Source organism: Cyanistes caeruleus, chromosome 21 (assembly GCF_971803275.1).
Source record: "Cyanistes caeruleus chromosome 21, bCyaCae1.hap1.1, whole genome shotgun sequence".
Taxonomy (NCBI): Eukaryota; Metazoa; Chordata; class Aves; order Passeriformes; family Paridae; genus Cyanistes; species Cyanistes caeruleus.
In genome coordinates, this window is record NC_141721.1 from 8,462,150 (window position 1) to 9,538,723 (window position 1,076,574).

Here is a 1,076,574-nt window from a genome sequence, read left to right on the forward strand (position 1 = left end):
GCACAGGGCTGTGGGCACAGGGACACCGCCCACTGCACCTGCACATGTCCTGCAAAGGGACTCTGGTGACACCATGGGGGAGCCCTGGGGGCAGGGGGGGAGCCCACAGGTCCCGGTCCTGCCTGGCTGACACATTCTCTGTCTGTGTGTCCTGCTGCAGCCCACCCTGGCGTAAGCAAAAGCATCTTTGGGGCTTGTTCAGGGGGCTCTAGTGGGAAAAAAAAATATCTTCAATCAAATTAGGGTTCTTAACTAGTAAGAAAAAGCAAGTCCTGCAGGTGGCCGAGCTCTGCTGGCCACGGGCAGGGGGGCAGCGACCCCGGGCTGGCACCTCCAGTCACTGGCACCACAGGCAGAAGGGCTGCATTGCACTTCGGGAGGAAACAAGGAGAGGTGAGAGGCACTGGCAGCATCATTGATTCATTCTCTGATAAAAACAGCCCTTCGGATGTACCACACTTCTGACATCCAGCCCTTCCTGCTGTACCAAAGGAGGGGCTGTAAAATCTGAAATTCTTCCAGGACCATCATTGGTGAGCCCGGGACTGGCCAGACCCAGCTCCGTAGCAGGAGCTGTGTGTGAGGGGTGGGGCTGTGCTTCCCTCCAGCACTGCAGCTTCTCTGAGCTTTTGTTACATAAAAAACCTGTACAAAGAAGTTGTGGATCTGGGCAGCTGTCAACCCTTCCTGCACTTGCCTGACACCCAATTAATCCTGACCATTGGAATGAGATACCAAACCCAACATTTTTTCCCATTCCCAGGTAAGAGTGGCCCCTCCCCAGCCAAGCACAGGCAGCTCTGGGGCAGGGCAGGATGCTGGAGAAAAGCTCTCCTCAGGTCCTCAGAGATTTCCTTCTGCAGTTCCAAGCCCACTGGGGGATTTGGCTCTGTCCTTTCTCCCCCCTCACCTCAGCTGCCAGGATCTGGCTCCTGCTGCCTGCAGGAAGGGGATGAGCACTTAGAGCAGGGATACACAGCGGGGCTGCCCCATCCGCTCTCCCTGAAAACATCGGGAAGGGAGAGCAGAAACACTGAGCAGCTGCACTTTGGTCTCTTGTACCTCCTCCCAGAAGGGCCTTTCACACAATTCACAGCCTGTTCTAAAGGAATTGGGCACAAAGGCAAGGCCAGGGGGGTTCAGCCCCCAAAATCCTGCCCCCCAAAAGCCTTCACAGCCTGGGGGAGCCTGGGAGCCTCCTGGGGGCACGGGGCCAGCCCTGGCCACAGCAGCCAAAGGCTGGTTTTACTCCACCTACGAGACAAGACAGACGTGGGACACACAAATCAAATCACCACTGACAGAGGGTGACACACAAATCACCACTGACAGAGCCAGGGGCTGTGGGGGTCCCCGGAGGGGGGACAGGGAGACATTGGCACTTGTCAGCACAGAGCTGCTGCTGCTGCCGGGCACGGGGAGGAGAGGAGGGCAGGGTGTCCCTGCAGGGCCAGGGGTGTCCCTGGAAGGTCAGGGATGTCCCTGCAGGGCCCTGCCACGCCAAGGCCTCGCGGTACCGGAGCACCCAGCCCCGCTCTGGTCAATAAATAAGGTACAGGAGGACAGCGGGGATTCAGTTCCGCAGGCGCTTGTGTTTATACATTTGCCTCGTGTCCCTGGCCAAAGGACACGCTTCCTCTGGTCAGCCTGATCTGAAAAAATAAAACTGTCACTGCAGCAGCGTTCCCTGAGGCTCCCCGTGGCGCCGAGCAGACAAAGGGCAGTTCCCAGCTCCGGGTCCCTCCTGGCGGCGCCGGGCAGGGGCAGCCTGGGCTGGAGGCTCTTACGTGGAGGAAGGCGAGTCCATTGTGGAGAGGATCCGCACCACCTCGGCTCGCTGGGTGGGGGAGATGTGCTGGGTCATGTGCACGATGGAATCCATGGCAACCTCGGGATTGGCCTGGACCAGGCTGCAAAGAGGACACAGCGGAGTGAGGCAGCTCCAGAGCTGCCAGCAGGAATTCCAGGGGGCTGGAATGTGGGGCTGGGAGGGGACACGGCCCCGGGTGGCCAGCAAGGGGCAGGAGCCCTGGAGCCGTCCCTGCTCCCACCCACGGCCCCTCCCTGCACCCACCTCCGGATCTGCTTGAGCACGTAATCCCTGGAGATGTATTTGATGTTCTCCTCCACCACCGAGCGAACGCCCTCCTCCTCCGTCAGCTGCTTCTCCAGCCACTCCACCAGGTCCTTGTTGCTGTCCCACAGGTAGGCCTGCCAAAAATTCCCACACTCACCCCACAGCTCCTGGACTGGCAGCTGGGGTGACACATCTGGGGATCCCCACAAACACACCTAACAGGCAGCACAAGTTCAAAGATTATTTCTTTCTTTTGCATCCTGCCATAAATGCCATGGAAGGGGACCAAGGAGGTGCTTGGTCAGCGTAGCAGAGAACAAGCTGCAGCAATCCCAGGAGCTGTCCCAGATAAATCCCAGTTTCCCTGGTTATCAGCTCCCCAAATTCTGGTGGAACACGGCTGACCTGAACCGTGCTGCTCCAGGGATTCTCCCAGGGCTACATCACCCATGCGTGCCCATCTCCTGCAGCCTGTCCCTGTGCTGGTGTCCCCAGCAACCCTGGGACCCCTGACCCAAGCAGCTCCTCAGGCAGCTCCTGGAACCCTGAGCCACAACCCCCTTTTTGCCTTTCACAAGATCATTTCACCTGATATTTGCTAGATAGTTGGCTGTGTAATAACTCAGGAGTGGGTGAGCCCCTAACAGCCTTCTCTCCTCTCCTCTCATTTTCTTTACAAATCATTTAAGAATCGTTTTGTTAATGGTTTCCGGAAAAGCAAGTACTGCCATTAGCACTCATTCATATTTATGTCATTTTATTTGGGTAATTAAACACAAAGCTCCTCATTTAAAGGTGCACTATCCTTCTCTGTTATCACTAACCAAGTCAAAGGCAGAATGACAATGAGCTGGGGGCGGTGACTCTGCGGTGGCACCTCCCTGGCACCCCCTGCTGCAGCCAGCCCCTGCCCCAGCCCCGGGACACAGAGCCAGGGAGCCGCTGGAAAAACCTCTGGGATCAGCGAGTCCAAACGTTCCCCCAGCACTGCCAGGGCCAGCACTGACCATGTCCCCAAGTGCCACATCCACACAGCTTTTAAATCCTGCCAGGGATGGGGACACAGCACTGCCCTGGGCAGCTGTGCCAGGGCTGGGCAGCCCTTTCTTTCCATGGAGAAATTTCCTTTCCATGGAGGAGTTTCCATGGGGGAATTTTCCCAATATCCAGCCTGAGCCTTGCCTGGCTCTGAGGCCGCTCCCTCTCCTGCTGTCCCTGGGAGCAGAGCCCCACACCCCTGGCTGTCCCCTGCTCTCCCCTGGCTCTCCCCTGCTCTCCCCTGGCTGTCCCCTGGCTGTCCCCTGGCTCTCCCCTGGCTGTCCCCTGCTCTCCCCTAGCTGTCCCCTGCTGTCCCCTGGCTCTCCCCTGCTGTCAGGGAGTGCAGAGGGGACACCTTCCCCTATCCCAGGCTGCCCCAAGTCCATTCCAGCCTGGCCTTGGAGCCTCCCAGGATCTGGGGCAGCTACAGCTCCTCTGGGAGCCTCTGCCAGGGCCTCCCCACCCTCCCAGGGAGGAATTTTTGTTTCAGAGCCCATCCCAGCCCCTGACACGTTTCAGAAAGCCCAGGATTATTTTATTTCCTTCCACACGACGTCTCTGATTGTCTCAGCCCGGTGATGTCACTTCAAGATTTTGCTTATTTCATTGTTTTTCTCCTTTTTCTGATTTGAAACTCTCCGGGTTCCGCTCCCTGCCCGTGCCCCAACGCTCCCTGCATACAAAGGAAGGTTCCAGGGAAGGGGGGAAAAGCCAGCCCAGGAAGCTGCGATGCAGCCCCAGACCTGTGTAAAGCTCCATTTACCCAAGAATCCCAAAGCTTTTAGTTTAGGAGAATATTTAATACTCTTATTAATCATTTTTAATCCGTTTGCTTTTAATTAAGAAACAGCATGATGCTTCCCTATCAACATATGCCAGGGAGCAGATTAATTGTGGCTTAAGATAACTCTCCTTGATTGGTGTAATGTATTAGCTAACGAGCTGCCTGCTTTTGGAGAGCTCAGGCTCTACCTTGGAAAGGCTGCTGCCCTCCAGAGAACATCCCCCCCTTCCCTGGAACCCCTGGGTGTTGGGGACTTTAAAAACAGAATGAAAAAAAAATAGAAATAAAAAATAAAACAATGAAATAAAATAGAATTTTTTAAAAAAGAAAGTAAAATAAATAAAATAAAGTTAAGTAAAATAAAATAAATTAAAATAAAGTAGCATAAAGTAAAATAAAATCAATAAAATAAAATTAAATAAAGTAGCACAGTGACAAAGTACAATGAAATAAATAAGGTAAAGTAAATAAAATTAGATGCAATAAAAATAGAATAAAATAGAATAGAATAAAATAGAATAAAATTAAAATAGAATAGAATAAAATTAAAACAGAATAAAATAAAATAATAAAACAAAAAATTAAATTGAAAAATGAAAAAAATAAAAAATAGAATAAAAAAATTTTTAAAATAAATTTTAAAATATAAAATTTAAAAAATTTAAAAAATAAAATAAAATTAAAATAAAATTAAAATTAAAAATAAAATAAATATAAAATAAATATAAAATAAATATAAAATAAATATAAAATAAATATAAAATAAATATAAAATAAATATAAAATAAATATAAAATAAATATAAAATAAAATGCTGAGATTGGAGGCTTGTGACAAAACCAACCCAAGAGCAGCTCCAGAGCTTGCCCTTCCTTCAGAGCCTGCAGGCTGAGCACAGCTGTAGCAGGAACGCCCAGGGTCTGTGCTGTCCATCCCCATGTCCCCGTTCCCGAGGGAAGGAAGGGCTGGCAGCCCTGGGAGGGGCTCAGGGTGGCCCTGGTGGCTCCGGGGACAGCAGGACAGGGCTGCCCCAGGGCCTGGGGGGACAAAGCCGGGCTGGGGGCTCTGCACTCACCTTCACCGTGCCCTCCACCTCCACGAACCAGCGGCGCAGCATGGCCTGGATCTGCCCGTCCGTCAGCTCGGGGTTGGCCTCGTGGATCTTCCTCTTCACCACCTCCTCCAGCAGCAGCCGCCGCAGCCGCCAGTAGAAGAAGGTCCGGGAGGTTTTCCAGTCCAGGACGTCCTGCCCGAGCCGAGAGGGGGAAAGGAGTGAGGGAAACCCGGAGAAACAGACGCCTCCTTCCCAAAGGGAAACCCAACCCTTCTGTCCCCTGGCAAAGGAAAGACCCCACGAGGGATTCCCACCCTGGCACAGCACCGGCTCTCCAGGAGCTCTGCAGGACTGGGAAGGGTCTGGCCCCGAGGCCACCCCGGGACACTCACGGTTATGGCCCCCTTCTCCTGCATCCTGCCGGGGGTGTCGTGCAGGTCAGCGAACTGCATGGCCACCTGCTGGTACATGGGGGCCAGGAACTCCTCCCGCTCCTTCAGCTTCGTCTCCAGCTCCTTCCTGTCTGCTGGGCTCAGCTCAGGGGTGCCTGAAACCACAAACAGCTCACAGTGCCTGAAACCACACACAGCTCAGAGCTGGGGATCCTCACAGTGCCTGAAACCACACACAGCTCAGGGGTACCTGAAACCACACACAGCTCAGAGCTGGGGAACCTCAGAGTGCCTGAAACCACAAACAGCTCACAGTGCCTGAAACCACACACAGCTCAGAGCTGGGGATCCTCACAGTGCCTGAAACCACACACAGCTCAGAGCTGGGGATCCTCACAGTGCCTGAAACCACACACAGCTCAGAGCTGGGGATCCTCACAGTGCCTGAAACCACAAACAGCTCAGAGCCAGGCTCAGCTCTGGCTGCAGCTCCAGGCCTTGGAAAAGCCAAAGGACAAACCCCAGAGCATCAGATCCCAGCAGTGCCCAGCGAATCTCCGTGTTCCAGCCTGGATTTTGTGCCACAGAGACTCAGGCAGGAGCTCTGAGGGTGTTTTCACCATGGAAACTCTGTTCCATTTAAATGCCAACGATCTAAGCCATCAATTAAGTGACATTTACGGGACTCACTCCTAAAAGAGAATAATGTCCCAGCACGCTGAAACACAGAGCAGGGCACAGCACCTTCACCACTGCAGGTTCTCCTCTGGGCTGCTGCCTGCTCAGGGGCTCTGCAATCACAGCAGGAACCCCAAGCCACAACAGGAACCCCAGCTTAAACCACTGGGCAGAAACTTCACAGAAACCCCAAGAGGGAGCAATTCCACCCCGTGCAGAATCCAAGTATATCCAAATTCTCTGTCACTGGGCCCAAACGGGCTCACAGAGGGTGGTCAGACAAATTCATGTAAGGAAATTCCACCACAGGCTCCTGAGCATGAAGATCAGACCTTAATCTGTTCTTGGGAAGCCTGGAAACCAGAGCTGGAAGCTGAGACAGCATCCTGGGGGCAGTATCTGCTGCACCTGCAGCTCTTTCCATGGCTCATTCCCACAGACACGATAATCCAAGGCTGCTGCTCCAAAGGGAAGAGCTCCCCGGTGGCCTGAGCACTCCAGTGCCTGCTCACACACCCCATTTTTGTATTTTTCCAAGGCACAGGCTCTCCACACAAAGATCCTTCCCAGGGAAGGAATATTTTTTTCTGTGCCTACCAATATAAATGTTACCTAACCCTTCAGATGCGAGTAAGAAGGTTTTAATTAAGAGAAGCTCCCCTTATAACCTTCAGAATAAAAAATTATCTATATTTATCCATGTTGAACTCCCAGGCTCCCTGGTTTTAATGGCAACACAAGCACTTAAGGCAGCCCCGCTGGTGAATTCCGGCCCCTGCCACCGAGTCCACCCAGCCAGGCCCAGTAATGATTTAGGTGAGATTAACAAATATGTCAATGTCTATTTTCTGCTTAATTTAAAAGCAGCGTCTATAAAGATTTTTGACTTCTGAACCCTGTTCTCCTGGAAGAAAGAAGGTAACAATGAGGAGGGGGGATAAAGAGTGATTATCCCATCATCGATCGTTTGTCAGGAGCATTTCTTATTCACTGGACTATTGTAAAAAGCTAAGCTCTCGATCAATCCCGTAAGCCCCCTGTACAATTAAATATCTTGGAATGGTTTTCTTTCTTTCCTAGTCAGATCTTGAGGCCTCAGGGTTTTTCAGAAAGCCTGGGCTTTATTTATTTATTTATTATGGAAAAAAATAAAAAATAAAAAATAAAAAAAAACCCACAGAAGAAAAGAAGTCTCCTTCCACAAATCTTATCCTGGCAAGGAGAAGGGAGTTAAAATATGGGATTCCTTTGCTCTAGAGGTACTTGACAGTTAATGAAACTGTTAAAGTTTAAATCATAGGAACATTATAGACCTCTAGGTATGGATTGGCTGCTAATCAATAGGGAAACAAAAGGAGCAGCGCTCCGAGACAGCCCCAGTGCATGAGGAGAGCGCCTGGCACGCAGGTGGGGCAGCACCAGGAGCGTGTGAGACCTTCCCACCCCGGCAGGGAGCATGGGACAGGCTCCTGAAGTGCCATAAAATGTCCCCTCTCTCTTGGATGGCAGCTTCCTCCACAGCCTCCACGTCTCTGTGGCTCCAGAGAGATCCTGCCAGGGTGGGAAGGGGCTGGGAAACATCTCAGTTCTGTTCCCAACACCTCCAGAGCCACCCTTGGCAGGGAACACCCCAACACCTCCTGGTTCTACATCCTTTTCTCTTGTTTTAGAGAGCAAAACTGCCCTAGCCAAGTGGAAATGATGCTCTGGGAATCAGCAGCTTTGGGGTCCCACCTCATTTCCACACCTGCAACAACAGCTCCCACCTGAATCTCAACTCCTCCTCTTCTGCCTTGAGCAAGACACTTGCCAGACATATTTTATTCTCTCCTGTGAGGGTGGGCAGGCCCTGGCACAGGGTACCCAGAGCAGCTGTGGCTGCCCCTGGATCCCTGGAAGTGCCCAAGGCCAGGCTGGATGGGGCTTGGAGCAGCCTGGAACCCTGGTGGAGTTTTAATCCCAACCATCCTGGCATTCCATGAAATCCAGCAAAGGCAGCAAAAATGCCAAAGGTGTCCAGGCTGCCCAGGCCTCCCCCAGGGAGGGAGCTGCTCCAGAGGGGAGAGGGAAGGTCACAGGGAGCCACTCACGTCCCTGGAGAGCCAGGCATTTTTGGATTGTCTCTTGTTTCTTTAAATGAGATGGGCTGTAATTGCTTCACTAAATATTCAGCAGGATTTATGTCAGAAAGGTGCAGCATGAACAGCCAGTGAAGGTCACACATGCTCGTGGCACAGGCTGCAAATATCCTTGTACAGAATCCCTGTGATTCCCACCCTGGCCCTTCCCACTCTTTGCCCCTGAGGTCTCATTTCCAAATAGGTGAAGTGTGGCAGGGACATAATTCCAAAAAATTCCTGCTCCCAGTCCTCCTGGGAGGATTTCCCAGGTGCCAAGTGCATGGAGGAGCAGAGGGAACGCAGGACTTGCTCCTGAAGCCTTGTGATTGTGAATTAACACCAATTTAAATGCAGCAGCACCTGGAAGCAGCTGCTGAAACCAGCATCACTCACAAAACAAAGTTACAGCCTGTGTTTATCCAACACCCCATGAGGGATGGAATCAAAAAAGCAGTGTTTCTCCCATATTTTCCTGAAAAACTGGAGTGGGGGTCAGTTTTAGTCCTGCACCCCAGAGAGTTTATTTTCAGAAGGAACTGCTGTGCTGAGGTGGAGCTGAGCAATGAATACTTGAGCGTTCACTTGTTATCTGGAATTTAAAGACAATTTTGGATGCTCTTTAGCCAAGTAAGGGGTGAACCAAGCCCCAGCAGCACAGACTGACTGCTCCAGGAAATTAAATAAATGAAATAAATAAAATTAGAAGCAATTCCAGCACACAGGATCAGCAAGGAGGACATTCCCACTATCACAACACGCATCAGGTGATGACTGGATGCTGCCTTTTTCCTACAAGAAACATGGAAATGCAATAGCCAGTCTTGCTGTACCTGGAGCCATTCTGCCATTCCTTTCACTCATTCCACCTCATTTTTGCACCCATTTCCCTGCACCTCTGACACAGAATCTGTATGATGAGGCTTATTTTCACTCCACTCCAACATGTTTTAATCTAATTGTAATAAATAAATAAAAGTCAATCTCTGTATTTTAAACAAGGCTTGCAGGCTGCACCGTTCCTACATTTCTGGGTGCTCCCTGTTGTCCCTGCACACCTTTTCCATGTGGGAATGTGGGAATCCTGCTCTGGGGCAGGATAAGGGCCACCCTCTCTCCCCCTGCCCTTTGCTGGAACAGCCCAACTCTGAGTGACACTTTAATAAACCACAGGGCTAATCAACATTTCAGCAATCGTGCTGGAGAATTGATAATGAACAGATTTATGTCAAATGATTCAATATCTGCCAGCCTCCCCTGCTCTCCCACTCCCCAACTGCCAAGTCCCAGCCCGGCGTGGGCTGGTGGGAGAGCATCTCCCTCGCGCCGCTCTCGGAGCTCCGGGGAGGGATGACAGCCACTCAGGGGTTAAAGAGAGGCAGTGAACCCCCAGCTAATGAGTAAGAATTCAGCAGGCAGTGTAAGATAAATGGAGCTTTCTCTGCTTCTGCTGGAGTCAGCATGAACTGCGGCCCTGCGGCTTGTTTGTGGCAAATGGAGTGCGCGAAATATCAAAGGGCAGTGATCCAGAAGAAGACCGACTTTGACAAATTTTAAATTGGCCAGAAAGAAAACCAGCAAAAAAAAAAAAAAAAAAAAAAAAAAAGAGAAAAAAAATAAAAATAAAAAAAATTATGCAATTCAGTGTGTCCTGCAATTGTGGCTTTCCTGCTCTGCTATGGAATTAGTGGCACAACAACAGCAGTGATCAGCTGATGCTGGGAGCAATTACGATCCATCTCAGGGAGATGCTTATCAGTGACTGAAGCTTTTAGAGCTCTCCCTATGTACAGTTGGAAGTGACTTGCTCTTGTGTTGCAGTCATTTTAATTAAAGTGTATGGAGTTTGCTGGGAGTAATTACCTTGTAGAGGAAGAGGGGGGAAAAAGCCCCAGCCAGGCTCCTGCCTGCTCACACGGCGCTGGGTTTTTGAGGATGTGGCCAGGAAACTCCATCCCATCTTTCCCCTTGTGGTTTTTTTTCCAGTGTCCCACAGGATTCAAGGGTGGCCTGCAGGTGTGCTGCCCCCACAGAGGTGAGTGAAGGTGATGCTCTGCTCGCCCTCCCGCCAGGATTTCCCCACTCCAGCCTTTGTCCGCAGCACTGGCGGTGGCTCTGCTCCTGGGGATGGATCCATCCCCCTGCCTGGAGCAGGGCTTGGTTTGCTGCTGGCACAGCCAGGGGTGGGAGGGGGTGAAGGTGAACCCTGCAGGGCCATCCATCTGCAGGGCCCAGCTGAGTGCTCAGCACATTCCCTGCCCTGAGCACACATCTGATTTCTCCTTCCCTGGAGACTCCTGCTCTCCCTGTCCCACAGACACCCCTGGGAGGGGGAGCTGGGGGTCCTGCCTGCCTGGGCAACTCCACTGAACACCTCTAGAGAGCTTTTTTACCCCATGACTTGGGGTAGTCACTGTCCCCTTGCTCCTAAAGGAACACTGTCAAGTCTGACAGAGGCCAAAAGTGAGGTTTTCTGAAAATAAGACTTTAAAACTGGGATTTAAGTCATAGAATAATAGAATGGTTTGAGTTGAAAAGGACTTTAAAGATCATTTCATTCCACTCCCTGCCATGGGCAGAGACACCTTCCACTATCCCAGAGCACCCCCTCACCCTTCACCCCACAATATTCTCTTCCCAAGGCCTATCAGGAGGGTTGTTTTGTATATAAATTGTTGCCCTGCCATAAATTAAAAAAAAAAAAAAAACCAAATACTAAAATGTAACTGCAGCAATAGCCAGGATTTATCAGTCATTTGCAGAACATTTTTCCTCCTGAAGGATCCCAAAAGGCTTTATAAATTCAAGCCATACCCACATGGCACGCTTCTCCCTCCACTGAAATGTAGTCAATTTTGGAGGTAAAAGGAGGCTCTGTGAGATTATACTCTTATAGTAAGAGCCAGTAAAGAACTATTTAAAGAGCCTATTCCCCTGAGAAAGAACATATCTGATATTAAGTGCATTTTGCTGAACACTCTGTATTTTGGGATGTTGAGTGTACAGCAGGCACTGGGATCACTCGGAGTGGAAATAACACCAGCCTGGCACAGCCCCCCTGTTTACAGAGACATGGACAACATTCCTTATTCACTTGAAACTGAAGAGCACACGGATATCATTACTGCAAACTACCTCAGACACTCAGTGACAGTCCAGCAGCCCAAAATGTCTTTGATCAAACCCTTTGTTACGTGAAATGATGCCCATTAAAGGTTTGGCCCACAAACCTTTAGTGAGCTGAGCAATTGCTGAGCTGGAAATTAGAGCCAGGCATCTGCAATGAGGGTCTGTTGTGAGATCCAGTCAATAAAATATAATAAAAAAGAGAAATCAGCTCAGAAAACACCATATTGCACACCCTGGGTGTGCTGAGCACGCACGAGTATCATCTCACACGTACACACGTGCAGTGGTCTCATCTGGTTTTCCTGCCAAGTCAGACAACAGTAAATATAAAACAGTAAATAAAAATGACAGTGACTCTGGGCAAACACCTCAGTGCCCCTCGGAGGGGAGGCCCAGGCCCCACGTACCGAGGCGCTCGGCCAGGCTGATGTACACCGGGTCCACCCTGCGCATCGTCTTCACCAGGTCCTTCCTGCGGAACCGGATCTCCACCGTCCCCTCCGGCTCCAGGATGCCTCCTCTGGAAAAGGAAACAGAGAGGCACCTCTTGCACCTGACTTTCAGGGCATCAGACACAAAGTTGAATGGTTCAGGGTTAGCTGGAGAGCGTGAGAACAGAGAATGGGGAGGGCAACACAACAAAGGAGAACTTTTAGCTCCGGTTTGTCCAGGCTGGAAACGCAGACGAGATTCCACCTGGGAGCAACCAGCCCCAGGGACACAAAGTGTCCCAGGCCACAGGGAGCACCCCAGGCAGTCCCAGCTGGTGGCTCCTGGCACAGGGCTCCGTACCTGCTCTCTCTGTCCGCGTACATCTCCATGTGCCGGGGGTTGATGGTGGGGTCGATGACCACCCAGGAGCCGCCGCGCAGCTCGCCCTGCGGCGGGATGTAGATCAGCACGGGCTGCCGGTACTCCCGCAGACCATCCACGATGTAGGCCCCAAACTTCAGCACCTGGTCATACATGTCTGGGCAAGGACACAGAGATGGTCAGAGTGGCTGGAGAAGGACACAGAGATGGGCAGGGTGGCTGGAGAAGGACACAGAGATGATCAGGGTGGCTGGGCAAGGACACAGAGATGGGCAGGGTGGCTGGGGAAGGACAGTCACATGCCACATGGATGGACAAGGACACACAGCTGGTCAGATGTGGCAGGGACAAGGACACACAGCCTGGAGTCACAGCTCATCAGTGCCCCAACTTCACACACTTCCAAAGGTGGGGCAACCACAGCTTCTCTGGGAACCTGTGCCAGGGCCTCAGCACCCTCACAGGGAGGGATTTCTACCTGATGTCCTGTCTAAATCTACCCTCCTGCAGGTTAATTTCATTCCCCCTATCCTGTCACTCCAGGCCCTTGGGAAAAGTCCCTCTCCAGCCTGCAGGATGCTCCCACATCAGTCCAGATGTGGGACCTCCTCTCTGGAAATCCACTCTGGAGACTTTCCACGAAAGCACATCCATGCCAAAGCTGCAGGCCCTCAGTTCACACCAGGTGCCCTGGGGATGGTCCATCCCTGACTTCCCAGCCCACAGGCATTCCCACAGCTTGGGAAATCAGGCTGGGTACATCTGTACTGCCCAATCTCAGACTTAGTGCGCTGGACCTGTCCCACAACTCATGTAATGTGAATAAAATGCACCTAAGGGCAGCAGAGCTTTTCCAGATCTTCATAAAAATGTGTGTGAGGAGGGATGGGGAAGAGCACTCCGCTTTTCCTCCATTAAAATTTGTTTAAGGCACTTTGCTCAAAATTAATAAGAACAACTCCACTGTGTAAAGACAGTACATTGAAAATATCAGCCCCAAAGGTGATTTAAATAAAAGAGGAAAAGGGAAGGCAGAAGAATTTCTATGAGATGATATAGTTTCTAATGGATACAGTTTGTAATGGAAACGGGCACTCTTGAATATATATATTTTGTTACATATAATTATATCTAGAAGTATTAAATCAAAATACAAGAAATGAAAAATAGTTATTAGGCTCATCTAGCCCACCTCTTTGTTCACACAGGACCGTTTCTTCCACAGTGCTTTTGAAGGCTCCCATTTAGAAACCCCAAACAATCAATCTACTGCTTCTTTAGGGGCATTTCCACAGCCAAATAGATGAGATTTCCCTCAGAACTCAGCCAAACTTCCCCTCCCTCCACATTAATTTCATGTCACTACCCCCTGTACCACCCTACACCATGCCTGCACTCCTTCAGGCTCCCTACAAACAGCAGCAGGATTCTCAGTGGGGTTTATCCTCAGAGAGGAGGCATCCATCCATGCCTCACCTCTCTTCCAGCCCCCTCCATCATTCGAGTTTTTAGCTTGGACCCTCCCAGTTTGCCTCATTTTTTCTGGCCATTAAAATACCAGTGCAGAGAAAATTAAGGAGCTGCATTTATGTACCTCACACCTGCTGCAACAGGAACAGTCTGAAAACACTGAGACACTTTTATTCATCTAAAATCCTTCTACCCCTGGAGAAAAGCCTCAATTCTGGGGAAGAGAGAGACTCCAGCCAAGGTCTCTTTGTCATTTAACACTCATTTTAGTGGTAAGCAACATGAACATAATTAAGCAATTGACTCTTGGGGAAACACACTCTTTTATATTTTAAATATAAAATATACAAACATACATAAATATATATTAGTACCACTAATAGGTACCACTGATAGGATCTCTCCATTTCATTTCCAAGGTCATTGCCCAAACACCCAAGAAAAGGAATTTCATGTTATTTAAAAGGTATCAAATGCTGACAAAAGGAAGAACAATTTATTCCCTCTAATTGGGAATAAACATAAATCCTAGCAGAGACAGTGAGGACTGAGAACCAAACAAAACTCCAACCTTCCCCTTTGTCCTGAGCAAAGAAAAAGACTCAAAAGGGGTGACAAATTTATTACTAATTATACAATTATTTTATTATGTAGTCCTAGTAATAAACCACTTGAAGTACTTTCAGCTAATTCTAGTGTTAAGAAAATAATTGCTTGATTCAAATTATTTTAACTGAATTAATTCTTTACTAGACATTTTTTACTAGTGCTACATAATAAAATAATTGTGTAATTAGCAATACATTTTTCACTCCTGCCACGGGTATATATTTTACTCAGGTGAAGTGCAGAGAAGAGCAGCACTAATTGTTTGAGCAGGGCAGAGGGAGGAGGAGCAGAGAAATTGGGGGAACTTGATGCTTTCTCACAGCTCCAAAGCTCCCTCAGGTTCCTCAGGTGTCACCAGGAAAGGATTTTATTCCCAGGTGGTCAGGGAAGCATTTCTGTGCCTATGGGATCTTTTGGGATCAGTCTTCCAGGAGGATGAACCTCACCCCTCCATGGTCCCTCTGGGGACTTCAGTGTCCTGGGATGTCCCAGCAGCCTTGGGATCCTGATTAAATAGCTGATTAAACCTTAATATTTGTTATTAAATAAAACCAAGTGCTTTGCACTCTCAACACTTCAGCAGGGCTGGTGGAGCTGCTGCTGTTCCTGGGGCTGGAGTCACCCCTGGTGCTCCCAGAGCTGTCAAATCTCCAGAGGAGCATTCTCCTCTCTGAATGCCACTACCAAAGGGTCCTCATGGTGCTCCAGGCCAAATTTCGTGGGTTAAGTTAAACCTCAGCCTAACCTGAGCAACCTGGCCTGGTGAGAGGTGCTGCTGTCCATGGCAGTGAGGAGATCTGGGGCTCCCAGCAGCAGCCACTCTCGAGGAGGAGAGGCTGCAGGATGTCCCCAGGAGAGCTGGGGCTGCAGGAGGGTGGGCAGTGCCCACCGAGCTCTGGCCCCTTCCCTGCTGCTGCCCCCAGCCCAGAGCCACCCCCAGGGACACACAGCCCCCTCCAGGTGTCCCCATCCCCTGTGTGCATCAATCCTGGCAGCCAGAGCCCTCCCAGAGCCAGAGATCTGCTGGAGCTGGAGCAGAGCCTGGCTGCGACATCACCTGGGACCTGGACAGTTCTGGCCAAGACACACAAGCCAGCACCCAGCTCCAAACCAGCCTCTCCACACCACTCAATTCTTATCATTATTATTCTTTTTTTATTGTTATTTATCACCTGTCCTGGGCAAAAAGGAGAAGTGAAAGAGGAGCCCCCTTTGGCGAGCGGGGGTTTCACGTCGGGGGGATTTGCATGTGATCAAACCCTCCCTGCCGAGCCCAGGACCCTGCTGCTAATTTCCAGGGAATTTCACGCTTGATGTCTCCCCGTCGTGGGTCACCGCCGGTTCGCCCAAATAAACCCCTGCCAAATGGCTCCTCCATCGGAATATTCCAGCCAGTTTTTCATAATTTAATTTTGCATTATGCTCAGGAGCCTTCTGGCCACGGAGAGAGCTCGTTGGGGAAGCCACCACCACCACGAGCTGCCTTTATTTAGGGTGTTATTTATTTATTTTACAGCAGAAATCAGACCTCCCAGGCTGACTAGGAAAGAGGGGGTTTAATTTTTTCCCTTTTTTTTTTTTTCCCCCTCCCCCTTCACTAATGTCAATTTTCAGCATAGCAAGAGCTGTCTCTAATCTTTTCCTACTCATTACACACAATTTTGGAGTCATTTTACCCACAGTGCAGTCGGCTCCTGGCAGTGTGTTTGTGTGCACTGAGGGGTGGCATAATTGTTTATTTTCCCTCCCTGCATAATCCCCAGCCAGCACTGAAACCAAAACTGCAAACAACTCCCCAAGGGACACCGAGAGTGTCAGGAGACACCAGCAGCAAGCAGGAGGCTGGAAAATGCAAGGAGCAAGGTGCAAAAATGGCTCTGTCCTTCCCTCCTCCTCCTCCTGCCAGCTGGCTGGAATAACCTGCGATATGCAGTATAAATATTAACATCCTCGTGCTGCCTGTTCCACCCAACTCCAAAGCTAAAACTCCTCAGCTTCTGAGGAACCCAGCAAGGCCAGATCCAGCATTTTAAAGTAAAATGATATTTAAGGACTAAATGAGGTAAATAAATACAAATGAGGTAAATAAATACCTCAACAACTTCCCAGTGAGTTGTGTGGCTGGGGAAACAACTCTTGTAGGGAGTGCAGTAGCAGCACAGGGAGCAGAACCCACCCTCAAAGGCCATGGGTATTTTCCAGAGGGGAAAAAATTTGCCCTTTCCATCTGCAAACTCAAAGGCTTTTCCTTGTGCCCAGCTGAGGAGCCAGCAGAGCCCAGCAGCCTCTGCCACCCTGAGAATTTCCACCAGCTCAGAGCTCCTGCAACTTCTCTCACCCAGGTAAGAGGCCCTGATCTCATCTTTTACTTCAAATTTGATAGTATCAATCTCATGTCCTTGGCACTTCACAACATTTCAAGCAGCACTCTGTGGTGCTCTGAGCAGCCAAGACAGAGCCAAAACCACCCCCAGGACAGTTCCAAAGTGATGCTTTACCTTTCATTCCCCCAGAGAAGCCTCTCCAGTTTGCAAAGACCATCAGGGGCAGCCCTTCCCTGTTGAAGTCCTTGATTGCCTCGGCTGTTTTGAAGGCAGAGTCAGGGAACCACACCTGCCCAGCCTGCTGGATTATCTGGTGGGAAGAAAAATCCACTGTCAGGCCTTGAAGCACATTAATGTAAAACACAGGAGGATCATCAGGAGCTGAGATGTGGGATAAACAGTGAGGAACATGGCACATGAAATGGGTGGGACTTGCTTGGCCACGGCAAAATTGGGACAATCCTTTTGTCACCAGCTTCAACAGCAGCACTGCCTTTAATTCAGCCAAGAAAATATGTAATAAGTATGGACACAGCCTGACTGTGATGCTGTAAGGAGGGGAAGGAGAGGAGAAAGAAAAGGACATGGAGAAAAGAAAACCCTGAAGAGATGAAGCAGGGCCAGGGCTGTGAAATCAGGCAGAGGAACAGCAAAATGTCAGAGCGGGGTGACCCTGGAACACTCCAGTCACAGCAAGAGAGCAGGGAAGTGATTTTTGCTTGTCACATCCCCTGGGCCCTAATCCCTGCCCCTCCCCTGAGCCCTGAGGGAAGCAGAGCTGCTGGGGATGTGTCTCCTGCAGGAAGGGTCACACAACAGCCCAGGCACTGCTCCCAGCACTGCTCCCAGCACTGCCAGGCACTCCCGGCTCTCAGCATGGGCTGCACATCCAGGGAAAGGAAGGAAGGAATCCCACCTGGACAGGGGCTCCCTCCACAGGGACATCTGCAGAGGACAAACGGACAGGAGCACATGGCCCACCCACCTTGGCCTCTGAGTCCAGGTTTGCAGGATCAGCAGGAATGCTGAGCTCCACCGTCCTCGTTTCTACAGCAACCACTCCTACAGGTATTCCTCCCAGCCTGCAAACAGGTGAGACACATCAAATTCCCATCCTGCTCCTACACATCCCAACACAGACACATCAAATTCCCATCCTGCTCCTACAGGTCCCAACACCCAGGACAGACAAACAGGAGCAGCGTTGTGGACTTTTGCAGAGTCAAGGCACGAGGCTGGAGAGCTCCAGAGAAGTCACAGTTCTCAAAGCAAAATCTATTCCAAAAATGAGCACATTCCCCTCTAAAAATTAAACAGAATAAATCAAACCCAGATTTTGAGCAGTAAATCCATGTGTCCATCACCCAGATTTTGGTACTGATGGTCTTGAGAAATTGGAGAGTCCCAGAATGGGTTGGGAGGGACTTTAAACACTCCCTGTGTTTTGTCCAGATCTGCTGCAGGGTGACTGCCAGGTGGGTGCAGGGACACAGGGATGGGCAGGGACACCAGGGACACAGGGATGGGCAGGGACACAGGGAGGGTGCCCAGCTCTGCCTGCCAGGGCAGCCAGGCGCTCCTGCACACAAAAGCCACCGACACCACACTGCCAGGACAGTCCCAGCAGAGCCCCTGTTCCCTCCCCAGCCACCCCGAGCTGATGAGACACAAACAGGCAGGGAAGAGGCAGGGCCCATGTGCACTGAGGGGCTGGAAATATTCCCATTCCCTATGATTAAGGGTCTGCTGGAACCCCGTAATTGCAGAAGCCGTCTTAAATCGGTAACTTATAACTTCTATATTAGGGCCCATGTGACCTAATAAAGAACATCTTTATCCAAGTATTACAGTTATTTATTGAACTTGAAAACAGCTCAAAACAACTTCTGTTTTCCATAATACTTCATATAAATTTTATCAGGCTAGCACATGAAGATGCTACATCTTGTTTTATAGTGTGTCCCTGGACAAGTTGCCATAGAATAATAAAAGACAATTTACAGCCAACAGCACACATATTCCAAACATACATACAAGAGATGAGTTTTGGCAGCACTTACAGTAACAATCCCAGAAGAATACATTCATATTTGTTTTTTTCAAAGTGCCACTGCTTTTGAAAGGAGTCTGTTTCATTTGTGTTATATATCCCTGCTATGTGAGAGTCCAAAGCCACTTGGAATTTGCCAGAAGAAAGGAACTGCAAGTGAAGTGAGCATGGACAGAGAGCTTCTGCCTTTGCCAAATCATTGATTTCCATCCTTGGCACGCTGCTTAGCCTGGAAGCCTTTAAATTATAGAATTATAGAGCCAAGGAGTGGGTTGGAAGGGACCTTAAAGGTCATCTCATCCCTTTCTTTCCAACTCTTTCTATTAAATAGATATACGTACACATAGACAGAGAAAGAAATAATCACAGGAATGTTGTGTTCTAGAGACATGCAAAGCATAGCCCAAACTCAATTTCTACAATTGTCCAGAACATCTCAGAACTTACCTTGCTCTCCCCACCACGACTGTCTGTGCCCAGGGCTGCATGATCTCCATGAACGAGCCATGGTCGAAGAACCCGCTCAGCCACTGCCCTTTCTGATCTAAAGGGAAGGGAAAAAAGGGAAATATCAAAGGAGGAAGGAGAGAGGGCAAAAAGAAAACAGAATATCAAAGCAGCAACTCAAACTTGCTTAAAAATGCCAACTGGAGAACATGGCACTGTCTTTTTATTTATTTAATTTTAAATAGATGACAATACAAGGGAGCATTAGACAGTTGAGCATTTGTCTGCCTTCAGCCATCATGTCTTATTTCATTTCCTAGTCTGCATAAAGACAGCAATTTATCAGCAAAAGCATCATTTATTGTTAAACGATGGGGTTCAGACAGCAGAGGGACTTCCCATGCTTTTAAATAAATAACTCTGCTTTTTTCAAGACTACAAACATTTGTCAAAAGGCAGTAAAGTCATTAAAGATGGTTTTTAACACATCTATTTCTATTTTAAAACTTATCTCATATTCTTCTCTTGATCCTGCCTAATCTTTCCTTGAAAGAAGGAATGTTGAAGAAACCCAGGAACTAAACACGAAAATTTCAATGATATTTTAGAGCCAGTAACAGAAATCACAACTCTCTGGGGACACCTGCTTTGCACTGCGGTTTTGGGAAGTTCTGCATAAAAATAACCCACAAAAAAATCCCTCCAAACCCCCAAATCCCTCCCAGCTTCCCCCCTTGGCACAGAGCTCCTGGGGAACTCTTTCCTCTGAACAAGCACCTCTGCTTCTACAAACCCAAGTCCAAAACCAATTAAAAAGTGGAGATCCAAGCACGCTAACCTCTGCTGACTTAAACAGGATGGAGAGTGTTTTATCAAGCCCAAACTTGTAATTACTGTGTTCTACATTCCTTGCCTCTGTGGCCCCACTGTAAAATGTGACCATCCATTTCAAAATTATCTCTTTATCGCGAGCCCGAAGCTGATCGTTTAGATTCTGGCCTCGTGTCGGGCGTCAGTTTGAAGAATATCACGGCAATATCTCCTCTAATAAATGGCTTTAACTTTTCACCTAGGAGATATCTGCTTTAACTTATCACAGGGAATCATCTGCTTTCCTTAACGCTTCCACTAAATTAAAATCTGAAGTCACTCGATTTGGAAGCCGGCGTTTGCGGCGCCCAGACAGCTGGATGAATTGCTTGAGAGATGATGAAAAAATATTATCCAAAACCAGAAAACTTAGTTTATCACAAATCTCATTTTAGCCCCCCAAACTCATTAATAACAGCAGGAGTAATGGTCACCCAGTTTGCAGCTTGTACAAGGCTGCACAACCACAGTGGTGCCAACACAGCTCCCCAAGATCTGCAGGAATGTTGTGATTCCTTTAACTTACAGACCCTCTGTGGAAGAACTTTCCCTTAAATCATAAAAAAAAAATCCATAAAAGTAACTATTCTAAGTAAATATTTCATCTATTAAAGAATGGTGTCCTTGAGCACTCGGGATTTATAGGCTACTTTTAGATAGTATTTATAAATAATATTCCAGATGAACATTACTATAAATTATATATATAATATATTAAGTAGAATGTATATATAATATAAAATAAATATATCACATATCATAGATAATAGATATATTTATTAATATTTTTATTATTTTATATTATATATAATTATATATTATATATTTATATTTTATTATTTTATATTATATATGTTATATGTATTCTAAATTGTAAATTCTATTATAAACTAAATATTTGTATATTATATCTGTATTGCTTAGAACTAATTATTTTGCAGACTCTGAAATATATTTGGGTTGTAAAGCTGGCAAAGAGCCTTGAAACAAGAGCAGCTGCTACATCTCCTGGCCATACTTGGGTTGGGGCGTCCAGCCAGCATCCAGCGAGGGTCGTAGGGGGTCTTGGTGGGAACAAAGTCGATGGTTCTGTCTATGGGATCCTTGGCTTTCAGGATGGGCACAGGGCTGTGTATGTTCTAAGGGAAAAAGGAAAATATTGAAGGAAGTGAAGTGAGAGCCCCCTTTCCCAAAACCCTGCAAACAAAGCCAGCAGTGGCACCTCTGCAGGCCCAGGAATTACCTTTGGCATGTAGGAAAGCCACTGCAGGATGGTGTAGACTCCTTCAAAGTCGTCACAGACAGTGTCATGTGTCACCCCGTTGTTGTGCATGATCTGGATCCCTCCCAGCTGGTTGTTGGAGGTGTAAACTTCCCGTCCAAGCACCTGGGGAAAGAAAAATGGGAAAGCCATCAGCACTGGGATGTGACCAGGAGGTGCTGGCTGAGGAGGCGCTCACAAACCCATCCCTGCAGCACCTCAGGATCACGTGGGAATGAGAAGGATGGAGCCAACCTCTCACAGCACAGCCTCCCGAGCCCTGTGTGCAGGTAAGAGCTGCTGAACAGCGATCCCTAGAGAACAGAGGGCAGGGAGAGCTGGGATACTGGGAAGGAATTGCTCCCTGGGAGGGTGGGGTGCCCAGAGAAGCTGTGGGTACCCCTGGAAGTGTCCAAGGCAAGGCTGGATGGGGCTTGGAGCTGCCTGGGACAGTGGAAGGTGTCCCTGCCCATGGCACTGGATCTTTAAGGCTCTCCCAGCCTGAACCATTCTGTATTCTACAATCCCCAAGGGAAATGATATCAGTGGACAAACTGAGGCAGTTTTCCCACTTGCCTTCCCCAGGCAGCAGAGTGACCAAAGCGCACTAGTGAGCTGAGCCCAGCTCAGCTCACTAATCCCAAATTTCTCCAAGGAAACTGTAGGGTGGACATATTTAAATGTATAACTGAGGGGTAAAAAAAAAAAACAGACAAAGGCTCAGCAGCTCATTGGAGAGGCTGGACAGCAGCAGGCTAGGGCTCCTCATTCTCCTGCACAGCTCCATCTCTAATCTGAGCCTGGGCAGCGCAGCTCTTTTCTCATTCTCCTGCTGTCTCTTCCCATTTGCCCTCTCCCTGACTGATACACTGATCTCTCGGTCACTTGGCTTTCTGCTCCACTGACTCCATATTACTAATAACACCTCTGCCACGGCCAGTTTACCTCATGAAGGCAGGAGCACATCATTACAAAATAAACTCATAACTTTGACATTCCAGCAAATACACGCCGTTTGTTATTTTTATGGGTTGAGTCTTTCTAACAGACAGAGGACATTACACACCTGCTTCATTTGGATCTTAAAAACCCCCTCAAACGTACACAACCAGCCTGGCCTCCCCCAGACACCCAGCACAGCTCATTCTGGGGACAGAGGAGCTGGCAGATGCCAGTCAAGGTTTATGTACAGAAGAAAACCATGCACAGATGTCACAAAACTCATCCCCAAATATAGAATTCAGCGTGTGTTTTAGCACAGGGGTGTTCCTGAGTCTCCCTTCTGAGCTCAAACACCTTCCTCCTCCTCCTCTAACAAAATCAGTGCCAAGCAAAGCCACGGCAGAGAAGACAGCAGCACAGATTTAGGTTCAAGGATAAGAAAAACCCAGATGCCAGGCACAAGCCTAGCTAAACGCTTCCCACAGAGGAAAATAAAAATAAAGAGGATTTAAACTCCCCCTCTCTGAACTAATGCAAACGCATGTACATGCAAAATGGGCCTGTGCTCCTGCTTATCTGAAGACTCTGCAGACAGCTCAGGTCTAGCAGCGCTGACAGGCAATGAAACAGCCTAATATACCACTGCTCTCACCCTTAAATCCCTTTTTGGAGATCAAGATAAACACACAGCTCCTTCTCCCGAGTGCTCCAGCCCTTCCAGCAGAGCCTGGAGCGGGTGGGAGATCCCAGAGCAGGATGGAGCCAGGGGCAGAGGGTGCCCAGCTGCAGGGAAAAGCTGCTCTGAGGAGAGTTTGAGCTGGGATTTGGATGAGCTGGATGTGCAGGTGAGAGGGGACAGGTGAGCTCTGAACAGCCTGAGCTGCTCCATCCCCAGATTGGCACTGGGCACTCAGGGGGTTGGGAGATCAGGGAATCTTGGAATGGTCTGGGTGGGAAGGGACCTCAAACTCTTTCCATGAGGGAATTCTTCCTCACATTCAAACCAGAACCTCCCCTGGCAGAGCTTGAAGCCATTTCCTCCTGTCCTGTCATTTGTTACCTTGGAGAAGACTTCCAAAACATCCCAAAACACTTGGGCAGTGCTGCCAACACCGAGTTCATCTCATCTTCAAAAAACCCATTAGGAAACCATATTTCTTGTTATTTCAGAGCATCTTCTGGCAAACACAAGCAGAGCCAGGATTCTAACAGCCTCTACAGGATGGTCCTCAACAGGTTCATGTGCATATTAATAATTTTCTAGCACTCCAGCCCATGCTGAGCAGCTGCTTTCTCCTCACAGAACCTGAGCTGCTGGAGAGATGGGACTTTCCCTGCAAAGCTGGGCTGGCTGAGGGCTGGGTTGGCTCATCTGTTTCACCCAGGATGAAAGATCTGAAAACATGACAGCTTGGAGGGCCTGAATGGGAATCATTATGTAACATAAGTGCTGTTATTATTCCAAGCATATCATGTGTTTATATCAAATATAACTGCCAGATTTTTATCCAAATAATTTCAATAATTGCAATTCCCATCCCACAATTTATATTGTCTGCCAGAAACACGAAGCAGAAGAGGCATATGCACGTCCTATAAATAGCCTATTTTTCATAAACAGGCAGAAATGATGGGAATGAATGTCTCATCAGAAAAAATGTAGGAACACAATGCAGGAACTTCCAACCTGCCTGCTATTATGTGCAGTCAAGCCTCGACAGAGCTCAGTGCTCATTTCCAGCTCTTCCCCCACACGGATCATGTATTAGAGAGGAAAAGCAGCGAGAGGGAAGAGAGCCCAGCTGAGCACAGAGCCCTTCCTGAATGCACAGCCCCTGTGCCTGGCAGTGGGAGCACAGACAGCTCCTCTCTGCCCTTCCTGCATTCCTAATCCCTGAATCCGTGCAGTTCCTGCACTTCTAATTTACGAGCGTTCGGTGGGGGACCCTTCTGACTTGGGAACAGATTGGCTCGGTCTAATGCTTGGAGATTATTAAAGGCAGAGCTATACTCCACTATCAAGTCTACAGATCTTTTATTTAGAAGATATGGTGCTCTAAATGCACAAAGAGCTCCCTGTCACCTTCACATTAAAGCCCCTAGTGCCTGGTAAATGGAATTATATAGCTGTCATCTCCTTTCCCCAAAGTTTTAAGAGTACAATGGGCTCATTTTTTCCCACTCCATCCCAGCTTCAGAACTAAGAGACCTACTTTGTATTGATTTAGAGTCTCGGAAATAAATAAACCTGCTTCTCCAATGTGATTCACAAGAAATTCATGATACACTATTGCATGATATATTTCAAGCTGCAGCTCCGGCTCTTTTTTCCCTTTGGTGAGTGATGGGGGAGGTGGGAGCTGGGGGGAGGTGGGGAGCTGACAGCCTGATGGTTATTGGGGATGGCTCCTGACTGCAAATCCACAGGCAGGTCCTGCTGGTGGAGTCTTTCCCTGCTTGCATTTGGCGAGATCAGAGGGGGAAGGGGCAGAAGAGCGATTGCACTTCACCTGGCAGGGAGCAGGGCAAGTGCAGCCAGGTGCACACAGGGAATTGCAGCTCCTGCCTGGGGATCCCACCACTCCTCACAGAGACACAGGGAGCAGGGCTCCACAGCTGGGCACACACACAAGAGATTCTGTCTCTTTGCAGCATCTCACGTTTTTGGTGGGAACATTTTTCCACCTTGTGGTTATCGAGGAGGATTTAGGAAAATTTCTAGGTTGCAGCAAACAAAAAAAACAAGTTTTGCAATCTTGAGAGCTGAAGTACAAACTTGAGATCAGACAGGCTCCAAATGACCTCTAAAATATTTGCTGTGCATATTAAAAATAAAAATTAATTTGGGAAGAAAAGTCAGCTGGGAAATAAAATCCAAACAACTTTTCATTCAACCCAAAAAATTCCAAAGAAGCTCATCCAAGCTGATACTTTTTTCTGAAGAGCTTCAGTTTCGGTGAAGTGGCATTTCCAAATGAAAAATGTCTTGTCAAAACCCTCGTGCCCCTCTCTCCTCTCCCTGCGTGTGTTTTGCTCAAGGTCACTCCCTCAGTCAGTGGTAAATCAAAAGGACTCAATACACTTCGTAAACTAAAATTACAGCCCCTATTCTACATGGTGCCAACACCCATAAATCCCACCTGTCTCAGCCAGGGGTTCCCTAATCTAGATATGAACCCTATAAACAATGTTAAGGGTTGTCTCCAACTTGAAGATCTTGGCCATTTCTTTGTCACCTGCTGGACCCCAGAGAACCCCATTACTCAGAGACCCCGGGGGCACAGGCTGCAGTGCAGGGACCTCTTCACCAGGACAGTGAAACTCTGTTCACCTTCCAGCGTGAGTTTAGGCTTAGCCATAAGAAATGTTGCAGTTCTCCAGTGCTGCTCCTACAGTTCCCATCACGTCTCCAGAATCACAAGGAAATTTCTACAGGAAAGGCCCCAGGCTGCTCACCCTGGTGTCCTCCTGGGGACATCCCAAGAGGGATGGTCAGGACCAATAATTCTGGGATGGGTTGGAAAGTTCAGCTCCTGTGGGACATTAGGGAGCACAGTTAATGCTCCAGTGAGAACCCACCCTGCAGGATCCCCAGGAGCTGGGACACAATCCTGGGGAAGAGGTTTGGACTGGCAGAATAAGGGCCACGATGGCAAACTCATGTTTAGCAGAATTAAACATACACAGAGCCCCCAACTGCACAGATAAACTGAGCAAGATCTGTATTAAAAATGATAAAAGGAGGGAGAATAAAAAAAGTCAACAGAAATCTATTAGACTTTCTTCCCTAAGCAAACATCAAGGGACTGATAATGGCATGCCTGGAACGTAAATTGTCTCTAATGGGAACAATACACAAATATCACCACTTAAAGAAAGGCAATTAAAAGGAAAATGCAGCAGTGGAGGGTGGTGGTTGTTTATCTGCACCAAGGCCAGGCATCCATCCTGCAGGTATCCACAGAGCAGGGACCCCTGTGTCACCTGCAGTGCCACCATCCACACCCCCTGCAGCACCTACAGCCCCTGACTGGCAGGGGAGGAAGGGAATGAGCCTGGCTTAGCTGGGCCTGAGCATGGCCAGGGACACCTCCACAGCACCACGGTCCTGGGCAGCTCTGGGAGAGCCCAAGCTGCACCCTGAGACCTGTTCTCACCTCCTTCACTGCCACAACCACCCAGGGCAGAGCAGAGGGGCCTGTGCTGCCTCCCAGGACTGGGATAACCTTGGGCAGCTCCAGCCTCCACACAAGGAGCCAACACTTGATGCTGGTGAGTGCTGATTTCTGGTTGACACTTCCCACCCCTCCTTGCTTAGCACTCTCCAACACCCTGCACCCATACAGATCTTCCCAGCAGTCCTGCTGTGCCACTACAGAGAGATTCATATCATGCATTAATAATTATAATGCTTCTCTGAATGACAGGGCTGGCACTTGCTGTTCTAACTCACATGATTGCTCTCACATGATTGCTTTGATCTAATCCCAAGACTGGAGTCATCTTGAGCAGATACTGAGCTCTCCCTGCCTTGAATCTCAAAAAAAAACCAATAAAAAAAGAAGAGCTTTCCACAGTACAAACCCCAAACAGCATCAGGCTAACAGGGCTTTTATTTATTTTTGCAGATTGTGAAATTGAAGGGTAAATATTACTGTTGGCAATCACTCCCCAGCCTGTGTGAGCCTCCTGTTCCTCCCTGAGCTCCTCCAGGGAGCCTCTGAGCTGTCCAGACCTCTCTCACATGGGCACAGCCCCCTGAGCAGCCCTGACCTATTGTCTCATCCTGTTATATGAATCCCAGAGCATCCAAGAAGTTCTGCAGCACAATTCAGGACTGAATCAAAAAATACAAAGATATTCTCTTCTGACCTCATGCAACCAACAACACCAAACACCACTTTTTTTTGACCCATTCTTGTCAAAAATGAAGCTCAAAGTTCTGAACTATGCCTTGAATGTTTCATGTTTTAGTTTCTGACCCCTCATCTTCCCTGCAGCTGAGATTGGTCCAGCTCATCCTTGGCACTCTTGGATGCTCTGAGCAAACCATGGGGAGCACGGGGCCTGATGATTCAGGCAAGTCAAGACCAGAGAGTTTGAGGGAAAATAAAGCTAAAACAGGAGGGAAACAAACCAGTGCTGCTCAGAATTCTGTCACCTCCAGAAGGGATGGCAGCTTTGGGGCAGCCCTTCCTCACCAGCAGAAAATAAACTGTTTGAGAGCCTGGTTGAACACCTACATAACAAACGGCTGGGAATGCTGCTTGCAGCAGTTCCTGGAAGTCTCAACTGAACCTGGCTTCCCTTAGGAAAAGCCTAGAACACATATCTGCAGGGAAAATGTGACTGAAAGCCTCTATTTGTTTCCATTAACACAACAGTCTCCAGGACGGGATTTCTTTTAAACACAAAAGACAAGGAGGAGCAAACTGATTAAAAATAGGTCAGCAGCAGGCTGTGGAACATCCCTGGGAGGAGTGCAGTGGAACAGAGCCCTGGAAGCTTGAAGCACATTAGCACTGCAGGAATGGGGAATGCCAGGCTCTTTGGTCTCACTTCCATTCAAAAGAGAACCCATGGAAATGAAGGTGTCGGTGCAGGGCACGGCACATCTGAAATCACCCCGTGCTCAGGTTATGACGAGGGAAGGGAGTGAGGGAGGAGGAGGAAGGTTTGGGGGTAGAAAAAGGGGGAGGCAGGGGAAGTTAAAAAAAAAAAAATTTAAAAAAAATCTCTGCCTCAGCAAAAGTTTTCATTAAAATTTTAGACAAATGATCTCTGTGTCCTTCTCCCATGCTGCCTGGGGCTCCATGCTATTTCTATGCAAATAACAACCTCGTGGTTTATATCTTATTATTTCCACCGGAGCTGCGGCGACATGACCCGAGACGTGTGTGAGGTAGAGACAGCGACAGAGAGAGAGGGAGAGAAAGAGAGGGAAGGGAGGGAGGGAGATGGAGTGGCTGCTCGCTGAAGTGTGAAAAAATATTGTCAGGAGTGAGCAGCAAGAACAAAAAAAAAAAAAAAAAAAAAGAAAAAAAATTGCAGGGATAACGTGTTTATTTCAGCCCCTCTCCCCATGTGAACCAGCATCTTTTAAAATTCATTGGGCATCAGGCGATCATGCACAATCCATCTGCTTTCACTTTATCATTTGCATTTCATGCCTCCTGGCTTTTGATGTGCTGATACTTTGATGCAGTCAGGAGACGCGCATTATCATTATTTCAATTTGCAGGGGGGTCAGCGGGCTCGGCACATGCTCACCGAGAGCAAGGAAATGGCATTTCCACCTCTCCACCCCCTGCTGAAACGCACTGGGGAGACAAAAGGGGGCCAGCTGAAGCACGGCCCCGTGCCCCCCATGCCCCCCACACCGGCACTGCCCCAGCCAGGGCATCGCAGCTCCTGCCCAGGACAAACAAAGGCAGCTCCAGCAGAGCACGGGGAAAGCCTGCCCAGCCTCAGCATTCCCTGCCAGGGAACGGGGCTGCAGAACGCTCTGACCCAGCTGTCTCCCCAGGACGTGCCTCACCGTCAGGAGCACAGAACCCACCAGGAGCTGCAGCTCCAAACCACGCCGACCTTGAGCTCATCATCCGAGGCAGAGGTCACCCTCTGGCTCTGGCAGCTGGACCTTTCCCTCCACACCTAAACCCTCAGGCTGCTCTGACATAATGATAATGAACAAGACCAGCGACGCCTCTGGATGCACGGAATGTTTGCCACCATTCCCCTCCACTCACTTTATAATTAGAAAGAATCCAGCATTTCACAGGGAGAAAAATAAAATTAAACAACTTCCCAGAGAACCCTGCCTGCTCTCTGAAAGCCCAACTGTCTCCATCACTGCAGAAACAGTTTTGTGCTGCACATTCTGCTGGCGGAGAGGAGACATTTTGAAGATGTGTTTGCAGACACAAGAATTGCCAGCTTTGTCCTGCATCCTCTGGGAACACACATATGTAAAAGTCAGCAATGGAAAAATTGTCCCAAATCTCTGGCACATAGCTGGGAAAAGCCAAAGGTGGTGGTTTCCATGTATTTATCTTTGCTCCAGCCATCATCTCTCCTGAAGCCCCTGCCAGCCCTGACTCCCCACCTGCTCCAAGCAGCACCAGGCCTGACTCACCCCACGCAGAACAGCTACAACAGTTTCCCTTTCTGCAGTCCCATTCCTGGGAACCAGCAGGAACACATCGTATCCCACACCCACACAGCCTCTGCACTCCTGCAAGGGGACACTTGGCATAAATGGCCCCAAAAAATTCAAACTGGCTATCTGAATCCCAGGGACAAGCATTTAACAGGTTTCAAGGAGCACAGGGTGAGTCTGAAGTCACTCCAGATTCCATGGCAGGAGGATGCCAATGGATCAGCATTCACTGCTTCTTTCAGATCCTCCAGAGCCAGACTGAGCTTGGACATTCCAGGCTAGCTCTGGACACCAGTTCCCTACGTCAAACACACTTCTTGGACACAATTGCAGCTGGATCCCTTCAAGAAGGTCTGAGCAGAACTGCAGGGACTGGAAGCTGAGGAGGATATGGAGCAGCAGGCACATCTCACACACCCAGGAGTGAGTGGGGACTCCCGCTGCTCAAGGGCAGGTAAACACTGCTGGGAAAGCTGGATAGGATGCAACAGGTTCCTTCTCACCTTTAGGCAGGTGGAGGTTCAGAGCTGACACAAACATCCCAACAGAGCAGGGAAGAGGGAAAAGGACACATGGGACCATTCAGCCCACTGAAATTCCCAGGATGGGAGCTCCTTCTGCCTCTGCCTGCTGACAGATGTCAGGTGCTTAATTCAGTCTGTATCCTTAATTTTTAAGTGCCGAAAATTCAGTGAGATTAATCCAGTCCTGTGAAAACAACCATTGACTCCATGGGCAGGGAGTGGATTGAACCTGGGAAGAGGGGGAGAGCTGAACAGCCTGGCCCTGCCATCTGGGAAACTCTGCAGGGCCCCGATCCCCAGCAAGTGACAGCTGGAGCCACGCAACTCACTGCACTCCAGCAAGCACTAAACTGACTCAATTTCTTTTTAAAGGCTGGATCTTCAAATGCCTCTTTTCCTCCCATTGATGCAGGTGTGTGCGATGTGTGTAAGAGATCTAACTGAGGGTGCTGCAGCCTAGAGTTGATAGGATCAATGCTTCATTTTCTGCAGAGCCCCCTTTATTCAGGGGAATAATTCAACAAGAGCCTGTTTTCCTTTATCTCCCATTGTCAGGCAGGCACTCCTGGAAACACAGCTTGCCATGGAGCACAGGCACCCCAGGTGCTGAGAGTGCCTGAGAACAAAGCTGCTCGATGGGGAAGGGCACTCACAGCACACAGCCCCAACTCCAGGGAAACAAAGCCCTCAGGGACAGGGATGGGAGCAGAGTGGGCTGGGAGCCGTGTCTGCACCAGGCGAGGAGCTGGAGGCTGTGGGATTAATGGGTTTGGGGCTGCACAGCAGAAAATCTGCCTCTGGAGTAGGACAAAAAAAAGAGCCACTTTAGCAGTGAAGCTGTAAGTTTTCTTTGTAACAGCCCCAGTTATTCCTCCTGACCCCACGGCCGAGATTTCCAGCAGGAAATCTTATTTCCAGCCTGGAAAATCAGTATCCAAGCTCCTCAGGTGCAGTGCTCCCCAGAACTAATACAATTCTGGGGGTGACTGGAAGTTCAGGCGATTCTGGGCCGTGTATTTTGGAACAGGAACTTCCAGACACTGGGAACAGCCCTGTTTCCCCTCACAGCACCCAGTGGGTGGGAGCAGACACTGCCTGGCCTTCTCTACTCCTGGTATTTAATCCGTGCCCACAACCTCTGGTAAAAGCTGCTTCTCCTCCTTCAAGGTCCTTCCAACCCAAACCATTCCAGGACCCCATGAGAAACCCCAGCTCCACTCTGAGAGCTCTGAGGACTGAAATGCAAGGGCTGACCTTGTTGAGGGCCCCACAGCCGGTGAGGATGATGTGGGAGTTCTCCACCTGGATGGTTCTCTGGCCCAGCCGCACGATGTAGGCCCCAATCCCAATTGCCCGGCACGTGACCTGGAAAAAAAGGAAAAAGGGGAAAAAAAACCAAACCAAAGGCATTGATTTCTGTCTCTCCACACAGCCCCAACCTATTGATTCAAACATTGAGATAAAACTAGGTGGGTTTTGTAGTACAAGGCCATAAAATCTACTCTCGCTGGAAAATTCCAGAATCCATTACTTTGTAAAACACAGGATCTGAGCATAAGTGTATTTTATGTTCTTTAAAAAAATAAAAACAACAAAAGAGAAGCGGCAACTTTCAGGCTGAGCAAGTACAAGGCCAGGAGCTGGTGCCAGGAGCATTGCTCAAAGCCTACAGGAGCCCATTTCCATCAGCCAGAAGGCTGATCCCAGATGGATGTTTGGGATATCATCACAGGATTTTCAGCTGAAACAGACAATACATTTGAAGAATAGAAAGCAGTGGGGGATTACCAAGCTGATGGTGATAACACTCTCATAGGCTAAGGATGATTCTCCAGCAATCATGCCAGATCCTCTGAGGTTCTCTACTCCAAGCCCCTCCTCCTTCCCGATGATATCCGTTATCTTGTACCTGAGGGAGATACAGACAGCCTTTGAGTCACAAGGTCCAGTGATTTGCTGAATCAGTTTGCTACAAAGAAAATGAAAAGTGACTAAATATCATTAAGGTTCCAAGGAGAAATGTGCATAAAGGCCGGGCAGGAGCTGTGCAGGGCTCATCCTGCAGCACCACAGAACCTTCCCACAGGAGCAGCACTGCGAGGGGAAATGCCAAGGGGGAGGAAGGCCTGGGAAAAGTGTCCTGTCATTCCCACAGGACGTGAGGAGCAGGCTGATTATAAGAAAAAGGGCAAGAAAGGAAGGGAATGCAGACAACGGGGAAAAGGAGAAGAACAAGGATTACAAAGAGGCTCTCACATTTTCTTCACTTCCTTCTTCCATACCTCCACCCCCAACCCTAAGGAATGCCCCAGCTGAGGACAAGGACACACCAGGCAGCACCCAAGGATGAACAGGAAGCTTTTAATTCCTACCTGGACTCTCCATTTTCCTCCACGTGTTCACAGTGAACAGAGTTCAGGGCGCTGACTTTCTTATAGTCTTGAGGAGTCAGGTACAAGTATTTGTACCCCTGTGGGGAAAGACATTTCATTCACCCCAATCCCACCTGTAGTCCCTTCCTGATCCCCTGCAACCCCTTCTGAAAAGAAACTTTAATGGGACAGAATTTATCCCACGGAGTGATAAAACCATTCTCTCAACGCTGCAGCTGGGGCCAGTGAAAGCTGGGAATGGTGCAGTATTTAGCACTGACTCCATCTGGATGCCAGTCTGCTGCCTGGGAAGTGGTAAAATCCTAACATGGAATGGTTTGGGTTAGAAAGGACCAGATTGCACCCAGCCCCATCCAGTTTAGCCTCAGACATTTCCAGTGCTCCAGATCCAATACCAAGGAGAACTTTGGAGGTGACACTCTGAGAAATGTTTACCCTCATCTCTATTAGAAGAGGTGGTATCAAAATAAGACTCCTGTGGGCTGCTGCAGAGTTTCCCTCCAGTTCCTCACCTTGTAGGGGTTGTCTGGGTCCTCCCAAGCCACGTGGAACATGTGTCGGATCTCCTCTGCCAGGCCGATCCTGGCCCCGCTGTTGGCAGCCACGTAGATCCGGGGAATGCCCTGAGCCCGCGCCAGCTCAGACGCCCTGAGGAACAGCACGTCCTCCTGGGGCCCAAAGGAGCCGATTTTGTAGGTGATGTCATTGCCAATGACAATGATATCCCGGCCCTCCGGATACTCCGGCGTCTTCAGGGTCATCTTCCAGGCCACCATGCCAATCTGCAGTCCAAGAGCAGAGAACAGCACAAAATAAATGTTGTGTCTTCAAGGTGTGAAAGGAGGGAGGCACACAGGGATCATTTCTCTTATTTGAAGAAATGGGTCTCTTGGATTCTCTTGGGCTTGGTCTATTTTCCCTGGGAACTTGGATAACAGCAGCTCTGATGGGCTCTGCCAGTGCACAGCACAGCTGGAAGCACTTGATCCTTCCCACACTACTTGGAGCTCATTCTCCACTGCTCTCATCCCACCAGGACACCGATTTCCCTCTCCCTGCTCAGGGGTTTATCACAGGTCCAACACGTCCTGCCCACGTCCCTCTCGCAGGGAGCTGTGTATCCCTGTGCTCCCAGGGTGAGGTGGGATGTGCTGCTGCACACGACTCCTGACCACCTGCTCAGCCTTCCCTGCACACCCCACACCCTCATTTGAACCACCTTTTTATTCCATTGCTATCTCAAATTTTCCCCCCATCCTTCCTTTCGTTTCTTCCTCTCTTCCCCTTTTTCCTTCTCCAGTTTTACAGCAGCTCCATCCCAAACCTGCCCGGGTAAGCAACACTTCTTTAACTGCATATTTTTCTTTTCCAAAAATCACGGGATGATCTCTCCTGGAGGATCAGCAGCATCCCTCCCCTGCCTGCCCCATCCCTCAGGGAGCCGGGGCCAGCTCGGAATGCCATTAACAGATGGGAACAGCAGCGTCCCTTGAAAGCCACATGCATCACCCAGTCCCCGCTTGCCCAAGGATCATAAGCTCTGAGTACACATTCCTCAAGCCGATTGCACATCCTCTGCAATCAGCAGGGCTGAGACTCTCATTGTGGAGCCTCGGAATTCTGAGCATGATGAACTAAAGCGGGAGGGGGAGAGGCAGCAGATAGATCTGTGCCATTTAATCCACATCCAAATGGCACAATACACAGCCCAGATCCAATCAGCATCTGCAATAAGATATGCCATAATAGGCTCATTAAAAAAAATAAAGAGGCAGAGGAATTAATCAAAGGGTCATTGGAAGTAAAGCAGGCAGCAATCCAAAAATATTACAGCCAGCTACTGGCAGATCCTTCCTTACACCTCTCCTTCCAAGAGCTGAGATTGCAAGTTAACAGAGTGTTTCAGTTCACCTTCTCCTTGGATTCCTCCACTCCTACTCTGACAAGTCGAAAGGGAATAATCTGTTTGCCTCTGAATATTTGCAGACTTACAGTTCCACCTCAGCATCCATCTGCAGCGTTTGGAACAGAGACATGCTGCAGCAGATTCAAAGAAGGGAGAAAAAAATCCCTGAAAGTTGTTTCCTTACAACAACACTGATCCCATCAGCCAGGGCTGAGGGACCAGTGATGGATCAGGGCTGGTCCCACAGTCCATCCCACCCACCAGGATGTAAGAGATTTTCCTCACTTTCAGCAGCTTGATGATTTTTGACAGCACAGGAAACAGGCCGATTTAAGGCACTTCTTATTTAGAAAATTCAGATTGTAAAAGAAGTGTTGGAATAGTTTCCTAGCCCAAGATAGCGTGTCCTCTACACCAGTAAAGTCCCTTTTGCCAGTGCTCATCAGTAGAACAGAAAACAAGCTAGCCCGGGCACAAGCTCCAGAGAACAGTTTACAGTTGAGAAATATGGAACAATCCTCTACAGTTAAGGAAAAGAAGAATTAAAAGTGCACCACTATTAACTCGGGTGTCTTTTACCTCCCCAATTCTTCACATGTTTTGTGCCATTTATCCAGTAATAAAAGCCATGGGGATCTGCACAAGTAAGGAATTTTTTTTGCTATGAATTTGCTAGATTCAGTTGAGATTTATGGGCAGTGGAGAATGGCTTTCTATTCCAGAAAAAAAAAAAAAAAAGGAATAATGAGATTTTTAAGTTAACGGCAGCACTCCAAAAACTGGAGAGTTCCCAGGTTAATTAGCCAGGCTGAGCTAATCACCTAAGAGCACTGGCAGGCAATAGCAGGTGATGGTGAGCAGCCCTGGATTTGGAACAGGCTCTTTTGAAGAGGCAGCACAGTTTGGAAGTGCTGCTCCTGCCACAGCTCCATTCCCAGCACACCCAGGAGTGAAGAAGAGGTGGAGGAAAAAATAAAAGCAGGAACCTTCTTATTTAACTGTTTTTATGTTGGCAAAATGATTTGTGCCCCGGTATTTCCATAAGAAGTGGGACCATTATTCTCCTGTAGGAACACATTTGGTTTGAAAAGTATCAGTGGGCAGCACGTGAAAATCAAAGGGGATGAATTATTCACAAGGCCCGATCAGAAGTGATCATTATTTCTGATGCTCCAAACTGTGATTAGGATTCAGTGCTCAGCTGTCATTTGCTCTCTGAACGGCCCCAGCCCCGCAGAATTGCACGACACACACGGAGATGACACCCAAGTTTCAGATGTATAATTTTACACACACCTTCTCCCACTCCATCTTGGCCTTAATGGAAGCATTAAGAGCCAGTAAAACGGGCGCGCTAACGAACGGCGCTTCCCCGGCGCTCGTAAACGCCGCTCGTTTGACACCCAGTGTCAACACTAATCATGGCCTAAAATTAACACCAAAATTGACTTCAACATTAATTGCACTATCGATGGGAACAGTAATACACACACTGATGCAGTTCCAAATTGACTGCTGGTGGCAGCCCGAGCTGTTGACAACAGGCACCGAGGGGAACGGGGAAGGAGCCGATCCCAGGCTCCCTCCCTGCAGGCTCCGAGCAGAGGGGAGCCAGTGCCAGTGCCAGCTGGTGCCAGGGACAGGGAGCTTTTCAAGCTCTTTCTGGCAGGTCTGTAACTCCTGGAGAAGCGCAGCCAACAGAACCACAGAATATCCTGAGCTGGATGGGATCATCCAGTCCAACTCACGACACCCCCACAATCCCACCTTGTGCATCCCTGAGAGCGCTGTCCAAACGCTCCCAGAGCTCTGGCAGCCTTGACCATTCCCTGAGGAGCTTGTTCAGTGCTCCACGACCCCCTAGGGGAAGAACCTTTCCTGATACCCAACCTAAACCTTCCCTGGCACAGCTCCAGCTGTTCCCTCAGGTCCTGTCACTGGGCACCAGAGGGAAGAGATCGGTGCTGGTTTATTCTACTTCCCTCACTACAGGGCAGTGCTGAGCTGGGGACTGAAGGCCAGGCTTCATTTTATCCATTTACATCCAAATTTGGAATGCTGAACGTGGGTATTCACCTGATACAGATGCAGCAATTTTGGCATTTCATCAATTGAAAGTGTTGCCTGGAACTTCGGATCTAAAAGAGCGACTCCCTGCACTTAAACTGTGCAGAGCTTTCCAATTTTTATCTGGAGCATGAACCAGCTCCCAGGAAAAGGGCAGAGTGCACACAGGTTGCCAGAGGCATTCCAGCTCCATGCCTCCACAAGGCTGGAGTGCCAAAACTCAGGATTCCTTCTTGGCTCTGGAAAAGGTGTCCCTCAGCAATCCAAGCGTGGTGGTGGCAGCCCAGCCAAGCACGCTGGCACGATCTGAGTGATGGCAGGAACAGCTCCAGGATGAGATGTGACTCAGGGAAAGGTGTCACAGAATCCCAGAACCATCCAGGCTGGAAAAGACCTCCAAGATCATCGAGTCCAACCTGTCACCCATCCCCACCCTGTCACCCAGACCAGAGTGCCACATCCAGTCATTCCTTGGACTCCTCCAGGGATGGAGGCTCCAGCACCTCCCTGGGCAGCCCCTTCCAGTGCCTGACCACCCTTTCCATGGAGAAATTCCTCCTGAAGTTACAGATGGATAAAGATACATTACAGAGGGCAAGAGACTACCCTCATCAGGAGCTTTCCTGTGGGCAAAAACATTCCTGTCCACGGTATCTGTGTGATTCACACACACCTGTTCAAACATCTCTGTAACAACAGAGAATAAAACTGTGCCACCACTTCCATCTCTGTTCCTGGAAGGCTTGGATTTAGGGATTTTAAAACCCTCCAAGAAATCTGCAGCTCTCGCTGCTGTTTTAATTCCCCGTGCCTGCCATAAAATGCAGGAACAGGGGGTGACAAAGCAGAACATGCAGCTCAACGATTAAGCTGTGCTTGTATAAAATGCATTAGCTACACCTTTCCGCCTCTGGCAATCCGGAAAGCCACCAGAGCAGCATTCCAGGAGCCCTCTGCCATCCTGAATTTCCCCTGGCCAAACCTTCCCAGCTACCCAGGAAAGGTGCTGCAGCCAAAGCTCCAGCTAACAGCGGTGATTGTGGATTATCTCTGATCCTCGTGCTGCTGAGGAGGAAAAACTGTGACATCTAGTGCCAGTGGGGAAAATGACACATTTTCCATGGGCAGAGAGGGATGAAGGGGGATGTGGGGTGTTGCTGCAGGCCCTTCTTACATCACTTTCTCCTTGTCCTTGAAGATTAGTTGGGTCTTATCAGCAGCTGGTGCTTTCCTGGTGCCAGAGGATCAGGGGAAATTGTAGTCAAAATACATAAAGTGCTATAGAAAAGCATCCGAATGCCTGGCTCAGGACTGACAAGGAATATTGAGTTCTGCCAGGGGCTGAGGGAATTACCTTTTCACACTGAGATTTCTGCTAATATGCTAATCTTGGGAACAAAGCCCTGGGCTTTGAAGGGGGTGTCACTGTGCTCCAGGTCTTGTCTCCAGCATGGTGATTTAAACAGTGGAGGATACACTCCTGAACTGCTCTGTGCCCACCCAATTTCTCACTCTTTCAGAGATTTCCCCAGCAGGGGTGGAACAGGATGAGGTTTAAGGTCCTTCCAACCCAAACCAGTCTGGGATTCTGTGACAAAGTGGAAAAAGAGGTGTCCTCTGGATGGTCAGAGGCTGGGAGAAGGCCCCATTTGTGGTGGTGCTGTGCCCCAAGGGCAGGGCACAGCCAGCAGCAGAAGGACTGGGACCCTCTGCTCTGGAGCAGCCAGAGCAGTCCAGGAATAAGGAGCAACTTGTATTTTCACAGTCCATTAATTCCTTGGCTTCTTTGTTGAGACCACAGCAAAGAGCTAATTACTGCAGTGGCGTGGTGGGCATGGGGAGTGGTCGTGAGCTTCTGAGAAAAACTGCTTGGGCTGGGAAAAAGTCTTGAGACATCAAGATTTTCCTCAAAGCACAGACAGATTTTTGCCCAAAATGCTGCTTGCAAACTCTGTGAGGACAGGGAGAACCCCAGCCTGGAGGTCCTGGCCTGCCCCATGCCAGAGCAGGGATTGCAGCTCTGGCTGAACACGCTGCCCACATATCCCCTGGATTTTATGCTGGTTTCTCAATTCCTCCCATCGCTCAGGACACTCAGCTCAGCTGAGTGTCCTGACCCCTTCTCACAGAGGAAATGTCACTGTCAGAAAGGCCAAGCTCTGGCTCTGAGCAGCTGATCCCCAGTGTGGGGCTCCCACTGGAAGTGCGGGAATGGCTCTGAGCCTCTGATCCAAAACACGGAGAACAGAAACCTAAATGTACCCAACAACAACAGCAACATTTAACACAGACAGCAATTCCCAACAGGTATCTCCTCTTCACTAAAAACACAATGGACAATCTCTACTTTGAATTCAGAGAACCAGCACTTTTTGCTGGCCAGAAATAAAAATAATAATAAAAATCTCACATTTACCTGTGAAGTTCCTATTTCACCTGTCAGTCAGCTCACTGGAACCAGCTCTGGATCTCTGGGGCACAGACTCCACTGTGGAGTTGGAGGGAGCTCAGAGCCCATCCAGTGCCACCCCTGCCATGGCAGGGACACCTTCCACTATCCCAGGCTGCTCCAAGCCCATCCAGCCTGGCCTGGGACACTTCCAGGGATGGGGAGCCCACAACCTCCCCAACCCCTTTGGGCAAAAGGCATTTGATAGATCACATCAGATCAGATTAATTTAAATACCAACACTCCACACACCACAACAGCCATGTAATTTCTTTACAGACTGAGCACAACAAAGTCTACCAAGGGTTAAAAAAAAATCTCCTAATTTTTTTTTTGGTGGTCTTTGGGTACAGAATCTCTTATAATAAGACTATTTGTATTCATACTGGCAGAGTAAACACTACATGTTCATGCCCAGGCAGCTCTGTGCTTGTAATTTCAGCAAGAACAGAGCGACGTCCCTGAGGGACTTTGCTATTTCCCCAGCCACCATCCACTCAAACGCTGAATGAGAGCAGGGAAAGAGAGAAAGATGATGGCACAAGGCTCCCCAGCAGCCTCAGCATGCACTGGGAGTGCAGGGAATAGCTCATTCCGCCTTTAATTAGACCAGTTCAAACATTTCTCCTCAAGTCCAGCAGAAGACAAGGCCGCAGCGACCCCACAGCCGCCATCAGGGGCCATTTGCAAAAATCCTACTCCAAAGCTTCCCCCTGACGAGATCCATGCAGGAAATGGTGAGGAAAACTGCTTCCTTGCATCGCTACCCTGATGGCTTTGAACACAGCCTTTGTAAACCTGAAGCTGTGTATTTAGGAAAATATGGCTCAATTACACCAAGACAAAAAATAAACGATACCATCACTTAGAACTGTTCAAATTCCAAATTACTTTAGAACATTCACTTACTAATTCCCACAAAAATAACCACCACATCTTCTAGTGGCTCTCTTTACTCTGCAGCCATTCCAAAGGTGCAATTTTTGCCTTCCTAATGGGAAGACCCCCTCACCTAAACCCACCACAACAGCAAAGCCTCATCCTGCTCGAGCTCCAGGAGTGACTCTGCCATGCCCAACATCAGCTCGTTGCAACTCTTGAGTAAATCCTGCTCTAGAGTGGGAGGTTCCACACACCTTGATACAAACTGTGTAGGGAGGATGGAATGGAAGCATAAAATACATTTTTCTGCAGTTGTTTTTTGGGGTTTTTTTTAGCAAATGAAAATATTTCTATTTAGTCTTGTAAAACACATTTTGCTCAAACACAAACCCCAGTTACCTGGAACAGCTGAATGAGCATTTTTTAATTATAAAGGAAGCCCAGCATAGGCACAGGTTTGAAATGGAATCATCATTTACTATGGAAGTTAAAATACCCATTGTAGGGAATGCATTAATTTTTAATGAAACAAAAATCTCATTTTCAAGAGTGAGATTTCATCTGTGAAAGGCTGAATGAATAGATTTTGTGCCTGGCTGGTAAATTTTCATTACAATTGTCAAACCCAGCCCAAAGCACAAGGCCTTTTGGGGCACAGAGGTAGAAGCAGCACGAAAGGAAGTGGCACTTGCCTCATTTCCTCCTGGCAGCCTGTTCATTTGCACCAGCTGGCCCTGGTCATCCAGCACCAGCTCCGTGTAGGTCAGGATGTCCGAGGGCAGCGGCGCCGGCGGCAGGAACGCGTGGTCGTTCATGGAATTCCACAGCTTGATCAAAGACTGGGGATGGCAAGAGAAACCCTCCTTAAGAATGTCACTCTCAAATATTTATGTTCAATCCCCTCCAGCGTGGTACTGCCAACAGAATTTGGGATTATTCCCAGCTTGGTGTTCCCAGCAGGACACCCTGAAATGTCCCTCTGGGGGTATCACCTGCTTTGGGATTTGAATCATGGAACAGGTTCCCCCAAAGTGAAATTTGAATGAGGTGGTTCAGGATAGAAGCAGCAGACCAGAAACACCATCTAGGAAGGGCAGATGGCAAGGTGGGAAAACAAAGAAATGGCAGCAAGAAAGAGGAGATGGTTCATCCTTCAGCTTCTACTGTTTGACTCATTAATGGAACTCCAGCAGCAGTTTATCCTAATTTCATTCCAAGTAGATTCAATCCATAGCTGAAGGTCCCTGGGGACCCCTGGCAGCCACTCCACGCCCCTGGTTCCCCTGACAATCAGGATGGCAAAGGGAAGAGCAACAAGAAGAGCCTAAAGAATACTCACCTGCCTGAACATCTCAGGAATGTCATAGACATATGATGTCCCCAAAGTCTGTGCCTGGAACCTCTTGGACTGCAGCAGGTCTTTGGTCACGTAGGGAGTGTTGATCAGCATCCCGTGGAGTGGTCCCTGCTTATCTCCATATGCCTGGAACATGATCTGCAGGACAAACCACAGCCAAACCCTGCTTAATCCACAGGTTCTGTACACCAGCTGAGCCAGCTCTTAGCAAAAATCTCCAGGCTACTCCAGGCTGCTTGTCCCTGTCCTCTGCAAGGCTGCTCGTGCTGGCACAGCCTGGCACCCCCTGCTCCACCGCGCATCGCTGCCCTTTGGAGACACCTCAGGAGCGCCACTGCCCCACCCCGTTCGGAGCACAGAGCACATCCCCAGCACAAAGCCAGGCCTGAGAGGAGCTCCTGCTCCCCAGCAGCTGCCCTGACACCGTGTCTGTGCCGACGGATGGCGAGAGCTGGGAGCAGCCGGGAGAACTCTGTTATTTATGGAGCGGGATCCGCGGCTGCGCCCGCCAGCCGGGTCAAGACTTGCATATGTCATTGGGCTTGAAGTTTTGATATTGTAAGTTTAAAAGATTTTCCCAGAGTAGCAACATGAATTATCAACTGCTGTGCTTCACGGCACTATATATTCCAGGCAGGCAGGATTTGGAAGGGAAGCTTTTCAATGGAGAAATGGGAGGAGATAAAAAAAGGGATAAAAACACCTTAAACAGCCCCAACACTGCTTCACAGGGACACACCTGGCAGGAGGGACATGATTAGGATGTATTTAACACAATTTATCTAATTGCAGAGAAATTAATTGAAGAATTACAAAAAAATCAGTAAAGCTGATTTTTACTTTTAGATCAAATCAGCAGTTTATGCTCTCTTCAGTCTGCAGAAACATTAATTGGGGAGGCAGTTTCTTTAATGGGAGAAGCATTTGTTCAGGGTAATGAGCGTTTGTGACAATGCCTGTCTTGGGATCTGTCAGGATCTACATTTGGAAATTCTCCTTAAATCTCTGGAGAGCTCCACAACAGCTCTGTAAGGAACTGGAGAAGTCTGTGCTGAGCATCACCACTCATCACTACTGAGAAACAAGAAATAAGGGTCTTTCTCTCACCATGAAGCCACCTTCCCACTCTTCAGAAGTCATGAAAGTACCCAGCACATCAGTAATATTTGAATTTTTAAAAAAGACTTCTCTAAGTTTAAAAGAGCCCTCTGAAAACACAAGGAAAAACATCCACATATCTGAACTCACCCTATAAACCTCCATCATGAGGGGAAAGGTTCCTAAAAATATCAGGTTTTGGTTTTTTTTACTAGAACCTGCTTTAATATTCTGGAAAACAAATCAAATTTAATACTGGAAAAGTTGCTAAAGCCACACACTCCCACATGAGCCCATTCCCCAAGCTTTAAATAACGAAGCTCATCAGTTGAGAGTTCACTTGTGACCTTCACAAGTGACTGACCCAACTCAAGGGTTAAGCTGAGCTGCTAGAGATTATTAAAATGTTCTTTTCTTCTCTCATCTCCCCTCAAAGGCAGGAGTGAGGTAAAGCACACTGACACTATCTGTGCTGGGATCTCAGAGCTGGATGGACTCCACGGCCAGCAGCTCGCTGGAAAAATTAAATGGAAAAAGGGGGAGAAAGGTGACTCAGCACTTTGTGCTCTACATTCACAGTGCCCAAGTGATTTATTCTGCTGCTTCTCTTGCCTGGCAGAGAGATGATTACAGAGGGAGATGTAAACATTCCTCTATTTAAATATTTCCCATGCATCCCATGCTCCATGGATTTTAGCATATGTAGGTATTTCAGTTAACCACGCTGTTCCTGCACCATGGGAAAGAGAAATACCACAACAGCCACAACCATTACAAAAGAGTCCATTACACTTCATAAAAGTGATATAAAAGTGATTCCATAATTTTACATCATCCTACCCAGGTCATTCCTTATATCTTTAGAATTTAAAGGACACGTTCACAGATTTTCTTCTATCTACTCAGGAAGATGTATAATTAATAATATTTTTTATTACAACCTAGAGGATGAGCATCAGCAGTGATTCCTCTTCTAGTACTTTTCTGAGCACTCTGAGGGAAACTCTTTGGAAAACCAGCTGCCCAAACAATTGAGGGCGTGTACAAAACAACCAGAAAACTCGACTGACTTAACTGATCACATTTGCTGCTGCAAATTTATTTTCCCCCTGTCCTTCCTTTGGCTAAGTCGAATGGCAATTCTGTGTTACATTTTAAAGCAGATTTCAGGGCTCATAGCTACCTGGTCTAGTGGAAGGTGTCCATGCCCATGGCAGGGGGTTGGAATGGGATGAGCTTTAAGGTGCCTTCCAACCCAAAGCAGTCTGTGGTTACCTGCAAGCACCACATCCCACACGAGAGCTCCCCAGGGGTCACGCGTCCCCTTCCCAACGCTCCCGCCCAGCTGCGGCCCCGCGGGGACGTACCTGTCCCGTTCTGGAGTCCGTCACCTCCTTGTACAGGCTGATGTCCAGGTAGTATCCCGACTCGTTGGTGAGGAAGAGGCGGATGGGAATTGCCTTCCCCGTGGGCGTCAGGCGGATGTTGATCTTCAGCTCGGCCTGGAGGACGCGCAGCTTCCAGAGGCGGCTCCCGTAGCGCATCACCATGGAGCGCACCGACTCCTCGATCTGGAGCAGGGAAAAGCCTTCCTCAGCACTCCTGGGCCATGGGAGGTGGCCCTGCCCGTGCCAGGGTTGCAGTGAGATGGGCTTTAAGGGCCCTTCCAACCCAAACCATTCCGGGATTCCTTCTGGATCCATCACCGCTCCGTGTGCCTCCCACCCCACTGCTCCCAGGGGATGAAGGATCACCACACATCAGCACGTGCCAATGCTGCTACAGGACCTTGGTGACCTTCCCCTCCTCATCCTAAGCCTTGAGACAGGCAGGAACTCCACCTGGGGACCACTGATGTAGCAGGACAGCGCTGGATTCACATCCCTGTTTCCTCACGGCACACAGAACCACAGAATTGGGAAGTTGGAAAAGACCTTGAAGATCATCCAGCCCAAGCACCACAGCCCAGCCCAGGGAGCTCTGCCTCCCCTGCACAGGCATCACACCTGGGAACTACAGAGTCCAGACAAGCCAAACCCTTGGCAAGCAGCTCTGCGGGCCTTGTATGCACAATAATCACATTTCACTGCCTGCACGGAGCTTTAAATCAACAAAGCAATTACCACTTGGAGCTGGGCCTTCTGCTCTTCTATTAAACTTTATAAAATACCACCCTGGGCAAAGTGCATATTAAAAGAAGGCAATTTATAGGCTGGGTTAAACATTTTTCCCCAAAAAGAGTCTCTTTTGCACAGCAGCTCAAGGAAAAGTCATGGTTTGCATCTGAGGGCAGCCCAACTTCCAGGGTTGAATATTCCAGCTTCTTCTGAACTTCCTGGGAACCAACGGCTCTGGACACGCCGGGAAAGGTTCGTTCAAAAGGGATTTAAGCCACCAATTTTTAATCATGATTTAAAAGTCAGCCAGCAAGAGAGAGTTATTTTGATACCCAATTCATCTTTTTAAACTTTCAGCTGTTCTCTTCAGGAAAGGTCAGCTCTCATCTTTGGGTACCCATGAACTGAATGCTGATTTCCAGCTAAATTCAGCCTGGACTTGGGACTTGCTTTGTGGTGATTCTGCTAACCACAAACATCCTTTATGCCTGAACACTTTCATTTGTCCATCTACCAAGTTTAACATTCATTTATTTAGAACGTTCATCTCTGTGGTTTTGTATCAGAGACTGAAAATGAGGCACTTTTGTAACTCAATTTACAAATTCTTTTTAAGCTCCTAATTTATCTCATGTTTTATTTGGATGGAATCTGAACTTTTGTAAAAAACAGAAGAGCATTTACATCTGCTTCCTTATTAAAACTATTTACCTCAAACACACAATGAAAAAACAGGTTTAGTTTCAAACACAAAACATATTTCTAATAATTGCCCCTCAGTTCACACAGAGGAGCTGAGCTGCACAACCAAACAGCTTTAGACTGCCAGAGGCAGGGTTGGATGGGATACTGCAAAGAAATTCCTGACTGTGAGGGTGGGGAGGCCCTGGAAAAGGCTGCTCCTTCCCTGGAAGTGTTAAAGGCCAGGCTGGATGGGGCTTGGAGCAACCTGGGACAGTGGAAGGTGTCGGGGTTGGAATAGGATGAGTTTTAGGGGTCCTTCCACCCCAAACCATTCCACGATTGTGTGATCCTATGAACAAAAGGCCATTCAGTTCTGACAAGCAAAGCCCTGGAAAGACAACCAGCCCCGAGCTGGGCAGGAGCTCCCACCTTGGAGGGGTCCATGATGACGGTGGGCACGAAGTTGAGGAAGATGTGGTTGCAGTCCGTGCGCACGTTGGTGTTGTTGAAGGCCACCTCCAGCTCATCCATGGCCTCCAGCAGCAAACGCTCTCCCTCGTTCTGCAGGTACTCAAAGGAGGCTTCCTGCCAGAGATTGCCAACAAATCACTGACTTTGTACTCACAAACCACCGCCCGAGAACGCGAGGTTTGGAAAACTGCACGAGGATCTGATGGAGAGAACAGAACCCTTGGGTGCCGCTGGATGCACGGCCCTGGAGCAGATCCATCCCCAGCACAGTGCTCCCAGTGCCTGGATCCCAACCTGGCTGCCTCCAGCTCAGAGTAAATCTGAAACCAAACAGGGCAAGCCACTGCTGCCTCAAAATCTAAGGATTTATGACTCTCCTCTCGGGCCCCTGAAAAATCTCCCTGGAGCACAGGAATACCAGGACTTCCAAGGAATGGCTCTGCAGAGCAGCACCAGCAAGGAGAGGGCACAACCCCCAGCCCTCCACATGGGGAATGCTCAGTTTTGGACCCTGCAGATCCCTAGGATGACGCTGGGTTTCACTCACTGCCTTGGAAAGGGACAAACTCACCTTGGTCACCAGGTCCGAGTGCCTTATGATGGCCCTGACGAAGAACCTGTAGTCTGTCACCTCTGTGCCCACCTCCACCTTGGCTGCCCCCAGGTAGAGGTGCATTTTGTGGTTGGCACAGGGGATGGCCGTGAGGTCGAAGTTCCTCATGCGGTTCAGCTCCAGCTGGAAGGCCAGGGCCGGCTCCAGGTGCCGGTAAATCCGGTCCTCCTCGAACTGCAGGGCCACGGACACAGGGGAGGGTGGGGAAGAGAGCATTGGAAAGGTGAAGCACTCGGGGCAAGAACTCAACAGCCCCCCTTATGAAACTGCATATTTAATTCAAACTCTAAAAATTCAAACAGATCCAACCCAGACTTTTCTACCACATGCAGACACTGGGAGCTGTGAAATTGCTGAAGCGCTGAGAGCATAATACAAATTACAGGACAGCAAATTCTCAAGCTCACTCCCCTCAAAAAGCCCCTTTTTTCCACAGAAACCAGAAGGTTTTGTCCTGATTCTCAGTAGTAATCACTGAATGAAAGAAGGATAAAGCCAACACTTGGAGAACAGTATTATAAATATCCAACTCACCTTATCCCGGGCACGGAACGTGAAGAACTTTGGGAATTCCCTCTGTTTGAAAATAAAAAGAGCAGTGTTAGTCCTCCCCAAGCAAGCATCAATGTCACCAGAGTGCTCTCAGGCCACTCCTGAGGCAGCACCACAGCACAGGAGGTGACACAAGCTGTTCCCAGCCACTTTTTCAATATCACAAAGGTGGTGGAAAATCAAGTCACCTTTGAGACAGCAGAGGCAGCTCAAACCTGCCCTCATTAATGCAAAAGAGGCTACTTGATTGGCTTTAGATCATTATCGTCAGTTATTAACAACACAGAAGTGTCCATACAGTTTTGGGAAACTTTTTCTAGTTCTCTTATGATTAGCATTCCTGTGGAAATGTCTGGAGTGATATGAACACTCTGTTATAGATGCAGATGTACACAGAACAATGATCTCATTCTACAGCTCTCTTCATACCATTACTGCCAGAAATACTCTCTTCCCAAGGAAAACTGGGAGTTGTAATCAAACAACTTTATTCTCCTGTATGGAACAGCAAAAACATGACAAAAAACCCCATATGCCACTCAGTTTTCTCTGGTTTTCTGTTGCATAGATAAAACCCTGGCAGAGCCCTGAGAGTTTTTTGAAATATTGTACAAATCTTAGATGAAGAGGGAAAGCCTAGACAGCATCCTGTCCCTCCACTTCCATGCAGGCAAATCCATGCCCTGCTCTGGAATTCCACTTTTACTGGGCAGAGCTTTGGGCAGTGATTTGCACCACATGAGAACACTGCTGCCTGTGCTGAAGGTGACCTGAAGGGACACACACAACTTGCCAGAACTGTCTTACTAAGCAAAAAAAACAGGGAATCTGACCTGGAGTCACTGAATTTCTGGCTCACATTCCATTATCCATGAAAGATGAACAACCCCAGCTGGAGGGAGTGCGACAGCCAGTGACACTGTGCAAGCCACCACTGAGCAACACAGATTTTAAGGCTGAAAATGCTATTCTAGTCAGTCATCTTCCTTCCCTCCTAGGTAAAACAGCCCCCAAACATCACCTGACGACTCTCAGTTGAGCAAAACAACTTGGGTTTGCCTGGAAACTCTTCCAAAATAAGCAGTGGTGCAAAAAATGCTGCCTAAAAATTCAGGCTTACCCAATATATCCACTGTCTGCGAGCCTCATCTAAGAAACAACCTCTTCCATGTTTCCTCACTTTTCCCAATCCCTCCTACCTGTCCTCCTCTGCATGCTGCCAGCTTCTCCCACCATCTCCATGCTCATTCCACCACTAATGGAATTGCTTCCAAGGCACCTCACTGGTGTGGTGGACAAATATCATAATTAGATGTGCACACACACAAAAATCCTCAGTGCTCTGGTACCAAAATCCAAAAGAGTGCTCCATTTCCTAGGCAGAAGAATTATACCCCTGCTGTGTTCTAATCAACCAACCATCATCAAGACAATCAAAATAATTTGCCTAAATTAGCCAATCAAGACACCCTGCAAACTGCAGAATGCGAAAAGCTACACCAGAAATCATCAGAGTTGATTATTATACTAATAATCATGTTAAAAACCTAATGAGATGAGGAAATTGGAAGCTTGCTGGAGCAACTCTCTATTACCTCAACATGCTGGGAACTAATTATATAGACTGTAATTAAAACAAAAACAAACCCAAGCCCAGGCCCTGGCTAAGTTAATAGTTGGTCCAGTAATGAAGGGGCTGGGATAGCAGACAGTAATAAAGAGTGACAGAGCAGCTCCCAGAGGTGCTCCACAAACTTTGTAGCCAGATGACACCACACTGAGGATCCAGGGAGAGCTGGGGATGGTTCCTTCTGTTCTGTGCCTCCTTCCTGACCTCTGACACCTCCCACAGCACTCACTCAGTAACTCTGATTTTTCATTCCCCCAGTACCCATTCTGGTCTCTAAAACTTCCTTTCTCAAACCTAAAGTCTAGAATTTCTTGATCACTGTCCCAAAAAAACTCTCCACAAAATCCAGTTTCCTAAGCCATTGACTGACACCTCTGTACCTGTACTGTGAGCAACAATTCCCACGTGGTGACTCCCACGTTGGTTCAAACACTATTTTTTGCTGATTTACAAACAAGTCTTCCTTCAAAAACATTCCTAGACCAGCTGTGTTGAGCACAGGGTGAATTTCTTGCACTTCAAAGGCTCCTGATAACTTCCAGAGTGGAAAAGTAGATACCCAAGAGATAAAAATCTGGTTTATGCCTTACATGGCCACCTAAACCAAGCCTCACCGATGCCCAGGCCCTGGGGAAAGAAGTAATTCTCAGCAGTAAGAGCATCAAACATTCCCCACATCACAAAACCACTCTGCAAAATCTAACAAGTCCCTTCAGTGATTGCTCCAAGGTATTTTAAAATCAGCAAGAAGCCGAAAGAAATCACCACATTCCATAAGAAACACAAAGGTTTCACTGACAGTTGCACTTTAGAACAGAAGACAACACCGAGACACAAGGAAATCTTTATCAGTGTGGCTTCCTGAGCTCAGCCAGGTGACGAGGGACACTCAGAGCCTCAGCAGCCCCTCTGAATGCCACGGGCCCAGGCTGGGTTTGTGGTCAGATGTTCAAATAAATACTTCAACACTTCACTTTGACACCAGTGTGGGCATTAAATGCCTGCCTGAGATCCAAATGAGAAGCCCAGAGCCCCCTGGGTGTCTCCTGGCCTCACAGCAGGAATGCCACCGTGCTCCAGGCCCTTTTTACTTACATGGAATCTCTGATCCACCTCATAGTTGACCTGTTTCCTGAAGTCCTTACAAACGAAACATACACACATAGGAAGAAAAAAAAAAAGCAGAAGACAGCTAGCAATTAGGATTAAAATCAAAAATTAATTAATTAATTCAAGAATACAAGAGGCATCAAGATTGTTTACAATTGTAAATTAATTTTCTTAAGCGAATTCATGAAAACCATCTCGAGTTTGAGAGGACAAAAACAGTGAAGAGAGAAGTAAATACAGTAAATACAGCATTCAATTTGGGGAACAAACATGTCAGATGCCAATGGTATAATGAGCTAGAAACCAAAGAGCATCAGGAGAGATATGGAAATACCTTTTGTGCTACAAGGAAAGTCAGCCTCCGAATGCCATGTTCGATCAGGACTGATTTCTGCAAAAAACAAGGGTGGAAACTGGTGACTGGATTGAAAAAGAACAGACTAAAAGCATGCTGAAATCTTCTACAGAGTGAAAAAGCCCTGCAGATCCTCCTACCTCTGAGTTCCTGCTCCCCTTCAGCCTCCTTGGAGCGAGGATTTCCCACCTGAAGCTCCTTTAGCAGCATAAATACCCAAATCCCTTCCACCTGAGCAGGTAAATAACCAAATCCCAGAGCAGTGAATTCCAGCTGAGCCTGGCTAAGCAGGAATGCACAAGAGTCACACCCAAATCTTGCAGGAAATATCCTCCTTCATTTGCCAAGATTGCTTTTTGAGGAGAGCACGGTGTCCATGTGGCAAGGTCGTGGAAAATGAGTTTTAAAGGAGCTAAACCACAGAAGCATGAAGCTCATCCTTGCCTTTGGCACAGTGAGCTCATGGATAACCCAGCCCAAAGCACACATCCAGGCTCTCAGCCTGGAGAAGGCTTTGGGGGCCCTCACTGTGACCTCCTAGGGCGTTAAAATAGAAGGGAGAGGAGTTTTTGTATGGGCAGAAAGGAACACGACAATTAGATGGACAAAGGTTAGATGGGATGTCAGGTAGGGCCTTAAGGTCCCTTCCATCCTGAGATTCCAAGATTCCACATTGCAAAGGTGATACAAGTCAGATGTCAATTATTTTTTTCCAACACATCACAGAATATCCATTCTGGTTGCTTCTTCCTCACATTCCCCTAAGCCCCCTCTCAGGGGAGTGCTGCCAGCAGCATTTGCCACACCACTGATCCTTCAAAGTGTTAAGGTCTCATCATTCTCCCCTTTCTCAAACTTTCCTCCTTCCTCCTCCCTCTTCAAAAGCAAAGAACACAAAAAGGAGCAACAACTCAGCTCAAGCAGGAAAAAGCCAGCCCCTCTCGGCACAGACTGTGATGTTTCACTAAGGTTAAGCCCTTTGAAAATGAGCAGCAGTGACTATATTCATGGCAAGAGGAAGAAAATAACTTTAATAATGCCATGATTTAAAAAGCAAAAATTGTTATTGCTTTTAAAATTCCACAAGTGGCAGACAATAACAGCAGAGCAACAGGATTCTGATTACATGGTAATAATGTGGGTCTCCCAGCAAGGCCACAGCTATTACAGAGCGATTAGCCATCAGCACCTGGAGAAACTCCATTTCCACTGACTGCCTCAATCTCCTCCACAAGTCATTTACAAGTATATGATCCTAATTTCTATTAAAAAAACCACACACAACATGCTGGGACTAGAAGATTATTTGGACAATTTGGATCAACCTATTTGATAGTTTAATGTGGTTTTGGATTTTTTTTAATTTTTTTTTTTTTAATATATTTTATTTCTTTCCTTTTATCCCCTCCCATAAAACGCCTGGAGCATGATCAAGCAGATGAAAAGCAGAACTAGTTTTAATTCTTAGATTTGATTGTTTTCCTTGTTTAAAGAGACAGGAAGCTGCTGAAGCCACGTAGATGCCAGTCCCATTTTGGATCCCCTGATTTCTGCAGGGTATGTTCCCACTTCCCAGGCTGAGAAATTGGAGGTGCTCTTTCAGTGCTCCCAAAACCAGCAATCCCAGTTCCTGTGGGTATACTCAGCTCCCCAAACTGCTGGAGTTCTCCACACCACCAGAAAAGCAGGTGCAGGCAGAGCACAGAGTGGACACAAGGAGGCTGCTCCCAACCCAGGCTGTCTCACAACTGACCCAGCACTCACATCTGGGACTCTAAAGTGTATCCCACACTTAGGAAGGAGCCACTGAACATGACAAATAATTCCTCCTCAGGCCAGGAATGTCGTATTAAGGTGGATGCTCCAGCATGCTAACAAGGGCAATAAATTTTAATTGCATTCAGACTATGGTGATACACAAATACAGGACATTTTAATGTCATTTCACAAGGTTCTGCTGCTCATACAACAACTTTATCACCAGGAAAGGGACAGAACACATTTTTCAGAGCATGTGGAGACAGTTACTGAAGATTGACCTGATGTGCTTAAAACCTTCCAAGTATTTCATCCCATCAAAAATTAAAGGGAAGAAGCCCTGAGCTGACAGATCAGAAGGAGGAACAATGACCTGGTGGTCTCAGGAAGGTGCAGCTACACCCAGTCAAAGAAACAGAATGGGATAAATTAAGGATGTAACTGCAGCACGTTTGTTCTGAAATCAAACAAAAACCTCCCCAACCTTGGGAACATCCAGACTTTTCCCAGTCCTGCACAAGACCAGAGAGGCAGAGGGGGATGCAGGGGCCTTACCTTGCTCTGGGTGAACTCCCTGAACATGGCAGCCAGGCCGTCGTCGTCGACGTCGCTGTCGGTTTTGATGGCCACGTTGAGGATGTGGATGGGCTCCTCCCGGGCACTCTGCAAGGACAAGGGAATATTGCCCATGGATAAATAACTGACAACTCAGCACCTGCCAGTCCTCACAACAGGCTCCCTAAATGCAGCTTTAAAGCAGAGATGCTCTGGGGGAAATGACCTCAGTGGAGCACTGGGAAAACTCTGAGGGAAATCGAAACAGCCTCATAAATCTGCAATTTCACAGAAGTCAATGTCCACAAACATCAAACAGGAGCCTCCTTTGGAAAATCCGAGTCTGAGGACGAGACAGGGCACAGGGTCCGGGCTTCCCTTTACCAGATGCAGCACAAGGACAGTAGAGAATTTCGGCATCAAGGAGAGCAATTAAATTAATCAAAGTGTAGGGGCAAAACAATGTGAGTTTTCATACCTACAACAGCATGAAATAATGTGGAAACATCAATTCCATTAGAGCTCCAAGCAATTACAAATTCAGCCTTCAGGAGCCTGTGATTAACTGGGAAAAACTGAATCTGGACAGGAAATCACCTTGGTGAGGTGTGGGGGATGTAAAAAGAGGGATCTGAGGGCATTAAGGTTGACAGTAATATTCTGGAAAAGGCTACAGTGCTTACACCCATCAGGATCAGTGGAAAACAAAGCCCTGTTCTGGACACAGGCTACATTCCAGCAGAGCTTCCCACTCTTGTGGAGCAGCTACCTGTGTCTCCAAGGGAAACTGGACTTGCATCCCTACGGATTAGGGACCACCTGCTTCCTCTGCACCTGCTCTCCACATCACTGCAAAAACTGAGCAGCTCCACTCAGCTTTTCCTCCCCAAAACAGTTCCAAGAGGTAGAGCAGAAGGAAGAATCAGGATTTAAGGAGGCTGGGAAGGGTGTAAGACAGAAAACATGGCAAGTCAGACATAGGACAAAGACAGCTGAAGATGCAGTTCAACATCCTGGTGCAGAGAGAGGGTCTGCAGACTTAATGGTGGGTTTAAACTCTGTTATGCTGCTGTGGATCCAGTAATTCTGCTGATGCTAAAAGCCATAAACTAAATTTACATGGGGAGCAAGAGGCTGAGCCGTAGTTTTAGAACAGAGCTGGAAAGCGGCCGCCTACGCCGAGTCACCTGCTGTGGAACAAGCGAGCAAATCACTGCCATAAATACACAAAGCTCCTAACTCCAGATAGGGAGGAACATCCAGCCTCAGCCCTGCTGCCAGCCTGAGAGCACCTTCCAGAAAAAACCCCACCCTACCTTGTCTTCATCATACAGGGAAGCGTGGCCAGCCTCGGGGAACGTCGGGCTCTGCGGGGGAGAGTCGCAAAAGCATCCCATGACTTCATCAAAGATCCTGGAATACAGCAGGGAGGGACAGTCACCAGCACACCACTGCCAGCACACACAGCACCCAGCACTGAACACACCAGTGCCGGTAGGAAAGGGCTCCTTCCCCTGCTGGGCTCAAAGATGAGGAGGCAAATCCTCAAACCAAGTCTGGATTGTCCAACATTTGGCAGAGCCCTCCTGGGTGCAGGCTGAGGGCTCTGCTGGGGGGCTGCCTATCCCAAAAGGATGGAAACACAAAGAACTCCCCCCAACACACACCCACAGAGCATTGGGAGGTGTCAGCACATTCCCAAATGGTCTCCATCCAGCAGGAACCCGGGATGCTGATCCCTCTGTCTGCAAACTGCTCCTCCAGCAGCCTGAGGGACACGCACGGGGACCCAAACAGGGAAGCACGCTCAGGACCAGTCTAAACCTCACTCTAGACCTAGCAAAGCCTTCCCCCAGCTCTGCCAGGGCCCAGGTGGGGAGGTGGCCCCAGAAGCAAGCCCACACACCTGACAAAGTCCTCGAAGGTGCGGAAGGAGACCATGCCGCCCATGCGCTGGCACGGCGGCGTGAAGGAGTTGTCCAGCAGCACGTCGCTCACGCTGGCCACGTGCACCATGCCATAGTGATTGAGGTTGGAAGAGAAGGACATTCTAAACAGCAAGGCAGCAAGAGCACAGTCAGTAGGGACTGGGGAGGAGGGGACAGCACCAGGACAGGGTTTGGGCACGTGCTCTGGCCACCCGGAGCGTGGCTGTGCAATCCATGTTGGATTTCTCAGCCTGCTCCAGAGCCCCTGCCATGCCTCTGGTCATCCCTCACTTGGGGGCTGTCTCAATGACAGGAACACTCAGAGTTAGCAAATAATGCCATAACCCCTTAAAACAGGTATTTTTTGAGATGACAGGAGAATTCTGACTATGCAAAGCTGAACTTATTTTTCCTCCTGTCTTTATGATTTGCTTTCCATGATTCAAACAGCAGCAATTGTAAGATTTGACACTTGAAGGATTCAGCACATTTTTACAAATTAGGTTGAAGCACACCATGCTGTATTCTCTTATTGATTCCATGATTTTTCTGATCATACTATAATTTGCACTCCTCAAATGCAGTAGGATACAGTGACTTCTCCAAAATTCTTTACTGATACACTCAAATCCCTACCCTTTCTGTTCAAGAAACAACTGGACATGGCACTTGGTGCTCTGGGCTGGTTGACAAGGTGGGGATCAGTCACAGGCTGGGCTCCATGGTCTTGAAGGTCTTTTGCAACCTCACTGATTCTGTGATTTTTATGTTTTTTTAAAGACTCCCAATGTCACAGTCAAGACTAGCAGAGGAAGCCTCTCACACAGTGAGGAAAAACCACACAATTAGATTGGACCTTTCTCTGGTGACCACAGCTGGGGGTTTGCCTTCTCTGCAATAATTATCACCAATTTCTGAGCTGTACTAGAGACTCATCTGAATTCAGACTTCCTTCACGAGCTGCCTGACACGTGGTGACTCCTCTGAAGAGGAGGTGCTGGCCCAGGGCCCACGTGCTCCTCACTTGGGGACACGCTCATTTTGCTCCTCCCAGCTGGGGCCACAACAGGAGGGGAGATGGGGAAAGAGGTCAGGGAGCTGATTTCCCACCACACCTCAGAGCTGTGAAGTCCCAGGGGTGCTCAGCTGGGTGGGAAAAGCAGGGCCAGATCCAGGACCTGGCTGAGCATTCCTGCCACAGCCACCTCCCAGCTTTGCTGAGATTTCCTCCTTTCCTCACACCAAAACCACTGTGAGACAGCCCTAAGTACAGTGTTAACAAGTCTAAAGTATCATCAGTGTGATTAATAGCTCTCCATGCTTAAAGTCACTCTCTGTTTCCACAATTTATCTCTGATTAAGAGCCGTGAGACTTCCAAGCCCATTTTTACTATTTTTCCCTAAATAGGCTTGTAAGCAGTAATAAATAATAGGTATTCACATTCTGAAAGAGAGGGATTTTTCAGGACATGCCTTGGTGTACATTTCTTACAACTAATACAAAAACTATCACAGAACAGGAACTGAACAAAAAGACAGCAGACATTTTTCATGTATTATTTAAAACAAGAAATACTTTTCAACTGAGACACAGGAGGAAAAATTAGCGTCCAAAACACAACAAAACATGCTGTCAGCTGTTTGAGATGTAGATTCATCTATGGTGTGAGGGAGGTGAAACAGCCTGGACAAATTCTAAGCTATGGACAAGAAAAAAGGCTGGGAAGAACTGCCTGGGGTCACTGTGACTCCCTGCCAGAGGGTCAACACCTCAGAATCCAGTGCCAAAAAAGACCCTAGGACAGCCCTTTGCTGTGTAACATACTGCAGATGAGCTGAGTCACCCAGCTAATTCGATTTCAAAGATTGCTGCATGCAAAGATTATTTATTTTTTTAAAGAAAAGCTGAAAACATGTTTTAGACAAAGGGAGAGGAAAAGGGAAGGTAAAAGAAGAGTTATGGTTGAGAGTTTCCCGAGTAAAGAGAAGGGAGCTACAACAAAACATGTTAAAACATTCAGGATTAGGCTACTTCTTTCTAGAGGGGCTTTTGAAATTTGAAAAGATGATGAGTACCATACCTGTTTAGCGTGGGGATGTTCCCTCTGTAATCAAACAACCACAGTTAGTCACAGACTGGTTAGTGAGAGCATCATAAAGAACCATCATCAAGCTGATGCACACACCAGCAACATCTTCACAACTGATCCCAAATTTGTCAGCTGCCAGGGACAGCTCCCTGCCAGGGTCCCTGGGGCAGAGCCAGGCCATGCAGAGAGCATGCAAATAATGAAATATCCTGGGAAAACACTTGGCACTTGCAAGGGACCCCACGTTCCTGTTCACTTTTCACCGTCCCCCCTTCAAGCCCTTTGCACACACCAAGTCCCTGACACACTAGCAAACAGCAGAGGGGGGGAAAAAAAAAAAAAGGGAAAAAAATTACCATCTCACACAGGAAAATTGCAACAGGTTCAGGAAAACAAGCCAAATCCTCAGTGCCAAGCCTCCAGGCCAAGCAGCCCACGCACAGGCTCCCACAACGCAGGAACAAAGCAAACACACACAGCACCGTGGAATACATTGCATTTTCAGCATTCAGTACTAAAAAGAACTAGCTTAAGGCTAAAAAGAACAAACTTAAGGCTAATTTGAGGAAAACTTTACCAATTCTTTTCTAACATCAGCCCAACTCTCCCCATATCTGCATGCAGCCCAGGGCTTAGCGATGCACAAAGGGCAGAGGGGAGTGAGGGGCACATTTTCACACCACCAGCACAGCCCAGCCCACACCAGAAACAGCCAGGAGAGTGCTCCCTGCAAGATGGAAAAATTGCTGGGATCTGACAGGCAAAGTAGCATAGATCAAATTTTTTAAAAAGCCCTTGCACACAGAAGGCTTGTGCAAAGGATTAGCGAGAATTAAGAGATGGAAAGGAGAGCTTTGAGGAACATGTGAGTGGACATTCACCCCCCTCCCTTCAGGAGATCAATCCACAAGCTTTTTTGGACATCCTAGTCCATAGGCAGGACCCCAAGTGACTGAGCACAAAGTGCCAGTGCTTAATGACCAGTGTATTCCATGGTCACACTGCTCAGCCTGCCCTGCTCCTGCCCCAGACTGCTTTGGTCACAGCAGAGTCACCTTCACCACAAGGTGATGTGTTGGATGCGTTACTGGTAGAGGCACAAAAAAATTCCCATAATCTCCTTAAACCATATGTGGAAAACAAATCCCTAAAACTGTATCTGCTATGGTAGGAGTACCACAAGTATTTAATTTCTGGGGGGATGGTGGGGACAGCCCCTGTGCTGCAGAGCCTGTGGGCAGGACAGAACCGGCCTCGAGCCCTCAGGGGGTTGGGACTATTTTTTGAGCTTGGCAAAGACTGGGAAAGCTGCATGTGATCTACTTCAGTTGGAAAAAATAGTCTGGAGAGGACTGGCAGTTCCTACCCCCAGCAGGAACCCTCCTGTAGCCGTCCCTGGAAGGCTTTCAGAAAAGAGAGGGATAAAAAACCAGAGAAACAAATGTTCAGTTCAGCCTCAAGAAGGGCACCCTGGTGCTGTGCTCTGGGAGCTTCTCCTGCCACTCCACACGGAGCTGAAGAGGCTCAGGCAGGAGCAGCACGAGGGAAACAAGACAAGGAGGAGCAGAGAGAAAGTGGAAGAGAGCAGTTCAAACGGGGTATCAGGGAAGGAGGGAGGTGAGGCCCTGGCACAGGGTGCCCACAGAAGCTGTGGCTGCCCCTGGATCCCTGGATTTACTCCAGGTGGGACCTGGAGCAGCCTGGGACAGTGGGAGGTGTTCCTGCCCATGGCAGGGGTAGAATAAAAGATCTTTAAGGTCCTTTCCAGCCCAACCCATTCCCTGGTTCCGTGCCAGGCCCCCAGAAGCACCAGAGTGACACTGGCACAGCCATGGGGGCAGTGCTGGCACCCCCTGCCCTCCACACCAGCCCTTCTTTGATCCCTGGAATGATCTGATCCCGTCTATGATCCCTCCTCAGCTCCCAGAACGGCCCTTCCTGACCAGGAGCTGATCCCAGCAGGGATCTGCTCCAGCCCCATTGCTGCTGCACCTCCTGGGGACTCTGAGCTGGGTTCCCCTTGCCCCCTGTGAGGAGCAGGAGCTCTCCCCCACACCATGGCCGTGCAGAGCTCCAGCTGGGGGCGAGTGCCAGCGCAGGGCACAGCTCTGGAAATGAGGCAGCAAAGCAGAATCAGCAGAGGTTGGCTCAGTAACCCACTTGTAGTTATTAACAGCAGTACCACAGGAGAAAGAGCAATTCCACTGGCTCTGGCCAGTGCCATTCCTCTTATGTTTCTTCATTTCTGTAGAAGAATCTAAGCAGAAGGCTGTGAAACATGCCTCAAACCATACATTTTGATTGGGTTTTTCCTCTCCCTCTTTCTTCCCTCATTCTTCTGCTCCCTCTGTGATTCAGCCAAGCTGAATCTGCTACAGAAGTCCAATTTGCATAAAATTATCGTCGTTCCATTCAGTTTGCTGCCCCTTCCACAGCCCCTTCTTTGCTCTGCTGGAAGATTTTGCCCTTTCCGAGGCAGGCAAGCCAAGGGAACGGCAGCACATTACTGCTGCCTGCTGCCTAATTAACATCAAACCTCAGCACGGAGCTGCAGGGATTTACAGGTGTCCTGGAATCATTTTCCCCTCCTCCCTCCCCGTACAAACCACTCTCACAACAAGAAGGGGACCCCAGGCTACCTGGCACCCCATGAGTTATCCCTTTGGGGCTCTGGGTAGGGTCAGAGCCCACAGCAGCATGGCTGGGTCACTCCTGGCATCCAGAGACTGATGCCAGAGGCTGTTCCAGCAGCTAGTCCACAGAAAATGCTTTCACTTTGTCAGAAATTCACATCTTATGAGTAGATCTTGTAAGATGGTAGCAGGAAAAAAAACCTCTGCACAGTGCTCTCAATGTGAGTGAGTGTGGGGTTGTTAAAAAAGCCCTGTTTGGGACCAGGGATATTTAACCTGGCTTTCAGCCTTCCAAAGGGTTTCTACCTGTGAGCTAAGAGGCTGGCAAAAAGGAACAACCAAAATACCCCATAGATGATAAAACATCAGGAGACAGCAAAGGAGAGATCATGCACCACTCTCAAGCCCTGAAATCAGCAACATCCAAGTCCAAGGTGGGGCATGAACAAACATCCACAAGCACAGAGGGAAGAGATTCCAGGCAAAACCAAGCACAAGATAACTGAGATATTTATACTGATGGAAATGCCCCTGGATGGGGCTCTGAGCAACATGGTCTAGTGAGAAGTTCCCTATCCATTACAGGGGCTGGAATGAGATGATCTTTAAGGTCCTTCCACCCCAGGCCGTTCTGTGGTTTGATGATGCTGATGAAATGCACAGCAACTCATGCCTAGGCTTGGATTCCACCCTTGGAAGCACCATGGATGCAGCCCCAGGAAGGAATTCAGCCCAATTTGCCTCTGCATCCCTGTTTGTAGGGTGTGTGCATTCCCAGCTCCAGAGGCACCCAGGGTGTGCTGCTGTCAGACATCTCCTCTGTGGAGCCCCCAGACTCGCACCTGCCATAAGCTAAGCAGGGCCATTATCAAAACTTCATCTGCAGTGCTAAAGCCTTCCTCATTCTCCTTCCAGTGCTACATCCTGATCCAGGATCCCCAGGACGTCCCCAGGCCAATGTGGCAGCTGGGGGTGTCCCATGGCACAGAGGGAAGGGGTGGGCTCAGTGCCCAGAGGGGTTGGGAAGGCACGGCTGAGGCAGCAGGGACCAGAAACAGGCTGGGCTGTATTTCAGTTTTCTCTGGGGCTCAACAAAGCAGAAAGCAGAGCCCTGGGCTATCCCTGCCACACCCCAAAACCAGGATGTATCCAGCACCTCTAAGTCTCCTTGTCAGCACCTGCCTCAGCATCTGACACAGGGGACACATCCGGCTCTGAGAAAAAAAGGGATCTGTTTTGTGGGAGCACATTTATCTCCCAGTTCCTCCCTCCTGATCCTGCAGCACATCTGTTCTGGGGAAGGGGGTTCAGGGAAGCAGCTGAGCAGCCTGGCTGGGGGAGCTGGAGAGAAGGGGATGCTCTGGGAGGAGCAGGGCAGCAGCAGGCTCCAAGAGCTGGCTACAGCAGACAATGTCCCAGTTTAATTTAAACCTTACAGCTTCAGACATAAGAAAGACTGCTGGAGAGCAGGAGAGGAGAGGGGATTAGAAAGAAACACTTTTGTTGAAAAAGCACTATAATTCCCTCTCCTCAACACACAATGTTTCTTTGAACAGAAGATTTTGAGCTAAGATTAGGCAAGGCCTGCTTCATGAACACCTCAGAAAGGCCTTTCAGTGTCTGTCACCTGGGCTGCCACGCTCACAAAGGCACAACCTTTGTCACCAGTCGATATTCCAGCCGCTCCCCGTCGCAGCAGGGCCGGCGGAACAAGCGGGAAGCGAAGCACAGCTCCGAGCAGGGTTCATTTCTTCCTCCATCTCCTCTCCCCAGGACCCTGGCTGGCTGCACGAGGCAGGTTATCCCCAGGCAAGGGCTCTGCACTTGTCTGCAGTCCCCTCTGCGGCGTGTGGCCATTGGCATCCCAGAGATCCCCCCAGATCCACGCCTCCAGATTGGATTTCTGCTCGGAGAGGCCTCACAATCTCCATTTGCTGCCAGATGGTGACACTGCACTCCTCATCTGCCCTGCACCGGGCACAGGGAATGCTGATGGATCCATAAAGCCCTCTGTGATTCCCATTAGAAGCTATTTTTCTCCCTGTGACTTTCCCTTGCCATTCAGTGGGGATTCTTACATTAGGATGTTTTCTGTTAATTTGAACAAATAATTCCCCAAACAGCCTCTGCCCACAAAACCCACCAGGAGCAGGTTGCACTTCTGTGACTTTGTCAGCAGATTTAACAGCTCTTCTGTCCTCTCTGCTCCCCTGTGGGCAGCTGATGGCAATCCTTCCATGGCCAAAAACACAAAGTCTGAGCCCGAGCTGTGATCAGGCAGCTCAGAAGGAGTGAGTGGGATTGTTTCTGCCACAATTAAGTAAAGGCATAGCAGGGTTAAATGCAAATAATGAAGAATTTAAATATAAATTTTAAAACCTACTTAGAATTTAAACCATTATCATTTTGCTGTTTTCTCTACATGAATATTTGCTTCAGATATTTAAAAATATCTGAGGCAGTGGAGAAAAATATGTGGCATCATGTAACAGCAGCTCCCAAAGGGAATGCTCTCCTAAGGGCTTCTGCTCCTGGGTCACCAACCCTGCAGAGCCTTGAGGGACATTTTGAGATATTTTGGCTTTGGGATTTGCCCTTGGAATGCATTTTTAGCTTTTCAGCCTAAGAATTTGTGCTACAAAAGATACAGAAAAGCACATGATGAACACAGACCATGGTCAAGAACAACGAAGAAGACTTAAGCAGGACAATGACAAAGTTTTGAGATTTCCACATCCTGGGTTTAACACCAGGTGTGGCTTCAGAGCTCCTTAAACCCTGTGCCACTATCAGCCCCTGGGCACCCTGCAGCCACCCCAGAGGGAGAGCAAGGAGCTGCCCCAAGCACCAGGAGCCAAATTCATCACTGGATCAGCTGGAGGCACCTCCAAGGAGCTGAACCTGCCCCCGAGCCCGCTTCCCTCTGCGTGAGGAACACAGCAGAGCTGAGCTCACAACACTGTCCCAGCCAATTCAGTGTAAGGAGAGAGGAGATTTCAGGCCAAGGAGCTGTTCCTGCAGCAGGGAACATCTTCTCTTCCAACTGACCTTGTCTGATTAAGCCTGTGCTCCACAGAGCAGAGCAGTGGACAGCTCTGGAAGGCTGAAAATCCCCAAGCAACAAAGGCAACTGAGGCCAGCAGAGAAGAAATGGAGGAAGAATGAAGGGGAGAAAAGAGCACTGTAAAGGGGTACTAAAAATAGTATGCAATTATTTACAAATACTCTAGAAATGCAGGGAACAGATGAGCCCATACACATGTCCCATTTGTAGCAGGAGTGGGTTGGGGGCTGGCTGGGGACAGCCATTCATTTCCAGCAAAGCAGACCCTGAAAACCATTTCATAAAAGGTACTGATGGATTCTCAATGAAGCGAGACCGGACCCCACCAAAAATGGAATCAGGGGAAAGATGTTTGGAAACAAAGGAGGGAGAAAAGGCGGCGGTGCCCGGCACGGACCAACAGTGGCACCCGGTGGCTGCGGGGTCTCACTGCGACCTCAGAGCCAGCAGGGATAAAAACCTCAGCTCAAATCCCCTCCTGGGGAAAACACGGGGCAGACTGACCCCACAGACACCCAGAAACAACCTGCTCCAGGGCAAGGTTCTTGCCATGGCAGGGGGCTGGAAGGAGATGAGCTTTAAGGTTCTTCCAACCGAAACCTGATTCAGTCTTCTTCCAACCCAAAACAATGTGATTCGATGTTCCTCTAAGTTCTGATAATGAGGTTTTATCTCCTTAAATGAGCTAGACATGCCACCCTTCTCTCCAGGAACAGGCAGCAAGAGTTGATGCTTTTGGTTCACAGTCACAAGAAATGCAAAACTGAAAACCAAACTGTGTCAACCCCAGCACTTTGTGTAAAATTCTCATCTCGGTCTGCTCCATCAAAAAATCGTGTTCTACAGAAGTCACCTTATCCAGCAAAGCCAGGAAGGAGCAAAGCCACACAAGCACTCAGAAAGGGCTGGCAGGAAGGGGACAGGGAGTGTTTGACTGTTCTGTGTTAAAATTCCGATTAATTGATTATCCTGCCAGGAATTGTATCTTTTGGAAGGCTGAGGATTCAGCTAGAACTGACATCCCAGAGATAATTTACTGCCCAAGCTAAAGTTCAAAAACCAGAAAATACACGAAAGCTGTACCACACCTAAACTAACCCCCTTTCCCACCAGTGCTACTGCAAGTTTCCTTTGCCAGGGCAGGAGAAGCCCCTCCCAAATCTCCAATTGCAGAGGATCTGACCTGTTGGGATGGGAGGTGGGCAGCATGAACTGGAACTCCACCACACAGGTGTTGTCCTTCAGCTGGCGGTGCTGGACGCTGTTTAACTCGTAGGCAATGTAGGCTCTGCGAACGTACACCTGGGGACAGAGAAACTGCATCAGCTGCACTGGGCTGAGGGCAAGAAATACCCCAGAAACCTCAAAAGTATTAAAAACCAAACAGATGCCTCCCAATGAGCAGCTAGATAAACTCTTAATTCAACCAGGACTTGAAGTTATTCTTTGAGGAAGGTCAGAACCATCAGGATTATCATCCTGCCCTCTGACAGCAGCTTCGCTTTCTGCCTTCAACCACTCCAAGTCTTCACATAAATATAACCTGAATTTGAAATTTCATTCCATTATCAATGTTAATGCTGTTAAATACCAGATTCTAAGCATGCCAAATCCCACACAACCTACAGCTCTCTTGGATCTTGCTCAAAACAAACCAAATCCACAGGAAAATTAAAAATACTGGGTTTTTTTCAATGGGAATAAACTCACCTCCAAAGCTGCCATTCTTACCACCTGGTTACTGTGGTAGAAAAAGTTGGGAAGCACATCAAAGATGGATGTCTCAGACAAAATGAGTTTCTAGGAGAGATCACATAAAGCAGAGGTTTAGAAGAGAACTCTGTCTTGCAACCAGGCTCAGGCAAAAAAGGAAAATCCCCAAATCAAGCCTGGCTAGTTCTAATTTCTAAGCTTTTCCTGTTGTTCATCAAGGATTATGACTTTTTTCTATTAAACCACATGAAACCTGAAATTGGAAGGGATCTGAGTCCAACTCCCTGATCCTCACAGGACTAAAACTAAAACCATACCAGAGGAGCTCCTGGAGCTCTGGCAGCCTTGGGGCTGTGCCCATTCCCTGGGGAGCCTGCTCAGCACTCCACCACCCTCTGGGGGAAGAACCTTTTCCTAATATCCAATTTGAACTTCCCCTGGCACAGCTGCACTCCATTTCCTTGTGTCTGGTGCCCAGAGGGAGGAACCAGCACTGCTCTCCCCTACGAGGAAGGTGCAGAACGGGCATGAGGTGATTCCCACACTGGCACAGGGACAAGAACAAAAAACAGGGCAGAGCTGGACACCAGACCCATACAACCCAAAGCCACAGGGAGCTCAGGACGTGAAGGGGAGTGAGAAGGGAGCCAAGGCTGGTGGCTACCTGCAGGTTCTCAATGCAGAACTGGTGCCCGTACATGTCGATGGCCGACAGGAAGATGGACTCCACCTGGTTGTGACGCAGCTCGTAGGAGGGCAGGTGGGAAGCAATGAGAACCTGGGGAAACACAGGGAATGTCAGAGAAAGGAGCCATGCTGGGCCATCAGCAGGAGGCTGTCCCCTCCAGGCAGAAGCAGGCTGCTCCATCCCTGCCGAGGCAGCCAGCTCCTCCCGCGTTCCGCGGCACCCGGGTGATGCCGCAAACCCTCTCCCCTCCCCGGCCTCATTTGTGTGTCTGCTCCGTTTGTATTATTGGCAATTCCCCACGGAGAAGGGGAACAGCTTCAATCAAGTTCCATCAGTGCATGTGATTTAGCAGTGCAGAGCTGCTGGTCCTGGGGATTGCCTGCCCAGCTGTTAATTGGGAAGCAGAGCTGGCGGGGAGCAGCTGTGGGGAGGCCCACGCTGGAGCCACGCTCTGCTCCTGGGCAGGGGGGGAACAGACACCAGTGCCAGGTACTGAATGCCCAACGTGAGGGATGCAGAGGTAGGAAATGGAAGCAGCTTGCAGGGAAAATGAAGTGGAAGAGCAGCACAAGGACTGCGGCACCATCCCCAGTTGCTGCGGGGAGGTTCAGCAGCGGAACGGTTCAAGGACACAAACACAATCCTGAAGGAAACAGAAGGTCACTGAGCAGCTTCAAACACCGTGTTCATTTTCAATAGTCAAGCTTTGAAATAAAAGGAGAGACCCCCGAAGTGTGAGCTTTCCTGCTTTAGGCTGGAGATCAGGACTGTGGGAGGAGAGGAGCGATCAGACTCTGGGGTCAGCACATCAGGAAACCACTGTGCCCTCTCACCCCTTCCTGGCAACAGAGGGAGGGTTCAGCTGAGCTGCTGATCAGGAAGCTCACAGCAGTGTCTGGGTGCCTATGTGACATTCAAATCAGTTCTGCAGCAGACTCTTGGAATTCACAGCATCAAGAATTTTTCCAATTATTTCCAGGTTCAAACAAAATTGACAAAGCACAACTCAAAGATGGAAGAAACCCTGCAAAAGGCCAGCATAATTCTTTGTGGAAATTCCTTTACAGCTGCAAAGAACATCTGCTTCTTGTGCAAATGGCTCTCCCTGTTCTCTGCATGCATGGATCCACAACTGGAAGGCAGCTGAGGAACCTGGAGAGCCTGTCCTTGTTGTTCCTGCACAATCCAGGCAGCCTGTGCTGGTCAGGTTTGCAGATAGACAAAACCACCAAAAATCACAGTGACCACGCATTTCCACTTCCTCCATCACACAAACCATTGGCTACCTCCAGTTAACTCCTGTGTGAGCCAGACAAAACTTTTTGGAGGAGCAGGGACAAAGGAATGCATGTTAATGTAAATATTACAGCAATTGGGAATGCACCGCAGTCTTCGCCTGTCACCACGGTTAATCACTGTTAATTAGCCTCACTATCAAAGTGCTGCTCACAGGAACCTACTCTCTCCATTTGCACAGTGATGAAAATAAACATCAGGAGCTATGGATTTCCCAAAGGGGTGAGCTGCAGGCAGGAGCAGCCCGTGCAGGGATCCCTCACCTGCCGCGCTCGCAGGGCCACCTTGGCATTGGTGGTCTTGCTGAGCTGGGTCAGCTCGGTCAGGATATTGATCAGCTCGTCTGTCAAGGTGGGGTCACGGCCACAGAGCTGGTCCTAGGAATAGAGAGAACAGGAAATGCTTAGAACAGAGGGAAAATGTCAGCTGTGCTCCCCCAAAAGGAGTTTGAACCCGGCATACAAACACACACTCAGGGCTGGACCATCCCCAGGAGTCCAGACCTGAATTATCCTGGAATTCTGTGCTGACAAGGACACAAATATTCAGCACCCAACAATTTTACACACATAAATAAAAGATGAAAGAAGGGACATGCTCCATCTCTCATTCTCCTGTTTGTGCCATGTGTTCTGCCACCCAAACACACGAGAAATGCTGACCTGTCAGAGAGACTCAGAAAACCCTTTCCCATCACCCAGTTTCAGGTTTGTACCAGAAATTTCTCCTAGCACCAATGCAAAATTCAAAGAGCTTAAATTGTATCCAGACACCTTGTGGAACACGTAAAGTTAGCAAACCCTCCCCATGAAGGGTGACCAGAGTTACACTGCCAGAGAACCTCCTGACATCCACTTAAATAAACACTCAAACCTCACAAGTCCCCACAACTGCACAGCCACAAACCACCCACGCTTTGTGCAGCTTCAGCCAACACCAGAAAAAGGACCTGTCATTCCTCTGACAAGGCTAAGCAAAGCTAACTAAACCCATGAATAAGGTACTGTACTTCCTGCCATGGTACAGGACTGAGTCCATAATATTTCCTCTAACCAGAGAATCCTGGATCTGAGGAGATCCACAAGCTTACCTTACTGTCTGAATTGGCTGGATAAGACAAAAGTGAAGAGCATTAACTTCCAGTGTCAATGTTGTCCCAAAATTCTTCTGAAGTCATCCATTCAAAAAAATGCCAGCAGTAAAGACTTTCTTCCAAAAATAGCTTCAATTCCCATGAATAATCCCACAGTCTGCAACATTTCTTATGAGCCTCTTCCCTCCCACCCCAAAGCTGGAAACCCTCTAGGAGCCTCTAACGTGATTCTTCCACACAGCACTTAACAGCTTGTCTTGATAAATTAATCATAGGAGGGAAATGTGAGATGAAACAGCGATTTGCCATGAGGAAGAGCTAGTGCCTAAAAGTTTAAAGAGCTCTTAAACACCTACAGACCAGAATAGGCCATTTGAAGATCCAAGAAATAGAAAAGGATAAGGGGAAACCTCTGTGCAGCAAGTGGGATTGACAAACCTGCCAGGGAAAATAAAGTAAAACCCAAAGCCAAATAATACAAAAGTCCCAGAGAGTGAATAACTACACAACAGCTCATACTCCATGAGATTCCAAGGCTCAACAGCTTTTACCTCACACTGCTCCTGATCCCTTTCTCTCCAGGCCCACACAGGAATGATGACACAGATCTCCCAGGGAGACAGACCATACCCAAACCACTGAGAAAACCTCTGAGCTCCTAACTCTGATCAGACTGCTGTCCTCTCCTGACCAGCCCTGGGCCACCAAACACGAGTGTGATTGTTCCCAAAGAAAGTTCTGTGCATTTATCCACTCCAGGACACTGTGGGGATTGACATTCACTGCTGGATCTGAAACACAAACTCCAGGCTGCTGTTGTGTTCCTGCTGCAGGGAACAGAAATCTGACAGGACACAGGGCCCTGCCATGCCACCAGCCACTCCATCCCATTCAGGCCAGGACATGCTTAAGTTAAGCACAGAAAATGAACATACAACAACAAATCTCACCGTATTTCAACAGATGTATGAGGGATGAAGCAGTTCCCAGCCTGCCTTCAGTGCCTGCTGGCTAAAAAAGGCGAGTGATGGCAGCATAACACCATTACTAAAGCCATCCTCAGAGCCCCTGGTTAATAATGGATGCCCGGGATCCATCAGTAACAGCCCTTACCCCACCCCACACTTACAGCTTGGCTCCAGAAAACACCACAGCTGTCACCGTGGTGACACCAAACGTGCCACGGGGCCCTGAGAAGCCATGAGCTGCAAGGGAGAGGAGTGATGGCTTTCTGGTTCATGTGGAAGCTCAGGGACAGCCAGCTGTGCCAAGGGTGACCACAGGCACGTTGTCCCTCCTGAGCTCACCGTTCCCACTCCAGAGGAGAAACCCCTGTGTCCCCATGAGGTGGCACCACGGCCTCACCGATGGCGCTCGGACAGCCAGGAGTGACCCTTCCACCGTGGTCTCCTTGGTGTTCCAAGGTCTGCCAACCTGGGATGTTGGCCTTCACTTGAACAGAACCAAGTGGCAGAGATGAAGAATGACCCAACAGGAGGGACAAGAGAGGCTCTCTGAGGTCTCCCCAGCAGCAGGAGCCAGCGAGGCACGGCCCGCACGAGGTGACAAACCACACAGAAAGTTCCAGCCCCATTTTAGCGAGGAATAATCAGGATGACAACAACAACCCAAAGCCAGGCACTGGCTCTGCCTGCACTGATTGGCAAAGGCAGCAGCCAAGCCTCAGCCCAGCTCTCTGACAAGGGCTAACGCCTCGCCGGCACCCCCGTGTAATTACACACTTGAGTGACTGGACTCTGAAGAAAATTGAAGGCCTGAGCTGTGAACAGCTGCCATTTTCTCTCTCCATCACGCCAGCGTGATTACTTGAGAAATGAACAGCCCCGGCTCAAAGCTACTCCAGAATTCTCAGAGGAAATATGGCTCCGTGTTCAAATAATGAGATTCTTAAGGCAAGCGTTACTTACAATCACACCACACACCAAAAAGGGAAAGGGGGAAAAAAGGGGAAAAAGGAGAGCCAGGAAGAAAGAACACCAGGATCCTTACACCTTACAAATGAGAATTTAAGAAACCCAGCCTCGGTTTAGGAAAATTATGACACTTTTTTTGCTTTGGAGAGTTATTTTGTGGATGGCTACTTTGGATGTGTTTTTGGCAGTAACAGATGACATTATGCTTGTAAAATAAAAGACAAAAGGGAGGGAGGGAGGGAGAAGGAGGGAGAAGGAGGGAGAAGGAGGGAGAAGGAGGGAGAAGGAGGGAGAAGGAGGGAGAAGGAGGGAGAAGGAGGGAGAAGGAGGGAGAAGGAGGGAGAAGGAGGGAGAAGGAGGGAGAAGGAGGGAGAAGGAGGGAGAAGGAGGGAGAAGGAGGGAGAAGGAGGGAGAAGGAGGGAGAAGGAGGGAGAAGGAGGGAGAAGGAGGGAGAAGGAGGGAGAAGGAGGGAGAAGGAGGGAGAAGGAGGGAGAAGGAGGGAGAAGGAGGGAGAAGGAGGGAGAAGGAGGGAGAAGGAGGGAGAAGGAGGGAGAAGGAGGGAGAAGGAGGGAGAAGGAGGGAGAAGGAGGGAGAAGGAGGGAGAAGGAGGGAGAAGGAGGGAGAAGGAGGGAGAAGGAGGGAGAAGGAGGGAGAAGGAGGGAGAAGGAGGGAGAAGGAGGGAGAAGGAGGGAGAAGGAGGGAGAAGGAGGGAGAAGGAGGGAGAAGGAGGGAGAAGGAGGGAGAAGGAGGGAGAAGGAGGGAGAAGGAGAGCAGCAGGCACTTACAATGAGCATTGTAACCAGCAGGTTCTTCTTGGTGACCTGGGCATGGGAGAAGATGTAGTTCAGCACTGCGTTCATGTCACTCTTGTTCTCCTCACGAAGGGTGAAGACACACTTGTCATAGTGACCTGCAGGCAGAAATGCACATTTCTTTCCCAGTCTTCACACCTCTGTAGCAAGGACTGCAAGTTACTAGATGTCTCTTTGTTTTTTATGTGGATTTTTTGAGAATCTCCTTGGCTTGAAGGGAGCAGACAAGGAAGATGGAGAGAGACTGTTCACAAGGGATGGAGTGACAGGACAAGGGAGAATGGCTTCACACTCACAGGAAGCAAGGATAGGTTGGGTATTAGAAAAAAATTCCTCCCTGTGAGGAATCTGGCACAGGGTGCCCAGAGCAGCTGTGGCTGCCCCTGGATCCCTGGAAGTGTCCAAGGCCAGGCTGGACAGGGCTTGGAGCAACCTGGGACAGTGGAAGGTGTCCCTGCCATGGCTGGGGTGGAATGAGATGTGCTTTAAAGTCCCTTCCAACCCAGACCATTCTGTGTTTCTCTATGGTCCACACAATCAATTTGGGAAGGAATCATTCCCACCATCACCTACTGCAAACTTTAATTCTAACACCACACTCTTAATAAACAGCTCTAAGACCAAATGCCTCCTCTGTGAGCAATACTGAGATTGGAATAGGGAGCTCAGACTTTCATTCAAATGACAACCAAAATGAAATAACAGCAAAAAGCCTTGCACCATCCTCTGCTGCCAGCAAATTGAAGTGGAAATGAATCTGCAGTACCATTAGGCCGGGGCAGGTAATGGAGCAGCACAAAAGAAGAGTGGAATCTGAACTACCTGTAAGAGCCAGAGCCTTGGAATTAGCCAGGACTTCATTGCCATCTTGTGCCTGGATACAGCAGTGCAAGGCACTGATTTCACCTCTCAGCTTCAGCTGAGCTGTGGGGACAGAACCTCCTCTACAAAACGCAGGATCTGACTGTAGACCCTTAAAAACAAGCCTGTGCACCTCACCCTCAGCACAAAGTGAGAGCAAACCTTCTCCAAAGGGCCCACATGGACTTTTCCAGGACCAAACACGACTCTTCAAGGAATCAAATCCCTGAAGTGCCCAGGAACTCACCGTGCTGGAACTGAGTCTCCACCTTCAGGTACTGCCGGAGCAGATCCATCACCACGGCTTTCATGTGGCCCCGAATGCCGCTGCGGTACCTGCAGAGACACCAAACACAGCACTGAGCGAGGCTGGCTGCACACACAGCCCCTGCCAGGCCTGCTGGGGGCAGCTCCTGCTCTGCAGGACACCCCTGGGAAAGAATCACCTCTGCACGAGCTGCACAATGCTCTGAGTGTTCATGAAGAAAACCTCGCGCTCCGACTTGCGGTTCAGCGTGGCCGCGTGGCTGTCCAGGATGTTGGCAATCTGAAAGGGAAAAGCACCTGGTAAAAAAAGGCTCAGGGAAAGCCCTCGATGGGCTGGACAACCAGCAGAGACACACCAGAGTCCCACCAGAGTCCCAGCAGACTCTAGCAAAGGAAGTTCAAGAGCTGCCAGTGATACAAAAATCAAAGCACAGTATTAGACAGTGGAGAAATCGGCTTCCAGCATCTCCGTACCCTCCCAGGCCTCCCTCGGCTGCAATCATTCTTTTTTGAGGTTACAGTGGCACTACAAACTGCACTGCAGCACATGCACCATGCAAAAAAGCAAATGAATGCCCCCAGGGCCACTGATAACATTAAAGTGTTTCCCAAGTGCCTGGTTAAAGCTATACTGAGCAGGGAACACCTTCAGCACAGAGGCAAGCCTTGAAGTGACACAGGCAAGTATTTTTCATCAGGAGGACCCCATGTTCAAACACACCTTTCAGGTTCAATTAACCTCCACATCACTTAAAGGAACTTTTTCTCTCTCTCTCTCTGCCCCAACACAACCCAATTTTTATCCCTCCACCAAGTGTGGTTGGTCACCTGTTGGCTGGGAAACTGGCAGAGGACCGAGGTGATGTTGCTGGCATACTGGGCCATCTCCTTCTTGATGGACTTCTCCACATTGGGTGGTATCCGTCCAGAAACACTGGTCATGATGTCCTGAAGCTCCAGCAGGGGCAAAGATGGATCTCTCAAGGTCTTCATTAAACGCTCAACCCAGCCCTTCACCTAGAGAGAGATACGGCAGGGTGAAGGCAAGAATGAAGAACAAACAACAAAAAGGGGGAAAAAGGAGGGGGTTGGTGTCCAACATCCCATCTCATGGGTGGCAGAAAAATGCCCAGCCCTTCCTTGAGCTGCAAGAACGCTGTGTTTTGGTTGTGGGAGAAGAGGTCCCTGGTACCTTGCTGCTGAAGAAGGGCTCTGGCAGACAGTACCCATTCATCACATTGACCAGGTTGTCCAGGACGTAGTGGAAGATGCGATGGAGTTTCTCACCCCGCAGCGCTGTGCTCTGGATCTGGGGCAGGGTACCCGTGTGCAGCTCAGCCTGCAACAAGGAACAGCCTCACTGAGCCTCCTGTGGGGCACCAGCCATGGGGAACAGCCAGTCACCCCCAGCTGCAGCCAAGGTTTAACCCACGAGGATTCCCAGAGTGGGAAATGCAGTGGGAAATCTCTTGGTTGAGAGACACATCCCCACAATAGTACTGAGGAAAGCAGAGAGCAGGAATGGTAGATAAGTTCAGCCTGAATCAGAGAGAGAGAAGAATCTCAGTCCCAGTCCTCATCTGAGACAAATAAATGGTGAAGTGACAATTCCAGTACAATGCACAAATGGGAAACTGCTTCACTGGACCATCTTGTACCACTCTTGACACCACTCCCACATTAAAACCCCACAAAATCTGTGCCTTCTGCAACTCCTCACCTGCTGAACCCTGCTGGGATCATCCAGCTGGAGTTTGGCAATCACACAGCCTGGATCCAGGACTGCCCCTGGGCGTTTGACATAGTGGATGCAGCCTGATTCTCCTGCTGTTATTGTCATCACCATTTTCATCACCTGTAGCAAAGAAAACAGGTTACACACTCAGCTCCCTGTGCCCCAAAAATGCTCTAGTTTTGGGAGCCAGCAGGAGCCACAGACAGACCTGCATGAGCACCTCTGGCATCCAGGTGTTCCCAAAACTTACAAGCAGAGATTCCCAGAACAAAACCCAGACACTGAAGTGAAAGGGAGAACAAAATAATTGGCCACAAAATAGTGCAACAGGAACTTGAGAAATGTCACTGCCCACACTGCCTGAAGCAGCAGGGGATTCAGGAAGGTCCCACACTCAGCACAATGAACAAAGCAGACAATTTTCTGCTGCATTCCAAAGGCTCCTCTCAAAGGCTCCAGCCACACCTTCACTTCAAGCAGACGGAACCAGGATCACTTTCTAGAGCTCTCAGACAGCTCTTCCCAGACAGAAATGCTTCCTTAGATCAAGAGCTGTTGCCTTTGGAGTAGAAGGGTTTGGTATGGAGGAGCCAGTTTGGTTTTACCCTTGCTCTGCTCTGCACCACTGGGAGCCACAGGGATTGTGTGGGTGGTGCCTTCTCAGCCATGACCTGTTGCAGTGCAAAAGCACTTACATAAAATAGCTGGATCTCTGTCTTGATATTTTTCTCCTACACATTGTCCCCAACTGGTTTAATTGCCCCTCTGTCATCACACACCCTCCCCTCCCTCAAATCTGTTTTGAGCCACACACTCCTACACAACCCCTTGTGCTTTCCTCACCGTGATGCAGAAATTGCTCATCCTCCTCCTTGGGAAGAGTTAAGTAACTTCCCAGGGAGAAGGGAGGAGTGACACTTATTAACTTGCGGGATCAACCTGATAAATGATCAGCTAACCAGGATGAAGTTTGTTACTTCACCCTGGCATATAACTCTGTGTCAGTGCTACAAGAAGGCCTTCTTCACCACAGCTGGGTAGCACATGGATCCCACCTTCCCTTGGAATCTCAGGAAGGTGACAGCCATGGTCCCACTGAGAAATTTTGCTCATCACTTGGTGTAGAGTCATTAACACTCAAATTTCAGCTGTCAAGTAATTTCTTCCCCACCCCATCACTCTCACTGATGGTTCCCACTGGAGTTCAGGTTCAAATTTGTAAATGAAATACTGTGAATTATCCCTCAACTCCCAGACCCAAAGCATCCAACATCCCTCCCCCTGAGCTTTTTTGGGCAGCCAAACCAGTCCTCTGAGACTTTTACCTCAATTTCTGCAAAGCACTGGCCTGCAAACACGTGTCCCCCATCCTCCACCACATACTGGATCAGCTTCCCAGCAGAAGGTGAGCGCAGGATGGAGGGATCATTCTCCTTCTCAAACACACAGGTCTTGTTCCCAATGGTGATGCGATACCTAGGGAAGAACAGGACAGATCAGGGCAACAGAATTCCCTGGGGAAGACATGGAAAAGGGGAATTCCCTACTTTACTTTGAAACAAAACTATGGGAAAACACCTCAACCAACAGAGGTGGAGATTCCGACCCAGAAAGTTACCCAAATTCTTTGTCCTCCTGAGCAGATCCATTACTTTTCCACAGCAGAGGGGGCAGAGTTCACATTCCAGACCTGGGCATGCCCTTTGCTGCCCTTACTGCTATGACCCTTGCAGGGAATTTTGAGGGGACGCACTGAAACAGTACAATTTGTCTTTACTTCTGAAGCAGCCATGGCGCTTCAAGAATTTTAAAGATTTTCAGGTTTTGGTTTTTATAATCCCAAATTTCACTTTAAGGACCAAGCAGAGGACTCCATGTGGTACACAGTCAGATCATTCTTCTAAAAGTAGCCAAGATCTGTTCTGTCTTAAAACTCACCATGGTCCACCCTGAAAAATGTTTCTAGGGGAGAATTCCATTCCCAGCTGATCTCTTGGGAAGCACAAAGTTACAAATACATCTCATTTTGGCTGTGTAAACGCTAAACGTGAAGCTGTACAGGTTGCTACCTGTCCACTTCTTCTTTCATGTAGGTGGTGTAGCTGCTGCCATCGTAGGAGAGGAGCAGCCCCCCATCACTCAGGCGATGCACATCCACTTCCACACAGGAGCTGTTCATGATGACCACGTAGGAATTGGGAGACTGCCTGGTCACCTGCAAATCCACAAGAATGGGAATTACCCAGTGAACTGAACACAGCATTGAGTGGCTTGGCTGCCACAATACAGAGTTTTCCAAGTGCTGCAATAGTGGGAATTAATGAAGAGGAACAGAGATGTTTGATGTCACGTAAAAAAACTGGGGTCACAAAGGCAAGCAACCAAGCTGATCAGAGGGATGGAGCACCTCTCCTGTGAGGAAAGGCAGAGAGAATTTGGATTGTTCAGCCTGCAGAAGAGATTCTGGGGTGATTTAATTGTGGCCTTCCAGTGCCTGAAGGGAGCCCACAGGCAGAGAGATACTTTTCACAAGGGCCAACCCAAACCAGTCTGGGATTCTGTGACACAGCAGTCAAGAGATAGCAGAACTACTGCTGTCCATGAATGTTGATTTAATCCTCTCACACTTTTGCACTGATGGTTGAGGTTTGATTGTGCAATTACAGATCATTTTCTCAGCCTCATCTGCTTACAAGTCACAATCCTGTACTAAAACTGCAGAATGGAGAACATAATTTGGGGGGGAAAAAAGAGAGCTTGTCTCACAGGGAAAGCAACAAGTTCTCTCCCTGGAGAAAGGGATGCTATCCCAGTCTCTGCCCCAGAGCTCCTATTTGATGCTGGGTAAATTCTTAAAAGAACACTTCAGCTGCTGCTCAATGCCTCTATTCCTCATCAAAGCTAAACCCAGGGAGGTGCAGAATTCATACCACTGCAAAAACCAGCCTATGGTCTTGTCACTAAAAACTTCACCACCACAAATCTGCCCAAGGAAGCTAATGAAGATTGCACAGGCAACCTTAAGTCTGATATTTCCTAACTTTCCTATGTTTGGTTTTGCAACACGGGGTTTTGCATGCAGCAAAAAAAGCAACACCACAGGGAAAAAATTACTGCAAATTGGTGGTCAAAACCCCAGCAGAGCAGACCTACATGTTCAGAAAAATCAACTGGAAGTTTTGATCAAGCTGTAGTAGTCTTTGCCTGTAACAAAATAATTTTCACCCTACTCAGAGCAAGAGGCTGAAATGTTTACAGAGACACTGCAATGGAGCAATGTGAGGGGTGTTATCGTAAAGGAGGCCGTGCTGATTTCTCCACCCACTAAAGCAGAGAAAATAAACCCTGCTCAGACAGAATTCCCTGTACAGATCTGTGCAAAGATGAGGCCAGAGCAGCACAGGTGGCCATGTCCAGCTCAGAGGCAGGAGCAGGGGTCCCACACCGTACCTTCAGCACGTACTTCCGTCCCTCGTAGATGAGCTCCACATCCACCGTGTTGAGCAGAGTGTGAGCAGGGAGGACTTGGCCCCTGCAAAGGGAAGTACAAAACAAAACTGATCCTCCACAAGCCACCAAATGACTACCAGGGGTCCAAAGAGCTTCAGAGATGCATGCAAGGCTTTAGGAAAGACTAGCAGAGAGATGGAAGAAGGCTTTTATAGAGTCTCTTCCCAAGAGAGACACAAATCGGTTTGACCAAGTCAAATAAAGCCCCTCCAGCCACACAGGCCAGCTTTGCTCTCCTTTCCATTCACTCCTGGGTGACTCAAGACTCCCTAATGCTGTCCTGGCAGCACACAGAGAAAGAACTCCATGTTTCTGAGCCATTTCCTGGAGCTCCTGCTAGAAACCAAAGCAATCCGTACTGACAGCAGGGGATATTTTGAGGAGATGCAGATACCTGCAGGGGATATTTTGAGGAGATGCAGATAGCTGCCAGTTTTCTCAGTAGATAAAGAGCTCCCTGGGGCCAGGGAACAGTCAGCAGATAACAAGCCCTGAGCACTCCTGGACTGGACTTGAACAGGACCTGTACACCAGGAGTCATCAGTAGAGAGCAGCTTGCACTTTTACCTTTCCAGGGAGTGCAGGAAGTTGGAGACGCTGTTTCGGAAGCTCACATCAGCCACGTGCAGAGCCCCACACACCACCCCCAGCATGGTGTCAGGCCTCTCAGCCTAAAAAAGGGGACAGACACAGTCACACCTCCTCCAGCTGCAGCCCAATCTGAACACCTAGCTAGAAGAACCTCAGCTCTATTTTTGGTTCATGGCCAACTCTCTTTAAAATCAAGTCAGTGTAGCAGCCATGTGAACTCTGCATAAAGCCATTATTTCTGTAACTCCTTAAAACTACGTTTTCTTCTGCCTGGATTAAATCTTGAGGTTCCAACAACATTTCCACTGTCATCTGTCCCAGATTCCAAACAACACTGGTCTCAATTCTTTTCTGAACAACTTTAAGACCAACTTTCCCCAACAGGGACAACCAAGGATTTTGATATATATAAGAAGTAGTGCCGCTGAAAATGTTAATTCATGAAATGGGCATTCACCACTCTAGAGCCTTTTGCACCAGCAGGCACCCACCCCCTCCCCTGCTCACTGCCAAGAGTGTTCCTGCAAGGGGAAGCAGCTGCACCTGCACTTTCTCGGCGATGAGCCGGTCCAGCCAGCCCGTGTCGATGCGGTTCTGCTGGAAGCTCTCTGTCTCCAGCAGCTTGATCAAGTATTCCACAGTGGTCCTGAAGTCCCCTCGGATGGACAGCTCCTTCAGAGCCACCACCATGTTTCTGAAAGGGGAAAGAAGCCCTGTTATCTACCCCATCCTAATGGCAGCACACAAGCTGGCAGCTCCAGACAGAAAAGCGCCTGAAGGTCAGAGCAGAAGAGCACAGGCATGGGGCAGGATCCTGCAGGAATGCTTGGGAATGGGAGAATATTGATTTCCCTGCTGCTGGTGTGAAGAGCAGCTCAGTGGGATCAGGAATTCTCCCTGTTAACATCACCCAGGGCCCTACCATGTGTCAGGGGTGTACAACAGACAGACAGACAGACAGACATGGTGTGCACCCCACCGAGAGCAGAGATGGGGAAAGGATGGATGAAAAAACGTGGTCAGACAGGTCTGCCTTAGGACAAGGTGCTTTAAAATCCCACACCACAGAGGACACTCCATGGTGCACAGACCATCCTGAAGCATTGGTAAGCCAGGTTAGCAACGTTTTTCCTGTTAGAAGCTTTCACCTGGATGCTTTAAAGAGGGACTTTCCCACTGTGGTAACTGTGTCATAGCCCAGCAGCAGGTATACAAGGCAGGGATGAGACCAGAAAGGAAGAAAAAGAAAGAAAATTGAGCAAAAAAAGTGTAAAAATGTAGGTGGAACATAGCAGAATTGCAAAGCAAGACAGAATGAAAAGCCTGACCACAAAATGGAAAACAAGATAAAGACAGGGAAATTTCTCTTGAAACTCCTAGAAGGAAGGAGCCCTGTGGCACTTGGGATCAAAGAGGACAAACCCAAGCAATTCCCAAGGCTCTCCCACATTTCTGACTTACGAGATGGCTTCTTCACGGTTCTCTCCCCAAGAGAAGCAGTGACCAAACTGGGAATCTGCAAATTCATGGAGCCCTCCTGCAGCAGCCACGCTGAAATAGCCCCAGACGTTCTTATTGCTGCGGAAATTCAGCTCCTGAACTGTGCCAGAACTGGGCTTAAATCCCTGCAAAGACAGACAGACATTGCTCTATGCCCTCAAGAAAGGTGAATAATCCAGAATTAGGGTTCTGAAGGCTCTGAGAACACCTCTTTGTGCTACAACACAGTATAACAAGTTCAGGATTTGTCTAACCGGAGTCTAAGTGAGGAAAGGAAAGAATCTTTTAAATTTGCTGCCAAAATTTTCAGCAGCAGCAGGGACTGGCCCTGTAAAGGCCACAGTGAGCATGGAGCACAGAAGCTGAAGCCTCACCTCGTCAGGATTCTCACTGGTGATCCGGGCAGCGATGACGTGCCCACGGGGGCTGGGGACGTGGGCTGAGTTCTCAAAATCGATGGTTGTGTCTCCCCAGGGAGAAACTCCATACATCACTCTGATGTCCTTGATCCTGTGGAGAGGGATCCCCATGGCAATCTAAGGAGGACAAAAAAAATAAAAAAAATAAAATAAAAAACCCCAGTGAGTTTCTCTCCTCGCAGAGTGAAACATTCACACTTCCCAGGACTACTCAGCTCAGTGTAATATCCACCCTAAGCCCTTCAGCCAGTATTTTCCATTGACTGATTAAAAGGCTCCAGGGAAAGCTGACAGTGCCAGGTCAGCTGAGGATGGGCACGCATTAGGCCTGTTAAAAATATACTGAGGTCCCAGTGAGACAGAAGGGCCCTAACTGGTTATAGGAAACTGTGGAATTTTGCAATTATAAACTGTGGGGAGAGTAACCTCCAGAGCCAGCTGGTGGCTGCATCCTTGTGGAGCAAAATCCCACTTGCCCTGTTCATTAGTTTGGTCTTTTTTTTATAGATACAGTTCAAAAAAGGAGTAGAAAATCATACAGAGCCTTAGTGAGGTGTGAGGGGACTGTGGCATCCACCCACTGCTGGAAAATTTGGGGCCAGAAGTTTGGGGGGACACAAGGGACTAACAAGCCACAGCATATCAACAACTGCTGCTCTCTACAGGATTTCTCAGGGATCCCCTGGAGGCTTTGGGGAACTTCAAATAACTGCTGAACTTGCTGAAGGATGAGAAATTCAATTTTCTGTGCTCACCTGGAGCTGTGCTGCTGGCAGGTTGACATCTGCCACCATCTCCGTGCAGGGATGCTCCACCTGCAGGCGTGGGTTCAGCTCCAGGAAGTAGAAGCTGCCATCCTGGCTGTACAGGTATTCCACAGTGCCTGCACTCACATATCCCACCATCTTGGCAAGCTTCACTGCACACTGGGACACGGAGAAAAAGAATGTCACACTGCCACTTACCCGTGCTCTCTCTGTTCATCCACCACACCCACTTCAGATTTCTGCTGGCATTCTGCTGAAACACCCCAAAACTTGTAATAGGCCCAAGAATTGCTCAGAGAAAAAAAGCCTTTGACACAGGAGTTTTGATTTCCAACTTATTTCATTTACAATTCTGCTTTTAACATGGTAACACACATTTAAAACACACTTCCCTCCCCTTTTTGGGGGGCATATATCTCTGAAAGGAGCTGTTGGTGAGATTTAGTGTGGCAATGTGAGTGGCTGCCCACACTAAGCAGTTTGAGACACACAGCCCTGTATCGCTCCTTTAAAACATTCAACAACTCTGGGTGATGTAAAACAAAAATGCAAAGTCCTGCCTGTTTCTGGAGCCTGGCCAGGGCAGGGGAAGCTGCAGAGCCACTCTCACCTGTTCCATGTGCTCAAACACTGTTGAGGTTGCAATAGAGGCTGGAGCTTCCTCGATGATCTTCTGGTGCCGGCGCTGCACGGAGCAGTCCCGGCCGAAGAGGGAGATGGCATTGCCATACTGGTCTGCCAGGATCTGCACCTCCAGGTGCCTGGACTGCTTGGCCAGCCTCATCACAAAGATGGGAGAGCCTGGGACTTCAGTTTGAACCTACAGCAGGAACAGAATGAACAGGCAGAGCTTCTTGTGTGCTGAGGTCTCACAGACACCCAGCCTGAGCATCCAGAACAAGGCAGAACCAGTGGGAAAAGTCACCTGTCTGAACAGACTGGGGAAGTCATCTGCATTGTTCACTTTCCTGATTCCTTTTCCTCCCTCCTCCTTCAGAAGCCTTGATCATGACAGGGTAGCCAACCTCCTCAGCAGCCTGGCAAGATGGACAGAATAGGGTAAGCACAAAAAGGCAGCAGAATCCAGTGAAAAGATCATTATTTCCCTCTTGATTCACACCCAGGCTTCCATATCTGACTATTTAGCAACCAATGGGATAGAAACCAAATGTACCATTGGAGAGAGTGCCTGTAGCTGGAAAAATCAGCAGGGACTTTGTGATTAGAGAACTCTGACCTCTCCAAGTGACCACAAAATCTTTTGTCAGTGCTCCAATGCCATTAAATCTACGAATTCACAGAAAAGCTTTTGTATAATACAGAAAATCACTAAGCTGGGTAACATGGAAAAATGATATCCCTACCCCTGCTCTTCACAAAGGAAAATTCAAAATCCTGTATTGTACCAGGAATATTTCTTATTCTAAAAATCTTCCTCAAGGAGAAACTCAAAAGATGAAGTCAAGTGTGTGGTTGTGGATTTTTAGTGAAAATACCTTCTTCCTGCACTAAACAAAAATCAGATGACAGCTTTTAATGCAGCACAACCTTGGTCCCATATTTTGCCTCTCCCTGCTAATCCTCACCTAATTCTGCAGGCCAGGGCCAAAGATTTGTGAATGATCACTTCCCATTTTCCAAGAGCCAGCTCTGGGGCTGCAGAATGGTTCCAGATTGTGCTCCCATGAGGAGAAAGCTCAGCCCCAGCTCCCTGAGCCCTCAGAGACCTCCCCAGACCCACCCGCAGTCCATCGTCCGCGTCCTTCACGTATCCCTTCTCGTAGAGCTCCTGAGGAACGCTCAGGATGCGCTTCTGGAGATCGTTTTCCTGCCAGTCCACTCGAAGACCTGAAACACAAACATCACCCTCTGAGCTCCTGCCAGGCTGTGGGGAGCCTGTAGGATGTGGGTGACACCAGCCACAGTCACAGCTGCCTGAGGAACCAGGCTGGGAGCCCTTAGAAAAGGGAGTGTGCTCAGTGTAAACAACACTCCTGATTTCTGGGGAGAAAGTGTTTTTACCCAATCCATTACAGCCTCCTCCATTTATCTGTGAGAAGCAGGCTGTTATTTACAGTGTTTTGAAACTGCAGAGGAACTGCCATGGAAGCAGAGTACCGGTTCCAGAACTACACAGAATCATGGGATGGTTTGGGTTGGAAGGGACTTCAAAAACCATCTTGTCCCAAGCCCCTGCCATGTGCAGGGGCACCTTCCACTAGAGCAGGTGTCTCCAAGCCCTGGGTGTACCAGGTGAGCCTGGGAGCACCAGCTGCACTCCAGGAAACTCTTCCATGTTTCCTCACTTCTCCTCCCAGTCCCTCCTCCCATCCTCCTCTGCACGCTGCCAGCTTCTCCCACCACCTCCAGGCTTATTCCATCCCTAATGCCATTGCTTCCAAGGCACCTCGCTGGTGTGGTGGGCAAACAGCACAAATGGGGAACCCTGAACAGCTGCAACACCTCCTGGAACACACTTCTGAGCACAGAGCTTCTTCAAAATTAGATACGTTCAAGGAAAAAAAAGATAAGGATGATCTTGATAAACACAGGACAATTCCCCCTTACCACTGCCACTCCAAGGAAGAGTTGGAATGCCAGCAGTCTGAGCCACGATGGAAGAAGCAATTTTATCTCCTAAGGCCCACATGGCTTGGCTGGGAGGACCTGCAAAGAGCAAAGACAATGCATGAGAGAGACACAAGGGGTATCAGACATTAGGGAAATGTCCAGAAGTCTGATTGAGGAAAAACTCCACTCTTCCCATAAAACTGAACCCTCTTTAAAATGAGAACAGGGACAACCTGGTTTAACAGGAATCTTTTCTGGTCTTTTATCTCAACATTAAAGGCTATTTTGGAAAACTTTCCCTTTCTTCATTACAAGAACTACTGTAAAGAACAGATCATCCATCTTGAACTGCAGAGCATTCCTCATGGCTCTGTCTTGGACTCAGGATTTTCTATCTCCCCAAACCTCCCCACCTTCAAACAAGGACTAGACATCATATGAGCAGTCCATCTCCTCACCCATGAAAGCAATCCCGTTCTTGTGGAGAAGTTCTGGCAGTTTGGGGTTCTCTGACGCATGGCCCCAGCCAGCCCACACAGCCTGCAGGAGAAAAGAAACAATTTGCTCTTTGTTTGAATGAAACAAGTGAGCAGAAACTGACACATGCAAACACTCCAAGGTTTTATTTTCCTAGTGGAAAACAGCCTGAGAACAGGCAGCAGCCACAGCAGGCTCTGAGCTATAGGGCGTGCTGAATTGAAAGGATGACCTGCACCTTGCAGACAAGTGCAAGCAGGCTGCTGCAGCAACCTGCTGAGGAGGAGCTGGGTGTAGGGAAGTACAAGGCTGCAGGGAACCTCCCTCTCCTGCAGATATTCAGACTGGGACAGCCACTGCACTGTCACATGTGTTGCCTCTGGCTGCTAATTTGGTTTGGAAATCCGTTTTTTGTGTCCTGCCTTGCTCCCCAGGCACAAGTCCTTATTGAAGGAGAGAAGACTGCTCGGTGTCTGGGACTCCTCACCTGCACTGGAATCCTCTTGGCGATATCGAGGATGAGCTCCACGTTTGCATAGTTGTTGTTGTTGGGTCCTCCTGGCACGGGCACGTAGTGATCTGCCATCTTAATGTACTCTGCAAACACAGAGGAGTTCCCATGGAGGCTACAAATCTAACAACAGGACTTGCTCTAAAATCCCCCTTCTCCCCAGGGCGGGCCCTCCCAGCTCCCTCAGCTGCTCCTCACAGGGCTGACTCTCTAGGAAACACTGAGCTGTTCCAGAACATCCCATCACTGCCACCCCACTCCTTCCCCAGCTCCCCAGCTCACCTGCATTGGCTTTCAGGTCCTCAGGAGTGACCATGACCACGAACCTGATGGCCCTCTCGTTCCTGAACATCTCGTAGGACCAGCGCCGGATGGACCTCATGCACTTCACTGCTGCAATGCCATTATTTGCTATCAGGACCTGGGTGCATTAGAAGCTGGGATGAAATAGAGTCTAAATAGCACAAAACAATTAACTACCACCAAGTAAATGTTTTTTCCCTGCAGACTCTTTGCCCAGCTTTGGGCTGTGCAGTTTCCTTAGCCAGCATCCAGCTCATGGCCCATCTGTCAATTCAGAGAGCAGCTCTTGTCTCACCAGAAAATTTTAATGTGGTATGTATGCCTTGGTTGGATTAAAGAGCAGAAGAACTCAAATCAAATTATTATGCATAGTAAAATAAATTTCTTAGTGTTTTTCCAGTCTACTTTTGTTTTATTTCTCTATAAATCCTTTTGTATCAGCAGAGGTGCTCTGGCTCACTCACTTTTTTTTTTATTATTACATTAAGCTAAAATAATGTTTGTTTATCACATAGAAAAAGGAAACACAATGATTCCAGGCAGAAGCACAACTTCCAAGCTCAGAAATATTAATAATTTGATACCTGCAGACAAGTCAGAGCTCCAGAGAGGAGCTGTAATATGCTATAAAAGGTCAGGGAGTCACCTTTTCAATAACTTTATTCCCTCCAAAACGAGTAACAAACTCTGCTGGAGAAGCCACAGTGAAATCTCGCTGCACATCCACCTTCTTCCTGTCCCGGCCTTGCTTGACAAGGTGCAAACCAGACATGCTGGGCCTGAGGAAATGGGGGAGACAGAAACAACCTGTCAGTGCAGCTGGACACCATAAAAGAAAGTATGTGAATAATGTGAAAGTTCTCTTTGACCACATTCCCCAGTCAGACAAGCAGAATCTCTCCTTGCCTCCAGACCCTAATGGCCTGGTCCTCAGTTTTACAGGGATGACTCCTTTTAAACTACTTTTCAGTTATTTCCACACAAAAGTTTCAGGTTGGAAAAATTCCAGCCATGCGAAAATATAAATAGGTAAAATTACATTTGCTGTGTGTTGCTGCCCAACACAGAACAACAAAGCTCCACCAGATTGCTTTCAATCCATCTAGAGAAGCTGGAAACAACAGTGATTTCTGGCTTTGGCAAAACAAGCTACAAAGATCAGATTCTGTAAGGAAATCCTCTTGGGAAGCACAGCAAATTTATCTCCACAGGAGAGACTCAGACTGCCTACAGAAATCATTTTCCAAGCGTTTTCCACTACCCAGTCTTTAGTATCTTCCTCAAAAGCTCTGAGAGCCAGAGGACAAATTAATCACGTTACTCCTACTACAAACACAGAAAGCCAATTTTGTGCCTGCCAAGACCAACCCCGTGCCCTGCCACAGCCCTTCTGTGTGGGAATGGCACAGCCACTTCCCCTCCTTCTGCTCCAGCTTCCACAGCAACAACACGGTGATAGATCACCCTTTGGCTTTGATTTGCTGAAGTTGACAAAGCTGAGTCTGTGAGAGGAAATTCCAGGGAAAAGCACAGAGCTGCTCCTCACACCGAGGGTCTGCCATGGCACAGCACGACTGGGAATTAATGACACTTTTATTTCACAGGCACTGAAGCTTCACCTCTCTGCTCACCCCACAGTTTACTTGTTTTCACTGTCCTTACTGTGCTTTCCCTGACAGTTTCCCTTCCCTGGAACACAGGGAAGCCCTCACCCCGCCACTGGCAGCATCACAGAGCCCTCCTGTAGGAATGAGGGCTGGGAGCTCAGCTCTGAGCTTTGGAAAGCCCCAAGAGCACCAAGGGGTCGGTGCTGGTCACTGGCAGAGCCCTCTGGATGGAACCTCCAGCCTAAACAGCTGCTGAAGGGCTGCTCCATTGAGCAATTCCACTGGGAATGGGATGGGATGCAGCAGAGAGCAACTGGAACAGCTGGGGGAGGGCACAAAGGAAAAACCAACACCAGGAGAAGCCAAGGCACGTCTACGGATCTCCTTTCACCATCACAGCCACCAAAGAGAGCCGGGCCTGGAGGTGCATTCCTGGAGCACCCCTGCTGAAGGAGCTGCTGTCCCAGGGGCCTGGCCAAGGAACCCAGGGATTCCCCCTCACATTCCCTCAGGAACACCTCATGGCCCATGAAGATTTACCCACGTGGAGCCCTCTTTAACACCTCCCCAGGAGCACAGTGGCAGCACAGAGCAATCCTGTCACTCCCAGTGACACTCTGGGACACAGAACAGGCTCTGCTAGGTCAGACCAACTCCATCCAGTCGAGTATCTTATCTCAGAGAAGAGCAGGGAGCTGACAGCCAGAGAAAGGCAAAGAACAAGTTCTGTGTGCACAGCTTCATTCCCTCATACTTTCCCTTTTTCCAGTCAGCTGCACTTCCAGACATCTGTCACCAAACTTAGGACGTGTTCCTGCGAGCAAAAGTTGTCACACTCACGTGAACTCAGCCTGGGAATACAAGGACAGGAGCCAGCAGGCAAGAAAGAGAGCAAATGTGTAGTTAAGGTTGAATTTCTACTAAATTTGCGCATTTAGGGGGTCACAGTCTTCCTGGCAAGGAAGGAGCACAGTCCAAGGAGCAAGAGAGGTTCATGCATTACAGGCTTATTGAGAGCAGTCTCAACAAAAATAAGAAGAGATAAAAGTCCCAAGGTGAGAATTTGTGAAATATGTTTAAATATGAACTGTCCCACCAAGAAATTACTACACACAAAGATACTGCTACAGGCAAAATGTCAACAGAGCCTGAGGTTCATCATCCAGGATGCAACAAACACTTGGACATAAACAACTACAGTTTGACTTGTGAACATGCCAAGAACATTAAGTTTATTTATCAATAATCAGAGACTCCACATTGTAATCAAAACAGAAGTGTTGGGTTGTTTGGGGTTTCTTTTGCAGGATAAGATGAGGAAGGAGCTGGACAGGAAGGAAGAAAGCACAGAGCTCTAAATGAAACAGAATAACTGCTGAGTTAGTGACTGTCATCCCTATTAATCACCCGCTCAAAACTGCCATGTTTTGTGATGGAGGAATTTTCAAAATGCTTTTCTACCCCTCATTGCTCACGGGGGGTAGAAGTCGTGCAGAACCTCCAACTTGCACAACCCTGATCCCCCAGCTGAGCTGCACCCTGGCATCTCTGTCACAGGCTGCATGCACGGAGAGCCCACGGGCTCTGCGAGGTTCCAGAGGATAAAATGAACACCAAAACACAGAGAGCATCTCCAGCACAGAGCCCAGGCAGGGGGACACAGGCAGATCTGTGATCCTTACCTCTGCAGCATGTGGTACCTCATCTCCTGACTCTGCTCTGCAGAATCCTCCATGCTGTCTGAGGGCAGGAATTAATGGATTTCGGGCTTGCTCACAGCTCCTCTCTGCTGCTGCAGCTCTTCAATTTTGCCAAGTCTGCAGCTCAAGGAGAAGCTGCAAAGAGCCTGACGCGGTTTCTCCTCCAAGCAGCGGCACTTCCCCGGCTGCTCCAAATCTCCTGACCTTTGTCCCTGGCCCCCCCCCACGAGTGTCACCCTCGTGGTGACGCAGCAGAGGGGACCAGCCTCCCCTCGTCACCAGGAGCAGCCGATCAGCAAAGGCAGAGCAGCAGCCACAGCTTACGTAATGGAGCAGCTCCAGCGCGCCTGCACGGCCGCTCCGAGGCTCCAGAGCCCCAGGAGCAGCTCCCAAACTGGGGACACGCTGGGAACGGCAGCACAGCTCCCTCCAGCAGCAGCCACAGGGATGCAGCAGCCACAGGATTCTGCTCCGGGAGAGGGTGAGAGCATCCCCAGCTCTGCGAGCACAGGAATTCAGCCTGTAGGATTTAACTGGCGTGGGGAGGTGACAGGGACGGCGTTTCCAGGGCTGCAGAGAGGAATGTCACAGGCAGCTTGTGCAGGCACACACAGCGTGACAGAGCTGGCAGATCAACCTGGACACCAGCCTGGGAGCTGGGAGACCCTGGACACGTCACTTCACTTTTCTGTGCCTGTTTCCCACCTATAAAATGGAGATGAGGTCACTCCACGTGCTGGAAGAATAAATATCCTCACAAGCAAAGTGTTACAGCACAGCAGGGTCCAGTAACATCACTGGAAGATGGGAAAACGTTTACTCGGAACCAGAATAATGGAACATCCCGAGATGGAAGGGACCCACAAGGATCATCAAAGTCCAGGTCCTGGCCCTGCACACACAAAGACATAAATTGCAAATCTGGGGGTAGAGGCAGGGTAAGGAAGGCCAGTGTCTGTAGCAGTGCCCTGATGGTAAAACCTGGACTGGAACTAGGCACAGCAGCTGGAATTTTTTTAATCTGGGGATATCTGGGTCTGTGCTGGTGGAGGGCTGTAGCCAGGCAGCACAGCTTTGACTTGGGGCACAGAATCCCAAAATGCAGCCAGCCAGGAGGGGATCATTCAAAAAAGGAGCAAGTATCCGGGGAGAAGTGCCACATTAACCTGGTGACAGGAGGTGACCTCCCTGCAGGGCCAGGGGCTGAGGCCAGGACAGGTGACATGGTGACAGGGTGAGGGGCAGCAGCAGTGCCATGGGCTGCCAGCTCCAGACACATCCAGGGACCAGCAGGGACAGTGACACACTGCAGGGTGAGGGCAGCCTCACTCTGCACACAAACCTCACCAGAACCCAGGGACCTCACAGAGAACAGAGTTTAACTAACAGGACACCCTAACACCACATATCTATCCCAGAACTTTCATTTGGCAGACTTTATCCCCTTGGAAAAGCATCTCAAACCGCCCAGCCATCAGGTACCCCACCAATTCCCCATTTAATTCCCCACCCACAGCCCCCAATCCAAACAGGTTGTGCCTATTGTGGCTGCAAGGAAACAAATCTACCCACAGCTTAATGTGGCACTGTCAGAAACATTCCCTGTGCCTTCCACCAGCCGAATGCACTGCTGGGAGAGAAATGGCCACGATTTGCTGCTGGAGCAGCACACCCAGAGGAGCGGCTTCAGCATTGGTTAAAAACATTCTGCCAGCTGCTGAGAAATCAATGGCCACAGTTTGCTGCAGCATCCCTACAAAAACAAGCTCCACAAGGACGTGTCACGATCCAGGGCTGCCCATCCAACACGCTCAGGCTCCACAGAGCTCATTTCCAGCACACAGCGCTCCCCAAAGCCGGAATCCCACAGAATCCCACAGAATCCCACAGAATCCCACAGAATCCCACAGAATCCCACAGAATCCACCCCCTCCTCAGCGCGGTCACACAAAGGGAAAAGCTGCGCCTGCTCCTCTCCTGCAGCCTCCAAGGAAAAATCATTCCTTAGGGACACGTACCTGAGGCACATCCCAGCCAGGAGCCGGCACTGATCCCAGCACTGCCACATGCCAGGGCAGTGGGTGACGTTCCCGTGTGTTCCAGAGGCAGGGATGCATGAGCTGCCTCGTGTGGAAGGCAGCCTGGAGCACACTGCAGCACACACACACACACACACAGAGTCCCCAGAGAAAGGGCTGGGGATTGTCTCCCTCGGGATGTGGCCTGGGCAGGGTGTGCAAAGGTGCAAAGGGCAGCTCTCCCCATCCATTTGGGCTCTGTGTTTTGTAAATCTGATGAGAACGCGTATTCCATCCGGGTGATACGACTCGGGCAGCTGAAGCCTCCCTGAGATCTGCTCCAGTTTTAGCTCTGCCCTTGCATCTGATTTCACAGGAAGGCAGAGGGAAGGAACAAGCAGAAATGCTGTCCAGCAAGGGATGCAGAATTCCACCGCTGGAATAAATGGTTCCCCGTGCCTCAGGCAACAGGCACTGGAGGCAGCAATCTGCACTCTGTCAAAGACAGTTTTGCCCACATTTTAAAGAGCCAGAACTGGCTTGAACACAGATCCTGTCAAAACCAGGGCTTCACCCAGAGGTCGAAACAAACAAACCTTGACTCAGCTCTGACAATGAATTGAGCCTCAGGATTTCAAGAAATTAAATAAAGGATGCAGCACAGAACAAAACCAGCCCTCTCTGCACTGCCTGGTAAATAACCTCCCTTCCATGCTAACACAGAATTCCAGCATCAATCCAGGCAGGTCTTTAGCCCAAAGCAGGAATTTTTACAGAGCTCAAATGGGTACAAGCTGCCAGGATTCCTCCCAAATAACCCAGTGCCAATAGTTTTCCAGAAGTTCCTTTCCCTAAGCACACACCTGGCTGTGTATCTGCCATGCCAGCTGCACTTGGAACAGGACCATTCCCAGGACACACAGCCCAAATCACTGAGGTTCCTTGCAAGTCCAAAAGCAACACCCTGACACTCAAAATACCCACTGAATCCAAACATCAATCCAAATAAACAACCAAGTTTAAATCCAATTAATATCCACACTCCAGTTCCTAAACCTACGAAGTACCAAAAGAGCTTCACTTTTACATCCTCATAAAGTATAAAATTCCACATGTTCCCAGAGCAGAAAACAGCCCAACACTCTCCAGGTCAAGCCCTGGCACCAAGATAAAAGTGAACAGCAGCAACAACAGCACAAGGCAGGTGTGCACAGAGAGTGGAGCGGAATTGGAGTCCCTGGCAGGGAGCCCTCCACGTGCTTTTTGGCAAAGTTCAAGTGTTGAACAGATCTGATCTGCAGGAACACGAGAATGGACCTTTTTAAACCAAAGATAGGGGATAGGTGGGGGAGTCTCACATTAAATTCACCCAAAGTAAGAGATTTGTTATCTCTCAGATAAGTGAGCACATGGTATCTCAGCCAGGGAATCTCACAAAATCTCCCAGCAAATGACTGGATTTAGAGAGGACATTTAACTTTTAACTGAGGTTAAAGGGAGTAAAATAACACCAAAATAAGAACACAACTTCTGAGAGGCATGCAGAAGTATACAGTGTGCTTATTCATGAAGCAGAGTAGCTGTCACGGAAGGAAAGCTGTAATTCCCACATTATCAGTGGGAATTACAACCAGGCACAGCAATGAGTCCAAACTCATTTCACACCCCTTTTTCTTTCAACAGAGAGAGGAGGAAATCAACTTTTCACTCCAGGTGGATGAAGTTCGTGGCCTTAAGCTGAAGGAGGGCAGGTTTAGATTAGAAATTAGGCAGAAATTCTTCCCTTTGAGGGTGGTGAGGGCTTGGCACAGGTTGCTCAGAGAATCTGTGGCCGCCACATCCCTGGAAGTGTCCAAGGCCAGGCTGGGATAGAGGAAGGTGCTCCCTGCACACAAATCACCCTACACAAAACCTCCAGCACTCCTGACAGCACAGGCAGAGCCAGAGGAGGATCAGGCCCCACAGCAGGACTGGGACAGCAAGGACTCCATGCAGCAGAGGAGAAATCCTTTGTGGAGCAGCCTCACAGACCCCACAGCACATTTATCCCTCCCTGCCCAGAGCTGGGCTAAAACCACAGCAACACCAACAACTTCACAGCATCAATGCTCCATACTGCAACCTCACATCACAAACTGCTGGGCTGGAAAGGAATTTTGTAGATTCAGAAGAGGCTCAAAAGGATCTTTCATTACACTCAGGACTCTGCAGTCACTCTAGGGCTGGTTTCTAAGCAGGCACCTTGTCCCAGTGCCAGGCTGGGCACACTCAACCACGACTGTCCAGGCTAAAATTGAGGCATTTGTCCAAATTTCCTTTAGCAGATGATTAGTTCTGCTTAAGCATCTCCATAATTTATTGAGACAATTCACTGAGAAGTCCAGCCAGGGTTAGGAGCAACTCTGTGGGCTTCATATGAGGTAACAGCTGAACCCCATCCAAAAATTTGGCTATCAGCTGATACAAGTTTGTCAGGTGATTGTGTGCACCCATGTCACTGCTTATGAAACCAGAGCCCCAATGTACAAATACCAGAGGACATCCAGGTTTTGTTCTATTTAAAACAAGAATTTGATACAAGATACCGTCTCAGAAGATAGAAATTAAATTTAGCAATAATCAACAAGAATTTATTAAACAAAACAGATGGGCCCACAGTATTTTCCAAGTAGCATTTATGGAGGAGTTACTTAATCTGCCACTAAAACTTCAGAAAGGAGCATAGCAACTCTATAACAGCTCACTACAAGGAAAACTGTATCCCAGCAGGACTGGTTGGAAGTGCAGACGGAAAATTTTGAACTCAGAGACAACAGGCAGAAAAAAGGAAAAAAATGGCAGGCTTGGTTTCATTACTTAAAGGTGCAAAGTGCAACCAAGACCCTCTGAACACTCAGTCTGAGTGGTTACTGTCCCTACACACCAATTTTTAGGTGCTGATGATCCACACAGCAACTTAAAGTTCATTCTCAGAGCGTGGCTTTCCGGACCCTGCAGAGCAGCAGCCAGCTGGCACAGCTGAAGGTCTCCATGGGTCTCCAGTGGCAGGAGGGCACCACCTGTGCCACCAAGAGTGCCTTTAGCAACAGCATAATCACTTCACAAGATCAGTAAGGTCACACAGACCTGTCCTCACAAACCCTTTGGCAGCTGAGTAAATCCTGCCTTTTAATCATAAAACTGTTCCCTGAGAACTGCTCTGCAGCAAAGCCCCTCACCTCAGACACAATCTCTATTTTAATTCTGTAGGAAGAACACCAGCAAATGGAAAGATTCTTGGCAACTTCTTCCAAAAGACATGCTCCCTTGGACCTGCACCTTTGGACCTGCACCTTGTATCAAAGTGTACAGAACTGCCAGTCAATTTACTTTTACCACTTTGCAAAGTGATCACCAAAAGGAAGCTGGAAGCAAGAGCACCTCTGTCCCATTAACTGACTGTCACAGAGTGACTCCAGGCAAGTTGCTGAACTTGTCTTTGCTGTTGTCTTTGTCTCAGTTTCTCCATCTGTAAACATGATTTAGAAATCTCCTGATGAAAAGGACAACCATTCTGAAAAGTATTTCAACTCATCCGAGCTTATCTTAGAAAAACAGCCTGTAACGCTGTAACTTTTTTTATTTGAATTGGCCTTTCTCTCCAATTTAACTCAGAAGTGCTCCCCAAAGGGACTGCCAAAATAAGCAGGTTACAACAGAGGTGCCCAAGGTTGCACTCCTATTGCACTGAGGCTCTCTGGTGCCAGGCACTGTCCTAGAAGTTTCTTGCTCTGATATTGTCCATTTTACATACTTGTGGCTAGGTGCTCATCCAATTTCTTCTGTTCCTAAGATATATATAGTTACAGTTTCCTGCTTCAAAATTACCTTTTGTGCTGCCAAATCATTGCAACTGGCAGCTTCTGGAAAGGTAACCCTCTGTAAATTTGCTTTAAGGTTTTGCATCAGCTGTGCAAGTGCCAGCTGGCTGAACATGCCCAGCTGACCATGATAGCTCTGTCAAGCACACACCAACCCCTATGATCCAACCTGTGTCTTTGGACTGTGTGTTTCCAGAGGCTTCTCCCCTCAAGTGGGAAGGGAACCACCAAAAAAAAGGAGAGATTACAATTCCTTAACCTGCACAAGCCAAGAAACCAGGAAAACACAAGAACAAGGATTAGCTGGTTGTGTAAGTATCCCCCACTGGTCAGTAAACCCTTCTGGAATCAAGCATTCCTCACAAAGCAATAGAACAAAGGCAGTGAGGGACTGCCCAGCAAAAACTGGAGTGGGATTCACACTGTCCTGGGTGTTCCTGGAATGGGATGGCACAGGCAGAAAGATTCCAGTGCCTCCTGGAATGTGGCAAACAAATGAAGGATACACAGGAGAGTGAAGCAAGACTGAGCAGCAGAGAAACTGTGATCTGTACATGAAAAGTGCAAGAGGGAAAATCCAACAGGCACATCCCACTACTGGAATGCAAATCAGCAACAGCTAAAATAAAGGAGCCTTTGGACAAGAAAACACCATCACCACATCCTCAAAAGCCCAGCTCATGGCTCATTCACAAAGAATCAGGAGTGAGGCAGCCCTGAGACCAACCCTGAGCTCAGGCAGCAGTGACCACATTAAATCTTGGTTTATCACCACATTGCAGGACTCCAATCTTTACTACAACCATCACAATTTTCCCTATCCAAATAAAAAAAATTCCAGTATGGAGCCACTGATCCTACCCACTGCCAATTCTTTGGTTACATTTAAAGCAGCAAATCCCATGCAAAGACAAAATAAGCAAATATTGTTCTTGCTCTCAACAAACAAGGTCCAGAAAAACAACACACAAGCGAAAACTCTAAATATCTCAGTGAAGACATTTAAATTTTCTGAAAGCCAGGACAAGACAGGCAAGGTGCTTAAGGAATTTAGCCACAAACATTTCACTAAAACCAAAGGAAAACTGAAGGGTTTGATACAGATAAACATACAAGAGGTCGTTTAGAAACAATTCTGGAGCATGTCTTGGCACAACAAAACCCATTTGAAGCCAAACACGGGTCTAAAGCTGAACCTTTGGATTACCTTTGGAATTGACAGGGTAAAAAGACTGGAGAGCTACTTATCCATACCTCATATGGCTGGCCAGGCCATCCTGAGCAGCTGGAAGCCCCAGGTCCGAGAGGGAATCAGAGCAGACGGACACAGGTGACAAAGACCTCTCCTTCTCCTCCAGCAGATCAAGTTTCACCAAGGAGCTGGTCTCATCTTCTGAGTTATCCTCTGACACGGAGCCGATGATGAAGCGGGAGTGAGCGTTCGCGTCCAGGGCTTTATTGGCTTCGGAAGATTCCTCCATGGCTCCCCCAAACTGGGCTCTCAACACTGCAGGGGGCAAAAGGAAGGAAAAAACCAAGCCAGAGGTGAATACCTGCCCTTGGAGGATAAAGAGGAGGACAAAGCAAGGCTCACTGATGGGAAATGCAACATTAAAAGGTCAGAGCTGATCGCTGAGTGGAGGATCAAAACCAGCTCTGCTCTAAGCACTGATTTCCCTGCTTGCACAAGGACTCTGAGACTCACAAGCTGCAGAACGTCCCACCTCAGACAAAGCTGCAGGAGTCACTTAAAGAAAAAAAAAAAAGAACCACCAAAATAACACCACACACCAGACCCAAAACCTACAGACAAAGGCAGGGAACTCTGAGTATCAAAAATCACAGGACCAGAGAATCCCTGACTGGTTTGGGTTGGAACGGTCATTAAATCTCATCCCACCCCTGCTATGGGCAGGGACACCTTCCACCAGTCCAGGCTGCTCCCATCCTTGGACTCTTCCAGGGATGGGTCTGTTCCAGTATTCCAGCAGGGAATTAAAGAATTTTCTTAAAAATCAAAAAAATAATTTCAACTGAGAGAGAGCCATGAGAGATGTGGAAAACAAAGGAACACCCCACAACACAAAGGTGAGGTAAATAAACATTTGAAACCCCCTGCTCTGCCTGACTTTGCTGCACTTATATGACAACTACACTCAGCTGGAAACACATCATTAGGAAAGAGGAATGCACTAACCTCTTGATATCCGTGCAATCTGAGCAGTGAGCCACTTCCAAAACGAACTGGAAGAGAAAAGAATTGCCAAGTAAGCACTAGGGTTATAATGAAGCATATTCCATGTGTGTTTTCCTGTTTGTACCATCTAAACCATCCCCAAAAACCACAGACTGGCTCGCTAGCTCCAGGTACAGATTAACCCAGGAGCTAAACCCACAGTGGCACCTCCTGCTGGTCCATCCTTCTGGAATCTTCCCAGAGACCTGACCGTCTCACCTGCCAGTTTTGTCTGTGAAAGGAACAATGGGTTGTGCCAGCACTATCTACTCGTATCAAACCTTTTCTGTCACCTTCTGCACCTGCTGGCTGATTCCAGCTGAATCCCAAGGAATAAATCCCAGTGAGGACCTCGTCAGCCCTGCTAATTACAGCCACGTTATGTCGAGCACAATCAGCTTGGGAGCACGACAGCTCTCAAGTGGCACAAAAACCTGGCCCATGGTGTCACACAAATGGGACATGATGGGGCCTTTAATGAGGGCCCAGACAAGCATTTACAGCCAGAGCAATCCCTAAACACCACACTCCTGCTTCCCATCAGTAACTCAGAGCTAAAAACTCATCCAACTGGCTCATGCACTTATGCCATGAGTGTACTTGACTGAATTATTTAGATCAAGTCCTGTGTTGACATCACTCCTCCCACAAACTCCAGTTGCCCTGGGGCCACGGGCACTTCATTTGACAGAGGCATCATTTACCATTTTATAACTGAAAAGCTACAAATATCTGTCTGACATGGACATTAAAAGCATTAAAAAAAACCTTTTTTGAGGGCAGAGATGAGAAGAAGGGGAAGCATGACCAGAAAGTTTCCCTGTTCACCTGTGATGTGCAAGCTAAACCATGCAGGGAGCTTTCTTTACCTGAGGTGCTCAGACAGCACAAATCCAATTTTGTTTGTGCATACAAAGATGCAGACAGTATTTATGTGGATATTTATCCTGGCATCAGATCACTCCTAAAGATTTTCATCCAGACAGATTTACTGCTGGCACAATCACCAGTGCCAAAGAGGTTGGGATGCAGCCAAACTAACTTCAACCCCCACTTCATTGAAGAAAAACCTTTCCCAATTTCAATAACTAATACATTAATAAGAAAATGTCATGGATTTTCTTTTCTTTTTTTTTTTTTTTTTGAAGCAGAGGAACAGGAAGTGAAGTTTTTCACCCAAATACTCCAAGAGAAACCATCCACCCAAGGCCAGGCACTGCCACGCTTAACCAGCTTCACTCCAACACCTTGTTTGTCCAATTCAGCTCCAAAAAAAACATTTTTTATCCATGAAACCTCACTCAGGTCCATTTCCCAAGGCACTTCCAAGCCCTGGGAGCACAGTGCCACAGCCAGGAGTTCCGCTGGGGTTGTGCAATCAGCGTTGTACCAGAGCGATAAGCTCGGCTTGTTCTCAGCACACCTGAGAGTCCTCGTTCATATTTAAATTAATTTCAGCATTGTCTGGGGCTAAATTACACAGGGGCTTTCTCAGAGATCTCCTCACTGAAGAACCTGGATTTCAGTGCTGTGAATGGAATGCACAAGGTTGTGCACTGTACACTGGTATATTGCAAATATAGAAATATAAAGGTAAATTTTATATATATATATATATATATAACCACAGATATGAATTAGGTATAAATATAGAGGTGTATTACGTACACAAAAATACACTTATATTATCTATACACATATAGAGATGTATTTTATAAATATACATACCTATACACATATAGATGTATATTTTATAAATATACTTGCACTGTCTATTACATATAGAGGTATATTTTATATATATACACTTCTATTATTTATGTCTATAGGTGTATATTTTATAAATAGACATATTAGCTATACAAATATAGAGGTATATTTTATAAATATATTTGTATTATCTACACACATATAGAGGTGTATTTTATATATACAAATAAAGAGCAATGTTATATATATACAAATAAAGGAGTGTGTGATACATATACAAATAAAGGGTATATTTATGCATTTCTGCATATTGTATTGGCTCTCTGAAATGCAACTGCCACAGTTCCATTTTTACACGAGCACCCTGAGTTCAGGTGAGCACCAAAATAAATTTGTGTGCCACGAACCACTGCACATGCAGTTTGTCTCAATAATGCTGAACTAGACCCTACAACCCAAAATGATGGGGATCCTGAGCTGTGCAGAGCCCTGCTCCCTTCTGCAGGTGCCAACAGCCTGTCCAACAGGAAACTTCTGCAGAGACTGGGAAAAACCTGCAGTTTTTGGAAGGATGAAGATTGAGAGCTCCATCCTGTGATGGTGTAAGAACAGGTTACAGCACTGAGCCTGCTCAGATGCAGAAATCAGCTGGATCTTCACAGACTGAGCCTTGCTGTGCTCCCTTCTCCCAGGGAAATCAGCTCCAGCTCCCAGCTCCGCAGGTATCCAGGCACTGAACACCCAAATCGTGTCTGTGCTACCAGCATGAAAACTCTGCAACCCAAACCCAGAAAGAGCCGTGTTGGGTTTTGCCTGAGGTGAAACAAACCCCACTTCACTCCTCCACAGCTCTGCTGCTACCATTACTCACATCTTGGGCTTGACAGTGAAATGCACTCATAAGAATACCAGACTTCAGAAGTTTTATAACAGCTTCACTTTAAAATCACTTTCAATATTGTAAAATACGCCCAGGCATGAAACTTGGGCAATGACAGGTGGAAATTAAAGTTTCCTATTTTTCTCTAAACCGTCCCATTCCGAAGACAAATCCACAACTGAAGAGAACATCAGTAGTGGGCTCTTTCAAAGAATCAGAGTAACACTCCTACCATATCGATATGGCATATTAAAAGGAAATTAATAAAACTAGTTGTATTCAAATGTCTCTTGATTAAAGCCCAGGGAGCTGCAGCATTGCTGATCAACGTGAATCACTTAAAAGTGACGAAATGGATTTGTGCTCTCACAGCCCTACCTGGAGAAACACAGAAAACAACAGAGCAAAAAAGGCAACACGGAATTAAAACAGAGTCAATTCTCCTGAACACAGAAGAACCAGCAGCGTGCTCACCTATACCAGGGCGGGGGGGGCAGTTCCAGGTTGGGAGAGAAGGGATGGCTCCAGCAGCAGAGGGTTCCCAGCTCTGAACACCCTCGGTGGCTCCCTGGCCGCGATGTTTTAACGCCCCCACACGAGCAGCAGCCCCACCTGAGCCTGCCTCCTGGTTAATCATTGGGCATTGCTTCATCCCCAAAAAACGGCCTCCAACACACCACAGAGGTTCTGGAGGAAAGGCTCCTCATAAACTCCACATCCACTGCTGGGGGTGGCTCAGGCTCCACAGCACAAGATCCAAAGCTGACAGAGAGTGTCCAAAGGAAGGGCACGAGGATGGGGAAGGGTCTGGAGGGGCCTCACGAGGAGCAGCTGAGGGCACTGGGTTTGGTCAGCTGGAGGAGGCTGAGGGGACACTCACCAGGGGATGCAGCTCCAATTTCTGCTCCCTGTGGCAGGGACAGAACCCAAAGGAACGGCTGGAGCTGTGCCAGGGCAGGGATAGGCTGGATATGAGGAGAAAAACAACTGCCTAGAACTTTCCACCTGTGGATGCAGAATCACAGAATCCCTGAGATGGAAGGGATCCACGAGGATTATCCAGTCCAACTCCCAGCCCTGCACAGACACCCCAACAATCCCAGCCTGGGCATCCCTGGCACAGTCCTGGAGCTCTGGCAGCCTCGGGGCTGTGCCCATTCCCATTCCCTGGGGAGCCTGGGCAGTGCCCAGCACCCTCCGGGGGAAAAGCTGTTTCCTATTATGCAGCCTAAACCTCTACAGAGACCAAAATAAGAGCCTGTATTTACAGCCATCCCAGTTTGCTAAAACACTCGAGACTGTCTAAATCCCACTGTCTTTGAGAGATTTTGGCATCACTTAAACAGTTTGCTGAATATTTCCTGCCTGCTAAACTGGAACAGACTCCACTCACGCTTCGGATACTTTCTAACACAACACTTCTCGTTTAAAACTTTTTCAAGAGTATTTAGGAGAAGGGAGGAGCAGGAACAATCTGCTTTGCTCTGCCAATCTGCTTTTAAAACTTCACTAGTTTTGAGCATCTCTGCGCCGCTCTCAGCCGCTCGCCAGAACCAGAGCCGAACTGTTCCCCGGGACCCCGAAATCCCCGCGGGGACGGCGGAAGGATGAGATGGAGGAGGGATCCCCGGGGTGCTCGGTGCCGGACTCGCCGCCGCCCACGTGCTGTTGCTTCCAGGGTACGGGAGGACCGGCGAGGCCACGCGAGCGACGGCAGCGGCGGCACCGGGGGCGGCGCCGCCCGCGCCGGCCCGGACGGAGCGCGAGGTGCCGGCAGGGAACCGGGCGGAGCGCGCGGGACCGGGAGGTACCGGGAGGGAACCGGGCGGCGGCTCCTCCGGCGGGCAGGGGCGGCTCCGGCCCGGGAGACCCCCGCCCGTCCCCGGCTCAGCTCGGCCCAGCGCTGCTCCGCTCAGCCCGACCTGGCTCGGCTCGGCACGCCGCCATCTCCCGCCGGCACGGCTCGGCTCGGCTCGGCACGGCCCGGCCACCTCCCGCCGGCGCGGCGCCCGGCCAGGTCCCGCCCGCCCGGCACGGCATGGCCCGGCCATCTCTCGCGGCACGGCCGGCCCCGCCCGGCCCCGCGCACCGCCGCCCGCCGGTGCCCCGAGCCCCCCGCGCTCCCCCGCGCGCTCCCGGCGCGGCCCCCGGCGCGGCCCCGCCCTCACCTCACGGTGCCGGTGTAGCGGAGGCGCCGCGGGCCCCCGGCCTGGCGCTCCCCGCGCGGCCCCGCCCCGGCCCCGCCCCCGGCGCGGCCCCGCCCCCGCACCGCCCCCCGGTGGTGTGATCGGGGTTACCTCGGGTCAGGCCCGCGCGCCCCGCCCCGCGCGCGCCCCGCCCCGCCCCGCTCCCATTGGCTGCCGCCCGGGCCGCGGCGGGGGGCGTGACCAATGGGGCGGCGCGGCGGGGGCGGGGCCCGTGGGGCGATGCCCGTGGCCTGAGCGGCGGGCGGGGCTCGAAGCCGGGACCCCCGGGACCCCCGGCCCACCCCGGACCGGAGCAGCGCTCCTGGGAGGGAAGGCCGAGACGGCTGGGCCTGCTCAGCCTCGGCAAGAGGTGACCGAAGGGATGCCCATCGGGATCGATGGTGGGGGTGCCAAGCTGCACCGGGCTCTTCTCGGTGGTGCCCAGCAGCGGCATAAGAGAAAACAGGCAGGAAGCGACGCGCACAAAGTTCCACCTGAACATGAGGAAGAGCTTTCCCGTGCAGGTGACGGCGCGCGGGAACAGAGACCAGGCAGGGCGTGGGGTGTGCTCCCTGGAGATGTTCCAGAATGGTCTGGACGCAGCCCTGTACCGCGTGCTCTGCCATGACCCCCCTTCAGCAGGGAGGCGGGACCAGGTGAGCCCCTGTGTTCCCCCCGGCCCATGCTGTGAGTGTGGGAGCAGGAGGTCCCCGCCGGGCTCGGGGACACTGCCCTGTCCCTGCCTTGGCACAGGCGGGGGGCACAGAGCTGGTAACAGCTGGTGAGGACGTGGCGAAGCAGGGCCAGGCACTGCCAGTGCCTCTCCTGCTTGTCTTTGACCTTCAGCCGCTCGTTCTGCCAATGGACAATGGTTTAAAGAACTACCCCTCTTCTTTTTTTTTTTTCACATTTTGTGTTTTATTGAAACTCTGCGGCATTACAGGGTTGCTGAAATTCAAACGGAATGAGTAACACGAGTTTAAATCCTGATGCTACTGGACCTGGTGACCTGTGCAGGCTGATCCTGCTGGAGGTGCCAGAGACCCCAAGGATCTGCACAGAAGTGGGGACAGTACAGTGAGCTGCCAGTGTTCCAAACTACCAAGGCAGTGGTTAGAAGGTGTGAGGTTCTGCAGGAAACTACAATGACCTGGGAACATGTGGTGGGATGCAGGCAAGAATTACCCAGCCACAAAATCCAATCTGGGGCTTTGTAGTTAATAAAATTATTGGGGGAACAATAAAATATTGGATATTCTCACATCCACTTGGACTAAATCTGGAAAGTCTGGGCATGAACACTTTTGTTTATACTTTTATAGACATAAACACATAGATATAGATGTGTCTTTTGCATAAAGAATATTCCTCTGAGTAAGTATTTCATGAAGGAGCTAAAGAGAAGGTTTTTGGTGTTAATCATCTTCAGTGCTAAATCCCAACTCCTGAAGTGAGGGGGCGTGCTTGGCTTGCTGAGGGGTTGGTCCCAAATCACTGATAATAACTATATACAGAACTTACCAAACCAGGAGATTACGACAGGTGCTGAGTTCATCCTGGCTGCTGTTCCCAGAGCTCCAGGCTTGCTAAAACCTGCACCTGCACTCTGCCTGTCTGCCCAGCCCAGCACATCCATCCAGGTACAAACACTGTCCAAACACTGCTGGGGGAGGGATTGCTTCATACAGTGAAATCCTGCAGCAGCTCTTCCATTCAAGGCCAAAGAGAGGCATGAACACGTGGAAAAGACCAATTCAAACACATTAACCTTAAAAATCCAGCATGGATTTGCAAGGAGCATTTTTGGGCTATGAAGATGTTGAAGGGTCTGGAGCAGAAGGCATGTGAGGAGAGGCTGAGGGAACTTGGAATGATCAGCTGGTGGAAAGTGAGGATTGATCCTTGTGGGTCCCCTCCAACTCCAGAGATTTCCATGATTCCATGAAATTAAATTGCTAATTAGTGGTGGAATCCCCATCCCTGGAGCTGTCCAAGGAATGCCTGAACGTGGCACTCAGTGCTCTGGGCTGGGTGGACTCAATGATCTGGGAAGTCTTTTCCAACCCAAATAATTCTGGCATTCAAGTCTGGGGAAGTTTTTCAATCATAACCACGTTCTGCTTTGGAGGAGGACTTGTAAATGCACATCCTTTTCCTGTCCTGCTCCAAAACTGGACACAGTTATTTACTCTCATTCCATAACTCCCAAGCACATGCACTGTGAACTCATGCCACTCCGTTTTCTCAAAAAAAGGAAGTTTACCTTTAGCTAATAAACTCCAAAAAATACAGGGGGAGTGTTTTCACCTTTCGTGACACCAAGTGCTGGTTCCACCCCTCCTGACCAGGCTCTGATGACACCCCCAGTGCAAACACAGGACAGATCATCCCGGGTGAGGGGGTCGGTGACACTGCCAGCCTGGCACCACTCATGCCCTGAGGAACAGAAAGGTCAGATTACTTTTTAAAGCAGAATACTGACATGCCAGCCCTGAAGGCTCCATTTGTTCTTGTTTTAAACATAAACATCTTCATTTAAATAATATAAACGCTTGTGAGAAGGTTTTCTGGACTCTCTGGAGCCTCAGCCACTTGAAATGTCAGCGGTTATTGGAACTGAACAGAAATATTTCGTCCTTCCATGCTCGGGAACACACACGTGTTACTGAGCACTCCAAAGCCCGAAGCTCTGGAGGAAAGGGTGATTTCCATCGCCACCGTGTGTCCGAGGCAGAAAACGCCGATGCCACAAAAAACTCCACCCAACAGCGCCGAGAAATCCCACCAGGAGTTCGTGATTCACCTGCAGGGAGAGCTCATAGTGCTCGCACTGATTTCTCTGTGTGTGGCCTCTGGGTTTGCTGGGCACAGCTGCCCCTGAGCTGTTGTGTTTCACCTGGGGCTCAGCCTGCACTCCTGCACTGGGCTGCAGGCGAGCACAGGGAAGCAGAAATTATCAGCAAATAATTTCAAATAGCAAACAAAAATTACCTCATTCGCTAAAACCTGCAAGTAGCAGCGTGTGAGCACTTAATTAATTCCAAAGTATCCACTTGGATCTTCTTGGAATGCAACTGGAGTGACAAACGTGCTTGGAGAAAGGTTGGGAATTGAGCTGAGACCCTTTGGAGCCATTTCACACGTGCCATCAAGCACCTTCAGGCCCCTGCTAAGTTGGAAACCATTGGAGCAGACTTCAGAAAAAAGACTTTTTCTGTCACTGCTCTCTCCAGGAGCCATCAGGGGTCTGTGGCTTCAGCTCAGCCAGGAGATGTCATGTCACTAAAATACTGTCTGAAAAACCTGTAAGACTCCATGGATTTTTAATGTTCCTCATCCACATTTTTTCATTCCCATCCTAGAGACATAACAGGAAGACACTGAAATATCTGAAGTCCATGGACAGTTGCAGGCTTCAGGACAGCATTTTTACCTTGCAGATGCATTACCTTTCCTGGGAACAGCAGGAACCAGCTGCTGAGAAGATTCCCATATGCTGATTCCTTCCATTAACCACCCAGAGTCCTAATTCCTAGATGCAGGAAAAACCTGTTAGTAGAAGCAATAAATATTTCATTGACATTCCAGACTTTGCCTCTCCCAAATTCTTAATTTTTTCCCATAGTTTTTCACATGCACTTGCAGCCTGGGCAAAAGAAAAAGGAAATAATTGCCAGTATTTTTAATCTTTCTGGTAAATAGTTCCAACAGGGAGCAGAGATGGGCAAGGAGGAAGGGTTGAGACTGCCAGAGGTCAGGGTTAGATGGAGTATTGGGAAGGAATTCTGCTCTGTGAGGGTGGGGAGACCCTGGCACAGGTTCCACATCCCTGGAAGAGTTCAAGGCCAGCCGGGATGGGGTTTGGAGCAGCCTAGGACAGTGGAAGGTGTCCCTGCCCATGGCAGGCCGTGGCACTGGATCATCCTTAAGGTTCCCACCCAAACGACTCTGGGATGCTCTCTCGTTATATCCTGTTCTAATCCCCCACAAAACCAGCTCCTCCCGTACCTGCTTCACAAGGCCATGCACAGTGCCCTGGGAGGCCGCTGGAGAGCCCTTTCCCCATGAAAATCATGCCTCTGCCGCCTCAGGAGCTGGCAGGATGCCCCCGAAGGCCGAGCACTGGCAGGAGCCGGCGGAAAGCTGCTCCGGTGACTGTGGGAAAGAGCTCGGGGCTTTCTCGGGCGGTCAGAGGCACTCTGGGGCCGTCGAGGGCTCCCTTCCCCGCAGGACCACCCCGGTCCCACCCCGGGACCCCGGCCGGGCCCGGCGCCCTCAGGCCCCGCGAGGGGCGGGGCGGTCCCTGCGGCGCGCACCGGGCCCGCCAGGGGGCGCGCGCCCCTTCCCGGCGCGTGCGCACGGCGGGGCGCGCGCGGGCCCGACCCGCCGCCCCGAGCGAGGTGAGAGGCGGCCCCGGCGGCCCCGGCTCCCCTGGCTCCCCTCGCCGCCTCCTGCGGGCCGAACCGGGGCCGGGCCGAGCCGGGGACAGCGCGGAGAGAGGGGCGCGGGGAGCGCGGGGAGCGGGGCGCCGGCTGCGCGCGCGCTGCTCCCGGAGCCTCGGGGCCGCGGCGGGGCCCTGAGGGGGCGGGGCCGGGCGGGGGCGCCGCCTGGCGGTGATGGGGAGAGGGGGCAGCCGGGGCTGGAGACGGGAATGGGAATGGGAATGGGAATGGAATGGGAATGGGAATGGGAATGGGAATGGGAATGGGAATGGGGGAGCGGGAATTGGGATGTAGGGGAATGGGGATTGGGATGTGGGGAGTAGGAATTGGGGGATTAGGATATGGGATATGAGGAGCGGTGACTGGAATATGGGGATGTGGGGAGCGGGGATTGGGATGTGAGGGATTTAAGGGTTGGGATGTGGGGGATTGGGGAGTAGGATATGGGGGAGTGGAATATGGGGAGTGCTTTTGGGAGGTGGAGAGCACTTCCTTGCACAGCAGCTGCTCATAACTCTCCACTCACACATCCATTCCCACTGAAACCCTCACTGTGGGGTTGCATCCCCATCACTCCACATCTCCGTGTTTGATTTCTCCCCTTACCCAGAGAACAGACTTTGATCTGTGTGGAATGGGGTCTGGGGGCTGCTGACAGCCCTTCTGCTTCCTGCTCAGGACATCCTGGGAGGATCACACCTGTGAGAGCTGTGGAAGAGGTGGCTGCAGGGAGAGAATTCCCTTTGGGATACAAGTTTGGGACAAGGGTCACACTCCGGGTGCTTAGGCCAGCCGAGTTTTACTCCAGGAAGCACAACCAGCACCAGGAGGGAGGGATGGAGCGCCTGGCTTCCTTCAGCAGTAAGTGCTATCAGATAATTCAGCTCCCACTTCTGGTCATGAAAACGCTGCATGGTACAAGGATTTCTTGGAGCAGTGGGATTTTGGAGTCACCATCCCTGAAAGTGTTCAAAAAATGTGTGAATGTGGCACTTTAGGGACATGGTTTAGTGGTCATACCAGTGATTCAGTGTGAGTTTTGTCTTATTTCTGTCTACTTCTAATTGAGCTGCTTCAAATCTATTTTCTTGGAAAAAATCAGAATCAAGGGATCTCAGACTGGTTTGGGTTGGAAGAAACCTTAAAGCCCATCCAATTCCACCCCCTGCCAGGGCCAGGGACACCTTCCACTATCCCAGGTTGCTCCATGCCCCATCCAGCCTGGCCTTGGACACTTCCAGGGATCCAGGGGCAGCCACAGCTTCTCTGATAATCCTGTTCCAGGGCCTCCCCGCCCTCACAGGGAAGGATTTCTTCCAAATACTCCAATCTTACCCTGCTCTCTTTGAGTTTGAAACCATTATAACCTGACAATCTTATTTATTTTGTTGCACAATTGAGTTCATTTAAAATCCATAAAATCACAGAACATCCTGTGCTGGACCCACAAGAGCCATCAACTGCTGGGGCTGGGCACAGGTGAATTTAGGGGCTGTCAAAGCAGTGCTGTGCTCGTGTCACAGGAGATTTCCTCTTGTTTTCCCAGGTGACCCTTTTGATAAGCCCCCGTGCCGAGGCTGCTCCTCGTACCTGACGGAGCCCTACGTGAAGTGTGCTGAGTGTGGGCCCCCTCCCTTCCTGCTGTGCCTGCAGGTGAGTGCCAGCAGCAGGGCAGAGCCTCTCGTTGCTCTGGGAGAGCCATCAAAAGCCTGCCTGGTGCCAGGCTGTCCAGGGACACATTATAACTGCTCTCTCCAAACATGGATCAGCACACTTGTTTGCTCAGGGACAGGGAAAGGACAAAGAGGGTTTGGAGGCTGAAGGATTGTGCCATGGGCAGGTGGTCAGAGAATGAAAGTGAAAAAGGGACTGGTGAAAACCTCTTCAGGGCAGAAATAACACAGTTCTGATCTTTTGTTCTGCAGTGTTTCACCCGAGGGTTTGAATACAAGAAGCATCAAAGTGATCACACTTATGAGATAATGGTAAATATTCCTTTTGGACAACACCTACTCAATTCTGGGCTCTCACAACTTCCCCAGAGCTAGGAACCCTTGCTTACTCATATTACACTGAAAGGTTAAGTGATGCAATCCTTTGATTCAGAGGTTTAAAACTATTAAAAAAAGAAAAATATCCACCTGAAACAGAATGGAGTAGTGAGGTCATTTACAGCTGCATCTTTTTGTTGTGTCTGGATAGCACAATGCACCTCACTAGAATTACAGTCCTTTAACCAGGGACATTGATTTCTGTTTCTCTAGGCTTGTTTCTCCTGCCTCAAAATTAATAATTCTTCAAGTCTCCAGTAATTTTACTGTGTCATAGTATAACATTGTGGAATTACAGCTGGGAGACACAACATGTACCAGTATTTGCTGTGGTTGATGACCCAGTGCTCTAAGTAATCCAGTAATTATTCAATCAGGTTTTGTGAAAGCTTAAAACTACCAGAATTATCTCTTGTGTCACTCCATGAACTTTGCCCTTTCTGAGGTGGGGTGGAACAGAGGATCACAATTTGTTCTGCTTTTTTCTTCTCCAGACATCCGACTTCCCTGTCCTGGATCCCAACTGGACAGCTCAGGAGGAAATGTCTCTCCTGGAAGCTGTGATGGACTGTGGATTTGGGAACTGGTGAGAATTCAGTGGGTCAGCCAATTTCAGTCATTGCTGGGAAGTTTTTCCTTTCTTTTCCCTGGATCTCTGTTGAATTCATCAGTGCACATTGATTGTTCAATGACTCCTTGTGGGTGAGACACTGATTCAGCAGCTAAAGTGGAAGGATGGAGTATCAAATCCTGTTTTCATGAGTTATCTGTCTTTTCCTTTATTAAAAATAGTTGTGTTAAAAGTACAGAATCCCAGAAATCACAGAAGCAGAAGTGAGAGTTCTTGAGCACACATTGCTGTCAGAAGTAAGACTGATAACTGGTTACAGAGTTTACCATTACCTGGAATCAGTAAAATATGTAAAAAGCTCTCAAATCACATCAATAAATTTCAAGCCTGTTAAAGATGTGCTACATTCTGTCAGCCAGAGGGTTTCCCATAGGAAAACAGTGAATTGCATTATTCATGGGCACCCAAAAATGTCCCCTGGCACAAACATGTGAGTGTTGGTGCTGAGAATGTGAGTTCAGACACCATCACAGGCCAGTTCTCTGCACACAACCAACCTCTTGTCCAAAGTTATTGTTTCCCACTGGAGAAATTTGAAAAACCCCAACATTTCTGTGTTGTTCACATGAAGCCTCCCCCTCTCCCCACTCCAGGCAGGACGTGGCTAACCAGATGTGCACCAAATCCAAGGAGGAGTGTGAGAAGCACTACATGAAACACTTCATCAACAACCCCCTGTTTGCATCCACCCTGCTGAACCTGAAGCAGGCAGAGGAGGCTCAGCAGCACGAGACAGCCATTCCCTTCCACTGTGAGTATCCCTGCTCTGCCAAGGCTGGAATCAGCAGCCCTGGGAAGGACAGGCACCACAGATCCTGTTTGCTTTCATTCCCAAAGGGATAACCTGTTCTGATAACTGGCTTGCAGAATGTCAGGAGTAGGGTTCTCCTCACACTGGATTAATTCCTGGCTGTATCAGATAGACAAGGCTGCCAGTTCCATGGGAAAAGACAGGAAACAACATGGTCTGACACAAACATCAGGGTCTCAAAAGCAGAAGCTCCTCCACAGCCAGAGCACACAGAAATCACTCCAGCAGAAACCTGAATGTTTTACCCATTGGATTGGAAGTTCCTTCACATGTGTCCCTCAGGATAGTGTGTGAATGTGGTTCTCACCTGTCCAGCCCTGCACTGCTAAGGGAACTGAGAAGGGATTTCTGCCTTCAAACATTTCCTCTGATCATGTGCACATTACTGTGTACACGCTGTGTCCCAGGCCTAACTGCTGATTTAATTTGTCATAAAATCACTCCTTGCAACTATGCTGATTTCACACCTCTCTCTTGAAAACTGCCTGTTAAAACAGTCTGCAGCAAGTTAACAAATTCTCAGTTTTCCTTGCATTTCACATCTTTAGCATTCCCCCAGTCTGGCAGCTGTTCATTCCAGAGCTCCCCAGCCTCTCTGGGTGAGGCAGTTGCTGGCTGTCTGGAGGTTTACATTTCCCAGTAAAGTGGTTAGAGCTGAACGGTAGGAACTGGGCAATTTTGGTTCTGTCCCTGGCTGTTATTGATATTTTTATGTGCCCTGGGCCAAGACAAACTCTCTGTGCTTCAGCCTGCTTTATCTGTGCCTTGGGACACACAATGCTCAGCTCCTGCACAAGTGCATTGTGAGCCTCAGACTATTATTGTCTGTAAAACACCAAGCTCCTCAGCTGGGAAGTGCTGTAAAAACTGGGAGTTCTCTGGCTTTAATTGCAGCTCTGTCAATGGTCCCCAGAAGAAGGCAGATTTAACATTCCTGTTGCTATTAACTAAAAGAACCTGCACGCTGAGCCCCAGGGATCTGCAGAGGTTTAAAGGGGGATGCTGAGCTCCAAAATGTGAAGTTTACATTCCATTACCTGTTTATTACCTTGAATTTGTGCTTGGCTCTTGAGAATACTACGAAGATCTCAGATTGCTGCATTTTTCTCTGCATTTTTCTGACTATAATACTGAATAAAAGCCCAATCAGGGTATTTTTCTTCAACTAATTATTCCCACTTTTCCTGCAAAATAAACACTTACTTACAGATCCTTAAAAAAAAAAAGATCTCAAGTCCTATTCAACAACTGAAAACCTTTGGTTTTTTTTCAGCTGCTGATGATCCCCCTCGGCCTGCCTTTGATTCCTTGCTCTCCAGGGACATGGCTGGGTACATGCCAGCCAGAGCTGACTTTGTTGAGGTAAGACTGACTCTCCTCCCGTTGTTTTAAATTTGCTGCTGGGTGCAAGCTCAGCACACACACCCCTGTTTGCCCCTGCCTGTCTTTGCTCTTCATTGAAAAACCTCACAGGAGGGCACAGGACTGAGGGGTGCTGGGAGTCCTGTGGTTTAATTTCAGGTTATCCCGCGAGGAGCAGGGAGTTGGACTCTGATCTTTACGGGTCCCTTCCAGGCTGAGATACTCCGTGATTAAAGCTCTGGATTAATTAAGGGTTTGATGCCAGAGGTGGCGCTGGTGGCCTGCAGAGCTGGGGCAGGCAGCAGAGGCTGCAGGACGTGCTGCTGCCACCAGATGTCCAGCTGTCCAGCCAGGGTGGCCCTGCTGAGTGGGCTGGGCGCTGGAAATTGGCTGCTCAGCCAAAGGATCAGCTGCAGCACTGCCACCTGCCCGAGGGGAGCACACACAGCCCTGCTCCAGACATCACCTGGGAGATCTGCATTGCTTTCCATGCTTTTGGCCGGGGGCCCAAGGCCCCAGTTCCTGCTCATGTCCATGGAGGAATGAGTTCAGCCATACAGGGGCTTGGTTTTGTACCTCTGAGCAGAATGAGCACCCAAAAATCACACCCAAGGCTCTCAGGCACATGGTAGGGACTCTTGGGGGTGTCCTGAGCCAGGCCAGGAGTTGGTGATCTCTGTGAGTTCCTTCCAGCTTGGGGCATTCAGTGACTCTGATTTCCATCACAGTCAGGAAGTCGTGCCCTGATTAATTCCCACTGTCCTGTCACAGCACCCTGCTCCAGCTGCAGCCGTGGGCATGCATTTACACACATTTTCCCCAGGTGAAGCTCCCCTGTGCTGTTTGTTGCTCAAGGATGGGACCTTGTGCCCTGTGTCTCAGTAAATATCTCTGTTCCCAGTCCTTCTGCATGTTCTGAAACCTGAGGCCAATATTTTAGTGCTTGTTAGTGACAATGTATTAATCACCTCTGAACAGGAGTTTGACAACTATGCTGAGTGGGATTTGAGAGATATTGATTTTGTAGAAGATGATTCAGACATTTTGCATGGTAAGTGCCATATTTTTGTACCCAGTCTGAAAACTGTTTCAGATGCCTGTGCAGCTCTTCATTGGGTTTGGTTGGGTTCATTTCTCTTTCTGCACACACTTTAAAAGGGAACATACACTTCTCATGCATGGGGTTTAATGTTTGGGCTTTTAGTGCATTAAATCTATCAGGGTAGGTATTAATGGAGGCAGCAAGGAGGTGTGTAGTTTAAGACTATGTGAAACACATTAAAAGTGTTGGACTCAAAGCTGTGTGATTTTTCATACATTTAACACGTCCTGAGTTAGAGTAGCATCAGCTGTGTGTGACAACTTCCTTTTTATTGTGAAGATGATTGTGTGAGCCCAGTTCCTGCTCTGAGTTTCTGTGAACATGGCTGCCTTAATAACATGAAATAACAGGAATTACTAAAGTGACATTTTAATCCACAGAGAGGAGAAGATCCTGCTTTTCCCCACATTTGTAAGTACACGCAGGGTTTATGTTTATGCCTCAGAATTCTGCCATCTGTGTCAGGCAGTTCTAAGCTAAAGCCTTTGCATCCCTTGGAGACAGACAAATCCTGTTACGTACAGACAGTCTTGGCAAAGTTAAAAACACCAGTTTGAAGTTGAGCAGTGTAGCAGGAGCTTTAGGAATGCAAACTCCCCTGGCTCAGGGAAGGCCATGAGAGTCGTATGTCAGCCTCTCCCCTTTCAGCATTTATTGAGAGGGGGACTGGCTTGAGGCCATGGCAGGGATTCCTCATGCCAGCTCTCTGCTGTTTCATCCTCTTCTGGGTCCTGGTGAACTGAAAAAGAGAAATAATCTCCTATTTCTGCACATTAATTGATAGATTTATGTTCAGTCAAGCGGGTTTTGCAGCACTCCCCTTAACACCTGCCTTCCCCCCAGGCACAGTTCAGCCATTTGAGGTCTCTCCTGCCAGGTCCTGTCCTCCAGGAGCTCTGCTAACTCCTGCTGGAGCTGGATCTGCTTGTGCTCCTGCACATCCTGCAACAGGGACTTCACAATCGAATTAGGAGCTCGCAATTTAATTATGTGTTGTGTGAAAAAATACTTCCCCCTGTCTGCCCAATATTTTTGCCTGATAATTTCATTGGATGTTCTCTACTCCATCCTTCAGTTGTCTTCAGTGTTTGGGAAGAGATGTCAGGCATTTGCTCTGTGCAGACTGCTTGGCAGAGGTTGTGGAGCGTGAGCAGCTGCACTTTGGATCTCTTAGCCCAGGAACTCTGGCATCTGCCTTCCCACAGCTGTCCCAGATCTGCCCACGTGAGAGAGAAAGCCTGGCAAAAATGAAGTCCCAGGGTCCAGCCAGCTTTTTCCCTTTCACATGAGGCGTCTTGGGGAGAGAAGGAATTCTTTTCTAAAGAATTTGGAATGAGATCTTTCACTTCTGCGATTTAATACAAAAAAAGGAAGGAGCCACATCCTCCCTGTCCTGCAGTTTTAAAGGGCTCAGCTGCCCACTTTGCTGGAGAGAATTTTGCAACCCAATTGTAGGAGCCCACGGGGCAGGAAATGGCTCAACATGTGGCTCTTGAGAACAGGGCTGGTTCAAGGAGCCTTTGTGCTTTGTAGCTGATGGGCAGAGGGGGCTGGGAGGTAACCTGGCTGTAAAGGTGAAAATGTGACACATTTTATAGCCCAGAGAAACCCAAACAGGGCCTGGCAGCCAAGATTAAGGCTCAGGTTGGGAAGAAAATCTTCCATTTGTTTTCTTGCCACACGTTAAACCTCACTGGGTTCAAGATTAATTGTTGAAAACTATTTTCATACTGAATTTTCTGCAAGTCACTCAGGCTAGGCCCTGGGAACACCCCAGCCAGTACAACTTCTGTGGTCTCTTTCCTTCTCTTGGTGCATCAGTCACTGCTCAGTGCTGCACATCCCACAGGAATATTTGTGCTTCCATTGGAGTGGAATTCCTCCTTGTTCCCTTTCTCACACATTGCTTTTTGTAATGTTTTATAAAAAATATTTTTTAAGAAGTTCTAGATCTAAGCTGCTTGACCTCTGTTTTCTGATGTATTCTATCGTTTATATGACTTCTGTTTGTAGCTTTATCTCATGAGTTACCTGTTAGATTTCCCTGTGTCACTCTAAACAAGTTCTTGGTATTCCCACAAGAAAATGCTATTTAATACAAGGTGGGAAGGCTCCCAGGCAGCTTTTATGAGCAATGCAGAACCTGTACCTGCTGCCTCCTGAGCTCTCCCCACCTCACAGGAGGTCACAGACATCACTCAGTCACTTCTTGGTATTAGTGAGATGGCAAAAAAATTCATATTTCAATTAAATTCTGGAATTGTTCTCTTTTATTCAGTGCTGGCAGTACAGTAAGGGCATGCAAATATATATTGCAGTTACACAAAAACATAATGGACAGATCAAAAGCACCAACCAGTTACAACCCTAATTCAGCCCACAGTGCTTGAATATTTCATGAACTACAAGTTTTCATCAGGCTGAATTAGAACGTTGGTAATTTATCTTTTTCCCAGCTTTTTTTCCCCCCTTCTCATGTAAATGATTTTTCACTTCTAACACTGTAAAGTAATTGCTGAAACCACAGATTTAGAAGTGAGTGGAAATAGGCTGCAACTGGCAGGGAAATTTGATTTCAAGCTGCAAGGCAGTCAGTGTCCTTCCTGACAGAACAGGGTGTTTATTCTGCTGTGGAAGTTGCTGCCTTGCTCCAAAGGCAGATAACTGTTTGCCATGGGTCCTGCTTTCCCTCCAGGGTGGGTGAATTTGGACTGCAGCCCTTCAGTCTGTCCCCAGCCCAGCACACACTGGTCCCACAGGCTGTTTACTGGGATTAGTTTGCATTCTTCCCATTATCGCTGCCAAGGCAGGTTGGCTTCCGTGGAACAAAGCTCTCACTCATCAGGGCTCAACAAAATTTCCTGCAGACCAAGTGAGGCTGAAGAGGAATGAATAGCAAAAGCTGTTTCGGACACACTCTGGAGAAACCAAAATATTTGTTGGTTTGTTTGGTTGGTTTTTTTTTTTTTTTTTGGAATGGAGGAAGGAGCCTTGAATTGCTGCCTATCAGTGGGGCCTTCAGAGCTGCAGCGAGCATAGCAAAGAGCCTTATCAGGGCCCAGAGTGGACACTCTGAGCACGGTGTCAGCTTGGATTATCTCACATTACCAGCACAAACAACTGCTTCCCCGGCAGCATCCATGGGGAAAAGCACAGGCAGATCATTCTCATTCCCCCAGCATCTCCTCTCTCATTTCCATGCAGCGTGGAGCAGCGTAGTAGTCGGAGTTATTCATGCATTCCAGATTTGGTAATCGCCTGGTCCTGTGTGAATATGGCTATTAAAAACAAAAGCCCCTCCAAAAGGCCATGTGGCAGAAAATACTAATTTCACTGGAAGCAGAAGCTCCATTTTTTGCCTTCATTTGTTCCTTCCTCTCCCCAGCTGATCATCATTTCTTTAGAATATCGTGCACTCAGGTGAAAGCATCAAAACTCCATGGTTAGAGGTGCATAATTACTTGTGATATTTATAGAGGTTCTCCAGTACAGTTTCTGCATGTACTTATTAAGTTCTGCCCACACAAACCCCAGAAAATAACAAGTTGGCTGAGCTTGCAGAGGGTTTCAAAACTACAAAAATATTTTCCGTAAATTGGCACCAACTCCAACCCTTCCTAATGGATTTCATTCATGTTTAACTTGCTGCATTCCCAATTTCTCGTCCCCACATTTTAGCACAAAGGAGAATTTGCTATCTCTACTTGTTCTTAAATTAGGAAACTTAGATCCCTCACTATGAAAATGCACGATGATGCTGAAAAATGCAAGAAATTTGGACAAATAGGTAGGAATATTACAGGACAGCACCCCCCCCATCTCATATAGAATCCTTTACTCTTAGATTAATGTCAGATCAATTTGGGACAAACTGGAGGGTTTTTTCCTTGGGATCAAGCTCCTGAGCAAATCCCCACAGCCTGTGAGCTTCAGCTGTCCCTGTTTGTATGAAATTTGATTACCCAGAGGGATGCAGGGATGAATTTCCCAGAGGCTGGGGGCTTCCTGGTGTTTACACCTACATACATATTTAAAATAGACATATAACCACACTTCTTAATTGCATTATTAATTATTAATCTGAGAGTACAATCAATAAACTACCACTATCAGTTTTGCTCTTTTTGTGTAACTACAGAGAGAAACTGATCCTGGGTTCTGTCTCCCTTGGGCCAACCCAGTTTCCCTTTTTCCAAAAACTGGTTGTTGTGTCACAGCCTCTAAGCCACTGCCAAGCCTTGAGCCTTTTCCTTCTGAGAGCACATGGAAATTATTAACATAAATCTAAAAAAAAAAAAAAAACAAAAAAACCCACTAAAAATCATCCACCTCTACACTCATTTAATGACCTAGAATTTGTGTGTTATCTAACAGAGCTAGGGAAGGGAAGGTGATAGGTGTCTCTTTATCTTGTATTTCAAGAATTTACCCAAAAAAAAAAAGTTTATTAAGCTAATGGCTGCAGGAAAAAGGAGCTGCAGGCTCTGTGAGTGGCTCAGCCAGGCTGCAGACAGGTTTGATTTTGGGAAGGATGTGATTTCTAATGAGTATGGCTTTTTCCTGGGCTTCTTCACATTGTCCTGAACTATTCTTTGTTCTCTGGCAGACAGATAAGTTTGGAAGTTAACAAGCTGGAATCTTCCAGATGCTTTTAAGAACTGTAGCAAAGGCTGAGTCCTCTCAGTTCAGAACTGTGTCTGCTTTTTGGAGTTCCTTGTTCTGGGCTAAGGAACAGAGATGACACCTCAGATCCTTACATTTTTTTTTCAGGAGAAGGAATATGTATGAAGGAACAAATTTTAAGTGCTGATAGCAAAACAGTCCAAGAAGGGAGAGGAGAGTTCTCAGGACCTGCCCAGGCTCATGTTTACATGAGTGTATTTACAGTGATGAATTTGTCAGGAGTAAGCAAAAAGAAACCTTCCCCAGGTACCAAGGACTGCAGGTTTGTCTCTAATGAGTTGATGCCCTGTAAAATTGCCTCAGGATTTTTAAACCAGCAAAGCAATGACCATTTCAGCCTAATGTGAACATAAAAGCTTTGAAATTCAGCCTCCTGCAGTGATTGCTTATGAATTCTTTAATCTTTGTGTTTTTCAGCTCTGAAAATTGCAGTGGTAGATATCTATCATTCCAGGCTAAAGGAAAGACAGAGACGGAAAAAGTGAGTTTTAAAGCAGTAACTGTGTTTTTTCCTTCCCTGTGCAATGCTGATGGATTACACATCATTAATTTCCTACTTCAGGGAAAAAAAAATCCTGCCAGACTGTGACTGATTGCTGGACCCCCACTTTTTCCCCAGAAATATTTGGATCATTATTTTCAATCCTTAAGTTAGTTTTCCACACTGAAGATAACTCTATTGCTGATGTGGGCTTGAATAATTTATTCAGCTCATTTGAAAGCATTCTAGAATGACTCAATCTATTAATTAAATTAAGTTTTATTATAACTTTGAAATACTTTGTTCAATATTTAAAATTACATCTTGCTGGATTACTCCCTGCTGGAAGAATTAGTGATTTGAAGTGAGGCTCCTCCAGTCCTTCTCATAAAACTACACAGTTCTGCTGAGTGACAGGAAGGATTGACCTGGTTATTCATAATTCATAAATAAAAAGTATTTATGTGATGTAATTTCCATGATCATCAATCTTGTCACACTAAAGGAAAGTGCTACAGGGCTCTTCATAACTCTTGGGGTTACATCAGTGTCAGGTTTTGTAAAGTTTCAACAGCAGAATGGGACAAAAGTCTGGAAAATGACACAAAAGTGCTGATGTCACTCTCAGAAAGGTGACTCTGCACGGGACAGGAAGGTTTTGTGCAAGGCAGAGGAAATGTAATGGATTTTATAGAGCAAGTTCTGATCTGACCTTGACAGCCCAACTCTGTGGTATCTTATTTGCCAAAGTGGAGTCACCACAGAGCAATGAGCACGTGGCACTGCTCACTCTGGTGACAAAGGGATTTATCAGGCACCTGCTTCTCCCTCTGCTCCTTTCCCTGATCCCATCAGGAGCGGTTCAAACCCAGAGTTACCTCCATCACGTCTTTAAAACCCAAGCTGCCACAGAAAAATGCCTTTCTCTTGTTTCCAGTGGTGGCATTTACAGTCCAGATCTCCCCTGTGCTTTAGCAGAGGGATGTTTGTCTCTCTCTGACGCTGGAAATCATGTTCATGACACATTCATTACCTCTGATTTTGGAAGGACAAGTTATAAGATGCTGTAGATGTGAAATCTGTGCCTAAAGAAGCAATTTCCAACCTTTCAAGTGATTGCAGCTCCCTTTGTGCTCAAGGCTGATGCACACCACTGTCCAAAATTTACCCTGATTAAAGACACACTGCATCATGTTTCCATTCCAGCCAGCCCAGGGTTTATGGAGATTTCATTTGTGTTTAGTTTTAGATTCCTCTGATAGTCTAAATCAAAGTTTCTTCTGAAGCCTTTGTGTTTGTGAGGCAGTGCAGGAGTAATGGCCTTTATTAATATAATTTTCTTTCATTTCCAGAATTATAAGAGATCATGGCCTGATAAACCTCAGAAAATTTCAGAGTGAGTATCAGGTGTAACTGCTTCACTTCAAAGTGGCAAACTTCACACATTCACCATTTCCAGGTCACCAGTGTGGTTTGTTCATACTGGAACATTCAGACATTCTAAATTGCAGCAGATTTCCTGCCCCAGCTGTTCCCAGCTGTCTGGTTCTAACTACTCCCAGCTCAGTGTTTTAGTTATTGCCTCAAAATTGCTCTCCAGAAGCATTTTGGCCTCTACTGCAAAGAGGGCAAAGGGGGAAGGTGAAACCTTCCAAACTGCCTTTGGACTGCACCTCACTCTTGTGAGAAATAACTGAGCAACATTTAAATATCACCCTTTATGCCTTAAGGATTTTAAGGGCTGTAACTTTCGTTGTTTTTTATTCAGCAATTTGTAGTTGTGACATCTAAACAGCCAAACTGTGGATTTTTAGGCAGTCCCGAGGCTGGAGCTCACATCAGCCCCCACAGATATTTTCTCCTGGCTCAGGAGTGGTAATGTGTGGCACTTTTCCCTGCTGTAGTTCTGGAAAGGCGCTACCCCAAGGAGGTGCAGGACCTGTACGAGACCATGAGGAGGTTTGCCCGGATCCTGGGGCCCGTGGAGCACGACAAGTTCATCGAGAGCCACGCGTGTGAGTGAGGGCTCTGCACACACAGGGACAGGTTGCATCATCTGTTTCCTAAATAGATCCCTCTCCTGGAGGGCAGGAGGTGGTTTTTCTCCTCCTCCCCCATCTAACTACCTCAGGAAAACAAATACATTTGTGGTTTGATACGTTGAATGAGCAGCGAGTGGGGTTTTTCCACTAAACTGTATCCGAGCTCTTTGAGTTCGCAGCTGACTGAACATTCTGGTCACGTGTTAGAGGTAATATTTTTTTATCTAAAGACCATTGTTTATTTACTGGGACTCTGTACCAGGGGAAGAATAAAATCCCTATGTTATGTCTGTATGGAGAGATTGGGAGCTGGCAGCAAACTGAATTCTTTGAAAGACACATGTTAAACTATGATATGTCACATAATTATATAGTGCAGTGGTCATTATGTCCTTACCTTAGGAGAGAGGCATTGTTCCATCCCTGAATCATCCCATAGCCTACATTTAGGCAGATTCCAGCCCGAGTCACCACATCCTGCTTCATTCTGTGACTTAAACTGGGAGAGTTGTTGCTCATTAGAAAGAACAAAGCATTTACGCAGTTGTGCCCATGTTTTCAGGACACCCTGTGTGAAATACCAAAAGCATGATCCTGCAAAATCATGAGTCCCACATGGGAGTGCTGCTCCTGGAACTTGGTTTTGTTGCAGTTTCTGCAGATCCTCAGGTGAACCTGACAGTCACAGGTCTCCTGAGCAGCAGCAGGAAACAAATTCACAAGGAAACTTGTTCCCTATATAACTGAGCAGTGCTGGAAGGCAGCTGATGAAAGCAACAGACAGGAAATATCTCTGAGCAAAAGAAACATTTCATCTTACTGACTGCAGGAAAAAAAATTGTCTGCAAGGAAAAATTTGGGGAGGTCCAGCTAGGAAAATCATAGTTCCAAGAGAATATTTGATGTATAAGGAGCCTGGCTGGAGTAGTTCCTCAAACCTATTGAAATGCCTTCCAGAAATCCCACATTATTGTTATTTGCCTTGTCTAGGGAATGGCAAAGGGACTATCAAAGCATGAAGAGAAAATGCCTTTTCTGAGCACACAAATGCTAGAAACCAGCTGAAATCTGTGACCGAGGAGCATGGGGACACAGAGAGATTGAGATCTTGTGGAGGGAGGTTCACTCTGGCTGTGGTTTGTGTGTTCAGAGCTGACCTGTGCAGGCAGATAATAATGAGCCATGTTCCCAGTCCACCCCACTGATCCACTTTTGCTTTTCTGGATTTCCCTCCTGCCACCTCGTGGGGTCCAACAGTGGAATTTGAGCTGCGCAGGGAAATAAAGAGACTCCAGGAATACAGAGCAGCAGGAATCACCAATTTCTGCAGTAAGTACCTGATGTATTATTCAGCCCATTCCCATCCATCAAGGAAGGAAAGGATGATTTTACAACATTCAGGATGTGTTGAATAAAAAGACACTTAGTTCAGAGAGGCTCTGGAACTGAGCAAGGCTTCAGCAATGATGCACAGTCCAGCTGGGCTGGTTTAGAGCTGATTTGAGCCATCAACTTGGAGATCACAGCGTCTAACACAGCTCTGCTCTGGGCACCACTTTGCAAAAGCTTCATTAAAAAATATTTATGTCATGGCACAGTGGTCTCAGGGGCTTACCTTGGGACACTTTTGTTGCCTGGGAACGCATGTGATATCTGGAGAGAGGCCTGAGACCTCCACATCAATGAAATGCCCTGTTTTATCCTGGAATTAGATCATGGAAGCCTTTTTTGTTTGTTTTTGAATTTAACAGGGGGAAGGGTGCAGGGTGGAGTCTAATCCCTTCTGGTGCCAAGTAGTCATCACAAGGGAGAACAGCAGAGGTTGGGCCCGAGGTAGAGAACTTCCCAGTATTTCCTGAAGCAGGGAAAAGCCAGTGTGGAGTTTCTGGCTGAGGCAGGTGGTGAGAGCAGGGTGTGTGTGTGCCACAGGTGCCCGGACCTACGACCACCTGAAGAAGAGCCGGGACGAGGAGCGGCTGAAGCGCACGATGCTCTCGGAGGTGCTGCAGTATATCCAGGACAGCAGCGCCTGCCAGCAGTGGCTCAGCCGCCAGGCAGACATGTAAGCACTGCCACTGGGCGTCCAGGGAACCTGCCCCATCCTGGGAATGCCCACAGCCAGCTTGGATGGGGTTTGGGGCAGCCTGCTCCAGTGGAAGGTGTCCCTGCCCGTGGGATGCGATGAGCTTCAAGGTCCCTTCCAAACCAAATCTCCCTGGGATTCTGTGGTTTAGTTTGCATCAGGCACATTTTCCTGCCTGATAGTAACAAATCCATTCCTAATTTGTCAAAGTAGGAACAGCCTGCAAAATTCAGCAGGGCAGGAAAGTGGGTGACAGCAATAGTGCTTGTTGAGAGCAGGCAAAGGAGGGGCTCAAACCCCTCAGTTTTATATTTCAGGAACTGAACTGTTCATAAAGTCACAGAGGGAAGTGAGCTCTTTATGGATATTAATGAGGGCACAGCTGATGCCTGAAATATTTCAATGATTTTAGAAGCAGCAGCATTATTAATGTGTCATCACCCTGCACTTGGATTTAAGGAGCAAGCTGCAACATAAAGGAAGTGCATCCTGTGTGCAGGAGATTGTTTGGCATTTCCCCACTCAGTCTCCACTGGATTTTTAATTGTGCCCCCCTCCACAATTCTTCGTTGGGTTTTTTAACAGGTTTCAGACATATTTTTCAATGTGGGAACACTAAATATTTATAAATCCTGTTGACTTCTAGTCAGGGCTTGGGTTATGCAAGTTGAATTGTATAATTATTACAAGTTGTGGAAGAAGCACTTTCAGGGCCAACACATGCAGTTATTCTTAAAAACATGAAGGCAATTTGAAAATTTCCTTTCTTTTCAGTGATTCTGGCCTGACTCCCACGGTACCAGTTCCTTCAACTACAGGTAAGTGTTAGATGATGTCTGCTAAAAACCCAGTAATATCTCTCTGACAGCCTTTTTCTGACTCCTTTTCCTGAGTGTCAAAGTGTCAGTCCTCAAGCCTCACGGTTAAGGACTGCTTAAGTCAACATGACATCAATCTGCAAGTCATTCCACTCACATATCCTGCAGGATTTTCTGCTGAATTTCTAGATTTTTCTGACTAGAGGTCAAAACCCATCCTAAAGCTACATTAGCAAGGCAGGAAACAAAGGAATTTTCACAGCCTGTAAGCACAAATTAGGGTTTTTTCCACCATGAGGACCCCATCTTCTTTCAGTGCCCAGTAAGGACAGATTCAGGGGTCAGTCAAGGTCCCCATGAACAAGACTTAAATAAATTCCCATCCCATTTGTTGAGGTCACGGGGTGACTGAGGCTGGGATAAAGTTTTACTGCAAGGTTGTTAAATGTTTCCAGGGAAAACGGCTTTGGCTCTGTCCCCACACCCAGTGTTTATGTGGATGCTGTAAAACCACTTGAATCAAACCTCTCACAGGTGGACACTGGGTCTATATGTTCTTCCTCATTTCTTCCAGGAGCCTCGGAAATTTGGGTCAGGATCCCAAGCAGTGAGTCAGGGCACTGTTCTAAACCTATTTGGTGATTGCTAAGATCTGGTATTTTGGAGAAAAAACAGCTTTGTGTATCTCAGGGTGTCAGAGTCCGTGAAGGGAGGACATTGTCTTCCAGCTGAAGGTCTGGAATGAGGGATGAACTTCCTTTTCTGTCAAGGATGCAGTGTCCCATGAAGGGGATTGTGTTGCCTGTGGAGCTGTGATAGCTCACAGTGTTTACAAGCAGCATCACATGTGGAACAAAACCCAAACAAAATACCATAGAGTTGCTAATTAAGCAAACATCCTGCCTGGGGATGCTGGGGAAGAGCTGCCACGTGGCTCTAATTAAAGGCTGCATCACTCTGAATATACAAGAGGGCAAATTAATGCTTCACTTCTAGATTCTAAGCTCTTGACTTTGCAGCCTTGATATGTTTCCTTGAATGTAGTTTGTGTGTGTGTGTGGTATTTTCTAGGTTTATAAAGGAGTAAAACTGGATTCTGTCGTGTCTCCTCCTAGCACAGTCACCCCATGCCATGGGAAGAGGGAGCAGTGCTGAGAAATAACTTCCTTTACACCTCCCACAGACTCACACTCCAGCTTCTCCCAGTCCCTCAGCTCTCTGCTCAGGCTCCTCACACCCAGCCAGATCCCGTCTGTTCCTGCAGCTGCCCAGGAGACTGAGAGACTTCCCAGTGCCAGGGGCAGGACCTGGGCAGGGCAGGGGCCTTGGGAAAGACAATGGCACATTTCCCAAGGTCTCATCACTTTGCCAAATTTGGGAAGTTGTCCTGGGATAGAGATCTATCTCTAACTGCTGAATATGCAGCCCACAGCACAGGGGTGAGAGACTTTTTTCCAATGTGAATAAATAACCCAAACTTTATCCTGAGCTCTGCAAGTTACAAAAAAAAAAAAAAAAAAAAAAATCCTATCAGAAAAAAAAAGCCAAACCTGCAAGCAGACAGCCCTTAGGAAAGTTTAGTCTGTGCCAGGTAATGTCCAGCGAAGTTAAAAACAATAGTGAAAGTGAGAAATACCAGATGACCTTGTGATAAATATTCCTTCAGAACTGTTTATTGTAACAGACAAAAAATAAATGCCCAAACTGCATTTGCCTTGCAATACCTGCAACATATTTAAAGGCATTTGAAGAAAACTCTGCCTCATGAAGTTGTCAGTAATGCCAGAGAGAAATTGGCTGCTTAATCACACCAATAAATAGTCTCAGCATCCTTACAAGGTGCTGGTTTCAGCACACCTGGCACACCCTGCCTGGAGCTGGGATAGTCAAGAGGCTCAGCCCAGCTGAGCCATGCCCGATGCCAGTCTGACACAAAGCTTTTGTCTTGCAGTTCCTCCCAAAAATCAACAGCTCACGAGTCTCATGCAACATTCACAGAGCTTAAAATTGCAAAACCAAACCTTTTGTCGCATCAGCAGAGCTTTATGCTAAGCCCTAAATAACCCTGTCTGTAAACACTTGGCTCAAGCTGGGTTGAACTGCCTCCCTAACACACCCCAGCCACTTCCAAACTGCTCCAATTCTCCAGCATTTCCTTTCTCATTCCACAGGCAGACGGAGCGCCCCACCACTGAACCTCACAGGCCTGCCAGGCACAGAGAAACTCAACGAGAAGGAGAAGGAGGTGAGGAAAGCATGGAAGGATCATCTCTATAAACTGTGTCTCCACAGCACAGGGCTGCCCACACCACGTATGGGGAGCTGTGAATATCACCTCAGTTACACAGAAATCATTCAGGTTTTCCAGTTGGCTTCTTAATTTCCTGTGCTACACATACAGCACAGACTGGCTTATTTAGCAAAGAAAGGAGCAGAGCACCAGGGTGTTATTTGGTGCTGTTACAACATCCATCTCCCTGCCTGCACTGTGAGGCTGGGCTGAGCAGAGGGGTTAATTTTCCTAATGAGCACTGGTTGTTTTTCAGCCCAGTGCAGGCCTGGCCTCCAACTCAGTGAAAAACTATTGAAATAAGAGATTATTATTTCTTAATAGAACTCCTAAGGTGTCCTTAGGCTGCCCCAGGCAGGTTGCAGTGCCCACGAAGCACAGCTGTATCTCAGCCTGCCCTCTGTGTGTGTTTCCCTTGGCTGGAGCTGGCAGCATTGGGAATCAGCTCACGGCTCCATGTGGAGCTGGCATTTCTGGCTCCATTCAGCACGGGAATAATGGTGGCAGGGCATCAGTGTGTGTGTGTGTGTGTGTGTGTGTGTGTGTGTAATCTGATTTCCTGGTCAGCTGAGACAGAAAGTCTGAGGTCTGAGGAATTCTGCAATTTCCTATCCGTGAGGAATGAGCATGAAGCATTTCCTTATTAAAGGGAGGAGACAGACAGTTTCTGCAGCAGGAGCAACGCTGTGCTCTTGGAAGACAGCTGGAATTTGGGAGCTGAGCAGGAGCTGTGCAGCCAAACAGCTCAGGGGCTGTGCAAAGCCATTCCTTACCAAACTTCCAACCACGGAATGCCTTCCCTGCACAGCTTCCATGCCAGACTTCTGGAGGGGGCCGGCAGAGCTGCTTTTGTAGAAGGTATTAGAGCCTGAGCCTGCAGGGGATTAGCAGCCAGATGCCCTCCCTGGCTCCCGGCCAGCAAGCCCAGTTGCTGCTTCCAAGTCTGGCATGTGTGCTTCCCGGGCTTTGGAAGGAGCAACGCCCACACAGGACACACTCAGAGCTGTGCTCCTGCGAGCCCAGGGCTCGCTTTCATCCTCCTCCTTTATTTTTCCACCAGGAATGTTTGTGAATGCAGCATCCAGCAGGCTCCTCCCCTCCCTACCTGTGGATCCAAACAGCTCATCATGGCATTCCCATGTGCCTCCCCCGTGCAAAGAGACACTGAAAGTGTTCTCAAGAAAATATTCCCTGTGTTCCTCCCCCAGCAGGGCTCTGGGAATGGAAGAACATGACAAGTGTTGGTGTTTATTAACTTCACCTTTTGTCTTGCAGCTCTGTCAGATGGTGAGGCTGGTCCCTGGAGCCTATTTGGAATATAAAGCTGCTTTAGTGAACGAGTGCAACAAACAGGGAGGCCTGAGACTGGCGCAGGCTCGAGCCCTCATCAAGATTGATGTGAACAAAACCAGGAAAATCTATGACTTCCTGATCAGAGAAGGGTACATCACAAAGGCCTGAGGACAGGCAGCAGTGCTTGGCTGGAGCATGCAGATGTGGAGAAGCTTTGAAGTCGCTTTGACAGCTCTGAAAGATATTACCAGTGTTGAATGAAGGACATTTCCTTTTGTTTAAAACCTTTCGGGGCTTTTTTTTTTTTTTTTTGTAAAAACAAGTAGGGAGCTTTGTTAAATTGTATGAATGCTGACATTTGTCTGGGTTCCTTTTGACTCTGCTGTTGTCAGGATTCCGCTGCCTCGCAGTGCTGGGAAGGATCACACGCCATATAAGCTGATCTTAAACGTGAATGGGCATTCATTCCTCACACCTCCTGTGACTGCAGAGAGGATCACGGTACTTTTGTGCTGATGGTGACAAAGAATAAGGACAGAGTCACACTTTGTGCAGTACAGGGTATAGAAATGCAGTTCCTCCCTCTTTGTGTTCCTTCCTAAATCAGCAGCAGCTTTCAGAGGCGACAGCACGTGCTCAAGGGTGTAAAAATAGAGCTTGCAGTGGTCCAGTCTTTTTAACTTACTTGTGATAAAGAATTGGAAGGGACATGGCAGGGAAGCTCCTCAACAGTTGTTACTTTTATGTGGTATTAGCACATATCCCAGCAGGAGGGCTTTGCACAAACCAAGGAGTTTCAGCTGCTCCCACCGTGATTTGGGGGTGTCAGGTTATATATAATCCCTCGGTTTCTGCTCGTGGGGAAGGCTGGAAGCTACAGCCACTGCAGCTTTTGGGAACAAGAATAAAATGGTTCTCGGGACCCTGATGTTCTCCCACAAAAAAGGAGAACAAAGCATGAAGCTCCTGTTTAAGGGTTTTTTTCCCTCAGCATTACCAGCGACGTGCCTGAGGAGGTGCCACAAGTAACTGCTCAAACACAGCCCCCATCACATCAGCTGATCCCTGAGCTTCGGTACCAAATGTTTGGACTTGGCAATCAGCTGGATGGTGAAGATGGTTCTCTGCAGATGCAGCTTGTGTGTTTATTGAACAGTAAATTGTTTGTCAGGCAGCTTCCTGCTAAGGTGTAATGCTGGAACCATGTCCCACAGGAAACCCGGGAGCCAAAGCAGCTGGGGTGTTGGATGCTCCCAAGTTTGGGATCTCATGGAAGAGCCTAACTGAGCTGCAGCTGCACCAGTACCTAGACAAGGTGTTTAGGTTCGGGTTGTTGTTTTTAATTAGAGTGATTATCCTGTGGACCTGAGGTGCCATTGAATGTGAAGTATTTTGGTTTGTAATAAAATCAAAATGACTTGAAACAATCTTACATCCACATCCCTGAACTCAGAGTGAGACTGTAAAGGTCACACAGCTGCCTGGATCTATATCCATCAGCTTCTCACAGAGAGAGGAGATACACGCCCAGCAGCGGCTGTAGGGATGCAGCCACTGCATTTCCTAGCAAATATTACTATTTAAAGAAAAGCAGCAGTAATAAACTATGTGTTGAAGATTAAAGTCTAGAAATTGAGACTGGGAATGCCAAGTGAAAGGGCACAGTAAGCTGTAAAACCTTGGGAATGTTTTTCCCACTTGTCTTTTAACATTAAACAGCCAAACTGCTTTTCTTTTGTGGGGACTTGCACCCAAAGGCAGTAAAGGAGCTGAGTGCATGGAACCATCCTGGGATGAGCTGGGGTTGGTTTTGGGGGGCTGCAGACCCTTTAATTACAGACTCAGGTGGACGTGAAACATTAAATATGGAACAGGGCTGGTGGCAGGAGGGAGATGGGTGCTCTGGGGTCGTGGGGCCTGTAGAATTGGTGACACCAGGGCCGGGGTGAGGCGGGGAGGCTGCGGCTTAGTCACAGCACTGAGGTATGCACGGAATGAGTCTTCCCGGGGCTGTGTTATCCGCCTGTCATTAAAGCATCAGTGCTGGGGGTTTTTTTTGGGACTCACAGCTGCCGTCACCCCAGCAGCAAACGTACTGGGCCCGCTGGTGACTCAGCCCGGGAGGTGGGGGCTGCCTGGAGCAGATCCTGGGGGCTCCTGCCGCCCCAGCAGCGGCTCCTGCTCCCCACCGAGCAGATAGCACCGATAACGACGGCACACAAGGAGCCCTAGTTTTAGTGCCTGCTCAAATTCCCATCAGGAGGGGCCTGTGAAACTTAAACCATCTCCTTGGGAGAAAACACCATGCTGGAGCAGCTGCTTTTGGGCTGTGGTTAAAGAAACCTCAGGCTGCCATCCTGGTGAGAAGGGAAAGGGGAAAAATCCAGAGCACGTGGTGATAATGCCCCACAGTGATCTCTGGCCTTCCAGGAAAAGCCAGCACGGATTTATTAGTGGCTGTGGAGAAAGCACACACAGTGACACAGGCAAAGCAGACACATCCCCACAGCCCTCCCTGTGACTGGAGCCGATGGACGGGGCTGGGAGTGAGCCCATCAGCAGCACCAGGCACACAAATTCCTGCAGCCCTCAGCCCACTGGGCCTCTTCCCACCCGGCTGTTGCCCAGGGAGGTGAACACACTTCCACAGGGGAACCACGGCCAGGCCACTCATCCCACATTCCGTGTGTTGTCACACCTGGCAGCACCGGGTCAGGACCATGTGGGAACCCAACAAGGAGTAGAAAAGCATGGGGAACACAGAGATGGGGTCAAGCAGCACTCAGAGCACACTGGTGTCCAGCATTTGGGGTCTCACAGAGTGGGAGCTGTTGGGCAATGCCTGCCCCACCGCAGGCTCTCCATGGCCACAAGCAAGGATCACCCTTTGCTCCAGGGAATGCACCCTGGCATCTCCTGAGCTCTCTGTACAATCACCAACATCTCATTTCTTTTGCAAAGCCTGTCTGGAAAGTCAGTGCTTTACGAACCAGGCGCCAGCACTCCCCAATGGGAATGAAATGGGAATGGATGGGAGCTCAGAGCACCTCATGCAGTGCTGGAGGGGCAGGCACTGCAGAGCACCCTCCAGGCCGAGCTCCCAGGGGATGTCTGGGGTCCCTGGGAGGGGCCAGCCCCCAGGAGGCAGGCGGGGATGTGCAGGCTGGGATGGGGAGGGAGCAGCGAGCGTCCTGGGGAGGCTGAGCTGAGGGATGTCAGTGCCAGCCCTCGCTCCCAGGCCGGCCACAGAGCCCCAGGCTGCCAGAGAGGGGTCGGGGCAGGACGCCGAGCGTCCCCGGCCACGCAGGGCACGGCTCACGAGGCTGCTCAGCCCCTGACTCAGCGGGTGAGCACAGGGTGAAACTCACCCCACCCTCCTGAGACAAACCAGCACCCCGGCACCCCTCTGTGCCCGGCCTCTCGCTGAGGGAATGCCAAAACACAGCCCACGCCATGGGGTCCCTGCACCACACAGCATCCCTGCATCCCTCTGCCTAACCAGGGGCCAGTCAATGCAATACAGGGACCCCAAATGCAGCAAACACAAACAGCAGAGCTGCTCCTCCTGAGCCTGTAGAGCCCACGGTCACCCACAGTCCATCAGAGGGAAAACTGGCCTTGGGGGACAGCGCTTTCCTGCGTGAGGCACCTGGGTGGCCAGGAGCAGGCAGCGATCCTGGCACGCAGGGCAGGGCACAGGGATTGCCCCGGTGGTGACTCAGCTTGGAGCTCCCCACAGCCCAACACACCCAGGCTGTGGAAACACTTCCCATTGCACCCACTGGCCCCATGGAGCAGAGCACCCCGTGGATTTGGAAAGGGACACACACCTTCATGGCCACACCCTGGGAGCCCCTCAGCCAAAATCCTCCTGCCCATGGAGCTTGGCTTGGAATAAGCTGCCCTTCTGCTCCTTGTGCTGCTGGAAAGCGAACAAACCCCTGCCGTGCTTGCCATCCCTGTGGAGCTGTGACATTCCTGCCTCCTCAGCGAGGCCTCCACTGACCCACATTCTGCCACTGAAGCCCCACGTGGTGCCCCAAGCTCGGGTTTTGTTCTGGCCCATTAAGGAGCCGCAGCCTGAGCGCCTGCTCGGGCATCTCTGCTCGGGCATCTCTGCTCGGCGCTGTCACCTCGCATCGAGCGCCAGGCTGCCGACGGCCCCGCGCTGGGATTTATCCCCAGAAGATCATTCTCGGCCTCCCCTGGGTCCCTGCTGCCGTCAGGAGCAGGAGGGGAAGGCAGCAGCCCAAACCAGCCCCTCCAAGGCTCCCTCTGGCTGGGCTGCGGGTGATGCCGGGACGCTCTGCAGCTCCCGCCCTCTGCAGCACCCTGGATGCAGCTGTCGCTCCCAAAAGTGGGAGGTCCAGGACCTGGGCTTTTTGCCTCACACTGGGACCTTTTCTTTTTATGGTGCAGGCAGTCGAAGGCAAGGAAGAGTAAACTCTGGCATAGCCATGGAAACTGGAGGGGATGGGTGGATGGATGGATGATGGATGGATGGATGGATGGATGGATGGATGGATGGATGGATGGATGGATGGAGGCTGTGGAAGGCAACGACCTGCTCCCCTCTCAGCAGGCCTGCGTGACCCTGAGCACACCCCGAGCCAGAGCAGGGGAACACCCTTCATTAAGATAACAACCCTAATGAGCAGCTAATGGCCCTTGGTCAGGCACACCCTTCGGGAATGTGCCCGGGACCCACCGCGCCGTGCTCAGCCCAGCACAGCCAGCAGGCATCGGCCAGCCTGGGCTGGGGAAGGGGGGTTCACACAATCGCGGAATATCCCGATCCACAAGGATCACAGTCCAAGTCCTGACCCTTCCAAAGCCACCGCCCCCAAAGGCACCGCGGGGTGTCATCGGTCACCACTCCAAGTGTCTTGTCCCTGTACAGTCTTCAGAACTTTCCCAAGAGATGCACGGTTCCTGTGGGAAGAGGGAAAACCTGTCCACAACACGATGTGTGCCTTAGAGGAGATCTGCTGCTGCCCCACAGCCCTGGGCTGTCCGGGTGGGAGCTCAGGCTGCCTTCCCAGGGCTGGGGGTCCCACAGGGGCCCTGCTGCCCCCCATGCCAGGGCAGAGAGTGAGCAGCTGTCCCAGAAAGCACCCAGTGCCTGACACCTCCCCGTGCTCAGGAGCAAACCCTCACAGTCCCACCTGCCCCTCAAACAGCCGTCCCGGGCAAAACAGCTCTTGGCAGGAGGGAGCTTGGCAGGACATCACCCCCAGCGTCCCCAGCCACCCACCGAGCTCCCCCAGCTCCCCTGAGTGAACCCCTGGCCAGAGCTGAGCATGGGAAGGAGCTGACATTCCCTTTTAGCTTTGTTCCCTGCTGTGTCCCTGGGTCAAAGGCCTCCCAGGTTTCCCTCTTTGCATCGTCTGTCCCACACACATAAAGCTCCCGGCAGGGTGAAGGTTAAAAGCACAAGTTTTACCAGCATTAAAAACACCTTTGCAGTTGGAGTAGTTAAAAACTGCCCAGGATGAGCAACTGGAGCTGTGCAAGAGCCTTTTTCTCATTCAGTGGTGGTGAGGGGGAATGAGGGGTTTAGATGCTTACGGAGGGAATCCCACAGGCTGCCACTCAAAACCCATCCTCGTTTCTCCCTACGCTGTCCGTGGCCAATAAACACCAGCCCAGGCTTGCCCTGGCAGGGCTTGGAGCCCCCAGCCCAGCGAGCCCAGCTCCAGGGGACACCCCAGGGCTCAGCTGTCTCCCAGCTCCTCACAGACTTGTGATCACCCGGGGTTCGTCTCTGCCCCTGAGATGGTGCAGCTCCAAGGAAGGCAGCAGAACCGATGCAACGCGGAGGCAAAGCAAACCTTGAGCTTGGAGAGCCAAAACCCTCACATTTTCATTTTTTGGCCTTTTGAGGTTTTCTTAATTTGTCTATTTTTGTTCCTTGCCCACCTCCGCGCTGAGTGTGACGCGAGCCCTCGCTGGAGAGGCAGGGTTTTAAGGCAGAGCTCTGGCTGTTATAAAGCAGCGAGGTTCTTGGAAAAACAGCCTCTGGAGCAATAAACAGATTTGGAGCTGAGGGCTGTGAGGGACGGCTCCATCTGGGCTGCTGAGTCATGAAACCTGCCCGAGTGAGATACCAGCCGAGGGCTTGGGCTGGGGGAAGCTTCCTATGAGGGATTTGGGCTATTTCAGTCGGAGCGTGCGACAACAAAACCAGAAAGCGAACAAAAGCGGGCTGGGGCGGCCACGCTTCGCTCCAGCAGCCGTGGGGTTAAGGCAGAGGCTGCCCTCCTCCTCCTCCTCCTCCTCCTCCTCCTCCCACCTCCTCCTCCTCTGCCAGTGCCAGCCTTGTCCCGTCCCTGCCATGCTGGTGAGGTGCTGGGAGCAGAGCTTTCACCTTAACCCCGCAGTTTGCAGCCAAAGACAAACTCTCTCCCCTTTGCTGTGTGCATTCCCTAACCCATGGCATTCCTCCTTGGGCATCCCAGCCCACGCCAGCTCTCCACAGGGACCTGAGCCCACCCTGCCCTGGGCAAGGGTCCAGCCTGGTCCCCAGCGTGGTGCCACAAGAAGCCCTGGGAGCCTGGGGACCAGCCAGACATTCCTTCTCTGTGCTCCCAGTGTGGGGAGGAGCTGTGGCTTGGGATGTCCGGAGTCACAAAAACCACGTTTGTCTCTCTCGGGCTGGCCCCTTCTCCAGTGAGCACACACCGAGCCGAGGGACACCCCCAAGGGACCCCATCGTGTCCCCACACACGCCAGCAGGGTCCCCACGGGGACAGGGCATGCCCCAAACAAGGGATGTCCTGGGCCCTGCCACATCCCCACACGCTGTCCTGTCCTCACTGGGGCCCTGCCACACCCCTGTGCCCACGGAACCACCTGTCCCAGCCATGTCCCTTCACTCACGTCGACACATCCCATCCCCACAGGACAACTGCCATGTCTCCACAGGGATCCCATTGTCTCCATCCCCACAGGGACCCCATCATGTCCCCACTGAAATCCTCCCTTATTTCCATCCCCACAGGGGCCCCCACACAGAATCCCATCCCTCCCGGGACCCTGGTGTGCCCCACAGAATGCCCCACTTTTCCCCTTCCCCGTGTTTTCTCCACAGGGACGCTCAGTTGTCCCCATCCCCACGGCGACTCCCGCATGTCCCCACACACGGTGCTATCCCCACAGCGAGCCCGCCATGTGCCCACTGGGAGCCCCCTTGTTCCCATCCCCACAGGGCTGACCCCACAGGGCCTGGGCTGTCCCCACAGGGCCCGGGCTGTCCCCACAGGGCCCGGGCTGTCCCCACAGCGGCTCCCGCTCCCACAGGCAGCGCGGGCCTGGCGGCGGCGGCGCCTTTAAGCGGGGCCGGTCTCCCGGAGCCCCCGCCCGGGGGCCGGGCCGGGCCGCCCCCCGTAGCCTGGTAACGGCGGCTCTGCGGGCGGGGGTGGCCCCGGCAGCCGCGGTCAGGTGGCACCGCCGAGACGGAGCCGACCGAGCACGATAAAAGTCCCGGGCCGCCGCCGCCACGGCCGCGAGGGAGCGCGGAGCCGCCGCCCGGGAGCCATGGTAGGGACGGGCAGGGCCGGGCGGGGGGAACCGGGGCGCTCGGGCTGGGGGGGCCCCGCCGATCCCCGCTGTGCTCGCCGCTCCCAGCCCGCCTCGTTCGCGTACGGTGCCCTCCGGAGGGACCCCCGGCGGACGGGACGGGCCGCGGGGAGGCTGCGATCCCCGGCGGGCTCAGGGTGCCGGGGCTGTGCCGTGGGACAGCGGCTCCGTGCCCGGCGGGTGCGGCCCCGCTGCGGGACGGGGCAGCGGCGGCGCTGCCGGGGGTGCCCGGGGGAGCGCGCAAAGAACGCGGTGGCCGCTGCTCAAAGCCCGGCTGAGCCCGGCGGGAGAGCGGGGGGCTCCTCCGAGCTGCACCGGAGCAGCCACGGGCACAGCTCAGGGGGTTCCTCGACGTGGAGCCAGCCCCACCACGGGCTGTGCTGTAACAGGGTTCCATCTCTGAATCCTGCCGTCAGCACCCATTCCTGGCTCAGCACCCATCTCTGGCTCCTGCCCTCGACACCTCCAGGTCAGCGCCCTTCCCTGGATCCTGCCCTTGCGCCCCTGCTGTGGACACCCATCCTTGGGTCCTGCCCTTGCAGCCCTCCCTGGCTCCTGCCATCAGCCTGCTGGAGTGGAGCACCCATCTCTGGCTCCTGCCCTCCACACCCCAGCTCAGCACCCATCTCTGGCTCCTGCCCTCCACACCCCAGCTCAGCACCCATCTCTGGCTCCTGCCCTCCACACCCCAGCTCAGCACCCATCTCCGGCTCCTGTCCTCCACACCCCCTCTCCCAGGGCACCCCGGTGCCCCAAACCCCGGCGGGTCCTGCAGCTGCCCGGCCTCCCAGCCAGCCCGGTGGCGTGCACGGCCCTTGACTCAGCTCCGGAGCAGCTGCTTTGAGCAACACCAGTAATCAATGAGTGGCATTTGGCTGTAGGGAGATGGGGCAGGATTATAACCTGTTCAACTGGGCAGCAAATGAGCCTTTTATTCAGGAGGTTTGAGTGCTGGCAGATGCCCTAATATCATGTTGCAAGTTCAGTTTATCCCTGGTGCCCCTGCCTCAGGAATGGTGGAGGATTAGCACTGACAAAACACTGTTTTCCCTTATGATACACCGGATCAGCTGCCCCTGCTCTGGCAGGGAGTGGATTCCTCCCCCAGGCCTCGCTGTAAACCTTGGTGTTTGCTGTGTTCCCGGTGGCTGGGACGGGCTCTGTGGCGCTCTGGTTCCCAAGGAATGAGAAGGAAGGATCCCTAATTTGGGGGAACACGTGCTGTTCCCCGCTGGCAGAGAGATCTGATGCCACGACTTGGCTGACGTGACCCTGGTGAACGTCAGGGGAGCAGTAATGCAGCAGGTTTTCATCGATTTATGCCTGGAAGGTGTGAACGTGCAGCTCTGCCTGTCCTTCCTGCCCCCGAGGGCTCGCCTGGGTCCTGGACAGGCACACAGACATCCCGGTTTCCTCCAGGAACAAAGGTGAAATCCCAGGGATTTCATCCGAGCCCTTGCTGCGCTGTGGGGTCTGCTCTAGGCTGTGGCACTGCTTCGTCGTTGGTCAGGGCAAGATGGAAATTTGCACAGCTTAATTCAATACCTGATCCCAGCTGGAATCTCGGAGCTGGAAAGCCGGAGAGCTCATGCTGCTCTAGTGCTAGAAACGTGCAGGGTGTGGGGGGAAATCTGCTGCCTGAGCCAGGCTCCATGGGAGAGAGGGAGGAAAGGGATGCAGAGCCAGCACTAAAAAGTCTCAGGTCTCAGCTCTGGGAGCCAGAACCAGCTTTGTCCCAGGGAACCAGCCACCTGCACGCCTGGACATGCAGGAAGAGCCTGAGAATGAGGAGTGGGGAAAAGGCACCTGGGCAGGGCAGTGGGGCCTGGGGGCACCACACGCTGACCCCACTAGAGCCAGCTTCTAGAGGCTGTTCACCTGAGAAGCCTTCCAAGCTTCCTGCCACCACTGCAGGACTTTCATTCCAGGGTGGTTTTCCCTGGAAGGGAGGGTAACACCTCAAACCAGGCATGGAAGCTTCTCCCAACCCCTCCTCTCCAGGTGCACAACCCTCGGCACACACACCCCCCGTTTATCGCTTGGAAAAGAATGCTCTGAGCAGCCATAACGTGAGGGGAACATCTAGCAGAGAGGGCTCTGGCATTTGGAAATAGCTGAGGAATCTCTGAACAGGAGCCCCAGCTCCCTGGATGCTTGGGAATAAAGCCAGGAACTGGGAGGCAAAGGCACTGCCCACCCTTCCCGGGGTGCCTGTAGAGCAGGCAGCGCGTGGGCTCTGCTCACACAGCTACTCCCCTGCTTTAAAAATAGTATAAAACCATAATAATTGGGCAGGTTTGGGGTTCCCAGCAGGAAGGATCAACAGGTGCTGCCACAATCACCCCAAGGCCAGGTGGGTCACGGTTCCCAGGCTAATGAGAATTAATTCTCATTTATTTTCACCATCCCACCCTGCAGTGTGTGTGTGTGTGTGTGGGGAGGTGCAGCTCCCTCCCTTCGGGGGCAGGAGTCCTTCATGGAGGAAGTGTGAATTTGCACAGCATCCCTGAAAAAGGGAATTCCCCCAGCCTGGAGCAGCCAGAGCAACCTCCTGGGAGCTGAGGGGTGCTGGCCCAGCGCTGCTCACTGGGGAAGCTTCACGTGTAAACTTCATTTCCCCCTAACTGATTAAAATTGGTCTCTCCTCCTGTTACCCTGCACAACCCCATGGATGTGCTCAGAGGTGACCTCATTCCTCACAGCTGCTGCAGGCACGTCCTGCTGCTCCCACCCTTGTCCAGCCAGCCCCTGCCCGGCCTTGGGAAGCGTGGGGAAAGCGTGGGCAGCCCCTGCCCGCTGGGAATTCCTCCAGAGGGGAATGTGTCACCATCGGGTTCTTCAGGGTGCCAGCTTTGAGACCCCCTGAGAAGCCAGGCAGCTGAGAGCATGCAGCAGTTGGCACTGCCCCTGGAAAAGGCCCGGCTGAGGCCAGCATGGAGGCACCAGACCATTTCCAGGACACGTTGCAGTGAATTTGCAGCTGCCTTCAATTTTATGGGCTCTGGGGTGGGCTGGGGCAGAGCCCCACAGGCAGCAGGCACAGCCCTGGGCCCGGAGGGGTCACACACCAGCAAACACACCAGGTCCCTGTGTTTTGTTCTGCTAACAGGGAAGAGATTGTGTCCCTCCTGTCAGCTGTGACTGCGCAGGGCACAGCTCTGGAAAAAACAAGGCTCCATCTTGCAGCACCCTGGCAGCCGGAGCCAGCCGTGGGTCTGCTCCCTGAATGTGCCCCTCTGCTCTCCATCCACATCCCCCAGGGTCACACTTGGACACAGGGAGCAGGGGATGGAGCTTTCCTAAACTCCACCTGCAATCCAGATGCCATCAGCTGGCGCTGGAATAATCTGTGGTGCTCCAGAAGAGGCGGTATCTCCACTCGGGGCTGGAAGACAGCCCTCAGTGCTCAGCCGAGTGGGGAACCGATGCTGCACACAACTGTTGGATCCCGTCTGTGCCTCCTCAGAGCTCGATTCTGGCTTTTAAAGCATTTCATGCACCTACCAGGAGTTTTTAAGCAGGATGCAGGTGGCTCCGTGCTGGGGGAGCCCCGTGCCCCTGCTGCGCTCTCCCAGTGAGCAGCACACAGAGCGTGGCGTGCAGAGCCTGTGGCTCTGGAAGCACAGACGTGGCGTTTAAAAGAAAGATGGTTTGTTTTTCTTGCATCAAATCCTCTCACTGCTTGCCGAGGGAGGCTTGTCCTCAGAGCAGAGCAAGGATTTATAAATACCAGCGCGCTCCAGGTTGCGCCCGCTGCCCGTCTCGCTCCATGCCAGTGGCCGGGAGCTCTCCCTGTGGCCAGAGGTTTGGCTGGCAGGATCCAGCTGGAGAGGGAGCAGTGCCTGCTCCTACTGTGGAGGGGGTGGCTGCATGGCAGGATCACAGTGGGGCAGGGATCACAGGGTGACAGGGGGCAGAGCGTGGCCATGGGCAGCGCTGCTGTCACAGGAGTTGGTGCCAGTGGGAATCAAGAGGCAGCCGAGCCTGGCAGCCTGGGACCCTGCCCATGGGGCCATCCTCAGATGGATCCTTGCAAAATCCTCACCTCCCCTTTTTGCTGCTGGGAGAATGGCCATCAGGGCCTTTGGCTGGCAGAGCACTCAGACACTGCTCAGTTGGGCACCCCAGGCTGGGTCAGGGTCACCACCCCTCAGCCTGGTGCCAGCCTGAGGCTCAGTGCTGCCATGTGGGATCAGAGCCTGGCTGTGGGGCAAGGGCAGCTCATCCTCACCACAGGCAGGAGACAGCAGGTGAGCCTTGCCCAGCCCTGGCCTCCTGCAGGGCACCGGGCACCGCAGTGGTGCCAGTGGGAGGGACACGGGCAGTGACACAGGAGGGCCAGCTGTCACCCCTCTGAAGGCAGCAGCTGGGACAGGCTCCTGAGGAATCGCCTGCAGCCCGGGGAGCTGCCTCAGCTCTGGGAGCAGCCTGGATTCCAGGCACAGGGAGAGGCAGGAACTAAACTGCTTGATCTGGGGTCGTTGAGCTTCCCAGGAGAGCCCCGGACTGTTTGCAGGGTGTCTCGTTGTGCGTTTTGGGCACGATTCCCCTTTTTGTGGATCCTCTGGGAAGTTCCTGGTGTGTTCTGGCAAGCGTGGGGACCCGGCTGTGCTGGGAGCTGCACAAGCAGCCAGGCCTGCTCAGAGCTCCGGGCAGACAGATTATTATCTTGATTTAACATCTGACAGCTCCCATCCTGCTTGGAGAGGCCAGCACAGGCTGCCAGCAGAATCATTCTGGGGTTGGTTGTAGCATCCTCTGCCCAGATCACCCCCACTGCTCCCCTTCCTTCCTTCCCATTCCAAACCAGAACCACTCGACCTTTCCATCGTGAGGACCCACGCGAGAGGAGCCTGTAATGGCTCTGGGAGCACAACCAAAGGCAGGAGAGCCCCAGCAGAGCAAAGGGCTGCAGGAGAGCTGGCAAGAGGAGCCGGCGGCTCCCACACATCCTCTCCCCTCCCAGCTCTGCTTTGGACTCCCTTGGACTCAGCACAAGCAAGCCCTGACCCAAGAATGGCTGCAGTTTGTGCTCTCTGCTGAAATTTATTTGAAATGCCACTCTCCAGGACCATTTCTGAAGCAATTTGCTGTTCAGCCTGGCTGGGAAGAGCCCTGAGCAGGCTCGTTCATTCAGCGCCTGTGATATTGACTCTTCTCTTTACTGCAGGATTAGAGAGCATTTGTCATCTCCAAAATGAATAACTTTTCCTCTCCTGGGAGGGGGGAGAAGCCTTGCCTCAGTACTGACATTTTGCACACCCAGCCCACAAACCTGCTTCGAATCCCAGATGATGATCTGAGAATTAAACCTGGGGCTTTGGTGTCTCTGCTCCATGAGCAGAGCAGGGCCCACTGTGCACTAAACCCACGGTCCAGAGGGAGAGAGGCCTGGGGCAGCTCTCACCTGGCCAGGTACCAGCCCCATGCTTGTGTTACTGCCACACAACCCGACAGAAACTCAGGTCCCTCAGGGACAAGCCACAGCCTCTGCTCTCAAGACAGAGGAGCTGTGTTAAAAAACAAACAAACAAAAAACCCCTTAAAAATCAGAGCAAACCACCCAGCAGCAGCAGAATAAGAAGGCAGAAGCTCAGACTTGCCAACTCATTGTCTAGAGCCCAACCAGTTCTCCCTCCTGTCCTGGAGATCACAGTATTTAACTCACAAACTCACCCTGTTTGTCATTTGAGCTTCCAGAGGTGTTTTCAGGTCTTTCTCAGGAGGTCCAGGAACCAGCAGTGCGTTCCCATGGGAATTGCAGCCTTTGTTAACAGGACTGCGTTCCCAGGAATGAAAGCAAGAGAAACAAACTCCAGCTGTTGCAAGATTTGGAAAAGCAGAGCCATGAGCGTTGCCGGCAGCAACCTTTCCAAGGGGCTGCACCACCAAAACACCAACCACGGCATCGGGATTGCTGCATTGCTTTGGAAATCCTCTTACCTAGAAAGGAGCTGCTCAGGGCCAGGAGATGCAGCCCATGTGGGTTACAGCCAGCCTTCCATGGGAGCAGCTATCCTGGAGGCACCTGCTCCTCCTCCTGAGACAGGGGAAGCACGAAGCTCAGCCTGGAGGTACAGCAGGACCCACCTGAGAGCTGCGGGGAGCCAGTGGGTGCAGGATGAGATCCAGGCTGGATGGGTGCTGGAGAAGTGTCCCCTTGCCATAAACCTGAGGATGGTGCTGGCCAGGAGTGCTGGGAAAGGACCTGGAGGCTTTGAAGAGCAGAGTGTTCTCCAGGCTGTAATTAGCCACTGGCTTCCCCCACCCCTGATTATGCAGAGGAGGGAAATGGTAGAACCCACCAGTCTGCCGGGGAGGGAGGAGGCTGCTCCAGTCCTGCCCCCCCTGGCACCCCAAGGACCCCCTGGCACCCCAGGGTCCCACTGCCACCCTGGTGTCCCAGCCCTCCCCATGGGAGTCTGGGCTCTGTGCATGGGCAAGACCAAGGCACAGTCTGGAAAGGGATTTACTGTGGGTCAGGGCTGCTACAGGATTAATTACTTCATTAACTGGAGTTAGCTCAAAAAAAGGAGGATGTGATGGCAGGGACACCTGGTTGCTACCAGCCCACTGCCAGCCAGTCTTCTCCCGAAGGACCATCTGCACCGTGGTGGAATGTCAGCCCTTTGCAGGAAGCCCCAGTGACATCCCAGCTCCTTTGGAAGGCATGAAGGCACTTCCAGGGCTCTTTAGGGACCGTTCTGGATCCACCCTAGGACAGGCTCCAGCACCCCAGCTTTGGGCTGGTGTGACTCCCCAGCCCACACCAGCACTCAGAAACCCCAGCCAAGGAGCAGTGGGAGAAGAGGTGAGGTTTTTATTTCACATGGGGCGGTGTGCCCTGGCTGTACCTGGCGGTGCAGAGGCTGAAGGCGCAGCCGGTGCCCCTCCCTGTGCCCTGCCAGGAGCCTCTTGTGCCATCGGCCTTCCCAGGCACAGCCACGCCATGCTCTGTGCGTGCTTTGTTCCATCTTCAGCGATTTTCTTTTTTTTTTTCTGCCCTCAGCAAGGGCTGGGAAGAGGCTTTTCATTGCCGTTCCCTTTCTCTGGCCCAGCACAATGACGGGAATGGCTGCGTGAAGAGCAGCAGTGTTGGATTACAGCGGGGAGCGGTGGGGTAACGCGGCTGTGCCGGGAGAGGCAAAGGGACTTGCACGGGAGCCAAACGGGACTTTGGGCCGGGCAGGGGGGATGCAGGGATGCAGCCCTGGGCACAGATGAAGCCTCACACCCGCGAGCCTGGGGGAGCTCCCGATCTCAGCCGAAAGCAGACGGGGCCCGTGCCTTCCCAGGCAGCTCCCGCTGCGAGCGCTGCACGCCAGGGACGGCATCCAGCCATGGCCATCGCAGCAGCCTTAGCTCGCACTTCGCTAATGAGCTTCTCTCCAAAATACTCCGTGCTTCTGGCTGACAGCTGCTCTGGATCGAGCTGCGGGAGCTGTGTCGGCCACTCCGAGCCCCGGGGATGTCGGTGGTACTGGGTTGGACGGAGCAGCTGCGGCTGCCCCTGGATCCCTGGAGGTGTCCAAGGCCAGGCTGGACAGGGCTTGGAGCAGCCTGGGACAGGGGAAGGTGTCCCTGCCCTGGGATGAGATGGGATGGGATGGGATGGGATGAGCAGGTGTTTACCGCTGGCGTGGCAGCCCCAGTGTTTGCAGAGCGAGCCCAGCCTGTCACATGCAAATCCCTGGATAAGTTCCTGCCTGCAAACAGGAACCACTTTATGGAAAGCAGCAGAGCCCTTCCCAAACTGCCTCAGGAGTGCTCTGGGGAGGCTCTGCCTTGCTCAGAGCTGGTTTGGGGTGGGTGCTGCTCTCGCTCTGCCAGGGTCCAGCAGCGTTTCCCAGGTGATTCACTTGCACTCTGGGGGCTTGTGGGAAAAGAAGGGCACCTTAGCCCCATCCTCAGCTTTTTGGGAGTGGGGTGCTGTGGCTCTGGCATCAGCTCTGCAGCTTCCCACTCACAGGGACAGGGAACAGGGGGTCCTCAGAGGGTGGCTTTGGGCACTATCAGAAGAACACAGACTTGCCCCAGCTGTCTGGGCCTAGGTGGATGCTAAAGGAGACATCAAAGCAAATTAATTACTTAAATGACTTACTTTTTTTTGAGCCATGACTTCTGTGCCAGCCTGAGATTCCTCTGGGCTCACCGTGACTTTGAGTGCTGTGTTGGCAGGAATTGGTGACATTACGGTGTTGGCAGCAAGTGCCACCCCAAGTCCTCAGTCTCTCTGTGGGGAAGCCGTGGTCTTCCCTCCCAGTTCTTGGACACCCACCTAATTAGAGTCCAGCCAGATCCCAGTAAAATCCATGCTCTTTTCTTTCCCCAGCTCATCGTTGGACACACTCTATGAGCCATCCCAGCCCCAGCAGCCCAGAGCACCCGGGTGCCACTCCGTGATTTACAGCAGGACTTTGTTACCAAGCGTAAGTGCCCAAATCCTTTGCATTGTCAGCAAGAGCTGTTTGAGAGTAGGGATTTCCCCTGCTCAAAGAATTTTATTCCTTTGAAAAATACACACCTTTCCTTGCTCCAGCTGGATGACTGCAGTGGGGGGAAGCTGAGCACTCATAGCTGCAGCAAAGACTTTGTTGGGGCAGGAACTTTTGCAGCTTTGGGTCCACAGCTTCAGGAGTTGCCAGCAGGGAAGAGCCACGGAAGAGGCCACGTTATGCTCATTAAGTTTCTGTACCACAGAGCCAAAAATCCACTGGCAGCACCACCAGCCACTGCTGGGACCTGCCGGTGCTTCCCAGAGCGTGACATGAGGGCAGACAGCTGAGGGCTGGGGGAGCCACAGCCCTTTAAAGGACTCTCTTAACATAATTAAGAATTGCTGGAGGGACAGATCCCTCTCCCCAAGGCCCTGAGCATCCCCCAAGTCCCCTCAGCTCTGCCAGTGCCACCAGGGTGGGCTCAGAGGTGCCTGGGCAGGGACTGGAGCCTTTCCCATGGCCCTTCTCCAAAGGGAGAATGCACAGACTGGAAATTACTGATATTCCAGGGCTCATCCCCTTGCCTGCAGCTTCTCCCCTGGCTTTGGAGGTGCCCCAAAGGAGCAGGGGGAGTCAGAGCAGGGACCCTTGCAGGCCTCTGCAGCACATGTCTCTGCCAAGCATTAGTCAGGCATTAAAGCAGGACAAGAGCCTCCCCTGTCCCAGCCTCTGCTCTGGGTTTTACTCTCAGCTTCTGACATAACCAGGTCACTCTTTCCACACTTCCCCTGCCTCCATGAGAGCCGATGACTGATGGGGATGGATGTGACTCACTGCCTTTCCTAATGAGCGACTTTCCTCTGTTTATGTGCTTTGGCGGGGCCTTTCCTACACCTAAAAAAGGAGAAGGGTGGCACTGGGGAGAGGGCAGCGTGCTGGAAATTGCTGGCATCTGCTGTTGCTCACCGTCCCTTTGAACTGTGGCCAGCTGTGAAGCTGCCGTGTTTAAGCATGGAAAAGGTGTAGCTCTTCCACATGTTGGTCTGGGTGAGATGCTGTCAGGGCCCACAGGTAAACCCTTGGCGAGTAATTGGAGCTAATTAGGCTGAAAGAATTTTTTTGTTGCTATCTGTCCAGGCAGTGCCTGGGGGACAGTGGTAATGAGCAGTGTGAAACCAGCCCCACATTCCTCACAGAGCTTTGCCAGGCCACAGCAGGGCGAGCTGGGCTTTCCTGCTCCCTCGCACAGACACAGCTCAGGGACAGCTCCCTGCTCACGTGGCCTTGCTTGTGTTTTGCAGTGACTTAGCAGTGGCAGCTCTCGCTGTCCTGCCACCACCAGGCCAGACAATCCCTGCTTGGCTGAAGGTCCCGTTGGCTCTCTTCCCATAATGGAAGCCTGAGTGCCAAGATCCTCCATGACCTCCAGAAGCCACAACTCCCTGCCGAGAACTCTGATGGCTCCGCGAATGCTCTCCGAAGGCGCCCTGGGGGGCATCGCCCAGATCACCCCCTCGCTGTACCTGAGCCGGGGCAGCGTCGCCTCCAACCGCCACCTGCTGCTGTCCCGGGGCATCACCTGCATCATCAACGCCACCATCGAGATCCCCAACTTCAACTGGCCCCAGTTTGAGTACGTGAAAGTGCCTTTGGCTGACATGCCCAACGCCCCCATCTCCCTCTACTTCGACAGCGTGGCCGACAAGATCCACAGCGTGGCGCGGAAGCACGGGGCCACGCTGGTGCACTGCGCTGCCGGCGTCAGCAGGTCGGCCACGCTCTGCATCGCCTTCCTCATGAAGTACCACAAGGTCTCCCTCTTCGAGGCCTACAACTGGGTCAAGTCGCGGCGCCCCGTGATCCGGCCCAACGTGGGCTTCTGGAGGCAGCTGATAGACTACGAGAGGAAGCTCTTTGGGAAGACCACGGTTAAAATGGTACAGACACCCTATGGCATCATCCCAGACGTTTACGAGAGAGAGAGGAGACCCCTGATGCCTTACTGGGGAATTTAAAGGGACTGCAGACGGGAAGCACAACAGAAGGGACACGCTGTTCCGTGTCGACCAGACCGGAGACGTTCCCTTCTCCTTCTACAGCCAACATTGGTTCTTTAGCATACAGCAGAACCTCAATTCTCACCTCACTAACCTGCAAGGCCAACGATTCCCTTCGAAGCATTTTTCTCTATGGGGATTTCCCATCTGCATCTCTGATTTAGCAAGACCAGGTCTCATTATAAGTTTATTCCTTCCATAAAGCCTCCGTCTTTTTTTTCTTTTTTTAGTCAGTTTATTAGGATCCTCCAAGGAAGGGCCCAAGAGGCATTGGGCAGAGTTGATGACCCAAGTGCGCTTTGTGCCGCGGTAGTAGCCTGGATATTTTGTCATAGCTTGTTTGCTTCCTTGCAAAACCCTGTAGTGGCTCAGGAGCAGCACTAGCCAGGCCCTGCTCCACAGCAGCAGGTTTTCCAAGCACCAGGGAGGCAGGAATACAGGGGCTGTGGTGCTAGTGCTGATGTTTTCTTTAACATCCGTAGTGACTCTCAGTATATAGTGTTTGAGATCTTTAGTCAGCTCTTAATCATATTCAAAGTTAGGAAAAAAAAGGGAAAAAATAACCGGAAAAAAAAGTGAATCAGTCCGTGTCGGCCACGAGTAAAATAAAAATCAAGCAATTCAAATCAAATAAATACGAGATCCTTTTTCACTCATTCCATGCCAGGGCAATAGTCCTGGAACACACTTCAACTACTGGAACATGCCGGTGTGTTTTGTGGGTGGAAAGCCGACAGATCTTGTCCAGACGTGGCTCAAGCCAGAAGCGAGAGGGCTGAAGCTCTGGGCAGCCCCAGAGATGCTCAGGATGTGTGGTGGCCCCTGCTGGGGCTGGGCTGTGAGTGCCACGTTCCAGCAGCCGGCCCAGCCCCTGGGGAGAGGCTGAATCTGCTGTTCCTCAGCTCTGGCTCTGCTCGGGCCCTGCCTTAGCCCATTCCTGCCTCTCTCCATCCCGTCCTCAAGGTTATGCTGCATTCCAGGGCTGCTCCTCTCTGTCCCCAGTGAGGGTGACAGAGGCCTGGCCTCGCTCAGAGCGTGCCAGGAGCGACTCCAGCCTCAGCCCTTCCCTGGGAGAAGCCTTCCCGTGGCTCCAGGGGCAGGGACTGGTTCCTTGGAGTGTGAGCCCTGGAGAGCCCCGCTCCTGAGAAGGCAGCAGAGTTTCTGTTGCCTCTGGAGGAGGAGCAGGCAGATTGCTGCGATCACTGTCTGATTTAAATGAGATTCTATACTTGTAAAAAAAAAAGAAAAAATCAATAAAGATTAAACCAGAACATGTGTTGGTTTCCTGTTCCAAACGGTGCTAATGGAGCTCCAGCAGCAGCCTAAGGCCCAGCACTGCCTTTAAACAATTCTGGCTGAAGGATCTTCTCTCCTGCTTTTCCAGATGAGTTTGGCCCCACTGAAATAAAGGTGAGGTTTGCCATCAGCTGCTCCCAGCTCGGGTTCCATGGCTGGATCCCAGTTCCAGTGGCAGGCAGACACAGGAGATTCATGTCCCTGATTTATCAGGAGTTAAACTTCAGCCAGGGAAATGGTGAGGAAGTAGAGAGTGAAAATCAAAATTAATCATTGGCCTGGAGACATTCCAACACATGACATTTTAAAGAGAAAAAAATGCTAAAAAAACTGAAATCTGCTTACAAAATTAAACTGTACCTAAAAATGGGCAAAGTAAGATTTAACAGCGTTTTTGGCATAAAAAATGGAAGGCAAAAAATTCTCCACTTTGAATTATTCTACAGACTATACACACACTGCCCAAGGACTGAGGGGAGAGGGAGATGCTGATGTTCAGCCAAGAAGGCACCAAAGTCTGACTTTAAACACAAGGTAAAATTAGACCTATAAACAATTAAATTGCCTAATAAAGCACCTGAGGAAACAAAGAATTCACCTGAAATCTCCATTCAAGGTTATATTACAGTGTTAGTGCTTGTGGAGATTTGACTGCAACAACTCCTCTTGTATTCACTACAGCAAAAGATTGTATTCAAGTGTTTTCCCCCTCAAAACCCAGTTTTTTCTCCATTCTCAAATCCACAGAAACCAAAGAGAGAGCCCTGGTTTAGCTTGGGTTGCTCTGAGCACCCACTGGCTTTGAGGGGAACACCCCTTCTGCTCCCCACAGGCTTTTCCAAATGGTGTCTTGTCTGAAAAATGTTTTATATCTTCCAATATTTGGTGAGACATCTTTCCCATCCCAGCCACAGAGCAGGTTTCACTTACATGATGATATAAATATTTCAGTTTCCCAGGCTGGTCAGATATGAAACAAGCTTTTTATTGAACACCAGGTTTGAATCTCAACACAGGATTTATAAATCATCGCAGGAATTAAGGGAGTAAACAAGGTACTAAAGTCAATTAATAACACTTATTCTCACTGGATTTGAAATATCAGCAGAAACTCCAGCACAAACCCAAACAGCTCCAACTAATAATCACAAAACCACTTCTGGAAGAAAAACAACATTTGCCCAGAGGGCAGGAGAAGAATCACAATAGAAAGAGAAGTTTTCTGATCACTCTTCTTCATAAAATTATGACATTCCTATTTTAACACCGAGAGCTGGAATTAAATACAGGTGCAGAATTAAAAAGTAAATCCAAAGCAGCAGTTTGTACAATAGCAGCTTTTATTGGAAAGGCAGGTTTTGTTTCAAGTTTATGATTCCCAATGCAGCTGACAGGACTGGGAGCATTCCATGGGTTTTCCACGAGCTCCTGCTCAGCCTGGGGCTGAACTTCACCCTCACTCCCACACCCTGCAGGGATTTTAGGCAAGGAGCTGTTCCCACCAAACCCAGCGAGGAGAAGCTGCTGCCAGGGAGGAAAAGTCCTTGGGATGGATGGTGAGTGCAGGGGGTGACAATCCCCAGGGCACAGGTGACCTCAGGAGGGCTGCAGGGACTCAGCCCAGCATGAGGAGGGAGGGGCAGGCAGGAGGCTGGAGCAGCCCCCAGCACCAGGGGAAGCTGCCACGGCACTGAAGCACCAGGAACACAACAGGGTTAAGCCATAAATACATTAAATAACCGAGCAAATAATTCCTCAGAACTCCAAATATACACAGAGACAGAAACCCCACTTTGCACAGGTCACTGCCAAGGCAGCCCCTTTTAGCTATCTACACATAAATTAAAAAAACCAAGAAAAATCTCGTTTCTCGTCTCCAGTGAGAGAACCCATGCAGGAAAAGGAGTTACAGGCCTGCATTTGGACACAAGCAAGGGGAAGGCAGCGTGTCCAGGGGCCTGCAGTGGGGGAAGGTGGGCTGTGACAATCCTGTCACCTTGGATACAGCTTGGAAGGACACTGGGCTTTGGCTGGCAACAACATCCGAGAGGATGCTGAATGCTCCAGTGAGTCATTGGAATGACTGGGAGCTGCAGCTGATCCTCCTTGTGCAATGCCTTTATCGAGGGGATCTCCGTGCAAACGCTCCCTGTGCTCCCACGGCTGATGGAGCAGAGCCCTTCCTGCTCCCCACAAAGACAGGGATGGTGCCTGCTGCTCTCCCTGCTGTGGGAACAGGAGAGCAGCAGTGTCACCCTCCAGTGAGCTCTGCTGCAGTTGGAATTGTAAATGTCCATCCCATTTTTTATGGGCCAAAACACACGCTGGCTGCAGCTCAGAGAGGGGCTGAGCCGCTAACAGGTACAGAAAAACCAGCACTGGAAGGTGCTCCTGTGACAGCACAGCTGGTGCTTTAAATCTCACACCACGACCTCTTATTTGTGGCATTTTCTTTTAATTAGGAGAAAAAATTCCTCTCTAGCAAAGTGTTGGGGAGCTGTGGTGCAAAACCAGGCTGACAGTAAATTCCCTTTTCCCAAGACAGCGTTCCCTCAGCACCAGCCTCTCCCAGCCACTGGAGAATCCCTGCCAGTGGCTCCCTGTCCCCAAACTCCTGTGGGAACACTGGTGAGGGGCACAGCAGCCCCAGCAAGGAGTTGCTTCCCTGTTTTTTTGGTAATCCCTGGGCAGGATGTGGGAAGCACAGCACAGGAAATCTGCCTCTGGATCAGCTGGAGCTGGAGGCACACGGTGCTTTATTTCATGAATGAGCTAATTTGAGGCAGCAAGGAGATTTATTGTAATTGGTGTAAGGAAGGAGCCAGACACCTCTGAGCCAAGATTCTTTCATTTGGGCTAATTAATAGTTTTGTATAACTAATCCTGTTTGTTTTTTAAATACAAAGCATCGTTTTCCTCATTGTAATTTCTGTCTCAGCAAATAACCACAGGTCAGTGTCAGGTACTTGTAATGGTGCAGGATTAACTTGGAGAAGCTGTTGAGAACTCTGGAGGAAAGGGGCAGATCTGAGAGACTAAGCCAAAGAATTAAGGAGAAAGTTGCACCCTATGGATTCACACCCCACTTCATTCCTTGCAGACCTAGACAGGGTTGTGGGATGACTCTTGTAACACAGGTTTAAAATCCTGTAACCAGCACTCCATGGACTGCACTCTCCTCTGGATACTGGATCTGAAGGAGGAGCCAGGTACTTTAGATGTACAGGTAACATTCAGTGAGAGTCTGTGACACAAGCCTGTCCAGAGAGGCACCTACAAAAGCCACAAACCAGCAGGGACACAATACCTGCTTCAAACACAGCTTGCTGAGACCACCAACCCCAGGGTTAAATCCCTTTGGGTGTTAAATCCCACTTCCTGCTGCAGGAGCCACGAGCCACCTTGTGCTGCCAGCTCTGAGTCACAGGAACATGTTGCTACAGGTAGCAGCAGACTGCAGGAGCCACACACAGTCATACCATCCCATCAGGAACAGCATCTCCACAGCCAAAAAAGGGAAAGAATCTACACAGCAGCAGATGTGCTGCATCAGCAGAGTCCAGCTTTCAGCAGTGCTGCAGCCACACAGCTCCCAAAAGGTCAGGAGAGACAAAATCCTACCTGGAGCTCAGGACTAATCCAGGGAAATTTATCTGTATTTACAACAAAGATCATGAGTTTTAAACTCCAGCTGCCTGCACTATAGAACATAGCACAGGGAAAATTACAGCAGTTTTCCAGTCCTCACCTTCCAGCACTAACCAGTTCTGCATCCAGCACAACTTCCAACACAGAGCAGTGGAAGCACAAACAAGCTTCTCCTTGAGTCAATAATTCATTCTGCCTCGGATGCTGCTGTGACTCATGTGCTGTGATATCACAGCAGCAAATACTTAAAGAACATCAAGGTCCATGTCCTAAAAACATTAAGGAAAAGATTTGCTTGCAAATACAGACTTCAAGTATTTAAGTGGTTGTTTCAATGCAAATCAGCCCAGCATTCCAGATTCTCTGGGAAGCTCCATGCCAGCCTCTCCCAGGTTTATGCACATGGTTACCAGGCTGCTTTTACACAGGATAACGTTTTCATCTTCAGAAAAACTGAAATGCTATTTTTTTTCCCATACTACATATTTTCCAGTTATTTCTGAAACCTTGGCCATTAGAAGTGAGTTCTTCACCATCTGTAACAGAGGCTTTAATCCGTTGATTTTTGGACCAAAAACCAACCCCAAACGTTTCAAACCCGGCTCCAGCCTCTCCACCACAGCAGTTACCCCAAGCCCTGCATGATTAGACCCAAAGCTCCACCTGCAGAGCAGCTGCTTTCAGAGCAGGTCTGGCAGGATGAGCCCTGGAGGTTTGGGCTCCACGCAGTTGATCCAGAAGTTGGCACAGCTGGCGTGGTACTGGTGCCCTCCGTACGCCAGCTTGAAGTTATCTGTCTCGGAATTAAAGGCCTGCAGGAAGAATTGAAACAAGTGTGACAGTCTGATCCCCTCCAGGGTCTAAACCTAGAGTGGAAAACAGCACAGGACTCTCCCCTGAGCCCTCCACCTCATCTATTTGATTTCAGTCGCAGGTGGACAAAACCTTCAGCCATCACCCCTGAGCCAACCCACACCTGCAGGAAGGGAGCCCTGGCCTGACCCCTGGCAGCTAACTCACCTTGTTTCCTGCATCTTCTGGTTCTGTTCCACCTCCCTACCGAAGGAAAAGCTTGTCCTGCTTGCCAGCAGACAGCTCCTGCATTTATTTCCCTGACTCCAGCCTGGCTGTGGGTTAGGCAGGTGCAATTCTTGCTATTAGTGTTATTTCAGCTTGAATTTGATCTACTTCCTCCTGTTAATTGAAGCTGCTTTACAATAGAAGCCTCTGAGCGTGTGAAGCCATGAACAGGCTGAAACCACCTCGCTGTTTGTTGCTAGGAGATACTTTCCAATGCCTCACAGCTCTCCACTTAAAAAAATATCCCAGCCCTGCTCTCCACACCCTGGATTTCCTGCAGAGATTTCTAAAAATGCCACTGCCTGCTACACAAAGCCAAAAGTCAATATTTCTAGCACAAAGCCCCTGAAATCCCCCTCTCTTGCTACAGACACACAGGCAGCACAAAATTTGGGAACTGAGGGATTTTCTACCACACAACAGAAGGAGCACAAAACCAGAGAGCTGGGCACAAGGCACAGGCATGCAGACATGGAGCATGTTAGTTGATCAGATCAAGAGTTAACAGCCACAAAACATGACTGGAGAAGAGGATTAATGATTGATACAATTGAGAATGACAGCTGAGAGCCCATCAGCAGCTCAGCCTTCCACACTCAAGAAGAATGAGTCTAGAAAGAATGTTTTTTACAGGTTCATACTTTTTTGGGAAGTTCTTCCACAGGTTTCTCTTCTTTCTGAAATAACGTTGAAACCAAAAAGTCAGGAAAAGTGCCTGTATTTTTAATTGGTTGGCACAACTCTGCACATGTCCTGGGAGTCCCTCCCAGCTCTGCTAGTGGCAGCAGTCCCCTCTGGCGAGCCATTTCATGAAGAAAAGTCATTAAAATACTTTTATTTATTAAAAAAATATGTATGCTTTTTAAAATCTTAATATCCCAGTTTCTTGCCTATTACAAACAATTAAACTCAACCCTTTCTCCACAGCTGTGTCACACCAAAGCCCAAGGAACACTGGACATTCAATTGTAAGATTTTATCGAGACCCCTCTAGAGGAAAGAGTTTACAAATTACGAGCATGAGCATTTTTCAATGTGCCCATCCCTGGAAGTGTCCAAGGCCAGGCTGGACAACCTGGGCTAGTGGAAGGTGGACCTGGATGAGCCTGAAGGTCCTTTCCAACCCAAACCAGTCTGGGATTTATAAATGGAAGCCCAAACTGTAGGTTCCAAAGGAGTTTAAGCAGCACGCTTACTTTGCTTCTGGAATCCACGTTTAGGAGACACACTCCACAGGCAAGGTCCTGGGCATTCTTAATCCCTGGGCGCAGCATACAAGAAGAGAAATCCAGGGAGTTTTCATCTGGCTAAAGAAAGGAGACATGAACATTTAGGCATTTTCAGTGCCTGAGAAAGTTTCAGACATGATGAAAATTACTGAGCACCAAGAGCCAGCTGTCACGTGGCACGGCAGGGGTGACAGACACCAAAGCTGTCAGGGTGCATTTGCCATCTCCATCAGCACAAACTCAGAACACTCACAGCCTTTAAAAAGGCCTCAACTACAAAGGAAGGAATTCTTGAGTTGCACATTCTCACATCCAAAGGGATGCACTGGGAACTGGGGGAAGGCAAACAGAGCACCTGCAGGTGTTTGTGCAGCTGTGGGGAGGGAGCTCTCCCAGCCAGCCCTGGGGAGGTGGCTGCAGCAGGGCTCAGTCCTGGACTCCCTGGTATTGCCTCAGCAAAAAAGGGCAGCTGGTTTTCCCTTTTAGGGGTTTTTTTGAACCTACAGTATGGCAGAGCAGTACAAAATGGGATAGTAAGGTTAACCAAACCATGGAATTCAGGCCACCAGCCACAACATGCTCAGGTTAGAGAGAGGCAAAGGGTGGGAGAACAAGCCCCTAAATAATAAATTAAAGTGGTCATTTTTCCAGTACTTAACCTCACATTTCAGCCACAGGATAAATGATTAATTAAAATACTGCATCAGGATGATATAAAACTGTTCAAATTTTGCATGAAAATAGTAACACAAATAAAAGCAATGACTAGAAACGAGCTTAAAAAATGCTGTGATCCCAGGCCATGTGTCTTAATCCACACTCTGGGTATGCTGCTCACGCTGCCCTGCTGAATGGCTGGAGAATAATTGGAATCCTGAAAAAAAAACCACCACCCTTTAATCTCTAAGTAGATCAATCAAATTAATAAAGGCACTCTAATATTTGTTTACCAAATGCATGAGTGCAACAAATGAGAAGGTCATCCTGCAATTTGCTGTGAAAAACCACAAGACTGTGCATAAAATTACCTTGTTACAAAATCCTTTAAAAGATAAAATTAACCTTTCCAAGCACATGTCTGGGATCTGGAATCCTTCTCTGCAGTTAATTGGCACTTCTGCATCATTTAGGATCCGTGACTGTAACACCAGAAGTGTGGGTTCCACCCCTTCCAGTGAACCCCGTGGGGAAGAGAAGCAAGAAAAAGGGTGATCTGGAGAATTACAGGAGCCATGAGTCCCTGGTTTTTGGTAAATTCAGCTCTGGACTGTGTGTGCATGTGAGAAGTCACTGCTTGCAGCTCCTGATGTGCTTAAACTTTAGCTGGATCTACGAGCCAGGAGCTGCTGTGGCTTGGGGAACACAGGGCCAAGCTTTGGACTTTCAGGTAATCCCTGTAATCTTCCAAGGAAAAGCACTTTAGCAACTGTGTTTTAATCCACCTGTTTAAATTAGGAAAAGATCCTGATAGTTTTGTGGATTGTTCCTATCAACAATGCCAGAGTTCAAACAGGTGAATCCAGGTCTACCAACATCTTCTGCCAGGCAGTAAAATGCTGAGGATATAAATTTCCTAAGATGGCAGGCTCTGTGCATCACAGGACATCACCAAAATACCTGGGGAGGTTTAAAATGTGCAAAAGGTATGTAAAAAGGAACTGATCATTTATAATACCTGCCTTGAAGGGAATGAAAGTGAGCTGGAGATGGATATTTCAAGCAGAAACCAAGAATTCCAAGCCTTACTTATAAATGAGTGTTTATTGGGAAGGAAAAACCTTCTGTGGGCACAGCTGCAGTGCAAGGAGGAAGCCACAAATTAAAATGCTCAGTGGAAACCTCCCCATGGTAATGATCTGCTCAGTGATGCTTGGTGGGATGTGCTGATCCCAAAGGCTCCTTGGATATGCACTGACTCAAAGGGATCCACTGTGTCAGTCCATGTAAAGCACACACAGATGGCTGATTCCCTAAAATTAGGAGGTTTTCCATGGTTAAAAGAAGTAATTTTGCACATTGTATCTCTCCTGCAACACAAACCCCACAAGGTGTTTAATGGCAGGGTGATTTTCCTGCCTTCTGTTTGTGTCTGTTCTGCACCTCTGTGTGCCCCTCTCCATCCCAGCTCCTCTGCACGGATTCATCCCCATTCCCATGGGATGCTCCTGCTCTAAAGGGCCACCCCTCAGACCATCCCTCACCCAGCTGTGTCCAAAGCTCTCCAGCTCCTACCAGGCTGTCTGGGAGCTTTTCCAGGCAGTGCAGAGCAGGAAAAGCTGTTTAGTCTATGGCAGGAACCAAAACAAACTCGGGCATTTCTAAATGCAGAGAGAAGGGAGAACAGTTTAGTTGTTCCTGTGTTGCTTCACTGTGGGTTATGGAATTGTGAGCATTAAAGCCAATTGCAGGGATATTAAAAAACAAGACATGTCCATGTCATTCTGGCTTTGCAAAATGGCTTATTTGGATTTTATTAAATTTGCCTCATTGGAGTTGTCCAGAGACACCCAGGAATTCACCTAAACCATTAAGGTACTAAGTAAGACAACATCATGTTTCTGCATAAATAGCAGTTTTCTTAGAGGATTTTAAACTGGCTTTCACAAATAAATTAATTTCCATTTTGCAAGAGAAGAAACACAAACTGTCAAGTCAGCAGACCCTGCAAAGCTTCTTTAAATAAAATTATGACATTTGTTTTAGCAACCAGGCAGCTTATTTGGGTCTTACCGTTAGAGCAGCCAGGGACATGAAGCTGATCAGGTTGTTCCACACTTTGTCAATATCCTTCAGCAGCTGCTGCAGCTTCTCACTGCAAACAGCAGTTGCTTTGATGCCCAGCTCCACCCTCTTTGTTACTCTGTAGACTTCAACAACCCCTGTGGATGTAAAACAGGTGAGGATTGCAGAGAATGAACTGGATCTCCAGCCCTGAGCTCACAAATGGCAAAACCAGAGTGGCACAGGAGGGGTGGCCATGGAGGGTTGGTTAGTTCAAAGCTGGAGTTACATTCATCTGGCAGAAGAGTTCTTCATTATTCAGATGCAGGCAAAGATGAAGATAAAAAATAATGCCATTTGGGGAAGAGTGATTCTATATTCCTGTTTTTTAGGGAAGAACTTTCAGTGTAAAACACATGGAAAATTAAAACATACCCTGTAAATATTCCATGCCTTGAGCAGACTGGATAACTTCAGTGCAAACAGATGAACTGCTGATTCCATTTAAGGTGTCGTTTGCTTTCTTTATGACCTGGTGGAAATGAATTTCATAAAATGATGGGGTTTCTATCTTTAAATAATCATTACAAACAAGATTGCCCCCAGCAGAAACTGTTATTCAGAAAAGGAGACAAATTAAACAAGGAATGATTGCCACACTCCATCAAATGTTCTTATACACTCCTGCTCAAGTGGTCAGGGGAAAGTATGAACATTTAAAACCTTAATGTATTCCCCCCAATATTTTCATTACCAAAATAGAGAGTTTTAAGAGCATGCATGCCTTTCTGTCTAATTTAATAAAAGCATCCACAGTTTGGGGTCTCTAATACTCAAATGCAAAGAAGAAATGTTAAGGAGCCCTGATCTGGCTGTGAAATGTCTGACAGCAGCACATGAATGGTACCTGGGCACATCAACAAATTCTGTCCCTCAGGAAGCCCTGAGGAGCCAGGCACTGGTACCAGAGCCCTGAACACAAAACACTGGACACCCAAACACATCACCACCCCACTAACCAGAAAGCTGGAATATTCAGGGAAAAGCCAAACTAATCCCCAGTGACAGAGAGATCAGTGTTGGGTGTTCAGCTGAGGAGGTGGCAGCTTTTGGTTTAAAAACTGCAATTCCCAGGGCTGATTCCCACACTTTGTCTGCCTGTTGGTCTCAAACACTGAGTGAGGCAGGTCCTGCAGGGAGAAGGGAAGGATCTGGAGGAGGAGGAGGAAGTGCCACACTCACCTGCAGGGCACTCTCCAGGCACCTCTGCCACTCGTAGGCGTACCTCTCGCTCTCCTAGAGCAAAGAGAAGGACAGGCTCAGTCTTGTTTCTACACACATTTCCCTCCCTCTCTCCTACACAACAGACACACAGCAGACAGGTATTTTAAGAGATTATTTGCAGATCAGAAGTGTGAACTTCTAACTGATCTGTTCCTAATTTCTCCCCGTTTTTTCAAGATTCTCTATGCACCTGAACTCTAAAATTTGATTTCTGGGAGTGAGAATGAGTTTCAAAAGGAGAACATATAGGAGTGGGTAAAAGGTTTCATTGCACACATCTCCTCCTGACACATTTGTTACAGTCTGCTGTTCTAGCAATGGGGATTAGCAGAATTTAATCTGAGTCCTTTTCCCATCTCTTCTCAGGATAAGCAAGAGAAATAACTACCACACAGCCAAAAAGCGATGCCATTTCCCAAAGCAAAAGGTCTCTGCCAAAGCTGGGATTAGATTTAAACTGTAACTAATTTCCAGTCATAAGCTTAGGCTGCAAGGTCAAGTGATTCTGTGTTTCAGACAACATTCTGTGTTTCCCACTTCCCTTTAAAGATGTGAGAGAAGAAACCTCCAGGTTCCACTCACAACATCCACCTGCACCTGGGCACCATCTCACAGTCACACCCATATCCAAACAGGTAAAGCCCCAAAAAGTTGGATACAGAAGCCCCTTGATGCCAGTGCCAGCTCAGGTGTGTTCCAGACAGCTCCTTACCTCCACCTCCCCAGTCAGGTCCTTGTACTTGTCCCTGATCACGGGCAGGGCTGGCTTCTCGCTCAGGGTGTTCGACCGGTCCCTGAAGGGCTGCTCCAGAGCTGGCAGAGGTGAGGAGCGAGTGATTTCTCTGTCCCCCAAGCTCAGGCTCCTCTTGTGAGACCCTAAAAGGTCAGGTTGTAAAAAGTTATTCCTTCACTCTGAAGACCCAGGCTATTTAAAATGAATGAAGTGGCAGCAAGGGTTGTCCCGTTCCTCCAGAAGAACAAATATTTCTCTTTACTCAGTGACTGCTGCAGATTTCCCCAGTCCCCCAATTCCTACAGGTTTTTGGCACAACAAATATTTTCCTTGTAGAAAAAGACCTGCTCCAAATGCCACAGAAATCAATGGGAAGATTCAGGTTGTTTCCAGCAGGCTCCGGAACATACCCCATTAGCTAATTTATAATTCAATTAACAAAATCAGCCTTTGATAAGCACATGCATCATGAGGTTCCTCCACTGTGGGCAGGCTTACCTTGCACAGATAGGTCAAAGGTGGCCAGCTCGCTCTTGATCATCTCCTCACTGGATTTCACCTTGCCTTGGGAAGTTGCCACCAAGAAGTCGAACTTGCTGATTTTTGGTTTTTCGCTTTGGAACTCTCCGAAGTCATCTGCGGCCTCCCTCCGCAGCTCAGAGGAGCCTCCAGCGAGGAAATCGGCGCCCAGGGCCGTGTCAGCTGCTGCAGCTTCCTGAGCTTCCGAGGGAAGTCTGGCAAAATCCCCAAAGTCCCCGACATCGTCGTCGCTCGGAGCGCTCGAGACCGGCCCGGAGTCCTTAAAGTTTGCGAAGGCTGCGAAGGAAACATCCTGCAAAGCATCCTCGCTGGAGAAGGTTGTCACTTTGGAAACCGTTGTCATGGTGATGTTTTCTGAGCTGCCAAACAAGGTCTCCTTCTTCTGGAGGACAGAGGTGGCCGCGGAGGAGCCGCTCCCCGCGGGCTGGGCGAAGCACGAGAGCTTCTTGCCCTGCTGGACGTCGTCCCTGTCGGAGCCGGACCAGTCGTAGCTCGCCAGGCTGCTGACTGCAGAGCCACTGTGACAGCTTCCAAACGGGCCACCCTTTAAGTCATCCACATCTGAAACAAACCCCCACAATTAGGAGCTGAAGTTCAAACCTCAAACTCTCTACGCCACCTAAGAACAACTTGCTGAGAGCGTGGAGGAACTGCAAGAACAAACACAATGAATTGTTGTCTCACTGAGGCTTAAACTGGAGTTTGCACAAAAATAAATCTGGAAAATACCTGAGCATTTCGTACAAATATTTTTCTGTTCAATGAATGTAAGCCTTGACCTTTAAATGCCGTCTTACATTTTAAGCTGAAAGTCACCATGCCACTATGGGAGTGAAGAAACACTAAAAAAAAATGAGTTTCTGGCCAGTCCAGGGTGCACAGATCACCAGTTGAGTTTTCTGGCTGCAGAATCTACAATCAAAATATAAATGTTACAACTCAAACACCTTTAATGCGTTATTTCATCTTATCAAATCCAACCACACAGAAGACTGGGCTGACTTTTCCATTCCTCTGATAAAGTATTAATACACTTTAATTTTATATTCGTGCTTTGATACAAATAACATATAAGAATGTGCTGCAAGGATCTAAAAAAGCCTAGAAATCCTGTTGGAGCTTATCAGGGCTCCTGCAGCGCCGCACGGCCGACTCGTCAAACTTCCAGGTGCCAGCACTGACAGGGATATTGCAGAGATCATGTTTTAACTGAATAAATAGTTTGTAAAAGCTAAGTCTAGAGAAAATCCAATTATTTTGCAGAAAGCTCCAAACATTTATACTCACCTGGTGATTACATGGCCCAATAGGTTCTTCTCCCTGCCAGGGGCAGGTGTGAGATCAGAGCCTGCAGTGCCCGGGGGCTCTGGCTGCTCCCACCCCACTGATCTTTCCACACTGAGACTGATCCCCAGCGAAGGCACACGGAGCCAGGGGCTGGGCAGTTTCATTAGAGCATGAACCCCCTCCCCAGCAGAGCCCTCCTGTCCTACATTTGGCATTTGTTTTCCAGCAGGAACAATTGTCAGTTTGGATTAGAGCCGCAGCCGCTGCACGGCGCCCGGGGTCCGGCTGCAGGGACAGCAAACCCAGACCACAAAATGTTCTCCCTGAGCCTCAGTGGGGCTGAGATCCTGGTGCTGAACACCATGGGCTGGCACACTGGGCTTTAACAGAACCACCGTGGGAACAAGCTGCCTTCCCAGCTGTCCTCTCTATTCGCTCCAGCCCCAGCAGCCCGAGGATGAAACCATTCTAACAAAACATCTCTGCCTCGGTTTACGCGTCTCACTGGAAGGGGAGGGCAGGCTCTGGGCTGCTTCCCAGGCATCACCCACATCCATGGCTAATGAAAAACCTAAGAAACACACAGCACAGTGCTGGGGCTCAATGGCCACTGCCACGGGTCAGCGAGGGACAGCGTGTCATCCTCCCCAGGGCCCTCCTGCAGCTGCCACTTTGGACACGCCAGCATCCCAAATCCAGAGCTGAGCCCCTGCACACAGCCAAGATGTCGAGCTCTGAAGGTGCAGAGCAGCTTGCAGAGGGGAAACAGAGATGAGATCACCTGCTCCCAGCACTGGAAGAAGGCTCTGAGGTGAAAAGAGCTGCCTGCAGAGGGGTCGGTGATTTATCACCACAGCCCACACCCTGAGCTCTCAAGTTTTTGTTTAAAGAAGAGAAATGAAAGCTTTGCATGAAAGAGAGAGCCAGAACCACCTCCAACACGTGAGCCAGCTGTAATTAATCCTGGAATCCTGCAAATACCACCAGCTACCAGGCAACCTCTGCTTTCCCTTCACTTTGTGTTGACTCCAAAAACCAGCAAAGATTTGAGCCTCGCATTGTTCCGGCACTCCCTGGGAGAGAAAGGGAGGAGAGATGGTCCCACCCTGAGGATCTGCACACTCACGTCCTGTTGGGAATTATTCCTGTGATAACTGCTAAGATTTTGAGCTGCAAACATATCCTAAAGGCTCAGGTCAGGGCACTGCTGATCCAGTCCTGGCTCAGGCACAGGCAGGATCAGCAGCAGGCTCCAGGGGGAATCCTGAACTGATCTGCAATCAATAGGTCAGGACAGGGGAGGCAGAACAATAATTTAATTATTCACAAACTAGGAGTCAAGATTCTCTGTGTGTGAATTCTCAGGCAGACACGAAACATCTGAAGAGGTGAAATGTAATGGTTCAATTCTGTACATTTGATTTTTTTTTTTTTGATAATTCCAGAAGGATCACTCCAGTGAATAAACCTTTTCCTAGGAATATTATATTACAGGAAATACACCGTGTTCAGTCAGTGTTAACAGCTCCAGCAGTCCTAAAACAATTTAGTGAGAAGCATGAAAAGTAAGAATGTGGAACCCAAAGTCCAAGCTGCCTGATCATCACCTGGGAGCAGGGCAGGAGCCAGCCAAGGCAAAGCACTGGCTGCAAGGAACGTACAGCAGGATGAAATACAGATAAAATACTGCTTCCCAGTCTTATCTCATCTACACAAAAACTTGCCACCCCTGATTTGAGCCAACTATAATAATTTATTTCATCTACCAAGGATTAAGTTATGGCTGGAGGCTAATTACAAGCTGGAGCCTTCAATGTCAACAGTTTAATCATTTAAGGAAAACCCTTGACAGCATTAGTGACTGTCTGAAGAAAACTGAGAAAGACAATTCAGGGACACTGGAATAAATTCAGGGATTTCAGCCAGCATAGGAGACTTTCAGATTTCTGTAATTCAGTGGATATTAAAGTCTGATGAATAAATCTGATTCTGGTGTCACGTTCTGGTTGTTAGGGTGACACAGGTGGTGGAGCTCTGTTCCCAGACCAGTGCTGTTCCCCTGGGAACATCCCCTGCAGCCTGAGCAGTCACCCAGAGCCTGCAGGGGACAGGCACCACCTGCTCTCTGCTTCCAGAGGGGCTCCACCTGCTCAAAGGAGATGAGACTGCAGGAACACACAGTTGTGCTATCAGTGTCCTGCCTGTCAGCAACCAGAAAAATCCAAAGCCCATTTCTCACCTGGGGAAGCCTGGAAAAGCTAACAATGGGGAATTATTCCCATTTGAGAATGGCTGCAGACAAGGTGGAAACCGTCAAGAATGCTGACTGTAAGATAAATTAAAATGAAGGAAATAGGAGAAAAAATGCTCCAAACCTTGTGGAATTACAGGATTTGCTAGTTATTTTGAAAATATCATGGTAAACAACATTTCACAGCAAAACAAAACCCCTGAGCTGACACTGGGAGTCAGTCACAGAGAGGCCCCTGGGAAGGCCATGGCAAACACATCCACACCCTCCCTTGTCAGAGCCTTCCCGGGATAAACCAGGGTGGATAAGCTCTTCTGTGTGCAGAATTAACCCAAATGAGGGCAAGGGAGTCAATCTGACTGTCAAGTCTGGACAAAAACATAATAAATACAGTTCTGAACGTTCCTCTCCCTCCTCCAGGGATGATTTGGCTGAACAAACACAAACTGCACAAGCCCTGCAGAATCAGATCTCAGCTTTATGTTCAAAGCTTTGGTTTAAAAATCTTTAGGGCTAGGCATGACTTACTAATCTCCAGAATCAAGGAGGGGTGTTGTGGTTTGCTTCCTTTTTCTTTTTTTCCCTTTTAAAGTCTCTCCAGCTTGGTGTAAAGAGGAAAAGCCACATTCTGCTTCCTGGGCTGGTTTCTGCTCTTGTGGCAACTCCAAAACCTCACAACATTTTAACTATTCCACATCTCAGTTATTTTTAGCTTTTTACCTCATCTGCTAATTTGATGCTAATCCCAAGCTGTCAGTGGCTCAGGAGCTGGAGGAATTTGGAGTGACATAATTGCATGCCACAAATTTGCAGCTGTCATTCATGTTTGAAAGTTTCAATATTTAGAAGGCAGAACTTCCCAAATGGAAAAAATTACTTTGGGGTTCTGGTTAACTCACACTGGATTAGCTAAATAAATATCAAAATATTATTGAGTGGGCCTCTACTCATAAAAGTCTAGACAGCAACAGAGTTTTTCAGTGCCAACTCACAGAAACAGCCCTGCCAGCACACATTTCCTCCACTCCATCCCTCTCAAACACAGACCTTTGGAAAAATATTATTTAGGCTGATATGTAAAGATTCAGAAAGTCACAGGGAGCGAGGTCAAAGCGTTGGAAGAGGAGAAAGAAGCTCACCCAAATCCTGCTCTGCAAGAGAGAGGCACCCACCAGCTTAAGGGGATACTAGAGCCTTAAACTCTGTATTTTTGAGGAAAAAGAGATACATTGCTGGTTTGCAACAAATCACACACATCCCCACGTTTTCAAAATATGCCAAGATAATATTTATTAACACAGCAGGACTTACAGATCACAAAAGATAGTGATACAGAGGAGCTCGGAAGGGCGGTATCAGAGTAAAGCATGCAGGTCAATACTTGCAGAAGAGAGATATCAAAGCAGATCTGAAAAGGCACATTCACACAGGAAATGTTTAGTTGAAATCAGACATTAGAAAAAGCAGCAAAAAAAACTGAAGTTGATTAAAATATACAGAGAATCTCCAGTAATGCCAAAGAAAAAGGTACTTTACAGGTGTGTCAGTGCAGCAGATAACCCTTTGAGGGTGCCCGGGGCAGGGCTCCTCTCGCTGCAACCTTTGGCAGGAAGAACAGATCACCCAACAGGAGCAGGTGCTCACACAAATGCTCTCAACTCAGAGTGAAACTCGGTGAAATTTGGTGTAAAAGAAGCAGCCTGGTTCAAACTAACAGCATGCAGCCAGTGCTCAAAGGGTTATATGGAATAAATGCAAGAGAAATCAGGCAACATTAGTATCATCTACCTTCCACACAGGTTAAGAGCCGAGTTTAAAGAGACTGTATCCCCTTCAGAGAGAGAAAAACTGGAAACCTTTCATCCCTCAAGACACCACAGGGCCCTGGCATGGGAAGCAAGCCAAGGATTTCTCCCTAATTCCCAGCGTAAGCACCTACCTGCCCATACCTGGAAGCTACAAATGTCAAACCTCACAGCCAAGGGACAAACACCTCTGTGTGGGCACGTCACAAAGTCAAATCATCTCTCAGCACCTCTGGCCTGCTGCTGTTCCCCTGGAGATGTGGCACAGGGCTTGCACACATGCAGCTCCCCAGGACAATCTCCCGGTTCCCAGCAGTCAGGTGACAAAGGGATACTGTCCCTTTTTGACATTAGATTTACAAATTGAAGGAAACGATGAGAAAAAAAGAAAAAAAATCTGCTTTTTAACTTGATGCAAACTGAAAAAAAAAAAAGAAAAAAGAAAAAAAAAGGACTTGACCATCAGCAGTTCACAGCTTGAAATGCATCAAACACACAGAAAGGAACACATGGGCACAGGAGTGTTTGTAGCAGAGTGTCCAGATCACGTCCTGCTACCAAATCCAAACAGTTAAATGGAGCAAAACTCTCCCTTTTGGAATAACATCTAACTTGGCACCATAGGAGAATACAGACTTGTTTAAGTTTAATAAAAATAGCTTCTAATCAATACTTCAGAGTTCAAAAGTTTAGCAACAAGCACATGAAGGGCTAACCCCTTTAAACAAACCAAAGAAAAGAGGCTTTCCTGCCACACACAGCAATTACTCATCACAGATTGCTGTGGCAAAAGCACATGTCCCGTAAAGAGCTACAGAAGTCAAACTACCACCCAAAGAGGCTAGAAAAATATTAGGAAAAAATGCTTTCAAACCCAAAGTAAACATTCAAGAATACACTGTTGGTGCTACGTTTTGACAGCTCACTTAACTTGGAGTTTTCCCAAGCAGTAATATGAAAATTAAATGTCTTTGCTAATAAATTATTCCTGATAATTTGTACCCTGTTATAGAGTATCTTCCACATCAAAGTTGTCGACTTAATTCTCTCCCCTACTTAAAAATATCATATAATGCAAAATTACAGTACTGTATATTTTTTCTCTATCTGTATCTGCAAAAAATGGAAGAAATATTTCATGTGGAAATAACCAATTCTTGCAGTAAGAGCTTTTACATTTACAGGTTGTATGTTCCCCCTGTTCAGAAAAGCCTTTGACTGCATAAAACTTGTCCTAGAACACAGTAATGGTTCCCATGTTGTTGAAGGCCACAGAACATTTAACTACAGCTTATCTCCTATGTATATATGAAAAGAAAAAGCAGGACACTTGGGAAATTTGTTTTATGATATGTGATCAGGTCAGAGATGATCAGTTCACTCCCTCAGGAATGTTGTCATAAAGGGAAATTAAAGAAGGTGGAAACCTGATAAGGATAAAGTGAAAGTCCCATGGTTTAAATTTAGGTCCAAGAGCTCCCAGTCATGAGACCAGCACTTGCAGCCCCTTGGCACGATGGCTCCCACGAGGGATTTAACACTGGAAGGTGTGTGAAATACTCTACAACTGCAGTCCTGCAAAATCCTGGCTACCCAGACTGAGCCCCACTGTAAGGGGAATACACTGGTGTTAGTGATTAGTCAGCCTCTCATTAACAGCCCCAATTAGTGACCCTGGGGAAGCACCGGGTAGGGGAAGTCCCCAAGCCAAATGCTTTGTGGAAAACAAGAGATTAAAGTGAGACTCTGCCATCATCTTGCTGATATAAATGGAATGACATTGTTTACACGGGAATATTTTCCACTCGAGTCCCTTAAGTGCCAATAGCGAACAGGTACCAGTAGGATGATGTTAAATCTCAAAAATAAACTGGCCTGGAGTTCAAACTGTTCCAGCTATTTATATTTATAGTCTTCTAAGACAAAAACTAAAGAGTGCCCTGCTGAGGGGCCGTGGCTGGCGGGGACACACACTGAGGAGTCTTCCACTACTGAAAGACGAGTGCATAATACTGTAATTGAGCACAGAGAACACACAATCTGCACCACCTACGTTACCAGAGCAATCTAACCAGTTCCTCACCTGCTGCTGGTGGATGCTGGCCACTAACTGTTGGCAAATCCAAAGAGCTATCAGACATGACATGCTTAAGATCTCCTCCCACATCAGCCAGTTTCATGTCAAACTGAACAGACAGCGCGTCTTCGGAGTCCTCCTTGCCCACGCTGCTGCCGCCGATGGAAGGCAGATCCAGGGACTTCACCGAAGCAGAGTCTTCTTTGGCCTGCTTGAAAGCTGCCACTTTGTCCACCAGCGACTTCTCAGCGCCGCTGGAAGAAAACTTGTTGGAGTGGAAGTCAGCAAAGTCATCATCGCTCTTTGCCGAGGAGAGCGCGCTGTCCTTGGCCTCCTCGAAGCCCGCTCCAGATCCTTCCAGGGACAGCTGCTTGAAGATGTCGTATTTGGTGGGGGTAGCAGTGGTGGCAGAGCTCTGCCCACCCTTCACTGTGCTGGCTGAGGAGGCAGCCTGAGCACCAGGGCTGGCCTCCAGCTTGAGTGCATTGTATTTGTCGTCAGGCTTTTGTTCGGAAAACCCCCCGCCGTTGTTGAAAGCCATAAAATCTGCAAAGTCATCTTGTCCACTGGCTGATGCACCGTTAGAAAATTCCCCAAAAAGGTTGAACTCTCCAAAGTCATCAGCTAAGCTTGAAGTTTTGCCGGGTGCTGGCTGGGCAGAGGCGGGTGGAAGGGGTGGGGGGGGAAAGGAGCCCGGTTTTGAGGCGTTAAACGCAGCTGGGAAGGATGGCTGCTTGTTTTCTCCAGGAGAGGAAAAGAGCTCCAAGTCTGCCAGATTCAAAGGGGTCTTGGCTTGTGCTGGCTGTTTTGGCTGAGCAGGCAGAGGAGGGAAGGGCGCAGGGAAGGTTTTGTCTTTTGAGGGCGGCTCTAATGGGGAGATGCTGTCAGCGGTTTTGAAATCTGTGAAACCATCATCAGCTCCTGTGGGCTTGAACTCTGCAAGGTTCTCTCCTGGGAATGAAAGCAGGGAGAAAACTACACTTAAACCCTGCACAACAAACACAGCACATTCACACCATGCAAGCAAGCAAATTATTTCATGCAGCGTCAGAAGGTTTTACACAAACTGTTTAAATGAAAGGCCTCAGGATGCACACGGAACTGCAAACTCAACTTCCATGAGCCACACAAGTGCCAAGGTCAGTGGTTCTACATTTCACTCCAGCAAACACTTCATTCTCTCAAATAGCCTCCAAGTTGTATTAAACTCCCTTTACACTGAGTTAATAACAAAACACACCATGACAAATAGATTCAAAAGGAGATCAATACTGCCTTATTTGGCCTCCATGCAAGTTCTTCTCCCCACCTCATCCTCTTCGTGTTTGCCAAACAATGAATGTAATTTTGAATTTCACTTATACCCCTACAGCATTTGCTTTTTATGGAAGCAATTCCTCCCTTCCTCCCTCTGAAATATTGCAGCTTTTTCAGGGGGATCACCAGATGGCTGAGACAAAACCAACACGAGGTAACGATGTTTTCATTGAATTTACATTAAATATTTTGGTGTGCCAATTTTATTACTTTCTTCTTTTGAACATGAAAACATTATTTAACCCATTCACCAGCATGTGCATACTTGAACTACTTGTAATTTTAAAGTATTGATGCTTACTTATAGATGAGTGTCCAATAAATAGATTTTTTTCTGTTTTAGAAACACACCACTACCATTTAATTCTTAAGCTACCACAGTGTCACACTTTAAATTAGTTTAACCAAGATTTAAAAGATAATAATGGCTGTAAAGGACCACAACTGCCTGACCTTTTATTCCATTCTCCCTCCCCTCCAAACCAATTCATTTGGCTCAGCAACAACATAAATATTCCTGAAACTGCTACTCATTGATCAAAACTGCAACAGCACAGCAAACTAAACTTACTGAAGAATTGCAAACTTTTCCATTAGAAATGTAAGCTGGTGAAAGGGTTAAGAGTGGTCAGACCATGATAGCAGGCAAATACTGAAACCTTCTATATTTTAGAACATGTAAAGAAAGAGATCAAATGTTATTTCATTTTACTGCAAGTATTTAATCCTGAAGAGGTTCCAAACATGAGAAGCTCACAAAACACCACAGGGGTTTCATAAATGAATGACTCCTTACTTAAAACAAATTCCAACCACATCATTACTTTCAAGTAAAACTCAGGAGCACCCAGAAGAGATGCCAACCTTCCAGGAATACCATCAGCACATTGTTCCAATAGGATATTGCCCTGTTTTTTCAAGATACTTCCTACCAAGATTTTTTGAGAAGCAGCACCACCATGATTTTAGATGTGCAGAGATGGAAATTCTGCTGCTCAAAGAGAAATGCTAAAAATGATAATGAAAATACAATAAAGCCCCAGTGCTTACCCAAGTATTTGCTTTCTGCTGGTTGCTCTAATTCCCGGAAAGCGCTGTACTTGTCCCCTCCATCTAGAGAAGAGGAGAAAAGAAATACATTTACACAGAGAAAGTATGAATTCATACAGCAAAATTACGAATTCATACAGCAAACATTATATTCATTGCTCTGATTTTAAAATATTAATATCTTATCAATGCCAAAAAGAAGAGATATTAAACTGTACAGTAAATTGCTCATAGTTGTTGTGTATTTGTCCTTTTACCTCCAAAAGCAGCTGCACTCTCAGAAGGCTTCTCAGCTGCCATTCCTTTAAACACAGCATATTTATCAGCTGGTGAGAGCGGCTTAGTACCTGGGACTGGCATTAGTAAAGAAGGAACACTAAAAACAAAAGAGATAAAAGCAAAGCTTCTTAATTTATCCAGAAGAAATCTGTATTTTCAGGTTTTATTTAAAGGAGTCTCTTATAATGTCTGAACAATTTGGTTCCTAAACCTAAGCTTATGCCTTAATGAGTGTTTAATCCAGCCCCTGATATAAGTGACCTCAGCTGGGTAAATTCCCACTTTATCTCACCTAATCATATTTCTTTAGTTCAAAGTCAATTTGCAGCATTCTTGATTTTAATTTCTATCAAAACCATGAACAAAAAACTCCAGAGTTTTATACCAAGTAATTTGTAGCCCAGGAGAGAACAAGCACACAGACACACCCCAGGAATCACTCCTGCATAATTTATATCTTTGAAAATTCCCCCTGATAGAACTAGATACAGTAAAGAGTTAAAACTGCAGGAGATTTTGACAGCTCCATACTTTCAGCTTATCTAATTCTGATTATATCTCATTACATATTGTAAAATTAAGATAATAAAGTGGGGTCACTGTTCAAAGGAAGGAAAATAATAACTTTGAATTTCTGTCAGTGCCAATCAGTTTAGGCAGATATCTAGTCAGCAAAATAAGGATTAGTGCACAGTTACACAAGCAAGTCTTTTTGCATAAACACACTCTATTTTATCCAGTAAAACTGCCACAACAACCTAACACCTTGTTAGCAAATGCTGGAAGATTTAGGAGAGAGCTTTGCTTGCCCTCCACACAAGCCCCGTTATCAGACCTTGGCAGCTCCACACAACAACATCCTTTACATATGAATGATGCATTCTACCTCCAGTTTGTGTCATTCACATTGAAAACCTGAATGAATTTCTATTGCATTCTTCAGCCTGGAGCAAGAATCTTTCCAGAGCCATTTAAATCTCCTTATCAGCAGCCTACAAGCAACACACAAACGAAGCACTTGCACACATGTGCTGATGCTGGTCTGTGATGCTTACAGACAGACAGTGCAAAGGCAAAAAAAAAACCAAAAAATAGAGCTTATGGTAATATAATTAAATTTCCCATCCCTGCAAAGCAGGCTATTAGATATGCAATCTTGGCAAATGGAATGGTTAATCAGCTGTACTCCACAGATGGCTTTTTTTTAAATAAAGCTCCATAAGCAATTAGATTATAGCTCATTGTAACATTTTGTTCAAATCTGAACGCTTTCACAACTGAATAAAGAGAACTGCTGCAGTGAAAAAGAAACACCATTTTTTGAAATATTTTTTTATGATCCTCTACTTCCCATTGTGCAATTTACAGTTTTCTGTCAAAACTTTCAGTAACAGATCAGCTTCAGCTGCAAAATGACATCTAAGACAAGATATACTTAAATCAGCATCTCCAGATCCATGCGGCATTGACTGACATCCCTGGGAGTGTCCAAGGCCAGCCTGGATAGAGCTTGGAGCAATTTGGTCTAATGGAAGGTATCTTTGCCCATAGTAGGGGGTGAAACTGATGATCTTTAATGTCCCTTCCAAACCAAAACATTCTGGACTTCTATGCCATCAGCAAAACTGTATTTCTGACACAGAAGCCATTTGCTGTAGTGTAAGAGAACAATTGGGATGAGCATCCCCTTTTGATGTCACTGCTGAGGAAGCACCTGGTAATCAGGGCTCACATTTGCCACTAAGAACAGCCAGCTCCTACCCAGAAAATGTGTCTGACTACAATTAGACACCTGGGAGGTGCATAAAGAGGAAAGAAGGCTGAAATTTTGTAGTCTTTGTAGACCTTGAAAGGTTGACTGTAAACCATCAAAGAGAAGGAACATGTTTATTTATTTTGTTATATAAAACCTGCCTGAGCAAGAATTACATCTTGTCTCCCAAAGGAAAAGCCAGGATTGCTGGAGTCTGAATGATGTTTCAATTGAGATTCATAGTCAGGTATCAAAAGTTTAGGCCCTGGCCAGGGAAATGACAGAAACACCAAGGACCTGGTACCTGCTCCGGTGCTGTGAACTGGCAGCTTTGGCTGCATCCCCCTGGAAATCAGTGAAGGAGTCATCCAGGGAGCCAGACTTTGAGGCATCCTGAAATTCCTGGAAGTCATCATCTTCTGGTTTTACTACCTGAGTTACAAACAACACATGAATTGCTATGCTGTTGGCTCTTCAAACTGTGATACAGCATGAAAGCAGCTGGGAGCAGTGTGATTAAGAGGGGAAAAAAGAAGGAAAAGAACCTTTCAACAACAGCAGCATTATCAACATTTCCATTTTGTCTGCACCTCACCCTACTCAAACACACACAGGTTTTCAGGGAGCAAGAATGAACAAGAGGAACTCTACTCCTTTCACAATAAATGTATTATTGATCATAGCCACATCATTTTGTAATACAGGACAAATATTAATAATTTAAATCAATCAATTATTTAAAATTAATAGCACAGTAAAAAATATTTTCTGAAGGATGAACCAAGTCTGCAAACAGCAAAATTTATCTCCCACTTGATTTACCTTTGTGAATTGACGGTTTGCAGTGTTCTCAGCTGCTCCTGAAACTCCTATTTTACCAGCTATTGGAGTCCACGGTGCAGTTTAACCTAACACTCCATTTTATGTGCATTACAAAATCCTAACTACAACTAAAATCCTCTTTGTTTACAATACAGAACACTTGTACCTCTTCTAATGCCACCAGAAAGAACTGCAAAAATTAAAGCAAGCCCTTAGTGGCACTTCACATTTTCAGACATCACATGCTGGATTTCAGCTCTGGTTTTCTGCCAGTTACTCAAAACCTGTTCTCACCGTGTCAGTTTGGAAGTGGCAGGCTAATCTCCCTCCCAGGGCAGGGGGTTTTCCAGGCAGGGAGGAGCTCACCTGGCCGGGCGGGTAGGAGGGCAGGAAGGCTCCGGATGGCTGTGCTGCAGCTCCTCCCGCTGGAGCCGCTGCTGGAGCCGCGGCCGGGGCTGCGGCAGGGCCGGGGATGCTCATGCCCATCACGGAGGGCCCCATGCCCAGCCCCACGGGGGCCGGGGGAGCCGCGGGCAGCAGCGGGGGCTGGCTCACCCCGCCGGGCAGCGGCACCGGGAACCCGGACAGGGTGGGGACGGGCGCGGCTGGAAACTGGTTCAGCACGTCCGGGCTCACGGCAGGGATCCCTCTCTGCAGAGGCAACAAACAAACAAACAAACAGTTCCACGTGCACAGATGATAAAAGGGTGTAGAGCGCTCTCAGCTCCAGTTTCAGCTTGTGGTACCGATGCCAACAACGAGCAGGGTACTGGTCAAGCTCCCAGAAATCCCCCCACATCCCACCATGCCATCAAGGTCCTTGTAAGTGAATTATATTCAACACAGAGTTACTGAGGTAGGAAAAGCTCTCCAGGCCACTGAGTCCAACCTTTGACGCACCCAGTCACCCAGCCCAGAGCACTGAGTGCCACGTCCAGTCATTCCTTGGACAGCTCCAGGGATGGGGACTCCAAACCTCCCTGGGCAGCCCCTTCCAGTGCTTAATAACCCCTTCCATGGAGAAATTCTTCCTCAGGTCCCAGCTGAAACTCCCCTGGCACAGCTTGAGGCCTTGTATTCTTGTTGTGTCACTTGTTACATTTGATATTAAAAATACATACATGTATACATATATGTAATACATACATATATATATATGTTTTTGTAACTGTATCTAAGAACTAAGAACTGACACTAAAGAAAAGAGTAATTGAAATGTAACTGATGAAACTGATAAAATTATAATCCCACTGAAACCACAAGGGCGGTTTCTCCTCTGCACTTCAACAGAAGCAGTATTTTACTGGAGGAGTGCACTCCCAGGCACCGGTGCTGACACAGCCCAGGGCAGGCTGCTCAGGGGCTGCCAGGTGAGAGCCATACCTGAGCCACTGCTATCATGGCCAGCACGCAGTAGAGCTCCTCCTTGGTGAGCTTCCCGGGCGTGGTGCGGTTGGCCAGAGCCCAGATCTGCCCCAGGGTCTCCCTGGGCAGTCCCGACGACATCAGGATGGGGTAGAGCTTGGCTGTGTCAATGCCAGCAGGAGTCAAAGTGGTTTCTAAGATTTTCTTATACAGCTCTGTTGTGAGGGAGGCAGTGTTAGACAGTGACAACTGCTCTTTTCAAATATTATTGCTTTTTTATGCTGTCTCAAACTCAACATGATATCAAATCAGAAGCACTCAATGTAAGGTAAGACAAGAGCATTCTGGCACTGTATTGTATCATCATATTTCATCTAAATGTGTTATTGGATAGTCTTTACAGACAAGTTTAACTCAAGCAGAGAAATATTTTATATAAAATACACTTGGTGCTGCATTTCAAACCACATTTCTTTAATGAAATTGCAGAATAACCCATATAAAAAGATAGTTCTAAGAGCCTTATGTATTTAAACCTCAGTGTAATCAATATTTACTACAGCAATTCATTTTCTATTCACTGTGTTATTTACACATAGAAGACAAATAGCCTTCAGAAATGAGCCTGCCTAATTACAAGACATGCCAAAAAACAGAATGCCCATGAAAGCAGCATTATCAGCAATGCATCCTCTGCTGGGATAAGCTGCTGCCATAAATGTTTAATCTGGAATTTGTTAACATGCTGAAATAAAACCCCAATTTCTTCAAATGCAGATAAGACACCATAAACATGTAATGTGTCAAAGATTCAGGATTCCTTTGATAAGAGAACAGGGCTTTGATCAGTAAGTGGCCACACCAGCACAGGTATGTTCACACCTTGCACTGCCCACCTGGACAAATGCCCACTGGTTGGTTTACCTGGGACCAAGCTGTCGTTGTAAATCCAGGGAGGCATAATTTGCTGGATGGGGTCCTGGGGAGGGAACACTCCGACTCCTAAAGGTATTCCATTCAGTAAGAAAAACAGCTGTATTAGGATACAATCATCTTAAGAGACTACACCACTGCTGGTCAGCATCATTCAGCATTTCAGGCAAAGATTTCAGATAGGAATCACTGTGCCCAGAGGAAAAACAGATACTGCAGGGATATGAAATAATAACTAGAATGGTTTGACAGTAACAGATTATAGTTATATATGTAATGAAATAAGGAGCTCCTCACGTGCCTCCCTCTTAATGTTCAGATGTACAGAACCTAAAGTCTCACTGTCTTCAAGGCTCGCAGCAGTTCTGTGTATTAACAAATTCAGCTTCACATCAGCTCCCTGCTGTTAGGGCTATTTGTGGAATAAATAAATCCACACCTACCACAAACCCCACAATGTTCCCCCAGAACATCCTCCCCTGGGAAATCCACAAACAGCCCAGTGACTGAACCTCAGCAAGATCATATCCCACATCCACAAACCTGTTTCCACTGCTCCCAGTCTTCAGCTCCAGGGGACACCACAGCCACCTTCATTACTACAGGCTTTTGTAACATCATCTGCCACACTTCACTCCCTGAAAATCGGTTATTTCCTTCTCCACTATGTGGACTCTTCCCCTCAGTCTCCCTCAGCAGGTGTTATGCTCATCCTGGATGGAGCTCTGACCAAAATCAGCATCATTTCAGATTTCATTGTCTTTCCCAGTACCCTTGCATCTCCTCATCTTTCACATGGATTCCTGACTGCAGTCTAATTTCTAACCACCCCACAGCTCCAAGCACATTCTAATATAAGCAATTTCTTCCATTTCACCAACCAACTAAAATAAATTTGCCACTTCCTCAGATCTCATTATTCTTCAGTTTTAAACCCCCTTCCGCACTCTGTCAACAGTTTTAACAAAACCCAAACTGGAACAAAACCTTGTTTTAAATTTTTCTCTAGAACACGTTTTGAATATTCATCCCTAAAGCACAGGTAGTTTTACACATAATGTGTATGAGCAGCAAATACTTGAGAAACAAGTATTAACTAGCTAAGAGTTTTAACCTGGCAAGATTTTGTCCCCTCAAGGTTAAAAGATTAAAACCCATCATGACACTGACCATCCTTAGTGGTAAGTTTCCCTAAACAGTTTTTTAAAAATACCTTTAGACAACACTACTTTTTCCCCAAGCCAGGACAGAACATTTTAAAACAGCAAACCTGATTAAACAAACATGTTAAAGGGGATTACAACAATAAACTCACATGGAGAAAGTTCAGAGCAAAATCATGGCAGTTACACTTTGAGCAAGGAGCAGGAGGCACTGACAAATTATTCAAGCAGGCGTTCAGAGCAAAATTATGCAGGGCTGGCCTTGGAATTAGTGAACAGAGTGTTAGCACCAAGCAGCATCTCATTAGATTGAAATTCTGTCAAATGTTTCATTGCTCACCACACTCTTCAACTGCTCTGTTTTGTTCTGAAGCCTTGTGCACCTCTGCAGCAGCAGTGGGACCACTTTCATGTCCACCTACAACATCCCAGTCACTGCTGGTGAGACTGGGATGGGCTTGGCTTGCAGCCGAGGCTTTGTGCCCAACTTCGGATGTTTTAAGTTTGGTTTGCTCTTGTTCAGATTCATCTGGGCCATTAGCTAAGGCTTTCTCCTCCAAGGAATAGCCTGAATAAACAGCAGGAGGAATTATTTATACTTTGTTATGAACTGCCCAGACTGCACTTCCATACTGTTGAAAGGAAAAGTACTTTTGGTACCACTGGTAAGTTAAGAGACGATCAGCCCCAGCTCAGACCAACAGCACCACCCTCTCTGGACACTTTCAGAGCCTGGTTCTGCCCTTAACTTACCACAAACACAACAAATTCAACAAAGCAAAAAACAAGTAAGAGGAGGAAGACAAAAAACTATTTCCTGTATTAAGATTATTGTTGCATAATCATCTAGGCATCAGGAGCAGAAGTGCCCAGTACCTACTTACTTCTCCAAAATTCTTCACGTTCATCTCATCAACATCCCTTCAGCCTCCAAGGGAGGAAGCACACAAGTGCTCCACATAAATAATCATTATTTCATACATCACCATCTCAACTGTGTCCTTTTTTACATCACAGACTTAGGATAATGCTAAAACACATAATTTAATTCACCTAAGATCAGGCATGTGTATATTTAGCAGTATTTGGATCCACACAGGACTTGCTTTTACAGGCAGTTCTAAGGGAAGGGAGGACTTAAATCATCTTTTCCCATGGATCAGCAGATTTCTGCTTAATTGCCTAAATTATTTTTTCCAGCCAGACTGAAAAAAAACCCCAACAAATTAAGGAAAGACTCGTGTAGCTCAGAGGGTGACATGTAAAAGAAGATACTTTAGAGTTACCTGTTTTATGGGTACTGGATGGAGATGCAGAGGTAGGAAAATAAGGAACCTGCCCAGTTGTACCATGCAGGGTGGATAACACTGGAGCCTGGGCTGGAGGGACAGGTTGGAGCACAGCCCTCTCTGAAAGCAGCTGCCCAGCCTCAGTGGCAGGATGGAAAGGCTGAGAGGTGGACTGAGGCACCAGTTTGGGGGTTTCAACAGGCCCTTGCATAAAGTCACTAAATTCTTCATCATCGAGAAAAGCAGAATGGGAAACAGATACAGCACAATGGGATGGTGTGGGATGATCTGCAAATGGAATGAACACACAAGGCAAAGTGATGAGGAATAAGGGTCACGGGTGGGAATGTGGGAAAAGTGGCAAACACTGGGAACACACAGCAAATGGGCGAGGAGGAGCAGCGTGGAGTGTGTATGGTGACAGATGTGAAGGGTATTGTTGTCAGCATAGCAAACACAAGGTCAAACTGAGCAGCCACTTCCAACCACACATCCTCTCTCCCAGTTTTTAGGATGTAAACAGTGAAACTTGGTTCTTACACTGCCTGTGAAATTATTCTGTCTGTTTTAAGCAGACAGGGTCAAAACAAATCCAGAGGTAGTATTTCAAACTGGACAGAATGGGGTCTGTCAGGGCAACATTCTCCCTCAATGGAATGTTTTATCCACAGAAACTCAGCAATATATCATAAGATACAAAAGAAATGTCTGTTCATGTAGACAATTTTCTGCTTGATCCCTTCCAGTATTACCCATTTTAACAGAACTGGTGAAGGACAGGTAAATCTACAAAGGGAATTTGTCAGAGACCACCTGTAACTGCAAACTTACCAATCCACAGCAGAGACACAGATTTTATATAGGAAAAATCTCACCTAGATAAGCTTTGCTTCAGGCTAGACACTAAAAAAACTACACTACAGAACATAAGAAATCTTAAGTGGCAATTGTTGCCAGTGTAATTACTGAGAATCCAGAGGCTTGGTTTGACCATGCCCAACGACACACCAGCCAGCTGTGACACTCCACTCAAGTCTTTATACATGGTTTTGATCATTCTTAGCACTTAAATAGCACTTCTCATCTTCAAAAGCACTCTGCAAAACATTAATTAATGCTTTGACTAGAAAAGAACAAACGCTTTATCAATTTCCTTCATGTTTCACATTTAGCACAGCACATGAGGCTTTCTGTTAAAGATTTCAAGTCATTTAATAAAGGCTGTTATCTAATATTTCACCCTCATACCCTGACCAAGCAAACAATTGCCAGAATGACATTTGATTTCACAAAACTGTTAATCCACTCATTTTGTACCACCAAATAAAAATGCTTGTTGGAATTAGTTCCTCCTGCTGAGGATTTCAAATGTTGGAGTTTTATTTTCAGTTGGGAAATGAGGAAAATTACAAACCTGGCTTTTTTGGATGTGTTGCTGGTGTTGGGTGCATTTTAGCATCTCTAGAAAAGCCATCTAAGTTCCCTTTAATGGCTTCCAAAGCATCATCTCTGCTTTTTTCACCTGTCTGAAACAGCACAGAAAACGTTTTGAAAAATTCACAGAACAGCTCAGTTTTCTTTCAATACTCACACTTCTTCAGTACCAGAATTAGCAACGCCTGCTGCTGGCAGAGTGCGTAAAGAACTGGCTCTTCCAGAGGTTTTTCAAGCCATAATCTGGCATCTCATGCAATTCCCCAGTGATTTGCTTGTTGAAAGAGACCCTCCCATCAAAAGTTATTAAAAAAAAAAATGAAGAAATAAAGTCCCCCCTTGTTATCAGGCCATACCTTGGGTTTCACACTGCTCAGGAGTCTCAGCTTTTGTTTCTGCTCTTCAAACTGCCGCCGTTTTCTTTCTTCCTCTAAGAACTTCTGCTGGTGCTCAAACCTCTTCCTGCAGGAAAATTGTTTAAAAAAATAATATATATCTATAAGAAATTTTTATGTGACTTTTCACAGCAGATTTGTGCTTGATTTCTCCATTTCCACTGTCTCAAATTCAGATGGTCTCGTGCACACACTCCTGCTTTTTCTTGGACCTGGGCAAGCGCTACAAACTTCACAGGCAGTGGAATATCCAGCAATATCCCACAGCCCTAAGCACTGCTGCTCCAGAGAAACCCCATGTCCCCCTTACAGAAGGATTCCCCAAGAGTCAGAGAAGGGTCACTTACTGCTGCTCCTCTGCGAACTGCTTCTGCATGTCGGGGCTGTACTGCGGGGCGGCCGGGCGCATTCCCAGGAAAGAGGCCTGGCCCATGTAGGGCATTCCAGCTGCTGGCATGGGCCCTAGGGCCATGCCACCCTACAACCAAACACAGCACACAGCTCCAGGGGATTTGTTTTCAACTCCAGTGTATGAGTTTTCTTCCACACCAAAAGCCAAAGAGCTGGCGGTGCCGATAAGGCGAGCCCATAGAAGCCGGTGTTGAGGAGTGCTGGAGGAGCAGGGCCCTCAGCAGATGGCACTCTTCCTCTCCACAAGGACTCACAGTCCTCACAGCACTTGGGGAAAACTGCCAAAAATCAGGCCTTCAAACCCAACCTGCCCCAGAGCAGGAAGGCTACAGCCATCCTACACAGGTTTTCTTGGGATTTCATAGTACTTTTATATTCCCTCCTACCAACCAGGGATGCTGGAAAACATGGTCCAGGCGTTTCCCAGACATATCAAGGGAACCAACAATATATGACAAAAGCCAAGAAGAACCTTGTCTGAATAAACTGCATCAGAAGCATTTGCTGAGGAATATATTCTGGGACATTTAGAGCAGCAAAGCTGCCTAATATAGAAGGACCCAGAAAATAATTTACTCTTTTTACCATTTATTTTGCATTTGGTCTCAGAACACGTAGGAAGAGAACAAAAGTTGTTTATTATTTTTAGACCAGCTCTCATAAAAACATCTTCCTACTATAAATTTTGCCAAAATAACATAATAAATTCCAGGTGGGGGAGGGAAGGGAGTGTAAGGAGATGGCAAAACAATAAATTCTATTTGTGACACAGCAATTTGGTTAGGAAGTCAAGTAAAAACATTACATTTCAGCAAAGTGCAAATTTGTACATAAACAGATACAGTGCTCAATAGAAAACAACAGATTAAGAGAAAACTTCATATTAGCTGCTCATTTTTCATTCTTATTCCTCAATTAGCAACAGCAGCACTAAAGACAAAGTTACTTTAAGGAAAAATTAAAATTATAGTGATAGGACAGAGGGAATGGCCTTAACCTGAAGGAGGGATGGCTTAGATTGGATATTCCATGTGAGGGTGGGGAGGCCCTGGCACAGGGTGCCCAGAGAGGTTGTGTACTCCCCATCCCTGGAAGTGTCCAAAGCCAGGTTGGAATGAGCTTGGAGCAACTTGGGACGGTGAAAGGTGTCCCTGCCCATGGCAGGGGGTGGAACGGGGTGAGCTTTAATGTCCCTTTCAACCCAAACCAGTCTGGGGTTCTGCAGTTTCAATCCACATTTCATTGCCACACACCTGCATGGTCATGGGTCCAGGAGGCATCTGAGAGCCATAATTCATTCCCATCATCCCTGGCATGTTGGTCTGCATGACAGGAACCATTGGAAATCCTTGCTGTTGCATAGGAATCATCCCTGCAATGAAACATTAAGCTAGCTAAGTGCCCAGTTAATGTTAGAAGCCTTTTTTGCCCCCCTTCCCTCACCCTGCCTCCCCCATTTAATTGTTCTTTTTTTGTTTACTAAACCAGCGAAGGAAAGCAAAAAACTCTGAGTTGTGCTGGACTGTTTAAAAATAAAAATAAAAATATTTGCTACACTGCAGGCAGCCACACAATTTCCTTAGTTTAGACACTGGTCAGTCTACAGGGAAAAATGTTACAGGGCTTTTCAGTAACTAAGCTGATGAATTCTCCCACCACCCTAAAGATTCTCTGTGGATTTCTTCCCATATGATTTTTGGAAGGGTCATGTCCAATTAAAAAGATTTAATTAACCAGGGTGACTGGTCCTGGTAATTCCCATTTCTCTTGAAACCAGCAGCTTCTGAAAATAAATCTTAGGAAATAAAAGTTAACCCTTCACAAAGCAACTTCACACTCTGACCTGGCTGGATAACTTGTCTGTAGGTTAATTAGCACGCTTTAGGTTAATTAGCCCACTACATGTGTTAGAATGGTAACAATATTTGTCAGTAAAAGCTAAACTTGCAAAAAATTGGACAAATCAAGCTGGAATTTATGAATTCACTGAATAAAGCAAGTGTGTTATGTTCCAGTATCTTCCTGTCTCACATTTTGTTGTCTTGGGAGACAAACACTAACACGCACTTGTTACCAGCACACCATGAGATAATTATGCAAAAACACTCCAGGAGGGCATGACACAGGCAGGAATAATCCATGAATCAGTCCCTGAGATTCTAATTAAAAACTCTCCATTTTCTCCATAAGTTCTCTGCATATTTTCCCCTAATTAAACAAACAGCACTGCATCAGGAATGAGAACAAAGGCAATTTAAGGCTGAGGCTCTCCTATTGTATTAATGCCTTCCACACAGGTTGTGACTCTTGTCCCAGGGTCCTGATGTGCTTTGTAAATATTTACCAGGTCTTGCAACACAGTATGGGTATACACAGCTGGGAGATGAAGCAGAGAGAGGTGAAATACCACACTCAAAATAATACCAGAATCTAAAAGGCAAATTCAGGTTAAAAAGGGAGATGTAGTTTTCCTGGACCTTTAATCCAGATTCTGGTGATGCTGCTTCAACAGCACACAGGAGGTTTTCCTAACAGGGGTGAGGGTCATTTGAGCAGAGCTGCATTCGAGGGCAAAAACCAGCTATGGAGTTCAATTAATAATCACACCTCTGAACATCACTGCAGACCTGGTTTAGGTCTAATTTATCTAAACAAAGAAAAGAACTTTGTGCTCTAAATGTGAAGTTGATACATACCTTGAGGGGGGCCTAAACCACCTGCGACGGGAAACATGAAGCTGCAGGAGGAAAACAAGAATATGTGAAATTCTGTCACTTCAGTGCAAATATCCACCATTGAAAATCCACCTCGACTTCCATGTCAGCACCATCAGCAGGAGCCTCCCACCCTCTGGTCAGCACTTGCACCTGATCCTGCACAACCCACAGAACCCAACTCTATCACAGGGGAAAACATTATCCCTCAGCGGGATCCCCCAAAGCACCAGAGAGCCCCCAAAGCACAGGAAAAGCAGATCTGATCCTCCCAGCAGCCCTGACACGGCTTTGAGTCATCCACATCACCCACAAGAGACTTTCAGCACCCACACAGCTTGGGAACAGGTCAGTTTGTTGTGTAGGCTAAGCACAGAATGAATAAACATCTCCTCTTAGAAGTATCTGACTCAGCGGGACCATTAACTGCACCAGAGAACGCTTCTCAGCTGCTTAGGAACAGCTTTTCTGAAGAAAAATGAACTATCCACAAAACCCCATCACTTTTTTCCCCCTTTAGAAACATTAAGTATCACAAAATAATCTATTTTCTCAGTTCCCTAATTACAACAAAATAGCACCTTGGAGAAAACATTTCATTCACGTATCGAGGGTCAAGTGCACTTGGAGGAAGGACCATTAAAACTTCAACTAAAATCCTAATGGAAATTGCTAGCCCTCACTCTCCAACAGCTGCCAAACAGCAAAAAAGGACCCAGTTTAAAATTCTCATTTGCAAGCAACTTGCAGAAACCCACGTCAGCAGCAATTTCCCAAACAAGAACCTCACTCAGTGTCCCAGGCAGTTATTACATCAAAGTGCTGTGGAAGAGAAACACACTTATAGATATTCAATGTTCAATTCCAAGGGTGGATGTAAAAGAAACTGCCTAAGAGTACGAGAGAAAATGCCATCAGAAATGGCTGCAGGAAGTCCTGAAAGCCGACCTGGTTTATAAATATAAAAGAGCTGTGTAATATGAGCACCAAGATAAAATAAGGAATTTAAATTATGCATCTATCCAGAAGCAAATTGAACCTCCCCACTGTACAGGCAGCAGGTCACACGGTCACCAAGACAACCCATTTGCTCTTCACTTCATCCTCTAATCAGGATCTTCATCATCCTGAAGCTTCTTCTTCAGCCCCAACCACTGTGTGCTGATTTCTCCTCCCAAAACTACTAGACACCTGCACTTTCCATCCTCCAGTCTTGCCATCCTCCATGCCCACCATCCTCTGAAGAACTCTGCAGACTCACACACCTCAGTCCCAAACATGTGCAGGGCTTGGTTCTCACCACAGCCAAGGTCTGTTTAACTCATGTCAGTCATTTTAATCCACTCCAACATCAACATGAAATCAAACAGACTTGCTTTAGTCAGAATGATGAACTATTAAATGTAATTTCTGAAGATCTCATAAGCATGTAGAAGTGTTCTAAGCTTCATGCTTCCCTTCTTGTTGGGGAAACCGGTCAACAAGAATTCTCCAAAGCAGCAAATGCAATGTAAACTGAACAAGCGTCAGGAGGTGCCACTGCTTGTTGGAAGCAAGTAAAGGTCAAACTATTAAATATTTATCCCTTTCTACAGAGCTCCTGGTTTATTTATAAGCCTCTGCTGAAAAAAATAAAAAGAAACAATCAACTAAAAAACCCTCAGCTAATTAGAGGGCACTGGAAGAGGAGCTAGTCCAAAGCAGCAAAGCAAGCTCTGGCAGCACAGCCCCGTACGCGCCGCTCACATTCAGCACGGATCCACTCCAGGATTCAGTGTGCAACTGCCAGCACCAGCCACACTGGCACAGCCACAAACCATCCCACCAATGGGAATTTATTCCTGAACTGCTTTTTTGGAGATGCAAAAATGCCCAGAGCAATCAGTGGAAGCAGCTGGCTCTCCTGGCTGAGGGAGCCAGCGAAGGGACGGTCCTGTGTGAGACTGCCTTGGGGTACGCTGCACAAATACAGCAAAGAGAAGGGAACAAAGCAATCACCCTACAACAGACCCCTTAAAGAAGTAGTATAAATCTGCAAATTCCTACTAAATGAGTATTTTAAATATGGAGCTTAAAAAAAAAAACCACCAAGAAGCCCCAAACCAACCAACAGCTTCAGACAAAACGCAGGAGCGTGGGGAGAAGCAACTCCTTTTCTAAATTGAAACTTCACTGTAACAGCTTCAAGCCACACAGAACATTTTTCCCTCTACATGTGGATTTTTAAACCCCTTAACTCCCAAGCAGTAGAACTCTACCAATGCAACAGACTGTCAGAGTATTTTTTGAATGGCAGAAATGCACAAAAAATTGAAATCAGGCAAAGAACCCACACAGATACAGAACTTTTCCTCTACCTCCAGACTTTGTCCTCAAAGAAACCAAAATACTATCAATCAGAAATGGGGATTTGTAAATCAGTTTATTTTTCAGAACCTTTATTTCACTGATAACATTCCAGATAATAGTGACAAAATCGTGGGCTTCGGATATCCAAGACAACTCAATGAGCTTAACTGTCAAATGCAAAATTTCCTCAGCCTCCCTAGAAGTAGGACAAGAGATAAATAGCAGACAAGAGCCTACATTGAAAAGAACATTACTAGAGTCTTCAAAGGTGGTGAAATCCAGTTTTCCAAGCTTTCCAGAAACAGAACAACATGTCTTTTAACACTGGCTCTTTCTCCTGACAGGATTCCTCAGTCATCCCTCTGGCCAAGGTGCCCTTTGTGAGAAGGAGGGGAAAAGGGAAGTCCCCAGGGAGGCTCTGTCCCAGGAGGCCACAGACAGATCTGCCCGGCAGTGCCAGGAACATTTACTGCTGCCGACACCGGCGGCACCCGAGCGGGGATGGCAGAACCCCCAAATCCTTCCCCAGCCCACCTGAGATTGCAGCTGCAGAGCCTGATGGCAAGTGGGACAACTGTCCAAGCCTGGACACTCCGGGGGAGATCAGCCCAAAATGTGAATGAATCTCAGCAAAACGCAGAGCTACCGTGGCCGCATTCCCACCAACACACCTGGGACCTCCCCGCCACACCCAGGACCCCACCACATCCTGCCTGGGACCTTGATGTTCCAGGATCACAGGTGATCCTACACCCGAGACCCACACACCCTACCCAAGACCCCCCAAAGCTCACCTGGCAACCCATGAGCCCCACCTGGCACCCACAGCCAAGACCCCACGTACCTCACCTGAGACCCCACGTACCTCACCTGAGACCCCCACATCCCACCCAGGACCCCACGTACCATACCCGAGACCCTACACACCCAAGCTGGGACCCCACACCCCAATCCCAAACCCGGCGCACCCCAGCTGGGCCCTGACCCCTCTGCCCTCACGTCCCACCTGCACCCCGAGCCCCCACCCCAGCCCTCCCATCTCCCGCCAGCTCTGCCCCTCCCCGCGTCCCCTTAATTCCCCCCCATCACCCCCCCATGTGTCCCCTCCCTCTCCACAGCCCCTCGCCCGCTGCCCCCCGTCACCACCGACCTGGCGGCCCCGGCCGCTCCGCCGCCCGCCCCTCCGGCGCCCCCCGCGCCGGGCCCGGGCCGCAGCGCCATCTTCGCGCTCGGCCCCGCCGTCTGTCAGCGGAGCGGCGGCTTCCGGGGCCGGCCCGGCCAGGCACCGCCCAGGGCCCCGCCGCTCCCCCGCTCCACAGCCTGGCTTCCTGCGTTCCACAGCCGCGCACAGCCGCGGCCCCTCGGCTACTAACCCTAACCCTTCCACAGCCCCACAGAGCACAGTTCCTAACCCTAACCCTTCCACAGCCCCACAGAGCACAGTTCCTAACCCTAACCCTAACCCTTCCACAGCCCCACAGAGCACAGTTCCTAACCCTAACCCTAACCCTTCCACAGCCCCACAGAGCACAGTTCCTAACCCTAACCCTAACCCTTCCACAGCCCCACAGAGCACAGTTCCTAACCCTACCCCTTCCACAGCCCCACAGAGCACAGTTCCTAACCCTACCCCTTCCACAGCCCCACAGAGCACAGTTCCTAACCCTAACTCTTCCACAACCCCTCGGTTTCTGTGTCACAGCCCCACAGAGCCACAGCCCCACAATTCCTCAGCTCCACCGACCTAAAGCCCCGCGGGCTCTCGGTTTCACAGCCCCACAATCCCTCGGTATTTTTGGTTGCACTCCCCCTCAGCCCCGCGGTTACCCAGGATCGGCCCGGATGGGGATGAGTGGCCCTGGCTTCCCCTCGGGAACGCCGGTTTCCAGCACCCAAAGCACGGCTTTTCTGTGAAAAGTGCTGCTTTTCCAGCAGACCTCCCGCAGGGGTCACCTGGGGACGTGTGACAAGAGCCTGAAGTGACAGGACAAGGGGCGATGGATTCACACCGACAGAGCGAGGTTAGATGCGATATTGGGAAGAAATTCCTCCCTGTGAGAGTGTTGAGGCCCTGGCACAGATTGCTGTGGCTACCCCATCCAAACTGGATTAAACCAAGACAATCCTGCCCAGGAATTCTTCCCTAAAGGATTGTAGCTGCAAAGAAGCCATTCCTGCCTGACTGGAATTCTGATGACAAAACCAGGGTGGGCTGAGAACACACTGGGCAGATGAAGACAGGAAAGACACACAGAGCTGGGCCTTTTTTTGCCTGCAGACTTGTTCCACCGAGGCTGCAAAGACACACAGATCTCTGAATTAGCATCTTATGACCTTGTTTATTCTGGTTTCCGGCTCAATTATAAAACAGTACAAAATTACTGGACATGTAAAATACTAGTTATTTCAAAATAATTTTATAGAAGAAAAACAGTATTAAGAACAAGGCTTTACTTTCACATACAAGTGGGTTTGTTTTGGCTTTTTTTGAAATGTCCAAGGATTGACAGCTGCATTTATCAAACCTGACGGTAAACATTGTGTGGTTTTTGTCTCTGAATCTCCTGAAAGTGTCTAAAAAAGTGTCAGGGGTGATCTGAACAGACAGTATTTTCAAGGATCAATACAAAACTGTGTGAAAGTAACACAAACTGATGCTGATTTTAACTATTTTCAGAAATACACAGCATTCACTGCACGAGCACATGCTCCAGCTTCTATAAGAAGCATCCAGGAATTCTCTCCTGGCATTGCAGTAGACTTTCTAGCATGTAAACCTCCACCCTCACCCCAAAGGAAACATGAGAAATGTTCTCCTCCCTTCACCATCATTGCCATCTTCACTCTTCTGTTCCAGCACAGACAGAGGTGTCAGCCCCAGCTCACCAGTCTGAATTCAGCTTTCTGAAACAGTCTGTAATTTACCCTTTTTGTCTTCTTTACCCTTCTTCTTTCCCTTAGCATTTTCATTCGTAGTCTCCCTACAAGAAAAACATTGGAGATCAAGACACCTGAACATAACCAGTGGATTAAACTCAGGCTGCTGTCCCCTGACACATGGCACCACAAGAGGCAAAATGTCATTAATCCAAGCTCCAGTAGACAGATATTGACACTAAAACTTCATCACTAAAATCATTATGACTGGGTAGTTCATCCAAACAAGTTATCTGTTACCTTACTTAAATTTTCTGGGCTGTTTCTGGATAAACAGCATCTCTTACCTCCTTCTCAGCAGAACCTACTTACATTTTTCTTTTTCCTTTTTTCAAGAAGCACTTTGGGGTGGTACAAATGGATTCTCTTGTCAAAGGTTTCTTAATGAATTTCTTCTTTTGTTTGCTGAGAAATTTAATGAAGAAAGATGAAATTACTAGGGCTTCTCGTTCTAGAAACTACCATAAGTTATTAAAAAGCACTGATTAAAAGATGGGTTAGCTTCTCAAATGAACATACCTCTGCAGTTTGGGCAAATGTTTTATGTACTCTGGCACAGGACAGCCAGCTCGCTGGATAACGTTGGCAATACTGGAAAGGAGAGGAGGGAAGAGATCAACTCCAGTGCTTGAAGAAGTGATAAATATTTTTTTGTGGAAAACAGCAAACCAAATAAACTGGCTGGATTGTTCTTGGTCTTTTGTTTTGTGATGATTTTTTTTTTTTAAGCAATAAAGACGTTATTAATAAAGACATATTACCTCCGTAATAAAGGTTTATCATCTTCTGTAAAGAAAGTGACTGCCTTTCCTCTGTGTCCTGCTCTTCCAGTACGACCTGCCAAGCACACATTTTGCAGAGTAGAGATTTTACTTTAGGCATCTCCATTTATGCCTCCTCACAGCCCCAGCCTCCTGCTGCATGTTCACAGACTAAGGATATACCAAGCAGCCAATCCACAAACATTGTTCCCAGTGAATGAAAGCACAGCTATGTCTGAAACATCTAAATAAGGTTCACAGAGCACTGACAAAAACGAGAGCTTTAATCTACATTAAAGAAATGGGAAATGGAAGAAAGGAGGTGATTTGTGAGCCATGCCTCACCTATCCTGTGGATGTATTCCACTGCACTCGTTGGCAAATCATAATTGATGACCATGTTCACACCTTTGAAGTCAATCCCTCGAGCCAGTAGTGCTGAGCAGATGAGCACCCAGATCTTCCCAGCTCTGAAACTCTGCACTACTTTGTCTCTCTAGGAAAAGAGCAGAAAAATTATTTGGAAATAGTCCAAATAGCAATTTGAGAAAGGAGGTGAACTTGTTTCCTTAAAGTTGTCATGATGTTAAGGAATAAAACTAAACCTCTGAATAAAAATCTGCAGGAATTTGCTGCCACAGTTACCTGCAGTTACATTCCAAGACTCTTGCTTTTACCTGTCTTTCTAAAGCATTTCTTGAAAAGAAATAAAATCCTCCTACCTGTTGCTGTGTCTTGTCTGCATGGATGACATCCACATTGATGCCTTCATAAATAAGCTCATGGAAAAGCTCTTTAGCCCTCTCAATAGACTGTACAAAAACAAGGACTGGAGGAGAAAAACCCTGCAAAAGAGTAAGTTTATCTCAGGTTCCAAAGTCCTTTTCCTTGCAGAAACTGAGACACAGCAGATTTGGGCAATGATTTAACATGTGTCACAGAGAAGTGTTTGACCTGGGAAATTGGGGGTCTCTGACAGAACATAGCTCAGGAACAGGAAGAAGACCATGCTCAGTCTCTCCAAAATACCTTTTTAACAAGGTCTCTCACTGCTGTTAGTTTTCCTGTCTCAGATCCAACAAACAGCAGCTCTTGCTCTACTGTCTCTGCTGCAGAGTTTCTGAAACCAGAAATCCAACAAAAACAGTTCAGTGTTTTTATATACATTAACAAAAACTTATGTATTTCAATATATGTAATATATAAAACCCTCATAAAAGTATTACCTGGTGGATGAGAAATACTGCACAACAATATCTATTTCACCAGTGCACGCTCCTAAGTTTGATTTTTATTTGATGATAAAGTAATTGGCAAAGGAAAAGAACACTTTATCCAATACAAGAGAAAGATCCACGTGCCTAGACAATCTTCTCTGGAAGCAAACAACCTGCAGGGCTGACTAACAACACAAACAAAACCAAGCAGGCTGATGATGCAAAGAAAACAATTTCCCAGGAAATAAAAAATCCAGAAAACACCTACCTTGCTCCAACAGACACCAGCACAATGTTGTCCAGGTTGAGTTTACACCATTCCTCCACATCATGGGCAAAGGTAGCGCTGAACAGGGCCCTCCTGACCAGGTGGGAGGTGCATGCCAGGAAGATGGAAGCCAGCTGGTCCCTGAATCCTGACTTCCCATCCTCAAACAGTTTGTCTGACTCATCCACCACCAGCCACTCCACGCTAGGAACAGGGAGGTTTGATTTTTAGAAGTGCCACTTGTGAGTGGCAAAGCACATTTCAAACAGACTCTCATACCTGCTCAAGTCTATTGCTGGAGGATCTTCTTTCAGCAAATAAATGAGTCTGTTTGGAGTAGTAACCAGAATATCTATTACAAGAAAAGAAGAAAAATGTCAAAAAAAAAGACACAAAATAAACCAAACAAACAGAGCCCTGAGAAACACCAGTTCCAACCCAACCTGCCAGAGGTACAATTTAGTAGAGTCCATGTCAGGCTCACTTCCCATTTCTTCCCTTCCACTTTTTAACCATCTCTTTAAAACCACACAGCCCAAAGAGACAGGTCAGAGACACTTTTAATTCTTTAGGAGCACTTCAGTCTTTAGAACAGTTACCAAATTTCTTGGAAGACTTGGGCCCAAACTTCTTGGCTGCCTCAGCTGCCTTGTGGATCATGTGGATTCTGAAGCCTGTGCCCTCTGCCAGCTTCACCAGCTCCCGGTGGGTCTGGAAAGGCAGCAGAGATTGGATTTTCAAACTGAGCTGATGAACTTTTCTAACCAGAAAACTGCTGGCAATCATGGAGTCATGGAATGGTTTGGGTTGGAAGGGACATTAAAGCTCATCCAGTCCCCCCTGCCATGGGCAGTGACACCTTCCCACTATCCCAGGGTGCTCCAAGCCATGCCCAGCCTGGCCTTGGTTTCTTCCAAGGATCCAGGGGCAGCCACAGCTTCTCTGAGCAACCTAATCCTGAAGTTAGAGCTTCAAACATCACCTGATTTCAGTGTTAAGAGAAGCTCTCTGAATAAAATGCAGCTCTCCAACAGGCATTAATCACATCACTAACATATGTGGCTCCCTCTGTCACATGAATAAAAACTGCCCAAAGATGTAATTTTTATTTTATTTTAATAGCACAGCTTTGTTACAGTTATTCCTTGAAACTCTAAGTTTGGGACAAACAGATAAACCTCTCATAGCAATCTCAAGTAGGAAAGGAAGTTTTAAGAGCACCTGAGCATTGGGCAGTTTAGAATATGATCAAAGAATCTTGAGCCTCTAATCTAATCATTTAGATTACACTCAGATAATAGATATGTACCTACTTCACAGAAGTCAAAAGACTTGAAAGAAACATTTAAATCAGCTTTCTCTGATATGTGAGGGCAGTAAAGGAAAAAAATATTTACTAAGCTGCAATTTTGTTGATGCAGAGTGAAAACACTGAAGTCCATCAATGTGAGATTCCCTCAACACACACCTGGCTGGCAAGTTCTCGGGTAGGTGATATGATCAGAGCCCTGAATCCTTTGTTCCTGGGTTGTTTCAGATGTGTTAAGAGAGGGATACAAAACGCCAGTGTTTTTCCAGACCCAGTAGGAGCTGAAGCCAGAAGCTCCCGACCCTGCAAGAAAAAACAAGGGCTTAGAGATCAGTAGGAAAAAAAAAAAAAAAAGAAAGATTCCATTCCCACAAATATCAACAATGCAAACTGACCCAAAATACCTTAGGAAAAGTATAGATGAAGAAAACTGTGAAAGCCAAGCTTTCAATTCTGATGCAGTCCAGCTTTAAAACAGCCACAAACACAGCCAAGGCCCCAAATATTGCCAGAATCCCTGAAATCCCAGAGAACTCACATGCAGCATGACAGGAATTGCCTGCATCTGGATCGGTGTTGGGACTTGGAAGCCTGCAGCCTGAATATTCTCTATGATTTTAGGGTGGACTTTGTACTCCTCCTGAAGCTGATCAAAGGTAGCAATGGGGTCAGGGAGATCTGTTCCCTGAACATTGATCCTGTGCTGGTTCCTGAAGCGATTTATCTGCAAGGCAAAAGACAAACTCCTTTTCAATTTTACACCATAAAACTCACCACATATGAATTCATCTGGATCTTCCTGCCACACTCAGTCACCCTCCTCCAATGAGGAATCACCACAAATAAACCTCAATTTTAGATCAAACACCCACAGACCACCAGGAACCTGTTGTTGCTTCAGAATTCCCTGGCCCCACCTTTTCTCTCCTCAAGCGCTCAAGCTTCTCTGCAGTAGGCTTTTTGTCTTTTGCATCTTCAGATTTTGCTTCCAGAGAGGACATCCACTTTATTCCATTGTTTTCTGACAGCTCTGGCATTGAAACTGCTCCTGGAAGTTGCAAACAAGTTGGAATTTCCTTCAGTAAAATACAGACAGGCATTATCTGGAGACAAAAAAAATCTCAGAACCTTTTTTCTCTCATTCTCAATAAAACTAATGAAGACTCCAGAAGGATAGCAGCCACATCCCCAGCTCTCAGCACTGAATCTTGGCCCAGCTACGAGATCAGCTCTGATCTAGGCCAACCAAGAACTCAGAACTGGATGGGTTTAAGGTCCCTTCCAAACCAAACCATTCTGGAATTCTTTCATGATTCTGCAGGGATACACGCATGTGTGTAACAAATACCTCGTGTCTTTTTCTTTTTTCTTTTCCTTTCACTGCTTTCTGCCGTTCTTTTCCTCTTTCCATCGTTCTCCCCTGCTTTTCCGTCTTTCTGCTGCTTCACCTCCTCTCCAGCCCCCGCGAGCCCCCAGCCCTTCTCGGCAGATCCCTGAGGGGCTCCCTCCTTGTTCCCGAAGAAGTCGAGGCTCTCCAGGGAGACGCTGGCGCGGTTCCCTTTAACCACCTGCGGGAGAACAGGGAACAGCGTGTCACGCCATGGCCAGGCCCCGCTCCTCAGCGCCGCGGCCGGGGGGGGACGGGGCTCCGGAGGCTGAACCGCGCAGGGGCCGCTCCCCGAGCGCTCCCCGAGCCCTCCCCTCGGTGTCCCCGCACCCCGAAGCGCCGCGCGTCCAGCCCGAAGCGCCGCACGTCAAAGCGAGCCCCGGCACCCAAGCGCCGGAACAGCTCGTGGGTCTCCATGCTGCTCCCAGCAGCCCCCGCGCCGCCGGCGGAAGCTCCCGGGATCACTTCCGGCGCCGGGCACCATGGCAACGCCCGCGGGGCGTCATGGCCGCCCGTTGCCGTGGCAACGGCGTGGGCAGGCTGCCCCAGGCCGCAGCGAGATGGGAGCGGCTGTCGCGGCACCGCCAGGGTGGCGAGGGAGGATTCCTTCCCCCTGCGGGGTGCGGATGCCTCCAGCAGCCCCTGCCAGCCCTGCTGCCGTCCCGCAGCCTGGGAGGGAGCAGACAGGAGCATGATGTTGCCTCCCTGCCCACAACCACTTTACTTAATTCTTGATTTATACTGATACAATCCAGCCTCACAAGTGTGCCTGAAGAAAGAAATGCTTGAGGCCATGGCAGGAGCAACCTGGCAACTGGCTGAGCTCCTCAGGGCATTCAAGAAAGTTTACCCAGATTAAGATCAGAATTTATTTAATTAATGTATTTATTCATTATGATAAAATGTGAGATCCTATAGTGCAGGTAAATCTAGTACTCTCTATCAGATCAAACAATACAGATTTTTCCTTGTTGTTCATGGAGGAAAACAATACAGAAGTTTAATTAGCAGCGACAAAAATTATTTAATGTAATAAAAGCCTCAAGGGCTAAAGGTTTATGTTGCTGAAATCCAAGAGCTCATATAGGCCATGGCTGTTCCTCCTGTAACATTCACTACTTTAATAACAAACTTTGAGATGAAAAATTGGGTAAACCTGATCCTCCCTCCATCCTCCTCTGCCTGGTTTATAGCACTTTTTCTTTGCCAGACTTTCAACTTCCCGGCAAATGGGTGGAAGCAGAGCCAGGAACCTGGGTGTAGAGCACCACAGCAGTGACAATTCCCTTTCTTGTGTCCCCAGTGGTGTATTTACAGTGAATAAAGGCTCAGCTCTGCATCCTTAGTGCAGTTCCCAGGCTGAGGCTCCTGCTTTCTGCTAGGAGCAGTCACTAGTGGTTGCTGTGAGAGGGTGGGGAAGAATGTGGAGGCATTTGTGTAACAAAGAACTATAAATCATCTCCAATATCCATCACTCACCAAGGGATGCTGTTGGCAGATTCAAGAGTGAGGAAACAGGGAATATTCTCTCCATCGGTCAGCTGGGAAATCCCTTTGTGTCAGGGGTGAGGAGCTCTGCTTCTGAGGGCAGAAAGCCCTGTGCCAGGAGCAAGGCACCGTGGAATATCCTGAGCTGGGATCCACAGGGATCATCCAGGCCTGGCACAGACACCCCAACCATCCCACCCTGTGCCTGAGAGCATTGTCAGAACGCTTCTGGCAGCCTTGGGGCCGTGCCCATTCCCTGGGGAGCCTGTTCCAGCCCTGACCACCCTCTGGAGCTGCTGGGACTCTCATCACTGCTGCTCCTGCTCCGAGCAAGGACCTAAAGCCTTGCAGAGAACCTAAAGCCTTGCAGAGAAGGGCATCCCTCAGGTGCCAGCAGCAGAAACCCCACCAGGCACAGGATGCCTCGCTTTGTTCCCTGTCACTGACCCAAGGACAAGCACAGAGCCTCCTCACAGCTGGAGTTCCCACTCCAGCTGAACCATGAGGAAACATCCTCCTATGCCATGCTAAGGGGGCATCAACCCCCCAGCCACAGCCACCTTGAGGGGGCAACAGCCTTTATGGCAGTGGCTGATGTCTTCTCTTGACACTGCTGCCCTGGCCGCACGTTCTGAGAAGCACAGCACTTCCAGGGCTGGGTGCAGCTGTAGCAGGGCAGGAAAGCGCTGCCTGTTGTGCCTGGTGTCACTGGCAGGATGCCCACGGGCTGGCCAGGGATGTGGGGGAGAGCCCAGGCTCCTGGTTTCACTGGTTATCCTTGCAGGGAGTCCCTGGGACAGCAGCAGGTACGGTGGGTGGGGAACAGCCAGGTGCTCTCCTGACCCTGCTGCAGCCCCATTCCTCCAGGGCTCAGGGTGGTGCAGAGCAGCTCAGGTGAGATGTGCCACTGGGCAGGTCATTGGGCTGTGCCCCGGGCACAGAGCTGAAATAAAATCCCGTAAGATGGCACAGAAAATCAGGTGAGCACATTTATTCCATCACATGCACAGCCAGGCCCGAGTTCCCGTAGCCACGGGCTCCTGAAGAAATCCAGCCAAGCCAAAATCTGTGTGTGTGTGTCCATCTGTTCCACAGGTGTAACTCCAGGACAGGGGGACTCCTGCACGTGTGCCCCCACGTCCTGCCCTCCTGCTACATCATCATCACTAATATGCACATAACAGTCAATTAGCCCGGCAGAGCACACTGGTGACCTCTGACCCCTGCTGTGTCCCCCGATCCATTAACAGGCCCTCAGCCCTCAGCTCTCAGTATGAATTGATGTAGCATCCATTCTCTTGCAGCACAGAAACATGCGTCCTCATTCAGCTGTCCATTTCCACTTTCTGTTCCTTTGTGCTCCCCTTCTGTTCCCTGTGTTGCTAACCTGGTCACCACTTCTTGACCCCACGTCCTCGTCCCTCCCAAGGGTGTTGTAATCCCAACCACCACCAAAAAACTTTTACTTTTTTCCCCTTTACTCACATCTTATTTAGCGAAAAATGGTTTCCAGCAGTGTGGGAGCTTTGATCCCCTATTCAAGAAATCCCTGCGATGTTTTTTTAAAGACTTTCTTTCTAAGGCAAATGAATTCTTCATAAAGGGGGAAATAGTGTGCTGGTTGGGCTCTGTTCATCTGAGGAAGACAAATGTTCTGTTTTATTACTTGAAAAGCATAACAGTTGAGTGTGTAGATTTGTGATTTATCTGTAATTAAGAATCCATTTGAGCAGCATATTAATTACAGGGAGAAGGATTAGTTTTGCTGAGTAGAAAAGTAAAATCAAAGTTCCTTGAATTAGAAGACGGCGTAAAATGCCTGAGGCTTTGGTTTTCCATGGCTCTGCATTGCACCTGCACTGGGATGGGACAACTCCAGGGCACATTTGGGGTTTTTTGACTTTTAAGTTTTCTCTCTGGGTCAGAGAAAAAAGTCCAGGGGCTCGGAGACCTCTCCCTGCCGGTGCTGCTGGCTCCCCCAGCACTCCCCTTCTGCCTGGGCTGCTCGCATTGCGCCCACATGCAGCTCCTTGGCCTCGGGGCTGAGGCTGGGGAAAAGGATTCTCCAGGATCCAGCGGTGCCTTGGCTGCTGCGGGGAGCCCAGGGCACGGCAGGGCAGCACCCGGGGCTGCAGCAACAACCGGAGACGCGCTGGAGCAGATGGAGAGGTTTTTCTGTGGATGCTGAGCGCGTTTTGAAGTGGCTTTTGTGCAGAGCATTGGTTCGGGACAGCAAAACCGCTCCGGAGCTGCTCTGCTGCTTTTCCCGGCTCGCACCCCCGCTCACGGAACAGCGAGGAGCTGCTGCGGGCACATCACAGACACCGCCCGGCAGCGGGCGATGGGAGCGGGGCACACAGCTGGCACACAGCTGGCACAGCAACTGGCACAGGGAGATGGCACACAGCTGGCACACAGCTGGCACAGCAGCTGGCACAGGGAGATGGCACACAGCTGGCACAGGGAGATGGCACACAGCTGGCACACAGCTGGCACACAGCTGGCACAGGGAGATGGCACACAGCTGGCACACAGCTGGCACACGGCTGGCACACAGCTGGCACAGGGAGATGGCACACAGCTGGCACAGGGAGATGGCACACAGCTGGCACACAGCTGGCACACGGCTGGCACACAGCTGGCACAGGGAGATGGCACACAGCTGGCACAGGGAGATGGCACACATGGCACACAGCTGGCACACAGCTGGCACACAGCTGGCACAGGGAGATGGCACACAGCTGGCACATAGCTGGCACAGCAGCTGGCACACAGCTGGCACAGGGAGATGGCACACATGGCACACAGCTGGCACAGCAGCTGACACACAGCTGGCACACAGCTGGCACACAGCTGGCACAGGGAGATGGCACACATGGCACACAGCTCGCACACAGCTGGCACACAGCTGGCACAGGGAGCGCAGCAGGGAGCTCGGCCTCACAGAGCACACTGCATTCCTCTAACTCCGCCAGCAGCTCAGCCGAGCCCGCTCAAAGGCTTCCAAGGGTGTTTGCAGCCCGAGGGGAGTGCCAGCGCTGCGCCCTGTGAGCCAGCAGCGCTCCCAGCCCGTGTGCCAGCCCAGCCTCGGCACAGCCCTGCTGCTGTGCCCGCTGCCCTGGGACATTCCCGGCACATCCGGCCGGCTGGCCGGACTGGCAGAACGGGTCTGGAAATCCCGCCCGTGTGAGCTGTGCTGTTGTGCAACCGCGCCTTCCTTACGTGTGTGCGCTCCGGGAGACGATTTGGAGTCACTGGAATCGCTCGGCTGCGGTCTGGTGCCCCTGGAGAGGCCGATCCGATGCCCTCGTGGCCTGCAGAACATCACAGGGATGTCCTGGGGCTTCCTTAGAGGTCCAGCTGTTTGCAGCTGGCCCGTGTGAGCCCGACTGGCTGCAGCCCAGCCAGCAGCAGAGGCCAGGATGGCAGCTGAGCCCCAGAGCTGCCCTGGCAGCAGCACCAGGCTGCTGTCACACACCTGGGGTCAGGCACCAGGCCCCCAGACCTCAGCCCTGGACAGGGCTGTCCTGGTTCCGTTCCTCCTGCCGTGATGGAGGTGACAAGCCCCAGGAGCCCTGCTCCAAGGGACAGCCAGAGCCTCGTGCCCAGGGCTCCTGCTCAGGGTTTGATAAGCCCTGTTGTGCCTCTGGGGAGGGCAGCAAGGGTGGCTCACCTGCTTTTGACCCAGTGACTTTGCTGGCAGCACAAGCAGGAGGCTCAGGGCACGGACTTACCCGTCAGGGCAGCTGTCACAGCTGTGCTCTCCTTCGGGGGTGAAGGGGAGGTCACGCTCCTGCCCAGCCCTCCACATCCCACATCTGCACATCTCAGGCTTCCCCAGGCTCTTCCCCTGACCCTCAACCCACAGACTGGGGAAGGAGCATGAAAACACAGAGAGTTTTGGGGGGTATCTCCACGGACAGAGCAGGTCCTTGTGTCACACAGACCCACGGCAGCCCTGACCTGTTACCTTGGCAGTGCTGGGATGTGGGAAATTTTTCATTTGTACCCACACCTGCACTTTAAATGAAATGCAGCTTTGTCCCTGTGTCCAAGAGGGAGGCTGCAGCTCACATGAAGAGACACTGCTGAAGCCTCGTGGCAGCCTGTGGATCCTCACGTGCAAGGAATTCCCTTATAAGCAGCTTTGAACAGTAAAATAATCACTCGGCCCTGTAAAATTCTATTGGCCATAAATGAACTTTGTCATGGTTCCGCTGGTTTCTTTACTCTGTAACATCTGCATCTCACACAAACACCACGTGCCTGACAGCAAGAGGAGGAAAAAAGTATCTTCCAGGAGCTTCATTTGACATGACATCGCATTTTCCAGCAATTTAATGAGGCAGCCAGGGCACCTGTGGGAGCAAACACCCCACCCAGGGCTTCTCTGAGCAAGGTGAGGTCTGGCCAGGGACAGTCCCAGCTGCTGCAGAGGCTCCTCTGAAGAGTTTTGTGTGGTATTTGCCATCCAGAAAGGTTTCCTCAACCAGAGATTAACTCAAAATCAGAGGAAGCTTTCTCCCCACACAGGTATGTGTAGCACCCACAGCACCCCTAGCAACCTGTCCTGCTTCCTCCCTTCCCAGATCCTGCTGCCCAGGGATGGGAAGTGACAGCACACAACACTGTTCAGCAGCTTCCTAAATCCACACCTCTGGGGAAAATACCTGTTATTAATCATTTGTTCTACTCGCATTATTGACTTTATCCTGTCTGCTTCATCACACCCTGCTCCGTGGCAGTCACCTGCTCCATCTGTGTCTTCATTTGAATGTATCCTCTGCCCTTTCCCCACCTTGTTTTTTTGGCTCTGTCCCCTCTTCCTTCCCCACATCCCTTTCTGCTGGGGTCAATTCTCAAAGTCTCCTCTTCCTAAGGTTCTCACTTACCTTCCCTGCAGGGCTGACTGGAGAGCAGCACTGACCCTGGGCCATTGACCAAACAATTCTTCACACCCCAAGCTCCATCCTTGCAGTCCGTGACTCTTACAGCTGGTGCAGAAATCAAGCCCCAGTAGGTACTGCAGCAGGTCTAGTGCCTCTTTCTCCCACCTGCTTCCCACTGGATTGTCCATTCCTCCCTCTGCAGGGCAAATTCAACCTGGATTTGCATCAGCCAGGTAAAGTTTCACATTACTTCACATTACAATTAACTTCACAAAGGTTTCACCCTCTCCCACTGCTGTGCTCAGAATCACTCAGCTCTGTTAGCTCTTCACAGTCAAGGATCTTCAAAAGCTTTCCAGCCCCTAGAGCACACCCTGCCACCTCCCCCTGGGGCTGCACTGACCCACGGGCTCAGCATCCCAAGCGGATGGGCTTGGCTTTGGCACTCCTCTCCTAATTGGTTTGCTTAGCACTCGGCTGCTAAAGTTAGCAGGAATGAGGGAGAAACCGTGCTGGGCTGAGGGCAGCATCATTAGGGCATCATTAGGAGCGTGAGGACATGGGTCTCCCCACCTCCAAAAGCCTCCTGGCTGGTACCTGGGGATTCAGGGAACACTGGACTCCCCACAGCAGGCAGGTGTCAGTGGAGATGATCATTGCAAGGGACAGCAGGAGGGACAGGCCACCATGTGTCCCTGTCAGCCTGGCCTCTGCCAAACCACCACAGACAATCACTGTGGAATCCACAGACCACGCAGCAGCAAGGACTCAGAAGAAAAGATGTTTAATTATGGTATACATTAAATTAAATGTAATTCTGAATATTGGTCTCCAAATTCCTGATGACTTATTCACCGTAGGGCAGCTCCTGTCAGTCCCAATGAGGGTGAGGGTCCCACTGTGCCAGACAACTGAGTCAAAGAGCCTTTCTCAGCCCAAAGAGAGCATCCAGTGCTCTCCTTAGCATGGTTATCTGTCCATGGGCACCTCTGCTGCTGTCCACCTCTCTAAATCCCTCTCAACAGTTGGCACATGGCACAAAGTTAATGAAAACTCAGCACAACTGGGAGTATTAGATCCATTTACAGAGAAGCAGGTACAGAGGAGCTCGTGTCTCACAGAGGGCAGACAATGCCTTTAACAGCTTCCATGGCTTTGGGAGGTTGGACTTGGGCACTCAAACTCCTCCAGGGCTGCGGTGTGTGTCCTGTGTTGGGCTGGACCTGCCCTCACCACGGCACTGGGATCATTCCCAAGCTGCAGATCTTTCTGTGGAGCTTTCCATGCAGGAGCTGCTGCCAGGTGGGACAGGGCAGCAGCTGGAGTGTTCACACCATGGCCCATATTCCATCCATCCATCCATCCATCCATCCATCCATCCATCCATCCATCGCACCATGAGGACGAGAGCACCCTGTGCACTACCAAGGGTGGAGCCAGAAAGGTCCATCACCAACTGCTGAAGGTGGAAAGAAGCCACCTGTACTGCCCATTTACTGGGCAGGAGATGAGGCAGTAACTGAGCACGCAGCCCCTTCTGTGCTCTGAGGGAGGGGAAAAGGGAGACAGTCTCTGAGCCCAGCTGGGGAAGATGTGCTCAGAGTTCCGTGTGGCCTCATTCACTCTGTAGCAGCAAGTGCTCCAGGCTCACCTGGAAGCTGCTGACACTTCCCAGCAGCTGGATGTGTTCACCAGGAGTCCTTCCCCACCGCCCCAGAGCCCATCTCAGAGTCCCCAAAAGCAGGGAAGTCCATTGAGATTAATTCGTAGTTGCAGCTGTCCCCACATGGATCATCCAGGTCCTGCAGGGCCCCGCTCAGCTCACCCTGTGCTCCCCTTCACGTGGGATGTCACCGTGCAGGGGACACGTGTCTGCCTGTCCTCCTGCACAGCAGAGCCCAGTGCTGCCTGACCACGGTCCTTGCCAGCCCCAGGATTGGAATTAACTCATTTAAAGGAAAAAGAGAAATACAAAACCAAAACCAGCCTCAGCTCTGACCTTTACCATAAAAAAAAAACAAACAAAAAAATGGAGAAAGAGAAGATATTCAGGACCAATATATACAGATGGGGGAATTGCACTTAATTACAATAGTTTACATCAATTGGACAAAATTTACTTATTTTTTATATAAATCTCTATGTATAGGAGTGGGGAGGGGGGAGGATGGAGCAGACTGTACCTATATTTACAGTTTAATTGGCTCAGTTCAACAACACATGCAATTCCTCCCCTCCAAACGCCAAGTAACAGACCCCGGTCCCTCTCAGTCCGCCGAGTGGAGGAGTATAACTTAAACATGATCCATCTTCCCCTTCCGCCAGTTCCCAGCACAGCTCGTGCCTTGTTCCTCGGGAGAGCCTCTTGGAAGGCAAATACTTCAGGAAAATAATCCCCAAGACACATCTTGGAAACGCTGCGTGGAGGGAAGGAGAGGCAGGTCCCGGCTGGGCACCGCGGCTCCGGGCTGGTCCCCGGCGGGCTCGGCAGCCCCGGCCCCGTGTCGGGCTCCTCGCTGCTGGGCTGTGCTCTGGCAGGCGACCCCCGGGCTGGGAGCGCAGCTCGCCCTCGGGATGTTGTGGAAAATAAGATCCCGTTGCTATGTGCGAAAGCAGCGAGGTGTGGAGCATCACCAGGCTTGCAGGGGACACTGGGGAGGGAGGGAGAGCAGCACGGTGAGCGGCGGGGAACGAGGCAGGAGGAGGAGGCAGCACCACAAAGCATTTGGAGGCATCACCTCCTGCACTGCTCCGTGACCTTGGTGCTGCCCTGCTCAGCCCCGAGCCCTCCCTGGCACCCCTGTGGGGGAGGCAGTGGGAAAATACTTTCTTAGGCAGCTATCGTCACCCCCTCCCAAACACGGTAATACTAAAGAAGGTCCTGTTTGTGCCCAGGCTGTGCCAGGCAGCCCGGGAGCAGCCAGGCGTGAGGCTGAGAGCTGGGAGCGGTGCCGGGGGCTCAGCGCTGTCCCCCAGCACCGCTCTCCTCTCCAGGGACAGAGCCAAGCATCTTCCACAAGATGTGGCCCCTGCCACATCCATCCCACTGCAGAGGCCCCTTCTCCATCCCTCTCCATCCCTGGGGTCCCCGCAGGGCCCGGTGGGCGGGGGCCAGGGGTGGGGTGACCTTGCGGGCTGGAGCGCACAGCAAACATCGTCAGGCGGAGATAAGGAGACGCCAGGAGCCTCCCGTGACATGTCATTAGGGACTGGCCGTGGCTATCAGGTGTTTGCCAACGTAATAAACATGGTGGCTCGGCCTCAAGCGTTGTCAAAGGAACCGGGAGGTATTTGCCCCTTCCAGGTCTAATAACAACATCTGATAAGAGACCCACAGCAAGCGAGGGCAGAGCTGGGGGGGACCAGGGACCTCCCTCCAGCTCCGTCCCCCCGGCAGGACCCGCAGCAGCCACCTCCACCACGGAACAGTTTTGGGGTCTGGTGGGGGCTGCCTGCTTTATGCCAAGGCAATGTGTGCAGGAGCCAGGGCACAGCCCCTGGTAGCCCCAGTCAATGACAGAAACCCAAATCACCAAAAATATTCAGGTATTTGAGCAATTTGGGTGGTGAGCAACATTTATGGGGCCCCCATGCTGCGTCTGTCACACTTCATTCACCTCTGGCTAATGAAACTGCTGACCAGCAAGAAAGAAAACCATGTCCAAAGATAAATTTTTCCAGCTGTAGCTTGGGCATCGAATGGTTGGCAGGAAAAGAGACCCTGGGGGCTGGGAGGGTTTGCTGTTGGAGACTGGTCAGATCCTGCCCCGGTGCTTGCAGGATGTTTATCATGTATTGGGGGTAATGGGGGGGTGGGCGTCCCTTCAGCACAGCAGGAGGGTCCTGGCCCCATATCCCCCCCTCCTGAGCCAGGACACCTCCTCCTGCTTTAATTAAAGTGCAAAAACGTGGTGGAGGCAGAAAGCCCCGGGAGCCCCAGCCCCGTGGGCAGCGCTGGTCAGGGTAGGGTGATCGCAGGGCCCGGAGGCAGCGGGGATGGCCGGGCTCTATCTCCCTGCCAGGGACATTTCCTGTGTCCCGGGGCTGCCCGGCCAGCCCGGCATCAAAGGCAGGAGAGCTCGATTAATCAGGGGCAGTTCGGGCTGAGCGCGCAGCAGATGGGCCGATAAAGCTGCACGGAGGAAATGGAGCTCGGAGGGGCGGCCGTGCCTGAATGGTCACCCTGAGTGGGACCCCGGGGAGGTGGCGTTCGTGACCCCTTCCCAAGCACCCCAAACCCCCCCACGTCTCCCCTTTGCAGCCCAGCCCCTTCCTTCAGCCTCGCCAAGGATCCCACAGCGATGCCGGGGGGGGTCTCAGGGCAATCCCACACTGTATTTACTCTGTGGTCATTGCAGACATTTTTTTCCTGTCCCCTGTCAAACCTCGGGAAGAAAGTTTATCTGAATGCAAGTTCAAGGCTCTCTCTTATTTATCTAGCGATCAATAAGGGCCACATATTTCCCACAGTCCCCAGAACTGGCTCTCAGAAAGGGACTATTGTCTAAGGAAAACCTCACACACCTGATTTGAACCAGGATAAGTCCGGCCCTACACCTGCAGTGGGCAGATGATAAAGGTTTATGGGCTGGGGGAAGTTGGGGAGCCTTGGACTCCACTTGACTCCAACCAGATCCCCCTGGGCACAGGCAACAGAGCCTGCTTGGTTCTACCTCCTCAGCCCCAGCAGGATGCTCCCACTCTCATGGAGTTGCCCCAGGGATGAGCAGGTACCACCAAGTGTCAGACAAAATCTCCCAAATCCCCAGCAGGCCACCTGCAAGCAGATGTTTCAGAAGGGGCTGGGATGTGGTTCTCATCCTCAGGGATGTGGTTCTCATCCTCAAGAGATGTGGTTCTCATCCTCAGGGATGTGGTTCTCATCCTCAGCTTCCCACGAGTGGAGCACAGGCAGCACGATGGGGTCTCTGCTCTCCCACCTCCAGCCCATATCCAGAGGGGGAAAAGCTCCAGCCCACCTTCCCCCGCACCCCGTGCCCCCTCACAGCCCCGTGGGTCGTTACCTGCTTGCTGGAGGACATGTTGGTGAGCGTGCTGATGCTGCTGGTGTCCGTCACCACCATGGCCGAGGGGAAGCGGGAGGTGTGGGAATACTGGGGAGGCTCCTGTTTGTGCGCGTACACTGCGGACAGCGGGGGACAGGTCAGGGAAAAGCCACCCCAGCCCTCGCTACGGCAGCTCCAGGGGTGGGAGCGGGCAGCAGGGACACAGGGACGAGGTTAAACAAGCCAAGGGAGGAACCCACCGCTTCCCTCCATTCCCAGGCGGCAGCTCGCCCCCAGAAACCCGCAGGGACCGAGGGGCTGTGGCTGCACCAGAGGGATGGAGCGGGGGAAGGAGGGGATGAGGCAGGATGTGACCACCCTGCCCTGCTGAGCATCCCATGGGCTGGAGCCACGAGAGAGGGGCAGCAGCCAAGGCTGCCAGCTTGGGCAGGGGAGAGCACGAGGAGAGCACAAGCCGATTTCCCATCTGAATTCATTTCCAGGGCCCTCTGCAGCTTCCCCAGCCCTTACTGTGAGAGTTCTGCAGCTGGGTGACGGTGGCCATGAAGGGCTGCTGCGGCATGTGGCCGGGGGACTGCTGCATCAGCGGCTGCTGGTGCGGGCTGTGCAGCTGCTGCGAGAACTGCACCGGCTGCAGGGCTGCCAGGCTGCCAGCCACGCTGTTGATGACGGGGACACTCTGAGCCTGAGAGGTGTTCAGACCTGGGAGCAGGGAGAGAGCAGAGGGGGCTGTCAGGAGCGGGCAGTGTCACCTCCCCGTCACAGGGCAGGGGACAGGGGAGAACTGGGGCTGCGCTTACTCTGGGCGATGGCCATGACTCCCGAGAGCGGCGTCATGATGAGGTTCTGGGATTGCTGCGGGTTGTGGTGGGACAGGCTGTGGATGTTGGTCAGGGTGCTCACCGGGGGCAGCCCGCCCCCCGACACGGAGATCTGCAGGGCAGGACAGGCAGCGTCAGAGCTCATGGGGACATGGGGGGCATCAGCAGAGCCCCCTCCTCAGAGTCCCGCTGGGGCTTCACCCCACACACCCCCACAGCCCCAGGGTGCAGCCCCTGACTGCAGCACCTCCCCTTGTGTTAATATACAGCAAACCAGCTTTGGGAAACACTTTGCTGGCACTGGCTTCCAGCTCCACTGGAGCATGGCACCAGAACACGGCACATCCCAAGCCCTTGCTGTTTTGTACCCCAAGTCCAAGCTCCAGCCCACAGGGACAGCTGAGGGCTCTTGACACTCATTAACTTTTAACCAGTGTGCTTGTAGGGGAAATGGGACCTATAAACTCAGGAAAGTGAAGAAAAATGACAGAAAGCAGATGAAAAGGGCCCCGTGGTGATGATATTAGTCACCAATGTGGCAGGATACCGGTGAGACGGGAGTGGGTGAGCGCAGACAGAGCCAGTGCCCAGGCTTTTGGGCCAAAGTTTAGGGATCAGACAAAGGCACTTGCAGCGTGCTGTGAGACTGGAGCTGGTCCCCAGGACATGTAAGTGCCTTGTTTCTTTAATTGCTGCACCTTCCCCTAATCCCTGTCGTTAGCCCTCTTGCACTGAGTGACCTCAATCCCAACCCAGGGCCATCCCCGCAGCCCTTCAGGTGACATTTCTGGACACCCGTTCCGAGCACCTTGTTTATTTTGCACATGTGAGCTGGAGATAGCAATTGAAACAAATCCATCAATAAATTCCAAAGCCCGGGAGTGACTCACATTTCCTGATCCGGTATTTTCCACTTTCAAAGTCCCTTCAAGGCCGCATTACACCACACTCGGCTGCACAAGTCAAACAGCTCCCGGCAAGCACACGCTGCTCGCCTGCAGCCCCAGCTCCTCTCACAGACTGTTTAGCCCCAGAGCACTGCACCTGGCTTGTGCATGACTGGAAAAGACCCTCCAGGCACTGGACCCTCAGGGTAGACCCTCTGGCACTAACACAGCCGAGGCAAACACTGGAGCATGAAAGAGTGAGCCACAAGAGATTTCTGGAGCCTCAGTAACGCTCCTTCCTGAAAGATGCCGCAACTTCCTTGGCAGCTCCTTGTTTCATGTGGGGCATTAAAGGCACATGTTTACTCACTAGAAACCACAGCCTACAGCATATTTCTATTAAATCACTTGCAAGCACCAGCTAGCCCTGCCTGGAGATCAGAGATAAGCTGGCAGAGCCGCGGTCCCGCGCGGTCCCCACGGCGCTGGGCAGCGTCTGTGCCTTGGGCACAACGCAGCAGGGCCCTTCTGCTGCACTTTTCCAAGTGGCTTTTCCCAGTTTCATCTGCTCCCTTCCCTTCTCCCGTGCTGCCCAGCCCCTTCTGGGGGTCTCTGCCCTGGTGCCAGGAGCTGGCAGAGGGTGCTGGCATCGCCTGGTCCTTGGGGATCCCCGCCCTGGCACTGCGGTGCCGCTGCTGCCTTTATCCCTGACTCATTTTATGGCTTCCAGGCTGAGGGTTATGAGCCTCAACACACCCCGGAGGTGATCTGGGCGTGCTGGGCCAGAGGGAGTGGGCTGGGGGGGATGGGCTGTTGCTCTGCAATGTCCCCCCAGCTTGGCAGGGGACACTTGGCTTTGCAGGGTGAGTGCCAGAGCCAGAGGGGCTGCACAGAGACCCTCTCCAGCCAGGAGAAAGGCACAATGAAATGGGGCCATAGCTGAGGGACAGCAAGCCCCTCCATGGCCACCCAGCTTTGCCAGCAGACCGGCGGGATGGCCGGGAGGGACAGCCCTCTGAAAATGGAAGTGAAAACCGGGGAAGAACCGGCTTGGCCCCGTCACCCAGTGCCATGTTTGACTTTCGATTTCAGCAGGAAAAAACTCCCGGAAAAGCAGCAGCTGCAGGCAAACCTCTGCCAGCCTGCTCCAGGGACGGGCTGTGCTCTGCTATCCCATCCTGCCCCTGAACCTCCTCCTTGCCCTGCTCCTTCACCCACTCCTCCAGGGGCTTTGTGTCATGAAGGGGCACCCTGAGCGCTCAGGTCCTGCAGCAGCAGTGTGGGGACATGTCCAGCACCACAGGGATGCTGATGTCCCATCTCCACTCGTGCCATGCTGAGGATGACAGCTCTGCCCCGCAAAGCCCCCACAGCAGAGCCCCAAGGACGTGGCACAGGAGAGGGGGAGAGGCAGGAGCTGTGAGGCCAGAGCCAGCATGAGCAGCCTCAATCCCCTGGGTGATGCCTGGGACAAGAAGGTCCCTGCTCACAAGGAGAGCTCTTCCCAAACTTGGGAGGGCTTATGGAAAAAGTAATGAATGGGTATTTTATCGATACCGTGTCATGGGCAGGGGAAAGCAAACAGTGATCCACCCAGCGCCTTCATCCTGCGATCAATGAAGCCAGATCCATCTCGGAAAACACTCCGTGTCCCAGCGGGAGCGGGACAGCGGCACCCTCGTCCCCCACAATGCGCCATTGTTCAGCCCGGGCCGCGTGTGAAACCCGGGGAAAGCGTGTTTGCTCTGCCCGCTGGGCCCTCTTATCTTATCAGCGCCGCCGCCACAATGGGCCAGGTGTACTCACCATTTTACCTTCGGGAGACAGCAAACCGTGGCCCGGGTCCAGGCTGGCCGGGGAGACCTGCTGCAGGACAGCCTGGCTGGTGGTGACCATGGCACCGCTGCCGTGGTGGCCGATGGCCCCCGAGGACGCCGCCTCGCCACTCGCCGCCTGGCTGTAGCGGACCCCTGCAAAACACAGCCCGCATCGGCATCACCCAGAGAGCCAGGGGGGTGTCCTGGGTCCTGCCGACCCCCTCAGCCCTCCCACAGCCCCCTGGCACAAGCACACAGATGTGGACACGCTCCCGACGAGTCCCTTCCTCCAGCAGCGCTTCCCAGCCTGTCCCTGGCCTGGATTCTCCTGCAATTCCCGTGAGGATGGCTGGAGCTGCAACCCCCAGTGCCACGAGGGGGGAAATGAGCCCCACACCTGCACCCCTCGTGTTCCATCTGCACAGTTCACACCTCTCCTGCAAAGTCCTGCCGTGGCTCTTGGCCGCTGGCCCGGGGACCCTGCACCACGAGGAGCGACCCTGCAGCCTCCATCTCATCCCTCTGAGGCTCTCCCTGCAGCCCCCAGCCATCCCCAGCTGCCCAGCTCCCAGATCCACAGCTCCCACTGTCTTCTCAGGCCCTTCTGCATCCGATTCCCTCTCACCACCCTCTCCAAAAGTGTATGATTAACAGAGGGACCAGACACACACCAACCCCCAGAGCAGACCCCAGCCCTCCACTGCCCTGGAGGGAAATCTGGCCCCAGCACAGGTCTTCTATATAAATATATTTAATTTGGCAAAAGCACCCCACGCTGATAACCATATGATCAGCCATGTGTCATGGAAAGGCATCTACAGATCACAAATAATTAACTGAGGAAAACCCATGGGAAACAAAAGTGTCTTTTACAGGGCTGCCTTGACAACTACAGCAAAAAGCCATTTATTAGGAGGAGCCCAGCCCTGTGCTCCCAGCCAGATTTACTGAACTGCTCTGGGATCGAAGCGGTGCATGATGGACAGACAAACCACGGCTCTGCTGGGGAAAAAACCCGTGGTGGCAAAGCCCACCTTGCCAGCCACCATGAGCATCACCCACCCGTGACCCCGGCCACTGCACAGGGACACTGGGGACAGCCCCTCAGAACCACAGGGGAGGTGCAAGTGGAGGATGCTCTACTCCAGAATCAATCTTTGAACCAAGGCAAAACAAAGAAATAATAACTGGAGTGCAGGAGCTTTCCACCAGCTCCAAAATCATCTGCCCAAGCACAGACCCACGCACACCCTCCACCAAAACCACAACACAGCCACTCCGCAATCGCCTCCGAGTCTTCCCCATCAGCTGGTTAAACACGACCTGCAGATAGGAATCTCCTCACCATGTCTGGTTCCTGATGATTTCCCAGCAAACCCCTTTATCCCTGATAATAAAAGAATGTCCTCTGGCAGGTGGATATTTGCCGGCCCGAGTGGACGTCCCTGCCATGAACAGGGTAAACATTACTCAACCCGGGCACTGTCACACACATTCCTCCCGCGGCCCCGGCCCTGCACAGGGTGCTTCACTCTGGGCCGGGATCCCGGCGCTGCTGAAACAATGGGAGGGGAGATAAAATAAAGCCCTTTCTTCTGGGTGCGATCTGAGAGATAGACGAGAGCGCAGACGGCTCCTCTCGCAAAGGAAATCTGAGTTTCTGCTGAATTCGAGCTCTTCTGGGCTCAGTAAGAACAACAAAAAAAGTTCATTCTAAATGCAAAATCATGCCCTATCCAGCTGAGGGGGTGATAACTCATGAGCGAAGCCACCCAAGGCTCTGAAGTTGACTTCAAAACACACAAGAGGCGAAATGCTGATTTCCAAGCTCTTCCTCACAACCCCAAGGACAAGACTTTGATTGTCTGAGGAACAATAACCAGCGCCAAGATTCCCAGATAGGCTGGGGACTGAGATTTTGGGTCTCTAGATAAAGCCACTGATGACTCTGTGTCTTGATGAAGAGTCTTGATGAAGATTAACTCTCCCCAGGAGAGCCAGGCTGGGCTCTGGGCCTGTGACAGCAGTGCCACTCTCCAGCCCCACCAAGGCCCCTGCTCAGAAGCTGCTTGCTGGGCTGGGAGAAGCCTCCTGCCAGGGCTTCCTTTAGGAAACATCAATCCTCACTGGGTTTTCCCCATTCCCACAATGGGAGGGGTGTTATTACTGATGTGTCCCCAGGGTGGGCTGGATTTGGGCAGATCAGATCATTAATATTGGGAAACCACTACAAGGCACTGCTGCTGTTGTCAGTGCTGTAACACATGGAGCTCCCTGGTGATGGGGGTGTCTTTCTCCTGAGCTCCCCAGGCTTCCCTCAATCCCTGAGCCCTGGGATCCTGGCAGCACAACCTCTGGGAGCTCCCCACAGAGCCCCCACAGCCGGGTGAACGCACGGGCACAGCTCCAGCTGCTTGCACCAGGGCTGAGGATTCCTCCTGGAGCGAGCTTTGGCAGCCACGGTTTACAAGCTGGGCTCAGACAGCCATCAGAACCCAACACAACAGTTCTCCTGCTGCTCTCCTGTGCCTCCACAGCTGGAAGCAGCCCTTGTGCAAAGGGATTTATTCCCCCTCAGTCTCTTCCCGTGGCTGCTCAAGAGAGGAGCCTGGATGGGGATCACCAGGAATGGCCATGGAGCCTTCCCTCCTCAAGGCTTTTTTTTAACTGGAGCTACAGCCATAATATAAAATCTGTTTATGGGATGGGTCATTGTGTGGCCCCTGAGCTGCACAGCCTGTGAAATGTTTTACTGCTTTCCCCTGCCCCAGAGAGCCGCAGGGTCCGGCTCCCGTAGCCTTAACCCTGTTCCAGCCGATGGATGGGGAACGGGGAACGCAGCGTGACAGCCCCAGGGCAAGGGGGTCCTGGGCACCCAGAGACAGCCCCAGCACCTCCCAACTTCTCTGGGGCACCACACTCATCCTCCTGACTCAGCTTTTGGGGTAGGGGGATAGTAGAGGGAGTTCAAGGCAAGGATTGGTCTCTTTATCACTTTCATTGCAGCCTTGTGCCATTTTCTCAGCACACACCAGTCCTGTCCCTTTGGCAGGCACCAGCAGCGAAGCAGTTTAGCTCCGCTTTGCTTTAAGTTATGTTTGATATTAATAAATTGTATTTTAAAAAGCCCCCCATTGTTCTTTTAACTGTGTTTCCCACACGGTGGGAGCCCTGCTGCCACCGTGCTACAGCACATCCCAGTCTCAGCATCTGCCTCTTCCCCCAGCTCTAGGCTGCACTTCTGCCCAGAGCTTCACCAATGTCCTGCACATCACCAGCAACGCCAAACCCCAAAAGAGACCCCAAAAATTCACCAGCAATCTGGTGGAGGCGGGGATCCAGCTCAGGTTCTCCCTGACCCCCAGGATGCAGCCACTGGCATGGACCAGGGTGTGGGAGTGGGCTGAGAAAAGGAAAGTGTCATTTTTGGGGTTCTGCTGGACTCAGTGATGCTTCACCCACTGACACTGTGGGCAGCCAGGTCGCTGATGGGACAGTTTCACCCTCCCAAAATTCACGTCCAGGCAGCCCTGAGGGCAGCTCTGATTTTTGGGCTGCCACTCAAATTGTCCCTAAAGTGTTAATCTTGCTCAGTTACGGCGGTGCATAGTTTATATCCATTATAAACCCGTTTATGGGGACTAGACCCTCCCATTTCGCTGCTGTCATAAAGTTCTAATTACCCCCATAAAACAGGGAAAAGCTCCAAACAGCACACTGTACCCACCGAGCCCCACAATGTGCCCGACAGTAAAATATTACAGCTGCTGGCACTGGGTCCCAGGGAGAACCAGCACCCCAAGGAAGCATCCAGGTACAAACCAGGGTACCCAGAGCCAGGGTTCGCTCATGGGCTCTTCTTTTAAAGGAAAATGAAAGCATTTCACTTGCCCTTTGGGTTTTAGGAAGAATCCCAGGGGTGGCACTGGGTTATTTTTATGTTTATCTCCATCCATATAGATACCTAAATGTGTATGGATATATAGGTAAGTAATGTATTTTAATATATATGTATGTACACATATATATCTATAGAAATATGATTGTTCTGATATTGTTCTGCTACTCTGATGTTTGCAGAGGAGAGAGGAAGGGGAAGAAGGAAGGAAGGAAGGAAGGAAGGAAGGAAGGAAGGAAGGAAGGAAGGAAGGAAGGAAGGAAGGAAGGAAGGAAGGAAGGAAGGAAGGAAGGAAGGAAGGAAGGAAGGAAGGAAGGAAGGAAGGAAGGAAGGAAGGAAGGAAGGAAGGAAGGAAGGAAGGAAGGAAGGAAGGAAGGAAGGAAGGAAGGAAGGAAGGAAGGAAGGAAGGAAGGAAGGAAGGAAGGAAGGAAGGAAGGAAGGAAGGAAGGAAGGAAGGAAGGAAGGAAGGAAGGAAGGAAGGAAGGAAGGAAGGAAGGAAGGAAGGAAGGAAGGAAGGAAGGAAGGAAGGAAGGAAGGAAGGAAGGAAGGAAGGAAGGAAGGAAGGAAGGAAGGAAGGAAGGAAGGAAGGAAGGAAGGAAGGAAGGAAGGAAGGAAGGAAGGAAGGAAGGAAGGAAGGAAGGAAGGAAGGAAGGAAGGAAGGAAGGAAGGAAGCCAGGAAGGAAGGAAGGAAGGAAGCCAGGAAGGAAGGAAGGAAGCCAGGAAGGAAGGAAGGAAGCCAGGAAGGAAGCCAGGAAGCCAGGAAGCCAGGAAGCCAGGAAGCCAGGAAGCCAGGAAGCCAGGAAGGATGGATGGATCCCCCATGGGTGTGGAGCCCCCAGGACAGGCTGCAGGGGTGCTGAGCCCCTCGGCCGTGGGGCTGGGGCTTGCAGGGCCGGCAGCCCTTTGTATGCAGGGCGGGCGGTGCTTCCCCTAATCTCATCAATGCCCCGATTGTCTTCGGGGCTCTTGAAGATAAAAATGGCATAAGCCAGAGTCTACAGCATGGCACCGAGATAAAGCCCCGAGTAACCTTCAAATCAAACAGGGAACCAAGATCGCTGATAAAACCCAGAGTCAGGGAAAAGTCCAGCCTCGGAGAGGAGCCTCCAAGATAGAAAGGCTTTAAGTATTTACCTCCAAATAGTTAAAAACTTCAGCTCCAGGCTTGACAGATGGGTCCCCAAGCAGAGGCCAGAGGATGTTTGACTTTTACAGCTCTCATCCCTGCCCCGCTGTCATCCCGCCCTTTTGCAAGACCCCATTGATGTCCCGAGGAGAGGCGATCCCTCTTTGTCCACAGGCACGGGAGAGGTTTGCAGCTGCCCCACAGCTCCAGCCCCATCGTTTCCTGCCGGGGATGTCACGGGGGCCGGGGAGGGCAGGGACAGTGTCCCCGTGCTGTCATTAAGCTGTTAAGGCATTGAGCGGCCCAGACGCCGCCGCATCGGGGCAAGGACAGTTCAAATCCCAGCATGGACAGCCAGGACGGGGTCAGCCAGGCAGCGGGGCCAGCACCGAATGTGCCCCACCAGCAGTGGATCCCCAGGAATCTCCTGGAGGAGGTTCCAGCAGCGATGGACCCGGCGCTGTTTCGGGAGCTGGAAGCCTCTCGGACCCAGCTTGGTCCAAGCACCCTGGAGCAATCATGGCTCAGCTCCATCCCTGCCTGCTGCCCCCAAAGCAACCCTAAAACCCCACAGCGTCCCTTGCCGCTTCCATCTCCTCCTCCTCGGGATGGATGCAAGCACCGACCGCCAAGAAACTCCCGCAGCCGAGCCCTCCTGACCCCTCCGGAGGGGCTCTTCTCGCAGCCATCACTCCTGCCCTGCTCCAAAGCCCCTCGGGAGGGGCTGTCACCGGCCCTATAGCCACGGCCGGCCCCTGCTGGCACCGCTCCGACGGGAGAATAAAGGTTGGGGCTTAACGGCCCTCCAGCCCCAAGATAAATGCCCGCGGTTACAGTAATTGCTGTCCCCTAATAGAAGAAAACAAAGGCTCTCGGGGGGTGCCCCATGTGCGCTGCCAGGCCGGGGGCACATCAAAGGCAGCGGGCTTCGTTCAAAGCCCCGGCTTAATTGTCAATTAAGCATGCACGGGGGACAACGCCGTGACAATGCGGGGCTGCATGCTGGTGGGGCATTGTGAAGCCCGCCGCGACACCGAAAACAGCTGATTCTGCTGACAATGTGCTTGTAGGGCACCTTGTAAGCAATCAGCCGCTGACAGGAGGGCAAACGTCCTCCCTGTCCCCGCATTGTGCGGGGCATTCCTGGGGCAGGGTCACATTTTGGTCACCGCTGGCTGTCCCCGGGACCTGCCGGCTCCTGCCAGGGACCCCTCGGGGGGCTGCCAACAGCCGTGCTGCTGTCCGCAGGCACCCCGCCCTTCCCGGGGACTCTCCGCCACTCGGTTCCTTTGGTTTGCCTTTGGAACGAGCTGGGTGTGTGTTCGGGGCCGGGCAGGGTCATTTCCAGCCGGTGCCTGGTTCCAGCCTCCCCGGCCGGGCTGTGCCGGGGCTGTGTCCGAGGGGCCGTGGGGCTGACCCCCATCACCCTGTCCCGCCGGGGCAGGTAAGGGATGGAGATCGTTCTCCCAACAAGGCCTCTGGCCCCTGAGCCCCCCGCAGTGTGCAGCCCCCTCCCCACGGCCTCATCCCCCGCTTCAGTCCCCAGGAGCTTTCGGCGGCTCTGCTCTGCTCCGCCCGCTCCTCGCTGGGGCACGGGGATGCTGCAGAGTCGCGCACCCAGCCCGGGGTGTCTCCAGCCCTGCAGCGAGGCCAGGACACGCTGCCACACTCCCCTCGGCCACCCGGGACCGCGCTCGCCACTGGGCTCCATCCCATGGGCCGGCTCCGGCACGGGCAGCTCCTCCCGCCCTGCCCAGCCGAGCCCACACGGAACTGCCGTGAGTCAAAGCCATCAAACAAACACTGATTTATCCTCGGCATGACGGAAATCCAGCCCTCACCACGCGGCTGGCCCGGCCATAACACTGCCGTGACAGGACGCGCTCCTCTCCATCACCGTCCATCACCGTCCCTCCCTGAGGCTGGAAGCAGGGTGAGCATCCTCACGCACCCAGCCCCGCGGGCTCAGCACCCCCAAGCTCTGCCATCCCCCCCCGAGCACCCCGGGCGAGCCTTACCTGGCATTTTGCTGGGCGGGGAGGCGCTGGGCTGGTTGTGGTGTGGGGAGCCGTGGGACAGCAGCAGGTTCATGCTGTGCGGGGGCTGGCCCGAGCTGTAGGCGTCCATGGCCAGTTTCTGGCGGAAAGCCTCCTCCTTGCGCCGGTTGGCAAACCAGTTGTACACACGGACCTCGGTGACCAGGTTGGAGCCCAGCCCGTGTGCCTTGGAGGGGGACACTCCTCGCTGCAGACACTCGGCCCTGCCAGCACAAGGGAACACGTTGGAGCGAGGCTGCTGCTGCTGGGGGCAGGCAGGGGCCCCAGCACACAACAAATCTGAGGGAGTTCCAGCCCCTCCTGCAAGCCCACCTGCTCTCTTCAACTACAGCCATACTGTAAAGGCCATCCCTGCTCCCTCTGATATTGCTGGAATGCCACAGCATCCCTGTGCTATCCCTACAGCATCCCTGTGCTATCCCTGTGCTATCCCTGTGCTATCCCCACTGCATCCCTGTGCTATCCCCACTGCATCCCTGTGCTATCCCCACTGCATCCCTGTGCTATCCCTACAGCATCCCTGTGCTATCCCTGTGCTACCCCTACAGCATCCCTGTGCTATCCCTGTGCTATCCCTACAGCATCCCTGTGCTATCCCTGTGCTATCCCTACAGCATCCCCGTGCTATCCCTGTGCTATCCCTACAGCATCCCTGTGCTATCCCCACAGCATCCCTGTGCTATCCCTACAGCATCCCTGTGCTATCCCTACAGCATCCCTGTGCTATCCCTGTGCTATCCCTATTGCATCCCTGTGCTATCCCTGTGCTATCCCTACAGCATCCCTGTGCTATCCCCACTGCATCCCTGTGCTATCCCCAGAGCATCCCTGTGCTATCCCCACAGCATCCCTGTGCTATCCCTGTGCTACCCCTACAGCATCCCTGTGCTATCCCCACTGCATCCCTGTGCTATCCCCACAGCATCCCTGTGCTATCCCTGTGCTATCCCCACAGCATCCCTGTGCTATCCCTGTGCTATCCCTACAGCATCCCTGTGCTATCCCCACTGCATCCCTGTGCTATCCCCAGAGCATCCCTGTGCTATCCCCACAGCATCCCTGTGCTATCCCTGTGCTATCCCCACAGCATCCCTGTGCTATCCCTGTGCTATCCCTATTGCATCCCTGTGCTATCCCTGTGCTATCCCTATTGCATCCCTGTGCTATCCCTGTGCTATCCCTATTGCATCCCTGTGCTATCCCTGTGCTATCCCCACAGCATCCCTGTGCTATCCCCACAGCATCCCTGTGCTATCCCTGTGCTATCCCCACAGCATCCCTGTGCTATCCTCACTGCAGCCCTGCATCATCCCTGCAGCATCCCCATCACATTCCTGCCCAAGCATGGAGCTCACTCTGCCCCAGACATCACCCAGAGGGGCAAAGCATGGCAAGGAGAGGCCGGGCAGCTCGGCAGAGCTGTGCCACGAGCCAGGAACCGAGCTGGTGAGCAGGGAGCCCAGCACCTGCCACGGCTGAGGCTGTGGGGCAGGGCAGGCAGCGCAGGCTGTGTGGGGCAGCCTGAGTTACCTGTTGCACTCCTCCACCAGGGTCTCTCGCTCCTCCTTGCTGGGGTTCTTCTGGCGCTCGTAGGCTTGGTACAAGATTTGCTGGGAGGCCGGCCCCCACTTGAACCGATTGCGCCGCATCTTCTTGCTGGGGGTTTCAGAGCAGGCGTCGTCGAGCTGGGCAGCCCCCTGGTTCTGCTGATTGAACTCTGGAAAGAGAAACAGCAGCTGATCCTGACTGCCTTTGTCTGTCATATTTCCACAACCCTGGACTGTCTGGTTGAACTCTGAAAGAGAAAGGAGCAGACGTGAGCTGGCCTGTAGCCGCCGCTCGGAGTCACGGTCCCGCCGAGGCGACCCCCCCGTGTCCCCTCCCGCGGCACCCCGAGCCCACGGCGGGCTTTGGAGCAAGCCAGGTGCTCCCTGCCACCCACCCCAGCCCGCTGCCACCCCTGTTTAATGGGGAGGCATGTGCAGGGCATGCCTATGGCCATGCATATTCATGGGCAGGGCCCCTGCCAGCCTGCACTTGTTTTGGGAGGATTTTTCCAAGCAAGGAGCCGGGCAGGATGGCTGTGAAGCCCCCCGAGAGGGTGCCCCTCTCTGCTCACCCACAGCTCCCCTCCCGCTCCCCTCCCAGCCTGGTGGGACACGGCCCCGTGCCCGGGGCGGGCAGCACCAGAGGTGACCTTCGGCGGCCGCCTCAGCCCCGGCGCTTGTCACCAGGGCAGTAAAGGGAGATTAATGGGAGGGTTTTATTATTCCCAGTTTTGCAGGGGAATTCTCCCTCTTTTTATAATGGCTTTTCCCCCCGTGACGGGGGGGGAAGCCCAGGGCAAGGCTGGAGCAGGCTCTGTTTGCTCTAACGTCTCAAGGTGTGTTTTCAGAGCGATGGTATTTGGTGCTAAACTCTTCTCTGCACTTCCCGGCTGCTGGATATTGCATCCCTTTGGAGGAGCGAGGCAGAGCCCTTTCCTGGGGGCTGCCAGTGCCACTCGGGGCTGCTCTGAGAGCTACGGGACAGATCCCAGGGCAGGCAACAACGGGAGAGGGGCTCACAGGAATAGTCCATGTGCTTGGTCAAAATAATCTGCATTTTAAACAGCACGGACTGCCCCAAACCCTGCTACAGACAGCAGCAATTCAGGGGGTTTTCATTTTCTCTCCCTACATTTTTTGCACTTATGAGCAGCCTGGAAAATAACAAGGAGAAGGGGCAAAGGTGTGAAAGGCACCTAATTGCGAGCCATCATTAATTGCTTTCCCAGCTCTAACAAATACAAATACCCAGGAATCCAGCTGAGCAGGGGGAACCCTGCCACCAAGAGGGGCTCTCACCCACTCTTCCTGCACCTTAAATTAATTTTACTTGGAAAAGGGTTTTGGGGAGATGCTGCACAGCTGGAGTCTGGGGGCTGTGCTGGTACCCAGGGGCAGGACAGGGACACAGGGACCCCCTCTCCCCCCACCATTCCCACAGGTACTTACGCCGGAGGATCTCCCGCTGCTTGCGGACGTACCACGTGTACAGGGCAGCTCTCTTCTGGGTCTTCATGGGGGTGCCCTTGTTGAGGTGCTGGGAGAGGTGGGACTGGTTGAGGCCGGTGACATCCACCACCTCTCGCTGCGGGATGTTGTGCTGCTGCATGTACCCCTTGATCATCTTCGCTGCCCGCCACGGGTCCTCACTGTGGGCAGGGAAACCAAGGGTTAATATCTGCTGCCAGGGAAAAGCCCCCAGTATTTGCTTCTTCCCATAATGGAAACTTTTCATTACTACTGTTATTATTGCTATTATTGCTATTATTTCTATTATTGCTATTATTTCTATTATTGCTATTATTTCTATTATTGCTATTATTGCTGCTGCTATTGTTATTGTTATTGTTATTGTTATTGTTATTGTTATTGTTATTGTTATTGTTATTATTATTATTATTATTATTATTATTATTATTGTTTCAGAAGAACAAAAGATCCTCAGAGGGTTCCCAAAGGCCCCCACAACAGCCCTGTCCCACCCCAGGGCTGGCGGGATGGGCGCTCAGATCCACGCCAGGGGTTGCCAGCCAGACTGTTCCCCCAGGGAGGGAGAAGCAGAGAGGATGCAGTGTCCTGCTGGGACACACCAAGGTCTCACTGCTGCCAGCAAAGCTCCTCCAGATCCTCCAGGGAGAAGCACAGCCCACCCACGGGCTGCTGCCGTTACGTGCAGCACGATTTCTCCCGTGGGACGTACGCACGTGGATGGGCATGGGAAGCCCATCCTGGTCTCTTAATGAAGAAAGAGAAGTGCTGGGGATGCTTTTCCTGCCCCTGCTCATGGGTGCAGCACCTGCACTGTGCCCTGTGTCCCCGGGATCGCCACGGGCTGGCAGGGACCCCTGCACAGCCACCCAAGCCCACCCGCCACGCTTGCTGTGTAGCTTCTTCCTTCCATTCCCAACGATCTAAAAATCTCGGTATCCCCTCAAAAGGGACCCTGTTCCCTCTCTCCCACAGCTGTGCACGTACCAACCACATACAAAAGGCTGAGAAACCAAGGTCAAACCAGGCACACAAACCCCGACGAGTCCCTGAAGGCAAAACCGAAACCAAACCCCCCAAAAATTTTGAGTCATTCCTGATTATTATTAAACACTTGAATTTGGCTCCTGTAGGATCCAGGTGTAAATGACTTCTCTAAATCACACTGCTTTACTGTCCTTGGGATAACTGATGCTGATTTAGGGTCTGCTTTGTTATTTTAGAACACATAAAATTACAGCTGAAAATCCAAATGCTGTCCGTGGTCTTTAGCTCCATCGAATGCCCAGTGTGACAGCAGAGGAACAGGCCAAAACACCTGTGCTGTATCCAAGACCCCAGGGTTTATTCTGGGCTAAAAGGGAGCACTTTCAGCACTGAAAAATCGGTGTGACCAGACCTGGTCACAGTCCTGCACTCAAATAATGCGATACCCCAACACCGCGCTTGCAACAACCGTCCGGCTGCTTTCCCAATCCATTACTTAGTTTGGATCCTTCAACTTGTCAAGTGGAGGAAAAAAAGAAAAAAAAAAAGCCCAACAAGTAGATTTCTTACTTGTTTTCCTGAATGCAGCTTGAAAACAAAGCTGGTTGGATCCACGGCAGAAGTACCGGAGCAGAGCCAAGCAGGGCTTTGTCACACCCCGGGCAGGAGCCACGGAGCTTTCCTGGAGTGGCTGAGCTTGTGCCCAGCCCTGCATCCTCCAGGCAGGGGAACCCCGCTGAGTATGGGGGTCCTTCCCGCGGGAGGGCTCCCAGGAGAAGGTGGGAAGAGAGGAGAAGGATGAGGAGGAAAACGTACTTCCAGCGGCGCCGGGCAAAGCCGCGCGCCCGAGCTGAGGGGCTCGGGCAGAACTTTGTCACAAGCGCTTCGTGTCACCCAACTGATCCCACTAATTACTGATTAATACCAGGTTAATGAAACAGAGCTCATTATCATTTCTAAGAGCGGTTTGGTTCACAAGCGAGCCCAGGGCAGCGCTTTCTCCGAGTGAAACCGTGAGCCAGTCAATCACAGCACGCTTGGGAAGTGTCAGATGAGTGACTCGGGGGCTACAGATGAGATTTGGGAATTCAAATAAAATTTGGCAATGTTTCGGCTGGAAGAATATCTGAGAATCAGCAAAAAAAAAAAAAAAGTCCCAGAATTTCCCTCCATTTAATTGTCTTTAAAAAGGCTTCACCTTGACATTTCCATCGTGTTTCACACTTACACTTTCAAAACAATTATTCAGCTTTTAATTTCTGAGCCGTGATTTTTCCTTTACAAATCAACTTGACCGTATTCAAAAGGGTTAAACAACCTGAAACCAAACCCAAACATTTTGTTTCATGTTAAACAAAATGTTTGGACTTGACCCAAAATGAAACGTTTGAGTGTTTGTTTGGCCTCTATTTTTTTTTTCCCCTTTCTTTTTTGGTAACCTAAAAAGCCAGAGAGGAAAACCTTTTGAGTCAACACCAGCCCTTTTTCTTTGATTCTGTCACCAAAATGAAATAAAACAAACATTAATTGTCCAGTCTTCAACAGGACTTTACTTACAAACAAAACCAAATCACCGACCCAGCACAGGAGTGCTTTCTAATATTGGAAAACCAGTTTATAGCCCTGGCTCCAGGATCCTTCTCCACCAAAGTAATGGAAAGGTGTTTTTCTTGCACAAAATTAGCCCCACAAAGCCTGGCTGCCAGTGCTGCCCAAGAAAGAGCCATTTCCCCATTCAGCCTCACACACAGAGCAGGGGCAAAGCCTGTTCCTCTTCCCAGGGATTCCCAGACCAGCTCGCCCATTTTGTCAGCCTCCAAACCAGGTAAATACACTCCACATCCTCAGAGAAATATGCCAAGAATTTATACAGAAGGATTATAAACCTGGCTCCCTGCAGAAATCACGTCCTGGTCAGCATCTCCCTGCACACCAGGCTCTGCACTCCCCACACCTTTTGGGGTGCCTTTGCCGGGTCCCCAGGGCTGGTGGCTTTCCCCAGGTCCCCAGCCCATGGGTGGGACCGGCTGTTCCCTGGTGAGGACCGGGTGAGCCCCGGCAGGTGGGATGGGCAGGGAGGGAGCCCTGGGGTGTTTCTCCCACAGCTGGGAGCTGAGTGGGAAGCAAAGCCCAGCCCAGGGCCCCGGCGAGCTGCAGGGCTGAGCGGCCCCAGGGATGCGGGAACAGCCCGAGAGGGAGCCTGTCCCTCTGGGACACCACAACTGGGGGTTCAGCCCCCCAGCACGGCTGCAGTCGCTGGCTCCTGGCTCCCCTACCCGCTCCCTCTCCAAGTACAAAGGCCTCTCTCAGAGCAAACACGAGCTCTTTGCAAAGGCTCCTCAGGGACATGTGCCCGCTCTTGTTTGCACCCAAGGCAAACTTTGCACAGAAACACCTGCGGGAGCACAGTGATCCCGGGGCCCGGCCCGCTCAGCGCCCCCGGCCACCGCGGCCACCCCGGGCATGGATGTGGCCACCAAGGAGGGCACCGGGGCCAGGTGGGAGCAGCCAGGGCTGAGGGGCTCCGTGCCAAGCAGGACGGGTGGGAACCCATCGGGGGAGGCCTGCGACGGATCCTCCCTCGCACGGAGCCCCTTTGGCAGCCGGAGGGTCCCAGCCTGGGCTGGCACGGGTGACACTGCCCTGTCCCCAGAGAGCACCGGCTGGTGCCGGGACAGGACCGGAGCGCGCCGGGATCCCGGGGTGTCGGGGGTGAGAGTCGGGGCTGTCCCCGGGCTCTGCAGGCTGCCAGAGGGCACGGACACACGGACGGAGCCCGAGGCGTCCCCGCCGCACTCGGGGACTCCCACCGGCTCCCACCGGCGCCGCTTCCCCGGGGCTCCGCAGCGGGGCCGGGCAGCGCTGCCCGCCGAGCCCGGGGCTGCCCCGTTCGGCCCGGCCCGGCCCGGCCCGGCTCGGTTCGGAGCGGGGCCGCATCTCGGGATGGGCCGGAGCGGAGCCGCCGCCGTCGGGGGTTCCCTCTTCCTTCCCCGCTCCCGTCCGCTTTACAACCCCGGCAATGAATAACCCTCCGGCCCGATCGCCCTGATCGCGGCCCTTTGTGTATCTTTCTGTTGATGATTTATAGAAATAAATTAATAACGCCCCGGGCTCCACGTGGTGCGGTTTATGTTTGGAGCCGCCGGCGCGGAGGGACGGAGCCGGCGGCCGCTCCGAGTCCCCACGGCCCCGGCAGCCCCGGCCCCGCCGCGACCGGAGCCGGGCAGCCCCGACGGGGCGGGGGGGGAGAGGCGGCCGAGGGCTCCGGCTTCCCCCTGCCCGCTGCCCCCCGCCGCGGGGTCCCCGGCAGCGCCGGGCAAGGGAGCGCCGGGAACCGGGAGCGCCGGGAGCGCCCGCGGGGCGGGCAGGGAGCGCCGGGACCCCTCACCGGCTTCGACACACCGGGAACGACCCCGGGCGGGGCGCTCGGGGCCGGGCCCGTCGGTCCGAGCGCTGCGGGCGGCTCCCGGCGCGGCGCGGGGTGCGCCCGGTGCCGGTACCTGATCATCCTCTCCACCTCTGCCCGCTGCTCCACGGCCTCCTCCGTGTTGAGCGACTGCAGCTCGCGGAGGATCTGCGGCGTGTCAAAGTCGTCGCCGTCCTCGGAGCCCTCGTCGCCCGAGAGCTTGCCCTTGCCGTGCCCGTTGGCCAGCGGCGGGAGGGCGGCCCTGCCGTCGGGGGGCCCGCCGGGAGACAGCGGGAGGCTCTCCAGCTTGACGCCGAAGCCGGCGGCGGGCACCATGTCCTCCAGGGCGCGGATCAGCCCCTCCTTGGTGGCCCCGGAGCTGAGCAGGGCGCCCAGCAGCTCCCGTTGCAGGGCGCTCAGCTGGGACACCATCCTCCCGGGGCCGCGGCTCGCCCGCCGCTCGCCTCCCTCCTCCCCGCTCCGCCCCGGCCGCGGCTGCTGCGGGCCGCGGGCCGCGCTCTACCGAGCCATGACCGCCACCATAAGGCATTATACCTTATGCAAATCAGCGCCAAGGCCTCTCCTCCGGCCCCCGCCCCGGCCCGGCACGGCTCGGCCCGGCCCTTAGCGCCCGCCGGGGCGGACTTTGCCTCGCGGCCGGCGGGAGGCCCCGGGGGAGCGGCGGGGGCAGCGCCGGGCGGGACGCGCACGGGACGGCGGCTCCGAGCGCCTCGGACCCGGCTGCCGTCGGGGGTCGCGGTGCCGGTCGCACCCCGGGAAGGGAACGCCTTTCCCCGCCCGCGCCCCCCGGGGCCAAGCGAAGACCCCCGGTGGGTTCGGCTGCCCCGGGCGCCGTGCCCGCGCTGGAAGGGGGCCAAGCCGAGAGCCCCTTCACGTCTCGCAAGGGAGGTTTTTCCCCCCGCGTCCTCCAGTGTGTGGGGTCCTGCTGCCCCAGCCCCGGCACAGAGCGGGACCAGGCTGTGAGGGCCCGGGGGAGCGCCCCAAGTCGGGGGTTAGCGGTGGGGGTCGTGGGGCAGCTCTGGGGACAGGCTCGCTGCCATTGAGCTGTGCAGGACACGGAAGGACGCCCAGATGGCAAAAGGGAGGCTGTGGGGACAGGGGTCACAGGGGACACGAAGCCCCCATTGACCCTTGGCAGCAGTCAGGGCTGGGAGCAGGGAACAGGCTTGGGAATGGGCAGAGGAACAGATCCAAGCTGAGCTCTGGGATCTGAACAAAACCTGCTGTGCCTATCACTGTGAATGCACCAAGTCCCAAAGATCAACAAACGCACTTGAATCAAAGCAGGCACAAGACAAGAGGCGGCACCACACCCAGAGCAAGGCACAGACGAGCCCGGGACCCTTCAGGGGAAGGCAGGCCTGGAATCTCCACTCATGACTGCCCAGTTGCCCAAAGCACTTCCAGCTGCTGCTGCTGTTGGCTGGCACCTGAATGGCAGCCCTGGCAAAGGCCAACAGCTTTAAACCCAGTGCTCCCAGCCCAGATTCAGACTTTTCCAGGGCACCCAGAGTTACCTGCCCATCTCAAAACACACAGAAAATCCTGCCAGCCACCAGCACCCATGGCAGACCCCAAATGCAGCCCCAGAGCCTCTCAGGAGCGCAGCTGCTGGTCCCTAAGACCACTGACCATGGATCCCCTCTCAGTTAAACACCCTGGGGAGCTGTGGCAGTTTGGGTTCCTGCAGAGCCAGGCAGAGAGAAGGGAAGGGAAAAGCCCCAGGGTGCAGCAGGGAACGGTCTGTGCCCGCCAGCAGGAGCGGCTGCTGGGAGCTGCAGGGGCTGAACAGGCTGAACTGTCGATAAAAACCATTCCTGCTGGTGGAACAGAAGCAGCTCGGGGCCAGGATGGCAGCACAGCCCCCTCAGAGCCCCTCTGCCCTTTGGGGGACAGGGCAGAGCCACAGGCAGGAGTGGGATGCTGGGGATCAGCCGCCTAAGGGGAGCAGGAAAGCTCTCCCTGTGTCGGGAGGGAGGCTGAGGATCAGCACACGATGGCCACACAGGGTTTGTCATGGGCACACGGCAGCCTGAGCACCACCCAGAGAGAAGAATCCCAAAAAGCTCCTTCCTGGCTCCCAGCTTGGAGCCCTGGGCCCAGCCGAGCAAATTCCCAGCCTGGTCCCAGGTGCTGAGGCTGCACAGGGAGCTGACAGCAGCTCCCTCACACCCGTCTGGCACCGTGTGAATGCCCTGGGTGAGGGTGAGGGGTCCCCAGCTGTGCTGTGCCCTGCACCCCAAGGTCTGTGGGGTTACTGGTGAGTGTTCCCCCTGTGCCCTGCTTTCCCACCTCGGAGGGTGAGTGGCACATTCCCCCCCAGGTCCCTGCAGCCACAGGTGCCCTCATCCTTCACACCACAGCAGGTCCCTGATCACCCCAAAATTCTGCAGCTCCCAGGTGACAGAAGAGACACCAGACCACGGAGCCATGGGGCTGAGGGGGCGTGCAGAGCCTCTGCCACCCCCGGCTCGGTGCCACACTGTGCTCCCAGCGCTGCCCCGGCACAGGGCACAGCCCAGGGCAGGCTGTGGGAGGCTCTGCAGGTGCCAGGGCAGAGCAGGAGCCGGGCTGAGAGCCCAGACCCCCCGGCACGGGCCGTGACACCCCCACCCTGCAGCAGCCTGGGAACAGCCTGGCTCCTGTTCCGAGCGGGTCCCTCTTCCCTTTCAAGTGGGCTGGTGAGCTTTGACTTGGTCTTTGCACAGGCTTCATGGCATCGCATGATAATAATGTTCTGTCACAGTGGGTGACCTGGACCTTGTCCTGTTTCCACACATTTGGAACCACCTGGCTAATGAAGTGGATATCGTTTTCTGGTCCATCTCTCTCACCCCACTGCTCTTCCCCCTTCTTCCACGCCCCGCTCCTCCGAGCGATGTCAGGAGCCTCACTGCAAGCGGCCTTTTCCCATCGCTGTCCGGCACAGCTCATTAACTCCTCTCAGCAGAAGAGCGTGGTCATTACGGCTCGGGGGGCCGGTGGGTGCCCCTCGGGGCTGGGAGCACATAGTTTCCCAGCCCCAGCCCGGCGGGAGCATCAGCCCGAGCTTCCAGCGGGCGGTGACTGCGGCTGGGAACGCAGGGCGGCTGCACCGGGAGGGTTTTTTCAGTCTGAGCATGCTCTGCTCTGCCCCGGAGCCCTCCGAAACCACCTGGTTCGCATTGGCCGGCAGCTCCCAGGGCTGGAGCGGCCTCACCTCCCGCTCCCCATCACCTCAGAGCCCCCAGGGACCAGACCAGCAGCCCATCCCTTCCCACTGTCCACAAGGAGGGAATAACCATCCCTCCGCGAGGGCCTGCTCCAGGCAATCCCTTACCCGTGGCCACATCCTCCTGCACCGGCAGAGAGGGGCCGGCAGCGTTTGCCCTGAGCCGGGCTGCGGCTCCCGGCTGGCGGCAGAGCCATCGGTGCCAGCCTGAGCGCCGGGCCAGGCGGGGTCAGCCCCGGGCACGGCTCCCGGCACCGGGAACTTTGCTCCTGGCGCTGCAGAGCCGGGCAGAGGAGCCAGGGCAGGCCTGTCCTGCCCCGTGCCCACCCTGGCACCGGGCAGAGCGGGGACACGGGAGCCACAGGGCACCGCTGGCACTTTCCCTGCGCCGGGGGATTTCTGCCACGGGCGCGCTTACGCATTTCGTATCTGCCTCTCATTTTTTCCTTACGGTTTCATTTAACGCCTGAACGCGTGCAGACACCGCCTCTGACCTCGCGGGCAGTGGGCAAGAGAGTTCCCACCAAAACAGGCCCATTAAACCCCCTCACGGAGATTTTTTTTCTCCTCTGCCCCCACTTGCGCTGAGATTTTCGCATTCCCTGCCTGCCTCCGCCTCCCCCACACCGAGGTGATGTAATGTTTTGAAGGCTTCTCCCATCCCCACCTTTATTAAATATGACCCGCGGTTGATCCCCGCGCGGGGCGAAGGGAAGCTGTGGTTTCGGGAGGGATCAGACATGAAAGGAAGAGCTGCCCGGCCCGCTCGGGGTTCGCTCAGCGGGGCCCTCACACCCCTCAGCACCCCGACATCCACAGCCTCCAGCACCGCACAGGTGCCGCTTCCACCTTCCAGGGAACTCAGGTCTGTTGGCACTTTTGTTTAGGATGCAAATTACCTTTTTGCCTCTCTTCTCCCTCCCAGATCATGGATGGAGCCTTGGCTCTCCCTCTGCAGAGCTTCTGGGAGAGAGGCTCAGCCGCAGGGTGCCCCATCTGTGGGCTGAGCCCTGCTGTCCCTGTCACCTGCAGTCCCCAGCACAGAGACCCTGCTGACACCCTACAGACACCACGGGCTGTGCTGCACAGCCCTCTCAGCCCCCAGGGAAGGGACGTGCCCGAGCTGTCACCGAGCCCCAGAGCAAGGCCCGGTGTGGAAATGACTCCTCTTCCACCTGTGTGGAGCCCCCTGCTCCAAGCACGGCAAACCCGGCACCGCCCAGGGAGAGATGTTCTGGGGCTCAGGAACAGACTGAAGGGATGGATTGAAGGGAATGGATTTATCCCCATGAGGATCTGGTCTCACCCCACGGGAGCACTCGGGCAGGGCCGGCACCAGGTGGGCTGAGCTGGCAGCAGTGTCAGCACCGGGGACACCGTGGGGAACCCCCATTTGGCCATGTGGGTGCACCCATGCTGGGACATCCATCACCCTGGGGACACCCATCACCCCAGTGCCCTCACCCAGAGTTCTGCAGGTCCACCTGGCACAGGTGCAGGAGACGAGAGAGGAGCTGGGACTGGCACAGGGGGGACAGGAGCCACCAGGACCTGCTGGGACAGGGCGCAGGGTGGGCAGGAGGACACCGGCAGCAGCGTTTGTCTGTCACATCGATAATTAATGTTTCTCCCCTACACTTTGCAAATAACTCGCGACTCTCTTTGTCTGGTGATAAATGGCCCCTTTGAAGTTCTCCTTTCTCAAAAGCAAAGCAAAGAAACACTTTCATAATCCGTCTTCACCTCCCATCCTGTGCCGAGGCTCTGCTGCTCTGGGGGGGCACAGGGGGGCCTGCTGGCCCCTCACCTGCTGCTGGGACCCCTGTGGGGCTGCTTGGTGTCCCTTTACTCTGCCAGGGGGACAGGCAGTGGGGTCAGGACCACCTCAGCCTGTCCCCTGCCCATGGCAATGACAATGTGTCTGGCGCTGGTGGCCTTCCCACCACACTCTCTCCCCAGCAGTATGTCCCCATTCTGGGACCCCCCCAAAACCCCAGAACCCCTCATTTTCAGATCCTGGGGGTTTCCCTCGACCTCCCCAGGTCTTGAGCTGGAGGGGAGGGCTGGAGCTGGGCAGCCGAGGGCAGCAGGGACCCGCTGCAGGGGTGTTTGGGGCCGCAGGGGTGCGGACGTGACCCAGCACCCACCGTGAGCCACACACACGTCCCCCCACAGCTCCAGCTCGCACTCAGGTTCTGCTTGGCTGCCACAGCAAAACAAGTTCTGCTGGGCTATAAAAAGGCGCTGGAAGCAGGGCAGGCCGGGAGAGCGGTCGAATCCATGCCAGAGCTCTTGCAGGTTGTCACTGGCTTACGTGTCAGGGCAAACAATGCTATCTGCCCATGGGATCGCGGCACAAGGAACACCACAACAGCGGCCCAAACCCCAAACACGGGGTCACGGGGCAGAGCCGGGCAGGCAGCGGGTCCCCGAGCAGAGCCGGGCTGTCCCGTGCCCGCGGGGACCGTCCCAGGGCCGGCTGTGCCCGATGGCCAGCGTGGCACTGGCCCCAGGCTCCTCTCGTCGCAGCCCGATGCCGGTGGCGGGCAGGGTGGCCCTGCTGGCCGCCGTGTCCCCACAGGGACAGGCATTGCACGGATGCCATTCTGCTTTGCCGCGCGTCCTCTGACTCTTTATGAATTTTAAGACAAAGAGGAGGGAAGCGAGCTGGAACCGGCGCGGAGGTGGGGTTGTTTTCTGGGAAAACAAAAGCAGCGTGGCCAGTGCCAAGGCCCAGGGGATGCTCAGGGCTGGAGGAGCTCCCTGAGGACAGGGATCCCAAATTTGGGGCAGCTTCAGTGCACTACAGGGAGGCGCCAACCCAAAACCTGGCCAGCCCCACCATGCCATGTGTCACCCCATGGCCACGGGTGTCTGTGTCCCTTGCCCCTTCGTGTGACAATGGTGGCACCAGACGTGCTCTGTGCCGGGGGTCCCTGCTGGTGGCTCCCCAGACTGAGGGCAAGAGCTGCCACAATGGAACCAGAGGAATTCAAAAGGTTCAAAAGAAAAGTAAAATCCAACTGTCCATGAGGAAATGCTGTAACTTCCCACCTGTGGAAAGAGCCCCCCACGGGCACGGCCCGGCTCACCCCAGCCCCTGCTGCAGGTGAGACCCCCCACTCCAAGCACATTTCTCTGCTCCCTGGGAGGGTCCAGCCCCAGCCCCCAGCGGGGTCCCCACCGGGCCATGGGGGGAGCCAGGAGGGCAAAAATCAAAAGCAAATTGCGGGAGTCAATGGTGCGGAGCCGCGGGCGGCCTCAGCGGCTGCCGTGTGACTTTGATTCCCCTATCATAACCCCGAATTAAAAATTCAAGCAATTACTTGCATGGCTTCCCCCCGATTAGGCTGGGCCTCGCGTTCATTAATGCGGGCGCACAGAGAAAAGCCATTAGGGCGGGTGGTGGGGACGGTTTCGCTGAGAACAGTTCCGCTCCAGGAAGGAGCTGGGCCAAAGCCGAATTTCACACATCTCCGAGGCCGCCCAAGCACGGCCGGGGCCCTGAAAGCCGCCTTTGTCCCCCCGGCGGTGGCTGGGGTGGGTCCCCATGGGATGGGTGTCACAGAGAGGGGCATTGCCCGGGCAGGCAGCTGCTAAGAGCAGCAGTCGAGGGGACGGGCCCGAGTCATGGGGACTCGGCAGAGTTGAGCCGGTCACCCCCAAAACTATTTCCCCAGGCCAAGCCTGGCAGTGCAGCAGCACACAGGGGCAGCAGGAACGGGGGCGGCTGCTGAATCACCCAGCCCATCTCAGCCCTCTGCACGTGGGCCAGCGCCCGAGCAAGATGTGGCAAGCCTCCCACCCGGCAAGGCCGGCTTTACGAGCGGATTTCAAGTTCCACATAGTTTTCCCTCCCACTCCAGCGCTAACGTTTTTCCTGCCGCTCCAGGAGCGGGGATTGGCGAGGTCTCCTGCCCAGGCTGTGCCCCCTGTGTCCCTGCGGGCACCCCCCACCCTGCAGCTGCCACCGTGCCAGCGTGCCGAGCGTGCCCCTGCTCCAGCGCTGGGCCATCAAGGAAATCTGCTGGACTGAAAAAATACCAGCACGTCTAGACTGAAATACCAGTCTGGGCTCCCGGGGAGCTAGAGGACCCCCCCGGAGCAGCGTGGGCTCCCTTTTCCCGGGGGTGGCACAGGAAGGAATGACCCCAGGGACAATCCTGCTCCCCGGGGCTTTCCAAGCCTCTTCAGAATCTCCGTCCCCATCCCCACTTGGCGCTGCAGTGCCCAGAGCCCTGGGGTTCCCAGGCTTTTCTTCCACACTCCTTCCCTCCTTGCCCACACCCTTCCTGCTGGGATCCCTCCTGCCACAGGCTTTAGTCCCCGGCGAGAGCTGTGACAGCCAGGTCAGGCCAGCCAGGGTCGGGCTGTGCCCGGATCCCCTCGCTGCCGGCTCCATCCATCAGCGGCGACCCCGGAGCCGCCCGAGGGGGAGCGCCGGGAGGTTACAGAGGGGAGAAAAGGAAAACAGACAGGATAAAAATCACCGAATTAGCGGGTCCCGGGGAGGGACGGCCTGCGAGATAGCGCGGGGCCATTTTTTACGGTGGAGACAGCAGACATGAACTGCGGATCAGCCTCTTCCCTTTGACCCCGCCACTGGAAGTCACCCCTGCCTTCGCCACCCCATTGCTCACGGGCCGATGTCGCTGAGAGCGGAGTCACAGCCCCGGGGCTGCGCGGAGGGAGCACCGGCATCCCGGGGCCAAAGGCCGGGAGGGAAAATTCCCAAATCCCGTTCATCACACGGGAACGGGCAGAGCTGGCCCCGCTCCGATCCCGGCCCCGCTCGGATCCCGGTCCCGCTCGGATCCCGGCCCCGCTCGGATCCCGGCCCCGCTCCGATCCCGGCCCCGCTCGGATCCCGGCCCCGCTCCGATCCCGGTCCCGCTCCGATCCCGGTCCCGCTCCGATCCCGGCCCCGCTCGGATCCCGGCCCCGCTCGGATCCCGGCCCCGCTCCGATCCCGGTCCCGCTCGGATCCCGGTCCCGTTCTGATCCCAGTCCCGCTCGGATCCCGGCCCCGCTCGGATCCCGGTCCCGCTCGGATCCCGGCCCCGCTCCGATCCCGGTCCCGTTCGGATCCCGGCCCCGCTCGGATCCCGGTCCCGTTCGGATCCCGGTCCCGCTCGGATCCCGGTCCCGCTGGGATCCCGGTTCCGCTCCGATCCCGGCCCCGCTCGGATCCCGGCCCCGCTCCGATCCCGGTCCCGTTCGGATCCCGGTCCCGCTCGGATCCCGGTCCCGCTGGGATCCCGGCGCTGCGGGCGGACACTGCGGTGGGGACAGGGGCTGGGGGCACCCCGCGACGGCACCGAGGGGACAACCAGGACCCCACCGAGGGGACAGAAGCAAGCGGCACCGCCGCTGTCGCCGTGCCCGGGGACGTGGTGCCACCTCGTGGCCCGGGGACCGGGGCCGCATCCCCGCTGCCTTGGGATGCTCAGGGCACAACAGCCGCAGGGTGGCCGGAAAATCACTGCCTTTGCCCCCCGGTCACGGAGACGGTTATTGGAGGGAAGGTGAGAAATCAATTAAAAATTGATTAATTTAAAACAATCAAAGCAGGTGGGTGGAAGAGAGAGGGGGTGTTCAGCAGCCCCAGGGCCGCTGGAAGGGACCCGCTGGGGTTGCTCCTTGCGGCAGAGCCCATCACCGCAGGTGTCCCCACGGGGCTGCCACGGGCCTGGGAAACGCTCCCTGGGGCTGCTCGGCCGCAGGAGACATCCCCGGGCCGGGACAGGGCCGGGCACTAAAGCCCTTTTGTTTTCCCCACCCAGTGACCCCGCGGAGGAACAGGAGGATTGTCTTTCAAACGGAGCCGATGTGGAGCTTGAATGTCCCTTGCCACCTTGGCTATAAATCATCCTGCATGTGATAAGGTAATTACCTTCTCCTTGGAACTATTCATAGGAAAACCTATAAAGGGCCTGGCTTGTAAACACAACAATAAAGAGGCAGTACAATAAAACCTTGGCCGGGGTGGGGAAGGTGCTGCCTTTCCCGGCCTCGAGCACCTCGTGCCCCAGCCAGCCCTGTGGCTCTCATGGGCAGCGAGGGCTGCTACAGGGCACACACAGGGGCCCTTCGTCCCCAGAGAGTCAGCAAAGCCCTGTTTGGGAATAACAGCAGCTCCTACCTGCTTATGGGGTGCATAAAAAGAGATTTCTCCATCCAGAGAACAGCCTGACACTGGATGGGGCTGCTGGAGCACACCCAGCTCAGGTACACCCTGCTCCCAAGTCCCACAGCTGCCTCAGCACCAGCACTCCAGCTGCTACAGGATGGAGGAAGCTCTAGAGATGTCAGCAACTTTGGGAAAGAAATCCAGGCAAAGTTTTGCTTTCAGTGGCTCTGGGACAGATTTCTCCCAAAGGCAGTGGAGAAACACAGGCTTGGTTCAGGTGTGGGAGCTCAAAGATGGGATCAGCTACAGCAGCAGCAGCCAGAGAGGAAAGGAGCAAGTGAAGCTGAAGTGCTAATGTGTCACCTGAAGCAGAGCCAGGACAGGGCCCAGCAGGGATGCTCAGCTCTTCCTCCATGCCAGGGTTTCCCAGCCTGACCACACACATGGGGCTGGTACAGCAGGAGAACTGGCCCCATCCATCCCCTGAAAAAGGCTCCATGACTCCAGGAAGTTTTGGATACTCTCAGCACTTGAGGCCCGCTGAAGCGGCAAGGGTGAAAGAACAAAGCAGATGAATTTTGTATCCCCCAGAGGTTTTACAACAGGCAGGGCTTGCCCTGAGCTCTGTTCAAACATCCAGCCCGGGGTTAGGACAGAAGGCACTTAACTCTGAGAGCCCCAGAGCCCGGCTCATTCCTGGACGTGCTGATTTACCCCCAGCAACATCAGAGAGCTCAGTGCTCCCCTGGCTATCAGCAGAGTAAGCACTGAGCAAACACAGAGTAAGTAACACCAGAGGGGAGGAATGGAAGGGGACAGAACTCCAGAACCAGAAACAAATCCATGTGCTGTTAGAACATCCCTGCACCTCCCACAGATGTGCTTGGAGAGCCAAAATTCCAGCCTTGGAGAAGCTACTTTGAACTTTCTGGCTTATGCAGCACAGTACCATCCATCTGGAAATGAGGAATTTTGGATTTTTGGAAGACAGGATGAGTGGAGGCAGCAGGGAGGCACAGACCAGGTGTACAACACCGGGAACACACACAGGTAAAGGCAAAGGGTGTTTGCTCTAAGCTATTCTTCAAATATTGGCGTATTTGGGTTTATTGCAGGAACACAAGAGTGACAACATTTGCAGTGCTCTGAAAAACAAAATTCTTCCAACCCCCTGCTTTACAAACACGATTCTGGATCCTGCAGCAATAGGAACAAAATGCTTTGAGATAAGCTGAGGGAACAGGCAGCTTTATAAAACACACAGAGGAGGAAAAGGCGTTTGTTTTCCAAGTGGCGACGCTGTGACAGCAAAGTGCACAAACCAGCCCCAGGGAGGGCAACAGCAGAGTTCACCAAACACAACCTCAAAAAATAATAATATAAAAATTAAGTCCTAGAGGCATTATTAATTAAGTCTGAAATAAAGTATTTAGTATCAGCAGCAGGAAACTTTTCTTCCAGATGTCCTGTGCAAGGGAACACAGTCTGGTGCTCCCTGTGGAAGTTTTGGTCACTGAAATGGGCGTTTCCTTCAAGCTTCTGTCAGCTCCGTGGCATTGGTGTGGTTTGTCAGGACATCCTCCAGGTACAGGGACACTCTCACCCTCGCCTTGCCCTGCAGCTCCCTCTCTATCCCACTGAGATGGTCGATGGCTCCCTGCAATCCTCTCTCCCTCTCCCGCAGGTCCGTGTGCACTCCTGCCTCGTTCTCCTCCCCCGAGGACCTCAGGTACTGCAGGACATAGGGTTTGATGGCGTCCCCGTGGTCCCTGAGGCTGCCCCCGATGAGGGGCAGGTCTGTGCTCCTTGCCAGCTGCAGCAGGTGCAGCAGAGCCCGGCAGATCTGGGTCCTGAGGCTGGAGCTGTACTTGAACTCCAGGAAGTCCTCGGTGTCCTCACTCCTCTGCAGGGCCACCACCAAGGCACTCCAGATTTGGCAGAACTGCTCCGTGGAGCCGTAGCATTCCCTCCTGCTGGGGATGGACAGGGCCATGGCTGACTTGATTCGCACTTTGAAGTTCTTGCAGGACTTGACTACAGAGGAAAGGGCACTGAAAGCTTGTGTGGCCCAAGGAGCCTCTCCTGAAAGGAAAAAAAAACAACAAAAAAAACCAAAACTTTTTTGATCAGCTAAAATATGCAAAACTAAAAATGTTTCCTGAATATTTCATGGGCTGACATTGATTGAATTTATTGTGGTTTAAGTGAGAGAATCAGGGGTTATGAACTCAAATAGTAGTTAAAACAGTTAATCTCCTGAAGTTTTACAAGAGGACACTTGGCACTTATTCACACCTATAATCCCACCCTCACACTCTTTCCTTGCATCCAGCTGCACTGGCACTGGAAGGAGTCTGTTCCACTGGGAAGAGCCCTGGGACAGCAAGACTCAGCTTCATTGGCTTCCCCCCATCTTCTCCCCACTGGCACCAGAGGTGATCTGATGAGCCCCACAAGTGCCGAGGCAGCCCCGAGGCAGGGGAGCAGGCTCTCACCGAGAGGCAGGGCAGGGTTCTTGAACACGTTCCCCAGCGCGTAGCACGCGTTCCAGCGCACCTTCATGGTGGCCTCGCTGCCCACTGTGGCAATCAGGGCCTGCAGGGACTCCTTGATGGCCTCCCTGAACCTGGGGTTGGCCACGTGGCAGGGCTGCAGGAAATGGAGCACATTCCCAAGGGCACGGACAGCGTTGCTCTTCACCTGGAACACACAGAAACCTCTCAAGTTTTCGGGCTGTTGGCAGGTTTGATTTCAAGCCTGCTGAGAAATCATCTCAGAGCCAGCAAGGAGCACAGCTGGGATCACACTGTGTCTTCCTGAATGCCACCAGAAAGATCATTCTCTGCAAGTGACCACAAACCAAACCAAAACCCCTGCACTGTGGAAAAGCCCAAATTCCCTGCAACTCAAACACCATAGGAAACCTCTGAGCACCAGCCCTCAGGGAAGGATATGAGCTGCAGCTCCCCTCAAACACTGGGGCAAAGAGACCTAAAGTAACTGGTGCCCTTTTCTTTTTTTAATGCAGGAGTTAACTGCACCAACTCCACCCTCCTTCCCCTCAGCCTTACCTTGTCTCTGTCCTTGGATGCTTCCGTTGCAGACCGTAGCAATTTCAGCAGCAGGAGATCAGAAAGTTCCTCCTGGAAGCTTTGTCCCAGGGTTTCCCTGGCAGGAGAATCATCCTGTGAACACCCAGCTCGTCTGCTCCATCCCCAAAGATGTGATACCACCCCTTATAAAGGCCCATGAACAAACAACCTTCACTCTTTAGAAGGCTAATATGTAAGGCAGACCTTTCTGCATGTGACCACTATGTTTATTAATTTAAAACCAAACTATCAATGCAAGAAAGCTGGTTAGCAATGGTTAAGTCTGTAATAAAAAACAGAGGGCAAGGAATTGTCCAGTGGTAATTCTGTGGCAGGAATATATGATAACTATTTTCCTGTTAAAAATGTAACAGTAGGTTGGGCTTCCCTCAGTCTCTGGCTTGAGGAAGGGTTAAATATTTATTAATTTTACTTCTGTGTTATGTTGAAAGTAAAGGAACCATGTCATTACACCAAGCAACACACAAGAAATGGAAAAGTGAAAAGTTTTAAAGAGTCTCTCCTTAGAGTGACAGGACAAGAGGGAATAGCTTCAAACTGAGTGGGCTTAGATGAGGTATTAGAAAAAGCCCTGTGAGGGTGCCCAGAGCAGCTGTGGCTGCCCCATCCCTGGAAGTGTCCAGGGCCAGGGTGGACAGGGCTTGGAGCACCCTGGGACAGTGGAAGGTGTTCCCAGATGGATACAGGATGCTTAAACAGTGTCACACACTGGCAGAAACACAGGCAGAGGGTGGTTAAAAAGAAGGATCCAAGCCAAATTTCAGCTTTTTTTGATGTTAAGTATCACAGAATCATTTTGGTTGAAAAAACCCTTCCAGAGCATCAAGTCCCAGCTGTGCCTGATCCCCATCTTGTCCCCAGCCCAGAGCTCTGAGTGCCACACCCAGGCCTTCCTTGGACACCTGCAGGGATGGGCACTCCCAACCTCCCTGGGCAGGCCCTGCCAATGCCTGACCGCCCTTTCCATGGAGAAATTCCTCCTCATGTCCAACCTGGAGCTCTCCTGGCACAGCCTGAGGCCATGTCCTCTGGTCTGTGTCACACTTGGGGACAGGGGCAGGGTGTGCCACGTACATGTTGATGATCAGGGTGTCTGTGAGGTTGCCCAGGGACCAGGCTGCCTTGGCACGGACGTTGGGAGACTTGTCATGGAGGGAGTTCAGAATGGCATTTGCTGTGTCTGCCACAAACATCACATCCTGTCAAAGCAAAAACTGCTGCAAAGTTACAAAGTTCTCAAAACACAGGTGATTTCCTGAGTAACACAGTCTGTTTGTTCCAGGAAGAATGAGGCACCAGCTCTGATCATTTACTTTTCTAGGTGACACCTTTTAATGAGCTCATGGCGCTCTCTGCAGCTTTGCCTGACCTTTAATTAACAGTCCAAGCCTGAATGCTGACCAAGCCCACCACCCTTGGGTAGCTGTTACTGAAAAGCTTCAACAGATGATTTAATTCTATCAGTGATTTAGTTACTTTGGATTTTAACATAATTACATGGACTGCCAACCTTATACTCATCAAATCCCACTCTTAAAGTAATTGCTTTTCCAAACTCCCTGTTGAGCTGCCTGTCTAATCTTCTCTTCTATGGCACATTACATGTGTCTATGGTAAAGGATTTTCTTTCAAAGTATTTTGGAATTAAACTCCAAAGTCAGCTACTGCATTTTTTTTTTTTTTTTATTTTATTAAAATCATTCACTTAAAGGTTACATTGTAAAAACTAATCTTCCAGCTCAGCCAAGCTAAGATGATATTTGTAGAAAAAAACAGGTTTTTTTTTTCTCCAAATAAGCTTTATTTCTTAGTTTCAAGAAAAACTGAAGGCTTCACATTAAAAGCCTGTTACAATCATAGAATCCTGAAGGTTGGAAAAGACCTCAAAGATCAAGTCCAACATTAAACTCCCCAGAGCACAGTACAGCTGTTCCCTTCATCCCAGCTCCCCTTAACCTCTTGCAGCTCCTCTGTGCCAACCTAACCACTCCAGATTCCGTCCCTGAGAGCCTGGGAAGATCCTGACCTCTCTCCTTTTCCTCTCACTTCTGCTTCACCTTCCTTAAAGCTGCACTGATTCTGCTCTCACACAAAAGGCAAGAGCGGGTCTGGAGCCAGTGAGGAAAACTATAAATACACTACCGGCCAAAAGTCAAGTGAATTAATTTCAAACAAATCTATGTTCCACATTCTTATGGTTCATTACCAAATGGCTCAGAAAAAGGGACTGGGCTGGTTCTGACCTGCCTGAGGCATGGGAAGAGGATGTAGACTCCCAGGGCACGAGCAGCAGCAGCTTTCACCAGGGGGTTCTCGCTGTGGTTCAGGCCAAGCAGCAACGTGACACACAGGATCTGCTGGTCAGCCTGCAATGAGGAGCAGCAGTGGCAACAGGGGGCTGAGGAGAGCTCTGTCCCACAGGGACACACAAATTCCCTAAAAGAGCCTCTATCTGAAGGAGCTTCCACTCAAAGCATGCTCTAGATAAAATGAATTGAGCCCACCCAGGGAACAGGAATGCTTCCAGCACACAGGATCTCACTGCTGTTGGGTTAAGACCACAAAGAAAATCAAAGTATTAACTCTCACCCAAAGCAGAAGGAATGGCCCATCAGAGCTAACAGAGGATGGGTTGCTCTTGCCCTCCTTCCCTCTCTGCCCCTCATTAAGCAGGATGGGCAGGCGGGGTGAGCTCAGCCTGGGCAGGTTGTCAGTTCACCAGCCCATGACAAAAAGGTCAGAGTGGGCACTGACTTGACCCCACTTGGCCACAGGGACAGGAGAGGGGATGGGATCAAAGTACAGGGGGATGAAGTACACGCTGTACTTGGAGAATTCCAGAGATACTGCTGGACCAGCAATTCCTGGGCAAATGAGATCTGGCAGAGCACTCCCAGCAAGGGCACAGTGACACAGAAGGAGCTGCACAATGCAGGGGGGATCCACTGCCAAGGCTTTCATGTTTAAAAGCATATTTCATGTTGCAAAGGGAAAAAAACCCACATGCAAATGGGTGCAAAACATCATGCCCTGGATGTTGGCTCAGCTGGCTCTTCAAAGAATTAACCAGCAGAATAACAATCCCTCAGCCCTCCCTCATGCCATGAAATTCTTGTCCTCCATCTCCTGTGCAACACTGCCAAGGCTGGGTATTCATGGCAGGGCCAAACAGCTGCTGTGACCCACAGTTTAATTGTTCTGACAGGCTAATTACTCCCAACATTGCCCTTTCCAGCCTTCAACAGTTACAGTGTTCAGGAAGAGAAAAATACAATTTGAGAAGGTTTCTTTACTTTTGCCTGATAAGTTTTACAAGGCTTTACACTACTGTAATCTGGTGGACAAGGAGAAAGCCTCAAAAGTAAAACCACCACGTTTAAAGGTGTGTTCTCATACCTGCAGGAGGCTGAAAGCCTCTGGTAAGATAGAGGACAGGGCATCACAGGCACTTGTCTGGAGAGTGGCATGGGGGGAGTTCTGCAGAGTGCCAGGTAAAGGGCCATTTAACATCATTGTCCAGAAGGTCACAACCTGCAGGAGAAGCAGCCAGGTTCATCTTTTAAACTCAGAAATTAAGCCTAAGTTCTTGTCTTAAAGATGATCGTCATACCCTGAAATTTGAACTGCATAAAATAGCTGCAATCCCACTCCTGAATCCACACAGCTGAGTGTTTTCATTTGCCTGACAATTTACATTCACAGCAAATAACAGGAGCCTGATGCTACTGAACACATTTCCTGTCTTGTAGGCTCAAAACAGAATGCGCCAAATTTTTAAGCTTATCTTCTGTTCACAGAAGGAAGACTTAAACTCAGCTTCTGCAAACTTAGCCAACAAACAGAGAATACATTTTTCTAAATTCACACATATTGTGGTTCTGGCCACTCTCTCTGAACTTGTGACCAGCCAGAAAATGTGGCTTGGCTCTTTAACAATGCAAATTCACCAAAATTCTGAAAGTTTTATGCAGCAGTAATGACACACAAAATCAGTACTGTTCTTCCAGCTCTCTGAGCTACAGCAGACTGCAAGAGTTGGGAAGAGGAGAGGCAAAGACACAGGGTTAACATCATGTAAAAAGAAATAAAACCCAACACATCTGTCTGCAGACAAGAACAACTGCCAAATTACTGCAGGAAGTCTCCAGAAATTGTCCATACAGGTATCCATAAAGCTGCAGTCCGAGTCCCTTCCTGCTTCCCTGCAATTATTTATCTCATTATTATTTAATTATTATTTATCTTGCTGTGCCAGTGACTTTGCAGAGTCCAGGGAAGGAGCCCAGTGAGGTGGAATCTCACACTTACCACGCTGACAGGCACCCTCTGCTCGGGGGCAGTGGGGGAGTCAGGTTTGTGCTGCTGCAGGACACCCGTGCCCAGCTCCTCCAGAAGCTACAAAGAACAAAACACAAGGAGGAGGTTTTCATCAGGGATGACTCAAGGACCAGGGAACTATAGAGCCTTAACCTAGGACTCCATCTACTCACTCAGGGAACAAAAATACAGTCCAAAAAACAAAAACCAGTCCAAAACTGGTTTGGACTGTTCTGTTCCTGCTAGTACTGAAATTATGAGGAAATTACTTTCCTACATAAGGTCTCCAGCAAGCACAGCATAACAGACTACTGCACAAAGAGGTCACAGAGTCCAGTCCCTGCAGCTGATGCTCAGTCAGGGAAGGACCAGTGTTGTAGTCCTTGCATTTCCCAGGCTTCCTGGTGACTCAGCAGAGCAACAAAATTCTGCTGAGACTTCAAGAGTGGAAGCAGAAGGTGCACTCTCAAAGTGTCAGGGTACTGCATTTCTACATCACACACACAGATGCTCTGAATATTCATCCCCACTCATCTGCATTTGCAAAGCATACAGACAAAACTGACTTGGTAAAACAACGTTGAGGTGTCCTCCTGCTCTTACTTTGGCTCCATGAAGCTGGATGGATGGATCCATTTCTTCCATGCATCTGCAAGCCACTTCTCCAAGTTCTAGGAAATAGCTCTGAGCCATAGGGAAATAACCTTTCACAAGAAGAGCCAACACCTGAACAAAGACAAAAGAAATTCCATTCAGCACTTCTTCCTTCTGTCTACCCAAAATACCCCAACTACACACTGAAATGATGTTAATGGGCTAATCAACCCTGGCACCATATACTGAACTCTGATGTAACAGATACACCTTGCAGCACAACTTCTGGAATACTAGAGATGATTAAAAGCCTCTCTGTTCCATTATCTTGTTCAAAGAAGAGCCACAGAAGCACTATCAGGTAGCAAGACCATGAATTATTTACTGCAAGTCAGGGCTCCTGTAGCCAAAAAAACTAAGAGCAAGACATTCTGTACCTCCTGTAACACTGCTGCTGCCTCTTCTGAAGCTGGATTTAACAAATATTTAACAAATATTTCCAGAAAGAGTGAAACTTCTTGGGATGCATGTTACAAAATCTTACCCTTTGCTGTGGCTACATGAATTAAGACAGAGCTAAGCCTCAGCATCCACAGGTACTCCTTGAGTCACTCCACTGCTCCTTGCAGACTGTTCTCTGACTGCAGGGCTCTTTCCCACTGTTTTCCATCAAAACTTTAATTTAGATTCTGTATGGAGGAGTTTGCATGAGGAAGACTCACAGTCTGCCAGCACACACCCCCAAAAGATATTGAAAAAATACTGAAGATAAATTATCACAGGCAGATGAACTTGCTGCAGCAGGTTTGCAGTGGGACAGCCATGCTGTGGCCATGGAATCAAAACGTTTGAGTCACAGCAGCTCAGTCCCACTGCACCAGCAAAGGCCTCAGCCTGAATCTCCCTGAGAAAGATGGGAGCAGAGGGAATCCACAAGTGAGGGAGGCAGCTGGATGTGAGCCAAGCTCCCTGTGAGTGTCTCCCACCTGCAGGGCCTCCAGCCGCAGGGGACATGGCTCGTAGACACTGGCCAGGGACGGGAAGTTGGCGTCGCTGTCGGAGCAGGAATCCTCCCTGGGCAGGGCGATGATGGAGACACACAGGCAGAGCAGCCAGCAGGGCTCTGGAGGGGCACACCCTGCTGGATTGTCCAGAGGGCTTTCCCCTGCCCAGGGCAGTGCTTTCCTCCACTGCTCACAGGAGCTGAAGCGCCGAGGGGTTGCGCTGCCGCTGCTGTTCAGCCCTGAGGAGCTGGGCTGCTGCAGAAGCAGCTGCACCTCTGGCAAAGGGGCCTGGACAGAAACTATTGCCCCCAACAATGTGAGGCTGGAAACTCGAACATTAACATCTGCAAGAGACAAAGCAGGGAGAAGAAAAAGCAAATAAAACTCCATCAGAACCTCACTGATGGCCCAGCATCCTCCCTCAGCAGTTTTCAGACAAGATAGATTGTTATTTATAAACATCCACTGCTACTGAATTATGAATTTATGGAGCACAGAGGAGGGGAGGAATACTACAGAGAGAGAATGCAAACCTTTGTGAGAGATGTAGGGCTTGATCTGGTTCCACACCCTGGTTAGCAGCCCAGGTTTCAATCGGCTGTAGGGTGCATTGGAAACCAAGTTTGCAAGGCACTGAAACACAGAGAAAGGTGCTGGTTACAATGTCAGCCTGCCTCCAACAAGTTTGTTTTTACATTTGGAATTTAGGTCACTCAGCTCATTATCTGAGGGCACCTGAAAAAAACCACCTCAATTATCTGCTGTGTGAACACTGGATACAAACTTGGCTCCTAAGAACAAGGATTTAACTACTGTGATGTGGCACAAAGACCAAGGAATTTTAATAGCCCATGGAAGGATTTGTCAATTTGGATTCCAGTTTTAAAGTCAATGTGAGTCTTCAGAATAATTTTATAGGTTCACTCAGCTCCAAAAACTAAAAAAATGCAGAAAAAAGAGAATTGTGCTGAAAAGAAACCCCAAGACTCTGGATGGAACTCTGAGGAACCTGGTCAAAGGTTCGTGGCCCTATTAAAGTAATCTTTAAGGTCCCTTCCAACCCAACCCAAACCATCCTGTGATTCCATGATTCTGCAGGATGTCAATGAAATCCTGGGAGATGACAAAGGTCTGTTTCTCACCACCACCAACTCACTCCTCAACAGCAATTCTGTGCAATCTTTCTTCAGGACTCAATCTAGAGAGCAGTGCCAGCCCTTGGGAGCACATTGCAGGTACCTTGACTATCTGTGTCAGTGTCTGAGAGGAGGACTCTGCCACCAGGGCCAGCAGCAGGCAGCGGTGCAGCTCCCGGATACTGGAAGCAATGGTGACAGAGAAGGGAGTAAAAGCTCTCTTGTGGTCACTGGCATCTTCAGCCACAGAGAGGAACTGCTTGGAACCTTCCAGGAAGGCTGAGAGGACTTGAAGAGCACAGGCACGTGTCTGAAATGATAAAACATTTGTGGTACCTTTTAACGCCTCCTTTGAGCAGGTGGAGAATTTTAAAATGCATTAAATCCTCTCCAGAAAGAGAAAATTCATCTCCAACTATCTTTTTTTCATAGCTTTAAGCAACACATGAACCAATCTTTTGTTTCCTTAGCCAATACTTCCTATTTATTTCTTGGGCAGTAGCCAAACACTTACTGAAGCCCAGAGAAGACAACTCCTAAGATTAATAGGGGAAACCAGAACAATTTTTGTTCTCAGAAGTGCCTCACCTTTGGAGAAGGGTCCTTTAGAGCAATAGTCATCAGGGACACAGACTGGGGGCTGCCAATACCAGGGGCATCAGGAACAAATGCTGACCAGTAGCCATAAAGAACTCTCTTTTCTATTGACTTTATAGTGGAGAGGAAACAGGCCAGAGCCCCTTGGCGAACATTGGCTTGGTAAGACCTTAAACACAAATGAAAAGATTAATGAAAACAGCAGGAACAAGGGATGGACTCCACCTCTTTCATGTGTATTAATCACTGGCTGTGAGAGGAAATCTTTTAGACCAAGAACAGGAAGAGGAAGAACAAATTTACTTCCAAACCAACATGAATTACTGCCTTCCAATTTTCTTGTATCATCTCATAAATCAAAATGGAAAGTGATTTCCTCAGCGGTTTTGATTAAGAACAAAGGATCACGTGGAAGTGTTGTATGGCCCCATGTTTTTATGTTTATGTGCACAACAATCACCTCACTTTGCTCTGTATTCCACCTTCGGTGTCGGAATACTCGGACTCACTGCTGCTGATGAGTTTCCAGCCCGTGGGATGTGAAGACAGGGGATCCTTCCCAGCACACACATCCGATGCACGAGGCCGAGGATCTGCACCAGGGCTGTTCTGCACATCCCCCAAGTGCAATTTCAGCATGTCAGCTCCCAGCACTGACTCATTTCCTGCATCCCCTGAATCTTCTCTTCCTTCTTCCCCAAACTCTCCCTTCTTTTGTTTCCCTTTGCACTTTTTTCTTCGGCTCTAAGACAAAAAATTGATTTTTCTTAGTCAATACTTAACAAATACGTAAATGCAGCTACATGTCTCTGCAATACTCTACACACAGAAACAGTCACTCTTTAGCATCTGAGTTTTTAAGTTCTGCTAATTAGTAGCAACAGTCACAAAATTTCAGTAATACCTTGGTATAGCCTCAAAAACTAAGCTTTGGCTTCTTCATCAGTAAAACAAAATACATCCAAGAAAACTTTTAGCTAAAAATCGTATTTCACACAAAAGTGATTAAAGAACAACGCTAAATACTTCTGCAGTCCTTTTAGATTTACAGGAGGTAACACTAACTAACCTTTCTTTTCACCATCTAAAGAGAAACAAGTCAACATGACTAGATAACTATTTTCTCTAATGTCTTTCATATAATCAGTAATCCAAAGTATTTACAGAGTTAAAAAATAACCTGTAGAAGGATTAAGTAGAACAGATGAGGCAAGAAATCAGTCTTAAATGAACTTGACTTCCCTAAGAAAGAGTCAAACAATTGTGCAAGTGTTAGGAGAGAAAACGTGACTTATAAAATCAAAAGCTTTGGTGAGTTTGCACACATCAAACCGGTGCTTGCAGGCCAGGAATTCTTGGCTATGGATGAATAATTGTTGCACAAAGCTTAACTGAGGAAAGCCAAACCCTGCAGAGCCATTTGTTCGTGCCACCTGAGTTCCCAAAGCAATTTTACTCAGTGCAGAATTTATAACCAACACCTTTGAAGCAAAGAATTAAATGTACATGCTCAGGTCATGAAGAGTCACCAATATCACGACAGGTAAGACACAATCACAACAAACAGGCTGGAGAATCAGGAGCAGCCCAGCTTACCCCTGTCTGCTTAGAGGTGGCTGGTTCTGACTGCTCCTGCTTGACAGGTGACCTTTTATCATACTGGGGTAAGGGAGCAGGGTACAGGGCTGTGGGCACCTCTATGCTCAGTCCTGGTAGCCCATGGAACATGCATTTCTGCAACAGGAACACAAATGTTAGCATTCTGTCCCTTTCTCATGCACAGATTTACTGTTATTCACTCGGGTGAATTCATGAAAGTTCAGTTGTGCTCCTTCCCCCAGGTCCTGCCTCTCCCATGTAGAAGGCTATGCAACTAAAATCCATCTTTGTCTAGAAGGATTTCAAGTAGGTCCAAAAATCCCCAAGCCTCCCATCTTCCTCTCACATTCTGCTGTGGGAAGTGCAGTGAAGATGCTGTGAGAGAAGCTCAGTATTTTGTATCTCACACTCCATTTCCCCCCACACTCAGGCTTCTCTGCTCCCTCTTGCTCATCTTCCACTGTTTCCCTGGAACCTCACAGTTTCTGCCTCTTTCTCCAGGGAGATTTAAGGATTTACCTTTAACACTGCCAGAAGAGCTCCAATTTGGTCAGTTTGCATCAGTTTCATCTTCCCACCATTGAGAAGCGACTGAACACCTTTCAGTGCACTTTGCAGTAACTGAAAACAAAAGAATTACTTACTTTTCCTTCCCAAAATGCTGAAGGTTTGCAGCTTTCAAGCAGCTTTCTAGGCAATTACAGTTTTGCTCAACTGAGACAGTAATTTGATAAATTATAGACTATTAAAGCAAAACCTTAATTGACAACATTCCAAATTCCATATATTCCAGCAGCACAATCTCCTAATTAGAGTATTTTAGACAATTAGACCCACACTTACCATGCAAAAAGTGATGTCATCCACATCAGCAGTTTTTGAAGACTGCAGAACACTTAGGAAAGTTTGAAAACAGACACTTCTATAGGACTCATCCAGGTATGGCTGTCCAGGGACACTAAAATTAGAGCAGGAGACACGAGGTTGGTTTGCAGTCTGTCCACAGGTTCATAAAGTTACACAAAGTCCCACTCAAGCCCTCTGCTGGCCTGCAGAGCCCCAGATGATGGATGGATGGATGGCTGACTGAAAGGGGCCAGCTCTACCATACAGAGGACAAAAGGAAACTTTCTGCATGAAAAACAAGACAGCACAACAGCTTTTCTTCCCTAAACTTATCCCTGCAACATTATTTGCTGGAATAATGATGTTGGATAATGATGCTGGAACGAGAGTTTATGGTTTTATGCACAAGTATCTTGGAACACTAAAGCTCTGAATTTCAAATTCATGCACCTACACCTTGCTGGCCCTGTGCTGGCAGAGGTACACATTCTAACCCACCTGACAAGGCTTGTACACACCTGAGACACAGGTTTGCCATGCTGCGCACAGCCGCTCTCCTGAGCTCCACGTCTGGCTGGGCAGGGTCACTGAACTGCAGCAGGAGCCCAGCCTTACCCAGAAGATCTGGGAGATACTGAAAACAAACCACCAAAAGTCATTAGGGCTCAGTGCTCCTCCCTCAGCCTCCTGGGTCCTGTGTTTGGGGGCTAAACACCGTGGGAGGTGGCTGGACACCAGGTGACCACCAAAACTGCTCCTCAGATGGGCAGGGAGAGAAAATAGAAGGAAGGGCTCATGAGTTGAGACAAGGACAAGGAGAGGTCATTCACTAATAAGCATCATGGGCAGAGAAGGCCTGACTAAGTGAAATTAGTTGAATTTATTACCAATCAAAAACCAAAGCACAATAATGACAAGTAAAACAAACCCTAAAAATTCTCAGCTGCAATTTCAGATTCCAGAGACAGATTTAGGTTTATGAAAAACAGCATGAAAACCTTAATTCCATAAGTCCTCTTATTTTGTATTAAGAAAGGACAAGAGTTGAGCACAGTTGAGCTGAGTCCCAGTTTATGCTCTCCTCCCAGACATGAAGCTAAGCTAGGCACAACTGCTGCACCAAACTGCTACCACTACACAGCCTACAAGCCCACACAAGCTGGCAGCTCCCAAACTGTGAGCATCACCACCCCATGCTCAGCCCAACAGCAGAGACTGCTTTGCAAGCTGCCACGAGCTGGTGACAGCAGGAGGATTCAGCATTTCAAACACTGTCAGCTGCAGCAACAAGGAGCTTCACACAGGATTGATACCCGAGAGCCTCTGCTTTGAAACAGCGCCGAGCTAAAGCCCTGGTCTGGTTACAGGATGGATTTCAGCATTCTCAGTGGAGCCTGTGGAGTTATGTGCAAGCTGAAGCTCCCCGTGGTCCTCCTGCTGGTCTGCAAGCTATGCCTGTGCCCTTAGTTAATGGTGATCCCTACAGCTGCAGCCTGCAGGTACAGAGTATTCCACATGGGAGTAATAATTATTTATAAATACAACTGAAATTCAATTTTCCTATAAATATCAGCCACTATTTAAATGGGATCTAATCTTAGCATGAAAGGTAACACAATTTGAGAACTTTTTTATTTTTTCTGCCAGGAGAAAAAAATAAAGTAGAAACAGCAGTGGTGCAAATATTTTTGTTGTTTCTCTCTGTTTGTAAACTCACCTTCTGACACTTGGGTCCATTATTGTAAACAAGAGCTGCTAAGGCTTGAAGAATTTCAACATGTGTCCAGGAGCTGCACTGCCTCAGAGCAGAGATGCAGTAGGAGAGAAGGAAATTCAAGTTCTGCTCATCAACCATCACCTGTCATAACAGAAAAGGTCAACATAAACATCATTTTGTACTGCTGCAGTCAGTAAACCCAGATAAACTGGTCACAGATTCAGGTGATCTGGCTGTTAAAATCACATACCATCAGAGAGCACACCTGACAAGAAATGGATAAATGTACAAGTGTCCTAAAACCAAGACTATTTCCCATGGTGAATCACTTCTGACTGAGAGGTGGTTTTATGAGGAACCATGCTAAAACCAGAGCAGAGCCTCAGCTACCCAAAAACAAGTAATACAATGAAAATCCAAGAAACTCTGCCTGAAAGTTGGCTCCACAGCCCTGGTAAAAGATAGAGTTCCTCTGGCTTATTGAGGGACAGGAGAGACATGGCCAAACTCTTCCTACCTGATACCTGTTGAGTAAGTGATGGATAAGCTGACAGACTTTGCTGACAAGATGTTCTTGATCAAGGGAAACCAACTGACAGGCTTGGACAAGCACAGCACAAACATCCTGGAAGGCAAAGCCTGAGTTTATTATTTAGGAACTACAAAGACAATAATAATGGCTCAAGAAAAATACCAAGATAGATCAAAGAACAGAAGAGCACTGTTCAAAAACCAATTCACTCCAAAGTGCAAAGTAAGCCTGCTTTGGAAATAAAATGAAGACAAAGCTGTGTAATAATGAAGTACTGTGTGTTGCCAATTAAGCAGCGTCCCTACTGATCACCTAGCGTGCTCAGCTTTGAAGGGCTTACTTTAAGGCTTAAAAAATTACTATTTTTCCAATATCAGACTATGAAAATTGCCTGGGGACACAGTCCCACCTATTGCTGTCAGCCACCGTATCTCCACGGGCAGCTCTTGTGCACGGGGCAGGAGAGCTCAGAGTCACCCAGGGGCCGGAAAAGGGCCCGGGGGTGGGCAGAGGAGCGCGGGAGGTGTGCGGGACCATCCCGTCCGCAGCGGGGAACGCGCGGTGGAACCTGGGGCTCCTGCCTGGGGACACGGGGGTGGCACAGCGGGGAAACCCCCCTCGATGGCCCCACACGTGCGCTGCGAGACGGGCCCACCCGCGGCCGAGGCCGCCTCGTCCTCCTCCCCACGCGGACACATCCCCGGACTCCCCTCGGTGCCGGTGCCCCACCCCGCGGTACCTGCGGGCCGGGCGCGGCCGCGGGCTCGGGCCCGCAGCTCTCCGAGATGAGCTGGTCGAAGAGCAGGTGCAGCTCCGTGCGGCGGCTGCCGTCGGGCCGGGCCCGCAGCGCGCCGAGCCGCGCCAGGCAGCGCCGCAGCGACCCGGCCGGGCCCGGCTCCGCCGCCGCCATGGCCGCGCCCCGCCCCGCCCCGCCGGCAGCCACAGCCCTTCCGGGGCGGCCGCGGCTACGGCGGCCCGGCGGGGCCAGCGCCGCTGAGGGCCGGGCAGAGCCCGCGGCAGGGGGCGGTGCCCGCCCGCCTGTGGCATTGCCCGGACAGGGAACAACAGCGGGTGTTCAACCGCGGAGTCACCGGACTGGGAAAGCCCCTCGAGACCGAGCCGTGCCACCAGGTGCCACGTCCGCCCGGCATTTAAATCCCCTCAGGGACGGGGACCGCGCCTGTTCCATGAAGATATTTTCCCGGTGTCCGATCTGAACCTGTGGTGGCGCGGAGGATGCGATGGCTGTAACCCAAAAGCAGGGCTGCTGCTGTCCCACGGCCCTGTCCCAGCTCTGCCCGTAGCCCGTTCAGGCCAAACACAGGACGCTCTGCCATCGTACAGCTCTGGGGACACCGGGACCAGCGGCTGTGGACAGGAACCCGCTCCCCTTAAGGGATCCCGCTGGGATCTGCACCTCACCAGCATTAACATCTCGCTGAGGGGTAACATCAGATTAACAGCTGGGCTCCCACCGTTCCCTGTGGACGGGATCCGGGGAGAGCAGCCAGGGACTGGAAAGCCCTGTGTGATGGGGACACTCACTCCAATGGGGCTCGGCCAAGTGTTCCTGCCTCGCCGCACACGGACTGCTGCCAACAGCGGATCCACATCACCTGGGAGGGAACAGGGGGCTCCAGGGCCAGGACACTGCCTTTTCCTTTCATGTCACATCAAGGCAAAGCCTTACCTCTGGTTTACCCTCCTTTCATTTCCTTATCACACTTACCGTCCCAAGAAAAGTACGTTCTGTGCCACCAGTGCTGTGGCCTTACTGTCCTTCTGTGCCCTGGGCTGGTTCTGGGAATTGCTTTGCTCCTTCCCTTTATCGTGCCATTTATCCTCTGCTGTTTGTTCCCTCAAAGTCCCTAAAGGCATCTGAGGCAGTGTCCTAGGGTGACAGAGAAACACAGTGCAGAGACAGCCCCAGGCATGTTATTATTGTGCAGGGATGATATTCATAGAATGACAGAATATCCTGAGTTGGAAGGGACCCACAAGGATCATCAGAGTCCTGAGAGATTTTATTGAGCTCTGTGCCAGCCCAGCCCGGACATTGCTCCAGGGGGAGCAGCTGCTGAGAGCCTGTGAGTGCTGTGGGAGGCAGTGTGGAAAAGTGATGTGGCCACCTTCACTACCGAGTTGAGATTTCAAACCCAGGAATGTCTGCGTTGCCTTCCCAACTTCTCTACTATGCATAAATTCTTACCAAACTCACACTCGAGGACCTTTTTCAGTTTTGTTTCTTTTGTCACCATTTTATTTTGTGGTTTATTATTTTAAAAACTTCTTAATACATATTTAAAGCTCTTTCTTCTTTTCCTCCTTTGTTGTTTTTTTTTTTTAATGGTGCTGAAATGAGCATTCTGACAGTAGCCCCTGCTTTGTTAGGCCCAAATAAATCCATGACTGACAGTGTCCTGTGAGTTGTAAAGTGACAACACCAGCTGAGAGCTGGGTAAGGACACTGTGGGTTTGGGGAATAACTCCACTGAAGCCAGTGATGTTACACCAAAACACATTTTGCCAGTGCTTGGCAATATTCCGGGTTTACTCACCCCTCCAGATCCCCCAACTGCAGCATTCAGCAGTGGCCAGCAGGGAAAACAGCACAAGTCCTCCACTGTTAAACGTGTGCTGCTACTATCATGCAAATCCATCTGGTTCAGCAGCTCTAAGCAGACTTCAAAGGACAGAGAAGTCATTAGAATCACAGTTCAAAGAAAAAAGTGAGCAGCTGGTCTAGGCCATCTGGTAGGGGACATAAAATGGTCTCTTTCTTCTCCAGTCAGTCTATGAAATTTTCATTACTTGTAGGAACATCTTCCAACATTAACCAACATCATATTGTTAAAAACATAAGTCTTAATAAATCATCAGAACTGATGTCTTAGGGAAGCAAGGAAGCTGCAGTCTGCTGGGGTCTTCCCTCTGCAGTAAGACACCAGGCTGCAATTACAATTTTAAGTGGATATTTTCAAAGCAAATTAGTGGGAATTAGATTCCTCAGCTCCTTCGAAGGCCTCAGGGAAGAATGTGGACAAGGTGGTTTCCCTAGGCTGCAGAGGAATCTCCTTTTCTATTGATTTCAGGAGCCACTTCTGGCTTAAAATGTGGCGAAAGTGTCTTCCCTGTGCTGCATGCTTGGGCTACATCCGTAGCTGGGATGGGAGTCCACCCCAGGACACCTGAGCCCCAGAAAGAACAGGGGATATTTAAACAACACCCCAAATCCCTGTACCCCCAGCAGACACCCCATCCAAGAGGAATTTCAGCTCTGGTGAGGTGAGCAGAGCTCAGCAGAATCCCTGCATTAGCTGCTGTAATCTCAGGGTCCCCTGGAGCTCCTGGAAATTGATATTCCTGTTGAATATATGGATGACTTCCTTGAAATTCAGGCAAGTGGTTTGAAAATGCAGGAATAGTGACATCTGCCACGGGGAAGCCAAACTGAACAGGAGCCACAGGAGAGCTCCAGGATGTGGCAGGGACCTGCTGAGCCTGAAAACAGTGACCTGGGGCTGCTGCAGCTCTCCTGGCCTCCTCCTTGCCTCTCCCTCACCAGCTGTGTCCTTTCTCCAAAAGGACAAACTGGAGAGTTCATTTCAATCTGATCCCTCTGGGAGCACAACTGGCCCAAAACTCAGCAGGCAATTTCAAGGGTTTCAAGCCCAGACTTTCCAAGATGCCTGTTTTCATTAATTCTGCCTTTACTCCTCTTTTCTGTGACGGTCCAAATTAGTACTGACTTTTCACTTCCTACCAGCAGGATTTCAAAGCACATGGGAAACACCTGAATGTAGAAAAATCCCAATCTGAGGTATCCCAGGGAGCTCCAGGGGTACCCACAAAGGTGCATACACCTGGCATCCCGTCTCTGGCAAGGGGATTCAGCCGGTGCCTCTGCCCACACCAGCTCCACATTTCCCTCTCCAAAGGTATGCACAAATTCAGGCCTGGTGCTTGGCTGGGTGTCTCCCACTGCCTTCCTGGCTGTTTTCCCAAGCTTTGGGCCAGCTGACAGGACAAACAGCACTGGCTCCAGCCTTGTTTGCCACTGAACAACAGACACAAATGCTTGAAATACTTTCCTAATCTCATTTTCTCATGCAAACAACTTCTGGGATATCAGGGATGTTAATCCAAGACAGCAGCAGAGATGGGACATGCAATGTGGTGAGCAAAGAACCCAGCCAGGAAGCATTCACAGCCCCTGAAGCCTCCCCACATTGCTCCATCAGAGGAAGGTGCTCTGTGCTCACACCCACCCCAGCCTGGCCCCCACACCTGGGTGCAGGTGCCCTGCTGACTTGGGCAGTGAGGGCAATTCCCTCCTGCAATGAGGGCCATGGAAATTCCTTACACATGGAAACATCCATGGCCTGGGGTCACCAACCCTCCTGGGAAGGGGGCTGAGGATTGTAAAGCAGCTCCTCCTGGAAGGATTGCTGGCTTTACTCAACTGTGTGCTGGGACTGCAGTTGAATCTGGTGAGATCTTGGAAGCCCTGCTACTGCCTTCCCCTTGCACTTCTCTCCTGGGCTTATCTCCCCAGAGCTGGCAGAGGCCAAGATGTTTCCATGTCTGCCTTCCCCAGGAGATGCTGGGGACCTGGGGGACACCACTGAAGCCTGGCTGGTGGCAGCACAACCTCCAAACACCTCCCCGTCTGTACAAAATAGTGCAGACCTGCTTTTTTAGTTTACACCCAGATCTGTTTTCATCGGTTGTGTGTTTACAGAAGAGAGGCATTCAATTAAAACAGAAAAACGACTTGCCCAACCTGTGAGGGGTGCAGAAGCAGGGGCTGCCATCATTACTGGGGGGCTGGATCCCCAGGAAGCTCCAGGAGCCCTTGGGAAGCAGCTGCCAGTGGAGCAGGGACCACGGGACCCAGAGCCGCAGTGACCTGCTGGGAGCTGGAGCACACTCTGCTAGCACCCTGCCAGGGATGCACACCAAACATGAGCTAATCCGGACAAAAATAGGAGTGAAATCATAATTCAGATGCATAATTCATGTGCATAATTTTTCTTGCTGTATATTCTCCCGGGATGTATTCTAGAAACTGCTTTCTTTCCCCTCCCTTCCCTGCTCCCGTCCTTCCAAAAAGTGCCGTAGATGCAAATCATTGAAGGCAGCAAGAGGTAGTAGCTTTGCTGGGTTACTAAATAAATGCTAAATTTGTCTGAATTTCTAGCCTACATCTTGGCAAGTGATGCAGATTGAAGCTGGTGTAGAGACATGCAGCCTTGTGATAATCACAGGATTTTAATTACTTTCATTGTGAGCCCTGGCTACTGATTGTATCTACACAGAAAACTGTAACAGTTTGCACTTGCAAATGCTAAAAATGTTAAACAATAATGGCAATTAAGCGATAATTATAGTTATTTTGAAGCAAGGATTGTAGTTAAGACTCCAAGAAGACATCCCAAACGAGCAGGAAGCATTGCCCTGTTTACTGCACAGGCTTCAAGCTGCTTTTTCTACTATGTGAGACCCACCAGATTTAATTGCTTAATGATTTTCTATAAAATATTTAAGCACCACAGTATCTTTAGCCAGCCCAAGCTCTGCCTGAACTGCATGTCAGTCTTACTGAGAACAAGAGACAGTGTCCAAGCCCTGGTCTGGCACCCGCTTGCTGAGTCACCCAAAGCTTTTCTTCTGCTGATGACAGCACAGGAAAGCTCCAGGGGCTCCCCACCAGCACCCCGGGGTGGGCAGGGTGGGCACCCTTCTGGAAAAGGTCGTATGGGTGCCATCCCTCAGTCTCCCTGCAAGCTGCTGAGAGGGAGCCCATGCAACGCGGGTCAGCATTTCTTCCACCTGGGCTGAGCCACAGAAGAGCAGATGCTTTTGGCCAGGTCACTTTGAACCCTCTGAAAAAGCAAGACTTTGAAACCGAGCTTTAGGAAGAGGTTGTGTCCTTGTCGGAGCATTCTGGGCTTTCCTCAACAACAACAAAGGCATTTATTTTTTTCCAGAGCCATGTTCTGGGCCGGGTGCCAGCCGGCTGTGTGCAGGCTGCGGCGAGGCCCAGCCTGGCTCCGTGTCAGCCCCCGGCCTTCCCCGCCGGAGCGGCCCCAGCAGCCGGGCAGGCAGCAGGCGAGCAGCGGGAATCTGCACAAGATCACACCCCAAACCTGTAATCAAACCCCGCAGGGAGAGGGAGCTCTGGAAGAAGGGATTTCCATCCCTCTGACTCAGCTTAGGCAGCACGGGGCTATAGCTGGGGTCACACACGCCTGGCTCCACCTGCCAGTAAACCCCGGGGAAGCCTTTCTGCAGTGCCCTGCTCACCCCGGCCAGGGTAAGACGTGGGAAAACCTCTTCCCGAGGGCCTGAGTGCAGCGTGGCAGGCAGTGGGAGCACACGTCCAGCTCTGCAGATTCCAGCCCCGACGAGGTTGTGTGGGACTGGGCTGCAGGAACAAAGGGCGTCTTTCACTGGCTCATCCCTCACAGGGCCGCCGAGGCAAATTCCTGGGATGCTTTTATGGGCTGCTACCAATGCACAGGCAGAGCTGGGTTCCCAACAACCTCCTCCCCCTGAAAGCGCTTCATTCACACCCTGGCTGGAAGGACGTGAAAGAAAGGCCAAGCACATGGTTAAATGCAAGGGGGCCCGAATGCAGGGGGGTCAGAGCACTCCCCAGGAGCCCCCTGCCCCGGGCTGGGAGCGAGGGCACAGAGTCCAGGGGTCTGGACAAGCAGCCGAGCTGCAGCCAGGCTGCTCCGCAACAGCCATAAATCATGGGAGAGGCGTGAGCAAGGGAGGGAACAAAGGACATGGAGAGATGCCATGGCATCTGGCAGGGAAGGACCGCGGCAGCTGCACCAGAGGATGGCGTCTGAGGAAAGCCTCTGAGTCAGCCCAAGAGGGTCCCGGCCCCAGGGACAAGAGCTGGCCATGCTCTGCCTCTCCCCAGCCCACCCCTGTCAGCATGGGGCATGTGGGGAGAGGGGACACAGGGATGACCCTCCCTCACCCATGGCCCCACAGCATTCCCGGGATGCCTCTCCAGTACTGCCCGGGCCCAGTGCTGATTTTTCCATCAGGCTACAAGGAGCTCTTGGTTTTGAGTCCCCAGCACTAGGATGGAATGACGTGGCCTGCAAAGGCCACTACAGCAGCCTGATTCCACAGCAGGGAACATGCTGCACCAAGACTCAATAAAGCTGGTCCTCAAGCTTAACCCAGGGCCAAATCCTGCTGAGCAGCAGAGCAGAGCCTGGGGCTGCCCCAGGGGAAGGGACAGGGACTGGAGTGGGGTCTTCTTACCCCCTGTTCTGGGTACTGAGCCCAGCGGTGCTCAGAGCACCTGCCACAGCTACCAGAAGGGCTGGCCTGATGATAAGCAGTTATTTGTCTCGTTGGTAATGAGTTATTACTCAGCCTCAGCTAGATACTGCCTTAAGCAAGGTAACATCTGATCGTCTTTTAATAAACACAGTTGGCTCCTGCAAGGCTCCGGCAGCTCCTGTATCTAGAAAGTGCTCCAAGACACATGGCTTCTGCACAGACGGAGCTGCTGTGAGTCACTGTCTGGGAAAGGGTGTCAGGATCCTTGCTCAATAAAATAGAACAAAGGAGGGAAACTTTGGGTGGGCAGGGATGGCACAGCCCTGCTTCCTTCCCTGTGTGCCACTGTCCTCAGGATTTACCCGGCAGAGGCTGCAAGTGAGATAAAAATGATTTCCATGTTCTCTCCCAGCACCACCACCACCTGCAAAAGTACTGGGAGAAGGAACAGGTCCGTTGGGTACTGGGTTTTCCAGCCACATGCTCTGCTTCCACGTGCCTGGAGCACAACACTGCAATGGCAATACTGCAGGCTGCTTGGGAGAGGACAGCCCTGACCTGCAGCCTGGGTGTTCCCACAGGAGCAACTTGCAACTCCCAGGCCTGCGCTGCCACTTGTCCCTTTCTAGAGTCCCAGGTGGTAACAGAGAAAGGGAAGAACATTGCGCCAGGCAGGGAGCAAGGCTGCCTGCTGCTGGACTGACACCTTCTCCCATGGCTTTACACAATGCTCACTGCAAAGAGTGAATCCCAGGCAGTGTTTAGTAGTGATACTCACGGAGCACAGCTGCCCAAGCCCAGCCCCTCTGCTCTCCAGTGCCACACAGCCCTGCTTTTGTAAGGCACTTCCACATCTGGAAGAAATACTCACCCTGAGGAATTGAATGACTTGGCTGGTAAGAGAGAAAACAATGTGACACTCGCCAGCCACCAACTGCACCGTTGCCTGCAGCAAATGCACATCTGCAAGCACATCTGCAGCCAGAGCCCACAGCAGCAGCCTCGGACTCCCCTGCACCCAGGCACTTTCTGAGAACTTGTGAGGCAGGACAACATAAACTGAGTTTACATTTCAATGGCAATTTTTCCCAAACACATCTGGAAGCAGTTTCTTTCTCCAGATAATCTCCTTGCAGATACATACCTTCCACTCCGTGTCCCAGATCCAGATGTTTCCAAACAGCTTGAAACTGAGCAGCCATCCTGAGAATGCCATTGGTTCCTCCAGCATGGAAACAGTTAATGCCCTGAGGCATCATCCAGGACACCTGTGCCTGGTGGAAACCGGAGACAAAGTGGAGCCAGCAATGGAAAAAGTCTAAGCCAAGGGCCTTGTCAGCTGCTGGGGAGCAGGAGGGGAGGGAAGTGGGACACAGTTCCATGTTCAAACCACCCTCTGCTCTCAGATGTGTAGAGGGAAGCACTGTTCAAATTTAGGCAGTTTGTGTTTTCCAGGGGCTCAGGGCTACAAGGAAAATGGTTTAGGGGAAAGACTGCTCTGTTTCACTGCCCAGTTCCAGAAGATGTGAGCAACAGCTCCTCTTCCTCAGCCTGAAGCAGGTCTCCTGCTGCCAGTGACATATCCAAAGAAGCACCAAGGCCACTTTGTACTTGTGTAAGTTCCAGGGCACACCATCCCCCCAGCCCTGGCAGGGCCTCCCCATCTCACCAGAGACTGATTTCCAGCAGTATCCAGCCCCTGGACACCTGGATGGAATGAGGGCTTTCCAGATGAAAGTCAGGCTGGAGAAGTGTTTCACCTGAAGTTTGGATCAGGAGCCTCCTGTACTGCAGCTGGGGTTCAGGATCCAGATTCCCTGCCTTTTGCTTTGTTTGAAGGCCCTGTGCACATTTCCTTGGAGCCACAGTATTAACCCAGCCCAAGCCAGGCCTGGAACGCAGAGCCCCAGCACAGCTCAGCTAGAGCTCAAGCCCAGCAATTCCACTTCCAGCTAAAAGGCTGGGACTACCAAGAAAAGAGCATTACTGCCAGTTCCCCTAAAGTAGAAACCACCCCTGCTCCGGGGCACTGGCAGGTGCGGGTTGGAGCAGATGGCCTGTGTGTAACAGCCGTGCTGCTGCCTGGAGCGGCTCGGCTGAGTCACGCTGCTCACGCTGGTGTTACTGTGCCACAGCAGAGCTGTTACACTGCTGCACTTGGGAAGAGCCCACAGCTTTTCCAAAATATCACCGAGGCCGCAACCCCAAATTTAGGTTGCATCGGGAGCAAGATAACAAGCTGAGGGGGTTGTTTAAGGGTAAGCCCACAGCCCCCGCACTGCGAGAGGCACTAAACACATCAGATTCAGCTCTCAGCTTTCTCTAGCACAGGCAAGAGGCCTGAAGGGAAAACCTGCATTCCTGGGAAGCAGGAAGACACCTTCCTGTGCAGGCAGCTGCTGTATCACCCCGTGGCTGCCTCAAGCCATTAAGGTCAGCTCCAAGCTATTCAGATCCAGGTTATTTGACACAGAGCATCCCTCAGGGTGCAGCAGGACACAATTCCCTCAATCCCTCCTCCCTGGCTCAGCCTTTCAGCTGAGCTGGAGGTCAGCACCAGCACAGAGGGACCACCTAAGCTCCTCCAGTCGTCTCCCTGACCTGCCTTCTTTGGGTCATCAGCATCTTCCAGGGCAGAGAAATCACTGCTCACCCTCTCTGGACAAGGACAGGCTTTGCTCAGGAAAGCTGGTAAGGAAGAAGAAACCACAGGCTGTTTAAATGTGTCAATTCACCTTTAATGTTTGAAAAAAAAATAAATGGTATTTGAGCAATTGCAGTTATGGAGGGAACAGACCTTGCTCCACAAGAGACCGTGAACAGATTCACATTAGACTCATGCTTGGAAAAAATCAAACCCAAGACATTCTCCTTTCAGACCCAGAGTGGAGTTCTGAAGAGACAAGACCACACGAGTGCCCCAGACAGTCCAAGGCACAATATCCCAGTGCAGACATTTCCATCGACATGAACTTATGACAGCTACATTCTTTCTAGTTACAACATTGTTCTATCCATAATACAAAATTAGGCATACTTTGGATTTTGCACAGAGACAAGAAGGACTTTTACTTCAGGAAGTCATCAACCTGGGTCACAAAATCATTTCATAAAGAGCTCCCTTCACTCTGCCCTTTGCCCCCAGCAAGGATTTATTCCCAACACCAAATTCATCTCAGACACAAGCTGGGCTTACCAGCCCAATGGTATTGCCAATGTATTAGTCAGCAAACCAATAATTAGAGCTTATAACAAGCACCAGGGATTTACTTGGCATCACACAGCATTTCTGCACACCCAGATCAGAACTTCCTGCAGTGTAATCCCGAGTCAGTACGTACTAAGACAACATCACTGCTGAACCTATTGGAGACCAAGACATTTGTCTGCCTTTAAAGCAGATGTCACATGAGTTTCCTTCACACAAACATCACATGTAAATTAAACTTCTTGGTACTGTGCTTTAAGAACAAAAGCAGATATCAGAACATGGAGGACAATCCTCCAGAAATAGCTTATTAGCTACAGAAAATAAAAGAAAAGAAAAAAAGAAAAAAGAGACAGTGGCCACTTACAAGTCTTCCACACGACTAGCTTGCTTTAAGGAGAGCATCAAGTTAAGGCAGTGTTGAGACAACTGGCTACAAACATGCCGAATAGAGCTGTTGTCAGTAGTCACCAATTTGATATCCTACTCCATTGCGGGGCCGGGCCACGTGGCTTTAGACTCAGCATCGAGGTCTAAAGACTTCAGCCACAGGATTGCTGCTTTCTGCAACAAGCAGGAACTCAGGGGCTGTTTTTGAAGCCTTCTAGACCGCGCTGAGTTGCTTACTCAAGTCTAGGTCAATGTTTCAGCAGAGCCAAAAGTACAGCGAAGGGCATTGAGCAAGAACACCGAGGGGTGCCAGCTGCAAGCCTGTATCACAGTCAAAGGTGGAGATCACCTCGGGGGTGGAAGCCACGTCACCCAGAGCCACCACGCCAGCTTAAGGGTAGGTCTAAGACCTGCCCCGAGGGTACTGGGAGAGCCAGCTCTCTACAGTCTGCAGGGTGGGACAGAGGCTCACACTGGCTTTGCTCCTCTTTGCAAGAATAACAGTCTAACACGACTCAGTAAGGAAGTCTGGGGCTTTTGGCCTGCCCAAAAAAGTTTTCCCAGCCTCAAAGAAGGAGTTACCAGTGAGGGAGCTGCTGTGGAATAGTTTTATTTCTTCCCACGTAAAGGCCATTGTTTAAGCATTTACAGGTTTCCTAGTGCAATACAACCAAAAAAAGCAGTAACAAAAAAATGCCGCCTTCTTCCCAGGCAACTAAACAGAAGTAGATTTTTACTGCAACATATACACATTAAATATAGTATACAGTCCATGCAGCGGCATAGCCATGTTAGAGGGAGTCGTGGCTTCAGCCATCAGTGCATTACAGTCCAAATTTCAATCGCTCCTACTTCCTATCCAGACTTGAAGAGAAGAATTGCAACCTGACCCAAGTAAAAATAGATGAAGTGCTTTGTCTCGTGTGTTACATAGCTGCCAAAGTTTCTGCCAACAATGCAGTGCCAAGTTGGGTTGTATTTCTTGTCAAATTCCTGAAGAAAGAGAAGAGAGGCATTAAGGCCAAGAAAGCCCACATGAAAATAGTTCTAAGCACAAATTCTGAGCTGGTTCTGTTCACACGCTATCGCCTCTCCTCCCACCTGCAGCATCTTGAGATACCCCACTGCAAGACACTATTAAATTAAGCAACCAAACCTCTGCACTGGATTGTTTGAAGGATTCAACACAAGCAAAACATCTTCTGAGCCTTGGAGCACCATCAGCCCTGGGCAGGAAGAGCAGACTCAAGAGCTCTCCTTGGTACAGCCCTGTGTGTAGGCTAATCAGGAGAATAATTCTCCTCTCCCATTCCAAACCCACTCACAAAAAATAAAAAAAGGTTTTGGCATGTCTGCTCCAGCAAGGCATCTGAGCTTAAAGGTCACCTAAAAAAAGGAAGCAGGAAAAGCCTAGCTTCTGCTGTTTGGGACTCTTGTACACAAAGGGAAGAAAATCCACACTGAAAATGAGCAGGCAGATTCACAGGCCAGAGGGCAGAGACCCAAGAGGTCAGAGGTGAGCAAGCTGAATGCTGGTTCAATAGTCTTCTCCTGCTCAGCAGGCACGATAGGGTTAAAGACCAGTTTCCTCCCTCTAATTAATGCACCAAGAACACCCTTCCCTCCCCTGAGACAGAGCCAGAAGAACAGACTCAACATCCAAGATTAAAGCCAGTTCTAGTTCTCAGACAGCAGAAGAGTTTGAGCTCTTTGCAGGTAACCTTTGAAGTAAGGAAAAGCCTTTCTTGCCAGGGCACGAAGGTGCATCAAATTGCTTCCCTCCTCCCAACACACTCTCATGAAATAAAGGCCAAGTTCTTTTTGGATGCCTTCTGTTGCACTCCCTCACTTTACAGGCTGCATTGCCCCGAGCACTTAGAGCTAAGTCATGCCTCAAAGTGATCTGAGAAGTCAGGAGACACCTTTGAATCCTTTGCCTTCAAGCTTAGATTACAAGCAAGGCCCAAACACCAGCCCAGGTGCCAGGACTTCACTGCCTCTGAAGTAAAATTTCCCCCCTCCAAGAGCACTTTGCCTGACCATTCTGAGAAGCTGCTACAGGGGGAACCAACAGCTCCCTAGATGCCATCAAGCATGAGACTCAATTAACAGGCTCCTGCAAATGGGGAGAGACCCTCTTCACCAGCCAGGACAGCTGCTAGCACAGTTTCTAGCACAGCAGCTTCCACAGCCCCAGCAGCCTGCACAAGGCCCATCCCAGAACCACACATGCACTGCTGCCTACCAGGTGAAACATCGGGGTGATCCCACCTGCACTGGTGCTGCAGGTCTGTGGAACAAGTCCTAAGCAGAGGCAGCCGCCAGTCCTTTCCAGGCTGGCAAATCCTGAGGGACAGCACTTGCAGTTTGCTCAGAGCTTGCCAGAGCTCTGCCATAGCCCTCCCCTGACCTTGGAGAAGTCACTCCATCCTCTTGAAAACAGCAGTAAAGCAGCCAAGAAGCCAAGTATCTTCTCCCTCCCAGCACGTAAGCATGAAGCCTCAGCCACTCAGCCCCTGACAGGCTCAGGAGCTTTGGGAAGTTGCAGCCAGCACAGCACCCTCATCCCGGAGTTACCTTCTTGATATATGCTGCAATGTCCTTTTCTATGTTGTACTTCTCCATGGCCTGTGTAGCACAGTCTACGGCATCCTGCTGCATGTCCTCGGACATGTCCGCATTCTTGATCACAGCCTTCCTGTCAGACATCGTGAACCTAAGGCAGAACATAGATTCCTTTAATCCCTTCCCAAACAGGAGACGCTTCCTGTGCATCAGAGGTTGTCCTTTCCGTGCAGGCTGCGTCACAAGGCGATACCACAAACCCCTGTTATGGCCAGAGTGAGTTTATTGGAGGTGCCTACAGCAGCCCCAGGCCAAGGTGCCCCTTACAGCTGGAGCACCAGCACTGGCTGGAGGTTAGATCAGAGGTATTCCAACATCACCGCCTGCATTAACCACACACAGGAAAAGCTTATGTGTGGGAGGAGACGGAATCTGCAGAGAGCCACAGCCCTCCTGTACATCAATAGGCTACAGCCAAGTTTGCCTTCCAGGTGTGCCAGTGTTTTGGAACATCCTCTGCTCAGAGCCTTGCAAGCAACAGATCCGACTGCCTGTCAGGGACACAGAGGCTCAGGAAGCACATTCGGAGCAGCTTTTGTTCTACCTCATCCCAGGTGTCACAGTTTCTGCTACTAGTTTAGCCTGGAGGAGCACTGTTCCACATTCAGCCATCATCACACCCTCACTTCCCTGCTTCTCTGCCATGAAAACCCAGCCTTCAGCTGTGCCCACGGGACAGAGAGTCTGATGAGCCAGAAGCAGGTTAACACCACACTGCAGCCTGGAAACAGGACAGGGGAACCAGGTCCCACCAGAGAAACAGAGCTTGCCAAAGCTCTCCTTTTCCTGCCCCCTCTTCACCCAGGAACCACAACACAGACTACTGCAGTCCAGGACTTGTTCTGGCGTGAGGTGTGCAGCCCCCTCTGCTCTCAAAATTGAACCAGCCACTGCAGCCATTAGATCTGACATGGCCTTTCCAGGAAGGTGTTCAGCACCGGGAACTTCCCAGCACAGTTCATATCCTAGAAAACTGGGATTTCATGATTCCAACACTGCAGTCTTTCTTCAAGCCCTGGAGAAGGACCACCATGAAGGCCTGCTCTGGGTACCACAGCCCTCACTCATTCCCCTTCCCCACTCAAGGCCTGGGGAGGTACATGTTACCTGGGGATCCAGGTGACTGCACCAAGAAGCACCACAGCTGCTCACCTTGCAGCAGCTCTTACCCCAGCACATTAAAACTTTGTGGGAATAAGCTTCTTAATGGCAGGGGGTGCCTCAAATTAAGCCTGCAGAGCACCACTAAGTTTCCTAAATCCTTTTACAGCACTGTAAGTCTTGAGTGATACTACCAAGTATGTTTTGAAACAGTGAAACTACACATTTTTAGCTCTGCTGTGGAGTGAAAAAAATATGCTGCAATGATCACTTCCTGGAAGAGCCCCAGAAAACTGAAGGAGTAGCTTTGTTACAGCAATTAAAGGAGCTTGCTACCCAGAGAGAAAGAGAATCCGGTTACATAATTGCAGCCCTCTGATTACAATACTTCAATTCTTCCCTCTGCTTGCACTTGAAGACTTCTATTGCCACCTTAATTTATACAGTTTAGATATAGTGCCTAATAGAAAACTGCTATTAACACACACTAACAGCATCAGGAGGAATGACAGGAACTGAGCTCCACTGCCAACAGAGAGCACATGCCCCTATCACAGCCACTTCCCAGCAGTTTGTTCCTTTCCACACCGTGGTTTCAGCCACTGGAGGTTTGCCTCCAGCCCAGGCTGCAAGGGAAGAGAAGACTCGGCTCAGAACAGCCCAAACTGCCTGCAGATTTGGATTCACCACCCAGGAATCTGACAATCCCTTGGAAAAGTCTTCTGGGTATCCAGTCCACAGGAAGAAGGAAGCAGCAGAAATCCACTCGTAGGTCGTTCTTCCAGAAAAGCTTCTTTAAGGAAAGAGAAAAAGCAAGCCCTCACATACAGAAGGCCTTCACACACCTGCACTGCTCACACAGTTCAGAGGGCACCTGCCATTGCATAACCAGCCACAGAGTGACCTGCAAAAGGCACCTTCCCTCCTCATTGTTTAGGCAAGGAGCATCCCAGTGCAGGCCTGTGCCGCCACGGGTGACAGCGCCAAAGGAAAAAAATTATTATCCTTCAGAAGGGCTGCACGAGCTGGCCAGGAGGCCTTCCCTAGCACAGCACCCTCCCCTGCACTGCTCCAGGGCACGACATCCCCCATGGCCATGGCAGGGGCCGGCTGTGGCTGTGTTACTGCACCTACCACAGGACTGTCACACCCTGCACCCACCTGAACGCCACAGAGCAGGGCCCCAGCCTCTGCTCATTCCCTGCTCGGTTACAGGGCCACCCTCCCCACGAGGCAGCCCAGCAGCACCACAGTCACACTATAACCCTAAACCACGAGATCACAGGTGGCTCTTGGGGTCTTGCCACCCGATCTGACCCTCTCTGAGGAAAACCACAAAGCCGCAGCACGCATCTCAAGGAAAGATGGGCCTAGGAAGGGGTAACAGTACAGCTCCAGCAGCCACCCCTTCCCCCCAAAGGCAGGATGTGGGCTGTGAGAAGGAAGACCACAGACCCAGCTACCACTCCAGGGCAGTATGAGGCCTTGGGAGGGAAATTAGGCCCACGACAGCACCCAACCCTTCTCTTAGCAGGGCAGAATAAGGTCCTAAAACGGGCATGAGTCCCAAGCCCAGTACTCCAGCAGGAAAAGCTGTGGCTTTGGGAAGAACATGAAACACAAGCCCCCTGGTAACCACTCCTTCCCCCTCTACGCAGGGGAGAACCCTAGAAATGAGATGGGGCTGAAACCCAGCATCCACCACCTCCCCCATGAGGACAGCATGGATCGTGAGGATGGGAGCACCCATCACTTCCCCACCAGGGCAACACAGATCCACGGCTCGAAACGGGGCCCAAGCCCAGCACCTACCGCTCCACCACCAGGACAGCATGGATTTCGCGACTGGGGACGGGCCCCAAGCCCTGCCCAAACCGCATCCACCACCTTGGCGAAAAAGGGCCCTGCGAAGGGGTGCGGCACAGCCCCTTTCCCCGCAGGGCTCCCGGGAACCGGAGCCCTGCGTGACCTTCACGGGGGGAGCTCCGGGGGCGCCCGAGGCCGCGGTGACCTTGCCTGGAGCGGGACCGGCTCCGCAGCGACGCAGACCCCTAGGGAGGGGCGGGCTCCGATCAGTCCCCAAGCGCCGGTCGCGCCCGGCCACGGCAACGACCTCCGCCCTCGGGGCGGCCCCGCCGCCACCCCGCACACGGAGCGACCGGTGCCGGGCGAGACTTAAGAGACCCCCGGCCTAGCGGAGACATCGCTCACCTTCACAGTGACAGGGCCACCCCGGGAGGGCGAGGCACGGCACCGAGGAGGAGAAGGAGGTGTGAGGAGGCCCGGCCGCGCTGCCTCAGCCCGCTCCGCTCGGCTCGGCGCCCCGCGCGCTCTGCGCCCCGGCGCCGCGCCGCGCTCAAATACCGCCCCGCCCGCTGCGGCGCGCGGGCCGCCGCCACCCCATTGGCCGCGCCGCCCCGCGCGCCGCGCACCCATTGGCTGCGGCGCAGCGCGGCCCGCCGCGCCCGGCCCGTCCGCCCGCGCTGTTCTGCCTACATCCTGTTTCATCCCACAATGCCGCGGGGCGGCGCGCGGCGGGGAGGGGCGGGGCCGAGGGGGCGGGGGCGCCGTGAGGGGCCGTGAGGGGCCCGGGCGGTGTGAGGGGCCCGTGGTACCTCGGGGCCTCCGCGCCTTCGGCCCCCATTCCCGGGGGAACAGCCTGCTCTCCGGGAGGGGCTGAGCCCTAGAGGGACCTTTGTTGCCCTAGGGGATCAAGATATCTCTGCAGGGGTCCACTTTGCTTTGGGGACCCCGATCCCCGGCGGGAGCCTGAACCTTTCTAAAAAGAACTCACTGGGTTGGGTAACACACCAGAGTGCTCTCCGTCAGAGGGTTCAACCTGAGTCAAATTCAGTCCTGTCTTGGTGATGAGTTGCAGCTTTGCACCTCAGTGGCGCCTTTCACCTGAGATCTCTGAGCTGTGATGGTCATGGATCTCCTGAGCCTTGAGATGCCCTCCCACAGTGGCACATATTTACAGGTCAAAGGCACTAACAGGAGAGAGAGGCTTGAGAGAGGTCCATTTGGGAAATGGTACCCCATTTGGGACAGATCCATGTTCCCTGGAGCTAGATGACATACCCCCAATGTCCAGGTTTTCAGGTCACAGCAGGCAGGTGCTCCGTGTCCCCTGCAGGACTCAGCAGCTCCCCAGACACGTTTTCCCCTCCTGAACACATCAGAAGTGTTCAGTGTATCTTGAGGTTTTCTTACAGGGAGGAAAGTGTGAGGAATGCCCAGCAAAGTCTGGGGAATGACCAACTTCCACCAAACTGCCAGCCCCACATCCTGTGAGAGTCACTGCTTTTCCCCGGGGATGTCTCAGGGCATCCTGCCAGGACCTTTTCCTGCCAACCTTGTTTTGTGCAGGAAAGCTGATAAAATCCCTGGGTTTTTAAACCAGGGATTTCTAAAATTCCAGACCTGGGTATTGCACTGCTGAGAATTGTCCCTGCATGCCCAGAGGCTGGGGGTGACATGTGGCTGTTGGAGCTGTTCATCGGACGTTCACCCCGAGAACATGCAATGTTCCACAGACACATGAAAGCCAAGAGCAGAGAATAAAACCTCTCTGTTCACACACTTGCTCGTGAGCTCTCAGGATCCTGTGCCGGGGCCGGCAGTGAGGGATCACCAGGCCAGCAGGATGCTGGCACACAGGTGTAACCCCAGTGCTTCACACACCTGGCTTCCCTGCAGAGGGGTCCTCAACCTCAGCCAGTGACCCTGGCACTTCAGACTCCTGGCTGTCCCACACGGGGCTCCTGCCCTCGATACCCGTGCTCCAGGCACACACCTGCCCCCCCTGACTGCCCTTGTGCGCCCGTCTGCCGGGCTGGCCGCCAGCCAGCTCCCGTTTTGGTTGCTCCATTTAACTCGAGCAGCAGTGCCAAGAAGCCCGTTGCAGAAGCTACCTGAAGAAAAGCCCAGCAAAACAAAAAATCCTGATTCCTGTGCTGTCCCCATTCCCACGCTGCAGTGCCCCAACAGTAGTAAGAGGGAGACGGTGCTACCCAGACTCAGCTGCCTCTTAACAAGACCAGTTTTAATTGCCTGCATAGCCTTGAGAACCAAGAAAACCACTCCAGGTCCTGAAACCTCCTTGATTTGATTGCTGAATGAAGACAAGCTTACACTGGTAACAACACCCAGGGGACAGGCTGGGTTCACTCCACAAGCCAGCAGCCCCGGAATGGGCCGATCCCGTTGCTAATGAAATGGATATTTCCTAGTGTGACCCTTGTAGCCTCTGAGATATTAGTCAAAACTCCAAAAGCAAATAAAATATTTACTGTTCCTTAATGGGTCCAGACCTGAGCTCCTGCTTTAGGAGAGAAGTCAGCAGCAGAAAAGCAAGCAAGGATGAATGAACACTGCAGTGCCTGGCACTGAGGTTGTAGGAGCACGGGGTGGGGACAAGGCCATGCCCGGGCAGGTGACACAGTCTTGACCTGCCTGGTCAGGGTGGGCCAGCTGCTCAGGCCATGCTGCAGAGCGGCCAAGCCAGCCGTCCCCACACGGCTCCCGGAGCGCCTGCCCACGAGGGCAGCCAGCTCCGCTCAGGTTCGCTGCACCACGCTTGGCTGGGCTATTTATAGCTCTGCCGAGTCTCTGTTGAGGCAGCAGATCTGAGCCGTGTGGATCTGTTTTATGAGCTTTCCAGACCGGGCGGCGCAGAGCCTTGGAACGGAGCCGCCACTCGCATCGGGGCGGTTTGTGCTCTGCTCTCAGTGCTGAGCTGAGGCAGGGCAGCTGATGGGGCTCGGCAGGTTTTAAGGCCAGAGGCAGCTGCTGGGCCATGCTTATCCTGTCTGTCCCACCCAGTGGGAACCCCCAGCTTTCCCACGAGGGCTCCCATCACAGAACACTCTGAGTTGGGAGAGAGCCACGAGGATCGTTGAGTCCAACTTTTAACCCTGCGCAGGACATCCCCAAGAGTCACACCATGTGGACCTGCTGGTATTTTCCCAGTGCAGAACCAGCATTTATCTCCCTCCTGTCCCGTGGGCATCTTCAACCCACAGCAGAAGGCAGTTGCCCAGAGGAGCAAAGGGGCAACATATCAAAGAGTGGCCCTGAACCCAAATGGTGACAGTCTACAGTCCCCAGAGCCGGCTCCAGAGCTGGTGGCTGCTTCTATAATCCCAGTGTAACCCTACCCCAGTTACATCCTGCCTCCTCCCAAAGCATTTGCAGCAAGAGGAAGCAGAGGAGCCCTGCTCCTGCCTGGCTTAGTCCTGCTCCTTGCACTGGACGGAGTGTGGCCTTGACAAAGAAAGTGTTTGGAGGATTGATGGAGGGAGATGCATTCCTGAAGAGTGACAAAGGGCATTTGTTTATAAATTTCTCTGAGTGGACTACGTAAAGCACTTCACAGAGATTCACAGGAAAAGGGCCTGGTGTGAGAAGCAGTTTGCCATCTAAGCTGTGCTCCTCCTGCCCCATGGCCACATGCTTCCCCTGGGATGTGATTCCAATCCCAGGTGATTACAAGTGCAAAAGCACAGACTTTGTGCCCATCTGCCACAAGAAATGCAGAGGTCTGAGATCCAAATGCAGGGCTGACAGTGTGAGTTCCTTCCACCAGCTCTCCTTCCATGCTGTACCTCTGCAGAAACATCCCCCCCAGGAAATTTTTCTTATTTAACCTAAACTCACTTTGATATGACTCAGCCCATTATTTCTGCTCTGCCCTGCCATGGATGTGGCACACTGACTTATTTTATAGCACAGATTCACAGCTGAAATGTCACCTTCATCTCCTGCAGGAATTCCTTCCCTCTCTCCTCCTCCCCCCACGTGTCCCCTGCACCTCGGCTCCCTTCCTTTCTCTAGACTCCACCATCAGTCACTCTCTTTGCCAGTAATCGATAAAAACAACAGCAGCAGTAAAGCACCTTCTATTAATTCCCCTCTGGAGTGGAATGGAGAGTGTGGGCACCCTGGAGCTGGACTGCTGCTCCATCTCAAGGGGGCTTTGGCCACTTTATCATATCCACAAATGCTCATGGCTGCAGCCCCCCACCAGCATTCTGGCTGCTGGAGCTGTGTCCCTCCCTGGCACAGCCCCCCAGGGCTGCCCAATGTGTTATTTTTTACCAGGAGTCAATTGTTCTGGCAAGTGTTTTGCAAAGCACATTCCGGAGGGTTTGCTCTCCATCCTGGGCTGCTTTGATCAATCTTGTTTGCGAAGCAGTTTCCAGCGCCCTGGTTAATGTACGTTATTATCTCCCTGAATCCCTGCTATTGAACCTGGATAAATCCTGTGGAAAAAGAAAAAGCCCTATAAAAGGAAAGGCTCTAAAACCTCCAGCGAGAGCTGCCACAGCTGACATGGAGGGTTTGGACACCATGAGTGGTCCTTTAACAGCAAGAGAAGCCCCAAGTCCCCTGGTTTATTGCCTGATCCGCAAAGGTTTTCATCCCAACGTGAGACCGGAGTGCAGGAATACCAGACCTGGGACTGTCCCCCAGGTTTCCCAGCTGGGAAGAGTGTACTGCCCTGTAACTGCTGTGGAAGCAGCCGGGCAGTGCAGAGGCTGAGGTGTCCCTGCCCAAGGAGAAATGCTCCTCTGTAGGACTAGATCCCCCACTTCCCAGCAGCATCACACACCAGGGCTCTGAAACCCCAACACTGTCCCCACAGCCAGCATGGCCTTTCCCTGGCTCCAGCCTGCCCGGAGCCATCGCTCCTCATCTCCCCAAGCCTGTCCTGGAGCAGAGGCAGCTGCAGTGTGGCACCACGGCACGGCAGCCTGGGCTTATCTCCAAGGCTAACGGGCTTAAAAATGTGACAGGCTATAGACAGCTTTTTGTCTAAATCCTGCGTGCCACAAGGCAGCGCGTTCCTGCCATCCCACAGGCATGAGAGAAAACACTCCACGACTTGTGAGCCTTATTAATATGGATTCAGGTCAGCTGCTCCCTGCAAGTTTTTGTGAGTGACTCGCGGTGTGCAGTTCATGCAGGATCCATAAATAAGGACGTCTCTCTGGAATCTCGGCAGGGTTGTAGGAGCACAGGGTTGTAAGAACTGCCTCAGTGCCTGCAGGGGGATGAGGGGCGAGAAGCCAGCCCTCTGCTCCCAGCTCCCAACACCCCAGGCCAGGCTCCCTGACTGGCTGGATGCACTGAGGGCTCGCAACTCCCTTTAATCTGATCTCTCCTGAACAAAAAAATGGGTTTGGAGACAACATAAACACTGAAGGAAAGGTCACATAAAAGCCACATGCTCTGTGACTGTGTCTTGTGGCTTCACTCCCACAGTGAGCTGTGCAGGGCTCCGAGTCGACCGTGGGGCAGGGTTAGGGGACACAGTGCCTGCAGGGCCTGCAGGGCGAGGGCCAGGATGACGGGTAATTTTATTTTGAGTTTCTTCATTTTTATTTTTCTGTGCTCCCTCTTGTTGGGCTGGTGCTCCAGCACAAACCCTACACCACACATGGTTTATCTTCAAGGCGTCCTGCCTGCACATCAAAGGCTTCCTACATTTTTAAGGCTGGAAGGGCCGTTGTGATCATTTACTCCACCCTTCTGTGAACCAGAGCACTTGCCAAAGCTGGGTTCCTGTGGTCATGCAGAGCATGGTGCTGCTGTCAGAGGAGCTGGGAGGTGCCAAGACAAGCCAGTGGCTTTGGGCTGGCTGCAAGGTGGGGGTTCCTCCTGCTCCACCTCAGCACATCCATGTCAGCCACATCTCCATGCTGCACTCCCTCCACACTCCTTGCTCCTTGTCCAGCCACAGGCTGCAGTCCCCAGGGGAGACCCTGCTCTGGGAACACACTGGGTGCTCACCAGTGAACCTACAGGCAAACCATATGAAAACCACTTAGTGGTTTTGCGTGGTCATGCATGAAATGATTGAGCAGTCATGCACAGGCTAATTGGGCATTTGTGTGCCAAATAACGGGAGCCCATGCGTGAACTGCCCGGGTGCTCATGCATGCCCTGATCAGGGCTCATGGGCACGGGAATGAGCCATCCACGGATGCACTGACACAGCTCCCCTGCAGGACTAACCCTGCTCTTGTGTAAGCTCTGAGTGTGAACCTGTGCGTGCTCATGCAGGGTCAGTTTGGATGCTGAAGCATGACATCCATGGGTGCTCAAATGCCAATTATCTGGGCACTTGTGCATTCCCTGACACACATGCGTGACTTAATTAGGCACTGGACTGCGTGTTCACTGGGAACAAGTGGAGCCCGGCACCACGACAGCCCCACCCAGGGCAGGGAAACCTGCCAGCACTGAGCGCAGGATGGTGTGGCACCAAAAATCCCTGCTGGCTCCCCCAGCGTGTGTGAGCTGGTGGCTTTGCCTCCCCAGCATCCTTGCTGGCACACGCCAGCCGATCTCACACCTTCCCCCGAGCTCCCCAGGGCGTAGGAAGGAGCTACTGCTGTACAGACAACTTAAACCCTGTTCTGGCACAGCTTAAATAAAAGAATCTCCAAAAGCAGGAGACAAGGTCTGCACTGTGTAGAATAATTTAGGTCAGTCTCACTTCTGCAATGATTTATTTAAGCTTTAGCAGTTCCTGGCCCAAGTGAGGGAAAAAATGAGGGAAAAAAAAATAGAATCCCCCGTATTTACACTATTTTTCTGTAATGTTTATCTTGTGGAAGCTACAGCCTCATCTGCCAGCACTGCTTTAATCCAGGCCTGCAGACATTTCCACCACACACTCACATTTCTTAGGATTGTGCCTCAAATTGGAGCAACTTGCTGAGCACAAAATCTCAGCCTGCGAAAGCTTTTGAGTGGTTGCTTCTCCCTGGAAAGTATGTCCTGTCCTTCAAGCACTCTGTGGCTTTACCAGAAATACTTTTGCCTTCCTGCAATTGAAAAAAACAGCCATTTGAGTGGGCTCAGAAGTAAAGCAGCCAGAAACAACCCCCTGTAGTACAACTCCACAAACCATATCCAGGGAACAGCCTGGGAAAGCAGGACCCCCATGGGTGTTGGAGGTGATGCCTGGCTGGGCAGCTGTGCATTTCAATGCATATAAATGCATACAAATGTATAAATGTATAAATGTAATGTATAGCAGGCCCTGGGCTGGCATCACTGAAAGCTCAGGCCAAACGCCCTCCTGCCCTCCTCACCACCCTGGTCATGTTGATGCTCTCACTGAACTCTACAGAAGGAACTGCAACAGTTGATCTGATCAATAAATACACATTTTATACAACCCTGAAGTCTCTAATATCTCTCTGTATATAAGAGGCCATGAGGGATTTTGTTTTAATTAGAAGAATGCTTAAGGCTACTCTGCCTCCCGCTTAATTGGCCTTGGAAATGAAGAGGGAAGGGTTGTCTTTCTGCAGGGCACTGCTCCGAGCCAGCACAACCCAAAGGCTCAGTGAGGGCACGAGGGCAGGAGCAGGGAGAGAGGAGAGCACAGCCCAAATCCATCTCCATCTGGCATCCCCAGAAGGAGCCAGGAAAACTCCTGTCTGGAGCTGCAAGTGCACCCTATCCCCTGTTTGATAATTCCCAGGGTGGGGGTTACTGGGCAGGGTCCAGCCCCATCTCTGGTCTGAGGAGATGGTTATCATGGATACACAGGGAGAGGTGTCAGGAATGCACTTCATGGCCAAAAGCAAAGAGCAGAGGCTCCCAGCCAAACATTGCCGAAGTTTGCAAAGGTGGTGCTTTTCTTACGGGAATGTTACAACTGCTTAGGTCCCACGGCCCGGAAATATCCGTGGGAGGAGAGCACCACTCTGCATGGGCACGTGGCCTTGGGAACAGCCCTCAGTGCCCTGGGACAACTCTGCCTCCCTGCTGGGATCCAGGTGAGCCTCAGTGCTGGGATCCAGGTGAGCCTCCATGCTGGGATCTGGGTGAAACTCTGTGCTGGGATCCAGGTGAGCCTCTGTGCTGGGATCCAGGTGAGCCTCTGTGCTGGGATCCAGGTGAGCCTCTGTGCTGGGATCCAGGTGAGCCTCTGTGCTGGGATCCAGGTGAGCCTCTGTGCTGGGATCCAGGTGAGCCTCTGTGCTGGGATCCAGGCCAGCCTGTGCTCAGCCACCAGCACACACACCTGGCTTTGCTGAGGAGCACCCAGAAGCCAGCGGACGGCAGTGACACCCAAAGCTGTGCCCTCAGTGTAAACCACCAATGTAGGGGTCTGGAAGATGTATTTCCAGCTCATTCCAATCCCACCAGTGCCCAGGGGCTCTTCAGCCCCAGTCCATCACAGTGCTCAGCTCGTGTTTAATGCCAAGCAGGCATCAGTTTGGGAGGATAAGGAAGAATAAAAAGGGGAATAATAAACAAAAATGAGCCCTAGAGGAGAAAAACTGCCCAGTGCCAGCATTGATGCTCTCAGAGCAAACAGAAGGGGAGGCACTGCTTTGTGCTCACCCTCGGCCTGGCAGCACAGGTATTGTCTGCTGCTAACAGCAAAAAAGCCTCACAGGGATGCCACACGTGCATGTGCGTGGTGAAACCCTCTGGAACAGGAAGACAAATGAAGAAGTCAAGTTCTTGGTGTGCCAGGACATTATCCAAAGCCTTGGATTTATGGTTAACTGGTTCCCATGGAGCAGCTACAGCTTTGACTGGTGCTGCAGCTCCCTGCCCTTGCCAGCCCAGCTGTCCCAGGCTCCTCATCCCAGGTAGCTTCTGCTCCTTGGATCCTTTCTTTCTCATGTGGATTTCAGAGGATAAAAATATTAATATGCTTCTTGGGAAATGATTAAATTAGTATCCATTGTTCATGCTCTAAATGACACAGCTGACAAAGACCTGATATTCTTATTTACTGTCCTCAAGAAAGGGGGCACCTAAAAGGCCTATTAGAAAAAAGAAAAAAATAGGTTATATTTTATATTTTAGTTGGGCTGCTGTGGTACATCAAGTCTAATATTATACATAAATGAAATTGTTTTGTTTTTCCTTTGCTCTGCAAAGCAGAGCATGGAACAGCAACTGCTGGGGCTCTGCTCCGAATTTCTGACACATCTTTTAACCTGCTCGTTTAGAAGCACTTACTTTGCATCCTTCTCCTTAAGAATTAGTGCGATATGAACCATGAGGTTTCCTAGATTAGGAATGTCTGGATAATAAAATGCTGTGGAACAGGATTGAACAGGATTTCCAGTGCGAGAAGAATCTTTTCAGCAGTACCTGGGCACTGGGATCAGCAAACTGCTCTGGACCTTGGCAGCTGCTCCCACGCTGGGTCTTTTGTAAACGTTGAGTTTATTTTTCCTCATTTATTTGCCTTTCATTGAGCTCTGACAGGAAAAATATATGGCTCAGTGTCCCTCCCACCCTGGTCTCCGTGAGTTTTTGTTTCACATGGTTATCGCAGCCTCTTCCAGTGTTTACATAAAGTTACAGTGCCCACAAAACAGTTCCAAAAACTTTATTTGTATTTAAAAATATTCTGCTTGAAACCAACCTTAATGCATTTCTCTTTCATTGTAGTTCCTCGTGTTAAATAAAATCAGCAAACCCTCACTGATGCCACAGGGGCCGCACGGTGCTGAAAGCCCCGAGTTGGGGAGGGAGCAGAGACGTCGCCAGCGCTGCCAGCGGCTCTCCACGGAAAGCTAATGGAAAACCTCCTTTTAAAAACCACTCAGGCCTGGCAAATTTGGGTTATTTTTGGAGAACAAAGAGATCCAGCTCTATCCACGCTCCCAAGGCTTGCCTTGATGGCATGGCCCCACAGAGACATCCCCGGGATGTGTAAGTGCAGAGCTGCCGCTGCCCTGTGTGCCACGGCCCTGCGGTGTCCTGGTGGGGACAGTGACAGACACCACACACCAGATAAGAAACTATCAACACACCCCTAATGCAAACACCATTTCAGTTCCCTGTATCAGGATGGCATTGCTCACTCTGAGTTGGAACACAAGGGGTGGGAAGGGAAGTGCCAGGAGGGGCCGGTGGGCTGCTGTTGCCGGAGCCGTGCCACCGGTGCGCTATGGCAGCAGCTCCTCACTGGATCCCAGTGTGGACAGCTCAGACAGCTGTGTGCCACACGCCTGGAGTGTGGGAATGCACAGAGGGGAAAGGAGGCAACTCCAGGAAAATGCACAGGGAAAAACAGCAAAAGGAAAACCCTCGCTGCTCAGTCCCCGCCAAACCACAAGGTTCCCTCTGGAATGAGCGACCCAAATGGATTCACTCCTTTCCACTTATTTATTCCTCAGCAGGAATAAATGTTAGCAGGTTTATTTACATTGACAGTTTGCATTCATTTTCCTCCCTCTCCACGTCAGGCCTTGGAGCATCCCACCAGGCAGGGAGAGGGAAGAGCAACGCAAGCAGCTGCCACGATATTCGGTGACAGCGGGAGGCAGGGAGCAATGGCAGAGCTCTGGAGGAACAGAAATCCCTTCCCAAGGAAATAAATCCAAAAAAATGAGTTTGGGGGGCTCATTGAAACTTTCTGGTCCACGCTAACTGCTGCCCCTTTCCCTCCCAGCCCCAGCCGTGGTGTACTGGCATGTGGGAATCGCTACAAATCCAAGTAACATGAAAACAAGACAGCAGAAGTCACAGCAAAGCCATGATTTTTGTTATTTTTAATTTTTTTAATTAACCTTTTATTCCTACCAGCCTGGCAAATAATCACACAAAATTTAAGTGATTCTGCTTCCCTGTGCCCCATTGCTCTGCTGCAGGGATCTTGGATCTGAGCACATGATGGAGCCAGCTGTATGGTGTAGCTGTTCTCACACAGGAAAAACAGCAGACTTTTGGAAATTCTGAAAATGAGCATTCCCAATCCACCTGGGACAATCTGAATTCTGGTGGTGTTACCTCTGCTCGTCTGGCTTTTCTCCTTTAAGCCTCCACCCATGTGTGTCCTTTTGGGCTGGCTTCCAGGAAAAATTCCCACTGGCAGTGTGCTGTGTTTTCCGTTTGCATCCAGACATGCCCCAGCATGTGCAGAGGAAATCTCTTTGCTTACAGATAAATCTGCATAAACAAAACGAGCTCTGTCATCATCCACTGCTATGGGAATTCGTTTTGAGCTTACACATACTTTCCTTGTCTTATCTTAAGCTCAGAGTTTCTCTGAAAAAGTCAGACTGGTATTTTTGCATCTTTTTCCTACATGCAAAACAATAAGTTTGATAACTTTGAAGCATTATTTAAAATGGACACACACACACATAAAATATCAGCTTTGTGTTTCATCTCCAGAGACTCAACCCGTGTGGTTTCAAGTTACTGGTGAAATGCCAAGGAAACCCCTCCAGCAGCAGATTTCAAAGGACTGTTACAGGAGGGAAATGGCAAGCTTGGACAATTCATTGCTCAGTTCTCAAACAAAAAAACACGTTATAACTTCAGATGCCTCTCAAAAAACCGACCCTTTTCTCCCAAACAATCTGAGCTTTGATGAACTGTTATTTTGCAACACAGTAAGATTAGTCAGGACTAATCCCAGCTGGATTGCCCTGTAGCAAGGATGAGGACAAACAGGTTCTCTGTGACAGAGCTGGGCGATGACAGGCCATGGGCCACAGCCCCAGCCCTGCAGCTCTGCTTGGGAAACCTCCTGCTTCCCAAGCTTCATCAGGAACAACAATAAGCAATGATGTTATATGGGTAATATTTGCATTATTCTCCCTTGGAAAACCCTAGTTTCCATTGCTCCCATTTTGAGAACAAAAACTTGTCATTCTACAGTAGTTGGCACCTTTTTTTTTTTAACACGGTTATTTGCCTTTTCCTTCCCAGTAATTTATTTTCTATATAACTTATTAATTCCCCACATATGTGTTTTGATAGGAAGCCAAAAATTACTCTGAGAAATAAGTATTGTGCAGCATATCCAACTAAACACTCCACTGATAACACAGACCTAAGGAAGGTAATGAGGAAGAAAACATCTAATACTTCTATAAAGAGACACTTCATTAAGGTAATTAAGAGAATCATTTAAAGCAGTTATGAGGATTATTCAGACACAAAAGAAATTATGCAACGGGGTTTTCACCAAGCAGGCAGACTTACTATTGGTTTATGATGCCTTTAAGAATAACTTTCCGTGGTTTTAATAAGTTTTTGAAAATAGAGACTCATTTCTTGGCAAAGGATAGAGATTCCCTACACCTGGGAAAAGCATAATCAGGATCTTTGTGGGGTTTGTTTTGTTGTTTTTGGGTTTTTTTTTTGTGGGAAGGGGACTTGTTGGGGTTTTTTAATATCACAGAAAGGTTTGGGTTGGGAGGGGCCTTAAAGCTCACCCAGTTCCACCCCTGCCATGGGCAGGGACACTTTCCACTGTCCCAGGCTGCTCCCAATCTTGTCCAGCCTGGCCTTGGACACTTCCAGGGACCACAGAATTCCTGAATCATAGGCTGGAAAAGACCTCCAAGACCACTGAGTCCAATCCTTGACCCATCACCACCCTGTTCACCCAGAGCACCCCACTGAGTGCCACGTCCTGACATTCCCTGGACACTCCCAGGGATGGGAACTCCAAAAGGGGTTTGTGCTGAGCTGGCAAGCAACTGAACAGTTTGTTAAATTGTGAGTAGCTTGCTAAATAATCTTAAAACCCCATTATTTCCCCCAAATCAGCCACTGATGCTACATAGATCCTCACAGGCACTGCGCTCGCTGCTCACCACGTTGTGTTCCACTACAAAGGGAATTGCAAAACCCTAAAACTCTGTCACACATGCAGAACATCCCAGGCAGCTGGGAATTTACCCTTTGCCTCTTGTGAAGATGGGCTCCCACCCCACCTCTCTGCTGTCATTTAATCCCTTGGTGACCCAACAGGGACATTCCTCGTTCAAAACCCTGGGGCAGAGGCATCGCTGCCTCTCGGGGATCTCTCATCCTCCTCCTCAGGGAGAGAAAAAGCAGCATTTGTAACAGCCACACAGGTTGTGATGTTATCCTGAAAATACTTCCCTGTCAGCCCCGGATTGCTGTTTTTCCAAAGGAATATGCATTTTTCATTAACATGTGAAAAATGAGGGCAGCATGATGGGCTCCAAGAGAGAGCCAGGAGGCATTTTTCACAATCCCTTAATTAACTCATGAGCCTAAAAGGGTTTTCTCCACTCCCCAACACTGTTTTAACCCCTCATGGTGGTTTCAGTAACCAAACCTCTCCAGCACCACATTTGTGATACAAACGCCCAGGGATCAATCAATGAGACACCTAGATTACACAAGATCATTTATTTCAATATTTTTTTGCACAACCTCACATTTTTGTATCATCTCATGGCCAGGGCACACTGAAATGTTTTCTCCCTTAAAAGCTGCTTTAACACATCTCTGAGGGCTTTGTGACAATGCAGAGTACTCCGCTGCAAATATAAAGTGTCTTTACCCAAATTACAATATTATAAACATATTTGGATATTATTGTACTGGTTCTTCCCCAGGATATCCTTTTTTGCCTTCTTTTGAGTCTGTTTTTCACATGACCCTACATTAAACCTTCATAAATGCACAGTACAGAATGTTCTTCTGCAGCAGCACGCAGCCCTCAGCAGCGTTCCCAAATGTATCCACTTGGGATGCGACTTTGCATCAATTATTTTTGTTCCTCCACTTTTATTAACTTAGGCGCCGACTCAAGTTCATTCTTAAAGTTTGTTTTGCCCAAGCTCGTCACGCTCAGCTGCAAATGCTGGATGCAAGAGCCCCCAGGAACCATCCTAGGGGTTCAGGACTGCAAAAACACACCACGAGCGGTGGGAAAACCCCAAACCCGAGATTTAAAGCCGGAGCTGAGCTGCTGAAGGCGAAGTGTGAACTCGGGACCCGTCTCGCTTCCCGTGGCCCCGGGGCGGCCATTTTGAGTCCTGCCCCCCGGGCAGCGGGCAGAGCTTTTCTCCGTTCCCCGAGGCACGGCACACCGGGACAGAGCACTGAGCGCGGTGCTGCGGCCCTTCGGCCACGGCGGGGACACCCGGGGGACACAGCAGGGACACCCGGGGGACACAGCGAGGACACGGCGGGGACACAGCGGGCACCGTCCGCGCCATCACCGCGGTGCATTGTGGGAGGCGCCCCGCGCTTGGCGCCAAGAGCGCCCGCCGTCCCGCGCAGTGCATTGTGGGGCGCGCCCTCCCCGGCCGGGCCTAAAGGCGCGGGGCTCCGCACCGGATGTGACGTCACGCAGCCTCCGCTGTTTAAGCCGCTGCCGGGAGGCGCGTGTTTCTGCTGCCGCCTGGAACGGCGGCTCCCCACAGTGTAACTGAGCTCCCGCAGCCTCGCGCCCCACGGCTGCGCCACCCGCACGGACTCGGCTTCTCCGGAGCGGCGAGAACAGAGGGACTACTTTGCGGTGGAACCGCGCCTGCGCGGGGCGGAAGAGCGAGGGCGCGGCGGCAGACGCGTGCGCTGCAGGCCCGCCGTGAGCGCGGGCGGTGCTGCGGCCGGTGCTGCGTCCCGGGGTGAGATCGGTGCGCGCAGAGGCAGCGCGAGCGGAGCCGCGGGCGCCATTTTGAAGCGGCGGTCGGGGGAGGTGACGAGCGCTCCGAGAGCCCGGCCCGGCCCCGCCACCGCCGCCCCGCGCCGCCCGCACCGCCCCGCGCCGCCGCAAACATTGCCGACCTCGCCATGTCCGGCGGCGGCGTCATCCGCGGCCCGGCCGGCAACAACGACTGCCGCATCTATGTGGGGAACCTGCCCCCCGACATCCGCACCAAGGACATCGAGGACGTGTTCTACAAGTACGGCGCTATCCGCGACATCGACTTGAAGAACCGCCGCGGAGGCCCGCCCTTCGCCTTCGTCGAGTTTGAGGACCCCAGGTGAGACCCCTCTGGCGCTGCCCTGGGCCCCAGAGCCCCGGCGGAGCCGCCGCCGCCCGCCCGGGAGCATCGCCGCGCGCCTGGGCCGCGCTAACGGGGCCTGGAGAGGCGGCGGCCGGGGAGAGGCGGGCGGGAAGCGGGAACAAAGGCGGGCGGTGCGGCGGCCGCGCTCACCGCCCGCCCCGTGCCGCCCGCAGGGACGCGGAGGACGCCGTCTACGGGCGGGACGGCTACGACTACGATGGGTATCGCCTCCGCGTGGAGTTCCCTCGGAGCGGCCGCGGCACCGGCAGAGGCGGCGGCGGCGGCGGAGGGGGAGGAGCCCCCCGGGGCAGGTACGGCCCCCCGTCCCGGCGCTCGGAGTACAGAGTGATCGTCTCGGGTGAGTCATTGCTCATTCTCAGCCTAAGTGCTCCCCCGGGGTCCTGCGGGCGCGGTGCTGCTGCGAGCTTCTTAAAAAGCATCGCCCCGTGTGCTTCGGGAGGGGAGGAGTGGTGTTCCCCCGATGCCGAGGGCTCCTCTCCTTCGCTGCGCCTGCTGCAGATGCTGTAAGGAGGAGGTGAGCCTCTAATCCGGTTTTAAAGTCACGTCTTGGTTTTTCTGTAGGGCTGCCTCCAAGTGGAAGTTGGCAGGATTTAAAGGATCACATGCGTGAAGCAGGTGATGTATGTTATGCTGATGTTTTCCGAGATGGCACTGGTGTCGTGGAGTTTGTGCGGAAGGAAGACATGACCTACGCTGTGCGAAAGCTGGATAACACTAAATTTAGATCTCACGAGGTAGGTATCACACTTACTTTCTTTGGCCAGAATTGGATACAAGGGGCTTAACAGTAGGATTTGAAGGTAAGGAACGTGTGGTGTTCATTGTTTGGTTATAAAGCAGCTAAATAAGTGTGTGGTCAGGCTGGACATAGACGTGTAAGCTCTGCTGTCTGTCCCGGCCGTAGTAACGCTGTCTGCAGTCTGTCAGCATGCCTGAAACATGGCCCTGAAGCCTCGACGTTTCAATCGAAAGTTCTGTCTATTCAATAGGGAGAAACTGCCTACATCCGTGTTAAAGTTGATGGCCCAAGAAGCCCAAGCTATGGAAGATCTCGGTCCCGCAGCCGTAGTCGTAGCAGGAGCCGTAGTCGAAGCAACAGCAGAAGCCGCAGTTATTCCCCAAGAAGAAGCAGAGGATCTCCACGCTACTCTCCCCGCCACAGCAGATCCCGATCTCGTACATAAACATCACTCTAGCTCTGATCTTTTTGTAGAACCCCATGTTGTACACAGTTTTCCTTTACTTAGTACAGTCTTTCATTTTTTTTTTAAATTCCAACTGTTTTACTCGAATTGGCTGAAGTGTTGAATTGCATTCTTGTGTAAAATCCCTAGTGAGTATTTGCTCCTCCACACCGACATTCCCCTCCTGTCTTTGGTAAATTGTATTTTAATTGCTGTCAGTCAGGATTGTTCCGGTTTAGTTCTAGTTCAATACCAACATTCTTGGAGCCGTGGTATTGCTGTGTAAATGTCTCAGTGTTGCGCTGTGGTCGAGACGAGCTGGGGATGTTGGGATGTTTGTGGCTAACTTGTCTCTTCTGGGGGATCTTACATTTTATCTTGCCTTTTCGTGTGTCTTTCTGTAGACATATCTGAAGAGATGGATTAAGAATGCTTTGGATTAAAGGATTGTGGAGCACATGTCAATCATTTTAGGATTGTCAAAAGGAGGATTGAGGAGGATCAGATCAATAATGGAGGCAATGGTATGACTCCAAGTGCTATTGTCACAGATGAACTTGGCAGTATTGACCTTATACTGAGAGACAGGGGAATTGAGGCCGAGCACCTACGTGTCCCCACGTGTCGCTTCAGGCATGTTCTCGTGACCGCAGGCTGCGATTGCTCTTCTCTTTTAAAACTTCCTTTTCTGGGGGGGCAATTGTGGCCAAATCCCTGCTTTTGTAATTCTCTATTCCATTCTAGTTTTTTAAAGGAATAACCGGGGCCGGGGGGGGAGTATTGGTTTATTTGTCCCGCAGCGTTTGGTTACAAGTGTCCATGTCCGTAGTATCCGTACACTTGTAGTAGAACTTGCAATCAGAGTATAATATCAATACTGCTAAAATCTGCATGTCCTCTGTGTGACTGATACAGCGTGGCTGTTGCATTTTTATAAGTACCAGAATGAAAGCAAAATAAAAATAGCAAACCTAGTGGGGAATAGTTTAAGTCTCAGCCCTTCCCCCTCAGACTAATTCACGATTGACTCACAATCCGTGTGAAAACACTGATTGTTAACGTTCCCTCCAGCTGGGAGTGCAGCTGTAGTCCAGCCATTCCATAGTAGGTGGATAGACCGAGCAGTTAAAGCTTTTCCAGTTTAGTAAAACCATTTTTTACAACCACAAAACCTCGTACCCACCAATGCGCTGAGTATGTTGGCATTTCCAGTTGACATATTGTAAATATTTACAATGTTTCCTCCAAATAGTAATTAACATTTCTAAAGAAATTATCTGAGCATCACCATTGGAAAGTTTGTTTTGGGGAATTGATAGTTATTACTGTACATCTGAATTAATTGATGGCAAACATAACTGATCATTCCCCAGAATCCTATTTTTTCATTACAGTATCTAACTTTTTGCCTCCTCTTTTTTGGTTTTGCTGGTTATAAAGGTTTGGATTGGAGAGGGCTCACTGGATCCCAATCCTTGGAGCTGGATCATTGGATTCAAATCATAATGTGGATAGGATAGGGAGGCTGAATTACAAGGATTCATGGAGCGGGATCAAATTACCAGGAACATAGGAGTGGATTCCTGCCCCAACCAAACCGCATTCGTGTGGATTTTTTTATTCAACTCAATTGGCTATTCCAAAGATATTTTTTTTCCTATTTTTGACGATTGGAGCCCTTAAGATGCACGATGGAGTTTTGCATTTTTTTGGTAAAAGGAGCAAAGCGAGGACCTGGAGAGGTACGCTGGAGCAATCTCCTTGGAAGGATTCAGCACGAGTAGATGGTAAACCTTAAAGGGGAAAAAGGGGGGTTTGTTTAAAAAAAATAAAAGTAAATAAGTCATTTCTCTAAATTTAAAGACCAAAATTGGAGTTAAAGATGACGTAGGTTTCAATTGGCCGTTGCTTTTTTTTCTTTGACAAATAAAATTTTTACAAAAACACGCCCCGTGTCATCGTTGGTCACAGAGTCTCGTCCTCGCCTGCCGCCCTCGCGTTGGGGATCCGGACAAAAGCCTTTTGTGTGGAACAGAGCCGGAGTGTTCCGCAGGAAACGTCCATGTTTGAGCTTCTCCTCAATAAAGGATCAGTTCCCTGGGAAATGGGTGGAATTTAGTAGTTGGGGAGGGGAAAAGAATGAATTCTCTCTCCTTTTAAAGGCAGGAGCGCTGGGTGTTGGTAGGAGATCACATGGGGGAAATGGGGGATTTATGGGTTCGTCCTGGGGCTCAATGGGGCAGGACTGGTCTGTGTGACCATTTCTGGTGTGGGAGGATGGAGCAGGAGCTGGGCTCCTGTGAGTGTCCTTGAGCTGTGGGCATGGGATTGCAGCCCTGTGGCACCCATGGCCAGGCTGGCCCAGGGCACCTGCCCCCGTGGGCTGCATCTCCAAAGGAGGCCGTGGCACTGGGGAAGGTGCGTGGCTGTCGCTGGAGAAGTTGGTGAGGATTTGGGAAATGGGGGCAGTGAGGGCTCTGTGGCAACAAAGGTGAAGTTTGGCCCAAAAACCCCAAAGTGCTGGGAATTGCCCTGGTCCATCACGGGCAGTGAAGGAAGCTGAAAGTGATTTCAAAGGGTACAGGTGTGCTCAGGGTGTTTCATACCTGAAGAGATTGGTGTGCCAGGACTGGAGTGTGGAGAGGATCCCTCTGCAAAGCACCCACGGGGAGGAGGGGTGAAGGACCCTGGCACACCCAGGGGGTCACTGTCCCCCCTTACAGGTTTTAGTTCTGAGCCAGGGAGTCCAGGAAGAGCTGGTGCCTCTAAGGTTCACCAGGAGCTCATGGGTGTCTGGAACACCGATTTCGGGGGCAGTTCAGCTGAGTAGGATGTGGAATTCTCTGTATGAGGTGTGTGCTGGAGGCTCAGGAAGGCTGTAACTCAGAATTCCTTGTACAAGGTGTGTGCTGGAGGCTCAGGAAGGCTGTAACTCGGAATTCCTTGTACAAGGTGTGTGCTGGAGGCTCAGGAAGGCTGTAATTTGTCAAGGCTGTTTCTGGCACCAGGGAGCCAGTGGGTGCAGGATGTGCTCCAAGTCTCATCTGTGTGTGGAGTGGGAACTACCTGAGGATTGTTTGCTCCTGAGATTATCTCAGTGGTTTGGATCACCCTGTGGATGCTCCGGGAGGGCACTGCCAGGAGGAGGAGGTGGGAACGCAGTGTTCTCTACTTGGGGCTTTGTGGAGTGTTCCTGGAGTCCACCTTCCTGGAGAGCTTCTGACACAGAGTCTGTGGTGGGGACCGCACCTCTGGCAGAAGGCTGTGATCCTCCCCGTGGTGTGGAGAGGCTGCCTTTCCATTTCACCTGGAGAATGGGCAGGAACAGAGCACTCCTGGATTCTCCTCCTGGCTTTCCCCCTCCAAGGGGAGAGCTCGGGTCACCCCAGGAGGAGCTGCTGGTCTCTTCCAGCCCCAGCATCACCCACTCATTTTGTTCTCTGTGTCCCAGCTGTGGTGTTTGTGAAACGCTTTGAGATCCTGTAATAAACCAGTTCCCAGTGTGGAGCTCTCCCACATTCCCTTTTTCCTGTAAAATTGTTTCTGTCGCCGTGATGCGAGCAGCCAGCCAGGCAGTGCTGGAGCAGGGAAACCACAGGGTGAAGCAAGGCTTTCCCCAAGTGCCCTGTGTTTTAATTTCAGATTCTGATCCAGAGTGTTCTACCGTCCTCGGGGGGAACATCATGTTCTCTGATTGACATAAAATAGAGGAATTAAATTAATATCTCAGAAATGTGCTATGAACCAGGTTTGACAGCATTAGGAGAAGTTAACTGGAGGAGGCTGTGCCTCCTGACACACTCTCAGTTTTTAATTATACCACGTTATGAGTTCATTAACATTGTGACAGAGGTGCTGAGGAGTCAGTGAGTTTTGGGAGCAACACTCGTGCCTGGCACAACCCGCGGAGCCTGGTGCCGTCTCTTTTGCCCTTCAGCTTCCCCAAGGGTGAAAGTGAATCTGAGTAAGTGCCTGTTTGACTTCCCCCGTGGGAAATCTGCTTCCTGGGAGCCATCCACTCACCCAGCTGGGGCTGGTGGGTGAAGCTGGCACTGATTTTAATATCCTATAATCACGTTTTAGGATTTTAATATCCCATAATAACGATGCATTAGTGGGAATGGGCTGGCTGCAGGCAGGTAGCCCATGGTGGCTGTTCCACCAGCACCTTTTCCGGGCAGGTATTTGCTAGGATTTCAACAGATGCCAGCCAAGGCACCAGGTGTCTTCTTTCATGAACATGTTCTTCCTGAAATGAAGATTGAGATTCCATTCTTCCTGAAGAAGGTGGGAAGGGGTAGGGAAATGGAATCGCCTTTGTTAAAGCAGAGAGGACATCCGAGCGTAACCCCCTCTCCTAAATCCTTTCTCCATCCCGCAGCAGGTGGGTTTGTGCTGCTCTGCGAGCAGGCAGCGCTGGCTGAGCCGCGCCGCTCCTGCAGGGATCTGCCTGTTGCGATGCTCCTGCGCTGCCATAGTGCCGCTTTGTTGGTACAACTGAGGCCGATTGTGCGCCCCGGGGCTGCGTGGCCCCTCTGGGCCGCCCTGGGCCGTGCAGCTGCCCGGCAGCCCGGCCGATACTGCCTTCATTGTGCCAGCACTTCGGGAAAGCGCCCTGGAGAGGGAGGGAATCTCTCCTTAATTGCACATCGTCCTGATAGCCCCGGACTTAATAAACCCAACACTAGCTCTGAAATAGAAACGGTTAGAAAAGCTGTGGTTTCTCCTAGAAACCACAGTTTGAGGTTTTGGGTTCTTTTTTCTTTTCTTGTTGTTTGTTTGGGGTGTTTTTTCCTAACAGAAACTTCTGCTTTGGTACAGGGGATTCTTTTGTTGATCTGTGCGAGATGGTTGTGCCCTGAGGTTTCTTGCTCTTGATAACAGCAGAGTTTTTAGCTGTGCAGCAAAATTAGAGTCATTTCTAGATTGGCTTAAAAGAGCCCCAGCTTTGGTGAGAGTCCCCCACGTCGAGTGCAGAATGATCCTCGCTGCACCTGCACGGGAAGAGCAGTTTACCTGGAATTGCAGTTGGAGCGGTTTCAAATACAAAACTGAATTATTAGGAAAAATGAAGATTCCAGGCAGGTCCCTGTGTAATAAACGTTCCTTAAAACCCCTCTCCCACACGCCTGAAGGTGAGTTAGTGACGTGCCACTTGCATGGTCCCTGCAGTGTTTTGTCCTAACCCAGTGGAGCTGCGGGATGGGATGGGCACAGAGCCTGGCAGAGCTGCAGGATGGGCACAGAGCCTGGCAGAGCTGTGGGATGGGATGGGCACAGAGCCTGGCAGAGCTGCGGGATGGGATGGGCACAGAGCCTGGCAGAGCTGCAGGATGGGATGGGCACAGAGCCTGGCAGAGCTGCAGGATGGGCATGGAGCAGGACAGAGCTGCAGGATGGACATGGAGCAGGACAGAGCTGCAGGATGGTCCTGGAGCCCAGCAGAGCTGCAGGATACACACAGAGCCTGGCAGTGCCGTGGGGTGGTCACAGCAGCTGGCAGAGCTGCGGGATGGGCACAGAGCAGGGCAGAGTCACAGGACAGAACGGGCACGGAGCCTGGCAGAGCTGTGGGACAGGATGGGCATGGAGCAGGGCAGAGCTGAAGGATGGGATAGGCACAGAGCCTGGCAGAACTGCAGGATGGTCCTGGAGTGCAGCAGAGCCGCAGGATAGGCACAGAGCCTGCGGGATGGGATGGGCACAGAGCCTGGCAGAGCTGCGGGATGGGCACAGAGCCTGGCAGAGCCGCAGGACAGGCACGGAGCCTGGCAGAGCTGCGGGACAGGGCAGGCACAGAGCCTGGCAGAGCCGCAGGACGGGCTGCAGCCTCTCCTGGCGCTCTCTTTGCTCCTGGGTGCCGAGGGGGACCTGGCTCAGCTCTGCGTCCCCTCCCGCCCGGCGGGCTGGGTGGATGTGCCTCTTGCAGAGCCATTAACATAATTTTATGCACTAATTTGTGTAATCATTAAAGAGTCGAGCAGGGCATTGTTCACATGAGTAATTACCTCTATATTCTAATAGCTCTAATTCATCCTTTTAGTGAGTTTCGTGTTTCAGTGACTCAGCCACGATTCACGCTTCGGGTCCTGTATTTTTTTAAGAAATGCCCGTTTCTCGCATGACTTGGTTGCCCTCTGCGCAGCTGATGACGTGACAGATCCTGACGAGCTCAAAGCACGCGGATGCCGACCTGGGAAGATTTGCCAGCGTGGATCCGGAGCTCTGGGGCTGCCTGCATCCCACGGGGTGCTTGACTGGCTGGGATGCTGCGGAGAGCAGCAGCCAGTGGAAATTTAAACATGAAAAACTTGGCAGTTTGCTGAACTCTGGGTGTTTTCCTTCTGACAAAAGGGCAGGGCTGTATTTTTGTAGTGATTTTTGATACAAGATGAAACACTGGGGAAATATTCCGATGTGCAGATTCTGGATCCATTGATTCTCCATCCTCACACGTGCGTGCCTCTACAAAGGGCACGGGCAGGAGGGAGGGCATGGGGAGCATCATTTTCTGCCTGATTTGCAGGATGACAGAGGGTATTTTCCCGACGGCACCGAAATGCATTTGAGGCAGAGCTGCCTGCTACCACCAAAGGTTTTGTTTCCTCCTTGGAAACATGGAGCAAAGTTGGTTCCTTGGCCAGTGAGAGCAGGGATGCTCTGCCCGAGGCTCCCGCCAGCAATGCATGCTCATCCCTGTGGGATCAGCTGAGCGATGCAGATGAATGCACAAACATTGATTATTTTGGAGACAATCCATAACTGCCAAATGAGATTAAACACCACCCAGGTCCCAGAAAAAAATAAAAGTAAATAGCAAAGAATAAAGAAAATGGGGCACAGCATTGGCAAATGGTCCTGAGGGACCATCTAGCCGAGTATTAATCCCTGCCATCCCCATCCCTGAAGGATTTCAGAGCTCTCTGCTGCTATTAATCGCAGCAGCCCTGCAGGGAAGGTAATGCAGCATTATCCGTGTTTTCCAGCTGTGGCTGGGGAGGAGGGAAGCAGCCGGCTCGGCCGAGCTTTGCCGTGTGTCAGTGAAAGATCAGGGATTAGCGTTAGGATTTCCTCGCTGGCTCGGCTGCTCTAATTCAGCGGTGATGTTTTTCCCTAAATGCGCTGACCTTATGTGCCTGCCGCTGCACATGCCGTGCCCGGGAGGAGCCGGGGCAGATGGTGGGAAGGGGAGCAAGGCAGGAGCGGATGTTTCCCTGCAGTCCTTGGCCCCGCAGGAATTATTACTAAAAATGGTCACTGGTGATTAACCGGAGCAATGCGCTGCTAAGTAATTGGTACGAGCTCTGGCTCGGGAAGTTTTTAAATCAAACTGGGAAACAGTTTTCCTGGAGAGCAGCAGAGTTCAGCAGGTTCAAAGGCAGAGTGCTGAGGGCAGCAGGGGCTGAGCAGGGGTCGGGGAGCACTTGCCAGGAGGGCTCTGAAATGTCCCGTGCGAGACAGAAAGAGTGTCTGTGCACACCCTGTAAATCGGAAGGACACACAGGAGCTGTGGCTGCCCCATCCATCCCTGGAAGTGTACAGGGACGGGGCTTGGAGCAACCTGGTCGAGTGGGAGGTGTCCCTGCCCTCGGCAGGGTGGTGGAACTGATCTTCAGTATCCCCTCCAGCCCAAACCATTCCACGGTTCTAGGGTTTGGTGTGAATCGGGGGCAATCCCCAGCATGAGACAGCAGTGCCCGGCTCTGCTGCCCCGTGTGCGGCTGTCCCGGGGTGTCCCCCGGGTGTCCCCGCAGCGCCAGAGATGAGCAGGGACACGGACCCTGCCGCAGCATCCCCGGGGCCGCCTGGCGCGGCTCTTTCCCTCCGTGGGGCAGAGATGACAGCGGCCGTTCTATGGGGGGGGAAAATAAAAAAAAGTTGTGACGGAGATTACTAAAATAGCAAGAAAAAGGCGCTGGGCGCTGGCGGCGTGGGGCAGCGCGGCGCTCAAGGTGCCAAGCAGAGATTAGCCCAGGCACGGCTGAGGACAAGGAGGTGGGAAGAGATAAGGGCACTTCCCGGCGTGCGGCCGCAGGGCTAAACATAGCCCAGGGCTCGCTGTCCCTCGGCCGGAGGAAGCTCCGAGCGCTTCCCGGCGTGTGCTGGGCCCCAGCGAGCGCCGGGGGAAGGCGGCCAGCCCCTGCCCCGCCGGGCTAAGCCGAGCTCGGGCCGTAGGACAGCGGGAATCAGCCGTGTCCCAGGGACAGGAGACAGTGAGGGACGGGGAGGCAAAGGTTAGGGAGGATGAGGAAACCCCAGGAAGGCAGGAAGGGTTTCCCCCCTGGGTTTGCCATGGCAGGTGAGGCAGAGTGGGGGTCAGGGGGCGTGGGAGGTGCAGCAGGGAGGAAAGAGTTCGGGAGCGCTGCAGGGAAGGGAGTGACCATTGCAGGGCGGTTTGCCATGGGAATGCTTTCACCAGGGAATGCCTAAAGCATGGAGTAACCGTGAGGCTTTTCCTGCCTGGCGGGAGCGCGGCCCTCGGGGAGCCCTGAAATGCTGAGCGTGGTGGGGGCTGGCAGCCAGCTCCGTGCGGAGCCCACTGTCACAGCCCTGGCACCACATCCTCCCTGCCCTGGCCATCCCCCTGGCTTCTCCAGCTTCCCTCCCTCCTCCTTACACATCACCGCAGAGTTTGGGGCTAAACGCAGGAAAGCAGAGCAGGGAGCAGCGCTCGGCCATCCCTGCGAGTCCCAGTGACAGCGCTCCTTCCCCTGGGGCTGCTTCCCCACCGATCGCCGTCCTGCCTCCCAGTGCTCCAGCCGGGCTGGCTGGTAATTTCCTGCATCCTATTTCCCTCTTTTGAAAAGTGAAGCGATGCTTTAATTACGAGAAGGCTCCAGGGCTCTCGGCAGTGGCAGCGCTCCCACCGAGCCCGGGGCCGGCTGGGGGTGGCCCTGGCCCGGCACGGGCAGGACAGGACATCTCTGCCACCCTCGAGAGCAGGATGGAGACTGGGACTGTGGGCAGCCATCTGGCAAGAGCTTTCCTTTCCCTTTCCCTTTCCCTTTCCCTTTCCCTTTCCCTTTCCCTTTCCCTTTCCCTTTCCCTTTCCCTTTCCCTTTCCCTTTCCCTTTCCCTTTCCCTTTCCCTTTCCCTTTCCCTTTCCCTTTCCCTTTCCCTTTCCCTTTCCCTTTCCCTTTCCCTTTCCCTTTCCCTTTCCCCATCCATTTTCCTGTCCCTTTCTGTTCCCATTTCCCTCTGCCCAGTAAATGGGTTGTCTGTCCCTGCAGCACCGTCCACCCTCCTTTTGCTGTGGGTCAGGGATGCTCATCCAGCAGGTGCTGGGCAGTGGGAGACCGTGGGATGCTCTCCTGAGGATGCTGGATCATCCCGCGGCTCCTCCCAGCAGGCACACTCTGCTTCCACACCTGCTTCCCACAGATGTAATTCACTGTCTCTGTTTAGTGTCCCTGATCTCTCCGAGAGAGAAACGAGGCTGCGAAGAGAGAAACCAGAGAAGACAGAACTTGGGAAGCAGCTGAAGGAAATTGCCTGCGGGGAGCACATTCTCAGCACCATCAGCGCAGCTTATTTACACACTCGAGGGCTCTCAGCCCCACAGAGCTGCGAAATTCAAAGCCTGCTGTGGCACTCGGAGCATGAACAGAAAGGAGTTCCTCTAAAGCTGAAATATTTGACCGCAGTTTCTATTGCAGGTGGTGCAAGCACACGCTGGCCCAGGGGATGGGAGCAGGGACTGTCAGCAGGAGCTGGCACCGGGCAGAGCAGGGCTGGGGCAGCGGGGGCAGCTCGGCTGCTGGCAGGTCCCTGGGCAGCCTCCCACCACCAGCCTCGGCACTGGCACTGCAGGCAGGAGACACCCAGCAGCATTCCCTTCCTTCCTAACAACGTGGGAAGCGCCAAGGGAGAAGGAGGGAAGATTTGAGTTTGAAAAGGCAGAAAAGCACAGCCTCGGGACGGTGGTAAATGGGCCACACGGCTCCCAGTGCCCTAGAAATTCCCTGTGCGCCGCACAGCGGGGTGGCTGCTGATGCTATCGCTGTCCCAGCTCCATGACTAAGGGAGCTGGAAGGTATAAATTAAATAACACAACACTTCAAGCCGCCTGTTATGTGGGTTTGTCCTAAGCAGCGCTGCTTTAATTAAGATGGAGAGTTTACAAATCTAACCTTTGTTTATTCTGCTTTGGGGCATATATAATGTAAATATGTGTTTTCAAACACTGTGGCTTTTTAGACTTCCAGTTATAATTCTGGGTAAAGGAAAGTTCGTCAGGTTTGGCACAGACTTGCCCTTTCTAAATAGAGCTCCTGCGAGTCCTTCCCCCCGGGGGCTCTCAGCGCCTCGGCTCGCTCTGCTCCCAGCCCGGCTCTGGGCTGGGATGTGTAAGAGAGGGGCTGGGAGAGCCCAGCCCGGCACTGCCGAGAGGAAAGTGGGTCCCAACTCCTTTTCCCTCTCATCTGAGTGAGCTGTGAGTCTCACAGGTTTTGTTCCTGTGTCCCCTCTCGGTCCTTTAGCTGTGAAAACAAGAACAGAGTTTAGGCGGCTACGTGCTCGTCGGGATTTCTCCGATGAGTCAGTGATACGCTTGGGTAGTTTTCTTAGCCTTTAATTGAAGTGAGTGTGAGCCCTTAACAAAGAGCTCTCCCAAGTCTTCCTTAATAAGCGTTAACAAAAATAACTGAGCGACCGGGAGGGAAATAACCAGGGGCGGCAGTGGTGTCCCCTCTCCTGGAACGTGGGGCTCCTGCGGGCTCTCCTGAGGGCAGGAGCACAGGGCAGGACAGGGACACGGGCTGCACTCAGGGTGATCCATCCAGCTGATCCCGCGCCACGGCTGGGAAAAACATCTGCGATGAGCACAGACCATCTCCAGGCGAGCCGGGCTGGTGGAGTGCTGCACTGGCAAACCCCTTTGGATATTTTTTTTTGGTCTGTTTTTCTCAGTTTCTGCTTCTGCAGAGCAAGGGCACTATCTTGCACAGAGCTCTGCTGTGGTGCAGACGGTGGGGTCAAAACCAAGCAGACTCCAAACTCCCTGAGGCAGATGGACCCTTGGAGCCACAGGTGCTCCCAAGCAGGCTGGGCCACTCCAGGCAGCCAAGCCCCTGGGCACGTAGTCACAAACTTCCCTCTGGGGTCACAAGGCTGAGAAACTCTTTTTTGTTTCAAATGCAAACACATTTTGACATAACCACTTGACTCTGGCACTGGAGTTTCAAGGAAAAAAGCCTGAGAGGCGTGAAAGAACCGCAGGCATCTCTCGGAACAGAACGACGACTGTTTTGCAATGCACTTGAAAGGTGAAGAAATGCCTGGGGAGGGCTGAGGAGCAGCGCTGCAGGAGCCAGGTGACCTGTCCGACGCTGCACAAAGCCACAGCTGAGCCGGCGGGCCGAGTGTCCCCTGGTCTCTGCTCTGTCCCCACTGTCCCTCCTTCCTGCTGGGCCGGGGTTTCGCTGAGCTGCGGCTTCAGGACCGGCCTTTGCATTATCTGTAACAGGAGACAAGAAAAACCACCCGGGTGTCCCATAGGGGAGGAAGTCACAGGGGCCAAATTTAGCCCTGCACGCTGCAGCCAGGGCGCCTCGGCCGCTTCTTCCCGCGCCTGGTGCTGCCGAGGCCTCAGATGCTCAGCGGGGATCCAGGCCTGAGCAAAGAGGATTGACCAGAGCTGGGGGAAAATAAATAATCAAGTGCTGTAAGCCTGTTTTCATCTCCCCAGTGCTGGGGAAGGCGAGGGGAAGTCAGGATTAAAACCCCCTTCTGTGACAGTGTTAAACCTGCCACACTCAGGTGTCGAAGAAAATGCTGGTGTCCCTCAGATGCCACCTGAGGCAGGGCACAGATGTCCCCCTCACCCTTCCCTGTCCTGGGAGCACCAGGGAGGTGCAAGGAGCAGTCCCTGGGCCCCGTCCTGCTGCCTGTCAGGGACGTGCTTGATGTATGTAAACACGTAATTAACGGTACATATGTATTTAATTGCTCGTGGCTACGATTTGCATGCATGTGCTGCGCCGAAGATGCCTCAGGTACGGGCGAATCCACTCAGCTGGCCCCGTGGAGGCGTGTGGGGCTGCGCAGGGTCACCGCACCGCGCGGGGGACACGGCTGCGGGACGGCGACGGGCCCGGCCCCCCTGGAGCCCGGCCAGGCGGGGTGCGAGGCAGGGCCGGCCCGGCGAGGCGGCAGCAGCCCCGCAGGGCTGAGGGAGAGCCCGGGTGGGCTGAGGAGGAGCCCGACCGTGCTAGGGCGGTGGCGGCGCGGGGCGACCCCCGGGGCGGCCCCGAGTTCACACCCCCCCCTCCGCCCCCGGCGCTGCCGCCCGCCCGCACCCGCGGGCGAAGCCGCCCCCCGCCGCCCCCGCGGCTCCCTCCCTCCCTCCCGGCGCGGCGGGCGGGGGCGGCGGGCGGGCGGGGAGGGGAGAAGGGGCGGGCGGGCGGCTCAGCGGCCCCGGGGCCGAGCCGGGGCGGGCGGCGGCGGCGGCCCCGGACACCTCGGCCGCTCCTCCATCTTCTCTCGCCACAGCTCGGCTTCCCCAGCCCGGGACCGGCCCATTGCCAGCCCCGCGGGGGGGGCGGCCGGCCCGCCGCGCCGCCCCGGCCCCGCCGCCCGCGCCGTCGCCCCGCCGCGCCGCCCCGGGCCCGCCGCCCGCCCCGCGGCGAGGGGAGCGGCGGGGGCGGCGCCGCGGCCGCCCGGGCCATCGACGCCCCGCCGGGGCGCCGCGCCGCCGCCTCCCCCCTCTGGGCCGCAGTGGTGCAGCCCGAGGTTAGCGGAAGCGGCCGCTCGGCGCTGCCATGTTGAGCCGCCGCCGCCGCCGCCGCTTTGTTGTCGGCTCCATGTAGCTGCGGCCCGGGGGAGGGAGCGACGGGGGGACCGCCCGCCGCAGCCGCCGCCGCCGCCGCCCGGGGCCGCGCCGCCCCCGCCATGGAGGCCAACTGGACCGCGTTCCTCTTTCAGGTGAGGCCCCGCGGCGGCGGCGCTACCCGCGCCCCCCCTCTCTCCCTCCCTCCCTCACGGCCGCGGCCCCGCCGGTCCCCGCCGGGCCGGGCTGTCACTCAGCGCGGCCGCCCGGCCCCCGCCCGCCCCCGGCCCGGCCCGGCCCGGCCCGACCCGGCCCGCAGGGCAGCGCCTCAGCGGCCCCGCGGCTCCGCTTCTCCCTCCTTCCCTCCTGCACTTTCTCCCTCCGCCGCCGCCCCGCAGCGCGCTCCCTTCCCGCTTTCATTACAAACCACCGATATTCATATTTGTATTTTATTTTTATATTTTCCCCCGCAAAACATGAGATCGCGCTTTATTTATTTTTTTTTTTTTTTGGTGTTTGCTTGTTTTTCTCTCCCCCCCCCCCCCCCGCTCAAAAAGAAAAACAACAACAGAAAAAAAAAAAAACACGAACAAAAAAAAAACAACCCCAAGCTTCCACCGGGCTCCAACAAAACCCCGATGGAACAAACGCCGTGTCTGGGAGAATAAATTAATCCCTCTTTAAACAGCCTGACTCAGGGCCGGCTGACGATGGAGCTTGTTTTCTTTTAAAATAGGACGCGAGCGGGCCGGATTTCTGTAAAAACTGGCGAAATCCTAACGGGAATGGGGAGGAATAGGGACGGTGGAGCGTGCAACCCCTCCCTTTGCCAACTGAGTCACAATTTTCCCCCTTTCTGTCGGTGAAAGACTGTCTTAAAAACACCGCTGTTTATGTAATTCCGAAGAAAATCCAGTGTATCAGGAAAAAAAACTAAAAGAAAAAAAAAATCCTCGCCTGGCTTTTGTGAGCCTCGCGAGCCCTTTCGCACCAGATTGTTTTCTCCTGTTTTGTTTTTTTTGAGCTGGAAAACATAAAATGTGTGATTGCAGCAGCAGCAGCGGGGAAAAAAATAAAAAAATCGCCTAGCACATCACCTTTCTCAAGGTAAAATAATCCTCTTTGCACGTTCCCGGTGGCGGCCGCCCGCTTCCTCACTGTCCTCCTCGGAATTAAACCCAAACCCAACCCGTGACACGAGTTTGAAAACCTGAGTTGAATGAATAAATCCGGCAAGAGCGAGCACCATTCCTTTAGGGAGGAAAAATTCGTCCCTTGCAAGTACCAAGGGATGAGTCACTCGCTCGGGTTCTCTGCCTCCGAAAACACGCCGGGAATGTTCCGGGGAGCCGGGACCCGGAGCTGGGCGCTGGGTTTTCCCCCTTTTCCCGATGGATGCGGGTGATGCCATCGAGTTTGGCTGAGGTCTGGTGAATTATTTCTCACTCTAGTGGGCAGTTGTGATTCGCACGTAGGAAACTTCACGCTAAGAAGTTAATCTCCTTAGTTTAGGGCCATCTCTCTCCGAGCCGGGGCTGCTTTAGTGCCTTGCTGCCTCCCAGCTGAGCGTTTTCCAGGGGAAATTTTTCCTAGGCTGGCAGGACTGTATTGCAGCAGGCTGAGAAATGCCAAGTAATGCTTTCAAGTACGTGTCCAGCTCCTCGCTGCTTGTCCGTGGTTTTTTTTGAAGGTGCTGAGTTTTGAAGTAGTGATGTCACACGCTGATTTAGGAGTCAGCTTTGCTGCTTTTAATTAAGGAGTCAGCAGTTCACTTTCCGAATGTGCGACTCGGAAGCATCTTCATAAAACTGTGACGTGGAAATTTTCCTCTGACTTTTTTTTTTTCCCCTCTCTAAATAATAAAGCTTTCAGAGCTCATAATAAATGCTGGATATTGTTTCTTGAGTGGTTTTGTTAAAATCAATGATTTGGGGTGCGAGCATGCCAATGCACCCAGCAGAAAGCAGCACTGAGGTAGTCCTGATGTGACTTTCATTTTTCTTCTTCCCATTCTCACAGCAGCACAGCAGCCCTCATCCAGCTGATTAGTTAAAACTAGTTAAAAAGCGTGGATTTAAAAGCCTTTTCCCTGTGTCAGTTAAATTACAAATGGAAGTGACTGAATATTCCCACTCGTTCTTCCTGGCGGGAGTGTTAAACCAAGTGTGTGTTCCAGCTGGGACAGGATTCCTAAGGGACAGGCTTAATACGTGGAATATAAAGTTGTAATTTTTAGCCAAATGTTTTTAGAAGTCTTAGTCCTGTAGCAGTGGGCTGTGCGACTGTAAATCGCTCCTTCCAAATAAAGTTGTTTGATTGTTTTTAGGTGGCATTTTGATGAATTGTATCCCTTTCTAAAGAAACAATCGTGCTACTGAATAAGCAGTTCTTGTTTGGATCTTCTTAGTCCCCAAAATGCATAGTTTGAAAACCACTTTTAGGATGTGCTTGGGAAGCGAAAGTTGTATCTGTTAATGTGAGGAGGACTCATCCATCAGATGGAGTGTTCAAGATATGACTCATGCTAATTTGTTGCTCTCACATTAAGGCTGGAGCACAAAAATATTTTAGCCTCTGGCATTGGAAGTTCACAGTGCCACATCCTACACTCTGGGTCACGAATTGCAGGGTTTTTTTGTTTACTGCCCCCCCAGGAGAGAAGGAATTAGTGACAGAACAAGGGGATTTTGCACAAGAGCCTGTCCCAGGCCATCCAAATATCTCCAAAATGTTGACTTGATGTTAGTCCTGGGTCAAGTAAAACCATGGTGGGAGCCCGCATAACTGTGCCTGCCAGAGGCGTGCAGCAGGTGCTGGCTTCCCTTCTCCAACAGGGAGTTAAAAAAAAAATGCTGCCTGATCCTTTTTTAAAAGGCTTTAACGGCCCTTGGAAACCGAGGAACACGGCTTGTGGCAGAAGGGCTGCGAGGAGCACGGTGCTGCGAATAACGCTGCCTCCCCGGGAACCAAGACTTATATAAGCAGCAGCTCCATAGCCTGTAGCCTGATGAATATACTTTGTTTTATGTCCACTGTCTCCATCGGATCTGTAGGAATAAGTGCATCATTACCTTGAAGTGCTGAGGCTTAAAAATATCCATAAACTGCCTAAGTTTGAACCTTGTCCAAAGGATTTGGGCTCTCCATTATCCGATCTGCTAGCTCTGCCTTTGAAATTGTATCTCTGGAGCTATCATTAGGTGCTCTGCAGTGTCTTCTGGTGCAGTTTAACAACATTGTTTAATGCTGATTTGAAGTTGTAAAACATTTCAGATTTTTTTTAAGTTAAAATTGTGTTGAAGTGCACAACTTGCTCAGTATTGTGCTGTCGGTGTGTATCACGCAAACTTATTTTCCTGCAATGTAGAAGTGTCAAAACCTTTTTAAAAATGTGGAAAATAAATGGCTGAAAATCCACAATTGTCACTGAAGTCAGGGAAGAGTTTAATGGAGCTGCTGGAGCTTGTGCCGTGCCCTGATTTAGCAGCGTCGCCTCCAGGAGAGTTCTGGATCCAGCTCTTCAGCACTCACTCCCTGAAATAAGCCAGCCCCTTGGGCTGTTGTTTGAGGTGGCTGCTGTGGCCAGGCAGGTGTGGTAATATCCAGCCTACCTGTTGCATCCCCAGCTTTGGCACAGACGGATCTAAAAAGCAGATACAGATGGACAGCCTAACCTGGGTCCTAATGATTCCCACAAGTTTTGTCTCCTGTAAACGTCCGGAGGAGTCCAGGCTTTCTGCTGTGAACTGTTTTCCTGTCAGATAGGCTTGAAGTGTTTGGGAGCTTGTATTCCTTCCCATGTGGGTTAGTGTTGGTATCCACCCATGGCTTTTATCCAGAGATCACCAGCATCATGCTCCCAAAAAGTGAGATTGGAGCAATGCAGGAGCTGCCCCACAGCAAGGGAGAGATGCTCTGGGAGGGCTGTAGTCCCTTGCTGCGATCCAGAAAGGCAAAGCACCCAGGATACAACTAGGAAAAAGGCCCAAAGTGAGCTTCTAGAAATACTGGCTTGTCCAAAGGCCGTGTTGAAATGGATTCCCATGGGAAGAGCATTAGCCTGAGTGCGCTTCCTAGTACTGTCCACCCCAACAGATGTAAAAGTAGACAGGTCAGGGTCGTGCACTGGCGCAGTGTTTTATTCAGCTCTCACAGCTTTGAATCATGCTTTTTGTGAGGAAAACCATAGGAAAGGAGTCCTGGAAGGCTGCACTACTGATCTAATGGGAATGCAAGTTTCCCCAAACTCAGCTTCAGGCCTGGCACGCTGTGTTAATAACGAACCTGATTTAAAACTGGTCTGATGAGACCGAGGCACATCTTGAATACAGATGCACTTAAACTGGCTTAAGGTGCTGGAGTGATTTATTTTAATGCTCCATTAGGCTGAATTGGTCTGTGTGGTTTCTAAACCACATTAAAATTGTATCTGCCAGGGTTTTGTCCCAGTCTGACTGGATGAGTTTTAATAACAGTGTTTCTGCCTTAGAATAACCTCGCGTGGTGCAGCAGAGCCCGTGGCAGGCAGGCTGCAGCTCAGCTGAGCGGTGCTGGCTGCGGGCCCCCCCTTCCCTTCCCTGTAGCTTCTGCCACAGATTCTGTAGTTCAAAGTTAGTTGGTATTGGCTGCTTTCAACCAGCTTTCAGGGTTTATTCCCAGTACCCCTGAACTGTGTTCTCCAGCATCTCTAGAAGTCTCCCAGTGTGTATCGATCAGCTTCTCTTCCCCGCACAAAGTAGCTGCTGACGAAGAGAAAAAGGCCGTGCCACTATTCTTGTTAGTTCCAGACGCAGAGAGTACAGTGGTCAGTGGATAAATGCATCAGGAACCTGCTAAATATAGAGATGTGTCTTTAGACAGCTCCTGATTGCAGTTGCTTTGGTTTCAGTGCTGGCACAGGAGTATGAACACACTGTTTAAATAAGACGCCTTATCGCATCCTGGCTCTCTGTGGCTGCAGTTCAATTCTCAGTGTGCACTAAGCTCGGCTTAAAGGTGGGGCCTTATTTTGCAACTTCTGTCAGTACCTTCATCCTCTCCAGAGATAGTCCTGAGGTGCCATCTGATACAATCATTAGCAAATGAGTTATCTGTTATGTAAAGAGGAAATGCTGTTACTAAAAGATCTGACAAGCACCTGGTTGTCTTCTGTAAAAAGTTGCCCTCCAGAAACTTAATAATTCCTTGATTGTTTGCTGTGTCCTACACTTACCACAGGATCTGCGCAGCTAGGGCATTTACAGCACGAGCGGTTTATCTTGTCCAAAACCAGCATTATGTAACCTTCCCCTGTTGTTCCTTCCATGGCTTTTGGTCTAGAATGTGCTTCCCTGTCGTTTGTAAATGTTCTTACCGTGCCAGAGCGAGCAGCCATCCAGAGAATTTAAGTGTGAATGTTTGGTTTTAGGCACACGAAGCCTCCCATCACCAACAGCAGGCAGCACAGAACAGTTTGTTGCCTCTCCTGAGCTCTGCTGTTGAGCCGCCCGATCAGAAGCCGATTCTGCCCTTACCAATAACGCAGAAACCTCAGCCTGCACCAGAAACATTAAAGGATGCTATTGTTGGGATTAAAAAGGAAAAACCTAAAACCTCCTTTGTGTGCACTTACTGCAGCAAAGCTTTCAGGGACAGCTACCATTTGAGACGTCACGAGTCCTGCCACACAGGGATAAAGTTAGTGTCACGGCCAAAGAAAACTCCCACCACAATGGTGCCCCTTATCTCGACCATCGCTGGTGACAACAGCCGGAGTTCACTGGTTTCGACTATCGCAGGCATCCTGTCCACAGTCACTACGTCTTCCTCTGCCACCAACCCCAGCAGCAGCGCCGGCGCCACGGCCATGGCGGTGACGCAGACGGTGAAGAAGCCCAGCAAGCCCGTGAAGAAGAACCACGCTTGTGAGATGTGTGGAAAGGCCTTCAGGGACGTCTACCACCTCAACCGGCACAAGCTGTCCCACTCCGACGAGAAACCCTTCGAATGTCCCATTTGCAATCAGCGCTTCAAGAGAAAGGATCGCATGACCTACCACGTGAGGTCTCACGAAGGTGGCATCACGAAACCCTACACCTGTGGTGTTTGTGGAAAAGGCTTCTCAAGGTACCACGTAGCAAATCCCAGGCATGCTCCGCTGTTGGCTTTTCATGAGCAAGAAGGGTTATGCTATGGTAGTGAGGAGCTGGGAGAACCAAACTTCTCAGGAGATTGGTGAGGGGATAAAGAGCCTTGTCTGCCTTTAGGGTGGGGGAGTCTCCATCTGAGCAAGGTTAGCAATGGCCAGAAGTGGTCACTTTTTTAGGACAGTGGTTTGAAATGGTTTCTCAACCTCATCCAGGGCCCATAAGATGTGTGTCTGTGTCGCTGGGGGTGGGCACAGAGCTCCCTTACCAGCCTTTGCCATGGTCTGTGACCAAATGGGACAGGGCAGGGTCTCCACCTGGTCTTACAGCAGGGTGGAGGGCACTGACAGAGCACAGGGGCAGCTTGCACTGCTGCTGGCTCTGTTTGTACCTGTACTTGCAACAGAGAAAACTTCAACCTTTAGAACTGTTGTGCTCTCACCTTTACACAAGGTGTGACCAAATGTGCCATTTTCAGGTGTGTGAGGAGAGCAGAGTTAAGTTTGAAACCACAGGTTGGTTTTAAGCTGTGAGGTGCTGCAGGTGAAGACCCTGGTAGGTGAGAAGAAGGGATTTATCCTGGCTGTCAGAGGGATGGGGGCTGCAGGGAGTGACCAGCGCGGTGTCAGCACTGGCACTACCCATGGTGTCCCAACTCGGTGTTTGTAACACTTTGTGCACTTTTCTCCTGTTCTCTCTTTCTTGCAGGCCTGATCATTTAAGCTGTCACGTTAAACATGTTCACTCAACAGAGAGACCCTTCAAATGCCAAGTAAGGGCTAAAATGGTTTATAAAGAACAATACCTTATTGTGCCAGTAGTACTCAGGTGAATCTTTCCAGAACAGTATTTACTCCTAGAATTTTGAAAAGCAAGTTTAGGAGTAAAGCCACATCCGCCACCACACCATGATGCTGGAGTTCTAGTGGAACTTTAAAAAGATGCTATGTCTGCTTTTTTAGGAAGATTAGAGGCTTTTTGCTTTCTTGGAGAACAGCGTAGTTGCTCTGTTTTACCATATGCTTAACTTAGTAGTAGGATTGTAGCAGCATCCTCAGCTCAGTGCTCATTTCTGGGGTAATGTGTGCAGTGTGTTTCTCAGCATGTTCAAATCGAATGTCTTTCTCAGCACATCTATTTAAAATGGGTGGGAATGGTTGATTCTGGATCTGTTATTTTGCTGGAAGGGGAAAGCAAGTTGTCATAAGTTGATGTCTGAGTCTAGGAGAAATAATTTGGTTACCCTTGAACAATTAACTGTTTTGCTTGGAATACCCATGCTTATTCCAAACTGTGTTTTAGTGACTTATTAAATAAAAACCTTGAATAAAAAGAATAGTGTTAGAAAAAGTTGTTTTGGATGGGAACAGAAGTAATTGAGCAGTATAGGGTACCAAGTTCATATTTGTTCGGTAAAATTACATTAGAAACCAACTTTGCATATTGTAGGTGCTTTTTATAAGCTCCCTCTTGGATTGGTGGGTAAGACAACCCACTGCTTTAAGTTCAAGCAGTATAGAGTATGATTTTTGTCTTGATTGTCTCAGAAGCAAATTCCATTCTCAGTCTCTGCTGAGTAGCTTGATTTTTGTTTCTCTATAAATATGGGTAAAACTTAAAAGTTGCCAGTACACTTAGGATCCTGTTGTGACCTGCATGGTAACATGGGCTCCCAGTGGGCCTGTAGCTGAGGCTGTACTGCTCTGTCTGCACCTCAAGTGTAACTTTGTCCTCCATCTAGACGTGCACTGCTGCCTTTGCCACCAAAGACAGACTGCGGACACACATGGTGCGCCATGAAGGAAAGGTATCGTGTAATATCTGTGGTAAACTTCTGAGTGCAGCATATATCACCAGCCACTTAAAGACACACGGGCAGAGCCAAAGTATCAACTGTAATACCTGTAAACAAGGCATCAATAAAAGTAGGTGAACGTTTTACAAACATTTCTAATAACTATGTGTTTGCGAAGAGAATTGCCTTTGATGATGTTAAAATTCAGCTAGGTGTCTGTCCCTCTGGGTGGTCACACCTTTTAACAGTAGATATTTAGTAACAGAATCTGCTTCAACTCAAGGATTGGCATGTGTGGAGTTGGTTTGCTGCAGACTGTGCCCTTATTCCTTGGGAGTGCCCTGCAGTTCATGATGAGACCCATCTCTTGAAGAAGAGAGTTCCCAAGTTTTCTCACCTTTTAAGTTCAGTGCTGCTTCCTGAACTGTGCAGGCCTAAAAGTCCAACAGATAGTTTGGAGGTTTTAGACTAGTTAAGAACTGCTAAGATCTGCCAGGTTTCAGGTCTGAAGCCTCATCTAAAGCTCATCAAAATCAGGAGAAAGTTTTCTCTGCTTTCTCTGAGCGTTGACCCTGGGGCTCAGTGTTTCCTCTCTCAGGCAGTAGCTGACAAGAAAAGGATTTAAACCCAGCCCTGCTATGTTTTGGGCATTAATGGCATCTGACTGGTGTTGTGCAGGAGGTCAGATGAGATGTTTGTAATAGCTCCTTCGAGACTTAAACTCTGTGGAAATGCTGCAGTCTGGACCTGGGGGTGCCTAGCAAGCAAATGAAGACTTGACTTTCAAATTTTCCCTATTAAAATATCTGTAACTTAAGTTAACCCACATGGTTAGTAATGTAAAACGGGTTTTCGGAGGAATAAAGAGGCAGAAATACAGAATGTCTTTGGAAACTTTGTCCTTAAAGCCTTCTAAACTGTATTAATTTACAACATCTTTGCAGTTCCTGTTACTCCTGGATAATTTGAAGGTACTGGGAATGTCTGAAATGCCTGATTGTTGAGCTTAGTAGGAAATTTGGATGTGAAGTATTTTTCAAGGTATAGGGTTACAACTCTGGCTTCCCAAGCCAGTTTGGTGGTGCTAAGCCAGTTCACATGAGGCATTTAGAGCAGTTGTTAGAGGTGGAAATGATGAGCTGTACTGTGGCCAGAGAGTAGCCACAGACTGTTCTCTGATGTAAAGGTAAACTGAGTCATACTTCTGATAAAAAGTAAAAAGGCTTTTCTATTTTTCATTTTTAAGCTGGAGCTAAAGTTTAGAAAAAGTAGAATCAGTTTGAGTTCTGGAAACTCATTTGAGTCTTTAATTTCATTCTTCCTAAATACAAACTAAATAATGACAAAAGAAGTCCATTTTTGGCAGTTAAAGTAGATGTTCTTGACTTATATTTTGGTTTTTAGCTCTTGGAAAAGTAGTTTTATGAAGCACAGAATTAATGATATTGTTTTAAAAACTGTGATTTTGTTCTTGGAATCCTGTGAGATTCCACATGCTTTTTGTGTAGAAGTTGCCTTTATGATCTCAGCAGAAAACAGTAACTTTTCAAGGTGAATTTGTGTTCTTACTTGATTGGCATAGCATGCATGAGTGAAGAGACCAGCAACCAGAAACAGCAACAGCAGCAGCAACAACAGCAACAACAACAACAACAACAGCAGCAGCAGCAGCAGCAACAGCAACAGCAACAACAGCAGCAGCAGCAGCAACAGCAGCAGCAGCAGCAACACGTAACAAGTTGGCCTGGAAAGCAGGTAGAGACCCTGAGATTGTGGGAAGAGGCCGTCAAAGCGAGGAAGAAAGGTAAAACAAACCAATATTGACACATTTGGGTTTGTGAGATAGGGGAGGTTACAGTCAGACAGGGAATTGAAGGTGTCAGGAAGGATGTCTTACATGACAGTTTCATTCTTAGAAGTCATAGCTAAGAGAGAGCAGGAGGAAACAGCCCCCAGATTAATTAGGCTGTGTTAAATGACCTGCTCATAACTTGCTCCCTTGCTCTCTGTGCTTTCCCATGTCCTTAGAGTCATCAATTACAGAGGGGAGCTTGTGTCTGCTCCAGGGCAGGAGTGTGGGCTTTGACTTGCATGTGGCTTCTAGCTGTGTTTGTGCTTATTTACCCTGTTCACTTGTGCACACACACACACACACACACCCCCTCTGTTCTTGCACCTTGTATGCTTTCTGTGTCCCCCAGTTTATTCCATCTGCTCTATCATCATGTAACTGTCTTTGCATGAAGTTTTCTAGACCTCAGAGAACTTTTTTTCTCTTTCTCTGTTGCTTTTTTTCATTACAAAATGAGGTAATCAGTGATCCTGTTCCTCCATCAGTGCTGGCTCACAGCTTACCTCACCTGTGCTGCTGTAATTGAAGTGGAATTGCTGTTGTTGGTCACTGTGTCAGCTGGTAGAGAACAGATTGCTTCCATTTAGTGTTTTAGGATACAGTAGTCAAAATTCTCCCATTACTGCTGTTTACTTGATTCACAGTAGTTAGATTATTAATGCCCATCATGTGACTTCATGGATTACATGTTTTAGAAGTTCTTAATGACCACTGCTTATTGTTTTTCAATGGTTGTTTTTAGGAATGTTTTTGACTCACCTTATTTTTTTCTTTTCTCTCAACCTTCCTTTCAGTTTCTTCAATCTGTTTTTGTTTTCTAGGTTCTTGTTTGTGTTTTAGGCTGCTTGCTTCCTTTCCAATTGTTATGCCAGTAATTGAATTCTGTCATCAGACAGTACAGAAATAGCTTATTCACATCTAAATGTAGTGATAACAGAAACATTACATATCATCAGGCCACTAAATAGATAAAGCAAATTATGATGGATTTAGAAAATCACTGAGAATTATTTTCTGCTTGTTCTTTCGTATGTCTTGTTTCCTTTTCCTTTCTTATTGAGAATTTTGAATATACTTTTACAGAACAGTGGTTTGGGGCAGGATGGGGGGTGAGGGGGGTGGGTGGGTAGCAGTGGTGTCACACTGGTGCTTTTAGCTTAACTGAATTGGGGAAGGGGCCTGGGTGGGATGTGTCTTTGGGTGTGACTGTGCTTGAAGGTGAAGTTAGACCAGTCAGTGCCTTGCCCAAGCTGCTCTTTCCATGCTGGTTCTCCTGTGCTAAGTCCACTTGTGGTGGCTTTACAACACTAAATGGGATTTTTTTTTTTTTGGTCTAGTACAATTTATTTTCACAATTTTTTTTTTTTTTTTTTTTTTTTTTTACTCTTTCCCTTCCTCTCCACCCCTCCTAGCTATGGACTTTGAAGAACCAACAGTAACCCTTGAATGGGGCTAATGTTGCTTTCAAAGTTACATTTGTGTTGCCCCAGAGGCAAAGTGGACTCTTTGCTCCTGGTTTACCTCTGGCACGTGGGTGTAACTGAGCTTGGGGTCCCGCCCTACAAATGTGGAAGCAGACACGGCTTAGTAACGTTGCTGCAGAGTGTGTTTTCCCTGGTTTCTTTAGCAGCCAGCCCTTCCCTGCTCTGGAGCCTCCCGGTGTGGGTAGCCGGCAGGTGGTGCTGATGGATGTGCAGTGATCCCGTCCCCCCCGCGCCCCCCCGGCCAGCCCTGCTCCCCAGCCCCGGCCTCCTGGCTCTCCCTTGCTCTGCACTTCAGTCCTGCTTGCTGCAAACCCCCAAAACCCCCCAGACCAACATGGTGTGCAGCTGCAGCCTGTGGGAAAGCTGAGGAGCTGATGGGGGTTGAGGGATGTGCTGCTGGGGTAGCCTTGAAGTAGAGGTACTGTGAGCAGTGGAGCAGTTCAGTAGCAATAATTAAGACTGAAATAAGCAGGTGAATATTGAAATGAGCTTTGCTTATCAGTCCCTAATAATGACTTTTTAAAACCTTCACAGAATGTCAGTTCACCTTTGAGAAGGCTATAGAGTACGTACCATTCGGTATGTACACTCTCTCCTCTATTTCTACTGTTCCTCTTGGGAGGATTTTTTTGATTGTACCATACTGTTTTTATGAACATGGAAACCCTCTTGCTAAGAAAACCTCACTTGACTTCTCAGGGAAAAAAAAAAAAAATACTCAGTTGAAATGACCTGCATGAGAGTTTGTATTTCCTGTAGGCTATAGAATATTAACAGTTTTAACTTACTAATAATACCTAAAGAAAATTATTCCAGAATTTGTACCTGTTCTTGTTTGGTTTTTGGGTTTTTTGTTTTGTTTTGTTTTGTTTAAATCTTGTCCATGGTTTTTTTATGTGTTAAAAACTTTTTGTCTTTTTTATGTCTCATTTTTAGAAGCTGCTAACTTGTGCCAAACCTCCACTGCTGCTACTACGCCTGTGACTCTTACTACTCCATTCAATATAACGTCCTCTGTGGCTTCTGGGACTATCACAAACCCAGTCACAGTGGCAGCTGCAATGAGCATGAGAAGTCCAGTAAATGTATCAAGTGCAGTTAATATATCCAGTCCGATGAACTTAGGGCATCCTGTAACTATAACCAGTCCTCTGTCCATGACCTCTCCATTAACGCTCACCACCCCGGTGAACCTGCCCACCCCGGTCACCGCTCCAGTGAACATAGCACACCCCGTCACCATCACATCCCCCATGAACCTGCCCACCCCCATGACGCTGGCTGGTCCCCTCAACATAGCCATGAGACCAGTGGAGAGCATGCCTTTCCTGCCCCAGGCCTTGCCCACCTCTCCTCCTTGGTAAACAAGTTCTAAACAGTATTAAAAAAGGATTAAAATGGAATCCTTACCAGCAGTTCTTTTTTGGGTTTTGTTTGGTTGGGTTTTTTTTTGTTTTGGTTTTTTTTGTTTTGTTTTGTTCTGTTGGGTTTTTTGTTTTGTTTTAGTTAATAAATTCAGACTAAGACACTGGGGCAACACCACCAGAGACCATAGTAGCATCTTCCCCTTGATTTGGCTCACATGGTTCAGGCTTGAGTTTCACTGGAGCACTTCATTTAAAGTAAGTTTTACCTTGTAGCTGACTGATGCTGAATTAGAGCAGATACTTATTTGCCAGAGTTTAAAAAAAAAAAGGAAAAAAACAACAAAAAAAGGTAATTAAAAAACCCAGTTTTATGTTTTATCCCCTCAAATTATAACTTAGAAAATTATTTTAATCTAAACACTAGCAAAGACCCCTCTGTATCTGTAACAGGGTGGATGGCTCATTTTAACCTGCCAGGCAAGTCCACTGTTTCTGAGCTAGTGTAGAACCTTTGTCTGTGTTGATGTTTTTGGTTTTTTTTTTTTAATGAGTAAATGCATTACAATGTTGTCATTAAAAAAAAAAAAATGCATTTTTGGAGAAAATATGCATTTTACCTTTGGGAATATGGTAATTTCAGGCAGCATTCCCTATGGGAAAGGTGATACCAGCTCTGATATGCAAAGCATATGATAACTTATCATTCTAACTTCAACATATAATAGGGATTGTGACCTGATATTTGGAGATGTAAATATTACCCAACATATTACCCTAAGGGAATAGAGCATTGTAGTCAACATTTTTTTAAAAAAAACTGTTATTGTTTGGTGAGAAACAGCCATGGCTGACAGAAGAGGAGTCGAAATGTGTGTAAACATGGTCTCTGAACAGTCAGACCCCCATGGGACTCTTATCTAGGAGCAAAAGGAGTGCTTGGAAACTTAAGGAAAATTGCTTTAAGCTGGAAGATTCTGGAGGCCCTGGGTGTGATTTTTATGCCCTCTGCCTCCCAATCAGAGCCTGCTGGTATTTCAGCAGGGGACAGACGTGTTAGTTGTTCACTAGAAGTTTTGTCTTATATTAAATTGTATACAGTTTTTATTCTAACCACTAACTAGGTAGGATGCCCCTCCAGGACAAGCAGAGAGCGTCTTTTAATTTCTCCCCTATTTCTTAATCAAGTGTTGTGCAAATCTGTTCAACTTTGTAAATATTTGCAAACATCATCATTTTTACGTTATTCTTCTATTGTGTTAACACATTTCTATCAATTTGTGGGAGTTCTGGGGTGCTGAGCTGTCCAGCCCAGAACTGCTCATAAATGGTCACACATGTTTAAGCTACATGTGCTTTTTTTTTCTTAACCTGTTTATCTGTACATAAGTAGAAAGCAAAGTCTAGGGAAACAGATATACTTTTTAGACTATCATGTCACATATTCACATTTTTAAAACTTTGTTTAAAAAAAAAAACAAACCACCCTAAACCCAACCTCTACATTAAATAAAAAAAAAAAAGAGGAAAAAAAAAAAAAAGAAATTACAGTTGAGATGTTTTTATCTTAATGAAGTTGAGAGCTCTGGAGATTAGCGTGTGCATTTTCACAGAGTGCTAGCAGGACTGACCAGTCACACTGGACTGCTTCCGTTCCTCCCCGGCCGTGTCCGTGCGAGCAGTGATTGCCAGGCTGCTGGCTCAGGTGACAGGTATCTGTATCCTTACGTGAAACTGTTCTAGGGGCTTGGACTACATAGTAAAACAAAAACAAACAAAAAAAAAAAATAATAGAGCTTAGTGTAAAATAATTTTATAAATGATCTTTTGTACTTTAGGACATCAAATTGTACAACTTTTGTATATATAAAAGCTTAGGAACTTTCTGTTTAGCAGAAAGGAAACACATTCCTACACTTTTAATGTATATGTTTGTTATAATGTCCATGTAAACATATGCCCTATGTTTGTGCCTTTTAATTAGTTTGTCTCAATAAACAAAAATGTAGAGAAGAATATGTAGCTATGACTTTGTTACCACTGTTCTTACTCCAGGTGTGTAGAGGTCTTTGTTTTGGCCCTGTGTAGAGCCCGGCGAGCACAGCCAGCCCGCCAGCGCATGTCCCCAACCCCGCTGCCCCGGCCCCGCTGCCACCTCCACACCGTCCTGCATGTTGGGACCTGTAGCTCCCCAGCCATCTCTGTCATCCCTGGCCACGACACCACCTTGCACCAGTTTCCCCAAGTAGGTACAGCCTTCTGGGTCTGGGTAACCACAGTGATGACCCTTAGATGAAATTTGGATATCCCTGAGCTTAAGGAAAAAAAAAAAGAGAACAAAAGCATTAAAAGCCAATATGAAAATGTGTACTAGAAGTGGTTATCTATGAATTACTTACAATAAACAGGTGTGAGACTTAATTGTATGTTGTCAATTACTGCAGTATTGACAGTGGGTCCCTTGTACAGCCAGCTGTTATTTTTATCCCAGCAGTGTAGCAGTAGAATAAACACATTAAACACCGGCAAGGAAATTTTTCACCGTGACAGAGGCTTCCCAAACCACTAACCACGGTGCTCTTAGCGTGGTGTAGGAAAAGGGCTGTTTCCTTTTTATTTTATGTTGGTTCTGCTCGACTGTACCTGGTTTATGTCCACAAAGCTGCATTAGCTAATTGTCGACCTGTTTCATTTGTACTTGGGTAAACATTTGCTTTGTACCGTGTATTAATGGGTCCGAGGTGTGCTCCTCCGCTGTCTCAGTGCGGACATTGACTTCGCTCTGTAATGCCATCCTTGCAAATACATTAAGCTGTTTTTCTGACAAACAAAAGCTACCTGGTCCAGTAGTTTATATGATGTGCATGCTCCCTGCTGATCCGTGTCCGTGCCCGTGGCGGTGCGGCCGGGGATCCGCTGGCACCTCGCGCCGCCACAGCGCCGCCGAGTTAAGGCTCTAAGAAAATGGTGGATGCGAAGAACAGATGCTCCTGTTACACCGAGTTAGTTTCTATGCAGCTGATGCGCTTAGCCTAGTTTATTTCATGGAAACTTTTAAGCTGGATGGAATCCAACATCCAGGGAAGCCTATTGCTGCCGCTGGTTCGAGTGGGGTTTATATCGAGCCCATTCAGGTCTCCGATTGCAAGGAGTTCAATAGGGGGTTTATTTTTTTCCTTCTGAAGTTTCCGTAAGCATTCAGCGTGAGGTGAATGGCTTAGTGCCGGCCGGGAGTCTGAGAGTTGCGTTTTGCCTTGGAAGGATGTGTGCCGTGGAAAGTCAGAGCAGTCAGATGGAGGGCACGGAAAGGCGTCCTCCGGGCAAGGAGAGCCGCGGGGCAGCGGCCACAGGGACGTAAGTATTGCAGCACAGCCAGCCACGCTGCCAGAAATGCATATAAATGCTATAAAAGGGCTGCTTTTCTCTTTCTTTGGAACACCCCAACACTTCCAGAGAGTGTTTGGGGTCAAGAGAAATTTGGGATTCAACCCTTTTTTTTGAAGAGTTACACCTGAGTTGTAAATTGGGAAGGTTCGGTTCAGTCACGATGGATCAGAGAGAAACACATTTTAGTCTCAGCGTATGAGTTTAATTCTATTAGCCCTTGATACAAATAAAACTTTTTTTTCTCTCTTAAAACAATTTTTTCCTTAGAGAGGCAGAAGAAAGAAGTATTTTATGTGTTTGCATTTGTCCACAAGAGGTTTAAAGAAAACCACCCAGACCCCAGTAAACTGTTGAGCTGCAGCAATCCCAGGTTACATAAAGGGGCCGGGGCTGCTGAGGATTAGCCAGGGCATTCCGGGTGCTGATAAGCCTCCAAGTTCTGCTCACTCTTCCCTCACTTTTATTTTAGAAACAGCCACTCTGAGCTGCATCCCGAAAACTGCCTGGGGTTCACTTTCAAGGCTGTCAGGGTCAGATTCCCACCAAAGAGAGAAAATTGGAGTTTAAAGGACACTCAAGTTTTTAAAGCATCGAGCGCTGTGGTAGTTTTTATCTCAGGGTCCCTGCACAGGAGCCGAGTTGTTGAGAAATGAACGACAGTTTCTCACTGCTGGGCCCTTCCAGAAACTCCTGCCCTGCTTCATTGGTAGCTTAGTTTATCCATCTCAAAAATAGATTAAACAGTATTTTCAAAAGGCAGCTATTAAAAGCACTTCAAGTTTTTAAATGCCATTGGGGTTTCAGTGCATAAATGAACCTTTTAACCAGTGCTTTCTAGGAGAAAAAGTGTAAAAATAAATCTCTTTGTCTCCTAACTGTCAGAGAATAAATCAAATTAAACCTGATCCCCTTCTACCTATTTGTATAATTCAGCATGTTTATACTTCTTGCTTATCTTTGGATTGTTCGCTCCCAGCTCCCAGAGCAGCAGCTGAGGGATGACAGAGGAACTACGTGCTAATTTTTATGTCAAAAATAGCTTTCACCTTTAAAGGCACACAGCTCAGTGGCTGTTTTCTAATTACAAAAGGAATGCCAAAGCTTTTCCCTCGAATCCATTTTACAGCTGTGTTCAGACTGGACTGTCAGCCCCTGGTTAAAATTGAGTGCTGAGGTCCTGACCTAGAAACAAACCTTTTTTGGTATTGCTTTGGAAAGAGTATTTCAGTGCTGGAGGAGCTGAGCCAGGCTGTCCAGCCAGCTCCCTCCACACGCCTGGCGACAGCGGCAGCCTCGCGTCCTTTCATCACACTCTGCATCGCCCCAAAACCCAAATCAGGACCACTGGACAAGCCAGGCTTATGATTCTTAAAAATAATAACTTTTTTTGGTTTTGTTCTTCAGGTTTCTGGGCTAATCTGGTGGAATGTGTCCTGCTCTTGGTGGGGGATTAGAATGAGATGAGCTTTGAGTTTCCCTTCCAGCCCAAACTGTTCCATGTTTCTGTGATTTTTAGAAGTCCCAGCTTTTCCTTTAGGGAAGCATCAGTGCTTTCTGAAAACCAGACATTTGGCATCTGCAGTCACAGGTTGTGTCAGAGCACAGACCTGTGCTTTCCTTGCAGAGCATTTACAATCACTCCCTCCCAAGCCGACCCATTTAGTCAAAAATAGGGCATTTTCAGGATGTGTGAAACCTTTTGTTTTCCAGAGAAGTCAGAAATATTCCATTCACCTTTTCACCCAGTTGTTCTCACCAGCTGTCAAGATGAAACCATTTCTGTTCTGTGTTTTCTGTGCAAGGTTTGTTTCTCAGGGAATTACCAATTTTGTTGGAATTGGCTGAATTAAATTCATTATTTTAACTCTTCATAGTTGTGTATTTCTATGCCCATTTCTTTTTACTTCCTAGCATCATTAGCAGCTAAGACCCATATCAAAGGGATATAAAATTGCCTGTTTTTCCCGAAACAAGCCTGGATTAGGAGGAGATTGCAGCCACCAAAGCTCACTGCAAGGCGCTGTGCCTCCAAAGAGTCTGATCTGCGCTAACTTGGGGAAGAGAATGATGAGGCACATGTTCAGTACACGCTGAAAGCCGAAGGTTTGCCTCCAGTATTTCCACTCTTGCTCTGTGTTCCCTGTCAGAGCCTTCCACGTCCTTACCCAGGACTGCTCAGCTCCCAGACACAGATGACATGATGGAGTGGGACAAATCTCAGCACGAAGAGCTGTCCTGTGAGAGCTCTGGACCATCCCACAGCTGTGCTTGGGCTCCAGCACCCACAGCTGTGCACCCGAGCAGTCTCTGGCTGTGGCAGGGTGCTGTGGGAGGCCGTGGTGCCAGAGGTGTGGAGTTCTTCCTGCAGCATGTCTGGAAGGTTTGGAGAACCACGAGGGAAGTGGAGGCTCTGAGCTGCTGCTGTTTGTGGTCTCGCTCTGGTCTCTGTGGAATGGGAAGTGTTTGCCCTGTGTAAACGGGCTCCTGTAATTCGTAAGAGGAGATCGCTTCCCATCCTGAGCTGTCAGCCAGAGCACGCGATATGGGGACGGCTGTTTTCTGTCTGCTCCAACTGATACTTGGTTGTAACCTCTCTGGGATGCTCAGCTGTGGGGCAGCAGTGCTCTCTCCCCTACCTTACCACGAGACTGGAGGTCCAGGCTCCAGGAGCCTGGGACATTCCAAAGGTGTGGAAGAGGCTGAGAGCCAGCCTGGAGAGCTGGGATCCATCCATCCATCCATGGGATCCATCCGTCCATGGGATCCATCCATGGGATGCTGCTCCCCCCACACACTGGCCCCCAGGCCACTCAGGGCCAGAGGTGCCGACCTCATGGCTGGAGGCGCAGGGGATGCCTGGGGACAGCGAGGGAACCCCGAGATCCTCAGGACCCGGCCAGGGCTGTCTGACCTCGGGGAGCGGCGGGGCCGGGCGGTGCCGCCCCGCGGTGCCCCCGGCCGGGCCGAATCGAGCTCCGCTCTGCCCCCGGGGGGACTCCGGCCCGGGGAGACGCCGCAGTCCCGAGGGCCCCGCACGCCCCCCGCCCCCGCAGCCTCTCGGCGCGGCCCCGCTCCCCCCGGCCCGGCCCGGCCCGGCCCCGGCCCCGGCCCCGGCCCCGGCCCCGCCGCGCCGCCCCCCGCTGCCGGGCACGGCCGCCCCCGCCCGCCCGCCACGTACGTCTCCCGTCCCGGCTCCTTTCCATGGTTCCCGGCGTGACTGGAGCCGCCCGCCGCCGCCCCCGCAGCGCGGCGCCGACCGCCGGTAAGGGGGGGCGGGCCGGGGCTCTTTGTGCGCCGGGCCGGGCCGGGCCGGGCCGGGCCGGGCTGAACCGGGCAGGGCTGGGGCCGGGGCCGGGCCGGGCCGGGGCGGGCGGTGCAGCTCGGCCTGCGCGGGTCGGGCCCGGAGCCGCGCGGGCCCCGCCGGGGCTGGGGGAGCGGGGGCGCCGCCGCCTCGGCCTCTACCGGGGCCCGGGCGGAGCGCCGGGGTCGGAGCGGGGGCCGCGCCTGTTGCAGCCGCCCGGCCGCCGCTCCGGAGCCGAGCAGCGGGGCCCGCAGCCCCGGCACGGCCCCGCCGCTGCTCCGGCTGCTCGGCTCCGCCGCGGAGGCCGTGGGGCCCCGCGGCCGCCGGGCTCGGGAGGGTCCCGCGTGCGGAGCCCGCGGGGCGGCGGGGGCGGCCGAGCCCAGCGGCCCGACCCGGGGCCGAGGCTGCCATCCCCGGCCGGAGCCGGGCGCGGCCGGCGGGCTCGGCCGTGGGGCTGGACCCGCGTCCCGCTCAGCCCCGCAGCATCGCCGGTCCCCGAGCGTGACCCCTCCCTGCGCTGGAGCTTTGGATTTGCTGGCTTCCTGCTGCTGGACATCGTCCCTGTCCCCTGCGCCGCGTTCATGGAGCAGCACACCTCACACTCTGCCATCCCCGCCGGGTGGGTCATGGCTTGGTGCAGGAATTGGCGGGGCCCTGGTGTGCCACAGCAGTGGTGGTCACCTCCTGGGTGACCAGGGTCATTTGTGAGCCCCCGACCCGGTGCCCAGCTCAGCCACATCTGTCATCCTCCATCAGGATGGAGGGCACCGTCCTGCCAGGCTGATCCTCACCTGGGGTTCCTGTCCAGCGCTGAAATTGCTGCCAGTGGGTTGTGGGCAGACAGCGATGGAGAAGGAGTAAAGTGCAAGTCAGCGCTCAAAGCAGTGCTCTCCTGCCGTCTGTCTCTCAGGCGGGTTGGAAAGGCTCTTTTTTATTATTTTCTTAAAAAGCAGTGGAGTCGCACCTCCTCCTCCTCACACCTCCTCCTGCTGCTGCCACTGACAACAAACATGGGGGCTGGAGCCGTCAGGATTTCCACGGGAGAACCACCATCCTGGGCTGACCCCCGAGGCTGCCGCTGGGGCTTTGCTGGCGGGGCTGCCCCGCGGCTGGGGAAGCTGTGGCTTTCCTCACATCCTCCTCCTCCATCTCCAAGAACGCAGGCTGAAGCGGCGTCTGCTCCGCTGAGAAGCTTTTTGTGGTTTTCACTGAGGTTTTCCTGTGGAAGCGCTCGGCGGGAGTGCGGCACTGGGGCAATGAGACCCCAGGGGAGCCCTCTGGGAGTGGAGATTGCCTGGTGCTGCTGCTGGGGGGAGTGGGAAGCTTCTGGTGGTCGTTATGGCAGAGGAGACCCTGCCATCACCTCCTGGTAGCTGTGCACCTGATGAGGATGTGCCTGATGCTGGCAGAGCCTTGTGCACCAATTCATGGCCACAGCCCATTCCTGGTGTCAGAGCAGCCAAAATTATTTCTGTCAAAGGTGCCCATCCTCTTCCCAGCTACAGAGTTCCTGGGAAAGTTTGGACTTTTCCAGCATTTTATTACAAAAGAGTTTTCAAATGCCAAAAGTAAGAGAACAAAACGCGCCGACACCTGACCGCGTCGGTGGCGCGGCCGAGCGGCTTTGCCGTGGTGCCGGTGCTGTGGTTCCCCGAGCCCCGGGGAGCAGCAGCAGCATGACGGTGGGTGCTGGTGCTTGTCTGCCTGCAGCAGCAGCCTCTGCGGGGCACAGGTAACGGGGCATGCTGGCATTCCGAGTGGGATGGCCAGGAGGGCATCCGAAGGGTGATTCATGGTCAGGGTTTGTGCCGTGAGGGTAAAATCTCGGGGTGGGACATGCGGGAAGGGGGCTCTGCCCTAACCCTGTGGGTGGACTCGCTTGCGGGGTGCTCGTGGTCAGAGCTGAGAGGCTTTGGGGCAGCACAAGGTGATGGTGATTATAACTGGTAGCTATAAAATAAGAAAAAAAACTAAAAACCTTGAAATAATAGCACAGAGCCCTTCACAGGTGTGCGAGGCAGAGATGGGTCCCTCTCTGGTTGTGGTAGCAATATCTCTGTCACCGTGGCCAGGCTGGCAGATGGACACTGGCTGGAGCCTCACCTCTGCTCAGTGCCACGGGGCTTGTGGCAGCGGTGTGGGGACCAGGTGTGCCCAGGTCCCTGTTTTGTTCTGCCCGTTCCCCGGGGCCAGCACGGGAGCTGGATGGGCACAGCCAGCCGGTCCCTGCATGGAGAGGGAAGGAGAAAGCAACCCACCCAGCTGGGTGGAAAGCTGGCTGAAAATAACAGGAAATGAGAACAGGGGGAACATCTGGGTCCAGCTCTTGCACCACTTCCGACGGGCGCGGAGCAGCTGCTGCCTCTGCGCTCCTCCGTCAAGCATCCTCACCGCTGGAAGCGCGGCTGTCCCGGAGCATGGGCCACCAGCCACCCTGTCCCCTGTCCCGGGGGTCCCCCGGAGCTGGGGGAGCCGGGGGGACAGGCTGCGGTGCCCCCGGCCCGCCCCGCCGGCCGCCTTTGATGCGGGTGAGTGGCAGGTCCATTGTGGCCTCTTTGTGCCTCCCTCGCTTCTCCAGGTCCGCACAAAACCTGCCATGGAAACCAGAGCCAGCCGCTGCCCCAGGAAACCCGCAGGCGCAATTAGGAAATGCAAATAGGAATGCAAATCCCTTCCTCGCCTTCCTGAGGCTCGGAAAGTTGTCCCTGGGCCACCGATGTCCGCAGGCCACTGATGTGGCCAGGCTGCTCAAGTGCCCATCTGTGGGGATGGGGAAGGTGTCAGAGCAGGGCCAGACAGGCAGAGAGAGCTGGAGTGAGCTGCTTTTGGGGAGCCTCAGGCCCTTTTTCCGGGCTCCCCACTCTCGGTGGCAGCAGGACCGGGGCATCTCGACCCGTGCTGAGCGGTGACTCATAGGTGACAATATGACATTGACATTTTTTCCATCCTCTCAGTTGCCCAGCAACAAACAAACAAATAAGTGTGTTCTTAAAACCCAGAGTAACTGCCTTGCAGGAACTGGCCCCTGGCTGGGCCTGAGCATGTCCCAGCCCCTGGGGTCTGCCTGGATCTCCAGGGTTGTTTTGGGGAGGTAGAACTGTCTCACACCCCTGCTTGGGGGGTGTGAGCCTGGCAGAGGGAAGGCAGGCTGCCCGCTCAGCAGTGAGGACCCTCCTCACCAAAACACACTGAGAATAGATGGGAAAGGAGGTACAATCCACCCACAAGTAACTCCAGGAAGCACAAACTCGTCAAGTCTTCCTTTCTAGGTGGCATTAGGAGCACTGGAGATGCTGGCTCTGCCTTGGCGTCCCCAGAGCAGTGTGTGGGTGGAGTGGGGATAATGGGGCCGAGGAGGATGGAGAGTGGAGCAGTTAAGGGCAGATGCTGATCTGAGCCGTTGCCCTCCCTGGAAGGAAACAGTAAGGTTTTCTTCTCCATCTGCTGGAGGAGCCATAACTTGGAGCCAGGAGCCAAGGTTGGCACATGGAGGGCATCATCCACAGCAATAATCCATGTAGGGAATGGCAGATCCTTTATGCCCTGATCTGGGCCTAATCTACAGCTGTGCTACTTAAAACCAAGCCTTGTAATGGCTTTTATTTTTCCAAGCTACAGCCCCTGGGTACTTTCCTATCGGCAGCTGGAGTGGTGTGGGATGTGCATCCCCATTAGTGGTACTTTTTTCCAGCCCTAGCCTGCTTTTATTGCTGGGAAATGAGCTCTGACTCCTGGAAGTGGTATTTCTTCCTTCTGCCTGACAGCTGGTCGATCCCTGCCCTCGCTCTCACTTCCCCAGGGAAGGCACACACTGATGGGCACACAAACACTCCGGGATGGAGCCTGTCCTTGGCTCAGGGAGAGCAGGGCTCAGCAGGGGGAAAATAGGGAGATCATCTCCAGAAAACGGAGAGAAGCGTGGCTGAAGCTCTGGTGATGGAGATGGGTCACGGGGAGCACGTGCTGGTGCCGTAAGGCAGAGGTGGGGATGGGGGACAATCTTTGGGGAGGATTCCCTGCTCCTGGAGCCTAAACTGTTCCTTCTAAAGTCCTTGTGGCTTTTAACCTCCCTGGCTGGTGATTGCCACGATCAGTGCAAATCAGTTGGGATGGATGTACCTGAATTAGTTATGCAAACTTAAAACTAATGAAAGAGAAGCAAGATGGGATATTGGGGAAGAGTGTGACCTGTTGTGGCTGGGCAAAGGGGAATCAAGCAGAGCCACTGCTGAGGGTCTGGGTCCCTTTGCCACCCAGACCTGGGCTGTGCTGGCACAGGAGTGACTCTGCTGCTGAGGAGACTGAGAGTTTCTCTGAGCCTTGGCCTGGCTTCAAATCCAGGTTAGCGTCCTGTGTAATTTCTGTGATGTGCTGTGATGGAGCAAACTCAACCTTCCTCCTTTCAGGGCTTTTCTCCGCCCCACAGTCTGGGCTGTGCCGGGATGGAGCAGCCTGTGCTGGTTGGCAGCAGGGGCCTGACGTAGGGCCTTAATTAAATACCTGTCCCTGGTGAGGTGTAGCCTTTCAGGCAGGTTCTCCTCTGCTGAGCAATGTCACCCGGCACGAGGGGGGACAAAGGCCCGGTGCAATTACAGCGTGACACCGTGTCCCAGGACAACGAGGGTACGGCAGCGCTGGATTGTTGGCTCGGCGCTTTCCCGGGATAGTTTGCATCTGCCATATGGCTTAGTGACTCATAAAAAAACCCTCCTCTCTTTGTGACTTAATTAGTCCCTTTCTTCCCTGGCTCTTGGCTCGCCGTGCTGGGAGGCTCTGTGGGATGAGCCAGGCTGCGGCCGGTCCTGCCCTCACGGGCTCATCCTGGGTGCCAGGGATGGGTGACCACAGGGTGGCTGGTGCAAGGCAGGTGACATCACTCAGTGACACTTTTTGTGCCATGTGTTACTGCAGTGCCGTGGTGCAGGGGGCTGGCACTGGGGGATGTGAGGGAGAAGCCCTCATCCTCTCCCTGGGGACCCTGGGGGCTGTGGATGTGGTGAGGGAGGTGCAGGACCTTCCCACCACACACATGGCGTGGAAACCCAGGGCCTTTCATCCTCCCTGGCTGTGGTTTGGTCCCCGAGGGAAGGGGATCGCAGCAGCCGCTCTGTGATCACCTTTAAATCTTCTCAGCAGCCCCTCTGGCCAGGGGCCTGTCCTGGTGAATAATTCACCGTGTGCTGGCAGGGAGAGTTTTACTCCACTAATTTTGTTTCCATAGAAACTGGTGCGGTCTGTGCTCCAGAGCTCTGGGTGAATCAATACAGGATTTTTCCTTTGCACAGTGAGCGACGGCCCTTAAACCCCGATGGCAGGAGAGCAGCCACCGGAGATGCTGGAGGCTGGGCCTGCCGTGCACAGCCTGTCCCTGCTTGTCCCAGCCTGTCCCTGCCTGTCCCAGCCTGTCCCTGCCTTTGTGGGATGCCCAGGGCCAAATCCTGCAGAGATGCTCTGGGGCAGGGCCAGCCCAGTCTGATCCCAGTCCATTCCAGTATGTTCCTGCTATGCAGAGAGATGGAGGGGAAGGGACTGCCTCTACTCAGGTTCTTTCTCCCTTTTTCCCTCCCATCCTTTAATTTCTGTGACCCTTGACCTATAATGGCAAATTAGCAATTGGAATCAGCCACGCTAATTATCCAGGGAGCGGGGCTGACCCTGCCCCCAGCCAGGTCCATGTTCCCCAGCTCCCCAAACCTAACCCAAAAATTGCCTGGCAGCGAGTCCTCCACACACCCTGCCCTGAGCCCGGTCCCCAGGGAATGCCACACACCTTTGTGCCCACAGTAATTTTTATTTTCTTTCACTCCCAGCTGCTTCCCAGCGCCTTTCTGCCGAGCTGGGAGCACAGAGGGAGAAGAGGAATAAGCAGTTAAAGACGGGTTTGTGCGATGAAGGGCGCCAGGGGGACAACAGCGGGCACAGAGCTTCCCTCCTGCCAGCCTTGGGGATGGGTAAAGTGAGGCAGGGAGTCGGGGATGGGTAAAGTGAGGCAGGGAGTTTGGGGTGGGTAAAGTGAGACAGGGAGTCAAGGATGGGTAAGGTGAGGCAGGGAGTTGGGGATGGGTAAAGTGAGGCAGGGAGTTGGGGATGGGTAAAGTGAGGCAGAGTTGGGGATGGGTAAAGTGAGGCAGGGAGTTGGGATGGGTAAAGTGAGGCAGGGAGTTGGGATGGGTAAAGTGAGGCAGGGAGTTGGGATGGGTAAAGTGAGGCAGGGAGTTGGGGCTGGGTAAAGTGAGGCAGGGAGTTGGGATGGGTAAAGTGAGGCAGAGTTGGGGATGGGTAAAGTGAGGCAGGGAGTTGGGATGGGTAAAGTGAGGCAGGGAGTTGGGATGGGTAAAGTGAGGCAGGGAGTTGGGATGGGTAAAGTGAGGCAGGGAGTTGGGATGGGTAAAGTGAGGCAGGGAGTTGGGATGGGCAGTGAGGCAGGGAGTTGGGGCTGGGTAAAGTGAGGCAGGGAGTTGGGATGGGTAAAGTGAGGCAGGGAGTTGGGATGGGTAAAGTGAGGCAGGGAGTTGGGATGGGCAGTGAGGCAGGGAGTTGGGGCTGGGTAAAGTGAGGCAGGGAGTTGGGATGGGTAAAGTGAGGCAGGGAGTTGGGATGGGCAGTGAGGCAGGGAGTTGGGGATGGGTAAAGTGAGGCAGGGAGTTGGGATGGGCAGTGAGGCAGAGTTGGGGATGGGTAAAGTGAGGCAGAGTTGGGGATGGGTAAAGTGAGGCAGGGAGTTGGGATGGGCAGTGAGGCAGGGAGTTGGGGATGGGTAAAGTGAGGCAGAGTTGGGATGGGTAAAGTGAGGCAGGGAGTTGGGATGGGCAGTGAGGCAGAGTTGGGGATGGGTAAAGTGAGGCAGAGTTGGGGATGGGTAAAGTGAGGCAGAGTTGGGGATGGGTAAAGTGAGGCAGAGTTGGGATGGGCAGTGAGGCAGGGAGTTGGGGCTGGGTAAAGTGAGGCAGGGAGTTGGGGATGGGTAAAGTGAGGCAGGGAGTTGGGATGGGCAGTGAGGCAGGGAGTTGGGATGGGTAAAGTGAGGCAGGGAGTTGGGATGGGTAAAGTGAGGCAGGGAGTTGGGATGGGCAGTGAGGCAGGGAGTTGGGATGGGTAAAGTGAGGCAGGGAGTTGGGGATGGGTAAAGTGAGGCAGAGTTGGGATGGGTAAAGTGAGGCAGAGTTGGGATGGGTAAAGTGAGGCAGGGAGTTGGGATGGGTAAAGTGAGGCAGGGAGTTGGGATGGGTAAAGTGAGGCAGGGAGTTGGGATGGGTAAAGTGAGGCAGGGAGTTGGGATGGGCAGTGGGCCATGGGCAGCGCTGGCCGTGCCGCAGTCGCGTGCGCCCTTGCCGAGCTCTGAGCTGAGCTCAGCTGGGCCCTGTTTGATGTCGGCACTGAAAGGCAGGGGAGGAAAGGTCACCGACAGCAGCCACCTCCCGCAATCATCTTATATCGGCCTCTGCTTTGGGCCACCTCTTGGATCTAATTTATTACACCTTGATGCAAGATAGAGTTGAACAGAGTCGCAGTAAAACCGTACAAAGGGATGCCGGGTCACTTTAATCGCTCACACTTGCTTGACCTATTTTTTTTTTTTAATCCCTTCCTGGAAACCTTATTTCATGTTTGAATTCCCTCAACTATTTTAGGAATGTCGTCCTACCAAGATCAAATTACCTTCAATGAAACCAGCGCAAGGCGGCCTCGCAAGGCAGGCGACTCCTGGAAGAGGATCTAGTGCTGCCTCATTAATGTGGGCTTAGTTTGGGGCGGGGGCTGTGCTCCTGCCGTGGAAAACGTGTGAAAGCCGGGGATTAGCGCTGCACAATGCCGAGGGCAGGGGGCTGGCACAGAGGGCTGGGGGCACCGGGAGCCCCCGGCAGCCCTGAGGATCCCGCACTGCCAGGGCAAGGTGGGTGCTCCGAGGGGTCCCCGGCGCTGCCCCGCCTGGCTCTGCAGTCCCAGCTGAGTTTAAAACCCCCCGGGTTTTTTATCGGGGTTTTGTTGGTTTAGGAGCCAGCTGGGTGCTTTGGAGAGCTGACATCTGGTCGGCTCACAAAGGGCTGCCATAAATCTGTCCGGGAGGAGGGCATGGCCAGCCCTGGTGGGAGAGCAGCCGCTGCATCTCTGCACTGTGGATATTGAGTGTTCAGAGCTCCACGGGCTCCCCAGGAACGCAGAGACCACCTGGGCAGGAATGCTGACCGTGCTGTGCTGGCATTGGGATCTCTCCATGGCTCTCCTGGTTCCTCTGCACTTTTCCATAGAGCCCAGAGGGGAATTCCCTGTTGCAGAGAGTTACGTGCTGCACAGGTTCCCAAGCAGGGCTTACTTGTGCTCGCCTTCCCTGATTGCTGTTGCTTTTGAAAAGGGCTTAAACCCAGCCATTTTAATACGCAGTAGAACAAGTACTAAAGGAGATCCTCAGGTGCTTATTTGTTTCCATGAGAAAGGATTTGCTCGGAGCAATTTTCCCAGGCTGTGGGCCCAGGAGGGGTGCACAGCATCCCCTGAGGCAGAGAGGAAGGTGACAAGGGGATTTAGGAGAGACTGGTAGGGGCCCGTCCTGCACATCCTTGGTGTGTTTGGTGGTAAAGAATAGCATAATTTCTGTTCCTGATCATTTACTTTTCATCCCAATTTCAGTCCTATTATAGTGACACCTGCAGCTGCTGGGCAGTCACATTCCCACACTCCTCGTTCCCACATTGAGCAATCCCTGTGCAGGGGCCTGGCTGCAGCAGAACTCAGCACATCTGCTCTGGACAGAGCCATTATTTCTAGTTTAACATCCTTGAGTTTTGAGACTTCTTCCAAGAGTCTTCCCTCCAGGAACTGGGGGAGCTGTCAGCCCTTTTCTCCAAATAATCCTGTGCATGGAAATGCTTTTGCACGTCTGTTCTGCATCCCCAGCTGAGGCACCACAGGCCTGGGCTTGCAGGCACCCCGGGATGGCCCTGGGGGCTGGGGAGTGCAGGGCTGGGGGGACCCAGCACTCGGAGCTGTCACCCCCATCCCGGCTCGGGTGTGTTTGCTGGGCTGATCCATGAACACAGCGTGGCAATAGCAGGGGACAAGGGGCTGGGCAGTGTTTGAGCAATCCCATCTGCTGGCTGAGCCGCAGCAGACTCTGGGGAAGGGAACATTCTCGTTTGCACTTGGTGCCAAGGCTCTTCCCTGAGCAGAGAGGGCTGTGAGTGATCAGTCCTGATGCTTTTCCAGCTGCTGGCTCCTCGGGTCAGGCTGTTCCTCACGGAGCTGAGCAACTGCTGCTTCCAGCACGACATTCCCGGTCTGACCGACCCCTGGGATTATCCAGCTGCTCTTCCCGGGCAGCTGAGGGCTGGCAGCCTCCACTTCACACCGTGCCTGCTCCAGAGCTTCTTCCCTCCATGGGAAGAGCCCGTTTTTGGGAGGCACTGAGTGCCTGCTGCTGGGGCTGGGTGAGAGCAGCCGTCCCCAGGCAGGATGCCAGGGGCACAGGAGGATGCTCCTCCCGGGCTGTGAGCATTATCCCTCCCCAGGAGCCCAACTGGGGCATTCTCCTGGCTCTGGTCTCCTCCTCAGCTCTGGCAAGGGCGGCTCTCAGTTGTGCAAGTGACTGGAAGTTTGGGTGGGAGGAGAGCAGAGTGAACCCCTGGGCTGGCAGGGGGGAGCTGCCACGGCCAGCTTGTGTTTGGTGTATTTTGTGCTTTTGAGTGGTGAGTTAAGGGCAGGGGCTGCAGCCAAAGATGTGCCGGTGCCTGAGCACAGTGTGCAGTGAGACAGCAGCTGTGGAGCTGTGTAGGAAAGTGTCCTGTGCTGTCCTGGCTATGCAGTGACACCAAAACACAGCGTTTTCAGCGCCAGCCCTGTCCCAGCGTGTGGAGGCACTTGGATAAAAGCTGGTGTGGATGTGGCATCGTGGCAGCCCCTCCTTGCCCAGCGCTGGGCCTGGCCCAGCCATGTCACTGGCACTTTCTCCATGGCACAGGGCGCTGCCAGGACAGCCAGCAGTGCTGGATGCTGAGGTGCCTCAGCTGGGGTGAGCCAGGACCGGACACTGCCAGGACAGGAGGGTTTATCCTGTGCTGCCAGGGCTGGTGGAGGCACAGGGGCAGTGCCAGCCACACCAGTGTCCCTGCTCTCTGTGACCTGTGGCACGGGGACACGCGGACCAGGAGCTCACAAAGCCTTTAAGCTCCTCCTGTGATGGGTGCAGCAGAAGGACGAAGGATTATGCCTGTGCCTGGGTTTGGTGGATGAATAACAGCATTCAGGGTCCTTTTGTGGGAGCTGTTGTCAGGCAGGGAGAAAACTGAACAGGCAGCAGCCGAAGGAGTCATCACAGCCTGGTTCTGCACAGGAAGGGAAGAGGAGCCCAGCCCGTGCCCCCAGTGGGCTGCAGTCACACGCCAGCTTCTTCTTTCCTTTTTGGGAAATCCAAAGGATTTTGCTTTCCCTGGCATCCTCCCAGCCCCTCACTGACATCACCGAAATAAGGGCCAGGAAAATGTTGAGCCCCTTCCCCAGCTGCCGCCGGGGTCCCGCTGCCCTCTCCACTGCTCATCTGAACGCTGCTGCAGACACGCAGGAATTGGGGAGGATCCTCGGAACACCTGTTGATCTTTTAAATCAACTCCTGCCAACGGGGCCACTTGCTTTTCCCCGGGTTTTAACTCATGCTGGTGTAGTGATTTGCATTTCTTTGGATTTGCAGCTAGACTTTGAAAAATAGGTTTAAAAGCCTTTAGGGCATGTGAACTGCCCTGGTCTGTGCCTTCAGTAGTCCCTGCCAGACTCGAATTCCTGGGGTGTATCTCAGGGCAGGGAAGGTCCCAACACATTCCCTTGGGACTGTTAGAAGCCAGATGTGCAGCGGAGCCTTTCTGGTGTAAAATATCTTGTCCGCATCCCTAATTTTGTTCATCTTCTGACCTGGAGATTTCCATGGCTCAGCAGGTTGCTGTGCTCAGAGCTGGTGCTGGCAACAGGAGCCCAGAGGGCTGGCAGGGGGATTGCCAGTGCCTGGCACAGCATGGCCCTCATGCTTACAGGGAAGCTTTTAAATGCACACTCAAGGTCAAATGCTGGGAGACAAAGCTTCCCCAGCCACAGGTACTTTGGTTACTTCATGGAGATCTGGGGATTTGCAGCCTGATTTTGGGGGGTTATTTTGTTATTTGAGGTTAGTGGGCTGGCACAGCATTGCTGAGCCTATGGTTCTCCACAGGAACTCTCATCTCCATCTGTGGATCTTGTGTGTGTATCCAGTATAAACCGTGTTCCCGTGGCTGTCCAGGCTCGTTCCCCATCTCTTGGAGTAGCCAAATCTTGTAAGGAGGTGTGTACCCTGTGAATGTGTTACAACTCAATTTAATACGTGACTAAACCAGCCATGCAATATTGCAATTAAAGTATAATTCCAGAGGTGTGAACAATGCCGGCTCTTTGCTGGGAATGAGTCAGGGGAGCGGAGGAGGAACGGAGCAGCAGTGTTTTATTAATTGACTCCAGTGGATTTATTTGTCCTCAGTGAATAGAGCCGGGCAGAGCTGTCGGAATTGTTCCTGCTCTGCTCGCACAGCGCTGCTCCATGCCTGGCTCCTGGCAAGCTGATCCTGAGAATTACTGGGATGGGGACAGTTCCTGGCTGAGTGACCAGTTAAATGGATATAATTAGTGAGCAGGAGCGAGCCAGGGGCTCCTGGTGCTGTTTGGAAATGGCCCCTTGTGCCTGACAGTAATTCTGCTGCTGCTTTTCCCTGGGTGCTGTCCTGCCTGGGAGCATGTGCCAGGGAAGGTGGCACTGGATGGCCCCTGGCACCGTGCCCAGCCCAGGGACTGAGGTGCAGCGACTGGTTGGGTTCTGGTGTTAGCACAGGGCTGCTGCTGTGGTGCCTCCAAATGCAAATGCTTCCAGGATTACAAAAAGCCAAGGAAGGAGAGCAGAGCGTGCCTGGAGCAGGAATCATCCCCATGATTCCTCTGGTACTGAGCCAGAGCAGCGCTGTCCCTGGGGATGGGGGTTAAGCAGTGTGGCAAAAAGTGAACTTTTTCTCCCCGAGTTCCCGCTGAGTTCCCCGTGTATTGCAAGTGTGTTTCATTCTCAGCAGCCCCTGGAAGCCTCTGGAAACCCTTGGAGAAGCTCAGGGCTGTGGGCTGGCACAGGGGCCGAGCGCTGGGGACACGGCTGTCACACACGGTCTTGCTGGGCAGGGGAGAGCCCAGGTGACCTTCAGAGGTGACCGCTCCTCTTAATGGCTTGGAATCTGATTATACCATTTTGCTAAGAAATGTGCTTGGCACGTTCTTCTGCATTAAATACCATTTAGGGACAGTTATCCTGAACTCTCTGCCTGCCGCTTAGGAAAAGGCCTTTGAAAATGATATTATGGATCAAAAGTGTTCCTGGGGTAATTCTGTTTCAAACAGTGGAGTTAATCCAGAACTGAATTTGGCCCTGCATTTTCAAACGAGAAGCAGTAGCTGTATAATCTGTTTATGGTTTTAAAGTGAATGTTAATCTTGGATTTGGTGGCTTTTCCAAAGGGTCGATTTGCCGTGCTGCAGAGCATTTTAGCCCCCCGCTCTGACACTCTCTGAGCTGACTCCATGTTTTATTTTAGAGAGTGATTGTACTGTGTTTATAAATACATGTCAGACCTGGAAACGTTAAATGTGGGTAGCCCTGGACAGTGGAAGTAATGCCATTTTTCTTGCCTTGCATTTTGTTGGTACAGCTCCTGGCGAGGCACATCCACGCTCCGGCGTGCCGGGCCCGCCGCAGGGATGGCTCATTCCCACGAGGATGCGGTGGGATGGGTGGAACAGCAGGGGAACCTCTGGGTGCTGTCCCCTGGGTGACTCTGTGCCCTGGGTGACTCTGTGCCCTGGGTGACTCTGTGCCGTGTCCCCTCCGCAGGTGGGAGGATGCAGCCGTGTGCCGGGGGCTGACGTGCGGAGCCGCCGGCCGCGGGGAGCGGGACCCCCGCTGCCCACCCATGGTCCCGGCTGGCAGCCGGGGCAGCCCCCCGTGAGGAGGGCCACGGGCACAGCCGGGAGCAGAGCACGCTGAGCCCCCACAGCCGCCCCGCCATGACGAGCCTGTTCCGCCGGAGCAGCAGCGGCGGCGGCTCCTCCGCCCAGGAGCTCAACAACAGCCGCCCTGCCAGGCAGGTGCGGCGCCTGGAGTTCAACCAGGCCATGGAGGACTTCAAGACCATGTTCCCCAACATGGACTACGACATCATCGAGTGCGTCTTGAGAGCCAACAACGGCGCCGTGGACGCCACCATCGACCAGCTTCTGCAGATGAACCTGGACGGCAGCGGCTGTGACGACAGCTCGGACTCGGAGGACAGCATCCCCCCCGAGGTAACCCGCGAGGGGTCCCCTGTTTGGTCTCTGGCTGCCACAGCTGGCTTGCCGTGAGTGGGCACCTCAGTCTCATCCTGCCTCCTCCTGCCTGCCCATGGTGCTACTCAACTGCTGCAGGCAGGCAGAGCTTTGAGTGCCCGGATGAGCCGGGCCAAAAGTTGTCTTGGGCAGTGCTTCAGGCTCAAGCCAAGTGTCCTCCCCGCTCTCCCTTGCCCCAAAACCCAGCAGAGACCCTTCTGCTGCTGTCAGAGAGACTCCCCGGGGCTGTGTGCACCAAAGGATAGGCTCACCTACCCTCTTCCCCTGGAACTCCTGCAGACTCCACCAGAACCCCGCTGGATGCAGGAGGTCCAGTGCCAGGAGGCTGCAGCAGCATTCAGCCTGTGCCATCCCTGTTTTGCTGCTGCACGTGGGGCCCTGGCGTGCTGGGGAGCATTTCCCTGTCCTGCCCTCACCCCATCCTCTCACCCTGCAGATCTTGGAGCGGACCCTGGAGCCGGACAGCTCGGACGAGGAGCCCCCTCCTGTGTATTCCCCTCCCGCCTACGAGAGCCAGGCCTTGGGCAGCCGCTACCCCGGTGCCCCACCCACGCCCCCGCCCAGGTGAGCCCCAGCCCCGCACAGCTCCCGCTCCTGGGGCACCCTGTGCCAGCACACGGGGGTCAGCTGGCCCTGGCACGGCCCTCTGGCCCTGCTGCTTATAGAGCCGAGCGAGACAAAGCCAAGGGAGTTGAATGAAGCTCACAGCTGGCTCAAAAATGCCACGGACAGCTGAAGGGCCGGAAAGCTGCTCCGGCAGCGTGTGGAATGGCAAAAATCAGCTCCTGGGGGCGGAGAGCGCTCGCCTCTGCTGGAAAACACCAGGTGCTGGGCAGCCGGCCCCGCTCCGGCTCCTCGGCACACACCTGTCCTGTGGGACAGCAAATGTGAGCCCGGGGCACCTCTGTGCCAGCCCCTGCCCTCTGCAGGCTGGGTGTGACCTCTGGTGAGAGACGTTTGTCAGCTTCGTGGGCAAATCCCTGCAGGGCTGGGGCTCTGCCAGGCTGGTTTTTGGGAGTCTGTGAAACAGGGAGAAGGAAAACCCAGCAAGGCTTGAAATGCAGCTCCCAAAGATTCCAAACGCTCTAGGAAAGCCTTTCACTCTCCAGAGCTGACACTAACGCTGCAGGTTTGGGGTTTTGTGCTGGGGTTTTGTGGTTTCCAGGACTGCTTGTGGAGCTGGGCAGGCCCTGCTGTGCCAGGCCCTGCTGTGCCAGGCCCTGCTGTGCCAGGCCCTGCTGTGCCAGGCCCTGCTGTGCCAGGCCCTGCTGTGCCAGGCCCTGCTGTGCCACACTGCCACAGCAGGTGTTGCTGGGTTTCTCCTCACCAGAGGTGCTGCCTGTGCTTGCCCCGCAGGACGGACGCGCCCGGCCCCGGCAGCACCGCGCACTACAGGAACTGGAACCCGCCGCTCCTGGGCAACCTCCCCGAGGACTTCCTGCGCATCCTGCCCCAGCAGACGGCCGGCGCACAGGTGAGGCTCAGCCACCCCTTCCAGCCCTGCTCAGTGGGCTGGCATGGAGCGCCATCCCCCTCCTCAGCCACCCCGAGCTTGCAGCACCAGCACGCTGGAAGCAGCTGGGTACCAGGTGTGGACTAAACCAACAGTTTTCAGAGTGTGTCCTGTTCAAGAGACTGAAGTGGGCAAGGTGTGAAAGAGCTCTCAGCAAAGCTTTGGTATTTTTCCTGCTGTTATCCCAGTGATTAGTGCCAGAAATGCCACCGTGCCATTGGCACCTAATATTTTCAATTATTTGAAAATTTTGCCTGCTGCTCTGGGGAGGATCAGCAGGACCAGGAATGTTCCTAAGGAGAGCAGCACTGCCAGGGCACTTGAGGGCTGCTACAGTGGAATTTGGGTGGGAAACCTAGTACAAGCCAGAGGATTTGCCCCTGGGAAATCAGAGTCCTCATGTGCTCCATGGTTGTTTTAAGCCACAAGGTTTGGGTGCCTGCAGCAGAGCAGGCAACAGGCAGCATCCCATGGGGAACAAGGGGCATCCAGATCAGCTCCAGCCACAATCCAAGGCATCCCTCGGCTCTTTGCTAACACAGGAACCCCTAAATGGATCCAGCACCCTTCTGGTGTGGTGAGGGACTGAGGGGGCTGCAGGTACCCTGCTCCCCCCTCCCGTTTCATCTCCAAAGGCAGCCTGCCACGTTTTCATGAATGATTGCTCTGCAAGTTGAGCTCCACAGGCTCTATTACCTTTCTGGGAATAGGAGCGTGCCAATTCATTTGGGCTCAGGGGGAGGAGAGGAGCAGCTGCCCTTTTCTTTCCCCAGTAATTGTGTGCTTTTGCTTTTTATGGCTCTCTGGGAGCAGCTACAAATCAGATAAATATTGTAGGCAGGGATGAGGCCGTGCCGCAGCGCGCGGCTGTGCTGCTCCCCAGGTGCGAGGCGTGACGTGCCTCGTGCAGGGACGTTTGTCAGCAGGACATTGCAGACTCTGCTCTTTAGAGATGGGAAATAAAGCAGCCATGCTGCTGAGACCCTTCTCCTTCCTCCACACCAGGTGCTGTTATGGCACAACCCCATGTTTTAAAGTTAAAACTCCGTGCTGGCCTGCGCTCTGCAAAAGGAGCTCCAAAAGGTTCCCAGTGGGATGTCTGTCCCCTCTGCCCTGTCCTCCTTCCCAAGGGGCAGAGGCAGTGATGGCCTGTCCCCCTTTGTCCCTTTTGCCCTGGGCTGTTGGGTAGGGGAGGGAGGGTCCCCTCGGCGAGCAGCAGCTCGTGGCCACCGGGGCTGGGGGAGCTGCGGTATAACGGAGGGACAGAAGGCCGAGCTCAGCCCGGGGTGCTGCTGCAGGGACCCCCTGAGCCTGGCACCACCCCAGCTGTGCCACGTTTGCCTCCCCAGGGCTCCCACAGCTGCCGGCAGCCTGTGCCACGGGGGCTGGGCTCACGGGGCCAGGGCTCCCTGGAGCAGGAGCGGCGATGGAAGCAGTACTTGGAGGACGAGCGGATCGCGCTCTTCCTGCAGAATGAAGAGTTCATGAAGGAGCTCCAGAGGAACCGGGATTTCCTTCTCGCCCTGGAGAGAGGTGAAAAAGGCCTTCAGAAACTTCTGCTTTTTGGGCATGTGCCCTGCTGTGACACTGGCTGCTGGCAGCATTGCCCTGTCCGTGGGATCAGGGCTTGTGCCAAAGCAGAGCCGGTACAGGATGAGGCCGGGCTGGGGGCTGGCGGTCTGAGCTGCCCGCACTGGTGGGCTGCTCCCTGGACTCCTGCTCTCCTGCCCCTGCCCACCCCTCTGCAGCATCTCTGGCAGAGCCCAGCAGAATCCATAACAAGGAGCTTTGGAAATGTGCTCTGAGCCCTCCCCAGTCACCTCAGTGGTGCTTTGCAGGGTCCTGGCAGCACTGTCACCGCGGGTGGCAGGAAAACCACGGGTGTGCTCATCGTGTGCTTGTGGTGGGTGGGCAGTTCCTCTGCTGCTGCGGGCTCCCATCAAAGTGCTTGTGGGCCGAAACAAAGCCCCAGCTCCCTGCCTTGCCACCAGCCTGTCCCTCGGCAGCCACGGGGCTCAGAGGGGAGCAGAGCCATGTGCTCTGCCTCGAGGGTCTGATCGAGCGGGTGCTGCGCTTTTTGCTTTTCAGATCGATTGAAATATGAGTCAAAAAAATCCAAGTCGACCAGTGTTGCTGTCAGCAACGACTTTGGTTTCTCCTCTGTATTATCAGGTAACTTCCAAGACAGATGTGAGCATTGTCTCTCCACAGCAGGTTCCCCCACAGCCCCTGCATTCCCATCCCTCTGCCCAGCTACCTCCAGAGTGTCTGTGGGGGGAGGAAACTGGCTGATCCCTCCCTGCTGCCCTCCCAGCATGGGAGAAGAGCTGGTGGGTCAGGGTGGATGCTCCTGCCCTCCCCACATAGAGGTGCTCCTGCATCCTGCCTCCATCCATCCCTGCCCTCCGTGCCTGGGCTGCAGCAGAGGATTGTGCCTGGAGGCATAATGACTGTTCCCGGGTAATCCTGATTAACCTCGGAGCAGAGCAGCTGCCCAGATCAGAATTAGAGCTGCTGTCTGTCGATGGCCCCGCACAGGGTTGGGCCAGCCTGGGCAGCCTGGCAGGGCTCCAGCTGGGCTCACCAACCTGGCAACAGGGACATGGGTCTCTGCTCCCCCAGCCAAGCTGGGCTTGCTCCTGACCCACAGTGCAGTACCCAGAGCGCTCTGGGGGGAATTTGGGGCTGCTGACCCTGGAGGGAGGTATTGGTGCTGGGACTGATCACCCCTGAGGATGTGCTGCCAGCCCATGGCTCTGCACCCCTGGGCCCAGAGGGTCCCCATCCAGAGCCAGCCCCACATGCCAGCACCTTCATCCCAACTGCTCTTGCCCAGCTCTGCCCTTTGCTGGTGCTGGAATTGGGTCATGGAAGTGATTTGTCCGAGCCCCCCTCACCAGTGACCAGATGTTTGCCTCACAGGTGACGTAGCTCCCTCTGCAACCAGCGAGGCCGGCGGTGCCGTGTCCGACGATGCCTTATTCCGAGACAAACTCAAACACATGGGAAAATGTGAGTGGGTGTGCAGGGCCCGAGCTGGCAGGGCTGGAGGGGAGCTGGGAGTGGGGTGGGCAAGGGGAGATGGCTGCGGTACCTGGCACTCTCCCAAACCTTTCTCTGAGAAGTCACAGCCTGCTTTTCCACCACAAACTAGACCAAGGTCCTTGGGCGGCCTCAGCTGGGCTGCAGCACTGGGAATGCTGGGAGGGGTGGGTAAGGAAGGTGGTGAAAATCCCAGCAAAAGGGTAAAACATCAGCAGCTCTTAGCAGGGACCAAGGTGTCCCTGTCTCTCTCTCCAAGTCTGGCAAACCCAGGGCATCGCCACACGCTCTTGGGGAGCGGGTGGCTCTCACACCCTGGCCCTGCCTCTCTCCTCCCCACTGCCCCTGGCACCTTTGGGAAGGGTCTTTGGGCAAGACTCTCACCCTGCTGCTTCCCTCCAGCCACGCGCAAGAAGCTGTTTGAACTCGCCAGAGCCTTCTCCGAGAAGACGAAGATGAGGAAATCAAAAAGAAAACACTTGTTGAAGCACCAGGTGTATCCTGAAAGGGGCTGCAGAGCTGTGGGGCAGGGGGGGGTCCTCACTCAGGTGCTCCTGGGGGCTCCCCAAGGGCACCTCTGTAGCTGGAGCATGGGCTGGGAAGGGTGACCATGGTGCCATGGCCACGTCCTGGCCCCACAACTGGTTTTCCTTAGCGGAGGGCGCAGGATGGGGACAGCAGCTTCCACAGCAAATCTTCTGGATGACGTGGAGGGACATGCATATGGTAAGGAATGCTGTGCCAGGCCGTGCCTGTTCTGGGCATGCTGTGCTTGGCACGGCTGGGTCCCGTGGTGCCTGGCCCCGCATCACCCCAGGGCTGGCGCAGGTGTGAATGCCTGGCAGAAATACCCCTGTGGGCCAGAGCCTCCATCCAGTGTTCTCAGGCTTGTTCTGGTAGAAACTTCCTAAGTCCCACTGGGAATTCTCACTCTGAGCAAGGAAACCCTGCCCTGGGGAAAGCTCGGCTGCCTCCCCCGGGGGCTCCTCCCCAGAGCTGGGACCGGGGTGCAGTGGTGCCCTGGTGTGGAGCTGGCTATAGCCCCCTCCTGCCTCTGCCTTTCAGATGAAGATTTCCAAGCACGGCGGCAGCAGCAGCTCCGGGAGGAGGAGGAGACGCCGAAGGCAGGGCAGTAAACGGTGAGAGGCACTTGGGGATGGATGATCACTGCGGTGTGAACGGCCTGGCCTGGCTGGAGGAGCAGCCATGAGCTTTGGGCTGGATCCAGAGCGTGTCTGGGTGGGGACGAGCCCCATCAGTGGCCGAGGGTGCCGTGGCTGGGACAGCCCCAGGTGCTGTCACTGTGTGGCTGAGGCTGAGCATGTGCTGTTCTCTTCCCCTCCCTGCAGGTCCCAGCACTGGGGGTTTTTGCTGGCACAGGACGTGCACGAGGCTTCAGCAGGAGATGGCTGAAAAAGGAAAATCTCACCCAACAAATCACCCAGATTTTGGCTGTTCCCCCTCTGCTGCTGTACTCCTCTGAAGTACAAGTATCGAAGTGAGGCACAAAGTTTTCTTACCAGTGGTTTGAAAACAACTTTTCCTATCGAGGAAATCAGCCAAAAAGGAAAAAAAAAAAAAAGGAAAAAAAAAAAAAGGCGGGCAGCTGCTGCGAGCGGCTGTGGAGGAGCCAGGGGAGCTCAGGCTGGGGAGGAGCAGCCCCACCTGCTCTCTCGGTGCAGGAGGAATGAAATCAGTCTGAAATCAGTTGTACTAACGAGGATGCACTCACACGTGGGGTCTGCTTGGCCGGAGCACTCCTGAACATATCTGTAGTGGTCTGATGTAACTTCACTCTGCGCACACCGGAACAAAAACCACGTGAGAAAGGGAAGCTAACAGCTGTTGTCTATTATTGCTAGGAGTAATGAGCAGAGATTCAGATCAGGTAATAGTCAAATAATATAAATTGTTTATAAAGGAAAGGCCTTCTTTTCCTAGGCATTTCACTTTGAATTAAACCTTTGCCTTCGGCATTGCTACAACTGCCTTGAAGTTGGGAAGATTTGTGCCACCGTGGGGCAGCACCAAAGGCTGGATTTCACACCAGTTTAACCCTCACTGATGGAGCAGGACACATCCAGCCACGTCTGGGGTGCTAGGGGTGGTCCTGGAGTCTGGAAGCTCCAGGGATGCCCCCAGGGATGCTGTAGGTAAGAGGCAAAGCCTGAGCCAGGGGTTGGCAGGGCTGCTGGAGGTGTTTCCAGCACAGAGACTTTGTACCAGGGCTTGGGGGCACCGCTGCGTTTGGTGTGGGGCAGGAGCAGAGCCCCTGCCTCGTGCCCACAGCGCCAGAATCCTGCAGCTCTCGGAGATGCTGTCAGGCTAAAAATAATTACATAAACAAATTCCTTTGCTGTGTAAGTAATGAGTGACGAGCGTAAAGTCAGAATTCGCTCCCGCCAGCACATTTTCTTCTCCTTTATCGGCACAGCATTCCCTGCCAAATGCAGGAGGTGGCTCTAGACGTGCCTGTTTCACTCTCTGGCTCCCGCCAACCAGCACAAATGTTGCAGGATTGGAGCTGTGAAGGCGGCAGACGAAGAAGCCCCAGCCATCAGACACTCACGCAAGTGTTTTCCCTGCCTCTCCGCAGGGTTTGGTAACAAAGTCCCCCTTGCAGGCGCTGGCTCCCGGCGGGCTCCTCTTCAATCCCAGCAGAGCCCATGTGCCTTTGAAGTGGACGCCAAGAGTTCCTCCCCCGCCAGCGCTGCAGCTGCTGCACCTGTTGAGCGCTGCTGTCCCCGCCAGCCGTGGGGATCGGGGCATCACTTCACGTTCTCCTGGTTCCTGGCCAGGGGCAGGGCTGCTTCCAGGTGTCTGGGGTGCTTCCAGGTGTCTGCAGGGTCTGGGTGATGTCTCCATAGCACAAAACTCTGCTGCAGCACCAGTGCTCAGATGAGTTCTGGGGTGCTTAGGGCCAGGGCAGGATGCAGTGGGCTGGGAGCACCCTGGGATGCCAGCAAGCTTTGGGTTCCTAAAATCAGAGCAGCAGAATTGCCATCCCGGCCAGCCCACACCAGTTTTGGTGTCCTCTCCTTTGCTTTTGAAGGACTGAAGAGCACATCCTGAGTCGTGACAGCAGTGACAGGTTTGGGCCAGCCCAAGCCACACTGGCTGTCCCACAGCGTGCCCAGGCTGCTCTGCCCTGCCCAGGGAAGGATGTGGGTCTGGAGGAACACCTGGCTCGGGGTGCAAGGGGCTGTGGGTGAATCAGGGAATGGAAGAACCTCTAATCCCTGTGTGGGACTTCCATTCTGAGAGTGCTGAAGAGGAGGGGCTCCTTCCCTACCCTCTGATGGCGCTGGGGGCCGGAGGAGGCTGCTGTTACTCCTTCCCAGTCCAAAGCAGCTCTGCATATTTGGAAGAAAATCAAACTTGGAAGCAGATCAGCTTGTCACCATTCCAGCGCCTCTTAGCTACCGAGGGATTCAGTCCCAGCAAAATTTCCATGAGCGCAGGAAGCACCAAGGGGCGGGAAGGGAATTCTTTCCCAGAGCAGGAGGTGCTGGCAGGAGGGCTGGGCTGGCCCGTGCAGGGTTCAGGGATGGGCTGAGCTTTCCTGAGGCTGGCACAGGGCCACAGGTGAGTCCTGCTGCACCACTGGCTTCAGGGCAAAGAGGGGGACCCTGCCCCTCCCCAGGCTGCTCCTTAGGGGACACGTCCTGAGTCACCTCTGTAAGCCAGCCGAGGCTTGTGGTGGAGCAGTCCCGGGCCAGCAGCTGCCTCTGCTTTCTGAACACATCCCCGAGGTGTCTGGCACCCTCTGCTCCCGCTGAGAAAGGGACAGCAAGGAAAGGTGGCCGGGGGCCATGAGCTGGGGAGGGGGCAGGTGGGTGCCAGTGCCCAGCCCCACTGGCTCTGACCCTGCACCAAAAACACCGTGGCCACCACAGGGCCCTGGGCACGGCTTGGCCACCACCCCCACCCAACAAGTTGCCCTGGAACATCCCAGGCCCGGCACAGCCTCTGGATGATGTCACTCTGTAGCCGTGGCAAAATATCTTGGAGGCACAAAACATCATTTTAATGGAGCGGGGTTGTTTTTGTGTCCTGTAAAACACAAAAAGTCAGGTCTTAGGAGTGGAACGGCCACAAACCTGGCTGGGAGCCAAATGCATTTCTTACATAATAATGTACAATTCTCAGTGATGTTTGTATCATTTCTCTACAAAAACGTTTCAAAAGAACAAAACAAAACAATCTGTGATGTCTGTGAGTGTGGTTATTTGAGAATTTATTTCCATAAGTGATTTTTTTTCTTAAAGATGTTTAATAGTAATTCCTATAATAAAGTCCTGTTGTACTATTAACACATATACACGTATATTTTTTAACAGTGTATTTTTCTGCTCTTTACAGGGGGAAGAAGAAAGAAAGGGGGCTGGGGAGGGAAGGGGCAGCTCTAGCCCAGCTCCAGCTGTGCCCCTCAGATGCAAACACCCCAAATCTGCCCTGGTTTGCTGCCTCCCTGCTCCTGATGGGGCTGAAGTTGTGCCCAGTGATTTCCTCAAGAATCCAACGAGCCATCCCTGGGGAAGCAGCGGCAGGGCTGGGGGGCACACGCAGCATCCCCCTCCCTTGCAGGGATAGCACAGCATCCTCCTGTCCTGCGCCAGATTTCGTTTCCTGGCAGGATTGGAGCTTTCCGGCCTCATGCGTGGCTCGGAAACCTTCCCTGTGAAAGAAAAGCCTGGAAAAAGTCAAGGTATTCTTGCCTTAAATGTCAAAAGCATCAAACGCTGGAGAAAGCCTCGGTGCCGTGGGGAGTGCAGAGCCCAGGGCCTGCCCAGGCCTTGGAGCAGCTCCAGCAGCTCCGTTTGGAATTCCTCTCCTCCACAGGGACTGCAGTTTTGCTTTCCCAGCGTTTTAAGGAAAGCAGCAGCTGAGAACAGCCCGGGGCGGGCTGGGGATGGGGCTGGAGATGTCCGAACCCGGGGATACCTGCTGGCTGCCAGTCTGCCGTGGAAATTTACTGCCCCCTTCCTTCGCCAGGCTGCGAGATGGAAGCAGGGATGCGTTTTCCTTCCCCTCAGCTCATTCCCAAGCTGAGGGCTGCACCTAGTGACCAGGAAAGGCTGGCTGCAGGAAGGCTGTGTGCACCGGGCCTGGCCGCAGTGCATAAACCGAGCTTCAAAACACACACCGGGATCGTGTGGGGCTGCTGGGGCTGCCCAGCGCTGGGTCCGGCCATGGACAGGGCTGGTGCTGATCCACCGGGGCTGATCCCATTGGTACTGATCCCATTGGTGCTGATCCCATTGGTGCTGATCCCACCGGGGCTGATCCCACCGGGGCTGATCCCATTGGTGCTGATCCCATTGGTGCTGATCCCACCGGGGCTGATCCCACCGGGGCTGATCCCATTGGTGCTGATCCCACCGGGGCTGATCCCACCGGGGCTGATCCCATTGGTGCTGATCCCACCGGGGCTGATCCCACCGGGGCTGATCCCACCGGGCTGATCCCACCGGGGCTGATCCCACCGGTGCCGGTCCCACCGGGGCTGATCCCATTGGTGCTGATCCCACCGGGGCTGATCCCACCGGGCTGATCCCACCGGGGCTGATCCCATTGGTGCCGGTCCCACCGGGCTGATCCCACCGGGGCTGATCCCATTGGTGCTGATCCCACCGGGCTGATCCCACCGGTGCCGGTCCCACCGGGGCTGATCCCATTGGTGCTGATCCCATTGGTGCTGATCCCACCGGGGCTGATCCCACCGGGCTGATCCCACCGGGGCTGATCCCACCGGGGCTGATCCCACCGGGGCTGATCCCACCGGGCTGATCCCACCGGTGCCGGTCCCACCGGGGCTGATCCCACCGGGGCTGATCCCACCGGGCTGATCCCACCGGTGCCGGTCCCACCGGGCTGATCCCACCGGTGCCGGTCCCACCGGGGCTGATCCCATTGGTACTGATCCCACCGGGGCCGATCCCACCGGTGCCAGTCCCTCTCCCCCCTCTCCGGTGGCCGAGGCCCAAGGACAGCAGGTGCCGCACTTGATGAACCCGCAGGACTTTCCCAGCCTTAAAGGTTCTACGAGAAGCAGCCCCGAGGCTGCCGGGGCTGCGGGAGCGCTCGGGCAGAGCTCGCAGGGGGCACGGCGGGACTGTGGGGGGCTCTACGGGGACACGGGGCTGTGGGGGGCTCTACGGGGACACGGGGCTGTGGGGGGCTCTGCAGGGACACGGGGCTGTGGGGGACTCTGCAGGGACACGGGACTGTGGGGGGCTCTACGGGGACACGGGGCTGTGGGGGGCTCTGCAGGGACACGGCTGGGACTCGGTCACGGCTGCGGGTCCCGCTCGGGATATTCCGCGATTCTGTGACACGGCACCAGCAGCGGACAGGAGACGAGGCTCCCACGAGCCCCGGCAGTGCTGGTCGTGCCCGGGGCGGGGCAGAGGGTGGCGGGGCAGAGGGTGGCGGGGCAGCCCCGGGCCGGTCCCGTCTGTCGCGACAGCGCCGGGGGCGGCCGCCAAACCGATGGGGGCGATCGGGCTGCGCCGCCGCTCGGCCATCGGCTGGCGCTGCCTAGGCACCTTCTCCCGCCGCCGCTCGGCACTCGGCTACGTGCCCTGGCGGCCGCTCCGGTTCCGGTTCCGTTCGGTTCCATTTCCGGTTCCGGCTGTGGGGAAGCACCGGGCCGGGCTCCGGCGGGGCCGCTATGGCCGCCATGGCCGGGAGCCGCACGCACAAGATCGGGAGCGTGTTCAGCCGGTGCGGGGGGGGAAGGTTCAGTGGGGGCGGGGGTCCCGGTTCTCCCGTGAGCGCGGCCCCCTGAGCCCCTCCCGCCGCCGCTTGTCCCCCGCAGGACGCGGAACCTGGTGCGCCTCGGGCTGCTGGAGAAGCCGCTGTGGCTGGACGTGTACGCCGCGCTGCCGCCGCTGCGGGAGCCCGTGTACCGAGTGCCGCGGCCGCGCCACGGCGGCGCCCGGGACCCCATCGCGCCCATCTTCTACCGGGAGGATTCCGTGCGAGCGTGAGTGCCCCGGCCCACCGCCTTCCCTCGGCCCTCAGCCCTCCCGGGGCCGCCGCCAGCCTTCGCTCCTCTGCTGGGCTCGGTGCCGCTCCCCGGGCTCGGAACGGCGGATCCCTGCCCAGCACGGAGCTCCGGACCCGCTCTGACCCGCGGCTCGTGGTGATTAACTTGAATTTATTAACGCAAAGGAAACAGCTGGGACGGAGCTCTGTAGAATCCCAAACTGGTTTGGGCTGGAGGGACCCGAGAACTCCTCCAGGGCCGCCTCTGGCAGGACAGGGACCCCTCCCGCTGCCCCGGGCTGCTCCCGGCCCTGACCGGGACACTGCCACCTGTGCACAAAGGCTCCCGTGAAAAGGAGAAATAGTAATAGGAATGGTCTTACTGCACCCTAAGTTAACTGACTGTTGTCTCTTTCCTCTGCGTTGAGCTGCAAAATCTAAACTTTCCTTTCTTGAGCAGGAGGTTTTACAAAGTTTATGGCAATGGCCCCAGACCTTTCGACCTGACACAGTTAAACTTCAAGTCTACTTGCCAGAGGTAAGATGATAATTAAACCTGAAATGTCTCTGAGACTGCCCCTTTCCCCCTTCAGGCAGTGAACCAGAATGTTACTTGTGAGTGTAAAAAAGCAACTTTACAATCCAGGTTTGTTGAGAAATACAATGAGCTGAAGGAAGAAGGGAAGATTGAAGAGGAGAAGTTGTTTGAAGAAACAGGAAAAGCCCTTTTAGCCAGTGGGATCCTTTTACAGAGAAGAGGAGTAGATAAAGTGAGTACTGAATATTCACAGACTTACTTGGCTGGTGGGTAGAGAAAACTCTGCTCCCAGGCCCTTAATGCTTTGTTGGCCTGAGGAAAATCCTCAGCAGAGCAGTCACACACTTGGTGGCCTTAAAATGTCTTTGCTGTGCAGAGAAAACTTTCCTCTTGGCCATGAACATGTCTGGCCAAGGTTAAGGGACTTGTGGGTCAGAAAATATGTTTTTCTGGTGAAATTGAGTAATCATTCAAACAATTCATGGTGTGTTTGTATAAAGCATTTAGAACTTTGTATATTTGTTGTTGTATCTTGAATTATTCCATTTTTTAGCCGGAGGTCAGCAGCCTCTCTGGGGATGTCCTGTTGTGCCTCCATAATAACCTCAGCAAGAATTAAACGTTTTTTGGATGCACAGAGAGCTCTTGCTCTCCTCAGTCACCCTTCAGAAGCTTTTCCCACCTGTTTCATGGAATTTTTTTCTGTCCTTCCCTGCAGGTGGCCCAGCAGGAGCAGCAGGGTGCTGGATCCAGGGATCCTGCCTTGCAGCTGCAGCTCCAAATGGTGCTGGAGGAGCTGCAGGAGAAGAGGAAGGACGGGAAGGAGCAGCCACCAGAGCTGGCAGGGGCACAGAAGGAGAATCCCTGTCCCTCCTGACAGCCCTGCTGAGCTGCCAGGAGCCACCCTCCAGCCCTCTTTTGGGACATTTCCCCGAGGGAACAGGATCCATGTGACACGTTCCCCTCTGCCCAGCTCCACACTGCTAAAGTCACAGATGATCTTTGTTTTTCAGGGTTCACAACTGTTTTCTGAAATCGAGTTGCAAAATACCAAGTCTAAAAGCGGAAATTTAAAAACATTTTCTTTAAAATCTGGAAGTTCTGCCTGTTCAGGTGTCTGGTTTGCAGTAGTGAAGATGTTTCCTGCTGGGGGAATGGCAGATCCTGTTTGATGTATTCCAGCAGCTGTCTGAAGTGTCATCTTTTTATAGCTGATTGAGGAAAGGTGCTGTTTATAGAAGTGGTGTAATGTGCTCTTCCCATTCCATCTTTGCTTAAATTCAGAGTGGGATGAGGTGTGGCAGTACCAGATAAGTGGGAGCTTTGCAGGTTTTCAGTGACTCCTGATGAAACTGGTCACCTTTGAAGTGTGAAAAGGGAACATTCCAGCTGTTTGCTGAGAGAAGGGTGATGCTGCTTAGGAAACAGTCACTGGCAAGCTGGCTTGGAAAAAAATAACAACCAATCTTCCTGGGATTAGGAGGGAGCTCTTCCTGTGTCTGCAGCTGCAGTGGCTGGCTGATCTTTCATTAAACATTTTGGCTTGGGCTGTATGAAGAACAAACAGTCTGTTTTGTCTCTTTTCTTTTTCTTGGTGATTTTTTTTTTGGTGTGTTTTTCCTTTCATTTGCTATTCCTTAAAATCCCAGACTGCCACCACCCCCCACTAACAGGTGTAAGTGATGTCTGACCTCTCCCTCCCTGCTCAGTTTAGTGCTGCTGCTGCTGTGTGTGATGCAGGAAAGCTCCGTGGCAGTGAACAGCAGGCTGTAGAAATGCCCATGCCTTGGTTTCTGTGCCTTGGTTCACTCCTGGTACTGATGTGATCACAGCAGAATCACTCAGTTATCCTTGGAAAGTCAAACTTTATTCCCAGTTCTGTTCTTGTAGCTCGAGAGGGGCACAGGGTTTTGTTACAGAGAGCAAAAATCCCTCTGTTTTAGCTCTGATCCATTCCAGATCAGCAAAAACATTGAATTTAGAGCCCTGACAGAGCCTTGGGGTGTGCCCTGAACGAGTTGCTGTGCAGAGCAGGTGAGAAAGTTGGAACTGGTTTTATTTTGTGTTGAAAAAAGTCACGGAGAGCAGCTCTGGAGGCAGATCCCTCCCAGCTGGACCAACCTTCCCGAGTGGGGAGCCCTTGGATTTTCCCTCAGGCACAGCTGTGTCCTGGGGAGTTGGACTGAGAGACCCCTGAGGGGTTTTTCCTCCTCTGGAGCGGCTGGGAAGGTGGTGGTGACCAGCTGCAGGGTGTTAATTCCCATGGCCACAGGTGAGGGCGTTATGGGGTGATTGCCTCGTGCCAGGGAGCCAAACCCCGGCTCGGGAAGTGCAGAGGCCTCGGGTTAGAGGAGCAGCACACAGTGTCTGTGTGTGCTCCACACCCTGCCCCTGCAGGAGCACTCTGCACTGTGCTGATCGTGGGCCTGAGGCAGGTATGTGGCCAAATGTGCGGGCGAACCTGGAAATCTGTCTGGGCCCCTGTGTTTCAGTGGAGAGGGGAGAGACGGGGAGAACAGGAGCCTTGCCACGGTGTGAGTGTGGCAGTTCCCTGCTGGAAGCTGCCAGGACCCAGCCAGCCCTGGGCTGAGGCAGGGGCAGGTCTGGTTGATGGAGCAGTGGTTGGAACGTCCTGTGCCGTGGGTTTGATGTGTCTGTGGGTGTCGGGGGACACACGGGGTGAGGGCTGCGAGCCGCAGGATTTGTGCAATTAAGATAAAACCAGTTAAAGCAGTGAGTTTGAGCAGCGTTTGATGGGCGCGCTGGAACTGCGGGAATGCAGTGCAGAGGCTCTGGGCACAGCCGGGCAGGGTGTGTGTGTGTATCTGTGTGTCTGTCTGTCTGTGTCTGTCGGGATGTGTGTGTCTATCTGTCTGTGTGTGTGTCTGTCTGTCTGTCGGGGGGTATGTGTCTGTCTGTCTGTGTCTGTCGGGGGGCGTGTGTGTGTGTCTGTGTGTGTGTCTGTCTGTCGGGGTGTGGGTGTGTCTGTCTGTCGGGGGGTGTGTGTGTGTCTGTCTGTCGGGATGTGTGTGTCTGTCTGTCTGTCGGGGTGCGTGTGTGTGTCTGTCTGTCGGTGTGTGTCTGTCTGTCTGTCGGGGGGTGTGTGTGTCTGTCTGTCGGGGGGTGTGTGTCGGGGTCTGTCTGTCTGTCGGGTGGTGTGTGTGTGTGTCTGTCTGTCTGTCGGGGTCTGTCTGTTTGTCGGGGGGTGTGTCTGTCTGTCGGGGTCTGTCTGTCGGGGTCTGTCTGTCTGTCGGGTGGTGTGTGTGTGTGTCTGTCTGTCGGGGTGTGTCTGTCTGTCTGTCGGGTGGTGTGTGTGTGTGTGTCTGTCTGTGTGTCGGGGTCTGTCTGTCTGTCTGTCGGGGTGTGTGTGTTTCCCCGGCAGCAGGAGCAGGGCTGATGCTCTCGCTCCCCGTTGGGGTCCCCCGGCGCTCCCCGCTAGGTGGGAGCCGCGCTCCGCTCCCGGCGGCTCCTCCCGAGCCCTCCCGGGCGCTGCGGGCACGGCAGCCCGGCTGCGGCTCCGAGCTTTCACCACAAAGGGATCTGAGAGGCACCGCGCCTTCCCCGGCAGCGGGGGATGGAGAGCCCCGGTGCGGGATTCCTGCCGTGGGGAGGCCGAGAGATGCTCCCGGGACTGCCCGGCCCGGGGACAGCTCCTGCGGTCCGCTCATGTCCCCGCAGCCTCGGCTGCCATCGAAAGGCTCGTTCGCAGTCCCACAGCCCGGCCCGGAGCGGCCGTGTGACCTTTCCTGGGCCGGATTCCTGACCTTCCTCCCGCGGGCCGGGCGCTGCGTGCGGCTGCTCCCGATTTAAGGCTATTTTAAGTGACGGTAAATGCCGAAGTACCGGTTACACGGAGCCTTAATTCCTGAGGCTCCGGAGCCGAGACAAGCACGGGCACTGACACCTTCCACAGCTCTGACAGCCAGGCTGAAGGTTTTCCAAGGCCAGCTCCTAAAAATGGGGGCTTCAGCCGGAGGTTTCGGGGTGCAGAGCTGCCTGTCCTCTAGCAGGGCACAGCTACACTGGTGCTGTGGGTGCCTGGAGGAGTCTCCTGGGGATGATGCAGTGTCCTCAGAGTGATGTTTTCCCAAGCAGTGCCAGTGCAGGAGGTGTCCTGCTGGAACAAACACCTCCAGTCCCACAGATCAGGACTGCAGAGCCGGGCTCTGAGCTTGGGCACTGTTTTAACCCACAGGCAGCTGCTCCCAGAGCCCTGCTCAGCCCCTTCACGTGTTCCTGGGCCATGGATTATCTGCTGGTATGTGTTGAGGGCAAAGGAACTAAGGATTTAATAGGATCAGGTCTAATGTCTGGAGCAGCCAAAATAATTCATCAGCTTTGCTGGAAAAACAGGTGATCTGACCTTGCCAATGCCAAGCTTCAGCGAGGCAGATAATGAAGGGTTTAAAGAACATAGCTCCAAATAAGATATAAAATTGTTGGCATTGCCACGGTGGAATCACCTGGGATTTGCCTCTGTCCAACCCTGCCTGCACACACACATTTGGTCTTCAAACCTGCCCCATTTTGAGCTTTGGAATATTCCAGAAATCCATATCTGTTAGGAAAATGGATGTGGAATTGGAGCAGGTGCTGCCCTGACGTGCTGTGTTTCCACACTGGAGAGGGGGTGGCACAGAAGTGGCTCCTGCTTTGCAAGACCCGGGCACTGTCAGCTCTGCCACCTGCCTGGTTCTGGTTCTAAATTAGGGCTTTTAACAAATTTGGATTGGTGCTCCTTGCGGTGTTTTGCTTCTGCAGCACCAGCGATGTCCACGGCACGGTAATTCCTGGCCCGAGAGTCCTGGGATGTGTAAGGTGCAGGACAAAATCCCTGGGCAGGAGCAGCAGGAGGGTCAGAGCAAACCAGTGAGAACAGCATCAGCAGTGGCTGAAGAAGCTGCTGCTGTTTCATCTGTAAATGTTAAATACTGGCAGGACCTGAGCCCCTCGTTGGTCACTTCTGACCCAGGGATGGCAGCCAGGGCCAGTTTGGCCGGGTCAGCCGGTGGGGCTGAGGCCCCCAGGGATCCCAGCTGTGGGCTGAGTTCACTCTTGGGCACAGCAGTGCATTTAATGAATATTTGACGATGTAATGAATATTTGTGCCGTGTCCCGCAGCTCAGTCTGGCTGCGAGGGCTTTGCTGGCAGAGAGGGATGTGCAGCCCCCTGTGCCCCCATCCCCATGAGCTCTGCCTCAGTTCCCCTGGGCCGGTGTCACTCGCTCGGAGCCGGTCCCTCCCCGAGGCAGGGATTTGAATCCTTTCCCCGGACTCAGCCGTGCTTTGGGACATCCCCCGCTGCTCCCAGGCCCGAGCAGCAGAGCTGGGGGGTCCCCGCAGGAGCCCGGTGCCTCAGCTGCCCTTGGCTCTGTCTGTCCCTGTGCTGCTGCTGCCTCTCTGCATATTGCAAGCTCATTCTGATGTGCGCTAATGCTATTATCCTCCAGAAATTGAAATCAAGTCTGAACCTATAATGTTTCACTGGGAGGGAATTGGGGTTATATATTCCTGTGTACAGCAGCATTCTATTTCAGTCATAGCATTTAATTATGATTGGTGTGTTAGTGCCCACCAGAGCATAACAAATTGTCATTATGTTATTCTGCTGAGTCTAATTTAATTGGCAAGTTGTCACAAAAGCAATTATCCATCATTTATTTTGTTGCCATAACCACATCTTGGAGAGCACCTGCTGTCTGAAGTGGAAAGGCTCTGCAGTCTCTTGGTCCTGGATTTCTTCCACTTGCCTGACACAAAGACACCATTTCCTCCTCTTATTTAAAAAGATGTTCCTGGTTTCCCAGCGTGGGCTGCTGTGCCCGGCTGGGAATGCTGCAGGAAATGCTCTGTGCGGGCAGAGCCCAGTTGGGACATCCAGGTTCCCTCTGGAGACCTTGGGGCCAGCCCAGGGCAGTGTCTGGGGAAGGTGGTCAGCTCTGAGAGTCTCTCCTCACTTCTGGAGAGCTGGGATGAACCTGGGAGAAAAAGGAAAGCTTGAAATGAGACATTCCCTGCCTGGAGTAAATAAAGCTCTTGGCTTCTTGCCCATAATTTCGGGGGAAAATAGGGAGGGGGAAAAAAGCTTCTGAACTGCTGGTGGTTTATTTTGGTGTCTAAACACACAGAGGCGGGTTGAGTGTGCCCAGAGGTGTTTGGAGGAGCAGAAGGGCTGCAGGGGCTCGGCGCTGGCTCTCAGAGCTCGTTCTGGAGCTGCTCACATAAGGAGCAAGCAGCCCGAGTTTGACATCGGTGCCGTCCATCCCCACCCTGCTCCCACCCTGGGACATCATGGGGTGCCCTGGGCACCTCAGCTCCCCTGGCTGCCGTTCCCTGGCTCCCAGAGCCGCTGGAATCCATCCCAGTGCCAGGCAGCCTGGGCTGCTCTCCGCTGAGCAAGTTTCAGATAAGTCATCTGGGCTCCCGGAGAGATTAGGAGGCTGGCGAGGGAAGATTAGTGGTTCCTCTAATCCAACAGCCAAAGCAATATCAGACTTCCCGAGACCAGCCCCAAACTGCTGATTTTCTCCTTCCTGAGATGGCATGTGGCTGTGACCTGTTCACTTTTGAGATTTTGGAGACTGCATCCCAAAATCCTGCAAGGCTAATGCAGACTCATGAACCCAAAGCCTGTGACTCACTGTGATAAATGAGTAAATAAATGAAAATCTGTTCTGATGTCTGTATTTCTGTGAGTTACTCCCCTCTCCGCCCTGTCTGTAATCTCTTCCCCTCTGGTAGTTCTGATTAGCTGCTAATGAGGAAAGATGATTTTGTAGTTAAAGCACAGAGAGGGGGTTTTGTTCCTAGTTCTGCTTTTTAAATTTTCCCTTCCATGCCTTGATTTCCCAATCTGTGGGCCCCGATACCGTTGATTTAAGATGGATGGTGTAAAGTTAAATTAATCCATATTTGCAAAGCAATTTGTTTCAAAGGGAGGAGTACAGTGACTTGGAAAGGAGGAATCATAAATTTTCCCTCTCGGGACTGAAGGTGAGCGCTGTCCTTGTCTCATTTCCCCGCAGTGACAAGCTGGTGTTGGCCGAGCTCCTTTCTCTGCCACCAGGAGCGGCTCTGGGGCTCTGCTGTGTCCCTGCTGTGCCTCCCTGCTCACTCCGGGGCTGGAGCTTGTCCTTTCCCCGGCAGAGCCTGGGAGCTGCTGGGGCAGCTGAAGGGTGCAGGGTTAAACCTCCAGCCATTCCGGCAGATATTTGTGTGTCTGATTTATGGGTGAAATTCCCCGGGATGGAGGAGGCATCGTGAAACGGCTGAGTGTGATAAATAACTCACTGTAATGTATTATTTAGCAAATTATAATGAAAAGCAGAAAATACACAGAGGGGAGCAGACAAATGCATTCCCCAGCTGGCAACTTCCCAATGCTTTAGAGCCAGGAAACGGATATTTAAGAGGGTTTGGGAATTTCCATGGCTTCCCCTACAGATAAATCACCTTTCTGCGGGTGTATTTATTGGGTGCCCTGCTGCTGGCTGTGATCCTGGGGCAGGAAATCACCCCAAGAGCCCCAAGAGAGGAGTGGACCCGAGCTCCATGAGCAGGGCACCACCAGAGCTGTTCCCCAGGAGGGAAATCCCCAAGATTCCCTTGGTCCTGGAGCTCCGGGATGCTGCGGGAGGCACGGGGACGGTCCCAAAGCAGTGCTTGTGTTCGGGGCGAGGCGGGCGAGCTGCGCTGCCTCCCGCAGCCCCTTTCAGCCTCTCCGGGGCATCCACCGGGCGTGGGGCCGAATCCCAGCTTTCCTGGGCAGAGCTTTCCTGGGCAGAGCTTTCCTGGGCAGAGCTCTCCCGGGCAGGGCTCTCCCGGCTCTCCCGGCTCTCCCGGCTCTCCCGGGCAGGGCTCTCCCGGCTCTCCCGGGCAGGGCTCTCCCGGCTCTCCCGGCTCTCCCGGCTCTCCCGGCTCTCCCGGCTCTCCATCGCCGCCGCTCCCGGTGCCCGCGGTGGCACCAGGGGGTGCTGCCTGATCGCGCTCGGCGCTGCCACCGGCGGAGCAGCGAGAAGGTGACTCGGCTTTACCTGTTTGCTGGGTTTTTTACCTGTTTGCTGGGGTTTTTACCTGTTTGCTGGGGTTTTTTCATTATTATTTCAGTTTGATTGCTGCCATCTCTTCCCCCGGCGGGACAGCGCTGCTGGGGTGGGTTTCCCGTGGCAGCGTGTGATGCTCTCTCTGCTCCTTGCTGTTGAGATATTTCAAAATCTGTGTTTTAGTGGGGGCGAAAGGCATCCCTGCCTGGTGGATAACCAGCGCTTCTGGCCGGCACAGACCCCTCCGCTGGGGACATCCCGGCTGCTCCCCGCAGGGCTCTTCCTTGCGGGGAGCGGCTCCCGCGGCCCCTCCGGCCTTTGGGTCTCCGGGAAGCCCCAGGCGCTTTTCCAGCCGGCCTGGAGATGCCTTGGCAGGAGGCAGCGCGGGGTTTGAACGCTGAACTTCCAGCTGGTGGCCGGCGTGAGGCTTCCAAGGTGTCCTTGGGGCCGCGGGATCAGCATTGCCGGGGCTTCATCGGCAGCGCTGATGGTGTAGGGGCCTTCAGCTGAGCAGAGAGGAGATAAGAGACTTGGAGAGAACTTGACTGGGTGACTAAGATAAATTTACTGTACTACAGGAAATCGAAATGTGAAATAAAGATCTCAAACAGCTGAAATATTTAAAAAGATACAGAAGTTGGGCGCGCGTGAGAGCCATTCCGGCTCCCGCCGGGACCGGCCCTTATCAATCCATCACCGGCCTGGCTGAATTTTATAAAAGATAATAGGGTGGAGGGAGAATTGAAATAGAATCTATCCATTACCAGCGCCTGAATGACAGGTTCTCTGTGCAAAGTAAGATCATAATTAACAGCAGAGAGACTGAAAGTTTTCTGCTTTCTGCTGCTGTTTGTTTTCATTCCTGGCACTGTGGGGCAGGGTGGGCACACAGGGGGACCCGGGGGGAATTTCTGTAGTGCCACAGCCTCTTCTCCAGGTGCTTTCCTTGTGCCTTTATCAAGGAGCTCTCCAAAAAAGCAGCTTTTAAAAAATGTGCTTGATTTTGCAATTCCTTGGGTTAGAAAGGTTACTTGAGCTCCACCTTTTGCTGCTGCTGGCTCTTTATTTTCTCCAGACCCCAAAAACACAGCCAAGATGACCAGCCCTGCTCTGTGGGACACTGGGAGGGTTGGGAAAGTAAATCACATCTTCTTAACCCCTTTCTTTGCTCTGCTCCACCCTGTTTGCAATTTCTCGTGATGAAATCCTCATGAACATCCACAGGCACCAGGTTATGCTCCCTGTCTTTAAAATGTCCTTCAAACCATAAACGCTCGGTTGCAAACGGTTCCGAATGTTTTTCCTCCTGGCTCATTTAATTTGGAAGCAGCGGCAGGAGCGCTGCTGCCATTACACCCAATATTTGGGAATGTGAAATTGCAACATGAGAAGAGGAATTAGTGGAGCACTCGGAGTTGCAATGAGCACAGATTGGGTGGATGGGAATGCTGGGGAGCTGTGAGCAGGCGTGGGAAGCCTGACAGGGAAATCATCTATAAGGGCAAATGGAAGACCTGAGAGAAAGGGAATAGCAAACCTCAGGCTCGTGATGCTGGGAAGGAAATCATCCTAATTTGCTTGTGTTTAGTAACCCGAGACATAATTAATGACATGAGCAGGGACATTTGAAGAAATGTGTCTCCTGCCTGTTTTGCAGGGGTCCATCTCTGCCTGTGCTGCACGCAGCCTGATCCTGCAGCTGGAGCCTGGCTCCAGGGCTGCTGCAGGTTTGGTCAGCACCCAGGGCAAACTAAATCTCCATCTTCCCGGGGCTCTGCCTCCCCTCTGGTGTCACAGGAGTTCAGAGGGTGTTGGGCAGATCAGCGAGAGAAAGCTGGGTCAGTGTCTGACCTTCGTTCCTCCCTTCCAGGGAAGAATCCAGGTAGTTCCAGAGGGTTGGAACCAGGTGATCTTTAATGTCCCTTTCAACCCAAAGCGTTCTGTGATTCTGTGACCTTGGAGCAGAGCAGTGATGGGGTCCCAACCTTTCAGGTGCTCCATGAGGTGATGTGTGAATACAACCCCACCATCTGCCTGTGGCTGAGAGGGCCCAACAGGTTGTCATGTAAAACTGGAATTGGCTCATTTCTGAGATGAGATGACTTAAAAACGCCCGAGGTAGAGGAAATGGATACATCATTATTGTTATCTTCATCTCTGCCATCAGCCCTGCGCTGGAATGTGCTCCAGCACTGAGGGATCAGCACAGATGTGCGGGGGGAGCTGCCGAGCTGCCCTGTGACCTACAGGTTTGGAAATGAGGCAAACAGAGCTGGTGCTGCTCGGGCACGTTAATTGGGTGGGAACCTTTGCATAACCTTTAGAAAATCTTGGTCTGTGTGTGAATCCACAGCCCAGAGCACGCACAGAGTGTCACTCGGGGTCAAGGTCCTCGGGCTGGGGGAGATGTGGGGACCTGTCCCACCCAAAAATTTGTGTGACCCCTCAACTGCTCCCCAAACTTGTCTGGTTCACTCCTGCTCTGCCAGGAGCTGCAGGGGAGGCAGGAGCCCTGTGCCCCCAGCCCATCCCAGGCTGCAGCCCCCTCCCCTCCTCGCCCTGGAATCCATCCCAGCGCCCGCCAGATTGCCTTGTCCGTTCCAATGATCTTTAACTCCATTTTCCCCGAGCAATCAGCAGCATTTTCTCTTCATCCAGGTGGTCTTTTCCCATTTTGCTCTCTCCAGTCCCCGCACCCAGGGCAGTCACATCTCATCACGCTTTCTCTCAGGCCATTTGTACCTCCAGCTTTTTCTGTTGCCATCAATTTGGCGGCGGCCGCTCCCCCTGCACCCACCGCAGCTTCTGTGGGGATGGGACTCAACCTGCAGAGCCTCAGCAGAAGCAAATGCAAACTCCCTGCAGCCCCTGCCCGCCTGCTTTTCATGCAGGGTGGCTCCCCAGTTTATTTTGTGAGAGAGTCATCCCTTAAAAACCTTCTTCCTAGAGAGACTGTAAGGAAGCAGAGGCAAATGTGGATTTTTAGGAGAGACTTAGCGGCTGCTGAGAAAGTAAAGACTGAAAACATGCAGTAATAAATACTGCTTTCCCAAAGGCTGAATAATAATAGTAAAAAATGGATATTAGGAAGGGACCCTCCTTGTGAGGGTGGGCAGGCCCTGGCACAGGGTGCCCTGAGAGGCTGGGGCTGCCCCTGGATCCCTGGAAGTGTCCAAGACCAGGCTGGATGGGGCTTGGAACAGCCTGGGACAGTGGAAGGTGTCCCTGCCCATGGCAGGGGGGACTGGACAGGCTTTAAGGACCCTTTCAAACCATTCCATGATTCAATGATAACAATAATGATAATATATCAGATATCAGACAGCATCCTTTGGCCACCTTTCCAGCTCCATGTTCTGCCCTGCAACCTCCCTCCTGCTCACCTCTAAGCAAGGTGTCCCTGCTCATCCCTGTGTGCTGAAGGTGATTTCTGCCCCCTCCCCATCCCAGGGAAAGAAATCCCAGAGCCCCTTCTGCTCCCAGCCCATTCTGACGTTCATTGAAACAAGAGCCTTTTTTTTTTTTGGTCCTCAGCTTGCCCAGGCTTCACCCTGGACTTGAAATCATTCAGCAGCAGACTGCAAAACCCAGGATTGTCTGTTCTGTGTATCAATAAAAAAGAAAAATACAAGGTTATGGGAATAAAAGATCACTTAATTGGAAGTGCATCCTGTCTCTCCTGCACCGAGCATCAGCTCAGCAAAACACTTTAAGTGTGTGATTAAATATAAGCTCTCTCCTCAGCCCCTTGCTGTTCAGTGGAGCAGTTTGGTGAGTGCTGAGGTATTTGCTGAGCAGGGCTTTGCTGTCTCCCTGTTCTTCCTTGGGCAGAAGAATTAAGCACACGTCGCTATCACCTATTAATAAGGCAGCAAGTAGCCACAGCAGCCCTTGTGCAGCGCAATGGAGCTCATCATTTTTCTATATAGGAGCAATTAAGCTGCACCAGGAGGCCTGTGTCTTTATATCATCACCTAATGGCAGTGCAAAAGTATTCCAGGGTGGGAGAGGGGGGAAAAATCACATCCATATTTAATTGGTAAAGTTATCACCTTCGCTTCAGAGCCCCAACTTGCAGCCCTTCTGGCCAAGTTCCAAGTCAGATCTATTTCCCCCCGGCTGGGAAGTGAGGGAAGTGTCCTTATATTGTGCTTCTGCAACAAAATACCTTTTGAGAGCTCATGAGCGTGCTCCCAGCCGCAGTAAATAACTGATGGTCCCTGTTCTTTGCGGCAAATGAAGATGTCTTTGAGCTGTTAGATTCCTTTCGGGTTTTTTTAAGGAAATTATTTGTCTTATTATTATTCTCCAGCCCCACACTTGCCTGTCAGATTAAATTTTTTATTGCACTAAACCGCAGAGCCATCTGGAGCCCCTCACATCCCAGAGCACGGCAGCGTGGCCCTTCCCTCTTCAGCGTTCAGATTGCTCCTAAGCCCTTTATTTTTACGGTAAATTGTCCATCCATTGTTTCCATCCAGGCATCCCCTGGGGTCCATCCCTGGGGCTCTGTTTTGTTTTCTGCTCTCACACCCCTGCTGAGGTTGGTGGCTCCAGGGGCTGCCTCTCCTCGGCCAAATCTCTCATTTTCCAGCTTCTCCCGGTGGCTCTGTGAGCCCCAAGGTCTCCCGTGGGTTGGCAACGCTTTGCTCCCAAACCTCTTCTCTCTTTGTGCCCCGCTCTCCTCCCTCCCCACTGGAGCTGCTGATGGAGCTGGGGATCCTCAGGTGCCACCTGCAAGTGCCAGCAGTGTGCGATGGCTCCTGCCAGGGCTGGGGATGAGCTCGGTGACGGTGACAGGCTCAGAGCCACGGTGGCACTGCAGCTCTGGCCTTTGCTGGCCAGCACTGGGAAAATACCAGCAGGAAAGAGTGGCCCTGACCACCCAGCCCTCCTCAGCTCTGCAGTGCCCCGTGGCAGGGGGATGTTGCCTCACTGTGTTCTGAAGAGAAAAAGGAGAGGAGAAATATCGATAACTTCCATCTCCTCAAGCCCAGTAACTAGTTTTTGACACTTCTCTGCCACTCCAGCTTCACAAAGCCCAAGCTCTCTGAAGATTAATTGATGTAGGCCACTCAACCTATTTTCAAATCCCTTTCAGTTACCATTTAAAACCTTCTGATTTATTTTTTTTGATAAAGTCACTGAGGCTTTTTATGGATTCTCAAATGATTGTCCAGCTTGACAAATTGGATTCTTAAAGCTGGTTCTTTCAAGAAAAGGATGTGGTTTGACAAGACAAGAAACAGCTCATCTTTGAGACAGGGGGATAAATAAAAAAATAAAATAAAATCCCATTCTTCGAGTCAGGTGCTGCTCAATGGGTGTCGTGCTCGTCACTGATAATCTTATCTGGCTGTGATGGGAAGGGACCCACACAAAGGGGCCTGGCCAGGCTGGAGGGCTGATATGGCACTGATTAATAGTTCTGTCCAGGCATGCAGAGCCTCAGCAAAGGTGATTAATGCCCTGGGAGACGAACTGTGACCCCTCCCCTCGCTGGCACCGCTGCAGGGGCACCCCCTGATGCTGTGGTGGGTCAGGGGCACCCCTGATACTGTGGTGGGTCAGGGGCACCCCCTGATGCTGTGGTGGGTCAGGGGCACCCCCTGATGCTGTGGTGGGTCAGGGGCACCCCTGATGCTGTGGTGGGTCAGGGGCACCCCTGATGCTGTGGTGGGTTGGCTCCTGCTCCCGCTCCCCGCAGGGCAGGGCGCAGCTGTGTTCCCACCCCAGCCTGTGCTGGGTTTGTGAGGTGGTGCCAGTCCCCGTGCTGGTGTTTCTGGTGGAGGTTTGGCCCTCCTGGGTGTGCAGGGACTCTGGTGTCAGGCTCTGTGCAGAGCAGAGCGCGTTGGTGTCCCATGGGGATGGGGCAGAGCAGCTGTGGAGGTGAGTGGGGCGTTCCTGGGTTTTGGGAGCCCAAACAAGGATGGGGCTTGACCCCGTGAGAGGTGTCCCTGTCCCTGGCAGGGCAGGGGGAGCGAGATGAGCTTTACTGTCCCTCCCAGCCCAGCCCGTTCTCTGGTTCTGTCTGGCACTCTCTGAGTCCCTCAGAGCTCAGGGCCACCGAGGGCTGTGCTGGCACCAGGCTCGGTGTCACCTGCTGGCCTGGGCTGTGGGACCTCCCCAGGGCTGCACCGGGAGCCAGAGCACACGGACGTGGCAGGCAGGATAAGACACGGTCCCTCTCTGTTCAAGTCATGATTCTCATTTTTTAAATGACTGCCTTCACTTTGAACGTTTCCCACCTGGCAGTTACTCTGAATAATGGAAATGCATCTCAACTCCTACCTGCTCTCTGCACTGAGCGACTCTGGGTGATTCTTTATATCTTATTATGGTTATTTATTATGATGTCCAGTTCGGTTCTGTAGCAGAGGGAGATCATTAACCTCTCCTGCAGTAAAGAGAACTCTCCATGTTGTTTTCAAAGCCATTAAAGCTTTGAAAACGCCTCTTTTTATTTTTTCTTTTTATTTTTTTTTTAAAGTAAAGAACCTACAGGGCTGCATAACAAACTGCTGACACAGGTTGGTGAATGCAGAGGGAGCACAGACCCTCCTGCTGGGTCCCATGGAATTGCAGAGCTGGGAGCCAGGAAGGAGTTATTGGCTTGTTAGGGAGCACAGGAGAGGCCTTGGGAACGTGGAGCAGGTTCTGGTGCTGCTGAGAGAGGAGGAGGAGGAGGAGGTCACAGGAGGGGCAGGAGATGCCACCTGGGGTCTCCAAGGACACATCTCCCTGGGCCAGCAGCTCTTTGGGCTGGTCCAAATGCACCACAGCAAATTTCCTGCTCCTTCACCAAGGCCCATGGAATCCCCCATGGCTGCTGGCACCTCCTGGGTGCTGCTGTTCCCCTCCCTCCTTTTTTGGGGGCTCCTTCCCCCCGGTGCCTTGGCGAGAGCCAGGAGCCTCCTGCACAGATTGCTGCTCTCAGAGGCTGCATATGGTCTCTTAATATCTATTTTTGGTTGCTTAATATCAATTTATGGCCACCTAATGCCATGCCCAGATGTTGCTGCTGGTGGGGCTGGGGAGAGCGCGCTGTTTTCCGTGGCTGGCTGAGGTCTCAGTGCTGGACACAGCTCAGCTCACTGGGAGCTCCAGTCAGTCACGTGGGGAATTCATCTGGAGAGAGAGAAAAGCAGATGCTGTGTCTCCCACCTGGGTGGGCAGCACGTCCCTGCTGGGGATGTGTGTCCATCCTGGAGCTGTGCTTTGCTCAGGACCCGGGCTGATCCTGATTTAGATCCTGTCTGCAGCAGGAGGGATGCTCATGTCCCACAAAGGCACCTTGGCTCCCATCCACACTGTGTTCCTTCATGCCCAGAAGAACCTGAAATAAGATGTTCCCCATCTCCAGGCAGCCACAGGCTACTCCAGCGTGATGGCTGCTGGTGATAAAGCCTCTCTAGATGTCCCAGTTTTTGGAAGCACATGGTGCTGGCCATATGGCTGGGGAATACAGGGGCTGCAGACATGATGGGATGCTAATGAATCAGAGCTGTTCTCTGGCCTGTCTGTGCCTCTCAGAACCAAGGAAATGCTGTTCATTAAACTCTTCTTGAAGGACCATCATAGAGAGAAAAGCATCTCTGGATTAAAAAAAAGGTGCAGCAGTTCTTTGTTTTTTGCTTCCTGGGTCTTCCAGGTGGAATTTGCTCCATTGGAAAGCCAGGAGATGGTTTTCCCAATGGCTCCAAGGACATTGCTCATGCTCTGGCTGCACAAAGTTGCTCCTGTAGCTGTGATGCACCTCGGGGGAGGTGAGTGTTTGCTTCTCCACTCCTCACGCTGTGACCTGAGGCGATATTGAGAATTAGGCGCTGTTTTCACCTCCCCCAGGCAGCTGTAGCTCCACCACGGGCTTGTAGCACCTCCATCCCCACATGCCAGGAGTTCTCTCCCATGTCAAATGCTGCCTGAGAACGTTTCCATCCCACCATCCTTGGCTGCAGAAGTGGTTTTGGCTGATGCACCAAGGCAGTCTGGCTTTGCAGAGGTCCCTGAAGGATGTGGAAGCAGAGTGACTCCTTTTCTCCCCAAGAGCCTTCAGCCTCGGCTGCTGCAGGGGCTCGCGGAGGGGAAGGAACAGGAGCTGGGGATCACAAAGGAAACTAGGCCAGAAAATGCAGCAGATAGTTTGCAAAAGGATGATCCAAGCAGCTTTGATATGGATATGTTCCCTCGCAAAGACACAGCGCTGGAGAAGCTCTTTATCAGTGTCAGGAGATGACAAACGACGGTGGGGGAAAGTCACGGGGCTGCTGCAGCTGCAGCACCTTGGAAATGCTGCAGGTACCGGCGCTGCTCGCGCCTCGGGCCCGCTCCAGCCCCAATTCATCACAGAGAAAAAGGATTGTCTTCTCCTCTGCTCTTTTTATAGCACCAGGAGGGAGCCAGGAGAGAGGAGGAAGAGGAGAACTGCAGGTGGGCACATTTGGGGAAGATGATCCCCCATCCCTGGCAGCAGAATTGGCTGGCAGGTTTGTTGGGAAGAGCAGAACCTGCCCTTCTGCCAGGTGGGCAGAGGGGTGAGGAAGAGCAGCAGTCAAACAGGCACTGGGAGCTGGAATTGTCCCTGCAGGTGCTGCTGGAGCCAAGCGTGGCACAAACCAACAGGGCAGGTTAAAAAAGAAATTTAGAAAAGAGGAAAAATCAAACCAGAGTTCTTTACTGTTACCTTGTCCTCTTTTTTTTTTTTTTTTGAAGAGCTCCCTTGAAGCCTTGTCTATATAAATGTTGAATTATATGGTTCTTTGACTCTTTACTAGAAATTGCTCTGAATTACTTTTTTTTATATAATCTGTTCCATTTCCAGCACTCTGCCATATCTCGCAGAGGAATGTCTGGAGCTGTTGACTGGCTCATTCTCCTGCTGCCAGGCGGCCTCTAATAAAGTTGCCCTCTGCTTCCACGGCAGGGCAGCAATCTGTAATGAACATTTTATACGAGTGCTTGGGAAATGGAGTTGGAATCTGGGTTTCAAGTATGATTTCATAATACTCCAGGCATATAAATATATATATACACACACGCATGATGTTTGGGGATTTGGAAATAGAAGGGATCATTTCCCAACAATGATGTTTTCCTTAAACCCCTTCCCGATGGGATCAGTGGGAATGTTGGTAGGTCAGAGCTCCCCCTTGGAGCCCTCCAGTAATGGTGTGAATTTGGGAACCAGACCAGCCCTGATGCCGTAACTTGAATTTCTTGGGCATGCTCTCTTTGCTCCCATGGAATGGGGCTGGCGCCGGTGCCTTTGGAAGGGAAGCACCAGCGCTTGTCTCCTTCCTTCCTTCCTGTGTCCATGTTGAAATATTCCTTATGGTCCCACCACTGGCCATCAGGGAGGATGCTGCCTTGTCCTTCTCTGTGTTTCCACGTGCTGCTGTCCAGGCAGGGTCTGCAGGAATCCCGGTGGGAGATGTGCCGTGGTGGTGATCCCTCCCCCGGAGATGTCACAGCTGCAGAGCCACGCCGTGACCCGGGCTGGGATCTGGGCAAACCCTCCTTCCGCTGCCTGGATTTGGCACATCTATGCTAAACACGCAGCATCAGCCCTCTCTGGGGCTGATCAATATTTAATGTGGAATTTACAAAGATTGACTTGAGGATGCGTTTAAAATTGGAGCTTTAGCCGTGGGTGGCAATTTCCGAGTCGCAGCAGTGGAGTTTGATTATTTAGAGAGATGGCATTTTGCACATTTGAAATAATCCTCGGGACCGCGGGGCTGTCGCAGCCCCCTCTTCCCCTAAACTGTTGACTTTTCAATTGTTTTGTTTGTTGATGTTCAATATTAATCACCCGGCTGCTGGCTCGGTGCCGGGCTGGGCCGATGGGCTCGGGCAGCTGCTGGTGCTGGGGTGCAGCTCTTTGGGGTTTGGGGCCTTGCTGTGGTCCAGGAGCTGGAGTGTTTTGGGAAGAGGGACTTGTGGTGTGTCCAGTGCATGGTGGCTGTCCCTGCTCCGTGCTGGCCCTGCCTGGGGACCAGCACCCTGCAGGTGATTCAGACCTATTTAGGGACATTGGTATTGGAGCTGGAAGTGTTCAGGATGAGGCTGGGTGGAGCTCTGAGCACCCTGGTCTAGTGGGAAGTATCCCTGCCCGTGGCAGGGAATGAGATGACCTTTAAGGTCCCTCCCAACCCAAACCATTCTGTGAGTCTTTGATATTCCTACTGGAATTTCCACAGAAGCTCTGCAGAGCCCCTGACATGGCCATCCCTGCCCTCGGGAGCCGGGCTGGGGTCTCTCCTCCCTCCCCAAATTCTGGCTGTCATCGCTCAGCTCCCGGCCAGGCTGGGATGTTCACACACACAGCAGGGATGGATGAAATCGCTGGTTTGTCTTGGTTTGCTGGTGGCTCTGGCTGTGCTAATGGGAGCTGACAGGCCTGGAGCAGCTGATCTGGCTTGGCTCAGGTGCTGAAGGCAGCAGGGATGGGGTTGGGGCTGTGGGGTGCAGTGTGGGGCTGTGTCAGTCCATGGGCTGGAGCTGTAAATGGTGGATCCATGGAAACTGCGTGTCCAGGGATGCGGGTGCAGCCAGAGCTCCCCTGCACTTGGCTGGGTAAAAAAACAATTGAGGCTTTCTCTTGAGGCAGCCACAGAATTGACCCCCAGATCAGCCAATCTCTGCAGTCCTTGTCATTGGGTCATTGTTCATAGGGAGGATAGAAAATATTTCCTTTCCTCCCCGTTATCTAATTGTTCTGCTAAGACTTTGCTCAGTTCTAATTAAAAAGCCTGAAAGCAGCTTGTTTCATGTGTGGAAAAGGAGCACAGCATATGGTAGTGACAGACTCCTTTGTAAATATGAATGTTTTTACATTAAAGGAAAAAAAAAAGTAGAAATACTTTGCTAAATCCATGGGTGAGGTGTGGGTGGGGAGTTGGGGCACCCACAGGTGAGACCTGAGCCTCCAGCCCTGCAGCCATGCAACAGCAGCTGATGTTTTACTGGAACCTTTGGTGCTGGTGCTGCTGCAGAGCCCGGTGGCACTGCTGGGGTGCAGCCAGGGCTGGGTCCTGCCTGTCCCTGCTTCCACCAAAACAAACACGTGCCAAAGCCCCAAGGACTCATTTCCCTCCTCCCTCCACTTCAAATCGAAGCAGAAACATGACAAATGTTCTGATGAAGGCTGAGCACCCCGAACATCTCTCCCCGTGCAGGTTCCTGTGTAAATCAGCCACTTGATATCACCTCTGCTTCCCTCTGCCGTGCTCTGGGCTGGGGCTGGGGCTGTGCTGGGGGTCACACCCTGCCACAGAGCCGTCCCCATGGCACGGCTGAGGCTGGCTGACACGGAGCTGGACAAACAAGGCACTTACTGGCCTTTCTAATAGTGATTTCTGTTTTTTTCCCAGAGCTTCTTGCCTGAAAAGCCAAGCTGGCAGAGCTGGGTGATGGAGGCAGCATCCATGGGGACGATGGGGACAGGAGCTGTGGCATCTCCATGGGCTCACAGCACCCCAAAGTGCTGCAGAGTTTGTGACCAGCACTCACAGCACGTCTCTGCTGCCCTGCAAGAGGAGGTGTTTCCCTGCCCTCGCTGCCAAGCTCGTGTTTCCCAGGTAGGAGGGGGCAGGCTGGGTTTGTCCCTGCCCTGTCCCTGTCCCCCGGAGCTCTCCCTGCACACTTCCCATCCCTGGGGCCGCAGGGGAAGGTAGGGTCTGACGGATGAGCAGAGTGAAATGCAGATTTATTACGTGTGGGATCTTGTCTCCTCTGGAGCTGGGGCTGGAGCAGGAGCTCCTGGGGCTGGGGCTGCAGCTTTGGGATGCTCCCACCAGAGCGAAGCCCCTCCAGCAGGAACCCACCTCGGGTTATAGAGTGTCACACCTGTAGTGAGAGGAATGTCACACCTGTAATGAGCCCTCCATGAGGCCACCAGAGCCAGCTGGGCTGGGGGGGCCCGGGGGGGCCTCTGGTGCCATCCTGGCACGGCCAGCTGGGATCCAGCCTGGCCCCTGCCCGGGATCCTGGCATTAACCCCCCCCACCACTCTGCCCAGCACAGGCCGTTTGTTTCTGCTGGGTTTTAATCTCCCTGAGATTGCTGCTTGTTCTGGGGGAGGGTTGGGGCTGCGCCGGGGCCGTCACTGCAGAGCCTCAGTGATGGAAATGCTTTTGGAGTAAAGACATTATTAATGCAGATGCTGAGCAGGGAAGGTACACCACGCTCGTGTACCTGAGCTCGCCTGGGCTGTGCTCGGCCAGCACATCCATCTCCTGCTTGTATCCATCCATTTCTTTAAATGCCAGGGTGATGTCAGCCTGCCTGGCACTCCTGTGCCGTTTAAAAGGACCAAAACAAATCAGAAAGTTCACACCTGAAATGGTGCTGCTTCCCAACTCCCGGCTCTGGGGAAGCGCTCCCGGGTGACCACGGAGCCCAGGGATGCTGAGAGCTGTTCCTGCTGGTCTAACCCTGCTGGGATGGAGCTGAGCCCCCGCTGCCATCCCTGGGCACATGGCACGGCCTTGTGCCCACCGTGGGGGCCAGGATTGCTGCTTGTCCAAGAGAAATGCAAATATGGGACAATCAGCCTCTGCAGCAGCCAAGTGGCATGTGATGAAATCCAATCAGTTAATAACCCTTCACAGCACTGGGAGAATTGCAGATGAACGTGCTTTTAAATAACTTTTTTGGTTTTTTTCCCCTCACCAGAATTATTCCCCTGTGGATTTTTTTTCTGAAAATATCCCTCATTTTGGTTTGTGCCTGGCAGAAAGGGCCACAAGGTTCAGAGCCCAGAGGCAAGGAATCTCGGCAGAGCTCTGCCATTGCATCCTCCCGCACGGTTTTTGCTCCTTGAAAGGCACCTCGCTGCTTCTGGAGCTCCGGGAGGGGTCCCTGGAGGGTCCCAGCCCCGGCTGCTGCCCCACGGATGCTGCCGGGAGCCGGGGAAGGAGCGCGGCAGGAGCAGCGCGGCTCAGGCACGGCTGATGAGCACGAGGAAGAGGAGGCTGTGAGACCCGGATAGTAATCAAGGCTAATTTGTTGATTTGCCATCCGGAGTAATTTCTTGCATTATTTTTTTCCCCCTGCACGATTTGCTCGGGGAGGGGGAGCAGGAGCCTGATGAGCGGCTGGGATGGTGGATGTGCTGGGAAGGAGAGTCCCTGCCCCGAGCTGGGCTGGCACAGACGGGTCCCCAGCACAGCTCCTCCTCCGAGAGCTGCCTGGACAGTGCCGGGCTCTGCCCCAGTGGCCCCTGCCAAGGTGAAACGCCTCCACTTCAATCCCCTGGATGAGGATGGAGAAGGAGGAAGGGGAATCTCCTGGGCAGGTGTAGGTTTGTGTGGCGGTGCTGGATGCTCCCCTGCCCTGCAAGGGCCGTGGAGCTGCGGTGCTGTCTGGAGAAAATACCATAGACTGGGAAAAAAATCTCACTTAAGTCTTTGCAAAGCCATAGATAATGCACTGTGAGAGTGAACAAGCAGGATGAAAAATAATTGCACTCCTATTTTTCTCCGGCTTTTCTTATCAACGACTTTATCACCTTTGGTTTTATTTTACACCTTATTTAGACTTTACTGTAATCCCAGCTATTTCACCATTGACACCTCCTTAATACCTTGTCTAACACCTCTGACACCTCTGGCTAATGCCCGGGCCCTGCTCCAGCGCAGAGCAGGAACAGAAAAGAGCTGAAATGGAGAGAGGGAAAAATTATTTACTACCCAGGCTCTGTGAATAATAACCTCTGAGGAGGAGGTGGGGGCCAGTCCTCCCTGTGCAGCTGAACTTTGCTCTCTGCCACATCCGTCTCCATCTGCCCATTCCCAGCCGCGGGACGGTGCTGCCCTGAGCGCTCCGCAGGAGGGAAGGGAGAGGATTTATTGTTCCTGGGAAGCTGCAGCCTGGAAAGGCTCAGCTTTGTCAATTGAAGCGAATTAGTTCCTCTCGCTTGGGCGCCCTGTGCCGGGCTCAGCCCTGTTTGAAATGTTCCCGATCCTGTGGGTGCTGCTGGCAGCTCCGGTGCCAACCTGGGCATCCACTGCTGCTCCACTGGCTCTTGTGCAGGGTGGGCTGGGGCCTCACCCCTCCTGGGCAGCCCCGAGGGTGCTTTTTGGGGCCAGTTCTCCTTTGGTGGCCGGGGAAGGCACCCACTGCTTTGCCTCCTTTGCTGTGTTGTGAGATTGGGTTAAAAGGTCTCAGCTGTTCCTGGCTGGGGCTGCTGCTGGGGCTGGCAGAGTCACAGAATCCTGGAATGCTTTGGGTTGGATGGGACTTTAAAGATCATCCTTAAAGATCATCCATTTCTACCCCTCTGCTATGGCAGGGACACCTCCCACTGTCCCAGGTGCTCCAAGCCCTGTCCAGCCTGACCTTGGGCACTGCCAGGGATGCAGGGATCAGCTGCTCTGGGCACCTGTGCCAGGGCCTCCCTCCTCACAGGGAACAATTCCTGCTTAATATCTGACCCACCGGTCTCCAAAAAGTTTCACTTTTCCTGACCTGGAAGAAATCCCACTGAACCCCAGTGCTGGGGATAACAGAGCAAAACTCTGCTGAGTTTTCCCTTTCCCCTTCTCTCCGAGCCCAAAGACCATGGCTACATTACCTAGATTTAACTACCCATTACACAAACTATATCTCTAAAGTGAGGGATATGGCAGCTTTATTATAAGTTTATTACATGCTAATTCAAGCAAATAAATTTGCTCCAGCTGTGGAGCAAAGGAGATTAATAACCTCGAAGATCACTTTGCTGCTTTGATGAGTTTCTTGAACAGAGTGGAGTATATTTGGGAAGAGCAACTAGATTAGTCAAAAAACCCCTTTAATTATTAGTGACACTGTGCAAACTGCTTCCTACGAGTGGAATACCAACTACTTAACTCCCTGACCTTATTATTCAAATAAACACTCCTTATTATAGCGACATGACTCGCTCATCAACACATCAGATCAGCTGCCTGGGTGGGGGTCTGGGGGTCCCCGCTGTGTCAGCAGCGCCAGCTGGGCTCTGTGAGGGGTAAAACGACCCAAGAGGGTTTAGAAGAGCTTCATGTGCCACACAACGAGCTGAGAAATGCCTTTGCTGGAATGTTTGTGGCACTTGCTCCTTCCCCTGCTCAGGATGCTGGCTTTTATTCTGCAGTTAATTCAGAGGTTTCTGGAAGTGTTTAAGTCTGGATGTTGTGAGGTGGCTCCGTGTTGCTGATGTTTCAATGTGTGGTTTGTAGGACAGCCTTGGAGGGGACTGTGGGGCTGTTCTTGTTGCTCATCCTCTCCCAGTGGTTGCTGCCCTCATGTTTAACAGAATCTGGGGAAATTCTGCATTTTCTAGTTTGTCTTCATTGGCGGGATGCTGGAGCTGGATGGAAGATTATTCTGCCCCTTTCATAGATAAAAAACAGACCAAGAAGGACTCCCAGAAATTATTACAGATCCCATGAAAATGTGTATGGGAGTTTGCCAGAAATTGTCAGAGAGACCTCCCGGTGCAAGGGGTTTTACCCTGGAAGTTTTTCTGTGAGCAAGGAGCTCCCCGGGATGCTGCAGGATGCTGGAAATGTGGTTTGGAGGGGAGCAGAAAGCGAGGGCTGGTCCAGCCTGCGGCCCCCAGGGAGTCGGGGGGTTTGTGCTCCCAGCCTTGTGAGAAGCTGGCGATCGTGCGCCACTCGGGAGCGGGCCGGGAGCATTTGTGAGCCTGTGCCGAGGCCGGGAGGGATCAGAAGGCGCCTTCTGCCTTCTCCCAAGGGGCTGCATCCCCCCGCGCCCCTCCTCTCACCGCAGCCGGAGCCGCTTCCCTCCCTTCACCCGTCCCAACCCGGCCGGATCCGGGGATGCTCTGGGAGCCCAGGGGTGTCTCTTTGTGCTCTGTTTGGGGGGGACACTGTGGGTCCAACTGCTCTTGGAAAAGCAGCAAATCCAGAATATTCTGCTGCTCCCGTGCTCCCCGCTCCCTTGTCTCTCTCCCCCAGCCCCGCTGCCTTCAAACAGTTTCTATTCTATGTAGAGCAAGCAAAAATGATGTGTTAAATACAACCCGGGCTGAAGCTCTGAATCAAATCAATTCCTTTTTGATTCTCCGAGCTTTTGAATCCTCAGCCCTGCTGGAGGATTGTTAGCACAAGAATGGGGCTGAAGGAGCAATCCTTTCGCAGCGCTATTGACTCAATTATTTTGCCTCTTGATTTTGTATGAGCGGCCGGGCGGATATTCTGATTGCTAATGGCAGAGCATTGTTCAGCGGCTCGGGGCTCGGGCCGGGCCCCTCCGGCTCCCCTCGCCCCGCTCCCCGCTCGGGCTGCGGCCCCTGACCTGCCCGTGTCCGCTCCCAGATCCATGGGGAGGCTGCACTGAGCCAGGGCACGACTGCCAATATTGACAGCCCCAGTGCGGGGCAGCGATGGCCCCGCGGCGCCCGGCTGGGGCTGCTGGGGGGCTGCAGGAGATGCTGGGGGGCTGAAGGAGATGCTGAGGGGCTGCAGGAGATGCTGGGGGGCTGAAGGAGATGCTGAGGGGCTGCAGGAGATGCTGGGGGGCTGCAGGAGGTGCTGGGGGGCTGCAGGAGATGCTGGGGGGCTGCAGGAGATGCCGAGAGGATGCAGGAGGTGCTGGGGGGCTGCAGGAGGTGCTGAGGGGCTGCAGGAGATGCTGGGGGGCTGCAGGAGATGCTGAGCCCGGCCCTGGGTGCTGCGCCCCTCCAGCTGTTCATCCCCTGCGGCATCTCAGCTCAGCCTGCTCCGCTCGGTGACAGCTGCTGGGGCAAAGCGGGACAGGGACAGGGAGGGGACCTGGCCTCGGCCCCACCTCCGGTCACGGTTTGGAGCCCACAGCCCAGCCAGACTCGCTTTTTCAAGATTAAAAAAGAGGAATTCCCCACCCATCAAAAGGTTGTGAAAGGAGCGAGGGGAAGCACTTTGGATGTCTGGATGAAAGGGGCTGGGAGGAACAAACTGCTGCTTTGAAGAGGTAAAGCCCTGTATAAATCCTGAGCGGTTCTAGTGGTGGCCGAAATGCTTTGTGGGCTGAGAAAAGGCAAAGGCAGGAACTTTCTCCTGCTTTTTATTCTTGCTGATGTTTATGTCAGATCCCTGCTGGGTGTCACCAAGCGATGGAGACACTGATTCCGTACCCGCTCCCATCTCCCCGTGGCTGGTGCCAGGCGGGGTCGCCCGGTTAATGCACATTTCAGTCTTCATTGGCTTTTTAACCAGTTTTTAATCAGTAATTATTAGCGAGTGGGAGCCAGTCGGGAGCCACAGCCATCAGAGCCGGTGGCAGCAGCAGGCTTTGGGCTGCACATGTCACCTGGGCTGGTCCCCAGGCTGCCAGAAATTCAGCAGTGGGTGGAATGTGCCCGAGGTTCAGCAGGGATGAGTTGTTGATGCCGGGAAGGTCAGGCAGGGGCCTGGGCTTGCTGCCACCGTGGAATGTGGTGGCTTTGAGGACCAGGGTCTTCCACTCATATTGGAAAGAGACTTCGGTCTCCCAAGGGCGTGCACTGATAGGACAAGGGGAATGTCTTCAAGCAGAAGGAAGGCAGATTAGTTCAGATATGGGGAAGAAATTCTTCCCTGTGAGGGTGAGGAGGCCCTGGCACAGGCTCCCCAGAGAAGCTGGAAGTGTCCAAGGCCAGGTTGGATGCGGTTTGGAGCAAACCAAGGACAGTGGAAGGTGTCCCTGCCTATGGCAGGGGGTGGAACTGGATTTTGAAGTAATTTCCAAGCCAAACCCCTCCATGACTCTCTGGTAAGCTGTGTTTGCCTGCAGAGCGGCGGATGCAGGCAGCCCGGCCCGCGGGAGCTGCTCCGTGCCAATTCCAGCCGCTGCCGTGGAGGTAAATAGCGGGAATCAGCCTTCGCCTGATGCACAAACGGAGTCAAGCAGCGGTGCCCTTTGCAAAGCGCTAATGAATTACGAGTGGCTCTCCTTACCCAGGCGCTGCCACCACTCGTGACCGGCTGAAATCTGCAGTCCTCGACATGTGGAGCTGCTGGAATTGCTCATTTCTTAGGGCACCGGCTGTAACTGGATGCAGAATGGTAAAGAGGGGTTTTGGGGTGGGTTTTGTCACCATCAGGGTTTCAGCGCTCTCAGGCTGGGTGGCATCTGGGCTCCTGCCACCACAGGGGCTGGGACCCAGTGGAACAAATGAGCTTTAAACCCCTCTGCTTTATTATTTTCTATTAACAACGAGGCGGCCCCGGTAAATAGCCGTGAAAGGGAGAGCTTAAGCTCATAATTAATAAATGCTGGCTTGGTTTCTGCTGCTGAGCTGTGGCCTTGAGAGGCGCGATGGGGGTCAAGAGCAGAGAGTGCTCAAGTCCTCCAAGCCCGCTAATGAACCTGGGATTTACCCCGAGATTTTGGGACAGCCAGGACAGCCACCTGTGGCTTGGGGTAGGGCAGAGCCTGTGGGGTTTTGGGGCAGGGCTGCAGGACTGGGGGCACAGGATGTGGCACAGGGGGTGCAGGAGCTCACCTGCCCCGTGGGTGCCACAAAGACCCCACATGGGTGACACTGCACAACCCCAATGGCCTCAGCTGCCTCCTGCAGCTCATCGTTACAGCTCGGCCATAAATGTTTATGACAGGAGGGAGAAGAAGTAAATCACATTTATCTTCCTTGTTTTCGTTGTCGGGGCACTAATTTGACAGGGAAGGGAAATTTTTGCTTATTTTACAACTCTGATTTCGGCTGCAATTTGATTTCAGTAGCTGGGAGGCGAACACAAAATCTTATTTTTATTCCAGAGCTGGTATAAAAATTTACATTTTGACACCGACCCCCCACTCCCTTTTCAGTGCTGCTACAGCGGGCCCGCGGGCTTTGCACAAAACACATCACCCACATATAATACACTCATAATTCACTAATGTTTGCTGAATGACAGGGTTAAGTGGCTGCTATTCCCGGCCTCCCACCACACTAATGTACTCCAGACCCGTGCTCCTTTTCTTCTGGATTGCAGTCAAATCGTTTCCTGCAGCCCTCGCAGTGGAAGCTCCTTCCACCCCGAACAAACATGACTTCGGAAATTATTTTCATTTGTTTTTCTAATCTAATTTTCCCCTCGGTGCTCCACTAATCATCAATCCCATTAAGGGCTTGATGTGTTGACTGCTTTCCAGAGAGCCCGTCCTGCATCCTGCCGTGCGCTGACCTCCGGCGGGCCGAGCCCCCGGGACCGCCGAGCCAGAGGATGCCCTGGAGAGGCTCCTGGAGCATCCCCTCCATCCCTGCCCAACCCCGCAGCCTGGGCTCTCCAGGAAAGGGACCTGTGCCATCCTGGAATAATGACTGATGAATAATGAGTGTTTACAACCTAAAGGAGGGGTGGGGGGAAGTTGGCTCCGCTCCAGGCCAAGTGCCAAAGGGAAAAACAGCCTCTGGTGGAGTATCTGAGCTGGGGAGGCTGTGAAGGCAGAGGGAGCGCGTCACTCCAGCGAGGAAAACGCACAGCAACCGTGTGGGGAACTGGGAATTTATCCAGCAGGATTGGGAGCCCACGGCCACCCACTGCTCCTCCTGGAAATAGGATCAGTGATGCGAGATGTGCCTGGCAGAGCACAGGATCAGGGAGCAGCCTTGGGACACTGGGCATGGGACAGGGACGGGGCAGGGATGTGCTGCCCACCCCGTGGGAGCAGGAGGGGCAACGAGGTGATGAATTTTGGGGTAATGGGGGTGATATCATCCCACAGGAGCAAATATTTCCTTCCCCCCCCACCCAAATGAAATGGACTCCATGGATCTGTTCAAAACAGTTTATTGTATTTTTTTGTCAGACAAACACATTGATTTCTGGACCACAGTAGAGGATGGAAACCTTTCACAAACTTATTTATTTGAAAATACAAATATAAAATTATACTTTCCACATCTGTGATGTGAGAGACCCCCATCCACATAGTATTTTACAACAGGGCTTCAGAAAGCCATACACAGAGACCTGAAAGATGCTTGATATATATAGATACATATATATATGTATATATATAAAAAAAAAGTCACTACCAAAGTTCTCATCAGTTCATACTAAAGTATAAAAGGAAGGGCTAGGCCTGCCACTGTGCCATAGTTTATTTAGGTACATTTATGACCACCTGAAATGCTCACTTGCATCCTAGTACTGATGGGAGTTCAGACCTCGTACGACAGAGAATGAAGGGGGTGCTACCTACGACGGTCACGCGACAGACGAGCCCGAGGGGCTCTGGGGCCGGGGCTGACCCCGCTGACCACCGGGCCCTGCTCGGACACCGAGCTCTCCACACAACACAGTCAGACTGCTGGGGGGGGCCCACAACCGACCACGAGGATTTGCTTTCTCAAACTACATTTTTTTTTCTCTTTTTAAAAATTATTATTATTATTATTATTTATTATTATTATTGTGGTTTTTTTTGGTAATTTTATTACAGTATTAAAGTATTGCTTAGCTTACAGAATCTCCTCACGTAGTGTTCGCACGGGGTCGATGGATTCTGTACGTAGGAAACTCTACAGTGTCTGTGCGCAGACCGGGATCTGCCGGTGTGTCTTCGATGCATCCTGTCTCTTTGCCCTAACACTAACCTCAGCTCTCCCTCTCTCAACTGTGTCGCTTTTAAAAAAACAAACCAAACCATTAAAAAAAAGAATTCAGAAGATTCCACCCAAGAGACATTGCCATAGCATAAAAGACAGCTATGAGTTAGTGTTGGGTTTTTTTTGTTTTCTTTTTTTTTTTTTTATTTTTATTTTTTTGTTGTTTTTTTTTTTTGTTTTTGTAAACAGTTTCATATGCAATATCATACAGAACCATGGCTGGCCTTGAGTAAAAATGTAGTAAACTATATTGCTTTATTATTGATTATGTTGCATTGAGTGAATGGCAGAAACGAAACAAGAAGGGAAGTGTGGCTGGAGTCGCTAGCCCTCATTCACACTACAGATGAAAGCAGGGAAGAAAAGAAATCCCAACACCTTTCAGGTCGTTATCACCCACAATTACCCAATGGTTTAACTAAGCCTAGCAAGATGTGTGACATTCACCAGCAGACGCTGCTGTACAATGGAAAAAAAAACAACTTACAGCAAAGAGAGCCATGCTACCTTAAAGTCCAAGCTACAAATTCAACTCAAAATGAACATTTATGAAGTGTAAGAAAAAATAAAAACTCCAAAGGACAGATCAGGCTTTGCTTTAATCAAGCCGATCACAAAGGACTCGGGTTCTTTGAAGGGGGAGGGTCCCAAGCACCTGTGGCTCCTCGGAAATGTCCCTGGCCCAGGTCACCCAGAGCCTGGAGCCCCTCGTGTTGGCCAGGCTGGGGCCGAGAGCTTTTCCCTGGCTCTGAGGGCTGCAGAGGCTGTGAGTGTCCCTGGGGTGTCCCAGGCCAGGCTGGGCAGGCTTGGAGCCCCTGGGACAGAGTGAGGTGTCCCTGCCATGGAGGGTGGCACTGTAGGGTCCCTCCAACCCAACCAGTCCATGGCTCCACCGGCCTTCGCTCCCTGGGCTTGAGTAAAACAAAGGTGGAGCTGAACCTCTGTGCTGAAAAATTTACAAAAAACCCCCAAACAAACGAAGAAAAAGAAAAAAAAAATCCTTTAAAATTGATTTCTAGATGAGTGGGGGACTAACGTGAACCTTAGTCTAGGTAGCCACATCAAAACATCTTGGATTCCACGACATTTGTGCTATGGGCCACTGGGACTTCTCAAAAGGTATATAAACATCTAAAACATATTCACACAGATTAGCAATTTCTTCTGAGCATTCTTAAAAAAATATGTTTTTTTTTTTTCTCTTAGTAAAATCGTTTTAATATACCGTGCCTCCCTCTTTTAAAAAATAAATTAAAAAAATCCAGTTTTGCATATCTAGCATTAGCATTTAAGGTAGTATGGCACATCCCCTTTCCAAAGTCAAGGGTGGGGATCTACAAATGCCTTAAGAGTTTGCCAGCATTTTTAACATTGTGAGACCTTTGGTTAGTTGAAACCGCATCAGATCAACAAAAGAAAAATAATAAACAAGGAAAAAAAAGCACAGAAAGAAAAAAGAGAAGAAAAAACCAAAAAAAGGAAAACCTTCCCAAAATTATTAGCATTTTTTTTTTTCTTAAATAAGAGAAAGTTCTATCCTTACTGGTCCTAAATCTGATTAACTACATCTAAATTTTTAACCTTAATTACGATACACCTACCAATATGTACTAGAAGAGGAAGAGAGAAAGAGGGGGGAAAAATTCACTACACTACCATCAGGACAGCACTCTTACAAGATAAGCCATTTTATACACTATTAACATACAACAATGATCAACAAAGAATATTCTATGAGGTGACAGGGAATGGAGAGGAAAACCAACTGGTAGTACAGTACATCATCAACATTGACAAAATAGCAATAAAAAATTCCCTGACGGCACACACTGAATCGCAGGGAATTTGGTTCGTAGTATTTTTTTTTTTTACCTTTTTATTTTTTAAAGAATTCGGTTTTATTTCTTTTATTACTTGATCAAGTCTCAATATTTAAAAAGCGTCCAGCATTTTGCTTAAACCTGGTTGTTCTGAAATAAGAAAAAAACCTAAAATATTACATAAAAAGCATGATTTTTTTTTTTTAAAAACAAGAAAAACAAGGTTTCTCCTTTCGGTTAGCAGTATGGTGCCTTGATTTGTTAAAGATGCCTTGCTCTACCTTGTCTATTGAATGTCTACATTAGTCTACTTGTTAGTAAAATTTACAAAAATAGGAGTGCAGCAGCTCTTTTTAACAAATGTCGCATTCAGTGTCTTATACTGGCTGTACCTAAAGTACCAAATTTATAAACGTAACAATTTAAAAAAATATTAATAAAACTTGTCAATATTACGTTAAAAAAAGAAGAAATATATCCACACTACAGTATGTTCTTAATGCCACCTACCATGTTGTACTTCTAGTTTGCTGTTGCAGGCCTATTTACCAATATTAAAAAAATTAAATTAAAAAATATCCTTCATAAGTTTCCTCCCCCAACAGAGGACCATATATATAACAGCCAAATATTAAACATGTGCAAATAGGAAACTGTCAGTTTTTCCCCTACCAGTCACAGTGCAATGATGTTTTATACTTTATTTCTTTTAAATTCTGTTTACAACTACAATAAATTAAAATCTTCCGTTGCTTCTAGGGTGAAACTTGTAGCACTGAGGTATTCCCAAAAAAAAAAAAACCAAAAATAAAATAAAATAAAAAAAGAAAATAAAAAAACCAAAACCAACCAAAGTTGTTTTCTAATTTGATAATACAGAAAGTGATGGATAATAAAGGAAATCATGCAAGCTGGACGCTGCTCTGCCTGCACAGGGTGCCCAGAGCAGCTGAAATGACTGGACAGCAAGTTGATCTAGTTTAAAACAATGTCTAAAAAAAGAAAAAACAACAATCAACCAAAAAAAACCAAAACAAAACCAAAATAAAGGTGTGCTTTGAACCGTAAATGCGCTAAGTAGGAAAAATTGTAGCTTCTTGATCAGTTTTGGGAAAAGCAGGTTTTAAATTAAAATAAAAATCCCACTAGACTGTTCCTTTGTAAGCTGTGCACGTCTGAGAGCGGAGCTGCTGGTATGAACTGGGCGAGCTGGGAGGGTCCCACAGCATCACAGCCCCCCGGGCCAGCTCCGGCAGTCGCTCCGAAAGGCTACAACTTCCTTGTCTTCTTTCATCCATTTTCATAGAGAAACTGCCTTAGGCTGACTCCATCACAAAAATAGGTTTGTATTTCTCTTTCTTAATAGTTTCTATGTAGTTAATGGAATTGTATTTACAGCATTTTATTATTTTTTTCTTTTTTTTTTTTTCAGAATTCACAATTTCAAAAAACCTTATATCACCTCTTTCAACAAAAAAAAGCACTTATATAGAAAAAGGACGCACAAAAAGTTTGTCGCCCTCGCCTTATTGCCGAAAATAGAGAGAATTAGAGTAACCAAGATGCCACAAAGGAAAAGAAGGGCCAGAGAACCTGTTGCTCCCCCCTCCCCGTGCCCTGCCAGCCCCCCGTGCCGCACCCGCCGCTGGCTCCGCTCCCCCCGTGGCCCAGGCTCCTGTCACCATCTCAGCATCCTTTAAGCAACAACAACTACGTAAAACAGAAGGGAGGAGGAGAAGGAGGAGGAGGGGAGGTGGGAAAGAAAAGCAAAAGAAACCCCTTAATATAACAGTTACACTATGGTTAGGCTCTCGCTACATACACAAAGAATTCTGACTACGTGGCTACGAGACTATGTCAAAAAGGCTACGAAAAGATGTGGGTTTGGAGAGGCTTAAAAAGAGGGGAGGAGGGACCCATCGAGAAAATAAAACGAACAAGAAATGGGTTTTATATACATACTTTAAAAGCTGTTGTTTTTATAGTACAGCAGATTCATGAGATGATGAGAGAGATTTTAAACAACCCAAGTCCTTCGAGTGCCACCTCCAGTTTGCGTTGGCGGTGATGATGATGATGATGATGATGATGATGTAGTGCTCAAAGTCTGATGAGATCACCCAACCGTGGGGCCCTTCAGAAACTTCGCCCTGTCTTGCCCGGACATCCAGAGAGACTCTGCGTGGGGAGAAGGGGGACATGGACATGGGAGAGGGACAGTTAATTGAGGTCCATTAGGATTTTTAATAAAAAAACCCAAAGTGTTTGCAAACACTTTGCGGCCACGGCGTCCCCGATCCACCCCGAGGGAGGATGCAGAGGGAACGGCTGGGATACTGAGGTGTTCCCAGGACAGCCCCCAGGGGACAGGGGGCCTCATGTACTCCCTGCTCTTATTTCCAGCTCCATCCCAGCTAAGCCTGGACTGGGGGCCTGGCTGGGCTGGTTTAGGAACAGTAAAATGGGAGCTGATGTACGGCCAGGACAAAAACGGCTCCTCAGGCATCTGTTATGCTATGAATTCACACGGCTTTGGCTAAAATGAGTTTTACCTGAAGAACCTGGAAGGTGACAAGTTTTATCTGGGCACACTGAGGTGGCCAGGATTTGTTTGATACCAGAGCTTCAGCCCCCAACGCTCCGTCCCTGCCAGCGCTTAGAGCAGAGATGTATAATATAGAAAAGAGATATAAATATTTCGGGCACTGGCTCTGCAGGTAGCTGCTCATGGGGCTGGCCAGGAGAGGATGCTCCCTGGTCGTTTTGGGATGACCTCCAAAAGCCATTCCCAAATAGCTGTGCTCGGGGTGAGGTCCCAGCAGCATCCTGCAGGGATGTGGGAACGGATCCCTGCCCTGGGAACCTGCAGCTCAGCCAAGTCCTGCCTCGGGGATGCCAGGACCAGCCGCTGCCGCAAGCGTTTCAAACTCAGCGTTCCTTGAGGAATTAATAATAAGGCTCATTTCCTCCTCTCAAAATCTATTTTAATTAGTAATGAGCAACATTAAAAGCACTTTGTTTTTAAGTCGTTAATGGTTTGAGTCTCAACGCTGGCCAGTAACTGATGGCTGCGGCGATGGGCTGTGCTAAGTGAGGAGTGATTACAGCCCATCAATCTGGCGGAGCTGCCGTCACCGCGCGTTATTAGCCTGAGTTATGATGTTCTGCTCGGGCTCCAGCTGGCCTCGGGTACCACCTCACTATTCCAGAGGCTGACGGCCCAGGAAACGTGAAGGATTCTGACAAATTGATCGGCGAGCAGACACCGCTACGTGCAAGTCATAGCTGGGATTAAGCAACAGTGCTTATGGCACTTTTTCCTTTCCCATAAAAAACGCTCCTTGGTGGAGCAAATCAATTGACAGAACAATTTCAGGTGATCTTGGGGGTGTGTGTGGAGATGGAGAGTAAATAGAAACCCCCTTTATCCACTAGTGTTTATGTATAAATCTATTTTTATGTAGTTTAAAGTCTCCAAATGTTTTCCACAGTTCCCAGCCCCCTGACTAACTTTGATTCTAATTTTGTAGACTGATTTTTGAACGTAAGTGATGTGACATTGATCATGTAGTGCTGGGTAAGAAGCAGGGAAATAAAATCTGTCACATCTATTCCCTTTGCCTGTCCGGGCTCGGAGCTCTGGAGGCAAACCCGTGCCATTTAATTGGGATAACTTCTGTTTTTCATTGCATTTTCTAATCTACTCCATTCCGAGTGCTAAGAATATTTGTTTGCAAAGATGAATATGCCAAAGGCCAAATAATAATAAAAAATAAAAATTAAACATTTAATTAACTCAAGCTTAGTTCAAAGGGTAGGAAACTGGCAGTGATCCAGGGCTGCGGTGCTCAGGTAATGCCTTTAATTTAATTTGCTCAGGTTTAATTTTTTTTTAATCTTGATAATTGCTTTATGGTTACAAGTTACAATGTTATCTTTTAGCTGTAATATTTGGTACAGCACTTAATTAAGAATGATGGTTTCTCAGTAATAAAGCAGTGGGGCTCAGCTACTTTTAGAGCAGAGCACTGGGAGCAGATCCCTGATCCCACTGGGATTCTGGCTGCTGGCACTGGGGGTGATTCCCCACAGCTTTCTGGGTTTTCTCCCTCTTCAAATTATTGCATGAAGCATCATGAAGATGAAAAAGTGACTTTTGGAGGGTTTAGCTTTGGATCTGTCGTCCAGTTTCCAGCCTGTGAGGTTGATTTGAGTAACACAAATCACAGAAAGGAATGATTAAAGGCCAAGGAAAGACAAAATGAAGATAAAAAATTGTTCACTTAAAGTAAATATAGGGGAGATGGTAGTTCAGCACAAAGTACAAATGGGATATACTGTAATACCTCCAAGTGAGATGGCAACCAACCATGTGTAACGTTTCAATGGTATCCATTTGTAAAAGCCGTTGCAATCAAAGGTCCCTAAAATTGTACAATTGTTAAGTTCATCAGTGCTCTATACATGGGAACAGCTGATTATTAATTTTGCCAAGAAATTATCAAAGGATTTGAAAGACTGTGTTGCCAGCATGAATAGGGATTTCCAAGAGCTGTTCTGGTCACCAGGTGTGCTCCACCCTATGGTCACCTTTCCAAGACCATCATCTTCTCATTCCCCCAGGTGCAAAAATAAGCTTTGGGGTTTTCCCTTCTTTATTTTTAAACCAGGGTTAGTAAATGGAGAGTGTTAAGTAAATATATATGTAATAAAAGCTATGGGATTCTTTGCAGTTATTGGGGGAATTAAGAGGCTGCCAATCTGCAAGTCAATTATAAAATGGTTCTTTGGGAAGTGTTAGTGCAGACAAATCTGGATACCCAGGCTTGCACCTGGTGTCCAATCACTTGAAAAATCGGGATGTTGCTGAGACCAAAGTACTCAAGTTTTCAAGCACAAACAGGTTTTTAGGTGAAAAACGGAAATAAGAGGTGTTGTAAGTGGTGAGAGGTGGCAGTCTGAACTGATATAGCTCCTTGCAGAGCAGTAATATTCCATGTTTGTGCTAGAATTGATCCACAGGGATTGTCAAGTCCACGGTCTGACCACGGGAGGGGCAGGCCCAGGATGGGAACTGGGCACAAAGTGAGGCAGAGGGTTTGTTTGTCTTTTTTAAAATAAAAATAAGTTTCAGGAACTTTGTCTGCACTACACTCCTGCTCCCCCCATCCAATTCCATCAGGGAGTGAAGCTCTCCTCTTGGTTTGAGGGACTTTTGGGGGAGCCTCTGCACTTCCTCAGTGTCCAGGAGATAAAAACCAACTCCTGACTGTGCTCCAAAAAGGGCAGGAGCCTCCGTTGTTCTGTGCTGGGGGTGCCAGCGGGGCGGAGGCAGCCCCATTCATGCTCACACACAGGTGACACAGCCACGTGCAGCCTTGTTAAGCCAATCTCTGCCCCTCATTAGTGCGATCGCAGACCCAACGCGGCGTTAGGAGGCACCTCCCGGTGACCCCGCAGACCAGCGGGGCCCTGGCTCGGAACCTGCGGCTTTCAGGGTCTGCCAGGGATGCCAGGACTGGCTGGAAGTGACCCCAAAGGACAGCAAACAGGTGAAGAGGGTCCCACCAGCCAAATTAAAGAGCTAATTTTGCTCGTTTAGTGGGAGCAGGGACTGTTGCTCTACCCGCCAAAGGGTGCATCAGCCAGGAGGGGTAGTTGGGTCCATATGGACAAGCAGGGATTTAAATCCCATATTTATTAAATATGGCCCTTTGAGACATGTCGTGTCTGGCTGCAGATAGTTCCAAAGGAGTGTCTGCACCAAGAGATGTTCAGGTTGGACATTCAGAAAAAAATTTCTTCAGTGTAAGAGAGACTTATCACTGGAATGGGCTGCCCAGCGTGGTGGAGTCACCATCCCTGGAAACGTGGCCATTTGTGATTGGTCTGGTTCACAAGCTGGGGATCGGTCAAAGGCTGGACTCGATGATTTTAGAGGTTTTTTCCAACCTTACCGATTCCAGCTGGAAGGCCCTGGTAACTAATGATTGCTCCACAACTCCAGCCAGGAGCGCAGCGCTGGCTCGGGCATCGCTCGCAGGTTCCGGCAGCGAGAGGCCACGCTCGCCGTGGGGCCACCACCACCCCAGCCCGGCCCGAGCCCCTCCCGCAGCCCCAGACACGAGCCCCGCCCTGGCACGGGTACTTACGGCGATGCCGTGTCCGAAGCCGGAGCCCGGCTGCGGGCTGGCGGCGCTTATGTAGTTACCCACGCCGGAGTCCTGGCTGGCCGTGCCGTAGAGATCCGCGACGGGCCCGGGGCTGTTGGCCCCGGGGAAGCCTCCGGGCCGCGCTGGGTTGGAGCCTGCCGGGGAAGCGGGTGCGCCAAAATTCGGTTGAGCACTGTAGCTATTCAAGACTGGTGTGCAGAGAATAAAGCTGGGTATGAGGCCAGACGCCGGGCATGCACCGGTATTACAAAGCCAAACACCAGAATAAACAGCCTAGGCCCAATTCTAACACTTAACCAAGGCCATGCGAGAGGAGAGCAAGTACTGGAGAAGAGTCAGCCCGGACTACTACGAAGCTTAGAGCTCCAAAAATATATATATGGATATATATAAAAAAAATAAAAAATAAAAAATAAAAAAGAACAATCATTCAACACACTACTGCAACCAGAGACTGGAGGTGCTCATTTTCACCAAATTATCACAAAATGTAATAGGTATTTTTCAACATCTGACTTGATGCTCATGCAGTAGTAACAAGTTCTCTAGGTCTGGGCACGCCGAGACAGCATTCACATCCCATGCAAACTACAAAGGAACTAGTTTGAGACTACACATTGTGGTAATATTGATATTAAAATGTTGACAGCAAATAACTTGAATCACGTCTAGGAATATCGTTTTTTGGATCCATTCGATACTTTTGGAAAAAACCCGCCCTTTTAGATCAGTAAGCTGTAGAAATAGTTCAATAGTTGATTTTTTTTTTTTCTTTAAATGATATGGAATTGAACAGTTTGGATTTTTCTCTTTTAAATATGACCAAGGAGTGTGTTGCTTTATTTATTTTTTTTCCTTTTGATTTGGAGAGCGAAGACCTACCTTCGTCTCCAAAACCATGCTTGGGACATCAACCAAAATTAAACAAATAAATAAAGATCAAAAGCAAAAAAGAATTCCAGAGGGTGGATGACAACTCACCTCCTAATGTGGAAGTAAAAGAAAATTTAATTTTTTCCTCCCTTAATTTTTGAGGTTTTTTTGAGAAAGAAAAACAATGTAAACAAGAATGATACTGAAGAAGAAATTTAGATATTAAAGCATGTTAGATGATCAGGCTTCAGGCATTTCTCACAGCTGCTCTTGGATGTAGAATTTATGAGGAAGAAGTTTCAATGTGAAAGAAAAGTCAGTGGACTGGGAGGAGCTGGATGGAGATGGCTGCGGGAAGCTGGAGCTACACCTGGGTGGTACCTGCAAGGTCCCTGGGGAGCACAGGGAGCCTGGTCTGCCCAAACCCACCGTGTCCCCCCCGTGTCCCCGCCGTGTCCCCACCGTGTCCCCACCACGGGCAGCGCCAGGACACGATGGCCAATGGGGCTGGACGTGGGCCCAACACCACAGCCTGCCCCAGACCCTGCCCGGGCACCCGACCCCGCCACCGCCATCTCCACCCTTCCAGGCTGCCCCAAGGCTACTCCAGCCTTTTCCTCTGGCTGCAACTCCCTGTGATCTTCATTAAACACCTGAGTGGGTTACGAAGTCTGGTGGCCTGGAGTGCCCTTTGTCCGTGGGTCAGAGCTGCACGGACTGACCACAGGGCTCTCCTGGGCCTGGAGAGCACCTGAGAGCCACCAGGCTCTCACCAAAGTGCTGTGGTGGGCACAGGCTGCACCTCTGCTGCCCTGGCCCTTCCCTGCATCGCCCAAGGGGTCCCCAGCTCTGGTCAAGGAAAGTGCCCCTGGCAGCTGGTGGCTCTGTGGTGACAAGGAAGTCAGTTCTGGACAATAAATGATTCACCTCAGCTGTGAACTGGAAGCAGGGGAGGGTAAGTAGGACATCTAAGCTAGCAAGTTAAAAGAAATAAGGCATGAGAGAGTAAACAGATTTTGGACTTCGCTGGCAAACAAAGAGCCTTTTTTTATTATTAAAGATTAAATGTCAAGATAACATTTGGCCTTCTCACTCGTGAAGAAAAATATCCAGCTGAGATGTTCCAAAGCCCTTTATTACTAGAAGCCAGCACTTTTCCCCCCTTTTCTTCCCTTTGGTTCAATAAAATGGATGTGAATTTTCCTGCCAAGTCACACAGAAAACCCAGTTGGCTGCTCTGAGCAACAGCGGGACCCGGCACGGCCAGAAGCATCCTGTTAGTAAAATACTCCTGCAAACCCCACAGCAGCACCAGAAACCTCCAGAACAACCAACTGAGGAACCAGAGAGAATCTCTGTGCCCCCACACCCCACATCCCACTCTCATTTAAGACTGGAAGTAAGGCTTTCACACCTGCAGGCAGAGCTGGCAATGGGTTATTTGGGTAGTAATGAAAAGGTGATTTTACATCTATGGACCAGGGGTTCAACACTCCACACTGCTCACGGGAGGGAAAACGGGCATGCCAAAGGCTGCTCCACAGCCTGGAAAGTGCTGTATGGAAGCTGGGATGCCCTGGCACCTCTCCATGTGGTGCCTGAAAAACTCCACAGAAAAAGCTGGAAGCTTTTCCAGAGCCGACACTTTTCTCCAGACCCTATAAATGAAACAGAAAGCTCCCATAATTAGCAGGAGGCTCAGCAGCCCCAGAAAGCTGTATTTGAATGATTTGCTCAGCCATGGTTGGCTGTCACACATTTGTCTTCTTCCAGGAGCTCAGGTGAGCTCACCTGGAGCCAGAGACACCTTTACCACAGCAAAGGGACCCTGAACAACTTCCCCAACATGCAAATCCTGATGTGCTCTGGCAAGAACTACCTGGAAAGGAGCTGGTTTTACACAAACCTGGAGCACCCTGAGGCTAGAAGGAAGAAGGGAAAATGCGTGCAATCCTCTAGACTTCAGATACAGCATCACTAAGAAAAGTTAATACTTTTTGGAAACCTGTGTCCTTAGGACAAAATTCTTGATGTTGGAGGTTGTCAGAAGTTGTCCAAAGCTGCTGTGGACTGTGGGAATTGCTGAGTACTGACGTTAATTCCTTGCAGGCTGGAAGGAATTGGAGACCTTCCCCTGGCCACCAACATCCCGTGGCAAGAACAGAAATTGGGGCAGATGTTTGGAAGCTTGTTGCTGAGAAACTGTCAGGGGATTGTGCTGTCCATGGAGGGGAGGGAACCCCCGACTGATGCCAGGACCAGGAGCAAAGCCTGACCCACTGCTGGGTCCCAGCAGAGCCATGGGCTGAGCTGACTGGATCCATCAGACTGATTCAGCATTGACTGAGGGCTGGCAGGGCTATCTTCTCCCCTTCCAAGAACTGCCAGCACTCAGGAAGTCCTGGCAGCAAAGGACCCATTTCAGGTCCCATTTCCCAACCAATTGTACAGGAAACCATCCTGCAGCAGGCAACTTCACAGCTCTGACACTGTGCCTGAGCACCTTCAGCTTGAAGGCTTCCTCTATGCAAAATTCACAATCCCAAGTGTCCCCAGGAAGCCCTGTGATAGATCAAGGTCAGGAGAGTCACAGCCAACCACCTTTTATCTTCAGCCCCAGCGATCCTCCATCCTCTGGGCTACAGAAGCTCCTTCCTGTGCTGATGGAGATCAAGGGCCAGCAGTCAGGAGTTCTGGCAGTGATGGAACAGGGCAGGTTAATGTCTTGCTTGCCTCACTTTGAATTTGCTGTGTTTTTTCTTACAGAAAAGACTCTGAGCCTGTGAATTTTGATCAGCAGGTGAATGTTTGCCTGCAGGCCAGAGGGACAGGCTTTGGGGAGCCTCAGGCTTACTATGCCCAGTGTCACAGTGGCTTGGGGAGCACTGAAAAGCAGTGAGGGAAAGTGAGACGGGACACAGAGTGATATAAAATAAAGTGGGTTCATAAAGCAGCCCCAGCAGCTTTTAATGCCAATATTGGTGCTGGTGGAATTGGGAGTTGTGCAGGGCTGGCACAGCAAGAGCTGGACCTCTTCAGGCAGTGAGGCTTTATTAGCAACCCATTGTTCAGGAGAGCGCCTTTATCCCCATTTAACACATGTGTGAGATGCTTCTCCATGTTCAGCCAAGTGTTTTATGTCAAGGAGCCAAGAGCTGGAACCCAAAGCCAAGGTAGGGGCAGGAGGCTCCAGGCAGAGCACAGGGATGCGCATCCAGAGCCTTCTCTGGCAAACTGCCGCGCTCACACAGACCCTGCTTGCACGTTAATCCGTGTTCAACAGGAAAGGTCATTGCTGAAAGATAAACTCTCCCTCGATGAACTCTTGAGAAATTTCTAAGTCAGGATTCCTGCTGACATTTGCCTTACGAGCAGCGTTACGCTAACGAGGGCCCGAACGCGCTGGGCCTGGGCAAAGCACGACAAGCTGGATGCTGGAATCCCACCCAAATAAACTCAATTCAGCCACAAATGATGAGGGAAAAGAGGAAGGGAAAAGGAGAAGAAACATGAGGATTTTGACATTACTGTCCTATGAGGGGAAGTCACACAGTACTGGGATGACAGTCAGGCCTTTAGGGACTGGTAAATGAGACCTGATGACAAAAAACCCACTTAGGCACCACTAAAATGTACTGTATTTCAAAGGAAACAAACCAAGGACAATCTGGACAGAGGAGTAAGACAGACACTGCACGGGGATCATTGTCCCCTGCACACAGCCCACATGGAGCCTTGGTGACACCCTTCCCTCTCCTACAGCACCAAAACCCAAAGACTTAAACACCTCTGCAGGGGACTCCAGGAACAGTGGAACAGTGCAGAATGTGTGTCTGTCTTCCCTGCCACAGTGCACAGGTGAGGAAATCCTCATGGGGGAAAGAAACCACCACAATTCACTGGATTTCCTCTTTGAGCAGAGGCAGGATATTTCCTGTCCCTGGGCAGCCATGCATGGGGTGAGCAGCTCTGCAGGGATGGGGGAGCTTGGCAGTGTGGGGTTAAAATAAGATTCACTGATTTTATAAGTCTTTTCCAACATAAATGATCCTATGGTTCTCATCAGAAATTAATTTTTCATCTCCTGTCAAGCATGTCCTACAACCAGAGCTGGCCATCTCCAGCCCTTTTCTCCTTCAAGACTCCCCTCGTTCCTGCCTTGTCCCACTGCCCTCAGGGTGGATTCCTGTATAAACAGGTTTCTTCACAACTTGTTGATCCAGCACTCTAATTTCTGGATGACTCTCTCATCTGCCATAAACAGCCACGCACAATTTGGCAGGCATTTCTACCATCAATGTTTATGATAATAACTAAACGTGCTTGAAAGCAGCAGGAAATTTTCAATATAACTATCATTAAGACAAAATGCTTTAAATCAAAGCCATTACCCACCACCAAGACTCAAAGCTCACAAGATTAGTCTGTTTTTCTCTCTTTATGAAAAATTCATAGAACATGCTGCAAACATCATCTTCCAGCTTGAAGAAGTAAATGATAACATTGAATGCTGCTGACAGAGATGGGAGCAGGCAGGGCACGGGGGCACTGGGCAGGGCACTGAGCAGCCCAGCTGGGACCGGGCACTGCCCCACAGCCTGGTGGCATTTAATTTCAAAACCAGACTGGAGCACCTGGTGCAGTGGAAGGTGTCCCTGCCCATGACATGGGGTTGGACTAGATGGTCTTTAAGGTTCGTTCCAACCCAACCTGCTCTAGGATTCTATGAATTTATGAATTTGAGTCACTTGAGTCCATTTTGCTGGCCTTTAAGAGAAGACCGTCACAGAAGGAGTATCACCTGTTCCCAAGCCTGCTGTGCTGCCTCTGCAGCCACCCAAGCACAACTGCCGCACAGCAAAGCCACATGAGTGGCGTGGGGACAATCCCACCTTCCCTGGGGACCCTGAGGGTCCCAGAGTGTAGCACTAATGGCCACGCTGTTGCATGCATGACTAACAGAGCAGCACTCACAGCGTGACACCCACACTTTAAATAACCAGCACAACTTCAGCACCGCATGCAAATCTTACATCATTAGTGCTCAGAGCCTGATAAATATAATTAGCAGCATTGCACCCATGTTACAGATTGCTTGGCCAAAGCTAATTCTTTGTGCAGCCAGGGCTGAAGTTAATGGGAGTTTGTACCTTGCTTTTCAGAGCTGCTAACAACCAGAATGTCATTTACCTGGGACTGGATGTACAAATTAATGCCAGTCTGAAATAAGACATCGGTGCTCCTGGTTCTCAGTGGCCTATTCAGGCTGCAGGAGTGCACTGCCACAGCACTGAGAAATAAAAGCTCATATTCAGGCTCTTTTTCTTCTATACCAATCACCTTGCAGAGCTCCAAACCCCTTCATTTGTGGTCAGGTTGAGCCACTGGAAGCATCGCTTCCTTGCGTCTGAGCTTTTACAGAGCGTGGTTTCTGTCGGAGGCAGCGTGTGGCACACCTCGAACTCGGATCAATGCTCCAGCTCACAAACGTCTCAGAAATAATGAGCTGGAAACACACCAGATATTCTGGAGAATAACAAGGTACAAACAGCTCCCAACTCGCTGGAAGAGAAAGTGGGAGACAAACCAGAAAAACAAGTAACGCTGGCGTCACGACGAGAGCTGCCATGTTGTACATCTCTCATGGGGACCTGCATCCCTCTGCTCTCACTCTTCCCAAGCAGACTTGAAAAGCAAACTCTCTCTCTAAGAACCCTGTGGCAGACACGGCTCCTCTGCAAGTGTGAAGAGCTACAGATGACAGCTGGCTCAGTCCTGACTGGAAAATCAAACACGAGCACTGTGCCTTCCCTGCCACCCCGACACGCTCCGTAATGGGGAGCAGCCAGGCTGCCCCAGGTTATCCCTCCCCTGCAGCTACACTGGCCCTGCAGGGATAAAGGAAAATACAACAACTGTCGGGCTCATCAGCAAAATAAGTGGTGATGAGGCTGAGACACACCAAGATCTGCCCTAACAAGGTACTGTTTGTACGTTATTTTCTAGCTGCAGTCACACTTTCAAAGGTTGTTCTGCCTCTGCAGCCCCTTCGGAAACGGCTTCACACATCAAAATATCGCAGGGTAATGACAGCAAGCAGTGGGTGGCGAGCTGGCTCTGCTCGGCAATTACCGCTGGAAGTGAGTGGGAACCAGAAGGGAGGGCTGAGTGCTGCCCACCTGCCTGGAGCTGGGCACAATGGGGTGATAATGGCACCTGGGATCCTGTGGCCACTGCTCCTGCTGCAGCCTCAGTGTCCTCCCACCGCGCTGCTCCTGCAGCCGCAGCACGACACAAACCAACTGCTGAACTACCTGAGATGAGCCAGGAGCAGGAGCTGGGCAGCTTCCACAAGCTTAGGCAAGATAAAAATTCACCTGGTGCAGGTGTTTTACAAACTCACTGCTGCATGTGAACGCCCTGCTTCTGCTAAGTACTGCACTGAATCCAAGGCACCCACCACATCTGGAAGCTGCCCATGTGCACCAATTTGCAGAAGAAAAGGCACAAAATTCAGCGCATTCAAGCCCAGCTGTTCTAGTTCCTGCAGTTATGCAGCAGGACAAATCACTGCACTTTGCAGCTCAGCTGTAATTTTTTGCCAACGATCAATATTTATTGCCTAATCCCATTTTCCATAGCGTGTGTTAGTGGTGTCACTCGCGCAGGGCCGAGCGCGACACGGAGGCCACACAAAGCTTCGCTTGTAGGAGCTGCAGTCAGGGAGCCAGCTCTTGTCACAGCCTTACAAAAGGATTTCCTCTCCAGCGGCTCATCTTTAATCATTATAAAAGCACAGAAGTTTAATCCATTTTTGATGTAAGCGCTAATAGCTTTGTGTCCTTGAAGTTCAAAGTGGTCTTCGTGCATGTCGCTAATTAGCCGAGCAAGCAGCCATTCAGCTTCCTCTCATGTTTCTAATTAGATCCTTAACAACAAACAAATGTCGACCTTACAAAGGCTCTGCTACGATTCCCTCCATTAGTTAAACAGTTCGGGAGGGATGTGGTTCTGTTCATCCACAGCCCCCCAGCAGAGGATTCAGGGTTCTGGGCTGGGTTATTTACCCTTTGGAGAGGTTCTGCCTTCCTGACGGTGTTTTCGAAGGGTGCTGAGCACCCCAGGGATGATGCAGGGAGCTGGTGACCACTCATCAGCCTCCGCCCCTGTCCCAGCTCTGTGCTGCTCCCTCTCTCCCTCTCTGCAGGCACGGGATGTTCACCAGCTCTGTTGGAACTCACAAATAAACCAAAGGGGCAGATAAATGCTGTCCTGTTAAGTCATTTTCGTAACTGGTTCCTGCCAATTTGACTGGTTTTACAGTTAATTTAAAATATGATGTGATTGATGTTTACATACTAGACAGAATCACAGAATCACAGAATGGTTTGGATGGGACCTTAAAGCCTGTCCAGTGCCACCCCTGCTATGGCAGGGACACCTTCCCCTGTCCAGCCTGGCCTTGGATGCTTCCAGGGGCAGTCACAGCTGCTCTGGGCACCCTGTGCCAGGGCTTCCCCATCCTCACAGGGAACAATTTCATCCTAATACCCAAGCTAAGTGTACTGTCATCTTTTTACTTCACATCAAATGCTTGGGTTCCTTACACTCTTTTTTGTCAATCCATGTTTGTATCACGCCGTGCTGGAGTCCTTTAGCAGCACCACACTTGTCCTTGCCAGTGCTCAGGTTTTTTGGGCAAGTTTCTTGCTCCAGCCGTGGCATTTATCCAAGGGGGATGAATGAGGAGCTGTCTGCAAGAGGAGCTGCTGTGGCCGGGTTCCTGTCAGAGCCCTCGGTGGGCTGCAGGCGCTCGCTGTGTCGTAGGCGCCGACCCCAGCGCTGCTCCTTCTGTCTGTGCCTGCACACGAAGCTTTAACACTTATTACCACCCATCCAACTGGCAAATAAGAGCTAAAGCTCAGATTCTGGGGTATCACAGACCCCTCTGTAACCATTTTTCCATTTAAAATGAAGGAAGAGCTGGGCTAGGTGATGCCGGCGCCTTCACCTCACGCCGAGGAGCACGAAAGCTGCTGTTAATTTTACCATGGGCAACCACATCTGCATTAATTGTTTACCACAGCCCGGACAGGTCTTTTATTAATATTAATGAGTAAGAGGGAACAAAAGGCCCCTTTATTTTTAGCCTACTCTAATTGCGTAGTAATTACTCATCTACAAAACAAATGAGCCGAACTCCATTGCCATAGCAACAGCAACTCCGGCCTCCCACTGTACCACATTAACTGGCTATCACTCCTGTAATTTGAAATTGAAGCCTTTTGTACAATAACAGACAATACAGGAGGAAAATTAAACCAAAAACTGGTCTTTGTTTTGCTGCATAATTCAAGTCACAGCAGTAGGAGGGCCTTGCCTGGGGGGCACCTTCCGGCTGCTGCTGGACCCCACGGGCTGGGGGGATGCTCAGGAGCACAGGGGGATTATCCAGGTAACAGAGGAGGCATCCAGCCTGCAAGTCCCCATCCCCTGTACAGCCATCCCCTCTTGCAGGAGGGTCTCCACCAGGCAAGCTGCTGCCCAGCACTCAGTGCCTGGGAGAGAGCTGGTGGCACCAACCATACTGTCAGCACCTGACACCCCAAACCCTCACCAGGGCACAGAGTTCTGGGCTCTTTTAACCATCAGGAAATGCTCACAAAGGCCCCAGCTGTGTGAGTCTATTATTTTTGAACAGCTCAGGTTTCTATACCTGCAGATCCATTTTGCATTCTCTGGCAGCTCCTAACCCACCGTGCTTCTCGAGCTCACACGGAGCCAGATGCACACCAACATCTGCTGCAAGGAAAAACTACTCTGCTCCTCCGGCAGCTTTCTGTTTCAGAAAGAAGAGAGTGAGAAAAAACATCACTGTAATTATGTATTTACTTTTAAAGCATTTGGGGGGAGAATCAGCATGAAGATACTGACAGTAGTGTATCAGTCCAATGCGCTCTGCCTCACAGTTTGCAGTTGTTCCACTAATGGCTAACAGCCTGCAACTGCTGCTGCAGAGGCAAAGTACCCTCAGCTCTGACAGCATTTTGCCTGTTTAGGGATTAAAATGCACGAGGCACCATCCTGTGCTCAAAGATCTCATGCACTGGAGAGCACGTGCTAAAACACAACTTCAAACTCTGCAACAACTTGCCTGCATCTTGAGGGGAGCAAAGTCTAATTACAAGTGCCAATAGCTCTGTTCCCCAGCTTCTGCTGGGAGAAAGGGAATAGAACACGGATAATTGGCTGTGGCAGGGCTTTGGAGGGTACCAAAGTTGTTCTGATCCCCTGCCATATGCAGAGACACCTTCCACTGCCCAACTGACACTTTGAGGGATGGGGCAGCCACAGCTTCTCTGGGCAACCTGTGCCTCACCACCCTCACAAAGAAGAATTTCATCCTAAATAAAAAACAGCTCTGGATGAGCATTCTGAGGAACATTTTCCCATGGAAAATAATTCTCCCGATGGAAAAGACTATTAAAAGTTACCTGCTAAATTCGCTACGGATTAACTTCAACTGCACTTCAGAGGTGGTCACTAATTGCACTGGAGATGATTTATCAAGCGCACAAGATTTTCTATTACAAAATTATTGATTAAAGCTGATGTATTTTAACCTCAATAGACTTCAGCCCAGCGCTGTGTCAAACACCGGCTGCTATGGCCAAGGTCGAGCAGCAGCAGCACCAAATTGTTTCATATCTGCTGAATTTTCTCCCTGGCACTGCAGGAAGAAGCTCAGTCCCTCAAGGATTGAAAAAGATCCAAAAGTGGCATCCTACAGTAAAACAAGACAGGGTTTCTTCTGCCTGGAGCCTGCTCTGAAAAGGACCTATGGGACTCCCATCCTGGAGCAGCCCAGCACTTCTGAGTCAAACAGAAAAGATATCCCTTTCATTATTATTATTATTTTATAAATTTGGGGTAGCAGCAAAACAAGTAACTGCAGGGTTCCTGGTATTGTCAGTGACAAGGCCAAAACCACCCATGGGGATGAGGAGTGGCTCCTCCAGAGCGCGTTCACCACCCAGGGCTGCTCCATGCTGGGTCTGGCTGATGGAATTCCTGTTTAAACCAGGATGATTTTCCTTGCTCCCACCCCTCCCCAAAGCCCCCGCAGTGTGGGGTCCCTGCCTGGCCACCCGCCGTGCTCCCCAGCACACGCTGCCTCTGCCAGGGAGATAAGCAAAGGATAAAATCTGATGCAGCCATTAATTTCCCAATGCATCACCCGCCAGGCTCTGTCACATAATTACTGGCGGTTCCAGTGGAGTGAGAAATTCCAGCCCTTGCTGCTCCCAAGTGGTCCACTTGTTAGGTTCTGGCTTTTGAGATTACATAGCCTGGATTAAACTTTATGTACTTTTATAGAAGAGAATAAAAAAGGGAGAGCAATTCCACCAGAGCCACCGTGCCACAAGGGAGTCCTCCCAGCGGGCCGCAGAAGTCCCAGATTGGTTCGTGGCTGGATCTTTGAAATGCTCCTCCTGACACCTCCATGAGCCTGTGGCAGCTCCTCTCCCCCTGCACACACAACCACTGTCCCCCTTTTCATGGCCACTGCTAAACTATGAGCAGATCAGATTTTGGAGCACCCTCCTCAAGTGTCAGACAAGGCTTCCCTGAGCCCATGCCATTCATCGCTCTGCTGACTTTCTGGCACACCCCTCACTTCATCCTGTGCCGGGGGCACTGAACAGCGGGTTCCCCGTTTCCCTGGAAGATTGAGATCCAAAGGGAACCTTATCCCTGCCTTGGCACACGAATGCTCAGCTCCCTGGCAGCACCAGGGGCAGCTCAGCTCACTATGCACTGTGTCAGCCCCAGTGCTTGTTTGCTTGATTTACTCCATGTTCTATGAGACGTAAGGAGCAGACACAAATCCTTAATTACTCTGGAAAACCCATTCTGGATGTTTGATTTCCTTTGAAAGCCCTTGCTGCCTTAAGTGCATTAATGAGTGTGTGGCTCTGCCCAGCAGAGCAGGGAGATGCTCCCACCCAGCACAGCTGGTTTTTAGGATGGCCAGGGCGTGGGGAGGAGGGGAGGGGTGACCACACCATAGAGGAGCTCTTCTGCTCCCATCAGGATGTTTTCTGATAAAGCAAACTAAACAAATAAACCAAAGCCTAATTCGGGATCTCAATTACCATCTGTTGGATTTACTGACTGCAGTGCTGTCTCTGCATTTTCCAAGTTTAGCACAGAAACCCAGGCAGGAGAAGCAAAGCCACTGCTGGCTCGTGGCAGAGAGGATGAACTCGCCTCGAACTCCTCATGCTGATATTTATGAAATGTTAAATCTTCATTTAAAAATGTTCCCTTAAGCTGGGTGACATGGCAATGAGTACGACCCATCACTAGCTCGGAGTCTCAGTTGCATAATAAGATTTAAGGTTTATGACCTACAAACAATTGCTTGGTGGCTCAAGACAGGCTGCGGGGAGCCGCCTCACACACGGAATTATTTGGATTCCCAAATGGAGTGATTTGCGTGTGGCACATCTGGTCTACGACCGCCAAGGAATGAGTCTATGGGCTAATATGGACAAGTAACAGGCTGATGGAGAAACCATGATTGTAAAATGATTTGAAAAATATCTTAAGTTCTTTTGGATACAAAACAAAAAGAAGAGAATACAGTTACAGTCAGTGTTTTAATTCCTAGGGGGGTTAATTTGAAAAAAAAAAAAGTTTTACTATCAGCATAACAGCGTGTGCGGGTTCTTGTACAGAGGGTGTAGGTTGCCTACAGCCGGCTTCAATTTAAACTTCCAGATAATGGGATTTAACGAATAGGGCTCTATGGATCCAAGCCGTCAGCAGCTCTCTGCTGTGTTATCCCTACGCTTTCAATCAGACCAAGGCTCTGCTTTTATCTGCCACGCTCATTTGTGTTGATGGTGCCTGTAATATCAACTTGACAATGCATGTTCTACAACTACGTCTACTGCTACCAGTACGACTACTACAGTGCATGCATTTAGTTCAGTCCCACAGATACATACACTCTAAGAACAGGCAAGGGGAGATGTGAAATGTTTTACGGGACGACAGGTGTTTTGTTTTTTAAGTAAGGGAAATTAATAAAAAACATCAAAAGAAAGAAAGTGTACAAAAAAATAGAGACATTTCTCAAGAGTTGATATGAGTCGTTTCTTGAACCGTTTCGTCCGAACAAGCAAAAAACATGCAACCAGCTGCTACTAACAAGAAGCTGGACACTGAGAGAGGATTAATAGGTGTGGACAAACCTTCCCGCTGAGAGCGCTCAGAAGAGTGTTTGAGAGGAGGTGTGCACGTCCGAGTGTAAGAGAGGCCGGAAAGTTTGCCTCAGAGACACCCTCTCTCACAGCAGCCCCAACCAAGCAAGAGAGAAAACAACAAAACATAACTGCTCACACTCACCATCAAGGTCAGTAGCTCACGTTACGAGATTTGTTATAGCTGGCAAGTATAAAGTCCAGTAAGGGGTTGTTGGGGTGCAGGGCTCAAAGGCAGCACTGGCAAGCCGGGACTGCGGCCCAAAATCCAGATGTGCCAGGGGTTGGGGTGGGGAGCAGACCCTGGCGCCGCGGCACTGCGCTGTCCCACTGCGCTGAGCGCCGCCGGCCGGCTCGGCGGGCAAAGCCTGCCCGAGGGAGCTGGGACAGGGCTGGATTGGTGTGGCCTTAGGGGTTTTGTCTCCAGTCCTCAGGGAGGAATAGCTGGTAGCAACAGGTTGGGAACTGGAAAAATCTCAGGCTTGTCAATGAAGCAAAGAGGAAGGAACGAAAACCCTCTCCTGCCAAATTTTCCTCGCCTCGCTCTCCTGCCAGATGAACCCCTCCCATGTCAAATGTAAGAGGAAAAATGTGCCCCCCCCATGACTGTATTTTAAAAAAATCATTTACACGACAAAAATGTTTTACACGTAAAATATGTCAGGTGGATTCAAAAGAAACATGACATTGATAGTGAAGTTGTCTAGGAGGAGTTTGCAGCATTCAGACTTTTAACTTTGCTCATTTTCCGTGGCTCAGGTCCCAATTCATTAAAAAAATACAGGAATGGGTGAGGTTGTCAAAACCAGTGGAGGGATTTGGCAGCACAGCCCCACCCAGAGCGAATGGATGTGGCCAGACCTCTGTCTGCTGGAAGGACCTCAGCTATCACCTCATCACTGGGATGTCGACTGGGGACGTGATTTATGATGAGCAGCACTGCCGCGCTCACCCGGCCGGCACGCGAGCAGCGACGCGGGACATGAATTTATGGTGGCACTGAGCACGGGGACAGGGACGTGTCCCTTTCTGCTGGTTGTAGGACAGACCTGCTGTGACACAGAAGAACCTGTTTATCTAGCAAGGTCAGTTGGTGACACACTGCCGTCGAAAAAGAAGGGGTGAGGGCAGGGAGGAGGCCCTGAGCAGGCACTCGCCCCCAGCAGGCTCCCTGCTGACTCAGCAAACATGCAGGTGTCCCAAGAGGAGGAATGTCACCCCAGGGACAAACCAAGGTGGTCAGTGCCCAGGGGCTTGGAGTGAGAGGGCTGCAGCTTCCTGGGGAGACCAAGACACGCAGCTGAAGGTGGATGCTCCCTGCAGGTGCTCAGTCTCTGTGCCGGCACCGATGCCAGGAAGGTGGGGAAGAGCCGGCAGGACGGGGCCGGAGAGCTGCTGAAGAGGTAGCAGTGATGGGGACATTGATGACATGGATAGTCATCAATGCTTTCCAGGAACCTCCTGGACAATGCTCTGTGCTGGGGCCGCTCCAGCAGCCCTGGGCAGAGCTCTCCCAGTGAGCTGGGGGTGGTGGGATGTGCCTGCCCGGGTGTGTCCCAGCTCTTTCCCATTTCCTGGCAGAAAGGGGCTGTGCTCTGTGCTTTGGAGCAGGCACACGTGAAGGAGGGCTGTGCGAATTTGTGAAGGGAAAACAAAAACCCAGCTGAAAAGAAGGAAAAAACCCCAGCCATTTTTCTTGTAATGAATCGGGCCCGTACACAGCAGCGCAAGATCGATCCGACTCCACTGCTCCTGGATACAATTCACTACCATTGCTGATGGAGTGGCAAACCCAAGATGTCCCTTCCAAAACCAGCTTTGGATGGAGATGGCTCTACGGAAATCCCCCCGTTCCCAGACCACGGCTTGGTGCGGATGTGAGCGGGGCCGGTGACAAACCCACCTTCCTCCTTGAGACCTCAGGGCTGGGGATGGGACGGGGGTTCTTTGAATTCAGTTTTGGGGTTTTTGCCAGTTTTGTGCACGCAGGCAATTTTGAGGCTTGAAAAGACATTTCCAAACACCATACTGCTCTTTAAACTTGCCAGAAAGGGTGTTGTTAATTTAGGGTTAGATTTAGTTTTGTATTGCAAGTTCAAATCAAAAAACAAAAAAACCGAAAAAACAAATCAGAAAACCCAACAAAAGAGAAACCAAAAAACACTCAAATTAAAGACAAATGATTTTCAGGCACAGAATTGATCAATGCTCAGTTCAGTTGTAATGGGCACCAAAAGCACTCCGATTAAAAAAAATAATAATAATAATCAGGGAAGCAACGTTAATCCAGCCAAACCCTCTGTGCCTTGCTAAGGGGCAACTCACCAGGTCTGTTTGCACGTAAAACAAAACCTGAAGGGCAAAACATGAGGAAGAGGCAGAAACAATGAGGTCTGTTTTCCTGGAAGCATATGCAAAAGCAATCTTGGGTTTTGTTTGGGTTTGGGGTTTTTTTTCCCCTCTTTGGGTTTGTTTTTCCCCCTCTGTGCCGGGGCAGTAGGAGAAGCTGGGAGTTGGGGGATCCCCACAACCAGGCTGGCAAGTCACCCCTTAGGCGCTCTCTACATGCCACAGGATGGAACTGGTACAGAGAGTCCTTTGTAGCCTGCAAGCAGTGCCAGTTTGCATGGAACGGAGTTCTCCTGGTGTCTTTCTCTGGCCTCCACGGCACCAGGCTCTCGCTCGAGACACGCCCGGGCCTGCGCCCACCTCCTGCTCCCTCACGCCGTCGGGGCTTTGCGGGAAGAGCCTCGATAAGCCGGTGGCACTGCCCGAAAAGCCGCCGAGAGCCCCCAGCTCAGCCAGGAGTGAGCTGGGAGGTGCTGCCAGCCCCGTGTCCTCTGAGGAGACGCCAGGACAGGGGACACGGGACTGGCGGCGGCTCCATCCCGGCAGCGGCTCCATCCTGGCCTGCTTTGGGAGCCCACAGCGCACCGAGGGCTGCTCTGAACTCTGTCACCTGAGCAAAGCGCTGATTCACGTGTTCAGAAAATTTAAACCTAAGGCAGTAATGGCAATTGGCAACAATTTCTTTATTTCCCTTAAGGGGAAAAAAAAAAAAAAAAGTAGAAAGTTTTCAGAAGGACAGAAGAAAAGCTTTGTCGTTCCTCATGGAAGCAGTGGGGTTGGAGCAGGCAGGGATGGTGAACTGTCAGCCGTGTGCTGGGGCCGATGGCACGAGCGGTGCCATCCCAAGGGACGTGGCCCCTCGCCAGGGGGATGCCCCATGCTGGCCATGGTGGAGGAGGTGACGGTGGCTCTGGGCATGGCGGGAGCACCCAGAGCTGCTGCCACCGCCTCTACCCAACCCCAGCTTCCTGTGAGAAAACAAACCTTTTTTTCTGAAAACACAAATTAATCTTTTTTGGGGTGTCTTTTAGGGCCTTGAATTTAAACCAAACAAAGAAACCAACGCAATAAAGGAATAAAGAAAGAAACAAATTGGAATATCTACCCTGGTTTTGGCAGTTCTCACGCCAATCTCCTGCAGGTGCTCCAGCCCCCGTGGCCTCTGCTTGTAGTTTGGGTTTGGGTTGGGATTGAGTACTTATTTTTTCTCTATATTTTTTTAAATTTTTTTTTATTTTTTTTGATTGCTTGTTTTCAGGTCCCCAGGATAAGTGTGAGGAAAATCAGAGAAATGATGGAGAGCTGCAGCCACACAGAATACCGACAGAGCTTTTACCTGACCCTGCACTCTGAGGGTTTGCTCTTCCACGGGCCCCCCTACCTGATCCTCTTGCTGCCGCCACGGCTGCCGCTGCTACTGGTCCATAAGCCGCTGCTGGGAAACCTGGCCATGGAGAAAAGGAGAAGGGTAAAGACAGAAGCCAGCGAGTACTGCGAGTCTCTGCAGGGCACAGGGATCTGGAGCTCGCCATCCTGGCTCTCTGTGCTTGGGAACAGCCGAGCCCTGGCCGGGTGCCCGCTGCCAGCGGTCCCTGCCGGCACAAATCCCCTTGGCACGGGAGGAACGGGGCTGCTGGCCATGGCACGCCGTGGAGCCAAGGAGAACAGGCTGGAGGCAGAGCCCACAGCACTCGGCTCGTGTCTCCCAGGAATGGGGTCAGCCCGCTCCGCAACCAACCAGGGAATTCTCTTCTGGGCTTATTTGCAAGTGATAATAATGTGCCGGTCTGTAGACAAAGCAGTAATGGAAAATATGAGGAGGTCCTCATGTCAAGATCACAAATTTGCTGGGATCAAGCAGAAAAAATTCAATGGAATGTGGTTTAAAAAAGAAAGAAAGAAAGGAAAAAGCTCTTGAAAGCAAACCAGCCGCAGATCAAGGAGCTCTATGACATCCCCACTGCTCCAGGGAACCGAGCCCTTGCAGAGGAATGGAATGCTGCCAGCAAGATTGCAGATTTAATGTCTTTACTTAATTAATATTCAAAAGATCTGCCAGCGACTCTGACTTTCAATATATGTATTTTAAGAGGGCAATGGCAAAGTCCAAGCAATCACCAAGAACCCCAAAACCCAAAGTCAATGACTCCAGGGAGGTTTCTTGTCTCTGGGAGCTCCAACTGCTCCTGGCACTCAACAGGACAATAATCACAGCTGCTTTGCAAGGATGAAGAACCACAGGGAGCAATTGAGGCACTGAGAAAGAGAAGAGTGAGCCTGAGAGCGAGAGAGCGAGCCCAGCACACTACAGCCCACTACCTTCAGCACTATGGCTCAGCTACAGCTCAGCTACCAGGGCAAGGAGCAGAGAACTAGGCTAGAATAACTTGAAGCTACTTAAAACATCAATCAAAAAGAGACATACTTGCATTTAAATATGGCAATAGGGCTGTTGAGGGGGAAAAAAGTAGCACAGGTAAATGTATGCAGAGGATCCCCAGGCTGGTGCTCCCCCTGAGCACTGCAAAGCCAACCCAGGTCCTCCGGGGGAACCTGCTGGTAACTGCTACAGCCTCTGTGGAGTGGGATGTGGAGGGAAGCACACCCAGACTGAGGGATGCTATAACCAGTGTTGAACCTGAGTTCCATTCCCTCTCGTTGGTGATGGAGCCATCAACCCTGAGTGGCTCCCCCAACACATGATTAGGGCTGGAATGAGAAGACTTTGGTGTTAAGAGTAAAATCAACCTCCAAAGAGCAAGGAAAGCATCTGCAGGACAAGGCCTGAGGCTCTGGGGCTTCATTTTCATGCAGAGCCAGGGCTGGGCCAAGCTCCGGGCCCTCCCACTGTGGCTCAGGCGGGAGCAGAGCTGGCACTGTCCCCTGTCCCTCCCTGCCCACCATGGTGCATGGTCCAAGAGCAGTGTCCTCAGCGTTCCCATGGCACCTCCACAACCAGCTGGCCACCCACAGATCTCTCATTTGGAGGCTCCAGGGGCTCCCTAAACCATCCGTACGGGATCGGAGGAGCTGTGGATTTTCCATGGAATCAAACGCCTCTGCCAAAACCAATCAAATACCCTTCAAATCACCAAGCATCCCCTGAGAACAGCACAAAAAAACAGGGCTGCAAAGTTTGTTTCTCTTGTTCAGCTGCCAGGGACACTCAGGATCTGTTTGAAATGCAGGACAAAAAGTTTTGCCATGCAAAAGAAGAGAGAAATAACAAGGGTGGAGAAGGCGCTCCACGGAAAGAGCCCAAACAAAGGCTCCGCTATTGCATTCCAGTGGACAGATGTGTGAAAAATTAATCCCTCGGCCCCTGAAGAAAGCTTTTATCCCAATTCTGAGATAAAAGCATCCCTGCGACATGGCACTCCAAACAGCTCAAGTGTGATCGCTGCTCGCGCTCCGTGCGGGAACGCTGCAGGCGGAGCGGCCGCAGCACTGGGAGCAGGAAATGGAAACAGGCATTGATTATTGAGATTGGCAAAACCCTCCTCACTGATACACTCACAGGATGGCTCCAGCACTGGAGGATCCCTGAATCAATCCAACCTACTGAAAGCAATCAATGCCCTGCTAAAATGCCCTCTGCCAGGCAGCGTGTCCACGGGCTGGCTCAGCTGGGAACAGCTTCCCTGTCACCGCTGTGTGACACCAGTGCTCTGTGACCCCTCACCACTGGGCCAGCTCACTGTGGTGCCTCTGGGGCTCTTCGCTGCTGACCCCCTCAGCAGAGATGGGCAGCTGACACCATCCTGCACTGCCTGATGAGGATCCCAGCATGGAGCACTGGGAACGCCTCCCAGAGCTGAAACAAGGGACAAAGAGAGCTTGTAGCCAGCAGAGTGACAGCAGTGGCCCAGTGCCACTGTGCTCCCCCAGCAATGCCTGGGAAGTGCAGGCATCTCCAGGGGACAGCAATGGCACTGGGGACTGCTGCTGAGGGGGGACCCCAGGACCACAGAAGGCTGTGGGGTGTCAGCAGGTCCTTTGCTCCCTGTGCCAGCTGCCAAGGGGCTACCAGGCTCCCAGTTCATTTTAACAAGCAGCCTGGAGGTAACTGAGTGCCAGGAATGGGTGTCTGAATGAGAGCGTCCTGAAGCCACGGGGAGCACTGGTGGCAGCATCTCTGGTTCCCACCCTGGACAACCAGGAGCATGGCTAGCACCAGCCCCAGTCCCCCTGAGCCTTCTGAAGTCACCTGGAAAATGAAAAGGGTGGAGGGAGAGATCAATTCACTCCTGGTGTTTGTTTAAGGCACTGATTCCCCTGTGCTTTGTGTGCCCACTGCTTCCAGCTGCCCAGAGGAAACAAAGCCCAGAGCCGCTGCCGAGGCCAGCAGTGCCCACTTTAGGCACTGCAATTAGAAGGTGTTTTACAAAAAACGTTTTGCACTGGGCTCACACACTGTCCAGGAAAGCCCTGAGGATTCACAGCAATTTCATGCTCTCTCATTGCTCAGAACGAGCCAAAACCAGCGTTCCAAGTGCAATTCTTCACAGATAAATTTTCCTGCTTCCTGCATCAGTAGTTTCACTTTAAACAGTGAAGCAGTAAGGGAAGATGGACAGATCTGGGTTAAACTCTTTGCCCTGAGGTCCCAGATTCAGCCCATGGCTGCTGTCTCCCCAAGGCACAGGTGAGTTTGGGAGAAGGGAGATCACAGGATGGCCCTGGAGCAGCAGGTTTGGGCTGGAGCACACAGCCCCACTGTCCTGCTCTGGGCATGGCAGTGGGGGCTCAGGATTGAGCAGATTTTCCAGGGGCTTTGTGAACAAATCTGGCGAGCACGATGCTGCCTGAGCAGGGCCAGCCTTCACATGGGCTTTAGGGGCTCACCAGACCTCTGCCCTGCTCCATCTCCTGCTCCAGTGGGACCAATCCTTCTCAAAGTTCTCCTGCCCTCCAGCCTGGGCTTGGCTGTAAGTCAACCACAAGGGAATACTCCAAGAAGCATTTGCATCCCTTCCTGCTGTCAGGACCCTCTTCCTGCAGCTCTGGCTCTAGGAGAAATTACCAACTCCTTCAGCCCTGCTCTGATCAGCCTTTAAAGACCCCAAATGTCTTGCATCCTCAAAGCACACACAACCCTATCCTCTACAACCAGCCAGACAACAGGAATCAACACAAAAAAAAAGGGCACAAAGATCACAAATTTAGCTCTTACATCGAAAAATATCATGCAAAGAATCTCCTCTGCTTTAATGGCCAAAGCACTTGGGCACCTGAGGTTGCATGCTCTGACTTCAGCAATGAGCACAGGGATTTAAAACAAGAAAATAGAAGCTGAGATGCTCAAATCGCTACTTAACTTCAGAAAAGAGCCAAAATCATGGAAGAGGCACAGAGAATTAAATAAAAGCCATCATGAAACTGCACCTAAGAAGCGACCCCCTGCTCTGTGTTCATGGAGTGTTCACACACAAGCAGCAGACCTCTCTGTGCAGAGGTTTGGGGGTCCCTGTGCTGAGGGCATCGAGCTCAGAGGCTCCTTCACCCCCCAACACCTCACTTCTGACAGCCCTGGTGCTCCCCAGAGCACTGACCTGAACCCCAGCCCCTCAGAAGGGTCACTTGATCTCCCAGGAAAAAAGCGCAAAGGCTGGAATAGGAATTCACGTCCAGGCTGAGCGGGGAGAGGAGCTGGGGGGCTGATCCCCCTTTTTCAAACGGTGTTCCCAGGGGCTGATCCCCCTTTTTCAAATGGTGTTCCCCAGAGCTGACCCCCCCTTTTCAAGCAGCGTTCCCAGGAGCTTTGATCAGCCCGAAAAACTGCACCAGGCTCACAGCTGTCATTTCAGATGGGTTCTCGCTTGCATTATTCTTTCCATTAGGCTGTGTTATCCTCTTTGGAGGATCTTTAGGCTTCATTTCAAAAGTATCAGAGACTCAAAACCATGAAGCAGAAGAGCCTGGTAGTTTTTTTTTGAAGGCAGGCAGGCGTGGGTCCAATTTACCGGGCAAAAATGTCGTCTTTAATGGTGAACACACACAAGGGAAAGCTCCATCCCAAAACAATCCCTTTATGTTTAAAACCTTCATCTTCCAGGCTCTCTGTCTCACACTCCCCCTCCCTTTCTATAAGGAAACACGAATGAGAAAGAAAGAAAAAAACCTGATACTACTCCAAGCTTTAGATGAACAACCCAGTGCTGAATATTTAGAGAAGAACATACACAGAGAAATGAAATGTTCCCTACAACTGATCAAAGATTGGGGTTCTACCACATCATTCACAACTCATTACCACAGTTTAGTGGCAATTAAGTCCTTGGGATATGACTGTAGACTCGATGAAGCTTTCTCAAAGTCCAGAAGGAATTGTGGGGCAGCAATAAGCCCTGCTTGGAATGTCCTGTGCTTCCCAGCAGTGCCCCTGGTTTGTCTGTGAAGAGGTGGGACAGTGCCATCCACACCACAGCACTGCAGGGCAGAGCTCCAGGGAAATGGGACAGCACTTCCCTAAGGTTTTGATCAATTCTATTAACACATTTAGCATCTCCAAGCCTGCTCTGAGTCCTGTATTGCAACAGCCCCTGAAGTTCTTCCCTTTGTCTTTTTCTACTGCTTTGATTTGTTAAAATCTCTTTCAGGAAATAAGAGAATTTCAGCCAGAACACACCGTGCATGGTGGACTGTGCATCGTCCAGGGCACAGCCTGTCCAAGGTCTGTCCTGTGTCTGGTACCCACCAATGTCTGTTAGCAGATGGATGTTATGATGAGCAAATATTCCCATTCTGGAATTCCAACAAAACAATAAAGCCCAAATATAGTTCATTTAAAATTTGTCAGTTCCACTTTATGTACACTAAATGACCCATTTTTCAGCTGTTGGGACTCTCAGGCCATGGCTTTTAGGATGAGAATGGTGCATTTCTGCCCAGTTATTACTTTATGCATCAGTGAGACAAAGCCTTGTTTGTCTCCAAATTATCATTCTGTGGCATTTCAAGTGCAATAACCCTTCTGCAGTTATTTCACTATACTGAAAACTGGGAAACTTCTCAAAGGCAAACAGTTTGTTCTAAATAAACCTATTTATTCAAAAAAACATAAACCAAGAAGTAAAAGCTGGCAGCTGATTTAGGTTATCAATATCCAGTATCCAAACTAACCCTGCCCTCTGGCAGTTTGAAGCCATTTCTCCTCGTCCTGTCCCTCCAGGCCCTTGCTAATAGTCTCTTCTCCATCTTTCCTGGAGGCTCCCCTGAAGCTTTCTCTTCTCCAGGATGAGTAATTTCAATCCTCTCAGCCTCTCCTTGTAGGGGAGGTTCACCATCCCCTTCATGTCTTGGTGGCCTCCTTTGGACTCACTACAACTGATTTTAAAGGCCAAAGCCAAACATTTACCACAGATTTTTTAATCAACAAGTTAAGTACAAAGGGAACGATGGCTGCAGGGCAGGAGCACCCAGGAGCTCACTGGGCCCACGCTGCCTCAGAGCACAGCAGCTCTGAATTTCTGCATTTCAGTCACCTGCTGCTGGATGAACAAGGGCAGGTTAGATGGAACCACATTAAGGCACCTATTTGGAGTTCAGCAACGTGGCACTGATTTGCTTCAAGCCTCATTTCTGCTGCTCCGACGGTAAAGAAAATGAGCTATTTGGTTAAGCTTCTTGTCTCCGTTTTTATGAATGATCTAAACTATCTGGGTAAGTATTATTTAAAGACAGGTCCTTGATGATGAACAAAGGCATAAAAAGAACTCGTGTCTGGAGGCTGAAAACTCCAGACAGTGAAACTTCAACCGGAAAAAAATTCAACACAAAGAGGCAGCTTCATAAAAGAGAAGGCAGTAAATCACAGGGCAAGGTTCTCAGAGGGTAGGGAACTCTTCAGCACTCATGTGCAGCTCACCCAGCACAGCCATCATCACTGGCACACCTTCCCAGTGCCTCACTGGAGGAAGTGACACTGGGAATTCCATAATCCATATTAGGGAAGAGGTCACAGGAGAGGATTGGGATGCTGAGCCCAGAAATCTTAAAGGCACTGCTGCAGCAACTCCCATCACTGCTCCTGGGCAAGGCAGGATGTGGAAACTCCTCAATGGCCAGCTGGAAACCCCACTAGTAAAACACTCACATTTGAATGTTTCTGTGCTCTAAGGAGACCGATCTTCTTCAGTTCTTTGCAACCCCAGCCCCAATTTTAAGAGCTTTAGTTAAAAATTGTCTCTACTGAGGCACAAGGCAGGAACGCAGGGGAGCCATCGTGCTCAGGCAGGCTCGGACATGGAGAATCCCTTAGAGCAGGATGGGCATTACCAGACCACGTTCCTCCTTCTGCAGGGTTATCCATGTCTTCCTCCACACACGAGTGTTTGTGTTACGCCTCTTTACTCTTGTGAATAATTGCTCTCATTAACCCTCCCGGTCACTGCAGCTGTGGCCTGTTCACAGCTGAAACCATCGCTCTGGAGCTGCAGCACCACCCCAAAACACAAAGACCTCGACAGATACCAGCAGGTTTGGACTCTTCTTCCTTTTCTCTCCTCTCTGCCCCTCTAGGATCACTCATTTTAAGGGCAATGAACCTCAAGTTTTAAAGCGTCTAACACCAGGCACAGATCAGTGAGCAGCTGAGAACAGGACAATCTGCATTCAAGTTCAACGTTCAAGATGTTCTTATTTCTCAGTTATTCAAGTTGTAAGTGGAGAAGAATCTAATGAAGGACCTGGCAGTTTTGGGCCTCAGCCAGACATGATATTTAGGGAAACCTGCAGAGCAGCCTCACTCACATTGAGAGGATGGGGCAGGAAAAACGGGACATGCTCCATTTTCACTGGCCACACTCTGCTGCCATTCACAGTGCTGGGTGCTGGACCATCAACACAGACCAACAGCTTCTCTCTGGAAAACCTCACCTTTAATCTAACAATAGGGTTACTTTAGGGGGTAGGGGGAAATACAAGATGAAAATGGCCTTTTACACAATTCTCTGCAACATAAAAAAACCACAGCTTTTCTCAGAAAAACAGTGCCTAAAAGGCAAAGGTGCTTCAGCTCTGCTTGGACTCAGAGAACAGCCCTAGAGACCATTTTTTCCTGCAACAAAACACAATCATCTAAGCAGAACATGAAGGAGAACCTTCTGGCTGGAGATTTATGGGCTCTGCTATATTAATTTCTCAGTTTGCTGTCTGCAGTTCCAGCTGCTCCTCCCTCCAGGGATGCGCCTGCAATGGGAATGGCCCCTCCTCAGCAAAAGAACACCCAAAATATTAATTCTAAACCAGGTCCAGTCTAAAGTCTTTGTTTTCAGGTTCAGAGGCTGAAACGGAGTTGGGAAGAGATAACTCAGGTGGTTCCAACAGATTCCAAATGCCCTCTGTAAACCAGTGATGCCATGCAGATGCAGCGGTGTGTTTAGGTGGAAACAAGGCATGCAGTGCAGGGGAGAGCCGAGCAGATTTAAGCAGTTAAGAAAGGGTTAGACAAAGGAGTGAGAAAAATCTCCAGCTTTGTTCCATGTCTCTTGCTGTTACAAGGCTTAACTAACTGAACAATGTCAAACAGGTTTTCCATTTCCTCCTCCTATTTTGCAGCTGCCACCAGGTCCTTCTTTTCCGAGCGTTAGTTACGTTTGATCATTCCAGTATCACGACCAGACAAACTCTGCTCCCATTAGTGAATGTTCTACAAGCCTTACACTTGTGTAACAGTGCTTGAAGAGTGCTTTACAGAGCTGACCCCTATTAATACAGACTTCATCACTCCCTGTGGGTACAGAAGCCATGTGCAGGCAGCACTTTACAATCACTTTACCTCTCCAGAGTAGGAAGTTGGGTGCTCAGTACAGGGGAATGTGTCCTGGGGTCAGTGAAGTACCACACACCCCAGGCTGGGTGTTCTACACCACTGCACATGGGACAGAGGGAATGGCTGGCTTTTTTGGGATGCTGCAACCACACCCTTTTCCATGCCCACTGCACTCCCCTTCGAGGTTATTAACCAAGGGGCAACTTGTGCAACAGAACTTGCACTGGGGTGTCCTAAACCCCAGACACTCCTGCCCTCTCCTCCTCCTCCTCCTCTCAAAACACTACAACAAAGAAGCCTTAAGCATAACATAATAATAATTCCTTTTATTTTTGGCACCAGTTCCTTCTCCTCACCTGGAAGATTCCTATTTCCTAGTTCTTACCTCCTAGGCCAGCACCACACATAACTCTACACAGGATACCTGCCTGCCCAGCACTGATGGGTCAACACTGTGGGACTGGCATCAGGAAAGAAACTGAATCAAGCTCAAGAGAAAGTTGGTGTAAATGCTCTCATAGTAACAAACCCCATCAGTTTGAGACTTTGAACCACCTTGTGCTGCATTTCCACTGCCCTGGGCACTGCAGGAGTGTGACTCAAGGCTGAGCTCGTGCAGCACTAGCATTAACAAGCAAATATATTTCCCTGAGCTTTGCAAAGTTTGTGAGAGTATTTGTTTTCCTCACCTCTCACAATATACAAAGGTTTTAATAAGCTTTAACAAACATACAAGCAAACAAACCCTTAATTAAAATAAATAATTGAAGTTTCTAACCTGAAGGTGTCTATCAAACTAAGACAATCCCCAAACACTCAGATGATGACGGGAGAAAACATAACTGGGATAAAGGCAGTGCAGGAACATCCCACCACAGTGGTGGAGGACCAGTGGGGATGCTGCAATTCCCTCTCCCCCCAGTTACGAGAGCATTTTGTCTTTTTTTTGGGTGTAATTTCTGCTGTAAACACACCTCTCATGTAACTTTTCCTCTGCAGTTTCTTCAAACAGCGGGTCACACGCTCTGAGTGATGGTGGTTTTATTCTTTTATTCAACTGTCATTGGTACTGGTTATTTGGGGCATCCAAACCAAAATATTAAAATTGCAAGCTAAGAGAGCAGCAACACAGCAGATCCGTTGTAAACAATTTATTATTATTTTCTACCTCAGTTACTTACAGGAAAAAAGTCATAAAAAAGAAAAAAAAAGAAAAAAAACAAAAAAAAACAAAAAAAAACAAAACAAAAAAAAGAAAAGCACAGATGGACTATTTACAAAAAATGAGAAAATTCACAATAGCTGAAATGTTTGCAAATCATGCACACTAAGACAAGTTCACAAAAGCAAAGCAATTCATAGCAAAAAAACCCAAACAAAATAATAAGAAGCCATACAGATTAAAAAAAGCTATTGCCTGCAGAAAAGTCAAAAGAAAACTACCCAAGTATTACATCAAGCATCTTTAATGAAATGAACAGCACAGCCATGGATTGTAGAGCCTTTGACACCAACATTTTAAACAAGTGGATTAACAAACATTAAAATGCATTACAGTTCTACTGTAAGCATGCAACGTACTTCTCACAAACTTATCAAATGGGTAGCAACACTTCAGGAACAGCAGAATTTAAACAGAATGTGTGTTTTCTACCCAGAAGTCCAGAATCTGGTATGGTTAAAGCCAACAGCTGGAGGTTTGCAGCTCTCCTGCGATTTGGGTGGAAATGAAGAGGCGCAATGTGATGCAGATTAAGCAGGGAAAGCTTGGCCAGAATTTAGGAAATTTGCCCATGATTTGCAAGCAAAGTTTGGAAGGAGAAGCAGCTGCAGGGAGAATGCAGGACCATTGCTGGTCAGAGCTGGGATCAAAGAATCAGAGAAACCCAGACTGGTTTGGGTTGGAAGGGACCTTAAAGCCCATCCAGTGCCACCCCTGCTGTGGGCAGGGCCACCTCCCACTGTCCCAGGCTGCTCCCAGCCCCTCTGGCCCTGGGAGCGGGGCAGGAGTTGCTGTGGGGGACAGCAGCTGCCCGAGCCCCTCTCTGGTGGCTTCACGGTGGCAGTGGCAGCTCCCTGAGAGCCCCAGGCCAGAGGGAAGAGGATGGGATGCGCGTGGGGCTGCGGCACCACGGGATCACCCCGCTGGGGCGATGCAGCCCCGCGCTGCCAAGGGTCCCAGGGACGGGAGACACCCGCCTCGCTCCACCCTGGATGGGATTTGTGCTACTGCTGGACGTCACCGCCTTAAAACGTGCCAGTCGCTCTCTTGGGGCTGTTTGTGAGACCAAATCAACCCAATCATCCTTCTTGCTTCGTTGATAAAATGATTTCTAAAAAAGTTTGTGAGAAGTCATGCCTTCGGAACGCCCCTGACCCCGTCCTTGTGAGTTACATTCCAAGTGGGCATTAAAAACTCATAACAAAGCAGAGGGGGGGGGGGAAAAAAAAGCAAACTCAAAGCAGTGAGGATATGGAGCCTTTAAAAAAATAAAAATAAAATAAAAAGTCCAGTCAATCAAACCAGCCAGTAAGAGCAGCATTTTTTCAGTGGACATTGATATTAAACATGGACCACCCAGGCTTTCTCTGTCTCTCTCTCATTAGCACTGTAGTAAACCCCGATTAATTTGTTATGCATCTTTAAGAACTAGTTGATAAAAATTATGTCTTGTGAAATCGGCAAATAGTCTGCAAAGTGAAATAAGAACAGAAATTAATAGATTAAACTGAAAAGATAAGTCCCAGAAATAAAAAAAAAAGAAAAAGAAAAAAAAAAGAGATACAGAAAGGGAGTGATTGCAATTAAAATAAAATTAAAAAAAGAGGCAATGTACTGCATGAGGAAGGGCTGGGAGGAATAATGGGATGGGAGGAGATAGAGCAGTCACCAAAGGGTTGTGTGTCTTGCCCCTGGAGCCAGGGGCTGTCCCAGGCTGCAGGAAACAGCAGAGATGTGGGAGAGGATGTGGGAGAGGATTTGGGAGAGCACATGGGACAGCCCCTGAGGAGACACGGACAAGGGAAGGGGATGCAAATAGGTGGAACCTGGCATTTGTACCTCATTCAGTTGGACAACATGAAAAACCATCAGGGCAGTTCAGTGAGAAGGGAACTCCTTTTTCCGGCTTTCACTGGCTGAAAAAGTGCCTGGGCAGCACAGCCTGGGCAGGGACAGTGCCGGTGCCAGCCCTGTGGGGTGACCCAGCCAGCGGATGGAGCACAGCATGTGCAGGACAGCACCGTGCTGTGTCAAACCCTGCAGAACTGCTGGGAGCAGCCCAGGCTGTGACTGAACATTTTGTTCTGGATTTGCACTGTGGCTGCACTGCCAGCACGTCCAGAGGCAGAGGAAGCTCTCGGACCTGGGACGCTCCTGCAGAAACAGCCAAGTACTTCTCCCTCCAAACCACACCACTGAGATTGTGAACCTGACAGCTTACTCCTGCTCCACTCCTGAAAGGCTCCCTGGTACCAAGCTGTGCTCTGTGGCATGGGGCTCTGTGACCCAAACTCCTGCTCCATCCTGCTGCTGGACCACTCCTCACACCACGCCTCCGGCCAGGATGCTCCTGTGCCCTGCACACTCCAACGGGTTGTGGTTCTGGAGACCAGAGCCCCAAATCACCTGAGAAACTCCCAATGACTCTGGAAAGCTTCTGGTTGCTGCTAAGGAGAAACTGATCTGAGCAGGAGGGGAGCAGGGCAGAGCTTTGGGGCAGGGGAACTCAGCAAGGTGAGACAGGACCTTGAGCATCTCCTGGTGCTGCCTGGCTCCCCTAGACCCCAGAGCTTTCTGTGGAAACCTACCTGGAGGTTTTTTTCCATATTCAATCTCTGCAGGAGACTGAAAACAACCAGGCAGTAACTGGAAGTCCTGCTTTGATAAAAACGGGCCCTTAATAAAAACACATCTAAAGAGGGGTCGTCAAGCCAAAGGGTGCCTTTGCTGTCAGCGAGCAAACACGTTCGCTTTAGACATGTTTATAATTAAACTCATCTAAGCTCTGCCGATTTCCATCATTAAACCTATCAAAAGTGTCTCTCCTTCAATGCCTCTGCATGAATCAGCTGGTACATGAAATTGTGAGGAGTCAGTGTGAGACAACACACAAACACCTGCTGAAGCCTCCTCCTCACCTGCAACTCCTGGCTACAATCCTGCCAGACCGGACTGTCCCGCTGGTTCCAGCAGAACCAGAGGTGGTGTCACCTGGATCTGGGGACAGGTGCCTTGCCCCCAGCAGCACCGTGTCACCCCAGCAGCTCTGCTGTCTGCCTGATACCCCAGTTGTTTCAGACCTGGCCTGGTCCAGGTGAGAAAATGTACCACAGGTACAGGGAAGCGGCTCAGCTTTCAGAAGAGCCCTGGCATTTGTGAATTCAAACAAACAAACTGTTCTCCTTGGTGTTATCAGCCCTGCAGAAAACAGCTGCACAATAACCCCAGCACAAGGACACTGCTCACCCTACAGATGACAACAATCTGTATTTTTCCAAAGCAGAGTCTCATCCTAATGACCTAGGGCTGGACACAAGGCTCCACGTTTGCCCCAGTGTGCTGCAGGTGTAGCCAAGCACTGTCCACATCCTCACCCATCCTAGAGAACTCTCCTGTCAGGTGCTGGCTTTCCTCCTGCCCCTCCCTGCTCGTTGCAGGGTTTCACTGGATGTCCCTGTTACCCCGAGCTCCCACCCCTGCGCTGTGAGCCCTGAGGAGCACATGACACTTGTGACCAGGCTGCTCAGGAATTCAGGGATCTCTTCACCATGGTGGCCAGTGGGGCTTCAGCCACAAACAGAGCAAAGCCACTGCTTCACTTGTTCCAGCTGCCTGGGGAAACCCTGGGGTGAAAGGGAACTCCGTGTGCTGTGTGGTGCCAGTCCCACTGTGGGATGTGCTGGAGAGGGCAAAGGCTTTGGATGGGCTTTGTCGGGTGCTCCATCCCTGGGAGTGCTCAAGGCCAGGTTGGATGGGGCTCTCAGCAACCTGACTTAGAGGAAGGGGGTCCTTTGAAGGTGGGGGGATTGGACCTTTGAAGGTCCCTTCCAGCCCAAACCATTCCATCCTGTGGTTCCATTTTCCCTGAGCCCGCTGAGCCCCCCGATCCCGTCGCAGCGCCGAGGGCAGGGGGAACCGAAGCGACGCCGAAGCCCAGCACCCACGCACGGCTGGACGCTGCTCCAGGCAGGGGAGCCCCAGAGCCCGGCACAGAACACGGCAAGGTGGGATTTGCACTCACAAGTGAACGATCACTTACCACAGGCCAGCACGGGAAGGGGTGTGCGGGTCCCTGTGTGCGTGTGCGTGTCTGTGTGTAGCTCTAGAGTATCTACGGAAGGAAAAACCCATCAAAGGGAGGGTAGCAGCTCGCCAGTGATCTCTCTTGCTTTTATGTTTTTAATTTATGAAGTTTTGTTTTCAAATAACCAGTACCAATTTATACATTAGGAAAAAATGTGTTGAAAATATGTCACTATAAAGGTCTATTTTAAAATAGTAAAAAAATAAAAGAATAAAAAAAAAAATTGCTGTTGTGTGAGATGCTCCCTGCAGACTTGCCTGTCTCAGCTTGCAGCTATGGACTTACAAAAAAGGAAAAAAAACAACCCCAAAAAACTAAAATAACAAAAAAAACAAAGAAGGAAAGAGGGGAAATAAGGCAAATCTGCAAATGAAATGTACGTACCTGGGAACTGGTAACTGTAACTTGGGGCAAATCCAGGATATCCTCGGCCATATGTTGCAACAAAATTCGGGTAACCTTGATCACAGAAATGTAAAAAAAAAAAAAAGAAAAAAAAGAGAGAAAGAAGTTTGAAGATTAATGAAGGGTTTTTTTGAAGGTTTTTGTTTGTTTGTTTTTTAACACAATGCACAATGACAGGGATGATGGGTGAGACCTAATTTTACGGAAGGTATTAAAAAATCAGATTTATTCTGCTCATGCCAAACTGCAGAGAGGTTTCATCATTATCCTGAACAGAAACATCTCGAGCTGCCGGCGCTGGCCCAGCTCCGAGCAGGAGCCCTGTCACTCTGGTAATTAACATGCACTTTGGTGTCTGGAGCCCAAGGACTGTGCATACTTGTTAGCTGGAAGAGTAAATGCCAAATGCTAAGGCTAAACACATAACACGGGTTTGCTCTGACATTTGGAGAGCTTACAATGAATGTACTTTGCTTCACAGCTATTGACAGTTGGAGATTAAGGTAGTAGTAATTCTTTATCCCGGGAGTGTGAAGGACAACAGTTAACACATCAAAGAGTTGGAGGCAGCAGCAGCAACCAGCCAGGGAGTCAAAGAGCTTTTAATTTTTCAGGAAAGTAAAAGGAAGCTGTGCGAGGCGCTTCCGAAAGCCCCTTCTGAGGCTGAGCAGCCAACCTCGGGCAGCTTTGGGAGCTTTATTAGGAGAAAAACTCACTCGAGGGCATTTTGTGAACAAAAGCACCTCAGTGATGGCACAAAATGGCAACTCTGCTGGCTTCACTCTCCCAGCTGTGAATGTGCTGGATGTCCCACTGACCCCTGGCCGTGTGTGGGCTGGCAGCAGCCATGGGTCACACAGGGACAGCCCCTGTTTTAACTTCCCCACAGCCATTCTCTCTGGTCCCACAGTGGCTATTTGCTCTGACCGGGATGGCCAATGTCCCAGGGTGTCCTGTACACTCACGGGGTTCAATAAAATTCTAACCTCACACTGATCCTCAACACTTCCTTGCTCAGTTTTCTTAAAAACAGGCACCACCCCGTGCAATTCCAGTGCACTAAATGCTACAGAATGTCCCCACTGAGCCTCAGTGTCAGCCCAGGCCTCTCCAAACCAAGAAACCATCAGGAAAAGTTTTCCCCTGCTGTCTGGAGTCAGTGGGAATCTTGGCAGCAGCTGGGCTGGAGCTCAAGAACGCTCAGCAGCCGAATGGCTCTTCTGGGGGGCTCCTATCTCTGCTTTTATTTATCCTTTAATACACTCATCCATCACTCGGCTATTTTCCTGCTGCAGCAAGTCCCTCCATTTCCGATCAGATTTATATATACATGCAGTGTACTATTAATCATAATCTAAAACTGGGAGATAAAAATGCTTGGATGAATTCTGATGATGGGATTAAGCAGTGCCAGGCGAAGGCAGCCCCGCGACGCCTGGACAGCACGCGGCGCTCAGCGATATGTACACACTGCTTAGGCCTCCCTTCACAGCCCAACAGCTGGATTCCCTTAGAAATTAATCACCTCTGTCATTAAATCAGATGTCTCAGAGTTAAGCTTTACAAACCTTTTTTCCTTTCTTTTTTTTTTTTTAACAACACTATTGATAAATGGATTGTTTGCTAAGTAAGTAGCGCCATTAACACCACTGAAAAATCACTCTGTGGTGCCCTCTCTCCTTGCCAAGAGGAAGAACTCAGTTTACCCAATTCACACAATTCTGAAGCAGGTCTGTTGGCTCACAACTGTCAGGGACTGACGTACTGGGCAGCACCTGAGCTCTGCAGGTGTGGTACCTGTGGCCCCAGCCAGATCAGCAGGGTAGGGGATGGCAGCTGCCCACAGTGGTTTGGATTCCACCTCTTCTGCTGCCCGCCCTGGGATGGTCCTGGCCCTGACCCCAGGGCAGCCCTGCTGTCCCTGGCCAAACCTGGCTGTGCCTGACACAGGTACAATGTCCCAAGGTGCCCGGGGGCTCTGCTGGCACTGCCAGCACTCAGCGCTCTCAAAGTCAGGCAGATGAAATCATAAATTTATAATACAACATTACTTCAATTTTCCTCTTCATTTACTGCTGCAGTGCCCAGCTCTGCTCTAACGAGTCGAAGCCTGATCCTCGTGGGGACATTGCCTGGCTGAATATCAATGGTGTTTAACACCAGGCCCACGTGGATGCTTCATCAGGCCAAATGATGGCCATGCTGACCTACCCAACATTCCCATTAGGGGCCATCCTCATCCTGCACTGAGAAGCTGATTTGCCTTGGTAGTCCTGAGGAGTGACCAATCCCTTGTAAATAAACCAAAAATTCAAGTTTTGACTGGATTTCAGTCTTGCCTCCTTCAAAGCAAGACTTTCCTGTCCATGGAAGCAGAACTCAAACCTTCACACCACTGCTTCCACCCAGCTCCTGTCCAGGCTGTGGAAATGTCTCCTCATTTTAAATTTGCTAATGGGGTGGACAAAAGCTCATGGTGAATATGTGGGAACGCTGAGCACATAGGAGCCAGGGGACCTGTGCAAAATTAGTTCAAATGCTCCAGAAAATGCAAGGAAGCATTCGAACTAATCTCCAAATGTTGCTCTGAGTTTCAGTTGCTACTCCACTGAACAGTGTCTGGTGGAAAAAGGAATGACTTTCTTTGAAGGGCACAAGCTTCTTTTATGCATGAGCTCAGCCTACCTAGACTGAGCGTGTGCAGGAACACAGAGCCCTGCCAGACACCTTCCCAAATCCCTGCTCCCACCACACATCGCTCCAGCACTGTGGGGTGTGAGTGCTTCCATCTCTGGAGGGGTTTGCATGCTAAAAGGAGCCCAGCTTTAACACTGAACACCAGGATGATGCCCATCAGCAGGAGAAATCAGTGCTGACAGCCCCAGCTGAAGGCAGGCAGTGCAGGGTCACCTCCAGAGCTGTGTGTCACCACTGTGGTAACTGCAGCATCTCAGACACAGAGAGCAGCTCCAGAAGAGACAAAACCATCTCCTCGTAATGTTGCTCCTCTGTCACTCTCTTCTTTACAAGTTTTCAGGCACAGACTCGAACAGAGTGTAAAAAGCTTTGGGGCAGTGCTTTGGGACAGCCAGAGGCCCCTGGCTGACAGGCTCCTGCTCTGCACACCAGGACCGGGTGCCAGTGCGAGCCTCCAGGCACAGGGAGAGTTTCCTGGTCACCAAACTGCTCACGCTCAGCCACAGAGGGGGACACACAGGGCCTGTTCTTGAGCATCCAAGGGGCTGGGATCTGCTCTTCCTGCTGCCTGGGCTGAGAGGGACATCAGTGGAACAGAATCTGCTCCACTCTTTATGCAGAGAGGCTCATTAAAGCTCCTGCTCTCCCTGAGACCAGCGTGTCTCACCAGCAGCCCGAGCCCCAGACAGCCCAGCAGCCGTCCTGGCAGAAGGCTCAGCCTGTGCTCTCCGAGTCAAAAAATCCTTTCAGAACACTTTAATTTTGCTCCAATCAACCAAATCATCACAGAAGCGGCTGCCTGTGCACCTTTAGACCCCGGCTGCTGCAGGCTCCTTGGGGAGGCTGTGATTAATGAAAAAGACCAACTTCCTTAATAGCTTTGGAGGGAGTCGCTCCCCGCTCCTTCCTTGGGGTTGTCTCGTGCATTCGTTCCTCTGATTCCCTCCTCTGCCCATGAACAGCAGCTGGAGAAGGTGACCTTGAGCAAGGGCTTCTGGAAACGGGTAAAAATCCTCCCAGAGCAGCCCCAGTTGCTCTGGCTCAGTCCAGTTGGGCACAGAACAGAAGACACAGGGCAGATCTGACCTGGCCTTGTGAGACCCCACAGAGCGCTCAGCAGCGGCGGTGATGGAACTCTGTGTCTGATCATTTGATGGGTTAATTATGCCCCTCTTCCTGCAGGGATGGGCCCTGCAGCCTTTGAACCCGGGGGTTCCTGACAGCCGTCCAGCAGCTCTGCTCTCCTGTGCTGCAATTTCCTTGTTTAGCACTTAATTATTTAACACGGTGCCACGGTAGCAAGCAGGAACTTGGAAGATGAAAAGCCAGCTTGAGTGGATAATGAAGCATCTGGCCTTCACCATGGATCAATCACTAATGCTCAGCCAGTCCCCCTGATCTGAAATGCAGGGAGAGCAGGGTGGGACCGGCTGGAGCTGCAGGGTCAGGGTGACCCAGGCCCCCCACTGCAGCAGGACCAACATGTCCAACAGGTGCCCCAGCTCTTCCTCTGTGCTGTTCCACTCACTGAGGGCTGCTTTCCTTAATTCTCACAGCTTGAGATGATCCTTTTCCATAGAGGCAGCCCTAGTGGGAACAGACTGATGCTGCACCCGGGGGCTGAATTTTCCCTTCAGGACACTGGGGTGGATCCAGCTGCATTCACTCTGTGCCCAGCTGCAAGGAAAAGGGCTGAGGCCATAGGGTGGAGGATGATGCCACGGATCTTTCTGGCTTCCCAGGATGACCTGGACTCTGCTCCTGCAGCCAGCAGGACAGGCCAGCACAGTGGCACACAGACCCCCAGACTCCACCACCCCGACCTTGGGCAGCACAGGTGGAAAAGGAAGAGAAACAGCAGAAATCAAGTACATTGGCTCAGGCATGCTGGGAACACACAGGTAACGAAATCACAGACTGACTAGAGCAAGATAAATATTTTAAGCATAAAATGTGATTTCCAAACACTATGGGGCAGGGTGGCAGCAGAGCGTGGGGACAGCAAAACAGATGATCAGCTGAAATAACCCGATTACACATCCCAGAAATGGATCGCTCCAGCCACACAAACAGAAGTACTATTAATTCAGAGATAAAGCAAACATGGCAGCAAGTTTTTCCTATCAAATCAAGCAGTGCCTGGTGTCAGACACATCAGTGTAACAGCCTGATCCTTGCAGGAACTGAGTCCTCTGACCTGACACCCACCCCAGGTGCTCTGGGGTCCTGAGCATCTCAGCCAGCCCCTGAATCTGCTCAGCAGAGCTTGGGGCAACCCAGATTCCAAGGCTGGGCTTTGTGCTCAGTTCCTGGGATGATCTAAACACAGGACAGGAAAGTCAAAGCATCCTGAAGGGGACATTGCTGACTGGGGACACCTCCAGATTGCCCTTCATTCCCACAGGCTTCATGGACACAGGAGGTGACAACTGAGGGGAAACAAAGGGATACAAAGGGAGCAGAAAATTTAAAATATACGGTGTTTTACAAAAAAATATTGGCAATGGATTAGCAGCATTTGGCCGAGGACAGAGTATCTGGGGTTGTCACATTATTTAGAAAGAATTATCTAGGCAGAAACAAATGAGAACCAATTATAACTAAATAGACCTCGTGCACAAATAGGAATTTGCCATTAAATATCATTTATCCCATTTAATTAGTATTTTCTGGACACAATACTCAGGACTGGAATACCATTCCATCTCCTTGAAACTTGTAATTATTGTTGCGACCTGTCCTGTTACGCATCCCCCACTTCCTCCATCCATGCCATTTAAGAACCAGCAAGATTTTCAATTATCTGTGCTGAACTGTCAAAGCTACCTTTAAAAGAAGGGGAATAATGTGTGACTCAATTCCTCTAAAAAAGGGGAGAGATCATTTTTAGTCAGAATGAACACACTGCATCTTTCATCATTCTATTTTTGCGAGTAAGAGTAAAACAGGCTATTTAAAACATCCATTTAAATGCAAATTTTTTATATTCCAGGCTGGGTGGGGGGGGGAGTTAATCATTTACCACAGACAGGATTATTTTGTACTCCACCCCTGCTAAAGTTTCAGCCTGGCACCCACACAGGTGCAGGGATTTGCTCACCCCTGTGGCTTAAGGGTTTGGGAATCAGGGAGACAACGCAGGCTGTGGAGCGGTGGCTGTGGCACTTACCCAACATTCCCATCCCTAGCATAAAAGCGTCCATGGTGTACGGCAATCCACGTGCCCTTCCTCTCGTCCCTGGTGGAAACATCACTTCTTTAGGTTGTGCTTTCTTACATTCTACCTATTGAGCAGAAACATGTACAAATGAGATGCAAATGAATTCCATGTAAATGTCAAATGCAGAACTGATCTACTTAAGGGGGGGAGGTTTATTTTTAGCGTCTGCCTCCCCACACCTCCTCCCGCTCAAAGGTGATCTTCCAGAATAGCGTAACCAGATTTGAAAGAGCAAACGTGTGTGTCTCTTTAACCACCCACTGCAGCCCCCCAAAGATGACAGAAGTGCTGATTTAAGAAGTTCCGTGTTCCTGAAAGGGAACCTGGCGCTTGTGGGAGCGGGATGAATGGAGGGAGGGCTCCAGCATGGCTCCACTGCAATCGATAACAGAGAACAACTCCCAGTGATCATTACAAAAAGCTCCTTTTAAAATAGGAATAAAGAATCAATATTTCTACCCAGCAGAAAATTTCTGTAAACCCTATTAATAAAGGATCTGCATTCTTTCACTTTCAGTTACTCCTGCTGCCATTGGAAGTTGCTCACTGGCGATTCTACCACTGCCCTGTGAGACAGCAGCCCAGCCCTGCTGCCAGTGGGACATCCAGGACCCCCAGCCAGCCTCTTCCAGGAAAAAGGAGAAATACAGCACTTCTCCATGGTCTCTCTCTCAGGCACTGTCATCTCACCCGCCAGCAGACAGCTCCTGTGCTCCCCTTGGCACTGGTGCTACAGCTGCCCCAGTCAGCTGGTTTGGAGCTAAGTGGAGTCATACCAGCCCATTCCCACGCTCTGAGCAGGGGGTGATGTGCAGGGGTGCAGCCCAGCACTGCAGGGGCCGAGGGCTGAATCCACAGGTTACAGATTTGTGCCTCTAACTCTGCTCTTCTGATTTTTAAGCAGTGTCATTTATCAGGAGTTTGCCCAGCTGATTCCTCCAGTCAAATGACGGGGGGAGCGCAGAAAGTGTATCATGTCACTTCATTCCACAAGCACATCTTGTGGGAGGGCACTGCTCCCAGGGTCATGGCAGCATTGCTTACACCTCACGGCCACCGGCAGTGCACAGCCAGGATGATAAAACCCCTCCAGCCTGGATGGACGGACAATTAACAGGGAAATGAAGTTTGGATTAGCACTGTTAGAAACAATAACCTGGTAATGAGCTGCTGCAACCATACCCCAGCCCACCGCTGCTCTCTGCAAGCCTGGCACCGCTTCTGACTTCCACAGCTCACGGGGATACAAAGGGAATGGCAGCGAGTGCAGAGAGGTTTTAACCAGGATTAAAGGGGAAGCAAAAGTCACCAGTAGGAAAGAGAAATAATTCCTAAGCCTCTGTAAACAAATATACCCCATATGGAGGGCAAGGAAATTCCCTGTTATCCAGACAGACTCTCTCCATGGGAGGGATGACACGTGGGATACAGGACTGGGAGCGTGGTCCTGCTCTGCTGGCCTGGGAGATACTGACTGACCCCAGCCCTGTCAGCTCATCCCTGGGGGACTGCCACACTGCCCAGGCAGCAGTGTCAGACCATGAGGAGCTCTGGGAAGCTGCTCATGCACCATCCCATCAGCAAACTGGGACAGTGTTGGAACAGGAGTGAAGCGCCACAACCAGTGGATACACCGGGGCTTGGATGGTGCCTCTTCACCAACAGCAAAAGCAGAAAGAAAAGGGGCCTTGCTGCTCTTCTGCCAGAATCCAGCCCTGTCCTTATGGGGAAAGGGATGGAGATGGCCAGAACCATTCCAAGGCACAGTTACCTCAAGGGGAAAACCCTGGAGGCAGCAGGGATGTCACACATGTGACAGGACATGCAACGGGGGCTTCTCCAAGAGGAAATGTATATGGATTTATGAGTCAGAGCTAAGCTCCACACTGAGCTGTCCCCAAAGAGCTGCCTGATAAAGGTCTTTGTACACACATCTGGACCTCACTCAAACTTTCAATTCAGCATTTCTGGGCACCTTAATAATTTCCAGATTTTTTCCACCTCCTCATACGAGGATGTGCTACACTTCCAGCAGCCCAACAAAAAAAGGTTAAACTTTAAGGCTGAGAAAAAAAAAAAAAAAAAAAAAAGAAAGAAAGAAAGAAAAGAAAAAAAAGGCAGGGAAACTAAAATTCACTATTTTTGTTTAGTCTAGTTTGGAGAATTAACCTTACAGTGGGGTACTCCTGGGTCAAGCGGAGCAGTCTCAGCCACGGGAACCCAGGAGGGCTGAGCTGGGGAGTGAAAAGCCTCTTATACCCAGCACAACAAAACAGGCTGTCAGCTCTCAGCCCAGGATGTCTCACAAACCCTGGTTAACAGCTTTCCAGGGAAACCAGGGCTATTTTGAGGAAAGCAGAATGCGCAATATCCACAATGCACAAACCCCCATTGAGCCACCCAAAGACAAGGAGACTTTGTTGTGCCAGCAACGTGTGATTCGCAGCCTGGTGGGCTCCAATCACCTTGGGGACAACGTGTCACTCACACCATGGTGAGCCACACCAGGCAGCAGCAGAGAGGTTTTAAGTTTATTTTAAAAAATGCACTGAGTTGTGGGTCTGTTGATCTACCATGTAAATGGCTGGGGCTTGGAATGAAAGAGTCTGGAACAGGCCCTGGCACAGATTGATCAGAGAAGCTGTGGCTGCCCCATCCCTGGAAGTCCCCAAGGCCCACAAAACCTGCAAAATGCCACCCTGAGAGGGAGGAAGAGCCACAGGTCCTGGGTAGTGTTCACAACCTGTTCTAGAACAGCCCAACATTTCTGTCAGCTGCTCCAGAGCCTGACATGAGACCTTGACATGGCTCAGCTCATCACCCCCCCCAACCGGCACTGCACCCAGGATGTGACTCTACCACATCTTAGTCACATCTAAGAGAAAATCTCCATCAAGTTTCTTTCCCAGCTACTTTCACTTTTTCCTTAGAAAAACAGGTGTCTCTTTGCAAAGCAGCCTGCTCCTGTCAAAGGAACAATAATCTGAGGACAGCTTGTTTGGGTTTATTGTCCCCCTGCAATGTTTAGAGCATCTTTGGCCTCCCACGTAAATTCCAACTTCCATTTATTAAATACCTCACTGGCATTTTCTTTTCACTGTCCTGCTGCTCGTTTAATATTACATTTGACATTCTAAGCTTTACGGATGGCAACAGAAGCAGAATGGATGAGCTAAAAATAGCCTGCCAGGGAGGATGGAGCTGGAAATAGGCTGGGGAGCAGCCACCCCACTGCCCTCTGCTTGCCCCTGCCTTTGGGGAAACAGTGTTCAGGAGAGGAGGAGCGAGCTCAGGGCCAGCCAGAGCCCACAGAGCTGTGGGTGTCCCAGCTGGGCAAGCTGGGCACGGGGACAGGGAGGGGGACAGGGAAATGGCAGGGATGGGGATGGGGACAGGGATGGGATGAGGACAGCGTGTCCCAGTCCCAGCTCACCGAGCTGCTGCAAACCCCACAGCCTTGGGCTGGAGCTGCGAGAGCCGGTCCCCTCCACAGCTCAGGGACAGAGGGGGACATGACCCCACCAGTGCCCCCAGCCAGCTGTGTGTCACCCCAGGCCAGCTGTGTCACTCCCAGCTCCCAGCCACACGCACACGCAGCTCCGTGGCCCCGCAGGGGCTGGGATTCAGCTGCAGACACATCAGCAGGCAATGACTCAGTCCCAAGACAGGATCATGTCTCATCCCCTTGCTCGTGGGCTGCTTTCAAAATCCGTGCTGAGGGAGTGACAAGAAGAGAACGCTCTGGTACCTGGAGGGGGCACTGAGTGGGCACAGGAGTGGGAAGGGGATATTTTAATTACCCAACAACAAACACCAACACCCAAAACGGTTTCTCTTGCTCTTTGTGATGTTCCTCGAGTGTTTTCACCCTGTCCCATCCTCCTTGCTCCCTGCTACCTTCCTGTGCAGCCTTCCACCTGGGAAGGAATTTTCCCAAGAGCTCTACACTATTCCTCCCCTCCCAGGAGATGCCAAGAGCCAGGTGAGGCTTTTCCAGCTCACGGGTGCAGATCCAGGGATGAAGCATCAAACACTGTCCCTGCCTGGGGCACACCAGCACCTGCTGCTTCCTCCAGCTCCCCCCAGCACCTCCTGAGCCCTGCTCCAGAGAAAAGCCCGTTGTGAGGAGTGACTAAACCTATGGAGTGTGCCCTGCTGCTGTGCACAGGAAAATCCTGGAGGGGAGCTCTTCCCTCCCACCTGCCAATCCCCACATTTGCATCCCGAGCCTTTCTAATTTGTCCTTGGGTCTGTTGCTGGTGCTGGCTGGGTTTCTCTGTTCTTTTGTTTTAAGGCAGATTAAGAGCATTTAGAAACTGTCTAAAGGGAAAGAGCCTCCCCCCAGCCCACAGGCACTCAGGTGAGGCTCCGTGGGGACAGGCAGGAGCCCCAGTGCAGGAGGGGCTGGGGGGCAACAGCACAGGCAAAGTTCACTGCAACCCTCGGAAGTGCAGCAAGAGACTTCCCACAGGACCAGGAGCACTGCCCCAGCCCTGCCCCACCATCCCACCCCACATTTGGCCAAAGGGACCCTCACTTTTATTTCAGATGCATATTGCAGGGAGGAACAATATGAGGAATATTATTTCAGTGCCCTGGGAAAAATTAGCAAGTCAAATATTGAAGCAGGCCTCCAGCATATGCCAAGGAGATTGCTTTGATCTTATCCACACTAAAAGCTCTATTATTAAATTTAAAGTCTGTGAACACATATCAGACCAATATACAATGCATATCTGAATACACATTTGAGAAGCAAAGGATGTTTTGACAAAGGGAAAAAGAATATTTTAGCCGAAAATATCAAAGTTACTGCAGCAATTGAAATACAAATGCCCCTTTTCATCTGGCTCAGGGCAGCCCACAAGCTGGGACCTGCCTGTCATTGAGGAGGAACTTCACCTGGTTCTCTGCTCAAGAAGCTGAGCTCACACCCTCCTCAAGCCCTTTGGCTTCACACACCAAGAGCTGCTCGGAGCCTGTGGGGGACAGAGCAGGGGCTGTGCCAGCCGTGGTGCAGGCTCAGCAGCCACTCCTGGGCACAGCACACCCTGGCACGAGGGCTCAGAGCTCCCTGGCACCGACACCGCGTGGAGCACCAACACTCACCATTTTATTATTGATTTCGTGGAAATGAATTTCACAGACTTTTTCCACCACGTCTTCATTTTCAAAAGTTACGAAGCCAAATCCTATTTAATAAAGATACAAAAAGGGGAGGGGTGAGGAAAATGTTAGTTAAGCATAGCAATTTCATTTTAATAAAGCATTATTTAGCCAGTGGGACTTTGGAAAACTTCCATAACAACACGCACGTGTGACTACACCTGCTGCCTATGGAGCTGCTCCTGAGCTTATTGCAGCCTAATGGAGGGAAGAAGCATTGTCTCAGGGAAAATTAATACGGTTCTGTTCCAGCTCTTCCATAGGATTTAATGGAGAATTAAAACCTCCTTATGGATTTTTTGATCCATCCTGCAGAATTTAATGGATAGTTACACCCCAGTTACATGATGGCTAGGAAACTACAATAAGGCCGTATTTTCTTTTACACCTTATAGGTTTTTAAGAGCAAACTCTACAAAACCCAATTATATTTCTATGGAACCATATTGATTTCATCTCTTGTTTAATTCCACGGGACTTCTCCATTAGAGCTGACTCATTACACGACCCAAAAACCATAAAAATCCGGGAAGACAGAAGATGATTCCTCATTTACCCCTGACAAGGAGAAAAACCCCAAAGCTTCCCAAACACAGAGCAGCACGTTGTGTTTCTGTGTGCTCTGCAGCGTGCCGGGTCAGCCCTGCTCCGGAGGTGGTTATTTGTCCCTTTCTTCCTGAATTACTTCCTCTAATACCTCATCAGGACATCCTGAGGCCTCCAGGAACCCATTACATTTAAGGCCTCTGATCTAATCGTTGCTCTCTTCTCCACTGCTGTTTCAAAGAGCGAGGATTCGGGCTGCTTGGGGCTGTTTGCTGCCTGCCCATGGCTGTGAGCGAGCCTGCTCTGCTGGGGCTGTGCTAAAGGCGCCCAGCACAGCCACACACCGCGTTCCCTGCTCCTGCCTTCACAAAAACACCTCAGGCTAATGAAAAAACCCCACTCTCGTGTGCTGGAGAAGGCTCCATGAGTCAACATCGACACCAACTATGCTGATGAAACCTTAAGGATCTGTCAAGAGGATGGAGTCCCTCCCCCAGGCTGGAAAAGGCCGGGCTGTGCACTGATGAGAGGCACAAGAGCCTCTCGCACCCAGAGCGGCCTCGGCTCAAGAGGAAGGTGAATCTCCAGGTGAGGTGGGAGCAGCTTTTTGGCAGTGCACAGTGCCTGTAGCCATGGGGAATGCTCCCATTCCACTTCACACCCTCTCACTGGGGGAAGGATCAGCAGGAATGGTTCCTAGCCTTCCTCCAAGGTGTAACACAGCAGACCAAGCTCACAACACTGCTCTGCTTTAGAGCAGGCAGCAGCTTGAATTTTTTTACATAACTCACGTCTTTCATTTGCCTTCTAAATTACTCCACTTAAATCTACCTTAAACAGACCTGCATTAAACCTAAAATTTTTGTGGTTAGCTGCCCGAATCTGGCATCCCAGGAATCCCAGAGCTGGGAGCCCGACCAGTGCGATGAGATGGCCAGGCTGGGGCTACAAGTCATTAATTGTTTGAGCACCAGCAACATCTTCATCATTAGCAGCTCATTAGCGAGTGCTGCAGTTGAGGATTTCTCTTTCAACTTGTGTCAGGTCTTGGTGCCAGGATGGAGGGGAGAGGGAATTTAGGAGATTAGCCCTAATACGCGAACACCACAAGGAAGCCGCTGCAGTCATTACGTGTCTGGACTCGGAAACAAATTTCCCGCTCTCATCCCACTCCATATGGCTTAAGCACAGGTTTATCAAGGAATTATTTATCTGATTAAATCAGATGGCCACCCAGCTTTCTGCATTTCCAGATTTTCTAACAATAAAATAACAATCTGTAGGTGGTAGCAGCCATTTGCAGGTTTCTGAAGGCTTGTGGCACTTGGTCAGACTGGTCTGGAGAGGAAAACCAGAGGTGACCTGCAATGCCCAACACCCCAAACTCAGTGGGAGCAACCAGGGGATTTCCATCTGCAGGCACACAGGCACTTAGATTTCTCCCTGGGAGGGTGGAAAGGGCCTGGCACAGGTTCCCAGAGAAGCTGTGGCTGCCCCATCCCTGGAAGTGTGCAAGGCCAGGGCTTGGAGCAACCTGGGATAGTGGCAGGTATCCCCGCCCATGGCAGGGAGTGGAACTGGATGGGCTTTATGGTTTCTTCCAACTCAAACCATCCTGTGATTATTTTCTTGTTTCACTTTTTGGATATCAAATTCCAACTTTTACTAACTGCACCCACACAAAGATGCCCCTGCATGCATGGTCTTATTAGTTCCCATAATGAATACACACTCATATTTAAATTACCAAAACTCTCAGAAACCTTCCTGGGCTAAATAGACAATTATTTCTTCTGAGAGGTACTAAGAGTCAACAAAAAAATGGTTCTCGGAAAGTGTATGGAAAAGATTAACCCAAAACAAAGGCAGCTGTTGAAAACGGTGACAGAAATAGGATTCCGGTTGTCAAGGAGCACACGTTTTAAAATGAAATTATACTGCATCCTTCTGAATGAAGCTATTATTGGAAGCTAACAAGCTCTATTTAAGAGATAAGCATTTAACAGAGTCAAACGGTTGGGTTTTTTTATTCAAATGAATAAAACTGAATATTCATTTGAATAATCTTTTCTGTAAAATAAAAGACAAAGAAGAGGGAGAAAAATAAAGTAAGAGGCAAACAGATGCCCCAAATGAGAGGCTCTGAGCCAAGCACCAGCACTAAAGGAAGCTGAGACATGTATCCACGACCTTCAGGTGAAAACCCCCCCTCCTCTGGTATCTACTGGGAATGAGGAGTCATTCCACTCCATTCATCTGCTGAAAAAGGAGTCAGTCCACTCTATTCATCCACTGATTAGTGGGCACCAACAGGCACCAACATGATGCCAGCCTAGACACCTGACATCTGATAGTGCAGAACACGTCCTCCAATACACCCTGACACCAGAAAGGAGAAGAATTCACAAAAACTTCTTCATGGAAAGGGTTGGTAGGGGCTGCCCAGAGACGTTTGGAGTGCACACCCCTGAAGGTGTCCAAGGAGGGCCTGGAGGTGGCACTCAGTGCCCTGGGCTGGGGACAAGGTGGGGATTTGGCACAGCTGGAACTCAGTGATCTTGGAGGTCTTTTCCAACCCCAGTGGTTCTGGGGTTCTGTGATGAACTTCCTCTGATCCCAAGCCTTGTTCAGCCACCAAAGCTGCCCAGGCCTGTGGGAAGGTGGCTCCAGAGAATCAGCTCAGCACGTTCTGCCACAGTATTCCAGAAATAAGACAAACATTGTCCAGAAAGGGACTGGAACCATAAAAAGATTAAAATACTGTAAAAGAATAGTCAGAAGCCATAAATACTATTAAGAAGCCAGACTGAAGATACCAAATGTCAGGGCTCCCATGTTCTGTATTTTGGTTTTGATCACACTCTAACCAACAATTTCACGCTTTTGTCATCACTTCAGAGCTTTTACGTCAAACTTGGTAAAATATAGCTGAGATGACGACACCACAGCTACAGAATCCATCTCCTTTCCCTGGCTGGCAGCACCATTCCCATAGCCCCAGGTCTGGCTGCACAGTGATCCGTGTCACAGCTGTGGCTGCACGCGCCGAGCACGTCACCGGCTGGCAGAATTACACAAAAGCAGCTTACCCGGGTAAAGGTCTCACTGTCAAACCCCTGCTCGCTTACAACAAGCAAAACAAGGTGATTGCATCCCACGCCACCGAGGTTAAAGCCAGGCTAATGCTGGGGTTAACCCTGCTGGGCAGACCAGGACCGTTCCCCAGCCCCCAGCCCCAGCCCCAGCATCACCGCCTGGTGCCTGAGCCAGACCCAGCTCACCAGGCAGGCACGGCTCTGAGGGGCCCTCCAGCCACCCAAAAGATGCTCTGGAGGGTGAAGACACTGCAGCTAGAGCCTGTTTTAAGCCCCCAGCTGGAGGTCACCTGATGATGTGGAGCGAGTCACTCAATCTCATCTGCTGTGCTGCCTCTGCCCGAGCTGTGCCCACACTGCGGGTGAGCCTGCAGCATCTCTGCAGCTGGGACGGCCTTGTCCTGCACTGACAGCAACCAGAGAGCTCCTGAAAATATTCTGGGAACTCGGGGATCACCGAGGCCCTTTTGTCCTGCACAGCAACCCTGATGAACAAGGGCAGGAGACGAGAGCAGGGAGAGAACAGAGGAGATTTACACAGCCCCTGTCACACCAACACAGCCCTGCTTAAACCTTGCTCCTGCTGCTCAGCAAGAATCAGCCCACAGTCACTTGTCAGTGCAGATCAGTCCCCCTTCACACACACAGAACACTCCACAGAGCCATCCTGCTCCTCACTCCCACCCATTTGGTGCTGGCACGACTCCCTGGGGTCCCTGGGGTCCCTGTGGCCCTGGCGTGGGAGCTGCCTGAGCAGTGGCTGTGCTGACAGATGGGAATATCCAGCCTGACACCCGCTGCAGCTCCCAGCAGGGCCACGAGGAAATATCAGTTCAGGCTGTGCTCCCTCTTTGTGTCAGGGCTCCGGACCTGACCCACTCGCCTGCGTCTGCTCCTCTCCTCAGATCTGAGTTACTTAAGCTCTGAAATGCTGAAAAGTCCAGTCCTGCTGTGGTATTATTTATGCACCTGCTTTCTTGTTTATACCCATAGTTTTGGCAGCTGGTCCTGTGAAAGGTAATAAAATGCCTCTCAAAAGTAAAAAAAAAAAATTAAAAATGAAGAAATGTGACCAGACAAGCCAGGCATAATAACATTAAAGCCCGTGTCAATTAATTTTTCCTCTTCTTGATAAACGAGCCCCATTCCATCCATTAATAATGAGGGAAGAAACAAGAAAAGTTGACACTAGTTTAATTTATTTTCTCAACTTGCCTGGTCATATTTCTCCCTGTTGCAAAGCTTTCCGGTGCTGCTGGGAATTGCAAGTGGCTCCCACACAGTCGATGCATAGATTGGTGTGAATCAATACCGTTCTACTTTATTCACACGTCCCTTGTAATCAGAGAGGAAAAAGTTCCTTAGTAAGCTCCCAGCCTGCCAAGCTGCCTTATAAAAATAATAATAATAATAAACTTGCAGGTGGGGGTGGACGGGGGATGTGAAACCACGTCCTGTGATCACTGTCACCAAATCCTGTCTTTGTAGATGAACAGAACACACCGAGCAGAGGGGTCAGGACATTTTAATTACCCAGACAGTGAAGCATGTCTGCAAAGGTACTACAACAAGTCATTACCCCCGGAGTCTGGGAATGGGGACCTGGGGGTTTAATCCCGTGTCAGGGCAAAGCCATTCACTCCTCAGCCCCGGAACCCGACAGCCAGGACTTGAAAACTCAGCCCTGACTTTGCCACCTCCTTATATTGTGCCTTTGAAGAAGTCACTTAAATATTCCCTGTGGTCTGCATCCAACACATTTCTTCCCCCTCACTTCCTTGTCCCTTCCTCCGAGTTTTCATACTGCAACTCAGCTTGTTAGAGCCAAAACCTGTCTAGGAGAAAAGCTGACAAAAGCTATTATTTCCTATTATTACAATTTCCTGTGCTGCAAACACACGGAAGAAGAGGTTCTGGTTTCCAATGGAGCAGTTCTGCGCATTCAGGGAACACGGCCATAATCCGAGACACACGTCTCAGATTTTACCTCCTCATCTCCAAGGAGGGGTTTGCTGGGGAGACTGGTGACCACACTTGAAGGTACACCTGCTCCAAGGTGAACAGGATCTCACCTCCTTGTGATAACCAGACCAGGAGAGAGATGCACCACCAGATGGAAGGGGAAGAAGGAGGTTAAAAGCTGTGGTCTAGGATGGAAAATATCCTCTCCAGTCCTGCTGCTGTGACTGACACCCACCAAGGCACGGTGTGCTAATGTACACCTTGGGTATGGAACACAGTCAGGTTCTCCTGGCAGACACAGGCAGCTATTTAAAGTGTCAGTATATTCTCCATGACAGGGGAGTAACTTCTCCAAATCAAATCAGCAGATAACCGAGCCCAGCCCCACTCCGAGGCGCGGGCGTTTCCATCCCGGCGCGGCAGGAGAGCGGCGGTCAGCGCACAGCTGGACAAAGGGCACCAGCAAGATCCTCCTCTGCTTTTGTTTGGGAAAGCTGCAAGGCTCAGGCTCCTTGCTCAGCTGTGTGGTATTACCAAAGTGGTAACTGCTCAGTACAGGAAAAGGCAGCTCGGGGTGGGCAGCCATGTGGCAGCTGTCCTTCTTAACGGGGCAAAATCCACCCAAACTGGCTTGGGGAGGGATTTTCCTGAGGTGAGGATGAAGTGATTTGTTCCCCTCTCAAATGAGCCATTCTGACCAAAGGTTTCCAGGTTCAAAGGGCATCGCTCAGGGCTGGGATGGGGTCCCAGGCCAAGCCCCTGCAGTGGCAGGAGCACCCAGGACCCCCGTGCATGTCACTGACTATGCTCGTGTCAGCAGCACCTGAACTCCTGGTAATAATTTCTTCATAACAACAAATCTTCATTAAAATTTTATTTTATTAACGCTCTGAAATCAAACCAAAGCACTGAGTACATAATGACTGAGACGCACACTACGCAGAGCTTACTAAATGCCACTTTTATCATACTGTTAATTAACAGAAACGATTAATGTGTTCGCAGATCATTTAGAAGCATTAGCGGTGACCTAAGAAAAATTGCAGGTACGTGTGATACATCTGCACTTTTCCATGAATTTTCTACACAGGAGTCCCTGAAGTTTGTTCCTAGTTCAGTTTCTCTCTGTTGGGGACATCCGTCTCAACGGGCATGAATTTGTCAGCAGCTCGGGAATTAAAGCACCAGGCTGGAATGTGAGATGCTGCAGGAGAAAATGATCTCCACTGTTTTCCTTTTCCTCAGTATTTGAGAGCAGCCCCACCTTTACAGCCTTTCACTGCTCCCTGCTATTCTGGTACAGATTTCCCAGCTTCATAAGGAGTCAACAGTATGGAAATGCTGGGAATGCTGCTGGAGGGGAGAATACAGCAGACTCCAACAGGTTTCTTTTTGCTATCAGAGAAGAAAACCCCAAGTATTTGCAAAATCCAGTTAATCCACCTACAACCTTGTGCTTCTGTCTATTCATTAGTGAGACCTAATGGCTGGGACAAAGGCCACCTGTCACCCTGAAAACTCAGCTTCTGAGCTTGCTGACATGGTTTTCTAGAGACTTTCCCAGGACAGTAACTGTAAACATAGATATGTGTACATTCTTTCTGTTACATGTCTTGTGATGGGCATCTCTCATGGCCAGTGCAGTGAGAAAGTGTTATCCTGACCATCCAATCCCTGGCTGTGGTCAGAAACCTATAAATCCTGGGAGTAAAAATAAACTTTCTCTTCTTTTCACCACACCTCGACCTGTGTCCGTGTGATCTATTCAGCACCAGCGGCAACAGCCACCACCCTGGATACCAGTCAGCCCAGCCAGACTCCCATCAAAAAATCAAGCCCCTGATGCTGCCTCAGCCACCAAGTGCCACATCCTGCCATCTTTATCTGTTTGCCCACAGGCATCAGATACTCTCTGCCTGTCAATTCTTCCACAGTTTATTACCAAATTTCTAAAATATTACATTTTTTATTATATCCAAATTCACTTTATTGCATTTGACAATACAGATAATCACATACCATATGCTCTAATGTTTCGAACCCAATGCATGTTGACAGCAGTTTTTATTCATGATGCATAATTCCATCCAGGGCTGACAAAGGCAGCGCAGAACCCAGCCTGGTGTCATGGTTTGGAGGGGGGGAATCCTTTTTTCCATTTCCTTTTCTTCCTTTTAACAACAGATTTACGAAAGTGGGAGGAAAGATGCTTTGCTTTCTGAAGAAATAGGAAATTGGCTGAAAAGATGGGCTTATCAAAGAGATGTCTTCAAAATATTAATAACATGTGGGGGTTGGTTATTGCAATTATTTGCACATGAAACCTGCTGCTAATGGGCTGAGAGAAGCACAAGGGCTCATCAGGAGGGAGCAAAGGCTGGGGCAGTGTGGGGGGCACAAGGCTGGACCCCCCTTCCTGCACATCCTCCTGCCTGGCTGTGGCCACTCAGTGCTGAGACCAGCTCCTCTTCCCCAGGTGAGGGCGGGGAGGGACCCCCGTGTCCTGGGGTGGCTGGGGGAGAGTCCCCATGTGAAAATCCAAGCAATCCCATATCCCAACCTTGTATCCAGGCAATAGATTCAACAACTTGAGAGATGGCCACGCTGTGCAAACCAAACAGGATGCTACGTCTAAATTAAGCTGTAATGACCCGCTCCGAGCTCTTTATTAGCCAGGTAATGATCATTTAAGAGGAGGTTACTATCTTGAGCCAAGGGCACCTAATACCATTACTGAACTTGTTAAAACCTGCCAAGCAAGTCATTATTTCCAACGCTATTTCCTTCTCTCTTAACACAGCTTTCTGCCTCCCCTCCTTGTGCTGCTCGGCCGTAAATCCTGGGATCACGCAGGCTTGGTCACCCTTCCCCAGAGGAGGCTGAATTTAGCTTCCACTCGCCTCGAGCAGGCTGGACACAAGACAAATACTGCACAAAAAGCAAGCGCTGGAAAACTCTCACTGCATGAGCTTTAAGGTCCCTTCCACCCCAAACCTTCTTTGTTTTGGAAGAATTCTGTGATTCTCTGATAACAGGACACTGAGATGTTCTCCTACTTGTCCCTGTCATGCCCCCCAGGGAAACAACATTTAATCCCCCCATATCCCTCATCAACCTCCAGTCTTGCAAAGGCTCATATAAGGAGGAAAAAAACAAGAGGGGGAAAAAAGGGAAAAGCCCAAAGGACACAGGCAGCTGCTCTACAAGTCTGTGCTAAACTCTGCTGGGTGTTGGCACATCTGATGTGCTCGCTGAGGCACTGCCAGTGCCGAGGCACCGGGTCTGCCGAGGATCCGTGCCCAGGGGAAAGGATCCGGCTGGGAAGGAGCAGAGCCGGCTGCCTCTCACAGCATCCCAGCGTGGACAATATTATGAATGACACCAGCAAGCTGCCAGCTCAGGAACTCATTACTGTCAAGGTAGAGCGTGGCTGGCTGCCAGGCCCCCAGCCCTCACGCTCGCTATGCCAGAACATCCACACACAATTTAATTGCATTATAATTTCAAAAGTGCTTTTCAAACTGGAAAAAGGCATTCACTGATTAACCAGCGAAGAGCAAAATTGTTTATGAAATTGAATACAAAAAGCTACAGAAATGTAATTGGGTTGTTCTAGCACCTAATTTTCAAGCCATTTTCCCACTTATTTAATCACGAGATACAAAAGGAACTAGTGAATTGACTTCATACTAATTAGATTACTCCCTGCGATACTCCAAGCCTATATTCCAACTGGTTGATAGTGCTGCTTTAAACAGAACAAAAAATGGAGCAACAGCTTGTCTGGGGCCATAACGCATTTGTTTCCCATCAACCCTCTTCTACTGGAGGGCCATAAAACCCAGGCCACATTCCCCCTAACCTGCCATTGCCAGTCACCCAGAAAGCACTCACTTTCCCAAAAAGGAATGACAATCATTTGCCAAATGATCCTGGCTGCTCCCAGGTGCCAGCTCAGGGCTCCCCATCACAGTGATCACCCAGGTGGGGAATCCCTCTGGAGCGGGGAGTGCCCACAGCTGGAATCAGCAGCACATTAAAAATGTCACGTACGACAGAGGAACTGGCTGTCCCCAGCAATGAACACTCAGGTTCCCCAAGCAGGGAAGAGCCAGTGAAGGGGAGCTCTTGTTCCCACTGGTGGGTGCAGGAAAAGCCCCACAGGCAGAGCCGAGCTCTGGGTCTGGCCCAGGGGCTAAAGCCACCACAGAATTACTGCCAACATCACCAGGGCTGTTCTAAACACTTGGTGCAAAGGTTGTCTCTTGATAGACACTATTAGTCCCTTTTCCAGCAGCAAACCCGGGGAGCAGCAGACAGCTTATTTTATTCTAAATCAAGTCACTAAATTAACAGAAATTTTATCAAGTCTCTGGTCTCCTGAAGAACAGTATTTGAAGATCCATCTACGCCTGCTCCTTCACAGTGTATGCTGGCAGAAGTTTTTTTAAAGCTGCCCAAGACCCACTCTGCACCTGATACAATCTGCTCACAGCTTTTCCACTAATTTTAAATGTTATTAGGTGCAACATAATTGATTATATAATCAAATGTGGAATGTACATTATCAAGATATTGTAGCACTTCACAGGCCATTTAATCAGCATATCTGGGACTGTGCCAAAATGAATTAGCCTGCATTAAATTTCAAGTACATATTATTGGTTGTATTTGTCTCCATGTTTAAGCAGGCGCTTGCTCTTAAAAAAGAAATCTGAAATCCTTCAATTATAGAAACAGGTTATTAAAAAAGTGTGAGTGTTCTTTCCCAAAGCTGTCTCTTCTGCAACCAAGAGCCCAAAGGTGCTTTTCTGTGACAAAGAGGGGGGACAGTGTGTTTCCACCTGCAATGGGGCATTTGTGGGTGCCCTCTGTGGGGAGGCTGGGAGGGGCAGACCCCCAGCTTGCCCCCATCCAGGCCCGTTTGTGCCACACCTCAGCAATGGTCCAGTTTCAGGCTGTCACAGAAAACCAGCAGGAATCAGTGTCCCCCGGCTGATGACAGGGCCACGGTTAAGCCCTGCCCTGGTGCCCCTCTGTCCCTGGAGCCGACTGAAAAGGGATTTTAAAGAAGGATTTCTGCCTGATTCCAGCAAGTGGAGGAGAAGCACGAGGCAGCTCTGTGGTGAAGGAACGAGGCCAAAACCTGCCACTGCTGCTGCTCCTCTCCGAGCACCTGCCAAGCCCAGGACCTTCCCCTTATTTGTGCTGCTGAAATTTAACCCCTCCACCGTGGATTCCGGGGTGCAGCAGCTGCCAGAGGTGCCCCCAGAGAAATGATGCAGCTCCAGAACTGACTTTGCAGGGAGAAATGTTTCCAGCAGCTGAACGGCCACGCTCAAGGTGACTCCTGCCTACCTGGATCCTGCAGCAGCAGCAGAGAGACAGCTCAGGGCTGGGGGGAACAGAGCCCCCCCCAAAACACACACGGCTCCAGGCTCCCAGCTGCCAGCAGAGGTTACAGAGTCCTCCCTGCAAACTGCAGAGGGTGGAAGGCCAAGTGAAGGGCACTTTGTTGGGAGTGTGCAGGTGTCCTTCTCTCATTAACGCATGAGCACCAGCCAAGATAAATGGGCAGGTGAAAGGCCACAGGCTCCAAGAGTGGTGCTGGTGATGCTGCTGGCAGCTGTCCCTGCAGTCCCCAGGCAGAGCACCCAGCGTGGGGCTCGATCCAGCAGAGACACCCCCTCCCCACTGGTGCTGCCAGTGTCAGACCAGTGCGGCCCCAGCATTGCTGCGGGGAAGCTCTGCAGGAGCCACCAACTCAAATGCTCAGGTGAACGAGGCCATGAGGGCACATTTTACAGGTGTACCCCGCCCTGGAGTGCAGAAAGCCCCCCATCTTCATTAATGTTTTTCCTCACTGTGCTTGAGCTGCTGGATTTGCATCCCTCACCCAGGTGAAATGCTGCTGCTGTGCCCACAACCCGCTGACACGCTTTCCTGCAGCTCTGCAGCCTGCATGGATCTCACCCTCCCTGGGCTGCAGCCCAAGGCTCTGCCAGCCCTGGCTGGGAAGGAGAGCATGGATTCTCCGTTGCCCTGCTGACTCCATGCATCACAATGCAAAGGAATATCAAATCAGGCACCAAACAACAAAAAACTATTCAAGGAATTGAAATAATTGACTTGGGTCAAGGGAAATACCAGCAAAAATGAGCAGCTTAGCCTCAGGTTAAGCTAATCCCTTTGAGCTGTGCAGTATGACCCCTCTGGACTAAAACTTCAGGCAGCACACAACATTCCTGGGCATTATTAATATCCTTGGCCAGGACTCCATCCCTGCTGCTCACGCACCGTATCAGTATTTGCCTAAGCAAACAATGCAGACTGCTGTGAGAGAGAGAGCCCAGCCAGGACAGACACTCTGAATGCATGCACCACTTGTTCCTCTGGGTACACATGTAAAGAGCAAAGTAATTGCTCAGCTATTCCTGGAAACCAGCTCCCACCACCACGGAGAGGCCAGCACGCTGCAGCTCCCACCACCACCGAGGGTGTGAGATACAGCCTCAAACATCCCTGAAAATGCTGACCCAGCTTTCCCCTGTGTGCATGGGCTGAGAACAAGGAAAAAGTTCAAATTGGTTGGGTGCGTGTTCCCCGGAAAGCTCTGATAAAAGTGCATGAGGTGGGGGAAAACACCCTTTTAATGTAAGCTTGATTTTTGTTCAGGACCACAGGTGAAGTGAGGTAACACAGAATCACAGAATGGGTTGGGCTGGGAGGGTCCTTGAAGCCTGTTCCATTCCACCCTCCTGCCATGGGCAGAACACCTTCAGAGTGCTCAGACCCCCACCCACTGCCTTCAGCTGTCAGTGTCTCCTCATTAACACCAGAGATGCTGCATCCATACTCCTCCCCTCAAACAGCCAAACAGATTTGCTTCTACAGTAATAGCTCCAGATAGTCAGGAGTGATCAGATTTTACACATGTCCAGGGGCAAAAGCTGACAGTGGCCATTAAAATGCATATATAAAATTTTTAATATGGCATAAATTTTTTTTTATACGGCAGACACACTTATCCAGACACCTGTTCACACGGAAAACCTGAATCCAGCACCGAGATACCCTGGGAAGTGGGTCCTGTTTGTGCTCTCCCTTCTGCTCCCCATGAAGAAGGAGGAGGTGACACAGGGCTTGGGGCCAGGCATGGTCCCTTTGTGAGCAGCCCACATCCAACCCATCACCCTCCAGTGACCCCCCAGGAGCCCAGCACCCGCAGCTCTGCCCAACCCTCCAGGAAACTGAGGATGCTTCTGCTTTCCCAGCTGCCTGCCTCACCCAAGGGGCACGGGCAGGGCAGCAGCACAGCGCCTCGGCCCTGCCAGAGCCCAGGAGATAATCTATTTATGGAGTCCTTTGTTGATATTCCCAATCTCCTGTTGAAGTGACCAGAGTAAACTCAACAGATCTTAATAATTTTTTTCCACTGTTGCAAGCCAGCAATAAAATAAAAATTAAAAAAAAAATTTAAAAAAAAGAAAGAAAAAGAGAAAAAAAAAGCCACGAGTGTAGATTGGGAGCCCTATTGGAGAAATCCCATTATTCTTTGCTGCATCAATAAAAGCAGTTTTGCTGTTTGATAGTATAAAGTGTTTAAGAACCAGATGCAACAAAGGAGCAGCATCACCCTGGGAAAGGAAACTTTTAATAGGGACCACACAGAGCAGAGCAGCTCTGTGAAAGGGATCTGCTGGGAAAGGAGAAGGAAAACAAGGCTAAGACAAGCACAAAACTCAGAGCCCTTTGCTAATAATGACATCTAAATTTTAAAGTATCACATCTAAAATAGGCTTCCCGATGCTCCTCAGGTACAACAGGTGCTTCCCTTCCTTTGCAGACACTTTTCAAGACCATGCACAGATAAGAAGAGAGGGACTTTCTCTGCTGAGCCATCCAAAATCCACCACTTTTGTTACCACTGAGTGCCTTGCTGTTGTCTTCTGACTTCTCAGGACAGCTACAGCCAAATCACTCCCTGTTGTGAATGGTCCCCTTGAGATTTTCTCCCCTTCATCTGTCCCACCCAAGCACACAAGCACCTTCCTCAGCTCTGCCCAGCCCCAGGATGCCAGGGAATCACACGCTGGAGGATGGGATGAACACCCATGGATGGATGGGTTCCTGCCAAAGCTCCCCCGGAAGTGCAGCCACGCTGCTCTGTCATCTGCCACCTTCAGAGGTGACCTTCTCCAGTGCCTCCTTCCTGTTTGAACCATCCCAGCCCCATTCCCAGGTGCACAGGCCCGACAAAGCTTTATTAAAGCTTCCCTCTCCTCCCCGTGTTTTGGTGACATTGTTTTATGGATTTATTTTGTTCAAACCATTGGGGAAAACGCTGAAATCTTTATCCTCAAAAACAAAAGCGCCAGGAGCCGCAGTCACAGGCAGAGGAAATGGGGAACTAATTACACACCCCGAGCATTCCCCGGGGTGTTCTCACGGCGCCCAGGCCTCCAGCTCCATCCCCAGGCTCATCCCCAGCCACCGGCAGCAAACCCCCGGCACAGAGAAGCAGCCAAAGCCTGCGGATCCAGCACGGAGTGGCTCCTGACCCGAGCCTGGAACTGGGAACACGTGGGGCAGGGTGGGGGGGAGGCACTGCATGAGAATCCCCTTTGCTTCCCCGCTTTCAGAGCAGACAAAGAGCTCTCCGTGGTGTTTGTGCGATGACCTTTTCCCGTGGTCCCTGCAGGCTCCACAGAACAAAGCTGTGGCAGAGTCTCACCGCGGCTGCTCCATCGCTGCGCTCAGGTTCAGCAGTCACTTCAGGTTTTCAGGGGCTTTTGGCATTATTTTGCTGGGATAGTCAGCAGTGCTGCTGGACTAGAAACCCTCTAGAGCTCAGCCTGATGCCCCGTCCCAGCTTCACACGCTGCCTCCAGCGACTGGCTCAGCGTGTCTGCGGCACTCCAAGCTTTTAAGTGACACTCTCAGACTTCTTGGCTGGTTCAAATCCCATTTTGTAAAGGGTAAAGCAACCTACAGGGATCTGTGCACTCCCAGGGAGTAGGAACTGCTCGTGATGCAGCCTGAGCACAGAGAAATGCCCCAGCCAGGCTTCCTGCAGACAATTCCCCTCAGCAGATTTACACTTGCTCAGGGATTTACTGGGTCAGAGCAGGGCACTGCTAGGACAAGGCTCCTTCGGACCAAGTCCTTCTTGTTTCAAGCTCTTGGGCTGCAGCTGCCACCAAAGTCAGAGAGTCCCATCTCCAAACTCTCCTCCACGAACCTACAGTTGTATTTAGTTGGAGAGAGGGCAAAGGAAACTTCTGGGGCACAGCATGTATGAAACCTGCCTGTCTTGCCAAAGGCTAAGGCCTGGCCATTCCCAGATTATTCAGTGGCATGGGAGATGTGGGGAGCCCCATAGCAGCCATCCCCATTCTGCTCCTGGGGGGACAGGAGTCAAAAGGACCAGAGGATGAAGCTGCTGAATTCCCACCCCATACACAACCTCAGGAAAATTCCTGCCTGGCAGGACCTTCAGCCCCCAACCCAGAAAGGGTCTATTTACCCTGTTTGTAAAGCATTTGGGTGGAAGGACCTACAGTAACTGTGGAAGGAGAAAAGAAAACCCAACAAACTACAGCACCGTGCCGCTCAGCACAAACCCTGAGTGCCTGTCACCGGGAACAGGCTATTTATAGCTGAGGATCATTAACTGTATTAAAAAAGTTTTATGTTCTCTAACAATCTGTGTCATTTTGAAGCGCTGGCCTTCCCCCTGACGCTGGCTGATAACTGGAGCAGTGGTGCTGAATAGAGGTAATTATACACCAGTTCAATAGGCTGAGCCCTGCGCCGAATGTGAGCGTGTCCTTTCCCCAGGGCTCTTGTTTAAATATTATTCCTGCTCCCACAGCCAACCACAGGAAGAACACTGCTATGGATACTCTCATAAAACTGCATAATTATGAATAATGCTTTGGTTTTTAACAAAATAAATCACCACACACTAAAAAAGTGCTTATTTCAGCCTAGTGCTGGAAGAGATTAAAATGCCAAGGGAAGCGAGGCATCCCGCTCCTGGAACACCGACCCTCTCTGGTATTTATCTGGTTCTAGATGGCTGCAGAGCACGGGCAGGGCTGGCAGGATCACTGCAGCACCGGGAGCCCATCACCCCTGGACAGAGGACCAGGAGCAGAGGTGCTGAGAATCCTCTGGAACAACAGGTCCTGTTATCACCCTGCTATCAGCCCCTGGGCAGGCTATTCCAGCCCTGCTCCAGACATCGTGGCACACTTGCTTCTCATCCAGCTCAAAGTTTATCAGCTTGTAAGAAATGTAGGGGTGAGGAAGCACAGATAAGTGTGCTGATCGTTATCAGCAGGGATAGAAAGCCCTTGTGACACAACACATCCAACATATGGTCTAAAAGACTTAATGTTTTGATCTGCTTCATGATGTCATTGTGGTTTCAGCCTGGTGAGGCTGACACCTGCCTCACACCATGTTCCATCCATCTATCCTAGGATGGGTGGTTTATCCTTTGCCATGGAGTGCAAAGGGACTGGGAAATAATGCAGACCCCCTGAAGTGCCTGCATGGCCACTGCTCTGCCCAGGCATGCTCGTGGCAAGTGCCAAAATCATCTCTGATCCACTCGTGAGCAAGTTGGTATGAAACCAGCTGTGGAGTACTTTGATTATTTCAACATTCATCCCCCCAGATGATGTCAGCCCCATCCAGCCGAACCCCCACCTCATGCCATCAGCTGCCCCCAGCCTGGCCAGCCCAAGGGCTCAGAGGTCACTGCAGGCAGAGCACCAGCACGAGGGCTGGGGAGACAAACCAGGGGCTTCATGGCAGAAACCCCCCTGGCAGGAGCACCACTGAGCCAGGGTTTGTGGGCTCTTTGCTGGGTGGCTCTGTGTGCTCACACAGAGGGTGGACACACCACAGCCCCGTGGCTGCAGCCAGGCTGCTCTCCGTGCCAAGCCTTGCTGTGGTTTTGAGCACCTTCCCTTTAAACTCTCAAGAATAAGGGCTCTCCTTCCAAACACGCCACACAGCCCTTGTTTCTTGAGCTGGCATCACAACAGAGCGCTGGTTACAGTCCCTCCAGCCTGGCACAGCCTCACTCGTGCCCTGTCCTTGAGGAGGAGGAGGGAGCAGGGTCTGGGGGAAGGGGTGTGCTGGCTTTACCTGCCCTGCCCGAGCTGGGAACGTGCCTTTGATATCACTCAGAGACTTTGCAATCCCCACATCTGCTCTGAGGGGATTTTCCTGGCAGTTCCTCCCATCCCTGCTCCCTGTGCAGAGAAACTTTCTGGTGATCCATCCCCGTGGCTCCTGCCTCCCACCCTGCTCTCTCCAGATAAACATGGTGCTTTTTAGAGTTATCTTCTGCCCACAGGAGATGCACCAGAGCAGCCTTTCTGCTGGTCACTGATGGGAACCTTCAATAGATCAGGAACAGAGATATCTCCACGTTTAAAATCAAGTTCAGAAAGACAGGTGGGGAAAGAGAAAAAAACATTCAGATAGCTGGAGGTTTTCTGACATTCTGGTGATTTTCCCATCCTCAATGCAAGAATAAAAGGTTTGGGTGTTTTTTAACTAAAATCCAGCTCTAAATTCTGTATATTTTTTTTTTCCTTCAAAAAAAGCTTTTCCCTGCAGAAGAGTTAAGTCTGACCAAAAAATGCAGGGAAATTGCTGTTGCCTGGTTTTTGGAGGTCAGTACCTTCTTTGCATGTACCAAATACATCCACCCCAACACCCTGCCCAGGAGACAACCTGATGCTCAACGCCAAGGTGAGCAATGCCTGTCCTCAACTAATCAGCAGGTAATTAACTGGAAGAATTCAGAACCAAGCTGCAGATGAAGAGTAAATCTTCAGCCACTAAATTTCATCCTCAAATAATGAGACTTTATTTTAATTTCACAGTAATAATATTGCCCAGCATCCCCTCCTCTTATTTACCTCCAGGAAGGAACATTAGCATAAAAAACATAATAAAAAATATCCAGCAAGCAGCTTTCACCAACTCCTGTGTATCACTCATCATTAAATTTGGGAATTAAGTCCTCTTAATGGACACAAACCATCATTTTGAGCGTGCAGGCAGTGTTAATATTTGAATAAGCCAACAACAACAACAAGACAGAGGACTAATACATGCACGGTCATTCTTTCGAGCAGGGAGGATTCAGTTTTCATTTTCACAGAATATTAAACAAAATTTTAATTAGATTATACCAGAACTTCCCTAATAAGGACTTGCAAGGGGAACTCCATTGGGCAGAAACATGCTCTGCAATGGAAGAGAAGAACTTGCCACTTAAGTGGCTTAATCACTGAAGAGCTTTGAGGTGGCTTCCTTGTTTCTTTCATTGTGGCCATATCACACTTTGCCAAGAGGCTGTCAGAGATGTTTAGCAATAATAACTTCTCTGGAGCAGAAGTAAGCTTGACAAACAGGAGAGAGACCAGGGAAGAAAAGAGAAGAACAAAAACCTGTCAATATGTGAAAGACATCCTGTTCCTTCCCAGTGACCCAAAACGCCAAGGGGTTTGCTACTTCAAAACATCACAAAGGAACAGTCCCAGGGAACAGCCCGTCCACGGTGGGACCGGCGCTGTCCCCACTGCGTCCCTCCTGAGCGGCTCCTCAAGCTTGTGCGGTGGAGGAGAACTTAAAACCAAGATAAGAAAAGCAAAGAAGGTTAAACTGTAGCTGCAGCACCCGCCTGATGTAAGGGCACATCTGCCGTGAAGGTCAGAGCAGCGCTCAGCAGGGCCGGGCTGGGCTCAGCTGCACCGGCATCCCCTCCTCGCTCTGCCCTCGTCCCTCCTTCCAGCCTGTCCTCCAGCTGTTACTGAAGCCAGAGGCAACTGGGAACCCAGCACATCCAGCCCAGATCCCAGCTACAACCAGCAGATCCCTCCCCTGGACAGAGCGGGCAGTCCTGATGGGACCTCACTGGGCAGTGCCCGGCCGAGGGCTCTGCGGTCCCCCGGGCCTGAGCCCTCCTGCAGCACGGGCAGCTCCCTCCCCGGACACAAGCACGCTTCCCCCAGGCCAGGGACAACTCGAGGAGCTGCAAAGAGCACGTTTTGAACTACGTGGCACAAGGGGGTCTTTCCCCCATGTCCGCACCCTGACCCCCAGGGCACAGCACTGCTCTCTCACCAGGGCCCTTGTCACTGCTGCTCAGCCCTACGGGGATGTTGTGCAAGTGCCAGCGTGTCCCAGGCTCTGTAAGGGATGCAGGGTTACTCAATCCCTGCGGTTCTTCACACCCAAGTGCCTCCAGCCCGACAATGAAGTTCTCAAACGCAACTGAGAAATGCTCCAGAGCTGCCAACCCGACTTAGCAACGAGCAGAGGCGGGAGCACACGGACCCAGCCCTCGGGCTGCTGGCAAACAGGTCCCTTCCCAGCCTCAGCCTGAGCATCCCACAGCCACTGCTGGCCCTGCCGCTGCTCGGGGCGGTGGCTCCATGTGCCCGGCTCTGCAGGGCCAGCAGCTCGGCAGGATGGCACCCAATGCATGGCACAGCCCCAGATTTCCATGTTTACCTCTGATTAAAATGAAACACCCCCAGAGGCCATCTGACACAAGGTTTTCCAGCAGCAGAGGCCACAGACTGGACCACAGGTGACTCAGCAGGACCCAGACAGAACCAGGACCCAGTTTTGGTACTGCTGAAGTTGGCCATGGGTGACACAGCACAATATCAGCTCCAGCTCTATGCACTGAGGACAGGCTGCCCTAAATAAAGCACATCCCCCCCTTATCAGCTACACTTGTGACCAGTGGCCTTTTTAATATATTTTTCTTCCTTTATTTTTTTTTTTCCCTTTCCACTTTTTACTCAACTGGCCCCCGTGTTTACAGCTCGCTGCAGCACAAATCCTTATTTCATGTCACCCACTGGCCCAAGCTGTCCCCACTCACTGTTTCTCCTAGACAAGTTAATAAGATGGAAGACTCCCCGGAGGCCTCGAGCCAGCGAACATTATCACTTGGAAGCAAGGCAGAAATACTGACACATCGGAAATGACTTCAAGCCTATTAATTACCCTTTCTTCTCTGGCAGATCTTTGAGAGAGAGCTTGACAAATTGAAAGGCAGGAGAGAGCATCCTCCCCATCCCAGGAGCCCCTACCCATGCCAACAACAGCAAAACACACACTCCCCCAAAAAATTATTTGTTTTGTTATCAATTAAATCATCAAGAATTAGCTGAGACAGAGGCTGCCTGTCAGTGACAGATCTCCCCTTTCTCTTTGTGCTCCTTTTTCCAGAGGCAAGATGCAAGTCACAGAACACGGAGCATTGGCACAGCTCTCCCACCCATCAGGGGACACTGATGCCCTGGGAAAGTTTGGAGGTCCCTGTTAGTGAATGCCAAGGATCTCCAGTCATAGCATCCACCCCGTGCTCCTGATGTGCTGTAAAACCCCCGTGAATACCCTTCAGCCCCTCCCTCAAAATGTATTTTCAAATCCTCACTGGCATAATTGATCCTAATTATTATAAGCATGAGATATTAAATGCATTCCTACATGCAATGTGGCTTCAACTGTGGGCTTTCAGCAAAGTCTATTGTATAAATAAATGACTGGATTTCTTATTCAAGTGCTTCAGATGTGACAGTATTAACTGTGATGCAAAGTAGCCACGCAAGTCAAGATAAAGTCACTACCTGCCACTACGGCTTTATTTTTAAGGTGATTTCCATAATTTCTGGTTTAAAAACAAAACAAAACAAAAAACTTCCAAAATAACTGGAACAAAAACCTTCAGGCCGTTACCTAGAAAACTATCATCAAATCGTTTGTTCAGTTTTTATTAGTATCATTGTAATTAAAGGGAATCATATTTCAAAAACATCTCTTCAACAGCACTTATCAAACCCCATCCCTGCAGCCTATCAATTAGGATTACAATAACCTCACTCCCTTGTTGCCTTTGCCATTAGCATTTTGATTGAATGGCTGTTGAGAAGTGACTGGTACCAGAAGATTGTGTTCACAAAGTAACGTTTCTTTATACGCTTCCATTGAAGCTTGTCTAGTTGTCTCCAGTTCCTACTCAAAAGAGACAAGACAGTTCCAAAAGCAGTAATTTTGATGCAGGATTATTTTTCTTTTCTTCTCAGTGAGGTGAGATAGATTGGGTTAGGCTGGACACAAATGCTATTAAATCACCTGACAGCAGATGTGGGGGCTGCTCTTGGCTCTGACCTCGACGCTCTCCCACCCTACAAAGTCCCAGAAAGGTGCCAGGGCAGGAATGGCCACAGCCACATCCTCAGCACCAGGGGAACATCCACCAGCCTCTGCAAACACCCTTTCAAGAGATTCAATAAATAATAATAACTGATAATGCCTGAACTGCTTGGGGAAGTTTCCGGCTATGTTTATTGCTAATAGTATTGAATGTAAAAGGCAACAATTTATCAGCCAAACCCTGGCACTCTGGGAATGCAAAGGAGAGAGTGGAGTTCTCCTGACATACAACAGCACTAACGAAGGACAGAGCAGCAACGAATGTCAGCAGGAGGGGGATGGATGCATTCCACCACTGCCATGAATTATAACAACCAGAGTTCATTAAATCTACCACATTAAAATAAAAATGACCTGCCACGTCAGACAGTTCTATTTACTGATATTCCCACTGCTGATGCCTCCCCCGATAAATCACATTCCACGGCACAACCAACAGTTATCCAAAAACATTTCAATTACTTGGATGTGCTGGAAACTCCAGTAGCGCTGGGTTACCCTACCAAACATCACATTCCCAAAGTTCAGTCTGAGGGGAAAATAAAGTGACCCCTACAGGCTTCCTCTGCCCCCAGTGTGGTTGTGAGGACAGTCAGTGGATGGATAGGAATTTAGAAAGGAGGGTTAGAGAGGGGGCTGCTCAGAGACTGCTGGCACGGCAGGAACAGGGCTGGCACCGACTCTGGCAGCAGGACTGAGCCCTGCCGGGCTTCCTCCCCTTCCTCAGCCTCCTCCATCCCAACTCAGCTCCTGCACTCCTCGGGAAGGCTCTCCAGAGCCCCTCTCCTCTCTGCTCCAGCAGCTCCTCTTTGCTGGCAGGCAGCCAGGAGTGTGTAATGGTGCCAGGTAGCAATTTCATTTTTAAAATGCTCTTATCAAAGATTTAAGGTGAAAGATAAGAAGAGCGCACTACATCATCATAAAGGAAACATTGTATAAGGCATAGTATTTTACAAATCAAAACAGTTATCAAAATGAAAAGGTATGAAATAAAAACAAATGGAGCCTGTGCTGTGGAGAGGAGGGGAGGGAGCTCCGGGTTCGGGGAATTGATCAAATTTCAGGTTTTCTTGACAAGTCTCAAAGCCTGTGAAGAACGGCAGCAGTGACACTTCCACTGTCATTTTAAACCAGAAATAAAATGTCAGGTACATTTACAGAGAGCATATACACACACACTTATTTATATGCCTTTTCATATAAATAGATCTATAAATATAGATACATATTTTTCATACCATTACCCACGGCTGTTGGGTGCTTTTATCAAAGTCATCTGACCTGGAAAGCATCTGTTGTTAATACCACTGTTTTATTATTTATCAAATCCATTTCTTCATAGAATGACTAATTTCATACCCACAGCTGCTCCCATCTTGCCTGTGCAGCTGCTCCTTCCCTGGGCAGCCAGGCAAGTTTGCAACCCATCTCCAGCTCCCACCACCCTCCTGCTGCTCCCAAACCCTCCTGAACCATGGGGGCAGATATGGAACAGGCTCTGTGCTCCTGCCCTGTCAGGGAAGGAGCAGAAAGAGGCCAAAGGGCCAGGAGAAAACCTGTGGGATACTACCAGAAGTGGGGGAATGGGAAACAACTTCCACACTTCCGTAATCTGATTTTTTTATTTTCCTTCAATTGCATCCAGGCAGCACAAAAGCAAATATTTTTACCTTTATTAGTTTGGGTTTTGGGTGAGGAGAAACAGAACCACTAGAACAGGAAAAGAAATGGCAAAAGCCAAGCCCTCACCAAGATTTAAAGTGATTTTAGCTCATCTGAACTCCCTGGGAGCTGACAGGGGAATATTTGTTGCCACAAGGAAGCAAATTCTCCTGCCAGACTTCTCCCTATGGATCCTGCCCTAATTTCCAGTGCTCTGTGGAACACATGTGTTCACATGTGACTCCTGCAAGGGGTAAGGAGGAAGATTTCCATCACCTCTCAACTCCTACCTGACTTACACTGGGGCTGGCAATGGTCCCAGTGAGAGTAAACATGGAGAGATGGTTCTGTGGTCCAAGTGTGAGCCACAGACCCAGCCTGGATCCACACCCAGTGTTCCCATTCCCACATCTGAGCTGGGATTCCCTGGGACAACGCGGGGCTCCATTCCCTACACAAGTGCAGAGGGCTTTGGAATCACTCACAGGAGGGTTAAGGAGGGTTAATGGTGCTGGATCTGTTCACTCCTCATTCCTCCCACAGCAGAGAATTCAGGAAGCTCTCAGAACTGGGAAGGTGTTTTAACATGGGGAGCAATCTGTGAATTACTACTCTGGCTGAAGGTAGTTTTCTGGTCCAGAAAACACTCAATAAATTAAAAAGATAAAACCCACAACCCAAATGTGCCGACCTGCAGTTTTCTGAAAGAAGCCGTTTTTCAACTTATTCTATCGGATCCAGTGAAAAAAGTGCCAGATGTTCTTACTTCAGCTTATATATACAAAAAACATACAGGATAAGCAAAATCACTCCGTGCCAGGACATTTAATCAAACTAATTAAAGAAATCTTCCATTTCCACCCCCCTGACAAGTTCTCCTTCGGCAGCAGCCCCTTGGAGCTTTTGCCTTGCACAAACAACCCTGGGAGCAATTGCTGCTCCCCAGGGAGGGACACACACCTGAGCTCATGTTCAGGTACCTGCCCAGGTGCACCTACAGCTTGGATCAGCATCCCCCCCCAGATTCCCAACACTTAAATGTCCAGAAAGAGAACCACAGCCAAGGATGTGAGGATGGGCAGAGCAAGTGGTGGAGCCTGCTCTGACAGAGGCTCAGGAGCAAAAGCTTTGTTACCAGCATTATCCTTGTAACCTCTGTTTCTGCTGAATCTCAAGATTTAGGGGATAGGGGATGTGTTATCTGTTTAAACAGATCACCAGGAGCCTTTTACATATGGCAATGACCTTGTACAATTACAGGCTTCAGCAGCACCGGGGCCTGGGCACAGCTGACAGAGGCCACTCCAGGGTGACAAACCAGCCCCTTTTCTGCAGCATCCTCCTCACCTTCATGCAAGGGCTCCACAAGATTCATTATCAAACCCAACCAACAGAAAGCACAGGTATGTGAAAAACAAAAGCTCCCCCGTGCACATTGGAGAGGACTTGCCCAGTCTGCTCCCTGTGATCCTCTGGGAGAAGGAGCCAACACACCAGGGAGCGAGTGAGGCAGCGTCTCTCCCTGTTTTCATATCACATTTTTGGGCATGCTGCGAGGAGCTGCCTCTCTTCTCAAGGTCACCACACTGATTTTAATTCTGCCTGTTGTATGCAGACTGCCCGTCTATGGAAATGTTGCATTTTGTTCTCCTCCCGTTTTTGGCCTTTCCTCAATTAACATTTCCAAACAGTCCCACAAGGCTCAGAGTGCTCCCTGCTAATCACTTGGCTCCTGCATTTGGGAAGCAAAAGGGGCTGGGTTTCAGCAGCTGGGTGGATTCATAAGCAAGAACTTATTTGTGGCTTTTAGGGTTTCTTTCTGCTCAGAGATCATCAGAATTTCTGCTAATTTCTCTGTCACTCAAGCTGGCTGCTTGGCAGTGACAGTGAGAAGGCAAACTGAGCTCGTACTGAATGACCTCACTCCTCAAGGCAGCCTCAGCTGGACACACGACTGGTGTCTCTAACACAAGCTCACCCCCTGCAAGTGTGACAGAACTATGACCATCATTTAGAAAACTTCAGAAATATTTGCACAACCCTCACTTTATGTTTACTGAAGAACCTTGCAGAGACCAGTGAGGCTGTGCTGATTTCCTCTGCCCTCTCCAGTACAACTGCGGTTTAGCTGAGTTATTGATGCACTTCAGGACTAAGTGAATGAAGGTTTTTCTCTTCAAGACAGAGACCACGAACCGCAGTTCCACAGGAAGAAAATGCCCTCTTCCTGCTCATGATCCTGCCCTGAACACCACAGGCAGCTGCAAGAGCAGCACTGCTCTCTCCTATCTCTGTGTCTCTGCTTTCCCAGCCGAGGCATCAGGGCATCAGACTCACATCTGCAAACCCTATCCTTTACTGCACCCCAGAAAGCTCCACTGGCACTCAAAAAGCTGGTTCAGATCTCCTGTGCACAGGTGCCTCAGAAGATGCTGCACTTCCCCTGACAGCTGAGCTCTCTGGCTCTGAGGCTCCTTCCTGAGCTGTTCCATCCTGGGGAGGGCGAGCACCAGGGACTGAAGGGACTGAGCCCTTCAGCCACCACCTTCTCAACTTGTACAAGGGCTGATTGAAAGGATGCTGGATAAATCCAGGCCAGAAAGGTCAGGCTCTACAGGGCTCTCATTCAGGGCACAGGGAATTAAGTGATTTCTTCACCCACACTGGCCATGAAGACAAGATACAAATGAGTGTACAACCTGACTGTCCTTTACAATGTGCTTTAAAGTTGATATTTAATGTGAAGTCACTGATACCAGATGTTCCAAACTAAGTGCTGGGCTGAGTTTGCAGCCTTTACTGGAGATTTACAGGAGGGACGTTTTTTCCTAGTTAGTATTACTACTGCAGTTTGTTTGCTAAACAAGAGAACAAAAAGTGCCAGCCCCCTTCCTGAGTGCTGCTGCAAGCAGAGCATCTCCCCTTCTTCAGAGAAAGCACCCACAGGTATCTCTTCCTCGGGTGCATCCCAGCCAGGGCAGCTGCTCGCTCGTCTCTGGATGGAATTTTCATTACGGGTACAAAATTAAGCAATAAGGTCTGACAGTCAGTACAGAGCTGGGCAATTATTGCAAGCCTCAGGTGGCATTATCCAGCGTGAGGCCAGGGGCAGGATGACGGTAACCACTCGAGACGTTCCATAATCGCCTGGAAAAGCGTGGCCAGGAGCCTGATTTGCTATTCCGAACCGGAGTCCGCTGGGATGCGGGGCTCACACCGGCCTGACTCTGTTTATTTTTACACTTCACGTCAGGTGCCCCGATGCAGCAGCGACAGGCACCGGCCAGGAAATTAAAAGACAAGGGAGCTGGATCCAAGAACTGGCAGCTTTTCCTTTTTGTTTTGTGTTTATTAACACCGAGGCAGGGAGCAGGACAGAGCTGAGCGAGCCACGGGCACGGCACTGCCCCAGAGCAGCCATACCTGCCCCAGGGGGATGCTCACAGTCCCCACCACCTGATGAGAGCCTAAGGGCGACAAACTGGTGCCAAATGGGAATACTGGGAAGAATATTGGCCCCCAGCCCTGAGAGCAGAGCAGCTCTCCTCATGCTGCTGCCATCCCGGCTCCCACATTGGATCCCCCAGTCTGGAAGAGAACTGGTGACACAGAGCAGAGATGTCAGTGATGCTCTGCAGCGTTGCAGCCGTTAATGTGTTTAAGAAATTAATATTTATAAGTGGGGATTAATATTAAAAACACACACATATAAAATATTAACATGGCACATGTCACTGCTGCAATCCAAACAGACAGGTGTGACTGATGGTGCTCACTGATAGGTGTGTAAATGGTAAATAATATTAACTAATGAATGTTCGCAGCCCTCACGTGAAGTTTAGAAGCAAATATTTGCTTAAAAATCTGTCCAAACCCCCTGTGTGCAGTTACTGCTCCCCATATCCCCTGGAGAAGACAAACACTCCTCAGCTCTGTCACCAAGGGTTAAATCTCTCCGTTGCCAGCCCCAGGTCCCTGGGATGGATTTCACGGGGAGGGAGCGGTGTGGAGCCAGCGCTTCCCGCAAAACAACCGCACTCTCTGGAGTCCCATTTATGAAGTGATACAGCTGACAGGGGAATAAAAGCTCGTCTCATCTCGGAAAGCAATAACAATAACACTGCCTCCATTTATAGCTTATGTCACACTTTTCATCCAAAGCCCTTAAAGCACTTTATGTTTTAGAAAAGCATCATTGCCGTGTCTGTGGATGCTTTCCCCAGATCTGTGGGTCAGACCTGCTGGAACAGCTCTCCCTCAGCCCCGTCCTCCTAAAAAGCACAATCTGTGAGCTGAGGGAAGGCTCCTTCCAGCAGTTCTAAGGGTGCTCGGTGCTATAGCCAGGCTGCTGCCAAGAAAAGCTACACTCAAAATGACCAAATTAGGCAATTATTTCTATACATTTTAAGTACTCTTTTCTCAAAACTGCCTGGGGATGTATTTTTAAGTGCACATGACCTTGCCTAACTTGAGGGAGATGGCGATAAACAAATAATTGCAGTGACTTAATTATATTTATATCTCATCTATAAAAATGTCAATTATAACTTCAGAGATCAGCTCCAGAACTGAGGTTTTGGCAGCCGGACAGAACACAAAAGGCTATTTTTCTCCTCAGAAAAGCCTCCTTTGCCCAGGCACAGCCAATATCTCTCTAACAGCATCATTCCTGGCTCTCCCAATAAACACAACCATTATGCCAACTGCTTCCACCTGGACAATTGCTTTCACGTACTGAAATCTGCTGGATGGACACAGCACAGACATGAAGCTTGACCCTCCCCTTCCTCCCTGAGAGCAGAGCCCGTGGCAAGGATGGGAGAGCCCTGTGCTCTGGGGAGTGGTTTTGGTGGGATGGGGGGGCACCAACCTTCCCATCTGAGTTCTGTGGGTTCACATCAACCCCCAGCCTCGGGCACAGCAGCGTCCACGATGCCACATGAAGGTGCCAGCAGTGTCCTGGTGCCCCCTGCAAGGGCCTGGGAGCCAAAGAGATGCTCAGCCACCATCCAGCCCCAGACACATCCAGGTGCCACCCAGCCCCTGCCTGGGCACCCTCCTCACAAGCACAGGGAACAGGAGAACTCTGCAACAGCTCAAAAGCCCAGGTGACCGCAGAGCTCTGCCACAATCAGGTCTGTCCCTGGAGGTGGAACCCTAACACAGAGGATGTTGGCTGTACCTCGCAGACAGCCTGCCTCGCTTTTATTTTGTTTAGTTTTAAGATTAACTGAGTCCCAGTCACATGCTGTCACTTCCCTCCTCTCTCTGCTGCCACCCTTAACTGTGCAAAAGGGTTAATTGATATGAAAATAACTCAGGGGGGCTGGACAGCTTTGAAAAACATACAGTATTACACACAAAACCTGCAATTACAGCTTGGAGGATTCACTCACTCAAAAATCTTAGGTTTTTTGAGAGTCCAAGGCATGGGACTGTTGTGATGCAGGTCCTGGACAGTTTCTGGAGTGGCTGAAGGCTGCAGACACCCACGGGCACAGTCTGGACAGGGATCACCCAGGGCTGGGACCAAGAGCATTCCACTGAGATGAGGAACCACTGTACCCCCTTCTCCTGGCTTACCTCTGCCTCATGCTGGGATCAGCTCAGGACAGCCCACTCTTGCACCCCTTGATTGATCCAACTGTCCCTTCCACCCTCTTCCTCCTCAAAGCCTGCTGTGTCCGGTGCTTTTTCTGAGCTTTGCTGGAAACAACAAACCCTCCCTGTGTGCAGGAGCACAGCCCAAGGGCACAGCCCCCACCCCAGCACATTGAAATGCTTCCTGGAGCTCCTCTCCATAATGAAGTTAGAAGGACATCATCATCCTTGCCAGGCTCCCTCCACCCCCAAAGATCAATAACTAATGCTGAACTCCAGATTTTATCTGCACTTTGCAAGGGTAACAAAATAACACCATCCTCTTTTTCTTTTTCTTTCTTTCCAATTATTGAATCCTTTCAAGATTGACCCAGCAATTTTCAGCTTTATGAAATTTTAGGCAGTGAAGAAAGTGACAGAAGTGATCTGCCAGAATGTTGGGAGAACTTTTGTGTGTGGTTTTTAGAAGACTGCAGGAATACAGTAGTACAGAAATAGAGGATCACAAGCACTTTCTTTTAAAAAAAAATAAATGGCACCTAAACAAGCTGACCCAGGGATATTTGTTTATCAAGTGCTGGTTCTTTGTGTGCCCACTGTCACAGCCAGAGGAACTCTTGGTAGGAGATATCCCAGTGATTCTAGGGTTATCTTGCCTACAATACACCAAAAATACTCCAATTAAACACAGATTTTGCAGCCTGCCTTTAATATGGCTAAACAGCACAAAATGCAAGAGCTGAGTCTTATCTTCCTTAGAGAACATCCAGGAATAGCTGGACATTAAAATACCCACAGCATGACTAGCCTGATGGCATTTTTAAGGTTACAGAATCAAAGAATCATTAAGGTTGGAAAAGACCTCCAAGATCAAGTCCACCACAGAGGTGAAGTGCTCCATGCCAGGCACGAAGTTCTATCTTGGGTGGGGTTTCCAAGCCAGGGTGAGCAGTTTTGAAAACCCCTGTTGCTCTGCCTGGCTCAATCCCTGCATTTCCACCAAGCAGTGCTGCAGCAGGCGGGTTACAGACACACAGGAGTGTGTACAGACACACACAGGAGCAACACACACGTGCCAGAATTATGTCAACAAACGCTCTCAATTTTCTTGCAAGGAAATTTATCTCGCCTTCTAGCAGTAGGGAGTGAATCTTAATTCTTTTCCCCTTTCCATGCCCACAATGATTATTCCAGGCATAGACTAACGACAGCAAACCACAGTGGATATTTTATCTGCCATTTCTCCTTCCCGTGGCTAATTTGAAGATACAGATTGCAACCCACAAGTGGTTTTAAGAATTGCCATTAACACTGTTGCTGCACGCTACCGCATTTTAAACACGCTTCCAACACAATCAGAGTGCCACAATTTGTAAAATCTGGGGTGATTTTATCGGCGGTTGAGGCGGCAGAACTCACTTCATCACCACAGCCCTGAGCCAGTTCATTAGGCTGATTAGCACTAGCTACCTGCACAGAGCAGGAAAAAATGCCACAAAAAGCTGGACAAATTTAAGTGTGAAGATGAAGAGGACTCTTACCCTGCCTTTTACACTTGATTTTTCCTTCCACCTGTACTTGGCAGGGGCAAGGGCCTGGAGCTGAGCCTCTCTGTCCTTTGGCAGCTGTGCAGCCCCTCGGCACCGGCCCGGCTTCCCTGCTCGCAGGAATTTTGGCAAATCCCAGCCAACAAGCAGCACTGCCCTTCACCCTGCAATGGGTAAGCCTGTTTCCTGGGATACAGCCTCCCAAACAGAGCTGAGTCTCCTGTGTGCCAGAGAACTCCTTCCTTTGCCAGGAGAGGGACTCCAGTCCAGCCTGTCCCCAGGGTGACAGACCCGGGTGCAGAGGACTCCATGGAGCACAGGGGAGGTTGTGGGGTAACATCACCTCCACCCACTGGTACTTGGAGCCTGCTTTTGGTCCTCTGGGGCTTTTAGGTCCTCCCAGCTTAGATCCCATCCACAAGCTTACACTGGGATGCTAATGCAGAGCAAAATGTCATGGCTTATATGTAGGAAAAACAAGCTTTTAAAAAGAATTAGCCAATGAAATAAATTCATAGAATTCCAGGGGGAAAAAAAGGATGACCTGTTGCCTCTCATCTTCAACACACATAGTGTGGAAAAAAAGCCCTTTGTGGAAAACCCAAAAGGTTTCATGGCAACTAAGGTGCCCTCCAGAGCTGCAGCCCTCATCTTCAGCAGACCTTTACTCCTAGTAATTCAGTGGAAAGATGCTTTTGGACAAGGAATCCATCCTGCGGGGCTCATTACCCAGGCTCAATCCTGCAGCCTCCCCAAAGAGCACAGAAACGCTGAAGCAGGGCTGCTAGAGCAGAGCTCAGCACTGGCAGAGCACAGGCACCGACACTTGCTGTGGCCTCCTGCCTCGGGAAGTGCTTACAGCAGCACAGAGCCACGGCGGGGACACTGCAGGGGTCACCTTGAGGAACACCAGACAAGCATCCTGCAGGAAGCACAGGAAGGGCTCACACAGCCCTGCTCTGCTTCAGTGTCCCTGCAGAGCCTCCTGCCCTCCCCGGCAGCAGAGCACAGGCAGGGCAGGCACAAGGGACCCTGAGACCACAGGGAGCTTGGTGGGCAGAAAAGAGCTCACTGCAGGCACAGGTGGGAACCCAGCTCCAGGATTTGGGACATTTCAGCAAATGGAGACAATCTCCACCTGTGTCAGAGGCCAAATCTGCCGAGGACATGCCTTGCTGGGACCACAGGCCTCCCTTTCTCCTTGCCCCCAGACCACAGGGCCATGGGGCCCTTGTGCCCAGCGCCAAAGCTCCACATCAGGCAGCTTTTAAATGCAACAAACGAAGTGCCAAGATCCTGAATGAAGAAGTGTATTTATGGCCCATTTAAGGGTGGCTGTGTGGGGAAGGGTGGAAAATTCCCTGGATATAAAAGGACGTTGTCAGGGATTGAACTTCCCAACCTAAGCAAGAGCTTTGGACAGGTCCCTGGAAAGCCACTGGCTGTTCACACACCTTCCCTGGCTCAAGAGCTGATCTTCCTGAGGAAGTCTTTTGCTTGCTGCTGCTGAACTTGCCAGGGTACTACAATCTCTGACTTGGGACAGGAGTCAGTGCCTGGGGGGGAGCTGCTGGAGGGAGAGGGAGCAAATGCTATCCCGGATGCTTGCCTGACTCACCCAGCCGTCTGCTCACCCCGAGTTTCTTGTTACAGCAAATTCCAGAGCACTGAGTGGTTCAGACCCTGTGCAGAGATGAAAGGGAGTGGGGAGGGCTGCCCCTCCCTCCCCCTGATGGGCACAGGCTCCTTCCCAACCCTGGCAGCCTCCCCAAACCACTGAGAGCAGCCAACACCTCCATGCCTGGGACAAGATCGAGCTGGGGCTGGAGCCAGGCGCTGCCTCTGGAACTATGGCACAGAATCCACCTCCAGAATCCACCCTGGCAGGGCAGGGAGTGGGGCCCTGGGACTGGGGCCCAGGGGAATACAGCAGGAATGGGAGCAGCTCTCCCAGAGACAGGGCAGCATCATTTATTTCCACTGAAAGAAATGGCCTAACAGTGAAAATAACCCTCAGCGCCTCCTCACAGACCTGTTAAAGCAACAATGAAACCTCATCTCCCTCATGAAATGTGTGCAGGGACATTCCTCTTCTGGAGATCCTGCTTGTTCTGAGCTACCACTGCTGGGGGGTTGAGCAGCCCTCACTCAGCTTCAGAACTCCAGCAATCCCAGTGAAGGGTTTAGCACCTTCATTTCCTGGTATTTCAGTTTAACTGGATTTATGCCCAGCTTAACTGATGCCAGCCACCTCAGTACAACCCGCTGCTTCCCGGCAACCTCAGCACATCCAGCTCCATGGGATTTACTCTCTCCAGGGAGCCTGACCATGGTCCTCCCAAAGAAAGGCCATTAGACTGACCAGGAAAGTCACTTCTAACAAGAAAATCCAGGTGCCTGGGGCATTCCATGCCAACCAGCCCCTCCTCTGCTCCCTGCAGGACAGGGGATTTAGTGCCATGGATTTAGCCACCGGCTCATCTCACTGAATCTGTTTTTTGCTCCCCCATGCTCCCCACACACTCTGAGGTCAGAGCTCCCAATCCCTCTTACCTCTATGCCTGTTGGTCGTCTTGTCAAACATTAGCATGGCATCTTCTACCTGCAAGACAAAGAGGGGAGAGTTGTGCTTTAACACACGCTGGCAACTCAGACACACCACACACACCAGGAAGAGGGGACACAGGCAGGAGCAGCCTGGACAGAGCAGAACTCCTTGGTTTTGGCCAGAGGCAGCTTCTCCTTTTGGAAACCTGTTGCTTTCTCCCTCTCCCTGCCCTGTCTGACATCTGATCCTGAAGCAGGAAAGTGACCACTTAAAGTGCTGGCCCTAAACAGCCATCTCAGCAACTCTTCCACTTCACATCCATCCCTGGCCATGCCTCATCTCCCTTTCATGGAGACCAGGAAGGGCCAAGGGAGGAAGGGGGGGATGCAAATCAAACCCATGACTTCTCCAAATTGGAGTCACTGTCTTGGCTGAGAATTAGGTTAAAAGAGGTATGAGCAGGGTAGAATCTGGTCAGCCAAGAAAGGTATTCAGAGGTTTTCAAAAGGGCTTTTGAAAAGCTGGAGGAAAGAGGGGAGAGGGGGGAGGGAGAAACTTTAATTCGCATCAGGCTCGGCATTTCCACTTCAGAAGAGAGATGACTGATGAAACGTATTGAAGTGCAACCAAATTGCTTTCAACTTTCATTAGGATTTGCATGATTTATTCCACCTCCATTTAATCTGTGCAGCCACACCTAAAATTTTGCACTTACTGCACAAGGATGTTGTGCTGGGGTTGATTTCCCAGCACTATCACACCTTGAGCTGCTGTTCTGAGGCTGCAGGAGTGGAGGCAGGTGGGTCCTGTTTGCCACTGGACACATCCTGGGCAAGCTCTGAGATGAAATTACAGACTTGCAATTCCCTGTTGTAAACTCAGGGATGATGAAAACCTGTAATATTGAATTATAGAAGGTGCTACAGGAAGGGGGAAGAACTTTAAAGAAAATGTTTTATCCTCTAAAGGACTCTTCTCTTTGTCTGGGGTGTGGCTTTGGGATTTTTTGTTTGTTTTGTTTTGTTTGTTTGAGGTTTTGGGAATTTTTTTTTCCCTCCAGTAATTCTTCCTGTACTTCCCTGTGCCTCTACTCTGTCTTTGTATAAATCATTTATTTTAGCTAAGTGATTTACAATGCAGTTACATGGTCTCCTCATCTCACACAGTGCCACCAAAGGGTCCACCTGTCCCCCCAGATGTCCTCTTAGGCAGCAGACAGACATCCAGCCTATGTCTGTGAAAAATTTCTCAGCCTTGGCTGGCGAGAGTTTGGGAAGGTGGTGAGAACACAAGTTGAACATCCTGAGGTTCTGAAGGATTGTAGTATGTTCCAGGAGATAGAAAAAAATAAAGTGCAGCAAAACCTTACGTGATGCCTAAAATTATCTGATAACCTGTCTCTGCTTAAGTGGTTCTTAACTTTTTTAGTCAAAATGGTTTGCAGAAAGTGCTAGCAATGGCTTGAGACAGTGCAGAACTGCAGGTCTTCTGATACCCATCCTGACTGAGACCTGAAGATGCTGATGCACTGCAAAACACAAACTGCATTAAGCACGGAGCTGTTTGTCCTGCTGTCTGTCTTCCCTCCAAGGGGGAAAACTCACCAGGATGAGCAATACACCAGGAGGCAGATAAGGACCAGGCTGCCCTTCACCCTGCACGCTGCTTATCTCTGCCCCAGGGTTAAGTTTGCTCAGCAATCTTTATTTTTCATTCTCACAGGTCTTGGCCTCACTGGAACCAAAAATTACATATTGCACCTGCTGCTGTGTCCTGGGGCATCGCAGCTCCCGGTGCCTCCTGGTTTCCTACACCAGGGGGATACTCTGTCCCCACTCAATCCCTGCTGCAGAAGGTTTGATATGGAACTTTTCTCCCTCCATTCCCATCCCAGAGCCCTGAGAGCTCTTGGATGTGCAGGAGCACAGACCCAGCAGCCCAGGGAGGTCCCTGTCCCCCGACCCGGCGTGCAGGCTCTCCAGGCTGGACCCACATGTCCTGCCAAAATGACACCTCCTATTGCAAGGACATTACTGGGGACTTCAAAAAGGCTGCTGTGCTGGTTAGGGAGAGCAGAGATGCTCCAGCATGTCCATGTCTCAGCAGCAGCACAGCCCTGAACCACCTGTGCAGCCTCACTGTGCTTCTCCAAGGGCTGCCAGGGCAGAGGAGGGGCTGGTCTCGGCACCAGACCCAGCACTGCAGGGCTGAGGGGCTCTGGGTACAGCCCCTGACCACACTGGGCTCTGCAGTCCCCTTCCCTTCTCCCACCTGTCCCACGCAACACCATCCTCTGGGCAAGCAGGGCTTTGTGCCATGTGTACCAAGCTGGAATGATGATCTTGACAGGGATCTTTTTTATGCAGATAAATCCCTATTAGCAGTAACAAGCATAGGCTGCAGGGGCTAATCCAGGAGGGAGGTTTCCTGGGGCCCCGAGGAGCACAGGCACCCTGGAGCAGGCGCTTCCCCCCTCCAACAGCACCAACTGCTGGGATCAGGGCCGGGCAGCAGCTCCCTGAAAAAGGGTCAGCCCTGACAGTCCACATATGAAACCTGCACGGGGGGAGCGTCTCTGCAGCCGAGTTCAGACGTGGCCCAAGTATGCCTTGAAGAAAAAATTATCAGTGGGGTGTTCTTTGAGCCAGCTGGTGCCCTTTCAACAATGTCTAATTGGTTATCTTTTCTCTTTCCTAAGGTCAGAACATTTTATCTCCGTCTCTGCCCTTTCTGTGCTTACCCCACCCTGCGTTATTTTTTAGGGCAGCCATTGTAGCAGAAGAATAGCCTCTTTCCTCCATAGTCCAGTGACACAATGAGACTTCTTGAAACCTCCTGAATAGATAAAGTGCAGTGGCAAAAGGAAAATTCTATTAACGCTTTGCAAAATAAAACATCTAAGAGCTGGTGAGACAAGCAGGAGAAGAAAATCAATATGGAGAGGGCAGCACGCTTAGAAAAACTTTTCACCAGTTGCAAAAAGGTGGCAAGGGTATGGGAAGGAGGGGGGAGAGAAACTTATTAATGCAGAAAACCCATCAATGGTATGGAAATCTGGCAGAACAGCAAGAACTCAAACTAGAAGAATTTGAATATACAAAGGGCTGAATAGAATGAGCAAACCACACTGCCTCACACACACAGCCCGTTTCTCACGGTTCTCTGTGAAGCAAACACAAGCGGCTTGTTCAAGTTTTCATCAAGGAGAAATAAGGGACACAGTCAAGGTAACTGGCAGTAAACCCTGTAGTAAGCAAATTGATCCCCATTTCAGGGGAAGGGAAAAAAAGAAACAACCCGCAGCCGAAACTCAAGCACACTCAGGGGCTGTGACTGCCCAAGGTACTCCCCTCCTCCAGCCCAGCTCGCCCAGGGTTTTAGAGATGCTCAGCTGCAAGTTTTCCAGGGCTCAGCTCAGAACATGCAGCTCGCACTTTGCATGCAAGAGGCAAGGAAGGTTTTGCCAGGGTTAGAAGCAGGACTGGAAGATGGAATTCACCCACCAGGCAGGACTTCAGCTCCCAGCGAAGCCCTGGGTGCCCCAGCACAGGAGGGGGAGGCTGAGCCACCTCCATGCAGGGCACCCAGACACCAGCAGGCAACCCAAGCCCCCAGCCTCTGTCAGATGGAGCACGGTTCGATACGGAGGCTTACAGGAGCTGATTATTCTGGACTCATTCTGAGCACCAAGTGAGTTACAAAATGAACAGTCTCAGGACTTAGGGTAACTAAAAAAAAAAAACCAAAACAAAGACTTGCCAGTGAACACTGGTTACAAATGGACACTTAGGCCCCCAGACTCTTCTGTCCCAGCACAGCCCATCCATACAGCCAATGCAGACCCAGTTTCTTACATAAAGCCTAACTAATGGGCTTCAGTTTATTTAACTTCTTTTTTTTTTTTCCAATCCACTTGGGGCTCTGAGAAAAGGAAGGGCTCTACCACTTCATTACTCACTGCCTGGAAGGAGGAATAGGGGAGAATAGGAGGAAAGAAAAAAAACCTGGAGGAGCCAAAGGCTTTAATAATCCTAACAGTTCCCAGGGTTATTTAAAATATGCCCAACCAGTTCACAAAAGGCTCCACGGAGATAAATGTATTTGATTTTCTTCCACTTTAATGGAGGCATACATTTAAAGCAACAAAACCAGGGTGACCTAAATAAAATGACTATTAATTGTACTCAGAAAGTCTCTGAATTTAATGCAAGTGATCTAGCCCAGCACAAGAACACAGTATTCTCCAGTCATTCCTCCTACTTTCTTCTTTGGGATTTTCAACTCCTCTTTTCCACGAGGCAGCAGGAGCTGATCAGACCCGGCACAGCCCACAGTCACTCACACTGTAACCAACAGGCTGAGTGCCCTGCAAAACCCAGCAGCGCTTCCACGAGAATCTGTAGGGTGGTGCTGCAGGAGCTGGAGCACTGTGCTGCCACCAAAAGCTGAAGGACCAAACCATTTTCTTTTTCTGAAAAACTTTAAGCCTCATCCTGTATCTCTCCAACTGCACGATGCCCACACAGACACAGACCCAAGAGGTGCCCATGGGCCCTCCTTGTGAAGCCAACCTTCCTGTACAAGGATGAGCACAGGAGCAGCACCCATCACCACGCCAGCTCCGTGTTCTGGTTCTTCCATTTGAGTCAAGTTTACTGAGTAAAACTTCCAGAATGAAACCACCATAACTACACTGAAGTGACACACAGCAGCTTTTATGCCACCTCATCCAGCCCAGGAAGGCTTTTCCTGATCCAAAACCTGAGTTTCCAACACATCCAGAGTAGGTCGAGGTGTTCCTGTGCTCCCTGAAAGTGTCTTCCTGGGGTGGAGGGGTTGTTTTCCACACTCCCAAACAGATCTGGCACTATGTTCTCCATCCCTTCAAGGTAAAGAAGAATAAGGGCAGACAAATGGCATTACACCTGGAATGGAACAGTGGCAATTCCAGCTGGGTCTGGGGAGGGAAGGAATTACTGAAGAACAACCTTCAGTCCCACACAATTTGGTTGTGCCTCTCCTCCCTCCATCCCTGACTCATGAACTTTACAGGTCTATCACCTCTTCTGCTCTTCTAAGAAAAGTGTGCTGGATATTCTGGTCTAATTCCTCAAATTATTTATCCACACTGCACAACTCCTCCAATATTTTGTTTTCTGAAGCAGAAAAACCTCTTAGCTGCCAGTGAACTGTCAGGTGCTGTTATTTTAAATGCGCATGTGAACGCGCTCCTGCAGATTTACAACCTCCCCCCACATAAATTAAGACAAATGCCTATTGCATGGCAGACAATTTGAAATGTCTCCCCCACACCAGGCCTCTGGGCTTGATTACAACAGAATTAAACAAAGAAACAAATTATCCCCCCTCTTTCTGTCACACACTCTCCCCTCCTCCCAGCACAGCCCTGTCTCCTGCCCAAGTCCCCCTGGCCATCACCCAGGTTCCTTCAGCACTGTGTCCCAGCATAGATGACTACCCCAGACCCACCCCAGACCCAACCCAGAGCGTGGCTGGTCCCTCTGCCACCACCCCACACCCAACCCAGAACATGGCTGGTCCCTCTGCCACCACCCCACCCCGCTGATCCCATCCTGCCCAGAGCCCCAGGGAGCGAAGCGGGGATCTCCAGGCTGAGAGTGCCACTCCAGCTTCCCGAGGTAGCCCTGGCTCTCTGAGGGCTTCACCTCCTCTGTGGAGCAGGCACGATGTGGGTTGTGTTCCCTGGGGTGCTGGGGACACAGGCTGAGGTCCCTGGCTGAGCCCTCCCCAGTGTGCCGTGGTGACAATTTCCCAACCGCGGGCTGACAGATTCTGCACTGCGATAACAATCAATGCCATACTGTGCAAGCACAAATTCCAGTGCTAGCAATTTTTTTCCCCCCAGCAGTCAAGGCTTTAAAAAGTCTTCTTCAGCAATTATAGCTAATAAAACTACAATTTTATTCAACACACACATATCATTGTAACTAATTTTGCTCCATCAGGGCTGAAATTAAAACAGTCATTCAATCACGTTAATCTCAGGGCTTGCTCACCAGCCGTGACATGGCAAAGAGCATCCCCAATGCTTGCCAAAAAGCACTGTGGCTACTGTTGGACTTCAAAATGCTCCTGCAAAACACGAACACGTTACTCAACGCTTACTCTACCAAGGGGGATGTAAGAATGACTAATGCTCTCCAGAAAAAAACAGCTTTCCACAGCAGGACAAATTAAACATGACTTCATAGACGATTTCTCATTAATTCCTTCTCTGGCATTAATAACATGGAGTATTGATGAAAGCAAAGCTCCCATCAAGTTATAAACTACCTGAGGACTCTTGCAGTGTTTCTTTACCTGCTGTGGAAAGCTGGTTTTTTGTTTGTTAGCTAACAACACCGACAGGGAATACAGGTTCTTGCAAAAAAACCCACCAAACCAAGGAAGAACCCAGAAACATCAAAACAGTTCTTTCTTCAGCCTCTGGGGCTGCAGCAGAGAAGGTGGTGATAAGAAGGGAAAGGCAGACCAGGCAATAACCTCTCCAGCAGCAGAAAGGTTGGGAGTGGATAAACTGCCAGGGACATTTCTCCTAAGGGGAAGATACACCCACACATCCAGGGAGAGACTCCGGGGTACCTGCATGAAAATGGGACTCAGACCAGAGCATCCTGGGAGGCAGCTCATCCTGCCCTTGGACACAGGCAGGTGGCCCTCACCTCCCAGTTACCTCCAACACCAGATACTCCATGGATGCATTTCACTATGAAAGTCCAACTGAAGACAACGGAGAGCCACAGCTCCCCTCTCCCAGCTGCAGGGCATTTGCTGGCTGTGCTTTTAGGGAACAGAAAAGCTGCCTGGTCAGAGCCCAGCCTGGGCGGGGGTTACTCTGCAATCAAGTCCTGCTGCCAGGTCTAATTGTCCAGAACGATCCCTGCCCGATCCCTGCCTGCAGCACAGGCAGCTCTCCCCTGGGTCTCCTTAGCTTGATGGGAAAATAGGTTCCGGTGCTGCAGTTCTGAAATGGACTAAGAGAGTCAGGAGCCGGCCCGAGAGCGTGGCTGGGAGAGCACAGGAGCCAGAGGAACATCCCTGTCCCACAGGGAACCAACGTCCAGATGCAGCCAGGGCTCTGGGATCCCGAAGGAATAGAGTACAGGGGGTACACTCAACCACCCTGCACCTGAGGTTCAGCTGCTTGAGGTCACTACAGACACACAGACCCCAAAGGACAGGTGAACAACCCACCAGGTGCTGTTAGAGCCCTACACCAATGGAGAACTGCACCACAAGCTTCAGATTTCACTGCAGAACAGCAGGATCCTGCTGAGAACGGGCAGGGCTGTGCCACTGGCCCAAGACTCATGGCCTCAGTGTCTCTAGGGACAGCAGCAGGTCCCAGAGTGCCACCAGCCAGGACTTCCCACATGCCTGAAATAGCTCTGGGCAGTGGCACAGATGTCACATGTCATATAAATCAAGGGCTCCTGTGATGACACACTTCGTACCTATCAGTGCAATACACACACACACACACACACAAACACAAACACACACACAAACAAACACACACACACACACACACACTCACTCTGACCTGGCCACAGACAGAAGTGCCACAGCAGCTAAAACCAGTCATTCAATCTGAAACTGGGGTTAAACTGTGGAGCTCCTGCTACCGCCCTTCCCCAGAGAGGCAAGAACAGAATCCTGTTCCAAACATCTGCTGGAGAGGATCCAGGCTCCCTTACAAACACTTAATTCACCCTGCCTCAAAACTTCCTTGTGTTTTACCCATCTAACAGACAAGGAAGAGGGTGGGACTAGAAGGGAAGTTGAGTTACAGGCATTTTAGTGACCTACACGTGGCCCCAGAGCCAAGCACCATCCTGGAACTCTGCCTTGGGTTCCCTGCCAGCATCGGGGGATCCCCTTCCCACACTCATCCTTCTCCATCTGTTTATTGAGGCCCCCATCTCCTTGCACATGTGCACATACTGTGCATTATTTTCTGTAAACTTCCCCAACAACACAAGAAATTTTGGCAAATGTCTTCTTGTGGGATCCACAACGGCATGAAGAACCCAAGCTCCATCATCCTGCTCCATGTGCCCTCCCCACCTGCCTGAAGGAGCCACCACCAGATAAAAACACAAAGCAAACCCACACAAGGGCTACTTTTTAAATGCATGCATAATAATTCTAAACTACTCTTCTGGGGTTGCCTTTGGAGCTTTTGGGTTTTACAGGTTTAAGCGTCTGCTGTCGAAAGGCTGGAGAACTTCAGCTCTTTGGAAAGCAATGGCTGAGAGCTCCATGCAACCGCATCACTCGCTGAAGCTTAAATAGATCAAATATCACAAGAGTCGACAGCACCAAAGCTCAAAGGAGCACAGCTCCTTTACCACCTCAGGTGCTCCCAGGCCAGGCCTGCCCATCCAGGTAGTGCCCAGGGGGTGCTGTGGGGCAGGGCAGGACCCCTCTCCTCCCCTCCGGCAGCACTGGAACATTGCTCCTTCAGCATTCCAGCCAGCCAGGTGCGAGGCGTTGGTGATTTTACTTTCACGGAACATTAGGCACCGTCAGCAGAAATAATTCTTCCTCCCTTCACCGTGCTCGTTTGCATATTAGCACTGCAAAGTTGCAATCTGTTTTCTTTTCCAAACAATACTGAGGGTGCTGCCCACCAGGCCTGGCTGGAGCCCATTCTGGAAGTGCCAGGGCTGTTTCAGCCCCAGTCAGAGGAGAGGCAGCCTCCTCCCCTGATGGCTTTTAGCAGCAGCACTGCCTGGAAAGACAGATCTAAACACGGGCCCTCCTTTCTGGCTGCAGCAAGAGGGATGTTGCTGTTTCATTTAACCACAGCACCAGTTCAGCACCTGCTTCTCTCCTGGCCTTGCTGCAGCCACAGCAGCGAAGTCCAGAGGAGGCCAACGAGACGATGAGAGTAGCTTTACATGGGATATTAGGAAGAAATTCCTCACTTTGAGGGTGGTGAGGCACAGGGTGCCCAGAGCAGCTGTGGCTGCCCCTGGATCCCTGGAAGTGTCCCAGGCCAGGCTGAACAGACACTTGGAGTGCTCTGGGACAGTGGAAGGTGTCCCTGTCCATGGCAGGGGTGGCACTGGATGGGCTTTAATGTCCCTCCCCACTCAAACCATCCTGGGATCCCATGAATAACCTGTGGGCATTCACTGAGTGCCCTGAAGCCACACACAGAAACCCAGCTCAGAGAATACTGAGAAAAACTCTATTCCCAAGAAAGCCAGCGTGTTTTCACAGATGCCTTTGCAGCAGAGTCCCAGGGCAGGCCAGACTCAGGGACAGATCTGATTAAGAGACATCCTGACCAAAGGAACAGGATCGGGTTTAAAGAGCTTCCTGCTGCCCTTTCGTAAATACCTGCTGAATAAGTGTGAAGATAAGACAAGGATTGCATTACGAGGCTTCCTGATGCATGAAGGGCTTTTTTATTGCCCAGATTTGAAAGGAAAAAAAAAAAAGGATGAACAATTGCCACAGCCAGCTCCAGCTAAAGGCTCAGCTGCAGAATCAAACTTCAGTTTATTAGGAAAGGAAAACTCATCTAAGTTCTCTTTGACTGTAATGAAAAAAAGTTTCATTTTATTTCCTGCTGGATCCTTTTTCCTTTTATTGTTCTTTTCATATACTGTCTTACATATTAAGAAATATTTTTCCAGGGCTGCTTGTTCTAAACAGAACTGTCCACCCTTATTTTTCCACCCCAAATCAAACACAGCTTATCTCTCTACAGTTAGGGATTTTTTTTAATTTATGGAAAAACCATTTGCAAACTAGACCCTTGCTATGACAAGTGTGGATGATGCTGCACTCAAGAAGGTGCCATTTTTTTGGCCTGGGGGTCCAAGGCCACCCTCCAACCCTGACTTTGCAGGTGGAGGATGGTGGCTGGAGCAGCTCTGCCTATGCAGAACACTCCAAACCCTCTGTCCTGTGCAGCCTGCTGACAGGGTGAGTGGTCAGAGAATGGTTTGGTGCACTCTCACCAAGGTCATTGCACTCATGACTTACCACTTTTTAATAAAAATTCCTTTCAGGCTATTGGAGCAGAGTCCCCCTACACAGACAGAGCTGCTCTGGCAGCTCACAGCGCCCACGCACAGGAAGCAGAAGTGATTTTCCCACTGCCACAAATTAATGATAAGAACAGGAAAAGACAAGACGCTGGCTTTGCTTTCAGAATCTGCTTAGACAGACGAGAGCTATGCAACAACACCCAGCGCTTGGGATGTGGATTTCCCTGAGCTCCGAGCCCCAGCACATCCCTGCACCACACACATCACAGCGAGAGGAGAAATAACCAACACGAAGCACTTGCTCTGATTTCTGCTGTTCAGGGCTTTGGACACTTCTTTACCTCTTAAAATACCCCAGTTAGTCTTGATGAGAAGGCAGAAGCCCAAAGCACTTGAGGGAATGATTTTTTTAAGCCTGTTCATGGCAGAAATCATCATTTACTTAACAGTGGCCAGAATCACCACTGCTGCCTGAGTTTACAGAGCGGGGAGCACAGAGGCCATGAAATGCCACTGCCATCACCCAGGACCTCGGGACATTTGCTGCAGCCTGGCCCTTCCACCCCAGCTCAATCAGGGCACTCAGACAGCAACACCAGTCTGGGCTGTCAGGATGGGATTTCAGTGTACCACCTTGATTCTCTTCCCTGCAGCTCCACCCCTTCCCACTCTCCAGTCAGGCTCTGGAGCCAGCCGTAATAAATGCTGGGAAAGGCAATCCCTCCAGGAGAGCAGGCTATTAAGGCTGAATATAGTATTAAAAAGAAAGCAATTAGTGGTGCTGCTGTGCTGGGCACAGCTCCTCTCCCCCTCCCCAGCCCTCGGAGGTGTGTGCATCCCGCTCCACCGGGGTCATCCTGTTTGGAGAGGGGTTGAACGCCCAGGAATGACGGGTACTGCTGGCTAAATTGAGTTTTTACACGTGTCAGCAACACCAAATCTCATCAGCTTGACAGAGCCTCACCCAGGCATCTGAAACCAAGGTTCAGCTGCAATTTTTAATTACCCCTGGCCGGCACGGGGATTACAGGGTAATCACCGAAGCCAGGATCCTGGAACCACAGAACTCCTCTTTTAGAGCTGCTACAGAAAAAACAAGGGGTTCTGTTGTGAGAGGGTTTTTTTGTTCTTGAAGTCAATTCAACCTCCCGCAGCTCCTGACATCACCAAAGTGATTTCTGTGAGAAAGAAGTAATTCTCTTTAGTTTATAAATGAAAATTTAAAAAAGAATCCTATTCCCCACTCTTATAATCTGAGTCACGAGGACTCGGGGCTAGGGGCAAGCAGAGAGGGAGAACTGTCCATACAAACACAACATGGTTCAATAATGCTTTACAGGTGAAAATGGCCCGAAGTTTTCCACAGGTGCCATCTCCATGTGTGTTGAACCTGCGGTGGCCACGTGCACAGGATGTGTGTCTTTTCTCCTGTCTACTCCAGACTCCCCAATCCCCAGATTCTGCCTCCCCCCGAGCTGCTCCCAAGGGAAGCTCCCAACTTTTCACTCCTTTTCCTCCCCAGGCCCTGGAGAACAATCCCACCCTCCCTCCTCCCTCTCCACAGGGCCCAACAGCTGCCTTTGAATGGTTTGTTTCAAACCTCTTGGCTTCAAACACTTTTTATTTCTTGCCCAAAAGCTATTTGAATGGATTATGTCCCAGTGATGAATCTCTCCTAGAAACGTGACAAGAGCCTCTTGAATCATGGCAAACAGGCTCGGTAAATCAACCAAACGGCAAAAAAGGGGAAAGAGAGGATTTGGGTGTTAAGAATGAGGTGACAGGTCCACACATCAATCCCTCCTGACTGACAAGACGTCCTTCCAAGATGGGAGAGATATTTTTTAAGTTTGCTTCCCCTGACTCCACATTATTTCACCAAAATAACGCCAGATACAATAATTAAGCTGCGATCTTGGTGGATTGTTCACAATGATAATTCCACCTTTGTAATTCAGCTTCAAATAAACCCCCTTTGTTCTGTCTTATTACACAGATTCTGGTATCATTCAAGTATATTAACTGTAGCCTATTACTGTCACACAAAAATGCTCCCTGAGCCATAGCAAAAGGCTCCCCAGACAAAACTTTATGTCATGTTAATCCAAGCTTTAATAACGATGAGGATATATAACTGTATTCTAATTGTGCTTTGTGTTTCTGCATACAAAAACCAGAAAATATCAGAAGTGACAGAGGCAGCCTTCCTCCAGCCCAGCACCAGCTCCTCGCCAGGATGCCTCTGCCCCCCTCCCTTCTCACTAAAATAGGGGCTAAAAGCAGTGGAGAGCAATTCCAGCCAAATCCCAGCTCACGCCAAAGCCGAGCCTAAGGCACAGAGGGAAAACTGGGCTGGTGGTGCTAAGTGCTGCGGCTGCTACTGCAACAGAAATTAATACCCTCTAAAATAGCACTTAAACAGGGATAATCAGTATTATGGAAATTGTACATGTTTAATTCTGGAGTGTCTGCTGAAAACATTGCGTGATGAAGGACTGTGGGAAGCAGAGCGTTCATTTTGGAGCCAAGGCTTAAAATAGGCAGAGGGGGAAAAAAATGGGGAAAGAGAGGGAAGGGGAAGGGGAAGGGGGGAAGGGAGGAAGGGGGGAAGGGGGGAAGGCGGGAAGGGAGGAAGGGAAAGAAAACCTGGAAACAAGCAATGAAAAGACTCACAAATTTATAATTGGGCATTTCCAAGTGGTGGCTGCAAGCTGGGAAATGGATTTAAAGGAAAGAAAACAAGGCTCTGTCACACCCAGCAAGGCTGAGTCAAATGTCCTTTACAGTATTTTGCTTGTGTTTTTGCTAACCCAGTTTTAAGTACACTAGAAGTTAGATTTATCCCCTCCCATAAGTAAGGCTGATCTCACACCCAGATCCATGGCAGGCTGGAGCAGATTTTCACCTTGCTGTTCAGCTGGAGGACACAGGCCCTTTGGACTCCTCATCTTCATACTCTGCTCATTTTCTATTGCAATCCCCTGCATCTTATTCCTGTAAAATTTACTTCAGTGCAGTAAGTTCAAAGTTCACCCAGTGGGGATGGATTTACCTCAGAAAATACCATACACCAAACACCCTAAAAAAGTTACCTTCTCCCAGTTCCTCTTTCACTCAGACCCTAAAGTTCCACAGGTCACCACTTCCAAATCACAAGAAGCACTAAAAACCCAGCAGATCTTCAATATAATACAGCAAAGTATTCATTAACCTGCTGACACTGCAGCTCGCTGGTTCTGTGTTTTGAGGGTGTTTCCTACAACATGTTTAAAAAATGAAAATGAACAGTCTTGTGTAAATCACAAGACTCTAGGAACTGGAGTATTTGGAAGAAAAAAAAAAATCCACTGAACAGCCTGAAACTCTTGATAAATCAAGAAATTTGGCAGGACCCATCTGACAATGTTTATTTTTTCCCCCCCAAAGTTGTACTATACTCAACATTAGATCAAAACAGTTTTCTTTGGCAGACACAGGTTCTGCTCTGCACTCCCCTTCTCCCTAACACACCATATGGACTGTTCTTAATGAAATATATTTAGAGGGATAGTGAACCAGCTCAGCACTGGTGTAAGTGCTGCTTCTCTGCAAGTCAGGGACTAAAAAACATCATGCATTTTTGGAACTATCACTTTTGATTTATAAGTCCTTAAAAGTGCAGTCAGTAAGCCCAGATTAAAATACCAAATAAAGCTTTAGTGGTAGTAAACACACACACACATACATATATAAAGTAAAATTGCTGCTATTTTTACAAATTGTCTTTAAGTAGCACAATATAAAGAGCCCAATGAAATGAGAAAGACTGGCTTGGACAGCTTCAATACAGAAAAGATAACGAGACAAGAATTTATTAAAAAGTGAGAGGTGTTTTATTCTGCAGGGAGACAGGAAAGGCATTTCCAAGATTTCTAATATGCTCATAGGATGGGCACAATGCAAATATCTGCTGAGCTGGAAAGGAAAGCTGCACCAGCACAGGGAAGTTATCTGGACAGTGAACTGAGGGGACATTTACTGGTGGATGATCATGGGGAACTGGGTCCAAACCCCAGGGCAGGTCAATTCAGCCTCCCTCCAATGCATCCGCCTCCAGTAAGGCACTGGGCACCCAAACCCAGGAGGCTAAAGGAAGTTCTTTTTTTAGAATGACCAAGTCATCTGCCCAGAGCCCAGCAACTACCTTGGGATTTCTATGGACTTAAAGGAAATCTGCCAGTAATCCCATCAGCAGCAACAAGGCTGGAGTCTCCATAGCACAATAAATCTTTTAAGGAGCAAAAAGTGCTTTTATTCTGGGGGAAAGATCTGTGTCAGGACACTTTCAGTTTTGCATTTCCCCTCTCCCTCTTCTTTCCTCCTCCTGGAGCAAGAGGCAGGATGGACAGGCATTATCTAAAAAAAAATCTTGCAGCGTAATGTCAAGATCGATATGTTGACCTAACAAGTAATGCCAGCTTTACTAGTGTCTTAATGATGTGATCATTATCTCCTTACCTGAGTGCAGCAGCACTTAGCACGTGGGCCAGCAGGAAGGCTGAGGACCACAGACATTCCCCCATATGCACAGATTCCATGCACTTGGTGTCTCAGGGAAAAAGTTAGCATTTAAAAAAAGTTACCCACATTCCTGAACATCCACAGTGGGCTCAATTAACCACGCACAGCAGAACAGTTGTGGTACCCCTGCTGTGGAAGAGCTGTTGTTTCCCTCTAGGAAAGGCAACCTCTCAGGTCATTTGTACCAAGGTGTACCAGATCTGCTTCAGTGGCAGAGATGCCTGGAATTATTTGGAGCACAGAGGTGGCAGGGAGAGGGACAGTGGGAGCCTGGAGCCCTCACTCCCTGCCTGAACATACACGGATGGGATGACTCTGGGGGGTTGCTCTCCTTCCTCCCACTTTTCAGGGCAACACTCTGTAAAGACACATTCACTTTATAAATCCTGTCTTCCTTGGCTGCTGTACCCGAAATAGCTCGGAAGACTCACATTTCCCAAAAGTACTGGTCTGGAATGCAAGAGTCTTGGATGCATTTTAAAGCGTTTTACTTTGTCCTCACAGACATCACAGACTGGTCAGTACCTGCCTGGCCACGCACCACTGCTGGTGCCAGCTCTGCCAAGAGGAAACAATGTCCCCTCCTTGAAAGCAGGAGCTGGAAAAAAATCCATTTTCCACAGGCAGCTCTCGCTGGCCCCAGCAATAGCAGAGGCAGGATCATGCAAGCAGGGATCACAGGATCATGGAACCACAGAGTGGTTTGGGTGGAAGATCATCTTATTTCCATCTTCCAGTAGACCAGGGAGGCAGCCCCAAAGCTGGCATTGAGGTGCTGGGGTCTGTCTTTCCGGGGAGAGGCTGAGCAGAGATGTCACAAAGACAAAGCACACTTAAAGAAATTTCAAGACTGAAATGTGTGATTTTTGGTCTGATTCCAAAAACCGCTACTTGGTGTGAAACACCTCTTTCAGTGGCTTGTTCTGGCTCTCCCTGGACAACAGCAGATAAAGAGGCAATTTATCATCCAGCTGAAGGCTGTGTGCCACACTCCCTGTCCTCCCCAAAGCTCCCCGCTTCACAGGCTGACCTCCCTGCTCCACCCGGAGGTACCATAGCAACATGAAATTAGCACACACACAACTGCTAAATGAATAATTTACTGATTTCATAAGAACCTGACTTGCAATTTATAGTTCTATTATCTTTTATATCCATGTCTTAACTCCTTTTGTAAAAAGGCTGCAATCAAGCTAAATAACATTTGAAAATCTAATAAGCACATCCAAATTCTGTGCTCTGGGGCGAGGGTGTGCAGCCTTGTGTGCCCTCATGTGCCAGCTCCCGTGTCCACTGTGGGCTGTCCCCATGTCCCCTGCACTGGGCAGTGCCAGCACCCCCTTCCTCTCCTCCTTCCCAGTGATTCAGGCCCGGTCAAGGAAGCTCCAAGCAGCAGAAGTATCTCCGTCTTCAATCTCCCCGTTGTCATTTTAAGACCTGCAGCCAGTGAAGGGCAGTGCAGCTCCTCCAGCTCCAGTGACAGCCAGGTATAAAGCAGATCTGAAAAGGCTCCTCCACCCCTATCAGAGATGCCCTTCCAGTGACTCAGCTGCATCTTGTCACTCATCCTCAATTTAAAAAGTATTTATAAAGGCAGTATGACAAGAGATTCACTTGCAGAGTTACTGACTCGGCTGGAATAGGTTGGGCTGCTGTTGTTATGTGCAGGAGGACAGGTATCTCTGCTGGAGACACATCACACACACACAGGAGCTGGGTATGGGTGCAACTTCCCATCCTCTCACACTGCTGGAGAACTCGACTGAGCATCCCCTGAGACACTGCTAACCCAACATACCCAGAGCGCAGGACAGCTTTCCTTTGATTGCTTTGTTTTCCAGGCTCTATTCCTACTGGAGAGCTACTCCCGAGGTTTAGAAATTAAGAGCAGTGCAGCTATTAAAATCAGCCTTTCGGAAGGAGGTAGAGATTTTCAAAGATAACTTCCCACAGGGCAGGTGGGTACAAAGCCCAGAGAGGAGGGAGGAGGCAAATCTTGCCTCAGAGCCTGGTCTCACCTGCACCTCCCAAAAACTGCTCCTGAGTGCCTGGTGCCCAGCAGATCAGCAGGGCACGGGCTGCGGTGCCAGCACAAACAACATCCTCCAAGAGTCCACACCATCCAACAGGCAAATCATTTGGAGACTGGATTTTAAAAAAAAAAAAGATGGAAGAAGGGGATAGCACAATATTACTTACTTGGTATATTACTTGGTACTTATGATCTGAAACCAAAACAGGGAGGAAATTCTCTTTCATTACACAGGATTTTATAATGTGGGTGAAGGGACACTGCGGCTCCAATCCCAAGCCATTCACGCTGTGATCCCCAGGGATGCTCCAGAGGAGCAAAACAAGGCACTAAAGCTTGTGGACAGGTTGAAATGGGACAGCACAATATGTAAATACTAAAAGCTGTTTAGCATAACAAAACGGGCCCAACAGTGCTGCTCTCTGCCAGACTCCCTATCAGCTATGAAAATCAGTCACCTGCTATATGGAAAAGAACAGGGCTGGAGCAGGGACTGAGAAATCAGCCCCCAAAAACACAGAAGACCAAATGATAACTCAGTAGAAAAAATTCCCAACCAATTTCCTGAGACAGCAAATGCTTCTGCAAACATAGTTACAAACATGAAACCAATAAACCAATCTGCAAACCTCTCACACAATGGTGAACACAGATTTAACCAGCAGCAAGGAGAAAAAAGGGGAAATTTTGGCATTTGCTGCATGACTCGTGGAGACTGGATTTGCAACAAAGAGGTCCAGATTCCCAGAGAGCTGCAGATGAACTGAGTGGATATAAAAGAGCCACCAAGAAAATGAGAGGATAAATTTGGTGAGATTCTGTCCATCACACAAGCAAGGTGTTAAGCAAGCTCTCAACAGTACTAGGGAGGGGAAAAAAAGCCAACATCACCTCAGCAGTACTGCAGGGCTTTGGAAAGGCCACAGGATGAGGCAGCCTGAGATAGGAAGAAGCTCAGCTCTGAAGCCCCTTCCAGCATGGTGATCCCAAAGGCCCATGACAACCACTATGGCCCAGGGGACTGTGGGGGAGTGTGGGGTAAATACATCGACATGAGGCAGGATAGTCATTACATGTAATTATTTCTTTTTCAGCACCTTCAAAACACACAGATACCCTCCACAAGCACACAGAGAGGGAGATAAATGCATAAAAAACTAATCAAAAACCAGAACTGTGCTGAGCTGCACTGAACATGCCTTGCTTGTGTGTTATTTTTACTAATACAGTTGGGACTAAAAAGCAAAATGTGTCAGATTCCAGAAACACCGGAATAGGAAGAAAAAGAACAGTTTTGTTTAAAATCTCTCCTTCCTCTCCTTGTTTATTGTTCCCATCTCAAGCCCAGCTGGACAATAGCAAACAAAGGCTGGTTAAACCCTGTTCTTAGTGTTTTATTCCCCAAATGCCCATCACCTACCAGAGAGCAGAGATAAAAGTGAGGAGTTTGACCTGACCACGCTCACAATGCAACTCCTTACCCGTCTTCTGAACAACATAAAAAGGATGTCAGGAGAGCAGATGGATTGGAAGGGAATTTGGAAAACAACAATAACAACAACAAAATGAAACCTGAGACCTAAAAGCTGTCTCCATCCAACTAAAGCTCCAATCCCCCCGGATCACAGGGCGGGCATCATGGCGCTCTTGGCAGTGGGAAGCAGGGCTCAGGCTGTCAGAGACACCCCACTGCCAGCCAAAAACAGCCACAGGAACTCGGTGGGGTGATGGGAAGCGTCACGGACACTTCTGAGCACTTCACAAACAGCAGGGAAGAGTTAGATGGAATAAAGAAATCCTTCCCTGGGAGGGTGGGGAGGCCCTGGCACAGGGTGCCCAGAGAAGCTGCGGCTGCCCCTGGATCCCTGCAGTGTCAAGGCCAGGCTGTTGAAGGGCTGGGGGCTGCAGGAGGGGCTGTCTGTGGTGCCCATGACGCACCGGCCCCGCGCCGGCAGCATTGCTCTAACGAGATCCCTCAGCAGATGGAAAAGGAATCCCCAGGAAAGGGGAGCAGTGCTGGCAATTACTCTGAGAAGGCCTGGTGCTCACAGGCAGCGTGAAGGAGAGCAGGCTGCCACCAGCCACCACTTGACCACGGCCCCTCTTCACTGCCGGCGCTCTCCACGGCCGCCGTGTCCCCGCTGGGCTCTGCCCTCGCCCTCCCACCCCACACAGGCACTGCAAAGAGCAGCAGCACTCCCTCATCTTCCTGGACTTCTCCTAAACCCCAAGTGCCACAAAAGGGATTAGAACAAAAGGTTAAATTAACAGTGTGCTGGAGAACTGCCTCGGTTTCTGAAGGGTTTAAGCGGTGCTTGCACTGAGCAGGACTGTGCCATCACCCCGACAGCGCTGCCAGCCTGCACAGCCCCCCTGCACCTCCCTCCTCTCCAGGGGGACAGCACAGCCCACTCCAGGGTCCTCCTGCCCCCTCAAGAACTCCATTCCTGGCGGAGAAACCTCCCCAGCTGCAGCACAAGCCTTCTGCTTTATGTTTCTTCTCTCTGAACAAACAGCCAGAATCTTAAAAAGGGTTTCCAGTTAAATTCCTAGTGTATTTGATCACAGCAGGCACAAAGCACACCACACATGGAAGCAGCCCCGTTCCTGACCAGCAGTGCTGAGGTTGGTGGGGCAGAGGTTCCTGGAGCACCCCGGACCCTCAGGGCTGCCAGTTCCACCTGGGACAACACCTGTGTGCATCCTTCACCATCACACACCACAGTGCCCCTCCTGAGCATCACTGACCCACACCAGGGCCTGCAGCACAGCACCAGCTCCCAGCCAGGAGAATGAACCCCAGAAAACACTCAGGAAGTAAAAAACATCGTTAAAGAAATATGCTCCAGTAATGGCCCAAGCCACTGTTATACAAGAGATACACAGCAGAATTTAAAGGAATTACTACATGGATTTAAAAAAAAAATAAATTACATAATGGAATTCTTTCATTTAAGATGCTTCTTTCCAAAAACCAATTTCTTGCTGCTTTGATTCAATTCAAGATGCTCCAGAACATCCGCATGCTGATAAAAACAAGATCTGGGGGTTTATAATCTTCAGAGATGCAGGGGATGGGGAAAGGGAGGGACATGCCACAGGCCTGGGCTGTCTTAACACACAGCACATTCCAGTCTCGCCCTTTCTGTCCCTGCTCCATGAACACCTTCCTGCCAAGTCAGCTCCTTCAGCTGGCACCTCATGCAGACACAACACACGGGGGTTAAATTTGCCTTTTCCAGCACAGAAATTAGGTTTCTGACAAGAAATCTATTTCTTGCAAGGGCAGCATCAGCGATGGAGAAGTGTCTTCATTAGAGGCTCGTTTCATGCCAATGAAGTAACTTCCAGCACTATGTGATGTTTGAGAAGATGCAAATCACGGCCTATTGCTCAGCATGTTTCTGAGTGCCAAACAATTCCAGCTTGTTTGACAACTCTTCCTTAAGATGAAGCTAAACTGCCCTTTTGTGCCAATTAAAGACTCACCAGAACGCTGTCTGAACCTGCATTACTGTTTAATAAAAAAGGGAAGAAACAATTTTCTTCCCTTTAAAAAAAAATACAAACATCTTCTAAAGACTCTTGTGACAGAAGGTCTTTTAGTTTATTAAGACTCCCCAGCAATAACCATGACAAAAGACAGTTGTTTCTCTAGGCAGATGAGAAAACGATCCTTCTTCCAAAGCCCCCACATGCACACTGCAAACATCTTCAAATGGATAAGGTTTCCCAAACCCAGCGTTCCAGAGGTACCACTATTCTGGAAATCAAAGCAAGACAAAGTCACCTACAGAGCCCAGTTCTTCCAACCATTCAGTGAAGGAACTCGGCAGAGGGGTGGGAGGTTGGTGTGGGCTTTGGGGTTTTAATTATTGCTTCTTTACACCCAGCACTCTTTAAGAGGACGGATTAAGTCCAAGAGATCTGAAACAATAATAAAATTCTGGCCAGAACAATCCTGCAAGAAACCAAACCAAGCCCAGGAGTCACCACAGCCTCTCTGTACCCCACCAACAGCGGATGCACTGCAGTGCTGCCTCCACAAAGGGCTTCTCAGATGAGGCAGATTTAAGTGTCTTTGACATGCTGAGATAGTTTGTGCCTCACCATGAGCACAGCTGATGATGCCAAGAGTGGTTTTTCTCTGCCACTTTATACAAGGTTATTTCCATTCCTTTTATTTTTCTAAATTGTTTCATTATGTTTGTCTAAAACACGTTCACTGCCTTGGAAAAACAAAAGCAAGAACAAGAACAAATCAAGCCCCTCAATATGTTGTTCTGGAATGAAAAAAAGAAGGTGGGAGAGAGGAGGGCAGCAGCAGAAAGCAGCTGTCCAGCGCTGAGCTCTGGCAGATGTGAAGTTCACAAACCAGAGGAGATTCTCCTCAGCCTTCCCTTCGCTCCTGGCACCCCTCGGACACCCCAGGCCTCTTGACGATCTCCTGTGCCTGGAGCCACTGTGGCTGGGGCAGACCCTCTCTCCAGGCCATGGTGGAGCAGAGCCTGCAGCAGTGCCAGGGGACAGATCTGAGCTGGGCTCTGCCTCCAGAGCACCTGGCTCTGGTCAAGGTCAGCGAGAGCACAACACAACATCTGATAGATGAAACAGACTGTTGAGTGCTTTCCCCTCTCTGGTACAGGATGCTGTGAGTGAAGGCAGGGGTTGCAGGCACTGCCAGAGGCAGAGAGTGGAAGGAAGCTGGAACAAGCTCCTGCCCAAAGGGAACGGAAAAAAAGAGGAGCACAGGCTTGCATGGGAAGGACACAACTACCCAGGAGATTTGACTCAAATTTTTCTCCCTTGAGCTAAGGCAGCTGAAGGAACATACAAACAAACAAACAACAAACCCCACATCACCAGAACACTCCAAAGCCTCTTCCCAGCCACACTGTCCCTCAGAGCTCCACCAGGGCCCTGCGTGCCTGCAGCACCGGCCCTGAGGAGGGGGCATTCCTGCCCTTCCTGAGCTGCAAACCACACTGACCCAACACACATCTTCCCATTTCCCAACCAAGGTACTTCCCTGGCTCCCTGCAGCCAGCTGGGCTTTACATAACCTCCCCACACGGCCACAGCCCCAGGGCACTGCTTGGAATGCCTCTGTGTGCCCTGTACATGCATCTATTATGTACAGACCTAAATATATAAAAATTCCTTCCCTTTAAAGAAGTGCCCCATCTTGGGGAATGTTTGTTTTGATTTTCTTTTTCTGTCAATGAATTTTGCTCATGGCAATGGTTTAAAGCTGGACAGATTCCACACAGAAGCTAACCAGAAGCATTTGTTTCTCAATAAAAGCCTCAACTGGGAACAGGCTATATAAAAAATAGTTTTAAAAGAAAGGTGGGGAAAAAGGAAAAAGAAAAAAGGCTTTGCTTGGTCATGCAAGTCAAACACTGTAGAAGAGGAATGAAGTGTGAAAATCTTGGGAACGTGGCACTGGAAGGGACATTTTGTGTCTTATAGACCTTCACTGTCTTAAGCAACAATCTATGCTATTCCTTTCACTTACTGATAGTCTTAAACTTAATTTCAACCTCCAGGCTAAATCTATTAATCTTACTTCCTCTGGTTTCCTTGTTCATTCTGCTCAGTCAAATAATCCTCTGCAGGTGCTGAACCCCAAGACACTCAAAAGAGGCATCACCCCTCTCTCCCCAGCCTAAATCAACTCTTCCAGCTTCCTCCCTTTTCCCTCAACCATCTTAAAAGCTGCAACTTCCCCATTAGGATCAATTTCTCCTAATGATCAGATTGTGTAAAGGCACCAGCACTTCCCCTTCTTTCCCAGAAACACCCGAGCCTTTGGCAGAGCCTGTTCCCCTTCACACTCCAATCCTCCTCACAGCTTCTCCTAAAGCTATTTCCTTTAACGAGTCCCTTACGGTGTTTTAGTCCATTAATTTATCACACTTTCCTATTTCAGCCTTCACTGTCATTTCCAGCTGCTCCTGTGAGACAGCTGGATCCTCCTCTGCACCGACGATGCTCGGCAGCTCCGAGTCACCAGAGCCCCGGCATCGGAACTCAGCCAGTGCCTCAGCCACCCACGGTCACTGCCCAGCCCTGCTTCCACTAAAATGCCTTTAAATAGAGCAAAAGTCATAAAATAAAAACAAGTTTTTGTGTTCGCACCATGCCCTCCCCCTCAGAAAGCTCCAACGCAAGAGCTGCTCCCTGGCAGCAGAGTCTGAGCTGGGAAGCAAAACCCAACAATGAAATGTGAATGAAATGCAAACTGTAAACAAACAGACTCCATGACATAAAATAAAATTATCGAGTTTTTGGATGTGATCCAAACTTAATAACACAGAAGGAAGTTTACATTGAACTTGGGGATTTTTAACCTCAAGTGTCTGTTTAATTTTAAGAAAAACAGCTGCTGGCTACATATTTGTGCAGTACACTTTCACACAACATACACCCGCCTGCGAGGCTCCTGCATTTAAATAAAAGTCAGACAAGCACCAGGAGATTGAAGAATCACCCTCCTGATCCCTGCCTGCTCCCGAGCCAGTGGGAGAAGCTCTCCCAAGGGACCCTGCACATGTGCCTCCAGTACCTCTAGGAAAGATTCTGACCCCAAGCAGCGCCAGGGCAGGTTTAGGTTTGGATATCAGGAAGAGCTTCTCCACCAAGAGGTTTGTCAGCATTGGCACAGCTATGTGGATGTGGCACATGGGTTAGAGGTGGCCTTGGCCCTGCCTGTGGCAGCTCCCAGGAGAGAGAGAGCTCCAATGGAGAGAACTCCCAGGAATGCCTTAACCCTTCCTTGCCCTCCTCCAGGGACATGGAAGGGGATCTGCTCTAAAATGGGTCATTTATTCCATACCCTTGTTATTTGCAGCAAAGTATAATGGAAAAAATTGACTGTTTGCTTGGTGCAATAGGCCATGACTCTTTACACAGAAATAATAGCTAAACAGTGATGGATTCTAAATCTCCATTACAGTGAAAGATTTGAAAGAGTAAAGCAGTTAGAAAAATAATTGGTTTTCTTGTTTAGCTTTAAAAAGCCTTTACACACCACCAAATGGAGAAGACTTCTCACTTTATTTAGTTTTTTCCTTGGGGGTGGGGTGGTGGGGGGTGGTATTCCATTAACAAAGGGAATAAAAATGACCCCAACCTATTTAGGGAAAAAGGGAGGCCCTTGACCTTCTCTGGGAATCCTGGAGAGCAAGGAAGCCCAGGAGATGCAGGAGCACAGCCCCATCCCAGCTGTGCAGGGCATGGAAAGATGAACATGGCTCAGCCTTGGGCTTCTGCTCTTCTGAGGGCTCTCTGCATGAGACAAGTCATTGCTACAACAAGCCAGGAATGTTTCAAGTGCTCAAGGAAAAGACTTAAGCACCCTCAGCCAGGCAACAAGCCTGGACAGGGAAGCAAGTGTCTCTCTGTCCTGGTGGAAAAGGTGAAGTCTGAGACCTCAGGAGACAGAAGAGGTAAAGATGACTTACGCAGCCAGGTCCAACCTAAAAATTAGCCTTCCAGCACCCTCCTTCTAAATGCAGGCTGGAAAACAAGCTAACTGGAAATTGTATAATAATGATGAAAACCACAGAAGGCTTTTCTATAATGACAAAAAAGCAGGTGCTTATGGGTTCAGAACCCTCCAGGATCCCTCTGAATATTTCAAACACCAAAATGAGAGACTTTTTAATGTTTTCTGAAGGCGGAGACCTTTCCCCTGTGCCCAGCTCCTCTGAGGCAACTCTTTCAATTATTCAGCAGCTCGCTGATGAGGTTTGGTGCTGGATGGTGGCACCCAGGGAGCGGGGTGGGGACACAGCTGCCCTGACATTTGCAGCATCTCGGCAGAGCGGCTCCGAGACCGAAGCCCGCGGTCGGGGTGACCGAGGGCACCCCACACTGCTCTAGGTCAGCTTTGCATACTAAAGAGCAGCTGCTGGGAGCTGTTTTCCTGGAGACTGTTCAGCAGAGACCAGCAGTAGGTGCCAAGAGGGGGGAGCAGCGGGTGCAAAGCACCTATTGAGGTCCCATTAATTTTTCAGGGATTCTCAGGCTTTGGCCTTTACAAAACGCGGCAGGAGGAGGAAAGGGGAGAAGGAGGCTCCAGGCAGGAGGAGAGTCTCTCCCCAGCAGCCCTCTCCTCATCAGACAACTCTGTCAAAACAGAGAAATGAATAGAAGCTGATCGGAACTCCTCACATTCCCTAATTAGAAGGGAAAAATCCCGGGCAGTGCTGGGAGGGAGCGGAGGCCCCTCGCCGGTGCGCGAGCTTACCACGCCACACACACAGGCACAAGTTTCTCTCCCCGGCCCAATTTCTGGAAATTTATTCCAGTTGTAAACCATTAGGTGCCAATTTTTCAAATCAACCTTCAGATTCCATAGCACTGGCTGCCTAATAGACTCTGAAAAATCTTTTGCCATCTAGCAGCTGAGCAAACGTTACCTAAAAACATCTTAATAAGGCTGCTGCTATTCTTTCACCTCGCTGCTCACAAAGGGAGTCAGTGAAAGGCAGCTCTGTGAAGGAGGCTGAGGGGAGCAGTGTTGCTGTGGGTGATCCAGGCCAGCCAGCTCCAGAGGGATGTGATCACCCCTCCATCACCCCAAGGACTGGATGCTCACAGCAGCCAGAGGAGGGAGAACTCCACAGCCTGCCCTGCACAGCCCTGCCCTCTAGTCCTTACTGGAGAGGGGAAAAAACTCACCACTGTTTCTCTGGGATGTAGGGAAATGGGGGGGCACAGGGCTGCCTGTGGGCACCCCACCACATGGCTCTCAGCAGACTCACATGGTCCCTGCTCAGCTGCGAGTTACAGCCATAAATTACAGCCCAGTGAATCACAGAAAACAAAAATCAGCATCAGTTTAATCTTAATATTCCTGGCTGTGGATTTCAGCAGCTCAAGGTTATGCCTGGAGGGAGCAGAGCGGGGCTGTGAAGGTCAGCTCCAGCCTGGGGATGCCCCTCTCTCCAGAGCTCTCCTCCTCCATGGGGCAACTCAGCCAAAAAGTCCCCAAAGTTGTCACTGCTTTTCAGGGAAGTTTTAGACCTGCTATATAAAAAATGTCCCATTATGCAGGCTGGAAAGCTGGCCAACAATAACCTTGGCTAACACAAAGGCCTGTGCTCAGGATGGAGGAAAAAGACCCAATATCCTATTCTACAGCTATCTGAAAATTCATATCATATGCCTAATGCCCCTCATGATTTTCTCTAGCTATCCCTGGGGCACCAGATAGCCTGCATCTTCTTTATTTATGTTTAAATAAAAAGTAAATATTCCTACTGGATTCCTTTACGAATTCCTGCACACAACTTAAGGAAATAAATGTCTCGTTCCAAAGCCCACCCCCAGGCTCAGCCTATCCTTCCTGCCTTGCATGCCCTTTATATTGAACTGCCTCGGAAAACAATGCCAGGTGGGCCAGGGAAGGGTTTCAGCTTTCTTTTGTGGCAAGTTCTCATGCCTTTGCACACACACAGAGCCGCAGAACCCGAGCAGGAGCTCTCGAACGCACTCTCGTAGCAGCGCCACGGCCAAGCGCTCTTTGAAGAATGCACTCACTCACCGTGCTCTCAGCTCTGATCCAAGTTTTATAACCAGGATCCAAAGCCCCAGAAGGGGGGGAAAAGAAATTAGGCTTATAATGTTAATGCTGGCAGATTTAGGTTCTGTGCTAATAGAACATCTCTGTGCTTAGGAGGAGCCGGAGCCGCGCGTGATAATCAACACTTGCACAATATCCACTCGACTGTGTGAATATCCCAACTCCGCCTGTGAGCAGCTTACAGGAATTACAAAGGCTGAGCTAGTGAGGAGAGAAAGGATTACTGAGGGCCACAGTTCATTTTTCTTCTGCATAAACAGAATATGACCTTGATTAAATTAATAATCAAACTTAGCATTCCCATTAAAGTGTTGCTGGAGAGCGGCGCGGGCCAGAGAGATAACCACCCACACTGCTCCGGCCCCGGTGGACAAATGGACACCCTCAAGGCTTCCCATCTCCAAAAAGCCTAAACAACCGCTTAGCAGGATTAATTTTTAATAACTCAGCACTTTGTTTTTATGTACTTATTAAAATTTAAGACACCAAGCCAGTGACCCCTGTAATTTTTCAATTGTTCCAACCATGGAGCCTGGGCTGGGTAATTACGCTGGAACAGCTGTTGGAGACGACCTTGCGATCAGTGGGGAAAAGTGATGCAATCCTATCGGTTTGCTAAGCTCCACAATGCTTCCTCTCCTCCTCCCTACCCCGTTATCATTTTAAATAAGTTCATGAGTTAATTACACAGAATAATTCAGAGGGTTATTTGGGAAAACAAACCCTCTTGATAGACTAATAAATGACAGCCGCAGCTATATGCACATAGGGTACTTGCAAACTTCACCTTCACTGTGAAACATCCATTATTCCTGTGCCAGCCCTCCTCTCCAGTAATGCTGGAGTGAGGAGTCAGTGGAACTCAGAGCCAAACCCTTCCACAAGGAAAGGCAGCAGGAACTGTGGCTGCTGGCACCAGCTCACAGTACTTGGGAAGGGTCCTGCAGAATTTTGTCAGGGTCAAAATAAAAGTTGGGCTTGCACAGCCCCAGCAGAAACCGAAGAATTCCCTGCAGCCACTGCTGCTGGTGCTGAAAGCATCTGGAAACAGCCACACATTCTCCAGAGGTATCAGACTCCACCAGCTTCTGCACTGTCATCAGGAAGAGTAAGAAAACAATTCCTAGAAAAACAGCTAAGAGGACTTTTCATTTCCAGGCAAAGAGAAAAAGTCACTGAAACACAGTAAGAGCTGGAATATGGGAATGCAAAAGAACAGGCAATTATTAAATGCATAAATAACATGTTGTGTGTCTATTGACCCTGGTCACCTGGGGACAAGGAACAGTGATGTGGGAGCCCTCCATGGAGCCTGCTCCCACTCATCCCTGGCCAGCTGAATCCACAAAGACCACTTAGAACGATGCTGCAAATATGAGTGGGCAATGGGAACCCAGCTCTGGGTACCTGGGAGCAAACAGGAGCACCAGGTACTGCCCAGCACCAACACACTCAAATTACATCAAAGTTTCTTGCTCTGCAAAAAAAGCCTCATAAAAATCAAAAGTCCCCCACCAAGAGCTTGAAAGTGATGATTTCTAAAGCAATTAGCAGCCAGGCATTGAACAGCCGAGTTCTGGGGACCTGCCATGTGCAAGGTGTTGAAGGCAGAGAAGGCAGAGAAGGCAGAGAAGGCAGGTCTTGCTCTGGCCTGGGACATGGAAGCATCCAGCCTGCCACATTCCCAGCTTCCTGCATTCCCAGCACGGGCAGCCGCTGACAAGAAAATAAACTGCATCTGTTGGAAGTATGCACAAAACAATTAAAGGTAAACTGAGCTTCCTTTACAAAACCAAACAAAACACTGCTCTTACAATCCCCAGCACATTCCTGGACACATTCCAAGACCATTTCACAGAGAAACCTTTGCTGGAGCACCCAAAAGCAGGGGGGGTGGTCACTGCTTAAATCACTCCCACTCTCCCCCATCTGTGCACTTGGGAGCTAAATGCACTTAAAAAGATGAGGAGACCCAAAGGAACTCAGCAGCCAAGTACTGCAATCACTGGACCAAACCCCAGACTTTTGAAGTTTTCCATTACATCAGAGAGAAGAATCCCTTTCCTCACGGAGCTGCTCCAAGCCCCATTTCCCCTCCGCAGACAGCAGTGTCTAAATACACGGCAGCACTGCAAAGGCCTCAGGGTTTGCTGCCACCAAAAATAGCAGCTGTCAACAGAGACACCATATTCCAGCATCACGAGCTGTTACGGATTTCTATTAAAAATTAATCTGCATCTGCTATTATTACATAGAAACCATCAGCATGTATCAACCCCAACATGCAGGGCCACGAGCACACTGTGGCTGGGAGTGAGGGCTCCCCGCGCCTGCCCGGCCCCGACGCCTTCCCTGAACTTCTCACCAACCTCAGCGGCAGCCAAGCGAGTGGCCCTTCCTCTGCAGCATTTTTTCTTTGAGCTATGCATTAGCAGATGTTCTTTTCTCTTTTTTTTTTTTTTTCTGGTTTTTTTGGGGATAGGGGTAGTAATAAAGCAGAACTAAGTACTTCCAGCATGCATACAGCAGCCCTCGGCTGCTGTGGAGAACACGTGTGTTTGTACTGGAGCAAATGCACACAAATGTTAGTGTGGTTTTTATGCTAATGTGGCTTCTTCAAAAGATGAAACCTTTCCAGGAGGGTGGGTTCTGCACTTCTTCACTGTCCTGCATATGAATACACAAATCAGAAACCCTCTGTGACCTTTGGTTCGCCCAGGTTTGTACGATGCTGAGCACTCAGCATCCATCAGTGCTCCTCACAGCTGGGTTCCCTCAAGAACTCACAGATAAATGACATGCATTTAAATTTTAGGGCACTGAATGCAAAATCTGCAACATTGCATGAGGTATGAGGGGCAGAGGGGAGATGAGGTGAAGCTAGTCAGGTATTTTCAAGTACGGTCCAAGTAACTCTCCTGCGATTTGCAGTGGGAAACACTTTACCAGTAAACATGTGCCCAGTGTCCCCCACAGCTCAAGTGGCTGTTAAAGAGGAGATGAGAGGGAAAAAAAAGGCCTTGGTCTGCTTTTGAAAATGCAGCTGTAAAATCCAAAGCAGACTGAAGCATGAGCTCAGAGCAAAAGAGGCTGATCCCAGAGCATGGGGAGCCCATCTGTCCATCGAGGGACCCACCAGCTCCAGCTCCTGGTTCCACCCCATGGCCACAGGAGAGGTCTGGGCAGGGCAAAGCTGCTCTCAGACCTGCAGCAGTGCCAGAGGGATCATGGCTGCCCAGGAATTCACCCCCATCAGCACTGCCAGGACGGGCTCGGGCTGCAAGGGTGTGACTGCTGACAGTGAGGCAGAACATGAACTAGGGGATAAGCAAGAAGCACCTAAAGGCACTTAAATCCAGTCCCCAGCAAGGTGCTGAGTGACAGGGCAGTGCCAGGCAAGGATGGAGCCACAGTCCGGCTCTGCTGGATGTAAGGATAGAATCAGGAATTCATTTAAATGCACTAAACAGACAATTATCAGCTTTAATCAAGACAGCTTTAATGAGGAGGAAGGGCCATATTTAAGAGACCTTGCTGTGTCGTCCCCCCCCTACATCAAGATTTTCCCACCTAATAGTTGACTGAAGGCAGGATACTGTTGGAAACATTTTGGTGTTTTTCTCCCAAGCATCCCACCTTCCTGGCACACAAGGTGTGAGGCTTTGGCCAGCGTTGTCCGAGGCACAGCCAGGCCGCTGTGGCGGGAGCCAAGCAGGGAACAGACCTGGGCACGGCGTTTGGCTCAGCAGCTCTGAAAAAGCAGGAACACTTCTTTGCTTTAGGAGAAGACTAGACAGATGTGACTCAGAGGAAACAGTGGCCAAATTCTGGCTGGTGGCTCACCCCACAGAGCCAGCAGACCTGCAGCCAGCAGCAGGAGCAGCGAGCACAGCCCAGCCACTGGCTGCCCTCCAGGGAAATTCATGGCAAGGCAGACACAGACAGGGGACACAGGGACACTACAGCATGAGTTCTCAGAACAGTGAAAAAACATCCCCACCCTTTCTGCACCTGAGTTACCCAGGCGAGGTGATTTATTTGGAGAGCTTTTTAGACACTTCTAGGCTGAAATATCTTGGTATCCTCTTTACCTGGATGCAGCTGCCTGGAAGAGGAGACATCGTTACCTGCCTCTGGAAATCAGAACCTCCCCAGTTACACTCAACAGCTCTATGTCTCAAAACACATGCCAAGACCCTCTCTCTGCTCACAGTTAATATTCAGTCCTGCTCACACCCAAATACTTCATCTCCAATGATTTGAAGGCAGTGACACTTCAGCCAGATTCCACAGGTGGGAAACAGAGACGAAAGTGACTTGGTCAAAGTCCCAATGTAAAATCTGTGGCAGTGTTGAGACTTGAATCCAAATATTTTTTCTAACTGCCAGGCACTTCCAAGCTCCCAGCTGGCCCTTGGGACCATTCCTCTTACCATCTGCACAAAGTGAGGACAAGCAAGCAAGTACCTTTTTTGCTTTGAGGCCGTGTAACAATGATGCATCACTCCCCAAAGAATGCTTCCCAACCTTGAAATGACCAAAAAGCTCCTCACCAGCTGCCTCACATACTTGTTCTTGCCTCCATTTATTCTGCAAAAAAAGCTGTATTCAAAAGACTTTTTTTTCCCAAATGCACTTGGAGACGACAGCTTAACTGTCAAAGGGATCAAGAGCAAAAGCTCCTGTACCTCCATTAAACTGTAACTGCTCAACAATTCTGGCAATCTGCTCTGAGGGCTCCTGACAAGGGGCACACATAAAACACTCAATCCCATATGCTTTTAAATCACCCAGAAGCAGCATGTTTCTGTGACACTGCTCCTCCTCCTCTAGTAACCAGATTTAAGTGGTAATTCCATAGGAAGGGTGATTATCACTAAAGTTTTAATGAGTTGCCATCTGCACCCTGCACTTCATAAAGGGAGAGCGTTCCACTACCGTGCTGTCCAGGAACATAAAATGTGGCAACAAAGCATTACAAGGTGATCTGAAAGTAATACTTCCCTTCCCTTAAAATTAATGGCTTGAACTTGGCAAAGCAAAGGAAATGAGGACCGCATGTGGAGTCCTGGGAAACCGTGAGAAGGCTTTATTTAGCATCACTGAGACTCATGGCTCTTGTTTGGCTAGCACTGAATTTCAAAATACAATTATTAAGCATTAAGAACCACGATAAATCTCATATGCCATCAGAGATGGAAACTGTGTACTGAGTTATCAAAATATGCTCAGCAAACTGGCTACAGAAAATGCAATCATTTCATGGATAAGAGCCTCACTCGGGTTTATGGCCAACCAAAGCTGACCCTTTTGTCTCTTTAAAGTTCACGAAGTCATACATCACCCAGCCTGGCATGTTTGCTCCTGAAGTATCTGAACTGCTGCAGCTGTCTTGAAGGATTTAGAGAACCAGGAGCCAACAAGGAATTTTTCATTAACAATGTAGAGAGCAGAAATCAATGGTCCCCTGTGGCCGTGTCATTTCAATGGGGAATGAAGGAGATGGAGGGAGAAGAAATTCTGACAATCCAGGCAGGCTGCCAAGCCATGGCACACTGGCTTCTCCTGCTCGTTTCAGGTCACAAATGATGTGCAGAGGAATTGTTCCCAATCAGTTCCCTACCTGGAATTGATTCCTTCCTGGAACGGAGCACCACAACAGCTTTGTGTGTTTATCTGTAGTTTTGTGCACACACACTCTAACAGAGGTACCAGTAAGAAGAGGAGCAGTGGTGATGTGTTCTTCCCAGGAGGGCTGGCCAGAACTCAATGTGGAAGAATCCCAGGATGCTTTAAGCCACCTTGAGTTCATCCCATTGCTGAATCCCTGGAGCTGGAAATCACCTGGACTGTCCCAAGGGCACGTCCATCTGAACGGGGCCAGGTCTCTCACCAGGCACAAGTGAGGGACAGGAGAGTCAGGGCAGTGGAGCAGCCAAAGGCAAATCTCTTCACAGCCTGACCAATATAAAACCGTCAATTATTTTTAGTAATTCCTGCTTTCAAGGAAAAAGGAAAAGCAGATTACAGGGCTGTTTCCACTTCTGCATCAGGAGAAAGAGAAGGAAGAGAGGGGACCACTAAGCTTGGAGAAGAGCTTAAAACTCATCCAAGTGAGCAAGAGTCAATCCTCTCTTAGGATTACATAAAACCTGTTGAGTGTTAATATATGCTACCTCCATTCTCCAAACAGTTTATGAACACTGTAATTTTCCTCACTAAAACAGTGTCTAACAGCACCAATCCCCCCTTCTAATTATAGACGTCTCTTTATGCACGATAATCTTTATACAATTAAGCTCACTTAAAAGAATAAATGATTAAATAAAAAACTGTTTAAAGAACACATAAGGTTGTGATAAAAAAATGACAAAAGCACAAGAGATTGAAAACTAAAGCAGAATTCCACCCTTAAGTGCCTACTGCTGAGGGAAAGAGCAGCTTCAGCTTTTGAATCTTAACTGGAAGCCTAAAGCTGAAACATTAAAATAGGATCAGTCTTCCAATAAAATACAACCAAACCCAAAAAGAAACCACAACTGCCCTTACAGGTGCTGTATATGGAGAGACATTAATCTCCCCTCAATATGCTCCCTGGAATAAAATCAGTTGGTTTCATGTCAAGTACAAGAAACTCCCTCACAAAGTCTTCCTAAACTTCATGTCTAATTTAGGCAAAGGGGCCTTGAGGTACAAATATGTTGAGGAAGGCTCAGGATTTGCTGCAAGGTTGGAGTGGTACCACGGTGACATCCCAGAACAGCCACAGGAGCCTTCTAAAACCACTGCTATTCCCAGGGGTGCTGGCTTTTCTGGCCAACAGTGCCATCCATCAAAGCTTATCTGTTCAGTTGATTATTTTCACTGCAGAAACACCAGTTATAGGTCAGGCCTGAACATGCAAGGGACTGTACAAGCAAAAACCAAAAATATCAACCCTGCCTTATAGGTCATAGAATTAAACTGAATATAGGCATGCAGATAATGAAAAGTCCTCTGTGCTGGACAGACAGTCTCAAAGGAAATAGTCCCTAGACACACTTCCTTCCCTTTTTTTTTTTTTTTTAATGTATGTGAAAAAATTGTAACTTTGTCCTGGGGCCCCACATAATTAAGATTTAATTTGATTACGTTTCCACTAGGAGCGGGTATTTTATGAGCAGGGGTTTGTGAGAGAAGCGGTGTCACGAGGCCACCCACCCAGGAGCTGGGCATGTCACAACACAGGCAGGAAGGGACAAAGCACCCAAATTGCTGCCAGGCTCCCCAACACCCTCAGGGTCCAGGAGCTGTGTGCCAGCCCGGGGGCAGCAGGAGGGTCTCTGCCCACGGATGTGTGTGTATCAATATATCCGTATCCATCCGAGATGTGACTGCAGACAGGCTGCAGCACTCGGGGGGGCAGAGGGCTGCCAAGGCTATAAATAGATGGGTCTATTTTTAAGTTGACCATCGCTTAGCGCAGCTGAACTTCCTCCCCTTCTGCTCCCTCTGTCATTGCTCTGGTTCATGTCCTTGCTCAGCTGTGCACACAGTGCCAGGCTCCAGACAGAGCGGAGCAGGCAGCAAACACCTTTAACTGCCTGGACACGGGGGCTGCCCTTCCTCTGCAATCTCCTGCCACGAGCCTGAACACCAGCACACCAAAGCCCAGCTTGGGGCAGGGCTGAGGCTGGTTGTGGAGGTCCCACAGCCTCACACAGCAGCAGGAGGGAGGCTGTGATGAACTCCAGAATTCCCTCCTCTGTAACAACGTCACTACCCTGCTGCACAACCCCTGGCAGAAGGAAAGTTCGGGTTTGTGTTTTGGTAGAACTACTCCTAAGAGGGATTCCCCACTCCGCTCCATATTGTAGAGAACATTATATAAAACTTGAAAGGAATTCAGCTCCAGCTTTTATTTACCACTGTGCATATGGGCCAATAGCTGTGGCAGGCGACCAAGTTTGCCGTCAGGCTGGCCAAGTTTGCTTTCATTACTCCAGCACTGCTGTGCGTCTCACTGGGGATGGCAGCGCTTGGGTGAGGGCTGTGCTGCTCTGCCTGTCCAGCTGGAGGGCACCTCGGGAGGCCCCGGCACCCAGGTGGAGCCAAGTGAAGGACGGCGCAGCATCGCTCCTGAGGTACCCCAGGAGGTGACAGCGTCACCCATGTCCCTGCAGCACCCAGAGGGGCAAGAGCTGCATGAGAAACTGCTAAAGATCCTTCTGGAACAGCACCCAGGGCTGGCATTTGGCTGATGGACCTGGGATTTCTCTTGAGATGGCTGGATGTTTGTTAAAGATGAATGTGACATCAACAGCTTACCCAGGCCAGTCCTGGGGACCTCTTCACAGGAGCTTTATCTTCAGGGACCACTGCATTGCAACAGACCCCAAAAGCACCAGGGAGTGGCTGTACAGAACCTGCACAGCCTGTGCTCTGCACAGCCAACTCCCTTGGAAAAGGCACTATAGGAACACTGGGCTTCATATGGAAAAGGTACAACTCTAAGTGCAACAGACCTGAGGAGCAGCAGGGCCCTGTATTGCAAGGAGATTTACAGACTGCTTTGCTTCCAATTAAATCCTTCTGTTCTCGGAGCAGGACTACACCTCAGCAGGTAACTGGAGCCTCCCAAAGAGCTCTGGCACCACCCAGGCACCCTGCAGCTCAGCACTGGGATGTTCTGAAGCAAACAAATACTCAGACACCATGTGCCATTCCAGACATTCAGGGCCTGAAGATGAGATGCCTTTTCCAGCAGCTCCCTCAAAAACAATAAGGGGGGAACATCAACATTTCTCCCTGATGGAGCTGATCCCACAGCCCTGTGGCAGCCCCAGCACTTCAGACCTCACACACCAATAAATGACCTCTCACACCCTGCACAGCACAACGTTCCCCCATTCCCAAGGCTGCCATGTTTCTTGGCCTGGGCAGGTTTAGAAAAAACCCAAAACCACCCCAACCCAAAGAAAACCAACACTGATGACCTATTGGTAATGTTTTTAAGCCAAGTTGTTGTTTGTTAAATTGTTATGACCTTCCTCCTCCCCTCTCTCCCCTCCCAGTCATGAGCAATAGGAATTAAATTGATTCAGTCTATCAGTGTTCTGCATCTAAGTGATTAAATTCAGCCACTAGAAAAATCTGTTTTGTGCAGCATCCGAGGAAAAGCAGCACTGCCATTGGATCCAGCCTGGCCGCGGGAGGGAGGCGGCAGCGCACCGAGGAAAGCACAGAAGGTAAAACAGACTTGGTCATTGTGCTGGTATCGTTGGCATAATCTTTTCCCACCCACACTTTTTAAGCTGGATCAGTTATTGGATGTGCCACTGCAAGTGGCCTCGCAGGCAGAGGCTGTCAGGGCAGCCCTGGGCAGGAGCAGCACCGGCACAGCCACGCTGCGATGCCGTGTCCGTGACCACTGAGTTATCGATTCCCGGCAGATGCCAGAGGACAGGAGCACGCCAGTCGTGCCGACATCCTGGGCTGCTCCCCATCCCCACTGCAGCCTGTCTCTCACACACACACAGTTCCAGTCTTAATTTATCCAGCCTGATGACCAGGCAGCATTCCTGGGAGACAGATGCCATGCTCTCCGGGCTAGTTCCAGCCCTCACAACCAGCTGACCATCTATTTTAAGCTGCTCAGCTGGGATTTTACTTTGGGACAACCGAGCTGAGAGGAGCAGTCTTCCTCCTTCCCTTTCTTCCACATGGCAATTAGAGGAATTAAAGAGGCTGGAGGATCTCACACATCTGTGCAGCCCCTTGCTGGGAGGCTGCGAGGACGCCGGGAAGGAGGAGCTGGGGAGGCAGGATTGCCATCTGCATCTGCTGAGTGATCCCTGAGTGGAGCAGAGGGAACCCAGCCCCCGTGCTGTGCCTACTCCAGGCCCCCTCCCGGCCCTTCCACGAGCACAGGGGCGTTCCGGCCGCTCTCTGCACTGCAGAGCACCCATCCCTCTCTGTTCCAGGGATTCAGAGAGAGAACAAACGCACACGCAGAGAGAGAACGCGCTGAAACGACTGCCTGTTCAACCCGCATCCTCCAGAAGTTCCTGGCTTCCTGCATCTGTGGGATTTCTGGCACGGCCAGTGCTCTGACCTCACCTGACCTCCCCAACTGCATCAAAGGGCCTCATCTAAATAGGTCACTCCTGGCAGAGGGAGTAAAGTTCAGAGGAAGCTAAGAGACTTACCGGCTGCCTTAATCATCACACCCCCCTCCACCACCTCTGCTGGGAGAAAAGGGAAAAAAAGAAGAAAAGAAGAAAAAAAAATTACATCCACGGTGGCAGAGACAAAATGCTACGGAAAAGAAAATTGGGATCTACGTACTGTGGTAGCTGAATTTTAAGCAGCACCAAGTCTGAAAACACATCTGGAAACACACATGCAAATTCTTCACAGCTAAAAATAAATGTCTCTGCTGTGTATTACTCTCCAGAGTGGAAGTGCTAATATTAATTGAAGGGTTTTGTTTCATTTGGTTTATTTTATTTTTATTCAAGATCAGAGCTGATAAATAATTTCTTTAAAATCACACAGATTAAATTATCCAGATAATTTAAAGCATTATACACTTAAATTAATATTACTTATCGCAAACTATCAATTTGCCCCAGGCAAACTACACTACTGACAGTTTCCGTTTGTTTTTGTAGTCGATATCCTTCGCTTTGGAATCGAATGTCCTTCATGTCACCTCTGCAGAACGCCACAGCCTTTTTCCCCATGTGTTTTCCAGGTTTAGGACTAGCAAATATCAGATGAGCCGCTCTCGCAGGCTGGAGCTCTTTGGCAGCGGGCTCAGTGCTGATTTACATCAGCAGAAGCTGTTGCCCTGTTTTCCCCAGCAGTTCCTCGGAGGAAAGCTTACAAACTTAATTCCCTCTTTACATTTGCTTATTCAAGTTCCAGCTGCATCTCCCCCTAACGTCCCATTAGGGCTTTCCTTTTAATTACTTTTTCATGTCATCTGCGCCTTCCTTGCAAGGTCCTCTTTCGAGGAACTTGGCTCTCTCCCTGGCCCCTTTCACTGAGGATATTTTCCTTCCTCCAGTCTCCCACATCATTCACCCATCTCCTGTGCCTCCACATTCCACATCCTGCCCGTGCCAGCCCTCAGCTCCGCTTGGGTCCCACCTGCCCGAGGTGACACCAACAAAGGGACACAGGGCTGGGTGAGGAGAGCTCCAGCACCACTGTGCCTGAGGGACAATTCTGCATGGCACAGACTGTCCTTGGGACCGTCATAAACCATCAAGGGGAATGGAAACAAACTCCTTAATTGCAGGCAGGTGTGCAAACCTGCTCCCTCTGCCCACGCCTAATGCTCTCTGGAAACACCTTTAAAGAAAAGCAAAGCCTTGGAGAGATTACGTAAGAGAGACAGTGGCTTCTCTGCCACACGGCAGCCAGGTCATTCCCCAGGGAAAAACCACACTCCTTGTCAGGGTCTACATTCATTCGTACATTATACAGGCTGAAGTATTTCTCCAAAGCTGTGCTCATCTTTTTTGCAGTGAATAGCCAGAAAGACATCCTTCTTCTCTCCTCTGCTTTAAGATCATCTCCACTGCCAAGATGAAAGACTGGAATTAATGTCAAGATCCACAGGAGAAATGAGTTTACTCACATGGTACAAGCCATCAGAAAAGTAAATTCACCCACACATAGACAGCTGATAAACAACTACAAATTCAGGCCAATATCCTTCAAGTTTAACTACACATCACTGCAGAAGACAAGACAGATCAGCTTTTGGACAGCACTTGGAATATGTAAAGTGCTATATAAGTATTATTATTACTACCAGGCTGTTGAGGAAGTCTCTGAGATTTACCATCTGGGAAAAATAACTGATATAAACAGTCAGTGTGAGAAAGCCCCAAGAGCAGTTAAATCTTTCCAAGTACCCTTCCAATCAGTCACAGATGATGCAAAATAGCAATGTTCCTTTTCTCATTCCACCTTAGTTCCCAGGTGCTGGGGAGGATTAAGGACCCAAACTTTGAGCACTTAAGAGGACCAGGTTACTACAGATCCTCCTCCTGCCCACCTGGCTCAGGGCACTGTGCCAGGAGGATCCAGCAGCAGTGGAGGCACATTTCCCCGTACAAACCACGGCGAGCATCACACCCCACTGCTCCCTCCTCTGTCTGATGTTCAGTTTAAACTGGATGATTTGTTCTGCATTAATATTTCAGCAGCACTCTGAGCAAGGGACAGGATTCCTGCCCAGGCTGTAGCACACAGGCAACTGCACCTGGAGGCTGAACACACTGAGAGGGCTGTGGCTGCCAGCACTAACACTCCAGCCCTGACTAGAAAGGCCACAGGAGTCAGGGAACGGCACATGGAAGAGCACAGACAGACCCTTCACTCAGCTGAGACACAACTATAGAATGGTTTGGGTAGGAAGGGCCTTGAAGATCCTGTTCTACTCACTGCCATGGCCAGGGACCCCTCCCACTATCCCAGGTTGCTCCAAGCCCCGTCCAACCAGGCCTTGGATACTTCTAGGGATCCATGGGCAGCCACAGCTGCTCTGGGCACCTATGCCAGGGCCTCACCTCCCTCACAGGGCAGAATTTCTTCCTAAAGATGCTTCTCACAGCCCACACTGTTCAAAACCAAGTATCTAACTCACAGCTCATGTAGATAAGCACAGCTCCAGTGCTGCTGACACCTGGCCCAGATTCACTCACACACTCTGTGTGCAAACCAACTCCAGTTACCTCCAATTCTTTTATTTTTAGAGCCCTTCCCTGGATCCCCACAGGCCAAGCAAAACTGCACCAGGCAGCAGCATTTTCACCCAGCATTACCACCGTGGCAGAGCTGAATGGCCCCTGATGCACAAGCTGCCCTGGCCTGTTTGCACAGCTCTACCCCAGTTTGATTTACACCACGTAAACAGAGGTCAGAAGTGAGCCTCCAGTCCCAAAAGATGCATTATCTCAGCCTGCACCTTCTGTACCTTTTGCAGAGCAAGTTTTTAGGTCAAAGAATAGTATATAAACCTCTCCACTTAAACAGCAAAAAATGGAAAACATGACCTGTGAGTCAACCAAGCGCAAAACCTACTTCCCACCAGGAACCCGTATCCTAATTATTGATGAACACAGCACAGTCCTGGCATTACAGAGGTTTTCAGTTATCCTTTTCAGCCCTTCTGAGGGTGGGAATAACCACCATTTAGTGCTTATTTACTTCAGAAACATGACTGCAAACTTCTGAAGATGCATCTGCTGATGCCAGCAAGGTGTTTGACCCCACAGCTCCAAGGCCACTCTCAGGGAGGCAGTGCATGAAGTGTTTGTCCCTTCATTTGCTTTTGCCATCTCGAGTATTGAATCTCTGCAGTTCTTTTTGACAGGATAGGCAGCTCTCTATTTTGATTGTTTTCTGAAAGTACAGGAGGGAGAGGCAGAGAGTTTCAAACCATCCAAAAATGGTAGAATTTGTGTTACACTTAAACAAACCTCTGGCTCCAGCTCCTGGAACTCAGAATCAGGATCTGCTCTGTATAATCGGACAATGTCTGATTTTTGTTCCTTCTCTTTTGTTTTCCTTTTCAGAGGTTTATTTTTGAAAGAGGACTGTGTAGCAGGGCCTCTTCCATTTCAGGGAAAGTAAACAGAACCCTTTGCAGGGAGGATCAGGGATGAAGGAACAAAGCCAACTAGACTAAACTGCATGAAGGTGAATTTATTTGTCATCATTTAGTCTCGCAGCAGCACTGTGACTTTGATCAAGGTCGCTGGAAGGTGCTGCACGCAGCCAGCTCAGCCCCCTTGGAACAGCCTGCAGTTACAGCAGCAAGAGGAAAGCCACACTATTAGTCCCAGATTTTAGACAGAGACCTGAATAAGACCAAAATAACACAGCAAATCAGTGCCACGTCCGCAGAGCTGAACTCCTAAACCCAGCACAGGCGTAACCCCATCCCTCCCTTTATCCCTGAGCTCATCTGATGGCCGCGCCAGCTCAAAACATCATCTTCCCTCAGGACCAACCTACCTGAGCTCAGCTAAACCTGCAGCAGCACACAGCCCTGAAGGAGCCTTTCCAGGGCAGAAAGCAGACAGGTCACCACACACAGCCCACAGCTTTAGCACTAACATCCAAGCACAAAGAAACCACAGGTACAAAGGATTTCGTGGGATATCTCTAGAACTTATTTGGCTTTCTCATCTGGGATAGTTAAGGGCTGTGTGCCACTTCCAAGACCAAGGTCTCTGCAAGAGTTTATGTGCTAGACTAATTCCTGTGTGCAGACATGCTCTTAAACAGAAGAAATAGCAGAGGGAACTCTTAAAACCAGAGTTGGGAAAACTGAGGGAAGTCCTCTCAGGGAGAGGACTGGGCCCTGCCAGATCTGGGTTTGCCCAGAGCAGTCGGGAATAGGAAATTAAAGGGGCAGGAGAGAGGCCAAGCACTTCTTCAGCCCAGTGGGGATAAAAGGCAAGCATGATAAATATTGAAGCTCCTGCTTATTAGGAAACACTTGGCAAAACCTGTGAAGCCTAAAGGCGGTGTTCAAGAGAAGTGTATTTGGTGTTATGGGAAAGTTAATGAGATGCTGTAACCATATCATATATGGAAAACTAGGTGAGGCCCCTGTGGGACATTATATACTGCAGGAAACTTTATGGACACTTTAATGCATTATTTTTAATGATTCCCTTGCCTGCTTCAGGCCCTGGACACCAAGACGAGCTTGCCTGGCTTCCTGGTGGTGTTTTAGCAATGACACCTTGTTTGCTGCTACGTTTCTGGGTTACTCTAATGAGAAATAATTGGGTTACTTTCCGAGACTCCACAAAGCCCAGGCACAAGGAACCAACTCGGAGAAAGTCGCTGCTGTGTCGCAGTCTCTTCACACCCTCTGCCTTCCCAAGGGTTACCTCTCTTGCTTAACCATTTATCTACAAATATGCCCACAAAATCACTGGCTCTCACGCAAGTTTAAGTTTGCACTGTCATCATCCATCTCCAGGGAGAGCCAGGCCTCAGAAATAACCAGCTGCAACATCACAACGATTGCCCCTGCAGGAGATGTATATAATGAAAATTGAAAGCTGCAGGATGAACTTCTTACATACTTGTCCTTTTGGTTTATTCATCAGAAATAATTATCTGCACTCACATTCACAGGAGCACATACTTTATGATGTACATCAAAATTTAATGGATTTTTAATAATACTGTAACTACAGCAGAGGCACAAAAAAAGACAGCCATTAAACCATATGTGCTGTGTTGGTGGGTAAGTGGTGTTGAGCAAACATCAACAACATGGAACCACAGTTTAGCATCAACAACGGGAAAAAGGAACTGCCACTTCCAGGATCTGGAAATGGGAGTGAGCTCTGATCCTGTGTGTTTAGCTAAAAACTCCTCAGCAATAGAAACAAATAAGCAAACCCAGTTTCTGAGTCTCAGGACCCTGCAGGTGGTACCCCAGCTTTTGACAAGCACCCGAACACCCCAAAACTCAGTTTCTTCACCTCTGCAATGAGAGAAGAAGAAACATGAGTACACCCTGTGACGGCAGCACGGGAACGTGCTTGTGCCAATTAAAGTACTCCCAGGATTTCACAAATCTATTGATGTTATTCCATAAGCATCAGCAGAAATTGTTGCTCCAGCAGGAGAGACTGACACTCTAAACACTCTCCTCAGCAGCCAGGCTGAGCTAACAAGTCGGTAGGAAGCATCACCATGTCACCAGTACTTGGACTGGCATCTATTTATAGCCTAAGAAATCATATACGTGGTGTCCCCACCAACAGTGACACATCTTCATTCAGGCATGAGTCACCTATTCACAAGCACGTTTCCAAAAATAAATCCTATTTACCGGAATATAATTCCACACGTTCGGGGAGAAATTGTCTCCTTAAAAAAAACAGGCATGTTAGAAAAGCAAACAAGAGCAAACAGGCACTGGAGCCCTCAGCCTGCAGGTCCCCATGCTCTGTACTATCACACCGAGGCTGGAAATGTTTAAGATCCAACAATGAAGATAGTCATGCATTGTCATTACAAAGCCCTGCCAAGGTCACCAGAGTGCTGCCATCCAAACGGAATATCCAGAATATTCCTGGCGCCTCATGCTTTGCAGAAATAGTGAGTATATTGCAGTTATTAGAGAGAACAGACAGAGCGAGCGCCAAGTAATCCCAGAAAATGTAGTGTTAAATAGAGGGTTCAAACCACAAAGCTGTTGATGGGGAACGTTAAAAACGTCAGCGTGGCTGAAAGACATTTGCCAGCGGTGGGAGTCAAGTAGCGAGCTACTGTTCAGCAGATGCAATACAAATCGTGAGGGTACTTGGGTAATGGGACCAATGGTACAGTTGTTGATACAAATTATATCCAGAAAGCAGAGAAATAAATGGCTAAATAAATAAATAATGCAAAAATGGAACAAGTTCAAACTTCTTTTATAGTAATAGTCTCCAGTTGAGCATAATCACCAAAGCTATAGTGATAAGATTGCCAAAACTAGACAAACATCTGTGAGATGAATTCATCTCAGAGGGGAAGCCAACAGCTTGTTATCATTAAAGAGGCAATGCTCTCTCTGCGTTTGAACTGCAGGCGCCTTGTTACTGCGTTTGCCGAGGCAATTGCACCAGATGTTGGCAGCTTTCTTCAGATGGATGACAAGCACCTGCTGCTGGGGAAATTAAATGCTCCTCGGCCTCCTCTCCTTCAGGGGAGGGTGGGCCAGCAGGGGAAGGGGGGAGTGGTGCCGGCTGACCCTCTGAAATAAACCTATTTATGCAAAGTGACAGTAAGTGCTGGTTTGCCAAGCAGTGAAACAGAGTGGAAATTCGTTGGATCTCTTCCATTGCCCCCGGTGAAATCTGCTCCCACCCTCCCACTCCTGACAATTAACATGGCACGGATCTGAACTCGCCAAACCATTCAGCAGAGAGAGAGAGATTCAACACAGGCACCTTCACCTGCAGATCCAGAGCTCACACGGCGACTGCCCCGCAAAGGGGGCACAGCCAGCGGGGCCTGGGCACCCCCTGTTCCCAACCCTGGCTCTGGGCACCCCCTGTTCCCAACAAACACCCAGCACAAGCTGACAGCCCCCCCAGTTCAGGTAACACACTCCCACACACCCTGTCAGGACAGTGGTAGAATAATCGGATGCTCCAAGTGGAATCTGCACGTGCTCCCGTTTAATGGAATTTAAGATCAGTCTCCAGGAACACGGGTGCAAATGTGCCTCCCTTTCCCCACCACATACACTGCAGGTGCCTCACCTGGAGCAGCAGCAAATGGAACGAGTGCTAAATGCTTAAATAAAATGGTTTTTAAACTGCTTTTTAAAAACATAACACAGAGCAGCTCCTTCCCTGACAGAGCTGCAAGTGTTTTCCTCTGTCTGGGAAAGAAAAACTGCGAAATGTTAACTCCCCTTATACCTGCAATCATTTCTTTATGACATATCCAATATTCCTCCCACCTTCCACAGTGGTGACACCACAGCACGGAGGCTCATTTCATGCCAAACAGAACCATTTCAACACCACCGTGCCCTGGGCAGCGGGGTGAACACCCCGTGTTCATTCCTGTTCACCCCAAACCCCTCGTGGATGTCCCTAACACAGACAATACTTGTTTGATCTGAACTGGCCACAAGCATTTTGGGTACCCTTCAGATTAAAAGGCAGTTAATCCTCATTCTGCTTAGATTATCTTAATTGGCTCTTCATTTGAGCTACTTTGCCCTTGTCCCCATTTCTGCAGTTATATTTATACATATACTGTACCACTCCTCTCTCCCTCTCTGGGCTGGCAGGTATCACCAGGAATGGTAACTGTTGATAGGACTGATGTGATTCATGCTTGGCCACTACTCCATTTCTACCCAAACATGGGCAGGCACTTTTTTTCCCCAAGAAAATAATACATTAAATGTTCCTAAAAGAGAGAGATGTGTATGATAGGCATCAAATGTATTTCATATTCTATCCATGCAGAATTAACTTAATTAAACTGGTCTCCCCTTGATACTCCATATGTGAGCTAAACTCAGATATTTCACCTCTAGGACTGATCAATATGGCCATTCATTTCCATGAGGAAAAAGCATTATTACACCTGCTCCCAGTAACTTGTGCTCTTCTCCACATTCGGAACAATTTCTACAAAGTTCCTGCTGGGCACTTTGAAAAGCCCTTTTCTTTGTGGCCCAGGCTTGGAGCTGCATTTAAAACACGCTCACGTCTCCCACCCCATCACTCAGTGCTGGGGTATCCATTATGTGGGATGATGGCACTGATGGAGTGCTGACTCTCCAATCAATTCTGTTTTAACCAGCTCCCTTCGGCCACGAGCCTCCCCAAGCCTGTGAGACGGGACCAGAGCGCGGGTTCCACTTACACCATGCCAGGTTTAAGTAACTGCTGCTGGCTTTTCTTTAGAGAACCAGCGCTAAAACATGGGTTTTCCCAAAGCCAAGCTTTGGGCCCCTCAGCTGCAGCTCCTCAAAGATCAGCAGTGCCCTGGAGGGATGGCAGGAGCAGCACCTACACTTATAAATAACTCCTGGAGCGTCCGGGAGGCTGCGCTGCCAGACAAGTGCCAAAGTGGAATCTGATGCAATTTCACAGCAGATATTGAAAATGTCCATCAGATACTTTACCTGGTTCCTAGTGCTGAGCATTAACACTACCATCTTCTGCTTTCAGCCCAGCTTGCTGGGGCAGAGCTCCAGCCAGACTCAGAGGCCCGAAAGGGGCTCAGAGATGCCACCACAGCAGCGCAAATCCAAATCATCTCCTTCCAGGGAAGTTCTACATCTACAACCCCACTCACTGGGGCTGAATCCAAGAATGCCCCAGGGGTAATGTAAAGATGTTACCAAACAGGATTAACTCAATTTGTTAGGGATTTTATATAGCCTATTGCATTTGTAAGGAATAAAAGCGGGGGTGAAAAACAAAATTGACTTCCTTGGGGTCTCAGAAAGGATATGGATCATTACCACAGGTTTGGCTCAGCTTTAAAACTGACACAAAGACACACAAAATATTCACGTGCACGTTGGAGGAGGAAACCTGAGCACTTTCGTGTAACTTTTCTCTCCCCAAACACAGCCCCTGAATAATGATTCATTTCACTCATCTCCCACAGGCTATGGTGCTACAGCGTGAAGCCTCCTCAGCACCTCATCAACCAGAGGAGAAAAGGAAATAAAACTGTACTTCAAACTTCTGCTGGGCTCTGATACCACCTTTGTGCCCACAAATCCCGCCTTAACATTTCCTCTTTTCATAAAACCCAGGTAGAAACCAACATCTAATTTATAACAAAACCACTTCCACAAAGCATGTGGCTTATTACAGACCACCTAAAAACTGACTTCCTGTGCACAGCTTCTCCCTGGCAGCATGAAAAGAGTAGCTGCTTTTTAAGCAATGATCAAGTTTTTCAGTTTGTTTAAAAAAAAAAAAAAAAAATCACGTGGGAGGGAAAAGAAGTAATAAAATGTCCTTTAGGCCATGAGGGACCTCTATATCCCAGATCCCTCGTCACATGCCAAAGCTAAAATTTAAAGGAACATTAATTATACTTTGGAACATCATGGAGGTAACACAGAAATAAGGAAATGTGGAAGCAGTGGAATTTTAAAGCAAGAGCACAGGGCAGAGGCAGTGGTGTGGAGGAGGCAGATGCTGCTCCTCTAACAGAACAGTCCCCAAAACTCTGCTTTTCCTTGTCCCAGACTTCTCAGGCGCTGCAAACAACAACGTGTTTGTTTATTGCTGTGCATGCAGATAACTTAGAAACAAGAACAGGATGAGCTCTGAGCTGCTCCCCAGCAGGCCTAGAACTTGGAGTTACTCTGGAAGGGAACACTGAGGGCAGCAGTAGGTAGAAAAAAAGCCATCACGTTCTCTGTTTTACTGCACATTACAAATGTTTTGGGAACTCTGACTATTACAGACTACAATGTAAATAAGAGCCCAAATTTGTCCCTTCATTTCATAAAACATAACCAAGTCCCAAGTACTGAACTGGGAAATACAGCACTGAAAAATGTGAAAGGCTAAAAATCAGTCAAACCGAAAAATGACTTTTCTGCAAAGCAAATGCTTTAAGGACAGCCCATCCATGTCTCCTATTGACCGTTAAATCTACATATCAATGTCCAACTGAGGTGACAATACAATTCAAACCCTCTGCCAAGGCTAAATTAACTAAGCTTTCACTTTCATACAAGTAGAATTCCTTGCACCTCCTGACTCTGGCCTTAGCCCCAGCTCCACACAGACTTCCAAATCCCCCCAAAATGAAGCCGTGGTGAGAAAACCACCTTTTCTCATGCTAACAACTTTATTGTAAAAACATCTTCAGAGGCAATACTCGAGGTCTCAGGGAAAAGTAAACCACTGGAGTGCTTAATACCACAGCAGTGCATTAACTCATTCACACCCGGAGAGCCTGGCCAAACAAGGAGGAGTTTTCTCTCCTGTTTTCCTGATTTATATTTTCACAGCTGTCAGGGAGGAGAGCACAGAGGAAGTGATTTCTGTAAACCACCCGATGAGGCCGAAATCCTCAGTGTGGATCCTACCTCCTTCCCTCCTGACACACTTACACAGAGAATGCAGAGGGACTTCGCTACAAAGGTTATTTTTCAAAAGGTTAAACTGGTTGTTGTTTGCACCAGGGTCCATGTTATAATGCAGGGCATGGAACAGCCAAAGGAGGAAATTCTTGTTCTCATGGTGCTGTTCACAGCTTCCAGCCTTAGCTCCTTGTGAGGCAGCACCATGGGGTTGTGGAGGTGTGCCTGGAGCCAGGACAAGTGAGAGAAGGCACCTTCTCTCTCTTACCTGGGAAAAAAACCCAGCTCAGAATCCAGATATTATTATTATTCCATTGGTCTGTTCTGCATCTCACAGGAAATAACAAGTGACTGAACAAAACAATTCAAATCCACAGAGGTAATACAGAAATTCTGTCTTGTCTCAAAATTTCCAAATCCAAAGCCATTCCTGAGGAAGCAACATATTCCAAGTGGAGCTGAAACATGCCTATGACAGGTCTGAAGGACCTCCTAGCAAGCCAGGACACAAAACAAAATTAATGCATGCTGGTCTGGTGCAATTTCATCCAGAAATCTGAAATAAAAAACAAATGCCAGAGCACCCCTTTTCCTGAAAGGGAAACTTTAGAATTGCTTTACACTTTAGAATTGCTGTGAAAGGAAAATTGAAGAGCCAGTGCTCTCAGATTGAAAGTAAAACATCTGGGGCCACCCCCATCAGCACTGACTGCTCCTCCAGTAGTCTGAAATAGCAATATGGAAAAGTATTGTCTGTCCACAAAACTATTTCACACATCTTCAAACATTATCATTCTGGTTCAAAAAAGGGTAAATTTAAATTTGTGTTCTCTCCTACACAGGAAAACATGGTTTTTCTACAAGAACAGTCCTACATGGTCTGATCTAACACCTCAGGACAACTGGAACATACCTTCACCAGAACTCTGTTCCCACCCTGCTGGAAGGGCACAGTGGCCTTTTCATTCCAAGGACTGTTCCCACCACAACTCATTACAGTAAGAAGGTTTTTACTCAGAATTCTGTTTCCATAATTGGGCCCAAACACGTTACCTGGAGCCCATTAGCCTATCAATTAATGGCTGCACATAATCATTAGGATCCATGAGCTCATCAGGGGTTCAGCCTGGCTTGGCCCCAAGGGGGAACCAGCAGCTGGGGCAGCCAAAGGGTTAAAATCCCATGTCAAACAGCAAGTCCTGGCTCTGGACCAGAAGGGACATGGGAACCAGGGCAGCTGAGTTATAAAGGCCTTATTGTAGCAGCCCACTGGATTGGAAATGACTTGTAGGCCTAATGAAACAAAACTTTGGCAGTAAAACAGAATGAAAGGAATGAGACAATAAAAGAGAGGAACAAAGGGAGCAGAGTTGTTTCAGCTTAGGAAAATAAGCTCACTTTGTTGTTGGGAAAAGCCAAAGCCGATTAGGATAAACCAATGACTAGGCATAAGTCTTCCAAACTAATTACACAGTTGGCCATGTGAAGTGTAATTGCAAGGTGCAGGCGAAGGCCTGGGCTGCTCCCACAGGAGCTGTGTGCAGGGAGCAGCACCTGGGGAACACCTGGAGCCCTCCCTGCCCTCGGGGCCGTGCTGCGCTCCGAGCTGCAGCACACGCAGGTCCTCCGAGCCCACGAGCATTCAGAGCTTTCCTCTACTGCTCACAGGACTCCAGGGGAGCCTTGAGGAGTCTGTTGCGGTTTTTTCATTTTTTAAATGATGCCTGATGCCTTAAATGCTCTATCATGTCCCAGTCTCAGAGCTCCACGCTTGCCACCCCTCCAGCCAGCCAGAAAACAGTCAGACCTGCAGCTACAGCACGGCCTCTTCGGAGGGGAGCAATGCCAGCCCCACTAAGCTCCCCCTGCATCTTCTCAGCTTAAAAAACTTCTCATATAAATTCTTCTAAAGCCTGGTCTCAGCAGCTTTTCACACCCAGCACAAGGGCAATGCTGCAGAGCCCAGAATGGGTCAACATGGACAGTGAATTATTTTGTTTGTAAGAATGTTTGAAACTGAAACAGGAGAGGATCTTGCAAACAACTGCATCAGACTGTCAGGATCGGGAGTAACACAATGGCTTTTTTTTTCCTTCTTCTAATTGTAAATGCTTATGGCTTAGTTTGGTATTTTCCCAGTTTTGCCTTCTCATCTCCTCCATGGATTCTGCCCCCTGAAATGACTGGAAGGAGAATCCTTCCCCTCCTCAGCACCCAGACCCCACCAAGCCTCTCTGGGGAGCCCCAAACACCCACAGGTGCCCAGGACCAGCCTCAGCAGCTCTAAGCACTCACAAGGCTGTTCATTACACTGTTCCATGCTCCTTCTGTGATGCCTTTTGCCTTCACTCAGGGGTTGTTTTCCCCAGTTTCCTCCACTGCTTAAGGCAGCTAAGGATGCCAACCTTGCCAAAAGGAAATCTGGGACTCCTGGGCTTTTTTGGAAAGAAATACTAATCACTATGAGAAATCTTACAAGCTAAGTTTCAGGAATTATCATTACCACATGCTTTGGGTGCTGTATCATCAAGCACTGTCACTGGTGGGTTTACTAAAGCTTTTCCTTTTCTTGGAGACAAAGGTTCTGGCACCGACTTTTCAAAAAGCTGCAGTTTCAAATTCAAACTTTGCTCCCCTACTTCCAACTCCAGTTACACGAGAGAGCCTGCCTGGCCCCAAGGCTGGTGGCACATCCTGTGTTCTGAGAACTGCTTCCAGTCACCAAACAAGCTCCCCTGGCTGCAAAGCTCCTCTGCACAGCAAGTACAAACACGATTTCAGGAATCGCAGAGGTCGTCAGGCAATTTTTTCCACGCCAATAAATAAGCTCAGCGTTTCAAAGAGCAAATCACCTGAGATGCTCTTATCAAACACGGGCGGCTCCTCACACATTAATTATGTAATGCAATTTGTTTTATTTTAAGAAAGCTCTAAGCAAAGGCAGAGCTGGCCGATCGATGTGGATCACTGTGTGCATGGAAATGGCCCAACTGGAGAGCCAGGCTGAGTGCTGAGCACAGGCCCTGCCTCAGAGGGCTGATCTCAGCACAGAAGTCCCAGAAGGGCAGAGAAGTGGGATGGAGAAGGACTGACTCCTGCAAGATCCTGCAGCACCAGTCCTGGGTCATGGTATCTGAACGCAGCATCCCACTGTCCACAGCAAGTTACCAAGTCTTCTAATTTAGCTGAACCACAGCTCCCCATTTCTAAGGGTTATCAACCACCCCCTGACAACCAGAGCCTTGAGCAGAATCTCCTCAAAACACCCCAAAACCAAAAGCTGATGAAAAGCAGTGTCAGGGGGAGAACTCAAACACCTCCACCAAGGTTGAGTCATAGTCACACAGCCAAGCAGACTCTGCTCCAAGCACCACCAGCTTCACCAAACTCTCCACAATGGGTCTTCTGGAACAGGGGACTGTAAAACAGGTCACCTGCAGTGACAGGACAAGCCCTGCAAGCCTGGCTCCTGCAGGAGCTCAGCTCTAGTTCTTGGACACGCAGCCTCAGCGGAACAACCCCAGCTGTGCTGACATGGGAATGCATTCCTACCTTGATCCCAACTTGTGCCATTTTCAGCTCCTTAAATTTTTTAGCCCACAAAATTAAGACACTTGAAAAAAAACACTTGATTTTTCCGAAGTACTGCCTTTGGGAAGGCAAACCTCTGCTATGCTGTCTCAAGAATGGCAGAGCATGAAAGCAGAACCAAAGCGTCCCGAATCCCCAGTCACTCCCGAGACACAGCCTGGCTGCTGCATTCTCAGGGACTGTAAAACTGCAAGCATGAAACTACCAGATGGTGAAATTAAAAAGCCTATATTAAGACAACATCCAGACAATATGCAAAGTACTTATATTGAAACTATTATTAACTTGAAAAATACAGGTTAGTGGAGTTCTGCAATTAGAAGTAACTACAGAAGAAACATCCAAAAGCTCATGTAATCCTTTAATAAAAGGCTCAGCAGGCTGTAAACATCCTGCCGGAATCGAAGATTATTATTGAAAATAAAATGACTGGTTTGCAAAACAACTATCAATCCAGCACAGGAACCATTTATAAACTCGCCTCCTCAGCCCTCAACAAAATCCTGCCTGGCTCAGGCTTTCCAGGGCATATAAAAGAAACATAAACTAACTACAAGGAATGGGAGCTGCTTTGCTTTGGGATATCCTGCTGTGTCCTCACGCAATCTTGCATCTAAAACATCGATTGCTGCACTCCAAAAGACAGGAATCGAGCTGTCAGGCTGGAACCCATGGAGCTGGAAGTCATGGGGTCCTGTGGACAGTGGGGCTGGCAGAAGGCAGCAGCACAAACTGTTCTCAGAGCAGGCAGCTCCACGAGCTCATCACCCGTAGCACTCCTGAACCAAGCGTTCAGAAGCTGTGGGGATCCAGGGAGCTCCACAGAAGTCAGTGTCACTGGGCCAAAGCCTGGACAGGGGGGTTTGAGCTGGTACATCACAGCAAAGACTACTCTGGCAAGGCTCAGATCTCCTTCTCTGCATAAACTTGTTTGTTTTGGGACTTCGGTGAGGGTTTTTTTGCGGGGGGCGGAGGGATTGTTTGGTTTTTTGTTTTGGTTTTTTTTTTCAGTGATGCCAGCATTCTACACATACTTGCAGAAGGATTTTCTAGTAAGAAATTAAGTGGCTATTCTAGTGACTTCCACATTACTCTTGCTTTTCACGTGGTTCCTTCAGGCATTTTCACAAATTAATGAGCTCTCCAATACATCTATCTGCCCTTTTTTGCCACTGGAATCAGGACTAACAGAAGGCTGATTTTATGGAGAAGACAACTGTGTAATCCTTCAGCTAAGGGTCAGATTCTTCTTGAACAGACACAGATTCACCTCCTAGTGATGCTTTTTTTCTTTAGTGGAAGTAAACAGTGTTGGCAATGTTGTACACACACAAGCAACAAACAGGAAAGGAATCCCTTAGGCCTCAAGAAATGACACAGAAAGGCAAAAGCTTGGCCCTCCTTTGAGCTCAGTCCTCAATGCACTTTTGTTTTTCAAAACACACTTTAAAAACAAAGGCAAGAAAGAAACAACTTTGTAGTGCTCACTTGGGCAGAACTTACCTTGCCAAACTGTTCAAAGTATTGCTTCACGTCTTCCACTACTGTGTTAGCCGATAATCCACCTACAAATATTTTCTTTGTTCTTGTGACCATCTGTAAGAAATTACAAGACAAGCATATGGTTTAACCAGATTATTTCAAACAGTAAGTGGAAAAAAGAAATACTCTTCAGATCCCATCCCTAACCCAAATGATGAGAATACTTCTTTACAAAACCAATTTCAATTCAATTTGATTAGATACTTCTTTCTCCATCTTGTTTTGTTTTTATTTGAGAGATGGCTGAGTAAAGGCTCTCAATAACAACTCTAGCCCCCGGATATTTTTTTTTAATAAATGATTTTTATTGTGCTTCTCAATGCAAATATAAGTGAAAAAGGAGTCCAAGCATTGTATCTTCATAGCTACTGTCTCAAACCAGAGGTGCTTTTGCCCCTCCTTTTCCTACAGACAGGCTGAACGCTCTTTGGCAGGCAAAAGGCAATTACATCAAATTGAAGTGATGTGTTATTAACTTTCCATGGGTCAGTTTAAAAGGAACTTGCACAGTTACTTTTAAAATAATCAAACGATGAAAGACAGCCAGAGCTGCCGACGCAGCACCCTCCAGCTACCGCAGCCCATGCTCATGGAATCACCATCCACAGGGCTGGATCAGTCCCCCCAGGAACCTGTCCATGCTCCCCAGATCAGCCCCTCCAGGAACCTGTCCATGCTCCCCAGATCAGCCCCTCCAGGAACCTGTCCATGCTCCCCAGATCAGCCCCTCCAGGAACCTGTCCATGCTCCCCAGAGCCCAACTGAACAGCCTGCTCCTCCTGCTGCCCCAGGTGCCTGAGTTTGGCCCCACAAGGCAAAGGGATGGTGCTGGATCCCCTACAGAGAATGCACCACAGCAGAACCCATCATCCATAACCTGCAGCTCTTGAAGATGGGCAGGATCAGCCCAGGGACACAAAGCCTAAGGTGTCTTTGGTGGGCTGATCCCAAACCACCTGATGCTTGTGGGCCACCATGACTCAAGGCAGATCCAGGGCAATGCTGTCAGCACTCTCAGAAGGCTGGGGAGGGCTCAGAGCAGGCCATGCCCTGCAGCTGGAGACAGCTCAGCAGCAGCCACCCCACCTCAGAGAGATGTTTGAGTCAACAGAGCCCAACTCAGGACACCAACCAACACCCCAGTACCAAACCCAGGCATCAAAACGCACTTTCTCTGGAAACTGGGTGAAGCAGCCAACTTCCAGAGACTGAAGGGAAAAACACCCCTACCTCCAGAGCCAGGACCTGTCTGGTTAACCACAGACTGGCAAACAGAGGCACGGGCACTGACCCTGCTACCTGGAAGTTTTATCGCTTTCTGATTTTCTTGCTAAAGATTCCAAAGATGCCTTTTCTGAGGGCTGCTGAGGTCACGAGGATAGCTCAAACCTGCTCCACACCAAGGGCCACCCTGTCACACCACACCAGAGTGGCAAAGCCTCCATGGGGCTGAGGCATCGGACACAAAGCTCGGAGCAGCCCCAAATCCTCCCAGCATGGAACAAATTAATCATCACTCCTGTCCCCACAACCATGCACATCAGCCAGGGTGGATATTCCCCTCAGTCAGCTCCAGTCACACCTTACAGAGCCTCACTTTTTCTGTTTGGGTTTTTTTATAAGTCAGAAAGAAAAAGAGAGAAGGGGGGGGAAAAAAAGTGTAAAAAATTCAATTATTTTTTCCTGGCTGCAATCTAGGGCTCTGAAATTGAAGCCCAAGCATATATTTTTCTGTAGAAAATTGTCATTTACAAATAAAGAATTGGCTAAAACCGACTTGTAACTAAAGGATTTTGCAGGGCTGTCAAGAGCCCTCTGCCTGCCAGCATCTGATTTAAGATCAGGCCAAGCTTCTGTTGTCATACAAAAGAGGGAGGAAAGCAATTATTCTAAAGCAGTATTTGAAATTATCATCATTTTTATATTTGACCAAGAAAGAAAGAAAAAGAGAGCTACTGCTTTTAGAAGCAAGATTGAAGGTTATAGGGACGAAAAAAAAAAAAAAAAGACCACTTTGTTTCAATAGCTTCAGTCAAAGAAAATATTGGTAATGACAAGCAAATTCACAACATTTTAATGCCTAGAGATGTGTTGTGAGCTGGGAAATGGTTTCAGAAATCAGCTCTTTGGTACCAAAGCAAAGCACAAAATTAAGTCTGCTTTTACAATCCACGTTTCCCTGAAGAGACGGTTCAATTGCTTTGTTACCACATCCCCCCAGCAGTGAGAACAGAAAATGCACAGCCTGAGCCGTCCCTGCCATCCGGAGGTGCCTCAGGAGCAGGATCTGCTGCCTCCTCCCACCTGTGGCACCGCGGCCTCACCGGGCCAAGCCGAGGGTGCCGGCAGCGGGAGATGCGGCCGCGGGCGGGGGAACACGGGCAGGGGCCCCGGAGCAGCCTGCTCCCCCTCAGGGGTAAGGGAAACCCCCGCCACAGAGCCGCGATGGCCCCCCACACTCAGCTGGGGCCCAGCCCGGCCCAGCCCCGCTACGGGAACCGCAATCGCCGCTTTCCTTCCGCACTGCTCTGCTGGTGGGCTGCTCCCGCTCCACGGCTGCTCCTGCTCCACGGCTGCTCCCGCTCCATGGCAGCTCCCGCTCCATGCCTGCTCCCGCTCCATGCCTGCTCCCGCTCCATGCCTGCTCCCGCTCCATGCCTGCTCCTGCTCCCGCTCCACGGCTGCTCCCGCTCCACGGCAGCTCCCGCTCCATGCCTGCTCCCGCTCCATGCCTGCTCCCGCTCCCGCTCCATGGCAGCTCCCGCTCCATGCCTGCTCCTGCTCCATGGCTGCTCCCACTCCATGCCTGCTCCTGCTCCATGGCTGCTCCCACTCCATGCCTGCTCCTGCTCCATGGCAGCTCCCGCTCCATGCCTGCTCCTGCTCCCGCTCCATGGCAGCTCCCACTCCATGCCTGCTCCTGCTCCATGGCTGCTCCCGGACCCGCTCCATGCCTGCTCCTGCTCCATGGCTGCTCCCGGACCCGCTCCATGCCTGCTCCTGCTCCATGGCAGCTCCCGCTCCATGCCTGCTCCTGCTCCATGGCAGCTCCCGCTCCATGCCTGCTCCCAAACCTGACTTTGCTGCTGCGGCCTCACTGCAGCCACCGGGTACCGTGTGGGACTAGCACCGGCTGCACACAGCCTCGGGCCCCGCTCCAGCCTGCACAGCCTCGCTCCGCAGGCCAGCAGGTGAGACGGGGCGAGACTCGCCAGGGGCAAGAGCAGAGCGCACGGCTCCGGGAGCAGAGCAGGGCACTGGACCCTCGGGCACGCTCTGCCAGCCTCAAGTTCCTCCGGGGAAAGCCGCTGAGGAGCCTGATCTTTTCCTGTGAGTAAATTCAGCACCTGCTTTCTGGAGGTTGCCCACAACGGGGACACTTCCACCAGCACCAGTCACAGAGGCACTGGCGGGTTTGGAGCCTCTGCCAGCAGCCCCGGCTGCCCTCGCCTGGGCTTTGGGTAATAGGAAGCGATTTGTGCGAATCAATCACAAGCCCATGTTTTATTAACGACTCCAGGAGGTCTGGGTCACTCTGAAACCACAATACTTACAGCTCCGTGTCTTTGGATTTCATTTGCAGTATAATATATCCACCCCTGGCTACTGCAGGGCTCTGAGATGGTTTTGGAGGGTTTGTGTGCTGAAGGTGTCTCTCTCTCACAGGAGAGGCAGATCTGAGGCTGGTGTGAGGCCCATTAATTGTGAGCATCGCAGAACTGCTGTTTGTATACGGTGTTGGTGCTGAGTTAATCAAAACACATGTGACTACTCCTGCGAGGAGGCATTCAAGGTTGCATTCTCTTTACTGGCTTGGCTTTTGAAAAATATAATCGCCTTTGTGCTCTGAAACTGAGCAAACACTTCAGGAGGTGCAGGAGCAGGAAGAAAACCTTCCCTGCCTTAGCCAGGCAAGTCTGCTGAGTTTCTGCCATTCTGTGCAAGGTTATGGTTGTAATTAGATCAGTTTGGGGCATATCAGGTAAATCTCCTCTAAACAACAGACAGAAGATGCAGTCTCTGGGAACAAAAGTCTTGTACCACTCAAGCATGCCAATACAAACGTGAGCTAAACCCAGCCTCCCTGGATGAAATGAAGGAATGGAGTTTTGCAGAGCTGGGGGCTCCAGCCCCTGAACACCCCTCACACACACAGTAATGCTGCTCATCATCTTCTGGTTCTTCCTTCCCCGCCAAAACTGTCTTATAATCCTGACTTCTAAAAATGACCAAAGAAGATTTTAAGCTCATTAAATATATTGCTGGATTCCCAGAATTTCAAAATCTCAAGCAGTAAGTATCCACCCTTCCTTGTAGATGAGTCAAGGGCCTGTCTACATTCAACAAAGAAGTTGAATATGTAACTTCAGGTTAATGGCTTTTAGTATCATTTCCCAACCATTCTTCACACAGCCTTTTAGCTGTCCCCCTGCCCCCAGTTTTAGCACAGAGTTCCTGTCTCAGGATTGGTGAGGTTGGAAAGGATGAGTGCTGACACCCAGCTGGCACAGAGGGGAGCCGAGTGTGCCACTGGCAGGCTATGTTGGGAAGTAAAATCCATGTAAAATCCCAAAGCAGCAGACAGAGACACAAACCCAGCACATGGGGCTCAAGGAAAACCCTGGACACCTGTGCCTGAACTCCATTCTGGCACTTTCCAGTGTGGAATTCATCAAGGCTTTGCATCCTCAACTTCTCCATATGGTGGAAGTGGACTAGAGTACTAATAGTGAATCTGCATCCCAAGTTGCTGAAGTTAGCATTAATTTCAGCTTAAACTAATTATGCATATGTAACTCTTTTCCAGAGCACTCTCCTCTCTCTTGTACAACAACGTGTGCAGGGGTGCACATGTATCCCAGCCTGCTTACCTCATCTGCAGTTTGGCATTCCATCATTTCTAGTGTATCCACCTTCTAAATAGGTTTATAATTGAAAAAAACAGCTTTGGTATTTGTGCTGAACTGTATTTTATACCCCATTGTGCTGTACATTCAAACTACAGCATTACTTCTAATTAAAAACAACAATAATTCATGTAACAGGGGAAGTGATCTTGTTAACAGAACAGCCAGGCTTCTTTGGCAGAGCACACACCATAAGAATTCTCCAGGTTTTTTTAGATTTTTTTGCCTCTGGGATCCTCCTAGGAAGTTCCAAAAAGCTATTAAAAACTCAACTGAAATGTGATGTAAAGGCACGATGAGAAAGGCAGTGTTTAGTGAAAGCTGTTCACACAGAACACCCCAGACCCATCGTGTCTCCAGGTATTTCTGCACAGGTGACCAGTGAGGGAGGTGCTGTGCTGAGCGCTGTGTCCCGTGTGAAGCACATCCTGCTCCACGGGAGTGCAATCCCGTGCAAAGGCAACACGGCTTTGTGCCATGTACAGCACGCTTAAGTATTCAAAATAGGATTCCAGCAAGACTTAAATGGTGTAAATACCTTTTGCCTGACCCCTGTGTAAGCTCATGTCATCCTGTGAGAACTGCTCGAGCTATAGAAGGTACGTGGGAATGAAAGAGCTCTTTAATCCAAACAAGCGGCATGCATTCCCAGCAGGGTAAATCAGTTCCTGATTTCTGGGAAAACACAGATGGGTTATATTCTCCCAACCCATTCAGAAACTAAACTGTTAACCTGGTCCCTGCTGTACTCCTGGTTTTTGGCTGGGTTCAGCTGTTACTGCTGGGAGGGTGGGTTTTGGCAGGCGGTGCATTTCCCTCCCTCGATGGCTGTGGCATCAGCAGGAGGCAGAACACACAAACTGATTTTTCCAAGACAGACTGAACCGGCAGCAATTGCCAAAGCCATCCTTGGAGTTTCACAAGCAAACCTGGCCAGGGGCCAAGCAAAGCCCTTGCTGGTCCATCTTCCCAACTGCTACTGGATTTAACTTCCTGATTTACCGCCTAGGAGGACCAGCCCCTCACTCACCCACCCACCCACAGGTACAGTTAGGTGATGGCAGCCTGCCATGGGCCACAGCCAGCCCCAGGAAGGGGCTGTTCCCAAAAGAAGGGTTTGCTGTCCAGGCAGGAGTGTCCCACACACCCCCCTGAGCTGCTCTCAGCTCTCCAGGCACAGCAACACCTTCACCTGCACCACCATGCAGAGCTCCCCGCATGGGAGATCCAAGCCTGAAAATCAGCCCCAGCTGTGAGAGCTCAGCAGGTCTTTTGAGCAAAATCTGGCTTCAAGCTTCATATCAAAAGATACAGTAAAATTCACCAGAGCCAGCATTCCCCCCTTCTAGAGCCCAGGAATAGCTCCCGGCCCCACAGCCTCTATAACCAGTTATATCACATCCCTGAGGGGTACTCCCACCTCCTGTGCTCCAGTTAACTCTTTTACAGGTTACAGAAGCACAGGCGAGAGCAGGGGAGCAGAGCAAACCTATTTAAATCCCCCTGGTTAATTCAGCTTCTCATGCACAGTGTGGTAGGAAGGTAACTCGAAATATTCACTAAGTGCAGACAACTTATCCAACCTGCCTGCCTGATTACTGTTCAGCAGTGCTTAAAATCTGCATTAGTAACTTTAAATGAAGATAATTATTTTTAAATTAATACATCTCAGGGCCACAAATGGAGAGCTTTGCCCAATGTGACTGGGAGGGGGGATTTTTGCAATGCCCAAGTAATGAAGGACAAAGGCCCCAGTGGGAAGCAATTAAGCCTCTGGTCCTAAATCTACAGGCTACTGGCAAAACTTCACCTTGTGCAGGGAGAGAGACGAGAGAGGGAAGAAAGTGGGAGATGGCATTCTGCCCAGGGACCTCACTTTGGAAGCCATGCCAGCAGTACTCAATGGGAACACAGATTGACTGACCATTACCATCCCATCAATTCCTCACCTATGTTATACCATCTTCTCAAAGGAAACATCTTGTGCCCTGTTCAAAATACAACCAGAAAACCTTTGTCCTCCAACAGGACACAAAACTGTGACAGCCAATGTTTCCAAGGGCATGTTCAAGGTCAATTTGTAGTATGGCTCTGCAGGTGAAGCAGGATGGACTGAAGTGGGGAACCAGGCTCATCAGCTTCCCAAAACACAGTCCAAGTCCTAATTTTTTAACCTGGAACACAAGGAGAAGGCCCCAAGCTGTCCCTGCTCCCCCACAGCCAGGAGGGGTGTGCAGGACAGCAGTGAGAGGCACATTCCTGTGCAGAGGAGCAGGAAGCTGGGTAGGACAGACTCACTGATATCTCCAGCCTGCCCCAGTGTGAGTGACAAAAGGCTCCTGGAAGCTCAGGCAAAGTCCTTTAACTCAGTGTTCAACAAAACTCAACAATGCAGCCTGAACTGGAGACAAAAAGGATTCTGCCTGAGTTTGTAAATTCTTCCAGCTCTGAACACTGAGGCCAGTCCAAAGAAGTTTATTGCCTCTCAGTGCAGAGAGTGTGACATAATTTAAATGCTTCTAAGTTAGTATCAACTAATTTTTCATGATAACCCTGTCAAATCAGTGATGGGAGCTCTTTATTAAGATTCTAGATAATCTGCTAAAACAAGAAAAATTCACACAAAGGGATAAGAAATGTGTGAAGCAATTTACCTCTTTCCCAACATACTCCAGATGATTTCTCTGAAAAGAACAAATGGAAACTTTAACCCTTAGCCTTGATTAATTTCATCTACATACTCTAGCTGCACATGGCAATCAGTTACTGATGAGCAGGTTTGACTTCATCTGCTTTGTCAAGCCCATGGAGCTGCAAGGCACCGCCTGGCTTTGCACAAGGGTGAGCTTTCCCTCTGATGCGAGACCACGAAAATCTTGCAAAATGCCCAGATTTGCTTATTACTGCTGTTGAAATACTTTCACAGTTTTATGAAATGCTGTGTTTGCTTTTATCCTTTTCCCCCACACACAAACAGGCTGGTGAATTACAGGAATTACAGCACTCCCACCTCCAGCTCACAAAGGGGAGATGCTTCCCCTGCCAGGGAGGGAACCCACCAGCCATTATTAAAGCAACATCGCTGTCACTCTAAAGCAGATCAAATAACCCTTGACTGGGAATAAAAGGGCCCTTGAGGAGCTGCACCACAAATGAAGAGTGGAAGCAAGGCAAGAGAAAACATCCATACTTTTTCCAAAGGAAGGCAGCACCTCACAGCTACAAGAACTTGTCTCCCTTGTGTGATGTTTACTCACTCAGTGACCACAGGGCAAGTCATTTCAGTCTCCATAGCACTGATGGATCAAAGAGTCTTGGGAGAAGCTCAGCTGGAGACTGCAGGGCTCAGCATTTAAACACACATTTGAACTCCCAGCATTTGGGGAAGCCTCATTAGGCTGAGTGCATTGCACAATCGAGTGCTATGTGCCTTGATTTCCACAAAAAGAACAGAAATATATCCCCACAGCCCAATAGAACCTGTGAGGTTTCACTCATTAAATGCCTAACCCGCTGAAAGTCTGATTTGAAGATGCTGGAATGGTGCAAGACATTGTTACTGACATTAATATTATTAAAGGAAGAATAAAAAAAATATTGTTCCTAGCTAGGAAGGCCATATCAAACTACCAAGCAAGAGATAAATCAGCCAAGGTCTCCAAAAAAAGACATTATTTCTCCTTTACTCCAACATCTTAATGTGCATGACTTTTTTTTGTGCTAGAAATATATTTCTATAAATCCTCCTTTACAGAAGGCTTTGCTTTCAGAAGGGGAAAAGTAGCAGATAAAATACTGCCCATCAAAATGAACTCAAGTCTCTAGTAACATAACTAAATGTGTAATGTTACAGATGTTTTATGGCCACAATGTCGGATCCATTTAGATCATTTTTACAAACCCGGCAAGAAATATCTCCCCAGCGCTAGAAACCACGCCAACAGGTCTGGGACCAATTGTTTATTCAAACAGAGATGCCACCAGAGAACAACATCATCTACTGACCAAAACTTGGGAGGGCTCATTTCTCAGCCATGTACCATCAAAACTGAGAGCCAGAGAGGGATGGCAGGCTCAAAGAGGAGCCAGATCACAACACAGGGGTGCTTTTCCTGCTATCTAAAGCTGACATGTCACTGGTTTCTGCACCTGTATGTCCTGCTGAGGACCAGGAGAGCAGATACACTGTGAAACCAGCCCAAGGTGCTGCCCACGCGCCTGACAGCAGCAGCAAGGCCAGGAGGGACACTGGCACGGCTGCCTCCTGCCCAGTGCAAGCCCACAGTTCACCTCCAACACACATCTGGGTGCACAAATGCAATCATTAATGTGTCACACAGCCCCTGCCACTGGCCCATGCTGAAGACACGCTTTGTGTGGAGTTTTGCTCTCCAAGACCATCAGCCAGTCACACCCAACATCAAAAGATTTATTACCCACAGTGATAACTGCCTCATGCTGCTTCGTTTGTTAATTGTGACTAGCTTTGCCTTCAGAAGGGTAGGAGCCAAATAAATCAGTTATCTCCAGGAAGAATTTATTTAAAGCTGTTAGCACTGTAAACCCAAGCACTTGGCAAAGGCTCTGCAAGATTTGATGTGTTCGTGCGTTGTGTGCAGGGCAGGACACACTCAGCGGCCAGGGGGAAGGAAACCAGCTCTGAGCAACACCTTGATGGGTTCAGGCTTACCTGTCCACCACAACAGGCCACCTCTCATGCTCATTTCCCATAGGAAGCTGTGCCAGGACAGCCAGCACTGTCACCACAGGCTTGGGCTCCCCACAGCAGCTCAAGACTTACCCAAACAAGCGGGAAACAAGCCCATGCCAGCCCAAGGCACACGCTGGGAGCCCACCCCCAGCCCAGCAGGCACAGCCAAGCTCTGTGCTACCAACCAAGCTGTGAACACCAATAGGTGACCATCAGGATGCCCCACCACAGCTCCCTGTTATGGTGAGCAGCTCAGAAGTGCTGTGGACTGGCTCACAGAGCAACAACCCAGGCTATGATGGAGGGACTCATTACCTCATCTATAATACCAACAGGTCTCTAATAATAATGATGATACTGAAAATAAACATTTGGCTGGATATACACTCCTTCCCCATCTTCCCCAGCACAAGAACTCTGCCAGTATCAAAGCCTATCACAGCTCAATACACTCAGAGACTTTCAAGTACCTAGATCATTACAACACTGCCAAATACGTCACATGAAAAGGCCAAGTCACTGGGATGACTGGATTTCCAGGTCTGGCAAGACATGAAAAGCTGGGACAACTTCCCATGAACAGCCACTTGTGTAGCGTGACTCGAGCCAAATGTGAGCACTAACATCTGCCTCCTGCCCGATGCAGAGCTCCTAAGGCTGCACTGTGCTGGGAGCGGCAGCACCTCTGCCAGCAGGGCCCCTTCCAGAGCCAGGGGTGCTGCTGGCACTGCAGGAACAAACCCACCTCAGCCTGACCCCTCAGCTGCACCTGCACTGCACGTCCCTGCTCGCTAGCTGGAGATTCTGTTCCTCCCGAGTGCTGCAAGATCTGTAACTACACTGGAAATTTTAATTTAATTCTACAAGCCCTTTGTCTTGACTTGGACAGACACAGGACTAAAATATTTGTAAGAACCTACGAACCATCTATAAGCCACAGACACAGTGCTGTACATAAAAACAGCTCATACAGGGTAAAAATCAAACCTCTCATCCCACCCCTTCAGCCTCGTACCTTCAATGTGATATGAAGTGTGCAAGCGAGCTGTCCAGACTGAATTACACATAGGAACTGTTTGCTTTTTCCCTGGAGACTGACTCACCAAAACAAGGAGATCTCCACAAGCTGTACCTGCAGCCACGTGATGACAGCTGCAAGCCACGACCACGTCCCAGCACCCAAGAGCTGCGTGGCCACCAGAGACCTTTCTTGGCTCTTTCTGGGAGTGATTTGCTACCCACCAGAGTCTGCCACTCTTGCCAACTCCAAAGTTCTGCCTCAAAGGCAAACGTGCTGCCAGCTGTGGCAAGGTTTTGATGGGTCCTCTCCAGGAGAAGGGGAGATGCTGCAGATTGGAAAATTTGAGGTTCTCCACACAGCTGCAGCTCAGCAATCCTTCATCCACTGTTAAATTACAGACCACATGCTGAGAGTTAAAGACTTATACAGGACTCCAGGGACTAATGGAGGAATGATTTCAGCTTCTAACTGTGCTCTAACCAGGCACTTAGGATGCAAAGCACAAGTTTGTGGTGCTATTGTGCACTGCATCAAAATGACTTTTTGATACATTTTTGCAAATAACTAATAAGGAAAAGAGAAAAAAACCACATCACCCTGGTATTTAACATAATTCTTCCCCTCTGTCCCCTATCCTTATATTCACATTCGTGACAAACAGCCTCTATCTTCAATTAGGCCTGTTTTATGCATGCATGAAGCCCCCAAAATATGAAAGAGCTTTTATGCAACACCAGATTATCTAATGTGCACATATTTTGCAAAAGAGCACTTTTTAAATACCTAGTCACAGAGAAGGGAAAAAAAAACAACATTCCATTCAGGAAGAGAGAAAGGGAGAGGAGGAAAATAAAACCACATAAAAGCTGCAAAAACTGAAAGTGAATGCATTTGTATATTAAGCAATCAAGTGCTGTCACACACTGAAAACACAAAGCACTGAAGTTTAAGTGGGCACACACCAAGGGCCTTACCATGGGACACACTTTTCAGCAGCACAGAAAGCACTCCCTTATCAACCCAGCACAGTATGAAGCAGGATCTCTGCCTATTTAAAAAAAAAAACAAACCAGAGAAATAACTTCTCTTGACAGCCTGACAGCTGACATTCTTAACTGAAAAAACCAAGTGCCAAGAATTATCAGGCCTGGCTTTTCTCTCCCTGATAGATGACAGAGCAAAAAACAACAACGGCCACACACATCTCATAAATCACAACTTTTATTGAATGCCTCACCACATAATAGCAACAGTCAAACTGAATAAAGACGCTTTTCAGTGCGTGTCTGTAAAGTCTGGGGGAGCACCGAGATCACTCCCAGCACCAAGGGCCTCTCCCAGGTCGAGCAGGTATTAATATCAGTGTCACTGCATTTCTTACCGAGCTACCTGGAGAGTTCGGAGGGATTTTCTCTTTCATTGTTTCATTAAGAAGCACAAAAGAACACAAAGAAAACCAGAAATTATGTGCAGGGACAGAGGTAGAAGGAAAGGCCAAAAGCTCTGAACAGGTGAGCAAAGTCCAGCTGCCAGCAGCAGGGCCTGAAGTGAGACAGAAGTCTGGTCTTTGGGATAAGTGCCCAGCAGAGCCACTACCAGCTGCTGCCTGGGGTTTGTTTCCCTCTGAAGCAGGAGGAATGTGCCTGCAGGCTCTGGCACCTGACGAGACAGGGGAACAGACACACAGGGCAGCGGCCAGGAGAAAGCAAAGATGGAAATGCCCCAGCCAAGGGAAGCTGATGTGAGCTCCCACCCCCACAGTGACACCAGCACAGTCTGATCAGTCTGGAGATACAGCACTAATGCTCCTTTGTTCACTTTTCAGCACTCACTGACTGGTTCCATTAAGATACTAATAGTGAAAATAACAGAAATAATAATGAGGATGATATCATCTACTTTTATCTGAAATAGTGAAATATCAATAGTACCTTTCATCTAAATAGTTTAGAGGCACTTCACTTTTTGATTTCAAGACAGTCCTAAAAATGCATTTAAATCTCCCCTGTAACAGGAAAATTTCTAATACCATTTTTCCAGCACATAAACTAAAGAAAGCAGAGGGGCATTTATATATTAAATCAATTACCAGAACTTCCCTTCACCCAAGCTAATTAAAATTTCATGTGCTTCATACCAGTAACTGTGTACAGGATCACAGCTGGTGTTTTCAAAGTCAAATAAAATAAAAATACAAGGGGATCTTGGTCTGCAACCCTACTGCTGCAAGACAAAAATAGATACTCTGCTCTTAGTGAAATCCAAGTCAGTGCAAATTTGACACCTAACTCCTTTGAAACTTTAAACTTGAGCATAATTTCAGAGTGCCTCAGCAAACTAGACCGGAGCCTACAATTTTCACCAAGAATAAGGAGTGTCTGAGGAGACCTGGCCGTGTCTGGGCAAGTCACCTGTGCTCCAGGGCTCTCAGCTGTGCTTCTCCCTGGAATCAGCACCCAAGTGGCCGGAACACACACGAGTCTAAAGTGTCTGCGAAGTGACAGCCTGACAGAAGGGTCTGCTCAGGGCCCTGCAGCAAACACAGGAGCCAGCACAGGGAGATCACAGGCTCACCTGCCCTGAGGGTACATCCAGAGGCACCCTGATCACCTTCGAGGCTCTGGCACGCTGACCAGAACCTGGAGACTGAACTGCAGTGCCAGGACATCAGTCAGGCTCACGAAGAAGTGACAGGGTTACTGTGACCAGGGGAGGATGGCAAGGCCAGAGGTGGCTGTGACAAGGGACCAGCGAGTTCGGGGCTCTCTGGCAGCCCCTGTCTGGTGTGTGCCCACCCCACAGTGACTGCCCAAGAGGGCAGCTGGGATGCTGAACAAGGCCCCTGTGCTTCAACCAGAGGCCCCGACCTCAAATTCTACTGAGTGCAAAACCCTTCCTGCATCTGTTTCCAATATTGTCTTTTTTGGGAAAACAGACTGAGCATATGTTCCTGAGGCTGTTGCCTACACGGTGGGTGGGTGCTAAAATCAACTTCTGTGCACGGTGGCTTCCCAAATATGTCTGAATACCCACGGCGAGGCAAGGCTTGTTCATTCTGCTAAGTTCAGGATTAGAAGAATAAAGCCACTACCGAAGTTAATATAACAACATCCAAACTAAGCCTGAGCCCAAGTTCCCAAGCGAGCTCGTTGTCCTTCGGTGAGTCCCAGTCACAAACGGTGCCAGTGCCAGGGCAGTGCTGCACCCCAGCACTCCCTGCTCCCGCTGCACCCCAGAAACCACCCGGGGAAGTCAGGCAGGAGGACCCACAAAGAGCCCTGGTGAGAAGGGCTGTTACTGCTTTCCAAAGGAGTGCAAGGAGGCAAAGGGAGGGGGTGGGGACTTTGTTTCCAATATCCATCTGCTCCTGCTGCTGTTCTGAATGTAAAATCACACTTGTGAATCTGTGACATCCTGCCTGGTTGCTGTGGCAATCGCTATGCCGTCACCAAAGGCCAGTCCCTTCACTTTGGGAAGGAGCAGCAACAAAGATAATGTGTTCACTTAAGGGTGGCTCTCTAGCAGCCAACCACCCAACAAGCCCAGATAAGGGGAGAAGAATTAAGAGGGAAAATGCCAACCAGAGCAGATTTGCCTCTAAACCAAATGTTGTCTAAGTTTCTCAGGAAGAAATTAGCATTTCTTTGATTTCCAGTGTTTTTTCTTTGTTCCATTAAAAACTACAAATCCAGCAATAATGAAAATTCAGAAATGTCTGTGTTCACTGAGCGTGCAGCCATAAACACCAGTGTGGATTGTATGATTGCTAATCTGCTTCATGGGAAGAAGACATAGATTTGTCTGAAGTGCTGCATCATTCTTTCCATACAAGGGCCCCATTACCAGACTATACTTATTTGCAAGTCAAATGACAATGCCACTATTTGAATACATTTTCAAGCCCAAAAACCCAAGCCAGTAGCTCTGGCTCTCCACAGCTAACTCGATCTGACAGCCATAGCATTGATGCCTGCCAGTGCTGATTGACTGGTGGGATATATTTAGGCACAGAGGGGAGAAAGGGGGGAAGGGAGCAGGCGAGTTCCTGAATTCAAGTATACTGTTAGTAACCAAAAATAACAAGCACTGATTCAGCTCCATCGCTCAGAACGGCCTCAGCTCTGTCACAGAGAATCCAGCTAATGGAGAATTTACTACCACAAGGGCAATGCCAAAAAACACACATAAAAAACTCACAAGAGCAATTAGGGCATCTGTGCCCTGGGTTTACGACAAATATAATGAAACATTAATTTCCCTCTTGCATCCATCTTCTAAAATTGCTTAAATAAAGAAGAAAATACTCAATTGGAAGGCAAACAATTTTACAGCAAGGGATAAATGCTTATTGTGCACAGGTGTGGGTACATCTCCATACTCCACACAGCTATTATGTGCTCTGATGCCCTTTCAACTCCCATCCTTGTTCAAACCACTACTCTGGGAGGGAAAGTGCCACTAGCTTAGGGGAAAAGACCCTCTCCAGCGTTAGAGGACAACATGCCAAGTGTATTTGAAGAGCTGGATTCAATCTTTCCTGCCCCTTCTCTGAAGTGCTATGCTAAACCCTGGGAAGTGAACTGTATTTACACATGGAAATCAAAAACACACAGAGACAAAATATCCCTGACGTATCTGGAGTTCAGAAAGAGGGAAAATAAAGCCTGTTTGTTTGTTTTACTAAACTCTGCAGGCAGCCAGGATGTCACCTGGAGCTGCTCTTGGGCTGATGCAGGACCTGGCAGATACACTCTGGCTCCCCTCACACCAACACCCGGGCAAGGGGAAAACAGAAAAGCAGCCCAGAACCCCCTCCAAAAGGATGTGCAGTGTGACCCCAGCAATGACATGTGAGCCAGTTCCTTCCAGGCCTGCTCCTCCAGGGTCCCAACCTAGCGCTGGAAAGGACTTGTCAGGCAGGTGTGGAGCTCTGAAGGGTTTGCATTTGCTGATAATGATGTCCAGAAGTCGACAGACAGCTTCAAGGGGCAGACAGGCAAAGAGAAAGCTTGTAAAATCTGGGAGAGGTTATGTGACTACCTGCCCCAGTAGCTACAATACCTGAGATTCCAGGTAAGCACCTTAGCAGCCACACACCTCATCCTCCCCTGAACCCAAGTCAGACAAGGGAAAGAGAAACGCCTTCTCCACTGAACACAAAGTGTGTATTTCTCAAGACAAAAAACCCAGCCCAGCTTGTTACATTTTCAGAACAGTGATGCAGCCTTAAAATTTTAAGGTTTTGTTTAAGAAAAGAGAACCTTTAAGTGTAAGCGGAATCAGGCACCAGAACCTTAATTTATCAATTAGACGCCATCTGTGGATTGTGTTCCTTGGAATAATTGTTAGATTTGACAATGCACTGCTGCTTTACAAAGTTTCTGCCAGCCTTGCTACCATTTAATTAAATTTCTGCACTTAACTTTGATTGCACTGAAAGCACTGCTGGTTTCTGCCGATCGAGTCCCTTAGCCACCTGCTGTGTTAGAACTAACCATGTTTCCACAGTTGTATCAAAAATTATGGGTTTTATTTTTAGTCTTTGTCTTTTCTCAGTCTTCACCAAAAGGAAAAATAATAGTAATAAAAACCCCAATGATTCTGGCATGCTGGAGCCATAATACCCAACATGGAAAGCAGCAGCAACTTTCATGTCTCCCAACAAAAGCCAGACGCTTCCCTTTTTGTCTTCCAGCACAGAACAAGTGTCAGGGCATGACGGCTTAATGTGCTGCGTTTTGCTTAAACAAAATGAGCTTCCTGTACCTCCTCATTATATTTGTATACATCTCTTGTATTTATATGGAGGGATAAAGGCAAACACACCAGTCATTTACATACATAAATATTGCACACACAAATAACGAGCAAGCTGTCATTCTCGCTTTAGCCCACAGCACAGTTGGGGAAATAGAACTTCAATAATGTCAAATTAGCAGAGTGAAGAGCCCTAAAAGCCTACAAATATCATCAAGCATCCAAGTTGCTGCTGTGAGTAACCTCAGTGTGAAGAGGAGCCAGGCTGCCACATCCCCCCAAGCAGCGCCTCACCCACGTAGGGCCAGAGCTCCCAACAGATCCCGGCGTGGTCACCCCAAATGTTCTCCTTCCCAGGCCTGCGCTGCAGCCAGGAGCACACAGCTGACTCCTGACACTGCTCCAGGGCTCCAGGCAGCCCTGCCGAGGCACTGCAGGGTCGGGCACTCCCATGGGGCACTGCCTTTGCTGGGCTGAAACAGCATTTGTGCACACTTGATTGGGGAAGGTTCACAAAAATAAATTAAAAATTGTAGGAAATCTGTGGTATGTACGCTCACTTCCTCAGCTACGATGACTGCTGTGTCAGCCTCTCTCTCTCTCTTCCCCTCCCAATTTCTTTTTTGTTGTATGGGACAGATAAAAACTGCAAGGATTGAGGCAGGTGGAAACGGGTTCTCCTCCCACCCTTCCAACTGTGAAATAGTGAAAAGCGTTCCTCAACCCTGATGAAGTAGTTTGTGCTAAATCAATGCATGTGAGATATTTTTAAATCCTTCACTCTAAGTGGTGTCGAAGTACAAAAATGTATTTTACCCACTAGAGCTAAAAAAAAAAATAAATCAGATTTAATGGCAAAAGAAATTCAAAACCCGTAAGAACAAGACAGTGTTTACCTAGGGGCTACAATTTTGGGGATTCTGATGGCACACCAAGAGAGGTCAGAGAAATGAACAAGAGCATGCTTCTGAGCTCTGCTTGTGCCAAGGAGGGCCAGTCATTTAGATATTCAAATTATTTTCATAATCCTTCATAGGAGGCTATGAAATATTTATTAGCAACCTGTGGGGCTGACTAGCATTGCTCCAAGAAAAATACAGATTTAGGCAATTTCCTAAAGCGGGCATTCTACAGGCAGTGATGCTTGAGTGACTCTTCCATGGCAATATAAAGCATGAATAGGTTTTATGATGCATTTATAGAAAATGACAATTGCACAATTAAGCCTCAGTAGCAAGCCTGCAGTAGGTACCTCTGATGAGGAACGCTCAGCTGGTCCTGTGCCAGGACGTGGCCGTGCTGCCGCTCTGTCCCCGGGCTCGGAGGTGCCTGTGGCTGCCTCAGGCTTGAGAGAAGTTCTGCTGCTTCACACAAAGTTGTACTTTGTCTTCTACAAGACTGTGGATCCCTCCCACCTCTGTGTTTACACAAACCTGTTCTCTCAAGAGGAGAAGGTATCAAAGGCTTTTATCAATCACACCCATGACAAGAGCTGTCCTGGGGAAAACCTTGTTTTCATGACCACATCTGAATTAACTCATCATTTTTAATGATCTGCTGTGCTCAAAGTCAGCATGGGACCAAGGTATTCCTGCACACAAATCAACTCAGGCCTCACTCTGGGCACTGAGCTCTGCCCTTCACCAAGACTCACCAGGCCAGACTTGGAATCTGAAGCTGGGCTGGAGCTGAGCTCACCCCTCTGGACCTGACATCTTCCTGCTCTGCCCTCCCAGGGAACCTACATCACCTCACTGCTGCCCAAACCTGGTACCACGAGCTCTGCTTTCAACACAAACAAGCTGTAACATGCTCTAAACCCCTTAAATATCACGAGTTTGATTCCAGTCGGGCAAATTCCTCCCACTGTGCTCACACTGTGCCCCTGGGCAGTTGGTTCCCTCCGTCTGAGTGCCAGATCTTGCAGAGGTATTAGGGGTCAATTACATTACAAGGAGGTATAGGGAAAGAAAAGACACTTTTCTTGGTCTGCAGTTCTACCCTAAATTAACTTTTAATATGGAACAGAATGTCACATTTGCTTCTCCCCATAATCTAAAAATTTCTCCTTATGCAGCAGCAATAAGGAGGGCTTTTAAAAATTAAAAAGACCTGAAAACCACAGAAGGGTATATTTCATGGCTATAAAAAAGCATTTAAAACATAGAGTTAAAAAGGTGTTTCAAGTGTCTTCATCAAAGGAGGTTGAAAATGGAAGGAAAATAGGATTTTAAAAATGCCCATTTTCTTTAAAATCAGCTTCGTGAGTCAGAGCACACAAAACCTTTTTGCTGCTCTGAGGATCCTGAACGGAAATCCAGCCAGCAGTGCAGCCAGTTTGTTTGTTGAGAGTAACAGTGCAATTATCAGTGACATGCACAGCCTTTCCTGCCAGATTTTGTGTGTATTTCTGATGTATTCTGTGGCAATTGCCAGTTCTCCCTGACACCCCACGAGGTCTTGAAAAGAAACCCCCAAATACAAAGGGTATTCCTAATGAGGGAACACTTTTTCAAGGAAGGCTTTATGCATCTCCCCTCCCAAAAAAAAAAAATAAAATAAAAAAACAAAAACTTTCTCCCTCCCATCTTGATTTTGTTAAAAAAACAAAGACTAATGAGCATGATCTGATACCTGGGAACTTGCACTTCTCACCAAGCCAAACCTGTGGAATCTGACCCCGTGCAGCAGAGTCCTGCAGATGCAGTGTTTGCTGAAAGCTGAAGCATCAAATGACACATGCTGCCACCCAGCAGTGCCCTGTAGTGCTTCTTCCCTTCCTTTATTATTCCCTGTTAGCAAACCACAAAAACTTCCCAAGTTTTTGCAACAACTCTTAAGTCCCACCCTTCAGCTCCCTGATTTTTGATCACATCCTCCAAGCATCTCAAACCTTTACCACCAAACCTCAAATCCAGACTCCAGCTGTAAATCAAACAGAACAAGCTCTGATTTACCTCTCACCTTAAACCAACAGGATATTACAACAAAAATATCCTGGTCTGGTTGCCAGAAGGAAGCAAAGCATCCATGTTACAATTAGCATATGCAAATCAGCATATGCTACCACCCAGCCCTTCCCTCCCTCAAACTGAGCAAAAGTGCAACTGAGCAGTGCTGAAATGCAAATTACCCTGAAGAGAGTTTGGGGACGCTGAGGAAACATAAGGACTTGGCGTCTGGATGGATTCCAACGTGAGGAGCTGCAAACTAAAACAACACTCAAGAACGCATGTGAGGAAGCTTTTATTAAAAAAAGAATCTGCTCTCTTTAGTTAATAGTGGGAATGATGCAATTACAAGAGGGAGCCAGGATACCCTCAGGCCCCAAATTCTATTCTAACTAGGGAGAAGGAAGAAGGGAGGAAGCAGAATTGTTCCTGGAGCAGCTGGGGGACCAAAGCCCAGCTGGAAGGTGAGCTGCACACAGAGCTCAGCTGGCTCTGAGCACAGAGGCTCTGATGGCACAACCCATGTCCCCACCTCAAACACAGACTCAGCTCAAAGCTCCCACAGCCCAGATCTCACCAGCAGCACGTGCCTACCAAACTGCCATGGAGGGGTGGATTAAGAACAGAGAGACTCTGGTGAACGCTCTCTGTGTTTGAAAGAGATCAGGTATGATTTGGGACAGGAGGGCTGTCCGAGGAAATGGTGACTCCAGCATACCTCATGCATTAAATATAATAGTAACCATAATTTCTGACCTACACTGAAATGAATTTGCAAATGACTGGTAACACATGAAACGGAAAGAGAGGGCCTCACTGTTAATCCTCACTAAATAATTACATTTACATATAGATGTAAACACACGTACAAACCTACATCAATAAAAAGCTGTTAACAATACAACTGTAGAGCTCTGTAATTTCTTCTAAGAAATTAAGTCCAACTCCATGTTAAAGGAAAAGACTGAATGCTGTAGGATATGTAATACAAACAGTGCAGAGAGTATCACTCAGTCAAGATTAACACATACTCTTTTTTTTCCTTTGTAAATCATTTATGTATTGAGACATGCAGCTAAATCAGCTAAAGTACAGATCTAATTAAAGAACCTGGAAACTGATTACTGCACTATGTAACATATCAAGGGGTTTTTCTTCCTTTTTTTTTTTCTTTTTTTTTTTTTTGAAGAAAGATCTGGTCTGAAATCTTATCAGTCCCGCACATGCCAGAATTAGTCTCTGCCTTTGTGTCAAGATGGAAACTGTATCTAGAAATCATCAAGCAGAACTCATGGTTGAGATGAACAGAATGCAGCTGTCTTCATCTGCCAGATTATATTCTGTGCTTTCCACTATCAGCAGACAAACTGCAGGTGTAGAGCTCCTCAAAGCCAGACACTAAGAACTAAAATACAAATACAAGTGGTTAAACTGCAAGAAGTTCCTGCCTCACCAAGGACTCAAGCAAAAGGCTCTGGAATGCTTTTATACTTGACCAGTATTAACTACTGAATAATAAATCTATTTGCCACAGCACCAACTTGGTTCTGAAGGAGTGGAAATAAACATTAAAGAAAGGCTTCTGTCACAGCTACAGCAGCCTGTTCCCACATTCCCCTGGAAGCAACCCCTGGTGACAGATGAGGTTCAGCAGCAGAGAGCAATGGGATCCACAGCCCTGCCAGACAAAACCCCTCCTTCATCCTTCCTCTGCTCCTACCTACAGCATTGGCCCAAAGAACCCGTTTGCTCCCAATCAAGGGGGAAAATGAATAGGTTTAGGGCCCCTCACTCCTCAGATGCTTCTCCTTCATGTGTTCTGACTGGCTTCACACAAAAGCTGCTGCTGGCCATTCGGTCAGACACACGTTAACACCATCTACTGCTATTTTAAAACGTGTTGGTGCTACTCCAAAATAACATTTTACTTTTTACACCCTAATCATTGTAATGGCTTCTGACAGGTTTTAAATACAATAGTATTAACTGCAATTAATTCATTTGGAATTAATGCGAATATTGCAGGCACTTCAGCAGGATCTCTGCTACAATTCACCACTCATTACTGCACCATTATTTTTTAAGTGTTATCCATAAAGCAGGCTGCCAGGGCATTTGCATTTAGGTGACAGAAGTAGGAACAGAGAGGAGCAATAAATTAGCACAAAAATTAAGCAGAAGGAGCAGGAGAATTACTACGGCCCATTGTCTGAAGTTTTAATATTCCTAATGACTTTATGATTCCCAGTCTGGCACAGCCATGGGAGCAGGCAGAGAGCTGTGCACCCTTTCCGTCCCCACGTGCCCTGAGCCCAAAGCAATGGCTTTGCAGGCTCATATTTCCACTTTTTACATGCTCACACTCCTACCCCAGTGCCCTGCGTCCCCCACACTGCTCCCCCCAGCTGGCTGCAAGATCAGTCCTTAGCAGGCAGAAAATAAACAGGTTTTTTCCAACACAGCCATTAAAAGCAGCCAGTATGTCCAGAAGGTAGGGCAGAAATAAAGCATTATTAGACCATTAAACGGGGTGCCCAGCAGCATTCCTCCCTGGGCAGGAAAAATCTCTTTGGTGCAGTTAACAGCCGGTTTTAGAGCATTAATGACCTCAGGTGAAAACAAACTGGTCATTAAAACCATGCTTAAAGGGGATTAGTTATCACCAGAACATACAAGTTACTTAAACTGAAGTAGTTCCATATGGTTAATTTATAATTTCCAAGGTATTAATCAGTGAAATTCTGATGGTTCCTAGATAAAGTGTGCAAGGGGGAGATTTGCCCGGCTCCTCAGAGCAATCTGAATTGGAAGCAGTGCTGGCAGAACAGTTTCATTTCTCAATTTGCTGGCTAAACTGAAAACAAAACAGTACCAAAAAACCAGAAGGATGAATTTGCCTATGATTAAACAAACATGTTTTCATTTTGGCAAAACTTAAAAGGGAAAAAAAAAAAAGAAGAAAAATTTCATTTTGAGTCAATCCACAACATCTTGTTTCAACTCTGAGCGGAAACACACTGCAGGTTTTTCAGTTTGTTTAACCCCTTTTAAACCTTTTGCCTTTCAGGGCCATTTTTAAACATGGAGAATGCGGGAAGGGAAAAAAATGTTTGTTGAAGATATCAGTGCACAGGTGGGAGGGAGCAGAGGCAGGTGCTCAGCAGCATCCAGCATCTTTGAGCCTGGGTTAGGAACATCATCCTAACAGATCAGTCCCACCCTGGGCAGGGGGTAGCACTGGGCCTCACATTATTTAGTGTCACTGCTGATATCTAAAGATATCCAAGACATTCAGATACCCAGGCAATCTAAAGCCTCACCACACTGAAGGGCACTGAAGCTGCAGTACAAGAAAACACACAGATGTTAAAGCAGGACCAAACTCGACACTGATTCGCACACCCTGGTGAGCAGCCAAACACAACCACCAGGGAAGGGCAGGCACGTGCCCACCCACCACGAGAAGAGACACCCCTGCAAAGTAAAGAAAACAAGCTGTAGCTCTTTGCAAGACTGAATCCATTTCAATTACAAATACACTGCTAAATACATACTCCCCAGAACCTAAAGTCGGTTTTAAAACTGTTCTTTTTATCACTGAAACCTTGGGGGAAATTTTAGAAGCTCATTTCATCCTCGTAACACAATGACTCCTCCACAGCACAATACTTTATTAAGATGATTGTATAGGGCTCTGCAGAGAACCAACAACAGGCTTGAGACTTCTATTTGTTCCACAGAACAGCATTAGCAAACAGAACACCCTTAAGTTCTCTTCAGCTGAATCTTTACTGTTAAATGTATCTCTCAGACTAATGCACCTTCCTCCTCCGAATTCTCCAAGCCACCCAAAATCCACTGCCTGCACAGGGGACTCCGTTCCAAAGGCTTGTCCAAAGCAAGGCTCCCTCTTGCAACTCAAGAGATACAAAAAATGTTTCCAACTTATCAAGTTTTCACACTGAAGCAACTCAATTCAGAACCCATAGGAAGGATCATGGGAGGCAGCAATCATCCCCCCACTGTCCTCACCACCAGAGATGGGGCTGAAGATGAGCACAAGCACTGACCAAAGAAAGCCTCCTGCACAATTCCAGACCTGTCTTCTTTCGGTTTGCTCAAGAACAACATTTGTTTTAATCTTTTTGTCAAAACAAAAATGAAACAAAAAGCCAACCAAACAAGCAACAACAACAAAACCTTTCCAAGAATGCAGAAGGGCAGAAATCCAAACACAGTTTAGCTCAAAACTCTACTTTACTAAAAGCTGAACTATGCACTTATTTGGGAAGAGAGGGATAAGCTCTTTCCAAGGTCATTTCAAGGTTCTCATACCAGTGAGAGAAGAATTATTTACATGTGACAATGCATCCTGTGTGTTCAGTTGGGAAGGCAAATATGGGTTTAATAAATAAAATTTTAAAAAACCAAACCAGAAGGCAGAACCCTGCCTCGAAGTGCCCATTTCTGCAGCAAAATGGGAGTACAGGATGTCCCTGTCCCAAGAAGGTGTTGTGCCAACATCCCTTAGAGCTACATCAAATATAATTTTCAAACCAATTAGCTCAAAAAGCATCAACACCAAAGCAATGCCTTCCACATTCTAATTACTAGGCCATCCTATTCAATTCTTAATGAGAGGAGAGACAAAGGCAGTATATGTATTAGGGTCTACTTCAAGAATTCTTTTTCTTTTAGCAAACAGATCCTCTTTTGTTCTGGTTAAACACCAATTACTCCGTTCTCTCTAACATGCAAATCAGCTGAAAATAGGGCATGATGTATCTCGATCCTGCACCACTACAAGTTTGAATGAAGGGGGAAAATAAAGCAACCCTCTAGGGGCTTTCAATTCCAAGTACTTTGTACTCTGATAAAGCTCTTTTCAAAGAGCTTTTTGTATTATCTACCGCGGTTCCCATAAGCAGTGATTTTGCCATTATACCAAAAGAAATAGCACATTTAAGGTGTACAATATAAGCAAGGAAAGGAAAAGTAGCCAACAAAGCTGTTTACATGTAGCTTTGAGTTGTTACGTCCCCACGAAACTCGGGAGCATTAAGAGCATCACCACACCGAGGGAAGAGTTAGAGCAGGAAGGGAAGGGGATGTGAAGAGCTGGAGGGTTTGTGTCGCTTTTTTTACCACTCTGGGAAGGGCTCATTCCCTGTCAGCTGTGGGCTCAGTCCTCGTTCCACCTCTGTCCACCTCACCAATTGCATCTGACCCCAAGAGGTTTAAGAGAAGCCCCTGCTGTTTTCAGGGAGACCTTACAGCTGCTGTACCTACACGGGGCTTACAAGGAATTCTACATGAAAAGACATGGTTTTGAAACGGGGAATTTGTAAATCTCTGCAAGATGACCTGAGCCCTGAGTGCACAGCTGTGTTTAGGAGTGCAAACTGTGCCACACAGCATCACTGACATGAGCAGGGAGCACGGATCTAAAGCTCATCCCAAAAAATCCTGCAGCTTCTGTGTGGGGAGAAAAAGGGAACCCAACCATGCAGCACATGCATCGTGGGGCAGTCGTGGTACCACATTCCCAGCAGGAGAAAGGGCTGTAGAAACTCCAAACAGCCTCCCTGGATTCAAAGCCAGCCAGCAGAGTCTCGAGGGTGACTGTCCTTGCTCAAAATGCCAGAAACCTCCTCGAGATCTGCAGCGGAAGGCCGAGCACAGCTTTAACTGATCATCCCAGGCACATCCTCTGCGCTGCAGCTCGCTTACACTGAGCACAACCACAGAACCCAACGTGCAAACCCATCAGAAGGGGAAGGAACACGTCATTAAAGTTTCCTGAAGAGCAAACACGCTCGAAGCCAGCTCGTTCAGACCCGCCAGTGCTGAATGTGGCATGAGGTGAACCTCGGCCGCAGCTTCCCTCGGTCCCTGGTGCAACCTGAGTTATCAGAACAAGAGAGCACACACAGGAACACACCTGTTGGGAGGCCTGCAGATATATGGATCCGAGGGAAATGAGTCGACATAAAAAATGACATATTGCCAGCCCTGTAGTCGACAAGGATACAGAATCTGTCGGCTATGATCAAGGTATCTAGTCAGTGCTTGCACTACAGAAATCATTTTGTAATTGAACGTTCTATATAAAAGTGCAATTGAATTTATATAATGCATTAAATATACTTAACATAAATCACACACACGCTAATACTTACATTACACACACAACTACTCTGGTCTTGTTTTAATATATAGACAGATAAAATCCATAAAAATAGCTCATTTCAAGGAGACGGACCCTAGAGTATTTTACATTTCTAAATTCAGCCAAAAACCACAGCAGATTAGTCTCTTCTGCCAAACATTATATACAATCTTCCAAAAAAGTTTTCATCTGGTTTGCTGGCCTTTAATATATTTTTGATTTATGACATTTTGAAACATTTTCCGTTCTGTAGCTCAAGAGAGAAAAAGCATTCTTCTGATTCCAGATTCAGGATTTCTTTAAAGAGAAACCAAAAGTAATAAATTTGAAGTGTCATGCTGCTACTGTATCACACGAGCAAGAAGTATTACAGCATGTGTTGACTGTAGCCTCCAAGCAAAAACTGTATTAAGTAACGGTATTTTCTTACATTACACATTCTTTTTCTTGCCCAAAGCATGTATTTCACACAGATGTTCCTCATACACCAGCACTACACATGTGCAGCAAGTTGCTGCAGCTCAGGGTCTCTCCCCTCTCCTCACACAAAGTGGTGAGGACATGGTTACCTCCATGTGGTAAGCACTAAAACTCATGGCTGTGTCCACCACCAAACCAACCTCCCCAGCAAGCTCTTCTTTGTTCAGTTTCTGCCCCAAACCTGCTGCAAGTTCAAGAGCCCAAGGCAAAGGTGTGGGGGTACAACCAGCCCCTCTTCAAAGGGACAGAATCATGGAATCCCAGAAAGGCTGGAAGGGACCACAGGGGCTCACGTGGTCCCACCTCCCTTGCCCAGCCAGGGCCATCCCAGAGCACTGGACTGCAGCCAGACAGCTCTGGAATATCTCCAGTGAGGGAGACTCCACACCCTCAACTGTGTCAAACATCAGCTGCACTAAGCATAGCACTCGTTTTTTGGGGTCACTGTTAAGGGGAAAGAGCTACACCGCCTGAGAGAAGCCTGAAAATGGAAGGAAAAGTGAGCAATAATCCATGTAATGTAATAAAAATGGAAGTTAGTCTAGCGAGCCCAAAGACACCAGGCTTATTTCAGTTTACCACTGAGCACTAAGGATAACTGCAGGGCACTGTAAATGTTCATTCCTTTGCGTTAATTGCTGTTAGAGTCATAGTTTAGTATATTATACCAGCCTCAGCTTGCTCTAATTCCTTATCCTATTTGCTTTGGCCAGGATGCTTTAAAAAAAAAGAGAAAAAAAAAAGGAGAAAATGCTTTTAATGATTATTCAAAGGAGTATGTGAAAAGGCATTACTAGATATTCTACAAGGCACAAGGACAGTCCTAAAGGCATCCTCACTGCCACTGTGCAAGGCACGGCCACAGCCCAGCGTTCGCACGCACACGGCAGAGCTGGGGAGGGAGATCCACATCCCACAGCCGCAGCTAAGGACGTCAGGCCGGGAGCTACAAAGCAGCCCGGTGGAGACACAGGCAGGCACATGTTCCATGTTCCAGGGCAGTGCCAGGAGAGCAGAGCACCGTGCCCTGTGGGACACACGCCTGCATCCCCAGCTCCCGCTGCCCTCGGAACGGCACGCGGGCTCACGAAGGCAGCCCTGCAAACACGGCCAGCGCCCACGGGGAAGCAGTACCAGAGGCAGCCCGGGCTTTGCCACGCTGCCAGGAGCCAGGAAAGCTGCAACTTCCCAGGAGCAGGGCACGCTGCAAGCCTGGCTATCCCCGTGCCTCCCTGCGCTGTGGACAGGAGCACTCCTGCACTCAGAAAGGCTTTGCAGAGCCTCCAAACTCCCTGACACAGATCCAGAATGCACACAGAAACAATGGCAATTAGGCCCCAAAATGAGCACTTGGATTTAAAAACAACAAAAAACCAGAAAAACCCACACAACAACAAACCACACACAAAACCATCCAGAAAATCAGATATGGGCAGAGAAGATCCTATCAGCCCTGGCTTCCTGTGTGACTGACACCGATCAAGTCTCACCATGTTCCTGGAGAGGAAATATATGACCTCCAGAATTGAAAAGGTAGGCACAGAGACTGCTAGGGAAACTGCTTTGAAAAAACTAAGAAAAAGAAAGCAGAGGTGAGAGCCAGCTCCATTCCACCCACGAGCCACGAACACCATTCCAATACATCAGAGCTGCCATGGCTGCCACAAATCCCTGTGCCAAACACCAGCAAGATTCTCATCACCAAATAATTGAAAATCAAAGCTTTGTCACCTTCTGCTCTTCCTGGGAGGTTGGCCCCTGGCACTTGCAGACCTGCCTCCCCAGAGGGTTTGGTGCATGGCTTTATTTGCATGAGTTTTCAGCAGAACAGGAACCCTGTGACCACAGGTCAGGGCGTACACGTGGCACGGTGCCAGCGGGCAGCAGTGCAGCCCAGCACCTGCCTGTGCTGAACTCTGGGCAGGAGAAAGAACTGATGTTTCCAGCAACCTTCATACCTAGACTGATGTACATAATTATACAGATTACTTAGTAACTGCATTATAAATATATTTACCTACACACAAATCATTAAGAATCAGAAAAGAGCTAAATAAAGGCAAGTAAAAGCTCTTACAAAGCCATAAGTTAAGTCACAACTCCAGAGAGAAGTTTGCTACCTCGAGACTAGAATTACAATGCACATTCATTTTGTATCCTTTTATATGAATGATATCTCTAACCACTTTATGATGTTAAATAACACACAGCTGCAGGATTTAATGAGCTGCAGCAACAGGGAAAAGCTACACAAGGAAGTAAAAAGAAAAGATAGGGAAGCATCTGATTTTCAAGTGAAAGTTAGTGAAATGAAACAGCAATGAAGTAAGCATTGCACGGGGAAATTGTTCAAGATGTTAGGGTCTTCTGAGGTAAAAGCTCTGGGAAAACAGAGCCACAAAGGAAGCAGATTCACTCACTGGTGGTTAAAACCAAGAGGGTTTCTGGACTTCCAGTAAAGGATGACATCTTAGTTAAAGACTGATTAGAGTTTCACAAGTCAGCTTTATCACTGACCTACTGGGCATCCCCAGGCAAATTTCTTCACTTTCCCCTGGATTTCATCTCTCCCTCTTCCAGGGAAAGATGGTCTTGTTGATTTCTATCCCCAAAACATTTCCTGCCCACACTATTTACCTTCAAAATCTCTTCCCCTTTACAAGCTAGCCTATGAACAGAGTCTATACCTGGCAGCTGACCACACCAGGTAAAGAAGGGAATAAAAAGACAACAAAATGGGTTAAAAATGATCCTCAGGTTTAATCTCAGGGAGTTGGTTTTGTTTTTTTTTTTTTACAAACAGACTATCAACAGAATATTCTACAAATAAATCAACAAGTTGCACCAGTGCTCAACAGTATTACTGGACCAAGCCCTCATCAATGGTCTCATTTCCAGTATCTCACTCAGGCACAGCTTAGGCCCTGCAAGGAGCTGGAAACCCCAGTATCCACCCTCTGAAGTCATTATTCTACAACAAACGAGTTCTATATTTAGAACTTTTTCCATGAAGTAGCAGTATCCAAGGGCCATGGAGCCAAGAGGCATTCAAAGGTTAAACAAGCTGACCACGGTTGCTCCTTGTGCAGGTTACACGCCAGTCCTCTCTCACACGACCATCTCAGTCTGATAAAGTATCTTTGATCCAAGCAGTGAGGCACCAAACCAAAATTATCCTCTCTGTTGCCTGTATCCAAGCAGTGACCTTACAATTACAGGAGCACGTATACACAATTACTTTGCTTTCATTTAAAAGGCTTTGCTACAAAGATTAATTTAACGCATTAAACAATCGAGAAAAAACCCCATAAACCCCCTACTTTGTTTTCTCTCAGCTACTTCAGTCAGTATTTCAGTTTCCCAAGCTGCTCTGAACAACACACATTCTTCATTCTTTGATTTTGTTCATATTTTAGGAAACTACTGTTAGATCATGTAGAGATTTAGATTTCATTCTCTGCAAGCAAGTGTGGCGTAGCAACAGAAACAAGCAGAGAGCAGCTCCTAGCTCCACTGGAGTTATATGTGTAGCCCTCAGGAAATTAAAACTACTTCTAGCACCAGTCATCAGTAGGGTTTGAAAACTGGGGCTTGCAGCTCCTTCACACAAAAGCCCACCATGGAGCTCTGGGAGCAGTGTGGCTGTGGGAGGACAGTGCTGCCCTGAGCAGCCCCAGCACACTGCACAAAGTGGTGCCAGGACAAGTACCCTGTGCATCATTCCCCTGCCTTCACAGGCATCAGGCCTTGCTGCTCCTCTTCCAGAGATGACACAGGGCTCGAACTGTGTGTGTAAAGCTCTTTTGCACCCTGCAATAACCAGCATAAAGACACCTCAAAGCTCCAGATAAACGCACACCAGCGCTGCAGCAGCTGTGGCCTGCTCAACAGAAGTGACAGATAAACCAGTCTACCACATTGGTAGAAAAATATCCACCTTGCACACCAGCCTGGGCTAGAAAAGCAGCCTGGACCAACACCAACGTCAGTGTCTTGCACTGCGCTTCCTCCCAGGCTCTTACGAAACACGACCTGCGGGGCTGGAAGACTCAGACCCGGCATCCAAGGACAAAGAATCAGCAGGCATGTAAGCACCAATATTTATGTAATGTATGTCATGTTCACAGCCACAATGAAATCATTGTCTTCCAAGGGGGTTGGTATGTTTGGAGCATTTATTTGTTATTTCTGAAGATGCAGGAGGCAAAGCAGTTAAAAATAAAGAGGTCACTGCATGCAAAATTAATCTTTAACTGCCTACACTGCTTTAAATGACTTGTAAGGATTATGGTGCACTCCCCAAGCTGTGAGTACCTTTGTTAACAAACAACTCCTCCAGAGGAGGTGGAGGGCAGACCAGTAACATAACTCAGCTGGCAAGTTTTATCCCTTTTCTCTACTCCCAGTGGCTACTCTTTCCCTGGTTTCCTTTGGTGGGAGCTCTGCCCCCAAAGAGCAGCACAAGGACAGGTGGGCTCCAGGAGATGCTCTCAACACTAGCATGACAAGCAGACAAGACAAAGACAGTTTCACAGCTTTGCTTAAGCCCATGCTTAAAATGGAAGGAACAAGCTTTAATTAATCTTACTTGTGTGAGCAGGCAACAGAGGATTCCTTTTAAAGCACAACCTGTGGCAACTAGAGTTGTTAAATGCTTAACACCATGTCCTGTGCAACCTGACTTTAATGCTACACACACAGCACAGCCCCAAAGAAGGCACACAGCAGAGATGTGGCTCCTTCCCTTTGTAGCAAGAGACGGTTGTTTAGTACTTGGTTACTGACAAAAGAAGGAACTTCAGACTTAGTTACCAAGACACATCATAAAACTCCAGGAAGAACTAAAAAATCTCCAAAGAGGAGTCACCCAGCTCACATTTGTGACCTGCAGTATAAATCCACAAGTAGACAGCCTGAAGAACCCTCTTAAAGGGAGGTATTCTAAATATATGTTAATATAAACACAGCAACCCTGTTTGAGTCTCAGAGGCGATCCCTGGATGGCCCCAGGCAGCTTTGCCCAGGTCACACAGCCAGGCTCAGTTTACCTATCTGAGAAGCTGAACTTTCCCATCTCCCACACCTTCTGAAGATTCCAAGCCCTGAAAGCACTTCTAAACCAGAATAATTCTCTCCCCATCACCTCTGCAAGCAGGAAAGAGACAAAGCACACAACTGCTGCCGGAGTCACCAAGTCAGAGCAGCTTCATCACAGATGCAACAGCTGGAACCTGGTTTTACTGAGACACAAGGACTATGGATAGATACAACCACTCATTCTGTTCACTAACAAGCACCTCAACCAAGTCAGAATTTTGACTCTGAACTCCAAAGACTTTCCATTTTCAAGCACAAAGTCCTCTAGTATCAGCATAGCTTTAGCTGGCATGGCATTAACTGCATTGATTTCCATCTAAAGAACGAAGGTTCAGCAACAGCCTGAAGCTGCCATTGCAAGGAATAAGAGAGAAACTATTCCCTAAGTGATCCTGCCTAGGGCAAGCACAGGGGTATCCGCAGCCACAGGATTAATGAACAAAATTAAGAACTTGCAGGAAGACTATTGGGAAAGCAGAGACAGATACAACATACTGAAATGCACATTAAGGCCCACTCTGTGGTGGCAGAGGCTGTCCCACCTTGGGCCCCAAAGGCACATCATCAAGACAGGAGAAAGCTGCCTCAAGGGGACAGATTCTAATTCTCAGTGAAACAAACAGCAGTGACACGACACGGGGTTTGTTACCAAATGAGCCATGCACACACAGCCGGTTTTCCTCAGGAATAACTCGGTGCAATCAAGAGGTATCACTGTCCTCTGAAAGAGAGGCCACGGACTGCTAAAGCCAAGGAACGGGGCCACCAGGACCTGCACAGATAACCTCCTGCAGATGGAAAGTCATTCCAAAGTGGCTGGTGGGAAAGGGCTGCACAGAACCCGCTCTGCAGCTCCCTGCCCCCTCTGGATGCCAGCTGAGGAGAAGCACACAGGATACAATTCACCCACTTGAAAGAATCAGGCTTAGTCCAACTTCCTGTCAAGTGTGTCTCCCATCAGTCCCTTAGCGTGGCTGTCATGTTCTGAAGTGCTGAAATCCATTTGCTAAAGCCAGGTAACAAATGCTGGAGCCCCGACCTGGTCCAGCCCCAGCTCCCTTCCAAGCAGCCGCTGCCTGAACTCGTCAGGCTGTCAGGACTCATTAGAGTCACCTTAACGAGATCAGCAGCCTGGCTGCAGTGACCACAGCTTGGTCACTCTGCACGCTGTCCTCATCCCAGGAAGAGCAGGCTTTGGATGAGACACAAAATGGAAGCCTGAGAATACAAGCTTAGGCTCATTAAGCTGGAATGCAGCAGAGCAAGCATGGCACCAGACCTGGCCTGCCCAGGAGAGCGGGGTTTGCTCTGACCCTGCAGCACACACTGGTCAGCAGCCAGGCCAGGTAAGGAGGGAGCTGGAAAGCAGTCAAATCACACCAGGTATTTTAGAAATATTTCAGAATAAAAATACCATTCAATGAGGTAGCACTTGACAACAAACAGAGCCATTGCCCTTCCCAGTCCTGTGTCACACAGATCCATAGTGAGTATTTAATACATGTGAAGAAAGAGTGTTTGATTAGTAGGAACACACTGCAATTCAGGCCCAGGAGAAGTCTGACCTGAGTGTACTCAGTTCACTTCTCATTTCTGTTCCTCTTGGCTTACCCCTGTACATCAGCTTCTAAACAGCCAGGAATAGTTTCCATTGTATTTCCTCATAAATTCTGCTTTGATCATTCAGATAAACATTTGTTGCCTTCCCCCTGAAACAAGCATAAACTTTTCCATTCCTGCTCATACCAAACCCAAACGCCTGAAAAACGAAGACAAAAAATAGAAAATATTTATATACCCAGGAGTAGGCATGGCTCCTTGCAGCCACGGGCAATGCAGTAACAGGGGTTACATCAGAAATTTAAGGAGGCAAGCTATAGCTTGAAACTAGCACAGAAGCCCAACATAACTCAAGATGAAATGGAAATTACCCTCTGACTAAGAGGTTTAACCAAGATTAAAACAGAAAAATGAAAAAAAGGCATTGCTCAGCTAATCTGGCAACTCTCTTCAAGTCCTATCACATCTGCACTAGCACATCTGCACACACCACTTGAGCCAGGGGAGCTAAGGCAAGATAAGAGCAGATGCAGGAAGAAGAAAAGTCCACGTGTGAGAAGACTTGCTGTGCTGAGGTCAAGCACAGATTCAACACACAATGCTGGGAGGACCACTCTTCTTTTTGTAAAAAGGGTATTTCCATAACTAACGTTTGACAAGAGTGCTTTGCTTGTTAGAAGATGACAAAAGGTTGGCTCCCTTTGATCCTTCCCTTCATCCTCCTCAACAGAATTTTGTAGTGGTTTTCTTTGGTGAGCCACAGATCTGGCTGTGATCCACATTCCTAGATGTTAGTGCATGGACTCATGTCCTCAGCAGCACTCTGTAAGATCCCAGGTGGGTACAGAGGAGAAGGGCTCTGTAGGATACACAGATTTCTCATCAAGGTTGTAGGTAAAATAATTATAAGAGATGCCTTGTTTCCTGCTTCCTTCAAGCAACGTTTCCTATGGCTATTGGCAAGTTTAACAGCTTTGTTCTCCTGTGATTACCCACAAGTCCTCCTTCCAGCAGGCAGAGCTGGAGCCTGTAATCATTAACATCTAATCCAGCAGCCCATCTAATGAGAGATAATGGGGAAAACGAACCAAGGGAGGGCAGGTAAAGAGCAACAGCAGAGGGGGGCAAGTCTCCAAAACATTTGCTCAAAAAAGCTCCAGAGTAAACTCAGAGCAAATGGGTAGCACCAAGTACCTCTATGCACGAGATGCTACTAAATGAAGGGTAAGAGACATGTTCATACACATTTTCCTGCCTGCAACAATTCAATAAACATCAGAAAATTCATATTTCACAAGTCAGCACCCAAATCTGAACCAGAACAGGTGTTCCAGCCTGTAAACATCCTCTCAGAAGCCTTGCTCACGTCTTAATCCTTCAAGTCTTGCTGTGGAGGTGACAGACAAGTCAGTGGATCCAGTATGTGGAAGGTGTGGCTGCAGCAGGGGTTGGTCTGACAATCACAGCCCTGTGTGCACGTGTTCACCACAACAGGGATGTGCTGCACCACATTAGGGCACCTCCACTGCCAGTAATTTATTCACATGACCAAGCTCCTAATTTCTGAAGACACATCTTTCAAAAAAATTTAGTAACAACTCAGTTATTTTGAGGCTTCAAAAAGGGAGACCCACTACAGCAGATAAGCCTATTCTATTTATTTCTAAAAAGCTGCTTTCTTATCCTTGGCTCTGAATGGAATGTCTGACTCCTGGAAAGTCCATGAAAGGAACAAACACACAAAAACACACATCCCACCCTAACATTGCAACAAACTTAGGAGAGCAACAGCTACAACCAGGCCACCTCTAATTGGAAAGCCAAAGCTTCTGAGTCACTGGTTCCTGCAAACCACTGCAGTTAACAGCAGAAGTACACACATCATCATTGTCTCTGGACTCCTCACAGCATCAAAGACAGAGCCAGCCAAGTCCTCTGAGCCCCAGAAATCTAATTAGCTAGACTAAGAATCAAAAAAAGCCTCAAAATATTCCAGCAAAGGAATTTTAGAAGAACTGCACTGAAATAAATGCTGTATAATCTTTTGGAACCAAAACTGGATTTATTTTTCTTTTTACTGATCACCCATTAGAAAGCCAACATCCAGGGTAGGTAACAGAAACATTTTCAGGATGTTACGAGAGTGAAATCTTTTATTGCACATCTAACGAAGAACCTTCAGTTTATGGGGGTGCTAATAAAAGTCAGTGGGATACATCTCTATAAAATCACATTTCAGTGAAATGTACACAGCAAGCTGCAGACCCAATCCTGTTTTTCCTACTCTTTGCTTTTTGGACAAACACACAAGTTCATAGAGCCACAGAGGGACAACTCCATCTCTAGTCCCTTATCAAGGGCTTGGTGTTGGAAGGTGAGATTTCCCAGGAACTGTTCCACCAGCCAAGGTCCCCTCACCACCTCCACACCCCACAGAAGAGGGAACATGGCAGTTCTCATGTCCTCCTGCCCCAGGTTTCCTGCTCTTGTCCTGCACAAAGAAACAGAGGGAATAACTCCACGATCCTGGGTACAAGGGGCAGAGGGACTCATGCCTGCTCCTCTTGCAGGCTGCTGTGGCTTCAGTGGCTTCCTCACAGCCACTGAAGAACTGAGCCTACCCCAAATGCAGTCATTCCTCACAGGTTATTGAGCAGTAGCCACATCAGGGTTAACTGGGAAGGAAAACAAGATGGTGGCAACACCTGAAGATAACAGCTTTAAAGGTTTTATTATCTTTATTAAGTCTACACAGGACTTGCAATTTCTCTGGGAAGCCCAATACCCTCTTTAGCAGCAAGAAAATCCCATCCCAATACACCTCCTGACCCATCACTCACACAAGTGTGGGTTTACCTCCCCTTCCTTTTGGAGAGCAGCTGAGCCAAGAGGGTTTCCAAGCGCTCTGTGCCAGGGCCTGCCAAGGTGTGAGTAAGCAGGAGCAGGGCTGCTCCGAGGGCTCTGCCCCACCACATCTAGCACAGGCTCCCCTGCTGGCAAAGCGCTGCCTCAGATGTTCCTCACTTTACAGCCAATTAATGAGTCGGGATTTACGGGGACGTAAAAAATTCAAACAAGGAAACTTAACAAATCTCAGATAGTGTTTAAATTTACATCCAATATGTTTGGAACATGTCAATAAAATATTTACCATTACATTGTGTCTCTCCCAACTGTCGTGTTTTCCTCTTGGCAGAGGTTAAAATGCCTCCCCCTCACCATCCTGTGTGTTATAGATACGCTCTCAGAGCTGAATGCCAGTGGGGAGCAGCAAATTTGGATCAGGAGCATACTCTTTAAATTAAGCTTTCACAGAACAATTCAGATTAGGAGAGCAAGACTAAGTGTTTAATCTTCCCCTGCAATTCTTGACAACGTTCCTTTAGGGGGAAGAGAAGTGCACAGCAAATCACTTTTTCTAGTAAGCATTTCCATCACCAAAACCAATTCAGGACATGGAAACTCGACTGCTGAAATCAGAATCCAGCTTAAGAGTAATGGAAATACCTATCAATACAAACCACCTGCACCTCTGAGCAGCATTCCAGGTTTGGTTGCTAACACTCAGCCACAACAGCCTGCTGCTGGAATGCTAAACACCCCCAGAGAAGGACCAGGGCACAGACCTGCAGTGCACCCCCGGCATCAGCCTCGCTCCCTAAAACGCCCCTCACAAGAAGCTTGAAATGGTCCTGTATGCATGCTGAAAAACCAAAGTATAAAAATAGACCAGATTACACACACAAGTATACACACATGCACAAAACCAGAAAATCCCATTCATTCATGCGGGCTTTTAATCCTAAAGGATCCCACTCACTTCCCAAAGTGAATAAACGTATCGGATGCAGCATGATCAGAGCTACACAATCATCCCCAAAGCAAAACACAACCACTGCTTTAATGAGAAACCAAACAACCAGAAAGAAGAAACATAGAGGAAGAATTTCAAGGAGGCAGATTATTCTACTGAGACTGTAAAGAGAGGAAGAGAGGCAGCCTGAGTTTTCAGTGCCAGGGTCCCCTCACATCTTGGGCTCACACTTCAGTGGCACCAGAATTAATATTCTTCACTTATCTCCTCTGGCTAATGTCACCAGGAGATGTGCAAAAGGAAAAGGAGGACAAGTATCAACTTCTTTCACCATCACATCTCCCAGCCTTGGCAGGCTGTGGGAGGAGACAGATCTCCTGACTGACTTCTCTTAAATAAGGCTTCTGCCCATCTCCTTCCCCAGGAGTGCCCCATTCAGAAGGAATTCCCCTTACAGGCTTAGGAAAAAACCTGCCTGGTATGACTTGAACTTCATTTTCTTTGGGCAATTTTCCTGCAAGAAAATAATAATAATATGGGAGTGTCCTGCTGAGGTTAACCACTAATGCGGGGAAATAAGACAGAAGGCAAATGGAGCAAACCCACTCTGAATTCCAATCAGAAGCTGGGGGAGTATTAGCTGTCACACAGCCCGTGGCTCTCACACTGCTCCCTCCCTTTTTTAACTGCTACCAGAAGAGAGCTACAAGCTTTTACTATTCTACATATGGCTTCAAATACATATGTAACAAAGCCTGAAAAATGAGAGGCAGATGAGCTGTCTTAGCCCAGAGGTAGGAGGTTAAAATGACCTCAAATCATAAAGTCTAGTACAATATTTAATCTTTGAAACTAGAAATATTTTTAAAAAGTCAGTATCGATCAGTCCTTGCTGCCAGCCGCCCTCCTGCTGCAATGGAGGCACTTTGCTGCGAAGCAAAACCAATGATCAAAGGCTTATCTATGGCAGAGGAGGAGACCGCTGCTTGTGCAGACGTGATTTATAGAAGTCAACACAAGAGAAACATCACCCAGGTTCTCATGACAGAAAAGAAAATATTCGTTTCATGGGGTAGGGAGGAAGACGATTCAGTCTCCTCCATTTCACGCTGGGCAGGGCTGGATCTCCTCATCGTTAGCAATGTGTGCAGAAGCCCTATTCTGGCTGAGCACCAGCTCTGCTGGTGAGACTCTGGTGCTGTGCAAACAAGGCTGGAGCAAGAACCACAATCACACACTGCTGAGGTGGCTGAAGATGGGCAGGACCAACAGAAAGGACGCTTTGCACTAAGGCCTCAAAGTGTGGTCTCACTGGGCCTGCCACCCAGCTCTCCCTGCTAAAGAACACACTCAATCGCTCCTCACATTTCATTAAAACAAGATCAAGAGATTCCTTCCAGTAAGAACTTCCCTTCCAATTTCATTAACAAGAGATGTCCTTTAGGCTGCAACTCGTTCAACAATATTCACCTCCTGATCCAGGAGGCAAGCCTTCCTCCTTAGGACTACACAGGCTGGTGTCTATCAAGGCACATCTTTAAGCGGTTGAGGAGGATCCCAAAGCTCTGGCAGAGCTTCCCTGCTATGGAGTCACGGGCAACATCTCAGCAGAGACCTTGTCTTTCCTGGATCCTTGCATAAGGGCTCCAAATCCCAAGGTCACTCGTGTTTAGATTTTGGCAAACATTCAGATCTCCCAGCAAAACAGGATTTCAGTAAACATGTAGTTCAAGCATCCATTCTTAAACAAGGGAAAAGCCATAAAAAACAGTGAGCAGAGAAGAAGTTATTTGCTTAACATCACCCACACAAGGCAGCAGCTCTTGGACGCTGCAGGGCTGCCTGCCCACAGCACTGCCCAGCCACGCAATCCCCTCTGGGAAATGCAACTCAGAGCCTCTGAGCTTTCTCAACATCAGGGCACATCTGAAACTTCACAGGATTCAGCCGCATCTGCCCACAGTCTTCAGCAGCTCTGAAACAAAGGTCTACAAGGTATCTCCAGCCCTGACAGAACTCAGGCAAAGCCCCTGACCCTGCATCAGCAGCATTTGCCCGTGGAACTCCTCCAGGAAGTCAAAATGCATTTTCCCTGTCACGGAGGGACTCTCTCAATGGAATACTCTGTTGTCCCAAAATGCACAAGCACAAGGGGCTGGAAGCACAACCACCACCCAAAGGGTCCCTGGCCCTCAGCCACAGGGAAAGAGAACTTCTCAGTGCCTGGAAAAGGGAATGCATCATCTTTTCCAGCAGCAGTCCTGCTGGCTTAGGAAACAAGTTTTTATCTGTAGGACGGCAGCTGCAAGCAGCGTTTCAAGACGCAAAGGAATGACAGTGATGGCATTAAAGCTACTTTGCCTCACAAACTTTACACTCTGTCAGGGAGGAGACTGGAAGGACAGAAAACAACATCAACATGCACTTCAGATTCATTTTTTAGGGAAAGTAAGCTTCCCTCTTCCCCCTCAGTATCACCCAAATACATCAAAGTGATGGAAATCATATTATGATAGATAGATCAGTCACTATGATATATATGTTTATCGTGGAAGTAGCTAATTGCAAACATTCCCTTCTCTACCCTTAACTTCCACTCCTGGATCAACAAGGCTCTGCTAAAACCTGAAATGACATCAGATGTCCTGAACAAAGCCAAAAAAAAAAAAAAAAAAAAAAAAAAAAGATGTGAAGCAAAGTACATACAGCTTCTCTCAATCCCAACATCTCCATACACCAGCAGCTCTTTACTGTAATATTTTACAACTCTCTACCATCTTCCTGCATTATGGATTAAACTGCCTGGGATATTTTCCTCTGGGATACGCAGAATGTGAGCTGTGTGCATGTCAAATGGCATTTAAGGACACTCTCATCAGCAGGGTTATTCTCCTCAAGTCCCAGCAGCACCTACAGAGATGCAGAGGAGGGCAGGGCCCTTCCCTGGGCAAGGCAGGTGTGCAGACAGAGCAGGAGCCCCTCCTCTCATGCTCCAGGAAGCTCAGGGGAGGCAGACAAGATAAAGACAGGAAAGCACTGGAGTCACCCAGAGGACACACGACAAGCCCAGCTCCTGCAGGAGGAGGAGCAGAGCTGGGATGCCCAGCTCAGCAGGGATGAGCTGACTCCAGATGCTTTTTAGTGTTTAGGCCCACCTCTGATAATCCAGCCTTCTCTGCAAAACGGCAACAATCCCACCCTGGGCATCCCTGGCAGAGCTGTCCAAAGGCTCCTGGAGCCGTGCCCATTCCCAGGGGAGCCTGGGCACTGCCCAGCATCCTTGGGGCAAGAATTCCTGATCTCCAGCCCGAGCCTCCCCTGACAGCTCCACAAATGAACACACACAAAACCCCACAGCAGCATGCTGAGTGAGAGGGAGAACACTCCTTCACTGTAGCAGAGTTTCAGCACAACCCAAAGCTGTCACTACACTGCATTACCCCGCACAGCTGTCACAGCCAAGTTTTCCCAAGGATATAAAAACACCTACCAAAAATACAGAGCTGCACAGACTTACTCCCATGCTGAATTTTTTCCTCCTGCATGGCAACTCACACACAGACAATATAAAATCTTGTATATGGGCAGCTGAAGGTAGCAGGCAGCAGCAGGACCCAAGTATTTTTTATTGTCTAAAATCCTGGACTGGTCAGTAGAAGCTTAAAATAACCCGTCTTCTTCCCTGCTCACTGCCCTTGCAAATGGAGGCTAAATGACCTCATGTTTTCTCCCAAGGGATGGGTGAGGCTGGCCAGAAACACCAGCTGGATCCTTCAAAGACAGCAACGACAAAACAGCTTGCAAAATATAATTTCTGCATCGACTCCAAGGCTCAGCCATTCCCTCAGCTATCAGACAGGGAAGTAAGGTCAACCTGAGGATGTCCAAGACATTCTGTTGTGCATCAGAACATTTCAGCTTCAACTGTCCATCTTACCATTCAACATCTATCCATGTTGAAATTTTAGTGAATAATGTTATGGAACACGAATTTATAGGTGAGGGGGAGGGAGAGAAGGTGGTTTGTTTGAATTCAGCCACAGCACTGGTCTCAAGCTCCAGCAGCAGTGACTTCCAGCTGGTCCCTCTCTGAGCAGACAGCAGTGCTTTGGTTTCAATTTGACTATTCCTGAACTTCACAGTATTGCGCTGCTGTCATAGTCAGTAACAGAGCTGAAAAGAAAACAAGAGACCACTGGATGGTTTGCAGCAGGCCCACCTTTGATTAGCTCAAGCCATCATGATGAAGTGTACTTAACTCAACTTGGATTTCAAAACCAGGCACTCCTTTAAATACAGCTCAGTATCAGCTGTCAGGCTCTGTCACCCACCTGCCCAGTTCCATGCCTCGGTTCCCTACATCTATGGAACAGGCAGGGACATTTCCCAGGGGAAGGCTCAGTGACTGCACACTGCTTCGTAATTTAAGACACCACACGTGCAGCTCCATCTCTCAATCTGACCCTCCCTGCCCCGATTATTCTGGTTTTCACAGCACCCACCTCAGCAATAACCACCTTCCTGTGCAAGGTCCTGCCTGTGGTAGGGGTTTGGAACCATTCCATGAATAATTCCTACTCTGACTTCACAGTCTGTGCCTCTGTGGCAAGGTTCAACAATCCTTGTCTACCAAGAGAAAGCTTCTGACTCCAAACAATTAATTCCTTGTGCTTTTGTAATGACTCCGGGAGGTCGAGGCAGGGACCATCAGTGCACCAACATTCCTCTGGTGTCTGGCACTCTTCAGCAGCTTAATCATCACTGGCTGCAACTCTGGCCTAGAAACTTCTTGTCAGAGCTGCCTTCCTTCACAGGCCTCAGTGAGCAGAGGACTTAATCTGAGAAAAAGCTGCAGCAGACACCCTGCACCAGAGAGCCGACCTCTGAAAGAGTATCAGCCACCTGAGAGTAAAACACAGCAGCTCAAGCACCACCAAGGCAACATTTCCTCTGGCTGAGGTGACATCAGCCAGGCTACAGAGACACCACAAGAACCTGACCACATCTGCCCAGCAGGACATCTCCCCATGGATTAATTTACCAAATCCTCCAGCGAGTCCTCAGAGGTCTGAAAGCACCTCCAGGTGAGTAGGTTGCTATGGAAAACCACACAGCACCTGTATTTACCTAACAATAAGCATTATTCATACCTTTCCCACGGAAGCTAATAACAGCCCAAAAGCAAGAAATTAAGACTGGAGCATTCCTTGGACATGAGAGACAACACCAAAAGCAGGGAAAGAGAGAGCAACAATGCAAGCTTAAAGCATCAAAAACTCTCGCTGTAGCAACTGGATAATACAAAAAAAACCCCCAAACCTCACTGAAACATGCCCATACAGTTTTAGAAGCAGAATTCATTCAGCCAAGATTGCACAAAAACAAAACAAAACCTATCCCTTGAAACCAAACATTTTCTGTTTTCCAAAACCTCTTAGAAAAAATTTGCTTCACAGATAACCAGCCATTACTCAGACGTGTAGAAAATAAACTCCTTTTTAAACAGAAAGACAGCAAGAACAAAAAATACATGGATTATTTGTATAATTATTTTCCCATTTTCCAACTGCAGTTTTGCTTTCTCTTGTCTCCCACCCTCCTAAACCACCTGGAAAAATTAAACCCATGGCTTTGCAGAGCACTGCTGCCTCTCTAAGCAGGGCAGGCAGTGCTTCCCTGCAGCGCCTGCAAAGACAATTCAGGATGTAGGGAGCAGAGACTTCCCTGCACGTACCTGCCCCGGACCCTCTGAAAAACAGAACCCCTGGCACACCCAGAGACCAAGCCCAGCAGCCCAGACATCCTCACATCACATCCCTGGCAGCACCAGGGACACGGTGCCTGCTGAGCCGGTGCCACCCATGGGCAGGAGCCGCTGGCAGTGCCAGACACGGCACTGGCTGCCTGTCCCCAGCCCAGCCTGTCCCCAGCCCAGCCCAGCCTGTCCCCAGCCCAGCCCATCCCCAGCACAGCCCAGCCTGTCCCCAGCCCAGCCCGTCCCCAGCACAGCCTGCCTCCAGCCCAGCCCGTGCCCAGCCTGCCCCCAGTCCGTGCCCAGCCTGTCCCCAGCCCGTGCCCAGCCCAGCCCGTGCCCAGCCCAGTCCAGCCCAGCCTGTCCCCAGCCCAGCCCGTGCCCAGCCCAGCCCCAGGGAGGCTGTGTGAGCCCCTGGAGCTCCGCAGGCTCTGGGCTCGCAGGAGGTGACCGGCACAGAGCCAGCTGCCAGCCAGTGCCACCGAGCCCTCTGGCACAGCCCCACGCTGCTCTGCTCTCCTTGTTTTAATTTTTATTTTAAGAAGAAACATTTGTGGTTAGTATAGTGATCTCAATCACAATGGGAACAGACTCCAGCTGGCAGGAAAGCAAAGCTGTGACCCAACACCACCACTGCCACTCGCTCTGGCAGCTCCACACACCCACATCATGGGCTCCAGCACGGGAATGTTTGACTGGGACTCGAGATCCCTCACACCCTTCTGCACGTCTGTGCACATGCTCCAGCCCAGCTCCCAGCAACAGGCCCTCACTTGACAGGGAAGCAGTAAAATCTGACTCTTGACAATCAGGATTCAATAGGCAGCCTCGAAGAAAGGCACGTCATTCAGGTGGATCTGCCCCAAGTGGCTGTTTTTAAGCTGTGGAAATAAACAGACATCTAGAAGAGCTGGTAATTGTCCCCAGAACGCAGAGCACTACTACAGCTGAGAGAAATTCAACCACAGCCACAGAATAATCACCAGCCCCAAGTCAAATTGTTATTCTCCTCCCCCACAACATGCAGGCTAAGTGCCCCCACAAGAGCATTTACCAGAGGCTTGTATTTGGCAAGTCAGCAAGCAGCCCTGCTCCAGCTCGATAGCTTCACTCTCCAGACATGTTCCAAAGGTTCTCTTCCTCATCCTGGCATGTGCAGCCTTCCTGCCCAAGCCCAGAGCTCCAGGAGGAAAAACCCCTCTTCCACAGTGTGCTTCCCCACCCTAACTTTACCAGCACATTCCCTTGAAAAAGGTATTTGCAAACTTTACAAACTGCCTTTTTTCAGGTGGTTTTCCCGTCAGAGGAAAAGCAAGATCTGGCGAGGGTGGGAAGAGAGTATGTCCTCAATCCAAATTGCTGTAATTCTGTTCCCAACCCTGCCATCACCTCCCCCAGGACATCCCCAGGTTTCCTTCCAAACAGGGATGTGCACACCAGCACCCAACAGGTCACAGGTACTACAGCTGAGGGCTGTAATAATCCTGGCAGGAGCTCAACCAACTCCTGTCACCAGCCTTGGACATGACAGACACTGCAGAAAATGTGAGGAAGGTCCCAACCCATCCAAGAGACCCAAGTTTAAGCACATGGCTGGACTGACTTCACTGGGACAACTCAAGCGCTTGAATTCTGCACACACAAACCCTGGAAAAATGGGAATTGTTTGACATTTAGGGGGTGGGAGGTCATAACAGCAGTTCCCATCTCGCTCCTAACAGAAGTTTTATTATTTCTGTCAATGTCATCAGATTTGAGTCAAATATCCAAAGGCATATTTACATGAAATGAATGGAATGGAAAAAGAAGAATTCAAATGCTGTTTTAAATAAGCATGAGAAGTACCTGTGTAAAGATTTCAAGGCTCCATCATGACACTATCCAACAGAGACGAGGGAACAAATGTTAATCTAACACAAGATGTATGCACAGCATAAATCTCCACATTCATTGTGCAGAGACAATAACATCTTCCCACAGCTTATAACTGTATTTAAAATTCATTTATGTAAATTACAATAGCACACATATGATAAAATAGTTACAGCAGAATGTGTCCTTTGCTCAAAACAAAAGGAATGACAAAAAAGGTATTTTTAATACTAATAAAAAATACCTATTTCTTGTTTAACTTATTGTAAAGTATGTGCTCTCAATCACACACTATTAATTCCCCCAATTATTTGTGAAGCCAAAGACAAGAAAAATCATGTTATGGAAGCAACAACCAAAATCACCACATTAGGGGAAAAAAAAAAAAAAGGCATTAAGCAGGTAGTCAGGTTTGATTAATAACAGGAACAAAGGAAAAGTCTGTGATTATTTGGATTGGGAAGAGACAGTTCCAGTACTGAAGACAGAAAGCAGAAAGTGCATTTAAAGCCTTCCCATAGGACAGAGAGCATCTGGGTCCAGGGGAAAAAATTATTTTAAAACTACTGTATAGTTCACCTTGTGGTTAGGGCGCAGGGCAGCAGAGCCCTGACAAGCCAGAGAGGAAAGAAGGGACTTTACTGTGGGAGACCTCATTCAACTGTGTTTAAAATGGAAAATTAACAAAGCTCTGAAGATAATGCCAAGTTGTATCTAGTTCCAGTGAATCTCTGAACTCTACAGTCAGATATTGACTTACAACACACCCACAACTTTGGAAATAGCAGCATTACACAGTAAGAACAGGGTGCATGGGCCAGCCCAGCGATTCCAGCCCCTTTTGCTGGAGCTCTCCCGTGGGAGCCCCAGCTGAGCAGGGCCCTGACTAATTTCTGATGGTTCTGGAGACAGTGACAGGAAGCAAAAGAACCTCAGCCAAGCCCAGGCTCTCACTAACCTTTCTCCCAAGCCCCATCTCTGCAGAACACACCCAGTCATGCAGCACCTTCCCTTCCTCTCACTGCTGCTCCGAGGACAGATTGGCATGGGGCAGATTAATAATGACAATTACGCTCACCAGATGCTATGGAGACGTGTCTCTGAGTCACCAGACATGCTCAAAGACAAACACGTTTCCTGAAGTACCAGCTGAGGGAACATAATCAGAACTACAAGTACAAGAAGAGAATTAGTACAGCACAGAAGGGCAAATACTGGACCTACTTAGAACACAGCGTTATTCTTTTCCAAGGGAAATTAAAACATGAAGTTAGTATTCTCACTCTCAGGGCAACGTTCAGACAATTTTCTCCCCTCTACCCCAACCATTAAATAAACTACAGGTTTCAAAAAATGCTCCAGTTTTGCTTCCAAGGTCTCAGCTCCCTTCTACATCCTAACACAGAAAGTGAGCCTGGAGAAGAAGCAATCTATTTTGCAATATTTTATCATCAAACATAATTTGGATTAAAAGCAGTTTTTATGGAAGCTCTCAAGCAGCCTTATCAAATGTGACATTTCAGGCCAGATTTCTCAAAAGCACTTCACAACAGAATCCTTGAGAAGTGAAATTAATTGTTACTCTATTCATTAAAACAGATAAGAAACTGAGGCATGGAGATCCTCATCCAGAAAGTACCCACAGACAGAGACAGGACTACACACAAAAAGAATTTTAAAAGAAGGAATAAAAGAAATCCAAGATTTTTTTTCAATGGAGCCACCACACCAATCAACACAGAAGTTGCTCTCATTTTAGTTTTCTTTTGCTCAGGAATTCTACTTATTCTGGAAAAATAGCGATCATAACTAATTTTACCAAATTGCAAAGCAGCTATCTGGAGCTTTTCTTCCTACTACACCTTAATTCACAGACAACTCACTCTCCACCAACACTGAGCACAGCAACTGCCTCGATACCAAACGCCCTACCAGGTGGCTGCAGCTACCCAGGGTTATGTGGAACCACATCCTGCTCCCTTCCCAACCTCAGGATGCTCCTGCCTCCCTCCACACTGCCCCCAGCAGCTCCTGACAACAAACACCTTTTCAAACCTACAACTGTAAGCCCCAACTGCGACAGACCTGCGCGCTGGACCGGAGCGATCGGACCAGGAAGATTTAAAACAGAGCTGCTGGCCTTCTTTCCAGGGGTGAGGGATAAAAAGGTTAAGTAGATGTTTGATTTGTGCTCCAAGACACCAGGCCTAGCACACACCCACCCCCAGCCATGCCCGGGGACACTCCTCACACTCCCCGAGTTGCTGGAACAGCAGCTGCTTCAGAGCAGAGAAACTCCAGCACTGAAGGAGAAAACCACACCAAACTGGCTCATCTGCCTCCAGAAGCACTGGGAGAGGTTTGTTTAGCACAGCGTGCAGCAGGATACATGTGCCCACATGAATGCCTGAATTAGAAAAAATTAAGCATTCATATGCATACCCATCTATTCTTAATGCCTCTTCCTTCCCTGATTACATGTTCCAAATGAAGGCAACAGAGTGAAGAAAAACTTAGAGAAAAATTAATCAATCAGCTACTTGAGCCTTCTACGCTTTCACAAATAATCAAGTAATGGTGGCAAAGTATCGTAGAGCATCTCCCCCATTATCCCAGGGTGGGGATTCAGCTCAGCATCGTGATGAGCTGAGGGAGGCAGCACTGCAGGGCAGGCACCAGCCCTGCTCGGGGGAAATTGCAGCAGCAGGGAGCAGCTCTGAGCCAGGCTGAAGGTGTATTTCCATGCACACACACACACATATACTCCCTGCAACTTTGGATTTGAAAAAGGAGCAGAGGGGATAAAAATCCCCGAAAAGTCAATACACAGACAAGGTAGCCCAGAGTGCTGCCTGTGTTCACCTGTGTGATGGAGAGGCACTTTTACATGGGTAGATAGTGACAGGACAAGGGGCAGTGGCTTCCCACTGCCAGAGGGCAGGGCTAGATGGGATATTGGGAAGGAATTGTTCCCTGTGAGGGTGGGAACACCCTGGCACAGGCTGCCCACAGAAGCTGTGGCTGCCCCATCCCTGGAAATGTTCCAGGCCAGGCTGGACGGGTCCTGAGCAACCTGATGAAGTGAGTGGCACCCCTGCCCATGGCAGAAGGTTGAAACTGGGTTCTTTAATAATCTTTAAATAATGCCCTTTCCATCCCAAGCCTTTTCAGGATTCTGTGATGTTTGAGCTCTTCTGCACAAGTTTCCACAGTCCCCTTTTCCCGTATCAGATGAGGGATGAATAGCAGACAACCCACTAGCAAGCAGAGAGGCTACAGGGAACCACGACTTCTTGTTTGCTATTTGTTCCCATCCCCAGGGTGAGATCCCACACCATCCAAGCCTCCACCCCTGCACAGCACCCCTCCGTTGGCCAAGAAAATAACAAGCCACATATGCTGGTTCATGGGAGCTGCTGCTCCATGATGAGGCAGAAATGGGATAACTTCCATCAGTACATTAAATTGGACTTTGTCATGGCATAAGTTGACTTAAAGTGGCTTTAATGGTTATGGAAAAATACTCCCTCAAACACACACGAGGCTGATCAGACCAATAGAGCTGTGCTTGTAATGCTGCTTATTTCACTTAAAGCCTTATTACAGCACCACAGTGCTGATTGGCTTTAGAAAGGGATGCCTTTACAGCATTTAAAAGGTCTTGTGTTTAATTAAATTAGCTGCACCTGTATATATTATGTGCAATAAATCAACTATAATTTGCTACCATAGGCAGCTATTACTCTTCCCTGTGTTATTTATTGCTCAGCATCATTAGGGCGAAGGCTCTTCCAGGATACACTAAGAAATGGCAGTTTAGGGACCAAAAGCTATAACTCATTTTGTTTTCTCTCTCCCTTTTCAGTACTGTCAATCACATTTCTTGCACACTTGAACAAACACGAATATGTAAGAGATTCTGGCTCCCATTATGTGTGTGTTCATACATATATTTATAGATAAAATAAAATTAATGTTCCCCACGCATCTTGGTCTTGACTTTCATTCGCACAGATCTACTGGCAAAATGACACAGCCCAGAAAGTACATAAATAAAAACAAATAAATGAAATTAAGCAAACAAAATAAAATGATAGTACTGGATTCTTGCTCCTTGATGCTACACAGCAGTGATGCTGTGGTACTCCAGCTCTGCCACACACCATCTCTGAATACAATTTAGAAACCTACTCACCCAGGGATCACAGACTGCAGTCCACCCCTGTGGCAAACAGCAGCAGTGACTGTATTACCAGCACTTTGTGATTTATTTTGGGCTTTTTTAGCCATTCAGACACACTACTAGATTTTGCACAGTTTGGCTCACAGTCAAGATCATGATGGCATTATCAGTTCTGCTCCATGGTTTACTCACAGGAAGAGTTTAGGAAGCACCAGCTACTGGCGTGGAAGGTGGCCAAGGCAATGCTTGCTGAGGTTTCCAAAGAAATTAACAGATCCATCCTGTCCCCCCCACTCAGCTACCTCCTGCCTCCCTCCCAGCAAAGAAATCATTTAGAGTAGTAAAATTAAATCAAAGGAGGGGAGTAAAACACTCCAGGAGCTCAGAATCCTGCCTTGGTCCAGCATGCTCCCAAAGCAGCCACACAGAGCAGTCTGGGTACTGCACTCTGCTCCTCAGGGCTTTATTATTCATTTTTTAAACAGCTGCTACAACACACGGATGTTCACAATGCATTAAATATCTTCCCTGCAATATTTTTCAACCATTTAACTGGCACGGAATGTCATGCAGGAGCTAATGTAAGGGAATCTGTTCCAGGGAATGCAGAAGTATTCCAAGGGCTTGATGTTGCTGCTCAACCATGTCCTCTTTAACCACACCTGTTCTGTGATTTCTATTTGATTCCTAGACTTAGATCTGAAATAACATCTTAGTTCCTTCTCCCCTTTGCATATATTTTAATTATGTTATTATTTTAAATACTAAACAAACAATCAGAGTTAGGACTTTCAGAGAAACACCAGCCACCAGGGAACACACACAGAATTAGCACCAATCCTAGCAGGATGAATTGGAGAATACCTGCAGAGGCACCTACTTCTGGAGTTAGGGAAGAGGAAAAAAGTACTGGTATCCTGACATACACAACTCTTCAGCATCCAAAATCACTGCTGCTTGGTCTCCACAGAATTTCTTGGTCTTGGTCTTTTTTTCTCAGAGAAAAACAGTGAGGAGCTTGAACCTTGTTTACAAAATATAAAAATTTAATGCAGAAACAAACCGGCTCATTTTAGACACGAACAAAATAAACTTGAAAAGAAGTTAGTCCAGTTGACAAATCTGTGCTTGCCAAGAGTAGGAGCACATCCAGGTGGAGGCAGAGCTTGTGGTCTCTCTGCTCTCTTACCTTCCCCATCCCCTTCTTCACCACTGTCCTGGTCTGCTCTGACCAGTCTCTGTTCTCCCAGGCCTCACACCAGCTTTGTTCATGAAGAAGAGCCAAACTCATGCAGGCTATGACCCTGGACAGTACTCCTGCCTCCCTCCCCACAACACTTTTTCAAAGATACCTCTGGAGCTAGCGAAGAAAACCCATGGGAATAGCTCCAGGCTGGTGGAGGAGCAGGAAGCCCAAGCAGTGGATGCTTTGGAGGGCAGAGCAGTGAACTCCGAGGCACGCACAGCACACAAAGCCGAGCAGAGAGAACACTACAGTAAGAGAACTATTAATAAAAATTAAAAGGACATTCAAGAGTATTACGAGCCAGATTGGGAGCTGGCAGTGCATGGGGCTCAGGGAGGCCTGACATTAAACCCAAAAGAGATTATGTAACCTAAGCTGTCCAGTGATCATCTGTTCCTCTGGTGTGGCTTTAAAGCAGCAGCAGGGCTGGCAGCAGCTCCAGCAGCCACGCAGGCCAGCACCGCTCACTCGGTGTCCCCGTGGCTCCTGACACCCAGGCACTGCCATGCCCTGCATGCACCCCCTGCACACCCCACACACAGCCCCAGAGCACGGGGCAGGGCCAAGGGCAGCTGGGCTCTGCCATCTGAACACGATCCATGCTGCAAATCCCTGCAGCAAGCGCTGGGCAAGGCAAACCTGGGTCTCCCCCTCTGAGGCACAGACTGCCCTGCACACAGTGCCAGCTCCCAGCCAGATGGACAACATGAAAAACCCTCCTTATTTTGTCAAAATGCTTCAGCCAAGGCAATATGCTCCAGTTCCTGATTTGCCAGGCAAGGGGTTGCAGAGGATTTGCCTTGCTCTCCTTGACCCAGAGGACCAATACCTACGGAAGGACAGGGCCCATCAGCTAATAGGGTCTTCCTCAGAAGAGCTCTTGCTTCCCTCCTGTTATTTCATGGTCTGAGATAAACTGCAACTCTACCTGAAGTTACCTGAAAAGCTCACCAGCCTTTAGTGAGACTTGATCCAGCCAGGGAATGGGCAAAGGGCAGCTGGCTCAAGTGGACATGGAGAGAGCACAGAGCACCCACGCACAGCCTGCCATGCCCTCAGGCTGGGACACTGTCCTCAACTCTCCTGACTCTGCTAACCGTGGACACAACTTTCATCAGCCCCTGCTTCATTTTAAACACTCTGCAAAGTCTACGGCTCACATATACAGCCTCCTAGCTGAACACAGAGGGGGAAGAAGCACATTTAAAAAAAAAATAAAATAACAAGCAACTACCACACATGTTCAGAACAACTTCAGGAGGCTGATGTCGACAGACACTGCCCAGGACTGCACTGACCGAGGTGAGCACTGCAAAGCTGTGCCACCACGGCTCCCTGAACATCCCTTCCCCAACTCTGACCTCCAGAGCTCATTTTGGCCAGAAAGGTCAGTGGTATTATAGCTCCTCATTCATCAAGCCTGAATACCAATAACTTCGTCACCTCTGAGAATGAACAACCTGAGTGCTCCAAACCCACTTGGTTGGTTACGTCAAAGGCTGGGAGATGCTGCCCAAATCCTGGCAGAATGGCAGGAAACAAAAGTGGTCTCAGCGTGAGCAGGGAGCAGGGACTTGATTATCTGCAATTAGCGAATCGATGATTCTTCAAGACGCTGATTTAGGCCAGCACTTCTTATTAACAACAGTCAAGGAAAGCACAAGGGCAAATTGCATCAGAGCCAAGCCCAGCTCCCAAATACTGTTTCATTTAAAAATTGATATGTAATCCCACAGGAACTCAGATACACACACACCAGCGTCTTTTCCCTGAGGTACATGCTGAACCCAATCAAGCCCCCACCACCATGGAAACAAGTAATGTCATTATTTTGCTCCAAATGCACAGGTATCTTGGGTAGTCAGACGTTAGCAGCCCATTGTGAAGGACACACTCATTTTAGTGACTTGGCTGGGGTTACAGATCTGCACCCTCACTGCAGGTGGAAAAGCCTAGTGAAGTCCCTGGGAAGACACTCGCTGGGTTTGGATGAGGCCCTTCTGTGTTTAAATACTTGATCTAATTTTGTCTTGTAACATTACACAAGAACATAGCTGTATATTTAGTCTCAGAGTTAAACCATTAATTTGCAACTTACAATTTAGTAATACTTCCCATTAATAATGCCATTACATGGGTTATGTTCATTTTCTATCCGAAAGTTTAAACACAACAGGTCTCTCTCAAACAGCATAAGATTAAACCACTGCGCCCATTTGAGATCAGTCACCAAGACAGGTATGGTATAAAATATACAACAGCAGACAGCTTCAATATACATTTTACTTTCATTTGTCTGAGATGTTTGTGCCAAGAATCCACTTGAGCCTGCTCTTCACTCGATTAGGGAGAAAAATTTGTTTTTAAAATGATTAAAAACGTAACACTGCCCAGTGCCATGTCCCCTCCAATAATCTTCAATTTGTGGGACTGTCTTTGAAACTGTAGCAGAGCAGTTTTACCACTCACAGCATGTATTTTTGATTTAGTAATCCCTACACTTCCAGAGAGGTTGCTGGAAGGAAAAAAAAATACCATTAACCCATTGATTTTAAAAAGAAAACCAGCAAAACAGCCCAACATTAAGCTATTTTAAGTGAGAATCAGATGGGTTTGAATCAAAGAGGAATTATGATTTAAACACTAAAAAAAATTTTAAAAGAGAAAATTGAAAAGGCCAAGTGGGATTCCAACACCATTCCTTCAGCAGTGCACGAACACCTCAGGACGCTGTGGCAATGCTCAATGGACTCTGCTGTGCTCAGAGGTGCTGAGTTACGCTTTTATGGAGACAAAAGGATGGGCCCCTGCGCTCCTTCCCGTCACCAACCCAGATAAATTCCAGCCCCGAAGTACAGGAAATTAAAACAGAATAATAAACTAAGAAAAATGCTTCCAGCAGGGAAGGAAATCCTGACCCAGTGCCTGTGCCCTGCAAAGAGTTAAAGCCTCAGCCCCAGCCAGCCCTGATGATCTTAGTGCAGCTGCTACCTGCAGCCACGGCCCCTCAGTAGCAACACACAAGGGGAAAGTGCAATTTTGAGCTTCTCTTTTCATCTCTATGGTGACAAAAAGCTCTGCAGAGGGAAATCAGGGTGCCTTCCACTCAAAAGGTTTCTCATTTTCAATGACTGCCTTTCACAATATTTTAATTAAATCTCTGGTTGGGAAGCTTTAGAGAAAAAAAATTCAGATTGTAGGGCTCATTTACAACAACAGAGTAAAAAAGAGGGGAAAAATTATTTTAAGCATTTTAAAAATAGACAGATTCTCTGGCTGAAGACTTAAGAATAAATTTACCAGCAGCAAAGTTTTACAAAACCAGCATGTGAAGGGGCCGGGAAGTCCTTCCGTAACAAAAACATTTTCCTGCACGTAACAGGTCTCTGGCATTTTAGGAGAGGCTGAAGGCCCACACAGCAAAGGACTTTTTCTTTTCTGGAGAAGCCCTTTTGCCCCCCTGCAGCACAGCTGGCACCACAGCCTGCCCGGCAAGCCAGGGACGCAGCGAGGGCGTGAGAAGGCTGCAGGAGAACAGCGAGGCCGTGGTGCTCATCTGTGTTTTTACAGGTCTCAGCTCACTGCTACCAACAAAACCCAGCGAGCTCCAAGGTAGGGGCAGACTCAGTCCACAAACCACGGCCAGCCAGGGCTCGCTCTCCCTCCCAGAACACACATTTCTCAGCGGAACCTGCTCCCAGCAGGGCACCCTGAGCACAGCGTGCCCGGGTGAGCCCATGTCTCATCCAGCATACCCTGCCATGGGCAGCCTGCACGCCAAGGTGCAGCAAGAGATTGCTCCCCAGCTCCACAGGAACAGTCTTCTGATACAGAGGGAAAAGCCCATCTCATGGAAAAGGGATGCAACCACCCAAGAGGCACTGGGAGCTTCTAGCAAAACCACACAACACATGCAGAAAAGCAGCACAAGGTGAGCACAGAAGGATCAGGAGCAGGTGGCTGTGTAGCCCTCCCAGAGGCCACCAGAAGTCCCAGACACAGCACTTGCCCAGGATGTCCATCTCACTCTGAGGCAGCAGCATTCAGCTGGAGAGCGTGGGGAAATGATGACTCTGCAATTAGAGCCTCCACACGGTGCCAAGAGATTCAAGTGTGTTAATAAACGTAAAGCTCTGGACAAAGCACTTCGCCTCTCATCCAAGGTCCATTGTATAATGTGGGAATAATGCCCCTAGTTCACCTAACAATTGCCAAAACAACATATTCCTACTGCAAGGGGTGGTGAACTCCCTTAAAAGCAGTGCTGTGACACCACAGAGTTTTCAAGTATCTTGAACCACAGGACGAGTGCATTGTTAATTTAATTTTTTTAAGTTAACAGAACACTGAAGTACAAAGTCTAACTAGACATGTGGACAGAAATATTTTGATCATCTTTTTAAAATAAAAACCGGGTTGCAGGGAGCTGCAGTGACAGCTGAGTGCGGATCCCCCGAGTCCCAGACCGGCGCCTTTGTCACCGTGCTCAGCAGAGAGCACCAGGGATTCAGCCAGGCTGGCCACTTATCCAGCATTCCCCCCGCTGGCTGGAAATTGCTATTCTAGGAGCTATCCAATCTTTAACGACTTCTGGACTAGTTGCATTTGATTTCAGGGCAAAGGCCATGCCCAGAGGGAGACCCAGTGAGGAACTCCTCCCTCCAGCTCTCAGGTCATTCTTAAGGCCATCTGAAAGAGGACAACAAAATGGTTTATTGCTCACACAGGCTAAATATCAAGAGTTCTAAAATGAAATACAATATCTTTTCAAAGCCACCAACAGGCAAGAAGTCTGTTCTTGACAATAAAAACACTGGTCAGGAGTGGGATCATTCATGACCAAAGGTTTCTTTTAAACCGACACAAACAGAACTGTCTATTTTTCATGTAAATTATTAATTTTTCTAAAATCATAATCAGTGCTGCAAGTCCAGCTACCTCTGTACGCAAAACCCTTTCCACATACATATTTTCCTGGGGGAAAAAAGGCTTATCCCCACAAAGGAGTATGAAATAAATTGCTTTACTGAAGGTTAATAATATCCTGTCGCCGTGGTAAAAGACTCAATTACAAAACCTTCAGAAGAGCTCCCAAGGAACTCATCTGCCTGCAGTGACAGAGGCTTAAATAGCCAAAATACACAGAAAGGCTAAGCACTTCCCAAAAGAGAGGAAAAGGGGAAAAAAGATGGGGGGGTTAAGTAAAAAACCTGGAAATTGGACACTCAAGGTTATAAAAAAAACCAAACACACACAACCACAGTTTCTTCTCTGCACACACAGTTCTCTATAATCTCAGCAAGAATTATGGCCTAGGGAGACCAACACTAATTTTAGTATCAGATTTATTATGCAGCAGGGAGCAGAAATCAGTCAGGCCCGTCTCTCAGTCCTAATGGGCAGAACTGGCTCACGCTCCAGGAAGGCTCTGCTGAAGAATAGCTCAGGCCTGGTGAAAAACAAAGCCCCTGGGGCTCCCCGAAGCACAAACACGCTGCGTTTCTTAGAAGCCACAATAAAACACAATGATACTCCTCATTTCTGCAGCGCTGCTGCCAGAGGAGCCCAAAGCCCAGCACCCGGCGTTCCCAGCAGAGCTGCTGTGGGCGGCCAGGGCTGCAGGCCCGGCCGGGAACAGAGCCCGGCACCGGCCCCGCCGCCCGGCCTGGAGCCCGGCACCGGCCCCGCCGCCCGGCCTGGAGCCCGGCACCGGCCCCGCCGCCCGGCCTGGAGCCCGGCACCGGCCCCGCCGCCCGGCCTGGAGCCCGGCACCGGCCCCGCCGCCCGGCCTGGAGCCCGGCACCGGCCCCGCCGCCCGGCCTGGAGCCCAGCACTGGCCCCGCCGCCCGGCCTCTGTGCAAGGAAGGGCAGGGATGTGCCAGGGCTGCAGGGCTGGAACCTGAGAAGAGCAGGGATGTGCCAAGGCTGGAACCCGGTGTCTCAGCCACGGGCACAGGCAGAGTTGGAGGCACCACGGCTCCAGCCAAATGCTGGCTCCCCTCTCCATGCCCAAGCAGAAGCCCAGTGCTGCCCAGGAGGGCTCTGCACACGGGATGCAGCACTGCTGTGTACTCTCACACACACACCTTCCCCAGAAAGGCACCAACCAGCAGCTCTGTGCTCCCTGTTTCTCGCCCCATACTGCGGGAGCTCGCTACAGGTTGGGAAGCTCCAGGCAAATGTCACATGGGCACCGTGTTCAGTCTGTTCTTCTGGGCTCTCACCCTCTCATCTTAAACACTTTCCAGCCTTCCCCTGTGTCTGCTTGTGCCCCACTCAGACTCAGAGCACCACTTAAGCCCATTCTTCAGATGCTTCAACTGCCCAGTGAAGCCAGCCCTATCCTCAACAACTGTTTCTAATAAGCCAGTACTAGTTACAAAAGCCTTCTGCAAAGGGTTTCATGACTCACTCCCATCTCCAATGATGCAGCAGCCAGGCCATCTCCACACATGGAGAGTCCAGAGTGGGGACTGCAGATCCTCACCCAGCACTGCCCACAGCACAGCCCCCTAAACCCTGCTTGTCCCCTCCTCCCCAACCACCTGGGAACACACAGCCCAGGTGCAGCCCCAGTACACATCAGCTTTGGAACAGCCCTTCTCTAAAGCACCAGTGATTCCCGTTTCAAGCACTGCAGAACACGTGAGCAGCACTTCTGTTTTGCACATCCCTAAAACAAGGGTGATGACAATCACTTACCTCATCTCTGTGTGATAAGAACAAGGGCCACATTTAAGTCATTTCAGCACACAAGTCTTTCGTGAAAGTAGGATGCTGATGTCTCCAGGAACGTACATATCACAGACTATCCACTAACATTCTGAACGAAACTTTTCCTAGAATCAGTTTTTCACTCACAGCTCACTCAACTCAAGACCAGAAACTCAAACCATCACAACCTCGTTTTACTTTCACATAGTGGACAGGCAGGCACACAGGCAGGCAAGGCCTTCAAAAACTGCACTCCCTGTTGTTTGTCTTTGCTAGCAGATTTCTGGTTTTGTTTTTAAAATGCCCTTGGAGTGTATTAAGCAACTTAGAAGCTTTGCTTTGAGCTGCTCTAACAGAAGTTAGCAGATATCTCCTGCTAACTCCAACAGAAACCAAGACTATCATCACTAAGAAATGAAGAAAAAACATGCATGATCAGGTCTGTTTTACACCTGGTCCTAATCCAGTGCAAGAGTAAATAAAAAAGCAGACGTAAAGTTTTGAATTCCCCTGCATATATCTTCATCTTTTAAAATAGCTGGGTTTTGCATCTAAATTTCAGAAAAAAATAAGGAAAAAAAGCCAGTCACCCACCCGACAAGTGCCTCCCCCACGCCAAAAATCATCCCTACAACTTTACCTTCTTATGGCTCAAACCAGCCCCAGACCATCCTGGAGTGTCCATGAGGAGAGCACAGCAGTTCTGGCTCCTACCTCACCTCCTCCACTGACTACCTTTGCCAGAGCAGGTGACTGCAATCAAAACTGGGGACCTGATAATTGGTTTCAGGTGAGGAACACACCTGCCTAATCAGCATCACAGCAGGGGAGCAGGGGACAGGAACAGCAGCACCCCCAGCACTGGCCTTGCTCAGGTTAACTCAAATCATCTTGGGCTCACCAAGCAGTGAATGCAGACTCTGCACATGCTGCTCCTTCCACTGCTCCAGCTGCCCAACCACCAAATCACCTCTTCCTCCCTCTGCCTCTTCACAGCCCAGAGCACATTTTCACCTGCATAACCAGTACCAATAATCAGCCAAGAAATTCAGAACTTGCTCTCTGATCTCTGTTCCACCTCAAGAAGTGCTTGGCAGCATCCATTTGTCTGCCTTGATCCAACAATCTCCAGGTCTCAGGAATGCAAGACAGACAGGTGCTGCTGCCCTTCTCTCAGCTGCAGCCAATTTAGAGCATTTCAAGGAAACACACCAAGGCACTCTTCAGCAATGAACGGCTGCACCGGCCCAAGACCTCTGACGACACTAAGAAGCAGCAAAATTCCATCTGACCGTGTCCATGTAAGAAGTTTACCCTGCCCCTGCATTCCTTCAGCTGCAACCAGGATGAAGTAAGTTTCATAACTAAGGTGTTCTGCAACAATACTTGTCCTCTCTTACATGCTTCTCTCCCCATCACTTTCAAATGAATTGACTATGTTACTTTCCACGCACTGCAAGAGATCAGGATTACACAGCACTGGCTGAATAATGTTCTGCTCACACTATCATCAGCTTCATGTGTTCAGATGACAGTGATGGGGACTATAAAGGCACGAAGACAGATAATCACTGCTTATGTCTGCAATTATAGTTCCAATAAAGCTTCTTCATGGCTTTTTAGCACTAAGGTTTTTGGACTGGTAACTGAATTGTTTTAATTCTTTTTTCTATTCCATATTTTGTTCTGTTCCTACTGCATACACATGATTAATCGAGAGAGAAGACAAATGCCCCTACTAAAATATCCACTAGAAATATCTACAAAAAGAGGTCCAGAAATCTAAACTGACTTCTTATGACTACCACAAAATCAAAGCCATGCTCACAAAACTTTGGGGGAATCATAACTGTGGAAGACTTACAACTATCATTGTATTTGATCGCGGAGATTAATGACATAGTGGATGTGACCAGATGAAAAAGAGAGAGGGGAGAAAATAAAAAATCACACAGGACGATCATAATTCCCCCCTCATACATAAATTGCCAGGCGTGTCATACACAGAACCTGCTGGTTCCTGGGATTAGGTGAGGCAGGAGTTTAAAGCACAAAAGGCACTGTGGCAGGAGATTCTCCCTGGGGTCCCAGGTGGGCTGGGGCAGGAAATGCCTCCAGGCAGGCACAGCAGGGACACAGACTCTGAATGCTGGGGCAGCCTGTCCCCAGAGCTCTGGAAATACGCCAGGGCACCATCCTGTCCACACAGGACCGAGGTACCACGGCAGCTCCTGCGATGGCCATGCAGAGAGGAGCGGGCACAGCCGTGCCACACAAGGAGGTGGCCAGCTCCGGGAGCGTCTGGCACGGCTGAGCAGCCAACGCTGATCTGCAGGCAGAGGCTCCAGGACCTGCAGCTTCCCCCTCTCCTCCCATTTCTGAGGGCACCAGGAACAGCCCTCTGAGCCCACTAAATCCTCCGTCAGGCCCCCCTTGCTCCCAGCACTGCGCCCCAGCCCCCACGCCAGTTTGTAGCCATGAGACTGGCGTGAGCCATAATTCACACACCAACTACCTTTCACATGCTGTGGCCTCACATCCTTATCTTGCTTCCCCTCTCGGAAGCTCGGAAGTGCTGGTGTGCAGCAGGAACCTCAGCAGTTACAGCCTCTGCCGCGAACCAGAGCACTGCCACTCCAGTCAGGGCCTCCCTTACAAACTGTACAGTCAAAAGTCGTTGAAAACAACAACAACAAAAAAAAACAGTTTAACCCCTCAAAGACAAGTTGCATAAAGAGCTGGCAGCACACAATGCTGCTCTGCCTCTCACACTTCCTCCCCAGTGCCCAGGGATGCTGCCAACATCCCCTTCAGACAGAGGCAGCCGTTTACTGTGCCATCAAACCCGGGAGTCAGGAAGCGGCTGCGCTCTCTGCCACACTGACATCTTTGCATAATCCCCTGTTGCCCTTTTTTCTCTGACCCTTCATCTCCAGGCTCAATGACAGCATCAGTACCAGGCCCACCAGGGCCTTAGTTGGGCTCCTGCATGCTACGCCAAGACCACCAGAGTGTGACCAACAGCAACTCTGCTTCCTCAGCTCTCAAACCCAGCCAACAGTGGGCCTGGGACATTTCATTAGCAGGTTTTGTGAGGGTTTTTTTCACCAGGCTGTGTTTGAAGAGGGTACAGTTAAATGTTTGGTGTGTACTCAGCAGGCCACCCATCCAGGGATGGAGTCTCAGAGCTGACCTACAGAAAGTGACTGGGGAAGAAGATGAGCTGTCTGGTGCAAATCAATCAAAACAACCCCAAGCACTTTACAGTAGAGACTTCTTGAAGAGAGAGAGCTCCTGCTGCAAGAAGCCAACAGTTCCTGCTGTAGTGGTCTCAGGACTCACAGGAGACATCTCTCATGGCAGAGAACAAGACCTGACACCACCCAACACAACAGCTGGTAGCAGTCCCAGACCAAAAGGTGGGGCAATACCCCCCATCCTCAGAAAATTCCTATCCTATTTCCCATCTCAGCAGCACCTTTGGATTTCTTCTCAATGTCTTCTGTTCCTTCCCATAATTCATTGAACACAACATGCTGCCATAGGCTCTGTAGGTCTGCCAAATACAACAGCACAAGTAGGCAAATTTCACCAGCAGAGAAACACCCCTACACTTACAGCACTTTGCAAACCTTTGGCAAAAGGATAAATGCTCTGTGTACATATCGAGTGCTGTACACAGCTCAGGCTCGGAGCAGGGAATCGCACCAACACAGCTCTGAACATAAATGACTGATAACCAGGCAGAAGGAGAACTGGAGTTTCACTCGTTCAGCAAGCACTGCAGAAGAATCCTTGGCAACATCCCCTTCAGCAACACCTTCTTCCAGCAGAGCAACAAACACCAAACCTGCCAGTGCTGAGGGCTTGCAGCTCATAAACCAGACCCCTGATGGGAGCAACATCTCCCAGCCCAGGGGGATTTCAAGATACTTAGAACAAATGCCCAGCTCCTTGCAACCTCTTCTTACACCACATTACCCTTTGGGAAGATTCCTGAACAGCTTTGTCCGGCAATTGGTTAAAGCTCCCCAGACTCTCTATCTAGCAGGAATTCTCTTTACAGTAGCACTCAAGAAGCTGAAAGTCTTGTAGGCACTTCACAGTCCCTATTTTAAATAAATCAAAACTTCAAAACACTTCTTCACCCTGTGCTCCTCACCTTCTCTTTGATGCAAAACTGACCCACAGAACAACATAAAGATGAGCTCTGAGTCAGGAATACTAAAACACTGATTAAAACAGCACAGCACAGGTTTGGGAGCACTGCAGAGGAATTCTGTGCCCTCTGGGCCACGCCAGCACTCGCAGGGACCCAGCCCTGAGCCAGGAGGACTGGAGCTGCACCAAGACTCATGTCCTCAGCCAAGGAGCTTTGCTTAGCCCCGTCTCAGAGTTCTGTGGCACACATGAAGGAAAATAAAACCTGGGGGACTTAATAACTTCAGCCCTGGGAACTACTCAATTCACCAGATATTAGTTTCTTTCCCCACCCCACCATTTTTCCCTCCCACCTGCCAGGCCACCTCATTACTGTCACTCTGCATCAGTTCTTGCTACAGTAGTTTTCTTGGACCTTTGCCCCTTCAGTCAGCTTGAAACCTCTTCCCCATTGTACATCAGAGTCAATGGGAAATTAATGCAAGTCTTTGCTGGGGGAGGGCAGGGCAGAGGCACCGACGCTTTCTGCTGCTGTCAATACTTCTTTTCCTTCACCCTTCCTGCCACGTACACTTCACCAACATATTAAGGAGCCTTGTCTGCATTTCACTGTGCTCACTGAGGTCTCTGGGACTATTCCTCACATGCAGAATTGTAAAAGCCTTGCCAGGGTCCCTCTTTATCATACAAAGTTCCCAAAGCACAATCTTAATTTAAGCCTACTCAGTCACAACAACACACCCAGCTGCAGATGTCCCAGCACCGGGAATGACTGAGCAGGGGAGAACAACTTCCCAACATTCTTCAGATTTTCTCTGCACTCAAAATACAGAAAAAATACTTTCAACAGGAGAGTAGTAAAATACCAAAGTTTAGAAGTAACTTATTAATACTGCATGCTGATCTGACTACAAAGTTTTACAGTAACTTTCGAATTACTTAGCAAACCACAATTTCTGCAGCAATAGTATCATAAAAATCATAGGCCACGTTGAACACTACTCACATAGTTTACAGAATTATTCCAGCGACTAAGGCAAACAGAATGTGTGATTTCAGGGCTAGAGACTAAATTAAGCTTCAATAATGATTTTTTTTTTTATAAGTCTGATGCTACACTGACCTTGTAATCAGTCTTTTGAGGAACAGCAGATTAGTATTTTCTTGTGAGTGAGATCCTCACTCACAAGTGGAGGGGGGAATATGAGAGAGATGAAACTGCCTGTCTGAAGGAGAAGTGATGGAACTGACCATATACAAAGTACCGTCAAATACACAAAGTAATCTTTTAATCTTTTTCTGCTACGGGCTTCACAGTTCAACAAAGCATTTAATAACATGCTTTGAGCCCATGCTGATTCAGCAAAGCACTTACCCACATGCTTAAGCCAACTTAAGTATATGCTTAAGTGCTTTCACACAATAGGGGCAGAGAAGATTCAGGCCCTGAGATGAACCATTTTCTGAAACCAGCCATTTTTCCCTAAGATGACTGACTATTTACAGCTTTGATTAACTTTATAGCATGACCCAAAACGTGTTTAAAGAGAACACTTCAATACAACTGAAAAGTCAAACAACTATTAGGAACGGCAAAGGTAGAAAACAACTATTAGAAACAGCTCAAGGTAGAGCTTAATGAACTGGAACTGTTCTTTTCTCTTCCTCAGCACAACATACATCTTGCACACACCCCACCTTGCTCTGTTTCAATGGTTCTCCTCTAAAATAAGTTCCAAGTTCCCTTAATGCTTTGGATTTCACAACATTTATGAGACTATCACCAGAGTCAACAGGCTAAAAAAAGAATCCATTAGCATTAACTGGCCTGTCACTGGCAGTGACAAATAAATGAATTTGATGGTTTTAGATCAGTCATTAGTAGTCCTACCCCCGGGCTGGTAAAGGCTCAGCACTTTGCAGAGGAGATGTACTCAATCTGGAAGCAGAGAGGGATGCACAGGCGTGTTAGCATGCCGCTCTCCTTCCATTTCCCTGACCTCCCTACCTCAGAACCTTTCTTAGCATATACAAGTGCACAAAAGTCACCTGGTAGATGCCATTAAAAATAAACCAACAATACAGGAAAGCACAAGCAACATAGAATCTCCTTTTTAAAAAATCCCATGTTTGACAGTGTTCAATTTTAATTTTTAGTTAGCAGTAAGTCAAAGGCAAGGAAAGTACATTAAGACTATTCTTAACATGAAAGACATCCTTAGGCAATGAAAATGGAAATACAGACATTTTAACAAGTACAAGACAGTCTGTGGGGATTCAGGACAACATGAACAATCTACCTGAGTGACTAGGGAGAAGAAATAAATGTTTACATTTCTAAAAAACAATAGTTACAAAAATCCAGTTCAGCTCTTGTTTCTGACACTGCACTCCACAGAAGGCCCTGCACAGCCCCTTCTTCCTCTGGCTGTGACATCCAGGGACAGAGATCATCCTCTGCCTTGGCCACACCGCAGGGAGCACAAACCTCATCCCAAAAACAAGGGGTTTCAACACCCTGAGTCTGCACTGCCTGCAGCAGGGTTCATCACCAAGACTTAGACTCTGAAACTTTTCCACTGGACCATACAATGCCAGAGGGAAGCAAATTCCAGGAGCACCTTACCATGGGCAAGGGATCCACATCAAGGCTGGTTGAACAAGACACCCCAACAGTGGCTGTGGGCCACCCAAAGAAATCCATCACACCATCTGGGAAGGACTTCACACTACTCTGCACACAGATGACGCCATTATTATTATCAAGCAACACATCTATGCCTGATGCCAAGAGCAGGAAAAACTTCCTTTCTCACTCCACCCAGACCTGCAAACACAGGGGAATCTAAAAAGAATTTTAAAAAAAATCATCAGGAAAAGGTCTGACCTTGCTGCTCTTGACAGCCTGGTAGGGAAGGAAGGGTGGCAGGAAAGGAAAAATCCTGAGTTCTGCTACTGTGTCCAGTTCACATTCTTTTGAGGAAAAAAAAAAAAGAAACTTCAAAGTCTACCTAATACCTACAATAAGATGTGAAGTAGCAGGACTAAGGCAGAGGAGTTTACAGGCAGAAGCAGGGGAGAAAACAAACAGAACTCTTGATTTTCAAGGTCCATCATTTGCTTTGGAATAAAATCTCTCCCTGCTACTCTGGCTGAGGCTTATCCGACAGCCAAGGGACGCAGACACCCCACCCACAGTTAACTTAATTGGAATCAGACGTCCAAATCCACTGGTTAGCTTTAAAAAAAAACCCCAGGTTAGCCTGGGTGTTATTCCAAAAGGGCATGCCCTCCATTTGCTGCGCTGGAACAGGCAGCTTCACATGGCTCTAACCAGCAGCACATGAAAGGAGAGCTGTTGACACTGCCTCTTGCCCAAGAAGAAGGACCAGATGTGCACAACTGCTCCGAGCCCACGTGCCCAGGCAGACAGGAAACGCGGCTGGCCACGGGCACCGTGTGGATCCGGGGCTGGCTGGGGCACAGAGGGGCCAGGACGCTCCTGCACCAACCTCTGTGGCAGTGACACATCTCAAAGACATCGGTGTCGTGCATCCCCAGCCCGGTACCAGGCACAACACCCCTCTCAGCAAGTCCTTCTGCTGTTTGTGACCAAATGGCACCAGTGCTCTGTACCAAATCCCTGCAGACCAGACCCCAAATTAGAACATGCAGCAGCCACCTGCACTCAGGACACCAGACACGAGTGCCAGCCCATGCCAGTGACCCAGGGGAGCAGCTCCAGCAGCAGCAGCAGCTACCTGCCCTGCCTTTTCCATTCCAGGAGGGCTCCAGAGCACAGCCACAGGGCACATCCACAGTGCTCATGGATGCCACGCACCCATGAGCTCCAGCCTGCTCAAGTGGGAGCAATTCCCAGCCACAGGCATCACACCCCTGTGGTAAGTGCAGGAAGAACAAGCACCTCAGTCACAGCCTGGAGGAACCTGAGCAAAAAACACATCTCCATGGGCAGCCTCACCAATGTAAATGTTGGTTGAAGCTTCCCCTGCCTCTGTTTCATACATGGCTCTGCACAACAAAGCATCCAAATTCCTATACCAAAGACATTTTCATGGCCAAGAAGCTACTTCATTGACCAAGGCTGCTGTCCTTTTGCTCTTCAGGCTTTTTATTTGGTTTTTTGTTTGTTTGTTTTTGAAATAAATCCCTAAGGCAGAAATGTGAGGGAGTAACTTGCTTACATTTGAAAATATCTAATGAACATGTTAAATACAGTAAATCTTCTCCTACCTAACAGAGCAGGTAACATCAGAAATGGCAGGCTAATAATAATAAGTCAAATTACTTAAGTCTTCAATATTCAAAAGGCAGTACAAAACTACTGGCACCCCATCACTGCTGCATTTTAAGGACTTTTTAAGTCAGCAGAGTTATAAATGATCTCCTGTTACAGAGTGCCTTCCAGCACTCGGAAGCAAGACAGATTTTTATCAAGGAACAGCAGCCCTGAGGAAGGAGACATATATTCACCAGAACCCCAACGAGTTAAACCCCGCAGCAAATTTCCTAAAACAATGGCTTCAAGTTGTCCTGGCCTTCCCAAGGAGAGCAGATTACACATCCCCTGATCCACTGGAGGCAACCAGCGAGCGTTTTCTGCGAGGGTCACTCAGAGGCACTCGGGGGAAAGCACTGCGCTGGTCCAGGATCCGCATCCCCTAAAGAGCTGTCAGACCGCAGGGGGGGGCTGAAAACCCCGAGAGAAAGCCTTTTACTGGGCTGGGCACTGAAAGGGCAGGGCTGGGCAATCACTGCACCGGGAAGAGAAGAACAAGCGAGTGTGACCCTGCAGGAGCAGCACGGCACAGGGCCAAGGCAGAGCAAAGCCCCGCCGTGCCCACTGAGGAGCTGGCGGTGCCGAGCAGGGACAGAGGGGTCCTCAGCAAGGACAGGGATAGATGGAGGAAGCACCAGAAGGGAGAATGCAGCCCCAACCTCGCTTCACCTCAGCCCCCATCACTGCCAGGAAAATCACAGGGAGAAAAAAAACAACCCCAAAACAAATCCCCATTTTGCTCAACATACCAGGAAGGAAGATTACTCAGGAAAAAAAAAGAAACAAACAAAAAACAAATTCTCCCCTTGCACCTAGAGAGAGACAGAGACATTTCATTAAATGCCATTAATCTCCACAGACCCAAGCATTAGCTAGTTAATTAGACTAAAGTACAGTCACATTTTAACGCTGAGCATTTGCTATTCAACTGGGATAAATGAACAACTAAAGTCCCAAATCTTAATTCAGTATCTAATTAAAAAAACAGAAAACAAAATATTCAGATTATGAAATGCTTGCCAGAATAATACATCATAATTGATGTAAAATCTGCTCTTTATTGCATCTGATTTTCTCCAGTCTCCAAATTAGGCTGTTTTCAATCTTCAGATTTTTTTCCAAGTACCCCGTAGAAATCCCAATGCTTTAGAAAGGACAAATGTGTAAAAAGCAGCAACAGACACTGCTGACCTCTCCAGAGAGAGCGAGTTCCTGCTAAGAGTGGAATTTGACGTCCATTCCAGCATTTGCCCCACGCTTGAAAAGATGTGTGTTACCAAAAACCACGGGAAAAAACCTTTACATGTAGAAAAACAAAATCCCCTTTGTCCATGCAACCTGATTTTGCATTCTTTAACACAAAAATTTAACTCACTAATATCCTCAACATAAAAGAAGTCCTGGATTTTTTAATTGTTAGAGAAGAAATCACATGGGACAGCTTAACAGCTCTGTTATAAGCATTACAAACTTCTCCAAATAACACTGTAAACACAGATAACTGGCACTGAAGACAGTTTAAAATGTAAATTAACCTTTAAAAGGTATTGGGAAGGGGGATAGGCACACCAAGCACAAGATCAAAATTCTGGTAACTTCAAATTGTATATTACAGATGGCATCAATCCAACAACATAATCCAGAAGCCATGAGCCCCACACACTGTAAACTCTTTGCTCAGTGCAGAAGCAATCCAGGCCCACTATTATTCACCAATTAGTTATTAGATATGTCTTAGGAAGAAAAGAACCTCTAAACATTTGCCTACATCAGTCTGGTTTAAAATCCTGTGAGTAGGCTGCTGGGGTTTGCTCTCTTTTTCTCTTCTTTTTAAGAGCTACCCAGCACCTCTCCTGTGCCGTGTCTGGGGGTTATAAATGACACTAGGTTTTTCCTAGATGCCTACTTTGTGCAATACTTAACATCATGGTTCAACACACACAGTTACACTGCTTGCTTTCATGAGGGGCTGCACGCAGTAACAGTTCAGGCAGCTGGTCAGGCAGCTTCGCAGCACCAACTTTAAACCGCTTTTCCTTACTGACTTGCATCTACAACTTTGCAGCCTTTTCCTCCCATTTTTACCAGAAGACTGAAGTTACCCAACATGACAAGCACGTACACAAGTGCCATACATCAGTTAAATTAAGTTTTTCCAACAGACTCTCAAAAATAAATTAAAAAAAAAGTCAATTACAGAAGTTTCCTTTCAGCCCCTGGCTTTCAAAATTCACATGCTGCAAGTTTGGCTTTGAAACTGATTTGTTTTCATTAGGTACAACCTAAAGAGCAACAACCACTTGTATTCCACAGGCAGCTTCTCAGGAGAAATGGCACACAGTGGCATTTGGAGGGAGCGCACAGGCAGAAGCGTCTGCGTCCCTAAACCATCCCCGTGCCGCCGTGAGGACTGGCCACACCATGGCCAGGCCACTGCTCTGGCCAGCCTGACCAGCTGGACACTCACACCTCACTGTTCCCCTGCTCATGCAGAACAGCCAGCAGCTCCCAAAGCTCGCAGCCTCATCAGAAACTTGCCACCCGAGGCTTACGCACAGCTCCACACATATCTCTCCAGTTATACAAAAGAAAATTTGCAAACAATGAAGGCAGAGATATATCCCCATCCATCACAACCACAGAACTGAAAACTCAGCTCAAAACAAGCCTGAAGCCTGCACTTAATTCAAGCGCTCTTCCAGAGCCCAGCGCACAGAGCAGCCGAGGGGCCGCGGCAGCAGTGCCGGTCCCGCTGTCCAGCGCGGCTGAGCGGCTCTGCACGGCCACGGAGCCGCCTCCTGGGCTACAGCCATGCACTGATCCCCCCCAGAGCAGCACCCGACCTTAAAAGCTTCCATTGCCAAGTCCCCGGCTGAAACCCAAACTGCCTGGCAACAGTGATTCTCTGTGCCTGAAATCCTATTATCGATCCTCTACTTACCTTGGGCTGTGCTCGCCGGGGAAACGCAACTTTAGGGTCAATCTGAGGAAAAAGAAAGGGGAAATCAACAGGGGAGCTTTGGTTGTCATTTTACATTATTTTGATTTTAAATCACTGAATTGTTAATCCCTCATTTCTCAGGCTTGTAATTCAGCACACCGGGTCATCCAGAGCTACTCTGGAAATGGTAAGTCACAGTCTGGTTTTGTCTGGGGACTTTGGCAGGGGTGGGGAGATGGGAAAAGAGGAAGAAAACATCTCTTCTGCACTTCTCCTCCGTCATCTACTGGGCAGCAATCCCCGTGGGTGCTCAGGGAGTTCTTGATCAGTCGCTGGGTGCTGCCCCTCCACCAAAACTGCATATTGAGGATTATCCACATGCCCTAGAGGTTGCACAGAAAGAGGGCCAGCATTCCTGACCAACGTCTTAACTTGGTGGCTTTGACACCTGCCCTTTCCTGAACTTGGGTTTGGGGTTACTTCTTTTATTCTGCTTTGTTTTGCTAACTGATAAGCAACACCACACAAAAAAGCAAAGTCAAAACCTAAGTCAAATGATTCACATTTCAATTACTGAAACTGAAACATTCGAAGGACGAGTGTCTCCTTCATAATATGCCCAATTGATCCAATTTACTCACTCTCAAAGAAAATATGTGAGCAATGGAAAACTCCAGAGGGGCATTTCTGGGATGGAGTGGGAAGGGAAGAGAGTAAGTTACATTGAAAACAAAAGTAAACAATTTCCTAAAAAAGGTTTTCCAGCAGGGAGCTACTTAACTATCCATGAATGAAGCACATCACCAGAGACTAAAAGAAAGGGGGAAAAAAAAAATCCTTGCTTAACCCCCCACTGCCCTGTTTTAAGATGCAGCGTTGGCTCCCCTTACGCTGCATGAATTAACACGTCCCCTCTGCGTTCCAAAATGCTAATTCTGCAACCTCACACACAACTTCCACAGGGGTCAGTTCTAAAAAGGGACTCCTCTCTCCCATTCAAAAATTACATGAAACCAAAAAGACACCACTGCAGCTGCAAAGAAATGGTACCCAGTTGTGCCTGGAGGGAGCACACAGGCAGAAGGCTGCATGCAAACAAAAACATCAGCCCTGTGAACACCAGCACCCCCAAATCGCAGGAAAATGCCTGTGTGCTGCTGGTTTCACTTCTGGTTCTCAGCTGCACCTGCACACAGACATCCTCTACATAAAGGGTCTGGAAAAGCATGTTTGAAGTACCGGATCCCACCTGAACTGTGCAACCTGCAACTGCTGTCAGGGCTGCCCTTGTCTGTACAACCAACTGATGCCACTAATGCTGGCTGTGTTAAGCATACTCAGAAGGACAGGCTTTCTTTCACAGTTTGGGTTTGGCTTTTGTTGTGCTTCCCCCACCTTAAGGAAACGCTGATGAAGAAGAGATGTTTCCATTTGGTACTGTTATTCCTGTGGTGATAAATATTCCTGTCACTGCTAAATAACCACGGGCTTCTCCTAAAAAGCAGTTTTACTCAATTGATTTGTCAAAATGGGAAATACCGCAGACGTTTGATGTGCAGCTGATAAACTGATTTGCCTCCATCAGATACAAATACTGCATCTTTTTTAGGACACACCTGAGAAATGAGTGATTACATGCCACTTTATTGTTCAAAAAGCATAGACAGTAAAATTATTTATCTAGAAAGCTAACCTTTTCATAGAGATTAACATTATCTACAAATATATTCAGCACTGACTAGGCATTTGTCTACTGGGGAAATACAACAGGTACGGATTTTCCACAGCGATACCCAAAGGTGGAAGAATATGGACATTTCTATGTTTGTTCCAAAACGACAAGTTTTCCCACCAAAGAACACCAGGCCCACCAGAGGGACATCACTGCAAAGTCCTGCTGGTAAAAAGCTGGGAGAGCCATTAAACTCCAAAGCAACACATTCATTTTTGAAGGTCAGTTCAAAGAGCATGGAGTCCCTTGCACCACAGTAACAGATTTTCTAAAAGAACTGACTTTTCCTTCCCAAAACCTTTTGGATAAACACCATCAGCCTTTGAAGACAAACACTAGCAATGAACGTGGCAAATCCATACCTTTTGCATAACCCTGTCAACTATTTAAACAACAACCAAAAAGGGAAAAAAAAACCAAACCAAAACCAAAACAAAAAAACCAAAGTTCTACCAAAAAAAAAATTAGTTAGTTAGGTACAACTCTACTTACTGTATCTACAAGTCCTCTAGGAAATTACTATAATACTATTTCTGATATGAATGGCCATTACCTAAACAAAGCTTTTAACGTAACTGTAAACAAGAGCGACGTTTCCATGCCAATACCCAACCGATCTGCCTCCTGTGCTGAACGTTGAAACAGAGTCAAATGCCTTGTTATACCGCACAACAGTTACTACAATACTCTACAAATACACGCCTGAAAGGACCTGCCTGGCTCTGTGCTTTACTTTTAAGCTGCATTACTGATTCTAAAGTCAGTTTCGTACTTGGATTGATTCAGTCATTATCACACAACCAAAACCGAGGCAGATTTGCTCTGGTGAAGCTCTTCACCCCTCCCCCAGAGAAGAGCAAATTAATACATAGCAGGGACTAGACTGTGATACAAGAAAAAAGCTGGGGGAGGACCTAATTATAGTCAGAAATATGACAGGGTGTCCTCCTGTGATTTTTTTTTTTTAAACTCTCGTTCAAGATACTGTTTGCCTTTGTTCTTCTTATCTAAATTTATCTTTAAAAACACATAGAGAATATAGCTGTACATGAAAAGTCTGGTGAGTTTAATTTCAGGAGCACGGTTGAATCAGTTATCTTACCATATCTGATTAAACCTAAAATCAAATTATTAAGGCATGTGAAAGCATGGGCTTCGTGTTCAGGCAAGCCCAGCAGAATCCGTAGGTCGAATTAAAACACTAGATTCCACCTGCTTCAACAAGAGCTTTAGGCTTTTTGTTTCCATATAAATTACATTAAAAAAAAAACACAACAACATATCCTCATGCTTGCTCCCTGCTTCTCCCTTTCTTCATTTATTTACCATCTCGCACACACAGGCACCCACGAGATGTTGCAGCAGCGAGACAGGATTGCCCCTAACACCAGGCTCAGGTTAAAATAAAACCCTTAAAGCCCCAGAACACAGACTATAAACCCCAGTGACAGTAAGGACCACGCTGGATCTGCCCAGCAGAATGTCTCTGCAGACAGTTCCCTTCCCAAAACACAGCCCCCTCCAGAGCCAGCAGCACCAGAGCACTGATGACCTCTACCAGTGTCCTTCCCCCCTCCCCTCCCAGCTTTGCTGAGGCTGGAAACTACAACGAACTAGGAGGCACAAAACTTCATCTTTTTCTTGGCCTTGATTACAGGGAGAAAACAGGGCCCAGAGCCGCACCTGGCCAATACCTTTTGTTTGACCCAACACTGAAAACACCATACTGGGGCAGGGGACAAACTCAGGTGTGGAATTTTTGTTTAAAAAACCCCAAACAAATGTAATGTTGATTAAAAAAAAAAAAAAAAATAAGAAAAAATCAGCTGCATCTCATGTTTCTTTTCCTTATATTATGCACTGGAGAATGAGCGCAGCAAAAAGCTCTGGAGAAACAACAACACATTAGGACTTGTGCTTCTCTACCACATCCACTCTCCAGCTCTTGCAGAGCTTCCTATAAATTACCGCGTGCATTTCACAGGGGCCCTGCCATCACAGGTGAGGGGACCTCTCCAAAAAATGACTTTGGGAAATGACACAAGCAGCAGCTTCCACGGTTTGACAGTAAGTCACTCACACCTTGAAACGCGCTCAACAATACATAAATAATCAATCAAAAGAATCACAAAGTTCCCAGCAGAAAGCATGCCGCAGCCCAACACCAAAAAAAGTTGGATTTTACTCCACAGCTTTTTCAATGTCACCGCTCAATAAAATATAAGGCCGGGGGAGGAGCCAGCGGTCGGTATGGGCAAATTCGGATTTCGAGAAAAATAAAAAAAATAAAAATAAAAAAAAAAAAAAATAAAGTTACCGCTTTTGGCAAGTTAAAAGGCAAAGTCTAGAAAAAAAGTCCGAAGGAAAAGCCGAGCCACGCAAGGTCCCGGTTCAATGACAGGCTGACAGCGGCCCGAGCGGGGCTCGCAGCGGCCGGGTGCCGGCCCCGCCGTGCCGGGAAGGGCGGCGGGCAGCCCCGAGCAGCACCTACCGTCTTGGAGTCCAGCTCGTGGTGCGGCTGAGCCAGGACTTTGTCTACACTCGCCGGATCCGCGAACGTAACGAACCCGAAGCCTCTGCGAGAGACAAAGAGCGAGGGGATGGCGGGGGGGGGGTGGGGGGGGGGGTGGTGATGAGAATTAGAGCCAAAGGGAGAAGTCATAAAAATAAACCGCTGGGTCCCCCCTCCCTCCTCTCCCCTCCCCCGAAGCCTCCGGGTGCGGGGGCCGGCCGGCTCCGACCCCCGGCCCCTCTCCGGCTGCACCGGCCGCTTTGTTTCCTGCTCCGGGCTGGAGGGATGCGGGCGGGGAGAGCCCTCCCGCAGCGCCCCACGCGCGGGGAGGGATGCGGGGCTGGGATTTTGGGGTGGGATTGGGGGCCGCGGGTCCACCCGCCCCGACCGCAACTCGCGAAGTTTGTCAGCCCGAGCGGGGTGGGCGGCGGTTTTACCTGGAGCGCTTGGTGGTGGGGTCCCGCATGACCATACACTCCCTAATTTCTCCGAATTTGCTAAAATAGTCTCTAAGGCTGTCTGCGGAGAGAGAGCAGAGAGATAGAGGAGGGTCAGGGCTGGGGGGGCGCGGGCAGGGCCCGGCGCGGCGGGACGCGGCCCACGCGGGGCGGGACACGCGTGGGGAGGGGGCGGCGGGCGGGGGTTACCTGGTGAGGTTTGCCAGCTGAGGCCGCCGATGAACATTTTGCTGGAGGGAGAGAGCAGAGCGGAGTTGAGCGCCGGTGCGGGATCGGCCATTTTGACGGGGCAGCTCCCGGCGGGGCGGAGGGGCGCGGAGCGGAGCGGCGCGGAGCGGGGCGGGCCCGCCTGACCGCCCCTCACCGCCGCGCTCCGCGCCCCCGCCGCCCCGCCGACTTACCCGGGGTCGTGCTGCGCCTCTCCGGGGCTCCCCGAGGTAGCCTGGCTCCCGTCCGCCTCCATGGCCGCGCCGAGCGAGAGCCCCTTAGAGAACCCCCCCCGCCCGCCCAACCCGCCCCCCCCGGCCCGGCTCCGGCTCGGTTCGCTCCGCTTGCTTTGCCCCTTTTTCCCTTCCCCCCTCCTCCTCCTCCTCCTCCTCCTCCTCCTCCTCCTCCTCCTCCTCCCTCCGCTACCGGAGGATCTCACTGGAGAGGCGCTGGGGCAGCAGCCAGATCCGTCACACGTGGGATCGGCTTAGCTCAGCGCCGCGCCGGCGCTCCCTCCCCCCGCCGCCATCCTCCCCTCCCTCCATCCCGCCCCTCCCTCGCTGGGCGGGGCCTCGGCCGGCGCGTGGCTCTGCGTGACGTCACCGTGACGTCACCGCGCCCTCCCCGCGCAGCTCCCGTCCCCCCCGCGCGCGTCCGTCCCTCAGGCGTGTCCGCGACACCCTGGGACCGTGACACCCGGGACCGTGACACCCGGTCTGTGCCACCGGGTCTGTGACACTCGGGACCGTGACATCCGGTCTGTGCCACCCGGGACCGTGACACCCGGTCTGTGACACCCGGTTTGTGCCACCGGGTCTGTGACACTCGGGACCGTGACATCCGGGACCGCGACACCCGGTGTGTGACACCCAGGACTGTCCCCGCGGGCACTGAGTGGTGCCATCTCGTCACCAAGCCTGGGCATGGCACCCGCGCCGCCCTTGGCACCGCCCGGCCCCTGCGAACACGCCGGGTTTAAATTGCAGCTTTCTGGGGCTTCTCAAAGGAAGAGGCTGGAGCCCGGTGCTGCGGCAGCTCCTGCGCCCCAGAGCCCCCAAGTGTCCTGTGGCCCTGTGGCCCACATACCCAGTGTCGCCTCATTGCAGGGCTCCAGCAGCACCGCTGAACCCCTCGGCCCCACAGGCAGGACGGGACGGGGCGGCAGCTCCTGCTGTGATCATCTGCAGCAGTGAGGCTCGGCTGGTGGGAGCACAGGCCGCCCGCCTGGCCGTGCTCAGACACGTGGCTCTACATTTCCAGAGACACCCGTGGATTTTGAGTTCCTCCACCTGTCCAGCACTGAGTGCCTCCCAACCAAGACCTCCCAGCTCAGCAGCCAAGCCTTCAAGAGCTGTTTTGGGGTTGCCAACTATTTCCGGGTCAGGGATTATAATATTTTTACTGGGGCTGGGGGATGTATGTGGATATACTTTCCAGCAGGGATTAATGAACAAGGTGGGTATGAGTGGATGTGTGCAAGGCTGCAAGGTCAGGCCCACTGGAGAAACACTGTTATTCATGCTCTGATGCTGACCACTGTAAAATGGGATATAATTCCCTTCATTTAGTTTGTTTTGCCACAAAGTACTGAACTCTGGCTCAGCAGTGGGCCAGGCTCCACTCCTCCAGAGTGGGCAAGGAAAAGGGGCTGACCTGGCCCTGCCCCAGCAAGGTGAGCAGCACCAATGTGCAAAGGAAATGGATGGGGAGGATTAAAGAACAGTATTTTTCTCCCCACTTTGAGCCTCCTTTAGATCTTAGCTATTCCTTGTAATAATCACCTGGAAATTACTAGTCAGGAGAGTGGTTCCTGGGGTTATATTACCCCTTTAATCTCTCTGGCAGCGGTGCAGAATTTTAAAGGGGTTCCAGAATGAACAAGCACAAGACAGATTTTGCTGATGGACAGAAGAAACTTCGGTGCTGCTTCTTATGGCTCAGAAAGAAATTTGGATTGCTATATATTGAAAGGAAATCTCCACTGCTATCCCTTCCATCAGCAAACGTTGCAGGTCAAATGGCTTTGGGAAGACTTTATCAGAACATTCTCTCCCCACCTCCCCCAGAGCTGAGGCAGGGTTCAGGGGAGTGGCCAGTTTCAACCTGTTAAGTCAGTTTTGCTCTTTCTCAGCACTCTGCTGTCACAGGAGAAGCCAAACCCATGGCACCAGGGATGCTCTGGGGACATGCTCAGCACCTGAAGGCCACGGGTGACAAACCAGGACCCTCTGTCCTGCTCCTTTGGCAGCAGTCACCAGCACCCAGTCCCAATCCCAGATTTTCCTCCAGCCCACTGAGAGTTTGCAGGCTTGCCCTCTGCTCTCCTCCTCTCCAGCCTCTAATGTTCATGCTAAAAATCCAAAATCCCAGCAGAATTTGTGAAGTAGCTAATGAACTGCAAAGCTGACATCTGTAACTGCTGGCCAGGGATAACCTTCTCCCTAGCTGCACAATTAAAAGTTGGAGCATTTAGTCCAATAACAAGGAAAGTTACTGCTATTGATTCAAACCAGCCCAGATCCTCCATGGTGACTCTGCAGGACAGACAAATTTGGGACGATCACCTCCTACTCTCATTAGTAGGTTTTAGCCTCACCAATTTCCTTTCCATTTTTACAACTCCCATTTCATATCAGAGACTGAGGTGCAGAGTTTGTTAAAATCAGCATTTATAAGGCCAAAATGACATGAGACCCCAAATGTCCTTGGAAAAATGTCGCTTGGTCCTGAGAGCCTGACTTCTGAAACAGAGAGATCTTGGGCTCCTAAACCAGCTGGGCATGGATTGGGAATGCTGTTCCAGGTAAAGAAGGGGGCAGGCCCCAATCTTCCAGGCTTCAGCCGTGCTCCTTGGACATCCCATCTTTGCCATGCAGCAATGCCCAAGGGCTGAATCCACCTCATGCTGCCTGGAGAATGAGTTCATCTATCTGGGGCTGTAGAAATCTGCATTTATGTTTTGTGTGCTCTATAAATTCAGTGTCATAATAAAAAGGATCTAAATCTTTACTGAATAATTCATTTTCATGCATAGGGAAGAAATAATGACCTATATTACATTCCATCTATCATTTAGCAGGTTGTGGAGATTGATCAGACGGTGGGTTTCAGAGGTCCCCAGTGAGGAGTAGAGCCCTGCCTGCTGCCCAGCTGTGGCTTCACCTGACAAACATTATTTAGATGGAATTCCAGGGGGTGATAGGCTGGGGAGCTGCCAGGAAGTCAAAGGTCATTTAAAATGCGGAATATGTCATTGCAAACCATTGATCTTCTTGGTGTGTCTCTGCCTCGGGCGTTACCCCAGTGCCTGCAGCACCCCACCAGGAGAGGGGCTGTGCCAGCCCTGCTTTGGAGGAGATGTGGCACAGGGGATGGAAGAGATGTCTTCAGGGTCTGTGGTGTCAGACTGGTCAGTGTTGTCTAGGCACCATCCACATCTCCAAAAAGCTGGGCAAAGACTTCATGTGTGTCCCTGGGATTCGCCGCAGAGGACAGGCTGTGAAGTGCACAGCACTCAGCAGCTTTGGTTGTGATATTTGCAGACAAAATTTCAGCAGAGTGCAGACTCAGTGCGTTGGATGTTTTTGATTTCATTTTAGGCTGCCTATCCATTAAGGTCACATGTGTTTCCTTGTGGTGAGCTCTACACCTCCTCCCATGTTGCCAGCCCCTCTGCTTCCACCTGCTCCATCACCTGAAAGGAAACCACCAAACCCAAGGCTGTGAGTGCTGCCCAGCCCTGGGGCTCACAGCAGCCCAGGGCCAGGCAGGAAAACAAACACAAACCACTGAGTCTGGCTGGCAGGAGGGAGTTACTTAAAAACACAGCAGCCAGTCACTAAACAGGATAGGTTATCCCAGAACCAGTAACTTTAGGGAAGAAGTACTGGTTCAAACCTGGTGCAAGTGTGGCTCTACATTTTGGGTAGACACTGGAGTTTGTCCCTGTAAAGTTCCAGATTTGCATCAAATTATTTCAGCATTTGCTAATGAAGACATTACACTGACCTTATTAAAAACATCATTATTTTCATCTTAACTGAGAAAACAGCATTTTTTCAACTGTTTCAAAAGAAGAATAAAACCCAAATATTATCAAGCCCATCTTTCATATGATAAGGGAGGAGGGGGAAGCTCTGCAAGGAAAGATTTCAAAGCCTGCTTTGTTTTCACCAGCTTTGAAATCAACAGACAGCCCTGAGAATTTTGTTTTTCAGAACCACAGTGTTTAATTCTATTTACTACTTCCAGGCAATTCTATATATACACACAGCAAAAAACCCAAGCAGCTCACTTTAAACAAATCCTCCTGCTTTTTTCAGATGTGTCATTCCTCCTGCGGGTAGGATTGCAGGATACAGATCAATTAAGTTAAAGCAAAAAACAAAGCAGGGAGGAGAGGAAGGGGAAGAGGAGGGTTTGTGCTGTCCCTGGGCAGCTCTCCCTGCTGGATCTGGTGGGGGTCACTGTCCTGTGGGCACTTTGGCTTCACCTGAAGGAAGGTGGTTACTGGGGAATTTTCCAAAGACTTCCCCAGCTCTGTTGTCTGGAAATCCAGCCTCTCACTCTTGTGCTTGGACACATCCAAGCACCCCAAGTTATCCCTGGTGTGGCCTCTCGCCCTGGGGTGGACAAAGTTATGCCAGAAAACCCATTTCCTTCCCTCTCCCCAAACCAGGCTGTCTACCTTAGTTCTCTCCCTGATTAATTTTTACAAAAGGCCTTTAAGAGCCTCTGATAAACTGCTCCCAAAGTCCAAACTAATATTATTAACTATGAATCTTCTCCTATAAATAATTCCCAGAAGTAGATCAATGCTACCACTGAGTCAATGGATTCACTGGAATCATTTTTTCCTCTTACTCCTGGATTTTTTTCTCCCTGTCGCCACTAATCAATGATGATGATAAAACTACCCTGGAACACCCCCAAAATAAAGATAAACAGTGTGTATTATTAGAGGCTGGGGCTGTGCACGGCGTTGAAGATGCGTTACCTTCTCTGATCCACATTTGTTTTCCTCTACAGACAGTTAAGGGAAAAAAAAAAAAGGAGGCCCAGTAAATGAATGGTCTGGTATAACACAGCATTAATTCCCTGACCTTCCGCATTGAGTGACTAAGAATCTCAATCTCAATTATTCCTTTCATGACGGAATCTAAAATAGACACAGCAAGTCCTCACATTCTTGCTCAAAAGCAAGAGAGGTGGAATGAGACGAGTCAGCCCGATCACACTGAAACCACATCCATTATCAGTTCCATGTCATTCAAAAAAATCGACTGCAGGAGAAAGCAAGAGCATCCAAGGAGAATTATTGCAAAATGTGTGCTGGCAGGATCTGGATAAATACAGACACTCATTTATATATGCACATGCATTTAAAATTCACAAGTATGGAGCTGAATCAGGGGTAGGAAAAACAAGTCACTCCCCAGAGGACACCATCGCTCTAAATTAACAGCAGGCAGATCAGGATTGATGAAAACACCATGAGCGGTTGATAAGCAAAGTTCCCTCCCTGTAGATGGTGGGGATCCCTCACATTCTGAAGTTTGGGCATTCCTGCACCTCTGGCATGATGGAAATGGCAAACCCATAATTTCCTGTCTGACTTCAGAGTTAACTACTTTGTTTGTTTCTTTTCAGTTAATCAAATAGTTCTTATTGCTGATACAGCAAATATCACGACCATTATGTTCACATCAAAGGACACATGAGCAAGAAAGTTTCCATGAGGCTTTAGGCTATCTCAGCACAGATCTTCAATGGGCACAAAATCCTCACAGTCACACTACCATGTATAGTGACTAAAGATCACCCCTTCACCCATGGATCTTTTTAGGTATTTTCCTGCAGCTGGAGAACAAGGACAAGACCAGAGCCAGCTGTGGGACACTGGCCGTGCCAGGGGCTGCTGTCCAGCCATGCCTGCCCGTGTGCAGGCAGGAGCCTCACTCTGGGCTTACCCCTAATATAATTCCCTGGCTTTCCATGTGATTCACTGATTTTCCAGCAGCAGATGCGGATCGAGCTCCTCAGCTGGCCTTTCCTGCCAGGGCCTGGCACAGCACGTGCAACAAGCCCGGGAGACAAGGAGTCACACACGGCCTCTGGCCACATCCTAAATTCCATCATTGTACGTCAGGAAGAAATGTGCCTGGGAAATGTAGCTGTAACTACATTAAAGCACCATAATTCAATTCTAACCACATCATTACGGAGGTGCAGATCAGATAAGCACAGAGAGGAGAGAGTCGGGCTTCGCTGGCTGCGGGAGCCGCGTCCTGTGGGGTCGGGCGAGTTGGGGCTGGTACAGCACCGTGCTCCCTCCTCCAGGGATGTTTAACCTGCAAACCCACCTCTCCAGACAGCATCCTCCACTCCCTCCCTCTGCCCCGACCCAGCGTCCAGTGAAACCCCTGCAGCCCAAAGGCAGACCCTGCATCCCTCCCCTGGGAGGGTATTTGGATGCAGATGACCCCTACCCTGATCCTACACCGTCTTTCCCTCAGCCAGAGACTTCACCAGGGCAGTGCTTGCTGAGCAGGGGGGCACAGCACCCCCTGACAGCCCCCAGCCTTCCCCGCACTGGCCAGGGATCTCCAGCCTCCCCTGGCGAGGGATGAGAGTGAGGAGGAGCTGCTCTTGGCAGCCTGCTCTGGAATCACCCATCCACTGCCATCCAACACCAGCCTCACTCAGGGCATCGGTGCCTCGGCCAAAATCACACCAAAATCAGCCCACTACATTTGGCCATGGACTAGAAACCATTCTGTGAGTTACTACCTCCTGCCAGGGAAAGTGCTTTTCCCATATTTAAGACATTCCTCAGCTTTAAGCACCCTCTCCCACTAGATTTAAAGCACTGATGTGCCGACTGTCAAGGCCCTGGATTCCTGGTCTGACTTTTGGGCAGCCATGAGATTAACTCTTCTATTCCAAATCATTTTAAGCAGAGGTTACTGCTGAACTTGTGTTTCTGCCTTTGCTGAATCAGGGCTTTGCCAACTTCCTGCTTTATTTATTTGGCTTTCTGTGATTGCTGAGCCGGGATGGCAAGGATCCTACCTTGAACCTCCCCTGGGACCTCTTGTGATGAAAAGCAAAGCCTGCAAACACTGTGGAGCCTCTGCTGCATTAGGAGAGGAGTTTCATGAAGATTCATGTCTTTCATATTGTTCTATGAAATTAAAGAGCAGAAGGAAAATCACTTTCAAGGAAGTGAAGATGTACGGCAGCAATTTAGTTGTAAACATAATTAAGCAACTGGCCCTGTAATACCTATCCTTTCTTGGCCAAAATTCAGCTGGAGTTTCCATTGATGTCAAGATCAAGCTATGCAAATAATTAGAACAGGCTTTGTCAGGAGAGCAAGATCCAAAAGAGATTTTGGGTGACAAGGTCTGTAACAATGCTCCCTTTGCTCCTCCTGAGCTGGATCCAGATTTTTAGGTCCTTCATTTCCCTTCCAGCCTCATCCACCTGTTAATGCTCACACTGAGAGCTGTATGAAAACCTGTGTGAGGCCCAGCTGACAGCCCAGCAGAAGAGACCTCCAGGCTCCAGACACTGAGGGAAGAAAGGCTGGGATCCCACACGGAGCACTGCATCGTAATGAAGTCACTCTGCCACTTCAGACTTACCCAAACTGCACTGATGGGTAAATTTTGCACAGAAGGCTCTTGGCTGGGTCAGGCATCATCTCCCTCCCCTCTGCCTCGATGCCAGCTTGGGCACCACGTCTTGTCCTGGAGGTGGCACCCAGCCAGGTCAGACTGGCAGCGGTGCCTGTTGTGCTCCATGTGACTGCCACAGCCCTGAGGTGACATCCCTGCTCCACCCGTGCCCTGTGGTGTTCCCGTGGGATGAGGGAGTGCTGCCGAGCCTGGAGATGGGGCACGCAGGACCAAACATTTAACTGCTTGAAATAATAACCGGGCACTCCACACTTGTTTGTCATAACTTGCTTATGAACAGGCACAATTACAAATGTGCAATTTCTAGGTGTAAATACACTTACAGACTGGCTATAGTGAAGCAAAAGCAAACTGCTCTGAAGCTGAGCTGAGAGCACTGAGCTTTGGCAGTGATATTTAGAGCTTTCCCAAGTCCCTGGGTGTGGAGTGGTTTTCTAAAATTGCTGGGTTTTAGTTTTTGTTTAAAGTAAATGTATAGTCTTTGAAGCTTCAAGAAAAGAACTTGAAAAATGTGACCTTTAGAACTTTGATACCAGGTGACAAAAAAAATCCAAAGGACAATCCCCTTGAAAATATACATGGCTATCACTTAGCAAGCAGAGAAAGGAAACAAGGATGAGGTGTTTTGCTTCGAGGCTAGGACAGCAGCATTTTATGTTATCCTTAAAATATTGGTGGGGTAACACAGCACCAGCAAACGTCTCCTGCATGCACCATTGCTTGCCCAGTTTTGCAGGAGCAGGTGCTGAGCTGGGGCTGTGTGGGCTGAGCCAGCAGCTGTGCCCAGCTCACGGTCCAGCAGCGCTCCAGGAGGCGACTTTGCCTCACTGGAACTTGAGAGCACTTCAGCCTCACCTTTGCAAATGAAACTCTCCGCACCACTGGGGAGCAGAGCCAGGAGGCCCTCAGGAGCCCCACAGCTATTCTTCCTGCTATTTCATACTAGGGTGCTCTTCCAAGGGAAGGAAAAACTTGGGGAAACTGAAAAATGCTTGGGTGGAGTGGGCAGAGGCTCCTGGAGATGTTCTTGCTGGCTGAGGCCATTTTGGATTGATGCAGCACTGTGGCTCTCGTGGGGTCTTACTGTGATGCACCATCAGAGCAGCACTGCTCTAGTGAGGATGGAGTGTGTAACATCACTCACACACAGCTTTTCGCAGTCATTCCACCTCCCCTCTTTGCTCACCTCCTTGTGTGGCTGCAGTTCACCACAGAAGGGACTCTGCTGTCTGAGTCAGCTCAGGGACAGTGTTCTGCTGTTCTCTACCAACAACAACAACAACAGCAAAATAAAATTCAAACCAACACAAACTTAGACGACAAAGTAATAAGAAGGCAAACTCAATTACTGTTTCATCTGGCATTATTGTTGCTTTGCTGCTCTTTGTCAGGGACTTCTTCCAGGCAAAATTGGAGAGATTATCTTGTCTAGATGTTATGAAGTAGCTAATCCCTTCCGCAAGTGGAGGAGAGCCAAGCACACTTCACTTTGGGCAAGTGGAAGTGTAAATATGGTGACAAAGTGCTGCCACTGCTCCCTGGCTCCAGGGGCCGCCTTTCCCCAGGGCTTTGCTCACTCCACATCTGCACGAGGCACCAGAATTTCCCCAAGATCTCCCAAAAGATTTCCTCTTTCCTGCCCCAAAAGCTGCCTGGAGCAGGTGGATTTGGCACACCGTGTCCTACACTGCTGTGGGGAGCAAGAGGGAAAAGGTATCTTTAGAAGAGAGAAAGGCCATTGTTTAATGCCACAGTGCTGGTGAGCTCTCCCTGTCCCTCATCCCAGCCTCATCCCCACTCCCACAGTGTCACCACCAGGCTGAGCAGCTGCAGGAGCCCAAGGTGTGACCCCAGAGCTGCACTGCCTGCCCCAGGGACAGCTGTGGGTCCTGCAGGAGGATGCTCCTGCCTTTCTCCAGACACCCTGCAGCAGGGCCTGCAATTGGAGCCTCAGAAAGCAACAGCAGAATGACCCAGCTGTCACAGTGAACATGTGTGTTCACTGGATTTTATATGGCACACAGGGCCATTATCTCGGTAAGGACAGTCTTGTTTTCACATAAGAAGGGCCATTTTCTGGTCACCTTGAGGTAAGCAGGGTGAGATTGCCTCAAACAAAAATTCTCAAAGGTCCAATCTTTACTCACACTGCACATTAACCCAGAGTAACACGGGAACAGGGAACAGCCCTGACACAACCAGCACCTGTGGGCTCGGTGTGAGATCCCTGCCACAACCCTGGGAACACAAAAATCATCAACCCTCGTGGAGCAGCACCTCTGGGAAAAATCCCAGTGTCCTCCCTCTTCCATAACCACAACAGGGAGACAGCACAATACCCCACCTGCCCATGGGCTCCCACCCCCAAAATCCAGCAGCTCAAGTAAAGGAAATTTGCAAAGCCGGGGAAATGCTCGGCTGGAAACATGGAGCAGCCCCAGCCCGCGGGGGTGTGTCTGTGTACATCCAGCCAGGGGGATATTTAATGATAATTGCTTCTTTTCAGCAGAGAGCAATGTGCCTGGTACAACCCAAAATGATTTTGCTATTTTGACGTTGGGAAATCTGCAAGTCAAAGGTGAGGGAACGACTGCACAGAGCAGCCAATATTAAAAATCACAATCTGGCGGCAGCGGCGCAGGCTGGCAGAGCTGGATTGCCAATCATTTTTATACCTCGGCGCTTTAAATAGCAATAATGTGTTGAATGTGAAATTGCCTGTGCTGAGGGGGCTGCTGCACGTTATTAAAATCCAAGCGTTGGGACACACGTTACAGGTTTGTGACTCTTTAGAGACATTGTTGGGGGAAAACTACAAACTCTGGGAGAAATTTGAGGGAGGGGGGCCCAGGAGGTGAAGGGTGAGGGAGAGGCAGACAACCAGGTCTCTGGAAGATCACCAGGCAAAAGGCAACAGGGAGAACACTTTAGTTCTGCTGGACGTGCCCAGGAAACAGCCAATTATTTCAGAGTCGTTGGAGCGTTAAGTGATGCAGATTATTCCCTCTAACACTTATTCCCTGTGCAATTCCCACTCTGTTTGCTCTGCTTTGGCCCATTCCAGATCCACATTTGGCCCAACACCTGAGCCCCCGTGTTGGAGCCAGGCTTCTGTGCCCTCCTGTACAGGGGCAAAAGCCCCAGGGAAGGTGCCCTGGCTTTGTCCTCGGGGAACAGGAATTGCTCTTGGTGATGCTCTGACAGCTCTGCCTGGGTGAGGACACAGAGCTGAGTCCTCACCAAACCTGCTGCTTCCCATCTCCATGGGAGCGTTTCTCCTCCCCAGTCAGGGAGTCATTATCCACTCCACTATCCAATCCACTGCCACATCCCTCCTTTGGATGACTAGAACCCTTAATCCATGATTTCCCAGACCTACTTAGGTACAAGCACCCACATGCAATGCAGATCTGTATAAAACACAGCTCTGCATAAACACACCCCTGAAGGAGGAAAAACTGTGATGCAAACATGGGGTTATTTCCATCCAACTATGACGTTATTGTGTGATTCCTTATCTCCACCAGCTCCCTACCTGCTCCCCACTCCTCTGTCACACCTTCCAGGTGCCAAACTTTTGCAAAACCTTTCAAGAATAGGATATTCTTAGCTCAGATGTACACAGACCATGGATTGAAGGTGATTAAAATAACAAAAATCCATGTGCCTTTAATATTTTTAGGATTAATTTTGCTGCAGCCTCATGGAGTGCCCTGTGCTAGGCTGGGGTCCTGCCATGCAGGCAGGTGAGACAGAAGAGGAAGGTGTAGAATTGGGATGCACACTTTCCAGAGAACAAAGCAGAGATTTAAGGTCCTGTCATATCCCAGAGTTTTATTAGTCATTTTGCAGCAGATATAGGACTGATTTTTTAATTAATATTTTTTAAGAGAATAGGCATACGAGTCAAGTCCTAGTAATAAAAGCTGCCAGAACAGAATAAAACCTGAAGTATCTCATGGACCTCATGCTCTTTCAACAAGGTCACACAAAATCAGCAGCTGAGCCTGTATTCTCCAGCCCCTCCACTGCCCCAGCGCAGCTCCTCTCCTCACACACTCCAACTTTATTCAGTTTGTCATTAGCAACCAGCAGCAACATCACCTTGAGTGGCAACATCATCCATCCATCATCCATCCATCCATCCATCCATCCATCCATCCATCCATCCATCCTCCATCCCTCCATCCATGCATCATCCATCCATCCATCATCCATCCATCCATCCATCCATCCATCCATCCATCCATCCATCCCTCCATCCATCCATCCCTCCATCCATCCATCCATCCATCCATCCATCCATCCCTCCATCCATCCATCCATCCATCATCCATCCATCCATCCATCCATCCATCATCCATCCATCATCCATCCATCCATCATCCATCCATCCCTCCATCCATCATCCATCCATCCATCCATCCATCCATCCATCCATCCATCCATCCCATGGCATGTTGCTGCTCAGGAGGAGTCACAGCACTGATGGGCCTCAGACCCAGGCAGCCAAAGGGTACAACACAGTCAAAATAAAAAGCCTGAGGAAATGGACTTTAAAATGTTAAATGAGAGAAGTGAAAAGGCTCCAGGCAGGAGCTGGGGGATGCGCTGTGCTCAGAGGGAAGGCAGCAGTGGGGGGCAGAGCAGCCCATTCCCAGCGGCTGCAGCGCAGAGGCGACAGCGAGATATTGATTTGATAAGCAGATGAGCTGAAATTCCAAATGCATTGGAGATGCTGATAGGAAAAAGAGAGGTAGATGGAGAGACAGGGGAATGCAAGAGGAACAGCTGCGCACACTGAGATGTCATGGAAAACAGAAGGTCATTGGGATCCACAGAATTCTCCAAAGAAATAGGGAAGTGGAGATCGCAGGGAGACAGCAGATGTTTCTGTGCCAAGACAATGATGGAACCATAATTACAGCAAAATGGAGCATCCTGCATAGCCCCAGCAACATGGAAACAAAACAAACCCCAAGCAGACACGTTTGATTGGCAAGTGGAAAAGGCTACAAAAAAAGTAATGAGCATTTAGCCCTTCCATTACAGAGGAGTCAGGCAAGGGGAAGGACGAGGGCACCTCTTCATTGCAGAGCTAGAACACTGCCTGAGAGGTCAAGCTGCTGACAAAACTCCCTGGATTTTTATGGGTCTCACACATGGCAGAACTGGGGGCTCACAAGTGCTTCCCCCCACCATTTTCAATAAGGGGGGGCCCAGCACACTCAGCCTGGGGTGCTCAGCAGATGCAAGGGCTAGTACTTCCTCCCATTCTGGGGCAAACCCATCCTGCTCAAGGGCAAAACCTGGGCAAATAGAACCTGACATGGGCTGTGGCACCTCCGGGGGTTTGTGACATCTCAGCTGCCACTGGAAAGTGCCCCAGGGGTTCCAGAGGAGAATGAGCATGGTCTGAATCCGGGGCCAGGGCTTGTGTACTTGGAAACTCAGCTGTCCCTGTGAACAGCCAGCCCTGGGATGTGACAGCTCTGCCAGGAGCAGCAGCAGTGCTGGGACACCAAGGGGAGCCAGAGCTCCTCAGCCAGGGGACCTCTCTGCATCCCCAGCACACACCATGACCATCTCAACAGGAGCATTTTCCCCTGACTCATTCACACCTCTCTGGCTGCTGCCTCTGTAATAATCACACTGGACTTTGCTTTCTGCATTTGCAAGTCCATTTTCAGTGTGAGGACAACAAGCCCGCTTCATTTTAGCTGGGGGGACAAAATTATCTTATTTGAGAAAAAAAATAATCTTGTTTGTGTGTTCTGAGGCAGTTCTGAGGGAAAGGCACGCAATGATCACAAAACACATCCAAGCAAATTAGGGGTCTGTCTCTGTGAGTGAAAAGTAACACTCTCCCTTTATCATCTCACATCCAGACACTGTGTAAGGACAAACCTGCACAAGCAGAGATACAATCTGGACCTGCGAGCAGAGAGGAACATCCCAGGCATGTAAATCAAGGTCCTATAGAGGCAGAGTATAGCTGAGATGATCCATCTCCCTCCAAGGAGCCCGAGCGGCCGCGCTTCCCCGGCTGGTGGAGCGGGGCCGGTGCTCGAGTGCCATCTGCTGTGGCACACATCTCCGTGCGCCTCCCCAGCTCCTGCAGCCGCGCCTGGGCTCTGCTGAGCGCGGCTGTGGACGGGACAGGGCACACAGGAAAAAAGCAAACTAGCTTTTCTCCACTACAACTCTCACCTCATCATGCGTGGTGTCTTTCTGGCCTCAGGAGGTTCTGCAGGGCTGGGCACCTGCAGCAGGTCACTCTGCCATCCTTCACCCCGTCCTGCATGGGACACGCCGGTTTGTGCCGCTGTCACTGTCCCATAGCAGAATTAAGAGCTTCACAAGGCAGCCAAACAGTTCTTCCTGCTCCGACAAAACAACTGTTCCAGGGATGAACAAGAGTCTCCCTTAGGGCTGGACATCCCCCCACACGGGGCCAGGAAAGCTGGGTGGGAACAGAAGGCTGGAGCAGTGGGAGATGGTGGAGCTGCCAGGGAAGGTCCCCACAGCAGGCAGAGCTCAGGGGGATGTGAGAGAAGCAGGAGATGCTCAGGCTGCCACTCACAGCTACGAACAAGAGCAGCACTCAAGGGCCAGAGCCGTGCTTCAGGCGCACTTGGAGAGCAACACACAACACACAGCACAGAAACGCAGACCCACGGCTCACCAGGAGAGTGCTGCTATCCAGAAATGAGGGCACCTCACTTGAAACAGCACAAAATGACTCTTCAGTGTTCTTGAATCCAAACTGCAGAGTCAGGGCACAAGAACAGAGTAACATCCCCCAGGCAACACGCAGGGTTTTGAAGCTGGGACATGAAGTGCACAAACCAGAGTCCTTCTGATCCCTCTCCTAGGGGAAGGTTAAAACCTTGGTGTAGTCACAGCTACAGCACAACTCCCACTGCCTTCTCCTGCTTTCCACGAGGATTGAGAATGTTGTGAGAAACATCCAACCCTGCTTTCAGACACCAGAACTCACATCTGGGTGTGCACATCAGCTTTACAGCCTTGTGTCAGCCGATGGAGGAAAGCTTCCAGCACGTGTTCACCTCAGCAAAGGCTCTGCAGGGCTACAGAGGGTGCAGGGCTCAGGGCCTGTGGGGAGCCAGCACCCCCTGCTCCAGCCTAGGGAGCAAAACTCAGCAGCTTCAGCCTGAGGCAGGACAGGAGGCTGTAAACTCACAGTAGGGCCATTACTCACCTTCCTGGGATGAAGGATGGGCCGGGGAGGCTTTTGGGCAACTTAGAAAACAAACAGGAAGCACTTTTCCCACTCACACATAATTAAATTGTGGGACATACTGCCACTGGGGCAGTGGGGAGGACAAATGGCCTCAAACACCCTCACAGCAGCTCAGAGGGGTTTCTCTGTGAAGCACAGGCTGTGAGACACCAGGCTCAGCAGTGCTGAGGGGCTGGGACCCAGAGGTGTCAGGGCAAAACTGCTCTTATATTTCCTCTGGCTAAGAGCCCCAAGGCTCTCCTCCAGCTGCCATCCTCACCCCTGCTGCCCAATGCAGTCAGAGTTTTTCCTCTACCATTGCCGTTTTGTTTTTTTTTAACGGGTGGGGAAGGAATCAGAGGTGACTGAAGCCAAAACACAGCCCCTGAGGCCAAGAACTAAAGGCAAGACACATGTTCTCTAATTCTTGCTCAGCAGCCCCCTACACACCAGCTTCCCAGGGACAGCACCAAGGTGGGACCCCATGTATCTGTGATGCAGTAGAATGGAAGGGATAATACAGCTTGCACCTCACTTTCCTTTCTTTTTAGGAAAAGTCTCTGCCAGTGAAGCAGTGGGGATGTGCCGAGCAAGCTCTGGGCTGCACCTGAGCAGCTGAGCTGCTCCTCGTGTCAGTGCTCCACACACCAGTGTCAGAGGGGCTCCCTGCTTGAGGAGCCTTGGAATCAATGTGCCAAAGGGAAATCAGCTCCAGGCTCTGCCAAAGGAACAGCCCTGGCACTGTAGAGGATAGGACAGGAAGGTGCTGCTTGCCAAGGGAGGGCTCCTGACCTTCCACCCTAGGCAGGACAAGGGCAGCAGCCATGAGAAGGAGGGCTCCTAGGAAGCACCTCCCATGCGTGGAAAGAGCCTGGAGAGGGGACCTGGGCATGTAGGGGCTGCTGGGCAGGGAGTGCTGAGTGTGCCATGCAGCCCCTGGGAGCTCTCCAGGAGGTTATAAATGAGGCATCTCCAGAGACCTCATTCATTTCCCCCGCAATAAAATTACCACTTTCCAAGGGAACAGCCCCTTTGAAGGGCTTCAGTCAAAGCACCCCATGGGACAGCTCAGCTCCACATGGCTGCACTCAGCCTCAGGCCTGAGCCAAGGATTACGGAGCTGCTCGGGGGCCACTGGTGGATTTATGAGCAGCAGAACCTGCTCCAAACCCAGCTCAGCCTTGTCCCCAAGGTGTGACAGGGCACAGAGCACCACTGCCACAACCCCCCCATGGCCTTTTTGTGCCTTTTCCAAGAAGTCCATACTCACTACACCCTTCCCCATCTCAGCAAATCCACTCACTTCTGTCCCTAATATAAAAGAAAACCCAAATGTAAAATAGCCTCCCCCCATTTATGTTCCTGTATAGGCTGAGAGTTGTGATTTTACAGAAGAAAGAGCCGAGTATCTGTTACCTGTCAACACCTCCTTATTTCAGTTCCTCTCTCCCTGCAATGTTCTATTTTACTGAAGTTTAAAAACCAGGCACCTCTCAACACAAATAGAGAATGGGATGCTCTTCCACAGTGGAAAACACAGATTTGACAGTGGCAGAGCTCCTCACCCCTGTTGTAGATTCCTGACTTTGACACCTCTCAAAAAAGGGGAAACACCGACATTCAGACAAGTCAAGCTTTGCCATGAACAATAAGCAACGACACATTCACCCCATGGGTGCAGAGCAAGGAGCCCAGGGCTGCTCTAATGGAGGTAGGAAAGGAAGGCTCTTAAGTCATCACAGTTTCACTAAGACAGCTTAAAATTCGAGCTTTAATTGAAATGGAAAGAAACATTCCAAAAGGATATATTTTTTATAGCTCTGAGTTACCCAATTTCATTTTCCTTGGATGTTACTGCAAACATGAACATTGAATCACAGCATCGAATAGGAGGGAACTCCAAGAAAGGATATAACCATTCCCTAGCAGAGGGGATTAGACTAGAGGCTGGTGTAGGCCACTGTCCAAATGTGTGATGCCCTGGCGTGTCAGCTCACAGGATGTGAGCACATCCTTTAAACACCTGAAGCAGCTCTGAGGACTGACTACATCAACAATTTCTGGCAAGTGTCTCCTCTGCCAGCAATAAATCCCAGCTCAATCCATGTCTGAAATGATAACATTAGAGGGCATGTCTTTAAGAGCATTAAGTCAGCTTAAATTACTTGAGCAAAATTTTAAATACATAATAGAAATCTAAAAAGAAGCAACAAAAAAAAAATTGAGAGAGAACACCACTGCAAGAGTAATGCCAAGTTGTTACTTTTTTTTTTTTAAACAGATCTGTACAGCAACATAGCAAAGGATGCAGCGATCACAATTCCAACCAGACAGCAACCTAAGGGGACACTAATCCTCGTACAGCAGAGCTGAAACACTCCCAACATTCAGATGCTCCAAATAATTTGGCTACCCTAATGAACTCCAGATCAGTTCTACCTAATAGGACATTTTGGTGTGAAAAAGTTTCTGTAAAGTTCCCTTTGTTTCCAGTGTTTTTCTTGTACAAAATATTACAATGATTTTTTTTAATATATATTTACAGACTTGCACGGCTAGAAAAATATAAACTACAATTGGGCTTGGCAAGCAGTTTCTTTTCTTTAAATACATGACATTTCAGAGCAAAAATTGTAGTGGTAACATCCTGCACTCCAAGCCCCTGCAGGGAGAGCAGATCAAGCCTAAAATCCATGATTGCAGTGAGACACGAGAACGCAACTCTTCCACCTCCCGGCACAAGGAAGACACAAGATGGATGCTGTTTGTGCAGGTTACTGGCACAATACAGAAAAATCCATAACTGAACATTAAATTCCTTAATAACATTCATTAATTTCATAGGCAGGGCCTGTTAAAAAGAGGACAACCGATGTAACTTTTGGGAAAAGCAGACACTGAGTTTGTGGGGCGCGACACAGCCGGAACCAAAGCATGGTTACCATTTCGGGGGCCTTTGCCTTGAGCCACCCCCAAGGCTTTTAGATTTTTTCCATTTAAATTTTGAGCAGAGGCCAGGGAGGATTTTTTGCTTTAAAGCTACAGTATCTGTCATTATGGCTTTGAACACCCCCTTTCAGGAGATGAGGTATCTGTTCTAGTGAAATGGTAACAGTTGAGCAAAAGGTGTTTCAATGGACCACAGAACTCCGAAGGCAGGCGTGAACGGCTCTCCTCCAGGGAAGTTGCCAAACCGAATTGTAACAGTGCAAAACAAGATTTTGTCTTCTGTTTTTTCTCTGCAGAAAGAGTTGTCAAGGCATCTAGGACATTGCTAGTAGTCGAGCCACCGAGCAAACCCTCTTTCCACTAGAGTCCTGTTTATTGACACCACCTAAAGGGAAAAAACCCAAAGAGCAGGTAAGTGAACACAAGCCACAGCAACAAACGTGTTCTGCAAGTTCCTAATCAACAATAAAAGGTTTATGATTAAGGAGTTTTCAGCATGTACATCAATATACCCACCTCATCTCCCATCAAGCTCCACAGCTGTATCAGTGGCAGCCCTGTGACACTGTCATAATTTGTGACCTGGAAACACAGAAAAACATGAGTGTGCAGCAATTCTGGTCTCAATTCACTTGCATGGACAGCTACAGCCACTACCAGAAGCACTTCAGAAGAGGTGAGCGCTTCTGGACTGTGAGCAGGTGCTGCCTGCAGAAGTCTGTGGGACATCACCAATGTCCCAGTGTTGCCTCTGGCCAGCTGGAGCCAGATCCCACATGCCCGTGGTGCAAAACCAGTGAGGCCTGGCAAAGCAGTGCAGATCCAGGGGACCTCGGATCTGCTGGACACCAGGCCCTGTTGTGCTCTGTAAATCCATCCACGTTCCCTTCCTCCTGCCTGCATCAGAAACAAGAGGGAATACTCCTCCCTTCCCAGCCCCAGGACTTCCCAGGAGCCAGGCTGGCAGCCTGGCTTTGGGTTTTATGTAACAGAGTGCAGGGCAGAGGACACCAGCACTGCCACCAGCAACAAGACTTCTCTAGACATGTGCTGTACCTGTGCTACAAGGACAGCACCTCTGGTCATCTCACTGACAGCAGAATCAGCTTCAGGGGAAAAGTGATCCTCATCTGTGGGCAAAGGAGAGCAGAGAAAACAAATTAGGTCTTTCATGGACTTTAAAGGCCAGAAAGGACTACTGAGCTAATATTCTCTGTCCTCCTACATACACTGGGCCTGAGAACCCTCACAGCCAGCTGATCCCATCCCTAGAGCTGTTGGTTCTGCAGGGAAAGGATGAAGAGCTTCCAACAGCAGCCAGCCATAATTGTGTGGACACAAGCAGCTGATCATTCAGGAGCCTTTAAAGACAGCGAAGTACAATCCTGCAGCACCTTGGAGCTGCCATTGGTGTTTTGATCCTCAATAAACTAAGCTCACGTCCCTCAGGGTTATGCTGACCCTGCACAGAGGGCACTTCTGGTACTGGGAAGCCAAAGTGTCTGTACCACAGGTGCCCAGCACCCGAGCCAAAGACAAAAACCAGCAAACTGAAGTGTTTCTAGGCAGTGACTGACATTCTCCCAGTGCTTGCAGGCCTGGCGTTTCAACACAGAACTTTACAAATCCATCATTTCAGGAGGAAATTGTCAGGTATTCGTCTGCAGATTAAAAACTGAATTTGCATTTACAACAGCTCTATGACAGAAGAATTAGAGCAGCTACAGCTACTGCACCTACACCCTGACAGTCCTGCCAACTTGCTGCTTAGGACAGTAATTCATTCTCTCCTCCAAGCAGTAAAAAGCCTGGACATTCATCATCTTTCCCCTGGATTCTGACAGGTTATGCCATGCTAGCACATTTAGAAGAATACAATACAATTTTTCCAATCCTTCCTCTTGTCACATCAGAGGCTGCACTGGCAATAGGTGGTAGAAGGTTTAGACAGAATCATGGCTTGGACACATCTGGCATCCATGGAAACCTGCAGGAGAAGGGCCAACAGTACATCAAGAGCTCCGTTACCTGGAAGCGGCACCACATTGTCAAGTAAAACTTCTGCTCCTTGGAAAGGTAGTGTTAAAAAATCAGACCTTAAAGAAAAGAGGATCAGAGTAAGAACAGGGCTTTAAATCACTCCTACATTCTTCAATGTGACATTGATTAATCAAATTGCTCTTACAGGAATTCAGTTTTAAATTAATGACAGTCAAACAAAAAAAAAATAAAAATCAGACAATTCTCCCAGCAAGCTAAGAACAGCAATAAATTGTCTGATTAACATGCCAAGCTGGATCAGGCTCTAAGCAAAACCCAACTCCATCAAGGAGGCTGTGCTGCCTGTCTCCCAGCTCTGGGGCACAATCAAATATTTAATGGGCTTTTGTAAGAAGCCCCTGATCCACTGTCCCAGACAGTGGGACCAGAGAATCGAGAATTGGGAGCTTATTTCTGGCTCATCAATCACTTTGAGGCCTCCTGAAGGCATCCTTTTCCTCAGCTCTCACACTGAAGCACCATTTCCTCTCCCCTCTCTTCAAAAAAGCCTTGCAGGAGCTGGCTGTGCTCCCAAGAAGACACACTCATTGCTGAGCTGAACCTTTCCACCATTTCCCACTTCAGCTGTGGAAAAACCTTTAAGAATTCAAACTGTATAGACTCCTCTAATTAGGATTTGAGGCATTCATGGCCTCAGGCCATGGGAAAGGATCTACAGACCTGATTTGCCTGAGTGTGTCAACCTTCACTTTATCATATCCTCCATAGTCCACGTATTTGAGCTCCACTTCATCGGTCTCTTCGAAGTAGCTGATGACTTGAGCCCGGAGCCATGCTCCATCCAGGCCTGGAGCTGCACAGATAATACCAACTGCAAAACACCAGAGCGCAGAGAAGAAAGGCTCAGGGTAAGTGGATTTCCAAAAAATCAGCGCTTCAGGCATGAGCAGTGCTGCTCATGAGCAGAACTGCATGAGCAGTTATCTATGGAGAGCCAACAGCATTTCTTAGGCTGCTTCCATCTTTCTCCAACACCCCCCACAGCCCCAGCACAGCAGGCCTGCAGCTGCTACACAGGACTGGTGGGTTTTACTCTCAGCTTTGTCTGCCACAACCAAGCTGCCCTGCCCAGGTACCCAGTTCCCTTCCAGCTTTTGGGCAGTAACAGCAAAGTTTGTCTCCACAAAGGAAGACACAACCCCTTTCCACATGATGCACCCCTCACTTCACACCAGATGCAGACACGGTGACAGACACAGTGACACTATGAAGGTGTGGGAGCAGCTCCACACTTTGTCAGCAGAAATACCCCAGATGCCAGGTTGATTGGAAATAAGCTGAGACAGGCTTGATCTCACTCTGAATTTCAACATGCAGCTACGTGGCTCGGGAGATACTCCAGGGACGAGCAGGGTAAGAGAGAGCAGAGCAACATCTGTACTCTGGCAGCAGCTTAAAGATGAGATGATACGTGAGCTATCACATCCTCATCCACTGGGAGCTTCCCACGCCTGACTCGGGGACAACAGGTTTGCACAGAAGCCCAGAACTTTCTCAACAGAACAATGTGTGAGCATCTATGACTTGCCTTCTACTGGAGTGGGCAGGGTTGGAATTTCGGGCTGAGAGTAGCAGGCGAACATCTGCTGGTCGAGGCTGCGCAGCACGTGGAACGTGGGGTGCGTGTGCTGCTGCAGGAACATGTGCCCTGCATCCACCTGGTGTGCCACCACCACCTCCACAGTGACTCCATCAGGGAGGAACAGCTGCCACGGGGAGGAAAAAACTGTCACGAATGTTCCTGGCAATGCAAGCTCCAGCCCCAGCACTGCCAGAGCCAGGACTCACCCAGGCAGACACGAGCAGGGAGTGAAGCGGCAGCGGCATCGGCGGAGGGAGGGTGTAGATGTTGGTGAGACACAGCTCTTTGAACTTCTTGCCAATCAGGCTCAGAACCTTCTCTACTTGATGTGAGGTCCCTGGAAGACAAAAATCCTATGAGAAGTCTGTAGCATGGGCATGCTGAGGATATCTCTAGTCCTGTCACTTGAAGAAATACAACTGCCAAGATTGTCCTGCTCTACCTCAACAGTGTAAGTTTTAACAGGTTGCCCAGAGGTGTTTTGAAAAGCACTGGTCTCAGAAGCCACTAAATCAAGTAAGTTCCTTGCTCATGTAATTAAGCCCCCGCAACGTACACATTAGACCATGAATAGACACACACTCCACTCACCTTCGATATGACAGACCTGGGAGTCACGGAAGTAAGGTAGTGTTGAGACATAAATTTTGGCACCAGACGCTTGCCTCAGGTAGCTCATAAACCTCCCCTGTTTGCCAATCAAGCGGCCAACTAATTCCTTCAGGAAAGGGACAAGAAAGCAACAGTCAGGAGAAACGCAGATCAAACATCCCTGTTCTCTGTGGTTTACATCACCCACATTCTCAGTGCCTCTATCACAGGCAGGATAAATACAAGGCAGTGCTGGACCAGTGCAGAGTTCAGCTGGAGAGGGATGAGTCCAGACCAGTAAGCACAGCTCATTTTGATAACTCCCTGCTCTTAATACCTGTGTGCCCCCAAAGCCTCCTGGATGCTACCAAAGGATTGACTCCCAGACTGGATGGAAGATAATGGGGAATAACAAGTTCAACAAGCACCATTCCCCCAGGTGCAGCCCTGGAGTGCTGCTTGTGCACAGTTGTACACTGGCTCTTCATTCCTGTGAGTCCTAATGGGAGCAGAATGTTCCAGTCCTCCTGGACTTGCTGCTGATCTCCCTGGAATGGCACAGAGCCAGCACCAGACCAGGAGGTGGCTGTGTAGGGCAGGGCAGGATGGTGAGCAGGCCAGCAGCTGGTTACCTTTGGGACCTCGATTTCCCAGATAACGAAGTCTGGCTTGCTGGATCCTCCTTCCAGCTTCGCGTTCTGGCGAGCCACTGTCTTCCTCATGGCACTGCCACTGTCCACAAAATCCACACTATTTACATCTGAACCTACAAGACAGGCACAAGCATTCAGACAGGAGAAGGGCTGCAGAGTGACACCAGTGCCAGGTATGCCCACTATGAGGCACAGAAGGGGGTTGCCTTTTGCCCAAATTTGCCCTGTATTTGAAGAAATAAGGTGCAAGGGCTGAAGTGTATTTTGGTCCCAAGCCATCAGCTTAAACCAGGAACATTTCTGCTTGGGAAAGGGACAAACTCCAGCAGCTTCCCCCTGACCAGATCTCAGCTACAGCCAATGTCACATGAGCTTGGTCCTTCCTCCCCATTAACAAGCAGAAGCATGAAGATCCTCACTTGCTTGCAAGTATTCAGACCATCCAGGGAAAGACCAAAGAGAAAAATGAACCCAACAGCTGCTTCACATTTGGCACATCTTAATTGGTAACACAGTGCAGAGGCTGAGAAAGACCAAGGGTGCAGCTGTTGGCAGTGGCTTTGTAGGCAAAGGGAAGATTTAAGACTCACAGCCTGGACGTGAATGTCAGCTGGGTGACCTGAGTTGTCCAACACTGCCACCATATCAGCTTTTACCTGTATTCCCTTCTCCCCACCCTCAGTGTCTCAGTGCCACCAGGCTCCACAACTCATTTCTGGACCTTCCTGTCACACCAGAATTCACAAGAAGGCAATACCACTCTCTTTCTGGGGTTACTCTCACTAGTGAAAACATTCTGTGGGTTCAATCCTTCATTGCTGGCAAATTCAAACCCCACGACTTGCAACAAGAAGCGTTCCAACTGCTTTGTAGCAATTACAAGAGACATCCCCTGTCATTAAGGGCTGTTAGCACCACAGGGTCCTACAAAGGATTTTAACATCCATCCCCAAGGTCACACCGGCTAACGTTTGCTCAGACAGCTTTGCATGTATTGTGCCAGGCACACATCATCCAACATCTACAAGGGAAAAGCAACACCGACAGATGGGGGAATCCATGAACATTGCTCCCTGTTGGGATTTCTTGGCATGCACCTGCCCCTCTGAACAAAAAGGCTTCAGGGTAATTGCTGTACAACCAGCTGATTTTATCATAATTCATCAGAGCTCTGCTCTGGCTCCTCCAGCAGCACCTCAGAACCTGCCTCACCTGTCATCAGCAGCCCATAATCAGAGGTAAGCACCCAGGGCTACCCAGAGGTCACCAGAAACCACTGGTATGAGGTCTCACACCTGCAAGGTGCTCTCTCCCCAGCAATGCTCGGTTTTTTGCAGCAGGATTTTTCAGTTCCTTACCTTCTGAGTGATCTCCATCCGTCCCTGGCGCACTGCTGCACTCCTGACTCAGGTCTGGCCCATCCTCTTTCAGAATCCCATTGCTGTAGGGCACTGTGCTGCCCTTGGGCAGCCCTGGAGCAGAGGGGGGCTCCCTTGGTACCAAGCTCTGCTCAGCAGATGTTTCTGGGGCTGAGGATGTGCTCAGTGAGTCCGAGTGCTGGTCTGATGTGACAGACAGCACTGTGCTCTGTAGGGGCTCCTCTACACTCGTCCCACCTCCGGGTGTGTGTGTGCCATACCCAGAGTCCTCCATGGTCAAAGGTGACTCTTCCAGAGAGTTCTCCACATGAGTCCGATCAACTCCTTGGGACTCCCCACACACCCAGCTCTTCACCTGACAGTCCTCTGTGTTTCCCTGAACAGGGCTGGCCCAACAGCCATGTGATGAACAATCCGTTGCACCCTGGCCCTGCTCCTCTGCACTGCTCCCCGCAGCCACGCTTGCATCGGCTGCCGTGGCTCCTTCCACAAGCTCCTGACCAGAGGCAGCAACACTCTCCATCCCCAGAGGAGCCTCAGCTTGGCTGGCAGTGGCCTGGCAGAGCCAAGGAGATGCACTGCCTACAGAACCTGACAGCACTTCCTCAGTTGCTGCCAAAATGACCTTGGAAATTATCTGTATTGCTACTTGCTCAATTTTCTCAACTTCCTTGTCCAAACTCACTTCAATCTTTTCTCTTTCCAACTCATCTCCTTTTGTCTGTGTGTCCTTCTGACACACTGGTATAGTACCAGTGATTGACTTGGACATCTCCTCTTCCCTGGACTGCTTTGGACAGGCAGACTCTGAACTCACTGGTAACGCACTCACTGCAGAATCCTTGTGACCTGATACAACTTCAGCTTCACTGAGAAAGGCTTGTGGGGCATTGGCTTCTTTCTCCAATCCCAAGGAACAGGCTGTCACAGAGCCACTATCTGACTGCACAATTCCTGACATCTGCTTTTCCTTAGGGGGCTTAAACGAAGACTCATCTGACTGCTCTGTGTTGTAGATGTCCTCCCTGGCTCCCAAAGACTCCTGTGTCAGGAGTGGCTGCTGGCCTTGGTTTGCCCCCAAGCCCTGTCCCAGTGTGTGGCTCAGCACCGCGTTCTGGTCACACTCCGTGCTCTCAGCGAGCAGAGGGAGTGAAGCACAAGCACGGACACCGCTTCCCCCTCGAGATCCTATTGATTCCAGCTGTTCACTGTCGTCCTCACGGGTGCCAGGCCCAGCTGTTGTTGCAGACAGGTCTGGGAGGTCCCGTGAGAGATCCGGCCCCTCGTGAGCTGGGTGCAGGAGAGAGGGCGTCATTGGTCCTGCGGACAGCAGGGAGGTCGGGGCTGGCTTCTCCAGGCACACCTCTTCCAACAAAGGAGGCAGTCTTCGAGGAACACATGCTTCTGGTTTGGGACATGAATCACTCTCTGACACTTCTTCCCGCTTCTCCCTTTCAATAGCTATTGCTTGTTTGTTGCGATAGCCTGAGTGTTTTTTTCTCCAGGAATAGATCCACCAGCAGCCAAGAAGTGCCAGCACTCCAGGAATGGCATACGGGACGAAATTGCGGAAGCGTAAAGCCATCTTACAGAGCTTCAGCAGTTACACCTAGGAGAAACAGAAATCACGTTAAAATAGCCACAGGGAAGGTGACAGGAAGGCTTAGGTCCTGTAAGTGCCTTGAGGTATTGCAATTAGCATGGTCAAGCTCGTTTTCCAGCTGCTCTAGAAATTCACATCTCTGCTCAGCCAGCACGCCACAGAACAAGATCCTTATCCGAGACTAGGGATATCTGGACATGTCTCATCATTATACTCAATGATTTCACCCTTCCTCATCGCTGCACTTAATTTCCCCTTGCTTCCTCTGCCTCACAGCTCTGCAGGTCAGTCCTGCCCCCGGGACAGCCTCCAGCACAGCAGGTTCCTCCAGCACCGGGCTGGGCTCACAGCCCAGCTGGACCACAGCACTCCGTGGCACAGGCCTGGCACATGGCAGGGCTCCTCAGCTCTCCCCTGGAATGTTAACACCCTGAGGGCTCTGGAGTCTGACAACACACACTTCTATAAAGCCTTAGGAATGCAGTTCCAAAGTTTATTCTACATCCAAATCCACTGACAGCTGCCACTCCTGACTCAAAAGCTCTCCCTTTTCCTCTGCAAGACCTAGCCCTCTTTCCCACCTGGACACCCAGTCATGCTCCTTCACTGGCCAGCCTCACCTGGGTCACATGAGGCAGGGCTGCCATGCCTTTCCTTTTCCTTAAGGAAGGTCTGCAACAGGAATGCAAAGCTAAACTGTTACCACCTCCCAAACAGCCTTGCTGCAAAGCACTTACAGTTTATATTCTCACTGCACAGGAATTAAAGCAAAACACCACGTGTCTGAGGGTGCTTACACAGACAGGCTTTAATCCAAACAGCCCTCAAGACTTTTGCCAGCAAGCGACAAAAATAAAGATTGTTTTCAGGAGATAGCAAAGTCTTAGAAATGGGAGCCACCCACTGGGAAAGAGCATTATCAGGTTCCTCTTTAGAAGCATAATATTTCTATAACAAGAGAGGACAATCAAGGCAGTTGGCCCCAAGCTCAGTGTGTCTCAACCAAAAAACCCCTTCTGTTATCAGAACTAACACCCCAACCACAGCTCCCTGTGCAACACTCCTTCAGGCCACAATCTCCACAAGGAGCTGATGACACTCTCTAGCTGAGGGACAAAACCATGCCTCCCTCAGGCTCAAACCCAGTGTCAGAGCCTCAGATAATTTCATATTCACCCCAGATTTCTCATCTCCTCCAGCCACACTCTCTGTTCCAAAGGAGCATCCACACAACTTCACTCATACTAGCTCAGACCCTGCCTTGCTTCCTGCAGGTCCCAGATTCTGAAGCACACAAATGAATGAACGAATAGCAAAAGTGGGAACTAGAAAATTGCTTGTTCAATCCCAAATGAAAGGTCAGCTGCAGACACAATTTAAGTTTGGTAATATTCCCAGTCCATCATAAATAAAGCATGTATGTTCTGCACAGGAGACTTGTGTGTTCATCAGACATTTGTATCTGATTAAATAAACTAAATAACTAAGAAGTAACTAAATCCCAGTTACTCCCAGCTGGCTGTATGCAGTCAGTAAGCAGGGCTCACTGCTGAGGGTGAATCCTCTGGTAATGGCAATGGATCTGGGATCCTGGAATTAAAAAACCAACAAACCTATGAAATACCGTGGCTGTTCTGTGTTTGGAAGCTGGCAAACAGAAAGGGTAAAGCCTGTCACAAGACAAAAGGTCCCCCTTTATACTGCCCAGCACAATGGCACATTGTGAGCTGTGAGTGCTCATCTGCTGCGTGCCCAAGTTGTTGTAATTAACGCAGAACTGCCCTACAAGCTGTCTCTCAGGCATACTACAAACCCAAATTAAAGTAGCTCACACAAGTCCATTCCCAGCAAGCATTCCCAATTAAACAGACAGCCCTATTATTATCTGATTTCCTACTAAGTTGCACCAACTGTCCACACCATAGTCCCACACAGCTCTGCAGCACAGGGAGACAGTTGCAGGATGCCCCAGAGGGACAAGACTGTCCTAAAGTCTGGCAGACAAAACAGTTCTGTGAGTCATTCTGAACATTATCATCATTTAGGATAAAGATCTTCACTCCTCTGTGATACCTGGATGAGTGGGGACTGCTGGATTAGCTGACAGCTCCTTGCAACATTCATTTGATTTCATGAGCATCATCACTACCAGGATCACGTTAAATGGGAATTCCACATCCTCCTTTCAGTCAGAGCAGACTGAAAGGCAGTGGCTCTGCACGAGATGCCAGCAGACATCCCAGAGTGCTGGGTTGGCTGGGGAACAGCCCAACACCAACAAACATCTCCTTACACAGACCTGCCAGGAAGGCTCTGTCAGCCAGATCTTGCTGTGCTGGTCACAACCCGGCTGCGTGCGATGCCTGAGGTCAACAGATCAAACCTGCCCATCCCAAGGGCTGTGACACTGCTCCTCCTCCGCTTCCCCCCCAGGAGAACTCCAAAAGCCCACAGCCACTTCCCAACCTGCCCCAGAGCAACCAAGCCACCTCCTCCCTACTGCTGATCTGACAGCCAGCTCAGGACTGCAGTGGCAACGAGATCACTTTTAACACGTTGGAGGAAGAAAGCCTGGGATTTTCCTGCCAGCAGCAGGACAGAAAATGGCAAACTGTCAAATCACATGCCCTCAAGCACTGCCAAGCGGGAGGGAGCCTGGCCCAGCAGGCCCCGTGCTCTCTGGGCAGGAGGAGCCAGCTGGGAAATGCAGCAGCTCCAGAGGCTTTGGGCAGGAGAGGAGCAGCCTGCAGGAGCAAGAACCCCCAGAAAATGCTGGATCTCCAGCACCATTCCCAAGAGGCAGGGCCCCAACAGTCCTGCACCAAAAATAGTGTGGAGCTCACGCAGTGTATGCACCCACCCCAGCACCAGCCACTTCCACTTCCCTCTGGCACGCCGGGAATCCAGCCTAAATGTCACACCTTGTATCATGGGGTTGGAGAGCTGCTGCTAGGGCATGAGACTTCTCCAACCCGCTAAATAAACCCCACAGCATGTCAGGATGGGATCAAGGCACCAAGGGGAGAGTAGGGGTCAGCTCTCCAAGTCTGCGTCCTGACTTGATTCATGGAAAACTGCTGGTGAAGAGCAAGGAGATGAAGACAAGAAAGAACGCACATATTACCTACCTGAGAAAAAAGCCAAGGGCAGCCAATTCACTCTACTAATTTACATTAGGGTCCCAGAGCAGTTCTAAGCCACCTTGTTTCCTGGCCAGGACACAGAGCCCTCAGCACTCACAGCCTTATAAGGTCAGAAATGTTTGCAGCACGAGGTTCCCAGGGACGCCAGATAATTCATTCTCCAGGTCCAAGATGAGTTCAGCAAGCACTTGCTCAGAATTTCAGGGTTTTCTACACACAAGGAGGTCTGTTCTGAAGCCGAGCTGCTTTGAATCTCCACCAGGAGAGAGGCCAGGATGACTCCCAAGTGACTGAACCCCCATGCTCTGCAGGGACGTACCCTCCGCTTCCCTCTGCCCCTGCACTTGAGAGGTTTCCAAACTCTGAAAGCTGAAGAAATCAAGGCTGGAATTAAAGCCCGTCCTAAAGGATCACAGAGCAAATTGGAAATGCAGCTTCAACAGCAAGGCCAGGATGCCTTCAGATAAACCCTGTAGTTAGTGAAGCAGCACTTGGGAAATAAATACTATCTGGGTGAAAGAGAACTGGACAGGCTGGCATGGTTCAAACTAAATGGGACCACGTGGGCTCTTAAATTTTTCCATGCTAAAAATAACTGGTAGCACATGCTCTGCCTTATAGGAGGCATAAGAACAGGAGTTAACAAAAACTTAAGGAACTGGAGGCCCTACTGTTAAGATTAAAGTAAGAAAAATTGCTGCACTGAAACAGACGTAAGGACTTACATAATCCATCCTTGGCATGAGGCATGTTTTCATCGAAAGCTGAACTGGCACGTGGCACTGCTTTATCTAACTGCAGCTTCTTTGTGCTTCATACAAGATGAAAGAGGCATAACATCCCCAGCAAAGGGACCTCCTGCCAGGTCCTGCTGCAGCACGTGCTCCCAGCTGTCCCAGCTGCAGCACACAAGGGGTTTTCTCCCATGCAGGTCAGCAGCAGCCCTGGAGGGAAGGCACAGCAGCCTGCCAGCCCTTGCATCACACTCTCTGGATCACCAGGGTGTCACTTGGCCACCAGATTCCACAACCTCCCCAGTCCTCTCCCCGGCCAGCCTGGAGCACCCCCATCAAACCCAACACCACCCAGAGCCAGCAGCTCAGACTGTATGACTCAGGTACTACAAACACCCAGACACAGGTAGGAGCCAGGCCAGCAAGATCTCCAGCTGGGTGGCACTTACTTTAAAAGAAGCCAACAGGGAAGTCTCCCTGCACTTAGCTAATTAAAGGCAAGTGCTCTGCAGCAATTTCTGCTTCAAACAGTAGCACTGAAAGACTAGAACAGCAAGAGATACCCCTTAAGCAACACCACCTTTTCACAGCCCAATGAACGTGGGCTATGAGCCCAAGAAACAGGCTCCTCTCTGAATGAAAACCACCAATGAAGCCACTCCACAACCTTAGAATATTTAAGAACCAGCAGTCTCCTATTTGCAAAAGGATAAATTGTGACTTAAAAGGCTGAGAAAGCTGGTTGATGTAGAATTAAATTAGTGCTCTGGAACAAGGAACACCACTAACACCAGGCTGTCTTTTATCTCTGAGATAAAAACTGCTTTCAGTGTAATCAGCATCAGTGCTGCTCCTACAAGAGCTCAGTCCCCCCTCACAGCTGGAGCTGCCACACTGATTGTTGGTTCTGTGTGCTTTCTCCCACTCAGCAGCCCAAGCCTGGCCAGCACAGCTCCCGCAGCAGCCTTTGGACCAGTGCAGGACTCGGAACAATTCCTATTTATTTCCACACTTAGAGCTTTACAATAAAAGCATCAGCTTGGCCAACCTGAAGGTTTTTTTTAATAGATGTTTTGGAAATCATCAAGAAGCTCACAAGGACACAAACACTGACCCCCAGCAACCCTCAGCACTGCTCTCATGGACTCAGGCAGGGCCTTGAGTGCTCTTGCTCTGCAGGAAAGTAAAGTTTGTAATTAACATTAACCCTATCAGGTTGTTGAGCTCTGTACTGCTCTTGATATCTTATTACTTCCCGCTCCAGTTGTTTCATTATTTATAGTTTTCTCACCTAAGTTAGTGTCTCCCTGTGAATACTCTACTGGAGAGGGAGGCAAGAGAGCTTTTTCTCCACTTTCCCAGAAAAGTCTTTCAGATACTTGAGCAAACTTCAAAAACTGCTTCTGCACCACTTTGCCTGTACCCCCACTGTACAGGCAAAGCAGCTGTTATTACCTTTATAACCTATCAATACATTACAAAAATCATGATTTGGGAAAAGTTTTATCATCTTTTCATTCTTTCTGCATTTTCACTCAGGCTAGAGAATAGAACAAATTATTTTCCAGAATTTCAGAATAAATACATTCAATACTCAGCCTTTTGTGTATCCTTCTACATAATGCAACCCTTGCCATGGGTAACACCGTGTAGTGGCCACTACATGTACAGCTTATAAGTGAAAATTTAAAAGCAGCCACTAGAGTCAGATGCCTGGCATCTGTATCAATTTCCACAAAGCAGAGACTAAACTAACGAAGGGCTTCCAATATACTCTGCACAGGAGACAAAAAACAAGCTTGAATTTTCAAGGAGACAGAGCAGGAAGGTTTACAGCAAACACACTGATAGGGCAGCTAGAGCCAGGAGCAGCAAAGACCAAACAGCTCCCCAGGTATCTGGGGAGCAGCAGCAGCTCTGCTCACGGGATGTTTGCTGGGCACAGCCACAAGACCTTGACAAACAGCTTCCCAAAACAAGAGCTGGACTAGGCTTAGGCAAAAAAGCAAAAAGCACTGGAGTCTGATTGGAAGCCTTGTGGCCAAGGATTGGCTTGGGGAGAAATTGCAGAAGCACTCAGAGAGGGAGGACAGTAAACATCAGTGAGGAGGCTGCCCTGTATTCACCTGTGCTGGGAGGGAACAGCAAAGGCTTCACTGAGAGCCACTCATGGTGAATGAGCAGGAAGACACTTGTGTGCATGAACAAGGGCTATGAGGAGTGGCACAGCACACTCCAGCCTGACCAGAGAGATCACATCACTGTGCTCCACACCACCCCAGCACCCCTGAGCCCTGCCCAAATCACTCGAGGGGCAGCTCACACCCAGCAGAACTCGGGCTACTCTCCTCAGCTTTTCTTAAAAGGCAAAGTCAGGACACAGATCAAGTGTCCTTCCTACAGCCACGTGGAGCTGGAGGAAACACAAGGAATGAAACAGGTATTCCACCTAGAGAGATGGGAGCCCACCCTCCACTTGAAATACTAAAGGGAAGGGATGCGCTAATTTTCCCTGCACCCCTGAACACCAAGGAATTCTTCCCAACCCTACATTTGAACAAGAAACCAAATACAAGCCCAAGTTCATAACAAAAGAGGCTCCTCTATAAGGAATAGGAAAGCACAGGGTGAGAGCCCTGAGATTCATGGGATATACATTGCAATCCTTGTCCCAGACAAAGTTTCCAATTCCCAGGTTCATTCCCAAGCAAAGCTAAGGCCTCTGATACCAGAGGCACATGAAAATTATGAACTTCTGCCAGAAACTGCTGCTATTTATACCCAGAGTCAAAAACCAGCCACAGCACATGGCAAGTTTCTCATCCTCAGTGCCAGGTGGCAGCAGAGGTCAAAGGCAATCCCAACGAGGACAGGTCTGCAGCAGTGATTTGTATGCTCAAGAACGACTTTAAATGATCTTTTATAAAATATTCATCTCTGCTAACAGTAATGTACAGGACCCAAAAATCCAGTCAGCTTCCAGCCAACAAATTCCACTTAGTGGACAATAAAAAAACATACAGTAAACCAGATAGACTATTTGAAAAAGCAGTTTGGGACATGCAATATCTCCTCTTCTAGCAATCCCCATGAGAAGCAAATGCAACAGCTTCAATTTCCAGGAAATATTAAACACCTGCTGAATAAAACAGCTTTTTCTGAATGTCTGAGCATGGCTGCCTGAAGTTAATCATCACGTCATGAAATCTAACCAGCCATTTGCATTAAGAGCTCCACAGAAGCACTGCAGTTAGAAATCAAGATTTTAAAAAGGCATTAGATCAGAAACATGAAACAATTATAAGTAATTAATGCTGAAATTAATGCTTTTTATTAGCTCTAGATGTTGCTAGGGGCAACTGGGATACCAGCCCTGATCCTATTACAGGCTCCCTGGACACTAGAAATAACTTAAATCATTTTTTCACATCAGTTAAGTGCACACGAACGATGAGAGGCACAGATAAGTGGGCTATGTTGCTTTAAAAGCATTATGCTCTTCAGATAACTGCTCCTGCAGAAGTGCACTTGCTCTCCAATCCCCCTGCAGCCAGCCTGCAATGTTTTCAAAGAGAAGAGAGTCTCAGCCATCACAAATCAAACTGCTGCTGGCTCTGAGAGCTTTGGCTGCACTCCTGCAGCAAACTCCTGTCACAGTTAACTCCATAGGGAATCTGCACCTCTGGGAACAGACAAACCGTGGTGGATCCGAGCTGCAGGTCCTGTCACCTCACACCCTGGGCACTGAGGGCATTCCTGTTCCCTCAGTTCAGACATTGTGGAGTGCCTCGGTTAAAGCCAAGGCTTTCTAGGCAGTTCAGAATTTTCAGTATCAGTATCTCAAAGCATCTCCAGCATTCTTTAAGAAGGAATTTGGTTCCTAGGATGGGTTTCTAAACCAAGGGTGAATAAGGAGAGCACTCCCAAGTACAAAACAGCTACTAACACACTTAACAACTGAGTTCCTGCACTGCCATTCACACAGACCCTGCAGCCCCAAGATATCATTAGTTTCATGACTGAGAGCAAACAGCCTGATGTAGAAGACACTGCTACAATTGTGGTGAGAGACTGACCTGCAAAAACCCCATGAGAGCTTTTAAAAGTCCTTCAAGAGCTCAATGAAACACTTAAGCAGAAGCTGAGGGACTGTCAGGTGAGCAAGACCAGGACAGGAATCTATGCATGAATGGATTCCAGTGGATTCTATCCTACTTTAAGCACTGCTCAAGCTCTACAGGCTTCTCTCTGGAAGAAGAATTGTCACTTCTTGAGACTTGTCATTTCCTCCAATGCATTTGCACTGTGCAGCACGAGCAAGAACACCAGGGGATTGAGAATGAGACACACAGAGTAAGGCTGTGCTGCCTTTTTCCAGAGTCACAGGGCCATAGGCATCACTAGAAGACAGGTACAGCAGGTCAGCAGGTCACTGCATAGTCCTTCACCCCTTACACAAGCATCTCATTAAAGAACGAGGAGGTTAAATGACCTGAACTGGGTCACACAGTGATGCCAGCAGAGGAGCAAGCTCTGTTCAGCTGCTCTGCCAGCTCTGGCCCAAGCGCTCCCGAGGAGAGGTCCGGTCCCGAGGAGCTGCGCTGCACTCCCACACTCCACGTGTTGCCCGGCTGTGCTCAGTAGATCATTCACAGCCACAAAGCCAATGGCACACAGCAAAGTGACACCAGCGCTGCACCTTCCCCAGCAACAGCCGCTTCCTCCCACCTGAGACAAAGTCCACGGGCCCGATAACGCTCGGCAGGTGCAGCACAAGCCCGGCAACATAGGAAGGCCCGATTTCTGCCATCCCACAGCCCCTGACTTTTCCCAACAGATGGGAAAAGATGCAGCCTAATGCAGCTTTTGGTGCTGTTTCCTGCTATTATGGATAACATCCATGAAGAGGATGCCCTTGTTGAGATGCTTGTCCATTCTGTGGCCATTGCCTCATGGAATTACTGGACTGTAGTAAAGAATTCGGCCAGGCACGGATCAAGTTGTCCATTTCTGGAACAGGAGTAATTTAGATCTCCCTTGCTTCAATCATGGGGAAGAAGAGGGAGCAAACAACAAGGATTCTCACAGAGAAGCAAGGCTACAACATCACTTCCTCAATAGCAATATAATTGAATTCCTTTGCTCCCGCCTGTATTCCATGCTGGCTTACAAACAAAAGGAGTCACTACAGCACATTAAAAGTTTTGCTAATAACAGTTTTACGGCCATTACCATAACACAGGCGAGGCTCGCCAGACCAGACACAGAGCAGACAGCACAAGGTGCCTTCATCGTCACTGCGGGTCTGCACCGCCCGTGCCATCTCCCGCCCTCACGTCAGGCAGCCACGGCCGCAGCACTCTCCTTAGAACGGGCGAACCGACCCGGCCGGGAAACCGCGAGCAGAACACGCAACTGCACCGCAGGGCCCAGCGCGGCCGCTCACCGCCCACCGCCCCGCATGCCGACCCGCACGGCCCCCGCCCGCCGGGCGCTGCGGCACGGCCGGCCCCGGCCGCGGCCCCGCGGTCACGGCGGGGCCCGAGCGCTGACCTTGGGCCGCGGGAGCGCTCCCGCCACGGCCCGCGCGGGGGCCGGGGGAGGCACGGCCGGGAGCGCGGCGGCGGAGCACCCTCAGCTCGCCCCGCAGCGCCGCCGCTGACAGCCACGGCCGCGGGCCCCACCACTCCGCCAGCGGGCGGGCAGCGGCCCAGGGCAGTACTCACAGATGTTCCGGCGCGGCAGCGGAGCCCGGAGCGGTACCGGGCCCGGTCCGGAGCGGTACCGGTGCCGCCCCACGTGCCCCGGCCGGGCCGCCCGGCTCGGACATGCAGCGACACGGCCCCGCCCCACCCCGCCCCTCTCGCGAGAGCCCCGCGTCCCGCGAGAGCCCTGCGCGCGCGCAGCCCCGCCCCGCGCCCTGAGGGAGCGGAGCCGCCAAAGCCCCGGTATCGTTCCCGCGGCCCGGGGAGCGCCCCGGCCGGTGTCGTTCCCGCGGCTAAGGCCGGGGAAAGTCCAGACGCGCCGCCTCTCTCCCCCCCTCTCTCTCGGGTGCAGACGGGTGCAGACAGGCCCTGTGGGGCCTCCGAGGCCCAGCCCGGCTCTCATCCCTGGCCTCTCCCGGCCGCTGCCCCGGTGGGGTTTGTTTCCCACAGCCCCGCCAGTCCCCGTAGCTCCGCTGCCTGTCTGGCCCGGGCTTTCTGCCGCGTGGCCCGGTCGAGCCTTGGGCACTTCCACAAATCGCTGAGGATGGCTCCTGTCGCTGCTGCGGCACCCTCCGCCTGCCCGGCTCTGCTGGGACCATCGAGCTCGGCCCCGGAGCCAAAGCACTTCATTGCCTGCTAACACAGCCAGACACGCAAACAGGTGATTCTGAGCTTTAGATACAGTTCTACACAAACGTTTGGCTGGTGGTGACACATTAGTGAGCAAATATTAGCCAGAAGCTAGGAGCAATGGATTGGAACAGCAAGGCTGAACTAGAATGAGAAATGCAAATCTGTGTTCAGCAAGGGTATTGCTCAGCTGCTGCAGCACCAAACTGGAATTAACCAAGACTTTCCATGTTATTGTGTAAGACTTGTGACATGTCCCTGCCATGGCTTTTGGCATCCTTGCAGAAGATCCAGTGTGTAAATGATTTCTCTGCCCAAGGAAGCTCTGAGGTTCTGGGGGGATGCACAGTAGGGAAGCATGGCTGGTTAGTGCTGGCCCTACCATGCTCTGTGGGCTGTGTGACAGCAGATTCCAGGACAGCTCTGGGCATGGCATTCGGAGGAGGCTGGGAAATTTTTGATGCTCTTCCAACGCAGTTGGGAATTTCCAGAGGAGGCTGGTGAGAAAGGGAAAGGTCCTAGGGTGTGGCAGGAGCAGCCCAAGCAGCAACCAGAAGGGAAGAGTCTGTGGTGACCTTTGTGGGGCATCACTGGGAATTCTGTGTTACTGTGATAGCCAGAGGGTTTTGGCATCCACCCTGGCTCTGTGTGGGAAGAGTTGTTTGGGAGTGGTGTGTCCTCTCCAAGTAATCCAGCAGGGTTGTGTGTATATGCAGTGGCAGGTGCCAGGTGTGGATGCTGCTCCTTCCCATGCAGCCAGGCAGGTCAGAGGGCACAGGATGCTGTGCTGCTTCAGGGCTTCTGAGGAGACTGCTCTGCGTTTGTTACTGGACCTGTCTTTGTGGGGACAGGTGACTCAGGATTTCCCAGTGGAACAACTTCAGCTGCTTTTTCTTCTTTTGGAACTTTAGCAGCAAAGTCAGAGGGAAGCAATAGGCCAGGGAGAGGTGGTTCATGCTTTGGGGCAGGAACAGGGAGCAGCTGAGCTAGAGTGACAAACCAGAGCAGTTCCTGGGGGTATCCAATGGCTGCAGCAGTGCAGGAAAGTACTTCAAGCCTCCTTCCAGCTTGAAAGCCTGAGCTTCCTGTTTGTCTGCAGTCACCCCCAATCAGCCTCCTCCCTTTGCAGTACCCTGGGCTCATCCTGCAGAGCCACTGTTGTTCCCAGAGCTCAACTGGCTGTGCCAGGTAATGCTGCACAAACCTGCCAGGCACAGGGGGAGTTCAATGCTGTGCTGACCAGGCTGGCTGAAGTCAAACCTGCCTGTTTATTGACACGTGCCTGCAGCAGGCAGTTGGTATGTGAGAGTGTAAATGAGTAACTTGGAGAAATCACAGTCATGAGCAGGATTGTCCTTCCTAAATCACTGATTTGTGTATTTTTCTGTGAAAAGTTCCTGATTCGCCTCTTTTTGTTTAGAGCAGTTGGGAATTAATACTAAATACCCACTTAAAAACTACAGATTGTGCCGCACATGAAGTGGAAAAATCCATCGGAGTTGAGACTTTGCCCTTTTGATGTCCCTAATCTGAGATCTCAGAAGTTTGTCTGTTAAGAATTCCCAGCCGACAGCCACTCTTGGCTGTTAAGTGTTGGGCAATGCCAGCGTTTACAGTGCCTGGTGGTCAAACGTTCAGGCATTTGTCAAGGTCACAACCACAGCCTGTGTCAGACACATGTGGGGACCAGAACTGCTGATACCTGTTGTGGACCCGGCCATTTCATTCCTCCATGTCCTCACAGCCCGAAGAGGAAGAGGAGGAGGGGGGCATGAGCAGCTCCTCAGCGTTTGCACTGTGCCTTGCTGCACAGCCAGCTCTCCTGGGCAGACCTTGCTCTCCCAGTACCTAACTGGGGGTGGAAGTAGCAGAACAGATATTTCCAGTTTGTCTGAAAGACAGTATGCTATGAGAAAAAAAATACAATTTAATAGTTCAGGGGGATTTTCTTGAGCATATAGTTACTCCTTGCTATTTATAGCACTGTCATTTAAATATCCCAAAAGATCCTGCCTTCTGAGGTTTTTTTTCATTATTCCTTTGAAGAACAAGCCCACACTTATTTGAACAAGTCACATCATGGCATTTGTTTTTGTACCCTTTCCACCCACACAAGCCTGTGAGTGATTTTCATTTGAGAGCTTATTAACCAGAGGAGCAGCTAACTGAAGAGCCCCTGTTGAAACGCACAAAGGTTTCACAGTTGAAACTTGTAACTCTGTAGTGGGAAGGGCATTTCAGTGCTCTGAGGGACGCAGCACAGCCCAGCTGCAGGAGGTTGGCTTTGGCAGTCAGTTCTGTGACACAGGCAGCTCATCCAGCACCTTGGAGCTGAGTTCAGGTGTATTGTCCCCTGTCCTTAGAGGGGGCTGAGGGGAGGATGGACATGTAAAACACACTGGGTAATGGTGTAACTGAGCAAGCAGAATCCAACCCTATGAGAGGACCTCGGGGAACAGATACCACCCTTCTCACCTGGGACAGTGCTGGGGCACCTTCACCAACAGCTCTGCTGGACCTCAACCATAAACAACTTTCTTTCTTTTCCTCCTTGTGAAGTTTTTAGCTCCAGAACAGAATTAATTTCCCAAGTTCAAGTAAGTTCTGCATTTTTACTTTTTTATTTTCCTTTGTAAAGTATTTCAGCATCAGCTGGGCAGGGATTTTGAAGCTATTTCCTTAGAGAGATTGCCTGCTCCAACAGTGCAATTTTCCCCTAAATACAGCTCTTCCAACTGCATACATAACTAAAATAAAACTCTCCTTTCATTTCCTCCCTGTGGCTATAGTGTATTTGTGATCTCAAGTAGCAGGGAGGCTCCACTGTCCAAAAAAGGAACTTTAGAAATGTTTTTGACAGCAGTGATTGAACAGGTGCTGCTCAGGAGCTGGCTCCTGCCTAGCTCTCCCTCCAGGTCCAACTCAGAACTAAGGAACATTTCCTCTAAAGTAAAGAAAATTAAATTTAACAGTTCACACACTGCTGCTCTTCCACTTGTGCAGCCCCAGCTGGCACCAGGAGCATGACAGGAATCACCTGTCCAGGTGTCTGCAGGTCTGTCTGCTCACCATGCAGGAACAATAAGATGTCTAAGAAGAAGTCAATGCAGTCACACTTTAATGTGTCTTTACATCCTTTTACGATTCACAAAGCCAGAATATAAGTACTTATACAATTTTAATGGGAAAGTAATGTATTCCCCTAAAAGAAAAATAGATGTGATTAATCATTTGTCAGAGAAGTTGCCTGACAGCTGAAACCTTAAGCTTCTAGGCAAAAAAAAACTCAAACAGACAAATTATACTGAATTGTTCTTTAAAGACCAAGCAGCTGTTTTATTACAATATTAAATTTACATTTTAAAAAGAAATATTTTGATTTATTATTCAGTTATAGTAATCTTATTGAAGTGACATGAAATTCATGACAATGGGCTTTCTTTTTCCTCAGTCACTGCAGGCAATCTCAGATCTGTACAGGATCCCACACCCAGAGCAGCACCAGTCTGGGAAGACAAACCCCAGACACTGGACTTTAACTGGAATCTCAATTTTCCCCAGAAAAAGTGGGGGGGCTGGGCTCTGGAACTGGGCTGGATCCCTTGGTTCAGCCCCAAAGAACCTACCCAGACTTGTCCCAACAGAGAGAGGACATCAGTGTCCACCACCTTCACCCCGCAGCCCCTGGGAATGACCTTCGAACAACTGGGAGCAGGTTGAATTTACATTTTACTTCAAAAAAAGGGGGGATGTACATACATGAGGGAAGAATGGGGTGAACAATAATTATCTGAAACCAGGTTTCCACCATTGTGACCCACAGCTCCCAGTGGTGCCGGGACCAGCGGGCTCTCCAGCTCACAGCCTCGGTCCAACAGCACAGCCGGGACTGCGACCACGGAAAACCCTTGGGAAGCCGAGGCTGGATGGAAGCAGTGAGATCATACACAAGGTGAGTGTGTTGGACACAGCTTCTGGTTTAAATGACGAACGCACCAGCAGGAGGGAGGAGGAGTAGTTAACAGTTACTAACACTAGAATAATCAATTTGTATGTTATACATATACAGCAACTAACTGCTTTACAAAAAAAGCAAAATAATACAATATATTGTCACATGTATTTACAGTGTAGTAAATATACTTTTCTGTCAAATTTTACACAAAAACTATTTACAGGTGAATATACTGCATAAAAAAAAAGGTGGGACCAACACTCTGAGTGACTGTCTGTGGTTTGTTGCATAACAATAGGACGTGCTTTGTGACTTCGGAAAAAATTAACCTTAGAATGAAACAGAAAAAGCCCTAAAACCTACAACCCAGGTCAGAGCCAGCCCTGGCACGTGCCGGGGGCTCAGCCCATGAGACTCAGTGAAATGTTCCCTGTCCTGGGAAACCTCATGCACGGTAAAGCAGAAACATCAGCATCATTACAGGTAGGTTATGCACTATTCAAATACTACTGAGTTATCTTTAAGTCAGGGAAAATACAAACACAAACGAAATGTTAATTGTCTTTACAGTACTGAGCTGTGGTCAGTGCGGGGCAGGGAACGGGCTCTGAGCCAGGGGGGGTCACACACGCTCCCCGGGAGTTACATGGTCCACGTGTTCCAATTGGATTTTTCTGAACTTGAAGTGTTCATGTCAGAGCACAGGGACTCTGGGGCTGCAGCTCCAGCCCTGCAGCACAGCCTGGAGCAGCAGCACTGCCAGTGGCCCGCAGGTTGCCCGGAGCACAGTGGCACTGGGGACCCCAGGGTGGGACTCCTGCGTGTCAGGTCAGGGCTTACACCCACACTGTCACCACCCACCTGCTGGTCACCAGAGAACAGAGCAGCAGGTAGAGAAAGGATGGAGCAGCCCAGGATGGGAGCAGAGCTCCCCAGGGATGGAGTGGGATGGAGAGTGCTCAAACAGGGGAAGAAAAAAGGAAGGAGGATGTGAGAAAGAAAAAGAGGCAAATCCCAGCAGCGGCTGCTGGAGGATATGGGAGAGCAACGCAGTGACAGTAAGGCACTCAACAACTAATTACTGATGGGAGTTTAATCATTACACAAAGGCCATGATTCCCTGGGAGACAAGCACAAGCTTCCCAAGCACCAGTACTAGGAGACAATGTTCCTGTTGATCCCAAATTAAATCATGGCCAGCAGCAGTCCTTGCACCCCAATTCACCCATTACCTGACACAGGTGTCTGATACCTCTGCTCTGCCAGAGACCAGGCCCTCTTGCTGAACCTCCCATACAGGGAAAACTCCAACCAACTCCCTCCTTCTCAGAAAGAGGAAACTCAGTTTTGTTCGCTGACTTTATGAAGAGACCAGTTTTTTCAGCTGAGACTGAGAGCCTGGAATAGTTCTCATAGGAAAGGTGACTTCCATCCCTGTCCCCTCTGTTCCCACATCTCTGTGCTGCAGAGAACACAGCAGTTCTGATGGAGGGACACTTCTGACATGGACGATGCAGAACAGTGAAGGGCTTGCTCTCTGCCCAAACAAAATCAGTCAGGCAGTTCCTCTGGAATTACTGTTGCTGTTTGCAGGAGACCTGCTCATATGAGAAACAACTGAGAACAGCACACCACCTTTACATGAGATTCTTGTTTTCCTCCTACATACAGATCCTCAGGCTCCTACAATTCCTTGTTCTCAGCAAAACGAGAAGGGCTGGAACCAGCTCAACTGGGCATAACCTAGTGCAAACGCCAGTGACAGCGGGGGTGGCTCCACACAATCTGAGCTGTGGGATGACAATGGTTTCCAACCTGGGGACCCCAAACCCAAGGCTTGAGCCCCTGCTCTGTCCCTGAGCCCAGCTCAGCCTCACAGCCCTGCTTAGAGAGCCCACTCTGTCACCACTGACCACGTTCCTGCCCTGGCGCCTGCACCACCCAAATGAGGGGATTTGGTTAATTGCACCAGCTCATCTTTCTAGCCTGTTTATTCCATGACTGCTAATTCTAAGTTTTCCTCTTGTTTTGGCAAACTATTTGCATATGAAGTTTGTGTTCATAGTTTTTTCCAGGACTGTAAACAAATTAAAGAAATTGGTATTTTATGAATCAATACAATAAAGGTATTTTTATTTACATAAATGTTACATTGTTACTGTGTGGATACATGGGAATTATGTGCTATAGCAATAAATTGGAATCCTTAATTGTACCATTCTCTAATAATTTAGCTGTGGAGTTTGATTTACTGAAAGCCACTAACGATTGCACTGGAGGACTGGCTTTTACCTAATGGATATACTTTTTTTTTCCTTTAAAGCCACTGAAGGATTGTTAATTCCTACCACTGCAGAGGGATCTGAAACTGGGAAGTGGATCTGTTTCTGGGCAGGAGCTGTGTGAGCCTCCAGGGACACAGCCCCTGCCTGAACTCCAGTTCACCCCAATTCGGACATCCCGCGCGTGCCCGTGGGCCACTGGCACCCACAGCAGGACCAGCTCCAGGACCTGCGGGGCGGCACCGGGACCCACGGTGGCAATGGGACCCACGGTGGCAATGGGACCCACGGCAGCTCCGGGACCCATGGCAGCTCCGGCGCTGACTCCTCCCTCACCAGCTCAGTGGTGGGTGTCCGTCCCCAGCCGGTGCCTGACTGCCACCCGCAGCCCGACAGTGGCAGCAGCCTCAGGTTTGTGTAACCCCCTTTGAGGGGACTGCGCCACTGCCAGACGTTCCTGGGACTGGGCACAGTGTCAGTTAATTTAAATGCATGTACCTTGAGCTGACGTGGCTGTTTCTGTCCCTGCTGGGGCAGCACAGGGGCAGCTTTGCCACACACTATCCCCCAGAGCCAGGAATGAACCCATCCCATTTTCCCTCCATTCCCCACTGGACATTCTGCCAGGAGCTCTCAAAGGTGTGCACTGTTGGGAAGGGCAGAACTAAAGGAGGTGCTACAATGACAGCCCGAGGGTCAGTTCCCAGGGATTCTCCCCTGTAAAACTTCCTCGGGGCAGGTAAAGTACAGAAAAAAAAAAAAAAAAAAAAGCTTTGGGAAAAAAGCCAGTTTGTCCAGTCTGGTCCATGTACAGTCCAAGTGTATGAAGCTTGGTCTGGGGAACGAGGGACTCCTGCAGCCTCCTTTTTCTCTCCCCTTTATTGCTAATTACCTGAAATTTAACCTAATCCACCACTTCTGTTAAGCTCCTTGTACTGCAGCTATCATGAACTTCTCAGTGTGGTTAAAAAAAAAGTACACAGCTAAAATCTTTTAAGTTTGGATTAAAACCAGGGTTAGAGAAACTTCCCCAGCTCAGGAAGCCACTACTACCTTGAGGCGTGCAAACAGGGTTAAGGATCAACACTTCCCTTAGCAGGAACACCTGAGGCCAGAGCAGACACGGCAAGGCTGGGAAATGGCTTTGGATTCGAACAAGACGCGGCTCTGCAGAACTACAGAACTCCAACCTCCCCGGGCACACACGTGGCTCTGGGCGCCGGCCTAAGCCGAGCACGGGGGAATGACGGCGTTAACTCAGGCAGTGGGTCAGGAGTTGATCATCTGGCGACACGGCTGACGGGACGGGAACTGTACAGATCAAGTGCAGCATCACACCCGGTGGAGGGCCCTTCGCGAGGGGCCACGCGTGTCAGGTCCAAAAATAAAAAATAAAATTCAAAAGCGACAATCACACGATCTTTTTGATGCTGTGACGCTTGAAGCTGCCAGCGCTTCGCTGCTTCTGTACTTGGCTGGCGGAGCCGTGGCGCATCCTCCCGCTGTTGGCGTGGCCAGCGGTGGGCGAGAGCTCCACGTTCTCCTTGTCGATCCCTGCGGAGACACAAGCGCCGCGCTGAGCCCGCTGCCCCCGGACCGGCCCAGCCGCGGGCATCCTGGAGGGGCGGGTCCACCTGAAGGCCCGACCCCGCCGAGCTCCGCCCGCTCAGCCCGAGTCTAAAAAGAATCAAATACGGTTTGCGGCAGGTCAGGGCTACAGAGCCGCTCGCTCCTGCCCTCCAGCCCGTGGGGCTGGCGGAGGGCAAAGGGAGAGTAAAACCAAGAAAACTTGGCTGTCCTGCTGAAAACAAGTCTGCGTAAGTGAAGGAAGGAGGAAAATGCAAAACAAACCACCAAAACTGACTCTTAACGAGTAAAGAAACACTTCCCTAAGGAGGGTCTTGACAGGAAACAAGCACAAAGTCACTGAGGCTGGGACTCTTCATGAAAACTGACTGTTGAGTTCAACCTCAGCAGTGGCAGGAAAAGGCTTCTGGGGGTCAGGATGAGGATGGCACCAAACAGGTTTGTGCCCACAAACTCAGACCCTTCTGAGAAGCTTTGCATGTCCTCTGCAGGATGGGGTCCGGCAGAGCAAAACTCCGTTATGCTCTGCTAAAAGTCTCCCATCAAACAAACCTCAAAACTGAAGTGCTCTAGTGCAGATCCCACACTGACATGACACCACCACCCAATGCCTCAGCAGTGGTTCGGGCACTGCCACTGCAGCCCCAAGAGTCCAGAGCTGGAATTAGTGCAGACACTCCCGAGCAGTTGCTGCTCTTTAAGCTGACACTGCTGTGAGCTGAGCCCCTGCAGCAGCCTCTCCTATAGCTGCCACACTGTGTCTGGCACAGACAGTAGTCTGTGCTACCAACACCTCACACCCCTGGACAGCAGCAGCAATGAAGAGCACAACAGGTGGTTTTATGCCAGAGGATACAACTACAATTAGGAGCAAAAATTAGGACGTCTGACAGCAAATACAAAGGTTAGAACAAAGTTTTGTTATTGTAAGTGACATATCCACAATTATGTGCAAGAAATTGATTGGTGTTTGCATTAGTGAGAACAAAGAACATCCTCCACACTCAGCACAGGGACAATGTGAGTGCTCCAGTCAGGGGCTGCACCTTCCTCTCCTTGTGTGGGTGGCAGCACAAAACTCCCAAACTACGCTGAAGACAGGGACAACCCATGGGCATGAGAAAAACCCTCTTCTGCAGCTTTTTATTACTTCTCCACACAAAACAGAAAAGCAGAAGGTGCAGCTCCTGATTTACTGTATGCTGCAGTTTAGTCCAAAGAACTCGTGTCTGTTTGCCCGTGTGTCCCTGCAGACAGAGCTGAGTCCTGGTGAATCTAAAGTTTCAAACAGTTCATTTCAGCTTCACACGTGCACCAGAGAGATTTCCACACTAAGCATCCACTTGTCTGTTACCAGATTTCTTCTTAAGGCTGTGGGTGACTTTGGCTGCTCTACCACCAGGTATTATTGGCACCCCCCCAAGAAATGCACCAGCTTAGCACTTGCTGAAGCCATTCCCATGTCAGAAACTGCTCCTCATGCCACAGCCTGGCCCTAATGCAGCTCAAGCAGCATTTCGTGCAAATATGATGAAAGAAGAGAGTACCTGGATGAGGCAGCTGCATGAAAACTGCAGACTTAGAGCAAGGCAGAGAAGCTTTACAGACACAGAATGAAAGAAATAAATGTAAGTGAATAATGTCCGTGAGACAGGGAAGGGGAGGGACAGGAACAGAGATGGTGACAGACAAAACATTTATAATCAATAATCCTGACTAGTTGTTTCCAGATGCAAGAAATGAACTTTTCATGTATCTGCAACTTAGTATTTCTAGACACAATAAAAAGACTCACTTGGCTGAAGATGTTTCTTTTAGCTGAGTGCTGCTGACCACATGGCCTTCACACTGGTGTTTTAAATTTAATATCCAAGCAAACAGTGCTCGGAGTGCCAGCAGCGTGTTGCTTCAGACTCACTATTAACCTGAACGAGTTCCCTAGTTCCCAACTCTGTTTGTGGAGACTCTTAACCAGCTTCTGACAAAAGCCATCTGTTTGCACAGCACTTGGAAGGAATGTTTGACGAGCTGGATTAATTCCTTCCTCTCAGCTTGTAAAGGAAGAGGGAATGGAAAGTGGGGCAGAAGGAAGGAGGACATTTACAGAGCAAAATGCTTCTTTCCCTTGCAGAGAGCCCAATCCTGCACCATCACCTCATCCTTGGAAACGAACTGCTGGAGCTGCTGCCGATGCTGTGTTCCAAACAGAAAGATGCTGCCCAGAATGTCCTTCCACACTGACAGCAAGATCTGTTCCCAAAGGAAGCCCTGTTCCCAAATGATTCCAACAGCCCTGCCTTACTCCTGCTGCTCCTCTGCACCCTGAACAAACTATCCCAGTGCCTGTGAGCCAGGGATCCCCGGCAGGGCACATGTTCCACATACAGATGCTGCTGTTCTGATGCCCTTCATTCTCTTCCCTTCACCTGGGAGACAATTTTTGTGCTGGATAAAATCCAGGATCTGAACCAACAGGGTAACAGCTCAGGAACAGTTTAATATTAATTTGACTCCACAATGCACCAATGTTTGACACATAACCACATCCAAAGAGCCAAAGAGGATCCTAAAGCAGGAAGGTGCCACATTTCCCCCAGCCAGATGTACCAGAACAGGCACTGACCTGGGGAGTGCTGGGAAGTGGCAAGTGAGGTCATGGAGTTGGAGAGGTTGAGGTTTGCAGTGATGCTGAGCTGGCTCTGAACCGCCGGAGGATACGGAGACGTGGGGGTCAGGAGAGATTCTTCACTGGTTTCCTCATCAATTCCAGGCAAATATGTGTCAATCAAGGCATCAAGGAACTTCACTATGAGCTCAGCATAGTCTGGGATTTGGGTTTGCTGTGGGAGATGGGGGGGAAAAAAGATCACTCTTTGTACTTTGTACTTCCTGTCAATTTGAGCTCACTCTTTAGTCCCACTGTTTTGCCTGCAAATTTTCAAGAGCATTTGATGTATGAGTAAAAACTGATCTGTGGCCTTGTCCAGACCAATCTAAATGTACACACTGGAGCCAGGTGTCAGTGTGATCTCAGTGTGTGGGAGCCCAGGGGCAGGAAAAGGGGCTGCAGAACCCCTGGCCCAGCCCCACACCTGGGCCACTTCCCTTGGGATGGCTGGACACACAGGCGGTGCTCCACAGGCTCTGCTCCAACACAAAATTTAGCCTTGTGGAATCATCACTCTGATCAAATTAACCCCCTGCCCTGTCAGATACATGTAATGAAGTGACCCTGGGAGCAGGAAAAGCTGCACTCACACACTTGGCTGTTTTTCCCCCACTTTGGTAACTTATCTATCACAGCACCTGCTGCAGGCCCAGGGCTGGTTTTAGCCCCGGAGGTGCCCGATGCTCTCTGCTCATAAGAGAATGATGCTACTCATGAGCATCTTTGCTGCAGCACCAATGTGCCCCAGAAAGGCCAAACAGCCTAGACCCCCAGAGAGCTCTTACCTTGGAGAAGGGACCAGCAAACCTCCACAGCCCATTAAATCCAAAACCTGCAACACCAAATGGAACACCATCATGAAAGCCCAGCTCTCACCTGACAGAGAACAGAGAGTGCTCCCAGTACAGCACTTTCTTAAAAAAAAGAAAAATATTTACTCTGTAGATAGGATGTTTGGTATTGAGGTGGAGACTCCTCATGGTAGACAACACTCTGCACAATCCCATGAATTGGATTCAACAAGTTTGGATCCTGGCACAGCGATAAAAGGGTATTGATCTTGGAATCCAATAAATTATGCCTGAAGAAAGGAGAAATGGCTTAGTTTTTGGTCATTAAATAACATAGACCTGCAGTTCCCAGCTGACTTAAGCAACCAGCAGCTCAGGTGGGATTTTTGCCCCATCCCCCCCAGTGATTTCAGAACACAATTCCCGACTCTGTTCCATGAGGACTCTAATGATGTGCTCAGGTCAGTCTGTGAACACCTGCTTACCTTCTGACAGCTGGGTTTCCGTTACCCATGTTCACTCCAGCAAAACTACAGAAGGTGTCTAAAGAAACACCCAAAGAGACCCAGCACTAGGTTTTAAATCAGCTTTGAAACAGCTGGGGCACAAATTAAAATCGACCATCATGGACAGTCTGCAGCCTGTAACCTCTACACAAGCAAATGCCTTGTAGATGCTTGTCCTGGACCAGAGAGCTCTGAAGAAGAGCCAGGCACGGAGTTATTGTAACCACAACTTCAGGTACTCACACAACAGGAAAGACCTTTGGGAAGACAACGCTGGCTTCTGCTAAATACTCGTAGAGGATGCGCTGGTCAAACTCATCCGTGGTGTATTTCACCAGCGTGGCCTGGCAGGGAAGGAGCCATTAATGCACCTGGGTGGTTACAGCATTTGCTTAAGGGGTTTAAGCTTTAAAGGGATTAAGATTTCTGACTAGCAGAAAGCAGTGTTAGAAAAGATTGATTTATATCTCTGTTGAGAAACAACAGAACCAGTTGGCAACAACTTGTGTTTTGCCAATAAATGTATTTCATCTGTTTCTTACACAACTGAGCATTTCTGAATTGTACCTGGAGTGGGAACTGCAGTGGTACAGCCGAAGAAAGTGCTATGAGACTGCACCTCTATTACCAGTTAATGACTTTTAAACTGAATTATGTTGGGATTCTGATAATGCTCATTTATTTTAAACTTAATGTATTAATAACCTTTTATTATACAAAATAGTATGTCTTAAACTCAGCCAGGAAAAACTTCAAGGAACGCATTTGTTTTGCTGGGAGATAAAAGGACATCAGAACATTGCAGACAACACACAGAAGAAAGCTTACAAGAACTGTCAGCAGCAGTGCTTGAATTTTTGGGTCAGTCAGAACTTCTTCATCCAGGAGGACGTTTGACTCGGAAACGGAAACTTTCCGGAGGTGTGGGTGTTGCTGTGGTGATATTCTCTGGGTTTCTGCCAGATAAAGAAGAGCAACTCATCCAGAGCAAAATAAACCCCAAGCAAGACAGAATCAGGTTCTGCACACCAGAGTCAGTTGTGTGCAAACCTCAGAGTTCACCGGCCTCATCACAAAGGTCAAAGCAACGACTGCGCTGTAGTGCAGCAGCACTGGACCACTACATGGGATGTGTTATCAGATGGCAAACAAAAACCCCAATTTCCTCTTCAGTGAAATACAGGCCCAGGGGTGTAAGTACCAAATTTAGGGTCAGGCAGATACAAGAGAAGAACCCTGGTCTTGCATTGCAATTGGGGGTGGGGGCACAGGAAGCAGATGGGGGAGAAGATGAAGAGAGGCATTCCAGGCATCAGCTCATGTTCCATCTCCTGCAGGAATTTGCAGCTGGGGCTTATTAACTTATAGAAGGCCAAATGCTATTTATTTCATTGCACTCCTGTATGCAGTCCTTTAGAGCTGCCCCTGATTCAGCACCTGTAAAATGAGCAGCTCCAGTGCAGCTGCCAGAGATAAATGATGGCTGCACCCTGCAGAAACCATTGCTAAGGAAGGTGCTTCTCCCTTACCTTGGAGTAACCTTGGTAAATAAACACTGAATTTAGAAATAGTCCTTTGTATAGATATACAAAGCGTTTATGATTAGTATTATTCTTAATATGTTAGTCCTGTGTCTCACCCATTTCATAATCATTTTCGGCTACTCTCCTCATTTTGGGAGGCGTTGTGATTCCAGATTCCATGTCTTGCCTTTTAGGAGCCTTTGTGTCCGATATCAAATGGTCAAAACTTTTCCTTGTACCTAAAAACAATTTATCAGGCAATTAAAAACATTAAACCTAAATCCATATTCTAACTTTTTCCAATTTTCTGGCCAAGCTACTCCCCTATCTACCACATGTTGACAGGAATCTGGGGACCTTTTCACCATTTTCAGGGATGGGACAGAAAATACGATCACACCATGCCGCTCTCCATCACAGCTTCCAAAGTGCTTCACAACACACAGGAGGGAGCATGCAATTAGTCAGGGGGGCATGCCATGGACTCCTGGCCCCCACACAGAATACACATGCCAGGACATGGTTACTGAAAAGGAAGCAAGAAAGGGCTGGAATGAAGGAAAAGCCCCTCTTCTTCCACCTGTGTAATGCCAGAGGGCGTCCACAAGTTCTGCAAAGCAACTCAGCTTGTTCCTCTGATACAGAAGTTTGTTGTAAACATGATGCACTGAGAAGCCATGAGTACAAATCAGATTGTTTAAACATATCTACCACGTGGGACCATCTCCTCCAGCCCCAACCAGAGCACTCTAAATATTCACTTCCTGGCTTTGCTGGAAAGGGCTGGGAGCACAAAAACTGGCACTAGGAATCTTCAGGATCTGGAATATCTTTTCTTCTCCACTTCAACATGCACATTTTGAGCATTGCTCTCACTCCCCCTCTTCATGACCAAAAGAACCGAGTCCTCTTTAACTGTCCAGTGCCCTGAAATTTGCATTTTGCAGAAACTGCACTTATTCCTCTCAATCAGGAATAAGCCCTTAAAGCCAGACCTAATGCAAGAACAATTTTTCTCCAGTAATGCTTCCCAGGGTATTCTGTAGACATATCAATAAATTAGTTATGTTAATAACCTAGAAGCTTTTTAGTGTTGGCTTGTGAAGGCTGCCCCATGTCCAAGCTCATGGATTTCCGGGTGCGAGGGCTGATCTGTCCCACTGTTGGGTAACTGGCAGCCAGGTGTCTGTCTGACCCCTTGGGGGATGACCAGGGCTGATGTTCCTTTAGTGTCCTGAAAGTGCAGAGAAATTCAATTAAGAAAATCTTAAAACTGTGCTATTTAGACAGAGGTTTTTCAAGCAGTCAAACTATCCTTCCTCAAACCCATCTTTCCTACTAGGTTAATTTCCCCAAAACACATAATAACAAATAGTAATTACTTTGCTTGCAAAGATGTCTGAGCTAGTGAAAACAAACAATCTGATATGAATGTGATGCTGAAGAGATAAAAAATAAAGCAATGAAAAGAACACAAGCAAATCAGCCTATGGGGCAAGACAAAATATATTGAGTAATCAGCTACTCCAGTCTCAATGCTAAAAAGAGAGATCATGAGTGAAGTGCTCCCTGTGGAGGACACAGGCTCTCCATGGCATTTACAGTTGATTTCCTGGCTGATCTCTCTGCCAGCACACAGGCTATAACAAGGTGTCAAGGTTTCCAGACAGGTACATGCCCTGGAGCTCTTGAAAGGACAAACAAAATGTTCTTCTAAAATATAAATGAGATTAAATCAGATCTTGTAGAAAGATTTTAGCAAAAGGTTTAACAGCCTCCAGAGCAGTTAAGCTCTGAAAATTCAATCTGTATGAATTGCACACCCAAATTTCTCCATGCCTCCTGATCCCAGCGTAAGGAGAAAATTGCTCAGGAGCCACCACAGCCCATGGACTCAGTGCTATCAGTGGGGCTCAGTTCTCAGTGCACCACAGCTCACTCACTACAGGAACAGGCTTTGCAATGTGAGTAACTGGGCTAAAAGCGAGACAACCAACCTATAGCTCGTGTCACTGTGATGGATGGGGTATGTATCCATGGGAACATTTTCCACTGAAACGTCTGTCAACAAGAGAGACTTCCTGTGCTTGAGGCTGCAGCGGCTCCGCACCTCCTCCGACACCGTCAGCAGGGCTGCAAGGCAAAGGCAAGGGAAGGCAAGGGAAGCTTTCCACAGCAGGAACACAGTGAACAATATAAATATTCCATCTCTCTGCATTTCTTACATACAACAATGGACATTTACATCACTGAGCTGCAGTTACACCTTAAGAAATGCACAGATCATTTAAAAAGAATTCTGTTTTCCATCCAGTTACAATGGCAAGATTCACAAATTTGCCCTCACGGTCACAATTTCTATGTCCAGACCACAGGAAATGTGAGTGCCTACACTTGAGTATTTACACCAAGAAACCTCCAGCCTTCCTGCAGAAATCCGAAAGATGCAGAGGATGTGCTGTGCTGGCAAAGCCCTCAGTCCCCAAAAAGCCTTCCCTATGTGCCCCCTTGCTCACACTCCTGCCCACCAGTTACAAGTTCTCTTTGTGCTGGTACAATTTTAACAACCTGAAGCTGAAGGAATTCCACAATAATCCACTCGTTTTCAGTCAGCCCAGACTGGAAAGGAGGTTTGGTTCATTACCTGCCAGGTAAGCCACGCTCTGGGTGTTCACCTCGAACTTGTCACAGTTCCTGTGTTTGTTAACCAGACCAAGGAGTGTGTGCAAAATCCTCACAGTTCTTGCTACAGTGGTAGGGGAAGGATGCCTGTACCCTAAGAAACAAGAGACTGTATTTAACTTTTGAATCCATATTTATGAAGCACTAAATATTTTGAAAGCATTTATAAGTATTTTCCAGCACATTCTCAGACATTCCATCTCAAGGGTAAGAGAGCACAGTGCTACTAGAAATGGCACATTTAAGACTAATTCTTTCTTGTCCCTCCTCTCAAAACTGCATAATTTTAAATGTCTGTGCATACATTGTATCTGTTATTTCACAAATCAGGCTTCTAAAAAACCAAGCGAGCCTGAGCACGGGCAAACAGGGAGAGACGTTCTTGAAGGAAGAAGACTGCAGCAAATGAAGTTCTGCACATTGTGGAAGTTCAGACTTTCAGCAGCAGCACTAAAGACCTTCAGAGGAGACATATAAAGGAGATCTGGAGAAGTCCTTTAATCCAAGAGTGTTTAATTCTTTATCTACTCTGTAATCCAAATTACTCAAAATCCCCACCCAGTGTGGCCCTGTTATCCCTTGCCTTGTTTTTATTCCTAAAGTAAGTGTTCATTTCAAAGAAAGAGCAGTATGCTTATCTTTTCTTTCATCTTACCTTTCAGGAGATGTCCCACTAGTGCAAAGTTGAAGTTGGAGTTGAAATTTAGCCCAACAAAATGATCCATCTGTTTGCAGTGCCATTCAAGTGGTCTCCTGATCTCCATGAACACTTCTTCTGGGCTCTGACCCACAAAAACAAAATACAAGAGCACCTCACTGGAAGTTACTCAGGATGTCTCAAGTTCGTTGGGTTTTTTGTTTAAGTGACAGAACAGTTCTTTTAGAGGCTACAGGAAAATATCAAACACTTTCTCACAGATCACACCTGGACATTTCTGTTCCAGTTTCAAAGAGAGTAATGACAGCATCACTCCACATCTTTGTCCGTAGGTATCACCAAGTGAAACAATTTCTAATGCAAATTCAGGTTTAGTTGCTTAACAAGTGTTCACAAGGATAAAGGTGGGGCTTGTCCCCTTTTCTATCAGCTCTGACTGCTGCCACGAGTGAAGGCTGTGCTCACCTTGTCGTTGAACACGCGCAGGCTGTCCAGCGTGTGCAGGTTCTGCTCCAGCAGGGCTGTCCCTGCCGAGTACAGGTTCACCTCATCCAGCTGCAGCACGGCCATGGCCACCCAGAACAGAGCCTTGTGCATAGGGGAGTCCTGCAGGGAGAAAAAGAGCCACCACTGCACTTCAGAGTCAGTTCCTGCAGGTGAAAGACAACCAGGATGGAGGGGAGAGTTTGTCCCCCTTGTAGCAGGTTTTGTGCTCAGCCACAGCCATTCCGAGGGAGCAGATGCTCACACGGATCTGCTAATCCACCTCACGGGTGAACAGTAGAAAGGAAATTAATTTCAAGCCTGTTTTGCACCTCCCAAGCCATTCCTCATCACCTACATCCCTTCCTTGCTCACACAGTGTCAGACCTCCACTGCCCTGTGCCAGGCTGACCAGAAATGGGTCTGTTGTTCTCCATCTGAACATGGACTGCAGCTCTGCATACAGAACTGGCCAGGCACTTCCTCATCAAATCAGAACCACACGTGGGAGGAACTGGCAAACAGTTCAACTCAAACACATCCTGGGTCCCTTGAACAGAGCTTTTTCCAGACCAGGTTTTACTCCCCACCAGGGCTGCTCTTTGCTCTTGCTGTGCACCCCCACTTTGCTCTGGGGCAGGAGCCTGGCAGTGGCCCTGGTTACCTGAACCAGCTGCACCCCACACACGGCTGTTCCTCCAGCCTGCAACCCTGTGGAAGGAACAGGCACAGCCTGGGCACAGCCTCTGCCCAAATGCCAGGGCTCTGCTCCTGAAGCAGAACAGAACATTCCCCAGCACTACTCAAGCCTTCACACTGGTCCCACAGTCTGCCACACTTCCCATATGTGCTCCATCCACACAAGTCACAGCAAAATGTGAACTTCACAAACCTCAACATTTAACTTGTATTTCTGAGATTATAGCCATAATCATAATTTACAAAATGCATTCTCTGTTTATTCAAAATCCAGTGACTTACCTTGTTAAGAAGAGGCTGCAACTTGGTGAGGGCTATAACTGTGGCTTCTATTAGAACTTGGCTATTGTAATTATCAGGGCCTTTTAAACAGCTCTCAAGTCCCTTTTTGAAAAGAGAGAGTAATTACAAATACAACCATAATTACATTTTGCTTTGTAAAAGTAAGATCAAAGCTCTGCACATTAACTGTTTTTCTCAATTACTTACAAAGCCTGAGCTCATTTTACATCAACTCTCAAGAACTTTTCCAAATGGAGATTTGGACAGCAGAAACAAATATATGGCTGCACAATGTGTACCCTAACAGACAGGCTGCAGGGGGTCATAAGAGCTGGAGAAAAGCTCTTTTATCATTTAGACACTACTCAAAGTTTGTGTCTATAAAACTCTAATGAAATGCTTAAAGGACACATATTCAGTATATTGTTCATTTGCTGTGGAGCACAACCTGCTTTAGAGTGATGGAACATCACTGTCAAGCCAGGCACCTGCTTCACAGTTTTCTGATATAAATCAGCTCTTTACTATATTTACTAACAGCACATGAGGTGATTCACTTCCTTTAAGAAAAAGGAAGCTATGAGTTAAGTGCATGCTGGTAAATGCCTTAACAGAAAATGTCTCATTTATTCAAATACTGACTGGTGGATCCACCTGTGTCAGGAGTTTAAAACTGACACTTACTGGTACTCTAGAAGTCACAGCTGATGGAACTCATTCAATTTAAATTCAGAAGCCACCACATCAATTTAAATTCAGAAGCCTGGCCTATACAAAGTGTATTTACAATCAGTTCTATACAAGAATGTGTTTGAAAAAACATTATCCTGAAATTATGCCAAGTTCTGTATTTGATGGGAAGATAAAGCTAAAAATAGCTACTTCATGAGTCACAAAGGAAAAGAGACAGACCCGTATACCTTGCTGAGAATTCGGATTATTTGTTTTATTTGTCCATGAGACACTCGTTTACTTATACAGCCAAACACAACCAGTGCTCTTGGCTGCAGGGAGGGGTTGTACTGGAATGCAAACCTGTGGAGAAACAGAGCACACGTATATGTAACAAAATGTACATATAACAAGAGGATGAGAACTCTGGGTATACTGCACAGGCAGGAGGGCTCAGGGTCTGAAGTCTATTACTTACTTTTGAGCTAGTTCAGTCCACTGGTCCAGCCACTTGCATGTTGGAATATCCCTCATACAAGCCTAAAGAGAATTAGATTGTTTGAACAGATGTAACATGGAAAAAATGTATTTGTACAATGGGGAATGTACAGAAGTTTGGCTTTCAGCAATCAGCTGTTAACTGGCAGCAGGGAGAAGGCACATCTGCCTGTTCCTCAGCTCCCCTGCCCCACACACCTCCATGATCTCCAGCAGGGCCTCGGTGACCGTCTCCAGTGAGGTCAGGGCGAAGGTCTCGCGCTCGTAGGAGCCGGGCGAGAAGGACCTGTCGCGGTAGCTGGAGCGGAACGCGATCACCGCCGCCGACTTCACTTTGCTGATCCCAAACAGCAAATAAAACTTGGGCAGAGAGAACTCAGTCAAGCTCAGCCTTAAAACTTGCTTGGTCTCCTCTGTTGAATAAAGTTGCAGATATTGTATTTATACCAGGGAAATTCAAAGGCACACTTCCCCCCCAAGGACACCAACAGCCAGGTCCTTGTGCCCATTCCAACACTGCTCCCTTTGCTACTGCCCCGAGTCAGCACAGCAGCTCTGCTCTCCTGCCCTGGCTGCCAAAATCAGGCACAAGGAATGGATTTGAGAGACTGCTACAGAGGAACTTGTTTAAAGATGTGGCTTTGTGTGTTCTCCTCACAGCGATTCAGAGAATGGAAACCCAACGTGTTCCTGCTCTGAAATACCGACAGAACTGGAAGTTCCAACTGCAGCAGACTCTGCTTTTGGCTCTGGCACTCGCATGAAGAAAGACACTTAAAGCAGAAGAAAATGATGGCCCTGCTCTGGCACTGAATATCTTTACAGCTCTGACCTTACAAGTGATTTCAGTGCACTTCAAACTGTGTGAGCAGGAGGCATCAGAGCACAGACACAGAGACCCCTCTGTGTGCACACGTACCCACTCTCCCTACTGACATGTACAGACATAAAATGAGATTTCAGACACTTAAAAAAAGACAAGACCACATAAATTTTGAATTTTCCTTCTGCACAAAGTTCAGCCTGGTTTGACATTGTGCTTCTGGGCTAAGAAGTGCTGAATTGCTAATATCAATTATTTTAGGACTGGCAAAATACAACAGTAGATAAAATACCTGTTTTAACACTGTAACTTCACAATTCCCTTATGTAATTGGTATTTTTGTTACCACATTATGCAACCCTTCACAAGATGCACATGAGCCAGTTTTAGCACAGATGTATTTTCTCCTTTACCTCACCAGAAAATCACTGGTACTTTCTTCTCTTTTTCTGAAACCCATTATACAAACGATTTACATTATGCACCTCCTCTAAGTAAAACATTTTTTAATTCCATACTCATTTCTTGTAGATCATATCCTCATTCTGATTTGTATCCATGCTGAACTACAACCCACTGCTTTCAAACTCTCAGAATAGTTTACAGAGAAAGACAACTCAAATATTTGTTAAACAAATTAAGGAGCAATCAGCTTCATTGAAAATCCAAAAAAGCTCACCACTGAAGTGAAGCTGTGAACAAGTGCAAAGAGAGTGAATGATGTTGATGACGAGCCCATGAGTGGAAGCTCTGAGGGAAAGGGGCCCTGTGGCCACCAGCAGAGTCACCACGTGGAAAAGGTAGGGGAGATGTGCTGCCACGTCCAGGGAGTTGTTGAAGGAGAGCATGAGCATGTACCGAGCCAGAATGGCAATGTCATCCCACATCAGGTGCTGCTCCAGCGTGGGAGTAGGGGACAGACAGGTCTTGTCAATGATTTTACACATCCTCCCAATCACCTGAAAAGAGAGCAACCATTTTGTTTTCCTCAAACAGGGAGCACAGCTCAAAATTTCAGTAAAAAACATCAACACAACACTGAATTACTCCATTGCTTGGAACCTATTTTATTATGAGTTTTGCACTGTTGCCTGTCCTGAGTTACCAGAAACCATCTCAGTGTCACATTAGTAAATAAGTTGAAATTATTCTATAAAAAGAAACGAAGGCAAAAAGGGAACTCACTTTGCTTGACACCAGTTTGACATTGCCAGAAGCCAGTGCTACAGCTGTGTCTGCCATCACTTCAGCTTTGATGGAGCCCAAGCCCCCTGTGGCACTGGTTTTGATGAAACTGTCCAACACTACATCCAGGAGATCTGTTATCTGAACGAGAAAAAGAATCCTTTCTTACCAGTCAGATTAACTTTACTTTTCCACAGTGAACCACCCTTTAAACAGCAATCATTCACTTTTTAGCTGAACATGCACAACTATCACAAACTGAAGCATACATTTTAGTGACTCTTTTGGCAAAAAGCCCCATGTAAATTTTAGAAGCACAAAGCTGAATTACATTAGGTTTTACTATCAGTGATTCAGAACTAGAAACTATAATTTAGCACTATTTTTATTTTATTTTCCACTTTAAAATATAATTCTTTATAAAATGCTGACCCCAGTAAGAAGAAACCTGATTTGAAGTGCAGGAAAACGTGTGTTTGTTTACAAATGATGCAGAACTCGTACCTGTCCCAGACTGCCCCATATCTTGGCCTGAATGGAAGGGTACATCTGTTTCTCATTGATGGTCATGGTGATGAGCTTGTCCAGGATGGCAGTGACGCGCTGGCGCTTGGCGTCGTCGTTGTGCTTGCAGAAGCGCACCAGGTTGGACAGCCAGGGCGTCATGTACTCCAGGCACAGGTGCTTCAGCTCAATGCCTGCAACAACAGCGCTCATCACACACAGCCAGCACTGGCCTCTGCAGAAATAACTCTTCCTCAGCACTTTTCCTTTCAGTTTTAGTGCCTAAAATAATTACTGTCCAAGTTGAGCAAAGGGCACCGGGAGAAGAGAGAAGCGAGAAGCTTCAAAAAGGCATGGCAAAAGGACAGAGCAACAGAGCCAGTGAGGAAGCTCAGATGACTAAGTTAGATCTAATATATTTTTGGAGATTAGAATCTTTTCAAGTTCATGGTTAGGACCAACTAGCACTGGAGTTACTTACTGGATTTGCTAAATCCTGAAATACACTCCTCCAAGAACTCCAAAGTGAGGTGTGGCTCATTTGCTGCAAGAGTCTTACTGATAGATACAATAAATAGGGTGTTGTTGGCAGGGATACATAGACCTGAAGTTTCCAGTAACTGGCCCTCAATCTTTAAATTAAAGGTACAGGTTAAGGCACATAGAAGATTATAGGCAGCAGACCTGTAACAAAGCAAACAATGTGATTTGTAAGAGCCTTCTTGTACTGTTGAACATATACATGTTATGCATCACAGTACTGACATTTCAAAAATTAATTCAATGCTGTTGTAGTAGAAATTACATCTAAATTCTGAACTTTTTCCCTGGACTGGTTACAATTTGGAGAAAAAAAAGAATTTCCTTGAGAAATAGAAGAAATTATTCCTCCACTTGCACTGAACCATTTCTGAAAAGGTTACAGAGTATGTGTGAAGGGCTGGGTACTGGACTTCTCAGAACAGCTTGGAGTTCCAGGAAATGCTAAATCTTTGCAGGTGTACCTGAGCTGCTGGGAGAGAGCCTGCCCAGAGGTGCCTCTGGTCAGCACCCAGCCTGGGGGAGCCTGTTCTGACACAAATCACAGGCTGCCCTAAGGGGTACAGCTCCCATGTTCTTAAACAAGAAGCTCAACACCATGGAAATCATATGTACCCAATAAACACAGAGTGCAAAGCAGAACAACTTCTCCTTATAAAGAGAAATTAAGGTTCTTTGATGCTTCACTTCCTCTGACAGTGAGTGCCCTTCTTCACTCACAGAAACTCAGTATTTATTAAAAATTGCATTTTATGGAGCTGTGGTGAAAGAAAAACGGTTCTGCTTGAGAGAGGATGTGTAACAGGGAAGGAGGCCAGGGAAGGCTCCCTGTGAGTGAGCAGAGCTCTGTACCGCAGGCTGGGGTCGGAGCTGCCCAGGTTGAGCAGGGCGATGTTGAGCAGTGTCCCGGGCACGTCCTTGGGGCGGATCTTGGTGTGCTGGGGGATGGAGTCGGGCTGGGACAGCTCCCACCGCGTGCGGATGTGGATGATGGACCTGACGATGGCTTCACACTCCTGGTGCATGAAGGTGAGGGGGGTGCCCTGGTTGGCAATGGTCAGGGTGAACTGGTTCTCATCCACCAGGCAGATCTCCTCGATCTCAGAGGCGTAGTAGATGTCATTGAGGAACACGGTCTGGCCCAGCACCCGCGTGCGCTCTGCCGAGGTCACCTGCACCGCTGTTGAGCCAACCTTGGGGACAGAGAACTGCTTCAGCACCTCTTGATAATCACACAGAGAGAGAAAAGCCTCACACTTTTACTTTTAGGAAAGATAAATGCATGAAATTTTGTACTTCCTAATGGGGCATACTAGAAAGTTGTGATTTTGCCTCGAGACAAGGAAGGAGAACTAAGAGATAGTAAAATCATATCCCAACCCCTATACAAATATAACAGATCACTAGCATCAGCAGTAAAAGTACTTACTTTAATAGAAACTTTGGTATCTTTATGAGCCAGTTTGAGAGCATTGTGGAACACTTTCAAGTCCTCCTCCAAAGCCAAGGTAGCTGCTGGGAGTTTCTGCTGATCGTGTTCGATGTGCTCTGCCAGTTTCCCTGGAGAGTCTATGAAAACAAGCCTTTTGCTCCCTTTCAAACCTGTCAAGAGCCTTTCATGGTATTTGGTGTATTCTCTGACCCAAGAGTTACAGTTATAAATAAAAACTGCTGCAACATTTTCATAAGCAAAGCCTGGAAAAACTACAAACCATTTAGAAAGAAAGTCTGTTTTAAAGCGATTACTGGGGCCAGCATGTGTGAGGTCCACCACGATTTCATATGGCTTTGCATAGTATGGCTTCAAGGTCAGCAGTACATGGTAGATCAGCAAATCCCCGTTGATCTGACCAGTCTTGAACCTGTAAGACAGGACAGACATGGCTGGGTCATGTTGGAGGCCCACAGCACAAAGCCCTGAGTGCCCAGGCACAGCAGGAGCACCCCCAAATCCTGCCCATGAGCCAGACTGACCCTTGGCACAGCCCTGCCTTGGGACACCACACTGGCCTTGGTGTGGTGGGCACTGCCTCACACTCCAGCCACGTTTAGTGCCAGGATGAGAGAGCTCGGATAACTCAGCTTCATCCTGAAGTGCCCCACAACCTCAAGTGCCTATAACTTTTTAACAACCTTAGAGATTCAAATTATATCTATATTTGTATGTCGAAAAAGATATTTATCTCAGGAGTCTTAAGAATAATCAAACATCCACACCCCAACTTTTTCAGAGAGTCCAGAGCCACTCCAATTCCTCTATCCTGCAGCACTCCTATGCTTGGAGGTGTTTCTAAGAATGGTCAGTCCTCTGAGGAGTACAGAGGCTACAAAAATACCTCTTTTCAAAAACATTCACATTAACTGAGAATATTTTTTCTCTTCTAAAGATTCTCTGAATTTTGGGACTGGGTTTCACACAGCAGACTGAATTCTAGTAGGAAGAATTAATTAAAAATAAATTCATCAGCAGCTTGTGAAAATTTAAGGTTATTTAAAATACTTGTCACTGTTCTGAGCTGTCACTAACTCAACTCTTCAAGGCAAACAGGCTACAGAAGAGCTGATAAATGCTCTAAGCACAGGTATAGCTTTAAGGTTTTTGGGACACTTCTCTCAGTAGCACTTGAGTGTAGGACAACCCAGGAGACAGAACACAGAACATTGATCTGCACAAGAGATTTCTTCCCCCGTTACCTCCTGTGGTTCTGAGAGCTAAGCTGGGCAAGCTGGTGTTTTTCCCCCAGTGTGTCATGGTATAGCTGTTACCCAAAGGAAGTGTGTCATCACTGTGGTTTTAGTTCCCCACTTAAAGCCACATGTCATTGCAGTTACAGGTTTGCCAAAAAAACACCAGCACTGTCCAAATCTGCCTGCTGTGCACTGATGGTTGTTTGCATCCTAGGGTCAAATATATGCAAAGAAATCTTATCATCTAAGGACTAAATACCTGAAACACCCATGTTCTGTTGAGTACATCTTGGCAAGGTAAGTACACATTTTCCTTCTATTTTAAACTGTACTTCAAAGTTTTGTAGAAAATTGTATGCAAAAGTATTACAGAAGTTTGAGTAATTAAAAAATAGTAACAGACTGTAGAAATAGTATCTCTAACTGAATCAGGGAAGCTGATAAACAGTGTTTTTCATCATATTAAAGGTTATTCACAGTCAGACTGGAAGGAATTAACAGTGACAGTCACTACTTGGCTCTGTTGTCCCTGCCCTGCAGATCTTGCTGGGTACTGAGACCCTGCCACTACTCAGACACAAAGGGCTGAACTAAAAAGAAAATCATCTCTTTAAAGATCAGTCCCTTTGCTCTCATGGTTTCAAGAGCAGCCCTTCACACCACGAGCCCATTGATTTTTAAGGAAAGCACATCTGGTCTGGGAGCCCACAATGAACACTGGGCTCAGTGTGCTGGGGCAGAGCTGGGAGCTGCACCCTGGGCAGGGACAGGACAGGAACGCTGCAGTGAAGCTCTGCTGGCTCTGCCTGTTCTGCTCAAAACTGCTGAAATGTTAAAAAAAACCCCAAGCATTGCTGGGTTTGCTCTTCCTTTTCCAAGTATACTATAAGGAATCATCCAGGTGACTTCTACCATATATAAACAAAAATCCTACCTGAGCAGTAGCTGATGACTAAGATGATTTCTAGTTCAACCTGAACAAACAGGATTAAGCTCAGGAAGGAGAATAATTTTATGTTATGGGTGAACTGAGCAACATTAAATACAAAGATCTTTTGTTGCTCCTTGCTCCCCTTACACCAGGCAGGTGTATCCCTGCCTTCCCTTCACCTGGTCACACACCAGGAACATCACTTCTCTCATTTCTCGTATTTACACACACATGAACCCACTTTGTTACCTTTACAGGCAACAAACAAAAAATTAATTGTTACTTTTGGTCACTCTCTGTATCATTTTGATTTGCACCAAGCTGAGTGTATAGTACTCAAAGGAAACACTTTCATCAGTTACCAGAGACAGAAGACAGTGGTGGGATACAGCCCTGCCCTGGGCAGGTCCGGAGCAGCCTGGCCCGAGCAGCAGCACTGCTCATTTGTCATTGTTAATTTGAGGTTATTATCTTTGTATCAGACCAACCCCACTCTCACATTCCTACCCTCCAGAAAAATTAAACAGGTATGTGGTATTTGAATGCCACACAAATGTGAAACAGAACAAACATATGAATGGTTACTCTCATTTGCATAATGATTGGTGGCGTTTTAAAGAAAATGTCACAATTAGGAATGTTCGGGAGAAAATTACCAGAAGTACATTTGTGATAAAGAGGTTTTTGTACAAAAAGCAGAAAAACAAGAGAACAGAGATTTTCCTGGGCATTTCGAAGTACTCCAGACAGCTGTGCTAGGAACCACACATAATTTCCATGAAGTTATTGCTGTCACTTACAGGAACGTTTTGGGTTCAAGTTTTTCCCTTGCCCGTCTGTTCCCTGCAGGGTTCCCCTGCCTGCCCCAGGGGAATTCAGGGAGGTGAGAAGCAGCCAGTGATCTGTAACTTCCACAGGGTCTTCATGTAAAAGCAGAAGTGGTGACCATGTGTAACACGGGCAGCTTCAGAGAGAAGGAACTCCCAGAGTCTGCCCTGACATCATGAAGCCCTCAGTAGGAAACACTTTTCTTTTTCTCTTTGCTCCATGTTCTTTTTTGATCTTTGTATGTTTTCCTGAAACCTCAAACTGTCAGAAGTTTGAGCCAATCTATTCTTTCACAATCCAGGCACCTGAACTCGTCCTCCTACATCCCCCCCAAAATGAGGCCATGCATTTTTCATCAAGAACCTGCTATTCCCTGAGAAGTCCAATCCAAACCTCTGAGAACCAGCATCTGCTAAACTAGCACCATAATTTGTATTTTTGCAGGGGTCTCAACAGGAAGATGAAGACAAAGACATGCAGTAACTCACACCTGACCTTCCCTGTCATGATTATCTTCTCCCTGTGGCTGCAAACGAGTGCAAATCACACAGGTTACCCACACCTCAGAGAAGAAACCTGGAGTCCCATCAGCCAAAACTTCAGTGGGAGCCAGAACAGGACAGAACCAAGCACAAAGTCTCCTCCTCTGAGCCTCAATTTCACCAGCCAAACGACTACTTTTGAAATGCAAAGTACCCTGCCATCCTTCTCCTCCACCATGACTCAAAATGCAACCTCCCCTGCCCCAAGAGTAGTTTCCCCCATGGGAGGACTGGGGAAAGGCAGCAAACCCAAGAGCCCAATGACCAAAGAAACCTGTGAAGACAATAAGTCTCTCATACTAATTTGCTTCATTACCATTGCAGTTCTTGTGCTCATCTGCACCTCCCTGTTTCTATCCACAGTCATAGTAGCCAACAAAATCTCCTATCTCAAAAGAGCCCAGCAGGGCAAACGCAGGCCCAGGAGCAATGGAGACCTCCTGGCCACCAACAGCTTATGGCCCACGGCATCAGGAACGTGGCAGAGGATGCCCAAGGAGACAAGTGGAACCGAGCTGATAATGCAGGAGCTGCTATCAGGGAGAGATGCTGTGAACCAAAAGAAAACTGAAGATAAAACTACTGAGAAACTCACCAAAGCAGCAGATAATGAACAAGAAAGCAAAGAACCATCCCAATCGCACAAACCCATTTTAACCAATTTTGTAGTTGAGATTTAATTCATACTCAAGTAAAAATTCATTTTTTGCCTTTGTTACACCATTAATGTAAGGTAAAAACTTGGATTTCAAGCAAAACCAAGAATTTTCCCCCATGAAAGCCAAATCCAGATTTTAGAGTTCTTCCATTTATGCCAGAGGGAATGCTGCAGCCACGTGTGGATCCAGAAGGCAGCAAGACTGTGTTAAATGGCTTTCTGTATGGAGCATCAAGACTGGTTTTACGGCTTTGAGCAGACATCAGGGTGACAGGAGCTGAACAGGAAAAAAGGACAGAACCTGCCCATGCACAAAGACCACAGAGGGGAATAAGGAACAGACTGTCAGTCTGATCCACACGCTGAACACTAAGATGCTGCACAGGCATAATCCAGTCACTTTTTAAAGAAAACCATACATTAGTCACAACTCTGATTCAACCATTAATCCAGGATCTAGTCCCTCTCAAAATGCCCTTTTGGATTTTTCATCAAGAACTTCTTAAACCAGCTTAATTGCATTTGAAGGAGACTGATTTAAACCATATTTACAGTGTTTCAACATTGTCTATGAATAGATGAAATTTGTAGTATTTGCTGGAATATGAGATCTTGTTCAATTTGTTATCTTCAATAAACTTGCAGTATCAGTTTTTAAATTACGTTCCTGATACTATTTCTTTAAGTCAGAATGTTAGAAAAAAACATGACCAGGCATTTTGGAATGTTTTATTCCTGTAACATTGGCTGAGCTCAGTAAAGGTCTCTGATGATTCACTGTGATTTCCTGCATCATGGAAACACTCCACTTTCTCCTGACACCAAAAAGAACATGCCAGGAATTCCTTCAAACCACAACTTTTAGTTTCTTTATTCTCAGAGAGCTGACCGTCCCATAATTCCAGGGAGGTGCCTGTGGCTGCTCTCCTGGCAGCAGAGCTTTGCTCTTTTAAGGAAACGTGAGAAGCTTTCCCCAGGCTGCTCCTTGGGCTGAAGGAGCTCTGTTGCACTGTGGTTACAAGTGCTGAGACTGCACAGTGCCAAAGCTCCAAACATACTGTGCAGCTGTAACCAACAGCTGTGACACGTAAGATGATGGTACAAGTTTGAGAGGACCAGGATGACTGAATCCCCCACCCCAATTCCACTAGGTCACCCATTAACTTGGCTGGCAGGGCACATACAGCAGCACAGGCAGGACCATAGCGCTGTGGCTGCCAGGAGAGAGACAGAACCCAAAAAATGCAACTGCCAGGCTCAAAGGTGGGTTGTGTAGTGAGGAAAAGAAAGTTGGAAGGAGTTTGCATGCTTAGCCTGGAACTGGGAACCAGTTACGTGGGTTGAAGAGAACAGGGAGGAGACAAAGAAATCAGACAAGAAACAGCAAGTTAGTGTGAGTGTGGGATCAGGATGTGCATTTGCTGCAGGAGCAGGCAGTGTCAGAGAGAAGCAGTGCAGTCAGGGAGGCACAACAGGAAGGGCTGCAGAGGAATCTGTCAGTAGCTACTGGCAGGACACAATTGCAAAATGCCATGAGGACATATTTGGTGTGGGTTTCTTTCCGCCAGGCAGCGTTTCCAGGCAAAAATGCTCACGGAGAACAAAGAGTGCAGCTTGAGTTACACTCTATGGTCTGAGCAGGCACACTCAGGGGGAAGCAGCTGCTCAGAGCACAGCCCTCCACCAGTGGTGGCTGCAGGTCCCAGCGCTGTCCACACAGAAAAACAACCAAGCAAGTAGGGACAGGCTGAGGGTGAAATCAGGTTTTGCCCTCTACCTCTCGATGCAGCCACACAAGAGAGGATGTGTAAGCAGCCACATCCCATGACCACACAGCTTTCCATGACTCACCAAGGAACCCAGGTGGTTTCCCACTAATAACCCTGAGAGCACAGCAAACCCACCACTGAATTACATCAGCAACGCACATCCAAACTTGCAGTTTTTGATTCACACAGAAGAAACTATAACTATTTTCTACAAAGACAGGCAGACAGGTATTTGAGAATTTCCACACAAACACACAGAGGTGCCTGCCGTGGCAAGAACCACAGACCCATTTTTCCAGAAGCCCAGCACAGCCGGCAGGGCAGGAGTTTGCCCGTAGAACACAGGATCTCCCTGGCAAGAGCCCCAGGCTGCCCGGCACAGACACTTCCTGCCGGCGGTGGCAATTTCCTCCCTCTCTGCACAAACTTCTGCTGAAAAGAGCCATTTTACACTGTTTGACTCTGAGCACAGACAGCCCTCCTGAGCCTCCAAACAACAAAGGCAGACGGTGCTTGCTTCAGAGAAGATAAATGTACAGGTAAGGATCAACTTCAAGTATTGAGTCTATTTTGAAAAGAGGGGAGCTGGATAAAAACTGGATTGAATCATTTTAACCCATTACAAACCTGACAGTTTAGATCACGATGTTCTCGAGTCATTAACTTACTGCTCGTGTGTGTTTACACTGCTGCATTTAAAATTTAATTTTGCATATTTGTAAACCCGTAAAGACTCATGCATATTAATTTCCCAGAAATAGCTTCACAGGACTAGCACTATAGTAACTAATGAATTAGCTCAAATTGCATGAAAGCAACTTCAGAAGGAAAAGAGCTGTGTAGGGGATGAATTTTGTATCATTTATTTCACATGGAGACATTTAGAGCTCAACTCTAATCAGTACAGGAAAAAAAGTCGGTTTCATGCCAACAGCTCAACATTTGCACAACCTGCATGCAGGAATTTATTTATAAAATACTTTACCATTAGAATGCTGTGTCATTATAGCATCAGTACTTGGAAAACTTTTAATTATTTTCCTATGCTGAACAAATATGAAAACAGGAATAAAAGTTTAAGAGAATTGTAAAGAGCCTTTCACTTCTGTCTCAGCTTATATCACAACAAGCCGTTTCTTCACTTCTGACAACCCTGCCTGTCAATGCTGCAGAGTTTGTTCTAGGTCCATAGCCAGTTACATGACTGATAAATGCTATTTTGAAATGCTGTGAGGACTGCTCTGCCAATGCCTTTTTCTGATAAGGTGGAAAAAGATGATAATAAGCCATCACCTTCAAACAGGCCACTTTATTAATATGATCAGTAATGCTGAAAATCTGCTGTTATTTGTAAAGTCAGTGCCAAACCCACTGATCATGCAGATGGGAACAGGCTTGAAATGTGAAATATGGTAGAGACCATTATTTTCACTATGATGGTATTAACACAGAACTGTCTGGTGGCACTGAAGTGCAGAAATACAGTTTGTGAGTTACCATGTTGTACTTCTTCCCTGCTGCATTAGGAGAGGACCCTTGTAAAGAGGCTGGAGGAAAATGGCCAGTAACCAGATCGTGCTGGTTCTCTTCTGTGGGGAAATCTGGAGCTCCCTTTCTGCAGCAGCACCTCACCACGCTGCCACGACCGAAAGCCACACGTGCAGCACTGCCGCGAGCCCACGCACAGACAAACGCCCTCTCTACCAACTGCAAGCAACTGGGCCCAGTTTCTACCAGTCTGCCACATCCCTGGCTGTAACAGAACCCCAGGCCTTGCCAGGGGAGGAGGAAGCTGGGGACGGCAGCTGGGTAGCTGCGCTGCTAATTGGCCTTGTTTTGATTGGGATGTTGCTGGCAGTTCTCATCATTCTCCTGTGGAAATGCTGCATGAGGCCTGTTCTGGCCGAGTCCCACTGGGCAGGCCGGTCCCCCTTCATGGATGGTGACACGCCAGATCTCTTCATGGACTCTGACCATGGCACCAAGCGCTCTTCAGTCTTATTTATGTTGCCTTGGAGACTGAATCAAGGCACAAAATTGCAGGAGGACTCGACTACCTCAGAGAACCCACCCCACCTCAGTACCAGTACTGAGAACGGGCAGCTGCCTCCACCGGCCGTGGGCTGCTCCGGAGCCGGCACAGCCCCAGCCCCAGCTCCTGCCTCGGAGCCAGCCAGCACTGCAGCTGACTCCTGTCCTCCCCCAGACACTCCAGCTGTGTGCCCTGACCTGCCACCACCCCCGGACTGGCTCTGGGAAGCCACCGAGGAGCCCAGCTCCGATCCCAGCAAGCCCTCGGCACTGCACTTGGAAGCAGAGGAACCACAGCCCTCAGCACCTGAGCTACTGATCCAGGAGATCCATGAAACACTGCCCCAGCCAGAACACCCTTTGTAGACTGCCAGGTTAACTTCCAGAGTACCTTTTTCTTTTAATACATTTTTCTTATTTTCAAAAAAGTGGAAAAAGGAGAAGTTGATGCAGGCAAGAACAGTGAGGCCCCTTGACATTTCCCTGGTGTTTCCCAACTTCAGCTTTCACAAGAGAGAACAACCTGCTTCTGCCTGAAGCAAATCTCTGAGTACAATCCGAGCTGTGCCCAGTCATCACCCATCAGCAGAGAGTGCAGGAGGCAGAGCACACAGCTGTGTGTGCCGGTGACACGCGGGGAGCTCAGACACAGCCCAGCTTCAGAGGGACCCGGCTTCACTCCCCTGGGCGGGGCAAGTGAACGCAACCCATTCCAGGCCACTTTAATAAAGCTTTCTGAGTCAAAGATGTTTTGGTCACTTAAAGCCCACCTGAATATTTGCTTAGATACAGAATGCACTCAGTTACCAACACAAACTCATTTAATGGTTCATGGGTGTAAGATTCTTTCGAGTTCCCAGTGTCCAAGTGCTTTCCATGCTCCTCTCCGGGCCCTGAGTACCAGCACAGCTCATCTCCCCCACACCAGCCTTGGCTGGGCAGTAGCAGGCTGATACCAGAAGTAAATAATTTTATTTTTTACCAGTATTGAATATTTATATTTATAGAAAGAAGCTGATAGTCACTGAAGCTAGCCTTCCATGAGAGCTCTGCAAAATGGCAGAGTTTGCAGTTCACTTGAGGAAGGAATAGATTTCTGGATGGACCACAGAAAAAAGACTTGCACACAATAAACCAGAATTTTCAAACTATCACTAATAAGGAGTAGTACGCTATCTAAATGCAACTCCAGGCTGCTGTGCATACAATGGCCATAGGAAAATATATTTTCAATTTCCTTTCCTGTTTACATAAGCTGTATGATTTGGTATGCCTAAAGAATAGCATTACAATTATATGAAGATTTTTGTACAATTCAAGTCATACCCTGTTAAAATTAACAGTTCTATAAACCAAACATTATAAACACTCTCACTCTCATATTGCTTTGAGAAAATCAGATGGTGATTTCCTGTACAAATCCATAAAATCCTACAAGCTGAGCTGTATTATACCTGACAACACAGTGACAGCCTGATCTGAGGAGCAGAAAACAGAGTATTTTAAATTATGAAAACATATTCTGGCAGTGTAGCTTAAAAAAGCTTCAGCTAGAAAGCCTAAATTCACATGAACCTCTATTGCAGGAGGAGAGATTAACAGGAGGCAAAAAGAAGCCAAGCTAACCTGCCTTTTCAAACAGCCACCAAGTGGAACGGCAGCCGGAGCTGGCAGAGTGGGCGTGCGGGGGAGCGAGCAGGCAGCACGAGGGGAGGGAGCAGGAGCCCCCAGGGCTGGGCAGTGGGCACTCCCTGCTCCTGCTCTGCCCAGCCCTGGCAGGGCTCGAGGCCGGCTCTGCAGTGCCCAGAGGATCAGGTGGTTGCGGAGCCGGGCGCAGCCGTACGATGCAGCTGAGACAAGCACAGCCCCTGGCAGCCTCTGGAGCTGCTCTCCAGAACGAGGCGACCTCTACGCTCCAATCCATCACAGAAACGATGTGCTGATACTGCAGGACACCACGGTAAGTTTGTGCTTTTTGATTTTACTGACAAAATCCTACTACCGAATCAGAGGTGGAAACAGGAATAGAATTAGGAGCTGATGACAGATGCTTGCACCAGGAATTTGCTGCAGTATCAGAGATTTCTTACTAACGGTAACTCGGGTTCTAAACATGTGTTTCTAGCTTTGAGATCATAATTAACACTGTAAGGAGGGAAAAACGCTACAGTGCATGTTAGCACGGACACTGGAATTTGGGTTTCAAGGTAAATTCCTACGATGTATTTTAACCTATTTACTTAAGCAAACAGCATGCCTGGATGGGGGGGACTGCTACATTACTGCAGAGATTTGTGAAGATCCAGTTGACAGCTATTTTTTCATCCTTTATAAATGAACACATTATTCCAAACATAATATAGGCTTGAAATCACTAAAAACAAGAAGCAGACATTGTATAACGTTTGGAAGAGACTTGCATTTTCGGAAGAAAGCCCTCATTTGAGCTGGAGGGGGAAAGGGAGATGAAAAAAACAAGTCTCATTCTGCCAGACAACATGACAGGCTGAAGGGATGCTTTGTGAAGTCTCTCTTGAACAATTCTAAAAAGGACTGTGCCACAAAGGGGGTTATTGATATTTTTACTTAATTTCTCCTGCAAGTGGCCATTGCCAAGACAACCCTTATACAGAGATAAAATGTATTACATGGATTTAAAGGGTGCCATTTTGGTATATTTATTTCCAGGCAACAATGGAATACCAGATATTGAACACATCTACCTGTCTGCTGGTCCTTCTGGTTTTCATACCCACTGGTTTGGGTCTCTGTCCTTCTAGCTGTAAGTGCTCAGGAAACGACAGGAATGTGGACTGTTCAGGCAGAAACTTAACTGTACTGCCCCAGGGACTTCAAGACAACCTTACATATTTAAATCTGTCCTTTAACCAGTTTGTAGATCTTGATCATCAGCTAACGAGGTTCACCAATCTGAGGACCCTTGATATTTCAAATAATTGGCTCAAGAATGTTCCTGCTCATCTGCCCAAGTCCTTATGGGAATTATATGCCACAAACAACAACATTAAAGTTCTTCAGAAACTTGATACAGCTTACCAGTGGAATCTCAGAGTGCTCGATATTTCCAGGAATATGGTGGAAAGAGCTGTCCTGATCAACAACACACTGAGCAGTCTCAAGTTTCTCAATCTCAGCAGCAACAAACTTTGGACAGTTCCAACCAACATACCCTACAACATAGAGACAGTGGATCTATCCAATAACTTCTTGTCCCAGATACTCCCAGGAACACTGGTGAGACTGCAACACCTCACAAGCCTCTACCTGCACAACAACAAGTTCTCATACATTCCTGACAAAGCTTTCGACCAGCTCTCCCAGCTGCAGGTAATAACTCTGTACAACAACCCCTGGTCCTGCAGCGATAACCAAAACATCCCTTATGTGCTGCAGTGGGTGCAGGGCACAGCTGCCCGTGTTGTGGGGGTCCCCTGTGCCGAGCAGCCCTGGCTCTGGGCGAGCACCGTGCCAGCCCCGGCCCAGTCCACGGCGCTGGACTCCAGCCCCATGGTCAAAGGCACAAAGGCAGAGGGCAGGGAGGCTTCTGCTGTGGCGCCTGAGCCCACCAAAGCGACCAAAATGCACAAACAATTTAAAGCCAAGGAAGTCCCTGCCTTGGCGACCCAAAGCCACCCAGCTCTGTTCCCCGGCACAGACTGGCCCCGGCTGCACGTCCCCGCCGGCCCCCAGGAGGCCATGGCCACACGCACAATCCTCGCCCAGGACTCCACCGAGGGCAACGCCAGCCTGGCTCCTGCCACAGGATCCTCCACCACTCCCATGACTTTAAGCATCACCAGTGGAATGCCAACAACCAACTCCAAGCTGCCTCAAAGCACAACCGCTACCTTAAGGAAGGAGGAGACCACGCCGAGTGCCCCGGACGCGCGCGTGCCCTCCCGCGCCAGCCGCTGGCAGGTGGGGCTGCTGTGCCTGGCACTGCTGCACGCCCTGGCCGTGGCCATGGACTAAGGGCCCCCAGCCCACAGAAACTACTGAGCTGATGTGGTAACAGCTGGAGTTAACGCATCCAGCTGAAATAATGAATGAAAGAAATTCCAAGTCCAGACTCTGATCTAAAGAAAGTAACAGTTCTTAAAGACGCACACACTAACGTCTTGATACTAAGCTGCTACTTATTTTCATATGTCTTAATTGAGTACAACTAATCTATTATTTTGGTTTTAAAAATGTGCTTATTTTGTATTTAAATTCTTCCTTTTACTTGCACAGAATAAACACATCAGCATTTTAAGTACTAATTTAATGTATGATTTTGTCATCAAACAACTGGATAAAAACAGAAGGCCTGTATCATATCTGCATTGTCTTGCTTGACTTGCCGGTGAGCAATTCCTGTAATATAGCAGCACAGATTCCTTGTAAGTTATGATGACATGCAAAAGAAAGGGAAAAAATAAAAGAACTAAACTGAACTGTTTCACTAATCAGAAGTTATTCCTGAGCAAAATCGCTAGCATGTGTATCTATGTTTGCTTCATATGTATTAGAGTATTTTAAATATGAAGAACAACCGTTTCGAATTTAGGAATTAAATATGACAATGCCATGATGTCTGCTATGAGGGTGTAAACTGAGATGGCAACATGGTCTAACTTCAGCATGGGACAGTGGTAGGGGCTAGTATTCCTTCTGCTCTGGCTTGACTTAGAGACTGCAGGCAAGTTATTACTCTCTCCATATTAAAAAAAAAAAAAAAAAAGAAGAAAAAAAAGATAAAAGTAGAGAAAAATGCCAAATGTTCAATGCCATGACACTGTCAAACACCAAGGTGTTATCTACCCAAATTAATGACCTGGAACTCCTTAACTTTATGTCAAGTGGCATCCTGAAATGTTAATATGTTCTGCTTAAAAGAATACCACAAATCAGCCAGAAGGTAGCAAACTACTATCAGTAAGACAAAACATCAGCCAATTTCTAACACGAGTCATGTAACAAATCAATTAAGCAGTTAGCTGGTGAGCTGTCATTGAAATAATCCTGACTCTTGTGACTTCAAAGAGAATGAATCCAGTCCATGGCACTGAACATGCCCAAATCCCTGCTTTCTAAGGGCGAGCATGGATGCTCTTCTCCTCGACATCCGCACCGTCAGCCAGTAGAAGTAGCTGCACGCATGGTTCTGTCCACTCTAGGAAAACTATTTAAATTATGGCAAAGGTACTTGATATACTACAGATGAAGTTTTGCAAACAGCATGAAATGAAAACTGAAGAACAAGTTAATTGAAAAAGTATTATCCACTTAATACTACAGATCTTATACAATGTTTTTCATTCATTCCAGGCCATTTAATTTCCAGTTATTGTAGCATGAAGGTGCTGCAAAACCCAGAAAACCTCACAACTGAGACAGGAGTCCTCTACCAGTTTCCCCTAAGGTGTCAATGGGGGCTGTAGATCATTTACAACCACTGGTATCAGAGAAATGACAACTTTCCAATTGTGAACAGTATTTCTATAACCGGAAATGTGTTTTAATTTCTAACAGTAAATGTTACACAATGGATTTGTACAGTTATTTCATTGGCATTTAAGTAAAAATAAAGTTATGTTTGTATTGAACTGAACTAGCAACTGTGCTTCTTTTCTAATAAGTAGAGTAATAGAATAAATAGATAGCATTGCATTATACAATGTATTATACATTGTATTATACAAACCTGTTTAAAGCAGACATTAGGCTCCATTGTCATGTCTTATGGGGGGAAATTATGGTTATATTAAACTGCATTATTTAGATACTGATGGATCTCTAATACTGTTCAGCAATAAGCTGGTGAGATGGTCACAACATTGGTACTATCCTTCCCCTTCCTACCCTTTAGAACTTAGAAACACCAAAGAAGTCCCTGCTGCTGCTCTCTTTGGACAGTCCCTGTGTTGGCTAAGTGCTGGCTGACTGTAGCACCAACCTATTTCCCATGCTCTGAACTCAGCAATTCCCAGAACTGCCTCATCCCACACAGTGGGAGCAGCAAGCTTGCAAGGCAGGACTCATCACAAAATGAGGTACTGTGGCTGTAGTGCTTGATTTGAGGAAATTACAGGAAATACTGCATGTGTCTTTGCTGCAGAATCAGTACAGGATGCCAAATTCTACTGCATTTAAAAAACCTACATGGAATCAACTTTTAAATTTAAATTAAATCATAATTTAAATAATGAGACAATCTGGTGACCAGCAACAAGAAAACACTGCTTCCCAGAGGTTATCTGGGGCAAATTGCAAGCCCCCACCTTAAAGGACTTGCTACCCAGCCTTCAAACTCCTCAGCATGCCTGAAGGAGGAACTGGGAAGTGGAACTGAGGCTATGGGGTTTTCCAAAAGCAGGGACAGGACTGGGAAGCTGGGTATGAAGAGAGCCAGCACTGCTCCAGGGCTGCACTCCCTCCCAAACCCTGCCCAAGCTGCAGCACCAGCGCTTCTTGCTCACACTGCTTTCAGTGAAGCAGACTGGAATTGAGGCTTCCTGGTATTTTTCTGGAATACGAATGAGTCGATAAGGCAGCAGGGAGGAGGCAGAAGTGTGGGAGTCGAGCACTTGTTGCTGGGCAACTGCGCAGACACTCTGAGCTAAGCCCAAGGGCCGGGGTTTGTAAACACGCTGCGTGCTCAGACCTCCAGAAATTCAAAATAATCTATTCTTGGTGAAACTGGTATTCAAAACAACTATTTAGCATTTCAGGGCAAGATTCAAAATACCCAAAAAAGCTGTGGTACACCTCTAATAGTTGTGTGCTCTCTCTGGAAAGGGTAAAACCGCTGTGGGGATTGCTGCGCCTACAGCAATAACTCAGAGGTTTTATTCCTATTAATTAGTTTGGGATCAGCTTTAAAACCTAATGGCGGTAGTTCAGGATCAATATTTATTGATTTATGGATCATTTTGTAACTGGGTAGGGATTAAAAACAGAAGAGCACTGGCTCCAGAAGCTGGGTTGTTGCCCAGGAAACAAAATGTGAAGATAGATGACAGAAGGAATTAAATTTCACAGCACAAGGACATAAACTGATCCAGATATCTTAGTAAAATGACTCAACAATGCCTTAGCAACAAGATCTTCAACTAAAAAAAAAAAAAGAAAAAAAAAGGGGAAAAAAAGGGGGAAAAAAGCAACCCCAAAAACCCCAGCCTGCTACAAGCCCTCAAACACCCTGGCAGCTCCAATCTAAACCATTTCTCCAAATTTTACACCTTGAAAATACAACATCTGGCTCAGAACCAGAAGACAAAGACCCCAAATAAGCTCCACTTAGCCACATTCCTATGAGAGGATGCCAGAGCATCATCCCAGAGCAAAGCCCTTCCTGCTGGTTTGGAAGGCAGCCCTGCCAGGATTGCTGAATTGCGCAGCTGCTGAGTACAAAGGTAATAACTCACCTAGCAGCAAGGCTCATGTTGAAGTACAACAATATTTTCATTAATACCCCCACCTGGATAAAATGGTCAGGAATCTGCTCCTTCCCACCTCTCTGAAGGCAGGAACACTTGGCTGATGGGACCAAGACAGTTTTGCCCAGTGAGGCATCTCTGTATAAATTAATTTTTCTTTTTAATTTTTAAAGAAGAGGGAGGTGAGTTAAGCCTAGAAAACATGTGGTGCAAACTTTTGCCTTGATTTACTTCCAGAAATTCTCTCTCTGCAGACGAAATAACCATTTCTTGCTCTGCAAACAAGGAAGCACTGCATGGCAGGTCTGCACAGAATACATAAGGATGCCTCAGATCACTGCCAGGCACAGTCACTTTTTAAGATGGGTTATCACTACTCTCTGCATTTGTATGCCTAATTTCTTGTCTGAACAAGGCAGGATAACAATGCAGGCATTTTGTTTGACTTGACATGAAATAAGACTGTGCCTAATGGAACAAAATGGAGAAGAAAAATGTGGCAAGCAAACAGAAATTCTCTTCTTTTTAAAAAGAATTCAAAAGACTGCCCTTGCTTCTAACTCTGTGCATGTAAGGGGCTTAAACATTAGGGATCTTGCTAAAAGAAAAAAAAAAAAATTAAAGGGGGGCAAAAAAAACCATCCAGGCTGCCTTTGAGCCAGCCCCTTCTGTCAGCACACCTGCACATTTCATGGACTGTTGTGTGGCTTTTGAAGGACAGAAAATCAGGACAGAAGATAAGTGACACTACTCATCTTGTGTTCCTTCACTCCATTCAAAGAATCACCACTGATGACATCCTCTCATCACAACACTGAAAGTGGCCCCCCACTGCCACCACCACAGTCAGCAGGGAGCAAGAAGCACAGAGCTACCCAGCATCCCCAGGCAGGCCTCTGCTCCCAGAGGCAGAAAATGCACCAGCAATGACCAGACCACGAACACCCAGGGGCTGTGCCAGCACCCCAAAGTGGCTGCTGACACCAGGACTGGAGAACTCCCAGACCTGGCAGCACTCCCACGGACCCCCCGAGCCAAAGCAGCCTCCCCAGTGCTGCCAGCACACCCCCACCAGCAGCACCTCAGCACAGACAGCAGCTTCAGCAGCTCATCCAGTCCTCAGAGCTGCCTCTGACCACACCTGAGTATGAGCACACACATCTTCCTTTCCTTAACACCGCTAGGAATGACTCCTGTCATGAGCATAATTATTACGTAATGGCAGTTTTGGTTTAGGAAACAACTCAGAAACAGTCAGCAAATTTTAACAAATAAGCTATTTTCAGACTCTTGTTACCAAGCTGATGTTTCCTATATATAGGAAACATCACTTGATACCTTTGATTGACAGATTCATTTCAGATCGGGAAGGCGAAAGGTTTCTTACCGCCGAGCAATGTAGTAGAAAACAGGATTGCCAACTTTGGATGTCCCAGCTTGGTAGAAAATATTTAATGTTTTCAGTGCTTTGAACTCCTCCTTTTCGTGTACTTGATGCCTAAAAAGCAATACATTGACATCAACTTCCACAACTGCCTTCCAAACAAACTTTAAAAATCCCAAACCCTCTTTACTTCCATCTCTGAACAAAAGTACTAAGTTCACACAATCTTCAGCCTTCCTTAAAAAACATATGTTACCACCATTTCTGGTTTCCAGATTTATTTTTTTTTAAATTGAAATCTACTCAGAAACCTAAAACATTTATGTAGACTGTTTTTTAAACTCCCCTTTGAAACAGAGATAGTCTTGATAGCAGAGATTCTTAGGAACTACTGACACCTCCTCACATTATAAAGCCTAGAAACCCACATGTGTTCCCACCACAATAATCTTATTACCTTGTCATAAACTCTTCAAACTTGGAACTAGTGAGATTTAAGCTGGACCAATGTGTATCTGCCACAGGTTTGTGCTCAGGAGGCCCCAGGTAGGCAAGAAGTGTTGCCATCTTGTCAAAAGGTCGTCGTCCAACAGCCTTGTGGTCCCTACAAACAACATGTTTTTTGTCAGTAAAGTCTTTCTTTACTCAGCAATTCCCACTACCCTTCCTCAGCTGGAGCAAGCTGCATTTTCTTTTTTAAAGTATGAGAAATCTTCAATGATATTCAATGATATTCTTAGTAATAACAGGAGCAACAGAAGAGAGCATTTCCAAATATTAACAGCTTTTAGATGATGGAGGGGAGGTTTAGATTGGATATTAGGAAGAAATCCTTTCTTGTGAGGGTGAGGAGGCCCTAGCAGAGGGTGCCCAAAGCAGCTGCAGCTGCCCCATCCCTGGCACTGTCCAGGCCCAGGCTGGACAGGGCTTGGAGCAACCTGGGCTAGTGGAAGGTGTCCCTGCCTATGTGCAGAGGGTGGGATGGGATGAGCTTTAAAGGTTCCTTCCAACCCAAGCCATTGCAGGAGTCTGGGAGCTTTCCCCTCAGCACACCCCCCCGTGCCAGGGCTGCAGCCTCACCTGTTGCTGGACAGGTACTGGCCGATCTTCTCCTGGTTGTTCCAGAGCAGGCGGTGCAGTGCCAGCACGTTGCCGTCGCTGATGAAGGACAGGCTGTGGTTGACGGTGTCGCTGGCTGGGCAGTCGGAGGCGATGTCAAGGAAAAACCTGCAATTCAGACCCAGGAGCAAACCTCAGTGTGGGGAGGGACAGCCAAGGGCTGGGGACACTCAGAGCTCTCTGCACACACCACGACCCCTGTGCTGGCCCCAGGCCGTACCTTCGTGCTGCATCAAAATTGCTCTTCACAAAGTCATTGAAAGGCCGCATGTGCTCCTCCTTTGTAAACAGCACGTGGTTAGCAATACTCTGAAGGATCTAAAGGAAAAAAATCATGGCAAAGACACACAAAGGTTTAATGTATTAACTGTTACAGTAATTGACACAAATATTTCTGCCAGTGAAGGTAAACTGGCAGAAACAGTTTATTTTTACTTGTTGTCTTGAGGTTTCACAACAAAAGGCCAGTAAGTCAAATAATTTAAAACACATTCACTTTCAAAATCTTTTCCTTCTCATATTTTTAAATACTAAAAACCAGTTCACTTATTTATGAACTTTAAACTAGGAAAATAAATCATCTTTCAAACCACCAGTAAGTTATTAAGTACTTCTCCTGGAATTTAAGACAGGTAGATAAAAGCACTAGCACGCCCCTATCTAAAGAAGAATTTCTCAGCATTTACAATGGACAATATTCACAGGCCACAGACTTTTTATGCCAACATTAGACCTTTTTTTTTTTACAAGAAATATGACCAAATGAGATTGAAGACAGGAAAATCCTTTCTTTAGCAGTGGGATGAACTCGATAAATGCTGGTTGCTGCTACCCTCACTGTGCTCTCACAGGAACATCGGTCTGTTAGTTTCCAAACAAGAAGTTCAAGTGAAGGGCTGGAATTCTGCTCTCTTATCCATCCTTTTGGCCAAGTGTTTGTCCCCATCCTTATGCTGCTGAGCTCAAACAGTGCCATGATGCACCAGCACAGCACAGACACTGCACCTTCAAGGAACATGACGGTTGCTACAAAGAGCTCTCCATTTCCCCCCATTTTCACATATTGGTCAGAGCAGTTCTGAAGCAGGCAGAACACAAAACCTGGGCATGTAACAGTGTTTGGGGATTCACCTTTGACATGAGCTTGAGGCCGCGCTCGATGCGGGGCGGGGGTTTCTTGTCCAGGATGCCCGCCTCGTACGGGGACACGATGGCAGGGTTGATGAAGCGCAGGAACATGGCGCTGCCCACGGCCCCGATGCTGTTCTGGGGGAAGCGCTGGCTCACCACCTGGGCATGGACAATTACACACAACAGTCCTGCATTAAGCAGAGGGCAAGGGCTGACAAAAGCCTAGCATGGCAAGCCAAGCCTAAGCGCTCTTTCCACACTGATCGTGCTCAGCACATTGGAGCAGGACTCTCTTGCATCCCAGAGAACCAGAACAAGAGGGAAAGGAGAGGGGCTCTCAGACAGCAGCACAGCTCCCTTGGCAGGGACACGGCTCCCACAGCTCCTGGCCATGTCTCAGAGCTGTCCCCACACAGGGCCCTGTTCCTGGAGGGACCCTGCAGGTGCTGCAGCCCCAGCCCCAGGTGTGCACTGCCCTACCCCAACACAGGGAACACCTTTCACCTACTGGGTCTTTGATCTGTGTGTTTGTAACTGCACAGCTGAGCCACGAGCCTCTCCAGCAACAACACTGTGTTGTACAGCTGCAGGAGTCATTTCCAATTTGTGAGGAGGAGCTATTTGCAGAAATACCCTTCAGAACCATCATCTGTCCACAGCAGGACGGAAGGAGACAGAGCTGAGTGGCCAGTGCACTCCTCTGCCTACACACACACTGTGTAAAACCACTCAGCAGATTTAAAATATTGTCCTTTGCCACCCAGGAAAAAAATAATTCTGAAGATGTTGAAAGAAAAAAGAAATCTCTTTTCTTTTAGGAAATCAATTATGCGTTACTAAGAGGAGAGTTGTTCTTTGGATATCTTTCATTTAACTTTGAAAAGTTAAAGACAAAGCTTCCTGACAAAAAATAAAGTTCTTGGATATGCAACATGTGGTTCTATAAAACATCAGTATCTGTATATTGTAATGAGTAACAATGGTTAATCCAAATGAGTCAGATTCCTTTTCACAGAATAAAATTAGTCAACTTGATATAATCCTGTATAGTTTAAAATAATAAAAAGCCCTTCAAACAAATCCCAGTTTAGTAAAATACATCAAAACATAACTAATGCATTCTCAAATCATGCTGCTTAAACCAGACAAAGCCATTAGTACAAAATACACCAAGAATCACTTTGGTTCAGTAGCAACTCCAGTCAGTTACCTTGCGATGCAATTACTGATATTTTCTTGTAAAATACTGGTTTGCCCACAGCTTTTGCATTTAAAACATGATTACTATTCTGCTCGTTTACAACAAATATAAGAGAGTATTTAGTAGAAGTCAAAATTTCCATTCTGGTTCATTCATACTTTATATTTTGAGGTCACTGCCAAAGAAAATAATAAGTCTGAACTTCTAAAGACAACGTTCTAAAGCAACCCATGGGTCTAAATCCTAACACATCAAGTTACTTAAATGGAAAATCTGCTTTTCTCAGGAAATAATACAAGTGCTGAAGTTGGGGTTTTCTTACTTAATTACAAAACAAACAAAAGAAAATGTGCCAGACACAAGTCTCATGAACTTCTTTCCAGTACCCCACAAATATTAATTGTTCTTTGCCCAGGATGCAAGCTCAGGTTATCTGCCAGAGTGTTAAAGCAGCTCAAGAGACCCAGATTTTTCTCAAAACCAAAGAAAACATTTTTCTTCCACAATTTTTTAATTTGAAGATGGTGGCAAGACTAGAAGAGTCAGAATATTAAATACTAAGCAGTAATGTTAAAAATATCTCATTTACTCAAATAGGCACACAGAGAATATTTTAAATCTAACTTAATTCCAGTGTTAATTGAAATGAAAGCTATTTTGTGCCAGAATTAGTAGAATGATTTTACAGTGAAGTCAAATAGACTGAAGTGAAGATATTTTGAACAAACAGCAAAAGATTTCTGTTGTGCTTTGAAAGAAATGGCTAATAAAAAGGTCTCCAAACTTACTGATTTTTTGTTTTCCTTTTTTTCTTTTACGGTAGCTTTATTCAGTAGAGAGTGGCAAGTTGCCTACAGAACAGAGATGAGCACAAACAAGTCACAGCACCAACTACATACAGCAACAAAAAACCAATGTTGACTTGTACATAAATTACACAGTAAAATGTAACAAACATAACCAACAGAAAATGAAATATATAAACTAAAGACTGATGATGGAGTTTTTATTCCACAGTTTTATTACATCTTATTTACAAAGCACTAAATACAAAACAAGCAAATGTTGAATTTCAATCATTTCTACTATTTCTGGCTAGATTAAAAGTCAAACCACATCAATGTGCTCATGATACACAATCTTGGGCCTTAAATGGTGTATTCAGTTTTCAAATATAATTTACCATCCCCAAATAATTTTAACAGTACAAATAGTAGTGTTATACCTTTGAAATACATACTGCTTTTTAAATTAAATTTAGAGTTTTAAATCTTCCCAATGTTTCTCTGTGTGTCCTTCAATTTGGTTAGACCTGTGAACCATCAGGGTTATTACCACTGTCAGAGGTAACTCTGCCATAAAACACTCTCTGGACAAAGGAAGAAAAAAGTTACAGTCTATGTTAATTTATTAGAGACCTCCAAATCAAGAGATCTAACTTGATTGTGCTTATTTCTGCATTTCACTGAGATTCAAAGGGACCCACCAAGAGGACTCCAACTCTGTCCTGCTTCCAGCAGGATCTGAGCAAAGCCCCTTGCACCCTTTGCACCCTGCTCCCCAGCCAGTGGTGCATCAACACTCCCAGCAGCTGGGGTGGGCTAGCGTTCCTGGGAAGGCTCCAGCAGCACCCAGGGCTGGGTCCCAGCCAGCCTGCAGCACCCAGCCACCTCCAGGGGGTCACACTGGCACTGGCACAGTTTCCCCATGTTCAGGATGGAACCGAACGGAAAGCAAACACCCCAACCCAAAGCAGCCAGTGAAACTCTGCTAAGCAAGCTGAGCGGAAACCTGTGCAGGACCTATCAATATTTAACCAGTGGCAACTGCCAACTTAACTCTGCCAACTTTCCCTGTGGAATTTCCACTCATGGCTTCTGGAGCAGTTGTACACACACTCAACTCCCTGGAATACTGAAGCTATAGGAAAACTTCCACCTTGCTTTCACAAGAAAACCCATGTATGTTTGTGAGGATTTTACAGAAGAGCCATCACAGATCCTTTGCAGGAGTTACTGTGAGCATGCTTGTTCTCACATCACACTCCTGAACATACATTACCTGTAAGCAGCCAGGTGAATCTGTCCCAGTAGCCAGTTATTGATATTTCCAAAGGAAAACACTCACTGGGCTCTGCTCCCAAAACAGGAACACCAGCAGCAAAGATGCCAATATCCAACTAAAGACACCATTTCTGTGAGGTTCTTACAGTAAGTAGCTACTAATCACTTACAGAACACATATGGTAAGCATTCTTTGCACACACTTTAAAACTATAAGAATGAAAAAACTACCACAAAATTGAGTGTTATTTACTCTCACACTAGTGCTTGAGATCATTCACCTTTTTAAAATGGAAGTTATCTTATAAAAATCACCTATTTGGTTCTTATGATAAAAATGGATTAATGCCCCCAAATCAGACCTTGGTTGTACTTTCTTTCAGATAAAGGCCAGAGTTCAAAATTCTCTGGAATTTTAAGTACAGAATGACTAACACTATTTGTGATGAACAAACACTTGTACAGAAATCTAGTTGTTACTAGAAACAGTTAAAATAGTAAATATTGAAGCTAAATATCAGTTAATACCACTTGTATATCCGTAAGTAAATCATCTCTTTTGGGAACAAATTACTCTTATTACCACACACAGTAAAAGGCAAGAATAAAGCCAACAGACTTGGAAAGGCTTCCATAGAATAATCTCTGGGAATGCCTGCTGGTGAGCACATTTTAGAAATCCATTTCATGCAGGAATTACCAATGGTTTGCATAGAAATAATTGGTAGCAATGTAACACTGAAATGGCAATCTGATACATTCTGGTAACAGCATATAAACCTAGTTCTGGGGTGAGGTGTGGGAGAACGTGACATCCAATAACAGAAGGAACAACCAAGGCTGTGTGTGATATCTTCAGTAACACTCAAGTATTCTTCTAGTCGATGCCTGTGACCAATGAAGGAGACCAATTTGCCCACCTCATTCCCTGCTTACAAAACTCAAACAGCAAAAACCCCAAAGTCACTCTGCCACCAACCCAAACACAGCCACTTTTGGGAAGAGAAAGCGATGCCTTCAGAGGCCTTTTACAGAGCTGCCAGGCAGGAACAAGGCTCAGCATTTGTGCACCTGGGTCAGTGCAAGGGCTCTCGGGAACAACCCCGAGCACAACAACCCCAACACACATTCCCTGCTCTCACTCCAAAGCTCTGGCATTGCAGCAGTTGCCCTGATCCCTACAGCACCCCCTGTGCAGATGACCCAACAGGATTTTTGTTATTCATCATTAGTTCACACAGGTCAGATAATCTGTTTGCTTTAGACCTGGATACACTGTGGCTGAAAGGGCAGAAGTAGCTCTTCCAGAGCACCTCACTGAGACCACAGCTCAATATACCACCAGGCACAGCATTTCTGTGACAGTCCTCCAACTGGACTGAAAACTACTCCCAGGGAGCCCCAAGGGAACTCCTATGTGTGTTTTTACAGCAGCTGAATCCATCAGAAACACACAAGGAGATCCAGCAGGACACGGGGCTCAGCAGCCACGGGACAGAGCAGAGGACTTGGGGTGGAGGTTGGGGAACCTGGGTACCTTCAGTCATCTCCTGATTGCCAACAAAAATGTTAAAACACCAATTGGCCCCTACCTTCAGACTGGTGTTATTTAACAAACACCTGAGCAAAGTGTCTAGGGAAGCCCCCTGTGTCCAGCACCAAGCTCCAAACTGCTGGAATTTCACAAACCAACCCCAAAGCTTAGGGGCAGGCAACCACTGCAGGCATACCTGATATAAACAATGGCACACACTGCGCAGCTGGGGTGGGAACTCCGAGGAGGAATTAATGATTGCCTGAAAAAACTTGTCTGTCATTTGCAAGAGACTCCTCTGGTTCTCTTCAAGGCTTTCTGTAGGCTCCAGCCTGAAACAGACCCACACATGTATGACCAGCAATCAAACACGACACAAGCTGCACTTACATCCTTGGTAAGAACCTCATTTCCTCTTTTTCTTATGGAAATACTTGTGATCTTTGACACAAAAGTTGCCATCACCATTTTAAACCACATAAGGTACAAATGAAAGGTCATGTAAAACTCAGTAATGAACAGACAGCTGTAGGTGGGATTCTCTCAGACCATTTCATACAAACACATGCATACACAATTCTAACTGGCAATTGCATTATCAGTTCATGATGGTTTATGTGAAAGGAATTTTTGAGGTAGACACAGATAGTCAATGTTTAAAGTATTAATTAGAAGGTCTATCTTTGGATAAACTACTTAAGAGATGAATACTTAAAATTTTTTTAAAAGTTAAAAATAATTTAAAGCAACAGAGCAAGAGGGCTGCAGAGACAATGTGTCTGGAAAAGTGAGATGTACAACAGTATGAAAGCATGAGAAAAATATCTTCAACAATGAAAAAGGAATCCTATTACATACAATGAGTGGGAATCATGTTTACAGATAAATACATGTGCTGCTCGCTCTGAATCTCAAACCTTGTTGGATCCACCTCAAAGCTGACGTGCTGCCACTCAGGGGATGTGATCACAGTCCGCAGCAAAGGTTCCAAAAGCTTCTGCAAATATGTAGCACCATAGACCTGTGTGCCAGGGAAACAAGGACAGAGGCCAGATTGACACAGCAGTGCTGCAAAGTTTTAGAAGCTCTCAACAGCCTGGAAACACTTGATCTGTTTTGGAATAAGCCAAATTCCTGTAAAACTTGGGTTTGCATATTAAAGTCTCTCCTCTGGAACACATCCAAGATCAATTTCTACAGGTATTTTAATTAATTTACGATTAGAGAAAAATAAAAACTCTGCTAACCAGCAGACTTTCTTTCTTAGAGCACTGACTCCACGCTTCACCTCTGTTTGTACACAACTTTTAAAACTGAAATGGGAACACAAACAAGAGCTCAGAATTTACCAGGAACAGTCTTCCAGCTGGCACTGGCCCAAAATCACTCATATAAATGAACTAGTCAGAAAGGCAAAAGTTTAGTGCCAGGGGGATACCGAATTTTTAAGTGTCTGAGTATAAATTTTCTACAAGATTAAGTTCATGAAATGTTAAAAATCAAAAAGAAAACTCCCTAAACTTAACAGATGTGAGAGCTGAGACTAACTCAAACTGAGACCCAAAGGCAACTCTGTAGAGATTTTATCTAATCCCATTACTCAAGCGCTTAAACCCACAGGCTGGTGGCTTTGTAATTTCATATTACTAAACTCTTCCTGCCTGAAGAGATCTGTAGCAGAATAAAAAAAAAAAAGAAAAAAAAAAAAGAAAAAGAAATAATGTACCTTAAAACAGAAAGTCATTATTTTACTGGCTAAGCTGTTTCCTCGGAAGAGTGTCTGCATGGAGTCTGCCAACTCGACCTCCTTTGAGAACATATTCCAGAGGAGCTGGTAGAGGAGGTGTCGGGAATCAAAGAGTGTGACCAGGACACGAGCCAGCTCATCCTTAAAGGCAGGAGGCAGTGTTAATCTGACTGCAGGGAGCCAAAGCAAGTATGAAACCCTGTACTCTGACAAAACCAGCAAGCAGTTTGCAACAAAGCTTTATGTCTGCTATGGGCTCTGGCAGGTAAATATCAAATTACACAAACACAATCTCTCTGCAAACGCTTCCTGTGCTACTGCTTGTCTGAAGATCTGCCTCAGGATATCCAGTCTTACAAATTCAGAATGGTTACCCAGACAGACAAGCAGTTCCTCTGCTTTATAACAAAGCCCAACTCATCTTGCTAAAATCTAGGAAAGCAAATACAATTCTGTGTGTCTGCATCACAGCACACACCACTTGTAATAAATAACCGGCCCAGGTGCATTTATTATAATAACTGTAAATAAAACTGCTCCTAGACATTAACTAAAATGCAGTTTTATCATCAAGATCTGAACTGAGATTAGCACATTTTTTAAGAACATACTAAGAGAGGCTAGCTATTGTCAGTAGTAGCTCTATTCTCTCTGTCCCAGACTATTGTTGCACTTTTTATTTCAAGTCTTATTATTTTAATAAAATGTAGGAAAAAAAATGAATCAACTTACCCACTGAGAGCAAGGCACCACATTGGCTAAAGCCATAGCAATAGGAAGCTCCCCCTGATCACCCATCATTGTAACCAACTCCACCAATCTCTCAAACCGATCTGCTAGCACTGTTTCTGCCAAGGTATCAAACTCTGTCCCCTGCTGCAGGATTTTGGTGAGGACTTCCATAAACGTGGCTCTAGTCTGGAGGTCTTTGTGATAGCCCAAGCCTGGTGGAGAGAAGGCAGCAGTACTAAGGAGGATGTGGGCACACGGGGCGGCGGCGGGGCCGCGTGTGGGGCGTTACCTATGGAGTGCATGAGGCCGCTGTCCACGTTGGCGTTGAGCAGGTTGGACATGGCCAGCACAGTGCAGTGGCGCAGCGATGCCAGCCTGCGCGACATCCCACGCTTGCGCCCGCCTGCCGCCGCCCCGTCCTCCTCCGCCTCGCTGCAGTCATTCAGCAGGTTCATGAACAGCGTGAAGTACCTGGGGACAGTGCCTCATGGTCACATGTGCCCTGCCACGGCCACCAAGGCACAACAACCCCCCAAAACCTCACCCACGGCACAACAAACCTCCCCAGACCTCACCCACGGCACAACAAACCTCCCCAGACCTCACCCACGGCCACCAAGGCACAACAAACCTCCCCAAAACCTCACCACTGGAGCTAATACACAATGAACAACCACCTAAACCTCACCCACAGCAGCAACCACACAACAACCCCCCCAAACCAAGGAGCACCCTCACAGCACAGCCCAAATCTTAACTGTGCTCCAACAACCTCCCTTTGTCCCAAACCTGGCACGCCCATTCTCCCCAGCACTGGTGTGCCTCTATCAACAGATGTCTTCAGAGTTTAAATTTGGTGGATAAAAATAAATAAATAAAATACACTAACAAATAGAGTTAATCCCTACCATGACTGAAACACACATCTGCATTAAGCAGAAACAAAGCTAAATTTTCTAATTATTTTCTAAATGAAAATGTTTCCATAAACATACAAGGCAGAGATTTTGAAATGGGCCATAGAACAGGTAATTCCTGTCAGGATAATAAAATTATTTCTGCTGGAAGAGAGCACAGTTTACAATAAAGGTCATGCAGGGCTTCTGTTTAGAGTGATTGTATAAACAAAGAGCTAAAAGTCACTATTTACTTGAGAAATAGTTGAGATTTTGCTTCCATCAACTCAACACCATCTCCTTCTTCAGGCTGGAGTGGAAGCCCAGCAAGAAGAGAGACCACTGCTTCCATACTCGCCTGGTCCAAATCTCTGAAAAATAAAATTTAACAAATAAAATATAAGCCACTTTTGCTTATAGCTCTACCTGCAGATGAAAAAACAACATTTTTAAGAATAAAATGGTATTCCACTAAAGTTCTGTCCATCATGGAAATAGTTTTTATATTTTGTGGTACAGGTTCTAAATTAGAGAAAATATTAAAAGGAGCAAAGTCATTTAAGACTAAACATTAAAGACAATTCTGCAGTTGCTCACCAAAGCTTCAGTTTCAATTTTTGTCTTTTCCTTACCATTATTATTGTTACAGCAAGCCCAACATGCTAGCTCACCCATGGCTATCAAATGCCACCTGGAATGCTGTTGTAAGTGAAGAGTGCCCCTTACCTTGTCAAGCATTTCACATCCTCGTCTGTTGCTTGGTTTGATGTTCCCATTACCCAGTCTGTCAAATATTCCACCATTTTGTTCCTGTTGCACATAAATAGATTGTTTTAGCTTTGTTGGGGTTTTTTACTTGTCTGTATCACACATTAAATTGTTACATGTGTTCAGTATCACCACAAAGTAGGTAATATTTAAATGCAGTACCAGGCTCATAATTATTCTGAAGACACAAGGGAACTATCCCTGTACCAGGAATACTGGTGTGACAGGGGTTTAGTTTATTTTTTAACCACATAACCAAAGAAAACCTGCCTACAGTACTCTATGAGTGAAGTAATGCCATCCTTACCTAAATTTCATTTCTTGACAAAATGAAAGGTCATCTCTCCTTTCCATCATTACTTCTACTAACTGGCAGAGCTTTGTTTTTATTTGAATGGCATGTACCAGATTTCCAAGCACACGCACATACCTGAAGAAAAAAAGCAAAAAGATTAATTAAATACTTCATGCTACTTCACTTCCTTCCCCCAGGAAATTCATCAGAAGCAAATTTCTTCTGGCCAAACAAATTTTCTGTCAGTGTAAAACTGAACAGAAATCTACCCTTCAGCTGGTTTTTAACCACTAACATCAGCGTAAAGAAAAGTAACCAGGAATGCCTATGGAATAGGGCCAAGCTATGGAATGGTCAGTTCTTTAAAAAACAAAGGTCATTCTTCAGCAATGCACTTCATGCTACACAACTTACACAATTACTGAAGTCAGAACCATAAGGAGGATCAGAAAATCAGCTGCTGCTTCTCCGTGGACAAAACCAGAAAAGATATGAAGTAGAAGGCTCCAACTCACTTCTTAAACATGCCTGTGTATGCCTGTGAAGGTCAAGAGGGCTCCTTACCTAACCAGATTCAGCATCATTGTCTCAATGCTTGCTTGTCCGAGGTGTTCTGAGCTCCCTTCTGTGTGATTGTCAAGCAAATTCTTCATTATAGCAATGGTTTGCTCTACAAATTGTGTGTTGGTGTCAGTTAACAACACCTACAGGATGAAACACAGATTCTGATTAATTTTTTACACATAAAACCAAAGAAAGGGTATTTCCCAAATATACTGCAACATTTCAAAAATCTCATGGACAACCATTTTTCTAGTTGCCACCACACCAATAAAATTCCAATACATGTCAAGATTCAGTATGTGAACCCTGCCAGCCATAAGGATCCAACATAGAATCTCACAGATTCTGCACTCAAGAGTTCACTATTCAAGAATGTTAAATGCAGCCTGGAATCACAACACAATAACCATTAACACATGCTGGGATGATCACTCTGCTCACAGGGGGTGTGCACAGAACACAAACAAGCATCCATTTCAGTCACATGGGGGAAAGACAGGACCGACACAACTGTGAATCACCATTTTACCTGTCCTTGAGAATCAAAGAACTTGCTGATGGTATTCTTCAGCTTGTTGAAGAGCATTGGATAAAGCGCTGGACTGAGCTCCAGCCCCACCAGGTCTTTGATGTTGGTCCGTATCTGCAGCCCCACCTTCTCGTGGTTGCAGACCATCAGTGTGAGCAGGCGGTCGATGAATTTGCTGACCGGGGTCTCCACGCTGCCCTCGGTGGAGACCATGGAGATCATGGAGCCCTTGCGCTCATTGAGGGGGCCCATGGGGGGGCTGTAGGTGGCCAGCCCCGCGCTGCTGCGGTGCTGCAGGCACACCCCGCCCAGGGCACACAGGAACCCGGTCATGTTGATCCACTCCTGCAGCGACTCTGTGTCTGACAGGTCGATGGAGCCGCCGCCGCTGACGTGCGACATCCGCCGCTTCACGATCGTCTTGTGCAGGCTCTCAGCCACCTGGGAAGCAAGGGTCATTTGCCACATTAAAACTCAAGCTCCTTAAAATAAATAACCCTAAAGACTTATTTTGAGTTTTGAAATGTTGAACCAATGGAAAAATTCATAGTCACCTGCCCATCTTCCATTTTGGTCTTTGGATAGTTAAGGATTAGTTTTGTAGCTTGTTCCCATTTTGCATGCGTATCCTCCCAGGCCTGAAAGAAGATATATCAAGATTTAACTTCAAATCTACTTGTAGCAAGTACAAGTGTTTGCTTTTTTAATATGAACACAGAGCACATGAAGTGAGAAGTTAGTTCACCTCTGTGTTGCCTGCAGTGGGGTGCTCAATGCGCCTCAATAACGCCATTACTCTCTTCTGAAGAGCTGCTCTCCCTGCAAAGGGCACAGAACATTGAACTAAGTTTTTCAAAACCCATCTACATCAACTTTATGATCTTTGAAAGTAAATATTGCATTAAGAGGAATATATTGCATTTGAAGTCTTTAGAAAGGTAGCTTCTTGTTACATGATTTTAAAATCCTCCTGAGCTGTCACCCAGATTCCTTTCGCTTTCTAGCAGTTCTAATAATTAAGACATTCCAGGAAAAGCCAGAGCAGCATGAAATCAAGAACCTCAACCTGTTTAAAGAACTCAAACACAAGTAACAGTCTTCTGACCAGGTACAAAGTTACTTTAACTGCCTCATGACTCTTACCTGTTGACATCATGTTGCTCACAGATGCAAACTCCATGAAAGTGTTGTAGTTTGGCAAAAAATTATGCACTGAGACCTCATCTACTCCACATCTGATGTCGGCCTCCTCACAGAGGTGACGGAAGCAGGACATGGCCACCAGGACTGCCTCAATATCTGGGCTCCACAGGAACATGTATAAGGCCACTTCCAGCTTGGTCTGGGCTTGGCGGCAGATCGGTGTTCCACTGCAGCCTGCTGCGCTTTCCTGGGAAACATACAATTCCCAGCTGGGGAATATTGCTTGTGGAAATTCAGCCCTGGCCAAACTGTGTTTGAAACTGCTTTTGGTCTAGTAGGAATAAGCCATCCTAGAAAGGATCAGAGCTCTTATATGATGTTGCAATGCTGTTTGCAATCCTAATCAAAAAATATTCACCAACATTTTAACTGAAAAAATGTGACTTTATAAAGTTTGAAACATCATTGTTAACCAGTACATTAAATATATACATTATTTAGGACAAAACTGCCTTTTTCTCCTCAGAAATAATTAATTTTATTTTCTAAAATTACTCTAAAAGTGATTTAATTTCTAATTGCCCACAGGTTTCTTATCAAATGATAAAAGTAACTATCAATATGTATTACTTACTATGGAAGAATTCCCCTTCCCTTTCCTCAGGGTAGCCCCTGGTGCACAGCGTATCATTTCGTCATGGTCAAGAGAAATTTGACTAGTTCCACTTCCAGAGACATCATAAAGGAAGAGGAAATGGCAGGAACTCCTATCAGATTGCTATAAAGAGAGGAGGAAAAGAATGTATTAACTGATACTTTAACAGAGCAAAAGGCACAGATTTGAGGAAGGTAAAAAGCTCTTGGACATTTACGTAGTACTTTTTCCACTGCTGCTCTCAGGGTGTGATCAAGTTCCTTGTGTTAATGGTATCTTAGACTGATACTTCTCCTTAAAAAATACATTATTTGATACTTTAAGACTATCAGAAAGAAGCAAGTCAGAATTCTGGGACTCAGAAGAACAAGAACCTGAGATCCAAAAGGAAATTTACTTTGTCCATGAACATGTGTATTTTACCATTTACTACCTTTCCTTTCTCTCACCTTGGGGACTATTTCCCTGTATTAGGCAAAGAGGCACAAGGCACAGGTTTCTGTGAAACTTTCATTTTCCAGGCAAGTACAGCAAGCTGTGCAGCTAAAGGAAAAAAAATAAAAATACCAAACCTAACTTTGGTTACCAATTCTAACCAAGGTGCCTCACAAAGCAGAAAGGAAATCAGAGAACAGAACATGTAGGAGTAGCTATTAAATCTCTTCCAATCAAAAATAACCTGGTAAATAAAGGAAGTGACACAACAGAGAACAATTCATGTTAATGATCCCAACAGGGATGGTAATGTTCACTTACTTTGTTTTTTAGCAGAAATTTATTCCTACAGATGAGAATCTCTCGTAGCCACTTGAGGATTTCTGTACTGCTGAGCATCTGATGACTCGTAAGCTTCTTGCAGATATAAAAAAGCATTTGTGAGCTGCAGTAAAATGAAATTCAGCATCAGCCTTCTGACGGAGCACCAACACTTGCGAAGGTATCACACTATGTTTCACATAGAAATAGGCACTTAGCATGAACACCCTGTGCAAACACTACCCTGGGCTTCCAGCAGTACAACAGAGAGGTGAGAGTGTGCATGGACAGGCCAAGCTCCCCTTGGACCCTTCCCAGCGCCCACGGCCGGGAGCAGCCAGAGCTCCAGCTCTGCCCGGGACAGACAGCACAGACAGGGCAGCACGAGTTACCTACACTGCTCTGACAACGTGTCAACTCTGCTCTGGAAGGAACACATCTAGGGAATGTTCCTTCTTCATATCCCGTCAGGCCTCACACTCTCTGTTAAAACTGCCAAAGGGTCCAAATTAGTGTCAAGTGTGACGGGTTTTCCCCCCGCCCGAAGAGACCATGAGCTCCCTGTTGTTGCAAAGCTATCCCAAAATACTCACAGCTATTTCAAAAGAGAAGACAAATCAAAACAGCTATTTCTTTCATTTATCTAAGTTTCTTTACGTACCTGATCTCCCAGAATGTTTCTATAGGAGCATCAGGATTCCACAAGTCAATGCTGTCCAACTGGTGCAGAACCAGCAAAGCCTAAAGCCAAAGAGACAGCAAAAGACTTAATGACAGAACTTTACAGAGTACCTGAGCACAGGCAGAGAAACAGGTGCAGTAACATATTCATTACACTGCTTTAAGAACAGCAAAAGATATAAAAAGCATTTTCCATAAAAGAGCAAGAGTGCAATGTCAGTCTGTATCAACAGCATTTCATTTTAGTCTTTACTTCATGCTCATACTGCAGACACAGAGGTTTTCCCTGGTACTTCTGTCCAAAGCCATGCTGCACAGACAGACAGACAGACAAATACTGTTTTGAAGGAGAGGCTGTGGCAGGAACACCAGGCTGTGCCCCTCACCTCCATGGCCTCCTGGGCGATGTCGGGCATGCTGGACTGCGGCACCAGCTGCACCAGCCCCGTGATCAGCTCGGCCGTGCTGCCCTGCGAGTCGGGACCCTGCTTCCTGGGGTTCTGCACAAAAACACACAGCACAGGCTCAGCTGCAAAACCTTCCCCTGCTTGACCACACCACTGACAGCTACTGCAGCATTCCTGCTGCTGAACTAGGGGGATTTTGGGATCTTTCAGAGACTCTGTCATTTTATTTTTAATCCATAACACGCCTTGCATATCATGTCTCTGACAGAACTGGAATATTTTTGTATTAAACCACCACAAACCCGAGAAAATGGAAGATCTAAGACAGTACTCATTGAAATGATGACTAATTTCCAACCCCCTTATTTTAATTTTCTTCTATTCCACTCTCCTTCTCCCACCTTCCCCTTCAGAGCTACTTCAGAGAACTTCAAGCTTTCTCTTGCTGTGTTGCTCTGATTCTGTAAAGTCTCTTACAGTTTCTTTTTCCTTTAAAACCACAGGAGGAACATAACCAGAGGAGAAAATAGGTAGGAAGTGTCCTAGATGGCCAGGTGACCATTAATTTTTATTCATTTAGCAGCTTCAAAATTAAATTCTGACTGAATAGTATGGCAGTAGGATTTACTTACACACAGCAAAAGCTTTGGATCTGCATGGATCAGTTTCACCAAGGACAACAGCAAGAACTTGTAGCTTCTGGTTTCCAAATCAGTAGGTTTTTCTTTAAATTTAAGGCTTGTCATTTTCTCCTTAAATGTAAGGCTCTGATTGAAGGAAAATAAATCACATTCCTTGTCAGGAAGGTAGTCAAACATAACAGTTAAAATTAAACATCTGATGAAATGTATTGCTTTTATCACCTATAATTCAAGAAAAAGTTTAAAAGTATATGAAACTCAAGTATAGTCATATAGCCTTCTAGTTCAAAATCCCCTCTCTCACAGGCAATCACTATTATATCTTTAAAGTTCCCTTAACAATTATTTCAGTAAGCTGCATGTAGACATAATTTTTTTTGCAAAAAAGAAAAACTGTGGCAAAAGAAAAGTAGTAAAAGGACCAAAAAGAATTACTAGGTATTTCTCTGGTCTGAGACAGAAATAAAAATAAACATTTCCAACTCCTTCTGAGTACATGAGAGGGAATTTTTTTCCAAAGGCAAAGTCATGTCTTTATTTTCTGCTACAGCCCTAGGCCAGATGTTTGCATGTTCACCTCAACAATCTCTGGAAAATGAACCTTTCAGATCTAAAAGGCACACAGGGCATCACTTAACTATAAAAATAATCTGCCTCCAGCTGAAACAGCAGTGAACTACTTGTAATTTTGAAAAAAAGGAGAAAGCCTAGGTTGAAATCACCTTCAAGGTAACTGATGAGCTATGACGTTGTATGATTAAATTCCACAAGAAATTAGGTTCTGTGTTATTTCAATAATTAGTTATTGTGCAAATGTAAGGAATAAAACCTACCACATAAAGTATCTGATCAAGAAATTGGTAGCACAGTGGTAGAGGTAGCTAATTCTGTGCTAAGCCTTAGTTGGCTACAGGTCAGGGATTTCTAGGAGAGGCACGTGGCGAAAGGAGATGTATTTCTGTGAATTCATTTAGTGCCTCCACACAATTCAAACTAAAGAGTGTCAGTGAGAAAGCCAGGCCAGGCTCTGTGCAAGGCACCGAGGAACCACCAGTGGTGGGACGCTGACAGACAGCACCGGACAAGGACAGACGTGGAGGAATTCAGCATCAGTGAGCTCAGGCTGGAAATTAGGAACCAGTTCTAAACCAGAGAGGGGACTGGGAAGAGCATCGTGCTGGGCACAGAGCCAGCAGTGCCCTCCTGCAGGAAGGAGCTCCGCTGGTGCTGCGAGCGCTCCCTGTGGCCCCCGGCCCGGGGCTGGCGGGCTCTGCGGGTAACTATGCACAGAAAAGTCAGCACAAGGAAGGGCTTTTCTGCGGTAGTTACGGGTCATACTTACAGCAGCAGAGGCCCAGGGCCATGCAAAGCAGGGGCTGGCGGGCGTCTGACCACGTGGGCGACAGCAGCCAGGCAGAGGGAAAGTGAGAAGCAGAAGACAAAGCACCACCAGTCAGAGCAGGGGTAGTGTCAGGGCAACTATTCTCCAACAGATGAATACACACAGGTGAAAAGCAAGTTAAACATGGAGTAGCTTTCAACCAAAAGCATTGTGCTCATTTGCTCTCCTTTGAGAAGTCCAACAGGAGTATTTTTATGTCTCATTTTAGGCTTTCTAAACCAACCCACCAAGACCACTTGTCACAGCAGAAGTCCTCAAGGAATGCTCAGAGGAGAATGTAGCAACACAGCTGTATGTGAACTTACTGGAAGAATTTGGATGAACTACAAATCTGAACTTACTCAAAACTTTCTCCAAGACAGCCAAGAATATTGACTTGATTTTGTAATGGTGGAAAAATCTTTTACTTTGTTGCTGTCACCAAGAAAAAACAGCCAATTTGCTCAACATAAAACAAGACAAATGAACATGCCAATCATGGTAAAAGTATCACAGTTTTTCAGTGACACATACAGAATGCTTTGGTTTTTCACATTAAGCAAGGATGGACATGTTATCCAGCTATTCACAGAGCCAGAAAGCTTAAAATGGACAGTTAGCCACAGAGGACAGTTACAGGACAAATAGCTGTGTGTCGCTAGTTTAAAAGCAGCAGGAAAACCGAGAGACATCAAACCAGGAGCAGCCAATCCCCCAGCACCACAGGGCTCCAGAGCACGTGTGGCTCCCTGTCACCACCTTCTTCCCCCCTCCGGTGTCCAGCACAAACGTGATGAAGAGGAGGGCAGGGCTGGGCACAGGGGAAGGCGGGGGGTGCCCCCAGGCTTACCGGGGTCATGCGGATGGCGGGGTGCGCCCCGCAGCCCTGCATGGCGCGGTGCAGGGTGTCGCTGAACATGCTGCGCAGCTCCACGGCGTGGCAGTACACGGCGTCGATCCGCGGCCACCAGTCCAGCGCCGACTGCAAGGCAAGGGCAGCACTGAGCCCGAGCCATGGCTCTGTGGCACTGAGGGTACCCAGCCCTCACTGAGTGCTCTGCACACTCTTACCAGTACTCTGACACTGAGCCACAGCTCTGTGGCAGCGAGGCAGTGTAAGGAAGCCTCACCCCAAGTGCTCTGCACACTGTTACCACTATGCCCATCATCATTCTGCATGCGCATTATCAAACTCGCAACTTTTAAACAGGCTGCAACTGAAGCAATGATTCCAACCCAGCTGCTCACTACATCACTCTGCCTCCTGAGCAGGCACCACCCCTGAGATGTTCCGCACTCACAAGATTTGGTCTGCTATCCAAATGGTATTTACTAAGCAGATATTGATCTGAACAGAAGCCCCAGACACTGGGCTGATGAAATACTGCCAGGACTTACGTTTGTGATGATTCGGTGGAGTGAATTTACCAGCACATAATGAAATGTTGACGGGGAATTCTGTGCCAAGCAGATCTACAATAAAAATACATAAAAGCCACTTAGGAATATCTTTGCCATCTTTCTTATCACCCTGAAAAAAACATTCTGGAGCCTTTTTATTAAATTGACAAAGCTGTCAAATCTGAACAAGAGAAGCCTAATCAGCTGTGAAAAGATTTATCAAAACATGCAGGGATTTATTACTAAGGGATATTTATACAGTTGAACTCATTTATGAGCTTCAAGCTGCTGTTAGCACAGCTTTTATAACTGACAGGTTGTCAATAGTATGTAGAGAATGACTTACCATAAGCAGTGTTCTTACCTTGAAGTGTTGGTTATTGTGAGGATTTATGCGGAAGCAGGAAACCAAGCAGTCAATCATGAGGTCTACATCTGCATTCTGATTGCCTCTTGAAAAAGGTTTGCTTGGGTTAAACAGCAAATTCTATATAATTCAGAAAAATATAAATATATAAATCAGATGCCATGATTATTCTTGGCTACTTTTAATACAAAATTTTCCACTGAAAACCACTGGTATTTAATGAAGAAGAAATTCAAAGTTCACTTCATTATTTCAAATTTCTTCACTGCAATTAGGAAACAAGACATTCTTACCTTAAGATCTACTACCATGGACTGCACTAGCAGGAAAATGACGGAATTATCTTCCCAGTTGATGTATGTAGATGCTTTGCACAGTTTAACACAAGCAATAGCAGCACTTTCAGTCAGCTGCCTGCTCCCACTGTGTCCTGCCAAGGCCTTCCTGAGATTGTCCAGGAACAGCTTCTGCAGAGTTCAAACCAGGGATAGTTATAACCAGACACTGATAGCAAAAACCAACTGGATGCAGCACTCTGGAGAAATCCAGCCATTATTAAAGACATTCCCTTTGACTGACCCGGGCAATCAGAATGGCACAAGAGGTGGTTGCTCACTCTCAGCCCTGGTCCTGCAGCCACATCAAACCCAGCAGGTGCTGCAAATGCTGTAACTGTGGGGCTCACAGCCCCCTGCAAACCCCAGAACCTCAGCACAGCCGTTTGCTGCGCGTGGAGGCAGAGGAAATCACAGCACAGATTCAAATCTCCAAGGAGATGGAAAAGTTCTGAAATAACATTGTTTGGGACATAGTATCTGTGTGAATTAGTGACAGTAAAAGAATGTATGTAAGGTGAGAACTTAAAAAGAGTGCATAAATTTACATATAGAATTGCAATGTCCTCTTTAAGACAGAAAGACAAAATTATACATCCCTGAAATACAGAATCAGCAAAACCAAGCATACTCTAAAACCCAGAGCCAGAATTCAGCTGCTTCTCTTACCTTGTTCATTTTCGTTTCCTCTACCACATCCTTTGCTATATCTTGGATTATCTCTGGACACAGGACCAGGAGGATGATCTGCAGTGGCCACACAGCTGCTTTACGCTTTGTGCTTTCAGCAAAGCCATCCACTAAATCAAACAACTTCTCAGCACAATCTGCATAAAACATAAGCCCAAGTTCAATACCAGTTTTAACTGTGAAGAGGTAAAGAACAGGTCTAAAAGAGCAGAGGGATAGTTCCACCTACACAGAAGGAAAGTTCTGGTTTGCACATTACTGACATGCTACTGGGGATCAAGTGGTCTCAACCCAGTTAAAGACATGGTTTACCTGAAAATATAAATTCGCCTCTCTTTTTCACTAGAGACAAGTAAAGGTGATGTTCTCTAAGTTTTTACCCTGTATCAAGATGAAAAATATATATTTAAAGAGTCTCCATTTTTTGGGGTTTATTTCTTTGTCTTGTGAAGCACAAAATTAGTCTCTTTTAAGAGGGGAGTCAGGAAAGAAAAGAGACAGGAACATACCCTTGCCTGCCCTGACAAAGGCTGACAGAAATTTGTTTATTTGCAGGCTGCACAAGGAGCAAAGAGGGCACAAATATAAGTGAATGCATTTGGGGATGTCTGAGAAACCAACCTTGAACACTGTAATGTGTTATGCCTTACCAGCCATGTCAGTCTGAGGGGTTTGGTACAGCTTGGTGAATTCGTCAGGATAGTTTTCCACCCAGTTCCAAAATGCCTGCAGATAATGGGAAACATCTTTACATTCCAGAGCTTCAACAGTTTTACTGAATTACACATTTAAACAAAGAGAGGATGTATTCTTAATTCTAGTCATTCAAAATTTCTTGCAAAATGTATTTGCATCAAAGGGAGACAGCAATTTCTATTTTATAGTAAATTATTGAATTGCAACTATTCCTAAACTAGAAGAAAGACTGCAAATAAGCAATGAAACAGAAGTATTGAACATTTACCTTCTCAAGACTGTTGATAACAGCTAACTGAGCTACTTTCTTCAGGGCTTTAAACTTGAATACAGTCTCTGAAAAGATAAAACATTTCTGCATTTAGAACATAAACTTGTTCTAAAAACAACACAGGTTATACAAGATACTTGAAGCGCAAAGCAATTTTCAAATCCATGTGTTAATAGTACTTTACTATTTTTAAATACTTCAGTAAATACATGACTGTTTGGAGTAAAACAGAGCAATAAACCCCAGGTATATCAGTTGCACTGTGTCATCTCTGACTAAAGAGATTCAAATAGAAATACTTCACAGCACAGGCTCAGATCATACCTTGTAAGAGTCGCTTGAGTTTTGAACAATCCACACTGATGTACTGTAAAAGTTCAATATCATGAACATCAGCATTATCTTCTGAACAAACAGTCAGTTCCTGCAATCTAAAAAATACACAAAGCAAATAAACTTTTCCATCAGATCCTGTCAGACAGGTATGAACACACCTGTGAGACTATACATTTCAATAGCAGGGGAATGTTCCATCATCTCAGATAAACATTTCCAGATTTAGAAATAAAAGATCTTGCATGATTAAGACTTAATATTACAGTCTTGTGCCATCCTCATACTGAAAATGGAGCTAGCAAACCAGTGATGAGTCTTTACAAGGTGCCAGTACCTTCTGTGGATTGTCTGTGCCCAAGATTTGCCCAAATCCTCCTGTTATCCGCTCTCCTGTCAGTAACCTCATCATCTTTTCAACTAAACATTGAAGTCATGGACTTTTTTCTGACTGACCTTTAGACTACTGCTCCTTCACAGCAGGTCCTGCCTCAGGTAAGATCTCAGAGTACAGCAGTGACTGATAGTACTGGATATCACTGCAATGAGCTACAACTATTCTTGGTCCACATTTCTCTGGCCTGAGCACACAGGATGAAGTTTAATCACACCAGTTTAAACACAATAGCATCTTTTCACTGGTGTCTCAGAGAATTTACCCAGCATCTCCCAGACACCAAGCCACTGATCACTACAGCATCTGTTCCCACAAACTCGGGACTGCCACGGCTCCTTCCGAGGCTACAGATGTGTTTCAGACATGGAATGTGATTTCTAGCACTAGACACAAAAGCAGTTCTTCATGTCTTCAGCGCCAGGGAAACTTAACAGCCCTCACTGGGAATGGGAAGGTCCCCACTGCTGTACTTTTCATGCCAAAAATCCCCCAGCTGCTGTGCAAGGCCCAGAAATATGCCTAAACAGGAAACCCAGGTCAGGGATCAGCAGCGCTGACTGGCAGCAGGCTGACCCCTGTGGAGACCAGCAACAATTGGCCAAACATTCAACTGTTGCTGTACAAGCCATCTGCAAGGGAAAACAGGTTAGGGGACAAGCACTGTGCTCCAGCTCAAAGGGATGCTGGGGGGGCTTTGTAGTAGGGGAACAAACCCTGCTACAGGCATACAAATACACACAGATCCATTGAGTAGACTGAAAGACTCAAAAAATTTCAACTGAAAAATTCTTCCAATAAAAGGAGCAAAAGAAATTGTTTCCATTTCCATAAACAACAAAACACAATCAACCTACAGAGTAAAACCACACCCCCCATGCTAGCTGCCAAGTCTATGTTCTATTAAAGGCTCTGTAACAACTTTGAAAATACCTTAAATTTCAAATTACTAACTAATTTTAGACTGATTTCTAAAACACAAACATTTTCCGAAGAAATATATATGAGGAAAATATAAATCTCTGTTTCAATTAAATTGGCTCACTCACTGCTATCTGACCATGTAAGGCTGCCCAAGCTCCACTTCTAATAAATCAAGAATGATGTCAACTGTAACACTGTGTGACAAGAGCTAAGCTACTTCAAGCACCTTCCAAAAAACATCAAAGTATTTCAGTAATAAAAAGCTTAGCACACAACTCTAGTGGACTGACAAATGCTAAAGCATCAGAAGGATCTGGAGCAGAGCAAAAAGAGCAAAGAATAGAAGGAAATTTTGGGTTTGTCTCCCTTCTTACTTAGAAAAGAAGAAAATCCAGTTATTTTAACAGTAAATGTGCTGTGAAACTCAAGTCAGTCAGAAGACAAATGGGTCTTTTCCAACAACTAACAAACAGCCCAGCTGTTTGTCCCCTTCAGGCATAAGACAGATTTAACATAAAAGCTTCCTAGCAGGAAAACAACCATGGGGCTCCAGCAGAGCTGTGGACAATCACCAGTTTTCATTCTAAATTTGTAAGTAAATAGATACAACCATTAGCTTCAGCATCCTTTTTCATTCCAAGACACCTTGCACCAGCAAGAACTTATTCAACTTTTCCCGCTGCATTATTTTCATTCACTATTTTCACTGGTACTTTTGAAAGCAGATTAAAAAAACAATAAATACAACCAGCAGTAATCCAGGATGGGGTTGAAACAGGTTCATTTCATAACCTGAAGCCCATGTAAAACTGTGAAAGGTTGAGGGCATTCCACTTGAGAACTACCCCGTTAAAGAGCATATAAAGCACTGGCTCCTCTGAGCAGCCAGCAGCTGGCGGCAGCCAGAGAAAGGCTGCAGGCAGCAGCGCAGCGGCTGTCCCTCCCAAGGGCAGCTGCAGTGGTCAGTACCTGGTGGAGATGCGGCTGAAGACAGCGTTGAAGTTGTTGCAGCTGAGCGAGAAGAGCACCCCCGAGGCGCAGCTGCGCAGCTCGGCCGCGTGCTGGTTGCCCTCGCGGTAGGTGTGGATGAAGTGGCAGATCTCGGGCAGCAGCTGCTTCACCAGCATGGTCTCGTCCAGGCGCATGGTGTCCTTCGGTTGCTGCAAACAAACGGTGCTGCCCTAAATCCTGCTCGGAGCCTGCAGCACGTGCCTTGAGCAGGATCCGACCTTCCCCACCGCAGCCAAAGCACCCCACGCCCTCGGGGAAACGCTGATGGAGCTCGAGGCTGCTCTGCTGAACGCACCCCACTGCTCTGGAGCATTGGGACAGCGCTGACCACCTTCCACTGAGGGCTGAAGGGGAAAGCCCACCCTCACTTCCCTTTGGGTAGGGGCTTGGTGGCCATATTTTGACAGCAAGTATTTCATATTAAAAAATGAACCAAAAAGAGATGCTTCTCCCTCGTTCTTGCCAGGAATTGCTCTATATGAGTCAAAAATGACTTAATTTCCCTGAGAAAGAAAAATCTGATTTCTGCCAGTTTGCACAGTGTGAGACATAAGGAAACTATTTACAAAAGAATTCAAAGTGAAACTTTGCCCTACTAAGAGCAAGTTTTAACAGTAGGGTCAGCACTAAAGCCTTCTAAAATTCTACCAATGAATTTTCCATAGGGAATTGGGAAGTTTCAGAGACTCCCACTTAGTTGATCTGAGTCCCGTTGCCATGAGAACTTGATGAAACATTGAGCAAGAAATCCATCTGAAGATACCACAGAACACAACACGCTTTGTACAGAGCTTTGGCTCACTCTGATTTAACATATTCTGCCTCAAACTGCTCTCATTTAAGTGACAGAGCAAGAAACATTCAGCACAATTTTAGGCTATTTAAATATGATAATCTATCAGGAAAACCACTGTTTCAAACATTATGCATAGAAGAAGTACTCAAAAAGAAGTAAATTCTGAAGTTAAAATTCTGGGGTTTTGACTCAAAACTTTTTTTGACTCAATGCATCAAAGACAAAAAGTGCCAAAAAGAGGTGTTTTCCTCAGCTGTAAAGCTGGAAATTGAATACAAAAACTAAAAATAAAATCCCGTTCTTGTTAGAAGAATGAACCGCTGCAAATCTGTCTCTCAGTGAAGTCTGGCTTTGCAATTCCAGCTCAGCACAGTAAGTTGTACAAGCAGCACCACTCTCCTCCCAGAGGAACCAGCAAACTGCCTCGCAGCATCTCTGACTGGAAACCTCAGGCCCGGGCTCCCAGTGGAGATTTGGACATGGTTAACTAATGTAATCTAGGAAACACCTGCAGAAATCATCTCTAGAGCAGCAAAGTTTCTGCTGTATATAAAAGCACATGGAAAATTACTTCAACAAATGAAAGTTTTAAGACATTTAGAGAAAACTCAGCACTGTATGCAGAGAACTAAGTAGCACAAAATGAAAAATTTGTACCGAATATTCTGCTACTCTTAACATGAAAAAAGATCATTCATTTTAGGCAATAAAAAGCACCCTCCAAATCGTTAATGCCTCAATTACATCAACTACTTGCATTTAAAGGAAGTTTTAGTATTTTTTAAATGGCATTAATCCTACTTAGCTCTAAATCTGATGAGTTTTCAGTACCAGTAACAACAGGTACACAAGCATTTGACCTGTATTCTCCAACCCATTGGATTCCAAGTTAGAATTACTTATGCAAGCCTACTCACCCCTGCCAGACATTTTTCCAGTGTATCCAAGATAATCAGCTGAGATAGATATAAATTCTTTTCAGCAGTTTCTCCAAATATTCTCTAGAAGTAGAAAGGATATGGATTCATCTGAGACACAGATATTTGACTTGTAATGTGAAGAGAAGCAGCTAAGTGGCCCAGTAAATTATGGCTCCATCACTGCTCTGGTTTGAGTTTAGACATAAAGCCAGTGAAAATCAGATTAAATTAGGAATTAAAACCTTATCACTAAAGAAGTATCTGTCCAGTCTGCAATGCCAAATGCAATAAGGAACAAACAGCACCTGCAAAGCAAGACTGGAGGTGCTTGCAGCCCCTCACCTCCATCAGGCCCACCAGCTGCTGAGAAACGCGGGTTCCACCTTTCAGAACCTATTTTGGTATCAATTGCTGCTGACTCTTTTCCAGTCTTGTACAGGATGCCCCACTGTGGGCACAGGCGGAAGGCAGGATTCCCTCAGGAGCTTCAGCCAGCACCCATCCTGGGCCAACAACAGCCACTGGCTACAGCAGAATTAACACAGCAAAACAGAGCAGGAAAGGCTCAGCCAAAACCCCACTGGTACAACTGCCCACAGACAGAGTGCTGGCAGAGTCACCCAGAGAGGTTTACCTGGCCCCAGGGCAGGGCTGGCTCACCTGAGCCCAGGTTTCAGCTGAGACTTTCTGAAGCCAGTTATGACTGTCTCTGGGACGGGTTCAGCCACAGAAACCCTTCCCAATTATTGCTGATTCCCACAGGAGCTCAGCCTGTCACATGTGACAAACACAGACTTGCTCCTCAGAGCAAATGCTGACTTTTTAACTGACGCTTTTCCTAGGTCTTTCCTCTCAAAATCCAAGTCTCACACTCAGGAACTTCTTTTAACTGTACAGTTTTCTCATTTATCAGCCAATCATCTTGCACATAAACATGTTCCCTCATGCCTGTAGAGTTTAATTAAAATAAATTCTCTCTCCAAAGGGATTACAGGTAGCTTTAAGCAGCCTAAAATCCCTAGCAGCAGGGCAACCCATTTTCTCATTTTATCAGTTCTCTGCAGTTCCAGCAGATCCACATCCCTGTAAAACTGACAGCCAAGGGCTCACTCCAAAGAATGTCTAAAAGCATAAAAACAGTACTGCCAGAGCCTGGCCAGTTCTGTTACCTGTTTGGGGAGATTCCAAATGATCCCAAATTACATGGATTCAAAAATCAACAAACTAAACTTTTCTCATGACAAAGGTTCTGACTGAAACTCATCTGGTTGTTAAAAAATACACCTATTTTATATACACAGACACACAGTAAAACAGCCAGGCAAGCCCAAGTTTTAAATCCTTTCCCTGCCCCAAAATCCCAATGCCTTTCTGTGGAGCATGGCTCTGATGGATGCTGCTGGTGAACTTCAGAACAGAAAACAAGTAAGTGTAAAAGGCAAGCAACAATTTGAGTAAATTTCAAGTAATTCTCTTCAGATTGTGTAATACAAAAAAATAACAACTATTTGAAAAAATCACCAAACAATGTAAAATTAGAAAACTTACCATGTTATTAACATTTTTTAAGATATTGGTGAGACCACTGATGACCAGGGAAAACTTGTACTTGGAAATGTTGATGAGACATTCCTTGTTGTGCTCTGTGCTGACTTTGGTGTGGGTATTCTGCTGGCAAGCCTTTATTGGAAGCTACAAGAGAGAACTGTTATAAGCTTTTTCACATTGAAATTTACAGCTTTAAAGATGGGTTAAAAACTTGTGACACACCAGAAACCACCCTGAAAAACATTCTTCATGAGAGCACAGTGAACACCTTATTTCATCTTCTCTACATTCATTGTCCCATTAGTTATCTATTAGTTATTATTAGTTATCTATAAAACAAAGTTCACCTCCTTCTTCTTCTGAACTGAAACTAAACCTCTATTTTGTGATAAATTTTCTAAAACCTGAATGTCAAAGCAACCAAAAGGAGCAGAAAAATGTAAGACAAAATTCTAAGAAAAGATACTTTATTTTAAAAACAGGCTTATTAAAGGCCAAAAATCTTTTGAGGCTAATACCTGCAAGAAAAAAAATGCATCCTGGGACCTGAGAGGAGGAAAACCCCAGTAGCTCCCAGAGCAGGTGAGCTGGAAGGAAGCAGCTGTTCCAGGTGTGTCTCCTGTTCTGTCACAGGACAGGCCTGGCCAAGGAGGAACCAGCCTCGCCCTGCAGGCTGGTTTTGTTCTGCTCAGCCCAGGGATGTGGATATCTCTGGGGTCTCCCCACAAACACCCCCAGTCATGAATCTCAGCCTCAAACACACTTGGAGCACCTGTGAGCCCCACGTTACCTGTCCCTGCCCAGCATCCAGTGGTAACAACTAGACCTGAAACCCATCTTTCCCCAGAAAGAGGAGATTCAGAGCGACTGCACAGCCCTGAGATGTTCCTGCTGCTGGGTGAACACTGGGCTCTTTGTTTCCTTCTGTACCCAAATTCTTCAGGGGTCACAAACGAGTCACTTCCCAGTCACACACCAACTCCCCCTGCCCCTCTGAGCCATCACTTCTGGGATGCCACTCTTCAGAAACAATCATTTTACTCAGAATTTATATTTTTTAAAAGCAAACAAATACAGGAACATTTATGCCATTTCTATTTAGCAACAGCTCAATGGAAATGCCATGGTGTCATATTTGTGCATTAGAAAAGATTATCAGAGAGAGAGAATTTAAGAGAGGGTAAAAGAAGGATTCCAAGGAATTACAATCAGCTTTACAGCTGCAAAGTACCTTAGGAGGCACCTCCCAGGCTGGGGGCTCTGGAAGGGCACCATCCCCACTGCTCCCCTGCAGCACCTGACACCACTGTCCTCTGGGAAAGTATGCCCAGATTTAAAACACAAGATGAATGGTATTGAAGAACTCCAACTTGGAGCACTTTTGTCCAACAATTCTGAATGCAGTGTGCCTGACCCAGCCTAACCCTGTGAAGGAGAAGGCCACTGACACTGTCCTGTTCTGACACCATGGGGTGACTCCCCCTCTGTATAAGCTGAGCTTTGTTGTGGGTTTGAGCTCAATTCCTTTGGTACCATGGACTAGGATCCCTATGGACATTGGCTGGGTCTCTCCTAAGAGAATGGCTGACTCTTAATGAAGAAAAGATGGTCCTGGCACTCCAGATCAGACCAAAGAGCCTGGAGCAGCAGCAGGTCCCTGCAGAGCACTGGCCCCGGAACGCCGAGCACTGCTCCCAGGGATGGCCCTCCAGGACAAGGGCTGGGATGTGCCTGCAAAGACAGCCACAGCAACAGCTCCCATGGGGCAATCCAGGTCATTTCCACTCCAATTTGTGATTCCCTGGCAGTTTACAACAGCGTGAGGCGCTCCAATGTGCTCGTTTTACCCCTGGAAAAGCAGAATAAACAGCATTTATGACTCAAGCTTTGTTTTCACTGTCAGATGTTATTTTTACAATACATTTTTGAAAGTCATTGGTGGATGATAGATACATTTCATTTAAAATTTCACTATTGCTAGTACTTTTCATTTGAATTTTCAAGTCTCTGTGCTGACAGCAGCAGCAAAGCTTGATACCACTGAGTGCTAAAACATTTGAGGAGAGCCTCTCAAAGAAACTGTGTCATAGATCTAGTTCTGTGTGCTCCCATGCCAGAGAAACATCACATTACACACTTCTGGAGCTTCCTGCCACAACAGCCACTACAACAAGGTCACCTAGAAGTAAAATTGCTTTTTATACTATCATTTAAAATAAGAAACTATAAAAAAAGGAAATATTAGCACTATTATTTTGGGATTTTTTATTTCTCAGCTCTTTTCTTTGTGCACTCTGACATGCCGGAACATTTTATTTCCCCTCACAGAATGCAGTGCCAGTGCTGAGTGACTAAAGAGAATCTACTTTACTTCTCTACAAATATCCATTAACCTAAACATCGGGGGCGGGGGGAAGGGGGGGAAGAGTTGAAATTTTACTTTCATTGACTTTGATTTTATTTTAGAAAGAAGAAATACTGACAAATGGTTTCCTGTAGAGCTATTTGAATTAGAAACCAGAATTAGAGCACAAAGCTCAAATATAATTGGGGCTTCACACTCCGAACACATGCCCTGCTCTGAGCTCAGCCCAGAGCAGCAAACGGTCTGGGACGGTCACTGCCCCAGCTCAGCTCCTGTCTCCACTGAACAGAGGCAGCTGGTGAGGCTGGAGCTGCACTGAACACATACAGCCTACAGCCAGGTGGGCTCCTCACATCCTCCCTGATGCAGCTTGAGGGCTCCTTCAGGGGCCAAACGGCCACACAGGACAGGGAACAACAGTGTCTGGGTCTAAACTTTGCCTTATTTACACATGCAGTGTACAAAGACAAAACAGGTAGATGAAATCTGTAACCTTTACAGCTACCCAACTGCTAATCTTTGAGATGGAGAAAGAAAAAATATATTTACTGTGTTTGGGGTTTTTTTTTACTTTTTTTTTTTACTTTTATCCAAAAATGTTCAGAAACATTTAAGGAATCCTGTCTTGGTCATAGATACTAATCCTTTAGAAAAAAGTATTTTTTTCTAAATAAAAAATATAATAAATATAAATAAAATATTGCAGGTATTTTCCATGCCTGCAAAGTGATTAGCTCCAGTTTCAGGTATTTTCTAGTCTGATGCAAGACAGTCCAATCTTTTGCTAAATGAACATGGACATTGGTTTGGAACTACTACACTGACAGTGTCTGTAAAAGTTGTGCGCTCAGGCTGTTGGGAAAAGCTATACCTGAGCCATGAATTTTGCTTTATCATTTGTAATTAATAAGCATGAAGTTAAATCATCCCCATTTAGTCTGTACTTAATAGTCTGGAGAAACACACAACATCTAGGAAAAAATCCTTAGTGCTGTCCTTACAGCCCCAAAATCTACCTCAGTTCATCCTTCCAAACAATTTCTTGGAATTTTTCAGCAGACCATAAGACACACACGTTCTGGTGACAGAAAATCTACACAATCCCCCACCTCAGCATCAGCACTGTCAGAACCAGACACAAATCCCTCAAAATCAACAGGCACCTTCCTGCCCTCTATGAACACACACCTGCTAAAGAGGCACTAGCCCGGAAAAGAACCTCACAGCTCAGCCTTCCCAAGAACACGCAACTTCCAAAAGTTTTTCTACAGGTTGCTCTAAAAATAAAGCATTGTCACAAGGTGAACTGGAAGTCGATGCTGTGACCAATTGTGTGTTTACCCATCCCGCCAACACAAACCGTGTTAGGTGAGGAAGGGCCATGGACCACCTGGACACATTCAGCAGCTCCTCACTGCAGCCAGGGAACACGTGTGGCACTGGGCATTTCCTCTCCTGTCCCTGGGCTCCAGCCCTGTGCAGAGTAGCAGCCCAGCTGCAAACCCACCACACACACTCTGAGAGCCATCACGTCAAAGGCCCGGCAGGTTCTGCCCCGGGGAAGAGGAAGCGGCACACCTTGTGCTGCAGGGCAGGCCTCCAGCCTGCCTCAGCCCCCAGCTCCTGCGGGTATCTGTCCCACACACAGCAGCTGTGGACAGAGCTCCTGCCCAGCCCAACCTCACCTCCCAGCACAGTGACATCCCCGTGGGGCACAGCCACATCACAGGGGGCACAGGAAACACCTCACCATACATCCCATTACTACCAGTGATTTCCTATCGAGCCACGAGGAAAGCCAGAGCTGGTACCTGCAACCACTGCATGTGCAGGTCTCTGATTCTGCAGAGACCTCAAACACTGGAGAAAAATCAACAGGAGGGAGCACTTATTTTAATTTAATACCTTTTAATTAAAGGGAGAATGGAACATTATTATTGACTTACAGTTTTTATACACTTTCTTAACTGAGAGTCATCACACCTCATGAACTGCAAATGGGAAGCCTAAACCAAAATCCACATAACAAAAGTCTTCTTTCTCCAAAGTTTATCAGAATCGCAGAACCACAGGAACATTAATGTTGAGAGAGACCTCTGAGATCATTGAGTCCAACCTGTGACTGACTCCCACCTTGTCACCAGCACAGAGCACCGAGTGCTACATCCAGTCATTCCCTGAACACTTCCAGGGATGGCCACTCCACCACAATAACTTACATGGCATCAAGTTTATAAAGGATTAATACTTGTTGTTAAATCTGATTGGTTTGAACCAATCTCGATGTAAATGGTTTGGGCAGACTCCTCCAACTATGTTCACAACTATCCCAGTGCTGCACCAGCCTTCCCATGATTTCACATCATAACACACTTAAAGCACTATGAAAACACAACATGAAAACTGGAAGTGAATATTTCCATAGGAAAACCAGAGAGAATTTTCTTTTCCAAAGCTCTGACTATGTCTGAAATCACAGGGAATTCCACAGATTTCCAGGCTCTGTGGCTAAATTCCAGGCTACTGCAGTCTAATTTTGTTCTGCTCACCCCAAGTTTTGAAAAATACAGTAACCAGTACTATGTGCAGGCTCTGCTGAGAGCTCTCCCCATGCTCTCTGTCAGTGTGGTCTGGTCTCACAGGTCCCAACAGCAGCTTCTTCTGCAGCAGCTGAAGCCTGGGGGCAGCCCCAGGCCAGTCCTGCAGCAGGTGAGGGCTCACTGGAGCACAGGGCAGGACTGGCGGGAGCTCCAGGGATTTATTCCGTGAGCCAGGCACTGGTTAATTCACAAAACTCTGCTTGCCAGTCACTCCAGGCCCACAGAATTGTACACACAAAAGCAGATTTTGGTTAAAGCAGCATTTATAACAATAAACAAGAGCAGACCAGAGCAGACTGGTTTGCCCTGATTTCGCTTGTTTTCAATACCAATTAGCATCCTCTCAGCTCACTGTTTCATCTTCCCTAAAATGAATTCAAGCACTCAGCAAATGAATGAAAAGCCTGCCTACATCTGTAAATTTGGAGGAAAGATGGTTACACTTTCCCTCTTTGCAAAGGAAGGAAGAAATCCTGGAAAAGTTTGTCTTCCCCTGTGCAAAAAAACCAAAACACAATGGTCCTGAGCTGCCCTTCTCCCCCTCCTCTCTCAAACACAGTCTGACATGCCAAGCAGTGGCTCCTGGTGCTGAAGCCAGAGGTCCTGCATTCAGGCAGACACAGGATGCAAACCCTCACAGCTGCATGAACACCACTGAAATAATGTGCATATATTCAGTATACTTTGATAAGACACCACGACCGTGACTGACAGTGATGTACTTGATGCATGTTATCACTGTAACTCCATTATTTCAGCATCTCAAGAATCAGAACAGCTTCCTTCCTATCCAGAGAGGACTCCTCCTCTACACCCATCCATAATCATGCCATAGAAAGTATAGAAAAATAATTTTATTCTAAGAAGTTTGTAACTCCTAACAGATGCCGGCAAGCCAAATTCCACAATATGCACAACAAAGAAGAGGAGAAAGCCCAGGACCTTGTAACACCAGCATATCAAGAAATATTTTCTTGCATTATTGGGAGCATAATCAATCCTATGTTTGCTGAGTGTATGGAAAAAATGATCTATGACTCAAGATAAGGGGGATAATAAGGTAACTATGCAAATACGTCTATTATGTATTGCAAAAATCTGCCTCATTATAATGTCAAAAGACAAAGTTTGATATTTTCCTCTTCAAAACAAACTTCATATGAATGTAAAAAGAAACAGCTTGTTCTTCTTGTGCCAGGCCACATCTTTCAGCAGGGTGCTGAAGCACTGAGGGACAGATGCAGCACAGGAACAAGGCTTAGTCTGGAGAAACAGCTCCACGTTTTTGATGGATTTACACCAAGCAGGGTCTTAGAGCTGGGCCTCCTGTGACACAAAGGCTGTACTTACAGTGTGGCAAAATGAGACAAACACAGGAACTGATCACTGAGCCTCAAGAGAGCTACCCCACGTCAGGAAAGCACCTCAGGAGTAGGGATGGAGTGTAAACACTGAGCTTACCCACGCTGAGAGTCACCCACCTAATCCCAGTAAGCAGGTCCTGCTGCTGGATCAGAGAAATATAAAGTCTAAGGCAAACAAATCCCTCTTCCTTCCATTCAGAAAATCCTTCTCCAAACTACTAGCGCAGACTTTTGCAAGGAGATGTAAATATCCATCACTGCAATAGAAACCAATGGCTGGAAGCCTCTCCTCACGCCTCAGAGCAGCGCTGGCAGGGCTGGGGCTGGGACCGCACACCGACATCGCCCTTGCACCTGGGGGCACGGGCAGCACCGCCGCTGCAGCGCCTCCAGCCCTCCTCAACCTCCTTCTCGAGGCTCTCCCTGCCTTCTAGAGAACCAGATGATGTAAAGCAAGAACGTGAATTTCACAGGAATGTCTACGGGAAGCAGGGGCACCTCGGCAGAGAGGGGGAGCAGCAGCGAGGGGCAGCCAGGCCGCTCCTCACCGCCGCTGCCGGCACAAGGCCGGCTACGCCGCACCTGGGGCCGCGGGCCCGGGCAGCAGCGGGACCCCCGTGCGGCGGAGCGCTGGGCTGCCGAGGGGCAGCGCCGGCCCCGCCCCGCGCCCGCCCGGCACAAAGGGCGCCGGGGCCCGGGGCCTCGGCCCCGGCGCGGACGGGGGGCGGCGGAAGCGGCGCTGCCACGGCCGCCCCCGCCCGGGGAGCGGGGCCGCTCCCCCGCCGCGCGCCCCCGGCCCTCCCCGCAGCCCGGGGAGGGGGACGCGCCGCCGCCCCCGCTACCTGCTCGTCGAAGCGGTTCACCACGGCCTGTACCCACTCCACGGGCTTGTGCGCCGCCATGTCCCGCCGCCACCCGCCCGGGGAGCGGCGGGTGCGCGCGGGCGGTGTCGGTGTCGCGGGCCCTCAGCGCGCGGGGCCCGCCATGACACCTCACCGGAAGCGGGAGCGCGCGCCGCCCCCGCCGCCGCGCCCGCCGCGCCAGGGGCACACCGAGCCCGCACTGCGCCTGCGCGCCGCCCCCGCCCGCGCCCGCGCGCTCCTGCGCCTGCGCAGCGCCTGCGCCGGGGCGGGGCCGGGCGGGAGGAGGGCGGGTCCCGGGGCGGTGGGGCCGGCCCGGCCCGGGCCGGGCAGGGGGTCCGTGAGGGGCAGGAAGGTCCTGGAGGGTTCCCGAGGGCTGAGCGGGCACACACGCCGTGCCCGGGCCCTCCCAGCGCCGCTAGCCACGGCTACTAACGACCATCTGCCTCCCCCGGCCCGCACGCCCCACCTGCCCCAGCCGCGCTGGGGTCCGCAGCCCCTCATGGGACCGTCTCCGCTCCCCTTGCACACAGGAGCCTTGGCTGATGCTTTATTCCCTCTGCGGTGGCCACCTCCAGCCGCTGCGCTTTACTGATCAACCACAGGTTTGCTGTCTCAGGCTGGAATTCACAGCTGTATTGTACCTTTTAAATATAAACCCGGTTGTTTCTATAAATTAGCTTATTTTGTTGCGTTCCCAGTTTTCACTGCAGAACTGTGACAGTAAATACAGGTCCGAGTGTGGCACCTTCATCCCCAGCCTGGTCACACCAGCCCTAGCCAACTGTTTACTCGGTGACTCAGAAAAGTAGGATACACACAAATAAACATCCACTTCCACTTTCCTTCTTTGGAATGTTAATTTGTTTTCCTTCTGGGTAGACAGAAGCACAAAATAATGTTCTTTCATACCAGAGCCGCATTGAAATTCTGATGATATAAATAAAGACGCAGCTTGAGGTGAGGGCTCTGGAACAGTGGGTTTAAAATTGGCAGAACTGGAGAATCAAATGGAATTTCTGTCCCCCCACTCAGTCAGGGCCTCCATGTGACTCAGAGACTCTTGCAGTTATCACAGCACATAGGAATTATTACCAGCAACAGCAATATCAAATTTATCCTGAGTCAACTTGCCTTGTAAATAATGAGCAATAAAAATCCTGTAATTTGGATTTACACAACAAACAGTTCCATTGCATTCTGGCATCAAATCCAGGAACTTGGGTGACAGCAAATTTTTGAAGAGCAGATGTTTTATGAAAAGATGAAAATCAATTGCAGATATTTTATTTAAGAAAAAAACCCAGTTAATTGATTGATGAATAAGGCTTTGTCACAGGGAGTGCAAAGGCAGAGAACACAAAACACCAACACCAAACCGCAGAGATGAACACAAAACATCAGTGGAGCAGAACCTTTGGTGTTTTGTGTTCTTTACCATGACAGAAATCATCCTTACCCAGGATGGTTTATTAATTCCCAATTAAACCTGAGGGCTTGGTCTCCCTGCTGGAGGCAGAACTGACCCCATTGGGTCCTTCTTGTCATGGCTCCTTTTCCAAATGTTTATGTATTTGACCCCTCAGTGTCCCACTGCAGTCAGGCAGGAATAATCTCCACTGAAGGCAAACCAGCCACAATCTTCACAGGGATCTCTATGTTCTGCCAAAATCTAAACAATAATAATTCATGTAGGGGCAGGAAAGGGCTTCAGCTGACTGATATGGTTCTGAAAAACATGTCCCTAAATGCCAGAAAGAAATCAGGGTGATATGATTAGATCAGAGAGAAGCATCCTGGGAACTCCTGACTGAGATAGAAAAGGATAGGCTATTTCTTCCCTTCAAAATGTACTAAACAAAACAAACTGCTTCTTCCTGCTTCTGGCAGTGTTTTTCCCAAAGCAAATCTGTTCCCTAAAAGCAAACATGATTTGCTGTAGTATTCCCAGATTTTAGACACAGGGGTTGAATGATGATGTCGGAAATTCTCATTTTCCCTCCAACTCCTTGAAAAAGTTCAGCCAGTACTTAGACTGGAGACCCATTCTGCCCCTGCTGTCCCCAGAACCCCCATAATATCCCTACTATTCATTTTTGTGCCAGACCCTGCCTGTGGGTCCATGAAGCCCCAGCTGATTCTGCCCTCCCCAAGCAGAGACAGGACTGTCTGTAACAGCTGGGTATTGCTGCAGAATAAACCATTCCAAGTTCCCTAGCTCCTGATAACTCTGAGTTGTGCCACCATTTCTTCAGCAGCTCTTCAAAACCTCCTGCTTCTGGATTTTTAAGGACACTTTAGCAAGAGCTTTTTATGCACTTCCTTAAGCTTCTGTGTAAACTAAAATAAGGAATTGCAGCCTAAGGCATCCACAGAGTGTTGTCAGGTTTTGGTGTGAATGCCAATGACATTTCCTCACTAAAAATTTCCCATTGTGGCTGTCAAAGTGGCACAAGTGGTAGGAATCACACGGCACAGGGAAGTCCCTGCCGTGTCTCTATTCCCTCTGCGCAGAGGTTTACAGCCTGAACAGCCAACCCATAAAGTGTGAGTTGGAAATTTATCTATGTGGGAAGAGTCCCCCTCGTGAAGTTTCCAGCTGCAGATGTTTTCAATCCAGCCAAAAATGTCCCATGAATCATTTCCTTGGAGATATTCTGGCACTTCTGCTTTTTGCCTGAGTTGGAGGATGAGGACGCCGAGGAGAAGATCGAGGCATACACAGGAAATGACCTGGCCAGGTCTGCAGGAAAACCTCAGGGAATTCTCAGCTCACACTTTGTCCTTGCTTGGGAGAGAAGGTGCTGATCCTGTGTCACAGATACCAACAGTTAACAACCCCACCTCCAATAAAATCCCCTTCAAAGGCAGCATTTCCTTCCTTTCTGGTGCATTTTACACTTTCAGATTTATTTAATTTCTGAACATCACCTACACTGTACCCAGGAGATCTGGGCCTTTCTGGCATTACACCTGAACTGCCTCTTGGAGGTGACACTTCTCTTGACTTTTTGCCAGAGAATATGGAATTTTTCTTATTTTCTTTTTTTTTTAGCCCTCTCACATATTTTTCTGCTTTCCTCTATCTTGTGTTTTCAATTCAAATTATTTATTTATTAACCTTTTTTATCTTCTGACTCCCTGAAGCCTCTGCTTCATCCTTTGATTTTTTTTCTCTCCATTCCTCCTATCCCAGTTTCTCATTTTCACCAGCATTTGTCAAACACTCCAGCAGTGGCTCAAACATGCTGAGTGATACTTTTCAATTTCTATTTGTCAGCTTTGGTCCAGAAACCTCCCATCCTTTCTGGAAGCATTGCTCTGTAAGGCACAGGTCTGATCCCAATTCCTGATGGACGTGGTGTTACTGTGGGGGAACTGTGCCAAGTCTGCCATCAGGGTCAAAAATATTTCCCTCCTGTTCTTAAGCCAAACAAACAAACCTCAGTAAAGGAGGAAGAAAAGGATCTGCCAAGCTTTAGTAAGAGGTGACTTCACCTTCTCAGCTCCAAGCCCCTCAAAGGCAGGTTTAACCAGGAGCCTCCCTGGCAGAGCCCCGGCTGCGATGCTTTTGTCCATCAGAGGGCATTAGAGGCCGCTGAACGCCCTCGGGCTCGGGCTGGCTGCAGAGAACAGCCCGGCTTTCCATCCGCCAGCCCTGCGTTCCTGCTCCTCCCGTGATATCTTCCACTGACTTACCCCGCACCTGGGACATACTGCAAAACATGAAGAAACCTTGTCTTAAGCGTAAACCCCGGGTTTTCCTTTGTGTTCTCTGCTTCTCAGTTCCTCCCTGACTGCAACAGCATCTGTTAAACAAGAACAGAGCCAGCAAATGATCCCACTGGATAAATGGTAATCACAGAATGATGAATTATGCTCCAGAGGAATTAGAAATTCTGTACAAAATACTCACATTGGAACTTCTATCCCAGAAAGTCCAGTCATCAAAGGATCATTCAAATTGTAGCACGATGTTTCACACAATCAATTCTAAAAGCAAGTATTTCTGGCCCAGTAGAAATCTCATTTGGATGCAGAACACCAGGAGTTTAATCCCTGGCACTTGATCTGATAAAAGAAATAGTCTATTATCAAGGCCTCACAAGAGCTCTGATATTCTAATTGCACTTAATGGAACAGTATATTTTCTGAAATAGAGGCTGATGCTGGGGAAAGGGACACAGCCCTGTCAGTGTCTGCCCGTTTGCCTTGGAGCTATAAACAAGCTCTTTGTCGAGTCCCGCCTGAAGTTGTTTGATCACAATCACTCCCAGTGTATGTGCTTGTGTTCTAAAGACTTCAGCAGAATGAGATCATTTCGTGTATCTACTTTTCCCTTCCCCAGTGAGTAATGCCATCCCCACATATGATAGTCATTGGAGAGGTTAAGTTACTTAAATATTATAAAGCAGTATTTTAATTGTTCTGGATGACTAATCAGTACAGCCTAGATTAGAACATTGCCCCAAAGGATAATTTGAGGTTATCACTTCCTCTCCCTGACATTTTGTTTCCTTTCTTGTTTATCACACCATCGCATCAGCAAGAGAAGCCTTCAGCTTGTTCCTAGGCCCGATCTCCTCTGCATCCTGCAGTGGTTCCACTGGAAGCAATGCAGAATTCTCCATAAAATCACATTAAACTTGTTTGAGTGCTTGTCTCCAGAAAGCCTTCCAGTGCCTCATGCTCAAGGGAGCCCAGCTCCCAAAGGCTGCTCACACCCAAGCAGACCCACCCAAGGAGGCCCAGGGAATGCCCATCACTCAGGGGGCCATGGAATTAAAACTGGTCTCAATTTGCACAACATGGGACTGGGCCTGACACTTTTCCCCCTGACACTGTGTAAAAACCTGTGCAAGTCCCATTCAGTTCAGGGCCATTATTTCTCAGTTAGATCAGCTGGTTTTAGACCACAGTCACATTGTCTGGGAGCCAGGATTTGGGTTCAGTAGCGTCAGCACATCCGTCAAGCATGGCTCTTGCTGCAGCAGCCAGAGTCTGAGCCCTGCTGGCACCACAGCACTCCTGCCAGTTCAGCACTGACCAAAGGGCTGGGGGCAGAAATGGGATTTACTGTCACAGCTGGACTCTGGTTAGCAAAGGCCTACAGGATTCACACATGGGACACCTGGACTTTATTTTAACTTAAACACAGGTGCAGTGCACTGGGGAGAAAAGCCACCGGAGCAGCCTGGCCATCAGAGATTGTCTCTCCTTTCTGCTCTGCCTTCTTAAGTACTCGGGTTAGGGGAGGGACTGACAAGGGAAAGGAATTGTCTGATGGAAACGTAAGTCTTTAAGAACTGGGAGAATGTCAAGACCAGAAGTGAGTTTTCTGCTTCTTAAACAACCTCTATGTAAGCCTCGTGTCAGCCTGTATGAATATATGAATATAAAGACTCTTTGTTACTGAAGAGTTTTCCCCAACTGCTGCTGTTTCCTCCCCATGACTCATGCCATTAGCTGATGCTGCCCTATTTAATTGCAACTGCTGTTTAAGCCCACACAAGCTTTTCTAAAATAAAACCTTAAAAAGGCTTACTTGCAGTAGATATCCAGCAGTTTGGATGGATGGTACGTAGCAACATCCTTTGGATTAAACATGTGCTGCTTTGCTGGGCTTCCAAATAATGCTGAGCATCACAGAGGCCTCAGTCATGGTGTGTTTGAGCTGCTGTTAAATGGAGCTGGAAACTGGGGATGAAGCTTACCCCGGAGCCATGCCCCTCTTGTGAACACCATGGTTACATTTGCACTTTCCTGGTGAGCTCCCAGCTGCTATCCACACACAGATGCAGTCTTTGTATTTACTTTTTTAATTCTCTGGCCATATGGGCAATGACAATGCTGCAGAATCACACTGCTGGCCATCAGTAACTCTCCTTGCCCTAAACCCAAACCTGACCCTTTAAGGACTCATTAACCTTCTTTGCATTTTTGGACTCATTTTTCATTGTGGGTATGATTTTGCAGTGCTGCAGGTCCACGGATTTCCCAAATATCATCATGTGACTTAAAAGCAGCAGCGAAAGAAAGGCACCACTTATGCCTTACTTGCAGTCATAACAGGCATTAAGAAACAGCAATAAAGTATTCCAGAGCTGCAGAGGGCAGGGAAAAATGCCAAGCTCTCTCAGAGTATGCAGTATGACAGGAAAAGCCAGCTCCAACAGAAAGAAGGCAAGAGGGCAATGCTCCCAGGCTCAGTAAGGAAGGAAAGGAAAAGGTTACAGCTGTGTAGCATATGAGCTTTCTCCAGCTAAGTTGTGTAATGGAATTGCACTTAAAATATTTTCTTGTATTAGACTGGTCAATTTATCTTTTACTTCCATACATGGATCTCAACTTTAATTAAAAAAAGAAAATGTCACCATTTTTTTGACAGAGTCATGGCCAAACAGCCTTCAAATGCAGCCCAAAAAAGGGCCTGGATTGAGCCATGTGGGAGCTGGAAGGCTTTGACTCAGGAGCATGGAAGGGGTCCCAACTGCAGTTTAAAGATTAGAAGCTACACATTGAGTGTGAGTAAGTCTGCCTGATCTCCATGTGGTGGCTTTATCACCTTGCACCCGAGTTGTGTAACTCAGCCTTTACTACAGCCATGCTGTTTGCATTGCAGGGACTCCTCAGGGCTCCCACTGCATCCCAAACCCTTGGAATTAGTGCTGCACAGGCACGGATGAGAAAGCAGCCCCATCCCTGTAGCCTGAGAAGACAAAGCAGGTGAGCAGCAGCCTCCCCTGAGCAGGGCCCTCCCTGGACGCTGCCCCTGGCCCAGAGCCTCGGACACAGCTGACCTGTCTCCAGAGGGATGCAGCCCTGGACACAGCTGCAGATTGCCTTACATGTCAGGTCTGGCAGGAATGTGGTCTCTGTCCCATGTCTTTAGTTCTCTGCAGCCTTTTCCCAGTGACCAGAGCATTCCCAGTGTTCAGCTGCCTTGACACCTTTTGCTCTGCAGCTGATCTCTGTGTCCGTAGGTCTGACCATGTCTAGCTCATCTCCCATTTATGACATCTGGCAGAAAGGTAAATTACGCTTCCCCAGATCCTGCTTTGCTTTAGTGGGGAACCTATTAATCTTATTTGTTACACATTTTGTGTGTAATCTGTGCCTTCAGGAGAGCTATAATGAGAGTATAACCAGAAATCTTGTCAGCCTCTTTTGGGAAACATTTATAAACAGACCAGAGCAGACCCCAGAGAACCTGGGTCCTACCTGTGTACACACTGCCCACGCACTGCTTGCACAAGGGAGTTATTAGCTACCAATTGCTGTATTTTCAGTGCTAGTGGCAACACTGAGCTTTTACTTTCCATGCTACAGAGGCTGCTGGGATAATGGAGCCCATAATTACATCCAGCCACTCGTTAGGGCTCAAATTACAAAACCGGATTTCTGTGCCAGACCTTCAGGAAGTAAGCTGTGGAAGGAATCTCACAAATAACCTGCAATTACGTTAATGCAGAGGGCAGGGCCTTCCCTTAAGAGCTCTCAGGCTCACTGGAGTGACCCTGGCTGGCTGATCAGAGCCAGATGTGCAGTGGAGAGATAAGTGATGCAGGTGAATTACACAGGCACAGAGCTGGTGCTTCTGTAGCCAGGGCTGTTTAGGAATAGACAGAAAGAAACAAAGCCTGTAGTGTGGGACAGCCAAGCAATGGGGCCTGTGCTGCTGTGGCTTATTCCTTCACCCTGTGGAAAGGGCTGTGCTCACATAAGGCACATGCACATGATTACAGCTCCATTTGCAGAATGAGTGTCTCTTCCCAGAGTGTTTGCCCAGCCGCAGAGGGCTGTGAGCAGGCCAGCACTCACACCTGCACAGGAGCGGGGAACAGAGAGCTGGGCTCAGGCATGCCTGGAGGAGCCATCCCGGGAAGATCCAGCACGGCCAGTTCTGCCACAAGCTCCCTTCCCTGTGTCACCACGAAGGGCTCACACCAGCCTTACCCTGCACACTCTGGGCAAGCACAGCCACTCTTCCTCAGGGTACCACAGAAGGGAAGGGTCTGTGTTCCCTCCTCACTCCTATGTCTATTTACAGCATTTTAACAACCCAGAAATGGGGACTGGGAGAAATTGCTTGTCCAACCTCCGCTTTCAAAGAATGCTCATTTCTCTCAGGTTCTGCACCTCCTCCATAGCCCAAGGCTGGACACAAGCCACCCAAATATTTTCAAGCTCAGTTCAACACCAGCTCAGGCCCACCTCAAGCTGTTTGATCTGTGAGCAAACACTCTTTATCTATAAGCAACCTGCTCTTTCCCAACTCCCCGCAGCAGGAATGCAGCCTCGGCTGTTTCCAGGCAGAAGCTGCCGCACACAGCCCTGCAATTCCCCAACATGCTGACTTCTTCTGTCCTGATTATTTTATTGATCTGCTCTACAGAATGGAGGGACTCTATCCCCTTTTTCCTATTAAATGCAGCCTGTTTTTCTATAAATTGAATTTATAGATTATTTATTGACATTTACACTGACACCCTTCATGTGAGATTTACACTGACACCCTTCATGCCATTGATTTTCCCTGTTTGCGCAATCCTGATAGTCCAATGCCAAAACATTAAAAAAAACCAAAAAAAACCCCAAACAAACAAAAAAGCCCCCAAAAATATTCTTTCCATCATGATCATGTTCAGCAGTTTATTACTGCTGCTTGCACCCCAGGTTAGCAGCAACCACTGTAAAGTTCTGCCTTGGATCAGACATTAAAAAAAAAATAAGGTAAATATTTCATATTAACACGAAAGCATTTGGGTTTGGAACAATTCAGAACATTCTCTGCTGTCTTGTGATTTGTACACTCAGAGCTGGCCAGGACACAGCCCTTTTTCTGACTTGTTGTGTGACTGCTTTGAATTCCTCTGGTCTTATACCAGCTTCCCAATCCCAGCTCATTTTGGTCAATCCTTGATGGCACCAGGAGAACTGAGCACTTGTTAATGCAGCACTTGCAGAGCTTCCTTCTCCCCTGCCCTTCTTTCGGACAGCTCAAAGCTCTCAGTGTCACTTCAGCCGTCTGGGATAGGACCTCTTGTACCTCAGAGGGTAAATTTAGCACAGATATTTCTGAAAGCTGCTCACTTACAAGGCACCCCTGGCTGGCTTACAGAGAAGGGATGGTTTGAATCTAAAAAGAATAACTCTAAACTTCTGTCTCCATTATTTCAGTGCAGCTACTCATCGTGGAAGCTCTGAATTCCCCACATACACTGAGCCATCTGCTCTATTTATTATACCCAAAGACGTGCTCCAAAAATTATAAAATCCCAACGAGACCAAAAGAACACAGAGAAAAAATTCCCATAGTCTGATATTCCATCTGTGCAGCTTTTCCACTGCACACACTTTTAGCAGACCTTTAAAAATTAACCCCTTAAGTACCAGATGTACATCACTCTAGAATCACCTAAAATTCTTCAAGCAAGCAATGGTAAATAAGTCACAGAGCAACAGACAAAAGGGGAGAGAGAAATGACAACCCAGAATTCCAGGAAGGGAGGCAGCCTTATCTGGTGCCTGTGGGAAAATCACACAGTTATGCTCCTGGCTGCTCCATGATGACCCTGAGAAAGTGGCCTCGTCCCCCTATTCCTCCTCCCAACTGCTGTTTGCCTTGTCTGTTTAGACTGCAAACCCTCCAGGGCCACAGCGGTGCCAATATTGCTTGCAGTCACCAGGCACACAACAAAATCTACATGAAATGAGGCCACAGCTGAAATGGTGCCAGGCCCAGCAGCACCTCATGGCAGAACAACTGCTGCAAGGGGGGCAGGAGACACTCGGGGCAAAGACTGCTGAGAGTTTTGAAAATGTACATACAGACCAAGAGCTGGCAAAGCCTCATATGCAAGGTCTCTTGCACTCTAACAGCTCCTTGCAGGGCTGGGCTGTTGCTTTACTTGTATGTTGAGATTTTTAACCCTTCAGCTTGGGGGCAGCTGTCACTTGGACCTCCCTAGGATCATAGAATGTCCCGAATAGGAAGGAACCCACAAGGATCATTGAAGTCCAACACCTGGCAGCACTTTCCTGTCTCGTTCCTCTGCTGCTCACCATTCATTTCAGTGTAAGCCATTTTCCTCTTCAACCTTCTTTGCCCTCTCCTTCTTCCATTCTGTTTTTTCCTTTCACCTTCTCTTCTTCCTCCACAAACTGAGGCTGAACTTTCTCTGTTCCCAGGAGGTTCTCAAAACAAACAGGAGCTTGTGAATTATTAACAGTGTAGACTAAAAATAGCATAATTTTTTAATGGCAAGCACTATTGTGCAGATGAACTACCTTGGACTTAAGTATGACTGGCCCTAACTGTTCCTAATTTGCCAAGAGTGCTTTATAAAATGAGTGAGGAGGAGGAACAGAACTTGTGGACCTTAAGAAGAGAAGACAAAGCAAAAGAAATGGGTAGAAACAAATTCACGTGTTAGAATACAGGAATGTGAAATCAGCAGATCCTGGTGCTCCAGCAGCCTGGGGAAAAGCTCCATAGCCTAGATCCCTGAAGGTATTTCCAGGACAGGCAAAAAGGACAAAAGCTCTTTCACTTGTGAAAGCTTATTGCAGTGAGCAAAGACTTGATGAAGAAAGATGGCACCAAGTTTGTGAGCTTCCCAGCTGAGCAGCCCTATGCAGGCTTGGCAGCTGCATCCCTAAAGGAAGATAATGGAAAACCCATAAATCAGCCCGAGTCACCTGCTGCAGGCCCTGCCAGTACGTGACACCCTGGATCCCACAGCTACACCTCACCCAGGAAGAACTGAAAAATCATCTGAAAAATCACCTTGCCTGCACCACTTGCAAGGAAACAAACACAGCAAGAGTCCCGAGGAAGGAAAGAGTGGCTCCTTTATCTCCTCAAGTTTACACTGAGTTCGGACAGATACATTCTATTGAGCAGAGGGGATGAGCTGGCAGCTTGCAGACAGAACACAGCTTTTCACCCCTCCCACTCTGGCTTCAGACGCAAGGACAGCGGCCCTTCCAGCCCCGCCTGAAAAGAGAAGGTGCTACCAATGTCCTCGGGACAGCCTGTGAAACCAAACAATTTCTAACAAGCTTGCAAACCCCTGGGGTTTTACATATCCCTTTTTGCCTTTGTGTCCATAATGCACAAAATGTGGACTGGAGGGAAAAAAAAAAGTGAGAAAGGCAGCAGCGTGGTAACACCCCTGCGAAGCTGAGTAACCCAAAGCTGCAGTTTGCAGGCTGTAAGAGCCCCCAGGGTCAGAAGGGTGTGCTGGCTCTGGGTGAGGCTCAGACCCCCCAGAGAATCCTTACGTGAGTCAGCTCAGCTCTGGGTTGGCCTGGCTCAAACATTCACAACCCATGAGCAATTCCAAGCAGCGTTTCACAATATTCGCTGGCTACAAGTGTGCCTTGCTCCAAGTTGTCCAGGGATTAGCTGCAGGGTGCTGCTCAGGGCTCTTCCTTCTGCTGGCAGTGGGGGACGGAAAGAGCAGGAACAGGACTGTGCTGTTTCAAATAAGAGCCACGATGTGCCAGGGGAGTTTATACAAATCAGCACTAATCCATGCTAGTGCTCACATCACCAAAAACATTCCAAACTTCTCCTGGCTCCTTTCTTTGACATTGTATCCTCTCATAACTTAAAAAATGCTTTGCTGGCTTCGCTCACACTGGGGTAATTCCTGGCTCTTGCTACGGCTGAATAGCTGATCCCATGGCTATTGCAATGTATCTGCCAGTGAGGCCACTGCTTTGGAATGAAATCAGAGTTATTATCTGCAGTTAATTATCCTTCTGGGTGCTTCTCTGAAGTCCATAGACAGAGCAAGGAAGATTCACTTCATCTAGAAGAGGGGCAGAATTTAGATATGCAATAGGAGAAGAGAGATAATGGAAGGAAAGAGGGATATATAGAGATGTTGATACAAAATCAGGGAGAATGAGGTGCTCTCAGGGTCTCTTTCTCCAAGTTCTTTGTGAACAACTAAATTAACAAAAAATTCAAAATTTTATCATCAACCAGATGCCGCTGGATTTAAATGCTGAACTAACACGTACAGAAAGTAACACTGAAGAGTAGAAGACTCCTCCAGCCCCTGAACCAGGGCAGTCCACGGCGGGAGTACGGGGGTCAGGCTGCGAACCGGGCCGGGCACGGGCAGCGGAACGGGGGCAGGAGCGCGAACGGCTGCGGGCGGGCAGGGCCGGGCACGGCAAGGCAGGGCCCCGGGAAGCCGGGCAGGGGGACCAGAGCCGGGCAGCCCCAGAAGGCCAGGCAGGGCCGGACAGAGCGGGTAGAGCCGGGCGGGGCCGGACAGGGCAGGGCCGGACACGGCGGGCGCAGCCGCTCCCCGGAGCCGGCCCGGCCCCCGCGGAGCGTTCCCCGCCCCGCCGCCCGCTGCCGCCATCTTGCCCGGCCCGCGCCCGCCTGTCCCGCTCCGTGGCAGCCGCACCGCTCCTCAGGCCGCCCGTCCATGGCCAGCTTTCCCCCGAGTGTCAACGAGAAGCTCATCGGTGAGCCGGGGGGTGGGCGGGCTCGGCGGGGGCAACGTGGCCGGGCCCAGGCTCGACCCGGGCTCGGGCGGGGGCGGGCGGGCGCTGAGCCCATCCCGCAGCGCAGCGCGCTCGGGGCTGCCCGCGGGTGACGGGCGGCATCCCGGCACACGGAGCCCGTCCCGGCGCACGGAGCCCGTCCCGGCGCACGGAGCCCGTCCCGGCGCACGGAGCCCGTCCCGGCCGCCGGGCCGTTCTCCGGGCCATGGCCGGCGCGGGCTCAGTGCGAGCAGCCCTTTCAGCACCGCGCGTTTCCCTGCAGGGGCTCATCCCGCTGGGGTACACGGTGACGCCGGGCCTACTCCCGACGGCGTTAATCGCCGGGAAACAAAGCAGGGTGACTCGCGGGTGCAGCCGGGGTAAGGATCTCCCTCTCACGGGTCTCCTCTGTCCCCCCAGGTCGGGCGCGTACGGTAGGAGAGCTCCTGGCCCCTACGTCTCCCTTCGACAAGAAGTGCGGCCGGGAGAACTGGACGGTCGCGTTCGCTCCCGATGGCTCGTACCTGGCGTGGTCACAGGGACATCGCATAGTGAAGCTGGTCCCCTGGGCACAGTGCCTCAACAACTTGTAAGACAAAGCGCTATGGGTTTCAGTGCATCTGAAAAACAGGAGGGTTTAAAAACAGGCGATAGCTTCAAATCGGTTAAAACGCGTGTATTGGTCTAGGCTTTGACACCTTGGGGAAAAATTAATTCCTTAAAATAAGAGCTGGTCTGTCTCTTCCTGTGTGGCCAGCAAGAGGAACAACTATTGCAGCCTCACAAAGCCTGTGGAGGAGTGACTTGTTAATCAGTTCAGACACTTTAAAATAAGAGGAAGTTAGAATGGGAAGGGAATTTAGAGACATGGGCAGATTTGGCCCTTTACACTTCCTATCACAACACTGTTTAGCTTTACCTTTTAGGAATTTACTTAAAGGCGGATCTCTTTCCTTATCATCCTTGTTAGTATGCAAGTGGAGTTCCAAAACACACGTTTTATTGGCAGTTGGCAGGTTGCATTTTAGCGAAGTTGGTAGCCAGCCACAGCAGTTCTGTAGCTGGTTACATTTCTCTGACCCATTTTTTTCCCCCTTTTGGGGGGTGGTTGTTTTCCATGTGCTGGACACTCAGTATCTCTTTTCAGATTTTAACACATATAAGGGAATTGCAGGAAACTTCTCACTCATTTAGCAGAAAATCCTAGAAATTTTTGTAGCTCATTTTTCTGTAAATGCTTCAAAACTGTTGGGTTTTGCAGTAGGTTAAGTTAGTATCTTGCACGCTACAGAGGTAAAACTGTGTACAGATTATTAGTATTATTTTGTGTTGGAAGGTTTCTAGGTGCTGGTAGTTTTTCTCAGTCATAAGAAAAAGCCACTTTTATAATTTTAAAGTAAAAATGCACCATTTTGTGCCTCAGAGATGTACATTGACAACTCCCAGGTTGCATTACACCCTGAAGAAGAGATTTTTGAGTTAATTGGTGCTGTGCTGCACTTTCTGCTGTCTTTGCAGCCTGTTGCATGGCACCAAGAATGGCACCAATGCTGTCAGCACGAGGCTGCCGCGGCAGAGCAGTGAGAGCAGCCAGAAGAACAAGCCCTGCGAGCACATCATTGACTGTGGGGACATCGTGTGGAGCCTGGCCTTCGGCTCCTCCGTGCCCGAGAAGCAGAGCCGCTGTGTCAACATTGAGTGGCACCGCTTCAAGTTCGGGCAAGACCAGCTGCTCCTCGCCACTGGCCTCAACAACGGCCGTATCAAGATCTGGGATGTCTACACAGGTGAGTGGAGAGGAGATCCTGAGCTGCAGGGACACATGGGGAACATCCAGGCCAGCTCCTTGCCCACCACAGGACACCCCAGCACTGCCACCGTGCCCCTCAGAGCGTTGTCCAGACATCCCTTGTCATGCCCAGGTGCCAACTCACTCTTCATGCAGTAATGATATTGTCAGTATACACCAGGAATTGGTTATAGAATCGTAACTGGGAACTGAACCTTGACTACAAATTAAAACATACTAAAAAAGCATGAGCTCCTACAACCAGAGGTAACAAAAAACTGCCGAAGGAACAAGAAAGGAAGGTTATGCTTTGAGATGTGAGAGATGGAAGATGCAAAATAATTGAATGTGTGCGTACATACATTGGTTGTTTTCTCAATAGTCTTCCCAGTTTTACCATACTTTAAAAGCATGAAATTGCTGGTTTATGTTGATGAGGACCTTCTAGTTTTTTAAAAAGAAAAGGAATGACTCAAAAGGACTGAATCTGACTTTAGGGAGTTTCAGTTTTGCTGGTAGCACAGCTGCTAGGTTGGAGAGAACTCAATTAATAAAAATAATGACTATTGAATAATTTGTCCATGTTAATTGAAGCTTAGAACAGATATGTCTATCAAAAGACAACTCTTGCCTTATTTCTGAGGTTCTAGTATATAGATTTTGTAGCTTTTCCAGGAGTTACCTCTCGATACAGAAGAGTGAAAGGATCCATGTGCTGTTCATTGTAGGGAGTATTTCTACAAAGAAAATTGTCTTTATATGCTGTAATTTTATATTCAATATTTGTATCCTTAAAGCATTTGAGCTAAGTACAGTAGTTGCTCATGTTAAATTGTGGTGTTCTCATGTAACAGGAAAACTCCTCCTTAACCTGATGGACCACACAGAAGTTGTAAGAGATTTAACCTTTGCCCCCGATGGCAGCCTGATTCTTGTGTCTGCATCCAGAGACAAAACCCTGCGGGTGTGGGACCTGAAAGATGATGGTAATGTCTGGACTTTATCTGCTCTAATACCTGAGAGAAGTATTCATGTACTTGTCTCTTTTATTGCTCTAGACTCAGTTTGGTCAGGATTGCTTAAAAGCTACGTGTTCTGTTAGTCACACACTCTGCACTTGGAATTCTTTAGTCACCCACTCTGCACCCCCTTGGAATTCCTTATCTGTCTGAATCCTGGAGGCAGATGCAGGTATTGGGCTAAGAGTGCATGAAGTGACCTTCCTGAATAAGGACATGGAGGTAGAAGCTGCATCCCACGGGTTTTATTTCTGTGCAGAATGACACTGCAAGAAGTTAGGGGAAATAATACAAAATTTCACAAAGGAATAACTAATTTGGAAAAGCTTTTCCATCTGAATTTTGTAATATTTTAAGTAATTCTTACAGCAACACCTTTCTGTTTAGGAAACATGATGAAGGTGCTGAGAGGCCATCCGAACTGGGTGTATGGCTGTGCATTCTCTCCAGACTCCTCCATCCTCTGTTCTGTTGGAGCTAGTAAAGCAGTATGTGTCAGAGTTTCTTTTTCCTAAATTCTCCTGAATTGTGTGCATAATCATTTTAAATCTAAGTAACATTAAGCTTGTGCTCGGTGTCATAAACTTCTAATGTTTGATGATGATGATGATGTAAAAGTGCATGAAATTAAACTGGCAGATGGCGCATTGAGACCCTGATATGTGAATGGAACTTGCACTGCTTTTAGTTGAAGAGGCTGTAAGTGGAGAAATAGGTCTGCACAGGGTCATGGCATAAAACAAAGACCACTAAAGCTGCCAGGGTTAAAATATACTTAGATTAATGCATAAAAGTATTTTGGTTTTGATTTTGTCCTTCCTATTTCGTGCTCAATGAGAAAGACTTCACAAAGTCTGAGCCAGTCAGGGCATCTTCTGCTGAACAAAGGTTTCTCCCTGTGTCTCCATACCAATGGCAGTGGTGCCAAAGAGTTAGAGGGAAGAGGACCACAGTTTTTGCTTCCACCTTAATGCCCTGCTAGAGAACTGAAAGCAGTGCAGGTAACGCATGTATGCCATAAGCTACTCCTGGCACTGAAGAGTTAGGGCAAACAAGAAGGGGAGTTCAGCCTGGTTCCAGGGACTCTGTAGGCAGTGTAGTGGAGCCTCAAAAGGCCCAGTTCAGGCACTGGCCATCACTCTTGAGGGAGTGCTCAGAGGCATTGTCTGCCTCGGTGAGAGCAGCCAAGCTCTGGGGTCTGGCTCTGTAGTGGAGCAGAGGGGGATGTGTACATTGCTGTCTGGAGGCTGTGTGTTTTCCATAAGCTTCTTGCTTTCCCTGTCACAGGTGGTGGCAGCAATATTGGTGTGATTGAGTTAAGCTGGCACCACTCTGAGGAGCACAGTGGTGTTGGCGGGCAGAGAGTGGCAGCTCTGGCCGCCAGCCCGGCGAGCTGTACCGTCTGTACCGTAGGACGAAGTAACCTTGCCCTCGGCTGCAAGGGGTCCTGTACGTACGCAGGTGCTGCTCCATGTCCACTGTCTGCTTGCTTGCTTGCTTTTTTTTTTTTTTTTTTTTAATAATTTTCACAGCAGTGAAACACACTGACTCCTCAAACTTAGTTTCCAGTTTTATGGAATGTTGGGGTCTCCTTGGAAAAATTAGTGACTGTGTTTATAACTGATTGTAAAATGGTTCAGAGTTAGGCAGTATGGGAGGTGCTAAGGCTGAATTTGTTTTGGTCAAACATAAATTTATCCAAGATGTCAGAATTCAAACTGTGCACTAAAATTGTCAAGTGAAAAATCAAGGCTGCTAATGAGCTCTTTGAGGGACATAACAGCTTTTGTAAAGACTTACATTCCTATAAAACCATGCTGCAGTACATGGATAGTTCTTAAGTAATTAAGTAATTCTGCACAGTCCTTATTTTGGTTATATATAATGTACAACTGCATGTAAAATACTGTAATATTCTATGAATTCTTATAATACACTGTGCAATTAGCCGGGTAAATTGTAATATTAATGTTGTTTGTTATTGTTGACTTGATTTTAAATGCCTAAATTCTTTCTAATAATATGGTTAGACTTCCCTATTGTTTTGCCAGAGACATAATTTTGGCTGTGAAAATTCTTTTTGCTTGCAGTATCTGTTTCTCTTCCTAGGCTGACGTTGGTGATCCAAGCAATTGTAAACAAGTGATCTTAAACTCAAAGGGATGCCACTGGAGTAACAATATGTTAACCTTACATTTTCTGTCTGTATATTTCTTAAAATTTTGATAGTTACTGAAAAGAGGGGACTGTAGAGTTTAACCCTATTTATTTCTGAATACTTTAATAAAATAGTTTTGTAATACATGAATTTCAGTAAGCTACATGGTTAAATTGTGTTGCCTTTATCTTATATTTTGGCTTATTTTGTTAATAACATTTAACAAATTTGAATTAGAACTTGCATGTCTACTTTAATTATTTTTTAAAAAACATTGATTTTACTCTGAGTATGACACTGAGCATATTTCTTAATTGTAGTAATTCGTAATACCTGATTTTAATATAATCCTAAATAAGACTAGCTATACTTAAAAAAACAAATTAAATGCTTCACTGCCTCTCTGAGCAGAGCTATAACATCAGCTCATTTAATTCCAGGTTTTCCTCTGGGATATGGATAAATACTCCATGTTACGGAAACTTGAAGGCCATCACAATGATGTTGTAGCTTGTGAGTTCTCTCCTGATGGAGCATTACTGGCTACTGCATCTTATGATACTCGAGTCTATGTCTGGGATCCACATATTGGAGTGATTCTTAGGGAATTTGGGTAAGTAAAGCAGTCAAATCTGGAAACTTTCTCCCAGAATGGACTCGGAAATGAGCAGTGGCTGATGGAAGTCCTAAGGTGGCAGAGGCTGGAGGTTGTTCTTCCATCTGAGAGAATTTACAGCACTGTTAATTTTAGCGTGTACTAAGTTGTTAAACAAAGCTGAAGAGCACTCAGCAGAGCAGTCCCCACTCCCGGGTCCAGGTGAACCGGTTAAATGCATTTGTTTGCTGGTGCTGAACTGTGCTGTGCTGGCTGAGGGCTGCCCAGCTGCCAGGTGGCCATCCCTGAGTGCATGTCTGTCCACAGGCACCTGTTCCCCCCGCCCACGCCAATCTTCGCGGGCGGCGCTAACGACCGCTGGGTGCGCTCCATGGCCTTCAGCCAGGATGGGCTGCACGTGGCCAGCCTGGCCGACGACAGGTGAGTGTGGGGCTGGGGCTGCTGCTGGGGCTGGGCCTGGGGCTGGGGCCACTGCTGGGCCTGGGGCTGGGGCTGCTGCTGGGCCTGGGGCTGCTGCACCTCCTGCGCTCCTGCCCTAGCACAGGAGCCACTCAGCATGGGCAGCTCAGGCTCCTGAGTTGTGCTCCACATTAGCTTCTTGGGCAGCATAAAGAAAACACCAAGCACATTTAAAAACTTACTCTAATAACTTCCATTGTCGTCCTTCCCCTTCAGAATGGTGAGGTTCTGGAGAATTGATGAAGAATACCCTGTACAAGTTGCACCCCTGAACAATGGGCTCTGCTGTACTTTCTCTACTGATGGCAGTGTTCTGGCTGCAGGGCAAGTACAGATTTCTTTTCCTTTCTAAAATATTAATGTAACACAAGAGATTGAAAACAGTGGCTCGGTGTTCTGAAAATCTTCAGTTGTGACTTGCAGCCTGGCGCTTCTGACTGGTACTGTTTGTTTAAACATGCCTGGAATAGCAGTAAAATCAATCAGCTGATAAACTCATTTCTTATCTTTAAAAATAAATAGGTGAGGGACCCAAAACATGAGGATTAGAAGAAGCCCATCAGATAGTCGAGGGCAGTTGCTGTGTGTCGGGTGGCACAGCAGTAGCTGCTGGGAGATCTGCTTCTATTGCATGGACAAGTTGCTTATTGTGCTGCTGTAGCTTAAAATAGGAACTTAGCTTAAAAAATCAGGATCTGGAGCAGCTGGAGCTGAGCACCAGCAAGTCCCCTACTTGGTCATGTGTGTGTGAGTTGGTAGCAGGCTGTGCTGGTGCACGGGGAATAACCTGGAGGATTTTGTGGGGTTTTGTGCAGGACCCAGGACGGCAGCGTGTACTTCTGGGCAACCCCGAGGCAGGTGTCCAGCCTGCAGCACCTGTGTCGCATGGCCATCCGCAGGGTGATGCCCACCAGCCAAGTCAAGAACTTGCCTATCCCGTGTAAAGTGCTGGAGTTCCTTTGTTACCAGATTTGAGTTATTTGTGAAGAAAAAAACCCCGAAGCAAACAACTGGGAGGTGGCCCAGCTGCTGAAACTGGCTACAAACACTTTACAGAATCCTCAAACTGTACAGCCTTTAAGCTTAAAACTCTACAGGTTTTTCAAGAGCTATTTAAAGTGATAACCTAAATACTATTTTATCAAAATGCCTGACAGGTAATTTTTTTACTATTTATAGAAAAAGCGGTAGAAGTATTCCTGGTGTTCTCAATTTTCTAAAATGTAACTGTGAAAACATGTACATATATAGACATAAGCTGCTACATGTTATCAATGTACCTTAAAAATTGCTTGTATGATTTTTCATGTGTCTCATGTATATATTGCTTTGGTAGAGCCATGATGCATCTGAGCTGTAAGTGGAAGGACAGCTGTTCTGGCACACCAAGGTAGGAAAACTGTTGACTTACAGAGCAGCTAAGATTCCTTCTGTACATTAGTTGGGGTCCAGAAGGCTGCCCCCCAGGTCAGATTTCGTGCTAGTTTATTTGTGAGAAGATACAGCATGGCTTTGTAGAGAGCGGTGTGTGGGGAAGGGCAGGAGGTTAAAAGGGGTGCAGTGTATCTAATGGAACCCAGGACCATGCCTGCGTCAGCTGAAGGCGTTATGCTCCATAGCAGCAAACCAGGTGAAATTTCAGTATTGGGCAGTGTTAGAGAACTATTTCCTTACATTTCTGAAAATCTGACTACTGTATTATTGCCTGATACTGTGTCTGTAATGAGAGACATTTACAGACTCAGTTTATTATCCTTTAACCCTACAATATCTGTTTGGGGGTGATTATTGGTTGATGGCCAAAGATAAGCAAAATACTTGGTTTTGCCTTCTGTTATTTATCTGTACCTGCAGATACAAAGAATGTATGCATTGCATAAAATGCTTGATTATATATATTTTTGTTGAATTTTGTATTAAAAACTTGTATAAAAGTTTTCTGGTATCTCATCTGATGGCTGATTAATCAACACTGGCTGCAGTGTTCCAGGCTGAGCTGGTGAGGCCTGGTTTGTGCTCCCAGACAGATGCTTACAGAGCGCTCTAAAGCTATGACAGTGTTACAGGCACGTGTGAGCTGCAAATCTGCTTATTTAAGCACCTTCTTTAGCTGAGCTATAAAGCTGGGCTTGTCATGAGCGTGTTTCTGCAAGATCACGGTTCCAGCCCTTGTTGAAGCAAGGAACTTCAATGTGGGGTCTTGGAGGAGAGAATTACTGAAGGGTCCCCTCAGGTTCTGTTCACCAAAAGCTCTGACTTATGGAAGTGGAGGAAGAAGACATCCCAGCTGCCCCTTTCACCACCTCTGGAAGCTGCTTCTCCCAGCTCTGCCTGCAGGAGTTCCTCTGTTTGCTCTAACCTTTCTCCCAGGACACAAATGATAGTGTTAGACCAAGTACCCAAGCTTTTATAATAATGTACCATGTTTACAAGCCTTTTCCTGCCATGGTAGGACACCACAAGGTGAGGCTGGATCCCAAATATCCCCAGGAGTTCCCAGTTGTGACCACAGCACAAAGCTGGACCCTTCAGCAGGGCTGGGCACATGGCTCCTCCCAGCTGGTCTTCAGTACCCACTGTCGGGGGGGAAGGGAACAAGCAAAGGACAACACCATGGAGCTAAGAAAGAGCTCCATGCCCATGAGGCCATCCAGGCTGGCCCTCGGGTGAGGGGCAAGGGGAAGGAGGGCTCAGGATGCAGGAACAGGGGACAGAGTGGCCTGTGCCTGTGGCACTGTCTCTGAAACAGTGATGGAGAGAATCAAGTCCTAGAGAAACCTGGAGCTTCAGACACGAGGGAGTTTCTCTGGAATGCTCTGAAAGCTGTTAATTTTCCACATTCATATATGGCATTTTAGTTGAATCATGACTGAATAACACTGCTAAGTATTGTGTGGGGTTTGTTGTTTCAATGCTAGATGAGAACTTCCATTGGAGCAATTTAGAATCCCGTGACCTTTTCCTTATGTATTACAATAGTCTCATAAAGGACAGAGGTTATGTAAGATCCCATGGGAAATCTGGTAGAGGTGTCAGGCAGAAACTGTTTGTCCAAGTAATTATTTCAGATTACAACCACCTGAGTTAGGCAAGCAGGGTTTCTGTGGGATGCTGGCTTTTGCACAAGGACAAGTTTGTTTTATAAACACTGCTCTGCACCCATATCCCACTGCAATGAGCTGGATCAGAACAGCCCTAATTATTGATGTACTAGAACCAAAAGAAAGCCAGAGTAAACTTCAGATAAGTTATGATAACAGTGTTAGTTATCAGCAAATTTATGCCTTGTGTAACCACCTAATTCCAGATAGAAGTTCTGGGCAGATATGATTTATTTCTAACACGAGATTAGAAGCTCCTGAATGCTCACTTTTAGTACAACTGGCTGAGTTCTTTGTTGCATCAAGGAGAAAAATATTTATTTACAGGCTCTAATAAGAGTTGCTACACTGGGGTTCCCTGACAGAAATCATAATCCCTTCTCTCTGAGCTCACTTCTCAGCCTATACAAATTTTAGAGACCACTCCCACTGCACTCTGCACACTAAGGGGAGGAATTTCTCCCATTTAATTGGAGAGTTCTGCCCACTCCTTCAGGTGCCTGATACACAACTCCATCTTGCAGCTGAGCAGCTAAGGACCACTGCCCCCTCCTGTGTGAACCCAGGTCAGCTTGTGGAGAGCATTTCACCAAGCTACTAAGGTTTCACTGATGCTCTTCTCCTCTCCTGCTTCAAAAGGCAAACACTTATTTGGGAAGACTATCTCAGTCTGCTTCCTGATATAACAGCAATTGCAGTAAAAGTCCTGTACCAGAATAAATGCCAGGATGGAAAAATTAAACTGAAATTATATAGGGAAAAAACCTATCATTGTAGGGTATTAACAGTGTAAATTCACACCTTCTGGGGCAACTGTCCAGGAGCTGTTAGGGTGTTTCGATGATATTATTCATTATGACCAGCTCCTTGAGGTCACTGCAGAGAGAAGTCCAGAAGAAAGACTTAAAATATTGCTTCATCTTAATTGCATCAGAGGAAAGGACAAAAAACCAAAAAAAAAATCCAAGGTCCACTGCAGATAAACACAGTGAGAAGAGTTTGGGCAGAACTTTGATCCTGATGTGGCATGTCACAAGACTGAGATACATGTTTGCTGCTACCCCAGTCCAGAGAGCTGTTCTGGTTTTTGTGAGGTCACTGGTACATAAGGAAAAGGAGCAGCTGAGAAAGTCCCCTCCCTACCTTCCAGCAGTGTGACACAGCCCCAGGACCATCTGGCCTCTGAGGGAGGTTTGAACTTGCCAGGTGGCTTCCTTCATGCTGATCCCAAAGGTTCAGATAGTTCTAATACTGAAGTGAAGCAGCTTAGCACATTCTGAGAACAAACAGGGACTATGGGCTGGCCTGCTTCTGTAGTTTTATAAATCAGCACTAAATCTGGCCTGCAGTTTGCCATTTCTCTGACTTCGGTGCTCTCAGATGAATGTGATTTGCTGCTTCGAGGATCCTCTCCTGACTGTACTCCAGCACAACATTAAAATAAAAATTAATTAAACAGAGTCCATCGTGGCAGTAATCTGAGAAAAAACTGACCAGGCTCTAATGAAGCAAATTCATAGGGAAGGCTTGCAATAAAGCAAGGGAAGTTTGAGATACTCATGTGTATTTGTGTGGGTTGATGTGGGGGTGAGTGCCTCCATCCATGTGTGAGTGTAACTCACGCAGTGGTGCCAGCTGCCAGGGGTTATTCTGGAGCCTGGGAAAAGCTTGGTGCTTGCACAATGACAAAACTGCACTGGCAAGGCAGCAGCTGTGGGGGCATTTACCTCCCAGGGGAAGGTGCAAAGACCCGTTGGCATCCCCAGGGTTATTGACTGTGTCCACTGGATCATGAGATATTAGAGAAGCTGGAAGTGGACTACCCTGCTCACAGGTTTGTGTTTGGTGAAGAGCTGCCAGGATGGCATTTGGCCAACACATGTGTGGCAGCTTCTGCTGGAACCCCTGAACACCAGCACAGCCCTGGACCTGGCCAGTCACACACACTGCAGGGTGACACAGTGCCCAGCACAGCCCTGGCCAGTCACACACACACTGCAGGGTGACACACACACTGCAGGGTGACACAGTGCCCAGTACAGCCCAGGGCAGGGTCACACAGTGCCCAGCAGCCTCTCCTGTGTGAGGAAGGGGCTCTGTGCAGCTCAGCTTCATCATCAGACACAGAGGGCTCAATTCAAACAGAACTGCTACTGTCTACAACATGGCACAAGGGGCAGATCATGAGCTCTTTTGGCAGCAGACTGCAATAGAAATGAATTCAAGATGTCCATCTGTGTGGATGGAGAACTGGAATTATGCTTTTCATACAGAGTTCTTTGCCCAAGGAAACTAAGCCAGCACCAGCCCTCAGACTCCCCTGAACAGGGATCCTCATGCATTGTCTGGGAAGATGCTCTGTGCACTGTGGCGTGGTGAGAAGGGTTTCCTCTTTTTAGTATCACTTCCATCTAGCAATTCATAAGAAATATGGTGTTGAGGGGTTTTTTTTAGTCTATTTTTTCTTGAATCTATAATAGTTCTTGGCTTCAACAGCAATATTATTAACTTCTTATTATTCAGAAACAAACCAGAATTCTGACTAAGCAATTATCCTAAATCATACTTTAAATAAAACACAGCTCAGTAGCATTTTTGGAGAAATGTAAAGGATAATAACATTTGGAATATTTATAGGAACTTGGAAATGTTTGAATTATCTTCATTTATGCACTATAGTAGCATTCAAGCCTTTAATAAAGAAGTCTTTCTAATCCAAACAACTCCTAAATTAAACAGACAAGAGACAAAGCTGTGAAACGAAAATATAATCCCTTACTTAGAGGTAAATAAATGGGACACAGAAAGGGATTCTAAAGAACACTGTGGCCAACCTCAGATTCTGGTTTTCCTCCCTGATGTGGTCAGAAAGTCCCTTTGGCACAGGCCTATCATACTTTCCAAACAAATGTCAAGTGTAAATACATTTCCTTATGGTCAGTCTTCAGAGCCTGCTCCAGAGGCTTTCCTTCATCCAGCACAGACGCAGCTCTGCTGATGCCTTATTTTCTCTGCTCTTTCAAACTCTGGGCTTGTGGTTTCACACCAAGTACCAATGCTCTTAAATGTTTCATTTCCAGAGCAAAGTGGTCTGAGCTGAATCCCTTCTCAAAGTAAGGGGAGCAAATTCTGTTGTATTTCTAGATAAATGTTTGAGAAATCTGTACCACAATCCAAAGGTACCAAGGCACCATGTTATTTTGAAGGCCACATGCCTTTACAGACTCAGCATCCCTTAGTGCCCGAGGAGTGAGATGGCAGCCCCGCACCAGCCCTGACTCTACGGCATCCTGACGAGTTTTCACTGTGCCAAATGGCCTCGGCTACGCCCTGTGCAGCTCCTCATGGAAAGCTGGGATTGGTTTGGCTTGTCGCTGTAGCCTCGTGCCTGAAGAGACAGACTCCTCTGTCTGGGAGGGCAGGAAGGGGAGGAAACCCAACCCTTCCCCCAAACCCCAAATCCTTCCCACATCCCGGGGAAGGGTTCCAGGCGCGTGCGGGCACCTGCCGGGTGTGCGGCGCCCTCTGCCGGGCACGCGCGGCTCTGCACACCTGGGCACGCGCGGCTCTGCACACTTGGGCACGCGCGGCTCTGCACACTTGGGCACGTGCCGCTCTGCACACCTGGGCACGCGCGGCTCTGCACACTTGGGCACGTGCCGCTCTGCACACCTGGGCACGCGCGGCTCTGCACACCTGGGCACGCGCCCCGCCCCGATCCCGATCCCGATCCCGATCCCGATCCCGATCCCGATCCCGATCCCGATCCCGATCCCGGCGGCTCCCGCCTCCTGGCGCTCACCGCTGGCTCCCGGGCTCTGCGCGAAGGCAGACTCGGAGGCCGCAGTGGAGAGAAGCGGCTCCCCCAGCCTGCAATAACCCCCCACCGGAGTGTTTGCAGGGGGATTCGCAGTTTGGCCCGGGTTTGCAGGGGAGTTTCCTGCAGCACCTCCACTCTGCATTGTGCCATTCCCTTGCTTCTTGCTGCAGGTCGAATTTGTCACCTTTAGAAGAAGAAAATGAACTGGGTGGGGTTTTCTGTCTCATCAGGGTGCTGTGCTCTTGTCAGTGGGAGCTGCTTGTGTACACTGCAAACGTTCTGCCAAGGCTGGGAGACAAACCTCGGACTTCTTTTGTTTCTCCTGCTTTAATTAGGAAAGAGCCAATGCATGAAACCCAAGGAGTGCCAGAAAACTAAATAAATGTAAGCCTTTGATGCTTTCTTTCCCTGAACACACACCTCTGTCAGCTCTTTAGTCTCTCATCTCCTCAGAGGCTAAAGGTCAGAGGCCCCCTGTGAACTGCTGCCCTGGGAGAGGAAGAGGAAGGAAATGACAAATTAGCTCAGCTTTCTAGGCCGCTCTTGATACACTTGTGTGAGTCACCAGAGCATGATGGCCGTGGCTGCAGACTGGCATCTACCAGGACTTGGTTTCCTCTTCTGAAGCTGCTCACTGCAGCCATGTTTCCCTGGGCCACTGAACAATCCTGAGGCTCTTTGGTGGGGCTCCACTGCAGGGTCCTTTTACTGGGAAGTGGCAGCGGAGTTCCAGCTAAAGCTGCTTATTTTCATCACTTCTGGGAAGACCAGACCAGCTCCTGGCTAAAGGAAGACTGGAAAAAATGCTCTTCCAACAAGTATACTGGGAATTGCTTTCTGAAATTGTCTCAAACACAATGAAGCCACCAGTCACCACTTCACAGGCTTCCAGCTTCATAGCAACTTTGTCACACATAGATGACACTTTGTTAAAGAATTGAGGTTTTGTTGCAATTTCAACGTCTCGAAGTTTTGTTTTGCTCCCCGTTCCCAACCCGAGCCTTGCAAATACAATCTCTCACTGCTCCAAAGCTAACAGCTCCTTTTCCAGCACAGCAGCTGTGGAAAAGCTGGATTTAAGTCACAGTTAACTTGATTCCACGTCCATCTCTGCAATCATCTTCCTCTTTCAGATAGCCTTAAGCTTGTGGTGACTCAGTTCTCACTATCTTATGTATGACCAGTTAAATACTTGTGTGCTTTTTATATTATTTTTTTCCTGAAGAATTTCCTTGGTTTTTGTAATTGAAGTGAAATCTGAGGATTTCATGAACCCATGTAACTCCTGGCAATGGGGCTTTTAAGTGAAAACACTGCAGCATTGACTGCAGATGTGGAGCTCAGAACTGTATCTCCCATTCTGACACCACCCCTCCCTGCACCACTGAGGAAACTGTCCAGTAGCTGTTGCAGGAACAAGGGGTTTGTTGCTTTTCAGGGGACACCATCACTTAAATTCTGGTATCAAACACTTCCCAGGGATGGAAAGTTACAGCTCCGGTAAGAAAGGAAGAGTAGGAAATGCTGGCAGTGGGAGGAGGCAGTAGTAGAGCTGGCAGGGTAGGAATGCAGGGTCTCTTGGAACACTGTACTGATAATGCTGTGTTTCACCCCGCAATCATCACACCCACACCTGGGACAAGGGGCCTCTTCCTTGTTGACAAAGTGACCTCAGGCTCACATCACACCCAGCATTTGTCTCTCAGAAGTCTCCTTAAGGGACTGCATTTGGGAGGGGCTGCACTCATGGTCGGGAAAGCAGCTCCAGGAATAGCAGGTAGGAAATGGTGTTGTGAGCCCACACGCAACCCAAGGGCTATTCTTAGGAGGAAGCCTAAACAGGAAATTTAACAGGGACTGTTTTCAGACTTGTTTCTGTTACAGGGATGAAGACAGTTAAGTGAGCAGTGACTGAGTTTACAATGTCACCTGAAACACCTGAGGGTGCCAAAGAGACTTTTTTAGTGCAGGACAGGAAAATGCATGAGCCAGGGAGGGGACCTTGGGTGACCTGCATGGCGTGCACTGAGAGTCAGGGAAAACAGTGCCTGAGCACCTGTGCCTTGGACATTCTCACCTTTCATTTCTTCCTGCATGTCATGACTCCTGTGGCCTCCTTAATAGCACATCTGAGCATCACCTGCTTTGACACCAGGACACCTCTGGGAGGTGGAGAAGTTCAGGAATACATTTGAAACACAGAGGAGCAGGGGACCTTACCCATAGTCACACATGGAGTGTCACACCACAGACGTAAGCCCAGCTTTGCTTGGTGAAAACTGCATCATGCAGGTGTTCATTTTCTTTAAACCCAAAAGAAATTGGGTTGCCTGTGGAAAAGAGAAGGCAGCAATTTAATGATGCCTTGTTTCTAAACAAATGAGTATTTGGTAACCATTATTAATTCAGAAAAAGAATGAACAAGACTAGCTAAACTACTTAATCTACTAATAAAATGTCAAGACCTATGTAAGAAACTGCTCTCCTGTACTCCTTGGCCTTTATATGGAGGCATAATAGTGGTCTCCACCATTTTTTTTATTACTTGGAACTTTTGTTTCTGTTCTTGTGCTCAGGACTTGCTTGCTGGGTCAGAGAGACCTGCTGTGTCTACTGGAGGTCAGTTTCTTTAAATAAAAAAGTAATCCAGATCAATGCGGGATTACAGGGCATGAAATCTCCTCATGGCTAAGCAGGGTCAGTGTTTTTGGATAGCAAAACTGCCCTGAAGTTTTAGTTTGCAATAAAATACCTGTCTCCTCGCTGGCTGACAGCAATGAGCTGTCCCAGCACTGTTTGGTGTTGAACTTGCCACAAACCATGGTCCAGCCAAAGGAGTGTGCTCCACATCCCCCAGGATCCAGCTGAGAGCCCTCTCACACTGAGCCCAGGAGGAGACACTGCCCCAGGTGCTGAGCCCTACAGAAAATCTGGGGTTTTCTTGGGTGCCAAATGGTCAGCTGAGCATGCAGGAAAATCCAACCCTGTCCTCTCAGCACCAGCACTGTCTTCACTGCTGCTTGGAGTCAACAGGGCTTCTGGTCACAGGAGCCAGCTTCTGGTGTTGTGGCAAAAGGTTAGATCATGTCTGTGTTCAAAGAAATCACAAGGGAATTCTCACTGTGTACTCAAGGCCAAACCCAGAGTTAAGCTGAGCCAGTGACTTCCAGGGGGAGGCAAATCTTGTTCTGAAATTTCCCCAGCACACATAATAAACATCCCCCAATTTTAGTGTCTCTGTTAGGATGCTTTATCAACATAAAGTCCCTTTCCTATGTCTTATTTGTTTTTCCCTTTTTATTTTTATCTGCCATGAAAGTATCATTACCAAGAGGAGCTATTTTAATGGTCTGACAGAAGTAGAAACACTTTGCTCAGACTGAGGGTCAGCAGAGGCACTGTTCAAGCAAAGTGTTCAGACGACACTTCAGGAAGAATCTTCCCATCAGGATTCCCCAGCACTGGCACAGAGAGGGTTTAAATGCAGGATCCCTGGGGTGCCACTGATCTCTGGTTCCACAGGAAAGGAGGGATGCCAAGAGTGCCTGGGGGCTCTGTCCACAGGACAAGTGTCTATTGTGGCCGCTAAATGACACATCTGCCTGCTACAAATAAGCTCCTGCAAGGCCCTGCATGCTCTGACAGCTGGCCACCAGCCTGAAGTGACTTCAAAGAACTGAGCAGGGCCCAACATCCTCTTCCTCTGAGCTCGCACAACACCTGGGCTTAAGCAGCAGCCACCCCCATGAGCTCCAGAGATGCTCTGACCTACACAACAAGGGCTCCAGACAAAGCTGTGCCAGCAACATCAGTCAATTTCTACTGGCAACCAAACCTTTGAGGAAAGTAGGATACTGCAATGCAGGACACTAGCAATGATTTTAGAATAGCTGCCTTTAAAACAAAAATAACAACTTCAACAATAGGAAACAAGGAAGGGAAGACCTGAAACCAAAGTTCTCCAACAGAGACGATATTACTGCACAGTACTCCAGTGACAAGTGATTTACAATTCTGTAAAACAGCCACATGAAACAGAACTTCATCAGGGATTGTTACAGTGTAGTTGAGATGGTCTGAGGACACGCTCTGTCTCCCTGGCTGCTGTGGGGTGGACAGTGTTGACAGAGAGGCAGGGGACATTAGAAATTATAGCAATGCCCCACATTTTCTTCCCATTTCAGCTCTCAGTAGGGGTGGACTGGGTCAGTGGAAAGATAGATACCATTCCCTTCAGGTTGCTCTCAACTACCAGGAATATATTTAATTTCATCATGCCCACAACCAGAAACAATACACTCTCACAAGCTGTGAGAGAAAGTAGATTTGACAAAGATTTATGCACTAAGTCTGTTAAGAAATTATACACACTTCTGCTATTTAATAACACACAGAAGGATGGGTTTAAATGTTTTGGGGCAAGAATAATTTTCTTATTCTGGCTCTGTCCCTAACTACATTCTTTAGTAGTTCAAACAGTGGGAAGGCAGACCACAACTGAGGCTCCCAGGGCAAAGCCATGAATAAATGTACAGTAAAATGAAGAGCAGAATATTTATGTTCATAAATGATAGGTCCACAGGAGATGCAAGAGGCCTGTGTAAGCAGGACTCGATGTGAGGAGAGCAGCCTGCATTTGCCCCCACTTTAAGTGCTCCTTGTGCACGAAACAGCCCCTGGACCCAAGGGGCAAGGGGACAGGGAGCAGCACAAGGAGACTGCCTCTCAGCAAGGTTATACTGCTGTTATTCTACAGGACTGCTCTTGATTTATGTGCATCAAAAGCATGCAGGTCCCTTACCTGTGCTGCCCGCCGCTCAGCTAAAGAGCAGAAGGATCTGTCGCTAGACTGTTTTTCAGAAATCACATCCGTGGCCGCACGACTCCCTCTCTCGCAGGCGGCGGCTCGGGCCGGGAGAGCGCCAGCGTGTGAAGCTAATCTAACGAAAGTTAATCTAACGAAAACAGCTGTCCCCGGCAGGATTACCGATTTTCACTGCCTGCGACGCTCTGCAGTTCCCGCAGGAGCCCCGGCCCGGCTCCCGGGCCCGGCCCGGCGGCTGCAGAGGGCACCAGAGCGCCGGGCAGGTGCCGCTGCAGCCCGGGCTGCGAGGGGACAAGGGACAGCCCAGCGCCGGCCGCAGCGCCCAGAGAGCGCTGGGCAGCCCCAGAGCTGTTCTGGGGTACCCGAGCCTGCCACGGGAGCCCCCAGAGCTGTTACGAAACGCTGCTCCAGCCTCAGGCCCAGCTGGCATCGCTGCTGCTGCGGTACCAGAGCCGGTGCCGCTGTGCCAGGAGGAGAGCAGGGATTTACAGCCCCGGGGGACCGGCCTCATCTGGGTACTGGCTGCACGCCAGAACAAGTAGCAGTAAACATGTTGGTCCAACCGGCTCAGTTTCTTACTTAAGTAATTTCCCGGACTAGGAGAAAATGCAGAATTGCACAATGTTCTTGGGCAGCTGTTTTCTCCCTCGTGTCGCCTCAAGGCACAGGGGATGTCACTAAAAGTGACATAAAATGCTGAGTTTCAGGTATATGATCATATCCTTTAGCTTCTGATAAATTCAGAGGATCTGGGTCCCTCCCTGGCTCACTGGAGGATGCTCTGCATGTAATAGGGGGAGAATGGCATAAAAACCATGCCTTGGCTTGGGCAGAAACAGCCTTGACTTAGAGACAAGTCAACTGGGAGCTTTTTCAAGACTTTATGAGGCACTGGATGAAGTCCACAGGGAACAGGAAATCTAACATCAGTTCTCCATGTTTGCAGCCTTCTCTGTGAGCTGGCCTGTGCTCTGAAACTCCTATTACGGCACAGAGGCATTCACACTCCTTTATCCCAGCATCTTTAAACAGCCCCATTCCGTGCAAAAATTGGTGACAGTTTTACTGTGATTTCCAAATGGTGAGATCTCAGCCCTGCACCACCCAAACATGTAAATTGTTCAATTTTCACCTGAGTTTAGCAGACAGGATCCTTCATTCCCAGTGCCAGAAAAGCACTGTATTTTCCCAATGACCTCATCACTGCTCTCTTCCTGACATCACTGCAGAACAGTTAGTTACCTGAGTAACTCGATAAACCCTCCAGGGCTGGGGTTTATTTTTTTTCACTTTTAAATCGGTAAGACCACCAGTGTTGCTACAGGTAAGCTGCCATTTGGGGTTATTTGAGCGCAAACTGCAGACAAGAAAGTGTCTCCTGAAGGCTTTTGCTGACTCTTTTTGCCAGTGGCTTTTTGTTTCTCCTACCTTTATGTACAAGTTCTCTGAGGTTGTTCTGTGTGTGAGGGAAAGTACAGTGATCACAACTGCTTCCACAAGTGGTTGGGGAATCTGTACTGCCCTTGGGACTCTCAGCCTCAATTTGCAAGTCTTTACTTCCATGCCTGAGCTGGCACAACCCTCCTACTGCAGTAACTCAGCCTTTCCCAGAACTCCTGCAGAGAGGGCTGAAGCTGGGCAGGTTCTTTACTGGCAAAAGCTTCTCTGCTAAAGATGGCTGGGAATCAGGATCTTTCCATGAGGAAAATGGGTCCAGCTCTAAGAGCCCTGGAAAATGACAATTTTATGAGCTTGCAGCAAGATCCATGGGAACAGAGCCCTTCACTCCTGTGTGCTGAAGTAAATGGATATGGAGTCTGGGATTTTACAAAGATAAAAGGCATTCAATTTCAGTTATAAGACTGAAATAGTACTGCAAGCTGCAGAGAAAGTTTTAGCCAGCCAGCCAGCCAGGAGTGATCCAGATAGTTCTGATTCCCAGGATTCAGCCTTGTAGCAGTCATGGCACTCATGAGTGCCAAAGGCCATTAGAACTTACCAACTGAAACATATCTTACACAGCACAGGTCAGGAGGATTTAATGTGTCTAATCACTTGTTTTTTCCTCTTTACCAAATAATTTCAATCACAAAGCTGGTATGAAGACCTGACCTACATTGTTTCCATGTGCAGATAAGCTTCTGTTGGAGTTGCAGCACGATACTCTACCTTTCATCTCAGTTTTTGCAGCTCTCAAGAACCACAGGGAGGTGTTGTGACCATCCAGCACACATCTGGAGAGGCCAGGTCAGAGCCTTCTGTGACACCCTGACTGCATTCCTGTTCTTTGCTATCACAGCCCCAGGTAATAATCAGAAGGGAGTGCCCAGTCATATGAGGGATGAGCCAGTCCAGCTTGTTTCCTGATTTTCAGGGTCAACAATTTCTTACATCATTCCACACTTACAGAGCATTTCCCAGATGGAACAGCTGCAGTCCACTTTTCAGCTCTGCCAATAGCCCACAGCTTCTGGCAGACACTTTTCTCCCTGCCTTTCCCAGGTCCTGCAGGACCTTGAGCAGCACTCATGTCCAAAGGCAAGTTTAGAGCTTGCCTACAAAAAGTACTCTACATAGGAGTCATCATGATAAATGACTCAAAATAATCAATCTTTCAGCATGTGAAGGAGACAGGTAAGTTCTGTCAGCCCCAGTTTACAAGGAGATCACAAGATCACCTGTGAGATGTGCCCAGAGCTACATGTGGCACACAAGAAGGAGGCAGCCAGTTCTGCCTTTCTCTCCTGGTGTGTGCTGCCTCCAAACCCAGCCTTTGGCAACACAGCCTGTTTCTCCTCAGAGCCCTCTTTTCTTTACCTTTCTACAACAGTAGATTTTGCTTCTTTAACATGCAGGAAGAGGCACCTGAGCTGCATCAGTCTCTGAGGGGCCCACCCTTGTTCCAGGTTACTGCACCACTTATTAACCCTTTCTTGCATCTTTGTGGGGCTGTCTAGGATAACCACTTCACCCTAGAAAATAGATACCCTGGTGAAAAAAATCCAAACCTAACAGGTGTTGACTGTTTCTGCATCTCCTTATTATTTCTTCTTGTGGTATATTTCCATTTCTATGCATGCATGCAACTACCTCAATTCATATACCTTAGAAGCACCTGTTAAAAAGAAAGGGTTAAATACACTGTGTGCAGCAGATGTGTATTGGGATGACTTTGCTCAGTATTACCCCTCTCCATTATTCACAAGCTCCTACCAGTCTGTTCTCAGCAGGGATACTGTATGTGGGATTAAAAGAAGAAAGGAAACAAGAACCAAAGTCAGGTTTCCCTGGCAGCACAGTTTATGTGCCTTCCTAATGTGCTGCTTTATCTGTCTAACAGAATAGCAATAGCTGCTGCAGAAGAGAAAAATAAATTATGCCTTAATTAGGAACTTCTTGGTTGCTTTTCTAGCATCCCCAGGGATGTAAGGCTGTGTCATTCTAACTCCATCCATTTAGGAAAAACCCCATGTACACTTAGAACCTTGGACCCTTGAGAATATTCTGGAAGGCACGCAAGCCCCTAGCATACTGCAGTCTATGTGGGGATTTTTCACTTGCCCAAATGCAACACTCTGTTATTTTCTCAGCTCAGCTTTAATGCATAACTTTACTTTTCCTTCCCTTCCATAATTCCCAATTGGTTGTCTGGGAGCAAAGCTACTCTATTTGGGAATGTCAGATTGTGCTGAGTGCAAGAGCATGGATAAACTGACTGAAGCAACAAGCTCCAAACAAAGCATTTCTAACGGGAAAGACATTGCTGAGAACCTTTCTTTGGTGTCTAATCAGCAATGAGTTCATGCTACAGCTTGGCACTTCCATCATAAGATTATTTTCCCCAATCAGGTAGGGATTTAATTATCACTAATTCCTTTACCCTTCTATGACATTTGTTTGAAATAAATAAATACTTTATTAGGGAGTCACACAAGCTGCCTTGCTGTGTATTTTCCTGCAGGCAGGCAGCACAGCATGTGGAGCAGAACTCTGTGTGCCCCAGCTCTGTTCTGGGAGCACAGCCCACCTCTACCTGCATGCCTCATGCCCTAAGACAGTCACTGGTTTGCACTGGGAGCTGCCTGTGGAATGACTAATGCTATCAGAAGCCAATCTGGATTAATCCCTCTACGCATCACTACGTGGAAAAAGAAGTGCATTAAGCCTGGCCCACTAAAAGCTGGGTCGAAATGCTTTGACCACATCACAGTAACAACACTTAACAAGGCAAAATGTCTCCTGTCAGAGGCTATTCCCGGCCCTCCCTCACTGTTGCACCAAGCAGAACAGTTGGTTTGTTTTCCTAGCACAAGCTGACCTTCTGTGCAGCCAATGTCTGAAACACATTGTCTGAGGAGAGGGAGCTGATAGCTCGGAATGATGCAATCCTGTGAGCAGAGCCGAGCGTTAGCAGTGCCCACTGCACCCCGCGCTGCTGAGCTGGGAGTCTCGGGGCACCCGCACGTTTGGGCTGGGAGTTCTCTGCAGACGGCAGAGGCAAATTCCACTGGGTACTCCCAACAGCTCTCCCCTGTGGCAGAGGGGAGATCCGAGACAAAGGCCACCTGCAGCTCTGGGGCTGCTGTTTGCCAGATGCACCAAGGCTGATGAGCCAAGCTGGACAAATTCCTGGAACAACTGGTGGTGGTGGAACTTTCCCGGTTTGAAGGATACCAGAGGGGTCAGGATGTGGAGGGAGTACAGTGAACACTGGCTGAACTAAAATTCCCAGCCTTGCAGCACAGGTGAACAGCATGTTATTTTGAAGACATCTAGGACAGCCAACAACTGCTGAAATTCTACAGACATCTCATTTTTTAACAGAAATGCAGAATGGAAAAGGACCATACGGGTTATTTCATAGCTTGAACATCTACATAAAGTTAGCAACTCTTTAACATCCCGATTATCCTTCATGAAAATCCTTGGATGTTTGTAGGTTTGATAGGTTTGATATTTCTGGTTTCCTATTTTAAATGTGAATTGTTTGGGGTCAGTAACAGTGTTTATGGTTTGTAAGATAGATGTTTAAGATAGAGGTTTGTAAGAGAGATGTTTTGTTTCATTCAGATGTTTTTGTTTGGTAAAAGACAGGCAATACAATTGAATAAGGCTCTCGAATTTGGAGGAGTTTGCAAAGGGGGTTCATGGATGGATGGGAGCTGGAAGCATTCTGTTAAATACTCTGACCACAGTCTCATCAAAGGAGCACCACATGAAGCATTTAAGTCCAGTATTCTAAGTTCTGACTTCACTAAGCTCAGTGAACATGTGGGTAACTCCACTAAACCCATGGATTCATGTTTTATTATGCCCATTGTAATGGGTAAAATCTGACTTTTTGAAAAGGGTTCTGGGATGTGGATCACATCGACCCCTTTATCTCCTAAGTTTAATTCCTCAGTGCTCTCCATGGTTTAAACAGACATGTCAGACAGAGGAAACATTCTCATCTCTGGTTCATGGGGGAGGCAGACAGACAAGATGATTTGCCCACGGCTATACTTTCTAAAAGAGCCAGGAATTAAACCAGACTGGTCCAGTCTCAATGTCTCAACCACAGGGTCATCATTCCCTGCCTTGAAATGGTTTCTGAAATCATGAACTAAAGTATGGATATGGACTTCAAAGTAACTGTGCTTATGCAACATTCTGAATACAACCATTTTCCTGCACTGAGCCCTCTGTCCCTAGTATGATCAAGCACTCTGGTCTTGTCAGGCCATATTCCCCCTCAGAATCAATGGGACCTGGACCCTTTGCATAGCAGAAGCAGCAGCCAGGGCCAGCTGCCTATTCCTTCGCTGTTGAATTATCCCATTTTGCACTCAGAGCAGGGGTGAAACAGACCAGCTGCTGGATCAGAGAAAACTAAGCTCGAGTATGAGAGAAAACTGTAAGGGTTTACTTTGTCCTTTCCTGTCCATTTGTCCACCATGAATGCAGAAGGTTTCCTATTTGGTGCTGTGGGGTAAGTGCCAGAATTTTCAAAACTTTGGCTCAGCTCCTGCCAGCATTCTTGTTCTCTTATCTTGCTTCCGGTGCAAACTGTTTCCAGAGATGGTGGTATTGAGAAAGTCAATGACTGTGATGGAAACTGAGGAAGAGGAGCGAGCAGAAAAGTCAGGAGACTGAATTCAGATGCTGACAAGAATCAGCCAAGACCATTCTCTCCACAGACACTCTCAGCAAGATCAGAGTGTGCACTTGTGCAGAACTGGGGCAGCTGAACTCCGAGCATGCTGGCAGATCCAGACAGTTTCTCATTTCAAAATGAGAAACTCAAGTCAACAGTTAATGTAAAACCTACACCCATTGGATTTTATAAAGACTGTGTTTGAGTAGACCTGCAAGTACGTGGCTCACTATTTTCTCTGGCATCATCAGAAAAAGGTTTATTTGCTAGTGCATTTGTTCTCGGTGGACAGTTTGGGCAGCATCTATCTCCGGTGTGAGAAGTTCAGCATATGCATGAAGCCCTGAGCCCCCAGTTAAAGGAAGATTTGCACAGCCCAGCACAGTAGGTTTGGGCTACTGTACTCCTCACACTCGTGCTATGTGTGCTATTAGCTGGTTAATTAATGGGTGCACTAAATAGCTTATATATTGTATGAGTGCCATAATCCACAGCCTGAACTGTACGTAGAGTTCAAGCAGGGATTAGGACAGTACATGCCCTTAAAGGTAAGGTGACTTTCAAGAGAAAAAAATAAGTTAGAAATATTTCTTTGCTGAGAGCAAGGCGTACAGAAACAGCCTAAAGGTGTTTTAAGACCATCTCTTTTTATGTCTCCTTCACCTGACAAACTCCAGTTCGACCAAAGTCGTTTACTATTTATAAACATACCATCAAGTGAAGACTTCTGGTACAAATGTCTAGTGACTGTCCACACCCTAACGGGATGCGAGCATCATTCTGTGAATATGAACAGAACCTAGCTGGCACCTCTTCATGCCACCACAGTCAAGGCAACAAAAATTTGCAACTCTTAAGGGCTCACAAATCAAGACAAACCTCCTTTTATGTCACAAATTTCGTGTACAAGTTGTCACAGAATAATAGGGAGTAGGGTTTTTTCTTTGACTTCAGAGCTAAGACTGCAGATTCTTCCTGTTGCTTTTGTTTTCTTTCTAGTCTGACTTGCCCTCTCCCTCCAGGCTTTGTTTTAAAAAACTGCAATTGTCCAGTGGATGCTCAGTTACAGTTTCTCTGTGCCCTTCAATATTTTCCTCCTAAACTTGAATCTCAAGCCATTGGCTACCTTGAGACCTGACCTAGTTTTACACAGCATGGCACACAGAACCCTTGTTCCCTGGGACTGACACTGACTTGAACTGAGCTCTGCACACAGCTTGTCTTGCAGCTGTGGTCTCTGGAATACAGAATGAAAGGAAAGGGTTAAGTTTTTTAGCTAGGTCTGAAAAATAGGCTGGCACTGTGAGGCAGAATTTAAATGAGAATGAATCCAGACTGCAGTTCTTTAGGATACACAGTGTTTTCTATAGATCTCATTTTGCATCTTCCCTTCAAAATCCCACTCTGTCTTTAACATATATTACAAGTACTATACTGTTCTACAGAATTATCATTAAACATAATTAAGTAATGTCATGAAATCTAAGATTCTCCCTTTAAATGTTTCTGTCCTAAACAACTTAGCACTACTGTAATGACTGTGAACAAAGAAAAACTGCCAGACCCTAATCAGCACACAGCAGGGATGGGTCATGGACACATTTATCTTCCTTCTCACAAGCCTCCCCTGGATAAAGGAAATGCCCTAATACTCAAGGCATCTTGGACACCAGATGGCTGATTATTAGACATTTTATGAAGAGGAAGGAAGTAAAGAGAAACAGCCTGAATTTTCATGGTACTGTAGGGATAGGGGAAAGGAGGGCAGAACAAGGACTTAATCCAAAACTTACTGACTGGGAAGACACTGATTTCAAAGGACTTTGAATCGGAAGGAACAAAAGATCTGTGTTTGCTTTTCCTTCTGCAGATTAATTCTCAACTCATCAAGAGCAAGAATGATTGATAGTTGAATAAAATGTCCTTTCTATTATCATTACTCTAAGGACTTCCTGCTGAGGCATTTTTTTTGCAGTGGACAGGTTTAAGTTTCTAAATATTCTTCATAATGTTGCAATCTTTCTTTAGACTATCCACAGGCTTTTCACAGACCTGGTTTCCAGAAGCCTGGCTCAGTAGAGCAGGAGCAGGCTGTGAGGCCAGGAAAAACAGCAGAACGCACAGGCAGTTGCATGCAGAATTCCATCTCCAATGAAAGAATGCCACAGGAAATGCCCCTCAGGTGTATCAGGGCAGTCCCTCCACTCATATCATTTGGCCCAGCCTCTTTTACAGTGTCTCAGTGTTTAGAAACCTGTAGAAGTCAACTCATTTTATCCATGGTAGAGTTCTTGCAGCTCTTCTAAAACAGAGCTGTCAGTGCATGCAGGCTCTCCCCAGGGACCACTACATAACTGAGAGCTACAAGACATGCACCAGAATGCTTCAGAAAAAGATATTTTCTAGATGTTTTGCAAGTGGAAGATGACAATAGATCCTCCCAGGTCCTACCATGCACAACAGAGGGACACAGCTACATCAAGTGTGCAGATGGATCTTGGGAAGAACATGGATATTGGATCTTGTGGTCTTTGTGGTGCTGCTACTCCCATGGGAAGGGATGTGGATTATCCAGCAGACCCTGTTGATCCCAGAACAGTCTTCCTGCTAGGTACGTAATGAGAGACATAATGCACTGCTTGAGAAATGGCTGTGGTCACCCCAGCTGAGAAGCTCTGCACACAGATGTGGAGGAAAGGTTGCAGAACTGGAAAGGAGGCCTCCCACAGAATAGGACAAGAGCTGCTGGCAAAATCTCCACACAGAAGTGGCTGCATCAGGAGTAGATTGGTTTGTTGGTTTTTTTTTTTCCTTTACCAGAAAAACTGGCATTGATTCAGAGCTGCCAACAGACATAGGGCACGGGGGTGGGAGGAGTTTGTTCTCATTTTGCTAATGAATGTACCTCAGTTGGCAGAAACCCGACTTCAGGACAAGCCTCACACGAGGCATGCACAGCAGAGTCTGGACCCGGGGCCTTCCCAAAGGGCTGTCACATCAAACGGATCCCAGCGCACGGAATAATGGCAGCAGATGATTAACCCGCCCAGCTCCTCTCCTTTATTTAAACACCAAGAAAGGGCTCTGGGGAATGAAGCTAATAGCCGTGTGGAGTCCCAGCTCCAGAAACATAATGATGGACCTGGAGCCTTTTCTCACCCAGATGAAAGAGGGGCTGTTGTGCTGCAGTTCACAGCGTGCTAATGACAAACACTGCTAAAACCTTCAGCCTGTTTCAGACTCAGGCCTGTAATCCCCTTATGCAATACACTTGACAAAGCTCTCTTGTGGAATATGAGCCTGCTTTTTCCACCACAGTATATATCCCCTCCCTCATCCGACTGCATGCTACTGGACTCGATTCATTTAATTATTTATTAATTATTTTTATTCTGAGATCGCTTAACAAAATAAACTGGTTGTTTTGCTGCAAATAAAACAAACATCAGGAAGCTCTGTTTGCAGGGATATGCCTGTCTGAGAGGAAGAGCAGCACCTGCCGCAGTGTTCTGAGAGGTAAAGCTGCCTAATTATTTTTATTATCCCCATGTTGTTTTGTTAACCAAATATTTGTCTTTTTGCCTCACACACATATCTAATGCCAATATACAAATTGCACAAGGGGATTATGCCAGCATGAGTCAATCTAGGGAGTGTTTATCCTTGGAGAGACATAAGTCTCTGTTTCTAAAGGCGGGTGTTTTTTATCCTTGTTAGACCTATGAATATCTTTCGCCAACAAAACTTGTCACTTTTCACTGTTGGCATGTCTGCTGCTAGAATAAACCCCACAGGCTGGCAGTGCTCCAAGTGGGGTGGGGGCTAAAGCCTCGGGCCTGTCATTATTGAGTATTTATATTACAGCAGAGCTCAGAGGCTTCTTGCTGAGATTCAGGCATTGCCGTGCAAGCCGAGAGTAAAAGACTCTTCCTGCCCCAAACAGTTTATAGTCTAAACAGAAATGACTGGTGATAAATAGCAGACAAAAAGGCAGCACTATTGCAACACAGCTAATGCTAAAGAAAGACTGCAAAACCCATGAGATTACTCTAAAAATAAATGTTGAGGTTTTATTTGTTTTATAGACAACTAAAATTCTTATGTTCTTAAAGCTAGAAAGTTTCTGGTTGCTGTAACAGCTGCAACACTTGTTTACTCGTGACTCCAGAAGGTAAAATGAACACAGCACTCCAGTCCTCCTCCTCTCAAACCCATCTCAAATTTTTTTTCTGTTGAAGGGGAAGTGAGCAGGGGGTTGGTGGTGCTTAGTTGCCAGCTGGGTTAAACCACAACACCTGTCCACAGAAAACACTGACTAAAGCTACACACCAGTTTCTTGTGCCTTTCCACTCGTGGGGCAGAAATTCCCTTAAGATTGCACAAACACAACTGTTTTCCCCACCCATGAAAATTATTTTTAAGAAAAGTAGTGTTTAATTTTCACATACTTGATCTTTCTCCATTATTGTCAGCACACAGTTCAGTTTCCTGTATCTATTCCTGAATCACTGGGATCCACCACTTCCAAACCTGTGGATTTGCTGATCTGTCCCTTGCATTTGACTGTGGCATTTGACACAGACAGCTGAGCAGGAAAAAATCCATGGAAGAAGTGGACCTACACTAAAATTCTTCCTTAAAGGTGCAGGTCATTCTTGTGTGAATTGGTTTGGCTCAGTTGCAGGCAATGGAGATACCTAAATTGGGAAATGGTGAGGATTTGTTCCAGGAACACCATCTCACCATCCTCACTTTCTCTGTATATCCTAACAAGAATATCCAGCAGCATGTCTAAAAATAGGACTTAAGTTTCCCAGCTTCCCAGCAGAGGAGCATGCCAGAGCTACTGTGTATCCCTGTGCTGTGCCGGGGAGAGGAATACTCCTATGGCTGTGTAGGAGGAAGCCTTTGAGGGGAAAATCACCGATAATAAAGGCCTCTTTTATCTGAAATACCTAACATTTCAGCTCTTCAAATCCCAACACTGCATTTTCTTAAAACAGGTCTCTATTATGTGTTAAACACATCAAATAGAGTAATTCAGTCTCATCATCTAAATTCAGTGTTGTGATAGCTGAATGAAATTGGGGCAAGCTAGCTAAAAAGGTAATAGAGGCTTTTCATACAGGCAGCATGAAATGAATCAGTGCTTTTCTTTCTCCAGGAACAAAAAAAAAGTCTTTTTCACCACTGAGCTTATGTTACTGAGTCCAAGACCATTGCTACGGTCCAGGACTTCCAGGGGTGCTTAGCAAGGTTTGGGCTTTATTGAGGTAGGTAGAACTTGATCTGTGTGGACAAGAGAGATGGAGGGCGGTGGGGAAGAGAAATCCCCCCCAATCCTAAGGCCAGTGTCTTAACCAAGGACTTAGCAGTTTTCTCTGATCCAGTTCAGACATTCCACATTTTATTGTTGTTTTCAAAACTGTTGTTTTTTGACACAGCGACAAAAAAGGCCACTGTACAATTCACATTGGAATGAAGTTGACAATGGGGGTACAGTTCACTCAGTTGAAGAAAAAAGCAGTTGTTCTCTAGAGAACACAGTTCTTATGTCCACCCTACATAAACTGTACATTAAAAGAAAAATCCTAACAGGTGCATCAATAAATGTGTACAGTACAATATGAAACATGTCACTTCCTGAAATCTCTGGGAAAAGAGTACATTCAGTGTGCTTGCATGGTCCTTCTAGCACAGCCCAGCCATGGTATTTCTCTTTTCAACTCTCTGATAAGCAGTGCCGTACGCCATCTCCTTATAGACAGAGAGCTGTGGTTTCAGACAACTTAAACTACCAGGACTGCACACGAAGTCCGTGGTGGAAGAGTAGCCTGCGCTCCCTGAAGGTGCCAGCCCTGCAACCTGTGAGGCAGCAGCGATGCTGAGCAGGGATGGACGCATAGGCAGTGTTTAGTCAGCACATTTTTCCTGCAGGCCCAAGGGCAGCCCTGTGTGCTGGGACTGGAATGCTGCCCACAGATGGCAGCCGGGTAATGAGGCCGGCACTCCCAGCACACAACACTGCAGAGAATGCCAAGTATCCCGTGATGCACAGCCCACAAGTTTCCTAGGCTGCTTTCTTATGCAATGCACTCGGCCTCTTGTCTGTAAGCAAATGGATAGTCTCAGGTGGGTACACAGGATATGTCTACAAGAACAATACCCTGTTAATAACATTCCTGAGTTCCACAGTCACCTGTATTTGAGGATTTCAACCCGTCAGAGTCCTAGAAATTAAAATTTCCAGTGTTAAACTTCCACTGCTCTTGAAAGCAGACAGGGTAGATAAAGGCTTTTTCACAAGGTCAGAAATATGGAGGTAATAAGCAAAGTTACTTTCCCAAAACCACAGGACTCATCAGATGGCAAACTAATTAAACCCTAATCCAGCAAAGCCCTTATTGCGTATGAAATTTACAGCATGTGAATAACGACAATGAAATCAAATACTTAACCTGACCCACATTCTTAAGAAAATTACTAAACAGCATATGCCACACTACTTGATGCAAATCCACACAAACTAATGTGGATAGCAGTATTTATCTAACCATGAGAAAAACAGCTCAATGTCAGCTGCTTTGCCCTGCTCCACTGCCTCATGTCCTATATTCATAGTTTCTTTTTTTTTTTTCTTTTTTTAGGACTCTCCCTTCTGTATTGCCACACGTGACTCAGATGTCATTTAAGCTTTTAAAACCTAGTATCAATTTAGTGCAAATTAGGGAGGCTGCCTTCTTCTGTCAGTAAAGTACAATCTTGGCTGCCTCTCTGGATCCTTCATGTCAGGTGAACAGTCCCAGTTCTAATAACTGGGAGATGAGTGGTTCCTGCACTGACAGCTCAGCTCTTGTGCAAGTCCATCAGACAGGCTGGCTATGAACCCAAATGTAATGCAGTTACCTGGACTATTTTTCTCGTATCTCCACTGTGAAAGCTGAAACCACAGCGATTCCACAAGGCCATCATAAAGCTCCTTCCTACTCATGATATGGATGAACCCACACACCTACCGTGTTCAAAGCTTATACTCACTACAACATGTTTATCCTAATGCCTACTCACACCTGCCCCAGCCTGGGCAGGCCGCCCCTGCCCCTGTCCTGCTTCCTCTAGGGGCGCGGAGCGGAGCCGAGCACGAGATCCTCGGGGCGAGCTGCGAGCCCTGACATACCTGAGGGGAGGCTGAGGGGCTGCGGCGGGCGCAGAGAGAGGAGAGGGAATCAGCAAAGCGGGAACCGAGGGGCCGAGGCGGGCACTGAGGGATGAGAGACTCCATGAGGAGTAAGGCGGGAAATGAGGGGTGAGTGACACATTGAGGGGTGAGAGACTCGATGAGGGGTGAAGGACACACTGACGGGTGAGAAACTCCGTGAGGGGTGAGGCGGGAAACGAGAGGCGAGGGATGCACTGAGGGGTGAGGCGGGAAATGATTGGCGAGGGACACGCAGAAGGGAGCGCCCCGCGGCGCCGGCGGGCGCTGAGGGCGGCGGCGGGGGCGGAGCGGCCGCACTTGCGGAGCTCCACGGCCGCGCATGTACCGCGCGGTGATTGCCCGGCGAGCGCGGCGGGGCGGGCCGGGCCGGGCCGGGCCGGGCGGGGCCGCCTCCCTCCCGCCCGCCTCCTTCCCTCCCTCCCTCCCTCCCTCCCTCCCTCCCTCCCTCCCTCCGCCGCTTCCCCGCCGCCGCCTCGCCTCCCGGCCTCCCTGATGCCGAGGGATGGATAGAGCGGCTGCCCTGCGAGCCGCCGGCATGCTGGAGAGGAAGGAGCGGAGCGGCGGCGAGGCCGCGGGGCCGCGGGGCTTGCCGGCCGTGCGGAGCACGCTGCAGCAGTGCGGGCTGCTGCAGGACCTCATCGACATCTCACTCTCCAACCTGCGCGGGCTCCGCACCAAGTGCGCCGCGTCCAACGACCTCACGCAGCAGGAGATCCGCACGCTGGAGGTACAGCACGAGCTGGCAGCCGCGGGCGCCGCAGCGGGGCCGCGCTGCCGCCTCTGCCCCGCACGGCCGGGGCCGCGGCCGGGGCCTGCCGCTGCCCGCCGCCCTGTCCCCTCGGCACCGGGGCCGTGCCGTGCCCGCTCCTTCTCCCTCGGGCCGAGCGCTGTTGGCGGGGGCAGCGGCGCCCCGGCCCTGCCTTGTTGCTGTCAGTGGGCTCGGCGCTCCCGGCGCGGGGCCCCCGCCCGGGGAAGCCGCGGAGCGGAGCGCGGTGCCGGCGGAGCGCGGACAGGTGCGGGGCAGCCCCGGGCTGTCGCGCGGGTGTGCGCGGGACTCCGTGATGCCGTGCTCGGCCGCCCTGCCGCGCCTGGGGCCTGTGCTGGGCTCCAGTGTCCCTGTGGAGCGGGATGCGATGCGAGGCGCGGAGCAAAGGTGACTCGAGGCTCTCTGGCAGGAGGTGTGTCCCCACACCGCTGTCCTGGCGAACTGGGAAAACTCCCCTTTGCCTCAGGTCCTTGGTGTTTGCTCCTGATGGTTCCTGCCCTCTGCTCCAGGCCTGTCTCTCTATCCCTGGCTCCGTTTCACTGATCTAATCTGCTCCTCCTTTTCTCTCTGTTGCTGTGGCTCAGACAGCATCATGGACGGGGCTGGAGAGATGTTCTGCTGTTTAGAAAGATTATATGAAATTCTTCAAGCACAAAACATGCGCTGCTGTGATGCTCTCAAAGAAGAGCTGGATCTGTACAAAAGTCTGTATAAGTATTTAGAAAGGGAAAATAGATGTATTTTTCCTTAGTTCATCTGGCCTTTAGATAATTAATAACATTTCCTTTTTCCTTCTGTGCAGGTAGTTTTACTCTAAGCAAGCAATCCCCTCCTGTCCCCTTCTTTGATTCAAGTTTGATATAAATGCTAATGCTCCTCTTCTCTACCTGATGCTGGAGACTGTGGAGCTGGATAGAGCTTTGGGCTTTTTTAGGAAGAAAGGATCATCACAACACTGACTGTAATAAACCTACATGCTAAAAAATCAATCACGTGAGAAATGAAGGTTGGGAAGAAAACTGTGAAACAATAGGTGGTAGGTAGCTTTTGGCACAGCCTTGTGAAAATCTATCATTCTTCCTTTATTCTTTGACATTTTTTTGTGGTTTTGTTTATTTGGTTGGTTTGTTTTGTGGAGTGTTTTGTTTTGATTGGTTCTTTTTCGCACCCAAATTTATAGCGCTGTTCTTCCTCCTGTCACCTCCAAATAGCATTCAAAAGGCTATTCTCTATGAAACAATATTTGTATAGCCTTTTGGCAGCTCTGCCGAGGGCCTTCTTGATGCCCAAACAATGTCAATCTGCATCATTTTGGAAAATGATCATCACTATTTTGCTAGTGGACCTGTTCTAAAAGAAAACCTTTATTCACAAAGTATAAAGGCCTTTTATGATCTTGAGGCTCTTCTTAAGGCAACAAAAGCTGTTTCTAGTGATAGTTGTTGAGTGTATACATACAATCCTCTTCAGCATTTATCTGTTTAAATGCTGTGCCATGTTCACTGGTGATCATAAAATTTATGTTCAGAAGAAAATCTCTTTGATGTACAGTCCAGTATGTGATTTCTCTGGGAATTCAACCAAGTGCTGGATCTCTGCCCACACATGGAGCTGTGGGCATGGGCACAGACTCCGTGTTCTTTGCACTGTTGGGTAGCCTGCACCAAAATATGTCAGGCATAGCCCAAGTCTGGTGCTTGACTGTGGTCACAGAGCCAGACAGCAGGAGCTCAGGGTCTGTGTTTGCTTCCCCAAGCTGTCATTGCTTCCCCCTGAGGGATGTGGGCCCAGAGCTGTCTCAGGTACCAGGTGGAGTTCCCATGCCCTGATTCCTGTGCCGGCAGTGCCACTGTGGCTGTGTGGCTCTGCCTGTGGGGTCATGCCAGCACAGATGTGAGCTCTGGTCCTGCAGGGAGCTGGGTACTGGTGGTGCAGGCAGTTGCTCAGAGATCTCCAGGGCCTGCTGTGCTTCTCTGGTGGCCTCCATGAGTCACCAAATGACTCTGTGGGTCATGATTAGTAGCTACTGGTGGTACTGGCAGTGCTGTGAGCCACATCTGTACTATACATCTGTCCTAAAATGGGAGCTCATCTAGGCTGGGGCTGAACTCTCACAGGGCTTTTCTTCTGTGCAAAGAATTCAGAGGAAAAAGAATTGTGAAAACTTAGTTCCATTCATATAACTGGTAAACTGTGTAGTGACATGTTGTTGCCACATCAAGAACACGAACCTAACCAAGGGCACTTGGGCTCACACTTAGCTCCCTCCCCATTTACTGCAATGCTTTAAGTCCTTCCTCATTCCTCTTGCTTGTAAGGTGTTCTCAAAATAAAGCACGTAGTAGATAAGGATTTCAAACTGGACCTTGGCAGGTACAGATAAGCACTCATGGTGGCTCAGAAGAGTTCAGGGAAAACTGAGATACAGGAAGGAGAGGAAAGAAAGTGCTGTGGGAATTGCTTGCAAAGGATGTGTTGAGTGTAATGTGTTATATGAGCTGACCCTGTTTCAGGATAGGAAGGCCATTTCTTAGAAGGGCAGGGAGTTTCCCTGTAGTGGAAGGTAGGTTCTGTTAGTTTGGTCATTAGCAGACTGGGTTCTTAGATGCCACAAGGTCTAGTTTGGGTTTTTTAAAGTTTTATATGTTCTGCCCAGTAAGTGCTTGAGTGTTTTTCTTTTTACCCAGTGCTGGTCTGTGCTTTCAGTTCTGTTCTAGCAGGTTTACTCACTTCTCAAGTTGACTACAAAACTGAAATGGAAAATAATGGTAATTTTATCCCATATGTAAGACACAAAAAAATGTCTGCCATGTAGTGAGCATCCAGTGTTGTTCCAAGCATCCTTCAAAAGAAATAGCTCTGTCAGACTTTACCTCTGTCCTTACACTAATCCCTTGTATGACTCAAATTGGTTTTGCAAAGTTAGAAGCGTATTATTTTTAGCTGTATTTCTTTGTGAAGGCAGTATCTTTCTGGATTCATTTCCCTGGTTGGAGAACTGCTGGTTGGACTAGCCATCTGTGGTGAAGAACATCCAACTTAAAACTGCAGCTCAAACCAGCCTGTTCGAGGTGAGCAGAACACAGTCACAGGTACTGGCAACAGGAAAGGTTCCTGTGTTTTTTTAGCTGGAAACAGCTGGCTTGGTGAGCTGTGGGAATCCGCAGACCCCGTGGGACACCTTTCCCCAGTGCCCCAGTTTTGACTGCAGCAAAGATGAGACAGGAAGGCTGAGCTGTGAGACCTGGAGTGGATTTAGACTGCAGATATATTTTCTTTCTAGCTGGGTTCTTGCCTCAGAAGAGCTGACTGCAGGGGCTCTGGCATGGCAGCTGCCTCCAAACTGGTTATGGTGGGAGTGTCGGGGTGAGGCAGTAGCACACATTCTGATTTCTGCCTGCTCTTTGGGAAAACTGTCCTCCTGGCTCTCTGGCCAGACTAGGTGTGTGATAGAGACACTCCTGGCCCTGTGTGTGAAGATCTTCCTCAGGAATGTCTTCTGTTCAGCACCTTCAGCAACAGAGCCCAGAAAGTCTGACTCCAGCTGGGCTGGAGTCACAAATAAGTCAGTCTACTCTCCACAAATCAGTCGTTCACAGTGGCTGAATGGTACCTGTGGATTAAATCTGTTTGAACTTGCTTTGGCATTATCTCAATTCATTTGGCAATTTGTCTAGAAAAGGCTTATCTTACCAAGCAATCTCTGAACAGAAACAAATGCTTTGAAAATGGGGGGAGGCATGAGGGAAGAAGAAGAGGGATGGTAATAGTCCACACTTGCAAATTGGAAGTTGGGCATGTATGCATAAGGGAAGGACAACTATGTTTGCAAATTGGAAGTAGTGGGAGTAGTGAATTTTTCAGGCCAAACTGCAACCTGTAGCCACATGTTTATGAGCTTTGTTCAGCTGAAGAGACTTCCTTTCCCAGCAGATATTATGTAAGAGAAGAAGAAAGTCTCTTACTTCATCTTTTTTCATATATGCAGCACATTTGTTTTTCTTAAAATGTCTTTTGTTTTTGTAGGACTCTTTCTCCTTTCTTAAATTTGTGCACTCTTTGTACAAGATAGTCTTCAACAGAGATTCTGTTTGACTTGGCAGAAGGGAAGACCATATATTATTATCTAGTCTGCAGACATAATCTTTCCATTGTGACAGTTATGATCAGAATTTCCACATCATAATGGAATTTAGCGCATCTTCTACCATTGAATTTATATAAATGTTGACACAAAAACTCAGCAGCAGTGTTTTCACTTACCTGAGCTCCCAGGACAAGCTCTGGTGAGCAGGTTTTCATCAATATGAAGACAGGACAAGGGGCTCTTCACTTTTCTGTCAAGCTCTGTGTACTTCTTGCCTTGTTTCATGGTGCACTGACTGGGAAGCAATAAAGGAAGTGTTAGAGTAAGGCTCTGTGCTGCCTTTGCCTTTCTAAGGCTGCCTGTGTGGTCCCTGGATCCTGGTAACACCATTACTCCTGCTCATCCTCCCACAGCCCTGGAGCTGCAGTGCAGGAGTCCAGCAGAGCCTGGCTGGCACCTCTGTCTGTCTGTGCCTGCACACAGCAACAGGAACCCACAGCCTGTGGTGCCACACAAGCCTCAGTCTCTGCATACCACTTCTAACCTTTTGTGCATGCACAGAACTGATCTCATCAGGGAGGCAGCCAAGCTGAGCCCCAGCTGTGTCCAGCTGAACTCCTGACTGTGACCAAGCTTGCCCAGATCCCACCTGCGCAGACCTTGGCCTTCTAGTCCATTTCCAATGCTGTGAACTGCATTTTACCCAAGGAAAGCCCCGATCAGTGTTCCAGCTGCATGCTAGAGACACATGTACAGCAATGAGTCAGCATGGGGTACACAAATTTATCACCTGCTTTGGTCATAAATAGGAACTCTTTAACAAAGAAGTCATGTGACATACCAGATTATTTAGGGAGTAGTGTCTGTTACAATAATAATTTCAACTAAGACAGTGTAATCTGTCAGATGCTTGAGGGATAAACCCTCACCTTTCCTTTAAGATTAATATTTCTTACCCTTATTTTCAGCTTAGAGGGATTTGTTTAGGTTTTTTTCTTAGTAAAAGGAAAATTATGCTGAAAGCAAGCCTGTCTATCTCCCACTATTAGGGGGCTTGAAGAATGTGTTGGCTGGATTACTGCTGTGGTGAAAGGCACAGAGTGATGTATGGATGATTCTGACTCAGCCAGCTCTCAGACTTCCCTCCCTGCTCATTTCTCACTCCTGTTGAGCAATCCCACACAGTCAACACTACCAGCAGCACAGAGTTGCCACAGCAGGCAAATCCAGGGAACAGAAGCTCTCTGAATCTGGAAACACACCTGCTCCAAAAGAAATGGGGAGTTCTTCCAAGACATGCCTTGTGAGCAGTTGTGCATGGAAGTGTGGTGGGCGTTCCTGCTTCTTGGTGGGAGTGTGCACCTAGTCAAACTAGTACATGATTAGGAAACAGTTTGGCATTCCGGCTTAGCAGCCAGTCCTCATCAGCATAGCCCCTGCAATCTAGGACAGTTAAACAAGATAAACTCTGCCTTGCCTTGTGGGAGGACAACTGGGAAACACTAGAGTTTACAGGTAGTCAGAGGCCTTTTGACTAAAGCCAGAGCTGCACAGAGCTCCTGTGCCACATAGGAATCCCAGAGGCTGTCCCAGCCAGCTGTGCTCCTACTGCACACCTCCAAGGATGTGGGGTAATCACTAGTGCAGCTGTGGTGTTCACTTGCACCTGTGCTAGGTGACAGTCACCTGTTCTGTGCTCAGCTCCCTGCTTTTTGCACAACCTGTTTAAAATGAACCCTGGGGCATTCCTGAGGTGGAAACTCAAAACTTAGCTTAGGCCTTGCTCTTGGGGTTTGAGGGAATCACAGCCCAGGCTGATCATAGGTGTCTGGTGTTTATCTGGCTCAAGGTGCAGCACAGGAGGCTGAACTCTGAGGTCTTGGGGCTGGAGGCAGATGGAAGATCCAAATCTCATTGGACTTATACACCTGAGCTCAAGACTGTTCAAAATCTGTCTTTAAAGGTAAAATACATTTGTCATTTCTGTATGTATTCTAAAGTGAGCAGAGACCAGGTCTCTCATTCCTTTTATGCCTAGTGAGAACATCCAGTTGGTTCTGTGTGCATCTTGGGGAAGCTAGGAAGGATTACAGGACACTTAAGCAGCAGAGTAAGGAATCAGGTTTTGGTTGGAGTTATGCAGTGCCCCTGATAGGATGATTAGTAGTTACCCCACATGGAAGAGCTCTAATAGCAGAGGCTCTGAGCTCTCTTTAGAGCAGTAATTAACATGGCACTGAGGAATGCTGCTGGGATGCAGCAGATCCAGGCTCTGATCTGGTCTGATCTGATTCTGCCAGAACAGGTCATTGACCCCAGTGTTCCGCATGCAGCCAGGAGCCTCGGGGCTGGGACCTTGGAAAGCTTCAGAACCTTTTTGCAATGAGTTTAGCACCTTCTTTCCCAGTTCTGCTCTTCTTATATGCTTCTAAAACGTGTGTTTGTTGATTTATCAAAGAACTTTCACTTCTGTTTGAAGCAATCTAAATTTAGAAAGGAAGTCTTGAGCTCCTCATTGTTGCTGTGTATGGGTTATTGTTGAGGGCTGCAGGTTCCAGTTTATTATTATTATTATTATTATTATTAGTTTTATTTCTAAACTGAAGAGAATAAATAATTAGTAGGTTTTACAGATTGAGAGCCACAGATTGATTTTTGGCCATCAGCACTAAAATACATTGCTAGGGGAGGTGATGGGCTTGTCAGTAAGTGCAATCATGGGGAGACGTGTGTCCATGCCCCTCATGCTGCCTGCAGCGCTCTTGGAGAACCTCTCCACACCTGGTTCTTACCAACTTTCTAGCAACATTTTTCTTCTTCCAGAGCAGTTTTCCCTTTTATTTCTAGAATAATCTAGAGGACTAAATCCTGCTTTAATACAGTTATGTGGCTCCTCTGAAATAAGCTAAAGTAGGGAGATCTTGTTTTTCAAAGCTTTCTCACTTTTTTAGATGTCTCCTTAAAAACTGTTATCTGCCAAGCAAAACACTTCAGACCTTTTGTCTTTATGAGCAAAACTGAAACTTTCCACAGAGTAAAACATTTCTTACAAAGTCTTCTAACATTAATTTCCCGTAATTTCTTTAGAGACAGATCTGAGTGGCTCACGCCAGCATCATCTAGTAGTATAAAACTGTGAGTGCAGATCAGATGCAGTGTTTTTTTCCCCTCATTTTAGTGAATTCTAGAAGCTATGCCCTTGCCTATCCTCCTGTGTTTTAAGGAAACAATAGACTAAAATCCACAGGTATTGTTCTAAGGAGACTGATCTGTTTGGGGAGTTCTGCACAGGCCTTCAGCCTTCTCCCTTTGAAAGAAGAAAGGTTTCAGGTTTTTTTCTCTTTTTCCTGTGAAACACAAGGGCGTCTGGAGTAGCTCTGGAAGAGCCAATGTGAGCACAAGCACCAAAGACTCTTAGCATTTGTTCACACAGCTAAGCTGAGAGAAACCCCAGAGTAGATCTCAAAGGGCTTGTCAGTCCCATTCGTATTCAGACAGGGTATTATGTGTGTTGAAACTAGTTTGGTCTTGCTTTGTGGGTCAGGTGTAATATTTGTAGAACCACTGGCTGACTGCTAAAGGCCTGATTTGAGCACTGCTTTATTGGTAGCACTTTGTGTGGGTATAACAAGACAGAGTTTCTGTGGGATGTCTCTCCATGCAGCCTAAACTCCTGGGCCTTTTTGCAGTCATGCCTAGGGACTAGAGTGGAATCTGTTTGGAAGGAGACTTTTGAAACTAATGTTTGGAAGGAGAAAGAAATGCTACTGTGATCTGGGTCTTTAGCTATTGAACTGAAACACTGGCTGGGTTTGTGCTGAGACTGCTTTTGTAGGAAATGCAATCCTGCTTTAGGAGATGTTTTCTGTAGTGATGCTGAATGCACCTCTGCAGCAGTAATTACCTATTTACCTCTAACTGACTGTGTCTTATCGGTTCTGACCTGCCAGTCTGTGACTGGAGGGGAAGCTAACATAGCGAGAGCTAGCCAAATACTTCTACTAGGGTGACATTAATGTTTAGTGTTTAATTCTTGTGGAAACTAAATCTACAACACCATTGTGCTGCCAAGGCAGCTTCCAGTTCCACTGATCTGTTCTTTCCTTATTTTTTTCTACCATGCTGTTCAAATTGTCTCAGTTGCCAAGAATAACTAGTTGGAGTTTGAGGTGAAGAGGTCTGCAGTCAGTGGACACCTGGCAACATAAGATTTCAAACTGAAGGCAGTGGCAGCCCTGCAGTCAGTGCAGTGGACGGGGAGTGTGCTGGCAGCAGATGCAGTGGTGGTGCAGCCCTGCTCTGAGCTGGAGTCTCCAGGAGTGTCTGGGGGTTCCTTGCAGCTCCTCCCTTCAGTCAGCTCTGCTGCTCTTCTAATGAAGGGGCAGATCCTGCCTCTAGCATTTTATTAACAGACTTTTCAGTGTCCTTTTGAACTATTATGCCAAAACAGGACATGTTTCTCACTGTTAGAGACTACTGCTGTATACGAAAAAGGTTCTGAGCCTGCAGGGGAGCTTACAGAGACATCCATGCTTGTTTCTGACCTTCTTCCTTGTGCTAACTTAGCTAGGACTAGCTAAATCCTGCTAGGCTTAACCTGCATCCTCTTCCAGTTCTCTTAATGCAAAATACTTCTGGTCCTTCGTCTTTCCTAGGCTGGGCTCCATGATGTCCCTGCTGCCCAGGGCCTCCTGCTTGTGCCTGCAGTGGCTGTGTCCTGCCTGTCCCCGCCCTGCAGTGTCGGGGTTCAGCAGCTGAACCCAGCTGCTTAGCTCTGCCTCAGCCCAAGGTTTTGTCCTCTAGCCCCAGCGCTGTGACAGCCTTTCCAAGGCCCCACAGACATGGCCTGACTCAGCAATTTTCACGCTTCTGGCTTGATCTTTCCTGCAGCTGTAAAACTAAGGTGCAGGGGGGAAGGGGAAACACGTGAGGAAACGCATGGTCTGATCCCTGCCTCTCCCTTTCACTCCTCGTGGATCCTCCACATAAATAGGCTGGCTCAGCCCTTTCGTTCTTCCTGTATTCCTGACATGAGGAGCCTGGTGTGAGGTCTTTGCCACTGCAAAGATGCCACAAAAAACATGGCCCCTTTATACTGCAAAGAATAGTCTCTACATTCAGGCTGTGTTTTACAGGGTGGGTTTGCAGCATGGTCTGTCAGCTTCCCTGACAGAGCCTCAGTGGTGTGGGAACAGCTTCAGTGAGCTCTGCAAGTCTCTGCATTGCTAGAATTCTTTAGAGTTCTTCTGAGTGCTGAGCCTTCAGCTTCATCATGCAAGTAGCTGTGGCTCTAAGATTTATCTAACCTCAAACTCTGGGAGACAGAACATGGGGGAAGTTGGAGACCCACCCTGATGCATGAGGGATTTTGAAATTTATCAGTAAGAAACACTCATTTCTTTGGGAAAAATGATTTTGAGAGCTTTTCCTCTAAGATGACTGATTGACTGCAAACAGACTATCTTCTGGGAGGTCGGGGTGGGTACCATGGTACAGCTTGCTTTGATCTCAGGTAGCTGCAGCAGGATCACGTTTAATTACTTTGAAAGCCTGTCTCTGAGCAGTATATTCTCTTCCCCCAACTGGGATGGACTTCATTATACAGAGGACAAAAGTCTGTATTTTCTTCAGTAAGTTCTTATTTTCATGCATAACTTTGAACTGGGTAGTAGTGCATTTGAACTTTGGGGCTACTTTAGATTTATACTTAACTCTCTGATGTTAGTTTTATGCTCATATCTCTTATATTTGAGGTATGAAATAAAGCTCTTCCTCAGAGGTTGAAAGACATGGAAAAATCTGCTGTGAGATGTGTTGCTTTATCTCAAAGCACATATCTTTTGCAGCAGGGTAGCTGTTGCATTCCTATAATGTATTGTCCAGATATTATTTAATCTATAAGACATATATTTCACAGTACAGCTTTAAAGCAAATGGCCTTGCAAAGTTTATAGTACTGGCCAAGTACTTTCCTCTAAATTATTTTCTCATGTTCCAATGAGCTTCTGCTTGCCATCTGCCCTTCACACAGTCGTCATATCATGTCTGTTCTTTAAAAGACAATTTAATTAGATCTTCTTTCAGTAGGTTTTAATCAAGTGTTATGGGGCTGCTGGTGAATTATTTACAGCCGTATCACTTGATGGAACACTTAGTCTACTAAAGGTATCATGTAGGTGACATCTGCAGTAAAGAGTAGAGCTAGCTTTGCCTGAGGGACCCCACTTAAGTTCCTTGGGGTTGTCCAGTTGACATCAGATGGATGTGGGATTATGTGAGCCCACTTTCCTTTACAGGAGTAGCAACTGAATGTGACTGTACTGAAAACAAAGAAGTTGAAGCAGTTTAAAACTAGGGTAAGAGCTGAATTTAGCTCTAGTCTCTGCTGGCTCAGTTCTTTTATAAGTGCCTTTCAAGGCTGAATACCTTAAACAGCATGGCCTTGACCCCCACTTGAAGCTCCAGCTATTTAAACACAAGTACTGTTGTACTGTCTTCAGACTTGGTCTGATGTTAAAGTGTGTTTTGGATAAGCATGGGAGTGGAAAACAACACTCCTATAGCAAAGGATAAGTAACTGAGAAAGTGGGTATTTTTAGAATACAGAAAAGTTCTTTTTCTGCCTTATTTCACCTGACTCTTAAATTGGTAGAAATTCTACAGTTAGAAAATAACCTTTCTTTTTCCATCTTGTTGAATGCATGTATCAGCAACATTGCTTTTGCCAGTTCAGCTCCCATTCTGCATGAGACATCCCCAGCATGAGGCTGCCATACACCCAAATACACCTGGAAGTTTACAGCAATAACTGTTCAGCTATCTGTTAGCATCCAGAACTGACATCTAATTGTTCTTCTCCCTTTTGAACCATGTATGTTGCAAGAAATGTGTTATATGATGGTCTCATATGTAACGTGCAAGTGCTGCTACCCACAGCCTAAATAATATTCAGTGTTTGTATGAAGATTTAATTTGCTCACACCTATCTCTGAAATCCCTGCCACTGAAATGATTACAGGAATGCTTTAAAGTCCAATTACTCTTAAGCGCCTTCTCTGAATTTTTAATTTGCTTGGACCTTTTCCTGGGGCTGACAGTGAACTACTAGTACAGCTGGCAATAAAGAACTGTATGTAGGAAAGCGACCCCTACCATTGCCCAATCCATGCGTTCTTTGCAGTGGGTAAGCGCAGTTGTTTAACTTCAGGGAATGATGTACAGGGAGGTCCTGGAAACCCCCAAGAGACCAATAGAGAATTTAGCAGGTCGTTGTATCTCGTTGGAGATCATTGTGTGTCATGAGCCTTTTGTCAAGGACAAAACTAATTTACAATTTAATTGTGTTGAAATCCTGGATGTGTCAGCCTGCTTAACAGGCTCTTCAGAAGGGACAATGGGGTGAGAAGTTGTGTACTCTGCAGTTCCCCCTGCAATAAGAGGGACGACTGCCTACGCTCAACCCATGCTTTGATCCTTCCTCATTCTCTAGAATGACCAAAGACAAGGAGGGAGTTTTTAATGTTGGCAAGTGAAAGCTGAGGACGTTACAGTCTCACTGAGAGGAACTGAAAGCAGTCGGCCTATTCATGAGAAGCTTTTCTAACTTCTCTTGGCAAGCAGCAGGGACAGACACATTTCAGAGAAAGTGCTTCTAGTCCTGATTTTATTTAGTGTTTGGGACAGGACAGTGTGGAAGTTGGGACAAAAAGAGAATTAACTGCACCTTTATTGCACTGTAATTCTCACATTGCTGCTGCAGATGGCCTGGCTGGGAGACAAAGGGAGCCTTAGCATTGCTTATCTGGGTTAGATATCTGGAGCACGCACCTGACAGGTTACCTGCGAGTCTCAAGGTTCACATTCAGGTGACACTGTATAGTAGTTGGCTTTATAGTGGTCCCTCTCCTTTCAGCTGCTGTGCAACCCACAGGTGTTTTCCTCTCTCTGTCTGCCATTGCTATTTGTTGGTTCCATATGGATCATCCCTGGTCCCAAGCGTTGTGCAGCTGCCGGGAGACTCTTTACAGCAGAAAGTGCTGCTCCGTGTCACTGGGAGCCTTCCCCTCCCCCAGGGTGGGATAGTCCTTGTGTCACGTGATCTAACAGAGTGGTTGGGAACTGATGGTCCAGAGTTCATTTCCAGTTATTATTGTAGTAGGGAGTCAGGCTGGATCGAGGTACTCATTTCCAGCACAGATCATATACCCTTTGAAAGCATAAACAACCTCTAGGTCAGTTTTACTTAGCTTCGTACGTTTCAGCTAAACAGGAAGAGCAAGCGGGAGCTGAAGCACTGCAAGAAGCTGGTTCAGCACTCATCCATACTGGACTAAGTAAGGTCCCTTTCAGTAGAAAAAGATATACATGGAGGACTAAGCTGTAAAGCAGCAGTGGAAGCTCCCTGTTTTTGTCTCTTGAGCTGGTCATCTTAACTGCAATGCCATTTTTCTCATTATCTAGGACCCTACAGAAGCCCTTCACGGACAGGATCTAAGATAACTTTGAAGGCAGGCACGTTCAGAAGTTGTTGCTGTGGTCTCTTATTGAAATTGGAGATTGAAGGGGCTGAACTAGGTGAATCATTACTCTCAGAGTATGAACTTGGAGTGTTGGAGAACCATGCCTGGTGTTTGTGCAGACCCAGCAGCAGCAATCCATATGTAACTATAGTCAGGGTGGGAGCACCAAGTTAGCAACAGTAAAGCCTCCCTCAGCTGTACTTTGCTGCATGATAATCCAGCCTTCTGTTAGGATTTGAGGCTGACACGACACTTGGCACAGCTTAATATCTGTACATGGAGATGAGACTAACTTGTGGTGGCTGGCTGTCATTGTCCATTCCAGCTGGAATTTGTGCTGTCCTGGGAAATGGGGCTCAGGCAGCTCATGGAGAAAACTGGGGTCAAAGGCTGTTAAATTCAGAGTGCAGTAGAGATGCAGAGCCATTGGGGAAGGGGAGCCTCTGGGCTGGACAAACAGGTCACACAGGTTTCCAGACACTCTATCCTACCCAAGCAGGGCTGCAGGAGCTGGATGCTTTCAGGTAGGAGCAGCACTTTGTGAGATAGAAGTTTGGCAGAATTTAAGTTCCATCAAGTTCTAGAGTGTTTAAGCTTAGTTTAGCAAGAATCCATCTGAATAGTCAATAATTTGACTTCTTTGCAGTTAATAATTAAGTTCCTCCTACAAAGCACCACTGATATAATTAAATTTAGTTTATAACTCAAGATTAACAGCTTCATTTGGTCCTTGCTATAACCTTTCCTTCAGGGAGAGACCAGCTAGGATATGAGGATCTGACCATTTGTGCCCTCTTTAGGGAGCAGAGGTCACATCCTGCTCTGTCTCTGTAGAGGTGACTCCTACACTCCTGCTCTTCCTGTTGCCTCTCTCGCTCTGCCTGCGGCCCTGCAGAGTTGAAGGGGAGTAGGAAGGAAGAGCCAGACCCAGTACAAAACCTCACTGAGCAGTCAAAGACACCCAATATCTGACCAGCAGCTTTAGATCAGAGTAGAATACACAGCTTATCCCAGTAACTTCAAAACAAAATCAGGGAAAAGGCCATAAATAAAACCTTTCTGCAGCACCATCTTCTGTCTCACAGCCTTTCCCCTCATTGCACATTTAACCCAAACTTCTTCAAGCAACCCTTCATTCTCACTGCAGTTATACTGACTCCATCCCTGGGATGGTCCTGGGCTTTCAGAAAGCATCTGCAGAGCCTTGTCTGGGACTGTGATGTTTCTGATTTTGAGAGAGCAGGAAAGCTCACCGAGGGATGTGGAACTGCAGAGAGAGGAGGCTTTGGACAGGTGCTGGTGAGAATGTTTGTTTGCTGAGAAGGAAAGACAGCTGACCCTGGAGGCAACTCATTGACAAATGCCATTGCCAGTTCTGGAGGGAAGATAAATCTCATACAGTCCACTGAGACCATTTCACTTTTTAATTGTTTTAAGAGTCTCTCCTAGAGCTGAGCTGTGGGGGACACGATTAACTTGGCAGCAGAATCTCAGTTACATTCACAGTGTTTCCAGTCCTGTATTTCATGTCTCAGTGCCTGTACACAGTACTTTGGGAGCATTCTTGATAATTGGTGAGCAAACTGAAAATCTATGATCCCATTGCATGGCAGAACATACCAAAGCTTTTCTTTTTCCCTCTTAAAATCTTGTGTTATAGGTTCAAAGCATTTTGAACAGAGTGGGGTTTAGTGTATTTTGTTCTTCCTGACAATCCCAAAATACAATCTCATAGCAGCTTGTTAAAATAAAGCTGTTTTGCTGTTTTAAAAGACAGAGAATGTGGCAAGTTGCCACATTCCAGTTAAGCAATTTCCTACAGTTGACTTTTTTTTATTGCATGTTTTTTTCAGCCATGTCCTTACTCTGTTTTCTCTGCAAGAAGCCAAAATACCCCAGACAGGACAGAAGCCCCCACCTCTGTATTAATACTTGAGGCAAACTCCCCTTCCTGCTTCTCATCACGAGAGCAGAACATGGAGCCTTGGCACGGGGGACTGTAGTGTATGGAATTTTTAAGAACTGTGGCATTTTTGGCAACAGCATTTTCCTTCATGGGGGTAGATTTGCCTTTTTTTATTGGAGCAGCCCTCAGAAGCAGCTCGGCCATGGAGGCATCCTCCCATAGACTGCAGGCTGTGCTGAGCAGCGAGCGGGCAGCAGCTCTGCAGTTGCAGGCAGCGAGGCTGCTCCAAGTGCCAGCTTCCTCCTCGCTGCTGGAGGGGAGCAGGATGTGCCTCGCTGAGTTCAGTGGGTGGATGCGTGTCCTGTGAAATTGGGGTTTGGCAGGTGCATGTAGAAACCGAGTAACTGATTTAAGAACATCTGCTGAGTAATTGAGAAGGAAGAGCAGGCAAGTCCTCAAGGTAGTGAGTAATGCTACAGCTTCCTATTTCTGGGTGACTGTGCTCAGTCCTCTCCCTTTCTCTTTTCAGCTGAAGAAAATGATTGGCAGTGGCTGTGCTGAGGAGGCAAGACTGGACATGCAGGGGCTTTGCAGGCAGGCCGTGGAAATGGGCTAGAGAGCCTGGGCAGCCAGACTGCTTCTGTTGAGCTCCCAAATGCCTGTAACCTAACCCAGCACAAGGCCCAGCTGTACTTCCAGGAGAGCAGGCAGCACGGGCAGGACCTCGTCCAACATTCAGGGAAATCAGGGCATCTGGAAGTTTCAGATAACTTCAGTGCTCTTTGAATGAGATTACAGTTGGAAAGCTAGTAATAATAATCTGCTGCTGATTATTTGCACTTTAAAGATTATACTGTAAACCATCTAGTTGAATTTATAAATTTCCTTTGTCAAAACACAAAAGAGAAATAAGAGTATCTATGAAGGAAGGATGGAGGTAGAAAGGTTTTTTTCCTTCTTTTTGTTCAAGACATTTTTGGATTCAGAAGCTGATTCTAAAGCAAGATCGCTGATACTTATGGAATCCTGCTATTTTGTTTGCTCATCCTATGATGGCTGAGCACTGTAAGTTTTGCATTTGTGGAAATCCTCAGAGTGACTGAGCTGTGGAAGGACAGCTCATGTGCGCTATTTTTGAACAAGCCAAGTATCAGGAAAGCTGAGTGTGGGCACTGACTTTATGCCTGTGAGACAGGTAAGAAGCTGTCTGCAGCTCTGCTGGATCCCCATGTCATTTACAGGCCTTTGCTGTGTTTCTGGCTTTGGTATTCTGGAGGAGTGTTAGAATTGCTTGGCATTTAGAGTCTTCCACTGTACATGTGTGGCATTGCATCTTTCTACAGCATCCTCAGGATCCAGGATTTTCAGTAATGCCTGACTTATCCATGTTCCTTTTGGAGAGATCAAAGTGAAGTACTGTAAATGAAAGTAGTCGGACAAACCCATGAGTGATCTTTGTATAACGATGCAGAGCTGCTTGGCTGCAGTGAAAAATCTCAGCTCTTGTGGCATGAATTTGTATCCAGCACTCAGAGCTGTCCGCTGGCAGGCAGAGAAGTACAACACAGAATCCCTTTGTGTTTCCCCTGCTCTTTGGGAGGAGAGTATTTCCATGACAGACTAGCACACAGGCTGTTACAATGGCTTTTTCTTTTCTCCTCGGCAGTTCGGGTTTTGTGTGTTTCTGGTCGATGTGGCTCAGCACAGTGAGTCCCTCCTCTGGTCTGAGCAAGGGCAGTTGAAACCCTGAACCCTCAGCCTGCTCAGCTTCTCTCCAGCACATAATCCAGGGAGATACTTTAAGACAAAAGGGATGTAACTCAGCACAAGGAATGCAAAGGGGTTATGAAGAAGTTTTCTGAAGAACATTTCCTAAAGAGCGTGAAGAGCATGAAAAGCGAAAAGAGAAAATGGAATGAAAGCATACAAGTGTATAAATCACCTTTTAGAAATGTTTCTTAGAGACCGATGCTCTGGAAATTTTTCTGAATTGTGGAAATGATGGCAATTGTGAGAACTTTGCTACTCGAAAGGCCTTTTTCCAACTCCCAACTGGAGCAAAAAAGTCAGGCTCAGATTTTTTACAAATTCTTCATAAAATAATTTTTGGACACACAAGCACAATGCTTAAACTCTGATCTTGAACTGGCACATTTTCTTCCATTGTACATTTAGTGCAGATTTTTATTAGAAGAATATGTTTTGAGAACTTTAATTTGCTTCCATAGAATGCTTTGAAAATGAGAAACTTGGTTTTAGCCAACTGTCACAATACACTTCACTTGAATGAACAAAACCTAAGGAAAACCAGCCCTAACCCTAACCTCCTGTTCTGCTTAGGTACAGAAACAAATGTGGTATGTGAAGCTTCTGTGGAAGCTCACAAAAGGAATGGATATTGTACCTGCCTGAAAGATGCTGAGCTTGGAGCTTGTTATCTTTGTATTTGTGATCTTTTTTCAAGTGCTGATTGAAATCTTTCCAGGCTGCTGTATGATGCCAAGGAGCTGTTGCAGAACTGTCTGGTGGGTGGCCAACTGCTGCTTATCAGTCCCCTCTGTATTTTTCCTCATACAACTATTACTGGGTCAGCAGCTGTATTTTCCTCTACTTTTTAAGTGGGCACAACATTGTTTAGGTGACCTAAAAACCATGTTTTTTTTAAGAGAAAAGAATGAAGACATGTACTTTTCAGGGTTGGGAATCTGGGTTCAGGTGTCTGTACTCTAAATCCTGTATTTGTATTTAACTAGTGATAGAAACCCCTCATGGTTTTTACGGGCAAATGTGAACCAATAAGTGAGAGCCCCAAGGAGATTTTTTGAAAAATAAAATGTGAGCAGTGAGCCATGGCAGCTTTCTCACTCAGTGTCTGTGAAAAAAGAAATGTGACCCCAGTTCTTGCCAAAGTAGCTCAGTTCTTTCTAGCAGAAAGCCAATAATTGGGAGCATTTCAGAGAATACAGTTTCTTAGCTGAGATTTCCCAGGGTGCAGAGATAGAACATCTTCAGCTCGAAGGCCTGCAACCTACTCCTACAGAGATTTAACACTTTTCTGTGTAAACCTCTTCCCCAAAGCCCAGCCTGGCAGCAATCTGGGGAACTGTGTGCCATGGAGCAGGGGAAGGTGGAACTCTTGAAGTGTTCAAATAATTGAGTCAAACAAGCAGAGGATTTGATTTTGTTGTGTTTTGTTTCCTTCCCTTGGTCTGCTAATAAGCCTGCTAATCTGTCTCACTCCCCAGCCAGTACGTGAGGGAATGGTAGAGACTGGAGGTTTGTGCTTGTATTTTACTGAGGCTACAAAAAAAACCTGTGTAAGACAAAAGGAAGATGATTGGAAAAGCAAGGGGAAGAAAAATGGAAAAAGCCTTTGGGATTAGGGACGGCATTCTGGGCAGTAAAATGCTCCATTGAAGGAGCTTGGTTCCTTCCAGCACCTCTCATTTCTGGCCTGGGGAGTGTTCAGGCCTCATCCAAGATGTTCCCCTTGGAGCTCACTGTCTGTGCCAGCTCAGGATGCTCAGGACCTGCAGAATGAGGCTTGCAGTGAAGAAAGGGAAGTGCAGGAATATGATGGGGACCTAAAATGAGTCATTCTCTTCCTGACCTTGCTGAAGGAAATGTCTGGCTTTATATTGTCTGCTGTAAACTCACCTTTATTTGGGCTCTAAGTTTACACATGCACAGCTTGTTGGTGTCTTTATTTCCACTTCCTGCACCATCAGTCAAATACACCTGAGAGCTCATTCAGAGATGTGTGAGAATGATTAGTGCCATCATAAAAACAATGGAGGATATTCTCTTTAAAGGTACTTTAAGTTTTGAATTTTACAGAGAGATCCATGGGCTGTTACACAACTCATGCTCAGAGCATGGCCTGGTGCTTCCTTTTCAGATTCTGAGCCTTATTCCCTGTCACTTGCTGCCTTCTGCTGCAGTTGCTGGAAAGCCCACTGAGGTGGGGGGGTATCGTTTTCTTAATGGAATGAGAGATCCAGTGGATTTGCCAAGATACTGAATAATTCTAGAGGCAGAGTATTAGTGTTATGATGGGGCTGCATTTGCCTCTGTAGGACTTTAGAGCTGGACAGGTACTTGTTTACCTGCAGTACTTTGGGAATACTGTGGTATTCTTCACAGCAGGGTAAATCCATCGGCCTGCTCAATGGCCATGCACCAACTCCATGAGGGATGGGGAGCCTGAACAGGTCTGCAGGGCAGTGTGAAGTAACAATACCCTTCAGGAGAGGCTTGAGGCAGGAGGAGGTTGCTGTACTAAGCCTGGTGAAGCGTGGCTGAGGTGAAGAAGCTCGCTGAGTGCTGAAGAGCTGTGAGCTGAGAGGAGCAGAGCTGCAGATCTGATGTGGCAGCAGCAGGGCTGTGCTCAGCAAATGGCAAGTACAGTTCTTAGTCTTGCAGAATGCTCTCAGTCATTCTGTTACACTTGTGTGTCCTCGGGTAGCAAAGGAAGGGGGAGGGCTTTCATTTTTAGTGTTCAGTGGGTGTGAAATCTCTGATCTTTAAGCAGAGGACTGTTCCTGTAGCTGCATTTGGCTTGGATGCCTCACTGAGATGAAATCTTTGAAGACAATTATGTTATGAGACTCAGGGAACTACTTGATTGTGCAGTTTTATCCTCACACTCTTAGCTGGGAAGGCCTCAACTGAGTGTTTACAGCCTCAGTCACTCAGATTGTGAAAAAGAGAAGAGGGGAGAATAAAAGGAGTGGTATGTGGCCTCCAAGTGACCCAGAAATGATGCTGTCAGCATCATTTGACAAAGCAGAAATAACATACTGTAGTGTTTGGGCAGTGGCTATTGTGTCAGCCTCAGGCATGACTGAAGGTTCAAAGGAAAATCCATCCATCTGGTGTTCCATCTCTCCCTACCCCTCTACCTCTCTGTGCTTGTATTTACCAATTTCTCCTAAGGCTTCTCCCCCCCAGCACACCTTGCCTACACATTTTCCTGCTGGCTTGTGCTGAGTCCTGTTTTGCAGAGTTTGTTTAGCAATGCATTGAGAAATGATTTCCTTTTCTGTTACGAGCCCAAAGTCCCTCAGTGGCACAGCTGGGTCTTGCGGGAGCAGCAGGGCTGGCTCCAGGGCTCTGTGGTGGGACTGCCACCCGGGGGCTTGTTCCATCCATGGCATCCTTCTGCTTCCCAGAGTCCGCTGGTTAGAGCAGAGCGCTGAGGGAGCTTTCATGGTCCCTTTTCAGAGCTGCCCCTTCACTTTGTGCAGGTTATTTTTAATCCTTCTTCCTCTTTTTTCTTATTTTTAACAAGTTGCTACTGCATGGAGTCCTTTGAGTGAAGTTCCTGAGGTGTTGGTGGCACTTTTCTGCAGCCAGTCTTGTTCAAGGCATTGTGCCTGTAGCCCAGCACAGCAGTCACCTACAGACCTGGTGCCTGTGGCTGCACCTGTGTGATCAGTGGCAGAGGTGGATAGGAAATGCACCCAAGTGAGCAAGAACTCTGGCTACCATATCAGCACAGCTAAAGAAACAGAAACCAGGCCTCACATTCTGGGCAGGTGTCCTGCTCACTGCCAAGCTTCTTGCTGAATGAATCAGCTGGGTTCAAGTAGAGAATGTGAATTCCACAGGCTGCAGGTCAGAGTCTGACGTGTAATGAACCTCTTTTTTCTCACAGGTGCCACCTCAAATAAAGCAAAATGACTTTGTTGCCAGATATTTCTTTATAATATTTTGTCTGATACTCATTTTATTATGTGTGGCTGGTGAAAGTACAGGTCACAATATCATCCTTTAGTAGCTTCAGTTCTGTTGGTTTTGAGGCCAAAGCCATCTGGGTCACAAACTGAGTGACCTAATTTTTCAGGATCCAAATAATTCCTTGAAATGAAGTGTTTTGCTTCTCTTCCTCTTACTTTGGGTTGTGAGTTTTGCTCCTGTGCAGATCCTGTGCTTGCCTTGGAAAGAGCTGTTTGAATTTCATGCTGATCTCGAGGTAGTTTGGAAGTTTGTGAGATCGAGACTCTCCAGCTGAATCCTGCTTTATGTGACTGTTCCTAATGGAAACACAGATGGGAAGGATGGTTTTCTCTGTGGCTGAACGAAGTGTTCTATGAACAGGTTTGGATCAGATTTCACTGCAAATTGAGCATATGCCATGTGAAAAGGGTACAGACCCACTCTCTCAGTTTAAGCAAGCAGATTTGGTTCTATACCAGTCAAAACCAGGCAGTGGTTCAATTCTCCCTGTACTGGAAAGGGAACACTCCACAATGTTGTAAGGTATCTTTATACCTACAAGCACAATGAGGAGCTCTCTGAACACAGTGGGAAATGAGAATTTCTGAGGCTGCAGTTGGTGCTGGTGATGCTGTGATCAGATGCTGATAACCATCCAGATAGCTGGGGGCATTCAGATGAGTCAGCTGCTGAGAGCTTGAGTTCACAAAGGAGCAGCTCAGTGCTCTGTGGGCAGAGCTGCACACACGGTTGGTTTGTTGTCAGCTGAAGGGCCCTGCAGACCTTCACACTGGAGCAGAAGTGGTTTGGATGCGTGGCTGCACACCACAAAGGCCTGTCCTGTGCCTGCACATCCTTGGCAGAGCTGAGCCTAGAGCTGTGTCCTGTGATCCCCATCTGCCTGCTCCTGCCTCCCAGGCACACTGGGAAAACCTTGGCGCTATTTCTGTGCAATGATTCCTTGGACACTTGTCTTGGTGTATTCCTTGGAGACCCCTCTGGCCCCACACCAGCACTCAGGCTCAACAGCACTCTGATCACACCTGAGTTTGCCTTGATTCCTGCATTTGGGAGACGGTTCTGCTCAGGACATGCTCAGCTGCATTTCAGTCCCAGCTGGAGAACCCAGTCAGCACTTCTAACTCTTTTTCGGTGTTTGCAATTAGGCATTCCCACAGGGTTAGTATGGGATCTGGGGGCCATGGTAGCTCCTCTCTCCAAAACCCAAGGGGCAGGGCTGCTTTTGAGGCCGTTTCTGAGATAGACCCTGAGGCAGAGCAGGCACTGACCCCGTGGTGAGTGCCTCGCATGAGGAGGGGTTGGTTCCTTGTGTGAGCACCTGCACAGGGGCTTTATGAGCTCTCAGAGCCCAGGCTCTGACCCAGATATCTGTGTGCTGTATAACAGGGATATCCTAGGATTTTCCCTTGCATGGATCAACCCCACTGCACCCTTTTTTCACTTTAAACCGGATGGCTTTGAGAAAGTGCCCTGAAGTATCCTCACATGCTGCTGATCTCCCAGTAGCTGGTGAGATCTTTATCAGTTTCTCACATGGCTGCCCAGCCTGACTTCAGAGACAAATTTGGCAAGTCCAATTCTGATCTTTTTATGTTCTCTGCCATGCTCAGGTGGCCTAGAAGTTTTTTTTTTTGTCCAATATAGGGTTTGTGTATATAATGGCCTGGGGAAAATAGATAAGAGTCAGCTAAAGGTGTGAAGTGAATCCACTTTCACTGGATGCCTTCAGATGACTCATCTGACTTTCCCCAGTACCCTGTGCAGATAAACTCCAGTTCAGAAGTTTTGTCTTCTGTTTCAGGAGGCAGAAATGCAGAACCTCCCTCATACTCTGATCCTAATCTACCCAGTGCAGTGTCCTGCTGCACCAGGAGCTGCTGGGGTGCTTCAGAGAGTGCTCCCTGCCCTCTGGGCTGGTTCTTGGCAGGAGGTTAATAGCGGAGTTCCTTCCAGATTAATTCTTGTCTGAGGCAAGATAGATGATTTGCATTTCTCTTAACCACATGCAAGATCTGGGCCATACATTGATCTGATCCTTTTAAAGTCTTAGCTGCCAGCTGGGTAAATTGCAGGGCAGGACTTGGTTTTAGCCTTGGAAGTTTCGGTGTAAGCTCATAATTATTGTCTCCTCCAGTGCTGCCAGGCTCCCTGAGATTTCTTCTCCGGGCACAGGAGCAATAGGATCTGCTTTTGACCATGTGCTTGATTTGTTGATTAAATTATGACAGTTGTTTGTTTTGGGTGTTGCAAAACTCCTCTTCTAAACATTGCATATGTTTCAAGTCAACAAGAAAAGTTGCCGGCTTCACTGAGCAGATTATAAGTTTTGTGAAAGTGTGAAAACATGGCATTTGGTTGTGAAATGTATGATTGAATCAAACTTGGTCTCCAACTGTTGATATTCTGAAGAAATTTTGGCTGGCACTTTGGTATAGCGGAGTCCCTCTGCCTGTCTCCAAGTTGTTTAATTTATAATTTCCATTCTGTGCCGTGGTTTCCTTTTTTTTTTTTTTTTTTGTGAATTGAAAATTATTATTTTTGCTGCATTTATAGGGTATTTCAAGATATGCAGATTAAAAACATGTGCCTAAGCCACAGAAAGCTTCAGACTGGGTTTTGACCAAGTGCAGAAGCTGCAATCGCACTAAGTTTAATGCCTTTTAGTGACTCTGGAACAAGATGCCACTCTTCTAAACATGAATAAAACAATCAACAAGAATCTGGGGGAGAGTTGATCCCCAAATGCATGAAATTTGATTTCTCTGGTTAGACACCATAGCTATTAACATTCTCTGACAAGAACTGAAGAAGTTAGAATGTGATTTCTCATCAGTTAACCAGAAATACTTGGGCTGCAGTTTGACTACAGAATTCTTCCAGCTCTTCCTTGTAGTGCACCCCAATGTCAGTGATCTTATTTTACAGATGCTTTCCTGTGCCATGTCTGCAGAAGTGCAGCTGAAAAACTTGTTGGCATTTGCTTTTTGTTTATCATCCTCTAAAGTCCCAACTGTTGGCTGGAGGTCATGGATATGGGCAGACTTGTATCTCAGGAGATCTGCTGTTTATTTTGCAGAAATAAATAAAAAAGTACAAGCTTGGCAGTTTTCTCCTAAACTTCTTGGACCTGCTTCTCATCTGTGTTGTAAAGGGATCTTTTGAAGGTGCTCTAAGGAGATGAAGATGCATCCGAGAGCACCTGGCAGCATGTGCCCTTCTCAGGGCAGTGAGAACTGCTGTCCTGGCTACACCAGGAAGAGCAGCAGGGCTCTGCCCGGGAATCAATGATTTGCTCCAGCTGCTCCATATCCTGTCTCTGTTCTTGTCCTTTCCCACCTCTGTGAGTTCAAGGCTGTTGGAATATTGCTGCTTCTGGTGTGGGGTTTGCCATTTGTGATGAGTAGGACGTGCCATTTAGCAAGCAGGCAGTGAGTAGCTACTCTTGGCTTTATCTCTCAGTCTAGTTTGTGGTTGGAGACCTGTGTGCTGGTTGTGGGTTTTTATGTGCGTCACTGAACCCAGAAATTTTATTATATTCTCAGAAAAGGGTTTTGCAACAGCTCAGCTATTAAAGCCAAACCATGTAGTTTAGTAAAAAGTCTGGGCAGGAAACAAAATGAAATTCATCCTAGGGGAGAAGCGTGGTGCATGTAGGCTGGGAAGAGAATGCAAATATACTATTTATAGGACTAGGGGAAAACAAATTTGGACTTGAGGAGTAAATGCGAAGGAGTTATCCGGGAAAAACCAGCTTTGGCCCTCTGAGACACTCAGACCTGTGCTGCCAGAGTGCTTATCCATTTTGGAGAATTCGTTACATTCCAACAAAGAAGAAAAGGTTGACATTGAAATCCGTGACATTGAAATCCATGCTGCACAGAGCCCCTTCCACTGTCCTTTAGGAGTTTATGCTATGGATGATGCTTGGGAAGGGGAAATACTTGAACCGGTATTTTTTTAAGCAGTACCAAAACAGCTGAGGCCAGTGCCTGCTCCTGGGGGTTCCTGCAGGATGAACAGGCAGAGCTGCGTGCAGGGAGAAGGGGAGGGATGAGTGCATTTGCTCCTGATCAGACTGATCAAGTCATTGGCAGAGCCAGGAGTGCAGCCCAGCTGTGTTCTCTTACTCATGTGATGCTTCTGGTGTTACTCTGAGGTTGGCCAGGAGAGCTTCTGCGAGGAGTGCAAAAGCAGTGGCTGTACCTCAGCAATGTCCTGCCTCGAGCAGCGTGCTGTCCTCGTGACACTGCACGCTGGAATGGGATAACGTGGGGCACACACTTTCTGTATTGTTTCCTTTACATAATTTGTGATTTTTCATGTATAAATAGATGCTAAGCCCTCCTTCCACTGTGGTTTTTGGAGCAGATACTGACACCTCCATTGCCTGCAGTTCCTTGCTTTATTCTGGATCATGTGCTACTTTTAGGGCATTTGCCAGTTATTAGTGTTCCATATAACGAAGCGTGGGGCTCTGACTTTACAGAGTGTGCTGATAGTTCATCCTTCTTCCAGGAAAAATAAATTTTGCCTGATGGGAGATCCTACAGTAAAACAACAGATTACAGTCAGACTGCAGAGCTGAGCTGCTGCTTTACACACAGGCTCATCAGGGCTAGCTGTACCAGTTCCAAAATCACTGTGCAATCTTGCCTCGGTCCCTAGGTGCTCCGCAACGCTGAGGCGTGCCCAGGAATGGGGAAGGGTGAGGTGAACCAGGGGCAGCAGGAGGAACATCCTGCAGTGCCCTGGGAATTCCATGTACAGGCTTACAAACACAGGCTGAGCTGTTTGCCTGGGGCTGGATGTTGTGGTTGCAGTTTGTGTATCAGAACACATATCGTCATTGGCCCTTCCCTCGAGTGGCCTCTGGAAAGAGACAAGGCTTGGGTGATTTCTGTCTTCTCTTTTCCATGACATAGCTATTGCACGTTGGGAAGCTGTTTTTCATTTGTGTAGGCTGATTTTTGGCATACTGGGGGCTGTTAAGTATACAAACTTCCTGCAGCCTCTTCTTTCTGTCTGTCCTGAGGGGCCCTTGCCCATCTCCTCATCCCAGCCTGTCCAGTGTCAGTCCATAGAGGGGAAAGGCACACTGAGAAGAAAGAGCATTTAAACCAAGCCCTAAGCAGGAAAATGCTTGGGACAGCACCTCCAAGCCCTTTCTGCCATGGCAGTGAACAGGAGTGCTCTGTGGACAGGCTGCTGTGGGAAAGGATGTGTGACAGTGAGAAAGCAGAAGGTCAGGACTGAGGCAGCCAGTGACACACATGTGCCCCTGCCTGTGTGGGGCTGCCTGGAGGATCCCAGCTCCCCTGCTCCAGAGCCAGGGGAGCTCAGGGCAGGGCACAGCCGAGGGGCTGGTACGGAGAGAGAGCAGCCAGCAACACAGCCAGCAGCAGCCTGTGCCCGTCACACAGGGCCCAGCACGTGGCACATGTGGCACACACAGCAGGGACAGAGCCCCTGGCTGGGCTCTGCCAGGCACACAGCAGCAGCAACCCAACAGTGTGGCAGCCACTGGAGCCCAGACACTGCTGAGCCCATGGCCAGTCCCTCCTGAGGGTGGCCATGCCCTGCCCTGCTCTGGCCAGAGGAAGCAGACAAGGGGTGGAAAAAAGGAAGTGCTGTCAGCCCCTTTGTATGGAAAGAGGTACTGAGAACCATGATTGGGATTTCTAGTTCCTTGCGGATCTGGCACTCCAAAGCTGCATTGGGAAGTTATGAAAAGGCTCCCCTGGTTTCAGCAGGGTGGTCAGAGTCAGAATACAAAGGGATGGCTTAGTTTCTAGGACATGGCAGTCCTGGACTGCCTCTCCTGGGAATGGCAGTGCTTTGCATTGCTCTGGGCATGGCAGGAATTGGAATCACTTTGGTATTCACACACTTTTTGATAAATTTTAAATTGTACGACACTGCTGTCAGAATTCAGTGTGTGTGCAGAGATAAACTTGTTATACCTGATGGTTGAAAGGAATAGATTGCTCATAAAACATAATCTCAACTAACTTCATAGGAAAACACTTAAACTCTAAGAGGAGACACATTATAATGGTCAAAGAATCCATGTTTGTTTTTTCCTTTACATTTTCAGTCTGATAATGTCACAAATGCTAAAATTTGTTGACTAAGAACAAGTTCTGGTTTATAAATCATGGATCAACTAACTTGCTTTGAGGCATTGTTTTGTTAGGAAGGTTTTGAAGCTTAAGCCTGCCTCATGGGAATGTGTGACACAGTGAGCAATCTTTGGAGAGTATTTTCTTTTTGATAAGCAAACATAAGGCACAGATAATACTCATTTTTGCTGTTTTATTCTTCTGTGACTAAAGTGAAGAATTCTGTGTAGTGCATTGTCCATGAGATGGTCGGATGATAAAAGCTTTGGAATAAAATTTTAGAAGATGTGCAGCAATCATCTAGTCCAACTGTCTGAATTTTTGTTCTTTTAAGTTAACTGCTTTTAATGTTGATTTTGTAATAGAAATGCCCATCAGATAACAGACCTCAGAGACTTTGGGTACTTTGGCTACTCCTGCCTCAGAACTGCTGTTGATGGGGGTTTAGAGTAGGTCCTGCCTTCTGTTGGAATGGTGAAGAGCAAAGATGCTCAGCATGAGGGAAATGTACCACATGGATTTCCCCGAGAGCTCCTAGGAGGATGTCATTCCTATGTCATGAAAGAGCCTTGCTCACAAGCCAGCATCCCCTGTGTACAAACACAGCCTGGGAAGGGTCAGCACATGCCAAGGAAGCTCACAGTTTTCTTTCTGGACCCCACAGGTGAAGCTGATTGACTACATCCACAGGCAGCGACAGTGCAAGCTGAGCGTGCCCCTGAGCGACCGCACCGCGGAGCTCAACAGCTACCCCCGCTTCAACGACTGGCTGGACATCGTCAATGTCAGGAAGGAGGTGGTGCAGGTAAGCAGGGGGACACAGCCCTCACACAGAGCCCTCCTGTCCCTTCAGTGCCTTTCCCAGCTGCCTGCTGGGTCTGAGAGCCACAGCAGGACTTAATCACTACCTTTTTGGTACTGATAGTACTGTGCTGCACTGTGTTCTGTGTCCAGTATTAGCCGAAACAGGACCATTGTTACAGTCTCACACACACACACACACACACACACACACATGCATGTAGAGCTCAGTCCACTGACAGCTAAATGAGGCAGAAAAGGCTTTTTCTATTCTTTTTCCCATTTTTGCCTCTGCAGGCCAGGTCATGGTGTTCTCATTCAATTCTCTTTGATCATTAAACAACCAAAAATTTTCTTTGACCTCAGCAGGAATCTGCCTGGGTGAAAAATTCCACCAATTTCCATGCAAGTTATTCTAGCTTGGTTCTGATGTAACTAAGTGGTCTCTGGTGAAACAGGATGGCTTCAGGACCAAGTTGTTACTTTTATTTCCTACTGTTCATTTTGAATGTGATGCTGGTGCTGCCTTCCAGCCCAGCAAAGTTTTGGGTTGCACAGCCAGAGGTGCAGCAGTGACAATGAGAGGACAAAAGCAGCCTGTTGACGTGGCCAAACTGCTAGGCTCCCAGCTAGTGTTGGTTTCTAAGGTTACTGGAATTGCCTGAGTCTAAAAGAATGTCTTTGTAGCTTTTTTATAAATCCTTTGTGATGCTTACAGAACAGGGGGCAGGGAAGAGGTGAAGAAAAGCAGGGAGGGAGGTGGACAGTTAAAATCTGCCAGATCCTGCTAAATTAGGGAGCAGAGAGGGTTGAGACTGCCCTTCTGTATGTGTGGTCACCAAAAGGAGTGAACAAATTTGGGTTTGGTCTAAGGCAGAATGAATTTTCCAGATCTTTATTATTCATGTTCTCTTGCTGCCCCCTCCCAAACAGTATCCAATTGAATGAACTCTGTTCCTTCTGGGACAGAACTGTAAGAAGTGTAGAAAGTACTGAAATTCCTTTGGGATTCCAAATGTATGGTTGGTTATCTTTTAAGGGGACTGCATCCATTTCATGCAGCTGCAGGCAACTTCTGTAGCACTTGTATTAGCTGGACAGCAGAACTGCAACACCCTGTGGGTCATTAAAATAATTTCTGAGTAGGCATGCTGGAACAGGCTGTGAGCTGGGGGGAGTGGAAATAGCTGGGCTAATAAACTAAGTGCTCTGCTCTTGCAGTGATTTTTTTTTTTTTTTTTTTTTTTTTGGTGCTGTTATTTCACTGCTCAGAAAATAGCCATGCAGCCACTGTTGGTGTTGGACACTGACATCAGCACTGTGCTGAGAGCTGTCTGGGATGAGTTACCTTTCAGAAATGTCTCCGGTATCATGGGATCATTCCTGCTCTTGTCCAGGTTTCATACAGCATGTTGAACTGCTGAAAAGCAGTTTTCAGCTGAAAGCTTTCAAAATGGAAATCACTGACAGAAGGAGCTTTAATAGGTTAGTTATTACAAAATCTAGAGTGGTTTCTCGCTTTGTGCACCCTGCCTGTAACAGGATGGGGAGGAGCCTTTGCAGACAGGGTTGAGCAGGCCACCCTGAAAATAGGGACCCTCAAGTGGTTCTGGTTCTGTGCTACTGGGAACAGCTTCCCATCTCTCAGATGCTGTTAGCTTGCTGTAAAATGGAAATAGCCATGCTGGGTTCCATTCTTAAGGCTTTCAAAAAAACAGAGCAGAGAGGAGGAAAACTGCACAAGTGTCACAGTGTGTTCACATGGCACATGGCCCCCTCTTCTTGTGCCTTTTAGGCCATGAAACTGATTGGAGAGATTGCCAAGTACCTGTGGAGTCCTAGAAGAGCTGCCTCAGAGCCCTGCCCTGGGCACCTCTGAGAGCTGAACAGAACAGCAGGTCTGGCACAGGAAGAGGTACGCTGGAGGGCTCTCTCTTGCTTGCTTGTCAGGGACAAATCAGGAGAAAGGCCTGAGTTCATGGGGTTTTTGCTTTTTTAAATGGTTCTGATTCTCTTTGCATTTTTAGTGCTATTGGAGGGATTTTCAAGACTGTGCTAATCTGTGACATAACTCCGTTGAAAAGCAGCCTAATTGCAGGAGTTCTTTAGCTCAGTGGTGAGAGGAACAATGCTCTGTTTCTCTGTCTCCCCTCCCCTCCCCTCGCTCCCCCCAGTCTTCTCCCAAATAAAGCTGCCATGCAGGGAAGCACAGAAGCTCCCAGGCTCTCCTGTCAGAAATAGAGCAGCAGCTCCAATTTAGAATATCTGCTGACTCCTCTACTCCTGAGTGAAGACTATTTTTGCTCAGTGACTTGCTCTAGACATTGTGAAGCTCAAAAGCTCTGGTGATTATAATTGCTGGGCTCCTTTATTTCTTTGAAAAACTATATTTAAAATGAGAATAATGACTGCTGGTAAAATCCTTTAGTTCTGGAAGAGATTACAGCAATAACAATGCAGTGTTTATGGCGCTGGGCAACAGCTAAAGCTGCCGAGAGCTCGGACAGCAGAGAGCCGGTGACGCTGCGCCGGGTGCGAGGGCTGGGCTGTGCCGACCTTGTGGGCCTGCAGGTAGGTGGGCACTGCCAGCTCCCAGTCTGGGATCCTGTTGGCTCTCTGGGAATACACAGTTCTGAGGGGTAAGGAAACTTGGAACCCCCACCCCAACCTGTGCTATTTCTGTGGCTTTGTTACTGTTCCTCTAATCGGTTGCCAGACAGATTTTTATCATAGAAAGTGGTAGCAGGCTCTGTTCTGGAGCTGGGTTAATGTGGTGCTGTAACTTGCTTTTTAAGTATTTCTCTAGTGAATGCTGGAGTCCTTGTTTTTGCTTAGGAGTTATAAGCAATTAATCTAATAGATTAATTCTAGAGACCAATTGTATGTATAGTTTAATAGCAAAAATGATGTATAAATGGTTAAATATGGTGGATTGAAAGTGAGCAAAGAGGTACTTGAACTGAGACGTAGAAAAAACAAGGCAAGGAGCCTTACAGACAGAAGGCGTGTTTATGCTATGTAGTCATCTCAAGCAGGTAAAAGTTGCTCTGAAAATGGTCCTAGAAAAATACATTGATCTGGATTGTCCTGCTTGCCTTGGGAGTTGGTGTCAGGAATTGGGAGGGGAGTGGGAGGGAAGGAGAATGAGAACAAGAGTGCTGTCTCCACTCTTGAGCTGATGGAAGAAGTCTCCCGCAAAGCTATTTTCTGGGTTCTGAGTTTGGAGCATGTCTGCCAAATAGAAGAGACTAAAAAAAATTCTGTTGGCTTATTTTCTTCAGCACAGAAAGCCATTTTCTCTGCCTTTATCACTGTGCTTCCCAGAAACATAACTATTGTATTTGTTCCCACATGTAAATTGTCATTGTCTTAAAAACTAACTTAAGAACAGAGTCATCTTCTTACCATATTCTGAAGCATGTCTGGGCCAGCCCTGCTGGCTGTGGAGCAGGGGTGCCAGTCAGTCAAGCTTGGAAAGCTGTTTTTAGAGTGGGTAACTGTCATACATGGGGAGGGGCACATCCTGCCCTGGGGTCTGCTGGCCACGAGCAGGGCTGTGCCACCAGGAGCAGGTGGAACAGGGCTGCAGTTGGGCTGCTTTGTGGCTGTTCCTTTTGGGAACAGATTTGAGTCCCAATTGTGCCCTGGCAGCCTTTTCTGGGATACCTCCTGCCTGCCTGTGCAGCCCATCCCCAGCCAGCATTGATGCCAAAGACCTGCAGAGCAGAGCAAGGCAGGGGCAGTGCTGGGCACGGCGGGAGCAGAGCAGGCAGGGCTCGTGCCTTGAGCAGGAATTGTCTGCCAGGGGCCTCGTACTGCCCTGTGAAAATGCCTCTGTCATGGGTGAACCACGGGCCTGGGGCTGCTGTGAGCCCCTGCAGAGGGTTCTGTTTGCACAGGGTGGCCCAGCTTGTAGCAGATCTGTCATTGGAGGAGTTGTGAGGGTTTTTTGTGAGTGCATCCTTTGGATGGGAGATAGAAGAAGCAGATCTGCCTACGCCTATCAGGTTTCCACAGCTGTATCCTCTCATCTTTTTCTGTCAGTGTATCTGCATGAACAGGCCATGAGGACCGTGGCTGTTTGTTGGGGATTTCCATGGATCTGGCAGCAGGAGCTCTGGCTGGCCCACCAGATAGCAGAGATCCTGGCTGTGCTAATTGTGTCTATGCAAATTAACTCTGTCCTGCAGCCTTCCTTGAACTAATATTCCCTCACTGTTCCAGCTGAAGGCCCCTTCCCAGTGTAAGCAGCTCTTGGAAAATAGTCTCTACCACTGCCAGGCTTCCCCTTCCCTGCCATGGGTTCCAGGTGCCCCTTGCAGCCTTGGCCACCGTGAACCTTCGTGGCCTGAAGTCAGCCCAAGGGATCTGCAACTGCTACACCTGGCTGCCACAGAAGAGTAGTGACAGCAGCTCTCTTGTCCCCAAAGAGCCAACTGGACAGAATGCCCTGAGCCTGTCAACTCCTTGCCAGCTTCTGCTGCGAAGTGAAACAGTGAGGAGGGTGATGTTAGGTGAAACCATAGCCTGTTTATGCTCACAGCTTAATGCAAGCTGGAAATTTCAAGTGAGAAGGCTTTCCAGAATGCCCATAAAATCTCTAGGAATTTAATAATACAGCAATTTTTCAGTACCTTCATCACTGGGCACCAGAAAAATAGTGCAAAATAACAACTAGCAGGCACAAGATACTCTTAAGAGCATCTTTACATGCTTTGCTTAGAGCTGTCAGTGGGAATTTAAGCACCTTATGTAATGGGCTTTCTCTTCTAGCATCTGCTGTTTCACGGGAGGATGATTGGAGAGGGAATGTATTGATTTTAGAGGAGGCATTTGGGGCCTTGACAACTGTCCAGCTCTACAGGAAGAGCTGTGGCTACTGGGTCAAGGAGCAGATCAGGCTGATTTTGCAGAGTGCCTGCAGCAGCATTAGCTACGTAGGCTTATCTGCAGGGTGGAATCTTTACCAAAAATAACCCCTCCACTGTGTTAGATACCAGCATTTTTGTCATGTTTCAGGGATTTAAATTGGACACTAGACAAGATTAAAGACTGTTGTGAACTCTTCACCCTGAGTAATTGAGACTGACCCTTGGATGGCTCCTTGGATGCATTGGTACTCACTTTTCTCTCTTTAGACATGTGCACCATGAAGTGCAGTCTGTGTCTGATATGCAGGAGGGCTTTAGGGAAAAGTCCTCTTACCTGTTGTAGGGAGGAATAATTTCCTGCTTTGGACTTTTTAGCATCTCTTCTGCTGAGCAGTGCATGGTTAGGCTTTAGATTTTGCTGGCAGTTATGAGGTGCTGAAGATTGAAAGCAGATTCTGTTTTCTCCTGCTTTTTCTCTCTGTTTTTAAATCTGACCTTGTTAGTAGAGTACTGTCTGAATATCTTGCAGCTCTCCCTGTCAGGACAAGGTGTGCCCAGGGAGGTGGTGTTGAGCTTGGTCCTAATGCAAGCCTTTAATCTGCATTTTTAAAGCTGTTTTTAAAAGCCTCAGCACCCACTGAAGAAGCAGGTAAAGAGAGATCTGCTGGACTCACATTTCTCACTCTCAGAGGTGAGGAGTGGGAGTAACCCCTGTGCAAGGGTCCAGAGCTGCACTGAGGGGCCAGAGCCCCCCACATACCCCTGAGCAGGGGCCCTCCCCCCACAGCAGCTGAGCCAGGGCAGCAGCAGAACATGTTTGAGAGCCACCCTGAACTAGTGACCCTCCTCACTGTCACACTGCCTGGGGGGTGACACACAGCCAAGGCAGAGCAGGCCAATCTTACAGGGATCAGGTTGACCAGTTTTATATTAAGCCACCACATATGTGCAGCACATGAGTGGCTGTTTAAAGAAAGCCTCTTACTTCCCCTCCCTCCCCCTCTTTTAAGGCTTATTTCTTTTGTCGCGTGTCATGGGGGCTGGAAGCAGGTTCAGAAAGTCTGAGCTCTCCCAGCTCAAGGTCATTTGGATTGTTTAAATACAATCTCCTTTTCTGTACTTTCTACTTTCCTACAACTTGCTATTCTGTCTTTCTAAAATTCAACTACTGAGCAGAAGAGGAGCTTGGGCTCTGTGTGGGTGTGGCCCCCTCGGGCAGGGTCTGTGTAGGAGAGGGCTGGGCTGCAGAGCTGGGCCTTGGGGGGACCATCACAGACCAGTCAGCTCTAGGCAGAGACTGTGTCCTCCAAAGGGATGAGGCAAAGGAAGAGCACCCTGACACTTAAGAGCTCAAGAGCTTGACATCTTAAAAAAATCGTTTTCTTTGCAACCAGGAAGGCTTGAATCCTTGATGCAGCTTGAAGGTTGGTTCCTGCCACAGAACAGGCATTGGAGAAACCAGATCCCCAGCAGTGCAGCCACCAGTGCCGCCCCAGCTGGTCCTGCATTCCAGCTACCACTGGCTTTGGTGGGAAGCTCTGCTCTCCTGAGGAAACCTTGGTTTCTTCCACTTCACCAGCTAGCTTATTAACAGTTCTGTTAAGTTTCTGGGCATGAAAGCCTAGGAAGTGAGGGGATCCTGAGCAACGGGACTGGGGAGCTCCTGTTGGGATCTGGAATGATGCTCCTACCTACAGCAAGAGCTACGTAGTCTGTGTTCTTTTCTTAGAGGGGAATGCTGAGAGTGAGGAAATGTTTCAAAGTAATTCAAAACTGGCATCACTGTAATTCCACTTACTCTAATACTGTGGAACAGTATGAAATAAGATAAATGTTTTTGTAAGACATTGGCTTTTCATTATGCTTCACAGGGCACCACTGGCTGCCTGGCTCCAAGAGCACCTGGGCTGGGGTAAAAAACTGTCTCCATGTCCAACTAAACCTTGATCCCTGTTTCCCCCTGTCCCCTTTAGAGTGCTGGAGTCCTTCTACCGGGGGCCTGGTCCTGCATGGCAGAACAAGGCTGCTTCTGTGAGCTGCCAGGGAGAGGAATTCAGGGGGTGCTGGGGGAAGGACTCATTCTGTGAGAGAGACTTGGTGCAGTTCTGGTGGCACCAGCCCAGCTCAGCTGGGGCTCTGTGTGAACAAACTGTGCTGCCTTCATGCTGGGGTGTTGGAATTGTGGAAACACATTGCAGGTCCAGCTCTGAGCATCTGGACCCCTGGGAGTTTTATTTTTTGGAGTGTGATGGCAGGGCAGGAGACAGATTTTTCACTGTCTCTGTTCTTTATGAACTTTATCCAAGTCATTCAGGAACAAGCTTTTGGGGGCAGTCTTATTCCTGTGTCATGGTGGTGCAGATGTGCAGAAAAATGAGTAATACCCAGCATCAGTTGTGATGTCTGTGCTTCTGCTATTCTGCAAAGACTAGTTATAGATATAAAAAAAAAAGGAAAATCTACCCAAACTTCATTGAACTCTGGCTCTGCTCTGGTCCTGCTTCGTGCTTACTGCTCATTTAAATTCCTGGCCTCCCTTTGAGTCAGCTGTGTTTTGTGTTTCATCCAGTTCAGGGCATGTGACAGAAGATTCAGGATGTGTTTCTTAGACTTCTGCTCTTTCTTTATTTATTCTTTTTCTTTGCTCCATGGTACAGTTACTAAAATTAGGAACTTTGTGTTGCCACCTACAAAGCTCCAAAGGTTGGGACTGTTGAGCGCTGTCACAGCTGAAAGTCCTGCATCAGCTCTCAAAGCAAGAGTCTGGGTTAGAAAAAACGCAATTATTAAAGGACATTCAGCACATTCATGTCTGCTTTTGAGTTGGAAGTAGGATTTAAGGACTAGAGGATTTCAAGCTTTTTGTTTCACCAAGCAGTGAGACACACTTTTGAGCTTCCCCTTCAAATGAAGTTTAAAACCTTTTATATAGATTGATTCCAGGAGTTGAAACTTTAGGATAAAGGACAAATATTGTGAAATTTGTGATCTCATTGTGAGAATAGGCATCAGGGAGGTTTGTTAAGGCAGAACTTTTCAGGGAAATTCCTGGGTATCTGGGCTAAGTATCCTGGTTTTGTTTATTAACCACAATTGCTGCAGACTTACACTGGAAACACTTGAATGGGGGAGGAAAGAGACACAGCTCAGTTCTGTCAGGAAATACCAGATCATTTTGTGCTTTCCAGGCTCTTGTATCTTTTGTGTCTGCCTGATCTGAACCTTATCACTGTGGGGCTTTGGTGTATTAAGATGTAGAAGGAGTTCTGCACAGATATCTCTCCAGGCAGGATACGGGTAAGGCTGGTTCTCTGATGAAGGAAAAACAGCTTGAGGAGGAGGCCGCTATCTTTGTCAAAATATTTTTTTTTTGTTCAAATAAAGAAGTAATTTTCCTCACTGTTTCTGCTGTTCACTTCAGTACTGAAAAGCCAGATGTGCTTATCTGACACTTTTTAAGGTTTTAGACCTGTTTTATTTCTGACTGTATTTTTAATGAACAAGTTAAATTTCATTAGTAGCTTTGCCAAAATTTCCCACAAGGGGGGAAGAGTATTTTGATTCCTTGTAATCCTAAGTGGAATAGCAGAAGATGACCAGTGCCAGAGGTGCAAAGCACACTCACACCCCAGGCAGGAGAGAGAGCAGCTGTGGCACTGCTGGCCCTGCCAGAGAGGGGCTCTGCCAAAAGGAGTGAGCCATGAGTCAGCCCAGGCAGTGAGACAGTGCCACTGCTGAAAGTACCTGACAGGTGACACTCATACATAGAGAGTAACAAAAAGGGTCTTGTCTTCTTTTCCCACAGAGAATACCAGAGGAGCTGACCCTGGATGCCTTACTAGAAATGAATGAGTCAAAGGTGAAAGAAACAATGAAGAGATGTGGAGCCAGAGATGAGGAGTGCTCCAGGCTCAACGGGGCCCTGAGCTGCCTGCGGAAGGTGACGGAGTCAGGTACAGACTGCCTTGTTCTCCTGTGGAATTGGTGTCCCAGCAGCCCAGCCCCATCTGCTGCCTGCCAGACACTGTTTGGGGATGTTCTGTAACCATGGTCAGTGTATAGCTCTGGAATGTGCACAAAGGTACACTGATCAAACCTATCTAGAACTGTCAGTTTGGTTTAGTTTGGACATCAGGTCAGGCAAATAAATGGAAGTAAATGTATGTAGAATCCTCTCCTACTCAGTAGACTATATCCTTATTAACCCTTGCTGTTCAGGTTTGTGTCTAATGCTCCAGTTCATGCTCCATGGGTCAGCATACATCCTTAACTTATTAAATACAACTAGATTCCTTATAGGTGATGCCTTCCCCAAATATTGCCAGCTCAGAGAGAAACCTTCCCCAAGCACTGTAAAATCTGTTTGTACAAGAGCCTCTCCCAGCAGACTGGTACTCATGCACCACATCTTTCTTTGTGCAGTTATCAATCTGTCACTGAAAGGTGATGTTTCCTGCTGGTATTATGACAGTTCATCCATTTGCAAAATAGTAAAGATTAGTTAATGGAAAAAGTCAGCAAACAACTCAGTCTCATATTTCCTTTTTTCTAATCTTTCTTGTCCCAGGCTGTCAAACATTTCCCATCCACACTGTATAAACCAGCCATTGCTCAGGAGTCATGGCATCACCTCTTAGAAAGAAATGGCATGTTTAGAAACCCAGGTATATGTCTCTCTAAAGATGAAATCAGGCCCTGTGCTGAATTTTCCCAGCCTGAGGCCCTGCTGAGGCCCAGGGGAGAGATCATTGCCAGGTGAAACGGGCACCACAGCCCTGCCCAGGAGGGCCTGGGAGCCACGGGCTCGGTGCAGGCAGTGCCCTCCTGCCGGGGCCGTCACTAACGCTGCTCTGTTGGACAGCAGGAGAGCCGAGGGACGATGTGCCGATGGCCCTTCCCGAGCGCCGAGACAGCTCCTGCTCGCAGCCGGAGCCCGCCCGGGCCCCGAGTGCCCCGGCCAAGGGCAGCCAGCAGCAGCCGCGCTCCGTGTCCGCGGTCCCGCCCTGCGAGCCGCCGGCGCCGAGCCACGGGCCCTGGCCCTCGGCAGAGACCCTGCTAGAGCCCATCGTGCTGCCCGCGGCCGGAGGCAGGCCCAGGACTCCGCACAGCATCACCGTCACCCCCCCGGCCACGCCGCAGCCCAAACGCCGGCACCGCCTGAAGCCGCCGCGGACGCCGCCGCCCCCCTGCCGCAAGGTGTTCCAGCTGCTGCCCAACTTCCCGACCCTCACCAGGAGCAAGTCCCACGAGTCTCAGCTGGGCAACAGGATAGACGAAGTTCCTCCAATAAAGTAAGTTCCCTCCCAGACTGGAGCTGGGGCTCTCCCCAGTAAGGGGAGAATATTGACAATGCAGCAAGCGCAGGAGCCTGTGCAAAGCCAGAGGTGTCTGCAAGCCCAACAGCACGTGCTGCAGGCAGCAGCTCCTGCTCTGGCAAAGTGTGTACCTGTCACAGGAATATCAGTGCCTAAAAAATACCTATCTTTTCTTCTTTCTAGGTTCGGTAAGAGATTCTCACAGGGGTGTCTGCAGTGCCTTGCTGAGAGAAGGACCTGTGCTTGTCAGCTCCCTGTTGGCCGTCCCTGGGCAGCCTCTGGAGGTTCTCCACAGGCCCTGCTATACCAGAGCTTCCCTTCACTGAGCAGGAGCTTGGCCTGCCACAGAACCGCAGAGTTTTACTTGGTTACACCTGGTATTATCTAAGATGACACAAGCAAGTCAAAGGAATACTGATGTTTCAAGGGTTAAAGCCAGGGGGTGCTTATCTGTGACCTCAGACAGCTGGCACTGATGCCTCTTCCTACAGGAATTTCACATCTAACCATTTAGTGGCTTTAAATATGCATTGCCCAGTGTCTCTGTAATGAAGTTAAGACAGTTGTGTGCAGCTTTCTGAGGAAGCTGCAGCATGTGCTGGAATGTGGGGTGTTCCCTTTGTGCTGAGGAGTCTGTTCATGTGGGAGATGGCTGGCAGGAGCAGGGCTGGGTTTCTCCTGGCCATTGGGAGTTTTAACCATCCTGAGGTGTGTCCCAGACACAACCTGTAACCTTGGAAACTGATGGAGAGAGATTGGAGCAGTTTGGAAAGTGTCCAAAAGTATTTAAGTATTAAAAAAAGTGTGAAAGTCCAAATAAGGATATTATAGCACTGCACATATAGCTAATGCCCTTTTAAACAAAAATCTCAGGAGTTACTTTCAGAAATAGAAAGATTGCAAAATGAAAATGCCAGCAGAAATCCAAGCATTTCCCTGAGGAGAGTGAGATAATTGGTGCAATGAATGAAAAAGGCATTAGAATAAATTCAAGCAGAAATTAAGGATTTTGGTGCTTCTCTTCATAAAGACCTATTGGCTGGGTTGAAGTCTCTGCTGTGGGCTCTGGTGAGTCCCAGACAATCCCAGACTGGTTGATATTCATTTGAACAATTCTTTGAGGATTTAACCATCTGACCCAATGTTAATAGAAATCTTTACTGCTGTGCTGGGATTGTTTGGATGGCTACACTAGACCAGCAACATTCCTTGGAAAAGCACCTAGCCATTCCAGCCTTTTCCAAGAGGCTGAGGATCACAGATGCCTTTAGGAGCTCCCTGGACTAATGATAAAAGAGGCTGTGGTGCCATCTATGGTCAAGTGAGGAGACTGGCTCTGAGCCAGCCCTGCTGCTGGGCTGACACTTGCACATTGGGGTTTGCCTCAGATGTACAGTATTTCTATGGGTTTAGTTCAGGAAATATGCCAGAACTCTGAGTATTGGAGAGGTTTCAAGAAGTTATGTGCTCTAACCACTGGCATGCTGGATTGGCATTTGGAAGTCTAGATCTCCCTTTCTGCACTTAGCAGCTAGTTAAGTGAGCTCACATGTATGTTTTTGTTTTTCAGGGTCATGCTGGTCCCGTCTAGAAAATTGAGATAATTTTCAATGAAGTAGAATATTCTGAAATCTAGAAAATTGAGATAATTTTCAGTGAAGTAGAATATTCTGGAATCTACTGACACTGCAGGAAAACTGGGTGATGGTTGTTGTGGTAAACCAATTGGGAGTAAACCAATTAGGAGTAAAGTCTGACTTTCCACTTTAAGAACGGCTTAGACCTGATCAGATGGACATTTGTAATCCCTAAATGTAAAACATCATGATTTATGCAATCATATAGAAACAAACACAAGGGGGCAAACCAGTCAGAGCTGTGCTCCTGTGACACCTCATGGCTGGGGGTGCTGACCTGGGGCAGTGACTCTCGCTTTCTGTGCAGGGTGGTGAGCACATGTGAGCAATGCTTCCCTAAACCCTCCTCTTGTTCTCCATCAGAGCTCTCCCAGGGATCCCCCCAGATGGTACGAAGAGACTTTGGCCTGGCTGTGACTCACAGGTGAGCAGCCCAGGGACAGAGCCCAGCAGCCCAGGCAGGGCCGAGGTGGCACAGGACTCTGAGATGGGTTTGGAGTTGGGTCTGGTTTCTCAGTTGTCAAGTTCAGCTACCTATGAATGTTCATTTGCCCTTGAGCACCAGCTAACATCAGTTTTCCCTCTCTTGCCTCCATTAGGTTCTCGACAAAGTCCTGGTTATCTCAGATTTGCCAAGTGTGCCAGAAAAGCATGATGTTCGGGGTGAAGTGTAAGTACTGCAGGTGAGCACATGGGGATTGTGTCCTTCAGAACAGCCTGGAATTGGACTCACCACAGCCTGCAGTAACTCATGTCTCTTGATGTGACGCACTTTAAGCAGTGCCATTGTTTTTCCAGTCCTTCTGACCTGGCAGAGGGATGCTCTGGCACAACTCACACTTGAGGTTGTCAGCCTGACACATGAATGAGCCAAATTTGTTTCCCTGCCACAAGTTTTCTACCTCATCCTGGGCAAATCTTGTAGTGGGAGCTGGATCCCTAAATAACAGCCAGGATATTAATTTTTGCTTCTCTCTTAGGTTTGTTAGTCCAGAGCACTGAGATTTTACTATTTCACTGTTGCTGGCTGAGAGTCAGTGAAAGTAACTCTATTAAAAATAAATCAGATGCTAAGATACATGTGTGGCTTTCATTAGCCTAATGACACAATGGGATTCTCCATACGAATGCTTGCTGCTCTGGGGCTGAGCATTCCAGAACTCCCTCTGAGATTAGCATAAGAATTACAAATTAAGGATAGGCTTCCTCTTTTTGGGAAAGAACAAATTGCTATTTAACATGTAATGGTTATCTTTCAGATTAAAATGTCACAACAAATGTACTAAAGAGGCACCTGCTTGTAGAATATCCTTCCTTCCCAGTAAGTAATTTACTACAAATTTTTGGCATTACAATGCAATTGATGGTATGGAAAGAATAAAAAGTCTCATTAAAGCTGTTTTTCTCCCTTCTCCCACCTGTTTTCCAGTAACAAAAATAAGAAGAACAGAGTCTGTCCCATCTGATATCAATAATCCAGTAGACAGACCCACAGAACCCCAGTTTGGAACTCTCCCCAAAGCACTAACTAAAAAGGTAGGAGGTGGCTGGGGAGCTGCAGTAGGGAGAGGCTGGATCTCACTGGTTGGAGCCAAAACAGCACCTTTAGCTTTCACTTTGCAAGACTTAGATATGTGACCTTTTCTCCCTGTTAAACAGGGGCTGTGCAGAGCTCCAGGTGAAACGATTGAGCATGGGAACAACTTTCCTCTTGTCCGGTAGACACTGAGGGGAACTCCTCCTTTCTCTTTATTGTTTTCTCACAAGTGTCTTTCCCTGCTTTGCAGGAGCATCCACCAGCAATAAACCACCTGGACTCCAGCAGTAATCCTTCTTCTACAACTTCATCCACTCCATCTTCTCCAGCACCTTTCCAGTCTTCCAACCCTCCCAGTGCGACGCCGCCCCCGAACCCATCCCCCATGGGCCAGAGGGATGGGCGGTTTAACTTCCCAGGTAAACTCTCTGGCAGGAGACTCTGCAGACCAGGAATTCATAGGGAGTTGTAGGTTTCTGAATATGTGGTTGTGCCTTAAACAAGATGTCTGATAAAATGAAAACATCTTTCTTGCAAGTTTTTAAAGGGTATCAGCAAGATACCTTTGCAGGAAACAGATTATTGAGGAATGTTTCTCCTTTTCCTTTTTGGAAAAGGACTGAAGAAAAAGCTATTTTTTCTCCTCCTTTCCCCTTTGTGTTGTACAATGCATGCTGCCTGCAACATGTGCTCACCAGGGGCTTTCAGTCAGGAGGGAGGTGCTTGCTGGAGCAGGCTGTAAAAATGAGAACTGGAATGAATTACTTTACCAGACCCTTCCGAAATATAACCCACAATCAATGCCCATTTTTAAACCACTGTCAAGCATGACCGGTGGAGAGGAGCTTACCCTTCATGCCCTGTGGATTGAGAACCCCAGTGTGCAGCTTTAACCAGAGCTGAGAGGGGCAAGAATCTCTGACAAGGGCAAAGATCTAAACAGTGAGAATAAATGTAATTCCTCCAACCTGAAGTCACATGGTGCTCAGTAGCTGCTACATCTGGCCTTCAACACTGCTGAATTTTGCATCAGTTTCTGACCTGTGAACTCACATTGCTGTTTGAGCCTGGTAAAATGGACCAGAGGCAGTTCAGTGTAAGGATTCCACTTCAGCTACTTTGCATTGGGGCAAAGTGCTCAGATTCACTGAAAAAATAAAGCAGGCGGATGGTTCATCATCTTCAGCCTCTGTGGGGACACCTCTGTGAAGCTGAGACATGAGAGCACATCACATCACACCTCATGTGGGCCTGCCTTGCACATTCCTGGGCTCTCCCTTTGCTCCTGCCCCTGGGGATCCAAGTGTGGTGTTTACCTACCAGGCTGTTTGAGAGGTAGCACAGCTTGTGTTTGATCCCTGTCATCTGTCAGGGTCTTCCCAAAATGCATGTGCTGAAATTCCCCCCAGCAGGCTGATAATCCACTAATCTGTTCCCAGCAGTGACCTGGGACTAATTCATTGAATGCACATGAGGCAGTCACTGATGATCCTCTAACCTGTTTGTGTTGTTTTGTTTTTTTCTCCTGGTATATTTTTTTTTATGTTCCTTTTTTACAAAACCCCAATTAATTAAAAAGCTGCCTACTACCTTCAGCATAGACAACAGTTTATCTTCCCAGGTGAGTTGATTGTTTTAATTCTACTAACCAACTTCTACTGCCAAAATAGAACTTGTTTGTAAACCTCTGCATGCTGCCAAGAACAATCATTCTGCTTTAAAAAACCTGTCGAAAACAATCCAGACTTTCTCTTATCTCAGTGTGTATGCAGGCCTCTCTCCCCTAATCTGAGGTAGTGATATGATTTATGTATCAAGATGGAACTTTGAATATTTAGCTCTAGAACATTTGTTTCTTGCTGTGGGATTCTATCCACATCCATGTTCTTCCTTTCTAAAGACTCACTTTTATGGCTCTGTGCCTGGCCAAAAGGACTTTGCAGATAGGTAGGGGAAATGAAAGAGGACTGGGCTCAGCCTCATGTAAGCATAGGAGAGATGAGCATAGTTTTAAAACAGTAAAAGTATAAAATCACTTTGTCTGTGGTTGAGTTTGTAATTCCTATTTGCTATTGCAGTGTTGAAACTTGCACTCCATAGGAGATTAAAGTGTAAAAGATGTATCATAGTTGTTTCTACTTCCCCAGAAATTCCCGGTCCTGCACAAACAGCACAGCTTCCAGAAACTGCTGCAGACACTAAGTAAGTAGAGTTTTAAATCCTTTAATTTGCACAGAATTTACCTGGTGATCCTCAGGTCAGCCAGAAGTGCTGTGTTATGACCAAAAGCGGATTTAACACCTGAGAATTCCCAGGGTAACTTTAATCAATGAGGGCAATGCTGGTATTCCCAGTTGTATAAAGCTGAATATGACACTTAACTCTAAATGGCACACTAAGGAGTCCAAGCCTTTCATATCTAGTCCTGGTTGTTTGAAGGTCAGATGAAACAGAAGTTGAAGTTTTGTAACTCAAAGGGCAAGGCACGCAGAGCTGCAAGCAAACAGCTCTTTGAGGATCCCAAGTACAGGGCATGGAAAAGCTTCCAGCCTGCATTGCCAGCTGCTTCACTGCAGGTGTTTCAGGGGCAGGAATGGGAGTATCTATTCCTGGAACACAGTGTAATAACAGAGCCACACCACTGCCAAATCAATTCCTTAATTATCAAGAATCACTTCTAAGTCTTTGTCCTTTATTTGCCAAAGTGAGCTTAGAGTCCTTCTCTTTTACATGGAGGAGGACTTTTATTTTTCTCTGACCTGTAACTGTCAGGACTGGTCCTGTATTGGCTTCTTCTGCTCCCCTAATGGAGCACAGCCCCCCATTCCCCAGTGACCTCCAACGTTGTTTTCCCTGTTTTTGTTGCAGTGCTGCCCAGCAGCTGGGCACGGGCGGAGGCACACGGGACGCACAGGTGGGTTTGCTGGTTTGCCCTGGAGGTCTCTGTAGCAGCCTGTGCTGCTGGGCTGCTCTTCCCCCCAGGAGGGACTCTGAGCGCAGCTTTCCCTTCCCTTGTTGTGGACAGGTGGAGGAACCAGAGGCGAGTAAGTCGGAGCCCGAGGATGACGAGGATGAGGTGGAAGATTTGCCCCACCGGCGGCCGCACCTGCAGGGGATGATCTACCGCAAACCCAGCCAGACCAGCGTGTACCTACAGGAGTGGGACATCCCCTTTGAGCAGATCCAGCTGGGGGACCCCATTGGCCAGGGCCGCTGGGGCAAGGTCTACAAGGGCAAGTGGCACGGGGAGGTGGCCATCAGGCTGCTGGAGATTGATGGCAACAACCAGGATCATCTCAAGCTCTTCAAGAAGGAGGTGATGAACTACAGGCAGACCCGGCATGAGAACGTGGTGCTGTTCATGGGAGCCTGCATGAACCCCCCTCACTTAGCAATCATTACCAGGTAAGGAGAGAGATCTTTCTATCAGTTCTACTAGATTTGTGCTGTAGAGCTAGCTAATACTGTTCTCCTATGTAAACATTTTCTGTAGCTTCTGCAAAGGAAGGACGCTGCACTCCTTTGTGAGGGACCCCAAGATCTCCCTGGACATCAACAAAACCAGGCAGATAGCACAGGAGATAATTAAGGTAAGGGCTCATTATGCCAAGGGAACCACTGGGTGGGGCCTCAGCCATAGCTCAGAGCTGCACACGGGACTGGGAGCTGCTCCCTCAGCCTTTCGCCACACCTTCCTGCACAAGTCCCACAGGGGCTCTCCCCTAGTTACAACTAATCCTTGACACTGGAGTTAGGAGAGGAAATGTGTTAGAAAGTAGACCGTGCTTGGAAATTATAAAAACCCAAAAACATTTCCATCTCTGCTGTGTTTCCCAGGGCATGGGGTACCTCCACGCAAAGGGGATTGTACATAAGGATCTGAAGTCAAAAAATGTCTTCTATGACAATGGGAAAGTTGTGATCACCGACTTTGGATTATTTGGAATTTCGGGTGTGGTTCAGGAAGGAAGGTAAGTGGAGGTTTCAGTGCTTGAATGACCTCTAGAATGACAAATGGTCAAATAGGGAAACGCTTCCTGCAGTGCATGGGAAGTGTCCATTCGTTTAGTACACACTCAGTTCGCATTGTGCCTGTTTGCACTGTTTTCCTTTCGAGCAGAGTTCTTCCTACAGTTGCAGTAGCACAGCTAGAGAGCTTGGATTAAGACTCAGAGCCCAGAACAAACAAGCCCAGGAAGGAGCTGTGAGAATCAAGCTGACATGTGCCTGTTTGTTAACATGGCAAGAAAATGAAAAACATTATGAAATGAAATTATGAAATTATGAAATGAAAACATTAGCAAATACATTGGAGTAAATAAAGCTGAAGCATCAGGTGCAGCACAGATACGGCCTCCACACCAATGTTTTCATCCTGCTTCTTTCTTTTGGATTCAGGAGGGAGAATGAACTGAAGCTGCCTCATGACTGGCTGTGCTACCTGGCTCCCGAGATTGTCCGTGAGATGGCCCCAGGGAAAGATGAAGACAAGCTGCCTTTCTCCAAAGCTGCAGATATCTATGCCTTTGGGTAAGAAAGGAACACCCAGGAGTACCATGAGGGCTTGCTAACTGAGACTGGCTACTGACCTGAGCCTTCCAGTCAGGGCTCCCTTTCTCTCAGACTCAGGATTTCAGCAGGGACACATTTTCCTCACCTATTCCAAAAGTCGTGGGTGGAAGGGGCTTGCTGCACAGCCTTAGGCACCTCCCAGAGCTCTGCTGAAGCAGCTGCAACAGTGCCAGCACTGGGTATTTTCCCTCTCAGGAGCAGGCAGAAGCCTGACATGTCTGTTGGCATTGCAGGACCGTGTGGTACGAGCTCCAGGCACGGGAATGGCCCTTCAAGACCCAGCCTGCAGAGGCTCTCATCTGGCAGATCGGCAGTGGTGAGGGAGTGAGACAAGTCCTTGCTACTGTCAGCCTGGGCAAAGAAGTCAATGTAAGTACCTCAGCTGCAGGAGTCCCTCATACAGCTGTTTGTCAGGGAGAGAGGGGGCTGCTTCAAGAGATTTATTATAACTCAAAAGAGAAAGGGCAGGAAAGAGGACAGATGAGAGTGGAAGATCAGGTTAAGCCTGTGCCCATAACTGTGGTGCAGAAAAGAACATCCACAGCACGGGACACTCGAATTCTGACAGTGTTCAGGCCCTCTGTGAGCAGTATCTGCCTGGGCTCACACACATCCCAGTGCTCAGACAGTTTTCTGGTCTGCACAGTTGATCCATGAGCTGAGATAATGAGCCACCACTGTCCTCTGCAGGAAATCCTCTCAGCCTGCTGGGCCTTTGACCTCAGCGAGAGGCCCAGCTTCACTGTCCTCATGGAAATGCTTGAAAAACTGCCAAAACTGAACCGCCGGCTCTCCCACCCAGGGCACTTCTGGAAGTCTGCTGAGTGAGTACCTGCTGCTGGTCACAGCACTGATGCCAAGCAATTTGCTAACTGATAGTGTCTGAGCTTTATTTGCTTTCCTGGGGCTGTGAGACCTGACAGGGTGGGAGCACTGCTCCTCTGCTTCTTTAGTTCCTGGGAAATGATGTGACTAAGCCACGAGCCTCAGTTCATTTCCTACTTCAGCATATTCACCTCCCTCCAGCAGCTGACTGATCCCCCTGTTTGGTGTCAGAGAACATCCACAACAGCATTAGGAAGGGCCCAAAGTGATGGTAATGGCAGGTACTGCCTGAGGAAGGGAAGGACCCAAGCACAGGCCACTGTTTCCCTCTGATGTGGTTCAGACTGGATGGGTTTGAGGCCACAGACACATCTGTGTCCAGTGTCCTTTCACCATGTCCTTGGCTCAGTGTTTCTTTTCATCTTGTGAACTGCTCATATTTACTTTCTCTTTGTTCCGATGTTTAACCCACCCCTTCCCTTCCTATAATCCTTCACCCTCTTCCTGCAACACCTGATCAGAACCACCCAAACCCCTAAAACAGGAACTGTCATGGCAGTTTGGTCTCTGCTGGATGTTGGAGGCTTTGGAGTTTTGGTTGAAAACTTTGCCACTTCTCCTGTGCCATTTCCTCCCCATTTAAATGTACTGGATCCCTGACACACCAGTGATGTCCAACAGCTTTAAACTGCAGAAAGCTTCCCCCAGACCCTGGCCTCACCCTCACACAAAGAACATACACTGAGCAGTGGAGCTCCCTCCCACCTCACCCAGATCCTTTCACACACTGCACTAACCCCTGCCGCAGCCTGGTCAAAGCTTGTACAGTGTGTAGTTCTCAAGGGCTTGCTGTAAATAACTGAAAACTAACTCTCATGGTGTCTTTTTCCCTCCCCTCCCATATTTCTTTGTAGGTTGTAGCTACTGGTGCAATAACGGGCTCCACCTTGCATGCTTCCATGTGTCGTATCCTAACCGGCAACTTGGACAATCACCTTCCATTAAAAAAGCAAAAACAAACCACGAAATTAACCCATGGACATAATCAACACTTTATCTGAGTTCTCTCTGCCTTTTGCTTGGTGTGGGCTGTAGCTTCAATAACCACTCCTGTCTGCGAGATCTTCCCACCTAACACCGGCCTCCTCTGCCTCTGGAGCACTCCAGCAGCTGTGGCTCCTCCTGGCAAGGGCGCAGGGACCTGCTCTGACTGACCAGGTGCACACCCCAGGCAGGGCCGGGTGTCCTGCCCACAGCTCAGGGCTGTCCCCAAACTGCTGCGCCTCATGCGAGTCCCGCGAGGCCCCCGAGCCCCTCTGGGGCGGTGGCCTTACTGCTGGAGCTCTGTGGCTGCAGGTGACAGGGACATGGGCACAGCGCTTGCAAAGCAGCAGGAGCTGAGGTCAGGCTCTCCCTCAGGCCCAGAGCCAGCACTGGAGCCAGGGTCACTTTTGTCAGGCCAGTTCTTGAGTGGAAAGAAGGATGGTCCTTGCTCACCTTGGAGCAGCTGCGGGTCCTTTGCCTGCTGAGAACCAGGCCAGGGCAGTGTCCAGAGCAGGCCCACGTGGGTCAGCAGGGACCAGCTCCAAGGCCGAGTAAAAGAGGAGGAAAGCGAAAGCACCTTCAGTTCCTCCCCGTGCAGATGCAGTGCTTGCAGTGTTAAAGTTTGCTTCTGTTTACATCCCTGATCAGGACTCAGTGTTGGGCCTTGGCAGTCACAGCTAGCACAGCAAACATGTGCCTTCTAGAAAAGGTCTTTTTTCACTGGTTTGGAGGGGAGAGGACAGGGACAGAGGACAACACACACCAAGGGGGTTTCTGCTGTCTGGGGACAAGCTCCCACATCCATTCCCTGAGCCTGCTCAGGAAAGCTCTGAGCTGAAAGTGCTTCTGGCTCTGCCAGCAGTGTGAGAGCAAGGAGAGAAACACCTTTATGTGTTTGTAGAGCCTGGGGAGGAGCAAATGGGTTTGGGTGTGTTCTGTTGGCGTTTCTTTACATATTCATGTACCTTGTCAAAGCTCCCCTTTCTTTCAGTTTTCCCTTCACTTCAAGGGAAGCAAGTGCCCACTGAAAACCAGTGTCAGGCTTCTATCCACAGTAGAGACCTGGGAAAACTTCCTGCTCCTTCCCCTTGGGCAAATCAGATTGCGCAGCTTCTTCCCACTGATGGGGTTTGCTTGAAAAACTTCATGTGTTTGCAGCTGAATTACTTGAACATCTCTTGGGTGATCTGGAGTGATACGAGAGCAGAACCGAACTCATTTTGGCTCCAGTGGCAGGGTGGTAGCTTTCTGAGATGAATCATCAGTAACTGTTTCCCCCTCCCTTCTCCTCTCCCTCCCCACTCTTCGCAGCATTAACAGTAGCAAAGTTGTCCTCCGTTTTGAAAGATTGGGCTTGGGAATCCTGGAACCGAGTAACCCAAAGCTCTAGCCCGGTGTCATTGTGCCCGTGCTGGCTGCCTGCTCCCACACAGCACCAGAAACCCTCCCTGGCTCCTCCACGCCGAGGCTGGTGCAGCCCCGCTGAAGACCATCAGCTCAGCCCCGTGTCCTGCCTGAGCACCAGCAGTTATTTAAACAATGTTTACATGATACTTTTGTGTGAACTATATTTTTTTAAACATAATAAACAGTGAATCGAGTTGAACTACAGCCATTCTCAAATACTGCTGAAAAAGAGAAGAGCTATTCCTGGTTCCTCCTTGTGTCCATGGTCAGTAGGAGCCACTCTCTGCCTTCAGAGCAGGGCCCCAGCAGCGGCACCGCAGTGATGTGGCTTCTGCGAGCTCTTTGCCTTCCAGAGGTCACTTCTCTCCTGCAGGTAGAGCCCAGCCTGCTGCACTGGGGCTTGCCCAGACCACTCATTGATTCAGCAGGGCTGCTCCAGCTCTGCACCACCCTGAATTCAGCTCCACCAGAACAGAGCTGCTGCAGGTGGTGTCTGGCTCCCAGGTAATGACTCAAGTGCTCTTCTCCACAGAACTCACGCTACAACCTGCTCCTTCTCATACAATCCCAGAATTAAGAATTGCTGGCCTTAAAAAATAAACTCATGACTTGTTGCAGCTTTGCACAGGGAACAAATTCTTCTTTTGAAGTTCAGGCACAATTCTGAGTGTGGGGAAAGGCAAGAGTGACAGGACAAGGGAAGAGCTGTCCCTAAATAATGCATTAACTGAGGCCTTGATACACAGAGCTTCAGAGCCCCTGCACACACACACAGAGTGTTCCCACTGCCTGCAACTGGCCGGCCACATTTCAGCTTGCAAGTTGTTTGAGAAACTTAGGACTAAAGCAGTTGCTTTGAGGAAGAAAATCTTGTAACCAAGAGGGCAATATCTGGGCCTGGAGGTTCTGCCTGACCACAGCTCAAACTTGTTTCAGAGGTTAGTTTTAAAGCTAAAACCCATCCCTTCCTCCAGTGCGGTGTGGAGGGGACAGCCAGTGACCACACTGAGGTGACAGGTGCATCATCCCCCTTGGAGATCAATTGCAGGCCCTGCTAGCAGAGGCTCCCCTTTCCCCACCATCATCCCCGAGGCTCAGGGGGGGAGCTCCCAGATCCTCTGTGAGCAGGCAAAGCACCAGCCCTCAGTTTGGCTGCCTGGTGCTAAGCAGCACAAAACATGAGTTCTGTTGGGCAGAGAGCCTCAGTCCTGTGTGCAAGTCAGTTGTAGCTTCTTAAAAGTGCTGATAAAGACTTTTTAAATGTGTCTCAGATCTAAAAGAGAAATGAGTTTGGCATGGCCAGGCGCTGCAGAGCTGTCCTGATCCCGTCCCCCTCAGGCTCTGCTGTTCTCACTAACGGTGTGTCAGCAGCCTGAAGCAGAAGCTGTTTTCCCCCAAGTGCTGCTTAATTAAGAGCAGCACAACACAAACCCAAAGCAGGGAAAAAAAGGTGCTGCCCCTCAGCTGGAGCCCTGCGTGAGCTTCCTGCCTTAGGGAGGGCAGGGCAGGAGCCGCTGCCGGCTGCAGACCGGCCTTGGCTCAGTCTATGTCGAGGGCAGCAGCGGCCTCGGGGTGCTCCTCGCACAGTTTTGGGGTGCATTAAGCAGGCCCTGAGAGCTGGGACAGGCAGCAGGTCCCGTGTGGGACCAGAGGCCCGGCTGTGCACAGGCCCTGGCTCCTTGCAGCCCCAGACGGTGCCCTTCTGTTCCTGCGGGGCAGGTCAGGCCCTGGCTGTGCAGCCCCGAGCACGGGGATGTGCCCACGGGCCTGCTCTGGTCCCGGCTCTTTCACAGCCTCCCCCTAACGGGAACATGGGGATCCAGCCTGACCTGGCTGCTGCTGGGACAGCCTCAAAGCTCCTCCTCTGCCCCAGTGCGGGCTCCTTTTAGCTCTGGTCAGCTCTGGGGCTCTGGGGCAGAGCTGTGGGGGCATCAAGCTGTCCCAGTCCCGCACACCAAGCGACAGCCCTGGCCCGTGTTTGTGTCACACGTCCTGGTGGAGCTGTCAATGTGACAATGCTGTGCAATGCTGCTACAGGAGCCACGTGTCAGTAGTGAATGTAAATGGTCGTAACATGGTGAACATGGACACGTTTTCTTTTCAAATGTGATGTAAACTTTGTACAGTATAAATTTTTTTTTATATTTTCTATGAACTGAGTGTCTTCCAGAATTGCTATTAAATTAATTACAAATTGTTAGAATTAATATCAGTTTCTGTATTAGTTTATTCAACCAGGAAAAAAAAATGCACTCTATGCTACTGGAATTCTGGATATGTAGGAATCTTTTCAGTAAATAAATCTTTGGTGCAGATAAAGCAGGTGTTACTGAGTCCTGGTTTGACTTTCCTCTCCCACTGACTGGTAGCCACAGACCCCGAGCACAGCAGCTCCTCCACCCCCTCTGCCCCCTGCCCTTCCCCTGTGGGACACCAGGTGATCTCCCCCTGCACAAGTCCATTGCCATTGACAAAGTTTTCCCTCCTGGATCTGACGAGTCCCGTTATGAGGTGGGTAATGAAGCCACCATGGAGTTTTCTCGAAGCACTGAGCTGTTTAAGAAGCTGCTTCCCTCCCCAGTGGGGCACTTGGGGCCGTTCCGGGACTCCCAGCGAATTCTCCATCCTTTGCACAAGGTCCTGCCACCACCTCCCACCTGCAGAGTGGGTCAGAGCTCCACAGACAGACCCTGCTCTCCACTCTGGGAGTGCCATTATGGGGCGTTAATTAATCCCAGGAAGGTTTTGCTGCTGCCAGCAGCTTTGTGCTGGGAATAACGGCAGCTTTGTGCTGTCCTGCCGGGAACCAGCATCATAAAAGCAAAGTTTTACATCTCATCCATCTTATCTACATCTCACACGCAAACAATAAAAAAGTTAAGATAAGCTGAGCTTTGTTGTCTTTCATAAAGAATAAGAAATAACAAATATAATTCTCAATTATACTGGAAGGGCAGAAGTGTTTGATATAACAAACCAACCACACAAATTCTAGTCCCCAAAGCACAAAGGCTCTGCCCCAGCTGTGACTGGAGCAGTTTGATGTTCCCCTGCCCAGAGTTGTACCCCAGAACTTCCCTGGGCTGCCCGAGGCACCAACACTGGGGTCCCTCTGCCCTGGGAGAGCCGCAGCAAACACGAACAGGAGCAGGCAGCACACACATCCCACCGGAGACAAAGCACAAAGGGAGCACTTCCAGCCCCAGCCAGCTGCACCACAACACTCAGCAGCATCTAAACCCCCCCCACCAGACAGGGACATTTCACCAGCCCAGCTGGGTGCTCAACAGCAAAACATCCCAGAGCAGCCACAGAAATGTGGATTCACTCAGAGGAGGCACCAAATAACTCACAAAGCACAGCTCAGGCTACAAATTAACTGACTGGAACAGGATCTAGGAGAGCTGGATACACCATATCTGGCTTCATCCTCAGAGATCAGCCTGCTCCTCCCAGACAAAGCAGCAGCTCCAGCCCTGGCTCCCAGTGGGTTACTGGGGCAGGCAGAACCCCTCTGCACATGGCCAATACAACACAGTATTACACCAAGGAGAAGAAAAAGCCTTTCACCTACCTGTCCTCACTGTCTCCAAGGCCAAGAGCTCAGCAGCCTTGCACATCACCCCAGTACAAGCAGCAGCTACCAGGCCCTGCCCCACAGCCCTTTGCTGTCCCTTGTGAGCCCCAGGGGTTCCTTGTGAGCCTTGAGCATCCCTCATCCCCCCACCCCTGCCTGGCTCCAACAGCCCCCAGGTTTCCTGCATTTCCCCGATGCAGGGCCTGACCTTCTGTCACCTTCACGTTCCATTGCTTTTTTCTTCAGTTAATAATGTTATGAAAATCAGGCTCAAAGTATATTCCAATGTGAGACTGCTCCCCAAAGCTCAGGGATGCACCCGCTGCCAGCAGTGTGCCTGAGCTGCCAGCCCAGGACCCTCCCAGTTGCCCCAGTTCAGCCCAGCACTAAGCTTTACCAGCACCCAAAACCAGGTACAGAACCAGGCTAAGAGCAAGGTCTGTTTGCACCTCAGTGCTCAGGCACACAGCCTGTTCTGGATGTTGGATTCCCTTAAAGCCATATAAATTCGGCTTAAGTGTCAATGAAATAAGCCACTAATTGCTCAGAAAGTGTTAATCTGTAACTCCCAGTCCAGTCCCAACCCAGCCAGATGCACAAGCACCTCAGTAACCCAGCCAGTTCCAGTTCCTGTGGCTAAGGTTGTCCTGAAGCATGTGTAAAACACACTGTCCACACATGGCACTGCTGACTTTTGAGTCTCAACTCTGCCTTCATCAGATTCCAGCTCCTGGAGACACAGGATGATGGGAAAATATCACCTTAAGCTTTTTTAATATGCTCATATAGCCTTGGTAATTTCAGAGAAGGAACTAGTTCTGCTGTAACTGCAAGGCCTAGAAAGAGCCCAAGTCCCAACACAATGAGGGCAGTTTCGAGCCAGTCTCACTCCCTGGTGCAAACTCACACTTGCCTGGCAATAACAAAAAGGCAAAACTGATCATAGACAGACTGTAACTCCTGGAGATGTCCTCAGCTCAGGGAGGAGGGAGCACAAACCCACCCCTCAGGACAACCTGAGAGCTGGCTTAGTTACCTCTGCCTTTGCAGGCTGGAGCCAAGAGCAAGAAGAGGTTCACTGATCCACACACTTTGTCTCAGTATAAAGGCAGATTTTATTACAAACAAATCAAGTAAACCGGAGCATAGAATTCAAATGTACAAAGTGCTTTTGAATTTTTAGAACCTTCCTGCTACAAGCTCTGTAACAACAGCTGAGGTTCATGTACCTGAGTCCCACAAAGCAGAATTCACCACTGCTACCTGCTGAGCAGATACATCTGAGGTGGATGCAGCAGGTGTTGCCACTTGGGGACCAGTACATTATTATCCCATTTGCAAACATTGCTCCAGATCCAAGCACCTGGCCAGACAGCTCCCAGCAACATAACCATCCATTCACTTGCTTTCAAGTGAAGATAATATGCAAGTAAACCAATCTGATATAAATAAGGCCACAAAGATTAACAGTACATTTTAAAAAAAGATTTCAGCCCTAGTTAACTTAGTACAAAACTCTACATTTTCCTTGTATGTACAAAAACCACCAGATTTATACTAGCATAGATGGTATTAAAAAATAATTTGCACCTTCACTATTAAGATAATGTATTAAAAGCATGTCAGAATAAATAGCAACGGAAGTTAAATTTAATATTTTACTTAATTAAGACTGAGGTTTAAGAGTGAAATCCTACAATCCTATACACATTCATGATTGAACAAGTATAAGAAGGAGGATTTGACTCTTTGTTTTTTGAAAATAACAACAAATGTGCAAATGTTGTCTAAAACACAAGTGGATTTGGTCTTCAGCTGCTGGGTTGCAAAGCTCTTTTGACTTCATGTGGGAACACAGCCCCAAATATATCTTCATGGTATCGCTTTTGGCTCTGCAAAAAGAAAGGACACCCAAGAGATGAATGAAATGCTGCCAGCTACTCCTTATCCATTTGTTCAGTAAATCAAAGGCCTTTTGCATTTGTAGCACTGGTTCTGTGACTGTGGACTTTTGTTACTGCCAGTGAAAAGGAGCTCCCTGAACCCCAGGGACAAACGCACCAGGGTGAGTTCTGATAACAAGAGGGTCTTAAAAAGCAGTAGTCCCAGGCACTGGGTCCTTAGTGATGGACCCATGAAATTCCTGAACTCACTTGTCCTCTCTGGATACAATAAAACCTCAAGCTCCCGATGTTCCCAACACCTCGCAAAGCAGATCCCCAGGATCCCCGCGTGGCAGGGCAGGGCAGGGCAGGGCAGGGCAGGGCAGGGCGGGGCGGGGCGGGGCGGGGCGGGGCGGGGCGGGGCGGGGCGGGGCGGGGCAGGGCGGGGCGGGGCGGGGCGGGGCGGGGCGGGGCGGGGCGGGGCGGGGCGGGGCGGGGCGGGGCGGGGCGGGGCGGGGCGGGGCAGCCCTTCTGTTGCCCCGGCCGAGCAGGAGCTGTGCTGGCAGTGCCGGGGGACCAAGCCGCTGCTCAGAGCTCTGTCCTGCGCGGCAGCCACAGGAGCCGAGCCTGGCTCTGCAGCCCCCTGTGCTGGAGGGAGTGGCCCGCGATGAGAGAGAGCTACCTTGAGCTGCTGGAAGTACTCGTTTGCCTGCTGCTGGCTGAGGCGCAGGGCCCGGGCGAGCAGCGCCTGCAGCGCCCGCGCCACGTCCCGCGCCATGCGCACGTCCCCGCACACGTAGATGTGGCCCTGCTGCACCTGCAGCACCTCGCACACGCGGGCCTCCAGCTGCCTCTGCAGGATGTCCTGCACATACACCTGGGAAACACAAAAAACAGCTTTCTGAAATGCTGCTTTGGTTGTTGGCTCTTCTGAATCCACCGTGGGGCTGTGCACTGAGGCTCTGAGTGCCCCGTCTGTTCCAGCTCTGTCCTGCACCACAGCAAAAGTGAAAAATGTCTTCAGGCTGCCCTTTACAAGCCCCAGAGGTGGAAGCTGGGCCTGTCTCTTGATCAAACTCGCACAGACAAAAACCCTTCTGTCTGCCAAACTCTCCTAACTGCCAGGAGAGCTAAGAAGAGGGTAACTTCTGTGCTATTGTTTTGTCAAGATTCTTCTGTGCAAAATTAATTTCCATGGTTACTGTGTCATTGAAATGGGGACAAATGACCAGAGCCAACTCATTTCTAACTCATGGGCTAATCAAATCTCGCAAAATACAAGGTTTCTGAAAATGTCCCAGTTCTAGTTTCAAAGGCAGTTTGCACTGGACGTGCCTCTGTATGGCAGTAAGGGGTTTATAGCACATTTATAGCAACTTATAGCACAGCTTGCTTGTGCTCGAGTGCACAGGGAAATTTTCCTTCATTTGAAGGAGCTCAAACCTGCTCACAATAAACTGAAGCAAAATGCTACGATTTTTTAAAGAACAGAGCCCAGATCTCGAGGGATGATTCTGGAGGAGTTAACCCTTAAAGAACAAAGGAACCAGCCTTACTTTGTCTTGGCCAGGCAGTCTAGAGTAAGCTGTGTAGACATCTCTCAGGACTCCCTTCCTCTTCATTTCCTCAGTTTCCTCTCTGTAGATGTGATCCACGTCTGGCTGCCGGCAGCCGAACAGCAGCGTCATGTCCCCTCCCCTGAGCCCTGGAAGCATTTGGACAGGGACTGAGCACCTGGGCACTCGCTGACACACGGGGCTGGCACCAGGCTGTGCCTACGGGACAGCCTCTGGGGGTGGATTGGCTGTGCCAGTGCAGTGCCCGATTAGCCCGGGAGTGCCAGTCCCTGCAGGGACTCCTGGCTGACATTTGTGGGTGTCTCTGCCCGCAGAGCCCTTGTCTGCAGCAGCGGGGGTGTCCCTGAGCCAGCCCTGCCCCAGCTCCCCTGGTACCTCTGTGCTCCAGGTCATAGAGGCGCTGCAGCCAGAAGCTCCTGAAGGGAGCGATCCCGGTGCCCGAGCCGATCAGAATGCAGGGCCTGGCGGGCTCCTCCGGCAGGTGGAAGTCATTAGCACTAAAAGTCAAGAATATGTTAATTAGGTAACAGGTTTCTGACTGAAATTCACGTTCAGTTGCCTGAATGACTCTGAGCAGCACAGCCCAGGTCCCCAGTCTGAAATAGGGCTGAACTGAGTGCCCCTTGTTCCCTCCCCTTTCCTTACTCTGCAGTGGAGAAGCTGACAGTGGGGATGGGGGTCAGAGGAATAGAATTACTTCAGAATTTTCTAATGATTTGTGATTTTACTAAATACTATTTTATTTTACTATGTTTATTTTACTAAATGCTATTTTTATTTTACTATGTAAGGTATGGTAAAAGATCTCTTCTCTGGAAGACAGGGAGTTAATTCCCTCTCTTCTCAGACCCAGTTGAAGTTCCAGCTTCAGCTCACCAGTCACTTGAAAATATCGAGCCAAGGAAAAACCACTGAAGAAGCTGAACTAAGAACTGCTCTTATTTGGGTTGTTTAATTTCCTTTACCTGCGGATGAAGCAGGGAACAGTTTCATTGAGCTCTATTGTGTTCAGCCATGTGCTGCAGACTCCATGGTGCAAAGGCCCTTTGCCATCTAAAAGCAGAGCAAGGCAGAACACCTGTCAGCACCGAAAAGCCTTCTGTTCTTAAAAAAGCAGTTTATACTTAAAATTTTAGCATAAATGTATGTCTAGTAATGATTTATAAAAGATGGATACACTGATGATGGTCCAGGATTTTAGCAAATCTTGGCCCAGTATGGAGACCTGCCCTGCAGGTACTATTCTGTAGGTATGACAACACAAATTTTTTATTACAGATATGCTTCGTGCTGCATGGCAGAAAGTTTTTTTCCCTGAACCATAACGTAGCCTAAATATCATTTAATTAAGAGAGAGATGAAAACAACAGCTCATTACCTCTTGTCCTGTAGTTTACAACTGCAACTGTCAGATGAATCTCTCTGGCTGTCATGTCACAGGATGAGCTGACAGAATAGTACCTGGGCTTCAGAAATGGCAGCTGAGTCAGCAGGAAAGCTGTGGAGATCTCAGCAGAGGGGAATTCCTCCAGGACCTCCAGGATGTTCGGGCTGTTGTAAAACTTCCATTTATTGTATTCTTCTGTGCTCTAAAAGCCAAACCATCACCACAACAATACAAGGTAATGCTGAGTTCAGGAGAGCAGGCATATTTGAAATGTCACTTATAAATAAGATTCCTGCTGTACATTCAATTAAATATGCAGGTAAATCAACAAAGAGTTTTCAAAACTTTGCCAGGACCAATACTGGGGTTTCCTAAGAAATAATTTAACTTTGAACACAGAAGTTCAGAACCCCTACTACAATGTTCTCAGACACCTGCTCTCTCAGTGAGGATGCAGAAATGGAAGTAGAGCCTGTTTCTCAGCTCCCTGTTGTGGCACAGCCATGAAATTGTGTAGTGCCAGGTCCTGACCTCCCCCGGGCCTCCCTTGTTGGAGTCTGAGACACAGAGTGTGTGCCCTTGTTTCTGATGCTTAGCTCTGAGATGCAGAAAAACACTGAATTTCATACAGTATGAAATTCATGAGCATGCTTTCATGGTGATACATGAAAACAACTGTTAAAGTTAGATACAAAAGCTAAAAGTGTGAGTGGATTAGAGAGTTTTCTTAAGTCACTGGATGAAAAAGTTAAAATTTAGAGTTTAAAATAGTTTAGAAAGCAGAAGACAAGATGGAGGATTTAGATTGTTGTTTCTTTTCCTTCTTTTTTCTCCATGTTCTTCTAGAAGAAACCTCTTCTTCTAGAGGTTTTTGGGTAATAGTAAGTGATTGGTTAGAAAATGCCACAGTGCAGCACACAGGTATTGGGTCATTAAGAAAAATAATATACATCTCTATTTTTAATTGGATAAGAATAAGTATAAAGATAAAAGAATTGTGTAGTTCAGGGCCATTTTGTGCTTTCAAAGCCAAAGTGAGCCACAAAGTGAGCTACAAGGCCATTCTATACCACCAGAAAGAAATGAACCAGGTTGCAGTGAATTGAACTTGTGCAGGTAGTCTGGAGGGACCTGACAAGTTTTGTGATAACATCCTAATAAACACGAGAAACAAGATCCTAACAGGCTTTGGAGTTTTTGTCCTGACCCAGAGGACTGTGATAAACAGGATTCCCTGTGAGGGAATATCCCCAATATCCCAATTTCTCAGAGGAGACTGAGAAATCCAGGAGTGAAAAAAAAGTACAGAAGAAGTGCAACAGAATCAGAAAGAGAAAAAAGAAACAGAGAAAGAATTTTTTTTAAAAAGTTACATCCCTGAAGCTGGTAGGAGTAGCCATCACTTACCACACCTGTGAGTCATTTCTTAAAGCCACATCCCTCTGACCCTCAGGGTAGCAAATTCTCTGACATAAACATTTACCAGCTGCCCTGCAGCTCCTCCACATGCAAAGTGTAAGGTCTTTAAGGGTGTCTCATCAGAAAACACTGTGTGGCAAGAGAATCAGGCAGGCAAATGACCCACCCAGAACCACACAGGAAAAACCACATCTTGGTTCCCACACCCAAGATGAGCCTCAAGACCCCTCTTCCTCTGACTGTGGTTGGCTTTCTAAGACCACAGAATATGTAACAGAAACATAAAAAAACATCACTACAAAAGTTCTTAAGCTTCTGCTACAGAGCCAAAGGGCATCAGAGGGCTTAGTGCACAGTTCTGCAAACACACCTCCAGCCCTAAGGCTCACCTGACACAACACCTCCAGCCTTTGCTTGTCTCCTTCTGCTGTCACCAGCTGGGAGAGTTTTTTTAGCAGTTGTTGGGAGGGTGGAGTAGTAATATCAAGCAAGTATGTCAAAGCCTCAGGTAGTGTGCAGGCTGGAACCTTTTTATGACTTGTCCAGTATCCACCTGGAAATGAGGGAAAGAAAAGGACACTTAGCAACACACACAGTATTTGAGAGCTGTGAAGATTTGCAAAACTCAGTGTCCTTCAAAATACCCCTTCAGGTGAGGGTGCAGCAGGTCTAGACCACTGGGCCCTCCTGAAAGAGATTACTGTGAGGTTTTGAACATTTTGTAAGGGGAGGATCTGCCACAGAAAATTTCATGACAAAAAAATATCACTTGGAAAGTCACAGTCTTTAATTCGGGGAAACCATCTTTCCATGTTCCAGAATCCTATGATTGTTCCTACTACTACAGGAAAGAAGGGCAGGACATATAGGTCTATTTTAGGACTCTTACATGTAGCAACAATAAGCAAACTGTTGATTAATTTAATGGCAGTCAATGGCCAGTTCAGCAACTGAATTAGTGCCACCTCAGGTACATCTGCAACCCTGAATTCATGGTTTTGCCAGAAAGAGCAAAATGATAACCAAGAATTGTAAGAATAACTAAAAATCAGCAGCAAATCCTATTGAAACTTAAGAAAAGGATCATAGAATCAAATTCAGTCAACAAAAATTCTTATGAATTTTAACAGAATCTATCCAATATCCTCTGTTGTTTTGTCTAAAGAGACCCAACTTACCATCAATGCAGGTTTCAAGCCTGATAGTCTGGTCAGCTGGAGGGGCATCCTTGACACGTGCAATAATGCCATGGACTAACTCTGCCTGGTTGCCTGGGAAAATCCCAATGTGCTCCCCAGGAAGGTAATGCACTTCCTGGTTAGTCTCACAGTGAAGTTTAACCAGAATGGTAACGCGACTGGAAAGCAAAGAAAGAGAAATGAGACAGATCTTGATAACATTGACAGGATTTCCCTTGGATTGCACAGGAAAGGAATAAATCTGCAGTGGCAGCTGGCAAGGACTCCCTTGTGTTCGTTACCAAATACCAGAGCAGCTTAGAGCTTCACAGAGACAAACAAATCAGAGTCCAGGCATGTGAAGTACTTGTATCCAAACAATTTGGGTGCTGAAGTTCTGCCTGGTCTGTCCAATACAGAATAAACACACCTGGAATCAGCCAGTGGAAGTGCAGACTGCACAGCTCACATGCTTCTACTAAGGACAGTACAAAATTCCTTTATATTTTGTAATAACTGCAGGGAGAAGATGTTTATAACCAAGCACTTTAGATGTTTAAGATTTTGGTAAAATGTAGTATTGCAATACTCAAAAGAATGAGGTAGCATACCTGGACTTCAAACTTTGAAGATTCTGCCTGAACTTCAGCTTCATGGGAATTACATCCTTGGCATGAATGCTTGCAAGAGCTGGTGAGAAAAGTGGATATGACTCTTGGTAACTCTGATTAGGTTTGTTTAAAATGTCTTCAATTAATATGCAGAGGAGAACTGAACCATGCTTGCCCTAGAAGGTGACCAACCATCAGTCTGTTGTGTGTGCCCCATTCCCTGACTAAAAGCAGTTCATCTCAGCTTTTGTTCCTCTGGGGCTGTCTAAATGTGGGATAGTTCCAGTGTTATTGTGCTAGAAAAGATAACTTAGACAATGTAAACCAGTGTATTTTTAAATCTGACCTAATGTGCTTCATTATAGGCATTCTACTGTCCAGCAGGGCCAAAAGCTCTTCTGAGAAACCTTCACTGTTCAGCCCCTCTAAAGCAGCAAAGGCAGAGGGAGGAAGGTGGGAGCAATACCTTTAGCGAGGTCCATGGGCTGGGAGTCGTGCACTAGCCTGTAATTAGTAGGGTCCCAGCTTTCCTCAGAGCTGTAGATCTCAGGCAACTGAATACTGTGTCTCCCACGGATGTTAAAAATGTCACAGGCAGTCTAGGTAAAATACCACAAAAATAAAGGCTATGCACAGTAAAAAAAAAAAAAATTAAAAAATTAAAAAAAATATATATATTCTTAGCATAATCCTAATACAGAGGCATCAATTTCACAGACTGCTGGTTTTTAGTGCCTCTTCTGTGTGAGTTCAGTGAGTTCAGTGAGGTTCCACTTCTATAACAGTATAGCTAAAAAAGATCTACTGCAAAAAATTCAGATGTTTGATGCTACTCTTGTTCATACTGAGCATTCCATTATCCAAAAGGGTTAATGCAATTTTGGGTGGATATTAAAAAATAATAGAAAAGGGACCCAGTTCCCACTCCAAGTTAGGCAAGCAGTAGATAAGAGGGGAGTTCCAAATTCAGATATAAATTCAGATGTTTGCTTTCTTTCAATTTCCTTCATTTTTATGAGAACTGAACTCAAATGAATGGATGAATGAGTAGAATAAGAGATGTATTTCTATATTCACCTTGAAAGCACTGATTGCCCAGCTGCGGAAAGCTTCTTCTTGCCCATTGAGTTCATCCCCTTCACCCACTGGAGTGAGCTGGGAAGCCCCGAGTTGGGCCAGTTTTTGGTCAATGGCATGAGCAAAGGCACAGAACTCTGGGTACATGCTGGATCCCAGACCAAACACAGCATATCTGCAGAAGGAGACAAAAAGAAGGTTGCTATGTTATGCTATATGGAGTGCTAAAGGACTCAATTGCATGCAAACCAAAGTATTTTTACCTAATTTTATTTCTCAGCAGTTTCAGTCTGAGCAAGGAGTCCTTCAAGGTCTGCATAAAAATACATAAAATACACTTAAGGATAAAAATACTCTGATTTAAGACAGAATACTCTTATTTGAAATCTGATCCATATCTTACTGAAGAACATGAGATAAATGAAAGGTTTGTCTGGTCTTTGAGCTGAGTCTCATACACACTTCTGAGGTGAACATTACCTTTCCGTTACCTGGAGAATCTCCATTTCCAAAAGTGCTAGTAACCACTAAAAGAAGTGTTTCTTTTTCCAGGTCACAAATATTGTACTCATCCATGCACAGAATCTGGAAGGAATAAAGCTCATGAGACATTGCTCACAGCCATAAGAACTAGCCTTAGATATCTCAGATGACTGCTGACCAAACTTACATGGCATTATGCCAAATGAATACAAAATCAAAATTATAGTCCAACTTGTATTTACAGAACTTTGAAAACACAGGTTTGGAGAAGGGAAAAGCCTGCAGAAGCCAAACTCCTGTCTCCAGAGGCGTGGCTGATTTGTACTGCTCACCTTAGTGCTGAAGGCACAGCTGAACAGGCTGCACAGGTTATTGGCGAGCGTCTCTGACTTGCCCGTCTCTGTGGCATAGATCACAGTGACCTTGGCCCTCGTGGCCACTGCTCCTTGCATAAGTGAGGATGCAAAGAGCACAGCCCTGGGGAAGGAACAGTCACACACAACTTTTAATGGAGCTACAGTAATTCAGACTGATTCACAAATAAGCTAGGAAAGACTGAGCTTGAGAATGGCTTCTCTCTGGAAGATGGTTCAGAAGCAACACACTGTCTGTAGACGGCCCTAAGCAAGAACCTTAGACAGGAATGTTTCCTCAGGGTGGACAGGTAAGGCTGTGATTCAAATCACTCAAGTGGTCTGTACTGTAATAATTGTTTTTAAAGAAGTACAGCAGAAATATTATAAGAATAGAATAGTTGGACAAAGAATGAAGAATCTTATTTGAACAACTTACTTTGCCAAGATGCTAAACCTTATTTCTTTTTTCCTTGGCCTGCGGGCCTCATCATGCCACACATGTGTTTTCCATGCATCCACCTTTAAAAAGAAAGTTATGCTTTAAGTAAGGAATGCAAAATAGTAAATAAACAATTTGTGTATCTTTAAGGGGCCAGATCAGAATCTGTATATACAACCCACTGAGTAAAAATATGGGATCAGTCTCTGCTGCATTAAACTGTATTTCAATTAAAGCCAGAGAATTCAACAGAACTAACAACACCTCCCACATCAAATAGCTCCTGTCTGCTCCTTCTGAATCCGTCTAGTGAACTTCCATGAACTAGGGCTTGGCACCCAGACTCCCTCAGGTCCTGTATCACATCTGTACCACTCAGGTTGTTTGCTAGAGTCGGTTTTTCTTTTGATGATGTGTACCTGGTAGTAATAGAAGGGAGTGAGGACATAGTTCAGCATCTCTTGGTGGAACACAGGGGTTATGCTGCCTGACATGGGAGGCACAATCCACACCCAGTCTGCCGGGCAGCCACCCCGCACACGGTACTCGCTCTGCATGTACTTCAGGAAGGACTCGGAGGCCGAGTGGTGATCCATGATGGTTACATTCTGTTTCTAGAACAACAGCAAAGAGAAAAACATGCATTAAAAACCCTATTCTGCTCGTCTACCTGGTGTAGCTAAAGTAATCCTCTTGCTTTGGTCAATATTTCAAGAACTTTACTCAGAGTAAAGGGAGTATTTATGGGAAATAAATACTATCAGCAATTACTCTAAAGATACAGAGTGAGGTGCGGGCCTTTGATTAAGAAATCTTAGATCTTTTCTTTAACATCAGCATTTTACCTCTGCAGCACTGGGAGTGCATGCTGCAAAGCCTCTGACTCACTTTTACCCACTTTTCATGTTGTCATGATATGTTAAACTGGAATTGAAAATAAAATGTATTAATCCAATGGCTTTACATAGGTTTTGAAATGTGTTAAAAGGATGAAAAATCTTGCCCTTTAACTGCCTTTTTGCATTTTTCTCTTCCTTCTGCCTTTACCTGTGAGGAAATATGGATTCTTGTACTTTCTCAGGTGTAAATCAAGAATAACTCTAGTGGAATCATAATGTCATCTCCACTGAGTGAGAGGAAAAAGGGACCGTGAGTATTCAGTGTCTCTCCAGATGCCATTCCAGGTTCCATTTACCTGGAAGCTGTGAAGCACAGCCACATTGATCTCTACAACAGCTCGGTCCTTCCATAATGATGAGAGTTTGTTTGTTTCCAGTCCCATTCTCCTCCCCACCTCCTACATGTGGAAAAGATAGAGAAAAGAGAAAAGCAAATGTACGATATGGAACTTAGACCCCCTGATTTCTCAACCTCATCAACTTTGTAATAGGAAGAAGTCGTGTAGAAGGGAAAAGAGTCAGAATCATGCTGGGGAAAGTGATGGCAACAGAAACCTGAGATTAAAGGTAAACTGGAATTTTGGAGCTCTGGTTCTTGAGGATGTTCCAGCTTCATAAGGCAGGGAGTGGTTCTCTCCCATCCCAGTGAATACTGATAGTGTCTCTTTTCCAAAACTGTTCCTGCACTGAGTTCCCTCCCTTTGCAGCCCAGCCCAGCTCCCCTCCAGTAGGTCACCTTCAGGATGTTGTAGCGCTGAGCGTCACAGAAGTCCCGCACTCCAATCTCTGTCCCCATGTACCAGCCATTGAAGGGACAGGCGGTGAACTCCAGCCCTCCCACCTCCAGCAGCATGCTGGCCACAGCAGGCAGTGCATACCACTTCAGGTCCAGCTCCCTAAACCACTCGTACCTGCCAAACAAGAGTTATTATTTGTGTGTTTTCCTCGAAAAACAGAAAAGCCCAGGAAGATAAAGAGTACCAATTCTACGAGGAGCCCCTGCACCAGGGTCTGCAGAAACTCAGAGCAGTTTTCAGTGCAGAATTTGGAAATCACCAGCTACACCAGCTACAGGAACTGCAGAACCATATTACAGAGTTCTGCAATCTGCAGGCCAGTTCCAAAGCAAACAAGAAGGAAAAAAAATGAGAGAAAGGCAATAAACACTGTTATGAGTGCAGTGGTACATGTGCATTACACTGGCATAAAAAATTAGAATTTTTAAAATTCTGAATATAATTGAAATGTAGATTGGGAAAGTTTTCCAACAAAACTGTAATTTGCTTCCTTAATTTAAATCTCATTTCATTGTTCTAACTGGCATTTTATCTCTCAGGATGATTTACCATCATTTCATCCTGACAAAGAACTCACAAAACAATTGCCACAGGCGCAGCCCAATAACCTGCCAAGGCAGAGGCAAAAATGCAATTTTCTAAATCTTGTGTGCTTACTTTGGATGCTCCATTGGCACTTGGAGGACAATTTCTGGAGGTAATTCAAATATTTCTGGGTCTTGGCCATTTGCTTGGAGAACAAGTGGAAGTACATCAAAGCGGCCATATTTCGGCTTCCACCCAAGCTTGGTGCACAACTGCGAATACAGAAAGCACATTTTCTGTGTTCTTTTCAGGTTTCCCCTCCGGATCTGAAGACAAAAGAATTTTAACCCCCTGAAACCTGCTGAGGTAAATTCTAAGTAAAAAATGTCCTCTTTGCCATTCCAACAGTGTTGAGTCACGCTGATGAAGTACTGATTGTGTCCCTGGTCATGTCTCCTGACAGTATTAGTTCACCCTGTCTGAGATGGAGGGCAGCACTTCGATATGAGGACTGTAGGAGATTATTGTTCCAGCCTGCACCTACAACCTGTGGGGCAGAACATCCCATCCTCACCTCTCTACCACTCTGCATAAACATGTGAGGAAGGAGCCCCAGGGAGGGGGGTTAGCCAAGAGGGGAAGCAGCTGTGGCCGTGAGTTTGGAGCTGTACCTGAGTGAACTCCACAGTGGCAGGGTCTCCAAGGACAGAGCCATCTGGCATTTGGTAGCCAGCGTAGCGGATCAGCTGGCTGTTCCACACACGGAAATCGTGCTGCCCATCCGTCCTCTGCGGGAACACCGTGATGGCTGACCTGCCCGGACAGAGAGCACGCCTTACAAACATATCCTCACTATTCACACGGAAATTGCTACCAACAGAAAATGTTTTACATTTCTAAAATGAACATCAGTAGAAATAAAATCATTCATCCTCTTTGCCCACCTCCCCAAATCTTCAAATCATCTCTTTTCCCCGGGAATTGCAAAAGGTTTTGTAACATCAGCCATGACAGTTACACATTTTCAAGATGGTTGAGGGAACACATGACAGGAAATCACAAGTACCAGGAAAATTAAAAGCAGAGACAAGTTGTCAAAGTGTTTAGATAGACCATTTCAAGTGTTTTTGATGTCAGATCTGGATATGATTTTTGTTGTTTAAAATTAAAATTAGAGACCTACCTTATATTACCATTATTTGTGGCATACTGAATATGACGACAGATATGTTCAAACATTTCCTTGGCTGTTTTACAGTCCCGTGCATCAAGCACCTGTGTGTTTCCAACAGAAATGTAAAGAAGAAGACTAATTTTGAAACAGTAATCCAAAGCTGTTATTTTTCCTATTCACTTAAGGAATGGAAAGATTGTGGCTCCACTAGGAAAGGTTCATTTTTATAATTCTTATATGCATAATTTTCACCCATAACAATCCACCAAGGACCAAAACATGCACCTGGTTCCATGACACACCTGGTTCTTACACTGCTACACATTTTCATTCAGCCATGAAGCAGAGGACTACAAAGAAGCCAATCTCCTGATATGGACAGGAGGGAATCCTCCTGATTTGAAACAGTGACATTCTTCTGAGTCACAGCAGAGGACTGTTTGGCTACAGCTTAATTGGACATCCACAGCTCACCTGCAGATTGGACCACTGGATTCTTCCAATGCACCTGGGCGCGTTCCTCCAGGCCTGCTTGGCAGCAAAGATCAGCTCATCCTTTGTCAGGTGGTAGGTTCCTGTTGTTTCTATCTCCTTGGTCACTGTTTCCAGCCGGCCCAGATGCTCTTTGATTTTTGGCCTTTTGAACAGGAAACAGCCATGAAAAGAACAATGAGAATTTCATTCAAAGTGCAGATGTTCTTTTTATGTTTTGGCTTCAGAATTTAAGACTTGTCCTTATGGAGTGCAAGGACAGAGCTTATTGGCCCCATGAAGAAACTAACACACAAGAAATTTAAATATTGACACCACCCTTTCACTACCCAATATATGCATGGATTGGCCACAAGCTATTCTGTGTAAAATTTTTGGTGTAAATTTGGATTTTCTAGATTAATTTGAAAAAAAAATCACAAGGAAATGAAAACCAGGGCACATGTAGGTTGAGAGTGACTGTCCTCTCAAAGTTCCATTGTGCCTACAAGGCCACAGCTCTTCTGAATAAAGTAAGATTTTCATTCCTAAAAGGAAGTGCTGAGCTGCTCCTTTGTCCAGGAAACCAACTCTAAAATTCTTGAGTTTCATAACAGAGAGTGAAGTCAAAACATTAGAAAATATTTATCACAGCAGAGACAAAAATTGTTTTGTTGTCTTACAGACAATGAAAATAGCCTGCACTGTCTGAGAGTTTTCACATTTTCAGCAAGATGAAAGATCAAGGGCAAGCATGTGAGATAGTGTAAATCAGTGTGATCAAACAGCCGTGAGCAGTGACACAGGGATGTGCAAATGCAACAGGCTGGTGAGGACAGCCTGTGTGTAAGACAGGGATTTTCAGAAAGATTCAGAGGGAAGAAAGATTTGCACGGAGTTCAAAGTGTCTAAAGAAGTGGCCATTATGTGGCTGAGTCCCTTTGAAGGTTTGATAATCCTTTTGAATGGGATGAGCAAACACTCAGTTGTTGCTTGAAAGCTTCTGTGGAACTGCACTGCAAGCCCTTGGAAATCAACCAGCTCTTCCAGCATTTTCTGCAACAAGATGCCTCTGCACCATGGCCATTTTTGTGAAAAGACAAACCCCTCTTGGAATGGTCAGTGAGTTTATGTTGCTAGAACAGAGCAAGGGTGAGAAACAACACTGGCCTTCCAATCTATGGCTAAAGCCTTGAGAGGAACACAGAGAAAAAATACTTGGAACAGAACAAACAAAAGGCATTATCCACACTGAGACTCATCTGAGGTTCAGCTAATCTTAAGAAGCTAGAAGGTAATGCTCTGGCAGAGAGTCCTCAATGTTCTGGAATGTAGCACACTCCAAAGGGATGGAGCTGAGGAATGCATGGTCCAGAGTCCTAACCCGTGTTCTCAAGATCTTGGGTTGGAAGATGGAACACATGAAGTGCAATGACAGTTTTATTTAACATTTTTAACAGGCCTTAAATATTCTTGAATGCATGCTATGTAACAGGGTAGTTACCAAGAGATGCGAAGAAACCAAACCCTCCTGGAGGCTCAGAGACAGACAGGTAGGTAGAGGATTTTATAGCAAAAATCAAGTTGACTTACTCTTTAAAGGAACTGTAGTACTGCTTGAGGAAGTCTACTGCCTGAGGTAAAAGATCTTCCAGTGGAACTGGCCCATCTCTGGTACCTCTCACCAGGCCCTTTGGGGTCATGACTGACCCTTGGCAGGCTTTGGTCCGGCAGCTGATAACCTGAAAAACAATACAATGTCAAAAACCAATGTTGCACTCTGTATCTTTTAAAATTTCTGACAACTCCCTGTTCATATTTCCATATTTTACCTCTTTTGCAGTCAGGTGTAATGTGTCAAGAAAGCTGGATCCATTTTCCAAATTTCTTACTTTTACATGTCTTGGACATCCTGATACTTGGTTTGAAACTTTGATGTCATTTGGAGGGAGATTCTGGGCAGAGAACAGATAAAAACGCATACTGTCTTCAGACCTATTGAATATACTTCAGTTTCGTTTTAGATTTAATGTTAACATCAAATATTTCAGATTAAATTCAAGAAACCAGATATAAATGTGATCTGCTCCAACATGATTATTTGACTACAAAACTACAGAGCTAGTCTACAGTTTGATATGAAATGGGGGAAAGAAAGTATTTTTGTACTAATCAAACAGTGTCTGCCACTGCAAATACTTTTATAATTTCAATAAGTCCTCTGAGTATCTCTGAGCACTACAGTCACAGTCTCAGGAAAAAAGTGTACCAATTTCAGAGACAGGACAGGCTTGTTACTAAAGGTCTGAAAAGGTATATAAAAGAATCAGGCATTGCAGTCCCCATGAGGTCACCTTTTCCTTTAAGTCTTATCAATGCTCCATTTTTGTCAGAAAAGAACTTTCTACCCAAAGATGCCCTAGCAGTCCTAACCACAGTCAGACCTCCCAGGATAATGTGGAGCAGTTGTGAGCAGCAAGCACCACTCATGAACTGTTACTATCAAGCAATGATGCTGGGAACAGACCTCTCTTCCCTCACTGGGCTTTGCTGAAGTTACGATAGGCAGCCCCTCCATCTGCTTCTTGCTTGGAGCATGCAATTTGGCATCAGCCTTTTCTGAGCTTCTGCAGAGAGAAAGAGAAGTCAGTACGAGGCAATGTGCTTTATTTCAGGCTTTGCTTTCAGCATCAGTAGCAGATTCTCAGTGCTGTCTCTGGAATATGTACTGAGCCCATAAGCCAGCAGTGGCAGTGGGCAGGATTCAGTAGTAAAGCCACAGTACCAGGGCACTGTGCGCAAGGAAAGGAAGGAAGGCAGGATATGAAACCTGAAATAAGAAACACCCTGAAGACAGAGAAATTTTAAATGCATGTGTCACTTATTTTATACAGTGTTGTGTATGAACTGCACCACAGAACAACTTCACCAACTTAATTGCAGTATAAATAATCATTAAAAAAAAAAAAATTAATATATTTATAAAGTAAAAATATAAATAAATGCTATTTTTATAGCATACACACCTCCTGAGACTTAGAATACCTGAAACCATGATAACACACCAAATAAATTTAAGACTGTGAAAGAGACAGCAAGATGATTTATATGCTCAATGACTGTTTAAGTTTCACACAAGTGTTTAATGTTCATTACCAAGTTACACCACCCAGAGTCCCACAGTTCTTTGGTAAATACCAGTATTTTGGAAACACTTTACAAGTTTCTCCAGGACCCAAACCACTTAATATCTTCCCTTTTCAAATCAAAGATAAACTATGAAACCATTAAAAACCATTAGAAACCATTAAAAAGGATCTTACCCATGGATCTTCCTATTTTTCTCCACGTTGTTGTTGATATCTTTCTCTCTGGGGTACTGGTTCTTGGTGGCATGAGATTTGAACACAAACTGCCATGGGCACAGCATTTTGTATGCTTTTTTTGTGGTTTTACTTCACTGTGCTGAAACCTTGTTTTGTGTGATGTGGGAACACTTCTAAGGACATAAAAAACCCAACAAGGTCAGTTTTTACCCAAGAGGGCAACTCCCTCTAACGTCTCAGAAACTCATCAGCCTAATTGATCTGATCTAACAGATCCTGTGTTAAAATGAAAATTGCTTGATTCTTAGGATAATGATACTAAAACTAATGCTCTGTCAGTACACAGCAGCCATGTACCAACCTAAAATACTGGCAAGAGAATTTCAGAAGACTCCTAGTCGTGTAAAGCAGCAAATATTGGTGTCTGAACAGACCACAAGCTTAGAAAAGGGATGTGAAATGCTGCTGTGTTATAAATGAACCAAAACATTTTGCAGTGTATCCACTTGCTAGAGATAAACAGGATTCTGAGAGGCTGAAGTCTGTGGTTTCTAAGATGTGTAGCACTTTTTCATAGCATTTACATAAGAGTGTACAAAGTTTATGCTATTCACTTTAACATACATTTTCTGCTCATTTCTGAACATAAGATGGATTTTATGCTAGGGAAACTGTGACAGAAGAGAAAGATCAAGCCAGTAAATTGCAGGGTTAGAGAGAATCAGCCCCAGCGTTTGAATCTGGTTCATAAAAGAAATGAAAACCTGGTATTTCCAAAGGTAGAAAATAGACATTGTCACATATTCCTGATGTAAATTATGTCTTATTTTGATACTTATGTTGCTTTTACAGTAGAAGTTAAATTTATGCTGGGCTCTGAAGATACTGTCTGTTGTAAAGTCACACAAAAAGAGAAATCCATTCAACTGTCTGTGCAGAAACTGCAAGGTGTTAGGATTGATTGCTACTCTAGGTGATAGAAATAATGTGTAATAAGCATTTGTCTACAGTTATGAAATAGGAAAAAAATCTAAAGTACTATTCTGCAATAAAAAAATCTGTGATGTGCCTATACAATTTTGTGAAATAGAGGGGTAAAAGAGAGAAGAAATGGAGAGGAAGGAAGTGGCAGCAGGCAGACAGGCAAGAAAGAAAGAAAAGAAAGAAAAGAAAGAAAAGAAAGAAAGAAAGAAAGAAAGAAAGAAAGAAAGAAAGAAAGAAAGAAAGAAAGAAAGAAAGAAAGAAAGAAAGAAAGAAAGAAAGAAAGAACAATAATACATAGGGAAAAAAGGAGGACAAATAGGACAAAAAGGAAAAAAATGAGGAAAATGAGGAAAAATATGAAAAATAATAACAGGGAAAAAGAATTATAATAATAAAAAGAAAAAAAAAAAAAGAAGAAAAAGCAAAGAGAGCAGACTCACATTTCCCTTCAGTGGCACTCAGAGCAAGAAGCTCCTTGGTGTCCTGCACCGCGGTGTTCTGTGGTAGCACTGACAGTATTACCTGTTACATGCACAAACCTTTAAATCAGCAGAAAGGAGGAACAAAGTTTTCACAACGACTGGACAGCTTGGAACTAGAGCAGAAGACTGAGTCAGACACTTTGCTCCTAATATAGAACAAAAAGATACAATTTGCCATATAATTACTTTACCTGTGAGCTGCAGTAAATGACAGAATGAATAGCTGGACACGGTGCTTCTCACTGTGCTTTTGTGAGAGGTGTCCCAACCCTGCCAGGAGAGACTCCTCTCTGTAAAAGTTTCTTGCCTTTCACCTCTCAGGCTCTGTATTCCTCCCGGGAGGCAAAAGCCTTTTATAGTGCAGGACCATGTATGCAAAATAGCTCTGAGCAAAGCTGGACATAAGGTAGCGAAACCAGGGGGATTCCCCTGGTTCTGTATTGCTTGGAGAAGTGGAGGGTGTGTGGCTGCTGCACGAGCAGCATTACATAACCTGTGTGAGGGAGGGAGGCAGATCCTGATGCTGTCAGCATCCCTTCCTTCCCTGGCGTGCTGCAGCCTTGACTCCTGCTTGTGCTTCTGGAAAGGGCAGGTGTTTGCAGCCTTGCACACAGTGTTAAAATTAAAAGAAATAAATGCTGAAGGGCTTCTCACAGCTTTCATCTCTGTGTGGCCAGTCTCCAGGCACACTCCTGTACACCACCTATGGCTGTAGGAAGAGGGTGGGCAGCTTCAAGAGAAATGTTACAGAGCTGTTGAGCTTTACAGTACAGGCCAGGAAAGCATTTAACCACGTGCTTATAACTAAGGACAGGTATTTTAAGTTTCACATATATATATATACATCCTTTCTTTTTATCAGATTTTAAAGGATCTTTCTCAATACAGTATTTGTAGAATTACTTGCTCTCCAAAGCTCCCTGTTCTGCCTGTTGCTGCCTGTGAGATTTGTCCCTTGGTGCTTTTCCAAAGTATTGGGAATACTGGAAGAAAACTGCAACTTGCTGAAGTACAAACCATTCCCACCATGCTGTATGTGGGAATACCAGGGGGATAGCTGGATGAGGAAGATGGGACTGCTGAGATGATTTTCAATGTCAGACAACCTTTTACAAAACCAGACTTCTCCCAGCAGTCTGGAAGGCAGAAAACCCTTGGGACAGGGCTGGCAGCAGCAGTGCCCAGTGCTGTCAGGCACCTGCAGCCCATGAGTGTGATGCCAGATAGTGTTCCAACAAGGATTTTGACCTGCCTTATTTGTTTCTTGATATTATGTATGGCTATTTTAAGGAAACTGTTTACAAATTAAAGACGACTAATAAATCTGCTGACTAGTATGAGTCAAATGAAGTGCATTGATAACAAGGGAAACATTTACAGTTGCTGACCAAAGATCTACAATAATGAGGCATAAGGCAGCCAGAGAAATGAGGAAATGCGTGCTCTTTTCTTGTCTGTCAGTCTTTTACTGGGCAAGCTTGGGCAAAGTATTTTCTTCTCTCTGTGTCTAGCTTCTCTGTTTGAAAATGAACATTAGGTGATTGTGTAAAGCATTTCTAGAGGCAAAGCAAGTGCTGTGCACACGTGTTCATGCATGAGATCCCTTGTATGCATCCTATCCAGGATTCTTAGGGATGAATCTCTTGACAAACAGACCTGAGTTTTCTGAGCATTCATCTTCATGGCTTTATCAAGCCTGTGCTGCTTAGCATCCACTGCTCATGAATTTTCACAGTTGGGTTTTTCTTTAATGTGATGCCTTTCCTCTTACCAGAATTAGCAGGTGAATACCTTTGTTTAAAATATTCCAGTCATCAGGCAGATGTAATCAGCAGCAGAAACGATGTGTGAGAGCTGTGCCACTCAATGCTATGCCAGAAAATTCTGCCTTTACATTCTTCTTTGCATTTTCTACTTTGTAACAGGGTTTAAAAAATTCTCTTTGCATCCTTCCCTTTCTTATTAACTTCTTCTATAGAACATGGAATCTTAATGTCTAGTACTATAAGAAAGAACATACCTTAGTAGAAGTCTATTTGAATTCATTGGGTTCTAAGCTTTTAGTATTCACCCTCCTCATTTCCCTGTGCTTGGGACTGCTGAAATCTAGGAAGGGTCATGTAGGGATTGGATATGAAAAATAAGATTTGGGATAACCAGAGGAGAAACATCTTTCCTTAGGAGAATTGTTAAAAGGATTGGCTGAGGTACAGCCATTCAGGGAACTGCTTAATCACTCCAGTTGCTCATACAGGACCTGTTTTTTTACTCACTTGAAATCAATAATAAAACTCTCTCTGTTCAATAAGAACAAGAGAGAACCATTCATTCCTCAGGTGGACCAGAGATTAACTGAACAAGCTCACTGGGCACTCCTTCCACAAATATTCTACGGGGCTTGGAAGGTTTTTCCTTCAGAAAACAAATTCTGTCCATATTTCCTACTTTTGCAAAGACACTTCTTCGTCTGCCACGAAGAGTCTGCCATCAGGAGTGCAAAAACTGGTTGCTTTCCTTGCATTAACTTTGATGAAAGAGGTGCCCTTTCAGAGCAGACTTTGACCTATTCAATACTGTCATCTTGATTTAAATTTTGTTTTGTTTCTGAATGTTTGATGGCCTGCAGCCCCAAACACTGCAGCTCTCTGCAATTTCCAAGTGAGTCACATTCTGTGTCTGATGTTATCATATACATCGTATCAGCAAGATTCTGCATGAGCTCCAGAAGTTATATTCCTGAAAACATTTACAGATCAAGCTCTGGTTGTAAGGTTGCCTCATCTGAGATCAGGGTATTCTGAGTCTTCAAAGAACAGCAGTTCTTTGAGGCAAAAACAATTGAGACAAAGTTGATGACAATGAGGGCTGTCTTCCCTGCTTCATGGAACCCAAAGAGATGTTCAACTGTCCCAACATTTCATAGGTTATTAGTGAGCTCTTTCTAACTCCCTTTTCCTAACTAATGTAACTATTCTCTGAGATATCTCTTGCAGCAGTGCTGCACATGACAGCACAATAAATACAGTACTGCAGCCCCTGTAAACACTCAGCATCTCAGATTTGTTAGGACTTCCCTCACATCTGGTGGTTTCTGATGAAGATAGAATTAATAACAATAATAACTATTGCTGTTCCCAAATATCTCCTCTCATTGACTACTGTCAGTCATCTTTTACACTGATTTGGCTTTTCATTTCCCAAATAAAATTTGTTTGGTTTGAATATTCCCCCAAATTTTGCAAGATGGCAACTCTAGTTTTTTTTTTGTTTGTTTTCTGATTGCTGACTATTCCTTTAAGGGCTTTAAGATATTCACCATTAACTGCAGCCCCTTCTTCACTGGCTTCTTTATTATTTCAAAATGTTCCTGATAAAGTGGGGATAACAACTGTACTAAAAGCAAAATAAAAGATCTAGGCCTTGTCCCTTGAAAACATGCAAATGAAAGTAGGATCCCAGGCCTGTCTGGACTCTTTGAGTTTCTGCAGATTTAAGGTACGTTTAAAGCAGCTGTTTAGTGTGGAAAGTTCAATGTTTTGTTTGCTATGTCCTGCTCTCCAGTGGCAGATTGGATGTCAAGTAATGGCAGGGCAGGACAGAAAATTTCCCAATCTGATCATCTGAGGGCAAAAATGAAAGTTAAGGAGAGTGCTAAATTTGCAGAGACTTGCCAGTAAACCCACTCCTTCCTGTCTGCTTGCCGTCAGTTAGGCCAAACTCAGACATGCAGAAAAAACAGAATTCCCTCATCAGTCACCCTCTCCAAAATTCCCAGGGATGAGGAAGTGAGGGAGGACCAATGCCATCTGGCAAGCAATAGCCAGACTTTGCTGTGCCTGGCTGCACGTTGGCTCAGGCAGAAGTGATTGCTGACACCTCCGCTCACCCCTGAGATCCTCAGCCACAGCTGCAGCAGCAAAGACAAAACTACAGCAAAAAAAGAGAGCAAAATAACAATTAGCAGTTGACTGGGCCTAAACCCTGGTGTCCTGCACATGGCCATCACAAGCTAGGCTGTGTCCTGCCCATCATTTCACTCCACTGAAGATGTCCCTGTGTGGAACATAAGGAAAAGCTGTCATGTGAATTGGGAAAAGGTATAGAACAGTGTTTGATACTTGTGCTCCTGCAATCCATGCTTGTCACAGCTGAACAGAAAAAAAAAAAAAAAAGATTACTGTGTGCAAAAAGAGTTTTATGCTTGAAAAATAACAGTGAACTGCAGAGCTGCAAATGTCTTCTTTAGTAAAAGCATGGTTGGAAGAAGAAATGCCAATTGCAGTAACAGAGCACTGGCTGAGGCCAGTAGAATCTCTAACCAAGAGCAGGTAACAGAGGAGATGTGAAGAACAGAATACTGAAGTATAGAAGTAACTTGAGTTCTGAATCTAAAAACTTTGGTGTTTTTACTTCAAAACACACTGTTGGAACAACTTCAGTAAAACTTATGTGCTTCTCTTTATTGGTGACCTCTGAGTCTCTTTTCCTTACACCTGCCTTTATCTACTCAGTTGTTTCTTGCACATTCAGGTGTCACACTTTGGACAGTGTACCTTAGTCTGCACACAACCAAAGCATGCTGACCAGCTTTCCATGTCTCCTGCATGGAGACAGGGGTTTTCTCAGGTAATTTTATGCCTCTGCTTTATCTATATGCACTGTTTTACTACCTCAATTGTTTTTAAGGACTCCTTGCTAAGCACTACAGTTAGGCCAGTCTTGCCTATGTCTGCACAACTTTCAGTGTCTGTGAATTACACCACATTTTCAAAACTTTCCATGAGAGTGAAATTGCCACCCCTCTGCCCTTCCCGATAAGGAAGTGGTGCCAGAGGGTGTGGGGTGTGAGCTTACAGCTCCTTCTCTAGCAACTATCTACTTTTCCCTATTAAAAAAGACAATGTCCATGGCACATTCTTCATAGTATTTTTAGTCAGTTTCCCTGGATGCTAACTATGAGCAAAAGCAGGGAGCACAGTGCCTGTGGAATAGCAGGCCACATAACTTTCTCAGTCTCACCTGAGAAAGTGGCCTGGGAAATCATAAGGAGGAATTAAACAATCCTCAGAGACAGAAGACAGCCTTGCAGGTGCTGTTTGTCAGTTTCTTGTTTTCTTGCAAGAGAAGGTCGAGGGGTGGTGTACCCCACTGACCAATGATGGTGATGTGTTAGTTCACTAAGCAATAAGAGTTTTACCTTTCTGTACTTTCACATATTGGTCTATAAAAGAAGATCTGAACTAATAAACTTTGCTCTCCTGTTCAACGCACAAAAGAGTCTGTCATTCTCGCCATTCCCAATACAGCAACAAGTTGCCATTGATTTCGAGCTGCACATCCAGGTCAATACTTATGCAATGAAATACAGACAATTTCCCCATTTGGTCGCTGTGGAGCATCCCAGAACACAATCTTCTGCCATGCTGCAGCGACTTCCAATTAATGGAGTGAACCTTTGAACTAATTCAGGAAATCTTGCCTCCTATCACAAATCTAAATAAAGACTTCAGTCTGAACATATCTTCTCACTACATCTTCTCCTTTTTCTAATTTGCTAGTTGATCATCCAGTGATTGTATAACTGGAGAAACATTCACCCTACCTTGTCAGTCAGCAGGGAATGAGCAGTTTTTGCCATGCAAGCTCACTCTAGGCAGCACTGTTTACACCTGGGGCTTACCTGCATTCCTGGTGCTGTGGTTCTGTCACATACACAAGGTGCTCTTTGAGAATGTGGGCACACATACTCTGATTAATCCTCCTTCATTGAACAGAACAATTGTTTCTTCATGTGGAACTGACCAGCAAGCAAACTCAGCACGCAGGGGAAGCTGAGGCAGTTGCTGAGATAGGGTACCGTGAATAGTGCTGGTGTTTGTGGAATATTCCTCTAACATGACTCCTGCAATTGAAACAATAACAACTGATATCATGCACAGGTTCACAGAAGGCAGGTTGGAAGGGACCTCAGCACTTCTTTTAGTTCAACTTCCTGCCCAAAGCAGGGTCAGCTGTGAGGTGAGGGCTTGATCTAGACTGGTCTTGAGCCCTTCTGAGGAAGGAGACTGCACAACAACCTGTGCAACTTACTCTGCTGCTGAGCTGTCCTTGTGGGGATAAAACTTCTCCTTATACCCAGCTTGGACTTCTCATTTCAACTTCTGCCCATTGGTTCTCATCTTCCCACCCCTGCAAAGAGCCTGGCTCCATCTCCTCAGTGAGCTGAAAGCCACTGTAAGGCTGCTCCTCTCCTGGCTGAACAAGCACCATTTCTCCAGCCTCTACTTATGAGGCAGCACTATGGCCCAGCCTCAATCACCTTGATGGCCTCCACTAGACTCCTTCTTTGTGTACAGGAGGCCCAAACTGCACTCAGCAGTTCACCAGTGAAGGATGCAAATACTCCAATGGTGCTGCTTTTCCTTCACTCTCCTACAGGAATTCCAGTCTAGGAACGTACTATCTAGCTTGGTTTTCATTCAGTGAGCAAACACACTGCTGATTTAGACAACTGTTGACCACAGCGACAGAGACAATGGTCTTTGAAGCTACATTTGGAATGGGGGATATCACTTGGGAGTTTGAAAAGTCACCTACTGAAAATACAAAAAAGAGATGTGGAAGAATACGTGTTGACAAGATCAGGTTCTAGAAAGTGATGGGCGGCTTTATGGAGTGGGTTAAGTCACAGGGGTTAATCTATAATAAACAGTCCTAGTACACACATCAAAGGATTGTTAGAGATTAATTAGCAGGTGCTATTATTAGCCATAACAATTTTTGTCTCCATTTCTGAAAGGATAAGATGCAAAACAATTACTACATTCAGTCTAAATGTTTCACACACCTCTTGCAGCAGGAGTTGTTTGGACCGCAGCCTCCAAAGCAAGAGGAGTTGATGCAGACTGTGTGTATCACGTAAGGGACAGAAAGAGCAACTTTTTTGGTCAAAAATACATTCTTGCCTCACCTTGTTTTTATGATGATTACTTTCGATTTAGTCATCTGCAACTTGGCAGAAGGGAAAGTGAAGGGGAATTTTCTGTGACTTACAAGATGTTCCATTAGGGCTGAGGAGCTCAAGAGACCTCTCTGACCAATACAAGCTAAAAACCACTATGACATTTCCTTCTTTCTTCTCATGCACCAGCTTTGAAGACTTAATTGCAATCTGAGAATTCTCCAAAAGAACATACTGCTCCTCTTTTTAGTGTTTTTGGAGATCAACAGTTTCTGTACTTCCATGAGTGTCAAAGTCCTTGTCCAATGTAACAGCTCTAATCCTGATTTTCTCCCATGTTTCTGCCTTTGAACTCCTATTTCTTTTTAATGGAAGAGTAAAGCTGCATGTGGGAAAGTCAGATGACTGGCACCCTGCAACAACTTCACATTTGTGAGAAAAATCCTCATCAAGTTAATGTCTTGATTTGGTAGAACGACCATTGCAGAAAAGGTGACTTCTCAAGTTTCTGCCCACACAGTGTCTGACACCTTTGGAAAAGGACGTAAGAAATGACAACTTGTGCATGGTTTTGGTAGGGTCTTGTCATAAGTTTCTACCCAGCTAGATGATAGTTCTTCAGGAAACACACCACCCCATCTCTGACTAACCAGCAAATTGAGCGCACTGTGGAGAAGGAAGGACCCAGGCCAGTGGTGAGACAAACAAATGAGCACAGTATAAACCACTGCCCAACAAACCATCAGATCATTTTTAAATAGACAGCTGGATTTAACACTAATAAAGTTGAAAACAAGAAAAAAGGAAGGCAGTTCCTCAGCACCAAAGGCAGCAGCAGGACTTTTAATATTTATTTTTCCAAAAGAGCATATGAGCATGGGAAAAGAAAGCAACTAATTACTGGACAAAAATTTCAGAATTATTTCTGCCTTCCCTTCACAATGAGTGATGAATTTGGGCTCAGATTCCAAGCTGATTTATGAAGGATGTATTTGCCTTCAGCATCACACTCACCTTTTGAACTTATCCACTCAGGCTGCTGCAGACACTGTTTCGTAAAACTGGACACACAGAGCTGTTTCACTTTTAATTCTGGAAACCATGATTGAGCACAGGCCATTCCTCTTGAGTACTCCAGACAGTGAAAAATGGTTTAAGATGGTGAATGCTACTGAAGTACACAGGAGTCTTTCACTTTGATTCCAGTGGCTTTGGCTCAGAACCCAAGAACAGCATGGAAAGTAAACATTCTGATAAGCAATTTTCCAGACTGAGACAGAATTTGATAGAGCACGAAGGCAAGATTTGTGTTTCTCATTTAACAGACAGTCCCTATGAATTACAGAGGTTCTTATGAGTGTAACAGAGTTCCATGGAGCAAAGCTACATAATTTTGAGCTGTGATTTCTTTCAGATACTTATAAAATTGAAAACACTTCCTAAGTAGTAAATAAATAAGGCCCTCTCCGTATAGTGCAATAAAGTGAGAAGATTACAGGTTCAGTACTGTATCCAATCTGTTCCTTTCAAAGCCTCATTGTTAGATCAAAGGGTTTATTGCTTCTGTTCCTCTTTCAACCAGACATGGATTGCATTCAATTTACTTTTTATGCTAAATACCACTTATATTGTGTATATTCTTTGTATAATTATCTCAGCTATAAAATCTGCACCTTTTGTTATGAGGATAATGAAGTTAGAGTGCAGGGACTGGCTCTCCATCTCAAATTTCATAATAAACCCTGGATGCCTTTTCACTGCACTTAATGAATTAGAAATAACCAGACTTGGCATAGTGTCACTGTGACATCCCACAGGCTCTATTCTGTCAGCTGGGAGAAGTATTTGGAGATCTCAGTATTTTTAAACCATGTTTCTGAAATAGTTGTAAAATGATCATCATCATGTCAGTGCCCCCTAACTCAGAGCCATGCTAGTGGAGAATAAGCAATTTCCTGCTGCTTATTCCCTTGTTCCAAATCAAGACATTAACTTGTAAATCAAGACATTAACACAAATGTGTAGTCCCAACCTGTCTGAGGGACGCCGTGTGCCCTTTGATGGTTTCCCAAGTTAAGCACCTCAAAAGCAATTGAGAATTACTTTTGAAATCTTGGCCAGAAAGCTGCAATGTACTCTGAGATACTTCCAGCTAGGAAAAGGACAGACTCAACAGAGCTCTTGGGGGAGAGAAAGCTCCAAGACCCAACAGGTATGTGCATTCTGTACTGTAAACTGTGGTTAAACATACCATTTCTGTGACCTCTAGAAATGGGAGGGAAAAACAGAAAATAAAAGAGAAAGCAGCCCTTGCAGTTGCACAATTGTGGAAACAAAAATACTCTATGCATGAAAAGTCAGTTCTCAGATTTACTGAGTATCAGGAAGGTGGCTCCAAAATATACAAACTTTATCTGTGCCCACCATAATGATATAATTTTTTCCAGACTAACTTCTATTTGACATTTGTTTTCAGTTTTCCTTGTTCCTTGTTTCATGCTAGCTGAGACACAGCCCACTTTCTGTAGATGAAATGACTTCTAAGAAATTGAAGCAAGGCTGAGAAGATCCCAGATCCTGTCTGATTTTATTTAATGCAGAACATGAGTCAACCTCATCAGCTACAAGAATTTATTGTCAATTTTGCATGTTTTAAAATCCATTCTGTAGAAGCAGAGAAAATTAATCAAAACACCAGCAGTTTTAAACTCCTCTCAACAAGAATGAATACCAGAGACAGTGCAAAAAATAAGGTATAACAATAAAAAGATATTAAGTGCAGTGTTTTTTCAACAGATGATGCTGAACCCCAGCAGAAGGAAATCCACAGATAATGAGGCCATTCAGTCTGAAGCTGTGCAGCTGCAGCTGAGAGAAAATATTTTATATGGGGTAGTGATATAGCCTCAAGCTGTGCCAGGGGAGGTTCAGGTTGGGCATCAGGAGGAGTTTCAACACAGAAAGGGTTGTCAAGCACTGGAGGGGCTGCCCAGAGAGGTTTGGAGTGCCCATCCCTGGAGGTGTCCAAGGAAGGCCTGGACGTGGCACTCAGTGCTCTGGGCTGGGGACAAGGTGGGCACTGGGCACAGCTGGGACTCCATGGGATGGGAAGTCTTTTGCCTGAATGGTGCTTCTGTGAAGCACCCAAACCAAGCTGGCTCAGAAGCTGCTGATTAAAAAAACAAAAATCAAGTGAATCCTTTTCAAAATGGATTCATGCAGAAGATAAAGGCAAATTCTTCTGGGGGAAAAGCCACACAGGTTGATAGTTACAGAATGGGTAAGTTCAGTGTCCACAGTGAGGACAGCAAACAGCAGTCCCAGAACCAGTCTCTTCTCTTCTGCAAGTGAAGTGAGCAATGCCAGGGACCTCTCCCCAAGTGACAAACACAAACACTGTTAATTTCTTAGGTGCAAGTGATAGATGCCCCCCTCGGCTTCTAAACTTTCAAAAACTATTTTAAATATCAAACACAATTATGAGGAAAACAGAAAATAGCCTTCAAAGAGCAGGGTTTTCTTAAAGTTAATGTGCCTGCCCTGCTTAATCACAAGCTGAAAGGAGTACTTGATGACTAGTGTATACTTCAGTTAACACTATTTCATAAAACCTGGCTTGACAGAAGTATAAGATAAATTAATCAAATAATGCAAAAGTTGAAAGATGCACCAGCTGGCTGGTGCTCCAGCAGAGGTACACCAGCTCTGAGCAGCAGGCAAGGCTGCAGGAAAGGGACAGGCCAAGTGGGCAGTGCAGGTCCATGTTCAGTAGTGCTATGGGTCAGGGACTTGTTTTAGACTGCTCTGACCAAGACACTGCTCACCTCAAATCACCCCTGCTCTTTCGGGTGACACTGAGGGACACTGTGGAACATAAAGATCTAAAGACTCATTCTTACAGTTCAAGGTCAAGGACTCTCACAATGAATAGATATTATGATATTGAGTATTTAAGACTCACAGATGTGCTGCCTTGATGTTCAGTTTGCAGCTTATCAAAGCTTTATATGAAGGCACAATTTATAATGCCAAGTTAAAAGCTATTACAAATAAGAAACTGTTTCCTTTAAAAAAGATGTGAGAGAATATTATTTGTTTCCCCCAGAAATAGTGTGTATTCCTCTTCCTTACAGCATCACGGTAAAGAGTACTTCCTTATGACATTTGAAAATGAGCCAAACACCACGGAGGAGAGGTTTTTGTTTAGCATCAAGTCCTCATGCTCAAGTGTCCCGAAACAAAAAGCAATGCCTGTGATATAAACCACCACGTGAGAAAGTTTACAAAGTACTAAAGAATGATTTAAAGAATATTCCATTACTGACAAATGGTGCTAAGCAAGGCCTGGCCTGGGTTGGAAATATTCTATTCAGTACCCACAGGGCTCAAATGACTTTTGGTGGCAAGTGTGAATGGAAATCAGTAACACTTCTGACACAAGAATGTGATCAGAAATGTATTTGTCTCTGGCCACGTGAAGGGCAGAATGCTATCCTGGATATTACATAAAACATGAATTTACAATTTTGTCCATACCAAAACTTGAAATTAATAAATGAATTACAAAAATAAATAAAAGGGAAAGATTTTCACTACACAGAAAGTTTCTGCATGAGGCTCCAAGCCTGGTAATAACAGAAGTGGTCTTTACCATTTCTCTGTAGACTTAAGAGCAGGAACATAAACACTAAAAATACTTTGACCAACCCACTGCTACTGCTCCATCTTTTGTCATGTTACTTCCATATTTGTAAGGTACAGATTATTCACACACAATTTCACCTTTAGGTGTCCAAGACCATGCATACACAAAACAGAAATTAAAGCACCAGTGTTGGTTAGACTGGATGTTGAGAAGTCTGTAAAGTGATTTGACTCATTTCTCCATGCTTCAAGAATGTAAACCATTAGATCACTTTATAATCAGAAGTCTCCCAACTGTCTTTCCTTGTTCTAATGTTTGTCTTGCTCTTACATAACAAGCCTCCAGTGAAACCATCGCTACCTTAATCAAGAGTTGTCTGCACACAACCTTTGAACTGTTAAGTCCACTCAGCTCCTAATGGTGGAGTACCTAGGAGAAGTTGTTGACTCAGGATCTTACTGGGACCAGCTGCAAAAGTGTTTTTGGCAGAATGTACTTATTACTCTTGTGTCAAAACAATGAAAACCCCGGGCTAGCCCGTGGCCCAGGATACTCTTCCCCACTGAAACTGGTGGTGGTGACTGAGTGCTTCTACAGTGAGGCCACAAACCCAGGGTTTTGACACCACCTCCTGACTGGCCCTTGACCACTGTGTTACTGCAATCACCTATCAACAGCCCATCATTTACCAGAACTGGCACAGAAATGGGTTCCTCATTGCAGTAAAAGAAACTGAAGCCTATGAACACAGTTATTTCCTTTTACTGACATTATCCTTTCTCTGTCAGCAGCCCCATAAGTTTTTTAAACTCTTCAAAAATAGTTACAGAACACAGCACAGCCTTATTTACCCACCATCTTTATGGTCAGAGATTCTGAAGGACTGAAAATGGGAACACAGGTGCACCAGTCTATTTGGGGTTGCAATTTTCTTCTCTATTTCCACAGCAGAAACTGGGAGGACGCTGTCTGTGACCATGTCTTTGTCACTGTGGGCAGTAATTGCCAGCACAGCAGCACCAAGGGAACAGCTCTTCAGGCTCAGCAGGGCTGTGTGGCAGAGAGGCAGAGAGCTGCTCAAACACAGGTGGAAAGAACTCACTGTAACTCTCAGGTCAGACAGGTCACTGAGTGATAAATTTGGCCAACTCCAGGGTTAAGTGATTTCTGAGCAGAAATGTTTGGAATAATAATTTTGGTCGAAGGTACTGAAGCTCTGCCCAAAACTCCTTCCAGAGTTCAGATTCTCATCTACATCTGGGTTACCATAACATCTTTGGTCTCAAATTATGCTGCTGGAGAATGAGATTTGTATAAAGTCTTGAAAACATAAAAGCCTGAGCTCTGAAGCTGAAAGACTCTTCAGTCCAGTCATTACAGAAACATATCTGAGGTACTGGGGTTAATTTCACTATTATAAGGAAATAAATAGTTAGCATCATATTGCCTCACCAGCAAGAAAATTAATTGCATATTGAGTAAATAAAGTTCTCTTTGACTCTATTAAAATATTTTTTTACTTTGAAAACCAAATTATGTCTGTACAAAAGTCCCTCAGGTATCTCTTCATGCCTCCAGTTGAATCACTACTATCAAAATATTTAGTCATGATGTCTCCTGCCTCACCAACCATGTTCCCCATCTTCACCCTACTGAGAACTGAATGCTCTATCACTTTCCAAACCCTAAAATTCACAGATCCTGGTCCTCCATATCAATTACATCTATTGTACCTTTGGTCTTCTGTATCCCTACTGGCACCTCAGACATCTGGAGCTTCAGACATGCCAGGCTGTACCTTCCAGCTCCATAGTCCTTTCCCTCTTGAAATAGCCATAAATTAAATAAAAGGCATGTAAGAATGATCTAAACACATGCAATTATCCTATTTTGTAACCAAACAAAATATTATATCTCACACTACCAAAAGTCAATTAAAGCCATAGAGGGGTGTGATCACATTTAAAGTTCAGGATACTACCATGCATCCATACACTGTTGATCCCACTAAGCCTTGGAGTTTTTAATCACTATTGCAATGATACAAAATTTCAGTGCATCTCCATGCCACTCATGTGACCGTAAAAACAGAACACACCTGGAGAACACCACAGGTCACCTGATTGCTGGTCTTGATCAGAAGCAGCACATGCAGAGAGCTTCTATCAAAAATGCTTGAGCTTTTTTATTAGTGTTCAATATTATACTGGATATTTCTTGTCAGCTGCCAAGGTTGAAGCTTTCTGTGCTCTACCTTGCACCAAATTATTTTGAAAGTTTAAACTAGAATGGCTGCAATTAAAAAACAAACAACAACAAAAAAAACTTAGGTAGAAAGACAAGTGGCTTTCCTCACAGGGAGAAATACCTAATTTGTTGAGAAAGTCTATTACCTTCCTGCTTTATCTGAGGTTAAGCAGACGGCTGGCTCCAGCATAATACTGAGTATCATCTGGTACAGAAAAGGACTTAAGGAGGAGAAATAAGTGGGGTAGAGAGACAAGATGAGGACAGCATTAAGGAATAGGTAAAATAAAGACAACAAAAGTTAAGGGTGTGTAAAGGTAATGTGAAAGACATGGGAGTAGAGAGAGGAACAATAGTGGTGACGGTAGAGGGAAGTATAACAGAGAGTAGGAACTCCAGGAGAGGAGGGTTAGCGGAGAAAAGGAAGGTTTTTTGGTGCAATACTTGATGAACTTCAGTGGCAGCCCCATTTCTGTTGCAGTCTTGCCAAACTCTCCCCGCCCACGGCGAGCCCGGAGCGCATTTCTGTCCGGCCCTCGGGGCTGCGGCGCCGAGCGGCACCGCCACCTGCAGGCGAACCGCCGCATCTGCACCCCTCGGGCCTGCGAGCGGCTCTCCTTCCTCGCCAGGGACACCGACCCCGGCACCGCTTCACGGGACACGGGGCCCGAATAAAGGACATTTATTATGTGCTGCAAAGCGCCGTGAAGCCTCTCAGCTGCATGGGAGCGACTGCGCCGGACCGGCACGGAGCCGGCCGGACCCCACTGAAGGGGCACGGAGCCGGCCGGACCGGCACGGAGCCGGCCGGACCCCACTGAAGGGGCACGGAGCCGGCCGGACCGGCACGGAGCCGGCTGGACCCCACTGAAGGGGCACGGAGCCGGCCGGACCCCACTGAAGGGGCACGGAGCCGGCTGGACCCCACTGAAGGGGCACGGAGCCGGCCGGACCGGCACGGAGCCGGCCGGACCCCACTGAAGGGGCACGGAGCCGGCCGGACCCCACTGAAGGGGCACGGAGCCGGCCGGACCGGCACGGAGCCGGCTGGACCCCACTGAAGGGGCACGGAGCCGGCCGGACCCCACTGAAGGGGCACGGAGCCGGCTGGACCCCACTGAAGGGGCACGGAGCCGGCCGGACCGGCACGGAGCCGGCTGGACCCCACTGAAGGGGCACGGAGCCGGCCGGACCGGCACGGAGCCGGCCGGACCCCACTGAAGGGGCACGGAGCCGGCCGGACCCCACTGAAGGGGCACGGAGCCGGCTGGACCCCACTGAAGGGGCACGGAGCCGGCCGGACCGGCACGGAGCCGGCTGGACCCCACTGAAGGGGCACGGAGCCGGCCGGACCGGCACTCTGACAACACGGAGCGGAGCAGAGGCTGTGTGACCCTGCACAGTGCCTGCTAGAGCCAGCGTCACACGCAGCATGGAACGCTCCATCCCCAGATCCGCGGTGCCTGCCGCAGGGGGAACCCCAAGCCCAGAGAACTGCACCGCAAGTGTTATCACACACTGCTAGAGTCGGTCCAGGCCTAAGAGTATAATGCAATAAGTTACTCAAATGTTAGGCAAGCTCAGGATTTAACTTAGAAGTTTGTGATTATATAAAACACTTTACAAAATTAAATACCTTCAGAAATATTAATTTAGTTTCATGACATCCCAGTGAAATATCAATTATTGTATTTATATTATCCAAGAGAAAACTTCAGGCAATAATTCAATATGGTACGGAACTTCACTGCAAGTCCTCTAAGGCTGTTTACCAATGTCCTTCTTGGTTTCATCCTTCCTCTTCTATTCCTGGCTTTTATACTGGGAAAAAAAAAAAAAAAAAAAATTGTGGGAAAGAGCACATAACTAAGTCAAAGTTCATAACATCAAGGACATACAACTCTCCTTCATGATCCACATAAATTTATGTCCATTTTCTTTAAGTTAGATTGAAATTTGATAGGCTTTCCCTTTGCAGTACAAAACAAATCAGGCACAGTTATTGACTAGATTGTACCTGCTGGGATTCAGTTACTGATAAAATATGATAATCTGTGACTAATCTGTGCTTGCTCCTGTAACAATTCTCATTTGGATTTCATGGACTGGCAGAGAGAAGGACTTAGCAGTCACTTAGTAAATTAAATCATAGATATTTAGAGATCAAGCTGAACTTTTGACTTGTTTCATTATACACCATGTTAAGGTATCACACTCCCCAGCCAGACTGAAATACCAGGAAGCACAGGTGACTCTCAGCTGGCTAATGGAAACCATCCTCATTTTTTTCACCTGAGAAACCAGTCTGACAGCACAGGGGAGCTCAGCACCACAGCTCTGCCCTTGTGTGGTCTGTCCCTGATCTCTGCAGCCATGGGCAAGGTCTGAGGAAAAGCAGCTGTAGTTCTGGAAGTTCATGTAAATTGTCTGAAGACATCTGTCAGGAAAGCAGATGATGCATAGCAAGATGTGTTTTGCAAAATGCTGTATTTTAATTTTTTCTTCTATAATAGAGTGATACTAGCTGCCACTGCTGATATTTAATATAATTCTTCATGGAAAAAAAGACTCACACAGAGACAAACCTAAACTGTTATTGGTTCTGAAAAAACCCCAATATTAGTTTAGACTGACAAAGAGAATTTTTAAACAAAAAGTGTCTCAATCACAGATCCCTCCTGGCCAGGTATTTTCTTTCACCCAGACACTTCAACATGCAGGACAGCAATTCCCTAATCAGAACTTGCTTTCCAATATTTTCTTTTTTGTTCTGAACTGAAATCCAAATGCAGACAATCTGAAGCACTTACTTTATTCATCACCCAGTCAGCATCTTCAATGGCTCTCTTAATGATCTGCTGGATTCGCTCAGGATCATCTTCATCAGCATGGACTTTGAAACTCTGCAACATTCCAAATGTCACTGACTTGTCAACATAACAGTTGTCAAAATAAAGACCATGTTTAAATCTCAAAAAAAATATTTTTTGCAAATAAACTGCTGGTCTGAAAAGGTAAAACTACACATTGTAACACCTGGCCATCCTCTTCCCATAACAAATCTGGTCATAAAGAATTTCATATTAAGTATCCTACTCCTTTCATAGGTCAACAACAAAACCCAAAAAATGGGGAAAAGAACTTAAATTCAGAACAATTGAAATTGTCTGGTACGTCGAAACTAGAAAGATACAGGCCAACAGGTATGATCATAGGCATGAAATTACTTCTATATGAAGTATGGAATTTGAACAATCAGATGACATTTACCCATATGGGGAGATATATAAATGACAATATATAAACTATATATAATATATATAAACTATATATAATATATATATTATATATATAATATATTATATATTATATATATATATATATATATATATATAAACTGACATAGAACCAGTAGGTTTCAACATAAAAGATGTATTTATGGAGTAAGTAATGACTGTTCACTCTCTTGACTAACACAAAAATTAGAGATGAAGCCAAGAAAAACAGGTGTCAGATGCAAAGCAAACAAAAAGAAATGGTCCTTCACACACTCCCATTCTAACCCTCCAAATGCAGCAGGGTGCCAAGCTCGCAGGAGGAGCACGATCGGGCTGACCTACCTGTCTGATGGCGTGCCGGTAGTGCTGGCGGATGGGGCCGGGCGGCAGGCGGCGGCAGCAGCGGAGCAGGTACCGGTACAGCTGCACCGAGCTGCGCACCAGCTCCGCCTCGGGTAGCGGGGACATGGCCGGGCCCGCCCTCGGCTCTGCAACACAAACAGGCACAAACATCGTCAGTTCCACCGACAGCACGGAAATCAAAGCGCCAACGAACAGAACACAGCGAGAACAGCGCCGGCAGGCTGAGGATCGGCAATAACCTGCGGAAACTTTAGGTGAAACCCCAACATAAAATCAATGAGAACTTGCTGAGTTTATGGACAGACGGGGGTTGGGTGCCACTGCTCAAGGGAATAAAACACAAAGTGTGGAGCTCGCTCCAGAGCATCACTTTGAGATGGGAACAGCCACGTGTGCCAGTGTTGTACAGAGAGCCAGTGTAACTTTCTTTGAGTACCGAGACCTGTATCACAGCCCACAGCGAGGTTCCTACTAGCTAAGCCAGGATCCTTAAAGTCCTTCAAACTTACAGTGCTTTCCTTGAGCATCCCTAGCTCATCCACATGGTGTCCTTTCAGAATGAGGATACTCATAATGGCTACAAACGGTGCTGGAATTTAGCAATATTTCCTATTTTGTCATTCTGTCAAGAATTTCAAGGCTTCAGCTGGAAATGACATGGATAAATAGAGGAGAAGGCAGGAAAAAACACTGTTAGGTTTGAAATTTTACATGTATTGGTAACAGCAACAGGAAAAGAACAAATCTACCAAGTTTCACTTCGATAACTATACTTACATATCATAACAGTAAGTCCATCCAAGTCCTATAAAGTGCTAATCAAAGGCTGTAAATGCCTTGTCATTTAACAGATGGTTGCCATCTGCAGAGAACTAAATTAACATTTGGAAAAAAGCACTTTTACATCATCACTCTTAAGAATAAAGGTAATAAATAAGCAAGTGGATAATGAAGTAGGTACGTGCCATTATTTTAGCACCCATTATGATAACTACTCATTATTTGTAATATTTTTTTTTCTTTTTCATAAGTAATTTAAGTCCTTTATCCAAATGTATTTCAGAGTACACCACGACAGCTATTACATGCCTAGGCTATGTATTTGCACAGGCTAGATCTTATTGCAGTGGGGAAAATCTCCTCTCTATGCACCTATAAATGCCCATCATAATGGGATTAAAATAGCCCCAGGCTTCAACATGTTCATCCCTTGTTTTCTCCCAACATTTTTTCTGTAAAATATCCTTTTCTCTTTGCACTGAAACCTATGGTGGGTATCAGCTCCATGCATTTTTGGTTTGGATTCATTTCACTTTGGCATTCAAGTATGGGAGGTGATTACACGCCCAAGTCAGTCAGTTGAGAGATCCCTGCATTCCCCTTCCAGCAGCAGAAAGACAATCCACTCCAAAATGTGACTCATAAGATATAGACTTATATCTTATATCTTATATGAATTATTCCCTGCCCTTCTCTCCATGACATAGAGAAGTTTTTATCATCCAGTACAGAAAACTGGAATATGAGGTTGGATTCAAGTTGATCTGAACCCAAATTTAACTGTACATGCAGGTTTTTTTGGCTATATCCTTGGCTGGTAAGAATTGGTAGAATTGCACTGACCCTACAAACCTGGCCCTGCATTTCACATATTCCCACTAAATACAGTGAAACATCCCAAAATTCAGTACAGATCCCATAATACATTTTTGGACCAGAGACAATTAGTAAAGTTGTTTCTAGGCTTTGATGTGTAAACCCATCATATGTCACTGTGCTCTAATTAAATCTAAGTGGTGCAATAGATTTCCTGTCACAAACACAAAGATCCCTCATGTGCTGGGACTGCCCAGGACAGCTTGCTCTAGCACACAGAAAAGCAGCTCTGGGAGAGAGGAAGGAACCAGTCACAGAAACATATGGATATGGAAAGATGAAGCTGATCAATGGAATTGAAAATGTTTCACTACAAATAATTAGGAATTTTCCACTGCAGTAATTTTTCATAGGAAAATGATGAGCTGCTGAATTCAAATTGTGTGACAAATACATTTGCACTGATGAATTTTTTTGGAAAAAAATTAAATTCTTCGCCTTTCTATAAATACTGGACTTTCTAAAAGATTTGAAGATGGAAATTTTTACCCCATCTATTATCAAAACTAAACTCCTTCTATGAGGGTCTCATATTCAAATTAAAAAAAACCAAACCATCTGACTTCTGAGAGATTCACAGCTCCAAAAATGCTACAAATGCTGTGACATGGGCAAGCTTCACAGGGAAGTTTATCACCAAAGATCTGTGTTTTTCTTAGGATGTACCTTCATCCAGGGTAAACTTCACCGGAAATCTACCACAGCACATGGAAAACTTGTTGGCTATTTCACTACAGTGGCTGTTTAATAAGAAATAATCTCATGACCTGCCCATTGTTAAGTTCTAAGACACTGGTGCCCTGTACAAGCAACCTCAACAGGGACTAGAACCTGGCAATAGGGAATGCTACAGTCTGGACTTGTGCACCCCAGGGCACTGGAGAATCTGCACAGCCTCTGCTGTGATTTGCCCCTTCCTCGACACAAAAAAAGACAATGAAGCACAGTAAGAATCTGCACTGTTGTCTTTTGTTCTAAAAACATCTCCCCTCAAATCCCACAAATGTTACGTTTTATCTGCCATGCAAAAAGCCTTGACCTCACAAACTCTGGCTATAATCCTGACTAATAATGGAAATCTCCCTCTGATAATTTAAATATCACGCACAGCGCAACAAACAAACTATCTACACCAGGAACTGTTGAGTCAGAAATAAAATAATCAGTTAATTGTGCTTTTCTGGAATGGATGACTGTATAATATCCTAATCAGAAGGCTGAAATCACATTTGCATTTAGATAAAGCTCCGTTCACAAAGAGACAAGTATAGAAGGAGACACTGAGACTATTGTGGCATTTCTCTGTATTGCATAATCATTTACATTCCTGATAATGATATTCAGATAGTGAAGCAAAAGATGACCAAAGCCAATTAATCTTCACTCTGCATTGGCAGGTTTGGCAATTGACCCCGTGCACAGCAGAACCCTGATGAAGCTGAGATGATACTGTGCCACTGCTCTCAGTTTACTTTTTTTTCTACTGTGGTGTTTTTCCAGCAAATCCCCACAGTTCAGCAGTTATGATCCCAATCCCTCTGAACTAGTTAAACAGCCAACAAAGCTGGGCTCCAGAGACTAGAAGTGTTAATTAGAGGACTGCAAGAGTTACCTGAGCTGTTGCTGTTTACAGCTTGGCTCCCCTTTCCCCCTCTGCCCTCTCTTTCCCCAGTATCCAGGCTAGAGATGTGTTATACTACTTTGAAGTATTACACCCTCAGAAGTCTTAACTCAAGAATTTATGATTCCCTATCCTTGTCAAACCTCATGATCTCAGGAAAAATAAGAATGCCAAAATAAGAAAGGCACTGAAAGTCTTTTGAAACCTCTTTAACCGCAAAACATCTTAGTTCATGTTGTGACATCAGTCCAGGAAGGCCCCCAATTGAACTGCTGCTACCCAGAAGGTTCTTACTCTTTGGTCACAGCCGTCCTTCCTTCCAGGTTTCCCAGGTTCAGGCCTGTGAGTCCCGGCCAGAGCCTGCAGCAGGGGCAGAACCTGCTCTGGGACACAGCTGCTCTCGCTGCCCGTGAGCGTGTCACAGCTCCCCTCAGGCCCCAGTGGGTCCCAGGAGCGCCCAGGGCACGTCCAGGGCAGTGTGAGGGGCTCTGCTGCCCCAGGCAAACCAGCCAATGTCTGTCTGTCCGTCCGTCCCTGCCTGCTCACAGCCACTCGGTCTCGGAACGCTTGGCAGCCCCGGGCACGGCTGCCCTGCAGCCCCAGCCCTGCTGTGTGGGTGAGCACGGACAATGCTGCAGTAACTTCCCAGCAGCCACATCTCGCCGGCTCTTACTGAGATCTGCGCGTTTGATGTGATCGCTTCTGACGAGCCGGGGCCCGGCATTGTTGGGGTTTTGTCCTTTCTAAACACGAGCTGCAAAATCCCATTGCATGAGTGATGGTAGCTGGGCCTGTTCTGTTCACTTCTATTTCTGCTCCTCTCCCCTTTATGCTTGATGCATGAGGCAGAAGCAGTGTCAGGTGACTGTGCAGAACAACTTGGGGGCATAGCCCTGCAGCATAAAATTTGCTTTACACAATATTTACACTGTGGAGCACATGAAGGATTAAGAACTGGCAAATGACAGATCCCAAAGATCTCTTTGTTGACAAGGAATCACTGCTGCTCGGACATCCTTCATTCAGTTCAACAGCATCAGGATCAGGCCTAATGCTATTCAACAATGTCACCAGTTTGCAAATATAAAACATAATAAATTTTAAATATAATATAAATACAAAATATAGAATTGCAATTGATAAAACTTGAGAATGACAGAGTGCTAGAGCTGGGCATAATGACCAGTTGTATAAATTAACCAAAGCTACAGGGCAGATGTCTTACCTTACACCCTGGTTTGGTATCACACAGCAGAGACATGCAATACTGCAAATAAAATACTCAGGCTTTTGCAATCCTACACCAGTAAGGAAACATGTTGAGGCCAGATTACCTTGTTCTCTATAATTAATAAGCACAATCAGACTAATTAGAGTAATATTCTTTGGTGCATGCTCACTAGTGAGGACAGGAACCTCCCCGGTTTAGGTACAATTCAAACTTCTCCACTTTTTTCTCCTGAAAATGATTCTCCCGGCTTAAAGGAAATTCCAAAAGGCACAGTCTCAAAATAACTTTTTCTTTCCAGCTTTGAATTGGTCAGTTCAACTGCTGTTAAAATTAATTTTCTTCTCAGTGGCCAAATCTGTATTTACCTTTGTGATCATGCCTGAATAGGAATTATCAACTTTAAACCAAAACTGCTTGTTCATTCCTTTCTTTCTTGTAAATATTGTATTTTGAAATGTTCCAGTGCTTAGCTCCAGTTCAGCAATTGTGATTCTCTCAACTGCTTTATGCCAGTTAGTACAACAACTTTCTGGCTGAGCTTGTATCACCTTCTAAAACATCCAACTGGGCACCAAATAAGCTGCCACAACTGTTGCTGACGGACAGAGACCAACTTGGCAGCATAAGGCATGGAAGTGCCTTTGAAAGGAAAAACCACACTGTGGGATTAATGACCACATTAACTCTATGGACTATGGCTCAGACAAGCACTGAAGAATAGTAAGTCTTACATAAGGTTTTGTACTGGATTCTCACTGTTCAGGAATGACTGAAATTAGTCAAAGTTTATTTTACCATTATTCTTTAATATATATGCTCACTTTGCTCATGCAATCCAACTTTGTAATTTTTTTAAAAAAACTCAAGAGGGTAAAACAAGGAGCAGTCAGTGCAGAAAGAGCTCTGCTTAGGAAAGTACAAGGGTTGAAAAACTTGTCGTAAAGGTGGAGAGCCAGAATTTAAAACAGTAAAAGAAATTACTGTGATCCACATTATTGACTAATGTTTAATTAAAAAATATTTTTTTCTTTAAACCAAAAATATCTAACATATTCCTCTGAACCTTCCCTTAGTGCAAACATCATACCCAGCCTACAAGGGAATAAACCCTGTGCAGTGTGACCTCTCCTTTTCCTGCTACCCCCAACACATCCCTTCTAGCCCTGACTGGGCACATAATCCCTGGATGGTGATGATGGGGCTTGTGCCCTGCCCTGGGATCTACATCTCATCCTGGAGTTGTCCTTCCCAACTCACATGATCCTTCACAGCAGTGTCAGGAACAACTCAATGTCTATTATTCCAAATCCATATCTGCTGAAATTTAGCATCTCCAAGCCTTTGCTCTCAATCGCAGCAATCGTCTAAGCCAACCCCTTCCCTGCCATAAACCCTTTCTGTGGTGGAATTAAACCATGGATGAATTTTACCCACCACATCCTGAGCAAAATCCATGTTCCTGGGAGCAGTGTTTATAAGCAGCAGTATTACAGTACATGTAAGTCTGGGTGCCTTTAGCCTCTTAGGGGGATTGGTCCAGCTCACTAATCAGGGCTTGTTTCCATGCCAGCAGCTAATCAGGGGCAGATCCCACCATGTCTTTTGGACACTTCTGAGCTCTTAAAGCCATAGGTCAAATTTTCCCTAAAACTTCACTGTCACTCTCCAAGGCCCAGCCTAGCTCAAAGGCAATCTAAGGTGCCTTTGAAAAGAAAGGTGTGGGCAGCAAGAAGCTCTTGCAAATGCAGACATCCCCCAGCACCCTGCAGGACATTTGTTCTTGGTGGTACAGGGCTCACTCTTAACACACCAACTCTGTTGGGTAACTAATTTAGAGCTCTGGCAGAGATGAAGGGGTTGAGAGAGAACTCTTTTCCCATTCCATTTATCAGTACTCATCTGAGTGAATGAGCATGGCAGGACAATTCTGAGTGGCAACAGCACTTGATGTTCACCCGTGATTCTGGTTTGTTTACATTTGGTGAAACCTCAGGAAAAGGGGGATAAAAGCTCTGGTTCAATCGAAGTCCTGGTGGTAACCTCCAGTGCTAATAATTAACACAATTATGCTGAATTAATTTGATATAATTATCGGTGATGAAGCAAAGACAGCGACCCAGAGAAACTTTGAGAGACAGGAAGAACAGAAGTCTTAACAATATAAAATACCCTAAAAATAGCATCTTTTTTTTTTCCCGAAACTGAGTCAAAGACACAAAATGAGTTCATTACAGTCATCTGGCTTCACTCAACCCTCCAAATTACCCCTGTACCCAGACAAATAGCTGTGAAATCCAGCAAGTGCACTAGAATTACAGCAGGCCCTGACAAATTTGACACAGCACTCAGCACAAGTGTCTGTCCCTATCCAATTATCTAAACAATGAAGATTTAATAATACATCTAAGAGATCCACAATGCTTCTCCTTTAATTGAAGATGTTAATTAAGAACACTTTTCTGTTGTACTGTTGTCAGTTGGGTGGTTTTTTTGAGGAAAAATCTGGAAGATGCTGCTTATGGAATTTTTTCACTTATCTGTAGTTTTTATCTAATATTTTCAGATTTATTCAGTTCAAAACAAATAAACCCTAACTATAAGAACCAAACATCTTTTTCCTCTCCCATTCAATATTTCTGTGATTTGCTTTGAAATAGTGTTAAAGAAATGCCTTCCTTGCTATGAAAATACACACATTTTACTGAGGGATTTTTAATGCTTATGTGCTTAAAAAGAAAAGAAAATGTCAGCAGAGGCAAAAATCAGATGTGGTTAAGCCTTGTGAGTGGGTTAAATGACAATGAAATCCAAGGAATTCTATGCAAATTAATACTGGAAGTAGCACCGGAATGTCTCAGGACTTTGCCTGGCAGCCTCACTCTGAAGGGTCAGACAAAGCCTTCAGCAGCCCAGGCAGGCCAGCTCCAAGGCTGGCCCTGCTCTGCAGGCTGCAGGGTGTCCCTGCCCCCGTGAAGCCCGGCCCAGACCCCTCACACTGCAGCTGGGGCTGCAAAGCCACAGGGAAACCTCTCCTTGCCTTCGTCCTGACCTGTGGCACTGTGTGCATGGAGTCAGCACTACGGTTAGTACTTGCCTGCTGTGAGGAATTGAACAGCTGGCAGCATCCCTATATTTAATGTCTTACAGTCCTGCAGGACCTGTGACATCCAGCCATGGAGAACTAGGTGCCTTTGCTCGCTGGCTTCAGCCTGAATTGCTGCTTGACTTATGCCTGTCACAATGCTGTAAATACACAAGTTTCTAAGCTTCTGCTGCATTTTTATTATCCTTGGTGACAAGAATAAAAATATTACCTCTATCATCACCAATTGGTTCTGAGGAGAGATTCCAAGTGCTTAGATGTAAAAAATGAATAGTATTTTTCCAATTTGCTAAGTAGGTGCTGCTCACACGCCCCCAGATCACTTCCTCCCAGAATTCTGCTGGTTCTCAAACACAGCTGATCTTTCAGAACTCTGTTTAATTGCCACCAGACTCAGATCAGACTCATCAGTTCAAAGCAAGCTCCATTACATCCACAATTTATGCATTTGATTTCAACAGATTATTTTGTGCCCAATACTGAGGGGGCAAAAATTGTTTTCCATGGTGCAGCCACTAATGTTTTCTAAAGAACAAGTTTTTAAAAATATTTTTTTCTGTAGAGACACTACATTTTAAAGTGGTGTGAGGGATTGTTCAAAGTCTCCTATGCTTATCTGGACAGCCACTCAAATTTTGTCAGTACCTGTTTCCCACAATCTCTTCAGTTTAGAGAGCTGAGTTATTGCTTCATGGGGAAACATCCTTGGGGAAAGGGCAGGGACAGGCTGGAGGGAAACACAGCTCCCCCCTCCTTCAGCCAGCACACAGGAACGAGGTGTGGGCTTACACAGCCCAAATGCACCTCATGCCCATCTGATACACAAGGGTGTCTGCGTAAGTGAGGAGTTCAGCAGCCCCTCCCTGCCAGCACCCCACTTCCCCCAGAAGTCTCTCTGCACACCCCCAGCCCTGTTCTACCGTCACAGCCTTGATTTTCCCTTTCATGGATTTTTGCTTGAAAAAGCATCACTGCCTCGATTGTGTATTTTCAGCCTATATTTAAGAAAACCCTTTGGTTCCATTTGTAGCCACATCCTGTCTCAGCCTCCCCCTCTTTTTGTTCCTAAATATAAGGCTGATGCAATTTGATGTGACATGACAAAATAGCACATTTGCATTGGCAGAAACTTTCTCTCAGCAGCAGTAATTAAAGGGAGTAGATGAGACATTGCTGAAATTGGTGTTTATTTAGCCTGGAAATAAAAGGCTTCAAGATGTCTTGAGAGGGATGTTCAAGTGTGTCACGACCACAAAACTCATCAATGAGTGCCGCCTTCTACAGGCTTTCTTTCTGACAAAGAAATGGTCATTCAAACAATGTCACTGATTTAAAGAGAGTAAAAAAATATAAAAATCAGAGTTCTGTACACCTTATTCCTAACCAGGGAAAATTATTTTATGTGTTTCTTGGGATTATAAATAGTATCAGGACACTTGTGGTTCCACGTAAGACAAGGGCAGTCAGTCTCTCAAATTTAGAGCACAGGCTCTGTCAACATGAGAAGAAAACCAAGATCTCATTGACCACAGTGAGAATTAGGCGCTTAAACATCTGAATTTTTGATCTTAAATGCAACAACAGAGGACAGGTACTCACCTTCACCTATAACACATACTTTTATTAATTGTCAAAGACAGAAACCCAGAAACATAAGTTCAACAGGATTCACACTACAAATTAAAACTCATCTACAAAACTTATGAAATAATTTACTGTACCCAGTTATGCTGAACAGATGCACAGCAAATATCTAACAAGGTCAGGTAATGTCAGCTTCCTGTACTCTGTTCCATTATTGATGACAGCAGTAGAACGCAGTGATGGAAAAAGAGCAATATTTAGAAGTTGTGGGGGTTTTCTTGATATTTAGAAGGTAAATTTAGTCTACTTAATCCACACGAAGAATTCAGGGAAAGGTCTGATGGCTGTTCCATAGGCCACAGGATTTAGCAGACATAATATGGTTTCAAGTGAAACTTCCTGCTCAGGAGCATCTTCCTTCTCCTTGTGCACACAAGGCTATTCTTTCAAACCCATCTGTGATCAGCTCAAAACCGGCAGCCCACGTGTTGAGCAGGCTCGTTTCCATCCTAACACAGATGGCACCAAGAACAGGGCAGGCCAGAAAAAAATCAGTTTGCATATTATGCTTCAGTTTTTATGGGTCAGATTACCATTCAAAGCCATCAAAATGGCAACCCATATGTGATGTGTCTGCCATCGGAACTGAAGTGATACACCATCAAAATCTTAACGGGGTTGGTTAGACAGCATTTGATTAACCATTGACTAAACTCTGGTATTTAAAAGTAAAGACATTTTCCTTCTCAAATTTTTTTTTTTTTTACTTTGACAGATAAATAAAATTGCTTTGGTGAGTCAATGAGGAAAAGACATTTTGCCATCTTCATCCCTGAACAACTGCATCAGCATAGATCTCTTGGCAGAAGGGAGCTCAGCTCCTATGCCAAATATTCGCTTCCTCAGTGAGCCAGGTGCAGATGTTGGCTATGTCATCTGTTCCAACTTCTTTGTTCTACAAGCCAGAAAATTGTTCCCACAGCTTTGGGGAGAAAATGGGGATCTGAAGAGCTCTTTGCATGCTTTCATTAGTGGAAGAATATCAGATGTTTTAAAGACACTCTTGCAGAAATAAGGAATGTGTCATTCCCCCCGCTTGTGACAATTAACCAGCAGAGAGCCATGTCCTATGGATCCTGAGGGGGTGCTGCAACAAGGTCAAACCCATGGCATTCTGTTCCCAGCCTCCTACACATCCTCTGCCTTCCTGCAGTGCCAGCTACAGCCCATTCCCTCATCTAGGGGGGCATTATCCCAGATGCTCCAAAGGTTCTGCTGCCACAGAATAGTTTTTAAGGTGGGCAGGCCTCTTCTGGGAGAAGTCTATGGAATAGTAAAAGGTATTTGAAATGTCCCACTCTGTTATCATGGCACCTGAAACTCAAACAACTGCCATGCTGACTGACAGCCAGGGCTACCACCCTCTGTCACTGCCTATGGGAAGATTCTTCATTCACAAGCGTTTTCAGCCCTCTAACCTCTCTACATGACATTTTGGTCAATGCTGATACTTCAGGTGGGTATTCTCAACCAGATAGAATACATATAACAAAAAAATCACTTACAGCATCCAGAGTAGAGGAACTTTAATTATCTTCACAGATTAGGCCTGTCTAAGTCCAAAGGTAAGCAAGAGGCCTGCAGAGAAGAACCAATTTTCATTATCTGTTTCTCCTCAACTCACGACTTGAAGTGCCATTAATGAAGAAGTGCTGAGAAGCCCATACGTAGCTCAGTTTATTCCAATGGGAGCTTTCACTTTTGTCTGGCCATTTACATCAGACATGGATGTATGGCTTTGACATGAACAGGCTGCTACTTTCAGTCATCTACTCTGAAAAGCTCTTAAAAATATACCCTACAAAAAGATTTAAGTAGAGAGGAACTCTGACTGAGGAGAACTGACCCTTCAATATTTCCTGATAAGAGTTGCTGGAGGTAAGAAAGCATTTACCTCCTTTAAATAGCCACAGTTTCTCACACTCAGAACTCTGTACAATGACATAATAATTACTTTACAGTATTCTGTATACAGAAAACTGCTTTGGACCCAGGCGACAACAGAATGCACACAAGAAACTGCTTTTTCTTGAACACATGATTGCACAGTGAGTAAAGCAAAGCAGCTCATTCTCTAAAGCCAACACTAATTTGTTTATTTATAACCTACCCTATATTTGTTGAAGTCAAGCAAATGGATTTCTCTGACTACTCAGACATCTGGATAAGGTTTTATCTCAGATCCTGTCACAGAGACTTAAAAAAACTACTTGAAACAAAAGTCCTGGAAGATAACAATGACAGAGACTCTGAAGTGATCTGTTCTGCCTCCCTTTGAAAGACACACGTCTGAAAAATCTAAGGCAAAACCCTCAAGCACATTTACAAACACATGGATCAAAGACAGCTGTTGCCACAGATGAATTTTTTTTCCCCAGGTATTTAATAGTAACACAACTTGGTGACATATGATGACTGACAACAGCTTGGGGTGTTCAAGTTTTGGTATCTAATGTCAACACTTAATATTTTCCCTCTGAAGGCCATATCAAGATGCATACAGGCAGACTGACTACAATAGGTGCTGTGAAATAAGAACCCAAAACAACAGATTCAACTTTAAAAGTTCATCCTGAATCCACTGGCACTTTCACAAAACACCAAAACCCACCTTATTTTCATCCATTACCTAAATTTTCCTTTCTAAGAGTGGAGAACCTCTGATAAATACCTTGGCTGAGTGCTGCAGAAAACACCTCTCATTAGCATTGTTAATTAGCACTTAGCTATCCCACCAGGACATTCATCACGCCCTTTCAGAAGTGCAGTCCTCCTCTGCTAACTCACAGCCAAGGTAATACCCAGAGAGCAACACAATTAACTTCTCCTTAGGCTGATACTCAAACCAGCAGTTACTACCATAATTCACTTAGCAGAGCATCAGGCACCTGGGCTCAGAAAGCTTTCCAAACCTACTCCAAATACAACCAGCTGAGCTTTGGGAACACAATAAAACAGTATCAGTTGCTCTGTTCCGTTGTTTAGTGAAAAACAGTGCTTAAGGTCTAACTTGAATTTCCACTTTGGAAGTAAAAGTGTCTTTCAAGGAAAAGTTCATGTCAAACTTGAGGTTCCTTTGTGCTGCCAAAGTGTATAAAGAGCACTGATGTAAATGTGAATTGCACTCCTGATACGGTTACTAACTGGTGTAAGTTAGTTAAAGCCAATAATCTCCAATGTGCTGCCCTATTTTTATCTACTAAAAGCCCAGCGTCTTCTCGTGATCCTCCAGTGCAAAGTTGACCTGCATCAATCCCTTCTGTGCTGTGAGTGGCGGCAAGATTTCTGCATGTTTGTATGCCACCTCCAAACAGCTGCAGTCTGGAACAATGGCTGTGTGGTACTGTTGATTTTCCTAAATAACCTTTAAAAACAAATAACAAAATTCTAGTGTGCCCCTAAAACATGTTTGAGTAAAACAGGTTTACTTTCCATGCACAGACATGGAAAAACTTTTTCCAAGCAAAACTTGGGAGCCCATGTTCATTCCTTTCTATGAAGCAACAACATTGCTGTTCAATTTCTTATTTATCCTACATCATACATGCTCACCATATCCAAAAGGAATACAGAAACGCTATCTGTACAGTCTTTACACTTTAATGAAGTGATCGGTAATAATTTACTGAAGGTAAACAGCTATAAATCTGCTGTTCCTAACATGTTCGAACTTATTTATCTGTTTGTCTTCATGGAAATTTCTTCCAGGGGTCAAAGATCAAAGCCACAAACACATTATTTTTCAGGGGGTTGCCAGTGTTTTTTCATGGAATGATGAATCCCATTTATTGCATTATATCCCTGTGTCTGTATGCCACAACTCTGCTTCCCACTGGTGTGAGAACAGGACTAGGAGTAGAATCAACTACCCTGCTCACACCTTTCTTCCCCAGCACAAACTGATCAGCTTCTGCTGGGAGAAACATTTCCATAACAATCTGACCAGCCTTCTCCCTCATTTGTTTGCAATGAAAGAGTTAATATCTGTGACCCAAATATGGAGACCCATTTTAAACTTGCTGAAAATTGCTTTTTAATCCTAGCTCTCGAGGATTTCCTTTGAAACCATCTGCCATGCACACTGGGTACTCTTTCCCTGTATATATGCAGGATTACTATAATATGGATTCTTTTGTGTAACTTAATACATTTCAGCATATTAAAAAATTAGTTGAAATTTCTTTTCTGATTTCAACTGCCATAGAAATGACTGTAGAAGTCTAAACTGCTGACAAGTTCATGGCAAAGCCAGAACCCATATTTATCTTATTTACTGCAGTATTTACCTTGTAATTCTAATATTTAGTCTGTCTGACTCTGGCTGGTTTAAGGAATAGTTATGTGTTATTAATATAACTAATGCACATGCTTCAAATCAAGTTCAAGAATTTTGCTGGATAGGAATGGATTTAATCATGTACTTTACCATGCTTAAATTTCCCATGCTTACTTTCTAGACTGGAAGACACAACATCATAATGATTAGAGATCAGAAAATACTTCCCAATATTATTTCAAATCTACTGCCCAGCTCTTTCTATTTTCTTGCTATGAACCTTAATGCAATTGTATTTTATAGTACATATACTAAAGAGAAAGAAAAACGTCACACTTGTAAATAAACTGAATATTAAGATTCAGGCACATGCAACCATGCATATTTTAGCACATATCCAAAACTTAAACCAAAGAAAGTATATTGCTTACTATCACAATAATCACAGCCAGAGTGATTGAAATAGTAAACATTCAGCAAGCTAGATTTAGAATCAATTTATTGGATCAGCCTATAAAGAAAAAAAAAGTCTAAATCCCAGTATAATTATTGAGCATCCTCAGAGTGAAATACTTTTTTAAAACGTGATTTTCCTGCAAATATTCTCAGAACAGAAAGTAAGGACAATTACTTGCATAGGTTTAATCACATAATGTGACATTGATATTTCAGGAGCCAGACAGCTGACAGACTGTGAACTTCTTTGTTCCACATAAACACATCTCAGAGCACCGAACCTGTGCCTGGGCTTCCTAAGCAGCCCTGAGTCGTCACTCACATGATTCATTTCACAGCAACTCACCCAGGATCTAATACAAGTGAGCGGCAACACAGAATCCTCCTCCAAACCAAAGCGAGGATCCCATTCCCTTTGATGCCTTTTCCCTGGAAAGGAGTGGTGTTAGACGGGATAAATATATACAGGATAGATCTACACATGCAGATGTTGGAAGAATGTAGAGAGGAAAAAACAAGCAAATAATTTTGTTTCAGCAATAACAGATGTTGAAGCATCATCCTGCAGACATGTTACTTTTAATACAATACTGCTCATAAAGTGAGGGGGGGGGAGGACACAATCAACACCCAATTACCCAGTTTTTTCAGGGTTTCCATTTTAATGAGCTTCCTGGATGATTCTGTCCTTTTAATTTTCCTCCTCTAATAATCCTATCAAATTAGTTTTGTCTAAAACATCAGCAGAAAGAAAATCAGCTGTCTAACAAACTCCTAACAATTTTGTCTAACAAAATTGCTGGTAGCAGATTCTTAAAAATGACATGTTATACATCGTTTACTTCTGTATAAATGCAGAGAAATTCCTAAGATCCTGCAGCACTGCTAGGATTAGATTTGAGTGACTGGAAACAGCCTCATGTCCCAACACATCTGCTAATGGCAAATGGATAGAAACAGACAAACAGTGCAATGGCATTTGCAGATAGATCAGCACTGAAAAAACAACCAAATGCAGAATAAATAGATTAAAGCCACCTTTCTGTGGCTAAGAGAGGGATTAGGTGAAGCCTGGCCTGCATTCAAGCTGCAGAATAACCTGCTTTCCTGCCAGACTGCATCTGCCACTCACGTTACCATCAGCAGCAGTGACTTCCCACTTGCCACCTGGCCAGCCATGTGAGGAGCTGGTGACACCAGGGGTGGCAGCGGGGCCGCTGCGGCAGCCAGAGAGCACCCAGAGCTCTCATCCCCCAGCCCACCAGGCAGCACAAACCTTGAACAGTCCTGCATGCCCTCTGCAGTGAAGCAGTGCCCAGCCTCACAGGCAAGGACAGGGCAAGCATGAGCAAGATCTCCAGTGATGGCACCCATGGCCTCTAAACAAAAAAAAGTAAAGACAAACCCCCAGAACCCCCAACAGCCATAACTGTTTACAGAGCAGCTTTCTTACAACCCACTAGTCCCCCAGTACCACAGGAATCAGTGATGCAGAACTAATTGATACAAATCTCCTGAGGGGAAGGTTGCTGCTGGTTATCTCGAGATGAGAAATTTAGTCCAGAAGGATAAATTGGACAGACAGCTGAAAAGCTTTAGTTCTCCTGGTAGGAAAGGAATTGATCTGGTAAAGAAAGCCCTTAAAGAGATATTATCATGTCAAAAAAACAGGACTAGGAAAAACATTATTAGTCTTAGCTGAGAAACCTCTGGAAACTCTGTGCTTATATCAGTACACCTTCACACAAAAGATGAAAAACTGAAGATGTCAAAATGTTAACATTTCTCCTAATAAACTTATTTTTCCATAAACTTATGTTATGAATATAATTATGAAACTGCTATAAAAATTCCTATTCTTCAATTAGTGATTTCGGTTTTGCATGTAGTATTTTAACTTATCAATTCCCCTTCCACCAAGTTGAAGAAAAATAGAAATATTCAGATATTCACAAGCATGTGGAAGATTCTATTCATGATTCTGGCAAAAAGTTGTATCAGACTTTTCTGGATTAATTTTACCACCCAAACCCTCAATTCCATTCATTACAATAATTTTTTCAATAAACAAAGTAACGACAGCTCATGTGCATGTCACATGTGCAGCCTGCATTTTCTGCTCTGAAGTGCACATATGCAAGATTTACTTTCTTCAAAAACATCTGTTTTCAAGGACAGGATTATGAAGCAACAACACAACAATGAATTCTCAAAAGGCACCTGCAACCCGTGGAGCACTGGCTCATCAAGTTGTGGGACTCCAGAATGTGAGCCCTGCCCTACACTCAGGGACAATGGGATGTCACAGCCCAGCAGCTCATGCCATCCCTGCTGCTGGGCCCAACGCTCTCCTGAGGTTATCAGGGAATCAAACATCCTGAACTAGTTGAGGCTGGAAAAATCTCAGCAAGACCTCCCAAACTAACCAAATTCTCCATGTACAACCAATGCCTGTTGTCTGTCTGACCACAGAAACGGAGCTTCCATCACCTGAACCAGTGACTCCGAAGTTCCACAGAAGAGAAGGTTTCCAGAGCCGCTATCTTCCTTGGAAAACAGATTTGAATCAAGACAGGAACTGAACTGCATGATGTGACTCAATGCTGAGTTCAGCCTATCCAGGCTGTGGCACACCCCAACAGCTGAGAACCTCTACTCTCCACAGAGGCCTCAACCACCCTGATCCTTGGAGAGGGTAATTCAGAGCACCTCTACTCAACTTGTGGCTTGGCTTTGCTTTTAGCTACCAGTTTACCCCAGTAACAGTGGATCATGGAGAACAAGGTCACTCAACACATGACATATTTAAACAAGCAGCAAACAGCGATGCAATTCTTGGAAAAAACATAAATGTACCATCACACAGAGATGAAAATCATGCAGTGCTTTTTGCCTGGAGAGGAGGAAAAGGAAGTAGCCTGCTTCTCTCCCCTCTCCAAAACCCATCATTTAGGGATGCTGCTCACACAAGGGCAAGTGCCTTGTGGTGATGCTTTCAATTCTGCACCTTCTAGGGAAGATAACATACTGAGGAGCTATTTTAAGAACATCTCATTCACAAAGGTCTCCAATTCTGTCTTCAGAGAAAGAGATGATTTTCTTGCTGCTTCAACATCTTTACTGGCTTGACATTTGCTTCAGAGGGAATTCATTTGCTGTTCCAACATCAGAATGGAGCAAGAGCAGCTGCCAGGAGAGGGATAAAAGGAAACACTGTCGACAAAGAGCAGCAGGGTCATTTCTGGTGCAAAGAAATATAGAACAGAGAGAACCGCAGAACTGACACTTTCTCCAGAAAGCAGCAGGGGATAAAGATGTCCTCTCTGCCTCCTGCAACTGGTATTTAGGAAAGGACTAAACAATCAGGCTTAAGTTTGTAAATGATAGATTATTACAAACCAGCTGTAAGCACCTGAACATTCTCACTTAAAGCCAAACTCATGCTTAAGTGCTGCAGTCAGCAAAGAACTCAGTAAGTCCTTCAGAACTCTCAAAAGAAAACACTTCTGGCTAGAAAGCTCTGCAGAGGTGCTTTCTTACAAGCTCAGTGTTTAGGAGGTGACATTTTTGGGATTATTTCAAGCTGCAGTGCTAATCCTGACCATCATATCTGTATATGCAGTACACTGGACAGACTTGGGGCAGGGCTGTGATCCCACCACAGAAAACTGCTCTGCAAGAGCCAGAGGGGGCTGATGAGCCAGGGAAGTGACACAGGTGCCTGCAGAGTCTGATATCCAACATCAGGGAGTAGCAGTCTTGGATGACACCACTTGTCACTCACACCAGTTGTCCCCTACCCCATCCCAGGCACATCATGCTGCACTGCTGCAGGAAGCACCATTCCATCATTTAATTGCTGTTCAAGGCAGTGCCACATTCCCACAATGCTGCTCTAGAGTCACCCTGCCTGTTGGCCTGACTGACAACCTCGCCATAGGTCACCTGCTTCGTTGGGTTACTCGATGCTTTCCCTGCTCTCTTATTAAAAAGTTGCCCTGAGCAGGGCAGGGATTTGTCCCTCATTCCACAAGACAAGCAGATCCTGCCCTTCCCCTAGATGAAGGAATATTGCCATCCTTTCAAAAGTTAAGACAGAAACCTTTATACACACCCAAAGCTAAACCAAAATATTCCTCCCCCTGCTCCTCTCTGCATTTTATTAATGGAGAGATTTATTCTTTTCCAGTTTCATGGAGGAAAGGTCTTAAAGACAAAAACTCTGGAAAATTATTCCTTCAAAGGAAAGGACTAACATACTCGAACAGCAATTTTAATCCCATGATATTTTATGTAAATGTTTATTCTGTTGCATGTTAGGATCACAGTTTATTTGGAGCGTGGTATTTATCTGACTAACCAAACCTGCTCAGATTCACAGGCATGAACACCATGTTTCTGACACCTTAAGGGCTTCAGCATCAGGATTTATGAATTAAATATTTCCAGGGTGTTACAGAACACTGAGGACTGTATCGGCAGAGTGTTATATCAGGGTATGTGTGGGCTTGTCAAACACCCACATGATAAATTATCAATAGTGCAGCTCAGAGCACCCCTTTTGTGGATCAGAGACAAATCTGTGCATTTTATTATGCTTTGTTCCATTTAATGTTATTTTTTCTGCGTTAAAGGTTCACAAAACCCCTACATGCTGAAATGCTGAAGGACATTAATACACAACACACAATCAAAAGACTTATTCTATTATTTCCAGTCCTGTTTTCACATAGTTCATGTGGGACAAGGAAAAAAACCTGACAAATTATGTCTGGAACTGGACAATTACATTTTATATTGTTCAAGATGATACAATCTTTTGTGTAGAATTATAAGGTTACAACAGTGCTGAGGAGCATCAAAGAAACAGGACTGGCTGATTTAAAAGTGTCTACCATCCCTTGCCCATATGCAGAGCCCTGTCAAAGAGATTATACTCCTGCAAAGCAAGTGTCAAATCCGAGAGGAGAATAAATCTCTCAAGAGTCAGAAAAGACTAAACTTGAAGCTGTGGATTTTCAGAAATGAACAAATGTGAGCCCTGTGTTTCCGATGCCCTGTATTGACTTCTATATGCACTAACAGACCTCTGCTGAGGAAACAAAGGCTCTATTAGGTGAGCACTTTGCAAGTTTCATGTTTTCCTTACTACCCTTCTATGCTTTCCTTACATACCTCTATGAATCAACTGGATCTTGTCCTCCTTAACTTTCACAGCATGAACAGCCCAAAAAGCAATTGAGCTGAGAGCTCTTAAGTTTCACAGTATGACAAAGGCCAGGGACATGAGTTGAAAGTGTTTATGAACCCAGTGTGCAAGGAAGATACACTCGTTAGGGTTGGCCACCCAAGGCTGGCACCTGACAGAGCTCCATATGGGCAGCAGGATAAGTGCACCCCTCACCAGGCTTCACCTCCCTGAGAGGGGCTCTGCAGCTTCAAAGGGCAAATAAAATAATATAGCTGTAGCATTTAGTGTATCTGAAATCAAATAAATTGCAAACACTTTCTGGATGGAAGCTGGTGAGTGAAGTTTGGACTGATCTGGTCAAGGGCTGTTAGGAAAACAGGTGGCAGTGCCAGGACTACAAACACTGCACTTCTCCTGCTCCTGCTGCTGAGAATCCACTGATATGCCAGCGTCTAACAACACTTGCAGGGAACTTCTAAGGCAAGACATTTATTTACCCAGTGAAGCACCTAAATGAAAAAAAATTTGAGGTGACACTGTGTGCTTGGACTTGAAAAATGGCACTGAGACACTGACCTCAAATACACTGAGAACCCAACTTCCCATACAAGGATCATTAGGCCACTGCTCCTTTTTACTACTTGAAAAGGTTTTGCAGTAAGAGAGAAAAAGAAAAGTCCATAATGAAAATGTATGGGAGAGTTTTAAAAGCCTTCAAGTCCAGCCGACACAGGCCTATGCCCTTTTGTACCCACTTCCTTCTCCCCCACACCACACCTCCCCAGAGCCTGATGGGAAGCAGAAACCAGGAGAACCCTTGGGGTATGCCATATTCAGACCCATTATTATCAGCTCCAACAGAAACCTCAACAAGACAACTACAAATATAAGCTCTAAGTAAGTATTCTGTCTCTTCTTCCAATAGGTAATATAAAATGGCTGTAAACCAAAATTTCCTTGGGTTTTTTTTCTTAAATGCAGATCTCTGTTTTTAAAATGGTGACAGGACAGCAAAACTCTGATATAATTTCAGACTGGACTATTATTAACCATATTTCCAAATGCAACAACCATTAACAAACCATCTTCAGTCATGCAAGACTTTTCTTGATTACATTCTCAAAGAGCAGGCAAAATGTACCGAAACCCCATTGTTTTGTATATACGGTTATGTATACATATGTATATCTGTTTGGGGATACATTGTATCCCCAAAGTATCAAACCCATTATTGCAAATATTTTGCACTAAGGTTTCAGGAATCACTGTCACGTTTATACTCGCTTCCTCCCCTGCAGAGGAGCCTGATGCTGTCCAGTTTTCAGAGACAAACAGAAAGAACAGATAACAGGACTGCACCTTCAGGAATTTGCTGGTAACGCCTCAGCACTGCAGCTATCCTCTCACAGCTCTGCTGGGCTCTTTTCCTGCCCAGACAGGAGCCAGGGGCAGGGAAGGGGAGGCTGTCAGCTCCCTCCAAGCACAGCACAAACAGATCCCGTCAGTCACTGACTGCCTCTGGAACCGCTCAGTTCGGTTACCTGAAGGAACCTCTTTATCACCCTCACAGTAATTTAACTCTACCACCATGGGAAAGGCTCCGGTAACCTGGGAGAGTTTTTCTGAGGTGAAACTATTAATGATATATGATTAATATTCACATAAGAAAATGGAAAGTGTTAAAACTGTCAAGTTTTTACACATCCCTGTGTTTTAGGGAACACTGATGCCTTACCCAAAGACGCTGCAGTCCCCAAGCATGCAGATTCATAGCCTGAGGGAACTAAAACAACAACCAAAGAATATCTCGGTCCTGGTTAACACATACCTTGCACTGAGCACCCTGAGCGTGTCCTGAGCACGCTGAAGGGAGCCTCGAAGAGACTGCCTCGGGCAATGGGCACAGCCGTGCTGCTGGGAGCATCTACACTCTCTCATTAGCGGTTTATTTCCCTTTTCTGCCAAGGGGAGCTCATGCTTGCCGTGACATGGTGCCGCCACAGCCCGCGGGCCCCACTGCCAGCCCCGCACATCGCACCTCTCCGGCTCATAGAGACTCGAAAACAAGGCCCCAAAACACCACAGAACCCCACGCCCTTCGCGGCCAGCCCCCGTCGGTCCCCGGTCTTGCGGGACCGACCCCGGCGGGACAGAGTGGGGTCGGCCCGCAGCCACAAAGACCCGAGGGCACCGTGACCCGGTCGGGAGCAGAGCGGACACGGAGGGAGCCGCCGGAGGGCACCGGAACCGGGCAGTGGGAAGGCACAAAGACAGGAGCAGGGACGGGGGGCACCGAGACCCGGCGCGGCCCCTCAGCCCGCCCTCACCACGGCTCGCACTCCGCTTCCCACCGCCCCCTCAGCACCCACAGTGACCCCGCGCGCGCCGCGTCCTCACCTCACCCCGCCCCGGGCGGCTATTGGCCCCATCCGCCGCCCATCAGCAGATCCCTCCGCCCATTGGCCGCTTGCCGCTTGTGGGCGGGCGCACCTGCTGCTTCCTCATCCGTCACGCGACCCCGCGTTCCGTGATTTGTGGAGCGGCAGCTCCTTCACCGCCCACCGGCTCCGACCACTGGTGAGGAGAGCTGTCGGTCACGCCGCCGCCCAGCCTCCTAGTGCCATTGGCCCAGTAACCTCTTTTCGGGCTTTCGTTTCTCTTCATTGGCTAATTGAATGATGGGCGGCTGCGGTTGGGCGAAAAGCGGGTCCCGGGGGCGGGACTTGGCTCAGGAGCAGACTCCATTGGCCGGCGGCCCGCTGTCAGTGGCAGGAAGGTGAGGGAGGCGGGGCCGCCCGGGGTGAGGGTTGTGTGAGGTGAGGGAATCTCGCGGGGTCTCGGCGGCTCCGGGCGCGGCGGCGCGCAGTGATTGGCCGGCGGGGTCACGGGGGCGGGGCCGCGCCGTGGGGGGGGCTCCGCACGGCCGCGCGCGGTGGGCGGGGCGCGCCGGGCGCCGCGCGGTGATTGGTCGGGGGCGGCTCTCGCGCAGCGCAGCGGGCCGGGCGCGATTGGCTGCGGGCGGCGTCGGGCGCGCGCCCCGCAGGGGGGGGGGGAGCGCGTGCCCGCGGCGCGGCGCGGGGCGGCGGGACCAGGTGAGAGCGGGGCCGAGGCCGGGGCCGGGGCCGGGCGGGGCGGGGACCCGGGACTGCCCTCAGACCCTCCCGCCGCCCGCACCGCGGGCCCCCTGCCCTCCACCCCCGGCCCGACCCCCCCGGCCCGGCCGGCCCCGCCCCGCCGCGGGTCGCGCTGTCAGGGGCCGCCGCGTCCTGCCCTGCGCCCCCTCCCCGGCCCCCCGTCGCCCCGTCATTCATTTGCCACTTTCTCCCCTCCTTCGCCCCCCCCGCGATCGCTGTGCTGCCCCGGCCCTTCCCTTCCTCTTTCTGTTTTTATCTTGTTTTAGTCTCCCTCGCCCCCCTCTCCTCGCCCTGCACCCCCCCTTCACTTTCTCTGGGTCCTTGTGTGTGTTTCAGGCCTTCAAGGAAAAGTTGCAAACTCCCGAGTTGTTGCTGCTGTGAGGGAGCAGGTGCCTGGAAGGAGGGAGCAGGTGTCTGGAAGGAGGGAGCGATGTAGGAGGTGCCCGGGCTCAGGGAGGTTCGGGGGACACATGGAGAGGGTGTGGGAATGGCAGGGCTAGGCTGGCCAGCCCTCGCGGGGTGTTCAGGGCAGAGGCTCCGAGCCCTCCCTCCGGAGGGAAGGGGGATCGATCACGGTGTTTAATTTTTATAACAAGAAAAACAACAAAAATAACCAAAAGTGAAGGAAAAAACCCACCCCAGCCCAACCCCAGCTGCCCAAGGATGGAGTTGGAGTAGCCAAGCCCGGCTGGATGCTGGGGAAGGGGTTGGCGCCCGCACACATGAAGAGACTCCCCGAGTTGTTTGGCTTCGCGAGGAGATAAGGCCAGTGGAGCTCCATGTTTTTAAAGGTGGGCCGTGTATGATGAAACCCAACTTCTTTTAAAGTGTAGCAGATTTAATTTTTATGGCCAAATGACAGCTTGACCCAGTTGTTATCCAATCAAAGGGCATTTTTTTGAATGTCTCTTTGTGGCACAACAGCCAACGCAAAAATGATGGCGGCTTACAATGGCGGTACGTCTGCGGCAGCAGCAGGTCACCACCACCACCATCACCACCACCTTCCTCACCTCCCTCCTCCTCACCTCCATCACCACCACCATGCTCAGCACCACCTGCACGCTGGCTCGGCGGCCGCAGTGCACCCTGTGCAGCAGCATGCCTCCTCGGCCGCCGCGGCCGCCGCTGCCGCGGCCGCCGCCGCCGCGATGTTGAACCCAGGGCAGCAGCAGCCGTACTTCCCATCCCCGGCCCCGGGCCAGGCCCCTGGACCGGCTGCAGCAGCCCCAGCTCAGGTACAGGCTGCAGCAGCTGCTGCAGTTAAAGCGCACCATCATCAGCACTCACAACATCCACAGCAGCAACTGGACATTGAGCCGGACAGACCCATCGGATATGGAGCCTTTGGTGTTGTCTGGTGAGTAGAGACAAAAGTGAACTGATACCTCCTTGTCATTCTTTACCTGATCATAACTCATCCTTGTTTTTGTCATTTGAATCAGAATACAAGAGAGCTGCTTACTACCAGTTTTTTTGCTGGTTCTTCTCTGTTCTTAGAAAGTTGCTTTGCGTGTTTGCGTTGGCAGAACAAGGTTCCCAGTGGTGAGGAGCCACCTCTGACTAACAGCCCACCCTGCCGTTCTCTTCTGAGACAATGCAGCTTGTTTATGCCCTTTCTGTACCTTTAATTACAGTGTGCATCCGTCCAGCTAAGCTGTGCTTCCTAAAATTTCAGGTTAACAAATGAGCATTAGAATATTCATTTTGACCTGGCTTAAGAGTCAGAAATGAAAAGTATATGAAAATGTCTTCGTTGTGCAGTCACCTGTCAAGATCTTTGTCTCATGGCGGTTTGACCCGCGGTAGTGCTGTGTGCTACCTAAAACAGCACAGCTGAACTTTGTTCCCCTCTCAAAAATGGAAATGGGATTTCCTGCCTCACTGTAGTTCTGCCTCCGGCCCTTTTATCCCCCAGCCGCGTTTCAGAGGAGTCTGTCAGCGGAGTGGAATCTCTTCTAATGCATTTTGTGACTACCTTAGAGCCATGTATGTAATTAGTGCCCTTCAGGAGCACTGACACAAAACTGGCAGCAGCATATATATATTTGTGTATAAGTGTTTGTCAGTGTGCTCTATTCTGAGCTGTGCCTGGGAAGCATGAAGGCTGGCAGGAGGTGTTCTGGAGAGCAGGCGTGTTGCAGTGCGCTTCCTGCAGCACAAATGCAAAGTTTGCAGCGTGCAGCTGTGTGTGGTGTCCCAGCCCTCTGCAGTGTTCCCAGCCGAGGTGCCCTGGGAGTTTCACTTTAGGCGCTGGCTGAGCTGCAGCTTCGCTGAGAGGAGTGGCAGGGTCACGGTCTGTGCCAGCGTACGGAGGCAGAGGGCTCAGCAGGGCAGGCCTCAGGAGAGCAAAACCCCTTCTGCCTGCAGCCAGCCCTTCAAGTCAGCCATGCATTACCAGCCCAGTGTTGGTAGCAAAATGGTGCTTTCTGGGAAGGCCAAGGGAGCTGCAGGAGCAAGGTACAGGTCAGTGTTGTGGTTGCTCTCGTGTGCCTTCCCTCAGAGCTGGGGAGTTAATTTAAACCCTGAGTTCTCCCAGTCGGAGGGGAGCTGTTGTGCAGTCAGCACTGCCATGCTCTGGCTGTGGTACAGCATAAAAAAGTGGGTGTAAAAGAATGAAAACTGACAAGGAATCTGCTGTAAAAAATTATCTAAAGGTATTTCGGTTTGTTTGTATCTTTTTTAAATAGTATGGAGTTTTTATAACTTAATATGTTACAGTCTTTGCTTAAATGTATGTTGTTATGTAAGATCAGCCCTTTTTATCGGTTTGCCTGTGCATTTCCTAGGTCTTTATTTTCCCAGTTCTGTTCGCCAAAAAACAAGGTGCAGAGAGAGATCTGCTCCCGCATTATTCAGTAGAATGAAAGGTCATGCTTGCATATTTAAATATAATATCATTAATAGAGCTGAGGGGAGAAAGAGGGAAGGGTCTGACTGACATCAGGTAGGAAAGACAGTGCTAAAAGCATCCACCTATCCCGAGCCCTCGGCCGTGCACCTGCGGCAGGACCTGCCCCCGGGGGACTGTGCCTGCAGAGCTGCAGCTACAGCTTTGCTTGGAGGTAACAACAGCTTGGGAAAGAGACAACAACGAAGGGGGAGGGTGTTAGTTAAAAGCAGAAGGTGGGAGCTGGGATCCCTCCGTCAGAGCTGGGGCTGCGCTGGCTGGGGATGGCATTGGTGGGAGTGAGTTCCTCTTGTGTTTGAATTCAGCGGTCACTGCTTGGCTTTTGGAGTTTCATATTAACTTCTGCTGGTGAGTGCAGGCTCAATTTAGGAGTCTGTAAGCAATAATTAAACTGAATTTTAGTTCCATTAAAAACGTGGGAGAAAGCCCATGCAATTGAATTTTAGCTATGTGAGATAAGTAAACACTGACTTGAATATTTATAGTTTGAGGTGGTCATGAGCAGTTGGGTTCAAGTGTGACATGCACGGGATTCACAAAGCCTGACTTTCGAAGGAGGATTCTGTTGTTTCTTGCTATCTTGTCTGAGCATTATTTGTGCTAATAGGTAACTGAAAAGTTTCTATCAGTGCTTCTGAGGGAAATGGATATTATTCCATAGACTGTTGGAGTGTTTGCAGAAATCTTTCATCTTCTACTCTGATGTGTGGCTGCTTTGTTTGGGAGGTACAACTGACCTGCAGCTCAGCTCAGTGCATCAGACGAGCGATCAGCTTGTGGTGCTGCACTTCCCGTTACCTCACCGAGAGAGATTTTCCCTTGGCAGTTGAATTAGCATTTGTCATTAGTTCATATGTCTGGTACTCTGTGATGTTTTGGGGTAGCTAATGTGCTGCTTGGCGTTTTTCACTCGTGAAGAGCTTTGTGCTTCAGCACTTTGATTATTAACCCCTGTGGGTGGGTGCTGCTGCCGCTGTCTGTGCACACAGGCCATGTTGTTGCTCAGCTGGGCACCACCTCTGTGGAAATCAGCATCTGCTCTGCCTGCTGACCTGGGATGAGGAGGGTGCTGCTGAAGCAGGGGTAGGAGTGCAGGGACTTTGCCAGGTCCTGCAGGTTTGTTTCCCCACGCTTTGATTTGGTGAATTGCCTCAAACCCAGTCATGTTCCTCATTTGCCAAAACCAGAGCAATTTGCTCTTGGAGTGTTCCCTGCTTTTGTGTTCCCTGCTCTCATGTTCCTAAAGTGCTGAAAAAATCCAGATGTTAATGTCAGCGACAAACTCTGTCTGTGCCCTGTGGTTCAGTCTGAGTAGGGCTGAGTTTTGGAAGTCTTGTGTCTGTTCCAAGAATAAGGAGCTGTCCTTTGGAGAAGTGCTCCCAGTTTTGCTGGGGAGACATGCTGCTGCCATCTGGTGGGATTCCTAAAAAAATAGTAATAATGATAAAAAAGTGTATCGATTGAACCTGCCAAGGCCAATAGGTTTGAAATGAGGGCTGAAGCCTCAGTCCCTCTGCAAGAGGTGCTGGTGCTGTTTCCACGCAGGATTCCTGGACCGGTAAAGAGGCTCTGCAGCTGCAGGAGAGAGATGGGGAATAATGACTCTTGTTGCTGGTTCAAGGTGGTAACTCTGCCTCTTAAATGTTGTGTAGATGTCCTTTTTGATGGGATATAGCCACTGCAGTGGGATAGGAATATAAGGTGTGGGGGAATTCTGCTTGTCTTATTTGTGTCTATTAATTTTGAAAACTTAATATCATTCATCAGAGACTGTGGAACCAAACAATCTCTCTTAATAATGTCAAAACCATGTTAAAATGCATCTCTGTGGAAAAGCTGTTACAAGTGACAATAGAAAAAAGTAGTTGAATTAATATTTTTTTTTAATTCCTGATTTGCCCCATTTAAAATTGGGGGCTGGGGGGTGGTTAACATACTTGCTTCTAATTCTTTTTATTCAGGAGGTCACATGACAGTACAGTGTTCCAAGCAGTTTGGCTCTTGGTGTTGAGACAGGACATCATGTTCAGGCTGCCATAACTTTAAGGGCAGAAATAATTTAGCCTTAATCTACTGTTCATTCCTGGACTGCAAAGGCCTGAAAACACCAAAGTCATTGCTCCATAAAACCCAAATGAATATTACATACGATGGATTGTTGCCTGGACCCTGGAACTATTTTAAGAGGGTTTTATCCCAGCACTGATACTAAGCATAGCAGTAGGAAAGACGTTTCCAGGATAAACTGATAATCTCCCATTCCTTTAAAGGAATGTGTCCTGCTGAGCAAGGATGCAGTGAGGATAATGTGTTTAGGACAAAATTGTTAGAGTGTACATGAAGGAGAAAAAGGTCTTATGAGTTCAGAGAAGTCCAAAAAGTGGCAGGAGAAGTTCCCCTTCTATCTGATATTGCTGAAAACCACAATGATGTTTGGCATAGTAATACTATTAATGGTGTCTAAGCTGGTAAGCCAGAAAAGTTTAGCGAAAGCTGAACTATAAACATTTATTTTATGAAATTCATTAGGACTTCTGGTGGGAGAGATTTTTTCTGAAGTTAAAACTGTCTGTATCATCTTTTTCCACTCCCTCAAGCCTCACCTGCAAGCAGAAGACAGTACTTGACCATTGGGAAATATTCTCTGACAGTTAGGTGGACAACGGTTTGCTTTAAACTGTGTAATGTGACATTTTGTGTTAGTCTAAAGTGACTATTTGTTCCTGCTGAGCGGTGCTGGTGCTGTCCTGCTCCTCCCCCAGCCCAGGGGGTGAGGGCCAGGGGTGCATGAGGGGTGTTCCAGCACCGTGGCACCATGCCCAGGGCACAGAGTGGGGAGAGAAGAGCTGTTGGCAGTGGGGTGTTCGTCTCCCCAAGTAACCTCCCCCCAGCTCTGTGGGGCTGGGCTTAAACCACGACAGTTTTCCACTCTGTGTTCTACTTCAGTGAGTTTTGCTGTTGTCTGGGGCACCTGATGCAGATAGACAATGATTTCATGAGAGAGGTCGAGTCATTTTTATCCAGTTATTGGAGGGAACCAGGAGGATGCCTGAGGCAAAGGAGGCAGCGCTGGCAACAGGCACAGAGTAGAGTGGGGATGGGGTTTCACATTCACCATCACAATGAAAGGAGCTGCAGGTGATGATCTTGGACCCCTATGTCAGTATTTTTTATAGGATTGCTTTATCTAAATTGGATTCTGACCCTATTTGTGAGGAAATGTAGTAGATCAATGACTTTATTCAAGTTTTTCTATATGGGAAATTTTGCAAAGCTTTATGTGTTTGAGTGGTTGGGGCTTTTTTCCAAATTTCCTGAAAAGAAAAATTCTGTTAACATTTAAATGACTGTTTCCCAAATTGAGTGAATTAAATTAAATGGATATAATAACTCCTTGCATTCAAATTAGATGTTGGGATTAGGTGAAATTCTATCCAAGTAATAGACGAGATTGTTCATTATTGTCTTGTAACATGATACAAGAAAGAAGGAATGTGAATAACATTTTTTTTCTCAAAGTTGGGTGAGGATCATTTGGGATAAATTAGTTCACTGTAAATTATTCCAAGGTCAGTGTTTCACAGGTCACTTGAAATACAAGTTGCTTTGCAGCACCTGCAGACCTTGATGTTGTTTGTATCCACACAGGACTGGATGCTGATAATCCAGTTAGATCCTGGTAGCATTCAGTATTTTTTATTTTTTCCTCTGAATTCTGCAAATGTTACAGCTTGTGACTGGATCTGCAGTCTAATATTGATTTTCTAAAAGACATATTTCAGATGTTATTTTCCTCTCTCTCCCTGACTCTTTCATCTCTTTTTAAGAGGATATTTAAGTTGTTGAATTCCCTAATCCAAAACAGAGCTCTTGGTGTTTAGAGGGGGTGAAGGTGTGAGGGTGCAGTCCAAAGTGTGGGATGCCCCAGATCAGGAGGTAAAGCCATAAAAGGGTCTGGGGGGAGGCTGCTGGGTGTGCCTTGGCTGCTTCATTTCTCAGGGAAGAATGGGATAGAAAGAATAGCTTTGGGCAGGTAAAGTGGAGGAAGCATTTGGGATGTGTTTGAAGTGTTTTTTGATGACTTGTAATGGTTGTATCTGGGTCTCATGTATCTTTAATCCTCTGGAAAGTTCTGCCTTCTGGTCTGGAGTAGGTAACGTGGAGCTGTTCATATGAGAAAAGCTGGCTCAAAGATGTGTCGAGTTTGCTTAAATGGAATTTGTGTTCATAAATATAATTGGTGATGTTTTTTAAAAGGCATGTTAAAAATCCACAAAGAGTTTTAAGTGTTGGAAAATCTCGCAGTAGGTGCTGTAAGTTTTGGCTTACTGGCAGTCAGAGTAACTACTGCACCTGTTTTGTAAAAGTAGACCCCTGAGTAAGGCAGGAGATGCTTAAATCAGAGAGGCAGATGGCAGGCAGTACAGATATGTATGAAAGGATAGAAACTTCTGGGGTCTTTATTTATTGATGATAGTATTTGTTCATAATCAGCAGTAAAGGGAAAAAGTGGATGGGATGGGCAGTGAGTGGGCGGTAGCTACAGGTGGTACAAACCCTAGCCTACCAATCTAAGAGGGGTTATAAAAACTAGCAGTAATTTTTTTTTTAATAACATAGGTCATATATTTTCTTTAATTTTTATTTTCCCCGCTGTGTTCTGACTGTCTGTTTTATAACTTCTGCCCATTTTTCTTATTTTCTGTGGTACTTGGTATGAAGTGCAGCTTATCAACAGCATGTTTAAATGAGAACGGTAGTGTTTGGAGACGAGGGGTAAATTGTAGAGCATAAATAATGTTACCCTGTGGAAATCACTGGAGCTCTATCCATAGTGCATTGCAGGAGGAACCTGGAAGGGAGCGAAGTCATCTCCTCTATAGAAACAAGTGTCCTTCCTTAGTGTGTCCTATGGGCACATGGATGGCTGCAGCCTGTGGGTGCAAACTGTGTGAATACAGTTTTGTGATTCCAGCATGTGGCTCACAGGACTGAGTCTCCTTTGGGGAAATGCCCAACTTGCCCATGGTCACAAATGCCTTAAAATCACTGAGGGTGCTGATACTGGTAAGGTTCAATTTTGTATTGGAAGTCTGCTCAGAGCCTCAACGAAATTTTCAGCTCAGTTTTATAGGTTTACGGTTCTCTAATTCTGCTACAAATTGCCTGGGGGAGGGGGTTGTCAATGATTCTGGAAAAATGCCAGTTGTGTTCAGGTGAACTCAGGTGTGTGAAGTGAGTGCACGTGGTGCTGTTCAGGCTGTTGTGTGCAGTGTGTACAGCCCTGAGAGGGGACAGAGGGCAGGGGAGGACAGCCAGGTACCAAAATGCTGCTTGAAATGCACCAGAACAATACACCAAACCTACCAGAATAATCTGGACTTCATTTCAGTATTAAAGCTGCATCATCTTTTCTTATGCAATCGTGATGGATAAATGAAGGCAGACTTACACCAGCCTTGATATGAAACAACTTCCATGGCTACAGCTCTGGAACATGGCCATGTACAGTCTTTAAAAGTGTTTAGTAAGAATCTGAGCTTTAATCTTGGGGACTGTGGCAGAATCAGTGTGTCCTGGTAATATCATTCTTTAATTTCCTGATGTAGTGTTTTTCTATAAAGGCTTGGAAGCATTTGTGTGTGAGTGGAATTTTTATGCTCTTTATGCTGTTGGTTATAGCAGAATCATTTTGTAGAATACATACTCTCTTATTTCTTTAATTTTCTTAGAACATGGTATGATGGTTCTTAGGTGTAATTTGAAAAAATAAAAGGTTTTCAGAGCATTCCGTTCAAGAACTCTTACAGGAAATTTTGTGGAAAAGTGAAATATACTGGGAACTGTACTAATCCTTGGACTTCAGAGGAGGATTTTCTTTCCCCCATTCTCTTCCATATGAAAATACATTTTAATAGTTGCAAAAAAAAAAAAAAAAAAAAATTGCTAACCAGAGAAACTGGTGTTTGAGTTTCCTTGTCCTTTTGGACAAGGCTAATCCTCAGTCTGTTCCTGGTTCATAGCAGTTTGTCTCCATTATCTGGGTACCACCAGGCGGTGCTCTGAGGGTTTTCTTGCTTTTACAACCTAAGTGGTGTCAGGGTAGAGCCTTTGCTTAATGGGGCCAGTGAAGTTGGGGATGGTATTGAGCTGGTGGCCAAACAGTTATTCACGCTTGAGCTAGTTTAGTATGTTTTTTTTCTGAAGAGTGACTGACTCTGCCTTCTCCCTTGGCAGTGTGTGTGGAGTTGGCTCTTGCAGGTAATGCACTTTATTGTTTTATCTAATAGAAATTCATGTAACTATTGACGATTATTTATCTGTGAATAGCAAAACTTACTCCATAAAGGCAGTAGCAGCTTGCAGCAAGGAGCAGTGCTGTTCCTGTGCACAGCTGCTGAGGTGCCTACTGGCACTCGTGTGGCTGAGGGAGGGGAGCCTGGCATGTGCTCTGGGCCAGGGGACTGGGTTTCTCTGAAAACCATTCTATTCTATTCCTTAGCTGTTTTGGTTCTTAATGGGTTAAGGAATGCTACAGGAAATACGGGAAAAGTTCTCTCCCAGTCCATTTTGAACCCCCTGATTCATGTAGGGCACTGTCTGGAATAGAGCTGCAGGTCACTGGTTTCTGAGCACAAGTGTGGCTCTGCCTTTTAACTGGGGACCTGTTTGGCTTCCTCCTGCCTTTGTTTTTAAAGACCCTTGGCAGCCCATGTGAGACTATTTGAAAGCCCTCAATTAGAGCTCTTTCCCCCCAGAGATTGCATAGTGACAGGACAAAAGCATTGTTTAAAGGCTGTTCTCATCTTGCAGTATAACTTCTCTTTGGATGTTTCTGTAAGTTCTGCTTGGCTGGTTCAGAGCACATGTCTGGAAGGAGGGTTTCTTTTCAGGACAGGGAAGAGAAGGCATTATTATTTCCAGACTGCTTGCCATCCATCTTTCAATTTTATCAATTCCTAGGCTAGTGTTTTTGCTAAAAGGAAGAAAAGAATTTCCTGAGCCTCTCAGTGCTTTCTGGCTCCCCTGTGTTCTCCCCGATGTGTTTGAAGTCCTGGAGACCAGACCTCCTTGATGTTGATTTGTAGCTCGTGGGTATGATGATGAAGCAGAATTAGTGGTTTTGTTATTGTTCTGGCTGGTGGATGGGCTGTGAGCCCTGCTGTTCATCCCTGAACGTGCTCGGAGCAGCACTGCCCAAGGTCACATGTGGGCTGTGCAGGGTGTCCCAGCACTGGGGGAGCAGCTCAAACCTGCTGTCAGCCCATTTAAAGAAAACAGAATAAAGACAGTCAAAACAACGCAAGAGGAATTGAGATACTATTTCTTGTTTTAACCAAAAGTGGGTAGTCTCCCGATCAATTCATATTTTTTAAATGATGGTTCCAATCTCAATTGCAAGTATGTATCAGGACAGATAGGAATGGACCCAAAAATGAAGATCTGCCAATATATTTGTAAAGGGCATGTTTCTTCTAAGTCATTGTTCTCAGTCACTGTTGTTAACATGATGTACAGGTAATGACCAGTGCGGCTTTGTGATTTTTGTTTTCCTGTAGTTCAGTTTATGGAAATGAAAAAAAAACCCAACTACCAAACAGAACCAACCAAGGTTTCTATGAAAATAATACCCAGCTTTAAAAGTGAAAGGGCAGTGAGTAATGACTAGCATCTACTTTATTCTTATGGCTAAATTGAAATTGTTGGGAGCAGAAGCTCCCGCATAATAATTGCTGTTAATTTAAAGGGACAGCGGCCTGCATCGTTAGCACTCTGTCCAGTGCTGCTTCACCAGTGAATATTCACATTATGAACTGGAACAAAAGGATGTGAAAGGCCTGCTAGGATCCTCTTCAGGTTTAAATCTAAAAGCTGTTGAAAGTTGCCGTTTATGATTTGGCAGAGAAAGAATTTTATCTTCTCCTCATAGATCTGGACTGTTTGTGGAGAGGGGAGTGTCTGTGTGTGCTGGGGAATCCCTGTGTCAGTGACTAAAGCAAGACCAGCCCAGATCCTGCATTCTGCCAGTCTTTGTGCACCACTGTTCTAAAAGAGAATGTCCTCCAGCTGCACTGAGAGGCAAAAGTGTATTTTAAAAAATCTGGTTTACCATGGATCACTTCATTTAATTGAAGACAGTAAGAGTTCTGCCTAAGAGCTTAACTAAAAGCAGATTTTAATTATGAAGTGGAAAGTACGTTTGATTTGTTTTTTCAATTATTATAGACACCTCAAGGTATCAAAGTGCTTTTCTGAGTATATTTACTCATTGATTGCACTTGAAAAGTCAGGATTAAGGACTTCTACCTTGCTTTTGCTGGCAGGGCATTCACATCCTCACCCAAGCCTGTAAGCTGAGCTGCAGTTTTCCTTCTGTCCCTGCTGAAGAAACAAAGCATTTATGTTCTTTAGCTTTGTATTGCTTATTGTTTTCTGAAACAGCTGAGGAAAAGTAGGTGAATGTTGACAGAATCAGGACCAGCTTTGACCTACTTGTGGCTTTGTTTCTGATCTCTGTCTTGGGCATGTCACCTTATCATTTTTAAGCTACTGTTTACTCGTGTGAAACCTCATCTAAAACATTGAGAACTGACAGGTGTTTGGTAATTTGAATATTAAATGTATATATCATCACTCCCACAGTTGTTCCCAAGGAGATTTTGTCACTTACCATATGACCCAGTAAAGGGAATTCTTCTGTAATAATTTTATTTCATCCTGAACTATTGTTTAAACTTCAGGTTTGAAGTATTTTAGAGTCGTTAATTTCATTCCCCTGGAATTGCACCCATGGTAGTGATTCCATCTGTTATCACAAGGTTTTTGGCAGACTTAGAATAGAGAGACATATATTAGGATTTTTGTGCCAGTTCATGGAGATCACTTAAAGCTAAATACAGCTGTGAAATGTGGAGGTCAAAAGAGAGTCCTGCAATTCAGACCTTGGCGTTTCTGTGGATGGAGATGTGAAACCAAACCAACCGCATTGTAGCACATCAGTTAATTTGGTTTATAACAATCCAGGTTCGTTTTCTTCTGGTGGGAAGAGGGAGAGACACACTTTCCTTGAAGATCTTGTAATATTTTAAACAGTTTTGTGAGATGACATTTTGTGGGTAAGTTTTAGAAGGGGGAAAAGGCTGAGGATCCCTGGAGCTGTGCTGCCTCCAGCACCTGGTACATGTCACATGTACATACAGGTCACATGGCCCTGGCACCAAGACATGAACAGAGTTGGTGGCTTACCTGAAGATTCAGATTTTGCAAATTTTATAGTATTTCAGACATCTGAATAGTACCCAAACGACCTCTCATAGAAGTGCGTCAGTTACGTGTTCTGCTGTTCCAGACAGGAAAGAATTTTGAGCAGTCTTGTCCCACTCTCAGCAGGCTGTTCACTCAAAGGTGCCATTCACCTCTCCACTTTAGTGTGTCACTCCAGTGTCTCTGGATTTCTGAAATTGCCTTTTGAATCTATTGAAAAGGAGTGGTTATGGCTCCAGTGTAATTGAGACTGTCAAGGAAATTGGTGGAATTTTTACAGCACCGTGAGACTTGATGGTATGTGACAGAGGATCATTCACTTCACTGGTCCATGGTAATGGGAGACTGATGTGTCTTTAAACGCTCCAGTAATAAATAGGAGACTGATTCTTATGTTGTGTTTTTCCCTTCTTTTTTGCAAGGCTGTGGGTCCTTATTAAATCTTCATTAACATACACTAAAATACAAAGCACTTCTTTAATGTTCCAAAAATATCCCATCTGAGATATCTTCTAGACTTTTGGACTGTAGAGGTTATGAATTTATTTATTTCACATTTATGTTTTGACATGTCCCATCTGTTCCTACAGTAAATCAGAGAAGGATTAACTGGGCAGGGTTGGGCACATAGAAATCTTTACATAGAAAAAAATTGCAGCAGTTTGCAATAATTTACGTGAGTAAGATGTGCAAAGGAAGCCTTATAAAAGCTGATGTGAAATGCCTTGTGTGCAGGTCCAAGGACACAGCTGTTAAAGTGGTTGTGCCTTTTCCCACCATTGTCAGACAGCCCACAGGACGATCCTGAGCTGCTGTTGTGGGAAAAGCTGCGCTGACAGAACTTGTGTCAGATGTGCTGCTCCTTTGGCTCTCAGCTTTGGTTTGCGCAGCAGCAGAGCAATTGAGACATCTCTGCTTGGTGTTTACTTCGGCCGTTGTGAAGTGCTGGGTTTGGGAGGTACAGCATCTTACAGGCTTAGTGTGTATTTTAAGTAATATTTTAAAATTTGATGATTCTAATATCCATGCCTGTGCAAGACAAATAAAATACTGTTATCTAAAATAATTTCTGGTAAAGAGGATGGAAGAGAAAGTGTCAACTACGAAGCATTCTGGGTTTCAATTCTGTGTTCTGTATTTTTGTAGAATACAGAATTCCTTTGAATAAGGAATGGGTGGAGTAAGTTGAAACTTGAAAGGTCAGTAAATAAGATTTGCCTCTTTCAGCTAAAAACCTTGATGAATGTTCATGGATTTATCATCACTACAGAATTTGGGGAGATTAATATAAATAGCAGTAATTCATAAAGTTGAAAGGTACCCTCAGCCTCATACATATACACATATTTATTTGTGTATTTGTATACAAATACATCAAAGTCCTGAGGCTTAATCCTTAACCAACAGATGCAGATATCTCCCTTGGTGGAAGCAGGGAACACTTTAGTGTAATTGCTTTGAAGTACTGAGTTTCAAATATTTGTTGTACACTTTGGTTTGAATCCTCTTCTGATTTTCTCCTGTGTCAGGAAACAGCCAAACATCATGATGGTGTTCAAAAAAGGAACGGCTGAAATAGGACAGATGTCCCCTGGAAGTGTTGAGGTATTGATTGGGATGGGGTGCCGAGCTGCTTCCCAGGGATGGGCCTTTTACCGCCGCTGTCAGACAGGCTAAAGGATGTCAGTGTGCCTCCAGCCGAGTGAGGAGGCAGAAGGGAGTTCAGTCACCATTTTCTGCTGTTTTGTTGTGCCCGTGTCCGGGGAGATTGGTGGGAGGAGGGGAAAGCTGCTGGTGAGGCAGAGGTGCTGGGACGGTGCTGCAGGAAGCGATGTATCAGGCTGGGATATGACCAGAGACCTTATTAACCTACTTTGCTCTGGAGGTGCAGAAATCCTCCAGGAACTGTGCCAAGGCCTGGAGGCTTGCTGGATGTGAAGAAGAAGGTTTCTCATCTGGGTTTTTCTTGGTTGGCTGGTGGAAATGGGAATAGAGGTCAGTGAATTGGGGCAGGAATGTGCATGTAATAGTGGTATAAATGTGAAAAATAAAGAAGAAAGAACTGTAAAAATACATGGAGCTTTATGTGTTTATTTGGCACATTACTTATTCGTGAACGTCACAGACCTTACGGAGCTGTGCCATTGGCTGAAAAAAAAAGAATTAAAAATGGAATTAAAAATGTATCTGAATAAATGTCATGTAGTGTAGTAATTTATTGTAGCTGAGGTTCATATAGGCAGTTGAGAGGTGAATAAAATGGTTTGAAGCACAGTCAGAAAATTTTGTGTAAATGGGGAAATAAATTTGATTTGGAAAGCAGTTTCAATTTTCAGCTTCCATGAAGGAAGACAAATTAAACATTTTTAAAGATATTAACTATAACTGTATCCCTTTAATTTTCACTCCTTTCGTGTAGGATACTTTGAATCACTTTTTGTTCAAGGAGACAGAATTCTTGCAGTAATCAGTTTTGCTTTTAGCTCTGATTTGTAAAGAATAAGTGATAATGGCACACATGCTGGAGGGTGTGATTAGAACCAACATTAAAAGGCTTTTTTAGGACATCGATGGTTGAAAAAGGAGCTCTGGAGAGGTCTGCATTTAGCAGGAGGGAATAATGCACACCTTTGAAGTCGCTTAACCCTTTCCCATAAATTACCTGTTAGTGGAAATGAAATCTGGATGGTTTTTTCAGGCTCAAGAGAAAGTTCTACATGAAATCTGTTAGCTTGCATTCAGTCAGTTCTTTCCCTGAACAGATCCTATACCACTAAAAAGACCAGCTCCCGAGGCTGTGTTAGAAAGACTTGGCTATTTGGAGTAACTTACAGGTTTTTTGAAGTGCCTTTGGGTATTTTTTGATTACTTTACAGTATTCCGTGGAGAATGTTGAGAAAACTTAATGAAATGCTGAGAATGCACATTGGTAGTCAGTTAATTAAATTGTCTTTTTGTGTAATCTTCTTAAGTTACTTTCTGTTCAGTGCCTTTCCAACAAACACAAATTGTTGTTCATATGCAGATTCCTGTATGCAGAACCTACCTTACTTGCCAAAATATTAAGGAAATATTTAGCAGGTGGAGTATATTTTTATAGGTCCCAGATGTCTAACAGTACAAGAAGTTTTTGCTTTTGTTTGTGAACACCTTCAGCCAACTTTTGTAAATCCTATCAGCCTGCCCAGGGCTTCTTGTCAGGTGATCAGTTGTGTCAATGAGCACTCCTGCAGCTCATCCCCAGGGATGGGTGAAACAGGGAACTGTCTGACTTGGCTTCTCTGCCTCAAAGTTAAATCCAAGTGAAATCAAAGTTTTTCTCACTAGTATCTCCTTAGCTATCTTTTTTCAGTTTGCTTTCATATCATATCTCTTAAAGACTTATTTTTTTTTTTTTTAACCCACTGTAAATATTTCATTTTAGGATCTTTGAAGTGTTGCCAGCTGGAGACTGCTACAGAGCAGTAGTGACCTGAAAATCGTTAACAGCACATCCAGTGCTTAAATAGCTCAAAAAATAACAGCTGTTCTTTTTGATAATGTCTTTTAACAATGAAACCTTATTTTTCTATGCTTGTGTGCTAAAAATTCTGCTGTCATTAACGACTCTGCCTCAGTGTTTCAGACTCTTCTGTGGTGCAGCTACTGTGACTTTTTGTAGGCAATGATTTACTGCAGGTTTTGGAATTTTTTTTAAGTCCCCAAACTGCTGCGGTGAGTAGGTGGCCACAGGTGTCGGTGTTTGGGTTCCTCAGGGTCCGCAGGTGTGTAGTGTAGCTCACAGGTGAGCTGAGGAGGGCTCTGCTCTGCCTTATGTCTGAGCTGTGGCTCTGGCTGGGGCCCGGCTGCAGGATCCTCCTCTGGTCAGTGCCTTCCTCGCTCCCTGGGGAGTCCTCCCCAATTCCATGTGCTTCCTTCCCTTCAGCCTCCGTGGTGCTGTGGCTGTCAGGGCTCCTGATTGCCGGTTTTGCTGCTCCTGGATGATGACAGGCCTTGTGCTGTAAGTTTGGAGCAGCCTTCCAGAGAGCTCTGGTCACGGCAGCGAAGTGAAGAGGACTGAGCACTGCTCTGCTGCAATATTTTCCTCCTTTTCCTAACGAATCTGTGGGTGGCTTTTCTTTTAAAAATTACAGCTGAAATGATTATGAATATCTCTTGAACGAAATTGTATCAGCTTTTGCATCTCTCAGACAATGTGTGTACAGCCAGAGGGTAAAACCCATTATAATGCCACACTAATTGCGTGAGTGTGTGTGCTAAAACTCTTGTGTTGTGAGAAATCCAACCAAAACAAAACCTCGCTCCTGGATGATCCCACTCCCACCAGAGCTGGAGGGGAGCCCAGGTCACCCTGCTGGCAGGACAGGGTGCACAGTGGTCTGTGACACACAGCGTGCTCCTGGCTGCACACGCGTGGAGAAAAGACTCGTATGAAATTAGAAAATCGGGGTCCTCACATCAGGAATCCAGTTACCTACAAGGAGGCTCTGCATTCACTGCTGGGGTGAGGCACCTCTGGAGAAACAGTCTGTGTGTTACCCAAGAGCCCTCAAAAAGAGATTAATCCCACCTCTCCCTCTCCTTATTCACTTGGCAGAGGCAGTGTGACTGACTGAGATCCTCTCTGACATATGCCTGGGCTGCCATTGTTCCTGAACAAGCGTCGGTCTGTCCTGCCTTTGTCTGGAGCTGTTCCCTGCTCGCTGTGTCACAGTGCCAGCACAGCTGTTTGGGGCCAGCCCAAGCTGCAGCAGCCCCTGCCTGGGTCAGGAATGCCACACTCGCACTATGGGCTGGAAAACTGACTTTCAGGCTACTAAAGTTAGACAAAACCATTTAGCATTTGAATAATTTAACTTCCATTAGGAATTGTCACAGAGCTTTAAAACGCATTTTATGTGTGTTGGTGAACCCTGGCTGGTCAGCAGCAGTGTGGGACATGGGCTGCAGTCTGTGATGGGAGAAAATACTGCTGTCAGTAGGCAAGGTCACTGGAGAGCCTGGAACATCACCTTTGTCCTGTCTCCCTGGTGTTTGAGTCTTTGTAGTGGTAAATTGCTAAAACAGCTGCTTTGCTTAAAAACTCAGCCTGTGTGGATGCATTTCCTTTTTTTCCTTCAGTAAGACATCTGTTGCTAAGTCTACAAATATATATTGGATTATTTTCTTAAGGATTTCACACTTACGTACTTATTTTCCTTACCTCTCCCCTCTGCTACCCACCAGTCCATTAAATGTTATGGATCAGTTTTTGCCACATTTTGGTAGGGCTCAGTGCCTGGCAGTGACTTTACAGAGAACAGAGACTGGTCTCATGGCCTGTGCTTGTGTGCAAATTTTATGTACCCAATCAAGCATTTCCCAGATAAGAGATTTGATAAGTGCACAGCCTCTCCCTGCCTTCCACTTCAGTCTCGGGAATCTTGTGGGTTTGTGAGCGTTTCTGAGGGATTTTTAATATCATCCCATGCTCAAGTATATTTTGAAATATGCCAAGATGTGATTGATTGCGATACCATGTACTGAAAAAGTGGCATATTGGTATCACATGCCCTTGAGTATGAGCTGTGCTGTTTGTTTTAAAGTGGGACATCAAACATGCCTGGGTGAGCAGCTGAAACGCTTGTGGGACCAGGTCACTTACATATCTCAGAGTAAGGATTGTTGGAAAAGCCTGTGTGATTAAGAGTCAAGCAACTGAGGAAAAAAGTTCACTGACTAATAAGAAAAACTTGCAGAGTAATCCTGTTAAATTCCCTCCCTTCTGGTAAGTCCTGATGTAAATTTACAGATATTCTCTATAAATGTGAAGGAAGGTTTGTTTCCCAGGTAGAACAAACTCCACCAGCAGTTTCCCACACCACCCCAAGAACATTCTTTCATTATCTTGCTCCTGTGTAATAATTGCACGGAACAGTCACAAACTTGTTTTTCTACCAGTTGAAACTACAGAACAATGTGTATGCCTTGACCTGGATTCAGGGAGAGAAAAAGTCACTGTTGGCGTAGACTCCACCTTGAACATTTGCCATCAACATGGCAGAGAGTTGCTAAAGGCTTATAATGCGTAATTGAATCGGCTGAATGCCTGCAAGGATTCTTTGAGATAAGGATTGTCTTCGAAAACATTTTAACTAGAGGTCTGGATTGTGTCATTAATCTCTTCTGTAGTCCTATTACTTTTTAAAATTGTATTATTTCTGGTGTGATTAGCCTGCAAAGTAAATAGAAGGTGCAGGTTTTGTAAAGTATCTTTTTTCTTTATGTGTTTTATGTCAGACTATTTTAAAATCTTTTTATGTAGTTCTCAAATATAGCAAGATGTGCATACATTATGTATAATCAGCAGAACAAAAGTGTTTCTGATGGCAGAGAGTGGCTTTGCTGCAGTTGGATGCATCCCGTTCCTGTGCTGGCCCCAGGGTTGGTCTCCTTCTGTCCCTCATCTGCTGTGACTGTGATCTGCTCCCCAAAACGTCCTTGCCCTTTGCCCCAGCTGTGTGCTGCCCAGCTCCCCCTCTGTCTCTCCAGCGATGGGGGCTCAGGGTGACTCCCCTCAGGGTGTTTGGTGCTGGATCTCCCGGCTCAGGGTCACTGTTCCTGTGGCACTCCTAAAGGCATGGTTAGAGCTCAGCTATCTGCCTTGATACAAGATGTATTAATTCATTTTTTGCCCCATACCTATCTATAAATTTTTTGCTAAGTTATTTTTGGTTTGAATCTTGGTCTCTGATCTCTGTATCCCCAGCTACAGTCCACACTTGTTAAGTGGACCCTTAGAGGCTTCAGCAGTGTGCTGGAAGCGCAGCAGTGCCTGTGCTGGGTGATGGATGGCTCCTGCCCACCAGCCCTGTGCTGCGGGGTTCACCCATGCTGGAATGTCCTCACAAAGCAGGGCAGGGAATTCAAATGTGTTCTTCTGAGAAGCAGCAGTAAGTAAAGCTGCCTTTCTAGCTGTTCTCTCAATTAGCTCCTAGGAGATTTTCTTGCTTTTCTAGTTTCTCCTGGGGATAGGTGACCTGATAGCATATTGCTATAAATAATTATTTTACTAGTATCAAAGTAGGTACTGTACACAAACACAAAGCAACGTTTTCAGCATCTTTTTTTGGATGCTGTAAATACCAGGTTTTTAGACAGACTGTTTTCTTTCTTCCTTTCTTGTTTCTGTTGCCTGACAGTTCTGATCTTTAGAACTTGGATTGTTAGTTTGGTGCTGCCCCTAAAGTGAAATTGCTGGTAACTGGTACAGAGCTCCCAGCCCAAGGAAGAGAGGTGAGGGGCAGGCTGGCATTGCTGCTGCTGTGGGGGAAAGAGCAGAGGAATTGCTTTCCAGATGGATACTGCAGGGGATCATCACTTGTTTGTAAAAGTGGGTTATTTAAAAGAAAAAATAAACTGGCCTTAAATGTGAATGCCACAGGAACCCCACTGAACTCCTTCCTCCATGTGAGACTAGGAAAAGACTCTTAACCCAAAATAATTGTTATTGTATGGAGACATTTGGAACAGCAGAGCAGCCACAGCAGGCCTGGCACAGCAGAGGTGAACTTCAACAGCTCTGCATGTGTTCAGCTCTTTTTGGTTTTCAAAAGGGGTCCCACAGCTAGTAAAAATCAGCATTGGTAGATCTGTGGTAGCTATCAACTTAAACTGTAGTTTTGTTATTTAATTAAAGATACCCGCTTTATCAAACCTTTGCCTCTGCCCAGCAGCTCCGTGTATGGGAGGAGGCTGAGAATTCACAGTGCTGATGGTACTGCAAGGTACAAAGTGCCAGCAGTTCCTCAAGCGCTTCCTTCTCCTGCTCAGCAGCAGGACAATCCCAGAAATCAGGAAATCTGGGCTCAAAACTTCAGACTCTGCCTTCAGTCAGCAAGAAAAACGTGGGCATCCGTTCATATTTTTAGGGGTAGTGGTTGAAAGGATTTTCAGGTGTTCAGCAGCTGCTTTCCTGTGAGCTGGAGCTCTGCAGTTCTCTTGCCCTTTCTCACCACTTGAAGCAAGAGGCAGAAGCCCTGGAGAAAACAGGAAATGCATCATGGATTAAAAGACCTTTTCATATTCTTTTTTGCTGTGTTTCTCACCACAGAAATAGTATATCACCTTTCCCAAGTTCCCCCTTGCCCCTTGTTTAAAATACAAATGTGCAGGGCTGTTAACAGGTGTCTGGCTGAGGTGTTGGGACTGACTTTGGGTTGGTTGAATTGGATTGAAATCAGATGTAGTACTTGGGAGTGAGGTAGATATCTTAATGCTCCAGTCTAATTTTTTATTCAGATATTTAAAACATGGACCTGAGGCATAAGAAGCTACCTTGCATATCTGCTGTTGAGGAGTCACATGAGAGAGAAAAGCCAGCAATTTTTTAAGGACAAATGTAGTTACCAGGGTGCAGAGCTGGATGTGGATTCTTCTGTGGGTTCGACACTACACTGAGATTGAAGTTATTTTGGTCATCTCAGTAAAAATATGCATATACTCTGTTCTGTAGTGAAACTCACCTTAAAAACCAGGATTGGGAATTGAGGCACCATAATCTCCTTGCTCTAGTTTTATGGTTCTCATTATAAAATTCTATTTTCAGAATCCAATTATTTTAAATTAAAATACTTGCCATGTCCAAAGCACCTTATAATTCCTGAGCTACTATACTTGCATTCCGTAAGCTGTGTGGGAGAAAGACTAATGTCATGCCTGTTTTACGTTTGTGAAAACTTAGATACCACGTGCTGTTGCTTCTCCAGATGTGAGTGGTTTGATGATAGACCAATAAATAGTCTTTCACTTGCCAGTGTTCTGTCAGAACAGCTTTATTACATCTTTTACCCTCTTTGGAGAGGAAGAAGTGAGCAATAGACCTGATAAAATCTGATCTGGGCAACTGAGAGAGTGTTTTAATGAGGTATTTTTGGGAGGTGAAGGCAGTGTTGATCCTGACATCCACTCCAGGTGTTGATGTCTTGATGAGCTCAGTGTGTGGCACTGCTGGGCTGTGCTCCATCCAGGGAACGGTCACATCTGTGTGACACAGGTTCTGCAGCACAGTGCTCAGTGCCCTCACATTAATGCTTTTTTCCCTAGAAATGTCTTCACCTTGTTTTGACTCACTGAGTTGAGAACGATAAGAAACTTTAAAATACTGATTTCTTCTTTAAAAAAACTGTCTAACCAGGAGTATGTGACGTTCTTTATCTTTTATTCTGTAGGTCAGTAACAGATCCACGAGATGGAAAGAGAGTTGCACTCAAAAAGATGCCCAACGTCTTCCAAAATTTGGTCTCTTGTAAAAGGGTCTTCCGGGAGCTGAAGATGTTGTGTTTTTTTAAGCATGACAATGTAAGTAAATTCAAAGTAATCTTGAGATCCTTTATAAAACCTAAATGTAAAATGGAGCTCTCTGTAACAGAAGTGTGTTTTGGTTTAAGTTACAGAATATCTAAAATGCTGTAAGAGCTCTCTGATTTTACAGGGATCAGATTTTCTGGAAACTCAGGTATTACTGTTACAAACAGTATAAAAATGAAACTATCAAGAATCTAAGGATACTCATGATTTCCTCTCCAAAGTGTTTGCAAACAGACAATCAGTACCCTTCTGCCCAGTCTTATTTCATGCTTTAGGTAAATGTCAGGCTGCACAGAGCTGTCAGCTGGACACTGTTCCTTCTGAGCTGTTCTGTACTCCATGGTCCTGTCCCCTTTGTTGGTCCTCTCCCAAATCTGCTTTAGGTGCAGTCAGATTAAATTAAAACATTTAAATGCAATTTGGGTTGATCCATGAAGTTTGAAGTACATCTGAAGTTTGGGTGCTTTGCCCAAATGTCATGAACATTCCTGGGATAGGGTCGAAATGACCACACCAAGGAGTATCTTTTTCTGTGAGAGGATATGAATTCTCTGCTGTTGTTTTGCTACAGTTTTTCTTGCTTTTGCTTTTTCTACCACCGAGCCGGTTATGCAGAATGGGAACAACTTTGGGGTTTGCAATTCCCATGTGGAAGTGGTGAATCACAAAAGTCTGAAAGACTAAAGGCAGAACAAAGTGTAGTATGTTCTGCTTTTACATTTCTCTGCTGGAATTACTTATTTCAGAGATGTTATGTTCATATATATTGTAAAGAAACCACTTTTTATTGGATAAATAAATTTGTGCTTTCAAACTGCTACTCAAACAGGTGGAAAAAAATTATTGAGTTAAAAAAGAGAGACATTGAATACAGAATATCTGACATGGTGGGTTATTAAATTTTCATACCTAAGGGGACAGAACATTGGTCTGTGGGGTAGAATAAAACAAAACCGTGTGAGAAACATGCAGCCTGTCTTTTTGAAAGGGATTTGGTTTTGTTCAACTGGAATAGGCCTTGATCTTGTGTGGTGTTTTCTAGGTACTCTCTGCCCTCGACATCCTCCAGCCTCCACACATCGACTATTTTGAAGAAATGTATCCTAAATATAAAAATAGAACACTTAATTGGGGTAGGTGTGATTTACATTAGCTTAGAAACCGCCGGTAGTTGGTGTAATCAATGAAATGGAACCACAAAAACCTCGAGCCTGCATGACAGGACAGTTTGATGTCAAGAAGTGAACCTGTAGCATCCAGAGCTCCGAGGTGGTGTTGGGGGTGGGATGGTGCAGGACTGAACTGAGCCTCAGATCCCACGAGTGTGTGCAGGGAGTATGGGATTGACCAGCAGGCCCTGCTGCTGCTCACGGGGATTCCTCCAGAATCTTTTTTTGAAAACTACATCCAGTAATTAATCTCCTCTCAGTTATTAGTACTTGAAAAGACTTTGTGGTGGTTTCAGAGAATTCTGCCTTCACAGGCTTTGAAACCTTGACTAATCAGAGAGGCTTCAGTGGTCGGGCAGGGCTGTGGCTTTCCTTGGTCAGCTCTGTCCTGGTCCAGAGCACATTGCCCAGAGCTGTGTCCCACAGATGTTCTGAGTCACTGATGCACAGGTACAAGCTGCCTATGGGGAACTGTGTTCTAGCAGTGAATTTGAGGGAAAAACGTAATGTGAGTGTCATGTTTTGGTTTGGTCTTTTTTCCTTTTCAAACTTGGCTCGGGCTGTCTTCTAGTCATGAAGTAGGGAATTTCTGCTTTCTGAAATACTGAAAAGTGAATCCCTGAGTAGGGAGGGCTCTGACTCTCGTGGGAGAAGTCCTTTGCCACTCCTGTGGTTAGACTTGGGCAGGTTGGGTTTTGTTGCTGGTGGGTCTTAGCTACTTTTTTGTATGACCCACTTTGCAATTAATGGGTGGGAAATTGTCATTATTTTTAGGTAACCTGAACTTTTAAAATATGGTTTGATCTATTTATATAACACCTTGGATTGATTGGTGAAGAAAGTAGGTGTAGTCAACGTGGTGATTTTAACCAAAGTACAGCACAATTTGCTGGTGGATAAACATTATTTAGTTGAAAATGTTGCTGTGCTGTACTGGGGCTTTTTCATTTGAGTTTAGATAAAGCCTTAAAATTCTGCTTTGATATTTCTTTCACATGAAGAGCATATAAGTAGTCTTCAAAAACGGGATTTTGGTTATGTGCACTAGTTCAATGCCCTCATTTAGAACAAGTCATATGAGTTATAAATCAGATCTAGGTTAAGGATTACTCCTTCCGTGTAATTGTACAATCAAGAATATTTAAATGGGATAAGCTTATTTTTATGAGCTTAGCTATTGCCAAGTTTTGAATATAAAACCAAAATGCTAGTTTTCTTCATGGCTAACTGACTTCTAAGTCATTCTGAGTAGTATTCTATAGGTCTATCTTTTTTTATATTTTTGTTAATTTCTTGCCTCTAATACAGGCAGTAGAAGACTATTGCTTTGTGTAGTCTTCTTTGTCCTTTCTTTTGAAATAATTTCAATAAGTGCACTTAGGACCCCTAAAGTCCTTAAAAGAATGAATTAGTAAATGTTTTGATTTATATACCCATTTTTAATTGGATGTGCTTCTACTTACTGTAGTGTAAGGAGAACTTACTTGGGATTGGTTTGAAGAAGATCAGGTAAGATCTTGGGAGTGTAGCTGTCAAAGCTTCTTTTGTTGATCCACTAGTAGAGTTCCTAAAGATATCATCGGATTGTTCCATTTTTACAGTAGGACATATTGAACAGTGATAAAAGTGTAAAGGGCTGGAGTTGGTACTGAGTGATTTCCTTTGTTCTTTTCGAAGAGTTGTAGTGCCCTTTTTGGGGAAAGAAATGTAATAAAAGAATGATTAAAATGATATGAATGATGTGTTGCAAATGAGCTGGTAGAGTTCATCTCAATTATTCAGTGTTTCGTAGGTACCAGCAGGAATTGCAGAGTGTATTTTTTAAGGAGAACTAATTATAAAACCACCTTAAAATTTTAATGATAAATTAAAAGATTTCTTAGGAAATGTGATGAATAAAGGAATTTTAATCTAGTGAGATTTTTTTTTTAGGATGAAAATTCCTGGCAAACACTCAGATTAAGATACAGTTTGAATTAATAATGAGGTTTTTGGTTGAAAATCTTTGTGGCAATTTTGAATCGTACAGGTATTGATGTTTTTGCCAATATCACCTAGTGCAAAAATGAATGATTGATAGCTCTTTTTTCCAATTACAAAATCTTCTACAGGTGATTGTAATACTGAATTCTGCAACTGCATACCCATGGATGTTCTTTAAGAACTATCCAGAGTTTCTGTAGTAACTTTTTGAAAACTTGGCCCATTAAAGTGAATATCAGAAGCTGCTGAAAAGTCACCACTTTTCAGGGGTGGGTTCTGGAAAAGGTTTGACTAGCAATAGCAGCTAAGCTGCGCAGTGAGTTTCACAGAGGTGAAAGATTTTCTGTGGATTATGGGGTAGGTCCCTCGTATCTGTGGGGCAGAGAGGGGCGAGGTGAGGTGGGCTGCTGCAGGCAGTGAGGGCCAGTGCCTGCCATGCTGTCCCAGCAGCATGTGCTCGTCCTGGGAGAGCTTTTCCTTCTGATCCAGCACTGTGGTGAGTTCCTCTGGGCCAGCACCCACACCAGCTGGGCATAGACTGCCAGGATTACTCCTGAGACCCTAGAATTGGGGTTTGAGGGGTGCAGATAAAGCACAGTCCAAGCCATGATGAGAGTACCACATCACCAAGGGCACTCCATCCCTTTCTAATGTTTATTTGTCGCTTTATAAAATTTACCAACTCAGCAGGTCCCAGCCAGCAGAGCAAGTCAAGTTATTTTGTGCTGCGCATTTGCTCTGATAAGTACTCTGAAGCAAATTGGTACATTTGTAGATCTAATTTTATACAGCTACTTAACTAATTACTGCTGTCAGGAGCAATTTCTCTCCGGTAGCAGCGCTGGGTAGCAGCGGCAGCCGCCCCACGGTCGGGGCCCAGCGGTTCTGGTTTGTAGAAGAGCAGCCTGCGGGGTGAGGAGGGGGCTGCAGTCCCGGGCTGTTTGTTGTGCTGGCTGTCCCAGCAGTGCAGAGGGTCCCAGCAGAGGACAGGCCGTCCCCGCGGAGCCTCGGTGCGCGCTGCTCGCGTCCCCCGTGCAATTATCCCTGGCGATAATCAGCTCGCTGTGCCGGGGTTAATGGCACCTCCCAGCCCTGCCAAGGGCTTTATTTAATGCGCCCCAGACCTGGAGTGGTGCAGGTGCCATTTCAGGCCCTCATTTAATTTAAGCTGCTTTAGTTGGCATGGCAACTAGTTGAGACATCTGGGAGACATTATGCTCGGGATTGAGATTTAGGAGGATTTGTGGCATAGCAAAACAAAATCTTATCGCAATAAAGTGCAGAGTAATGCTTTTGGGTTTTTAAAAATATTTTGCATTAAATTGAATGTAAATAATAAGGTAAACTGCATATTTTAAAAGTCTGGTATAAATATTTAAAAGGGTCTTTGCTAAGGGAAAAGAAAAATTAGAGGGCTACAAATTATGGTGCTGCAGGGTTGGGTTTTTTCTTTATGAATTCTTTATGAATGCAATTTTAATACTTTTTTCCTCAAAAAGTTGAAGATATTTAATTTATAAAATGAGTTTTTGTGTGTTGTTCCATTGGCAGATGAGACCTTTGGCCAACGGGGATTTGGCTGGAGAGGGTTTGTAGAGCAACAGATGAAAGCAGAGCATTGACTGGGTATAGATGAAAGAAAATGAACATTCAATATCTGGCTGTATCAGTTAACTTGGGGCAAATGTGTTTTACCTCCTTCAGCCACAAATGTGATAATAGCAGAGACTTCTGTTTCAAATGTGACTGGCTAAACTAAGCTTTTAAAGCTAGTTAATGTTTTTAATTACTGCTTGTAGTGCCCCCAGTATTTACTGTGATGATTTCTGCATGTGTTATTGTTGTCCCACAGCCAGGACATTGTCAGGATGGTCTCCATCCCTGGTGCAGCTGTGCAGCTTTCACCCTATTTCACTGCTTTTGAAAGCTCCTGGACACACACAGGCCCCTCTGGGAGCCACCTTCTCTCAGTCTCAGTTGGAATTTGCCTTTCAGTAACTTTGTACAAGTACCTTCATGCAAACTGCAATGGACTAATTTTCTTTCGCAAGCCATTTTTTACTTTCATTCCTCTAAGAATTTGACCTCTGAAGCAGCTTTCTTTTTAACTCTATAGTTCTGACCTGTAAGAGCTCAAGTAAGCAGGAGTTAGTGAATGTTTCAAGAGATTCTGTGCCTGTTCTGCTTTTCCTTAACCACTGAATTGCAGATATGTTGTCACTGAGTTGATGCAGAGTGACCTCCATAAGATTATCGTCTCTCCTCAGCCACTCAGCTCGGATCATGTCAAAGTTTTTCTTTACCAGATTTTAAGAGGTAATTTTTCTGCTTCTAAATTTATTGAAAACTGTCGTAGAAATATTTTTTTTTATTTTTTCTTAATGTTTGCTTTCAAGACATTCTCATCTTGAATAAGCTTCCTGGAGGAACTTCTTTTCATTTCATATTTGAATAAATACCAAGCATGAATTATTGTAGCTACAAGAGCATTCTTCCTTAAAGCATTGTCAGGGAAAGAAAAGTCATGCTTTTAGAATCAAGGAACAGAAAGGACCCTAGGCTGAACCAGATGGGTAAATATGTGTGATTATATCCACTTAAGGTAAAAATTGTTACTGAAAAACAGAGCAGTAAGAGGTATCTGAAAATTCCAGTGTGGGAATTAGCAGAGTATCCATGCCATAATCAGAGAGATGATGTTTTGCTTTTGATTGTTGTTTGTTGGATTTTTGGGGGGAGGGGGTCTTTATAAAAAGACTACTAAATTCCTTTTTCTGCTTATTTTATATACTCAAAAATTTTACACTGTCATTAAGTGACTGAGTGTGCACTAGTGGCTAGGAATTTCTCACAAAAACTGAGGCACAGGCAAAGTCTTTGCTGATCAGGAGTTGCCAGACCTTCTGGGAAAATGTTGTCAGCCTTCCTTTAAAAGGGGAAAAAAACCTTTATTTTAATTTCCTTTAATATTTCAGGTCTGAAATATCTACATTCTGCTGGCATTTTACATCGAGACATTAAACCAGGGAACCTACTCGTGAACAGCAACTGTGTCCTTAAGGTGCTGCTTACATTTATTGAAGATGTTTGTGTGTGTATGTTGTTAATTTTTAAACAAAAAACATTCTATGTGAACACTTTCCCTGAAAGTCTGTGTAAATGGGAAAAAGTCCTACAGTTTTTTTAGAAAGTAGAAATGCAGGAACCGTTTGTCTTTCCCCTTTTCTCCCTCTCACATCTTTGACAGTGAGAGGCAGCTCCTGAGCTGGATGTGGGTAGGATCTCCTGTGCCTGGGAGGGCAGGGGGTGCTTGGGGTGCCTCAGTGTCTCTGTGCTCCTCAGGGGAAGACGACACCAAATGCCTGAGGCCCTTCCATTGACCTTGAGTATATGGAATTTTGGGGGACTGAGGTGTGTTGTACAGCTGTGCCAAACACAAAAAAATCAGTGTTGTTTACAGGGATTTGCTAAGAATTGTAATTGGCAAAGTTTGGTCTCTTTTCTTAACACTTCTGGTTCAAGACATTTTTAACAATTCTCCAAGCCCAAATGAGTAGAGCCAAATCTTTAATATTTTGAGACATGCCATGAGCAAATGAAGTTTGTTTGAGTTTAAATGCTCCATACCCAGAGGTTAGGTTTTTTTGTAGTGCAAATCTTTTTAATCTTTCAGATTATAAATATTATAATGCCAACTTAAAATATACTGTGATTTCAAATGAAATTGTAGGAAGTGTAAATGTCAGTGGAACAAAGCAATGTAATTTCCTCCTGTTCCCTCTCCCCTGACTTACACAGTTGCAGCAGATTATCTGATGTATTAAAATGCTGGTTGGGGATTCCCTGCCTCCTTCCCAGAAGGTTGCCTATTTGAAATGCAGAAGGTGTTTTGGTTATTTTAATTTTTTTATTTACCTTCTCAATTTAGATTTGTGATTTTGGATTGGCCAGGGTGGAAGAGTTAGACGAATCCCGGCACATGACTCAGGAAGTTGTCACTCAGTATTACCGCGCTCCGGAGATCCTGATGGGCAGCCGGCACTACAGCAATGCCATCGACATCTGGTCTGTTGGCTGCATCTTTGCAGAGCTGCTTGGCAGAAGGATATTGTTCCAGGCACAGAGTCCCATCCAGCAGGTATCCATCCTCACCTCTCCCTGCCAGCACTCCCTGCCGCACCTGCTCCTGGAGGCAGTGGTGCACTCAGGGGAGACCTGCGGGAGCTGGAGCGTGACCAGGGCAGGGAATGGAGCTGGGAAGGGGCTGGAGCCCCAGGAGAGGCTGATGGAGCTGGAAAGGGGCTCAGCCTGGAGAAAAGGAGTTCAGGAGGGACCTTCTGGCTCTGCACAACTCCCTGACTGGAGGGGACAGCCAGGGGGGTCGGGCTGTGCTCCCAGGGAACAGGCACAGGATGTTAGTTTGTGTTAGCTTGGGAATGTGCTGCTGTAGTGGAATGCATCCCCTGTCTGAGCTGTGTCCTGTGTGCTCTGTCATGCAGCTGGATCTGATCACAGACCTGCTGGGCACACCGTCGCTGGAGGCGATGAGGACGGCTTGTGAAGGCGCCAAGGCACACATACTCAGGGGTCCTCATAAACAGGTACTGCCAGGGCTGGCTCCGGCCACCCAGCCCCACCAGGCAGGGCTTCCTCTGGGCAGGACTCACGCTTTCACATGCTCACTAAGTTTCCATGGCCTGCTGGTTGAAAATACTCAGGCTGGATGCTTGGTCTCACATCTGTCTGTGCCTGGGAGTGGGGCTGAGTTGACCACGGGTGGTTGTGGTGCTCAGGAACGGCGTTGATGTGTGGTGAGTCTGACTGCTGTGGAGACAAGGGGGCTTTTCACTAGTCAGGGGCATTCCTGGCTTTTGCCCTGGGGCTATTGGTGGTCTGGATGACCCAGTTGAAAGTTCTCTCTTCTTGAGGTGACAGTGTTTTGATAGCTACTCTGAATGAAGATTTTTTTTTTAATCACTTTAAGTGTTAGTACTGGCAAGAGACATCAATTAAAATTGACAGTACAATTCAGAAAGCCCTGGAGGGCTGCTGCACTGCCAGGATCAGGAGTGTTAGAATTGCCCAGAGCTGAGGGAAGAACCTCCAGTGCCCCAAGCCCAGAGGGTGAGCTGGGCCTCAGCACACCTGAGCTCAGACCTGAACTGCTCAGGAAGGCCCAACAAGAGGCTGAAAGCTGAGACACAGCATTCTACACTACTGGAGTAAAAGTTAGTTTAAAGACTAAAGAAAGACTTGGTGTAAGAAAGACACCAAACCAAAGGAAAAAGGCAGGATGGAGTGATTGTGCTGACTGGGCAATAAAAAGGGCAAATGCAATATAGTGTTAACAGATACAAAGAAATGCTTGTGCAGACATCTCTAGTGCAGGGCTAAGGCTCTGTGGCCCTCCAATAGGATCATTTTATGATTGCTAACAAAATTAACAAAAATACTGGCCTGTACTTGCTCCGGTAGTTAAGTTTGCATCATTATTTTCTGCATGTTGAAGTAATTTCTCACATCTGCTCACTACAATAGTAGTTACCATAGAAATGAGCATTGCATCTGCTTTATTATTGACATGTGGGAGTTCTGCCTCCCTGACACTTTGGATCCACTACATAAAGTTGTCGCTGTTCCATTTCATGACAGGATTTTTTAATTTGAGCATTAATAATAGGAGGATTTCCTTCATATTTTCTCTACCGGTTTTAAGTCAAGTATATTTTTCTGCTATCATGTGCTAGAAGAGTTGTGACTCCTAAACCCAGTGTCTTATGACCCACAGGATGGTGGGAATCCTAAAAAGCAAGTGAGGTGAAATGGTATAAAAAGTTTCCACTACAGATTTAATGTCCTGTAGACACAAAGTTGTAAGAAATACACTCTGAGTTAGTTCTCTGTGTGTTGGGGAAAACAATACTCCTTCTCCACGGTGTGCCATGGGAGCTGGTGTGCTCATTGCACCTTGGAACCTGGGGATGTGGATCATCCAGGTGATTAATGGGACTTTTGTTTTCAACTTGAAGCACACTTCATGTTTGAGTGCAAATTCCTGCCTTTTCATGTTCTGAAATGGAGCTTTTGCTGGTTGTAAATGGTTAAATGTTACTGGTTCCCTAATTAGACTAATAGGGAGAGAAACCCAAGTTAGAAACGGGCGATTGCTCTGTCACACCAACTATTTTTACTCGCCGTAGGTGAGCACAGTGGGAGAGAGGGGTGAGGCATTTTGCTGCTCCGTGTAAAAATAGATTAATGCGAGAAGTTTCTGATTAAACCCCCCCTACCTCACTTTGTGCTGGCAGAATGGGTATTTACATACTCCCTAGACTTTGTCAGTTTGGTATTTAAGAGTTCAAGTGAATTGTGCCCCTGGCAGCCCCAGGGTGAATGAGCTGTCCCTGTCCCTGCTGACCCCTTTCCCAAAGGAAAACATGTGGAGTCCGTCCCCTGCCTGTTGAGATCCCTCCTGCTGTGGGAGAGCAAGCCAGGAGGAGGAGAGTTACCAAACACTGCAGCTTTATGTTCCATAGGCTGCCCTGGGAAGCCAGGGCTGGGAAGTGCTCAGGGCTCTGTGAGGCAGTTCAGGGTTAACTTTGATTGATGTCACTGTGGAGGTGTAATTCTTATTTATACTGGGAAATTTACAGCTACCGTGACATCTAGTACAGTCATTCTGTCACTGTCAGTCAGCCGTGGATTGCCTGGGCAAGGAAAAGCAAAGAAATCCATAATTTGGGAGGGACTGAGATTAAAAAATGAATAATGGAGTTAATCAAACCCCAGAGCAGCTACTTCTGGGAATGATGTCTCTATAGAAAATACATAAATAAAAGCGGATTTTTCTAGGGATTACATCTGAACTAAGGGAAACAGTGATAAATTAGACCTTCATTACAGTTGCTGGGCTTTGTAACGGGGATTGTCGTCATGCTGGAAAGTGTTGGGTCCCACTTGTCCCCTTTAACAAGGAGTTTGTCCTTGCTGACTGTGGAATAGTGTGTGCGGGAGCAGGGTTTTCCTGGTGATGGATCTGACAGGACACTCTGTGCTTCTCTTCCTCCCATTCCCCCTACAGCCATCCCTTCCTGTCCTGTATACACTCTCCAGTCAAGCTACACATGAAGCAGTTCATCTCCTTTGCAGGATGTTGGTCTTTGATCCAGTAAGTAGGACTGAAAATCATCTCTTAGACTTCTGGTTTGAACAGTTTTTGTTGTCTGGTGCTTAAATTTAAGTGTTTTAAGTCAGGGACTGCTTTAGCTGGTTTCCTTCTGCTGGTATTGCAGTACTGTTGGTCCATAAAAAATGTAAAAATATCGTACAATTGGCCAATCAGTTCCCCTTGGAATGGGGGTTTCACGTTTCAAACCTAGTGGTCCTGGGAAGGAAGCTCTGGCAGTGGGAAGGATGAGGCTGTGCATGAGTCATGCTCTTTTCCGAGCTGGGTGTAGGTAGCAGAACATCAGCTACTTTGATGCAGTTCTAATTAGGGACACGGGGGTGTTCCTGGTCTTGCAAAACACAAAAAATTCCTCCTGCATCCCCAATCACAGAGCAGGATCATTTTTCCACTGAACATCTGTTTTTCTAATAAAAATGTGCTGCTGTGGATTTTGGATTTCATTTCTTGGGACATTGTAGAGAATTGTCACGAGAAAATCTGATATTGGAACCGATAATCTTAATTATTTCATTCCCAAAGAACCCCCCCAGCACTGCAAATGTAAAACAGAGTGCCTGCAGTGCAAAGGAGGAGTCTGGGGGTTGAAGAAGCATTTAGAAGCACTGCCTTTGGAGTGTATTTTTTAAAAACCTTAAGATTGCTTTGCTGAACAGAACCATGGAAATATTAAACCATAACCAAATTAAAAAAAAAAAAAAATCCTTTCTGACTCCCTCAACACTTAGAATGCTGTTTTTCCCATCTTGTTTTGATTTATTGCAGGAGTCATAATTGTAAGATTATCTGGAGAAAAAAATGCATTGAAAAGCATGTTCCTACAGGCCATGTGGTGGCCGTGAGAGGGGAGGTCGGTGCCACCCAGGCAGGCTGGTTCATGGGCCTCAGCTCCCCTCTAGTGGCAGCTCTGGCAGTGCCTGACACAAGCCCCTCCTTTCACACCACTGTGGGTTTATAAAACAACTGGGCATTAATCGATGAGTAGTTTCAATAGCTCTGAAAATAGCCTCACTCTTGCTCTCTTCCCTTTCCTTGCTGTTGCCAGTCCAAAAGGATATCTGCTAAGGATGCCTTAGCTCACCCCTACCTGGACGAGGGGCGGTTGCGGTACCACACCTGTATGTGCAAATGTTGTTTCTCCACTTCGACTGGCAGAGTTTATACCAGTGATTTTGAACCCATCACTAATCCCAAATTCGATGACACTTTTGAGAAGAACCTCAGTTCTGTTCGGCAGGTTAAAGGTGAGCAGGAGTTAACCTTGCATGAGCAATTGTCCCCCTGCAGCAGGGGGGACATGGGATGGAGTTGGGATTTGTGCTCTGGATCCACACAGTGGATCCACAGTGCTGGTTTCTTTTAGGTATTTTTCCATAGTACACACTGGAAATTTCTTTTCACCAAAAGAACAGAATTGTAAGTGTTCTGAGATAAGGCAATGGTGCAAGCACAAGCTGACCTGCAGAAATCTGTGGGTTTCAAACCTCACCAGCGCCCATCCATGGTGCCCTATTCCTGATCCTTTTGCTGAGGGATGGCCCTGGGGGAAGGTGAACTCACTGTGTGGCATTTTGGGGCTGTGAGGTGTGACCTCCACAGCTGTCCTGCAGAAAGGGGCAGCAGCAGCCAGGAGCTGAAGCTGAGCAGTCAGATTTAGGGAAGCTGGAGCTCTTATCCTCACTAAAATGTACTCTCAGTAAGGGAAGATCTGTTTCCCTCCAGTGTTGACATTGCATTTTACTGAAGCCAGAAGTGTTAATGCTGTGTTGTTTTGTATTTTTCTCCTGTGTACAGAAATAATTCATCAGTTCATTTTGGAACAGCAGAAAGGAAACAGAGTGCCTCTCTGCATCAACCCTCAGTCTGCTGCTTTTAAGAGCTTTATTAGGTAACTGTATGTAATCACATCTGATATTAATTCCCATTTATTACTAGTACAGAATTCACACATCCAGAATGTTTTAGGTTTTCAGTTCCTGAGAGTAGGAAGGGGGCCCCATAGATAAAATCCTTGTGAACTGTTTTTATGAATTCTTCTAGAATTTAAGTAAAACGTGCAAGAGTTTCAAGTAATGTTTTTGTGTGAAAGAACAGAAGTCAGACTGAAACTGAAATTGGGAAGATTGGGTAGTTTTCATTGTAGAGCTGCATGGTGAAGGCACCAGAAGCAGCGACTGAGGGCAGGTAAAGGAATGTTTGCGGTCAGTGCTGGTTGCTGTTGGCAGGCTCAGGTTGGCTTTGGGGTTTTGCTGTCCCTGGGCTGTTGGGTCCCCCTGAGCAGCAGGGCTGTGGCTGTGAGCCCTGCGAGTGAGCTCTGATGTCTGTGTCCCCCGTGCAGCTCCACGGTCGCCCAGCCCTCCGAGATGCCGCCGTCACCGCTGGTGTGGGAGTGACCGGAGCACCCCGTACTACTGAAGATGTAATGTAGCTTTCCACTGGAGTCTGGGATTTGCAATTCTGGAGGTTAATCATGCTTGTACTGTAATTTTACTAATGAAGTTTTAAATTAACAACCACTACTTGTACAATATGAATAATACTTAGAAATGTACTAGACTTTTAATCTTGTAAAGTGGTTGTGCTTTTAGAAGAAAATATTTTACCCAGAGTTGCACGTGTTTTATGAATTCTAGTGCAGCTGTGATGGCTCAGCTCAGAACAAACAGAATTGAACCAAATTCGGGGAGGTTTTTTTTTTATTTTATTTTATTTTTTCCCTTTTTTTTTTATTGAAGTGAGATTGTACACACAGATAGACATACATTTTGATATTGAGCCATTCCTGAAGATTTTGGGTTTTCTAAAACTAAGGAATACAGAAAACTTGACTGCGACCAATCATGAAGTCCCTTTGGGTGGCCGTGGCCATGGGAAGTGGCCATGTCCCCTAATGTCCAACCCTATAAATAGCTTCTCACTAGAGCTGTGATGGTGATGTGTGCTGTTCTAAAATCAAATGTTGTGAGTAGAGAGAATGAGTTTGTGACTAGGAGAGACTAAACTTCTGTTTCCTTACCCAGTATAAATATATATATATATTTAATCTATTTTTATTAGAAGTTTTTCTGCTCTTTCTTACATAAAACCCCCCAGCATGCATCTTCTATGTGTGTAAATAATTCCATTTATGGGCTAATTTCAGAGATCCCTGACATCCTTGCTGTATAGAGAGAAACTAGCTTGCACATTTTAGGTCTGTGAAATTTTGTGAGAACTTTTTCCTGCACTGGACAGTTGAGAAAAAAAAAAAAAAAAAAGAAAAGGACAAAAAAAAAGCACATAGGGAATTCTGTTAATTGTGTTCGTGTCTTTAGGCAAAGCTGTGGAAGTCTTGAAATGTCACAGTAGTAAATAACTTTTATTACTTTTTGGCTAATTCTTTTTCTGTTGGAACACTGAATTCTGTGCATATGTATATATGAACACAAATTGAAGGCCTCTACCTCCTGGAGTATACAACTTGGTTTGTTTACCTCCACATGATTTTTTTTTTTTAAGTTTAGTGTGGAGACTTGAAACTTGAATGTCCCTTCCAACTTTTGTATTTAAAACAAGACTAGAAAATTGAAGACTGTTTTTCACCTGTACAAAGGAATACTAAAAGGTGGTCTTAAAATTTGAGCCTTGGTCTGGAGAGAAACCATGGTGTTTGTTATGGACAATTAACTGTTAAAGTTATTGTAAGTTATCTGTATTTAGCAGAGTATTTTCAACAAGAGTGATCTGAGCTGGAATTGGAGACTATTAGTAAGTTATGTTTGGAAGTTTTAACTTCAATGAAGTAATTATTTGCTGTGAAAGAGACAAACATTGAATAACTGAACAAAGATGGTGCAATATCTTTGTTTTTTATGAGGCTCCTCAGAATAAAACCAACTGAAGCATTTCAATTCACTTGAATGAGAAACGTGTTTAATTATTGAGCCCCAGAAGACACTGGTATGAAAGGTAAAATCTCAGAGGTTGGTCAGTTAATGTGGCACACTTGCTGGTCACTTTGTAAAATGTAGATTTGGAGTACAGTGGTGAAAACATTAAATGTGACATTTGAAAACGCGGTGCTGGCGTCAGTCTTTCCTGCCTGCTCTCGCCGGGGCTGCTCGGTCTTGGTGAGGTTTCCCGTTCTCCCCGCGGTGTAACGGGCCGGGAGGTGCCGGTCCCGCTTGGGGCGGGTCCTGCAGTGCTGGCGTCGCCCGGGGGCACCGGGACCCGGCTCAGCAACGGGGGAATCGGAGCCTGCCGTGCCTGGCCGGGCTGTACCGGGACGCGGGCAGCGCTTGGGCTCTGGAACTCGGGATCAACGCGTCTGGGAAGAGATGGCTTGTCCCGAGGTGCGGGACCAAGGGGGACAAGAGCCGGGCTGGCGAGGGCGCGGCTACCGGCACCGCCGGATAAAGGAGAAAGGGCGGGGACAGAACGGGGAAAGGGGAAGAACGGGGAAAGGCGCGGTGGCGGGGCCGGGTGTGGCCGATGGGCGTGGCCCAGGCGTGGCGTGGCCCAGGCGTGGCGTGGCCCAGGCGTGGCGGGGCCAGGCAGGGCGGGGCCAGGCAGGGCGGGGCCAGGCAGGGCGGGGCCAGGCAGGGCGGGGCCAGGCAGGGCGGGGTCGCGGGACGTGGCCGCTGGCGGGGGCGGGGGAAGCGCGGGGGGCGGGGCCGAGCGCGGCGATGGCGGCGGCTCCGAGGTGGCGGGAGCGGCTCTTCGCCCTCTATTTCCTCTCGCACATCCCGATCACGGCGCTCATCGACCTCCAGCCGCTGCTGCCCGCCGGGATCGCGCCGCGGGCCGTGAGTGGGGCCGGGGAGCGCCCCGGGGCTCGGGCCGGGGCTCGTTCCGCGAATGCGTGCGGGGCATCCGCCGGTTCGGTGGGGCCAGGGGCGGCCTTCGGCCAATCTCGTGTGTGGAGACGCCGGGGGGGGGGAGAGAAACTGCGGTGAATGTGTGGAAGAGCGTCTGGAAGCGAAGCGCTGCTGATGCCCCCGGGATGAGTCACAGCCGGGTCATTCATTGGGGAGGAGCGGGAACGGGAATGGAAATGGGAACGGGAATGGGAACGGGAAGGGGAGAGGGAACGGGAATGGGAGAGGGAAGCTTCATCCGCGCGGTCGGTCGGTGGCTGATGCTGTTGCTGGAAGCCGTGACCGGGATGCGGCCGCTCCGTGTCCCCGTCCCGGAAGGAGGCCCCCGGGGAACGAGTGCGGGGTCACTGCTCCCCCCGGGAACGGCAGGGGGGATGTTCCTCTGCCCAGAGCGGGCTGAGGGTGTTTCACAACTGCCACAAGGACATCCTTTCCCTGGGAATGGCCTCGCTGTCCCGCTGTCGCCCTCGGCACCGGCGCCCTGAGGCTGCGGCAGAGCGGGGCCGGCGCCACGTGCTCGGGACGTGGCTCCTGAGGCCCCGGCCATTCTCCCGTCCCGAGTTTTCCTCAAATTCCTGCCAAAAACACAACAGGGAATTGTTGCCGCTGCAGGAGCACGCCTGCCAGCGGCCGAATTTATTAGTAAAAATCTCTGGTTTGCTGGGTTTTGAACAAAATCGTGGAAGAAAATGAACATCATAAAATCAATTAAAATAACGGTTGGGTGGCAGATAATTAGTTCAGCCCTCATCGTCAGGGTGCGGTTGGCTGTCACCTCCTGTTTGAGCTTTACAACTGGTGATTTGGTTTTTGCCGTCGGAATTGCCTGTAGGAGTACTCCAGTATAGGAACCTTTTTCAATTAATAGTTAACCAGCAGATCTCAGTGCATATCTCTCAGGTCAAAGTCCACCGTACAGCCATGCTGGAGTTTACATTTCTGTCAGGGAAACCAATTGCAATGGACAGAGCCCAAATCCTGGTGCTGAGTTGTTCCCCTGCAGCAGCCCCGAGAAGGAGCCCGCAGCCCTGCTCAGGACCAGGGACTCCCACCCTGCTGGCCTCATCCCATCGAGAATCACAAGCTTTGCCCTGCAGTAGTGGATGCTCAGTGACTGACTGTTGTTTTGGGGTTTGGGTTTTTTCAGCTGACAGACCTGTTGCAGCAGTATGCAACTGCCTTCAGGGACCCCATGATGCTGCAGCCCCCAGAGTGGTTCAAGGCATTCATCTACTGTGAAGCTTTTCTCCAGCTGCCCTTCTTCCCCATCGCCGCCTACGCCTTCCTGAAAGGTGGGGGGAAACCGGGGTGATTGAGGATGTATCCTGGGGGCACTTTTGTAGGACACCTGCTGCTGCTGCAGCAGAGAACATTTCCCTATCATGATTAGAGGGTTTGAGGGGTGTACTGTGGAGGGCCAGGCTGCTACGGCCCATGCAAGTGTTCTACCTGAGAAAGCAGCACAGAATAAAGTTTGTTAGGAACAAAACCTTATAACTACAGGCCCTTGTCAGGTGCAGCCATTTGTGTAACCAGCATCAGCATTTGACATCTGGCTAATTTCCAGGGCAGCTAAAGGTCTGGGTCAAGCCTGTGTACTCCTTTTGTTACTTTAAAACTATTGGGATCACCCCTTTGTTCTAAATTGCTGTCAGGGAGAGAAATTTCCTTGGTTCCTATTAGTACTGAGGGTTATTTCTGCTCCCTATTCAATCTGAGTGATGGTTTACCCTGGCAGAGAGGCAGCAGTCAGTGTTCTGTCACAAGCCTCAGAATTCTGGTTATTTCAAAATACTTAAGTATTGTTTCCTTTTTGCTTCTGCAGGTGGCTGCAGATGGATCAGGACTCCTTCCATTATCTACTCCACCCACGTAGCCACCACTCTGTTTGCCATCCTGGCCCACATCCTGTTCCATGACTTCTCCAAGTCGGAGCACGCGGGCCCTCAGACGCTGCGCGAGCGCCTGGTGCTGCTCTCCATCTACCTGCCCTACCTGCTGATCCCACTGCTGCTCCTGTTCACCATGCTCTGCAACCCCCACTACAAACACGTGGAGAAGAGGAAAAGGAAGTAGCAGGCTCTGGAAGGCATACACACCACACCTGTGCTGCATTTGGTTCCAACCCTACGCTGGTGGAGTCCTCTGGGACAAACGTCTCCCTCGTGTTGGCTGCAGCAGCTCCTCCCCGAGCCCTGGCTGCTGCAAGGAAAAATGGAATTGGCTGGAGTGCACAGCCCTGCTTTGACCACACACTGCTCTGGCAGGGACCTGGGCCAGCCTGGGGTTGGGTCTGTGCAAGGCCACTCTCCCAGGAAAATGGACTTTTAACCCTTTGATGTTTAACTCAGAGGGAACACACATTCACTCACTCACTCACTCACTCACTCACTCACTCACTCACTCACTCACTCACTCACTCTCTGCAGCTGATACTGTTCTTCCAAGATCCCTTTTTCCAAGATGACTGCTTGGAAACCACTCAAATAGGAAATATGTCTTCCAACCACATATTTTGAAGAATCCCCAACACATTACACACAGATTTGCAAAGCTGTTCTTCTGAAGCATTTCAAATCATATCATGATTGTTAACTTCCTTGCCCCTTCCTTTAAAATCTCCACTGCCTTTGCTCTGCTTCATTTTGATTAATTATAAATGTCTGATCAATGATAAATCTGCCAAAATCTGGATTTATGAATGCTTAAAGTTACCCTTGACAACCAGGAGTATTGCCTAGAGGATTCTGAAGTACTTCAGAAATTGTAACCAAGGAGTTGGAAATTTCTTTCTTCCCTAAAATCACTTCTGGTATGGAAATAAATAACTAAACGCATTAAAATGCATTCAGTCTTCTTCAAGGAATGGCTGAAGGAACTTACAGTGACCACTAGAGTTCACAGAGTAAATCCAAGCATGAATTACAACTACAGGTAGAAGTTCAGTGGTTGGGGTTGGTTTTGATCTGGAGCCTGGTGAGGTGACGGGCCCCATGAAGCTGCTCCAGCACTGGTACGTTTTAGACTTAGACTTTTAGACTTCACTGTGTAAAAGTTGAAGCTTTCCCCAGGCTTTGGAAAGGGCAACATTTCCATACTGAAGTGCTAAAGACATACACAAAATATATCTATTTGCACTTCAACATGAGGCTTGAGTTCACACCTGTGTTAGATATATACAGTTTGTGCACTCCTGGTGTCACTGACACTTGGAATGGTTTCCCTCATCAGCCTGGCGTTCCATCCTAATAATGCCCACAAAAGGATTCAGCTCTCAGATTATGACACTCCTGAATGGACGTTCCTCAGGAACAGTTCAAAGTTCTTAATTCTCATGTAGTTTATGCTTTTTTGTGTCTGTAATGTGTCCATTCTGGAAATCACACATTTCTGAGATTTTTTTCTAATTCTATAGAAAAAGTAACAGGCAATATAGATCTGATACTGCTGTTTGTGTCTAAGCTCTTACGCTGAAAAATAACAAAACAGGAGCAACTAATTCTGGTACAGCCGGACAGTCTGAGAACAATAATTTATTTTCTGATTTATATGAAAGAGCTCTAGAGTTCAAAAAGAGACACAACAAAGCACCAGTAGCATTAATTCAACTGTAATTTGAATTAGAACTACTGACTGTACAAAACTGGTATAAAATCAAAGGCCAGAACAGTCTGTGCAGCTGGGAGCAGTCAGCCCTCCTTATTGCCACAGTACACTCAAACTGAGGTACAGCCCCTCTGTTGTACAAACCATCTGCACTCCTGCACAGTGGAAATTGCATATTTCTGAAATTCTCAAGATTCTGGAATGGTCAACTTTCCATGTGAGCTGGTTTTTATCTTAAAATCCTCTATTTCTGGAAAATGAACTGGTCGATGAATTCGTTCTGGTCCGCTTCGATTTTGCAGAGAGTCTCGTACTCAATCCGGTACCTGCAAGACAGAACAGAGGGTCCAGGACCCCCACATGTGTGAGGTGGGTCAGGGCAGCCCCCTGGGAGGTGGGAGGGGAGCTGGGCTGTGTGTGTCACCTGTAAGCAGCAGCTGCCTGAGTCACACTGAGCAGCTCTAAAGGACCTTTATCAGCCAGACACAAGGCTGTTGCAGATACCATATGTGTTCTGCACTGCCCTAGTTTGTGCTGCCTCTGTTCAGCCCTGAAGTCCTCAGGGATGACCCTTCTTTGGCTCTGCAGGGCCTGAAGGTAACCCCATGGCACTGTTCCAGTGTGCTCTGGCCAGGTGTGGCTTTTGAGCCAACCTTTGATGCAGGTGTGGCTGTCTGAGCCAAGGGTCCCACAGCACAGGCAGTCAGCCCTGCGTCTGCCCTGAGCCTTCCCAGCCTGCACAACACCCCAAACACTGAACACAAAACTCACCTTTCCAGCTGCATCTTTTTCTCAGCTATCAAAGCCTGGAGCTGCTGCTCCTGAGCCTCTCTCTGCTTTGCGATGGACTTCAGCAGGTTCCGTGCCCCAATGGCCTGGCAGGACAAGGCAGGGATGTGTGGAGAGTTTTGGGTGAACTCCTTCAGCCCCTTTCCCTCCCAACAGGTTGACTTCGAGGCATTTCAGCCATGCCAGCAATCAGGGAGGGTGATGCTGTCTCCTGAGGGCTGGGCAGGGGTAAGGCCTCTGAGGCTTCCCCCGAACTGGAAGTACACAGTCAGTGACTCTTCTGGACACACACACTGGGCACTGGTCCTACAGCCAGACAAGCTCAGGCTACCAGAGGCCTCTCCTGCCTCTGGAGGACAAGTTCTACCAAGATGGAGTGATTATAAAACACACGTTCTGTTTCTGTGCAGAAATATAGACAGACAGGGAGAGCAGGACTGGTACACATGGGAGTTATGCGATACTGTCATAGGCTTCATTAATTCATTAATCATTATATTAATTATAGTATTAACATTAATATCAATTCTAAAGGCCCAGGGGGGCCTTTATCACAGGGGAATGCCAGCAGGACGCTGACAGAGAATCGTTGGTTCTGCTGTAGAGGGAGGGAGGGAGGCAAAGAGAGGGCTCACACAGGGCAGTGCACACAAGAAGCCAGCAATTAACTGCACAGTACCTTCATCTTCTCACTTTCTGCAGCTTTGGCCAGTTGATCAACGAGCTCAATCAAGCTGCCCACTATTTTCTGGAATTCTGCTGTTTCTGTAAAGGAAAAAAATCGTCAAGTGATACCCAGAACTGCCCCAAAGAGATCGAATAGTCCCGCTTTGTCGTATCGTTTTTAGACGCAGCTGTACGTTTAAGTTTACAGTAAACAGCCACGTAGTAAGATTTGGTTGGAATCAGATGAGAGGGGCGAGGGAAGGCCCGAGGTGTCCGGGAGGCGCTCGGTGCCCGGCCCGGCCCGCGGGACTCACTGTCCACGAAGGCCCGGCACTCCTCGCGGAGCTGCGCCGTCTGCGCCGCCACCTCGGGCTCCAGCACCCGCAGCTTGTTCAGCTCGTCAAAGTGGAGCCCCGCCGCGCCCAACGCCGCCTGCGCCATAGCCTAGCCTAGCCTAGCCTAGCCTAGCCAGGCTGGGCTCAGCGGGAACCGCCGGGCTCCGGCTCCTCCGGCCCGCCCCGCCTCCGCCAGCGCTGCGCCCGCCGGGAGCCGCGGAAACTCTTCCGGGCCGGCGGTTCCCGGGTCGGGCCGGGCCTGAGCGGCTGTTGCAGGTGAGTGAGTGAGGCTGGGCCCTGTGCGGGGCCGGGAGTGGAGCCGACTCTGTTGGCTGCCCCGGTGGCCGGGGCGGATGGAGCCTGTCCCAGGCCGTGCCGCCGTTGGCGGGGCTCGGGCGGAGCGGGGCCGCCGCCCAGGCTGTGCCCGCCGTGTATCCACGGCAGGGCCCGGCCCGGGCCCTGCCCGGGATGCCAGGCGGGTTCCCGTTCTCCCCGGTACCCTCGGGTTCCCCTGGCTCCCCCCGAGCCGTTTGGGTCGCTCCTTTTCCCGGGGTGCTGAGCGGGGGCGGCTCCCGTTGCGGGGCCATTGTTCCGCAGCCCGTCCTGCCTCCCACGCAAAGAGGCAGGCAGGAAGGCACGGGAAGGGATGTGGGGAATTTTCGGTCGTATCAAACGGGGTAATTAAAGATCCCGTGGCTGTTTGCAGCAGAGGCCTCGCAGCTCCTCATTGACTCCTTAGAGGAGTTGAGCTGGCTCCTGCCCGCGCTGGCTGGCCTGGGGATTTAGCTTTGCTCGCGTTTCGCTTCGTTCTTCGGTCAGAGCAGCGAGAAGCTGCCTGGAGGGGCGAAACTGGCCGCGAACTCTTCTGAGGAGCTCGGTCGGACCGGCTGCATTCCTTTTTCCTCGTAGGTTCGGTCTGGCTGCTGTTACAAACACGCCACTGTTCTCAAAAGGGGATTTTGAGGTTTAAAGCAAGGCAGGCCATCAGTGACAAACAGTGGTGTACGTGGTGGGGAGTCTTGGTTTATTCTCTTTTCAAATTTGAACTACGTTCACTCGTCAGGGCTCCAGGATGGATGAGGGATAGTTTTGAATGAGAGGAGTTACCAGAAGATAGAACCTTGTGATCCATCTTTCAGTGTTGAGGCCTTTGAAGAGATATTTATTTAAGTCTCCAGTTAAAAGTCAAACCAACGTCAACAAGCCCCGCTCGGGGGGACGCACAGACACCGCGGCTGAAGGAGGGGCAGGAAGCTCTTTCAGGGCTTTTCAGCTGGCCTCAAACGGAGCTGGGTTCTTTTGGGAAGCCGAGAATTCAGCTCTCGGCTGAATTCCAGCAGCATTTGAGCCTGGCCCTCAGGCTGTGTGGTGTTCGCAGTGTCGGCCGGAGATAAAATAGCAGGAAGTCGGAAGTTTCAGGTGCATCAGAAATGTGACGCGGCGATAACTGGGCTGCATGAATTGTCTGAGAAATATCTGAGTCGTGTTTTGTCAGGACGTGTCCTTAGGAAGCGTCTCTTCCGCAGGGTGACATCCACGTCTGTGTGTGGAGTGGCCGTGGAGCGCCGCGCCGGCCCCACACGCCTTGCCGGCCCCACACGCCTTGCCGGCCCCACACGCCTTGCCGGCCCCACACGCCTTGCCGGCCCCACACGCCTTGCCGGCCCCACACGCCGCGCCGGCCCCACACGCCGCGCCGGCCCCACACGCCGCGCCGGCCCCCCTCGCCGTGCTGCCCCCGAGGTGATGCTGGCCCCTGCCCCGCCGTCCTGGCCCGCTGAGGCGTGACCGCGGCACCACGGCCCGGCCCACGCGCTGCAGGGTGGTCATCTACCTCCAGAAGGACATGTCGGGGGACACCTGCCTGGGGAGCGCCCTGTGCCCGGCCGCGGGCCACAAGCCCAAGGCCGGCGGGCTCAAGGGCAGCAGCCTGGGGAACAAATACGTGCGGCTCAACGTCGGGGGCTCCCTGTACTTCACCACGGTGCAGGTGCTCACCAGGCACGACACCATGCTCAAAGCCATGTTCAGCGGCAGGATGGAGGTGCTTACCGACAAGGAAGGTAAGGAAACAGCTTTCACTGCTGACAGTTTTGTAAAACCGCTGGGGTTTGTTGGTGGTTTTACTCGATTAAGGATGTAGAAAATGATATATGCCAAAAATCACTTGGAACATTAGGCAGGCAAGTCCTTTTGGTGCTAGCAATCCTTCAGCTTTATAGAAATACCTGTTTTTGTTACTCAGATGAACTGGGAAAGGACTGGTGCTCTTTCCTGCCCTCACAGCAGGCTGGTGGTGGTGTTATAAAGACCGAACAGTCTGTGGGTTGGCATTTCTGTCACATCGAGCAGTGGCATTATTCGAACTACACACATAGGGAGGGACGTGCAGTTTTCAGCTTTGAGGCTCAGAATAGCCTGCCTTGCTTTGGTGAGAAATCTTTTTTTCCCCCCTTTCTCCTAAGCAGTATGTTTCAGTAGTGGCTCATGGTGCCAAGACACTGTTTAGTGATCAGTCAGGCAGTGTGTCACCTCCAGCTGGACACAGGATATTTTAAATCCCCAGTACATTATAAAGGGCAGAACAGGCAGCTTTGTGTAAGTGCCTCAGCCTGAATGGAAAACAAGAGTCATGTTCTGATAGCTCCAGCTGGAGAGTCCAGCAGGGCTTTAGCTTACTTTCCTAGATTGTTTTCTATACCTAGATTCCAAAATAGCACTTCTTTTTCCTGTCTTCCACTTTATGGGAAAGGGTTTGGCATTGTACTGAGCCTTGTGCGCGCATGCATCCTCCACTGCTGTTTGGCAGCAATCAGACATCCTGTTTCCTTAGGGAGTGTGACCTCAGGGATTTTGTAAAATTGCAAGAATTTGTCAGTTCGCTGCTGTTTCCTCTGCTTCATCCCTTCTGTGCTTCCTCCTGATCTGCCTTTCTTTGTTTCTGTTTGGGGACTGAACAGCTTTTCCCCCACAATGGGTTTGCTGGGCTGATCTGCCTTTTAGCATCTTCAGAACATTTCTCTCTCTTTTTAGCTCCAAACAGCAGCAGCAGATGCGTTTGGAGAGCTGCCAAATCCTCCTTGTTAGGCCACAGAACTTACATCTAAATCTACCTGTTACAAACATAGGTGAATTCTTTCTTCTGTCTTTCCTTGGCTCTCAGAGGTTTGTGACTGCCCAGCATCACAGTGTAGCACTGCAGTTGGGTCCCTGGAGCAATCTCAGCATGTTGTGCTGGAAGCTGAGTGGTTTTACCTTGGGGCTTTGCTTTTGAGGTGTGGGAAAGCAGTGGGAACATCTGGGCAGTACCAGTGGGGCTCCACTGTCAGCTTCTGTTCTGGCATCAGCTTCAGTTTGCTCAAAGTCAGTAGGGACTTCCAGTGGGTGAAATGGGAGAAGCGTCCTGAGCAGTGTTAGGAAACCTCAGTGTTGTTTAATCTCTCCAGGGAGCTTTTTCTCGCCTCTAGTGTTGAGGTGACTGAAATGTGTTGGTTATTTTTCAGGCTGGATCCTTATAGACCGTTGTGGGAAGCACTTTGGAACAATTTTAAACTATCTCAGAGATGACACTATTGCACTTCCAAAACACAGGCAGGAGATCAAAGCATTGATGGCAGAAGCCAAATACTATCTCATCCAGGGCTTAGTGGACATGTGCCAAGCAGCTCTGCAGGTAAGAACAGAAGTAGCCTGTGAAGTGTTTCATGGGTGTTTTGCTTATAAAATTTACTTAAGACAACTTGAGAGATTATTTCATGGCCTTAGAGATGGTACCAAGTCTGAGGTGTGCAAGGTGTTTTTGAAATACTGTTCAGTAAATAGGTGGTGAGGGATGTGGGGACACGGCCTGTCCTGCCCATGCTTGGTCTTTACTCTGTGTCATGAGGGCTGGCTCATGTTGGTGACCTGCTGTTCTGCCAAGCATTCAGTTCACGGTGGCCAATGCTTTTTCTGTGCAGTGGTTTGAGTTAATTAAAATTACTGCAGACTCCTTCTATCCTTTTCTTCAAGAAAAGATGGAATAATAAGCTCACTTAAACCAAGTATGACTAGACCTTGTCCTCACTGTGGCTGAGGACATCCACCTGCATCCCAGTATTTCAATTACTGCTGCCTTCCGGGGATAAGAAATCTCTGCTGTGATTCTGAGTTGCAGATCAAGGTAAGCTGTGTGGTTACTGTAGCAACCCAGGGCTTTTCCTGTACATCACTTCATTTGGGAACATGGCTGGAGGGGCTGAAGGAGGCAGCAGCAGCAATGTCAGCTTTAGCATTTCTCTTATTTCCTCTCTTTCTTCTTTCATTAAAACAGGACAAGAAAGACTTGTATGAGCCTGTCTGCAGCATCCCTATAATCACCTCTCCGAAAGAAGAGGAGAGACTGATAGAGTCATCAATGAAAGTAACTGCTCTTATCAACTGTGGATTTATGCTAAATGTATTGAAGCACAGAACTTACCTTTTCTTCTTTTCTCTCACTCCCAACAGCCTGTTGTTAAACTGCTGTATAATAGAAGCAACAATAAATACTCCTACACCAGGTATGTCCCTTCTTTTTCCCCCTCACTTTAGTGGGAAAGTTTCTCTTTGACTATGGGAGTGGAAGATGATGATGGATGATCTAACTTGGCTTATTTTGGTTTGTTTTGGGTTTTGACAACTGTATCTTGCTTTGAAAAGTAATTAGGCCCTCCATTGCATGTCCCTTAATAAAATTTAGTTTTTTAAATAGTGGATTCACCCTGACAGTGTATCTGTGGTGTGCAGGATGCAGAGCACATGGCCCTTCCAGCACACACTGGACTTCTGCTGTCATCAAGCCAGAGAACTGCAGTGAAGTGGGGTTTGATCATCTCGAGTGTGGATAGTTGATGTAATGGTTTGGGACATTGTGCTGTCCTTAGTAATTGTGTAAGTTGATCTCTAAAGGCTGGTGTGTTTGCTCATGGGGTCAGAGCAGTGTATTTGTATCTGAAATGGGCTATTACCCCTCTTTTCTTGGCAGCACACGGCAGTGAGTCACTACTTATTTGTATTCTGCAGTTGAATCAGTGCTGAAAGCTGGCAGAACAGGCAGAGATGGCTGCCTGGAAAGCCCTGTTCCTGCTTCTGTTGCTGTGTTTCAGTAACTCGGATGACAACTTGCTGAAGAACATCGAGCTGTTTGACAAGCTGTCCCTGCGGTTCAATGGCAGAGTGCTGTTCATCAAGGATGTGATCGGGGACGAGATCTGCTGCTGGTCCTTCTATGGGCAGGGCCGCAAGCTGGCCGAGGTCTGCTGCACCTCCATCGTCTACGCCACCGAGAAGAAGCAAACCAAGGTAATGGAGCTTCACCTGCCCATGCTACGGCTTGGAAACGGTCGTGATTAGCTTGATGAGTGTACGGAGTTTCTCTGACTTCAGGAGTTAACTTCTAATTTGTAGTGGTGCCGCTGAGGTTACCGGGGTCCAACGTTGAGAATCAGAGATGCTGTGATTCTAGTGCAATCTAAACGATTAGCTGAGGGAGGTGACCTGGTGGTGGGAGTAACCCTCTACCAGAAATTTTTTATTGTCTTTATAATGTGTGGGTTTATGGCTCAGTACTTTTTCACGTGTGGGTGTATGTTCCAGTTGTTATCCTGGATGGATGAGGAGCAGGACATGTGCTGTCTTTCGTAGGTTGAATTCCCTGAGGCCCGAATTTATGAGGAAACACTAAATGTCTTGTTGTATGAGACGCCCCGTGTCCCGGATAACTCGCTGCTGGAGGCCACGAGCCGCAGCCGGAGCCAGGCCTCGCACAGCGAGGATGACGACGGCTTCGAGCTGCGTGACCGTGTGCGCCGCATCCACGTCAAGAGATACAGCACCTACGATGACCGCCAGCTCGGCCACTAGTGTGTCCCTGCAGCAGGGCCTGCTCCAGCTTTCATCCTTGGACAGGAGGGAAGGATCCCCTGGACTCTAGCATTGATCTTCATGGGGTGCCCTGGCTCCCTAGAGCAGCAAATGGGGATTTGTGTGCACAAAGCAGCACTAAAGGCCAAGGGCTTGGAGAACTGAGGCGTGCACCTTGTGCTTTACCTGCAGGCTGGCCCCTCTTCCTGCTGGGGAGGGGGGATTTGGAGTGCTGGTTCTCAGTCAGTGGTTGCTCTTTCCTATCTAATGACTTGCCAGTTTCCCCCTTGCTGTGAGCAGAACTGCTCTTCCTGAGTGAGGTGGCATGGTTTGAAAAGCTCTTTCCAGACAGCCCCCCTTTCAGGGCTTTGTATCATGGAACTTGCAGTTATTAAATCAAGATACTGAAGAGAGAACTTGAATGTGGCTGCTCTTAGCAGACACTACATGGGATAAGCCCCAGGAGAAGCATTTGGCTGACCAGTCAGCTGCACCTGTGCTCTCCCACCCCTGTCCCCAGAACACCTGCAAAGGTTTGAGTTCCAGGACAGTATCTTTAAAACTCATTGATTCCAAGGAAAGCCTCTTCCAAAGTGGTAAGAATCAAGTCATCAGCCTCCCCATGTGAAAAATTGAAATCTCTGAAAATGTAAATGTGTAGGTAATGTCCTGGGTGAGGGGGAAGTAGGTATGGTGAGGGAAGAAACCTGAAGTGAGCAAACTTGGGCAGATTGTGGCAGTGTGGCCCTGGTTGCATCTTGTCACAGTGAAATCCTGTTTATATAAACACGGGCAACCTGGGGAATTGGTTTCCTCCTGTGGCCTAAAAGTGCTGTTTAATGTTAAATTTCTCAAGCAGCAGGGGAAAAGTCCCAGTGCCTGGAGAAGTACAGGCTAAACAGTGTCTTCTAAGGCTAGAACATGTGAATTCAAGTTCTGTGTTTTGAATCCCTTCTAGAGTGTAGATGTTGAAGAAGAAAAACAGCTGTGAAAATACTGTTCTAGCATGGAATTGTGAGAGGCTTTGGGCACAGGAGAGAGGTGGCTTATACTGGATTTTAAACTGAAATAATCACTTTTATTTTGAGTGCTTGGCTGTGTGTTAATTCTACAGGACACTTGAGGAGATGGGAATCAAGTCTGCTCTGCAAATTTGGAAATTTTCTGGAAACAGTTTCAAGTTTAGTATGAAATGCCATTGTTGTGTTTTTAAGCATTTGCTTGTATGTTTGAGCCGTAGGTAGCAGTTTTGCCACTGTCATTCATGGTTATTCCTGCTGGCTGCCCACTGGGAGCCAGGGATATGTTGGATATGGTCCACAGCTGCTTTTTGTGTTCCTTATCATACTTGGTCACGAAGCTCCAGATTCCACACTGGTCAGTCCTGATCTGCTTTGACAGTGCCAGATCTACCTGTAAGGTTTGAAGAAAATTACTGCAAAAGCCTGACAAGAAAATAATCCCCAATTAATGCAGGGAGTTCATAAGGATAATAGAGATGTAGATGGTTTGGGAGTAATAGAAGCAGGGGAAGGGACAAAAAAATGATTTGCACTCATTTATGTTTTTGAAAACTAAGCATTTATGTTTTGAAAACTAAGGGTTGGTAAGAAAACACTATCATATTTTGGGATTTTCTTGCCTCTACACGTGGCAGGATTCACTTCATTCTCCTCACATTCAGGAAGCTGCATTGCACAGGGATGCACCTGTCTATTTGTGAAAGGCCTCTTGAAATTTCTAATAAACCTAACAACCTCTTTTATTCTGCTTTTTGTAAGTTTTGGTTTTCCAGCTGGCTGTTCTGTTGTGCCAGGGAAAATACAGCTGTTGAGATTATTCACAACAAAAATTCTTCTCTAATTCTGCTAGAGTGTGATGTGGATTTTTAATTTTTTTTTCCCTCCACTGATGCTGTTTAATTTGAAGGCACCAGCAGAGGCTGCATTGATGGGGGTCTTTGTGCTACATTTAATAGCTTCAAGTTATTATATTTTGCTTTTTCTGTCTCTTAACAAAGGCTGATGCCATTTAAAAAACACATGTGGCACTTCTGTTTCTTCGCAATGATTTATATTATTTTTTTTCTTGTCACTATTGTAGTGAATGTTAACAGAGTAAGTAAGTGATGCTGATAGACGTGCAAAACTGCATTTAAATGAAGTTATAGGCAGAAAAGATGTCATATTTGCATTTATTTTTTCTGGGGAGGACAGGTATGGGAGTGAGTGTGTGAAAGAGAACATCAGAGCTGTGTGCTACTCCAGAGGCTTTCTTTACTCAGAGGATTCATTAACAAAATGGATCCAACTTGTGAATTTTTATACTGTAGTAAGCAGAGAAAAGCCAGTGTTTTGGTTTAGTTTTCCTTTCCCTACTTCCCACAGCCAAAAAGTAGTAGTAATTTCTGATTTGAATTTAGATTAATTAACCTGGGAGGCAAACAGTTTTGAGAACCATCTGGGTTGTGAGAATCTTTTACCAAGTGCAAAGGATCTTGGCAGTTGTGGAATGTGGAGTATCGGTAGGAACTGCTGGCAGTTATAAACGTGTTTAAAATACGTGCAGATATCCTTTTCATTTTTCTGTGGTTTCTCCTGTGACCTGTTTGTCTGGAACTGATCCAGCACATGATGTCACTGAATCTCCCTTGCCCCAAAATTGTGCCCTGGGGTTTTCCAATCTCTGTCCCACCAGGTTCTGATCATTTTGAGTGCTGGAGTTGCGATCTAACACATGCTTTGTATTCTCACCTTAATCAGTCTTTATGTAATTGAAGGCTATTAATTATTGTGACAGGGATGTTCTAGACATTCTAGAACATGAATTTACAGCCTGCTGTAAATGTGCAGAAGCAGCAGTAGCGAGCAGGATGATGCAGTTTAAAGGCAGCATTGGTGCGTTTGCAGTGAGCTCTCCAAGGATCTTCTCTGCTCAAATTGAGCTCAGATTAAGCACAGATTAAGACAATACAGGTTTCATTTGTCTTCAAGCTGAGACTTGTACTGGCTTCCCCCCAGACCATCCTCATTGGGTCCATTAACGATGTGCCTGGGAATTTGGAGTAGCTTTTGGGAGAAAAAGAGCTTTTTTTTCCCTACTTGTAGGGTGTGAATTGTAACTATGTGAATTGAAGCTTCATTCTTAGAGGACTAGCTGTCCTCCTCACTCCTAAATTTAGTCAAACCTTTGTACATTCAGGCACTGCCTTGGCAGACGGAGGGAGAGAATGGGAGCCTTTCCTTGGCAGCCGTGGCCAGCCCGGTGCCAGAGGGCTGCGGGGTGTTTCCAGTCCTGTGCCCTGGCAGCAGCCTCGGTCCCTCTGCAGGGAAGGAGGGAGGCCCGGTGGCCGGAGCAGCTGCTGGGAAGGAGCTCTCTGGGTCGGTGTTAATGAGGCAGCAGAGGCCGAGGAGGGAGCTCTGCAGGGCTCAGCTCCAGCCGCTGGTCAATGCCGAGACAAGTCACTGCCCAGCCTTCACCTTGGCATCTTGTGCTTTAACAGGAGACATTTGTCCTGCTGAAATGTTCCACTCCAGTGACTTTTACCTTTTGCACTTCTTGGTTAAAATCGAAAAGAAGTGGACAGGGAGGGTGTTGGAGGGGCTGTGCTGTCACCGAGAGCTGCATTTGAGTGGGCATTGCTTACTGTGGGCTTGATTTGATTTTGTTCTTCTCGAGGTTTTTCATTTTCAGACAGAATTCTCTCCAGGCAATACTGGAGATCTACCTGAACTGGATGGGTCTGCCCAGCAGCCCCTGCCTTACACACTTAGGTTGTGTTCTGTGACAATCCGTGGCATTCAGTCCTCACAGCCACCTTCCCCCCAGGTGTGGGAGAGCTCAGGTGTGCCTGGAAGGTGAGTCCAGCTCTGTCCCTTCCTCAGGGCCAGGGACTCTGCTTTCTGTATGTGTGTCACTTCACATCCAGTGGAATGGTAGTAGGACACTCCTCTACCTCAAAGGGTGGCTGACACTTATTTTGTTTATTAAGAGTAAAGGATTCTTTTGGATTTGTATCATAAACTGACATTCTGTGATGAAGTTACTTTCTTAGAGATTCAGTTTTTGTTTTATTTCCATGTCTAACTTTTAAGGGTCAGTTTTACAAAGTACCTACTTAATGCAGTAATTATTTGTTGAGTAAAGTGTTTCACCAGTGCATTAAATGGAAATAGAACACTAATTTTTAATAAAGGGTTATATTTTGTCTTCTGTGATTTTTCTCCAGCATCATAACTTTTTATTATTGCTGTTGATCTCTTTTGTTCCGTGTTGCCGTTGTGATCCCCACCGAGGATTTGGGGCTGGAGTTCCCGGACCGGGACCGGCAGCGGAGCGGGGGATCCGTGTCCCCGGCTTGCTGGATCCGTGTCCCCCCCCCCCCCGTGTTCCCCCCCCGTGTCCCTCCCGCCCCTCGAGCCGCGCGCCTCTGTCCGCACACGGCGCCCCCTCGCGGCCGGGCGGCGCCCGCGCTCCGCCCGCTGACGTCACACCGCGGTGAAGATGGCGGCGGGCCCGGGTCGGGAGCTGTGAGTGCCCCGGGCCCGCCAACATGAGCTGCTCGGCGGACGCCGTGAAGGACAAGCTGCTGTGGAACGTGAAGAAGGAGGTGAGGGCGGGTGAGGGTCTGGGGCTGTGCGGCGGGCAGAGCCCCGCACTCCGGGGTCCGTGCCCCGTGGGGGGAACGCCCTGAGGCCCGGCGGGGCCGGGTCCCCCGGGCGGCGAGCGGGCTGTGCCCGGCGCCGAGCACGCGGATCTGCCCCGGCGCCGCTCGGCCGGGCTGGCGGGGCGATGCTGCTCCGGGAGAAGCTCGGTGCTCTTTTTCCCCCGGGCGCACCTGGGCCAGGGATGCCGCCGGCGGGGCTGCCGCTGCGGCAGGAGGCTGACATCGGCTCCCGCTCTTTTTCCCGGGGTTTGTGTTTCCCGTAGTACTCGTTTTTAATGACTTTTTCCTTAACTGTGAGCTTTAGAGGAGAAGCGGGGGGAAATCGCGGATAAAAAATGTATTCCTGAGGTGTCCGTGGATGAGCCGAGCTGGCTCCCAGGTGCCAGAGCCCTGGAAGGCTAGGAAGGGTTAATTTGGGTGGTTGTTCCTGCACACACCTGTGTGACATTCCCGGGCTGGGGCAGTCGGAGCTGTGTGTGCATAAACAGCCCACCCACCCCCCGCACCTGAGCGGTGCCGTTCGCTCACACTCGCGTTTGGGCTGGTGGCACCCGGTCCTCGCACGGAGCTCCTTGTCCGGCCGGAGGTGCTCCCTCCTTGTCCGGCCGGAGGTGCTCCTTGGTCGGCAGGCGCTCCTTGCCGGGCCGGAGGTGCTCGGCAGGACGGACGGGGAGTGTTCGCTGCGATGGAGCAGCTCCTGCCGCAGATCAAGGCTCTTGCCCGGCTCGGAGGAGGTGCCCGTGGTGTGCACAAGCGCTGGACCATGGCCACCTCTGCCGCGCACTCCAGGTGGGGGCTCCCTGCGGCCACCTCTCCCCATGCACACAAATATCGTATTTTGTGTTTTTGTGGCACTGGCTGTGGTGTAGCTGCCGGTGTTACACAGCAGTGAAGATGTTTTATCCATGATAGCTGTAGCAAGTATTTTAAACAGGTACCTGTCCTCCTGTTCCTTCCCCTCCCCAGTTAACTGCTGGGGAAGTCCAGGAGCCCTCAAGGTTCAGATGAAAAGTTGTTGCTGTGGCCAAGGATCCTGAACCTGACTCCCTGTCTGGTACTCATTAATGCTGGAATCAGAACACATCAGGTGTTGCAGTCAGCGTGGGATGCGTGCAAGGGGCACAGCACAGACAGACATGCCAAGGACAGTCTGTATGTGCAGCAGCGGGACTGTGTCCCAGGATGACCCAGCCAGCAGCTGGCTCTGGGCAGGTGATAGCTGCTGAATGCTGCCAGGAACCTGCCACTTCGATTAGAAACTTCTGCTTGAGCTAGAACCTTTGAGCTGAGGCAGTGTAAGGTTTTATTTAGAACTGGGTGCATTTGCTCTCCTGAGTAATGCTTAAATATATAAATAAATCTGATAAATGTTTTCCAAGTGTGAACATTGCAATCTTGTGCTAATGCATGAGATGAAAAGTGAAATGGATTTTTATGATCCAAGCTGGCTCAAGCTGAGGAGAAGTAGTGGTGTGTAATTAAAAAATCTGAGGCTAATTTGTTTTTAAAGTCTCTAAAATGTTTTTAATTGGACTCTGGTTTTTAAATGACTTGAATAATGTTTGAAAGTGTTATTTGTACCTTCTGTGTCATCTGCATTTTTGATTTGTCTCTGATTTGTTTTTCCTTCTCCAAATCCTCACCAATGCTCTTTTAGAGCACTTATAGTGGCTTGGCTTTTTAGGGGTTGGCCAGAGCTTTCCAGCCTGAAATAGCCATGAGAGCCTTTGTTGATTATAAGCAAGTTGAGTCAACACCCTCACCTGTGTCCTCACAGACTTGTGGAAGGGCCCCTGTTTGTGCTCACAGTAAGAAAATGGCTCAGAAGGAAGTTGGAGACACTGAGATGGAGATTTTGTCTTCAATAATCAATTGACAGAGGCAGGAACTGAACACAAGCCACTAGTAACCACCCACCAGATGATGCTGCCCTTAATGACTGTAATTAACTTTTTCCAATAGAATTTTCAACCTCATTTTTTATCATGTGTGACTTCACACAGCCGCTTCTGCCTGCTTGCTGTGTGGTGGGGGCTTGCTGGGAAAACCTCACTCCACGTCCATGTCTGTTCTCACAGCCCTGGTCCCCCTCCCTTGTCCTTTAAACCCAGACTATTTCCTGTTGAATGATTTTCCCATAAGCTCAATAGCCAAAGGAGTTCATAGGCAGCAGATTCTTTCTGTGGGCTGTTCCACCAAGCCTGTTAAAATTCAGTTTTCTTTGCAAAGTATAGAACACTCATCTCCAAAGTCACTTGGTGCAAAGTGTTTAGTTTATTTTGCCTCAGTCTCTCAGCTAAAACTTCTGCATTTTTCCTTTGGGAAATTGAATACTGTTTGCTTTTCCTCAGATGGACTTTCAGTTCCCATTGGTAGGGAATGTATTTTGTTGGCTGTCACAGAAGGAAGACGTGTAATCTGTTTAGAAAATGTAACTGCTGGGATTCATGCTGAGGCCGCTTGGAAGTTCACGTTTCAAGCATTTATCTCTCTCTGCAGGAAAATCTGTTGTGACAAGCAGACTCATAAAACAGGCTTTTTTCTCTGGCCATTTCCTTTTGCCTCCTGAAATGGAGGGTTTTGCCATTTCTGGATTTAAACAGTGCTTTCTAGCTGTGAAACAAACAGGATGACAATAACCTTAGCCGTTCTACCCTGAACGATTTCAGAGCACTTCAGAAACTCGATTGTTCAACTTGCAGCTGAAATGTAAGGACTTCTGAGCAGAAGTGCAATAGTTATCGAACGGCTTTTATTACACTACCAGGCTTTCATCAGGAGTAAGTCAGTGCAGCAGGAGCTGTCAATAAAGGAGATGAGCAGTAGCTGCACAAGCTGAAGAAAGCATGGATGCTGGACATTAGGTTTTCTCCTTTGAGGAAAAAATGCTGTAGGCTTTAACTGTATTTCTGGTTATTGTGGTGTGTTATGGACATTCTTCTTTACCATTTTTAAAGTTTCCTTATGACAAAACTTAAAAAAAAATAAACATAAAGGCATTTCTCTTGTGCATTTCCTGAGTGAAACTTAATAAACAATCCATATATTTTGATGTATGTTTGGTGTTTGACTGCTTCTGAAAGTTTTGGCCCTTGTAGGATGTGGGAGAAGGTCAGAGCAGTGATCCATTAGAACACACTGCAAATGCTGAGCAGCTTCTCTTTGAGGAGTTTGCTTTGCTTTAGATCTGTATAATGTATAGATCTTCTGTGCTCCTCAAGTGCTGAGCTCTTTGCTTGGGTGGGCAGAGCTTTCCTGTGCCAGCTCTGTGGTGGTTGGCAGACGTGTGCCCCCGGAGCCTGGCACTGTTCCAGGGTGAGCAGGTGTCCCTGGCCCGAGCTGATGCTGTTCCTGCTGCAGCTGCTCCAGGGACACGCATGCAGCCTGCTTCAGATGTGAGGCTCCTGTGTTCTGCAGGGGAGGCACAGAGAGCAGCAGGACATTTCCAGGGCTGGAGCAGGAGCCACTATCACTGCTGGCCCCAGCGCTCCCTCCCACCTGCACAGGCTCCTCTCCAGGCTCTGGGAGCAGCCCTGGCCCGGCTGAAGGCTGCAGCCCTCCATCCCTTGCACAAACACAGGTGTAGGCCGGCTGATTCCTTCCCTGTGGGGGTAGATGGGTGGCTGTGGGGGCAGCTGGTGATGCTTCTGTTAATGAGATTAATTTGCAGTTTGGTCAGGTCTGCTGGTAGCTGCCAGTGGGTGTGTGTGGAGGCTTGTGCTCAAAAAGCTCCATTGTCAAGTGCCTCCCAAGAACAGAGACAAAGCAGCAGAATTCCCTATGAAGAGCTGTGCAATATTGCAAGGGACTAAAGGAAATAAGCAAAAAAAGTGTTCTATCTCATCAGAAGCACTTGCTTTAGCTTGTTGCCTGAAGCATCCGTGAATTACGTGGCGGTGAGGGATGACGTGGGATTGAAGAACACTGCATTCCAGCTTTTGAATCTTCTCATATCCTGTCTATGCCTTAAAAATGTTTTCTAATAACATTCAGTCACTCTCCAGAAAATGCACAGAGCTTGCTTGGCATCTGGTGGCAGTGGGGAACACACAGAGTGCCTGGTCTGAGAGTCCTGAAAGAGTCCTTAGCTCTGGAGTCCAGGGTTTGAAGTCTCCTGAGAGACACTGGATGGTGCTGCTCTAGAAAAGTAGGTTGATTATTGAATCTGAAACTCTTTTCTTTCTCAGCTTTTATACACTTAAAATTTTTGTTGACTGGGATGTACATAAAATCATGAGCTGATTGGGGTGTGCCTGCAAGATGTGTGGTAGCAATGAATTGGCTGCTGAGCACTTGAGCTTTTGCTTCTCTAAACAACTCTTCTTCCTCCCTGTTAGGATTTGAATTCCAGTTACTGTTGTCTGGGATGCTGAGACTGATTTCATGGTCCTGAAGGCACTCAGAGTTGCTTTTTGTCAGTAGTACATCAGCCCTTTCTTGGATCAATAAAACTGTGCCAAAAGGATTGCTGAGTACATGGGATAATCCAGATGTGAGAGCACATTCATGAGACCTCCTCACACCTCTGCTTCTTTCCTGATACCCTCCATCTCCAGCTGAGGTCCTAAGTTCTAACAGCCATGTTAGAAACACCACAGGAAAGAAACAAATTGTCTGGCTCAAAGTTTATGTTGTCAAGCCTTAGGTGTGAGCAGTGAGCCAGGTTTTTTAAAGTGGAAGAGGCTTGTTTCGAAGTCCTCAGCTATAAAACATGTTCTACTTCCAAAGCCTCTTACATGTTTGCTTTTTCCCCTCCGATGTTTTCTTTGCAACTCAGAGGGTTCCTGTTTGATAAGAAGCACAAATTCTGGAGGAGCAACTTGATGCAGAATTTGAAGCGAGGCAAATGCCATGTGTTGAAAGGCTCGTGCAGCAAGTGCCAGAGCTGCAGCCTCCTGCCAGCCGGGCTGGGGGTGTAGGAGTGGGCATAGAGGCCCCAAGATGATTACTGGAGGGAGGATGTTTAATTACAGCACCCAGAATTGGTCTCGCAGATTGTCTTGCTGGAGGAGGAAGCCCTCCAAATCAGAGAAGACACCTCCACAGGCAGCTGCAGGGTCCAGCTGGCGATGGAACACTGCACTTGTGGCTTCTCCTGATCCAGTTCTGAGTGGAAAAGCTCAAAACCTTGGGACCTATCAGTGCCATGAAGTGGTACCCAGTCAGCTCTAAATGTTTGAAGAAGAGCGTCTTCTTCTTGACATGGTTAAGTCTTCTGCCATGTTAGCACTTACTCTCGTATATTGAAAGTGAATTGGTATATGTTTAGTCAGAGTGTCATAACCCAGTAATTGTAGCTCTCAGATGAGAGAAGTCAAAGATGATGGTTGATTTGTATATGTAAGAGAGCAAGCTCTCCATGGCCAGGAGGAAATGAGTGTCTGATAAATGAGTTGGTGATGAGCTGGAAACCAAAGAGGTTTCATGTGGTGTCAGGCTGAGGAAGCCATTGGGGAGGAATCACTGGCAGATGAATGGAGGGTGACTACAGCCTCATGCCAAGAGCCTCATTGGAAGAATTATCTGTTTCTTTTTTAATTTTTGAAAGTCAGTAATTTGCAGTGATTTCCCTCTGGAGGTTGACACATCTTGAGCCCTGAAACTGGAAAAGAACTTTGTTTTAAACCATTAAAAAGTGTGATAAGTGTAATTTTATTTGCTACAATTGTTAAATCATGTCTTGAAGTAAAAACTGAAGCCACTGCCTTCTCTGTAGATGCTGTAATAATTTTGTATATTGTCTGGTGCAATGGAGCATCGAAGGCATAATTTGTAATAGCTGTGGCATGTTCCATGCTTCCCAGGCAGGGGAAAGGTGGCCCTGAACCTCTCTGGGAATGTGTGTTTGTGTCGTTCAGGGATGCACTGTGCTTGAAAAAGAGCAGAATGGCACAAGTGGAAATGGGACGTAGCAATGCAATCTGAGCAGAAGAGACTGTGTGAAGGCCGAGGACGAATCATATAAAAAGTCTTTCACAGCTGTTTGGAACTTACACTGGAGAAGTTCTTTGGAGGGTACTGTGGGCATGCTGAAATCTGCCTTTTATGAGGCACACCCCACATAGACCTGTCCTTGTTCTGCCAGAGGTTTCCTCACGCCATGATAAACCCCTCAGGTTTATTTGTGCTTTCCCTCCTTAAATCCATTCTTCCCTGCAAAATGTGATGTGAGGGAGTTGTTAGTCTGTTGATGAAGGGAAAGGGGCAAGCAGTGATTGAAACTGAAACTCCCAAGTGCTGTGCTGATTTTATTGGGATCATACAATCATTTCTCTCTATTCATTTTAGGTAAAGCAGATCATGGAAGAAGCTGTGACCCGGAAATTTGTACATGAAGACAGCAGTCACATCATCGCCTTATGTGGTAAATGTCACATGGAGTAGCTAACACTCCCTAACCTTACTTTTCCTCTAGATATTTATTTTCTCCGCTGTCAGAGGTAAATGCAGGGATTTAGCTATTAGAAATCATGGTGTTCAGGCCCATTTCACCTCTATATTTGCTACATGTGTGTTTACATTATAAATTGTAAAGTAACTCTTAGTAAACTGTCCTTATCCAAGTACCCAGCCAAGATGACAGGTGGCCTTGCTGCAGGCTGGCTCTGTGTTCCAGGGAGCTCCCAGTGTGGTCTGCCTGGTCTCTGTTCCTGGAATCCTGGCCTGGAAGCTGTGCTGCATTGTTGGTGTAATGGGCGGTGGGGTGGCAGCTATTTCTGTTAGACTCTGCTTGGCCAAAATTAGGAATACTTTAAAGTCTTCATACTTCTCTTGTCCTCCTACTGTGATTCCAGTTGGTTTTGTGTTCTGAATTATTCATGGTCTGAAGAACTAGTAAGTCTGTGCTGAGCTGCCTCATTACTGCCCAGCAATCCTACCTGTCCTAAGGCAGGACTCCAGCCCGCTGCTGCTTTGAACAGAGGCCTCGATTAACTCCAAACCAGAAGAAGGTGAAGCTGCATGTTCTGTTTTCACTTTGGCTGATTGAATGGAGAAACCCTTCCAGCAGATTTGGCTAACAGCTCCTGGCTGATGCTCTCTTGGGTGTGCAGTTCTCTTCCCTCCCCCACTCCAGTTTCATGTGACTCTTCAAGAGGTTTTTCCCTTCTATTTAAAATTAGATTGGTTCAGTACATGAGTCATTTTTGGTGAATCTTCATTATAAATATAGAATTCTTGTGAATCATTTTACTCTCCTGCTAGGCTGAGTTTAGCAAGAGTCTCTAAAATACATGATATCTGATTTCAGGGTCTCTCTGCATCAGTAGCTGAACAGTTCTTAGCTGCCCTAGGTCTAGAGGGCTGAATTAAATAGCATGTGCCCCTTGTCCTGGAGGAACTGCTCCATCCTGTGCTACCCTTGCTGGCCTGGTGCCTCTGTGCAGGTCAGCTGTGCTAATCCAGAAAGAGGGATTTGTAACCATAAGGACTCTGCTCTGTGGTCTCTGCCTGGGTGCTCTGGGAGAGGAAAGCAGTGCTGATGTTTTCATCCTTGTGGAGAAGCAGTGAGTGAAGGAGATTCTGTATTTGTTCCCGACCCAGTGTAAAACCAACCTAAGTTAGATCCCAGGGGCTCTGTCATCCCATCTGATTTCTAGGAAGTCTGGCTCTGTGGTTCAGAGTCACAGCAGCTCCTTTTGGCCTGTGGCTGATGTGTGCCATTGTGGGACAAGATTCTGAATTCCTTTGGGCTGTGGTTGCTGTGGGGCGAGTTGCACTGCTCTGTGGGGCCAGTCAGGGGTCAGTGCAGCGCTGCAGGTGTCTCGGAGCACCTCCAGTGGCTGGCAGTCAGCTGGAAGCTGGCTGTGGCTGTTTGCAGCCTGGCTTCTGGGACAGGTTTCCTTGGGAACGGAGCTGCTCCATGACGTGGGGCTGGCGAGCTTCTGCCTCCTGCCCAGCCTGCCCTCTGCCAGGAGCACCGGCCTGCCTGCTTCCACAGCTGAGGGAAAAGGGGAAGGCAGAGGAGGCATATCTCTGCTGCTGCAGTTACCTGAAGTGTATTTACAGGGTTTCCAGTTCAGTGCATCACACCTACAGTGTTTGTCCAAGACCTGCCTGCAGTTTGCTAAGCCTTTTCTGTGTGGCTGCCCATCTTTAGTCTCACAGTAACATGCTGCTTGAAGCAATTAAAAAACTTAAGTGAGCTTAATACTGCAAACAGGGTTTATTCCTAAATGCCTCAGACACGGTTACTGACATGGTCTCTACATTTTCAGTATTTATTTTGAAACAAGTCTCAATAGTTTGTTCTCTTTGAATAATATTTTGAACATATTAAATGAAGTAATCCTGAATTCTCCATGCTATAAAATAATTGTCATAGAATTCAGGTGGCTTATGGAGAGTTGGTGTGTGTCACAATCAAAATATATGTTGTTTAGGTGTAAATCCATCAATGCCAGCTTGGCAGAGGGAATATATTTACTGTGTTTTGGGGAAAGGTTAGAAGTAAATGTTGTCTCCCTGAAAACAGTAAAAATGGTAACTTGGGCACTGTTAAACATACAGAATTTGGCTTTTCAATGAGATTTCAGTTAAAATTAAGGAAGGAATGAACTGCACAAAAAGCTTTTTTTGGCCTGAAGAGTAGACCTGCGACCAGTAATTAAACCTGTTAATTAAAATGTGCAGAATCCCTTTGTGGCTGAACTGAAAAGGCCAGTTCTGATTTGAGATCCAGAATGGTATTTAATGTTGTGCTTGCGGCTTCTTGTAAGCTGTGCTTGAGGATGGCAGTGCACGTGTCCCTTGGGTGTGAGGAGAGGAGGGAGCTGAGGGATTGCACTGCTGTTCCTGGGGGATGCACCAGAGATGTGTAGCCCTGGGTGGCTTTATGGCAGGGGCATCACCAGGTGCTTTCCTGTTCCTGAATCTGAACTCAAATCCTGTAAGACATTGAGGCTCTTCTATCAAAGAAAACAAGAGAATTCCCATCTTCTTTTTGTTTTCTTGATGCTTTGTAGCTTTTTTGGTATACTTTGGATACCTGACATATGCTCTTTCTTCCCATCTTCAGTTACTGATATTTAATTTACCACCAGTGTTGGTTGCAGTCCTTCACTTCAGAGGGAAATAAGTGGTTTTTCTTTTCTTCAGTGTTATTGAATAATCTTTGGCTTCCAAATCTGTTCTAAAACTGTGTCTAGACCAGACTTACAGAAGAGAAATGCTTCACCGCTTTTGAACCCAAGAAGAAAATTTGCTGTTTCTGGGTATTACATTACTGCTCTATCCTGACAGATTTGTTGAGGATCTTTGCTGCAGACCCTGCAATTCCAGGTGCAGAGAAGAGGAGCAGAGAGCCTCTCCTAGAGGAGCGGAGGAAGCTTGGCTGGCTCAGCCCTAGGGGACGAGCTGTTCCGTTGATTTAGCTGCATTAACCTCAACTGCTTCTTTTTCCATCCCTATTATGCATATTGCTTTTTTTATTAACTGATGAAAATTACTGGTTTTTTTTCTGAGCGATGCTGTGTTTAAATAATGCAGATCTTAAAAAAAGCTAAACAAAACTATGTCATGATCTGTCCAGTCATGCTCTGGGAAAGGGTTTGCCTGCAGAGCCGGATCTGGATATTAACTGAAGGTGTTTGTATGGGATCTGTGACTGCGTTTAGTCATGTGTGCAGCCCTTCAAACAAAAGAAGGATGTGGTGCCTGCCTAGGAGAGCTTGAAAGGTAATGAATTCCCATTAGTAAGCAGTCCTTGGTGCTGTCTCTGTGTGAATAATACATCAGAGAGGTGGCCTGAGGTGGACATCTTCTGACCCAGAGAGAGGGGACACTTGCCTGAGCACAGCCAAGTGCTGGCTTGCCCTGCTGCCAGTCTGGCCTTCTCTGAAAGCTGAGCAGCCTGTAAACCCTTTGGTGGTTCTAGACAGGGTGCTTGGGGAGGTCCATGCACAAACAGATCCATGCAGCAGCCATGCAGTGCCGTGAGCACCCTTGGCCGGCTCTGCAGGGTCCATCCTTCTGTGTGGGTGACTTCCAGGTCTAGAAGCACAATGTGCCAGGTGCTAGGGGAGTTATTGTACTACTTCTTCTCGGTACAGTTTCTCTTGTGTGCTCCTGTAAGTTGTACAGCAGCTCTTTCAGCTTCCCTGCATTTCCTCTGATAAGAAAGGCTCAGATACAGTCCTGACTTGTGCCAGGCTGTGCCAGCTCAGAGCATGACTCCATGGCTGCTTTGGTGAAGCACTCCTGAGCTGGCATTTGTGTCTTACCATGGTGCTTCTGCTCTCAAGCTTCTGCAGTGTCTGTGTACATCAGGACTGCATGAGCGTTTATGGTTCTCAGAAACAGAGCAAGGAGAGCTATCACCCAGAGTGCTTCTGAGATGTCTGTGCTTCAGGCTGTAATTCCACACTTGAGATCTGATGTGTGGGCCCCGTATCCATCCATTGCAGCTTCCTCTCGCAGAGCCCTGGGGCATCTAGGCTTGGATAATCATCAGTGTAAGATGTTTCCTTCTTCAAAATCAGGTAGAGGGAATTGTTATTTGAAATAGCTCTGTGTCACTGAGTATCTGTTCACAGCAAAAGGACTGGTGTGTTCTGAGAATCAGAGTGGCTCTTGGGTCCTCTTCACAGTTTAGAGCCAATCCAGTGTATGACAGGATTGTCACTAATGGATGTCCAAAACACTTACTAAGACTGGACTTTTATCGAACAGTTCAACAGTTTCTTTCCGGCTTCCTAAGGCAGATGAGTATTGCTGTTGGACACGAAATAAGTCACACAGACACAGCTCAAGGTATGATGAAGGAAAGAGAGACTTTATTTCTTCTCTCACAGTTTATAGATTTCTGACCACAGCCAGGGATTGGATAGTCAGGATAATGCTTTCCCAACCACACTGGCCATGAGAGATGCCCATCAAAAGATGTCTAACAGAATGAATGTACACATATCTATGTTTACAGTTACTGTCCTGGGAAAATCTTTAGAAACTATGTCAACAAGCTCAAAAAAGCTGCGTTTTCAGGGTGACTCCATTCATTCTGGAGCTGCATTTTCAGGGTGACGGATGAGTCACCCTGTTAGATGAGTAGTCCATTCATTCTGGAGGTGAGAGGCAGTAGGAAAGCACTTACATGGCTGGACTTTCTGGAGCCACGTAGTTGAGATCTGATGAGGTCTGAAATTTTAGGGCCTTACACGTCTGTAGGAGCACAAAGAGCTTCAGCTGAGGTCATGGATGAGTCTCCATCCACGCTGGCAGTGGAAAACCAGGAATCCTTGGAACGTGAATGTGGCTGAGGACTCCTGGAGAGCAGATATCCGGGGTCATTTGGTATGGATTGGGGTTTGAGCTGCAGGAGTGCCCAGCAGTGCTGGTTTTCAGTCTCACTGCTAATCACCCCAGGGTTAGCCACAGCAGTGGGCTTAGTTGTGAGGCTATTTCCTTCATTGGTCTTAGGATGACTTGTTATCCCATTTTGCACAAAGTTAATTGTGTTTGAAAGAACACACAATTTTGTTCCCATCATTTTCAGCTGGAATGACAGCATTCCAATTCTTCTGAAAATCAGCCCCATTAGGAAGACATGTCTTATGCTTTGGGGTTTTTAGCTGATTGCCTTGAGGCTTCTAAATAGCACTATGTTCAGATTTGACAGAAAACAAAGAATTCAGTTTCCTCTCTTTTTTCCTTAGCTCACAGAAATGTATCTTCTGTAGAAACAGATTTAAGGAATCAATTCCCAGCCTGACAGTTTATCATCTTAATTCTTTTGCCTTTCTACCCTTGGCATTGATATTTTAAAAAAATTAAGATAATCTGCTATGGAAACGCAGATCTCTCACAAACAAAACAAAGTCTCCCTGCATTACTGCTCCTGTTTGGGAAACAAACATTTTCAGTGATGAATAATGCTTAAAAAATAGTTTACAGAGATTCTAACTCAATTGGTAAATACATTAACCCAGAGAGTGTACCAGAGATAATCATAACTGGGGGGAGGCAAATATTTTTTCATGCACATTTAGAAGGTTTTTGATTGTGCTCCAAAGATGATGCTTAAATTAATGAGTGGTGTGCTTTAGTGGGGAGGAAAAATCCAGAGTGAATATTAGCTCTGATGTGAAATGAAATAGTTTTTGAACTGCATGTGTTGTTAGCTTGAGAAATGAAATAAAATCTCTTGTGCTTTTTAGAGAACTCTGCTAAACATTTTGCTTTGATCCTGGGCTATCAAATTGGATCATTTTCAATATTTAGAGAAACTTCAGTAATTTTGATTTGCCCTTAACAGTGTTTAATGAAAACACTTCTGTTTTCTGAAGGTTGCTGAGATCCTTGTAGCTTAATGATCATGATTTTAAAGAGGAGCAGTCACCAAATTTCAACCCTGAAGTTTCCCAGCCACTTGAGAACTGAGAAAGGATATTGTCCATTGCGATACGTTTTTTATTTTCTAGGGAGTTTTTGAACAGAGGATGTTCTGTGGCACAGCTCAACACAAGGACGTTGGGTACAGGTGAACAAGGGTACAGGTTTGTGTGTCTTGTCTGCAGTCCCTTGCTGTCAGCTGGCACTCAGTGCCAGTGTCTCCCCTGCTTGGCGTGTCCAAGTGACACAGCAGGCTGAAACTTGGCAAGAAACTGGGTTTCAAACTGGGCAGATATGTGATCAGCAGGATAAAGCAACAGCAGCTGGAGATCATGAGCATCTGATGGCTTCTTTATCATCCTCCTCTTTTCACTTGTTTTTAATTTCTTCAGCCTCATGAATTCAATTCCCTGTGCACAGTTTCCATGAAAACAAGGTATTTAGCTGCAGTATTTCTTCCTGTCTAAGGAAAAATCTCATCTGCTAAGTACACACATAAATAATCCTTCTACGGGCCTTCTTTTCTCTGCTTACCACCCTTCCAACCCCAGAACTCTCATTTCACAGTCCATTAAGTCAAGTTATAATTTTCGTAGAGGCAGAAAAGGACAGAACCGAACTTGTTCACCTGACCCTGGAAGAAGTAGCTGTGGTGAAGTCATAAAAAAATGACATTTTCTGAAGCTTGGTAGGCACTACAATTATTTGAACTGTAAATCAATAATATATCTGCACTTAATTAAATTCAGCAGTGAATACTGCAGAGAATGTTCCTCAAAACTGTCTGGAGTTAATGAATTTTTAGATGGCTGCTGTCAGCTGAGCCATACAAGGGAATTACCTGTGCTGATTTATTCCCAGTGCAGAGCTGTTCTTCCACTCTGTGTGTGATGAACTGCTGCCTCTTCATCTGGTCAGCTTTTGTACGTGTTTGTTGTAGGTACAGTGACAATGGGCAGGCTGGGGATCACACTGGGCTGTGCAGCAGTTGCTGACCCGAGTGCACACACACCTGTAGCCAAAAGCACTGTACATGTGTGCAAACTACCTAGGTGTGCACACAACCACCCACCGGTTCTTTCTTTCTGATGTTACCAGGTTCTCCACAAACAGCTAAATCATCTATTTTTAGGTCTTCTTAGAGTGTCAGATTCCAAAAGGGGAAAAACGGTTCATTTTCCCAGAAATGGGTAAATAACCATATTTCCCTGTCCTGAAGGTTGTTGTACTATATTCCCTGAAATAGTTTGTGTTGTCTCTTTAGGCAGCAGTCTGAGCTGTGCAGCTTGTAACTCCTAGGGATCACCTGGTTTTGGTTTATCAAAAAGCACCAAGGTCCTCTCATGTCTTTTAAAAGCTTCTGCAGCTTGAGGTGACTCTTCTGCCAGTTTGTTGAGGATGTTTTATGTTTCCCCTCTGACTGAGCTTGGCTGTGGGTGATGCTGGCAAGGTGCAGTGAGATCAGTGCCTGCCTTGGACACCGAGCCAAAGGAAAGCCCTGGGGGCTCTGCCAGGGAGCTGTGCCTACTGTGCTGTGCCATTCCCGTGGCTGGGAGGGATCCCTTCCTGCTGTCCTGTGCCACCAGGGTGGCATCCACACGGTCCTCTGGGTTGGAATGGGATAGCATCTGTGTCACAAGATGTGTTGCTGCCCTGCTTGGATGTTTTGTAGTTTAACTGGATAAAAGCCACGGTGTATTTGCAAGCATATTCAGATCGAGTCAGATGTGAATGTATTCCAGCTGTTCTGGAATAATTCTTGTAGAAGAAGCCTGGAGAGAAGAGTGCTGACAGCCAGTGCTGTTAGTCTCAGTCTGGGGGTGAAGCGTAGGAGAGTTAAGTGACCTGAGGGTCACACAGGCTGGGATGTAATCTGTCCCCCAATCCAACACATAGAACTGGACATGCATAATCTCTTGTCTGGTGGAAAATACATTTTGAGGCAATCCAGCAGCAAATTCCAGTGATGCCAATGACCCTTATGAGTGTGTTATAGGCAGCTGGGGACTCACCTTACCCAAGTTCTTATGATGAGAAATGTGACAGTGGAATAATTAAATATTGGGGCTCTAGGGACGGTCACTGGGGAAATTGCCCTCAGTGGCAGCTGCAGCATTTATTAATAATTAAAGGTATGCCTGCTGTGCTTTTCACTAAATTTGTTTCATTAATATTTTATTGTTTTAAAGAAATAAAAAAAAGTGGTGAAGGTGGGAAGAGAGCCTGTTTCCTAAGCAACAGCAATGCACTTCTTTGCAGTTATTTTTAAAGGCAAGTTGCTTCATTTAAGATTTGGAATCGAATTGCTGCATTGCTCCAGGCATCTGGAAAGCTGCTTTTGTTTTTTCTTTATTTCTAATTGAAAGACAGAGCAAAACAATTGCTGGGTTAAGAGCTGCTGTGATGGTTGCTAGACAGGAGCTAGACTGTGCTGTGAGGAACTTCCCGGTGCTGTCATGGCTCTGTGTTCCCCAGTGTGTCGTGTCCCCTGTGTGTCACAGCTCCGTGTTCCCCTGTGTGTCACGGCTCTGTGTCATGTCCCCCGTGTGTCACAACTCCATGTCCCCCGTGTGTCATGGCTTCAGTCCTCCTGGCTGCAGACGTGGCCAGCGCGGGGCTCCTGCTGACAGAGCAGGGCTGTGCCAGCCCAGGTGTGCTCCATGGCAGGGGAGGTTTCTGGGGGTGCTGTCAGAGCAGGGCTGTGCCAGCCCAGGTGTGCTCCATGCTCCTGGTGTCTGTGCCAGTGCCACCAGCGTGGGAAGAGGACCGGCCCTGCTCTCGGTGGCTGTGTCTGATGCCACTGGGCAGGCAGGAGTGTGCCAGAGCTGAGGCCACGGGCACTGCCCCATTGTGCCCTGAGGCAGCTCAGGCTGGCTCTGGCTACCCCTGGGGTGGGGCTCCTCAGGGTTCAGCAAGCAGATGGTGTTTCTGTGTGTTGGGTTTAAAGCAAGATAAGCACCCCGATCGGCTCCAGCACAGGCGGCTATCCCAGCCGCGCAGTCCATACCCCACATAAATGTGATGGATGGCAAATATGGCGATTTATTGCAGGGAAACTTAACATTTTATAGCCTAGGTTCACTGTGTTACTCCCATTTACATACGTCACACCTGGGTGCTATTTGCTAATTGCAAGAGAACTTACTATCCTGACAGAGAGGGGGTCTGCTAACTTTCCATTACTTCCCGAATTCTTCCACAGTGCCAGGCCCTAACTGCAACATCTGTGTGCCCCCCCAGTCAGGCCTGGGGCTCAGGTTAGTTTTCAGGGCCCAAACAGTGAGGACAGGTCTTTTTCAGATGCAGGCTTTCAGGTGTTAAGGGATTTGGAGCCTTCAGGTACAATAAGGAGAGGAGTTTCCAGGAAATGCTCAGCACCTGACAGTGTTGGGCGTAAAGCACAACAAAACACTGCCTTCTCTGAAAAAGAGCGGCAGTGTCAGAGCAGATGGGGTGCCATGTGTTCCTATAACCAGTGTTTAAGTGGCAGGGGAGCTGCGCTGTCCCGATGGGCTGCCTGCTGCCACCCAGCATGGGAGAACCCTACTCAGCACTGCAATCAGAGCCCTGTGAGGGCTGCCCTGCCCTGGGCTCACCCTGGGCACACAGAGCTGGCTCTTTTCCCTTGCCTGTGAATGAATTGGTCTGTTCTCCTTCATCCTTTTGTATGACTCTGTGAGTCATCTGCAGTCTCACTTCAGAAGCTTCAGATAGACAAGGAAGGCTTATTTTTTGTTTTGATTTGTTTTGTTGTTTTTTTTAAAATTTGTCTTTCTCATTTCCTTTCCCTGCAGCGGGTTACATGAGAACAGGATAGATTTCTGCTGCAGTCTTGTGAGGCTGGCATAGTGCAGTGTTTTACCAGTGGCCATCAGGGCATGTTAGTGTGGTTCTGTGTGGCACATGTAAAGTGGGGTGAAAATACTTGGAGAGATTCCAGTTCATTTATATACTGCCATTACCTGTACTTTACAAGGTGCTTGTAGTTGCAGATTAGACACATGCTCATGTCATCTGATTCTGAGTTCTTGTCTGTCCCCCCTGCTCTGTTGGTGACCCACAGGTGCCCAGGGGCCGTGAGCAGGTGATGCTGGCCGAGCAGGAGGCAGTGGGAGCAGTAACGCTCTGTCCCCTTCCCGCAGGTGTGGTGGAGGCGTGTCTCCTGCACATGCTGAAGCGCAGGGCTGCTGGCTTCCTGCGCACCGACAAGGTGGCCGCACTCTTCACCAAGGTGGGCAAGACCTGTGCCATAGCTGGAGACGTGTGCAAGAAGGTGCAGGAGCTGCAGCAGCAGGTAGAGAGCAGGTGAGGCTGAGGACTGATTATCAGCCAGGTGGATGCAGTGTGTGTGTGCAGCGTGGTGGGACACAGACTGCCCTGTGCATGCACAGGAGCCTGTCTCGGCCATGGACGCTGCAGCCTTGTCTTGTCAGTGGCTGTAGATGTTTGTGTTTGATCAAACTAGTAGTTTGAGATGGGGAACTGGGGCTTTGGTGTTTCATTTTGCTTCTCAGTACAGCAGAGGAGCACATTCAGCCCACAAACAGCAACAGAAATGACTAATTACTGGTGATTTCAGAGAGGGCTCACAGTCAGGATATGGTGGACCAGCTTGGACTGTTGGTGGGAAGGGAGGGGATGAAAGGAGGAACTCAAGAACAGACATACTGGAAAAGCTGTTTTGGCATGCTCCTGCCAAACCAGGAATAAATTTGTTGGTATCATAGCAGAAACAGTTCAATTAGTGGATATGAAGAATGATGGGAAAAAGGATGTTACAGGAAAACTGTTCAGTACATACTGGACTTAAGCACAACAGAATCCTGAAGTCAAGGACTTGAGGTTACTTAAAGTCTTAGACTTTTTGCTGGTGGTGAGTAGCAAAGCTAAAATTTTCCATGTGGTTCTGTAGATGGACTCACAGTACATGAGTGTCTTGTCCTATAAACTCATGACAAGAGCATTTTTAATCCTGTTTGTAGGCACTGCTGAGCCCTAAGAGCTCTTCGCACATCCTAGGAACTGTTAGCCTCCAATAAATTTGCTGTAAGAAGGGCTTTGCTGAGAGAGCTTGCCTTCAATTATGGAGTTATTTAAATTAGCACTTATATTTCTATGTAATTTTCTGACATTTATCTTTATTAGACTTGTAATTGTCAGACTTTGTTATGTAGTTTTTGACTGATATATACCTATTTTTGATTTATTTTTAATTGTGCCTACTGATAAAGACAGGGAATGTATTAATTTTAGTTTTTTAAATGTTGGGAAGAAGGATGCTTTCTACTGAAAATTCATCAGCTTCTCTCCTGGTTAAGAGCCCACACAAACACCCCTCAACCACCAGAGAACTTGGGCTGTGTACTCTAACAGAGAGTAGCAAATGAACTTAAGTTCTGTGGTTTCTCTAGACAAATTTTGTGTGTTTTTCAGCTATTAACAACCACAAAATTTAAGTGCTGTAGAAAATATGCACAGCAAAGACACTATTGGAAAATACTGCAGGGGGTGGACTCGCTCTGCTGGATGTATGAAATGAGACAGAAGGGCTGTAACAGCATAACTGTTCCTGAGGCTGTGGCTTAAGAAAAGCCCTGTTTAGGATGCAACTAAACACACCCAAATTGTTCTGCTGTCAGTGGTGTCACTTGTCTTCCTTGCCTGTGGGCATGCTGACGTGGGCTCCTGTAGGACTTGGGACCCTATCAATGCAGAGGGGAATTACAGATCTCACCCAAACCACCCCTAACAAATGTATTAACTCTATGTAACTGAACCGTTTCCTGAAAGGAAACCCAGGTGCTGGCAAAGAACCTGAAAATGTCAGGGTTTCTTTGCTCAGAGGCAAAATGGGATCTTCTTCTATTTCAAGGGGGAAGTTTTCTGGAAAAGACATTTAGAGGATTCCTGTTCCACTCAGCCCAGGGCAGTGTGTGGAGAGCCAAGGCACATGTCCCTGTGCTTTACAGCCACCTTTCTCCTGCAGCTCCACTGTGTTACCCGATGCAGGAGGATGGATGGGTTTCACTGGATGATGGAGCTGTCATCAAGCAGTGCAAATTCTGACTACTTTTATTTTTATCACCTTTTGCAGGAAAAATCAGCCAAATGGGCAGGAACCCCTCAAAAGGCAGGGCTCAACCACAAGCAAAACACCTGTCCTGACACCTCAGGCCATCAAGCACATCTGGGTTCGGACAGCCTTGATTGAGAAGGTGCTGGACAAGATTGTGCAGTACATTGTTGATAACTGCAGGTAAGGAAAGCAGCAGAAGCAAGGGGATTTGTTGGACTTTTAGGTGTCTGCAGCAAGGGATTTCATCAAAAGTCTTCAGCAAACCCCTGTCATGCAGTCTTCTGGTAAGATGAAAACCAGTTACATAGGCATTTAAAAAAAATGTACTATAGTTTTTCATTACTGACAGTATTTCAGGCTTACAAAAAAGCATTAACAGGCATTCAGCTTTCCAGAAATCAGCTACAAACCTAACTTCAAGTATATTAGGTGCCCATATTCTAATGGGACCTAGAGCTTAGTGGAATAGAAATGTGTTCTAATAGGTCATGAGTTGAAAATAATCCTTCAGAACTTTAGGATGTCAGAGAGGAAAATGCCTTCTGTAAATGAAAGAAAGGAGATTAGAACAGGAGGAGCTAGTGATATAAAACCTTAGAGCTGTGAAAACGGGTTCTTTGAATCATGTTTCCTTTTTAGAAAAATTAAACTTCGTGTAAAGTGAATGTCTTCCCTTGTAAAACCAAGATCATCAGTGCTTTATGGATGTATTCCCCAAAGACTCGTTAAGAGGCAAAGATGAGTCCTCTCTGTTCTGTTTTTGCTTCCTGCTGCCCAGCATCAGCTGTGGTTTGCCAAGGAGTGGCTCTTAACTCCTACCCTTCCTGCCCTCCCATAACCCATGATACTGAACACTTAATGGGACAGACTGAGAACAATCTCCCATAAAAAGAGAAAGGAAGGGACCCTGAAGCTTGCTGTGGTCCCAGAAAGGCAGTTTGTTGGCAGGGGTGCTCTTCTTCTGCCCTGGCAACACATTCTTGTTCATCCAAAGCCAATAGGTCTGAACAAGGATGAGAACTAAGGGCAAAGCAGCTCGTTTTCACAGTATTTTCCAAGTTTGTATTACTGTTTCCCTTGTCATCAGCTTTACTTTCATGATGTATCTTGCCACTAAAAGCAAGAGAATGTAAGAAAGATCTTTGTGCTGTTCAAGCAAACTGTTGCTCTGGGATATGTAACGCCAGCTTGGATTTTATGAGCTGTGTGCAGAAGAGACAGAGGGAGGGTTGGCCATGTCCCAGAGACACAGTTAATGAAAGCATTTTAGTCCACTGTCTCGGTGTCTGCAGATACATGGGCACAAGGGGTTTTAATTTCTTTTCCATGTAATCCACAGGAGACACATCAGGGGAGTTTGCTCTCAGTTGTTCCATCACTGTGTGTTGTAGATATTCACTTCACTGCCCTCCCCATACTTTCAGATAAGTTAGGATCAGGTCCTTCATTGCAGTTGTGTGATTTTGAGAGCTTCACTTGGTGAATAAAACAAACATTTTCGTAAGGCTTTTGTGTCATAACTGTTCAAATGCTCCATGTTCATGTCCTTCAGCTGTTCTGTTCTGGAGGAAGAGCAGGTGCTTTAGAGTTTGAGCCCCATCTAGTGAACAGACCACAGAGGACAGTGGCAATCAAGAGCTGTGCGTGTTTGGATTTTTTGGCTATATGGTTTTGCAAAACAGCTTTGCCTGCTGCAATGGCAAGACTTCGGGGTCATTGCAAGAGCAATGTAGTAGTTCACTATTCTTCACAGTGCTTCAAGATGATTCCTCAAAGATAGAAGAGATGTTTAAGAATGTGTGGATTGTTTTGCCTCTGTGGAAAATGGACAAAATTACTTGCAGAGAACTATTGTTTGTTCCCATATTGCAGTTCTGCCCAAAGCCCCAAATCAAATATACTGGGTAAACACACTGAGCACAAGGCAAGCTCCTGCTTCTCTGAGCTCAGCTGAAAAATAGATGAGACGGAATGAGCATATCGAGAGGCCCACTGTATTACACCTGTAGCTAAACCTAAGCTTTGAAATGGTTCATACCAACAAATGTTTTTAACTGGGCTCTGATCTTTTATTCCTAGTAAATACTATGAAAAGGAAGCTTTACTGGCAGATCCTGTTTGTGGCCCAATACTGGCTTCTCTGCTAGGTGAGTTCTTGCAAAGTTACTTCTTATGCTGAAGAAAATAAATAGTTTCTTAAAGCATTTTGCATTATGATAGTGTAACAAGAAGTGAATTTTATATTTAGTATGTAACTATTTATAATAGAGAAACAGTGAAGATGTTTTGTTGCTTACAAGACCAAAGACTGATCATCTGGTTTTATTAGTAATTATTGGTTGGATCAGAAAGCGGAATGGAAATGGATTTTTACTGAATGCTTGCTGGCAGTTTGTGACTGCTAACGCTGCTGTGGCAGGGTACTGTGTCCTACGGGAACACTCTTATACAGCCCTGGCTAATAGGAATGATACATTATTATATTGTCTGTTTGTGGGCTGATCCCGTAGGATCGGTGACCATTAATATTCACTTGGCTTGAGAAGGAAATCTCACCTTCAGTGCTCAGCCAGCAGGATAGCACTGGGTATGTCTCTGAACAGACTCAGAAGGTTTCTCCCTTGGTCTCTTTTCCTAGTTGGACCTTGTGCTCTGGAGTACACCAAGCTAAAGACAGCTGACCACTACTGGACAGACCCTTCAGCCGACGAGCTGGTGCAGCGGCACCGGATCCACGGCACACACGGCCGCCAGGACTCCCCCTCCAAGCGCCCAGCCCTGGGAGTAGGTATTTACTCTGTACCTGTGTCTGAGTTAGGGACAGGCTGATAATAAAAACAGCCTCATCAGGGAGATACCTGAATCTGGAACAGCCTTTCTTCTCTCTTCTGTAATGAAGCTTTATCACACATTAGAAGTCCATTTGGGCCACAATGTCCTCTTTATCTGTATGTAGAAAAGTTTGAGATCCAGTACTAAACTCTGGCTTTTGACGGTTGTGATCTGACCAGGTAGTTCACAAGCAATTCTGAGCTGCCGTGGTCAGGGCTGAGTTAAGAGTCCAGGTGATTTCTCTGCAAGCCCCCCTGGCTGCGGCACTCTCTAGAGGCTGAGTTCCTGTGATGTGCCCTGCCTGACCTGCCCTGGCTGTGTCGTAGATCCGGAAGCGCCATTCCAGTGGCAGCACGTCAGAAGATCGCTTTGCTGCTTCGGCGCGGGAGTACGTGGAGTCCCTTCACCAGAATTCCCGGACACACCTTCTCTACGGCAAAAACAACGTCCTGGTGCAACCGGTGAGTGCCTGCAGCTTGGGGCTGTGGCTGGGGCAGAGCTCAGACCTGTCAAGGGGTTGCTGCTCTGTTCTCAGCACAGAGCTGCCTTCTTCTTGGCTCTCCTGTGCTGGGGTAGGTTTGACACCTGACAGATGCTTTTACTGCCTGACCACTGTCAATGAGCAGTGGGCCTTTAGGCAGGAACAAACATACTGGACTGTATTTCATAAACCTGCTGACCATGTTGTGGTTTTTCTCCTCTTTCTAGTAGCAATATTGCATACCAGTACTTTTGCTGGGTTTCCTGCATCGCTTCCCACATACTGCAGCTTTGGAACCTTCATGGCATAGAAAAACTGGAACATATATTTTTATGCAGATATTTTGTGCACTTGAGTCACCTGGGTTGTTTGTTTGTTACTTCTGTGAACAGAAAGATGACTTGGAGGCAATTCCTGGGTATCTTTCCCTTCATCAATCAGCAGATAGTTTGACATTGAAATGGACTCCAAACCAGCTGATGAATGGCACCCTTGGAGATTCAGAACTGGAGAAAAGGTATTCGTTGCATTCAGGAAAGATGGGAAGTACTGTGTAACCTGCTGAGGGGCACCAGGAAAGAGGAAGGGGAGGGGAAGAGGGAAGCAGAGGTTGTACAAACTGGTACCAGAATATCCAGTGTGGAGAAACTAGCTTTCCTTTGACATTTACTTGACTAATAATTTACTTTAATTGGCCAAATTTAATAAGCAGTTATTAACTTAGCAGAGTCTTTCTATCAGGTGCTTGAAACTGCAAGTATTCCTGAATATGGAAAAGACAATGTTTCCTGCACTTTCCTTCCCTCTTAGTGTTTACTGGGACTACGCATTGATTGTGCCACTGAGCCAGATTGTCTGCATCCACTGCCATCAGCAACGTAAGCATAACCCTTAAGCATATATTCCTTAACAATACAGAACAGGGAGAGCCACTTGAGTGATTGCTTTTTGTCCCTCAGTGTCAGGAACACCTCTGACTAGTTCTGGCCATGTGGGAATGAGTGTTAAAATCTCCAGTCCCAGCAGATAGAAGATGACAACTGTATGAGGCTTTCATAGTTTGCCTGTGTCTTGGGTTTCTTTAGGACTAGAGGGCTGATATCATCCTTAGATCACACTGTGCCTTACAAAGGTTTATTTATCTAGAGATGATCCCAAATAAAGTTTACTTAGAAGGTAAGAGTGGAAAATTGAGGCTCTGATGTAACAGTGTGGACTCCCCTTGTCCTCCTTGCAGCAGAAAGCAGATGGACATTAGTGCTGGTGAGTCAGGATGGGACTCAGAGGCCTCCGCTGCACTTCCCCCAAGGAGGGCACCTCCTCGCCTTCCTGTCCTGTCTGGAAAATGGGCTCCTACCCCGTGGCCAGCTGGAGCCCCCGCTGTGGTCCCAGCAGGGCAAGGTACTGCTTTTTCTGGTGAGCTCTTGGGTGAGGCTGGTGTTAGTATCTCTGCTCCACAGGGCCTGAGCACTGACTTCCAGCTGCTTTATGGTAAAGTAGGATGCAAAATAACTCCATTTAGTCCAGTTTGCTTCTTATACATGTGATCTATAAAAATTGTTCATACCTTCATTGAACAAATGGCTGGAGTCTGCTGTTGCATCAAGATACAAGCCCACACAATATGAGTGAGACTCAGATAGACTGGACAGAGCTGCTGCCAGAGGCTTGTGGTGCCCAGCTCCTATAGATTACAAGAAAAGGCTGGTTTATAGCACAAAGAAAAAGTAGTATTATATACCCCTAAACCACTAGCTGTATATGACTCCACTGTTTCCCCCCTCACCTCCTCCCAGCATTGAAAGTTTGGCAATTTAAGATTTCAGAGGTCTGTGGTACTTAGTTTGTTGTTCTGTTAGTCGCTCATAGCTGAATGTATGGAATTATTGTTTTCTCTAGGGCAAGGTGTTTCCAAAGCTTCGAAAACGGAACAGCAACAAGTCAGTGGACCTGGAGGAGATGCCAGCTGAGGACACATCCACAGACTATGTCTTCAGAATTATCTATCCTGGCCACAAGCATGATAACAGTAAGTGCCTTTGTTCTGCTTTGTTTTAAAAAAAAAACCCAAAACAAATGAAAAATCAAATCAGGCATCTGAGAAAATCTTGAAGTAATACCCTGGGACATACCTGCAGGTGACAAGCCACATCTTTTTAAGGGGGTAAAAAAAACCAAACCTCTAATAAATTTCACTGAGAGATGGTTGTGATCAACAGGTACAGCTTAGATTTCCTTAATGCAGTGAAACTTGCTATCTTAGTTGAAATGGAGTTGAGGTGGGGAATTTTATATTTTCTCTGTGTTTTACAGAGGAAGTTTTCAAAATACTCCCCTGGGCTTGCAAACTGAGTCTGAAACAAAAAAGATTGTTTGACTAGCCAAGAGCAGTTTTGCTCCTGAAGTGAGGATATTTTTACTGGCCACAACGCTTGCTCATAATGTTGTTATTAGGAAAAAAAACCAACCATAAACTCTGAAAAGTACCCCAAGAACTCCCTGGGCTAAGTTTTCCTGGCTTGGAAGCAGAAACTTAACAATGGATAAACAAAGGTCCTTCCAAGGAAACTAAATGAATTCCCAAGCACCAAACCACCTCATGTCATCAGTGATTACAAATTCCTTACATGCAAGAAGGCATTTGAGCTGGTTCTCAAACAGCATGTTCAGTTTTATTCCCATTGGTAAAGAAGCAAGAATTTCCTGAGAAGATCAGACCATAAAGTTTACAGGGGATTTGGAGTTACTGCTCCTACTGGGACTTACTGCAGCTGAGAAAGCAGGAGTCTCCTCTGCAGCCTCCTGACCCCAGGCCTGGGCCACAGCGCTGACTGGGCTTTGTCAGGCTACTGGGCTGGCACAGGTAAGTCCATGCACACACCAGCAAAGCACCTGGTGGAGGGGCTGCAGAGCCCAGGGCTCGTGGGGCAGGAGCTGCAGGTCCTGTGCCAGGCAGGAGCTCTGCCTGTCTGCAGAGCCACACACAGCTGGGAGCGAGGGTTTGCTGTCCAGATGCATCTGGCACAGGTTTCAGAGAAGGGGCCGCAGCATTGCTAGGGACACAGTGAAGGACAGAAGCTAGCTGGAGACTAGAATTCCTGTGGAGCTTTGCTCAAAAGCATGCCCAGCTGCTGCAGGCTGGCATGGGGATCTTTCTCCCTTGTCATGGTGTGCCACGTGTGCTCTCACAGCCTGTGCGCACTCAAAGGCTGGCCTGAGCTTGGTGGAGCATGCTTTGTTTCTGTAAGAAACTCAGTTTTCACACCCATTTACAAGAGCTTGTGCCCTCAAGCAGAGGGCAGGATTCAGGTCCTTTGTCTTTGCTGACCATGTCCTTTTGAGCTTTCCCACAGCACTGAGTTCTTTCTTCTTATGCTCCTCTTTCACTATTTTCTTTGAGCAGTAACTATTAACTACCACCACTTAGCTGCCAGCCGCTCTACCTCTGTTGACGATGATGAGGAGGAGGAAGATAAGCTACACGCAATGCTATCAATGATCTGCTCTCGGAACCTCACAGCTCCTAATAGGATGAAAGGTTTTTATCCTCCTCCCCCTGTGTCCCAGAGCTCTCTTGCAGCTCCTTCCACTGATGCATACAACAGTGTTGGCATTATTACAGGGAAAGACATTTCACTCATGCCGTGAGATCTGGAGATGGAGGTGACTGTGTAGAGAGGCTCACAGCCTATGGGGAGTGGGAGCACATCTTCCCTCTCCCTTGATGTGTGTGCTGCTGAGCAGCAAACGTCCTCTCCTCTGGGGCTTCCTGCCCCATCTTCATAAAGGCTGGATACTGGAGCAAGTTCTCAGGAGAGAAGGAGGGAGTGTAACAGCTTTGTGTTCTCACAGATGAGGTGGCAGAGTATGCAGAGAAGGCTGTGTGGAGATGCAGTGCCTGTCTGGGGTCAGTGACTTCATTCCACTTGCATCCATAGGCTGGGTGGGCTTCAGAGGATCAGCTGTGAGCTCCACCACCCACAAATTTGTCATCTATTTCTTCATATTATTTAAGCTGGTATTCTCAAGATGTTTGTGCATTTGGCATCCAGTAGTTTAGCTCTGCATTCTGAGAAGTCCTTGCTTTTATACCGTGGACTGGTGGGACTGACTGCAAGAGACAATAATTGCCCTGCATCTCTGTACAGTGCTGAAGTTGTGGGTTGGACAGGGTAGGAACAGGTGTTCAAGGAGAGCCTCAATTCTTCTAGGCTGCCCATGCACTTATCCCAAGGGAGCAGCCCCTGGAAATCGATAAAGCCCAACCAAGTTAATAAAGAATTCTTGGAAGGTATGGATAGAAAGAAGTTCCAAAAATAGTGCTCCCCTTGGAAAAAGATGCTGTTTTAGGAAGTTTCAGTGTCCTAACTGATTGTGCTTGGATATGGGCAAAAATGGGAAGAACGTTCAATTGCCACATACATGTTAAGCATAAGGCACACAATTTAGTCAGTTGATAGAACATGTAAGTTATCCCACTAGAATGGCTATCAGGTGTCTGCTTTTGGTTATTTAATCTTGAAGGGGATGGTAGAGTTAGGGATGTGTCTGGGAATAGCCTGGCTGGGCTGCTGTCTCTCCAGCAGCCCCATCCCATAATGACAACACTGTTGTAGCAGGTTTGCCAGCCATCTGCTTTGACATTTTGCAACATGCTCGACTTTTGCATGTAGCTGAAGTTACAGATAACACCACTACAATTAAATAAAAGATGCTGTTCACTCTAATTCTTCACTAATTCAGGTACCTTTCATCTGAATCTTTAGGTTCTGTGGGGTTCTTTCCTTGTTTCTCTAAAAAACAGAATAAAAAATTAAAACTGAAAAGACCAATTTTCCTGTCTACAGAGGGGAGGCAAAAACTAATGATCTAAAAATGTTTATCCAGTGGTTTTTATTTGAACCCAATAAGAAGCTGCAATAAAGACTGGGTCGTTCAGCTCCTTCCTGAAGAATTAAGGTGAAGAGCATTTTTGCATCACACTTTGTTTTGTGAAATGAAACACACATGACTGCTTCCGCATGAGCCTGTGCTTTTTCTGGTAACAAATGGGTTTACTCCATGCCTCCCTCACCTCTGCCCACTTTCTAATAGGCACTCCTAAAATGTTTAGTGCTACCTTGATTTAAAATGCATGAGATGGTTTGGAATTGCACCCCCAGCCAACCACTCAACAAATACCTGTTTTAAAAGCACGGCCCAGGGGACTGGATTTTGCTTGTAACTGTTAATCTAGTGGCATACTTTATGACATACATTATTGTATTTGCCTTAATTTTAATCATGGGTGAGCTGAAAGGCCAGTTATTTATTATAAAGCAAAAGCCCCACGAGTTCAAATGCCAGCTGGGAAGGCTGAAGAGCTGAAGCCAAGCTTTCTGAAGGGAGCAGCTGATTTTTTGAGTTGCCTTTCTGAAGCTGGTTAAAAAGGCAAATAGATTTGGTGGAGCAGGGATAACTCAGGAAGCTGCATGGTACAGTTGGATCAGATGCTTCTGTAGAGAGTATTCTTGTATGAATATAGTGTGGGCATTAGCAGGACTGGAACTGTCCTTCTCTGCTAAGTATTTTAGGATCCGGTTCTGAAGAGGAAAGCATCATCTTCTGAAAGTAACTGACTCAGTTTGCCTTAATTTCTTTTCATTCTCCAGCTTTCACTCTGGCTGGACCAGCAGTTCCATGGCTGATTTCCAGGAACTGCAAAATGAAATCCTGAGGCCTGAATTAAATAGAAGGTCGGGCTAGATGATCTCTTCTGGCCATAAATAACATTTCCATAGTATTACACAAGAACCAGTTGAGTTGTTACTGCAGCACCCTTTTCTCTAGTCTCTTGAAACATGAACTGGGATGTGCATGGGCAAGAGAGGTGCAAATGGTGAAGGAGCTTGGCTTCCTGGGAAGGGACCCTGCACAGCATGCTGCAGGTCCAGAACAGTGATTCTGAGGATGCTACTCCTGTTTCTGGAACCGAGGTTCAGAGCCTGTTGAGAAGTGAAGCATGAACCATCAGGATGCACAGGTGGAGGAGGGGGAGAGAAGGGAAAAGGCTGATGTCCTTCTGTCTTTGGTTTTTCCACAGACACCAGTGAGATGATAGAGATGCAAGGCTTTGGAGCAAACCTGCTGTCATGGCAGCTGGAGCACTGCAGCCAGGGCTCCTCCTGTGTCTCCTGTTCCATGGGCAGCTCTCCCTACGACATTCCCAGCTGCTGCAACTGCATCCATGACCGGTGAGCAAGCTGTGCAGACAGCTTATCTGGGGACTGTGTGCATGCCACAGGTAAAAGCAGGAAGGTTTGAGTGGTTGCAGCACTCAAGACAAAGAGTAACAATTTTCAAGTAACAGTTTTCAAGTAGTTTCTAGCATAAAAATTTGGCAGAGTTTGGCAGCAAGAAATTAGTTTATTAAAACTAACCTGTTAAACTATGCTCAAGTCACATTTTGATAGAAAAATTGTATCTAGTTCTTTTGTCTTGTGTAAAATACTTCAGCTCTGGGAATGTTATCTTTAACAAGTCATTAACAGTTGGATGAAGGGCAACAGTTTGACACAGACCTCTACAGTGCACCTGCAGCAATTGTGGCTGTGTGCCAGGGGGAAATCTGTCTGGGGCCGAAGTGTTGTTGGGGGAAATGCTTTAATAAGTGGAGTTTGCTCTTACTGCTCCTTTAATTAAATAAGTCTTGGTGCGGAGAAATAATTGCTGTGTGTAGGACACAGGGATCAGCATGAAATTCCTGATTCTCTCTCTCCTCACCACCTGCTCTTGTCCTGTTGATGCCTCTCACAGAACTCCACTAAAGATGTTGTGTGAAAGCATGAAGAGGCAGATCATTTCCAGAGCTTTTTATGGATGTAAGTGAAACTTCTTATATCTGGCCCATGTGGTATCCACATGCTTATCTAAATAACATCGGATGTTTGGCTTAGAAAGCAGTCTGACCAGTAGGGTGGATGTAACTCTAGTGCCAGTATTTCAATATTTGTGAGTTTTGCAGCTGGCAGTGGGAGGAGTGATGCACAGTGGAGACAGAATGTAGTTTTACATGGCGGCATAACTCACGACGTGGATGTTGCTGGTCTGTGTCTGATCTGTTTAACATTTGGCTCTGCTGTAGTTGCTCATTCTCATGCAGTGCAGAGCAGGCTCAGTGCAGGCACGACTGTTCCTGAGGCTCCAGTGCCCCTCAGGCAGGGCTGTGGCTGAGCTGGCCCTCGGTGTCCCCGCAGGGCTGGCACACTGCCGACACCTGTCCACAGTGCGCACGCACCTCTCGGCACTGGTCAACCACAGCATTGTGCCCCCCGCCAGCGCCACCGCCGGCCTCACCACGGAGGTGTGGAGCAAGTACCAGAAGGACAAGAAGGTCAGTGACACATCCCCTTCATGTCGGTGCATGGGCTCCACACGCTGCAGCATCGGTCAGGGATCACCTGCACTGGCCCCAAGAAATGCTAAAGGTGTTTGACCACAGCTCACTTCTCAGCTAGTGAGAGAGTCAGTTCTTACAATCTCTTCTCTCCTTTGCTTCTCTGATGATGACAAAGATATAAATTGGTATCAAAGCAACTGATCTGTTCAAATTTAGATTATTTTCATGGAAGGCATGACAGCCTGCATTAGGCTGGATTTCAGCTAAGGCCCTAAAGGCTTGAATCAAGCTGCAGAGATTATTTAGTTCCTGCATGTATTTCGCTGTCTCTGTACCCAGTGTGAAGCATCTCTGAGTGTACTCGAGTTAAATACAGATGTATTGCCTTCAACACCTCTTTCTCCTGGCCACTGTAGAACTACAAGGAACTGGAATTACTAAGAAGAGTTTACTACGGTGGGGTCCAGCATGAGATTCGAAAGGAAGTGTGGCCATTCTTGTTAGGTCACTACAAATTTGGCATGGCCAAGAAGGAGATGGACCAGGTAAGCCATAGCTTCTGTGGAATCTGAGTTATGTTTGCAGCATAGGTTTTATTTTCTGAATAGCAACTGTTGGTCTTTATTACTGTGTAATATCCCTAAGGAAGAACACTACTGAAAACATAAGTAACATATACTAGCAGAGGGGTTTTGATACCATGTTTTAATGTTTGAATGTTACTAAATGAGAGTTCTTTCTTTCTTCAAGTCAGGGAACCTGCATTCAGCTCTGCCTGTGGCATATACATGCCCTGAGCATATCCTGTGTCCACAAATTTGTCACTTAGAAAATGGGGAGACATTGACAATTGGATGGGAATTTTCCTCACCCCTCCTTTTATATGACGTGTTAGCTGAATTATACTTCAGACAGCTCCTTGAAATAACTACCTTTTCTCCATGGTACTGCATCTGCATGCATGGACTTCTGCTGGAGCTGGGAACAGCCCAGATGGACCCTCTGGAGTTACTGTGTGGTGGTAAAACATTGCTTTTCTGTGACATCACCCAAAGACTGGCTGAACTGGATGGAACAGTAATGAGGTTTGGCCTGGAATATAATTAACACATTAATCTGCTTTTCAGTTAGTGTTATTACCAGGGACATAGCACTCATGCAGTAGCTGATTTGTCCTCGATTAAATTGATGAGGAGTGGTTTATATATCAAAACATTTGGCATTTGCTAACTCCCAATTACTTTACATGCCAAGGAGTAATTTATATCCCTGTAAGCACCTGCAGAGCAGAAGGGCAGCTTGACCTTGAGCCTTGCCATGGACAAATCAGTGTCTTGCAAATGGGGTACTTTATAAACATCTCCCTTTTTACTAAACATTGCTGTGGCAATTTGAGTTGTCTTCCAATAATCTTTAAAAGCCAGTTCTGAACACAGATGGAGGAGGAGAGCCCTTCACTGTTCAAACTGGGTCACAGATTCTCCACCCTGAATTCAGTCATCTCAGTAGATGTTTATTATAGATTTCCTGGCTGTAGTGTGTACATCAGGAATGTTTTACTGAGCGCTGCTCCATTCTTTTTTTAATCTCAGATTTTTCAAGAAAGGCAGGATATTGGAGGTTTCTTGCATAGATTGCATTTTGTTGTGCCTGATTTCCACACCTATATGAACTATCAGATTTATGATCCATGTGCAGAAATAAAAGGTGTGTCTAGAAATTAACAAAAAGACCCAGATGATTAGTTTTTAGAGTGGAAGATATGAAGCCATCTCTCAGGGATGCTAGTCCCATCTCGTCCCATTTGTACAGCTAGAGCATAGGAGATTTGGCAAGAAGATATAAATACTGGAGTCTTTATGATAGGAATTACAGTAAATTCATACAGAGATGTTACAAGATAGAAAAGATCTGATCTGCAGAACACAGGATCCTACAGAAGAATTTTCTCACTGAGTTTGTAGCCTACTCTAACCCAGGAGTACTCCGAACTTACCTGGAATTGTAATGAGCAATTCAACACCAATAGTAAACAAGAGTAATAACTGACTCCTCAGAGGAATGGGTTGTTGGAGACTGAAGCTTATACTGAATGTAGGAGTCTGTTAAATGAGTGACATGAAAACAGTCACAACACCTGCACGTACAGGAAACTCGTGTCCTTAAATGAAGTCACTGCAGGTGATTTATCATCTTTGTCTTCTGAAGGTATTTTTGCACTCCCAGATGTAGCTGTCCTCCAGCCCTCCACTAACTGTAGTATTTTATGATTTATGACTCGACAGCTACCTCAAGTGACAAACAGCCTGCAGCTCTTAGCATGAATGCTCGGGTAGCAGCTCAGCCAGCCGAGTGCAGAGCCTGGAGGCAGCTCACAATTGTGGTTTCTCTTCAGCTCTTGACAAGTGACAGAGTAGTAAAATTGCTACATGTCCTTAATAGCTCAAGGGAGTTTCTGTGGCTGTCTTTCAGAAGAGAAAGCCACCAGTGACAAAGATCTGTTTTATTCCTGTGGTGCCCAGTGCGGATAGATTTGGCCATGCACAGTGCAGCCACAGGATGGGGCTGTGGGAGCTGGGATTCCAGAGTTTCTCCTGGGATCTGACTGTACAGGCTGGTGTCTATAAACTTGTGACCTGGAATTCTTCACAAGGGCTACCTTAGAGCTGGAACAGAGGAGTTGGAAGAGGTGTGATGGAATTAGGGATGATGCAGGTAGAGGCAGTGCTTGCTCTGTAGATTGCACCTGACTTCTGTGTGAGGTTTCACATGACATCTTTTGTTCTGTCCCGGGTCACGGTCACAGTGGCACAGTGCTTTGATAGTGTATGCACCTGCTTATATGGATCCCTTCTGGTGCCTACTGTGTTATTAATTCCCTGCATTTAATACGCAATACCTGACTATTGCTCTCCAGTCACAGAGATGTGCTGCTGAGGGCAAAAAGCAAAAGGGCCTTGGCATCCTTTGGGCTTTCAGTCTGAGACCCTGCATCTGCCTTAGACCTCTTCCTCCTGTTTCCTCCCAGTGTCAGTGCCTTCTGGCAAGGAGGGCAGCATCTCAGGACGTGTCTCTGTCTGCAGGTAGACGCAGACATTGCTCTGAGGTACCAGAAGGTGATGGCTGAGTGGAAGGCCTGTGAGGTCATTGTGAAGCAGCGAGAGAAGGAGTCGCATTCAGCCACGCTGGCCAAGTTTTCGTCGGGCAGCAGCATTGACAGCCATGTCCAGCGGCTCATCCACAGGGACTCCACCATCAGCAATGATGTAGGTATTCCCTTCCACTCACCATCTGGAGTGGGCAGTGCTCACCATTTGCAGAGGTGCAGCCCCAGGAGGCAGAGATAGATGTTAGCACAGCTCCTGAATCCTGGGCAGAGATTGGAGCTGTTGTGTCTCTTTGTTAGAGTGAAAAGCAGGTCTGAATTTTGGATAGTCTGCAGCTGTTCTTAGGCAGGACAGGTTCTTAGAGCCTAAGGGGCTCTAAGGTTCACCTACAAAGGCAGATCCCCTCTCAGCAGAGGAACAGCTCTCCAGATCTCTTCCTTGTAGGTGCTGTAGTCAGGCCCAGCACAGAGAAACGATCACTGCTATTGAAGCGCATGTTTGGTTTTGCACGTCACAGGTGTTCATATCTGTGGATGAAACAGATTCAGTGGAGCAGGAGCCCAAGGGCCAGGAGGACCCCATGCTGACAGCAGTGCCGGCCCCCGTGGCCGTGGAGTTCGACTCACCCGACTCGGGGCTGCCGTCCTCCAGGAACTACTCAGTGGCCTCGGGCATCCTGTCCAGCATTGACGACGGGCAGAGCGGCTCCTTCGAGGATGGGGCTGAGGAAGAAGCCAGCCCTGAGGCGGGAAGGACTGAGCCAGGCACACCCCGCGTGCAGAGAGCCAAGCCAGGGGTGCTGCAGTCGCAGGACTCCATCTCAGAGGAGCAGCTGTGTTCCCAGGGGGATTATTTAGTGGATGTCGCCTCTGTCTGCGCTGCGTCCTACACAGTAGGTCGCAACCGAAGTACCATCATCTCTGCACAGCATTGCTTTTTTAGCAAACACTGGTACTTTTTCAGATAGGATTTAACGAGAGAGAGTCCCAAACTGGAACTACAGCTGGTGGGATCATAACTGAGGAGTTTTGTATCCAAATCCTTTCATTTGGATTTTGAGCTAGATTGGAAATAAGGCAGCAAGAAACATTTATAGGTGGGTTTTTAAGCAGGAGGGCAAGACAGTCAGTGTGGTACATTTCTAGCAGTTAGAACTTTCTGGGACCTAGGGGTGTGGACAACATACTGCTTGTCAGATTCTGCTGTTATTTAAAACAAGTTAAAACCTCCATCTAGTCAGATTGAACCACAACCTAAATCTAGATTCAAGATGCCACTACCTCTGTTACACTTGCTGTCTTACAGCAGCATAGTTTCTCCTTCTCTCTGCTGAAGTTATTTAGCTGGAAATAGCCATTTGGAAATAGGCGAGGTTTAGCACATTTCCCAGTGAAAACAAATGTGTTTTACCTGGCATGTTTGACGGTAATTGAGTATTACGATACCCTCATCTGCTCAGAGTATAATTGTACTGTTTCTGGTTTGGTGATTCTCAGAGCAAATCTGCACAGTCCTGGGAATGCTGTAAACTTGGCAGATCTAACTAAAACTTCTCTGTTCTAGATAGAGTTATTGGACACTGTTGCCTTAAATTTGCACAGAATTGATAAAGATGTCCAGAGATGTGACCGGAATTACTGGTATTTTACTGCTGAGAACCTGGAGAAGCTCCGAAATGTCATGTGCAGGTAATGAGCTTGTAAACCCAACTACTTTCACATTTCTGCCAATCCATAAGATAATTGATAAACTATAATAATATGCAAATAGCAGTCAATAACAATTCTCACTAATGAATTTAAAACAACTTGCCAGAAGGAGGAACAGGCAGGGTGGCAGGTTAGAACATAGGTCTGAGTTTGGAATGCAGATTTGAGAAATTTCTCAAGTGGAAGACCCTATTTTAGAGAACTGTTCTCTGAATGTACTCTGAGGTTTGGGTTTCTCCTGATCAGGATGGTACCTCCATGCTCAGAGGGCCACTTTATCCAGGCAGCAAACAGTAAAGGGCTGTGAAATACTCTGGGAAGTGTCAGAAGGTTCTGAGAGTCGCACCTTCAGCAGCTGCTTAGGATTTGATCTCACATATGGAATCAGCCTTCAATACAAGGATTTCTTCTTTCCACAGCTATGTCTGGGAGCACCTAGAAGTTGGTTATGTCCAAGGAATGTGTGACCTCCTGGCTCCTTTGATGGTTATTCTTGACAATGGTAGGAAGGGGTTTCCTTTGGGACATGCTGGTATCCTTAGTGAGGTCTTTCCTTAGAAATGCTGTTTCAGAAGGGAAAAATGTCTACATTAACCAGGGCTAGGTCACCAGCAAAATCAAACCTGCAGCTTGTGATTTGTGTTTTTTCCACCTGTGGCTATTGAAATGGCTCACATTAGTGTCTTGGGGCTGCCGTGTCACTCACTGACTTCTAGATTAAATTTTACTAAAGTTAGTAAAATTACTGTGTTCTGGCAGTTCCTGATGCTGAAAAGTCGGCTGCAGGCTGGATTCTTTGAAACATAACCAGTAAAAATGGTCCAGAGTTGGGAACCAACCTCTCTTTCATCTAAATCCTGGGATTCAGAGAACAGCAAAGGGGGAAGACCCTGTTTTTCCCGAGCCCTGCAGTTCCATTATTTTGGTTCAAGAAGTCCCACAGTTGCCAGCACTGAATATCTGCCTTGTCCCTGCAGATCAGCTGGCCTACAGCTGCTTCAGCCACCTGATGAAGAGGATGAGCCAGAACTTCCCCAATGGAGGTGCTATGGACATGCACTTTGCCAACATGCGGTCCCTTATCCAGGTGAGTCTGCTTTAAGGGTGTCTGAAAGAAGACAAGACTGTGGCAGAGTGAAGGGTGAGAGCTCCAAGGAGTGGGGTTCAGGCCTGACTTCAGAGCTGGGCAAGAGTTTTAAGTGGATTTGTAGAGTTACAGCCTGAGAGCAGAGGTGGAGATGGACATTTGCCACTTGTTGAAAATCAGTGGGATCTTCACCTTGTTCCTTGGCCCTTTAAAGTCATGGTGAAGATCAACTGTGACTCCTCAGCTCAGCACTGAGTCAGGGCACCAAGGTCACAGCACTGGCACCCACAGCAAAGGGCTGTTTCTGTGCTGAGCAGCTGCTCTGACCACGGGATGAAGAGCAGAGTGGGAGACCAGTGCCTCTGACCTTGGATGCTTTCCGACCACATTCTGACAGCTGGTGTTTTCCATTCTAGATTCTGGACTCAGAACTTTTTGAATTGATGCACCAGAATGGAGATTACACTCATTTTTACTTCTGCTATCGCTGGTTCCTGCTTGACTTTAAAAGAGGTAATAATGTTCTGTGCCTGTAGTTTAGAGTTGTGTAGAACTGTAACAGCTCTGTGTTTTGGTGTGAGTGTCTGTCAGGATGGTCAGTGGCAGCTGGGATCACTGGAGAGTTTGTAGTCAGGAAGGGTAATACAGCTCTGAGATGAAACAGCACTGGAATGAGTCCAGGCTTAGAAAGGACAGTTGCAAATTCCTGATAATGTGATTGAAGCCAAGTTCCTGCCCAGTGCAAATGCCTGGTTGCTCAAGAAGGTGATCCCACTCCTCTGTAAGCTTTGATACCTCCTGTCTCATCCCTGTGGTAACAAGGAGCTGCTCAGCAGTAGCTCAGGAGCTGCTGTACTTTGAGTGAGGCACCTTGTATGGTGTGGGAGCACCCCTGGATCCCAGGATCCTTGCACAAACACACTCCAGCAGAGTGTTGGTGCCTTCAGGCCCACTGCAAAGCCGAGATACCCCTGGACACACGGTCAGACCTGCAGCCTGTCATGTAGCCCTGTAGAACACCCAGACCTCCTGTGCTGCTCTCATATGGTCACTGTGGTTCAGGTACCTTCCTGGGCTTGGCTCTGCACCACCCCACCTCCAGGCTGTGGTAATTGTTTTTTAAGCCAGTCTGTGCCTCACGTGCATAAGGGACAGGAGTTGGCTGGAGGAGAGGGGGAGAGGAAAAGGAGGAGTCTTCAGGTTTTGTTCATGTCTGAGTAAGGCCTGTAGACATTGGTAAGAGAGGAGGGACATGGTCAGTTGAATAATCAGATGCTCTTGTAATGTTTATTCCCATTCAGAATTGTTGTACGAGGATGTATTTACAGTGTGGGAAGTTATTTGGGCAGCAAAGCACATCTCTTCAGAACATTTTGTCCTTTTCATTGCCTTAGCACTTGTGGAAGTTTATCGAGAGATTATCCGTGATAACAACATGGACTTCACTGATATCATCAAGTTTTTTAATGGTAAGAGCCATTCTGATAAAAAGTAATGAGACTTTGCTCCTTCTCCCTTCCTGAGACTGTCTGGTGCAGTTCTTGTTGTGACAAATCCCTGCTCATTTTAAGCTCTGAGTCTCAATGCCGGGTCTTACAGCACAAGGGATTCATCCACTTCTTTAATTCTCCAAAACCAACCCCCTGCAATGCTCTGGGATTGCTGCTTGTTATAGTAATTAATTAATGCTAATGCTACATGAATATCAGTGCCAGGGCAGGAAGGTGGTGCTGACAGTTAAGATGTTTGTCTGTGTGTCTTAGAAATGGCTGAGCACCACGATGCTGCAGAGATCCTGAGGATAGCCAGAGACCTTGTCTACAAAGTGCAGACACTGATTGAGAACAAGTGACCATGGACAGGCTGTCCCTGGGGCCTCGCTGTCAGCCACTGGATGGAGCATTCCTTGCACTGTAATTCCAAATGGTGTTTTAATTGCATCTTCCATGTAATGTAATAAATAGTGAGGAGATGGTAACAGACTTTTAAAACTCAAACTTTCCCTTCACCAGACGAGATTGGTGTTTGATAGTCCTTGTTACACTCACTTTGTATTTCTAGACAAAACCTTTTTGCATTCTCTATTTCCCTCTCTAGAAGACATCTGTCTACATCTTTGTGATGTTGAAAGGGGGGATTTGACAAACTGCAACATTTCTATTTTGACTTACTGCACCTGTAAAGCCTGGATGCACCTTGTGTGATCTGCCAGAAGCTGCCATGGAGGCAAGGTTGCCAGCACTGGACTGGGTCCTTGGAGGAGCACGGTCCTGGACTCACTGTCTTTGCCTTGAACATGGAAGAGAATGTGTCTGAGCTCATGTTGCTAAAACATTTGGGTTTGTATTTAGCAGTGACTAAAGCTGATAAGATTCCTGCTGGGAGAATGGCCTTAACCTAAATGCTACAGGTCATGGGAGCAGTGATGGAGCTCATGAGCTAAAACACCAGTTTGGCCTTGGCTGACTGGCTCACACTGCTCAGTCTTCATGGCCCACACAGCCTTGCCTTTGTTTTGCTTTGCAAACTGACCCTGTGACCACTGCCAGCTGCCAGACCCTGCTCCGTGTTGCTCAGGTGAGCAGCTCCAGCCCATGGACAGGACCCTGCTCATACTGGCAGCTCCTGCTCCTTGTGCTGTGCAGAGCCATGGATTCACATCCCATGGGAAGCAGATGGCAGCACCCAGTCTCCCCCAGATCCCTCATTTCACCCTCTTCCTCCTCCTCCCTGCCCTGCAGAGCTTTCAGGGGCGTGTCTCCATGAGGTCCCACAAACCAGGATCTCTGCAAGCAGGATCAGCCCCTGCCAGGTGAGGGAGCTGGAATTGCTGGAGGGCTCTGAGTTGCTGCTGCAGCCCCTGCTCAGCTGTGGAGCCCTCAGTGAGCCCCTGGACGGTCTGTGACAGGGCTGGGGGGAACGGGGCTCCCACCAGCACTGCTGGGCTCTGCTGGGGCTGCTGGCCTCCTCTGCACTGCATGGGGTAGGACTCTCACCTCTGCTCTACTTGCTCTCCCCAGGTGCCTGTTGCTGCTAAGTGAAAGTGTATCTCTGGGCCAGACAGAGGGAGGGAGGATGGAGGTTCTTCTTGCTCATGGAGTCAACTGCAGATTCCACGGATACTTACGACCCATGCTCCCAGCACAGAAAGTCCCACAGCCCCTGCTCCTGTCCCTGCTCCTGTCCCTGCTCCTGTCCCTGCTCCCATCCCTGCTCCCATCCCTGCTCCCATCCCTGTTCCCATCCCTGCTCCCGTCCCTGCTCCCGTCCCTGCTCCCGTCCCTGTTCCCGTCCCTGCTCCCGTCCCTGTTCCCATCCCTGCTCCCGTCCCTGTTCCCATCCCTGCTCCCGTCCCTGCTCCCGTCCCTGCTCCCATCCCTGCTCCCATCCCTGCTCCCATCCCTGTTCCCATCCCTGTTCCCATCCCTGCTCCCGTCCCTGCTCCCGTCCCTGTTGCCATCCCTGCTCCCATCCCTGCTCCCATCCCTGCTCCCATCCCTGTTGCCATCCCTGCTCCCATCCCTGCTCCCATCCCTGCTCCCATCCCTGCTCCCATCCCTGCTCCCATCCCTGCTCCTGCCTCTGTACAGGCCTGAGCCCGTCCCCAGTCCCAGCAGTGCCCAACCTGTGCAGCCCCACGGCTGCTCTGCAGTTCCAGAAGTGCTCCAGGTGTGTCTGTCAGTTCACTTGAAAACTGAAAAAGTATTTTTTAAAAGAATGAGAAGAGTGAGAAAAACCTGCACCTCCCAGAGCCTGGGGAGTGATGGATGTACAGATAATACTGCACTATTTTCCTTTGGTATGTTGGGAATGTTCTGTACAGCTGTTTCACACAAACCCAATCAGTGAACTTTGCTGTATTTGTTAGAACATTCTGTCTGATTGGATTTTATCAATGTTGTGTATTATTTATTTTTGTTGGGAGCAGACTCTTCTCTTTATTGCTCAATTATTTATGTTTAAATGTAACTTATGAATAAATACTTATTGTCAAGGCATCCCGTGGAGCTCTTTGGGAGCAATTTCTCTCCCCACAAGGTGATTCCAGCAACGGAACAGGGATGAGGCTGTCTGGGAGGATTGGGAAAGATGTAATTAATGTTTCTCTGATGAGCTGCATGGGCTGTAGTGCTAAAGGCAATAAATAGGTCACCATTAAGTAGACTCCTGAGGTCTCTTAAATTACTTTAAGGGCAGCTTTCATGTATGCAGTGGCTGAGCCTGAGCCAGCCCAGCCCAGAAACAGAAGTAGGCTTATGGTAAGTGTTAAAGAGTTTCATCCTGAAATTTTAGGCCTGATTGTGCTGCAGCTGTATTGAATCCAGCTGAGCTGCTGGACTTCCAGGAGAGATCCTCCTCCATCATTCCCAGTCCTTGTTCAGACCCCTTCAACTCCTCTGGCTACATCTCCTCTGCAGCAGGGATGGTTTCTCCTCAGTCTCACCTGGCTGCTTCTGGCAGTTTTTGCAGAGATGTTCCACGTTTTTAGGCTAAATGGGTCTGGAGATGAATCCCTGGGGCATTACAGAACATTTCCCCATTCCACCATAAAAAAGCCCAACAAAAGCCTGTGTGTGCTGGGGTGGGTGCAGCCATTCCTCAGCCACTGCTCGTTACAGCTGCTAATCAGGTATTTATCCCTATCAACAAGGATCAGCCCTTTATAAAGTGCATCCAAAGCCATACTGGCCTAAATAAACTTCCAGTGTCCTCGTGTCCTCTGCATTCACCTGTCTACATGCTGGGACTGGGGTGGGCCGGGCACCTGAGCGCCACAGCTGGGGTTACAGCTGGCTCTTGTCCCTCTGTCCTTCCCACACATCTGCCACAATTTCCATTGCCCAGTCTCAGTTATTTTTAATGCAGTATTTAGACCTGTGGTGTTCCCTCCCAGCCCCTCTGCCTGAGCCTACCTTGGGGTCCAGCCCCACCCCCTGCCCTGCTGCCCCGAGGCCACCGAGGGGTGTGACTTGCCGGGAGCTGGATGACCATTCGCGTCCATTGCATCCGCTGCCGGAGACAAGGCAGTGGGAGAAGCTGGAACTCGGCCTCCAGCACCTGTAGGAGAGGGCAGTTCCACGTGAGGCAGGTCCGGCCGGGCTGTTCAGCCCATCCCTGCTTACCCCAACCCACGGCACAGGGAGACCCTGACGGGGCTGCCCAACAGGAGAGTCCCAGCAGGATGGTCCCAGCGCGCCTCTGCTCCACTGGGCCCCGGTGGGGCTGCTGGGAGCCCTCTGCCCTGCAGTGGGGCCAGGATAGGCTCCTCAGCAGAAGGGCACAGGACAGGGCACCGTTTTCCAAGTTCTCAGAGATTCCCGAAGCTGCAAAGGCTTTGCTTTTCCCCTGCACAGCACTGCTGGATCCAGACACACACACGGCCCTCCAGAAGCTCTGCCTGGCCCGGGTGAGCTCCAGCCCCTCGGATCCGTGATGTACCTGGAGTGGCTGCGGTGGTTCTGGAGGGAGGGAAGGCATTGTTCTTGAAACCGGGAAATCACAAAGTGAGGGATCTGCATGCAAAGCACAGGGAAGCAAATGCAGAAACCTGTTTCCGATTTCAGTGCATGTTTATTTCAGTTTTATATTTATTTCAGGCAAGTGCTTATTACATGGATATCATTCATGTTGGATACCTAAATTCTGGAGCATGAAGAGCCAGTATTGTACAGCTGAATAGTAAAAATACAATATGTACAAAATTAGTTGCTTTTTCACATAGCAGATGTATCCAAACACATAAAAATCTTTACAGTCTAGAGTTTGTCAATATTCAGTATTTCAGTAAATCGGTAACACAGTGACACGTCCTCACTGTAAACACAGATCGCACCTGCCCAGGTGAGTGTGACATGGGGGCTCCTGTGAGGTGCAGGGGAGGGATGGGGGCTCCAGGCCAGCGACGGCAGCAACTGGGCTCAGTCAGCAGCTCCAGTGACACATTCCTAAAGCGGGGAGCACAGCCAGATAAAATAAATAAATGCTTTAGGCAGGAGGGAGGGAGGTCACATGCAGTGGACAGAGCAGGGGGTCCCTGCTCCCACCACGGCTCCTCACCCAGCAATGCCCAGGCTGGGGCCTGACCAGAAGCCAATACATCATTGGGTGGTTGCAGTCAGTCCCTGATTTCTTGCTCTGTCAAGCCCCACCACACTTTTGGCTCAGGTTGTTAAGGCGTATCCATAAGGCATTTGCACCGGGATCCCGCGGGCAGCTCGCGGCCAGCGCGGCTCCGGCCAGAGCGTTCCCGACAGCCGGCACAGGCAGCACCGCAGCCAGCGCGGGCCTGTGCCTGCCACAGCAACACAGCCTCGGGGAGGATGTGCCTGCCTGCCAGCCAGCCAGGGAAAATCTCACAAAAGAGATGTGCTGGGAGCCCAGAGCATTTCCCTGGTGAGCCGTGGTGGCTTCTGCACCAGCGCTCCCTCACACTCAAATTCCTATTCACAGCACAAGGAATGGGGTGAGTCAATGGGCTTCATCCAGAGCTAGAGCAGAACCAGCCATGATGTCCTGATGAGAAGCACCATGACATCCCACAGCCCACTCCCACCAAATCCCAGCATGGAACAGCCCTGTCCCACACTGACAGTGCAGGGACAGAGGCGAGTGGGGCCTTCCTTCGCTGTTCAGCAGCCCCAGGCAAGGAGTGAGCCAGCCTGGGAACAGCAGAACACAACCTCTGCCAAGACTGCACCCACCCAGTGCTGGGCTAGGGCTGATATTTTAATAGTTCAAGTTTGGATTATCAAGTTCTGTATAAAAGGGACAGAAAGAAGCCATGACTGAGTCTACCCACAGCCTATTTTCCTTAACACTAAACATCCACTTCTAACAACTGATGTTTCACTCAGGGAGGAAATAACCTAAAGATAAGTGTTATAATCCATTTTAATCTGTCCCAAATGATAACAAGGGATGGAAAACAGGCCAGAAATATGAGGGTTTTCCTCTCCACACCCCCATACCTTTTAGAATCAAAATAAGACTGGAATGAACAACTGTTCAGAAAAAAACATGCCAAGTCTCAGAGGAGCCTCACCTGTGAGTGCTCAGAGCTGCTCACCTCCGCACCAGCTCCATGAGCCCTCTGCAGCAGCCACGTATCTAACTAAACTAATTAAGCAAGTGCCTGAACACAAAGACAGGCTGAGCCAAAGTCCTGTTCAGGTAAACAGAGGTCAACTGGTTCATCTGGCTAAGGCTGCTCACCCCACTGGGACACTGGATTCCCATCACAGAAAGCAAAAGGGCCAAACAAGCAAGTCATCACATGGGGCAAAGGACACCTTCCCCCCGACCCCTGGCACACAGGAGGTCTCCAGAGCCCCTTGTACCCACCCAACCTGGAACAGTTCTCACTTTTTTTCTTTAAATGCAAAAAACGCCCTCAGGATGCAAACCAGTCCAAAGAGACACAGGCTACATACAAAAACCAGACACAATAAGCCTTGCATTGCATGTCTACAGGAATCTACCAGGCGTGCGCACGGACAACCACACCGACACCGACACAGCAGCGACACCTCACCTCCACCTAAACCACCCAAAGGCATTTTTTTAGTTTCTTTTGTTACAGAAGGCCACTTTGAAATAAAACAAAGAAAAAAAAGACAAGGAGCCCAAGAGCAGAGGCAGCAGCCGGCTCAGTGGGATGAGGAATGCTCCGGCCGTGCTGTGGGTGCCTGGAGAGCAAAGGGCTGTCCCCTCTGTCCAGTTCTGCTCAAAAAACCAAAACCCAGCTGTGCCAGTGGCCAGGGGCCCAGTGGTGGCACTGGAGCCCTTCTGGCTGTCGGCACCCAACACTCAACCCCAGCACAGACAGACAGATGGACACACACACATACGTGCTGAACAACCCCGACAGCAGCAGTTTGGCTCCAGCCCTTATTTCCCCATGTGAAATGTGGGTGACCAGCTGCCCCCACGTGTCCCCAAGGACACACAGCCCTGCTGCCTCTCAGATCTCACGCAAGCAACTGCAGAGAACATGGGAAATCAGATCACTTCCCTTCCTAAGATAAACTACACAGATCTGAATAATTTTTACTGGTGAGGTCAGGAATACATTCCTGTATCTAAAGTGTCAGCATTAAGAGCTCTTTTCAGGATCATTTTAAAGTAGCAGTTTGGGTTCTTTGCCCTCTGCCTGCACCTCTCTGGCAGAGGAGCTGGAAGTGGCTTTGGCAGGCGCCAGGCTACCGTGGGCAGGCTCAGCCCAGCACAAGGTTTCTCAGGGCACCAAGCCATGCTGGGGGTCTGTGCCCACACATCTGCCCAGCTGCAAACACCTCTGGCAGTGCTGGCTGAGCTCCAAGCACAGGTCCAGCTCCTGAGCAGCACTTGGCTGTCGACAGCAGGACATGGAGCGTGTGGGCTGCAAGGGCACCTGCACTCAGCAGAACCATCTCCACTGACCAACAGGCTCTGAGCCAGGTGTGACAGGATAGAAAATCCTCACAAACTACCATTTTCTATTCTATTGTTTTTCTATTGTTTCTGTGGCATGGTTACAATAACTAATATTATTCAACAACAAGAAGAGATTTCTTGTAAACTTCATATTTATTGATTTTTGGGGGGGGGGGAAAATCAGATCTTATGAATCCCCAAGTGTACATATATATTTATATATAGCTTTCTCCATAGGGAAAACATATATCAAAGGAGGAGAGACATTCCTAAAGTGCCCCTTGTCATACAGTACTGAATGGGATTTCTAAGAGCATCAGTGTAAATCCAAAGTTTCTGAGCAGGAATAACAGAGGTGGAAAAGGAAGGGCTGTGGCTGCTCTTCTTCCCACAGAATAGAGAGAAGTTCGCTGACTTTAAAAAACCGAAAAAAAAAATCCCAAAGAAATGTTTCTGGTAGCCCTGAAAAAGGCAGACAATAACAGGGGTACACACAACATTTAGAGCAGCTCCCGGGCTGGCCAAGGGGGATGTTCCTAATGGGGAGACAAACATCCATGAAGGGAATCAGACAGACAGACAGCATGGCACAACTCCATGGGGAAAGAAAAACTGGCCAAGATACCAGACTGGGCAAGGCAGGGCCACTCTTGGATCTAAACCATATGGGAGCAGAAGATGAGGTCAGCAGCACCCCTGTCCTTACAGCACAGGTCAATAACCCAGCAGAAAGCTCATCTACCTGAGGCTCAGCCAATGCTCCTGCCCTCATCCCATTCTCAACCTGGCTCCTCCTTCAATGAGGAGAATTTGTTATTTTGTGAGTTGGAACAGTAAGAAAAGGCAGAAACACATGACCTCCCTCTCCTGATGCCGCTGCAGAAGGCAAAGCCACACTCCTGAGGAGGGAGGTGATGCTGCTGCACACACTCAGCGCTCAGGAGTTTCTGATGAGAAGCTGGCCTGATACCCAACCCTATCTCAAATCCCGGCTCACAACGGCCTCCTTGGGAAAGGACCTGCAGGGACAAAGGACAACCAAGTCTTGGCAATCCTGGGAATCCCCCAGTGTTAACGGTGCACTGAAATGAGAATAAACAATCTGCTTAAATGAGGTTTTAGGAAAAGAAATCCTTCAAGGTTTATCCATTCTGCAGAAGCTGTGCTGGCAGTACAGCCAAGAGCTTTCTGAACTCAAGGATGCATGAAAGAAAAATAAAACAAGTGGTAACTGGGGCTTTATAAACAGACTTCACACAATTCCCAGTGACACCTGCTCAAAAGGCACAATCACCCCTGACCTCCAAAGTCATTTCTGCTGCCTCCAGACCAGTTTTAACTTGGGACAGTATGGAACAGGCAGATGTTCTCAATTACACCGCTGACACTGTTCACACCAGTCCTCAACAGCGTTATTAAGTTGTGCTAGAGTTAACAGGTGTTTTGGGCAGAGTATGGACGCTGTTTTCCTCAGGACACCTCAGCCCCACACTGGATGCAGCCTGCAGCATGGGGAGGTGTTCAGCCACCCCCTCCTCCTCTCCCACAGCTCCTGGGTAGATGTGGAACCGTCCTCCTATCCTGCCCTAGAAGAACGGCTGCTGGCTACAGCAGCATTTTGCCTGCAGTAAGGACTGTGGAATACTTGTTTTAAAAAGAGAGGAAGACAGAATGGAGGTCATTCACAGCAGTTACTACACACACAGTGCAAGGACCAGAACATTCAGCGAGCAGCACAACAGCATTCCTCCTCTCCTGGCTCTCTGGGATTTGCCACTGACCTCAGACAGGTCTGCCCCAACCACTGGGAAGGGGAACAGGAGGGTCCTGAGGGATGAGGGTTCTTTGGTGCACATCTCACTGCCAGACATGAGCTCTCACACTGATTTCCTGCAGCAAACCCTTATCCTGCGTAAGAAGAGACTGCTTCCCTGTCAAAGGGAACAAAGCTGCTTGAACTGCCTGCACTCTGGAAGGGAACCACATCCCCTTTTATCCCTTTCCAAACCCACTGGCTCCCACACCAAAGCGTGTTCAGGACAGAACAAACTAACAAACATTAACCCATGCAGCAAATCTACCTCATTTCTCTTGGTCTTCTTGTCCCAGGATCCATTCACCAGGCCACAGAAACGCCCTGCAAGCTGCCAGCACAATGTGTCTCTGCCAAACAACAAACCCGAGAAACCTAGGGTGGCTTGGACCGGCAGGAGGGACCCTGACCGGGGCCATGCCACGCACAGAGATCTGCAAAACCAATTATTGCATCAGTAAACCAAGCCAGACAATATACAAACGCCCGAGAAAACATCCAAACAAAGCATTGCCAATCATTAAAATAATAAAAACCAGTATTTTTTTTGACATAACTATAAAAAATCAAGTAATTTATAAAATGGCAACAAACCAAGTCTGGTTGTGTATTCTTTTTCCTTTTATTAGACAGGACAGAGAATTTCCTTAAAATGCCGTAACAAGTCACAGTGATTTTAGATGGTTTTTGAAATGTAATATATTGATGGGAAATACCTTTAATATGGTTTGACTCGTGGTTTGTTGTTGGGGATTTTTTTTTGTCACTGTACTCTGGTCCACCAAACCATCTATCTTATAGTTTCTTATTTAGAGAGGACACTCTGTCTTCTTCCTCCAAAAATTAATTTTGTCTCATAATCCTGCAAAATAATCAACCTTACAAAAGGCCTTCAAATGTTATATTTATATATATATGTATATACATATATATATATACACACACATACACACATATATATAAATATAGACTTCTATGATTTTTTTTCCCATTCTACGCAATGTCTCAATAAAGAGATCGGCAATTTTTATTCTACAAAGAAGCAACACATAAGAGGGCAAAATTAAAGTCTTAAGAACATCATATCCATAGTTCACTCATTACACATAAAAGGAAAAAAAATCACCATGAACAACTGTCTTTGAAGTTTCTCAGATGAGCGGCTCTGAGCACGGAGCGGCCCCGTCCCGGCGGCAGGCGGGCACCGAGCGGCTGGGACAGCCCATCCCCGCCACTCCTGGCATTCCCACGCTTCCTCCCGCCGAGCCGCACGTGGTTGGAATGTATGGAGTTTCCTTAGGAAAGGTTCCCAACAAAGACCTCGCCGTTGGACCGTCCCCTCTAGGCCAGCTTCAGCGTGCTCACCGGGAATGACGGCATGGTCACCATAGTCACGGGGTTTAGGACCGTCTGCCCGACCAGCTGCGGGTGATGGACAACTTGGGTTCCCACGGCCGGCTTGGCCATCACAGCCGGCTGGCCCAGGCTCGTGGTGCCGTTCACTTGCTGGTGCGAGATGGTGTGAGCGATGTGGCTCACGACGGGCTGGCTGACGGCCACGGGCTGCGGGTAGATGGGCAGCTGTGGGCCCAGGTGGGCCATGTGGTTGATGGTGGCTGGGTGCACAGTGATGTGGCCGATGGGCTGAGCAGCAGTGGTGAGTTGCACGGGGCTGGATGTAGAAGGTGCAATGTGAGCAATGTGCTTGGTCTGTGGACCCTGAATGACGTGGTTGACAGTCTGGATGACCGAGGCGTGGGTGGTGGCCGTGTGGGCGATAACAGTCGATTGCACGGTCGAGGCCGCCACGATGTGAGTCTGTGCAGGAACGATCGCTTGCGGCGGGACCAGTGCTTGTGTCTGGAGGGAGGGCTGGGCGTGGGGCTTCTGCTGGATGGACACGTGTGGGGGCAGGACCGTGGGGAGGGAGGGAGCAGCACTGGGGGGGACGGCTTTCAGCAGCTCTGGGTGCTGGCGCTGGGTGAGTTTTGGTAATGAGTTCACTGGCCTGTCATCTTCCATATCTTCATCCATGTTGTCTTCACCCTCTGCAAAACACAAAAGGAAGAAACTCCCATAAAAAAGCAAGCAGAGCATGAACTGGTCCAATGAGCCTCCCTAAAAGGCAGCATCGGCAGAAGAGTCATGCAGGAGGCATCACTGAGCTACAGGCTGGTGGCACAGTGGCACGGCACAGCATGATGGCGTGGCACAGCACAGCCCTCTCCTTGCTGCCTGTGGGCCAAGGACGTGGAGCCAGGCAGGTGTGAGAGCTCAAAGACCCAGCTACAGCAGGGTGCTCCCAACAGGCTGAGAGGTCTCACTGGGCAGGCAAGGGGAGCACCATGAGCAGAGGCTGATAGAATGCACCTGGCTGAGCTGTCTGAGCTGAAGTGAGATCCTTCTGGGAAGAAGAACAGGGTTTCCTTTCCTGGCCAGTTGCTCCACCAATCAGCACCACTCCTTCTGCTCCCAGAGAAGGAAGGAAATATCCATGGAGAAACATAGCAGGAAGTCTCTCATCTGGTTCTGGAAAATGGACTCTTGTCCAGTCCAGGACTTAAGGAAGCAAAACAGGAACATACTAGCCCTGAGATCAGGAAGGCAAGCCCAGAATCCTGGACTGCCTGTTCTAGTGCCAGCCATACAGCAAAGAATAAAAATCTCAGAAGACACAGAAGCAGCAGGAACACCAGGGAAGACACTTCCCCTTCACTAGCCCTGGGCAGCAGCAGGTTGATGCAGCTGCTTTCACCAGAGGACACTGCAGAAGGAAAGCTGGCACTTCCAACGACAAAGCAATGCTACTCCCAACTTCCATCAGACTACACCTGGAGGTGATGAGCCTGAAAAAACTCAGGTTTTCCCTTCCCAGAACCCGGAGTATCATCTGCCTGGCTTGTCAAGAGCAAATGCTAACTTGAAGGAACTGCTGTGAATGTTATGCACTGCTAAAGCCTCCGTGTCTCTGGAAAGCTCTATGTCCACAGACTGCCTACTCTTCCTGCTGCAGATCCCTGGTGTGGAGAGAAGCACACACTCTCCTATCTCACAGAAACTTCTCACTAGAACTGCACGTCAGGTATCCATTAGTGTCATTTCATCTTCACTGTGGATCCTCCTCACGCAATGTGAAGGCTCATTAAGTTGTTCAAACGCTCAGGTGATTCTATCTACACCAAAACCTTCTTATAAATGTGCTGAACACCTTCCCACATCCACACAAATACACCAGGATGCCCACTTCTAACGAGGAGGGCTGCAGAGCTGTGCAAGAAAAAAGCTAAGTTTGGAAAGCAGGGATTTATCTCCACAATGAGGTTGGATGTGCAAACCCACACTTTGTATCTACTCAACATCGATGCACAAGTTTCAGTTTACTTCACATGAGCAGCAGTGTGTTATTAACAACATCAATTATTACAAACACTCCATACTTTATTCTGAATGTATAGAAACCCTGATGCTGCTAAATGAAGATCCCCACCACCCCAATGTAGTTGTGTCAATGACCTTCTGTGATGATTATGAAAAAAGAGAAAAATTATGAGTACCTGATGCTGTCGAGGTAGATGCCTGGTCATCCTCTGGCTGAACTGTCTGTCGAATAATTCTGTCAATCTCCAAGACATCCATCCACTGGCTCAACTCGTTCTTCAGTTCTGCCAGCCGCTGCTGGGTAGCGATCTTCTCTCTTGCCAGCCGCTCCATCTCGTGCTCGTATTCCTTTTCCTTCCTCTTTAAAGTCTAAAGTCAGAGAAAAGAAAAATAAATATAATGAGAACAAAGACAAGAATAATATACACTAAACTGGTCACTCCCATGTCCACAGCACATTATTTTATATTGTCAGTTATGCTGGTGTGATATGTGTTCAGCTATATTTATACCTTCCAAATTGGGGCAGAAAGGGAAGGACAAGATCTGGCACATCAAGTATTGCTCTAGTTGAAGGCTTTCTGCTTTCTGAGGGAAAACTGATAAACCCCCAAAACTGAAATGCTTAGAAGGAAAGGAAAAGCCTAAGCACTGATGAGCTTCTGAGCAACATACAACACACACCACACCAAGAGCTCCTGACCTAGAGAGGATTCACATTACCATGGTGGATGGTAGAACCAACAACCCCCTGCATCACAGGGAAACTCTGAGGTCAAACAGGAAGGAATGGAGCACGTTGTCCTCTCCTGCTAATGCCCCCTTGGCGCTGGGAACTGCCACATCCATTGGTAAGGTCAGGGGAGCTGCTGCATCAGTCAGCACAATACACAGAAATACCCCACACTGCCCAGCACTACTGCTGGGAAATACAAACCACACACACCTGAGGGGAATCAACTATTCCAAGGCCTGTTCTATGAGTCTTTAAGCCAGTGTAGCACTGCACACTGCACTGGGACACTTGGTCCCCCAGCCCAGGGCCACATTTACTGTATGCAAAAAAGAGAAAAATCAGATGAAATCTGTAAAAATACATACAGACTGTCCATTTTCTGAAGTTAAGTTTCACCACTGGGAATTTAAATCCTACACACTTCTGAAAATACCAGCCACACAGAGCCCACAAAGATACTCCCATTCCCTCGCTGCTGGCAAGCCCTGAGCTCAAAAGCAAACCCCACACCTGGCAGAGGACCAGGCTCATGGTCTGCTTAACACGTCTCTTTATTTCTCTCTCAGGTTCTCCAGGATGAGTACAATCAGAGCCTGTCCTCACACCTTTCAATAGTTCTGACAGTGCTGTAGCTCTCAGGTTTGCTGGGAAGGACCTTAAAGCCTGTTCAGCCAGCCTTTAATGCAGCCTAAGGCAACAAAGATTAGGGAGCTCCTGCCACTACCTTTTGTCCTGGTAATAACAATAAAGGAAATATTTTTAAAAGAGTCAAACAATGTGTGTTAGCAGGGCACAATCACTGCAGGTGTGTCAATGGAGACAGCTCCTCTCCCCCCAGATCAGCTAAAAGCTCCTCAAAACAGAGGATTTTCAGACAAAGGGGGCAGTTCTTTCTCTCCTGTTGCTGCTCAAGCCAAAGCAAGCAGCAGATAGACCAACACAGATCCCACTGCTCTGTCCTCGGCAAGCCCAGCAGACCTACAGTCACTGCAGGGAGGCAGCCATGGGGACAGCCAGGAAGGAAGGCTGGGGACCCGTGGAATCCTGGCTCTACACCAGCCCTGACCTGTAGCCCAGGGATTCCCATGTGCTGTGTGTCCTCTGATCCCCTTGCCAAGGGGCATGGTGGGACGAGCCATGCAGGGGAAGGTGAAGGTGACCAGGAAGGTGCATGCTCCTGGATCAGGTTTCAGCATGAGAGACTTGCATGTAACTTGTCTGAATGTCTTCCGCTCACCATGTCAGCAGGAAAGGCAAGCAGAAGAAAGGCTGAGCTAAACCTGCTGTGCAAACATGAGCCCAGCCCCTCTCTGCAGCATCTCCCCAAAGCTGCTCTCCACGCAGGGCACGAGAGGACAGAACAGGAACAGCTCTCCAGGAGGAGCAGGCGCCAAGTCCCCGCAGCAGCCTCCGCACCCGCAGCGGGCACAGCACACGCATATTCAAGTAGATTTGGCTTTGTTCCCTGCTCTGAGAGTACACTCCCAGCACTGGGGAAAAGCACTACCACGAAGTATGAGCAGGGCAGCTGGTAATTAGTTACAAACTTTTAATTACTGGGAAGGCAGGCAAACCCTTAGCAAGCACCAGGAGGAGTCTCCCAGCCAGGAGAGCCAGGGAGTTCACTATGTCACTCTGCAGGCACTCCACAGGCTCTGGGACGTGGCATTGGTCCAAGCTCAGCCCTGTGGGCTCTGCCTCCCTCAGTGCCAGCACTCTCAGCCCTTGACTGGGTGCCAGCTCCCGGCAGCCCCTCGCTGGGTCTGCATCTCCTCCCAGCCCCGGCACGGCTGGGCGCTCTCCAAGGGGAGCTGCTGGGGAGGCTGGAGCAGCAGATGGACTGGAGGCACCGGTAATCTTTCAAAACCTATTCTGGGATCCAATTCACTGGAGCTCCCTTGGTAAAGACATATCTCCAGGCTGAGCTGCTCTGGCCTAATAATGAACTGTGTGGGATTAACTGGAGTCCTGTTCCCTCGCCTTTGAGCTCCCCTCCAAGTGCTGCCCCACTCCGCAGGTATGCGTAGGCGCGGAGCCACCAGGCTCCGCAGGGACTTTGAGTGTGCCCTGCACTGGGAGCTAAGCCTGGGACTTGCAGAAAAGAGCACTCTTCGAGGGACAGGAAGTAGCGACCCTTCTGCCTTTGTGGCTCTCACCATGGCAGCCGGTGTGGATGGAGCAGCCGCGCATCTCCCCGCGTGCCCCCTGACCATGGCACTGGCACCTCGGGGACACGCGGCTCTCCAGCATCCACCTCCTGACAGATCATTTTCTGCAAATCATCCTGTCCACATCAGGTGCCAGGATTTCCCGTCAGTCAACAGTAAGTCCAGTGACAGCCAACCCTTAGTCATTGGGACTGTGGTCACTGACCTGCCCCTGCACATCAAAACCTTTAGATAAACCCACTGATCCCCAGGATGTTCTCCTAAAACAGCAGTTTTTGTCAGCACTATCACCATGGATCTCATACAATAAAAAACCAGACAATATAAAGTAATATATAAACACAGAGACACTTTTCCCCAAAGCCAAGCCTTTGCAATTTTCCAGCAGAATGGGCATGTAATGGTAGCACTGAAAAGGGCAGAGGGGACCTTAAAACTACAAGTAACATAGTAATTGAGAATTAAATTTTTTATAAAAAAAAATTCATACCAATGCCCAACCTTCCTTCTAGTTGTGAAATTTCATTAAGGCAGAGGCCTAGGGTAGGGTTAGGAGCTGACACTTGACCCACCTCCACAGCCACTGGCAAGGACCATGGCAAGGGTTCACATCTGGTGCTGGCACCTGGGATGACAGCTGCTTGCCAAGATCCTGAAGGACACACATATAACCTAGCTCATGAAATACTGATCCTGTTTCTCCACAGCAGAAAAATCACTGAAGTTACCTGTATTCCTGTTTACCCACTTCCTCAGGGAGAGGCCAGGCTGGGCTGGCCCAAGGAAGGCCAGGCACACCCCTCAAGCTCTGCTCTGTTTGCAGAGGGCAGCCCAAAGCTGGGGGTTGCACCTCACTGAGCCCACCCCATCCCACACTGCTCTCTGCAAGCATCAGGCTCCAGCACAGACCCTCCTTCTTACGTCTGTGTCTCCATCACTGTAGCATTTCTTTTTTCCCTGCTAAGCAGTTGGGAACCCTGGTTACCCAGGCAACTGTTACACTGCAGTGTGAGGAACCTACAGAAGCTATGACTTCAGAACTCTTTTATGTTTTGCTCTTAAAAAAAATTCCACATGAGCATCACTTAAAAGAGTAGATCCTGGCCCTGCTAAAGGGGGAAGCTGAGCTACCCCAGGAAGAAATCATGGATTTCCTCACACTCTTGTGAATCCATCTATGGTTTTTGATGCTTGGGAAGTATTGCAAATCAGCTGCTGGCTCTGATAAAACACCAGAACACTCTCAGCTCTACTGAGCTGAAGCTGAGTGAGCCCTCTGCAGCAGAGCAAGGGCCTGTTCCTCCCCTGCCAGGCAGGGGCTGCTCCCTGTGCAGGTGGAAGCGGTGACAAGGACACAAGGGCAGTGGTGAGTTCCTTCATCTTTTATTCAAACACCAGCAACCAAATTAAAATCCACATGTGGGTTTGCTTTTGCTCTCCTGGAGTATCTGATTTTCCTCCTTTACCTGTCAGCTCCTTGGCAGCCTTTATCAACCTGGATTATTGAAGTGAGACCAGACAACTGCAGTGACAGCAAAGGCCTGACACAATTCCAGTGGTAACTCTTCCCCACTTTGTGCCCACTATCCTGGCTGCTTTGGAGCCACTATTTGGTCCTTGTGTGCATCTCCCTGATATTATTTGGTAAACAAACCATACACCAATTCCTGCTCTCCTTGTGTAGCAATAGTCATTTGTCACTGCAAAGAATTTTCCATTTTATAGTTGTCTGTAATTAAATTGCTCATTCTCATGTCAAGACTGGAAATAATGCCCCCAACGCCTTCCCTATGCCTGCCTCAGGAATCTTGCTGGCCCTGTGGCTGGCATTAGTGAGGTTTGAAAGGCCTTATTACACCATTCCCCTCATAAACATTTTATTAACAGTTTAAAAACACACTTTAAATTATGAGCTTTTCTAAAGTATATTTCAGCTCTTTTCTTCTCTTGCATGGCATTTGCTGATTGAAAAGACCTCATCAATGAGCAATCAGGAGAGCGATTTGCAATTTTGAGCCAGATTCTTTAACCTTCTGCTCTGGGGATCACAGCTGGTGCCAGAGAGTGGGACATGCTGAGCCAGGGGGGTCCTGAGCTGCCACTGACCTGCAGGGCCTCCAGAACAGGCCAAACCAGCTGGTCAGGCTCTCCACTGCTGCACAGAGCTTTGACTCCTATATGTAAGGATCCTATGTGTAACATCCTAGGAAAAGGATCTTATCCTTGCTGGGACTGCCATGGTGCAGGAGATTCACAGCAAGAGCAAGATTCCACCAGCCTGACTCCAAAACATTCCAGCCAGGACCAGAGGGGTGCTGGGGAACAAGCTGTCCCCACAGAGCCCCAAACGGAACCCAAACAGCCCCAGCTGCCAAAACGCCACTGGCCAAGGCACCACGCTCACGTGTAGGATTTGGAGATTTTCCATCACTTCTATCAATTCTGGGCATTCCTACTTCAAATGGTGCTGAACTGTCTACGTTCCTCAGCTGCCACAAGCAGTTTGTTCACAGCACAGAACCAACACCAACCACACTCCCCATGCCCACCCGAGCTGCTGTGATGCAGCAGGGCCTGCAGAGGGAAGACAAGGAGCCAGTTCTCCCATCTCCAACCAGCATCCCCAGCCTCTGCAGCCACTGCCAAGGTGACAGCCCCTGCCAGACTCTTCCCCTGCCCACAGACCCGGGCCCACCCCCATCGATGCCAACCAGCCCCTCTGTCTGCAAGAAGCAGCCGTGTGTGAACCCCGGCTGGTTGCCAGGGGAACAAAAGCCATGGTTTCCATGGCAACTGCTTCATTCTGCCAGCTTTTGGAGATGAGATCCTACAGTGATGCCGGATGTGCTGGCCTGGTACCACCAACAGCAAAATACAGGTGTGACACAAGGGCACCACCACAGCCCAACGTCACCGCTGTGCTGCAGCCACACTGGCACTGCCACCACCCACAGCCACACAGCCTGTGCCACAGGAGCCTCTGCTCAGCACAGGACCACAGTCTTGCCTTCCCAAACACAAACTTTTTAACCCAAAACCCGAAGACACTACCAGATTGTGCTCAGCACCAGGAGAAGGGGGTGAGGGTCTCACCATGCCCAGTCCCCAGGGGCCTGCGAGAGGGGACAGCCTGTGTGCAAATGGCAAGGAGGCACAGGACAAGGTCTTCAGGCTCCCAGTGTTCGTGCCCCAGCTTCAGCCTCCCAAGATCTTGAACTTCACACCAGGATCAAAACCAAGGTAAAGCCTGCAAGGTGAAGCAGAGACGACCACCCCTCGCTCCCCATCAGCATGACCCATGCACCAGCAGCCAGGCCATGGGTGCTTGCCAGCAGCCTCATGACCCAGCTCTCCCACGTGCTCCAGCCTGACCGAGGACAGCAGCCAAGGAGCACTGCTGGCCTGGGAGGTGACCTCACTCTCACACAGGCTTGGGGGAAGGAGCCCATCTGTGTTGCACTGCATGGACTGCAACACATCACACAGGCTGCAACACATCACACAGGCTGCAACACATCACACAGGCTGCACTGCACTTTTTGGCAGGTCCCAGTGGGGTGGGGACCACTCACCACTGCTCAACCTGGCTGCAAGGGTAGGGATCAACTTCTAGACAGAAATACTTGCCAGAATAGGAAATCTGCCCGGAGCAGAGCAACCATGGAAAACGAGAACGTGCATTGGTATTTACATTTATCATTTCACATTGATAACTGCACTTCAGGCTCCTGATAAAAAAAGACATCAGGCCATAATCTGTGATCAAAACTAGGGCTGGAACGTGGCTGCTTGCACCAACCTGTCAGAGTCAGCCTCCTGAAGCACCACGCGCTGGACAAAGTACAAACAGTCACTGGGGCAGAGGGGAGGAACAATCCAAATCAGGAAGACAAAAAGTTAAATTCAGAAAAAATAAACAGTGAGCAAACAAAAAAAAACAACAAAAATTAAACAAAACAACAACAAAACCACAAACAAACTCAAAAACAAACAAACAAAAAAAGATAGCAAACAACTGGAACCCACAGTACAAAAAAGCAGGGAAAATCTGAGCCATGCCCAGACCAGTCATTGACCCCATGCTGGTTGCCACCAGGTAAGCAGATCTGGTTTAATTCCTTGATATGACTCACAAGGACACAAGAAATTCAATTTCAAAATAATTGAAGTATGACTTACAATCACTTGGTGTAAAGTTTAGTCATGTCTTTTGCTTTTCCTATTTTTATTTTTTAACCAGTCTCTGTTGTTCAGGAAACAAATGGGACATTTCTTGTAATTCCAGTGGATTCCAGTGAATTCCACAAAAGATCCTGTGGTGTGTTTGAGAAAATGATCCCAAACAAATTAAAATAACTTGGAAAATTAATATTTCTGATTTTTTACTTTCAAATTTAATTCTGCAGCACTTAAATTTTAAAAAAAAGAAATAAAAAAATTGCAGGAAATATGCTTTTGACATTAATTGTCATCATTTTCTGCAAACAGAAATAAAGCATGCTGAAACTCAAGAAGGGATTACTATTAACATGACTGCTGGATGCAGGACCCCAAAGCTCTTCTCCAGCTTTTGTGATGATGCATGGACAGCAGCTCCAGAGGGCAAGAGGCAGATTTATGCCTTGGAGCCACAGCCAGAGCTGTCTGCTGGGGATGAGGAGAAGATTTCTGAGCAGACACATTATCCCTGCATCCACTTGCTGCAGTGCTTCTGTGTTTTCCTTGCAGGCGCCTCAGAGCAGCTGCTGCAGGAGCCAAGGCAGAGTTCTGGACAGGTGTAGCCTTCCCTCTGTTCCCGTTCCTACACTAGGGCTCAGCCAACAGGAACAAGGCACAGGTAAGCTGCATGCCTGAAGGGACCCTGTGCAGGGAGCAGGGAAGTGAGGCCTTCTCTTGGAAGAGGACACCTCCCAAAACACAATTCTGGCAGATGCTGCAGTCCCAAGAGCCAAGGGCTCTGACAGAACCACTCCCACACACCACGGCAGCAGGTCTGAGGTCTTGGTGATCCAGGGAATGGTGCCATCCTCCCGCACCACCTCTTCTTCCTGTTTCCCCATCATCTAAGGAGGTCAGTGCCACTTACTCACATCCCAGCAGCTCCACCCATGGCCCACAGAGCACATCTGGGTCACCAGAGGATTTCTCTCCATCCATCTCCCTCATTGTCAGGGCCATGGAGGCAGCGGGAGGACACAAAACCCAGCTGTTAAACACAAACCAACTCCAGCACCTGTGCGAGGACATGAGGCAGAACTGGGTGGAAACCTCAGTCTGTGATGGAGGGCCTGGGTGTGCACTGCTGCTGGCACAGCAGCCTTGGCACTCACACTGCCCCTGCTGCTTGCCAGGCTGGGCCAGGGCTGGAGCTCCTCTGCTAGGCTGACTGGCTGCCTTTGCTTTGTTTGGGACTTTTGCTGCGCTTCAAAGGCAGGTGACTTCTGTGGTGTCACACATAAAATAGAGCCCACACAATCAAGCTGTAATTAGCACTACTCTCGTTAGGGCCCATCACTCTCCCCTCCCATGCCAGCTCTGACAACAGGTGGCAACCAGAACAAGCAACAGCCCCTGAACACACAGCAGCATTCCCAAACCCTGTGCCACAACCCACTGACAGGCTGGTTTGGTTTTTATAACCCTGAGTGCTTCCTCAAACTACTACTTAGATGACAGCAGTGGAGCAGGTGTGGATTCTCTGACAATTACAAACACACTGACAGATTTACAGTTCCATTCACCCTTTCCAAACTCTCATATACAAGTAATGAGTGAGATACTTTAAAAAAAAATCACCATCCCTCTTGGCAATGGTCAAGAGATGCCTCCAATCACTCAACAAGGTCCAAATGCTGGACATTTTTCATCACTATTACAGGACATGTTTTGTGGCCAAGCCTGCAAATAAAAATGCCCTGATGGCTCCCTGGATGAGCCTCCCTGCAGACAGGTCCTGCTGCAGCTGGAGGAACAGCAGGGAATTAAACACTGTTTTTTTGAAGGTCTTCTTTCTCATCACTTTCTGAAATCTACAGATGACACCACATTGCATGACCATAGCCTATGGATGATGGAGGAGGCCTTCATTACTGGCACTGAGACTCAGGCTAATTAGACAAGATAGAATCAGTAGATCAGGTCAGATAAACAACATGAAGCAGCACAGCTTGGCATGTGAATGCTGCTCACATGAGGGAGGCATGGCAGGTACTGATGGACCCAACTCTTAACAGAAGAGTTTTACAGAAGGCGAGTATATTCACCTAATATCTGACAAAGAATAAGAAAATAACAGTTACAGCCATCTTCATCAAGGTGGGGAACCTAACAGAATTCAGCAGCATGGTTTGGTTTATGCATTTTGATCTATAATCCAGTCACAACAGTGCCTGAATGCAAATAAGTTCTGGTCTCTAACCACAACCATTGTCAGACCTGTGGGTTTGTGTCTGCAGTCCAGCACCTCCAGCACCAGGATGTGGCAAGGCTGCAGGGCCCTCTGCACCCATGAACACCCAAATCCCAAATCAAGCACTGCTATGGGACCCAAAAATCCACTGCTCTTGTTCTGGTCCTCTACATGCAGACAGGGATGATTGTGCTCAGGCACCAGTGAAATGACCAATAGATAAACTAAAAGACAAAGAGATACTGTGAATCTTAAAAGGAAAATTTAATCAACATAAAACTGGCCTGTATCTGGTCTGTCCATATGTCCACAAGATCAGCTTAAAAAGGGCTTCACAAAGGATTTTTACATGCACTACTAAGGCATCCTTGGATAGTACTTTGGATTCATTCTACCCTGAAGGGAGTCAAATCTGTTAATTATTGTTGGCATGAATAGGAAACAATATCATCCTTAGGTGCACAACTGTTACTTCAGGCAGTTTGAGAAGCCAAGGGAGAGGAGGCAAGGATAAACAACTTAAGCATCAAAAATGATTGGCAGTAGTGGTGAATACAGGTAAATCATAAGGAAATTTCACCGTTCTTGCCCCTTCCCAAGGTAGTAATGACCAATTTGCCATACTATAAATCCTCAGTTCAGCACAGCTATGTTTTGTCTCTAACACCACAAGCAGGGCTGCCAGAGGACTTCTGTGAACTTGCAAGCCAAGTCAATTTCACAAACAGCCAAAACTGCTCTGTAGGACCACAGAGCTGCCACCACAGCAGCCCTCAGTGCCTCTCCCATACCTAAGCAGCAAGTGCAGGGGTTGGGATCACAGTAATGCCTTGCTTCACACCTTCCAAAGACATTTACTCTTTGCCTTTGCATGCCCTGGAAGCTCAGCTGCATCTCTGATTTTGAAAGTACATTGTTATTTAGCCAGCATTTCAGGTTTACTGGGGAAACTGGCCAACAAACAGGACCTGCAGCACAGCCCAAGACTGATGGGTTGGGCTGGCTGTGTGCCAGCTGTCCCAGTGTCACCCGGTGAGCAAATCACCTGGGTGTCATCTGACACTAAATGTACAATAGAAAATAACTCCTGAAACTGGAGGGTGTTCAGGTGCCACAGTGACAGGCACAGTTTGAGAACAGAGTAGCAGCTTTGCTTAAGGGCTTCAGCTAGCTTCCAAAGATGATTCTATTTCCTACAGGGAAGGAATCCTGCAGTGAGAATCAAACCCAGCCCAGCTGCACAGGCTGTGAGCCATGTCTGCCTTGTGCCAGGGCTCCCCGCTGCCCCTTCCCCAGCACAGGCAGGGTGCAGAGGGGCTCTGGGGAGGACAGGCCTGTCCTCTGCCTGGGGACACTGCTCAGGAGCAAGCCAGGGGACACGGCTCTGCTCTCTCAAAGCAAACAGCATTTTTTTCTCACTGTGTTTTTTTCCACATGCATCTTACAAACTTCCCAGAGGTCTCCAGCATTTTCACACAGGTTTTGCAGTCAGGAAAGTGAAGAACAAGAGCCGAGGCGGCCCATGTAACGAACAGACTTGGTTGGAGATGTGTGCTGGGGTCTGGAACCTGGTCTGCTGCTGGACCTGCTGGGACACCCTCCTCAGCTGAGAGCTGCAGCACAACAGCCCACACTGCCTCAAGCTGAATCACCAGCTAAAGAGATTATTAACTTCCAGCTGCGTTGGGCCCCATTTCCTTTGTGCAACCGTGTGCTTAATTGCAAATTCTAATTTACTGTTGCAGAGCACAAGCCCAGGTCCAAGGATAAATTAAAATCACGGCTGTATGGGAAGTTCATAATTTACCTTTCTAACTTACCTGATTTGATGCAGATACAAATATTTAAATCCAGCCAAGGAAAAAAACAGCCTGTTTCTAAGAAGTTCCAGCTGGGAAGGGGGGAAGGAAGGATTTTGTAGGAAGAGAGGCTGCAACAATCAGCATACTGTCACAGTGCCTGCAGGAGCAAAATAGCCGCTCTGCAGAGCTTTGGCCAACGCTGTGCTCCTCCCCTGAGAAGCTCATTTAGATTTGAGGTTTTTTGGCTTTTTTTTCCCTTTAGTGAAAAACTACTCTGCTATCCTGAAAGTAAGAGCTATTACTTTGAAATCTCTTTTGTACAATTTCCCTGTTCTCTTTTCAATGGAAACACCGAGCCTGTGAGTGAAACACTGGCACATGATCAGTGTTGATCACACTGATGTTATTTTTGTTGAAACAGATCAAACCTAAATTCAAACTGCAGTAAAAAAAAAATAAATTAAAAGTCGATTTTTGTTTCTGAATGCTGAAATTTCAAATCAGATTTCTAATAATCTGGGGTTTTTTCATACAAATACACAGCACTCAAGTTCTTAGCACAATTGAATCCTGTGACTGAGTCACAGACTTTGGCGCTGCCAAGGGAAACAGCGCTCGGGATACTCCCTGAGCAGCTGCCAGAGAGGATGAGGAGGAGAAGGCGAGGAGGTTACACAACGTCACAGGCTGTACCGTGTCACTGCCATGGGGCAGCAAGCCAGCCCTGCGCGGGCTCTGGGTCAGCGCCAGCACCGGCTCAGCCCCGCCGCGCCAGCGAGGCCTTGTGCTCGCCATGTGCTCCCCACACACGTGCCGACGAATGCTGCTGCGACCCAAGGTCACCCTGACCTCCTCCTCTACCACGCCAGGCCAGCACCCACTGCAGGCCAGCTGACCAGACACTCCTCCTGCTGCTGACTGATGAACACCCATGGCCAGCACCCTGACCCACGGACAGCCATGGACAGCACACTGACCCACAGACAGCACACTGACCCACAGACAGCCATGGACAGCACATTAACACACGGACAGCCACGAGCAGGACTGCACCCCGAGACTGGCCATCAGAGAGGTTCCTCCTGCAAACCACAATATCAGCCTGCCAAAATCCAAAGAAAGGCTCAGATCTTCTCTAAAGCCCATCAGGTTTTGATACAACCACACATCCAAAAATCACTTTTTGAGCAACACGGAGAGGGGCTGGGTACAGTCAGCCCCAATCAAAGTCTCTCTGACGGAAGTTGTTGGTGAAAACCAAGAGAAGGGCTGAACTGATCTAACTCTAAGGCATTACTGATTCTCCAAAACAAAGCTGAAGTGAATAATCAATGTCCAGCGCTTCTAAACACCAGAGTGAAATGGTGTTTGAGAGTGACTGATGAAAAATGGGAAGTGAGAAAAAATTATGTTTTACTGTGGAAAAGTCCATTGTGATCAATCCTCAGCATCATTTATTCCAATCAAAATATACAAGACACACATGCAGCAACTGTTTCAGTTTCCAGATGAATTTTAACTGCATTATGTGCTACTGATTTCACATTCACAAGGGACATCTACAAGAACTTCTTTTGTGTCAACATTAACTACTTTCACAAACATTAAACAAGCAAACAGTAACACTTATTTCCCTCCAGCTACAAACACAACTGATTTTACCTGTGCTTTCTCACAGACTCACTCCTGGTGGTGCCCCATCCATCTGCAGCTTCATGCTGCAACCTCAGATTCCAGGCTTTCCTTGCCTCCAAGCAAATGACTTGCACTCACATGTCCATCTCATTGAAACTTTGAGATATACCATATCTTTACAGAAATCTGTCTTTTGGTTAAGCAAACAGAAAACGTCCCAAAACCATACATATTAAAATTCACTTGAGCCCAAAAGGAGCAACTGAAGTTAACCCAGCCTGAATCATTAAGATCATCTGAATTATCAGCTCCCTGCCATGACCACTGCTGGTAAGGATGATTTGTGGTTAGCTTGGAACCTCCAGAAGAGGAATTTCTCTCCTGTTTTCCTCTGCACTGCCATGTCAGCCACGGTCTCTGCACAGTCCCGCGAGTGCTGCACGTACCTGGATGTATCGCAAGGCACTCCTGAGGACACTGAGGTTTGAGGTCTTCTTGTCATCTACGTTGGGGATGTTGCGCTTTAACGTCTCAAAGCACTCTTTCAAATGTGCACGTCTAAAGAAAACACAGGTGGGTTGTCAGCTGCCAGGAGACACACCAGAAACCAATTCCACCAGAGGGGAGAGCTTAACTGGGGCCTCAATCCAGCAAAGCACCTGGACCCGTGCATAGCAGCCCCCAGCACAGCACGCTCACGGCTCAGCCGGCCCACCCCAGCAGAGACTGCATGGGGGTCTATCCTACTATCCTACTAGGAACACTGTGGGGCCTTAAACAAAGTATCTCATCTCACTGTGCTGGTGCTTTCACTGTCACCATACTTCCAATTTAGCTAGTCAGGCTTTTATGAGTCTTGGGTCAGAAACTGATGTTTAGTCTGTATTCGCATTATACACTGACCCCTGATTTGGGGTATTTTAGTCCTTTTAAATCAAAAGAGAGTCATGCTGTTATGCACTGTTATTGCTTTTCAGGATCAGGGCTTTGCAGGGTTGTTGGGATGCAATGATGCAGTTAAACAGAACATATTGGGAAGCAAGAAATGCAGAACTGAGCTATAAGAATGCCAAGCAATACTGCAAGATTCAGTAAAAGTCACTAAGCATTTTATTCAGGTTATCTGTTTAAAAAACAAGAAAACAAATGAACAAAAACCCGCCAAAGCCAAACAAATATTGACAGATGATAGGCAAAAAAAAAAGAGGGGAATTACAATTAAAAAACCCAAACCCCTGGCTTTCTACGCACCTGTTCTTCTCCAATTTATTATGTACTTCCCTGGTCCCAACCCTGTAACCCAAACAGAACAAAAATCAGCTCAGTGTCAGGTTGAAAACTCCGGCCTTGCACCTGTGCTTGCAGCAGTGTCTATATGTCAAGACGCAAAAGCAGCAGAGGTGTTCAGATATCACTGGTTTAACATTAAGTACATATGCATTTCTGCATATCCTGTTTCAAGACAAACTCCACACTTTACATGTGCATCAGATGAACTAAGCATCGTGGGCATAATGCACAGAAGATACAAACAGGTGTGATGTGTGTGTATATATGCAGCCACAGCTACTACCAACAACAGTGAAAGACAGAGAGTATGAATTTTAAGTATTTGTTCAGACCCAGAGAGCCCAGATTCTGACCTGGGTCTGATCTATGCTTACATTCCAGTTGGACAAGGTTTGTGCAGTTCCAAATTCAAGTGTATGGGATTGGGCAGACACTTCCAACTGCTTTGGGTTTTTACCGTGCATGAAACAACACAGCTTAGGATAAACATGGAATGTAGCAATACAGGAATTCTCCAGTCACTGCTCAAGGAAAACCCAGAGTGACTTTCTGGTTTTGGGGTTTGAGTCCACCCACTCTCTGAATCAGACATATGCTTTTAGGAGAAGCCAAACAAATACATGTTATCTCAGTATTTCGGCTACAGCAGTGATAAGGTACATTAGCAGATGTGGAGATCTCAAGTATCTTTCATACACTGTGCAAAGTAATTATTTGCCTTTGACTGAAAATACAGGACAGTGAGGTAATCATATTTAATAAATTGTCACAAATATGTGACAGCATTTTTCCATGAAACACAGACTGAAAAAGACATCTTTTCTGTGCTTATGGAGCAATTCTGCAGGGACACAGAGGTGATGTTGTACTCCACACTGGTACCATAGCCCCCCAGCTTCCAGGGGTCAAGCTCAGCAGTTTGTGGGTACACTCGCAGCCACCCCACAGCCCACAGCCCAGGCAGCCAAACCTGTGCAGCCTGCCCCGGTACCCTGGTGCCAGCAGAAACCTCCACAGCTCCCTGAACCCACAAAACGTCAGTGACAGGGTCTCTTGATTAGTGCACAGACTGACAGACCCTTCCTGCAGCAGACAGGCTCTGAAGATCCTAATCTTATTAGAGGAATTACACTGGCATTTTACCGAAGCCTTTACCTTCACAAACTCCTATCTGCATTACTTTCGCTGTTTCTTTCTATGCATCTTGGGATCGCTACATCCCAATGGACACTATGAACCCTTTTTCTGTTCACTGTACATCTCCTCCAGCCCCCATGGGATTCACACACCGTCTCCAACTGCCAAGAGACATCCCCCTGCTGCAGGCAGCCAGAACAGGCAGAGGCCTAGACAGCACAGCCAGGAGGGAAGACTGAGCAGATCCAGGTCACTTATGCTGCAGGAAAACTGAGGGGCCAAAGGAAACAGGTAAAACTGTTGTAAAGAAGGGAATGGTTTGTTCTCCCAGTCCACACACAGTAATACCAGATTCCCTGTTGGGATACTGTGGTCTCGAAACAACCACCTACAGAGAAGGCAAGGTCTCCAGCAGCCAAAGTCCTTAAGAACAAACCAAACACTAACCTGGAGGAACATCAGAGCCACAAGTCCTGTCAGAGCGTGAGGGCAAACCAAATAGCCTTCAGCCCCTTCCAGATGCAAGATTCTGAGCAAGCAGGAGGCCCTTAGCACTTACAGCACTGAGAAACTGAAACAACTAGGATGATCTCCGTCATCAGAGTAACATCTCCCAGATCCCATTCCAGTTTTCAAGAAAGCTCCCACAAGCAGCAGTGCACTTTGATTTCCCTGACCAGAACAAGCAGAGACCTTTTGCCAAATATAACATGAGATACCACTTGAGATCAGACAGGCAGTGCTGGGACTTGCTTCCCAACACAGTTCTGGCCAAGAAAAAAAAATCATTATACAGAATCTTACAGTGTGGAGCAAGGGAGGAAAATAAAAACCTGTCAAGCAAAAAAACCTCCACAGCCATTAAACACCCATAGGTCTCAGTGTTTCTGATCTGGTAACACTTTGCACGAGCAGGAGCTGCTCCAGAGAGATGCAGCTTTGCTTGGTCCCTCCTGGACACATGCCCACACAGTGCACTCACCCTCCAATTCTCTTCTTAAGCTCGATGGGTTTCATGTCGTCTGCCGGCGCCAGCTTGAGAGCGCCAAGCGGCGCGGGCGCTGCTGCCGGGTGCTGCAGGGGCTGGATGGGCTGTGGGACCACATGGTGCTGGGAGATGGCCAGCACCGGTGCCGCGTAGTGCTGCAGCTGCTTGGGGCTGCCCGCCGGCGGGGTCGTGGCTTTCCCATCCGGCAGGTGTGGGCCCGGTGGCCGCTGGATCACTGGTGCCACCGACGGCGCCTCCTTGGGGACCCCGGGACTGCTCACCAGGGGCTGGTGGCGTTGCACAAGCGGCGGCGACAGGGCGGTCTGGGCTGCTTGCTGGGGGGAACTGGTGACAACAGGGATGGGAATGACTGAAATGGGAGCTGCCAGGGGCGGGGGCGGCAGGGGCACCGGGCCCGGCGGGGAGATGGGCACCAGCAGTTCACTCCGGGGCTCCTCCGGGGATAGGGCACTGTTGGCCCGGGGCACGCTGGCCTTGCCTGCCTTCTTCTGCTCCTGCTCCCTCTCCAGGCAGAGCTTCTCATGCTTCTCATTCTCCTCTGAAAGAGAAACACACAGAGTGAGTAATGGCGCTTCCTTAACCTTCCCTGGGTGCAGCCTACAACCAGCATGGGGCAGGATCCTTAAGTTAAAATACCCTAGTTTTATACTCTCCTGAGTAAATCCCAGCTCAGTGGACACTGAATTGGTACAAACACATCAGGGCACCTCTTTACTGCTGTGGATTTTAATCAAACTCTTACACTTGGCCTTGATGTGTGTACATTCCTATATGTTTTTAGAACACCACACAGAGTAAATGAAATCTGTGTGGCTTAATTAGAAAAATAAACCTCATCAAACGTAGTCCAGGGCTCTGCCTTTAATTGTGTGAACATGGCACAAACAAAATTTATTTATACCAGTCCTGTGGCGCCAGTGGCCCTGGCATCTAGACATTGTGCAGCCTTAATCAAATATCTCCAAACCCACCATCGGTGAGGCTCAGCAGTTCCTGCTCCTGACAACCTCTGAGAAGCCGCAACAAGAAGTGGTGCAGCAACCTCTTCACAGTAACATACAAATATTTGGAAAATAAAGCCTTATTTTATCAAGGGAGGGATTAGGGAAGGGATGCAGATGGTTGGGTGTTCTGTATTATATAGTCACCAATATCAGGTAATTCAGAGGAAGCTCTAAGAAACATTCCAACCAAGCCTCTCCCAGGAGAAGCTTGGGCTCAACTGAAACACTGAAGTCAGAATGTGTATTTAGAAAATTAGAGAGAAGAGCATGTATGCCACCTGGAATTACCAGGTTATGTTCAACCCCCCAGTGATCTTCAAGAGCATCTGTATGGAACATAACAAGTGGAACAAGGGAAAAGGACCCCACCAAGTACAGAGCTGCTCAGCCCTTGCCATCCCTGAGGGGCCCTGACACTACTGGCATACTTTCTAACCCATCTCTCGATTTTGAGGAGCGTAGTGCAAAAACTACAAAGAGCAACAAAGGGAACAAAACTCTTATTCCAGGTTCTGAATGCCCTTTGGTACGTGTGACTGCACAGCAACACCGACCCAGATTCAGTTGACACAATTTCCTGAAGTTCAGCTGCAGCAACAGCCCAAACACACCCCAACCTCCCTTAGGAGCGCACGACCCAGCTCAAGCAGCCAGCTGCCAAGGTAAACACTGTCCTGACCCCACACATGGAGAACTTACCCTCTGGATCGAGCTCTACCACTGGGGCTGCAGCCCCAGTCTCTGACCCTGCAGCACTCACAAAAGCACCACATGAAATTCTGTCATGAGGAAGGATTTCACATCCATACAACACTCTTCCCAGGGCTGCCTGAGACTCAAATCCAAAGTTTTCATTCAACTTCTGCAGCACAAGTAGGGGGTGAGTGAGCAACAGATCTGACTCCAAAACAGGAGGGAGGTTGCTTAAACAGCAGCTGAACCTTAAAGCTGCATTTGTCTGTATCATCTCAAAATATTTCAGGGTATTATCACCAGTTCCTTAAAGAAAGAAGTGAAGCAGCACAGGGTAGCAAAACCCCCAGCAGGAATCCCCTGATGCAAACACAAATCTTAGCTACCAACAATTTCGGAGTGGTTCAGATGAACAACATTAATAACTAATAAAGAAAAGCCCTCTGTCTGCAGATCTTTTGCTCCACTTTGCTGCTGGTTCGCAGCCAGAGCCAATGCAATGGCCCTGGCACAGAGTGCACGAGGAAACCCAGCCCCGAGGACCTGCTGACTCACGGTGTTCCCTGAGCACGTTCGGCCTCAGGGACAGAGCGCGGCCAGAGGCTGACCAGCACCACCTTCCCAGGCATGCACCACACCAAAGCCCACACAGCTTCCATCCAGACTTCACACTGCACTGTGACTGAGAGGAGGGAGCAGCAAAGGAGTCATTAATGGGAAGCCCTGGCAGTGCCAGGGTCTGGTGAGGACAGCAGAACCTGCCCAAGCTGCTGGAGGTGGCACTGCCACAACGGAGCAGAGCATCCATCCAGGACACCCGAGATGTGCACCTGAGGCAGCAGGAGCGGCGTGGAACTCCTACCATCAGCAACACTCATCGGGAGGGGGAGAGAACAGGGAAGCAAGGTTAGAGCAGGCATTACTGATCAGAAGTATTTATGTAAATGTCTCTGGAAGCAGGTGCAGCCCTCAGGTTGCTGACAACCTGCCAGCAAGGCCTTTGGTGTTGCTCCCTTGAGCTAAAGTTTATTTCAAGGCTCACTGAAGAGCCACTCTCCTCTTGGGTCTGACTTACCTACAGGTGGAAAGGATCCGTGCTCTCAGTCCCAGGAAAAGGACTGGAGGGCCCTGAGACACCCCTTTGAACAGAAACCCTTCCACTGGGTGGTGAAGATCTGTCTCCTGCTTGCTTTGCACTCACACCCTGCACACAAACCAAAGACATCCTTTGAAGAAAGCCCCCCAAGCTCTATGTTTTCCCATATGAAGGAAGCTCACCCGTATTTGGTCACATACAGTTCAAGGACGGGTGATCAGCATGCTGTGTGCTCATATGTGCCAGACACATGCAAGGCTCATTCCTTCCCTTGTGGCACACTCAGCACAGGAACTCCTGCAAGCCCATACACAGAAAGCAGCCAAGGCTCAGGGCATCTCCTTGGGCAAGAGGATAACTGAATCCAGAGGCACACCTCAAAATTATGCGTAATTTCCACTCACTCTTCACACTCTTATTGAGGGGACTGAAGACAGAACAAACCATGAGAGTGAACCAGTCCTGAGAACCCCAGGGGGTCTGAACCACAGCCCAAGCATGAGGGGTCCTGGAATCCCACCCTGCCCACACCACTCTGCTTGCCAGCAGGTTCACATGGCGAGAGCAGGCACCCCAGGTCCCTGGCCATGCCACCTGGGCAGTGACAGCAACACCAGCTGCCACAGAACAACAGCAAATCCTGTCCTGGGAGGACCAGAAACAGGGTCAGCACCCCTGTCCAGTGGCCTGGTGCTATTTTAGGGCCTCAATGGTCCAGGAGTACACAGTACCAGGCACTCTTTGTTACCTAATAATCTGCTGCATTTAAATATATCTTGTCCCTTTTGCCTGCCCTGGAAATGCCACCCATCTGTCACAGGCACTGCAGCCAGCACCACCCAGGGAGCAGCGGGCAGAGCTGCACATGCCCTCAGGCCGGCAGCGTAGGCCTGCAGCAGCCAGGGCATGACCCAAGCTCCCAGAACCATGCTGGAGGAGCAGGCCTTAAGGGACCTCAGTGCCCTTTAAGTGCTCCTACTTTTCACTAGAAACACTGTCAGTAGAAAGAGTTTATCAAGGGTGTGTGCCTTTGCATAGCCAAGCATCCTACCTCTGTGTGTGCTCAGTGGAGAACATCTCTAACTCCAGGAACAGTGAGGCAGTTCTGTGCTGTCATCTTCTGAATGGTCTGAAGTGCTTTTCTGAATCATTCAACACTTCTGGGAGCTTATCTTGCATACCTAGAACTGCTACAGCCCTGGAGAGGAGTGCCCCAGGTGTCATTCACACTGGATATGCAGCAGTGTCACCCTCAGGAGTCACTCCAGGCTCCTACCAGGAAAGTGCTGGGTACAGAGTCTCCAGGTATTTACTATTCCCAAGGCTGCCCTGGAGGGGGACAGTCATGCCAAGAAGGGCAGGCTAGAGCCTGGAGGTTGGTTTCTGCTTCTGCAGGTCCCTGGCTCTGCAGGGGAGAACCAGGAAGGGGAAGGTAAGAACAGTCAGCAGAACTGGAGCCCAGCAAAGCTCAGCATCAGCCAAGCAAGCTCTGAGTCACAGCAAATGCTGCTGACACCAGAGGCTGCAGCACACAGCCACGGGCACTTCCAGCCCCAGGAACAAGCTTGCAGGACTGAGAATCCTTTGAAATCAGGAACCTTTTCTGACTCCTGAATTTTGGCTGACAACAGCACAAGCCCCACTTTTCTCTCCCATCTTAGCTAAAACTTCACAGTTTGGTGTCCACCCCTTGGCACCGTTGTTTCCTCACCAGCAACGCAGCTTCCCAAAGCCCTCGGGGCTCCTGGCCATGCCCTCAGCACAGAGCTGGCTGCCAGGCATGCTGCCACTTCCACACACTGCTGCTCTCAGTGCTGTGTCCAGACTGCAGCCTGAAACCAAACCGTGTCCCCTCCTCCTCACACACACTGGGCCTTACCAACACCTCATAGACCAATTAAACTGTATTTTAGGAGTGCACTGTTCACAAAGGACCCTGAAATGCTTCACAATTAGAAGTTCACAATACACTCCAGAGGAGCAAGAGCAAAGCCAGTCTACCTGGTTCAGTTTCAGGGGTTCAGAGACCCCTACCCCTACCTGACACTGTCCCTGCTGGGTGACCTTGCTGCACTGCCACTGCTGTCACTTGCTCACAGCTAATGTGCAGCCTGGGTCCATTCACTGCTAACAACTACAATACTCACATCTCCACCTTCTCAGCCAGAGGATGATAACTGTATGTCATATCTCTAAAGACAAAGGAAAATCAGCCATCATATGAGCTATTCCTCCTTAACACCAACCAGTACAGACCATTAGTGAAACCACTGACCTTGGTATCCAAACCTGAAATCAATTAAGAAAAATGACAAGGTGATCCTCTTGCCTGGGAGCACACGCTTTATTAGTACTTTATGGAAACACATGGTTTACAAGGAAACACTTTCAACAAAACCATCACAGCTTCTGGAACACAGTAGGGAAAGACCCTCAAGAAATCTTGGAGCAGTTCATCTCCTAAGCCCCAAAGAAGAATCAATGATAACAACATAAATACCTGGCAGACATTTCTAAAAACAGCTTCTCCAGTCTCTACAGATAATTTACACTGTGCTTTAATAAGCTATTCCAGTACTTAAATTAAATACTGAATCAGCTCCAGAGTAATTTTAGCTGCATTTTAGTTACAACCAACTCTTTGAGGAAGGAAGGAGGGAAGGAAGGAGGGAGGGAGGAAGGGAGGAAAGGAAAGGAAAGGAAAGGAAAGGAAAGGAAAGGAAAGGAAAGGAAAGGAAAGGAAAGGAAAGGAAAGGAAAGGAAAGGAAAGGAAAGGAAAGGAAAGGAAAGGAAAGGAAAGGAAAGGAAAGGAAAGGAAAGGAAAGGAAAGGAAAGGAAAGGAAAGGAAAGGAAAGGAAAGGAAAGGAAAGGAAAGGAAAGGAAAGGAAAGGAAAGGAAAGGAAAGGAAAGGAAAGGAAAGGAAAGGAAAGGAAGGAAAAGGAAAGGAAAGGAAAGGAAAGGAAAGGAAAGGAAAGAAAGGAAAGGAAGGAAGGAAGGAAGGGAAGGAGGAAGGAAGGAGGGAAGGAAGAGGGAAGGAAGGGAAGGAAGATTTAGCAGCATACAAGGAAAACAGATCAAACTGCTAAAATAAAACATCTGAAGAGCCTCATGTTGCAGAAACCCCAGGACCATCACGCTGCCAGGATGCTGAGCATGCCACTGCCATGGCTGCAGCAGTGCAGCCCGGCGGGCTGGAGGGATGTACAATTCCAGTCGTAACTTTCTGTGGAATTTGGGATAAAGTACAGGAAAGCACTGGCTGTGATGAGCCAAGTGGGCATCAACAGCACATGCTGACTCTGCCCCACCATCCAAGGACCTTCACCTGGGCAACCAAGCAGGTGAGATGTCATAGACATGACAGGCCTGTTCTTTTCCACCAGGCATTGGCATCTGGGAGACATGGAGACAAAGTAATGCACTCTGACAGAAAGCACGTATTTCTGTCAGCTGAACAGCTTCTGTGTCACAGCTCAGAGCAAAAAGTGGCAGGACCCAACCCACCTGCTCCCACGCACATGAGGACACCACTGTCCCTGCTTCTGGCCCAGAGACAGAGGCACACACTGCAGGAACATGATGTGCCTAAAACATACAGGTTGGAAAAGAACAACAAGCATGAACTGACTTAATAAACAGTATTACAAACGAACAGTATTATAAATAATATACATAACCTATGTATCCTTAAAACAAACCAAAAAGGCCACAGATGTGCCCTCAGAAGAAACTGAGACCCAACTGCATCCACTGATGGCAAGGGCTCTGGAGGCTGCTTTGAGTCATGTGTTACAGCTCACATGTTACACAGCCTGCACAGGGTGTGTTACACACCCTGCACACACAGTGTGTTACACAGCCTGCAAACACAGTGTGTGTTACACAGCCTGCACACACAGTGTGTGTTACACAGCCTGCACACACAGTGTGTGTTACACAGCCTGCACACAGTGTGTGTGTTACACAGACGGCACACACATTGTGTTACACAGCCTGCACAGTGTGTGTTACACAGCCTGCACACACAGTGTGTGTTACACACCCTGCACACACAGTGTGTGTTACACAGCCTGCAAACACAGTGTGTGTGTTACACAGCCTGCACACAGTGTGTTACACACCCTGCACACACAGTGTGTGTGTTCCACGGCCTGCACACACAGTGTGTGTTACACAGCCTGCACACACAGTGTGTGTTACACACCTTGCACACAGTGTGTGTGTTACACGGCCTGCACACACAGTGTGTGTTACACACCCTGCACACAGTGTGTGTTACATACCCTGCACACAGTGTGTTACACAGCCTGCACACAGTGTGTTACACAGCCTGCACACACAGTGTGTGTTACACACCTTGCACACAGTGTGTGTGTTACACAGCCTGCACACACAGTGTGTGTGTTACACGGCCTGCACACACAGTGTGTGTGTTACACACCCTGCACACACAGTGTGTGTTACACACCCAGCACACACAGTGTGTGCTACACGGCCTGCACACACAGTGTGTGTGTTACACAGCCTGTACACACATTGTGTTACACACCCTGCACACACAGTGTGTGTGTTACACGGCCTGCACACACAGTGTGTGTTACACAGCCTGCACACAGTGTGTTACACAGCCTGCACACACAGTGTGTGTGTTACACACCCTGCACACACAGTGTGTGTGTTACACACCCTGCACACACAGTGTGTGTTACACACCCTGCACACACAGTGTGTGTTACACACCCTGCACACAGTGTGTGTGTTACACAGCCTGCACACAGTGTGTTATACACCCTGCACACACAGTGTGTGTTACACGGCCTGCACACAGTGTGTGTGTTACACACCCTGCACACACAGTGTGTGTGTTACACAGCCTGTACACACATTGTGTTACACAGCCTGCACACACAGTGTGTGTGTTACACAGCCTTCACACACAGTGTGTGTTACACAGCCTGTACACACATCGTGTTACACAGCCTGCACACAGTGTGTGTGTTACACACCCTGCACACAGTGTGTGTGTTACACAGCCTGCACACACAGTGTGTGTTGCACACCCTGCACACACACTGTGTGTGTTACACACCCTGCACACACACTGTGTGTGTTACACAGCATGCACATGCAGTCCCGCTGCCTGTTACACAGCCTGTGAGGGAGCACAGACAGGTGAAATGAGTTCAGTGAATCATGGCAAAACTGGATCTGGCAGATAACAGCCAGCCTCTTACGTAAGCATGTTTGCTCCAGGTAACATTCCTCGATCCTGTGATGAGAACAAGGGTTCACTGCTGCACCTTCATCCCAGGGCTGTGCCAGGAGTTGTTTCTACAGGCTGCTCACTCTAGGCAACTTTCTTCTCAAGGAAATTAATGGAAATGTGCAATTACCCTTTAAAACCTAATTCCATATTTGAAAAAGAGAGAAGAATCAAGGGTATCTCTCCATCAAAACAGGGAGTCACCATCATCACCTGAACTGGCTGCATCAAGGCATCTATCCCTAAAATCCCATGACAATTATCCTTGCCACCCCCAAAATTCAAACACTGCTGTGTCACAGAGCAAGGCTCTTCCTAAAGTCAAAGTCTAATTGTCAGAATAAGCATGTCACTATGGCACTGTTGTCCTTGGAACTGCAGTGCAGTTCTCCTGTACCTGGAAGCCTCTGGAAATAGATAAACTCACACTGTGTGTTGGGAGGTGCTTTAACCACCCTGAAAGAAACCCAGGTGGGCGTGCTGCCTATAGAAGCCAGTGGGGCCAAGGCTGAGGCCACACACCCCCAGAGATGCTTGGGACCTGTGTGTCCACCCTTGTGAGGCAGAAGCCAGAGGTGGACAAAAAGCCCCACAAAGTTTCTGGAGATGCATTCCAACATTATACTGATGAGATCTGTTGAAAGATAACAGTGAGAGACCACACTGAGCACAGCACTGAGACACTGCCCAGACAAGGATGCTGGGTCTGAGCAGGTTCTCTCCCTCATCTATTGGCACAAGGAAGGTGGCCCTAACACCAAAGGAAAGCTTTTTGGCTACCACACATGGTTATCATTGTCAGGCAATTAAGCAATCCCAAATGGCAGGCAGGTGAGATGACAAGGAAGGTGGCCCTAACACCAAAGGAAAGCTTTTTGGCTACCACACATGGTTATCATTGTCAGGCAATTAAGCAATCCCAAATGGCAGGCAGGTGAGATGGAAAAGCCCAGAACTGTGCTTGCTGCGGGGTCACTGCCTGCAGCACTCAGGAAAGGAATGGTGTGAATGAACTGTGCAGCATCGAGAGAGCAGCAAACACAAGCTGGACAGTCACAGATGAGTATATATGGGAAAAACCCTAAGAAAACAAGTATCAGTTACTTTCAGTTACAAAGAAATTTGTTTTTCTTAGATCATGAAACATTCTTGGATTAACCTAAATTCAAAGAAACCAGCACTCTCTAATTCAAGTCATATGTCTCTGGAGCTTGCACGTAACAGAGAAGGGACCCCAGGCCATGGGTCTGTGCCCATGTAAATGAGTGTTTACGTGCCTGGGAGGCACATGCTTACAGCAAAAGGGTTACAGCAGCTGCAGCAGCAGGCACTGCTGTCAGCTGCAGACCCAGCAGCCCTTAGATGAGTTCTATACTGAACATCTATTTTTTAATGCTGTTCCCAAAATGTATTGATTTTCAGGCCATACTGGACCCCTGGAGTTCCACAGTGTAACAGTATAACACAGACCCTAACACTTTTCAGAACACAAGATTTCAGAGGGGAGGAGAGGAAGAAGGCAAGGCAAAGAAGCCAACCCAGTTCTTAATCATTACTCCCCAGTTTTTCCCAGTTGTTCCTCTGCTTGTGCTCTCTGACATCTTCCTGCCACCCAAAGGTCACTGCAGCGCTCCTCCCTCCCGTGCCACAGTCTTCCTGGTGTTCAGACTTCCCTGAAGTGGCCACGTTTGCACGGACGCTGCTGGTCCTGCCACCAGCCCAGCCCTTACATGTCTGTGCAGCACACCCGCTGACTGTGCCCCCCAGCAGCAGCTCTGGCCTGCAGCGGCCTTTGTGTAACACCACATCCCCACACATCCCTGCGAGCTGCTCCTGCAGCTGAGAAACCTGCATAATGTCTTGTCTTTGCTGTGTTACCCTGCCCATATACCCTGCTCAGAAGTAGTTCCTGCCTCAGAAGTTGTCCAGCACAACAAGCCAGACCCCTCCTGCTCCTCTGTGACCCAGACCGCAGCCGATTGGGCCCATTCACGGGATGCTCCCACAACGCGGGGCAGCCGGGTGGCAGTGGAAGTTATGTCCCGGCAGCAGGGGACAAACCAACAGCCTGCAGAGGTCGAGAGCCGAGTGTTTCACTGCTGTACACTGAACACAGCCGCCACCTGTAAGGCCAGAGCGGGTACGAGCGCAGGGCTGGCGGTGGCAAGGGGACTGTCCCCGGCTGGGAAACAGCACCGGAGCTGTCACCCACCCGGCGGGGAGCGCGGACCGGACGGCCCCTGCCGTCTGCAAATCCAGGGGTGTGCTCCGGGCTCGGGAATCCTCCCGGCCCTACGCGGCCCCTCATCAGCGCATCCCCCGTCTGCTGCGTGACTCATCACCGACACAATGGGCGGCGGCACGAAGCGCCGCTCCCGCGGCTCCGCCCGAGTCTCCGCGCCGGGGCCGCCGCGGGAGCGGGGCCTGCGCCGCTGTCCTGCAGCTAGGCCCGGGCGGCGGCCCCACCGCGCCCGGCGCTGCTGCGCGGCCCCCGGGGCACGGATCGCCGCTGCCGGAGGGCCGGGACCGCCGCACCGCCAGGGCGGCGTGGGGGGAGCAGGGCCAGCGGGCGAGGGGCGGCTCCGCCGGGCGGCACCGCGGGGCTCGCCCGTCCCATCCCGGCGCCCCGGGCGGGCCCCGCAGCCCCGGAGGGGCCCGCGCGGGGCGGGGCCGCGCGCACGTGGTGGCGGGCGGGGCCGAGCGAGTGACGCGCCAGGCCCCGCCCTCCCGCCAGCCGGGGACACGCAGCGCGCAGGGCGGGGGCGGGAGCGGGGCCCGCCGGGGCAGCCCCGCCCGCACGGAGCCCCCGTCGCGCTGTCCCCGAATCCCCCCCGTGCCCTGACACTGCCCCGCCCAGCCCGAGCTTCCCCGGGCCGGATCCCGCCGGCAGCGCAAAGCCCGCGCCGCTGCACCCCACAACGCTCCCTGGTGCCACCGCCCGCGTAGCCCCCGGCCGGCCGGGGCTGTCAGGCGCGGCCCCGCGAGGCGCGGGAGGCTGGTCACTCACCACGTGCGGTTTGCTGCTGCTGCGCCTGCCACTCCAGGAACCGCGCCGCCTCCAGCAGCGTCTCGATGCTCATGGCGCGGGTCCGGCCGCCGCCGCCGCCGCCGCCGCCCGGAGCGCGGGCCCGCCCCGCCCGCGCCGCCCCGGGCTCGCCCCGCCGGCCGCAGCGCTGGCGACAAGATGGCGGGTGGCAACAGAAACACAACAGGCGGGCGCTGGCGCGGCCCCGCTACTACGCGGCGGGCGGCGCTAAGACGTGGAATGGAGTCTGGGGCGCCGCCTGGACGGGACGGGCCGCGGCGGGACGCGGCGGCCGGCCCGGGCTGGGGACGCGCGGACACGGCCCCGCAGCGTGCCGGTGGCGCGGGGCGGGCGCCGCCCGGGCCGGGGACGCGCGGACTCGGCCGCGGAGAGCCGCCGGTGGCGCGGGGAGGGCAGGCCCCGGGGAGGGTACTGGGCGCGAGACGCGGCGGCGGCCACTCCGGTCCGCCGGCGGCGCGATCCGGGCGCCGCGTTTTGCGGGCGGCGCTCCCCCCGCAGTGCGCTCGCGGCCCGGGGCGCGCTGTCAGCGCGCGCGGACCAATGGGCGCGCAGCACAACACGCGTGCTGCCCTCCACATGGGCGCCCCGCGCCGCCGCGCGCCTTAAAGGGGCCGCGCCCGCCGCACCCCGCGCACGTGCGGGCCCGGCGCCTCCGGCGGGTCTTCCCCAGGCCAGCACCGCCAGCACCGCCAGCACCGACAGCACCGACAGCACCGACAGCACCGACAGCACTGACAGCACCGTGCCGAACGCCTGGCCCGGGGCAGCGGCCGCTGCGCGATCCGGGCCCCGCCCGCCACCGCGCGTCCGCGGGATGGACTCGGCCCCGCTGTGCCCCCGCAGGGTTCCCAAGTTTGGCCTATCCCTGCGGAAACTTCCCGAGCTGTCCCGGGCACGGGCCGCGGCTCCGTGTGGCCGAGGGCGCTGTCGTGTCCTGCCCCGCAGCCGACGGCGTGACTGCGTCGGGCGGGAAGGGAAAAGTCGAAGCCTTTTCATGGATAACAGCAAGGGAAAAAGGGAGCCCGTTGGAAAGGGTCAGCACACGCAGTGCCTGCTTCCCGGGAAACACCTCACACTGCCGCTGCCTACGCTCAGCTTGAACAACGTTTTCCTTTATACGGCCCCTTTGTCAGTAGCTTGCAAAACTAAATTGAACTTCAATTATCCACAAGGAAATTTTCCAGTCTAAGTATCTACCTCTGATTGGCTTCTGGTTTTTGGAAAATAAACTGGTTAGAAAAAACAGTGCTTCTCATGGAAGGAATGAGATGGAAAAACCCACAGATTTTCATATGAGAATTTTCATTCAACCTACAAACATTAAGGAATTTACCAACTGGAAACTACCCTGAGGAATGGCCACTGAAGGGGGCAAGCCCAAATCCTTGTGAGATGGCCAGTACTGGTTTGCGGAGCTTAGGGCTGACTCTAAAGGTGCTGCTGTTTCCCACCGCCCGTGCTGGGCAGTCAGGACGATGTCTCGTCCTTGTTCAGCGTGTGACTGGCGACCCCATCCACTGCACGTTCATCTGACCCTCCTCTGCAGATGCAAGGGGTCATTTCCTCTTGGGCTTTGCCATGAACTCATCCCTGCATTATCAGAATTCCTCACAACAATGATGAGGGTAGTGACATCATGCATGAGCAAAAGATGTAGACTAGTATGAGCAGAAGAGGTAGCTAAAATGCAGATGTAGATGAAGTCTGGCCAAAAGAACTCCCCTGGGGTGCCTTTGGGCAGGTGTAGCTCATGGAGGGACAAGCACATTTCTCATGGAACTTTTCAGCTGCTTTCCAATAACCTCTGCAAACTGCCTCGCCAGCTCCTCCCAGCTCCCGCAATGAATGAAGTTTACCACCAGGAATGCGTTCCATCAGCCAGCCCGGTTCCCCAGAGCAGGCACCCGGGCTGTGTGCTGAGCTCAGCCCGTGTGACAGCAGCGGGAGCACCACTGAGCGTCACACAATGCACGGGGCCTTAGGGAGCTCAGTAAGAGCTACTCCAGGGATGACTGAATCGGACTTCTCCTGAGTTCTTCCCTTTGTAGCCTGGACGTATTCAGGTATATTTTGCATGTGTTGTGTGTGACTGTATATGTCAGATTCAAAAACCGGGTTGTCTGATGCCAGCAGAGGAGCCGAGGATGGCCCAACACCTGGCAAACATAGCTGGAGAGCAGCAGAGAGCCCCAGTGGGACACCCACAGCTTGGACTGGCTGTGCTGTGCATGCTGCAGGACTGTCACTCCACAGGGCTTAGACTGCTCAGCTGGCACTTCAAAACGCTGGCATCCTGACAACAAGGTGCCTTGGACTTCTGTCAGAGGGGAGCACGCAGCTGGGACAAGCACTTTGCAGTCCAAGCTGCTGGTGTCGGCTGCAGTGTTGCAGAGCAGATCTGTGTATTCAAGTGCAAAGTGCAGTGGCCACAGGTTCCATCTGTAACCAGCTCTCTCTGTGATCCTACAAACCATTGGGGTTTACAATGCTCTTCTAGACAGACTTGGTTTGAAGAAGGAATTGCTATTCTGCCATCAGACTTGCTGTATGAACTGCACCTCCTATCCCGAGCCCTGCCTGCAGTGCTACAGCCCAGAGACCTGCTGGCCCTGCACCCTGCAGGGGCTGTGCACTCTGGAGTTTTAGTGGGTGAGACAAAAGTCCCAAACAAGACAAATTGAGTCATTAGAGGAGGTTATGAAGCATGCCAGAGGCAGGGCTCTGACTTACTGAGAGTGCTTGATTGAACACAGCTTTTGAAATAAATGTTTTCAGGTGCTATACAATAGTTTAGTCCTGTGCTGGGTTAATTCTTCTTCTAAAACATTCCTCCTTCTGCCTGCTCACATCTTTTGCAACACTAATCTCCAAGGAAAGTTGTTTGTTTTGAAACCTTGAGCTTTGTGGGCTCTTGACTGCTAAGCTGGCTCCTAGCTTTGGCAGTTCACAGTAGAAATCAGTGTCATTAAACATTCACATCTGAGCAATGTTTCCTGATTAAATTTATTTATTGCAAGTTTTTGGACCTGGCTGACGGAGCAGCTTGGGTACACATCTAGAATCCATCAACTGTATATTCCTCTGCCTCTGGAGGGCTTCATGGAAGGGATTTTGCTGAATCATTTGACACTGTTACTGGGGACAGGGATAAACCAGAATACTTACATTACCAGAATATATTGTCTGAGTTGACTTTGTGAACACTTTAGGGACAGTGTTTAAAACTTTGCATATGTGTTAGAAGTATCAAGAGGTCCAATTACTGCCCCATTATGTTCCACACTTGGGAAGAGCAGGCACTGGGCTACCTCCACAACTCTGCCAGACGCAGACCTCAGGGGCTCAGGACACCAAGAGGCAGAGTGGCTTGGTCTGAAGTCAGAGCTGTCCTTCCCCTCGGGCTGCCCAGCCTCGAGGAATCTGCTCGGGGTTATGCTGGTTCTCCTCACCTGGGCTACTCCTGACAACGACCCATGGACAGGAATCTCTTCCTGCGGCTCCTGAGCAGGTGGCACTGCAGGTGGCACTGCTGGAGCTGCCACACTCAGCCCTGCACTGGGTACAGGGGCCTATTTAGTTTCCATCTGTGGTTTTAAAACTTTCAGTCAAACCCTTTGACTGATTTTTTTTCATCTTCTCTAAATATTAGATGTAACTTACGAGAATTTAGACCTGGAGTTGTCGCTCCATTGGGAATGGCGAGAGGCACAACACAGACTCTATTGTGGGCCGAACAGGAGGGAGCCTAAGGTTTATTACCTCAGATCTTCTTTTATAGACCAATATGTGAAAGTACAGAAAGGTAAAACTCTTATTGCTTAGTGAACTAACACATCACCATCATTGGTCAGTGGGGTACACCACCCCTCGACCTTCTCTTGCAAGAAAACAAGAAACTGACAAACAGCACCTGCAAGGCTGTCTTCTGTCTCTGAGGATTGTTTAATTCCTCCTTATGATTTCCCAGGCCACTTTCTCAGGTGAGACTGAGAAAGTTATGTGGCCTGCTATTCCACAGGCACTGTGCTCCCTGCTTTTGTTAGCATCCATATGGAGTCACTGGAATATGTGACTGCCTAACGCCTTGTCTCCTGCTTAAATACTTTGTTGCTCAGGGCCTAAATTGCGACTGAACATAAATGATTAAATGAGTGTTAATTCTCCCTTTTCAGGCTTCACACCAAATAAGAAATCCCCCCAGCTGTGCTGACATGAAAGCAGGAGTTTATCTCAATATTTTCATTCTGAAATTCAAGCACTGAATGCAGAAAAACCCACAAGGGTGAAAATAATTAGTGCTGTTTCTTACTGAATCATTCTGACTTTCTCTGTAATCCTTTTGTTTAGGGTTTTAATGATGAATAAATTCTTATTGTAAATATTTAATCATCTAGAGTGGTTAAGCAGGACATGTGTGATGAACAGGTCTCACACAGATCTGCTGATATGGCTGAAAACATTCCTCCCACAGCAGCACGACATCCACCCTGGGACAGCACTGACACCGGATTCATGGGGTCTCAGACACTCCCCACTCCTGCTTTAAGGTAGTAATCCCCATACTGGTCCAGGAACTTCAGCACTACAAAAGGACAGTTTATATTGCACCAATAATATGTAATTCATAATATTTCTACCATAACAGCACACGCTGCTACAGATGAACTCAGGGGATCCCAAACTCTTGTTGGGCTCTCAGGGCTCACACCTGGGGCTGGCTTTTCCTGGCATTCTGCTTCATCCTGTGGTTTTCACTTGCGCAATCCAGGTTTGAACTCCAGATGGGGTCGGTGTGGAAACACAGGGCAGTATCAGCTGTGCAGTTCTCTCAGCAGGTAAGAACCTGACCTTGTGTGGTTTGCAACAGCACAGGGAAACTGCAGCAAGCATGGGCTGCCCTCAGCTGCAGAACATGCTGCTGAACTGCTGAGGAATGGGGGAGGGAAAGGTCCATCCAAAGTCCATAGGCTGCAGGCTGAGGTCTCCCAGGTCTGGAGCAATGGCTGACAGTCACAAACACCAAACACATCACCACAGTCTGCTGCAAATATGGTCTGTGACTACAATACCAATGTATTTGTTTGGAATGATAGAATTTAATGTACAGAATACACAGAGAAACAATACTTCTCTCCTAAGAACTGGAATGGCCACTGCGTGGCTTGGAGTCACTTTTTGTCTGCGTTAAAAGCCATGCCAAGTGATGCAAGTGAAGACGAAAGCTGCCGAGAGGTTTTGACCCGAGCGTGTTCTCTGCTTAAATGAACGGCCGCGACAGCGCTGGGTGCGCTGAGAGCCCGGGGACAGCGCTGGATGTGCTCGGGGCAAGGCTGGGAGAATCCAGGGTAGCGCTGAGAGCCCCGGGACATCACTGACACCCCCGGGACATCACTGACACCCCCGGGACATCACTGACACTCCCGGGACATCACTGACACCCCCGGGACAGGGCTGACACCCCCGGGACAGGGCTGAGAGCCCCGGGACAGGGCTGAGAGCCCCGGGACATCACTGACACCCCCGGGACAGGGCTGACACCCCCGGGACAGGGCTGAGAGCCCCGGGACATCACTGACACCTCCGGGACATCACTGACAGCCCCGGGACATCACTGACACCCCCGGGACATCGCTGGGCTCCCGTTCCCGAGCCAGTGTCCGGGGCTGCTGCTCTCCAGCTCCGGGCCCGGGGCTGCCTGGCACTCCCGGCAGCCGCCGGCAGAGGGAGCCCGGCGCAGCCGCAGCCCGGCACCGATCCCGCAGCGGCCCCGGCACCGATCCCGCAGCGGCCCCGGCACCGATCCCGCAGCAGCCCCGGCACCGATCCCGCAGCAGCCCCGGCACCGATCCCGCAGCAGCCCCGGCACCGATCCCGCAGCAGCCCCGGCACCGATCCCGCAGCAGCCCCGGCACCGATCCCGCAGCGGTCCCGGCACCGATCCCGCAGCGGCCCCGGCACCGATCCCGCAGCGGCCCCGGCACCGATCCCGCAGCGGTCCCGGCACCGATCCCGCAGCGGCCCCGGCACCGATCCCGCAGCAGCCCCGGCACCGATCCCGCAGCAGCCCCGGCACCGATCCCGCAGCGGCCCCGGCACCGATCCCGCAGCGGTCCCGGCACCGATCCCGCAGCGGTCCCGGCACCGATCCCGCTCGGTCCCGCAGCAGTTCCCCTCGGGAGTTCAGCCTCGGGATGGATGAAGCTGCTGTATTTAAGGGAGATTATCGCAGGGCTGCCGAACAGCGGCATTGGGAGGTGTCTGGAGCAGCGTTTGGCAGCGCCAGGCTGCTCTCCAGGGAGGCTGTGACCTCCGAGGGATGCAGGAACTGGGCTACAGAAAATAGGAGGGAAAATATTTGCTGCTCCCTGCAAGTTCTTTTAAATTGAAGACTCGGCAAAAGAACACTTAACAGACGGTTCTTGCCTTTGATGACTTAAGCAAAGCTGACCCAATGCAAGGGAAAAATGGACACGTTCTGCTCTGTTTGCTACAGTCAGTAAAGATGTAGAATATTAAAAATAAAATGAAGTTATTAGAAAAATTACAAACCTATCATGAGTGTCTGAGCATGGCTTAAAACCACACAGGAGTGTATTAAGCTCTTCAGAGGCAGTCTCTGCACAAGGACAATACAAACACCAGCTAAATTCTGTGCCAATATCCACTTTTATTTTTAAATGTTTTCTACAATATACATTTGAAAAATAGAATATTGTATATTCTACAATATACATGTGAAAAATAGAAGTGCTTGAATGGCACGAGCCAATTCAATTTGATAAAAGGTCTGAAAAAGGGTTTTATTTAGATTTATGATAAACAGCTTCATGGTTCATAAAAAGACAATTCTCCTTTAGGTGTTTCTGTGTACTCATGCTTGTATCAAACAATTGAATATCATAATATTCCATGTAAAATGGAATGATAGCAAAAGCATGTTTTAAGGAACAGTAGCTCTAAAAATCCTGACTTGTGCTTGCCACGGGACAACATTCTTGGACGCTTTAAAATAAAATCTCAGGAACAAAATGATGTTAGAAGTGACCTGTCTTTTTAAAAGCAGATGCTAAGATGTAAGAGAGTTGATAGTTTGGCTGTATCCTACCACAGTCGTCTGTGTCTCTGGGAAGGGCCAGGGCCCTCACAGCCACAGTCTGGTTTAGGAGGCAACATGCACATAAATTATTCAGCACTCTCAAATCTAAAAATCAATGCTATATGCTGTGTAATCCAGCTTAATGTAACAGTCAGAAAACCCATTTATGAGCAATTTTAGAATAGGTTTTCCCACAAAACCTCAAGGCTGCAATAGCAACAGGGAACAAGAGGCAGGAGACTCTGCCCTTCCATGTAATGCACAGGTACTATGTACCATTCTGCAGGTGACAACAGAGGGCTGCCTGCATCCTGACCTCCCCTCTCAGGGTAACTAACAAGGAGCTCTATGTCAAATGGTGACAAAGTCTTTTACTCTGTTCTTTCTCCCTGGAGTAGCAGTTCTGCTGCAGCTGCAGCCCTCACACACCTTGGAGTCGTTCAGAGGCCTGGGGGCTGCACCTCCACGACCAGCATCGGTCGCAGCTGTGCACAAACAGACACCAACAGTAAATTCATTTACATTCCCTCCGGTACCAAGCACTCTATCAGGCCTTCAATAATTAATACTCTAGCTTACGATGTACCTTTCACCCCAGGACCTCAAAGCACTCTGCAGTGCATGAGGATGGATTTTTATTTTGCTGGAATAAATAGGGTAGAGAAAGATTAACTGATTGACCAAGGTCATACCGCGTTAACGTTTTATTTCTGCTCTAGCCTTTAACTAGATAGCTGCTGTGACCTTGGAAAGCTGGAAGAAAACTGTATTTTAAAGCTAACAATGTAAGGATAATCTCCCCTAAAGTGTACCATATGTTTGTGATTAGGCAAAAGAAAAAGCATCAGAAGAACTGCTAGTCGTGCGAGTGTTTGCAGTGTTCTCTAGGGTATAATAGCTGGGAATTTCAGTGGAGCCTGAGAGAAGTGGATGCAAAGCTCCCCTCCATCTCAAGGAAAAATGGCTGCTCAACATCCCTGGGCTCTGCTGGAAAATAGAGCTTGGTTATCCAGGAGTTTCTCAATTAGAACAGCTGAGGTGATGAGGTGCTAAGGAACCAACATGTTCTGTTCTGGCTGGATCCGTGCTCTGCACGTGCGTCCACTCCTCCCGCTGAGCTGTGCCCTTGCCAGCTCTGATTTCCCCTGCAGGAACCAACCCCAGCAACATCTCCTTTGGGCTTCTCTGGTAATTTTATCCCATCGGCACTCATAAGCTCACCGAAGGTGTGTGCTTATGGCACAGACACATGCTGGGAGCCACCATACTGTCCTCCTGCATAGCTCTATGCTGCAACCGGCACCAGCCCGACTGCCCCAGGGCTCCAGCTGGGCTGTCATCCTCTTGTAATGAAGATAAACTTAACTCCTTGCCAATGTACTCTCAAGGGGATGAGGATGTTGTCACATTGGACTGTCTTTTCTTGTGGCCCTAAATTGATGCTGCGAAGTCACACCAGTCACAAACCCTGACCAGAAGCCCTCAGACAAGAGCTCTGGGCTGCAGGAAAGGAGCACTTGACTTGGCACAGAAAGAAAACAATCTTTTTCCTTCACGGCTCCCCCAGAAGTGAGTCAGTAGGCCTGACGAACAGAAAACACAAGTTGCCATAGAAACTCGCATGCCTTCCACCAGGCGGAGAAACAAATGTAGGCCAATATTTCTGCTTAGCTGGCTCCTGCTCTGGCTGCTCCTGCCCGCTGCAGCCCAGGCCTCGATCAGCAACTTGCAGTTATTTTACCCCCAACTGCACCAGGCCCTTTCCCCACCACCTCGGGAATGCACACAGGGCAGCGTGGGCACACTCAAGGACAGGGACAGCACAGCTGCTGAGCCAGCACCAGGCTAACGAAAGGAAGACTGTCCACTTCCACTCTATTTTTACTCTATTTTTACTATTTTTATTTCAATTCTAAGGGAAACCCCCCCCTAAACACAACAGACCTTTGAAACTGCATTTGAGCACAGGCTAGTGTAAACCCAGTACCCAGTTTTGCCCACTGGATAGAATCCACCAGATTCTTGGAGACCAGGATAACACAGCCATGAAACAGAGAAGAGCTGAGCCCATGCCAGCCCTATGCCCTGTGCCAAGCACTGATTCCATCTGGGGCAGTTAAAGGAATGTGACCAAAATTATGGAGAAAGCCTTTTCCTCTGGAATAGAGCCATAACCCAGACACCAGCATGGAGAGGATATTTGTCAGTTCAGCTCAGTGGTCTCCAGAAAATGTACAATCAGGTTTAATAATTTAATAATTCAAACTAGTTAATGGTTAATGAATGGGCTCAGGATTTCGACAGCTGGAGAGACAGGTGGTGAATGGAAACACCTCTCTTCTGAAAGGGCTTTTGGTTTGAGGGCAGAAGGGAGCATCTCAGTTTGTAAGTGATCTATGTTGTTTGGGCAGTGATTTGACTGTTGGGTTTAATATAATTTCAAATCTCTCCAGGTAAAGAGAGTTTAATGCAATTATCTACTGATTGTGAATGAAGACATACCCATAACATCCAAATTCCTACAATTACTTTAAGACATCCTAGCAGGAAAAGGTTTCTTTCTGCTGTAAAATATTGAGTGAAAGAAAAATAGAGAATGAACAGAACTGCTTTACTCTTTAAAAAATGGCAAAAGAGGGCAGTCCAGCCATACTCCTCCCTGGTTGCTGGACTCCAGCAGCCCCACCATGCCCAGCAGCTTCTCAGAGCTGCCAGGGCTTCTGAAGAGCTCCAGAGGGCATGAGGAACCTGCTTCCAGAGTGACACCTGGCTTTATTCCTGGATCTGCTGTGGCCTTGGGAAAGGGACTCCACACCCTTCTTGTTTGAAGAACACCACTCGTTTGAGGCTGTTTGTTTTTTCTACCTTGAAAGCCTGTTTTCCATGACAAAATCTGCCTGTTTCAGTGGTGACACTAATGTCCCCCTGTTTTTTAATAGTTACTGCAACATAGCTAGCTAATAATCACTGGGCTTATTTTACATACATGCTCTGGGAGAGCAAGGGTCAGTAAAACTTATTTTACAGCTAAAAGTCACTTCATTTTAACAAAAGTAGAACAAAATTCAGGAGAAACTTTGAGATGTTTTCCCAGGGGAAGTGAGAGTCTAATTCTGTGGCTGCCACTGCTGGATTCAGTATGTGGGGCACTTCCCTCTAGGAAGGAATGAGTAAGATAGTGTAGAGTTAAAAAAATAAAAGTCCTAAACTTACTAGAAAATGAGAACTTGAGACTGTGTTAAAAGTCAACAATAATTTCTAGGTCAAATTTTGCAAACAGGAAAACTAACTCTGCAAACAGGATCATTTGGTGAGCTGTAGCCCCTGCTCATGTCACAGGGAAACTTCACAATTGCCCTTGTGTGTTGGCTGAAGCCATTCTGACACTCAGCCTTAGAAGTGGAGTTCACCTTTTGGAAAGTATAAAAAAGTCTTTAAAAATATGTAAATCATGCAGAATTGCAACTGGAAAATCCTTCATTCAGAAGAAAAGCAAACCCTTCTCTTTGTGGATCTAAAATGCAGGAGGAAGATGATCCCTGAGCCCATCAGCTCCAGCTGAGCACAGCCAGGACTGCAACCTCGAGGGCTGGAGCAGTGCTAAAGCCACGGCTGAGCCCGCTCCTGAAACTGAGGCAGACCTAGATTATTTCACTGCTTCCCACTATGGCCCAAGAAAAAAGAAGTTTAGGGTAAGAAGTGAACATCCTCTCTCCATCTTGATCTCTCTGCCTTACTGAAATAACCTATGCAGTTCAAAGATTTTTGTTTGACTAGAATTCAGGTTTTGTAAGAGCAGATGTAGAAAGTAGATGCAGAATGTAGGCACACTGGATTTGTACCTACATTGAAAGAAACAGTCTGAAAGAAGAAATTTTCTGTTCAGGAATAAGTAGTAGGTAACCAATTTCCCAGTATGTTGAATTTTAATGTTTCTCTCCATACTGAAGATACCGGACCTCCTGAGTACAGAGGTTTACATGTTTAAAGGAAGAGAGTTAATTGGTGAGTGATCAAAGATTTCTGCCTGGTAATTTACAATCATTCCAGGGCAGGATTCCTGTGGAGAGAAAAAGCAGGCATCAGTAGGATGCTAAATGATGGAAAGCTCCTATGGAGCCAGTTATATATTCACCCAAATCTCCTGTAAAAATGCAACAATCTCCTAAGAATTAGAAATCTGCTTTTCTGCAGAGGATCCCCAGGGTCAGCACTGTACATCTTCTGTACCACAAAAATGGAGAGTAATCAAGACATCTCCCTCTTTTCTGTGCTTCCAGTGCCAGCCATTGTGTTTCCTCTCCTTTCCATGCCTGAGTTTTTGAGCCCCTCTGCTTACCAGTACCCGGTGAATGATTTTAATAGATGAGTTGCATGAGTGAAACTACTTGCATATAGCAACCTGCAAAAGAATCACTCCCCAAGCCCACCACTGCCATCAGAGCCCTCTCAGCCCTAGACACACACTGCCATGGCCACCAGCCTCCACAAGGATGGAAACACTGCTCCTTGGAAAGCACTTGGCGATTTTAATCCTGCAGATGCTCATTACTCACCACAGTTACTTTTACAGCAGTGACAAAACTAATGAAGGTTGGTGATTAAAGGAAATTCTTCACACTTGAAGGATCAGATAAACAGTGCAGATATCAGTGTCCCTTGCTGGAAGGTGATTTCTCCCCAGCTGGTGCTCCCACATCGAAAGGGGAGGAGGGGGGCTGCCGCCAGCAGCTGGTGAACTGCAGGATTCGGCAGGGGCTCTGGATAATTCTACAGGCCTGACCCTATGGTGAGCTTCTACATCCCATTCCATTTGGGACAAAAAGTGATAGACGGCATCTTCACAGCTCTAAGACTCCACATGTACATCTGTACGGCAGGGAGAGCAGCAGCTGCTGCCTTCACCGAGCGCTATGAGCTGGGTCATGCGAGCACGGCTGGCGCTGGGATGGAACCACAAACAGAACTCCCACTTCACTCAGGTCAGGTAATGAAGAGCCACCTCTGCTCAGCCCTGGGCTGAACAATGCTGGGCCTCTCCAAACACTCCCACAGCCTCTGCAAGGTCTGAGCCCACACGCTGCCCGAGCAGGCAGGCACGGGGCTGTCACTCCTCCACATTCCCCACACAGAGACTTGCTCGTGGTCAGAGCCCTGAGTGTCCCAGACCTGGGTTTTCCTGCATCGCCTCCCTGCACGGCCAGTCCCTGCTCTCTATTCCCACACCATGCTGAAAGCAGATGTCTCGTCTGCTGCATGCCTGCTGGATTTAACTGTCCGTGTTCTGTGTACCAAATTGTCTTTATGCTATAAAGAATTGAAAAGAAATGTTTTATACTACTGGAAGGTGTGCTGTGCTAGTGATTTCAACTGGTTTTTACAACCCCTGATAATTTTTTTCTCCCGCTTTCTCACAATTTGAAAGCTCAATTAATTTTGAGCTACAACTCTGTCTATCATTTCAACCACATGTGGCAGAGTGAGAACTCATGCGAGATAACGGTTAATTTTTGGTATCTTCTGCTGCCTAATGACAGGTGTGCTGTCCTAAATAATTAGCTTTCAAAAAGGGATCCCCTTAACCCTTCTCTGAAACTGAGTAGTGATCTCGGTTTTACTTCATTAAGCTCTTGACAACTCAATGTACTCACATCTGTTACTGTTTGGTAGTTTGATTCCAAGAACACAAATTGCTTCAAGAACTGGCAACAAATTCATTCAAGCTCATGATGCAGATCAAAATCCATCTGTTTACTAATCAAAAGCCATATTTTAATCGTAGTACAGCAGTGGTGTCAGCAATATCCCAACTTAGACCTTCTCTCTGCCCTAAACATGATAGGTAGAATTCCTCCTGTAAGATACATTTATTTTAATTGGATGTTTAAATGCATCCAGGAATTCTAGAGTCTGATATTCCAGCCCTTGCCTACAGGATTTGATCAATCTGCTTGCCCTGAACAATGTTATCAGACATTTTGTACCTACAGGCTGAACCTGAAAGTCTGTTACATCAGTCACTTCTGATATGATCCTAAATTAGAACAAGAGAGGAAAACGATGTGATGAATCAAAATTTAACTTGAGTTTCCAATTATTTGTTTTATGGACTAAAATCCTTTGCCTACCACAGTCATGATAAAGCTCACTAATGTCTATGAAAGTCCACCTGTGCTCAGGTGTCTAGGAGAAATTAACTGAGGAACTGCATCTTCATAATTCCCAAAATATGGAGAATAGCCCATGCTCTATCTGGCCAAACCCCACAAGCTCCAGCAATATGACATCACCACAGCTTTGGCTGGGCCTGGACCTCGGCAGAGGAGCTGCTGCCTTGGAGCCTCCTCAGGTGCAGAGCTGGTAAGAGCAGTCCTGCTGAATGGCCACGGGCGTGGGAGCGGCTCTTGGGAGAAACACGGCTCTCCCAGGAACCAGGGACCCTGCAGGGCTGTCAGCTCTGCCCCCACGAGGGAGAACACACATCAACCATGAGTACCTCAGTGAGCAAATCTTTCCATTGAGCTCTTGCAGGTTGTGGTGCTGGCTGGAATTCTGCTAAAGCCTCTCTAAAGCTCTCTGGGCGCAATGACTTGCAGCAGTGACGCCACCAGTGAATTCCTTACCCAGTGAAAATCCAAGTTTTGATGCTAATTATAGATTTCACCCATTATTTTCTCTACTATATGGTAAGTCTGTGAGATCTCAGTTTATTCCTATGTGGAAAGAAATGCCTAAGGGATTTTGCTAGCTGGTTAACCCATGACCACTACATTAAGGATCCAAAACAAATGTAGCCCATTTGCTCAGGGATGACAGATTAATAAATTGTTCCACCTCATTATCCCTGTAATTCCTGATGGCATCACTTGGAGGAAGTCTGGCAAATGACATCGGCCAAAGGTCAGTGCTCCTTTTTCAAAAACCTTATAAACCTTATAAGATTATAAACCTTAATACAAACATAAATGATTCAGTGGATTTATGAAAAGGCAGTAGAAGTCCTAGGTCAGGTTCAAACCATGCTTACCAGTGTCAGGATAGAGCCCGTGCCCTGGAGCCCTGTGCTGGGCGCAGGGAGGGCAGCTGAAGCTGGTGTGAGCACATTTCTGACTCCACTTGTGGTGCCTGTCCCTGGCTGTGCTGGTGCTGCCCCACACAACACCTGCCCCAGGCTGGTGGCCAGGGAGCAGGTCCTGCTCCTGGGCTGCTCCAGAGCCACAACACCAACGGGCTGGCTCCCAAGTCCTTCCTCTGGCTGGAACGTCAATTCAAAATATTAGAGAGGATGAACAGGAGCTTAGATAGAGTTCTGCAATGCCAAAGCCATGAATCAGGGTGAGGACTTTCTCAAACCAAGCTCCAAATAGTGCCTCATTTTAAGCTTTTGTGCTTTGCAATGTCCCTAATAATCTTCCAGTCTGCAGGGTCAGATTTGCAAGTTTCTGTCAACAACTGCAAAAATGAATAAAATATTTGAAGTAACATAACTCATGCCTGCAGGAGTGAAGGAAAAGGTGAATATTATGGAAGATGTGATGAAATTATGAGACCTGGAAGCTATGAAATGTAACTTTTAATGTACAAAGATGGGACCAGCTACAAACATGCAGAGGTTTATATATTGATTAGTCTTGGTAGGGAAGCTCATAAACCCAGAAGGAAATAGGAGGAAAGTTTGGGCTCAAAATAATTCCTTTTGATGGTGACAGCCATGCATTTTCTATGTAAGCATGTGTAAACTTACTGGATAATATGTAGACTAGAGCAGGCTGGAGAAAACTACATCCCTAAGCAAAAATACTCCTTTTAGGAATTTCTTCAACATCTGTGGAAATAGGTTAAGATCTCCTAACCTGTGGAGTGAGCAATTTGAAAAGGGTTATGAAGAGAGCTGAATACCACAGTGTGAACAGAGCAGTACAGCCAGATCCTGAGCAGCACATGGGCTTCCAGGCCAGCATTATGCATGGAACTGGAAAAGCTTTTTGCTTCCAGAGGAATAAATAAAAATCATACAAACACACAAGTCAAGACTGTCTCATGTACTAAACTTGACAAGGAGCACAAAATAATCTTAAACCAGGCAAAAACAGTGTGTGAGGAATTCCCCTTATCAAGGGAAACCATATTGGTGAAGTAGGACAGAGGTCTAGGATGCTCTGATGGGTATAAAAAAGAAAGGAAATGTGAAAAAAAAGAGTTTATTTAGATAAAAAATTGCTGAAAAGTTTCTGTCAGGATATAAACCAAAGCTGTTCCTTGTCATGCACACATGGAGATCTGTGAACTCAAACAGCTGAGGCAGGAGCTTTGCTCTCCCACAGTGTCCCAACAGGGTTTGGATACAGGGAATCTGGTCCTGGCTGTGTAGGCAGAATTGCTTGTGGATGGAACTGCCAGGGTGACTGCAGCAGCCTATTACTCAGTTATAGTCTGGTTTGCTGCTACAGAATGGATGAAATTGATAAAAAATTACAAGTTCCTGTGAGTAAAGATGCCAAGCAGAAACAAACATGAATTTTGTTTGGCAGCAAACACTCTGTCACTAAAGCACCTGGCATTTAAAATGTTGATGTTTGTATCTTTGAATATTTCAAGCAGGAAGAACTGTTCTGGAGAAAGGATTATAGTAGGGAAGGAACTATAACCATCAACCTCAGCCATGTTAGATTAATTCATAATGTCACTTCAATGACAAATTACTCATATTTCACCTCTCTTTTTCCAAAGGTCTTTAATTCTCCCTCTGCAAAGGAATGTTATTTTTGCTGTTCAATTACATTTCAACTATTCAATCAGACTCAGCTCTATATAAATCTATATAAACATATGGATCCTTGTTTCAGATTCCCTTGCTCAGCTTTTACTTCATGAAGAGAAGAGCTGTGTGCCAAGGTCACAACTGATTAATCTTGACCCGTGAACCTTGAAGAATAAAATCTTACTATAAATGTATTACTCTACATAGTAGAAGCAAATGTACTCTGTATCCATGACAAATAATGAACTCATTTTTCTGGTTTTACTCTTTAGTTGCCAATTAAGCACTTAAATACAAGAGCTGTTAATTCTTTTGATAAATGATGTGCTTACAAAAACAATGAAATCCTTTGGCTTTTGAGCACATGTGATGAAGGTGTATTCTCATCAGGTATTTTGGGAATGGATGCTTTTCCAATGCTTGTGGATGCTCGGGATGGAGCTGCCACAGCCACACTGCACCCCTGTGACACAGACAGTATTTACAAGTGTATGTGTTTAAGGCATCTAGTGATATTGTGGCAATATTTCTGTATTACTGACACTATGAATATTTTAACATATATATTTGGTATGTTTGTTAGAAATTGGGCCAAAAGACAGAGGCAAGTGGAGCTATTTTTTTTTAAAAAAAGTGTTTGCTAAATGGATACTGCTATGGAAATTGAATTATACAGTAAATAAAAACAAATAAATAAAACTAAAACTTTGAGAGGAAAACCAACAAAGAAGACAACATCTACATTCAGGTCAGTCTTACAAAGCACATTTCTCATTGTGCCTGCTGTTCACTGGCAGGCTCTTAGAAGAAAATGAAGTACAGTGCAGAACAGGCCTTATAGTACTGGCACTTTAATGTTAATCAGGAAACAGCAAAGTCAAAACAAATTTACAAGCACTTCTTACTGCAACCAGGACATCTCCAGTTGTGACAATGAAATTAGCTCTGCTCGATGGACACTGTGGAATCATTTCCACAGTGCATTAAGGCAGGTTCACATGGGTGTTTGCAGCAGGTGATTCCATATTGCTCACAGATCTGAGGCCCCATGCAAGCAAAAACATGAGAAATCTATTTTTATCTTTAATCATTCATTTGGAAGCACTGACGGGCGCATTAGGGACTCCTGTCTAAAATTAGTTCTGTTCATGCTGGAAGCAACCATTTATTCTATCAAGCTATTTGTACGCTTAGTGTCAGGAGACTTCTGGGAGCTGTTCCTGGTTTTGTGTGAGTTTTCTCTGAAATACCTGAGTTTGCTCCTGGAACGTGGCATCAATGTTGTAATTACCATCCTAAAGCTCTATGAATTGTATGTCATTAAGATCTCTGTTAACTGTCAGAGCACAAACAAAACACAAATGTCTCTCTGGAAGCTGAGCAGTAAGAGGAGGATGGCTGCAGTTTGCCATCAGGAGGGGTGCAGCAGCCATCCCAAAGAGCAGTGAATGATCCTCCACCTGTGACATGCCCATGGCCCAGGGGTCTGCCTGTGCAGTGGTGGCTCCAGGGGCTGCCTTTGGGACCAGGGCCAGTAGCAACTAACATCTTAGTAATAAACAAATGCTGTGATCTGCATTCATATACTCTGATCAGATGCTTTAGGGGCACAGAGAAACCCCAGCCCTGTTTATGACACTGCATTACCAGTTCTAGTCAGCTCTTCTGTTTTGGCTTTTTTTTTTCTTCTGAAGGCTTTGGAGGACTCAGGGGCACATGAAACAGTATTTCCACATCTTTACTGCTGCTGCAGCCCTGCTTGTTCCCCAGTGCCCAGGCAGCTCTCAGAACAGCCATCAGCTTTGTTCTTGCCTGAAGACCTTACAGCGTCAGTGAGACTTGTTTACAGAGATAAAAGAGGTTTTAAAACCAGGAGACAATCTATGCCTAAAGCCACCACCAGCACAGGAGAACTCACAACAATCCCTCGTGTAGACACTGTACCTCTTCCCAAGAGAACAAGTGGCAAGGTGGAATGGGTTTGGCTGTCACACAAGTCTTGAGAGTGGCATATTACACATTTCCTCTAAAGTCCATGTGATCGAAGTCACCATGACTGATCCCTTCGGCCGCTCCATTCGTAGCGATTGTTCCCGTGTATGGGTCGCTCAGCCACTGGATGTCACTGTTAGGCTGAGCACATAAAGGCAAACGGCATTTGTTTGGCATTAGAAAATGTTTAGAGACATCAAATGATGTTTTAAACATCATCGGGATGAAACCGAACGCACTGCAGGGGGATCATTTCTTTAGATGCTGAAAGCATTTGCTCAGGTCTCACACTTGTGACAAATTTATAGTGTAAGAAGTGCCTGATTTAATAAGGGTTCTTTCCTCTCTTTTGGTGACTCATTCATGAAGCTGATAGCAACTGGTGTGCTCTGAGTTCTACTCGTCTCCTGGCAGCAATTCGTGTCCTGAGCCATTCGGTGATTGCCAGGCAGAGCCCGGCTCCTGCCCTGGCTGAGCGTTCCCGGGATGAGGAGCCCATCCCGGCCCGGCTCCCTGTCTCCCTCACATGGACAGCCCGGCAAAGCATTCCAGAGGCAGCTGCCTCAAGCACAGACACCTTGAGAGCTTCATTTCCAAGTCTGGTTCTCTCTGTTTAAACTGTCCAGAGACCCAGTGACATGAAACATTCAGAACAGGAGCTTTTACGATACCCTCTTGAGTCAGGAGAGGAGAAAGGGAAACTTTTATTACTTTTCTCCTAAAATCTTCAAGTATCAAATAACAAAGTACCAAAAGTAAAGATAATCTCATGTTCTTCTTTGTAGGGTTAAAGCTAGAAGAGCCATTTCTTCAAAAGGTTAGAAAAGATGCTTTGGCCAAGTGACTGTAGGGTGTGAGCACAACCTGCCAGAATGAGCATAACATCAGGGAACAAGTACAAGGTAATGTAGAATTCATCCTTGGAGAAGGCAAAGAGTGTAAAATGAACATGGAAAATCCGGAAAATAATAGTAATAAAAGCAATAATGATAATAAATAATCCAACTCTATGCTAAATGCTCCTTGTGCTGCAGGAAAGCCTCAGCACCCAGGAAACCCCTCACAGCAGCTCCAAGCAGTCGATGCCACCTCTGCGAAGCCTGGCGTGCTCAGCACTGTCATTACTGTGAGCCACGTCTGGCTGCACCTGATGGTCACTGACAGACAACAAGAGCAGGCCTCCATCGAACACAAGTATTTGAAGAAAAGTCATCTGAAGCAATTTTACAAAAAGGGATGACTGAATTGTTTTACAATTATTTTAAATAATTATTTAAAATAATGACATTGCTCTGAACCAATACTGTAATTTTAACACAGATATAATCACTGTAAATGACATTAAGAGCTTGTCTACAGACAAATTGCATTGCTCTGGTTATAATGGGATTGTTGAAGCTCAGCAAATCCCCAAATCCAGGTATGGCTGAAATCACGGAAAAGGAAGCCAAAGAAGTATACCAAACCCCTTGACCTTTTTTGGCTTACATTGACATGGCTTTTTCAGTGAAAAGAACTCCTAGCTAACCAGAATATTGAATTTGAACAGAAGCAAGTGATACACCATCCTGAAACATGGAACTGTGATGGCAGAAATGCTGAAATTTTCATACATTTAAACTTGAACAGATCTAGAAGTCCTGGCTACTGAAGTTAATGGTGAAATTCCCCCTTGCTTAAGTGAGAACAGCAGAGCTCAGAGCAGTAACTGCCTGTGCCAGCTTCCAAAGCTGAAAACTAGAAATGAGAAGTGACCTAAATATTCAAAAATTACTTAGTGACTGTTAGTGAGTCTATTTTTGGGTGGGTAACTGCAGACTCCTCAAAGAAACTTGATCACCAGAGATGAAGCTTTAACACGGCAGCACCTTTTAATGGATTTCAGTTTGAGGCACATCGAACCACTAATCACTTCAGTGAAAAATTGGGTCAGAGTTAGCCCCATCTTCCCCAAAGTGCTGCAAAAGTACATTTAAGTGTATATATTTATATATAATTTTGTATTCTGCTTAGAAGACATAGCAAAGTATAGTGCTGAAATCCTTTTCGATGATGTTTACTAAGGGACAGCAATAAAAACACCATCCACGGGGCCTTTTTTTGCTAAGTCCTCTTTCAGCCCTGTTCTCAATAGATAATAAAATCTGTATTTATTAGGGAGTCCAAACCCCCTCTACAATTCCTAATGCACTCGGCAGAGACAGTGATATTTTGTACCTGTTAATTAGCAGGTTACACAAAGTAAGCAAATGTTTTGATGTGTTATTTATGGTTGCACAGACCTGTAAATAAGAAAATTGGGATAAATAAGGTGTATTATTTTCCACTGATATTTCCAAAGTGCTTCATTGTGTTTTACCGTAAGTTCCTATTTGTAGGCTTAAACCAAGGGCGGTTAGTGGATGGTTCCTTGGTCAGCGTGGCTCTGTGGACAGTGCTGGCCATGGAGCCCGGGCTGGCTGGGAGCACAAGCTGTGCTCTTGTGCTGCTTAAGCAGCAGCCTGTTAGGGTTCCATTTTCACATGTTGTTCATCACTAATGCCTAAAGGTGACATGCTCCCTAAACAGGCCTGCTGCAAACAATACCAGATAAGACATAAAAGACATATTGGATTACCCAGTCCATGTCTCCAAATGAAATAGAAATGAATGCCAAATGCTGTGGGGTTTGTCACTTGCAGCATGCAGCAGCCTTTCCATTATGCATTGCCTGATCCTTTGCCAGACTTTTTCAGGAAAACCAAGTGCTAGGATGAATGGGAAGAGTTTGTCTGCAGGTGACACTGTGGGAGCTGGGAAGGAAGAAGTTGCTGTTCCATTCCTCTCTTGCTCTAATGCCCAAACTGGCCCTTCCTTCCTTGTTCTACCCAGCTGTCAGATAGTGAAGCTTCCTGCCCATGCAAGTCTCACAGATAACGATATCACTGTTATTATATTTGTTAACTAATCTTAATGCTGTAAGTAAATCCAGGACCCCAGAAATGGATTGGTATTTCCCAGATGATAAGAGCTCTTAAAATTATGAGGATTATTGCTGTTCCAGGACTGCTGCAGAAATCATTTGGTGCCAAGAAGCCATTCTACAGTGGAGGAGAGCTGTTACAAATAACTGCTGTTACAAATAATAGTGTCCTAATTCCCAGTGCAAATATGTTGGTAACAGCTCTACTGACAGTTGGGCTGGGAGAACACTGAAGCAAACCCAACTAGATGAGTTTAATTTCCTTCTGGTTTGGAATTACTCTTTACAGTGCCACTACACAATTCCACGTGTTGACTTTGAGCTGCCAGCTCCTGAGGGCAAGGTTTAAATTAAGTACTCTTTTTTCTTTCTTTTTTTTTTAAATCAGGAAACTATTTATATTAATTTCAAGCTTTGTAATCTGCTCCAACCTACTGTTCAAAAATAACAAACAAAAGAATACCCGAAGCTAAATGTTGACTCTACATCCCCTTTCCCAGCCTCCTATTTCATCAGCCTTGTGGCATATTGGAAAACAGAGCATTTAGTTCCACTTCATTATTATGGGGGTAAAAAAGAATCTCACAGTCAGGCTTAAAGCATTCAAATACCTGAAGTTATATCCTAATCTGCACAGCACATGGGAATAAAACAGACAGGCAATTTTTTTTTCCTTGGGGCAACATCGTTCATGGTGTCTGGCAGGGGCTCTTTCTTTCATCAGCTCTTTCTGAGCACACTGCCAGGCGTGTCCATCAGGTAATGGATATGTGGGTGTCACGGGGGGCAACAGAGGGACTGGAGCAAGGAAAGTTGAAATTAGACATACACAGAGCTTAACATCTAGTTTACACTGAAATCAGCGTGAATCTAGCAGTGCTGTAGTGAAAGCCACCTGCAATCAAAGCAGTCTTACCTTTAATATGTCTTTCAAAATCCTACCTATTGCCTATCCAAGGGCCTGCCATTGGCACAATTTGGGATCCCTGGAGAAGAGAGGGCCAGGAGAGAGACGTTATTTTAACCTGGAGAGGACTCTCATCCTCTTGTGGTAAGAGTCCCCACAAAACTCTGTGGTGTCACTGACATTTAGGAACAGGATTCCATGATCCCTGGGATGACAGCTGACTTGATGACAACTCAGTTACAGACAGTCACTCCATTTGTCTGGTCCTTCAGCAGGTTCTCAACTGGCATCTGAGAATGTGAGGTCACTGATAAACAAGCCCCATATTACATAAAAGACAAAGTGATAATATCTTTGAAATGATTTGATCATTTGGGTTTCGTTCTTTCACACATTGTTCTCCAACATTCTGAAAAATATGCATCCCAAATGTAAATACTGTAAAGCCTGATGATGCTGGTAAAAAACATGAGTAGAGATTGAAGAATTAATTAAGATGGAAAAACATTATCTGGGGAACGCCCTACCTAGAACTTTCAGTTTTGAAATATTTGGAGCTGACCATAAATTTCTCTATCTTTTCTCTCTGACCAGGCACTGCCTTCATCAATATGATATATATTATATCATATGAAATATATTAGTTCCTGCCTTTAGAAAGTGACATGAAAATACCCTTCTGCTGGTCCAAAATGATGGAGCTATTCTAAAAGCAATCATGTTAGAATATAAGGAAGAGGCACAGAGTCATCATTTTTTTATATTCCACAAACATTTAAAGTCAAAACAAGACAAGGAAACATTTCTGAACCTAGCCACCAATCAAAAGCTTCTTGTTTTAAGTTGTTTTTCAAAATAAATAATTTTCAGGGACTGAAATTGCCCAGCGAGTTCATTGTGTAGTGGCCAGAGATTACAGACGTACTTGGGTTGCTGGTGTAGCTGTGGAGCAGGCGCCGGTAAAGGCAGAGCCGGTGCGCACCGTGGGGCTCCTCTGTGAGGGTCAGTCGGGGATTACCGTGCCCGCTACTGAGCACCTGTCCCAAAAGCTTGGTCTAATGGAACCTTTTCTCTCTGCAGGTTCCTTTCCTGTCTCAAGTTCCCCCCGAGAACCTCTCCTCCCTGCGGTGCGCGGCCGAAGGGCCGGCGAGCCCAGGGGGCAGATGAACTCCGGGGGCCGGCACGGGCGGGCTGGGCTGGGCTGGGCTGGGCTGGGCTGGGCTGGGCTGGGCCGGGCTGGGCCGGGCTGGGCCGGGCCGAGCCGGGCCGGGCCGGGCCGGGCCGGGCCGGGCCGGGCCGGGCCGGGCCGAGCCGGGCCGGGCCGGGCCGGGCCGAGCTGGGCTGGCTGAGGACCCCCAAGCTGCGCTCCGCAGCCCTGTGTATGTGCAGGGCACAGAGGGGCACGCTGGCTCCGGGGCAGCTATGCGAGGAGAGTCTCATTTAAAATACAGACACGTAAGCACGGCAGAAAGCCCACCTCTGTGGGATGGCCTGCGAAGGATGCAACGGGCAGAAATGCCACACACACACTCCTCGCAGCGTGGCTGTGCCTATCGGCAGCTGCAGCGGAGACGGGGAGGAGGGCGGGTGGGGAAAGGCGCCCGGCACAGCGCTCGGGGATGGGCACACCGGCATCTGCCGCTGCCCGGGCCTCCCACCCTGCCCACACCGTTTATCCAGCAGCTGTGGGATTTACTCCACCACCACCGGCTCCTAGTCGCTTCTCTTCAGAGCTCATTACGAGGAGTAATTAAATGATCGTAACGTCTGCAGCCTTAGCCCTATTTAGTAGATAAAGTGGATAATTGAGCACTGTTAGCTCCGTTTTGCCATGGAAACTGGTGAGAGAGGCTAACACAAGGTCACAGGGCCATTCTGAGTCAACTCAGGATCACAGCACACCAGTTACTGCCCCCTTTATCCAAAAATGCTGGGATACTTCATTGACTTTAAGATGTTATGGATCAAAGCGGCTATTCCTGTCTCATCACTTAGAAATCCAACACAGAGAAGTATTACATGACTTAACAGATAGAGTATTTGAGAACTTGAAATGAGCACTGGTATGTTGTATTCCATCTGCCAAAGGAGATGCCACCCTCTCTTTTAAACACTCTGTTTGTGTAGCTAATTGTCTCATATGCATATTCTTGTACTCATATATAGCAAATCAGTGAGATGTGACCAATCTGATACCTGGCCAGGGAGTTTTAAATGTCATTATTTGTAGCTGCCCAGGTAGAATCACAAGCCCCTGCCATCATTCTGTCAGTGTGTCATGTGTGTAACTGCAGCGACAACTCTGAGATGTTGGCCAGGCCTCTCCCCTGAGAGAACCTTCCCTGTGCTGACCGTGAGTCATGGGGCTGAACCACTGCATCCTGCAGGCTATAAATAGCTCCATTCCTATAAACTATTATCTCACTTGCAGCCAGTCCATTTGCCTGATTCTGAAATGTTTATCTTGCCCTAACTGCCAGCCTAAAGGTAGAATGTTATTTTCAGCCTATGAGAAGCATAAAGAAAGATAAATTTAAAATACTCCCCTTTATTTTTTTTTTAATACCCTGGTACTTATGCAAGACGCTACAAATGGAAGACTTCTATGTATTCAAATTATATGAGTAAAACTGACAAATTTTCTCTACTCACATGTCTCAACCTGGTTTCTAGGGATTGGAAAAGAATTCAGAAATTTTTGGTTTTGCTCATATGGCAGACCAGTAAGGCTTGAGAAGAGACTACATGCACTGCCTCCAGAGAGCCACTACTGTGGACAGTGACTGTCCCAACAAACGGGATCATTTGAACAACAACCTCACTGAGCCATTCCATCTTCCAAATCCTGACTGTCCTTCAAAGCTTTCTTGGAAAATCCATTATTATACCCACATGATCACAGTAAACTTTGAATTTTATACTTCCATTTAAAGCTATGGAAAATTTGTGACAGATGTAAAGGGTGGGAAAAGCAGACCCATTGAATAATGTGTAAATAATGAAGCGCATCTTGCATAATCTACTGAGATAAAAAAAAATTAAAGGGCAATTGCCTTTACTGAATGTTGAATCAGTGTGAAAAGCAGAATTTAAAAACTGACATTATTTCTAAATTCTTGAAGGAGAATAGTTTTTTTGTGCCCAATAATTCAGGTATAATCAGGTGTATTCCACTTGTGCCACGATCCCAGTACCAGACATGAGCTAACATCGCCTAAATTGGATCAGTGCTCCAATGTGGTTTTGAAGTTAAATGACCTTGGTAGCTCCTCTCTTGTGTGGACAGACTCACTGCTCACAGCACAGCTCTGCTCTGAGCCATGGAGAAAGTGCTGGAAAGGAATAACACTGAGACATCCAAAAGATTTAGACAGCTTTACTGCTTAAAAACCACCCCAATACCAACCAACCAACAAAAACTACTCAAAGCAAAGTCTTGAGAAGCCCAAGCTTTCTAGAGAAATGGAAAGCAGCTGGAGCTGCCATAGGGACTGGACTGGCAGTGTGGTGATGTTCCCTGTCCCCATCACAGAGGCGCCTCCTCACTTGGCTCCAAACCAGTGTCATTGTTAATTGGATGGTGAGTGATGGATCTGGCCACCTGGCACCCTGTCTGGCTCTGAGTTCATGATCAACTCACTTGGCAGACTGAGTGGGGAACTGGCCACCTGGCTAATATGGGGGCTACAGACCCTGCCGACGACCACTGCCCTGCTCAGACATTCTCTGATTGTGAATACCAACAGCAACTTCTCTCTATTTCTGTGTTCACCTCTCCCATCACAACTGGTGTGCTCACAGCCAAACACCCAACTCATGACACCCTCCTCTCTTTCATTCCCTCTGTCTGCCAGGATGGATAAACACAGCATCCCACCTTAACTGACAAATGAGAATAAAATGAGCTACTTGCCTTCTCCCCAGTTTCTTTGAATTATTCCAAGATCCCTACCCCCACTCCATCCTGTCTTGCTTCTCACCATCATCCTCAACACTCAACTGATTAAAATGTGTATTAGTTGTTCAGTTACACAACAATTTTTTGAATGGTGCAGTTTATTTAGTATTTTTCTAATTAGTAAAAAATACTGATAAATTAGGAATAACAGCAAAACAATGAACTGCACAAAAATGCTGTGCAGACTCATGCCTGAAGGCAAGATTCTCCACTTGCCTTGCACCCTGTTCTATTATTAGCACTTGCAAAATCATGGTGAGAAAGGCCACAATTTTGATTTTATTTTTTTACATACATTTTGCATATATGTAAATTACTCCACAAGAAGCAAGACAACTGAAAATGAAGAATGAAGTGCACAAAAATAAATCAGTACAAATGTAAATGTTTGTGTCACTCAGTGAAACAGCCCAAATTCCATGAAAATTAATTTTACTACAAGATCTTAAAGGACTTACTGAAAGTCCTCACATTTTCTTCTTCATTTCCAGCGTACCATAAGGAGGCTCGACAGCGGTTTTAAGCTGGTCTGGAGATATAGTAAGTAGCTAATGTCAAGCTCTCACATCCTTTACACATCTTCTGAAAAGAATGTACTTCACTAATCAAATCTTTGCACAGAAATGTGACCACTGGTTGGAGCCGGGCTGTATTTATTGGTGTTACTTACTTCTTTAAACCAAAGATTCATTTGTACCTTGAAGGACCTGCTCCAAGTGAATTTGGAGGGGCTTTCCATAAGCTTATAGAAGGTGGAAGAAAGCATTTTAGATATTAAGGCAAGCATGAATGTTAAACTAATCAAGTTGCTGTCTTCACATTATTTTTAACCTTTCTTCAGCTGGACAATGGATTTTCCTGCATCCATGCTGGAGATTTCAGGAAACTCTTACTGCTTTTTAGGGAGCCCTTACCAGCATGAGCATCATCTCTGACTACCCCTGAGCAGCATTTACTTTCCTTTACCTGGTGAGCCCCTACCAATCAAATTACTGACAATCTTCGCACAAATGTATGGGTGAGTCAGGAACACACATGCCAAACCACAACCACCACCAGCCACTGAAGGAACTTCCCTGCCCTCCAGAAGCTTCTTCCCACAGAGCAGCATCATTCCCCTCTGCAGTAACCACTGCAGTTGTCTCTCAGGTCACTCCAATGCTCCCTTGGGACATTGCTTTGCTGTGCACCTGGCTCTTAGTGCACCTGCTGACCTCCCTGCATTTCCAGCACCTTCCATGTAGTGTTGGTACCTGCTCCTGGGGTCAGTGGCCTGCCACTGCTGGACTACAGAGCCTTCACTGTTAAAGTGACACTAGAAAGGTTCCTGCTTGCTTATTTGACTCCATTCTGGCTTTACAACCACACTTAGCTCCACTTTGCTCCACCTTATGTCTCAGAGTTCACATAAACACTGGATGGCTAATACTAAAAAAAAAGGAAAAACTGAGCCATTTTAGTTGATTTTCAGTTTCAGGTCTCTAAATGTTGGGCTACAAGAGGCTCCCTTATGCTTCCTGACTGTATCCGAGCTTGAATTACCAAGTTATTTAGGTAGGAGCTCACTGGCACAGGCTCCTGCCTGCATGTTCAGTGAACTCCACTCTCTCTGAGCTCAGTGCTTTCCATTTTCTGACTGGTGATGCATCCCCCCAGCAAGGACCCACATTATTTTTTAATTTCAGTGGGTAATGGACTGCTGAACATGTATGATTGCCATTTCCAAGTGTGACATTTAGCACTGCTGGTGTTTTATTTTCCCCATCTCAGATGTCAGTAGAACACTTGTTGCTGTTTGCTAGCAGGCTCTGAAGACTTCCAGCTGGGAACAAGGCTGATGGAAGTTGTGGGGCAAGGAATTTATGCAAAACCTCAGCATCTGGCATTATCTCTGGAGAGTATGTGCCCCCTCTCTGTTACAGCAGTCCCTGCTGACATTGACTCCAACTGGAGCCGAGTGCTTGTAAGCCACTCAGTTTTAGTGTCCTGTAAAACACTGTTTTCCCTTACCTGGTCTGGCAGCCCCAGAATAGCTCTGTGAACTCTAATTCATACAGCTTTGAAAGTAATGACAGATAATATTATCAAAGTCTGTTTCTAGAACATAGGGATTAACTTGCCTCATTAAAATGTACACTTTATGCATAGCAGGACTACTTGAAGATAAGCCAGCCCAAAGATACTATGTTCTGTGAGAACTAGGATGATCCCTAGCTGTCCTCTACTTCCCTGTACTCAGATTTTAATAATCTTTTTTTAGATGACTACATAGATATCATAGCACTCAGCACTTTTAAAAACCTAAAATAGACTACATTAGGTTAAAATTCTAGGTAGTAAAGGAACTCGAGAGGAGAGAAACATAATTAACTTGGAGCATGGAAATATTCCCTTTTGGGAAAACCACCCTGAATTAAAAAAGATGGTTTGTACAAGGTACCTAATGGTGGACCCAGAACCTGTCAGGTTACACACTGAAGGCTAATCTCTCAGGCTCAAAGTGGAAATGCTTTTGGTTTCTTTTCCCCAGAGAATTTGTTCATAGCCATTTGAAAGTTACTTGATTTCTTGGTTATACCTTTTTCAGTGTTTGGTCTTTTTCTGTCAAGAAAATTAAAAGCTGTGTTGCTGAAATTGCCTACAGTAATCTCTTTGCATTCAAAGAATGCTTCTGAAAGCTCTGCTGGCAAACAGAGCCCAGCTCTGCTCACCTGAAAATAAAAGGTGAAGGTCTCCTGAGCAGATGGACAAGGTAGGAGATGGAGTTTTTCCCAAATTAATATTTGGGAAATTTCCCAAATTTTTATTCCTTAAAACTTACTTGTTCTTTTCAACTCACTACAGTAACTCTTAGTCTAATTTCTTCCTACTTCTGCAACAGAAGCTCTGTGATCTACAGGAACTGCACACACAACTGCTCCAGAACTGAGCTCCTACTCTGGCATTCACCAGCAGTGGACAGGCCTGTTCCTACAGACATGCAGGTGGCACAAAGGCAAATTTTTCAGAACTGTCTGTTGAGTTATTATGGCTGAAAATTTTACAGTCCAGACTCTCATAGTAATTATTACTGTCTTACCATAATTCAATTGCTTTCTAACAGCCTCACCTAACTCCATTATTCTGGCACATTGTCAATCAGTTGCCCTCTGCAACATTGTCTGGTTTGGTTGTGTTTTTGTTGTTTGTTTTTTTTTAAATTATGGTTACATTGACAACTTAAAAGAAAACAAAGGGTATTTCTTTTAACTGTGCTGTGTACCATCAGGCTGATTACTTCTAAGTCATAAGAAAAAAGAAACCTAGGAAATATTGCTATGGCCAAAAATAACCTTGCAAACTCAAGCTCCTTATTTATGCAGTTCTCCGTTTTTATGGACAGGTCAGCACCCCTGGCTGCATTACACCCCCTTCCACGAGTCCTTAAAAGAGGCAAACTGGTTGGTTGGTAGGTTTTTGAAAAATCACAGAATAGCTGTTGCGGATTAGGTGTCCTTCTTTTAGTTCTGGCTCACCTGTGGAATTTTTACCCATTAGTTGCTGGGAAACCCTGACTGCAGGTACTTGGTCGGTGCTGAAGAGAGTTCGGCTGGGCCCAGTGGGAAAGGGGGGCAGGAAAAGGGGAGGGAGGGGAGAGTTTCGCTGGCTTCTTCAGCTTCAGAGAAGGACACTTTGCTGGGAGTTGTTGCTGTGGAGAGAAGGGAATTCGCCATCACCCAGACGGAGCTGCTGCTTCTCCTTCTTCCCTCTTCATTGGTGGCCTCGTACCCCCTGTCCTGCCGGGACGTGTGGCAGTGCCAGGCACCTCCGCGGAGCTGCTGATCCACCTCAGCCACCAGCCCAGGATCTCAGCTCATCCCTGCTGATCCACCTCATCCACCAGCCCAGGATCTCAGCTCATCCCTGCTGTTCCAGCTGAGTGTTCCTCAGAGCCCTGCAGGAACACCGGGACTGACTGCCCGAGGGGGTTTGTGAAACAAAGCCTCTCCTCCATCCCTTCCCATCTCAGCCGAGAAAGCTGTCACGGGGTCCCTGGTTCTGTTTTCTTGCTAACGCTGTAGTTATTGTTGTTTTGTATTGTGTGCCTCGTTATACACACTAGTAAAGAACTGTTATTCCTATCCCCAGATCTCTGCCTGAGAGCCTCTTGATTTCAAAATTATAATAATTCGGAGGGAGGGGGTCTACATTTTCATTCCAAGGGACACTCCTGCCCTCCCTAGCAGACACACCTGTCTTCCAAAACTGAGACAGTAGCTCTGCAAATATAACATATTGGAAAACTGTACGGATCAGATGTGTTAGACAGAGTTCATATCAAAAGATCTGCTTTATCAGTATGTCAAAAATGTTATGAGCTATTTTGTATTGTCTTGTGCCATAAGATGACAAAATTGTTCTAATCCAATCTCTCCTTCTCAGATCCTGCTTAATAATGAAGAAGATGCCTTAGGAGATAAAGCAGTGAATACAGATAATGCAATGAAGCCTGAAAATGGGGACACAGAAAACTCTCCAGGCCAAATGGAAATCTACTGAGACTCTGTAAATGAAGCAACAAGAAGTTTGTTCCTATATTTCTAAGAATTAGTAAATCATTCTCAATTAGAAATCCTTCTTAATTTCAAATACAGATTGTCATTATTTATTAACACCATTTCTAACCAAGGATATCATCATGGATTAAAATGAGAACAAACTTAACCTCACAACTGTAATTTTAATAATTCAATTCTAACATCTTGTTCATAGTTAGAGTTGTGGATCGCTCCTGCCTAAGTCAGAGGGACTACTGGTGTAAAATAAAGAGTAAACATTGTGAAAATCATGTCCTGTCATCTTCAGAGCCCACTCTGCCCCATGTCTCTCCCAGTCAATAGAAAATTTATTGAACTATGAAACTATTCACTAAAACATTCTATTACATAACTATAATCTCCTTAAAGTGCAGCTCTAACTGGCACCAGTGGAAGTCTTGCCTGCAAACTCTTATGTCATGGTTGGATGCTGATTCTTTACCTTCAGGTAAAGTTCTATTTCCTTTTCCATAGAGAGCTCTTAAAACCACAGAACTCAGTCTTTTATCAATTTTTAGGTAATACACATTAGTTTAATGAAATTTGTTTAGAATTTCCTATTTGGAATGAATACAGAAAATCCAGGGGAGAGTCAGGGACACTTAATCCTTTCTGAAGCAATTTTAATTAAGTGCATTTTTTAACCTGGCCAAAAATGTCACATCCTAAAATGTATCTTTTTCTAATGATATATATAAACATAATAAGGTCACTGAGGGCACTAAATGATGCTTAGAACAAATAACAGAAGTACACCAAATGTCTGAGAGAGCTTTTCAGCCAACAGAGTGTGGAGACATATCACTGTTCTCTATAAACATTGCAGACCAGTTGGATGATACCATCATAGTCACCAAGAGCTTTACCACTGGTTTGGGCAAAGATTTTTCTCCAATACTTGATAATATTATTTTTATGGTGACATTTACTGAAGCACAAATATAAACAGACTTCATAAACATGAATGCTGGCATTGGAAATGTTTTAGCAAGTATTCAAGAGACATGAAATGATTTTACCCAAAGGATTTCTTGAGAGGACAAAACACAGGACATCACAGTGTATCAGTGTTAAGAATTTGTAACTTATCCAAAAATGGACAGATATTCCTTCTTCCTTCCCTTTCACTCCCTCTTGGGACTCACAGTTGCACCCAGAAGGGATTGACTGCAGCAGTGTTCTTGTTCATGTACCACTGAACAGACCCTTTCACTGCCTCTGTCCTTCAGAGTTCCCCAAGCTGCACTTCCTCGGCCAGCAGCTGCAGCCCCCCAGAGCCACAGCAAGCTCTGTCCCACGCTACGTCTTTGTTTTTGCTGTCTGACAAAAGTTGTAAATCTCCAGGATTTTCTTCTATTTACCATTTCCAGTACACTTACTAGAAAATACCTGCTGCAACAGGTGATGTCTCTAAGTTGTCCTCTTTCAGAACCATTTAAGATAATATTCATTACAGCTGTTCTCCAGAGGGAAGTCAGTGGTAAAAGGCAAGCTAAGGTTCCTGTTTCCTGGTGCTATGTGCCTGAGGAGCAGCCATGCAGTGTTTCATCACCAGCCAGCACCACACTGAATCACAGCATCACTAACGTGTATAATTGCTTGCAGAAAGGTTCAGTTTTAGAATGTGCCAAACATACAATTTGATCAGGGTGTGTGAGTATCCAGCATAGGTTGGTGGTGGTGCATTCTTATGGCCGTGATTCACACAGCGTTTGAGCCACCTACCTCCTCCTCATCAGGAAGCTGCAATATTCTGTCCTGTTGGAAAGAAACCTGGACTAGCTTTTTTAGAAGTTGATGGGGCTCTCAGCACACATATATTTCAACCTCTCAGCCCTCCAGTTAGGCCAGTAATATTCATGACGTTGCTGAGAAACAAGAGTTTCTAATCTAATAGACAACTTACATTTTCTAGTAATAACTAATATTCTAAAATGTAAAAAAATAAAGCTTCAGTATGGCATTTACACTTCCGAATAACTCTACTTGTTGTAAAATGTTGCTGTTTTTAATGGGGGGATATACTGTCAGTTTATTATTTATGTCAGGTTTGTCAGCTAAACAGATTGTAGGTTCGGAAAAGAGCATTCATTTTGTGGTAAGAGGAAATATTTCTGCTCAGGATTATACTGTTTAGAAGACAACATCTTCCCGGTCGGTACTGAGAAGTACCAGGCTCCCTGCATACCTCTGCCTGTAGTTGCAAATCTCCGGTGCAGCATCTGCATAACTTCAGCAGCAAGTCCATCACTCGGCGGGACACGCAGCACCTCGGGCCGGCTCAGCCCGCCACCCCCGCACCTGCGGAGCACGGACAGCGGCTATGTCCCCGCGATGTGACACGAGTGCACACAGCGGCTGCAATCGTCCCTGCGGCGCAGCCGCAGCTACCATCCCGGGGTGCCGCTTCCCATTTCCCACATCTATCAAGGAATCCCACAATGAATATCTTTCTCCAGTATTCATGGATTGAGTAAATAAAGATAATTTGTTCCATAAAGTTGTGTTTGGCATGCTGCAGCACCCATGGAGCAGAGGCCACACCTCTCCGATGTTTTACAGTATCTTGAACAACAGATCTGTGCTGTAAAAGCAGAATTTAAAGAGCAAGTTTGAATGGATGAGGGATGCTGAAGTACAGCAAGGCTTGTGCTAGAGTCCATCAAACGGCTGAATTGCAGCTGAACTGCAGCTGTGCAGCACATCTGGGAGAGCCAGGAGCGATGCATCCGATCCCAAATACCTGCACGGACCTTTGTATCAGTTTTCTATGTAAATCAGATACTAATGCCCAAATTATTCTGGTTAGCTACAGGAGCTTATGATGACCTGATCTGCACGTTCAGCTGCAGCGTTAACATATTGCTTTTGCAGGCAAAAGTGCATGCCCCAATTAGATTAAAAGGTGGATGTTTTATTATCTCTGCACTACTTTACCATCCTTTTAACTGGAATCTGCAGGTCACTGGCCTTCACTGTAACCCAGAAAACATTTTGAAGATATAAGAAATAATTCATTAAAACTATTGAATAAAAGTTTTTAAGTAAGCATATTTATCCTTGAATAATATAATTCTCATAAATTTTAAAATTCTGGAAACAGAAAACATCTTTTTGTTTGACAATAAATGCCCACAATTAAAACTCCTATGTTAAAAAATGTAACAAAGTTGTTATAGGCAACACTTTCACAGTCTCACAGAAAAAGGATACTTTTAACATCCCACTCACTGTATGGGGACAGAGAAAGTGAATGTGAGGCTGAGCAGACACCCATTACAACCTCACAAAAACACAGAAGAACCAGCAGATAACCTGGGACTAGCAGTGGAGCCAGGCCCACGGTGGCCAGGGAACGCTGCACCTCCAGGGTGAGCAGTCAGATGTGGATAAGGGCCTGTCAGGGAACACCAGTGGAAACACAACTGGTAAGTGGCTGAAATGCTACTTGTACCTGGACTTTCATCCTTTGGCTCTAGGAAAAGAACAAACACATGAGTTTAAAGAAGGAACCATGTGAAAGCAGTATCATCAGAATAGTATTGGACTGCCAAAGACTATCAAATCAAGATACATAAACACAACATCATCAACAGTAGATGAAACTCTTTACAAACTCTATGTGATCAGCAGTCCAGGTGAGACGCAGAATGGAATAAAAACAGGCATCGCCACTTCTAGCAATAAAACAGGAACAAACAGGAATACTTGCTGAAAATTTACTTTTCATTTCCTTCATACTAAATTAGAAAAGGGGCTCACTTCAGTGAAAAATTTTACTGCAACAAGAGAAGATTTTGCACAGGGCCAAGGTTTCCCACACAGGAACCTCAGAGACAGGATTTGTTTATCTTCTTTTTAATGCTATTGAGAATGTCACCTAGAGTGGGACACACAGACTGTCCTCTTCATTATGTTTATAATGTTACATTTATAACATAGAGGAAAGGTCACGTGAGCACTGGGAGTGGGATTTCTAAAACTTTTGCACCTATAAAAACAATGAAGTGGAAAATTTGCATTTCTAGTGTCTTGCTTGAGCCACAGAGAAGTCATTATTCGCTAGTGAATGAAAAGAAGAAAAAATGCTCATTTCTTGTGATTTATCCCAGTGACAGGGTTAATGACACAGGTAGACATGCCCATTGACTCATTAAATTGAATTGCAAGACACAGCTAGAAGTTAATTTCCTTTGGTATGTACTTAGGCACCTTGTAATGACAGTATTTGTGTCACTGGAATTCAGTCCCAACCTAAAACTGCACTGATTTTTCAGTTCAAATCTGTGGAGGCATTTTCATGCAACTGTTTCTCTTCCAGAGCTCTGCAGCTGTAAGAGCTCACATCTTTTGTAGGTCAGGCACCGCGACGGACGTGAAACGTGTACATGACTTGGTTGCAGTGGTACACTCACTGCAGGTGCTTTGCTACACAAATATGTACACGTGTAGAATATTAATGACAACTTTCATTCACAGGCAGCATATGAATTATCAATGAATCCAGTTTCTGTGTTTAGCAGGAAGTGTGTGGCAAGGGCTGATGGAACGCTTGGAATCATAATCTTGGCTGTAGTAGCTATTGCTGTGTGTGCCACCCCAGATGGCAAAAACTCCCCTGAAGAAGACTGGCTCACACTGTAGCAGAGCTGTGCAAGCTGCAAACACTACCTTTAAGAACATTCTGAGGGGAATAGTGAAGTTGATATCAGAAGGAGCTGTGAGATGTGGATCTGCCTGTCCCCACTGAGGCGCATGGTCTGTGTTTGCTATTATCAAGGTACATGGTGGCAGTCAAGGAAATGATCAAGAAAAATGGGCTCTGAGACTCCTCATGGTTCAGCCATGCTGGCAGCTGGGACTTCTTTCCCATTCTAATATCAAGTAATGATATTATAAGGAAGCCCAGCTGTAGAAGGAGAATAAAATACCAGTGTCCTAAAAATCTCTGGAAAATTCATTAATCCCTGCAAATCAGATTTCGGTAGATTTTAATTATCCCTTGAATACACACTCTAAAATACTTGAAATATTAGAATTTTGAGGCTGTCAAAGCAGTTTTGCCTGCTTTACAAGTAGATGGAAGGAAAGCCAAGGTAAGTTGGGAAACCATTTGAAAGTCTTCTCCTAAATTTCAGTCACCTGTGTTTCTTGTGTTGTCTGTGAAATAACCTTGACAAATGCCTGTGTGGTGCATGGGGTTTGCACAGCCCTGTCTTGTCTATTGCTGTATAAAATGAACAAGAGCAAGGGAGGGGCCAAGGCTCAGCACAGGCACAGCTGACACCAGCACCCTCAGGTGCTCTGGGTACAAACACAGACGTCCTTTATGTAACTGTTACATTAGTAATCTTTGCTGCTACTCGCAGGAGGAACAGATAAGACTGTACAGCTTTAGATTACGAAATTTTCAGTGTCAGTTTCTTTCAGTTTTTGCTATCTAGATAATTTTCCACATGGAATTACCTCTTCGCTTAGGTCAGCATTTCAGAGAGCTGCATGGCACCACTCTCAGCGCCGAGCTGCCAGCGCTGGAGGTGGCTGTGGTCACTGTCCCTGGGGCAGCAGGGCTCTGGGATCCTAGGCCAGCAATGGGTTCCCTGCCCGGGTCTCTGCCAGCTCAGCTGCAGTGTCACCGTGCTGGGCTGTGCACAGCTCTTTGGCACGCACCGCTGTCAGGTCACAGGGCCTCAGAACAACAAAGTGATGGGAGAACTCTGCTGGACAGAGTTGCTTGGCTGTGTTGGTCACACAGGAACCGGGACAGGCCATGCCAAGACTCTGCTGTGTCACCTCTTGTGACCGCATGGGTTAAAGCAGCAGTGGTCTGTGCCTCAGTTTACCCTCAGGAACTACCATTTTGAGATACTAAACAAAGGACATTTTGAGATTTTACTGAATGGGATTTGTAGATTGTGCGAACATTCAGTTCCCGGTGCAAAGTGCGAGTGTTTCTACACTGACCCTGTGAAGGTGCACTGGGAGATGCACAGGGGAGCACTCGGAACTCCCGCTACACGGAGGTGATGGACACAAAAGATCTGAACGTTCCTCTCAACTCTGCTGACTCCACATCTGTGGGGCAAGGTCACTCACTAAAACAGAGCTGTCCCGGGAGGGGATTCCTGGGAAGGGACACTCGGAATGCACTACAGCGCCCGGTGCCTGCGTAAGGCCGGGGGCGATGAGGTGTACCGGTGGCCTCCTCTTCCCGGGGCTCGTTGACACCCAGCGTGCCCAGTGCCGGCATGCCCGATGCCAGCGCTGCTGTGCCCGGTGCTTTCCCGGTGTGCCTGACCTTCGTGGCCCGCGCCCGGGACTCCCGGCGTGTCTCCGGTAAGTACCCGACACTCGCGGTTCTCCCGGGGTGCCCGGGCCGCCCCCTCAGGCGAGCGGCCGCGCAGTGCACGCCGGGAGGCGCGCGCGGCACGCTGGGACACGCACCCGCGCCTCGGCAGCCCAAGATGGCGGCGGGCGGCCGTCCCCGCCCCCGGCCGCGCATGCGCAGCGCCGCGGCGGCCGCGCCGCTCCCGCCCTCCCTCCCGGCGGCCGCGGCGCCTCTGACAGCGCGGAGCGAGCGGAGCGTTCTCGAACGCCGGGACCACGTACCGGGACCCCCACACCGGGACCGCGACCCCGCACCGGGACCCTGACCCCGCACCGGGACGCCGCGCCGGTGAGTGGGACAGGCGGGTGGCGCCGGCCTCGCGCAGCACAGCGAAGCGGCGGCGCTGGCGGGGCTCAGTAAGGCCGGGGCCCGCCGCGTCCCCGGCCCGTGGGTTGTCCCGGTCCAGGGCCCGAGCCGCTTTCCTCTCTGCTCTCCCCCTCCTCTCCCGCTCCCCGCCCTCGCCCTGCTCCCCCCCTTCTCTCCTCGCTCTCAAAATGGCGGCCGCGCCCGTTGGTGAGGAGGGACCGGGCGGGGCGGGGGGCGGCGGGGGGGCCGGGCCGGTGTCCTCCCCCCGGCTCTGTGTGTGGGGGCTCTGGTGGCCGGGGCGCGGCTCCCGCGCTCCCCGCGGCCCCCGGCCCTGCTCCCGCGGTGACTCTGCAGGAAAACAGGGCCCGGCGGGAGCGGCGGGGCGGGCGCGGAGCCGCCGCCGGGCCCGTGTCCCCCCCCCCGCGGGCCGCGCCGCTCCGTCCGTGACTTAGCAAATACCGGGAGGAGGCGATGGACCAGGGTAATTAGCGATAAAATAGCATTCAGGATCGACGGGCCCGGTGTGTGCTCAGGGCATCCCTCCCCGGTTCCTGCCGAGGCTTTCCCCTGTCACCCTCTCCCCGGCCAGGGCCGGGCGTCGGGCGATGGCCCAAATCGCCAGCGCGGCCGAGGCACCGAAAACAAGGCGAGAATTAATAATCCAGGGAAAGGAGTAGGTGTTGTTTCAGAATTTGTTTCGCATCCCCAGTTTTCCTGCAGTGCTCAGCAGGGCAGCAACGATAGGAGGTGGCTCAGACCTTCAGAACCAGCTGCAGTAAAACGGGGGAGGGAGGTCTAATCTCTCCTTCTGGGGGTCATATCACTGCCTGGATGGCTGCAGGTGCACAAGATTCTCGTGAAAACCTTATAATATTGCTAAAATTCTGTATTTATTGGTACTCCCGAGGTTTTGTTTCGGCAGGAGGTTATATGCAGGCAGGGCTTTTGATAGAAGCTGGGGGGGTAGGTGCCTCCCTTGAAAAGTTTGGGGTTTGTTCAGTTCTGTGGGCGTGAGATTTATTTTTTTTTTGTTTGTTTTTGGTTTTTTTCTTTAAGGTGGATGCAATGAAACTTGACCTTTAATACCAATAATAATGTGACACCTTCCCTTTCTTTGCCATGGTATCACTCGAACCATTTCCTCACCGACAGTGCTGCAGCAGTGGGCTTGGTTGGTGCAGGTCAAGTCCTTTCATAATGAATTGCCTACTAAGGATGGGGGAAGGTTAATCTAAGCTATATTAAAAACCTCTAATAAACACCGTTTTTATATAACTAATGTTTGGGCATATTGACCTGGCTAAATGATGTATTTTTGTGGTGATTCTTTTAAGTGTATGTTCCTATGACAGTATTGTTCATGGCATTAGGAGGTGATGGTTAAAGAACCTCCGTTCAGTGATGATCATTTTTTAAATGATTGTGCAGCATTTGGCTGCTTTTCGGGAGAGGGAGGGTCTGCTGTCAGAATGTTGTTTGCCCTTAGAGTAATTTTGTTGAATAGGAAAATTATATTGGGGAACTAAACAAAGAAAATATTTTTAAACTGTAAGATGCGTTGCAAATATCCGGCTTGTTCTCGGGCATCTCGTTTTTGTGTGTTTCTGTTGCTGTTCCCATGTTTGTGGATGCTGTGAGCAGCCATTGAGCAGGGAAGAGACTGGGTGGAGTAAGGAGGCAAAGCTGCGAAATGGCTCGATTACCCTTTCGGAGCTTTTTTTCCTCCCTTTGCCGGGGTGGAGGAATACTAATTGCCGTAACAATGAAGTCTCTTCTTTAGGAAAGAATCTAATGGTGCAGGAAGCTTCGTAAATGAAACAAATCTCACATTCTGTTCTGAGGCTGATTTTTCTGCAGGGTGGATTTTGATTTGTCTGGCAGTGAGAAGTGACCAGTCACTGTTGCAAAGCCGGATTTTTTTTGTCTGATAACCGCTTCAATTTATCCACTTAGATATGCACTTGTTGAATTGATTTTATTTACACTTTAGATAAGAATTACAATTTTTGTGCGGGTGTTTTACACACTGGATTCTCTGGAATCTAGAGAAGCCTCTGTATTGTGGCTTCATGCTGTTATTTGTTCATGGAACTTCTTGGTTAGAGCGGATTATGGGTGGGCACACAGAAAAAGACAATCCCTGGCTTCTCTGGTGACCACAGTGGAGTGGCTGCTGTCAGTGTACAGACTGGATTGCATTGCCCTTCGTCATGTGCCAAGTCTGTGTAAAATGACATCTCAGGATTTTGGAAGCCCCTCTGAGCACTGTAACTCTGTAAGAGCATTGCTGTCCCCCTTGGGTACTACTGCTTAAAGTTGTGTAGGAAAAGCATTTGAACAAAGGATTTGGGGAATACAATAGGGATTGGAGGAAGCATCTAGGAAGGACTGCCTGTGGAATTGCTCTCCTGTTCCACATGTGCCTCATGGCATTCCCGTCTGATTTCAGTGCTGATTGGAGCAAGTACAGCACTGAACATGGATGGTTCTGAAGCAGGCTGAGGTTTTGCTTTTTCATGGGGATCTCAGTTCTAGAGTGTAGTTGGTGATAGGAGATGGGTACACAAGAAAGAGACTGTTTCTCTTAGTATGTCCAAAATTAAAATAAGGGACAGTGGTTTCTGCATTATTTCTAGTTCATTCACTTGGAGTAGATGTTCCAGGATTCAGTGGCTGCATGAGCTAAATACCTGAGTCTAATGCACATCCAGGCTAAGGCAAATGAAGAACCCAGTAAAATGCTCACCATCTTAACAGCTTTTGTTGATTTTTGCCCTTGAAATGATGTCAGTCACTTTTTCTACAGGATTAATTGTTCATTTAGGTTCTACAGAAGCAAAAGGCATCGGCAGTTCCTTTCTGGCTGCTCATGGGCTCTGTCTTGCCTGTCCTGCTGACTCCTGTGCCCTGTCCTAGCTCCTGCACGCCTCCCAGCCTGGGAGCTCCAGCTGTGTCTTTGCTCTCAACTTACTGTCTATCCAACTTGCTGTGGATGAGACAGCTCCAAAATCAATGTCTGCTGACTGCCTTGATTGGCACTCCAACTTTTTCTTCCATGAAAAACTCACTAGCCAGTGTCCGTCATTAATTACAATGTATTTATACTTCTTGTGGAGTATTCTGGGAAAACAGTAGGACCCCTCTGCCTCAGGGTAGCTCAGGTATAGACTGCATATGTTTGTAAGTTTTTTTACAACCCTCTGTAGCTGCCCTGTATTCCTGAACTGGAGGGGTTGGAATTGCCATAGTAGGAAGGAGAGTGACATTGGAATAGTTTGGTTTAGATCAACCTCTCTTCTACTTTGGTGAACTTCAGGCCCATTTTCTAAACTAGAGGCAAAGACTGGCAGAGTAGCTGAAGTGTCCATGAAGTGGGCACTGAAATACTTTTCAGACTGAAAATAAGAACTGTGTAGGCCTAAATTCAGGAAATCAAGAGGACAATAGAAATCTGTAATGATTATTAATAGATAATAATTTCAGATTTCCTATAGGGTGTGGAGGAGTTTCCAGCCTCTAACATGTAATTTGTGATGGCAACTGAAGGTCTTTCCCTAGGGTCAGAGCCATGTGTGTTGATAGAATGGTTCTGGGATTCTCCTGTGAGGTTTGTTGCAGAGAAGTCGTTAAATTATGCACTGTCCATACTTTCATATCTGTCAGTGATGTTACAACTGGCTCCTCTTTCTCCCTTTTATAAAAGAGCTTGAGTATCATTGTCAGGACAGCCTGACTACTAAAAATGTATTGCACTGGTGGAGGCTTGCCTGGGTTCAGGGGCTTTCTCAGGAGCTACTTTATTACCTAACACAAGGGAAATGGGGCTCCTAATGTGGCTTTTGAGGGTTTTATTCACGGGTGATGTTACTTGATCTTTTGATCTGTCTGACAGAGTAGGCTGCATTTCAAGTTTTTAAAAGTAGGCATTCACACTAAGATACAATCCCGACCTGTTTAAAATCAATTTTCAAGTACATAAAGCTGTTTCCTCAGAATTCTTGCTCTGAATGCTGTCCCTGCTAGAGGAGTATGAATGGCTGTGCTCTGTGGGCAATACTGTGCCACCACAGAGGTGCAGAGGTGTGGTGTGAGGTGTAGCTCTGTCAGCTCAGCTTAATGGTGGGGTCCTGAACCTAGGTCAGGTTAAATGTCTGGTTTTCATGTATTACAGTTATTTTAAAACAAAACTTTTCTTCATTCCTGCCATGTTCTAAGACCTACTGACGAACAGTACATATTAAAAGCATTGGTGAGAACCAGGATTTTGTCTGATGAAGAGCAGAATTCCAGTTTTACCCTGGAGATGCCAGCTGCTGCTGGCATTAGCCCAACAGATGTGTATTGCTAACCTGTATCTTATCTCAGTTGTTTCACGAAGGGCCTTTTCCTCTCAGAAGAGGCAGGACCTGGATGAGGCAATGTTTGTCTCATTCATAATGTTTAAAAGCTTATTCTGTTTGCTTTTTATTGAGCTCCTGCTCTGTCCTTAAGGGATTAGATAGGTGTGATTTAGACTCGCTTTTTGTTCACTGTCTTGGAAGCCACCTATCAGTTCACTTCCTACTGGCATCTACTGTCAGGAAATTTAAAAGAAAAATATTACTTAGGGAGTAAGTGTATGCTGAACTCCATTTCCTTGAGACTATAAACATACAGTACTTTCAGAACTAATGCTGTGCACAGCACTGTCACACTCGCCAGTACCATATATATATGCATGTATAATTATGTAAAAAAAAAACAACATTAATTCAAAGTACCTGCTAGTTAATACATTTGGAATTTATTTTTGCCATTTCCTTCTTAATGGTATTGCTTCTGAGTGAGCTCTGCAGCTTGGCTTGGCTGCTTGTGGACTTTGGATATGGATTTTGATTAAATGGATGTAATAAATACACCTTTGTGGTTGTGATTCTCTTGGTTCTGGAAGACTTACCTGGTAATTTTTACTAGTAACCACTTGCTGCCTTGAGAAGGTGTTTCCAGAGATGGGACCATCCGTGGTTGAGGTTTGTACGTGGTGCAGCAGTCTCTGTCCTGTAATTTCCTTGGATCCGTTGTTAAGTAGGTCCCTGCTGAGGGAGCTGGTCGAAGGCTGTTCAGAGGCACCTCTTGTTCTGGGGCTGGTTGGTGACTCAGCTGTCACACCTCTTGTGAGGTAGGTGACAGGCTCTGTGGGGTGGTGCTGTACTGGTTTGCATCTGGGCTAGCGCAGGGGCATTCATGACTGAGATTATTTATACTTTGACTCTTGTATCTGTGTTAATTGTTCCTGTAGTGCTCAACAAACCATAAGTTCTTTTGGTTTAATTAGACAGACAAGTGTTCCCTCCCCACCTCCCCCTGAGATTGCCTCTGCCTTGTTTTTCTGCTTAATACTAAAGCAAAGGTGTTAAGTTTATCCTTCTTTAAGACTAGGGGAAAATCAGCTGAAAGCATCTAGGCTGTTTGATGCAGATAAATGGCTGTTTCTTCCATAAAGAAACAACACTGGCAGCTTGTCTTGAGCTGGATTCACATGCTTTTGGGGGTGAAGAAATAAATTGGATAAGCAATTTGGTTTGTTTAAATTCTCCTATCTTTGCAATCTATTAAGAGGATGATGTCATTAATGAGTGTTTGTATGTATTTTAAACAGATGGTGTCTGTTAAATCTGTAATGGTAGAAGTTTCTGGTTCTCTCACCTTCAGCTCTGTTTTAGAGGCAAGAGTGTAGTAGCTGAAGGTTGGTGATAGGAAAGACAAGATACCTTCTACCAGAACCCTGATTTCATTATTTTTGGTACTAACTTCGTGAAAGGTTGAACACTGTTCCCTGCAATAGAATAAGATGCTATAGATGACAATTACAATGAACTTTTTTGGTTTTTGGTCCGTTCCATTTCCCCCCCTCCCCCACCCCTGAGCAAGTGAAGCCATTTTTGGTCAACAAGCTTTGAAAATGGCTAAAGGACCAACAGTGTTGTCATGATTGAATAGTGGAAGTTCTGTCTAAGTTCTTGTTTGTATTTCTTTGTGGTTTACACCTATCCCTGTTTCTAAAGTTTTAACATAAGCATTCCTTTAAGTTCCCTTCTGGATATTTTTCTGTATAAATTTAGTCAGTTCGCAGTTGTTTTCGTTAATACCACATTTTTAGTATAACATGCAGTTTAATAATTGAATGATTTAAATTTGGATATTGTCCTGTGACCTCCTTTACAGTTACAAATCTGCTACTTAATTTTTCAAGCCAGAGAAGTATGGGAGGAAGAACTGAGAAGAACAAAGTTTGAATCCAGTGCATGCCTGCTGACAGACATATCTAAGTGCAGCACTCTTCTCCTGGTAGTCTAGAATTGCTATCCCAAAATGTGTATGTGTTATTTGACCTAGCAGTAATGATACTGAAAAAGACCCTGCTGGAGTCATCCAGCTGACCCTGATGTGTTTTGCTCTGAGCTAGTGTTAAGTAGCAGCGTGTAATATTGAGTCCCATAACACTAGCCCTGCTTGCTGTCCTACCACTGTCACAACACTCAAGCAGCAGTGTGCAGAGTGCCATGTCAAAAACCTCTTCACACATGTTAAAAGCTTTATTTTCTTCCTGTTGTTGGTAGATAAATTTACCTGCATTTTCATACAGAGTTGGACGGGGAGGTTAGAGAAAGGATGTTTTCCTTTGTTTTCCACCAGAGCCTACACACAGACTTCAGGCTGGAGCTCTGACCTGGAGGAAGCTCAAAGGCTCTAAAATGAGATGATGTGACAGTGCTCAAGATGTTTCTTCTGAGAATTTCTTGTATCATGCTTCTATCAGAATTGCAAAACTGAAGTGATACATTGAGAAAAAATGTCAGGAGTGAATTAATTTAAAGTCTTCCTGGAAAAAAAATAAGATATTTTCCAAGCAAATTTGGTCCAGATTCCTCAAAGTCACTTAGTGTTGGTGCCTGGGAAGGTAACAAGGCCAGAAATGTTTTTCATTGTTTTGCAGTCCTAAAGGTGGGTAGTGACTACCAGTGATGTGTTAAAAACTTAGCTTGAAATAATATGGGAAAGCAGATGGACATAGGAGTTGATTTCAAAATGCACAGGCCTTTCTTCAGGCAGCATGCTGCATGGAGCAGCCAACCTGCTCCTGGTTTATAGCATTTTGATGACATTCCTTAGCTTTATTTTTCAGCTGTAATTGCAACCTGCATTCCATGTCTTTGGAACATAGGCACTATATCTGATCTGCTACAGATTGCTTTCTAGTTCCCCATGGATTTGGTGTTGAATTATTTTCAGAACTAAACTACTGTATCAGGTTTTTTAGCAAAAGCTGTAGAAGTAAGTGAAATGGAGAAGAAAACAGGCATAAAATTTTTCACTTTTTTCATATTAAAAATATATTTCCTTTGATAAGTCTGTAACTGAACAGAAACAGAAAATGTTTTTCGTGAATTATTACGAACACTGCACAGAATGCTCTACTCTGTGGATACTACATTGATGTATCAAGCAAAGTGTTGACCTACAGGCATTCTGAGACTTCCCTTAATTGCAGAATAACAGGCTTACTAAACATATGAATTAAAAATAAGGCTCAGAGTTGTAATTCAGATCAGATTTGCTTCTTGTTTTGTTTTTCCGAAATCAGATAGCTATTGGAGCTCGCTTTGTCATAATCCCTCAGCCAGCTTTACTGATGTAGGCTGAAAAGTGGAAAAAAGATTAACCCAGCTCATAAATGAGTAGCTTTCTCATATTCTCCGACTCATCCCTGCCGGCTTAGCAGGTGATGGATTCCAGCGTTTTCAAGGATAAGGTCTGCTTGCTGCTCTAAGAGCAGCTGCGTGGCTGTGCCTGGGTGATTCTACTGTGGATGAGCTTTCCTACAGTAACGGGGGGGGGCAAGATGGAGGAGGGAGAGGAACTGGATTATTTAACTTGTTACCGTTTTTCTTCCCTATCAACAGATAGAGATGTATATAGGAACCCTTTTCAGGTCCTAATAGTTATGCCCAGGAACCATGGATATTACTTCACTTCTGTGGAATCTGGTTCTGAGTACATTTGTGGAAAGAGTTGTCCTATTCTGTGGCTTGAACTTGATAAAGCAGTTGTTTGCTTATGGGCTTTAAAACAGAATCAGACCCATTAAAAATTAATTTAAAGGAAGTTTTCTTATATACTTGGTAGAATTTAGCAACATAATCCAGAGATGTAAGAGAACAATTCATGTGGTATAGTTCTTCCATAAGGGCTGAAGTTCTAATTGCCTGGGAATACTCCCAAATAATCACTTTGGGTTCTCTTGTTAATGTTATGAAACAGGATACACTGTCAGAAAACTTTGCAAGGACCTCCTGTGCCAGCCATGTAGCAAGAGACAATGCAACAAGACTTTCTCCTTTATTAATGCACAAATGGATCCTTTCAGCTTTAAAGAATTGTGGAATTTAATTCTGATTGTATCAATTCAGTTACTCTTTTTGGTGGCCTTTGGTTTTCATAAGTGACTGACCTTTCAGGAGGATTGTAAAATTAGCTGAAGAGAGCTGAAATAGGATTTTGGGTATATTAACAAGTCAGAAGTAAACTCCAAGAGTTTTCTTTGAGGTAGAAAAACCTTTGAAGAATGACAGAATGTGTTAGAGAAACCACTTGAAAGTTGGTAGCATGTAGCTGGACGCTCCGAAATGTTTTTAGTTTTATACAGGTTATTGACATTTTAAATGATAAATTAAGATTTAAATTTGAACCTAAATGTGAGTAATGGAAAACTCTTAATTGATTTCCCAGTGTGAACCCAGTTTTGTGTTCTTGTTGCTGGTGATAGCTCATGTGCCTTTTCAACACCCAAATGCTTTGTATTTAGGTGTGCCTGAGCTGGCAATCTGGGAATGGGAAAGTGAGGTCTGATTTTGTTTCCTTCAATAAACGTTCTTGTAGAATATCATTAAAAAATGTCATAATAATATGGAAAAAATGGTCTTGTAGCTGAATTAACTGAAGTATTAGAATTCTGCAAAAAAAGGGCAAAAATGTAGAATTCTTGAAGCACAGCAGTGCTGAGGTAAAGCTTTGTTGAGCTTTCAGAGCTGCACTATGCTGGTCTGTTCTGTATCAGCTGATGTTTTAGCTCTGTAATTGTTGCCATGTATCTCTTCTAATTTTTAATATAATGAGCTACAGGTACATGCTTAGTTTACCAAGCTTGTGTTTTTGTGGAGAAGACTGTTTATGGAGCCTAAGCAACGGTCCTAAAAACTGCAGAAATTGAACTCATTTACTGATAAGTTCCTGGAGGAGCCATGGACATATATTTGGGATATGCACTAGCAGATGAGGTTGCTGGACAACAGCAGCAGCAGCAGAGTGAACCTGGGGTGGTTGTGCTGGTGTGTGGAACAGTTCACTGTTGCTGCCAGTGTTGTGAACCAAGCAATGAAGCTGAAGCTGATTTTTCGGTCTTCTTACACCTCACTGTGGTAGCAGAGCACTGCCAGTGACAGAGGCGCTGTCACAGCTGGGTTTGCTGTGCCTCACTCCTGGGAGAGGGGAGCTCACTGCTGGTGAGAGGGATCACAGCTCAACTGGGAATTACTTTTACTGTGACTTTCTGAACAGCAGAAATGGGCACTGTTAGTCAGTTGAGCCATTGTAAGGGGTTTGTTTATGGTTTTGGTCCTTAAAAGTGTTTATGACACACTTAATAGGAGCAAACAAAAGCAGTGGAGAACCTTGAACCAAGCTTACTGACAGAATCCTGTGGAACACACTGACAGGATACACTTCTGAAAATGTGGATTTGGAAGGGCTTAGGTATATAACCCAGATTTTAGTACTGTTTAACATCCAGTATACTCTGCTAAACAAAATCATAATGAACTCTGAAGAAATTTACAGACTAGATGTGATTTATTTTTTTGTATGTACAGAACGGGCACTAGAAATTTTAATTCCAGTAATTTTGCTCTTGCTTGATGCTTCTTCTGGTAAATGAACACATATTTTTGTCAGGGTGAGACTAAAATGCTGATGAATCAATTTGATTTCATAGTCTGTTTCTCAGTTTTATTTGGAGAATACTTAAAGAAAATATTTAAGTGTCTCCTGAAGGAAATATGAACACAGTCATAGAAATACGTACAAGCCAAAGTATATCATTTATTGGCATGACATACCATGAGCTGAGGGGAATCTCTTGCCTAAGAGTGATTGTTTTTTCCCTACCTCATTGCTGTGACTGAGTGTGTAGATACTTGGATACCTCCTGTAGAGCTGTGTCAGCTAACAAATGGAGCTGAACTTGTTTCATTTTGCTCTTGGTGCATTTATGAATCGTTTGCAGGTCTCAAATTAAGTTATTGTGAAGTTCTCCAGTAATCTAGGAAGCACTTGAAGCACAGATGCCCATCAGTGGAAGAATGCAGTGTTTGAAGGCAGGAAGCAGCAGGGTGTATTGAATCCTCAGTCACCCCGGGGAAGAGTGTGTGTTCCTGTCGGTGCCAGGCCAGTGGTGCCTGCTGCCAGTGTGGTGTGGGGCTGGCAGGGTGCCCTGCTCATGGCCAGCTGCCCAAGGGGTGTGTGCTGCCCAGGTGGCACTGGCTCTGCAACTGAGCATGTCCTCAGTGTGGTGAAGCTCAGGAATCTCTGGGGGGTGATGGTCAGACATGAAGAAACAGGGGGTCCCATTTATTTTATTTTATTTTTTCAAATGAGAAGGGGAGATGAATCTGAACTGTACTGTTTTCACCTTCCCTTACAGGAGAGAATTCTTCTGCTTTTCAGGTATTTCTGCTCAGTTTGTTGCACTTCATCAATAATTCTCTGTGCTTTAGAAGCTTGTGCAGGGAAAAATTCTGGCCTGTGATGATTCTTGGCTGTCTCTTTCTAAATTAATTTCTTTTTAAAGATTATGCTTTAGTATTCCGCTCTCTAGTCCTGCAGCACCGAAGGATTGAAGTAGGTCTGCTCTCCTTACTGCTCTGACGTTTCTACCAGTCCTCAATATAAAAGCTGGTCCGTAGCCGGGTAAAAAAGTGGGCAGCTGGGATGAGGTGCAGCTGCCTGCTAAGGATCTGCTGCTGTTAGTGGAGCTGAGCAGTATGTTTTGTAAGGAAGGGTTTGTGTTGTGTTGAAAACCGTGCAGGATTTGTGTTGCTAGGAGGAGTGAGAGGTGCCCATTGCGTGTGTCGTACCTGTGCCAGTGACAGGCGTTCTGCCAGCTCCCAGTTTCAAAAGGCTTACAAAGATGCCTGATCTTACACCTGTAGCCCTCTGTTACTGTCCTTAGGCAGAGGTTTGCCACTTGGTGCTTTTGTATATGCAGACTATTGATAGGGAACCAGATAGGTTTTAAGTTAGAAACTACGACTTGGAGGAGTGTAAGTAGGTATTAATAAAAGGCACATGCTTGTTCACACTTAATTAGTAGCTGTTACTCCATGGGTGGCTAAGTTCAGTGTGCTTCTTCCTGTATTTAATAGTGGACAAAGTAAAATTCTTGTGCAGACACCTTTTTCTTCAAAAGATCTAACTTTTGTCATGACACTACCTTAAGATGCTGATACACGGTGGCCAGTGTCGGTTGCTTTTGTTCCCCAGGGCTTCCCCAGGGTTCCCCCAGAGCTCCAGCTGCCTTTCTTGGCTGAGCTGTTTGGGGGTAACACGGTGGTGGCTGATAGGTGATGGAGGAGGACTGGTTAGTCTTGCTTCACTGAAGCCTCTATGTCAAAAAGTCTGCTCCAGCTGAAAGAAAGGTAGTGCACATAGTGGCACAGGTGTGTAATTAATGGTGGTCCTTTTGGGCTTTTTGGGTTTGGACACTTGTTTGAGTGGGTTTGTGTGTGGGGTTTTTTGTTTGTTTTGGTTTTTGTTTGCAGTGGGCTTTGTTTGTTTTTGTTTTGTTCTGTTTTCCTCTATGAAGGAGGCAGTCCTAAAAATACTTTGCCTTCTCTTCAGGTGTCTTTGTAGTTAAAAGTTAAGTTAAAAGTTAATAAACAGGGTTTATTAGCCCTCCAGTGTTTCTGTTGTTGGTAAATATGTGTGCTATCTCCAACAGGACACAGAACAAGAATGCTGAGCAGGGTGCTTGGAACAGACGCTTTCTGGAGGAGCGAGATGCTGTAGATCAGTTGGTTGGTGCCTTTGGCTCGGCTGTTATTTGCTAATAGCAGGAGTAGCTGTTTTGCCCTGTAGCTGTTGGAATTTATCTAGTTCTAGGGTCTGTTTCTCACTAACAATTCAGAGTTAGGTTGTGGAGCAGCCCAGGTGTTGGGAAGTGGATACAGGGTATGGAGAAGCTTGGGGTTACTTTACATTTGACAGGGAAAAGGCATTTCTAAATAGGTGACATGAGAAGGGTGGCCTTACAAACACAATTGCTGTTATTTTTAGACAAGTGCTGTAGTTGCTTCTCCTGGATGCCACAACAAAATTGATGAGATATTGGGATTTTTAGTGGAATCAGTACGCTGGCACTGGATTTGCTAGGCATTCACTGACTAGTGGGGCTTCATAATACAAACCCCACGTTCAGGTTTTCCCCTGGCAGCCCTAGAGGCAGGTTTTGGACGTTTTGCGTGCGTTGTGCTGCCGTGCGTTCGGCAGTGCCGTGCCCGAGCCCGGCTCAGCAGCGGCTGTCCCGCGGCGCGCCCTCTGCAGGGCGCCTCTCAGCACTGCAGCACCTTACTGATAACTGAATTTCCCTTAATTTGCGTGTGGTACTCTGCTTTGCACTGAGCACCGGACATCTCTTGACACCCAGCTGTCTCTTTACCTGGCATGAATTAGGTATAGGACAAGAGGAAGTGAAATGCTTGCTTCTGTTCTCTGAAAGGGTGCAGCCTGTGCTGCTAGTTTTCAGCTGGATTGTTTCTGAAATAGCTGTTGGAGAAGTGGTTAGACTGATTAAATGAGGCATTGCCTGTTCAGAGTGTTCCTATCCTAACTGGCTTTCAGGGCAGTATTATGGTGTGCAGCATTTAACGTGGAAGATCCACCCGCAGGGTAGAAACAAGCAACTTGCAGCTTAAGCTCATTTTGAAGCAGACAGCAGGGCCTAGATAGGTTTAGAAAGAAGCCTCTGATCCCCTGTGATGAATAAGTAGCCATTAATGATACCAGCTTAGTATTTTCCTTACTTTTTTCATAGCAGGCTATTGTTTAAAGGAGGCTCCTTACTGAAATTTTTATTGAGCTGTGATACGGAAGTCAGTGTACCTGTGTGTCTAGAGAGTGGCAGAGGTGAGGCAGTAGGAGCATGCAGTCCTCAAGCAGTTGGTCAGAAGTTTACAAACCCACCTGCTGTCTCTGAGCCTGTGTGTGTTGCCTCAGTTTATCTCAGTGCTGAAGGCAGGTTGGTCAGTCAGACTTGCTGAGCAGCCTGAATGAATGACGAGTTCGGTACAGAACCTGCCAGGTGTGCAAGAAGTGCCATTTCAGCACTTCCCATGGTTGTGGTGCTCACAAGGTCCCTGCAGTGCAGAAGGCAAAGGCAGTGCTGACAACATGGGTTTGGTGATGTCACTGTGACAGAGGTTGAAGCTGCCCAGTTGAAGCAGGTTGTGCACTGGGAATGCTGCAGTTCATGTTTCTGAATCAAAGGATACTAAGGAGCTGTGTTTTGGAAAAGCACAACTCTACTGACTTGAACTATCTCGAGCATATTGGATTTCAGCCATATCCTGAATTGGCTGGCACTGCCAGAGGTGTTGTGATCTCCACTCCACTGCCTGAGCCCATCTGCAGTAATGGGCCCATGGCAGCTCTTCCCATGTTAATGGTGCCACTCAGATAAGATTGGAGGGCTGTTCAAAAATTTGCTGTGCCCTAAATGTGGGGAACAGGAGGTATTAACTCTAGGTAAACTACATTAACATGTGACTGAAAAGAAAACAAGTATTGTCTCTTACTCAAAGGTTCTTTGGACCTTCCTCAGGTGGTGGTACTGGGGTGGGAAAAGTCATTTGTTTGCTACAGTTGTGTAGCTCTGAAGCTGCAAGGCCCCCATGCTGGGGTAGAGCCAGAGTCTTTAAAGAAGCTGGATAGATCTTAAGGAAGCTGCCTGAGGAATGCTTGTTTCAAGGAAACAAATGATCTCTCTTTCCTTGTAGATGGATTGAATCTTCTGTGTTGAATGCCTCTGGATTTCCTATTGGATTTCACATTTGGAGAAATACTTGTGATTTAAGCCACTGTGGCAGACTGAATTGTGGATCCTGGGTTCCCAAGACTTTAGCTCTTGAGGAGAAGCCACTGCTTGATCACGTTAACCTGACATCTCAGCCACGATGGTGCTGTCACAAAGGCAACGAGATGAACTGTAAGGGATTATTATTTTTAAGTTTGCGTTACATTTTCATTAAACTTCAGTTATTAGCATTTGTTTCCAAATAGATCTTAGAGTGTCTCTGTTCACATGCCCTTTAAGTACTGTGTATTGTGATTTGGATCTCTCTATTTAGTTTTGATAGAACTGCTGGTATTTGAAACTAGAATTGGAAAATGATGAAAATATAATTTCAAAGATGGTTTAAAAATGGATTCTTCAATTTGCAGTAAGCCCATTGCAATATAAGCTGCAATTTGTGAATTCTACATTTATCTTGAGTAAATTCTGGAAATTTTTTGCTATTTTGCTTTGGAATGTAGACAAGGATCTGATCAGAATGTGCTATGTTGTGATGACAATCTTTCTCTGACTCCTTAAATTGTATTTAAAATGTTGTTTTGTAGAAATCGAGCAATAGCAGATTACCTCCGTTCCAATGGCTACGAGGAGGCATATTCGGTTTTTAAAAAGGAAGCTGAATTAGATGTGGTGAGTTCAAACAAGATTTTTATCTATATTTTCATTTAGAAGTCTGTCAGTTTTATGGCATCTGCATCTGTTCTGAACCTGTGCGTCTGTTACCTACGTGATAGCTCAGACAGTTTCAGAACTGATGGTGATGAGCTCACACAGCTTACTGCCTTGCTAGAAAAGGGAAAAATGTCATTGGGTGAGTTGACCATTTCTAAGCAAATTTATGACCAGATTTGTGCAACTTTGGAGACTGACTTCACTGGGAATCTTTGCGAAACAAGAAGACAAAACCAAATTATTTTTGTCCTCTGCTTTATCATACAAGAGCCAATGTTGGAAGATTCTTTTCAGATTTGAGTTGGGTCAGGAGTTAAGTCATTGCCTGAGTCTGTTGCACATCTCTTGGGTAACCATGTAGTAGGGAGGGCAAGGCTGAAACAGTTGGTAGAAGTTCATCATCCAGTAAGGCCAGATTGGACAGACTTGGAGCAGCCTGGTCTAGTGGAAGGTGTTCCCCTCTGGCACGGGGGTGGAACAAAATGAGATTCAAGGTCCCTTCCAGCCCAAACCAGTCTGTGATTCTGTGACAGTGTGACCAGCTTTGGTAAGCAGATCTGTTTGCTTAGACTGTACAGGTGCCAATGACTCAGACCAGTCATTTCTTGCAACTGCATTCTGTTGATTTGCCTTTGTCACAGATGATTTGGTATAATTTCTATCTTTGCCACCTGTTAGCATAGGAAGTATGCATTTCATATGGCTACAGCTGGATTGAGTAGTAAACTTCTGTGTGCTGGATAAATCCTTGCCTTTTTATTACATATCTTGCATTGTTCTTTTTCTAATATGCTTGAAGATTGACTTAATTTCTCCAATTTGCTACTTGTATTGCATAAATAAGTAGAAATGACAAATTGAAATACCAAACTTATAATTGAAAATTCTAATATTATTCCCCTATCTGCCTTATCTATCAGCCTAATTTAGTCTCCTCTTCCTAAAGCTTAGGAAAGCAATCTAAATAGGTTAGATGGTCCTGAGGGAAAGAGAAAATGCAGTTGCTAAAAGTTTCACGACTTTTATGCAAGAAAATCTGAATTAGAGTGGGCTATACTAAAATGAAAAAAAAAAGGTAAAGGCTGAAATTATTTGAGTAAATTGGAAGGATTGATGTGTAGCTCTACAAAGAGAGATTTAATTTTTGTATGGATTATTCATGCAGATAACTCCAGCTTTTACCATTGCCCCCCTATAGTAGTAGATTAATTTCTGTCTCTGACCAAGGTAGCCAGTCCTCAGAGCTTTTATCTTCCATGGAGTAAGCCGTGGCATGGTTATTTTCTGATGTTTGTTATCTTCATCTCATTTAGGATTATTGTAGCATGAGACTGTACTTTTGTCATGGAAAGAAAATGCAGCATTTAGTTACTTCTGCGTCTCTGATATTTGTTTTTCTGTGTTGCTTTTCTTCCTTTCTTTAAATGCTTCTTCTCAGAATGAAGAGTTAGATAAGAAGTATGCTGGACTTCTGGAAAAAAAATGGACATCTGTTATAAGATTACAAAAGAAGGTAAATATGTATGTGCTGGATATACATATATAAAAAGTTAGCACAGAAAGCATTCAGCACTGAACAGGCGTGCGCAATCCTGAAGCTGGAGAGGCAAGAGGTGCCTTGAGGCAGTTGGTGAGTAGGGAGGTGGAATCACTGTGTGCAGAGGGTCAGGCTGGACTAGAACAGAGGAAAAATCAGTGCTGCCTGTTGTCTTTGGCCATGGCCCTAGAGGGAAGGAGCCATTAGCTCCAGTGCATTCCAGTGGGGAATTGTGCTGCAAGTGGAGAGTACAAAACTCTTTTTAGTCATGCTTCAGTGGCTCAAGAGTGTATTAAAAGCAAAAATCCCCTAAAATCAGTGTGTTAACAATGAAGTCCTATCCCTTGTGCAGGTTAATACAGCGAGGGTTTATTAGCCCTCCAGTGTTTCTGTTGTTGGTTAATATGTGTGCTATCTCCAACAGGACACAGAATTCCTGCCACAGTAGCATTCCTTTGTGTTAGCACAACCTTTTTTGGTAGTTTGGCACGATGGTAATTCAGATGTATTTGTACAGTGTGTAAGTAAAGGGGTTTTTGTAGAACTTTTTTTTCCTGTGAAAATACTTGGGAATTTGAAAAGACTAAATTATTAATGATTAAATTATTAAGAATTAACTATAAATTATTGAAGAATAAACAATAAATGATTAATTCAGGTTTGATTTTTAAAACCAGTGCTACTGAGTGTTGGTAATCAGTTTTGGTCCATGCAATCTTTGCTTTACTCTGAGTTTTTGAGTCAGTTGTTATTTGGATTACTAATGCAGGAAGGTGAATTAGATCTTGTATAAAACTGGAAATGAAAAGTCTCTTTAAAATTCATACATTTAGGTAATGGAATTAGAATCGAAGCTGAATGAAGCAAAAGAAGAATTTACATCAGGTGGACCTCTTGGTCAGAAACGAGACCCTAAGGAGTGGATTCCTCGTCCTCCAGAGAAGTATGCATTGAGTGGGCACAGGAGTCCTGTCACTCGAGTCATTTTCCATCCAGTTTTCAGTGTTATGGTCTCTGCTTCAGAGGATGCCACAATAAAGGTATGTGTGTGCTCCAGACACTGGCTGTGGAATAGGTGACATCAATACAGTGAAACTTGTTCTCCTGCTGGGTTTATAATGCTTAAAGTTAGCTGAAAAGCAGTTTTCAAGGTGCATTAATTCAGTTAATTTGTAAGTAACAAAATCACATAGCAGAAGAGAAAAATAAATGTCTCTTTAAGCTTTTTAGGGCTGTCTGTCTCTTGCTTGATTAATTATTGAGCAAGATGTCAGACTGGCCTGCAGAGTGCAAATATGGGGCTGGAGAATACAAAGAGTAATGGGCTGCTGCTAACAGGTTGTTTGTTCCCTTGTCAGGTGTGGGATTATGAGACAGGAGACTTTGAGCGCACCCTGAAGGGTCACACAGACTCTGTGCAAGATATTTCCTTTGACCACACTGGCAAACTCTTGGCCTCCTGTTCTGCTGATATGACCATTAAGCTATGGGATTTCCAGGGCTTTGAGTGCATCAGAACTATGCATGGTAAGGTATAAAGGGATTGATTTAGCAGTCTGTGAAATTTTGGGTTTTTTTTAAATCCACGAAAACTGCTGATGTGGAAAGGGGTCATAGACCAGAGTATTTTCCAAAAGAAAAAGGGGGGATATAGTTTGATGCTTTGAGTGCTCTGTAAATAGGTGATACAAGCAGTGTTTATGGAATGAAATAGCATCTTAAATCTACTGTGCATGATGGTGTGGGAAGCATCCCACATAATGATGCTGAGGGATTTAGAGAGATTTTATCTTTAAATATTAAATGCTTGCTAGACGATGAAACTGCCTTCAAATCAGTGAAATATTCCTTCCTTCAGCCCTCTGTGTTCCAGATGCAGGGCTACTGGAAGGGAGGAATCAGTGCCAGAGGATGCATGGCTGGCTGCTCCATGCAAGGTCTGGCTGCGTGTGTTCGATCACATGGGAATGCTGCCTTTGCACTGGGTTTGAAAAGCCATAGGAAAAATGAGAAAGTACAACAACCACAGCTATAAGATTCTAATATTGACAGCAAATGTTTTTTGTAGTCTTATGTAAGAGTTTTTTCTTGCTTTTAGGGTCATCTTTTAGAAGTGGTATGTAGAAATAGACACCCACCCATAGATACACACAAGTAAACAGAAAGCACCTTTAAGGATGCTCAGTGTCTGGGTTGTGTGGGTTCTAAAAATGTGGATGATTATTTCATAAAACCTCAAGTTTACATGTAAAGATTAATCCATAAAACACACACTGCTGCTGTAGCTACTTGACCAAGATAAAAAAAATGGCAAGTCCTGTGTGCTCTGTGAAAACCCTGCCAGTGCCACTTAAGAAAGGTTTTATTTTGTTTTTAGGTCATGATCATAATGTTTCTTCAGTAGCCATCATGCCCAATGGAGATCATATAGTTTCTGCCTCAAGGGATAAAACTATCAAAATGTGGGAAGTCCAGACAGGGTAAGTGCACTTGTGAGCAAACAGCACCAGAACAAAAGCGAGGAGAAGCCACTGTGTGTAGAAATGGGACACAGGAATCTGAGTGTCAGCAGGCACTATTTAAATTGAGAAATTATGTGCCGTTTAGAGTACTTCACTGAAGGATTCTGCCACAATCATTAGGCAGAGGAGTTTAGATGTTAATACTGACCAATTAAAGCTAACTGGTTTTGTCTTTCTGGAAGCTATGAGGGTAAATCTCTAGCTCATGACCAATTAGGAAATAAATTCACTGGTTAACCCTGAGTTTAAAGAGTGTATCTGTTACTTTTCTGGACACAGATCAAGGTGTGTCCTGATTTTTTTTTTTTTTGTCTTCTTGCTTGTTTCATTTATCAGTTGTTTCTCTAATACCTAAATGACCTGTAAATCTCTACCTGTTCTTGAAATACCTGTTTAATGCAACTAGTAATGTCAGCCTCATTTTCCCCTAAGTTTCCTGCTTTTTACATTAACAAGTTTTGGTAGCTCTTAGCTGTCACTGCTTTCTCATGTCAGCGTCCATTTCACAAACCTTTTATGGCATGCTCCATCATCTGCCAGGATAAACATGTCTGTGCTAAAATATTTTATCTTGACCACTGAGACATTAAGTGTCCTCAGATTTCCAAGGCATGTGCAGTGGGTTGTTGCATCGGTGTTTGAGTGATGCTGTGGTTTTTTGCACAGTTACTGCGTGAAGACTTTCACGGGGCACAGAGAATGGGTGCGCATGGTGCGGCCCAACCAGGATGGCACCTTGATTGCCAGCTGCTCCAATGACCAGACGGTGCGCGTGTGGGTGGTAGCGACAAAGGAGTGCAAAGCTGAGCTCCGAGAGCACGAGCATGTGGTAGAGTGCATTTCCTGGGCTCCCGAGAGCTCCTACTCCACCATATCAGAAGCTACGGGATCAGAGGTAACATTCACGGGCTGTTACACAAGCATGCACTGGGAGAACTTTGTCCATGCTCTGTGTAGCATTACAGCCACTGAGCTTTGGGCTCAGAGGGCCTGGCAGCTACAGCAGGTGTATGAGTACTTTTGTCCAAGTATCTTGGTGTGCAGCTGAGCCCCGTCTTGGCTTCCCAGGATCCAGCTTTTGTGTTTAGGACCTATCTTTGCAGTAGTGAAAGTGAACTTTGGGGAGATGCTCTGTTCAAGGAAGGGTGAGAGTGGGACCCCCTGTCTTGTATTGCAGCAAAGAAATGTGTTAAGCAGCTTCTCTGGCAGAATGTGAAGATTGTATGGATGCTTAGCAACTGGAAGGTAGAGGGGGGAAGGAGCCAGTCAAGAACGCAGAATGAAGCTGCCTTGGGTGCAGTGTGCACCAAGGAATCAAACAGCAGCTGCTGTGTTTTACTGTACAGCTACTGATGTGAGGAAGTGTTCCTTAACTAATATGAATCCTAGTTTGTGTGATCACAGATACCTCTTCTAGTGAGCCTCAAGAAAGGCTTGCTAAAGGCCAGAAGAAATTTCTTTCTAAGGATGTTAAATTGTAGAAGAAGGAACTAGAAATTAACCCCAGTTTCTAGTCAAATCCCCCACCCGGCATTGCTGTTTTGCTCTCCACTTCCAAAGGCTGATGGATAGACACCCCAGGGGAAAAGTAGCCACACTGAACACGGGGACTTGCCTAGTGATGGTTTTTACAGGTTATTTCAGTCAAATTTTACTTGAATCTGTAAAAGATCCTTATAATCTTTTAATTATCAGTAATTAAAACGCAAGTCCATGTGTACCTTCCTGCGGCCGTGCAGGCTCTGCAGTGGTGCCTCCCCTGCCCCCTGCTGGTGAGATCGGGCACAGCCCGCAGGGGAGCACTGTCCCTGCACTCCTGGGGCCGGTGAGAGCTTGGCTGGTGGTCACACCGTGGACGGACACACACACACAAATCACTTCAGAGTAGGAGGTTTTCAGAAATTCCTAACCCTGCTTCATTGCATTTTGTGAAGAATGTGAACACAAAGATGTGTGTGAGCTGTATCCTCGTTTGTCCTGACATGTGGCACTTGAGCTGCGTCTGCTGTTAACAGAGGATGTCTTCCAGTAGGCAAGTGTGTATTCAAAGCGTTGCTTGGCTTGTACAATCAGCAGGACAAACAACCATTTCTTTTAAAAAATTGTGTAATTCTCCTAGCATTAGTACCAGTGCCTGTGACCCAGCTTCGTCAGTGTGTGTTTACTCACTGTAAGCTGTTGTATGATGTGATTTTGGTACTAAGCAATATCACTGGGAAGGGATCGGCTTCATTCCTCCTCTTCTCACTTCCATTCTATGTATACCATAACTTAACCATAATTTTCTGTAGACTAAGAAGAGTGGCAAGCCTGGGCCTTTTCTGCTGTCTGGATCCAGAGACAAGACCATTAAGATGTGGGATATTAGCACTGGCATGTGCCTTATGACACTTGTAAGTCCATTGGTGTTTTTCCTGGCAGTCATAGCTGCATATGAATAACTAGTTTTAATGAAATGTATTATCTTGCTTGTCATGTTTTCAAGAGAAGCCAGAGTTATAATAATGCAAATGCTGGAAATACAGTTTTAATGGCTTCTGTGGTTCAGATCTTGTTGTTGCTAAGAAATGCTGACTATCTCCAAAACCATAGTGTGAATGCAGTACTGTGATGAGTAGCTTGGTTTGTTTTCAGAAACGCTGGTAATGATCTGAATTTTGTCTTTTGTAAAGTATCATGTTGTTGCCACATGTGGGACTTCCTGCAGGCCATAGCCTGCTGTTCCCAGCTCAGATTCTGGCTGGACTGGGTGGTGGTGCTGGGGGTGGAGAGCAGAACGGGTGCAGATCACATGAGGACTGCTGTTTGTTTGCCTTCAAGTACAGGAACTTGCATTGTTGGGAGAACGGATGGGGATGTAATAATAGAAACTGGAGATAAGCTGTGAGATCTGAGAGGTTTCAGGAGTTCAGTGGTATCGTTGTGGGGCCAGGCAGGCGTCCCTCAGTGTGCCATAGTGTGAGGTGTGGGCTGCTCAGCTCTCAGCCTGCTGACTGATCTCTCCTTGTGCCCATCAAGGTGGGCCATGATAACTGGGTACGTGGAGTCCTGTTCCATTCTGGGGGAAAGTTTATTTTGAGCTGTGCTGATGACAAGACTCTCCGTGTCTGGGACTTCAAGAACAAGCGATGCATGAAAACCCTCAACGCGCACGAACACTTTGTTACCTCGTTGGGTACGTATTGCTCCCCATGCCAGAGCTGCTGCTTCCCCACTGGCTGCAGCTGAGCGCTAGGCTGACTTTCACCTTGGGGCTCTAGTAGTGCCTTGTGCTCTCTGTGGAGAAGAAATGGACTAGAAATTAACTCCCAATTTCTAGTCAAACCCCCTCCCCATGTGAGTTGTAGAGTTGGAGCGTGGTGGATTTTTACACTTCTGCTGCCAGTGTTGCACATGGATAAGGATGTTAATTGACAGGGAGTTACGGAACCTGTCACTAGAGCCTGCCGGCACCTGGGGAGGGCTCTAGGGTCAGTGCTTGCCCAGCAAAAGGAAAAGAAGGGTGTGCACAACCGTCAGAAAAGAGTTAGTTTGCATTCCTTGACATTCCTGGTTGGTGTTACCAGATCTTGGTAACAGCTTGATACAATTTTGCTACAAAAGTACAGCCAGAAGCTTTGAAATTTAGCCTTTGAGCTGGTAGAATTGTTTTGAAAAAGCAGTGCCGTTCAGTGAGAGTAGGAAATGCTGAAGTTCTGGGTCCATTGGTAATGCGAGCTTTTGTCTCCTGGCAGATTTCCACAAGACAGCCCCGTACGTGGTGACTGGGAGTGTAGATCAAACAGTAAAAGTGTGGGAGTGCCGCTGATGGAGTTCACAGTGACCCCTTTTCCTCTGGATGCACTCAGATACCATGGTTACCCATTGAGCTCTGTTTAAATAAATATTGTCCTTTCATGTAAATTATTCTGGATGTAGATTGAGCTTATTAAATGTTACACACAAAGTATTCATGCATGGTGAATCCAAATTGTATACTGTAAATTTACATACGTTGTCTAGAAGTACCATAGGTTTAAGAACATGGGCTGGCATTGGTCACATCAGACCTGAGAAGGCAGAAGTGGGATGATTGGAATAGGGCACTTAACTGAATAGTTGACAGTGTCGTTATGTCGGATAATTATACCTGTTTTTCTTTCTGCTGTCTGTTGGTGCCTGAGTTGGTGACCTCATTTGGGAAAAGTTTTGTAGGGCTCTTTCAGAAATGTGTATCTATGTAACATCACTTAAGTGTGCTTAATAAATCTTCTCTAAGAATACTAGATAATAAGGCTGCATTCAGAATCTTCTGAACCTTATATGTAATTAATGGAAATTAATTAAACTCTGGAATATTTGTCATGAAACATTTGCCAAATCAACAGAAAACACTTGTTTTGGCCTCCTATCGCGCAAGGGTTGGTATATTTATAGAACTGACTGTAAACCTGAAATAAGACAACAAATCTTAGTCGCAGCTGATGTGATAAATGTATTTATTTTTTATTTGGTCATTCAATGGTTAAGCTGTGCTGTTAAACTAAGTTTAAATGGTTTTTTGTTTGGTTTTCTTATTATGCTAGACGAACTTCCAGGAGGAGTTGTCCATCCCACTAGAGTTTAGTGATCCAGTTTCCAGTAGAGCTTCCTCTCCCAAATGACTGCCATGGTCCAACTTGCTGTTTGCTTTCCATGTTTGTTAGAGATGTGCAATTCCTATTACACAGCAGGATCAAAGGACACTTCCCTCATTCACTGGCAGGAAATTGGGGGTATACAAAAGTTTCTTGGTTTCCTTAGTGCCTCCTTGGACAATGAGGTGGTCCTCACCTTGGCAGTGTGGCTCCAGTAAAAACGTTCTGGGGTTTGCAGGTGGAGAAAAACCTTGGGCTGCAGCACTGAAATGCTTTAAAGGAAGCACTAAGTATCTTGAGAATCAGCTGACAATGGCAGGTCAGATCCATGCAGGCTTCTAAAAGAAAGATGCCATGAACAAAGCCCACACCCATCTGTGTGAATTATGCTAAACATTAAAACCAAACCCAAATCCTATCAGCAAAACCAGCCCAGCTCACTTATTAGTATTTATGTTGTTTGGTGTACACAATTTTTAATTTGCATATCCCTAAAGTTACATATTTTGATCTGAAATGAGTGAAAATATTATAAATTATTATTTTAATCAGCATTTTTGTGACAGATTCCATTGTGGATAACCAAGAATTATAATACTTACCAAACTAACCAGGTCTTTTTAAAAATCAACTTTAAAATTGACAATACAATGAAGTACAAGACTGATGTTTTAACAGATGAATTTGTGCTTTATTTTATTTCTTTGGTTTAATCCATGGCTTTTAAAATGTCCCTTTTAAAGCTGAGAGTCTCTGACCAGCATAGGGTGGGTTGGAGGGCGAACACACTGCACTGTTGAGGGGTAAACTCCCACAGTCAGCCCAGAAGGACCCGTTGTTCTGTGGCAGAGCTGGATTGGGGTGTGGGATCCTCTGGGAAGCGGTGGAGAAAGTGGAGTTCTGATGTGGGGGTTTTCAGAGCCAGTTTAAGATCCAGGCTAATCTCTTAAATCCAGTGATTTCTGTCATTCTCAGTGTGTGTTGCTACATAAGCATGCACTAATAAAGTCTGTTTTGTTTGTTAGCTGCTTGGACTGGAAAAATTTGCTGCTTTTTGTCCTATTGGAGAATTCCAGATACAGAAGTAGTGCATCTTAAATCCCTCCATGCATCTGCAACTGGAAAGTAATAACATCTGTTTAATTCCTGGTAGGACCTAGAAACTTTATTTAAGTCTAAAGTAAATCACCCTCATGTACATAACTCAAACCTGAATGAGAAATTAAAGGTACCTGTGATGTGGAAGTTGTCTACTGCATTTTTTCCCTGTAGCAAAGAAGCATTTACCAGGACACCCAGGCCCAGTGCTGGCAGCAACGTCACTTCTGTGTGAGGCTCAACACTGCTGCTGTGCAGAGTGAGCCTTCTGGGGCAGCAGGGAATGATCTCAGGGATGGTCCTGACTGGACCAAAGCTGAAGCCCTGGTTGGAGGGGAGCCACACCACAGGCATGGGAGTGAGTGGGACACTGTGGGACGCGCTGTGGAACTGGCCCCACTGTTGCTGTCAGCTTTTGCTGTGCCTTTGCTGTGATCAGAACTGCAACAGTTAGGTAACTGTGTTGATAATGGACTAAATGCTTCCGAGGGGGCAAGAGATTCACTGGTGCTTTGGCACTTGCTGACTAAAGCTGGCAACATGTGTCAGGACCCAGCTCTGGCCTGTTACCAGAGCCACTGCAGATCCCTGGCTTAGCCTAGCCTGGGCCATGCCACACAGGCCAGAAAGTGCAACACTTTTGTGGTTTAGGTAGAAGCTAGAAGTTGATGTTTTGTACCATCTTGCACTTTAGAAAGTGAAACAAACCCATCCTGCTTTTGTGTGTGGTGTGACCAGTGTGTGCCCAGGGCACTGAGGAAAGGAAAACAACCCTTGGTTGTGGTAGTGAGTGGGGACTGTAGGCATGGGGTCCCTGCCTCTCCTCTGCCTCTTCCTGTCCATGTGAACTGCTTGAGAAATCAGACAGCTCGTGACTCCCCTGAGAGCTGTTTAAAGGGAAAAATATTTTGTTTTTGTAGACAGTGGTGGCTTGGTAATCCTTTAATGATTTGAATATTGCAAATGCTGAGTTGAGTGAAGGAAAAGCACCCTTGGAGTGAGCTGTTGTGTCCAGCTGTATATAACGTCCGTGTATTAAATCAATACCGAGAGTCCTGTAGAAAGAGCACGTGATAGAGGGGTGGGATGGACGGGGGGGGGAGTGGGGGGGGTCTCGTTGGATTTGCAAGTCACAACTGGCATTAACTGGCCTTTTTATCTTTCCACTGTGTCATATAAGTAGCTGCTTTCCTGTCCTGCCTGTCCCTCAGGCTTCCCCGAGTTCATTCTGAAGAGAAGTTAGCAAAATCCTCATGCTTTAGAGTCGATCCCGACATCGACGTGAAGGCAAATGTCAGATGTTTGTTCGAGTGCTGGTAGAGTGCTGCAATTGGAGAGAACAGTTCCCAGGCTGTAGGAGTTAACTGAAGCTATTGACACAAAACAAAATCGGTAAAGGAATGTATATAATACTGCTCTGTGTTTTACAGTAAGATTTGTTGCTCTCAGACTGTGTAAAACAAAATTTATTCATGTTTTCTGCATATTAAAAAAATCTTATTGTACCAATTGGTAAACTATTAAATGCATATAAAACTAGATGTGGTTTTGTTTCCTTGGATGCAAGAATTAAAACTATTTTGCAAAAAGCTATTGGTGTTTCACCCTGAGATTTTGCTCCCACCTGCTTTGCCCTTGCTCTGATTTTAATTTAACTCATGCTCACCTGAGGCTACAGGAAGTGGTTTTTTGAGCTGGTTCATAGCAGCTGGAGTAGTGAGAGGTTTTGTTGGTTGCTCTGGTGCAATGAAGTGCTGCAGGAAATGCTCACAGGTGGGCAGGAGAGCCTTGTGCCTGCACCTGGCACAGGCCAGCCCTTGGTGGGTGTGGTTTGGTTGAATTTTCCCCTTATCTTGACCCTCTGTCTGTACAGGAGCCGCCTTTCACTGCTCCTTGCTCAGTGCTGGAGCTGTTTGGGGCGGTGGCCAAGCGTGCTTGTGGATCCTCGGAGTAACCGCTCTCAGCTTTGAGGCAGCACGGGGGAGCTGGGTACCTGGAAAGCTGAAGGCACTGGGTGGTTCTGGCAACATCTGTTCTGCTAATAAGGTCTTGTGCCTATCTGTGCTTTGGTTTAATTTCTTCCTGTGATTTGGCCCTAATTGTCTCTGGTACTGTATAGAGATGGGTCAGCGGCCAGAACTGGAATGGGCACATCTTCATAATGGAAGAGCACAGATGTGCTCAGATGTACTCACGAGCTTGATGTGGGGAAAAGAACAAAAGGGCACTCCCACCAGCTGAGGTCTAGTGGGAGCAGCTGGTAGGGTGGTATGTTGCAGTGGGGAAAGACATGGGATGGACATTTGGAGGAGACCCACTTGCATTTAGGGAAAAAACATGAATCTGAACTCTGCCAGAGCCAATGCGTGCATGGGCTACCCCATACCGGCTGACAGGGTGGCACAGAGGTGGATTCTGGGGTGAGGGTTGAAAGGAAAGCCTTGTATGTCCACAAGCAGTGAGTTTGTCACAGGGAGCAAAAGGCAGGTTCAGGTGTGAGTTGCCAAGAACAGTTAAATTTAATCTCCCTCCTTAGCTCAGTAAGCTGTTGCTTGTGCTCTGTAGGTGTGAAATTGGTTTGGATCAGCTCTCTCCAGTCCCAATACAGCACTGCTGGGCACTGAAACGTTTTTCAGTGGACGGGCCCATTTGAATCAGTTTTTATACCTTTGTTTAAGAACTTGTGAACAGAGGAATGAGAACCCCCAGAACCTGAAGGAGATAGGTTCAGACAGATGTTGGTAAATGCAGTTATTTACCAGCCTGCATTGCCCTTGGAGCTGCTTAGCTGTGGAGCCTCAGTAGCCAGGACTTGTGTCCTTCAGCTTCATTTCACATGGGTACAGCATCCCCAAGGCTGTATCCCTGCTCTTATCCTCCCTGGAATAAGAGGGCAAAGTGACTCCTGTCCCTGAGCACAAATGGAGTCTGACAGCAGAGGTTGTGGGTCCTGCCCCCTCTGGGCTAGCGTTGTGACTCTGGTACTGATTTACAGGTTTCAAAGCCTCCAGGTCAGCTGATACTCGTCTCACCCCTGCTCCTACTCACAGGTGGCTCCAGTGCTGGTACCAACACCTGCACCCAACAGTAAAGAAACCAAAAAAGTACCTGCAAGAGTTTAAAAAGCTTTTAATGGACTGTAAGACACTAGTAAAAGAAAAATCTTGTAGGAAAGATGCACTGTAGTAATTTATTGATTGCTTTCCAGGAAATGCAGAATTTTTCTAATAGGAGCAAGTTCGTTTGCAGTGAAGACTGTTTTGTTGCCTCCAACACCTCAGATGCTGCTCCCTCCTTCCCTCCCACCCTGCCCCGAGTTACAAATACCTGTAGGGTCAGACAGGAAACCGAGGGTACAGAGCACAGGGACAGCACTTGGCTCCAAGGGTCAGTAAAAGAAGCAGCGCGGATTAGCACGGGCACAGTTCAGGACAGACAACGCGAGGGAGGGAGAGGCTGGGTGCCGGCAGCACGGGGCTGCGGCCAGCCCACCGTTCTTCTACAGCTTGATCTGCTTGGAAAACAGGACATTCAACTCTGTCGGCATCCCAGGGCCTGCAGCAGCCACATCTTACCTTCTTGAGGACAGTGACAACCCCACAGGATGTGCATGGGAGGGGACAGGAGGATTTCTTAGTAACACTTGGCATTCAGTACCGTCCATTGCCAGCAATGGCAGCTCCCAGCACCAGGCCCAAAATCAGCATGCAAAAACACTAGAGACAAAGGTATTTGCCAGAGGTTTCAGTGCTGGAGGGAACTTAGTTTTTATTTAAACCCATTCCCCAAAACCTGGTACTTTCTGGTTGTGATTCTGTCAGGTTCAGGGCCCTCAGCTCTGTGTCAACAGCTGATGTTGCACATGACACCAGATCTCCACTTCTAAATTCTCCTCCCCTTTCTCCCGCCCTTAAATAGGGCTGAGATTCCCTCCTCATGCCCCTTAGCTCAGCCCTCATTTAACAGCATTCCCAGCTCTCCGAGGCACTGGGGTTTCCACTGCAATGGAAGTTTGTGCGCTTTTTTAAAGATCAAGCCCTCACTCTTTGGATACAGTATCCCAAGTTACTCAGCTGCAAGCAGAGCAGAGGTGGAACAGTGAATATCATATATATATATATCTATATATATATATATATCTATATATATCTATCTATCAATATCTTTACCTTGAAAATTAGAATGTGAATGTTACAAAACCCCACTGAATTGCCAAACTGCCAACCAAACATAGAAAAAAATGGTTAAAGGAATCCCATGGCTATATCCTGATGTAGAAAATGCTGTACATCCCCCACTTCCACATGTCACAAGCTTCAATCATCTCAGCGACACAAATATGGCTGTTCTTAGCACAATCTTGAATAGTGACCGGGGGGAATCAATCTTTTGGCTTGGAACCCACGTTTTACAAGAACGTGGAGCAGTGATGGGGCTGGTTCTTTACTGGTTTAGCAAAGCAGTGTCCTTAGTCAACATAAAAATGACCTGAGAAATGTTACATTCCTCCAGACAGTTCATTTGGAATTCATATGTACAAAGTAGAAATAACTGCTGTGCACACACACGACACAGACACACACACACGGCAGGAGGGCCCCGCGCGCCAGGACGGGTCTGTGCTGCCTCCGGCCACTTCCCCTCGCGTGGCAGACACAAGCTTGGGCAGACAGATTACATTGCTCAGATTAGTTCTTTGCATTGTGTATTAATTGTACCAGTGCAATAACATTGTCAAAAAAGGAGGAGCTGCTCCAAGGGCAGCTAAGGCCCTGGGCCAGATTCAGAAAAGGGTGGTTTCAACTTTTTTTTTTTTTTTTTTTTTTTTTTTTTTTTTTTTTTTTTTTTTTTTTAGCGAGGTACACATTAAGCAGAGCTCTGTGTTAAGGGGATGGCAGTGGAAGGCATGCTTGGCTCAGCCTCTTTCTCCTCCACAGCTTTGTCCTCTGCTTCCAGCTGTTCCCCACTTTTCATGCTTTCCTGGAGCTGCTGGCGTCGCTGCACCTCGGCTTTAAGGTTCTCCAAGTCTTTTTGGCTGAAGGGGAAAGTAGCAAGGGGAGTAGACATTAGACTGGCCATGGGAATGGTGAAGCACCACAACAAGGTCATGTTCAACAGGGGGAACACTCCTTGTACCTCCCTCCCTCACAACTCAGCCATGGCTGAGCAGAGCTAGGGCCCACTTTGCTAGCTGGGTTTGAACAAAGAGGCACCAGGATCTGCTCCCTCAGTGGGGCTAGGGCAGAGCAGAATGTTCATCTTGCTGATGGCCAGGCAGCCTCCAGCTGTTGATGCTGCATTTTTACCACCAGTGATTATTTACAGCCTTAGAAGAACAGTCCTGGCTCAAGTCATGTATTTCCACCGTCATCCCAATCAAATTTTCAACTAGCAGTAATAAAAGACAATTCATAATAATTAAAAAAACAATCTAAGAGTCCTGCTGTTTACAGTGATCTTTATGCTAATCAAGGCCTTAATTGGGATCTTGGCTAAAACAAACAAATCCTGGGGAGCTGGTTTCTGGTCTCTTGCAAATGAAGACAATACACACTTGATTTTTAAGGGCATAACCCAGAAGAATCACTGTACCTTAGTGGAATGAAGAGAATTCCATTGATAATGTTGAGCTGCTCCAGGACACTGGCCATACTGGGAGCTGTGAACTACATCGCAAGAGAAAAGTTTTAGGAGTCAGAACCTACTCTGAACTGCTAAGCACATTCCATTACCAAAAGTTGAGAAAATGGCATCATTTACATTATCTACCTCTGTACATCCATAAGCTGGAAAGCACCATCTAGAGATTCCCACCAGTCCCTGCAGGACTTCAGTTAAATACATCATGGTGCCAGTTCCAAAATGTGTTGGGTTGTCTACCCTCCTTCAAATCTTTTAACAAGGGTAAACCCTTTAGTGCTATTTTTATGGGTTTGAGCCTCTTCACTGCCCACAGTTCCCTGGACTTTTATTTGATTCAAGGTCCTTGTGCTTTGCCATGAACTCCTCAGGTCTGCTGCCAGTTCTCCACAGGGAGAAGAAAACCCACACACAGAGCACTGTCACACTCTGTCCTCCCTGCAGCTGGAACCCTCTTTCCCAATCTGCTGGGGTACAGTCTGGCAGGGAGAGCACCAATGGCTCAGGCCAGGTACTCTGCCAGGCACCCGGAGGCAGGCAGGAGCAGCTGGGTTTGGCCCAGGAGGGCCATTCACTGCTGCTCCATGTAAGGTAAGACAGCCCCTCTGCGCTCCCTGCCCAGCTGCCCCAACCATATCCCTGGAAGGAGAACAAAGCATCTCACAAAAGATGACAGCATTTTTGAGGATGAGGAAACAAGTATTTCTGGGTTGAGCAACCTGCTGCCTGGCAGTGAGTCAGCAGCAGGGCAGGGTTGTGTGCAGATGTGCCAGGCTGTCACCCCAGGAGCTGTCCCTATACCCCGCTGCTTCCCCAGGCATCCTGCAACGCTGTGCTCCATCCACACAGCTGACACCACACTGTGTCTGAGCCACTGCCCCAGCAAGGGCTTCTGTCTGGGAAGGGACAACCGCTACCCCCTCCTGACAGCCCATGCCCCTCAGGAGCAGCTGGACACAACTTGCTGCTGGCACAGCACGATCCCAGCGCTGCGGGTCACCTTCAGTGGCATGATGTTGGCATTGGAGCCGTTCTTGTAGATCTCATTCATTGTGCGCTGCAGAGCAACCGCTTGCTGCGTCAAGTATTTCAAGTACTCAGAGCTCTCTTTGGTCTTTTCATGGTGTTCACCAAGCTGATGGGAAATGGGAAAAAAAAAAGGGTTCAACATCTCAAGTGAGAACAAGACCCAACCCAGGGAACACACCTGGGTGCTGCCAGCTCAGTGTCCCTACAGGAACTCAGCAAAATGGATGTTGACTGCCTTGGCATACAAAAACCAGTAAAACAGTTCCTCTGGGAGCCTTCTTATCAACATTTCACGTTTTCATCAAGTGGGAACATATTTGCTGGTTGAGCAGCATTCCCTGCACTGGACTCTTCTTACAGGAGCAGCATCCTAGCATCCCCCCACCTGGACCAGTATTCCAGCATTCCCCACACTGGGCTGTGCCCTCAGCTGAGTCACCGCGTGCAGACGTGCTCAGACAGCCCCAGGCTGGGGCAGGAGTTTCACTGAGCAGCAGCCAGGCTGAGAGCTCACTACCAAACCAGTCTGGAGCTGTTATTTGAAGACAAAAGATTGGAAAAAGAAACCAGTTTTTTTCAAGCCCCACCAGAACATGGGACCATGCCACAACAGAAGTGCTTGTCCAGCCATGGGAAGAGCACAGACACATTCGCAGGAAGCTGAGCAAAGACTCCTGGCATAGCAGTGGGCAGTTACTGCACAAGGCAGGCAATTCTGCACTGCCCCTACAAGGACTCCCTGGCATCTGCTCAGAACCGTTTGTAGGAAAGGCCTTCTCAAAGCCCAGGCTGGGCACTGGTTTGCAGTGGAACTGCTCAGTTCTGGCCCTGCAGTGACAGCTCACGAGTGCACCGTGGGACCACTCATCACCTGATTCTTGTAGATGGTGTAGCCTTCCTTCTCATGCTGCAGAGCCGACCGGAATTCTGCTTTGCTCTCGTACACTCGGGCAACCAAGTGGTGGCTGATAGAAGGAAAAGGGTTGTCACTTCTCTGAAGAAGAAACATTTCTGTGTTGCAGTGAGTGTGACTGTGCCATCACACTGTCTGGGCTGAAAGTCTTAACACGAGCATGAAAGGAGAGTGAATGCAGCACCGTGGGAGTTACTTATTCCCACCCAGCTGAGGATTCAAATACTACACTCATTAAGGTTGGGTTTTAGTTGGAATGCTGAGAAGTGACCTACAGGGGTAAAGACTGAGCTGGGCATCTTTTGTCCTGCATCCAGGAAAGCTGAAGGCCACAGCAGTCAACCAAAGGGAGAGGCGCATCCATGGGAATACCCTGGGTTTGGACTTACTAACTGGAGAGGAAGACTGCACCCCTAAGCCCTCAGGCCTGAGTCCCCTGGGCTCTTGCCAGCTGGGAGAGCTGACTTGCCTTGGACTGTTGGCCTTGGTGCTTCTGGAATGAAAAAGAAATTGCTGGGTTTGGCAGTGTTTCTCTGTGGGAGGGCACGGGTGTCTCCAGGCATCCCAGTGCCACTGAGGGACAGCTGAAGACTCTCTGGGGCATGAACATTCATCAGCCACTGGAGAACAAGGCAGGCTTTGCAGATGTTTAATCAGCTTGATTTGCAGCCTGATGGAGAACAGATGGCTGCGATGTGGCAGCAAGAACTGGGAGTGGGCTATGCCTGGCTAACACAGGCAGTTCTGCACTGAAGTCAGAGGGCATCCAGCACTGCAGCAGTGGGCACTGGGAGCAGATCCTACAGGTGTCACCAGTCCCAGCTCCCTTGGGAACACACAGAAGCCACTCAGGCTTTTTATTCAAATACAGGACTTTATGGCAAAGGACAAAAGCACATTAAATAATTCTCAAAGATCCCTCCCTGAGGGCTGGAAGAATTGAACATGAGCATTTAATGCACTGTCCCTGCCTCCCAGTGCAATTCCCTTACAGGTTCTCAACCTTTACTCCCCACATACATTTTTCTATCAAGAGTCCATAGGTCATCTTGACAGATTTTTTGAGCAAGCAGCATCACAGCAGATCCCACAATTAACATTCAGAACAGCTCTCCATCCTTTGAAATAAAAAACTTGGGTACTGCCCCATGACCTTGGCTCTTGGGACAAGACTGAATATCCAGTTCTCAAGCCCAGCCGCTCCCATGCAAGTACTGGGTGACTGTGCTCGCTCTGACAGCAGTGACCCAGCCCAGCACCCCACCCTGCCTCACCTCAGAGCAACCTTCAGAGACTTGGAGCCGTGATACTTGGAGCTGATGGCCAACGCGTTCTCCAGGAACCGGAGGGACAGGTCATACTCCATGACCCCATGGAGCACCAGGCCAATGTTGTTCTGTACAGAGAAGCCAAGCAGGCATTAGGAAAGACACACTGACACTACAGTTCCTGCTCTGTGAGCAGCAGGACCCCACAGGTGTGTCACTGCCAGAAGGGCTCCAGGCCCTGGCCATGTCCCTGCAGCAGTAACACGTGACAGGGACGTCAATAAACTCTATTATGTTCTTGTTCCACTGGCATAAACTGGAGCTTTCCTAAGGATTAGAAAAGTGCTCAAACCCCATCTGCAGAATCCCAGTGCACAGCTCAGCACAGAGGCTGACCCTCCCAAGTGAAAGGGTTAAACTCATTTTTTCCCCTCATCTGATGGTACCAATCAGTAATAACCCAGGGAGGAAAAGCACTGCTTAAAATTTGTTTTTAATGGCCATCATGTGGGCATCTTAAAGGCCAAGAGGTTTCTAAGAGATTAGGAACCTGAAGACTCTTAATTACTTACATCTAAGAGTGCCATTTCTGGGTGATCCTCCCCAAATACCAACAGCATGAGGTAGCGTGCACGGTACAGCAGGTTCAGTGCTGTCGAGAGTTGGCTGTTTGCAAAGCAGTACAGAGCCAGGTGCATCTAGGACAAGAGGAGGCACCCAGAATGAATGTAAAGGAAACTAATCTCTCCTTTCCACTCTTTTCTTCAGCTGTACATGAATAAAAAGTCTTCCTCAGTGATTAAAGAAGGCTTCAGCCACTTTGAAAAGTCCAGTCTGCTGGCTGATGCACAACCCCACTGAGGTGTCCCTGAGGAAGCTGTGTGTTTTATTTCAGTTTCTCTTAACACCCCTTGTGAAAAAATTCCAACCTGACTTGCATATGTATGTCATATTCTGACTGTGTTTTGGGGGGGATTCTATCCTCTTTTTGTTTTTGACATAAGCCCAGGGCCAAAGCCAGGAGAATTAATATATCTAAATAAAGATGCAGCAGACAAACACTAGAAACCTAGGTTAAGCAGGACAAATAATGAACATGCAGGACACACTCAGCTTTTCACTTTGCAGGATCATAAGAGATGATGAAATGGAGAATTCTGGAAAGAAAGCTGCAGAAAGAGAGGAAAATGCAACTGCATTTCCAGCTGCAGACATGAACTAAGGCTCCCAGACTGCAGCCAGACTCCTGAGGTGCTGCTGCTCCCCCAGCTCTCCATACTCACATATTCTTGGATGGTGTTGGGGTGTTCGATGCCCAGGACCCTCTCGCTCATTAGCACCGCTTTCTGCTGATTGCTTAAGGCCTGAAGAGAACAGAACACAACCCCGGGCAAGTCACACCACGCTGTGAGCTTGAGCAAGCATGGCAAAGGAATGAGAGCACTGAGGAGATCCCCGCAGAGCCCCTGCTTACCTCTGAGTAATCTCCCATGATATAGTTGAGCCGAGCTAGCAGCCTCAGGCAGGCACAGATTTCTACATGCATAGCACCATACACATTGTTGAACAGGTTTAAGGCTTCATTGATGAGCTCACAGCCCTCCTTCAAGAAACCTGAAAAGAAGGTATACACACACACACACATATATATATATATATATATAAAAAAATAACTCCTAACACTGCTGGAGACAGGAAGTGAGACCAGCAGTGGGATACACAGACACTTGTCACTGCCCTGGGGGAAGGGTACCACTGCCCTGACCCATACTTGCTCATTGCTGGTGGCTTTACAGCAGGAATGTTCCAGATAGTCTGGGAGACCAGGATTCTCTACCAAATCGGGGTTGGCAGGGGTGTCCTGGTGGCCATGCCCCACACACCCTACTCCTCCCATTATCAGTGATCATCCTGAGAGGCAGAGGCACAGGGGGGCTGTACCTTGCTGAACTTTTGCTTGCCCACTCTGGAAGAAGTGGAAAGCATCGGAGGCTTTGGGGTTCACATGCTTCACTACAGGGAAGATGTTAAGAATATCCTCTTCTGTGAAAGTGGGCTTGTGCCTGTTGTCAAAGTTGTACTCCTTCAGCAGGATCTGGAGGGACCAAAAAGAGTGGAAGGCACAGTTACCACTTCCATAGGCACTTGGCAAGAAAAAGTGCAAAATTCTAAATGTGGATTCACAGTCAAAACATCTCCTGTACCACGACCTGGGACAGAACTCCCCAAAGTGGCCAGATGTAGGTGTGCACCACCACCTGTGATTGGCAAAATGGCACTGTGGTGACAACACTGAACCCGTGACAGGAGAGCTCATGCAGTTATACTCCCACAGCCCACAGAGGAGCAGGAAGGCACTGTACTGAGGCCAGCTGTTCTTCCAAGTTCACCCTATGAGGGAACTGGATTAGAAATCACATTCTCAGAGCTGGGACCTGTATTCCAACATGAACACCACAAAGACCTTTTGGGGCTCATACTGTGCCTCCAAAACACATTGCACTTGCTCTTCATGCTCCTCAGTACAGAACATAACGGCAAGGGACGGAGGATGTGGATCTTACCTGGACTCCAGTTTTGAGGGAGATTTCACGGAGCAGGGTGATTTTCTGTAGATTATACACTTCAGCTGCTTGGTCAGCATTCTCACTGCAGAAAGCACACACAAGCTTCAGCTCTCGGGAGTTTCTGCTCAAGGACATCGCTCCACTGTGGGAACCTGAGGCACAGGTCCCTGTACAGCGAGGTGCTAACTCAAACCAAAGACTAACTGCAGAGTTTGCCCAAGGTCTGTGAAAGCCTACAGAGCACAGCAGTGCTTTTAGAGAAATCCTACATGTGTTCCCAAAGCCCACTGCAGTGTTTGAGCTGAGTACCTTCAGCTCTTGGTGAGGAGCGAGCAGTCCCTGACATGAGGGCATGATCACTGTCCAACTACCAAAAGTTGGTTTATCCAACTAGCCATGGCTTTTCTTTTGGGCCATTTCATTGGTGCTTCCAGTTTAGCACTCACAACGTGCCCCTTCCTTATTCCCCCATCTCTGCTCACATACAGGAGCAGCTGTCCTTTTTTTGGAACAGAAGCTTCCTTCAGCCTAAGTAATTGTTGATAGACAAGTATCTTCTGACTATACTATTTCTGCTTCTCACCTTCTGATCCCCTCTGTACCCTTAGGAAAAGCTTCCCTTCCTCCCCTGCTTTTCATGGTTGCCTTTGTGTCATAGGTTTAAACTAATTCAAAATTTCACTTCCCCCTTCCTACTCTTTGCCCAATTTCTTTCCATTAAAGATCTGTGTAAGTCCCACAAGGGTACAAATTTTATTCAAAAAGAAAACAAATCAGAAAGGGAGGTCCTGTTAAAGAGCAAGAGCTACAGAAGTTTGGTGAATCCAGGGACAAGCCAGGGTCACTTGCTCCACTTACCATTCAAGACTGAAATCAAAATAGTTCTTTGCTTCTGAACAAATATTCTTCCATAGCTCCTGAGGGGTCATGCTGGCCCACGCAGTGTTATCAGCATTTCCAAGGTTCCTGTTTTTCCTTTTCTTATTCTTCTTCTTGGAGACCAGCTCATCAGCTGGAAGATGGGCAATGGGATTTGGGAAGGAGCTCAGAAAACAATTGAGGAAGTGGCTGATGGCGGCGGATAAACCTGACAGCTCCACACCCTACAGTGAGACACCAGAGTCAGTCCACAAGAGGGACAGGAAGCCAGTGTTTACAAGTGGCACATGGACAGACAGAGTGATGTCAATGTAGGATTAAGTATATGCCTATATGTGTATATATATATATGTAATGTGTGGTTACATTTTGGGCTGCTACCTGGGACAGAGAAAGCAAAGAAGACTTTGGCACTGGAACGAAACCAGGTGTATTGCTAGGCTGTGTGTGAACAGCTACAAGGACATGCAGTGTTGAGCCAATTAAAAATGTTTCTTAGAAGGGAAAAACAACACTGTTTAAGAGGAAAAGGTATTACAAGGAAAACAAGCTGTGATTTCACTTTTAAAAGCCTCCAACATAATGAGTGAAGATCTGGGAAGGAAAAACACAAATGATTGCTCTCCGAGAAAGCTTTCTTCAAGTGGGAACTTGTTTTGCATTGCATACAGGTCTGTACCTATTTCAGTGCTAATGAGCTTGTAGTTCTCATTGCCACGCAACCCCCAGGAACTGCATAATGAGAGGAGAACACGAAACAGCTCTGTTTGTGGAAAAAGTCATTAGGGAAGACACATGGAGCAAGAGGTCAGATTGCTGGTCATACCTGGAGGTATGTCTTGAAGATGTGTTTGGCTGATCGAGTGATCAATTCGCTGATTCCAATTTTCTGCCCAAAGGAAAAAACAACAGACTGAGTCCATTGGCAAGAAAATGAAATATTACACTGGCCTTTTGAAATGGTCTTTTAGCAAGATCTGCAGAAGATACACTATTCTCCCTACAGCACAGAACTGCAAAAGCATTTGACAGCCCTCCCAGAGCCAGTGAGGAGGCCCTGGCACCTCTGTGCTTGGTGCCCACAGGCCAGCACAGCAGTATGGCTCAGCGCAGCTGCAGCAGTGCTTCAGGGGCTGCCACAGCCCAGCCTCTGCCTGCACCTGGGCAGCCACACTCACAACACTTCAGAATTTGATCAAAGCCCAGATGTGTCTTAGAGGCTTGAAAAATGCATGGCTGAAAATCCAACTGTGTTACTCTATTACAGTTGGGAATCCCTGAAGCAATTCTCTACCCAAAAGATACTCGCAGTTCCTAACATTATGAAAGCCATTGAGGATTTGGGAGAAAAACTCCCCAGCTACCACTTAGCAGTCCTCCTTCCTCCCCCACTATTTTTGAAGCTGTTTATTTTTAGACAGAGAGAACAACTGGCCAAGTGGGAATCTCCTTGGGACAAACAATGCCAGAGTGATTTGAACTGTCTGATGTTAAGCCTGATGCTTACAAAGATGTGATCCAGCTGTGCACGGCCAGGGGTCTTGGAGATGAAGTTGATCACTTTGCCCAGGTAACGCATGTTGATGCCCCTCTGGTGCATGGCCTCAGCCAAGGTTGCCCCATCCATTGGGAGCACCGTGTGATCCAGGCAGTCCTTGACCTGCAGGGTATGTACAGACTTTGGTTACTGAGGACAAACATGAAGGAAAGAACTTCCACTTAAACACACCAGGAGGCAGGACAGGTGTGCCCCAATGCCACTGCAGATACCTCATTACCTGGGGTCGAGGGTCACCCTGGAAGCAGGCTCTGACCCCAAATAAGACTCTTCTGGTGGGTAACACAGGGACCACCATGGTAACACAGGCAGGGTGGGACACCTGCAGTAGCCAGCCCAGTCTGGGCCAGCTCCTTGCCCCTGGGGCCAGTTTCACTCTGTCTCAGCAGGGAAGGAGCAGCACTACACTCTCAGAGGCAGAGGCAAAACAACTCCTGCTTCTGCAAGTAGCAGGCTGACCCTTCTTTAAGGGCCTCAGAGTCACTAATTAATTACCATTTCCAATTAAAAGAGACGTGCAGCTGTGCACACATAGCTGATAAGGACAAATGGCACTTGCATGTTAAGTTGTGTTGCAATGCTGATAAACAGTTGTTTAATTCACGTCATGGAGTAACACCAGCTCCTCTCTGATATGCACAGGACTACCTGCTACAGCAGCTGGTCTACAACCTGCTCTCACACAGGCCTGTGCAGTGTTTTGGGTCTATATAGGAGCATCAAGGACCTTGTAATCAACAATCACTGAGCACTTTTCTGACTCACTCAGCTCCTTTTTTGTTTAAAGACTGAATAGCTGGTTCTGAAGGCTGTGCTGACTATAGAATTAGTGAATTTGGAGTTCAGAAGAAACTTTCCAGCAAGGAAAACCCTCTCCCAGAAAAGATCCACAACTCTTAGAGTAGAGCTCATGAGTTCTCCCCTGCCAGTCCCAGTGCCTGCTCTGACAGCTGCATTAGCCATCAATTCAGCAAGTGTTCCAGGAAAGGAGAAACTGGGATTTCTTATCTGGCCAGGTGCATGGGTAACATCCAAAATGCTTAAGACTTAAGAGAAGGAGTTTTTAATGACTGCTATTAGTAAAAACAATTTCCCAGTTCACTTCAAATTATTAGTCACTGACTGAGTCACAGCCAGGGTCAGCTAAAACAATAAGCTGTGATGGATGCCCAGGGCTAGGGAGGATGGCTTATGTGGTCTCTATTGTCCCAAACTCTTCACAATAGCTTTAATTACCAGTGCCAAAAATTTTTTGTTGGATTGAGGTGACAAAGTTGTGCCATGATGTAAGATGGGAAATGGAAAACCCCTCATGCCCTGCATGCAATGCTCATGCTGTTCCTTGTGGTCCCCCACCAGTGCCAGAGCCTGCAGCTGCTCAGGTGAAGCTGGTGTCCCATAGGTCACTAGCGCCACTTCTTGCTCAGAGCAGCCAAGCCCTGAGGGCAGCCTCACTGCTGGCTCTGGGTTCCTTACCAAGCCTGGGATCTGGCACGACAGCAGGAATGCAGCAGCATCCTTCAGCAGCTGCTTCTGGTCCTGTACCTCCTCTTTGCTTGACTCTGGGAAGCGAACACCTGGGAGAAGAAAAGAGAAAAAACATCAACCACAGCGACTCACAGAAGCAAGTTCCTTTACACAAAGTACATAGTAAGAGCAGGTGAAAAGTTAAGAGTAATTGTCTCCCTGCAATTAAAGATGCTTCAAAAACTTATCTCAAACTATACATGTTTCGATGGGAAGAGCATTGGCTGCTGAGTTCAGGCAGGGGCTGGGCTGTTCAAACTCAATGGTTTGGCCATTCCCCTGCAATGTGCCTGCCCCAGTATTCACTCCCAGAAACACTCTGGGAGCTTCTTCTCAATTTCCCAATAAAAAGTATTGCTCCAAGTAATGGAAATTCATGTGTGATGCCTGTGCCTGATGTGTGTATGTGAAAGGGCACTGTGACTGCTAGCTGAAATGTTACTAAAACAAACCTAGCCCTTTACTGAGGTGCCAACATCAGTCATTCAACTACAAGTGTTATTTTTTGTGTAAACTACTACATGAGGATCAAATTTGATTTTTTTCCTCCCTCTGCTTCTTTTCACATGGTCTCACAGCTGGGATACTTGGAGAATCCCAGGAGGATTCTTGGCAGCAGCCCGCAGCCGTCCCGCGAGTGCGCGGTGGGAGCGGCTCCCCGCCTGCACTTGGCGGCTCCAGTGTGTGGAATGCACTGCTGCTTCCTCTCTTCTGCACTCTGCTTCACAGAGAGCCCTGCAGCATGCCCAGCCAAACAAAAGCCAGCAAGAGCCTTGGCTAGAGAACAGTTTTTGTCTGCAGCTGCCTGGACACAGCCACCCTCTGAAGGGCTGGTCCCAGCTCTGGGTACACGTACCTGGTGAGAAAATATCTGGGTTAAACCGAATATCAAATGATGTGTCACTAATGGAGCCTACAGCCTTGCAAGCATTCCGAATCACTTCTCTGCTTTTGGGATCCACTGGAGCAGGAAGAAAAACAGAATACAAATGAATGTGGAGTTCAGGAAATGACACACCTAGCTATTAAATTAAGTTTTGTTACTAAAAACAGCAATGATGGCACATTCTGAAGAAATCCATTATAAAAATAATCAATTGTAAAGGAGAATGGCTGCGAAGTCTGAATAAGAGCACATAAGATGACCCAAAATCCCCACAGACGTCCTCATCTCCAAGCACAGGCACTCAGAAATCCAAGCCTGGGGTTCCCCAAGGTGCCTGTGTACTGCTGGCCTCCTGCCTGGCCCCAGAACTCCCCTGTACTCCACAGGCCAGCCAGGCTAGGCTCTTGCTCCTAGGGAAGAGCTGAGGGGCTGGTGACCTTGCTGGGTTCAGACACCTCACTCACCCTGTCTTGGAGGCGAGTCATTCATCAGGGTGTTACCAAGAGGCCAGAATTGACAGGCAGCCAGTGCTTGTCCTGTTTAACCACCATCAATCACCCCCACCACCCCCAGCCTGGAGCTGCTCCAGCAGTGACAGCCCACCAGGCCTGCATGGAGCTGGTGCTGAGGATGAAATACCTGTTCCATCGTCAGATGCAATGGTCTCGGCAAGCTCCTTCACCTGATCAAGCCCAGTCATGCTATTGTCTATTTTGCCATCCTCTGACTCAGGCCGCTCGCTGTCTGCGGCACCGTTCTCTGCAGAGGCACCGTTCTCCAGCGCAATTGAGCTCTCCTGCTTGTTGGCTTTCTGCTGCATCAGCTGCAGTGCAGCCAGCTTCATGAATAAGAGATACCTGCAGCAAAGTGAAAGGACAATTCAGCGCAGCAGAATCCCAGAGCACCACACGTTTGGAATGTGTCCCACTCCCTGTGCTCTCCTGCCTTGCCAGTACCAAGTGACCCAAACGTCCCACCACAAGCACACAGGATTTCTTCCAGCACCTAGAAACAGAAGTAATATTCAGGACATTGGGAAAGTCTTAGTAAGAAGCATAAATCCTTCCCATTCCCTAGCCATCAAGTGGAAAGGATACCTGCAAGGGAGGAAGAACTTCTAAATGTTTGGACAGGGGTCAACAGTAACAGATCTGGAGACTAAAACACAAACCATCTCTTTCCCTGGCTGCCTGTCCAAATCCCTACTATTCTCACCTCTTGTTAGTTAAGTTCCTATAACTGCATTTACACAGCCAAGCAATGGCACAATTAGCTGCTCACTTCTGGGAGCTCTGCTAGGATGCTCCCAGGAGAGTGCAGCAGGGTCCTGACTTGAACCATGACCAGCTGCAGTGGAGGAAGCAGGGAGCTCTGCTCACCTGTGTTCTACAAAGGCATCAACAAGTTCTTGCCGCAGGCAGCAAAGCTTGTGTCTGTGCTGCTTGGGGAACCCCATTTTCTTACATTCCTCTGGCATTTCCTCCCCTTCAACAGGCAGGAAGTTTAGATCTGGAGGGAAAGTGCGTAGCAGGTCCAGGATGTAGTGACGCCCATCATTGCCAATAATGCCTTTGCACTCCACTGAGGAGCACAGCTCCACCTCCTCATTCTTGTCATTGAGAACTTTGTGCTTCTGGATCTTCAGTGGCCTGCTGGTCTTCTCCAGCAGCTCCAGGTACTTGGGGTGCGACACAACTGTCTTGCCAAAGTCTATTGACCCATAGATGACACTCTGTTCCTGCTCCCGCTCCAAGATACCAGGAATAATAGACTGAGCTGTCACTCTGTAACCTCTGTAATCCACCACGACAGTTCCCAGTGTGTACAGCCCTTCCACATCCACAGCATTGTAGGTCCGCACACCATTGAGATCATTGGTAGGAGCTACATAAGCAGCAACGTCTCCACCAAAGTCCTTGTAGTGGTCACGGACGTCAAAGCCCAGGCTGAAGAAAATGTTGTTCCAGATGAACATCTGCATCTTGGTCTCCTCACTGGGGTTGATGGCCATGACATTGCCATCGATGACTGCCATAGCACCTCGTGTTGCTGCTGCAGTGAAGTCACTGTGAACCTGGAGAGAAAGCGGGGTCAGGATGGGCCCCACGCTCCCAGCACCCCACCTCCCAGCTCTCAAAGCTCCCTGCAAACTGTTCCTTTGCTCCTCTCCTCCCAACAGCCTTCCAAGCAGGCAGGCAGGTCTGCTGGCTTTTACTGCTGTGAGCCTGGCTAGTGGCTTCCATACAAGCCTCAGGAGCCAGAAGACAGACAGCAGAGAAGGGGCTGTGTGAGGAGCTGCCTGCATATCCCAAAGTTACCTTGAAAATGGCTCGTTCTCTCAGCAGCCTCTCAGGCAGGTTCTTGCGTGGCAGCTCTCGTGTAGTCTGCAGCTCCTCATTCCAGTCTCTGGTCTGAAAGAGGGAGGGAAAGCCTCGTGGGATGCAATGCATTGTGTGGGAAGGGGTTGGCAAGGCAGCATTCCCGCTTCACAAGGTGTTTTGGGAGAGAAGGGAGAGGAAGGGGTAAGAATTCAGGCTGCTGTGGAGCGTGGAAGAAGTAACTTCACAGCAGAAACAAACACACCTCGAGAGTGGACTTTATTCAACAGCAGTTTGGGACAGATCTTGCATCAGCCCAGCCAGTGCAGGGCAGTGTTACTGAAGGGGCAGCACGGTGCAGGTGTCATTAGCCAGTGCTGTGGTCACACTGCAGGCACATGCTGCCCATGGCTGGCTATTGCTGCCCTGCACCACTTTGTGCTAGAAAGCTGCAGCTGAAGCATTTGGAGCAGTCTGCTCAGAGACACAAGAGCCATTCCACAAGAGCCTGACTGGCATGAGGGAGTGGTCTGCCTCCTGTGCAGTGGCACTCTTCAGAGAAGGGACATGGAATTTAGAAACATCCGAGCAGAAGCTGCTGTCAGTTGCTTCTGTGCTCATGGAGCTGCAGCATGAGCAGCACAACCCCTGTAGTCAAGGGCCCTGTGAAGAACAAGGACTCCTGCAAGCTTTCTCTTGATTACCAAAACCCTCCCACAAATAACAAAGGTTACTTTTTGGTAGTTAACTTATTCTCAGCGTAGCTGGCAGCAAAACTCTTGCCAGTGTCATCAGGCAAAGCAAGACCAGTACCTGTCCAGGTATGTGCTCCTCATAGCCCAGTCTAGAAGTATAGGCGTCCTCTGCCCGGACACAGTCCATGGCGTGCTCTGCTTGTGGAGCTGTCCAGCTGTACACTTGGAAAGGAGTGGCTATCCTCTCAAAGGGGTGTCTCTGAACCCTAGTTTGGGAGAAACAGCAATAAAAGGAAGAATCTTTTCTATTCCAAGAGAATTTTGGAACCAAGCTTTCACACTGGTCCTTACAGGCCAAGATGTAACAGCAACCCACAGTGCAAACCCAGGTACTGCTGAAGGTCTCTTGTGTAATCTGTCTGCTCTGCGCAGGGGCTGAGGCTCATCTGTAGCTACTTCTGGCCCAAGCAATACAGTACAGTAATTTTTAAATGGCCAGATAGTCACAGTGGTGGCTGGAGGCCACTGCTAATTTCAGCCCTTGTCTAGTGTCACTTTTATCTCCTTAATGAAGCAGGAGCAGTGCTCCCAAAAGCCACACAATGTGCCTGTCAATCCACACCCTGCTGAGCCCAGGCAGTTCATTAAGTGACTCTGAAGAATGACAGGCTTTTGCACAGCACCCACTGTCCTGGAGCAGAACATATGGTCCCTGCAGCAAGGATGGGAGAATCAAACAATGCCTTGTTGTTGTGTTATTATTATAGGAGCTAGAGAAAATTATAGAATATTAACATGCACAGACATGTTTAAAATAATCAATCTCTCTCCACCATAAGCCTACACAAAGCCCTCTTGTGTTACTCTCACTGATATTTATGCTTCAGTCTCTTTTGTGGATCAGGGAAATCCTCAGGGTGCTGCCCTGTTGTTCAGTCAGGTGCTCTGTGGTCCTTGCAGCTTCCACTCACGTGTCCCAACCACCCACCACTACATAAGCTCAGAGAGCCAGGCACTGCAATCCCTACTGCACCAGTGGCATCCAGCTCCCCAGAACCAGCTGAGCCTCCCCACCTTCATACTGGACTTCTCAAAGAACTAGAGAGGAAGAAGCACTGCTACCGTTTCTTCTGAAGAGCAGAGAAGTTTTTTTTGAAGGTAGGGCTGATCTGGTTAAGTAGTTCCACCAAGGAATGACTGAGAAAACTGGGGTTTGCAGGTTTGGGATTGAAGTTGTATGCTGTAGACCTGCAAAAGAAAAAAAAGAAACAGTCATAAGCCATTGTCATACCTGTGACTTTCCACACCCGAGGAACATGACTGAGAGCTCTTCACACATGCACAGTACAAAGGCTGCACCGGTGCTCTTGCCTGCAAAATGGGAGACCATGGGGCAAAAAGGCAGAGGGACAGCAAGGACCTTACCCAGTCTCCCCACATGAAACAGCCAGTAACCCTGTACCAGGCCCTGATGGTGTTTTAATTTAGACCTTCTTCAGCCATCTCCAGGATCAGGAGAGGCTTCTATTTTTATAGCTGGGAAGGACTGATTTCACAGAACTTCCCAAACATACCAAAAATGCCTTAACAGAGAACCCCCTCAGCACAGCTGCTCCAACAGGCACAGCCACAACAGCCTCTCACAGCTATCATTAAAAAAACAAAGAATTATTTGTAGCCAGCTCAGGGAGTTCTGACAGGCTGTGCTTTCGCTTTAGGGCAAAATGAGATAGTTGCAATAGTCAGGAAGGAATTTCCTCACAACTCAAAATGCTCTAAATAGCTGATGACATTATGGGATGTTTAAACTTTCCCTAAAGCACCAGGCATTTAGCCACTGTGGAGAAGCGGTACCAGGCATAACTAAATAGTCCAATCCAGTATAGCAGCTCCCACAAACCCATGTGAGCAGCAAATTAAAATAGGCTGTTTCTGCCAAAGAAAAAAAATTAAAAAAAAGAGCTGCAACTGTTTGTTTGTGAGTTGTTTTCCAGTTGGCTGCTGCAGGGCAGGACAGGAAGCACCTCAGTTACTCACTGATTCAAGTAAAATCCCCGGGTGGAGGCAGTGATACTGACGTGCCGATCCTCCACCGTGATGACGTACAAATACATGAGGTCCCCGTGCATCTTCCGGTTACCGGGTGGGGGGTTCCAGCCACTCATCGTCAATACCTTTAGGCACTGCAAAGGCTACAGGAGAACACAACAGAAGCAACTCCTGTCAGCAGGAATTAATGTGTTTGAGTTAGAGTAATTTGATGTATATGCCAGATCCCTTTTACCTGCTGCCCTTGTTTGATTCCAGACACAGAGCTTACAAACACACCTGGTCTCCAGAGCAGCTTCCCGAGCCCTCTGCAGTCCACTAGTTTGCCTTTCACAACCGTGAGACACGGGTGAAATACCCAGATACCCTGGGACTTTGGGCTGCACAGGGTATGGATTTCTTGCTGTACTTGTTTCCAAATGGCAGCTTCTAAACCAGAATCTGAATGGGAGGGCACAGGAAGGCTAAGAACAATCTGTAGTGACCTGCAGATCCTGTCTCCAGGACTTTGCAGAGGAATGCTGCTTTCCCTTCTCTGCCACCCATCCCAGCAAGCCTGGTCCTTCCACACTCTGCACAAGTCCAGACTCCATATCCAGTGTTTTGCACACCAGTTCCTGGACTTTACTCTTTTGGCTAAGCAGTGCTATCCCAGCACTCGTTAAGCACCAAGCAGAGCAAATCCCAAAGTCTACTTCAGCTCAGCTTTCAATCCCTGACCACCAGTTTGCTGTGAGGAATGTGCCAACAGCTGTTTCAATGACACAGGAGAACTCTACCTTCCAGTCTCTGTTCTGGGGCTGAAGGGCACACAGGGGCCTCTCTTTGCTACCTGGCAGGATATGTTCAGGAGGGGTGCAGTCAATTTGTTCCATTTCAGTACCTTTCTTCTTCCGTTTTCCACTGTCTAGAACAGACAGAGACAAAATCAGTTCTGGAAAGTGCAGCATTCCCTCCTCCAGTCATTCAAGGAGGGATGTAGAAGTGCTGCAAATACTCCCTGCATGCCTAAATGACACAGGACATCTGATTGTTATTGTGTTTAACTAAGGAAGGAGTCAGAGAATGAAACCACTGACTACACCAGAGAAGTCTTTTTGACCCGTACCTCCCAGGTCTCCTTCAGTGAAGACACTCAGGAAGGACAACGAGTTACAGTCCACACCATTGAAAGCATCTGATGGGTCAAGACTCTTCAGAAGGTCCCGAATGTGGCGCACATGTATCCTGGCTTCTCGCACTGTGTATGGCTCTGATGGGCAAAAAGTGGGGAAACAAACTGGAATTAGACAGTTGCTTACTCCTTTAGCACACAGGCCTCAAAATGGAACCACAGGAGAGAGATGACAGGTGGGCAAAATCACTCCCTAAGAAAACCCCCACTCATTCCCTCCCAAGTCTCAAGGAACTTGCCTTCCACCACTTTCAGCAGTGAGCCCTCCTGCAGTCCTTCAATTGTCTTCAGCTCAGCGAAGTTATCCAGGACGTTGCCATCCAGCTGCAAGGAGAAGCAGGTCCGATGGCAGGTATCCTCCCGGTCCATCAAAACTTGATGGATTTCTTGTACCATTTCTTGAGGAGAAACCTTAAGAAGGTAAGAACCCAGACAATTATTGTTTACCCTCCCACTTGCTCTTGCCAAACTCTGCCCCTCAGCTGCCGTATCAAAAACCTCTCAGACCTCTCTCTCCAGGCTTGGAAAGGCAAACTCTATCTCCCTTCCCAGGAAGATCACTTCTGCTCCTGCTGGGAGGACACTGTCAGCTCTGGCAGGTCAGTGACCTGAGTTCCACCCCACGGGCTTGGCACCCAGAGATGTAACAGCCAGGCACTGCACCAAGCACTTAGCATGGGACAGAGATGACAGAGGGCAGTGAAGGGATAGAAAGCGGTGGGGAAAACGGGGTTCTTCCCTTATCCATTCACACATTAGTGGTGAGATCATGAATGCTGGACATGGAAAACAGCCCAGTTCCTCCTCCCAATGTCTGTGCCAGTGCCACACCTCAACAGGGCTCAGGGGAGGCCAGACCCACCTTGAGCACCAGGGCTGCTCCCCTGCCTCCTGCTCTGCTCCAGCACCACTGACACTGCTGGGAAACCCAGAGGACTTGGGGTAGTTTACATAAGCTGCTGTAAACAACACAGCCTGCTATTATTAGCCTATTAAAACTAACAGCCAGGGGGATTTAGAGGAGACAAAAAGCCAGTCTGAGATGCAGCTATTTCCACAGGGGATGGGATTTTGCTGCACTCTCTGCCAGTCTTTAGGAGGTAAGAACTTTCCATTGCATTTAGATTCCAGATGCCTCTCCCCAGAATTAGAGATACTTCAAATAGTATTTGGTGAAGTATCAAGCTAAATGGGACTATGAACCAGGCCTGTCAGAGCCCATCCTGACCAGGCAGCACATCACTGTCCACATGACATCAGGCAGAGCTCTCCATGCAGAGGGAAGTGGAGACAGCATCATTCCCTTCTGTCTTCAGGCCAGTGCTTGAGCTCCCTGAGCTGTTAGCATCTGTCACTGTATACCAAACCCAGGCTGGTCTGAAGCAGCATCATGTCATAACTGCAGAGCAAGCAAGGGATGTTCCCTTGCTCACTCAGGCCCAGAAATCATGTTTTCACAACACTTCTTTAAAGAACAGCCAAGAAGTGAGAAGGCCATTTTCCCTGTGCTCAGCTCCATACCCAAGCCCCTCTGTGATGGACAGAGCTACACCTAAGTGAGTTCTCCTTCCCCTTGCTCCACACCTGGCATCCAGAATGAAACACCCTCCCTGTCCCTGCAATGCCCAGGTGGGCCTGGGCTAGGAAGCCTCTTGCCCATGTCTCTTTTTCCTTAGTTTCTCTCAAGGCACCAGCCAGACGTCCTCCTGCACCCTCCATCCTTTGCTGCCTTCTTCCCTACTAGACAGGTCAGGGAGCTGTGAGCAGCCTGAAGGTACTGTCCAGACTGTGGGGGCTAGCAGGGGCCTTCCCCTGCCTCCTTCCCTGCCTGCCTGGCTGAAAGGATCTGGTTCAAATACTCCCCCAGCACCTCTGTTCCCTTCCCCAGCTGGTGAGGGCAGGTACCTGCAGGGAAAAGGGCTCTATCCCTGGTGCACAGATCTTGACAGTAAATCCCGTATCCTGTATGACGATGACCTCCTGGTCGTTGCCATCTTCTCCTGCGTCAGCCTCCTCATGGCCGTTCTGCTTGGCATCCTTCTCACCCTTGAGGCTGTCATGCGGGCCGCTGCCATTCATCAGTGCCACGCCAGACGGGTGCTCTGGGCAGGAAGACAGGGTTGAGACAAGGTCCTTGTCAGGCTGCAGAGACTGGCTTGGACACTGGAAAGCCTGAGCCAATCAAGGGCTAAAAGGCAGGAAGAGTTTTGTTCTGCACTTGCTCTTGACTAGACAGAGGTGTGCCAGGCCCTTCTCTCCCTTTCCTCATAGCATAATTAAGGTGCTGTCGCTCACCTGCAGTGTTTGCATCTTCCACAAACCATGTGCAGAGAGGGGAGGGAAGGAGAGCAGGAAGGATGGGTCAGTGTACACCACACTGAGCTGTCTTAAGAAGCCTCTTAATTAAAAAAAAAGGGTGTGTGGTGCTTTGTGGCCTGGAGGCAGCTGTAACCTCTGCACCAACATGTTAAAGAGCAGAGAGGCAGGCGAGTGGGCCACGGCACTGCTGAGTGTCACATGGGCACCCGGTTCCTCCACAGCACAAACAGCTCTCACGGCCCTGCCTGCATTTGGCCACCCTCTGCATTTCCAAAATACCTCACAGAGATCCCATGGTGCCAGGGCGTGGCTTTGCCTATGCAATTTTATTCAAGAAAATGGTGACGACATCTTAAGTGCTTGTTTAGACAGATGTGTCACAGGGCCGGGGAGCTCTGTGCACCCAGCTCACCGCTCCAGCGGTTTGTTTTCCTTTCCAATGAGGTGGACAGTGTCAGAGCTGATAAGATCTAGGAAGCTGCCATTCTCCTAGAGGAGCCTACATCCTCTGAATGAGGCTGGGGACCACACTGAAGAGGAGTAAGGGTCTTCCAGGAGAAGTTGGAAGAGTGGGAAGAGCTGCTGATAACAACTCTGGGAGATGACAGAGTACCCCTTGCCCCCAGCCTATCAGGCTGGTGCCCCAAGAACACCACGCCACCCCACACACCAGGGCAGTGCGTGCTGGAGAACAACAGGGCTGGGGCGCACTCAGCTGGACCCCCCCAAGGTCACACCCAGCACTTCCAGCTTGGTGCTCTCAGGCACCCACTTGCAGGCAGCACAGATGGAGATAGGGTGCTTTCCCAAACAGCAGAAATAGCCTTTCTGAAAGGCTGCACAGGGTCAGCACAGCTCCAAGCAAGGCTAATGCCTCGAGGTTGCAGCCCTGCAGCCAGCTCCATCTGGCAGGTGTCTCCTCATCCTCACCTCCCAGCAAGGCATCTGTCCCCACACCAGGGGAAATAGCAGCTGAGCCTCCCTCACCTCACAGACTGGCACTGTGGCTTGAGGACCTACAGCTGTCACAGCCAGTTCTTCCCCATCAGCCCCAACTGCTTCTGCAGCCCAGAGAAGTCGTTCAGCCTTCACCATAACCCAGAAAATGGATGGCAACACCATATCCCCCTGCACACCTCTGGAACACAACATCAGGCTGCAGCAACAAGCCCTGCAAATGCATCCCTGGAGGGTCTTGTCCCCACCCCAGACGACTGCCAACAGCAAACCCTCAGAGATGACTGTCAGGGCTGACTTAGGACATGGTGAAAGGGCTAAAAATGCAATGAGAGCACACCCATTCCAAAAGGCAGCAGGTAGCAGAGCTACCTCAAGCAGCCTCGGCTGCCTTCAGCAGCTCAGCAGCTGCTGCTCATGCTCCCTGTCACTGTGCATATGTCCCCAGCACTCGCTGCTCATTTTTTTGACAGATGAAGCCATGGGCAAGTCAGGCCTGGCTCTGGCTGTAGCAAGCTGCTGTCATGCTAGAAAGGAGGAAGAGAAGCTCCATGCCAGAGTGCCTCAAGAGATGTAGCTTCAGAAAAGCCACACCATGCCCAAAGGGCTGGGGAGAGCCCCATGTCACACCCTACAGCCAGCACAGCCATACTTCTGGGCTCCCTGAACATGTGGGGATCTGGACAGAGTGCAGACAAACCACCACAGAAATGCTACACCTGGGGCTACCGGTACTGCAGACAGGATGACCTGCCAGGCACCCGAGCCAGGCTTGGCCCAGCCCCTGCCCACCCAAGCAGGGCAGGATCACTGAACTTCTGTTCCTGCTGTGGCAGCCAGAAAGGAGGCAGAATTTGGCTGAAAGGAAGGCTGGCACTGCAACCCATGCACACGCCAGTCTGGAGCACAGCAAACACCTTCAGCAGCAAAGCAAGACAGGAAAATCTGAACGCAAGGGAAAGTCACCAGCCAGGACCACACTTCTGCCGTTCACTGCTCACTGGTGTAAGATCCCCAAACTACCTAGTGTTTCAGAAATCAGAATACTGTTCCTAGTCTGCAGAAACACAACATGTTCACACATTCCCTCTTTTCCTCACTTGAGTGAAGGCAGGGCTGTCACAGCTCTGTACGCGACAAAGAGACATGTAGTGGCAACGCCTTTGTGTTTCCTTATGTTGGAGGATCCAGCTCCAGCCAGCACAGTCTTAAGTTTAGAAATTAAAGTTATGTCTGGACTGAGAAAGATCTGCTATGCAGCAGGCTAACCCTCAGATGTGAGCCAGGCAAGGCTTTTCAGAGGGGTTCTGTACAGAATGGGTATGTTTCAAGGAAGCATGAGCTGGCCTGGAGGCCATGCTGCCTGCTGGGTGCTGACTCACCTCATATGCTCCCCGAGGGAATCAGAGTTGCACCCACCTGCCTTAAAGTGGGTCACTGGTTCCTCCCACCCGCTGCAGCCTGACTGTGTGGCGGCCTCAGCAGTGCCGGTGCAGAGGGAGGCACATCATGGGGCACTCATGGACTTCACAGGATTTCAGCCTACTAGAGACAGTAGGAGGAGGCACAGGACACCTTAAAGACACCTGCAGAGACCTCTCTTCCACTCCTTGCTCTCACTTCAAGCCCCAAACAAGCCGGCAGCTGTGTCTGACTGCCGGCTCTCACTGCCATGCGCTGCAGCCTGGATGGCTCATGGAAGGTGTCTGAGTCACAGGGAAGCAGTTCCACCCGCTCCGGGGGCAAACCCGGCTGCTCCTCCTGCTCACTGCCCTGCTCGCTGCTGCAGACAGAGATCCCTGCTGGGTCACGTCAGCCTCGAGATGCAGGCTTGCGGTCTCGACCGAAGGCTGTGACCTCTGGTCTCCCCTGTCATTCCAAGGGATGTGTCTGTGTCCCAGCAAGGACCCTCCTCCTGCACTCGACCTGCAGCTTGTCCCCTCAGCTGTGGCAGAGGCTGCTGAGCTCCGGCCCGTGCTGGCCGAGTTGTAACACAATGTTCTCATCGCTGCCCTGAGCGCAGCCCAGCAATCCCTGTGCACACACAGAGCACAGCACAGCACAGTGGAGCGCGGCTGGGCACCGGGACAGGGACCCACACTTGCCTGTCTGTGCTCACACCTGGCACAAAGGATCAGACAGAGGATTAGATTTCATCTCTGCACCTGGACAAGGAGTTCACACGCCAAGGTGACAGGGCCTGCTTTAATCATGCTTCCTATTTACAGCCAGGCACCTGGTGAACCCCGGCACCCGGGACAGCACACACCCAAACCAAAAACCTGCTGGCTGCACACAGCAATAGACAACACAGATCCTGGGAAGAGTAGTTAATAACTGATTCATGTTCAAACAAATCTTCTAAACCAAAGTCAGACACAAATCCTTTTCGAAGATTATCGGATCCAAAAGTCAGTGACATTACTGTTGCTGGGACTTAGCCTGGTCTGCATGGACTGCTCTGTCAGTGAGGAGCTTCCTTCCCTACGTTTAGTAACTGGAGAAATTGTTAGAGGACAAAACTAAAAATTAAACCCCTACCTTTTCCAGCACCACCTTTTGGAATGCATCTCCCATTATCAGCTCAAGTGCCATTTTGAGGGGCCAACTGTCCTCACTGCGCTGCAATAATGCACTGGGTGAAGGAAGAGAAGGAACATCCCATCCTCAGCACAGCTGATGGAGCAGCTCCACCCATGCAGCTCAGGCCTGTCCTTGACCTGCATGCAGCTGAAGGAAGCCAAAGGCTCCCTGTACTGGTCCCTCACAGCTGCACACTCCCAACCCAAGCTGCTGCAGGCTGGGTTCTGCTCCGTTCCTTTACAAGGACCATGTTTTCAGTCACAAACAAAAGCGGGGTTTGCCTTATGAATTGAGAAAAAGACAAGCAAAATGCTTTTCTTTAGCTTAAGTTTGCTTTGCTGATGCGACAAGGCACAGACACGTCCCTCTGTGGTACACACCCAGGTGGGATACCTCGCCACCTTCCTCCTTCACCTGTGAAATTAAAACATCACCTCTGCTCCCCTCCTGTCTCCTTTGTGCTGCCCCATCCCACAGGCACACACAGACACCCACAGACACCCACGCCCTGAGGTGCATACAGTGTGGTGGCTCCATGCAGCAGGACAGAGCCCTGGGACTGAGCACCTGGGAGAGGGAGCTTCTTTTTCTTCCTCTTCTTCTGCTGCTGCTGCTTTGAGGGCAGAATCCGTGCCTGGTAATCAGGATCGCAGCTTGACTTTACACTGGAGCAGGCAGTAGGTTCTGTCACAAAACCAGCACTTGTGTCCCGAGCCTTAGGTGACACTTCACCAGAGGAAACAGGCAGCACAACTACACTTTGAGCTGGCTGGGCTTTCCCCACACTTGATGGCAGAGCAGAGGATGGTGTTGCAGGACAGGGAGCAGGACCTCTGTGCTTCAGCACACTGTCTGGAGCCACTGAGGCTGTATGCAGGCGCACGGCCGCTCGCCCCTCGCCCTGGCCGGCAGAATGTGCTCCAGGGCCCGCACCAACGCCAGCTGCTGCCACGTGCTCCTCCAGGCGGCAGGATCTGTGGGCTAAGCCGCTGTCCTCAAGTTTCACACAGCTCTGGCAGGCCTCAAGTGACTGAGCATGATCAACCAGCCCTGCCGGCCTGTCCCCAAGGTCGGCTGGAAGGACAGTCCCTGCATGGGATGCCTCTGTCTGCCGGAGCAGGCCAACCGTGCCAACGCCAGGTCTCAATCCGCTCTTATCACAAACTGTCACCGTGCCTTCTTTGTCCTTGGTCTCAGATAGGTCTTGGATGTATTCGGTGCCCTTCTGCAGGCTTCTAGTCACCGCCTCACTGGGGATGATGTCTGGATACAGCCCAGCACACTGGGCAGCTTCTGGCATCTCCGGGAAGACAGCGCAGCTTGTGGGAGGCTTTGGCAAGAGGGGTGACCTCTCATCGGGTGAGCTGGAGCTGCGTGTCTGGAAGAGGAGGTCTGTGACTTGCCTGCAGCAGTTTGCAAAAAGGCTGTTTCCCATGCCTGGCTCATGCAGCACCAGAGCAGAACAGTCAGCTGTGTTTCACACATACACTGAAGTCCCACAAGGCTCACTCCCACACGCAGCCCGTGCCCTCCGCTGCCTTCTCACAATCAGATGCCTTCTCCGAAGAGAATACCTACTGGGCCCCAGCGTGGCAGGAGGACCAGCAGCTGACTCCGCGCAGGATCCCAGGTCCCGTGTGCTCACCAGAATTGGATGCTGGGCTTGCAGCAGTTTCCCCGAAGTGCTGCCCGGAGCCCTTCAGCCACCGCACGCCTTGGCCCTGTCCCCAGCTGCCACGGGGCCCGCAGCAGCAGCTCCGCTCTGCTGCCTGGCCGTGCCGCACGGAGCCGGGTTCACACGGCTCCCAGAGCCCAGGGGATGCTGGCCGGGGCCGGGGCGGTTAAAAATAGCCCGATCTCGAGTGCCACACCAGTGCAGCCTGGGACGAGTGCTGTGCCAAACCTGAGCAAGTGAGATGCATTGAATTACAAGTCGAGGGCAGTTACTATGGCACGCCTGGGCCTAGCACAGCCATCCATACTAAGCAGGCGAGCACAAAGCTTTCAGGCAGTGAACCAGTAAGCAGTTTCTAGATGAATTTTCTCTCCTCTCACACTGCCCTGCCATATAAAACACAAACAAGCCACAAAACCACACACACAATCCCCTAACACCTCTCCTCTCTCCATGCTACTTAAAGAAAATCATGACAAGTGAAGCAGGGATTATGAAGCTGGAGCCTTCTCCAAGCCCCAGGTGGCCGGGGGAGGCTGTGGCCAGGCAGGCCACTGCTCGCCTCTAGTGTGGCTGTGCCACAGCCGTGGCACCATCCAGGCATTGCTCCTTCGGCACAGGACAGGCTGTGGAGCTCTGCAGCCTCACAACTGGGTACCCTTCAGTCCCAGGAGCCAGCATCAACTTTCAGATCACATAAACATCGTGTTTTCCTTGTGATCTTTAATTTTTGAAGGACTTCGGATGTACTGATAGCTTCAATTCTTCCTCCGTACCAAGAGACGGGAAGAGGAGGAATCTCCTTGAAGTACTTGGTCAGGTCTCATGTGGCTGAGCTGCATTTCTTCGACTCCAGCCAAAGCAAGCTCACAGCAGCATGTATGTTTTAGCTCTAACCTGTGAGGGCTGGTGTCAGTACAGCAAATGCAAATTAAATTTTAGCTGAATAACAAATGAAACTAAATAAACAGTTTAATGAATCCAAATAAACTGACTAAATGAATAGGCATTAGCTCTAGAGATGGCCCTAATGAAAACATTTCTGCAGGGACATCCTGTCAGGGGAGGTGGGAGACATGAGAAGGTGCCTCCCTGTGGAAACAACAGCTTCCAAGGCACTTCCCACTTTAGGTACAATAAGCACTTCTTCCAATAAGAGCCCACAGTGAAACATTAGAGCTGCTATCATTAAACTCAAATTGGTTCTAAGACATCTGCGGGCAGAGGTACAAGCTCTGTGTTCATTTTTCAGCAGTTTCACACCACTGGCACTGGCTCAGAGAGAGAGCAGAGCACGGTGAGGCTGCAGCCTGCAGGGCTCTCAGCAGAGCCAAGCCCCTGGACATCCACAGGGTTCCACAGCTGCTGGCTCAGGCACTTACAGGTACTGAAATGCCTGGTGCATTGTGTCTGGCACCCTGAGCTACCCACCCTGCACTCACCACATCTGGGAACTACATTTAAACCCATTTGTAAATTTTCTATCTGGCCAAAACTCTTCAGGAACCTATTCTTGAAACTGGCAGTCTGGGTGACCCTACTACAATAACATGCAATTCAAACGTCACAAAAATCAGGCACAAAGAGCAGGACTAATGCAAAGTACAAAGATCACCACCAACAAAAACATTAATGGTGTCAGGAAGAGCACGTTTCTCAAATTTCAAGAAAGCCGAAGGAAAGAATTGTATTTCAGACAGAAACCAAGAACCAGCTGATAATTCTCCAAGTGCCTGTGCCTTACTCCTGCACATACCTCAGTTTCAGAAAGCTACTGGGACAGCAAGAGCAGGGAACTAACCTGTTGTTCTATGGGTAGGGTTTGCAGGGGGATCTGACAGCTGTGATGTCCTCAGCAGCTCGGGCTGCCTTCCCGTGCCCTGCGTGCAGCTGTGCCCACTGCAGCATCCCTCCGGCCCCACTTGGGCCACGCGCGGCTCTGGGGACAGGATGGGTGGCTGCTCCCCACAGCTCTGCAAGAGTGTGCTCCCAGCAGCAGCCTGGGAAAGCTGGAGGAACCGAGAGGAACCCCTCTGCTGGGGACATGGAGTGGTCCCACCCTACTCTGCACAGTGCCCTGGCCTGAGCTGGCAGCACAGCCCACCCCAGCCCCAGCCCAACCTGCAGCTGAGCCTCCAGGTTGTGGAGACTCTGCAGGCTCCAGGGACACCAACAGCAGAGACAGAGCACCCAAGGCACAGTGCAGCTTGCTAATAGTCAGGATTCATGGTACCATTCCCAGTCCCACCCAGCCCCAAGGGCAGGAGGCTGGCTAGTGGGGAGCCTGGGAAGCAGGGCTGGTCTCAGGCCAATTTGACCCACTGGAGCCCTGGGCAAGATTCATGATCCTGCAGTTTTATGTAATTGGACATAACCACATACAACTTCTCTGAGCCTGCAGCCTCTTCAACAGCTTGTAGTGGAGACTTTCTCTTTTCACCAAGTGAAAGCCAAACTAAGGAAATGCTTTTTTAGAGAAACATGCCAACCAAAAGCTAATCCCAAAACAGCCTTGATACTATGGCAAAAACCTGACCTACTGCCAGAAGTGACAGCCACTGCCACCACAGGAGGAACCACACACTGGTTTTCATCTTTGGCACACTGTCCAAGCACTGCCCCAAGGACTGGCATTGCTTCTCAAATGCAACTAAAAAATGCATGAACTTCAGACCTGTAAAGCTTCTAGAAATAACAACTTTTCAGCACAGCCAATGGAGCACAATGCAGGAGAGTAAAACAACTGCTGGGAAGCTGCACCAGGAGAGGGGTGTGCTGCCAAGTTTAGTCATGTACAGACAATGAAGGTAAACACAAGACTCTGCAACACAGTGCTGGTTTTACTGTGCATGAGGCAGTTCTGAGTCTGCAGGTGGATTTATCTCAGTGCATGTTCCTGACCTACTTACTTCCACTTTTCAGCTGGGAAACCCAGGAGCAAGGCTGCTCAGGCAGAGCAGAGAGCTTCCAGTGGGAGCTCAGCAATTATCCCACTGACAGAACCGCCATGAACATGATCCCCTTGGGTTCCCATCCCTCATCCTGCCATACAGATGCTGTGTTATCACACTCCTTTCCTCTTAACCTTGTAGCAGTGATCAGATTTCTCTTGCACAACTTTCCTCTGACTGTCTCCCACAAGCCTGTCAGGGCTTCATATTAAAAACCCCGACTGCCAGCAATTCAGTCCTTTCCAAAACACCAGTGAACCTCCAAGGTTGGGCAACAGACAGCGATAGCAGATCCCCAGATTAAGAATCAGCCTCCTGACCTTGTTGCTAATGTGCAGCTACGCTTGCCTCCACAGCAGTTTTCCATTAACACCTGCATTCTCTGCTGCTCTAATGGAATATGTGTCTGAAAGCAGGGGTGGCTGGGATGCTCAGGGACAGAGGGACTGAGCTAGGAGAAAACAGATTTGGGCAAGGCAATGTTGAAAGGCATTTTATGGTACCTAGAAGCACTGCTAAACTTGCATGTGAGAAACTTGTTCGAAGGCAGTGAAGACTGTAGGAATAAAAATAATCCAAGAAACGCTGCACACAATGACTGTCTCTGATCTCACACCAGCTGATAGGAAAGGTAACTTAACCCAAAACTGCCCCCATCAGAAATCATTATAGGAACCCCAACTGTGCATGCTTTTCTGTTTCTGCACTCAGGACAGAGTAATCTCAACAGTTGGGGGAAGGCTGGGGGAAGACAGCAGCAGCCACCAGTCCTCTCATCTGGCACACAGCCCAGCACCTGAGCCTGGGTGCCTGGCACAGCTCGGGGTGGGTTTCTGCAGCAAGGAGCCCACTGGCAGCCTGCCCACAGCTCCAGGTACTGAGAGATTCCCTCAGACACAGCCAGTGCCTGCCCACACAGGTGCTCTGCAAGCCATACACAGCAGTGGGAACACCAGAGCCCAGGAACCAGGGCTCACGAGGCTGATGCCAAGGTGGCCAGGCTGACCCTGCTCCCTGACGAGACCTTCCTCTGCTCCTCCCCAGGTCCCACATGAGCAATCCTGCAGTGCCGAAACACACAAAGGATTTTCCCACCTTCCGAGTTCCCTCAGCAATCAATTGTGGCTGGAGAGGCACGGATTACACTGTGTAACTTTTTAACCCAGTTGCTGGCAGTGCAGGTGGGATGCTTGCTTCAAAACCCAGCACTGAGCTTCCCACTTTTGAACTGCATCCAGCCTGCTCCACTACTATGGGCCAGTGAACTTTGCTTTAGGTGACAAACTTCAGAAATGTAGCTTGATACCATAAAATCAGTGGGGAATGGAAGCAATGTGTGGGTCAGTCAGGGATTCACGTGCCTCAGGTCAAAGGCCAGCCACAAGCCATGCTGCTTCTACACTTTTTGCTTATACTTTACAGATCAAAGAAAAGAGCTGAGGCTGAGATGGATGCACAGGTTCTAAGTTCTTGAAGATACAAACACCAAACAGAGCAAACCCAGAGTAGGTGGAAGCATCCCAGGGTCGGTGCCAGCCGAAGAGCTCACACTGAGAACAACGAGGGCACGGAGCACAGGCCTGAGCCACTCAGGCTCCACCACACAGCAACAACAGCCAGCACATAACTAGTTAAACCTGCAATTTCCAGCTGAGACGTCGAACAAGGCTCTGCCCTTTCCAGGAAAGCTTTTGCTTCTGAGTATTTCTATCACGTCAGTGGCGCCCGCAGCCCCAACTTCTAGAAGGACCCAGCCCTCTGCTGCCCACCACGCCCGGGACATGCCCACATGTCCGCCCGTGGGCACCACGCGGTGCCGGGAACCAACTCCGCTCCCGCAGCCCGCGCCAGGAGCGCCCGCGGCCGCCCACGGGCTCCCGGGAACGGCCCCGCGGCCCACGGGAACGGCTCCCGGGAACGGCCCTGCGGGCCGGGCACGGGCGCTCCTGGCCGGGGCCCCCCCGCGGCCGCGCGGTGGAGCGGCCCCATGAAGGTGACCTTCACCGGGCCCGGGGCTCCCTCTCCGCCGGGACGGGCCCGCCCAGGCCCGGGGCGCCGCCTGACCCCGCGGCTCCCCCGGGTCCCGGCCCCGGCTCGGCCCCGCTGTGGCTCAGGAGGGCACCCGAAATCGCGCGGCCCGGCCCCGTGCGGCCTCCGGCCTCGGCACCCAGCGCAGCCGCGGGGTTGCGAGGAGCCTTCCCGAGGCACGGCGGGGGCGCTGGGCCCCAGCACGCCTGTCCCGCAGAAACGGAGCCCCTCGGGCCGTGGGCGCGGGAGCACGGCCCCGTGGCGGGGCGCGCCCGGGCCGCTCCGCCGGGCTGTCCCCGGGCGGGACGAGCCGCCCGATTTGCCAGTACCGCCCCGGGTACCCACAGCAGCCCCAGCCCCGCTCCCGCAGACCTCCGGGACCTTTCCGGCGGGCTCCAAGAGCCCCGGCGCCGGAGAGTGAACGGCGGGTTTGCACCGCTGGGACGGGCATCCTCGGGACGAGCATCCCCGGCGCCGCAGGCCCCGGCCCGGTTCCTTACCGGGGCGCTGCTGCGTGTCGGCGGGCCGGCTGGCGCGGGGTGCCGGGTGCTGCTGCTCGGCGCCCTGCGCGGCCGGCACGGCGGCCGGCGGCATCTCGCCCGCTCGGATGACCATGGGCCCGCGAAGGACAGCGCCGTCCGCCCGCCCCACGTGGTGCGGCCCCGCCGCCGCTACGGTGCCCGCCAAGGCCCAACCCCCGCCCGCCCGCAACGCCTTAAAGGGGCCGCGCCCGCCCGGGCCCGGCCCGCCCGGCTCCACGGGTACGACCCAGGGAGAGCCCCCCCAAACCCCGGGGAAGCCACCGGCCGCCTGCGTCCTTCCCAGAGGTCGCCGGGATGACGCCGCGCCGGCCGAGCCGGGAGCGGCGTGTGCCGGCCCCGTGGAGCCCGGCACGGTGGCACGGGCGGAGCGGGGCTGCCCCGCACGGAGCCCCGGCCGCCCCTGCGGCAGAAGGGAGCGGGGCTCGGTTTGGGGCGGAACGGAGCCGCAGCCCCACTGCCCTGCCGGGGCCACGGACACCCTCTCGTAGTGCAGGCTGCTCCGAGCCCCGTTGGTACCGAGCAGGTTCCATTTCTTGAAACAGGAGTCTCTGCAGCCGTGGGGGGAAATGTTGGGAAAATCTTTAATTGTAGCAAATAATGGTTGATGATAGGTAAAAAACCCCAATAAAACCCAGCCAAAAAACTCCAACCAAAACAAAACAAAAATTCAAACCAAACAAACTTTCTTAAGAAAGGATGTTCTTTTAATGTTTGATTTTTGTAACTTTCAAGCCTAATCAAAAAGAAGGGATATTTAATCCATTAAACAGATAGCAGCTAAGAAGCAAGCTGTAAGTGATGTCCATGTGTTAGAAAAACAGTTTAGGGCTTGACATGATTCAGTGATCTAAAACCTGGGGGAAGAGGTTAACATAGCTTGGGAGGAAGGATGTTGCTACTAATAATGGGCACAAAGAGTGCAGAATTTATGGGCTACAAGGACATTTAGCATGACTCCCAAGATAAGGAATAACTAATAAAACTAACACAGTCATTGTGCTGAAATCAGCTCCAAATGGGTAAAAGGCAATTCTGGCGAGTGAGGGGTGGGGTGTCCATGGCCATCAACCCACAGACCACTGATGCTAGAAATCAACTGACCCAAAAGAAGAGAACAACTAATCAGCATGGGAAGTGGAGAACCATTAACCAATAAAGAATACTAAATAATAAGGGAACTTGTAGCCAATGAACACTAATTCCTTTGTTTGTTAAAATGTATAAATTGTTAAAAGTTTTGATAATTGCCATATACATGGCAGGTGGAACAAACCCCCATGTACCCAGTGCTGAATAACGTCAACTTTCTAACTGAATAAACTGATTCAAAAATTTATTTCCTGTTTCTCTGTGTCACTGTCCAATCTAGCCTTGAATGCTTCCAAGAATGGGGCAGCCACAGCTTCTCTGGGCAACCTGTGCCAGGCCCTCCCCACCCTCACAAAGAAGAATCTTCCCAATATCCCATCTAACCCTGACCTCTGGCAGTGGGAAGCCATTCCCCCTTGTCCCCACACTCCAGATCCTGATAATGATCCCTCCATCTACCTGCGGGCCCCTGTGAGAACTGGGGTGTCACTCTGAGGACTCCCCAGACTCTGGAAGAGTTCTGGGGGAGTGAGGTAGGAGCCAGTCCTGGGATGGAGACAGAGATGCTTCTGGTTTGTGGCTACAGGTCCTGCATTCTGGGGTAGAACACTACCACCCTCTGCAGATTTCAGTCTCTTTATTAAGAAAAAGGCATATTACAACAGCTTCTAAAGTATAGCTCCATACTCTAGTCTCTGGGTGTTAACACATTTTGAAAAGCACTTGGTTAAAAAGCAAAGTCAACATGAATATCATCCTGGCAAATAATGGGGACATGTAGCAAAATGAACATTCAAATAAAGCAGAGCAGTGTCAAACCTTTGGCATCTGTCCCTCTGCGGCGGCACTCCCCAGCACGAGGCACAGGCGTTTATTGTTCTCACTGAGCTTTGTCAACTCAGCCAAGGACAATATTTTTCCTCCAACAAAACCACAGCTGCTCTCGGACCAGGGAAGCTGAGACCAGAAGTGCTGCTCCTCCATCCCTCTGCCAGAGCCCTCCCAGGGGTCTCAGCACAGCTCTGGCCAGGCAGAGGTGATGTCCCCACCCCAGTGGGGTGACAGTGTCTTTGAAACATACAGACAGTGCTCGTCCCTGCAGGGCCCAGGGGGCTGCAGCTCAGTGCTGTACCCACAGCCCCTGGGCAGAAAGGGTCTGCTGCTTCAGACATGCAAAGATTTGGGGCATTCCCAGGGCCTGATAGTCTAATTTCTGTGATAATTGCAACAACAGGAAAGGGGAGCTTTCTTGGAAGCTGCAAGATGACTAAAATCTATTGGGAAGAGCCAGCAGGCATAACCACACCCTGGCTAGGGAGGACCAGGCACCATCTGGGTGTGGGTTGGGTGCACCTCTCACACACCAGCAGCTTCGCTCCCCTATTCCTGCCCAAAGGTGCGAGGAGAGGGAGGGTGGGATGAAGGAATCAGATGTGGTGGCAGTACCGAGTGTCACCCTCCATGTCCTGTCCATCCCTTCATGGGGCTGGGACAGTAGTGTCCCTGCAGGGCCAGAGCTGGCAAGGAGGACACAGAAGCAATTTCTGCTGTCCCTGGGGAGCAAAGGGCAGCTCTGACGGTGAGGGGACATGGTGCTTTGATCCTTGTGCTTTAACAGGCCGTGGTGTCTGCTGGCTCCACAGCTGCTGTGCTCATCGATCCTGAGCTCCTCCTGCTCACCCAGCCCAGCACTCCAGCACTGCTGGTCTTATCTACAGATCTTGGATGCCTGCATGAGGCAACCCAGAGGCTTAAGGGAGTTCTCTCCCACCCTGTTGCACTCCCTGTAGGACTTGGCAGCCAGGTGCTGACAGTGCAAGAGGGTGACAAGAACAGGTGTGCACCAAGGAGTCACCACAGCTAGACTGGCTCATCAGGGCTGCTGGGACATGAGGGCTGGTGTTCTAGGAAAAAGGAAGGATGGTGTGGCTTCCTTGGGGCAGCAGGAGCTAGTTCACAAGGCTGTACACAAGGACTCTGAAAGGTTCACCTAACCCCCAAAAATTTAAGTCCCTTGTGCTGCTGATTTACCTTCCTAGTGTGGAGAGCTTGGGGAGAACTTGGGAAAAGCAGAGCAATCCCTTCACACTGCTGGCCCCAGCTGCTTCAGGCAGGATGAAGTTTCTAGCTGTGTCACTGCCACCTCTCCTGCGCAGCCAGGAAAGAGCCGCCCTCAGTCCCTCCAGAGCACCCATCAGCTGAGCCATGAACCTGCCTTTGCTTGCAATTCACAGAAAGCTTCCCCCTGGGAAGCAGCAGGGCCTGGCCCCAGTTCAGACTGTCTCAGCACAAAGCCATGCAGCAGCGGGAAGGTTGAGAACCTAGTGGGGATGGGAAGGACATGGCTGGGAGCGCTTAAATTAGCCCCAGCAAACACATTCAGAAAATATGGCTTTTTAGTTAACGGGGTCAAGAAGGAAAACGCCCCATTGCCAGGACTGTCTCTGCCACAGTGAGTGCAGCGGGTGCATCTTCCCCCATCCACTGCTCACCTCACACCTGCTGCAAGGTGCATTTGAGACATCACTTTCTTAGATAGCATTAGGGAAAATAATAATAATAATAATAATAATAATAATAATAATAATAATAATAATAATAATAGGAAGAGATATTAGCAAACCAAACACATGACATCCATAAGCCTCTGCAGAGCTACAGAGTGAAAGGAGGTGCAGAGGAGAGGAGCCCGGCTGTTAGTCTGTAGACAGACTCTCAGCACGTGGTGGTTTACACACACAAGACGTTGTTTAACAACCGAGCGTTATTGCTATGCTTCCATTTCCAGTCTAATCATTAAGCTTTACAAGTCAACATCAAACACTGCCTGTTCCATCCTGAGCACGTTGGTGCTGGCAGTTGCACTCCTGTCTGTGCTGTCAGGTAGGAGCTGTGTGCGCCCTTTGGATTCCCGAGGAGCGCAGAGCACAGACTAAACGCACCCACAGATCCCTGTTACACCTTTTGGGCTAAGGGCTAGCTTACAGTGCAAGAGGGGAGCCTGTGACAGCTCCCCACTCCAGGAGGGGAGGGCAGGCCCTGCCTGGGCCCCAGCGGCTCTCAGGCTCCCAGTGGCTCCAGCAGCCTTCTCAGTAAAAAATAGGAATACTGTCTTTTTGATTTTTTTTTATCATTTTGATCTCTTTGATCATTTTATATAAATACAAAGATTAAAATAGTTTATCTCAACATTATTTCTATTACAATCATACAGTGTTTTCCCTTCAAAACAAGTGCATGTATGTGTGTGTGTATATATATATATATATATATGTAAGTGTATATATAGTATCTCTAGAGCTTCCCTCCCCCCCCAGAAAAGCAGCAGTGACTGAAGCAGGTACAGCACGCAGGAGCTGATCCTTCCTGCTCCAAGGCAAATGTGCCCAAGGAAAAGTGCAGGGCTCACCCTGACGACTCATTTCCAAGCACATTACATTGGCATGAAGGGGGAACTGGGGTGCTCACTCTCCATCCCTCTGGGAACCCCCTTGGCTGCAAGAGGCTCTGCCTGCTCAGCCTGGGGCTCCAGACCTGCCCGGCTGCCTGCCTGCACCAGGAGCACCTGGGGTGGGACAGGCATGGGGGACTGGGAATGAGATCAACTCATTGAGCAAGCTGCTAATTACTGGTGGAGAGGAAAGGGCCCTGAAGCTCAGACAGAGTTGCTTCATTTACATACTAGGCACTACGGATGATGATTGCTAGGAAGGTATTTACCTAGGAGAAGGATCATACTTCTCCCTCCACTTTTCAATGCTCAGGTCAGTCATAAACACCATGATCTCATGAAGGAGTTTGTAATAAAAATGCAACATACTGTGTCTATCAGGATTGTCTGGGAAGGATGGGAAACAGCTGTGCACACCACAGCTGCAGCAACAGCCAAGCACACAAGGACAGGCATTGCCTCTTTCATCCTAACAGAGCAGAGACAAATCCGCAAGCAGAACCTCTCAGAACCTGAGAGAAACAGCAATTTCCAGAGGTTGGTCGCACCTCACGGGCATGACACTCCTGGAATTGTGATGCTGGAGCCCTGGGGCTGCTCGTGGACAACACTGGACAAACCTCCCATTGCTGCCTCCGTGGGTGGGTGACAGCAGGGCCCAGCACACCCAGCTCCCCCTGGAGCTGGGGCTTGGCAGAGCCTGACTGTGCCAAGGGAAACAGGCAGGAAGCATTCTGCTGGGGAGCTCAGGACGTATCTCCCTCATGCACTGTTCCCAGTGCTCAGAGCCTAGCCAGGCATTACCAGAGCCCCCTGTGCTGCCCTGCACCTGCCGAACCTCCACAGACAACCTGGGCATGTGGAGCTCTGCAGCCACGTCTGTGAGCACCCTGCTGGGGCTCCCTGCAGCCTCCCAGGGCTGGCACAGTCTGGGAGGACAGCTGGGGGCTCGTGGGGGCCCTGGACTTCTGAGGCAGCAGCTCCAGATACCTCAGGGACTGCAAAAATTTCCCACTAGAGCTTTTGTGCCACAGGAGCTGCACACCTTGGCTTGGCTTCAAGCCAGGCTGCTGCAGGAGCACTGTAAGGGGGACCCTGCCCAGCGTGGCTTTGCTGGGCTCTTTCCCAAACCCAGAGGTGTGTTAGGGACCACGGGAGCAGCTGGGAGTCCCAACCCGCAGGAGTGCCCTGGGAGAGCAGGAGGGGTCTTGCCCTCTAAAGTCTGACAAGTAACATAACAGCCAAAGGAAAGGTACAAAAAGCAGCTAATTTCTGCCCTGCTAGTGCAGCTCATATGCTTTGGGGCTCTTTTACCAAAGAGCTGGCTTGGCGACTGCTGCTGTGAATCTCATAAAGCATTTTAATACAGTATATAAATATTGAACTACAAAAATAGACAGCTCTGACTGCACGGGCACATTGAGGGTGGGTATGGGCTAGCCAAGTCTCCCTAGTCTATGAGGGTGATATCTTTCAAGAGGTTTCAAACTGAATTGGAAGGAAACCAGGTCTGACCTCACCCTGCAGCTCCCTCCTGCCCATGCCAGCCGCGGAGGCAGGGAGGGTCCTGTGGGAGGCTGCTGCCCACCAGCCGGGCAGGGCGCTGGCTGCAGGCAGGGGCCGAGTCCCGGCTGGGCCAGCCAGGCTGGCAGCCCACATGCCAGGGTGAAACCTGCCCTTTGGCTTGCCCTGAGCAGCACAGGTCCGGCAGCACCAGAGCAGAAAGACCTTTGCCCTGCCTGGCCGCCAGAGCCTTCCCCTCCTAATGGTGTTTCACAACACCCAGGGAGGGGATTGTAAAGCTGACAGTTTGGTTGGAAATGGGGCAAGGCAGCTCTGTATGGCCGCTGTGCTGGCAAGGATGGGAGGCAATGGGGGAGGACTGGGGGCTGCTCAGCCCTTAGCAGCAAACCCAGACCTGACTGTGGATCTGACTGAGAACCAAAATGCTGGTGCCAAGGAGAGCCCTGTGCAGGGGGCACAGGATGCAGCCCTGCTCCAGCAGCACATGGAGCCTGGCTGCAGTGGTGGAGGAGCCAGGGGGTGTCCAGCAGGACTGCCAATCTCGGCCCTTGTCCAGCTGCCTTGTCCAAGTCCTGCATGCGAACGAGATGAGGAAGAAATCCACGTTGGAGACAGCCAAATTGCTGCACAGGGGAGTGTGGGATAGGGCCTGGCCAGCACAGCAGCACTGTCCTTGTGGAAGGGGGTCCCTCCGTCACCCACAGGATCGACCTCGTTCAGCTGCCTGCATTCTGGGGAACCTTCCTGGTGATGTCCTGGGCCCTCTCCAGTGCCTGGTGCCGGTGATGGTCCGGGCTGGAGGCCAGGCTGAGCTCATCCCACGGTGCCAAGTCTCGTGCGGCACAGCCTGGTGCTGCTGCATGCCACCTCCCAGCACCCCAGCCAGGGAAAGCAACCCGGCGCCCGCTCTGAGGGCAGCAGCAGGAGGAAGATCTCACTTCAAAATGAGATCTATCTCTCTTTCCTTGCAAGCTCCGGACAGGCGCTCAGAACATGTCCCCTTCACAGCGCGGGTGCTGGATGCTCCCCTGTCCCGCAGCATTGCCGGTAACGTCCCCGGCCCAGCTATTTCGGGCAGAGGAATCCTCCCTGGCTGCCGGTGGGTGGGAGGTGCGTGCAGGGCTCCGCTTTCGGCTGCCCCTTCCCCTCCATAGGGCACGGGGGAAAGAGCCGGCCGGCGCCCGCCCGCTGCCACCGGGCTCAGGCCTTTCCGGCCGGTCGGCCCACGCCGTCTCCTCGCCGCCTACTCCTGGGCCCGGGGGGTACCGTGGGCACCGGACCCCTGCCTCTTGCTGGGCTCGCCCTTGGCCGACCTGGCCCTGGCCGCCGGCTCCTGCGGGGGCTGCCGCGGGCCCCGCTGGCCCCGGGAGGCCGCGGCGGCGCCGGCCGAGACGCGGGCCGGGCCGGGGGGCTCCGGCGGCGGGCGCTGCGGGCCGTGCGGCCGCGGCGTGTACAGGAACAGCGCTGGGTCGGGCATGGCATCGTGCTCCTCCTGCGCGGGGTCCCTGCACCGGGCGCCGTCTCCGGGCGGGCGCCGGGCGGGCGCCCTGTGGCCGCGGCGCCGGGGCCGGGCCTCGGCCGGGGGCTGCTCGGGGAGCGGCCGCCCGCCTGCCCGGGGGCCCGGCAGCCGCTGGGCCGTGGCGTGCAGCTGCAGCGAGAGGTAGGCGGCCGCCTCCGTCTGCTTCTGCAGCTCGGTGTCGAGGATGGTGACGCGGTGGCTCCTGCGCTTCAGCTCCTCCAGGAACCGGCGCTCCTTGCTGCGGAGGCTGGAGCGCAGCGCAGCCACCAGCGTCTCCTTGTGCTGCAGCTCCTTGCGCAGCTCCAGGTTGTCCTTCTCCTTCTCCTGCAGCTGGGCCTCCATCGCCCGGCACTTCTCCTCCAGCTCGCGGTCCAGGACATCTGTGGGTCAAGGCACAGAGGGGTCAGGAGGGGGAGCTCGGCCCCACTGCTCCTGGCAGGGCCCCACACGCTCCCAACAGGGACTCGGGTGCTGAGCGCTGCATGGTGCCAGCCTGTCCCAGCAGCGCCATTGAGGCTGCTCGGGTGCTGTTGGGATCCAGTACTCCCTGTGAGCTGCCCGGGCATGGGCTCACTGCCAGCGCAGGCACAGGAACCCCGGCACAGGCCGCTGGCAGGGCGCCGTGTGTTAACACCCAAATGTGGGGTGAAAGCAAAAGGCAGTTTCGGTGGAGGATGTTGTTGCCATGGAACCTGCTGCCTCTACCTTGCTGCAGTTTTAAAATTTCCCTAGGTAAGTGGTTTTTCACCCTAAACGTGACTTTGAATGTGGGCAGGGGGAGTGCACGAGCTGGGACAGAAAAGGAAATGGTGCAGTGAAACCACCAGCTCAACTTTGGAGGGACTTTTGGCCTCAAGCCCCGGGACTCCAAAGCCTGGTTAGTCAGGATGGAGATGCTAATCCAGGATTACAGAGGAGTTGGGCTGAGCTCAGCAGAGAAGGAGCCTCCATCCCGGGAGGGGGGAGCAGGTTCTGGGGAATGCTGTCCTGGGCATGATGGCCAGGCAGCTTGGGGAATTCAGAGCTTGGGGTTGTGGGGCCAAGCCCAGTGGGCAGCCCTGACCCCAGCCCTGGCTGCCTGCTCCAGCACCAGCCCTTGACAGGGTGCAGGCTGGCACCTGCCCGCGCTCCCTGGCCTGCCCAGGCCTGCTCCCATCCTCTGCAGTAATCTACTTTTTATGATGTGATTGGCAGCCACTTACAGCCTCAGCTCCTCAGTGTTTCTGCAGCTTTATAATGAGGTCTTAGGGAGGCAGTTGCAGGCAGTAATTATTGCATGAATGGCATTAGAAGAGCAATCATTTGATGGCATCGTAAATGAGGTGCTGCCCCATAAACGTGGCAAAGTGATTGTGCAGCTCTAATAGGCTGAAGGATGGGCAGGCACCTGGAGGAGACTGGCTGCGTTGTGGCTGGTGACACCTCGATGGCATCTCGTGGGCTGGGCAAGAGGCCCTCTGCCAGCAAAGCCCACGGGTGCAGAGAAGGAACCCCTGGCTCCGTGGGAGGGGCTGTGAGTTTGGAATTCTCATGGAGCAAGCCATGGCACTGTGTGAGGGTGCCAAGGGCGGGGACCCCGCTGGCCCCGGTGAGAGCAACCCACACCCACACAGGGACCGGCTGCTCTGGCACTGAGGACAGAGCACAGGCTGGGCCTTGGTGCCAGGGGCCGTGCCCAGGCAGTGCCAGGGAGGAGTTTCAGAGCGAGAGGAGCTCACAGAGCTCACAGAGCAGCCTCTGCTGGCCGCAGGGCTCCCGGACATCACCTGCATTCATTGGGCTGCCAGCAGGCTGTGCACGCTGCTTTCCCAGTCCCACCCTCAGCCCCTCTGCCCCGACAGGCAGGGTCCACTCCCCTCCCTGCAGCCCTGATGGGTCCCCTCTGGCCGCACCCACACCTACTCCCCCTTCTCTTGTGCCCAAAGCTGTGCTCTTACCTTGCTGGCGGGCCTCCATCTCTTTCATTTCCAGGTCATGGGTGAGCTCTGGAAGAGAAATTCAACAGGACTGAGGAGGAGCATCCCGTCCATTCTGTGTTCCCCTTGTCTTCCTCTGCTCCCTTTGAGGCACTGGACATCACTGTGGCTGCAGTGCTATCTCTGCCCAGCCCACATGGGAGTGTGGCCACCTTGGAGCAGCAGCCACAGGCTAAGCTAAAAATATGCAATTCTGGCAAATTAAGCAGCCTCATGGCCAAGACATTGTCTGCAGGAGGTTCTGCTCCTCTGACAATGTCTTTCCTTTTTCTACGAGAGCTGCTGAACCGTTTTTAGTGCTTTAAACCAGGACAAAGAGCAGAGCAATGGATTGCAAATAGACCAAAGTGTAAGCTGTCACCCAAAGCATTTCATAATTTACTGCTGCAGGCTGATCGCTGCCTCTGCACGTGACGCAAGCAGGGTCGGCCTTGTCCCAGCACAGTGTGCCTGCAGAAGGATGCTGCCCTGCTCCAGGGCAACGTGCAGCTTCCAAATCCCTTCCAAATCTCAAAAGCTGCAGCACCTACCTGCTGAGCCCCAACATGCTGCCTCCTCTCTGCTGCTCTTTGCCTGCCTGCTGTCTAGCCCCAGGCTACAGCACCAGGTCACAAGGGGCAGCTCAGGAACCTTCTGGAGTTCACTTTACCCTGCACTCTTACAGACAGTCCCTTTTGAATTAATTATCACAGCCCTCCCCACCACTAACAGCCCTGAGCAGAGGAAGAGAGTGGCAACAGTGGCATTCAGCTGTTTGGAGGCTATTTTTCCTCCTGAAAATGAGTTGAAATGGTTAATCTTTGCCCTACATTTTTCTTTTAATCTGCTTTTGTGTTGACTCTAATCCTCATCACTGCCATCCTTCTGAAACAGAATGCTTGGCTCAGGCTGCTCTGCCCGTCTGTCTTGGAAAACAAATCTAGTGAGAAGGCAGAAGTACCTGAGAATGTAATGCAGTTTCTGGAAAGCGTTCAGCACTCTCAACTGACCCGGTGGGAATCAATGGCCATTGTGCTATTTTTCTGAAGCTAAAATAATAGGTTTGGAGTCTCAGATATATTTCAAATGAAAGCCAAAGCAGTTGCCTATTTCCAAAGACATCATCCTGCTGAGCAAGTGCAGGGATGATGCACAGCCTGGGGTCCCAGTTTCTGTGCTGGAGCCAGGGAGATGGCACTGATCTGCTGCAGTACCATCCTCATGATTCCTGAGGGGCAGCTGAGAACCACCTCTGTGGCAGGGAGAGCCTTTCCCACAGGGAAAGGCTCAGAGAGATCAGGGGGATAGTGAAAATGTCAGAAACAACAGTGCCAGGGCAGCAGGCAAGGCTCCACAGGGCCACAGTGGGGAAAAATTGACTTATAGACTCTACTCCCCTCCTGCAAACAGCCCCCCAGATAATGACACTCACATGTCAGCAAAGTCTACTTAAAACTACCCAGGGGTTGCCCCCATCACTCCTGGCAGAATCACAGCCTCACCCAGGAGGACAGGACCATGATCAGATACAGCTGTCCTTGGGTCATACTGGGAAGAGGAGATCACCCTTGCAGCAGGCTCATTTCAGCCTGCAGGGACAGACTCCCCAAGTTTGATTTGGACAGGAGACCCCCACTGTTTTGCCTGCCTGAAGAGGCCATAGATGAAGCCATTAAAACAATGAAACAGAACAGCAAAAGCTCAGAAAGGATAGGGAAAAAGAGCCAATTTTATCAGTGCAGACATTTCTTTGTTTCCCAGGAACCTGGGAGAATGAGAGCCTGGAAGACAAGGAGTAATTAGCTATGGCTGAATTATTGATGACAGCAGCAACACAAGTTGGAATGAGTTTCAGTGGTGGCAGAAGGCTGGGCACCCGTCACTGCTGCAGGGGTGGCTGGAGGGGAGTGTGACACTGCTGCAGCAGAGTGGGGGATAGCTGTGCACCCCAGAGCCACAGCCAGGCAGGGCCCTGAGCCTGAGCTGCAGCCTGGCCCTCGCCTCCTCTGCATCTTGCTGAGCACCTGTGTGAGCAGCCTGGCATGCTTTCCTGCTTTCATGGAGCTTTCCTGCCCAAGGTGCTCCATGAGCAATCAGCTCCCACACGCTGTGGCCACCCCATCACTCACCTGAGCAGTGCTTCTGCAACCGGAGGATCTCCAGGTGCAGGTCATGGAGCAGCTCCATCTGCTCCTTCTTCAGGAAAGCGATGTGCCGCTGCACGCTCTGGATCTGGTGCTCCAGGGACACGGTCTCCATTGCAACCAAATTCACGGTCCAGGCCTGCAGGGAGTGGAGATGGCTGGTGATCAAACGTGCAGCAGTGTGCTGGGCTTGCAAGCCCCAGCCCGTTGTGAGGGGCAGAGCCTGTGGTGAAGGGTGGTGCCTTCTCTCCTCGACCCTCTCCATGGGTACTGTGGCTGTGGGCAAAGCAGCCCTGCTCAGCTGATCCCCACGGAATGGCCTCAGCCCTCTCACCTTCCAGTGCCTCTGAGGTCGGCTCCTGTCCTGCCTGCTCTGAGACTGCACAGGCAGAAAATCTTGCTGCATGAACCCTGGCATCATAGCATGCATGTCTGTTCTGAATCTGGCCCTAGGAAATATTTTATCACTGAGTAGGATGCATCTGGGACAGGATTTCTCCCCGTCGTCCCCAGGTGGGAGGTGCACCAGAGACGATTTTGGCTCTCACTTGACAAGCCCCACATTACACAGCAGCAACTGCAGCGAGCGATCCAGCACATGAAAAATACAATATGCCCTGTCTAACCCGATCAGCACTGCATGGTTAGGAGAGTCATGTTGTCTTCCAGGAGGAGGAACATCTTCCCTGGTAATTTGCCTGGCAGCCGAGCTGGGCTAGGGGTCCATGCCCACGTCATCAATGGCCTCGGCAAGGCAGCTTCAAAAGCTGCCCACCTGTGCTGCTGCACAGAGAGATAAAAATAACCCCTGAAAGAGCCCTTTATCCCAGGAATCTGTCCTTGCTCCCTACACACAGCTCAGAAGGAGGGCAGCTGCAGCAAATCGAGGTATCTAATCACCTGGCAGTGCTGGGTGAGTGGCTGGACTCAATGACCTGAGAGGTCTTTCCAATCTAAATGATTTTGTGGGGAGATGCTGTGCCACAAGCCTGTCCCTCGGTAGCTGCTTCCCACATCTGACTTGAGTTTTCTCTCTACAGAAACTGTAGAACCAAAGGAGCACTGTGGCTCACTGTTCCAGCCCCCCTGGCATGATCACATAGGGCATTTTGCAATTCCTGCAACCAGAATGTGTTTAAAATCAATGCCACAGTAAGTGGTCTTGGCAGTGCCCCAAGGTCAAAGCTTTGTTCCTGCCCAGGGCTTTGCAGATTTGTGACAGCGTCTCCACGGGGGGGCAGGCTGGTTGGGAACAGCTGAGCACCCAACTTGCTGGTAAGGAAATGATCCCAAGTGCATTGTCCTGTAGTTGTATTTATGGAAGGTGTAAAATCCAGCTGTGCCAGAGGGCCGGGGCTGGCCAGGCCATCCTCTTTGGAGGGCCATATGTCCTGGTGCCAGTGCAAGAGTTCTGGGAGTTACCTGGTGTCTGCCAGAGACCAGAAATGCAAACCACACCACAGGTACATCTTCCTGCCAGCCCTGGCTGTGGTGGGCTGAACTTCTTGATAGGAGCTGTGGTACCTCATATCAGGAAACATCAGAAAGTAGGTTGGCCAAGTCCCAGGGGACATGTACTGCTATTTTCAAGTACTCTGTTCTGTCTAGTGAAATGTCTTTAGTAGAAATGGCTGCAAATTTTCTTTTGAACTTTCCCTTCTCCCCTTAAGTAGAAAATGGCTCTTTTTTTTAACCAATGAAAATGTTTTCCTTTAAAAATAGTTGATAGATTTCAAGCCTCAAAGAAAGTCAAAGAAAAAAAAAATCTGGAATTGAGATCTGTTTGTTGTCTCTGATTTGGAAGAAAAGAGCCTTCATGATTTTCCTGTGTATGCAGAAAAAGGAGCCTGTCTCCAGAATTGAAACAGGAAATCCTTAGTGGGTTTGAATCAGCTTTGCCTGTCCAACTTTTACAAGCTCTCAGCTTGTGGCAGGAACATCTGAAGTCCCACATGGGGGAGTGAGCACCATGTTCTGTTTAGCCATGAACCTCTCACCAGTACTAAGGGCATGGAGGGAGGCAGGAGTGGTACACAGAGGCAAGGAGGGCAGGAGCTGTCTTCATTGGAAATGAGGACAATGCTGGAAACAGCTGTGCTGCTGCCTAAGAGCACTGTTGGGAAGAGCTCTCCAGGGGTTCCGGGGGACTCAAGGCTGCTGCTGTTCACCATTTGCAGCCCCATGGGAGGGCCATGTTGTCCCCTCTGCAGGTCACACAGCATTGTCTCACGGGTGATGATGCAAGAGCCAGAGCTGTTAAGGAAGATGCAATCTCATCCAGAGGCTTTGGGAGCATCAGTATTGGAGTGTCTCTGACTTCGCTGGAGGGCTGTTAGATGAGCGTTTGCCACCAAGGCGGTGTCCACCTGTTACCCAAAGGGGTTCAGAACCAAACTCTCAACAGCTGGTATCCTTCCTTCATTGCTTCTGAAGGCAAGTGGGATGGCAGCAGCATCCTGAGCCTTTGGTTTGATGTGTGCCTTCTGTCATTTCACACAGTTCGATCCTTGGGCAGTGTTGGGAGTTAATAAGGATTGGCTGCAGCTGCTGGCTGATTTAACACGTACAGGGTCACCACAGCTCCCAGCTGGTAACACCAAAACTCCCTGTGCCGAGGGCTTCAGAACACCCACAGTGGTGATGACCAAAAGCCTGTGCAGTGAACCATGGCAGGAACTTCCACCCTGTGCCACAGACACGAGAGCCAAAGCATGGTGACTGGTGCTGTCCTTCCCACCAGCTGCTCCTGCCCCAGTTGGGTGAATGTGGCTCCCAAAAGGATGGTTGTAGTGCAGCAAATAGGGACATAGTTGGGTGCCCCCACACTGATCCCTCCCTTGCTGCTGTAGCTGTTACTTCTCCTTTCTAGACTGGTTCTAAGACACCAAGACAACTGGTGCTGGAGGCTCTCACAGTAACCGTGTACTCAGTGATTTTGAAGAGTTACAATTGAGGTTACAAGCCTGGAAAAAACCGTTATTCATAATAAAAGCCAAGAGTAAGTGACAGTAGTCCTGTTTAGCTTGAAGGATGCTCTGTGCCCTGTGCTTCTGAGAGTTGTACATGTGCACACACAGCAGCAAAAGAGACAGCAGTCAGCTGAGCAGTGTGGTTTGCCCCTATTCAGAGGTGACACCTACAGCCGGAGCTGGTCCCTGCTCCCTGCAGAGCTCTGGCTAAACTGTTCTCTCCAGTTTTGGAGACTGGACATCCACGGGTCTTTGCTTCACCACCAAGAGTTTTCAGGAACAAGGTTCCCTTGCTGATCCTCCAAGATTTTGAAGACAGAACTGATGAGGCGGAACCGGGCTCAGTCCCCTCCAATTCCCCACATGAAGTGGGCATGGTCTCAACTGCTGAGCCTTCCTGTGCTGCTGCCTCTAAACCACATTTTTTTCCACACTCCTTGTCCTTTCACTATGCATCCATGGCTTTTGACACAAGCATATTGGGAGCCCTGATCTCAGCTGCTTCTTTCAAAGTGCTGGTGGAAAACCCCAGTGAGATTTACAACTTCATCAATTTTATAAAATTCTTATTTCACAAACCAAAATGACTGAAGCAGCCTCTCGGAGCAGCTACAATGACCAATTCACTTACAAGTCTACAAAGAGCTGATTTCCTTTGCACAGGCAGATTGATTGAGAATTTGCTTCCAGGACAAAACTCTGCTTAAGACTGCTGTTCAATGTAAATTAGAACCCCAAAACTTTGACCCAAGAAAAACCCTCAATCCCAATGATGCATCTGAAAGGGAGACACAGTATTGCATATCCAGGTACCTCTCTACACACACCGTCACATGGTCTGTCCCTTATCTGTGTTATTATTATTCCTCATAAATGGAAAATCAGCTGGGAATCAGAGGGCATGAGGTTTGAGGGAACAGGTCGATAATTTGTTCTGCTGTGGCTGCCACCAACCCCTTCTCCATCACGTAAAAACATACCCAGGAATAAACATTGATATGCACTAGAAATCCATAGTGCTTGGTATTTACAGCTCTAAGAATATAAACTGTAACAATGCCACTAAGCCAGTGTATCTTTAAATGTAGGGAAATCAGGCAAGCAGAAAGCTCAGAAACTTGCAGAAGGTCACAGAGGCAGTGGCGATGCCAGGAATGAAAACCAGAGGTGAAATCCCGGCCTTGGAAAAGTCAGTGGGAAACCTTCCCTGATCTCAGCAGAAGCAGAATTACACTTGGAGTGCTGTTTGCTATTCATTATCTGTCAGTGTCTATTTACAGATAAAATCAATACAGATGAGGATTATAAATTATTGTGTTTCTCAAAATTCTTTAAGCACAACAGCCTGAGGAACAGCCCCAGCGAGGCTTGTCAGGGGGCTGTGGATGCTGAAGGCAAGGCCGTGCTCTCTCCTCCCGGCTCCGAGGAATTCTCTGTGGATCCAGCTCTGCTCCGGCAGCGGAACCGGGCCATCACCGCCGCTCCGGGCCAGCCCTCCTCCCCGGCGGGGGAGCCCGCGGTGCAGCCCGCACGCTGGGGCTTGGCGGCGGCGCTGCCCGGTCCCGGCGCCGCGCTCCGCAGCGGCCGGCAGAGCCCGGCAGGGCTCAGGGCCCGCGGGGACACCCCGCCGGCGGGGCGGGCACGGGCGCTGCGCCGGGGGAGCGTTCCGGGAGAAGCAACTTCTAGAACCGGCACCGCGGAGCTGCGGGCAACTTCTGCGGGGCAGTGCCCGCAGCCCTGGGACCCCGCCCGCCCCGCGGCCCGGCCCTCGCCCCCGGCCCCGCGGCCGCTGCCTTACCTGGGGGGAGCGGCGGGGCCCCAAGGGGCGCCCGCTGGGCGTCATGGGCGCCGGGCCGGGGCCGGGGCCGGGGCCGGGGCCGCGCCGGCTCCCGCGCTGCCCGCGCTGCCTGCGGCGGCCCCGCCTCGCCCGGCCCGGCCCCGCCGCCCGTAAACAGCGGCAACGTGACCGGAACTGGGGAGCTCCGCCGGGCCGGGCGGCGGCGGCCGCGGGGAGACACCCCCGCCCCGGGCCCTCTGCCCCGGGCCCGGGCCGCACCCAGCCGCTGCCGGGGTAGCCGCATCGGGAGACCCGCGGTGAAGCGGGGCTCAGCTCCCGAGGACCCTCGGGGTCCCGCTCCCCCTCCCCTAGACTCTCTCTGCAGCTGGGTCCCGCTTCTCGGGGGTCTCGGTGAGGCCGGGGCTCCGCTCCCAGGGACCGTGGCGTCCCCGCTTTCCCTCCCCGGGGAGCCTCGGGCCGCCGCTCCCCGCCGCTGTCCGCGGTGCTGAAGCCCGAGACCGAAGCTGCTCCGGAGGGTCCCGCTCCTGAGCCGCCCGCTCAGCCCCGGGCGCGGGGACCCCCGAGCAGCCCCAGGGGGCCAGAGAGGGGGACTCTGTGTCTGTGGGGAAGGCAGCGGCCGTGTGTCCCTGCGGAGGCTGCAGAGTCACCGCCACTCGGGGGATGCGAATCAAAGGGGGGCCGGTACCGGCTGCAGCCGAGAAACTGGTCAGTCAAACCAGCGAACCTTTGGTCAGAGAGATGGTAACAGAGATGATTAAAAAAACTTGTTTACTCAAGAGGATACTGATTTTTCATGCCTTTTGTTTATGGTGCCCAGACCAGCTGGGGCTTCACATTCAAGGATGACTCAATCCTTTGCGCCTCTGTTCCGGCAGGGAGGCTGGGATGCGGTGGCCTGTTCCATGCTGCACGGCGGTGACGGCACAGGAAAATGGTAGCGTCCTCCCCGTCAGCTGACAGTCTGCTGATTCCCGTTCCCTTAATCCCAAATGTGCCTAGAGAGTGCAGCGGTGCACTCTGATGCTGAATTGTGCTGCCGGCTCCCCGTTCAAACTGCGGCATTCCTGCTTATCCTGGTGTACAACCAGAACACAGAGGAGCTGTAGGGGTGCTCACAGAGTATGGTCTGTGGTATCATTCTGCCATCCCACATCCTTCCCTCTCTTTGGATGCTTCCAGGCTCTGAGTGAGTTTGTGCTCTGCAGATCCAGCAAGGGTGTGCTGTGGCCAATAGGCTGCCCCATGCCTGCAGCATACTCCAGGTATGATACCAAAGGTTTGTGATATCTCTGCACAGTAACAGCTAAGGACTGCACCCTCACCTGATGCACAGTGGTGGGGTCCAGCCTGGCCTGTAGTTTCTGGTAGCAGAGAAAGGCTGGGCTTGGTGTTAGGGCTCATCTATGGAGACTAAGTTTAGTTCACATGAAGAAAGAAATTATTTAACCAGGAGAAAAGATGACCAGTGAGGTCTGAAGGTCTGTACATGCATGCACAAGAAACTTGTTTGCAATAAGTTATCCAGACATCTCCTTGCAGCCCCAGACAGTGCAATGGAGAACTTCAGGGCCTCCCAATGCTCCCTCAGTCATGCCAACTCAACTTCTGCTCTCTGAAAAATGAGTTCTTGTTGAAACAAGAAGTTGTTATGAGGTCACAGATGCCTGTGTGGAGGGGGAGAGCACAATCTTTCTTGTTCAGAGCAGCACTGTCTTGTGTGGAGCCCCTCTCACCCATTTGTGGCCCTCAGGCCAATGCTTGCCAAGGTGTCACTTGTCCCTCT

At 48.5% G+C, this 1,076,574-nt stretch overlaps 31 protein-coding genes and 14 long non-coding RNA genes across 179 annotated transcripts; 23 read left to right on the forward strand and 22 right to left on the reverse strand.

The window, feature by feature from the left end:
* Window positions 1-1,572: 1,572 nt before the first annotated feature.
* On the reverse strand, window positions 1,573-98,768 carry ACACA (acetyl-CoA carboxylase alpha). The gene is given in 57 exon segments (XM_086859362.1): window positions 1,573-1,910; window positions 2,075-2,211; window positions 4,975-5,145; window positions 5,346-5,500; window positions 11,677-11,789; window positions 12,062-12,239; window positions 16,660-16,795; window positions 17,471-17,567; window positions 18,983-19,079; window positions 20,871-20,991; window positions 21,096-21,239; window positions 30,993-31,103; window positions 31,527-31,647; window positions 32,111-32,208; window positions 32,644-32,913; window positions 40,128-40,274; window positions 40,775-40,930; window positions 43,258-43,461; window positions 45,121-45,276; window positions 45,734-45,949; window positions 46,310-46,351; window positions 49,053-49,097; window positions 49,402-49,458; window positions 51,736-51,843; window positions 53,052-53,148; window positions 53,642-53,785; window positions 55,745-55,768; window positions 62,634-62,752; window positions 63,161-63,250; window positions 63,828-63,941; window positions 65,411-65,524; window positions 68,960-69,084; window positions 70,095-70,183; window positions 70,294-70,394; window positions 70,943-71,131; window positions 71,307-71,453; window positions 71,835-71,969; window positions 73,175-73,325; window positions 73,919-74,064; window positions 75,300-75,381; window positions 75,927-76,030; window positions 76,494-76,644; window positions 77,412-77,575; window positions 77,825-77,986; window positions 78,625-78,795; window positions 79,247-79,456; window positions 79,562-79,621; window positions 79,623-79,673; window positions 80,378-80,484; window positions 81,205-81,303; window positions 81,666-81,747; window positions 82,172-82,281; window positions 82,478-82,616; window positions 83,145-83,277; window positions 92,938-93,190; window positions 93,881-93,927; window positions 98,678-98,768. Coding segments are annotated over 55 exon segments (7,044 nt in total). The 5' UTR covers window positions 93,165-93,190; window positions 93,881-93,927; window positions 98,678-98,768; the 3' UTR covers window positions 1,573-1,783.
* Window positions 98,769-100,958: 2,190 nt separating this feature from the next.
* Window positions 100,959-103,005, reverse strand: LOC147649644 (uncharacterized). 2 transcript variants are annotated; one of them, XR_015278488.1, is made up of 3 exons: window positions 102,704-103,005; window positions 101,687-102,227; window positions 100,959-101,131 (listed from the first exon to the last, which is right to left on the reverse strand). It is a non-coding gene; the product is annotated as an uncharacterized LOC147649644 (long non-coding RNA). The 2 variants fall into 2 exon arrangements; XR_015278489.1 differs by having other exon boundaries at window positions 101,003-101,131; window positions 102,145-102,227; window positions 102,704-102,993.
* Window positions 103,006-103,035: 30 nt separating this feature from the next.
* Window positions 103,036-124,208, forward strand: TADA2A (transcriptional adaptor 2A). Of its 2 annotated transcripts, none has more exons than XM_086859385.1 (16): window positions 103,036-103,095; window positions 103,816-103,998; window positions 104,684-104,790; window positions 105,063-105,122; window positions 105,683-105,774; window positions 106,413-106,570; window positions 107,904-107,992; window positions 108,971-109,043; window positions 114,195-114,258; window positions 115,611-115,654; window positions 116,163-116,273; window positions 117,558-117,629; window positions 118,230-118,362; window positions 119,158-119,201; window positions 121,373-121,446; window positions 122,767-124,208. In XM_086859385.1, the coding sequence occupies exons 2-16, from the start codon at window positions 103,974-103,976 to the stop codon at window positions 122,950-122,952; spliced, it is 1,332 nt and encodes a 443-aa protein (XP_086715511.1). In that variant the 5' UTR covers window positions 103,036-103,095; window positions 103,816-103,973; the 3' UTR covers window positions 122,953-124,208. The 2 variants fall into 2 exon arrangements, with proteins under 2 accessions (XP_086715511.1, XP_086715510.1); XM_086859384.1 differs by having other exon boundaries at window positions 103,078-103,095; window positions 103,748-103,998.
* A 5,944-nt stretch (window positions 124,209-130,152) lies between these two features.
* On the forward strand, window positions 130,153-142,128 carry DUSP14 (dual specificity phosphatase 14). Its single transcript, XM_086859386.1, has 3 exons — window positions 130,153-130,323; window positions 138,695-138,791; window positions 140,102-142,128. The coding sequence occupies exon 3, from the start codon at window positions 140,219-140,221 to the stop codon at window positions 140,813-140,815; it is 597 nt and encodes a 198-aa protein (XP_086715512.1). The 5' UTR covers window positions 130,153-130,323; window positions 138,695-138,791; window positions 140,102-140,218; the 3' UTR covers window positions 140,816-142,128.
* Window positions 142,129-143,117: 989 nt separating this feature from the next.
* SYNRG (synergin gamma) lies at window positions 143,118-179,314 on the reverse strand. 12 transcript variants are annotated; one of them, XM_086859369.1, is made up of 24 exons: window positions 179,233-179,314; window positions 175,716-175,756; window positions 174,273-174,391; window positions 172,956-173,086; window positions 172,570-172,675; window positions 172,194-172,305; window positions 170,777-171,067; window positions 169,831-170,058; window positions 168,319-168,396; window positions 167,413-167,609; window positions 166,396-166,680; window positions 165,512-165,639; window positions 163,433-163,551; window positions 163,176-163,238; window positions 160,815-161,759; window positions 153,347-153,949; window positions 152,828-152,991; window positions 152,074-152,127; window positions 151,267-151,363; window positions 150,841-150,989; window positions 148,078-148,188; window positions 147,523-147,558; window positions 146,465-146,613; window positions 143,118-146,070 (listed from the first exon to the last, which is right to left on the reverse strand). In XM_086859369.1, the coding sequence occupies exons 1-23, from the start codon at window positions 179,301-179,303 to the stop codon at window positions 146,482-146,484; spliced, it is 4,260 nt and encodes a 1,419-aa protein (XP_086715495.1). In that variant the 5' UTR covers window positions 179,304-179,314; the 3' UTR covers window positions 143,118-146,070; window positions 146,465-146,481. The 12 variants fall into 12 exon arrangements, with proteins under 12 accessions (XP_086715495.1, XP_086715494.1, XP_086715497.1 ...); XM_086859368.1 differs by having other exon boundaries at window positions 143,118-146,613; XM_086859371.1 differs by lacking the exon at window positions 179,233-179,314 and adding an exon at window positions 178,617-178,775 and having other exon boundaries at window positions 143,118-146,613.
* A 1,087-nt stretch (window positions 179,315-180,401) lies between these two features.
* On the reverse strand, window positions 180,402-187,173 carry DDX52 (DExD-box helicase 52). The gene is made up of 15 exons (XM_023939398.2): window positions 186,292-187,173; window positions 185,923-186,142; window positions 185,492-185,622; window positions 185,113-185,298; window positions 184,734-184,877; window positions 183,865-183,976; window positions 183,545-183,617; window positions 183,266-183,469; window positions 182,810-182,900; window positions 182,503-182,625; window positions 182,126-182,276; window positions 181,781-181,856; window positions 181,539-181,610; window positions 181,332-181,424; window positions 180,402-181,063 (listed from the first exon to the last, which is right to left on the reverse strand). Exons 1-15 carry the CDS (start codon window positions 186,652-186,654, stop codon window positions 180,979-180,981), a joined length of 2,124 nt encoding a protein of 707 aa, XP_023795166.2. The 5' UTR covers window positions 186,655-187,173; the 3' UTR covers window positions 180,402-180,978.
* On the forward strand, window positions 186,801-187,311 carry LOC111937909 (uncharacterized). Its single transcript, XR_002868814.2, has 2 exons — window positions 186,801-186,884; window positions 187,172-187,311. It is a non-coding gene; the product is annotated as an uncharacterized LOC111937909 (long non-coding RNA).
* A 7,009-nt stretch (window positions 187,312-194,320) lies between these two features.
* On the reverse strand, window positions 194,321-215,870 carry HNF1B (HNF1 homeobox B). 2 transcript variants are annotated; one of them, XM_086859382.1, is made up of 9 exons: window positions 215,494-215,856; window positions 210,968-211,167; window positions 209,502-209,766; window positions 207,933-208,174; window positions 200,880-201,043; window positions 198,166-198,298; window positions 197,876-198,067; window positions 197,363-197,481; window positions 194,321-194,989 (listed from the first exon to the last, which is right to left on the reverse strand). In XM_086859382.1, the coding sequence occupies exons 1-9, from the start codon at window positions 215,829-215,831 to the stop codon at window positions 194,969-194,971; spliced, it is 1,674 nt and encodes a 557-aa protein (XP_086715508.1). In that variant the 5' UTR covers window positions 215,832-215,856; the 3' UTR covers window positions 194,321-194,968. The 2 variants fall into 2 exon arrangements, with proteins under 2 accessions (XP_086715508.1, XP_086715509.1); XM_086859383.1 differs by having other exon boundaries at window positions 194,369-194,989; window positions 209,502-209,688; window positions 215,494-215,870.
* Window positions 215,871-225,827: 9,957 nt separating this feature from the next.
* HEATR6 (HEAT repeat containing 6) lies at window positions 225,828-250,212 on the reverse strand. Of its 4 annotated transcripts, none has more exons than XM_086859389.1 (23): window positions 250,130-250,212; window positions 248,669-248,798; window positions 242,775-242,899; window positions 241,946-242,107; window positions 240,202-240,309; window positions 239,685-239,825; window positions 238,486-238,601; window positions 237,965-238,079; window positions 237,641-237,742; window positions 237,119-237,256; window positions 235,983-236,266; window positions 235,514-235,691; window positions 235,029-235,235; window positions 234,323-234,422; window positions 233,772-234,133; window positions 232,795-232,917; window positions 232,183-232,269; window positions 231,271-231,405; window positions 230,118-230,240; window positions 228,949-229,073; window positions 227,833-227,929; window positions 227,257-227,461; window positions 225,828-226,843 (listed from the first exon to the last, which is right to left on the reverse strand). In XM_086859389.1, exons 6-23 carry the CDS (start codon window positions 239,820-239,822, stop codon window positions 226,293-226,295), a joined length of 3,186 nt encoding a protein of 1,061 aa, XP_086715515.1. In that variant the 5' UTR covers window positions 239,823-239,825; window positions 240,202-240,309; window positions 241,946-242,107; window positions 242,775-242,899; window positions 248,669-248,798; window positions 250,130-250,212; the 3' UTR covers window positions 225,828-226,292. The 4 variants fall into 4 exon arrangements, with proteins under 4 accessions (XP_086715515.1, XP_086715516.1, XP_086715513.1 ...); XM_086859390.1 differs by having other exon boundaries at window positions 250,126-250,185; XM_086859387.1 differs by lacking the exons at window positions 241,946-242,107; window positions 242,775-242,899; window positions 248,669-248,798; window positions 250,130-250,212 and adding an exon at window positions 240,956-241,141.
* A 28-nt stretch (window positions 250,213-250,240) lies between these two features.
* On the reverse strand, window positions 250,241-257,234 carry DYNLL2 (dynein light chain LC8-type 2). 2 transcript variants are annotated; one of them, XM_086859392.1, is made up of 3 exons: window positions 257,060-257,234; window positions 253,700-253,838; window positions 250,241-252,115 (listed from the first exon to the last, which is right to left on the reverse strand). In XM_086859392.1, exons 2-3 carry the CDS (start codon window positions 253,829-253,831, stop codon window positions 251,978-251,980), a joined length of 270 nt encoding a protein of 89 aa, XP_086715518.1. In that variant the 5' UTR covers window positions 253,832-253,838; window positions 257,060-257,234; the 3' UTR covers window positions 250,241-251,977. The 2 variants fall into 2 exon arrangements, with proteins under 2 accessions (XP_086715518.1, XP_023795169.1); XM_023939401.2 differs by lacking the exon at window positions 257,060-257,234 and having other exon boundaries at window positions 253,700-253,867.
* Window positions 257,235-257,414: 180 nt separating this feature from the next.
* Window positions 257,415-266,909, forward strand: LOC147649645 (uncharacterized). Its single transcript, XR_015278491.1, has 2 exons — window positions 257,415-264,717; window positions 264,790-266,909. It is a non-coding gene; the product is annotated as an uncharacterized LOC147649645 (long non-coding RNA).
* Window positions 266,910-270,953: 4,044 nt separating this feature from the next.
* On the forward strand, window positions 270,954-274,774 carry SRSF1 (serine and arginine rich splicing factor 1). Of its 2 annotated transcripts, XR_015278490.1 has the most exons (5): window positions 271,001-271,599; window positions 271,797-271,981; window positions 272,206-272,378; window positions 272,634-273,352; window positions 274,269-274,774. XR_015278490.1 is itself a non-coding variant. In XM_086859393.1 (4 exons), exons 1-4 carry the CDS (start codon window positions 271,406-271,408, stop codon window positions 272,826-272,828), a joined length of 747 nt encoding a protein of 248 aa, XP_086715519.1. In that variant the 5' UTR covers window positions 270,954-271,405; the 3' UTR covers window positions 272,829-274,774. The 2 variants fall into 2 exon arrangements, 1 of the variants encoding a protein (XP_086715519.1); XM_086859393.1 differs by having other exon boundaries at window positions 270,954-271,599; window positions 272,634-274,774.
* Window positions 274,775-285,589: 10,815 nt separating this feature from the next.
* Window positions 285,590-300,230, forward strand: VEZF1 (vascular endothelial zinc finger 1). 2 transcript variants are annotated; one of them, XM_086860003.1, is made up of 7 exons: window positions 285,590-285,749; window positions 291,002-291,699; window positions 292,428-292,491; window positions 293,461-293,644; window positions 295,097-295,318; window positions 297,385-297,429; window positions 297,787-300,230. In XM_086860003.1, the coding sequence occupies exons 1-7, from the start codon at window positions 285,717-285,719 to the stop codon at window positions 298,212-298,214; spliced, it is 1,674 nt and encodes a 557-aa protein (XP_086716129.1). In that variant the 5' UTR covers window positions 285,590-285,716; the 3' UTR covers window positions 298,215-300,230. The 2 variants fall into 2 exon arrangements, with proteins under 2 accessions (XP_086716129.1, XP_086716130.1); XM_086860004.1 differs by lacking the exon at window positions 297,385-297,429 and having other exon boundaries at window positions 297,787-298,253.
* Window positions 300,231-300,484: 254 nt separating this feature from the next.
* Window positions 300,485-304,857, reverse strand: LOC147649646 (uncharacterized). Its single transcript, XR_015278582.1, has 2 exons — window positions 304,780-304,857; window positions 300,485-300,528 (listed from the first exon to the last, which is right to left on the reverse strand). It is a non-coding gene; the product is annotated as an uncharacterized LOC147649646 (long non-coding RNA).
* CUEDC1 (CUE domain containing 1) lies at window positions 304,736-327,152 on the forward strand. The gene is made up of 12 exons (XM_086860005.1): window positions 304,736-304,863; window positions 316,097-316,207; window positions 317,789-318,240; window positions 318,719-318,846; window positions 319,639-319,756; window positions 321,145-321,328; window positions 321,884-321,967; window positions 322,718-322,807; window positions 323,240-323,333; window positions 323,505-323,563; window positions 323,903-323,976; window positions 324,187-327,152. Exons 3-11 carry the CDS (start codon window positions 317,962-317,964, stop codon window positions 323,971-323,973), a joined length of 1,107 nt encoding a protein of 368 aa, XP_086716131.1. The 5' UTR covers window positions 304,736-304,863; window positions 316,097-316,207; window positions 317,789-317,961; the 3' UTR covers window positions 323,974-323,976; window positions 324,187-327,152.
* A 2,168-nt stretch (window positions 327,153-329,320) lies between these two features.
* On the forward strand, window positions 329,321-331,929 carry MRPS23 (mitochondrial ribosomal protein S23). The gene is made up of 5 exons (XM_086860006.1): window positions 329,321-329,563; window positions 329,658-329,825; window positions 330,288-330,365; window positions 330,474-330,597; window positions 331,084-331,929. The coding sequence occupies exons 1-5, from the start codon at window positions 329,511-329,513 to the stop codon at window positions 331,240-331,242; spliced, it is 582 nt and encodes a 193-aa protein (XP_086716132.1). The 5' UTR covers window positions 329,321-329,510; the 3' UTR covers window positions 331,243-331,929.
* Window positions 331,930-358,127: 26,198 nt separating this feature from the next.
* On the reverse strand, window positions 358,128-566,200 carry MSI2 (musashi RNA binding protein 2). 14 transcript variants are annotated; one of them, XR_015278583.1, is made up of 16 exons: window positions 565,926-566,200; window positions 565,714-565,754; window positions 565,504-565,585; window positions 565,046-565,130; window positions 560,823-560,864; window positions 493,148-493,240; window positions 441,239-441,287; window positions 408,958-409,040; window positions 403,798-403,912; window positions 397,911-397,985; window positions 383,830-383,892; window positions 382,425-382,451; window positions 380,091-380,182; window positions 366,937-367,091; window positions 365,131-365,208; window positions 358,128-362,962 (listed from the first exon to the last, which is right to left on the reverse strand). XR_015278583.1 is itself a non-coding variant. In XM_086860013.1 (15 exons), the coding sequence occupies exons 1-14, from the start codon at window positions 565,985-565,987 to the stop codon at window positions 365,167-365,169; spliced, it is 1,014 nt and encodes a 337-aa protein (XP_086716139.1). In that variant the 5' UTR covers window positions 565,988-566,200; the 3' UTR covers window positions 358,128-362,962; window positions 365,131-365,166. The 14 variants fall into 14 exon arrangements, 12 of the variants coding, with proteins under 12 accessions (XP_086716139.1, XP_086716135.1, XP_086716138.1 ...); XR_015278584.1 differs by lacking the exon at window positions 382,425-382,451; XM_086860013.1 differs by lacking the exon at window positions 380,091-380,182.
* On the reverse strand, window positions 518,915-533,822 carry LOC147649647 (uncharacterized). The gene is made up of 2 exons (XR_015278587.1): window positions 528,461-533,822; window positions 518,915-528,330 (listed from the first exon to the last, which is right to left on the reverse strand). It is a non-coding gene; the product is annotated as an uncharacterized LOC147649647 (long non-coding RNA).
* A 149-nt stretch (window positions 566,201-566,349) lies between the features above and the next one.
* Window positions 566,350-579,448, reverse strand: LOC147649648 (uncharacterized). Of its 2 annotated transcripts, none has more exons than XR_015278585.1 (3): window positions 576,829-576,852; window positions 574,618-574,694; window positions 566,350-572,914 (listed from the first exon to the last, which is right to left on the reverse strand). It is a non-coding gene; the product is annotated as an uncharacterized LOC147649648 (long non-coding RNA). The 2 variants fall into 2 exon arrangements; XR_015278586.1 differs by lacking the exon at window positions 576,829-576,852 and adding an exon at window positions 579,339-579,448 and having other exon boundaries at window positions 572,753-572,914.
* Window positions 579,449-582,416: 2,968 nt separating this feature from the next.
* On the reverse strand, window positions 582,417-601,267 carry AKAP1 (A-kinase anchoring protein 1). Of its 7 annotated transcripts, none has more exons than XM_023939404.2 (12): window positions 595,361-597,049; window positions 594,621-595,004; window positions 589,869-591,498; window positions 588,490-588,623; window positions 587,858-587,984; window positions 587,473-587,603; window positions 587,213-587,390; window positions 586,345-586,495; window positions 585,652-585,719; window positions 584,680-584,753; window positions 584,140-584,205; window positions 582,417-584,008 (listed from the first exon to the last, which is right to left on the reverse strand). In XM_023939404.2, exons 3-12 carry the CDS (start codon window positions 591,472-591,474, stop codon window positions 583,949-583,951), a joined length of 2,595 nt encoding a protein of 864 aa, XP_023795172.2. In that variant the 5' UTR covers window positions 591,475-591,498; window positions 594,621-595,004; window positions 595,361-597,049; the 3' UTR covers window positions 582,417-583,948. The 7 variants fall into 7 exon arrangements, with proteins under 7 accessions (XP_023795172.2, XP_086715472.1, XP_086715469.1 ...); XM_086859346.1 differs by lacking the exon at window positions 594,621-595,004 and having other exon boundaries at window positions 595,361-595,579; window positions 595,819-596,158; XM_086859343.1 differs by lacking the exons at window positions 594,621-595,004; window positions 595,361-597,049 and adding an exon at window positions 601,096-601,267.
* LOC147649649 (uncharacterized) lies at window positions 601,259-608,755 on the forward strand. Of its 2 annotated transcripts, none has more exons than XR_015278477.1 (6): window positions 601,259-601,735; window positions 604,264-604,301; window positions 605,156-605,419; window positions 605,528-605,656; window positions 605,883-606,142; window positions 607,983-608,755. It is a non-coding gene; the product is annotated as an uncharacterized LOC147649649 (long non-coding RNA). The 2 variants fall into 2 exon arrangements; XR_015278478.1 differs by having other exon boundaries at window positions 601,272-601,735; window positions 605,349-605,419; window positions 607,983-608,378.
* NF1 (neurofibromin 1) lies at window positions 605,004-677,647 on the reverse strand. Of its 6 annotated transcripts, none has more exons than XM_086859338.1 (58): window positions 677,416-677,647; window positions 670,245-670,388; window positions 668,694-668,777; window positions 666,939-667,129; window positions 664,643-664,749; window positions 664,316-664,383; window positions 664,002-664,077; window positions 663,331-663,488; window positions 662,620-662,793; window positions 662,324-662,446; window positions 661,957-662,031; window positions 661,409-661,540; window positions 659,169-659,303; window positions 658,516-658,629; window positions 658,110-658,189; window positions 657,449-657,572; window positions 656,672-656,815; window positions 656,038-656,284; window positions 655,640-655,713; window positions 655,449-655,532; window positions 654,895-655,335; window positions 654,366-654,505; window positions 653,814-653,936; window positions 653,465-653,548; window positions 652,993-653,109; window positions 652,132-652,313; window positions 651,843-652,054; window positions 651,090-651,251; window positions 650,281-650,384; window positions 649,560-649,695; window positions 646,555-646,617; window positions 644,566-644,724; window positions 643,655-643,752; window positions 643,396-643,542; window positions 642,773-642,919; window positions 642,319-642,429; window positions 625,472-625,904; window positions 624,895-625,235; window positions 623,984-624,186; window positions 623,503-623,696; window positions 622,999-623,139; window positions 622,493-622,772; window positions 621,189-621,403; window positions 620,971-621,032; window positions 620,741-620,855; window positions 619,821-619,922; window positions 618,822-618,962; window positions 618,354-618,480; window positions 617,661-617,792; window positions 617,014-617,149; window positions 616,093-616,250; window positions 615,133-615,255; window positions 614,322-614,449; window positions 613,737-613,837; window positions 613,135-613,277; window positions 612,982-613,028; window positions 612,152-612,368; window positions 605,004-609,495 (listed from the first exon to the last, which is right to left on the reverse strand). In XM_086859338.1, exons 1-58 carry the CDS (start codon window positions 677,473-677,475, stop codon window positions 609,353-609,355), a joined length of 8,502 nt encoding a protein of 2,833 aa, XP_086715464.1. In that variant the 5' UTR covers window positions 677,476-677,647; the 3' UTR covers window positions 605,004-609,352. The 6 variants fall into 6 exon arrangements, with proteins under 6 accessions (XP_086715464.1, XP_086715467.1, XP_086715466.1 ...); XM_086859337.1 differs by lacking the exon at window positions 605,004-609,495 and adding an exon at window positions 610,841-611,126; XM_086859342.1 differs by lacking the exon at window positions 605,004-609,495 and adding an exon at window positions 610,841-611,126 and having other exon boundaries at window positions 670,245-672,093; window positions 677,416-677,595.
* On the forward strand, window positions 626,947-630,348 carry EVI2A (ecotropic viral integration site 2A). Its single transcript, XM_023939409.2, has 2 exons — window positions 626,947-627,027; window positions 628,934-630,348. Exon 2 carries the CDS (start codon window positions 628,950-628,952, stop codon window positions 629,709-629,711), a length of 762 nt encoding a protein of 253 aa, XP_023795177.1. The 5' UTR covers window positions 626,947-627,027; window positions 628,934-628,949; the 3' UTR covers window positions 629,712-630,348.
* EVI2B (ecotropic viral integration site 2B) lies at window positions 633,016-633,855 on the forward strand. The gene has a single exon (XM_023939408.2). The coding sequence runs from the start codon at window positions 633,016-633,018 to the stop codon at window positions 633,853-633,855; it is 840 nt and encodes a 279-aa protein (XP_023795176.2).
* OMG (oligodendrocyte myelin glycoprotein) lies at window positions 633,140-639,098 on the forward strand. The gene is made up of 2 exons (XM_023939407.2): window positions 633,140-635,449; window positions 636,178-639,098. The coding sequence occupies exon 2, from the start codon at window positions 636,184-636,186 to the stop codon at window positions 637,480-637,482; it is 1,299 nt and encodes a 432-aa protein (XP_023795175.2). The 5' UTR covers window positions 633,140-635,449; window positions 636,178-636,183; the 3' UTR covers window positions 637,483-639,098.
* A 126-nt stretch (window positions 677,648-677,773) lies between the features above and the next one.
* Window positions 677,774-689,538, forward strand: LOC111942544 (uncharacterized). Its single transcript, XR_015278482.1, has 4 exons — window positions 677,774-678,038; window positions 683,822-683,961; window positions 684,056-684,159; window positions 689,432-689,538. It is a non-coding gene; the product is annotated as an uncharacterized LOC111942544 (long non-coding RNA).
* Window positions 678,686-688,384, reverse strand: LOC111945219 (uncharacterized). Of its 3 annotated transcripts, none has more exons than XR_015278479.1 (4): window positions 688,223-688,384; window positions 681,350-681,504; window positions 681,140-681,242; window positions 678,686-680,243 (listed from the first exon to the last, which is right to left on the reverse strand). It is a non-coding gene; the product is annotated as an uncharacterized LOC111945219 (long non-coding RNA). The 3 variants fall into 3 exon arrangements; XR_015278480.1 differs by lacking the exon at window positions 688,223-688,384 and adding an exon at window positions 682,979-687,349; XR_015278481.1 differs by lacking the exon at window positions 688,223-688,384 and having other exon boundaries at window positions 681,133-681,242.
* Window positions 689,539-689,729: 191 nt separating the features above from the next.
* On the forward strand, window positions 689,730-697,918 carry WSB1 (WD repeat and SOCS box containing 1). The gene is made up of 9 exons (XM_086859361.1): window positions 689,730-689,922; window positions 690,361-690,529; window positions 691,459-691,727; window positions 692,584-692,715; window positions 693,136-693,236; window positions 695,347-695,519; window positions 695,829-695,942; window positions 696,198-696,305; window positions 696,797-697,918. The coding sequence occupies exons 1-9, from the start codon at window positions 689,883-689,885 to the stop codon at window positions 696,954-696,956; spliced, it is 1,266 nt and encodes a 421-aa protein (XP_086715487.1). The 5' UTR covers window positions 689,730-689,882; the 3' UTR covers window positions 696,957-697,918.
* Window positions 697,919-701,761: 3,843 nt separating this feature from the next.
* On the reverse strand, window positions 701,762-721,115 carry LOC147649650 (uncharacterized). The gene is made up of 3 exons (XR_015278483.1): window positions 721,041-721,115; window positions 704,980-705,232; window positions 701,762-704,736 (listed from the first exon to the last, which is right to left on the reverse strand). It is a non-coding gene; the product is annotated as an uncharacterized LOC147649650 (long non-coding RNA).
* A 330-nt stretch (window positions 721,116-721,445) lies between these two features.
* On the forward strand, window positions 721,446-772,546 carry KSR1 (kinase suppressor of ras 1). Of its 11 annotated transcripts, XM_086859360.1 has the most exons (20): window positions 721,545-721,809; window positions 748,883-749,023; window positions 757,696-757,843; window positions 758,752-759,181; window positions 759,389-759,393; window positions 761,206-761,266; window positions 761,442-761,525; window positions 762,102-762,163; window positions 762,272-762,378; window positions 762,630-762,798; window positions 763,959-764,000; window positions 764,527-764,581; window positions 765,248-765,293; window positions 765,405-765,784; window positions 765,873-765,969; window positions 766,217-766,350; window positions 766,778-766,909; window positions 767,185-767,320; window positions 767,642-767,775; window positions 770,132-772,546. In XM_086859360.1, the coding sequence occupies exons 1-20, from the start codon at window positions 721,585-721,587 to the stop codon at window positions 770,208-770,210; spliced, it is 2,667 nt and encodes an 888-aa protein (XP_086715486.1). In that variant the 5' UTR covers window positions 721,545-721,584; the 3' UTR covers window positions 770,211-772,546. The 11 variants fall into 11 exon arrangements, with proteins under 11 accessions (XP_086715480.1, XP_086715482.1, XP_086715477.1 ...); XM_086859354.1 differs by lacking the exon at window positions 759,389-759,393 and having other exon boundaries at window positions 721,446-721,809; window positions 758,755-759,181; XM_086859351.1 differs by lacking the exon at window positions 759,389-759,393 and having other exon boundaries at window positions 721,506-721,809; window positions 761,442-761,512; window positions 768,691-772,546.
* A 2,349-nt stretch (window positions 772,547-774,895) lies between these two features.
* On the reverse strand, window positions 774,896-808,546 carry NOS2 (nitric oxide synthase 2). 2 transcript variants are annotated; one of them, XM_023939419.2, is made up of 30 exons: window positions 808,362-808,546; window positions 806,577-806,770; window positions 798,553-798,774; window positions 792,831-792,912; window positions 791,404-791,579; window positions 790,608-790,707; window positions 789,913-790,035; window positions 789,674-789,822; window positions 788,084-788,246; window positions 787,619-787,710; window positions 787,107-787,248; window positions 786,568-786,707; window positions 785,850-786,024; window positions 785,410-785,511; window positions 784,634-784,828; window positions 784,212-784,294; window positions 783,752-783,896; window positions 783,417-783,521; window positions 783,200-783,249; window positions 782,937-783,111; window positions 782,326-782,458; window positions 781,860-781,938; window positions 781,249-781,427; window positions 780,460-780,623; window positions 778,643-778,853; window positions 778,230-778,317; window positions 777,640-777,761; window positions 777,244-777,392; window positions 776,370-776,564; window positions 774,896-775,696 (listed from the first exon to the last, which is right to left on the reverse strand). In XM_023939419.2, the coding sequence occupies exons 5-30, from the start codon at window positions 791,508-791,510 to the stop codon at window positions 775,616-775,618; spliced, it is 3,447 nt and encodes a 1,148-aa protein (XP_023795187.2). In that variant the 5' UTR covers window positions 791,511-791,579; window positions 792,831-792,912; window positions 798,553-798,774; window positions 806,577-806,770; window positions 808,362-808,546; the 3' UTR covers window positions 774,896-775,615. The 2 variants fall into 2 exon arrangements, with proteins under 2 accessions (XP_023795187.2, XP_086715632.1); XM_086859506.1 differs by lacking the exons at window positions 792,831-792,912; window positions 798,553-798,774; window positions 806,577-806,770; window positions 808,362-808,546 and adding an exon at window positions 807,170-807,266.
* On the reverse strand, window positions 808,299-832,362 carry LYRM9 (LYR motif containing 9). 13 transcript variants are annotated; one of them, XM_023939421.2, is made up of 6 exons: window positions 831,373-831,446; window positions 821,127-821,199; window positions 810,346-810,491; window positions 809,536-809,628; window positions 809,018-809,162; window positions 808,299-808,546 (listed from the first exon to the last, which is right to left on the reverse strand). In XM_023939421.2, the coding sequence occupies exons 3-5, from the start codon at window positions 810,469-810,471 to the stop codon at window positions 809,049-809,051; spliced, it is 333 nt and encodes a 110-aa protein (XP_023795189.1). In that variant the 5' UTR covers window positions 810,472-810,491; window positions 821,127-821,199; window positions 831,373-831,446; the 3' UTR covers window positions 808,299-808,546; window positions 809,018-809,048. The 13 variants fall into 13 exon arrangements, with proteins under 13 accessions (XP_023795189.1, XP_023795188.1, XP_086715643.1 ...); XM_023939420.2 differs by lacking the exon at window positions 831,373-831,446 and adding an exon at window positions 824,700-824,917; XM_086859517.1 differs by lacking the exons at window positions 821,127-821,199; window positions 831,373-831,446 and adding an exon at window positions 832,035-832,117.
* On the forward strand, window positions 832,074-868,596 carry NLK (nemo like kinase). 8 transcript variants are annotated; one of them, XM_086859511.1, is made up of 14 exons: window positions 832,583-832,636; window positions 833,015-833,088; window positions 833,275-833,469; window positions 833,603-834,038; window positions 854,063-854,192; window positions 855,244-855,299; window positions 859,563-859,669; window positions 860,329-860,414; window positions 861,282-861,491; window positions 861,853-861,954; window positions 864,435-864,521; window positions 865,585-865,783; window positions 866,334-866,427; window positions 866,878-868,596. In XM_086859511.1, the coding sequence occupies exons 4-14, from the start codon at window positions 833,614-833,616 to the stop codon at window positions 866,930-866,932; spliced, it is 1,551 nt and encodes a 516-aa protein (XP_086715637.1). In that variant the 5' UTR covers window positions 832,583-832,636; window positions 833,015-833,088; window positions 833,275-833,469; window positions 833,603-833,613; the 3' UTR covers window positions 866,933-868,596. The 8 variants fall into 8 exon arrangements, with proteins under 8 accessions (XP_086715636.1, XP_086715633.1, XP_086715637.1 ...); XM_086859512.1 differs by having other exon boundaries at window positions 833,015-833,067; XM_086859510.1 differs by lacking the exon at window positions 832,583-832,636 and adding an exon at window positions 832,074-832,320 and having other exon boundaries at window positions 833,015-833,469.
* Window positions 848,667-851,763, forward strand: LOC147649651 (uncharacterized). The gene is made up of 2 exons (XR_015278497.1): window positions 848,667-849,357; window positions 849,451-851,763. It is a non-coding gene; the product is annotated as an uncharacterized LOC147649651 (long non-coding RNA).
* A 573-nt stretch (window positions 868,597-869,169) lies between the features above and the next one.
* Window positions 869,170-872,238, forward strand: TMEM97 (transmembrane protein 97). Its single transcript, XM_086859530.1, has 3 exons — window positions 869,170-869,323; window positions 870,543-870,687; window positions 871,221-872,238. Exons 1-3 carry the CDS (start codon window positions 869,204-869,206, stop codon window positions 871,469-871,471), a joined length of 516 nt encoding a protein of 171 aa, XP_086715656.1. The 5' UTR covers window positions 869,170-869,203; the 3' UTR covers window positions 871,472-872,238.
* Window positions 872,239-872,894: 656 nt separating this feature from the next.
* IFT20 (intraflagellar transport 20) lies at window positions 872,895-874,900 on the reverse strand. The gene is made up of 4 exons (XM_023939425.2): window positions 874,771-874,900; window positions 874,470-874,555; window positions 873,773-873,876; window positions 872,895-873,327 (listed from the first exon to the last, which is right to left on the reverse strand). Exons 1-4 carry the CDS (start codon window positions 874,895-874,897, stop codon window positions 873,246-873,248), a joined length of 399 nt encoding a protein of 132 aa, XP_023795193.1. The 5' UTR covers window positions 874,898-874,900; the 3' UTR covers window positions 872,895-873,245.
* TNFAIP1 (TNF alpha induced protein 1) lies at window positions 874,772-884,891 on the forward strand. 3 transcript variants are annotated; one of them, XM_086859528.1, is made up of 7 exons: window positions 874,772-875,067; window positions 875,855-876,854; window positions 878,295-878,464; window positions 879,104-879,193; window positions 879,280-879,332; window positions 879,918-880,113; window positions 880,456-884,891. In XM_086859528.1, the coding sequence occupies exons 2-7, from the start codon at window positions 876,638-876,640 to the stop codon at window positions 880,672-880,674; spliced, it is 945 nt and encodes a 314-aa protein (XP_086715654.1). In that variant the 5' UTR covers window positions 874,772-875,067; window positions 875,855-876,637; the 3' UTR covers window positions 880,675-884,891. The 3 variants fall into 3 exon arrangements, with proteins under 3 accessions (XP_086715654.1, XP_086715653.1, XP_086715655.1); XM_086859527.1 differs by having other exon boundaries at window positions 876,318-876,854; XM_086859529.1 differs by lacking the exon at window positions 874,772-875,067 and adding an exon at window positions 875,074-875,696.
* Window positions 884,892-885,090: 199 nt separating this feature from the next.
* SGSM2 (small G protein signaling modulator 2) lies at window positions 885,091-924,335 on the forward strand. 49 transcript variants are annotated; one of them, XR_015278505.1, is made up of 25 exons: window positions 885,091-885,283; window positions 891,629-891,704; window positions 901,810-901,972; window positions 903,762-903,923; window positions 905,823-905,890; window positions 906,382-906,527; window positions 906,902-907,036; window positions 907,449-907,573; window positions 907,867-907,934; window positions 908,297-908,457; window positions 908,956-909,085; window positions 913,139-913,289; window positions 913,852-913,916; window positions 914,292-914,428; window positions 914,851-914,979; window positions 917,518-917,700; window positions 918,059-918,433; window positions 919,105-919,229; window positions 919,670-919,752; window positions 920,228-920,337; window positions 920,754-920,850; window positions 921,639-921,806; window positions 922,101-922,914; window positions 923,079-923,149; window positions 923,358-924,335. XR_015278505.1 is itself a non-coding variant. In XM_086859532.1 (24 exons), exons 1-24 carry the CDS (start codon window positions 885,227-885,229, stop codon window positions 922,187-922,189), a joined length of 3,141 nt encoding a protein of 1,046 aa, XP_086715658.1. In that variant the 5' UTR covers window positions 885,140-885,226; the 3' UTR covers window positions 922,190-924,335. The 49 variants fall into 49 exon arrangements, 22 of the variants coding, with proteins under 22 accessions (XP_086715668.1, XP_086715670.1, XP_086715682.1 ...); XR_015278509.1 differs by having other exon boundaries at window positions 921,732-921,806; XR_015278507.1 differs by having other exon boundaries at window positions 885,129-885,283; window positions 908,294-908,457; window positions 921,732-921,806.
* Window positions 889,030-891,260, forward strand: LOC111937908 (uncharacterized). Its single transcript, XR_002868813.2, has 2 exons — window positions 889,030-889,487; window positions 889,678-891,260. It is a non-coding gene; the product is annotated as an uncharacterized LOC111937908 (long non-coding RNA).
* Window positions 924,336-931,574: 7,239 nt separating the features above from the next.
* MNT (MAX network transcriptional repressor) lies at window positions 931,575-961,323 on the reverse strand. Its single transcript, XM_086859557.1, has 6 exons — window positions 961,190-961,323; window positions 950,100-950,664; window positions 947,942-947,983; window positions 947,137-947,248; window positions 934,117-934,309; window positions 931,575-932,610 (listed from the first exon to the last, which is right to left on the reverse strand). The coding sequence occupies exons 1-6, from the start codon at window positions 961,260-961,262 to the stop codon at window positions 931,904-931,906; spliced, it is 1,692 nt and encodes a 563-aa protein (XP_086715683.1). The 5' UTR covers window positions 961,263-961,323; the 3' UTR covers window positions 931,575-931,903.
* Window positions 961,324-991,992: 30,669 nt separating this feature from the next.
* Window positions 991,993-997,893, reverse strand: LOC147649652 (uncharacterized). 3 transcript variants are annotated; one of them, XR_015278528.1, is made up of 4 exons: window positions 997,446-997,893; window positions 994,797-994,956; window positions 993,670-994,224; window positions 991,993-993,239 (listed from the first exon to the last, which is right to left on the reverse strand). It is a non-coding gene; the product is annotated as an uncharacterized LOC147649652 (long non-coding RNA). The 3 variants fall into 3 exon arrangements; XR_015278526.1 differs by having other exon boundaries at window positions 996,948-997,893; XR_015278527.1 differs by having other exon boundaries at window positions 993,670-994,456; window positions 994,797-994,878; window positions 996,948-997,871.
* On the forward strand, window positions 997,880-1,024,323 carry PAFAH1B1 (platelet activating factor acetylhydrolase 1b regulatory subunit 1). Of its 3 annotated transcripts, none has more exons than XM_086859560.1 (11): window positions 997,880-998,157; window positions 1,012,263-1,012,471; window positions 1,012,885-1,012,969; window positions 1,014,450-1,014,524; window positions 1,015,382-1,015,588; window positions 1,015,907-1,016,075; window positions 1,016,926-1,017,028; window positions 1,017,737-1,017,965; window positions 1,019,362-1,019,463; window positions 1,020,089-1,020,245; window positions 1,020,805-1,024,323. In XM_086859560.1, the coding sequence occupies exons 2-11, from the start codon at window positions 1,012,440-1,012,442 to the stop codon at window positions 1,020,876-1,020,878; spliced, it is 1,233 nt and encodes a 410-aa protein (XP_086715686.1). In that variant the 5' UTR covers window positions 997,880-998,157; window positions 1,012,263-1,012,439; the 3' UTR covers window positions 1,020,879-1,024,323. The 3 variants fall into 3 exon arrangements, with proteins under 3 accessions (XP_086715686.1, XP_086715687.1, XP_023795204.1); XM_086859561.1 differs by having other exon boundaries at window positions 998,149-998,382; XM_023939436.2 differs by lacking the exon at window positions 997,880-998,157 and adding an exon at window positions 998,451-998,656.
* Window positions 1,024,324-1,027,472: 3,149 nt separating this feature from the next.
* Window positions 1,027,473-1,058,635, reverse strand: CLUH (CLUH binding protein of NUMT mRNA). 2 transcript variants are annotated; one of them, XM_086859559.1, is made up of 26 exons: window positions 1,058,301-1,058,635; window positions 1,047,193-1,047,389; window positions 1,045,527-1,045,698; window positions 1,045,222-1,045,365; window positions 1,044,893-1,045,020; window positions 1,044,102-1,044,256; window positions 1,043,187-1,043,312; window positions 1,042,183-1,042,330; window positions 1,041,370-1,041,462; window positions 1,040,431-1,041,125; window positions 1,039,691-1,039,908; window positions 1,039,022-1,039,126; window positions 1,038,115-1,038,215; window positions 1,036,588-1,036,740; window positions 1,035,907-1,035,969; window positions 1,035,060-1,035,304; window positions 1,034,199-1,034,283; window positions 1,033,576-1,033,729; window positions 1,033,109-1,033,248; window positions 1,032,918-1,032,998; window positions 1,032,207-1,032,332; window positions 1,031,641-1,031,762; window positions 1,030,325-1,030,418; window positions 1,029,425-1,029,559; window positions 1,028,377-1,028,450; window positions 1,027,473-1,027,819 (listed from the first exon to the last, which is right to left on the reverse strand). In XM_086859559.1, the coding sequence occupies exons 1-26, from the start codon at window positions 1,058,413-1,058,415 to the stop codon at window positions 1,027,651-1,027,653; spliced, it is 4,038 nt and encodes a 1,345-aa protein (XP_086715685.1). In that variant the 5' UTR covers window positions 1,058,416-1,058,635; the 3' UTR covers window positions 1,027,473-1,027,650. The 2 variants fall into 2 exon arrangements, with proteins under 2 accessions (XP_086715685.1, XP_023795206.1); XM_023939438.2 differs by lacking the exon at window positions 1,058,301-1,058,635 and adding an exon at window positions 1,051,714-1,057,255.
* A 389-nt stretch (window positions 1,058,636-1,059,024) lies between these two features.
* On the reverse strand, window positions 1,059,025-1,074,874 carry CCDC92B (coiled-coil domain containing 92B). Of its 2 annotated transcripts, XM_086859202.1 has the most exons (4): window positions 1,074,792-1,074,874; window positions 1,070,010-1,070,163; window positions 1,067,863-1,067,910; window positions 1,059,025-1,066,305 (listed from the first exon to the last, which is right to left on the reverse strand). In XM_086859202.1, exons 1-4 carry the CDS (start codon window positions 1,074,834-1,074,836, stop codon window positions 1,065,650-1,065,652), a joined length of 903 nt encoding a protein of 300 aa, XP_086715328.1. In that variant the 5' UTR covers window positions 1,074,837-1,074,874; the 3' UTR covers window positions 1,059,025-1,065,649. The 2 variants fall into 2 exon arrangements, with proteins under 2 accessions (XP_086715328.1, XP_086715329.1); XM_086859203.1 differs by lacking the exon at window positions 1,074,792-1,074,874 and having other exon boundaries at window positions 1,070,010-1,070,454.
* LOC147649653 (uncharacterized) lies at window positions 1,065,976-1,074,302 on the forward strand. Its single transcript, XR_015278448.1, has 2 exons — window positions 1,065,976-1,066,657; window positions 1,067,897-1,074,302. It is a non-coding gene; the product is annotated as an uncharacterized LOC147649653 (long non-coding RNA).
* Window positions 1,074,875-1,076,574: the final 1,700 nt, after the last annotated feature.

Coding starts and splice junctions, on each gene's coding strand:
- TADA2A (XM_086859385.1), top strand. CDS start 103,974: ATGGAGCGCCTGGCTTCCTTCAGCA. Junction 106,571..107,903: donor GACAGCCATTCCCTTCCACT/GTGAGTATCCCT, acceptor GTTTTTTTTCAG/CTGCTGATGATCCCCCTCGG. Junction 116,274..117,557: donor GTTCATCGAGAGCCACGCGT/GTGAGTGAGGGC, acceptor GGGGTCCAACAG/TGGAATTTGAGCTGCGCAGG.
- DUSP14 (XM_086859386.1), top strand. CDS start 140,219: ATGACCTCCAGAAGCCACAACTCCCTGCCGAGAACTCTGATGGCTCCG.
- SYNRG (XM_086859369.1), bottom strand. CDS start 179,303: ATGGCGCTGCGGCCCGGGCCCGGCGCGGGGGGCGCCGGAGGGGCGGGC. Junction 150,990..151,266: donor AGGCATGGAATATTTACAGG/GTATGTTTTAAT, acceptor TTACATCCACAG/GGGTTGTTGAAGTCTACAGA. Junction 148,189..150,840: donor TGTCCCTGGCTGCTCTAACG/GTAAGACCCAAA, acceptor TCCTTTCTTTAG/CCAGATGAAAACTCCCTGGA.
- DDX52 (XM_023939398.2), bottom strand. CDS start 186,654: ATGCTCCTGTCTGCTCCCTCCCAGGCTGCGGGACGGCAGCAGGGCTGG. Junction 182,277..182,502: donor CAGACAAGACACAGCAACAG/GTAGGAGGATTT, acceptor CTCTTTTCCTAG/AGAGACAAAGTAGTGCAGAG. Junction 181,425..181,538: donor CATTTGCCCAAACTGCAGAG/GTATGTTCATTT, acceptor TAAATTTCTCAG/CAAACAAAAGAAGAAATTCA.
- HNF1B (XM_086859382.1), bottom strand. CDS start 215,831: ATGGTGTCCCAGCTGAGCGCCCTGCAACGGGAGCTGCTGGGCGCCCTG. Junction 211,168..215,493: donor GAGGTGGAGAGGATGATCAG/GTACCGGCACCG, acceptor CCCTGCCCACAG/TGAGGACCCGTGGCGGGCAG. Junction 201,044..207,932: donor CCCGCCCAGCAAAATGCCAG/GTAAGGCTCGCC, acceptor TGTGTTTTGCAG/GGGTCCGCTACAGCCAGGCG.
- HEATR6 (XM_086859387.1), bottom strand. CDS start 241,126: ATGGCGGCGGCGGAGCCGGGCCCGGCCGGGTCGCTGCGGCGCTGCCTG. Junction 238,080..238,485: donor ATGGCAAACCTGTGTCTCAG/GTGTGTACAAGC, acceptor CTCTAATTTTAG/TGTCCCTGGACAGCCATACC. Junction 237,743..237,964: donor ATGACATCACTTTTTGCATG/GTAAGTGTGGGT, acceptor TTTTGTTTTCAG/TTACTGCAAAGTGCACTGAA.
- DYNLL2 (XM_023939401.2), bottom strand. CDS start 253,852: ATGTTCTGCCTTAGGTTCACGATGTCTGACAGGAAGGCTGTGATCAAG. Junction 252,116..253,699: donor TTGCAGCATATATCAAGAAG/GTAACTCCGGGA, acceptor CTCTTTCTTCAG/GAATTTGACAAGAAATACAA.
- SRSF1 (XM_086859393.1), top strand. CDS start 271,406: ATGTCCGGCGGCGGCGTCATCCGCGGCCCGGCCGGCAACAACGACTGC. Junction 271,600..271,796: donor GTCGAGTTTGAGGACCCCAG/GTGAGACCCCTC, acceptor TGCCGCCCGCAG/GGACGCGGAGGACGCCGTCT. Junction 272,379..272,633: donor CTAAATTTAGATCTCACGAG/GTAGGTATCACA, acceptor TCTATTCAATAG/GGAGAAACTGCCTACATCCG.
- VEZF1 (XM_086860003.1), top strand. CDS start 285,717: ATGGAGGCCAACTGGACCGCGTTCCTCTTTCAG. Junction 285,750..291,001: donor GGACCGCGTTCCTCTTTCAG/GTGAGGCCCCGC, acceptor GTTTGGTTTTAG/GCACACGAAGCCTCCCATCA. Junction 295,319..297,384: donor CGTCAAAGCGAGGAAGAAAG/GTAAAACAAACC, acceptor AAACCTTCACAG/AATGTCAGTTCACCTTTGAG.
- CUEDC1 (XM_086860005.1), top strand. CDS start 317,962: ATGACGAGCCTGTTCCGCCGGAGCAGCAGCGGCGGCGGCTCCTCCGCC. Junction 319,757..321,144: donor AGCAGACGGCCGGCGCACAG/GTGAGGCTCAGC, acceptor TTGCCTCCCCAG/GGCTCCCACAGCTGCCGGCA. Junction 323,334..323,504: donor CACTTGTTGAAGCACCAGGT/GTATCCTGAAAG, acceptor CGGAGGGCGCAG/GATGGGGACAGCAGCTTCCA.
- MRPS23 (XM_086860006.1), top strand. CDS start 329,511: ATGGCCGCCATGGCCGGGAGCCGCACGCACAAGATCGGGAGCGTGTTC. Junction 330,366..330,473: donor TTCAAGTCTACTTGCCAGAG/GTAAGATGATAA, acceptor TTTACAATCCAG/GTTTGTTGAGAAATACAATG. Junction 330,598..331,083: donor AGAGAAGAGGAGTAGATAAA/GTGAGTACTGAA, acceptor CCTTCCCTGCAG/GTGGCCCAGCAGGAGCAGCA.
- MSI2 (XM_086860008.1), bottom strand. CDS start 565,987: ATGGAGGCGGACGGGAGCCAGGCTACCTCGGGGAGCCCCGGAGAGGCG. Junction 565,755..565,925: donor GAGGCGCAGCACGACCCCGG/GTAAGTCGGCGG, acceptor CTCTCCCTCCAG/CAAAATGTTCATCGGCGGCC. Junction 397,986..403,797: donor GCTAGGGATGGGAATGTTGG/GTAAGTGCCACA, acceptor TCTGTGATCAAG/GTTACCCGAATTTTGTTGCA.
- AKAP1 (XM_086859343.1), bottom strand. CDS start 591,474: ATGGCTTTACGCTTCCGCAATTTCGTCCCGTATGCCATTCCTGGAGTG. Junction 584,754..585,651: donor CAATGTGGTGCCGCTTCCAG/GTAACGGAGCTC, acceptor CTTTGCCCACAG/ATGAGGATCACTTTTCCCCT. Junction 584,009..584,139: donor GGAGCTTGATGGGAGATGAG/GTGGGTATATTG, acceptor TTTTCCCTTTAG/GTGGTGTCAATAAACAGGAC.
- EVI2A (XM_023939409.2), top strand. CDS start 628,950: ATGAAGACAAAGACATGCAGTAACTCACACCTGACCTTCCCTGTCATG.
- EVI2B (XM_023939408.2), top strand. CDS start 633,016: ATGGCCAGTAACCAGATCGTGCTGGTTCTCTTCTGTGGGGAAATCTGG.
- OMG (XM_023939407.2), top strand. CDS start 636,184: ATGGAATACCAGATATTGAACACATCTACCTGTCTGCTGGTCCTTCTG.
- NF1 (XM_086859337.1), bottom strand. CDS start 677,475: ATGGCGGCGCACAAGCCCGTGGAGTGGGTACAGGCCGTGGTGAACCGC. Junction 670,389..677,415: donor TGAACCGCTTCGACGAGCAG/GTAGCGGGGGCG, acceptor TCTCTCTTGTAG/CTTCCAATAAAGGCTTGCCA. Junction 651,252..651,842: donor TGGTGCCTTGCTCTCAGTGG/GTAAGTTGATTC, acceptor CCTGCCTTTAAG/GATGAGCTGGCTCGTGTCCT.
- WSB1 (XM_086859361.1), top strand. CDS start 689,883: ATGGCCAGCTTTCCCCCGAGTGTCAACGAGAAGCTCATCG. Junction 689,923..690,360: donor TGTCAACGAGAAGCTCATCG/GTGAGCCGGGGG, acceptor CTGTCCCCCCAG/GTCGGGCGCGTACGGTAGGA. Junction 695,520..695,828: donor GTGATTCTTAGGGAATTTGG/GTAAGTAAAGCA, acceptor GTCTGTCCACAG/GCACCTGTTCCCCCCGCCCA.
- KSR1 (XM_086859360.1), top strand. CDS start 721,585: ATGGATAGAGCGGCTGCCCTGCGAGCCGCCGGCATGCTGGAGAGGAAG. Junction 761,267..761,441: donor GGCCTGGCTGTGACTCACAG/GTGAGCAGCCCA, acceptor TGCCTCCATTAG/GTTCTCGACAAAGTCCTGGT. Junction 766,910..767,184: donor GCAGATATCTATGCCTTTGG/GTAAGAAAGGAA, acceptor TTGGCATTGCAG/GACCGTGTGGTACGAGCTCC.
- NOS2 (XM_023939419.2), bottom strand. CDS start 791,510: ATGCTGTGCCCATGGCAGTTTGTGTTCAAATCTCATGCCACCAAGAAC. Junction 783,112..783,199: donor CTGCTGAGAAATAAAATTAG/GTAAAAATACTT, acceptor CTCCTTCTGCAG/ATATGCTGTGTTTGGTCTGG. Junction 775,697..776,369: donor AGTACTTCCAGCAGCTCAAG/GTAGCTCTCTCT, acceptor TTCTTTTTGCAG/AGCCAAAAGCGATACCATGA.
- LYRM9 (XM_086859517.1), bottom strand. CDS start 810,471: ATGTCCCCGCTACCCGAGGCGGAGCTGGTGCGCAGCTCGGTGCAGCTG. Junction 809,629..810,345: donor ACCGGCACGCCATCAGACAG/GTAGGTCAGCCC, acceptor GGAATGTTGCAG/AGTTTCAAAGTCCATGCTGA. Junction 809,163..809,535: donor CTGACTGGGTGATGAATAAA/GTAAGTGCTTCA, acceptor CTTTCCTGACAG/ATGTCTTCAGACAATTTACA.
- NLK (XM_086859507.1), top strand. CDS start 832,220: ATGATGGGCGGCTGCGGTTGGGCGAAAAGCGGGTCCCGGGGGCGGGAC. Junction 832,321..833,014: donor CCGCTGTCAGTGGCAGGAAG/GTGAGGGAGGCG, acceptor TGTGTGTTTCAG/GCCTTCAAGGAAAAGTTGCA. Junction 855,300..859,562: donor ATCGACTATTTTGAAGAAAT/GTATCCTAAATA, acceptor ACTGAATTGCAG/ATATGTTGTCACTGAGTTGA.
- TMEM97 (XM_086859530.1), top strand. CDS start 869,204: ATGGCGGCGGCTCCGAGGTGGCGGGAGCGGCTCTTCGCCCTCTATTTC. Junction 869,324..870,542: donor CCGGGATCGCGCCGCGGGCC/GTGAGTGGGGCC, acceptor GGGTTTTTTCAG/CTGACAGACCTGTTGCAGCA. Junction 870,688..871,220: donor CGCCTACGCCTTCCTGAAAG/GTGGGGGGAAAC, acceptor TTGCTTCTGCAG/GTGGCTGCAGATGGATCAGG.
- IFT20 (XM_023939425.2), bottom strand. CDS start 874,897: ATGGCGCAGGCGGCGTTGGGCGCGGCGGGGCTCCACTTTGACGAGCTG. Junction 874,556..874,770: donor GTGCCGGGCCTTCGTGGACA/GTGAGTCCCGCG, acceptor TTTCCTTTACAG/AAACAGCAGAATTCCAGAAA. Junction 873,877..874,469: donor CAGAAAGTGAGAAGATGAAG/GTACTGTGCAGT, acceptor TTGTCCTGCCAG/GCCATTGGGGCACGGAACCT.
- TNFAIP1 (XM_086859528.1), top strand. CDS start 876,638: ATGTCGGGGGACACCTGCCTGGGGAGCGCCCTGTGCCCGGCCGCGGGC. Junction 876,855..878,294: donor GGTGCTTACCGACAAGGAAG/GTAAGGAAACAG, acceptor GTTATTTTTCAG/GCTGGATCCTTATAGACCGT. Junction 879,333..879,917: donor AATAAATACTCCTACACCAG/GTATGTCCCTTC, acceptor GCTGTGTTTCAG/TAACTCGGATGACAACTTGC.
- SGSM2 (XM_086859532.1), top strand. CDS start 885,227: ATGAGCTGCTCGGCGGACGCCGTGAAGGACAAGCTGCTGTGGAACGTG. Junction 910,595..913,138: donor AGCTCCTAATAGGATGAAAG/GTTTTTATCCTC, acceptor GTTTTTCCACAG/ACACCAGTGAGATGATAGAG. Junction 919,230..919,669: donor CTCCGAAATGTCATGTGCAG/GTAATGAGCTTG, acceptor TTCTTTCCACAG/CTATGTCTGGGAGCACCTAG.
- MNT (XM_086859557.1), bottom strand. CDS start 961,262: ATGAGCATCGAGACGCTGCTGGAGGCGGCGCGGTTCCTGGAGTGGCAG. Junction 950,665..961,189: donor GCAGCAGCAAACCGCACGTG/GTGAGTGACCAG, acceptor TTTCTCTTTCAG/AGGAGAATGAGAAGCATGAG. Junction 947,984..950,099: donor CTTAAGAAGAGAATTGGAGG/GTGAGTGCACTG, acceptor TTTGGGTTACAG/GGTTGGGACCAGGGAAGTAC.
- PAFAH1B1 (XM_086859560.1), top strand. CDS start 1,012,440: ATGGTGCTGTCACAAAGGCAACGAGATGAACT. Junction 1,014,525..1,015,381: donor TTATAAGATTACAAAAGAAG/GTAAATATGTAT, acceptor TCATACATTTAG/GTAATGGAATTAGAATCGAA. Junction 1,020,246..1,020,804: donor ACACTTTGTTACCTCGTTGG/GTACGTATTGCT, acceptor GTCTCCTGGCAG/ATTTCCACAAGACAGCCCCG.
- CLUH (XM_023939438.2), bottom strand. CDS start 1,052,581: ATGGGAAACAGCCTTTTTGCAAACTGCTGCAGGCAAGTCACAGACCTC. Junction 1,041,126..1,041,369: donor GAGAACGAGCCATTTTCAAG/GTAACTTTGGGA, acceptor CTTTCTCTCCAG/GTTCACAGTGACTTCACTGC. Junction 1,033,249..1,033,575: donor GCAAGCAAAAGTTCAGCAAG/GTACAGCCCCCC, acceptor CCTTCTTTTCAG/GTTTCTTGAAGGAGGGCTGT.
- CCDC92B (XM_086859203.1), bottom strand. CDS start 1,070,454: ATGCATGCTATGATGCCAGGGTTCATGCAGCAAGATTTTCTGCCTGTG. Junction 1,067,911..1,070,009: donor GTTGCAGAAGCACTGCTCAG/GTGAGTGATGGG, acceptor TTTCTCTTCCAG/AGCTCACCCATGACCTGGAA. Junction 1,066,306..1,067,862: donor GATGGAGGCCCGCCAGCAAG/GTAAGAGCACAG, acceptor CTTGACCCACAG/ATGTCCTGGACCGCGAGCTG.